Source organism: Ceratotherium simum, chromosome 37 (genome assembly GCF_057802395.1).
Source record: "Ceratotherium simum simum isolate JZ-2026a chromosome 37, ASM5780239v1, whole genome shotgun sequence".
Lineage (NCBI taxonomy): Eukaryota > Metazoa > Chordata > Mammalia > Perissodactyla > Rhinocerotidae > Ceratotherium > Ceratotherium simum.
Window position 1 is genome coordinate 24130002 of NC_141936.1, and position 975675 is coordinate 25105676.

The 975675-nt window shown below is 36.4% G+C and overlaps 2 protein-coding genes across 8 annotated transcripts; both read right to left on the reverse strand.

Moving 5' to 3' along the window:
- Positions 1–22173: 22173 nt before the first annotated feature.
- Positions 22174–178288, reverse strand: VWC2L (von Willebrand factor C domain containing 2 like). Its single transcript, XM_087424535.1, is given in 4 exon segments — positions 22174–22502; positions 58750–58878; positions 58881–58899; positions 177897–178288. Coding segments are annotated over 4 exon segments (687 nt in total). The 5' UTR covers positions 178287–178288; the 3' UTR covers positions 22174–22353.
- Positions 178289–181989: 3701 nt separating this feature from the next.
- LOC106800079 (sperm-associated antigen 16 protein-like) lies at positions 181990–962576 on the reverse strand. 7 transcript variants are annotated; one of them, XM_087424871.1, is made up of 7 exons: positions 962428–962576; positions 654038–654181; positions 607887–608072; positions 543769–543895; positions 462364–462429; positions 428326–428452; positions 181990–182348 (listed from the first exon to the last, which is right to left on the reverse strand). In XM_087424871.1, exons 1-7 carry the CDS (start codon positions 962535–962537, stop codon positions 182173–182175), a joined length of 936 nt encoding a protein of 311 aa, XP_087280997.1. In that variant the 5' UTR covers positions 962538–962576; the 3' UTR covers positions 181990–182172. The 7 variants fall into 7 exon arrangements, with proteins under 7 accessions (XP_087280997.1, XP_087280998.1, XP_087280996.1 ...); XM_087424872.1 differs by lacking the exon at positions 962428–962576 and adding an exon at positions 912141–912522; XM_087424870.1 differs by lacking the exon at positions 962428–962576 and adding an exon at positions 754263–754459.
- Positions 962577–975675: the final 13099 nt, after the last annotated feature.

Sequence of the window (975675 nt, forward strand, 5' to 3'; positions counted from 1 at the left end):
AATGGATAGATCATCCAAATAGAATATCAATAAGGAAACATTGGCCTTAAATGACACACTAGAACAGATGGACCTAGTAGATATATACAGAGCATTCCATCCAAAAACCGAAGAATACATGTTCTTTTCAAATGCACATGGAACATTCTCCAGGATTGATCACATATTAGGCCACAAAACAAGTCTCCATAAATTTAAGAAGATTGAAATAATACCAACCATCTTTTCTGACCACAACGGTATGAAACTAGAAATCAACTATAGGAAGAAAATCAGAAAAGCCACACATATGTGGATATTAAACAAAATGCTACTGAACAACAATTAGGTCAACGAAGAAATCAAAGGACAAGTCAAAAAATACCTGGAGACAAATGAAAATGAAAATAGGACATGCCAGAATTTATGGGATACAGCAAAAGCAGTTCTAAGAGGGAAGTTTATAGCAATACAGGCCTATCTCAACAAACAACAAAAATTTCAAATAAACAATCTAACAATCCACCTAGAGGAACTGGAAAAAGAAGAACAGACAAAGCCCCAAATCAGTAGAAGAAGGGAAATAATAAGAACCAGAGGAAAAATAAATGAAATAGAGACTAAAAAAACAATAGAATAAATTAATAAAACCAAGAGCCGATTCTTTGAAAAGATAAACAAAGTTGACAAACCTTTAGCTAGACTCACCAAGATAAAAAGAGAGAAGCCTCAAATAAGTAAAACCAGAAATGAAAGAGGAGAAATTACAACAGACACCTCAGAAATACAAACGATTATAAGAGAATACTATGAAAAGCTGTATGCCAACAAATTGGACAATCTGGAAGAAATGGATAAATTCTTAGAATCATACAGCCTTCCAAAACTGGATCAAGAAGAAATAGAGAATTTGAATAGGCCAATCACCAGTAAGGGGAAAAAAACAGTAATCATAAATCTCCCCAAAAATAAAAGACCCGGACCAGATGGCTTCCCTGGTGAATTCTACCAAACATTCAAAGAAGACTTAATACCTAATCTTCTCAAACTCTTTCAAAAAATTGAGGAAGGTGGGAAGCTCCCTAACTCATTCTATGAAGCTAACATTACCCGGATACCAAACAGACAAGGACAACAAAAAAAAAGAAAATTACAGGCCAATATCACTGATGAACATCAATGCAAAAATCCTCAGCAAAATACTAGCAAATCGCAACAATACATGAAAAAGATTATACACCATGATCAAGAGGGATTTATTCCAGGGATGCAGGGATAATTCAATATTCGCAAATCAATCAACGTGATATACTACATTAATAAAATGAAGAATAAAAATCACATAATCATCTCAATAGAAGCGGAGAAAGCACTCGACAAGAAACAGCATCCATTTATAATAAAAACTCTGAATTAAATGGGTATAGAAGGAAAGCACCTGAACATAATAAAGGCCGTATATGACAAACCCACAGCTAATATCATCCTCAATGGTGAAAAATGGAAAGCAATCCCTTTAAGAACAAAAACCAGTCTAGGATGCCCACTCTCACCATTCCTATTTAACATAGTATTGGAAGTCCTAGCCAGAACAATCAGGCAAGAAAAAGAAATAAAAGGGATCCAAATTAGAAAGGAAGAAGTGAAAATGTCAGTATTTGCAGATGACATGATTTTATATATAGAAAACCCTAAAGAATCCACCAAAAAACTTTGAGAAGTAATAAACGAATATGGTAAAGTTGCAGGATACAAAATCAACAGCAGGAATCAGTTGCATTTCTATACACTAACAACGAAGTAGCAGAAAGAGAAATTACGAATACAATCCCATTTACAATTGCAACAAAAAGAATAAAACACCTAGGAATAAACTTAACCAAAGAGGGAAAATATCTGTACACCGAAAACTATAAAACATTGCTGAAAGAAATTGAAGAAGACACAAAGAAATGGAAAGATATTCCATGCTCTTGGATTGGAAGAATTAACATAGCTAAGATGTCCATACTTCCTAAAGCAACCTATAGATTCAGTGCAATCCCTCTCAAAGTTCCAACAACATTTTTCATAGAAATAGAACAAAGAATCCTAAAATTTATATGAAACAACAAAAGACCCCCAATAGCTAAAGCAATCCTGAGGAAAAAGAACAAAGCTGGAGGTATCACACTCCCTGATTTCAAAATACACTACAAAGCTATAGTAACCAAAACAGCATGGTACTGGCACAAAAACAGACACACAGATCAATGGAATAGAATCAAAGCCCAGGAATAAACCCACACATCTATGGACAGCTAATCTTCAACAAAGGAGTCAAGAACATACAATGGAGAAAGGAAAGTCTCTTCAACAAATGGTGTTGGGAAAACTGGACAACCACATGAAAAAAAAAAATGAAAGTAGACCATTACCTTACACCATACACAAAAATTAAACTCCAAATGGATTAAAGACTTGAATGTAAGACCTGAAACTATGAAACTTCCAGAAGAAAACATAGGCAGTACACTCTTCGACATCAGTCTTATCAACATATTTTCAAGCACCATGTCTGACCAGGCAAGAGAAACAATAGAAAAAATAAACAAATGGGACTACATCAAACTAAAAAGCTTCTGCACAACAAAGGAAACCATTGACAAAATGAAAAGACAACCTAAAAGTTAGGAGAAGATATTTGCAAACCATACATCTGTTAAGGGGTTAATCCCCAAAATATATAAAGAACTCATGCATCTCAACAACAAAAAAACTAACAACCCAATTAAAAAATGGGCAAAAGACCTGAACAGACATTTCTCCAAAGAAGATATACAGAGGGCCAACAGGCACATGAAAAGATGTTCAACATTGTTAACTATCAGGGAAATGCAAATCAAAACTACAATGAGATATCACCTCATGCCCCTCAGAATGCCTATAATTAACAAGACAGGAAACAACAAGTGTTGGAGAGGATTTGGAGAGAAGAGAACTCTCATACATTGCTGGTAGGAGTGCAAACTGGTGCAGCCACTATGGAAAACAGTATGGAGATTCCTCAAAAAATTAAGGATAGAACTACCATATGATCCAGCTATTCCTGTGCTGGTTATATATCTGAATAACGTGAAAACACCAATGCATAAAGATACATGCACCCCTGTGCTCATTGCAGTGTTATTCACAATAGCCAAGACTTGGAAGCAACCTAAGTGGGCATCAAGGGACGAATGGATAAAGAAGCTGTGGTATATATACACAATGGAATACTACTCAGCCATAAGAAACGATGAAATCCAGCCATTTGTGACAACATGGATGGGCATTGAGGGTATTATGCAAAATGACCTAAGTCAGAAGGAGAAGGTGAAATACTGTATGAGATCTCACTCATTAAGTAGTAGATAATAACAACAAGAAACAAACACATAGAGACAGAGATTGGATTGGTGGTTACCAGATGGGAAGGGTGGAGGGAGGAGGGTGAAAGGGATAATTCGGCACATGTGTGTGGTGATGGGTTGTAATTAGTATTTGGGTGGTGAACATGAGAACATGATGTAATCCATGCAGAAATAGAAGTATAATGATGTACACCTGAAATTTATACAATGTTATAAACCAGTTACTGCAATAAACAAAAAATTAAAAAAATAAATTAATTAAAAAAAAAGTCTATGTTTTAAACATATTTTTTTCTTTCTTTCATTTTTTTTTTTTTGTGAGGAAGATTAGCCCTGAGCTAACATGTGATGCCAATGCTCTTCTTGTTGCTGAGGAAGATTGGCCCTGGGCTAACACCCGTGCCCATCTTCCTCTATTTTATATGGGACGCCACCACAGCATGGCTTGAGAAGTGGTGTGTCAGTGCACTCCTGGGATCCAAACCTGCGAAGCCTGGGCCACTGAAGCAGAGCGTGCAGTTAAACATTTTTTAAAGTAGCTAATTTTTCAGGACTGTGTGTGTGAGTGTGTCATAGAAAAGGTTGAAGCGTTAATTCAAGGCACCATCTTGACTGGAAGCTTTTAGCTTATTTTTTTAGGAAGTTCTATTAAGTGGTAATACAACAGAGGTGGAGGTCCTGGATTCGTTAGTAGGGTGTTTAGGATAGGGGCAATTATGCATATTGAATTCTCCGCAGCACTTGCCACAACGTCTTGCATGGAATTGGTACTCGTAATCCATTAAACCCCTGGCGTTAGTCAATTTAACATTCGTCGTTTGAATTTTTGCAAGCGACCTCCAGGTGGCCCTGGAATTTTGCTGCTCCCAGCATGTCCGTCTCAACATGACTTTGTGGTTCTCTTTTCTTTATCAGGTGATCTTTATTGCATATCACCATCAAGTGCTCACAACTGAACTTTTTCATGTGTGTAAAACAGAGGTGAAATAAGAGACATGATTTAATAAAAATTTAAAAAGCAGTAAACTTATGGCTTGGATATGGAAGGGAAACAGGTGATTTTCAACAGAATGTCTTTCTGGAGAAAACCAAGATCCTTTGCAAAAGGTTCTGAAATAGTGAATTCAAGGATATGTAGGGGATTCTGCAAGTATTCCTAACGAATGTCAAATGTCCAATGTAAATATTTGGTGATTGAAATAATTTGAATTAGTCTTGGAGGTTGCCTATGTGATATGATTTGAGAAACAATAAGAAGACTCCACTGCCCCTAAATTTCTCCCCTAGTGTCATAGTGTCTGATATTTTGTCATGAGAGATTGATTACTTGTGCTAAGTATTGACCTTTCTCTGAAGACATCTCTTAACATTTATATCCATCTGTTGTGAAGGGAGCAAGCACATTGTCACCAACACTGTAGGCTAAAGGTTTTGAGGTCCATGGACCCAACACTTCTTGAACATCTCTTAAGTGCCAGAGACTCTTCTAGATGCTGTAGATGACACAAAGGTGAAACATAGGTACTTGTCTTTTGGAAACGCACAGTCCAGTGGAAAAATGGATGAAATGAAATATTAAGACATAATGTAATAAGTGATATAAAATGTGTGAACAAAGCTATCCTCTGGCAGCTTAGAAGAGGGAACAATAAATGGTTCCAGGAGAAACAAGGAAAGTTTCCAGAGAGGAGGCCACATTTGTGTCTTGTGAAGGATCAGGGGAATTTGCTTACTAGGAAGAGATGGAAATGACTCTTCTCAGGATTCTGAGGACCCTAAGTCCAGATTTGGAAGGTGAGAAGATGGGGAGAGAAATAGGTCTCTGGGAAAAGGGGTAGGAAAGTTAGAGACAGAGTTTCCTTCTCAATTGTGCTGTTGTCTGTTCCAGCCAGTTAAGAAACATAAGAAAAATCCTTTATTCCATGACACTAGGCACTATTCCTAGTCTAAGACCTCAGTGATTTTATTTTACTTATTTATTGTCACCACATACTTGGGGTAGACTGAAGATAAAGCTTGCCTAGAAGTCTGAAGGCTTAGCTTCTAGAACAATTGCACCATTTATTAATCATATAATTCTGTGCAAACCATTTAACCTCTTGGAGCTTCAGGTTCCCCAATAAGATAATGCAGTAATAACAGCTGCTCTGTCATTACAGTGAGTTCTTAGGATAGAAAATTAAATAGCAAATTTGAAGATACATTGAAAATTACAAAGGACTACACAAATATAAAATTAGGTGTGAAGCATCATTCAGCAAGTTATTGGGTCAGACTAATGCAGAGATCACCAGGGATGATGGGTCAGTAAAGGGTGGTTTAAGGCACACAAGCTAATAGAATGCTACAGGATATTTTTTTCCCTGAAGATATTTTCTGAATTGTCTTTGAGCTGCTGCCAGGATGAGTGCTCATCTACTATACACTTGGGTATCCCAACCCGAGTCCTATTTCTTTTATTTATTTATTTATTTATTTATTTATTTATTTTCCCCCCAAAGCCCCAGTAGATAGTTGTATGTCACAGTTGCACATCCTTCTGGTTGCCCGAGTCCTATTTCTAATCTGCCATTTTGCAAATGAGGATATGAATATAGCTGGGGATATGCAAACTCCTCTTTAATAATAAAGAAATAATTTAAGGGAATGCCACTTGGCCAGAGGGGCAGGGCACCACCTTTGTAAACAGACAACCACTACTTTAGTCATGAGGAAAAGTGATTTGAGCTGTTCTTTCTTAGCACATACTTGCTAATTCAGCAGAAATCGGGACCCACATCTCCCATTACACTGTTGTCTTTTGAGGAAAACAACATTTCTACTTTTGTTTTTTGTACATGATACAAAATTAGCTAAAGGCTAATAAGCTAAAGTGGTAACTTTGAATTTTGTGAAAGTTAGGGAAAATTTAATGCCAAGAGTTTTACATCTGCAACTGAAATTAGTCCCAGTGCACCCCTTCTGCTCTCAGATTCTGGGCATGCCAGTAAAATACCAGAAGACATGCAACACAATGAAAATTGGTTCTTTGGGTATCGTAGCATCTTGACTTAGAAGGGCTTTAACCTTGGCCTCATACTTCCTGCGGGGCTTGTTGCCGATGCTGTGTAAGTGCTAGAACTATCAAACAGCACTCAGAATTTTTCATCTGAGTAAAATTAAAAATGAAACCTTCAAAGTCCTATCGATTTTAAACATGTTCTATATGCATTAAATTGAACTGAATGGGCTGAGAAATGAGCATTTCAGCACGTATAGGTAAGAATTATTTGTGTGAGAAGAAATTACTCACATGCTCTATATCCAGTGATGTACGTATTTATCTACATGGGTAGGTAACACCAAAGCATTCTGTTGAATCTCTCTGAGATAACTAAGAAGCAGTTTTCATTCAGGCCACTTCAATTTTGCTCAACATTAATCTATCATTAGCTCTTGGCTTTGCTTCTCTAAAACATAAGTGGACAAGACTTAATGAAAATTTTGACCATTGGAAACTCTGAGTAAGGGCTTCAGCATGAATAGAATACAGAAAAATGTGAGGCTATACAGATTCATGATCTCCTGATCATTGTCTCATAAGTCTTAATTTGGCTGGTTTCTCTATGTTGTAATTGGTATTTTCCCATCATATAGTCTTGTGCAATCTTATCTGTTTCATGATTTTAACTGTTTTCTATATTCTTAGAACTCCTCGACCTGCATCCCAGTCTTGAGGGTGGCCTTGAACTTCAAACTCGTATATCCAATGGACTGCAGGAGAAAGCTATTTAGAAATCTCACTGTCCCCTGCAATTCAACATGTCTAAAGTTTGACTTGTTATATTCCCACAGGCTCAACCTATTCTTCCCCTTGTATTTCAGGTCTCACTTAGGCTGTACTGCTCCTCTCTCAACTTCCATATTCAACTCTCAAGTCCTCATTATTTTATTGCCTAAATTTAGCACACGTGGATCCACTTCTTTTTATCCCTATAAACAACACTCTTGTGTAGACTCTATCTCTTTTTTTGAGTGCTGTGCTGTCTAATCCTGCTTCCAGTATAGTGTCACTTTCCCCAGATGCGTTTTCATCATGTAGCCAGAACGAGAATTCTCTCTCTGACGTGCAGATTTGACTATGGAGCTCTCTCTTTAGAATCTCTCAGTGGTTTCCTAACATCTGCAGACTGAAGTTTAACTTCTTAACAGGGCTCGCAAGGTCCTGCCTGACTTGACCTACACCTGCCTTATTAGCTTCATCTCTCAGTCCGGGCGCACCACGGATTTGCTCATAACACTCCACACTTGCACTGCTGCTTCCCACAGCGTGTCCTTATTCATGGTGTTCCCTCAGCTGCAGCAGCCTGCTCATCTCTCTGCATCAAGTTAGCTCTTGTTCATCTTTCAAGACTCAGGTGCAGCACCTTATTCTCCTGAAATCCTTCTCCAAAATCCAATTTGAAGTAATTAATCCTCTTTTATGCCCCACTGCATCCTATGCAAACCTCTATATATTGAAATTTTGACAGTTTTGTTTGTGTCTCTATTTCGCTAAGCTGTAAAGTTTTTGAGAAAAAGACTATTTTGTATTCAGCTTAGTACCCTCAATATAAAGCTGAATGCCCTCCATTTGGTAAATGATTAAAAATGCTCATTAAATTGTCTTTGAGTTAAATTAATACATTTAATAGTTTTACATAAGATTTCATTTCCTTTGGCTGGGAGTCTTGAATAATTGTGTAAATTATTGAAAAAAACCTTGGAAGAATTCTTAATTTAGATACTCTGTGTCACTTATACATTGAAAACAGGTTTTAAGAGCAAGTATTGTTTTAAAAAAAAATAGTCCTAAAGAATATACATCAAAATTTCAGCTTAGTTTTTTAAGATATTGGCTAAAAGTTTCTGGGAACTGGTTGCACTGCCAGAATTATAGAATGTTGCTATCACATGTAAAACATGTAGTATAAATTTATTTTAATTATTAGAAATGTGAATACTTTTATGTGTAAATTATTGTTCATAATTCTCATCAGAGTAAATAACTCACAGCCACTGAGGCCCCCTCTAGTTTGGAAATTTTAGGAATCCCTTGCTCCCAAAGAAACCTCAGAATAAAAAATGTTTTAACTTGATCATAGCTGCCAGATCAGACCATTGCTTGGTCGTGTTGGTTGTCTATAGTTGCAAAGACCGGACCCATCATTTGACCACCTGTATCACTCTTGAAGAAAGCCCAAATGCTTTGTGTTAGCATGATCTCTTGGTCATTTTACCAAATTTCCTCACAGTCTAAGGATCTTGAAAGTAAAGAGGCCACATGGTCTAATTTCTCTGAAGAAACAGTTATGTTAAAAACATAACCATACACAACACCTTAACTGTTTCCTCTCTCTGCCAAATACTTTATCCGAAATGGATCCACTAGATGTGAGGAGGGGTATGCACATTACAAGTCTTTTTAAAGACATCATTGTGATAGTCTATTTTGGTGCTTCTGTCCGAGATGGAGTAATATACTTCTTTCTAATCAAATGGGTTTGCTCTGCTGACCTTCCATCCATTTGGTGAGTTTTGGCACCAAATTGCTGAGCAGCTGGATCTCTAATTTAAGAAACCTATAATTCACATCTTCCTGGAAATGAGGAAGCATTTTGTGTTTAGAATGAAGAGGATTAATGCGACACTCAAGAATTTTTTTTAGAGAGACTTACATATCCCTCCTGAAATAAGAACGCCAAGAAGAAGGAAGTAAGTCAGCAGGTTCAGGGGTAAAACTGATTTTGTATCTTGAGAATGCCTGCAATATTGATGTAATTTTTTTCCTTCATTAATTCACTCATTCGAGAAATATTAGTTGAACATCTTGTTATGTGCCAGTCACACTGCTTAATGTCTCATCAACTTGTAGCGTGATGGAGGGGACAGCTAAAGAGTGATTTACTTATGTAGCCATGAATTTTCCAAAAAGAGAAGTCTAGAAGCTATGGGAGACCATCGTGAGGGAATTGACCCAATTGGGGTGTAAGGCTAATGCTCCCTAAGAAGTGGCATTTAGGCTGAGAACTGGGGGATGGAAAAGAGAGAACCAGGGGAAGGAGTGCAGGGTGGGGTAGGTCAAGGTGTTCCAGGCAGAGATTATAGAGCACACAGTTCCCTCTAGGGTGAGCTGTCCTGGTCACGCTGAGCTTTGACACTCCCTCTAGTCTCCAATGACCCTTCCCTGGATGTCACCATGCTTTTTCCTTCTCTGTTTCAGATCTGACCTTTCTGAGCTCATCAGTCAGGACATCTTGCTTCTTTTTCTAGGCCAGTGTAAGAGTTTACTGAAGAGTGAAGGGAAAAAGTGGTAAATGACAAATTCAGCTAGAAGTGATGAAATACTACAGTGAAGGACGAACCGTCTCCTTAAAAATAGAAACTTAGGGGCTGGCTGGGTGGCGTAATGGTTAAGTTCATGCGCTCTGCTTCTGTGTCCTGGAGTTCGCAGGTTTGGATCCTGGGCCCAGACCTACACACTGCTCATCAAGCCATGCTGTGGTGGCATCTTATATACAAAATAGAGGAAGACTGGCACAGATGTTAGCTCAGGGCTAATCTTCCTCACGCACAAAAAAAGAAACTTAGCTTCAATGTGCTCTTTAACATTTCCCTCTGCTTAGAAGCAGCTCCCAATGTAGGAGTCCAGTCAATGCCTAAATTAATATATATCATTAAATTCCTAGAAGAGGAAAAAATTTTAAGTTTATAGAGAGTTCCCCCCATTTCTTTATAATCTCTGATCATTGGGTGAGATTTTAGATTTTTAATATTAATAATTTCATTTCACCTGTGAAATAAGGAATGTAACTCTGTCAATGAAGTCAAATTTCCTTTTTCATAAAGAATATAAAGACATGCAATAATAATGGGTGAATTCCACAAACAAAATATTGAGCAAAAGGTGCCAGGTTCAATAGATACCTACCGTATGATTCTATTTACTACATAGAGTTTCAAAACAGGCAAGAGCGGTGCTGTCTGGAAGTTCACACATTCTTGGTAGGGGTTATCCTTGGTGGTGGTGAGAGTGTTGCCTAGAAAGGGGCACATGGGCACTTTTGGGGTGCTAGTGATGTACCCTATACATCCCATAAGTATTCTTATCATATGTGCACGTTTAGGTATACATAGTGTAAGTCAATAAAAAGTTTTAAAAAAAGATATCCACTTACAGTGACTCTTTTATACAAAGGAAGAAAGCGTTTGGCATTGTAAACGTGATTCTGGCAATATCTACAGAGCCATTAAGAACTGGGTCTTTACAATGATCCAGCTTAATAGAGACAAATCAAGTCTCAAAGAAAATTACATTGAACTAGATTATTTTAGTTTAACTTCAGATCTGATGATGCTAAATATACAATTGTTCAAACTAATCAAAGAGTTTTAAAAATTGTATCTCAAAGTGTGCCAGAGTAGAGGGTTTGAGAACACATTTCTAGGTTGTATTTCATTTCATGCGTGATGCGTTTCCAACATGCCCTTTTATTTCTCTAGAAGACAGCTAAAAAAAAACTGTATGGTGCTGTATACACCCAGCCTACACACAGTGAATTTATATATACCGAAATATAGATTTTATGGTAAACAAAGAATATTTTTCTGAGTTGACATCATTTCAATAGGCGTATGAGTTTGATGACTAGCTTCCCATTTTCTGTGAGAGCAAATCAATGGGATGGAGTATATGATTACAGATATATGTTCTGGTTTTACTTCCACAAGTGCAAAGAAGGGAAATGTATCATTGCACGCTGCATTGATGTTGTGAAATGTCGTAATTCTGTGCACCTCCCCTGTTTTTAAAGATACGTTATGCTTTTCAGATGTATCATTCCACAGCTTTGCTGCTGTGACCCTGGCCTTCCTGCTGGTTGAAGGATAGCTGAAGGTTTAAAAAACAAAAAAAGGAAAACCCAGTCATAATGTTCTAACAAAGCTACTGTAGGCTACTGACTCTGGAGTCTTGGTAGCTAGTGCCCCAGCTTCTGATGAAATGCACAGTTCTGGAAGAAAGGGAGTGGGGAATGGAACACTGGTTGTCTCTGCTCTCATTCACGAGTGATGCTGGGCCTCTCATACTGCTATTTATATCTGAAGTGTGCCTTGTAGAGCTGCTCAATAACTCATAAGCTGGAAGGTACAAGTGAGTATCTAAAGCAAACTTAGGCAATTAAAGTTAACATGCCTGAGAGCAGAATACTTGTCAGGCTGAGAAACAGGCAACTGAGTGGTGAGAACCTCCTGGAACATTGCTGAGTTCTCTGGAGAACTGAAAGAGCACCCAGCCCAACCAACAGAATAGGAGTGCACCTTATGTAAACAAGTGAAGTGGCTTGGAGAACATTCTCCAACTGCATGCAAGTGCCTATCTGGATATCCAGGGAAGTCATTCTCTGTTCATATTACAGGAGTGGTGCCCTGCAGGGCTGCATCAGGTAGTAAACAGACGAGGTAAATGGAAGATAAGTCATCTTGAGCAGAAATGATTGTCTAGTTGCAAAAACGAAAAACCCAAACAAACCAAGCAAAAACCCCAGGATTATGTTTATGTTAATATTTTGTACATTTAATAAGAAATATTTATATTTCTATATATCTTATTGTCATTGCAATCACTTTAGGTTCCACAGCAGCCTAATTTTTCATTCCCCTCTGCAACTCGCCTTTGCACACGTTCAGCCTCCCTCTGAAATCGATGGACCACATGAGCCACAAATGATTAGGGACGGGAAATTAAATCTATGAACAAGCAGATCTAATGAAATGCTTCACAGCAAGGCAAAGGTGGGTTAAGAATTACCGTAGGCTAAACAAACCTGCAATTGTTAGGTACAAAAGAGAGAGAAAAGTATGCTAGCTCTATGGAGATATAGCAAGTATATGATCTTCATGACACAGTCATCAGTCCGTAATATGTATAGCATTTTACATTTCTATATATATATAAAAACCCATACTATTCACACAGATACAAATATACACACACACGCACCTTAGACATTTGATACTTGCAGTTTGTAAATCATACGTCTTATATTTACATATCCAATAACCTCAAATGTTATCTATAAGATACTGCCTAACATCTTTTTGTTATCTGTCTGTAAAATTGGAACACAGGAAACTTCTTGACAATTGGTTTCAAGACTAGTCTTGTGAGTTTACAGAGCACATGGCCATCCTCACATTGTCATTTCCAAAAATTTGGAAAGAGATCCTTGCTCAAAAATATGTCTCTTGTTTGCCTCCTGATGCTTTAACAGGGGCCGCAGATTTCCATTCCACAGTTGAGCCTGGTACCAAGTAGAAAGAGTCGATAGATCAGGCCAACAATGCAAATACCATTGAAGGATGACATTACCCAAATTTCGACTGAGATGCAAGGACAAGTTTTCATCAAATGCAGTGTACTGGGTACTCAAAATTGGGTGGAAGAGAGGGAATTCCACTAGTCAGTGAACTGACCATAGAGAATAAGGGCTGATGGCACCAGGACAAGTAAGTGATTCCTTCACAAGATGGAGGTGACACATCTTTGCTTTTCTAATTTGCTCTAAGCTCTTGGTTTTGTGCCAGGCACATATCTACTGATTTAGATGGATTTCCTTATTAGCAAAATGGGGCAGTTACATGGTCTGAGCTACATCAGTAGAAACTTCACTTTATAAATTGCAAAAGGGCATTGACTACCTCCTTCGTTCTTTATCTAGTCTATTCCTCTTTTAAAACTCACAAGTTTCGTCTCCCAGGAAGCCTTCCAACAGGCCCAAGATGATGCGCTGGCCTTTCGCAAATATTCCCAGTGTACCTGTTCATACCTAGAGCACAGCACTTCCCTCTCTGTTATGGTGGACTTGTCTTGTTTTTTGCCCATCAGACTGTAAGCTCCTTGAGAGCAGGAAAAAAGTAATGCCTCATTTAGTTTTAACCACAGTGCCTAGTTTCCTACCTGGAACCTTGTTTATTGAATAATTGAATAAACTCTTTAATTAATATGACAGACGAAAGGAATAGACTGGATTTCAGTGATTGGGTTTTATTAACACAATGTATGTTAAAAAGTCAAATATATTTTTCTGAATTGAAAAAGTACTTTATAGTATTTTCCTGAGCTCCTGATCTATAACATTTACTTCATGAGCTTGCAGTCGAGGAATCTCATCACAGAGTCTGGATGAACTTTGTTGTGATAACTGAAAATGCCCTAGAGAGTGGTGACTTCTGAAATGGCTACTAGGTTATGAGAAAAGTAGGAGGTTGAGGGCGACCTTTGCCTAGTAGCTAAAGAAACTGTGTGTGTGGATACCTTTCCCTTGAGATGGTAGCTACTAGAAGCCAGTGACAGACTTTTCAACAAGATTAAAGAGATGCTATTAATTGCTATCGATCATGGGTCAACAAATTAAATTGCATCTGCAGCTGCATCTCTGAAAGGTCTAAATGAGAAATGCAGTTAATGGGTCTGGCTGACCCATTGTGATTAATTAAAAAGGGAATGAAACCAAAAAACAAACAATGGCAAAGAAAAATGTAAGGGGAGCAGGGTGGGCATCCTTGGAAATCTCAAATTGAAAGGCTCTCCCAGGACTGATATTTGCCATTTAATCCTATATGGCTGGGGGAAAAAAAAAACAGAGAAGGCCACAGCTGGCTAAATATAGTCATGCGTCACTTAATGACATTAAATCATTAGGCGATTTCATTGTTGTGTGAATATCATATTGTGTACTTACACAAACCTAGATGGTACAGCCTACTACACACCTAGGCTATTTGGTACTAATCTTATGGGACCACTGTTGTATATGTGGTCTGTCGCTGACTGAAACGTTGTTATGCAGAACATTACTATAATCCCTTTTTTGAATTTCCAGAAGCTGATGAACAACAATATGAAAATGAAACAGACATTTTATGTTTGAAGGGACGTGAGCAGAGAGAGGTGTTGGAAATTTATAAGCAGTTTCTATCACAATATGCAAATAAATTTTGCTTCACTGTGGGTGAGATTAACATTTGCCACCAATCAGTGAAGAATTCTGTTATTCTTGCCGTTTCAATCTTTGACTTCCATTTCAGGAATACTATAAAAAAATGTATGACCAGTGGAGAACTTTGGTTATTCAAATGACAATTATTCAAACTAAGATGAATAGAATAGAATTGGCAAACAGAAACAGAGTGGGCTGCCCTGGAGATAAGCCTATCTGACATTGATCTTAAATATCTGATGTTATCAGCATCTTTGGCATAAAGTCTAAAATGAGATTATGTACCGCCTCCAAGGAAAGTATGGGTTCCACATTTTTGGTGGTTGTTATTAGCATCAATATCCTTCTAATCCCCTGAACTAGAAACGTGGTCTATTTGAATTCTTGAATCTCCATTTGATCTTCCATGAAGTCATATTGCCCCATCTGGTCCGTTCAAGTCTTACCACTACAGGATCAGATCCTCATTATTCTTTCCAGGACTCTTGTAATTGCCTCTCATTAGTGTCCTCACCTCTCTATCCCCAGACCCCAGTCTACCCTTCACTCTGCTATCAGAATTGTTATTCCAAGACACAAATATGGCCATATCACCCTCTTTTTTAACATTAGTTAATCTACAGTATCAATAAAAACCAAGTCGTCATCTTCTAGGGCCAAACAGTGGGATATTCTTCCTGGACACATTCCTCACTGTGTCCCCCCATCTCCAACCTCACACTCACATCACACCTGCCTGCTTGTCACACTCCAAATATACTATTCATTTTTTTCTGTGCTACAGTATCATCCCCTAAATACCTGCCCAACTTGTACCCAAGCTACAAGGTCTAAGTCCAGAATTATCTTATCCATGAGGTCTCTCTTATAATATCACTAGTCCTAAGGATAGCTAACATATAATAGGCTCTTCTTATGTGCCAGGCTCTATTCTAAGCTATATTACGGGTAGTAGTCTGTTTAATAATTATAACCCCCTGATATGAAAGCTGATTTTGCCTTTTACTAATTGTGTGAGCCCGAGAAAATCACAAAATCTCTCTGAATCTCAGTGTTCCAGTCTGCAAAATGGCAATGCCAGTTCATAATAATGGTGGTTATAGGGACGACTGAACTAGTGAATACAAATCATCGTCTCATGCAAAGTAGCCAATACAGAAGGAGCTCAAGAAATAGCAGCTGAACTTTATCTCCAAATTCCTTGCAACCCCATGTACCTCGCATAACTATTTATCTGGAGGGTTTTAAAACTCAAACTTACTTCTAAAAGTACAGCTTTTAAAAAATGCCCCTACTCAAAGCTAGATAGTAATGCAAGTACTGGGATTAATTAAATTGGTGTTTGAGCTTCAAAGAACTACAAGTTTAAGATTTTCAAAAGTTAAAAAAGAAAGCCATTATTTGACCCCTCTCACCCATTTCTCTCCCCCCTACCCTTTAAAACGAAAAAAATAATAGGGGCCGACCTGGTGGCATAGTGGTTAAGTTCGTGCTTTCTGCTTTGGTGGCCCGGGGTTCACCAGTTTGAATCCTGGCTGTGGATCTCTCACCGCTCATCAGGCCATGCTGTGGTGGCGTCCCACAGAGAGCAACTAGAAGGGTGTGCAACTACGACATACAACTATCTATTGGGGCTTTGGGGAGAAAAAGGGAAAAGAAGGGGAAAGATTGGCAACAGATGTTAGCTCAGGGCCAATCTTCCTCAAAAGAAGAAAAAAGAATAATTTGGGGAAGTGAGAGGTGATAATACACGAAATAAGTCTAGCCATGAGTTAATTGTTGAAACTGAGTGATTTTAAATTGGGTTCATTATAGTCTTCTTAAAAAAAAAGGAACTGCACGGTTTACACCTGTATGTAGAATTTGGTTTACACCAGGAGTTGCCCAAGCTATTCATGGAGAGAGAGCTCTCCACAATACAAAACAAGCTCTGTATATCTTAGTTTAGGGCTCCCTGATAAGACCGAATCAATTATTTTTGACAAAAAAAGACTATTAAAACTAAACTAGCAATTAAGGAAAGTTGTGGCAACACTATTTTTTTTTTTAAGATTTCACAAAACACGCAGATGGCTTAAGAAGCTAGATCTGGAGACACCCACAGGTGATTTTCTGGGAGGTTGTTTTCTCTAAAAAGTAGACGCTGTCATTCTCTGGAATTTTTTAAATCAAAATTGTAAATTAGTTTCTATTAACTCTAGCTTCCCTTCTTTTCCTCGCTACTATAATGGTAATCAAAAATCAAAAAATCAAAACCATTTCTAACTTTTCTATCTTCTACCATCACTCTCTGATTCTTTAATCCATAATACATTTATTTGTTTTCCTGCCATAAAAAAAAAGCCATCAAATCATTACCATAACTGAGAATATTTGGAATATAAAACAAATTATGAATCCTTAAAATTAAATGAAAGAAATTTCTTTAATTCGGTTCATTTAACTCTTATTCTGTGAAAGGCACTATGGCGCGAGCTATGTCTTGTTCATCAAAAGAAAAATATGCCTTTTAGATGTGCAAGATGGAGCAGGGAGAATCAGGTGTTCACAGCAGACAGTACAGTTTGAGGCTCACTGATAAGACTGTTACCTCAATTTGAGATATAAATTCCTTACAGATGTGGTAAGAAAGTATTAGGTGAGGTTGCTGGCTCAGAGAGAGCATTTGTCTTTCAAAATTGTAACCACAGGCCCTCCAGGACCAGTTCAACGGAACCCATCTTATTGACAGAGTAATTAAGAGTGGTCTTTGAGGAACAGAGACCTCTTGTCTGGTTCAGACCAGTTGAGACCACCAATGCATCAACTGGGCCTGCGCAAATGCTTGATAAGTGACCTTTTTGAGGTCAAGGAGCTAAAATCTCCACCTTCAGATCATGGTAACGCTGCCATTTTGTGAACACTTGTCCTATGAAGAGCCATGAAACTTGACTACGCTTGCGCAGATCATCAATTACCTCACTTCTCCTTACCTCCAATCATCTATCTCCACACTTCAGACCACCCTGCCCTTCATCCCATAAATCGTGCCCCAAGCCCTGGATCGGGGAGACAGATCTGAGAACCTATGCCCTTGTCTCCTTGCAGATCGATCTAGCCATAATGCTGATTTCTTTTCCCAAAAGCTGATGCCATAATAATCGGCTTTTTTAATGCACATTGGGCAAGAGAACCCCAATTTTGTGCCGTAGCAAAATCATGAAGGTACCTTTCTTTAAAGGAGTAATATTCCTAACATGAACCTTAAATATCAACAAACACAGGACTCTGTCACAGTTCATAGTTTTCTCTCCCGTGCTTTGAAGTTCCCTCCCATGAAACTTGAATCAGAAATGTCCTGTAAACAGTCCTTTGCAAGGGACATAGGGAGCAGAGAATTGGACTCTTGGGAAATTGAAAAACAAGAGAGTCTAATCTTGTTTTAAGAAAATGTTGGTGGAGTGGAGATGTGTATACATATATGTGCAGACTCCATGCTGACGTTTTCTTAGTGGTTGGCTTTCCTCTTTCTTCCTCCAGCAATGCAGAATATGATGGCCATTTATAAAATATCGTTCAGTTTTACTCTGTGTAGGCAGTATGTTTGTCTCAAGGAGAAGAAAAATAAGTTTGTTCTTACTCCGTAAGGAAAGCTTATGCACATATAAAAGACAGCATCCTCTGGGTGCTGATCGTCAGCAACAGTTCTTGCTCTGGGGCTCTGTTGCCCCTAGGAGGTCAATTGGTAGAAAGCCTCTTGTCTGCTGCTTGTCCTACTCAGCGTCTAGAAGGGAGTTTAACATGAGCTTCAAAAGAGTGATTTTCCCAGCACAAACCCCCCAATAACAACAAACCCAGGACTCTGTCAGAGTTCATATCTCTCAGTTGGCAGGTTCAAATCCCTACTGGACTTCAGAGGCATTACAACCAAATACGGTGCAATGGATGGTTTAGATCATGAGAACACCCCCCCCACCGCCTTCAAATTTCAGAAAATCTAAGAAATTTGAATATAGAGTGTATATGAGATGATTTTAAGGAGTTATTACTAATTTTGTTAGGTTTTGGTAATATAACATATAACATGATTTTGTAAGAAACTATCCCTTCTTTTCGAAGAGATGATTACTTCAAGATGTAGGGCTGAAATGACTTGATGCTTGATATTAGCTTTAAAATACTTAAGGGAAAAGAAGACTAGATGAAACATTATGCAAAACCTTGATTCTGCATAAAAAAACTGTTGATTCTGGGCAATAGATAAATGGAGGTTCCTTATACTATTTTCTCGATTTTTGCTTATGTTTGAAAATTTTTCTAATAGAAAACTCCTGCTTTGCCATTTACTAACCTATGACCTTGGACAAATCACTTAACTTCTTTTTATTCTGATTTCATGAACAGCAAAGCAGTGATAATAAGAGTCCCTCTCTCGTAGGTGTCCTGTGTGGGTTGAACAAGATGTTATGCATTCAGTGCGTAGCACAGGGCCTGCCACAGAGCAAGCGCTCAATAATTATAAATTATTATTAGTATTGTGCATGGATATGGGGCCAGGAAAATATTTTTCCTATCACTTACACTCTCACTGCTGGTTTATTTGAGCTTCCTCTCTGATCCCCAAGTCAGCCTTCCCTTATATTATGAAAAATGAAAATGTACACAGGCAAATGCTAAAGCTAATGCTTAATTCTAATTGCATATAGCTCTAGTGACACATGTACTTTCAGATGATAGAAGTCACTGAGAATTAGTCACTAAGTAATGAGGACAGAGAGAAGAAAGAAAATTAGGAAGGAAAATATACCACAAACAACGTTTGCTGGTTAACACACTTTATATTTAACAAAATAATTTTTTAATAATATATTCTTTTACACATCAAATATTGTTGCTAGAATCCCGTTTTTACAGTTTAGTGTTTAGTTTGTTTTTTGTTTTTCTCACTAGTTTTCAGGCACACCATTTTTCAAAGATTTTAGAAACTGAATCGTTTTTAACAGGCGTCAACTGACAAACAGGATGTTGATCCCTTATTTAAACATAGCTGTAGTTAAAGCCGAGAACCAAAGGCGGAGGAGGAACAGGAGGACAGAGGGGACAGTGTGGCTGCCAACAAAGCCTTCAAAAGAACAAAAAAGCAACAACAGATGAGACCAGAACTCTGTTGTTCAGAGTTTGGAAAGAATTTCTCAATGACCTGGGTAGAAGGAAGGTGTAAAATGTTTATCGGTTGATGAGAAATTCTGTCACAGTATAAGTTCATCTTTCCCTAAAGGGGGAAAAATGTCAGCGCTACAAAGTCTTAAAGGAAACAGCTTGTGGTGAAACTCTGAGAGAAAAAAAAAATCCAACAACAACAATAAAAAAAAAATCCCTCTCTCTGGCTGGTAACAGAGGCCACTGAGCAGCCTTCATTCCGCAAACTCTCTGAAGAGAGTTTCTTGATGGATATTATACTCCCCTCTAGTAAATTCTTGCTGTGACTATCACTGTGCCAAGACTTTGATGCAAAATTTCTGTACCCTGGCTTCCCAGTTGCACTCTCTTTCTGTTTTCTAAAAAGGGCATAGTAACTCCTTAATAATAGATAGAGTACTATGCTGCATGGCTCTGTTAATGATATTTTCTGGGTTTCGAACCTTACTCCTGTCATTTATTATTATTATTATTTCTTTCTGAGAGTGTGGATTTTTGAAGCTGGCAACAGGCAACCTCAGGGCAGAGAAAGCTCTATAATACATCTCTGTCTAGACACAAGCTGAAGTGTGGAATGCCTTTACTTTGGAGTGTGGGAATAAATCATGCAGAATTGTTCATGAATGATTCATGACTGTCTATATGATGTATCCGTGGTGGCAATGAAAGGCACCAACCTTGCTGCAAATTGGTGTTCTAAGGGAAGGCGGCTTGATGTTCTTCCCCAGATGGCTCCAGCATGGCTGTTTGTATCATAACACAAGCACAGTGTGCGTGAGAAGTGTCAGGTCCAACTCATCAACACATTGATTTTGGAAAAGACAACTCTTTCTTGATGACAGAAGGTGCTTCCAGGAAGGAGAGGCTGACAATTTTAAATGAAAACCCAGTTGATGAGACTAAAGAAATACGTGTCCTGAGGGTGGACCTGTGGCATGGAAGCATCTCTCCCTTTGGAAGAGACTGATCCCACCCTCTTGGGGCTTCTGATTGTGCATGTCCCAAATGGTTCAGAGGGTCACCAAAGCCACAGGCTCAGCCAGAGCTTGCCTGGTATGTCCCCTTAGCAGAAACCACTTTACACTGATTTTTCTAAACCATTGGTTCTCAAGCAGGTGAAATTTTGCCCCCTTCTCCACTCCTTGGGGACATTTGGCAATGTCTGGAGACATTCTGTTGTTACAGCTAGGGTGTTGCTATTGGCATTTAATGGATAGAGGCCAAGGATGCTGCTAAACACCCTAAAGATGCTCAGGACAGCCCCCAACAAAAATTAATTGGCCCAAAAAGTCAATAGCACTAAGGTTGAGAAACCTTGTTCTAGAATGTGGCACTCCACAGGAGCTATGGCAGAGCCCAGGTTGGGGTAGGAGCAGAAAGGAGAGAACATCGATAATGAAGACAACCTTCAAGTTTCCTCAAGGACCCTATAGATCTACACCAGGGTTTTCACAATAGGAGAGTGGAATAAGCAACTAACTATGCCATGTGGTTTCAGAATTGCTAAATTTGCACTTGAATCGAGGTGGCATCAGATACCCTGTGTATTTTATTTTTTCTGTTACTCTACTAGCAGCATTACTAGGGCAACCTTGAGACTCTTCAAAGGTTCAGTTTAATTGTTCAGTATCTAATATATACATTTTAAAAAATGTTCAACAAATGGAATCGTATTGTGCAAGACTCACTCTACCCTAATCTTGAGTTGAAATCAGCACTTGAGGTGGAAAGAGTGTCCTGAATCTGTGTTTTAGACGTAGGGCTGAGCGGTCATTACTATAACATGGCAAACACAGTCCCGAGCCATAAAAACTGCCTGTGTCTACTGCTGGCTTCCAGCCAAATGTGAACTCAAAAGCCAGAAGTGTTCAGAAGGATTCAGATTCACAGTGGGGCTACTCACTCTGGTTCTGGTATTTATAGTGCCAAGTGACAGAGTGGGTTTAGAGCATGTTTAGTTACAAGTTGAACTTAAATTCAGCATCATGAGAAAGTCTGGTGATTAATGCTACAATTTTGAATACTTGTCACCATTTGGATTCTCTAGTCAAGCTTATGATGTTCTTCTTGTATTGGTTTTTGATTGGCAGTTTCAAGGTTTTGGGTATGAAATTTGTGGTTTGTAAGAATCCAATTGTGAGCCCCCACATCATACACCAAGCACCAGTTCCCCACCCTGCCCAGCAGTGGGTCCATCTGTGTGCACCTCTCTTTTCTGACCCTACAGGGCAGGATTCACTCAACGGAAGTGACTGGTTAGATGCTTTTGCGTCTTCCTGGTCAGGAAGGGTCCTCTCCCCTGACATTCCTTTACAAAAGCTTGTTTTACACAACTCAAAACCTTACTGTGTGGTCAAATCTGGCCCCTTAGACTCTAAAGATGAAAAAAAAAAAATTGCTACAAGAGAAAAATGCCATATACGACGTATAGAAGAGTAAAAACAGAGTAAGTCGGTAGACGGTGAGCTGGCAGGCCAGAGGTGTCACCAGAGAAGGAGCCTGTCCAAGGCTATTTCTTTCTTTTTGTTCCACAAATCCAGTCATCAAGTCACCATCAAGCATGGATAATTACAAAAGCGGTTTTGATAGCTATATAATCTCTATATTTTATATAGCAAGAGAGAAAGAAATTTCCTCTTAGTAAAATATTCACTTTTGTCAACCCCAAAAGGTTTGCTGGTGACCCTGTTGTAGCTGGCAGGAGTTTGTTTGTTTGTTTTGTTTTGTTTTAAACATGTGCACTGTAGAAGCCATAGCATCCTTTCCTCATCGGTTGGGAATTTGTTCTACACAGTCTGCTTGCCTTGGCATTCGCGCTTTGAACACTGAGCAGGCTTCCACCAATCCCCGTTGTGACAGTGACAGATGTTACATTCATCCACTTTCACTTCAATGCCAGCCGGAATTATGGTAGTTCCTGCAAAGCAGTTTGGACCTGGAACACACACACATACATTGATCAGTTGATTAAATCTGAGAGGCTCTCTTTCTCCCTTCCCACCCCACCCCTCCAAAAAATCCAACCCCCGAGGTCAGACTACTCATACTGGTTTATTATCAAGGAATTTTCTAGCCATCTCCACAAATGCAAACTTTCAACCTTACTATCTTTTGCACACAGGTCATATTCTCCATGTGCATCATGCATTTTTTTTTTTTAAAAAGATCCAATGCTCAAAAAATCTTATTGCCTGTTACTGAGTGTTGCAATTTTCTGAAGTAAGGTTCTATGGAATAAACTCTGTTTGCTTTATCCTGGGGGGTGTAAAGGCTGCTGAAGTGTCCCCTGAAACTCGAGTGAGGGTCTAGTATGATCTGCCTCAGACGATGTTCGCTGTGGCCTGTCCTCTTGCTTCCTGTGGTGGGTATGAGGCAGTGAACTCACTCACTCCCGTTTCGGCAGCACCCTAAGCCCAGTTCCTGGAATCCGGAGCTTGTTTCTTGATGACAATGAATAATTCATGACCAGATGATTTATTCATGTCCCAAACAAGCTTTGTTAGAGGTTCATTTGATTTTTATAAATGGAGTTCCTTTAATCTGCTGGCTATCTATTTTTTTTCAAGAATGACCCAAATGGTTGGCTTTTGAAGTCAGTAGGAATTTTATTTTACTATTTCAGATTCAGAAAAGCCTTCCTGAAAATGTCACTTGCTCATCATAGATGGATGTTCTTAAAATTCACCAATCTCAGTTTTTTACTTCTTGTCTTTCCTTTCCATTTATTTATTTTCTTTCTCCTTTTTTTTCTTTTAACGCTCCCAGTGTAGAAATGCCCGTGTTCAGTGTTGGTGATATAATTTCTCAAATTCAAATGGAATTGCAGAAATAGAAGTACAATGATGTACACCTGAAATTTTTACAATATCATAAACCAATGTTACTGCAATAAACAAAAAATTAAAAAAAAAAATGGAATAAAAATTGCTTCCCATGGTGCATTATAGCGGGGTGGTACAAACTGCCGTTTCTTTGAAATGATTTGCTATGTGTCTGAAGCACATATTTGGATAAGAGAAGGAGCATTGAGCTGTATCTACTAGTGATTTATTAATCCAGCATTACTGGCCACCTGCCATAACCACTATGAACCAACATGGCAACACAGATCGATATCAGTGCCCTACTTTCACTTTCTCACCACTTGATAAAAATTTACAAGACTATCTTTACCACCAAATAAATGAAATCAGGGGCGATTTGTGGTTCCACTTCATGATTGGAATCTTGCTCTTACAACAACAGTGACTATTGAGTTACAATGTCTGTTTATCAACGCGAGACTATTTAACATGCATGGCTTTAATTGCCCATTATTTCAGAGCTCCCACACCTCAATTGTGCACACACTTACCAATGGTGTTTGTGAACCCATGCCTTTCCGTGGACAAACACGTGGGGCATGTGCTTGGGCATGGAGAGCCAGCAAGAGGAGGAGGGATGTAGTGGGTCAAGGCTGACAGTTAAACAGCTAGCCAACTGTCTGCTTTTGCCCAGGGGGGCATTTCTTATGATGCCATGGTTGTAAGTCCCTGAAGACCCTAATTGCTGATTATTTAAGGATCACTATATCAATTCCATAAGTCTTAGGAGTTAGTTATTGTTTGATAGATTGCACTGTCTTTGGGACTACGTGTCCCTGGGAAAATTCCACACCAAATCATGAATTTGTTCTGTTACCAGAACTGAGGGAGTCCTCAGAGAACTTGGCAAGGAGGCTTTTTTAGAATGTTGCTGGTTCTCCCATGGCTGTTGTTGACAGACCTCTTTCAGCCCAGCCAGTTGCAGGTGCCCGAGCCAAACTAGCTTCAGAGATCAACCTAGATGACCACTATCTTCTGTTTTCCTGGAGCCACTCCAGAGGAGGTAGTGGTTTCTCTCTCCATCTCCCCACTTCTAACCAACTCTTTTCATTCTAATTGTGTACTTTTAACTTTTCCAGATGGGGAAAGAAGAAAATATATTTTTTCTAAACTGTGGTTCTAAAGCAAAGAAGTCCCTGAAACAGGCAGAATATTAGCCAGTATGAGTTTTTCCAGTTTGTTGAGAGGATTTGGAAATTTTCCAGAAGAATCTTAACTCTGTGCGTGTGTGTGTGTGTGTGTGTGTGTGTAGAGGCATGCTGCTTGCTCACAGGGGGCAGGTTCATCTCTATGGCACAATAAGAGAAAAAGGCAGGGAGAGATCTTGATGAAAAGAGGTTTCTGACAAGTCATCATGCATGTCTTGAAGAGAGATTTTACTTGGGCTCTGGTTTTCATATCTGCCCCTTTCTGCATATGTCAGTGCCATATGATCAGAATGTATTTGATCAGCCTCAGTACATCTTTCTTAAGAGTCATTTAGAATTGGCTGCACTCTCAGCTCAGGAAATATTAATTTATATTGATTGACAGAATGCGAAGAAAGACGCACTTTGCCGGGATTGACTAGTCAAAGGCCCCGCCTATAAATAACGTAGCAACCTCTCAACCGTCTACTTGGCAGCCAGAGGTATTTTACAGAATCGAAAACTCCTCTTTGATCTCATTAGCCGTGATTTTATTAGCACCCTTCTGAGAACTTCAGGTGTAACTAAAGCAAACCTCAAGTTTGCAGTTAATAGTCTTATCTGCTTAAAAGTAATTTAGATATTTGTCAAGCAGAATGGTTGGCACTATTTAGAAACCGTTCTGGTTTGGGCCCTTCCTCTTTAGTAGTGGTGACAGTAAATGGTAATTTGCTTTGAGCACGTGAGTGTCCTACATGAGTTCCTTATATAAGAAGTATATCCTTCTGTCTATTCTATTTTTTTAATTTGAGAACTGCTTTCCTTTTGTCTTGGTTTATGTGAAAGAATAAGTTGCTTAGAAGAGTGAACTCAGCAGCAAAAGCAACATGTTTTAATGCAGAAGACTTGGAGAGACTCCAGAGGGAAGCAGTGAAAATGATTAAACTGAAGGCTGGCAAATAGGACCTCTGAGAAGAGGTTAAAGGGATTGGAATTATTTAATCTAAAAAGAGAGGACAGAGGAATAACTCAATGACTCTCAGGGAATAAAGTCTTATTATGTGAACAATGGTGACCGACAGTTCGTTCTTTCTTCTGACGCCTAGAATAAGAGGAAATGGAGATACATTGATTCTCAAGGAATTCGAAACATGCACACGCACACATACACACACAGGTGATTTGCTCAGAGAACTGAGACTTGAGTGTGGCAGTTACCAACAGTGTGGTGAGATCTTCTCTCTTAGAAATCTATAGGAACGTAGGAGGTCTCCTCTGTCAAATAGATTAAGGTCATCAGCTCCTTGAAAACAGGAATGAAATATCTGTCATTTATTATGGTCCAGGCCTAATACTGTGTCTGGCAAATATTAAAAAATCAGTGTATGTTTGTTTAACTGAATGAAACAGTATGAACTAGCTAGTTATGTATTGGAAGTAAAATTATTTTCTGGTCTTATGTATATATCAGGCCTACCCCTAGTAATATAGGTATAGAAATATTTGTTAATTAATGTTAACACATAGTAATAATTTCTTGAGCACTTACTTCATGCAGGGAATTTGTCCCATTTAATCTTTCCAATAAACCGTATAAGGTGCACATTCTCATGCTCAGGATACTGAGCCTCAGAGATAGAAAATAACTTTTTCCTGAGGTCACTTATCCAGGGAGTGGCATCAATGGGATATAAACTCAAATCTCTCTGACCTATAAGATGCTTTTAAGTGCCCAGGGAAGGAGGCAGATGTCTAGGAATGCATTGTTGGGTTCCTTTGCCCAGATCCTGAGCTTCTGATCCGAATTTAGAAGTCCAGTTTGCTTTAGTATTGAGGATGCAGACTGAGATAACAGATTGGATGGCTAAAAAGAAATGAGACTGTTTTTCTACAGATCTTTATCAGATTTACTGGTTTTATATTGTGTATCCATATAGTCTCCAGAAATCATAATTTATCTAAAAACTAAAAGAAATTTCCCGTGGAGTAGATGCTTGGGCAATGAGGCTTCAGCTTTCCTTTGAGCAACAGTGAAGTTCTCACTGGTCTTGGAAGTAGACTGATGAAGAAGCAGAGTGAAGGTGGGCTATGACTCAGGAGACCTGGCTCAAGTTGTGGTTCTATGATTGACAATGTATGTGAATCTTAGGCAAGCACTCTGTAACCCAAATACAAACAGAGGCCCATATAGTCTAGTCTCAGAAAGGATTATTATTTTTGAAAACACAATAAAATTGGAAATGCAGTTGAAATCTTTACTGGGAGTTGGAGCAAGGAGAGAAGAAGGAAAAGCAGGCTAGGAATTCTCATACATGAAAGAATTTCTCCATGAAACACATAAATTAATCTATCTATTATTCTGTACTTCTCTGAGCACTTATTTTGCACACCTACACATAAAAACAAGTTTGTAAACATTTTTTTCTGCAATAGAACTCATTCCAAAGAAATCTTATAAGGAAGACCAATATATGAAATATATAAGAGCAGAACTTCTCTGTTGAGGTGGCTGTGGGGAGACTGCAGCTCTGTCTTTTCAGCCATTCTTTTTCCCACCTTCCCACCTCAACCTCACAGAGGTAGCCCATGAGGCATCTGCATAGAATATCTAGTGATCAGAGAAAAAGCATTTGGAATGATCTCCTCCAGCTTCAATAATCTAAGAAACCAGGAGGAAATAGAAGAGATTCTGTCCTATTTGTGCTTGTAAGAACTGAGCAGATTTGCTCAGCCACTAAAGTTTTCTTTTTGGTAAGCTCTGAAATTTCCCTCATAAAATGGTGTGTAGAAATTATATGAAAAAGGAAGTCTAGAGCTACCCTGCTCACACCTTCTGCAGATCCATGCTTGCTTACGATGTTAAACATCATGTCGGTTACATGAAGAAACAGATACATAACCTGAAATAAGTGCTCTGAAGGAGAGGATCACAGGGCTGTGGAAGGTTGTAACAGAGAACATGACCTAGGCTGTGGGTCTGTGGAAAGATTAGAGGGGTGTGTTTGTGTATGTAGGGAGAGGGAGAATATGATCCATTGAGGAAGTTGACAAATCTAATGGAGTTATAGTGGTGAGTGTAGTAAGAAGTGGCTAGGAAAAAAGTTCTAGTGGCTATGGGGAAACAGGGTGTGCTAGAGGCAGTGGCTCATATTGGCTTGCGAGAGCCAATTGTTAAATATTCAGGAGTTTTGTAACCACACTGACGTTATTTTGGTAACTTGAAAGTGGCCATGATGGGAGTATTCATGCCACCAAAATCAGAAAATCGACAAATCAGGATTTTAACCACCCTTCCCTCCACCTGAGGGCCAGTTGTTAAACATTTATGAGAGCCAGTTGTTAAACATTTGTGTCACTAGGTTAGGGCTCAAGATTCTGGCCTTGTTGGCCATGTTACAGATTTTGCTCTTTATTCCAAAAGCAAAAGGAAGCCATTGAAGTATTTTAAATTGGTGTGTGTGTGTGTGTGTGTGTGTGTGTGTGTTTGTAATAATGAAGTAAAGACATTGATTCATAAACTGCAGCAGAGTCACTATATGTTTGGTCCACAGAGCATCTACAGTTGGATTAGACATGATTTGTCTTGATAGATGCAGGACCTTTGAGATTGCAGACAAAGACTAGAACTCTCACAGGCTCTGGCACTGTGTGATGGTAAAAGCACATACCTTTCTCCTTTGCTTTGAGGCATTCAAAGCATCTGCTAAGATGCTGTGGTGATATTAAATTAGTGTCAGCAATTACCACATTGGCTTGAATTAATTGATCAGATGATCTCTTATAAAAAGTAAGGTCCTAAGGGAAAACAAGTCCCAGGAAATATGTAATTTGTTCTGAGGGAAGAAGAAGGAGAAGAGCTGGAGTGGGGAGCTAATCTCTAGAAGGACAGCTTAGTTGGGGTCCCTTTGGGGACCAGGATCATGTCAATCTGATGGAGATACTGGTCTGTTTGGGGAAGAGGAGGATTCTATCAGTCAGTCACCGAAACCAATCCTGGATAAAAGGTACTAATTAAAGGAAGTTGTATCTAGAGAATATCCAGAATAGCCAAGAGAACGAAGCTTGGGGGGGGGGGTGGTAACTCAATAAGGAGCAAGGGCCAAAATCATGCCACAGATCTGCCCCAGTGAAGGCACACCTTGGGTGCAGATATAGCAGCTTTCATCATCATTATCACGAACCCAGGACCCTGGATGCAGCTGCTAGAACCATCAGCACAGCTGCCTCTCTTACCAGTCTTGCCAGAATGGAGACAATGTGGTCCTATGCTTCTTGAAATTACTAGCTTAGAATTCAAAGTCTGCAGCAGGTAAGCCTGGGGACTGAGGCTCGTCAAGCGTCTGCACCCTCGCTGCAAGGGATGCTGGAACATGAACATCTGACCTTTGTAGCTTCTCTAGGGAGAGATAGACTTTCTTCAAACATGGAGGATAACCCAATCACAGGAAGGAGGCAATTGTTCATTTCTGATGCTAAGATGGATGGAGAGAGGGATCAATGAGGGCAAACTTCTTCTGCTTCAAATTTTTTTCTGGTACTAACTGCCAGTATGCTTGTCTAGCAATCAGGTAACAAAATAAATATTCAGAGCAAGACTGCTCTAAGCATGAGTAATATAGCTGCTAATAAGACAGAGTTTCTGCCTTCGTGGAGTTGACATTCTAGTGGGGTGAATCAGAGAAAAAGCACAAAAACAAATAAACAAAGCCATTTCAAGTCATTCCGTGCTACGAAGAAAATAAACAAGACAATGGAGTCGAGGGCCTAGACCCAAAGTGGGAAAATTCTTTATAGTTCACAGACCATATTCGTATATGTTTTCTTATTTCATATTCCCCATCATGCTGTGAGGTGGTTATCATGAATCCTGTAGCACAAGTGAGGAAAGTAAAGCTTAGAGGGGAAGAGACTTGATAAAGTGCAGAGAACTAAACAACACGAGGGCTGCAGTTCCAACCCTCGTATCTGACCCCCGGGTGACTGCTTTCCCTGAGGAAAGTCTTTCTTTGTGCCTGCTGTTATTCACTCTGCATGTTGGTCATAGTCGCACGTTCTCCAGTCTCCAACTCCTCAGCTTTCTCTGGCAGGAGGCTCGGATGAAATCTACATCCAGCTGACAACACTGAATGCAATGAACACTTTTTGAATTCTGTTTAAGCATTTTCATGCATGACCTTATTTCCCCCTCACATGAGCTCCTATTTTCTTTGTTTTATAGTTGGGACGGTGAGACACAGAAATTTCAAGGGACTTCCCCAAAGTCACCCAGCCAGTGTGACTGAACTGCTTTTCCATGCTCCATCCCAGAGTCAATCTTTCTGTGAGCAGGAGCTACTTCTCATTTCCTCCAAGTTTTAATAGCACCGGGGATGGTGTGCGATGTATTAGTGGGAAAAGGCTAGGATATTTACGTTCTTGTTTCTTAAGAGTGTGTGTGTGTGTGTGTGTGTGTGTGTGTGTGTGTAGATAAAGGGGTGAAGAGGCAGATGGATGAATGGAAAGGGGAGGTCTAGCTACAAAAATCCCCGCAGTGGGCCCCTCCAACAGCGTTATTCAACCTCTTCTCCATAACCACAAAGCAGGAATTGCTCCCAATAGGCAGACATAGCCGAGAAGGCAGTGTGGTTGTAGCCATCATCTCGGAAGGCAGCCAGGTTGGCACTGAGATCTCTTAGTAGGAGATGGCTTGTTCTTGTTGTTTGTTGATCCAGATGCTCTTTACAGTCAAGCCTTCTCCTTCACAGAGACTAGCAAAGCTGGGCCAGTCATGACTACTTTATGGACGCTTCTGGATTATAAATCGGCATGCTGTCCCTGAAAATCCTCCTTCTGACAACAACTTCATAATGCTTAATAGCCCCCTTTTGAGTACTGCAATTTCTGGCCTTGATTTGAAAATTTATTATTGACGCTCGGTGTCTTTTAGAAATTGGTTGTAAATGATCTTCCTGCTGCATAAATGAGGCAGATTTCTATTGTGTGAGGCCATAAACATCCTACATTTATTCGGCAGAGCATCTAAATCATTGTTTCAGCATATAGTAGGCTTGTGGGCCTCAGTCTGTGGTTGAGTTGGATTGGTTATGTTCTTCCTCTTAACTGATTTTAATGCTCTACGTCATGAAGTCTGATAGAAGTTAGTGTGCTATGGAAAAGCAAATAAGCTTTCTGATCAGGTGTGCTTATTTCTAACTATTAAAATCTTGGAGAAAATGTTTCTAGAAAAACAATAATTAGAGCTGATTGCAGTTAAAATTGAGCTAAGTGACAGAAACCTCCCAAGTAACCTGTTCCGGTGGCCTTATTAGGCCTGGGCAGAGAGCAGTGACGAGATTCCAATTGCTGAAGAAGCTTCCAGAATGGAGAATAGAAAGCCTCTCTCCACCTGCTCTTAGTCACTCAGCTCTACGTTACTTTCCAACCATTTTATTTAACCTAAGAACAAAGAGCTTCCTTCGATTAAGGTGGCAAGATTCAGGAAGGATTGTTTTCTCTGAGGCTGCCCTAAAGGTGCCTGTTAATCATTTTATTTGAAAATTCAATATTGCTGAACTCCCACACAAATTTCAGCGTGAGAGCTCCGGAGAGTTTTCTGGCCCTTAAGTATGTAAGATTTATAGCCTGGTGCTCCAATTAAGTAAAATGCAATGGCTGGGGTAGAGAAAGGAAGGACGCGGTCAAGCTACACAATAGAGGTAAAGGTTGGCTGCTCTTTTTCTAATTTCAGGCAAATCAGCAGGCTGTGAGATCTGGCATATTTCATGTTCTGCATTAGCTGGCCGTACATGTCCAGTCTTACCTTCAGAAGGATGTTTGTGGTCAGAAAACGGCTCACCATTGTGTAAAACACTTTATCTGCTTAGTTTTTGCTCTGAATGATGAAAGAATATCAGCCAAATTTTCCAAGCTTGAAACAAGAGTACCTCCCCTTGTTAGAGCTTTTAATGGTTTTTAAACCACTTTCCTATTTCTCCTCAGCAATCCTAAAGGCAGGTAGAGCTGGTGTTACTGTACCCATCTCACACACAGTTGGGGGCACTGAGGTTCAAAGGCAGAGGAGGCAAGGTGATTTGCTGCTTACTTATGTACAAGATGAGGTGATTTACTTCTAGGTGAGGGCATTAGGACTCCTGAGTCATACTGTCCACATTTCAATACTGCTTCCACCATTCACTGGAGAAATGATCTCAATGTCCTCAGCCATAAAGTGGGAATAATACTAAAATAGCGAGTGCCTACCTAATGGAGGTCTTGAAGGAGTAAATGAATTAATATATATAAAGTACTTAGAACAGTGCCTCTCTCACACTAACACTCATTAAATGTTAGTTGTTGCTATGTTTCATTCTGATTATTATTATTACCTGAATTACAATCTACGCTCCTTTGGGTAGGTTATGGATTCCAGGTCCTTTGATTTCTAGTCGAATTTTTCTTTTTTTAATTTTAAAACATCAGTGAAGAAATGAATCTTGTTAATGTCAACTCATATTTTTTGCAAAGTGAGTGGGCATACAACAGCAAAACCATTTCTCTGTGGATTTTCCCAGGCTTGTTCACTATTCACCATGAAGATGGACAGATGAAGAGAATTCCAGAATGGAGAGATCATTGCTGGGGAGGGGTAAGAGAGAAGATCTACTGGTCTGAACCAGTTGTTGACTGAGGAAGGGTTCATTAGGAAAATGATTTAAAATGGTTTGCTTGGACTGCTAATGATAACTGCTTTCATTTGTTGGAAACAAAAGGCACAGGTATGGTAGGAGAGAATCTAAGTCAAAGATTAACAAGAGATTGCAAGCTAAACAAAAAAGAAAATAGGCAATGATATACAACTATATATCTAAATATCTATTATCTATCTAGAGTTTTTTGTAGCATTTTTCTTAGTGCTTAAAAAAAGCAGAAAAAAGTGTGAATGCCCATCAATAATAGAGATATTGAATAAATTATGGTGCCCCACTCCATGAACTCTTCTAGAGCCATTAAAAAGAATGAATGACAACCTCCAGCTGACTTGCAGAGATTTTTGTGTGATATTGTTGAAAAAAAAGGAATTATGCAGAGAAATGGGTATAACATCCTATTTCAGTAAAACAAACATAGACAAACAAACTTCTGTGTAAATGTTTGCATAGGATTATACAAGGATGGAGGAAAAATAAGGAAGCACAAATACTACGTTGTTAACATGGAATATGTTTCTGGAAGAAGGGATAGCTGTTAGGGGAGGAGATGAGCAGGATGAGTAGCAGGAGAAAAACAAGTGCATCATGACGTGTTTATATTTGGTTCTAGGTATAAAACTAAGGAGAGAAAATGCTTATACTGGCATGCATTTTAAAATCAATATGTACATTTAATGACATGATGGTTCCTTTTTTTTCCTTAAAATCTGGTATTAAACTCATAATGCATCTAATAATCAGGCCCATCTTAGAACCGAGGAAATGTAGGGAAAGTCACAGTGAGGGGCAGACTGAGCAGAGCCCTAGGACTCCAGTTTCCTCGGATCTAAAGTTCCAGGGCTGTGCTGTGCATTACAGCAGCCACTAGCCATGTGTGGCTATGGAGCACTTGAAATGTGGCTAGTCCAAAATGAGAGGTGCTGTAAGTGTAAACAATACACATCAGATGTCAAAGGCTTGATATGTCTTTGAATATAAGAAAAAGAAGAACCTAAAATCACTCATTGATATTTTTTATATTGATTGCATGTTGGATGAAAATATTTTGAATATATTGAGTGAAATGAAATATACTATTAAAATTAATTTCATCTCTTTCTTTTTTTAATGTGCTAATTTAGAAAATTTGATTTTAGGAAATTTATTTAAATTTAAAATTAAATTTAGAAAATTTAAAATTATCTGTGTGGCCTGCATGATATTTCTATTGAACAGTACCAGCCTAAAGGAATTACAAAAGGCTATAGAGGTGTTAGTTGTGGCCGAGAAGAAAGTAATTTTTACATAATTTGGTAGGAAGGAATGCTGGGTGTTGTGGGAAAGGGCGTATCTTTAGAACGAGGTTCTCAAAGTGTGGGCCCTTCATCAACATCATCAGCATCACTGGGAACATCCTTGAAATGCAAATTCTCCAGCCCAGTCGACACCTACTGAATCAGAAACTCTTCCTATGGGGCCCAGCAATCTGTTCGTTAACATTCCAGGTGATTCTGATGCTGAATGATTGGTAGCGTAGTTAGTCTGAGTTTTGGAAGATGCCTCAAAATAGATTGAGTTTATCCAAAAGGCAATGAATTCAACATGTTACAAGAATATAGGCTTCTAGCAATGGGTCATTCCTGGGGAGAAATTCTGAGCAAGAAAATGGTGGTTAAATGGTTCAATTACCTTCAAGTTTCGGCATCAGCCTCTGAGCTGTCATTATTGTGTTTCTTTGATAAGTGTGATTTTTACCCACCTGACAGCTCGAGAATCAAAAAGTCGTGTGTGAAACTTGGTATTTGGAACCATTTTGGATGCTTTAATGACCTCACTTTCCCAAAAACAAGTTGGTTATCACTGCAAAGAAAATAGTATATATTTATCTTTGGGAGAGAAACGGTTAGAAAAGACGGTATTACTCAGTTTTCATCTAACTTCTATCCAAAAAATAAAATTTCTTTAAGCAACAAACTTTCTACTTCTGACAGCTAACTTAGTATCATCTTGGAAAATGTTTACTTCATTGATGAGAAATTGCAGACCTATTTTCATCTCCTTAAAATAATGTGCTTGAGTGAACACACTAGAATGGAAGTCACATCTTTCCTGGGGGAGAGGGGCATGGGACATGGGGTATGCTTGTCAACTAAGTGGGCATCACCACACACACACACACACACACACACATACACTACACACACACTACACACACAACACGTTTCATAACGGAGATGAAACAGAAAACTTTCCATTTTTATTTTCCATGTTGAAAGACACAAACTGCCTCACACCTGAAAAAAAGATAATTAGCAGGTTATTTCATTATTGGATCATAAAGGCCAAAGATGCCCTATTGACATTTCTGGGATTTTCATAGTAATTATTAGATATGCCATGGGTAAATTAAGTAACAAAGTGACATTTTCTTTAATGTCCATCTAAGAATGCCTGTAAATTGCTAATAACTATGACAGAAGTGATGACAAGATTAGTAAAAATAAATAATCTACACCTATATAATGAGGCTAGACTAGAAATATTTCTAGTCTAGAAGTATAATTTCTAGACCAGACCAACATATTTCCTTCCTGTATGGATATGGCAAAAGTAGATATTGAATATAGATAACAATAGGATAAAATTTATGAAAAATAAAACAGAGTACACACAATAAGGAGATTTAATCTAGTCTAGAAGTTGGAGAAGGGTGTCTTAAGGAAGTTATGGGTGACAATGGGAGTGAGGAGGCTCATGTGAACAGATCCTAGGTGCAATAAAAGCTTGACGCATAGGGAAGCATTTGAGATACTACAGAGTAGGGAGCTGGTGGAAGAGGGCCCAAAGATAAGAGTAGAGACATAGGTAGGAGCTAGTTCTTACTGTTTTTAAAAACTATATTTGGGATTTTGGATTGCATCTAAAGGGCAATTGAAACCATGACATCACCAGATTTACTTTTTAAATAGATGACACTGGCTTCAATGTAGATAATGAGTTGGAGCAGATGTGAGGGCCATGTTGCTGAAAGTAGACCAATTTAATCAATTCTTCCACTAGTCCAGGCAAAGATAATCATGGGCTAGACTAGGGTGGTGGCCATGGTCATGGAGAGAAGTGAATGGATGGAACAATATTTAGAATATAGAGTCAACGTGATTTGGTGGTAGACTGAATGTGGGGAATAAAGTAGAAGATGCTCCTCAAGTTCCTGGTTTATATAGAGATACAGGACACTGATGAAGGAGCAGAGATTGGGGGAAAGCATACTGGGCAGAGAGAGTTGGAAGTGTCTGGCAAAATGGTAATTGAAGCCAAGGCAGCAGATGAGGTTTCCCTGGAGCATTTGGTGTAGAGCAAAAAGAAAGAGAGCCCAGGACAGCAGACAGAAGAGTTGGTGCCAGTTAAATGACTAAAAATAAGTCTCCAAAGAGGAAGGAGAAAAAATAACAGAATGTGGTGTCAGAGAAGCAAAGGAAAGGAAATGTTTCTGGTAAGAGGTGTGACAGCAGTGTCAAAGGCAGCTGAGATGGGGCTGAGACAAATTTATTGGTGACACACAACAGCAATTTCTGTGGGGCAGTGAAGACAAAGCCAGGTTGAAGGAGATTGAGGAATGGATGGGCAGTGGGGGATGCAGACGTAAAGAAAACCCAGTCAGTAGTTGTACGAGGCCAGGATTGAGGGAGGAGATAAATATGTTTAAATGCTGGTGGGAGGAATCAGCGGGGAGAGAGAGGTTGAATATACAAAGGTGGGTGGGAGGGAATAATTGATAGAACAGAGTCCCTGAGAAAGCAAAAGGGCATGGAATCCTGTGTTTTTAGATGGGAGATGGGGAACTTCTTTCATTGTAATAGGCAATAGGAAGCTGAAGGAGTTTCTGTCTGATAATTCCTCTTTTCTCTGCGAAGTAGGAGGGGCACTAATCTTCCAAGAGCGAAGGGAGACGAGGAAAGGAGAGAGTTGAGGCAGTCATTCGGGACGATGAAAAGATTGCTGACTAGGGAAGCATAATGAAATTTATGAGCAGGGTGAAGGTCCAGATGAGGATGGTGGCTAAAATTTGTAGCGGTTCTGATTTGATTGCTGGTGTGGTCTTTCCCGCTGAAGTTCAGTAATATTGTGGAACAGCATTCCAGGCACGTAGTCATTATTTAATATCTGTGTGACCTCAGGCAAGTCATTTATTCTCTCTATGTCTGTTTCCATGTCTGTGAACTGGGAACAATGAGAGTACCCACCTGATAGGATTGTTGGGATTATTAAATGAGTTAATACACATAAAGTACTGGGAATGGTTAGCATATGGTGTGCACTCTGTAAGTGTTAGCTCTTCTCCAGCTTTGGAGTTTTGGCAGGCATGGGGTGGTATAAGCAAAGGAGTGGGAAATATTAACAAGAGAGTGGTTGAAATTGTAGACCAAGGAGTTAAACTGGAGAACAAGAGAAGTGAAGCCATTGATTTTGGAAATCACTAGATTATTTTGTATTTGCTGGAAGTCCTCCTGGTATGGATTCCTGGTTTAAGATTACCGTATGCTGGTTTTGTTGATGGAATTAGAATGTTGATGGAAAATGGATAACATTATCCAAGCTCTGTCATTGCAGTCCTATTTTATACTTTGGCTATGGTACTCAATACGTAATTTACACTAAAAAGATGTCATTGGGGCTGGCCCAGTGACGTAGTGGTTAAGTTTGCATGCTCTGCTTCGGCGGCCTGGGGTTCACAGGTTTGAATCCCAGGCACAGACTGATGAACTGCTCATCAAGCCATGCTGTGGCGACAGCCCACATACAAAATGGAGGAAGATGGGCACAGATGTTGGCTCAGAGCCAATCTTCCTCACCAACCCCCCCCAAAAAAAACAGATGTTGTTGTGTCTTTGTTTTTAGGTTTTTTTTTTTTTTTGATTACTTTGGCTTGATGCAGATACTATGTGTGTCACTTCATGTTCTGAATTCCTGTGAAATGGGAAAGTTTTTAAAAAGAGAAAAAAAATATAAGAAGCAGTATTAAGGGAATCCCCTCTAGTTAAGGCAATTTTGTTTAAAGGCTGAAAATTTGCCAACTGTTTATGTTCTTTTCCTTGAGGTGCGCAATGCAATTTAAACCAGAAAAACAATCAGTTTGGCCCAAGCTTGAATTGCTACGGAATAAACAACCTCCAAAACGGAACTTTAAAAGGAACTGTCTGCACTGCTGCTGTGCTGGGGCACTCAGAAGTGCTATTTTGTCTCCAAGAATACATTTTGTACAGTCATTCAGATCACGCATTGGGACCCTGGCCTTTTATCATAAATGTAAATGGACTTAGGACACCAACATTTATTTCCAGGTAGGAAAGTGATTCAGGTTTTATATGGTAAAAATATTACTGAAGAGCCCATTGAGCTCTCCGAAAATAGAAAAATAGTTTCATGCACTAACAAGCAAATAAATCAAGTACAACTATAGACTAGGGCCTGGCCTCTTGGGGTTCTAGAAATCTTGATTTTATTCTTGCTTGTGCAAATGATTTTTCCTTGAATTTAGAGGAAACATTTAGAGGTGGGGAGGTTGGAGAGAAGAGAGATTAGGATAGTCCACCTTAGGTGCAATACTGCCACTCTTATCTCAAAGATATCCCTGAATCTCCTGCCTTCCCAGGAATTGCCAACGGACAGATGTCAATCATTAAAGATAGTTTATTTATTTAATTATTCATAAGCATTTATTGAAGCCTTTCTATATGCCAGAGACTGTGCAAACCACTGGAGATACAGTGATAACAAGACATATTCCCAGCTCTCAATGGGCTTATACTCTAGTAGAAGTGAGGCAGGTACAAAGGTAGAGATAGGATTTTATAGAATGTAGGAGGGGACCTAATCAAAACTGAGGAAGAGGAAGGCTTCCTGGAAGATGTGAAGACTGAGTGTATCTGGTGGGCTGAACAGGAACTATTTTGGTGAAGAATCAAGGCGGCAGTGATGGGCGGGGGGAGTGAGTGGCATAAGCAAAGAAGGCGTTATGGCTCATTGGAAAAATGTAAGGAATTCCACATGGCTGGAGCTTATGGTCCCGGGAGGAGTGTGGGGAGCTGAGGCTGGAAGAGAAGGAAGGGCAGTGGCCAGGTTCTGGAAGACCTTGTAAGCTGTACTGAGTAGAAGGGACTTGACTGTTAAAGCATTGAAGGATTTTTAAATAGTGAAGTAGTATAACCGTATTTATGCTTTAGCCAGACCACTCCTGCTGCTCTGTGGGCTGGGGTTGGAAGATGCCCAAGCTAGAGGGAGCAAGAGCAGTAATCACTCCAGGGGAAAAATGGGAAAGGCCCGCACTGAACCAGTGGCAGTAGGAGTGGAGAAGAGGGGACAAGCTGGGGTGATTTTAAAGGAAGTAGAATTGATAGAATGTGGATGTAAGTGGTATGGAAGAGGAAGGAAATAAAACGATGTCCATATTTCTTGCTTATGTACTGCATGCCAGGTGGTATCTTTCAGGGAGAGAAGAAATATAGGAAAGGCAAGTTTAGGTGGAAGGTCTGGGGCTCAGTTCCAGGCATGTTGAGTTTTAAATGTCTTTGACTTATAACAAGTGGAAGCTTAGAGTAAGTAGTGGGATCTAAGGAATGAGATCTCAACGGAGATGTCTGAACTGGGGGCATCAGTTGAGAAGTCTTTAGGATACAGATGATGATTGAATCTGTGAAAATGGCTTCCTAAGAAGAGAAAGAATAAATAATGGGAAGATTACCATTGACGGAACCCCAAGGAACTAGCATTTAAGTCATGAGTAGAGGAATGGAACCCCGAGCAGGGGGCTGTGAATGAACGGTTATAGAAACGGGAGTAAGAAGATCTAAGAGAAGTTAATGGAGAAGAAGGTTTCAATAAGGAGTCAAATGCTGCTAGGATGTTAAATAAAATAAGGGTTGACCATTTCCACTGAATTAGTATCCAGCAGGCCCTGGATGGTCTTGGCAAAAGCAATTTCCATATCTTTGTGAGGATGAAGCTGGACTTCAGTAGGTTTAAAAGTGGTGTAGAAAAAAGTATGTAAACTACACATTCAAGAAAACTTGTTTTGTAAAGAAAGTGAGATGATGTAGGGCTAAATGATGAGAGAGAACCTATTGGGCTGGAATTTATCCATTTAGTCAACTTCTGGGGCTTTTTTTTTTTTTTTTTTTTTAAGATCAGGGGAATGTGCCCATCTATATTTTGAGAGGAAAGAGCTCTTAGTGAGGGCAAATTGCAGGTTTGGAGAAGAGGAAGTTCTGGGTGTTCTGACAAGGAAGGAATTGTAGGACTTGCTAACAAAGATCTCTGAGTGGGCAGCAGGAGCATCACCAGAGAGCTTGTTGGGAATGAGGAGGAGTGTCAGCTCCCACCCCAGACTTAGTAAACCAGAATCCACCTTTTAACAAGAAAGACAATTCTTCTGAGATATGAAGGCAAGGACAGATAAGTTTCTTGATGCTGGCAAGGAAGGGAGTTAAAATGATGCTATCTCATTTTGCTGTGAAGGAATGGAGTGATCTACTGAGAGGGAGAGGGGAGTACGTGCATGTGGGAAAGAGACCCAGCTCTTGAGGTTTGGATGGGCTGCACTGAAAGCTTGACTGAGAGAGGACCCCTGGAGTTTATTGTGATATGCCACTGCCTGTTTGTGTGTTGTCTCCAACAGCCCAGGGCTGGTGTTGGAGGAGGCAGACACTTAGGTTGATGTAGGTTTGGGATCTTGCTAGGCAAGTGGGAGTCAGCAAGAAAGAGGGTGAATTAATGAACCACAGGGTCTAGGTTGGAAAGAGAAGTCAATAAAAATCAATGGGAACTGATGGATTGGAAGGAAATGGGGGTCAAACATAGTCATTAATAGAAATGAGAAATATTACACTGCCAGGCACAGTGGCTGCTTGTCCAAAAAAGAGCTATTCCCTCTCAATGCACAGTCTGTTAGTCTGTATGTTTTACAAATAACCTATCTAAAACATGCGCCATTCTCTCCCTTCTCCAGTCACTTATCCAACCAGAGTCTGAGGCTGCTGCCGGCACTGAAACTGCCCACTAAGATAGCTTCTGCACTACAAATTCTACTACAACGTGGTTCTTTAAATAGGAATAAGAAGACTTGTAAAATCTGACTGAGGACTTTAAAAGATCAGAATGATGTTCTTTCCTATCTTGAATGCCCCTTATTTTCTTTCAACCATTTTCAAAATTTATACTTAAAGTATGTTATGAATGCTACACTGATTCCCACCCAAAAATGTTCTTTCTTTAGCTTTTGAACCTCAAAGCATTTCATTCCCCCCTTATTACACTATTTAACTATATATATATACATATATATATATATTTTTTAACATAGTTCAACAATTTTATCCTTTCTATGAGATTGTAAAATCTTGAATAGTGGCAGCTGTCTTCCTAACTTTTGTTGCAGTGTTGGGCAAAGAGAAGGTTTTGCAGCTGAATCACAGGGTTCAGGAATGGGGTGGGAGGCCCAGAGAAATAATGCTAGAGAGAGAAATGGTGGAAGATTATGAAAGGCTTTTTATACCAAAATTAAATATTTGGATTTTTTTTTTCCTTTGCTGAGGAAGATTCGCCTGAGCTAACATCTGTTGCCTATCTTCCTCTTTTTGCTGAGGAGTATTTGCCCTGAGCTTACATCTGTGCCCTTCTGCCTCTGTTTTGTACGTGGGTCGCCTCCACAGCATGGCTGCTGACAAGTGGTGTAGGTCTGCGCCCAGGATCCGAACCAGGGCCGCTGAAGTGGAGTGTGCCAAACCTAACCACTAGGCCATGGGTCCAGCCCCAAATATTTGGATTTTAACCCCTAAAATGGGAGCCGCTGAAAAGTTTGAAGCAGGGAAATGACGTGATATGAATGTGTTTGAATGTTCACTGTGTCTAGAGTGTGGAGGACTGAACAGAGTATGCAAGATGAGAGGCAAGGATATGAGTTAGAAGATTATTGTGATCGTCCAGTTGAGAGACAAGAGTCTGAAGTAAAGGCGTAACTCTGGGTACAGACAGGAAAATTCTCATTCAATATATTGTAGGACTTAACGACATTGGGTATAGAGGATGAGGTGTGGGAAGGAGTGGTAGCTTGTCCCTCATTTCTGGATTGGGTGACACATGTAATGCCATTCACTGAGAAGGACAGACAGAGAAACAGGTCCAGGGAAGAGGAAGGGGATGGTGATGATATGTGGAGAGTGAGGAGTGATGAGTTCAATTTTAGATATTTTAAAACATTTTACTTGTGGTGATAAATGTTGGTTGAATACATTAGAAAAAAATTGAATGTGAGACTGTGTTTTGAACTTTAAAGAAGAGCCAAGGTTGAAATGGAAACATGTTATTAAAAATATTTACATTTGTTTCCCCCAAGAGAAATTTATAAACCACTCCTACTGCCAAGTATGTGGTGGGGAAGCAAAACATCTGGTTGAAATTCCACTGACCTGTAGATACACCTAAGTTTTCATATGATGCGGATTTTCCTTCCAAATGGCACAGCACAGCCCTAGGGTTTGTACTTTCTGGAGCATTTGAGCAATAAAGAGAATTTGTGCAGCACTTGCATTTCACATGCAGGAATGCCAGCCAACTTGGTTCTAAACACTGAGTTAGGCACTTTTTAAACATTTGCATATCTGAATTTGTCTCTTCTTTGCAGCAGAATGTTTCCAGAATCACATAGAGACACAGATTGGACTGGTGGTTACCAGAGGAGAAATGGGGTGGGAAGAGGGCGAAAGGGGTGACTGGGCACATGTGTGTGGTGATGGATTATAATTAGTCTTTGGATGGTGAACATGATATAACCTACACAGAAATCAAAATATAATAATGCACACCTGAAATTTATATAATGTTATAAATCAATGTTACCTTAACAAAAAAAATTAAAAAAAAAAAAAAGTAAGTTTGGAGAGTGATGGTGAACAACGTTAGGAAGTCAAGTCTTGGATCTGGCTCAGTGTTTTTCTCTGAGCCTTAGCAGAGGTATCTAGATAGGACAATAAAAGGAGGATCAAGGATGTTATGTCCAGGAATCAAGAAGGAAGATCCAAGAAATGCACCCTTTAATTCTACCCAGATCTCAATCTTTTATAACATACCTATGTGGTTAGGATAACTTCCTAATACAGTCTGTGTGCAGTAGCATAACTTGATGTTGTCCTAGTTGCTTCTTTTCATCCATGATTCTCCAATGCTTTAGAAGGGGAAATAATGTCTTAAACAGGTGGATCTGCTGTTTTTGTGTCCTCTTTGGTATACCCGCCTGTGGTAGGTTGAATGATGGTCTCCTAAGGTGTCTACCTCCTAATCACTGGAGCCTGTGAATGTGTGACCCTACGTGGTCAAAGGCAGTTTGCAGATGTGATTAAGTTAAGGATTTTCAGATGGGGAGAGTATCACGGATTATCCAGGTGGGCCCAATGTAGTCACAAGAGTACTTAGAAGAAGGAGGCAAGAGGACAAGGGTCAGTAGTAGGAGATGTGATGAAGGAAACAAGAGTTTGGGGCGATGAGAGAGAGGGGTCATGAACCGAGTAATGCCAGTGGCCTCTAGAAGCTCGAAAATGCAAAGAAACGGATCTCGCCTGAAGCATCCAGAAGGAATGCACCAGCCCAGCCTACATCTTAACTATAGACTTCTGACTGCCAGAACTGTATGAGAATAAATTTGTGTTGTTTTAAGCCAGTAAGCTTGTGGTAATTTGTTACAGAAGCAATAGGAAACTAAAACTAAAACACCCTTGAGTCAAATTTTAGATGATGCTAAAGCAGGAAGGGTAAATTTAGTCATTAAGTAGAATTTTCCAACGGATTTTTAAAAATTTCAAACTGTGCATTGATTATTAATGCTGTTATTAGTGCTTTTAAAAAGAATTTTTGGAAGTGTAAATGTTTGGTCAGCCTAAACACAGAAGGTCAAAATAGCTGTTATCATGGTAGGCACTTGACAAATTGTCTGTGTTAACAACTTGGTTGGATTTGACTGAAGCATTTGTGGTCTGCCCTTAACTTAGAAGGGCTAAAGAATACTAAAAAAAATAATCAAGGATCCAGGGCTGGCCTGGTGGCATAGTGGTTTCAGTTCATGTGCTCCACTTCGGCAGCCCACGGTTCATGGGTTTGAATCCTGGGCACGGATATACACCACTCATTGGTGGCCATGCTGTGGCAGCTTCCCACATACAAAATAGAGGAAGACTGGCACAGATGTTAGCTCAGAGACAATTTTCCTCAAGCAAAAAGAGGAAGATTGGCAACAGATGTTAGCTCAGGGCCAATCTTCCTCACCACACAAAAAAAATATCAAGGATCCTTCAGTGCTCTCAGAATGGTACCTCAACCCACTAGATTTTGTTGAATTCCCTGCTCAGATTTGAATTTGTGGGCAGCATTTTAGAGTATTTATAACCTGCAGGGAAAACATGGAAATTTATTTATGAATTGTAAGTCCTGGCTTGCACTCTTCATTTTTAGAAATCAAAAGTACATCATCTCTGCCAACACGTAGAGTTTTAAAAAAAAAATGCCCACATGGATCCTAGCCAATATTGGCATAAAAGTTTTTTAAAAATTGTGCAAATATTTTCAGCTTGTAAATTGCATGCCTTGTGTTGTCAAGCAGTGATGGAATACCCATAACACGAGGAGAGACGATGAGTCACAGGGCTTAGCAGAACTAACAAGAGTTCTGAGTAGGACCAGTGACTAATTGCTCTGTGAGCATACTACTGGCTATAAGCCCCAGAAAGGAAAACATCCATGAGTCATACAACTTTTGTAGATTTAATGACAACCCTAGAGTTGCATTGGCGTTGCCTCCAAATTGAGAAGACATTTGAAGAAAGCAGAATTCACGTTAACTGGTGTAACTCAGTGTGAAATCTGAATCAGTGAAAGAAGCTAGAAGAAGGAATAAAAACTCTCATGCATACAGAAGAGGAAAATCTTCATGTATTTATGGATTCACTTAACAAGCTCTGCTCAGTGCCTATTGTATACTACACACTGTGCTTTTTTAGGACAAAATGATTTGCGTCCAACTATTCATACGAGAGAATGGTCATACTAAGCTAAGAACGAATAATGTCTTGGCAAGACTGTTTTCCACTGAAATTCAGATACTTAGAGAATGTTCTTTTACCTGTTTGCTTCCCATGGAATCTCTGCACTTTCAGGTATCTGTGACATTGAATGCACTTAGAACACCTTAATGATCAAGTCCTCTTAGTAGGGGAGAAAGGTAGATAGAATTTTGCTGAGTTTTGCTCTATAATGGTCTTCTGCGAGTGCTGCTCAATTGATCTCCTCCTACCCAGTAACTTTCAGGTTGAGGCCAACATTTATCGTTAAAAAATTAATTGTAGGCGCCAGCCTGGTGGCGTAGTGGTTAAGTTCGCATACTCTGCTTTGACTGCCCAGGTTCACAGGTTCTGATCCCAGGCGCAGACACACACACCGCTTGTCAAGCCATGCTGTGGCAGGCATCCCACATATAAAGTAGAGGAAAATGGGCATGGATGTCAGCCCAGGGCCAATCTTCCTCAGCAAAAAGAGGAGGATTGGCAACAGGTGTTAGCTCAGGGCTAGTCTTCTTCACAAAAAAAAAAAAAAGAAAGAAAAAAAAAGAAAGAAAAAATATTAATTGTAGCACTTATTTTTAAAAAGCACCAGGAACACAGATGTTAACAATCACAGATCACTTGGTGAAGTGTGTGAATATCTCCTGTGCTTTCAGACCTAGTAAATTTTACCTTGCCCCAGATTGTATATGGAAAACTCTCTCCAGCCCACTCTGGGCTGTATGCACCTATGCCTATCTGATTTGTTCTACTGTTGCTTATAATTATCCTTGCTTTAGTTATAGGGTTGATTCAAGCATTTTAGGAGGGTGTAAACTCAAAAGTTTGAGGATGTAACCCCAAGTGTTCTATTTGTTTTCCTAGAATTTACTCAAGCCCCCAGCTCAACGCTGAATTTATATGGCATTCATGGGGGCTTTCAGATCCTGATTAACAAAATTCCACCCATTTGAGCTGACCATCCTTAGGGCCTTAAGGTCTTTCCTGTGCTGTGCTCTGTATCTCTATTATGGAATCTGGCACAGAAGGGCATTTATGTACACGTCATTTCCATGCTGGATTTTGACCACCACAAAGGCACACAGCACAGTATAGTAGGAGTTCAGTAAATGACTGTAGCATTTATTCAACAGTACTCTTTAAAGTAGGTTTTGTGTCCAGTATTAAAATTAGGGTATCATCCTCCTTGGTATTTCCTCTGTGATGGTTGTTTGGGCATAGAATCCCTTGAACCTACCAACTCTACCAACAAGAACCCTTCTCAGTCAGCCGCTTACATGGGTTTGTAACATTCAATGTTCTCGGTGTTTGCTGAAAATGATATTTATAAAAACTGGAACTTCAGGAATGACATTCACTCAAATATGCAAATATCATAATATTAATCACATGACAATGTTTCTGAACAATACATTCATTTTTCCGTTGTTAAAAATCTGATAGTTGCAATAATTACTTGGCCCGCCTATGAACATTACACTTCATTTTGATGAAACCCACAGTCACTGGCGATGAGGACAACTGCCTCGTAGAAGTGCAATATTGTTCCTATGTTGGCCATTTCTATAATAAAAACGGAGGTTTTGCATGCTCCCCACTAAAGCATCATTGAGAAAGGAGGGAAACCGTTAGAATTCAGGAGAATCTAGGAGAAGCTAAAAGAAACAGTAAACAAGATCTAGGGAGCATTTGGCTGAAAAGAAAATTAACACAATGAACATATGGTAATCAAACTGCAGGTCTGTACGTCTCGGCAGCTTTGTGCCAAATGCCATGGCAATTGCTCCTCATGGCTTAGTGAATGGGCCTAACCATGAGGAAATGAAAGATTCAACAGCACGAGGAAGCAGAAATCATTTAGGCTTAGCTCACTGGACTGTTGAAGGGCAGTTAATTTCCTAGAGCTATGCTTGCCTTGTTTTTCCCCTTGTTTATACAAATTACCTCCCCCTCTCAACTCCAAGCTTGCTAATATTCATGCTCTGGCACGGGATGGCAAACCAAATCCAGAAGTTAGTGAGCAGGACGGGAGATGGAGGTGATGGGAGGGTGGATATAGAAATGCCTTTCAGGAAGGGAATCAATTATTTTTGGTGAGCATACCTCAGTTACTTTTGTTGGATCAGGCATAAAAAATTTGAATCAGTTGATGCCGAATGATTAAATGATTTCATGGTTTCTTTTTTTTTTTTGCTGTGAGGGAGATCAGCCCTGAGCTAACATCCATGCTAGTCCTCCTCTTTTTTTTTTGCTGAGGAAGACCGGCTCTGAGCTAACATCCATTGCCAATCCTCCTCCTCTTTCTCCCCAAAGCCCCCCAGTAGATAGTTGTATGTCACAGTTGCACATCCTTCTAGTTGCTGTATGTGGGACACGGCCTCAGCATGGCCGGAGAAGCAGTGTGTCTGTGCGTGCCCGGGATCCGAACCCCGGCCACCAGTAGCGGAGCATGTGCACTTAACCGCTAAGCCACCGGGGCGGCCCTCTTTTTTCCTTTAGGGTGTGGGCATAAAGAAAATCAGGAATTTCCTCAAGTCATGTAGTGAGTTGGTTATCATGGTTGTCTTTGTGGTTAGATTCTTGGACTATAGTCACCAAGGATATTTATAGAATTTCTTGATTTCCCCGAAAGTCCCACCAGGAAAGTTTTTTTAAATCATATTTTCAATTTGGTTGAAATCAATAGAAAATTTATAAAATGGCCATAGAAGTAAATTTTTTTTCAGGAGAGACATCAGTGCTTTTTCTTGGTTTCAGCCAGCTCTGAAATGTCAGAAATATCATATTTTTAAAAATATTTTGTTTCACGTAAGATGCTATATATTTGTTTAGATGTAGTATTACTGTCAAAGATAGTTTTTGTGTCTTGAGCAAAATGATGTCTTGCTTAAAACACACCCTTTACAATAATCATGTGTTACTGTGATACTTGGTAAAAAATAATTTGTCATTAATCCAAACAGCAACAGCTATAGATCATTCTATATTTTCTATAACAGCTTGGATACAACTGCTAGTCACAGTGTTGGCAGAGATATTACTTAAAGACGAGTAATCAACAACAACAGCTTTCAAAGTGAGAGTGTACACAGACACAGCACAAGCCAACGACCTTAACGTACCTGGTAGATTTCTTTTTCTATTTAACTAATCTCTACAAAATACGTTTGCCACAGATAATTCAACTTTCCAGACTGACTTTGAAGAATTATAAAGTAGAAGATAAAAGCAAAGTAGTAAAATAGTCAAAGTTCTATAAGAGTCATGTACTCTTCTTAACACTTACCCTTTAATTGCTAGAAAATGTATCTAGCGATGAATTCCTGGAGATTGGGCATTTTAGACCCTGCTACCCAAATTAAATATAAAAGGCTTGGTAGTTTAAGTGGCATGAAGTATGTGAAAAATCAGGATAATTGGGAAGCAGCATAGCTTGGGTTCACATCTCATTTTTGCTACCTACCAGCCACATACCATTGTCCAAGTTACTTAAATCCTCTATGCTATAGTTTTCTCATTTGCAAATGAGATAATAATAGTCCTCAGCTCATGGGGTTGCTGTAGGGCATAGAATAGTGCCTAATCCATAGCACAATATAAGAGATTAATCCATCAACTTTTTGTAATCTTCTCAGCAAATTTGCAAAGAACACAGTGGCGTCCCCAATTATAGTCCAGAAGATTGGAACTCAGAGAGGTTGAGAGACTTGTCCCAGGTCACTTCCAAGTCCTATGCACCATTCACCATTATTCAATCACCTGTTTGATTACCCAGTCTTGGCTCGAGACTCTTCACCCTACCATGAGGATGGAGTGCAATTTCAGGGAGTATCAAGTGCACCAGTCTCAGGCTGGAATGTCCTGGGAAAGACAGCCAGGCGTATGGGGAGTTTCCTGGAAGACTACCAGGCCTAAGGAACTTCCTAGTCACAGAACGGTTGAAGAGAGGGGCTGTATTGACCAGCGTGGGTCAGTAGCTCCAACTGGCTACTTGCCAGCAGCCAGCTACTGCCTTCTTGAAGGCTTTGCAAACCAGATCTCACAGCTTTGGGCTCTAGCTAAAAAATGAATCAGCACCTCTGAGGCTACACCTCTATTAAAACAGGGCTGCCTATGTGGCTTAGTGGTTAAGCACGCGCGCTCCACTGCTGGTGGCCCGGGTTCGGATCCCGGGCGCGCACCAACACACCGCTTGTCCGGCCATGCTGAGGCCGTGTCCCACATACAGCAACTAGAAGGATATGCAACTATGACATACAACTATCTACTGGGGCTTTGTGGGAAAAATACATAAATAAAATTATAAAAAAAAAAAAAAAAAAAAACAGGGCTGCCTACTCTATGCCTGTGCAGACACATGCCCAGATTATTCTCAATTCTGGGTTTTGGCTGTCCATGCCTGAAGTCCCTCCCTTGTCCCTCTTGACAAGCACAAAGCAAAGGACTTGGCATCAGAAGCCAGGGACTCTGGTTTCAGTTCTGTGTCTTTTCAGCTGTGTGATCTTTCTGAATCTTAGTTCCTCATTTTGAGACAGGGATAGTGATATCATACCTGTATTTTTATCCTCATAGGGTTGCAGGATTACCAAGCAAAATAATAAGTGGGAAAACATTCCAGTAACTTGCAGAGCGCTGTGGTCTTCTTATCATTTCCATAGTCACAGTGTTGGCAAATAATCCCACTTCTGGGCGCACCATAAGGATATTGAGTTTTCCCTTTATCCAGGAACACAGTGAAAGTAAAGCCATTTGGCAGATCTGGCTGAAAGCCAGGACTTCTTAATGCCCTGTAGGAACCACTTAGCCCTTTAAAATCAGCCAAACTGGTTTGGCTTTGAAAGGGCATGTAGTTTACTATTTGGAATTCCCTCTTTTATTCAATTAAGTCGAGAGACCTTGCCAATCATCTTCATTTTCCTCTCTGTCTTTTATTTCTCTTGCTCTCTTTGGTTAGCATATTCAGCTAGAGGATGACTAATCTATACGTTTTCTGGGAGCAAATACAACATAGTTTGTGTTTCTGGAAAGTGCTCTGGATAAGACAAATAATTTTTGTTGACTATTACATTCAATAACTATCTTCAAAAAACCCTGTTTATAAAATGTAAAGGGAAGGACCTGATGATATTGATTAGGTTAGCTCGATTAGCTTTTTTAAAGTTGTGAAATAGAATTAGCTTTTCTCTGTAATTTCTATTAAATTGAACCACATCCATGTGAAATTACTGTTATTATAGGTAAGTTTTATATAGTTAAATCAAGTATATTTAAAGGAAAACACTCCTCGGAGAATTGAGAATTCAAGTTTGGCTAGGTTGAAAGTTACATTTGAACACATCTGAATGAAATTAAGAACGCTGGAGGAAGCGGGGAGTGTATATCAATGGGAGGGGTCTTTCTGTATTCTGACTCAGAAATCAACTTTTCACATTAACCTTAAAAAGCTGCTGTCACTAGATTGCTGAGCTACTGAATGTCTGCCAGAGAGACGAACGCAAACTGAGTCCAGCACTACATTCTTTTAGGTGCAAGTCATTCTATGAGCAGGATTTAGATTTTTCAATGACAACTCTCAGAAACTTGCAAGGAAAAGGCATTTGTGTGATACGATGTTACCCTAATACAGGGTGGGTATGCCATAAATGTTTGCTGAATAAATGAACCTCCAGTTGGCACATCATTTCTAAATTGTGCACACATTTCAGTAATGGGAAGGTTTATAAAAATATGTCTTGGATGAAAGTGTACGAAAATTATACAGCCATCAGCTGTAATCACCCCGGGATAAATCCATCCCTGGAGTGGGAGAGACAGAGAGAGTATGAAGGTTGAGAGGTTGGAAAAGGCATAGGAGAGGCACACTAGGGGGATAATAAGATGCAGGGAGCTTGTTTTGACTGGTACTTGCAGCGATTTTCGCTTGCCCGGGGCACCCCTGTCACTGCATGGTGGACACTAGCTAAATTAGGAACTCCGTCGGCCTTGGTGGCTCTAACACCGGCATCTGCATCTTGCATTAACTGCACGTTTCTGAACGATGTCGGGGTCAATCCGAACCAGGCAGCAGCAGGAGAAATTTTCAGTCATTTCCACTTTGCTCCCGCCTCTGTGTTAGGACCGTCAAAGTCTTGTCAGCAGCAGTGATTGCTCACCGATGCGTCAAGCGTGGAGGACGGAAAGGCGATTGGCAGTGCTGGTCCCCAGACAGGCAGAACAGCTGCTGAATCAGGCACCTGAGAGGGACTGGGTCCGGGTAGGTTTTGGAGGTGTTTATGCAATTTTCCAAGCTGCCTGGAAGTCTGGTGGGTTGTGCATAAATGATCAAATGCAAATCATCCCCAGTGGTCACAGCTTGTTTTTCAAAATTTTACCGCACTGCACGCAAGGACAAGCTGCAGGGACTCTGTTAATAATCTATTGGCGAGAGCTACCTGTAATGAGGGGACGCCGTTAACGCCAGGCAGACTGCCATCGGTATTACATTCACCCGAGGAGCCAACACTGTCCCATAATGAACGACCTCTTCCAGCTGAGTAAAACAAAACTACGACGCAACTCTTCAGCAGCTGAACTTCCCTTCTGGTGGCTGTTGATTATTATTCTGAATTAGATTTAACACTTTCACCTCAGGAGGGAAAAAAGAGAATAAACAGTGCTTACACTTCCCCAGAATTCTAATGCTATTCTAAAATTCACCCAGAATATATCCAATTCAATGACTCATATTAAAATCTTCACATCGTGAATGCAAATGCATTAACTACTTACCACCAAAAAAATAAAATAAAATAAAAGCACTATTATGGTGTATTTTCTTGGTGTCAGGCACAGAGCTGAGCCTGGTACATGCTAATTGTCCCAGTTTTAGAGATGGGGAAACCAAGGTTTGGTGGGGTTGAGTGACTTGCCCAGGGCCCTAGATAATATATGGCCGAGCAAGGATGCAGAATGAAGACGGCCCTACTCCAAAGCTCAAGTTATTCACCACTATGCCTACTGCCATTTTTACCCATGCACTACCCAGAAAATTCTCCCCAAGCTCACCTTCCATTGTAAATTGCAAGTTCATTCAATCATTTCTTTGACAAACGTTGTTTGAGTTCCTCTTCTATCCCAGGAAGCATGCAAATCAATGAATCAAGACTGCATGGAGCAGTGAGGCAGTTATAACGGGAAGGGGGTAAGGAGCCCTCACATGTGCAGAAGGACATATGCCTGCAAGTTTCAGCCTCACGTGGAAATAGCCAAATGTCGCTCAGAGAAATGAACAAGGAGAAGACAAAGAAGGCAGAGGTTTTGTTTCTGTTTTCCTATTAGAGTGGTACCAAGACAGGAAACAAAATGAGCGAATGAAAAGGGATGAATGAATAAACTATGTAAAGAGCCAAACAACCTTGACAGGTGATGGCAAAATAGAGGACATACTGCTCTCCAACCCAGCCCAGGTAGTCATCTTATACAGCATCCCACCACTCGGAGCCAAAGTATTTCTTTTTTTTTTTTTCAGGTGTACATGATTATATTTTGATTGCTGTGTAGATAACATCATGTCCACCACCCAAAGACTAATTACAATCCATGACCACACACATGTGCTTAGTCACCCCTTTCACCCTCCTCCCTCCCTCCTTCCCCTCTGGTAACCACCAGTCCAATCTCTGTCTCTATGTGATTGTTTGTTGTTGTTTTTATCTTCTATTTATGAGTGAGATGATACGATATTTGACTTTCTCCCTCTCACTTATTTCGCTTAGCATAATACCCTCAAGGTCCATCCATGTTGTCGCAAATGTCTGGACTTTTGTCTTTTTTTATGGCTGAGTAGTATTCCATTGTGCGTATATACCACATCTTCTTTATCCATTCATCCTTTGATGGGCACCTAGGTTGATTCCAAGTCTTGGAGCCAAAGTATTTCTGGAGTTGGTATAAACAAGACACCCTGAATTTTATTAGCTGAAGTACCAATGTTTTGTGATTTTATCTCTTCCAAGTATTAGCATCTAATTAGTGTATTTCAAGAAAAAAATAAAGTGCCACCTGCAATGGTAGAGGAAAAGCTAAATTTAAAGACATTGAGGGGTAGAAGAAAGTGAAATACATGGGGGCCTTTATTGGCTTCTTTTTCTGTGCTGTTAAAGAAAGGCTTTAGTCCTACTCCGGTCACTGTTTTGTGAAGGAGAGAACATTTTGACGCTGCTGAGGGCACAAGTTACATCATCATAAAATCTATCCCCAGTCTCTCTCGTCTTGCTTTTCAATGTATTGTTTACAGATGTTAGGCATTTTAGAAGAAAAGCTGTCTGCTATTTACCACACATTTCTCAGGGAGCAAATTAATTTGCCTGGGATTCCTCTAATGCAGATGAGGTCTGCATTCTTCTCATGTAAATCTTAGTGAGAATTTAACATTCACTAGCACTAAGAAACAAACTCTGGAAATAAATGTCTCCCATCCAGGTACAGATGTGGTTATATATAAGAGTTAAAGACACCAATTCTCCAATATGTGTCTGCCATATGCAATGGGAAACCATCTTATCTGGGAAAAGATAGTGTCCGTCTTTAGGCAGCATTACACTGTGGTTCCCAGTGGGGACCTGGAGTCACATTGCTTGGGTCTGGTTCTTGTTTCAGAATTTGCTACCTGTAGGACCTTGCCCAGATTACCTCATTTCTCTGATCTTTAGTGTCCTCAGAACGGGGTGTTCTGCACATAAGTTATTGTGAAGATTCAAGAGATAATGCGTGTAAAGATTCTGGTAAATGCTCAGTAAAGGTTAAATATTATTTTTGATGGTATAATTTGTTATCTTCTTTCAGACTTTTTTTCAGCCAAGTTTTCCAATACAAAGGGCTTATGTGATATCCTTAGGAGATGCAGGTTCTATTCGATAAAGATTAGAGATTAGCAACTTTTGTTCATGGGCTTCTCACCAAACAGATATCAACACTTCCGGGGTGATACTCAATTCCAAGTAGGCTTTCTCGGGAAGGATGAATTAGAAGTGGTAGTTTCTAAATTCCTTGAGCTGATTCTAATTTATCTGATATCTTTAAGTTTTCTGTTTTAATTTTACCAATGTAAAACACACACAAACAAGCTCCATGCGGCATTAAAAAAAATATGCCCAAGATCAAATCTTAATTTTTACTTTAAAAAATCATTTTAGAGGTGAAATTTAAACTGTTTAAATTGTGTAATACACTGTGTTTTCCAATATCAGTGATGCTTAAAAGTTGTAATTTATTTTAAAGGATGATAAAACAGTCCATTTCAGGAAAGTTAGTATCCTTGTTAAAATATTAGCTGTAAAAAGTTTATGCAATCTAATTACAAGCTGCCTATCAAAAGGAAGTACAGCAAGGGCATACAGTATACCAAAGAAAACTCTCAGCTTAGATTAGCTACTAAGCAAGGTCAGGATAACTTTGTTATTCACGAACAAGTTTGTGGATAAATACTGAAATTGTTGGTTCTCAGTTTAATGTTTCAGAATAGTAGGTAGTCAGACAGTAATGGAAGCAAAAGGTCTCTTTCATTCTCATTGATCTTTTTTCCTAATTAGTACATGGTACACACAAAGATTTCGCTAGCAGCAGCAACTGTACTAACAGTGAATTCATCACAGTACTTATTTTGCATTTGCATTTTGATGGTGGCAAATTTGGGGAAAAGGAATGAAATTTTGTTAAGGCCTATCAAAATAATTTTGTAAACTTTTCTGCGACTGAATTGAACGCATTTAGGGAGTACATGGTTTCCCTTGATGCCAACTGGGTTATGCTTTGTTGCTCCTCTGAGTTGATTTACATCTCCTTTGCAATGTTATCAAGTGTTTGTTATCATTCTCATGCAAGCATAGTAGTCCCCAAACAAATCAGAGGCAGTGTGACATCCAAGGAGAGTACCATCATACTGCCTTTTAAAAAAATTAATTGATTGTATAGTTGCTTAATTTTATGAGGAGGCGTCGCAGCAAGCATCGCTAGATATGAAGCCAGATATCCATTCACGCGAGGAAGATCTATAGATGTAATTTAAAAGTGCTCAGTCTAGAAATTAGGAGGGTTTTTCCCCAATGGAAATTTTAATGTGAGTTGTACAAATAGGCTAGACAGCTAATTTCTCTCTCAAATAACTGAGAACTGAGGAATTTGACAGAAGTGACCCTGCATTCACCCACTTAACTACTAGCTCTTAAATAACTTCAAGTTGACAAAGCAGAGTACCAAAATTGAGATAACAGGAAGTAAAATGTTTTATAAATGTACTTGGGAGAAGGTAGAGAAAACATTCCATTCTGACATCTTTCTTTAAGTAAAGTATACTATTATACTAAATTATATATAGTACTAAATATATATGTACTAATTAGTATATATACTAAATTATACTAAATTTATACTGACAATGAACTCTAAGGATCTCTTTGCATTTTTATTTATTTGCTTTGCAATAGTAACCCAATAAAAATATTTGTTCTAATCAGAATATTTTTATTTAGAGTATGTCCTCACTCACAGTATTTGGAGCCACAAAGTTACCCGCTCAACACACTTTTGCTGAATTGATTGAATCAGAGACATTCTAACATGATAGTATTTGTTTAACCTGCATGAAATAGGCTGAGCATCTCACTGTCTCTCTATTCATACAAGAAGCCAAGTGTACTCACACACAGAGTGTAGGAGGCTGTCTGTGGGTACGTCTAATCAAAGTGATAACTTTCTAGAGTGATAACAGCTCCCAAGTATGTGAGCAAATTAATAGTCCATGAGGAGCCATTTGGCACTTGTCATTGGATAGCGCTCAGTCCCTCTCTCCGTCTCTTATTTTGTCTATCACAGCCATGCAGACATTGAGATATATGCTTGCCACATGGTTAGCCACATCTTCTCACCGTCTAGTTTCAAGAAAAATCATCCCATCTCCTACAGTGCTTTCAGGAAAAATGGCAATAGGAATCTACATACCCCAAAGAGGAGACTGGAGAAGGAAAAACCTGCTTGGGGGGATGAACATGCATGGTGACATACATATTTACTCAGTGTCCAGTTCAAAATCTTATCCATAGCAAGCCCACCAAAAACAGTCCACTACCAATCCATTTGGAAGCAACCTGCTTGTCCTTGGTTGCTCTGTTTGGCTTTATGCATTGGTTTAATAGGTTGGATAGGAAATCTATGAGGAATTTTTTGGGATGAAGTATAAACAAATAAAAAAGTATGGATATATTCATTTATTCCATTAATATTTATTGAGTTTTGACTATAATAATAAGTATTATGCTGAATGCTAGGATTCAAAGACATTAAGACTCAGGCCTTGCCTCCCAAGACGTTACAGACTATTGGAGATGGTGAAGAGACAAATGAGTTACGATAGTACAGGGTTTATCTAAGAGGGCCACCCAACCCAGATTATGGGAGGGAGTGATGGTTGAGGACTTGTTAAGTGTTTTTGGAAGAATGATCCCTGAGCTAATTAAAAAGATGAAGAGAGGTTAGCCATGTGTGTGTGCGTGTGTGTGTGTGTGTGTCTAGGATATGAGTTTGTTGACTAGGGAGAGAGAGGCATTGAGTAGGGAGAGAGAGGTATTCTCACACACAGATGACAAGAAGGAGAAAAAAGAAATGTGTATTTGGGAACTTCCACTATTACAGATTTATTTGGGGGTAGTGGTGGTTACTATTGGGAAGAGTGCTAGGGCATGAGCTTGCTGAATAAGAAGGGGCCAGAACATCAAGCTTTTAGTAAGTCATACTATAAATCTGGACTTTATGCTGAAGGCATTTGGGGGAATTTTAAGCATGCAGTGAAAAGATCAGATATATATTTTTAGAAAACTCTCCCAGAGGCAGTGAGGGTGAATCACCTTTGTGGGATCATAATAAAAATGTTAATAATTTTTGTCCTAGAAGGAGAAATAAAGGAATCTGTGTATTTTTTTTTCTACAAAAGAAATAGATGATAAATCTTCATTTCTATTTTTTTTTCCTATTTTTACCCACAAATGTTAAGTTTTTGAGCATCAACTGGATGCTCCCCAAGTATGAAATTTCTCATAGAGGATTAAGTAGGTACTGGCTGAGAGGAGGCGGTCTCTTAGCTGGCAGAGCAGTACACAAACACTACAGGAAGTAGCCCAGGCCCTGAAGTTCACTCCTACTCATGGTGATCACGAGGAATACAGAAGGGACTGCTGGGCTAAGAACTGAGCTCAAGTCCATCTAAGCTTTATTCTCATCCTAAAAGCCGACCTTGAATTGAAACTGCACTACAATTTATATACACATTTATCAAGTGCTGCTATATGCCTGGAAAGACCTGCGGTAGGTACTCAATAAATGAGTTTGTTTTTTTAAACAAAAAAAATAAACTTTTTCATGCAGTAATCCAACAAATATTTACTGAGCGGTTACTATGGGTCATGCGATATGCTAGCCACTGGGACTCCAAGGTCAACAAAGGTCAACAAAAGTAGGTCCCCACGGGACTCACAGTGTAATGTAATAATGGATGGATAAGAAGAACATTAGGAGAAACACACCTCCTTGTACCAATAAAAGATATTGGAAAATATTTAAATGAGTATTCCGGGAGGACTGTCCAGGGCGAAGCTTAGCCTTAAATAGAAAGCCTGAGACACTGACACAATGTATGCTAGTTCTCTTTTAGAAAAGAGTATATGTTACTCATTTTGTAAGGTCAGAGCCCTAAGTCTCCTCTTCTTTCTTGGATGTTCCCAGGTGTAGAATGCCGTGTGTGCGTGTGTTTTCGTTTTTGTAACTTGTGTTTGAAATTCTATCACGATTTTGTTAACTTCTGTTGTCAAACTCCATTTATGTAATTGAGCTCAACACCCTATAGCCATATCCAGCCTGAGTTAGGATGTCAGCCCAATAGCTAATGTTTGAAATTGGGATGACTTGTGCAATTTTAAGAATCACTCTTCTGCTTACATTTCTAAAACAAAAGCTCATGGTTTATAAGCAATCATAGTGCCACTTGGATTATAGTCTTTAAAGTGGATACTAAGTCTGTTTGACTAAACCTGGTGTTCCCCATCAGGAGGCCAAGTCTGGCTCACATTTCAACAGGCCAATGTGGATACAACAGATTCTCCTCTGGGAAGTGTGGCGCCATGCAGTATGAGAATCTTGGACCAGCGGAGTCAAGAGAGATATGAGCAATTTCACAAAAAAGTATCTTCAGTATATCTACTCCTTTTATAAATCAAACGGCAGAATGTTTAGCTCAATAAAGAATTTGGCTGGTGGTGTGCAAAAGTTAGTTTGAGAAAACATTGTAAAGAACATAGTTTAAAAACACACACACACACATATATATATATAAAATCTCACTACCCCAAATCAAGGATGTTGCTTTGTTTTGTGTTTGATTTAAAGCAGACTTCATTATTTCGCTCATAGAATATGTTTCCAGCTTGGGTGAAACAAACCTCCTAAAATCATTTTTGAAATACTGTCTGTATTGCTTCAATGGAACTTTCCTTTTCTTCGTGATTCCATTCTGTCTTTCATTTTCTGCAATATTTTCATTAGCTGTGAAAGAAACTATACTGATCAGGCAATCCAGGGATTTAACTTCTTGCCAAAGGCCTACTTTAAAATAACTAAGGATTGTTTGCAATTTCTTTCTGTTTCCATGAATATGACACTACTTACAAGAAGACTGCTTAAAAGAGAAATATTTGCATCTGTCCTATCACTTGATGTTTATTAATTGTCCTTGACTCAGAATTCAGAGTTTAAGAGCTGGAGTTGATACTGGAGATGATCTCATGAAAACTCCTTGTTTAAGATGAGAAAAGTCAGACACAGAGAGCAGAACAGGAACCTATGTCGCCCAGATGGACATTTCTAACTTATTTGATTCAGTTTTCTTTAGGAAGATTTCCCTAGGGATATCTGTGATCTTGCAGGATTTCTTCACCGCACAACTCCAGGGGGCACCGTTCACAGTGCGATCAGAGTAGATGGTGCCCCTGAGAGTTGTGCAGCAACTTTAAGTTGCACGTTATCTGTACCCTCCACTATTGCTTTCTCATTGGTGGTGATGTATTTCTTTCTGTTCAAGTGGAAGGTGTTGCAATGCATTCCCTAAGAATTCATCCCTATTACAACTTCAGTTTTTAAATGTTTTGTCAAAGAATGCAGAGATACTAGGCAATGACTTGGAAACACAAGGAATATAATAATTTCTTTCAAATCTTAAATTTTAATTGCAGCATGTGCAATTAAAATGCGTAGAGCCCAGGAGAGCAATGATCTGAGTAATAAACGCTGCAGCACGATTGGCATTAGGATGCGACATGGCTTTTCAACACAGTGAGTGGTGTGCTGGCTGTATTTTACCATCTTGGCTGCAGCATTATCAGTACCTTGGACACTTACCACACATCTCAGAGATACACGGTGTGAATCGGAGGGTCCAATTTGGCCCTACGTATGTCCCCTCTGTGAAAGTTTTCTGGGGCCTGCCCCTTGATTCCAGCCACCAATATCTGCAACTGAAGGGAATGAAGCAGCGCTAGGGTTCTGAAGCTATGACCAAGGAAGAAAAAGAGAATTGACGGCATTCCATCCATTTTATTGGCAATGAGTCAAGGAAAACAGCTGAGAAATATTTGTTAGAAGAGGGGCTCAGGAAGTCACAGTTACTTGGAAAGTTTATGGCTAAACTCTGCCTGCCGTTATCCTTCGATAACCCCAACAATTTAAATTACAGAAGCCACATTCGAGTAATTCAGGGCGAAGTTATAGGTATTCTCTAAAACCTCCTGGTTCTTCAGTTGGTTGGCTGAAACCAGAAAAATGTCTATGACTATTACGAGGCAAATGCCGTAAATCAGAGAATTCCATTGATTTTACTCTTGGGCTGAATTTGCATTTACGTGAATAGAAATAACAAGTGTGTATTTGAAGGATGGATCCTGTCTGTTATTGTTTTTTTCAATTACACTTATTAAATCCTTTGGCTTTTTTGTTTTCACCTCCTTAACCCTGCAAGGGAGTTGATCACTTTAGGTTGTTTTAAGGATGAATTTTGAGGCAGAGAGAATCCAAAGGGAAAGTAACATAGAGCAAGTCAGTGGCAGAGCCTGAGAGGTGAGATCTGGGAAGACCAGCTCTAAGTCCTGCTGTTTTAATACCAGCAGCCTCGTGTAGAGAGCAGAGCATTACAGCTGCAGGCTTTTCGGTTATTCTGACTTTATCTTTAAATATAGCTGGAGCACCTTATAAAGCTACAGTGCTGTAATACATACATACATATATGTGAAAGTGTGTGTGTATGTGTAAATATATAAAATTACTGCTCAAAACAGTGCCAGGAGGTAGAGTGCATATTACTGTGTTTCTAGGTTACAAAAGAAACTGGAGCGTGGAGAGGTTAAGTGGTTTGTCAGGTAATTGTGAGCACAGCTGTGATGTAGGCAGAATTTCATTCTGTTCGTCTACAGAGGTTGTGGGCATTCCCAGGTTTCATTCCATGAAAGGAGCCATGTCTTTGGAAGTTGGTGTATGTATCAGAAAGTATTTGGATTGAGTGAAGAAGTCGTGAAAATGACTGCAGAAGTCAGCCCACCAGGGGCCTACCCCTCAAACACAAGGTCACTCACTGGCTCTGGGATCTGTGTCACCAACCTAGCCTCCAGGGTTAATGGGGTTGCCTCTGGCTTTTCCTATCCAGTCTCAGGGGGCAAAGACTCAGGTGGGAGAAAGTTTTAAGTTTGTGCACTGACATATGAAATGAACTCAGCTCATTTCTCTTCACCCCGTCTCCAATCCCAGTTAGTTAAAACCACCAAATAGATAAAGTTGCCGTGGTCGATTTTTTCCATTCATAAATATGTGACTTAAAAACAAAACATACAACTTTAATACACAAAAAATTCTTGACAGTTTTGTAAAAGCCTGCAAAATTATCATGGAGCTAATAATGAAGAGATATTAGCCTTTCCCCTTGTCTCCTAATTTTGGTACCAACAGAGAGTGGACATGGATTTAAAAGACACTTCAATGCTATTGTAAAAATTACGTTCAACTGTTGAAAGGAAAGGTGGGAATTTGCTTGATCACTCATGTCAGTGGAAAAGCTACTCAAGGAGCGTCTGTGATATCTGTTTCTTAGCGTAGCTCCAATGAAGTGAGTTATTATTTTTTTCACAGTATATTTATCAAAAAAAGCACATTCTTACCTCGGTAATATCCACGTGAGCAAAGCAAGAAATCATGTTTTATTACCAGTTTTTACATCTAGAATCTGAAGTAATCAGGATGATGATTCTCCTAATATTATTACTACCCTTCCCATGACTTCTAGTTATTTCTTACTTCCCTACCAGGTACTGTGTGGGCATTTCACTGTGGCCGGAAGTGCATTATGTCAAGTCATAGAGCAGACTTTTGTCAGTGCCTGCTCTATTTCCTATCTCCACGGCCACCTTTGCATTTTGTGATCTCAAGATTTACAACCATGCTTTCTGAACGTTCCCAGAGAGTGGACTTCTTTTTCTTCCTTCAGTCTTACTGAGCCTACAGAGAAATAGCAAGTATTATGAGATAGCTCCCTATGGAGGAAAGTTGGAAGACTGTGAATTGCAGAAATATAAAATTAGTGTGTGAGTGGAAATACTATAACACTGCAATTGGATATGTTACTATAGTTTTCATTTTCACTCATCCTTTAAAATCTGATAGCTAGGGTAACTCTGGGAACCTGAACCCCTGACAATTCAACCTGTTCTGTTTCAATAAGAAAGTAAGATGCTGGTAGCTTCCATTCACAGTCATGGTTTTGTACAGGTTCTCCCCAGACAATTAGTCACATGAGAAACTGCCCCAGTTGTAGCGTCCCGTGGGCCACTTGTAGCTCTGGCTCTGCCTTAATGTGAAGCAAACCACTTCTGCAAAGAACCCATTAAGAAATGGCTTTGCCTAACATCTGCCTACTGAAGAGTTCACCCTCCCTAAAAAATAAAACACTTTACTCGCAGGAAAGTTGATTGCCTGAGGAATGGACCTAATATTCCAATACAAAGAAAATGCGAAATTGCTTCTTTTATTTTCACATTTTTCCACTGTGCCAGCATGAATTACCTATTCTTCTATACATTTGGAAGAAGGAATGTCATACTAAGGAAAAAATAACTTGATCTAAAAGACGTTCGTTACTTCCAAGCGGTAATTATTTGGCAGTGTTTCTTCACATCCTCAGCAGAAAAATTTGCCCTGACTAACACAGTCCACACACCATTGGAACGTGTTTACACATGGAAAATCCAACAGATATGTGCTGGTTAGGTAGGGATCGTTAGCTGCTCTGCCTGTTCTGCATTGCTTGCATTTTTCAAGTTTTCTGTGATCCCAACACAAGTCAAGATTTGTAAAGGTGTAAGTGGGAAGGTCCTTGGGGTGTAACAACTTTCCTTTTCAATCTTATTGAATCTATGGAAAAGTAGCCATCAATGCCAAAACACAGTGAAGTTCACTTTAGGATGAAAATGGAAATATCCTAGATTTGAGAAACATTAAAATTACTGTGTAGGTGGCAATATTAAACCACGCCTATTGTAGACATTCCTGTGTTTTTCATTTCCACTTATTCATCCTAACATAATTGCCAATGCTGCTTACTAAAACACACATAAAGTTAATATGGCCGTGTAAGCAATGGTTTAGAGATATTGGGGTCTCCCTTATATATGGTTGCCATGTTAATGTTGTCTTAGCAATGAGCTTTACTCATGGGTGTGCATGTTTTATGTATACCTACACCATTACCCTGCTATGGGCTGGAAACAGATATAACTGGGTACTTGTGACACTGATTTATTTTGAGAACTTGCATGAGTTATGTATAATTTGCTGAAATTGCTCTCCATCCTTAATTTTTCTTAATCTTTCTATTTATCCTCTCACTGCCTGAAAGCTCCATCTTCTGATTCCCCAAGTGGCTCCTCTCCTCTGGCTCCTCTCCTCTATTTTCTCCCAAACTTAGTTATGAGCCCATGAGTTAGGAGTGGGTGGCCAGGTCTGCCTATCTTTCCAGCTTCATCAGTGCTAAGAACGTGTTTATAATCAAGGACCAGCTGCTATGGCATTGGAACAGAGACAAACATTACCTAATATGCACTGTAAACAAATGTCTAAATGGTGATCAATAGTTAATACTAGAAAATGAGGACTCTGCAAGTGAACTCAACAGGTAATCTCAACCGCTTCTCCTTTTGGCATTAACTTGCCCTCCTCATGGAATAATTGCTGGTGTCTTTGTTACCCACACTCTACAAGGCCATGGACATGGTGATGCTGTCACAGCGTCTACATTTTAACTAGGGAAAGGTGAGCTGTGAAGGAGAGAACGTTTGGCTTGAGTCCCACTTGGCACAAATTCATGTTAAAAGTACTTTGCAAAGGAAACGGAGACCTAAGTACAGAGTAATTTCATTTTTTCCCTGCACGGTAAGTCATTCTCTGAACTACTGTAATTCTTATGACTTTGACATGGTTATTGCTATTTCGGCTGCTGCTGCTGCTCTGAGATCTGAAGAACCACCACTTTGGAGGAAGCTCGTGTTTTTAAACTTAAGATGCTATTGAATCTATGAAATCTATGAAGCCTTATGATGGAGGGTTCTGGAACTGCCAGTCCCTCACCTGATAGAAGATGAAGGATGAAATTCTCAAATAATCTGAGCTTAAGCATGAATCACGTTAACAGATGTGCATTCATGATTTGATAATTCCATCGATCTGAGATATAAATTAAAGAAATCATAGTGACTATTTGACTTCCTCAAACATTACCACGATACCCCTGTGTAGGATCAATGCAATAGTGAAAATGACTCAGCACATTCCCTATGAACCCAGTTTGTAAAAAACCTTCATAATTTGGATATAAAACTGAAATGGAACAAAACCTGGACCTGGCAATGGCCTTGGTACCAACACTTTTTGCCTCCCAAGCTTTTCGAAATCGTCTCCGTGGTTTCCACTGCTTAAAGATGTAAAACAAATATGCCTTCTTGTGTATTTGTAAGAAGAAATGGCTTATAAAAAATACATTAAAGGAGAAAGCAGATTTTGGTCATTTAGTTTTCTGTTGACTTTTTCAAGTTAAAAAAAATCCAGAAAACCCCACAAAACCAGGAACTATTAATAGTAAAGGCAAATGGTAGCAGAGAAATACTGACATTGTCACCCTGGCTAAGAGTGCCTTGCCCTGGAGTCAGAGCTCCTAGCTCCCTGATTTGTGATTTGGGTCAAGTTAGTAAACTTCTCTGAGATTCAGTTTCTAGATTTTTAATATGGAGAAGATGATGGAATCTACCCTGCAATATGACACATTCACTTCCTCTCCAGGAATCTGAAAGGCTGCCCTCTGGTGGAGGCCCCCTGAGATGGTGACAAGAGCCTTGGGTCAGGAGTCTGGCTCCTTATCCTGGTGTTGTCATTACCGAGCTTGTGATCTTAGACAAGTTACTTACTCTCTATTAAATAATTTCTTCACCTGAACAATGTTGATTGCATATTTTGTTTACATATGCCTGATATATTAAGTCGAGCCCTAAGAAATTACTATTTCTTTCAGCTTTATTGTGATATAATTGATATATAACTTTGTGTAAGTTTAAGGCGTTCAGTGTGTCGATTTGGTACAGTTATATACTGTGAAATGATTACCACCATCACGGTAGCTAACACCTTCATCACCTCACGTAATTAGCATTTTTTTTTTTGTGGTGAGAACATTTAAGACCTACTCCCTTTGCAACTTTCGAATATACAATACAGTATTGTTAACTATAGTCACCATGCTGTACATTAGATGCACAGAACTATTCATCTTATAACTAGAAGTTTGTACCCTTTGACCAACATCTCCTCATTTCCCCCACCTGGTAACCACCATGCTACTCTCTGTTTCTATGAGTTTGGCTTTTTTACATTCCACATGTGAGAACATTCAGTATTTATCTTTCTCTATATGATTTATTTCACTTAATATAGTGCCCTCAAGGTCATCCATGTTGTCATAAATGGCAGGATTTCCTTCTTTCTTGTGGCTGAATAATATTCCCTTGTATGTATATACATACGCCACATCTTTTTATCCATTCATCCATTGACAGATACTTAGGTTGTTTCCATATCTTGGCTATTGTGAACAATACTGCAGTGAACACTTGTGCACATGTCTCTTCGATATCTTGTTTTCATTTCCTTTGGATTTATACCCAGAAGTGGGATTGCTGGATCGTATGGTAGTTCTATTTTTAATTTTTTGAGGAACCTGCATATTGTTTTCCATAGTGGCTGCACCAATTTACATTCCCACCAACAGTGCACAAAGGTTCCCTTTTCTCCACATCCTCGCTAACACTTATTTCATGTCTTTTTTATAGTACCCATTCTAACAGATGTGAGGTGATATCTCATTGTGGCTTTGATTTAGAAATTGCTATTTTTATAGGTTAAAATAACCACATATTGGCAATTTCATATAGTTCAAACTAAGCAGAATTTTTTATCTCTACAAATTTAGGGAGAAGGCTATTATAGTGGTCTTAAACTTAGTTGCAAAAAAATAAAGAGACTAGAAATAATTAGAGATGGTGGGGGGTTGGGAGTGAGAGAGAGACCAGTATTCTCCAGGTTCTTTCCTTTTGTTTTTTTCCCTCTCTGTGTGCTAAACTCCTGGTTGCTTTTATAGACTTTGTTGTTATTGTTTGACATCATGAACACAGGTTTTGAAAGACTGCTTTATTCTGCAGTGATTCAGTTACCTGTGACAAAGGGTTCATTTCTGGGCTTCACGGGCTAAGAGGGCTATAGAGGAAGTGGTATAAATTAAGAAGATTGCTCCCTGGTGAGAATTTGAAACAGCAGTATATTAGTAGAAGAACTAAAAACATTATCCCAGAGAAGAAAATAGTTAAGGGGATATTACAATTGTCTTCAGAAATCTAAATGGCTGCTGTGTATGAGATTAGTTTATTCAACTGGGATTTAAGATATTGGAATAAGACAAATGGATAGAAGTTACTATGAGGCCTGTCTTATCTCATCTTTTAAGGATTTCTACAAGTCAGAAATCTCCAAAGAAGAAAGGGTTACCTCAAGGGGCTGTGAATTCCTTATTAATGGAGAATAACCACTTGGTAGGAATATCATGGAAGGGATTCAAATATTAGATGACTGGCTGGTTCTAAGGCTTTTGTGTTTTCTTTCAATGCTGAAATTGTATGATTTCGTGAATTCTTGATCCTTCCAAGATTGTTATGGGGTCAACCAACAGAGCAAACAGGCCCATTTGAAAACTGTAAGACACTTTGCTAAAGGACTATGAGCTTCAGTTTCCTCTACATGTTACTATTATTCCTATACCCAAGAGATTGTTTTAAAATTAATGTTAAGAATTATATACCTTGTAATTTATTGTGAATGATAAAAATGAGTTAATGTTTATCACAGTGGCTGAGACTTATAGGTCAACAGCAACAACTAAATAAGGATGACCTCTCCCTTAAGTAGAACAGATATGGAAGACTTCATTTGTGCTGTGGAGATAACTAACTAGAACAATTTTGATGCTAATATTAATTTATTAGTTAATGTCAAATAAATATTGGTACTTTAAGGAAAATAAAACTGGTGGTATGATAGTCTCAAGCAGGGAGAAGATAGAGAATGGTCAGGAAATGCCTGTTGAAAGAGATGTCATTTATTGTCTCTTTCCAGCTCAGATGGTAAGATGGAGTCAGGTCAGGTATGATCTGAGGGATGGGATCAGAAGCAATGGCAAGTGCAAAGTCTCTGAGGCAGGAAGAAGCTTGGTCCAAGGAACAGATAATAGGCCAAGGTGGGGAAGAGTGGTGTGAGATGAGAGCAGCAGCAGGCCACATCATGTGGGGCTTTGTAGACTGAGTTAAGGATTCCCTTCTAAGCACAAGAAGAAGTCACTGGAGAGTTGTAAGCAGAGGAGCAAGCTGGCTATCATGGGATCAGTGGGTGTTAGTGAGGTGAGAAAGCACTGGGAAAAGCAAGACCAGTAGGAGGAAGTGGAAAGTTTCCCCAGTCTCTTCTAGTTGAGTTTATGATGATGAGTCAGGGTAAGGTAGAATTAAGCTAGGTTTGAGTTGTCTATCAGTCTTAGGCTTTTTGTCCGTATATCAATAATGATGACTTTTTTTTTTTTTATAGTAGGCTGTGGTTTTACCATTAAATGCCCCAGGTCCCAATTGTGTCATCTATTTTATTTTACCCTAAAGGAAGTACATAATGCCAAAGCAATGTTGTATGAAGATGGGGAGATGTTGGCAGGGAGAACTGACCCATTTTCATTTCGCTCTTTCACCAAGCTTCTAAATGTTGATGTACCTCTGTACATCTGTGCACAACGAAATGGAAGTGTATCTAACTTGCTGGATAAGAAATGGCTGTTTTGCCAAATATCTGACCTTTTTCCCCAAATGTTTCAATTTACATTCAGATATTCTAAGAAAGGGTAGCCACTGCTTTTGAAAATATTAATACTTATCACCTCTCTGTGGCTACATAAAAACTTCTGAGCTAGTCAAGTGATATGTAAGCAACAAAATGTATTAATATAACTACAGAAAATGAAAATTCTAGCTGATATTTTTGGGGGCATTTATATGCTGGACACTATTCGAAGTACTTTACATGTATTAACTCATTTAATTCTCACAATAATAGCATGTGGTAGGTACTAATTTTATCCATAGTTGACATATCAGAATACTGAGGCAGAGAAAGGCTGAGAAATTGCTCTAACCACATCCATGTTGCATGTCAGAGGCCAAAGGTTTAAATAAAAAGTGAAAACTTCCATCAAAACAAGTGGATACTTATTTGTTTTTAATGCCCATGTCTCAGCAATCATTGACTATTAATCTTAACATTATTGACTGACTTTTCTCTCATAGCAGATGATCTTCAACCAGATTCAGTTGATGGATCCAGGAGCGTGGTAGGGACACAAGGAATGAATTATTTCTCAGTGTTTCTTAGGACACCAGTTAGAAAAGGCAATTCAAGGGTGGGTGTTGAAAGGGGGTTTCATGCTCAGAATGCTTAGGGACCTGCTGCATACACACCATCTTTTTAGGGGGTACAGTACACATTACTATACTACAGAATTTAGAAAAATCATTTTGAAAAATCATTTTTATGCCCAGCATCTCCCAGACTCATTCACCAGGAGAACATTTTCCTTCCAAGTAATAGTAATACCAAGTTTTGTAGAACACACTTTATGAAATGCAGTCTTTTGAATACTCTGCTAGGAGTTGCTTAACTTGGGGTCCATGAAGTTCTTAACACTTTACAAAAAAATTCGTATATATGTACTTATTGCACACATGTACTTCCCACCTTCTCCAGCTCTCCCTCCCTCCCAGGCCTCAAGTTCATTGCCTTCCTCTGATTCTCAAAAGAATCTCTGACCCCAAGATGGTTCAGAATCCCAGACAAGGACCTTCTCTGCAGAAAAACAGTGCGGGTAGGATGAAATCCTTTTTTAGCTAGTGTAAGAAGAATTTATGAGGAACTAATGAGCTCATTATTTATTTAAAGTTAGAAAAACAAAAGAGAGAAAGCTCCCTCCCACCACCTCACCCCTGCCCCCCAGGCTTCTCCTCAACACAAACCACTCAATAAGTGTGCGGACCTATTTTATACCTAGCATTTCTAAAATGCATAAAGTCAGCCGAAGTGCCCTTGACTCTGAAGCTGTCAACGAAGAAATGAAAATGAATTGTTTTTGTGTTCCTCTACCCTTTGTTTGAGCCAAGATTATAACTGTCTACAATATACTTCGTTTGATGGTCAAATGGTCTGATTCTTTTAAATAAGCTGTGAAAAGTGGAATCTTGCACTTGAAGAGACGAGGGCATTAATGAGAAAATGGCAGTAACCAGGGCAGTGAGGCAACACCAGTGTTTCCCTCACGAGGGGTCGTTAGGTGCGGGCAGGGACCCGTGCTTCTTGCTCCCATCGTGTCCTTAGCACCTAACACAGTGCCTGGCACATAGCAGTACTTAATAAATATTTGTGGAACGAATACAAAGTAGGTTAGAATCAGAATAGGGTTAATTTTCATTTTATTGCCAAAAAAGTTCAGGGAGTCCTTCTGGCTTAATCCTTTCATTTTTATAAGGAAACCTAGGCTCCTACTCAGACTAAGGGAGATAAATTTTCAGAACTTGGCTAAGATCTAAGGATTTTAACTCTTGGAAAAGGAATTACCAGAACCAGGCCCAGTCATCTTGAGAAAACTGAGATATTGTTCTTCCTAGTGTTAAGGGGACATTATGTGCTTGAACTTGAACTTGGATGGGCAGAACCAGAAAATGGAAAGGTTGACAAGATACAAAGCAAAGAGGGGACAAGTATACCATGAGTTTTATTGCTGTTAGATGACAAAGTATGTATTATGATCATTTGCTTTTTAAAAATTGCTTTATATAACAGGATGTGGTATAGTTCAATGTTGAAATTTTCTTTTCTAGTTTTGTTCTTCTGAAATGAATAGACAATGATTTCTTTAAAATAAGGTTATGGCTATATGAGACATGAATTTCTTAATTTTCCTGCCCAAATTAACCTTAAATCATTCCATCTACCATGTTTCCTTTCATAGTTATAGCTAACCCAGTAAAAGCAGACAATTTGGCAAAATTTGAATCTTTTTAAGACTTAAGCAATAATTTCATATTAATTTCTCTTTAGCGTCTCAAATCATTTCTTTTTGCATCTTATAAAAAAATATGCTTCTCAATTAAAAAAAGTAGACATTAGGATTTCTAAAATAATTTTCTAAGGAGGAGTCCTCACATTTAAAATGCAAGGAACAACTAGCAAATAAGAAGCTTGTGAAATTATTGTAAATGTGTTGGACATCTTAGGGGAATGAAGAAAAGCAAAGCTTTTTCAGATTCCCAGACTTTTATGGCTCTTGGACAACATGAAATGAGCAACTCAGTGGCACTTTTCTCAAGAATGTGAATGTCCCGAAGGGTTCTGTGCATTGATTCACGTTGTCACAGAGGTCAAACAATTAGCAGATGACTGAAGTTAAAATGAAATGAGGCGATGGCATGCGGCCAGGGTAATAGGGCCTGGACGTTGACATTTTAGCCTCACAAAGAGACAGAAGCCACTACTAAATGACAGACTCATTATGAAGAGTTATTTCTCTTCTGACAAAAGTCAAGAGTAGATGTTCACCTGGTTCCTTTCACCTAAGGAAGGAACCTTACTAACAAAGTCTGGTTTGTTAATGCGTATTTCTTTATTGATATAATGTCTGACGACGTGTTTGGATATATTACATACAGAAATAGTCAACATGTTCTTTGAATATTAAAAAAGTTAGCTTAGAGACTTTTCACTCACATACAAATATTCTTTATTTCTTCCTTATTGTTCTGTGTATTGTGTTTTCAGTATAAATATTTAACACATCAATATTTAATAAAACCCAAAGCAAAAATAACAGTTTGAAAAGTAGTTTCTTATTCTATAAAAATGCTATTGTATTCATTTATGTGCAAACTTGTATTTTCGTAGCTCATAGTAATCAAGTAGTATATTTGTAAAAATTTACCCAAATATATCTTTTAAAGACAAGTTAAAATCATTCCTTTGCAGATATGCTAGGATTTTTTTGTTGTTTTTTTTTCTGGTACATAGCATATTTAAAATATTGTGTGAACGTTTAAAGACTACCATAGGAGGGCTGGCCCAGTGGCACAGTGGTTAAGTTCAGTGCACTGCACTTCAGCAGCCCAGGGTTTGCAAGTCTGGATCCCGGGTGTGGACCTACACCACTCATCATGCTGTGGAGGCATCCCACGTACAAAAAAATAGAGGAAGATAGGCACAGATATTAGCCCAGCGTCACACTTCCTCAAGCAAAAAGAGGAAAATTGGCAACAGGTGTTAGCTCAGGGCCAATATTCTTCACCAAAAAAAAAAAAAAAGACAACCATAAAAATTGTCTAGCTGTTATCTGGACTTCAATAATAATAGAAGCAAGCAAGTCATTTATAAGCATGAGAACACATCATATTTACATCATTGCTTCCTGTCTGCTGCCTTCTTGAAAATTATTAAAATCAATATTAATATAGAGAAAACACAATCATCCTATTAATGCAGGAAGGGCAACAGCTTAGATTCTGACTGTCTATCTTTGATGTAGCCACTTTGCTCACAGAAGCCATATTTCTCACGGTCAGAGCAAAATGCTACAAGCCAAGGCCCAGTTACTGTCTACTGGGATAAGCAGACACCCACCTGGTATGGTTTTGGGGGTGCCAGGAAGTGATGCTTCAAGTAATGATGCTGATGATCCCCAGCATTCGGGCAGCCCATGGTCACTGTGGAACATTCAAAGTTTCTCATTTTCACATCTCCTTGAGCTGGAGAATAAGCTTCTTTTCTGGGAACACTGGTCAAATTTTATTAACAGCAGTTTTAGCAAGGGACTCTTTTATTTGGGAATGGCTGTAAAAACTTTTATTGCTTTTATGATTTTATAAAGAACAACTGCTCATTGACAAAAAAGTAAAAATGTGGGAAAGTAGGAGGAAGAAGAGAAAAAAAGCAGGAACTGTGGAATTAATTATGCTAGAGTTTTTTTTTTTAATTTTTTGTTTATTGCAGTAACATTGGTTTATAACATTGTATAAATTTCAGGTGTACATCATTATACTTCTATTTCTGCATGGATTACATCATGTTCTCATGTTCACCACCCAAATACTAATTACAATCCATCACCACACACATGTGCCTAGTTATCCCTTTTGCACTCCCCCATCCCCTCTTCCCCTCTGGTAACCACCAATCCAATCTCCTCCTCTACGTGTTTGTTTGTTGCTGTTATTATCTACTACTTGATGAGTGAGATCATATGGTATTTGACCTTCTCCCTCTGACTTATTTCACTTTGCATAATACCCTCAACGTCCATCCATGTTGTCACAAATGGCTGGATTTCATCGTTTCTTATGGCTGAGTAGTATTCCATTGTGTATATATACCACATCTTCTTTATCCATTCGTCCCTTGATGGGCACTTAGGTTGCTTCCAAGTCTTGGCTATTGTGAATAACGCTGCAATGAACACAGGGGTGCATGTATCTTTATGCATTGGTGTTTTCAAGTTCTTTGGATAAATACCCAGCAGTGGAATAGCTGGATCATATGGTAGTTCTATCCTTAATTTTTTGAGGAATCTCTAGACTGTTTTCCATATTGGCTGCACCAGTTTGCACTCCCACCAGCAGTGTATGAGAGTTCCCTTCTCTCCACATCCTCTCCAACACTTGTTGTTTCCTGTCTTGTTAATTATAGCCATTCTGATGGGGGTGAGGTGATATCTCATTGTAGTTTTGATTTGCATTTCCCTGATAGTTAATGATGTTGAACATCTTTTCTGTATATCTTCTTTGGAGAAATATCTGTTCAGGCCTTTTGCCCATTTTTCAATTGGGTTGTTAGTTTTTTTGTTGTTGAGATGCATGTGTTCTTTATATATTTTGGAGATTAACCCCTTATCAGACGTATGGTTTGCAAATATCTCCACCCAATTGTTAGGTTGTCTTTTCGTTTTGTTGATGGTTTCCTTTGCTGTGCAGAAGATTTTTAGTTTGATGTAGTTCCATTTGTTTATTTTTTGTATTGTTTCTCTAGCCCGGTCAGACATGGTGGTTGAAAATATGTTGCTAAGACCGATGTCGAAAAGTGTACTGCCTATGTTTTCTTCTAGAAGTTTCATAGTTTCAGGTCTTACATTCAAGTCTTTAATCCATTTGGAGTTAATTTTTGTGTATGGTGTGAGGTAATGGTCTAATAAAACCAAGAGCTGGTTCTTTGAAAAGATAAACAAAATTGACAAACCTTTAGCTAGACTCACCAAGAAAAAAAGAAAGAAGGTTCAAATAAGTAAAATCAGAAATGAAAGAGGAGAAATAACAACGGACACCTCAGGAATACAAAAGATTATAAGAGAATACTATGAAAAGCTATATGCCAACTAATTCGACAATCTGAAAGAAATGGATAAATTGTTAGAATATTACAACCTTCCAAAACTGGATTAAGCTAGAGTTTAAATCCTGGCCTCTATCTAGTTTTCTTGGCTTAGTCATGTTCTTCTGTAAATGGAGTAATAAAACTTTGTAGGCTTTTGAGGATTAAATGAGATGCTGCATGTAAATTACCTAGCATGTTTCCTGAAGCATGGTAGCGTTTCAATACATTTGCTGCTGTTAGTGCTGTCAAGTCAATTCCAACTCCTAGCAACCCTGTACACGCAGAGCAGAACCCTGCCTGGTTTTTTTGCGCCGTCCTCTCACCTTCCTGTACTATATCAGACAATGCTCTGCTGTTATTCATAGGGTTTTCATGGCCAATTTTTTTGGAAGTGGGTGGCCAGGTCCTTCTTCCTACTCTGTCTTAGTCTGGAAGCTCCGCTGAAATCTGTCCACCATGGGTGACCCTGCTGGTATTTGAAATACCAGTGACATAGTTTTCAGCATCACAGCAACATGCAGCTGCCATGGTATGACACCCACAGAGGGGTGGTGTGGTTCCCTGACCAGAAACGAATCCAGGCTGAGGCAGTGAGAGCCCCGAATCTTAACCACTAGACCACCAGGGCTGTTTTGAATACATGGTACATATAATAGTATTAATATTAACTTCATTGTTATATGAAAATAGCAGTAATCTATTGTTCTACCACCAAGAGCTAAACATTTTAACATTTTCGTGTATTTCCTTCCTTTTGTTTTTTGCTAGGCATAATTTTACACTGTTGAGATCATGTTGCATGTACAGTTTTGTATAATTTGTTTTATTTAACATAATATAGCATCAGAAAGAGGTACTGTTTTTCACCTATCAAATTGGCAATGGTGATTAAAGATAACATTCTATGCTGGCAAGACTGAGAAGTATAGGCGCCATCGTACATCATTGGTAAGAGTAACACCCAGTACAACCTTTCTGGAAAGCAATTTAGGACATAGATTTCAAGAGCATTAAAAATCGTTTACCTTTTGACCCGGTAATTTTACTTCTATGTAGCCAGTCTCAGGAAATAAGTGAATATATGAACAAAGACTAATGATCAAGGAAGTTCATTGACAAGTCATTTATAACAAAAAGAGGACAAAAATCATTACTGTCCACCATAAGGAAACTGCTAAATAAATTATACTATATTCAAAAGATGGAATATTATATAGATTTTAAAATCAAATTTACAAAGAATAATTAATAAATGGAAAAGCATTCTTGATATTATATTACATGGAATGAGCATAACGCAAAACTCCAGTATTCCAATTTTGTTTTACAAAAAGCAAGCATGTATGGATAATGGCCTGGAAAAATATATGCCTAAATATTAGTAATGATTATATCCAGCTGGTGGGATTATATATATTTCTTTAAGTATTTATTTGTTTATTTGTATTTCTCAAATTTCTATTTTGAGCACAGGCTTATGTAAATATAAAAGGCAAATATGTATGTATGCATACACATAAATACACATATACACTCACACACACATATACATACATATATATACATTCATATACATCCATGTATATATACACATATCTATCCGCTTTTTATGTTCACATAAGCTCATGCTCAAAGTGGAGGATTTGAGAAATATAAATACACACATATGTGCATACATATATATATACACATATGTGTGTACACACACAAACACACCCCCGAAACAGAAGCAAACATTATATCCCAAGAATTTTCCCATGCCGTTAAATAGTCTTACAATTTCAGAACTATGTTTTTTTTTTTTTTTTGTGAGGAGATCAGCCCTGTGCTAACATCTGCCAATCCTCCTCTTTTTTTTTTTTTTTGCTGAGGAAGACTGGCCCTGGGCTAACACCTGTGCCCATCTTCCTCCACTTTATATGGGACGCCACCACAGCATGGCTTGCCAAGCGGTGCGTCGGTGTGCACCCGGGATCCGAACCGGCGAACCCTGGGCTGCCACAGCGGAGCGCGTGCACTTAACCACTTGCTCCACAGGGCCAGCCCCAGGACTATGTATTTTTAATAGCTTTAGAGTGTCTCATTTTGTAGATATACCATAATGTACTTAACCCTTTTGGGTATTGTTTAAAATATGTAGGTGATTGTAATGTATGTCTTTGCACATAAATATCTTTGTTTGCATTTCTAGACCACTTCCTTTGTGGTGCAAATGCATCATTGGGTCATGTAAGCAAATCTTGGGGGTGTATGTTTGGGTGCACGCATACACACAACTGGACATGCACCTTCAGGAGCAGGAGGGAGAAAATGAGGCATACTTCAGACAGTGGGAAGGTATCCCTTCAGAGAGCGGAAAGAAATGATGTGGCGTCTCTGGGGAGGAAGGGAGAGAGTTTTCTCTTTGGAGACCAGGGTACTCTGAGGATGACCTACTTCTTGAAGGAGAATTTAACAAGCATGCTGCTGTGGCCACTTTATGGTTTTGTTTTGTTCTTTCTTTTATCTTGAAAATTCTTTGCAGATTTCTGTGCCTGGCTAGGCTCTTATATTTCAAGACCCACTTATAATGGTTTCCATTGTGGGCTGAGAGCGGTGCTCTCGCAGCACCCTGTGACTACTTCCATCTTTGCAATTTCTCTGTTATATCAAACTGATCTATTTACTTAAGGGCTCTGCACACACTACTCTCTTGCACGCTTCTCAGGGGCAGAGACCAGCTGTTATTCATCTTTATATCTCCAGTGCCGTGAGAGGTGCTTGATGCATAGTGAGTGATCCATGAATTTTTTGGTGACCAGCAATACATTGGTAAGAAGTGAAAATCCCAAATGGAAGGACAGGATTGGACACTGGACAGGCTTTGTGATTCTAGGGACACATGTATCCCCATGTTTTCTCTCTTACCTTTGCTCCCTAATCACACTGATTAGGAATAAATCAGCATGGTTTTCATGGTAAGGCTTTTCAAAAGAACAGAAGCTTTCACAAGCAATCTGCAAATGTGCTTTTTGCTACAATGCTTGCTGCAGTCAAGTCTTTTTCCTATAAGCCTTGTATGAATGTGCTGCTGGTAAGGAACATAGGCTTTCAGTAAGATCCAGGATGCTCTTTGCTGGGCAATATGGCTTATAAAGCAGGTTACTCCCCTAAGTAACTTGAGGGCTTTGTAGAAGGAAGTTATCCAATGTGAAGGTTAATGTTTGTATTGTAATTTATAAATTAAAACTGATTTCGTCTACATTATCTCACTTAATTTGCTGATTGCTAACATTCCTTTGAGGATAAAGCCATTCATTCCACAGTTTCAGATAGAACTTTAAGATATAGTCCTACTGAGAAAAGTAATCCCAGTAATGGTACTGCTATCAGATTATTTCCTACTGGGGGGTATTTTCAAGTGGAAAAATCCTGACCTTGAAGGACAGGAAAAGGGGAGAATGACATAAAGGAGAAAGCACACACCAATCAGAGATAAGTTTTTCATGATTCACAATGTTCCTTGTCTTGGTTCTGGTTGGAGGAAGAAAATCCAGCTTAGCATCTATCACGGTTCTCTTAAAATTGGAAGCCCAAATGTGGGCCAACTTCTGAACTTAATTCTTTCAACTTTTGTGAAGGTCTACATCATCATCACCACCATCACCATCGTCATCATCATTATCATCACCATCATCACCAACACCATCATCAACATTTAATGTGTTTACTATGAGTCAAATGCTGTTCTAAGAGCCATATATGAAATATCTAAATTAATCCTCCAAGAAACTTAAGTTTATTTTTATATACATATTACAGATGAGGAAACTGAGGCACCTTGCCTAAGGTCAAACAAAGTGGTGAGACAGGAATTCAAATCCAGTCAATCTGATTCCAGTCTTTCTATCAATTGATACACAGCACGATTTCTCTTAATTTTCATCTTTACTTTATCATGAGCCCAAATTATCTATGGTTGTTCTGAATCTCTTAAGTAGTACTTTATAAGTATACCTTTTATGGCATCTTTTAAATAATAGTCTGTCTTGTATTATAGTCATTGGTGTACAGATATTATATTCTCATTACTTTCTTTGCTCCAGCAACAGTGACATTTGTCAGGCTTTGGGATTCATTTACCTGCTACCTCCCCTATGGAGCTTTTCTATAAACTGCTCCCTCCCCTTGGGATCTGCCTTTATTTCTCCTTCTTCATCTAAATCAAAGTTTCTCAGTGTTGGTTGCATTTTGTAATCACCTGGGGAGCCTTAAATAATACTGATGCCTGGGTCTCACCCCCAGAGATTCTGGTGTGGCCAGGACATCATGATTTCCAAGATCTCCCCAAGTGATTCAAATGTGCAAGGTCTGAACATTTCCTACTTCTTCTTTGTATCTCACCTGCAGTATCTCCACCTGCCTCATTAGGGTTCAAGATCCCTATCCTAGCTGTCATAACCCAGTGGAGCTCTCCTTTATAGCCCTTAGATGACTGGAATTGGTAGTGCCCAAAGGGAGGAGGGAAGCCCTGAGAGTCTGGGGTACTGAAAGCCATGTGGAAAAAGCATATTAAGGAGGAGGGGTTGATTGACTGTGTCATCTGCTACATCAAGTAAGATGACAGCAAAGATTTAGCAATATGGAGGTCACCGGTAACCTTGACAAGATCAACAGAGGTCATTAGAATGATGGGAAATAAAACCCTGAGTACAGAACAAAAAATTGATGATGCAGGAGAGAGAGGAAGAGAATTGCCAGAGCAAAATTCTTGTGTAGGCAAAACGAGATGGAGTTTAGTGCACTTCATCTCATTTAGTACTTGCAGTAAGCCTAAGAGGCAGATATTATTTTCATTTTCACTTTACATGTGAGGAAAAAGAGGCTTAGAGAAGTTACTTACTTGTCCGAGGTCAGGGAGCTCATGGTTGTCAGAGCTGGGATCAAACCTATGTCGACCTGCCTACAAAGCTCTTAGCAACTATATCCCCTTGACTCTTGTAGGTGAGAAATATCCTTTTGGTCGCAGCTGAGTCAGCTCTATATACATTTCTTTCTCAGATTCTTTACTTAATTTCAAGAACCTGTTTCTCCCGTAGCAAAATTTTGCTTAATGATAAGCTATGTATAACCTACATAAACTACATAAAAGATACCAGTGCATTCTTTAGGTTAAATGAAATAAATCTTTGGAAACTAAAGCTCCGACAAAACTGTTGAGCATCCTAGCTTTCCTTAAGTCAGTGACAAAATTGTCTGTTTTGGTATTCGTGACTTCAGGTGTCCTGATAGAGCCCTAACTCCAAGAAACAGGTAATTCTCAACATCCCTTATAGTCTTGGAGGAGCCTCATAGAAGCTCCTTGCAAGCTGTGCTGTAAATGACTGAGAGTTGATAACTGGAGACCAGGGGGTAGGGGATGAGTGTTGGGAGGTGAGTGCACCTGATCTGCCATGAGTGACTCCTGGCTGGTGCAATAAGAGGAGTGAAGTCCTGATAAATGTTTAACCACCAGCTCTAGGGGAAAGAAGAACTCTGATTTGCCCACGTCTCTGGTGTAAATACTCCCACTATTGCTAATTTCAAGCTCTCAACCTGAAGTCAGTAAATGTGAGTCAGGAAGAGATGAGAACAATCAACTCTCAAGAGTCTGTGAAAACTGGCTCCAGCACACCATCAGATAAGAAATTAAAAGGTTTTCCCTGCATACATGGCTGGTGGGAGTGCAAACTGGTGCAGCCACTATGGAAAACAGTATGGAGTTTCCTCAGAAAATTAAGAATAGAACTACCATATGATCCAGCTATTCCACTGCTGGGTATTTATCCAAAGAACATGAAAACACCAATGCATAAAGATACATGCACCACCTTGTTCATTGCAGCATTATTCACAATAGCCAAGACTTGGAAGCAACCTAAGTGCCCATCAAGGGACGAATGGATAAAGAAGATGTGGTATATATACACAATGAAATGCTACTCAGCCATAAGAAACGATGAAATCCAGCTATTTGTGACAACATGGTGGACATTGAGGGTATTATGCAAAGTGAGATAAGTCAGAGGGAGAAAGTCAAATACTGTATGATCTCACTCATATGTAGAAGATAAAAACAACAACAAAGAATCATATAGAGACAGAGATTGGATTGGTGGTTACCAGAAGGGAAGGGGAGAGGGAGGAGGGTGAAAGGGATGATTAGGCACAGGTGTGTGGTGATGGATTGTAATTAGTCTTTGGGTGGTGAACATAATGTAATCTATGCAGAAATAGAAGTATAATGATGTACACCTGAAATTTATACAATGTTATAAACCAATGTCACTGCAATAAAAAAAAAATTAAAAATTAAAAAAAAAAAGGTTTTTCCCTGTATCTCTTAATGGACATTTTCTCTCATTCCTTGAGATGTCAAGCTCTTCTTGAAGCAGTATAAAGAGGTAGAAAGAACACTGTATTCAAATTCCAGAGAATAGTGGTCTGGTTCTGTTTCAGTCAATGTTAACTGTGTCGCCTTTGCCAACTCACTTATTTTCTTTAGACCCCAGTTGGGAGATGAAGCAGCTGGCCCTTTAAGGCTCTTGAGAGTTTGAAGATGCTGTTAAGCATTGGCACAGAGGATGCTAAAAGTCAGCCATCTCCTCTGTAGGGGTGGAGAAAATCTCCTTGTACAACTGTATGCTGCATTGTGCTTTTGGGTTTCAGATGAAAACGTTGTCTTTCCTCAGTAGGTTGCCCATGCTGTTCTCTATCGCTGTGGCCTTTGAGATTTCTCAAAGAAACCGGCAGGGATTTTTGAGATTGTTCACGTATAATATTCCCAATGAGGCATTCTAAATAATGAAAAGGAGTATGCAATCACACCAGATAACTTCTCATTCTGAGGATAGATAGAACTGCAGTCTTAACCTTTAATTTTATGGCTTACCCATCTTTTGCTAACCCTTTAACATTATATTAACAAAAGATGCACTGGGCGGGGGCAGGGAGGGATTTAATGCTCTTTATGATCTATTTTAACTTTAACATTTTTATCTCTCTTTAAAAAAATAAATTTGCCATAAGAATTAAACCTGTATTTTATTCTTTTAAATGCAGCCCTAGATGATGTATGTAACTGCACTGGCAGCAAGTCAAGTCTACACAAAACCCAAATTGAATCTTTCTTCTGACTACAGCTCTGCATGATATTTTATGCAATTTTTTATGCTGGTTATAAAAGTGGTGGAAACTGTGATTATGCCAATTTTGGAATAAAACATTTCCACCAAAAAAGCGACTGCCCATTTTCAGACGTGTATGTATTTACAGTATCCAGCCCTTCTTTTCTCATCACTAGATCGCATGCTGTTGACCTAATGAGAGATTTCTGGGTAAAGTACTATAGACACTTAATATCCTCCTCCTGTAGAACATAGGATTGCAGAAAAGTATCATGATTTCCTCTTACAACAATATCTGTTTGGCAAAATGTAGCCCCTTAGGTACTGAATATTCTGAAGTGGGGGGTGGGATTTAGTTGTAAAAATAATACTATTCCATTATACATGTAGAATTATCTATCTATCTATCTATCTATCTATCTATCTATCTATATATCATCTATCTAGACTAGGACCAAAATGAATGGAAAAGGAGGTTTAAAAATATGGAAATATGCCCTGATATTCAAATATCATATTTCACTATGTTACATTAAATGGTGTCAAGATAGAAGAAGAAAAATATTACATAAAGATCAGAAATTGATGCTTTTCTGTTTCTTTTGTCTATGCTTGACACAATGCAGATGCTTTCTGTCTATATCTGGTATTAACACAGAGATTATCTTTAAACAATTTAAATTGGAAGGCTTGAGAAGGAAAAATTAAAATGTTAAGTAAATGATTACAGAAAAAATAAACCTATGATATGAATCTTAACAACCATTTATCCAAATTAACATGACATTACATTGAGTGCTGTAAAGAGGAAGCCATTAGCATGAGTGTGTGTATATGGCCTGAACCATCAATTGGTTCTCACTGATAAATAAAACTGACAGCCAAAGATATTTGCTCCACCAATACCCTGCTGTCATCCTGCAGACTGCCTCTGGCAGAATGGCAGCCCTTCAAGTTGCTGACTGAACTGAGCATGTCATGTGACTGGCAGAGAGCACTGTGGCTGCCAGAGATCCAATGGGGGCAGATTGCATACGTCTGAGAATTTGTCTTTAGGGCTTTCTGGAAGGTTTTAACCAGAGACTGGATGACCACTTACTAGGGGTGCTGAAGACAATACTATTGCATTAGATAGAGAGTTCTGTTCTATAATTTGTAAATTTTTTCCCCAAGTTGGTCCTTTATTCCATAAAGAAGAGATACATGGCTCAATAGGACCATCAGTGGCAACCTTCGTTTGGCACTGAGTAGCTCTCCAAAATTATATGTTAAATATTTGAATGAATAAATGAATAACAGATCTGGCCAGATACCATGTTGAACTCTACTCAACTCATGTCATACCTCTGAGGAACATCAATAGTGAGAATCTTCTCTGCCACATTATGAATGTTCATATGTAATTCCTGCACTGCAGATGAAATATTAGGTGATGAGGACCTTTTTCCCTCTGATATTAGCCTAAAGGAAAAATGAATCATACCTTGTACATCTTCAGAAACATTACTCGGGACTGTTATTTTGGTATCTTAGGCATCATTTAATAATTAATTCACAAACACATTAACCTGGCTTGCATAATGTTAGATGTTCCTGATTGGGAAGCCTGATTGATTGAATTTCAAGATGAAGGAAATAAAGCTTGAAGGTCAGGTTAAAGGTCTAGTGAATGTAATGATTGGGGAGACATTGCTGGTTCTCCTTGACCTTAAAGGAATCACTTGTCTGACCAAAATGACATTCATTTCTAAAATGTTACCATCAATACTAGGACATTTCTAAGGCTTCCCTTGTTTGTAGCTGTGCAATAATCTTTTATCTAACTGAGCTTAATGACCAAGATTCAGGCTTCCTTTATCAATAGATCATTGCTGCCTTTGTCTGCCCACGATTAGTTGGATTACCACTACAGTGGATTCTATAAGCATTCAACCCTGAAAAGCACCAGAGTTTCAGTGGATTCTGTAAGGACTCAGCCTTGAAAACTACTGATGTTTCAGGAGGAACTTTCTAGCACATATTTCACTTAGATACTGTAGTTTATGTGATCTTTTTACTTCCAGCTATAATTCATCATGCCAACCTTGATACATAAAGTCATAAATGATTCAGTTTCCAGTTACATTATACATTCTTCTTGTGGTCTATCAGTGTTGTATAGGAAAACTACTCCTTTTGACAGCCCTTAGATTTGAAATTCTTGGGTGTTGAATTTAATACTTCTCCTCTTGAATTTTATATTTCAACCTGATAGTACTGGTCTTTGGTTTGTAGTACAAACTCTATTATTCATCAGCAGGTACCTGTCACATTGATAAAAGAATTTTAAGAAAGTGATAGTGATTGATTTGGAAATGCAGATGATTCTTATCACATCACAATAGTGGAAGCACCACGAGGGTAGAATAAACATGGTGAACAAAAGAACTGCTGACCTATTTTGGCTTGAGAAAGTAGCAAAACAGTTGCTTCCCAGCTAATTTGTTGTAAAAAGAAAAATTCATTTCAATCTCTCTAGTATGCATTACCTGAAAGCATAATCAAATGAGATCAAGACTATAATCAAATAAGATCAAGTGAAATGGATGGTCCATTTGTGAGAGAGGGATAGTTTGTAAATAACATGTCTCAAAAAGAGAAGCACAAATGGCAACGACAAGAATTACGTTCATCACTCTTGGGAGCAAGGCCAAAACATCATGTTTTGGTGTTTTTATTTCATCCAATTCAATATATTTACACTTTTAGTTTAAATAATGCAGGATTTCATGAGATTATGTACCTCTTATGGGGAAATGTATTGTAATCTCTTTTCCAGTTGTGTGTGTTAGTCTGTTTTGGCTGCCATGACAAAATACCATAGACTGGGTGGCTTAAACAATAGAAATTTATTTCTCACAGTTCTAGAGCTGGGAAATCTGAGATCAAGTGCCAGCCAATTCAGTTTCTGGTAAGGGTTTTCTTCCTGGCTCCTAGCAGTGTCCTCACATGGCAGAGATAGAGAGAGAGAGAAATCTCTTCTTCTTATAAAGCTATAGTCCTATCAGATTAGGGCCCCACTCTTATGACTTCATTTAACCTTAATTACCTCCTAATAGCCCCACCTCCAAATACAGTCACCTTGGGGGTTAAGACTTTAACATCTGAATTTGTGGGGACAGAATTCAGTCCACAGCAGTGTGGTTATAAGTTTTCATTTCCTTGTCACCTTAACAAATATTTGTTCAAGAGTTACATTGATGAGTAAAAAGATAAGTAAGACAGGATTCTTACCCTCAAGGATCTTACAGTAAAGCTTGCTGACTTTGTGCTCTCAAGGGAATTATAATGCAAAAAGGAGTAAGAGACATAAAAGAAACATCAAAATAGGCAATGAAAGTTAACAAAAAGGAAAGACCAATTAATTTTGGGAGAAGAAGACATGAAGGGGCTCATGGGCAAGTGGCATTTACAATGGGTGTTGGAGGATGGATAGACTTTTCAACAAGCAGGAACAAAAGTGAGGATATTTCCATGGTAGGCAGAAATACAAGGAAAAAGAAACAATGGAAATATAGAACAACCAAAAAACAAAAGATAAAATGGAGTATTAAGCCCTCATATATCAATCATCACTCTAAATGTAAATGGATTGACTTCACCAATCAAAAGATGTAGAGGGGCTGGATGGATTAAAAAACAAGACCCAACAACATGCTTCCTCCAGGAAACACATCTCAGCTCTAAAGGCATAGGCTCAAAGTGAAGGGATGGAAGACGACACTCTAAACAAATGGTAAGCAGAAGAAAGCAGATGTAGCCACACTTAGACAAAACAGACTTCAAGACAAAAAAGGTAACAAGAGACAAATATGGGCATAATATAATGGTAAAAGGGACATTCCACCGAGAAAACATGACACTTATTAATGCATGTGCTCCTAACACAGGAGCAACAAAGTATATAAAACAACTATTAACAGACCTAAAGAGAGAAATTGACAGCAACGCAATAATAGTAGAGGACCTTAACACTCCACTTATGTCAATGGATAGATCATACAGACAAAAAGTCAACAAAGAAACAGTGGACTTAAATGAAACACTAGACCATACAGCCTTAATAGATATATATAGAACATTCCACCCCAAAACAGGAGAATACACATTCTTCTCAACTGCACATGGAACATTCTCAAAGATAGACCATATGTTGGGAAACAAAGCAAGCCTCAATAAATTTAAGAAGATTGAAATCATATCAAGTATCTTTCCAGACAACAAGTGTGTGAAACTAGAAATCAACTACAAGAAAAAAGCTGGAAAAGTCACAAATATGTGGAGACTAAACAACATGCTACTGAACAACAATTGGATCAATGAAGAAATCAAAGGAGAAATAAAAAAATACCTAGAGACAAATGAAAATGAAAATGCAACATACCAAACTTATGAGATGGAGCAAAAGTGGTACTAAGAGGGAAGTGCAAAGCAATACAGGCCTACCTCAAGAAACTAGAAAAATATCCAATAAACAATCTTACACTGTACCTAAGAGAAATAGAAAAAGAAGAACCAACAAAGCCCAAAGTCAGTAGAAGGAAGGAAATACTAAAAATCAGAGCAGAAACAAATGAAGTAGTGACTAAAAAAAAAAAAAAGAAAAAGAAAAATAAAGAAAAGAAAGAATCAAAGAAACTAAGAGCTAGTTCTTTGAGAAGATAAACAAAATGCACAAACCCTTAGCCAGACTCACAAAGAAAAAAAGAGAGGACTCAAATAAAATCAGAAATGAAAGAGAAGAAATTACAATGGACACCAGAGAAATACAAAGGATTATAAGAGAATACTACGAAAAGCTAAACGTTAACAAATTGGATAACCTAGAAGAAATGGATAAATTATTAGAATCATACAACCTCCCAAAACTGAATCAAGAAGAAATAGACCAATCACAAGTAAAGAGATTGACACAGTAGTCAAAAACCTCTCAAAAAACAGAAAGCTAGGACCAGACAGCTTCTCTGGTGAATTCTACAAAAGATTAAAAAATTTAATACCTATCCTTCTCAAACTATTTAAAAATATTGAAGAGAATGGGATGCTTCCTACTCATTTTATGAGGCCAACATTACCCTGATACCAAAACCAGACAAGGACAACACAAAAAAGTAAAATTACAGGCCAATATTGCTGATGAACATAGATGCAAAAACCCTCAACAAAATAATAGCAAACTGAATACAACAATACATTAAAATGACCACACCCCATGACCATGTGGGATTTATTCCAGAGACACAGGGACAGTTTAACATCCACAAATCAAATAACATGATACACCACATTAACAAAATGAAGAATAAAAATCACATGATCATCTCAATAGATGCAGAGAAAGCATTTGACAGGATCCAACATCCAACTATGATAAAAAATCTGAATAAAATGGGTATAGAAGGAAAGTACCTCAAGATAATAAAAGCCATATATTACAAACCCACAGCCCACATCATACTCAACAGTGAAAAACTTAAAGCTATTCCTCTGAGAACAGGAACAAGACAAGGATGCCCATTCTTGCCACTCTTATTCATCATAGTACTAGATGTTTTAGCCAGAGCAATTAGGCAAGAAAAAGAAATAAAAAGAAAGATAGGAAAGGAAGAATAAAACTGTCACTATTTGTGGATGACATGATTCTATATATAGGAAACTCTAAAGAATCCACCAAAAAACTATTAGAAATAATCAGTGAATAAAGTTGCAGGATATAAAATAATATACAAAAATCAGTTGCATTTCTATACACTAATAACAAAATAACAGAAAGAGAAATCAAGAATACAATCCCATTTGCAATCACAGCAAAAACAATAAAATACCTAGGAATAAATTTAACCAAGGAGATGAAAGACCTATACACTGAAAACTACAAGACACTGAGGAAAGAAATCAAAGAAGACATAAAGAAACGGAAAGATATTCCATGCTCATGGATTGGAAGAATAAACATAGTTAAAATACCCATATTTCCTAAAGCAATCTACAGATTCAATGCAATCCCTATCAGAATCCCAATGACATTCTTCACAGAAATAGAACAAAGAATCCGAAAATTTATCTGGAACAACAAAAGACCCTGCATAGCCAAAGCTTTCCTGAGAAAAAAGAACAAAGTTGGAGGTATCATACTCTCTAATTTCAACACATATTGCAAAGCTATAGTAATCAAAACAGCATGGTACAGCAGAAAACCAGACACGTGGATCAATGGAACAGAATTGAAAGCCCAGAAATAAAACCACACATCTAAGGCCAGCTAATCTTGACAAAGGAGCCAAGAACACACAATAGAGAAAGGAAAGTCTCTTCAATTAATGGTGTTGGGAAAACTGGACAGTCACATGCAAAAGAATGAAAGTAGACCATTGTCTTACACCATACACAAAAATTAACTCACAATGGCTTAAAGTCTTGAAAGTAAGACGTGAAACCATGAAACTCCTAGAAGAAAATATAGGTAGTACGCTCTTTGACATCAGTTTTAGCAGTAACTTTTTGAATACCATGTCTACTCAGGCAAGGGAAACAAAAGAAAAAATAAACAAATGGGACTACGTCAGACTAAAAAGCTTCTGCACAGCAAAGGAAATCATCAACAAAACAAAGAGACAACCTAAAAACAGGGAGAAAATATTTGTAAATCATACATCTGACAAGAGGTTAATTTCTGAAATATATAAAGAACTCATACAACTCAATAACGAAATATGAACCATCCAATGAAAACATGGGCAGAGTATATGAACAGACATTTTTCCCAAGAAGATGTATGGATGGCCAACAGGCACATGAAAAGATGTTCAACATCACTAATCATCAGGGAAATGCAAATCAAAACTACAATGAGATATCACCTCACGCCTCTAAGAATGATTATAATTAACAAGACAAGAAATAACAAGTGTTTGAGAGGATGTGGAGAAAAAGGAACCCTCATACACTGCTGGAGGGAGTGCAGCCACTATGGAAAATAGTATGGAGATTTCTCAAAAAACTAAAAATAGAAATACCATATGATCTAGCTATTCCACTTCTGGGTATTTATCCAAAGAACATGAATCAATAATTCAAAAAGAACAATGTTATGCACCCCTGTGTTTATCACAACATTGTTCACAATTGCCAAGACATGGAAGCAATCCAAGTGCCCATCAGTGGATGAATGGATGAAGAGGATGTGGTATATATATATAATGGAATACTACTCAGCCATAATAAGACAAAATCATGTCATTTTTGACAACATGGATGGACCTCGAGGGTATTAAGCTAAGCAAAATAAGTCAGAAAGAGAAAGTCAAATACCATATGATTTCACTCATTGGAAGATGAACAAACACATAGATAAGGAGAACAGATTATTGGTTACCAGAGGGGAAGATGGTGGGGGGATGGTGAAAGTGGTCAAAGGACACATATGTATGGTGACAGGTAAAAACTAGACTATCGGTGGTGAACATGATGCAGTCTATACAGAAACTGAAATATAATAACGTACACCTGAAATTTACACAATGTTATAAGCCAATATGACCTCAGTAAAATAATTAAAAAAAAATAAGAATATCTTAGGCACAGAGGCCAAACGTATATTATTTTCTATGGCTGCTGTAACAAATTACCACAAACTTATTGGCTTTAAACAACACAAATCTATTAAATTACAGTTCTGTAGGTTAGAAGTCTGTCACTCTAGGCTAAAATCAAGGTGTCAGCAGGGCTACATTTCTCTCTGGAGGTTCTAGAGGAGAATTCATTTCTCTGCCTTTGCTACGTTCTAGAGGCCACCTCAATTCCTTGGCTCGTGGCCCCTTCCTCCATCTTTAAATCCAGCAAGATGGCATTTCTCTGACCATAGCTGGGAAAAGTTCTCTGCTTTTAAGGATTGATGTGATTAGATTGGCTCTATCCGAATAATCCAGGCTATTCTCAAGGTCATCTCAAGGTCAATGACCTTAATTATATTTGTAAAGTACATTTTGCCATGTAAGGTAATATGTTTATAGGTTATGGGGATTAGGATGTGGACAGCTTTGGAGGAGCCATTATCTGCCTACCATATGGGCCAAGGGGTAGAGCTATTTTAGGATTCATTTGTTTATTCAGTAATTATCTGTTAGGGAGTGAATATGTGCCAGGCAATACACTCTGCAAGTGCTTTGTTAAATGGCTGAGGATGCGATTCCAGTTGACTAGAGGAGCCACTGGAATGTAGCTATGAGGGTCAGTAAAAGTCCCAAGTAAGATTAACCTCTCTCTCAGTGTTTTACATTACATTAAGCAGTCCTTCCCAGACTGTGAGAGGGTAAACTTGGAGTAAGTTAATTTACTACATCAAGTCTCCTTTTAAATAGAGGAGAAATAAATCTCAGAACCACAAAGTACCTTGTCTACTTTACCTACAAAGATAAATTGAAGGATAGGATGTGGGAGAGAAACTGGAAATAATATAGTTTTCTCAGGAGACTTTCTAGAACTAACAGAAAGCAGCTCCAAAAAGAGACGTTAGATAACATGTGAATGAATACTTAATGCATAATACTTAATGCATCAGGGGGAATAAATTGTAATTTGTAAACATTTCAGCAGAGCCACAGAGAGCCCAGAAGTACAAACATAATTGATCTTCACAATCTCTGATAGTCAATTCAGCTTACATCTGGATCCCATTAATGAGTTATTAGGATTCAAAAGTTTTCAGAACGAGTATCAAACGGCTTTACGATTCTGAAGAAAGAGAGACAAAATAAAATTATAATGAAGCTTGGGATACAATAGAGATTTAACTAAAAAGTAAGGCCCATCAAAATTAAGCCAGGTGCCTTCTGCACCAAAATTGTATATATTTTATAATCCTCTAGTTACAAGTGGGATTTTTTTAATAGTTCATAGTTATATAAGGCATAAAGTACATTTTGCTGATAACATTATTTTAAAAAAGAGAACAGCTAGCTTCCATTTTCATATGACATTCTGATCACGTGTTTGTTTCCTTTCTTTCAAGAGGCCATCCTTAGATTAATCATAAAGCAATTAACTTAAAAATGTATAAATCTACAATCATGAAGAGAATAGGAGGGGAGCCATCATCAGCAGGAAATTTCGACAATGATCTGGAAGAAGGAGAAGGTTGTCTTGAAATCAATTGTATCCCCCTTATCACCCCACATACCCTTCCAAATCTGCAACACTCAGTCAAGATATTTACCTCCCAGGCAAATTCAACACCAACAGCAAATTCAACATCAATGGCAAACGATTTTTTTTTACAGTAAAATTTTTCTTTAAAGAAATAGAAAAAAACTCCACTGTCTTGGGGGTGTACAGGTAGTGGCTTAGGAACCAGAGGCTATGACAGGTAGTAAAGGTATTAGTGCGAAAGAGCGAAAAATCTAAATTTCGTTAAGAAGGAATCTTCCAACAAAAGGGATGCCTTATCACCAGGGACTCAGTTGCTTCACATTTCATGTGAATGGGCAAAGATCTGGCACACTTGAGAAAACTGACTGTCTTGGTTTAGATGCAAGTAGTTTATCTGGGAGGTGATCTCTTAGAAACTCTTGTGGGACAGTAATGAAGTGAGAATAGGAAGGGAAGGAGGCTAATAAGAGCCTGTGCACAGCTGGGGCCCAATCTCACTGAGGAACTCTCGGGCACAGTGTGAAAACTTGCCATAGAGTGGTTCAAACAAGAAGCAGGGATCTGGTGGGCTGCTATACTCAGAAAATGAAAGAGAAAGACAAGGAAGTGAGGGAAGGAGGAAAGGAGGAAAGAAGGGATGGAAAGAGAAGAAAGAAAGAAAAATCATTGAGAAAATAGCACCCTTTGGGGAACTGGTTAGGACTTCCAAAATAAAATTCAGGTTAAATTCTCAAGCAGATTTGAGAAAAAAAAATCTTTGTTAGTAAAAAGAGAACATTATACTATATAAAAAGCAAAATCAGAAAACTTGAAAGATCTCTCAGAAGTTAAAAATGATTATGATAAAAAAAATCCATGGAAGTATTAGAAGAAAAGTCAAAGAATTTTATGAGAAAAAGGAAAAATAAGAGGAAAAGGAAATGGGACATAGGGTAAAACAAACATACACTAGTCATATAGGAAGGGAAATGTGATTACAGTAAACTACTTAGTTGTTAGTGAAAAAGAATTATGTTGTCAGTTATAATGTTACTCTATTTATAGTTCCATCATTTAGAATCATCCTGTGAACAAAGCTTGACAGACAGAATGTTAAGTTACCAACATTGATCATATGAAAGTACAGACGGCAGTTCTGAGAAGCAGAAAGGGAAAGATGGAGTGAAAGGAAGGAGGAGAGACTCTCCTATCTTCGTCTTACCAAATGGGCAATCCAGAGATCATTTCTATAATTTGGGAATAAGAAATAACAATCACTGTATCATTTAAAAGTTCAAAAAGATAGTGATAATTTAAGCTCTTATATTAATTGGCTTTTTTTAAAAAATTTTTTTTCCCCCAAAGCCCCAGTAGATAGTTGTACGTCATAGTTGCACAACCTTCTAGTTGCTGTATGTGGGACACGGCCTCAGCATGGCCGGAGAAGTGGTGTGTCGGTGCACGCCCAGGATCCGAACCCAGGCCGCCAGCAGTGGAGCGCACGCACTTAACTGCTAAGCCACGGGGCCGGCCCTTAATTGGCTTTTTAAACAATGTGAATGTAATATCTTAAGATTTTGCTAAAATTGCATTAAAAAATGTGGCAAATAGCTGCAAATTCTCTGAAACCCATTCATGAGAGGAGAAGCAGGCTACATGCCATCTAGTGGAAACTTAAGCCCACTTCAGGCTCAAGACTACGTCTCCAAGGCTGTTGAGTAGAAACGTGTGTTGTTGATCAAACTCACCAGTCACAGATGATGGACACTTAACTTTAAGAGCAAATATTTTTGGTAGAATCCCATGAGTGGACAAGAGAGAGTGATTGTTTTAGAGTGCTAGCATGGAACATTGGTGCAAACTCTGGATTTGGTCCAGGGTTAGAAATCAGGGTAAAAAGTCAAGATCTCATTCCATCACTGACTTGCCAAGAGATCTTGGGCAACTCCATTCATTTTGCTCTAATTTCTCTGTGTCTCTGATTGGAAAAGCATTATTCCTGTTTACAAATATGAGGGTCAAATATAGCAATATTTGAAAATGATTATTAATCTTTATTCCTGTGATCATTCTATACATGCCATTGTTCTATCTGATTCATAATTAGCAGATTTCCAAATTGTTTAGCACAGAATAAAGGACTCCAAATACAGGTCAATTTGAAATTATCTGATTATGTTAGGTAGATATTGAATATTGAGTCCTTAAGGTCTTCTGATATACAGATTAAATATTTTCAATTACATTTAATTGTGGCAGAAGTCTAATTTTAAAAATATGCTTCTGCTCTAATATTTATTGCTTCCAAGAAACATATTGATCTCGACTTTGTTTTAGAAAATCAATTTTGTATTTTGCAGTCATAAAAGAGCACATTTTCCTTGTAGAGCATTTTACAAAAATTAGAGGAGAAAATTTCCAGTAATTTCAACCACTCAGACATAATTTCTGTGAATATTTTAACGTATTGCTATTCTCTTAGATACACTTAGGTTTTTTAAAAAAATTTGGATAATACAATTTTGTGTTTTCCATAAAACATTGTACCATAAGTCTTCCTCTATATCATTATGTATTCTTCAGAAATATTTTTATTGGTATAATATTCAAACTAATGGATGATCAATATATATTTTAAACTTTACTGTTGGCATTTAGATTATTTCCTTTTTTTTATTTTACAATTTTATTATGATATTTGCTAGGATAAATAACTTACTATATAAGTCCTTCCCTTCATCTTTGAAAATTTCTTCAAAAAAAATTCTTAGAAGTAAAATTACTGAGTCAAAGCATGTACTGATTTCTAAAGCTGTTGATACATATAGCTGAGGTGCTCTGCAGAAAGATAGATCATTTGCAGTCCCAACACCGATGGATCAGAGTATCCATTTCACCATAGCCTCTTCAAACACTGAATATTATGATTTTAAGAAATTCTCAGTAATGATATTAGAGTTAAGGGTTATCTCATTTTGATTTGTATTTCTTTGATTACTAGGGAAATTGATCTATTTTGTGTTTATTAGCCATCATTGTTGTTTGTATGTGATTCTGTCTGTTCGTGCCCTTTGCCCGCCTGTGTTGGTATTTTTATATTATCTTACAGCTCTGTATCAGCTTTTCACATGCTAAACATTATATCCTTCATCTGTCATTCTTGTTATGTTTGATTTCTATTTTTGCCTGTATAAAAATCATTATGTATCATTTAAAGTGAAAAGATAAAGTTTATGTATGTTACAGAAAATAGCCTTATGAAAGACTAAAGATGGAAACATAAGATGATATTTTCCAAATTCTTTATTAAACTGTCCTTCATGAGACGTGGTTATTGTTGTTAGAGTTACTCATATGTAGGATATTTCCATATATATTATTAAGCAATAGAGTCAGATTGCTAGGTATGAAAATAAGTTCATCTTCTTCCCAACACTCTTTGCTATCCCCTGCCCCCACCCCCACGATCCCTAAGAGATTTGGAGATTTAAAAAATCTCCAAAATCTGATATCAAAGCTTGGAGATTTAATCATTTTAAATAATCTTACTAGAATAAGAGGCATGGGAACGTTCTTTATCCCTTTCTCTGCCCTCTCCCTCCCACCATTCTTATGCTGTGGCTTTTTGCGCTCTTTTCTTTTAGAGATTGGGAATGGTATTGAATTTAATACAGTGACAGAACATGATCTACAAAAAAGGATAATTTTATAAGACAGTTAAAATTTTCTCATTGACATTTTCTATTGTAACTCACAATGCCAATTAATTTCTTAATTCATTAGCAATGTAACAGAAGAAAAGACTTTGAAAACACTGTGCTTTGTGTAGATGTCTTTTAATTATGGCTAATTAAAGACCTGATTATACCTTTGAGTATTTCTTAGTCTGAAAGATAAAAAAGAACCCGTCTTGTAGTCATGAATATATTGAACAAAAGCTGAATTCAACAACTCTTTATAAAAAACAAAAACTGCAAAAAAAGGAACAAATTATAGAGTAGCGCTGGGGGAATATCTTCTAAATATGTGTGCAGATTCTCCATGGAGGCTTATGCACCACTGTTTGTTTTGGTTATTAGGCAGAATCTCAAGTAAACTCAAGTAGAAATCACACTGCTTCTGAAAATGAAGAGCAGTACCAGTGGGTAAACAGTTTCAGGGCAAACTGATGCAATATTCCCTGAAGTTAGGAACAGATTTTTCCAGATGGCCACTGTGCATATGGTTGGGGGTACTGTGGTAGCCAAAATAGAAAATGAGGACACGATTCTTTCCAATTAAATCAACACTGTCCTTGAGAAAAGAAATTTCAGGGAACATGTCCATGGGGATGGCAGTGGACAAAAAATAGCGTTCAAGTCCATCAAGACATCTTTAACGAATTATGATATCTTTTGAAATGTTCACACCAGTCAGATTTATTTTGGGATGTTAGGCAAGCAAGGCAATGAGCTAAATGATGTACTAGAAATTCACAGCTCAAAACTGGACTTGTCGGGCCGGCCCTGTGGCTTGGTGGTTAAGTGCGCGCGCTGCAATGCTGGTGGCCCGGGTTCGGATCCCGGGTGCGCATCGAGGCACCACTTCTCCGTCCATCCTGAGGCCGAGTCCCACATACAGCAACTAGAAGGATGTGCAGCTATGACATACAACTATCTACTGGGGCTTTGGAGGGAAAAAATAAATTAAATAAAATCTTTAAAAAAAAAAAAAAAACTGGACTTGTCTATCCTCTTTTCTTCTGGAACAGTGGATGAGTTACTTAATCTCTCTCTGATTGTCTCCTGTGTAAAGTGGGAATTGCATCCCCAGGCTGCCCAACAGGATTGTTGTGAAGATACAATAATGAATGTCCTGAGGTACTTTGCAAACATAAAACACTGGATTGTATTTCCCAGGACTTGGAGGGAATAACCAATATCTCCAGTTCATGCTGTGGAACACATCATGGTCTCTCCTAGGGAAGATGTTACTATTTACTGTGGGGTAAGATTTCTAGCTCTGTTCAGGCCCTGCCCCCTGACAAATCCTTTGCTGGTTATCCAAATTCATCTTAATTAAGGAATAATTTACTGGCCTGTGTATAATCAGCTTGGCTGGAAGCTGACTTTTGCTGGGTAATCTGGTTGAACTTCTTAATAAATTTCAGCTTCCCAAAACAGCAGCCACATATGCAGCAATTATGCACCCTATCACAAGCGAGCAATCAGATGGAGATCCTAAATACTCATAGATGGAGAAAGCTCATCCTTGCAGGGTCTTTGATTCTCCAATGAGTGTGTGGGTCACAGGTGGCTAGTTTCAACATCAGTCATTCCAATCCAACTATCTTGTGTTCTCTTTGCCTTGTACGTCTTGATTTCACTCTTCTCTTAGGGAAACAAAAACATCTAAAACTTTCAAAATTAACAAAAAGAAAGTTTTTGTCTTTTTTATTTGAAACCTGCATTTTTTTCATTTTTGTTTTTTGTTTATCATTTCAATCATGTTCCCAGCTGGTCCCATTTGTATGTAGACCCGGCTACAATTTGTAAAATGTGCTGCAATCTCAGCTATTTTCAAGGCTGACCTGATATATCTTGTTTTCCAGTGTACAATTTAAGTGGTTGTCTTGAGTCAACAAATCGTGCTCCTCCCCTGCAGAATAACCTATCCACAGATAGAAAAATCTCAAGAGTACCAGATATACTGCTGATCATGGAGCCAACAGTTTAGTACTTGCCATACACGTGTGGTGAGAACAAATCAATTAGGACCAAAAAGTTATAACAAAAAGCAACATACTCTTACCTTCTTTGTTCCATCCCTCAACTCTGCTCCTTAGGGGTAAAAACTTTCATCATTTCTGGTTTTACTTCTTTAATTTTCCTCTAATTCAGTGTGTTGTAGAATTACCTAAATTGCCCATGTGGGAGATCAAAATTGGCCACCTCAAAATATGTCTTTTTGCCTTAGTTATTTTATTGATAGACTAGGAGGGTCCTTGCTAAGACCAAACATTTACATTTGTAGGGGAAATCTCCATTTGTAAAGGTATCTCCCTCTCTGTACCAGGAAGAAGGGGGGATGACTTTATCTCTAGAAACTCTTGTCAGTGCTAAATCTGCATACTTTTGATTACTGTGCTTTCTGGTAATCTCCTATAGCTGAATCCCCCACCCCCAACATCCTCCTTTGTCTACCTGAATATGCTATTTAACGTGAAAAGCTCCGCCATTTGTCGAGAAACTCAGTTTCCCTGATTTCTCCCATGTATACATGTTATAAAGCTTTGTTTGATTTTCTCCTGCTATTTGGTCTCATGTCAATTTAACTTGTAGCCCAGCCAGAAAGGACCCAGAGTGGGTAGGTGATAGTCTTCCTCCCCTTCACTAAGAATGCAGATTCCTGAGATTTAGTCCAGCCCTGCTTAACAGAATTGCTGCTATTGTGGCTGAGAATGCATGAAAAAGCATCCCAGGAAATTCTAATGCCTTCTAAATTTTGATGACAATTAGCCTCATAAATCTTGGGCCATATTATAACTTTCATGGTCTCTGGGCACTTTTGCCTTTGTGAGTCTCTTCCTCCACAAAAAAATATTAAAAATTATATTTTACTACTGTGTTGGTATATAGAGGAATATATTAATATTATATATTAAAAATTTTTCTTCAACACAAGTTCATTTTTTTCTTCTGATTAGGAAAAAAGAATTAAAACATTTTCGTGGGCCCCTAAAAATACTGTGGGCCTTAGGCACTGTGCCTCCCATTTCTCCTACAGCCCAGAATGAATCAGGTCTAGTCAACATAGAAAATTGGCAATCTAATATTCTGAAAATTTAGATTCTAAACATATATCTTTAACATACCATGAAGAGACTCAGGTCAAAACTTGCTGGGGTTCAAGGGGTACGACTCTGCATGAAGATAATTTGCAGATTGTTCTTGTGCTTGTAGCTGAACTCCTAGATATGAAGGCAGGCAGTCAACTTTCAACTGACTTCTCAATACCAGCAAATGCAAAAGTGAGGAAGACACTGGGTCTCAACTTTGCTCAGATGTTACCATCCTATTTTAGGCGACACATACTAACAAAAGCATATGACAACTACATACAAACACATACAAGTTTATGAAATACAGTCATGCACCACATAATGACATTTCGGTCAACGACAGACTGCATATATGACGGTGGTCACATAAGATTAGTACCATATAGCCTAGGTGTGTAGTAGGCTATACCATCTAGGTTTGTGTAAGTACACTCACGATGTTCACACAATGACAAAACTGCCTAATGACACATTTTTCAGAACATTATCCCATTGTTAAGTGATGCATGACTGTATTAGGCTATGGGAATACCAGCTATTAGGGCTAGAATCTGCCAAAGCTTCTTACTGGAAATAGGAGAATAAGAGGAAAGAGAAAGAGAAGATGAAAACAACAGTGCTGATAAAAGGAAGTTTATAATATGAAGCAGGAACAGCCATGACAAGAACTTCTAAAAGGAAGCAAATAAGAAAGACTGGTCTGGTGTTGTACCAAAATAGAAGAGGGAGTGCAACTGACAGAAGACCATAAAAATGACAATTTTAGATCACTAGGAAGACTAGGTATTATTTTAGAGCTTCAAGAATGCAACTTGCAGCAAGCAATGCTCAAAAACGGTTATTACTCTGAATATTTACACTTACTCTACACTTGCCATTTGCAAAGTGCTTTATATAATAGTAGTTGGTATTTATCGGGAACTTGCCAATATTTCAAGTTCAGTGGTAATACTCAATGAAACCGAGACAAGAAGGAAACAGCATGAAATATTGTAGAAGAAACAGCAGCAGCATATAACTGCTTTGGATGTTGATTGTTCTGTAACAAACCACCCCCAAACTTAGTCATCTGAAACAACCACAATTTTATTTATTTGCTCCCATCTTGCCATCCGGGCTGACTGAGCTAGGCAACACTGCTCATCTTGCTGGTGGTCACTCACATGGCTGCAGTTAGCAGGTGAGTCAGTAGATAGCTGGCGTAGCTGGAACCCTGGGACAGCAGGACTTCTCTCTCTTCCCCTGTGATCCCAGGGACCTTCCGTCTCTAAGTGGTCTTTCTGTGTGGCCTTTCCAGAAGGGTAGCTGGACTCTTAACTTATTGGCTCACAGGTCTCAAGAGAGCAATCGAAGCAGCAAGTGACCTTTTTAAGCCTTAGGCTTAGGGCTGACACATTCATTTGGTTCAAGCAGATTCAAGGGGGAGGGTACACACAAGGGCATGAATTCTGGGAGGTATGATTCCCTGGGGCCACCAGTGTACCAGACCCCACGAGTATTGGGGAGAAATTCTTACCCTCACCTCAGGTTTCATTCCAGATGGTGGTGACAGTTAGTGAAATACTCTGTTACTGGACCAGTGGAACGGCTTAGCTGACGGTTAAATTTGTGGGAAATAACTGAACACGTGTGCCTCTTGGGGCTGAGCTTTGTCTGTAGGAGGAGTCCAGCATTGCCCGCAGGAAAGTTTCTACTATTTTCGAGTCCAGTATTAGCTACTTGCTAATAAACCTGAAACCACACCCTCCAACTTGGTCTCTATGAGTAAACAAAATGATATTTTGCCTCCATCTGCTCCTGCATTATTTTATTTCTCAATTCAGGGAAGAGAGATGCTATTTATAGGTCTCCTCAGGGGTTACAACAGCCTGAGATTACAAATGATGAGACATGTGTGGGGACTCAGAGAAGAGGATGGAGAGTAAGTGGTGGATACACTGAGAAAGGTGTTATGTAATCTAGGAAATTTAAATAATTAGCAGAGTAATAGGGCTTTAGACTTATATTTCGTTATAGAATGGAGGTTGACCGTTTGTATACACCTCTTATGAAGCCATGGTAACTTGGTTTCGTGGTCTACTCATATGGATTCTCTCCTTCATCCTTATAGAACCCTGATCTTATTGAGGATAGCAAGGTATCCAGGTAAAAATATGTTTCCTATCCTTCCTTGCAGATAAAGGGGCCATATGACCCAACTGGCTGATGACAGATAAATAGAAGCAGTTAGGTGAGACTTGTAAGGAAGTTCCTCAGAACCTGGCAGTAGGGTTCCTACTCTGAACCTCCCTGGGTAGGGAGCTAGAGAGCAGATTCAGATAGAAGGCGCTTATTTGCTGTTGTTCCTACCTGGAATGCAGATGTAATGCTTACAGTTGCGGCGGCCATATTGTGACCATGAGGGCTTTTTTTTTTTTTTTTTTTTTGGTGAGGAAGATTAGCCCTGAGCTAACATCTGTTGCCAATACTCCTCTTTTTGCTGAGGAAGATTGGGCCTGGGCTAAAATCTGTGCCCATCTTCCTCTACTTTATATGGGACACCGCCACAGCATGGCTTGATAAGTGGTGTGTAGGTCCACGCCCGGGATCCTAATCTTCAAACCCCGGGCTGCCAAAGCGGAGTGCACAAACTTAATCTCTACGCCACCAGGCCGGCCCCAGACCATGAGGTAAATTTGAAGATGAAATCATGTACTAAGAATGGAAAAGCAAAAAGATAAGAGACTGGAACCTTGATTTTATGATGGAGCCCTGTACCAGCCCTCAGTCCTCTGCTCCCTGACTTCAATTTACATGAAGAAAATAAAATATCTCATTTTATTTAAGCTCCTATTTTTTACGTTTCTATTACTTTGCAGTTGAACACAGTTCCTAACTGACCATTTTATTAGAGAAGGCAAATAAAACTACATACTTGATGCTTTTTCCAAGAAAGATGATGCCATTTAGGTGAAATATAGATTCAAAATAATGTGGGGGAGATTTTTTATATGCGCATATGTTAGAGATTTCTCATATAAGATATACTCTTCCATCAGAATATTAGCTCTTCCTCTCAGCTCTGCCTGATGTAATCTTCTCATGAATACTCACATGGCACACACCCTCCTTTCGCTGGGGTTTCTGCTCAAATGTCCACAACTCAGAATAGCCTTTTCTAATCATCCTCTGTATAATAATCACTCCCTATGACCTTACTCTGTTTTCTCCATACTCTTGATATTTTTTACTTTATTATTGTTCCTTATTGTCTCCTCAGTGCTTAGAGGAGCATCTTATGCTTAGTAGTTGCTCAATGAATGTTTGTTAAACAGTTGAATAAATACATGAATAAAGGCAAAACTAATGCACGTTTGATTCTGAAAATTTTCTAAGAAAACTGCCAACAAATCAGTGCATGTATAAAAAATTATCAATTGTTTCAGGTTGAGAACTTCAAATATACTGTTAAACTTCAGAATAGCCTGTTAAAATAATATGCCTGTTACAATTGTTCAGTGTAACTCATAGTGTTTAAGGTAGAAGGCAATTTTTCAAACTTTGTTGATTTCTTCCCTTCAATTTTATCTGAAAGAAATAGGATGGTGAGATATAAGCCTCAAAAGGCACATGAAGGTATTCATAAATCACCTTTATGTTGACTTGACCATGTAGTCTCTAATTTTTCTTGGGATGTTATACCCTGTGTCTCCTTGGCAATAAAGTGAACACAGAGCAATAGTTTACATTCATGAAAAATATATCCACCACTGGATTTTGTTACACACACACACACAAAACAAATGCCAGTGGCAGAGATATATGTACATGTATGTACACATAATATGATTGATATATGTGTGTGTATATGTACACATAATATATGATTGATATATATATGTGTGTATATATATGTACAACATCCTTATTTTTCAATATCAGAAACATATTGAAAAATTTACCCACTAATTTTTATGTATTATGGTATTCATACAGCTCATCTCCAAAATTTAACAAAATCTGCCTGTGTTTGAAGATGGCCAGGCAGAATTGTTGAGAAAAAGAAATATCAAGAATTCAAATAGTTCTAGAGATAAACCTTGAGGGGATCCTGGCTTTCCTCCTTGGATAGGAAGTTCTGAAAATGAGGGTCCTTGAATAATAGGCTTCTGATCCTCTACAATATGTTGTGAAACCATGCACTTCATTTCTTAACCCTCTGGGAGGCAGTTAGTGGCAGAGATGCCAGGAGTCCATCCGAGTTTTGCTCCATGTCCGTAGCGCACAGTGGTTGCTGGGAAGCAACTGCCCAGAGCCTGCATTTCCCAGCCCTTCCCAGGCATCGAGGTAGTGTCCCAAGTCCCACCATAGAGATATAGGCAGAAGTGATGGAAGCAACTTTCCGGCCAGGCCCATAAGCATCTCTTAGGTGATCCTCCATCCTCTTTTCCCCAGTTGACTGGCTGGATTTTTATGTGTAGGGTGACCTTGGGAAACATGTATTGGAGAAGGTAGAGCCTCTGTGAGGCACAGTCACATAAAGATTGTCTAGAAAAAATCAGCTCTCCCCACATATCTGTTCGGTTAAGCCATAGAGATTCAGCTTTTAATCTATTATAGCACCTAGCACTACCTCAACTAGTACACGTATGCTATAACTTTTACAGAGGTTATGAGGTTACCATCATTTGGGAAAGCTGGCTGAGGCCAAGAACAGTAGTTCTCAAACTTCAAAATCTTTTGGGGAGAGTTTGTTATGAATACAAATTTCCAGGGCTCACTCCCAGATTCTGACTCATTAGATCTGGGATGGGGCCCAGAAATAGGCATTTTAATCACCACTCCAGGTGATTTTGATGCACATTTGCAGGAATACTGATAAAGAGAGCGGATTTGCAGAAATGGCAGCTGGGAGTCTGGGGCTGGAAAAGGACAACAGATTATATCTTGAACCAAAGTGTGAGCTGGATGAATTAGGAGTCAGTGAGTACGTGGAAAAATTGTCAAAGTTCCGTACTGTAGCAATGAAGTGCTAATCCTTGGGCACCTATGACGCTGCCATATTTCAGGGAGGATAAAGGCTCAAAGATGGGGTTGCAAAAATGGGGTAAAGCCAAGAAGGAAGCAGTTAACATTTAGAAAGGCAGGAGAGGATAGTTTCAGTGTGAACATTTGCAAGCAGAAGCCCTTTTAAACTGGCATAACACAATTGAAATAGATCACTTAGGGGAAGAGATGGTTTTGAGGCCAACACCACTATAAACGCCCATTCGCCTATCACAGAAGAACAATATGTGGGAAGGCAGGAGCTTAAAATGAATGTTTTTTTCCTCTCCAATACACTATCAAATAAAAATGTTACAGTCCTAAATCCAAAGATTATTTTTGGATTGGATCTTTTCCAATGCTCTAAATTTAGCCAGCTGGGATTCTGTAAGTACCAGCCTCTTCAACCTTTTGAAATGTAGAATTTGCCTTTTAATGGGAAATCTGCATTTCACCTTAACCTGGAAGAGACTATCTTTTCCCCTCAAAGAAATATGGTCCTTTGATGCTGTATAATTAGCAGGATTAAAAGAAAGATTGTAGCAAGAGGTAAAAGGACCAAAATATACAAATCCACACATGTAATACCAACGACCATGAAATGTACCTCTATTCCTGGTTAACTCCAGGCCATATCATGAATACTATCAGGTATTATTACTACCAAGTTTTTATTGAGAACCAAGTATCTGGGGAGAAGAGAATCTGAAAGAAGTGTACTTATAGAATACATGGTTGATAAAATTATAACTTTTTGTTTAAATTAAAGCATCACTCAATTATGAAAGATTTAATCCGTCAGCAACAATTTTAAGCAACAGTATACAATTGCATAGGATTTCTCTTCAATCTTGCTTCTTTTGGGAAACCAGGTGCTCTAGTTAAAAACATCTTTGCTCTGTACGGTTGAAATCAAACCCCAAGGGGGATGAAGCAGAGAGGTGAACATGTTCTTAGAAATAGCAGATTAATTTAGGGGTCCATCAATGCTCTGAAAGCTGGTGCTCTTGGAGATTGACAGGTCTGGAGACCTAAGCATAACTGATATTTGTAAAATAATACAGTACAGCACCTGGGTGTCACGATCTGTGAGAAGGTGCCTGATATCTTGAGTAAGTTTAAAACCAAGTCATGGAGAGGAAGATGCTTTATGTTTGCAGCTATTCTATGGCATCTTTCTTTTCAAATATGCAGGATGTTCAATTCATGAAATGTCTAAACTGACTTGTTGTCTTTTTTGAAATGTTATTTCTTGTAATAATATTTATATATTTATATTGTTTTAAAGCTGGTCATGAGGATTTTAGAAAGAGGTCATGCTGCTTTTCAAGCTTATATCTCTTCCATGTAAAATGATATAGTTTGGATGTGAATGTTTTAGATGCTTATGTTCCTTTAGGAAAAATGGTGGAAACATGTTGGTGGAAATGTATTGCTTCTCATTTTACAGATGAGGAAACGGAAACAAAAGGAGATGAAGCAATCTGCTGAAAGATCGCACCACTAAACTCGTGGGACAGTGAGGTTGTCTGGCAGTGGTTCCCAAATACTGGTCAGTTGGCTGAGCAACACTGATCTTTGAAAGAGCCCCCTGATTCATTATCTTAGCAAGTAACAGAAAAATAAAATGATTTGAATTAAGAAATGTTTGTTGAGAAGATGCTCTGGCATTTCAGGGGAGGCAAAGACGAGAAAGCACATCCTTGCAATCAAGAAGCTCACAGTTCTCTAAGGGGAATAAAATAAATACTTATTTAACAGGCACTCAGCGCCATGCTGGCTCAGCAATGGAAAATGGCAAATGGTGGGTGCAGAGGCAGCGGTGAGGGGTCAGCAAATGGTGGGGGGAAGGGATGGGCTTGGCAGCCTTTGTAGTTTAATTTCTGCAACTCTTTGTGACTTGACAGTGGGAGGAAAGAGTCTGCCAAGACTCTCTCCTGGACCAAACTTTAGTCGGGCTCCTATGAACTCTCTTCCCAACTAGGACCTTTGGACTTTCATGTCCAACTTTGCATAGCCCAATTTTAGCAAGAATCATGCTAAGCTAGTTTACTGAGAACCACCCCCCCCCCCCCCCCCCGCCCCGCCGACCCTGGATGTCTGATCACCCATCTTATTTCCCAAAACCCCCTGGTCTGCTTCTAGCAAGAATCCTGTCAAGCCTGTTTAGCCAGGAATCTCTCTTTACCTTTGATGTTTTCTCAGTAATTTTCCATTACTGGCCCCCCACCCTGCTCCTTGGCTGGAAATCCCCACTTGTCCATGTTGTATCTGGAATTGAAGCCGGTTCTATACTGAGGTCTCTTTTCCCCTATTGCAATAGTTCCTGAATAAAATCTGTTTTTACTGCTGTAACTACTGTCAGGCTCTGTTTTTTCTTTATCAAAGTACTAGTAGAATATTTTCCAATCCAGAGAAGTATAAAGTCAGATTAATGTGAAAAAAGTAAAACATGACAAAAATCATTAAACTAGTCATTGACATAAAGGTATGAAACACTTAGTTGCTTATGAAAATTCTAGATGAATCAGACCACTTTGAAAGCACTAGCTAAAGACTATGATGTGTTATAAGATAGTTCAGAAAGAATCAAAGGCCTTGGAAATCTAAGAGTTATTCTACATGGAAATTTTAATGGGCAAATGAGAACAGCAGTGTACTTGTCACTTTTCCAGAAAGTTTTTCTAGTTGAAGTATGCCCTTGAAAAGAGAAACAAGAAGAAAACACCCAAGATACCAAATTAGAAACTTAAAAAAAAAAAGTACCCAGTGCTATAAAAAAAATAGTTGTGTAGCATTTCAAGGATGAATTTTAAGCACATTCAAGTCTTGAGGCAAGCAACACCTGCCTGGTTCTAATAAACTTTAATTTCTGATTTGACTTTAAGGACCTCTGAGAGGAAGGAGTAAACAAAGCTGATCTGAAGAGACTTTGCAACTCAAAGATGAGCTGAGAGATATTCCTCCCAATTGGAGAAGACTGTCATAAATATGAGTCGTTAAAGAAAACGGGCTCTGAAGAGGGTGAAGGTCAAAGTCATTCCTGATCCTCAATTGAGAACTCTTCAGCAACATGTAGAGCGGGATTTCGTTGTTTGGTTTGCTGCTAAAAAGCTTTTGACAGTGTGGTTGGCAAAATTTATCTGTTTTAAGTCATTCTAATAGCCTTGCTCTCGCTCTGCATGGGAAAGCAGTTTGCTAAAAAAATTTCAAATCAGGATAATTGAGAAGTACTTTATTTCATGTCTGTGAGAATAAATTATAATATTTTATTACACCTAGGACTGGATAAATAATTGAAGGCATTGTAGCAAGAAACAAAACCTTAGATAAGCAATTTACAGTATTTCCTGTTCATATGGGAAGGAGATTATACTAAATAAGACTACTATAGTCTAGTCATGTACCGATGAGGATATGGTAGATGCATTTAGTGTAAAATACAGTAACTATAGCAACGTAGAGCAGACCTCTCCACTGAGTTCCTTTTAAACTTTAGAAAATTAGAAATAGGATTATAGCATTTGCCTGTATATTTGTTCTTTACCTTATTAGGAGCTGGTTCATCATGGAGACAGAATGAAAGAAGCAAGTGATGTGTGGTGAATAGGGTAAGACACAGCCTCACCCCAGAAACATTTACAGCAGAGTATTAGATGTACCTTGCTTGCTTATTTTCTGCCTAGCATCTCCTTGGTCAACAACCTATTCATTGTCTCTATAACAATCCTGTTCAGTTCATGAAGTTCAGGTGACCCCTCACCTCCTGCCCCCAGTACCTTAGATGGACAGATAATGAAAGCCTGGTCTTAGAATACGCTTTTTTCTGGTTTCAGAGGTGGACACATGACTCAAGATCAATCAAATAGAATCCTCCTTGGATATTTTGCCAGGGCTATTAGAAAACATTCTCTTTTTCACTGTAGTTGCTAGGTTGGTAGGATATAAAAATGATAGTGGCCACCTTTGCCACAAAAATTGGTGGAAGTGGAAAATGTGCCTAAGAATGAAGGGGATAGAGAGAAATGTCAAAGTACTGAAAGAGAAAGGATCTTTAAGATATTTCTGGGCCTCTGGATCTAACCATGCATAAAACTATACCTATTCTTGGATTTTTCAGTTACATGAACTAATGGTTTTCCTTTGGATCTTGTTAACATGGGGTTAGGTTTTGTCATTTGCACAAAGATGGCTGCCTACTCAAATAGTACATGAGTTAATAGGGATAATACTTATTGAACTAGTCGTAATTATTAAACCCTGCCTCTCACAAGCCGTAAAGTTCTTCAATGAGATAGTCTCCTGGGGGTGCAAGGTATTGTTACATTTTGCCTGGTTTTCTCAGGGAGGCTAGTCTAATCTAACCTGAGCTAGCATAATTTTTAAAGTTTAACAGATATGTATATGCAGGTGTACTCCACATTAAGAATATAAGTTATGATAGATTTTAATATAATTCTCAATTATTTGTCTCCCTCTCTCTGTAAAACAATTCTATTTCCCTGCCCCATTGACACAGGTTTGGCTGGGTGATTTGCTTTGACCAATGAAACGTAAATGGAAGGGATGAGCCCCATGTGTGAGCAGAAGCTGTAAGAGATTCATCACGTTGTGCCACCATTGTTTTTTCCATCCTTGGCCAAGAAAAGTATGATTCCCAGAGAGGAAGTGCTCCTTCAGCCTAGACTGCAGAATGAAGAAATTATGAGAAGCAGAGTCATAGCCAACTCACATGTAACACATAACATAAACATGGAATAATAGTTTGTTGTAAGCTTCTGAGATTGAGGGTTTATTTCTTATAACAGTAAAACCTAATAAACATTGTCTGATACATTAGGCATAGAGAAACCCTAAATTAAGAAAAAAATGATTCAAGTTCATGATTGATAGGACTAATGGGTGTCTTCTTTAGATTACAAGTTCCTCTGGTGCATTATAATATTCAATTTACCAAATAAAAATTTTATATAAGATAAATGAAAACATTCATTGCAAAGTTCTTCCCAATCCTGAGTGTATTATAACTCCAGTTTCTTCCTTGGTTGTCTTTTCTAGGCTCTGGTTGTTCCATGCATCTCACAGATACAGGCCTCTGTGGGACTGAATTATTGATTTGGTAGATCTCTTTGATGCAGTGTTGGTCTAAGCTGACAGCTCCTCAGCTGCTCTGCCAACAAACGTCACAAGAGAAGACACTTGTCACAGCAGCACCTCCTTTGTGACAGCCTTTTGTGGTCATGGTTGATGGACTGTGGTGTTCTTTGAACATCTGGTCCCCATTGTCACACATCACACTCTGAGTGCTGTGCAACCTGAAACCAGCCCCTACCTCTGGGGACGGTCATCACGCCCCCTCTTGCTTCCAAAAGAATTTTTATGTGCTTAGTGTGTCACCCATGTCACATGGTGCTTCCTAGAACTACATACAGAAAATCACTCTTTGACTTCTCCTTCTTTGATTTGTTAATCATGTTTAATTTTCTAAGATCAGCTGTCATCATGTTTACTTTAATCCCTCTGATATTATATTCCTGAAGCCGTAAAGTATTTCGAGTTATGCTACTTTCCCTTTCATATCTTTGGCAAAACACATATCTTGTGTTTTGTCAAATAAAAACACAACCCCTTATCAGTTGCTGTGTTTCTACAGATTTCAGCTACTTCATAATTGGGAGGGAACCAGAAAGAGAGGTTGGAATGCAGGTGGAAAAGGGGGAAAAGAAAGCTTTTTATGTGCCTATTATTGGGCTAGGAACTGTAGTGACTAAAAGCAGGGAGATCTTATTCTCCCTATTTTATACACGTGGGAATAAATCTCAGAAGTTTACGTAATGTGACCCAGATGCCGTAAGTAATGGAGCTGAGATTCAAACTTACTTCCATCTCGCTCCAAAGTTCTTTTCTTTCTTATTTATGATGCTGTTTCTTAGAATAGGTGAAAAAGGTTTCAGGGTATGAAGGGAAATCCTTAATCTGGGGAAAGTAAATTAAGCTTCCTAGTTAATGACGGAGTTGAGAAAAATTTACTCCAAACTATAGCATTCTATGAATCTAAAATGGCTGCACTAAAGCCCATGTTCTTTATTCTGTTGGAGAAAACCAGAGATGTTTCTTCAATTCACTGTTCTTCTCCTAATGATCCTTTGGCTCTGGAAATCATTCACTCCCGTTCTCTGGTGGAAAAGGTGTCTTTTCACCAGTCCAAGTTTAATCTGTTACTTATGCTGTGCATCCTAAATATCCTCATCCAGTCAGGGCAAAGCACCAAACAGTATCCTTTTCTTCTGCATATTTAACTTGTCCCTCCTTATTGTGTCTTTTCTTTCTACATGCAACACATTCAAGACTCGCGCATTAAAAAAGCCCTCCTCCCTCCCTGATCCACAGCCATATCACTTGCCATGCTTTTATAGGCTAGCTTTTTTAAAAATTGAGGTAAAATTCAGGTAACACAAAATTCACCATTTTAACCATTTTGTAGAGTATAATTCAGTGGCTTTTAGTGCATTCATAACCTTGCCCAACCATTATCACTAATTGCAGAATATTTTCATCACCGCAAAAAGAAACTCCACGCTTACTAAGTAGTTGCTCTCTATTCTTCTTTCCCCCAGCACCTGGCAACCACTAGTCTGCTTTCTGTCTCTATGGATTTACCTATTCTGGAAATTTCATAGAAGTGGAGTATATACAATATGTGGCCTTTTGTGTTTGACTTCTTTCGCTTAGCATAATGTTTCCAAGATTCATCCTTATAGCTAAAGAGTAACTTTTTTTTTTTTTTTTGGTAAGGAAGATTAGCCCTGAGCTAACATCTGTTGCCAATCCTCCTCTTTTTGCTGAGGAAGATTGGCCCTGGGCTAACATCCCTGCCCATCTTCCTCTACTTTATATGTGGGACGCCTGCCATAGCATGGCTTGATAAGTGGTGCGTGGGTCCGTGCCCAGGATCTGAATCTGTGAACCCCAGGCCACCAAAGTGGAGTGTGCAAACTTAACCACTACACCACCAGTCTGGCCCCTAGAGTAGCTTTTTAAAGCTTGTGCTCTTTTGACATTGATTCCAACTCCTGACCCTCATTCCTTCCGTCCACATTTGACTTGCCCTCTACACAGCATTCAAGACCTTGGCCCCCTCTTCTTCCTGAGCCTCTCTCCTTCCTGGGCTTTACATGCACTGAAGGTTCTTCTTTTGTAAATTTCTTTGCAGGCTCGTCTTCTTCCATCTGGCACTTAGTGGTTTTTCCAGGGTTCCAGCTGGAGTCCATTTCCCGTTATATTATCTTTCTGATCATTCACATCTTTACAAGGCTTCAGCTGTCACACTTATTCTGATCAGTCTCAGTAGTCTCAGTCTCAACCAACTTATTTGGTTGCCTGCCCAGTCCTGTTCCCCATTCTACCCTCTTCCCTACATCCCTCAGGCTTAATCCTCCTCTCCCACCCATCCATATGGTTTAATGAGACTCCTAGCAGCCAAGCTCCTATGACATGATTCAGCCAATTAAACAGTCATGGGATAGGTATGTGATCTACACAGGACCAGTCTTTCCTAGAAATTTGTAACTAGAACCAAAAAAGAGATTTAGATTGTCTTTTTTCATGTGCCTACCTAAAGTACACGAGGCTGGTAGCTCTCAGAGGTCATGTTTTCACCATGTGGCCTGAGAAACCAAGGAGGAGAGATGATATAAGGAGAGTGAGCTCTTACAAGTCCCGGTCTGTTCCTGGAGCTTGGCTGCATCCCTGCCCTTGGGATCCAACTGATCCCTTCCCAAATATAGTATCAGCTCAAAATTTGCTCTGTATGCCGTTTGCACTCAACTGTTTGTGGTGGAGACTGGCTAGATAATGCCTGTTTCTTCTTCTTCTCAGGCACATAGCTAAACTATTCCCAGCCTCCTTTCATCCTCCCAGTCTCCTTGCATCCAGTGAGTAGTTCTTGCCAAAAGAATGTGACTAAAGGTGCTATGTTACTTCTAGGCTTAGATGCTTAAGTGTAGGTATGCTTTCTTCACTTTCTCTCTTCCTCCATCTAGTGCTGGACTGCCAAGGTGACCTTGAAGCCACACTTTGAAGATGGAAGGCCCTAAATGATTGCATGAGCAGATCGCCCTCCACCCTAAAACCAATTGAACAAGACATAAACTTTTATTGTGTTAAACCTCTGAGGTTCAGGAGGTTTAACTATAACAGTTATAACAGCATTACTTACCATGACTAATGTGTTGTCTCACAGCCACTTCAAATTCAACATGCCCCAAACCACCTTTACAGTCTTCCCTTTCTCTCCAGTGTCCCTTATCTTAATGAATGGTCGGTGTTAGAAAAAACTCAGTCTTCCCTCCTGTATTTCTACTTTACTCTCACATTCCTACCACGCTCACAACACTTCTGACATCAGATGTGTAAGTGTTTTCTCCTACCAGACAATTCTTTGCAACACCAGCTGAGTGTCCTACAATTTAAGTCAATTCTGATGCTATCTACCCGGAGATAGTGTCTGATTCCACAGGTTAAGGGCTCAGTCTCACAAGAGTGCTCCCACTCCACTCCAGATGCCAATCGCAAGTCCGGCTTGTCACCTGTGCTTCTGACTGATCAGCTATAAATCTGAGGTTCCCATGATCCCCTCCTTGAGTTCAATTAATTTGCTAAAGTGGCTCACAGAACTCAGGGAAACACTTAACATTTACCAGTTTATTAAAGATTATGATAAAAGATACAGATGACCAGCCAGATGAAGAGATCCATGGGTGAGATCTGGGAAGGTCTCAAGCACAGAAATTCTGTCCCCATGGAGTTGGGGGGGCATCACCCTCCCAGTACACGGATGTATTTGCTAACCTGGAAGCCCTCTTAACTCCATCCTACCGGAATTTTATGGAGGCTTCCTCATGTAGGCATGATCAATTATTAACTTCATTTCCAGCCCCTCTTCCCTCTCTAGAGAAGTGTGTGCGGCTGGGGGTGGGGATGAAAATTCCAAGCTTCTAATCCTGACTTGGTCTTTATGGTGACCAGCTCCCATCCAGGAGCCCACCCAGAGTCACCTCATTAGAACAAAAGATGCTCCTAGTGTTATCACTTAGGCGTTTACAAGGGTTTTAGGAGCTTTGTGTTGGGAACCAGGGGCAGAGAGCAATACATATATGTTCTATTATCTCACAAGTTCTAAGTCCGCTAAGCTAGAAATCTTAGCATCAGACTTGATGGCTCTATCTTTTATAATTTCCATATATAGCTGGTCAGCAACTACTCTTAATTTGACATAATTAAAATTTCTCCTTTCTACCTCTTTTCTGCCATCACCACTGTCAATGCCTTAGTTCTAGTCCTTGGCATTTCTTGCTGGGTTGCCACAGTAGCTTTACAACTAGTCTCTGGGTACTCTCACTTCAAATTATTATTTTCTCTTTTGCTACAGTAAGCTTTTAAAACAAAAATTTGTATTTTATTTCTCAAAATCTTTTAATGACTCCTTAGCATCTTCTGGATAAAGTCTATGAAATTCCATTTGCCTACCACTTTCATAGCCCCCTTCTATACTAATCAGTTGGAATTATTTCTTTAAGCACCAATTGACAAGATTATGGCAAAAGGTGATCAGAGGAGAAATAAGAGGCTGAACCAACAGCAGCCCTCCGGTTAGTGTGTAGCAGCTAATGAAGTAGCCTAGTGCTCCAACTCTGACCAACAGGGTTTCTTGATATTTGCTTGTGACTTATTGACTCAATCAGATTTTTGATCCTAGGGGGTTTACATGTGAGGCATACAAGAAACAAAAACAGTAAGAGCATCACAGGAAATTAACTTATAGTGAAGTGTAGGGAATGAAGGAATCTGTGAGCAAAAACTGTGAAGCAATAGAAGCTGTAGGAAGCAGAATCCACGAGGCATAGAGGGAAGGAAAGAACTGGTGGGGGAGAAGATGTAGATTTCAGAATAGTAGAATCCAACGCCAAGCAGAGTCAAATCCAAGGTGTAGTGAGCCCCTGGAGTAAGAGTAACAGACACCCATTTCCGAGATGAGTTTTGCTGAAGTAGCCAGAATATCAATAAGCCTGGAGCTGTTGTTGTAGGCTGATCGACATTCCTCTTTTCCAGTGAGACCTGACCAAGTGGATTAGGAGAGGTTTTCTGCGTTTCTTCACGCCTCCACCTAATCTAATAAAGTCCCGTCACTTGAGTTAAACTGAGCATTGCACCTTGGTTGCTTGTAACCAGAAGACATCATGGTCTACAAGGCATTGTGACTTGCCCTCTGCTTGCTTCTCCAGCTTCCTCTCCTGGAACTTCACTCACATCAGATGCTTTAATCACGTGGGCTGTGAGGTGCTCTCGAATGCACTGTGCCCAGGGACGCTTGCATTTTCAAATGTGGCTCCTTGTTTCATGGAAGGCCCCTCCGTCGTCGGCTGATTTCTACTCATTCTTCAAAGCATCGCTCTGTTGCAAACCTCTCTTGGATGCCTTGCCTGACGCCTTTCTCTCTCCAGCGTGTGTTGGGTTGTATGTCTCTCCTCTGTGTCCCCTTGGCACATTGGGCATGTCTCTGTTTTATTACTAATTTATCACACTATATGATAATCATCTCTTCCTTTGTCTACCTTCTCTTATAGGCTTGCAAGCCTCCGAAGGGGAGCAGCTATGTCTTGTTCACCACTGTATGCCCAGCAACTGGACAGGGCCTGGTATGCAGTAGGTGCTCACTAAGTGATAGATTGAATACCTTCATTTCTTCAAGCCAATGTTTGCTGATTAGTAGTGAATGTAAAATTAAGATTACTAAATGTATTTGTTTGCTAGAGCGACCATAACAAAGTACCACAGGCTGAATGGCTTAAACCACAGAAATTTATTTTCTCACAATTCCGGACTCTGAAAGTCTGAGATCAAGGTGTCAGCAGGGTTGGTTTCTTCTGATGCCTCTCTCCTTGGCTTGTAGATTGTTGTCTTCTTCCTGCATCCTTACAGGGTTTTCCCTTTGTGCGTGTGTCCTAATCTCCCCTTATAAGGACACCAGCCATATTGGATTAGGGTCCACCCTAATAAGCTCATTTTAAATTAATTACCTCTTTAATGACCTTATCTGCAAATAAGGCCATATTCTGAGGTACTGGTGGTTAGGACTTCAACATATGAGGACATAATTCAGCCCATAACACTAAATTACCAAATTTGTCAAGTTGTTTCTTTGGAAGCTCTGACTTTTGCTTTAATTAAAGTGCAAAGCAGATTAAAAGCAAAGTAAGTGCAGCTTAAAGCAGACCCAGTGATTACATAGAGAAGTTGCAGCTGACAATGAGGGAAAAAATAAATGAAAAGTGAAGGCCCAAACTGGACATCCACATGCAAAAACAAAATGAATTTAGACACAGACCTTATAACTTTCACAAAAATTGACTCAAAATGGATCATAGACCTAAATTTAAAATGCAAAACTGTAAATCTCCTAGAAGGTAACATAGGAAAACATCTAGGTGAGCTTGGGTAGGGTGACGCCTTTTTAGATCAAATACCAAAGATACGGTAATGAAAGAAATAGTCAGTAAGCTAGACTTCACTAAAATTAAACACTTCTGCTCTATGAAAGACAATATCAAGAGAATTACAACACAAGCCACAGACAGGGAAAAAATATTTGCAAAAGACACATCTGATAAAGGACCGCTATCCAAAATATACAAAGAACTCTTTAAACTCAACCATAAGGAAGCAAACAACCCAATTAAAAAATAGGCCAAAGACTTTGAGAGACACCAAAGATGATATACGGATGGCAAATAAGCATATGAAAAGATGCTCCACATCATATATCATCAGGGAAATGCAAATTAAAACAACAATGAGACACCACTACACACCTATTAGAATGGCCAAAATCTGGAACACTGACAAAACTACGCGGCGGTGAGGATGTGGAACAACAGGAACTCTCATTCGTGACTGGTGGGAAGGCAAAATGGTGCAGCCACTTTGGAAGACAGTTTGGCAGTTTCTTACAAACTAAACATACGCTTACCAAATGATCCAGCAATCACACTCCTTGGTATTTACCCAGAGGAGCTGCAATTTTATGTCCACACAAAAAGCTGCATATACATGTTTGTAGCAGCTTTGTTCACAATTGCCCAAACTTAGCAGCAACCAAGACGTCCTTCAGTAGGTAAACGGATAAATAAACTGTGGTCCATCCAGACAATGGAATATTATTCAGCGCTAAAAAGAAATGAGCTATCAAGCTATGCAAAGACATAGAGAAATCTTAAATGCACACTAAGTGAAAGAAATTAATCTGAGAAGGCTATATACTGCATGATTCACACTATATGACATTCTGGAATAGGCATGGAGACAATAAAAGATTAGTGGAGACAATAGAAAGGTCAGTGGTTGCCAGGGATTGGGAGAAGGAGAGGGATGAATAGGCAGATCACAGAAAAGTTTTAGGGCAGTAAAAATACTCTGTATGATATTATAATGCTGGATATATGTTATTAAACATTTGTCCAAATCCATAGAATGTACAACACCAAGGGTGAACTCTAAAGTAAATTATGGACTTTGAGTGATTATGATTTGTCAATGTAGGTTCATCCTTGGTAAAAATTGTACCATTCTGGTTGGTGATGTTGATAATGGGGAAGGTTTGCATGTGTGGGGCAGGGAATGTGGGAAATCTCTGTATCCCCCTCTCAATTTTGTTGTAAACCTACACCTTCTCTAAAAATAAGTCTTTATAAACAACAAAGGCCCAGCTCGTGAAGTCCATGGGCAACAAATATCAAGATCTCCTTCAGGCCTCCAGCATGTGGGGGAAGTAGGGTTCTTAGCCCTGCCTCCCCCATCAACTGCTAATTTCTACTCACTGATGCAGAATATGTAATACAGAGATATGTAATTACCAGAGCTTGCTGTTCTGAGCAGCTCTATGAAGCTGCCAGATGAACAAGATGGTCTGCTTGGTGCATAGGAAGAATTAAGAGAAGGTGGCAACCTGTCTCAGATCAATTTTCAACCCCTAGTCTCCTAAAATTTCTTGTAAGAACATACTATTACCAATAATGATAACTCATGTGCAGTGGCGCTGAGTGATAAATAGGGGATTCAAGGACTGCAAGTTCTAACTCCTGCTTTGCCATTGATTTACTGCACGCACCTCGCTAAGCCACTTAACCTTTCTATGGCTCGGGGTCTTCTCTGTAAAAGATGATGGTATCTGCAACATTCTTCATCAGGTTGTTGTGATAAATAAGCAATTAAAAGTGTTCTCAGTATACAATTACAGCATAATACAGCAAGGGCTACTTTCTGTTTACACACACACACAGGATCTACACACGTATGTTACATGACATGGGAAGGAAAAATACTTCTTAGAATTATTCTCAGATGAAATGATCAAATAACAAATTCATCAACTAGGGGTCAGGGTCTATGTGAACTGTACCTTTAATAATTTCTTTCTATGAACAAACTCTTTCAGGTTTTATTACATCTTTTAGTGTTTATTCATGAAATTAAAATTCCCCTAGTATTTATTTATTTGTAATTTTCACTTATTCACTCATTTGAGAGTGTTGACTCCGCTGGGCACCGAGAGAAAAAGACATAGGAGACATTGTTGTTGTGTTCAAGGAAAAGAAACACGAGAACAGTTACAATCCTAAACGCTGAGAGTAGGTAGAGATATACGTAGGGTAGTGCTGGCACAGAGGAAGAAGAAAGCACATTTCCTAGGGAATGAGGCAAATGTGTGAATTTCAGCCTCAGACCACATTTTTTCATTAGGATTCTCCTTCTTTTTCCCCTTTGTGACAGGCACTGAGCTAAATGAGTTTCATGCATTATTTTTCATCTTTTATGACCACCCTATGAGGAAAATATGTTTATTAGCCTCATTTTTCAGATGAGGAAAAAGAGACTCAGAGAGGTTAAATAACTTGCCTAAAGTCACACAGCTAATGAATGGCCAAGCTAGATATCAAATCCAGGCTTGTCTCTTTACTACTGCATACTATTTCTTCCCCAACAAGTTGTGTTTAAGATACAGAGTTCTAAAGGTAGGAATTGTTCTTCATGTCTCAGCTTTTAACACTCCATTAATAATTTTCATGATAATATATTTTTATACTTATAAAATTATACACGATCCAGGAAAAGGTATTGCTTAAAAATTCATTATATGGAATGTTTGACATCAACAGTATCTGGATGCCAAGAATTTGTGAGAACATGCAGCTTGCAAAGACCAAATTCAATTACGAAGAAACGTAACACAAATGTTATCATGTTGCTTCACCTTTTACCGTGTCTTAGAAAAGCTTTTCCAAGGACTTTAAAATAAACATGTTAGAAATAAATTGTATTTTCTGAGCTGTAAAAAGTCCATCAATTTCTACCTGATGTGTATCTTAAGGTAGAACCCATGTGAAGGCCTAATTGAAATGTATGCTCTCATTGACTGAGCTACCTAACCGGAGACCATTTACCATTGCTCTGTTGCATGAGCACTGCTTCTTGCTTGGCTGGCCAGCTGGCTGGTGAATGTGTGCCATTGTTCATAAGGGGAAACTGGGACAGCTTAAATGGAGCGCATGAGAGAATCACAAATGCCTAGAGTTTGAAGGGCTCTCAGAGAACATCTAGTTCAAAGCTCTTCATTATAAGGCAAGACGCTGAGGCCTGGAGTAGTAAAGTGAGCTGTCCAGTGTCACACAGTTAGCTAGTGACAGATCTCAGGGAAGAATTCAGACCACTTGAAGCCCTCACTAGCCTTCCTCTACTGGGGTCTTCTCAAAATTCATGTCCACCCAGAACCTTGGAATGAGATCTTATTTGGAAATAGCGTCTTTGCAGATGTAATATGTTAAAATGAGGTCACACTGGATTAGGGTGGGCCCTAATCCAATGACTGGTGTCCTTATAGGAAGAGAAAATAGACACACAGACACACAGGGAGGAAGGCTATGGAGGCAGAGATTGAAATGATGCATCTAAAAGCCTAGGAACACTAAGGATTGCCAGTAACTGCAGAAGCTCGAAGAGGCAAGGAATAATTCTTCCCCACCACCTCTGGAGGGAGGATGGCCCTGCCAAAACTTGGTTTCAGACTTCTAGTCTCCAGAACTGTGAGAGAATAAACTTTTGTTATTTTACCCACCCAGTTTCTGGTACTTTGTCATGGCAGCCCTAGGAAACCAATACAATCACTTCTGCTTGCCTATGGCTCATCTTGGGCATCCTTCTTACTAGATAAAGAGCCCAAAGTGTACCTCCACTGCCAGGAGGTTAAGAGTCCTACCCGCAAATATGAAGAACAGCATTTTAATCTATAAACTGAATGGATCTTTCACTCACTCCTGACAAACACATTTACTGCTGTTTTTCTTGCAATTAGCCGTTAAGTCACCTTAAATCTCATCACAGGAAGCAGTGATCTATTTAAATGGAATGTAAATGTATTGCTGCTTGCTTTTATACCAAACAAGGATAAAATGTGGAGAAATTTCTTGCTAGGTATTGTGGGTCTTGAAATCTAGAATTGATAAGAAAGCATAGATTATTAGAGTCAGGGTAAGAGAAATATTGATATTCTTGGCACTAAATCCCAACAGAATTGACTGGCAAATTACAATTTTCACAATCCTTTTTTTTTTTTTTTTTGCCAGATTGTTTTTATTTTTGGCATGCTCATTGAAGGTGAAAGTCTAGCAGAAAAAAAAAATAGTTGAACCGTTAACTAAGATTACTGTATTATGGTTTATCCAAGTCTAAATTCACCTCCAGCTCTCCATCTATTTCCCTCCTGGACACTGTCACAATAGCTGTTTACTCTTACTTGGCACTCAATATGCAGCCACACAGGAGTAAGGTAGGGTTGAAAGCTCGGGCTCTGTGACCAGAAATGCTATTTCAGACTTAAGCACTTAGGTTTTGTTTACATGACGCATAAACAACCCGTCAGTTAGAACTTCACATTTCAAGCCCCCTCATTCTTATAATGGGGATGCTAGGAAAGAAAGAGTATATTGATTTCAAGCCCACTGCTTGTTTACTGCCACTTGTGATCAAAGGAGAGAGAGGAAGGGGTAGAGGCTTTGCTGTCAGGAGTGGGCTGATAGCCTGAAGATAAGTGCTTTTAGTGCAAATGGTCCTTTGACACTTCTACTCGCCCCTGGAATGGATAGATGCTCAGAATCCAGGACAACAGGTCTTAGGGAGAAATAGGGAAAAAAAAAAAAAATCAAACTGGGCATTAGGCTGGCCATTGACTAAAATCAATGTTGAATGAATATTTTTCTTTTATTTTATTTTTCTACCAGTTTGGAACAACATGCAGACATCGCTTTGCTTTTTTTGAGTAAAAGAGTAGGAGAGAGAGAAAGAGAAAATTTTATCCAAGTCAGTGCTGGGGTCAGTCAGAGAGGGGATGGTTCGCATCCTCAATAAAGAGTTGTGACGGGGCTGGCTCCATGGCATAGTGGTTAAGTTTGGTGTGCTCCGCTTCAGCGGCCCAGGTTCGTGGGTTTGGATCTTGGGTGCAGACCTGCACCACCCATCAGCCATGCTGTGGCAATGACCCACATACAAAATAGAGGAATATTGGCACAGATGGTAGCTCTGGGTAAATCTTCCTCAGCAAAAAGAAAAAAAATGAGAGAGAAAAAGAGTTGTGACAAAGGAAAACTTGAGTAGCTTGTTTTAGGAGGAAGCTGGTCTGCTTTACATCTCCTTTGGGATGCTTTATTAGAACTTTGGAAAATCTTTTCACATATAGGGTTGGTGAGCATTGAGGAGGATGAAGGCCTAAGGGACCTTTTCTTAAGGTCATGAGTATAACCTTCTCATAACTGGCTGCTCTTTTGGTCTTTGGCCCTTCTTGACTATTCATGTTTGGTATGTCCACATAGCTTTGCTTATATTTTTGCCAACATTTCAATTATCAATATCCCAGACCCTGGTATTATTTGCCCTTTTGGAATATGTGCTATAAATGAAGAAATTGGTTTGCTTTTGGCCAATACCCCCCACTCTCATTTATTGCCTTATCTTTCTTGTATTGAACATTGCTTTACCTTGTTAACTAAAGACTTTTTTTTTTTTTTTTAAGTTATACTAGGCACTAGAATCTGAGAAGAGGTGCCTTGTACAAACACGGTAATGAGGCTTTATGTTACTTTTATTCTCAAGAATTCAATAAGTATTTGTGACACCTTTCAAAGAAGGTAAACTTGATAGTACCAATGCTATCGTATTCCAAAATTAGAATTTGTCAATGTTTTCAATATTTGTAACAGAGTTTGTTTAACATCAGAACTATAAAGTGTATAAAATTTAAAAGCCAGCATCTCAAAGTATGTCAGATATCAAACGATTATTTGTGATGAATTTCAAGGATACCATTGTATCAGTTACCTGTGGCTGCATAGCAAACCACCCTAAAGCTTAGCGGATTAAAAGAGCAATGATTTATTACTTCTCATGTTCTGTGGGTTGACCGGGCAACGGGCCTCTCCCGAGCTCACTCACACGGCTTCAGTCAGCTGTCAGCTCAGATGGTGCTGGAAGGGCTAAAAATAGCCTCATTCACAAGTCTGAGATCCTGGTCTTTTTCTCTATGTGGTCTCTCATAATTCACTAATCTAGCTGGGTTTCCCCACATGATGGTGGGAGTGTTGCAAGAGGACGAAAATGGAAGCTGCAAAGTCTCTTAAGGCTCAGCCTTAGAAGTGTCACAAGATCATTTCTGCTGCATTCTGTTGGTCAAAGCAATTCCTAAGGTCAACTCAGATTCAAGGGATGGAGAAATAGACTCCAGCCTTGTTTAGTGGGACGATGGAAGAGTCACATTGAAAAGGGATGTGCCCAAAGGGAGGACATTAGGGTGATTATTGTGCATCCCTATCATCATTTTCTAAGCTGGTACCTTTTTTGGGAGTTTGCATTTCTCTCTGTCCCTATAGTCTGCTTCCCACTTGGCTGAGTACTCCATATTTGGTTTTAGGTTATAAGAGTAAATAAATCACTTTATCCTCCTGTGGCAGAGACTGCTAGTTGTCCTCCAAAATCCCTTCTTTCCTTTTTTGTCAGAAATAAATCCCTTGATTTTTTCGCTGGGCAGATGGACCTCTGGGTCTTGACCCCAAGAAATGCTACACATACTCTGGACTGATTTCTTCTAGATTTCTTGAATGTGAAAGAGAAATACATTTCTAAACTGTCTGAACACTATTCTGTGGGCACTTTTTGCAGATGAACCTGAATTAATATATCTCCCTTTGTTTTATAATTAGAGAGACATTCAGAATGTACCGAAACCATCATCAAATTGTCCTCCTCTTTTTTTTTTTTTGGTGAGGGAGATTGGCCATGAGCTAACATCCATCACCAATCTTTCTCTTTTTGCTGAGGAAGATTGGCCCTGAGCTAACATCTGTGCCCATCTTCCTCTATTTTGTATATGGGACGCCACCACAGCACAGCTTGATGAGTGGTGCGTAGGTCTGCATCCAGGATCCAAATTTGTGAACCTTAGGCTGCTGAAGCAGAGCATGCAAACTTAACCACTATGTCACCAGGCCTGCCCCAACTGTTCCTCTTTTGATATGATATGGGGATGAGAACTTAGTTATTTCCTTGCATTTAGTTAACTTTAACTTTAAAACACCACCAAAAATAAGTGACTTTTGGGGTTTTCTAGTTTTGTTAATTCAAGTTATCTATCTCTTTTATTAGCATAGAAAATCAGGAACTAGTCATTATTTTTAAAAATACTAAAACATAGAAACTAATAAAATTACATTTGGTCTAACGTTCTTACTACTTGCTCCACTTCCTGATTATAAAAAAATTTAGAAACAATCAATTCTTTGAGAAAGTAGACCCTTTAATAGGTTTTATATTTTTGATTACTTTTTTTGTGGATGCAAAAAGAGATGAAACTTCAAAGTTTTACAATAAAAAAGGCCCAACTATAAGGGATAAATACATAGTTACAGAAAATAAATAACGGGGAATATTATGCATCATTAAGATGATAAACACAATGACTGTAAGAAGAAAAGACATTTTTAGGAATAAAGTGAAATAGTAAAATATAATATTGTTGGTGTTCTATGAATATAACTGTAAAAGATATTATGATGGGAAGTTTGCTCCATCAGTTTTGAATCTTGTGATAGCATGATAACAAAAGAGTTTGAGATGACCTCACCCACGTGCAGAATTTGCAAAAGAAGCAAGCTGTTCCACGATTTTGGGCTCCTCTGCAAGATCAAGGATATTAGAGGGTGTGGAAAGTGGATCAGAGTGGAGAGTGACTTTTGTCAAAATAGCTGTTCTGCCTGAGTCCTCACCCCACTTTGGAAGAGAAATATGTGGTGGTACTAGTTCGTGACCCCAGACATAATGAGGGGGCCTAATTGAGAGCTTTGAAATAAGTCTCCTCCATTTGGGAGATATAGAAGACTGGTGCTTGACCTACACCTGGAAAGCTAAGGTGGCTTAGGGATTAGGGAAATAACGAGGGCAAGTGAATGGCTGACTGGCTCCTTTTGTGGCAGAACGAGGAGAGAGCTGCTGCTTGGAGACATTTGTCAAAGCAAGAGGGGCTTGAGTATTTCCCACCACACAGCTGTGGGCTACAAGAGAAAGTGAACCCATGTGGGGTTGTCTTGGGTTCTGCCTAGTAGTGTTGCCTGGAGGGCGGGGAAACCTCAGTGGAAAGCGAAGTTTGGGAGTGGGGAGAAGAGGAAAACATAGGGAAAAGCACATAGCAGTAGGACCACACCTTCTCACCCATTCCTAGCTTCCAGATGGAAGCTGGAGAAATGGAGATTTGACATTAAATCAGGTTTGGAGTTTTGATGAATATCTTGGACTAGACATTCTAATTAATGAGTTGAGGCTACGTGTGTGACTTCATGTGACCAAAGTCCTGGCTGAGTTTTCATTTAAGAGCTGAGAAAGGTAACTTACAGTGTAGAAATTTAAAGAGACGGTAAGAGTCAAAAATAAACTTGCATTTGTTCCTAATCTATGTTAGCCTTGATCACTAAACTACATGCAAAACATCATCTGAAAAAAAAAACGACATTTTAACACAGCTGTTTCCAAAACCTCCCAACAAAGAAAAGGCCAGGACCAGACGGCTTCACTGGAGAATTCTACCAAACATGTAAAGAAGAATTAACACCAATCCTTCTCAAACTCTTCCAAAAAATTGAAGAGGAAGGAATACTTCCAAACTTATTTTGTGAGGCCAGCACTACCCTGATACCAAAGCCAGACAAAGAAATCAAAAGGAAAGAAAACTACAGAGCAATATCCCTGATGGATATAGATGCCAAAATCCTCAGCAACTACTAGCAAACTGAATCCAACAGCACATTAAAAGGATCATCCACCATGGCCAAGTGAGATTTATCCCTGGGATGCAAGGATGGTTCAACATAAGAAAATCAATTAATGTGATACACCGTATTAACAGAATAAAGGACAAAACACACACAATCATCTCAATAGATGCAGAGAAAATGTCTGACAAAATTCACTCTTTCGTGATAAAAAATCTCAACAAACCAGGAAAAGAAGGAAATTACCCTGACATAACAAAGACCGTATAGAAAGCCCACAGCTAACACCAACAGTGGAAACTGAAAGCTTTTCCTCTAAGATCAGGAAGAGGGCAAGGATGCCCACTTTCAGTACTTGTATTCAACGTCGTACTGGAAGTCTTCTCCAGAGCAACTAGTCAAGAAAAAGAAAAGACATCCAAACCAGAAAAGGAGAAGTAAAAGTCAGTGTTTGCAGATGACATGAGCATATATATAGAAAACCCTAAAGACCCTTCCACCCACAAATTCTTAGAACCAATGAAAGAATTCAGTACAGTTGCAGGATACAAAATCAACATAAAAATTGATTTGCATTTCTATACACTGACAGTGAACTAACTGAAAAGGAAATTAGGAAAACAATCCCATTTATAACAGCACCAAAAAGAGTAAAATACTTAGGAATAAATTTAACTATGGAGATGAAAGACATGTGTACTGAAAACTATAAAACACTGATGAAAGAAATTAAACAAGACACAAACAAATCAAAAGAGGTCCTGTGTTCATGGACTGAAAAACAATAAAATGTCCATGCTATTCAAAACAATCTACAGATTCAATGCATTCTCTATCAAAATCCAAAGGGCATTTTTTTACATAAATAGAAAAAAAAAACCCTCTAAAATTCATATGGAACTACAAAAGACCATGAGTAGCCAAATCAATCTTGAGAAAGAAGAATGAAGCTGGAGGCATCACACTTTCTGATTTCAAACTATATTACACAGCTACAGTAACCCAAACAGTATGGTATTAGCATAAAGACAGACTTGTAGACCAATGGAACATAATAGAGAGCCCAGAAATAAATTCATACATGTACAGTCAACTCATCTTTGACAAGGGAGCCAAGAATACACAATGGGAAAAGGATAGTCTCTTCAACAACTGGTGCTGGGAAAACTTATATCCATATGCAATGAAAGTGGACCCTTATCTTACACCATACACAAAAATCAACTCAAACAGGATTAAAGATGTAAACATAAGACCCAACTGTAAACTTCCTAGAAGAAAACATAGAGGAAAAGAAAGAAAGAAAAGTTCATGACATTGGTCTTGGTCTTCGTGGATATGACACCAAAAGCACAGGCAATAAAAACAAACAAGCAGCACTATATCAAACTAAAAATCTTCTGCACAAAAAGGGAACAATCAACAGAGTGAAAAAGCAATCTGTGGAATGGGAGGAAACAGTTGTAAACCATATATCTAATGAAGGGTCAATCTCCAAAATATGTAAGAAACTCCTAAAACTCAATAGTAAAAAAATGAATGACCAGATTTAAAAATGGACGAAGGACTTGAATAAACATTTTTCCAAAGAAGACATACAAATACCCAACAGGTATATGAGAAAATGCTCAGTGTCACTAATCATCAGGGAAATGCAAATCAAAACCACAATGAGATGTCACCTCACACCTGTCAGGACAGCTATTATCAAAAAAAAACACAAAAGACAGTAAGTGTTGGCAAGGATGTGGAAAAACTGAAATGCTTGCACACTGTTGGTGGGAATGCAAAATGATGCAGCTGCTATGGGAAACACAGAAGTTTCCTCAAATAATTAAAAATAGAATTACCATATGATCCAGCAATCCCACTTTTGGATATTTATCCAAAAGAATTGAAATGAGGGTCTCAAAGAGATATTAGCACTCCTTTGTTCATTGCAGCACTATTCACAATAGCCAGGATATGGAAACAACCTAAATGTCCAACAGATAAATAGATAAAGAAAATACGGTATAGACATACAATGGAATACTATTCAGCCTTAAAAAAGAAGGAAATTCTGTAATATGCAATAACACGGATGAACCGTGAGGACATTATGCTAAGTGAGATAAGCCAGCCACTGCAAGACAAATATTCCATGATTCCACTTCTATGAGGTATCTAAAATAATAAAATTCGTAGAATCAAAGGTAGATTGGTGGTTGCCAAGGGCTAGGGGGAGAGGGGAAATGGGAAGTTACTAATCAACAGTTATAAAGTTTCAGTTAGGCAAGATGAAAAACTCTAGCAATCTGTTGTACAACATTGTACCTACAGTCAACAACAGTGTATTTTACGTTTAAAAATTTGTTGAGAGTAGATCTTATGTTAAATCTTCTTGCCACAATAAATATAAAATAAATATATATAAGAAAAGTGAAACAAACAAATAAAAAAAAAAACCCTAAAAAACAAATCACAGCTGGGAAATAGCCTAAATAGTTCCTTCAATGTTGCAGTGGTATTATTATCTAGGAATGAATGAAACTTAAAGAAAGATGAGGCTTTTCATTGTATGTTCAGGATAATGCAGGGATAAGAGTCAGCCTTCCTAGGTTCAAATTCTGCCACCTCATTTACTCGTTGTGTGATTTTAGGCAAGACACCTAAGATTTTTAAGTCTTAGTGTCTTCAACTGTGAAATGGGGATAATAATAATCATAGTTGCCTCATAAGCTTGTGAGGATTAAATGACCTCATCCATAAAATACTAAGTGTTCTACATATGTTAGCTATAGTTTTTGTTATGGTTCCAGGGACCATGATGAAACGAAGCAGGATTTGCTCCTTCCCTGAGGTTGTAGTCAAAGGAGCAAAGGATATTTTCTTATAAATCAAGGAGGTGTTGTAAATCTCATACCAAAGATTTGTGCCAGAAAAACAAGTTGCTATTGGAGTTGAACCAAGGATGACCTCTACATATCTCTCAAGGCTCGCCTGCAATATGAATGCATAGCTGTAGCTTCCAGGAACGTGATGAGCTGGAGGAGAGAACATCCTGGCCCCTTCCACTCCTTGGGGAATTTTTCAACATTGTTATGGGGTAGTAAGAAGTCAGTCCACAGCCTCATTAGGGAGTGGAGTGTTCTTACAAATGGCATTCTCTGATTAATTGAGATCTATCCCTTTTCCCCTTACATACGTATTCCTGATGCTTCAGTTCTCCTGAAGGGTGGTATTAGCTGGAGGTGTCATATGCCTCTAGCAGATGGAAGACAAATTAACATTGGCGACCTTTTTCTTTTTTTTGTTTTCAGTACTTTTGATTTCATCATAAAAGCCAATCTCCCCGAGCATGGGGTTCTAAAAGAGGCTTAGACGCTTAAGAGAAGTTAATTAATGCCCTTGGATGTGGAGAGAACACCTTGGTTCCAACTGCATAACCAATTGACAAAATAAATGTTTGAGGTTCAGCTTTTCTTACTGAGTTTCCACACTGTTAATAAGTAGATGAAATATAAAAGTACTTCAATAGCTCAAAAGGAAAAAGAGAGGGAGTATGAGGAAGCCAGAGGAAAATGTAGTTTCTCTTCCAAATTCGCTGAATAAATATAATTACAGATGTAACAAGGCCAGCTTCAGGTTTTAATCACTGTTTCCCCACTACCTAATAATTTGTTATTCAGCACCTGCTGTCAGAGAGCTCTTGGGTTGGGTGGCATTAGCTCACCAGGTAACCACAAGTAATCTCTTTAGTTTAAGCCTGTGGCTCATCAGAGCATGAGAGGCTGGATAAATTAGATGTACTACATCCAAAAAAAATTCTTTTTATTAGTATTTGACATTTGGTGCCCTGATCTGTAACTAAATGAGTATTTTTGCAATTGCTATGCTGTATGGAAACTATCATTTTGACCAGACTGTCAATATGTGGTCTGTAAGTTTCATACTGAGTGTTAAAAACTATGCAAGCTAGCAGTTGGAATGTGCATGATTTTGTTCTAAATATATATCATTGAAAATATTGATTTAAATGATACAATATGTACTTTTTGTACCAAACCTCTCTGCATATTGGCTGCAGTATATTTCCTTAAATCTACAAAGACATTAGCTATCGGGCAGGATATTGCTTTCTGTCAGTGTGAGAATGATTATCACACTAAGAAAGGAGAAAGGGGGTCTTATCATGTCCTGGATAAGAGATGAAAAAATGGAAAAATTCCTTGAGGGAAAAATAAAGTTGAAAGAAATAATAAGAACACATATGTTTAACTGTTCTGTTCTATCCTCATGCATTCTATTGTCAACAACATTGTGGCTGGTTTAGATGAGAGAAGACAGACTAATTTTCCTGGGCTGGGGCCCAGGAGATTGGGGCTCAACTTCTGGATTTGCCAATATCACTGTGACCTTGAGAAAGTCACGTAGCCTCCTCTGCAATTAGTTACTTCTCTGCAACAAGGGCTCCTGAAATTGTCAGCAATCACAAAGCCACATTTGGCCTACAAATATTTTTTTGTTGACCTGCATTATGTTTTTAAATTTTTCCAAGCCAATGCTAAAAAGATAGGAGATTTCACTTAAAAATCAAATTTCTGACTTCCATTTAAAAATTGGAAGACTTAATACCGGTCTCACATTCTTACATGGCAAAACAGACCAGAGCAGAATGGTGCCTCCATTTCACAGGGTATGTGCTTTCTCTCATTTGTCTCAGTCTCCTCCACTCCTTATTGTCTCCCCAACATTGGAACTAAAGGCTAGTTCCACTTACTGTGCTTATTGTCGATTTTCTTATAGTATGGGTATATTTTGCAGTCTCCACATCTCTATCTAAAGTGGACAAAATAAAAGTCAAGACATTCAAAGGTTTCAAAAATATATGAGATGAGTACACTTCTTTTTATTTTATTTACTTATTTAATTCAATTAATTAATTAAGTTTTTAAATTTGTTTTTGCTGAGGAAGATTCTCCCTGAGCTACCATCTGTTGCCAGTCTTCCTCTATTTTGTATGCGAGCCGCTGCCACAGCGTGGCCACTGACGAGTGGTGTAGGTCCGCGTCTGGGAACTGAATCTGGCTGCCAAAGAGGACCGTGCTGAACTTAACCACTGGGCCACCGGGTCTGGCCCAGCACATTTCTTTTTAAAATGAAGACTACCTCTTTGGTTTTAAGATGCTAACAAAGAGAATCCCTACTGAAAGAACACAAGCCCTACTTCATTTATTTATGTTACTTGCCTGGCCTTTCTAGGCATTTAAATTTGCCGTCACTGGTCCATTTAGGCATAAGATGCTACAATTCTATAACGTCATGAAGAAACTTCTCAACAGATGCCTTCTTTTTAAGTCCCATTGACGTCTAACAAAGAGAGAATTTCTTTGGGAAGATGTCGGGATCTAAGAGCCAGAAGAAGGGCTTTTACACAGGCAATGTAAAGCTTTCAAAACAGGGGCTCTGGGGGCCAGAGAAGTAGCTTGCTGAACAGTTATAAGCAAATTGCATCGATTCAGGGGCCTTGGTGAGACCACTGTGTGCTAGAGAGAATGGTTTGCTAAAACTGGAATCCGTTTCTTCCTGTATTCCTTCATTTCCACAGTGAACCAAAGATTTCTGTCCTGCTTGGCACCGCATGGAGCTTTTTCGGCAATCGTAGAGACCTCAGCAGGGTGGGAAGCCGGGAGAAGCAAGCCTGAGGTAAACAGCATCTCATACCCTTCCTGATAATAGACACAATAAATTGCTGGCATTTATTATGTGCCAGGTGCTATGCAAAGCATTTTATGTACGTTATCTCATTTAACCCTCATAATTATTTTATGAGGAATGTATTCTTTTCCCCAATTCACATGAGGAGTCTAAGGTGCTGGGAGATTAAAGAGCTGGTTCAAGGTCACACAAGTAACAGCGGAGAGTCAGGCTCTGCTCGTAACCACTTCACTATATTATTCAATGGCCTTCATGGTTTTGAAAAAGAAAGATCAGGGAACAAAAATGAATGGCTTACTTACGCAATAATAGAAAGTATTTTTCCCCTCAAATGTTGTAATATTTTTCTACAAGTATGCATTTTTGTCTTCCTATAACTCATATTTGACAAAATACTTTCACACGCATCTAACTCTCACAGCAGACTCAGGAGGCAGGCAGGGGAGGTCTTGTTGACTTCATTTTGCAACTGAGAAAACCGAATCGGATAGAGATGAAGTGACTTGCTCAAGGTCGCCCTGCTAATGGAATTGAACTCCCGTCCTCTATGCCACATCCTCATCATTTCCTAGCATGCCGTGCTGCCCTCTTCTTTTAGGCTAGCTGACTGGTAAGCTTCTATGCATATGAAAGAGCCTCTTCTCTTACAAGGTGAGGAAAAATGATCTGCCTTCTATGTAAAGAGTAACATATTTTCTCTTTTCTCTATTTTTCTTTCACTGTTACAATGTGGATGGTAATTAAACAAAAATATTATTGGAAATTGGATTACACTGATATCAACAATCTGTTCATTTTAAACCCACAGACTCTTGATCTTTCATGGAGAAAATTTTCAGACTGGCATGACATCTTTGAGAGGTGTCTGTGATGATTAAGTTCTTTCCTCATTGTATTAGGAAACCTGTTTCTAATTGATTAGCTCACCTAGACAGGTGCTAATGAGACCAAGATGATCATTTAGCTTTGCTCGCTTCCATAGGTACATTGTCCCCTGACCTTGACCACATTTCCCAAAGGTCACGGGGAAGACAAGAAAAGTGGGCCAATTTTTTGATACCACTGAAATTGTAAAACTTAGTGCTTTCCCTCCCAAACTCAGGACATTAGGAAACTGCATAAACTAGGTGTATCTCTGTATGTATTTTTACAATGAATATTCACTGAGGAGGCTGCATAAAAATGCTCCATTTCTCAAACTGTGTTCTAAGAAAAGCTAATAGATGTTCCAAGCAAATAGAGAGATTATCCCCACCATGATGACAAAGAATACCAGTCTATTGAAGATAGGACTTGTGTTCTAGGTCTCTTCAATCGGTCATCTGTCTTTGGGTGATGGTCTGCATCAGGATTTCTTGTATACAAAGGTGGTTCTCACTTATCGGGTATGAGTTGAACATGCAGAAGCACGACCATGGTATATTTTGTTTCAAAGTTTGCTTGGTTTTAAATTATCCATGATGTGTTTGTCACTGTTATTGGCAAACATCTATAGCTTTGGTGCATGTGCACACAGACTTTTTTATCAAGTATTTCTATTTTCTTCCTAATTCTGAACTGGAGTGGAAATGTCATGTTTTTTGACATTAAGAAACATTGATCTTTTTTCTGCATATAGCCCTCTTATTTTCTTTGGGAAAATACCCATCCTCACTACCATGTGGCTCTGGTGGTATTGTCTGCATCCCCATCTTCAGGAATGAGGATGTTGTTCCAGCTTGGCCAACTGAGCATTGCATTCTTCTCTCCTGTGGGATTGGTTCAGGAGTCTGTTTATTTTCAATTCAGGCCAATGTGAGTCACATCAAATACTTATATTAGATAAAAGATCTATCCATTCCCTTATCCTCCACTAGATATAGACATATGAGGAAGAAAGCCTGAACCTCCTGGCAGCCATCTTGTCACTATGACGGGCCTCAAAATGCAACCAACAAGAGAAATACAGAACACAGAAATGACAAAAAATCAAGTCCTCATATTGTCTGAGTCCCTTGATTCAGCCTAGAGCCAGGTGCCCTTCTATTTTTCAGTTAGGTGAATCTTTTTGGCTTAAGGCAACTAGAGCTAGGTTTTTTGTCATTTGCAACTGAGCTGGTCCTCACCAATGCAACCAGAGAAAATAAGAAAACTAAAGGTAGAGTGCAGGGCATATCTCTAGGGATTAAAGCCTATGGAATCCTATGAGCTTCTTCTAGAGCTCCAAGCCCCCATTCAATTTGCCTTTTGTTAATGGAGTATATGAATGACAATGTTGCACCCAGGTAGTCTGCTCATAGAGCACACATTGGCTGTGTGGTTTAGTGGAAAGAGCATGGGCTTTGAACAGGAAACAGTGGTGAATATAGGTGCTACAACTTTCGAGCCATGTGGTCCAATGATAAGTAAGTTTCTAAGCCTCAGTCTTATCTATAAAAGGATTATTGGGAAGATTTTATGAAATTGTATGTGTACAGTAACTGATCTAGCTGCCCAACAAATGTCTATTTTACAGACAAATTTACCTTTTACGGGTTTACTTTGGTCTAACCTACTCATCCTACAGCATGTAAAACAATGCCTACTACTTTACCCATTCCTGCCTTAACTTATTCATTCATTCATTTATCAATTTTAGTCTCCACCGAGTTTCCATGAATAACCTTAGTCTTCTATTTAAATTACACATAATCATATACCCATGAGACGCAATGTAAGGAGTCTGCAAGCTCTAGGGAGGCATGATTTAGGCTTTGAAATTTTACTCCTCTCAGTAGGTTTCCAGGAATGTAATGCAGCTTAGAGGATGGCCAATCTGGATAATGTCGTCTTCCTTGTGCTGGGAAGATTACTGAGACATTCTTACAAACAGTAAAAATTACTGAGAAATCATTGAGATAGCCTTTAAAAATCCTCATGGGTAAAATAGAGTTTGTAATCAAGAGGATATATTTCATTAATGTATGACCTTGAACCTAATTTTTAACCCAGTCTTAATCTGCCCAGGACATACTCATCTATCTGTCTCAATAGTGGGCTACAAAATGAAGTTCCGCTTGCTTATTCTTTGAGAAGCGAATAGTTTTATCTTCCTATAGGGAGTCTTTCAAAAGACGAGGCATTTGCCGTTGAAGTCCCTGAAATAGTGGAAGTCAATATTTTCAAGTTTTAAGAATTAAAGGAACAAGTCACAGATGCTGTCATTTGGAATTTGATTGTTCTTTACCTGCTAGTGTTTGAGTGAAATTATAGACAATTTAAGCAGCTAGGACTGTCAGAGAACTCAAGGGAAGATGGTCGAGAAATATCAAGTGGCATGGGAGTGAAGAGAAGGCAACAAAAAGACTCACAGAAATTTTGTTTGTTTGTTTGTTTGTTTTTGTGAGGAAGATCAGCCCTCAGCTAACATCCATGTTAATCCTCCTCTTTTTGCTGAGGAAGACTGGCTCTGAGCTAACATCTATTGCCAATCCTCCTCCTTTTTTTTCCCCAAAGCCCCAATAGATAGTTGTATGTCATAGTTGCACATCCTTCTAGTTGCTGTATGTGGGACGAGGCCTCAGCATGGCCGGAGAAGCAGTGCGTCGGTGCACGCCTGGGATCCGAACCCCAGGTGGCCAGTAGTAGAGCGCGCGCACTTAACCGCTAAGCCATGGGGCCGGCCCTCACAGAAATTTTAAAATAAACGTTCCAATTTGTATCTTCTTAATTTCCTGGGCTCTAATCTTTATTCTTACTTTTATTATTTTCCTAAATACTCTCTATCATGTTTTTGTTTCTTATTGTGGGAGTAGACAGCAGGAAGTAGCGCAAACATCTATTTGACCTGCCAATTCCTAACATTCTATCAAGTCTCTATATAACCAGACACCAATAGAAAAGTATTAAACGTATTAAATTACAAGTACATGAAATCAATCTTTGCAGCTGTGCTCAAACTAGTGGGCATAATGGTTTAAAGATTCTGCAGAAGGGAAATCATAAGGACCAATAGATTGCCCCAAATTGGTTACTTAATTCTCTCCAATATAGCCAAAGTGACTTAAAGTTCTGTTTACTTTTTTCTCCCTCTAGGCACTCTTTAGCAGATTTTCCCTATAATTTTCTTCGAGCATATTGCAATGACAATAGCCTTTTTGCTTATTTGCTTGGCTGGATTTTCCTTAAAGCTAGAAGTTTCTTGAAGGTAGGGAATAATTTTGGTCACCATCGTATTTCCAGCAGTTAGCACAATGCCTGGCTCATGGTGAGTACTCAATAAATATGTGTTGACTGAGTGAAGGAGGCCAATAAATACTTGTTAAACTGAATTGAGCTTGCTGTAAAAAGATGAAAGAGTTGATATTTTAATTTTATTGTGCTATGGAATATATTTAGCATGACAATAACAAAACATGCCACTAGAGTGATATGGATGCTAAAAAGGAACTCTCATTAGCCATTTTTCAACACTTCACTCAAAAATTGGGGGATCTCTTCTCCCAATAAATAATTTGACATGGGTTTTTTTCTTTTCTTCAAAAGTTGGCTCTGGAGCATGGTGTTTCCCAAACCTATTAACATGCCAGATCCCCTAGTCTTCTTTAGCAAATGTTGCCATTAACATTCTAAGCACACATTTTTACTTGTAGGTGTACAAGTACTTGCAAAATCAAAAATAACCTTAAGAATTATTTGATTGGCACTCAACACCCAGTGGCATATAAAAACAAATTAAATTCTATAAAATACTTGTCATAAAAATGTAGAAGCATTCCTATTAAGTGAAAACAAACCAACAAATACCTATGGGATAGCACCAAAATATGTATTTATTTAGCTTGAAACATGGGTCCCCTGAGAGTGAGCAGAGCTGGGTTCTAGTCCTAGCTCTTTCTGCTGCAGTCTTTTGAACGATTCACCTTTACTTTTCATCTTTGAGTTTTCTTCAAGTGCAAAATAAGAGATTTATATCAAATGATTTCCAAGATCTCTTTCAGTTTTAAAATTCTATTCGTCTATGATTTCCAATTTTATCTAGAAAGTAACTCGGAAAAAAAAAATCATTTGTAGAGTCTGCAGTGTGGCCCTTTTCTTAGAACTAAACCTATTCTGTAATGGATCCATACCTGTATCCACATTATCACCATAATGTTTTACATATATTAATAGTTCATCTGAGGACTTATATGTAACATCATTTTGCCCTTTGCCGTTTTTTTTAAAGTCAAATCCCATTTAAAGGCATCGAAGTCTCTTCTCCCTCTAAAGGAGTTGGCTCTAAGTCCCTTGAATGCTTGAAGAATGGTGAGACATACGGAAAATCAGTTCTATTTCTATTTTTTACAACCATGCTGTAAAGAAAAATAATCATATCATGAGTATTCATTTGTACAGACAAGATTCTTTCTTAGGCCTCTCTTCAACAGGAATGAAATAGTCTTAAAACTTACATTTTGTTCCAATGTAGGAAATTTTAAATAGCTGGGAGGAATGGAGAGTAGTTCTGGAAAATTTACTATTTTGTCCTAATGCCTTTCAAGGTGATATTTTACTTTCAGTTATCCCTAAGGGAATATAGAGATCTGAAATGTTACATAGATTTTCTTTTCATTTTCTTATCTACAGGGTACTCATGATACTTTAAAGAGCTTTTAGTGAGGCAGTATGAATCTGAAGCAGACCCACTTCTTGTGTAAGGTTGTGGTTGACCGCATGAATTACATTGGAGCTAATTGGTCATTCCCGACTATTTGATAGAGTTATTTGCACAGTATGCATAGAATGTCCTTTTAGCTTTATTGAATTTTCTGTATTCGTCATTGGTTCAATTCAGTAGTAAAATGCAATTATTTGATGTTTTATAACAGTTGCAATAACATAAAAGTTTAAAAAATGGTTATTTTTCGCACTGAAAATATTTATTAAATTTTTATCTACTTAAAATATTTAAACCAAGATCTGAGAGTGTCTTTCAATTAAAAACATGAATTTTTGGTAATATTTTTAAGTCAAAATATTTGATATCTTTAATGAAGATTAAATTGGTAATATTAATTTCTAAAAAACTGAACATCTGAGAAGGGGTTTGTAAGCCACCAAAATAATATAGCTTCTAAAGAGTCCAAAAGTTTTGTTCTTAACTCAGCAAACATGTGCTGTTTGGTGGTTTGTCAAATGAACCAATTTCCTCTCTTGAATCTTCCTTTGGATTTCTGCATCTCTGGTCCCCTTCTCTTCTCCTGCAAATTCTTGTTCTCTGTATTTGGCATTAAACTGAGCGATAAAATTAACCACTTTATATTCTTTTCGTTTTATCACTTTTGTTCTTGCAATACAAATTTTCTTTCCTGGCTGATCTACAGAAAGTGTCTTTTAAATTCTTCTAGTCAGCTAAATCTTGTAAGGTGGTAAGTTAGAAATGTTTTAATGTCCTTAGCTGGAAAGCATAATTAGAAAATCCATTACTAAATGTACTATTTCTATTTTATGGTAAATAAGAACCATAGCACTATGGAAAGCACAGTCTTTGGAATCAGAAAAATCTGGATTTGAAAGCTACGTACGTCACTTACTGGGTTATATAGCACATTATTTCACATCCCTAAACCTAATTTTCATCATTTACATAAGAGAAAAAAAGAGATAAAACCTTGTAATATGTGATTAAGAACAGAAGTAGGGGTTGGCCTGGTGGTGTAGTGGTTAAGTTCGTGCGCTCTACTCTGGCAGCCCAGGGTCTGCGAGTTTGGATTCTGGGCACGGACCTACACATTGCTCATCAAGCCATGCTTTGGTGACATCCCACATACAAAATAGAGGAAGATTGGCACAGATGTTAGCTCAGGGCCTATCTTCCTCAGCAAAAAAAAAAAAAAAAGGAAAAAAGAAAAAAAATTAAAGAAATAAAATAATAGAAATAATTTGTGTAAACTATCTAACAAAATGGCTAAGACATAGTAGGTACTCAATATTTATTGAGTGACAACTATTTAGCAGTTTTTGTGGGGGCAATGAATGTTACTGTTGTGATTGATTTACCTATGAATTGCTCAGCATTGTTGTGACAAGTAGAGATTGAATGAGCCTGGATCTCTGTTGGAAAACACAGGTTATGAAATTAAACTATGCTTTTCCAGTTATGTTCAAGGTAGAGTAACTGAGCAGATTAGCATCCCCACTGGAAATCAGGAAAAGCAAATACAATACAGGAAATTATGGTTTTCTTAGACATTGGACATCAGCCAAGGAAGGACAGTGATCCTTGAGAGATGGGAAAAAAAATAAGAGGGCTCTATGATTGCCCTACGTTTCTGCCTTGAGAGTTTCTAGGCCATAGTGCTGGATAGTGAAACCCAGGTGACTGCTAGAGTTGAGGAAACGGAGGTAATGTTTTGGGGAGACCAAGGCAGCTTGAGTTTGCAGGCCAGAGTACCGGTGAGGAGACAGCTGCCCAGAGACAGAGCCCTGGAGAACTGTGAATGGTTTCCCTCAAGTATTCAGCTGAGTATTGATCAGCATATGCACGTGAGGAAGCTACCAAAGGCCGGGGAAAGAACCACCAGGGAATAGCTCTGGGAGAACTGCCAGTCTCTACCAGCCAGACTAGACAACCTTATAATTAATAGAGTATTGGGTAGAGTACTCAAAATGTCTTGCCTTAGTAGGAAAATAATTATCCCTAGACTGAGCACTAGGCTCAATCCAGAACTGAGCTCTGTTCTAGTCCTGCTGAACAATCTTGGAAGCCAGACATAAAAAGATCAAAGAATTTCCAAGTAACTTAACTTTTTACTACAGCTCAAAAATATTTATACAAAAACCAAGTGTCCAGCAACGTAAAATTTACCATGTCTGACATTCAATAAAAAATTACCAGGCATGCAAAGGAGCAGGAAAATATGACCCATAAAAAGGAGATAAAGCAATCAATAAAAAAAGATCTAGAGTTAACACAGTTATTATAATAAGCAGAAAAAATTAAATTAAAATAGTTATAAATTTATTCCACATATTCAAAAAACTTGAGAAGCCAGGAAAACAAAAACAAACAAAAAAATCAAATCTAACCTCTAGAGTTGAAAACTACAAAGTGTGAATATACTGGATATGGTTATTGGCAGATTAGACACTGCAGAAGAAAAGATTAGTAAGCTTTAAGACATAAACTATGCAAAATGAAAAAGAGAAAAGAGAATCAAAAAAAATGAATACAGCTGAGGCATGGCACAATTATTGGCAGCCTAATATACGTATAATTGGGGTTCCTAAAGGTGAGGGAGAGATAAAAAATATTTGAAGAAATAAAGGCTGAAAAATTTCCAAATTTGGTAGAAACTATAAACCCACAGGTCCAAGAAGCTTAATGAATTACAAGCATAAGAAACACTAAGAAAACTACATCAAGACACATAATAATCACATTGCACAAAAACGGTAATAAAGACAAAAATCTTGAAAGCAGCCAGGAGTGAGGTTGGGGGAAAACATCTTACAGTCATAGAAATAAAGATAACATAACAGCTGATGTCAGAAAAACATGAAAGGGAGAAGATAGCAGAGCAACATCTTCAAAGTACTGAAAGAAAAAAAACCCTGTAACCAAGGATTCTATACCAATGAAGATATCTTTAAAAAATGATTAAATATCTTTTTAGGCATGAGAAAGCTAAAAGAATTCACCAACACTTTTACATTACAAGAAATAATAAAGTCATAGAAGAACAATAGAAGAACAATAGAAGGAAATAGAAGCATTGGAAATTTACCTATGGGGTGTGAGTGTGTGTATATATATATAATCTTTTATTATTATTTAAATCTCAACATGTAGCTTACTATTTAAATAAAAATAAAATGAAGTATTGTAGGGTATATAACATATGTAAAAGTAAAATGTATGACAACAATCTTACAAAGATCAAGAGGGTTAAAATTCAAGCATACTATTGAAAGATTTTTATACTATACATGAAGTGATATAATAGTAGATGAATGTCACGTGTGATGAGTTAAACATGTATACTACAAACCCCAAAGAAACCAATAAAACAACAAAATAAAGAATTATAGCATAAATGGCCAAAAAAAAAAATAAAACAGAATCATAAAATATTCAATTAATCTAAAAGAAAGCAGAAAAAGATGGAAAGAGAATGAAGAAAAGGGACAATTAGAAAAAGTAACCAATATTATAGATTTAAATCTAGCCACCTATCAGTAGTCACTTTAAATATAAGCGATTTAAATACTGCAATTAGAAGGCAGAGATGATCAGACTGGATTTAAAAGCAACAACCAACTTCACGCTGCTGACAAGAAAAGGACTTCGAATATACAAACACAAGTAGATTAAAGTAGAATGATGGAACAAAATATAGCATACTAACACTAATCAAAAGGAAGCTGGACTGGCTATATTAATGTTAGGATAAAGTAAATTACTGAGCAAAGACTATAAAGGCATAATGAATGTTATTTAATAATTATAAAGGAGTCAACTTATGAAGAGGCCATAATGAATCCTAAGTATTGATGTATGTAATAGAAGAGTTTCAAAAGTATATGAAACAAAGCTGATAGAACTGGTATAAGAAATAGACAAATAAAAGTATAGTCAGAGGTTTCAATACCCTTCTCTCAATAATTGATAGAACAAAGTAGACAGAAGATCAATAATATGAAAGACTTGAACAACTCTATCAACCAACTTGGCTTAATTAACAATTATAGAATACCATACTCAAAAAGAGAAGAATACACATTCTTTAGAACTACACACGGAATATTTACCAAGATAGAATATATTCTTGGCTATAAAACAAGTCTCAATAAATATAACAGAATTTGGGTAATAAAAGCATGTCTTTTCATCTTTGTGGAATTAAATCTGATGTCAATCACGAATTAAATCTGATGTCAATAACAAGTAGATACCTAGGAAATATGCAATATTTAGAATTAACACATTCTAAATAATTCATGATTCAAAGAAGAAATCAAAAAAGAAACTAGAAAGTATTTTAAATTTAATGAATATGTAAACACAACATATCAAAATTTGACAGATGCTTCTAAAGTATAAGTTAAGCTGTTTATAGAAACACTTACATTAGAAAAGGAGAAAGGTCTCAAATTGTTTATGCCAGATCCTACCTTAAGAAACTAGAAAAAGAAAAGCAAATTAAACCCAAAGTAAGTAGAGGAAAGGAAACAATAAGGACTAGAGCAGACAGCAATGAAATAGAAAACAGAAGATGTTAGAGAAAATCAATGAACCAAAAGTTGATTATTTGAAAAAATAAAATTGATAAACCTCTATCCAGGCTAATCAGGAAAAAAAAAATATAGAAAGGAGAAGTTACCAATATCAGGAAGGAGAAAGATGAAATAACTACAGAATTTGAATATATTAAAAGGATACTAAGGGAATATCAACAACTTTATGATTATAAATTTAGCAACATAGATGAAATATTATAACTCCTTGAAGACACACATTTCCAAAGCTAGCTCAAGATGAAATAACCTAAATAACCCTATGTCTATTAAATAAATCAAATTTGTGGTAAAAACCTTTTCACAGAGAAATCTGCAGCTTAGATAACTTTATAGGTCATTGAATTCTGCCAAACATATAAGGGAAAATTAATACTAATTCTATACAACCTCTTTCAGAAAACTCAAAAAGGAGGTATTTTCCTAACTCATTTTGTGTGGTCAGCAATACTTTGATACCTAAATCCAACAAAGACATTACAAAAAAACTCCCCAAAACAAACAAAAAAAATCCACTACAGACCAATATGACTCATAAACTTAGATGAAAAAAAATTTAAACATAAGTTTAGCAAATCAAATCAGACAATATATCAAAAGGATAGTACCTCATGGCAAAGTGTAGTTTGGTCCTTCATGACCGAGGAATGCAAGGTTGGCTTAATATTTGAAAATCAATCATTGTAATTTACTGTATTAAAAACTATAAAAGAAAATCACATGATCATCTCAATAGATACCGAAAAAGCCTTTAACAAAATCCAATCTCCATTCCTGATAAAACCTCTTGGAAAAGGAGGAATGGAAGGGAACTTTCTCAGCCTGATATGGGCATCTGTGAAAAATCTACAAGTAAAATCACATTTAATTGGGAAAGACTGAATGATTTTCCTTTCATATCTGAACAGCATAAGGATGTGTGGTTTTAGCACTTCTATTCGACATTGTATGAAATGTTCTAGCAAGTGCAATAAGATAAGAAAGAGAACCAAAAGGCATCTAAATTGGTGAGGGAGAAATAGAACTGTCTTCATTTATAGGTAAAATAATTATCTGTGTAGAAAGAACAAAGAAATATACCAAAAAAAAAGGCAACTAGATCTAATAATTGAGTTCAGCAATGTTTCAGGACCCAAGATCAATATACAAATATCAATTTCATTTCTGTATGCTAGCAGTGAATAATTAGAGTATTTAAAAAATGCATACTAACTACACCAGCATTAAAAAAATGAAATACTCTGGAATAAATTGACCAAAGATGTGAAAGTCCTGTACACTAAAAACTACAAAACAATGCTGAGAGAAATTAAAGAAGAACTAAATAAACAGAGAGACATACCATGTTCATGAGTTGGAAGACTCATATTGTTAAAATGTCAATTCTTATCAAATTGATGTATACATTCAACATAATGCCAATCAAAATAGACTTTTTTTTTGTAGAAACTGATAAACTGATTTTAAAATTCAGATAGAAATGAAAAAACCTAGACCAGCCAAAACAACTACAGTGGAATAGAATGGTGAATTCAGAAATAAATGAAAATGTATATAGGCATATATGGACGACTGATTTTTAGCAAAGGTACAAATACAATTCAGTGGAGGAAGAATAGTCTTTTCAGCAAATGGTGCTAAAACAACTGGATATCCATATTAAAAAAAAAAAAACTCATATAAATTCCTTGTATCATCCTCACAAAATAACTCAAAATGGATCAGAGACCTAAATGTAAAATCTAAAACTAAAACATTTCTAGAAGAAAACATAGGAAAAATACTTTTGATTTTTAGTTAGGCCAAGATTTCTTGGTTAGAACACCAAAAGCACATTTTATAAAAGAAAACATTGATAAACTGCATTTCATCATAATTAAAACTTCTCTTCAAACAACACTGTTAAGGAGATGAAAAAACACACCACAGACTGGGAGAAAATATTTGCAAAGCATAAGTCTAATAAGGGATTTGTCTCTAGAATACATAAAGAACTCTCCAAACTCAGTAATACAAAAACGAACAAGCCAATTAAAAAATGAGCAAATGATTTGAACAGACTTTCCTCTAAGGAAGATATACAGATGGAAAATTAGCATGTGAAAAGATGCTTAACATCAGTAGCCATTGGGAAAATGCAGTTTAACACCATCATGAAATATAGTACACTTCCTTTAGAGTAGCTAAAATTAAACAAGACTGGTGATCCCAAGCATTGGTGAAGATGTATTGGAACTGGCACTCGCACACATTTTTCATGGCGATTTGAAATAGTACAGCCACTTTGGCCTTAAAAAAAAAATAGTGAAATATACATCTACCATATGACCTAGCTTTCTACTTCTAGATATTTTCACAATAGACAACAAAGCATATATCCATACAAAGACTTGTGCAACAATGTTTAAAGCAGCTTTATTTGTAATAGTCAAAAACTGGAAACAACCCAAATGCTCATCAACCAGTAAACGGATAAATTATACTGTGGTACGTCTATACGATGAAGTACCATTCAGCAATAAAAAAGCAATGAACTACTGATACACGCTACAACATGGATGAATTTCAAAATAATCATGTTGAATGAAAGAATCCAGACAAAAGAGAGTACATACTGAATGATTCCATTTATGCAACGTTATAAGAAATGCAAATTTATATGTAATGACAGCAGAACAGAGGTTGCCTAGGATGGGATGGGGCAGAAAAAGGCTAGAGGGAAGAATTACAAAGGGACATGAAGAAAGTTTTGGGAATGATGGATATGGGCACTATCTTGACTATAGTAATGGTTTCACAGGTATACATATGTCAAAACATCACATTGTACAGTTTAATAATGTAGAGTTCATTTTATGTCTATTAAACCTCGATATAGCTGTTTAAAAAGATTAAAATATTCTTAAATATAATTATGACTTATAAAATGTTAATAGTTACCATAACTTAAATCCAGAAAAAATAATTCACTTCAAGCAATCACTTCTTCGTAATAGATTAGTAAAGAGGAACATGATGAATGATGAATGAAATAGCAATAGTGTGTTCATTTCATACTGCCTTTCTTGTCATTATTGTGTCTTCTCTAGTGACTTTTGCTGCCTTTAAAAATCAGTTGACTTTAGCTCTCAATGATCACAGCTTTCTCATTAAGAAATATCTTTAGGTCTGACCATTCCTGACAGCTTAACCTGAATATCATCTCCCACCTATGTCAGTTCTAGGCCCTGGGGGACCTGCCTTTGCCTCCACTAGGATTTACCATTCCTAGATCCTGTCCACCTCAAGTGGCCTTGCTTTGACTTCAGGACATTTTGTGGTCTGATCTTTCCTTTCCAGCCTTGTCTTGCATCTTGGCCTGGTATAACATTATCTCAGATACCACTGGTTGGTAATTATTTCAGCTTTTACTCTCCCCTTCTCTCACATGTGCACACACACACACACACTAACACACAGTTAGCCTTCATTTGAAAGAGAACAGACTCTCTAATAGACACCTGAGAAGACACACACGGTTCTCAAACTTTGAGCATCAGAATCACCTGAAGGGCTTGTAAGAGACAGAATGCTGGGTCCCATTCTCAGAATTTCTGATTCAGTAGATTTTGGATGGGTTCAGAAATTTGCATTTCTCACTAGTTCCCAGATAAAGGTGATGTTGCTGGCCTGGGGCTACTTTGAGAATTACTGGTTAAACACTACTGGCTTTGAAGTTTGATTGGGCAAGGTTCAAATCCCAGCTGTATATCTAAGGGTAATTTATTTAGTGTAGTCTCAGTTTCCTCCCCTGCAAATTAGCAATTATTATTGCTTCCTCTTTATAAGATTATTGTAAAGATTCAATATGTTAATATCTGCAAAGCACCTAGAACATATAAGGACTTAATAAAGGAAAGCTAGTGTTACTGTTAGAAGTTAGATTATTGTTAGACCAGTCATTGAGAAAATATATGAAAAAGGCAACTATTTCCCTTGGCGTGTGCCGTCGGCACACACCCCTTTCCATTTCAGTCTTCCAGCACTCATTCCTCCCTGACTCATCCTATAGGCACCTCGCCCAGGAGTTCTCTTTCTCTGGTCCAGAACCTTCCTACTGTCTCCCGTTATCCTGGGTTTACTCTTTTCCACATTTAAACTAATTGGGCCTATGTTTGATGACTTAGTCACCTGATAAACTCAAGAAAATATGTGTAACTTAATTGGTGTCCTTAATACCCGATGTCTCAGCTATTTTCCTCAAATTTTTAGTGACATTGATTACGAAAATTTTAGAAATTGTGAACATGAGCATATTTATGCATGTGTGTGTATGTGGACACGTACATTGGCAGGCCAGAAAGGGCACCATCTTTGAAGGGTTGAACAGCTTTTTAGTAATCTCAGATGACATTGCATTGGGGGCTGATAACTCACTCAGCTCAGGGACCTGACTACTGCATTTACTGGGAGGTAAAATGGAATCTAATTAAGTTTTTTACCATCAAGCTGCAGGAATTCTGGCTTGACAGGCTTGCAAGCTCCTCTCTACACTGCAGCTTTCCTCCTCTGTTGCTTTGCGTTGTCCTCTCTCTCTATTCTTAAAGAAATCATCAAATCAAATCAAAGCAGGCAGGGCAAAGCAAACAGACACCGAGAACCTCACACCTTAAACATATGACATCAGTCCCTAGTGCCCTACGTCTTGCCTCTAATTTAAATGCCAACACAGAAACTTGGAGCGAGGCAGGCTTTCAAGATTTGGATACAACACTGCTGACTACTGTTTTGTTATTTAATGACGTTGGGAACTAACTGAGCTTAGCGTTCCAGAAGGCAGGTGTGTTGCTTTATGGACCTTTCTGCAGAACACATAAAAGTGAGGGGTGAAAGGAAGGGAGGACTCAGGGTTGGCTGGTTATCTACCCTGACAAGCAGCAGCATTTACGGGTGCTCTGTGCCATCACCTTGTACAAATGAAGCTCATGTAAGAAAAATAAGTATGCAGGCAGGAACTTCCCATCTCCCTTTTCTCTATTGAGGGGCATCCAACCATAAATATGTCTCAAAAGAGGTTTAACATTTCTGATAGATTGATTTGAAGCAGCTCAGAGCTACATTTAAATATCAGAGGTCTTACTGCAAGGGCTTCCTGCCTCAGCCACAGCAATCCTTGGAGAGTTTCCCAATCGCTATATGCCGGGAAAGATACCGGTTAGCAAGTTTCCTTTGTCCCTGTTCTATGTCATATTTCTGATTTCTTTTCCAGTCACACAATTTGATTTCTAGAATTAAATATTATTCTCTGCAATCAGTTTTTCTCTCTCTGCCCTAATGTCAAGTCACATTTTCTGAATTTGTTTCACATCTTCACATTAAGTTCAGTTGATTTTACCAAATACTGACAAACCCCATATTCAGTCAATCCTCAGCGCTTTCCTAACTCTTAAAAAGTTCAATCCCTATTTTTAGATAGCATATATCATTAAGGATAATGCTGGCTAAAGTATTTCATTAATTTTGCACTAAAGTAACCCATGCATTACATGCAATCAGTTTTTAAGAAACAAGCCTTAGGTGTCCATGGCAAGATTATGAAGCAGTAAAATACCAATCTGGACTCGGTTTCCCCTGGCAATCAGCTTCTCTCTCTTAGATCGCCTCGATATGCCTCCCATCAAACTCAGTTAAGAAGAAATCTTCTGATAAGCACCCTCCTTTCCATCGCACAATGCATCCTAGATTCTCCATATAAAAGCTCTTCTCTATGACACAGAAGACTAATACTTTTCAAAAGAGAATTGAAAATAACTCAAGGAATCAAATTTCTTACTTAATTTTAGCTCTTTGAAAGGCACAATGTGGGTGTTTATTCATTCATTCACTTATTCAAAAACAGATATTTGCACCTACAATGTGTTGTAGGTAGGGGGAATACAACAGTGAACAAAAGACAAAAATCCTTGTCTGTATGGAGTTTATACTTGTGTGAAGAGGGGAGAGAAGCAATTAAATAAGTAAAATATACAGTATTCAGGTGGCAGTAGGTGTGATGGAGAACGAAAAATCAGGGAATGAGAATGGAAAGTTGTGGTTTGGGTGTTACCCCATAGCTCACAGAACCATCAGAATCCAGTGGAGGAGGGGTGCCCTGGTGGTCCTGGGCTCCTAGGAGGGTCTGAGATAAGCAGAAGAAATTAGTCCTAATTGTCTCAAGCCTGACAGTGAGGGTGAGGCTGTGACTGTTGGCTGAAGAGGTGTTAGGATCTTTTTAGGAGCACCAGAGTTCCGAGTCCCTTCTTTCCCAATGATATGGGATGTGGGGACCCAAGAGGTTTGTCATATCAGTAAGAAAGGGAATCTGTGCCTCAGGGATGAGCCTGTTAGAGACTCTCCCTCCAGACCTCCGAAACTTCTGAGGAAGATACAGTAAAACCTTCCTCGAGGCCATCCAGACTCACCTTGCCCAAGTATTTTTGAAGACATTTGAATTCACAGAAGGTCAAAGAATACTGTTTATATTTCAACTTTGTTTTGTTGTCTGACTGCACAAGGTTTATGCTAGTTAGTGAGGGGGGAAGGTGGTGGGGTGGCGGGACACAGCTTGCTCTCTTCTACACGGCAATGCTGATGGGAGGTGAAGGAGTGAGTGCAACTTTCTAACGTGTCTGTGGCAGACAGGAGGCTTGGATGAAGGGCGATTCTGTGCCTTAATTTGTGTTTTCATCATCAGCGGTGACCCATTGGTCTCTGGGTACCTCTGAAGGCTACATGGAAGTCTGGGCTGTGTGAGTAAGAGCCTGGGGGTCCTTATGGATTGGCAGCTCCACATCCTGAGGTGAGCAGTTGTGTTGCACCTCAGTGAAGTGAGGCTCTCCCATGGCCAAGACTTAAGCCTCCCTTAGAGAGAGAAGATTATTTTTAGGAGTTCCCGAATCTTGGCAAGACGGAATGCCTTGGCTTCCCAGTCAGACCTCACCCCACTTAATTACACCTAGAATCAAATCCAACTCCCAAGGAACCTGTTAGTGATCCCAATTGCCCTTTTACTGCCATCCCCAGTTCATAGAGGTGTTTTATTAGAGATTACTGTATATGATCCTAGAAGTCAGCAATATTCTAAAACATAATTGAAGAGAGGATCAAGAATAAGAGAGAAGGTGGGGTTAAGAATAGAAATGTGTGGTCAGTTCTGGGAGATATATTCAACACTCTGCCAAGCTACTATTGTTGAACCAGATTATCTTTAAGGTTATACGAATGTTTAGGAACAAGACACACAGTACATATGTGTTCATTACCCTTCCTCCGGTTCTCAGGTGCCCTGTGGGTGGTGCGATGAACAAGTACTACACAGCCCTCAAGGAGTGAATGTGACTTCCTAACATATCTGATCTCAAGAGAGGAAGTGTGTGCTTTGTGGGAGGACCAGACTCAGCATTCCAAATGTTTATGTAGAAAAAAAATAGTCCCTAAGCATCTCCTGTATCTTGAGGAAGAAATACAGAGGAAAAAGTTCACATTTTTGCACGTTGGCCTTCCTCCCTTCATCCTCTGAATGACTGGGTAGCCCTGATAATTAAAGAAGAGATGTGATTAGAGGGAACGATGTGGCATTAATTTTCATTGTGTCAACACTGCAAAATACTGTTTTTGAAATCTAATTTGCTGATGAATTGAGAGGGAATCCTGTCGGTTTAAGACAACATAAATATAAATATTTCCTTTCATAGTTTGGAGGAAGTTTTATGAAAGCAATAGGAAATTATTGTTAGTGGCTCATTAAAATAGCTATTTATAATTACTCTGTTTTGACATCTACTTTATACGGATATGATAATTCTGACCTTCAGTTATGGAGTCAATGAAATGCAGACTTTGAAACTGCCTTTCATGGACTGTGTTTTCATCATGAACTATTTCAGGGGCTCTGTAGCAAATGGATATGTGCAGTTGTCAGGAAATTTTTCATTTTTGGTGCGTTTGTTTTATGTCTGTGTTTCACTTGTTACTAATTGTCTACCTAAGAGGAAGTGAGAAAATATCAAAGGTGAAAGATTTGCATCCAATTTTCAAACTTAAAAGGCTGATTTTGCAAAATAGCTTCATGAAAATGTAAATGAATGTACTTAAGCCAATATTTTAACAATTGCCCTAATAGGTGCAAAAAATGGGTAATGAAGTTTTCCAAATCTTTTATAAAGAATCTCATAGTTAAAGGAGTTGAAAGTCAAGTAGTAGAATTATAAGTTAGTTAATTTATGGAGTACAAATTATAACAAGGAATCATAGTGCAGTTTCTAATAAGTGACCTGTCAATGATTAATTATTAAATTATGAAAATAGTGAAAAAAATTTTATATGATATTTTTAAAGAATTTTTCTATTCTCTCTTTTAAATAGTAATTTTAAATCAGAGAGATAATACGTGTTTGTCATAGGAAATTTAGAAAATATGGGCTAGCAAAAGGAAGAAAGTAAAAATCATCCCTTAGCGTACTGGTCAGAGTTAACTACCATTAACATCTTAAAGTATTTTCTTCTAAGTCTTCTTCTATACGTATGATATATTTTCTTTTTAACAAAATAGGATCATAATATATATTGCCTCTGGCCTACTAGTTTAGTTTAATAATGTACTCTGAATGTGCATTTTTTTGTGGAGGATGTCTTCAATTTTTTTCTATAATATTATTTGTAATGTTTTCTTAGTAGTCAGTCCGTGTAGATACACTGTGGATTTTTTATTTTATTTTTGGTGAGGAAGATTGGCTCTGAGCTAACATCTGTGCCCATCTTCCTCTATTTTGTATGTGGGATGCTGCCACAGCATGGCTTGATGAGCGATATGTCGATCCACGCACAGGATTTGAACCTGTGAACCCGGGGGAACCGAAGCAGAGTGCGTGAACTTAACCACTATGCCACTGGCCCAGCCCCTGTATACTCTGGTTTTTTTAAACAACCACCTTATTGTTGAATATTTAGGTTTCAGGTTTTCCAAGTTTTTGCTATTATAAACAACTCTATAACAAGTGTTTCAATATATACATCTTTATATACTTACCTGATTATTTCTCTTTGATCAGTTTCTAGAAGTGACACTGCTGGATCGAAGGTCTGCACAGTTTTATTGCCCTTCAGAGAGGATATGTCAGTTTACACTCTTACCAGTGGTGCATGAGAATGCCTGTTGCATTTTACCTTTCCAAAATTAGACCTTATCTTCTTTTAATTTATGAAGAAATTTATGGATAAAATTATGTTATCTAATTTGCATTTAAATTTTTCCTTTGATAAATTCTTTATTTGCTTTTATGTTTAAGAAGACCATCCCTACCCTGAGAATAAGTGAATATTTACATTATTCAAAAAATTCCTTTATGATTCCCCTTTTTTAGATTTAGATCTTTAATCCAATTGAAATTTATTTTTATATAATATGTAAGACAAGAATGTAATTTCACTTTTTAAAAAAATGATTAACCTTCATAATATAGTTTTAGAATAGTACATTCTTTCATCAGATACTTGGATGTCACCTTAGTTGTATACCAAATTGTAATACAAATGTGAGTTACTTTCTGATTTTCTATACGTTTTATCTGTTTATTTTTGTTCCGCTATCACACTATTTAAAATTACTATAACTTTATATATTATTTTAATATATCTGGAAGTTTGAATTCCCAAACCTTACCAAGTGTATTCTTTTTCTTGTACTTAAATTTTTGAACTTTTGTCAACTTACAAAAAAAATTACATCACATAGAAAATTTCATAGAATTTCTATTTAATTTATCATTAGAGAAATAGCAACCTAACAAATTTTTTTCATTTAGAAATCTAGAATGTCTCTTTATTTATTATTTTTAAGTAGTTCTTAGTAAGATTTTGTGATTTTTGAACTGTATATATATATCCTCCAAACATTATTATTTATTTATCTTAATGTTATTTTTTTTAAAGTAGCCTATCATCTATTGATGCTGAGTAGATTTTTAGTACATTCACAATTTTGAGCCATGAAATTAAAGTTCAAAGATGTGTTATATGAGATGTGTTATATGAAAAATTAAAAGAAAGGTAAATGGAAGCTAATTAAATTATAATCTAATAAAAATATTTCATTGAGTATTTAAAGGAAGAAATTAGCCCTTTCTCGACTATCAACTAGTAGCATATTAAGAGAAAATTTAAATCTATACTTATTATTTCTACAAATTTTCTGATCATTTTTCATTAATCAGAAAACCTATGGGCCGGTCCTGTGGCTTAGCGGTTAAGTGTGTGCGCTCTGCTACTGGCGGCCTGGGTTGGGATCCCGGCGCGCACCGACTCACCGCTTCTCCAGCTATGCTGAGGCCACGTCCCACATACAGCAACTAGAAGGATGTGCAACTATGACGTACAACTATGTACTGGGGCTTCAGGGTAAAAAAAAAAGGAGGAGGATTGGCAATAGATGTTAGCTCAGAGCTGGTCTTCCTCAGCAAAAAGGGGAGGATTAGCATGGATGTTAGCTCAGGGCTGATCTTCCTCACAAAAAAAAAAAAAAAACCCTAAAGTACAGCATAGAAAATGAGAAACATTGCTCATTTGTCATTTCACATATCTGTAAATAAAAGTGGAATTGCTTAGGCAAAAGATATACGTACTTTAACTTTGACATATATTGTCAAATTTCCTTTCATGGGAATTATACCAATTTATACATCCACCAGCAATGTGAAAGATTGCTTGTTTTACCACAGTATCAACAACAAAGTGGGTTATTAAATTTTAAGGTTTTTGCCAATCTCTAAGTAAAAATATGGTATCAAATTTCATTTGCATTTTTCTTTTTATAAGTTGTTTGAGCAATTTTTCATATGTTTTAGGAAATTTTTTGTTTCATTTTTCTTTAGAATGACTTTTGAAGTTCTTTGCACATTCTTAAAATAGAGTTGTTGGTCTTTTACCTTAGCTATTTCTAAGAGCTCTTTATGTATGGGAGAGATTAACCCTTTGGGATATAGGATTATTTTTTTCCCTTCAGTTTTTAATTTGTTAACAGTGTTTTTTTGTTTTGTTTTGTTTTGGTTTGTGTAGATTTTGGTTTGTTTGTTTTTAAAATCTAGCCACTTCAAGATTATATATCAAATTGTCCAGGTTTTCTTCTTGTACTGTTTTGGAGAATAGTTTATACTTAAATCATTGTTGAATTGAAGTTTTTCCTGAATTATGAGATAAGGTAGGAATTTAAAATTATTTTTTTCAGACAACTCTCCAGTCATCCCAACACCATTTCTTCTACAAATTATCTTTCCCCCGTTGATTTGAAATACTACTTCATCTATCATACACCAAATTTTCATATGTGGTTAGGTCTGTTATGAAATTTCTATTATATGCCATTGATATCTCTGCATCATGTACCAGCACCACACTTTTATTTTAATAATACATATTATTAAATACCAAATATGTATATACATAATATAAATATTAAATAAATATAATACAAAAATTAATATACTCATACTATTAATTGTAACTATGTTATATATGTTGTACATAATATTTATGTTACATATGTACACACGAATTATATATATAGAGAGATGTGTACATTCATTTTGTACCCCGCTATCTTACTAAATTTTCCTTATAGTAATTTTGAGTCTATTTTCTTGGGTTTTTCAAGTACACAATAATATCATATGAAAACGGTAACAGTTTTATCTCATTCTTTCCAATTTTTCTTCTCTGAATTCTTTCTTTTCTAATTATACTAGCTAGTTCATGTCTACTGTTTATCTGAAATTTTAAATAATAGTGGGCATCTTTGTCTCATTCCTGACTTTATCGAAAATACTTTAGTGTTTATCTACTAAGCATGATTCTGTCTTTTGGAGCTGAAGTAGATATATTTTATCATGTAAAAAGTATCCACTTAGTCTTATTTTATTAAGAGTTTTTGTAATTAGTTTTTGCTAATTTAGGTCTAATGTCTTTATGTAGATATAGAAATGATAATACGATCTTTCTCTTCAATTTAGTAATAAGATAAATTATATTAATATGGTTCCTAATATTGAACTATCTTTGTAAACTTTACTTGGTCAGGATACACAATTATTTTAACCTGCTGCTAGATTCTGTTTGCTAACACAAATATACAATCCCTTTCCCACGATCTCTGAAAATTCAATGTTTTTTCGTAATTTTTATATCAAAATTCATTTGGGATTAAAAGCTGACCTGAGATGATGTGAGACTCTATATTTATTCTCCTTAGTCAGTCTTCTTAGTATGATTATCATATCTTTTGTTGCAGAAATGTTCACGTGATCGATTGAAGAATCCTGCCCTAGACTGACTGGTGATGTAATATATTATGTAATAGATAAACTCCATTACCTCTCTAAAATCCACAACCCAAGGGTTTTAGATTGGAGATTTTGCATTTTGATAGTTCCCCATTACCCACCATAAGTAAAGCTGCCCTCTACTTTCTTTTTCTTAATTTGTAATCTTTGATTTGTATCAATATTGTGCTCCAGGGGGGAAAAATATTGTTCTTGTCTCTCCTCTGGAAGAGTACTAATAACATTAAAATTACCTTTATTTAAAAATTTGATAAAACATTTTAAATTAGAAAAATAGAATAGTTTTTGCAAATTCGTTCAATACAGAGGCCCATGAAATAAAGTCAAAGTTATCTGTTTCCACCTTCTCACATCTACTCTCTCATTACTCTTCTGATCACTGGATAAGTGTTAAAAATTTGGTGTGTATTCTTCCAGAACTTTCCCTATGCCACATACAAAAATAACAAAGAGTGTAAAAAATAAAAACAATCTAATTTATCAATGAAGCCGAATAGTTTTTATATTTTTGAGCTCTTTCGTTTTGTTTGTGAACTGTTTGTGTACTTTTCTGTTGTTTTTATTATTATCAATCTGTAAAAGTTTAATGTTTTACAGAGATTAGTTCTTGTCTCCCTTCCCTTGACCTTCTCACTTCTACTCCCTAAGAGTAATCATTGAATCAATGTTCTCTCATTGTATATCCACTGAGCTCTTTTCCTATGTACATACAAATTTAATATCTATTTAAAACTGTATGTCAGTTAAAAATAAAAATGTTTCCAATATATAGATCACTCAAAACATATGTATTATGTACAGGACGCATTATTGTCTTATGTATAAAATAATGCATAGTCTGCTATACGCTCCTTGCTTATTTTATTTTACACAGCAGTAAAAAATGTCAGCAGGGTCTTTTTAAAGGCTGCAATACATTTCATTACTCCATTGAAGGACTATTATGTTTTCTCCCATCTTTTTCCTCTTAAAATCTAGTGAAAATTTAGCACAAGAGTGTGGGATAAAGCACGAGAGGTGGAATTGCTGATGTCAAGTTACGCAAAAATGTTGATAGAAAGTACCTTCTTAAAAGTTGTTCTGACATTTTCTCAACCCTTTTCTTAATACATTTGCTGATTTGAGGTATCATCAATCTCAAATTATTATCAATACAATGTTGGTATCTCATTGTTTCCATTTGTGTTTCCCTGATTCCTTGTGAGGTTAAGCATATTTTCATATATTTATTAGACATTTGGTTTTCTTCTTCTGTGAATTTCCTTTAGATACCCTTTGTCCATTTCCTTCCCTGTGTAATTGCTTCTCTCTCTCTCTTATTTATTTCAGGGAGCTCTTTGTATATTAGGGAAATTAACAATTAGATGTGTCAAACGTTTTCTCCCAAGCACCTTTGGAAGGCATTTGATGCCTCCAAAGTCCCCTCTCTCTCTTATTTGTGCACTGCCCATCCTCTCTGTTGTCTTCTTTCTTTTCATTTGCCCTTTTGGATAGTCTATTTCCTGTGTTATTTGTGTTACCACTAAACTAGAAGAGAGTAAGGGATATGGAATTAAATATTTGAACAGGGCTTATGACAGCTTCAGTTTAGTTAGAAAGGATATGAAAACTCCTCCCTTAAAGTGTATGGAGGATTTTGTGGGTGTTTCCTGTCTATTCCAATTTTTCATGAAGTGACTTTTCCTTCAAAACCATGAATAATGACTGACTATATATCCCAGTGAGAACACAGAACTCACTGACATACTGGCTGGTGAAAAGTAAAAAAATGCAGTTAGTCATTTGGTTGCTCTAGTGATCAAATATTTCACTAGTTAAAGGTATGGTCAGTTATCAAATATATGAAATATTTATATAACACTCCAAACTAGAATGTTTCCTTTAAGTGGATGCTGTGCTGATTCGTTTTTTCATTTATAAAAACAGAAATCTGTAAAGAGTATTCATTAACTCACAGGGAAAGGACTGGAGCTGAAAGATAGGTCAAAGCAACAAAATCTTGGGGGAAGAAACAGTCTTGAAAGGTCATATCTTTTAGGAAGGCATTTGGATTGCTGGTTCTTGCAGATGTATAGAGGAGGAAGAAGCAAATACTTAATAATATTTTTAAAAACAGTAAATTTTTATGTCAATCCCCCTCAAATAAAAATTCCTGTCCTCTTTCTCCTCCTGTTTTGTGTGTGCCCCGCCATTTATATCTTTCCTTAATGTTTCTATTTTATTCAGACTAAATTGACGGTCTTGTCTTGGTGCTAAACTAACCTTAATGAGGATATAATCTGTATGTATAATCTCTTATGGAGAATAAAGACACGCTGTCATTGTTTATCTAGGGAACAGATTACTTTGCAACTTTGTAATATTAAAAATACTTATTTCTAAAGATAATTGTTACGTTTCCATTGGTAAACTATTATTTTCTGGGAAAACTACACATCTATCATTGTACTCCCCTGTTTTGTTTGCTCTTAAATAATCTGAGAACAAAGCTTTTGATATTAGCTGAATATTGAGTTTTAAGGTTAGGTGTGGTAGAGTCTATCACTTTAAACTTTCATTTTACATCTTTAATGCCTTTTGGTCTTGGCAAGTTATAATTCAGGAAGGCAGAAAAATCAATCTTAGTATGCAAAAGGAAAGTATTTGGCAGCCAAAATAATCAGTATTTATGCAAACTGAAAATTTTCAACACTTATAAAGATTTAAGAAAATGTTATAGGACTGTTTACAAATTAAGATCTATTGCCTCTACCTTGAATCTATAGGGTAGATTTTTATCTTTTTTAATCTAAGAAAATAGCATTATACTTTAAAAAATAGTTTACACTCGAGTGGGCAAATTAATCTTGTCATATAAAATGAGATAGGCTTATCATGTGTTTGAAATTGAAGAAATTATTCTAGTTATATTCTGTCACAATAAACATCTATTACCCCTCTGGCTCTTCTACTCACGTGTCATCTGTTTCTGTTTTCAGGGGTAGGCTTACAACAAGAGCAGGCAAGACTTGGGGCTCAGTCTGTTCCCTCAATAAAAATACTGGTACCATTGGTGCTCATAACGATTCTCCAGTGGTCCTTAGTATGCTCTTCTTTCACAATGATTATACTTTGATATTTGGGCACAAGTGACTAATTAGTGGCATTTTAATAATAAAAAATGATAATGTTATGTCATTTTACAATCAGAGTTAGTTTTCCTACTAATTCTAATTCAGGTTCATTTTCCTTATTTAAAATAGAAAAAAGTTTGGGGCCAGCCGTGGCCCAGTGGTTAAAATTCCGTGCACTCTGCTTTGGTGGCCCAGGTTTGCGGGTTCAGATCCTGGGCATGGACCCACTCCACTCATCAACTATGCTGTGGCGGTATCCCACATACAAAGTAGAGGAAGACTAGCACAGATGTTAGCTCAGGGCTAATCTTCCTCAAGCAAAAAAAAAAAAAAAAAAGAGGAGGATTGGCAAGGGATGTTAGCTCAGGGCAAATCAGCCTCAGCAAAAATAAAAATAAAAAAATAGAAAAAAATTTGCTTGGAAATGGCAAAAAGGAAGAAAAGTGGTTGTTTTGTAGTGCTTCATGAACAAAAAGTTTAAAAACTTCACTAATATATCTTGTTCTCTCAACATATGTTCTTCAGGAATACGAATGGGCTAATTAATTAACTAATTAATTGAACAATTAAAGTCCATTGATTATACGATTTTGTGCAAAGAGGGTTGCATTTGAAGACGAATTTCTACTTTGGCATGTGACAGAGAGAAATAAAATAATCTTGGGTGACATCAAATTAAGTGTGACTAGTTTGTCATCGCTGATTTAACATTTGTCATAGATGCTAACTCTGGATATGTTATAGGCTTTGGTGTGGGGTAGCTAGCATGATGTGGTAGCTGCACGTGTAAAACCTGTGTTCTAACTTTGTGATCTAGTATGCTTTAATTCTATGAGTATTCTGAGTATATTCAGACAAGAGTTTTTAACTATAAGCATAGTTTTGTTTACCCTAAATGTGAACAAAGCCTACCAGGGCCACCTAGGGAAGACAGGATCCTCAAGGACCTATTTAGACAGTTGCTTCTAGAGAAAAACAGTCTTCAGTCGAAGACTTGTCAATCCTATTTTAAAAGATTGATTAGGTAGCTGATTTTTAATTCCTTCTGTCCTCGGAGAAAATGAAAAATAACAGGTCTTCTTCCACTTTAGACTAACCATTCATATAGTTTATGACAGTTAGGTCTCCCATGGGCCTTCTCTTCTCCGGGACAAATTATGCTAACTCCTTCAGTCTGTCCTCATAGGTCCTATTTTTCAACCATTAAACTATCTTATTGTTCTTCCCTGTATCTTTTCCAGTTTCTTCAAAATCCTTTTAAAAATATAAAGTCTTAAATTTGATATCTTTGCATATATTAGATAGGTTAGAACTTCAGGAGGGTATTTATTTCTACCTTCTAAGTCAGAGAGATGGTCACCATGACACAGGTCAGTCGGATAAGAGAGATAAGAAGAAAAAGAGAAGCCAGATGAGTAGTTTAATATTCAAGTCAATGGATTTATATGATCAGAAATAGTAAAAACTATGCCTGGAAAAATGTCATAAGGGTTCTTCATAGGTCCTTTGGGAAGATAGCAAAACACAAAAATTATTATAAAAACAACCAGAGCTGCTTTTGTTTCTTCTTTAACTAAATAACTTGATACCTCTCTTTACCAACTATAATTCTTCAAAGGGAAAGATTAGTAGGTGAACTAACATAATGCCAAATTCAGGACAAAAAATGTGTAATAGAGGAAGATGAGCATAACTAACTCAAGGAAGGGCATAGGAATTCAGCATTAGAATGCCTTCAGCTTAATTAAGAGCTAAAACCACATTCTCAAGCAGATATTAATGCCAAAAGGGGGAATTTGTGAAATGTTACCTAGCAAAGCTTTATATTTTGGTAGTACATGGCCAGAAGGAGGAGTTTGATATTGGCTTTACTGATTTCCGTCTGGGTTTACAGCATTGCATTGTCTTCTCTGCAACATCACCTTGCTTTTGGGTGATTAGCATACTGGAGTCATTTCAACCTCTCCATTCCATGAGGGCCAAAAAGGGACCCATAATCTTATAGACTAAGTTCCCCTCTATAGCAATTACTATGAGAGCAAAATTCCATTGCAATAAAAACCTAAAATAAAAGCCTAAACTTTCTAGTCTTTCTTAGTTCAACTTAAGTGCATTAATAATTGAATTTTGTATTTCTTTGATAACTTGAATCCTAAAGTCTTATCTTTGCCCAAAGCAAAATACTGGCATTTACCCTCTTCTCTATCCTGGGTTATGCACTATGAAATGGGGCGAACTGTTTTATAGCCTCCACAAGAGAGAAATTCAGTCACAACAAAAAGATAGCACTGTGTTCTTTCCAATATCCTCCTTAGTCAACAATAAATAATAGGGATCACAGCAAAGTCAGCTTATAAGAGCTTTAATTCCCCAGATGGAAAGCTTCATGATTCACCCATTGCTGGTTTATTTGCACTTTACGGAGGGATAAAAATATAAGTTGCCCATGCCTGTATTGAAAATCCACAGGCAGATCTCAGAGGGCTCTTGCATCGAATGGTGTGCAGTGGTGAAATATTTATATTTTCACTAACCCCTCTTCGAAAGCTAATGCAGTATGGTCTTACCATTTTTGCAGACAGGACAACATTGCTCTGGTTCATAGACTGGGTTGACACACTCAGGAACTGCGCAGTCTGCTACAACACAGTGAACTTCATTGCTGGGCTCACAGCGACACCATTCACATGGAGAGGGCTAGGAACAAATCTAAAATTAGCCCCTTTTCTCCTATAACTTAATGCTTGCACATTCATATGCTGTCAGAAGAGAAAACATCAGTGTTTATATTGGCTTTACTGTATCAACTCCATTTACCATGAGTATGATCATTCTTCCCCAATGGAAGGCACCCCGGACATCCGAGCCAAGGTGGGTTGCCATGTGCAGCTCAGGTTGCCGTGAGCAACTGGGACACTCATGTACCACTTTTCCTAGGTCTTATGTTCCTACTCCCCAAAGAAATGTTTGGACAACTAATATGTCACCTCCTGGTTTGGCTTCTGGATGCACTGATTGCTCTGCCTTTCTCTGGTAAACAGGAATGATACTGGAACATGTGAAACAAGCGTTTGCCATTTGTCATTTTTCTTCCTAAGAAAGAAAAGGATTACTGAGAAACAAGAAAATGGTAAACGGACATCCTCCTTTGTATGAACTCTTTTTCAAGCTAACCTGGACTCCAAATGGCATTTTCTTCAATGTGAGTTTTAGAGGAGGTTGCATTTGGGATCCAAACATCCAGATACTGCCTCTTGAAAGATTTAATGAATACCTTTTATCTTGCCTGCTTGCTTTTATGAATGAACTAAAATCGGTCGACTTAAAAAGCCACTATTTAAGAGTCAAAGACTCTAAAAATGGAATTGAAAAGGAATTAATTTAGAGGAAAAAATAAAATGCAGAAAACAATTTTTTTGCCTTCACAGTACTTACCAACGACCAATAGTGAGTTTGGGATTTTCTGTTTCTTTTCTAGAAACTGCCTGTCCCACAAATAATCTCGAGCAGTGGCCCCTCTGTGACTTTATCATCCCTTACGAGTTCTAGCTCTCTTTTCTCATGAAACAGAGGTTTAGAATTCTGGAATGAAAACTTGGAGGTCTCAGAAGTTATACAAGATCTAAACTCAAATTAAGCCGTTTGTTTCTAGAGAATTCTGCCTCCAGCCCTATGCTACAGTGCCTTGGTTCTTCACTTCCAAATAGTGTTAATTAAAGCCCTCTGCCTTTGTCTCAGTGGCTGCTGTCCATAATCTCTGTCAGCTCGTTTCTTCTTGAACCTGACACTTTGGGTAATATCAATGATCCTTGACTCAGGTAGTCTGTGGGAGGGGAAACCTTTCAACTAATTATTTTTAAACTAACTTTATCTTTGCTTTCTGCTTGAAGAATGACAGTCTAGCTTTCAATTAATTATTTTACTTCCAAATTCAGTAGGAACCAGAGAATTAGCCAAAGGGTCTGTGGGGAAAGCATTGCTATTTCTTAACACGGTCAATAAGTTTACTGAAGGGTACAGTAAAGCTCTTTACCACGTGGTGAGTCATGTTAAGTATTTCAGAGGAATCTATTGGGTCATCCCAAGGGCTGGGATTTTCCTGAAGCTCCTCTACTGAATAATCTTAGTAAATTATGCAAAAGGTTTGGTACCACAGCACATTACTTGATGAAGGAAATTTTGAATAAGAAAACATTGTGAGAAATGAAAATTCTTGCTGCTATAGTGCTCCTTATTTTGCAAGCCCCATTACGATAACTTAAATTCCCAAGCAAAATTGTCAGAAGGTCCCCCTTTCCTTGGTTAGTTGCAAAGAAGTATTTTTGCACAGCCTTCTGAACAGCAAGGCCTTGGCCTGCATTTATTGTTAATATGAGAGAAAAAAAGGAACTACTAATATCGCTTTCACACCCTGCCCTTCCACAGCCGTGATTATCTGTCCTTCTTGGTTCCCTTCTTGCTGAAGGAGGGGCTATCCGTGCAACTCTAGTGGACTGATTCTGGCATTAAAAGTCCCAAAGAACCCCTAAATTTTCCAATGCAAAATGTTTTCCTCAAAGTAACTGTGGTCTTGGAGAAAGGTTTGTTAGACTGTTAGATTCCCAACACAGGCCAACAAAGAACCATTCTGATTCCGACAATGTTTTTGAACATTATTAACTACTGGGTGTCGTACTAAACATCTTACCTATATCAACTTAATTGTTTCACGTAATAACACCATGAAGGAAGATTTGTTATTATCTCCGCCTCACAGACGAGGAAATAGGCTGAGAGAGGTTCAATAGCTTTCCCAGGTCCTATGGGCAGTAAGCGGCAGAGGCAGGATTTGAATCTAGGCTGCCTAACCACTACACCTTATTGCCACAAATAGCAAGAATCGCTATTCTATGCAGACCTCTCCGAGTAGTTTATTTTCCAATGCTTTGTGTGCTTCTCCATGCAGACCAGATCCACAGGAATAACTCTTAGCCACTGAATAACTGAGTTATAGAGGATAGATACTTCCTGCTAAGAAGGAGAATTTCACTAATGAGGGTAGTTAGTGCATAAAGAGATTGTTATCCAGCTGTAGAGCTTTTTAACTTTCTGCAAATGTGAGTTCGTAGAAAATTGTGGTAACCTGAAGTTAGGTCGCCAAGAAGCTCACGTTCTTGGGGACCTTGGCATCTTCAAGCCTTGCAGCCTGGCAGCTGCTCTCGTGGGTAGCCGGAAGAAGCACTAACAGATAATGGTCCAGCAAAGACTCTGGGGCATCTGCCCAAAGTCGGTGGAGGCTGGATGTGTGTGCATTGGAATCCTGAGAAATACTCTGAGAAAGAGCTAAGATTACAAAGCTTAGTGATAAAAGTATGCCTGATTTTTTAAGGCCTTTTGAATAATGAGATACATAAATTAGAAGAATAAAAATATCACCCTAGCCATCGGCAGCTTCTAATCCTTCCCTGACTCTGGCTTTATTCAGACCACCACACTCTGTCCCTTCCTGGCCTAGAATCTCTCGTCAGAAACATGTTATTTGCTCTTTTGCTTTCACCCAATTGCTTTTTCAAATTATGTCTCTGTTTCAATCCATTTCTTCTCATCTCGAGCCTCCTTGAGCCCTTTCCCTCCCCCTCTAAACACTCAATCAAATTTAACCCATTGACCTCACTCTAAAGCCCCTTCTGTACTCTCCAGCCTTGAGGATCCTCTTTCCTTTCATAAACACACCAGTTCTAACACCATGGTAGTTCTCTTGCCTAACTTGATTTCCTCCAGTGCCCCTGCCTTCCCCTGCATTCTGAAAAGACATTGCTTAAACAGTGAGAAGTTCCTAGGAGTGAGCAGTGTGCACTTTTACATTAAGTTCAGACTTTAAAAATTCTTCCCACCTTACAACATAAAACTCTGAAAGGTTTGGTGCTTTGAATAAATCTTTGCATCTTAAGCACTGAACTGGTTACAAATTTCCTTTTATCAGGCTCTTCAATGTGAAAACTATAGATTAAATCTGAAAATGTCCCTGTAAAAACTGAAGATTAAACAATAAAGCTATCCTTAGAGGAACAGAGAACCCTGAAACAAGTCCTTGGAAAAAAATTATTCTTGCTGGCTTCTTTCAGAAGAACCAGTGAAATTACGACTAGGACAGGGCTTTTGTCAGCTGGAGATTTGGTAAGTGAGATGATTAAATGACACCATCCTAAAATTGTATACAAGGGAAATCTTTTTCTAAGAAATCTCACAGAGCATTTGCTTTCTATGAAAGCTTTGGAAAATAAAGTAATATTCACTATATACAATTTTATATAAATTTTAATTGAAATTAGGATTAGAGGTCAAATTTATTTGTCAATGAACGTATTAGATGACCTGAGTATTGTATGTCTGTTCTGAATCTGTCCACCTCTAGCTTAGTGTTTTTGAACATCTAATGTGGGCCTCTGTTTAAGCAGAAACCGTGCATTTTATCTGTAATTTCTGCTGTCACTGAATACACTCACATGGATAATAAATCCAAATGCTGTCCCAACTGCCCCCAAATTTCAAAGGGGTTTCCTTATATATATATCTATATATATATACAGATATGTATTTATTTATTTTATAATTAATAGAGTAAAAGAGGACTCTTTCTTAAATATGGGTTTAAGTGACTAGAATCCAAATTTTCCTCCTTGGTATTAGAATGGAAACATGGCAATCCACATTATTTTAAAAACGGTTAACTTCTGAAGACCTTGAAACTGAAATCCCAATGTCACTGTTTGTGGTTTTTGAGAATTCTTGGAGAATTGGACAAGGGGCACTGGAATCCTGGAAACAATAGAATGCTCTATAATTTTTTAAAATGGAAAAAGTAGCCTGAGAAGTAGTAATTTAGGTTACTGGGATAACTGAATAATGCCAGAAAAATCATCAAATATGTTCTTTGTGAACATTTGGAAGCTATGGGGTCGTCACTAAAAGTCAACATAGGATTATTAGAACTTATTGCAGACTGGCTGCACAGAGTTTTCCAAATGTTTATAGGAAATGTACATTTATTTTGTATTCTGAATACACCGAGGCTTACTTATCCATACCTGAGGAAAGCCTGGACCTTTGGTCCATATAACAGTACCTAATGGCTTCATTATTTGTGTGGTGCCTGTTACTGGCATTGTTCATAGAGTGCCCGGGAGGAAATGCTCACAGTCTGTAAGGTTTGTTATACAAATTTAAACTTCAAAGGGACAAGGGACACAGCAGTGTTCCGTTTACTATTTTAATTTGGTGAAGTTGAAGATAACAGTATTCTTAGAAGTTGAGGAACTCTAAATTAGGAAAAATAGAAAAATTATTTAGTTGGCTTTGTGTGGGTGGCTGTGGGATCCCGGTTAAAAGCAAATTCTCCACAGCCATAGTACTTGATTCCTATTCTCAGATGCTTTACTTATTGATTCAGAATCTCGGGAAAATTACATAACCTTTCTGTGCCTTAGTTTCTTACTCTATAGAATGGGAATACCAATGTTACCAGCTTCACAGAGTTATTGTGAAGCACATAAAAATATGTAAGAAATATCATAACATTATTATTATTCACTTGCATACTTATCCCAGTGATGGCTTTCTGAAAAAAATTCAACAAGTATAAAATTGGAAGCACAAGACTATGTTTAAAAGAATATTTAGGTTATTTCTCTTGCTCAAAGTAGCATCTGATTGCAGAGGCGGTTGCAATGAAGTTTTATAGGACTTGGTTTGGTGGGAGGATTTGTGAACTAATAGAATTAATCATGTCAGAAACACATTGAGAAAAATTGTTATTAGAAGCCTCTAGATAAAGAGCAATTGTGAATGGTTAAAATGACCATTATAAATCACTCAGAAAAAAAAAGGAAAGCAACAAACCCATTTTCTTTTCCCGAGGTCTCATCAATTAGATGTCAACTCAAATGACCTCTCTCCAGGGACGTCTTCCCCGACTATTCCTCCCTCATCTCTCTCCACCACCTTGCTCTTTCAGAGCTCTCATCAGTTCACAAAATTATCTTACTGATTTGTTTATATTTGTTTATTTATTTATTCTTATCTGTCTTCCCCATAGATTATAAGCTTCTTATAGTATATTGTTCATTGCTGTATCCTCAGCACCAAGAAGACATCTTAGCACACAATAGTTACATAATAAAACATTTGTTAACATAATTGTAATCATTTATGCATGGTCTACGTTTTCTTACTTGTTAAACTGTACTTCTGGGAGCTTCATCTATGTTCACCATGGAGGAACAGGATTCTGATTCAATAAGGTGTTTGCATTTTATTTAAGTATTATAAAGGGCACTTTGGGGAGAAAGGTTTCTCACTATGAGTCATGAAAACACTATTTGGGTTCCAGTATTATGGCAATGACCATAAACTCACTCTCTACAGGTAATTTGAAATTCATAATATCCCTTGTGTGGATCACAAGGTAAGTCAATTTATAAGCACTCCATTGACTAGACTATCTAACAGTAGATGATTACAGACTTTTATTGCACTAGAAAATACCATAATAACTAAATTTAGGACAAGAATATGCAGAGGAATTGCTACAGGGTCTGAGAAAAAGCTAGTCTCATTTTACAATATGTGTCAAGTTTAATGGTTGCTTATTAAACAAAATGATTTTAGTATATTATAAAATATTTTTCAGGAAAAAGTCCTGATTTTAAACATGTTCATTTTCCTAAAGGATGAGTTAAAGTACAAAGTCCAGAAAAACACATCCTAAATATTCTGAGAAATAAAACTTGATTCCTGGAGAGCCCTCTGTGAGTATTGTTGAAGGCTGAAGGTGTGGATACATAAATGGATGGGATATAGTCTAAGTGCCAGGTTTCAGCACACTAACAACATCGATGGCTTTCCTTCTGACCAAGTGATATTAGGCTTTGGATATTATGTGGTGCTCCATTTCTTTGATAATGGGTAACAATTATCACAAAGAATATGGCTCAGATTGCTTTTCCAAAAACTTTCCATTTAACAACTATTTATTTTATTTTTTATTGCAGTAACATTGGTTTATAACATTGCAAAAATTTCAGGTGTACATCATTGTACTTCTATTTCTGCATGGACTACATCATGTTCGGTGATGGGTTGTAATTAACAACTATTTAAAATCTGATCTCTACCAAGCAAAGGTACTGCTTTAAGAAACACTCTTCTTTTAGAGGTAATTTATGGCATAAATTTCATCACTTTATGGAACAAATCTCATTACTTTCAAACTGGATGAGAAATTTGGAAGAGTCTATTTCAAAGTTGCTGATGCCTGTCAGGAATTGTTCACTTCATTAAAATATACATTAAATTACAGAGTACAAGAGTATTTAGCATCCACCGCCATTCCTGTAGCCAATAATTTGCATTTGGCAGATGTCACCTAATAATCAATGGATCCGATGGGTTTTAACCAAAATTCACAACCACCTGAAAGAAGACCCATTGAGTCACTGATTAAAATGCTCCTCAGTATCTTGTGTCTAATGGGGTTGTGGTGACCTCTTCAGGGATCTGCCGTATTGACTGGAGCAGATTTGAAACACTGAGGTTGGAAGTCTTATCCAATTATGGACATAGAGCTGGGACTTCTTTAAGAATTTTAATACTGCCGAAGCAAATAAAAAAAATGGGTGCATAGATTTTTTTTATAACCACCTCAGTGGGTCAGCAAATGTGTATGGTGGTATCATTTGAGCAACAAGTTAAGTAGTGGCTGTTCTGGCTTTTTCTGATTGAGGGTACTATGCGAAGTGAAATAAGTCAGAGGGAGAAGGTCAAATACCGTATGATCTCACTCATTAAGTAGTAGATAATAACAACAAACAAACACATACAGACAGAGATTGGATTGGTGGTTACCAGAGGGGATGAGGGGAGGGAGGAGGATGAAGGGGATAATTAGGCACATGTGTGCGGTGATGGATTGTAATTCCTATTTAGGTGATGAACATGAGAACACAATGTAATCCATGAAGAAATAGAAGTATAATGATATACACCTGAAATTTATACAATGTTATAAACCAATTTTTTTTTTAAACAAACAATAAAATAAAACAATATATACCCCCCAAGAAAAAAGAAGTTGCTATTTTGATAATACATTTTGGAATATTATTTATAGGGGGTTTGTCCAAAACCACTTCATGTTTGTTGAAAACATCAACATTTTAGCCAAGTAAATGTAAAGAGTGCACATAATTTTGCCCATGTGGATTTAATAAACTAGGTAGGTAATAACCTAAAATTCAGAAATAAGATATAAATTTTTAAAATTATGTATTCAGTATATTTTTAAATATGTACTATATACAAGATAATGTACATAAGGTATACCAGATGGACTATGTATCTAGGCTGCCCTCACAATCAATGACAATCTAAAGAACAGCACTGACAATCTATATATCTATAAGAATGTTTTGATTTTTTAAAACAAATGATTTCTTTTATAAGAATAGCTGATGGGGGGCCGGCTCTGTGGCTTGGCGGTTAAGTGCGCGCGCTCTGATGCTGGCGGCCCGGGTTCGGATCCCGGGCGCGCCCCAAGGCACCACTTCTCCGTCCAGCGCGGGGCCGAGTCCCACGTACAGCAACTAGAAGGATGTGAACCTATGACATACAACTATCTGCTGGGGCTTTGGGGGGAAAAAAATGAATAAATAAAATCTTTAAAAAAAAAAAAAAAAGAATAGCTGATGGTAGTATTATAATGGAAGACAGACATTGGAGTTAATCTTTCTATTTTTATTTGTGTTTACTCTGAGCTCATATAAAACATAAGAATATTGCAAAACAGTTGATGAAATACCCAATCTAAAATTATTAATTGTCAAGTACAAAAAAGTTCCCTCATTCTTGAAAATTCATCATTATAGTTGCAACATAACAATGACATTATTTTAGTGGCTTGCTTTTTTCCTTAAAAATATTTTTTTCCTGAAAAAATTTATTTAAATATGTTTTGGCATACTTTTTAAGGGCAGGTAACTCTACAATTATATATTGCCTATTCTCATAAACTGATGGTGTATAGAACCAATTTTTCTTTCTGAATGTTTTCAAGGAGTCTCATGACAGCAAAATGCATCTTTTTCTGTAATATGAAGACCAGCATACAGAAAAATAAAATATAGACAAGGAGAATGTAAGCAAAAATATCTTTCTTTAGTTGCAATCACAGATGTATTTTTTAAGTAGGCAAAGTACACTTACCAAGGAAGTATCAGTGTGTATTTAAGAGGAAAAAATAAGCTGTTTTAGCTGCCTCTAAGATCTTTGAAGGAGAACCCAAAGGTGTAGACGAAAGCTAGAGGATTCAAGATAAAGATTTTGATAAAGTCTCACACCTGTACTTGTGACATAGCGTAGAAAAGCAGAGGCCTTTAGTCCTTCAGTGATAAGCTGGATTGACAGTTGGCTTTAGTGTAAAAAACGTCTTTGACAATGGAGCTGAATATCTTGAGCAGAGGCTGTACATCTCCATGCCAAGGATGCTCCACTTATCACCCATGTATGCAATGGGGAAAAAGCGAGCAACTGTGTAACTTCAAAACTTTTCTCTTGACACTGAAAAGGATAGATGGTTGATATCAGTTAAAAAGCTAGTCATCTACAATAGCATTAAAACAAGGCCTTGTGTGGGTGGGGGACAATACATCACTCATAGAAAGAATCACGTAAGGGACAAATACTATTGGTCCTCCTCTACAGGAAACATTGAAAGGAGATGATAACAGAAAGGAGAGAGGACCATAGTCGGCCTGCTGGCCTTGCCTGGATAACACTGAATTCAGGGCATTTCAGGGTCTAGGAGGTAGGAGGTACAGGCCTGGAACAACCAATCCCATTTATATTGGGAGTGCCAATCAGATTATTACTTAAGAAATCTCTCTTTGCCACTGTCTCAGTATTGTTCTGGGCAAAAATTTTCCAAAAATTGTAATCTTTTCTTCATTTTCCATTTGCTAGTAACATTGTATTTTTACATGTTATGAAGAGAGAGTAATTAAAATTAATAAAATGAAGTGCTTTATAACTGCTAATATTAAAATATATTAATTTCCAATTTTAAGTCCAAACTGTAATTTCCTACTGAGTTTTATACTTCATTATTTGATGCTTAATTCATAGCTTCATTTCACAAAAATATATTGAGATGGCTTATGGGCAATAATGGAAAAATATATTTTAATCTAAAAAATCTTGACCAAGTAATGTCTTGATAAACCTCCAGACTTTAGTGTGTATTTTCTGTACAAGATACAGCAGAAGCAGTCATAGTTTTGTAACCATGTATAAAAATCATTAATGCTATTGCCAGTGGAATTTGGCTGTATGATAATGTGGAATAAACACATTTGGAGCTCAAGTTCTTCCATCAAACATTGTTGTATTACCTTGGAGAGGTTACTTGAACCTGGATTTTCTTATTTGTCAGGTGGATTTCATAATAACATAATGTTAATAAGGCCCCAATTTTTTTACTAGATTCTTATGAGACTAAAAGGAAATAATGTAATATGTGAAGGAACTTGTAACCCATGTAACATTGGTTAAATGACTATCATTGTCATCATAGCATTCGACATGACCAGTGTTTCTTTTATTTCCCTTTGTCCATTTTCAATGGTTGTGTATTTCTCAAGGAAGTATATTGATCATAAATTGTTTTTATTAAATTATACATACTCATTTCCATTATGAATTATTTGAAATATTGAATTTGTAAAGAATGTATCTTTTAGAGTTTGGAAAGCCATCTGTGTTGCATCTCTAAAATGTAGCAATGTTTGCACTCAGATTGTGGTTAGACCGAGAATGACATTGGACAACATTTTTAGATAGTTAATTAGATTCTTATCTCCAGAAATGAAACTTCAATCTTTAATCAGATTCTTGCCAAAAACAGATTTTTAACAGGGTAACTTGAGCTCACATTTTTTGGAGTCCTGATTTAAGTGTCTTCTAGTTTCAATGTGAATGTCCTAGAGCCTCATTAACAAAGGGAAAATTCTCTGTGATTGTCCTTTTTCTTCCTAATGAAGCTTTCTAAATCTCAGCAGTCAAAGGTTTGCTATTTTAGCAGGATTTTATTTTTAATGTTGGGTAAAAATTAAAGTTAGACTGAACAATTTTAATTTTTTCCCCTGTCATATTTAGGAAAGGGAAATTAAAGTAACATGCAGTGAAAATAAGAGTTTCAGAGAGCTGTGGCCGTTCTCTCACAATACAGAAATATGACCTAATTTGGTAACCACTATAAATTTTTATAATGACTATAGTATTTCTAAGACTGCAAAAATCATTATCAAGGCCCATGTTTTCTTTGCTGTTATTATTGTCTTTTAATTTGTTATTTCCCTGATGTATAAATTTTTTAAAAAGCCAAAAACTGAATTTGCAAAAAATATTTCTGGTCAATCTTCATTGTATTCAGAATGTGGTAGTTTTGTTTTTTTAAAAGGATAAGAATGTCCCTTAAATGTATACTTCTTTATGGCCATGGGGGGTTATTTTTTTCCAGTAATTTTATTGAGATCATAATGGTTTACAATACCGCGTAATTTCAGGTGTACATTATTGTTTATCAGTTTCTGGATAGACTTCATTGTGCTCACAAATGAAGCAAATTGAGCTGTGTAAAACGTGGAGCAGGGAAAGAATTTTCCTTATGTTAGCAGTGTACTACATTGCTATCAGAAAGATATGGGACTTGACATGAAATATTTCAGTTATCATTGAACACCTATTCAAGTATATACGACATGTATACACTCAGATGAAAAATAAGCCATCTCTGCGACGTCTTGTGTAACGTTCGTTGTGAACTCACGGAAGCTGGTGTAGCGGAGAGAGCACTAGAGTTGGAGTACGAAGCCCCTCCTTTTCGTTTATAAAATGAGAATAAAGTATCTTAGAACTAAATTAGTCAATATCGGAACACAGGTGCAAAAGATTGCCAGATATTATTTGGTTTGTGTCAGGCACAGATCTATTGTGTCACTTCCCTGATCCAGCCCCTTCGGTGGCTCTCTCCTTGGTCCAGGCTTAGGCCCAAGCTTCTTACCCTGGCATACACGCTGTGAGCTGGCCCCACACATCTCACTCTTATCTTTCGCTTTTTGCCTCCTCTGTACCCTATGTTTTGGCCACTTGGGTTAACTCACTTTTCTCTGAATGTCCTTTGCATTTGCTTTTGTCAGTTTTTTAATTTTGCCTAAAATGCTTTCAGTGCACTGAAATCCCCACCCTTAGCAGATCTTCCTAAGCCCTTCAGACTGAATTACTCCTTTCTTCACATTAGTTCCTTCACATGAGTTTGTTCCTAATGAACGTTACACAAGACATGTGGCAGAGATGGCTTATTTTTTCATCTGAGTATCATCACAGTTCTTCGCAGAGCAGTCATCACAGGCTATCTGCTATTAGCGGTACCTGGTTCATCCCTTTTGATAGACTAGGAGCACCTTAAGGGTCACATTTATGTCTTATATGTTTTGTTACACCCCCCAAATACCTACCACTTCTCCACATAAGTGATATTTAGGACATTTAATGAAATAAAACTATGGATTATGTAAGTTGACTGGAAAAGATGTACTAATGGACTGAATACCTAAGTAAGCAGACGGTATATGTATTTTCACTTACTAATATAACAGGAAATATATCTTTTGTATTATATTAAATTAAAAATATCTACTTGACTTGTCATACTATCAAAGGAGAGCACATGGGATAGCAAAAATAACAGAAATTTTTATCATCTTTGCTTATCTGTTTCATTTGAAAATTCTCAGTAAGTGGAAAGTTATTCAATTATTATACATCAATGCAAAGAGCAAAGCTGGACTCCTTGGGGACAAGTGTGCAAAGAGATGTGACTTAACACGACTGCTGCTAAGTGCATATAACACATTTAAAATAGGCAAATCTAGATGCCTTTTTAAATTTACATGTGTGAAAAGAAATCCCTGAGATCACCTTCAAATGAAGTTGGACCTATACCTATCAGTACCCAAAGAATTTGTAAGCTTCAAGAATGCAGGTTAGAAAGATTTGATGACAGTACAATTTGAGGGAAGCAGAAAGGGAAGAAGAAGAATTTGATCCTAGATCAGAATTTGGAAAACTTTTTCTATAGAGGGCCAGAGAGTAAATATTTTTGACCCATGTGAGTCATATAGTCTCCAGAGCAATTACTCAACTCTGCATTGCAGCCTAAAAGCCACCATAGACAAGACATAAATGAATAAGCATCACTGTTTTCCAATAAAACTCTATTTACAAAAGCAGGTGGTGAGCTGGATTTGGCTAATGGAATATAGTGTGCCGACCTCTGTCCTAGATTGACTTATTTATTTATTCTTTTGTTGAGGAAGATTGGCCCTGAGCTAATATCCATTGCCAATCTGCATCTTTTTTTTTTTTTGCTTGAGGGATATTCATCCTGAGCTAACATCTGTGCCAATCTTCTTCTATTTTGTATGTGGGTCGCTGCCACAGCATGGCCACCGATGAGTGGTGTAGGTCTGCACCAGGGAACTGAACCTGGGCCGCTGAAACAGAGCATGCCGAACTTAACTATTAGGCCGTGGGGCCGGCCCCGGTCTTAGATTTTTGCTGTAACTGGCATCTTCATCATTATTCTTTTGAATAAGTCATTTTCCAATTAAATTGTTTTATGTAACACAAATTAATAAATTACCATAAATAATCACATTAATTGCAATTTGGGGAACTTAAAAAAAGAACCAGATAATAAAAGATAAACTGAGACATAAAGATTTTTATCATTAACTGCCCATAAGAGTCAAATAAAGGATTATCTTGAATCATTAGCAAAATATTTCTTAAATGTGTTTCCTCGAACTCTTATGAACTTTAAGATGTTAATAGATGTTCTGAGAAAAAAAGCGTTCTACTGTCACATAAATTGTGAAATACTGGATTAAATACAATTTAGTGTAATAGTAGTAAAAATGTCAGATAGCTTTTATGAATCCCTTATTGTGTGCCAAGTAGATTTTACTATTATCTCTGTTTTGGAGATGAGTACATTAAGACATGCAGAGGTAAAGTCATGTGTGCCCTAGGTCACTGAGCTGGTAATGGTAGAGCCTACCCTGAACTCCAATTTTCACTATAGTGTTGAGCTCTTAGCTGTTGAACTGTACTCAAACAAACCTTTTAAAAATACTCAGGCATTGTCAGTATACTAACGTGCACGCACATTTCCAAGAGACGTTCAAGGATGCGTCATTTCTCAAATTTACTTGACCATGAAAAAAAATTGGAAATCCTTACTAAGAATCCCATTGGGTGCTAGTGCTCCCTGGGAAAGAGTCTGGAAAAGGTTGTTTAATGGCAGCGATTCCCAAATCTAGCTGATCATTAGAGTAATCTGGGAAACTTTAGAAAAATATAAATTTAAATAATTTTAATCTGAATTAAAGAGGGAGAGGTCAAGGAATCTGAATTTTTGCAACATCCCTTCCTTAGATGACACTGATCCTATGTCAGTTTAGGAATATTTCTGTGTTCTAAGGCCATGGAACTAGAGATTTTTGTACACCTCACCCATTTTACACACTCCGTTCCTGCCTTATAGTGAGGGGTTGGAGTTTGCAGAGTGAAAAAATCAAGAACACAGATCCTCAGTTCCTAAAATCATCAAATATATGGCAAGAACAGCTAATTTAGTTCCTTTGTTACTTCGTAATATAAAGCGGTCTCTGTGAAAATAAATAGGATATGTAATCTAATGTATTTGTATTTTACTTTGGCCTATATTATTTGGTTTTATTACAGAATTTTTTATTTTTAGGCAAAAGAGCCCCTTTTTATCAGAGCCTTTGCAAACTTAGGTTCCTTTTGCAAATTGTACTCTGTGTCAAAGACTGCTTTTAGATATGCCAATATTTTATTGTTCTTGTCTACTTGTAATTCTGGGTTGTCATGGTGATAGGTGCTGATATCACATTTCTATAGACAATTGGTTGAAATAAATCTTTGCATCCAAGGTATTTATTGGAAAGAAAAATACGAATGAGCAGCATTTTCCTGTTAAACCTGAAAGTAGTAAAATGTAGAAAAAAGACCATAAGAAAGCAATGTATTAATATTGGCTTTGCAAATAATGAGCTATGTCATTGCAATGTTTTCAGTAACTTTCTGTTGGCCTTTGTTTTATCATCTATAAAATAAGGGAGTTAGACAAAATAATTTCAAAGTTCTTTTCCAGATCTAAAATTCTATGGTCAGTTCTTAAAAGTAAGGACTTAGACTATAAAAAATAAACCATAATGCTTGCCTTTCACAAATAGAAGAATTTATATAAACTCAGATGTTAGAAATCCAATCCGTGCCAACAAGTAACAATGGTAGTCAAACGACAATATTAAAAAAAATGATTTCAAAATCCCAACCAAGCAATATTTAATGAAAAACACCTTTTGAGGAGGTAGAATTGTTAGCTATAAATTGATGTGTAATACTATAATTCTCAAATTCTCAATACTGTTTATTCTTTATAAGACATATATGATGACATTATTGTATCCATCTTATAGACAGAACAATTTAAATTGAGTTTTGTTCATGGTCACATAACATAATAGGGAGAAAATTAAGAGTTGTGTTCAGTGGGCTTTTATCCACTTTAGACAACTTTATACAACCATAAAATAATATCATCTGAAAACTTTTTTAGGAGATGAATTCTTTTTCTTGTCACTTTGGTACTTGATTCACTCTTTTCATGGTGTCATTAAATCTTTGCAAAGATTGCTTTATTGTGAAGTGCTATACAGCAGGCTGGAGGCAAGGGAACCAACAATGGAGGTGTGTCAGACTGAAATTACTGATGCTAATCGGTAGTGACGATAAAAGTCCAAAGTAAAGACTCTAAAATAAGCCAGTCACCAATTAATAATGGCTATTGTTTGAGAAAGGTCACCTGGATAAGCAAACCTACTGATCACTTCAAATTGCCTCTTAGTTATTTGTTTCAAGCTCTTCCTCAAAAGCTTGGCAAAGTACAACCAAAAAATAAACCTGTAGATTTTTCTTGTGCTCTCCTTCCTAAAACACACTGCCTGATGTATAAATCAAGCTGTGAGAAAACAAAACAAAACAAAAATAAAATATGGTCAGGGCAAATAAGGAGTAGTAGAAACAGAAGATTTACCTAATCTTAAAGTAAGAACATTCCTGCTCCCTCAAATTTCACACACACACACACACACACACACACACACAAACACACACACATCAATGTATGTATATAGCAACTTCAATTTAGATTATATACACTATATAATCTACAAAATTTGCATAAAATATGTAGGCCTGAGTTATAAAATAAGATATAGGAAATAGGAAAAAATTATACTTTTAATATCACACCATTGACCAATGATGTACTTTGGTGAGTAAAACTACAACTAAAAATAGGCAAATGTCTAACATATCCAAAACCTTGTACAACTGGAGTTAAAGTTTGGAAGGGAGACTACCACGTCACTCTTTTCAGTTTTTCCTCTTCTCACACTATGGAAGAGTCAGTAGGGAATGGGCAGCGTTGTCTGGTAACAGCTGATGGCTGATCTCAAGTCTGAGGGGGTCACCAAGCTCCACAAATCTCAGATGTAGCTGCAAATCAAACACCGATCGCCCCGTGTGCACAGGGCCCAGAAGCCCAGTAGCAAATTTCCATAGTCACTCTTATCACACAGTTATCACCATTAACAGCAGCATCTTGCAATAGAAAAGACAGCAATAAATATCAGTGGGTGAACATGAAGAACTAGTCCTCCGTACAACTAACCAAAGGGCTTGCTGAACCATCAATTCTCTTAAATTTAAGCAAGAGACTCTTTCTGACTGGAAACAGACTGTTTTACCCCTTCAGGGGTTAACTTGGAAACCATTTAGTTTTACAATTCTACTCCCTCATTTTAAAAAGTGTTAAATGAAGAAGATCATTCCCAATTGCCACTGGAGCTTTTGAAAAAATAAATTATTTTAAAAATCTGGTTTATTTCTTAGATTTAGTGTAGTTTTGTATAATTAAAAAATGCCAAATGAGCATAATATAAAAATGATAAAGGGCGAGAGGAACTTTATAAATTTAAGTTTTAAGGAAATTGACTTCTAATCTTGAAAGTGGTCAGAGATTATGCAATTTAAGCAGAGGTTTCTTAGTTATTTACAAAGATGGGAATTCCCCATGGAGAATATCATCCTGGGACTGGGCCTCAGATGAGCAACCCTAGTTACTGATTAAGATTACTTATCTCTGTTGTTTTGTAGCAACTTGAAAGGAGAAACCATCCCTGAATTTACTTAAAGACAATTTTAATATTGAAAACCACAACATGCTCTGCAAAACAGAAACGGTATTTTGCAGAGTCAACAATTGTGGAATTGTCTTTTCAACCCCTTAGGAAAGATCCTCAATTATCTTTGTTGTATGAAATTATGATTTTTTCTAGGACTTTCTTTGGATGGAATCTGACAAATGCCCCTGGTGACTCCATTAATCATTTGTTAAGAACTTGTCCCTCTTGGAAAAAAATCTTTAAAAATCCCACCCATTTCCTCAAAATCCACCCATTTCTCTGTTATTAAAATAAATACAACCTTCATAACTCTGGAAAGATGCATTCTGTACCCCTTCTCCTAGTGCAAACATCTTAATCTCTGTGCTTTTCATAGAAACTGGGCAATGGCAGGTGGGTGAGTGGGGTGCAGTGAATTGTATATCTGCAAGGTGTTAACTATTAGTCCCCTCAATTGAGATTTCTTTACAGCCTCCGTTTTTCCTGTTCCTTCACAAAGTTGGTCATCAGCTCCTAGAATATGTTGCCTTCCATTTTTTCTCCATATTAAGACAAACAAACATCAAACAAATCTCCCAGACCTCTGTTCAAAAATCCTTTCTACTCAAACACTTTTACAGATTTAAGGTTACAATATTGGACATTAATGATGGGGCACAGATTAATGAGAAAGCTGGAAAATCTATCTTCCTCTGAATGTACTCATTGAAGAGCAAGTCAATTCTAAACCCTAACTGGCATCAACAATTTTTATGGGTGTGATGATCTGTCAAAATACTCCAAGTGATTAATTTTCTGTTCTCTTGCTTTTCCCCTCAAGATTTAAACATTACATATAAAATTCAAAAGCTAGGCAGCTTACTACAGCATGAAAACGTATTTATTTTTCAAAAAGCGAGAACATATGTACAAATTGCGCAGCGTGAGAAAAGAATCACACTGAACTTTTTAAAAATAAAAATCAGAAATCTGACCAATGGTCTTTGGCCCATAGTGGGAAAAGCACAAATGCCAGTGCCTGCAGAGAAAGGCAGATTTTGAGCAAATCCAAATCCTGAATTAGGTACACTGGGTGTTGACTGCAGAAAATCATTTTAAAATAAGACAGGCTATGCAAAAGCTAAAATAAGAAGATCGCTTTCAGCTACATGTAGTATAACCTTCAGTGTCTGACCTGAAACTAAATCAGTGCAAGTTTTAAAGTATAAAAAAAGTCCCGAAAGCTAATTCTAGCTGAGTGAGAGTTATAAAAATACTGAGCAAAATAAGAAATAATTTTCTCTTTGGGAAACTCAGCATGAGATAGTGAGCCCAGAGCCAAAGCTGATAGTGCCTAGATTTCCAATCAACTTTTTAAAGAAAATGTTATTATAATTTACTATTTATACTCCTTATTTCTTAAAAAGTAGGTTTCAGTGTCATTTTGTCCGGATAAACATAAAAGAGAGATGAGAGAACCTACCATACAGTGACCTTTATCTTAATACAATATTACCAGAACACTGGAAAATTTAGAGTTTTCAAAAAGAGTAGAGAGAAATCCACTTTCAAAGCTTGCATCAGCAAATGTTGGGAAAAAAAGCCAACTTGTATAAATAACATTATTCTTCCCATCCGGTGACACACATGGATCAATTTACACTTGAATTTGATGATCAGAAAAGACTGAAGTAGGGACATACGTTTTGCAACTGTATAGGGTGAGACAACACAACTAAAACACCCGGTAGTCATTACAACCCTGGGATGGAGGTGGACTCCATGCTGGGTCGTGGTTAGGAGAGCTAGGAGAAGGAGTAGGAAGCAGCAGGATGGAAACAGGTGCTTCAGGAACGTTGTGTGTCATCTTTAGGGGCCCAAAGAGCACTCTTTATCTGAACTTTGAGTGCTTTAACTAATTAAAATGAAGAGATCAACACATAAGCAGAAAGGAAACTAAGACATTTTGAAGGAACTCTAATTTCTTTATTCTATGCAGTCGATTATAATCTGATCCATATGTCATTCACCAAAAATGTACTGAATGCCTGTTATGCTGTGCTGGGGTTGGGAACAGAGAAGAAAAAAGAAAGCCTTGTCCCTAGCTTCAAAGGGTTCACTGTCTAGTGGGAGAGACAGGTTGTTTCACATTATATTTTGCAATGTGATAGAGGCAGTAGAGGTGGTGAAGAGCATAGATTCTGTAGCCAGGCTGCCGGGGTTTCAATCCTAGTTCTTCTGCCTTAGAGCTGTATGATGTTGGGCAAACTACTTGCACTCTGATGCTTCAGTTTTCTTATCGGTAGAACAATGCTAATATAAGTATAACCCTCATAGTGTTATTATGAAATGAAATGCATTATAATACACATAATGGTCTTAACAGTGTCTGGCTATGATTACTGTTCTCGTTATAGTGGTGTGCACAGCATGCTGTGGGCACATACAGGAGAGGAGCAAGACCTAGCCAGGATAGAGTAGTAACACAGTTGGAGAGCCTTTCCAGTTGAGATGAGATTTAAATGGAGTTTTGAAGTAGTCTAGTAGGATTTATTCAGGTGTGCGGTGGTGAAAAAGTGTGGGATAGCACGTGCAAGCACACAGGAAGAGAAGTCACTGAGAGTTTGAGATACTTGGAAAGGTCAGTAAGTGGACTCTAGACTATACTAGGGAATTTAGATTTTTATTCTAAAGACTGTCCTGAATGTTTTTGACCATATGCATGCTGGTTGTCTCATTCTTTGTGTTCTGTGACCTCCCCAGCCATTAATTTCTCTTCACCTATATTCCACTCTATACTTGGCTATATGGTAATCTTGTCTAAAAAACATACTTAACTAGGTCACAACAACCTGCACTTTTCCTTGTTATTCTTTAGACTGAATCTAAATATTTTGGCCCAGTATTCAAGTTCCTCTCTCCACTGTCCAAAACACACATACAAATTAACCTCTCTCTTCCTATAATAGCATCTTAGTAAGATCCAGCTTTCTGTTATTCCCCCCTTCCTCTTCTCTTTGCAGATTTTTATTTATCCCAATCTCTGATTTTGCTCAAGCAGTTTCCTCTTTGGAATTTTATTCTCCCCAGATCAATCTTAATTACTTCTTTAAGAACAGGTTCAACTTTGACCATCCTGAAGAAAAAGAAACTTTGTTTGACCAAACCTCAAACCATGTTGATAAGCTTCTGACACCATAATCTCTTGGTGGTAAGCTCACAATCACATAATTCACTTGAGACTGCTTCCCCAGGACACTTCTCTATTCACATTGTTTATGTTTTCCTTGTGAGTGGAGATTTTGCTGTCTAGATACCTTACTTTCCCATGTAAGTACATCTACAGTAGTTTTTATACTAAACAGCCCAATAAATGCTTGTTGGATGAATATATTATGTGTAAAAATATATCATAATACAACCTCTTTAATAACATGCCATGATTATGCGAAATTTCCACACATCTTTAGAAATTAGTTACTTGTCTCTTGTAAGCTGAATTGGAAGAGAATCAAGATGACAAATCAGGGCTGATATTTACTTAAGTGTATGTAGTTCACATAGATAAGCAGAACATTTTGAAAAGTAATTGGAATTCTTTTAATTGAATGACTTTTAAAGTTGAGCTTCCATTATAAAATGTAGGTGAAGACATAAAGGAATTTAGAACTTAGAGTAAGTCTTTGGACATTAGAGTTTATAAGAAGGGGAACAAACATTTATTCAATATCTGTTGTGTACCAGTCATCACACGGCTGCTAACTTTGAATAAATTATCTCATTAAATTTTTCCAGTATCTCCTCTCAAGAGAAGTAATTATTATGATGGCCATTTTATAGCCAATGCCACTATGGCTCAAAAAGTTTAAGGACTCCTTCCAAAGTCATACATCCAAGTGATGAATTTGGGATTTGAAACCAGGTCTATATGACTTTAGAGCCAAAGTTCTTTGAGAGGTTATGTAGACTTTATTGTTAGGATGACAGTATTTAGAAATTGATTAAATAACTTGGCAATTTTGGACAAATAAACTCTCTTGGTCTCAGTTCCTCATTCTTACGAATTTGCCCTCGATAATCTCTAAAGCCCTCATAACTCTAAATCTTTGTGAAAAAGTGGCATCTGTTTTCTTTTTTATAAATCACGTTAAAAAATCTCATGGCATAGAGAATCAGGTGGAAAAGTTGTACACATCAATGAATTACATACTGACTATAGTGGGGTCATACAGTTAGAGTGAAGGATTAATTTTTTTATATATTCTTTATTGTTTGACATAGTAAGATAGTTATTACCTTTATAATAAAATATAATAAATAGAGGGAAAACTATAGCATTTTTAGTAGTGAGTTGACTGAGTTCAAATCTAGTCGAAGTTCAAATAATCAATATCTTCTTTCTTAAATATTGATTACTAAATTATATAAAACTCAGAAATTTTATTTGATGTACTTTTTTGTTTGGGCTAGGCTATCTTACATGCCTTTTTGCATTCTACTCTAGAAAAATATGCATGTTAGAGGAGATTGACATGATTCTAGAACCAAGTCTAGAATCAAATCATATGTTGAGTATTTGCATTTACTTTCACTACCCTAAAAGGAAAAATAGCTAATGTCAAAATGTATCCAATATTTTAGAGATCATAAAGTCATTAATAACTATACTATACTCTTAACTATTATTTGATGTCAATAGTGGTAATTTTACTAGAGTCTCAAAGTCTTGTCTCAATACTGTGCAACAAGGTATTATAATACATAAAAGAGAAAAGTCTAAAATAACATTTATGTACAGCCATGCATTGCTTAACAACAGGGATATGTTCTGAGAAATGCATTGCTAGGCAATTTTGTCATTGTTTGAACACCAGAGAGTGTACTTTCACACAACTAGATGGTATAGCCTTCTACACCCCTAAGCCATATGGGACTATACTAATCTTATGGGACAACCGTTGCTGTCCGTTGTTGACCAAAACGTTGTATAAGAAAGTTGAATGTGATAATTATCACTAAAATTTCCCTCAGGTGCTAAGAAATCTAGTTAAAATGATTGGGTATTCTTGGGTAAATTAGAACTGGTTTGAATCCATAACCTGGAATGGGCTGAATGCAATGAAGTGCCAATACATGGAATAGTCTGATCATTATCAGTTAAAACCTTTTTTCTACATATTGACTTCATCCACCATTTGACTCTTGTGGTCAAGGATGTTGGGTCAGTGCTAACAACCAAACAGTCTTCTCTCAAACACAAACAGTCACACTGAAAAGTAGCTGTATCTTTTTTTGCCTATAAGGTTCTTATCACAGAACTTGATTAGATGAAATGGAAATCTTTTATATCAAGTCATCAGTATGACAGGCACTCCAAGGCACAAACTGCCATTACATTTAAGGAGGACATTTTGATATATTAATTTATACCCTCAGGGTTCAGATCTGGCTTGTAGGAAACCCTAATTAAAACTAGCCATTGGAGAAAAGAGACTCCATGAAGAGATAAAAAGGAACTCCAAGTTACTTGAAAATATGACACAAGCATAAAAGACTAAGAAATACCATGGAAGCTGAAAAAATTACAGCTTTTTTTTTTACTACCTTTTACAATGGACTATGATAAAAATTCACTTCTCTCTGGGGTCCTGTAAGTAAAAACAAATCTAACCAGCATAGAACAGAGTGGGGACCGTGCTCTACAATAAGTAGGTCCAATACATATTGTTAGTATAAAGACCACAGCTCAGAACTGTGGCTCTGTAGAACTTGCGTTTCCACACCCTACACAGATAACTTTAGACTCTAGTTAAATGGCTCTGAATACAGGCTAATAAGTCACACAAGAAATCTCACAAAATTTAAACATTAACTTAATAGATACACAGCCTACAAACAAAATTGTTTCCCTCAGAAAACATATTTTATAATAACACAGAAGAAATGTTTAAGGGCAAAAAGTAAAAGATGTTCAGCGTGCCCTAAATAATTTTAAAGGAAAGGTTGTTGTGAAACCCTACAGATATTGATCAACAAACCAACTGGCTATGTGTTGACCACAATGGTACTTATGCTAATTGGAATCATATTGTTGTAAATTAAAGGGAAATTTTAAAATATGGTTCTCTAACATTAATTTTGATGTAGTAATCTGATAAATGTGGTGGGAAAAGTTAGTATTCAATAAATACAGAGGGTAACTCATACCTTAAATTCCTCCAAGATTTTGTAATTTTTCCCATGATATTCACAAAAGTTTTTCACTTCTTTGCACTCAGGACAGCATCCATTGTGTTCCACTTTAGTACACTTTGGGTGAATTTTAGGGCATTCGGGTTGGTCGCAAACAGGTCCATCCAGAGCACAAACACATGGACAGTTGGAATGTCCTGGGAAAAATCGTTCTCCCAACTTGTATACAAAGCCACTGTCATCCACACACCCTTTCCCTCGATAGTCGTCAAAGATCAGATTGTCATTACTGGAGGTCTGGTCACCTTCATCAGCAGGATAGTCTTCATGACTGATGGCAGCAGAGGTAACCAATCCAGGGATGACCAACAGAAGTATGCAAACTTCATGAATATGAAGAGCCATCCCCCTCCTCAAAGGCTTCTGGATGTGCTCCTAATATTAAATATACTCAGCTCCTTCCATGGGAACACAAGATGGGTAGGCTGAAAATAAATATTTAAAAAGAATAATTTGAAATATACAAAGAGAATATAGATTCGTTTAAGCTCATGTTCTTAACTTGTTTATTTGGGATCTATTTGGAAGATACTAAGATCTCAGACAGACTAAGTTCATGCAACTATCTATACTTTATTATGAAGTTTGGAGAGTTGATCCTTGGAAATATATGCATTAAAATTTGTCCTTCCTGGAGTTATTCCACCTAGGAATCTTCAGCTTGAATTTATCTTCTGAATTTCAAAGGTCTGTCTTTGTCTAAATTGTAAGAAGTGGTTTTGCTGAGCCTCAAAAGGTAATTTTACAAGTAGTTACTTACAAATAACTCAAGAATATTCGAATTCACATTTCCTGTTATTCTTTAAACTGGACTAGTCAGTGATAGAATATATATATGTTACAATTATCTGTATGAAAACTCAAGAGATTAGTGAGAAAAAAATTTTACTTGTAAAAGAAAGGGAAGAAAGCAACAATCGAATGTAAATTATAATTGGGATGGAGCTAGTACAAAGGCCTTCCTACTTCTTTATGCCCATAATTGGTGATCAACAATGGTCACAATATGGGTTACTTCTTTCAGTGAACGTGAATTTGGATTTTGAAACATAACTAACAAGAAAAATAGCACTATTTATAAAAACTATTTATCAGTGAATAAGAGAAAGAAATTTTAAAATAATAAATACTACACGAGAGCATGTATTGAAAGGGATTTGTTAAAAATAAATTTGTGCTATTGTCCACACTTTTATTTTACTCAGGAAGTAAGCTCCTAGTGGGCAGGAAAGATGTATCTGTGAATTTTTTTTATAGCAACTTGAATCTAGGACTCATGTAATACTATTCGAATTAATTACTTCACTATAAAATAAATCCCATTCACACAGTCTTGAAAACATAACTCTTTTGTGAAATGCCAAAGATATTTGTATTTGAGCAATTTGCACAAAAATGCCAGTGTAAAATTTTTTATTGAAGTTTCTTAAAATAATAATGAGGTGTTGCCATTCATAGAAAATATGCCTTATTAATTTGATGGCATTGACTCTTGTAAACTTCACTTGGTATTAGTGTTTGGTGTGGAGTGTTGGTAGTGGGTTCTTGTTTAAATGTTTAGAGTGGCTAACTCATACAAAGGCTCTGGGGAAACTGTAACTTTAGGGAGTAATAGATGAGGAAAAGTACTGTCAAATAGTTAATGTGTCTATTTAAGTGCTATTGGCTTTATGCCAATATTCCTAAGATTGTTTATAGTACATTTTCAGATCATTTATAAATGTTATTCAATGCTTTATTTTCAGACTATAATAAGAGCAATGATAGACTATTTCCTTTCAGTCTAACATATACAGATGATAATTTTAAAAAAGATAAAGATGCCATTAGGAAACTTCCTGAACTATTAGAGTTGCATTTTAAGTTAGATATGCAAATCTAGTAATAGTAAAATGGAAGGTAGTACATTCATGCCCTCCTTCAAGAGAAAACTGCTCTCTGATATTAGAATTCCTTTTGGGTAGGTAATGATAAAGGAGATGGATTTCCCTTAAAATATGTCAAAAATAATGAGTCATGACACAATAAAAAAATGCAAACCTATAATTCTACTTGAGAAGCTGGAAGCTGCCTTTGACAAAGCATTTTTTTTTTCTTAAATTACTAGAGAGGCCACAAACATAACAGAAGATTCTGAAAAAGCATAAATAATTTTACTAATTAAGGCATGCATTTATATATCTCTCACATATTTAGAAAGTTTATCTTGGAAGAAAAAGGAGCTATTGTGCTTCCTTATAGTATTCCAGTAGTATCTGTCAATACATGCAAGATAAGCCATATAAAATACACATATCATTCTGCTTCAAAAGGACATAGACAGAAAATGATCTCTTTGCAAGCTACAGGTAGGCATTAATGTGTCAGGTTATGGTAAATGTAAACTTAAATGTAAAAATAAGAGTGTAATATCCACTTTATATAAACGTTAAACATGTTTTTATTATATGAAATGCATTTTCAAATCTGCATGGAGAAAACAAGGTTTTTTTTTTTTTAATCTAACAAAGTTCTTAGGCAATTTTTTAGAAAAATCTCTCTTCATATTGAGCTGCTCTAGTGCAGTTTAAGACACTGTTTATTTAAGAGAAGAAACATTAGATAAATCAAATAAAATGTTTATCTGAAGATTTTTAATAAGTAAGCAAACATTGCTAAACTGAGAATCACTTCCCAGCTAAACTTTCCCCCCTCCCTATATTGCTACATATGACTTAAAATGACTGCATCTATTTCTTTGAGAAAACAAACATAACTCATGTCGTAAGATACACTTACCTAATCACTCTGGAGGTTAATGGTGGTGGTGGGGGTCATAGACCAATATGAACTAAAAGATCAGGTACGTTTTAAGAAAACAGTTCCTCTTTAATTATCCAAAGGATACATTTTCAGGCTTGAATTAAAGGCAATCCATTCTCTCTACCTCCCATTTCAAAACACAGTCAAGAAGCAGTCTCCCGCCCTTCCAGAGAGAAACACAGCAGACACACATAAGAAATATGCTTTGGACCCGTCTTCAGAATTCAAAGCAAGAAGCAATGCTGGTCCTGTAGAAATCCAGATCCCAGGAGCAAAATCATGTTGAACTTATTTTTAGCATTTTCCCAGATCCTTCTATGAAATTTCCCGGCTGATTACGCCTCCTCCACACATGAGTTCAGTTACACAGTGCTACGGCAGTAGAGGTGATCTGGCTAGGCTCTGAGGATCACCAACAGCAACAGCATGCTGTAGCTTAAACCCCGCTCCGCCAGCAATACCATCAGCATCATCCACAATGTGTTGCTTGAATCCCCTCTTACACACCAGAAAATACTAACTGTGGACGTGAAGGAAAGGAGCAACTTTAGCTGGGTTTCTGCATCACTGAGAGCAGTTTGCAGACTGCTGATTCGGAGCTCATTCTGCTGGCAGCCGGGAATTCCTCAGCACCACGGACAGCGCCAACAACTGGCTTCTGAGCCCAGCTCGGTCGAAATCCCGAACTGCTGCTTTAGACCAGGCTGGAGTGTTGTCTAAGCAGCCGCACTTTATACAGCGGACGCGTGCATTGGGGGAAAGGCATTTTACGTGCGAGATACTTATTTGCACTGAAATTACAATAAAAAATTAAAAAAACCTTGTAATTATACCTAACGCATTCTTGGATGGGCTGCAGATAATGCAAGTTCCGGAAGAGCCTTGCATTTAGATGTAAGCCATCTGCAGTCTCTGATTATTAATAGATAAAGCATAATCACTGTCAAAGAATCTGTGAAAATGTATGCTCTGCAATTTTATTTGACCCTTTGGCTGCAGAAAGACTTTCCCCATGCTATGTGATTCAGCTTTGTGTCTTCCTGCAGCTTGGATTCGATTTAAAAAAAGTAGCCCAGTTCTTCTGCAGTTTGTTCTCCAACATCAAAATCAATCTCCTGTAATTCATCTAGTCTGTCATTAGGCGTCATTGTAAAGCTGTTTCTTCCAAACCCCTAGCAAAGATGCTGTCTCTAAATTCTTATCAAAATGAGCAAGAAAAAAAGACCCAGACACAAATAAATGAGCAGAAAGTTATTTTTTTTTTATTGGTAACGGGATGAGCGCTAAAATATATGTCCAAAGTATGTTTTAAAGCTAATTGTAAATGTTACCTGCTGGCATGTTTAACCAGATATTTACTGGTTTGGGACTATACGAGGCATTTTCAAGCCTTAGAGGGAATGCCCTCTGCAGTGGGATATGCTGACCGTCAAGACCACGTGAGAACGGTGCCGTCAGAGCCTCCGGAAAACAGACTCTCTCCATCCTGAGAAAACACGACTGTGTGAGCCTCACTCTCGTGGCCCATCAGTTTGTGAATCTGCCCTGATTTAAGATCCAGCAAATGGATAACCCCATTGCCACTCGCCTGAGCTAAAACTCGACCTGAGAGAGAGAGCAAGAAAGAGAGAGAGAGAGAATGACAAAGTTTTATTTCAAGCAGTCACAGTTTATAAGCAATGAAATACATAGTTTTGTGACAATTATATTTCAACAAACTCGTTTTATGTCAGTCATTAAATATGAATTAACTCCTGTCTGTATAGGAAATAATTCCCATCAGAATTAAGACATGTCAATGATTAGATTACAAACTTTTTTTAAAAAATGAGGTAAAACCTAATGTTCTACCTATTTTATATGTAGAGGTCATGAAATGCCCTGCTAGTCTCCTTATGTTTGAGATTAATAAATAATTTTGAGAAGATGAGATTGAAAACAACTAAGCAATGCAGTTTTCCTTTTCAAGTGAATTATATGTGAAAAAGTGTTAAAAAACATAAGCCTCAAAATGTATCTATGGCAAAGATATATATATATATATACACACACACAAGTAATGGATAATTCATATTTTAAAATTTGTATTATACTTCAAACTTGTTTATTATAATTATGATAAATCATTACTTAAAATGGTAATAATACACATTTATGCTTTAAAAATTGTGGCACTCATGAACTCAACACATCTTTTTGGAGTTGAAGTGAAAATAAATACTTCATTTAGGTTTTTTTGCTCTAATTTATAATTCAATATTCTGTTAAACTAAATTTTTGTTACATAAGAGAGCTAAATACAGCATAGAGTATTCTCATAATTTGTATATCATGTATTTTTGAGTGAATAATTTCCTTCAAGTGAAAAACAAATCAGCAATCCAATTCTAACTAATATTTTTATTAAAGAAGTCCAGTAGCAAACTATCAGGGAATTTGGAGGTAAATAAAAGCAATAGAATATGTTTATATAAGCTCAATAAATGGGGTAAATAAGAATAATAGTACTATCCATTGGATTATCTAATCTTACTTAGAAAGCATATTATCATTCCAGTAATAACTTTTAAAATTCATTAAACTCTTTCAATATGCTAGGTACTAGATTTAGTACCTGATGGGGATAATTCCATATAATCCTTACAATAATCCAATGATAAAGAAAATAATATTAACTCCATTACGTAGATGAAGAAAGAGAGGCTTGGAAAGGCTCTTGCTTAGGATGTAAACAAGTAACTTGCTTAGGATGACATCCCAGGTATAGAAAAATCTACCATTTAATCAGAAGCATTTTGAATCCAGAGCCTGGGCTTTTAGTCATTACATTTTCCACATCCAGCACAGCAATGTTATTAATGACGCCTTCTTGACAGATTTTAAGTAGGTGATATATTGTGAAAATAAAATTTGTCCATTTCACAATAAAAATTTCATAATGATATCACTATAAAAGTCACAGTGAAATATTTAATCACAAATTATACCCCAAATTGTCATGAATATCTCTAAAACAGTGAAAAGTTACACAAGTTAAGCTAACCATGATAAATACGGCCTATTTGCAAACCTTTATAACTCCCGGGCTTCTTCATCTAGAACAAAGCCTGACACAGCAAAGATCCTTAGGATGGATTAGAGTGTCCAAAGCAGCAGATGTGAATATTTATTATAAGCCATCGTTTACTAAGTCTTTGCTGACAGAGGCATTACATATGGATTTCACTTCCAGCCTCACTCTATAGACAATTGCTGTTTGTGACTTTCCTAAGAATCAAACTAATAACTTTTTTCTTATAGTCTTTATACCACAGCTAGGCAGGGAGTAAATACTATTTTCTATTTTTGAAACCAAACAGAATCAAAGCATATAAGGACAAAGGAAGGGATTAAACTTTAAACCATTATCTTTTGTCAAAGTTAAATCTGTAAAAATCATAATTGGACATATTTATGAAGGTTCTTGGTGATTTCTGAAAGTTTGTTCAATAAGATAGAGAAAATAATAACATTGGAACCTTATGATAGGATTATATAATCCAGCAGCACCATGCCTCAGTTGTTTCAAAAATCTGTCTTTTTGCTAGAACAGATGTGAGTTAGCAAGTTTGTGGTGAGGTTTTTCAGGTTTACTTGAACTCGTTTGCAGAAGATTGCAAGACTATGTATAAAACTAATTCCTAAAATGTATATAAATTTAAGATCATGTTAAACTTTAAGCATATTGGATTATTACATGGCATATAGTGTCTGAACTAAAAAATAGTTTTGCTGGGAATGGAGCAAAGAGTTTGCTGAACTCTTTCTAGGTTAGAAGATTTTCAAAATTACTTAGAGAATGTGTCAATTGCTACACTAGTATCTAGTTGGTGTGAAAGAGAGGTATCACTCAGAAAAAAAAATCACGATATGATTATTCGAGCATCTCTAGAAAGCAGAGTACTTACAAAGATGTGCATAGATATTTTTCTAAATACCCTGGTGATTGGCAATGAAAAATAAACCACAGTATGAATCATTTGTCATCCCAATGTCAGAGTCTTAATGATAAATTTAGGAAGAATAGAAAATTTATCTACCTCAAAACTTGGTCAATGGAATGAAATTTTGGTAGAAATTTTAAATAGGTAAAATTTTAAATAGCACCATGAGAATTTATGTAAAACTTCTACTAATAATGTTCACGTTAAACTAAATATACCTCTTTAAAATGTGAAATAAAAATAAATGATAAATTATATTTATACTTTAAACATTTTATTAAAATGTTATAAAAACAAAATATAACCAATATAATTGTAACATGTAATTCCTGAATAGATTAAAATGATATTTAGCATAGTATTTTACCAAGAATAATTATACCAAATTATGAATACATACATTCCACAAATATCACATAGATTGAAAGCATATGATTAAAAAACATAGAATAGTATAGTTTATCAACATTGATTTAAAAATAAAAATAGCCAAATTGATTCATAAAGGTATTTTAAAATAAAATACAAATATATATTTGAATATTATGTAAAAAAATGATTTGCTTCTTTTCTTTTGTTATCATTTAAGTTACTAGGATGTCCAAACTTTTCACAGACTGGGGAGAAGATTGATATAATTTTGTAATTGCTATTCTTTCATATAAATAGCTCAGTATCTATCCACAGCGAGTGATTATGACTATCTGTTCATTCACGTGTCTCTGAAAAACTTAATCAATACTCATTTTTATCTACCAAAGCTTCAGAATCTTTTCTTGTTGGTTAAATCAGTAGCTTTTTTGTTGACCAATGGGGTTTGAACGAGGATAACATGGGTTGTTATCCATTTTACTCTGTTAGATGAATTTGCCAACTTCATCTGGCTTAGAAGACAAGCGCTAAATTTCGCCTACCCTCAAAGTATTGCTCTGCAGTTAAATGAGCCAGCCAACCTTTAAAAATTAGCAGTTTTCTCAAATTTTAGTTCCAAATAAACTTATAACTTACTTAAGATGATATAGCTTGTTTACACTTTGTTTTAAAAAGCAATTTTTGGGGGCCTGCCCCGTGGCTTAGCCGTTAAGTGCGCCTGCTCCGCTGCTGGCAGCCTGGGTTCGGATCCCGGGCGTGCACCAACGCACTGCTTCTCCAGCCACGCTGAGGCTGTGTCCCACATACAGCAACTAGAAGGATGTGCAGCTATGACATACAACTATCTACCGGGGCTTTGGGGGAAAATAAATCAATAAATAAAATTATAAAAAAGCAATTTTTTGAAAAAAATAGGTCTAATCATATCTTGAGCGAAGTAGTCTTAATCAGATTTGGTATAAAAACTGGAATATTTGAATGTACTTAAATTTAAGCATCGTTAGCAACAGAATCTCTTGAAGTTTACAGGTTGAATTAGCCCATGGAAATCAAGTGGTAAAATTTTATCTGGGTGTACGTAATCACTTTGGAAAAGCCAACATAAATAGGAAACTCAATCTTATGCTAATAAAATGTGCAAATAAAATATTGGCGCTTTTTCAAATTAAAGAATTTTTACTTAATTTTAGATACAAATTCAATTTGATTTTGAGAGTACATACTTAGAATAGCCAAGAGTTATCTTGATCTTTTCAACACATACTTGCCTCCTAACCTAGACAAATTATTCTTCAGGTTAGGAATTCTGCATGCTGCCCATTATTGCAATAATTTTCACACTAATCATGAAACTTGACCTAATCATTGCTTAAACACATGCCTGTTGCAGCAGGAGTTGTGGTGTGATGTAAACAGGAGCCCAAAGACCCTTCTGATATTTTTTTAAAAAGAAAGAATATGAGCCCATTTCTTTGTCTTTCATCTCTACTGGAATGAGTTCATAGTAGCCATCATTTATTGAACATCTAAAGCTCCGCATGGTACCTGTCACCTCGCATGTTCTGCCTGCAACCCCATGAGGTAGATATTCGCCCTTTTTAGCTGATGAAGAATGACACTCAGAGAAGGCAAAGCTGGGATTTAATTGAAATCTTTATTATTCAAAAGTCTTGCTTCATTTATTGGCTTTAAAGTTTCTTTTATATATTAAGACTCAGATAAGTGTGACACTTTGGGGCTTCTCTATGAATGACACTGAATTTCCTAGGCAAATAGGCTCTTAAATTTAATGCTCATGTTAATCTCATAATCTTTTATTCTGTGTTGATTTTACTACTTCGTGAAACTCTGAAACTAAAACATCCATGTTCTTGCAGGAGTCATTCTTCATATATACATATACATATACATATATATACACACACACATATATATATATATATCCATTAATTCTTAAATACAAATTCTAGTACATATATTGTGCATACTAAAAATTATACCTAACTGATAACTCAAAAGACTCATGTTACACCCCTTCCTGTAACTTCCTAGTTCTTCCATTTCTATTTTGAATAATTTGTTTTCTCTGTTTTCCAGAATCCAAACTACAGTGACATTCATTTCTCACCTTTTCTCTCTCCCCATCCCCAATTCAAGTTCTATCCATTTTTCTTCACTACATTTCTATAATTTGCCCATTTCCCACTATGTCCACAATATTGAAAAGTCCTTATTTTTAGATGCTGGGACCATTGAAAAAGATACTCTAAATGATTTTTTTTGGTCATAATTTCTTTACTTTTAAACCTACCTATATTAATTCCTAAGGTGTTTCCTCAACTATGTCACTCCCATCTGAAATTACCATAAATTTGAGTAAAACAACAACAACAAAAAACACATCAGAAACAATGACAACACAGAGTCTCTTTACAACTCCGACATTCTCAGATTTTGTTTTAGATCCAATCATCTCATTTTACGAATAAAAGAGCCGAGATGAAGTGACTTGACCAAGGTAAGAAAACATATTCACGGCCATTGTAGAACCCGGTTAAAATAAGATCTTTGACTGAATAATGCCCTAGCATAACTTTTAAGACCACTACAATAGTACAAATTTGCATTTACTCACACATTACACTCTTACATGAACCCTCTGTTCTCCATCAAATGATTTGCCATTATTTCTTGAATATATTTTTCATTTCCTCACCTTTGGATTGTTGCTTATATTATTCCCTCTGGTGGAATATTTTCCTTAGCTGTCTCCATGCTCCCTCATCTTACCTTTCTAAGATAAATGAACTCATTTATTAAATTCCATTTCAAAATAACTTGCTTCACCAAGTTGGCATCCCTAGTGAAGAAGATCTTCCTCTTCTGAGCATTTATTGCATTTTGTTCATACCATTCATGTAGTAATAAGATGTCATAAATTATAGTTAACTATGTATTTGTAATTACTCAGGAACAGGGGTCATGTCATGTATTTTTGCATTTCTCCCAGCTTAGCACCCAGGCTATTGTAGTCAATACTCAGTGGTAATCGTAACAATTTTCACAACTACCTTTGTAGTCCTTATTATTTGCCAAGCACTGTTCTAAGCCCTTTACACACATTGTCTCATTTTGTCCTTACAGCAACTCTATGGGGTAGATATACACCTACACTATCCATTATAGCAGCCACCAATCTGTTGATTGAACACTTGAAATGCAGCTAGTGCAAACTGAAAAGTGCTGTAATTGTAAAATGCTCATCAGATTTTAAAGACTTACTATGAAAAAAGACTGTATTATATTTCATTAATAATGTTTATATTGATTACATATTGCAATGATACTATTTTGTATAATGAGTAAAATTATTTGAAAATTAATTTCACCTGTTTTTTAAAAAAATGTGGCTACCAAAAATTTAAAATTATATATATGGTTCACGTTATATTTTTATTGGACAGTGCTAGCACATATCCTGCTTCACAGAGGAGAAACATGAGGCTTAGAGAGATAAAAGCAACTTCTCCAAGGCCACACAGCTTATAAGTAGTGGCGTCTGGATTTGAGGCCTATATGACTCCAAAGCTCATGTTCTTATCTTCTACGTCATGCCCTAATACCTCTGGATGAAGTTTTATTGATTGGCTTAATGTTGTCTCTCCCACTGTGATTAAGCTGCCTTTAGTGAAATGCAACATGAGTCAGAGTAAACATCTCTTGGGTGTGCAGCTTCGGTTGCCAACTGAAGCTATGCTTGCTCCTAGGAATACTTTAAAATTAATTTCTCCTTAAGTACCATAAATATTTCAAAAATTTCATTTCTGTAGATACGCTAATGGCACTTATTGACTCACAGAATCTTACTGTACTATGAGCTTCCCGGGAATAAGTGAGAGACTCAGAAAAGCAGCTTTTATTCTTTTAGAGCTCAACGAGCTCATCCAGCGTACCCAGAATTCAACAGTGCCATAGTGAGCAGAAAAGATATCTCCACATTTTTAGGTGTTTTATACTAAGATGTTATAAAAATTTACCGTTTCTTTTTTGCTCTGGGGGAAACAAACCAGAATATATCATCCTTCTGATGCTCATGCTTTCAACATTGACTAACACCCCCTCAGACTCACCCTAATAGTATATGTGAATACAGTGAACATTTTATCCAATTCCTTACAATGATTTTTCATGAAAAGAGAAACCGTTCTTGTTTTGTTGAAAGATTTCAACTTCATTTCTTTTTGCATGAGAGACTCCTTCAGAATTAAAAAAAGATAAAATTAAACTATTAGATTGATAAAGTAAAATTATTTAAGGTAGAGAGATTGGGACCTCAATTGTCAATATGGCAATTCATATTCCCTAAAATTCCAAATAAAAAACATGAGATGAATGAGACCTTTTAATGAAGTAAAAATTGGTGATCAACTCATAATAAGGTACCGGTTCAGCACCACTTTTCATGGTAGTGTATTCACTGGCCAAAATAATGCTATTTTATAATGGAACATTCAGATAAGGAAAACAGGTAGTATAGGTTATAAAATTTACTAAATCTTGTTGAAAGGAATCTTTGATTATTTTTGTTACTGGAGGAATAATTCGCAACACAAGTTAATACATCAAGAGTTAGAAGTTGAGCTTCCTTAGAAAAGTCTTTAATCGATCTAATAATATTCACCCAATGAGCCATCAGTTAGCAGGCACTACTATCCAAGGCAACTGTGGATACATATATTGTTTAAGTCAAAGATGAATAGAGTCCTATTTAATGAACCTCATTAAATGTTATATCTCTTGAAACTGTCAACTTATGGTTGTTTAGAAAATTAGTTTAGAAGGTCTGCTTTTCTTATTATTCTATGTCTATACATTTAACACATATATTAGCAAAAAGGTCACAAAATTCACTTACATGTTTAATCATGTTACAAAAACATAGCTTTTCAGCAATACTATAAGTCAACAGTTGACTAAAACTATGCAGTTTTCTATCATTTATACCGTCACGAATAGCATTGTTCTGGATTAAATGCATGTGTTTGCATGAATAGAATTCTTTTATAAGAAATAGAAGGAGACTCAAAACTTTTACGTTTATTACAAATAATGAAAACGTGAATGAAATACATCATTACATTTCTCATTAAAACAACTTCAGTAATTTCTCATGATTATTCATGCTTTGATTAAATTTCTAGCAATATGTTCCCCCAAAGAAACAAAAACACCCATTTTACATTTCATTCAAATTAGTCTCATACACAGATCATAGGCAATTTGTTTATCACAAATACACAAAAATGAAGTCTAAAACAATCGTACACCATGTATGAAATAACAAATCAGAGAAGAGAAGCTTTGATCAATAAGGAAATGATTTTTGTACACATCAGAAACAATTTGAAGCAATTCTCTCGATCAATATAGATAGGCAGAAATGCTTCTCAGCATTTATTACCTGTGGAGAGCATTATTGATTAATTGTATCGATTTTTAGAATGCATGTGGAGAGGCATCTGTTGTTTCTTTAAAAGATGCCTCACAATGAAAAGTATCAAGAAACTACTTAGGTTTTGAGAATTTGCATTAATTGCTCAACCTGAGTCATTACTCAGAACTTCAAAAACACCATTGAAGGAGATGTGAGATTTGATTTAGTTTATTTTGCACCCTATTGCTGAGCAACACATTTCAGGAAAAAAAAAAAAATTACTTGGGAATTTAACTCGCCTAAGTGCTAGTAAAAATTTATAAACTTTTTCAGTATTTTTTACTATGTATACTCTTGCTAAAGGGTCTTAACTTTTCTCTTGTAGGTAGTACTGCTTGAACAAGGATTAATTTGTGTCAAACTGTAAATATAGGCTAAAAAATAAATGCATTTTAAATTTCTCTGAGTAGAAACTCATGTCATAAAAATGACAATAGAGACAGCAGGAAAACCTTCAATATCTTATTTTAGGACTCTAGTCAAGCAGATATACCTTATTTAGAATAGTTAATATGTTTAATGGATATAACTAAGAGGTTGAAGATAAAATCTACCATTACTTAAACTTGGTATGGAATGTTATTTACTAAACAAGTGAATTTTGCTCCACAGAGTATGTTTTATATGTTTTCCCTAAATAAAGTTTTAAACACAGTAATTACCTTTTGTCTTTCACAGGAAATCCACATGTTGTTTAGGAAGGCATTTCTTTGATACTGCAGAAATTCCTAAACTTTAGCAGGTGAATAAATCCAAGAATCAAAGTCTTTCCTTGGTAGGAACAGAACTTTTGGGCTTACTATACATAGTTTTTAAAATATTTTCCTCTATTAGGAGAGCATGAATGAATATCTTCTTGAACAGGTGCTTTCCTACATGAGCTGTCTTCTGGATATTACAGAAATCCCTTGTGAGATGCACCTAAAGTCCTAAAAATGTTCTAACTAATTATTGAATCTGTTTAGACTATCAACAACCACCTGCTTTCATTAGGAAATCCTTGTAGACCTATTTCCTAACTTGGTCTTCACCTATGCAGCTGATCAGTGTTGAAATAATATTTATTCACGGACTCCATGCACCTGGAGCTTTCCAAACATTTCAGAAGAGCTTTTGCTGATGTTAGAGGAAAATCTAGTTTCAGTTCAGTTGTGGGGATCGGATAAGCTATGGTAAAGTGTAGTTCACAGCAAATCATAGACTGTGATATTTTCTTCCCCATTGTTCATGAGTAGAGAAAGAACCTGAAGGCTTATATTTTATACCAAAAATAATTAAAACTTTAATTTTTATATTGTTATAAAATAATAAAACCACCTTTAGCATTTCTCATTTTTCACTATTTCAACCATAAAATTTATTGCATTTTAAGGCTCTAAAAGTCAGAGTTCTAATATTTGGGGGGTTTTTCTCCTCATGGACATTCGTGTCAGCACTAACTTCACTGTAAGGGAATCCTCTTTCTGAAGGTGGAGTTTTGTCTGCAGGGAAGAAAATACTGTCAGCTCCTGTTTGCTAATGTTGAGATGGTGAGTTATTCATAATTGCATCCTTATTTTTAGAACTTCATCTTTCCTACTCCAGGGCAACATTGTCCATTGGGTGAAAGTGGTTAAGTGATAAATCAGCATCACTACATCATTAATAGTTACAGTCAAAAAGATGCAAATGTGTGCTCATAGAATTATAGCCAAGATGATACTCCTTCCCCCAAAAAGAGGAAAATAATGGCTGGCATAGCAAATGCTCAAGTCCTGCGTGAGTTTAGAGCGGCTAAATAAATTAGTTTGAGGATAGTACAATCTGCTGGGTTTTAGAAAATCAAACTCTTTGAAATCATAGAGAGATTAGACCAAATTCCAAATCTTTCATAATTTATTACCTGAGGAAATACACAGACCTAACACCTAATTGATATGTTACCTTCAAGACGATTGAAGTGGTTGATCAAACCACTCGTTTCCATTTATTATCTATGTTTTCCTGAATATTTTCTATTATACTATGTAATCTTACAATCAAGTGTGAAGAAATCATTATTTTCGTTTTATAGATGAAAATATTGCATCATAGAGAAGTAAATTCTTCAAGATAACAGAGCTAGTGTTACAGCAAGAATGCCAACCCAAGATTGTCTATAAACTTCTTCTGTTCTATAGCCTGGGGAGAAAGGAAAGTCATTATGCCAGAAAGCTAAGCTAATTTGGCTGCTACATGAAGTGCTAAATAAATTTATATTCACTCATAATTCTGTGAAAGCATCTCTATGGAAATCTAAACTAATATTCTAGTATATTGTTTTCTGATGACCTGACTTTGTATCTCATAGAAAATTTAAAGCAACATGTGATTAGTTTGTTCTTTAATCAGTCTCTCCCCATCACACTTTCTCAATCCTACCCTCTTAATCTGGCACTCCACTTGTATCAAATGGGCTTTTGCTAAAAGATAGGAGATAATTTGGGGCTGGCCCCGTGGCTTAGCCGTTAACTGCACGCGCTCCGCTACTGGCTGCACCGACGCACCGTTTCTCCGGCCATGCTGAGGCTGCGTCCCACATACAGCAACTAGAAGGATGTGCAATTATGACATACAACTATCTACTGGGGCTTTGGGGGAAGAAAAAAAGGAGGAGGATTGGCAATAGATGTTAGCTCAGAGCCGGTCTTCCTCAGCAAAAAGAGGAGGATTAGCATGGATGTTAGCTCAGGGCTGATCTTCCTCACCAAAAAAAAAAAAAAAAAAAAAAAAATAGGAGACAATTTGAGATTAAGGGCACTGATGAATACTTGGGGTTAAAGTAATGAGACACAAATGATTTAGATATGTACATGAGGTGTAAAAATGGCAAAGTTGACATTGCAATTATTTTTTTAAAAAATAGAGTTTGACTTGTCTGAATTGATGGAATATTAGGACATTTTCAGTTGAAGCAAAAGATAATCAACTCAAAGTGGCAGAGAGAAAAAATATACATTTATCACATAGAAATACAAGTAGACTGACTCCAGAATAGTTAGACCAAGAGGTTGGCATGCTGCTGTCAGAGAGCTGTCTCTCTCAGTCTCTCAGTTCTTTCCACAGTGTGGATTCACGCTTAGTCAGGCACTCTCCACTTGATGGTCTTGGTAGGTTCAAATTCACAGCCTCCCAAATTCAAGGCCCATGGAAAGAGTACCTCTATTGCCCAACAGTTTCATATTGGGTAAAAAATGTCCCTCATTGGCTGGCTTGGATCATGTGCTTATCCCAGAACCAATTACTATGGCCTGCAGGTAGAAGGGTGTGATGGACCAGACCAGGGCTGAGAGCCCACTACAGTGATTGAGAGTACACAAGGAGAATTACCCAGAGGGAGATCAAGATGCTGTTATTTAAGAGGAATGGACACTTTGCATTGAAAAGAAAAATCTACTTCAGGTAGTCACTTCAGGTGTGCAAAACCAGAGACAATTTTTGCATTAAAGAAGAAAACAAACAAGAACAAGCCACATTCTGGGCCATTGAAACAATGCTTTCCTTTCCATTGTTTTTCCATTTGGCAATCCATCTCATTCCATCCTCTTGCCACCACAAGAACCTTATGCAAATAAACTGCATCTGGCTTTATGAAACCAGCAACAATTATTTTTTTAAAAAGTCTGCCCATGTTTGGGGTCCCTTGATTTGCAGTGAGGCTGTAAAATGCAGAAAAATCCCAAGGAAAACTGCAGGGAGGGTGGGGGTCAAAAGGGAATTACAGTTGCAAAGGAACAGAAAGAGTTGAACACCTATGTGACAAGCAATTTGTGTTTGGAAGTAAAAAATATTTCATAAGTTCAGGCCTCTTTTACATTAACTAGACACTATGGTCATTCATATCTGAATGGCATTCATACTCCAGATTCTACTCCCCAAAGAAACACCATCCCAAAAAGTCACATTCCTTTAAGTTAAATGGAGAATGAAATGATTATAATCTCTAAAGTTAGAAACATATATCATACTTTTCATAAGGCTTTCCTAATAATCTCAATATTTTCAAGGAAAAAAATAAGAAAGGTGTCTTTTTAAGGGTTCCTCTATCTAGGTTGATATATTTTAAGTTTTAGTGACAATCTTGCACATATTCAAAAGACCTTGATGTGGTTCTATAAAGAGTTCTGCATACTAAAAAACGTATTACTTCAGCTGTTTCTAAAACAAAGAGACCATTTTCGGAAACAAAGTATAAAAATAAAAAAAAGTTATTTTGTGAAGTCATTATCTTGAGAAACTATACTATTTTTGCTGTAGTCAGTGTTTAAACTTTAAAAATTTATTTCTTTGGAAATTGCTTCAAAATAAAACACATAGACTGTGAGGGGAAGAGATTGATGAAACAAAATTGACAAAATCTTGGTATTTTGAACCTAGGTGATGGTAAATGAGATTACACTGTTTTCTCTACTTTTCTGTATGTTTGGAAAATAATAAAGTTTTAAAAATATTAGTCACATAATGAGATTAACATCATTACTGTGTAGTCATTTCTTATATTTAGAACTAAAAAAATGTTTGAATATTGTCAAAGAGAAGTATAAAGTGTTCTAGAACTAGGTATATATACAATGTGTCTAAGTAATTACGTTGACACCTATAGAGCCAGATAGTGATAACTGAAGATACTAAATATAATAACATGTTAGAAAAACAAACTTACAACCAAGTTGAGTTTAATAGATCAGTTTTATTGTAATTAAAAAAATAAAATACATATCACTTAAGATATTACTAAATGCTGAAAAGTAGGTGCTCTGAATGTTTTTTTAGTCTATAATTCTTGTACATAATTCTGAATTAACATTCAAAACTAAGGTCTTTTCTAAATTGTGAACCATATCATATGATTTTAAATATTTAAAGTATTTAAATGAAATACTAAAATCTGTATATGGTATAGGGAGCAGTTCTTTACATAGTAGCAAACAGTTGATAATAATAAGCCATGCTGATATTAAAAAATAATCAGAGGTAAAGTAAAAATTAGATTTCTAAAATCATCACCGTGTAGCTCCAACTGGACTTAAGAAAAAGAAAAGAGAGTTTTATATGTAGATACAGCTTGAACTACGGAAACTAAAATGATACAAAGATTTTCATTAAAAAACTATTACCCATCATAACCATAAAGCAGATTCAAAACACAGAATGAATTTCTTGGCCCACACTCTCCGAACTGGCCAATGGTAGTGCCTGAATATGCCAGATAATTGTTCCACCATCTGCTTCCCATTGATTACATAGTCCTGGTGGTACATTTCCTATGACTGGAGAAAGATTCCATTAAAAAAAAATTAGACATGATTTGGACTTTCTAAATTAGGAATCTCTTCAAAATAGCACAATATTAGCCCTTTAAAACTTTTGTTAAAGCAAGTCTAATTTTTTTCTAGGAATTAATATCTTCAATATTTCTCATGTATAACATTTTCCTCTTTTTTTGTTTTTTTTTTTAACTTCATGTTATGAGTGTTGTAAAGCATGAGGGGTCTAAAATATTCCTAGTTTCAATCAAATGTATACACGCCTCTGAAGATATATAGGGTCACATTTAACCCTGCACACGAAACACATGCACATTTTGACTTAAATGATTCTAATTGATATGAATAGCAACTTACTGTACTAGATAACTATTTTGCAATTTTGGCAGAAATATTTATAAAAAATATTTTATTCTTTTCTTAGACCTCAAAAGACTAATTTTTATCTAGCATCTACTTAATCCAGTCAATATCTTACCTTTTATGTTCAGTATGCAGGGAACTAGTCAGAGAGAAAAAATGAACTTTTTTTTTTTCTTTTTTTTTTACCCAACTCTAGATATTCTTGAACCAAGCTTTTCCAGCTGGTGATAGAAAGGACATGGCAAGACAAAGTCAAATCTTGCATATTTCCATCAGGGGCTGCCAGCCAAAAAGCAGGGCATAATTAGAGGAAAAGTATATTATAACATTCAACCAAGACAGGGATAAGCTACAGTCAGTCATCTGAGATTTATGAAAATGTCCTTAAGCTAATTTCAAGAAGAGAGATTGGAAGACTGCTTCTGTACAAGATATTTGCATTTTAAATTAATTTTAATTTTTGAGGAAATATATGACATGATTAAAGAAATCAACAAGTTCTATAGGCTTATAATGAAAAATAAAACTTTTCTGCCCTAAATCCTCTCACATCACACAGGCCCATTCCCAGAAGCACCTATTTTAAATCTTAAGCTGCTGCTTTTGATATTTGCTTCCAGATTGGACAATATGTGACACTGCTTTTTCTTAATGTATCAATTTCAGACATTTTCTATGGAATTCTTATTAAGGGAGAATATTAGACTTAGAGAATTACACCCATTTCTCGTCTCTCCACCCTTCCAACTAGCTTAGCTCACAATTCTAGGCTCAGTATTGACAAATTCGGTAGTGACATTATTATGACATCTATCCATATGGTTCACTGTTGAGCCACTTAGGATACTCTGATTATATAGCCCTTGCTGTACAAACTTACTTCCCATATTTTTTTCCCCTTTCTTGTTTGTTTTTTTCTATACCTAACACTAATCACTACTAAACTTTTCTCTAGAATTATAAAACTTCTTTCAACATTATTCTCCTCATGGATAAATGCATCAAGTTTATTTTTAGATCCTATTTCTTGGAGACCATACCTCCAAACAAGAGCTGGGTTGCATAGGAAAATCACATCTTCTGGGGGTTCCTGAGAAAAAGTGTGTATGGGGAATAAAATCCTGAGAGTGGGAGGCAGACTGACATTTTCATTGTGTGAGTCTCAAATGTCAGTGTCTGTAGGCATTTCCTTTGGGTCCTGTTCAGTTTCTCCAGCAAAGAATCCTGACTGGTGGCCTGTGTTCCAGGAGCTGGATGAGAAGGGAGGAGAGAATCTTCATAAAAATCCCTGTTTTGTGCTCAATTTTGTGCCCTGTGTTCCTGACGCCAGGTCTCCATCTGATTCAACTTTTCTGGAGAACACACCGCCTTTCTCTTGAGGGTTGTGGTTCAGAGGGGTAGTTGCTGGTTGAGCAGGTTTGGAAAGAAGATCTAAGGCATCTAACTGCTCTTTATATAAACGTGTCAGATCCATGCCTCCTCCCTAAATTCTTTATAGCAGGTGACATCAATTTCAGAATCATTGGGGAGCTTTATGGTGCAAATTTGCTCATTCATATTGACGTTTTCCCTTTTCTAGGCACTGGGATCCCCGCTTCCTCCACTTTGCCAAGCCATTTACCCCTCCTCCATCTGTTTTCCATTGATGTCTCTAGCCCATTGTGGTGTCCCGTCCTTTGTCTTTGTGTATTTATACCCATTTCCTTCTTTACTGTCATTGTAGTGGGCCTCTGGCATTTAATTTACCATATTTAATACATTCTCCAATGTGATATTTACATTTTGGTGGATTAAAAAGTGGTGCTAATTTTCCCATCTATATTCTATTCAATAAATTAGGTAATTTAAATTTTAAGTATGTACTTTTTAAAATTATTTGATAAGATATTAAGAAATATTGATTTTAAGTGAGAAAGATGAAACCCCAAAATACTTTTATTTTTCCCTACTTGACCTTTATCCTCACAGTTGTTTTACATGTATTAACCTATCTATGCCTGAAAATCATCCTAATGATTATCCGAATATTACAGAAGAGGAAATTAAACCCACAGAGCTTAAGGAAACTGCCTTGTGCCACATATTTAGTCAGTAGTAGGGCCAACACTCACACCAAGAAGTTTGGGTCCTTGTATGGAACCACAAAAGAACACAAATAGCCAAAGTAATCTTGAGGAAGAAGAACAAAGTTGGAGGCATCATATTTCCTGATTTCAAACTATATTACAAAGCTATAGTAGTCAAAACAATATGGTATTGGCATAAAACCTGACACATAGATCAATGGAACAGAATAGAAAGCCTAGAAAAAAACCCATGCATATATGGTCAATCAATCTATGACAAAGGAGCCAATAATACTCAATGAGGAAAGAATATTCTCTTCGATAAATGGTGTTAGGAAAACTGGACCCCTATCTTACATCATATGCAAAAATCAACTCAAAATAGATTAAAGACTTGCACATAAGACCTGAAACCATAAAACTCTTAGAAGAAGATATACAAGATAAGTTCCTTGAAATCAGCCTTGGCAAAGAGTTTTTAGATTTGACACCAAAAGCAAGGGCAACAAAAGCAAAAATCAACAAGTGGGACTACATCAAACTAAAAAGCTTTTTCATAGCAAAGGAAATCATCAACAAAATGAAAAGACAACCTATGGAATGGGAGAAAATATTTGCAATTCATCTATTTGATAACAGGTTAATGCCAAAAGTATATAAAAAACTCATACAACTCTATAGCAAATAAACAAACAATCCCATTAAAAAATGGGCAGAGGAATTGAATAGACATTTTTCCAAAGAAGACATACAAATGGCCAACAGGTATATAAAAAGGTGCTTAACATCACTAATCATCAGGGAAATGCAAATCAAAGCCACCATGAGATATAACTTCACACTTATAAGAATGACTATCATCAAAAGGACAAGAAATAACAAACTTTGGGAGCAAGCAGAGAAAAGGAAACCCTGTGCACTGTTGGTGGGAATGTAAATTGGTGCAGCCACTATGAAAAACGGTATGGATATTCCTCAAAAAATTAAAAATGGAACTACCATATGATCCAGCAATTCCACTTCTGGGTATATATCCGAAGGAAATGAAATCATTATCTTGAAGAGATAGCTGCACTCCCATATTTATTGCATCATTATTTACAATAGCCAAGACATTGAAACAACCTCAGTATCCATTGACGGCTGGATGGATAAAGAAAGTGTGATACATCTATATCTATTTCTCTCTCTATATATATATCACAAAATATATATACAAAGAATATATTATTCAGCCATAAAAGAGAAAGATATCCTGCCATTTGTGACAATATGGATGGACCTTGAGGGTATTATGCTGAGTGAAATAAGTCAGACAGACAAAGACAAATACTGTGTGATCTGACTTATATGTGGAACCTTAAAACCAAACAAAACCTAACTCATAGAAACAGAGAGGAGATTGATGGTTGCCAGAGGGTGGGGCTGGAGAAATGTGGGGTAAATGGGTGAAGATGGTCAAAAAATACAAACTTCCAGTTATATGATCGATAAGTTCTGGGGATGTAATGTATAGCATGGCAACTGTAGTTAATAATACTGTATTGTATATTTGAAAGTTGCTAGGAGAGTAGATCTTAAAAATTCTCATCACAAAAAGAAATTTTGTAATTTGTAACTATGCATGGTGATGGATGTTAACTAGACTTATTGCGGCGATCATTTCACAATGTATATATATATATGAAATCATGTTGTATACCTTAAACTAATACAATATTATATGCCAATTATATCTCAATAAAACTGGGGGGGATATAAATAGATAGGTAGATAAATAGGTAGGTAGGTAGGTAGGTATATAGGTAGGTAGATAGACAGAAAGAGAAATAGAAATTCCTGGGTCAAAAAAAAAGTTAGGGTCTAAGATCTCTGCTCCTTACTATACGCATACAGCCTGTTTAAGCTCAAGTCATGGTTTTGTGATCTTTAATGTGATAATAGTGTCCTCTACAGCCCTTAAGAGCTCTCAAGAACCACCATGTCTAAAACCACAGATATCTAATCAAGTACCCTCCTCAGCCAATTGATCACTACCTCAAGAATATCTCTGGCCTTTGCTCTGCACTTTCTTCAAGGCTACTTTCTCATGGAGCATTCCTTGTCTGTGCCTATTAGTTTCATATGTGGGTTTATCTCTTTTGCCAAGCCTCCTATAGATTGGCAGCTCAATTTTGGACCATCATTTTGAATCTGCTCTGCCTCTCGTTGGAACTGTGCTTTTGGTAACTTTCCCCTTGGACCCATACATTCTATCTAGTTGGACATTAGCACCATCACCAACACTCCCCTCTAGAACCAATGTTGTATTCCCTGACCACCACCTGCCCCTCCCATTTCTTTGGGGAGGGGAATGACAATGCTCTGTCGTTCTAATTGGATGGTATTGGATTTTAACTGCCCCTTCCAATTATATTTTTAGTGATATTTAATTCAGCATTCAGAATATGACTGTTTTTAACCAATTTATTCTCAAAGTGAGCCTGAGATAAAATGGGAGCTGGGTGGTGTAGAAGAATAGTCACTTGTTTGGCTATCCAGGAAGCCAAGTTTAATTTTAGCCTTGAGAGAATTTAAAATCATTATAATTAGATGAGTATTAAAGCCCACAAGTGAAAAGGACTCTTTTTTTTTTTAAAGCATACCCATTCATTTAGCATCAATTCACAACTGGCAGTTCATTCTCCCAAATGCTCTATCACTGAGCATGCATACAGAGAGTAAAACATTTCTGGAGGAGTTCAAGTAACTTGGAAGTAGGTCATTGCTGGAGATGTGATATGGACACTGTAATTAACGTGAATAGCTATAGAAATGAAAGAAATATAAAATTTACATGTATTTGTGGAGAGGAAGATTATACTGTTTCATACATTTTACTTATGGTACAAAATAATGGGATAGTTGGTTTAGAATGATTGCAGGGTAACCTGCACATAGTGTTGAGCTTCAATACAAATGTTGGGTAATAACCATTCTGAGCTTGGGTTCCAAGGTTAATTTGAAGTAGACTCCAAAAAATGAGGCAAGCACTTCACAGTCACTTCAAAATTCAGCATAAGTTCTGCTTCAGTCCAGACTAATGCCCTGATTGAAGAATGCAAATGATATGATGGTCTGAGGTATCTTGAAAAACAGATGAGAAAATGCAACTAGCAGTTTAGTCTCCTACCCCTTGCAAAGAACTAAAAGGTGTCTTTGTAAGATTTAGAAGAAACCAGATTCAAAAATGGGCTTTGGAATTTCTAGTAGAAAATGAAAACAAAGACCCTTCTTTTAACATAAGCATGTTATTGTCAACAGTGGCGTCTCTACTAAGCTTGTTCTCTTACCCAAACACTCCTATTACTGTCATCTCTCAGGTTTGTCATACTCACCACCCTGACAGTACAAACAGTCCACTGTAAAATCTCTCAAAGAGACCAGTTGATTTCCTACATCTCTGACACATGCTGCTGTTTAATATCAGCCTGTCAGAACACCTAAGAGAAAGGCCTCTGCTCTCATGCTTGGAGTTGAGGCTGGGACCACCATCGCACACACTGTAATCATTAGCCTTATGCTGCTGTAAAGTTCTGCCTTTTGGAACCATGGGTTCTTGTGCTGGAAAATGCTGTTGGCATAAATCTATCATGCAAGTTAGATTGCACATATTTTGGTGGAACTAGTTATTTTGAAAAACATTTTTTTCTGCTGTGAATTTGCTTTAATTTCTTCTTATGATAAGTTGTTTTGAACTGTGTATTGGATTTTCCTCTGCCACAATCGAGTGGTACCTGCATAGACGTCGAACGCAATATTTTTGGCTTAACTTGTCTTGATTACTGTCTATTCTTGCAGGTTATATATGCCTCTGCATTCATCTTAAGTTTGTCTTATCTAAGAAGGAATGTTCCTCTTGGTTTCAAAATGTGATTTAAGTAATTTCAGAGTGATATACTGGGCAGTCTTTTATTCACCAAAGATGGTTTTCCTGGCACCCCATTGATAGGCCATTGAGCTGTCACGTTCTCTCTTCTTATCTGGTTCTCTTGTGACGTGTTTATGGAAGACCTGGGGAGCAGTCTATTAATATAAGAGATGTTCTTATAGAATAATTTGGCTAATTTTGTAGCAAATATAATAGAACTTCTAAAGCCAGTACATGTGATCTATATAGTCACCTTGAGGGGGGGATGTGGACTTATCCCAAATACAATTATAGAATACCTTCTTCAGAATGTCTTCAGAGTGTACAGCAGCAAATGTTTTTATTCCCTACTTAGTAAAGTTTATTTTAGTATTTGAAATTAAAAAGTTGCACATCACCATAATAATTAAAATAAACAAAAGCATCTAAAATAAAAATGATGAACACACATACACCCCCCCACATACACACACTCCACACCTTTCTTTAACACCTCCTTAACTCCTTGATGAGGCTGATTTTAATAATTTGGTTTGTATATCATTCCATAGTTTTCATCTGCTCTTAAAATATATATATATATCGTATAGCAGCTTTAACTTTGTTTTAGGAGAATGTGAGATCATATATATTCTTTAACCTGTTCTTTTCCCCTTAACAATATATCACGAGCATGGGCACGTTTATTGTGAAATAAATGAACTGGGAATATCAGGGCTCTCACTTGCATGGGCCCCTTCCAAAGCCCTGGGAGGGAAAAGTCCTAGAAGATTTTTAAATTCATAAATCTGTATTTTTTTTTTCCTTAAAGAGGGCCTCTGGCCTTTTATGTTCCAGGCTCCACAAAGTCTGGATCTATTCCTGAGCTTGAACATCTTTCTAGGCCAGTGGATCTGGAATATGTATATTCTTTTTGTTCTAGCCTTCTCACAAATGCGAATCTCTCCAACAGGAAAGAATTGCCAAATATACAAAGAAATACGTATAAGGATCATTGTAGCATTTTTAAAGAATATGGCAAAAATCTGTCTTTTCATCACTTGGAGAGAAGTTAAAAAATTATGGTACAACCACATTTTGGAATACAGTCATGTGCTACATAATGACATTTCGGTCGACGATGGGCTGCATATACGACAATGGTCCCATAAGATTAGTACAATATAGCCTAGCTGTGTAATAGGCTGTACCATCTAGGTTTGTGAAAGTACACCCTATGATGTTTGCACAATGACGAAATCACCTAGTGATGCATTTCTCAGAAAGTATTCTCATTGTTAAGTGAGACGTGACCGTATAGCATGTGCTTTTCATTTTTTTTTTTTTTTTAATTTTCCCCCCAAAGCCCCAGTAGATAGTTGTATGTCATAGTTGCACATCCTTCTAGTTGCTGTATGTGGGACGCGGCCTCAGCATGGCCGGAGAAGCAGTGTGTCGGTGTACGCCCGGGATCCCAACCAGCAGCGGAGCGCGCACACTTAAATGCTAAGCCGTGGGGCCGGCCCTCATTTTTTCAATTGAGGTAACTTTGGTTTATAACATTATATAAATTTCCAGTGCACATCATTATATTTCAAATTCTGTATAAACTACATCATGTTCACCACCAAAAGTCTAGTTCCCATCATCATCATACAAATGTCCCCCTTTACCACTTTTGCCCTTCCCCTTCCCCTCTGATAACCACCAATCTGTTCTCTGTATCTATGTGTTTGTTGTAATTTTCTACATATGAGTAAAATCATATGGTATTTGTCTGTCTCCATCTCACTTATTTTTCTTAGCATAGTATACTCAAGGTCCATCAATGTTGTGGCAAATGGCAAGATTTCATCTTTTTTATGGCTGAGTAGTATTCCATTATATGTATGTATGTATATATATGTGTATAATACACACATATATATATATACACACCACATATGCTTTATCCATTCATCTGTAGATGGACACTTAGGTTGTTTCCAGTTCTTGGCTCTTGTGAGTAATGCTGTAATGAACATAGGGGTACACATATCTTTTCAAATTAGTGTTTTTGTGTTCTTTGGATAAGTACCCAGAAGTGGAATACCTTCATCATTTGGTAGTTCTATTATTACTTTTTTGAGGAATCTCCACACTGTTTTCCATAGTGGCTGCACCAATTTACATTCTCACCAGCAGTGTACAAGTGTTCCCTTTTCTCCACATCCTCTCCAACACTTGTTATCTCTTGTCTTTTTAATAATAGTGATTCTGACAGGTGTGAGGTGATATCTCATTATAGTTTTGATTTGCATTTCCCTAATAATTAGTGATATTGAACATCTTTTCATGTGCCTGTTGTCCATTTATATATTTTCTTTGGAAAAATATCTGTTCAGATCCTCTGCCCATTTTTCAATCAGGTTGTTTTGTCTTTGATGAGTGGTATGAGTTCTTTATACAATTTGGATATTAACCCCTTATCAGATATATGATTTACAAATATCTTCTCCAAATTGGCAGGCTGTCTTTTTGTTTTGTTGGTGTTTTGCTTGTTTTGTTTGATGGTTTCCTTTGCCATGCAGAAGATATTTAGCCTGATGTAGTCCCATTTGTTTATTTTTGCTTTTGTTTCCCTTGCCTGAGGAGACATGATATTCCACAAGATACTGCTAAGACAGATGTCAAAGAGGATACTACCTATGTTTTCTTCTAGAAGTTTTATTGTTTCAAGTCTTGTGTTCAAGTCTTTAATCCATTTTGAGTTAATTTTTGTCTATAGTGTAAGATAGTGGTCTACTTTCATTCTTTTGCACGTGGCTGTCCAGTTTTCCCAAAACCATTTATTGAAGAGACTTTCCTTTTTCCATTGTATGTTCTTGGATCATTTGTCCAAAATTAGCTGTCCACAGATGTGTGGGTTTACTTCTGGTTTTCAATTCTGTTCCATTGATCTGTGTGTCTGTTTTTTTGCCAGTACCAGGGTATTTTGATTAGTATAGCTTTGTGGTATATTTTGAAATCAGGGAGTATCATACGTCCAGCTTTCTTCTTTTTTCTCAGGATTGCTTTGGCTATATGGGTTCCTTTGTTTTTCCATATAAACTTTAAGATTCTTTGTTCTATTTCCATGAAAAATGTTTTGATAGGAATTACATTGAATCTTAGATTGGTTTAGGTAATATGGATATTTTAACTATGTTAATTCTTCTCATCCATGAGCACAGAATATCTTTCCATTTCTTTGTGTATCCTTTGATTTCTTTCAGCAATGTCTTATAGTTTTCATTGTATAGATCTTTCACCTCTTTGGTTAAATTTTTTCCTAGATATTTTGTTTTTTTTTTGGTTGCAATTGTAAATGGGATTGTATTCTTGATTTCTCTTTCTACTAGTTCATTGTTATTGTATAGAAATGCAACAGATATTTTTTGTGAGGAAGATTAGCCCTGAGCAAACACTGTTGCCAATCCTTCTTTTTTTGCTGAGGAAGATTGGCCCTGAGCTAACATCTGTGCTCATCTTCCTCCACTTTATATGTGGGATGCCTGCCACAGCATGGCTTGATAAGCAGTGCATAGGTCAGCGCACGGGATGCGAAGCTGTGAACCTCAGGCCGCCGAAGCAGAGCACACGAACTTAAACACTATACCACCAGGTCAGCCCCAAATGCAACAGATTTTTGTATTTGATTTTGTACCCTGCAACTTTAACGTATTAGTTTATTATTTCCAATAGTTTTTTGGTGGATTCTTTAGGGTCTTCTACATATAAAATTGTGTCATTCACAAATAGTGACAATTTTACTTCTTTTCCAATTTGGATAATTTTTTTTGTTTTTCTTGCCTGATTGCTCTGGCTAAGACTTCCAAACTATGTCAAATAAGAGTGGCTAGAGTGGGCGTCCTTGTCTGGTTCCTGTTCTTAAAGGAATAGCTTTCAGTTTTTCACCATTGAGTATGATATTAACTGTGGGTTTGTCATATATGGCCTTTTTTACATTGAAATCCATTCCTTCTATAACCAGTTTATTGAGAGTTTTTATCATAAGTGGATGTTGAATCTTGTCAAATGCTTTATCTACATCTCTTGAGATGATCATGTGATTTTTATTGTTCATTTTGTTAATGTAGTTTATCACATTGGTTGATTTGCAGATATTGCACCATCCTTGTATGGTGGAATAAATCCCACTTGGTCATGGGGTATGATCCTTTTAATGTATTGTTGCATTTGATTTGCTAATATTTTGTTGACAATATTTTTGCATCTATGTTCATTGGTGATATTGACCTGTACTTTTCTTTTTTTGTGTCATCCTCATCTGATTTTGGTACCATGGTAATGTTGGCCTCGTAAAATGAGTTAGGAAGCATCTGGTTCTCTTCAATTTTTTGGAAGAGTTTGAGAAGGCTAGGTATTAAGTCTTCTTTGAATGTTTGGTAGAATTCACCAGGGAAGGTTTCTTGTCCTGGACTTTCGTTTTTTGGGAAGTTTTGATTACTGTTTCAATCTCTTTACTTGTGATTGTTCTATTCAGATTCTCTATTTCTTCTTGATTCAGTTTTGGGACGTTGTATGATTCTAAGAATTTATCCATTTCTTCTAAGTTACCCAATTTGTTGGTGTATAGATTTCCATAGTATTCTCTACAATCTTTTTTATTTCTGTGGTATCCATCGTAATTTCTCCTCTTTTGTTTCTGATTTTATTTATTTGGGCCCTGTTTTTCTTGGTCAGTCTAGCTAAAGGTTCAAATTTTGTTGATCTTTTCAAAGAAGCAACTCTTAGTTTCATCTTTTCTATTGTCTTTCTAATCTCTATTTCATTTATTTCTGCTCTGATTTTTATTAATTCCTTCCTTCTACTGACTTTGGGCCTTGTTCTTCCTTTCTCTAGTTCCTTTAGGTGTAATGTTACATTGTTTATTTGAGATTTTTGAGACATTAGTTATGTATTCTTGATAGATTGTCCCTTTTATCATTATATAGTATCCATTTTTGTCTCCTGTTACCTTTTTTGGCTTAGAGTCTATTTTGTCTGATATAAATACGGCTATCTTCTCTTTTGGTTGCCATTTGCTTGAAGTATCATCTTCCATCCCTTCACCTCGAGACCGTGTTTGTCTTTAAAGCTGAGATGGGTCTCCTGGAGGCAACATATTGTTGGGTCTTGCTTTTTAATCCACTCAGGCACTCTGTGTCTTTTGATTGGTGAATTAAATCCATTTATATTTAGAGTGACTACTGATATGTGAAGACTGAATATTGCCATTTTATCTTTTGTTTTCTGATTGTTCTATATTTTCATTGTTTCTTTTTCCTTGTGTTTCTGCCTGTCATTTCAGTTTGGTGGTTTTCTGTGATGCGTTTCCCAGATTCCTCTTTTTTATGTTTTGTGCCTCTTCTCTGAATTTTTGTTTTGTGGTTACCATCAGGTTTGTATAAAAGCTCTCATAGATGAGATAGTCCTTTTTCTGCTGATAGCATCTTATCTTCATTTGCCTATTTCCTCTTCTCCTTCTGTTTTTGTTGTCACAAATTACTCCTTTTTGTGTTGTGAGTTTGTTACCAAATTGAAGTAGTTATAGTTATTTTTAATGTTTCCTTTCCCCTTAACCTTTATGTTATAATTAAGTGTTTCTGAACCTGTTCTGATATAGAGTTGCAATTTTCTGATTCTGTCTGTCTATTTATCACCTTACTCAAAGCTTTGCATACGTTTGGCTTTTCATTTCAGGTAGGAGGGCTCCTTTCAACATTTCTTGCAAGGCAGGTCTAGTGGCGATGAACTCCCTCAGCTTTTGTTGTTTGTCTGGGAAAGAATTTATTTCTCCTTCATATTTGAAAATAACTTTGCTGGATAGAGTATTCTTGGCTGACAGTTTTTATCTTTCAACATTTTGAATATATCAACCCACTCTCTCCTGGTCTGTAGAGTTTCTGCTGAGAAATCTGCTGATAGCCTAATGGGAATTCCCTTGTAGGTTATTTTTTTTCTCTTGGCTGCCTTTAATGTCCTTTCTTTGTCATTGACTTTTGACAGTTTCATTATCTTGTGTCTTGGAGAAGGTCTTTTGCATTGATATAACTGGGGGTTCTGTTACCTTCATGGATTTGTACAACCAGTTCCTTTCCCAGGTTTGGGAAGTTCTCAGCAATTATTTCTTTAAATAAGCTCTCTGCTCCCTTCTCTCTCTTCTTCTTCTAGGATACTCATTATCCTTATGTTCTCCCTTCTAATGGAGTTGAATAATTCTTGTAACATTTCTACATTTAAAAACATGTTAGTTCTCTCTCCTCTCCTACCTGCATCATTTCTAGGTTTCTATCTTTGAGCTCGCTAATTCTCTCTTTGAGCATGCTCTATTTCCACTGCTCTCTAATGCATTCTTCATCTCATTTATTGAGTTCTTCAGCTTCAGAATTTCTGTTTGGTTCTTTTTTAGAGTTTCAATCTCTTTGGTAAAGTATTCCTCTTTCACTGATTTTCATTCCTGAACTCATTGTACTACTTTCCTGAGTTTTCTTTTGGTTCATTTTCTTCATGACAGCTATTTTGAATTTTTTATCAGTTAGATCACAGTCTTCCATGACTTTAGGCTTGGTTTCTGCAGAATTGTGATCTTCTTTTTGTGATGCTGTCTTATGGTGGCTTTTTGCGGTGCTTGCTGAGTTATTTCTCTGCCAGTGCATTTGTCATAGCAAATACTTTTCTTACTTAGGTATAGCTAGCTTTGTTCATTTTGACTCAAACTTTTCAGCTGGTTGGAGATTAGAGGCCTTTCTTTTGTTTTTCAGTAGGTGGTGCTATGGCACTAGTTTTTGGGTTTTCTGAGCTGCCTCTGGCTATATTTGAGGATCTGAATGTTCCACCTTCCACTGCTTCTATTTGGGGTGTTGCTGGTACTCTCATCATTGCTGCCTGCACCTCTGGGGGTCACTGATGCCTTGCTGTTGCCTGTGTCACTGTAGTCGCTGGCTTCACTGCTGGGGGTACAGGGATTGCTGATGACTCTGCCACGTCTGGGATCACCTGGGTTGAAAGCTCCACTGCTGTGGCGGGGGGAGGGGATGATAGAGTGGGAACCGAGTTCCCACAGCACCACCTCTGCTGTTGTGTGTTACCTTGTGGCCACAAGTGCAGTTGAGATGTCAAAGTCCTGTGTGCATGTCTGCTGTTGCTACCAGGTTCTGAGGCATGGCTGGGGGCCTGGGATCATGGGGCTTTGCCTCCTCTGGTGCTCCACTCCCCATGGCTGCAGGTGCTGCCATGGCTGGCTGGCCAGTTGGCATCACATATGCATCTCTGTTGCTTCCCATCAGATTCTCTGGGGCTGGGGGTGGCTGGCTTAGCCACTGCAGCTGGGGTCCAGAGTCCTGGACAATGTCTCTGCTATTCCCCCATTTAGCATCCTCTATGTGCTCCATTCCATTCACCTTCACACGTACTGATGTGTGGATCTCTCTGGCATCCTGGTGCATTGAGTCAATGTAGCCTTTGTTGGGTTATGGATGTTTTTACTTGCAGTAGTTTGAAGGGGAGAGACAAAGGGATCCTCTCAGGCCACCATGATGATGACATCCTGCATTTTCTAAGTGATGGCAAGTTGTTGGTTTCCAAGGATGGATTTGATTTTTTGAAGCAATCAAAAGGTATTCAGAGTCTGGTGGGAAGTAGAGGAGCAATTGGAATAGCATTGCCTTTGGTTAAAAATTATAATGTGTCTACAAAGTCATGGGATTATTTTATTTGGCCAACTTTTTCCTTCGACAGGCATGCATTGAGAACATGCTCTGTTTCAAGTATCCTGGTGGATAAAAGAGGGCTCTATTTTTTAAAGTGGAAATAACATTTGCATGATAATCTCAATTTAATGTAGAGTGTCAGATAGCAGGCACTCGACGAATGTTTGTTAAAAGAATAGACAAGTAAGAGATCGGATTTGTGGTTACCAGAGGGGGTGGGAGGTCAGAATTGGTTGAAAGTGGTCAAAAGGTACAAACTTTCAGTTATAAGATACATAAGTACTGGGGATGTAATGTACAATATGATGACTATGGTTAATACTTCTGTATGGTATATTTGAAACTTGTTAAGAGAGTAGACTCTAAGGGTTCTCATCACAAGGGAAACGTTTTTTTCTTTTATTTTTTTGTATCTATATGAGATGATGGATGTTAACTAAATTTGTTGTGGTAATCATTTCACAATACATGTAAGTCAAGTCATTATGCTGTACACCTTAAACTTATACAGTGCTGTATGTCAATTATATCTCAATAAAAGTGGAAAGAAATAAGTGAGTCAATAAAATGCCATAGGAGTATGTATATAACATCATAAAAGCGCAAAAGCGGGAGAAATGTTAATTATCTAAGGGTGTTAGACAATGCTTGCTTCACAGAGAATACGATGTTTGAGATTAATCTTTAGAGATAAAAAGAAGTTAAAGAGAAAAAAGAATGTACTGAGAACATATTTTGGGTAGAAGGAAGTGGTATATAAAAAGACATAGATGGGTGGAGGAATTTGACTTGTTTGGAGGAGTTAAATTAACTGGGTTTGAACTACAGAGTATCTGTATATGACTGGGATTAAAAAGTTAGGCAGCTGCCCAAAGACAAGTGGTCTTCCCCACTTCATATTGCTATATTATGTCTTTATCTTCATTCCTCAGTGGCCCCTGTTAGAACAAAATATCTTTATTGGATGAACTTTGTTTTCCACGTTCAGTTGACTTTTCCCTCTTCAGAGTGCAATGTTCTTTAAAAAAATAATATTCAGAACTTTTACTCTTTTGGAAGATTATATGAAGTGGTTATCACCAAAGGTATTTACGATGTAAGAGCCAAATTGAAATATTAATAGAAAATCAAGATCATGAAAAAAGAGAATCCACCAATGGCAATCAGAAAATTCAACACAATGTCTTCATTATTGAACTTCAAATTTGGATCTGTGCTTGCTTGCAGCCGAGTCAAAAAATAAGTTCATAGTTTTAATAAAAAGAGATGTAACTCTAAAAGTAAAAATATCCTTTCTTGAGTCATTTTATAAAGAACAAATAGTTAAGGTCATGAGCTCCAGAGTCGGAATGCCTTGGTGGTAGTTACTTAAGCTCTCTGTGCCTCAGTTTCTTCCTATAGCAAATGGAGGTTTTGTGTGGTTTAAATGAGATACTAATAGGTAAGATTTACATAATGTTGAGTATGTGCTGGGAGCTGATCTAAGTACTTTATGTGTATTAAGTCATTTAATCATTGTGATAACCCCAGAGGTGGGAACTGTCATCTTCTGCCCCATTTTACAAACGAAGCACTAAGTTAAGTCTCTCAAGAGCATACGGCAGTGAGTGATGGAGCCAGAATCCGAGCCTAGGTGGCCTGGCTCTGAAGCCAGGCTCTGAACTACGTGCCGTGCTGCCCATCGGGAACAATGAAACAGTGAGACAGTGCCTGGCACATCATGAGCGCTTAATATCTAATTAGCGCAGGCAGCCCTCCATATACGTGGTTCTGCAGCCTGGATTCAACCAACCGGGATCAAAAGGCCTACAATGGTTGCATCTCTGCTGAACACGTACAGACGTTTTTCCCTTCTCATTATTCCCTAAACAATACAGTGTAACAAAGATTTACATAGTATTTACATTGTATTCGGTATTATAAGTAGTCTAGAGGTGATTTAAAGTATATGGGAGAATGTGTGTAGGTTATATGCAAATGATGCACCATTTTATATGAGACTTGAGTATCCATGGAGTTTGGTATCCATGGGGGTCCTGGAATCAATCCCTCATGGATACAGAGGAACAACTGTATTAGTGTTATGACAGTGGACAGAGAACATTTTCAATACTATTTGAAAGCAAACATAGTTATGAATTTTGTATGGCTGCCTATGTTACAAGTATAATATTAAAATGGAACTTGGTGACTGCAGTTCTGCAAAAGGCAAATCTAATGTGTTCCAAGTATGACGACTTTAAGAATTCCAACTTGACCTGGAGATAGAACTTAGAACGCATAGAAGAGTGACTCAATTGTATGTGCTTTAGTTACTGTCTCCTAAATACGACTTTTAGTTCGTCTCCTACATTGTTGATTGAAGCAGCAGCCATATGCTTTGGAAACCAGATCAGCAGATGGCATGTTTGGCGACCTATTGCATAAATTGAAGAAATCAAAAAGTTTTCCTGCCTGGAAAACACGTTCTGCCGCTGGCGTGTATGTACTTCCCTTCTGCCTGGAGAGGGATGCAGAGTGCTTATCAGGAGGGCATCCAAGATACTTAAGACATTTCTATATATTATATAAGTGGGATAGGGAGGGAGAAAGTAGAGGCAGGAGCTGTGAGAAGAAAAATTAGTTAAAGCTTCCTTCTTTGTATGAAATATGACACCAGTAGTTTCCTGAGTGAAGGATCGTGCCAGAGAAATAGGGGCATAGGTAGCAGTACATTCATATTAATTGTCCTACTGAACTTCCATAACCTGGTGTGTCAAAGGATCATCTCCAGACAAAAAATGAGTGCTAATAAGTGCTGGTGTTATTTAAGTAGAAAAGGAGAATTCCATATATCAAATGAAAATTATTGGGGGAAAGTATCACAACAAATATAGTTCAGGTGATAATTGTCAAGCCTTGGTGAAGAGCAAGTCCTTTAAGACAACTCAAATATCTTTGTGTCCAAGACCAAAGGGAGGTAAAGTCTATTATATTTTAATAATGCTTTTAATTTTGCTCCACTTGATGTACTCATTCAAGAGCAGACTTGGTTTTAAATTGAAATGCTGTGGCATGGTCTTGGACAGGTTAGTAGCTTATATTCACAGTAATGATGCTATTTTAGAAGTTCTGGATCTAGTGTCTTAAATATGTATTAATCACCTGGAAGATGGAAGAAATATTTCAATGATAACAGGCTAATGGGCAAAGTTGTTTTATCAACAGAGATACACAGAGAGTTTGCCATGTTCATGAATTGTTGCAACAGCCTCCACTCTGGTCCCTTGGCATCTTCTCTTATCACACTCTGAACAAATATCCAGTTGTAAGTTGTAAGAGTGAGTTGTAAGAAATCTAAATCTGATCACATCACTGCCTGTTTTTGATGGCTTCCCATTTGCCTTATGGTTTACATAATCTCCCTTCCGTTTACTTTTCACATCACTTGCCACCACCCTACTCCCACCTCCCAGACTTGACAAATTAGATCTCTCTGGCTGGAATGTTCTCTCCAAGCAATTCCTTTGCCTCATTAAATGAGTTTCCTTCAAGTGCTAGTCTAAACATCCTTTTGGGAGTCACCTTTGATCTCTCAGACTATGTCTAGGATCTCCTATTATATGATAGTACCTGTGCCTCTTTCCAACATCATGCAACACTACTCAATAATTATTTATGATAATTTACATAAATTGTCTTCCCCACTAGACTATAAGTTCAGTGAAGGTTGGGAACATGTCTCTTTTGCTCACCTCTCTATTGCCCGGCACAAACACTGTGTGTTGTGCTCCATAAGAAGTTTACTGACCAAATAGAGTTGTATCTTATGGGATAAGAGAGTGAGGAAGGGGTGCTAAGGGGGAGTGGAGGTTTCAGTCTGAGCAAAAGCACAAAGTGGGGACCCCATGGCAAGCTCTTGGGTTTGCAACACTCGGTGCCCCGTTATGAAAGGCCATAGCGAGAGTTGTACTTAGAGAGGCAGAAGGGCAAACAAGCTAATCTCGTGGGCCCCTTTCTACTCTGTGATTTTCTCGATCTGGCACATCTTTTCACGACTCTTGGAGGAAAAAGCCTAGTCTTTCGCTGCATATTGAACAATTATTGGGAGACACAAAGGGACATGAAGGCAATGTTCTTCGTTTATATATATATATATATATATATATATTTTTTTTTTTTTGGTGAGGAAGATCAGCCCTGAGCTAACATCTGTGCTAATCCTCCTCTTTTTACTGAGGAAGACTGGCTCTGAGCTAACATCTATTGCCAATCCTCCTCCTTTTTCCTCCCCAAAGCCCCAGTAGATAGTTGTGTGTCATAGTTGCACATCCTTCTAGTTGCTGTATGTGGGACGCAGCCTCAGCGTGGCCAGAGAAGCGGTGCGTCAGTGCGCGCCCGGGATCGAACCCGAGCTGCCAGTAGCGGAGTGTGCGCACTTAACCGCTAAGCCACGGGGCCGGCTCCATTCGTTTATAAAAAGAAGCTTGGATTCAATATGGAAACTTGCAGTGAGCACAAACCAATGTCATGTCCTTGATGGATACTCAATAACTGAGCTATTGTTGCCCAGAGTGGATGGCGCCATCTCTAAGAATCTCTGCACTACTATTGTCTTTTCAAGCACACCCTCCTCCATGAGAGTGTTTAAGCCCAAAGACTATTACCTGCAATCACAAAATCTGCTGCACGGAGCAGCATCTGCCATGAGTTATAAAGGTGCTTATTACACTAACCTTGAGTCACTGGATAGGGAACCACAAAATCTAAGGTTAGATCATGAAAAATGTAGGTTCTATTTTGTAACAAATATGTTTTGATTTAGAGATACTGAGCATTTTTTCACAGTGAAGTTATGTTAACAAAAAGCCATTTTGCAGGGATGAATTATGCTTCTTTACACATTTGTAATGAAATTTAGTTCTTAGCCAAACACGAAGCAGGTTAGAGCCATTCCTGATTAATCAGATTTCTTTAAGGATTTGATCTTTCTGGTCATTGGCATCATTCATGTCAGTGAGCCATAAATATTTTAATTATTTTTTATTCACCACACGGCATTGATTTTGACGACGGGAGGAATATTCGATGATTCTGTTGCTGCAAAAACCTGGCTAACAAATCACTGTGATATTTACTTTTCTTTTTCCAAATCTACAGGGAAATGAATTTATGGATCACTTAACCTTTTGCCCAGAGAACAAATCCAAGTCAGTTCTGAATTAATACTGCTCTGAGGATGCACAGCGAGGTGTGGTTTCAAAGTGAGGCTGAGGGTTAAGGCAACAATCCAGATCATAGAGGCAGAAGCACTTGTCCTCATCTGATTTAAATGATTGTTCCAGCCCTTAGTGTATTCGCATAGACACCTAATAGAGTGTTTTCTGTTTGTTTTGCTTTGCTTTGTTTAGCTTGTGTGAAGTAACAAATTGCTTACTACTTTGAACCGGGGTTATCCAAGGCCAGAAAAACTATAGTCACCTATGTCCCATTGGAGATGGCACAGATGCTGGTGCTCTCTCTCACCTGAGGATCCCTGATCTGGCTTCACCCGTATGATCTGGCTGCACTCAAAATCAGAAGATGTGGGGAATGCATCAATTATTTTATAGATAGTTCTGATTTCTACATTACATTCCAAAGTTTGCCAAATATGCTGTAAATGCGACATTCCAGCTCCCTATTCAAATAAGGAAATCTCTTGGGCATTCCGAAAATATTTTACTCAAAATAAAAAATGTTGGCAGAAAAGAGGCAACCATCTTTGGGAATTATGCCTCCCCATATCTCACACTCTATGCAGGAAGAACTTGCCCATATGAAAAGACATCATTGCTCTTTCATACTTGGAATAACTTTCCCAAAAGAAAAGCATCTCTTGGATTTTGCTGGGTTACTAAAGATCTGGTTTGACGTAGGAACTGTTGGAAATTTAGCTTTGGCATGCATTTACTTAATTGCAACTGGGAACAATTTAGAAATGGCACGTGCTTTGTACATTTCTGTCAACTATCCTCTGAACATACTCTGACTGTTCTTTAAGACGTGTGATAATCAATACTTTGAAAGGTACTGCTTCTTAGAATTGTTGTCACTAAGCATACCAATTTTCTTGAAAATAAAAAAAATAGTGTCATTCTGCTTTCCCTGACAAAGAGAAAAAGGATTTTACAGACATAGCACTACCAAGAATTCCCTTAGGATCTGGAGGGAGATAGGAGTGATTATCTATACCCAGTGGATTTGGCAGCAAATCGGGACCCCTTTTCCCTTCTGTACTAAAATTAACTTAATAAGTTCTCCTCTGGAGAGCAAGAACCAACTACACTAATGTAGAAGTGGAAGCAATAATTGACTTCCCATTGTGGAAAACATCCGCTGGAGATGGTCAGGGAAACAGTGGTGACCATGTTTGACTTACTCCTGTTGCTGATATATGCTCTGGTGTTTACCATTTCCATTTTGTGATTTCAAGGCACAACTGCCATGAAAAAATGTTTTGTGGATCCCGAGAGCCTCTGAGTCATCTCATTGTAAGGTATGCTCTGTTTTAACTTCTTAATACACTGATTTATTTCTAAATTAGAAATAAATTTAACAACATATATGCCAATAAATTATCTCTGGAAACTGACTCTAACAGGGACTTTACATTTTTTTTATTAAAAAATAAAATAATAGAACCTTGGGTCCCATTCTGTTGCTGGTTTTCCGAATATTAAAACTCTCACTCATTATTAACAGTCCTTGAACAATAAAGCAGAAGCGATCACACAGTACTACATAAAATTTAATTTCGGGAGAGTTCAATAGAAGCATTTCTGAAAATTGTTTTAGGCGTTTGCTTGAAGATTGCCAGTAAGTAGAAATGCTTTTCGAACACTAACATTTTGCAAAGCCCTGAGAATTCGTGTGATGCTCATTGGGTAAAAAGACCTTTCTTTTCTACCCCATGAACGCCAATAGTGGAATGTGCACTATTTTAAAGGTCATCACTATAGGTCTGGGTTTGCCTTGTTTAAGGCAAAATGTTCCATAATTTTTGTTGAATAATGACGCAAATCTAGCCCTGTTCACCACCATCTCACTCTGCCCTTGTCTTCCTGTTTGCTAACAAAACATATGTTTACTAAGTTGTCCATCCTTTCCTTCACTTAGTCCTTCGTATAACAATAATGATTTGTTGCCGGTCAGGCACTGATCTGGGAACCACGGATGCAGTGTTCATAAGATGCAGTCTTTGCCCTCGTAAAACTCAGAGTCAAGCCCATTCATATTCTGTTCTCTGGATGCCTGGGCTCTCCTGAGATGTACAAATGTCTGGGGAAATTTGTGTGTAATTTCTGAAAGGGACCCCGGAAACAAAAGAATATTGAAAGGTAATTCTTTTCTATCTTTGATGTTAATCCTCTGTAAATGCTTAGGACTATGGTAGAGGAAGGATATGACCACCTAAAAGTCAAATTATCCTAATCGATCCTGATGGTCAATGTTATTGCAGTCAGGTTTCCCTTATAGTTAATTTGGGGTGGGACAGCCGCTAGATCCATTCTAGCTTTCTTCTGGAGCTATTCTAGAGGAGCCTTTCCTCATCTCTCTCTTTGACATACTTGGGGAAAGTTTGATGCTCCTCAGATTTCTCAGTCTCCCTGTAGGACCTCTGGACCAGTTCTGGGATGAACCTTGAGTCATAGGGATAGTGTTAGGATGGGGCAGCTCTCGTAGGTCAACTCTATTCAGATATCCAGCACTGGGAGTGGCCCCTAGGAGTACAAAAGGAAGAACCTGGGCTTGGGAATCTTGCTGCCTTAAGGTTAGCAACAGCTTGGACACTTACAAGCTTTGCAGCTTAGTTCCCAAATTTCCTCTTCTGTAAAATTGGGGAAAATAATGCATTGAAAATTGGAGATTAAATGAAATATCTTATACATAAAGTTTATAGCTCAGTACATACCTTATAACTACCCAATTAATATCTCCTCTGTCTCCCTTTTTCTCCCTGTAGTACTCTGACAGGCTACAGAACTGGTTGCGTAGGAAATTCCTCAGAACTATCATATCAGATACTTGCAAAACATACATGAAGATGCAGATTTTGATGCAGTAATGCATATAAAGGAAAGTGTCAGTTTTCAAAGAGAATGCACCATTTGTAGGGCGAATTCACGAGAGGCTCTCTGGTGTCAATCTAATCCAGAGTTCAGCAACCTGCGGCAGGTAGGCCAGACGGTGGAATCATGATCCAAGGTGCTGGGCATGTTGCCATTCCCCAGGTGGAAAAAAGACCAGTCTGAGCCTGGCAGAATGAGTCCTGGGTTGTTCCTAACTGCTGCCGCTCCTTCTATTATACAACTGTCCTTACAGAGCAAGGGAAATAGTGCCAAGTACAAGCTGGAGATTGTTTCCTAGGCCTGGGACTGAGGGCACAGTAGCCCTGGGACTCGTTTAACCACTTTCATCCCAACACTCTCCTAAGTACAGGATTTTGTGATAAGCTTTGTGGGGCATTGCTGGTATCCTATCTAGATACCTCCTCCTTTTCCATTTTCTAATAGAACTCTGACTTTGTTCAGGAACAGGTAGCCCTTGAGGGAAGCTCCAGGGATGGGCCCAGATTAGTTCAAGTCTATCAAGGTAGATATTTATGGGAAGCATGGCTGTTTTCTGCTAAAAATGAACAAGGAAGCATTCAACTCCAATTACTGCTGGAAGTCTTCCCAAGTTTATAAAGAACCCAGTCTTAGGATGAAGCCAAGAGAATAGAAACGCAGAGCAGAGATACAGAAAGAAATTAAATGGCATCACTGATGATGTCACTGAGACATAGAGTGACCCATTCATATCAGACTTCCTAATATGTAAACCAATGCACTTTTTTACTGTTTAAACCAGTTTGGGTTGAGATTCCTGCTATTTGAATCCAAATTATGCCTAAGTGATTTACCCGCTATATTAGTTTCTTTTTGCTGCTGTAACACATTGTCACAAATTTAGTGGCTTAAAACACACAGGTTTATTATTTTGTGGTTCTAGAGATCTGAAGTCTAAGATGGATCAGCAGGGCTACATTCTTTCTGGAGGTTCTAGGGAAGAATATATTTTCTTGCCTTTCCCAGCTCCTAGTGGCTGCCCGCATTCCTTGGCTTATTCCTACCTCTACTTCTGTCTTCACATCTTTTCTGACTCTGATTCTCCTGCTCCCTCTTATCAGGACCTTTGTGATTATATTGGGCCCACTAGATAAACCCGTGATAATCCCCATCTCAAGATCCCTAATTTAATGACATTGCAAAATCCCTTTTGCCCCAGAAGGAAACATATCCTCAGATTCGGGTGATATCTTTAGGGGAGGCCATTATTCTGCTTGCCACACGTGCTTAACATAGCCAGATGGCTACATTCCTAAGGGGTTTCTTTGTGGCACCACTAATATCAAGTTTTACATTTTTTAAAATTTGTCATTCAGCCATGTCATTTAACCAACATTTACAGAATACCACATGCTAGGCAAGGTGCTAAACATCTCGTTTACAAAGATGAATAGGTCCTTGTCCCTCTTCAGAAAGGGAAGACAGGCAAGTAGTCGGGAGATCTTACTAGAGAATCTTTAGTGCTGTAGTGGAAGCTGTGTGAACAGAGAGGAACTCTCGCTCTAAAGTGCTGGGTTAGACTATTTGGTTGTAATAAGGTCTTTTTAATCACAAATATAGAAAATAATATCACCACAACACAAGATTATCACCAAGAAAAAATATAGTCATATCAGTTTCCACTTTGGTCCTATTATTTTGAACTTTTCTTTTTAGGTTTCCACAGGTCTGCTTTCCTTAGGTCAAGCAGGCATAGTTTGAGAAAATGCCTAAGAAATCTGAGAAACATGGTCCAGGGAATTTTGGAGAATATATTTAAAAGCTAATTCACTTCATAATCTATTTATTCAACCAATGTTTGCCAAATTACTAAGTTACCAGGAAGTGTGCTGCCTCCCAGAGGTAATTCAAAGGTGATTAAGATATCGTGGTCTCTTGTACTCTAATTAGAGACAGGACAGGTATACAAATAACTAAAACATTTAATACATCTTATGATATTTAATTCTGCCATGAATTGCTCCACTATTAGTGTCTATTTTGTTTTTCAGCATTTCCTCTCATTTTTTCCATTCATTATTTTTTATTCCTTCTTCTTTGATATTTACAATTTCAAAAACCCTGAAGATCACAGGAAAACAAAAATCATTTATAATGCAACTGTTTTAAGAACAGCAAATTTGAAGAATCCAAGGCACCTAGATTGTAAGATGCATCGCTATTTTATGTGCCACCAAGAAGGAAAAAAACACTTCCAATTAAGGCAAAACACTGTCAATTGTAAAACAAATTCCCAATTGTAGAGATGTTAACTTGTAAAATTAGGAAAATCTCCCCTCTCCATATCTCTCATTCTGGAGGGAACTACTGTGCTTAGTTTCAATATCAACTTTAGATGTGTGGAAAAAACCCTACCGCGGATATGATGTTGTATAGTTCCCAATTTTCCATAGTTAATAATCAACATGCCTAAAATTTATATATGTATTGATAGACAACAAAGCATACCAGGGTTACTTTTTCCTTTCTCGATTGTTTCCACAACTTGACCATATGCGTCCACAGCATTTCAGGAATGGTGTTGTAGAACAGTGCTTTGTCTCATATGTGATGTGTGAGTAGGTGCGTACATGTGTGTGTGTGCGTTGGTGGGGGGCGTGTATAAGTGTCAGCATACATTCATGTGCTGGTGGAGAGTCTACTCTGTGTAGGAGGTGATATATCATGAAAAGCTATATTCTAGTCTCAGATCATAAAGAGAGAACATGAAAGCCAAAGTAAGGAAGAAATTAAATACAATAAGAGAAAAATCTCTGCCCCTGCTTTGTAAACTGCTGTTTGACATCTGTTCCCTATTAAGTTTCTAAAAAAACAAAATAGCTTAGAGATACTTCAACTTGAACATTTTCTAACAATTCCACATATTTTCTTGGAAACCCAAACCCTTTTATTTACACTAGAAAGCCATTTAAATTGAAACTCAGTTGCAAAATTAGTTGAGGTCTATAGAAGCCAGCAAGTGCTAGAGGAAGAGAAGGAGCTAAGGCTGCTGTCCTTCCCCTAATCTTTAACACTCAAGTGGCTGAAGATGTTGGCTCTATGGCCAATTAAAGGAGAGACTCTCTGTTCTGACTTTCATGTCGAAGACTCAGATTTAAATTTATGCTAGCAAACTAAAACCATGGTTATCTTGAAGTCATTTTGATATTAAATGTCTTAAAGCACAGTGTATCTTTCTACAATATACTAAGGGCTTAGATGACACATGACCTTCATCTAACAGGATTTTGAATCACACAGACCTCGTCTCCATGTGCCAGGAAGTACACACACCAAAAATAAAAGACACAGTGCCTTCTTTAAGGAAAGAACTTAGATTTATTAAGTGCTTACTAAGAACCTCACATTGAGCTAAATGATTTTGTTTGTGGTGCTTTATTTAATCGAATGAGAGATGTATCTACTTTGATGTAACTTGGTGCAGAAATCAACTGTTCCATTTCACATAATGATTAGCTGAGTAAATTACTCTAGTGCGGCTCTGTTTGGGATCCCTGATTATTCAACACATTTGCTTTGCAGGTGCAGGCTGCCTCTCCAGCATTTTGTACATTTTGAGAAATTTAGAGTTTTTGATGTTCTGCTTGGCTCCATTTTATTTGATAAAAGAGGTTATGATACCAAATATTTTAGAAGAGAGAGATATTTAGGCAACAGGAGCTACAGAAGTAAGCTGGTAAGGGATTTAAATGTGGGCAGACGTATTTTTTATATCTGTTCAATATCCGGAAAGGTTAGTGTTCTTATGTTGGTAGTGTTACTGCACAAAAGGCACGATCTGCTCTCTGTGAGACAAAAGCCAGTCATCAAGAGTCAAGATGGTGCAAAAGAAAAGGTAGTTTATTACAGCTTGCTAGCAAGGGGGAAGATTGTTGACTAATGTCTCAAAGAACAATCTTAAGGGGGCACAAAATCTTACAGCAGTTATATAGGTTGGTGGGTTATAAGGGAGGGGGTTAGGAGTGTTGACCCTCTGGTGATACAGACTGGGAGTGCCACACCAGATCTTTCAGTTTTCATTGATGATGGCTCTCAGCATAGACTCTCTGTTAGGGGTTCATCACATTCCCAAGGAACTCGAAAGCACAAAAAGTTATCATCTTATCGCAGCTGGGAGGTACATGCACAAGCAGGGGTCGTAAAATCTACAGAGCAGTTAAATCTCCTGGCGGGTGCATATCCAGCTGGGTTAGTTAGTGAGAGGTCATTCAAAGTTACAATAGGGTTTCTTTTCTGCAATATGGCTTCGCTTATGTCAACCTTGTCTTGAGCCGGTATCAGTAGCCCCTCAAATTTCCAGCCTTTTTTAATGTGTATGAAGACATATTTCATTGTAAGGATTAATTTTAATGTCTGCCAAATAGATTTTGGACAAATGTGCTTACTTGGGAATTTAATCTGAAGAAAATCATTCTGGATATTTTTAGTCATTTCCAGATTCCCTTCCTGGCATATTGCTGCCAAGCAGATACTTTTAGATGTTCATTTAAAATAATTAGCATAAAGACAGCATTTATAAGTTGCCCATAAGTCAAAATCCAGGTAGGTTGTTTGCAAGCTGGCCTCGACCTATCTCTAGCCCCGTTTCCAGCCGCTGCTCCTTACTGACTTTGCGTTGTTCTGTTTTAGCATTTTATCCTACTATGTTCTAATTTTACTTGTTTTTGATTCTCACTAAACTGACACACTCAAGGGTAAAAGCCATGTGTGTTTTATTTGTCTCCATGTTCCAGAACATGATCAGTTTTGTGCACATAGTGGGAGTTCAAAGGATTATTGCTAAATGAAGGAACAATTTCTGATTATTCCAGTTATAACCATGATTTATGAAACTATTGCTACGAGGAAGTGAAATCTGAAATTCTTCTATTCCATTCATCATTGGCAGGAGATAGAAAAGATGTGCAGCAAAAGTAAATTACTCACTTTCTGCACTTCTGCCTCTTCACAAAAGAGGGGCCCTCACTCCAAGTTTGCATTTCCATCAACAAAGTCATCTGTCTGTCTGTCTCCTTGATGACCTATCAGAACTTTTGAATTACAAAGTAAAGGCCATTGTTCTAGTGGACTGGGGGCTTTGCTCTAAGATTTCCATGCTCTTACTTCTATACATTGATAATAAGTTGAGCCTTACAAGTCATGGACTGCTTGTATAATAATTTAAGATATTTCTATTTTGCAAATTAAGAATTTATTAACTTTTATCCCGTACAAATGTACTAGATTTGATGTTGTTCTGAAAGGATGAGCTGCATTATAGGGTTCAACCATACTCTTGTAATCAGTTTCATGGCTTTATAGCCACATCTCATGTAATTAATAGTATCATGAAAGAGAAATGTAATCCTATATTTTTGCTTTGGCATGTAGCACCTCCCTATCATCTTCATAATATCTACTGGTGGTGACAAAGTGACATCTTATTAGATGTGTTGTAAAATTGCCCAAACAAATTCCTCAGTATTATTAGTTTATTCTGAAAGCAATTTTTTCTGAAGCAATTATTTCTCTTTATTAAGAAAGCGCCAAGTCTGGAGGCATATTTAACCTCACTAGAATTTCATAAGGAAGAAAAACATATAATTTTACTGCATTTTTTGATATACTCTCTGATTTTCTCATAGACTCGGAGTTACCTGAAATACTCATCATGATTTTCTTTCCCTCTTGAATATTGCTTTGTCATTCCAGAGCATCAGTACATGTAGGTAGCACCATTTGCTGGTACATATATTTGAATATTTCAACTTAATTAAAGTTTTTATTTCTAATATTAAAAACAACAAGATGGATAATGGAATACCGTGGCATTTACTTGTGGGGGAGGGTGATAACTGAGGAAGGGCTGAGGTTTTCTACTATGGGTTGGCAAAAAATATTCCATTTCCCTTACTCCTTGTGTCTAGGAATTATGTCATTATAAAACACCATAAATAGAAGAATGACATTATTTTGACCTAAATTGTAACCTTCTTGGGACCAAGTCTCTGAAATCCATGTAATCCTCTCTGGATGAATGGATAAGCAACACAGAGAAAGGGCTGCAGGCACGCCTTGACACTTGCCTTTGCATCCTCAACAAAAAATCGGCGTTTTTTCTGTTCGAAAAAATTCCCAGAGATATGTTTCAAATAACATTAAACAGAAAAGTTACGTGTTTTTTACTCTTTTCCTTTAAGCTTTTGTGGTATCTTTGATTACATGCAATTTGATTTTTTTGTTTGTTTAAGGAAAGGAAGTCTGATTTTGTTTAATTTTGAAGCTTAAATGATAGAGACTAGTTACACTGTTATGATGCCTTAAGGAAAGCTGAGATCACTATATGTCCCATTTGGCCGTGGAAAGGAAATAGAACAAACTACAGGCTATTTATACAATTTCTGTTATAGAGACGAAGCGTAAAACAGCATGCAATTTAGGTCCCTAATGAGCTTTATATATGATTCTCTAACTTCAATCCCGGCATGTGAGGAATCACTAATATCTGATTGCTGCATGAATCTGCTACGTGGTATACCAATTTTATTCAAAATAGAGACTTAATAGGAGAGACCTATGAGACTGAGATATATCTCAAAGTTAAGAGAAGACAAAGGAAGGTCTAGTAGCAAACTATACACAAGATATACACACACAAATACACACACATATCAGAATCTTCTAATTTGTGCAGGAAAATAAATTTACATAAGCCAATGATGTGAATTATAATGTTTTCAGGTTTGACTGCTTTTACAGACAACCTCTAGCACAGAGTCTGGCAAAGAAGAGTAGGTGCTAATGTGGAACATAAGCTTATTGAGTAGGCTGATGTTACATAGGAACAACAGAGTTTCCCCATAGAGTACTTATATTAGTGCAAGCTCATTGAAGAATATCCTTAGAGTTATTCTATATTTACGAGGACTTCAGTCAGACATAGTGAATTACCCCAGTAATAGTCCACCCTAGTCTGCGAACCTGACAAGGACCCCACTAGAGTGGAAGCCTCTTCAGAGCTCTAAAATGACCTGCAACAACCACAGAGGATGGGGGCTGATATCCTGGAAGTTAAACATTCAGCTACAAATTGGCCTGAGCGTGTCAAAAAGTTTGGGGCCAATATAAAAAACTTGGATGAAATGTGACTTCATTTGTTCATCCCCCCAATATAATCCTATTAGAACAAATTGTAATAACACATGTTCTTGAGAAATGCAGCAGGTTAGACTTTCCAGGAAAACTGAATCCTTAAATACAGATCAATGCTTGTTAGGGTGAGTGCTGCAGCTTTGTAAGATGCAGCATAGTAATTGAAGTGAGAGGCCTGGTGGAGTCTGGATGTGGCTCAGGCATGGATGGGAGTTGTCTAACAGAAATAGCTTAAAAATTCTGTTGTGACTTCTTTTTCTAGAAACCACTCTACTTACTGAAAAATGGGCAGAACCCTACCACCTATTTACATAATGTCAGTCAATTTGGAGAGAGTTTTATGGAAAAATGGAAGAAGAGCAACTGGTCAAGACGGATAAACAAGATTAGTCAGGAAGCTAGGAGGAAATAACCTAGGAGGGGGAGATATTGTAGACATCAGAGAAAGGTGTTCTCAAGAGTAGGTTCTGGGCAATAATGTCAGGAGCTGCAGATAAAAAGACCAAGTGAAGTGTTACAGTCTGACAATCATCAGGTCGTTTTTAACCTTCGCAAAAAAGAATTTCAATACTGAGATGAGGGCGAAAAAGTATATTGTTTATTTTTAAAATTTTTAAAGGATGAAGCAGATGGATAGAATGGGGTAATGATCCAAAGATGAGAGATTGATGATACCAATGGAGAAATAATTGATAGAGTATCATCTCAGAAGAGGCAAAAGATGATAAGCCCAATATTATTGATAGAGAGGTTGACCTTGGAAAGCAGTTACTTCTTCCCCTGAGATAGCATAGGTGAATATTTAGATAAGTTTGGAAGAAAAATTGAGGGCGTTCACAACCTCATGATTTATATTCTTCTGGTAGAAGAAAAAGAGCATGTCATAGCTGAGAATCAGGAACCAAGGTGTGGAGCATGCTTCTTCGGAAAAAAAATTGAAATAAATTATTGTAGAGAACGAGAAAAAGAGTTAATCAAGGATCAATATTGAAAGAAAGCTGAAAAGTGAATAGGCCGTAGATTCTATCTCAGTGGAAAGGAAGGCAGAATCAATACTTATTGTCTGCTCCGAGCCAGGGTATTTATATCATGTATCTTTCATAAAAACCCCATGATATGATAAGAAAAGTTATCTTCATTTTATGGATGAGAAAACTGAAGCTCTCAACATCACAAACCTAGTGGGTGGTAAGAATAAGATTCTGGTCCAAGTTAGACTCCAAAGCCTGTTTTTTTTCTTCACATACAGTCTTGAACTTCAGACAGCCCTTAGGATAACTAGGGTGGAGACTGACAAGAGGTATGGCATCAGGTAAAAGAACACATCAGGATTCAGAGTCCAGACAACAGTAGATGAAATAATTGATCATGGGATTCTGTTGTAGAAGATAAGAAGTAAATCTAAAAAGGGAGATGAATTCCATGAGTGTTGAGGAATTCTGGTGAAGAGAAGATTAAGGGGAGTAGCGGTGAGGGAGAAATGGAAAGCTAAGATATTGTAGCAGAGATGGGAATTTCAGAAAATCCTATAGGTGTAAGAGTTTTAGCTAGTAACAAAGTCCATGGTGTGGGCATGTGAGTTGGTTTCTAAAGTGAACTGAATTTTGTAACAGGAGTATAAGGAATCAAAGACTATGAAGTTCATTAATTAGGTAGATCATCTTGAGATTTTCTAAAGATAGTGGTAATAGTTAGTGGAGAGAGGATAACTGTGAACTAGGTACTCAGTCTTCCAAAAATCAGGAAAGATATCTTGGAGTTTGTTGATTAAAGTGAGATTAAGTTGATATGAATAGAAGCTTTGCTTCAAATCAGGGTGGACTGCTCCAAACTAGTTTTGAGATAAGTGTTCTGGGGTAGGATAAAGTGAAGCAAAAATGTTGTAAATTTATCCTCATTACCCTCAAGGAGAGAAAAAAGAAAGACTAGCCTCCACTTGTGAAACTACATGTGGAGTATTATTATGAGAAAACACCAAGTTTCAACTAAGCAAAGTGATAGATGGCGTGGTTTCAAGAGAGGAAGAAAATATTCAGATATTTCTTGAACATAGACTAGAAAATCAGCGGAGGTAGTGTAGTAGAAAAGTTTGATAGGACCAGGAAGAGGAGAAGAAAAAATATGGGGTAGGAAGCTGAATGAAATGTATTTGAAAGTGTGAGTAGAGAAGAACATGGCATGTTTAAACAGATGTGACAATTTAAGAAAGAAAAATGTATATAGGGTGGTCAAGAAAAAGTGATTTCAAAATATGTTGATAAGGGATTGAAAAAGAGCCTTTTCATGCTATACATATGAAACTAAAGGGAGGGCTCAGTATGCTTTATACAATATCAAAAATGATAGGAACAATCCAATACCAAGATACCTGTCTTTAGAAAGAGAACATTTTTCTGTCCACCATATCCACACAAAAGCTTTCAAAACTTTTCACCATACATTTACATCATTCTGACCTTCAAGATATAAGTCAGAGAATTGAGGAAAAATGTTCACATATTGTGAGAATGAGATTTATTGTGGGAAGAGATGGAAATTGATAGAATTAGAACATTTAGAATAACTAGCCAGGGTTGAAAACAAGACAGCAGGCTCAAAACAAGCCCCATGTCACCAAACCAAGACTGAGTTACAGTTTTGGCCCTCTCAGAAATGGAATCTTAAGCCAGTCAATCAGGAATCATCTAATCAGCACTAGTTAGGTAATCTGCTTGATAGACCCCTGCCAACCCCTAAAGAAAGTGACCTTGCCATTACCAATCTGCTTTTTTTCTGGTATAACTTCTTATTCCCTCTCCCTTCTGCCTATAAAATTCTTCCATTTTGTACAGCTGCTCAGACATTCTTTCTATCTGCTAGATTGGATATTGCCCAATTCATGAATCACTGAATAAAGCCAATAAGATCTTTAAAATTTACTCAGTTGAATTTTGTTTTTTAACAGTTTGGTGGGGGCAGTGATGGAATCTGAAGGAGTCTGAGGGCTGTGGGTAAGTTTCTTTCAGATCTGAGCTCCACTCTCTTGGCACTGAGCTCTTGGTCTAATTGGTTTTCCAGTCCAGAGTTAACAGGTCTGTCTAGACCAACAGTAGGCTCTAACAGAAAGCCAGTCCTTAACCCCTGGTTAGTCCATGGTCTCAGTCCAAGGCTTAGCAGATCAGCTTGAGCGGGCAGATGCTTCCACCTGGAACTTGAGTCCGTAACACTTGGTTCAGTCTGCAGTCCCCATTTGTTGGGATCTGTTGGTTCAGTCCATAGTTCCACTTTGAGAACTGCTGGTAGTGTGCACCTAAGGCCTTCTCTTAGCCAGTTCTTTGGTTACTGCTGGTGTCCACAGTTCCACATCCTTGGTTACTGTTGATTTCTGTTAACGTGTACATGAGGTAATAGAATAATAGATCTATTGTTAATGGGAAATTCAAAAGCCAAAGCTGCAAAATTGGCAAGCAAAGGTCAACCACTTAAAGGCTGGTAGAGGGCCCACCACCTAACTCTAAGACTCCAGTGCTAGGATAAGTTGGTCAAAGAATGGGTTAGATTGATGCTAGGTCACCTGCCAACGTCAAGAAAATTCCTGTGCAGTGATGTACACTGAAAAATACCACACATTCCCTAACTCAGTGGCACATTCCTCTTAAGTATTATTTTGGCTCCAAGAGACCTAAGGCTTAGCTAAAGAAATGGTATCCCTCAAGTTTCAAAGAATTGAATGCTCCACCTTCTGCCGCATGCTTGTTGTATATCTAAGAACTATGGTCTCAGAAGATGTAGATATCTACAAAAATGTCAAAACCTTACTAAAGACAACATAGAATTACAATAGCCATTATGGGGTATGCTCCAATTAGACAAGATTGTCCATTTAAGAAGTGTACTTGAAAAGCAAGGACTCCCAAATCAAACAGAATGGGAAATATATTTTAATTGGTTTGCAGAAGCCTACAAAAGGCTTCAAGATTCCAAAATAGCTTCATTGAAAGAGTCATTGCAAAAACCTAATGAAAAATTAAAGACACAAACAGTACCTAAAACAGAAGATTAAAATTGACGTGACTTCTACCACTTCCGGCTATTCTCCTTTACCTGAGTACTCAGAGTTTACTAATCCTCTATCTGAATTGCCTCTTCACTCTGAAAAGACTACAAGACTGTAAACAATAGTCCACCAAGTTAATGGCCTTACAGAATACCCCATATCTATGCCTCCATATGGGTCCCTTTCAAAGTTGATGAAACCCCAATGGATTCGCTGATAAACTGCTATCAGTTATTCTCTTAAACAGCCAAGGGAAAACTAAAATTAAAATTAACAAAAAAACCTTGCTAAATTCTGGTAGATAAGGGAGCTACACTCTCTACTTTAAACTCAGGAGCCTGCAAATGGGATCCTTGAAAAACTGGCAAGAGTCAGCTAAGGGTGATAATTCTCACCAGAGTTAGCTCTCCTAGATCTCTGTCTGTAGTGCCCAGTCAAGAAAGGAAGGTAAAATTCCACACTGTCCCTTTCTGTCCAAATCCAGTCTCATTGGTTATCAATCCTTTCGGTCCCAGGGACAGCTATTGCCTTCTTGTATGTGTTGTTTTGTGTCCTGAGAACCTGGCTTGGCAACCATCAGGTCAGGAGGCCCCAAAAATATGGCCAGACAAAAATGTGGGTTGCACTCCATTTGCCACTGGGGTCCTACCATTTGCCAGCGCTCAGGGGAATTGTCTAAGTAAGTCTTTCTTTCTTTTGGTATCTTTGGGAGTGGCTCTGGATCTTGGGAGGATAATATCTTTGGCACCCTGTTTGGGGACGCCTCTTGGGTCCATGGCATTGTTCAATACTGCTAGGAATATTTACTGTTTGTCTCAGCTGAAACATGACAAGACACTTGAAAGAATTTTTTAAGTAGATCTATGGTCAGAAGTTGGCCAGATTGGAAGCTTATATTCAGAGCCTGAGAAGAATTTTTTAAGCTTTATCCCCTAAGCTAAATGTACCCAGAGGAAAAGAAAAACATTCCAAAGACAAAGCTTGAAATCTAGAACACAGGAATCTTTTGATTTCCATTTTAGTTGGAGATCTTCTCCCTGACATAAAGAAGCAAACTGAAGATAATGTAGTCAGATGAGTGCGTCAGCACTTTGAAGTCATTTAGGTTGCAACTCTATTCTTTGAGGAATTAACAACTGCTCTTGTCTTATAAGTTGAGTCTTTACAAGCACAAAAATGCAGCTCTGGAAGCAATTCAAAGCCTACGTATCCTGTTAACCAATCCTAAAACCTCCCTTGTTTATCTCAAAAGGCTTGTAGATATTACAAAGTTCTGAATTTGGGAAACAAAAGTCCTTCTTGAAGGAACTTGTATTCTTTCCCTGTGCCTTTGAGATGCAAACGTCCTACCTTGTCTTCTCCAGGAACTCTTCTCTAGGCCATCTCTTTGTTTTGTTTTTTTTAATTTTATTTATTTTATGTTTTCCTCCAAAGCCCAAGTAGATAGTTGTATGTCATAGCTGCACATCCCTCTAGTTGCTGTATGTGGGACGCAGCCTCAGCATGGCCAGAGATGCGGTGCGTCGGTGCGCGCCCGGGATCCGAACCCAGGCCGCCAGCAGCAGAGTGCACGCACTTAACCGCTAAGCCATGGGGCTGGCCCAAGGCCATCTCTTTGAAAGGCAAACTTCAGGGAGGTAATTCTTATCAGAAGAACAAAAGGTGGGGTGGCTATTCGGAAACTAGGCAAATAAAAAAATTTTAAGTGTCTCTTTCACAAATATTAGTAAAAAGCTTTAGCCATCTGAGCAGGAAACCTTAACTTATTCCATCTGCTAAAAACCCAATCTGGATTTAACTGTTCTTTGATAAACTAATGAGTTTTGCATTATCATACCCGTCTCATGGCTGAAATTTTAAAACCAAAGCTATAAGATCTCTGCTTGTGTCAGTCTATATGTTTATGTGTGTGTATGTATGTATGTTATAGATGTATAATGTTTTTCTACTTTCAGATGACATTGCCAAAATTAATTTGTAAAAGAGTTCTATTTGATTGGCTCCAAAAAAAAAAGCACTTATCAAATTAAGTATTCCTAAAACTCTCAGAAACGTACAAACTAACCCAAATGTGTTTCAAGTCCATGTGATCTGGGATAATCTTTGGTAAATAAAAGCTAGTTTATGTTTGTTGGTTTAATTAAAATAGACATGTCTTCAGAGTTATTAGCATTGAATTTAATACAGACATGCAACTTTTATTCTACCTGGGTTTACTAGTCAAATAAATTCATATTATCTCTGTTACAAAATTTGTCAGCAAGAAAAATAATTTAGCTTGATGGCTGACTTTGCCTAATGTCTCATGAAGTTTTTTGGGTAGTAAAATTGTTGGGAGCAAGTGATTGAAATGTAAAACCTGAGTTTTGCCAAGTTAAATTAAATGATGGGAAATTCATTGAATATCTAGATCACTTCCAAGTAAGATAAAATACTGAAATATTAATTACTAAACATAGGTTCACCTACTTTTGGCTTCTTATTATAGAGAAACTAGATAAATTTGAGCCTGTTAGTAAACACATCTTGTGCCACATTGAAAGATTGTACTATGAAAAAGCATATGCATCTAGAAATTTTGAAATGTTCTCATAAGTTTGCCAATGTAAATGCTAGTGTAATAGACAGTTCACAGTTTCTTAGTTTTCACTAGAAATTAAAGTTTCTAAGAATTAAGAATTCTAATTAATAAATGTAATTAAAGCTACCAGAAATAATGAGGGAAACAACTCTGTATGCAAGGAAAGTAAGATGTGTTTTGGGTAAGAAAAGGTATGAGGTAGGAAGATGCAATTTTGTTGAGGGAAGAAAAGAGTAAATTTGTCCTAAAGTAAAGCTGGTTGCTTCAGAATGAGAAGGAGGAAAATGAAGGACAAACTAAATGTATATAGAATGTTGAAGAGAAAGAGAGTATTTTACCTTGTGTAGGCAAGTTGGCTAAAATTGAACTTTTATGAGTTTTTTAAAAATAAGCTTTAATGTCAATAGTTTGTTTATGTAATTTTCTTTCACTTGATAAAAGAACAAAGTTTTCTTGGACTATTGGTCTGCTCTTGATAAGATCTTGTGAAAGGTTTTTTTTTTTTTTTTTTTTTTTTTTTTTACCTTTTAAGTAACCTGCCTAGAAAGCAAAGATTTTGTTTTATCAAAATAATTTCTTGTGCTTCATGCCATCTTTATCAGGTCCTTATTTAAGATTACTTAAGAAAACTGAGTCTTCTTAAGATTAAAAGAGCTAAGTTTTGCTTACAACTATGTAACCTTTTGTATTTGCCTTTAAAATCTTTTGTCACTTTGATTAAATAGACAAATATTGTTTCATAATAGTCTGTGACCCTGTTTAGTCAAGTGTCCAAACCTTTTGATATTTTTGACAAACTTTCCCAAATTAAACACGAGATTAAGTCTTTTGACCTGAAAGTACATTTAGGATTAGCCAGGGGGGTCCCTGGAACATCTCAAAAGATTTGTTCTCTCTCCTTACAAAAAGGGAGAAGTTAAACTCATTAGAGATGTTAAGTTTATTTGATATGTTAAATTACTTGGGAAGCATTGTCAAATAAAAAGTAATCATAAGCCTTCTTTATGTTGTATTTGTATAGGTATATGTTATGTGCTCTAGAAATTGTATGAAATTCTTAGAAATCTGATATGTTCTGGTATAATGTTGTTAGTCACAATCCCAGTTATCTTAAAATGTCGTATACCCCAGAAATAACCAAATTTCTTTGTCAATTGCATTGTAAAGAACTCTCATCATATCTTTAACCATGGGCATTTTTAAGTCTTTTGTCATTTACAGACAGTTATTGTTTTTACTCTGACGTTTTTGCAAAAGTGAGATTCATGGAAAGGACCCTACCAAGTATTCTTGACCACCGACAATACCGCCAAATTACAAGTTGTTGAAACTTGGGTGCATATTTCACAACTGACGGAAGTTCCACCTGACATCTGGTCCCGAGCAAATGCTGAAAATGTCAAAATAAAATTGACTAGGAAGAGAAATAGCCAACATTAAGGTAGACTGCTTCCCCCCAAGACATTGGATAAAGAACACTTCTTTCCATTCTTCTATCCCCCTCCAACCATCTTTTTCGTAATTATTACACCACGAAGGTCCTTATGATTCTTTTGTCCACCTTTGCCTTGCTCTGGCTTGGAAAGAAAATGCCATTGTTCACATATCTCAGGCCATTGCAAAGGGGAGTAATCTAACCTCCAAATGTCTGATGGATTTGCCATGATGCTGGTGATCCTGTAGTTCAGCCCAATACAAACTTCTTGATTCCCACTGCCTCAGTTTCTCTGGAACAAACTCAGCCCTCTCTCTATTGTATCAGACTCCTTAACCCTGGGGTTCCATTTCCTTGTCTCTGATTAACAACCCCAAACCCAGGGAACCTCGCATCCAGCCTCTGTACAAAGAAAGGGACACAGGTAAGGGTAACCAGAATAAAACCATCTGTGTAATCTATAGACCTTTAAATTTTACTGGGCTCCACGACTGTTACTTTTTCAGTCCTGAGCCACAGACTCAAATGAGAAATACCAGGAGGCATTCACGATTCAAAATTTGCTTTCTTTGGTAGACACCTACTCCCTTGGCTAGGAGTAACTGCAAATGAGGCTATGATCAGGAACCTCTCCTTAACTCTTAAAGATATTGCCAAGTCTGCTGCTAGAGCAATAGTTGCCCAACAAAAATCCCTAGACTCTGGCCAAGGTTGTTCTTGATAATAGGGTGGACCTTGATTATATTTCAGCTGAGCAAGGAGGTGTTCATGCTATGGCCAACATCACCTGCTGCACTTGGAGTGACACTTCTGGGGAACTTGAGACTCAGCTGCATAAGGTCACTGAACAAGCCAATTGCCTTAAGAAAGTGACTCCTTCAATGGAGTTTTTCTTTAACTCCAGACATTGGGAATTATCCTGCTTATAATAATCACAGTAGTCTCCCTGATGCACTGTATTCTCTCAAAAGCTTTAAATGGATGCTTGCAGCTTCTAACCACCAAGAAGATTATTTCCCTAAAAATAGAACATCAGAAAAGGAACGAGAATGACCAACTTGAAGAACGTGAACCTGATGTCATGACGTGTGAATACCACACAGAGATTCTGCAAAACAGAAACAAAAACTGTGAGAACTCCAGAGCGGTAGCTGGGAGTAGTGCTAATGCCTTAAATTTTGATCACATCTCTCAGGTTGAGAGTCTGATCGAAAGAGGGGAATTGTTAAAAACAAGACAATAGGCCCAAGGTGGAGTCACTGATAATAAGCCTCACCAAACCAAGACTTAACTTAATTACAGTTTCAGCTCTTCCAGAAATGGAATCTTAAACCAGGCAATCAGGAATTGCTTAATCATCACTAGTTAGGTAATCTGCCTGATAGACCCCTGCCATCCCCTAAAGGAAGGTGACCTTGCCATTACCAATTTGCTTTTTTGTCTAGTATAACTTCCCTGTTCCCTCTCCCTTCTGCCTATAAAAATCTTTCATTTTGTACAGCTCCTCAGAGCTCCTTTCTATCTGCTAGATTGGATGCTCCCCAATTTATGAATCACTGAATAAAGCCAATAAGATCTTTAAAATTTACTCAGTTGAATTTTGTTTTTCAACACCAGTAACAGAATTTTCTGAAGAAAATGTTGCAACCGGTTGACACAGCGAGATTATGATCATAAGACAAGGTGTTACATCGGAACAAGTGGCCAGGTAAAGAGGTGCACGAGGGACCTGGGAGTGTGTTTATATGGGACAGCAGTACTAGTTTGTCTACACAATAACAAACAGCATCTTGAGAGTAAAGGCATTACTTTATTTACATGCCTCAGAGCCTAGTCCACATTCCCCAAAGAAGATGCTTTGAGTTCAAAGAGATTTCATCTTTTTTTCCTGTAGAACTGCCATTTGCAATCATATATCATAGAAGCCTTCTCTGCTTTTAGCTGTTTACTAAAAGGGAATCATAAGTACTAGAAATCATTAATCCATTAGGCTAATTACAGTCAGTTGAGTCTGATGTAGTTTCTTTAATTTCATGGAAGTATTCCCTCACCCTGTACTAGTATATGTGGTTTCCAACATGCATGAAGGATAATGAAAGCATGCTTTTACAGAAAACAAGGCAATGTAAGTGCAGCTATCTCTGCGTTATTTACCTTGTGATAATAAATGTAAAGTTTACTGGCCACATAAATTGTTTAAGCGAGTTTCAAACTTTCCACTCTTAAAGCCATTTTTTAAAAATTGTTTTGACCTAATTCTTAACTTTTCCTATACAATAGCATTAGGATATCACAGGTTAAATTCCCTCATATGGCATTTCAAGACAATAGGAATTTTGTCTCTGCTCACTTTCTGTAACCACAGGACCAGAAACCGAATTTGCCATACCAAAATATGTCTCTTTGGCATAAGGGTTATTTTAGGCTGATTATTTTTAAGAAACTGCAGACATAGGAGAAGCTCTGAAAACTGAGGAGAACTTACCCATTTGTAAGGGAAATTCATTTATAAGAAAAATCTCTGTTTGTAAGGGCACCTTCCTCACTGTGCCAGGAAGGAGAAGACTACTAAATCTCTAGAAACTCTTATCAATAGAGAAGGCAATGACTTAAATCTACATAACAACTTTACCCTTGTTTAATGTGCTGACCTCATCTTAACAACAGAATGTTAAGGCTATTTATGGGGTGCGGTGGGGGGAGTCGGGGTGGGTGGCGAGCCAGCCAGGAGCATGAGCAGAAGAGAAAATTTTGATCTGCCTATCAAAATTTATCCCGCCAGTGTTTCTGCATAGTAGCCTTCCCTCTCTGATCCCTTAAACCTTAACCCATATCCTGGATCGAGAAGACAGAGTTGAGAGCCTTTCCTTCTGTCTCCTTATTATTGCATAATAAACTGCTTCTTCTCTCCAAGACGGGTGTACAGTATCAGCTCACAGTATCAGCTTCTGTGAGCATTGGGTGGAGCGCCCTTGCTCAGTAACGTTTTCCATCCTGTCTCCTACTCATTCCTGAGAGAAACCCTCCTCTCTAGGCAGACCAAAGAGGAGCAGTTGGAGAGAGGCAAAGAGCAATGCCAGGAAGCTTTCTCCTTCCTTAACATCTCTACTTAGTTGGGCTCGAGAATTTAAGGCTTTGAATCTGGAAAGAGTCTTTATCACAGGCTTGGAATATAACATACTAGGAATGACTGCATGGGGGGAGGATTCATGCTAACAAATGTGTTTTGTTGAATTACATTGAGCTGTTTTGGTGCTCTGTGTAATCTAAAGAACAGTAGACGGTGGGATCTGAGCAATTGGCATTTAATGCCTTTACTTATCTTTTTGTGTATTCACATTTTCCCCCAGTGTTCTAATCATTTCCTTCCAATGATTGGAAACTCATTGCAGCAGCAATCAAACCAAGCTTTGGTTGATTTAATGGTAACTCAAACACACTCAGTGCATAAATGATACAATGCACAAAATTTAATACAATACATATTCATTAAATTCCAAATTCCCTTGGGTTGGCTATTGGAATTTTTATTTATGAATCCGTGTGCTTGCCCTCTCTCACTCTTTATGCAATACACATACACATGCTATATATAGATATCTACTATATAGCACATATATCTATGTATAGCAGATCTCTGTATATGTACATAGATATCATTTATATATATATATGTGGTATAGATATCCTTTATATATGTGCTATGGATATCCTTTATATATATGTACTAGATATCTATGCACTATATATATACACTATATATATTTATATACACACATACTTTCATTTTACACTATGCTGGGTAATTTTTCTCTGAGGAAATGTTTAAATATTTCTAGTTTCAGTAATACTTTGAAAAAGTAGGTCATAACAAAACTATCAGTCAGTGGTAGAAAAGTCTTCTAGTAGAAGCTATACACTCACTCTCTGACTATAGTCACAATTTCAGTGATGTGCATGAAACACAGAGTAAAGATCTTTTAAAGATATCTGAAAAATATAGTTGTTCTGGTGACCAGCCTCTCACATTTTTCCTAGGTATGCATTTATGGAATTCCTTTTTATTTTCAGTTGTAAGGATAAATTTATTGGTGCTTTATCAAGGCTACTTAGAATTTGATAATAGAATGCATCAGACTCTCAATTTTGGAAAGAAATAGACCTTGAAGAGAGTGAAGAACTAGTTTTATATGACAGCATAATAAAGATGTCATCTCTCCCTACAATCCTGTTCTTGAATGTCATTTTTCACAGAAGAGAAAATTAATATATTTCAAAAGATATAAAATATAGGAAATGGGCATCAGTCATCTTCATATTTTTTCTGGAAATAGCATGAAAAATCACAATTTTAATTAATTTGGGGGAATTAATATTCTCTTTTCATTTACTCAGTTCTTAACACTACTCCATATTATATAAGGAATATTCCTGAAACATGGATTTTCTTCTATTTAAAATTCTTAAGGTTACATTTCTTATGGTTTGTGTTGATGTTGCTATTCACTTCATTGGTAGTGGTGCTTTATGATTCAACTGTTAGATTACACTTGGATGGCTACTTTCAATCAGTCAAGTGGCAGTCATTCATTGAAGGCTGCTGTTAGCAGGAGAATTTGGTCCTGAATATCCTACCAAGTGACAGTTCCCTAAGTCACTTAATAGGAAAAGGAAAGCAATCCTGATATGAAGAGTTTAAGTAAGTGCTGATATTCAAGTTCAAATTCATATTCAAACTCGTTGTGTCCAAAATTGAACTCATAATCTTCTTCTACAAACTTATGCTTCCTCTTGTATTTCCTATCTCTTTTTAAAAGCAAGAGCGTCCCTTCTGTCACTCAGACTTGAAACTTCATTTATCTTCTCTCTCTGTTATCCTCTAGCAGCCACATTCCTTAGTCCTTTGGATGGTAACTACAATGTGTCTCCTATCATTATCTCTTTTTCATTTCTCATTTACACATTTCTTCCTTTCTGGATTGTTGCAATATCTTTCTAACAGCTTTTGCAGGCTACATTCCATTCCATAAGACATACTAACATCAGAGTAATCTTCCTTAAGTTATACATTTGAATAAGCTACTTCTCTCTGCTCACAAAATGTATATAGCTCACCTCTGCCTAGAGGGAAAAAATAGAATAAATACAGTTGTCTGCCATTCAAGGCACCCCATAATCATCTCTGATCTACTCTCCAACCTTATTTACCATGAATCCTTCCTCCAAAGTGTCTCCATATCTTAGCTGAGTTGGCCTTCTAGGTATTCTCAGAGAATACTCTGTACTTTCAATTTAATCAGAAAGCCATTCTCATTGTACCAGAATGGAATCCATTTCTAAAGCCCTGTTCAAATGCTGCCTCCTATGTGAAGCTTTCAGGAAACTCATATCCAACCAAACATCTAACCATGCACTGACTCCTTAAGCATTGTAAAGACGATGAAGATACCAAAAATAAATAACGCTCTGCCATCTATCTTCAAGAAGTGAAATGTCTAATGGAGAAAACAAAGAGTAACATCAATGTAACATAAATGGTACGTAACTCTTACCTATAATAGAGGTATTAACAAAGTACTGTGGGAACACAGAGGAATGTCTCTTAATCAGAGAGTTAGGGAACATTTTATAGAGCCAGTGTGAATTGAGCTATTTCTACAAGTAGAACAAAGGAAGGACATTCCACGTGGAGGAAACAGCATCCAAAAGCAGCAAAAGTTATTCTATTCAAAAAATATTTCTTGAGAATCTATGATATGTTAGACATTACTAATTACTAGGGATACTATAGTAGGAGGGATGGAGGGGAGCAGGAAGAATTGAGAGACATGTTTTAGCAGACCAGAGAGATAATGGTGACTCTTTAGTTGTATGAGGGTATGAAGGTGGAAAAGTCCACAAAGACTTTTGGGTTTCTAGATTGGGAGGAATGATGAACCCATTAATCATATTAGAGAATATCAGACAAGGAATATGTGTGGGTCATTTTTCAACCTATTAAGTTTTAATTACATGCCAGATGTCCATGTGGTGAATGGAAATGTGGGTCCAAAGGATTGGTCAACATTTAAATAATATTTGAAGGCACGGAAATGGATTTTTTTTTTTAAAGAAGATGAATATTGAGACTAGAGGAGATGTCTCAGAAACTAAGGGAAAAGATTGTTTAAAGATATAGAGTGGTCAACAGCTTTAGATAGTGAAGAGCAGTCATGTAAATTACTGGATTCAACCATTAAAAGGCCCTTTTTTTTCCTCCCAAAAGCCCCAGTGCATGGTTGTATATCCTAGTCGTAAGTCCTTCTAGTTCTTCTCTGTGAGCTGCTGCTACAGCATGGCAACTGACAGACGGGTGGTGTGGTTCTGCAACCAGGAAATGAACTCAGGCTGCCGAAGTGGTGAGAGTGCTGAACTTCAACCACTAGATCATCGGGGCTGGCTCAAGAGGCCCTTTTACCTTGGTCTTGGAGAGCACAGTTGTAAAAGGATTATGGCAGAGGCAGATTGCAGTGGTTTGAGTTGTGAATGAGAATTGAGGAAGTACAGGTAGTAAGTAGGTAGAGATTTCTAGCTCGAGAAGCTTTAAAACTAAAAGAAAGGTGAAATATAGATATGTTCAGGAAAAAACTATTTTTGTTGAGGAAGAAAACTTGGGTAAAGTGGGAAATGGAAGAGAACATAGTAATGAAAGGCAGAGATTAAAGCTATGGGAGAGAGGGAAGAAATGATGGATCTCACTCTGGAGAAGAAGGAGGAAATGCAATTAAGAGTCTTGGTGGAAAGAGTGGTCTAGGAAAGCTAGACAAGGACAAATACGGATAGATGGCACTTTAGTTAAATTTAGAGATGGAAATGAGGAAAATCGGGGGAGTTCAATGGCTCCAATTTTATGTGTGTGCATGTGTGGTCTTATTGTGTTGTTATGGCATTTTCTATTTTTATTAAAAGCATTCATTACATTGTACATTGTACTGAATCATAGCTGTTTGTATTTGTTTTTTAATGCTTCCCAATCAAATCATAAGCTGTTTAAGATCCGGGACTGTGTCTAGTTTTCTTGTGTTTCCTCCATGCACTTAGGGCCATGTTTGGTAAATTGCAATTTTGTGGGAACTGACATAATAATAATAGTTAAATATATATTTGTTTCATAAATCCTTTATTGACTAGCCACAGTGAAGAGGAAACCATGAGCATAACACTAGGCTATGAGGCTGGAGAAGGGTGAGAGATTGTCAAAATTCTCTTCATTCAGGAAAAAAAGAAAAAGTTGTGAAAAATGGGATATCAAGTGGATCCATGCATGCAGTACAACCAGCAAGAGAAAGTTATGTTGACATATTTGACTTTCTTTCTATTCTTTCCCTCTATGATAGATTATACTATTGTTAAAGTAGTTGTTGCCTCTCCCTGAGGAAGGATTATACTTCCCTACCCACTGAATTCAGGCTTGGCTATAGACTTGCTTTGGCTCTTCCAGATGCGGGAAGGATATGTCCACACTCTGATGAACTCAGGAATGGCTGTATAACTTGCTTTGACCAACAAAGTGTGGAAGTGATATGTTTTGACAATTTTCTTTTGTCTTCCTCTGCCATGAGATTGACAATATCCCAGATTAGTGGCTACTCCTCACCCTGTGTCCAGTGCTGAAGATGACAATGGAGTAGAACTTCAGCCTCTACAATGGGCATTTATGTGACTGAGAAATACAGCTTTGTTCCAGTAAGTTACTGAAATTTAGAGATTGTTTGTTACCACAGCAAACAATCCTGGCTGATGCATTCTTCTCCCCAGACCCCCTCCTTGGCAAGTCATCTGAGATGCCTTGAATCATGAAGATAAGGGCCTATTGCCTGGTACATATTTAATCCAGCTGCAGAGAAGATGTACAAAATGAAACAATTTACAAATAATATAAAGTAATTATCTCTAGGTGGAAAATAACATAATTTGAAGCTGATGTGTGAGAGCTGTGCATAAAGACTGGAAGTAGGTGGGGTAAATAAGTAAAGGCCTTCCAGAAGGAGTATATTTGGGGTTGAGTTTTAAAAGACATAAATGGCAACAGCTAAAGAGAAGAATGAGGACGTTGTCTCAGAAACACAGAATTTTATGTCCAGAATCTTCAATCCTCCTAAATTTTCTAATTTTGAAAGTCTATCATCTCTACTAAAATAATCTTTCATATTGGTTTTCTGCTTAAATGAAATAAAAAAACCTAAGATTAGACTAGGAGTGTTCCTATAGTTGGACTAGCAATTTACATTCAATGTGACTCTATAATAATATAATGAACTTAGCAACAAAGGCAAAAATATAAATCAGAGTGTGTATGTGTATGAATTTACGTGTGTGTGTGGGGAGTGTGTGTAGTCTAAGAATTCTACTGTATTTCATATCTACATTCTAAATATTGTTATTGGTTTCCTGACCACTTGAATAATAATAAGGTTTTGGCAAACCAAGAAAGCACACATCAGAGATGAAGGGTTTTAATGTACTGATCAATGCTGAATTGTTGGCAGCTTCTGACTAACACAAAGCAAAAGACAATTTTAAATTTTAACAACTGTATTATACTGAAGTAGTTTCATTCAGTTTGAAAATTTTGGGCCTTAGTATTCTACTCTAAGTATGTAACTCCACAGTGAGGGATTTTTAGGATAAATTGATTTGCATCTACTTCGGAATATCCTGTAAACAGCAATAGGAATTTGGCTTAAAAATATGATAAAGAGGCTATAGAATCTTGCTTCTGTGAAAATGTTAGATCTTCCAAAAGTGTTGTAAATTATTTTAGAACTTGTTTATAAAGATGAAGTTAGTGGAAAGTTATAGAACACCTAGGCTTTTCGATTCATTTGCTTTGGTTAGAACGACAAAATTGATTTGCAAAGGGGTGTCAATACCCCAGAGTGAGGTTATTTTTAGTGACTTTTTCTGTCTGTAGCTGTTTAAGAGTTAAAGAAATATGCTTGAATGTCTAAAATATTTTTTCTCTTGTCCAAAAGACTATTCCCCATATACTTTAAATCTATTAAAATATCAAGATGTACTGATTTTTAAAAATTCATATTCTGTTAGTTATTTGGCTGGCAGAGCCATTAAGGGGAAATTACTGATGCCCCAAAATTACAGATCATCTCATTTCACAATAATGATTCTTCGTGCCCTGTTCCCACAAATGACAGAACTGTGGTGATTTGTGACGGGCCAAGGGTAACAGGGTGAACTTGCCTACCAAGTTCTGCTCAAGAAGTTGGGAAGGAAAACTTCTGCTTGTTTTAGAGTTGAGCACCTGAGACCAATCTACATGTTGACAGTGCTCATTAGCAAGCAATTGTAGACTAAATACTGTCCCTCAGAGGGACTTCCACCAAGTCAGAGCTCATTAGTGAGGAGTCCTTGGTGGCCAAACAAGTCTCCTGCACATTATGTAGACCAAGCCTTCTTCATTTAAGTCAGTTTTAATGATTTCCCTCAAAATTTTTCTCAATTAGAGCAAATTGACACTACATTTTCCTTAATACATTTAATTAACTCTTTAATGATATATAGGGCATTGGGATACATTCTGTTGCTCTGATCACTTATTTCTCTTGAAAAATCTCTTGAATTTAATTTAGGCCTATGATCCTCTGATATTTTCTCTATTAAAAATGTAAATACAACCCTGGAGCGACTAATTTGAAAGTTAGTAGTTCATCCGCAACTGATGTAGAAACATAGGGCAGCACAGCCATGAGAATTAAACACTCTTTGAAAGGCCAAAGCGTTACATTTTTTTCAGTTGTTAAAAATATTTTCTCTTGCGCTCTCAGTGTTGTATGAACTCTTTTGCATCACTGAAATGCATTTCTGTTGCTGTTTGGTTAAACAAAAATACTTACTCCCCAAATGCCCAATATGATTTGAGGAGCGTAGCCTATTTGTGGCACAAAGAAAAGACATAAAGTCTGGAGTCAGGCAGACCCAAGCTTAAACCCTGATCTGTCACTCACTAGCTATGTGAACTTGGAAAATTAACTTCTCTGAGATTATTTCTTCATCTACAAAATGGGGATAGAAATGACACCTCACAGGGTTGTTGTGAAGATTATACAATTTGACACATGTGAAACTCAGAGTAGTGATTGACACACAGCAAGCTCTCAGGAAATGTAAGCTTGTATTACTGTTATTATTGTTGATACTATTATCTATAAAACAAGAATAATAAAAATAACTCATAGGTAGTGCCTAGCAGGTGCTTCTAGTAAGCCTTTTATAATTGATCCTTCCTTTCCTACACCTCTGAGTTGTGAAAACAATCAGTCATTTCTTTACAAGGAAACAAAACCTGAGCAAATTGATGTCAATGAGTTTCTTGCTATAAGGTCACAGATTTTAAACTAGTAGGCTAGTAGTAATATGAAATAACAACATGCATGGCAAGAAGAAACTGAAAACACCCAACATAGAGTCAACTGATCAACCTGACAAGTTAGAAGTACATCTTTCCCCCTGTTGTGTCTTTCTGAACTCCCCTCGTTATTAGAGTCTCTGTAGACTCTCAGTGATGAAACAAAGCCACCAAAGTTCAGACGACAGCAACATCCAGAGCTCCTACATCTGGAGCCATAGCTAGTAAAGATCCTCTGCTCACAGGGGTGGTGTGAGCAGCAGCAATAACAGTGTCTATGTCTGTGATTTCAACAGTAGGTATGATAGACCAAATGTCCAGATAACCCCTTCCAGTACAAAACATACAACAATACTGTACAGACTACTCTAAAAAATATTTTTAAATGCATTGCTTGGCTTGCAGGGGAGAGTGGGCTACAGTTTAGGAAACAAACAAACACTAATAAGCAAAAATTTAGAAAGATAGATCACTAAAGCTAGAGTTTGCCATGGGGATCTGTCTGCTCATTTCTGGTGACCTAGTAGAGCTTGTGTTCTAATGGACCAAGTGACCTGGGGGGAAAAAAACACACTTGGGCCCAAACAAGGTGAGCAGTCACACCAGAGACTCATTTAAATTCAAGATGCCCAAATGGTGATGCTAAGACCATCACATACGGTTGCAAACGTCATGAATTGCTTAACCCCAGGGAATGCTCTTTGCATGGACCACGATGAGAAAGTGGCCCAATGAAGTTGCACATGGCAGCCCCAGGAAACACCAACATTGAGTGAATTAGAGAAAGACCTGAACTTCAGAAGGACACATCAAGGATATGTGCATGTTCCAGTCATGGCTCAGGGTAAAGAAGAAAAGATTTTTCTTTTTTAAATCCCCTGAAAATTGCTCATCATGAACTCACCCTTCTAAGAGTTTAGGCCCTAAATTCACATTAACCATGTGAGCTGAAGACTCCTGAATTCAACTATTTGAAGTTTTCCTGAGATAGTAACATCTCCAGACACTTGCCAGAAGAACAAGTAGATCCTCCGTAGCAGAATCTCTCAAATCTAATCCTCAATGAATTCCTATGAAACAGAAGTCACCATAAAGAAAATCACAGAATAAATCAGGTAACAAGCCGCATGAGGGAGAGTTAGCAGAAATGACAGACTTAGCACATTAGACCCACAAAGACTGCAAATAATGATATTATCAATACAGAATATAAAATAGGCATATTGAATACATTTAAGAAAATAAGACACAGCATCAAGATATGATAAAGAAATAAGAGACCGTACAAATGACTAGGCATATTTGAAAAAGAACCAAATAACACTTACATGAATGAAAAAAGTGAATAATTGAAATTTGAAACTCAGTAGGTGCGGTAAAGAGCAGATTAGACACAGCTGAAGGGAGACTGAATAAACGAGTAGATAGATCAAAAGAAATTAAACAGAATGCAGCACAGAGACACAAACAGATGGAGATATAAAAGCAAGGTGATAAGAAAAGGTGAATAGAGTGAAAATGTATAACATATTTCTCATTGGCATTCCAGTAGGAGATAATAGAGGGGATGGGGAAAGAGAGTATTCCAAAAGAAAATCATCATTTTCCAGAAGTGATGAAAAGCACCAATCCTAAGAATAATAGATTTAAAGAAATTCTTACATTTCACATAGTGGTAAAATTGCGAAGTACCCAAAACACAGAGGAGATCACAAGGCAGCCAGGAAAACGGCACCTTTCAAGGATGCCTTAGCTTGAAAGTGATGTCTTCCTAACAGCAGTGGCAACCAGAAGAGAGAGGAATATCTTCAAGGTGCTGAAAGAAAACAGTTGATCTGCAAATCTATACTAACGAGACTTTAAAGACTGTAGGCAAAATGAGGATAGAGACAAACACTGAGAGGACTTAGGATAAACAGCACCAATAACATTTTCCAGAATGAAAATGACCACAAAATGAATGTATGAGATGGAAGAAGAAAACTTGAGCTAGGGATATAGTAATCATGTTGGTAATATTAAATAATTATTAAAATTTTTACATTTAGTGTTAAAAAATTGACAGAATTAAAATACCACCTTACAAAAGTTTAGTGGAGGGAAGATGACACAGTGGCTTGAGTTAAGTTGTTTAAATGTCCTTGCATTGTTCTGGAGGAGACTTAATACAGATTATCTTTATGGTAAATATTTATGCTGAAATTTCTAGAGTAAACATTAAAAGAATAGAAATAAAGTATATAAATTCTGAATTAAGACAGAAGGAAATATGTTTTGAAGTGGGGGCTTTCAGTACATCCAAAAGAAGAAAAAAAGAAAAACAATGCATTTGAAAACATTAAAATTTTTTTCATAACTGTTTTACTCTCTGATATGCACTAAATGCCTTTCATAGAAAAGGTGGATAAATTAGGGGAAGCCTAGATATTTATGTACTTTCTTCCACTTTATGTGAGTTTGGAACCACTTAGATGCAGTCCTACCTAGGGACAAGTTTTTCTCCTTTTTCTCTATAATTTCTGACTCTTCAAAAGGACAGGAAATGTGTTTATAGGACCTGTTTACTCTAGGGGAAAAATGTACATCTTTTTTGAGGAACATGAACAGAAGGAGTCTGACATCAATGGAAATGATTGTTTTCTCCAGCCCACATTTTTAGATGTATATGTTTCATTAACATAATTCAATCACAGCTAAGAGACATGCTGTCCTGCTTAAAAGATAAACAGAAACAGGTTAGAAATTAGTGGCTTTGCTATATTTTATATGAAAATAACTGCAATCACAGGTTATCACTGACCATATAAATAACATGTAGATTTCCATGTGATTAAAGTGGAATTGAGATTCAGAGGAAGTTTAAATATCTTAGAAGTCTAAAGGAGGCGTTGTGTCTTTATGCAATTGTATCTTTCATTCCTGGGTGATTCAACTCTGCCTATTAGCATTTGATCCTTGACTGACTGGGTATTTTGTTGTCTATGAAATACAAGGCTTAATTTGTAAAGAGCATATGTGATCTGTGGACCTCTCTCTTGAAGAAAAGAATGAATTCGCTGAGACCTTGACCAAGGATTGCCCACATCTCTTGCAGATAGATTCTGGGTACTGAACATTCTAAAATTTAAACCCTAAATTCTAGGTTTGAAAATGTGACTTTTTTTTTATCCTTGATTATCCTTTGAGCATGGTAGTTAGGCTTAGGAAATTTGTTATACTGATCTCTCTGTGCACAGTGTTATCACAGGATTTAGAAAATGAAATCAGAGTTGATTTTTTTTCCTCAGCAACTTCATATATAATTAGTAGTAAATTTAAGAAACGTCAAATGAATCAGCTTGATTTTTAGCCTTTCAGTAAAGATACCTCCCTCTTTTTTCCCTGCAGTTTTTAATGGTTTAGCGTGAATTTTATGCACTAAAGAAACATTGACAGTTGGATCAAATCAATATGTAGATTAAGCCCCATTTGTAACAGGATGATGTAAAAGAATTCTCTAGCACTCCTCAGATAAGGAACCAGAAAATCCTGCCATTTGTGACAACATAGATGAACATGGAGGACATTATGCTAAGTGATAGACCAGACAAAGAAAGACAAGTACTACATGACGCCATTTACGTGAGGAATCTAAAATAGTGAAAGTCATAGAAGTAGAGAGGAGAATGGTGGCTGTCAGGGATTGAGGGGAAGGAAAAATGGGGAGGTGTTGGTCAAAATTTCAGTGATGCCAGATGAATAAGTACTAGAGATCTACTGTACAGCATAGAGCTTATAGTTAATAACACTGTATCACATACTTAAAAATTTGCAAAGGGGGTAGATCTTACGTTGTGTTCTAATAATAATAATAATAACAATAACAATAATAATAATAATGAGCTGGAGGAGGAGGAGAAGCGGCAGCAGCAGCAATACAGAGGGCGGGAGGAATCTTCTGGAGGTGATAGATACGTTTATGGCATAGATTCCAGTGATAGTTTCATGGGTGTATACTTATCTCCAAACTCGTCAAGTTGCATGAGTTAAATATTTCCAGCCTCTTATATGTCAATCATAAAAATAAAAAAAGAACCAGGAAAGATACAAGTAGAAAGGGCAGTGAGGCGCATATTAAATGTACTAAAGAATTTGTAAAGAAAAAAAAAAAAGTGGACCCATTTAGATAACAGACCTATTTAACATACACTTTAGATCTAGAATCATAGCAGAGAGCTAATATCACAAGGGTGATAGTATAGCAACTATTTGTATCTTTAAAGGCTCTCTGTAAAAGTCATGAGAAAATAATTGAAAGCAAACTCAATGACAAAAGAAAATGTATGTTAAAGTTAAATAATTAGCCTGAAGGCGGCATAAAAACTGAGGGAGTGTAAATAGTTTGTATAGCCAGCAGTAAAAGGGCAAAAATACAAATAAAAGGGAGAAGCAAAGCACATGGAGTTACCAGGATTTGAAAAATATACTTTAAAATGTTAAACGATCTCAAAAACTAAAAAACTCGGGAGAACACTAAAGTGCTATAAGCAATAGCCAAAGAAAATGAGAGAAGAAAAAAGTTTTAGGAAGGATCAAGGGAGAAACACACACACAGAAAGAATGAGAAAAAAAAAAGCATTAATTTTCTTGTGCGACAAATGTTACAGCTCTGAGGTCTGACTATCAGGACAGGATTTAAAGATCAGAGAAAGTCGGAACAAAGGCAAAGTCTCTTTAAGGAGAATGCTGTGAAACCATTTGTGGATTCTCGAGTATATCATTTAATCAAGGGAACTAAAATGTGACTTATCACTTAAATATAGGAGGATAAAGTACTTGGTCTCTCTAACGTGTCATCATTAAAATTAAAACTTTGAAAATGTGATAACTCTGAGGACCCAATTTGAATATCTAGGATATTTGGTTAACAAGAAAATAGTAACCCATATACCATTTTAAAAAATTGTATTGCTTTTTTTCCGATGTAAACAGAGTACAAGTTAATTATAGAAAATTAGAAAACTAAAAATAATAGATAAAATTATCTCAGATATTACTGTCAATATTTCAGTATTATATTTTTGTATATATATAATAATCTATATGTGTGCAGAAACATGACATGAAGGTATATGATTGATAGTTTACTAATATATGGAGATAATTTGATAGAAATGATAGAAGTGATCCTACAATGCTATGCAATGCATGTATATATGCATATGTATATATACATATACACACACACATACACACACACAGGCAGACACCAACCTTATTCTTTCCTCTTTTGTAATTTCACATTTGCTTTGTGCATTCATTTTTTCCCCCCAGCTCTTAAATGAAATGTTAGACACATATCATAGCTTTTCTGGTCATTGTTTGATTACAATAAAGTCTATTCTGGTCTATTATCCTCATCCCCATATGGTATCAAAATCCCCACCCCAATCCAATTAATGCTTCTCCCCTCTTCCAGCTCAGACCTACAATAGACTGGATGCTTATACTGGAGGAGGAGTATCTGGTTCAATCTATTTCTTTTCTGACTCTAATTCATCTCTTAGCTGATGTTTTAGGGCAACTCCAGATTGAGCTCAGAGGTGGATATCTTACTTTCATGGGTCCTCTTTGGAGATTTCTTAGAGATCTCCTGCTGAGGTCAGAATGCCTATTGCAGATCCGTTGGCCTGGCGTTGCCTTTACTCCTCCTGGCTGTCAACAATTTCCTCTTCAGTCTCTGGGCTTCCAAAAGTTCATTAATAAGTTGGGATCATGTGGCCTCCACGAGATTCTCTTAGGCAGAGCCCCTCTTAATATGAATCTGAGCCTTGCCGGGAGACAACATCTAGACCAAGGGAAATATGCCCCATTGCCTCTCTGTTTATGGGATGGAGCTCACTCTCAACCTAGCCTTCTTTCTCTTCTTCTGCCAATTGTATACAACTTCTTAGTTTCAGATATCTCCAGGTGAGATCAGACAACTCTTATGTCTCTCACATGGCAAAGGACATATCCACCCAGGGTGGTTTTCTTTTTTTGTGTGTGAGGAAGATCAGCCCTGAGCTAACATCTATTGCCAATCCTCTTCCTTTTTTTCCCCTTTTTCTCCCCAAAGCCCCTAGTAGATAGTTGTATGTCACAGCTGCACATCCTTCTAGTTGCTGTATGTGGGACGCCGCCTCAGCATGGCTGGACAAGTGGTGGGTCGGTGCGTGCCCGGGATCCGATCCTGAGCCTCAGTAGCGGAGCGTGCGCACTTTACCGCTAAGCCACGGGGCCAGCTCCAGGGTGGTTCTCTTGAAGCCTGCTTACTAGGCTTAAGTAGAGAGGAAAATTCTAGAACTGAAAAATGCAATATCTAAAATAAAAATTCACTAGATGGGCTTAACAGCAGAATGGAGATGATAGAGGAAAGAGGGAGCAGACATGAAGAGAAAACAAAAACTATCCAATCTGAAGAACAGAGGAAAAAAAAGGATGCCAAAAAAATAATATCAGAGCTTCAGACACCCATGGGACAATACCAAAGGGTCTATTATATGTATAATTGGAGTCCCAGAAGAGAGGAAAAAGAGAATGGGGCAGAAAACTATTTGAAAAAATAATGTTTGAAAATTTCCCAAATTTATTGGAAAGTATAAATTATAGAATGAAGAAACCCAGTAAACCTCAAGCAGGAAAAATAAAAAGGAAACCTCACGTAAAGCACATTATAGTCAAACTGCTGACACTCAAAGTTAGTGAGAAAAATCCTCAAAGTAGCTAGAAAAAGAAAAGAAAAATTACATATAGGGAAATAATTTCCATAAAGATTTTAGAGGAAAACAAGGAGAACGTCATGCCTAGGGGATAGACAAAATCTTCTTAGACAATAATTATAAATGAAAACATTGATAAATTAAGTAAACCAAAGACTGGGAGAAAATATTCACAATACATACATCTGACAAAGGACTGTTTTTCAGATTATATAAAGCACTCCTACAACTTAATAAAATAAGCAACCCAATAACAAATGGCAAAAGATTTGTACAAACATTTCACAAAGAAAGACCTGAAAATGCCCACTAAACATGTGACAAGGTGTTTATCGTCATTTGTCATTAAATAAATGCAAATTGACATCACAATGAGATACCATACACTCATTAGAACTGCTAAAACTAAAAAGACTGACAACACTAGATGTTGGTTAGGAGGGGTATCAAGTGGAACTCTCATATATTGCTGGTGGGAATATAAAATGGTGTAAACAATTTGGAAAAAAGTTTAGTAGGTTTTTTTTTTTTTTTTTGTGAGGAAGATCAGCCCTGAGCTAACATCTGTGCTAATCCTCCTCTTTTTGCTGAGGAAGACCAGCTCTGAGCTAACATCTATTGCCAATCCTCCTCCTTTTTTTTTCCCCAAAGCCCCAGTAGATAGTTGTATGTCATAGTTGCACATCCTTCTACTTGTCGTATGTGGGACGTGGCCTCAGCATGGCCAGAGAAGCGGTGCGTCGGTGCACGCCCAAGATCCGAACCCTAGGCTGCCAGTAGCGGAGCGCGTGCACTTAACCACTAAGCTGGCCCTCTAGTAGTTTCTTATAAAATTAAACATATACCTACCCTATGACCCGGCAATTCCACTTCTATGCATTTACCCCAACGAAATGAAAATATATGCTCACAGAAAGTGTTTTGCAAGAATGTCCATAACAACATTATTCATAATGGCCAAAAGTAAGAAATAGCCCAGGTGTCCATCAGTAGCAGAATGATAAATGGACTGTAATATATTCATACAACGGACTCAGCAATAAAAAGAAGCAAACTACTGATACTTGCAACAATGTGGATTAATCTTAAAAACATTATGTACAGTGAAAGAAGACACATAAAAGATTACAAGTTGTATGATTCCATTTATTTGAAATTCTGTTAGGCAAAATGAACCTATGAATTTTCTACATACAGAGTCATGCCTACCGCAAATGTTGACCGTTGTATTTCTTACTTTCCAATTCTTTTACATATTTGCTTATTTTTCTTGTCAGGAAATGGTAGGAGAATCCAGAGATTCTGGGCATTAGGGTTCTTGTCCTCAGGTCTGACCTACAGGAAGTCCGTTCTCATGTGGGTAGCAGAAACAGAGCAAAGTACCAAGGGGCTGGGAGACAAGTGAGAAAGAATCTGAAAGGGTATATAAGATCTATGTGATACTACTGTCAATTTTCCCCTAAGTGATATATCTATATCTATATCTATAATGGCATCTTAATCAGAATGTCAGCAAATTGTCATCCAAAAACATAGTTTGTGTTTGGATATATGTGGGTTTGTGTGTATATAAATACGCTTGTTGTAAAATGTATATGGAAAAGCAAAGGATCAAGACTAGCCATGATAATACTGAAGAATAATAATAAAGTGGGAGCACTTCAGATATCAACACTTACTAAAGTACGATAATTAAGATAGTGTTGAATTAGTGCAAGATAAACAAATAGATCGTGTAGATTGTAAATCTAATTGTAAAGGTAAAACAATAAAACCTCGGGAAGATAACATAGGAAAATGTTTTCATAACCTTGGACTAAACAAAGATCTCTAAACAGGAAGCAGCAAGTACTGAATATGTAGGACAAGACCAATAAATTAAACTACATTAAAATTTAAACACATCTGCTTACCAAAAGACATATTTAAGAGAATTAAAAAATGAAACACAGAGTAGAATAAGATACTGCAAAACATTTGCTGACAAAAGGCTTGTAGCCAGAATATATAAAGAACTCCTACAAGTCAATAAGAAAAGACAGATAATTCCAGTTTGTATTACTGTGTAACAAACTACTCCAAATCGTATAGGCTTAAAAAACAATTATTTTATGATACATTTCATTATATTGTGGGTTGAGAATTTGAGCAGGGTATGGCTGGGTGATTCTTCTGTCCCACGTGGCATCAAAGGGGTCCCCTAGCAGTATTTGCTGGCAGATGAGCTGGTGTGGAGGGTCCAAGACAGCTTCACTGACATTTCTGTCAGCTTGTAAGGGATGGCTGGGAGGCTGGGCCCAGCTGGGATGGGGTGGCTATGCCTGGCTTCTCCAGCATGGTATTCTCGAGGTAATTGGGCTTAATATGTGGCAACTCAGGGCTCCCAAACTGAACTTTTCAGCAGACAAAGAGGAAGCTTCGTGGCCTTTTATGATCTAGTCCTGGAAATCACATAGCATTTTTTCCTACTTGTACTCTACTGGTCAAAATAGTCACGCGCCCTCTAAGGAGAACCTTAGACCCTGCTACTTGACTGAAGGAACATCAAACAATTTGTGGCCATGTTTTAAAACTGTCAGAGTCCACCATTTGGTCACAAATCACTTTCCTTCCTTCCATGTGAAAGATATTCTCATCCCCTATGCCTTAGGGTCAAGGTTCACAATCTTATCTTATCATCTGAATTATGCCCATGTGTGGAAGAGGCTCCTCAAGTTCATTTTATAGGGTACTATTCCTCTCCATTTGACACCCTGTGAGACAAATGGACAAGTTATCTGCCCCACCCCCAACCCCTAATGAAACCAGCATCTGATGGTGGAACAGCATAGAATAGTGAAAATAGACGCTGCTGCTCAGAAAGGTGGAAGACACGAGGCACTGGTCCATACTAATCTTGGAATTCAGCAGAATACACGTTGCCAGTTTCTCGCTTAGGGCCCAGACCTGGCCCCCTGAGAACAATTCTCCAAGGCTCTCGGCTCTGCCCTCTGGGGTCTTGACTCTTCCTTCTGAGTCATCCTTCTTTTTCCCTAGAGAGTAGCTAATGTTTTCAGCTGAGTTTTCTCAGCCTGTTTCCTGTCCATAAAAGTTTGGGGTTCAAATGCCTTTTTTCATTGTGTACTGTGCCTATCCCCTCTAGTCTCAGCTATTATATTTCTTTTGAGTTGCTTATATATTCATTAATAAGCTACTCCATTAGACAAAAGTTTCACTCACAAATCTCTGAGATGAAACTCTTCCTACCTAGGGCTCATTGTGACAATACCTTTAGAACAACATCTGTAGAAGCTCTATGCTCTAGCAGAGAGGGTCTTAAAGCAGATCCTTAACATTCTTAAAGGCTTTTTTGTTTAAATGAGAACGTATATGAGGCACTAGCTTAAATCTTGCTGAGGTCTTAACAAAGAATCTTATAGTCACATCTGGATTCCCAGAGGCAATGTTTTACTGGCAATGCTCCGAATTTGATTTTTGCTTTGAAGCTATCTTTTATTTTAGTGATATTTTGCTAAACATAAAAACTACTCTGGGCCTTTACATTTCCTTCAAATTCTACTTCAAACTGAACACTTTACTCTTTAGCTTGTTCATCTATTTCTGCCTCATCACTCATTTTATTAGAGGATGCAAGAAGCCACGCAGCATGTTCAACACTCTGCCCAGAAGCCTCCTCAGCTTTATCGTTGAGTTTATTAGGTACATTTCCTATTTCTCATGTTACCACAGGTGACAGTGTTGCCAAACTTTCCACAGCTACATAAACAGGGTCCCCTTAATTTCAGCTCCGATAATAGTTTCCTCGTTTTCTGTCTGGCTTCCGTCAATAGTGATATCAAGGCTGCTGGCCATTTCCAAAACCAATGCTACATATTTTTGGTTTTATTAAGACAGCATCCCATTGTCTAGTAACAAATTCTGTTTCAGTTATCTATTGCTGCATGAAAAACCAACCTAAAACTTAATAGCTTAAAATAACAACCATTTTATTACATGTCATGATTTTATCAATTAGAATTTAGGCAGGGCTTGACTAGGTGATTCTTTTGTTTCAAGTGGTGTCAAGGGAGGTCATTCAATGGTTTCAGCTGGAGAATGGGGTAGTCTTGAGGGTCCAGAACAGCTTCACTTACTCATCTGGTGCCATGTTGAGAATAGCTGAAAGAGGGGGCTTAGCTGCTGACAGGAGTGCCTACATGTGGCCTCTTTAGAACTGTAGTTTCAGAGTTGTTGGGCATGTATCTTGTGGCTCAGGGCTCCAAAAGCGAGTTTTCCAGTGAATGATGTAGAAGATGAATGGTCGTTTATGACCTAACCTCAGAAAACACATAGCATGACTTCACCGCTATTCTATTATTGAAGAAATCACCAAGATTCAAGAGGAGGGGATGTAGACCCTATCTTCTAACAGGAGGAGTGCCAAAGAACTTGTCGCCATGATATAAAACCAAAAGAAGATACAGAGCCAATAAACATTTGAAAAATTATTCATCTAAAGCTGGAGGTATCACAGTCCCTGATTTCAAAATATACTACAAAGCTATAGTAATAAAAACAGCATGGTACTGGCAGAAAAACAGACACACAGATCAAGGGAACAGAATTGAAAGCCCAGAAATGAACTCACACGTCTACGGATAGCTAATTTTCGACAAAGGAACCAAGAATATACAATGGAGAAAGGAAAGTCTCTTCAATAAATGGTGCTGGGAAAACTGGGAAGCCAGATGCAAAAGAATGAAAGTAGACCATTAGCTTACACTATACACAAAAATTAACTCAAAATGGATTAAAGACTTGAATATAAGATCTGAAACCATAAAACTCCTAGAAGAAAACAGGCACTACACTCTTCAACATCAGTCTCAGCGGTATCTTCTTGAATATCATGTCTCCTCAGGCAAAGAAAATGAAAAAAATAAACAAATGGGACTAAATAAAACTAAAAAGCTTCTGCACAGCAAAGGAAACCATCAACAAAATGAAAATACAACCTACCAATTAGGAGAAAATATTTGCAAATCATATACCAATAAAGTGTTACTATCCAAAATATATAAAGAACTCATACATCTCAACAACAAAAAAACAAACAACCCAATCAAAATATGGGCAGAGGATCTGAACACATATTTTTCCAAAGATATACAGATGGCCAACAGGTGCATGAAAAGATGTTCAATGTCACTAATTACTAGGGAAACGCAAATCAAAACTACAGGAAGATATCACCTCTTTCCCATCAGAATGGCTATTATTAAAAAGACAAGAAATAACAAGTGTTGGAGAGGATGCAAAGAAAAAGGAACCCTTGTACCCTGCTAGTGGGACTGTAAATTGGTGCAGCCACTGTAGAAAACAGTATGGAGACTCCTCAAAAAATTAAACATAGAATTACTATATGAGCCAGTTATTCCACTTCTAGGTATTTATCCAAGAAACATGAAAACACTAATTTGAAAAGATATATGCACCTCTATGTTAGTCACAGCATTATTCACAAGAGCCAAGACTTGGAAGCAACATAAGTGCCCATCAATGGCTGAATGAATAAAGAAGATGTGGTATTTACATAATAATGGAATACTACTCAGCCACAAGAAAAGACAAAATCTTGCCTTTTGAGACAAGATGGATAGACCTTGAGGGTATTACACAAAGTGAAATAAGTCAGACAGAGAAAGAAAATTACCATATGACTCCACTTATATGTGCAAGATAAACAAACAAACAAACACATAGATATGAAGATCAGATTGGTGGTTACCAGAGGGGAAGGGGATGGGGGGAAGGTGAAAAGGAAAATAGGAACATCTGTATGGTTACAGATGGCAACTAGACTTTTGTGTGTGAACACAATGCAGTCTATACAGAAGTCTAAATATAATGACGCACACCTGAAATTTATATAACATTATAAACCAGTGTGACTTCAATAAAAAAAAAATTATCAGTATTACATCATTCTTCTCCATATTCAGCTTGAAACGGGAAAAAGACTAGGATAAGAGTTTTCAAAAACATGAGCAGAAAGTATTTTAACTCAAGAGAAACACGAGGAGGGTTAGGAGGAATATGTGCCTGGAGTTGTCCTGGTCACAAGATCTACCAGGACACCAATCCTTTCAGAACAGTGGCTTTCAATGTTGGTTGCACAGTAGAAATATCCAGGCCTTACCCAGAGTGGGGCTCAAGCATCAGTATTGTTTAGAAGTTTCTCAGGTGATTCTACTGTGCAGCCAAGATTCAGAACCACATGCTGAAGTAGCTGAGACAACATAGAGGAAATAGAAAGCCATTAATCCAGTAGTTCCCAAACTTATGTGCACATTGAAATCTTTAGAATCACCTGGAGAGCTTCATAGCCTACTGATGCCTGTGTCTCACCGCCCAGATATGTGATTTTCTGTCGCCTGGACTTTGGAAGAGCGACATGGAAAATGTCAAGAATGTTCACTTTTTAATTACAAATATAACTGTAGATTGTATTCAATAAAATTGAAAAGGTATGTGCTTAAAAAAATTACTCAACCTCACTAGTCATCAGAGAAATGAAAATCAAAACCACAATGAAACACCACTACGCACCCTTTGGAGTGGCTAAAATTTAAAAGAATGACAAGACCAAGTATTTGAAAGCATGTGGGTATTCTCCTACACATCTGGTGGGAGTATTTTGGCACAAGCACTTTGGATAATTGTTTGGCATCAATTATTAAAGTTGAACATGTACAAACTACAACAAAACATTTCACACTTAATCATAACCCAACAGGAAGGTATGCACATACATACTGAAAATTTGTACATGAATGTTCATATTAGCATTATTTTTAAGAGGCTAAGCTGGAAACAACTCAAATATCAGTCAACAATACAATGGATAAATAATTTGTGGTATATTCATAAAATGGAATCCTGCCTAGCAATGCACTAAATGAACTATGCTTAATGTAAAAAAAAGATGAATCACACGTGAAGTTGAACATAAGAAGATGGGTGCAGAATACATTATACATGCTTCTATCTGTAGTTTGATAATAGGCCAAACTAATATATGGTGTTTCAGGAGGGCCAGAGGGCCATGGGGTGTGGATGAGTCTGAAGTCACTATGGAGTTATCTTGGGAGAGATCTCAAGTGACTTCCTCCACCATGAGAGGAGCCATCTACTGGAAAAGTCACGGGAGCCCAGGAGGGAGGTCCAAGGACAGCAGATCTGGTGGAGGAACTTGGTGTTTGGGGATCTGTGGATCCTGGGGGAAATTTGAAGCTGCCAGTTCTCTTTGAACCCTAAAAGGCTAAAGGGTCAGGATAATGGTTACCACTGGGGATGAGGGAGCAGAAAGTGATTGGGAAAGGGCTTGTGGGTTGCTTTTGTGGTGCTGGTAGCATTCTATTCTTGGACCTGAGTAGTGTTTTCAGGGGGGTATGTTCACCTTATAATAATTCATAGTACTTCACACAGGATTTGTGCTTTTTTCGGGGGTTGGGGGGTGAGGAAGATTAGCCCTGAGCTAACATCAGTTGCCAATCCTCCTCTTTTTATTGAGGAAGGATTGACCTTGGGCTAACATCCATGCCCATCTTCCTCTACTTTATATGTGGGACACCTGCCATAGCACAGCTTGATAAGCAGTGCATAGGTCTATGCCCAGGATCTGAACCCACAAGCCCGGGGCAGCTGAAGTGGAGCGCATAAACTTAACCAATATGCCACAGGGCCGGCCCCCATGATTTGTGCATTTTTGATGCAAGTTATATTAGTTTTTGTAAAAAAAAAAAAAAGGCAGATAGATTATACATTGGAGTGGAAGAAACAAGACAGCAAGACTGTTTAGTAAAAATTTTATCTAGGCAAGAAATAAAAAGAGTTCAAGGCAAAGACAGGAGGAAGGGAGGCAAAGGGAGAGATATGAGTCTGCTGGAAGTGTTTAATTGCTTGTCACTAAGACGGACAGAATGGGAACTATCACAGCCAAGAAATCAGAAATATTCATAGGGTCTGCATCTGTAATGAAGACAGGGACCAATAGCAGATAACAGCCCACAGTCCAGGCAAATGGTAAGTCAGCTTCAACAGAGTCTGCCAGAAAACTATTAAAATCCAACCGTGAAAGGATGGGGCTTCTGGGACCCCAGTCCTGGAAGTACTAGAAAGACTGGGTTCTAGAAGCAGAACTGGGATACTAGGTTCAGTAGTCATATAAGACTACGGACCTTCTAATTTACTCTCCCATTAGATTGTAAGTTTACTAAAGGATTATTGTTCCCCATGATAGTCTAACAAAGTGACATGTGCCTAGAATATAATAGGCGTGTAATAAAAAAACTGATAAATAGGTCAATGAATAAATAAATGACTGGGAATAAGAAAAAAACTCATTCACTTGAACTGAGGTTCAAGGGGAGGGCTTAGTCAAATGTGCATAAATTAAGATCCCAGTTACTAGAACAAAGGGAAACAATTTCTCTCAGATGAGGAGCAAGATTATCTGGAGTTCAAGATTGGGTCTATTTCCTTCTCTGTTGACAGGGAAGGGGTCAGAGGTTAGTTTGGTCTGAAACTGCAAGTAAGTTTTCAGCAGTTCCTGTTTTGTATATAATTCAGCTTTGAGAACAGAGTCACACATATAGAAATGGCTTAGATTAAATTACCATATTATAAACCATACATGAATTGTGATTTGCATGACACTTTAGACAAGATCATGTTAAAAAAAGACTGAAGTTTAACCTTGATTTCCATTATTTACTAAAAATAAGAGAAACATTAAATTTTAAAACTACTGAATTTGCTTCTGGCTAGTATTAAAGAAAGGCATAGAATCTAATTGAATAAAGTAGATTTTCAAAAGAACCTGTCAAAAGTTCATATTACAGTAGTAAAAAATGATAATTTCTCCAAACAATTCATATCTATAAAAAAGCAAGGAATTCTATACCCAAACTAAGTCTTCTGATTTTTTTTAAACCTTTAAAGGCAGAGTCACGCTGAAACCTCCACAGTACTAGGAAAGCCAGTTATTATTTCAAATACTTCAAAGCTATGACATTCTGATTTTTAAAAGTTAAACAATTGAGAAGACTTTGACTTTATTAAGTGTTATCTCCTCTACACAAAAAAGTCGGGCTTTGAAAGGTCATTCAAATGCACAGCATCTACACATATCTCCTTTTTTCAATACATACTGATACTCTCTTGAATATAGAACAGTATTTTCAATAAATGGTACTTGATGATAAATGTGCTTTTACTGAAAGCATATGGGTTAAGAAAAAAGAAAAGTTCTATGGTGGAAATGGAAACCCAGTTTATTAAGGTAAGAGAACAAAAAAATCCATTTGTTCTTCACAAGACATTTGCATATAGTCGAATTTGAGACTCAGAACCGCGTTCTGAATGCTCTCACCTCATTGTCTTTGCTGGGTCCTTTCTGTCTCATTGTTCATTCTCCTTTGTCCAAGCTCAGTAAGCCAGACAGTCAATTTTATTAATTATGCTCAGTAGAATTATTTACTATATGGGAGTTAGTTAGTTCAGTTATGGTTTATTTGAAATTTGGAAGTTAATTTAGAGGACATTTGGAGTAGAAACTAGATTAAATAAATAGAAAAAGCTGTCAATTATTTTTTAAATCTAATACCCCATTGTATCTAAGTTTATCTGGTTGTCTTAAATGTGTGTCAGTTCCATAACCTACTAGGAATAATAATATAATTACTGATATATAGCACCTATATTAAAACTTTATCTACAAAATCAACATACAAAAATCAGTTGTGTTTCTATACACTTACGAAACTATCTGAAAAAGAAATAAAGAAAACAATACCACTTACAATGGCATTAAGAATAATAAAATACTTACAAATAAATCTAACCAAGGAGGTAAAAGATCTGTACACTAAAAATCATAAGACATTGATGAAAGAAATTGAACAAATGGAAAGATATCACATGTTCATGATTCAGAAGAATTAACGTTGTTAAAATGTCCATACTATACAAAGCCATCTATAGATTTAATGCACTCCCTATCAAAATTCCAATGTCATTTTTCAAAGAAATAGAAAAAACCATCTTAAAATTCATATGGAACCATAAAAGATCCCAAATACCCAAAGAAATGCTGAGAAAGAAGAACAAAGCTGAAGGCATCACACATCCCAATTTCAAATTTTATTACAAAGCTATGGTTTTCAAAACAGTGTGTTACTGGCATAAAAACAGAAACATAGACCAATGGAACAGAATTGAAAGCCCATAAATAAACCCACACATACACAGTCAACTAATGTTTGACAAGACGTCTAAGAATATTCATGGGGAAATGTAGTCTCTTCAATAAATTGTATTGGGAAAATTTGCAAAAGAACGAATTGGACCCTTATCTTACACTACTCACAAAAACTAATTCAAAATGGATTAAAGACTTAAACATATGACCTGAAACTGTAAAACTACTAAAAGGAAACATAAAGGAAAAAATTCTTTGACACTGGTCCTACTAATAATTTTTTGAATATAACATCAAAAGTACAAGCAACAAAAGCAAAAATCAACAAGTGGAACTACATCAAACTAACAAGCTTCTACACAACAAAAGAAATAATCCTGGGGCCTGCCTGGTGGTGTAGTGCTTAAGTTCGCACACTCTGCTTCAGCGGCCCAGGGTTCACAGGTTTCGATCCCAGATGCGGGCCTATGCGCCAGTTATCAGGCCATGCTGTGGCGGTGTCCCATGTAAAGCAGAGGAAGATGGGCATGGAGGTTAGCCCAGGGCCAAGCTTCCTCAGCAAAAAGAGGAGAATTGGCAACAGATGTTAGCTCAGGAGTAACCTTCCTCACAAAAAACAAAAAAAAGAAAGAATCAGCAAAATGAAAAGGAAACCTAGTGAATTGGAGAAAATATTTGTAAACCATTTATCTGATAATGGATTAATACAACTAGATAGCTAAAAAACCCCAAAAAATCCAATTAAAAAATGGGAAGAGGACTTGAATAGACATTTTTCCAAAGAAGACATCCAGATAGCCAATAGGTACATAAAAAGAAGATCAACATCATTAATTATCAGAGAAATGCAAATCAAAACCATAATAGGAAATTACTTCACATCTGTTAAAATGGCTATTCTCAAAAAGATAAGAGACAATAAGAGTTCGTGATGTAGGGGAGGAAGACAAATCCTCTACCCTCTGGGTTCTTTTGGCTGGGCTATGAATTAAATTGACATGAGACAGAATAACAGGACAAAATCAAACAAAGCTTTATAACATGTATACACCGGAGAGACTCAGGAAAACTGAGTAACTAGCCAAAATGGCGGAGGCTCTCATCTTAAATACCATCTTCAGGTAAAAACAAATGAGGACGTTGAGGGTAGTGCTTTGGGACTTCAAAGAGGGGGAAGGCAATTCACTTGGAAATGGAAAAGCAAATGTTTGGTAAACAGAACTTTGATAAGAGTGGGCTTAGCAAGGACCCTCCCAGTCTATTGAGCCCAGAGTTTATCTATCTATCTATCTATCTATCTATCTATCTATCTATCTATCTATCTATCTATCTACCTATCTATCTATCTATCTATCTATCTATCTATCTATCTATCTATCTATCTATCTGTCTAATCTATCTATCTATCTATCTATCTATCTATCTATCTATCTATCTATCTATCTATCTAAAATTTCTTTTAGGCAGTTAGTGGGGGGAGGTCAAAGTTTCCATCAGAGTCTTTGGTTCTTGAAAATAATCAAGGCAAATAGACATATTTTGAGGTGACCAATTTTGATCCCCCACAGCAAGGATATGGAGAAAAGGAAACCCTTGTACATTGTGGGTGAGAATGTAAATTGGTGCAGCCACTGTGGAAAACAGTATGGAGCTTCCTCAAAAAATTATAGATAGAACTACCATATGAGGCAGCAATCCCATTGCTGGATATATATCCAAAGGAAATGAAATCGCTATCTCGAAGAGATAACTGCACCCCTATGTTCATTGCACTATTATTTGCAACAGCCAAGACATGCATGAACGGATAAAAAGGACACTGTGTATATACACACTCACATATACAATGGAATATTATTCAGCCGAAATAAAGAAGGAAATCCTGCCTTTTTGACAATATTAATGGAACTTGAGGGCATTATATTAAGTGAAATAAGCCAGAGAAAGACAAATCTTGTATGCTCTCATTTACATGTGGAATCTAAAAAGATCAAACTCATGGAACTAAAGAGTAGAATGGTGGTTGCCAAGGGCTGAGGAGGTGGGAGAAAGGGGAAGATCTTAGAGAGTGTAAACTTTCAGCTATAAGATGAATAAGATCTAGGGATCTAATGTACAGCATGGTGACCATAATTAATAGTACTGTATTATATACTTGAAAGTTCTTAAGAAAATAGATCTTAAATGTTATCACCACCAACAACAAAAATGGTAATTATGTGAGGGGATGGAGGTGTGAATTAACCTTATTGTGGTAATCATTCTGTAATACGTACATATATCAAATCATCATGTTAAACTGACATTTGTTATGTGTCAATAATATCTCAGTAAAGCTGGGAAAAAAAAAAACAACTTTGTCAAAAATACCTTATTTGGGGGCTGGCCTGATGTTGCAGTGGTTAAGTTCACATGAACCACTTCAGTGGCCCAGGGTTTGCAGGTTCAGATCCTGAGCACCGACCTACGCACCACTCACCAAGCCATGCTGTGGCGGCGTCCCACGTATAAAGTGGAAGAGGATGGGCATGGATGCTAGCCCAGGGCCAATCTTCCTTAGCAAAAAGAGGAGGATTGGCAACAGATGTTAGCTCGGCGCTGATCTTCCTCACACACACCCACACAAATACCTTATTTGTAAAAACATGTACAAATGCAAGAGGATTGTAGTGTTTGGCCATGGTATTTTGTACTTTGGGTTTCAAATTTAATTTGTTTTTCCAATACAATTAAGCTTAAAATAATACACTTTATCAAAGTCATTCATGCTTATGAAAAACCAATATAGAAGAATCTATGATGACAGATAAGTCTCCTGACACCTCTCCAGATACCTGACTCTTCAGTTTCTGCGTTTAGTTTTACAATTAGTTTGGTAACTCTAGTTAATAATGTGTACAACCCCATTTCTTGAGGACATATCTATTAATTCCTCCATATTGAAAGATAAGGAATTTTTTTCTTACAATACTCTTTTCTCCTTTCTCACTTGTCTAATGTTTGACAGTACCTTAAAATGTTTAAATAAGTTAGTTGTTATACTTTGATTTTTTCATAACATGGCATTTTTGACACTATCTTTTAACTTACCATTTTGTAAGATGTACATATTAAAGACTATACTTCCCTTCAATTCTTCTCCTGCACTCGACCCTCTTTCCCACCATCTCCCAAATCCTATCTTTGGCCAGCTAACCTTTTACATTGTCAGGGTTGTTAACAGTTACATTTAATCCTATGACTTGAAATGGTACCCCCGGCTTTCTTCCCAGGTTGGGTAAAAAGTTGATAATATTGGAGAATGTTTATGTTGTTCTAACTATGTTGTGAAGGTATAAATATTGTTTAATGACAGGCCAGGTAGATAGAATTCTTTCTTTCGAATGTTGCAAACTGTAGAACACTTAGAGAATGATGTTTCTAGCATTAAAGTCAAGTGAATTATCTTTTAAATACATCAATTATTTTAAATCATTTTAGTTTACAACATATTTAGATCATGAGTTTTTTGAGCAATTTTGTTTTTTTCCTGGAGTTTCTAATTGTCTTATTTATTTTTTTTGCATCACTTTTCTCTGTTATATCCCTAATAAAAAGAAAAGTTTTAGTAATGTCTTCTAGTCTTCTACTGACTCTACTTTTTTCCCTGGAGACTTCCCTATCGGAGCCCTTAGATCGTGGAACTTGTTTCCTAGGTCTGCGGGCAGTTATTCCAGAATTTTCCTCCACTGTTATCCCGGGGTGAACAGTGGTTTCGTGGTTGCTGTGTTTTCCTTCTTTCTGGCTGAGAGTAAGTTCTTTTGCTAGAGGACATCCCCAAGCAAATTGCCAAGAAAAAAAAAAAAGTGCTCTGAGGGTAAACTTTCTTCTATGTCTGAAAATAGGTTTATCATGATATCCCTCCAGGTTAATAATTTGGCTTGTTATAGAATTCTAAATTGAAAGTTATTTTCTCTCAGAGCTTGAAAAATATCAATTCATTTTGTTCCCCCAGAATCTGAGGTTGCTGATATGATGTCAAAACTCTAACCTGATTCACATTCCTTCATAGGTGACTTTTTATTTAATTTCAAAAGCATTTTAGAATATTATTATACCAGTTTCCATCTCCTTGAAAGTTTGAAGATTGCAGATTCCTTGAAAATTTGTGGTTTAATGGTAATTCTAACTGTGTGTCTGTTATTCACTCAATGTTCTGGGTGTTCAGGGAGTCCTTTGAATCTAAAGACTTGGGTCTTTCAGTTGTGGGAAATATTTTCCCATCATTGATCTTTTATTCTTTCTCCCATTTAATCTGTTCTTTCTAAGACTGCTCTTTTTTTTATGATTTTTAAATTTTATTTATTTTTTTCCCCAAAGCCCCAGTAGATAGTTGTATATCATAGTTGCACATCCTTCTAGTTGCTGTATGTGGGACGTGGCCTCAGCATGGCCGGAGAAGCGGTGCGTTGGTGCGCGCCCGGGATCCGAACCTGGGCCGCCAGCAGAGGAGCGTGCTCACTTAACTGCTAAGCCACGGGGCCGGCCATCTAAGACTGCTCTTGGATGAATATTAGATCTCATGGATTAATGCTTGATGTGTCTTATATTTTCCATCTCTCTTTTCTTTTCTTTTTTCTTTTTTTGTTTACTTTCTGGGAGATTTCCAAATATTTATTTTCTAATCTTTCTACCTAAATTTTTATTTTGGCAATCATAGTTTTCAAGATTTTGAAAAAAGTATTTTTTCTTTTTCTAGTTGTGTTCTTTTAATGGAGCTATGCAAGTTTTTGTATTAATTGGAATTTTTTAACATTCTCTTCTGATTCCCAATGATCTCAGTCCTTCAGGGACAGGTTTTATTATCTTGATATTTCTTTTTCACATTACTGAGTTCTCCTCTTCTTCTTAGTGATCCTTTATTCACCATTAATATTGAGAAAGATGAGTCAGTGTTTACGTTGCTTTTATTTGGTTGTCAGGTAAGAAATACTGTTTCCAAGTGTAGATGAAGACTCAGCAGAGCAAAGAAGGGTAGATGTGGAGTGAACAGGTGGAAGGACTAGGCAACACACAGCAGGCCTGCAGGAGCAACAGCAGATGTGCAGTTCCCTCATTGCCCATCATGTTCTGAAGCAGTTCGCAGCAATCTAGCTGGGCAAGTTGAAATATTCATATTCCTCTAAGAGTATTGCAATAGTCTAAATATATTTTGAAACTGTTTGATATATTTTATGATGTTCAGATTCGTTTAAGATTTCACAACTTCTTTTAAAAAGAAATGTTCATCCCTTTAGGAATTCTGTGTTAACTGTGATTTTAAAAGCTACTAATGCAAAAATAGATGATGTTGGGGCAGGTAAAAGGGTGTGTGAAATGTATGAAGAAAGGATGTGCAAATGTGTACCCTTCCCATATACTAAGAGCAGGAAGTAAGAGACTGGAGCGAAAGAATGAGTGTGGGTCTGTCTTCAAGGAAAGTTAAGGAACAGGGACCTGATGAGAAGACACTCATGAGTGACTTGTTACACGTATTTCTTATTCTCTTATCTTCTTGTTCTTTCTCCAATCCTTCCCACCTTTGCATACATAATGTATTAATTTTCTATTATTGTGTAACAAATTACTACAGATTTAGTGACTTCATATAACAAATATTTATTATCTTGCACTTTCTGTAAGTCAGGGGTCCAGCACGAAGTAGGTGGACTCTTTGCTTAGGGGCCCACATAGTTGCAATCCAGGTGTTGGCCAAGGCTGCTATTTCATCTGAGTCTGGAAATCCTCTCTCTCAAGCTCACTCAAGTTGTTAGCAGAATTCTGTTCCTTGTGGTTGTAGGACAGCGACCAGGGGCTGTTATCAGTTCCCAGAGACCACCCACTGTTGCCTCCACATGGCCCTCTCTACAACATGGTAGTTGCTCCTTGAAGACCAGCAGGAGAACATACCTGCTATATTGAATGTCTGACTTCCTCTCTCTCTGACATTTAGACTCAGATGTAAAGGGCTCATGTGATTAAGTTAGGCCAACTCAGATAATCTCCTCTTAGTTTACTTATCGGTTGACATTGAGTTAAACTAAATTGCATCTACAGAATTTCTTTTGCCATGTGACATAACATAGTTGACGGATTGATATCCCATCATAATTGGAAGTTCTGCCCACACTCCAGGGGAGGGACTTAAAGGAAGCAAGTGTCATTGTATATTATCTTAGAATTCTGCCAATCGTATAGAACTAAAAGTAAATTTAAAGAAGAATTTAACATCACTAATCATCAGGGAAATGCAAATCAAGCCGCAATAAGATATCACCTCGCACCTGTTAGGATGGCTATTAAATGAAAAAAACATTCAAAAGGTAAGTGTTGGTAAGGATATTGAGAAAAGAGAACACTTGTATACTGTTGGTGGGAATTTAAATTCGTACAGCCACTATGGAAAATAGTATGGAGGTTTCTCAAAAAACTAAAACTAGAACTACCATATGATCCAGCAATCCTACCTCTGGGTCTATATCTGAAAGAATTGAAATCAGGATCCCAAGGAGATATCTGCACTCCCATATTTATTGCGACATTATTCACAATAGCCAAGATGTGGAAGCAACATAAATGTCTATCAACAGATAAATAGATAAAGAAAATGTAGTCTATACGTACAATGGTATATTATTTAGCCTTAAAAAAGAAGGAAATCCTGCCATTTGTGACAACATGGAGGATATTATGCTAAGTGAAATCAGCCAGACACAGAAGACAAATACATGATACCATTTATATGAGAAATCTAAAATGTCAAAGTCATAGAAGCAGGGAGTAGAATGTTGATTGCCAGGTGCTGGGAGAAGGGAAAATAGGGAGGTTTAGTCAAAAGTACAAAGTTTCAGTTATGCAAGACGATGAATAAATCTTAGAGATCTACCATACAAGCATAGCGCCTATAGTTAATACCGTATTTCATATTTAAAATTTTGTCAATAGTGTAGACCTTATATTAATTGTTCTTATCACAAAAAAGAGTAATAAATGAAGAGGGCAAGAGGGAACTCTTGGAGGTGGTAGATATGTTTATGGCATATATTGTGGCGATAATTTCACAGATATATACATATCTCCAAACTCATCAAGTTGTATACATTAAATATTATACCTTTTTGTATGTCAATTATACCTTAACAAAGTGGTTAAAAGAAGACAAGGTGGTGACACAGAAGTGTCAGTTCCTGAAAGGGAAGAACCTGTATTGAGAAGTTAATTTTTCAGGGAATGGTAGATAAATTAGATGCAGGCAAGAACCAATAAGCGTGTTTTACTGATCTCGCAAGCTGAGAAGTGTGCTTTGTTTGGTTGAAATTGAGATATTAAAGTTCTAAGAAGGCATCTTAGGACATATTTCCTGTCAGACATTTCCTAGAGTGGCTTGACTGTCTTAACAGAGATTAAATAGTGAGGCAAAATTAAATTACAACATTATTTGGATTTGATCAATAGACGGCCCATTCAGTCTAAGTCCTTTACTTTTTATAATGTTTAAAATTGGTCATCTCAGTAATTTTTGCTTTACTGCCATATTTTTATCCAGTGCCTGGTTCATTATAGACTGGGATTTGAGGAGTGAATAGATGAATTAATATATACCTGTATAGTACAAAAAAACTGTTTGAGGTTAACTTGGCTTTTTAGTTTTCTATGATGGAAGACAAGCAGAAAGGCAACTCAGTCACCTCTTAGCTACTAACTCAAACCTCAGGCAATTGCTTAATAAAGAATGTAATCAACCTCTAAATAGTACCCTACTAAATTCAACACTCTTTGAGCAGGAGCAATCATCATAACTTCATTTGATTGGGTTTTTATTGATTTCTTAGTCTTGACTTATAACTTCTGGCTGCTGTGGTTGGATACTCATGAAGTATCAAAAATGTTCTCTGTTGGCAGAAACATCATTTACGCACAAAAAAAATGAAGCAGTATTAATAAAGCATTGGATTGGATGTTATCACGTGTCAAAATGTATGGTCCAGACAATTAGTATAATTAATAGTTGTCCAAGAAAATCATTTAACAACAACAACAACTGCTATTCTTTAGTGGCAACGTTACATACTGGGACTGGGGACATAGGAGACTCATAAGTAGTTAGGATTTCCAGTAATTACAGGCATACTTCAAAAAATTTTACGTTATTTCTACCAAACCATTTTAGGGACCTTTTACAAATAGAAAAGCTGACAGAGCTGGGGTTTGCCTTTTCATTCGATCCCTGTCCATCCTCAATTAGAAGTTAAGTTGTCTTTATCAAGACAGAAGCAACAGAATAGAGAGAAGCAAAAGATAGAAGGACCAATCTAACCTAATCTCTTAACTATAGGAGTCCTAGTAGAGAATTGTTTTCCTTGGGGGTTGCAGGAAATAGATGTATTATCAGTCGACATGGGTTTTTTTTTTTATAGATAATTTATAGATAATCTATTTTTTTACAGATAATTCTCAACTCTGTTGCCTCCCTTTTCAGAATGCATAAGATGAAATGAACTGCTTCCAAATAGAATAATGTAATTTTGGGTTTCATTTATCTATGCTTTTTTAAGTGGGTGGTATCTTTAAACTACAAAAAATATTCGAGCGTCCCGTTTGCACAAGTTTAGATAAAAATCTCACTATCCCTAGCACTAGTCATGTTTCTTTGGAAGAAATAGCCTTTTAACTTCCAGATGGAATCCAAGTTCTTGGCTTGAAAGAAAATTTATCTTAAGGCCTCAAGTAATTCTTTGGTCACCTAGTTTCACTCCCTTGTTTTCAGGTAGAAATGTTTATCATCCAGCTTAAAAATAAAAGAAGAAAAAAAGTCACAGATTATGTTTGTTGATTTCCAAAGTGTAAATGCTTCCACCATGGCCAAAATCAATCTACCAATGTATCATCATGGAATGCAGACTTTAGAAGAGATGAGTACAATCAATTCTCCTGAGACAGTCAGAACTAGTACAGGATCATTCTCTATAGCTATGCTCTTCTTTGTTAAAAATATCCATAGGAGACCCACTGTGGTTTGTTTTGTTTTGTTTTCCCTAGAATGTCAGAATGGTAGAGCTAGTTTTGGAAGAACTAGACAACATTAATTCCTAGAGGGACACATAAATTAATTTGAAATGCAATAGGACACGACTACCATTACGCTGTGGCTATTATCCTGCAATCGTGAGTCAGAGACAGCAATCTATGTGCCTGGTATCTGCACAGAAAACAACAAAACATACTTGTGGAGGTCTTCAAAGTCATAGTTTTTGAATCCTTCATTAACAGGGAAACTGTAGCCAAGAGGGGTCAAATGGCTTACTTAAGGTTAAGATTTTAGGAATGGATTTCTTAATAAGTTGATAAGTTCAGCGTTTTTTCAACAAACTTCTTAAACATTCTTTTTGCTTTAAGTGATGTGGTATTTTTTTACCCATTTGAAGTGAGAAAACTTTATTATAAAAGAGAAAAAATTGGTTTAGATACAAGAATAACCTTAGCAACCCCCAAGAATTTATATAGATGGGATCAACACCATGATTTCTTATAAGTTCCAATGTGGCCCCAATACTATGAGGTTGTTCTTTCAGGAGTGTGGAAGTAGGGTCAAGAACTTGCAGGCAGGTGTCTGCATTGCTTCAATTTCTGTCTCTTTAGACTTGTCTGTGTTCAATTATATTGAAAGAGATGAGGCAGCCTAGGATGTTCATTCAGTAGTAGAGGGGAATTCCTACATCTCATAGTCTTTACAAAGTTGGAAAATTGTTGACATCTAACAACCCTTTTTGATTACTAACAAACATGTCTTCTTACCTTTAATCTTATTGGTAATTATTACAGAAAAACATTAAAGAGTGAGAAGATCAGAGTGGCAGCCAGGATGGCTTGACATGCAGAGCACTATGGGGATAGTTAGCAGAACACAGAGAGCCCAAGTACAAGACAGATAGACAGACAACCGGTGAGAGTATTTCTAAATCTATATAATCTAAAGAAATAATGTATGCATGATCATGAGGCTGAACTCAACAGTACCAATAAAAAGTCAATATCTCTTGATCTCAGTTACCAGACCTGAGTCAGTGCTCATATCTAGGACCTATTGACTGAAGGAAAGGCATGATCCCCTTGAAGAAAGATGTTGCAACATCATGGAAAGGGTATATGGTAATCATTCTCTTGGTCCTTCTCCAAAGCAACCTATGGCCATTTCCTCAGATAACATTAAGGGAAGGGAAAAATCTAGACAATTTAAGGACTGTTGACGTTGATACCTAAAGACTGAAGCATCACATTATGATCCTCTTGTTAGACTTGTTGGAGCACATGAGCAAGGGAATTTGGATTCCTACCCAGTTGCAGGTCACAGTTGGTCCATGAACCCATATGGTGATTATTCCCTTGGCCACTGAATGTATAATTAGAATGCAATTACATGATAGTTGACAGAACTCTCACATTGGTTCCTTGACCTCTTGAACAAAAGCCATTATTACGGAGAAAGTCAAATGGGGAGGATTTGCAGAGAGTAGTGCCACTCTTAGAGACTTAATAGAATGAAATGTGGTAGTCCTCATAATATCCTCATGTAATTAACCAGTCTGATCTCTATAAGAACCAGACAGATCCTGATGAATTACAGTGGACTACTGCAAACTCAAACAACTACTTGTTCTAATGCATCTGGGACATCAGATGTAGTATCTTTGATAGAGCAGATGAACGTAGCTTCACGTGCCTGGTATGCAACCACTGTGTCCTCTTCCATCCCCATCAGGAAGGAGGATCAGAAGCAGTCTGCATCCACGTTGGATGGACAACAGTACACAATTATGATCTTGTCCCAAGGTTATATTAACTCTTCTGCCCTCTGTCATAATGTAGTCTGAAGGGGTCTGGACTAACTGTATACATTAGTCCACTTATGATTCATATTAGTTAGACAAATTGAGCAACAAGTGGCAAAAATGTTGGAGGCCTTGGAAAAACATAAACACTCCAGAAAATGGGAGATAAATCCTGTGAATATATAGAAGTCTGCCACATCAGTGAAGTTTTTAGAGGTCCCTTGGTCTGGGGCATGTCAGGGCATCCCCTCTCAAAGTAAAGGATGAATTATTGCATCTCATAATTTCCACCACAAAGTAAGAAACATAATGCCTGGTAAGCCTCTTTGGGCTCTAGAGGCAGCATATTCCATGCTTATAAATATAACTTCAACCCATTTGCTGAGCGACATGAAAAGCTGACATCTTGTAGTGGGTTCCAAAGTAGGAAAGAGATCTGCAGCAGGTCCATACAACCTGGCAGACCCTATAATAACAGGTATCTGTGGTTGGGAAAGATGTCCTTTGGGACCTAAGGCAAGCCTGTATAGGAGCATAAACACACAGACAGCTAGGTTTCTGGAGCAATATCATGCCATCTATCTCAGAGAACCATACACAACTCTAAAATCAACTGCTGACATGCTTGTGTCCCTGGTAGAAACAGGCCACTATCTTGGGGACATCAAATCACCATGTGGCCTAAACTGCCCATCACAAGCTGGTTTCTGTCATATCCACTAAGTCATAAGGTTGGACGTGCCCAGCAGCAATCTGTAATAAGATGGATGTGACACACCTGGGATAGTCACCAGTGGGAGCAGAAGGCACAAATAAACACAAGTAACTTGTATAAATGGCCCAGACCACCATATTATTATCTACTCTTGTGCCAGCAACTCTCCTTCAGCTCACACCTATGGCCACATGGGGGTCCCGTATGAGTAAATGACAGAAATGGTGAAAGGGCAAGCTTGGCTCACTGATCAGTCAGATCAGTGTGTGGTACAAAATGAAAACAGACTGGTGATTTGGCCCCACACAGGGTGGTCCTGAAAGTCAATGGGGAGGGGAAATCCTCCCAATGGACGGAGATTCAGGCAGTGTACCTGATTACACTTCACAGAAGAGCAGGTATGAAACTGGGCACAGGATAGAAGGATGCATAGGTCCTATCATATACTCTACCATGCCAAAGTTGTCTGCCTGAGAGTTGTAGGATGGCCTTTTGAAACTGCAGCTGAGAGGTCAGCTTGGATAGGATACGCTGCGTGAATGTGGGAGAACATTATTCCCAGGGACCTGTTGAGGAATTGCTGTTTTCTGTCCCTGCAACTTTAAGCAATGTGGATGTAGTTCCCAGGGGAGAACTCTTCAACTAGGGGACACAATTAAAATCTCATTAAACTTTAAGCTATGACCACTATCCAGTCACTTCATGCTCCTTGTTCAAAGAGCCCAGGAGGTAATCAGAGGAGCCACCACCCTGGCTGAAGTAATTGACCCTGATGATCAGGAAGAGGTAGGGTTGTGGTATATAACGGGATCAGCGAAGAGTACGTTTGGGACCCAGATGGTCCTCTTTGGCATTCCATGATTTTTCCTTTGTCCAATTTTGACAGTAAATGGATGAACAAAGCTATTGCAGCCTGAAAAGGACATGATGACCAGGTGCTCAGACCTGTCAGGAATAAGGGTCTGCATCACCCTAGTAGATCTACAGAGATGTTAACCAAGAGTGATGGAAATATAGAATGGTAGTAAAGAAGAGAATCAAGGAGTGATCGGTTGCAGCCTCAGGAACAATTACATCGGTAGAGGCTGTCCTAAAAAACCTTCCTCTTGTAAGTTTCTTCAGGAAAGAGATTAACCAGAATCCTTGAAGCACGGTTCTCAGACGGGGTGAATTTACTAAAGGAAGCAAGTAGATGTAAGAAGCACAGGGTTGAGCTCTAGTGGATGCTGTGATACCCCAGCCACATCCTCCATTCGGGGCTAACACAGTCATTCCCCCAGCTCTTGAGAACTGGCTCTGTAAGGCCCACAGCAGGGTCCAGCTCCAGATGTAGCCCTCCGCTAAAAGAAGCTGCCTTGCTCAAGATTTTGCTCCTTTCCTAAGGGCAGTCAGCACAGAATAACTGGTTGATGCAGGGGTCAAAGTCCCCACCCTCTTGCTTTGATTTGGAACAGTTCTGAAGGGCCATCCCAGTTCTAAAGCTTCCTGTAGGATCGACTGAAGCTTCTTTGCCAATGCATCGCAACTTCTCTCGCTGCCCAATTCTGTTTCTCTCATTCTCTTACAGGTGTTCCCAAGGGCAGTTTCCAATTAACCTCCATCTCAGAGTATTTTTTGGAGAACCTGACACAAGGCAGTGCCCTTTCATTTCCTCATAACATTTTCATTTTCCTAATTTATCTTCAGCTCTACTCCTATGGAGCTAAAAGATCTAGTTGTGCCTGTTCCACAAACTTTTCATTTGAAATTGTCCACTTTCTGGCCTCTTTCATCTATCTTCCCTTCCTTTTCTCTCTAATGGCCCCAACATACCTGGATTTTCAAGCTGACATCTCATTGATGATGTAGGGGCAAAGTTGGGGCCTTTGCTAAAAGCAGTCTTTTATAGTCTTGTGATATTTCACCAGGTGAGGATACCATTACAGGGCAGTGTCACATTGATTTATATACCCTGGGGAAAGTACTTAAAAAATCCTACCTGAAGGGAAGGCTTCAGCAGGATCCAACAGGACAAAAAAGCCACAATCTGAAACTTCCTATTCAATCTTTTTTCAAAGAAGTCTTTTTTTTAACCTTCTGTGCACAGCAGGACAAATATTTGACTGTTTATTCTAGAAACTTTTTTATTTCTCCCCCCACCATCCAAATCTGAGTGGCTTTCAGAAATTCTATGAAGTAGTGTATACAAACATCCACTAACTTCAATTTCCTTTTTTTTTTTTTTACCCTTTTGAGTTGCTGCCTTCTCGGCACAGAATATACTGCTGTTTGATTCCATCTTATCTATTCAGTCGTTTGATTTAATCAAGTAGAATCAATGAATAACATTGAAGGTTAAATTGATTTGCCAAAAATATCGAAGAGAAGCTAACGAAGACAGGTTAAAAATATACATAAAAAATAACGATTCTTTTAAGGATTGGCACCATAAAGCCGGAAATAATTTTAGAGTTTTTTGAACTTTATTTTCTGCCATGCTGGCTTGTCGTGTCATACTCTGCGCCCCACAGAGTTGATCTGAGATGGAGCAATCCTCTGTTTCAAAGGCAGCTTTGTTCTTGGAGCAGCTCTGCCTCTCACAGAATGGAATGAGAAACCTTTGTTTCTGCGTCACAGATTTGCTATTGTTTTTTCTGTCATAGAGATTGATGCTACAGTGATACACTTCTAACCATCTTGGTGTCCTTGGCTGGGCAAGTAATTTAGCTTCTCTGCGCCTTGGTTTTCTTATCTACATAATGAAGAATTTAGGCTAGTTTCCTGTCACTTCAAGGCTAAAACACACACACTCACAATACATAGGAAAAGATATAAATGTTCTTTCACCAGTGCTTAGAACCTAATAAGTAGTTAATTAATGTTAGCTTTTATTATTGTTATTGCATGAATTGAAGCTTTCATGGAGTAAGAAGCTATAAGAGAAAATATCAACCCAAAGGGGATTTGAACAATTATGATACATTCAAAAGAGAAACTAAAAATTCTCTGATGAACATAGACATTTCTTTCTTATCGTGTGAATTTGGAACTTTCAAATTTTATGAAACAGATTTAAAAATATAATTTGAGATAACAGATTTAAATACATACATATCCAATTGAACTGCCCAATTTTTTTTTTTTTGTGAGGAAGATTAGCCCTGAGCTAACATCCATGCCAATCCTCCTCTTTTTGCTGAGGAAGAGTGGCCCTGGGCCAACATCTGTGCCCATCTTCCTCTATTTTATATGGGATACCACCACAGCATGGCTTGACAAGCAGTGCGTCGGTGTGCACCCAGGATCCAAACCTGCGAACCCTGGGCCACCGAAGCGGAACACGCGCACTTAACCACTACACCAGCAGGCTGGCCCCTGAACTGCCCCAATTTTTAATGCCCATCTTTCAGTAAGCTCATGCAAGAGAATTATGGGAGCTTGGGGGTCCAAAGTATACTGGGATCCAAGATGATGTCCTTCCACCAGAATTTTCTTAAGGACTCCTACATATTATCAGTTACCTAATGTTCATGGACTACTATACAACACAAGTTCAGAAAAAAAACAGATTTAACCTAGACAAATAGCTTCTCTTTATTTTTAATTTATAAGCCTGCTCTTACCATATAGTCTCCAGAAACATCCACACAGATGACAGTGAATTGACTGTTAGACCGTCCACTCCATAATCCACCCTGCTGATGCTCTAGCATCAATCAGACAAGCGACTGATTAACCAGATGGGCCTGTTGCAAAGTCCCCTGCAGGCCAACAAATTCCAGACTTTTCAAATAGGAAGGAGAAATCAATTTCAGAGAAATAAGCATTTGGGAAAAAAAAAGTCTGCACTGTATTTTACCTTCTTACTCTCAAGGAAAATGCAGCCTCTTCTAATAGCAGATCTTTGAAAGTATTGTGACCCATGAGGGGATGTAAAGTATATAGAAAGATATTCATAATCTTATTGCTATATGATATTCAATATTTTCACCTAACATTTTGTCTTCTATGGAAGCTTGTAATAGTCTGACAACCAGTCAAATGCTGTAAGTTCTAGTATGCCAACTCTAGTATATAGAAGTGATATACTATCTATATCATCTATCTGTATCATGCTGGGCTGAGACAACCTAGGCAAGTTACTTCACCCTAGACTTCTCTTTCCTTATCTCTAAGAACAAATTTCTAATATCTGTGCTCCTTCAGCTATTCAATCATTTCATGAATATTGGCTTTTTTGCTTACTGTATTAGCTTTCTTGGCTGCTATAACAAATTCCCACAAACATAGTGACTTAAAACAACAGAAATGGATTCTCTCACAGTTCTGGAGGCCTGAAGTCTGAAAGCAGGGGTCAGCAGAGTTGTTCTCCCTCCTGAGGCTGTAGGGGAGATTGTGTTCCCAGCTTCTCCCTTCTTGTGGGGGCTGTCAGCAATTGTGGCTTGTAGCTGTGTCGCTCTAGTGTCCGCCTCCGTCTTCGCGTTGCTTCCTGCTGTGTGTGTCTGTTTAAGCTCCTCTTTTTCTTATAAGGACACTTGTTGTTGGACTTAGGGTCCTCCTGTGTAATCCAGGATGATCTCATCTCAAGTAAGTTAGTTACATATGCAAAGACCCTTCTTCTAAATAAGGTCACGTTCACAGGTTCTAGGAGGTTACACATTATTTTTGGGGGGCCACCGTTCAGCCCACTGCACCTACTATTTGCTGGGCACTGGGCGTGGATGCTAAGATTGCTTTTGGAGAAACAGGCGTAACTCTCAAGAGGGCAGTTTAATTGCTTCAAGAACTTTGGAAATTATGAAATACTATAAGAGTGGAAGGTATTATTCTCCCTTGAAATTAATATCTCCTTTTCTCTTCCTGCTTTTTGCCTTTGTTTGCTAATAAGAGAAAAAGAATTGGATGTCACACCAACGCTACTCTTCATTTGTGACTAGAATGCATGTCAAAGGAAGCTGATCAATAATAGGGAATTGTCTGGGAATAATCGAAGGAAGCATCAATCAGAAACACATGTTGATGAGGATGTTTTCCAAGTAGAATAAGAGTAATGATACTTAACGTGGCATGATGTGACCCAAGGACAAAATAACTTGCTTAATTAAGAAGTCAACACCCCCTTAAATGACGCCCCAATTACGTCATCATTACAGATTATTTTCTTTTCATCTTTAAAGATTTTCATCATAATACACTCCCCTCACCTCTCTTAAAAGTTCCAGAAAGGATAATGCCTTACAGGTTAGCTATTAACACTTGGGAGAAAACAGTTTTGTTCCTTGATGCTCAAAGTGTACTCCTCAGATCAGCAGGATCACTGTCACCTGGCAGCTTGTTAGAGATGCATAATCTCAGGCCCCACTCAGACCTTCCAAACCAGCCTGTACATTTTAACAAGATCCCTGGTAATCAGTAGGCACATTACATTTAGAAAAGTTAATTACATCCTTTCCAACTACTACAACATGTTGAAACAAGGCATTTGGTACGGTAGTTCTCAAAAGGTGGACTGCAGGCTTATGTTCATTTACGGCAAAGGTCACCAGGGTGTGAAAAATGAGAAAAATAAGTTTATTTAGTGAGTTTTGTGAAGCTAAACTTACTCAATTGAAAGAAATGTCTTGCATTCTGCTATTAAGAGTGTCCTACTATTTCTTCATTTCTTTTCTGAAATGATGATGACATAAGGCAGTCATGTGTGGCATGCATGGGTGTGTGTGTTTAATTCTTTTTTTACAAAGTGAATTTGACAAACACTGACAGTATTTTTTCATTTTAAATTGTTGACCCATAAAATCCAAAAGGGATGTGGATAGAAGATGAGCCACTGAAGAGAAGGGTGGAATTAGTAGGAGAGGAGGAGGTGAGCTGGAACATCAAAGAGGAATTTTTCTTTACATTTTTTCTTAATATTTTCTTTAATTTTTTTCCTTAGGCTGGACCTCTTTGGAAGAGACCAGACAGAAAAAGCTTGGCAAATTATTGTAAAGCCATTCAGCTTGGAAGTATTATTTGATAAGCTCTTCTTCATGCTAAAAATGTTCATAAAGTACAGATCATCCCGTGAGCTACTGGAAAATGTCTTTTGAAGTAGAAGACCATGGTATGGAAAGTATTCTCAAGTTCTAGGATTTTCTCAGAGAGGAAATCTTGCCTGTGCATATCCACCAAATATCCCTTTTTGTCGTTTGAACATAGAAGTCCATGTTCGAACCTTACCCTTCGCTTCAGAGGTGGCTCCATTTCAGTTTTCTTGTTAGTGCTGTAGAGTTGATTCTGACTCCTAGCGACACTGTGGACAGCACAGTGGAACCCTGCTTGGTTTTTTTTGCCACCGTCTCCCCTTCCCGTGCTCAGTCAGGCAAATGCTCCACTGCTATTCATAGGGTTTTCACACCAATTTTTTTGGAAGTGGACAGGTCCTTAGTCCTAATCTGTCTTAGTCTGGAAGCTCCGCTGAAACCTGTCCACCATGAGTGACCCTGCTGGTACATGAAATCCCTATGGCATAGCTTTCAGCATCACAGCAACAGGCAGCCACCACAGTGTGACAACCAACAGACAGGAGGTGTGGTTCCCTAACCAGGAAATGAACCCGGACTGTGGCAGTGAAATGGGGGATTCTTAACCACTAGACCACCAGGGACTGGCTATTTCAGTTATTCTGCGTCAATATAAAACATTAAAAGCTAAAATGAAAACTATTCCAATATATAACATTTACACAAAAGTGTACTTTGAAAACAATATTAAAGGGAGGTGAAAGGTAAGAAGGCCCTTGAAAACGAATATCATAACATTTGTGCATTCTTTGAATAAACTAGTGACATTTAATATTGCTAAATTAACATTTTAATTTTTCTGAAGCAACTCAGTGATTCTAAAGGCAAAATCCTAAGATATTTTTCTTTTTTCCACAAACCCCATTGTTTCTGATGTAAGTGTGTACAGTGCATTCATTAATTAAAGGTTACTCTATAACAGATTCTTTTCTAATTTACCAAAGATCAGACCTTTTAATCATTAAGACAAGCGTGTTATTTAGTAAATAAAAAAATGCTTAGGGATCAAAGACCAAAACAGTTCAAGTTTGGAAAATGATTCCTACAAGCTTCCTTACAAATAGTTAATGTTCCCTACCTTTCTCATAAAATTGGAAGTAAAACACAAACATATGGATAAATAAATATTTGATCTTGCTTGGCACTTGCATCTTATAATTAATAATGTGATGGGATTTTAAATGTTAAGGAAATAATAATTTGCCATCAACAGAGATGGGAGAATTTTGTTTATTAGTTTAGTGTGATTCAATTTGTGAAAATGTGCTTCATTGATCTTTGCAAAGGAAATTTAATTGGAAATGAATATCGCAATCTATTTGCCACACCAATAAGCCCCACTTGCTACAGTTCATTAAGTACTACACCTGCTATTTAACTTTCTGCGGGGAGAAAAATCCTTGATTTAATACATTTAGGGGTGGCCAGGTGGGAGCTCAAAAAACAGCAGTTTGAACTACTTATTTCTCTGTTTATCCAACTTGTAAAATATGCTCCAATTCCCTGCTTGATATAAATGTGATCTAATACTTGATTTGGATATCCCCTTATCCTTTTGTATAGATACAAATTCTTAAAAACAAGTGTAATCCATTTAAACAATATTCTTTATAAAAAGGTCTCGCAGGGGCCGGCCCGGTGGCGTAGTGATTAAGTGCGCGCGCTCTGCTGCTGGAGGCCCAGGTTCGGATCCCAGGCGTGCACTGATGCACCGCTTGTCAGGCCATGCTGTGGCGGCATCCGATATAAAGTGGAGGAAGAGCGGCATGGATGTTAGCCCAGGGCTGATCTTCCTCACACACACAAAAAAAAGTCTCACAAATAAACAAGGAAAGTGTGTTTCTTAATACCAGTGCACACAGGGGTTGCTAGATCACCCTTTAAAAGCAATCTGGAGCTTAGTGGGGTGGGGAGAGGAGGGGAACACAGGAGAAAGAGCCGGCTTTTTATATTGGGATTAAAACCATAGGACAGATACTAAATAAACAATATCAACAGCCGCCCCCAACAGGGCAGATACCCTTCAACAAATAATCAGGAAGCAGCGGTTGAGAATAAGCAACAAAGGACACAATAAATTCCTTTAGATAACAGAGCTAAAAATAATGGACTGAGTGCCCAAGAAAGATTTCCTAGCTTCTAGTTATACTGAAACATGAATTCCTACATCAGTCAGTAACTGGACTTGTAGGGACCCTCTGGGCTTAAGTTTGAAACAAAACTACAGCCAAGGGCTTGGTCCCACACGGATCAATCAGCCCTGCCATGACGCAGTGATCTCCAGGCTATGGATTCCCATTGTGATTGTGAGCACAGTAAGGTCATGGTAGGGCATGGCTTATTACCAACCCAACTTTTTTCCTGGAGCAGTAACTCTCACTGTGTAATTTTAATTTTTACAGATAATGGCTAGTACTTTTCTGGTGGTAGATGAAGTGGGAGGGTAAATATTTTAACCATATTTTAATTATATTGAAATATCCAATAAAATTTATAATTTAATCTTTTTAGAGCCAAATGTTCCTCTATCTGAAATACATTCCAACTTTCTATAAAACTATAGAAAAATGTAATTTAGTTTTTGAAATATACTTTGCTATCAATTTTTCTGTGATGTATTTTTTTCCATAAGGTGAGGCATTTCTGTGTGCAAATTAGAAATATAAGATTTAGGTTTTTTCCATTCCAGTTCATCAAGGCAATTTTGTCTCTTTAAAAACAAATTAATTCATTTATTCAACAACACATGGGTACCATTTTTTTATGAGACTTCAAGATGAGGAAGACAGAGGGATGGGGAGACACAGATAAATCAGATGTTGTGAACAATTGGGATGGTTTTAAAAATGTGACACCTGGTTTTCACCTCAGTCAATCAGACCAATGAAATCAGAATTTGGGGAGGGAATGTCAGTATATTTGAATTTCTTGAAAAATGCCCTAGGTGATACTAATGCTCAGCCAGGGTTGAGAATCACTGGAAGAGAGTGTAAGAGATAGACCAAAACCAAATAATTGTAAAGCGATGTGGTAATAGCTTTGATACAAATATACGCAAGACCGAGAAAAGTGTGGAAGCAAACCCACAAAATTAGTTCTCTGATTAACTCAGGACAGCTGGGTTTGGAAGAGAGGCACAGGAGGTTCTTAGCACTTTACACAACTCGGTATACATTCATTTGTTTCAAAATAACGGTGTTACCTTTGAAACTGAAAAGCCAGCAATACATTAGGAAGGTTGAAGTCACAATAATGGATGCACAAAGTGCTATAGAAGGACAGAGAAAGGCAGCTAATCCAGGTTGGGGTCGTGGGAATCTTTCTCAAGGAAACACGAGTTTGACCTTAAGGGTAAATGGAGTTATTTGGGTCCCTCACCTATTAATCCATTTGAACACTATTTTGAATTTTCTTATCAATAAAATGTTATTTACATAAATATAAAGACAGCTCATTTGTAGTGTTTATTTAATTTCCATTAATATTCCAGTTTAATAAGCAAACAACTGTATTCTAATAAACAAAGGAAATTATGTTTCAGATTTATTATTGGAATCTATGTTAGTATTTCTACACATTAAAAAAGGTGATTGAAAGTAATTAAGATAAATGTTATTCATGACACATATTTTTTACTGTATAGTGGTTTTAAGGAAATTAAAATAATTTGGGCAATAGATTAATTTAACCTACTGAAAGGGGCAGAACCAGGGCCACCACCTTTGACTGTGTAGGTTTGAGCAGCCATACTTGTATCCCTAGGAAGAATTGTGCCAGGAACAGCGATTTGCAAATATGAACATTAACATCAACACGGAATGCCCACTTTATCCTCTACGCCAAAGCCTACTACTATCTTTCATGGTCAAAGTGGTTAATATTCAATCCTGGTTCTATCCTATCCATGCAGTTTTTGGTGGAATAAATGGTCCCTAGGCCCCAGATGGCCTTGCCTATCTTAACCCTCATTGATCTGGCGTTCTCCTCCATGTATACCGTGTATACTATAAACCAGCACTAATTGGGCTGATCTTCAGTATTCATGATTATTCCTACTGGTATTAGTATTATCTCCCTGGCTGGATTCCTTGAGAGCAGGGACCAAATGCCCTACATGTTGGGTTTTTAGAAAGTATTTGGCTGGCTTGATTACAACACTTGTGTAAGATGGGAGATTTCAGGTTTTTTTTTTTTTTTTTGTGAGGAAGATTAGCCCTGAGCTAACATCCATTGCCAAGCCTCCTCTTTTTGCTGAGGAAGACTGGCCCTGGGCTAACATCCGTGCCCATCTTCCTTTACTTTATATGGGACGCCGCCACAGCATGGCTTGATAAGCAGTGCATTGGTCTGCACTCGGGATCCGAACCTGGGCCTCCGAAGTGGAGCGTGTGAACTTAACGGCTACACCACTGGGCTGGCCCCTTCAGTTCATTGTTCTGTGGTGCTGACCATTGTGTCTGTCCTGGCAGCACCAGGGAAAGGAGAGAAAGGAACAAGACCTTTGGAAGAGAAGGATGAGCCTACTTGCAACAATGAGTGTGTCTATTCACGACTTGTGCAAATTCCTTCCTCTCCTTGGATACATGAAGACATTCATCCTTCCTTTGTCACTGCTTTATTAAACCCCACATGTGAAATTCTTTTAATCATACTCTTGTCACACAAACTTACTTTTGGTTAAGGTGTTCTAATTATTCTTTCTCTGGTAGCCATGATTTTGTTCTTTCTTTTTTCCCGGTAAGGAAATACTGAAATATAAACTAGATGAAATACTGTTTACCACAGTCCTTTCATTGTGTTCCAATCTGTAGGCAATATTAACATAGCAACAGGCTTACGTGATTCTATCATTAGATTATAGACTTTCTAACAAACATTTATGTTTGCCAACCAAGACACTTAAAGTTATTTTTCTTCCTTAATTAATGCACGAATTAATTTAACAATGTTTACTGAGCAACTGCTAAGTATCAGGCTATGAACTACGGGCCTGTGAGAGTATGGTTAACAAGGAAGGAAGGGAGACAAACACAGAGGCAGTTAAATAGTGTGATGTGCGCTATGTGAAGAAAGGCTAGTGTGTCATGGGAGCAGATCGAGGCACTTAGCCCAGATGTGAGAGGTCAGAGAGTTCTAGAAGGAAGTGACTAAGCTGAAATCTTCAGAAGAGCAGGACTGGACCAGGTAAAGGAAGAACTGGAGTAAAAATTTTCAGACAAAGGACCTGAAGAAAAGAGCATATGGCAATTAGAAATCGGAAGCGTTACTTTGGCTGGACAGAGAGATTGGGGGTTAGAGATAGAGTAAAGTTGTAAGAGGTGAGGCTGGAGGGTTTGGCGGAGGATGGATCACATGGGCTCTTGAAAGCAGTGTTAAATATTGGCAGACTAACCTATATAGCAAAATCCTCCTGGGCTTGCATCCTGTGTGTCATTTCATGGCACAAGTCAAGCATTTTAAGGAGTGTGTCAATAGAGAAATACTCTATGATATAGGTGAAAGTATCTTTTTAAAAAGAATACCCTGAAAAATGGTTTACAAGATTAACTTCCATTGTGAATTTACCATTGCTGTATTATAGTTTCGGAGATATATTAACAGCAATTAATTGATGAATAAACCTTCTATCTATTCATTAATATTAATGAGCATCTACTATTTCCCGAGCATTGTGTTAGATATTCTAGGGTTATGAAGATGAAAAGAATGCTGTCTTTCCTTTCAAGGAAGTATCAAGGTTAGAAAAAACAAAACCATAGATTCTCCTAAAACAATAAAACTCCACTTCTGTCGTGGCCTCTGTCACCCAGGCTTGCCCACTAAAGTTAAATTCTACCACTACATCCTATTTCCACCTAGTTTCCGTGTATAGTCCTCCATTAACTCCTATTATTATTCTTTTGTAATGGCGCCTTCTCCTGCGTCATTTCCTTGGTTTGGGATTTTATCACTTCCGTTTGATTTATGCAGAACTTCACTAACTGATTCTCTGCCTTTAGCCTCTTCATCTGTTCCACTCTCCCATCCCACACAGTCCAAACCACATTAGTCTCTCTGAAACCCTGATTTCACTCTTTCACTACCCTGTTTCAACACTTCCTCTCATTTTCTTAGTTCATTAATATAGAATCCAAATAATTTAGCCTAACATTAAGAAACCCTTTAGAATCTAAACTCAACCTCACCTTTAAGATTTTTTCTCTACTTTGAAGCATAACTGGGAGGGGGAGGGGAAGGGATTGGTTATCCTGAAAAAATTCTCAAAGCTGGCAGTTTCAAAAGTGTGTTAAGGTAACACGTCCACTTACAGGTTTCCAGCAACATAATGAGAGGGCTTTAGAAGAAGCAATGGCAAAAGCAAGATTTCTATCTAAAGAAAGCTGAAAAAGGGTGGCATCTTTTTAGTTGCTCATAACTTATCTAGCTCCTCACCCCAGGCTTGCCTTCCCTCCAGGTTAGGTTCTGGAAAAACCTATGTCAGGAACTCTCTGCTAAAGCCAAGCAAATCTATTCAGTGTCCTTTGAAGACAAAATGCCTATTCTTACCCCTGCCCACCCCACTTGCAGACTTTAAAACACCATCCTGCTACATTAAGTCTGGTTTAAATTATGAGCCAATATGGAGCCTGATTGTTAAAGAATCCACGCCCCTCTTCAAATGCAATTTCCAGGAGAGTCAATCAGATTATTCAGGGAGTGGGGGTGGGGAAGTGAATCAAAAATCTTCCATTATTGCTTAAGTCAAAAGTCTTGTTCTCCAACATTTGCTGAGTTTCCTGCTTCTGTGAGCAGAATAATGATTCCTCCAAGTATGGCATATCAGTCATAATTGGCACAGAAATTCATATTCCCAGGTGCTGTGTTATTGCATGAAATAGATGTTTCCAGATTTGTGGCAAGTAGTAGTAACCTGTCAGATGGTGATGAATTCTGGATTCTGACAACATCTTACATCCTCAAAATCTGGTAACAGAAACACTTGCCTAGTAATTAAGAAATATTCTCAAATTATGTGAAAAAATCACCATCCTTCCTCAAATACTTCCCAACTCTTTTCATCAACAGAACTCTGATTTTATCCAGATACATGGAGGCTCTGTGCTTCAGGGAAATGAAGGTTGGTTATTCTAAGCCGATTGTGGTAATTCTATTTTCTTGACAATGATTGGTTTAGACAAGAACATGTGATGTAATTCTGGCTAATGAGCTGTGAGGGGAAATCTACTGGGGAGAGTGACTGGGAAAGTTGTCCTCTACTCCGAAAAAAGGGTACAGGCAGAGATTAGTCACTTTGTTCCTGTCTATGGCTGCACATAATGCCAGGAAACATAGTGGTACCAGAAAAGCAAAGGCAGTAGAACCACGGAGAGCAAGAAACTTGACATTGTGAAACTGAAGACTTAACTAACTCTGGAATTTCCCAACCTCTGGTCTACTTGTTTTGTGAGTTAATAAACCCATTGTTGTTTACATCACTTTTAGAAGTAATCACTGGGATACTTGCGAGCTAAAGCATCTAAACTGTTCTAGAAACTTCCTAATATGAGTTTGGGAATCTTAAGTCTTAAGTGACTGACAGGCATCTCTCACAGGGAGGATGAGTCAAGAGCTGTGCTCACTTCATTTGGGAGACCCATCATTCAGTTCACACTATAATGGTTACATTCCCGGACTCAGATCGTATCTGATATTATAACAGTCTGTTTTCAATGGAGCATGTACTCAAATTGCTTTTATGTTAATGTTAATGACTTGTACTTTGTGGCAGTAAAATGAAGTGGAAAAAACATGGGGCTGGAAGTCAGAAGATTTGGATTCCTGTCCTTATGTTGACACAAAATCTCTGTGTGACCTTGGTCAGAAAATGGAACACTCTGGAATGTGGTTTTTTCAACTGCTAAGTTAGCAGGCTACACCAGATTGTCTCTAATAGGGTTCTGGCTCTAATTTTCTAGAGTGCAAGCGTACTCACACTTTACATCCAGGAGTCAGGAGCAGGCACTGCGACCTGGCGTGTTTCTAACACAGGGATGTACTTTGTATACTGTCTACTTTTTATGTTGCATTATTTATCCATGCTTATTGCATAAAGTTTTGTCGTTAATCCAATAATGAGAGCCTTTATATTAACTAATTTAAATCACCTTGTTGTCTGTGCATGGTCTGGCAAAATCAGGCCTACTTACCTTTTAGTGAAGTGTTGGATACAGCAGATGTAAGCATGAAGGTAGAGACAATGAGAATGGCCAAGAGGTGGGCGTTATATATCAGCTGCTTTGGAAGTTATTGGATGAGGGTCAACATACGAGAATGTGTGTCATGTAGCACTAATAGAATCTTGAGATAAAACATCCAAGTGAAAATTAAAGAAAACCATGTTTATTTATTTATTTAAGATTGAGGATCTAGAAATCTGGTTTAGAGTTACAAAAATTAATGTGGGAAATATTTTCTTTAAAAAAAAAAAAAACCTTTTATTCAAATCGTGGGGCCTAGAAAGTTAGGAGGAGGGAGAGGAGATTTCTTTGCAGTTACTACCTACAACTTTCATTCCTGATCCTTGTTATAAGAGCCCCAAATAAGGTGCTAGCAATAAAGCAAGCAAGAGTCACTGCTCGTCAATAAACAGCAGCACGATAGCAAGAGGCTCCATCCCTAAATGAAAATGAAGATCTGTAGTTCAGCTACCTGCTGATGAAGTTAAGAGTCTCTCATTCAGCAGCTCATAGATGAGCCAGAATGTCCTCCCATCTCAATCAAACTGCTTTTTATATTATCTCTGACACAGGTTGCTTTTGTTAATAGGGTTACTGCTGTGTTTCATTTCTAGTGCACTGTTTTGCTGTATTACAACTTTGCATTATAGGCTAGCTACAGAGGCATTCGTTAAGGCACTTGGGATTCATAAGCTAGAAAAAAATCTTCTTAATAAAAAGGTCAGAAGGGAACGTGGTCACCAAGATGAACAACACTAGTATAATAAAGAAGCTGGTTATACAGAAGACTGCAAAATCAGTACCATCGCCCTTTGTTACTAATGCTCCATGAACAAAACAAGCTAGCACAGATAAATGACAAGATATTTCCAATCTCATTTCACTTACCACTATCATTGGATGAGAAGCCAGAGGTCTATACTGCCTTGAAAAGCACATTTCCATATTAAACTAAGTGCGAACAGCCAAAGCCAACAAGAGAAATATTTATGTATGATTTGGTATAAAGAAAAAAATTATATTCACCTCAAGCTAACCACATTGTCTCCCTAGATGACCTCATATTCCAGATGAAATCACTCATGCTTCTACTTCCATTTGGAGGGCAACAGAGAACCTTTTAAATTTTTTAAACTGAGATTATGACAACTGAACCAACTATAGAAAATTATAGTCTCTAAATCAGTTTGATGTGTTTAATAATAAATACCACCAACTCGTAAATTCAACAGCAGGCTTGGTTTTCGGAAATGTTGTTAACAGGTGGAAAAAATAAGTGGTATAGGGCCATATTCTCTGGTGCCTGTACAAAAGAAGGTCATTCAAGGCAACCCCGCTCTTATCCTGTCTCCTGACAGCTCCATTCCTAACACTTCCTGCCCATTTACTGATGCTTCTCTCACTTAGCTGTTAATTCCTTTCCTGTTACTGAAAAACAGTGGGGAAACAAAATGGATGAAACTAGGAATGGTGACTAGGAGGTGATGGGCTCTGGAGCCTCCATCCAGGCAATTCTTCCATTAAAATCTTTTCACATTTTTCCAATCCCTTCTGTTTTTTCACATGATCAAATTTAGTTTAACCTTCTTCACTACACATCGAGATAATACAGTAGCTACTTTCTTGCTTTAATGTCACTTATTGCTTATGAGTTTCTGTATGCATGAGTTACCTCTCATGGTAGTTTTAAAAGGACTCTCATCATGACACCCTCCTGTTCAACTGTTATTTTTCTAGATGTTCAAGGTCTTCCATAACATGAACCTACCCAATCTAACTACTATTTCGTAACATTTCATAACTCATTCCAATATGTGCATCCTCTGGCTTAGTCAAATACTTCTGTGGGTCTCCTGACCACTTCTTGCTTATGCCTTCATTACGCTGTTTCACTTTATTGGGATTCCCTCTCTTCCCACCTCTACTTGTCTGAAAAGCAGTCATCCTTCCAAATTCAATGAGATATTCAAGAAATGAAGTAACGTGCTGAAGGTTTCTCTAGTAAATGGTAGAGTTGGAATTCATATCCAGAGAGACTGTCTCTAGTCTCTAGTCTCTAGTCTGCGTTCCTGACTATTGTTAGATAAGCATTAAAACTAAAAATTAAAAATAGAACTTTAGGACTTTATTCATGTTTTAGAATTTGGAGACTCTTAAGACAGCACTTAGTATAAACCTAGGGCTTCCCAAAACAAATTTAGAAATCCTACATAAATAAGTATAACTCAGTACTAATGCTAACTGTCATCTGTAAGTTTTAACATTATGCAACTATAACTATAATTACATAAATGGAACTAACTTAAGAAAAAATATTTTAGATGTGTGAAAAATGTTATTCATGGGATAGTAATGATTCCATGTGTAAGAAAGCATAATCCAAGGCAAAATAGAGTTAAGTATCTATTTTTAGAAGTAAAATAAGATAAATTGACCTATGCTAATTTCCAAATTACCCGTCTATTACGCAATAACAATGGAATGTTTGTCATTAAAGCACAGGAAAATTTGTAAGAAATAAAAAGTTATCAGGCCTCGCTACAAATATAATGCCTCAAGTAGACAAGTCAGTAATACCACTGTGGAGATTTAATTTGAATAATTATTAGTGCATATGGATATATTTTGAATTATCAATAATGCTGTTAAATTGTTTAGAAATCATTATAGGTAGCTTAATAAAGATACAAGTCATTGTCTCCTAATAGGAAAGCAAAAAAGAAAATAGAAACAAAATAACAGAAATGAACCTTGATCTTATATCAAGAAGTATTTAAAAAATAAAAAAAACAAACAAACCAAAAACATTAACTGTCATGTTGCCATTCCTTGTTGGTGGTCATTAGCCTGAATACGGAATTTATATTTAAATGCTTATTTCAGAAATTTTATTTTGGAAATAAACAAAAAGTACCTGGAAAAGAATCATGGATAGAGGAATTGAAAGAAGGTCATGTGAAATAAGAGAAAAAATAAAAATTATTTAATTTGGATAGAACTGTTAAACTAGTGAATGTTAGAGATAATCAGCAGGAATAAAAAAATCTTCTCAAAATAGCTAATATTTATGGAACTGTGATGTGCCAAGGCTGTGCACTGTCTTATTTAAGCCTTACAACAAGGCTTAAGGTTGGCATAACATATCTCAATTTTACTAAAATTAAAATGACATTTTAGGAAAGTTTTCCCAATATATCTTATGAAACTATCTGAATAAATGAAATGTAATTGAATCCTTGGCAATTCTTTAGCAGGTGATAAGAGAAAGATCTAGGGAAAAAATGCCCTTTAAATTAAGCAACAAGTGATTTTAAATTCACAAAGCTCCTTTCGGGAATACATATATTACTGTTAGTTGGAATAACAAGTGTTTATTGCACCATTCACAAATATTAGTGGTGATTGTCATTTTCTTGAAGATGCCACTTAGCCATCTTCTGATTTTAGATAGATCATAATTTCAATTTCATTAAAGTAAATCTTTGCTTTGACTTACCTGGTTTTGAAAAAAATCTACTTGGAACAATTTTAACTCTTGTTCATTCATTTAAAATTGTGTAATGAGATATTTATAGATAGTTTTATTGGTTTTCTTTTCTGTTGTCATAATTTTTTTACACTAAGTGAGTTTTTTTTTTGGCTTAGAATAAAAGAAAGGGTTGCTTCCATTTTCCACGTCACTTTGACAATGATAAGTGTGACTTCAACGCTTTGTCAGCAGGATATGTCCCAATAGAAATGAATTTAGGTAATCTGCCTCAAAGAAAGCAAGAAATGGAAAGACCATACAGAAATAGGGTACTAATTATATTTCGATGTACAAAACTTTTTGGTTAGAATAACTGAATGATGCTTCAGAAAAATAAATATAAATCACTTATATTCTAAGGATAGATTGCTGTTCAAGTCAAATAATAACCCAGGGCCTTGGGCTCCACATACATAAAGTGATAAAAGATCATTAGTGTGGATGATCAAATTTCTAGAAATCAAATCAGCGCAGCTCAGCAGGCTAGGACTTGTGGAGGGAGGTTTCTGTCCATAAGAATTGAGTGCTTAGAAGATTAATCTGATTTGGAATGTCCTAGACCTATACTAAACAAATATACCAAGAACTCTATGCAAAGGGCTCAAAGTCAGGCCCAGGTACACTTTGGAGATAACCAGATTTACCCAGGATGAAAATTATTCTCTCCATAGCCATTTGTATTCAAATTATTAAAAGAATATAATGAGTTATCTTTACCTCTGCATGAAACCCAAGTATGCATTAATGTAGCAGGTGAGTTTAGCAACTGGTATTCAAGTGCATAAACTCAGAGATAACACATTTCTAAAAATTACTAATTTACCCTGGGAGGGTACTTCTTTTGTTTTTAATTTGGAAGCCTCTCACACCTAATTTTCAGTTTGGATTTAGGAGATTGATCATAACTGTTAAAAGATATGATTCACATCATTAAACGTGATCATTTTTATCATAAAGGAGATGATTCACACACTAAAACCCATGCAAAATAGTCTAGTTTTTTCTTTGAATAATTCGACATTAGTACAGAAATACTTTTATCCTTGAATGTTTACAATTCTTCATTTTTACATGTACACAGTCAGTATTAATCTCTTCCATGTGATAACAATTTGTTTCATACTTTCTAATTAATAAAAAGAGTGAGCTTGTGTGAGGGTAGGTGTCACACTGTAAGTATACTGTGTGAGGGTAGGTGTCACACTGTCTGTAAGTATACTATGTATACTCAGTAGACTGAGAAGTTTAGTTGTGCATTTCAGCCACAAAAGAGTGAGGATTTATTATTTTGTGGCTGGTTTGGTTCATGTCACAATTTGAACCTACCTAATTAAAGGGAAACTTTTAGAAAGATAAATTAACTGAGTATGGCCAAGAAAATGGTTTGAGAATGTATAACATATTGGGCACCCTGGCCTGATCTCCTACACCTTCTTTTCCAATTAAGGGGAGCTTGGGGAGGGAGGATATTCAGAATCTCTTAAGGATTGTTTATTGCAGGTAAGACGCAAAAAATGTACTTAAGAAGTGCTAATTAGAAAAAGATGTTTCATTAGACTATGGAATAAGTTTAGAAGTAAAAAAAAAAAAATCCCTCATGGTATGAGCAGAAAATCTGTTGTATAATAGAGCATGCATTGATTAAGCAGTTCTCACATAGATTCATCAGCCATAAAATGCCCTGTCCACTTTCTCTCCTTTGGTGACAACTGCATGACTTGTCAGAATGTGATGACAGAAGCAGAGATTCTGATCTCGAAAATGGAGTGAGGTGATAGACCTGAGCACTGTCTACCATGTACATGAACTAACTCTTAATGCTAGATCTGGGTGCCATCTCTTCTACCCTCAAGCTCACCATAGTTGATGGGCCTGATTACACCACCCTGTGCAAATAGCACCGTGACCGTGACTAGATCCAGTGGCCACACGAGGGTATGAGCACAACCTTTATTCTTCAATAAACCAAGCATTCTGCATTCTGTGAGGTACTAGAGTTAAGTAGGTATCAGAACAGTCATTAATGTTGGTTACGTACTCAAGAGTCCAACCCAACTAGATTTGTAGTTTGGCATCAGACAAGCACCTTGGGAAAGGCAGTAAGATCAGACATCAGCATTATTATGTCTTGTTTGATAAACTCCCTTTTTTGGAGGAAGAGAGAAGTATGTGTAGGGATAAAGAAGGCTGTTTATAGCCGGATAAGCATGGAATATACACAGCCGAACATCAGGCCTTCAGTGCAGTCCCTGTGACTAAGTCCATGATTAGCTGCTGACTCAGGCTGGGTATCACCCATAGTCACGGTGATAGACAGCAAGCTAGCAGTGGCAAATCATGAACTCAAAGTGGCCAGGTGCTCACTGCTCGTCCTAGAGTTAGGTTCTCCCGAAAGTTTAGTTGGCATTTCAATTGAAAAACTTTAAGCTAATATTCATGAAAACTGGACATTTTAATTTCCACACACACTCATTTTTCAAGTATATGAATCAAATTCCACTTCCAAAATGTAATTTTCTATTGGTGTTGATACTTTCATTGAAATGCACTAATGTGAATGCATTTGATTGTAATGATTAGACAGAAAATCAATATTTTACGATATTAAGACTCAAAAAAAATTCTACCTCAAGTAGATGAAAAGCGTTGCAATCTCAGACAGCCCACACCCAATTATGGTCTGATCAAGCCATGCTGGCAAAAAAAAAGCCACTCTGAGAGGATTGATTCCTTTTAAGGAGATTTAATCTCTTTGGATTCATTTAACTGTGGGACATTACTCCTTAAAAATGTGAATATATCAAAGGCAATAATAAATCTGTGAACTGTCAGCATATATTTTATTTCATGATGCCATTCTTATAATGGGATACAGAAAGAAATCACTGATAAGTTCTTATAGTACAGAAAAGATAAAAGGAACAAAATGTGAAGAGTAGAGTTACTTTTACTCTCAGATACTTTCAGTGCGTATGTGGATAGAGCCCAGCAATCATTCAAAGTCAACGTTTTGATTGATATGGTCAATAGGAAGTGGGTTAGAAGGTAGCAGCAGATCATGCAAGGCGCTGGCAGTGCTAAACACATAGAAGGAAAGACAAGTAAGACAATTAAGATTTGTATTTTTGTGGGTGTAGTCACGAGATTTAGGAAATCTTATACCAAAATGAATAAGTGATTTAAAAAAATCCCTTCCAAAGAACTTTATTTATTAATCACTAGGCTCATCTTTCTAGCCTTAATTCTTAGCTAATTTAGTAATTCTAAAATAATTAGAAAATTATTTTACAATCTTTCAAGGCAGTTATAATTCAACTTAAGAGACAGAGAGATGGGATTCAACAAGTTGATTCACTATTAGCCAATTATGGGGAGCATTAATACTTTCCTGGATCTATCAATCATTTTTAATAATTCTAAAGCATTCAGTCAAGGAACATTAGAACAAGTTATCATCATTATTAAAAAAAAAACTTATTTAGTCCTTTTATGGTATTATTTGAGGTTTTGCATGGATTTTGGAGAAATCTATTAGATAAGCATTGATATAAACATTTTGAGATTACTAGAGATTCTTTGATAAAGGATAATTTCGTAATGAAGTTGGACTAAATTGGAAGAACCAACAGACATTCTTATTCAATGAAGGCATCAGTCATACTCCACTTAGAAAATATTTGGTTGCATTTTTAACCTTGTCCTTCTAGAGATCTTAACAGAACACTGCCCAAAGAACTTCAAAGAGGAAAACTCCTTGGTCACTGCTTCCTTATGTGAATTAGGACTAAGCCCACCTTCAAATGAATATGCACTTTTTGAAAAAATTTCAGCTTTACTGAGGTATAATTGACAAATAAAATTATAAGATATTTAAAGTGTACATTGTGGTGATTTGATATACATATACATTGTGAAAGGATTCCCCCAATCTAGTTAACATATCCATCACCTCACATATTTTTTGGGGGGGGCGGTGAGAACGTTTAAGTTCTACTCTCTTAGCAAATTTCCATTATACAATACAGTGTTATCAACTATAGTCACCATGTTTTGCATTAGATGCTCAGATTTTATTCATCTTGTAGCTGTAATTTTGTACCTTTAACCAACCTCTCCCATTTCCTCCACCCTCCAGCCCTGGCAAACACTTTTCTACTCTCTGTTTCTAAGAGTTTGACTTTTTTTTAGATTCCACATATAAGTGATATCATGCAGTATTTGTCTTTTTCTGACATTCCACTTAGCATAATGCCGTGAAGGGCCATCCATGTTGTGCAAATGGCAGAATTTCCTTCTTTCTCATGACTGAATAATATTCCATTGTATATATATATGTGTGTGTGTGTTTGTGTGTGTGTGTGTGTGTATCACATCTTCTTTATCCATTCATCCATGGATGGACACCTAGGTTATTTCCGTATCTTGGCTATTATGAATAACGCTGCAACAAACATAGGAGTGCAGATATCTCTTCAAGATCCTGTTTTCATTTTCTTTGGATATATTCCCAGAAGTGAGATTGCTGGATCATATGGTAGTCCATTTTTAATTTTTGCCAAACCTACATACTGTTTTCTATAGTAGCTGCATCAATTTACATTCCCACTAATAGCGCACAAGGGTTCCAGGGGAGGGGGGTGGGAGGGGAAGATAGGCTGGGGGCTGGTTTTCACAGCAAGTCCTTGGGAGCCCCATACTACCTTTTTGCAGATTTCATGGATACAAGCCCTGTTGGCTTTGAGAACTAGGTGTTTTGAGTGCCCTTCCCTCAGGTGGAAGTCTTAAAAGTTGGGGTGCTCGAGATGGGACCCAACCTTTTGCTTCTCGGGGAGAAGCTGGAGTTGTGAGTTCCCTCCTGATCGTATGTTGCTGTGCTGGGGTGAGGTTTATGTCACGAGCGTGTTTCAGTCTTTTCTACCTATTTTGATGTGGATATTTTCTCATTCGTCTGATGTGTAGGAGTCACTCAGCTAGTTTCTGTGTTTCTTTCAGAAGGAATTGCTCTGTGTGTAGCTGTAGATTTGGTGTGTCCATGGGAGGAAGTGAGTTCAGGAGCCTCTTATGTTGCTATCATGGACCAGAACTCAATACGCACTTTTTGAGCGGACAAAGGGGTGAAGAGTGCTCCTGCGAGTCTGCTACCTGTGGCTCTGTGGTAAGGGCTGTGGAGTTAAAGAAACACGAGACAGAGCCACCACCTGCAAGGTGTGGATTATGTAATACACACGTAATCCCATAGTTGGAATCAATAATTAACAGCAGAAATACCAAGTAACTGAGCGCTAGATGTGGTGTCTAGTCCTCAGTGCTGTGGAAAAGTCAAAGAAGAAAGAAATCAAACTAAGGAAAAACTTTAGAAATGAAATAATTAAACTGGGTTTTGTAGGACTGATAAAATTTGTGAAGACAAAGGGAAAAAGAAAAAGCAGTATGATGTAAAATCATGAGGTCTTATTAGTGACTTGGAAGGGAATCTTTATTTTGTGTTTTTCCCCACAGAGCAGACTCTTTCAGACAATATTCACTATCAGATATGACCCCCTCAAAAAAAGGGGAGTGCTACATGAGGCTGTGGACTATTCATTAAAATCCCTGCGTATGTATGAATAGCGTTTATTGCTAAATGTTGTCTGAAAGTCTCTTTATCGAAGAGCTCTTGAATCAATAAGATACAATTTGATTATGAATCATTATTTTCATAATAACATTATAATGAATGCTTCCATTGTGCTTTATTTAATAAATTCCTGATTTTATTGCTGCCCTTTAAGCATTAGTAATTTTTTAAAGTTTATAATGTTAATTTCTTAAGTGTTGTATTTTTTCAGGTTAAATTCAGAGTGCTGTCGTACAAATAAGCAGCATTGGAATTATCACAAATGAGAAAGAAATTGGCTAAATATCTTTACCCTTCATGCCCCAGTGGTGTATGTGTACTTAAGGCAATTTGCTCGTTAAACAGAGCAGCAAAAATCCTGACAATATCAGCAGAAGGTATTAGTTCGGAATGCAACCATTCCTTTCAATTTTGACTAAAATGTCAAGCCTTTTTTTAAAAAGCAAACTTTACACATTTTAAAAGTGGTTAAGAGTATTATTTCAGAGTTTGTCTAGCTCCACAACTTAGTATATCCTCCTCGGTTTCTTCATCTGTAAAATGGAATAAAAAGCACCACCCTTATAGGCTTTTGTGGCAATTAAAGGAGTTAAAATACGAAATTTATTTAGAATTATCTGAATTATTTAAAGGTGTGAAGAATATGTCGTGTTATATAGTGCTAATTTGTAGCAGGCTTATATCTAACACCCTATAAGTATTGGCTATTTTGTTGTTGTTGCTATTATTATTAAACTATAAATTAACAAGAAGAAACCAGAGTCCTTACACTTTCAAGAAAACTGGTTCACACATATAATTATGATAATAATTCAACAAAAGAACTAGCGCAGGCAAGACAAACAAATTATCCAGTCAGGAAACCAGAGTAAAATCAATTTACTGACAGAAGACTGGTGAGCGTGGAATTATTCATAATTACCTCGGTCATACACTTTTATGCTTCTGTTAGGCTGCAATTTTTTTTTTCCATATACAAATATTTTAGAGCGTAGGGTGCTGTCATCTGTACATCTCATACTGAGTAGCTATCAGATTTAGATTGTGAATCCCATCAATTTTTCATTGGAACCTGGTGTGGTCCTTTTTGTCTTCTCTCAACTAATCTGTCAGTCCAAGGTAAAGACGTGTTCAACCTATTTAGAAAATCCATTATGCTACCATACATAATATATCAAGTTGAAGTAGCCTGCATTATGTCTCACAAAGAGTTTTAGGGTGGATGTTATGAGACTTGAATTTTGGTTCTAGCTCTGCCATTGATTTTTATTCTTCAAATCCCAAGCTATTCATTTAAATTGGCCTCAAATGTGGCCTTTGTATAATGAGGTGATAGACTACAAGATTTCTCTGATCCTTTTCACTCCACATTTTTTATTCTAAGTTTGTAGGAAAAAATAAATTTAAGAATTAAACAACTGTATCTCTTTAAGTCCTTAGTCAAAATCAAGAAGAATTATTTGAGAATCCATTTCCTGTTAGATAGGTAGCCAGGATAACTTGGAAATTACACAATTTCAAGAGAAAACTTCTTCTGCATTTAGAAGAAATGAACAACCTATCAATTGTCTAAACATGAATGTTTTATAAAATAGATTAATATTAAACTCATGGAATATTGAGTTAACAGAATAAAGAATCAGCAACAAAATCTACTGGTCCTCATCAATACTGTTTAAAATTTTTCCTCACTAGATTTATTGTGGCCACGTGAAAATATTATTTTATTTTTTCTTTCTTTTTTTGGTTACAAACTTTTTTCATCAATTTCCCTGGAATTGATTTAATCTGAATCATTTATAATTTCTACCTCATTTATGATATTTCTGGATTGTCTGAAGATTTTCATGTGTTTTATTAATATTTTAATGCTATTACTGAGGCATAATTGGTTACAATGAAATATACATATGTATATAAAGTGTACAGTCTGATAAATTTTAACATATGTATACATTTCTGAAGCCATTATCACAATCAAGATAGTGAATATATTCATCACCCCCGAAAGTTTCCTTGTGCTCCTTTGGAATCTGTTTCTCCAAACCACCTACCCCTCACTGCACTCTTTCCCCAGGAAAACACAGATCTCCTTTCAGTCATATAGGTTGCATTGCATTTTCTTGAATTTATGTAAATGGAATCATACAGTATGTATTCTTTTTTTACTAACTTCTCTCACTCAGTATATTTCGACATTCATCCATGTTGTGTGTCAATAATTCAATACATTTTATTGTATGGATGTACTTCAATTTGGTTATCCAGTCACCTGTTGATGGGTGTTTGGGTTACTTCCAGTGTTTGACTATTACAAATAAAAATGCTATGAATATTTGGGTACAACTGTTTGTATGGACATATGCTTTTCTTTCTTTCCTCTTTTGGTAAATACCTAAGATTGAAATGCCTGGATGATATGGTTTTTAACTTTTTAAAAAACTATCAAACTATTTTCCACAGCAATCATAACATTTACCTTCCCATCAGGAGTATGTGAGAATTCCATATCTTCCACATTCTCAACTTTGTCAAAAATCAGTTGTCCATATACGTGTGTATCTCTTTCTGGAACATCTATGCTGTTCCATTGATCTAGTTGTCTATCTTTATGCCAATTACACACTGCCTTAATTACTGTAGCATCCTAATAAATCTTGAAAGCGAGTAATGCTGTTCCTCCAAATTTGTTCTTCTTTTTCAAAATTGTTTTGGTGATTCTATGTCTTTTGTATTCCATTTGAGTTTTAGAATCAGTTTGTAAATTTCTTGAATTAAAACCTGCTAGGATTTGGATTGTCATTGAATTTAATGTCTAGATAAGTTTGAGGAGAATTGACATCTTAACAATTTTGGATCTTCTAACTGATAAAGTGTAGCTCTCCATTTAGGTCTTCTTTGTTTATTTATTTATTTGCAATGTTTTTTTCTTTTTTTTTAGCTTGTTTGTATGTTGAATTACATTGCTTGATTTCAAATTGTAAACTAACCTCGCATTTCTGGGATCATGCCTATTTGGTCATGATTTCTGCTCTGATATTTATTATTTCCTTTCTTCTACTTAGTTTGAGTTTAATTTGCATGTCTTTTGAGTTCTTAAAGTGAAAGTTGGAATCATTAATTTGAGACCTTTCTGTCTTTTGGAGTATCAGCATTTAATGCTGTAAATTCCTCTCAAAGTACTGAAATAGTGCCATCGCATAGCTTTTGATACGTTTGCATTTTCATTGTCATTCAGTTCCAATTACTGTATTATTTCCCTTTTGATTTCTCCTTTGATCTGTGGGTTATTTGATTTCCAAATATTGGGGGATCGATTGAATTCTAATAATTTTTTTTAAATTTTTTGTTTATTGAAGTAACATTGGTTTATAACATTGTATAAATTTCAGGTGTACATCATCATACTTCTATTTCTGCATAGATTACATCATGTTCACCACCCAAATACTAACTACAACCCATCACCACACTGTTGTGCTGAATTATCCTTTTCGCCCTTCTCCCTCCTCCCCTTCCCCTCTGGTAACCACCAATCCAATCTCTGTCTCTATGTGTTTGTTTGTTGTTGTTATTATCTACTACTTAATGAGGGAAAGCATACGGTATTTGACCTTCTGCCTCTGACTTATTTCACTTTGCATAATACCCTCAATGTCCATCCATGTTGTCACAAATAGCTGGATTTCATCGTTTCTTACGGCTGAGTAGTATTCCATTGTGTATATATACCACAGCTTCTTTATCCATTCGTCCCTTGATGGGCACTTAGGTTGCTTCCAAGTCTTGGCTATTGTGAATGACGCTGCAATGAATACAAGGGTGCATGTATCTTTACGCATTGGTGTTTTCAAGTTCTTTGGATAAATACCCAACAGTGGAATAGCTGGATCATATGGTAGTTCTATCCTTGATTTTTTGAGGAATCTCCATACTGTTTTCCATAGTGGCTGCACCAGTTTGCACTCCCACCAGCAGTGTGTGAGTGTTCCCTTCTCTCCACATCCTCTCCAACACATGTTGTTTCCTGTCTTGTTAATTATAGCCATTCTGACGGACGTGAGGTGATATCTCATTGTAGTTTTGATTTGCATTTCCTTGATAGTTAATGATGTTGAACATCTTTTCATGTGTCTGTTGGCCATCTGTATATCTTCTTTGGAGAAATGTCTGCTCAGGTCTTTTGCCCATTTTTTAATTGGGTTGTTAGTTTTTTTGTTGTTGAGATGCATGAGTTCTTTATATATTTTGGAGATTAACCCCTTGTCTGGTGTCTGGCTTGCAAATATCTTCTCCCAATTGTTAGGTTGTCTTTTCGTTTTGTTGATGGTTTCCTTTGCTGTGCAGAAGCTTTTTAGTATGACGTAGTCCCATTTGTTTACTTTTTCTATTGTTTCTCTTGCCCGGTCAGACGTGGTACTTGAAAATATGTTGCTAAGACCGATGTCAAAGAGCGTACTGCCTATGTTTTCTTCTCGAAGTTTCATAGTTTCAGGTCTTACATTCAAGTCTTTAATCCATTTGGAGTTAATTTTTGTGTATGGTGTAAGGCAAGGGTCTACTTTCATTTTTTTGCATGTGGCTATCCAGTTTTTCCAACACCATTTGTTGAAGAGACTTTCTTTTCTCCATTGAATGTTCTTGGTTCCTTTGTTGAAGATTAGCTGTCCATAGATGTGTGGGTTTATTTCTGGGCTTTCGATTCCATTCCATTGATCTGTATGTCTGTTTTTGTGCCAGTACCATGCTGTTTTGGTTACTATAGATTTGTAGTATATTTTGAAATCAGGGAGTGTGATACCTCCAGCCTTGTTCTTTTTTCTCAGGATTCCTTTAGCTATTCGGGGTCTTTTGTTGTTCCATATAAATTTTAGGATTCTTTGTTCTATTTCTGTGAAAAATGTTGTTGGAACTTTGATAGGGATTGCATTGAATCTATAGATTGCTTTAGGAAGTATGGACATCTTAACTATGTTAATTCTTCCAATCCAAGAGCACGGAATATCTTTCCATTTCTTTGTGTGTCTTCTTTAATTTCTTTCAGCAATGTTTTATAGTTTTCGGTGTACAGATCTTTCACCTCTTTGGTTAAGTTTATTCCTAGGTTTTTATTCTTTTTCTTTTGCAATTGTAAATGGGATGGTATTCTTAATTTCTCTTTCTGCTACTTCGTTGTTAGTGTATAGAAATGCAACTGATTTTTGTATGTTGATTTTGTATCCTGCAACTTTACCATATTCGTTTATTACTTCTAAAAGTTTTTTGGTGGATTCTTTAGGGTTTTCTATATATAAAATCATGTCATCTGCAAATAGTGGGAGTTTCACTTCTTCCTTTCCAATTTGGATCCCTTTATTTCTTTTTCTTGCCTGATTGCTCTGGCTAGGACTTCCAGTACTATGTTAAATAGGAGTGGTGACAGTGGGCATCCTTGTCTGGTTCCTGTTCTTAGAGGGATAGCTTTCAGTCTTTCACCATTGAGGATGATATTAGCTGTGGGTTTGTCATATATGGCCTTTATTATGTTGAGGTACTTTCCTTCTATCCCCATTTTTTTCATAGTTTTTATCATAAATTGATGCTGTATCTTGTCAAATGCTTTCTCTGCATCTATTTTTTTTAAACAAATGTTATTATTGTTGTGTACAGACAGCTTTCTTTCTTTCTTTTTTTTTAAATATTTTTATTTATTTATTTTTTCCCCCAAAGCCCCAGTAGATAGTTGTATGCCATAGCTGCGCATCCTTCTAGTTGCTGTATGTGGGACGCAGCCTCAGCATGGCCCGAGAAGCGGTGCATTGGTGCACGCCTGGGATCTGAACCCGGGCCGCCAGCAGCAGAGTACGTGCACTTACCCGCTAAGCCATGGGGCTGGCCCTCTCTGCATCTATTGAGATGATCATGTGATTTTTATTCTATATTTTATTAATGTGGTGTATTACGTTGATTGATTTGTGAATGTTGAACCATCCCTGCATACCTGGAATAAATCCCACTTGATCATGGTGTATAATCTTTTTAACGTATTGTTGTATGCAATTTGCTAGTATTTTGTTGAGGATTTTTGCATCGATGTTCATCAGTGATATTGGCCTGTAATTTTCTTTTTTTGCGTTGTCCTTGTCTGGTTTTGGTATCAGGGTAATGTCAGCTTCGCAGAATGAATTAGGGAGCTTCCCACCCTTCTCAATTTTTTGGAAGAATTTGAGAAGGATAGGTATTAAGTCTTCTTTGAATGTTTGGTAGAATTCACCAGGGAAGCCGTCTTGTCCTGGACTTTTATTTTTGGGGAGGTTTTTGATTACTGTTTCAATGTCCTTACTGGTGATTGGTCTATTCAAATTCTCTATTTCTTCTTGCTCCAGTTTTGGAAGGTTGTATGATTCTAAGAATTTATCCATTTCTTCCAGATTGTCGAATTGGTTGGCATATAGCTTTCCATAGTATTCTCTTATAATCTTTTGTATTTCTGAGGTGTCTGTTGTAATTTCTCCTCTTTCATTTTTGATTTTACTTATTTGTGCCTTCTCTGTTTTTTCCTTGGTGAGTCTGGCTAAAGGTTTGTCAATTTTGTTTATCTTTTCAAAGAACAGGCTCTTGGTTTTATTAATTTTTTTCTATTGTTTTTGTAGTCCCTATTTCATTTATTTCTGCTCGGGTTTTTATTATTTCCCTTCTTCTACTGATTTTGGGCTTTGTTTGTTCTTCTTTTTCCAGTTCCTTTAGGTGCCTTGTTAGATTGTTTATTTGAGATTTTTCTTGTTTGTTGAGATAGCCCTGTATTGCTATAAAGTTCCCTCTTAGAACCGCTTTTGCTGTATCCCATAAATTCTGGCATGTTGTATTTTCATTCTCATTTGTCTCCAGGTATTTTTTGATTTCTCCTTTGATTTCTTCGTTGACCCATTTGTTGTTCAGTAGCATTTTGTTTAATCTCCACGTATTTGTGGGATTTCTGATTTTCTTCCTAAAGTTGATTTCCAGTTTCGTACCGTTGTGGTCAGAAAAGATGCTTGGTATTATTTCCATATTCTTAAATTTATGGAGACTTGTTTTGTGGCCTAATATGTGATCAATCCTGGAGAATGTTCCATATGCATTTGAAAAGAACGTGTATTCTTTGGTTTTTGGATGGAATGCTCTGTATATATCTACTAGGTCCATCTGTTCTAGTGTGTCATTTAAGGCCAATGTTTCCTTATTGATCTTCTGTTTGGATGATCTATCCGTTGGTGTAAGTGGAGTGTTAAAGTCCCCTACTATTATTGTGTTACTGTCTATTTCTCTTTTTATGTCTGTTAATAATTGCTTTATATATTTAGGTGCACCTACATTGGGTGCGTAGATATTTACAAGTATATTCTCTTGTTGGATTGTTCCCTTGATCATTATGTAATGCCCTTCTTTGTCTCTTTTTACAGTTTTTGTTTTAAAGTCTATTTTGTTTGATATGAGTTTTGCTACCCCAGCTTTCTTTTCATTGCCATTTGCGTGGAGTATCTTTTTCCATCCCTTCACTTTCGGTTTGTGAGTGTCTTTAGGTCTGAAGTGTGTCTCGTGTATGCAGCATATATATGGGTCTCGTTGTTTTATCCAATCAGCCACCCTATGCCTTTTAATTGGAGCATTTAGTTCACTGACATTTAAAATAGCTATTGATAAGTATGTACTTACTGCCATTTTTTAACTTTTTTTTTCTCAGTGTTTTAGTAGTCCTTCTCTGTTCCTTTCTCCTTCTATACAGAATTGATGGTCTCTTTAGTTTGACCTCTGTCTGAAAGCTCTGCTCTTTAACTCCCCTCCTCCCTCCTTTTATGTTTTTGATATCATATCTAACCTATTTTTTGTGCTTTTGTATCCATTACCCTCTTATCATGGAAATAGATAATTTTTTCTATTTGTGGTCTTCTCTTTTCCCCTTAAACCAATCCCTTTAACATTTCTTGTCGCACTGGTTTCATGTTGACAAACTCCTTTAATTTTTGCGTATTTGGGAAATTTTTTTATCTCTCCTTCCATTTTGAATGATAACCTTGCAGGGTAGAGTATTCTTGGCTGTAAGTTTTTTCCTTTTAGCACTTTCAATATATCGTGCCATTCTCTTCTAGCCTATAAGGTTTCCGCTGAGAAGTCAGCTGATAACCTCATGGGGCTTCCTTTGTATGTAACTTGTCTTTCTCTTGCGGCTTTTAGGATTCTCTCTTTATCTTTAATTCTGGACATTTTGATTATGATGTGTCTTGGTGTGGGCCTCTTTGGGTTTATCTTGTTTGGTGATCTCTGTGCTTCCTGTAACTGGATGTCTGTTTCCTTCCTTAGGTTAGGGAAGTTTTCATCTATTTTTTCTTGAAATATATTCTATGCCCCTTTGTCTCGCTCTTCTCCTTCTGGGACACCTATAACACAGATGTTAGTGTGCTTGATGTTGTCCCAGAGGTCCCTTAGACTGTCCTCACTCTTTTTAATTCTTTTCTCTTTTACCTGCTCAGCTTGGGTAATTTCTTCTAGTCTTTCATCCAGCTCGCAGATCCGTTATTCTGTATCCTCTACTCTGCTTTTGAGTCCCTCTAGCGAATTTTTCATTTCCAGTATTGTCTTCTTCGTTTCTAATTGGTTCTTTTTTATATCTTCAATTTCTTTGTTGACATTCTCATTGAGTTCATCTATTCTTCTTCCCACATCAGTAAGCATCCTTAACACTCTTAGTTTGAACTCTCTGTTGGATAGGTTGCTCGTTTCTGTTTCACTTAGTTCCTTTTCTGGAGTTTTGTCCTGTTCCCGTACTTGGAATGTATTCTTTTGCCTCCTCATTTTGCCTCTTTCCCTGTGCTTGTGTCTATGTATTAGGTAGGTCAGCTACGTCTCCTGCTCTTGGATAGGTGACCTTATGTAAGTGATGCCTTAGGAAGCTTCCAGTGTGCTTCCCTCAGTTCTCAATGTTCCAGGGGTGACCCCTATGTGGGCTACGTGTGTCCTTCTGTTGTGGCCTGTTTGCTCTCCCTGTAGGCGCCCAGGGAGGCTGAGTTATGCTCCTGGCCAGCTGTTGTAATGCTCAGCTGCTTGTAGTTGCTGTGCACCCTTCAGTCTCTTTATCAGGTGTGGGGAGCCCCAGCACAGTTGGCTGCAAGTTCTAATACCACATTTGTGTTGCAGTATTTCTTTTAAGTGAGTAGGCCCCCAGCGTGGCAGGTTGTTAGGCTCAGGGCCTTACAATTGCTGTAAGCCTCCAGCTTTTAGATCTCTTGTCAGCTCTCTGAGGATTGCAGCTGGTTGGGGCTGGCCTCAGGCACAGGAGCACCCAATTGTTTCAAGCTTTGGAAGGTTGGGCAAACCCCATATGTGGGTCTTCGAGAAGCACAAGTCTTCTGCAGATGACAAGCCCTGCCACCCACAGGTTCACACTCACAGTCAACACAGTCCTGCCCAGTGTGTGTGCCCTGACTTCCTAAAGTGGACCCAGTCTCTCCATGGCGGGAGCCCCACCACTGCCCCACACTCTCCACCCACTCCTTGTGCACACCCTGCCCCACTGAAGTTGGCTCAGTTACCAGGCTGCAGAGAATCCAGTGACCAATCTATGCAGGCCCACAAGTTGCCTGAGGGCTCATGGGGTGGGGCCAGTCTCTAGGGTGGGTTGCCTGCCCTGGCTGAGCTGGATTAAATCGGTGCTCTAGTGGGTGGGGCAGACCCTGAGCTAACAGGCCTCAGGGAGAACCCCAATGGCGTCTGTGTCAGCATGCCCACACCAGGCCACAACAATGGGCGCCATCAATGTCCCAGTCCCTGGAGAGGTCTCACCTCTCACTGTAATGCACTCAGAGCCTATCAGGTGAGTCTCTTTTCACCAAAGCACTGTGCACCTTTCTTTCTGGTCATTTTTGGTTGCTTTCTGAAACGAGTGAGTTTGCACATGGGACCTTTAAGAGCTCGTTTTAATTTCTTTGTGAACCAGCTTTTCTGGGGTTTAGTAATAGGCAAAGTCAGATATTATGCCACACATCTCAATTGTGCTGGGTCCACAAACTGCCTACAGTGGGGGCGCTCCCTGGCTCAGGGCCCAGCTCCTCCAGGGAGGGCTGTGTACCTGTGGGCTGCTCCCGGGCGGTCGTGAGGCTGGCAGCTTGTGAAGGCGGTGTTTTTCCTCTCCAGAAGGGAGTTCCGCCTCTTCCACCTCAATTAGGATTGTCCTTTGTTGCAAGAGTTCCTCTTATCCAGCTTTCAGTTCTGTCTCAGGGGTAATTTTTCCATGAGTAGTTGTAAATTGGCTGTGTTTATGGGAGGAGGTGAGTTCAGAGTCTGCTTACGCTGCCATCTTGACTTCTCTGGTCTGAATTCTAATTTAATTGTATTTTGGTCAACAAACTTCTTTGTGTGACTTGAATTATTTTAAATTCACTGAGACTTATTTTTATTGTTCAGAATGTGACGTGTCTCTGTAAATATTTCATACACACTTCAGCTGTATACTTATTGTGCTGTTTTGAGGTGGAGTGTTCTATAAATGTCAATTAGGTCAAGTTGGCTGATAGTGTTCATCTTCTATGTCCTTATTGTGTTTCTGCCTATCAGTTCTGGTTCTATTAATTATTTAGAAAGGCGTATTTACATTTCCAAATATAATGCTGGATTTTTATCTATTAGTTTGTGCTTCATGTATTTTGAAACTATGTTATTAGGCACATAAACATTTAGGATTGTAAAGTCCTTTTAATGAGTTGTTTATTTATTGTTAGCAAATTTTATTTGTTAATATGATTATTATGAAATGACCCAATGCTGTACTTTGCTTTGAAAGCTACTTTGTCTGATATTAATATAGCCAGCATTCTTTTGATTAGTTTTAGCATAGCATATTATTTTCCATCTATTTACTTTTAACTATTTGTATCTTTAAAGTGTGTTTATTATAAATAGAATATAGTTAGGTCTTGTTTTTTTTTTTTAAATTCAATCTTATAATCACTGTTTTTTTTTTTGTTTTTTTGTGAGGAAGAGCAGCCCTGAGCTAACACCTGCTGCCAATCTTCCTCTTTTTGCTGAGGAAGATTGGCCCTGGGCTAACATCTGTGCCCATCTTCCTCTACTTTATGTGGGATGCCTGCCACAGCATGGCTTGATGAGTGGTGTGTGGGTCTGCACCTGGGATCCGAACCTGTAAACCCCAGGCCACCAGAAGCGAAGCATACGAATTTAACCACTACACCACCAGACTGGCCCCATAATCACTGATTTTTAATTGCTATATTTAGACCAATTATGTTTAATGTGATTATTGATATGGTCAGGTTTAAATCTACAATCTTGTTATTTATTTTCTATTTTACGGTCTCTTCTTCATTACCCTTTTCATCTTTCCTCCCTTTTTAAAATTAATTTAATATTTTTTATGTTTCCACTTTATTTCCTTTGTGGGTTTATTCTAAAACTCTTTCTTTTGTTATTTTTGTGAAAGCTTTGGGATTTTATGCTTACTTCACTTATAGTATAAGAACCTTACATAGTGACACTTCTATTTCTCTTCTTTTGGCCTTTATGTTATTATTGTCACACATTTTATATGTATAGATATTGTAAATCTGGCATTGTCTTACTTTGTCCATTATCTCCTAAAGGATTTAAGTACGATGGAAAAGAATCTTACATATTTACCTGTAAGATCACCATTACTGGTACCATTTATTTCTCTGTATGTATTTATATTCCAACTTCTGTCATTTCCTTTTGATTGCATATCTGAAAAAGTCATTATTTTGCCTTCAATTTTGAGAGGTTTTTTTTTGCTAGGCATAGAATTCTAAGGTGACAGATTTTGTTTTTCTTTTAATACTTTAAAGATGTTGCTCCAATGTCTTCTCATACTGTTTCTGACAATAAGTTTGCTATAATCTTTAATTCTGCTCCTCTTTACATAATGTGTCTCTTTTTTTTGGCTTCTTTTAAGAATTTCTTTTTATCAGTGAACAATTCGATTATGATATGTGCTGGGATAGTTTTCTTTATATTTCTTATGTTGGGGGTACAGTGAGCATCTTGGATTTGTGGGCTTACATTTTCCTCAGATTTTGAAAACTTTTGGACATATTTCTTCAGATATTTTTTCTGTTCCCACTGCATTTATTTTAGGGACTCCAAATACATCTATATTATGCTGCTTGGAAGTTCTCCCAGCTCTGACTGGTGCTCTGGTCAACAGATCCTCTTTTCTGTTTGTGTGTCATTTTGGATAGTTCCTCTTGCTATGTTTTCAAGTTCAATATAGTTTTCTTTTACCATATATAAATCCCATATGTTAATCCCATCTAGTTTATTTTCCATCTCAGACATTAAAGTTTTCATATCGAGAATTTTGATTTGGGTCTCTCTTATAGCTTTTATATATCTACTTACCATTTTGAACATATGGAATACAGTCACAATAAATGTTTTTAAATCCTTCTCTGCTACTTTTAGCATCTGTGTCAGTTCTGTGTTGGTTTCAATTGATTTTTTTCCTTCCTAATTATGAGTGTGTTTTCATGCTTCTTTGCATGTCTGTTATCTTTGATCACAATGACAGACATTGTGAATATTACCTTCTTAAGTGCTAGATATTAAAAAAAATCTTATAAATATTCTTGAGCTTTCTGGGATGCAATTCAGTTACTTGGAAATAGTTTAATCCTTTTGGGTCTTGATTTTAATATTTATTATCCTGAATCACAGGACTGAAATAAATCCTTCCAAATACTCTACTTAATACCCCATGAATTTTGAAATCTGGTCTGGCTGGTGGAAATAGGTATTATTTCTAACTGTGTGTGGGCATTGTGAACACTTTCCTTTAATCCTCACAGATAATTCTTTTTTTTGCCTCCTGTAGTTTCCTTATGTGCATGTCCTGATCAGTACCCTGATGAATGCTTACTCTACGCAAATCTCTGGAGAACCTTGTATATCTAACTTGTCTCCAGAGCTCTATTCTGTGAATTCTGGAAGCCTTGATATCCCTAAACTCTCATTTCCATCCTCTCACTTTATGGAGTTCAGCAAGTTCCATCTGGGCCACCCTTCCTTAACTTGTGGCATAGAAACTCTCAAGGCAGTAAGCTGATGCAAATGTAGGGCTCACTTTATTTGTTTATAGTCTCTCTAGGATCGCTGTACTTCATTTCCTGATGTCCAGTATCTTGAAAATACTTGTGTCATATATTTTGACTGATTTTTTGTTGTTGCTGTTATTGTTTCAGGCAGGAGTGTAAATTCAATCACTGTTCCTCTATCTTAGATGGAAACAGAAGTCAAGCACTATTTTCAAAACAAGAAATATGCAAAGCTCCATAAAACATGGTATAGGAAAATCAGTGTTTGAATGAATTGTTTATGGTAATGTCTATAATCACAGTTCCACATTTAGGTTGAAATGTAGTAGTTTCTCACTATTTGAAAAATCTTATTTTCTGAAGTTTGAAATGCAGCTATTTCAAACCTTTGGGTTGAAATAGAAACATTTAAAGGAAAGAAAAGAAATTATTTTATTTGAAAAGTGGGATTCATGTCTATGTACTTTAGAAAACCCTGAAATCAAATATGAGCCTAAAAGGGAATAATTGAGAGTGATGTCAGCATCATGCAGAGTGAGTTGTTCCCTTTGTCTCTCCCCTCTAAGTTACAACCAATTGGACATCCATTGACCAACAGAGGATTCCCTACAGAATCCTGCACAACAGAATGCATAAGAGATCCAGGCATCTATATGGTTGAAGGCAGATGGACTGGACCCCCAGGAGGCAATGGAACTAGGAGAGCAGGCTGCTGCCCCTCCTCCAGCAGCAGCTCATGGATTAGAAGAATAAACATAGTTAAAATGTCCATACTACTTAAAACAATCTACAGGTTCAATGCAATCCAAATCAGAATCCCAAGACATTCTTCACAGAAATAGAACAAAGAATTCTAAAATTTATATAGAACTGAAGACCCTGAATAGTCAAAACAACCTGAGAAAAAAGAACAAATCTGGAGGTATTGCACTCCCTGACTTCAAAATATACTACAAAGCTGTAGCAATCAAAACAATATGTTACTGAAAGAAAAACAGATACACAGATCAATGGAACAGAATTGAAAGCCCAGAAATCAAACCACACCTCTATGGACAGCTAATCTTCCACAAACGAGCCAAGAACATACAAGGGAGAAAGGAAAGTCTCTTCAATAAATGGTGTTGGGAAAACTGGACATGCAAAAGAAAGAAAGTAGACCACTATCTTACACTATAACTAAAAATTAACTCAAAATGGATTAAAGACTTGAAGGTAAGACCTGAAACCATAAAATTACTAGAAGAAAATATAGGCAGCATATTCTATGACATAGGTCTTAGCAGTATCTTTTCAAATACCATGTCTACTCAGGCAAGGGAAACAAAAGAAAAAATAAACAAATGGGAATACATCAGACTAAAAAGTTATGGCATGGAAACCATTAACATGGCAAAGGAAACCATTAACAAAATGAAAAGACGACCAATCAACTGTGAGAAAATATTTGCAAATCAGATATCTGACAAGGGGTTAATTTCCAAAATATATTAAGAATTCATATAACTCAACAACAAAAAAAATGAACAGCCTGATCAAAAAATGGGCAGAGGATATGAACAGACATTTTTCTAAAAAAGATATAGAGATGGCCAGCAAACACATGGAAAGATACTCCACATCATTAATTATCAGGGAAATGCAAATCAAAACCACATTGACATATCACCTCAAGCCCATCAAAATGGCTACAGTTAACAAGACAAGAAATAACAAGTGCTGGAGAGTAGGGGGAAAAAAGGGAACCCTCATACACTGTTGGTGGGAATGAAAACTGGTGCAGCCACTATGGAAAACCATATGGAGATTTCTCAAAAAATTAAAAATATAAATATCATATGATCCAGCAATTCCACTACTGGGTATTTATCCAAAGAAGATGAAACCAGCAATTCAAAAATATATATGCACCCCTACGTTCAATGCAACATTATTCCCAATAGCCAAAATGTGGAAACAACCCAGGTGCCCCATCAACAGTTGAAAGCATAGAGAAGATGTGGTATATATACACAATGGAATACTACTCAGCCATAAAAAAAGACAAAATTGTGTCATTTGTGACAACATGGATGGCTCTTGAGGGTATTACACTGAATGAAATAAGTCAGACAGAGAAAGACAAATACCATGTGATTTCACTCATATGTGGAAGATAAAGAAACAAACACATAGATAAGGAGAAGAGATTAGTGGTTGCCAGAGGAAAAGGAGTAGGGGGTGGGTGAAAGGGGTTAAGGGGCACATATGTACTGTGATGGATGACAACTGGACTGTTGATGGTGAACATGATGCAGTCTATATAGAAACTGAAATATAGTGAGGTACACCTGAAATTTACACAATGTTGTAAGCCATTATGACCTCAATAAGATAATTGTTTACACCAATGGGTAAAGATACATGCACCCCTGTGTTCATTGCAGCGTTATTCACAATAGCCAAGACTTGGAAGCAACCTAAGTGCCCATCAAGGGACGAATGGATAAAGAAGATGTGGTATATATACAGAATGGAATACTGCTCAGCCATAAGAAATGATGAAATCCAGCCATTTGTGACAACATGGATGGACATTGAGGGTATGATGCAAAGTGAAATAAGTCAGAGGCAGAAGGTCAAATACCATATGATTTCCTTCATTAAGTAGTAGATAATAACAACAATAAACAAACACATAGAGACAGAGATTGGATTGGTGGTTACCAGAGGGGAAGGGGGGAGGGAGGAGGGCGAAAGGCATAATTTGGCACATGTGTGTGGTGATGGGTTGTAATTAGTATTTGGGTGGTGAACATGATGTAATCCATGCAGAAATATAAGTATAATGATGTACACCTGAAATTTATACAATGTTATAAACCAATGTTACTGCAATAAACAAAAAATTAAAAAAAAAGATAATTGTTTTAAGAAAGGGGAATACTTAAAAATTGAAAATTCTCATCTTTGCTGCTTCATATTTCCTTATTTTATTTACCAGAAAATAAGATTTTCCTAAAGATAGTGCTGCTTAAGTAAATATCAAGTTCTATAAGGCATTTAGATAATCTTATATTTTAATTATATATAGAAAGACTATGTCATTACCATAGCTGAAATATACTATTGTACTGATACAGTCCCTGTACCTTAGACAAAAGAAGGCTAACACTGTTCCATACCCTGCACCATGTTTTAAAAAAAGGCCAAATTGATAAATATTAATTTTAGTTTAAAATATACACAGACATAAATGGTACACTATGATATAAAATTTTCAAAGAAATATTCAGCATGTCTATGAAATATTGTCAACATTACAGCACTGTGTATTAAGATCACAAATTTCCTTATTTTATACAAAATTATTCTCACTGATGTCTTTGAAGTGGGATAGATACTATGAGAATCACGTATGTAGTGAAAACTCTTCAAAGTTCAACCTTTGGGCTTGTTAAACTCAGTGAAATTCATATAAAACAAAATCCTGCTGTTATTTCTTTTTTAATTTTTTTAGCCTCCTAGGATTTATTTTACTAAGGTTTCAATATATTGTTGGAAATCATCATTTTCTTTTATCTCATTAAAGGTAACAACTTTCTAATAAACTTCCAAATTTATGAAGTTTTGCCCAAGCTAATTATTAAAATTGATATAGATATGGAATTTAAAATACTTAATATTACAAGGCACTTATCTACATTCAAAAAATTTAAAAACAGATTTAGTTATTTCTTCTTTGAATAAAAACAAAGTGCACAGATCTCTGTTTTTCATCCCTATCATTAGCTTTGGAAAATCTCCTAAATTCACATGTCCCAGAGTCTCAATTGTTGAAATAATGATACAGTTTGGCTGGCTCACAATGTGGAATACTAACTAGTAATTAATTTTAGACAAACAAAAGTGCAAAAGAGCATAAGAATTATATCTCACTCTTCAAATTAATTTATTGCTTACATTAAGCTATTAAATGTAACATTTTTGCAGTAAATATTTGCTTATTTATTCTGCAAGTATTTGCTAGGTTCTTACTGTCCATCGGGCACTGTTTTTTGCACAGTCAGTATATCAGAGACAAAAGGTATAAAAAGGTTCTTGTCCTCATGAAATTTACACTTTGTTGGAGAGGACAGCCAATGAGTATGATCATCATTGTGATAAGTCTTACGAAAAAAATAAAAAGGTTATGTGACAGCAAACAACTCTGGCGGGGAACTACTTTAGATAATGTGGTCAGGAAACATCTCCCTAGGGAGGGGTATGTAACCCAAGACCTGTAGGACTATGGAGTCAATCATGGGACTAATCAAAGGATAAGCATTCCAAGCTGATGGGAAGTGTATAAAAAGTCCTAAGATGTCACAGAGTCGAGATAGTCTAGGAACAGAAAGATAGCTAATATTGTTGATGCACAATAGGCTGAAAGAGGTAGGTTGATTGGAGATAAAGATGGACACGTAGTCAGGAGCCATATCACAGATGCTCACGTGTGCCATTTTGAAGGGTTTGGTTCTATAATAAGTGTAATACATTGTACGCATAGACTGACAGAATGCTCAGATTGGCATCATATCCCAAGATACTTCTTCCATTTTGTCAACCAACAGGTTTCATCATTTCGCACATCTTCTTATGAAAGTCAAAAATTCCCATGGAGGACTTCATTTTTACTTTTTAAATATGTTTGGATTATGGTCCAAAAGGAAGCTCTGAACTGTAAAATACTTGAACAAATACTATGCAAATGGAATTAACAGAGCTGTTGTTAAGATGCTGCCAACGTTCAATAACACTATCCTTTCAAGTCTAATCTGCCAACTGAGTATTTTATATAAATAAGTAGACTCCATTGGAAAATTAGTCAATTCAACACATTTTTGAGTGCATGATAGTGTATCTGCTGCTCTAAGGGACAGTAAAATGAATATGACAAAGTTTTCATCTTAAAGGAATTTAGAGTCCAATGTGAGGAAACAAACTATGAGACTAAATACGTTGATAATAATAAATCTGAAAGTCAAAAGACATTTTCTTTTCTCTTTTCCAAGTTCTATCTTTGGCACTAATTTATTATAGGATCTTGATCAGGAAATGACATTTGCCCTTAAGAAAACATTTCAGGATAAGCTTCTTTACCAAATGTTAATTTTAAAGTAAATAGAGGATAAGAGATCCCCTCATGATTCAGAGGTCAATATTTAGACTGCCGGTGTCAGCTTAAGTGCATGAGGTTGTTTCTTCTCACAGACTTCCTCTTTGTTGCAATTATTTTCTCCTGAATGAAAATCACCTTTTGAAGTAATTGGGAAAAAACTTCCTCTATAGCCACATGACATGTTTTATCACCCCTCCCGCCAATAGATAGACTGGAGTACAGATCCTCCTCGACTTATGATGGGGTTATGTCCTGATAAACCCATCATAAGTTGAAAATATTATAAGTCGAAAATGCATTTAATATACCTAAACTACTGAACATCATAGCTTAGTTGAGTCTACCTTAAATGTGCTCAGAACACCTACATTAGCCTACAGTTGGGTAAAATCATCTAACACAAAGCCTATTTTATAATAAAGTGTTAATGTTTCATGTAATTTATTGAATATTATACTGAAAGTGAAAAACAGAATGGTTGTGTGGGTACAGAATGGTTGTAAGAGTATTGGTTGTTTACCTTTGTGATTGCGTGGCTGAACGGGAGCTGCAGCTCACTGCAACTTCCCAGCATCATAGGAGAGTATCATACCAAATATCGCTAGCCCTGGAAATGATCAAAATCCAAAATTTGAAGTACAGTCTCTACTGAATGCATATCCCTTTGGCACCATCGTAAATCAAAAAACCATAAGTTGAACCATCATAAGTCAGGGACCATCTGTAATAACATGCATGCAATGTAATTCCTATGGTGTTACAATTTGTAGTTTGATGTAGAGTGGATTGAAATAGTTTTGCAAAGTCAAATGTATACTAAATTTACTATATTAAATAAAAATGCATGCTTCAGAAAATATAGACATTTAACTAAATAGTAATGCAATTTGTTTAAGCAACACAAACACACATTAGTGCACACACACACAATTCTATGTTCACTAACTCCAGCTGGTATAACCAAGCAAAGAAAAGGCACAGATCAAAAGGAAATAATCTAAAACAGAAATCTATTACTGTATTTGGGGCTGTGGGCTTAGGCTGGGTGATTTATTTTCTTCTCTAAAAATCTTGTTCATGTTATAATGTTTTATAACAAAAATTTTTCAAATGTCATTTCTCTTCAGGAAGATCATATTAGGTACTTCTTTTTATTGTGATATGCTAGCTTACTTAGGATTTTCATGTTTAAACTGAAACAAATATATTTCACTTTCTATATATTGCACAGATACCCTAAGAACATAAATGTCCACCATTACAAATCAAATTTAAAGTGGGTTTTAAAAAATTTCTGAATTGTTCTCAGAAGATATAGTATTGAAAAGGCAAATGTCCAATGGCTGTATTTATGACAGCACTCTCTTTCCATAAGTGAAACATCTGTTGAAGGGTTATTAAATGCAATTTTTAAGAATTTCTTCTATCATTTTAATGAGAAGACACCAAATTTTAGACACTAAGCTAATCCGAGTAGTTAATTTGTTGAATCACAAATTTTAATCAAAAAAATCAGTAACATTTTCATGTAGTACTCTCTTGCTGTTTAAAAAAATATTACTGCCAAAAAAAAGGAATAAAAAGTCCTATACTATTCTTGCATGCATGGCAGATAATGCAAAAACCTAAAAGCTAATGGTATATCTAATGAAACATAAGTACACAAAGAAGAATGCACACACACACTCTTCAGACCCTTGCTGTCTTTTCTTATATTCATTAAGCCATAATTTCTCCATTGTTTACTTTTAGAATAAATATAAATGCCACTCACTTATTTGCAGTCACACTGATTCTTCTTTCCAGCCTTAGGAAGATAAAACAGTAAGTCTTGGAATGATCTGATTGTTCCTACATCATTTTCTACCAGGAATGCCTTTCCAGTGCTTGAAACAGTGCTTGGAACCATTTTGGTCATATAATGGTTAGTCCAAGAAGTATTGTTTTTTTTGTTTTTGAGGAAGATCGGCCCTGAGCTAACATCTGCCAATCCTCCTCTTTTTGCTAAGGAAGACTGGCCCTGGGGTAACATCCATGCCCATCTTCCTCCACTTTATATGGGACGCCGCCACAGCATGGCTTGACAAGTGGTGCATCGGTGCACGCCCGGGATCCGAACTGGCAAACCCCAGGCCGCCGCAGCAGAGTGCATGCACTTAACCGCTTGCGCCACCGAGCTGGCCCCAATCCAACAAGTATCGTTGAATCTAATGTGCTTTATCATACTATAGAAGGATAAATATTTCTCCCTCACTTTCTTCGTAAACATGTGCACAATGACCTATAATCAGACTCAGTAGGAAAGACCAAAATAATTTCAATTTTTCTTTTTTATGGGTTGTGCGCCATAAAAAAATGACCAGAAAGATTCAAGGGATAGATGACTAGTTGGTTCCAATAGGTATCTAGATTAAATGATAAGTTATTATATCCTTTTCCTACATAAGGAAATAATCATGTGACCCAATCTTTTTATAGCCTCTACTGAATCTTTGAACAAACCAAAAGCCATAGAGGTTTCATAATTGTTTCTTTGGCTGCTTATGGGCCATTCTGTAGAGATTTCTTGAATTTTGAAAGTATCTACAGTCAGATTTGCCTGCCATAGACCAGAGATGAGTGCCTGGTTTAAACTGTAGTCATTATCATCAAAGTATCATTTAATCTAACCTAGATTACAAATACAGTCTTTTCCATTATTTGCTTAATAGAAACTCAACTAAAATTAGTCAGAGATAATTTGCATTTTGCGTAAAGGAGAAGCAATTTGTCTGAGTCTTCTATTGACTGCTCAAAATGATTAAATATATCTTCTCAAAAAGAAAGTCTATTGGCAATTGACCAGGGACTCTAAACACTTCCATGCAAATCATTTAATTTCCCTAAGAGTCACATTCTTCTTGTGGCACCATATTTTAGATTCAGCTGGGCTTGATATATGTTACTGGCAGAGCAAATAAAATAGCTATACTTTTGTTCTAATCTTGACGCCTTTTCTGTAGGCTCCTTTTTCATTTCTAAAAGTTTTCTGTCCTTGTTAACTATAAAGGGACTCACAGTCAAGGTCTTTAACATATTTCATGATGTGCTTGAGAGTTTTCTTAAGTGTATTTCTTGTTCATTTATTTATTCACCAAATATCTCTTTAATACATACCAAGCCTTGTGTTAGGCACTAGGGATAGGGCACTAGACGAGATGGACTGAGTCTTGGCATCCATGGAACATGAACTCAAAATGGATCATAGACCTAAATGTAAAATGAAAAAGTATAAAACTTCTAGAATATAACATAGGAGAAAATCTAGGTGACCTTCGGTTTGGTGAGGACTTATTAGATACAACACCCAAAGCACTATCCATGAAAGAAAAAAACTGATAGGATGGACTTCATTAAAATAAAGAACTTCTGCTCTACGAATATCATTTTAAGAGAATAAAAAGATAAAACCACAGACTGAGAAAATATTTGCAAAGGACTTGTATCCAAAATATACCAAGAACTCTGAAAACTCAACAATAAGAACACAAAGAACCCAGTTAAAAAATGGGCAAAAGATCTGCACAGGTACTCCACCAAAGAAGATATACAGAGGGCAAATAAGCATGTAAAGAGATGTTCTCCATCATATGTCATCAGGGAGCTGCAAAGTAAAACAATAATGAGGTACAATTACACACCTATGAGAATTGTTAAAATCCATAACCCTGACAACAGGTAATGCTGGTGAGGATGTGGAGCAACAGGAACGCTCATTTTTTGCTGGTGGGAATGCAAAATGGTATAGACACTTTAGAAGACATGTTGACAGTTGCTTAGAAAACTAAACATACTCTTACCAAATGATCCAGCAATCACACTCTTTCTTGTTATCCACCCAAGGGAGTTAAAAACTTATGTCTACCCAAAATTCTGCACATAGACGTTTATAGAAGATTTATTCATAATTGCCAAAACATAGAAGCAACCAACATGTCGTTCAATGGGTGAATGGATAAACAAATGGTGGTACACCCAGACAATGAAATTTTATTCAGCAATAAAAAGAAATGAGCTATCAAATCATGAAAAGATATGGAGGAACCCTAAATGCATATTACTAAGTGAAAGAAGCTAGTCTGCAAAGCCCACATACTGTATGATTCCAACTCTATGACATTTTAGAAAAGTCAAAACTGTGGAGGTGGTAAAAAGATTGATGGTTGCCAAGGGTTTAGTAGGAGGGAAGGAGGGATGAATAGGTGAAACACGGGAATTTTAGAGCAGTGAAACTACTCTGTGTGATGCACAACGATAGATACATGACATTATGTATGTATCTATCAAAAAAGCATAGAACTTTACAACACAAAGAGTGAACCTTTATGCAAACCATAGACTTTAGGTAATAATAACGTAGCAATATCTGGTCATTAATTATAACAAATGTACTACACTAATGCAGATGCTAATAACAGGGGAAAACGTGTAAGGGAGTGCAGAGGTGCAAAGGAAGAGTGTGGGAGAGAGAGTATATGAAAATTATCTGTACTTTCTGCCCAATTATTTTGTAAATCTAAAACTGCTCTAAAAATAAAGTCTATTAATTAAAAGAAAAAATCATTAGAAGATCTATGGGCAGGGGCAGGGCATCCTAGGCAAAAGGATTAGCAAACACAGCAGAAATACACTTGGCACGTGCAAACCAGTGTGGCTGGAATGCAGAGGAGAGAGGACTGGATGGATGAGGTCTGTGAGGTGGATGCCGTCAGGAAAGCTCTCAGAGGCCATGGAGACGTCTTTAATTCATTCAAGATGCAATGGGATGGGTGGTGAACATGACGTAATCTATGCAGAAATAGAAGTATAATGAAATTTATACAATGTTATAAACCCATGTTACTGCAATAAACAAAAAATTTAAAAAAAAAAGATGCAATGGGAAATCATTCTGGGGTTTTATATGGGATATTTGATCTGAATTCCCCAAAATCCATTTGGCTCTTAGGAACAGCATGGATTTCAGGATATGTGTGGAAGCACAGGCAGGGAGGGGGTTTAAGCAGAAAGAACAGTTAGGAGGTGGTTTCAATAGTCCAGGCAGCCATGCACATTTCGGTAGTTTAAATGTTTTGCAACTCAGTTTCTTGTTTCTAATTCTAATAGATGTCACTTTGTGCTTAATTTTTAAATATGGACTCAATAATGCTTATAAATTGTTCATAGACCTACTTTAATTATACCCAGGATGTCAGCGAACTAAATATTCTCCAAGTGCAGGCAAGTAAAAATCAAATATGTTGAAATACAATTCTTTATAAAATGACTAGTTTCGGAAGATGTAGGTACAAATGTCTGCGTTATTGTTCTCTGTTTTAATTGAACACTGCTTATTTTCACGTGCGTTTCTATTTGCATTAAACAAGTTAAAAATCATTTAGAGAAGTCATCCTGAGGGAATTTAGCTCAAAATTCCCAAATTAACTCTGTTTCCAGGCATGTGCTGAGGAGTTGTCCATATGCTGCTGTTAAGCCTGAAAGATCTCAGATTACCCTTAGTTTGTAGCTGTGCTGCTATATTGCAATTCTGATCTATTCCATAGCTGCTAATGACTCAACACCTGAGACCTTGAAGTATAAGGGCCAAGGTTATTCTGCAATGTGATGCAATAAAATAAAGTAGGATCTCCTACATATGCAAAAGTACCCTGAAATTGCAAGGCTGATATAAAAACATATGCTTCTATCAAGTGCTCAGAACACAAATGATTTCATTGCTACATGTCCACACACATATAATGATATGCAGAACTTATTGCAAACCTTGCAAACGATATAAAGCAGGCAAAGACATAAACAATCAGTAATTAAAAATTCACTAGAGAGGATAGATAGGAGGATTATGCTGAGTCAAGAAGCTGAAACGGAAATGTGAAATTTATGCATGTGTGAGGCCACTGCACTCATGCCCGCAGTGAACCATTCAATCAACAAGCACTGTTGAACATCAAGATTCTGTTGATTTGCAATAGCAGATCAGAAATGATTACTCTAAAGAAACATTATTTACAGAGCGGAGCACTACATCTTGAGTCATTTGATACTTATTAACTGCATATAGTACTATTTGTTATTATATAATTATTTATTAGAATCAAATACTTTTGGAGCCAGAGAAGGTCTTAGAATCACACAGTCAACCTGGCTCCTATTTTGTAGGTAAGGAAACTGAGCGCAAAGAAAAAAATGGCCACTTTGACATGTCAACATTGTTTGACACATTTAAGTTTGTATTGTTAAAATTTTGGTTAACAAGGCTCTTTAAAAATTTCATCATCATAAGAAAATTTTTAGTGACCAGTTTGTATATAGTGCAAGGGCCATGGAAAATTTATTTTAGTCTGTGGTGGCTGCTATCTCTTGTTCACTTAAACAGGAATATCACATTATTAAGACAATAATAAAAGATAGACTGCTTTTTTCAAAGTACTTGAAACTTTTCAAAAAAATTAACAGGTGCATATCAAATTGAAATCAATTATATTACAAAAGTTAGGTAATTCAAGAGACTTTCCAAATATTTTTATAAATTTACAAAATCCACATTTTTAAAAATTCATTCAAGAAATTGACTCCAGGGGCCGGCCCGGTGGTGCAAGCAGTTAGGTGCACGAGCTCTGCTGCAGCGGCCTGGGGTTCACTGGTTCGGATCCCAGGCGTGCACAGACGCACCACTTGTCAAACCATGCTGTGGCAGCGTCCCATATAAAGTGGAGGAAGGTGGGCATGGATGTTAGCCCAGGGCCAGTCTTCCTCAGCAAAAAGAGGAGGATTGGCAGATGTTAGCTCAGGGCTGATCTTTCTCACAAAAAAGATAATAGAAATTGACTCCAAAAGTTTTGCTTTACCTACCCTCATTTCCAAAATTCCCTTTTTGCTTCCTGGCACATTATATTTTCTCATGGTAAGAACAGTTTGGAGAAACTTGCATAAAATACTGGAATAAATAAAGGTAAACTTTAAAAAGAGAAAGTTGTTGGAAATAAGGGAAATTACAGAAAGATAATAATGATAAATTCATTAGGCTATTTAACGAATATTAGATGTGTTATCCGGTTATATATCTAATATATATGTCTAATATTTATACACTAACATATAGTGTATACGAAAGAGTAAAATAAAACTATTTGAAAGTTTCACTTTATTTATGATGAAAATAAAACAATCTTCTACTTATAGAGATGCCTGTTTCATAATTCAGCATTGTGTCTTGGATTAGACAAATGGTCTATGTTGCCAACATTTTTTGGTTGATACTTATATCAAAATTGCATAGAGTTCTCTCATGAAACAAGTTATTTGGTATAACTCTTTTTTTTTTTTTTTTTTTTTTTGGTGAGGGAGATCAGCCCTGAGCTAACATTCGTGCCAATCCTCCTCTTTTTGCTGAGGAAGACTGGCCCTGAGCTAACATCTATTGCCAATCCTCCTCCTTTTTTTTTTTTTATTTCTCCAAAGCCCCGGTAGATAGTTGTATGTCATAGTTGCACATCCTTCTAGTTGCTGTATGTGGGACGCGGCCTCAGCATGGCCGGAGAAGCGGTGCATCGGTGCGCTCCCGGGCTCCGAACTCCGGCCGCCAGTAGTGGAGCGCGTTCACTTAACCGCTAACCCATGGGGCTGTCCCTGGCATAATCTTATAAATGAGGTAACTAGAATATAATCTGTAAAACTCTTGACTGTAATTATACACACAGGTACACATATATTTATACTCTGATTTTTATTTTCAAGTTGTTAGAAAAAATTATTTAATAAACATCTAAATAAAAATTAGTTCTGTAAAATATTTGGATCATTACTTTTATTTGAAAAGCAGAAAAGAGAAATATAAAAACACCAAATGTATGTGGTTAGATAGTATTCCAAAATATTAACTGATATTCTCTACCTCTCCACCTCCAATTCCTAACCATCTTACGATCTTACTCCCTTCAAGCTAGATCTTGATTCTCCCATTAGTCCAAGGACTAAATAACTTTTTCTCTCCTTTGGTACCTATAAGCCCCCTAGAATGTGAAAATCACCTCTGAAAAAGAATGCAGAAGATGCTGAATGACTGAAATTAACTTCCCCACTTGGTGGCAGAGGCTTATAATGGAAACTAAGTAGATTTTAGAAAATTTTTTAAAATTCCATTCCTTTACTCCTGAGGTTATGTGCTGAGGTTTTATCTGCTTCCTGTATAAAAGATAACACTGCCCCAAAATCAGAACAAAATCTTTATCATAAGTACTATTCATTTATTTTATTTAGCTACTAAATCACAAGAGAGTAGTTTAATCCTCTGCTAAACAGATTTGTTCTATTCCTTTGTGTTAAAACATTAGAAATTACATAATCCTGGTAAAATGGCACAATTCTTCAACAAAGCGATTTCAAAACCACCTTATTGTCCCTGAAGTTTCGTAATAGAAGGGTTTGGTCAAAATAAGAGCTGCTTCAGACACACTGTCTGGCTCTCTATGTAGAGAACTATCTGGATAATTCAGAAGTTCACTTAGAAAATGAATCCCAACATATATTCCGGGATTTCTGATTTTGGATTTTTCCTATCCAAACAACCAAATTTAGACTTTAAACACACACACATGCGTGCGTGAGTGCACACACACACACAACTTCTTGAAGACACTGGGGAGTGAAAAAACAGAAAAAAAAGCAGAAAGACAGTGAAGGAGAGTGAATACTGGGATGAGGGACATGGCTCAGGATGTGTCATGCATTTTTTGGCTTTTAGCAAGAGGGAGGCCCCAGTCTGTAAGATGGGGATGGGTAAAACAGTAACAGAAAAATTTGCAGTCTTATCAGAGAACCAAAGGATAGAATTTGAGTCAAATATATCTACTGAAAAGTGTGTGTGTGAGGTGGGGTGATCCAAAAAAGAAGAGAGGTGGAAACTGGAAGACCTCACATATGTACATAAACTCCACCCAAATATCTGGTTGACCCCTGAATCAAGCATGCAGAATGCAGACTCCAAGCAACTCAGCCACGGTTAAAACAGCTGAACTGAGATTTGAGTTGCTGGCCACTTTCAGGGGAGACACACTTTGTAGTTTGAGTTCATCCAAATAAAATGTCTATAAAAACAAAAGCAATCAACACTCTTGGGGAAAAAAAAATAACAGAATTTAGAGTATCTACAACCTATTATTAAGCAAATCAAAGATACAATCCAAAATAACTCAATATACAAAGAAAAAGAAACATGTGACCCATTCTTAAGAGAAAAAACCATCAATAGACTACAACCCCAAGATGAGCCAGATGTTGGAACGGGCAAAGGAGTCAAAAGAAACTAGGATAATTATGCTCAAAGATACAAAGGAAAATATGCTCACATAGAATAAAAATTTTAAATCTCAGTAAAGAAACAGAAACTGTTAAAAAAGACCAGATGGAAATTGTATGATAGAAAAACACAATATCTGAAATACCAAATTCACTAGATAGGATTTTCTTTTTCTTTTGTGAGGAAGATCAACCCTGAGCTAATATTCATGCCAATCCTCCTCGTTTTTTGCTGAGGAAGACTGGCCCTGGGATAACATGCATGCCCATCTTCCTCCACTTTATATGGATGCCGCCATAGTGTGGCCTGACAAGTGGTGCATCAGTGCACACCCAGGATCTGAACCCGGGCTGCCAGCAGCGGAGCGTGTGTACTTAACTGCTACGCCATGGGGCCAGCCCCTAGATAGGATTAATAGCAGAATGGAGATGACTGAAGTAAGAGAAGACTGAAGGAAGGAAGATGATGGAAGATAGACCAATATAAATAATCCAATCTAAAGAACAAAAACTAAAAATATTGAAAAATAATGAACAGTGTCTCAGGGACCCGTGGTACAACATTAAAAGACCCAAAACATGCCAATGTATTCTATAACATAAATGAAATGGACAAATTCTTTGAAAAAGAAAACTTACAAAAACTGACACAACATGAATCATAAAATCTGAGTAGATTTACATCTATTATAAGTACAGTTGTTATCAAAAACATGCCCACAAAGAAAACTATAGGCCCATACAATTTTAGTAGTGAATTCTGGTAAACATTTAAAGGAAGAAATAACAACAATCCTACACAAACTTTTTGATCAAATAGAGGAGAATAGAACACTCCTCAATTGGTTTTATAAAGGGAACATAACCACAATACAGAATTTACAAAACATAAAGCTATACATTAATATCCCTCATACCCTTTGAAAATATTATTAAAATTATCCTATAATATATAAAAATAATGATGCATCATGATCACGTTTTTGTTGTCTGTTTTACATAAATTCAAGATTGGTTTAACATCTAAAAATCAATCATATCACTTACCATATTAAAAGACTAAATGAGAAAAATCATGTGATCATTTCAATGAATACAGAAAAGCATTTGGCAAAACTCAACACCTATTCATGATGCAAACTAAAGCACTTATTAAAAAAACTACAACTAAGGGGGCTGGCCGGTGGCGCAAGCAGTTAAGTGCGCGCACTCCGCTTTGGCATCCTGGGTTCACGGGTTCAGATCCCTGGTGTGCACCAACGCACTGCTTGTCACGCCATGCTGTGGTGGCGTCACATATGAAGTAGAGGAAGATGGGCACAGATGTTAGCTCAGGGCCAGTCTTCCTTGGCAAAAACAAAGTGGAGGATTGGCATCAGATGTTAGCTCAGGGCTGATCTCCCTCATACATACACACACAAAACAAAACTACAATTAACATCATATTTCATGGTGAAATATTGAATGTTCTAATCTCATATTGAGAACAAAGCAAGAATTTCTATGTACATTATTTCTATTCCACAATTGACTGGAAGACTTACCCAGCACAAAAGGCAAAAAAAAGAGAAATAAAAAGCATAAAGATTGGAAAGAAGTAAAATTCTATTTGCAGATGCTATGTTTGTTTATGTAGAAGATCCTAAGAACGCTACAAAACAACTGTTACAACTAATAAGTGAAATTACCAATGCCGCAGGATATAAGCAAAATGTACAAAATTCAATTGCAGTTTTCTATACTAGCAGCAAACAGTTGGAGAATGAAACTAAGGAAACAACTCAATTTATAAAGGCATAAAAGTACACAATATACTTAAGAATAAAATTAAAACAATACACATTGGACCTCTACACTGAAAACTACAAAACTGCTGAGAGAAATTAAATAACACATAAATAAATTGTGAGATATACAATATTCATGGATTGCAAGATACAATATAGTTGAGACATCAATTATCCCTCCATTAATCTATAGATTCAACACAACTTTTTTTTGATAGAAATTAAAGATTATTCTAAAATTTGTATAGAAATGTAAAGAAATTAGAATAGTCAAAACAATCTTGAAACAAAGGACAACTTTGGAGTACTTATACTACCTGACTGCAAGGTTTGCCAATGCCAGATTAATGAAGACACTGTGGTACTGACACGAGAATTGACAAATAGATCAATGTAACAAAACAGAGTGACAAGAAATAGGCTCACACTTTTATAGCTATTTCATTTTTTTTTTTTTTTGAGGAAGATTGTCCCTGAGCTAACATCTGTTGCCAATCTTCCTCCGTTTTTCTCCCCAAAGCCCCAGTAGATGTATGTCGTGGTTGTACGGCCTTCTATTTGCTCCATGCAGGATGCAGTATCAGCATGGCTTGATGAGCGGTAGGTAGGTCCGCACCCCGGATCCGACCCAGTGAACCCTGGGCCACCAAAGTGGAGCGAGCGAACTTAATCCCTATGCCACCTGGCCGGCCCCCAGCTCTTTCATTTTTGATAAAAGCACCAAAGAACACAAATGGAGAAAGGAAAGGTTTTATTTAACATATGGTGCTGGAATACCTAGATAACAAAGAGCAAAAAAAAAAAAAAAAAAAAAAATCCTTCATCAAAATTCACATCATACTGAAAAATTAATTTGAAATGGATCCCAGATTTATACATTAAAACTATAAAGCTTTTATAAGAAAGCAAAAGAGAATGCCTTAGCACATTAAAAGTAAACAGGTTTTTAGGACAGGTCATAGAAGGCACTAACCAAAAAATAAATGATAATTTAAACTTCTTCAAAAGTAAAAACAGTAGCTCATCCAAATGTATTGTTTAGAAAATGAATGAGCAAGCCATAAGATGGAAGAAAATATTTTCAAAGGATATATCTGGCAAAGGATCGATACCCAGCATATATAATGGAATTGTATAGTTCAGCAATAAAAAGACAACTCCATCAAAAATGGGCAAAACTTTTGAAAAATACGTCACTAAAGAAGATATGCAAATGCCAATAAGCACATGAAAAGATGCTCAATGCCATTAGACATCAGGGAAATGCAAATCAAAACTATTATTGGATACTAATATGCATGCCCCAGAATGGTTAAATTTAAGAAGTTTCACAGCACCAAATGATGGTGAGAGTGTAGAGCAACTGGGCTTTCACATATTACTCGTAGAAGTGTAAATTATATCCCCACTATAGAAAAAGTGTGGATTTTTTTGAAACCTATACCAGCTCTATGATTTAGCTATCCCACTTCTCAGTACTTAAGCATGAGAAATGCAAACACATCCCAAAGAGACTATGTACAAAAATGTTCACAGCAGCTTTACTAATAATAACCCAAAATTAAAAATAGCCTGTGCACATCAGTAAAGGAATTGATAATAAACTGATATATGTATACAATAGAATACTATTCAGAAATAAAAAAGAATGGACTACTGATAACAAGAACACAAATGAATTTCATAAACATTATGCTGAGTGAAAAAAAACCCTACATGAAAAATTCCATTTATTTGCAGCTCTACAACAGTCAAAATCTAACCTGTGGTTGAAATGTACTGGGTAGTGGTTGCCGCTGAGGGATGTGGGTGGAGATTGAGTGGGAAGGGGCATGAGAGAACAATTTTCTGGGATAATAACATTCCATATCTGATCCAAGTTTGAGTCGCATTGCTTTATGCATATATTGGAGGTCATCAAATGTTACACTTAAGATTTGTGCAAAACAAATATTGAACTCTAGTCAAATAATATACATGTTGAAGTATTTGGAGTAACTGTAATCATATGCAAACTTAATTTTAAATGCATTGATTAATGAGATGCATTGATGTAAGGATAGCTAGATGGATTAATTAAGTATTGTAAAATGTTAATTATGGAATGAATGTGGTGGATATATGGGCATTCACTGTTAAAATCTTTAAGCATTTCTCTGTTAGGAAAACAGTGGGGCAGAATCAACTCTGGTTGATTCCTTAGCTATCGGCAAGAGAATAAGAGATCAGACCTCTCCAAGTCACAAAATGTATTCCCCACGGAAAGAGCTAGCGATGTTTCCAAAAGAAGGAAGTGGGCGTGCAGGAGAGACAAAGATGCCAGATAGTCACAGATCATATTGACAATGATTCACTAAAGATTTTTTTCACACTAGTAACTTTGATGTAATAAAATACTATCTATCTCATGTTGAAGCAACAATGATAATAATCATTGATAATGGAAGAATGTATTAGTTTATTATGTGTATTAAAATGCATTTTCCTCCCATTCTATAGATGCAGGAGATTAAGTGATTATTCCCCAGGCTAACAAGTGTGAAAACTGGCACTGAACTCAGACTTTTGACTGCAAATCTGGTGCTCTTTGTGCCATCATTTCACACTGCCTTTTGGAAACAGATGTGGTCTTGAAAATTACAAAGAATTTAATTTTTTAACAGATTTTGCCTATAAAATGTGAAATACATTCTTCTGAGAATATTTTCACAATGCAGGCATAGTAAAATTTTACTTACAGAGCAGAAATCTTTTGAAATCACCCATGTAAAAGAAAAATGATACTATTCAAAACATCAAATCAATTTGTTTAAGATTATTGTTATTCGGATGTAATTCCTCAGAATTTAAGGGAAATAATAAGTAAACTAAAGGCATTAGGATACTTTATAAGTGTTTTACTCCTAAAATTTTAGCAGGCAAAAATAAATATCTCTTTGGTTACTTAGACTCTACTTTTTATCAATTTATGCTGTCTTTCAGGTAGGAATAGTTTAACCTTGAACTGAAAAACAGATACAAACAGATCCACTGGAATATGAGGCAATGAGCAAAAGCAAGCAAGAACATTACAGGTGTACATTTGTTGGGCACAGAGCAAGCCCATGGGATGACTCTGTTCTTGAAATATATGAATGAGGAAACCACAAAATTCAGTAATGTGCCTCCTTTGTAACATATAAAATGAATTTACTGATTAATAATTTTTTAAATTAATTTTTGCATATAAAGAATTTTGATACAATGAAATATTACCACGTAATCTTTATCGATAGCACTTAGTCATTATGGTTCTTAAGATTTTCAGGATAAGTTTTTTTTTTGTTTGTTTGCTGAGGAAGAGTCTCTCTGAGCTAACATCTGCTGCCAATCTTCCTCTTTTTGTATGTGGGCCTCCACCACAGCATGGCCACTGACAGACGAGTAGTGTTGGTCCCCGCCCAAGAACCGAACCACCGCCTAAGCAGAGTGCACTGAACTTAAACACCAGGCCACTGGGGCTGGCCCAGAATAAGTTTATTTTTATCCCGTGAAAATAAAGGTGAAAGTAAAAAAATAATTCTCAGTTCTTCTAGTCTTTTGCTTTTTATTATTTTTTTAATTTTTGAAATTGATCACATATCCTGTTTTTCAGTGACTTTTTGCTTTTTCTCTACCACACAGTAGCCATAAATTTGCTCAAGTCCCAAAGCCTGAGAACTGAAGAATGTGTGTTGTGCATGTGTGTGTGTGTGTATACTCACTCCACTCCTGACTTGAAAAGTATCTATTCATAATGTTATAATCTACACTGCAACTTGTCATATGACTATGCATTTAAAACAAAACATGTTCCAGGTAAGGGATAAGGGAATATTTAAATATTTCCATTAAACTGTACTTATATGATATGCTAAAATAATAATTCTTTATGTACACACTGGACAAAAGAAAAATTACAGTATTTTTTAGTGGTAAAAGTAGTTTGAAGCCAAACTTCTATCTTTTTAATGTGATACAGCGTATTTTTCCAATGTAATAAACTGGGACAAACCCTCAAAATAATGAATCAAAATCTGAGAGAATCAGACAATCTAAGAGAAAACATGGCAAAAATCACTTTGGTCTAAACTCTATGTATCTTTCTAAACGTTAACATTTGGCCATTTATATATATACATATCTTTTCAAAGGAGCTTTAGGTCTTTGTTATATTGCAAACTTAAGTGGCATTGTTTTCTAATTGACAAAAAGTTAGTGAATTAACAACAATAAGATAGCTTTTAACTTCTGTTTTATTCCTTTTATAGATATTAAAATGTTAAATTTATTCCAATGTGATTAAGATTAGGGAACTGAGTAACTAGAGAATTTGTGAACTCAGTCACTTTACTATTTTCTATTCTTAGTAAATATTTAACATAAAACGTTAAAATAGAATTTATATTTACTTTAGTGCCAATAAAACTTGATCTCTGTTAGCACTGGCCTTAGACTTATAAGCCGGCATAGTCTGTCTTCAGGACTTTCAGATTCCTAGTTATCCATAATATTCCCCCTCCTAATGGTTTCCACTTTTTTCCACCTTGTAGGCACTCATTTCCTTTTAACTTTCTTTTGAAACTCACTTGTCAAAAACAAATGCAACTCTTTCATAAAAAATAATAAATATCAACAAGTGTGGCAGAGACTGTGCTTACTAAATATCTGTGTGTGCACCTATTTTTACAGGCTTTCTTGTTGTTGACTGTGGCCATGTGAATAATTCTTGTCAATGAGAATGTGAATGAAAGTGATGTGTGATTGCTGGTCTCAGGCACTCAAGAGAGGGTATGAGTTTTCCTGACCTTGAGCTCTGCTAACCTTGGGGCTGGAGGCAAATTTCAAGATGGTTGAGTAGCAACGTGAACGTAGACTGAATAGTTGAATCATTATTGGAGGAAAGCCACCAAAACGAGTCACCTAATCACATCTGACATTTCATGAGTGAAAAATAAACTTTCACTGGGCTAAACCACTGAAATTAGGGTTTAGTTGTTAACTGGAACATAGCTTGTCTTCTTCTAACTAATATAGTACCTAAAGCTACTTCTCCCAAAATAATATGTATTTAGGAGGCCCTGAATCAACAACATTTATCATAATTTAAATCCTTTCATCACATATTTTACTTCTATTACTAATACTAGAAAATACTTGTACTTATATACTTCATATGTATCAGTTTAAACTTTAAAAAAATTAAATGCTTTTCTCATTATTTTTATTTTCTTGCTAAAGATAATGCAAACGATAATACTATTTAACTTTCATGTTATGGTCAATAGTCTTAGTCTTACCTTTCCATATAAACCTTTTTTAAATAATTAGTTAACTGAATTCATTGACATGTTATCAATTTCTGCATGTACGGTTGTTTCTGATTTCCTATTCATTTCCTTCTTCTTATTTTAGTATAACTCTGTGGGTGGTAAACAATCCTAAATTTATGCTGAAAAATGTCTTTAATTTGTCCTCACTATTGAATAAAAATATAAGCTTATTTTTATAAAAATCTAGGTTATGGTTTTTCCATCATCATTTTCAAAATAGTCCTGCTGTGTGCCCTGGCCTCTATCTGATACTTCATTGAGGATAAACTGATACTTCATTGAGGATAATCAGTCTGAATTTTCTCTCTGATAACTTTTAGTATTTTTGTTTTTATTGCTCAAGTTTTCCAGTTTCACATAGTGTGCCTAGGTGTAAATTTATATTTCCTTGCCTTTAGAGGGTACAATCAATCTGTGGTCCCACGGTTTTCCTCAATTCTGGAATTCTTACCTACCGTTTCTTCAAATATTGTTTCTCTGCAACCCAAGCCCTTTTATTATTCTTCAAGTATATCTCAACTGTTCTTGCCTCACACATTTTACCTTTTGTGATTCTGTTTTCGGAACAGTCTTCTCCTGGATATTTGCAAGGCTTACATCTTCAAGTGGCTTTAGCCTCTTCATAAATTTCACAGTATCAGAAAGTCCTTCCCTGACCATCTTATCTCAAATATCACTCTCTTCTCTATCACCTTCTCTTCTCTTACGCAGCTTTAAGTTTCTTCATAGTATTAATCACTTCTACACCTTATATATTTATTTGTTCATTTGTTTATCTTCTTATCCTTCTTCTAAAATTTAAATCCAATGACCATTTTTTTGTCTTTTTTCATTCCTATATCAAGTGCTTAGAACAGTGTCTGGCACACAGTAGGTACTCAATAAATATTTTCAGAGTCAATGAAATTTCCTCTAACTTCTCAATTCTAGTGCTATTGTTAGATGCATACTGTACTTCCTGATATTTTTACATCTTGTTACCTTTTTTGTTCTGTTCGGTATGAATTCCTCGATACCATCTTATGTCTAGTCTAGAGCATACTCTGTTTACTTTGATTTTTTTTGTATTTCAATGACTACAAAATTCATTTCTATGATTTCTTTTTATCTTTTTTATATCAGCCTGTTCTTGTTTAATATCTGTGCTTTGTTGGCTGTGCTCTTTAATATTAGATGTTTTTTCAAATATTCTGGAGTTTTGGTTTTTAAGTTCCTTTTTAATGTGATCCCCCACCAATCCTTTCTCTCTTTGTCCTCTGCTTTGGCTTCCCATTCTAGTTGTCTTGCAGTTGCCTCGTCCTCTTAGCCCTCTGTTCCAGACTAGGTCTTTATGTGGCATTTTGGAGCTATTGTCTTGAGATAATATTGAGTCTTTCACGATGCTGTCTCATTTCAGTTCTGCTTGGAAAAATATGTCTGTCCCCCCACATTCCTAGTTCAGTGCTTGCTATAAAGCTATAGTTGCAGACAGAAGCTTGACATTAGTTGGAGAAGGAGTGTCTCAAACTATAAACTTATAGTATCTTCTTGATCAAAGTGTAATAACTATATATTGTGTGATTAATTTTAAAGTCACACTCTAATTAGTCATTTTTTCTTATAGGCTTTTATTCAGTCGTCAAATATTTATTAAACAGCTACTATTGGGAAGATATTTGGTAAGCATGAAGAATTAGCTCATAAATATGACAGTTATATTCCTCAAGAGACGATTAATATATGAAAGAGTCACACTAATGCAATATATAAAAACAGAAAATAAAACAAAAACTACTGGACCTCAGAGGACTCTATTCAGATTCTTTTTTGTTTTGGCCATGATGGAATATATCATCTCAATCATAGCTAACACATGACTCTTGAGATACATGACGAAATTGTTAACAGAGATTTCACTGGTGAAGATTCAGGGAGGCCAGGATTAAAAAGCAACAACAGAGTAGGAAGCAGGCCATACACATCCAGTCCGTAGCCCTTGGAAATGACATTTTCAGTTATAATTTACATATGGTTCTACTCCCGTGATGCTGCGTTGGGAATTGCACCTAATTCAACTAAAAGACATATTCTATTTCTTAATAAATCCATCATCAAATAAACCAGATTATTTTTATAGCATGTTTCCCCGAAACAATTCAAGGCACTTAGCTACTATATCTGTGCCAAAAACATTTACATAGTCAACTAAAAAGGGAGGATTTTGTTTTTTTCAAAGAGTGAAGAAACAGATTGTGGCATGAAATAGTTTTCTGTACCTCACAAATGCCACTGTATGCTGTATCACAAATCATTCCCAAATATAGCAGTTTAAAATAAAAAATATTCTATTATATTTCACATTTCCATGGCTCTGGAAGTCGAGAAGGTCTTGGCTGGATGGTTTGAGCTTAGAGTCTCTCATGTGGCTGCAGTCAGAGATTGGCTAAAGTTGAAACAGTGGGAGGCTGGAGCAGCTGGGAGTTGGCTGGTTTTCTCCACATGATCTTTCTGTGTGATCTAGTTTAGGCTTCTTCAAAGTATGGATTCAGGGCAGGCAAAGGCTTATAGGATAGCTCAGGGCTCCAGTGCAAATGTTTCAGGAAACCAGGCCTGAATTACATTGTCTTTTCTGACCAAGCCTGAGAAGTTACCCAGCGTTACTTCTGCCACCTCTATTAGTGACAAGTGAGTCTCAAGCCCACCCAGATTCAAGGGAGGGATCCTAGACCTCACTTCTTGAGGGAAGGAGGACTGTCAAGATCACACTGTAGAGGAGCAGGTTGTATGGAAGATATTGGTGCAGCCATTTTTGGAAAATACAGTCTGCCACAGCCACTAAGAGCTAAACAGCATCTGGTCCTCTTAATTTACAAATTTGTAAACTATGGGGCCCAGTGATTTGTCCAAAGTACCTCTGTTAGTGGCAGAGCTAGAAATAAAACATATTACCTCCTGACCTCCAGTCTCATTTTTCTCCTTCGTCAGCAGAGTGCCTCCTAGAGGGTACCAAAAGAAAATTCAGGACCTAGGAACACATGGTTGATCTGAATCCCTCGGGAATTCCTAAGGCATACAAAGTGACTACTGAGCATGGAAAAACTAAAGTACACATACAATGGGGACATATACTTGTAATCTGTCTGCCCATGGAATGTCTTAACTGAACACATGAATTCGACATTGGAAATTCATGCATTTGATTGCTTATTTATCCAAAACTTGTTTTTAGCCCTTTGAAGTGTGCTGGGGAGTATTTGAACACATATCAGGTAAATTAAAAAAATTTCCTCTGCTTATGGCTCTAATCCAATAAAAAAAGTATAAATGTCAAATATAATATATTATTGACATGAATCCCTAATTTGAAGAACCAAAAATTGTTTGCTTGAGTTGACCTGAAATATCCTTAGATTTTATCAGCAGATGGTCAGATGATGCTTTAGATACACACTAGAACTTATGTTCAGTATAATCTATAAAACAAAAGGGTATCCTCTTTATGTGTGGAGAATAGGTTATTTTTAAATCCAAAATAGTTTTTTATGGAAAAAACAGATTCAGACTATGGCACAAGATAGAGGAACAATGCTCAATGCCTTCTATTTTCTTTAATTTCTCTTTTAAACATCTAATTTTTCAAAATACAAAAATGTATAATTAAGGTACATTAGTTCCTGAAAAAGGTGGTACCCATGGCATTTTAGCTGAAGATAACTGAGTTATCTTTGGGGATTTGGGGGAAGAGGTGATGGTGGAGAAAGGCAAGGTAATCAGGGAACTGCAGAATATAGGGAGGACAGCTGTGCTGAGGAGAGGTAGATATTAAAAACATCTACAAAAATCTGCATAAATCCCAAATCCATGATTTCAGAATGTTGCTGTATAATCAGAATAATATTCCTGTGCAGTAATTTAGCAATTATGGAACAGTGTGCAGAAATGGAAGTTTATAGGTGGTGTTTGAGGAATATGCATTATTTATAGTTAGAATGAAGATTCAGACAATCGTAGTTCAAGGACATTGGAACACAAGAAAAGCAACCAATGGTGCCAGGAAACCAAAAGATGTCTAGGCATAGTTTAAGGTTGGGGAAGATAGTTACGAAAGTTTAGAGTTTGAAAGACATATTTGGAATAAAGAGTCATCTCTCTGGAGAAGAGGTAGATGAGATAAGACTACAGAAATATCTAAACATAACTTCCTGTTTAGAGTATAAAGAATAAAAATGTATGCTCAATATGGAAACTGACTAAAGCATAATGATAAAATCAGCTATATCAGTCACCAGGGAAGATCACTAGGATGAAAAATAGAATTTCTATCTTATTATTTACTGAAAACCAATAGAGTACTGGTAGTCATAACAAACGTTTCAAAATAGCAATAGATTTTCATGTAACTATTTTGAAAAGTTTTCTAAAAATTAATTTTTAATTACACTCTGAAAATTTTTAGTAGTATGAAAGTTCACTTACAGCAGTTGTTTATTCTACCAATATTTTAACTCATGATCATTTTTTTTTCATATTACATCCTTACTTTGCTTCATATCATAGTCTCAGTTACTATGTATAGTTTCCTAATTTCTCCAAAAACGTGGAGAGCAATTTAAAAATCATATGCATACTCATTTGAAGTCTTTATTTATTTTCATAACTTCAGCTTATCGTTGAAGAAGTCACATGTTGAGTGAGCTGAAAATTCTATTAATTAGTTACACACTAGTAAGTAAGCTTTAAATCCCAATGCCAATTAAATCTATTTATAATTGCATTGGGAGCTGATTAATATAGAACACGTCTCCAATTTTCGTATGGATTCTGATCCATAGGGCTATATATAAAAAAGTAATTATTTTAAATATATTCAATTTAAATGTTTATTTTCAATATATATATATATTTTTAATAATCTGAAGGCTTCTCTTTATTTCTTATGCATATATCACTGATTGAGTGGAATCTCAAGAAAGCCATTATAGTAGGAGTTTGTGTGATACACAATGCATCGTGATTAAAATTATAAAAGAATTTATAAATGACTGTGAAAGTTCTAACTTTGAATCTCAGAAACATTACTGGTGATCACATTATGTTTTCATGTATTTTGGTCTGATATGTGAATTGGGGGCAAAACCTTACCCCTGTCCTACAGTGAGTGTGAAGATTTAAGAATTTCTTCATTCCCATTCCCAGGCTGCCTAGAGGCAGTCAATGTGCTGGAACTCTGAACTGAGACCATGAGTCTGATGAGAAATTCTGCGAAGAAGGGCTATGGGAACAGGATGATACTCTGTGCTATTTACTGGTGGAAGTCCAAACTCCACATTGTTTGATGTTTTATAAGACATAATTTAAAATATCTTCTTCAGGGGCTGGCTCCGGGGCGTAGCGGTTAAGTGTGTGCGCTCTGCTGCTGGCGGCCCGGGTTCGGATCCCGGGCGCATACCGACGCACCGCTTGTCAGGCCATACTGTGGCTGCGTCCCACATAAAGTGGAGGAAGGTGGGCACGGATGTTCTCTCAGGGCCAGTCTTCCTCAGCAAAAAGAGGAGGATTGGCATGGATGTTAGCTCAGGGCTGATGTTCCTCACAAGAAAATAAATAAATAAAATAAAATAAAATATCTTCTTCATTCAAATTCTCAGGAAATTATTTGCCTATCAACATTGATTGTATGTCATTGGCAAACTCTTGAAGGTAGATGTTGACATTTAAATATAAACTCTCAAACAGGAAGCGATATGTATGAATATATATTCTTAAGTTGACACCTGTGACATATATAGACTGAAATCCATTGTTTACATACATTATGGCCTTTTATGTGATTATCTGTATATCAAGGATATCATAAAAAGATGATTGATTATACTTATCAGTATAGGAGATTGACTAATGATTTGCATTAACATAATTAACATACAGCTCCTTGGAACTTTAGGCCAGGTTCTGTAGATGAATTTTAGAAACTGTTACTACAGGGAAACAAATTTATCCAAAAATAAACTGTACCTGGGGATGATTTTATAAATAAATATAGGCAAATTTGTATGTTATAATCAAGTTCTTTTGGTTCATATCTTGAGTTCATCTCAAGGGACAACTGAAAAAGATGGTGAGCACTTAATACCAGGATTTTCTTCCTTGATAATTGATACTGCTTAGAATAATGCTCCTTCTGGTTCTATTTCTACAGTCAAATTGATTTATAGTCATTTATCACTATAAAGAGACTAATATTTCAAGATGTTGAACCAGGTTTTCAGGCTCTCTCCAGTCTCCTCAGTCTTTGAACACTTAGTTATCACTTCCATAAATTTGGACAATGCCTCAGGATCTTAGGATTTTATTATACTTGCTTTTCATTATGACTCAAAACATTTATCTTTCCAATTATTGATTTTCCAAGTTCCAAGCTTAAGAGAATTCAATTTTCCTAATCAGCAAATCATTCCTGAGGTAAATTTTTCTTTTATCAACAGGACGAAACAATCAATGTAGGGCTGCTTCTATCCAAATGATGGCTACTAGATCACAATTAGCATCTGAGTAGAAGATACCAAATACTTGCTAACAGAAGTTATCACACATTTCGTGAGTTTTTTTTAATATAAGAGATTTAAGTATTTGAATTATAGAGACTTTGTGAAATATGGATTTTTACACAGTGGTATTTATTGTATTATTTATAATATTAACCAGTTCATGTGCTGTTTTCATTTTCTTATACCCAGTGATTAAAGAGATTCTATTATTCAAAAATATAAGAAAACGCATTCATTTTTTTCCTTGATTATTTATTTTTCAAAACAAAATATTTTGGTACGTTCAGTGAATATAATTGAGAGGTTTATTAACCATCAGGAATGAAGAGATTGGAGAAGGAGCGAAATTCCAAATCATTGGTCGTAAATCTCTGAAGGAGAAAACAGGACAACCCTCTGGAGTTCCCTCTCTTTTCCTGATATAGGTGAATCAGAATTAGACAGGCTAATCTTAGCCTTTCTATGTTTTTGAAAAGCAAAAATTGTAATGAGCCTCCTCTGCTTTTGTGTGTATCTTCTTTTGGTGTTGAGAGTCCCGAACTCGCTGAGGCAACTTTTAGTAATTTGTGGGGATGAGTAGGTGCCTGGCCACTCAGAGTATCTTGTCTTGTGAATGAATGCAAGTTACAAGATAATTTGCCAAGGTCAGGAGAAGAGTCTATGATCTCAGAAGAAAGGGAGGCTAACAGGTTGGAAGAAGAATTAGACCTGTGACCTTGAACTCATAAAGCCCTCGTTTTCTGATGGGCTGAGCAATCCAGTCTAGAAAATATAGGATCATAGCCACAGGAGGTTGGATTGGATTTCCTAGTTTTGACTAATTTATTTCCTTGCTTCTAGGCAAGAGTTAAACTATACAAGACAATTGATTACCTACATCTTTCTTTAAACTCTCTAGGATATGAAAGTCTGCAAGTTTCAGCTAGGAATCTGTTTCACTACTACTAACAAACTCTAGTCATCAGAATATTTATTTTCTACAACTTAACCTCTCTGATGGCAGTTCAAGTCTGTTTCCTTGTCCTATACTTAGGGAAGATGCAAGGCAGTTAGTATGCTCTGTAAAATAATAAACTGCAAGGTTATTAATCTATTCTCCTGCCTCTTCTCTTCCAGTTTAAGAGAACTTTTAAAAACTTTCCTACATCCATTCATTTTATTTTTTAATTAATTGATTTTATTTCTTAGAGCAGTTTTAGATTTATAGAAAAATTGAACAGAAAGTACAGAGAGTTCCCATCATCAATTTATTTTTATTTAACTAAATAGTAAAAACTCTTATCCTTTTGAAAATGTTGTCACTGAAGAATTTACTTAAAGTCAAACAACAAAGCTATATGTACTGATACTGTGTGTAAATGTTATAACACCATAAAAGATGCTAGAAAAATGAGATGGGTACTTTTGAATAATAGCACATAACTAAATTGTGCTAGCTGACGATATAAAAGTCTACGAAGGTACCGTTGAAGGTTAGAAGAGACCTAATCGCTCCACTGAGTTTTCAGAAAGATGTAATTATCCATCTCTATGTACAGCTGAAGGAAAATAAGTTATCTATACCTACTCTTATACATATTTCATTGAAAGAGTTGGGCTGTAGAAGTAATTTCTAACCTACTCTTGAATATTAAGACAGATATTGGAAGGAAAATGTTGCCAAATAAAAGTACTCCATCAGGATATGTATTTTTTATGATTATGAGCTTTTTCAACATACATTTACATTTAATTATGTATGTGCTGTGGAATGTGTTCCTTTTTCATATAAAATAAATGCTTAGTAGGATTTCTATGAATTCTGGGTCTCTATTACACATTTTTGATGATGACTGATTTGCGTTATGATCACAGATGATTTTTGTCTGGCACAATTGGCTACTTTCTAAATAGCATCTAGAAGTAAGTCAATTTCTGAGGTAGATTGTACAGGTAAATTTTATAAATCCTTAGAGAATTTGTAGAAGAAATAAAAGGGAAAACTTCACATTTCTTACTTTAAGACTTCTAGCTTGCTTTTCCATTCTGAGACACCCTTCCTAAACAATGCTTTGGTGGTGGTGTATACTAGACATGGAACTTGTGCAGTTGGAACAGAAATCAGATAATTTTTCAGGTATTCTACTTGGAAGCCAATTATTCACTCATTCGTCAGACTGTCTTACCTACCCACCACAAGCCAGATACTGAGAAAGCCTGATGGATATAATGATGAAGAGGACATGGGCTCTGCCCTCAAAGGATAGACATTGTCTTCAGGAGTGTGTCTAAAAACAAATGAAATAACAAAGCCAACTACAATGTGGCATTTGAGTTATCTGGCTTTGGATTTTTTTCCATGGAATTAGTGTGAGGGAAATCAGAAACAATAATTCAGTCTTCTGAGGGCAGTTTTGTGCTGCTTTGAGACCCCTGGATTGGGGGTGATAAGGGAAAGCCTCTCCAACACGGCAAGGTGGAAAGAGCACTGAAAGATGAGGGAAAAGACCTGAATATTAGTCTCAGTCGTGCCCTTCAGTGCTCAGGTGAGTTTGGGAAGACACATTGATTTCCGTGGTTCAGTTTTCTCATCTTTCTTTAATTACCACCCCACATAGTCACACAGTGCTTGTCTGGGTTGAGTACTGGCTACTTGGACTGGGTGATGGAGGGTGTACCTGCCGGTTGCAGTTCTTACTACTGTCTGTTTTTTGTTTTCTCTCAATGAAAATTTTATGAATTTTAAACCGTCACAGTAAAACAGAAGTATGTCTGTGCTTCCCAATTTATGTAGCTGATTTAAGGTACTTAATAATAACTAGATCCATTACATTCCAACAAAAATCACTTTCCTCTCTCAGGGATTCTGAGCAGGAACACGACAACCTGAGAGTCCTCTACCCCTGTCTCCAGAGCGATGCAAAATACTGTTCCATCTAAGTCAAAGGGACTGCAGGGAAAAAGCAAGGAAGTATTCTCTGTCAAGGTGCCCTGCAAACTGAAAACAGCTAGATGAATTATAGTTTGTTCTTATTAAAATAGTCTTAATACATGTCCATTAAAATGAGTGTTTATTTTTTGCTTTCTCAAAGTCAATTTAAAGCCCACTTGCATGGAAGAAAAGGGAACTAATAATGAAGAAGAGAGCTTTTCCAGCTCTAGAAAGGCAAACTAGTTTTAAAAATGGCGGTTCACTGTTCAATAGGTAAGTTTCAGTTTTGCAAGATGAGAAAGTTCTAGAGAGCTGCTGCACAATAATGTGAATATAGTCAACACTACTAAACTGTACATTTAAAAATAGCTAGGATGGTAAACTTTGTGTTTCTTTTTGCCATAATTAAGATCCATAAATAAATAAATAAAAAGCTGTTCAATGAGTAACTACATCAGAGCTATGACTCTAGTCGCCTCAAAGACCTCAAAATTAAATTTCTAAATCGACTTTCATGGTGAGCAGCCAGGTATGGCAACTGAATGTCAAATAACAAATAACAAATATCATTTACTCTAAGAAATGATAGCTGCAGATACGTTTATTGTTAGGAACAAAGATATTTCTATGAGGGAAAGTAGTCATTTAAAATGCTTATTAGCCTCATGAGTTAAGTTTTTGTAAGTCAAGCAAAAAGGTCATGAATTTTGTGAGAAGAAGAAACTAGATAGTACATGAAATCCTAAACAATCCAAGTGATCTAGTGTATAATTTAACTTATGCAATATTCACTTAATAGTGCCTTGTTAATGACAACTATAATGTTAATTTAACAAAATATCTTCAGCGTATATTTAATTAATTTTTCTGATTAAAGTGCAATTACAGTTTTGCCATCTGAACTTGGCACTGTTACTGATGCAATACATTAATAATGGGAAATCTAATTCTTAACGCCATTGGAAAGGTAACACTAGGCTTGCTTATAATGATATAAAATAATTCACAAGACGATCCTGAGCATGAAAATAATTCCTAAATTAAAGACAGCTGGATTTCAAGGGATTGACAAGATTTGAGGGGAAAATTCCATGGAAATTGGACAGTGTGAAAAACAGTAACAAAAGAGTAAAACTCAAGATGGAAAGTTACACATAAAATATCTTATTATTATACCTGTTCAGATTATATAGCCTACCATTAACAACTTGAATTTGAGGTAACATTATAAAAGCTAAAGATAGTATATTTAAGTTGCTAAACTATCTGGAACTGTTGCATTTTCTGAAATAAAAACAAATTATATGATTAACTAAATTAAAAGTTTTTTAATACAATAAGAAATCTTCTTGATGTTAACGACAATCTAAATTACTATAGATTTTTTGCAGTATAAGATCTTGTTCATAATTCAAATGTTTGTTTTATAATTAGATATAATGCTCTGATCTCTAAATCAATAGCAGCAAGTTCGTAGATTTAGAAGAATGATAATGAAGTTTCTAAATGTGAAAAACAACAATTAAAATTATTGTAACTGTTAGTTTTAATCTTCATATCAGAACCTAAATCACATTGAATTTCTTTCCTTCTACATGTTCTTTCAAAAGCATACTTTTACATTGTACTTTTTGATCCCAGATGACTTTTTATAAAGAAAATTAGATGAAGTAAAGATAAGATTACTCCCAGAAAGGGAATTATAAAATCATAGAAATGGAATTATACTATGCATACTATTATTTGATTTGGTAAGTGACAAAAATTGAATCAACAAAATATTGGTCCCCAGATTTTTACCGCATTTTACAATGATGTAAGAGATAAGTACAATTTGCAATTTAATTTTTCCCATTTTCCAGGAGGATTATATGTGTTAAATATTTAAGTAAATTTATTACTATCATTTTAAAGGAAATTCGTAGTTGTTTTCATAAATCCAGTAATGCAGAATTAATTCCGAAAACATCTCAGAAATACCATCTTATAAAGATATTCTCCATGAGAGTGATCATTAATGATTAAATGATGCTATTTATCTTATGAATAAAATACTAACAGCAATTAATGAATTAAAATCTGAGTTTTTTAATGTTTGATAGCCAGCGCATCAAACACTATTAACTCAAAAAATGTTCCTAGTCTCTTCTGAATCATATCTCAGAATGCTCTTAAGAAGCACATTCTTTATCTTTAGAAATACTACCTCATAAGAGAACAGACCCTACATCCACAGCATAAGAAGAAGAGTAATAATATGGTGCAAAAGTGATAAAATTTTGCTTCCTTTGTTGCTGACTACATAAGGACTCACAATTCTCTAACTCTTGATTTTTCTGAAAAAAATAGACTGGTTCTTAAAGTACCACCCATCTTTTTATGATGAGATCCAAGGATCAGAAGTGTACATCATGGATATGGAAAGAAGAGGTCACTATGAGGAGAGTAAGTACCAGCAATAAAATGGGGAAATGCCAGGCGGGGGATTCAAAACAGACATCATGCAGTTGTTCTAAGGAAGATGGCATGAGCTCTTTGTCACTCTCAGCTTAGCCATAAGCGCTATGGTTATTTCTCATTCCACAGTCACTTTCAGGATGCAGGATATATTCAGGGGACTCACTTGAATCCAGAGAACACCTAAAGCTTCATGATCTAAAAATCTCTGTGGACGATCAGCACCTTATTTGATGAGTCATGATGATAAATATTGGGCAATCAAAATATGGGAGGTGAATTCAAAAATTATATCTCTGAAGACTTTATTCATATCCAGTTTCCTTTTGCTAGTAATTCTTTATAATTACCTACATTCACTATAATTTTCATTGTATTAAACTTGAACAGCTTAAACTGTATCTATCACCATGCTTGGCACACAGGACATAAATGCTCACGAGATGTAGCTGTAATTATTACTGAGATTCAATTACAAGTACTAATTGATCTGAGTTTGCTAGTAGGGCAGCTGATGGGAATTATTTATGCAATAATGCGGTCTGGCAGATGGTTATGCTCTAGTTATCAAAGTCATGAATGAAATAAGTATATTTACACTCCTACCGTAATCTTTTAATATAAGATGCAGAATTTAATGTGCATTTTTTCTCCAGAATAACAAACAATTTCCACCCCACCTCACTCTACACATGGTACTGCTGTGTCCTTAAAATTAGCTCAAAATAAAATAAACAAATTAAAATTCTAATTGCACTAGTAGTTGTAGAACATAATGGTAGATTTGGGTATATGTTATACTGCTGTGGTAGCTATAATACATAAAGACAACAAATCAACAATTTAATTTCATTGTTGGAAATAAATGTTATTGCTATGATCAAAAGAAAACTAAATAAAACCTAAATGGTTTAAATATTGTAATCTGCATTACTTTGAGAATGGGCATGATGATGAAAGGAAAATGATTTCTCGGTTAACTGTTAAAACCTTGGTGACCACAGACCACTCCTCCGTCCCACTACCGGTAAGATCTTCAGTTGCATAAAGGGGAGGTAGATACTCCTTTTTTTAATTCCATTCAAACATATTTATGGAATTCATTCTAATATTTAAGGGGTGAGGAGCAGTCTTTAGAGCTTTAGGTATTTGGTGCAAGATATCTCGGTGCGCAAAGGACTGGTATAGTTCAATATTTGTTTGAGAAAAGTAGGGTGCAATATCTATTTGAAGAATATTTATCATTTGAGAAAGGTATAATGCAATAATTATTTGGAAAATATTTTTAAATCAGAGAAATGTTAAGCTTGGACTTTCATTTAAAAATAATCAATGTACATTTTATTCCAGTTCTAGAAATTTGCCTTTGTCAAATGTGCTGTGGAACTCTTAGCTTGCTATCAGTTAAAGCCATCTAAATCAATACTACAGAAGCATTCAGGTACAGTCTTTTAACAAGTATCACAAAATATAGGTATATATCAATTTATTAATCCACCAATGGCACTTAAATGCAAAATAAATTTATTTCCAAATTACTCAAAAGGATCATTATTTGAAGGAATTTTTCATAATTTTCAGGACTATGACAAATATTTCTGAAAACTGGTTATGGGTCATTAGTTGGTTCTTTCCTTCCTTCAGCATGTTAAAGCTAGCAACCAACAAAAATAATTAAAAAATTAATAATTGCCTCTGTATTTGTACGTGTATTGTTTGGGAGTGGGAGACGGGTCGAGGGAGATTTCTTGCTGTAGTAGAAACAGGCATATCTGAAGTCAATCCTTATTCTGGCATTTATCTTCCACAAGACCTGGGAACATCACTTGACCTCTTGGAATCTTGATTTTATCTGTAATATTGCTGTGAGATTAAATGGAGTATTATGAGAGAAAGTGTCTAGGACAGTGCCTGACACAAAGAGGACGAGATGTTCAATAAATATCATTTCATTTTCCTTATTCTAGACATGCATATTTTGCAATCAGGTTGATGTCTGTAATGATGTATTTTTTTGCTATGTTCCTATAAACAGGAGTGACACTAGATGAATCCCAGCTAGGAATCTCTTTGCTCTTTTCTACTCCTTGACCATTTTTTTCCAATGCGCTTAGCTCTGACAAAGGGTAGAGGGAGTTTATGTGTGGGTGTGTGTGCGTGTGTGTGCAATAAAAATGAAAATATCCTTTCCTTATTCATGACCACAATGCCTCGCTCAACGAAGTTTTGTTGAACAAAAACCTGAACGAATGCATGAAATATGTAAAAACACTTCATACTTTTGGGCAATTATAACTCTGACATTGTTTCCACATCTTCATGCATAGGGTTGAGGATTTGTGGTGAGAAGGATGAAGATGAGGAAATAATTATCTAAATAATTTTTATAGTCTCATTGAAATTATCACCCACTTTTCTATAAATGATTATTATTGCCAGTTTGCAGATAAGAACCCTGAAGCTCAGAAAATTGAAGCAAATTTCCATGACATACACAATGTAAAGGTGTAAGTATGGATCTGGATTCTGAACCCAATTGTCCGTCTCTCTCTTAGTCTTCTTTCCAATGTGTCTCCTGTGACCCTTTCTGGTATATTTTCTATCGCAGTCCAACTGTACACCTTGGATGAAATAAACAACACATAAAATACCTTGGTTTTTTAAATTTTAATTCTTCTCTTTTCTTTTACATTTATCTATCTAATCTATCATCTACTTTTACTGAGAGTTAGCGCACACATACACAAGACTATACAGATTAATGAATTAAATGAATTATTGCAAAACAAATGTAAAAACACCCATGTAATTGCCACCCAGGTCAAGAAAGAGAACATTGCGAGTACCCCAGAAGTGCTCCCCTCTTGTGCCACTTCATGTTTCCAACCCCTTCTCTCCCTCCTGCAGGTAAGTCTGTGCTAACATTTATGGTCATCTCTTCCTTATCTTGCTGTGGAGTTCTGTATAGTAGGCATCCTTAAATAACAGTTTTGCCTGATTTTGAACTTTTTATAAAAGGAATCATAGACTACGTATTCTTCTTCCTTGATTTCTCTCACTTAACGTTATGTATTGCTGTGTGCACATTCATTTTCATCATTGCGTATTCCATTGCACAGATATATTACATTTTATTTATCCATTCTATTATTGATTGATGTTTAGATTACTTTCTTAGTTCTCTTTTTAACTAATGGTCTTGGTTTCTTGTAATATCTATTCAATAGCAAAAAATATAACACTTCATAATTTTGTGATGCTGTTTGTATTTGGGGTGATCTAAAGTTACCAAAGAAGGAAAAGCAGGGTGATCCTAAAACTGTCATTGAATACACATTACATTTTATTTGTTATTATATATATATATGACACTAGTGATATTTAAAGAAGGTTAAGATGAATTGCTCTTCAAATCTGCATTTAGCACTTTTAGAATAGACAAAGCAAACGCAATATAATCAGAAAAACCTCCTCCCCGCAATTCAGAGGTCATTAGTGATTTAGTTAATATTTGAGTGCATTCCTCTAATTTACATTTCTCAATATAGTTTAAGGATCTGAAATATTCTCAAAAATTATTCCACAGTTATCAATTCCATGACTAACTGGACTTTCCATAGCCACAGAAAACTCTAACTCAAATTCACCATTAATGTTGCAGTTATCAAAAGAGAACATTAAACAGGAAAATGAAAGTGCTAAAAGCGAAGCATATTTCAGTTGTGGATGAAAAAGTGAAATACTTACCAATTTAGAATATATTTAAGGTAAAAGATATTACACTCTAAGATAATCCTAGATTAAAGTTCTAAATTTGACTTTTTATATTTCCAGAAAGGAGAATAAATAGCATTTACCATATGTTTACTTTTTCCTACAACTTCTCCCTTAGTTATGACTGCAAGGACAAGAAAGTGTATTTAAAGATTTATGTAACAGAAAATAGTTGTTAGTGCAGGCTAATATACTCTATGTGTTCATATGATATTAAGTGTTCCTTCTATTCGTCTTAAAATATCAGTTTAATTTTCCAAAATATATCTACTGCTAATGCATAAAATTAATTATATGAAATGTCTAGTTAATTATGTAATAATTGAATATAAAAACTATTTGAATAAAGCTTTATATACTGTCTTTTTCTTTTTTACAAAATAAACCAAATATAAACCAAAGAAAACAAAATTTTAAATTTTACTATCATTCATTGAAAAAATAAAAAGCACATTGAATTCTTAACTTTCAGTTTAGCAATAAAAATACATGAATACATTCTTATACTCTCTAAAAGAAATCAGATAATAGTCCCTCATGAAATCTGACAATGGATTTAAGAAAAATGTAATGCCTCTGGAAGCACAAAATGTGTGCAGTTTACTTTGTTAAGTTTCTTTTTGACCTTCTCCTACCCCACTACCTCCCTTCTTCCTTTGGGGGCTCAATATTTTAGTGATACCTCCTGGCTACATGGGACCCCTAGCATAAATCACATTATATAATAGTCATAAACTTAAAAACACTAGTATTATTTATTTGACCACATCTATTTCCAAATAGATACTATTTTTGCCTCATTTCTAAATCAAGGGTTCCCTCAGCCCATTCTGAAGTTTAATAAATTATATGACTTCATATCTAAGATAGTTCCTTAAGAAATCTCATGTCATAACACTTTTGTATTTAAAACATCTACTTGTAAAGTTAATTCTGATAATTTTGATCTCTATTCTACATTAATTTGTCGACTTTTTCATTACAGGCTGGATTCTATTTGAAATGTCTTTATCAAGAAACAACATAGGCAGTATAGAGCCCTGACCTAATCCCACACTTATTTCAGTTGTTTCCATTAAGCATGGATGTAGGAAATGGTTGGCTGTTCCAACCTTGCCTAGATCCAATGAGATAGGACATCAAGAATTATTACAGACAGTATTGAGGATTGTAATAGGCTGAGGTGAGCTGGAGCTAGCCAATCAAAGAAGGCATCAGAACCCCTTACTCATGCTTCCTGTTAAGGTCTCTTGGAGGAACAGAGCTTCTCAATAACTCTCTCTCCCCCAATGGAACTGATACCCAATATGGTAGAGAGATGGTTTGCGTCTGCTTGACCCATCTTGTTTTCAAAATACAGTTTGCAAAACTTGACCCACAACAACTGCCAAATCTTCTATTTCTAAAATGCGCTCCTGCCCAATGCTTCCCAGTCAATATCTCCACAACTGTGGCCTCTCCATTGGACCAGACACCAAATTAGAACAGGACTGTATTTTCCTGCCTCTGTTTGGATCTAGTCTCAGAATTTTGGTGTCCTCTGGAGAGTTCCTGATCTACGTCTCATGCTTTCTGTACGAGCATGTGCGTAGAGGTGAACTTTAATTCCCTGCTGGGGGAAAACTACTGAATTTATAAATATACAATTATTTACGAATGAATTTTTAAACCATCATAATATTTTTCCTGAGATATCAGCACTTAAAAGTTTAATGTAATAAATTTTAATATCACTGACATTTATTTATATTTCATCTTGTTGCAAAAAGAATTTGAGGCATAGTCATTCAGAACTGCACCCAACATTGATTTTACCTGACTAGTAGTGAAATTAACGTATACTTCAGATATTCTAGAACTCAGTATTTTTGTGGGCTAACAAATGGTTAGGGATACCTTTTTTCTCTTGTCATGTTTGTTGGTCTATTAGCTACTCATTTTGGTTAATGTAGAAATTAGCTAGCTGATATAAATCTTATCCAGGATCAGGTAGTAATAATGTCAAAAAATATAATTTAATACACAAAATATTCTAATTACCATGAGTTCATTGTGTAGAATAATTAAAATGGAAAGGCTGTTGCATATTAAATCTTCATTTTCAATGTCTCACTTATGGAAAATTTAGGGAAATCATTCTGATTTAGTTATTTTTTACTCCATCTGCTCCAATATAGTAGGTATTTGCCTGCTTTTCTGCATTCATCATTTATAATGTTGGAAAGTAAGAGAAAACTCAATATAAAACTGAATTGGCAAAAATGGAATAGTTCAACATCACTCTGCTGAACTTAGTTGATATTGTTACAGTTGATAAACACTTGAAGAACTCTGTAGCAGAGCAGAAGGTTACATAGATTATAGATCTTTTATTATAATTTATTTTACAACATGTTCCCACTTTTGCACTATGCAAATATTTCCTAACAGTATCAGGTCACCATTTGTATCTGATTCTCTCAAAATATGAAATAAGCACTAAATTATTATTTTCGTTTTTAATATTCCAAATTACAGAGGATTTTTTTAAGCAGAATGAGTGTATGCTTAATTTTTATGCTGTGGAATATTTCAATTATTGTATTCCAATGAGGGAATTCAACTCAAAACTTCTCTGGATTTCAAATTTATCTATGGACAATGGTCCTTCACAATAATGACACTTGAAAATTTATGCCTGCTCCTTTAGATAAAAATTTGCAAGACAATAAGGATTCATGCCCATTCATTTTTTTTCTCACATTGCTAGCTATTTCTATGGGTTAAGATCTTTTCCCCTCTATTCTACTCTAAGATTCTATAACATTCCTGGAAGTGGTCTTTGAATCATTTGCCAACCTTTCCCTCAAATTCAGAGCCAAAAGAAGTGTTTTTGCCATGTGCTCATCATGGCATTCTTTATATATTGTAGCATATTTTGTTCTATATTGAAATTACCCGTGTTTTGTTCTTTTTCTCCCAGGAGACTGCAAGATCCTTGAGGGCAAGGACTGTGTCTTGCTTACGGTTGTATCTTCCATACTTAACGCAGTCACTGATATGTTATTTGTTAAAAGAATGTAAGAATGTTTCATAGCAGGAACTATATAACATAATTCTCTGCAGCTTTCATTCCATTGGGGAATTTCTCCCCTGTAGTGTGTGCTCAGTGAATATTAGTGTGTTGATTGTCCTTCTGCTACTTTCAACATCATACCAAAGACAATGTCTTGCTTGACTTAGACTTTCCTTTTCCTTCAATTTTTCTGTCCAATTAAGGTGAAAATTATGAGTTTGTTCATGGAGACAAGTGTCAGTGAAAGTGAAATCAGGTACGGCTCTGTCATCAATTTAGCTGTGGAACTTTGAAGAAGTTAATCTTAATCTTGCTGAGTTTTAGGTTCCTCCACTGTTAAATGTGGATAACACTTTGACTTTTTAAATGCGGATTAAATGATATTACGATTGTAAGAGTGCTGGAAAAGGATAAATAACTCTATAGGACTCTGAGGTCAATGTAAAACGCTGATGGCTGGGCCCCTCCTTTAGAGTTTCTGACTCAGAAATTCTGGGGTCTGAGAGTCTGCATTTCTCACAAGTTCCCAGGTACTGCTGATGTGCTAATGCAAGCACCACACTTTGAGAAACACTGGTGTAGGGGATGGTTATTATATAATGGTTAAACAGTTTTGTTTGCTCCTGTATTGATATTATAATCCTTTAATATTTAAATATTTTAGTTATTCTACTCTCCTAGCTGAATATATTCTATGTCAATATTGAGTAGTTTGAAAACTTACTTATAAAAAAATGAGGTAAACTATTTCCTACCCATACATTTTAATATACTAAAATGACAAATTATTTGATCAGCTGTGATATAATACTATCAAAATGAAAAAGAAAAAATGCTTTCAAGAAAACTTTTTCAATAGTATGCATACTGAATTATAGTTTAAATCCATGAGTCATAAAATATAGTTGAAACATGCAGAAAGTTAACAAACTTGAATAAGAATTAACTCACAATTGTACTAAGCTGTTAAGAAAGGTAGATTTGGATCATGAATTTAAACAATTTGATACAGTAATTTACTTGGCCCACTCTACTAATTGGAATGCATGCTTGGAGCATACTATGTGACAGGCTTGGTGAAAGATTATTTCTTTGCCAGGGCATATTCAATATTCAATTATTTCCCTGTTAATAATTTATCGTGCATAATAGAGAAAACACTGTAAATAACCATCTGTCTCCAGGAGCAGCTTTTATATTTACAAATAGACACAGCACAGAATCTCAGCAAGGGGCATGTAGAAAGAAAAGACATTCCAGGTTAACTGCTTAAATAAAGGAATTTGCCAGACTTCCATCTCTAAATTAGTTGCTATTCTTAGCTCCTACTCTGGATAAAATGATGACTACCCAACATTGGTCTATAAGGGAGGAGGATGGTATGGTAGGGAAATTAAAGGTTTTAGAGTATATACATACATGCATATATAGTTAGTTTCCACAAAAAAACAAAGTTTATTAATGGAACTCTTGGCTACCCAATGGGAAGTTGGAATTTTCAAAATAGCTGCCGTCTATGGCAGAAAGAAGAGAACGGCTATCGTGAGCAGCCGCAGCAAGGATTAGAGAGAACCAGGGAAAGAAAAAGCTGTGTCATGTTATAGAAAAAGTTGGACTATGCAAAGTCACCATGTTTGTCTCTGGAAGACGGGTGAGTACAGGCTACAGTCCGGACTGGAAAAGGAGTTAAAGCAAGGATGACAGGAGATAAAATATATGTAGCTTTTGGGAATAATATAATAAATTATTAATATTATTGGCATTTATTTATTCATTCCTATAGTGTCCTGAAAAGTATTTTAGGAATATTTGGCAGCAAATGTTGAAACAGCTCCTAATACTGACTTTAGCTTATTAATTTTGACATTATTGAGGCAGCAAATTACTCCGATCATGGTTTATAGTCAGAATAAGATATACAGAAGATGCAGAATCTCTAAAATTTCCGCAATCACTATTTGACCACAAATTAATTGGAATAATTATCAAGAGGAAGACAGAATTTAACAAATTTTAGGCATGAAGTTTATGTGGTTTTTAACTCAATTAAGATAATTAACAATTTATATTATCTCTTTCTGAAAAACACTTTATGTATTGGACTTATTTACATTTTATGGACTAGTTCTCTAGACTGGTGCATTGTTATGCCTTTGAGATGTCTGTAAGATTTTAATCATCTTTGAATTATTTTTATTCATACTTGATCGCCAACTTAGCCATTGTTTGATATTAATAAAAGATAAGTATAAAGGCCTAAGATATAAGAATGCATAAGTGCAACTTTCAAATATCTGATTAATGAAATTTTAAGAAACCAAGCACATTTGAAGACAGGGAATCAGTCCCAGCCAGAAAGCTTCTTTTCTTTTCTCAATGACTGAACTGCTATCTGAATAATCCTTGAATTTTATGTTTCCTGATTATTTCTTATTTTTCAACTAAGTGCTCAAAATATGACCTTATGTGATTCTATTAATGTGTTTACCAGGGTAAGGTTTTGGGGGAGTCTGTGTAAGTGCTTTAAATAGCCTCCTTTAAATCATTTTGTTGTTCTGGGCACAGCAACCAAATTTGAGTGAGCAGCAAAGGGTCAAGACTGGGAGTAAGGCCTTAACCAAAGCTGCTTGTCTTGCAGACTTGACACTTGAAAAAGAAATGGTGGCTGTAATGTTTTTTGTGTTCGTGATTAACGCCATTTGTTTTGTTTGCCCTTCACTTGTGACTTTGAATTTCTTCTCACTAAACGGTCAGAGCTTTTTCCTAACTCCTTACATCCAGGCTTGGCCAAGTGACTTGCTTGGCAAAAGCCAGTAGGATCTTATCAGACTTGACATAAGCAGAGGCTTCAAAAAGTGCTGGGACATTTTTTACTTTTCTCGTGGACTTCCACCATCATCATGAGAAGAACTGTAGGCAAGACTCCCATAGGATGAGAGACCACAGGGGCAGAGCTGAGCATCCCCGCTAAGACCATCCTGGACCAGCCAGCCCCTGCCAACGCACCAGCAAACTGCGGACAAGTGAAGGACAGCTGATATTTATTGAGATTTGTAAGAAATAATAAACACCTCATGTTTTAAGCCATAAATTTGGAGTGGTTTTTTATGCAGTGATTTGCAAATCAAATCCCTTTTAGATTCTGTCTTCAGCCTACACTTAAGTAAGGATTGAAGTTCCATTGTTGGCTTTCTTCCCAAGTAGTCAGACTCCTTGATTCAGGATGACTACCTAGCTAGGGAAAAAAGAGTAGAATTTCTAGTCTGTATAAGGCCAAAATGTAAGAAATGATGTTATCAACTTATTTGTAATTTTTTCTGAATGTCTACATAGGCATTTAGTTGGTAAATTTGATTTCAATAACATAGTTTAAATGATTGGAACAAAACAAACATTTATCCCCACTTTTTTATATATAAAAATATTATATATAAATATTTCATATATAAAATATCTATTATTTGTATATATTATATTATAAGCAAAATGAACTAATTTATGGGCCAGTGCATAGACTGAATACTCAACAATTACAAAGGTGGTTTTGCATCTCTCCTTTTTGATGTGTCAGGTCAAAGAAAAGTATATGAAATGTCGTCTGGTCTGTTCTAGGGGTAAAGAATCCTCTATGATTATTGTGCTTTTGGTAATATTAAAACTTTGCCACATATATGAAGACAATTTTAATACATAAGTAGATAGTAATTCAATATTTCACATATTGATATCCCTACCTCTCACGTCTTCAAAATATATCCAGAACGCAACCGTTTGTTCTTGCCTTCCCTGCTTCCTCTCCGGTCCCAGCCCCCATCATCTCCCTCCTGGGTTATAACAATAGACTCCTGACGCCCTCATTCTCCATAGTCTAGTCTCAGGAGCAGCCAGATAGATTCTTCTAAAATGTAAGAGCCTCCAATGAACTCCTATCTTATTCACAGTAAAAAAGTAAAGTCCTGAGAATAGCCTGCAAGGCCCTACGAGATTTGGCGCCATCTCCCTTTCCCCATGCATTTTCATATTTTGTCCCTGTCTCCTGTCACCCATCCTATCATTGGCTCATTCTCTTCCAGCTGTGTTGGACTTTCTTGCTTCTCTTGGAACATTGGGGATCATGCTTGAACCTTAAGTTTTGTTCTCACTCCCCCTTCCATCTATGTGGCTTAAATGTTGCCTTATTAGTGAGCCCTTCTCCAATGATTCTATAAAGTTAGCACCTTCCTCCTTCTGCCAGTAATCCGTACCTCTTTATCTTGCTTTTTTGTTTCAACAGTATCCATTGTCATATGATATATTATGCATTAGTTAGTTTATTTTCTTACTGTTTGACTGTCTCCCTGCACCTATTATGACAATTGTCAGGAGGGTGTGAGCCCTGTGAGGTCAGGGTTGATCCTACTGTGTTTCATTGCTACATGCTCTGTGCCTAGAACATTGTCTCACCCGTAGTGGGTGCTTTATAAATATTTGTTGAATGAATGAATGTTCGTTTCTAACATTCATTTACTTTCCACAAATAAAACATGTAAAAACTCAACATTTGCTAGGATTGTAAAATAAACCTTAAGACTAAAGTTGTTTTTCTTATCCAACGAACAAGCAACCAAACAAAGCTCTGTTCTTAGGATAATTATTTGTACAGCCTTTCCTCTAAAACCCCTTAGTTTTGCAATTCCTTCCTCTGACTTAAGTCTCAAGTTTTTCATATGATGCATGGATTATTTATTGGTTGGGAAATTATAAGCCTTCTTGAATGCCTTTGTTATAAAATAAATTTGTATTCGATACATGATTACATTTTAGACATGTCAAAATTATAGTACTTATACATAATGATGAAATCATAAATCTCAAGTATAGTGACTTATCTTTAATAGAATTAACTAATATGTACTAACATGTCTTTATGGGACATTCACTGTTTTGTTTTAATTTTAAATAAACCGAGTCATTGTTTGTAAAACATTTTAGTAATTTAGCAAATTCACTAATGTGAAAGAAAAACTGAAGTATGGGTATGTGGAGACAGCTTGGTGTCAGGCCCAGGAAAGCAGCTAAGAAATCAGAAGACTTAAGCAGCTCAAAACTATATTGTGTGGATGGCGTTTCATTGCCCCTGGGAAGAAGATCAGAGTCCTTAGCATGACATTCAAAGTTCTTCGTGATTTGGGGTCAAAGTGATTGCAGCCCCACTGACAGCTGGCCTTTGCACTTGTACTCTAAGTTCTGGACATACTGAACAGCTGCAGAATGCTCTAAGTTCTATTGATTCACTTTATTCATTCTGCTCCCTATGGAAAACTTCTACTCATCCTTTGAAACCCATTTCAAATGCCTCTTCCTTTGGGCAGGCTTGCTCAGTGCTTCAGGGCTGAAACATGCCCTCTTCTGATCTTCACTCTCTATTAGTACAACACTCACTATATTGCAATTCTGATGCATACATCTGTGTCATCCACAGCGTGGTGAACTATCTAAGGGCAGGAATCATCTCTTACCCATATCTATATCTCCTGTACAGTATCAGAATAAACTCAGCACTTAATAAATATTTCAGAAATTGTGATTTGGAATAGATATGTTATTATAATAGAAATATATTTTCTATGGGACTATTCTATAGAATATAGAGTCTAGTCTATAGGGAATACTTAAATTTATTTTTAAATATTATTACCAAAATTATTTTTATTGCTTTGATTTTTGCTATTGAGCAACTACCTCATAAATTAAGTTTATCAGACATTCCATTCTAGTAGTTTGCATTTTATTGTTCTGAAGCAAAATGTTGGACCTCACTTTTTTTGTCTTTTTTTGTGTGTGTGTTTGAGGAAAATCAGCCCTGAGCTAACATCTGATGCCAATCCTCCTCTTTTTTTGCTGAGGAAGATTGGCCCTGAGCTAACATCTGTGCCCATCTTCCTCTACTTTATATGGGACGCCACCACAGCACGGCTTGACAAGCAGTGCATTGGTGCGAGCCCAGGATCTGAACCGGCAAACCTCGGGCTGCCGCAGGGGAGCGCGTGCACTTAACCGTTTGTGCCACTGGGCCAGCCCCTTTCTGTCTTTTTTTTTATCCTTCTCTTGGTCTATATTCATTATTCCTCTTTTGATTTTGTTTATATACTATATGTATTCAGAAATAAGTTTAAAAGTGAATCCACTACAATAAAATATTGCAGAGTGCCCACGTGGAAAAATTACTATTCCAGGAAAATAAATCTCATAATAATGTAGTATTCATTATTATAATGAATACTTCAGTGAATACTTCAATTTCAGCTCTTTGCCAATGACCTGTATGCCCCAAGCCTTTCCGAAGAGCTTTCATTTTTTGAGTTAAGACTAAACATAGATTACCTCCCAGTGAGATAAAGTCCCCCCAGGAAAATCTGAATGAGCAAAAATAGTTCACAACAATGGAAAGCTTTTAAAATGCAGATGTTTGTGATTATCAAGGGTTTCTGTAACATGTTTCGTGTTAAAAATAAAAGGAAAAACATTTGACATTATCCATCAACACTAAGTGAATGTCTTTTTTGTCAAGGAAATGGTTCTCAACAAATGACTAAAAATCGAATAAGATTCTGAACATCCATTTGGCCCAAATAAATGCTATTTCACCTTGGTGGCACCTTAGAAGTATCTGGGGAGTTTTCAAAAACATAATCTGAGACCCTATCTCCAAATAGTGCTATTTAATTGGTATAGGGCATGTCCAGTGGGCATTTTATAGAAGCTCAAGGTAACTCTAAAATGCAGTAGGTTAGAGAATCCCAAGGTAGATACCTCTCGGGTGAATCTCTTGAAAATATATGTGTTAGCTGGGTTAGTCACAGGACTTTACTGAAAATAGGTGCTTCTGACACTGTTCCTCATAATTACATTAAGAGTAGTAAGTATTCTATAAGGTAAGCAACTACGTCATGATGTGTGCAAGAGAAAAAATAGTTTAAACAAGAAGCATTTACTTGAATTCTGTGTTTCACAGACTGAAGGATAAAAATTGTCTTCTAAGAGAAAAATATGTTATAATTTGACTGAAAAGGGTTAACAAGAGTTTGTGTGGATGGCTAGATTGCTTTTGGCTCAAAATAGGTCATCTTTCCAAATCATGCTAGTGAATAGCAAGTATCTTATTTCATGCTTCTATAACAAAATACCACAGACTGAGTGACTTATAAACAACAGAATGTTATTTCTCATAGTTCTGGAGGCTGGGGAGTTCAAGATCAACGTACTGGAAGAATTGGTGTCTGGGGGACCTATTTCCTGGTTCATAGACCTCTGAGATACCACTACACACCTATCAGAATGGTCAAAATCTGGAACACTGACAACAACAAATGATGAGGAGCATGTGGAGCAGCAGGAACATTCGCTCTGTGCTTGTGGGAATGCAAAATGGTATGGCCACTTTGGAAGATATTTTGCCAGATTCTTATAAAGCTAAACATACTCTTACTATACAATACAGCAATCATGATCCTTGATATTTACCCAGAGGAAATGAAAAACTTACGTCTACACAAAAACCTGCACACAGATGTTTATAGCAACTTTATTCATAATTGCCAAAACTTGGAAGCAACTAAGATGTTCTTCACAGGTGAATGGACACATAAACTCTGGTACATCCAGGCAATGGATGTACTAAAAAGAAATGGGATATTAAGCCATGAAAAGACATGGAGTAACCTTAAATGCATATTACTATGTGAAAAAAAGCAGATCTGAAAAGGCTTCATTCCGTATGATTCCAACTGTATGACACTCCGGAAAAGGCAAAACTATGGAGACAGTAAAAGAGCAGAGGTTGCCCAGGGTGTGGTGAGAGGGACAGACAACTAGGCAGTATAGAGTATTTTCAGGTCACTGAAAATTCCCTGTATGATATTATAATGATGGATACATGTCATTGTACATTGTCCAAACCCATAGAATATACAACAGCAAGAGTGAACTCTAAGGTAAACCATGGACTTTGGGTGATTATGGTGTGTTGATGTAGGTTCATCAATTGTCATAAATGGACAACTCTGGTGGGGGATGATAATAATGGAGGAGGCTGTGCATGTGTGGAAGCAGGGGTATATGGAAATCTCTGTACCTTCTTCTCAAGTTTTCTGTGAACCTAAAACTACTCTAAAAACAAACAAAGCCCAAAACATTAGAAGAATGTACACTAATAAGTACATAATTGAAATGCTAAAGTAAAAATACTAAAGATAGGATGAAATAGATTTCTTACTGTCTTTAGCACTCCTCTGCTGTGTAAAGAGTTCTAAAGCCAGTTATGGTTGTACATAGGCTCTGGAATGTAAAAATATCATTTTATTCCTTTTTTGAGGGAAAAGGGGGAGAATCAGGAGTTAAATAAATACATTCAAAAGGAACAAATATCTACTCTTTAGCAGTTTCTCTCTTTTAATAAAGAAAGTTAAAAGAGAAAGATAAGCCATTACCAATATCCATGATATACTCTGAGGCCTCTTGCTTTAACCATTGTGTGAAATTTCTTTTTAAGGTAAATATTACTGAAGTGTGATATAGATGTACCTTTGTCTTTCTTTATCTTGAGTAAGAAAAATAGGCTGAAAAATAAAATCACTGGAGAAAAGAGAGACAAATGCCAAGCAGGAGAAAGAGAAAAAAGGGGAAAAAAAATCCTCACATGGTAGACACTCAAGGAAGAAACGAGACAAGGTACAAAGAAAACACCATTCTGTAAATCTGTGTTTAAAAAGAATTTGGCTCTGCTCAAAATATTTGAAACATTGTGAAAAGAAAAATAAATAAAAACTAGTTACGGGAGTTGAAAACTTTTTGTAGGCAATAAAACAGCATGGCATATGCATACAAACTATACTTAGGAAAGCACTGAAGAATGTGAACCTGATGAACATTTATGATGAGGGAATTCTAAAATGCAGACAGTGTCTCAGCCAGGATACTGTTGAATGTGTTTGACACCGAACTGGAATTATCTAAAGCAAAATAAAGGAATATATTGGCTCTCATAATCAAAACATCAGGGTAGGAAAGAAACTCCAAAAGTCCTGCTTCATATGCCCATCCTTAAGGTATGGAGATGGAGCCACTCTTTCAACCATATGGAAAAAGAATGCGGCAGTATTCCCCCAAAGATAAAGATAAAGAATAGCTAGAAAATAAAATATGTCCACCATACGACATGTGCTATCTTTTTCAGCATCTTAATTTCATTTTGCTTTTAAGTAAAAAGCCACTTGAAGATTAATTCATTAATCCCTATAAACACTTGTTGAGGATTTATTATTTCCCTGGCACTACCCTAACCATTAGAGAAAGGAACCTAACAGAAACCTTTGATTTCCTGAAATTTGCAATCCGGTGTTTTAGCATATTCCACTATGACAAATTCCATAATAGTAGGATGTACAGTTTTATCAGAACACGGACGGCATGTTTAATTCTGACTGGGTGTGAGAGGTGTGAATGGGGAGTCTGAGAGGGCCTTGGGTAGGGGTAGGGGATGGCATGATATAACTTTCAGAGTATATAAGTCACTGAGACTGTGGAGAATTTTATCAACTAAAAATTAACCCCTATATTCATTGCAGCATTTTCACAATAGCCAAGACTTGAAAACAACCTAAGTGCCCAACAACAGATGAATGGATAAAGAAGATATGATATGTATATACAATAGAATACTACTCAGCTATAAAAAAGATGAAATCGTGCCATCTGCAATGCTAAGAGAGATAAGTCAGATAGAGAAAGACAAATACTGTATGATTTCACTCATATGTGGAAAATAAACAAACAAGCACACACATAGATAGAGAGAAGAGATTAGTGGTTATCGAAGGGGAAGGGGCAGGGAGTTGAAAGGGGTAAAGGGAGATAATTGTACGGTGATGGATGGCAGCTAGACTTTTGGTGGTGAACACGATGCAGTCTATACAGAAGTCAAAATATAATGATGTAAAACTGAAATTTACATAATGTTATAAACCAATGTTACCTCAATAAAAAGTAATAATAATAAATGAGTAGAAAAAGAAAGCATATTGAAAAAATTAACAAGCTCAAATGCAGTTGAAATAAGTCAAATCTTAAGGCTGCCATGCCTCAAGCACACAAAGTATCAAAGCAGATACTCTGATAATCTCTAATATCTGAAACCATATACAGCCAATCAGAAGAATCAAGCAAGCTTTAAATGGCTGTGGGCGCCTGGCTGAGGGGCCAGGTCGATTTTCTGGTAAAGGATCTAAACAGCTTAGATAAAAGACCATCTGGATCAAGGCTTCGGGGCTTTCTAAAAATGTGTCAACTTTCTTATTATAAGATAAAGTTTAAATATTTACCAATAATAAAGTTTAGACTTGATATGAAGTCATATTACTGTCTTCTATTTTTAAACATCTTATTCTAAATCTTGTATTCTTTCAAAGTTAATATGTTGCTGTATTAAGTGTTTTCATCTATATGTGTAAAATTTCCTTATAAAATAAACTATCAGAAATGAGGGAGCATCAGCAAAAATAATAATTAAAACATAAAGTTTCTCTACGAGGCCAGCCCCATGGTGTAGTGATTAAGTTCAGTGCACTCCACTTCTGCAGCCCCAGTTCGTAGGTTCGGATCCCAGGTGCAGACCTACACCATTTGTAAGCCATGCTGTGGCAGCAACCCACATACAAAATAGAGGAAGATTGGCACAGACGTTAGCTCAGGGCTAATCTTCCTCAAGCAAAAAGAACAAGAGGAAGATTGACAACAGATGTTAGCTCAGGGTGAATCTTCCTCAGCAAAAAAAATACATATAAAGTTTCTCTAGAGGGTAAACCTACCAATAGGTTTTTCTAATTTATCTTTGTTCATGCCTATTAGGTTTATTAACAAGGTTTATACTCTTTACGCTTACATCATCATCTAATGACAGCTAAAGGAATAGTTGGCCTAGTATTTCAGATAGAAATAACCATCTGTGAGCTTGCCACATAGAATAATTTAGTTCAGTGAGAGTAAATTCATGTAAATTTTACTAAACACACAGATAGACAGAGGGAAACTAGCAAGAATTTTTTCTAAGAATTTGGAGACTTTTATGGGATAAAATTTTGTACTGTGTAACATACACCGTCCAGTTCTATTCCAGGCACTCTATCTTCAATGCCTAAAACAGTAACTGAAACAGAGCAGGCACCAATAAATTATCCTGGGTTTTTTGGTCATCTTTTTTCTGTAATTGGTATTTGTAAGAAAGTATAAAAATAGCAAAAACTTCTATAGCACTTTATATATGCCAAGCAGTTGTTCTAAGCCTTTTAAATCCTTCATAGGTCATCTTAAGTTACAGACAGTACAGAAAATTGCACATAAGCAGGAAAAATTAAATATATGTATATGTGTGTGTATATATATATATATGTATAAGTTGGTAATATCCCTATTTGATAAGTGGTTTCTGCCTTACTTTATAAAGTTTCTATAAATACTATCCAATATAACTAATAACTAATATTTTTCGGATTCTCCTAAAGGATTAAATTTTAACCAAAGATATCAAAACCACACCAAATTGAGAATTAAAAACAAAGACTGATTAATCTAACATTGAATTTAAATATTGATTTATTATAGTGGACCCTTGACATTTTCAAATGCCCAAATTTGTGAATCCCACAAATATATTTAATTATCCTCATAAAATACAATAAAACTTAATTTAAGTGATATCTTTGGCTCTTCAATTATTTAATAAATATTAGACTGAAGTAAAACATGGAGATATTGCTTAAAAAGCAACATACTTAGATAGTTTCAGTTTCGCTTTGTTTCCATTACCAAGACTGGTAGTTGGTTTTTCAATTTCCCAAGGCCATTTGTCATGAAACAGCAGGACTCTCCGGAATCCCACGACTTCCAACAATGACTTTAATTATTGTAGGAACAGTTCTCCCAAGAAGAATGGTCATCAGTAAATTCCACTGGGATGGAGATGTTGGGGATCCACTGAGCCCACTTGTCACGTGACTCTCACCCTTGCACGCTAGCCTTGAGGCCTGCTCCAAAAGCATGCCTCAACAAAGTTACAAATGATTACATGCCATACATCTTCATGACTACTTGTGAAATAGCAAATGTTAATCTGCATATATCAAGGATCTACAGTATTTAATAAATCAAACTACATTTCCCCCCAAAATGTACTATAGTAAAACCTCCACAGCATGAACGTGTTTTTACACAAATAGCTCTTGTCACCCCTTTTCAGCTTCTTTTGTCAAATGAGTGCAGACTAGAGTTCTGATCATCTTGGCAGGGGTAAAGTGCACATGGGTTATAGCATAGCAATGGACAGAAAACCACGTTAAAGGCAGCTTCAGGGCAAAAGGTAGGTCTCCAGGTCTCCAGTATTTTCCTAACCAAGTCCCCCAGATTTAGCATGAAGCCAATACTAGAAACAGTCTGCTCCCCTCCCCTTTGCTTCTATCCTCCAGAAGAGCAACCCTTAAAGGGTGGTTTCAGGACTTTTGGGGGTCCACAAGACCCTTTCAGGGAGACCTCGAGATCTTCCCTTTTCCAAACACAGATCTTTGTGAGGCCTAATTTCCTTTCTATGCTTCAACCAAAACAACATATCACAAAAGATTGACTACAGAAGCTGATATTAGACTCTAGATCTCTTATGTTAGACATTAAAGAGGTTTGAAAATGTAACACAATGCCAATCTTGTCCCTTTTTTCTTTGTTCATTTATTTTGGAAAATATGGATTTTTATAAAATGTTTGTTTATATTGGGATCTAATGAGGTCATTACAATTATTTTGAATAAATTAATAAATATATATATTTGGGGGTCTGGTTTCGTGGCGTAGTGGTTAAGTCCAGCACACTCTGCTTTGGTGGCCCAGGTTTGCAGGTTCAGATCCCAGGTATGCACCTACACCACTTGTAAAACCACACTGTGGTGGTGACGCACATACAAAGTAGAGGAAGATTGGCACAGATGTTAGCTCAGGGCTAGTTTTCCTCAAGCAAAAAAAAAGAGGAAGATGGGCAACAAATGTTCGCTCAGAGCGAATCTTCCTCACCAAAAAAATAAATAAATATTTAAAAAATTATACATACATTCAAATTTTAATTTAAAATTTAGTAAGTGTTAAAAGATATAATCTAAATAAGCAAAAGGTCTTTGGGATCCTCAATAATCTTTAAGAGTGTAATATAATTTTAAGACCAGGACTTTGAGAACCATTGCCCCAGAAGCAGCTTCAAAAGCTCCTCAGAAGTCATAACCAAACACCATAAATCAACCCCCAGAGAGCCTACAGGGAACTTCATCAGGCATCCTCCGACATTAACTTTTCCTCAATTCTAAGAATTGTCTTATAAAGTAGATCTCACCGTGCCCATTTTCAGAAGAGAAAATTGAGGTTTTTAGATGTCAAACTACAAAAACTGAAACCAGTTTAAGAGACAAAAGGTATATTTGGGATCAAAGAATTGCAGTTTGGGGAGCATAGATTCAGGGAGAAACCCAAATAGTGCCTCACTTGGGAGTAAAAGTCAGGGGCTTTCAAAGCCAAAGAAGGGAGATTGTATTACAAACAATTTTAATTGGGTTGGAGGCAGAGAGCTAGTCTTGGCTAAACGTTGATTGACGATCTATCTTCAAAGATTGAAGTCTATCTTCAAAAAGTCCACACACCTCAGTCTTTGTGATCAGGATGTCCATTCTCCTGCTGACTTCCCAAACAATTGCTTGAAAAACTATTGCCATTTTGGCCCAGTCCAAAGGTTTGGGCCAGTCCAAAGTTCAAGACATTAAGGCAGTTTTTCTGGAAAGACACCTCTGACTCCATTTTAAAATGGCTCCACTGAGGTCAGTTTTTACATAGATATTAAATAACTGGGAAACATAACCCAACAAATTTGTGGCCTATTCTTTTACCATGTGGAAAGCATTTATAGCCTTGTGGAAGTTTATTCAAGTCAGTCTAATATGGTTCTTGTATGTATTAAGCACTCTTAAGAGTGGTGACATAAACTTTTACAAAATGTATTTAGATTTGGAAACGACCATTTAAAAACAGCCAGACTGATAGGGATCCGACTTTTGGAGCACAGTGGTATTTAAAACATTGGCACAACGCAGTCAGAGTCAGTCACTCACATGCTTTCAAATATGCAGAGCCCTTTCTTTAATTTTACCACTTTTTCTTTTTCCCTTTGCTTTTCCTTAAGTCAATTAAAATGCAAACAGGAGGTTTGATAAGAGGCAGCAAGACAAGTGAGGCACGGGACAGCATTAAAATATGACTGTCTAATGTATGCAGAGTAATAGCAATAATTGGATTTTTAAAGTCTGAGCATTGCATGCTTTACCCTTTATCTCCCATTAAATCGATTGGTGCCTTGCTCTTTTTATATCTAAAACGTTACCCTTTTTGAATTTTTAATAGCTAAAACTTTGTAACACTTTTATTAAAATGTGAGGTTGTATTAAGTCTGTCACTTGGCTTTTATAAATCATTGTCCCTTATCTCAAATAATGGATTTTAATGTCTGATGAAGTTTGTATTTGTTAATGTGTAAGATAATGATTGTAAAAATGACCCTATAATTTAACATTCTTAATCACATTTTTATATACCCTGTGCCTATGCAGGATGCCTATACAGAATTTTCATTCTCTGTTTCTCTCCAACACAATAACTTCAACCAATGAAAGAATAAGTTCAAAACTGTACCTAATGTTTTTAAATGTTCTCAAATATTAACTGTACTTAAATGTTCAAAACATTTAGTGTTAAATATGCCTGTGTGGGGGATCAGATTTTGCCACCCCATAATGTGTCTGTTTAGCTTCATTATTTTTAAGAACAAAAGACTCAGAAAGAAACTTTGACCTTTCCTGTAACTGCCTAAAAGAATTTAAGATAGGAGGCCTGTTCAAGGAAGGAGCTCTCACCGTAGATAACTATAGTATAATATGAGCTCGGTGTGGAAGGAACCGACAGGGAGGAACATAGCAAGGCCCATTTGAACAAAGTCTCTCCATCTCTCATTGTCTTTACAAGGCATGGTCAACATTTGTTCACCAAACATTTTCTTTTCCATCTCCATGTAAATTGCCTTCCTCCCCTTTGAAGTCCCAAACCACTACTTCCAACACATCCTCACTTATCTTTAGCTAAAGATGGTATATAAAATGGTGGCTTCAGCCATTTTGGTGAGTTATTCAGTTTTTCTATGTTTCTCCCATGTATACATGTTATTAAATGTCCTTTTATTTTCTCTTGTTATTCTGTCTCATGTCAATTTAATTCTTAGACCAGCCAGAAGAACCTAGAGAGTAGAGGAATAGTTTATCCTCCCCTACACCTGACTGCACCCTACAATTAATATGAAGTTATAAAATCAGTTGAGAATTCAATTAATGCATTTTATGAAAGTAAGAAAATACTACAATTTTTACCCCAAACTTGGGAAATACATTTATACTGCAAAGATGTACTGCGCTCTAGAATTTCTTTTTAAGAATCACAGGACTCCAATGATTTTGGCTGAAAAAACTCAAATGTCTCCAGAATGATAGTTTCAGCACTTTTTCATTCACTATAAGATAATACCTTTTGTGCATTTTGCCAATATCTGAAATTTCACACATAAAAATCAGAGCTCATGATCTTCATCTCAATCAATAGCCACACCTAACATGCTTCTTTTTTACGGCAATCCTGTGAATCAGAATCCTGGTCACCTCCCAGCAGCATTATTTCCTCAGTCTGTCTTCTATTTTATTTTGTTTTGTTTTCCCGTTTTCCAATTTCTCCTTACGTCCATTTAACCTAATATCCTTAACAGTTTTATCATGTCCCCATCATGATCAAGCATTTCACGAAGTATTTTGGTCTTTTCTATTGAGTTCAATCAATTCTGTCTAACAATTGAGGCTATCACCTGAATATCTCCAACCTTCTCTCATTAGTCTATGAAGTTAAACTAAAATTAAACTAATTTTGTTGTCCTCAGGCACGAATTTCCAATTCCTTGCTGCAAGACTTCATATACAATTGTTGGCATCTGGAATGGCCTTCCTTTAACGTTTTGCTATTGGAATCTATTAGGCCTTTCAAAACTAACTCACTTCCTCAATTTTAATTGCAGAAAAGGGGTCAGGTTTTCTTGGGAACTAAGCCAGGAAAAATTCCGAATGGATTAGGATCTAGCCTGAGTCATGATGAAGGTGAGATTTAAGCCAAAATGAAGTCAGAGGTCAGAACTGGTTGATAATATTGACGAATTACAGTTATGGCTGACAGAGAAGTGGATTGTAGCAGGCAGAACAGTGTCAAAAACCAGAGTCCCCCTGGGTCAGCGGGACAGCGACAATGTTGTCTCTGCAGCAGCACAGTAAAGAGTTACAAAGGAAGCTGGTTGCTTTGATACGAGTTCACCTTCATTCATTCTTTTTTTATTATTATTACTTTTTCAGTAATTCCACCGTCAAATAAAAAATAAATCTGGGTTCAGTGAGGAGAGACTATTTAAACATCAGGGGACTTCCTTCAAGGCTGGAGAAAGGGACGAATGCAACAGAGAGACCTTTGTGATCATAAGATATGCAAGCTTCTCAAGAGTTAAACAAGAAGAGATTATCTATCTTTTATAGAGAGGAGTAAACAGCTAAAAAGAACCAGGCGTGGGCAAGTGCGATGAAAAGGTGGCATGATAGGATAGTAGGTCAGAGAACGTTGTACCCTGAGGACAGTCTATTCATATGAGGCGCTGTAGGCTGGTTCAGGCTGAAAGTGAGCCAAAGTTCACAGGCCTGGAGGAAGGACAGAAACTTAACCAAAGTTTGGTTAACAAGCAGTTTGTTCTAATTGATCAGTGGAGACAAGAAGTTCAGCTAGTCATTTCTGAGGCAAAGAATGGGAATTGGAGGGTCTGTGTCTGGCCTTGTCTTGTGTAAACAAGGGTGGCATCCATGGGTCTTATCTAAGTCATATTGGGAAGGGTGGTTCCTTGAAGTAAGTCTTTTTCTAGAACACAAAAGGGTGAGATTTCTTAACCTTCAAATAAAATTCAACGTTGTTACTGAAGCTGGGTACCTGAGGGTTACTGTAAATATTCAGTAAGAGGCACATGTGTGTAGTGTTGGATTGTAATTAGTATTTGGGTGGTGAACATGATGTGATCTATGCAGGAATAAACGTATAGTGATGTACACCTGAAATTTATACATTGTTGTAAACCAATGTTACTGCAATAAAAAAAAAATACAAAAAATAAAAAAGAACATGATTACTCTTCGAACTTGTTCCCAACACAGACACAGATGAAAAGAAGTTAATCTTGTTAACTTGCTGTTTTCCAGTTTAACATGAGGGGTGACTCAAGGGTCACAAGGATTTATATGAGCTTGTTTTGCATGAGAGAAAGAATGCCTTTAAAGAAGTTCAAATCACCAGGTAACCAGCCCCCAGCTGTCATTGACTCCTAGAAGTCTGATTGCCCAAAGGCTTATCTGGAGTGAAAGAAATGTGGATTTCCCCTTTGCTTGTCTGAAACTCCTCCTCCCAAGCCCCTTACCTCTATAAAGACCCCCCACTTTCTTCTTTTGTTAAGGCGGATTTGAGAGAACCTCTCCTCCCACCTTCTTATTTGGGCCAATTTGAATAAAACTTTCTCCATCTCCAAGCACTCTTGTGTCAGTGATTGGCTTATTTCACATCAAGCACATGAACTGGAGATTAAGAGGTTCAGTATCATTACCACTAACATAGCACCCTCTATGGTCCAACTACTGTACTGGACATTGGAGATTCAGAGATAAATTTCAAAAAGGTAGATTTATCATAAAGGTAACAAATCTTAAGCTGTGGGGCCCCTCAATTGCAGAGAAATTTTGCGAAAGGCTGATAACTGCAGAGCATTCTAGATGGCAGGCAAAGCCAGGTTGCTATTAGGAAGTATTTCTATGTAAGCATTTCTGGTACATTGACTAAAGAGATCTTAGAAAAAAGGAGCCTGAATTTTTAAATTTCCAGTTATTTACTGTAATTTCTTTCCTAATTCTAAATAAATATACCTGTAAATAATATGTGGCCCTCAGGTGTCTCATGTGAGACAGGTTGAAAAAACCAACTGACATTTATAAGAGAGGATAACCACTAAGACTTGGTGAATCAGAGAAGAGAGGAGCCTACTGGCCCAGAAAGGGGAGTTTCATGGAAGAAGAATAGTTGAGGAAACTTTTCCAATGTTATGGGAATTAATATGTCAGAGAAAATGTGCAAAATTGGGAAGGGAATTTTATGCAGAGGGAACAGCATACACGAATAAAATGAAGATATTGGAAAGCATTTTCTTGCCTATAAAATTTTTAAAAAAATGATACGACTGGGCATGGGACACACACAAGGGAGTAGTGTGGATTTAGGTTTGGGAAGTGAGTCTGAGCTCTATCACAAAAGGCATTATAAGTGAAAAAGAGTTTAACTTTAACAATGAAAGTAATGGTGCTCTGAAGAAAATAAGACCACTTTTTAAAATTCAGATCTATAAACAGATCACTTTAACCTACCAGTTTCACTCCTAATAGCTCCTTATTGGGTTATAAAATTCAGGACTTGTTAAAACTGGTTCAACTCTCCAAAGGGGAGGTGGGACTCACCTACTCGGGACCTCTTACTGCCTATTTTGAGAGGATAATAGCATATCCAATGGATGGAACTGATTTTTTTGAGTTACCAGACAAGTTCTTTCTCTGTACACAGTCATTCTCAACTTGGCACAATCCTTCCTCCAGCACGCACGCACACACACACACACACACACACACTCCAGGGAACAGCTGTCAAAGTCTGGCGATTTTTTGGTTGTCACAAAAGTGGTGGTACTGGCATCTAGTGCGCAGAGGCCAGGGATGCCAAACATGATACAATGCACAGGACAGCTCCTGTGCATTGAATATTCAGCCCAAAATGTCAATAGCAGTGCTATAGTCGAGAAACCTACCACAGACCTGTACTTGCTCCCTCGAGTTTGAGGCAGAATCCTCTGGTCTCTGGTCCTGGCTTTGACACAGCTCCCTGCCTGTTCAGACTACCTTATGTTACTACAGGGATGTGTTCAAAGTGCATGGAGTTCTGTGAAGTCATCGTCTTTGCTTGGAATGCAGGAATAAGTGGCAGCTTCATGTGAACATTTGTATAAACAAAATCAGGAGTGTGGATAGGTGAATAACCAGTCTGCTTGAAGATTGGGTAGAGATGCAAGTATTATAGAATACGACGCCTGTGGGAGACAGAAGTCAAGTGAACCCAATTTGCAAAAGATCAGAATTTCCTTCACAACTCTGAAATGATCTGCAGATCTGGAAGGGTTAGGAAGAGTAAGAGGCAGCCGAGGCAGGCAGCAGCTGAAAGGAATACACAACCACATACAGAACAAAGTACTCATCGGGGGAAGGAAAGGTCTTTGACTACATGGACAGTAATGGTGGCCCATGAGCATCCGGAGGTTGCCCTGGGAGATGAAAAGTTCATGCTGAGTGGAGTTCTACACCACAGTATTCTGGACTCAGAGTTGTGGAGTTTCGTGGATCTCCCCCCAAAATGGCTTGGGTCTTGAAACTGAATCTTCAGTTGGCTATGAGTCAGGGATCTTTCAGTTTCAAGTGAAAGAAATCATATTCAAATGAACCAAAGAGAAAAGGAGCACTTTTTTGGTTCACCTAACCAACAGATGAGAAAGAGAGAGGGTAGAGCTAGCTGGGATGATTCTGGGAACTAAAGCCCCACCAGGTGTCACCCTCACTGATCCCTATGCTTGGTGGCTTTAGTCTATCCATCTGCAGCCTGACTTTCTCCATGCAGTGGGAATCAGATTGCCATGTGCCAGGCCCTGAGCACATTGCAGTAAACAAGACAGAGAAGTTCCTTGACCATGTGGAACTTCCATTTCAGCAAAAGTCAGACAATGAACATGTAACCGACTATCGGGTAGTGCTAAGTAAGTGCTGTGAACCAAAAGGGCAGAGACAGGCACAGAAATTAATGGGTGGTGGGCATGGGAGGGAGGAGCTATTTTCATTGAGAGGTCAAGGATGCTGCCTCTGAGGAGGTGATCTTAGAGCTAAAACCTGAAAGAAATAAGGGAGGGTGCCATTTGTAGGTCTGGTGATGAGCCATCCTGGTAGAGGAAAGAGCGAACATAAAGGCAAGGAAAGCTTGCCATGTTCAAGACATAGCAAGAAGGTTAGAATCCAGGGAGTGGGGGAAAAGGTGGACATGTTTGGAGAGGTAGGCAAGGGACCAACCAAGCAGGGGCTCGTCAAACTACAGAAGTGTGGATTTTGCTCCAAATGCAATGAGATTTCATTGGGGAATTATGAGCTGAATAATTACATGATTTGACTTTATGTTTTTAAAATATATTTGGCTCTGTGGACAATGACTTTTAACACGGCAAGAATGGAGCGTAAGACCGAGTAGCATTGTAGCCCAAAACTAGAGAGGCAACCTGGAGAAGTGGGCAGATTTGGGAAGTATTGGCAAGGAAAAGCCAAGAGGACTTGCTGATGGAATGAACAAGGGGTGTGAAAGAAAGGGTTTTCTTACTCTGATCATGTGGAGGGAGTAATAGTGCCATTTTTTGGACAAGGAAAACTGGGATGGAGCAGGCCTACTTGAGAATTTGCTGGCAACAACCAGAAAAAATCCTTGGTAATAGTGATTGGTCAAAGCCTGGACCACTTGTTGGACTAGTAGGGAGAGAGGGCCCCTTCGCTTTCCCAGCTTTGGTCACAGGCCTTCTTTACGATCAAGGAGCTGGTGTTTGTCACCACAAGAAGGGGGTGGAAAGTGCTAGAGGGATACGACAGTTACTACCACACTGATTCCAGGGGGCTTTTGCAAAAGAAGTAAAATCTCACAGAGCTAAGTTTACTGGGAAATAAGATATTAACTAGATTAGTCCTCTATCGTCCTTGGTCACTCATTCACATGATTTCAAATCTCACAGAGCTAAGTTTACTGGGAAATAAGATATTAACTAGATTAGTCCTCTATCGTCCTTGGTCACTCATTCACATGATTTCAAATCTCACAGAGCTAAGTTTACTGGGAAATAAGATATTAACTAGATTAGTCCTCTATCGTCCTTGGTCACTCATTCACATGATTTCAAATCTCACAGAGCTAAGTTTACTGGGAAATAAGATATTAACTAGATTAGTCCTCTATCATCCTTGGTCACTCATTCACATGATTTTACTTAGTTCTCACAATATCCTGAGAAGCCACTATTATTTTCTTCAAGGCCAGTGGTACACAAAGGCCCATTTGTGGACTGATGCTGGGCTAGCCACTTAAGAACCACTTCAGAACCATGTTAAATAAACATCAACAACAAAACTAAAAAAACAAAACACATTTTGATTCAGCAAGTTGAGGTAAGTCTCAGAATTTCTTTTCAATGCTCCCCGATGATGATTCTAATATAGAAAATGATCTAGGCTAATAAATTCTAACATAGGTTTATTTCCTCCTTGCTGAAAATAATTTTTTCCTGATTAAAATTATTGCGTGTTAACTGTGGGAAAAATGGAATATGTATGAGAGTCAAAAAACAAAATCAAATGAATTTCTTGCAATATCATCATCCATTCAGACATTACCAACTTCAAGGTTGATATGACACAACACACATTACCTTTGTTCATCACTTAAATATTATTCGAACATCTTTCCTTTGTTGTCAGATATACTACATTGATAGAATATTAACAGACACATAGTGTTTTGTATGAATGTCATAACATATCTATATGTATGTACACAGACACAGACACACACATACTTACAAATTCCAAACTGTGACTCTTTTTGTTATTTCCCTATTACAAATAAGACCATCCTACATATGACCTTGTATCGGGCTTATTTCTCTTGGAAAAAATTCCGAGGAAAAGAATTCTTGTTTCAAAAGTATACAGATTTCCAAAGCTTTTGATATATACTGGTTCCCACCCACCAGTGAAAGATTATCTTAAAATACTCATTAGTTGTGGACACAAGTGCTCATTTTTCTGTAGGAATGGAGTGCCACTATTCTTTAAAAACCTTTTACAATTTAAATGGGACTTAACTTTTTAACACCAAAGTTGAAGTTTATACATACATTGCTCATTTGTGTTCTTCTCTGTGACCTATTTGTCTATTGCCCCATTTTTCTATTATATTTTTGTTTCTTGTTGATTCATAAGAGCTCTTTATATATTAAGAATATTAACCAATTTATATATTAAGGAGTGTTACTTTTTCTGTTATATGTTACAAATAAATAATTTTTTCTCAGAGTATCTTTTGCTTTTAATTTTATTTTTATTGTATTGTTTGAAATACGTTTATTTTAATTGTATGTAGTTCTGTCTGTGACTTTTTTAATGTTTATGCTATTTTTTGTTTTTTAGGATAACCAACCTAAGGCAATATGAAGATTCACTCTTACTTCTTCTAAATTTCTCAAGACTTTATTATTACACTTAGGTCTTTACTCCGTGTGTAATTCTTTTGGTGAAAGGCATAGGTAGGAATTCATCACTACTACTGCTAACATCATCACTGCCATAAAGGCGTAACCAAATGTCCCCAAATCATTTATTGAATAATTCTTCCTTTTTCCAATTATTTGCAATGCATAGGAGTTGTATCTCTTTTGGGTCACATGAATACATTAACCTTTACTCAAACATTGCTCATGTAATGTTCTAATTAGATCTAGAAAACATTTTTTAGGACATGTTAAAACAGCATCTTATGCAGCCCAAATGATATTAGAAAATATTCAAAATTTGTCGTGAGGATATGAAAACACAGTCGTTCATGCATATTTCTTCTTAAGAAAATTCTTTCGGATATTGACTAGAAATATGACCCTTCCCTCCTCTCTTCCTTACCTTCTAACCCTGTCCTGGAGTTTCAGCTGATGCAATCATACTTACTCAAGCTGATTAAACAGGTTGAGGAAACTGTGGGAGGGCGTATTGATTTCAGACAGTGAGCTTGTTCAACATCTGGTATTCATTGCAAACATTAAATTTTCCATTTTTCTTGACAAGGAGGATAGTGCAAGGGTACAGTTGGTAAAGTTCAGGTGACAAACACAGTAGATGTATTTGAAGAATTTCCTTGGGGTTATCACATTTAAAAAGATAAATACAGGAGTGACGTCAGCATCATGGCGGAGTGAGCTTTCCCGTGAACTCTTCCCCCGACAAGATACAACAAAAGCAACAGTCACAGACCAACAACGGAATCCCAGACAGTGAAAACCTAGAGCGGAGGGATCCACACTGCCGCACATCTGAGAGCGGAACGTGCTGGGCCCCCGGAGGAAGTGGGGAGAGGTAAGGAGAACTCCGCTCCCTCCCCATCAGATCAGAGATACCGGTCCGCGCGGCTCCCAGAGAGGGGTTAGGGGCAGCCCTCGGCGGGGAAACTGTGGCTCTTCCGACTCTCTCAGCCAGTGGGAAACTCCCGCACAGAGGACTCAGAGGAGCCACAGGGCTACCATCAACATCTGAGCACCCCAGAGAGCGGATAAAGAGGGGCAAACGAGAAGCCTCCCACGTCAGGGACCCAGAGGGCAAAAGAGAGAGCTCCCCGGTCCCCGCAACCCAGACTCTGCAGCTCGACCAGACCAGACCTAGCAATCCGAGGCAGACCTGATCAAACTACTGGACCCGTGGATCGCAGCGGGAAAAAAAAAAAACAAAACTGCGGATCGCAGCAGAAAAACTGGGGCAGAGCGCAGGGGGCTTAGACTACACAGCCCTTTACCACCAGACAGTGGCGGCAGGTGGAAATTGCAACCAGAGACTTCCAGGATGAGGAAAAACAAAACCAACACAGGAACCACAATGCAAAAATATATGAAATCACCAGACCAGAAACAAAATGACAAGCACCCAGAAATCAACCCCGAAGACACAGAAATCTATAAACTAAATGACAGAGATTTCAAAATAGCTATCATAAAAACACTCAACGAAATACGAGACAACACAGACAAACAATTCAATGAGATTAGGAGTTTCTTCACAAAAGAGATTGAAATCATAAAGAAAAAACAAATCAGTGCTGATGGAGATGAAGAACACAATGGAGGAGATAAAGGAGAATCTGGAATCTTTAAAGAACAGAGCTGACAATATGGAGGAAAGAATTAGTACTTTAGAGGATAGGAATACAGATGTGCTCCAGATGGAAGAGGAGAGAGAACTAAGACTAAAAAGAAATGAAGAAAGGCTCCGAGAAATATCTGACTCTATTAGAAAATGTAACATAAGAATTATAGGTATTCCTGAGGGAGAGGATAGGGAAAGAGGAACAGAGAGCCTATTCAAGGAAATAATAGCTGAAAATTTCCCAAATCTGGGGAAGGAGCAGGAAATACCAGTAAGCGAAGCCAACAGGACACCTATATATATTAACAGACAAAGGCCTTCACCACGACACCTAGTGGTAAGGCTAGCCAGGGTCAACGACAAAGAAACAATATTAAGGGCAGCTAGACAAAAAGAAAAAATAACGTACAAAGGAACTCCCATCAGGCTCTCAGCGGATTTGTCAACAGAAACTTTTCAGGCTAGAAGAGACTGGAATGATATATTCAAAATACTGAAAGACAAAAACTTTCAGCCAAGAATACTCTATCCAGCAAAAATATCCTTCAAATATGATGGAGAAATAGTAACTCTCCCAGATAAACAAAAGCTAAGGGAGTTCATGGCCACGAGACCCCCACTACAAGAAATACACAAGAAGGCCCTCAGGCCTGAACAAAAGAAGAGAAAGGGAACACAAAGCTTGGAGGAAGCAGAAAAGTAGGTAGACAAAATCAGAGAAATAGTAGATCTTTACCGGAATAGGTTAGCAACCACTTAAATACTAAACTCAAAGATCAAAGGAAGAAATTCACCAAAAATAAATTTAACCTCATCACTGTAAACACACAGCCACAACACAAGATAGAATAAGGTATAACAAGAGCAACTTAGAAGGGGAGGAGGAAAGTGACTGAAGTGACTTAGTATAAGGAAATAGGAGGCTATCAGATAATGGACTATCTCATACACAAGATTTTTTGCCCAAACCTCAAGGTAACCACTAAACAAATAATCAAAGCAAAACCACATATGATAAACAAAGAGAAAACTAGAAGAATCATAAGACAGAACAACCAAACTGAATTGGCAGTCCAAAACAAATGGGACAAGAAACAAAGGAAATGCAAAAGAACCAGAAAATAAGTGACAAAACAGCAACATTCAGCCCTCATATTTCAATAATTACCCTAAATGTAAATGGATTGAACTCTCCAATCAAAAGATACAGAGTGGCAGGATGGACTAAAAAACAAGACCCAACAATATGCTGCCTTCAGGAAACACATCTTAGCACTAAAGACAAGCACAGGCTCAGAGTGAAAGGATGGAAGACAATACTCCAAGCTAATGGCAAACAAAAGAAAGCAGGTGTTGCCATACTCATATCAGACAAAGTAGACTTCAAGATAAAACAGGTTAAGAAAGACAAAGACGGGAAATATATAATGATAAAAGGGACGCTACATCAAGAAGACATATCACTTATAAATATATATGCACCCAACATAGGAGCACCAATGTACATAAAACAACTATTAACAAACCTAAAAGGAGAAATCAACAACAACACAATAATAGTAGGGGATCTTAACACCCTACTTACAGCAATGGATAGATCATCCAGACAAAAAGTTAATAAAGAAATATTAGACTTAAATGAAAAACTGGACGAGATGAATCTAGTAGACATATACAGAGCACTCCATCCAAAAACAGCTGACTACACATTCTTCTCAAGCATGCATGGAACATTCTCTAGGATAGACCATATGTTGGGAAACAAAGCAAGCCTCAATAAATTTAAGAAGATTGAAATCATAACAAGCATCTTTTCAGACCATAAGGCTATGAAACTGGAAATGAACCAGGAAAAAAAAACTGGGAAAGTGACAAAAATGTGGAGAATAAACAACATGCTACTGAACAACCAATGGATCATTGATGAAATTAAAGGAGAAATCAAAAACTATCTGGAAAAAAACGAAAGTGATAACATGCCATATCAAACCATATGGGATGCAGCAAAACGGTCCTGAGAGGGAAACTCATAGCGATACAAGCCCACCTTAACAAACAAGGAAAAGCCCAAATAGGCAACCTTAAATTACACCTAACAGAACTAGAAAAAGAAGAACAAACAAAGCCCAAAGCCAGCAGAAGGAGAGAAATAATAAAAATCAGAGCAGAAATAAATGAAATTGAGACCAAAAAAACAGTAGAAAGGATTAATGAAACAAACACTTGGTTCTTCGAGAAGATAAACAAAATAGACAAACCCTTAGCCAGGCTTACTAAGAAAAAAAGAGAAAAGGCTCAAGTAAATAAAATTAGAAATGAAAGAGGAGAAATTACAATGGATACCATGGAAATACAGAGGATTATAAGAGAATACTATGAGAAATTATATGCCAACAAATCGGGCAATCTAGAAGAAATGGATAAATTCTTAGACTTATACAACCTCCCAAAATTGAACCAAGAAGAATTGGAGAATCTGAATAGACCAATAACAAGTAAAGAGATTGAAATAGTAATCAAAAACCTCCCAAAAAATAAAAGTCCAGGACCAGATGGCTTCTCCAGTGAATTTTACCAAACATTCAAAGAAGATTTAATACCCATCCTCCTCAAACTATTCCAAAAAATAGAGGAAGATGGAACACTTCCTAAATCATTCTATGAGGCCAACATCACCCTGATACCAAAACCAGACAAAGACAATACAAAGAAAGAAAATTACAGGCCAATATCGCTGATGAACATGGATGCAAAAATCCTCAACAAAATATTGGCAAACCGAATACAACAATACATTAAAAAGATCATACACCATGATCAAGTGGGATTTATACCAGGGACGCAGGGATGGTTCAACATCTGCAAATCAATCAACGTGATACATCACATCAACAAAACAAAGAATAAAAACCACATGATCATCTCAATAGACGCAGAGAAGGCATTTGACAAGATACAACATCCATTTATGATAAAAACTCTCAATAAAATGGGAATAGAAGGAAAGTACCTCAACACAATAAAGGCCATATACAACAAACCCACAGCTAACATCATACTCAACGGGGAAAGACTGAAAGCCATTCCTCTGAGAACAGGAACGAGGCAGGGCTGCCCACTCTCACCACTCCTGTTCAACATAGTACTGAAGGTTTTGGCCAGAGCAATTAGGCAAGAAAAAGGAATAAAAGGAATCCAAATAGGTAACGAAGAAGTGAAACTCTCACTATTTGCAGATGACATGATTGTATATATAGAAAACCCTAAAGAATCTGTTGGAAAACTATTAGAAACAATCAACAACTACAGCAAAGTTGCAGGGTACAAAATCAATCTACAAAAATCAGTTGCATTTCTATATGCTAATAATGAACTAACAGAAAGAGAGCTCAAAAGATAATACCATTTACAATTGCATCAAAAAGAATAAAATACCTAGGAATAAATCTTACCAAGGAGGTGAAGGACCTATACAATGAGAACTACAAGACATTATTGAGGGAAATCCACGATGACATAAAGAAATGGAAAGATATCCCATGCACGTGGATTGGAAGAATAAACATAGTTAAAATGTCTATATTACCTAAAGCAATCTACAGATTCAATGCAATCCCAATCAGAATCCCAAGGACATTCTTCACAGAAATAGAAAAAAGAATACTAAAATTTATATGGGGCAACAAAAGACCCCAAATAGCTAAAGAAATCCTAAAGAAAAAGAACAAAGCATGAGGCATCACAATCCCTGACTTCAAAACATACTACAAAGCAATAGTAATCAAAACAGCATGGTACTGGTACAAAAACAGACACACAGATCAATGGAACAGAATTGAAAGCCCAGAAATAAAACCACACATATACGGACAGCTAATTTTCGACAAAGGTGCTAAGAACATGCAATGGAGAAAGGAAAGTCTCTTCAATAAATGGTGTTGGGAAAACTGGACAGCCACATGCAAAAGAATGAAAGTGGACCATGTGATATCGCCATTCACAAAAATTAACTCAAAATGGATCAAAGACCTGAAGGTGAGACCTGAAACTATAAAACTCATAGAAGAAAATATAGGCAACACACTATTTGACATTGGTTTTAAAGGAATCTTTTCGGATGACATGCCTACCCAGACTAGGGAAACTAAAGACGAAATAAACAAGTGGGACTTTATCAGATTAAAGAGCTTTTATAAGACAAATGAAACCAGAATCAAGATGAACAGACAACCAACCAGCTGGGAGAGAATATTTGCAAAACATACATCTGACAAGGGGTTGATCTCCATATTATATAAAGAACCCACACAATTGAACAACAAAAAAACAAACAACCCAATCAAAAAATGGGCAGAGGAAATGAACAGACACTTCTCCAAGGAAGATATACAGATGGCCAATAGGCACATGAAAAGATGCTCAACATCACTAATCATCAGGGAAATGCAAATCAAAACAACACTAAGATACCACCTCACACCAGTTAGAATGGCTATAATCACCAAGACAAAAAACAACAAATGTTGGAGAGGATGTGGAGAAACAGGAACCCTCATACACAGCTGGTGGGAATGCAAATTGGTGCAGCCTCTATGGAAAACGGTATGGAGATTCCTCAAAGAATTAAAAATAGAGATGCCCTATGACCCAGCCATCCCACTACTGGGAATCTATCCAACGCACCTGAAATCAACAATCCAAAGAGGCTTATGCACCCCTATGTTCTTTGCAGCATTATTCACCATAGCCAAGAAATGGAAGCAACCTAAGTGTCCCTCAACCGACGATTGGATTAAGAAAATGTGGTATATATATACAATGGAATACTACTCAGCCATAAAAAAAGACAGAATCCTCCCATTTGCAACAACATGGATGGGCCTGGAGCGTATTATGTTAAGTGAAATAAGCCAGACAGAGAAAGACAAACACTGTATGATCTCACTCATATGTGGAATATAAACCAACACATGGACAGAGAAAACTGGACTGTGGTTACCAGGGCAGTGGGGGTGGGGGGTGGGCACAAGGGGTGAAGGGAGTCATATATGTGGTGATGGACAAACAAAAATGTACAACCCAAAATTTCACAATGTTGGAAACCATTAAAACATCAATAAAAAAAAGAAAATAAAAAAATAAAAAAAAAAGATAAATACACACACTTGACTGGAGTATAGGTTTTTGGTGTCAAATTAACAAATCATGTAATAATGACTATGGAAGGTTGATGGTTAATAACCTTAATTAGGCTTAATACAAGGTGGAAGTGCTAATGTTTCTGGCTAAAGCCAAGGCATTGCTATGGGCATTAGAACCAGTAACTAATCAATTGGGGGAATTGAGCATATTGGCAACAATACCTGGAACCAAGAGTTAAGGTCCTCTACTATTGTGATGAGACTAGGATAGCTGCAAAGGCAGATTCCTTTCTATGGCCCATAATACTCTTTCAAATTGTTGAAGAGAAAGAGAGAAGAGCAGAAGACATCTCCTTGTGGCTTATTTCATGAGTGGGTGTGCTTTTTGAACAGTTTTCCCAGAGTATTTAAACAGCTCTTGGTTAATACACATTTTCAAAATTTCAAATAAATCAGAGCCTTGTCTACTGTCATGTTATGACTCTGGAGATAGAGGTGGTGGGGTGTGAGACACAAGTGAAATCCCTAAGTCTGATAGGTTGCTGTGAGTTTGTTTACAGTGAGGCTGGAAAGTTTCTGCTCTTTGGTCTTATCCAGAGTTTCAGGTGTGTCTCCAGGATATTGGGGATGAAATAGCAACAAACTAAATTACATAGTGGCTGCGGAGGACTATATCCAGGCACGGAGAGGAACTTGAGAAGAGATCTATTTCGAGTCTGCACTCTAGGTAGGAAAGGATCCTTTCAGCTAATGGGATTTAAAATTTTATCATAGCTTTTGGGAAAAGAAAGATCTGTGTAGATATTTCAGCAGCCAGAAAACAGAATATAAACAAAAGATAATAATGAAAACAGAGCAATTGGGTTCAAGAAACAGAAATATCAACCCATAGCCATAAAAACAAAAACAGCTAGTATTGACTTACTGAACATTTACTGTGTGCCAGGCAATGTTACAATCACTTACTGCTTCCTCACCACAAACCTATGAGGTAGGTACTATTATAATCTCCATTTTAGGAAAGAAGAAACTGAGGCACAGGAAGATTTAAGTACCTTGCCCAGGGTCACATGGGCTATTAGTCCAGCTACTAAATGGAAGAGTTGGGATTCACATTCAGGCACTTTAGCTCTAGAACCAACGTTCTTGACCCTTATACTATGCTACAATAACCAATATTTTGATGGGCTCATTATGCAGAATAAAGCCTTCAGTTGAAATAGTTTGAAAAGACTCAGTTTGAAAAGACAAAGCTTCCACTTTGAGCATGCTGATAAAGAAAAGCTAAGCATGAAGAATAAGGATCTTCAATGAAAATAAAGCCACTCTTTTGGTGCTGGTATTTGAGAAAAGCAACTGGGAAATATAAATTGATCGGCCCCACTGGTGAAGGAATAGGATCCATTTCTCAAAGAGCAAAAATGGAAACTTGGAATCAAAATCACTGTATATCTTCACTGAATACATAACAAAGTAGAGTGAACTATGGCTTTTATTGGTGGAGGAGGTAATGGGATGGGGAGAGGAATAGGACAGACAGGAAGGAAGGAGACACTTAAAATAAACGCTTTGCTGCTTTGGTAAGTTTTGCATAAAACAATCTAGTCAGGACTTGTTTAAGAAGCAGCATCTGAACTGGGTGGACACTATCTGACGATTAGAATCAGGATTCTCGAACACAGTGTGGGCAGAAATAGGCAAATCATACCCCTTATAAAATTCCAATTTGAAGGTAATATTTTGGCCTGTGGGTACGTCCTGCTACATCATAGATCCAAAGAGAAGAATGGTTCATCCATGTAGACAGGCTGAAATCCAAATATTATAGAAGTTAATGGGGATCATTTCAAGGTAAATCATCTTTTTGTGATAAGGCTCTGAAGCAATTAAAATATTTTTATCAGCAGGCTAAGGGACAAATATATCTCAATTTTGAAGAACAAGGGCTAGTAAAATAAATCTGATGCTCAAATGTCATAGGTTGAGGTCCAACATCCAGAATGCTTGGATGTATATAGGGTAATGACACAAATCTTTGAGGTAGAATTGAGTTCTCATGAGGTTTAGGTTTTCCAGCAGCACTAAAAGAACTACCTCTTTAAGACTCTCACATTCTATTACATATACGATGGTGGTCCCATGAGATTAGTACCATATAGCCTAGGTGTGCAGTAGACTACACCATCTAGGTTTGTGTAGATACACTCTATGATGTTCACATGATGACGAAATCGCCTAACGAGGCATTTCTCAGAATGTATCCCCATTGTTATGTGACACATGACTGTATCTTATAAAGCTTTAATGAGGTTGAGATCAAATCTTTGGCAATGGTTCCCCTAACTTAGATCTTTATATATTTTTATAGGATTCATATTTTTAGATCAATATTTCAATGTCTTCTCAAAAATTGTAAAATATATAGACAATTAGCATATTTTGATGTATTATTTTTATCTATAGGAATAGCAAGTTATTACATGACTGTAGGTTTTGTATCCTCAACTAAAGTAAAAATGTCTTCAGGTGAGAAGTTTCAAAAAATTTTTTTTAATATAGCCAAGTTGATGTGCATCTCATGCATCTATATGAACTATATAGTTTAAGGAAATATGAATAAAAATTGCATTTTAAATATACAATTTATAAATATAAAGATGAAAAGATGAGATCATTATGTTTGTCAGACAATGGTTTCTAACCTTCATGTTAATAAAAACAACTAGGAATCCAAAGTAATATGTTATCAACATAAACTGTTTAAAGAACTCTTTGAAATATCCCACAACCAGAAAATTAGATAAAATACATCCTTGAAAATAATATTGGAATTTATTTTTAAATTAGACATCATCCAATTATCTTCATTGTGATATAGTTATCTTCATCAACAATAATAAATCTCTCACATACATAGAAAAATGAGACTTTTTTCATTTAGTTTGAATGAATCATCTTTGTTGGCACCACAAAAGAGAATAATTTAAATCGCTACAGCTAAAAATCTCAATTTTGAATTTCTACACAGACTTCACCTGGTGGGAGATTTCAAAAAATAGAACTTTAGGAATATTTTTTTAGCACCAAAAGAGGTTAACTCTCTTAGGTCTGTTTTCCGGGATCATATTCTTTAACAGCTTAGCAGGTAGCAGAAAAAACATCTGTGATGCTTTCTGTGGTGGTACCAAGAGAAAAATCAAAAGAGAATATTTGTTTCCTCTGCTTTTCCATTTGAAAGTGCTTGGATATTAATGCTTTGAACATATTTGTGCATCCTGGATGCCATTCTGTCTCTTGGCCTTTAAAAATATAGACAAGATTAGCTCAAACCCAACTTTCATGTTTTGAGGAAAGTACAATATCCTTCTGAAAACTGGTCCAAATTTCCGCTGATACATATAGTTTCATGATCACCTCCTGCTCCTACTCCTTGCCCCTACAGAATTCTTGTGCTTCAGTCTTTCTCTTTCATAAGTTCCCCTTCCTCTGCTTTGATTTTGAGCATAGTGAGAATTCATCCCCTCTCCGTGTTTTTTATTAAACACTCATCCAAGGCTTTTTTAGATATTAACAGATCTTACCTTGCTGAAGGCTTTTATATTCTAGGAATGTAGACAAATTGAAATTAAATGTTAGTCATTTTTGTTCTTAAACGTCCATCAGTAACTCTGCCATGTTGTTCAAACATCTTTCCTTACCCATATCATCTTTCCCCAGACAATTTTGTCTTCAATATATATACAGACATGTCATAAAGCAACTGTCAAGTTAATGTCTTTCGTTCCTAAGAAATTTTTAAAGTTAAACTTTTTCCTAAATGACTGCTTTTATTGGTATAAATGACCTCCCCCCGCCCAAAAAAAATGGACTGAAAAATTAAAAATAGAATTACTATGTGATCCAAACATTCCACTGCAGAGTATATACTGAGAAGAATTGAAAGCAGGGTCTCAAAGATATATTTGTACACCCACGTTCATAACAGCATTATTCATAATAGCTAAAATGTGGAAGCAACCCAAGTATCCATTGACAGATGAATGGAGAAGCAAAATATGGTGAACACATACAATGGAATACTATTTAGCCTTAAAAATGAAGAAAACTCTGACATACGATACAACACAGATGAACCTTAAGGACATTATGCTAAATGAAATAAGCCAATGACAAAAAGACAAATACTGTATGATTCCATTTATACAAGATACCTCGAGTAGTCAAAATCATGGAGACCGAATGTAGAATGGTGGTTTCCAGGAGTGGGGGAGAGAGGGGAAAGGGAGTTATTGTTTATTGAGTACGAAGTTTCAGTTTTGCAAGATGAAAAAAGTTCTGGAGATGGATACTGGTGATTCTTGCACAACAGTATGAATGTACTTACTACTGCTGAACTGTACACTTAAAAATGATTAAGATGGTAAAGTTTGTGTTATACGTATTTTACCACAATAAATACTGAAAAAAATGCTAATAGGCTGCTGGATAAAGAGGCTGGCATTTGGAGTCAAATAATATTGACCGTGGATCCATGTTCTACATTTGTTTTAGAAATCTTAGAATTTATCCTGTGTCTTCAAAAACTCTGAAAAAACTACATTTTTATAAGATTATAATTTTTATAAATTTCTATTTTTATAAGATCTTTCAAAGAATTATAAAGAAATAAATAATTAACACTTTCAATCAATTTAGTTTTTGTTTCACTTATAATTAAAGTAAAACAGTACAAATATTTCATATTTTGAAAATAGATTTGAGTGAACTAAGAATTGATATGTGCTTTTCAGAATTTTTAGTTATTATATTGGTCTAGATTTTCACTTGTATAGTTGGCTTATCTTCTACATTTTAAATAATTAAATGATAGGTCAATTCTGCTATCAAATTAGAAATGAAGTGGAAGTAAGTTATATATGACATTATATATGATTTACACATGGAATCATAGAATAGTAAAACCTTGGGCCATTTTCGACCAATGGCCAGGTAAAACAATAGCAAATGTGGTGCAAATATTATCTTTCACTGTCAAAAGAAGTGAGAATAACTGTGATAATACTTATTTCATAATATATATATAATTGATTTTTAAAAATCATGGTCTTCAATATTTTCATAAGCACTTTATGAATTAATGGATTGAATCAACAAAGAAAAACACAAAAACAGATGATTGTCACATAAACTGATATTGCTACACAGCTGTCGCATGAATGTCAATAAAAAGTACTAAAGCATAGGGGCCAGCCGCATGATGTAGTGGTTAAGTTCGGCTCACTCCACTTTAGCAGCCTGGGTTAGTGGGTTTGGATCCCAGGCACGGACCTACACCACTCATCAGCCACACTGTGGTGGCGACCCACATATAAAGTAGAGGAAGATTGGCACAGATGTTAGCTCAGGGCGAATCTTCCTCAGCAAAAAATAAATAAATAAATAAATAAATAAATAAAATTTTTAAAAAGTACTAAAGCATAAATAACAGAAGTAGAGCTCTAATGACATAGAAATCTGAAAAACGTTTTGTGAACTAAGTTATACAGAATACCTAGAACAATTTTATTAATAGTGCCAATGATATTTTATTTTCAATGATAGTGATATTTTAACCTTTTCAGTAAAAACGTAGGAGATTTGGGAAAATTCGCTATGGGGATTTACTATTTAGTCCATTCATATTGTCGAACGTGTCCAAAAGAATGATGTTTTATTTAAATTGAACTTTATTGACTCAGAAATTCTGTAATTTCTAAATAGGACTAACAGCCTCTTAAAATCATATTAATGTCAAAATATGAATACAAATTCGATAAGGACTTTTTCCATTTATTTTGTCTGTATAAATTGCATGTTCAGATTTATTTATTGATTTCTAGGTCATGACTGAATAATGATTAGTTTAAATATATTGTTTCAGAACTCTAAATAATATTGTAAGTCAATTTCTGACCTACATTATTTTTGTAACATTTATTTATGCTCAGAAATTCAGTGGAATGCTGTCGGGTTAATTGCCCTAACTTTATCTGAGTAATGTTCCAAAGTGTCATATTGACAGGTGTCCCCGTCTTCTGTTAACTGTATGTCCCAGGGCCATTTAAGACTTTAACTGTTATTAATTGTGTCTGTTAGATTTATACATTAACATATAAAGCTAGTATCAAGTAGTTTTCCCTCAACTTAGATTTCTCATCACTTATTTTTATTAGCATATACTCTGAAGTCATTTTTCAATCTAACATAAAGAAAGAAAATTGCAGGCTCTGTGGTTTTGATGGATTAGGTTGTGCTATATGATTCACTGCGTTATACTATCCTTCAGCTGTCTCTTACATTACTTTTAGCTCAAGCCTAAATTACTGTCCTGGTTTTGATACTTAAACATTAAATCTAATTAAGTTAAGATATTTACATAATTTGAATGTGATGCATTTTGTTTTTATTCAACTCCTAATAATGTTAACAGGCATATAGATTAGTTTCGTCTTTTCATCTTTCTTCTCCAAAGTTTTTCTATACTATTTCTGAGCATCTTCCCCAGTTTTCTTGGTTTGGAGTGTACCCTCAGTTGGAATTAGGAGAATGTTCTGGGGCTAGGTGATATTTTACCACTCTATCATTCTGAATTAGGCAATGATTTTTGTCGCTGTTCTGCATTTCCTTAACCATTAAATAGTCACTAGGAATAAACTCTGTGTCCGTTATCTTAGGGCAGTTTTCGTTTTTATCCCACTTGTTAAGTGGTATCTAAACCATCACGAAGCTTACTTAGATGTGGAAGAGAGACAGCATCAAGATGTCAAATTCTTTTATGCTTAATTCCTGATGCTAAAGAGTGTAAGATGCCAAGGTCTCCCGAGGAGAAAATGGTGGAGGATTTCAAAGGACAAAGCGTATTTCTGTCTCTTCTGACACGTTTCTTGTCTCTGTTCTATACCCCCACTTTCCTGGGCATAGAATGCTGGTAATTATGACATGCAAAATGGGGTTAAAATCAGAACAGCAGCAAAAAATCTTTCAGAGATTAAAAGTCTTATTGTTAGTAAATAGGGTGATTCTGGCCCCAGTAACATTTTACACTCATTTTGAAAAATTTTATTAGAAAGCCGCATGACATAGTAGGAAGACCACTAGGTACTGGTGTTCCTCAGGCTCAGTCCTGCTAATGTTTGCTAATCTCTTTCTCTGCCATCCTAGAAGATACCACTTATTTACTTGACTTTAAGTAAAATCTTATTGTTGGTGACTTCAAATTCATAACTGCGGCTGGAAATCCCCCTTCAGAATTCAGACATACATAGCCACTTTTCTACTTGAATCTTCATTGGGTTCTCATAAGACTCGCCAACTCACCAAGTGTAAACATGAACTGCTGATTTTTGACCTCAGTCTTCTACATTTCCCCAATCTCCTTCACCTCAGTAATGGCTGAACACACCATTTAGTCACCGGGACAAGTTCAGAGACCTGTCCTTACTCACCCTTTCCATGCCCATCTACAACCCATCACCATGTTCTGTCAGTTTTATCTCTGAAGTTTGTTCAAATATATATCACGTCTTCACTTCTCCCCACCCCCATTGCCTCTTTTGTAGTCCGGTCTTGCACTGCTGTCGTAGCCCCATCAGTGGTCTGCCCACTTCAATTCCTCACCCTCTCCAATTCTTTTTCTACACAGTTGGTAGAGTGATCTTTTTAAAATGTAAGTTAGATAATAACACTCTCCCCAGCTTAAACCTCTCAAACCTTCATTGAACTCAGAATAAAATCCAAACTATTTAATGTGGCACCTGCCGATATTTCTGTCTTCATCTCTCCAATTGGCATCCATCACTGGTCACTCTGCCCCTCTTACACTTCATTTCTGACTCCTCCTAAAACTCACAAAGTACTTTCTGCCCTCAGGCCTTCCTCCAGATCACTCATTGTTACCTGTTCACTTGGCTGACGCTTCCTCATATTTTAGGTCTCATCTTAGACGTTCCTTCTTAAAGAAGCCATCCCTGTACATTCTGCCAGTTATTTTCTTCCATTCTCTGTTCTTTTATTTCACGGCATTCAAGTTTTGTTATAACTGTTTTTGTAATTACTCGCATTATGTCTGCCTGCGACATTATACTACAAGCTATAATCTTTATGAAGGGCAAGACTTTTGTTTTTACACCACTGACTCCCCACCGTCTAGTAGAGTGGCTATCACATGTAGACGCTGCGTAAATAAATATGTGTTGACTAAAAGATATAGTCATGTATTCCAGTCCAAGGAGTAAATATGCAGAATTTTTTCCCATTGTCAAATGGATTCTGAAGCAGAGCTTTCTGAGTTACGAAAATAAAAGTCTCCTTCCTTAAAATCTAGCAATATGATAAGCATGTAGCCTAGGAGATCTAATTATGCATCTGAAATCCAGTATTGTGACTTTGCAAAATTCAAAAATATTCTGGGTCACTCTTCACATGTAAAATGAGAATATTTATTTGACGAGCAAACCCAATAGTGTATTTTAAAGGTCTAAAGTGATAATGTGCATAGATGTATCTTGTACTAGTAAAATATACACAAATTTGAAAATTTATTGCTCTGGGGCTGTTAGATGTCAATTTGAAAATGTGTAGGTTTATTGCAGGTACTTTCTTCTATCTCATTTTCCTGGTTCTAATTTACCTGTAATTTCAGACACCAAATATCCAAAGCTTACTATAACAGTTTGTAAACTAAGAGTAGGGTGTCTCTGAATGCGAGTTAAGGAGGGCATCTAGTAAATACTCCCTGAGTTTTATTCATATGTGTATTAGTACATAAACCTTGTGACTATTAGGATCCAGGTAGATGGATTTGGAGCTGATTTTGGAGACCTGAGGCATTTTTTTTTACCTTTCAACAAGTCTGAAGTGAACTTTCATATATCGCCATCTAGTGGTGACCAGTAGAAAAGCAAAAGCCCCATGAATGGCCGTCATCTATTCATGCCTATGGGTTACATAATAACGCACTGCTTTAGAAATGTGTCAGCGACTGTCTTAAATATCTCACCTAACTTGTGTTTACCATTTGCTGACTACAGTATTTGAGTATTATATAAAACACACTTCTCTTTAGAAATCTCTAGAATGCCAACCAATTTTACGGATGCAATGGTGCGTTTGAATGGTGGGTTTCTTTATTCACCTCAGTAGCATCTGAGAACTTTATCATTTAAGACAAAAAGGTAAAACTAAATGTTCTGATTTTTTCCATAGAGATGACACCCAGTGTTGAGGGTTTTTTCCGGTAGAGGTGATATTGGCTCTGACACAGCCATACTTTCTCTCTTGGTCTATTTTTTGTTTTCAAAGCAAGTGTCTGAGGTCATGAGACAGAGGACAATAAAATAACCTGCACTATACATAAAAAGGAGCCGCCATTTAGTGAGTATCTTCCTCTGGTCAGAAGTCTTGGCACATATTCTCACAACAATCCATAGGAAGGTATTATGACTGTAATTGCAGAGATGGTGAGCTGGATTCAAATAAGTTAAGTAACTACTGAAGGTTACACAACAAATAAATCGTACACATCTATTACTGCCAGAGGACTTTACTTTTTTAACTGAACCACTCTGCCTGAAACCTTGGCAGTAGGAGCCCTGAGCTCTACCAAATGAACCAAATTAATGTGCTCGCTCGTTCTCTCTCTCTCTCTCTCTCACACACACCCACCCACACATACCCACCCACCCACACACAGACCTACAGGTACCCACCCCCCACACACACACCCACACCCACACCCACACACATATACACACACACATATACACACAAACACACACACGTGCACGCTCCTTTGGATTGAATGCTAATGAATTTTAATGAAAGCTCTTAACATTTTCATTAACTGGCTCAGCAGCTGTAGCAGCTGTTGGGGCTCTAGCCAGGTCCCCTTTTTCTAGCCAGGGCAGCATCCATCAGCCAGCTGCTGGGTGTGTTGGCTGCTAATTGTTCATAGGTGAATTTTTTTTTTTAAATTATCTTTTGCTAGAAGCCATCTTGCCTGGAAATGTCTGAGAAATTATGCCTCACCCTTTACCCCCACAGGGCCCTCTGCTGCCAATAGCTGACTGATATAGGGGCACAAAGCTTGGTGACTTTGCCTCAAGGTTGGACAATGCTACAGTGTTAATCGTGCTCCAGAACTCCCTATGGTCAGGCTGAGGCTAGACTTGAGCCGACACCTCAGGGTGCTTGGCTTCTGTTCCCTATCCTGCTTCCTTCACTCTATCACAAGTTTCTCCTAAGGGCACTCCTTTGCATAAGAATCTCTGTCTCAGGGTGTCAAACTCTTCTTCTAGTGGAATCTGATGTAAATCAGAAGCTCACTGCAGTTTCACTACGTATTTTGAAAACTGCATTATGGCAACAGAGCAACAAGCTTATACAGGTACACTTTGGCAAATAGTATTTTGCTTACCCATGGATCCTTGTTAAACAGAAAAAATATCACACAAAAAAACTTAAAGAAAACAAAACCATCCCAAATGGCATAAAATATTAGAACTGTTTCTTTGGAAAAGTAAAAAAAAAAAAAAAAGATATAAAGGATTGTACAATGCCATTAAATGAAATAAACAGAGCTAACTATAGAAGAAGAAAATAGCTTTTGAAGAAAATAATTTTTGGTAGAATATGTTACAAAAATACAGCTAAATGTAGCTACATAAACTGTGCAAACAAAATACTATTTTCTCCCTGATTTTGCCCCCAGGGATGGTAGGACCAATCTTTTTAATAAAAGAAACAAATCTCCATTTCTCCTTAAGAAATAGAAAATAGAGTGTTTCACCAGATTGTAGTGTTACTCAGTAGCAACTTTAACATTATTTATTAATTATTTCATACAGGCATTATTTTCTTAAAGAATCAAGAAAAAAAGAAACATTAAAGCAAGTAGAACAGTGAAGGGGAAAAATGACTACTTTGTTCTACAGCAATCATTTATGTGCCTTCCTTAATATTTTGTGAATTTATCACCAACATGCTGTCACTGGGAAGGTAGAATTTGTTGGTTTCTTGGAGCCCTCTATCATTTGTTCGAATTTTCATAAACTCCTGCTTAGAAAGGAATCCTGGACTTCCATGCCTTCACAGAGTTTCGACCTCTGTGGTAAATCCTTCACCTTAGTTTCTCTTAAAATAGTATTTATTTTCTTCCTCACCAATTCATTCCTTCACCCTGGTTCTGTTTTCTCAAAGTCAAGTCCAAGGATTCCTTCAGACTATTTGAATAAGAACTTACTGAAATTGAAGCTCAGGAATCTCCATATTAAAAGCACTTTAAGCCCTTAAACTTACAGAATATTATATGTCAATTAAATCTCAATAAAGCTGGGCAGGGGGTGGCACTTGGAGCAATGGTCTTCAAAATTGGTGTACACATGTACCCTCAGGAGTCACAGAGAATTTCCTATGCGTACATGGGCATGTAGCTATAAGGTAATCATTTTCTAGAACCTCAACTTCTACATGAACTCCTTCTTAAAATTGGTTCATACCATTCTGGTTCACAGCATCCTGGCTTTCTCTTTCCAACTTTCCATTTCTCAATCATCTTTTTCCTACTTTGCAAAGAAGAAGTATATACTTCCGATAAATAAATGGCAAGCAATAGGATATATTGGAGCATATGAGGAAGCCATTTGGTGTAAAATTAATTCAGCCTGAGTTTGTTTTTCCAAAAGGGCCTGTGGCCTTTGAACATGCATTGTATATTTGTTTTAAGCATTTAACATGTCACAAAGACAAGAACAAATGCCCTTAAGATATGGATGCAACTTCCCCAACATTGGCATTTCCTTAAGGATAAGCATTTCTCAATAGGCTAGGATTTGATTGCTGCGCTCATCCTGTGACTACCCAACTCAAGACAGTAGACCTGCTACCTGCCATGTCCATCAATCGCTGTGCCAACAGGGTAATCTGATAGGGGTATCTCTTGTGACTATTGTTAAAGGGACATTGCAATCATATGTGATTCATGCTCTTTGAAGGTATATAACTGCTCTGTACACCCCCCTTCTTTGGTTCCCTTCCATCCTTGGGGAAGGAAGGCCCTGGGCTATATGGTCCTCAAATTTGGCTCATAGTAAACTCACCCCCATTTTGACTTATAGATTGGTTATGGATTATTTGCATTGACACTTCCCTGGGTATAACCAAGTCAGTTGTGCCAAACCAAGGGACAATTGGAAAATGCATGGCTCCTACTGGAAGAGTCTTCCAGGGAAGCAAAGGGAGCTTTGGCAAGAGATACTGAAGGTGGCTGTGCCTTTCTTCCCACCAAACCAAAATCTCAGGGTAAGGTCCCAGGCTTCTGCTAGACAGTCTCTTTCTTATCTATCTATCTATCTACCTATCTACCTATCTATCCATCTGTCTGTCTGTCTGTCTATCTATCTGTCTACCTACCTATCATCTATCTGTCATGGTACTGTTTTATTGTTTTATCTTCCTGTCTAGAATTCAGAAGAGATGGTCATGCTGAGAATATATATCGACATTTTTATTTGAATTGATAATGAAGTAAGCCTGATTTGGCTGATTGGTTTGATAAGGACTGGCTTTTTACCATCTACTATAAATTGAATAATTTAAATTTGCATCTACAAGCTTTTGGGAAAAATACATTTATAGTACAAATACAATATACAACACGCTGGAGATAACATCCTTTGTGATTACTTAATTTTATGAAACAATTTTAGTATCAACTTTGCTTGAGAGTATATATTGTTTTTCAAAATTTTTAGGCATATGTGAGGGAAAAAAAATGATGCACACTGCTGTAAAATTTTCTAACCATCTCTCCTAGATAAGTTCCAAGGCAAACAATACAATCAGGCAAGTGAGGAAGAAAGGAAATCTGTGAAGGGCCTACTCATATTCTCTTTTAATCTTTATTATCTACCCTTCAGTCTGAGAGGATTAGCAAAGAGTGTCTGCATTGAGACAGACACAGAGGAAAGATCTGGAGAAAGTTCCAGTGACCTTGTAGTATGGATGTTTAGAGAGTGATTGGTATCTGACTGCATATATCTGTATGCATGAATCAAGGTAGAAAAAAATAATGCAAAACAGGGATATGGAAGATAATTTCAGGGTAGGGTGGTCATTTTGAAGATTGGTTCACTCAATTAACATTTGTAATCATTCTATTATTTCCAACTATAAAATCTGAATTTGTGATAATTCTAAGTGGCATTAACTAGTTTTTAAAGGGGATTGTTGGTAGTCTTGATAACTCAAAAGATAAACTATGTTAGATCACTTTTTGATAGAAAGAGAAGCATACACATCTACTTTAAGTAGTCACATAAATTAATTTACACGTAAAGGAGTTAAGTGTATAATTAAGTTGATTTTTTAGAAGAATCTCTCAAAAACCTCTCTCTTCCCTGGAGTATTTTCAATCACTCTATCAAAATATCATGGAGAAAAATGTAAAAAAGGTGTTTATGAATTCAATACAGAAAAATCATGTTTAGCATTTGCTGTTTTTATGATAGTCTCCTAGGATCACATTTCACTGCAGTCTTAGAAAATTCTCCAATTCAAGCCCATATTTTAAAATGTGCAAAATGCACAGGTAAAGTGTAGGAGTTTATCCAAAGACAAAGAGCACTGTTTACATGACTGGAATTTAAAATGGTTATCAAAAAATTCTCAACAACATTACTTGAAACATGAAAATCATGAATGTCCTAGAAGAGACAGTGATAACCTTAGCTGACATGAAAAATAAGATACATTCAGTGTTTAATGGCTTTTGTGATTTTTTTTAATGTGAACTGCATGTTTTATAAAAATCCCCTTTAGTCTTCTATTCTCAAAAACCAGCTCTCCCATTATTATTCCACATTAGTTCCATTTGCTGATTTGATGAGTAAAGGCCTGTGGCCAGATGCAAATTCTGCTTTCTGATGTTAATCTAACAAGCAGAATAGCTGTGAGTGCGTCATTCACCAGCCATAAGCTTGCAGGAGTCACAAAGGATCATTGTGAGAAGGACTCCACAAATCTAAGCAACACACGGTAATTATACAAATTGACTTGTTACTTCTGAAAGTGAAAATTCATATGACAAAGCGAAAAAGTCATAATTTTTGTGTAAAGATTTGAGCTCTTTCTTGGTCAAGAGATGCTGCTAAGTACAAAATACTACTCATTTTCTCCTAAAGCACACCTAGACTTTCAAAATGAAGTACGGTATAAATGAAGCACACAAAGAGATGAGGAATTCCACATTTGAATCAATGAGTGATTATCATGAAATCGGTTGATGACTCCGATATGCATAAAAGACAAGTTACAAGGATAGATGTGTTATTTAAGAAGTGTGGGATTAATTGCATTAACAGATTTTCACATTTGAACAATGTTGACTAATGGGAGCTCAATATTCCTAAAATTAGTATTCAGGACCATAGCAGGTAAATACAAGGCTAAGGAGAGACTCATAGGTAAAGCCATCTTGCCTCTGAAGACTGAGCAATTACATTCACAAAGAGTTTGCATTTTTATGAATATGAAGAAATATTCTATGTGGATTAGGTACCAAAGAATGTTTAGTTTTTGAAATATAAAGAAAAGAAATCCAGATATCTAGTTTAATGAGCTCCTGTCATTCTAAAATATGGAATTTCAATTGTTTTAATTTGTGATTTGAAGAATCAGAGATAATTAAAATAAGTGCATCTAGACTTAATTTTCAGATGTTGCCTTATGGTTGTGCCTAAACAAAGACAAAGTACAGGAAACACATCCTTGGTTATACGGTGCTGGTCACACAGTACCTGCTTTATAAACATGTGCTGAATGACTGAATACATAACATCTTTGAAAGACTACCTGGAACAAAAATAAGTCTCCCTATAGATCCTCATTATACTTTCAAATATACTTAGTGGTATGTCTAATTAATGGTTTATTGGCAGTGCCTCTCAAATTTCAATTGCAGACTTTCATTCTCCAGCCTTAGTGAACCAATTTCACATGGTCAAGTCAGAGACTGAACTATGTGAGAGGCAGATATTCATGGAGAAGTGGAGACAGAAGAGAAGGGGGTGATCTGGGCAGAGGTGGTGGAGCAGACACTCTGCCCTACTCAGTTTCTCCTCATCTGAGCTTCTTACGGTTCTGGATGGAGTTGCTGGAATACAGCCTCAGCTTTCAAAGTCATATGTTCTAAAGGTCTCTCCAATCTGAAAATCTTTAACTAGAATAAAATGCACTTTGATAATAAAAGAGAGGAAGTGGGGATAGAGTAAATAGCTCAAAGCATGACTTAGTACTTTGCACAAAAGTTGAGAAACAATATTGTTCTCCTTATTGTTTTCTCATTACATTATTTTCCTCTGTCCAGCAGGAAAATAGAAAGGCTGAGAGACTTGGAGTCACGAGAGTAATCTGAAAGAACTTGACAACTAAGATTTGGTTAGGCAGATTTGTCTTAACCTCAGGCTCTTTCTGTTAGTTATTCTGGCAGATGTCGTATGCATGACAATTCCCAACCCTATTCTTTCTCACTACCTTCTGCTATAGAGGATGCAAGAGCCTCATTCCCAGTTTCCCTTGCTTCTAGGTAAGGTATATTGTTCATATCTGGCCCATGAGATGTAAACTATTTTTTTTTTTTTTTGGTGAGGAAGATTCACCCTGAGCTAACATCTGTGCCAATCTTCCTCTATTTTATATGTGGGTTGCCACCACAGTACAGCTGACAATGGTATAAGTCTGCGCCCGGGATCTGGACTTGCGAACCCCAGCTGCCGTAGTGGAGCACACTGAACTTAACCACTACGCCATGGGGTTGGCCCCAGATGTAAACTTAACTTGCTGATCAATTCTGGAAAAGCTCTTACTTTCTGATAAATGGGACAAATGTTTGTTGAATGAATATTGAGTGGATGGATGAGTGCTGAGGTTTCATAATCAGAACAGATGGTAAAATTGGGTTGCCAAGATTTAATTTTCCCATTTTGGAGTGATTTACAACACCAATATGCCAGTATAAAATACTTGTAGATAACTTACGACATAGTGCCTATCACACATATAGTATCCCATTATAGTGATTCCTGAGAGAGTAAACTTTGAAAAGCTTCTGTCCCTTCTATTAAAACTATTTGCATATTGCATAACTTTCTGTATTGAGCTCTTTCTCATTTCATAGGGGAAACTCCATTTTGAGGATTTTTAGTGCACTAAGTCAACTTAACATTCATTCCCACATCCATCCTTTCTCTTCCAGGTGGCACATATGTTCTGGAGCACTTACATAACGTTACTGCAGTGTGAGGAAGGAGAAGCTGTGTGGTTCTTGGCCACTGTTATTCCTCCATGGTAACATCTACTGATTCATCCAAAAATCATTTAATTCCCTGGCCATATAATTTGTACCAGTCTACTGAATCATTTCATCATCATCGCTCCCTATTGGTCTCAATCCCCAGTAAATTCTCTTTCTTTCTTACACTCTCTTCTTTTCTCCCTGGCCCATAGATTCCTTATTTAGCCTGGAGGAGAGGAAAACCCAAAATGATTAGATTTGCACAAATCTTTCTTTCTTACAGTTGGACTACAGATTTAAACTTTAAAGATAAGATGCTTTATACTCTGGCTTCACCATGAGCTATGATGACTCCTCTTTATGGCAGTAGAAAGCTCATTGAGAACAACAGTTCGGTGGGGAAAAACAGTGTGGTGGGGTGAAGGAGGCGTGGAATTCTTTGATTAATACTTGACAATATCGTTCCACAATTTACCCAATAAAGTTTGTTAAAACTTTAATTTTCAGCTCATATTCATTAATTTATTAATTTGATTTTTATTTATTTATTTTTTTGGTGAGAAAGATTAGCCCTGAGTTAATATCTGTTGCCAATCCTTCCCGTTTTGCTGAGGAAGATTGGCCCTGGGCTAACATCCGTGCCCAACTTCCTCGACTTTATAGTAGGATGCCTGCCACAGCACGACTTGATAAGCAGTGTGTAGGTCTGCACACAGGATCCAAACCTGCAAACTGCGGGCTGCTGAAGTGGAGTGCATGAATTTAACCACTACGCCACTAGGCTGGCCCCTGATTTTTATTTTTTGAACACTGGCTATTTTATTTCACGTCTGGTGTAGTGCTAGCTATGTCTGAATAGAGTGCTGAAGAAGACAGATAAGGACTCTGCCTTAATAGAAATTACACTGTAGTTGGGGAGAGCAATTGTAGATTAAATAAATAGTGAAAGAAGATAATTGCAGAATGTGAAAACTGATATGAAGGAATAAACAGGTTGAAGGGATGGGGGGTGATCATGTTGTGTATGTGTCGTAGGGCTACTCTAATTATAATGGTCAGGTCCCTCTGCTCTCTGATTTCCATATAGCTCTACATCTGTCCCATTCAGCCCTTTGCCTCTTAGTCCTGGATTATATAGGCACATTTGGTCAGGTCTCCACTAATTCAGTCTCCTCCATCCTGTGAGTTTTGCATGCTCTGTGAAAACTTCTCAAACCACTCCAGTGCATGTACAGCTCTCCATTCTTTGGAATAAAATAACATATGGGCTCTTTAGATCTCTGTTTAATGTAAGGAAATATCTCTTTGCAATGTCTCTAGTTCTTCTATCATGTCATCTCAATCATCTCATTATCATTCTGTAAACTCATTTTATCAGGTAGGAATTAATCCAGGGACTTTTAATACAGGTATATCTGTTTGTGCTAGTATGTTTTGTTCTTTTTCTTATTTTGCTCCAAATTAGTATTCTCGTTTCCAAATGCCAAGTACTTTCACCCAGTAACTAAAAACTAAGCTTCTCTACAATAACCATAAGTTATCAAGTGAATATTATGTGGCAGGAATTGTACTCACTAATTTACATAAAATGTCTTACTTTATGCATATAATAACCTTATGAGAGAGGCAGAGCCAAGCTCTGAAAGGTTATTTTCTTGAACTGCCTGTACATGCTGGATTATAGTGGAATGTGCTTAGAAAGCGGTGCTGCCTCTAAAATAAGCACTCTTTGAAGCATTTTTCAGGCTCTGCATAAATTAAGTTTTTTGTGCAAATCTACCTTAATTGTCAATCAGTTATGCACATTAGTTTTTTGATGTTAAGCACAACTAATTATTGATGTTAATAAGCAATATGATCCTAAAAGGTCTAGCTGCCCTTTTTTATATCCATAGCAATATTCTAAATGCAAAAGCAAAAACGAAAATTCTTGTAAAGACTTAAAAATCATTATTTCTATTTTGTCATTAAATTACTTAAATTTTACTGAAGGCTTTCTACCGGAATTAAAACTCATTTTACAGAAGCCTACCTCCCTAAGAACTCAACAACTAAAAAGCAAAAATTTGAAAGCTGTAGATTTTCAGTGATAAAAGTGATTTGTTGAATTATATGGCAATAATTACACTTATAAATCCTACTATGAGATCAGTCAGCCATGTGCTGCCCTTTAAAAGAAACCAAAATTGCTGACAGATGTCTGCAAGCTATCAAGCAATGAGATTTTTATCAAATTATGCCCTTTTGTTTTTGGCTCTGAAACTGGTTGCAGATTCACCCTTAAGAAATGTACAACTAATATTCAACCAACAGCCGGCTTTATAATATACTGTGGTTCTTCCTGAGAACGTTGTGCGGTGAAGAAGAAATGCTTACATTTTCGCTGTTATGTAAGGCAAAAGAAATCAGTCTAAACATTAATCTGTTATGGGTTAGCCCAGATATTCCAATTATGTTACCAGTAAACTAGTGAAGATTAGCAATTATAGAGAGACGATGTGGGCATGACTGGTTGTTACCATTACCAATACAGCTTGAAAGGGTTTCAACTAACTTTACATTTATGTGACATAAATAAGCCTTGGTGGCTTTTGATATCAGTTAATTATGATCAAATTTTATTTAAAGGTAGGAATCATTCATTTTATCATCTAGATAAAACAAACAGAGAGAGATGTTTCCCACGTGTAAAGTGAAAAGCAAAATATCAGAATACTAGCATATTCACTTTCTGTGACATGTGGTTGGCAAACTGGCACTGATATGTCCATTCTTTGTTACTGGCCCATGATGAGATAAGTAAAGAAATTGACAGCAGACATTTAAGAATTTGTACTATAAATAAATGTATAGTAAACACCACATTTAGAATAGAAATGGACCTAGACTATATTGGGATAATGTGGCAGCTTTTATGTCAAAACCCTCAAATGTTTGAAGAGATGTGCTTCTCAGGTGGCTTCGACTTACCTCAGCCAATTGCGATTGCTTCTTTATAATCACAGATGGGGTATTCTAGCCACAGAGGGTCAATGAAGGCTTTGGGCTTCATAAAAGCACGTTTGAGGAAACAACAAGAAGGCTCTATTCCTTAGAGTAAAAACTTTGGGCATCGACAGCTGAGGCTACAAGCTCTGACCACAGGGATGCAGGGACTACGAACAGCCAGGCCAGCTTTCTGAGCCGATATGAGGGAAGAGGGAAGGGCTGACCTATCTCCTTCACCCTTTTCTCTGCCTTCCTTTCAGCGAGGGCTTGCTGTGTAACAAGGTTCAAGTCAATGGGGTATAAACAAAAGTCCGTTAGGGTTTTTCTGGGGGAGCTTTTGCTTTATTGAAGGGAAAGAGGCAGCTGAAGCCTCCTCTTTGCCTTCTTCCTGACGTGGACACGACTAGAGCTGTAGCAGCCACCTTGAGCCGAGAGAGAAAGGCTGAGAGACTTGCCAAGGTGCATGCCCTGACATCGCTGAGCCTCTTCACCAACACCTGCAACTATTTCTATCCAGTTGTGTTCTACTATAGAACGAAAATAACTCCTATTTCCTTACACTTCTCTTCACCAGATATTCTACTATTTGTCCCTGAGTGAGTTCTTTTCTGATAACAGGGTATGGGAATCTCAAGAAGAAAATTTAGGCAACATATAGAGACAGAAATGGATCCGCTTATGGTTAAGCCTGAGCTCAGATAACCACAATTGAAAAATATGTAGTAGGTGTTTAGATTTTCAAATTGAGAGAAGCAGGCAGCAACTCAAACAGTGACAGACCATCTAGAAACACCAGGATATGTTTTTAAAAGAGGAAGAATAATGAACCTGGAGATTACCACCAACCAGCTTTGTTAGGAAAATACACAAAGGTTGGAGTCATTTATTCCTCCAACAAGTATTTGAATATCTACTATATGCCAGGCACTTCATTGCTATGGTCTCCCGTAGAGTTCCTGATAATTTGGGATATAGGAAATACACAACCAATAGCCACAGTAATAAAATAACAATTTTAAAGTGTATATCATATTCATTCTTTCAAAATTTTTGCAGAGAAATTTGGAAAGGATCTGGGCAGTGGATCTGGTATTTATGTATGATAAAGTGACATGATTTTGGAACCTTGTAAAGAGATCAATTCCTTAAACTGGCCAAAAAGCAGAGCAAGTATGAAAATCAGAATCTATTGAAACGCTTGATTCGGTCTTGGTCTCAATACATCACATTAATACTCATATATCTTGTAAATCTGTGTCCTTCCAGCTGACACAATTATCTGGCAGCTGTGAAAAGATTGAAAGTAAAAAAAAACAAAAACAAAAACTGGACTTTTGACTCAAAGATTTAGTCTTTCTCATCCTTATCATGAAATACATATACCTAATGCACATCTGTCATCTTGTAGCACTTACATTGCACAGAAGAAAGAATTGCAAGAAAGGCTTATCATTTTTTTTTTATTTTATTGATGTCTTAATAGTTTATAACATGGTGAAATTTTGGTTGTACATTTTTGTTTGTCCATCACCATATACATGTCTCCCTTCACCCCGGTGCCCACCCCCCACCTGCTTTGCCCCTGGTAACCACAGTACAGTTCTCTCTGACCATGTGTTGGTTTATATTCCACATATGAGTGAGATCATGCAGTGTTTGGCTAAGAAAGGCTTATTATCTTTTAATCTGGTTTATATAAGGCACACAGTCTATCTGTTAATTATTCATGTCTATTTTAGATTATGCTCTCTGAAAAGGCGTAGACCATATTTGAGGATGTCCAGTGTACTACTAGAAGCCTCTATATAATTACTTTTAAAATGAGGAAACTGATTATCTATAGTCTCAAAAATATAAGAATAACAAAATGAGTAAAGTCTTGATAACTATGGGGCTTATTATCTAGCATAAAATACATCTAGAATCTTCAGTTTTATTTTTCCCCTTTTTTTTGTTATAGTTTTTTTTTTTTTTTTTATCTCCAGCAAAAGGTAGAAAGGAGAAAGAGAAAGAGATAAACTGTTGGTTTATTTTACTCCGTGATCAATCTAGTGGAAAATACATAGAAGATTAAAGACCATGAAACTTCTTAGATAACACAGGGTTTTAAATCATCGTTGCATTTCCTGTTCCCGATGAGTCTGTGTGTCTATGAGGAGAATGTGTGTGTTGGCGGCGGGTGGAATTTAATGGCATGCAGTATAATTTTAGGGGCCGTCTAAAAATGTACTTGAGGTCACTGCGATGCAAGAGGCACGGCAGTTAGAGAAGCTTTCATTCCTAACCTTGACTAGGTCAGAATCATCTTTTAGACATTTCCTGTTGTTTGTATTTTAATGCAAAAATTAAACCCATCTGCTTGACTACTTGGTATTTGCCTGGACTTGAATATACAGTTTTATATCTTATGAAAGTGACAATTGCAGAGAATTACGTGATTCTTTGTTTCATAAAATTCAAATCTAGATGTGTAAAGAAGGAAGTAAAAGTGGAGGAGGGAAAGATGAGAAAGCGTGTGGAATTAGAGCTGTGTTCTAGCAACTCTCGTGCCCTTTGTAAAGAGTGCCTGTGAGTGGAGCAACTCTACGTGCTCCTCCAGTGAGTTTCTTCACCGTGTTCACATAGCAGTATCGGCAGCCGTCAGATCAGGAAGTGAGGAAAAAGACCGCTTATAAAACAGGAAGCTGTGTTAGAATCTCCCTTGAGATCATCTTGATAGAGAAAAGCACATACATTTTCTGCTGTGTCAAATCAGAGGCCTCTATTTTGTACCATTACCTTTAACCAAGAAGTACGACCTCCCTTCTCTGTGCTCATTATCTCTTGTTAGGTTGGCATGCTTCTATCAGTTTAGTACTGTGGAGAGAGATGCGTTCTAAGTACACAGATTTAAAATATAACAATCACATTTCTCATTTTAGATATTCCTTTGTTATATCTGCTCACATTTATTGCTTTTCCTCCTTCCCAGGTGTTCCCTCCTAACCTATATTCTGACTATTGCTAATTTAATGCCTTTCAAACAATATTTATGTCATTTTTTGTAAAACCATTTCTAAATTTAGTTGGAAAACATAAACTAATGCCAAGGTAGTAAAATTAGCCAGAACTCTTCTTTTCTTTTGGATAGTACAGAACACTTGTGTCTTAATAAAATGGATAACTACACCAACCAGAGATGACTGAGAGAACGTAAGTGTTCAAATGAAATCCATTCAAGGTCAAAAATGACCCCAGGTAGGTTTAGGTTGAGTTTAGACTAGGCAAAGGTCAAAGGTTATTTGCATCAGCATTAGAACTTTCACATTCAGCCTGAGTTATCAATTATTCCAGAAAAGTTCTTTATGTATAAGATAAGTCTAATTCTGGAACCTCCATCAGAGCCCACATTGCAATGATGACATCCACAATTTGTACCTTATTAAAATGATACATGGTTGGGTTGCCCAGCTCTGAGTATCCAGACATTCTTTTCCTTACTTTTGTGATTATTCTCTATTACTACAGTACATGTTGGTTTCCTGAATGCTACCTTGTTCTTACTGAATTAACTGGTCATTTAGAGGGAGGATGAAGGCTCACTTCTTAGAAAAAGTTTGTTGGTAATTAAATTGGATGGGCATTACAATCTACTTATAGTCTATTGAAACTTATCTTGGGAATACATGAACCCTGAATGCTATTTCAGGGATTGTAACAGGACTACGTACTAATTCACCATTTTCATTATTTTACAAACTCCATAATGTAGCAACCACAAGACTCCTACAGTCTAATTTCCTAGATTAGCTTATTATAAAACTACACCATAGTGTTTGCAGAAATCTAATATCTCCTATCTAAAGAAAGATAATTTAGTCAAATAAGAACTTTTTATTCCAAAAATATCCTAAGTAGATTTGATTAGATTGAATAACATTTTTTGAAAAAATAAGATTTTTATGGGTAATAAAAATTAAATATTAATTAATTTAATTAAGGGTAATAAAAATTAAATTTATAGAAAATTTAGAAAAGATAATCACCTATGTTTTCTTTCAGTTTCTTCTTCTGTAGGTATGTAGATGTAAATATATATATATTTTTTAGCATGTGTATGTATATATATAACAAAATTGGGAGATACACACACACATTATATCCTACTTTTTTCATTTAAAATTTATCTTGAACATTTCTCTATAAATAGGAATTTATTAAATCACATGAAATTTCTGCTTAAATGAAGAAGTTCATGGTTTTCATTAGATTAGATTATTGCGAAAACTCATAGTAATGTTAATTTGACACTAGCAGAAGTGTTATCAATACTCCATAAGCCACAATACTAATATACAGTCACATGATAAACACATCAACACAAACTGGAAAGCAAATATAATAACCTGTATAAGGAGCTTTTTTTTTGACAAAGGGGCTTCTTTGGGCACAATTCTTACTGTGCTCCTAACGATCCGCCTTTCTGAGGTACAAAATCTTCCATTTCTCTTTAGGGCAGGCTACATGAAGAGCTCCGAGGTTGAAGGATCAGTGTCTTCTTGTTTTAGATTTTGCAATCGTGGATTATAAACTTTATAATCTAATTACTATACATAAACTTAAGTCTTGTGGTTGCTACATTATGGAGTTTGTAAAATAATGAAAGTGATGGTAATCAATGTAGAAAACTGCATATATAAAATTGGAAACAGATGCTAATACACAGGTGGTTGAAGAAAAAATAATATGGCCCTGGTTCAGCACTCTTGTGCACAAGGAGCATCTGGATGTGTGTGTTTTACCCCAGAGCTAGAACTTGCTAACAAGAAATAAAATCAAGAAATTTCTTGAATGATTAGAGTTGAATCAAAAATTTAATTTCAAGGTGATCTTTAAGTCCATACTGCTTTTGAATGTCTATAAAGTAATAAGGCTGATTCATGTAAGCTGTGCAGGGAAATATGTTGCTAAAAAATATCTTATAGATAGGTCACATGTGTACATACAAGTCTAACGGACAATAGCATCATATCCTTTGGCAAGACAGATCGTTTTAGTTTTTATATGAATATAATAAGCTCACATACTGGAAGTAGCCATTAACAGAGTGTCATTCCAAACATTATCCTTGAAATTAGAACTTAATTAACTTTCTAATAATTGTTTCATATTCATGAGCATTCCTAGAATTAGGGTTTAGCTCTAATTATAAACAAATAAGAGATATTCCACAAATAGAAATTAAAAAATAAATAATCTAGCATGAAATTCTAGCCCCAGAAATCAGCTATTAATGTCTAGAAAAATCACTTTAACCTCAAAGAAAAACACTTTTTTTTGGTAAAGGACTCTTGTTAAGGAAACATATGTATAAATACACATGTATACAATAAATCCCACTAGAGTCTCTCATGGGAGAGTGAGCAAGCCCAGGAAGCTTGGAAAAAATTGACCATTACTGTACTTCTATTGTTACATGAGACACTTGAAGAAAGATTCAAGGGAAGATTGTCTTTTTGAGCTCCCAAAGGAAAAGAATGTACAACTGTACATTCATTGGAATCAAAGGAAAAGGAAAAGAATCTTATTAACTTACCTTTAAAAAATCCACAAAATTATAGGGTTATTTCATTTTCTTTGTGCATAGAAGGAGCAGCCATTTGCTAAAATAAACCTTTGAAAGACAACTTAGTAGCCTACTCGGAAAACTACAACTACAGGGTAGAGTGAACTGATAAGAGGGGCATTTTAAGATCTGTTTTGTGGATTTTTTCACTGTAATTTTCACAATTTTCCACAGGTCTATCCTGTAATTTTCAAACCTTTATTCATTTTTAGGGATAACTATCTGTAGAAACTCTAACTCTAGCAATACTTTTTTTTTTTTATGAACAACTTCCTATCCTTTAGAGTTTCTTAAATTTTATCCACTTAGATATTGTTCATTTGGATCTATCTCACCCCATAGTTCTTTGATGGGCAATGAGGATAAATGTTATATTTGAGTATATTGTCATCAAAAGAAGCCTTTAATAAATCTGTACATAATCTGGAGACACTCTAGAAACACAGGTTAAAGAATGTATTTCTTGGTGGAATACAAATGAGTATATTCTAATATCTCTTTGGAAAAATATAATTTTATTTATAAACAGGAATAATCTTTTTTATTATGGAATATTCCCAGGAAATCACAACGTGTAAAATGATGACTACGTGAACTCTCACTGCTGTTTCTCCCCACTTCCTAGTCAGTTTCCTTTGGTTGCAACCCCAGAATCCCCGCATCCAGTCATCCCTGCCTCACACAAAAGAAAACATCCTCATCCACACTTTTATACGAAAAGCAATTCAGCTTCTGAGAGAGTCACAATTTTATCTAAGGTCATCAAATTACAACAACAAAAAGGGAGAAGGATTTTATAACCCACAGATTACTCAATCCTTTATTAGAATTTGGATATTGATTTATTAGTTATTTCTCCAGGCTGTTTGGATCAGAAACGGTTTCTTGCCTTTGAATTTATTAAACTAAAAATAGTCTGGGATATCTGATTTTTTCAAAGGATCTATATTGTTTAATCTGCCTACCCTCTCTTATTCCTTTCTCTGACTGTGTCTGCACGTTGTCTTGGCTTTGGGGATCTTCCCGTCCCCCACTGGATACAATCTTAGAGGACTGCTAATCAAGGTACCCCAAGCTCTGCTGGCCAAGAGAAGAGAAAGCGACCTGCTAATCAGATGTTCTTTCCCTCAAACATTCTAGCTGAATCCTGACAACTGGAATGATACCTGGGTTGAAAGTGGCGGGAACCATCTTATCTTGTTGCTAGGACTCTGAAGACCATTTCATTAATCAAGTCCTGTTATCCCTGTAGCTCCTCCCATTCCAGTATTTTCTGAGGCCTGGCTGTTCAGTTTAACCTTTCTTTTGCATTCTGCAAACGGCATCGTGCTCTTCTAATCTACTCCTTTCTTAGCTGAATTGGTAGAATCATTTTCTGTTGATTGTAACCCAAGAACAGTAACTGACAGCATGTGGTAGACACTGTTGGCTCTCCACCAAAGACTCAGACCCCTTTCCACAGAATAGAATTGTTGTTGGAAAATGGGCCATGAAACTAGTTCTTGCCAACTGAATGAAGTACATATTTATTGAGGGCCTGTGGCCCTGCTAGGAGAAAAGGTTTATTTTACATTTGTGCAAAGGTGATTAAGGAGCAGGCTTTCCTTTTCTTCCCTCCCCTCTCTTGTCTACTGGCTGGATGTTGATACCCAGAGTGACCTTTGAAACCGCGTGGTGAAAACGGAAGAGGGTTTGTCTGCCTGGGCCATGGCTGCACGGAACATAGCCCGCCTCACATTGGGTTGATGTGAGTGAGAAGTCAGCATTTTTGTGTTAAGCCATTGAATTTTGGATTGATTTTTTTCATCACCTATCTTTATACTCACTAATACCTGCAGGTAACATTAACAGCTTTTTCAACATTAATAATTTTTCACTTTTATGATATTTATTTATTTATTGTTCTTAACAGAACTTCAGTAATACTTGATACACAGATATCAGTTGCAAATCAGTATCATCAAATCTGATTCTTCAACCAGCAATTTATGGAACCACTGAATCTACAGGACAAGATAAAATCTTTACAACATAGGAGTAAAGCTAATTTGCCAGTATACTTTGTTAGTGTAAGAAGCCAAAGTTCTCCTTTAAAAGCACGGCAAAGTTGCTGAAAAACATGCTCAAATTTAAACTTTTAAAGAGTCTAATAGGCACTTTTAGAAAGTCATCTAAGAAGCTCATGAAAAAGTACTGATAAGGACTAGGGTCAGAGGTCCTCAATAAAAGTTTTCTGTGTAATTATCTATCAACAAGCGTTTATTGAAATGCTAGTATCTGTACAAGGGGAATGCCAATAACTCCGCGAAGTACAGCAAAAGAACAAAATACATTTTATAAATTAGAGAAAAGTACACAGAAAAAGAAGAGCTTTGACATTCTAGGCACCCATAAATCACCTATCTCTATGTAAAGGAGCCAAAAAGTAGTCTTTCAAGTTTTTACTGTCGTAACTGAGGTCCAACATAACTAAGGTGGTAGCCCCAAGTAAAAGTGACCAGCCCTGTAGATTAGAATTTTCTTACCTTATCTCATTACCTTGAAGGTTGTATTATCTTGGAAAAATCACATTGACTCTAGTTTCAAGAGCTCAGGAGTCACTAAATATTGGGATCCTGTGAGGTGCCCTTGGAGATCAAGACAGAATAGCAATTTTCTGACCCTACACAACTTTCAGGAAATCCCACATGCATCCCTATTTCTCCATCCCAGTGCCATCTGGAAGCCTGCCCAGGATCTATGAAGATGATACTGGGACTGGAATTATGAAGTTCTAGGGATGGAAGCGGTAGGAGTTTTTAATTTCTAACACCCTGAAGAAATAGAATTATATCACAGGTCCTTTCCCAGTAGATTGGCACTTACAGTTTGCCCAGGTAGATTATCTCAAGTGCACAGGCAATAAGACTAAAGAGGGTACAGCAACATGTCATGTAATCACATTCACTGTTTCAAACCACAGGATATAATCAAGAGCTTATAGCATACCAGTTCTATTTCACAGATCCAATTGACCTGAAATTGATTGATACTTGTGATACCCTGTAGATAGGCAGTCTAAATAGCATAAATAAAAGGTTTATTTGATGATAACCTTGTTTCCTAAATCACAGGTTTTTATTACCTTCTCTGAATGAAAGCAATATTCATTTTTATGTACGTATAACAGAGCAAGGAACACAAAGGCAGCAGAAACTAAGTTGTTGAACTTCAAGGGGTGCTTTCAGAAACGGAGGGATACGATGACCTTCAAGTTTTAGTATCTAACTGATTGTCTGCAGGAGCAAGCTAATCATAGATGAAGCTCTTGTATTTAACCCAGAGGCTGGATAGAACTGCAGCACCGGAATAAAATTAGATGATAGATAGCTAGATAGCTAGATAGATAGATAGATAGATAAATAGATAAATAGATAAAGTAGATAGATAGATTTATACCCCTCTCCCACAAAAAGTATTTGTTTTGACAACTGAAAAGCCATTTGAATTGAAATTTTTGCTAATTGAACCTCTTTGAAACAACAATAACATAATGCATATGGAGTCAGCTGGCCTAAAACATATTATTTATATGGCCTCATTTGAATTCTAACAAAGTATAACATTTTTAAATCAAAGAAAGACATCTTTGATTGAACTCATACAGGAGAGTCAGGTCACTGTCCAGCTAAATCCTACTGGTTGTGCAGACCTCCAAATAGTTCACTTGTATTTTTTTTTACTGTTTTGCTGGCAGAAATCAGGCCATTTTCTCCCTATTTTATGCCTAGGATAATTAACTTGCTCATCACCAAGTTGGCTGGCTTAATCACAACACAGTCCAAGCTCTAACCCCTTTAAGGCTGTTTTCCATGCAAATGATACCAAATTTAACTTCGCAGGTTCAGATAAAATTAACAAGTCAGTGTAATGAGGCTCCCAATCATCTTAGAGAACTTTCTAATGTTGCATATGTCTTTGAGAAGAGAATATTTAATACCATACTCTCTGCTAGACAAAAGCAGTTTCTACTCAATAGCTGTCCATCTTCCTATACTCAGGGGAAGGCAGCATTTCTCTCCTAAAAATGAAGAGAATATCAATGGGCTAATCTCTTCAAAGTGCTTAGAGCTCAAAGCAATTGCCTGCAGTTGTAAAGAGTCCCCACCCTCATAATCTCAGCAAAAGGAAAATGACCGAAATGCAAAATACTGCCTGGCTGTGGGGACAGCAATGCTCAAAGAAAGTTAAACATTCATCAACTCACTTCTGAGCTCAACACATTGAAATTGAATTTACTTCCTCAGAACAAAAGAGTTAAATAATGACCCTGTTTTTTCTTAATAAAAATGAGGAGTTAAAGTGGCACAAAATTAAACCATATTGGTCAGCATCAGATAAACTGATTAATTTACGTCTCAGATACTCTTATAGTCCAAGAAATAATGACTTACAATAATCATAAATGCCCAAGGATTATCCAATTATGGGTTGCACGATAACTAGTACTTTTCTAAGCATCTTATTTCGTATGAGAATTTACTCAATGTTCTAAACTACAAAACAGATAGGTGTTTCTAGGAGCCCCTAATAGAAGAAATTGGGAGACATCATACAAAACTATGATTATTTAGTTTTAAAAATGACATAAAATGTTTAATTCATTGTTTAATCATAGAATCCCATAGGCAAATGGTTCTGGTGAAGTAGCAGCATTTGATTCAACAGATTCAATCAGGCTGCCCCGTCAGTTTCCCAAGATCCCCATTTCCCACCAGTACCAGCACATCCTTTAGAGGTTTGCTGGTATTGAGAGTCCGAACCTGCCTAAGGGGCTTGCTTCTCTTTACTCTCAGGTGATTCACCCAGCTACCTTCCCTCAGACCGACTCCCTCACAAGCCACACAGAGTAAAGAAAAAATAAAGAGGCAAATCAGGATACCGCTCTTCATGTGAACTTGATACAAAGAATTACCAGCATGAAGGAAGATTATGATGCATCTTGAGGTGTTATTGACACTGGCCCAAGAAATCTACTACTAGACCAGGATTTTTGCAGCTTGAAACCAATAACCAGGTAATGAAAAGTAATGTACTGAAGCATTAAAAATGATATAACATAGAAAATATCATTGCATGTATTAAGGATACATATCATTTTGTGAAAATTTTAATTCAGATATACATAACATATATCTAACATGTATTAGATATTTATAATAGATATATACATAATATATATAATATATATATATATCTCAATATATATACATATTTTGAGATTGTGTTTTAGAGTTGTAATGTAAACTGTATTTCCTACTGTGGGCTGTCCTTATAAAGAAGTTCTAAAGTCACTGCTTTAGTTCAAATCCCATTTGACGCTGTGATTTTTCTCTTTCCTATCCAAAGCAATGTTCATCCAGCCTCCCCTCAAAGCATTTCTGGGGCAGATCCCAGGGGGAAGCTGACACCACTGCCTGATGTAAAAGTAATCATTCCCTTTTCTATGGCTTCATTCTGTGTGGACATGACCCATGACTCATGTGATGTGCGCATGACCCAATTCTGGCCCAAAAGACATGAGGGAAGCCTACTTGGGGACTTTAAGAAACAGTTTTCTTTGTTCTGAGAGCCACAGGAAGAGACAGTCTCATCACTTCCCCTGGATGCTGTCTTGTCACAGTATAATCTGTGTATAATCTGCAGAGATGCAAGGGCCACCTTGCTGCCAACACCAAGGATGGCAGAACAGAGAGAAAGAAAGACTCTGACTCCTTGAAAATATCTTAGATTTACCAAATCAACCAACTCTAAGTCAGCCCTACCTGTGGACTTGCTCTTGTGTGAGATAACAAGATTCCTTATTGTCAGTTCCAACTGGCGTTTCTGATATGTGTAGCCAAAAGTATCTTAACTAATACATTAATCAATGAACAAGAGTAGTGAAGAACTCTCGGAAAAATAATACTAATTGAAAGATACTTAATTTACCTAACATTAAAACACATTATAAAGAAGCACAATTAATATAATGTGGAACTGGAAAACTAATTGAAAGAAAAATAGATGGGGTGGAGTACATAGTCTACTAACGTATTCTAGACCATATATGAAGTTTATTTTATACGACATAGCATATAATTATAAGGCAGCAACACAAACCGTGTCATATTTCCCTAAATGCTGCAGGAAATATGTTTGAAATTGCCTTTTCTCACATATTATATCTAACGCATCAGCAAATTTTGTTGACTTGACTTTCAAATACATGATGGCGCTTTAACAGTTTCTCAGTTGTCAACGAGGTCCACTGATATAAATGGCAGGGAGGGGCAATGGGAGAAATTTGCCCCTTTGATCACTGGTGTTTAGAATTGCTGGAAGTATGGTGATAATAAAAAGCAGACCATTTTATGATGGTTTTATTACTGTCTTTAGGTTCTCTACAGACAATGCACCCCAGTCGTTGCTCTCTGAAGGCCCCACCCTTGGAACACCACTGCCTTAGTCCAAGCTATCTTTAACTCTGTGTCATATGAATCTCCTCACTGTTCTCTCTGCTTCCACTCCTGCCCTGGATCCAGTGTCTACATAGTTGTCAACTTGCTTTTGGTTTGTCGGCTTGTTCTAATGTAAACCAAATTCCATTACCTCAAGCTTTTTTAACTCAGCTTAAAACTGTCCAACGTCTTCACATCACACTCATATAGACTCCAATCTTTTTACCATGGCCTGTGATGCCCCTCATGATCCAGCTCTTGCTTTTGTCTCCAAAGTCATCTCATGCCCACCTCTGCCTTATTCGTTCTGCTCTAGTCACATGGGACTCCTCAACCTCATTCTAATTCAAGGTCGGTCTACTTGGAGCCCTTTTCCTAGAATGTTCTTTCCCAAGATCTGTGTGTGACTTACATCCTCACTTCATGCACGTTGCTCTTTCTCAGAGGTCTTCCCTGAAGATGTTATCCGAAATACCAGCACCCCAACCTTTCACCCTACATACTTACCACGGCTTTATTTTTCTATACCATTCATGCATGTCTGTTTGCGTGTGTGTGTGTGTGTGTATGTGTGTGCGTGAGAGAGAGAGAGAAAGAGAGAAGTAGAGAGAGACAGAGACAGACAGACAGACAGAGACGGAGACAGAGTAAATGTTCTGCTTCTCCCATTAGCATGTAAACACAGGAGGGCAGAGACTTAAGCCTTTTCACCATGTTTATATGGATTATCTCATTAATGCTCACAAAAAAACCTAACGGGTACTCTTTTGTTATCTTCATTTCACAGAGGTGGAAATTTAGGCATAGAAAGATTAAGGAGCATGCCCAAGGTTAGAGAACTAATAAGTGGTAGAATCTGGATTCAAAACCAATCACTGTCACTCTGGAGGCTGTTGCTCTTAACTGCTCTACTGCATCTGTACATAATTAAAATGAAAAAAGGCCCAATATAAAGTGTAAAATATTGTATTGGTAGAACACTGTAGTACATAAGGTTGGATGTGGGAGATCATCAGGATATAAATATAACGTGTAACATACTATGTTTTATATATATAGTATTTTTACTATATGTAGTTATGTATATAGTAATTTTACATTATACATATAATTATATATAGTAATTTTACATAGAGCTTCATAAGAAACATAAAGTTTTTTAACTCTGATTGGTGTGATTTCATATGATTTATTTTTCTTTTATACATTTTCCATACTGTTTTTTTTGCAAATGTCAGCAGTAATCACATAAAACATTTAGAATAACAAAAAAATACACATCTTAAAAAATAATGCCTCCTGTGGGCATATAAAAGGAATCTGAATGTTAGTGTGGTTTGAAAGCATCAGTAAAATACCCTTTCCTTTCCCGCTCCAGCTTAGAACCACCTGAGGAATAGACACAGGAATTATAGGAGTGGAGATCAAAATATCACCTTTAATGTGATAAGGGTAAACTTAAAAATACAACATGAATGTGCAGCCTCGTCAGTGTCCTAACAGAGCTCACAATCAATTAACTCTGCCCAGCCAATTATTGGCAGAGTTGCAAAAACTCAGGCTTCTGCTATTGAAGTAGTCTGTTGGCAGTGATGGATGAAAGAACCTCTGTGATCAGAAGACAGGCTTTCCCAAGGAGACGGCCACGGAAGAAGCTATTCAGGGGGACTTGCTCAGTTCCTTCTGAACTCTTCAGTTAAGTAAGAAATCTCTTTCACAGAGGGAGGATTGAGGGATGGGCAAGGATGGAGAAGAGGGGCTAGAAATATTCTAGGTCTCTTTCCTCCATGCAAAAGTGAAAACTAGAGGGATTAAGTGTTGACCTCTCACAGGTATAAATGCCCCCTTCACATGGCTCCGATGAATCATCTTTATCTGCCCTTCCCCTCCTTTCTTTCTGGCTCGTTTTGGGAGGGGGTGGGTAGGACTTAGTGTTGGATGTAGGAGGTCATTAAGATTAATCTAGCCAACTACAAGAAGAGGTTAAAAAGATACCAGCTCCTCACTGTTTCATACCAGCATCATTTATTTGTATGTTATTTTTTTCTTTCATGTATTGGAATGTTTTTTACTTTATTTTCTTTATATTGGAAAATTATTACATATTTACTTTAGAAAATTTAGACCATAGGGAAAACACCTCACAGAGAACACCTACATACATTCTGGTGGCTGTAATGTCAGGCTTTTTATGTGCATCTGTCTCAGTCAGGGTCCTGGCGGGAAACAAAGACTACACGCTCAGATCTAAATTTTAAAGAGACTTACTAATGAAGGGACTATTTAGAGAGGGGAAAGATAGAGAAAAAATTAAGGAAATATATACATAAATTAGGAGCAGTGGAAATTTGCTACCTACACTAGGCTTGAAGGGGCAAAGCGTGGAAATGACCTAAATGGCACCTGGTCGAGAACTGGAGCTCTAGAAGCAGCACTGCTTGACAGAAGCTGTAGCTGTCGAGCAATGCAGCCATCACCACAAAAGTGTCCAACGTGGGAGAGAAGGAATAAATGTTCCAACCTTCCCTCCTGCCCTCTCTTCTCCGGTCAGTGCTTCTCATTGGTCAACTCTAAACATACGTCAATGGGCAAGTCAGCTTCCCCAGGGAACAGAGGGCAGAGAAGAGCATAGAATGAGTGAGTGGAGGGATAGGGCCAGTGGAGAATGAGCAACACAACAGCCATCTGCCAGTCTGTCTGTCTATCTGTCTATCTGGATACTCATTGAGAAATCATGACCTACGCTCTATTTTGTCACTACCTTTACCTTCACTATGTATCGTGAAAATCTACTTTTGTACTTCATTACATACACATCTATGACCTTTTAATGGTCACATGGTATTCCATTGTATGAGCTATTTAGACAAGTCTTTTTTTTAATTAATAAATATTTTTAGAGGAGTTTTAAGCTTACAGAAAATTGAGTAGATAGCACAGAGTTCCCACATACCCCTCACTCATCCCCTAAAAGTTTCTCCTATTATTATCTTGCATTAATGTGGTATAACTGATGAACCACTATTGATACATTATTAGCTAAAGTCCATTAGGGTTCACTCTTTGTGTTGTACAGTTTTATGAGTTTTGACAAATGCATAATGTCATGTATCTATCAATACGGTATCATACAGAATAGTTTTACTTCCCTAAAAATCCCCTGTGGGCCACCTGTTAATCATTCCCTCTCTCCCTCCCAAACCCCTGGAAACTACTGAACTTTTTATTGTCTCTGCAGTTTTGTCCTTTCCAGAATGTTATATAGTTGGCATCATTCAGTATGTGAACAAGTCCTATGCTTACACAATTAATTTATTTGCAAATTGCCTTCAGTTATTATCTTTTCATCATTGGTATTCAAAGATGCCCTTTTGAATCATTTTTGAGGATTATTTTATAATCAGTGTGAATGACGCTCTCTTTATTTTATCATTCAACACTTAAAATGAGAATCTCTAATAGTTTCTTCACGTGAGAAAGCTAACTGACCTTGAATTGTAGCAAATATGGCTTTGTTAACACAAGTTTTACCTTCATTACTGAAAATAGTAGAGCAATATTTTAATCTGGTTGACTTAGATACGATGGGGCTATTGAGTACCACTGTCAACACAATAATCATCACATTCTGATCAATTGGCTGTTCCAAATGCCAAAGCTGGGTCAAGGCTTTCTTACAAGTAGCAATGTTTTTCAGGAGAGAAAAAAAAAACAACAGAGAAAAGTTACAGGATAGTTTGGGTCTAGGCAGAAGAATGGAGGTAACAAATCTAGAAACATGACCTAGCTCAACTGTCTCAAAACCAACTGGATGTTAACCATGGCAAACGAACAAAAAAAGTCAGTGCAAAACATTTTAAAATTTTAAAAGAGAAGACACTTTTGATAATGAAAAAACCCACAAGATCAAACATTGGAAGACATGTTGGTGAAAGGAATGATGTTAAACTTGATAAAGTGTTGTAAAGATAGAGGGTGTTATCACTAACAGGTGTCCCATGTTGAGATGAGGTCTCAGAACTCTTTCCCACTGCTGCACAGTTCCAGAATACATAACAAAATACTCCAAAATGCTCACTGTTATAATTTTCCCACTAAAATGGAAACACTTTCCCCCAAGTAAGCTTATACAGATGCAAATATCTTCAAGGAGATTCTTAAAAACAAATCAAACTAATTAAATCATAAACATTGCTGTCAGCTGCTAGTAGTAAAAGTTAAGCACCTCTAAATGTTATTGATGTCAAAATGTCTTTGTATGCGTTGCCATAGTGGTAATGAGGGGCAAATTGTCTGTTGATATGAGAGTGGAGAGTAGTAAATCCATGAACTGTCTCCTCCTCAACAGATTACTCAGCAACACTCGTATGCCTAAATATCGTATCAGCTTTTTAAAGAAAAAGAAGAAAGTATTGCAAAGGTAACTATGGTTTATAAAATTGCCCAGCATCATGATGTTATCAATTGCTGTCTGTTAGCAGTGTCTGGATCATTTAGATTTCTATAATATTTCATATGGTTGAGTCTGTGACTTAAGTCCCACCAAGTCTTTAGACATAAATAAGGATAATAATTTTGCTGTGATTTAATCATCCGTAATTAATAGCAAACCAATTACTAATTGTTCTTTGACTTGATCAAATATATTGGCTCTCTTTTAAGTTTCATGTGTTATTCTCTTTTGGCAAGACTTTAATTTACCTATATTCCATAGAATATGCATGCATTTAAAATATTAAGATAAATGATTATAATAATACTTTTTAAGAATAAAGACCAGAGTTGGCACCATAGCCTCCAAAACCATCCATGATCTGGCCCTTGACTAGCACTTTGATGCCTCCTCTATAATTCACTTCATCTGGCCTCATACACAAAAAATATAGCTCTGACTTGGAGACTTGGTATTGCTGTTTTCTCTACCTGGAACACTCTTCCCCCTGATAACCACTTGATCTATTCCCTCAGTTCCTTCAAGTCTCGCCTCACATATATCACTTCATGGAGAAATCATCTCTGAACATTCTCTCTAAAGGAATAGTCTACCTCATCACTCTCCATTCTCTTAACTTGTCTTAATTTTTTATAGCACTTATCACTACTTAGCAAATATGTTGGTAGTGATTCCAATAGTTATTTATCATCTACCTCCCTCTGAGCTTTCTCCCCTAAATAGGACGTAAGTTCCATGAGAACAAAAATTTATATATAAATATATATATATATATATTATCTTTTTCACTGCTCTATCCTCAGCACCTAGACTGGGGCAAAATAAATATTTCTTGAAAGAATTAAGATCATCAAAAAAAGTCAAGGGCCAGAAAGGTGTCAGAAAGGCATTGTGATGGTTGATTTTATGTGTCAACTTGGCCAGGCTATGGTACCCATGTTACCCAGTTTTTGATCAAACACCAGTCTAAATGTTGCTGTGGAGGTATTTTTATATGTGATTAATATTTAAATCAGTGGACCTCGAGTAAAGCATATTACCCTCTGTAATGTGGGCAGTCTTTATCCCATCAGTTGAAGGGTTTTTGTTTTTTTTTTTTGGCTGAAGAAGATTCACCCTGAGCTAACATCCACTGCCAATCTTCCTCTTTTTGTATGTGAGCTGCCACCACAGCATGGCCACTGACAGACGAGTGGTGTAGGTCCACGTCCAGGAACCAAACCCGGGCCACTGAAGTGGAGCATGCCAAACGTAACCACTAGGCCACTGGGGTTGGCCAGATTTGAAGGTCTTAAGAAACAAAGACTGAGGTCCTTGAGAAAAAGGGAATTCTGCCCCCATACTGCCTTTGGACTCAAACTATACACACACACACACACATATATGTAATACATATAATACGCTTATATTATATTATATACACACCCTATTGGTTCTGTTTCTCTGGAGAGTCCTAATACAAGCATTTTTTAATGCAACATATTGATGTAGGAAAAAAAATCACTATTATAAGTAGATTAAATTTATCATTCCAAAGACAGGGATATCAGATTGAAGAAAAAAGAAGCAGGGCCGGCCCTGTGGCTTGGTGGTTAAGTGCGCGCGCTGCGATGCTGGTGGCCCGGGTTCGGATCCCGGGTGCGCATCGAGGCACCACTTCTCCGTTCATCCTGAGGCCGAGTCCCGCATACAGCAACTAGAAGGATGTGCAGCTACGGCATACAACTATCCACTGGGGCTTTGGGGGGAAAAATAAAATAAATAAAATCTTTAAAAAAAAAAAAAAAAAAAAAAAAAAAAAAAAAAAAAAAGAAAAAGAAGCAAAAATTAAAAAAATAACAGATAACAAATTCCCACAAAAAGATATAAACGGTAAACGTGTGGAAAGAAAGTTTGTAAGGAAAATATGACCCAAAAGAAAATACGGTACCAATTTTTAATATGAGATTAAATAGAATTTAAGGCAAAATCATTATGAAGGTAATGTTCTGGGTTGATAAAAGGGAGAAATCTCTTTAATGATTGTGAATATATGTACCTAAAAACATAGCCTAAAATTATATGCATCAAAAACGGATAGAATTATAAGGATAAATTAACACTTGTGATTAAGGATTTTAACATATTCACCTCAGAAACTGCAAAGCTCAAGCAGTCAAAAGAGAAGAAATGTTATAAATGATTTAAATAATCAGTAAATCAGCTCAAACTAAGAGTTCAGTAAAAATGTTTGAACCAACAAGGGATACACATATACTCAGTTCTTTCTGATTACGCAAAGAACATTAAACAGATTGTCTGTATTAGAGGCCATGGAAGATCAACTTAATGCAAACCATGTTCTCTGACATAATTTAATACAATTTGAAGTTTTAAAAAGGATAATTCTAAAAATCCCCGGAGACAGGAAGCCTGATAGATACTTCTGAAAAACAAGAGCAGAGAGAGTAGCCTCACATTCATATATTAAATAATACTAGAACATCCAGTAATAAAAACAGAATTGTACTAGCTCAGAAACAATGTTACCCACAGATTAGAAAAAAGAATTTAGAAAAGACTCTGTCTGTCTGTTTGTCTATCTCAGGTTGATATATGATAGGAGTGACATCTTATAACTTGCTATGAACTTGCTATGGACAAGGAGATATAACAGACAATATTTGTCACATCTGAAAAAAGATTTAAATGTGACTGGTTTTTCCTTTCCTGTTCTGCTTACTATATGAAGATAACATGCCCCACATAGAGGCCCTGGGGTCCGGAATGAGAAGACACATGAGCCCAGGAAAGTGCATCAGGTCTGACCTGACCTGAAGCCCTACCATAAGTGAACAAGAAACAGATGCTCTTATAAGTCAGGAAGATCCCAGTTTGTTTGTTATTGCAGGAAATGCTGACTGATCACACCGCCTTGCAGCTTGAATCAAAGACCTAAAACGTCAAAGGTGCCAACATAAAGCTAAAAGAGGAGGATGCAGGAGAATACTGCTGTGACCTAACTGTGGGGACGATATTCTTAAGCCATCTCCCCAAAGGAAAAAAAAAAAATACTAAGATAAAAAGAAAATAGTTTGCTTCTACAAAATTTAAAGATTTCAAGAAAAGACACCATAGATGAGATCAGTAAACAGCAACTCTATAGGAGAAATCTACAACGTTTAAAACCAACAATAGATTAATACACAAATAGTTATTGCAAATCGGCGAGTCCTCAGAGAAAGGAAGCCCAATAGAAAAAATGGGCAAAGGCAATTAATTTGCAGATGAAGAAGCCTCAAAAGACTGAAAAGTATGTAAAAAGATGCTCAACATTACTAGTAATTCAGGAAATGCAATGTATACTGTGACCACTATACTGGCAGAACTAAAAAATCAAATACTACCTGTATTAGTCTGTTGGGGCTGCCATAACAAAATATCGACTGAGTGGCTTAAACAACAGAATTTTATTTCCTTACAGTTCTCGAGGCTGGAAGTCTGAGATCAGGGTGCCAGCATGGTCAGGTTCTGGTGAAGGCTCTCATCCTGGCTTGCAGACTGTGGCTTTCTTGTTGTGCATTCACATAGCATTTCCTCGTGCATGCACATACCTCTTCTTATAAGACCACCAATCCTATAGGATCGGGGCCCCACTCTTATGACCTCATTTAACCTTAATTACCTCCTAAAAACCTTCTCTTTGAATAGGGTCATGTTGAGGGCTAGGGCTTCAACATGTGAATTTTGGGGAGACACAATTCAGTCCATAGTACTACCAAATTTGATAATGAGGTTTCTTAAAGGACTATAAACTAGTACAGTGATTCTGAAGAATAATATGACAGTGCTTAGTGAAATTAAATAATGTACACTTTATGCCATAGCAGGTCCACTCCTGGGTATATACCACAGAGAACTCTCATAGGAGCCCATTACAGGGATATAATTAGCACAGCATAAGTAGCAGGGGCTCATAGGGCTCTTAGGTGCCCAGCACTAGTGCAATGGATAAATAAAATGATAAGATGAATAAAATGGAATATTATTCAGTAGACAGAACTGTTACACCTGACAGACACATACTAATATGGATAAAACTTAAGAGCGTAGTATAGAATGAAAAAGCAAGAAACTGAATGAAATGTATAGCAAAATATAGTTTTTAGAAACCTTAGATACATAAATACACAAAATAATTCTACACATGCTTCAATGATACCTGCAAATCTAAGGAAACATGTCAAAGACATTTAACAACTCCCATGGAGGGTGGAGTGGAATGAGAGTAGGGATGGGACATCTAAGGAGAAAAATGATAAAGTCTGATGACAATTGTTTGTTATATACTGAGAAGTATGATTAACTCAGCTCTTTGTACATGAAGAAGAAGAAGAAGGAAAACAAGAAGGGAGAGGATAAGACGAGTGGAGAAGTGAGCTAAGGGGAAGAGGAGAAGGAGCAGGAAAAGACGCAAAAGACATAGAAGGAGCAGCAGAAGCAGCTGAAGTACCACTGTTACAACTCAATTTCGACGTGGATAAATGGTTCCTAATGAGCGTGGATGAAGGCATAAGTCAAACATTTGGAAGGCATAGTGAAAAGATAACGGAAGAAAGCAAGAGTAATCAAAACTTGGAACTGAGTCTAGGAGAACAGAAATGGGTAATTATATAGTTAACAATAAAGGAGTGCCCGTCTTTTTTCTCCAGCTCTGTGTACAGCTACAGGATACTCTTCTTTACAAGTAACACTCTGATGGCACACGTAGCATATTACACGTGGAACAGTTTAACTTACAGTTTTCAACACTCCCAGTTATTGCTTGCAGATTCACATCTATTGCTTCAATTCACTTGGTAAATAGAATCTTACCTATCTCTCGTTCAGGACTGAATCCCAGAATTTTGAACAGTGCCTGGCAGATAACGGGCTTACACTGAATATTTGTCAACTGAATTAACATAATTTCCACCATTACACCAATAAAAATACAAGAGAGAGAACGATAAAATTCTTACATAGAAGGCCTGAAATCCGTATCTATTATTCCAAGGGTTTTATCAAATTCATTATTTCAAAACATTTATAGAATGATGATTTTCTTAATACCAATAGTAAGCTATTTCTTCTTTTCTATTTTTTTTTCTTTTGGTGGTAGGGTGCATGGTAAGGGATGTTGCATGAAGATGATTTTAAACAATTTTTGTTTACACTCATCTTATAAGTGAGAAAAGATACTCCTGAGCTCAATCAGATTTGAGTAAATCATATTTGAATATTGTTTGAAATTCAATTTTAGATAAATATGACTGCGAGTTATCACAAGTGCCAACTGTGCCGGCTCCATCTTCAAGAGTAACGTGCTATTTGTTCTGAGTTGATTTGCACATCTGTTGAACTGCAACTTCTCTTAAAGGATTATCCTATTAAAAAGTATCAGCTTGGCAGATTAAATATGATTATCTATTCAATTTTGTATACACAGTCTATTAAAAAGAAGACAAATTCTTGGGCTACCTGACTTTGGGCCATGCAGTGTGTGTGGACTGCAAATTTTATGTGTATTAATTTTAAATCTAATAATTATTGTATGCTATTAGATTAAAATAATACATTCTCCTTAATATAATAACTGTGTGCCCCTTAGAAAAATTCACAAGTTTTATTATGCTTTAATTCTTTATACAAATACTTTTTCTTGATTAATATAGATGTAAAAATGTCATTAGTCATATTTCAAAACGACCTATGCTCGCATGTACATGCAATTTTTATTACATCTGCAAACACAACAGGCTCAGCTAATTATATGCATTGGGATATTTTATTGCCTAGATGATATTAAGATATAGATAGTCATGCAACTAATTTCTCATACTTGCTACATAAGAAAGAAATCTTTCTGAATTTCTTAAACGTGCTAAAAAATAATTTGGCATCAGCACATTAATTGTTATAAGCCTATAATTACTATAAATGCATTTGAAGAATATTTCTTACATCATACTACAAAATAAATCTTCCTGAAATATGATGACACTAATTTAGAATTTTTCATATGGACATATGGACATATGTTGGATTTAAATTGTTTGTATATAGTTATGCATGTAAGCTTTGTAACAAACTTCTAAGGAGATATTTTACTTACATAGGAGAACATTTCCAAGTACCTTTTGACTGTGTATGCCTATAACATCACAATTTTACCTCTGTGTTGTACAACTACACCAGAGAGCTAAGCAACCATTATAACTATACTTGTTTTAAAAATACTACACAAAATTGAGGAGTTAACAATACAAATCTGACTTCTTTGTACCATCCAGGCAATTGCAGCTGCAATAATTTGTAGATTAATAAGTTATTTCCTGCTCTGATTTAACTAGAATGGGTTAGATTCCTACTATCTCATAGAGTCCTATAAGAAGAGTTTGATTGAGAAATTAATTTAATTTTTTAAAATGTTGGAACATATGCATAGTTTTTCCAAAATTCCCGTTGCTACAGAGATTGAATGTGTTGCCAAGCGTACAAGAATAAAAGTTTTATATTGCTGAGCAATACTGCCATCATTTAAATTTGAGGTTCAATTTTTAAATAACCTTGATTTTTGTATCAAATTGTATTTCCCTTTTGGATCAAGGAGAAGTAGAATGTCTTACTTCTATTTTGATATTTTATTTTCAAATTTTAAATAGTACAAAAAGCATTCAAGTTTTATTTTAGAATATTATTTTTGTCTCAGGATACCATGTCCTAATGAACATACGGAAATACAGTGTAAAACTTAGGTGGTAAACCAGTTGATGAATCCAAACCTCATCCAAACCTCTCATTTTACAGATGATGAAGTTGAGGTCAACAGAGATTAAGTGTCCTGGTCAATTTCATGTTACAAATTATACATGAACAACATTCTTATTCTTTAGAGCCTTTCCTTATGCTTGATTCAAATGTCCTTTTCTGACTCACAGATGTCAATAATTTCTAGATGTTTCTACAAATTTAATTCAGACTCAGATAAGACATTTGTGAGTACTGGGGATATTAAATCATTGTTCTTAAAACTGAAGACAACTCCAAAAGGGAGGCTTCCCAGTTTGTGCAATGATGCTGTCATTAGATTAAGTATACAATCTTTCAAGGAACAAGGAACAAGACTTTGTTACGTGTATAAATTCTACTATATTTTGAAAAAGCCAATAACTTTTACTTAATCTGCCCTAACTTATGCAAATCAAATGCATTTCAGTTCTCAGAATTTATGATGCGTTATTGGGATGATAGTCTAAATATTTAACAGCTGATACAGCATTGCCACCAACCGATCAGATTGGACAACAGACCAGTTAGAACAGGCTCATGGCCATAACTTCGTACAACTATGAATATTATCCCTGAATTAATGTATCTTTTGTCAGTACACCTTTAATTAAAGTTTTCGAGGTGTCCTCACTATTATTAGCATGTTATTTTCCATACTTGCTGTCAGGTAAATAAAATTGCATCTAACGCAGGGGATAGCATAACAAAACCAAAGAGAAAAAGTAGTTATTTTACGGGTGAAGTATAAAGTCAGTCTCTACGAATCTCCAGAATTTTTTCTTTACAATTTCCTAGAGCTGAAGATGAAATGAAATGCAATTCAAGTCTTCACGGAACTGTATGAATGTGCATATTTGTTAATATACTTATGTAATTCAAGTTCTCAAAACTCTTTAAAATGAGAGAAATGGAACCAAACTCATAGGGCTGTGATGATTAAAGAGAAAGCACCTTGCCCAGTTCCTAGAGCATAGTATACTTCATTCTAGGTATTAATCATAGACTTGGGTCTCCAAGGGAGAAACATAATTTCCTTCAATTCCTCCAGTTCCTTTCTCCAGTATTAGAGAGTCTCACATTCAACCCAAGAAGAAAATGGACTTGCATACGTAATAGAGCCACTCAAACAGGAGATGAAATAACGGGATTACAAATAATTGAGCAGGGTCATCTGATGACCTTTATCCTCTCTCCTTGTGACTCTCTTTCCCAGCAAATGGATGTGGTAGAATCAGCTTGCTCTTTGGAGGAGCAACTTAGGTTGTCTCTGCTTTATGCCTTAGAGATAACAGAAGTTAGTTTGCTTTCTTCTTTTCTTACTCATGTTTCTAATCAGCCCACAACTTAAAAAAATGGCAAAAAGAGGATCCCTGCAGGTACTCACAAAATCCAGCTCTGATAACTCATACTGAATAATTCATATTGAAATGTGGGGTTGGAGTTCCGGCTCCCAATAGGAACATACAGGTACTTAGGGATACCCTCTCATGCATAACAGACATCAAAAATCTGACAGATAATTCTAGGGAGAGTCTCTTTTCTTTTTTTCCTTCCAGAGACAACTAATTGACAACTAGTGACAGCATTCTGTGTCTTAGTCAGCTTTGAGTCAAACACTGCCAAGTGTTCATTAATGGGATTATTTCAATATTCATAGCAAATGAATCATTTCTCCTAACAGATGTCATATGTCAATATGAAACTGAATACTACTATTACAATGAGAGGCAGAACAATATAAAGTTTAAATTTTAGTCTCTAGAACTAGACTGTCTGGCTTTGAATTCTGACTCCACATTTGATCAGCTAGGTCATTGTCACTGGCCTTGTTGTTAACTTCTTTATGTCCCAGGTTCCTCACCTGTAGAAAGGGGATGACAGTAACAACTCACTGAGTTGTTGTAAAGGTTAAATAGGTTTTTACATGAGCCAACTTAGATGGTTCAAAAGACAATAGTGAAGGGACTAGAAGCAGAGGTATGGGCTGATACTGCCTCGCTCTGAGGTAATACCCTTTGGGCCCTCTACCTCAGCAAATTTTTCTGTGAAGAGCCAGATAGCAAATATTTTAGGCTTCTCAGGCTACATGGTCTCTATTGCAAATACTCAACTCTGCTGGTGTAATGTGAAAGCAGCCTTAGATGATATGTAAGTGAATGAGTGTGGCTGTGTGCCATTAAAACCATATATAAACACAGGTCAAGCTGGCCCATGGGCAGTAGTATGCCAGTTCCTGCTCTATCCACTGTCCTTGTGAATTGCAAAGCTTCTCCAATCTGGTTGGTGGGAGTACAAACTATTCCTAGGCTTCTGTGAGCTCAGGGGATTTTTCCTTTTAACTCTTCAAACAGATTTTTCCCTGCACTTAGGCTGTCATTTACTGATCCTTGTTCAGTTAAAGCTCTGCAAATTTCCAGAGCTCTCTCTGTGCTGCTCTCTCCCGTCCGGTATTCTGCCCTGCAGACTCTAGCTGCCTTGGCCTCCCTGAACTGCCCACTCTGTCCCTCAACTCTGAGAGACTGCCAGGTCTCCCCTTGGTTTCTGTCCATCTCTGAGTTGCGACCCAGAAATTTTCTCGAGGCACTATTCTGGGGCAGTCATGGGGCTCATCTTACTTACTTCCCCTGTCTCAGACAGCACTGTCTTTCATTGCCCAATATGCAATGTCTGAAAACCATTGTTTCATATATTTTGTCTGTTTTTCAGTTGCTTCAGGTAGGAGAGTAAATTCGGTCCCTGTTACTCTATCTTGGCTGGAAGTGGAAGTCCCAATAGGGTTTTAATATTTCACATAGAAGGAAACTGAGGCTCATAAATGCTAGAAATTTCACCAAGATTATTCAGCTGTTTAGTAGTGGAGAAAAAATTCAAAACAATAAACTGTAGCTTTTATTAACGGGAACTGATATATTAAATTTGAGCTAAAAATTTTGGGGTTATCTTATATTTTGAAAAATTTTGGAGGAATCTGATACTTTTCGTATTTTGCAGTGGGGTCATTTTTTTTTTCTCCCATTTTAGCATTTCTAATGTGATTCTGCTTGTAGAGCACATTTAGGATTATTTTCAAAAGGTGTGAAACCTTGCCCATTTTGATGATCTGATATTGATAAGCTTTCTATTGGAAAATCCCTTCTGGCTCGAACTTCAGTTCTTGCATTTTCTAGGGATGTGACTTCTTTGCAAATGTACTGGAATTACCTTTTTACAAAGGAGGGAAAATTATTGCTAAACTACATAAACATGATAAAATGAGAGATGTGGAAAAGTGCATATATAAATTCCCACAGTTCGTTTTTATTACTTTCACTATCCAATTCCATCTAACATTTTCTGAAATAGTAATAAATTTTTGAAGGGTAAAACATATGGCATTTGAGTATGCCAAGTGAGAGAGATTATTTAGATAGTGAATATTTGCAAAAATGTGTGGCATTATAGTACCAGGAGGTTTTGTGTTTAATGAGAAAGGAACATTTATCCCTTTACAAATACACGAGTTATAAATATATACTAATATATGTACATATCTATAAACACAGATACTCTGTGTTTGTCACAAGCAATGTATTTTCAAATAAAACGTTATGTAAATAATGCTAAGCCCCATACAACACCTCTTTTAAATGTGTGAGAAGCTGATTTCTTACAGTAACAGAAAAGCTAAACCCTAGAGGGTGATTCATACATCTTTATATCTTTTGATTTTAATTATATCTGTATATATAATATTATACATAAATTTATTTCTTAGTTGACTATCTAAATTGTTTTTAATATTACATGAAAATGAGGTTTGACCCTTGTTTCTTTTAATATTTATTCATTGGAGTTCATGCTTTCACTAGAAACCTCTTACACTAGCACACAGCCGTGGGCATCTAACTCGCACGCCAATATGTTCACACATTCTTCTCTCCCCTAAACTGAATGGATGACTCCTAAGACCCTTTCAAGCTCCAGGATAAAACATGGTAGGTGCCTGTACCAGGATTTCCTCATCGCAGGATATACATTGTCCCTTTGAAACACATCAGAACACCATAAGACAATTATCTCCTCCAGTATTTCTACGAGGAAACTTGGTTCAGGGAGATTAAACAATTTGCTTCAAGTCTAAAAGGTGGTGAAGAACTAAGGGTCTGACCTGTAGTCTATATTCTTTTTCTACACCACTGGTTTTTGAATATTTTTACCAAAGATACATTTTTAAAATGATACACTATGAGAATCTCAATCTTAAAACATATAAAGTATTATTTTATTAGTAAATATTTACTTTCATAAATTCAAAATGAAGATATTTACTTATGAGGTTAATAAATGAGACAATTTTGATATACATAAAAATTTGAAATCAAATGTTATGGATAACAGTTTCAGCCTTTTAATGACCTTTATTCCAATTTATTTCTACACTGTGTTGGATTTGCAGTGATAAGATATCCCTTATTTATAAAAATAAGTCATTAGTATATGGAAACCGTTCTTTTTAAACAGCATTCCTCAAAATCTCAAGATGTCCTTCAGTTAGACTGACCCAAAGACATGAAATATGATTAGAAATTTTTGTTTCTATGATGATTACTTAGAATATCTAATGACTCACATTCCTTGTGTTAAATATCTCAGACAGAGTGCTATCAGTACAGTACTTCCACATGTATTATATGATATTATGATGACATTACATGTATGTTTTCAATGCCTTTTCCCCAGTCCAAGGGCAGACCTGAGACAGCAGACCTGTCTCACGCTAGCAAAGTTGTGACAAATAATGTCCTCAGTGTATATAACTGCACAGTTTACTTCTGTCATAGAATTTCAAGGAAACTTGATTTGGCACAACTTAACTACTGTGAGCCCTCAATAAATGTTAATTATTGTCCGTAGTGTCAATATACTCTTGTTTTTTGGGGAAATGATTATGTCATATATGCTTGTATTGGCTTATCACGGGGAATCAATAAAAATACGTCAAATGAATGACTATTCTGAGCTTATTAAGCTAGCTTTTATTATATCCTCATAGTCCAAATATTTTCGTGGTATAATTTAGTTATACTTTTCTTTTAAATAATCTTTGCCTGAATAAATGCAGATTAGAAGAGATCTCTGTGTCCCTCTCCTAATTTCAATTTTGTTTTGTTCTTGACTTCCCTCTTCTTTACTCTCTTGAGATGAACATAATTTCTGGTATCTTGTTTTGTGATATTCACCTCTCTGTTCAGACCCTCGTTAGACCTTGTGTTTGCTCTCCCCGGGTCCTTTGACTTTTGATCTATTTCAACCTTTTTAAATGAAGAGTCACTGAAGACTTCTCCTGTGCAGAAGCACAAATTTCTCATTATTCAATAAGAAAAAAGCTTATGACGTTAGTTTCTCAAACACATAGCATTAAAATTAATTATAGTATGTTCTTTGAAGGAATGGTCCAAGGGATGGGAAGGTCGGGTTGAAATTATATTCCCTCACACTGATGAAGTGTTTTCATTAACAGGATCCCTAGTTTACATTCTTGGTCTCGTGTGTCTATCATTGTTCTGCCCTTGATTCTGAGCTTTTCTTAATATTAGTGTATTGCCAAGACTATAGAAGCCATGGAGAGAAAAAAATAGGTTTGTTGTACCAAGGACTTTAAGATAATATTGACTTGTATGACGGTAAGACAGATACTGATGTTTATTTAAAATCAGGTTTGCCCGGCTGTGAATGAAAAAACAACTTTTGGGCTGGATGACAAGGACAGGAAAAGGCAAGTGGCAACATATTTAATAACAACAGTAAAGTATATATCTATTAGTAGGTGTACAGCGTTTCAAAATACCCCTTAACTTCTATTATTAGAAAGTACAGCCAAACGTTTTGAAATTTCAGAGTTCAAAATTCAAGGAGATGAATACTTGGATGCTAGCTCAAGCTAATAAAAAGGGATTTTAAGATGTGAAAATGCTTGTGAAAACCAAGTTAATTCTCCTTTAGAACTGTGATGTCAATGCAGATTCTGTATATCGGAAAGTATAAACTGAAATGTTAACAGGCTTTCACATTACAAAATGAAAAATTCTCGTAGTTGGGATCTTTTATTCTGTGCAGTGTTTTCTTTTTGAATTCTGGAAGACCATAAATTTTTTAATGTCAAGAACATTACTCAAAACATTTTAAAGAAGCCATTGCTATTAGCGTGGTTCATATGCCAAACTCTCATGGGAACACAACTAAGTTTGTTAATTAGACAAACTTACTGTATTCTAAATTTTAGATATGTGATGGCAATATCATGAAACCAGTCCCATGAAACACACAATTATCTTATGGCTCTAGAATTACTCCTAGTATATTCATACTTTCTGCACTACAGAATTAATATGGACTATTTTAAAATAAAACATTATTATTTCCTTATACATATATTCTATCTTTATTTCTTCATCTATAATTACCATCTCTACAACTTCAATCTACCACAAATAAATCTCAAAAATTTAAAAAATTCTCAAAATTTAAAAAGTTTAAAACATGTATCACACTAGCAAAAGAAAGTTATATTATCCAATAACAGATATACATTCTTTATTTAGCAAAGGCTATCATTAAATTATATAATTTATATAAATTATACAATTAGACAGATGTCACTATAACTTTAACATATTAAATGGACAGTTGGAACCATTGTGTGCTTGTTAAAATCTGTTGCTACGCTATTCATTATCAGCAAAGATAAAACATTTTATCTGATTGATAATGTTTATATTATTGCAAAAAAATGCTAAACAATCAAATAGTAACACTACAGAATGCAGAGCATGTAATTGCAATGATAATATGAATATATATTTCAAATTAATTGTAAAACCTAGAGAACATGGGGTAATTTATTAAATTATTATGACTAAAATATTCCATTAAAATGTTTCAATTTCATTTTTGCCAAAATTTTGTTCTTCTCTACTCTCAGTCATTTTGCCTCCAAAAAAACCCAATTTACTTACCTTGGTTGGTGATTCTAAGAGATATAAACTCCAAATTATGCATGGCACTGCTAGGAACTTGTGTTATCTACATTAATACACACTTATTTCCTCTAATATTTCTTCCTTTACATATATGATAAATATAATTCTTTCATGATATGATATATACTATGATAACATATAACAATGTAATATATTCTAATATAGTATTAAGAACAGAAATTTACATAGGAGGAAACACCTAGAACCTAAAATGGAAACAGAAAATAGTTTCTGTTTCCAGAACAAATATTAAAGTTGTTAGCTTGGTCATAAACGTTAAACAAAAAAGATCCTACCTGATGAATCAAAGTTCACCTCATTACCAGGACTTGGACCTACATCAATGGACACGATTGGTAAGAGCTTCCGAAAGTCCCACAGTTTTGTAACTCCACAGGCATCGCAGGATGCTATCATGTGACCCTTGAAAGTATTTTTTAAAAAGAGAGATATATATACATACATATGTATATTACATATATACAAATATATATAGTAACTCACAGACATAAAAGATCTGTTTTACAATTTTATTAAATCCACAAGAATACACTCTTTTAAACTAAAAAGTATTCATTATACTTTTGTCTTGGACATAAAATTGTTATAAAATGATAACTTAAATATATAAAATCCTATACTGAATTTTGGAAGATGATCTTTCAGGACATCATTTTGATTATTGTAGTCATATGAGAAGATGTAATAAAACAAAAATATACACTCCCACATAATTTGTCTCTCTCTATATATATGTGTCACATATCATACATATATGTGATCTACACATAAAAACTATATACATGAAAATATTGCACTGAAATTGCACCTCACTTTTTATGCTTGTAATTAATTAGTCTTGATGATTTATACCTCAGATAAAGTAAAAATAAAAACAGAGGTATGAACACAAACATACACAAGAAAAGAAGAGTTTTTACATAGAAGTAGAATGACTGGGGCCAGGTGAAATTGATGACAAAGAAGTGATGCCTATTGTGTTCTGTTAGACAAAATTATTAGAAATAATGGGGGCTATTTTCATATCATGTAGTAGGATAAGGAAGCAGGTACTTGGGTAAACGGGATGGAAAACAAAAGGAAGGGTAGATGGGTTCCTGTTATGGAAACAGGGCAGATATTTTCCCAGTATGGAAGCAGCCTCCTGGCAGCATCAGTTCAGAGCTCATGGTCTGTCTAGACCCCTCCTGCTGGCCTCTCAGGAGATGGTTACTGAGAATCCACTTCACGCCAGAGACAGGGATATAGTGTGAGTAAGGGGAGTTTCTGCTGTCCAGCAAATGTAATCTACACTCATTGTCATCATTCTGTCATTTAATTTCTGTGTCCACTGACCAATTGAATATGAGTATTGGCCACATCGGGCCCATACATCATGTTTATGATCTGTCATTATACTGTCTCCAATTTGATATACAGCTTCCCTTTCACTTCCAGCTTAATTTTTTTACTAAGTCAAAAATCATCCTCCCATTTCTTCCTAAATATTCTAAAATGTTAAAGATAAGAACTTGATTACTGTACAACTTTCCTTCTTCTCATTTGAACTAGCTCACACAATGTTTTTTTCTCATTTACTCCTTGATTTCTATCCTTTCTGTAAAAACATACGCATCTTGCATTTCAGTCCAACTGGACTGTTTTTCCCTAAACACACCAATAATGCAACAAATGCCATTAGTTTTAAAATTTAATAACTGTTGTCACTGGCAAAGCAATACAACAACCTTGTCCCCAAACTAATAAATAGGGTGTTTAATCTTTTTTATGACTTAAAAGGAACATGAAGAACCTGGAATGTTTTCAAATGTGTAAACATGTATGAATTGTGAAGAATCAGTGAATTTAATTTTCAGAAAAGAATAGTTCTCAGGATTAGCAGGGAATATTAATGTTAGAAATCAGAAAGAACTCTCTTCAGATACAAGGGCTTTCAAACATCTTTCAGAAGTCACAGAATGGGATCTTTTTCAATTTTGAGAAAAGAATAGATAAATTTTAATCAGAATTTAGTTTGGATGCCCTTCTCATCAAAGGAGAGTAATGGACTTGATCTACTTTTCTTGTCTGGATTCTACGAACTAAAGACAATTTTATGTCTTTATACCACTGAATGTGCTTTATACCACTGAATATTAAAATTTGAGGAAATACACTAAAAAGAAAAAACAGTTTCATCATTATGGGGAGGTGAAAATGAATATTCAAATAGTTTTAATATTTTTACATTTAACTTTTACTGCTGTCAAATGATCAATGTGTAACAGTTTGATAATATTAAAATAATAGTCAATACTTATTAAATGTTTTTAATGAACCAAGTAATGTGCTTAATTATTTATTAATAAATAGTACATATTATTTTAAACAATTTTGAGTAACTAACATCATTTAGCCAGATTTTTCCATCTCCCAAGGAACTTAGAAGCCATGATAAAGCCATGGTAAAACAAATATAATAACTTATTAAGTGGTAGAAATAAGTTTATGTTCATATTTGATAACTGAGAGAAAATTGGTAGTGAAAGAATATAGCTATACTTCCAGTTAGCCAGTGAGGCAGATGCAGTCCCTATCCAAGTGCCCGGAGCTCAAAAAATGTTTGTTAAACCAGTAGAAGATGAGTGCCTCACTGGAGCCTACCTAGAAGTTTTACCTTAGCCCAAGTCCTTCCACAGCAGTCTTAAGGTCAATATTAGTTCCAACACTGATGGTTCTGAGTAACTTTGTTAAAAGGAAGAGATAACGGATGTAGAGAATCCAGAATCAAAAACTTGGAATATCCTCAAGACCTGTATCCCTCCCCCTCCCATCTCAGATGGACAACCATCTGCCAATCTCCTTCCACTGGGCAGAAGAAGATACTGGAATATCACGAATCCAAACTGCACAGTGCGGGTGTTGAGGGATCTGAGGATGGAGAGGTTGGGAAAGGGATTAGCTGACAACCTGGAGGAAAAGCAAATATTTTATCTAGAACTTATGTCAGGTGAGAAAACACAGACTAGCTATGTAGTTAGGCACTTAAACTAAGAAAGATAGATTTCAAAGAAAATGTTTTTTTAGAGATACGGAATTGTGCGACAGTCTTAAAAAAAGTAAAGACTTAAGAGTTTTGGTAACCTCTCTGAAATATAATTCTGGTTTTGTCAATTGATACCAGTACTGATACATAGGAGGGGAAGGTAGTTGTGTAGAAAACTCTTAAAGAAGTTCAAATTCAGATAAATGGCTGTTTTTTGAGACACTGAATCCCCAGCACCCAGCTTAGTTCCTGCAACATATTTCACATTTGATCTTGAATAAATCATTGAATGGATGAATATAAAGGGAATAGAGAGCAATCATTGTTGACTGTACATGGTCTAAAAGGATTTTTTCCAAATATAGAAGTATTAAATGAGCGGCAGCTCAGAAAAACATGTTTTTGTGATCGCAGATTCAAATAGTTAAATAAAGCAAGTGGAATTTAGCCAAGTGGAGACAGGGTACAGCTGAGATGAAAGTGAATAGTCACGACTCCTGACTGCCCCTGTTAAGCCTTCCTACTCCCAATTTAAAGATTCTGCAGTGAGAAAAGCCATATAGACATGAAGTTAATTATAAGTCAGAGTAGAGCAACATAAAATCAAACTAGCTTCCTCTAGACTGCTAGAAATATATTGGAGAAATATTTGGCCGTACGTATCAAGGATTACAAAAGTGTTCATACTTTGAAATTTCTACTGCTACTTTTGCAGGAAAAAATTATAATCAAAAAAATTAAAGTAGCACTACTTATGAATAAAAAAATGGAAACAAGTGATATTTGTAATAATCTAATATGGAAGAAATAAACTTTGTGCTTTTGTGGATCCAGAAAACTGCCAGAGGTACATTTTATGCAAACTTGATACCAACAGTGCAGGAAGACAAGCAGACTGAACTGCTGTCTCTCTGCGTAGAGGTTCTAAGCATATTGATACACCATAAAATAAAGCAAAGGAGAAAATTGGGATGCTAATAAGGTCATTTATAAATTAAATTAATAATTAAAAGACTATTTTCATAAACCAATAGTATCTTTAATATAAACATATTTTATAGCTTCACATAATTTGCAAAAACAGATTTTACAAGCTTGGACGTTAATATAAGTTTGGGGTTAAGAGGCAATTTTTCTGGTAGGATAAAAAAATGTCATATGGTAATAAAATATTTTATGTGAGACTCCTTATATCTTTATATTGCATGTCAGGAAGAAATACAGAGGATCTTAATTTATAATGGAAAAAACAGGTCCAATCTAATTGTACTTCGGACCTTCATCCTGATGAATCAGCTAAGCAGTTCCTTGGTTCAACTCACTAGGCTATACATATATATATACATTTATTTTTCCCATCTTCTCTTGGAAAGTTGATTTACAGAACAACATCTAAATAAGCAAAATATTTTTAGGTCCATGACATTACTTCTTTTCTGCAAAGGATCTTCAAAGCTGAATAACAGGATATATATAATATTTTCTTCTTAACGAGTTATACAGAGTAATAAAAAGTTAAATGAATGATTTCATATCAGCTATGCCCACATGGGGATGTTGTAAACTCTGTAAATGCAGGTACTTTGGCTCAGCAGTGCATTCCCATGACCTTGAATAGCACATAGTAAATGTTCAATAAATAACTGCAGTAGGAATGAATAAATACCCTAATTGAATTATTATGAAGCCATAAAAATAACAATTACAGAAACAATGTAAAACATGGAAAAATTTATGCTAAACTGTGGTTGCACTGATTAAAAGTATATAATACATATGTACAATGATTGAATGAGGAGATATGTTTATTAAAAAACTGCCCTGTATTTTGTTTTGAGACTTTTTTTAAGGCAGTTTTAGGTTCACAGCAAAATTGAGGGGAAGATACAGAGTTTTTCCATTTACATCTCATTACCCCCACCCCACACATATACACATGGCCTCCCCCATTTACAACATCTCCCACCAAAGTGGTCCATTTGCTACAATTGATGAACCTACATTGATGCATCATAATCATCCAAAGTCCATAGTTTACATTATGGTTCATTCTTGGTGTTGCACATTCTATGGGTTTAGACAAATATATAGTGATATGTATCCATCACTGTGGTATCATATAGAGTATTTTCACTTACCCAAACACCCTCTGTGCTCCTCCATCCCCCACCCCAACCCAGCTCTTGGCAAACACTGATATTTTCACTGTCTCCACAGTTTTGCTTTTTCCAGAATGTCATATAGTTGGAATCATACAGTGTGTAGTATATTCAGATTGGCCTCTTTCACTTAGTAATATGCATTTGTTTCCTCCGTGTCTTTTCATGATTTAATAGCTAATTTCTTTTTAGAGTTGAATAATATTCCATTGTCTGAATGTTCCACAGTTTATTTATCTATTCATCTACTGAAGGACATCTTGGTTGCTTCCAAGTTTTGGCAATTATGAATAAAGCTGCAATAAACATTTGTATGCAGGTTTTTGTGTAGACATAAGTTTTTATTTCCTTTGGATAAAGACCAAGGAACTTGATTGTTGGATGGTATGGTAAGGGTATATTTAGTTTTGTAAGAAACTGCCAAAATATCTTCCAAAGCTACTGTACCATTTGGCATTCCCACCAGCACAGAATGAGAGTTCCTGTTGCTCCACATCCTCATCAGCATTTGGTGTTGTCAGTCTTCCAGATTTTGGACATTTGAATTGGTATGTAATGGTATCTCGTTGTTGTTTTAATTTTCATTTCCCTCCTGACGTGCAACGTGGAGCATCTTTTCATATGGTTATTTGCCGTCTGTATATCTTCCTTTGTGAGGGGTCTGTTAAGGTGTTTGGCCCATTTTTTAATTGGTTTGTTTTCTTATTGCTGAGCTTTTAGAGTGTTTTGTATATTTTGGATAACCGTCCTTTATCAGATGTGTGTTTTGCAAATATTTTCTTCCCGTCTGTGGCTAATCTTCTTGTTCTCCTGATATTGTCTTCACAGAGAAGTTTTTAATTTTAATGAAATCTAGCTTATCAATTAATTCTTTCATGGCTCGTGCCTTTGGTGTCGTATCTAAAAAGACATTGCCATATCCTAGGTCATCTGGGTTTTCTCCTATGTTTTCTTATAGGAGTTTTATGCTTCTACATTTGGGTCTGTGATCCATTTTGAGTTCATTTTCTGAAGGGTGTAAGATCTGTCTCTAGATTCACTTTTTTGCATGTGGATGTCCAGTTGTTCCAGCACTATTTGTTAAAAAGACTGTCTTTGCTCCATTGTTTTGCCTTTGCTCCTTCTTCAAAGATCAGTTAACTATACTTGTGAGGGTCTATTTCTGGGCTCTCTATTCTGTTCCGTTGATCTATTTGTCTATTCTTTCACCAATACCACACTGTCTTCATTACTGTTGCCTTATGTTAAGTATTGACCAGCCCTGCTGGTTTAGTGGTTAAAATTCAATGCTCTCACCACCATGGCCCGGCTTTGTTTCCTGGTCAGGGAACCACACTACCCATCTGTCAGCTTGTCACACTATGGCAGCTGCATGTTGCTGTGATGCTGAAAACTGTGACAAGGATATTTCAAATACCAGCAGAGTCACCCATGGTGGACAGGTTTCAGCAGAGCTTCCAGAATAAGACAGACTAGGAACAAGGAACTGGCCATCCACTTCTGAAAAAATTGGCCGTGAATACCAGTGGAGCATTCACTCATAGAGGATGGTGCATAAAGGTCCAGGAAGTTTCCACTCCGCTGTACACAGGGTCACTAGGAGTCGGAATTGATTCAATGGTACCAACGACAAAAATAGTTAAGTCTTGAAGTCAGGTAGTGTCAGTCTTCCAATGCTGACTTTCTTCTTCTTCAGTATTGTGTTGGCTATTCTGGGACTTTTGCCTCTCCATATAAACTTCAGAATCAGTTTATTGATATCCACAAAATACCTTGCTGGATTTTTATTGGGATTGCATTGAATCTATAGATCAATTTGGAAAGGACTGACATCTTTACAATATTGAGTGTTTCTATCCATGAACATGGAGTATCTCTCCATTAATTTAGTTCTTCTTTGATTTCATTCATAACAGTTTTACAGTTTTCCTCATATAGATATTGTACATATTTTGTTAGACATACCTAAGTATTTCATTTTTAGGGGTGCTACTGTAAATAATATTATGTTTTAAATTTCAAATTTCACTATTTCCTTGCTGGTGTATAGCAAAACAATTGACTTTGGTGTATTAACCTTGTATCTTGAAACTTGCTATAATCATTTATTAGTTCCAGGAGGTTTTTTTTTTTTTTTTTTTTTTTTTGCCACCAGTTCTTAGACAGTCATATTATCTGCGAACAAAGACAGTTTTATTTTTTCCTTCTCAATCTGTATAACCTTTATTTCTTTTTTTTGTCTTATTGCATTATATAGAACTTCCAGTACAGTGTTGTAAAGGAGCGATAAGAGGGGGCATCCTTATCTTGTACCTGATCTTAGTGGGAAAGCTTCGAGTTTCTCACCATTAAGAATGATGTTAGCTGTAGGTTTCTTTTTAAACATTCAAGTTGTCAAATTGATAATTTCCCTTATATTGCTAGTTTACTGAGAATTTTTATCATGAATGGGTGTTGTATCTTTTTAAAAGGTTTTTCTGCATCTATTGATATGATCATGTGATTTTTCTTCTTTAGCCTATTGATGTAGTGGATTACATTACTTGATTTTTGAATGCTGAACCGGCCTTGCACACCTGGGATAAATCCCACTTGGTCATGGTGTATACTTCTTTTTATACATTGTTGGATTCACTTTGTTAATATTTTGTTGAGAATTTTTACAACTACGTGCATGATAGGTATTGGTCTGTAGTTTTCTTTTCTTGTAATTGTTGGATTTTGGTAATAGGGTAATGCTGACTTCATAGAATGAGTTAGTTTCTATTCTCTGAAAGAGGTTGTAGAGAATTGGTATAATTTCTTCCTTAAATTGTTTGTAGAATTCACCAGTGATCCCATCTGGGCCTGGTGCTTTCTGTTTTAGAAGGGTATTAATTATTGATTCAATTTATTTAATAGATATAAGCCTATTCAGATTTCTATTTCTTGTCTGAGTTTTGGCAAATTGTCTTTCAAGAAATTGGTCCATTTCATCTAGTTTATCAAATTTGCTTTCAAGGCATATCTGCTGGCAACAAATTCTCTCAATTTTTGTTTATCTGAGAGAGTCTTTATTTCTCTTTTACTTTTGAAGGATAATTTCACAGGGAACAGAATTCTAGGTTGGTGTTTTTTTCTCTCAACACTTTAAATATTTTACTCCACTCTCTTACTTGCGTGATTTCTTAGGAGATGTCAGATGTGATTCTTATCTTTGTTCTTCTATATGTGAGGGGTATGTTTCCCCTGGTTTCTTTCAGGATTTTTTTTCTTTATCTTTGATATTCTGTAGTTTGAAAATGATATTCATAGGTCTATTTTTTTTTTTTTTTTGCATTTATCCTATTTGGTATTTTCTGTGTTTCCTGTGGTTTGATGTATGACATTAATTTGAGGAACTTCTCAGTCATTATTGTTTCAAATATTTCTTCTGTCCCTTTCTTTCTTTCTTCTCTTTCTGGTATTCCCCTTACATGTATGTTTCACTTTCTATAGTTGTACCAAAGTCTTTGGATATCTTGTTCTATTTTCTTTTTTCTTTTCAGTCTTTGTTCTCTTTATTTTTCTTTTGAAAATTTTATTGATACCTCCTCATCTCAGAGATTCTTTCATCAGCTGTGTCCAGTCTACTAACAAGCCCATCAAAGGCATTCTTCATTTCTGTTACATTGTTTTTATCTCTGGGATTTCTTTTTGGGCTTATCTAGGATATCCATCTCTCTGTTGACATTGCCCATCTGTTCTTTCATGCTATCTACTTTATCCATTAGAACTCTTAGCATATTAATCATAGTTGTTTTAAATTCCCAGTCTGATAATTCCAACTTTCCTGCCATGTATGGTTCTGATCCTTACTCTGTCTCTTCAAATTGTGTTTTTTGCCTTTTGGCATGTCTTGTAATCTTTTCTCGATAGCCAGACATGATGTACTTGGAAAAAAGAACTGCTGTCAATAGGCTTTTAGTGATATGGCTGTGAGGTGTGGGATGGAGGAAGTGTTCTATAGTCCTATGATTAGGTCTTAGTCTTTTGGTGTGTCTATGCCTCTGGATCATGAACTTCACCAGTGTTTCTCAGTTTTTTTCCCCTCTTAGGTGGGATAGGATAGCTAGAGTGGTACACTTAAGTACTAAGTGGTACAGCTTACGGAGTTGGGTATTTCCCTTCTCCCACATGGAAGCTTGAGGCAGCTGTAATTGTGTATTTCCCTTCTCCTAGGTCAGTTAGGCTCTGATAATACCCCAGCAGGTTAGGCTCTATGTGTATTTTTTATAATGAGGAATAATGAGTAATGAGCAGAAAATCCTTTAATATTTTAAATGTTAAAAAATAACTATAAATAATTAAATTATTCAAAGAAGACAGTTATATATTATTCATATTTAATTGCCAAATATATTACTTTTTATTTCATGATACTTTAAAAATAAATGCAGGGCAATCATACATTGCATAGTACCTTATCTAATCTCACAATACGCAACTAAATAAGTTTTAGAGGAATTAAATAGTTTATTGAAGGTCTCCTGGTTGAGATGGTCTTCAAAATAGAGCTACAAAATGAGATAATTAATAAATAATAATAGTTAACACTACCTTGGTAATTACTATGTGCCACTCAGGATTCCAAGCATTTGTATACATATATACATATATCAAGTAATTCAAAAAATCAAAACACAACAAAAATACCATGGAATAGGTTGCTATTATCACCCTCATTTTATGGATGAGGAAATTGAGCCACAGGAAACTTGAGTAACTTTCCTACTACCCATGCAGGTAAAAGAGGAAGAGCCATGATTTGAACCTGTTTGGCTCTAGACTCTGTGCTAACCACTAAGCTATCCTATGTCTCAAAGACATAATTGTGCTAAAAAATTATTTTTAAAAGTATAAGATCTCAAAGAATTTGATGAAAGAATAATAGGAATAATAATCATTACAGAAAAATAGAACAGAAACACAAAGAAGAGTCTAAGGATGAAACCATAGACCTCAGCTCCAAGTGTAGAAGCAGGTCCTAGAGACTCAGTTTCTGTAGGGTAGCAGTGACTAAAAGTACTTCGTGTCAGATGAGAGATAAAGTCAACTTATTGTTAAAACCACAAAGAGTGTAAGTTTTCCTGACAATATAAGGCTGACAAAAGTTGCTGGATAATGCTGTCTGAAGCTACAATTTATACGAAGTTCTATATTTAATGAGTCTGGAGTTTATACACAGTCTCACAACCTGGATCTGAACCAAGTAATACACTTCAGTGACTCGATTTGTGGTTTTCAATACCAGAAGGCAGGATTCCTGAATCATAAATGTAAGACTAATCCTGAGAGTACACTGGGGTTATTGGCCTAGAAGACCTGGGGCAAAGGAAATAGGAACAATACTGAATGCTATGGAGGAGTAAGCACAAATAGAGAGCCAGATAGATAAAGGAAGAGAAAAGAGAGAACCACTCTTCAGACCCTACTCAAAAGAAGCTATGAAAAATTTTCCATAACATACAAAGAGATCTAAAGCTAATAAAGATAGTCAATAATTAGATGTTGAAATTAATCTGAGTGCATTCAAATTATAGAAAGACTGAAAAAGATTTTAAAATAAGTGTGTCTCAAAGATTTTAATGAAGAGCTAATACTCATTAAAAAATAAAAACAGTGTAAAGTTATCTGAGAAAAAACAAGAGAATTGAAATGTTAGTCATTGAAGAAAAAAGGGTCACTAGAAAGGATATACTCTAGACCAGACAAAGTTGAAAAGAGAGTTAGTGAATTGGAAGATCGTACTGGGAAATTCCAGCTAGATTAGTGATGTAGAGATAAAAGAATGAAAGCATGCAGACCATTAAGAGACTTAGGGGTGTACGGAGCTGGGTATTCCAATATATATATGTCAAAAAGTATTACAAAAGAAAAGAATGTACAGACAGGCAGAAAAGCAGTATTTGAAGGTGTAATGGCTGAAACTTTTCCAGAATTGAAAAAAGATATATATTAAGAATAATAGTTCAGTTCAAGTATTGAGCATGATACATAAAAATAAAATCGCTCCAGACATACAGACATTATAGACATAATGTAATGAAAAACATGGACCATTATGGATGAAAAAAAATTTATCTACAAGACAAAAATTACAGATTATCTATAAAAGAATGACAATTATATTGATAACGAAAACTAGATGTTAGAACCAGTGGAATAATGTCCACATTGTATGGGAAAATAAAATTCAACCTGAATTTATTTACTTAGCTAAATATGACTCTAGACTAAATGCATTTTCAGACATTCAGAGTAAAAAAGTTTAAATCTAAATATCTTATGTAAAGAAACATTAATAATTGTACTTTACCACAACTATTAATAGTAATATTGTCAGAAGATATAATGGTGAGCACGGATATTGAAAAATCAAGGATAATAATCAAGATAGCTAACTGTTGATCATAAAAGAGAAAACGCCCAAACCAAATCCTAACTCTAACCCTAATCTAACCTTAACCTTATTCTTAATTTTAAAACAACAGAAAAGAAGTAAAGAAAAAAATTAATGGAAGACACAGTAAGTTGTGATAGCAATAACTACCAATATATAAATAATCACACATACACACACACAAATGGGATATACTTAGCGATTTAAAGTAAGAGACAACTAAAATGGTTTAAAAAATAGAGAATATAACTATGTGCAACTTACAAGAGAAACATTATAAACAAACGACTATAACAACAAAAATAAATAAAATAGAATGAAAATAAAGGAATTGAATTATTAAATACTAATTAAAAGCAAGCTGGTAGAATAGCATCAATATCAGAAAAAAAGAAATTTAAGTGAAAAAAAACCTTAGTAGAGCTAATTTCTAGAGAATAACAAAAGGAACATTCTATAAAAAAGATGTAACAATCATAAATTGTTATGTAACTAAAAATAAAGTCTCAAAATATAAAACAAAAGTTAGAATAACTATAAAGACAAATTATAATTTTCCCAGATGAGGGAAGATTTTAATACACGTCTATGTATGATAGATCATACCCAAAAAAAGCTTGATCTAAAACAGAAACCAATATTTATCAAATACATGATATATAATGTCATCAAGTGTACCTGAAATACTTACAAAAATGAACAGGATAGGCCACAAAACAAGTCTTAAGAAATGTCAAAGAAGAAATGTCATAAAGGTCACATTTTCTCACAACAGTACAATTAAATTAAAAACTAAAAATTACACTAAAGTTTAAAAAAAAAGTTTGGGAGCTGAAAGAAAAAAATCACAATGTAAATTATAAGTTTAGAATTAATTCAGATGAAAGAATTCGTATAATATTTGTTGACTGAAGCTGAAGTCATCACTAATGGAAATTCTTGATTTTATATGCATTTTTTTAAGATTTAAAATAAATATATTAAATATCCAATTGAAGATGTTCTTTACTACAGATGAAATTAAAAAGGTAGACAGAAGTAACTAAAATATGACAGAAATTTGTAGAGAAAACAAAACTATTAAAATAATAAATAAAGAGAGAAGATCAACAAAATCAAAAGCTGGTATTTGAAAAGAATATGTAGATAGACAAATTGAAAGATTTGTCAAAAAGCAACAAAACAAAATAGTGACAAAAAATAGTGACAAAGAAAAAAGTCATAATTAAACAATATTATGAAATGAAAGAGCAACAATTAAAAATATGGTAGAGATTAAAGAAACCACACCAAAATGCTGTGAAGGACTTGATGCTAATTGTGAATTCTTCAGCAAAATGGAGTTTTCAGAACAACATAAGTTTTAAAATCATCTCACTACATAAACTCTGGAAAAACTGCCATAAATCCCATGAAGAGCAGTAAAAAATTAAGAGGAAAAACACTAAACTGATAGAAAAATTGCTCTTCAAGTGAGCGGTAGACAGAGGAAAAGACTAACATACACTTGGAAAATCTTTTCACTAACTCTAGTAATATAGTTGAATTAAACAAGTTAAAACATCAAAGGTTATCTGTGGAGTAGATCAAGTTAGCTTGACTCTCCAGCCAAGATCACTCTAGTGGCCATGAGTGTGTGATCCTTAAACAACTGCCTCTTACCCCCTACGCTGTAGCTGGTCTCCTCACAGAAACCCTTCTCCATGGACAGAGTAAATGCTTAAGGCATGGATGTCTGGCTCAAATACGAGCAGTAAGAATACTTCCCCATATTTTTCAAACTAATGTTGAAAGAGATAAACTCTTTCCTCTCTGATTAAAAGGTGTCAAAAACCATGTAATTTACATAAACACATGTAATCTTTGTTCTAATGTACAAGTCCAGCACAGTGAAGAAATTAAGATTAAGAATATTCAGGGGCCGGCCCGGTAGCTTGTCAAGCCATGCCGTGGATGTTAGCCCAGGGCCAATCTTTCTCGGCAAAAAGAGGAAGATTGGTGATGGATATTAGCTCAGAGCTAATCTTCCTCGCAAAAAAAAATATTCAGGAAGTCTGGTGGCATTTGAATCTTGGCTCCAGGCAAACCTAAAGATCACGTCTTTCTGTCTGAAGTTCACGTCTGCCAGACAATGAACATCCTAATTTTGCTGAAGTTAGCTTGAGTATGGGTTTTTCACTTATAACTTGTCCTATTTTTTTCTATCAAATTAGAATAATTTTTAAATAACAATAGTGATATCGATAAGGGTACAAAAAACAAAAAGATTTGCATTCCTGGTGGGTACACAAATTAAGAGCTCAAAATTAACAGTTTTTATTGCCATAAAATATGCTCAATACTATTTATAGTATTATTTCATTATGTGTAATAATCCTATTTTACAGATAAGGAAAATAAAGTTTAAAGAGGTCAAATGACTTTCCTAAAATTACCTACGTAGAATGATTTAGAGTGAGGATTTAAGCATAGATCATAGACTTCAGAGTCTGAGATTTTAACCAATATATTGCATTCTATTTCCTGAAAATAATATAGCACAATATCACAAATGTTTAAATATATTGAATATATTTCCCATTAGAATAAGTCAATAACTCAATCAATATTTGTCAGAAAAATGTTCCACACAATATTATTTATAATATGGGGCAGTAGAAATATAAGAAAATAATTCTTGATACATAGTTACACATGTATATTCATACATATATAAAACTGTAACATATACTGTATAACTAAACTATTATCTTAACTATTATAATGGCATTTCCAAATGTTATTATACAAAGGAAAACATACTTATGTAGTTCAATGAAAGAAGCAGCAAACAAAATTGTGTACACTGTCTGATACACACACGTAAAGCATATGTTGGAAATAAGATTCGTAGGAACTAAATCAGAAATGATTATCTTTAGGTGGAGGGATGAATCATTTTCCTTATATTTGTTCCTTTTCGCATTTTCAAAATTCAAATTTTGTGGAATCAGTATATGTTAATTGCTATAACCTGAAAAATATTTTTGAATAAATAAATAGTGAAATCAAAACATCATATACAATACCTGCCAAGTGATTTAATTTTCATTCCCTAAAATTCTACTATGTAAAATGGGCAAGAAAGAGGGGTCATCAAGCAAATGGCAGAAACATTAAGCCCTAGAAACATCAGCTGCTTTCACTATGTGAAGCTAATGACCTGCAACTTGGTATTAAGGTATAACTATAATAAAATGTTTGGGCTCATTAAGAGGAAAATTAGTATTTCAAACATTTTTGGTACTGATGCGTTAGTGCATCTCTTAGGAGAGGCCTGTGCAGCATTAAGCATTAGCTCATTACACTATTTCCTCAGTACTCTAGGGGTACAAATAAGGCAAAGAAATTATGGAATTAGAATGGAAAGAGAAAGCAAAATTTGGAAATTCTCAGGAAGGCAAGGCTAAAGAAGGAGGGAATATAAAGCACTGGAAAGATGTAGATAAGATTGCTCTTGTTGGTATACACTTCTTCCCTCTGCCGTTGTCAATCTGTTAGGCATTAATAACTTGTATCACCAATAATGCCCCAGGGTTTGGGAGCTGAACATCTCAAAAGTAATTACTTACCATCTAGAGTACACAACACTACACTATGTAACCACGATAACTTGCTCGAAGTGATTTATACTTATTATCTCATTTAATCCTTCATCTCTATGATTAAATTATACTATTCTACTATTCAGATGAGAAAACCAAGATTTACAATGTTATGCAACTTGTCCAAAGTCATTTTGTTTGTAAAACATAGACGCAGGATTCAAATCCAGCCAATCTGACTCGTGTCCAAGCTCTTAACCTCTTAACGGAAAAAAATATTTTGCGTGCCCTGCCTTAGGTGCTTTGGAGAATGGAAGCCCGTGAAGCACTTAAGTGCTTAAAGAGCATATTCTGTTATTGAAGTAGAACACCCTGAAAAAGCTAATAGCACTTTAACAGAATATCAACAAATGTGTATTAGCAAAGAACAAATTGAGCAAGCAGGTGTTTAAATTTATAAGGCAGAAGAATAATTAGAAGTAGATGAAGACAATTAACGTATATGAAGGAACAAATATTTACTGAGCTATACTATGTCCCTGGCTCGGGGCCAGGAGCAAGTGATACAATGGATATAAGCTAAAAGAGAGCTTATAGTTAGTTGTTGGAGACAGAGGAGTAATCAAGCAATTGCAATGCAAAGTTAAACGCTGGAAGTAGGTAAAGGGTTGTTTAGGGTACAAATTGAACACCTAACCCAAGCCTGTGGGATCAGATGTTCCTTTTAGTAATGCAGCCCTAGGATAGGTCTATCACGTGAATGCAGCTTTCTAGAAATGATAACATTACAGATAGAGCAAGATTATGACAGATATTAGTGAAGAGAAGGTGGGAGGGCAACATTAGGATTGAAAGTGGCAAGATGTCAGAGCACAAAAGCAGAAATTAACATATTTTGTGATGGGGAATATTGTCAATTTATGATGAGGTTGACAATGTGTAAAAATTCTGAAGAGTTTTTGGAGCCCACACTGAGAAATGTGAATTTTACATATGATGTAAAAATGTTGTGTGTTTTGAACATAAATGTTGATATGTTAAAAAGATGTTTGAAGGCCAGTAGTCTCAGTGAGTTAAACAGGTACTGCCAAATGTGAAATTGTGTCTCTGAGACCTCAAAAACAAGTGAACATTACTTTCTTGTGGTTTCCTAGTTTGTGCCATAAGTCTAAGCAAGAGCTTGACTGAACCCAGGCAAACGTGTCTTGACTAGTATGAATGACTATTACTTCATTCATCAAAGAAATATTGGTTGAGCCTAGGAGGTGTTAGGCACTGATTTAAGTGTTGGATATACAGAAATGAACAAAAGAGACAGAAGTCCTGGCATCTTGGAACTTGTATCCTTCTGGAGAGAATCATACAATAAATTATATAAATCACTAATATGTGGTACTTTAAACATTAATAAGAGTTATGGAGAAAAAAAAATCTTAGACAAGGAATGTTTGGCAGAAACAGTGTTCAAATGTAAACAGCCTGGTCAGGGAAGGTCTCACTAGGAATATGACCTTTGACCGTTCTACTGTAAGTGGGGACAAGCTGTGCTACAGAAGAAGAAAAGTAATCCAGGAAGAGGGAAGAGTGAGATCAAAGACCGCCGGGCAGAAGTACTGAGAGTAAATAAACTAGTGCAGCTGGACCTCAAAGTCCTTGATTGTACATGAAATCATGAAAAAAACAAAAAAACAGAACAGAACAGGTGCTATGTGTTGAATAGATTGAATAGCGCTGTATTAGGAGATCAGATGGAAATGATGACAGTTGTCATTAAGTCCAGAGTGATGGGGGCAGAAGGAAACATTTTCATGATTTCCACTATTATCTAGATGTTTATGACTCCCAAACTTACATGTCCAGTTCACACTTCTCTTTTGAATTCCAGATCTTCATTTCCAACTACCCATGGAACACCTCCATTTGGAGGTTCCACAGATACCACAAGTCAGCATGTTCAAAGCCAAATTCATCTTTTCCTCAAATTTGATCTTCCTGCTGTACTTTCCATTTCCATAAAAGGCTCCATGTTCCGTGCAGTCTCTAGAGCTTGTTACCCTATTCTCCGTCTCTCTCCCCTCCAATCCTGTTCAGTTGGCGTAGGCCTCCACTCCCCTCAGTCCCTTATTTCAGGCTCTTGTCCTCTCACACACAGACACTTGTAGTGACCTCCTGGCTTTCAACCTTACACCTTTGCAGGTCATTTTCACCACAGTGGTTCTTAACCGGGGTGATTTTGCCTCCCAGAAGACATTTGGCAGTGTCTAGACACATCTTTGATTGTCACAACCGGGGCCCCTGCCACTGGCATTCAGCTGGTAGAGGCCAGAAATGCTGATAAACATCTTACAATGCACAGGACAGCTCCCACCCCAACCCCCAACATGAAATCTTCAGGTCCATAATACCAATAACACCATGATTGACAAACTAATGGCAGAGCATTTTTTTCTAAAATGCAAATTTGAGCCCCTGCTTGACCTGCCTCCCTCCTGCCCAGCACCTCCCACAACTTCCCCACTTGTTACTCTGCTTTCTTTTCCTCAAATACGTCACACCCTCACGCTTTTCTTCTTGCTATTTCTGCTGACTAAGATGTTCACTAGCTTTTTCTTTTTCTGGTAAATATTAAATATACTTAAAACTTGGTTCAAACACAACTTCTAAAGTAATCTAGGTATAGCTATAAGGTATTCCTTCTCTTGCTCCCATAGAACCACGTCATAAAAGTTACACAAGAAATTGTAATTTATTTTTGTGAGGAAGATCAGCCCTGAGCTAACATCCATGCCAATCCTCCTCTTTTTGCTGAGGAAGACTGGCCCTGAGCTAACATCTGTGTCGATCTTCCTCCACTTTATGTGGGACGCCGCCACAGCATGGCCTGACAAGCGGTGTGTCGGTGTGTGCCCAGGATCCGAACCCAGGACACCAGCAGCAGAGTGCGCGCACTTAACCACTACGCCACGGGGCCGGCCCCAACAAATTGTAATTTTTTGTATACATGCCTGTCTTTTCCTTCTAGACCTATATATTCCAATACATGTGGCTATGAGTACTTGAAACATAATTATTGCAACTGAGGAACTGAATTTTTAATCTTATTTAATTTTAATTAGTTAAAATTGAAATTTCCTCATGTAGCTAGTCACTGCATTGGACATTTTAGATAAAGAACATTTCCCTCATTACAGAAAGTTCTATTTGACAGTACTGCTCTACACCATGTGTACTCAGTTTGGGGCTTATATTATACACTTAGTAAATATTTAAATAAATGAATTAATGAATTATGATTTCCATAGCTAAACAGTCAGAGCAAAACTTTTCCTAATAGTTGTGATTATACTCTCTCAAGAATTATACCAGATATTCCCATTGATTTCTAATTGGCGACATTTGGTACTTATAATTTGTTGCCTTACATTGATAGATACTTATCTACTTTGTGTATAGATTTTGATTCTTTAATTATGTTCTAGTTCATCAAGGAAAAGGACTAAATATTTTACTTGTTTGAATAGCCCACAAGACCTAGCATAATGCTTTTCATTTTGCAAATGCTAAATAAATTGTAAGCACACTTCTGGTAGAATTGACATGAGATTGGCCCAACTTCCTGTCTGCCAAATATGGTGCAAAATTAGTGGATTTCTGAAGGTAAAGAGAAGAAAGTTTAATAAATCACTGAGAGTCTTTCTACTCTAAGGACAATTTTTGAAACTAGCGCTTTATTCAAGGAGAAATGGAAATTCCTAACATGGCATATGAAATTAATGCATTCTGCCTCTGGCAATGAGCCTCTTCTGAAAGCACTAAAGATAAATTTCCTGACTCTTGTGTGAGTTTACTTCATTTCCAGTGTCATTATTGGCGTTATTGCAGATATTCATGTATGAGAGCTTTGTCTTGTAGGTCCTTGGTGTTTTCTTCTGATGTGGCTTGTCACCTTGCAGCAGTCTTTCATGATATATTTACGTAGTAACATACCGTAACGTCGAAGTAGGGTAATAGGATCTCTAGAATATGAAGGAATAAACAGAAGAGATACAAAGCAAAAACTAAAGCTTAATGTTCAATATCTGAAGAGAGAATGGTGTTAAATTATTTCAGTGTGGCATTGCCAGGTATGTCAGAGGAAAGATTTCAGTTCTGCTGTTGGGTTTACTATTAAGTACTAAGTCACAAAGAATCTTCCAAATTTCAGAAAGACCAGATGTTGAAAATACATTCTTGTTTCCCTTAAAATCCTTCTAACTGATATACATTCAATAGCTTTTCTCAATTTCTAAAGAAAACATTAGTGATCATCGATACATTTCTGAAAGGGAATGTAAAGGTTGTCTAGATCAACGTCTCCCACAGATTAGAAAAGAGAAGATGTGAGAAATTAAGGGACTTGTCTAAGCCTTCACATGAAATTTGTGGTTCAACCAGCACAATAATTCAGATCTCCTGCAAACACACTGTCAACCTTTATCTTTTATAGAAGGAAGTGCTAACTACAAATTTTAAAAAGAATGCCCTTATCATTATAATCACATATCTTCTGGTTAAATCTGTTGACAATTAAAAGCAGATGATAAAAAGACTCTCATTGCCAGTCACAATGGAGTAACAGGGACTAGGTCTACTCTCCTGCTTAAAACAACCAAAAAATGGACAAGATATAGGAAACAATGGTTTGCAAGACACTGTACATCAGGCAACAAAGGACAATAATCACTGAGAGACAGGGAACTAATGAGGGAGCCATAGAAGACTGCCACGACATACTTAACTGCCTTGACAGTTTCTAGCCCACAGCACAGGGAGAGAGAACCCAGACAGAGCATGGCTGACTCCCAATGTTGAGAGGACAGAGCTCAGTCTGGGGAGACATAGGCAGCTCAAGTTTGCAGGGCAGAGTACAGGAGAAGAGTTGTTCAGAGAGAACCCTGGAGATCTGCAGAACAACTTTCACCAGTATTAGGCTGAGTACTGATTGGCATAGGCATATGAAGAAACTTTCTGGAGGCCTGAAAAAAAAAACCACCTGAAATGATTAGAGGGAACAGGAAAAGGCTCTCACACGAGGCTGGGAATTGTGCCTGCCCCAGCAGTCTGACTGAAAAATTCAAGATTCGGGGGTACTGGGTATATTAGAGCACAAAGAACGGTCTTTCTATGGTACTGGGGAGATAATTAGCTCTGGTCCCAACTCACAAATCTTAAAAGCAGACCTGAAAGAGCCAAACAGTTTCTAGGTAACTTCACAGCATCTCAGAACAAAGCTCAAGAATACATATAAAGGAATACAAAAATATCCCGCATCCAGCAAGGTTGACTTGATGAATTTATGAGGTACATGGTAATATTGTGATTTTATACATGAGAATATTGAGGCTATTTCTAATTCACACACCTGGTCAGTGGTAGCTGGGATCTGAAACTCAATCCGATTGAGTTCAAATCCATTAGATAAACAAGAAGAAAGTCAGCAACAAATTCATATGTAAATCAGATGGAAGGTCTTTATTCGGAGGTTTTTAATTTAATTTGGATGCACATTATTATTTGATGTTGGCACAGTGACTTTGGAACAAGCAGAAGCTGAGGGTGAAGATGAGTGGTGGGGGAAAGGGAGGGTGATGTAGTAGACCTTAGAGTGTTATAATTTTTCTTGTCACTTACCCTGTTAAACTGGGATAGATAAGATTTAACAAAAACATGCCAATAGATTTTCCACCCAATCTTTAAGCAATCATAATATGACACATGTACACAATTAATGTGGTCACCCAACTGGTTAATTCACACACACACACACACAAACACACACTACACACACAGACACACGCACACAGCATTTATTTTCCTGAAATGATTATAACCTGAGAGACCTTTACCTTTGCCCATCAACTTATTTTTTTCTAAACAAACTTTTCTAGATAAAGTGCTTCTGCCATGTTTATTTACATTTGAATGAAGCCTCTGCTGATAATCTTACTTCCCAAAAAACTCACAATGATGGGTGATTCAATTTGAGAATTAAAGGACATTCAAATGCTTTTAAAAACCAATTTATCAATTGGTCTTTGGTCCATTTAATCAAGCTGCTCTGATCCATCCTTCTAGAGGAGTACATCTCTATCCCTCCACTAGTCCACTAAACAAAAAAATCTGTACATAATTTTAAAAGATGATGAAAATTTTTTAAAGAACTCAGATGAAATTATTAGTCATTCATTAAATATTTATCAGACAAGTGTTCCCTGTTAGAAAGGCCCAGTGCCAGGCGATGGGTGGTGAGTGGGAGACAGGACAGGAAAGACGCAATATAGACATGGAAAAGGCATGATCCTAGACCTTCATGAGCTATGGAGTCATCTTTTTCAACTAATTTGTAAACCTCCTAAGTGAAATGAAATGTATTGTCCTGTAACTTCACATTTTAGAAATATTTGTATATAAGAACAAAATAGATATAGGTGAATCTCTGTTTCAACACGCTTGAAAATGCACATAACCGTGCTTTCTTCCCCAATGCTCTTCATCCATGGTTGGACCAATATTCTGTTTGCTAACATGTTACTCAGCACACTGCCACTTTGCTCGTTCCATTTATCAAATCAAGAAATAGAGCATTCCTTTTGGACTTTGAAACGAACAGCATGTGATACTGTTGGAACAGTTTTTGCATTAATTTACATAAGAAACTGGAGATCACAGGACACCCTGAAGAGTAAAAGCTAGCCACAGTTGGTACTGCACTTGAAATAGTAGACCAGGGATGACAATTTTAATGATGCAGGCGCTTAAATTCATTGATCTGTTGTCCTTTATCAAGGGAGAAAGTCAGTCGTTTCATATTCCCAGAGTAATGACGGGGGCAGGGCAGAGAATGAAAATTTGAGAAGAACGAGTCTTCTGCTGCAGTGACTACAGGTCAGAGAGGGACTTGGGGCCTGGATGTCCACAGTAGCAGCTGACTTAGGGGCAGACTGCAAAATAGCCAGTCAAATCTCTTTCTTTCTTTGTTGGAAAAAGATATGATTTTTTTTGTTCACCTAAATCAATTTTACAAATATTTACAGAGTACTTACTATGAACAAGGTACAACTTCATATTTCTAGTAATTTCAAGATAATCATGTTTAAGTGCTTAGATACAGCTTTAAAAACACATATTTTTGAGCCAGCCCTGATGGCCTAGTGGTTCAAGTTCGGCACGCTCCACTCCAGTGACCCAGGTTCAGTTCCTGGGCACGCGGAACCATACTGCTCGTCTGTCAGTAGCCATGCTGTGGTGGTGGCTCACATAGAAGAACAAGAAGGACTTACAACTAGAATGTACAACTACGGACTGGGGCTTTGGGGAGGAAAAAAAAATATGTATTTTTAACACTTCATGGTGAGATAAAACAAATCATCCAGCAAAGATGGTAGCAACATGTTAATTACTGTTCTTAATAACAGTTCTTTTCCTCTTTGTCCTTTTGCTCTTTAATCGTTGCAGAAGATATTACATGTTGATCCACACAAATTTCGTTAAATCTGTTTTATTTATTGGGATAGCAACCTAAGGTGTTAATCCATTTGGTAGGAGCCTCATTTAAAGTAGCCAATTATTAATGATTAATATAGTGTCCACTGCAATAACATTGCTGCAAAAACCTGCATGAATTTTTTTTTCTCTTAATATGTACATAAGTACAGTTGCGTAAATTCGGGGTAGTTCCACTATATACACAAAAGTAATAATTTATGAATAGGCTTGTGTCATCGCAATGTTACATTACTAGGGTTCATGTTTATGAAGATAGGCTATATTTGGCTGTTACCATATTGAAGTGACTGAATAAATAACCTCAAAACTACAGTTTGATTCATAAAAACATATTAGATGGTGGCACTATATATATTTAACTAAAATTCATAGCCTTTCTAAGAACTATTGCTTTACTAGGCTGTGCTTCTGTTTGCTTAGAATTTTTTAGAAACTTTAGATTTTTTTCACTAGAGAAACAATCATTTCCTTGAAGATGTGGAATCGTATCCATAAAATACTCTTTGGAGAAAGATAAGTTGTAATCCCAAAAAGGCACAGTATATTTTTACCATTTTGAGGTTTGCAAAACATAACATAACAGGGAAGTAATCCATAATTTAATGACTTGGTTTCTTTTGTAATTTTGTATTTGAGTATGTAAACTAAAACCCAACTATTTCTATGGAGAAACTCTAACTCTCAGTCTAAGAAGAGAAAATTTTGAATGTCTTTGGTCAATTCCAACATTAAGCCCCATCAAAAAGAAACAGAGTCTGTATTTAAGATTCTTTGTGGTCTTAATTTTCTCCAGCTCAGGTGAAGAAAAAGATCTAGAGGCAACCAGTATTTAAATTAGAAACAAAAGGTTCTTTTGCTTCACTACCACCCACGTACAAGTCAGGGACATTTGCAAATTCTTACCAAAAAAAAAAATGAGTATGAAACCTTGAATATTTTAGGAAAAATAGAATACATTTAGGTTTCTGAATGCAATCTAAATATAGCAGCTTAAATTCCTTTAGTCAGAAAACTGTTGTGTTTCTTCATACAGCCATCGAAATGGGGTGGGGTGAAAGGTGGATCCTGGTGGTGATTGACAGGCTGTGCCCCAAGACCACTGTGAAACCTGCCACAGGAAATTCCAGGCCATCTGCTGGGAGATGTAATGTTTAAAACATTTTCCCTGCAGGGCCACTCTGGCTATACAAATTAAATCTTTTGTAGAGGAAGGGCAGATTCTCCTGCTCTGCCTCTAGTTTTGCATGTTAACTAGCAGTCACTTCTTGAAGTATGGATTCACAGGGTCACATTCACCTGGGAACACACAATTAACTGGGGAAAACTACATTAAAGAGGAAAATCAAGTTTTCTTATAATTATGCTTATGAGTAAACTGGTGTGACAATTCTTTTTGCTCTAATTGTGTGATTCAGGGATAATATATGATGTGTTAGACATTATCCCCATATGTAAAACGATCTCTTAAAAAACTCAGGCTGGAGTCAGCTCTGATGGCCTAGTGGTTAAAATTCAGTGCTCACTGCTTCAGTAGCCCTCGTTCACTTCCCAGTTGCAGAGCCACACCACCCATCTGTCAGTTGCCATGCTGTGGCAGTGGCTCACCTAGAGGAACTAGACTTAACAACTAGGATATATATCCAGGCACTGGGGCTTTAGGGAGGAAAAAAAAAAGAGGAGGATTGGCAACAGATGTTAGCTCAGGGTGGATCTTTCTCTGCAAAAAACAAAACAAAACAAAAAAACCTCATGCTGTTTATCATACATGCAGTTTTTCAAACTTTTAAAATCACATGCAAGATTGGACTGATTACAAGAAATCATGACCTGGGAGAAATGTATAATTTTATATTGATATTTTGACATTATTTACAACATTTTTGTACTGTGAAAACTGTTTAAATGAAACTTCATTGCATTGGAAGACCACTTGCCTAAGTGGCCAAATATTCTGAGCAGTGATATTATTTCTTATAAACATAGTAAATGTATTTGGAACTATTTTTGGCAGCTATATGCTCAAAACAAACATGAGATGCCAGCAAAGTGCATTAAATTTTAAAATAATATTTTAAGATCAACAGTATAAAATAAATGTGTCATAGCAAACATTGTCCTAACTATGTCCACTTAAACACCCCTTGAGTTCTGACCTGTAGTGACTTTCTGATATTTCCTAATCAATGAATATTTATTGATTAATTTTTGTACCAAGAACTGTGCCAAGAGCTATGGAGTAAAAAAAAGTTAAGATATTACTCAGCTAAAACAATCTGTTTCACTTTTCATTGCTGGGACATTTTTGTATAAATAAACTGTTTAGAAGCCATAGATGATGGTACGAGGTTATTCTAAAGTGGTTTCAACCATTCCACACTTAACCAATAAGAACAATCTAATCTAACAGTTATCTGTTAGACATAAGATATTCCACCTGCTTAACCTAATCCTAGTCCACTCCATGTGTCCTGTTACTCCGTTATGCCACACTTCTGCCACCTCAGAATTTGGCCTTTGCTGTTGTCTCTACTTGAGTTCTCTTAAGATCATTGCATGGTTTTCTTAAATGTCATTCTCTCAGAGAGCTCCTCCCTGACCGTTCCATTGTAAGCCCCAACTCTCACTTCATTACTCTTCTTTATAGTAATTTATTTTAGTTAAATAACACTTACTATTATTGAGACTACTCATTTATTTGCTTATTTACTGCCTCTGGTTCGTGCCAGAATATGAGGTCCACAAGGGCAGAACTTAGTATTGTTTGTTGGTGAGCCCTCAAAATTTAGAGCAGTGTCCAGGACATGGTAGGTGCTCAGTAGAGTTGCTGAGTAGAAATTCCATTACTGAATTTTTCATATATGCCAAAAAATTTTAAGTCGTTCAAATGATGCATATATAGAAAAACAAACTATTAGTTCTATAATTATATAGTGAAAGAGGAAGTGTCAAGAAATATGACATAATCACGTTGCTTCTAATTTTCATGGAACCATCAACAAAATTACAAGTGCATGAAATTATCTCTATCCACTGTAGAAGTTACTGAAGGTTAAACTTTGGAGATAGGGTGAAATGATCTTAAATGTATTATTTCTTCTTTGTCTTTTACAGTGTTAAATTTCTAAGAATAAAACAAAGTAGAACTAGAAGGAGAAGACCTCTCTCAATTTAGTACACTTAAAATAATTTTCTAATTAATTTTTGATTTTATGCTTATACAAACTCTTTTTATTCCCTTGCTTTGTTTTAAATGTCACATTTTTCTAGCAGAAATTATTTTATGTGCAAAGTGTTGGGGCAAGAGGGTTATTCCATAAAAGATTTAGTTTAAGAATATCATACAGTATGGGATTCATTTAAAAGATAAAAGTTAATTTTTAATATGTAGAAGCATTGAAATAATTCAGATATTATATAAAATAAAAACGGCATGTTACATTTCCCTTAATTTTCTATTCTTTTGTTGCCGGTTTCCCCAGATAGACAGAATCTGCTTTTGTGTTTTTCACCACACATCTAAAAGTTTTGAGTTATGCATCATCTAGGTGCTGTAATGAATAAGAACTGACATCAACTATCAATATTATTGGCTCGCTAAATGGTAGTTGACATCAAGTTGGATTGCTGAAGAAGTAAACAAAATTGAAATTTTCTTGGTGTATAAGCACCATCTGACATCATTTGTCCTTCGGAGGATCAATGGTTGCATGAGCTAAGTGTTGTTTATATTTCCTTACGTAAAATGGCCAGAGATTGATACTAAGTACTTTCTGTTTGAGCTTGGATAACAAACGAAATTCAGGAAATCAGAAATTGAGCTTCTTTTGCTGAAATGAAGTGAGGAGGATAACTTTTCTAGGTTGGCAATTGCAGGCATTTATTTATTTATGATTTAAGGAAAAGATAATGTGAATTAACGCATTTATGTCCACACACTGGCAATTTAGAAAAAGTGATTAACCCATCTCAGATTAAATTTAAAACTCTTAAATGCCTAATTATTAAATGGTATATTCTGATATGAAAAAGACAAAATACTCCTACTGAGGCTTATAATCATTTTTTTGTAAGATTTAGCTTGTTTAATACAATTGCATAGTTTCTTATCCAGAATAACTTTAGAATTCCATTTTTTTACTTTTGTTAAAGTGCAAAATATATACCACAACTTTATGTTTATAACATTGATATTATGTTAAATGAAACTAAATTATGAGATACAAGAAATTCATCTTATATATTGGTGTGTGAGTGTGCGTTCTTTTATTTACTTTTACTTATTTGAACACAAATGACTAGAAACGAACATAATAGTAATAATAATAATAATGGGAGTGGTAGGAGTAAGAGAGGTAGCAATAGCATTTTCTAATTGCCAGGCATTACATTAGATACATTATATGTATTATCTAACACTAACTGTTCTTTTTATCATTCATTGTTACAGAAGAAATGAATGATTTGCTCAAGATTATATATCTTGTGAATGGCTAAGCCAGAATCCAAAGGGTACTAAGAGGAGACAAGTATAACTGAAATTAGGTAACTTTCTAGTGCTCCAAAGTCATGGGACACTATGATGCTATAAAACATTTCTAAGGAGCAAATAATCTATCCTGAGAATTAAATGAGTTTAGTTTGCAATTCAATGTCCACAGAATTTGGAAAACCAGTAAAGTTAAAATAAATAAGATGCAATGATACAATGCTGTAATGAAATCCTTGTGCTTTCATTTGTTCAGAACTCTGTTTTCACTTTGTTTCAACTCTGTTTTCACATTTTGTTTATTAAATATGTAAATTAAACCATATTTGATGTTGGAAATATTGAGTCACAAAAGATTTAAAATTTCCTTTTTCTCATTCATTTCCACTGCATTCTAGTGTAGGGAGATTTTTTTAAAAAAGTAAAAAGACAAAAAACACCAAGACAATTGTGAACTATGAGTAATCGTCTTGCTTCTGCGTTGAGATGAATAAGGCGACATTGACTAAGATGATAAGATAGGGAAAGAATCAGTTAGGATGAAGGAAAAGCAAGGGTTTCATTTTTAACATATTAAAATGAGATATTTCATAGATATTTAGGCTGAGATGCAAAATAGCTAATGGTGAGTCTGGAGGTCAGAGAGGGATTTACTTGGAAACTATCATGTGTAGATGAAATTAAAAGTCACAGGTTTGAATGAGAGGATGTAAGAAGAGAATCTGCTATAGAACAGGATTTAAGATTGAGTCTTGATACAGATTAATAGCAAAGGAGGGTCCACAGTAGATTGAGAAGCAGTGACCATGGAGATTTTACCTCTCAGAATGCAAGAAGAGTATTGTAAGTGATTATGGAACGTCAAGTCTGATAATAATGGAGGAATAGTCATTGGATGTAACAATATAAAAATCAAGAGCAGTTTCAGTGGAGTTGTTAACTTGGAATTTATAGTTGAATGGTCGAGGAGAAAATGATAGTGGAGATTTCTGGGCAACATGGAGGAATAAGATAATGCAGAAATAACACTGCCATTCAAAATTCAAAGAAATTATGGATGAAAAAGTAAAAGAAAAAGAAATTAATATATATTTGAACTCAACAAAACATAATGAAACAAGGGCAGGCAAATTTGAAAAGAATGAGAAATTCTATAAATGATAAATGTAGTAATAGAAATATAAAACTCAATAAAAGGATTAAGTAGTAAACTAGGTTCAGCCAAATAAAATTTAGTGAATTATAAGGCAAATCTGAAGACGTCCATCAGAATGCAGCATAGAGAACTAAAGCATAGAAAATATAAAGAGAAGTTAAAAATATTGGAGAATTGAACAAAAAGTTGCCACATAACCATAAAAGGAGAGTCTAGAAGAGAAACTAGAGGCAACTGACAAGAAACAATATTTAAAGAAATAATGGCTGAAGATTTTCCAGAATTGCAGCAAGACAAGTGTGCTAATACTGAGGAAGCACATCAAGTTTTGAGAAAGACAAAAAGAAGACAAATCCACATGTAGACACATTATAGAAATATTGAAAATAAAGTGTCAAATATATTAAACTGTATCAGAGAGAAATATCAGACAGATTACCTACATAGGATCAACTACTACATTGAGAGTAAAATTTGATTGGCAAAAATAGTTACAGAAGAAAATGGAATATCAGAATGAAAATAAAATACAGACAGTCCAAGAAAGTTTCAACCTCCCTGAAAGAATACCAGAGAATATTCTTCAGCAACAAGAAAATGAAGCTCTGAAAGATGGAGAAAAAAAGTCAATTATAGGCAAAGAAATAATAAAATATATTGGTAGTTCTAACAAATACCAACTGTTTACATGACACACTTTAAGGTGGGACCAAAATGAAAAATAAAAATAACATGGAATATGGAAAAGTAAAGTTTAGAAAAGAGTTTGGGTGTTTTAAGTTCTTTGCAGTGTTCTGGGGAGAATAGCAGTATTATTTAACTGTAGACATTTTAGAGAAATAAAATGTATGCATGTTAGCAACAGAAGGGCAACTACTAAAAATAGACATAAAAGACAAGAAGGAAAAAAGCAAGGAAATTACATAATCAATAGAATACACAAAATAAAATGGTAAAAGAGAGCCCAAATATATTAAAAATTAAAATAAATGTAAACAAATTAAAGTCAGCTATTAAAAGACTTAGATTTTATTAAAAGCACAAAGTAAAACAGTATATATGGCTTATAAGAGAAATAAATGAAACCATAAAGAAGGAAGGAAATTGAGGGATGAAAAATATATATCATGTAAATACAATCAAAATAAACAATTTAAGGCAAAATGTTTTAATTGTGCCAAAGAGGGAAATTACATGAATCTCTAAAGAAGCATTCATGAGGAAGATATAAGTCATAAACTTATATGCAACTAACAATTTAGTCTCTATAAAGAGCAAAATGGCACCTGAAATTAAAAAATGTGAAAATCCATAATAAGGCTTTTTTTAAAGCTAATTGAAAATCCATAATAACGCTGAAAGATTTTAACATTCTTCTCTCATAATGTGAAAGATTAAACAGGCAAAAATCAGATTTTACATGATTTGCACTATAATTATGGTTATAGCAATCTTTATCTTAGATATAAAACTGGATGCCCCAAAACAGAACATGCATTCTTTCTAAGCCCACATAGGACATTTAAAAAAATGATTATTTGCAAGGCCACAAGCAAGTCCTACTAAATCTCCAAAATTGACATCATACAAGTTATTTTTCTGAGAATTATGTAATCAAATTATAAATCAGCAGTTCAAAGAGAGCTCTCAAATTTTCCGTATATATATATATATTTCATATATTTGGAACTAAGGACAATTTTAAAAGAGTCCAAATTTACAGAAGAAATCAAGAGTATATGAAAGTAAGAAAAGCAAGACAGCAAGTGATTGAGAGACGGAATGTCAAAATGGTTAAATACAGAAAATTTTGGAACATGTTTATACACAGACAGAAATAATCCGGTAGCAAGGTAAAGACAAAGAATAACCGAAAATGTAAACTTACGAAAAGAGTGAAACAATGAGATTTACAGTACAGCCTGAAATATGAAAATGCCTTAGAAGCTGATCTACTCCTTCCACGATTACTGGAGGGAGACACGGAAGATGCCTGGAGATGCTCATACATTTAGAGATGTAGTAATAGGAAGATATGAGATATATTCTTTGATGGCTTCTATTTTCTCATTAAAGAATGAGTCAAGGATATAAGAGGAGAGTTTGTGGAGGAGAGGGAAATGAGTGTGAGGATATTTAAGGAGAAGGTATAAAACAACTAAGTGAATAGAGAAGTGAACACATCAGAGAAATATAGTTTAAATGTTGAGCAATAATTAGTAGCCATTTGTACTTTGGAGTCATAAATTTAAAGTTAATTTAAATAAAAAACATTAAATTGTATCATTCCCTGCAGAATTTTTTTTTAGTGTGAGGAAGATCAGCCCTGAGCTAACATCTGCCAATTCTCCTCTTTTTTTTTCTGAGGAAGACTGGCCCTGGGCTAACATCCATGCCCATCTTCCTCTACTTTATATGGGACACCGCCACAGCGTGGCTTGACAAGCGGTGCGTCGGTGCACGCCCGGGATCCGAACTGGCGAACCCTGGGCCACCACAGCGGAGCACACGCACTTAACCGCTTGTGCCACCAGGCCGGCCCTTCCTCTGGAATTTCTTAATCTGTTCTAGTACAGGCCAAAGAATGCAGATTTGCCAAGTAAGCATTGCAGGGGGAATGAGGTCATATTGAACTCAAGTCCTTTGCAATGGAATTGCTAGAATGGCAGCAGAGGAAACTAAGCTGGGGTAAAATGATAAGTAAAGGCAGAAAGGGTGATAAGATGGGGAGTAAGATTTTGGCTGATGAGAGCTCTCAATGAAGTGGAAGCATTGTTGTACTGGGTTTACTCAAGAGCTGGAAAGACAGATATGTTCAGAAAAGCAGTGCTTGGAATTGAGTTCTTAGAGGTGATGCATTTACGGTGAATGACAAAGTATTCAGAGTTTGACAGCAGGATTATGTAGCTGAGGACAAAAAGGGTGTTGGAGGAAAAGTGGTCAAGGAAGTAAGTGGTCAGAGTGCTATATGGGCCATATGTGCAGGGCAAGACAATGATTTCAGGAACTCTAGTCTGCAAAGAATGAGGGAGAGTGACTGGGAGTCAGCAATGAATCTGTTCACAGCAGTGAATCTGCCTTAGGGAATCAGTGGGATTCTGGCATATTTTGAGTGTAAAACATCTCATTTGATCCATGATCCCCGACTTAATTCCAAAAACCTTTTCTTTCCTCAATGACCTTTGAACTGAAGCTGACTTAGACCACAGCTCCTGGATCAATTTCTTATCAAACAACCCTGATCCCTAGCCTCCGATACCTATAGGTAGGAAGTGCAGGGTAAGATACTTAAAGATAGGAAATACAGAGTGGACTTAACCTCTTTTCCATACCATCATTTTTTTTGAGTAGTTGACTTTTTGATGTTTTCATTTTGATTCTACGGCCATTTTGACATATATAATGTAAGTAATTGTTATATTTATTTTCATTATTGACAGACATCCAAGCCAGCATGTTTTCCCTTATTACTTAGACTCTTATCTCCAAAGATCTCTGTTTGTCCCTTAATCTGATTCCATTACCCTTCTGGTCTCTTACATACCCTTCTACTCCATTCTCTAGTGATCCATATACATGATGAGTCAATTCCCCAATAATGCCACTCTCTCCTTTAAACACTTCCTTCACCTTCTTGGCTTAAATTGTGACCTGAGCATTACCCATGATTACCACTTTCCTTCTAGTTCTCTAAAACAGGAAATTATTTCTCCTATCCTCCATATGACTCAAGGCCAACACAGGGGGGGTAGGTGTTCTCCTTGCTGCAAATTCCTATTAAACCCCTTTCCCTCTTATCGATTTAAAACTTCCAACTGCTGTAAAGATAAAACTGATAGTCTTCACCTTCCTTCACTCCTAGTGATGGCAGCTATAGTTTCCATGGAATTACATAGATGGGAAACAAGTTAGAATTTGACTTGTCTTCTATTAAGGCTGTATACTATTCACTCATTTTGGAATCAGAATATCCATATTTTATATAATTAGTTGCAGTAAAGATACACACCTCTACATTAAACAAATCATAATAACAATATTTGAATTAATACAAAGATCAATTAGAAGAAGTGAGAACAGGACTTGAGGTAGGTCTGAAGTCTTCTCTTTCATGAGCTAGTCAGAACCCCAGAACTACTGGAATTATCTTCGATCCTACACAGTCTTCCAATTTTGTTCAACGATCAATGAGTTGAGACTAAATTCCTGCAAGTCTCTGCTCTTTCAGTCACTCTGCCTCCCAACCTCTTGACATCCCTTAGCAGGTATGTGAACTAAAACAGTTTTCAAAACAATTGACATACATGACTGGAAAATTTCACTTAGGAGTAGTAGTCATGATAACAAAATATCATTTTCTTAAATACTTATTAAATATTTACAACAAAGAAGAGACAAATTAATGGAAAAATTCAGAGGCTTTGGGATGTTGATTTAGAACAGTGTTATAATAGTCTGTTTGGTATGAAAAAAGTGTGTAAACAAAAACAGGTAAGCTACTTTGATGTTGGAAAACTGGACCTCATCTTCATCATCTTGCCTTTGAAATATGTATAATTAATGTCTGTCTCTCTTGATTGCCAATTCAATAAATCTAATTTGGCTATTTCCATATTTATTAATTTTACTATTTGGAATGTTAAATAGCGTGTCTATTTCAGCTATGTTATTGCCTACCAAAATAAAATGCCTGACTTACAAAAATATTAGTTTACTTCATTTTAGCTTCCATTTAATTTTCCTAGGGTATGTGAAGCTGTAGGCCACTTAATAGATTTTTAGCATAAATGTCCTATATCATATGGGTCCACAGTGCTTAAATGGCTCTATATTCAGCTAGAAATAAAATTTTACTCGGTATCTAGAACTAATCCATAATATATTAGCTCAATAGAGTAAATTAAATGGAAATTCCTTACTAAGATGAATTCATTAAAATATAATTGTAGTTGAGCCCATCGTTAACATTCCAGGACTGATTGTGACACCAGCACAATTTCAGTTGGAATAAATGTTTCTTTAGCAGAAATAATTTTTAGTGAGCATTTTTCCTCATTCTAAAAAAATAATAACAGCATGATAGTAACAGAATTTTGACCATGCTGTCACTGTGAAGTTAGAAGTAGGTAATCTATCAGATTTCTTTTTTAGCTAATTGGAAAGGAAGAGGGATATGGAATATAAGATTCACACTCTACTGGGAACTTAGAGACAAATTAAAATGTTAGATATAATTAAATCATAGAGTTTGAAAAGACTTAAGAGGTCATCTATCTGGTCAAATAGCTTTCATCTGAGAAGGAACAAACTTAAATCATCCTTCCATAATTACTACCTGAGCCGTTTTAAAGACAACCCTAATTAGCTTAGCAACTCAAAGCGATGTTTAACAATCTTCATCGTTGGAGAAATCATCCTGATATCTGAATACTCCAAGTTGTGTATAAACACTTTAGCTATGTCATCAGTTTATATGAAGAAAGACATATTTGAAACCTTTCCTTGAGGAATTGAAAAGCTGTTAAATCAAGGTTGCTCTGTTTTAACCTGAAGAAAATCCCTGTTTCTTTAAGGGTTTTTTTTTCCCTTGGGTTTCCTCTCAAGCATTTTCGTTATTTCTATGATTCTACATTAATGTTTACAAGTCTATATCCCACTTACTTTCTTGAAGCCCAAATTAGACAAGAAGCTTTAAGAAATGTGTTTAAGTGGAGTTAAGTACAATAGGAGAATTCCTCATTGTTTCTATCACTGTGTTTTATGTGTTTGTTTTACCTTCTGCAACACTCTATATATTTTTTCTGTTGTCATAATTAATTCCCAAATTTGTTCTCCTCCTCACCCTGTTAACTTACCATTTCCCCTGGGACTTTGTTTTGTTAAAATGACTTTGCACATATGAAGAATTAAAAAAATTTATGGGAGAACTGAACTCACCCTAGGACTGAAGGTGGCATCATTGATAGAATGCATATGACCATAAAGTGACTGCTCGCATTTACCCTAGAAGACAAAGCAGACATAAAATCAAATTCCATTTAATATGTGAAAGGAAATTGAAGGATAATTAATTTTATTTGTTTCAAAGGAATGTTTTAGTCTGATAATAAAATTAATATATTCTCATGATAGAAAACATTAGCTTTTGCTATCAGCTACCATTCAGGATCAGACAGGGCTATGCTGGTGATCGTGCCACCAGTGTCTACACTGAAATTCTACTGTCCTCACCTTTGCACCATTGAGCTGGTAGGGAACTTGCGCTAAATGACTCCATTTTGCAGTTAGCATAGTTTTCGAGCCATGGGGTCAACCAGTGAAGCCCTTAGAGAAGGTTCTTGTTTTCAGCACATCATTTCCACCACTGCTGGGGGTGTGGGGCTCTTTTTTCTTTTTTGTTTTTAATTCTTGAATTTTCACAGTTTGGCATTAATATCATTACATATATAAAAATGTTGTAAAACATGTATAGTAGTATTTGTTAACACAAAAGAAGCATTGGTCTTGTGAAAACCATAGTTCACACCTACCCATTTAGGTCTTCTTTTGCCAACAATAGCTAAAATTAACTACAAAAATTTCCAAAGCTTCAGTTTAAATGATTCCAGGAAAAATGGGCTCATAACACATTACAAAGGGGATTTACATGTGGGACTTCTCATTTTGACACCAACGTTCAAAGGGCACTCTTAACTATCTTAGGAAATAATCCAAATTCTGTAAAAGAACCAGAGAAAGTTATATCCAGAATATTGTTTGTAGTTCTTGTTATGGATTGAAATTCAGATTTAATTCAATAATGTACTCATTCAACAAATATTTTTGAGCAATTAATATATGTCAGGCACAATTCTAGGTGCTTAGGATATGTCAATAAATAAAACAAAGTACTTTGTTTTCACTGACCTTGCGTTATAGGGGGAGACAGAGGGAATAGACACTTAAAAAAAGTATAAAGTGTGTTAGAAGATAATAGGTAATGTGAAAAGAAGAAAAGGCAGGCAGGGTAAGGAATATCATAAGTTTTGGGATTGAGGGGCTGAGAGCAAATCAGATTATCAAGTAGAGTGATGTGGTTTGACCACGCTCAGAAAGTAAGGTTTGAACAAAGACAGAAGTCGGGAAGGGAGTTAGACAAGCAGACATCTGGAGAAAAAGCATTCTAGGAAGAAGGAAAAGCTAGAGCAAATGTCTCAAGGCAGGAGTTTGCCTCGTGTTTTTCTGGAATAACAAGAAGGCCAATGTGGCTGGAGAGAAGTCAGTCAGGAGAAGAGGTTTACTCGAAAAGCTTCATCTACTCTCATTCACTACCTAGGATTTATTAGTCCTAGACCATTTAAGGCTAGAAGAGAGATTACAGCTAAGACTACAAAACGAGATATTAAGGATCGAGGGTCATCATCATGTCCCCTGATTGTTACAGGACATTCACTGAATATTTTGGAACTAAGCAAATTTGTAAAAGCTTTACAGTTAAGCCCTATTTAGTCCTTACTATTGCTATTGCATTCAGCAAGTTGAATTTCAAATACCTATTTGCAGAATTAATGCATGCTATTAATCCCTTTTCACAGAATGCAAAATTTCCCCATATGAATTGAAATTTCATAAATTTAACATACAAATATGTTGAAACACTTTGGCAGTCTCTCAGGATCTCCCCTGCCTGTGTTATTTTGGTTCAGTATCTTCATACTGTTATAACTTTAAACCAATTATCCTGAGAAGTTCAAATCGTCCAAATTCCCAAAGTAGAAATAAATTACTTACAAAGCCAAAAAGGTAGAGTATAATGTGTTATAATTAGCTTTCATATATTATCTTAGGAATTTTTATGGTTTATTTTCTTTGAGGACCAATATCGTATATAGTTATATAACATTATACTCGCATAGCAAGTGTTAATACTTTAGAAAATATGTAAATTTGTCTTAAAATATTTTTTGCATTAATAAAAGTTTTACGTTTGGTCCTCTTCTAAATTGAAAATCTCTAAACTATTTAATTAACTGGTAAGGAAAATGGAGTTTTCTGATTCAAATCCTGAATGCCAAGTTTTAATTCAAAGTAGAATCTCTAAGGCACTCTTGAAAAGCCCTGGAAATATGGGGTTATAATGGAAATGCTGACGGACCACATTTGTGCTGCTATAACAGAACCTGACTTGAAGATAAATGTTTCATGAATTAAGAAAAGTTAAAAAAGATTTTCTATCCAGCTTTGTTCCCAAGATAAAAGTGATTCTCCTCTTTTTGTGGTATAGGGAATATGTGGGTTACTAAAATTCTTGTCTGCAAACAGCCTTAATCAAATGTAATACCCAAACCAGGGTGTTAAAATTTGGAGTATCTTCTTTGATGAATTCTCGTCAGAATTGTTTTCTTTCAAAGAAGTGGAAAAAATAAAACAAAGGGAAGAGTCTTACAAAAAAACAGAAATCACGTGACCTAATATGTCATTGCTCCCCTACTTGATTCTCAGAGAAGCTGTGTGCAGTATGGTTGCTATTCCCCACTGGCCCTGGGGAGAGAAACATTTGGAACTTAATTCTTGGATCTGCTGTCTAATAGCTCTGTGACCTTAAATTGCTTCACTTCACTGTCTTTCAGCTGCCTTATTTAATTCACAAAACAAACCTATAGGATAAATACCGGTACCCATGTCCAATGAGGTAATGGTATTTAACCTATAGGTTTCTTTTGAGAATTAAATGAGATAAGGCATGTGAAATCTTGGTAGGGTGCCTAGAACAGAGTAAGAAGCCGATAAATATTATCTCTTAACTTGAAACGTGAATCATTGAAATGCTATGACTTCCAAATCAACGTCTCCACCCTTAGTTATCTGTCTTCCTCTTTAAAGACCCCAGTAAGGAGTCTTAGGCATCAGTGCTGTTTATTCTGTTTGTCCCTCAGATTCATTCCCATGTGGCACTGCCCTGCTCTCTACTAACTACATCACCTTGGGCTCTCAGGCCCTCTGTCCTCTGGGGTCAGCCAGAGGAAAGCACCAGCAGGATATGGAAGAGTAGGAATACGCAGAGGATGGATAAATGACCACTTCAGCTCCTTTCCTGTTCAGCTGCGACTTTGTCAAGGGCCCTGTCTTCTATCTAATCCCACAACTCTTGTTGTGTGGGTCCTCTCCCATGGCCACAGCTCGTACTGTGTCCAGTAATGCTCTTCTTGACCTACCCCATCAGACGAAGGGGTAGTAATGGCTTCCCATTGTTGCTAGCCTTTGGGTGCTGTGTTGGGTTCCTTAACGCTGTTCACGTTTCTGTGAACATTCAACTTGAATTTACTCCATGTGTCATGTGTTTCCTGCTGGTGACCTGTCTGATACCGCATGTTAGACATAATATGCAAAAGCAGACTTTTTGATTTACTACTTCCCCACTGCCCATCTTGACCCTTGCCAAATCTTTCCCTCTAAGTAAATGGCATCACCAGCTGCTCAAGCAAAAATCCTAGGCAATCAAAAACCTGAGAATTAGATCCCCCACTCCCATCTCATCCTTCATCCAGTATATCAGCACTTTCTTCAACGTATAGCCCTACTCTGCCCACCTCTGTCACTCTCCACCATTACCACTGCGGTGCAGGGTATTATCCTATGGAGTGTGATGACACAGCAGGAGCAACCTTATTGGTCTCCTTGCTCCTACTCTCACCTCACTCCCCATCCATTCCTCTCACAGTCCCTAGAGTGATCAATAAAACCTGAATCAGATCATGCTGTGCTCCTGCTTACAGCCATTCAAACAATCACCATTGTTCTCAGAACAAATTCTAAACTCTTTACTTAGGTCCAAATGCTGTATATTGTTTGGCTCCTGTCTGCCTATCTGACTTCATCCTTTATCATTCTCCTTTATGTCCTGTGTTCCATGAATATGTTCATGTTTCTACATGGTCAGGGCTTTCTGAGCAAAGAGTACTACACCTGGGTTAAAGGATGATTGAAGAGCAACCCTAAAGATAGAGACTTAGGGGCATCTCTCCTGAGGCATTTGTTTACATCCCAGGGGTTGGAAGCCTAGAGGCCTTCCCCTCCTCTTCCCAGAGAGGATGTTTTTATATTTCAGAACAAACATTCCTCTCTCTCTCTCTCCTCCCTGGAGAGGTGGAGGGGCTCTGAGTTTAATAATTTGGGAGGGTCCTTTCCATAGTACATAGCCCCACTGCACCCCCGAGGTACACCTGGCTCTCTCACTGCTTCTCCCCACGGGGAATTGGGGGATGGCAAATCAACACCAGCTGCTCAGTGAGTAAATAAATGATCTGATCTTGGATCTAGAAACCTCCTGTTTCCTGTCAGGATAAATAAGTAAATATAGACATAAAAACATAACACTGTCACATCGGTCTTCCTGTTCTTTTGACAGGCCTAGCATGTTCCTGACTTTGTATTTCCTGTTTCTCCTACCTTGGATGTCTTCACATAGCCATAGACATATCCTTGTCCATCTTGCCATTCTGCTTTCAACTCCAACACAACCTTTTCTGTGATGTCTGGATCTAATATTCCTGCTCCCTCCCTTATATCCACTCATTACAGTAGCAGAAACTTTTATGAAAGCTCTTTCCTCTTCCTCTTGGGACTCAGCCAGACTTGAGGTCAGGGGTGGTCATGTGACTGAGTTCTGCCCAGTGAAATGTGGGCACTTGTGAAATAAGTCCCATGTAGACTTGGCCCTTAAAAGATCCCACACAATCCTCTAAGCTCTTTGTTTTTGTCTCTTTCCAGGCTGTAGGCAGAGGGGCCTTGGAAGATGGAGGAGCACAAATGGAAGGAGCCTGGGTTTCTGGACTGCCACAAGGAGAAAAGCCACCAATCAGGACCTTCTGACTGGACATTCCATGAATGAGAACAAAGCTTCTACTGTGTCAAGTCACTGAGATCCTGGGTTTAACTGTTTCAACAGGTGTTGATACCCAACAAATAGGTTAGCCTGTTTTGTTTCTTTCATATCACTCATCATTAACTACAATGACTTAATGAATTTGTTTCCTTCTTTATTCATCTCGTTAGAATTAAGACCCACAAGAGAGAATTATTTGTCTTATCCACCACTCTATCATCTCCAAGGCCCAAGACGGCTCTGGTAAGATTTGATGAACAGTTGTTGAGTGAAAGAGTAAACAGTTACATGGAGATCACAACTGAAAATTGGAGGAAAAAAACCCACTCTCACCAGATATGCTTATTTTTAGACAAATAGCTTGGTCTTCTTCCCAATGTTTATTTTCATCTTGATCAGTCATGACATGAAATGTGCAGTCTTATTCACTCAACTCCTTTGCTGTAACTTGGTTTTAACACAGTAGCATATTTACCCATTGACTTTGCCATTGCCTCTTAACATTTTAAACAACTATATGACGGCAATTGGTGACTCCAGGTGAAGGAGGCAGCTGTACATTTATTGTTTATTATGTACCTAAAGTATTGTGCTAAGTGCTTTATTTTCATTGTCACATTTAATCTTCACAACAACTCAGTGAGATGGGTACCATTGTAATTCCCATTCTAGAGATGAGAAAACGGAAGTACTAATCCATGATGGCAGAGATGAAAAGTGCCAGAGCCGAGACAGTAACTGCATTTTGTTTAATTACAAAGTCATCTAACCCTTTAGGTGCGAGAAATTGAAGTGAGAGAGTGGAGGCAACTTATCAATGTCATTTGCCAAATTTTTCCAGTATTCCTCCTTTCTGGTAGATGTGCATCTCCTGGCCCCCATGTGGTTATGTGGGGCCACATAATGAGTTCTGGCCCAAGAATCGTGAGTGGAAATGACATGTAATAATCCTCTCAGGCTCTCTCCAATCCCACCTTTATAGCATTTGATTAGAGGTACGATACCCTCCAGGGATCTCTTTTCCCTTTGGCAGAAACCAGCAGCGCTCAAGGTGGCTGCTAGGTCATCCTGGATCCCATGGTATGACGGGCAGAGCCCTTCCTCCCAACCCACAGAGAACATGGGCTATGAGTAAGATGTGAACGTTGCTGTGATTTGGAGGTTGTGTGTTACCATAACACAACCTAGCCCAGGCTGACTGACATAAACCCTATGTGGGAATATTAGTCTTGTCTTCTCGAATATTAAAAGCTTTTCTATTACCAATAGTACCATGTGAAAAGTTGAAAAAATATTAAAATAATACTTGTCATAAGCCTAACACTCTAGACAAGAGAAAAGTGTAAAAACTCTTAAACATTAGGCCTAATATAAAAATCATAAAATAATCACAAAATATAAAATCATAAATAATTATAAAATAAGTAACCAAACATATTACCACTGAAATCATTAAATAGCTAATGTTCACAAACTTCCTTTTTCATTATAATGACTTATTTATTTAACTAATGGGCTTAATATTCTTTTGAAAATATTTAACAGACTTGAAATTATAAAGTGAGTCTTCCCAACTCAGAGATTTTTTTTAATGAGGTTATCTTTTAAAATGTCATTTTGATGTTTTAAAGTGTCTTTAGTGACACATAACATATAACTTACATACAGTAAAATGCTCAAATCCTCAGGGCTTAGCTCAATGAATTTTTGTCTATGTAGATATCTGTGTAACTGTTATTCAGATTAAGATATAGAACATTTCTATCACTCCAGAAAGTTCCCTCATGCCTTTCTTAGGAAAAACATCCCCCCAATTTTTTTTTGTTAACTATATTTTACTAAAGAAAAGAAATATAGGAATATGGTTGAAAAATCAAATAGAAGACTATCCACTGAAAACTTAGTCTCCCATCTCAGGTCATCCCTACATGGAACCACTGTAAACAGTGTCTTTTATGTATTTCATGGAACAGTCGGTGCACATACATTCACTTTTCTTTACTGAGTGATGTTATCTTCCTCAGTTCTTGCATAAATGAAATTATACTATGTGTAGATTTTACTATAAGAGGTTGTATATTGTGGTGTTGAAGAATGTGATACTGGAATGAAACGGCAGGGTTTAGAACTCAGCTTACCGGAAAATCATTGGTAATATTTCTCATTTATATAAATACTATGTTAAGTACTTCACATATAGTAACTCCTTTAATCTCTACCATACGAAATTGGTAATATTTTAAATTCTCATTTACAGTTGGAGAAATTTGTCTAAAGTGATTATAACATAGTGCCTACACAAGTAGGATATTACCATTCATAGATTAATTTGTAATCTTCTATTCCTTCTATTCTATTCTAGTCCTCCATTTCTATTCCTATTTCTGTTTCTATTTTCTATTCTATTATTTTGTATTCTAAAGTCTACTTTTCAATTTTTGTTGTCTACTGAGAATAAAAAAATCACCACTCTCCCAGGAAAAGACTAATTGTCCTAGCCATGGTAACAAACACCAGAACTAGTTTTAAACTTGTCCAATCAATTGGTAATGGCTCCATAGCCCTGCTTACAAGTAAACACCCAGAACTGGTTTTAAACCTATTTAGTTAATCAATGACAACTAACTTCAATAAACACTCCTCGAAAAGCCAAACAGCCTCAGACTCATGATTTGAAGGTCATCCAATTGGCCCAAAATTCACTGTAGTGAACATGTTCCTAAGCGTGATATTAACCTTCTTCCATCTCTGTAATGGATGAAAAAACAAGCCTCAATAACCAACATAACTACTCTTCTAAGACTGACCTAACCCGCTCCTGTCTCTATCACCAACACAATCCAAAGTAAACTCTTCACAAAAACTGAATAGAAGATCAGCAATTGGGTTTGCTCAATGAGTATGACTCTGACCAATATAATCTTCCTCACTTAAGTGTATGATAAATTCAGCGGTTTTATTTCAGATATTGAGGGCCAGGCTCATCCTTTGACACCACAGAGAGGATTAAGGGTGTGTTAGTTTGGGGTTGCCATAACAAAGTACCACAGACTGGGTGCTTAAACAACAAAAATCTATTTTCTCATAGTTCTGGCTCCTAGAAGTCCAAGATCAATGAAAAGTACTATTGAAGAAGAGAAAGCAAACTGTGTCCAAAGCTGCGTGGGAGCAAAGTTTACACCAGCTGTGAGGAAAACAATCTCCTACTTTTTACCAGCTGAATATAGCTTGTTTCTATTATAGCTATTACCTTAGTTATCAAGTTTAAAAATGAATGTCAAAGAATTTTATGAAGATCTTCTTTTAATTGAACAGGGTCAAATATTTAATAGACTAATTTATATAACATTCATATTTTCTGCAAAGCTTTTTTGAAAAGATAGCTTTGTAAAACCAAAGAATTTTAACCTCACATGTTTAGAAATTGTTAAAGAAAAATATACTCCGTTATTATTCCTGAAATAATCCCACTAGCATATAAATTGGAAACAAAATAATCATTAACAAGGCTCCTGTTTTTTATTATTTCATATAAATAACTAACCATGTCTGTGAAAGATTAATTGCAGCTTTTAAAATGTTTGCTGAATCCATGTGTAATTAAGATGAGTTAAATATGCAAATCAAGCCTAATTAGCTTCATTTATTAATGTTAGTTTGCCTTGCCTCTACAAAATTTCTGCTGTGGATTTTTTTTTAGCACATAGTATTTTTGATTTCTTTGTTCTAGGTTGAATTGCTGAAGAAACAAGCTTTTCTTCCAGAAGGAGGAAAAGCTTTCACACAGGGTTCTGAGTGCCATTTACAAAGGAGCATTTTAAAAAATGCTCCCAATAACATGAAAACTAAGTTGTTATCATATATATTTCCAACCACCTTCCTTTAGACTGTATTTAATTAATTCCATTTCACCAAAGCAGCAAACCCTCTGGGAATTTCTTTTGATGAAAATGAGCCTTTTGTCACAATATGTCCAACACAGTGATTAAGTAAAACATGGGGATTGGGTAGAGCAGGTGGCATCAAATGACCCAAAGTTGTCTGTAGAAGTGCCTTTTCCTTAACAAAATAATTAAATTCTCCTGCACTAAAACAAACCTCTTTATGTAAAACCACCTGCCTCACGTAATTCATGTGGGAAACGTTGTCAGGCATTTACAAGAAACGTTGTTATTGGAAACAATGCCCAGGAAATATAGTATAAGGATAAGAGGGAAACACAACTATTAAGTTCAGAGTTAATCTCACTAGCTCCTGATAGGCAAAAGGGAGGAAAAACCACATTTCAGGACAAATAGATTTTAAATTTCCACACTTCTCTTTGTATTATCTGTTTAATTAATTCTCACCATTGTACCCTGCAATTTAAGTTTCCAAAATCCAGAAAATTGTTTTACATTACAATTTATTTTATTTCCTCCTTAAGGGTTAACTGTTACTTTTAGTAAATAATTTTTTTTCTAGTGGAAAAGAGGTCGTTTTTTCAATTTCCAAGGGGCTCTCTCTATATATATACATCTTTCTATATATATGTATATTTTTAATTGTGGTTAAAAAATAACACAAACATATGACATGAGATCTACTCTTCTTCTATCAAGGTGGAGTCAGGAGTTAGAAACCATGCCATTTATTCCAAAAGAGAATTTAGGAGGAAAAATGTTATAAGTATAAATTTGCTAACCAGCTGGCTGAAAGGGTTAAAAGAGAACCCTAAAGCATCCTAGATGTAGTAACTGTAGGAAGTAGCTATCATCTCTAGGGCTGGGGGACCAAAGGGAAGAGATACGAGGTATTAAATCTTTAATATTTAGAAGAGCTTAAACTCAGACCTCCGAGAGGGGGCGCTGTTAGGCTGAGGTTAGTGTCTCTGAAGAGTCTGCAATGAGGCTGGTTCAGAGTATGGGAAAAACTGAAAATTGGATTCAGCTCCTGCCCTAGGATGAGCCTGCTGCTGTGGGGATGGAGAAGCAAGCCACAGAAGCCACAGGAAGCCCGCAGGAAGTGTACAGGGAGGATCAAGTTTCCACTTCCTCCTCCAGCCTTGCAATCTCTCTTAGCTCCTCCTACCGGCAGAGCTCAATGGAGAGAGCTGGTGAACAGAAATGTGGTTTGCAGGGTCTCAGCCTTGGGATCAAAGAGTGAACTCAGAAAGGTGGGTTTGGAGCTGACAGACAGTAAAGTAATAATTGGCAGAAGTACAGAATGTGAATAGGCTAATTACCAAAACAAAACAAAAAAATCCTTTCAATGGCAAAATATACCACAAACAAGGCAAATGATGAAAATGTTTGTATATGATCTTGAACATTTCTTTAGAATAAATTTCAAGAAATATAATTTACTAGATAAGAAATTATGGATTCCTAAGGCTTTTAATACATAATGCAAAAATGCCCTGTTGATCAAATTTATCAATTTTAATCCCACAATAAGTTTATTTGAAGGCCAGTCTTCTACCCTTGTTCCAAATAGATATCATTTTAAAATTAATGTTGTTGCAGCTAGATTTAACTTATTTATAAATTCTTATATTATCAAATATATGCTTGAACTTTAAAAAGTTCAAACAATATTTTAAAGTCATTTAAGCATTTAGGATCTTGCTTATAATACTGAAGAACGATTATAATACTGAAAAATGGCAGTCCCCTGCCCAGGCCTCAGCAATTCCACTCTCTGGAGACAACCAAGTTGAAATTCCTTTGGTTTTTTCAATTTATATAACCTTAGTATTCGCCTCCATATACCTAAATGGAGTCTTAACTGCTATTAAGTGATGCATAGATATTAGATATTGTCTTTTGATTTCTTATTTAGTATGGATAATTATTAAACTGTCTTAAAATAGCATCACTTTTCCGCTCTCACATACTCATCTAACATTTATAGTTAAATCAATATGCTGTGTTTACATTATTAGGATTATGTTCATAATAATGCTCACTGCTAAGTCAAGTAATATATCAAGATTAGGATTATTTGCTTTACTTCTCTCCTCCAAATTAATAATTGACATTTTTTTATTTGCCAAGTTTTATTTGTACCTATTGCTAATGTCTCCTGTCACTCTTCAACAACCTCTCCATTCAATTTTCTACATATTAAGAGAGATTTATTGATCACTCTGGCAAGGTAGTGGGATGGGCACAGGGGATACAGAGGTGGCCAAGACAGATATAACCCCTGTCCTGCTCTACCATTAAGGAATTTACAGGTGAAGTGTTTGAGAAGGTGGGAATGGAAAGGATATAGGGGATATTAATGTATTTCCTATTAAGAAGCAATTATTGTTATTCTATAAGGTATCCAATTCTGACATTTTAATATAGTGCTAGATTTGTTTGCAAATATTTTCTTATTTTTTTACATTAGTATTCCAAAGAAAAATTGGTCTACCATTTTTATTTCTCTCATTTTGTTTTTCATATTTCAATATCATTCCTATGCCAGTTTTATAAAATGACAAGGATATTTTTCTATACTTTCATGTCCTAGAATAGTTTGAATATCATTGGCATTATCTGTCCCTTGAAGGTGAGAGGACTCATTCGTAAAACCATCTGGTCCCAGCACCTGTTTTAGAAGTTAGATCTCTTCAGCTATTTCCAGTTCTTCCCAGGATATAGTCCTATTCAATTATGGACTTCTTTTGATTTTCATTTGTTTCAATTTTGTTAATTTATAATTGTCTAGGACATTTATTCTTTCAACAAACATTGAGTGCTACTCTGCTAGACACTGCTCTAGTTGCTGTGGCTATGTTGTTGATTTTATTCCCATTTGAAATATTTTAAACCTTTAATATTATACATTTTAAAATTCTAGTCCTTATACACTGGTATTTTCTCTCCTTCACTTCGCGTTTGCATATATGTGTGTATTTTCCAGCATCTCCTGGAAATTTGTTCCTGCACATGTAAAAGACAATTTGGTCTGTTATATAATCACCAAATCACATTTTTTTTTCCCCTTCAAATCTGTCCTTGTTGTACTCTGGCCTTTCATGTTTCAGAGGTAAACTATTTGTTCTTTAGTACGGCTAATGCATTTTATTCCTGTAGACTTGCAGATTTTTCTTTATTCTTTCAATTCAGGTGGCCTTCTAGAGAAAATGAACTTAGTGCTATGAGTTCTGGGGATTGGGTGCCCAAATCTGTGGAATAGAGTTGGTGTGGTGTTTTTCCATCTTTGTCTGCAGAAGTCTGTAGAGTTCTTTCAAACTGCATGTACAGAGGCTTCGTAAGGTTGGGAATAATTTTGGTTACATGTGTTCTGACATTTTCTTTTGAAATGCCACTTATCTGTGTGATGACTCTTTGTTTTCAGACCTCAATAATTGTCATCTTCTATGCCATTTTGCAACTCCTTTGTTCCGTTGCATACTATGAATGCTTCCATCCTCTTCCTCCATTCCCTGGAAATGGTTTTCAAAGTTTTCTTCCGCGTGCTGATTCACTTTTCTGTGGTATCAATTCTGTTGTCTCGTAGTCAATGTCCTTTCAGTATATTTTTTAATTGGATTCCTCTTCCTTTTCACATTGCAATTTTCTTTTCATTCATTTCTGTCTCTTAGCTGTTTTCAAGTAAATATAATATCCTCTTAGATTTTATCAACGATACTTTTTTGGTTTTTTAATATATTTTTTCTAATTTGTACAGGAAACCGTTTTCCAAGGGATATTCTTCTTCTGGATCTTCTAGATGTCATTTCTGTTCATTGCTTCCAGGTGTGTTTTATTTTTATTCAGACTCAAAAATGGTAACATTTGTCTCAATGTTGTTTTTGCCTATAGCATTCAGTGTCTGGATGGCACACTAAATTTCACTTGTTCCAAAATGGTTGACTTCCATTTTCAAACTTGTAACTGGAAGTTTCTTTTTATTCCCTGGTTAATTCCTGCTTTTGAACAGGAAGTAGTTTCTCATCTCCTTTGGCCGTCTCTCTGCCCCTCTTTGGTACTTTGGACACTCACTCATAATTCCCAGCATGAACTGTACCCCGATTTCTCTCTATCTCCACTCTTTTCTTTGCTGACTTAATTTATCATCATGGTGACATCTTGTAGGAAAGTGTCCATATGTTTTTATCTGCATATACTTAATAACTTGTACAGTTGCTTGAGATGTAGTAAATGCTTAATAAATACATACTAAATGAATAAACTAACACATGAATAAATTATCTCATAATCCATTTGCAATAATTGCTAATAGTTTACTGTCATGTTGTATAGGAGGCAAAAGTAGGAATGAAACAGTATCCATCATTTCTTCATGTAATAATGTTTTACTTTTCTTTGGTCTCTATATGTTTGTCTATACATTTTTCCTACATCATTTTATGGCTTCCTTAAATAAAGTTAGGATAGAAAATAATCTGCATTTAGGTTTCTGTTGTATTTATCATCACTACCATTTTGTCACAAGATGTAAAGACTTTATACTGAACCAAGAAATATATTCAGGATGTATATCGGTAAAGTACCCAAGGTTCTTCCATTTCAGGAGCGAAATGAGTAAAGGAGTTAAGAAATCATATAATAGAGTCAAAAAAGGAAAATCACAGGAGGGTCTGCACATTGCACTTTGAGGTAATGTGTCTCTCAATCTGGTAGTAACTACTTGACATCAAGGAGTTGACTGGTTAAAAAAAAAAACTAAATCATACTGTTTGTTTGGCATTGCAAAATTTAAATTTTCTTTTTTCTCAGACTATAGTGCCTGAAGACACTTTCTGAGCGTCCAATTTGAAACACGATTAATCCAGTTTGCTTGGTTTCTTTACCTTCTAGGGGCAATACAGTAGAGGGAGACATCAAAAATATAGGTGATTGAATACAATTTTAAGGTCCTTCCTTCCTGCTTCGCACATAACAAATTACCATGACCAAACACAACGCCATCTTGAACTATGAAGGTTAACCAAAGAAAAAAGCATGGAGTGACCTCTTAAATTATGTTGAAAGTAACTATCCTAATTAACATATACTTTGGATAAGGCAATGTGTGAAATGGAATGAACAAAAATGCAAACCAGTAACTTAGTGTCACTCTCAAAAGTTCACATTCTATGGTAGTCGGTGGGGGGATGGCTGCTTCAGATACATTTTTAAGTCACATTATAAAAAAGGTAGAATGTGTCATAAAAGCAAAAAGAGACAACTGCATATCTTTGGAATAATTTAAAACTTCAATCTTGGAAGAAAGTGTATTTTAAGATAAATTTTTAAGGATGGACAGGATTTCAAAAGGCAGAGAGGGGAAGATAGTATTCAAGGGAAAATAAACACAAAAGCAAAGTCATAGGGGAGAGAAAGCTTCTGTCACGTACAAATATCAGGCAAAAGTGCTGCTTGACTGTGACCCCGAACATGTCCACTTCATATTAGCAGATAATTAGATAGATAGGTCATTGAGGAAAGTCTTCAGAGTCCTGATGAAGACATTCCATCAGTGTAGTAGTGGGATGCCCTAAAACTCCTATGATTGTGTGAATGACATGATTAGACTTGTTCTCTTTGAAGATGTCATCAAGTCCCATTTTAGTCTGGAGTCAGAGACCAGTAGTCTGATGCCCAAGGGAAAGGTACTGAGCTCCTGCCCCAGGATGGGGCAGTAGGATATAGACAGTAGGGAAAGATGTAAAAGACAATGTAAGGGCAGATCTGTAAGATTTAACAAATGATTGAATGCTTGGGAAATTGGAGAAGTAGAATCAAAGGTGACTATTTTCCCTACTCCATGTTGTTGCAAGGACAATTGCTCTAAAACCAAATTTGATCACAGGTTCAGTTGACCAGCATATAGAGACCACCACAATCACTCTTTTGACGCATTTTCCTTTGTCTTATCCTTTTCTGTTTCTATACTCCAGTCAAACCAAGTTTCATATGGCTTTATGCATCACTGACTTTATGAATGCTGTCCTAGCAACCTCTTGGAAGTGTCTTCTCTACTTTTCAAATGCCCAATTCCTATTCAAGACACAACTGAAGTACCCACCTCATGTGAAGCATCCCTTCCAACTCCCCACACAACATGAATCACTCTCTGCTGTATTCCGACAGCCTTTTAGTCATAGGTCTAGACCTGCACTTATCATGTACTTGTTTATTCATCGGTCTTCTTCCCCAGTACAGTATAAGATCACTGGAAGAGAGGGTTTTATTGTCCTTTGTTATCCCCAGGACACAAATGCACTCCTTGGCAAGGAGCAGGTACACAATGAATGATGAAGTTAATAAATGAATGTATGAAATGAGACTGACACTTTGAGCCTGAGTCATTAGGAAATGAAGTTGTCATTTACTGAAATAAGGAATAAAGAGTAAACTGAGAAATTGGGATAAAGACCTGTCGAGTTTAGGCCCAAGTGAATAATTATAAATATGATTATGAAGTGGGGGGGAGTGACGGCAGGTTTATATTGTCACCTACATAAGGATCTGAAGTCTAGGATATGGCTAGATTGGAAAAAGGGAAAAAGAGGAGAAAGGCAATGTGAGAACTAAAAAAAAAAAAGCCATCGATATGATGTTTATGATTGTATTGCTGAATTATAAATGAGCATTTCCATTGGTTAAATAATGTTGTGAGGTGTGAGAAAGAAATAAAAAAAATGGAGTCAGCAAATCTAGGTGATTCAAGAATTATATGCTGAAGTGAGGGAAACAAAAAAGTCATTTCAAGGATTGAGGATTTTGTTTTCAGTCTACAGCCTTGTTTAGTCTGCTCATGTTCGCAGGTGGAAGAAATTATTTTGCAGAGAGAGAGAAGTTAAACATGTAAACAAATGGGAGGGCTTGATGAAATGAAGTCTTAGAGAAGGGGGAGACTGAGAATGTCGTGAAGGAAATGAACGGTTGATCCTGAGAGAAGCACAAAGGAAGAGAAGATGGATGGAGATAAATTTTAAAGTGAAGAAGAGGAAAGTAAAGAGTGTAAATGTTGTATGGTTTCTTCAAAACTGTACGAACTGAGGTTATTCACTAAAAATTTGGGAGGGGGTAGATTTAGTAATAGAGCTTTAGTAGAATCAGGAAGCTGGAAACAGCTATGCGAAAGGAGCTACACAGTAAGCATATACAAGGAATAAAAAAAAAAGACACAACGATGAGAGTCTACCTAAGTTTAAAAGTACAGAGTTACAGTGGATCCAATAAGTATGACTGTGCATTTCTCTAACAGTGTGCAGCAACAAGAGTGGCTCGAGGACAGAAATCCTGTTTTATGGGTTCCCAGATCAAATACTCAACAACAAGAGAGTGAATGGAGGTTAATTAGCTGAGTCTGTTGACTGATAGGGATGAGAATACAAGATTTGTTACTGTTATAGCTGAGTTAAAGAATATAGATTGGAAACCCAGACCTAAGTATTTCTTCCGCTGAATTAAACTTATCCACATAGTCATTGGTGGAGCTGAAAAACTGTCCTTCTTACCCGGTAGAGAAGAAATAACTGTGCATCCTTAACTCAGGAGAGGGATAAAGAGACTGAGCCATAAGTACACAGGTTCTTCCTCCAGGCTTACCAATCAGATGCTTATCAATCATACCCTCCTTTTGGGGTCTGTCTATGAGGGGCTCTGGGGAAGAGGCCTCAAGTATTCTTCCAATACTGTCCTCCTAGGAAGCAGAAGTTCCTTCTCCTCTGTGGAGAAGTGATGAATTGCACAGAAAGCATTCCTTCCTAATAGACGGTAGCATTATTGAAATGACTGACCACATTTCTGGCTGTGTAGACCTGAAAGTAAAGTCATCAGGTATGAAGAATTAGAAAAAGTCAAGGAACGGTACAGGGTCATAATAAGAATTTAGAGCTTATTCACCGAAAGTGGAAAAGGTGAGAGAAAGGTTGCAATTAGTTCAATGTCAGAGATTGAGATTACGCTGGTAGAGGGTAGAGTTATTTCAAATTATGATGAGTTGTAGGGCATGTCTGAGTGATGGGGTAGGTGAAACAAAGTGACAACGCTTAGAATTGAAACTGAGGAACTGTGAGACTAGGAAGTAAGGGAGATCTTGATCATAGATGTTAAAACTGCTCGGCCAGTGGTTATCAACAATGGATGAACAGTTGAATTATCTGGGAAGTGATTTTAAAAATATCTGATGCTCGGGACCTCTCCAATTAAATTTGAAATCTCTGGTAGCAGGGCTGTTGGAGAATCAGTTTTCTAAAGCTCAGGTCATTCTAATGTGCAGCCATTGTTGAGAACCACTGTATCAGGCAACAGTAAAAGGAAGAACAGGGCGAAACAGGTGTTAAAGACAGTGATGAATGTGGGATGATGAAGAAAGAAGAAAGACAGAACAAGGAAGAGAAAAGGGCAAAAGCAGAGGAGATAACTGAGAGGAGGCAGTGAAACAACAGCATGAAAATGGCAGTAAAACTAAAGTAATAGGAATTGCCGATCTTCTAGCGCCCCAAAAGTCAGGGGACACAGAGAAGGGAAACAAGTAGCAGAAAAGGATGTGAAAGATCTTGTGTTTTCAAGGTACGGGCACATTTAGTTTAATGGAAGAAAACTAATGAAGAGAAATTTATTTATGGAAAGGCAAGGTTGAGTGGACCTCGTGGTTGAGGAGATGGTTACATTGTTAAGCATGGACTCAGGGATAGACAGGGAAGAACTGGACAAATCCAAGTGGCAAGAGCCAAAAGCGAAGGGCAAGTGGAAAGTTTTACAAGATCCAACTGCAGGACACTGCAGGGGTATCAAAGCCAAGAGCAAGGGGTAGGAAGAGCCAGGAGGAAAGCCAAGGATCAGAGCCAGAAATAAGTAATTGAGCCTGGAGGTTGAAGCTAAGGGTGAAGGACAATTAAAACAGGGCCCAGAGCTTGAGAAACCTGATGTGGAGCCAGAGGGAAATGGTCAGAAGCATTTCCATAGTGGTACAGCCTTCGCGAGTACTAGTGATTGCAGGCTGAGATGGTCACATTTGCCCCACCGACTTCTCGCATCCTTTCTTTCTTTAATGCAGCCCTCCTAAGGAAGAGAAAATAAAATGAGTGGGGGAGAAAATATGCTAAAAATGTTGACATTGGAAGCAAATTTGAGAGGTAGGCTGACAATCTTGTAGGTCTTGGGGTAAGGAGGGTGTATTAGTTTCCTAGGGCTGCCATTACAAAGTACCACAAACTGGGTGACTTAAAACAAAACAAAAAAATTTATCCTCTCACAGTTCTGGAGGCTAGAAGTCTGAGACCAAGGTGTCAGCAGTGTTGGTTCCTTCTGAGGACTCTGAGGAAGATTATGTTCTATGCCTCTCTCTTAGCTTATGGTGATGTCTGTTAATCCTTGACTTTCCTTGGCTTGCAGATGCAATATTTCAATCTCTGCCTTCATCCACACATGGCATTCTCCCTCTGTGTCTCTCTGTCTTCTCCTCTTCTTACAAGGACATCAGTAATATTGAATTAGGCCCCACCCTACTTCAGTTTGACCTCATCCTAACTAATTACATCTGCAAAGACTCTATTTACAATCCAGTACCCCTCACAAGTACTGGGGGTTAGGACTTGAACACATCTTTTTGGGGAACACAATTCAACCAACAACAGAGGGTTTGTTGTTAGGTAAAATTTAGTTAATGAAAGGATTTAAAGCACTATGCAGCTTGGAGTCTTTGTGTAATCCTACTTCTGGAAGGATCCTACTTCTGGATGAATCTCAGTTGAATTGTGGTTTTCAGGGAATGGATGGAGAAAGGAGACAGTTGGTTACCCTAAATATATATGTCCTTATGTTACGTAATTTTTGTATGCATAAATATTTGTTCCCGTTTATTTTACATTACTTTATAGCCTGGTATTTGAAAGCATCTAAGGGACTATTTCCTTATACAGTAGTTCTCAAAGTGTGGTCCCCAGTCCAAGTGCCTCAACATCATCTGGGAACTTGTTAGAAATGTACTCCAGACCCACTGTTTCAGAACTTTGGGGTTGTGCCCAGTCACTTGTGTTTTTCCAAGACTTCCTGGTGAGTCTGGTTTGAGAACCAAGTGCTTCTGCCTAGAGAATCCTGCCTGCCATTAGGGAAAGCAGCTGCTAGGTGAGGGTTGTGTTTGTTTGGGCTGTGGTATTTGGCCTGAAGACCTTGTGTCTTGAAGAGTTGGATTAATAAAGAGGATCAGCATAACACTGTTATCCTAAGTTATTCATAAAAATTGAAATGAGCATTCTTTTAAAAGTCTTGTTAGTTCTGTAGAACTTATTTGAGAAAGTTCTAGGACTAGGTCTTGTACTGAAGTCTATTGGTGATTTTAATGTTTCAAGCCTTCAGATAATTCTACTGCCAACAAATTCTTGGCCTTACTTTTGTTTACCATATACCAGGTGCCCTATATATGTCATATATTAAGTGATGCATTTCATTTCTTACAAAAATTTTACCATAAATATTATCACCCTTTTAAGAACGAAGAAACGGAGATACCAAGAGGTTAAGTAAATTGCCCACATTTACACAGCGAGGGGTGACAAAAAATAGGTTTCAAATCCACTTTGACTGCCTGCAAAGCACATATTCCTTCAACTACACCACTCTGCTTCCGTTTAGAGACCTAAGTAGCTGATTAAACTGATCAGAATTAGTTTGCTTTTCTAAACTCTCTTTTCTCATCTAAAATAAGAACCGGGGACTGGGGTTGGGGCTGAAAGAATCAGTGTCTTCTCTCTGCTCTCCAGCTCCTAGATTCCTCTGAGTCTGAAATCCGACTGCTAAAAGAAGGCAATTAATAAAATAGGTAACGAAAGCCTATGATTTACATGAGATTCCATATTGTCTTTCATCCAGTCAATAGGAAAAGTCTTAGATGTTTTTCCAGTTTGCCTTAAGCATTGGCATTTCAACAGGGATTGCCAGATTCTAGGTGTTGCTTGAATTTTATTGCGAGTTTAAATACAATGATTAAATTTTTGCATTACTGCCTTCCCAGGAATTCTAACTTATAACTTGGTTTATTTAAGAATTGCTACAAGTAAGAGAACATTATAACTGTGTAAAATTAAGCATTTTAAACATCATGAATCCAGAAGATAACAAATTATTTAAACAAAGTGATTTCCCTACCAGATTGTGAGACGATTCTTGCCAAGGGCAGTGACAGATAATTTGGTTAGTATTTATAGCCCTTCTATGGGGTTCTACATATCGTCAGCTTCCTACAATTTGCTGAACACATTCAAGGGAAGAAAGAAAGCTCAATAGTGCCTTCTGATGGTGAGGTGGGATGTGAAGAAAAGTTAGGTAGTGATTTATTTTTTTTCTCAGTGCTTGGAAGATCTAATTTTGAAGTATTTCGTGTTTTTCTGTATTGCTTTCTCTCTTGCTATGACTGTCTTTACTCTTGCCCTCAACTATGCTTAGATGTGTCTTAGGATTACAAGAAGCCATGGAAGGGAAGAGATCTGAGGTGCCCTGAAAGATCTAAGCACGAATCCCACAGGTCACACGAAGATTGATTGCCAAGCCCCAACCCATCTTCTCACTGGTTTCTCCTCCATCCTCTACATTAGAGAGAGCAACTGTGCCAGTGTCTTCCCTACCTTACCTCAGCGAATTGAACTGAGTCAGTGACTGGATGGTTTTTGGAAATCCAAAAACTGTGCCCTGTAAGGAAATTATTTTGATAAGGACATATAATTACATCTGAAAGTAATTATATATACATTGAAAATAATGATATATTTTTAATTTCATAGAGAAATTTCCTAAAAATATATATATATGTATGTGTATGTATCTACCTATATGTATGTATGTATATCATGTCACTACCTCAATATACAAAAATTATCAGTTATAATAAATTTCCCAGTATTATTTTATCACAGAATTATACCATATTTATGGTAACACTTGATCTGATCAGATTCATTCAACTGTTTAAAGAGAGAAAAATGTAAAATGGAAGCCCTTGCAATGATCAGACCCACAGGGAAGGAGTAATAACTAACAGAAAAATCTTTGATGACCACAGTTTTAAGTTTTGTCAGATAGCTTTTGGGGTGTCTGACCTGATGGGAGTGGTTCTTTCTCCTCTGGAAACAGCCCCCCTCTGCCCCTCGAAGCCACAGACTCATATGGATGGTCCCTGGCAGACATGTTGGGAGTACTTTGCCTTCCTTCCCCATGCAGATAGAGTCAGAGAGGGTACTGGAGCCCATCTGAACAGAAAGCTGCCTCTCTTAGGCTGAGTTTCCTAGAAAATGGAGCCTGAAGCAAGGGTTAATGTGCTAATGCTTTATTTGGGAGGTGCAAACCCAGGGCAGTGAAGGTGAGAAATGAGAGAAGGGAGGCAGGGGCAGATGGGAAACGAGGCTTTACTGCATTGGCTATACACAAAAAAGCACAGTGGGTGGTCAGCCCTTGTGCCCCTTGGCATACAGGACTTTTGTGGACAGGATGCAGGAAACCTGTGACTCTGAATAAGCCATGGGAGGGAGGGAGGAGTGGGATTCAGTTAAAGTTTACTTCTCAGAAATCAAAGTCTCCTGTACGCCTGGAGGGCATCATTAGGTACTTTGGCAGCTGTGTAATATGCCTGGTTCTGCGTCCTCCAGTGTGGTGTTTTATTTAAGACTGAAAGTGGTCAGTGGAGTCAGAAGTCTTGACACATGGCTGGTCAGCCTGCCTGCATGGGGCACCAAGGGGAGGGGAGAGCTCAGCGCTCCCAGAACGAGGGACTGGATGACTCTGGCCCAATAGTGCAGTCTGGCTGGTAGTTCTGGGACATTCAGAGAAAATGCATAGGATTTACATCTGAAACAATACCCTTTTCCCAAAACTCAGAATAAGGACTTACATTCTACTTTCATGTTGAGTTGACTTCTTGGATGGATGAGAACATAAAACCCAGAATCTGTGGTGTAATTGTCTTTTCAACGTGTGTTCAGAGGAACAAATGAAGATGTGCAGGTGGGCGCAGTCAAGCCTGAGAGAGCATACTCTCAGGGTCCCTGAAGGCATCTTATTGCTGGTCCCACTCCCTTACAGGGTACGGTTACATTCTGACCCTTAGATACCCAGAGACTTTTGTGACCTATTTTTTTATTAAATAATTTTTCTCTACTTGCTCAAATTTGCTTCTGTTTATTTGTACGTGGAGTCAAATGGTATGGATGGTATATCCATACCATCAGGTCATAAGACCCAAGATAAATATCTTCTTGGCCTCCCTTAAATGTTGTTCTTAGGTTTCTAGATTCTAAGCTCTCTTTTCATATGACACTCTCATCCTAGGGGCCTTGGTTCATCCCTACAGCTTCCTTTGCCAATATGTATGATGACTCTGTAACTTACATCTCCAGCCCAGGTCTCTCTAAATTCAATTTGCTATTGATCATGGTACAGTTGGATGGTCCCATTACACTGACTATATCACACAGTGAATTCATCATCTTCCACACAAACCTCTCTAATTCATGATCTGACCTCTGCTTACTTATTGAGTTTGCCCCACCAAAAGCAAACTATTAATTTAAATGCTGTTGTGGTTAAATTCCCACAATCATAGTCCAAGGCACATGCTATTACAAGAACTACAAGAGGCCAAGTAATTTGCTAACTCTCTTAAAAGTAGCAAGCTTAGTATTTGAATACTTGTTTGCCAAAATCTGAAGCCTCTGATCTTTTTATTATAGCACACACTCTTTCTCCACACACACACACACACACACACACACACACACACACGCTCACACACAGGGAAAAAACTAAGAAGGATTAAAATTAATTGAGATATCCTAATTTTCACTTTAGACCAATGTCTTAATTTCATTTAACGTTCAGCCATGCCCTTATTTTAATGATTGATTTTAATTTACAGCTAATTCACATTTATCAGTATGTTGCTGATCTTTTCAAATGAATATTGGTGTCAAATACTTAATCCCCAGATAACTTCTTTCTGTTAACCAATATATTGTAGATATAATTCTTCAAGATCAGGTGTTATGCCTTCAAGGAGTGCAGACTAATTTTAATATCAGGCTAAACAAACTGTAATCAAGAAGATAAATATGCCTTAAAAATTATGCAAGGCATTCTAAATTCAAATAGAAATGAAAATGATCTTGGATTATCCATACCACTGTTTTCCATTCATTCAAGATTGAACATATGTTTTTGTGTGACTATTTAAATATATACTCTACTATGTAAAATACATATTGAAATATATAAAATAGATATTTGCATATAAAAATACATTCAAATATAGACATATACTTAGCTTATTTTAATAAGTTTTTGATTCCATATAAGGGAATGTGACTGAAAGAAATTTTCTTATACTAATCAGTTATAATCAAGGCAAAAATCTTTACTTAAAAAAATTAACAATTACTTTTGAAAAGTTTAAACTAAAGCATAGTTTTTGAATTTACAATCTGTTCTTTCTTACTGCAGACAACAGAATGCACTTTTCCTTAAGCACAGCACATAAAGACATAAAGAGCTGTGATGATGTGTACTGAGATAAAAATAAACCAGTTTCAGTTAGTTATCATCATCTGTGTAGTTCCTTGTCTTGGACTTAATGAGTGGGGCTGCATTTGAATTTTGCCTCTGTCTTATGGATGTATGTTTTATTTTTCCCCTGAGGGTGTGCAGTTCCTCTCTGCATATTTCTATTTTATTTTATAAGAAAACATTTTTACTGAAGTATAAAACCTGCACACAGCAAAGTGCTGAAATCATGCGTTTAAATTGATGAGTCTATGCCAAGTGAAAACACCTAGGTGAATGGTCATTATAGGTCCTTACTGGTACCCAGAATCCTTCCTCATGCCCCTCCCAATCACTATCTCCCCACAATATAACCATTACTTTGATTTTTATCAATACCAATTAGTTTTTCTAGTTTTGAATTTTATATAAATGGAATTACTAATTATATATTCTTTTAAATTTATTCTTAGAGGATTCATCCATGTTGTATGTAGTAGTATTTTATTGTTTTTCCTTGTTTTATGATATTCTATTGTATGAAGCTACCCTATTTATTTATTGATTCTACCATTGATGGACATTTGAAGTTACCCTAGGTAATGGCTATTACAAATAATGCATATAAATATTCTTTTTCCATTTACTCTGCATCCTTGCCAAAAGTTAGTATTTCCCATATTTTTACTTTTAAGCATCATAGTGGTTGTATAGTGGTAATTCATTGTGTATTAATTTGCATTTCTTGATGACTAATGATGTTGAATACCATTTTTTTTTTTTTTTTTTTGGTGAGAAAGATTAGCCCTGAGCTAACACCTGTTGCCAATCTTCCTCTTTTTTGCTGAGGAAGAATGGCCTTGGGCTAACATCTGTGCCATCTTCCTCTACTTTCTGTGAGACACCTGCCACAGCATGGCTTGATGAGCAATGCGTAGGTCCATGCCCAGGATTCTAACCTGTGACCCCCGGGCTGCCAGAAGTGGAATGCCTGAACTTAACCACTACACCACCGGGCTGGCCCCTCGATGTTGAATACCTTTTGATGTTAAATACCTTTTCATGTGTCTATTAGCCCTTTGAATATCTTCTTTTGTAAATGTCCTGTTAAGATCTCTTACCCATTTTTTTTTTTTATTGGAAATCATTATCTTTTTCTTATGATTTATGTTTTTGTTACTGTTGTAGAGTCAATTCCGACTCCTAGTGACCCTGTGCACAGCAGAGCGGAGCCCTGCTCGGTCTTTTTGCACCATCCTCTCACCTTCCTGTGTTATATTAGACAATGCTCTGCTGCTATTCACAGGGTTTTCATGGCCAATTTTTTCAGAAGCGGGTGCCAGGTCCTTCTTCCTAGTCTGTCTTAGTCTGGAAGCTCTGCTGAAAACTGTGCACCATGGGTGACCCTGCTGGTATTTAAAATACCAGTGGCATAACTTTCAGCATCACAGCAACATGCAGCCGCCATAGTATGACAACTGACAGATGGGTGGTGTGGTTCCCTGACCGGGATACGAACCCGGGCTATGGCGATAAGAGCACTAAATCTTAACCACTAGACTACCAGGGCTGGCTTATGATTTATAGGAGTACTTTATTTTTCTGTATCCCACTCTTTTTTTCAGGTATTTCTCCCACTCTGGTTGTCTTTTCTTCATAATGGTGTTATAAATGAACAGAATTTCTTGATTTTTATATCTAATTTATCAATCTTTTCTTTAAGTAGTAATATATTTTATGGCCTATTTAATAAATTCTCACCTACCTAAAAGTCAAAGATGATTAGACTATCCTTTTCTATTATCTTCTAGAAAATTTATTGACAATTTCTTTTGGGGGTCTATGATTTATTTGGAATTAATTTCTGTGTATTGTATAAGTTTTGGATAATAATTTATTATTTTCCATATAGATATAAAATTAGTCCTGCACCATTTGTAAAAACATCCTTTTTCTCAGTGTATTTCAGTGTTATTTTTTTCCTAGCTTTATTGAGACATAATTGACAAACAAAAATGGTATATATTTAAGGTGTACAATGTGATGATTTGATATACATATACACTGTGAAACAATTATCACAGTCAAGCTAATTAACACATCCATCAGCTGATAGTTACCTTTTTTTAGTGATGATACTAAGATCTACTCTTTTTTGGAAACTTGAAGTATATAATACAGTATTACTAATTATAGTCACCATGCTGTATGTTAGATCCCCAGAATTTATTCATCGTATAACTAGAAGTTTGTGCTCTTTGACCCTTTGAATTTCCACATGAAATCTAGTATCAGCTTGTCTTTCCATGAAAGAAACTGATTGGGGGGGGGGGTTTGCTATTGCACTGAATTTATAAATGAGTTTGAGAAGAATTGACATCTTTATGATGTTAAGTTCTTCCAATGAATTTACATGGCATAGTCCTACATATATTTAGGTCTTTTAAAATTTATCCCAGTAATATTTTGTGGTTTTTAGTGTACAGGATTTTCATATCCTTCATTAAATTAGTTGTTAGGTATTTGGGAATTTTTTAATGCTACTTTAAGTGATATCTTACTTTAAATTTACTTTTCTAATAGTTTGTTGCAAGTAAACAGGACTATTATTTATTTTTGCATATTGACCTTATATTCAGTGACTTTTTTAAGAGAGATAAATGGCCCATAATTATCATTATAATTCTTAACTTTATGATAAAAATGTAAGAACAGGCTATATGTTTGTGTGTGTTCCTATTCACACATACTCTGAGCGGTTGTATATTAAAAAGGCAGACATTAAAATGTTATAGGAACTAAATCCAAATTCAGTTATTACTAAAAATTGGTGTTTCCCCTCTCTTTTATTGTTGAGATGTATTACATTTGACTTTTTAATCTTTTTTTTTTTAGCTAAGAATGTTTTTATTTTTAATTTTTGTTTATTGCAGTAACATTGGTTTATAACATTTTAAAATTTCAGGTGTACATCATTGTACTTCTATTTCTGCATAGATTACATCATGTTCACCACCCAAATACTAATTACAACCCATCACCACACACATGTGCCAAATTATCCCTTTCGCCCTCCTCCCTCCCCCCTTCCCCTCTGGAAACCACCAATCCAATCTCTGTCCCTATGTGTTTGTTTACTGTTGTTATTATCTACTACTTAATGAGGGAAATCATACGGTATTTGACCTTCTCCCTCTGACTTATTTCACTTTGCATTATACCCTCAATGTCCATCCATGTTGTCACAAATGGCTGGATTTCATCGTTTCTTATGGCTGAGTAGTATTCCATTGTGTATATATACCACAGCTTCTTTATCCATTCGTCCCTTGATGGGCACTTAGGTTGCTTCCAAGTCTTGGCTATTGTGAATAACGCTGCAATGAACACAGGGGTGCATGTATCTTTATGCATTGGTGTTTTCAAGTTCTTTGGATAAATACCCAGCAGTGGAATAGCTGGATCATATGGTAGTTCTATCCTTAATTTTTTGAGGAATCTCCATACTGTTTTCCATAGTGGCTGCACCAGTTTGCGCTCCCACCAGCAGTGTTTGAGAGTTCCCTTCTCTCCACATCCTCTCCAACACATGTTGTTTCCTGTCTTGTTAATTATAGCCATTCTGACGGGCGTGAGGTGATATCTCATTGTAGTTTTCATTTGCCTTTCCCTGATAGTTAGTGATTTTGAACATCTTTTTATGTGTCTGTTGGCCATCCATATATCTTCTTTGGAGAAATGTCTGTTCAGGTCTTTTGCCCATTTTTTAATTGGGTTGGTAGTTTTTTTGTTGTTGAGATGCATGAGTTCTTTATATATTTTGGAGATTAAGCCCTTATCAGAAGTATGGTTTGCAAATATCTTCTCCCAATTGTTAGGTTGTCTTTTCGTTTTGTTGATGGTTTCCTTTGCTGTGCAGAAGATTTTTAGTTTGACGTAGTCCCATTTGTTTATTTTTTCTATTGTTTCTCTTGCCCGGTCAGACGTGGTGTTTGAAAAGATGTTGCTAAGACCGATGTCGAAGAGCGTGCTGCCTATTTTTTCTTCTAGAAGTTTCACAGTTTCAGGTCTTACATTCACGTCTTTAATCCATTTGGAGTTAATTTTTGTGTATGGTGTAAGGTAAGGGTCTACTTTCATTTTTTTGCATGTGGCTATCCAGTTTTCCCAACACCATTTGTTGAAGAGGCTTTCTTTTCCCCATTGTATGTTCTTGGCTCCTTTGTCAAAGATTAGCTGTCCATAGATGTGTGGGTTTATTTCTGGGCTTTCAATTCTATTCCATTGATCTGTGTGTCTGTTTTTGTGCCAGTACCATGCTGTTTTGGTTACTATAGCTTTGTAGTATATTTTGAACTCAGGGAGTGTGACACCTCCAGCTTTGTTCTTTTTTCTCAGGATTCCTTTAGCTATTCGCGGTCTTTTGTTGTTCCATATAAATTTTAGGATTCTTTGTTCTATTTCTGTGAAAAATGTTGTTGGAACTTTGATAGGGATTGCACTGAATCTATAGATGGCTTTAGGAAGTATGGACATCTTAACTATGTTAATTCTTCCAATCCAAGAGCACGGAATATCTTTCCATTTCTTTGTGTCTTCTTCAATTTCTTTCAGCAATGTTTTAGAGTTTTCGATGTACAGATCTTTCACCTCTTTGGTTAAGTTTATTCCTAGGTATTTTATTCTTTTTGTTGCAATTGTAAATGGGATGGTATTCTTAATTTCTCTTTCTGCTACTTCGTTGTTAGTGTACAGAAACGCAACTGATTTTTGTATGTTGATTTTGTATCCTGCAACTTTACCATATTCGTTTATTACTTCTAAAAGTTTTCTGGTGGATTCTTTAGGGTTTTCTATATATAAAATCATGTCATCTGTGAATAGGGACAGTTTCACTTCTTCCTTTCCAATTTGGATCCCTTTTATTTCTTTCTCATGCCTGACTGCTCTGGCTAGGACTTCCAGTACTATGTTAAACAGGAGTGGTGACAGTGGGCATCCTTGTCTGGTTCCTGTTCTTAGAGGGATGGCTTTCAGTTTTTCACCATTGAGGATGATATTAGCTGTGGGTTTCTCATATATGGTCTGTATTATGTTGAGGTACTTGCCTTCTATACCCATTTTATTCAGAGTTTTTATCATAAATGGATGCTGTATCTTGTCAAATGCTTTCTCTGCATCTATTGAGATGATCATGTGATTTTTATTCTTCATTTTATTAATGTGGTGTATTACGTTGATTGATTTGCAAATGTTAAACCATCCCTGCAACCCTGGAATAAATCCCACTTGATCATGGTGTATAATCTTTTAAACGTATTGTTGTATGCGATTTGCTAGTATTTTGTTGAGGATATTTGCATCGACGTTCATCAGTGATATTGGCCTGTAATTTTCTTTTTTTGTGTTGTCCTTGTCTGGTTTTGGTATCAGGGTAGTGTCAGCTTCGTAGAATGAGTTAGGGAGCTTCCCTCCCTCCTCAATTTTTAGGAAGAGTTTGAGAAGGATAGGTATTAAGTCTTCTTTGAATGTTTGGTAGAATTCACCAGGGAAGCCGTCTGGTCCTGGACTTTTATTTTTGGGGAGGTTTGTGATTACTGTTTCGATCTCCTTACTGGTGATTGGTCTATTCAAATTCTCTACTTCTTCTTGATCCAGTTTTGGAAGGTTGTATGATTCTAAGAATTTAAGATAAATTTATCTAAGATAAATTCTTAGAATCATACAACCATTTCTTCCAGATTGTCGAATTGGTTGGCATATAGCTTTTCATAGTATTCTCTTATAATCTTTTGTATTTCTGAGGTGTCTGTTGTAACCTCTCCTCTTTCATTTCTGATTTTACTTATTTCTGCAATCTCTCTTTTGTTCTTGGTGAGTCTAGCTAAAGATTTGTCAATTTTGTTGATCTTTTCAAAGAGCCAGCTCTTGGGTTTTATTAATTTTTTCTATTTTTTTTTGGTCTCTATTTCATTTATTTCTGCTCTGATTTTAATTATTTCCCTTCTTCTACTGATTTTGGGCTTTGTTTGTTCTTCTTTTTCCAGTTCCTTTAGGTGCATTGTTAGATTGTTTATTTGAGATTTGTCTTGTTTGTTGAGATAGGCCTGTATCACTATAAACTTCCCTCTTAGAACCACTTTTGCTGTATCCCATAAATTCTGGCATGTCGTATTTTCATTTTCATTTGTCTCCAGGTATTTTTTGATTTCTTCATGATTTCTTCATTAACCCAGTCGTTGTTCAGTAGCATTTTGTTTAATCTCCACATATTTGTGGCATTTCTGATTTTCTTCCTATAGTTGATTTCTAGTTTCATACCGTTGTGGTCAGAAAAGATGCTTGGTATTATTTCAACCTTCTTAAATTTATGGAGACTTGTTTTGTGGCCCTAATATGTGATCAATCCTGGAGAATGTTCCATGTGCATTTGAAAAGAACGTGTATTCTTCGGTTTTTGGATGGAATGCTCTGTATATATCTACTGTTCTAGCGTGTCGTTTAAGGCCAATGTTTCCTTATTGATCTTCTGTTTGGATGATCTATCCGTTGGTGTAAGTGGAGTGTTCAAGTCCCCTACTATTATTGTGTTACTGTCTATTTCTGTTTTTATGTCTGTTAATAATTGCTTTATATATTTAGGTGCACCTACATTGGGTGCGTAGATATTTACAAGCGTTATATCCTCTTGTTGGATTGTTCCCTTGATCATTATGTAATGCCCTTCTTTGTCTCTTTTTACAGTTTTTGTTTTAAAGTCTATTTTGTCTGATATGAGTACTGCTACCCCCGCTTTCTTTTCATTGCCATTTGCGTGGAGTATCTTTTTCCATCCCTTCACTTTCAGTTTGTGAGTGTCTTTAGGTCTGAAGTGTGTCTCTTGTATGCAGCATATATATGGGTCTTGTTTTTTTATCCAGTCAGCCACCCTATGCCTTTTAATTGGAGCATTTAGTCCATTGACCTTTAAAGTAGCTATTGACAAGTATGTACTTACTGCCATTTTTTAACTTTTTTTTTCCTCAGTGTTTTAGTAGTCCTTCTCTGTTCCATTCTTCTTCTATACAGAATAGATGGTCACTTTAGTTTGACCTCTGTCTGAAAGCTGTACTCTTTAATTCCCCTCCTCCCTCCTTTTATGTTTTTGATGTCATATCTAACCTCTTTTTTGTGCATTTGTATCCATTACGTTCTAATCATGGAAATAGATAATTTTTCCTATTTGTGGTCTTCTCTTTTCCCCTTAAATCAGTCCCTTTAACATTTCTTGTAGCACTGGTTTCTTGGTGACAAACTCCTTTAATTTTTGCTTATCTGGGAAAATTTTGATCTCTCCTTCCATTTTGAACGATAACCTTGCTGGGTAGAGTATTCTTGGCTGTAAGTTTTTTCCTTTTAGCACTTTAAATATATCGTGCCATTCTCTTCTAGCCTGTAAGGTTTCTGCTGAGAAGTCAGCTGATAGCCTTATGGGGTTTCCTTTGTATGTAACTTGACATTCTCTTGCGGCTTTTAGGATTCTCTCTTTATCTTTAATTCTGGACATTTTGATTATGATGTGTCTTGGTGTGGGCCTCTTTGGATTTATCTTGTTTGGGGCTTTCTGTGCTTCCTGTACCTGGATGTCTGTTTCCTTCCTTAGGTTAGGGAAGTTTTCATCTATTATTTCTTGAAATAGATTCTCTGCCCCCTTGTCTCACTCTTCTCCTTCCGGGACACCTATAACACAGATGTTAGTGCGCTTGGTGTTGTCCCAGAGGTCCCTTAGACTGTCCTCACCCTTTTTAATTCTTTTCTCTTTTACCTGTTCACCTTGGGTAATTTCTTCTAGTCTTTCGTCCAGCTCACAGATCCATTCTTCTGTATCCTATACTCTGCTTTTGAGTCCCTCTAATGAATTTTTCATTTCCAGTATTGTATTCTTCATTTCTGATTGGTTCTTTTTTATATCTTCTATTTCTTTGTTGACATTCTCACTGAGTTCATCTATTCTCCCCAGATCAGTGAGCATCCTTAACACTCTTAGTTTGAACTCTCTGTCGTGTACGTTGCTCATTTCTGTTTCACTTAGTTCTTTTTCTGGGGTTTTGTCCTGTTCCCTTACTTGGAATGTATTCTTTTGCCTCCTCATTTTGCCTCTTTCCCTGTGCTTGTGTCTACGTATTAGGTAAGTCAGCTACGTCTCCTGCTCTTGGATAGGTGACCTTATGTAAGTGATGGCTTAGGAGGCTTCCAGTGTGCTTCCCTCAGTTCTCAATGTTCCAGGGGTTACCCCTATATGGGCTACGTGTGTCCTTCTGTTGTGGCCTGTTTGCTCTCCCTGTAGGTGCCCAGGGAGGCTGAGTTATGTTCCTGGCCAGCTGTTGTAATGCTCAGCTGCTTGTAGTTGTTGTGGGCCCTTCAGTCTCTTTATCAGGTGTGGGGAGCCCCAGCACAGTTGGCTGCAAGTTCTAATACCACATTTGTGTTGCAGTATTTATTTTAAGTGAGTAGGCCCCCAGCGTGGCAGGTTGTTAGGCTCAGGCCCTTACAATTGCTGTAAGCCTCTAGCCTATTAGGTCTCTTGTCAGCTCTCTGAGGATTGCAGCTGGGTGGGGCTGGCCTCAGGCACAGGAGCACCCAATTGTTTCAGGCTTTGGAAGGTGGGGCAAACCTCCTATGTGGGTCTTTGAGAAGCACAAGTCTTCTGCAGCTGACAAGCCCTGCCGCCCACAGGTCCACACACACAGTCAACACAGTCCTGCCCGGTGTGCGCGCCCCTACCTCCCCAAGCGGACCCAGTCTCTCCACGGCGGGAGCCCCACACACTCTGCCACCGCCCCACACTCTCCACCCGCTCCTTGTGCACACCCTGCCCCGCTCAAGTTGCCAGGCTGCAGAGAATCCATGCAGGCCCACAAGTTGCCTGAGGGCTTGTTGTTGGCTGGGGCCAATCTCTAGGGTGGGCTGCCTGCCCTGGCTGAGCTGGATTAAATCGGTGCTCTAGCGGGTGGGGCAGACCTGGGCTAGCAGGCCTCAGTGAGAACTCCAATGGCGTCTGTGTCAGCACACTCACACCAGGCCACAACAATGGCCACTGCCAATGTCCCAGTCCCTGGAGAGGTCTCACCCCTCACCGAGATGCACTTAGGGCCTATTAGGTGAGTCTCTTGTCACCAAACCACTGTGCACCTTTCTTTGTGGTGATTTTAGGATGCTTTCTGAAACGGGTGAGTTTGCGCGTGGGCCCTTTAAGAGCCAGTTTTAGTTTCTTTGTGAACCGGGTTTTCTGGGGGTGCTCCCCAGTGCTTTAGCAGCAGGCACAGTCAGATATTATGCCGCTGGCTGTGAAGCTGGCGGCTTGTGAAGGCGGCGCTTTTCCTTTCCAGAAGGGAGTCTCTGCCTCTTCTACCTCAGTTAGGATTGGCCGTTGTTGCAGGAGTTCCTCTTATCCAGTTTTCAGTTCTGTCTCAGGGGTAATTTTTCCACGAGTAGTTGTAAATTGGCTGTGTCCATGGGAGGAGGTGAGTTCAGAGTCTGCCTACGCCGCCCTCTTGACTCTAATCTTTTTTTTTTAAATCCTAGTCTTCCTAATTAAAATATGTTTTCTTCTAGTTTTTCTGAGAATGACAATTTTTATGACATCACCTTGGATTCCTTTTTTATTTCCTTTGTTAATTTTTTTTATTGATGTTTTAATAGTTTTTAACATTGTGAAATTTTGGGTTGTACATTTTTGTTTGTCCATCACCACATATATGTCTCCCTTCACCCCTTGTGCCCACCTGCCACCCTCATTGCCCCTGGTAACCACAATACAATTTTCTCTGTCCATATGTTGGTTTATATTCCACATATGAGTGAGATCATACAGTGTTTGTCTTTCTCTTTCTGGCTTACTTCACTTAATACAGATGGTCAATAGACACATGAAAAGATGTTCAACATCACTAATCATCAGGGAAATACAAATCAAAACAATTCTAAGATACCACCTCAAGCCCCTTAGAATGGCTATAATCACCAAGACAAAAAACAACAAATGTTGGAGAGGATGTGGAGAAACAGGAACCCTCATACACAGCTGGTGGGAACGCACACTGGTGCAGCCTCTATGGAAAATGGTATGGAGATTCCTCAAAGAATTAAAAATAGAGATGCCCTATGATCCAGCTATCCCACTACTGGGAATCTATCCAACGAACCTGAAATCAACAATCCAAAGAGGCTTATGCACCCCTATGTTCATTGCAGCATTATTCACTATAGCCAAGAAGTGGATTCCATTTTTAAATACTTTAAATATCTATCTTCAAATACCTTCACTCTGGTCACCTAAGTTTCTATAAAACATCTACATCTCTATCTTCAATTACCTATATTATTAAATTTATGGCAATTTTATTCAATAGCAGATTTCACTAAACAGATTTCCTGGTCCAGCATCTCCCTTTAATGGCAGTCTTAAATGGTGGGTAACTGAAGGGCAAAGTCCTGGCAAATAATTTGTATGAGAGGGGAGTGGGATTGTTGTGGGTGTAGGTGTGGTGTGGTGTCGTATGTTTAACAAGAGCATATGTTTCAGCAGTTTTCTTTAATAATTTGAGACTGAGATAATGGAACGTTATTTTGAGCATTAGCAAGACAGACTAGAAGCAGCAACAACTTTTCTCATATCCTTCATTAGATATTTCTATTGTCTTTTTATATAAGATCTAAAAATTTTGCTTTTCTTTACTTTGTTATAGTTTATCTGTCAGTCAGAGTATTTTTAAGGGACATTTACCTCTCTCACATAAAAGGTGCAAATTCTGTGCTTGCCACTTTAAAGATGTGTGACAATAGGACAACTGGAAATGTGGAGGGTCATGTATTTATCTCTAGAAAAGTACAGAGAGAATAAAAAGTAGCTTTTTGTATATAATACTTTTCTAAAAACTCAATTGCTGACTTTTGTGGTTAAGAATTTGTTTCTCAAAAAAAAATGAGTTTGCATATATTCAGGATGAATTAACTTTCAACCAAAGACAAAAAAATCCTACTACCTTTTGAAACCTAACCTAAAAGATTTTAATATTAGTTATAATTTCCTTTTGAATCAATGAGATAAATTCCTAATTGAATGACAGTATCTTGCCTTAATAAAAATAAGGCAGAAATAAAAGGATCTCTTTAGCAAAGGCAACAATTGGGTTCTTCATCCTAGCTCCTGATTGCAGTGACCAAAGACATACATATAAAAAATGGGAGTTGAAAATGAGGGGAAGGTGACATTCACTTACAAAAAAGTCGTAGGGAATTTTAGCAATCCATTATGCCAATTGAAGGGAGATAGGTCGTAGTTGCATCTCCCATGGAATTAGTACAGTAAACATGGAGACATCCACTAACAACTCCCAACTTCCTGTTGGAGTTCACATTGGTATAGAAATACCATACTACAGAAAATCAGTATTTTAGCTTTCCATGGTTAGTTACCTATGTAAATGGTTTCCCTCTGTTTGTTTACATTACATTTCCTTTCTCTCCTTCATTCTGGATGATCATCTCAAGCTTGTCCTGCACATCCCTTATATGATTTACTGTATTGTTTTATTATTTATATCTTTTAATGCCGCACCTGGGACAAGTTCAGCTGTCTGAAGGCTTTTGGTCTAATACGGCTACATTTGTATTTAATGTGCTAGGCAGAACCACACTATTGCAGTGGCGGTAGAAATTTCAAATGTCGTCTGTCTACAGCCCTGTCTTTGCTTTTAGGTCTCCACCATTCAAATGAGGAGAGGCCTTTAGAGATCTGCCTAGATTTCCTTTACTTTCCTCCTGAGATATCCCACTATTCTCTTGGGACATGGAGTTGTTGGTTATCAATCTTGAAATTCTTTCAGTTGTTCCCATGCAAGAGAAATTACTCAATATTGTCTATCTGGATAGACTCCTTTCCTAGTTTTCAGGAGTAGAGCAGGCTTTCCCTATCTTTATAATACATTGGTTATTTTTGTAGTTTTTGGGTGGGGAAAATGAAAAGGAAGAATTGAACATTTTAGTTGACTCAGCCATATCCTTAGAATTTTTTCTATGATATTTTCCAATTCATTTTATAAATCAAGAAGAAAAAACTTATAAAGCCCTGGGCAATGGCAGATCAAAAAGAAAACAATAGAACATTCTCAGTTATACTATATATACAGAAATCCAAGGAATATTAGCAATGTGTTAATATAATAAAACCATAACCAGGTAGGATTTATTCTAGAAAAGCAAGGATGGTTAAATGTTAGAAATCCTATTAATATAGTTACACCATTATATTGATATATCAAAAGAAAGAAATTATATTATCAGCTCAATTGATGCTAAAAAGACAATTGAAAAAACTGAATAGTTATCTGATAAATGTTATAGTATTCTGAGAATAGTAGAACATTTTCTGATATTGGAGTAAATATAAATAAATGACTAGAACAGACTAAGAAGCCTAGTAATAGACTCATATATAATGTATTTAGTTATTTACTAGGTTATAAACAAGATATTTCAAAGCAGCAGAGAAAGAATTTCATTTGACAAATGGTCTTTGGACAATTGGTTAAGTATTTGGAAAATAATAAATAAATATCTACCCCACGCCATATAACAAATGAATTATATTTGTTGTAAAAAACAAACCAGAATTACAGAAGAATGTAAGTAAATATTTATTTGATATCAGAGTAGGGATAGTTTTTCTAAACATAAAAATATGAAAGAGAATACTAAGGAAAATATGGATATATTTGATCAGACAGAGGCGTAAACAGATGTATGCATTAAGAATATAAAAATTAAAAGGCAAATGATAAGCTGGAAAAATATTTGCAGCAAGAAAAGAAGTAATAGTCTTCATATATCAAAATTTCTTTCAAATCAATCAGAAAAAAAAATTCCAATAGGAAAATATGCAAAGGATAAAAACAGGCAATTAAAAAGAGAAGAAAAACAAAACTGCCAAAACACGGATAAAAAGAACTTAACTGCCTTCACAATCCAATGTTATTAAGTAGTGTTACCAATCCAGCTTATTAAACAGAGATTCCCAGTGAGAATATCCTGGCTTTGCTCTGGTTGCTATAAAGGATCTAGGTTATCCTGGGCATTTGCCTGCTGTCTGTTTGATGTTGAACACTGGAGAGGAACCTACATTCCTGAGAATTTTAATAAAACCTGAGATTTCTCAGAAAGCCTAAATTGTTCAGTATTTATGAGTTTATAAAATACTGAGGGCTTAAAAAAAGGAGATAGAAGGGGAGATGCCTGGACAAATGAGAGCCCGGGATAATGCTTCCTCTACCCCTGAACCTTGGTCTATGATTTTAGGTTGGCGCTGGGGTGAGGATGAAGGGATGAAATTGGAAAGGGACTGGTGAATTTCTGTTTAAAGCAGCTCTGAGTTCAACTACTCTTCTGAGTCATCCTTGGACCAGGCTTTTGCCCGACTCATAGCTTATGAGAGATGTCACAGAGCCAATAAAATCTCCTGAGATGCCGTCTGCCAAACATTCCTTGCTTAGTCTCCACTACAGGGGAAGGGCTCATGAAAGCAAGACCAGAGATAGCTCTGGTTGAAGACTTAGGACTGGAAAGTAGTAATCTAACCTTTAAGAAGAACGTCGAAGGACTCTGTGATGCTCCTAATGTAGATTGCCAATAATAAAATGCTGTGCCAAGAGAAAAATGCAACCCTTTCAATGGTCTTAAAGAAATCAACAGCTAAATAATATACAGGTATCAGAATGATTAAAACCATTCTTAAGCATTATAAAAGTGTATATAAAAGGATTTAAATATCCTCAAGGATTTTAAACTTTATCTTATGTAGGAAACAATCTCATCACACGGAAAGTTTGTGGGAGAGTAACAATTTATGTATCACTAAGAGCAAAACTACGTGAAATGTAATTTGATCATGGGCAATATAAAAAAGAAGCACATACTACTTGGGTATTTAGAAACCCAGACTTTATAATTTCTTTTCTTCGAAGTGGTACATTTTTAGAGTATATACAGTGTAACTAATTTCCGAGGTCATTTTTGACCTTTACTTCCTAGTGCATACAGTATTATTCTTCTGTAAAGAAGTTCATAGTTTAATGGATAAGGTGTCAGGGAATAAAAAAATGAGACTAAGCAAGAATACCCTGGTTCTTGAGTTCTCTGTTATAAATAATGCTCTCATTAAAATTCTGCCTCGGAAGACAGGCAAGTCCATTAGTCTGGGAGCTAATTTTTACTGGCTCCTTACATGTATGCATATTAAAAATTCAGCTTTGATAATTGCCAGTCATCAACCACCTAGTCAATGCTGTTCTTGGAGTTTTTAATTATTTACTTCATTTGCATAGACACTCCAATTTATGATCAACCATTTAGTTATCAGGGGACAGTTTAGCAATTTTTCTTTTACATTTTTATTTATCCCTTTTGTATTCCTAGGAAAAGCTCTGAGTCAGACCTTGTATCACAGTGAATCTTATTAGGAAATAAAAACTACAGCCACTTCCATGAGTACTATGTGGAAACCATGGTTACTGATAGAACTTGGGCAAATTAGGGTTTTTTTAGAACAAATAAAGGCTCTATGTCTGGTTAAAATATGCTCTATCCGAGTTCAGCATAATGGTTTGTGTGAAAATATCTAATAGCACAGCGCACACCATAGCACTTATTTTCTGTAATTTCCTTTTGGGAGGGAAGCTTTTTAGGAAAATAATAACAAAAATGGCATATTGAGCAACTAAAATACATTCACATGTTATTTGCCATCTCAATATTTTCATGATGTCTTATTGGCAATCGATGTCATTGTTTCCATTTTTAATAACATGATTGGAAGACTCCAGAAATTAAAGGACTAGCTCGCATGTTGTAGAAGCCAATGATGGCTGTGGGAATAAATTCTGTGTTCCATCCTGTACCATAGGATGTTGTCTGTTATACTGCATGGTTTCTAAACAGAATAAGTGTTTTCTCATCACTTCAAAAAATAAAAAAAATTTGAGAGTTAAGCTCTAATTTGAGTACTATTTACAAAGGTACACATTATTTTTATAGTTTTGCACCCTCTTCTCCAAGTAAGTACTGTCTTTCTAACCATTGAAGAATGTTTTATATTATCACTTCGTCTCACTTGTAGCTAAGGTGGGTGTTACATTTGGTGGTAATGATGTGAAAGAATGAGGGAGAAAATGGAGGCCCCCCCAAAACAAACCAAGAAAAACATTGAAATTGCATTTATTTAGAACATTTGATAGCATAAAAAATTATTTCAACAAAGTCCTGGCAAGGTCCATCTTGAAGAGACTCTGATGTATTCAAATGCAGACAGATATTTCACCTCCATATCATTATGATGGCACTGTCATAACTTTAGTTTGTTTCAGAAAGAAGTAGATACACATACTCATGTGTATAAAATTCCTTTTTCTTATTTTTGCCCAAGTGTTGGGTGCATTTTATAAATTTACTCAATAGTAGTACCTTATCTGAATCATCCCTAATTTAGGGAATGTGCACCTTCCATTTTTCATGTGAACAGGTGTCACAGAGATCTTGGCTATATACCTGCTGCAGAGTTGATCCTCCCCAAATGAAATGAAATCTACCTTATAATCTTTGATGTTTGCATAAGGTCCACTATTAAAACTTACATTTTTATTGTATTCACCCAATGTTTGAAATAAAATGCATATTTTCTGAAAGAGTGGAATATTAAAAAGGCTTCACCCGTCCCCACCCCCCACAAGAAACAACTCAATTATTGAACAAAACCATTGTTTTGTCTATCATCTATGTTCTGCTACCAGCTCTGGCAGCAATAAAAGTGATTGATTTGTAATCCCTGGTCTTATCACGCTCCCTCCCTCTGCTCTATCTGGAGGCTTTCTTCACATAGAATGCTGAAAGGATAATGTGAATAGAGCCAAACAGCACCACCTGGAAAGTGGGGAATTGATTATCAAGACTTCCTGTGCTGCAAGACTTCAGTGCCATCGCGTCCAAAGCTCCTGGTGTGCAATCTGCTGAAAACCCCCAGACAGCATAGTGGGTGAAGGACAACAGTGTAACAAAGGATGACAGTTCTGAAAATTACAAAAGCACTCTTCCCCAATGCAGACAAACTTAGTACCTGAAAATAATTTTTCCCTGGAAACTTGAAATCAAAGAATAATTTTGATTTATTTTCCTTTTTGCTTTTCTGTTTCTCATTTCCAATATGACATCCATCTAAATTCGCCCAGTTGTCCATAAAAGTTTTATCATGTTCCACTTCTATAAGATAGAGATTATGTGTTCTCCCCTCTGCTATCCTTATTCTGTATATTTTAAGAATATTGTATTGCAGTTTTTGAGTTTATTTGATATTTCAGTAAACAACACACATTTATTGTGTTGGATTTTCTTTTTCTGTAAGTATTGTCCTATGCCAGGGGCTGAAGGAGAAAAACTTAACCCATTGTACTTGTCCACCAAGGATTCAAGCCCAGTAAGGAAATGCACGATGACAACTACAATCAAGATGGGGAGCGGACACGCAGTAGATAGAGGTACGAATAACGTGGGGTGGGAATGATTCATTATAAGCTGGGAGTGAAATGGGGGAGACCAGGAAAAGCATCACGAAGAAGATGGCATTTTTCCTGAGCCTTGATGTTGGAGGAAGATTTTGATGGATGACGAAGGGACGGCCAAGACGTTTTAGAAACAGAGTTTAGAAACAGATTTTAGGTCAAAATTCTTTTGTAATTTTAGGACTATTTGTTTTTAAAGATAATCAGAAAGTCATTCGTTTTGCTACAGTAAATATATTGGCGACATAGTGCTTAAGACAAGGCTTTGGAGTGAAACCATAGAGAAGGTACTTGGCATTTGGGGCAGTTATAGGGGCCTTTCTATGCTTGTAATTCAGATGTATTCGAGGACTGTGGAAAGGCGAGCCAGGAAAGATGGCTGGGCAAAGATTCTGGAATTCTTTAATTTCGGGAGGAAGCTTCAGACCTGTTTTGTAGGTGACAAGGAATTAATAAGATTTAAGAACAGATCCTAATTCTAGGAAGATAAATGTGGTAACAGTGGGAAGTGAAGTGGGCTCCTAACACAAGGAGAAAATTTTGAAGGTGATCTCATTAGTTCTAGCAAAAGATGATGATGGGCACTAGTGAAGTGGTAGAAGGAATGAAAAGATGAGGCAAACTTGAGAATCGTTAACATGCATAGGCTCCAACATGACATGATATTTTGCAAGTGGTTGACAAGGTTTGGGGTGAGGAGTGGGTCAAACAGAAAATGAGGCATTATCAGTTTGCTTGACTATGCCAAAGTGATATTTCCAAGGCTAAGGCAAAGTCTCCTAATCTAATGGAGAAGAATGAGTGGCTCATTATATCTGGCCTCAGAGAGTGTTTCATATTTTAACTAGGCCCTCAAATATTTCAAGAGGCATAAAATTACCAGAGGAAATAAATAATTTTCTATCAAACTCAGGTGATTTCCTATCTTTTTAAAATCAATAGAGCTGTGTTATTATCTATGTAAAGTATTCAAAAATATAACTCTATGCAAAGACACCTCAGATAGGCATATCATGGTATATTCTGGCACTTTTGAGCTTTCTATTTATCTCTTGTTTCTACCTGATTCCAGTGAAGTGAATTTTAATTCCCTTTATTTGTCTATTCCATTCTCAAATGGTAACATCTGTCCTTTGCATCTGTCCTTTCCTCTTTCTACAGCTTTTTTCTCTTCACTGTAAAGATTTAGAATGTTACAATAGACAAAATCTTTCACGATTTCATTGGTTCAAAATTGTTTATTGTGTACCTACTGTGTTCTAGTTGTTGTTCTAAGTGTTGTGATACAATGTTGCATATGTCAGTTTCATATAACTGACTTATAATAGATTTTAGGTCAAAATTCCTTTGTAATTTTAGGACTATTTATTTTTAAAGATAAGAAGTCATTGGTTTTGCTACAGTAAATATATTAGTGACATAGTGCTTAAGAACATGGCTTTGGAGTGATACCAAATATGGTATTTACATGTTGATTCTAATATTACAAGCTGGGTGGGCATGGGTAAGTTACCCCAACTCTTTAAACCTCAGCTTTCTCACCTATAAAAATAGAGATAATATTGGTACCAACTTTATAGGCTTATTGTAGGAACCACAGAGGATAAAATATTTAAAGCTCTTAGCATACTGGCAATTCTAGGTACTACTCGAGTACTATTAATATTTCCATTTTTCAAAAGAAAAAAGTGAATTAAAGAATGTGCACCTTCTAAAGTAATAAAACAAAAGCTGCATTAAATAGTCCCTCTTTTCTTTGGGGCATATTTTCTTTTTAAATCAAACTATACCTATTACTTTTGTAAAACACAAATCAGCTGTATTGCTGCACAGAGTATTTAAACATCTTCAGTGAATTTACAGAATTCTGTTTAATAGCAGTTACAGGCTAGAAAATTGCCATGAGGCCCATTAAAACTAACTCAAGTCACTATATCAAATGGGCAGCTGAAATCTGTTCATTTGTTTATGCGTGATTTCTGTAAGTCAGTTAGTAGGTCAACTTACAATTTAATTGCAAAGATTATGAAGTGAGGAACAGTTTATCAAATCACTTCTAGGAATTAAAATGATGAAATCCAGATGGCCCTATATTTACAATCAAAAACATGGTAGAATAATATAAGTGCAATGTAGAGGTCTCAGTATATTTCTGGAGAAATACGTATAGGGTTATGCAATGGTGACCTCCAAGAAATGGAGTTTACCACCGTGAGTTAATTTTCAGAACAAGATTGTAGGTGCTCATAATATTTTATAGCTACTAGCAGTCTTTAAACTTACACTAATTTTATATGATACACCATCATAAAGCTAAACTTTTATCTGCAGACATACATTTTGAAACAATAAAAAGATATGTTTATACAGTTCTTCAACATGTTGCCTTTTTTTCCTTTACCAAAATGTCTCAAGTATCTCTCAAAGTCGATGTATATGACTCTACATTGTTAAATGACTGCATAGTATTACACTGCCATTATTCTTTTCATTTACTCAACAAGTATTTATTGAGCATCTACTACATATTAAGCATTATTTGAGAAGGTAGGGATACATAAATGAACAAAACAGTCCAAAATGTATCCCCTCATGGGAGAGATTCTAGTACGGGGTATAGACAGATAATAAACATGATAAATACATAATTTATATATTACTAAAAGGTAATAAATGATATTTTGAAACTAAGCAGGTAAGGGGAATAGGAAATGTAATTATGGGATGAGGTAGGAAGTATCTTGAATAGAGTGGTCTGGCATGCCCTCACTGAGATGGTGACGTTTAAAAAGAGACTAGAAATAGGCAAGAGAACAAGCCATGCACGTATCTATAGGAATGGTTCTAGGAAAGGGAAAAACATGCAGAGACATGCAAAGATGAGGCACAAGTATGCCTGGTATGTTCTAAGAATATCAAAGAAACCAGTGTGACTGGAGAGGAATGAGCTAGAACTGTGTTGTTCAATATGGTGCCCACTAATCACATGTGGCTGTTGAGCTAATCCAATTTGAGATGTGCTGTAAAATACTAAAAAATATCTTATTAAAATATTTATATTGATTATGTGTTGAAATAATATATGTGGCATACTGGGTTAAATACAATATGTTATTAAGTTAATTTCACCTGTTTTTGACTTTTTAGAATTGTGCTACTAAAAACGTTAGAATGGCATGTGTGACTCACATTACATTGCTATTGGGCAGTGCTGAGCTAGAAGAATGGTAGATGTGGTCAGAGAGAAAGGGAAGGGGTGGATCACGTAGGCCATTAGAAAGACATTGGCTTTGATTTTATAAAATGGGGAGCCCTTGGTGAGACTCAACATAGGAGTGACTGATTAGAGTTTTGTTTTGCAAGAATCACTCTGGTTACCCTGTTAAGAATAAACTTGAAGGGAGCAGGGACTGAAATAAGAACAGTTAGAAGGCTATTAAAATAAAAGAGGTGGTACCAACAATATTTTGTGATGAATTGGATGTGGAATCAAAGAGAAAGATAAGAATAAAAAATAACTCCAAGGTTTTTAGTCTGACCATCTGGAAGGATGGTGTTGCTGTCAATTCATAGAGGCAGCATGGTGGGAAACGCAGGTTTGGGGAAGTGGTAGTGGAGACCAGGAGCTTGGTTTTGGAACTTCAGTTTAAGATGCCTATTAAATATCAAAATGGAAATGTTGAGTAGACATTTGGGTACATCAGTGTAGAATTCAGAGGAAAGATATATACATGTCAATCTTTCCTTTGAATTCTACACACTGTGTGTATGTGTGTGTATAAATTTGGGAGTCATCAACATAGAGGTAGTGGTATTGAAAGCCATGAGACGTGAAGAAATCACCAACGGAGTAAGTATAAAAAAGAAGAGGTCCAAAGGCTGACCTTTGGGGGACTCCATGGTTAAGAGAAGGAGACTACAAATAAGATAGAAGGCTCAGTATATGGGTATTGATTTTTGTAGGTGGGTGAATGTGATGGGGGAAATTGTTCAAGTTTTCTTCTTGTTGCTTTGATTTTCTTGGTGACATAAAAAGCAGACATCAGATGAAAGTGAGGTAAAGGAGAAGAATGTTGGAGATTCTTCCAGGAGAGGTGGGAGAGTGAACGATTGCTGGACTTCATTAAGGAACCACTTGAAGTTTAAGTTAAGACCATTCAGCCTGGTTCTGTGTTGTTTCCTCTGCCATATTTAGCTGCACTGGTGCAAGTATAGTTGGCAGAAATTTGGATGTAATTTAAGTAAGTCGAATAGGAGAATAGAAGGATGTCAGGTGAGATACAGTAAAAGTGATGATTCAATGGATTTTAGGTCCTGGATCAGTGGAAGGAGTGTTGGCAAGATAGTCTGCAGAGTCTAAGAGTGAGATGACTGAAACTTAGACTGTGGAGAGGGTGTCATTGTTGGTAATGCCAATAAGCTAGACTATATTCATGGGAATGAGTGACTGATGTAGGCTGTAAGGTAAATCATTGGTGGGAAGAGGTCAATGAACTGAGAGGCCGCAGTGTTGGAAGGATCATCTAGATGTATATGTAAACATAAACATATGCTCTATACAAGAAGAATTAGAGAAAGTGACTCTAGACCAGAAGCTAAGATCTTCAAGAACTAAGAGGGAGTTTCAGGGTGAGGGGTGTCAGTGAATAACGGCAACAATGAGGGGTGGTGGGTAGTACAGTCTTTAGATGTGGCAACAAAGAGTAAGGAGACCTACCACACTTCTAGCCCCAGTGGAGGAGGGCTCTGAGAGAGCAAAATCAGCCACCAACTGAGAGGGCTACATGGGAATCAGTGTCTTCAGGGTATATCTGGGATTGACAAAAGTAAAGAGCTGAAAGGGAGCTTCAAGGAATAAAGATATAATAGATTTTGGCAGTGCTGAACAGTGAGTTCCAGAAGTTACAGTAGACGGATTTGAGAAAGGTGAAAAAAGAACATTTAGTTTATAGTCATGTCATAAACCTCGTAAACCTATTGCCAATGTTTTTGTTTAAATAGTCAATTATCTTCTAAAGAGTTTTTTTAAATTAAAAAAATTATATTTACCCATATAGCCAACATTTTCAATGCCCTTTATTCCTTTGTATGGAACCATATTTCTGTCTGGTATTACTTTCCTTCTCCTATCTATACATATCTCCTATTGGTGCTGTTTTTCTGGAGAACCCTGACTAATAAGACCTTCTTGAGTACTCAGCCTAATACCTCATGAATTATGAGTTTTTCCCATCTGTCGGTTGGAATAGGCACAATTTCCAGCAGCACATGAGCTTTAGGCACTGTTTCTTCTAATCTTTCCATATGGTTCTTTCCCCAAACTCAAGTAGTTTCCTCAGACGCAGTGTCGATCAGTATTCTGCTAAATACTGGAGGGGTTCCCTTTGAAGATCTTCAGAGTTCTCTGTGAGACACTCATCTCTCCAGTGCTCTGTCCTGCAAACCCTAGCCACCTTGGTTTCCCTAGACGTTCGACTCCCTCTTTTAACTTCAAAGAGTCTGCCACGTGCCACTGCCTCAAAACTCTCTCAAGAAAATAAGCTGAGTCACCGCTTGTGGGGTTCCCATCACTTGTTTCCATCAATCGGGTATCACAGTTCCTCGCTGCTTGATGTCCAGTGTCTTGAACACCATTGTTTCTGTCACGTTTCCCTTCGCATCTATCACATTTTAATTGTCATAGTTTTACAGTATATTTTATCTTTGGAAAGAATTTTCTGACTCCTCTCACATGAAATACATCAGATACTTGAGATTCGTTTTGTATTATCTCATTCTAACTCTCTGCCCCATCACCACCCCCAAATAAGGAATCCTGTTGGAATGTTGAACAGTTGTTCTGATTTCATAGAGATATTTGGGGAGATTTGACCTCTTTAGAATGTTAAATATTCTAATCCAGGACAAAGATCATCTTTCTATTTACACAAGTCTTTTTTGTTCCTCAAGAAAATTTTATAGTTTTATTATTATAAGGATTACACATTGCTTAATGATTCCATTCCACAAGTTGTATGGTTTTGTTGTCATTTTAAATGGCCCTTTTTCTTTTATTAGTTTTTTGTTTTGTTTTATTTTTGGACATGTAGTAACTTGTCATCTTATTGAATTCTCTTATTATTTTCCAAAGGCATTTCAGTTTATTCTCTTGGGTTTTAGAGGTACACAATCACATTTTCCACAGTTAATATTTTTACCTCCTTCTTTTCAAAATAAAGAACAGTCAGTTAAGCTCTCATCCCTGGATCTTTATCCCTCCTAACTCTGGAGAAGTTGAGACGGGACATGCAAGCTGGTGAATCCTAAAGGATGAATCTAATACTCTGGGGATGGGGTGGAGAAAAAATTCTCCTTAAGGAGAATCCACTAAAAGAAGCCTGAAAATTCCCTTGATGAGGAGGTACACTGGCTTTGTGTGGTCTTTTGAAGGTCTGCCTGATCCCAGTCACTCTCTTAGACTTGGACGAAACTTAGTCCCCCAGCACACATCTGCATTAGTGGGCTACACTGCCCCAAATTCCTGTGATTAACAGAGGACTTTTACTCATATCCAGGTAAAATAAGGACTGGGGAAGCTGTACTTCCATGCTTTAAGAGAGAACAACCCGTTTGACAAATAACGCAACCTGACCCAAGAGCAAAAATGATGTGCTTTCCATTTTATGCACCCCCCCACCCTGAAAGTGTGCCATGGCTGAAAACCCATAATATTCCCATGTGTATGAAGACCAAAGGCACATACAATGAAACACTGGCAAAACAAAAATAAAAAACACTTAAAGGATTTTAGTAACCTGAGAAATGGTGAGTAAGCCAAAATTCTATAAGTGACATTTCCTAATAAAGTAAAACTGATGAAGGAGTCAAAAGAAAATATCAGCATAAAATAGATGAGGACCATCAAAGGGATATAGTTAGAAAATATTCTACAACTAAATCCTGATGCATAAATAATAAATTAAAATAGTGGAACTGAAAAGATAAAAGGCCAGATATAGCTCAAAACCATATTTGTAATGATAAGATCAAGTAGAAGAAATAACTTAGGAAAAACAGAAGAATACAAGAATCATAAGGGAAAGATAAAAGAACTAGAAGATAGATCCCAGAGATACAGCATGCCCATAGTGAGCATTTCAGAAAGAGAAAAAATAACAAATGGAGGTGAAATAATAAACAAGTAATAGAATAACCCATAAACTGAAAAAAAGACCTGATCCTTCAGAAGCCCCAGGTTGGGATAAATCTGAAAAAAAAATCCTTGGTGACATACTAAGGATCAATCCACATAAAGAGCAAGATATTTAAAAAGCTAAGAATATTATACTGACGTCAGATTTTACATATGCTACTGGAAGCAAGAAATAGCAGAACAATACGTAGAGACTGGTGAGAGAGGACGGAGATCCTCAAAGCCTGTAACTAGCCAAGAACTCATTCATCTGCCAACACTGCTGTAGCGATCTTCTGAGGTTCCCTCAGCACGGGTAATCCACTTAATAGGACCTATCTGCCTTTTGGTCTCAGAAGTTCATAGAAATCTCTGGTCTGTGGTGTCCTCATCTACTCTTCTCAGTATTTCTATGAATATAGTCATGTGATTATTTGTTTTATTTTCTTTACTTCAATGGGATTTGGAGACGGTAGGTAGATAAATGCTTACACTTTTCTCTGTCTCTCTCTTTCTCTATGTCGTGCGTGTGTGTGTGTGTGTGTGTGTGTATGCATGTGTTTCTACTATATCTTTGCAAAAAAATTGAAAGCATTTTGGTTAACTGGTCATGCATAAAGACTGTAGGATGGTTTCCACTTTGCATATAAGGAGTTTATTGTCATGTTCTTTCAGTCGTTAGAAGATGAATTACATACATATAATAAAGGAGACGTTAAGAGTTAAAGCTTCCTGTCTTTACTTGCCATTCTGTGCTCCATTTAATAGATGAAAATTACTAGACAGAAGTATAGTAATTATCTGAATACCAACCAGGGATCATATCATTGAACTGATTATTTTAAATTACTGTTGATAGAATCCACTCCAACTAAACAAAACAATAGTGCTTCACTCTATACTGAAATTTTCCAAATTATTGATTTTTTCTATTAAAATATGTCTTTCATAAATGACGGCATAGTTGTTTTTCTGCAATTTCTCATTTAAAAGCTTTCATAATTTTATGTAGGAAAAACCAAGAAACATGCTCCAAAATAAGGATGTATGGTTAGAAAGCATTTATTAAGTTGGTTGGTTTGTAGGCAAAAGATTTTTAAAAATGATGGCAATATCTTTCTTTTGCTGGCAGCTACTATTGGCACTCAGCCACCCATGTCCTAATTTTGTAATTTTTATGCCTCTGTGCTAGGCAGATGTTTATCTAAATCATTTAAATCTCTGTCTCCTACATTTTAGACACATTTAGTATTAAGAGATGCTCCCTGTGTAACAGCATAGATTAAAAGTTAATTAAGAAGAAGTTAAAGAAGGAGAAAAGTAATTACTTTTTCCATAGGCATTTGTTTCATTTTTGGCAGGTTAAAATGAAAGAAGTAGAATAAAGGCTTGAAAATCAGAAATATTTTTAAAAATCATTATTGTTGGCTTCTTTATATGCCAAGAAGTGCCACATTAATTGAGAAAAGTAATGCATTTAGTAATGCATGATGGCCAATGGATAAAGTAACCCTGTTTATTCAGTAGGATTATTTTATAGGATTGATGTTTTTAAAGTTCTATACCTAAATTATCCATCAAAAATGGAAATCACCAATACATACGTAATTGGAAATTCTCATAGGATGTCAAATATAGTAGGGTGCAAGAAGAGGAAGTTGGAGAGATTTCCCTGGGCACTTTTAAAATATATAAACTCTAGCTGAAAATTAAATGTAATGAAGTGATTTTACATATCTAATTTTATGCTATTGTGATTTAATGGGGAAAAATCCTGTTAAATGTCTGCAGAATTTAGGTTTCCCGTATATGCTCTGTCACTCTCCTGCTGTGAATATCTCTCTAACCTTTATGAATCCCTCGAGCTATTTCATACAGGGCGTTGTTAGGGCAAAGGAATTAGTCTATATATATTATGGATCTCAGAAAAACTCTAGATTAGGACAAATTATTTTCAGCCTTCCCCAATAGAACACTGTTAATTGCCGTATATTTATATTAAATTCTTCATGATAATAAACACATAATTAGAAGTGCAAAATTACTGCCATTAAAAACCATTTTAATCACCTTAAATTTGCAAGAACAAAAGAAATCTCTTTGGACTGAAATGATATACATAGCTATAGAAGCAGGGAGGAACATGATTACATTCTGATTTAGAGACATGGATTCTTCGTGAGGAGCCAAGCCCACTGCTCATCAAAGCAGGTCGTGTTCAGCAAAAAGGCACAGAAATAGTAAACTAGATGCTCTCATTCCCTTGGGTTTAGTTAATAATTAATTAATTAATAAAAGGGTCCATTAGACCTCAAAAATATATTGAGCTTTGCAAAGGAAATATGTTATGCTCATATTTTCTCTTTTACACTCTTTAATGCTCTATGAAGCACTTTAAAAGCTTCGGATAGGAACAATTACAGAAATAAATCCTTGAACTAAGAATTCACTATGAATTTTCTAATTATTGGTTTGCATTTAGCGATAAACAGATACAGAGCTTTAGAATTAAAAAGGAGGAGGGGAGAAGAAGCTATTTCATTGCTTCCTTATTAAGGTTTGAGTTCCACTTTGCATATTAAACAAAACTAAAATGTTCAGCTCTATCATAGTCACGTATTAACACAACCCAAAGTTTGGGAAGGATTTTTAAACTTGACCTGGGCACACAGTGTGGAATGATGGAAAGAACATAAGCTTTGGCGTCGATAGACTGATACTCTCATCTGAGCTTGCCATTTCCTGGCACTGCCCGTCTCGTCAAGTTACTTCTCTGGGTCTCTGTTTCGTCATTTTTCCTACTGTGATCACAATGTGAGCAAATCTGTGTCAGCCTGGACCTTGACTCCTCATACTGTGTGTGAGTATTGCAATCAGCGCTGGGGTCTGTGGCTGGTACACCAAGCCAGTTTTCCAGGAATGAATAATCTGGAAATGAGCTGGTTGAGTCCCGGGGACAAGGATTCTCTTTTGCTTTGTACTTCTCCGCCATGCTCTGGGTTAAATTAAAGGGAAGTCAAAAGCAGTGTGACTACATAGAGGTCGTAATACTTCTAGAAAGCTTACTCCTGCTTCAAACGGTCTGACACGCTGTAAGTACTGAACACATAGTCATACCTCTTCTCATCTATAACACATCTTTGCTTTCAAGCAGCATTAATTAAAGACGCTTTTTGGTCAGTTCTTAATTATAAATAAAGAATATCTAGTTTTTGTTTTCCTTTATTATGGTCTAGTTAAGAAAATTTATTATGAATTGCAAATTGCTCCTGGTATAAATTAAAACTAAATTTAATTTTAGCTCACCTGGAACTAAATTTGAATCCCTGGTTCAAATGGTATAGCTGTCTTCCATATTTTATGCAGTATCCCTACTTATGCTTGAATTATATTTCCCTTTAGTCTTTCTCTTCCAGGTCAAATAATCTCGTTTTCTTTAACTTTTCTTCAGAAGCTGTGGTTTTTGTGTCTTAGGCCAGTTTTTTTGGTCCCATTTGAATTCTGGAACACTTCAGTTGTAGTCTCAAACAGGTAAAAATGTCAAGGCCTACACAGCGTTGAATGTAGGCAAAAGATCTTCTTGTTTTTACGGGAAACGCCTTCAGTTTTTGCCTAAGTTTGCCTTTCTGCAGCACACTTCAACCACATTGCTAGGGTGTGAAAGAAATTTTATAGAAAATCAGCTAAGTTATGATTTTTTCACTTTTTATTCCTTTTTTGAATTATCTTGTATTCTTTATAATGGAACTCTGCTATAAGGAGCTGAGAATAAAAATCAGACTTGCATGGAGGTTGGGTATTAGCATATATGGGTGGAACCAAAGTATAATTAGAGAGGATTTTTTAGTTTACTATTAAAAAAAATCACACCTCTTCTGGATTGAATTCATACTCTTGTTATTATAATATTTGGTACAAAGTGGAAACACTTCTCCAAAACTAAGTCTGGGAGCAATGGGCTAGACCTTGACCCCAGATAATTTGTGAGCAACGCTGCCGTCAGCACTGGAGTCTGTGGCTAATCCAGGCAACCCAGAGTTTCCCAGACATGAATTATCTGGAAACGAATTTGTTGTGCCCCAGGGCAAGGTGTCTCCTTGCCTTTGTAATTCTCTGCCACAGTCTGAGTTAAACCAGAAAAAGTCAAAAGCAGTGTGACTACAACAAAGGTCATAAGACTTCTAGAGGGTCCACTTCTGCTTCAAAGGTCACCTGATGGTTGGCCACTGGTCACCAAGCTCCTTGTCCAGTCGAGAACAACTGGGCCAGTTAATTCAATTTACTTTATCAAGCACTTATGAAGGATTATAGGAGGTACTAGGTGGAGAACGATGCTAATATTTATATTTTAAGAAGCTTTTTAAATTAGCTATCCTTCTCTGCTCCATGTAAAAATAGTCCCACCAATAAAAATGATTGCACAATAATAAAAAAATGAAAATCCTTGTTTTCATTGACATGAATAGAGCTTATATAGCATATTCACATGTTTGAAAACAATATACAAGTATGTTCCATTCAATAGAATTATGCCATATTACAAATCGTATAGGAAAAAAGGGAAATCTGTTTTTCCTTAAATAAACAGAAATATGTTAAAATTAAGTGCGCCTCTTGGGCAAAAGTTATCAAGCGCATCTAACAACATAGGATAAAAACCCTATGATATGCAGCTGCTTGGAGCCTGATGACAGATGACCAAGGAAAGTGACAGTAACGTGCGTCAGCCCTTAAGGCTGATCATCAGCAGGGATGTCATCTGTCAGACTCTGGAAGGCAGGTCCCCCACGGGTACGTCAGCATTCTTGCTGACTCTGTTAAACTGCGTCTATCTGAACTTCCCCATCATGGGTCATCTACTCTCTAAGTGCAAGAAAAGCCCTATTTTGAGATTTTACACTATTCTAAGTACAACTGGAGAAGGCCTAATTAGAATGTTACAGCAGATGTGGTACATCATTTAGAAAAGCAAAATGAAAGTTAGCACCCACAAGGGAAGAGAGAATACAAACTTTGAAGTGAATGAGATGGGGAAGAAAATAGCAACCACGAAAACAAATGAGTTGCTTGACACCACTTGACTCTCTAAATTCGGCCATTGCATTCTGTAAAGAATGTGCATCTGCAACCCTTCCTCACGTGGAGCATTAGTGAAAGCTTTTCTTGGCAATACTTCTTGGTCTCTCTTTCTCTACCCTTAGTTTGGTACATGTCTTTTCTTTTTAGATATTATCCCTTTGTTATAAAATGTTTTCAGAGAGAAAAAAAGACACAATGAGCTGAGTAAGAGACTGGCATGTAAAACACTAGCGTGAGGAAAACAGTACAGCACATCATCCTTGAAAGGGTAACTCCTAGGTGGAGGCCACAGGAGAGGTACCGCTAAATGGCAGAGATATTCTTAGAGCTAAATTAAAAGATAATAAACCATTGTGTCATCAATATTAAAGGGTAAGACACTGCTGTGATTGCTTGTTTCAAAAAGTGCAGTCATAACTAGTCCTCAGGGAAACAGTCAACCCCGCTTTTCTGCACAGCTCACCGTTCTGCATTCTGAGTACCCAACAATAAGGTTTTAGAGTAAAAATGAGTCACGGTTTGGCTCACACCCTATAATCTCTTCTGCAGGTTGAATTTTTTTTTTTTTTCAAAGCCCATAATGATTTTGGCCGGGAAAGAATTTAGTTTAATAACTTGGGGGAAGAAATGGTCTGATGACAGAGAAGGGCAGAAAGAAGATGGGGGGGGAAGATTTTTAGCAGCACAGACTACCAAACTTCAGTGCATATCAAGAGTTAATAGTACCTCTTACCATTTTCAGGAAATGATTTTTATATTGATTGCTTTATTCTATAGTAATGAATGTGTTTCCTTACAGATTTATTGTGACTGTGACACAGGGTTAAAATTAACTAATTCATTCATAAAATGTTTATACGGGTTTTTAAAATGAGTATTAAACAAAGCTGGATAGTCAGAATTAAAGCAGACAGTAATAATCCAAACTGTATTCTCTTTGAGATTTAAGTTCATTCATTTATTAATTCACATATGCATGCATTTATTCAAAAATATTTATTAGGTTCCTATTCAGGGTTAAGTGCCCATCTGTAATATACATATGTGAGATCACAAACAGACATAGTCCCTTTATGGAGCCTACAGTATTGTGTGAAGAATTTGCATTTGACAAGTGACTTTAACAGGGAAATTTCACATAGTCAGACTTTCCTGAGGAAGTGATTTCAGTGCTGAGATCTAAAGGATTGGTAGGTGTTAACTAGGCAAAGAAAGGTAGGAAGACCACTATAAGTAGAGAGAACAACTTATGCAAAGGCCCTGCAGAGGACGTACATGGTGAATACAGAGACTGCAGGAAAATCAGCTGGACTGGGCCAAAGAGATCGAGGAGAAGGATGATAGGAGATGAATTTGGAGAGGCGGGTAAAGGCCAGGTCATTTGAGGTCTTATAGGTCCTAATAGAAGATTTTGCTTCCTTTCTAAGAGCAAAGTGAAACAATTTATGGTTCTGAAACTAGAGGGGGTGGGATTTGAGGGAGGTATGAATACACAAAATCAGAAAGCATGTTGGAAAATCACTATGACTACAATATGAAGAAAAGATGGGTATCAGGCAGACTATATATGGATAGATTAATAAGGCATTATTGCAGTAATAACTAAGGAGGTGGGCCTCTTCTCTGGAACTGAAGAGGAGATAGCCCTGCCTTCAGGGTCTTTCTTCCCTTTTCTTGAAGGACAACACAGGTTCACAGTTAGATAGCTCCATTGTCCCATCTTGTAGAACCCCAGAAGTCCAACAGTCTTTCTTCATTTTGTCCCATCTCTGTCCCCTTGGGTCTAACCTGGCAGTGTTTCTACTGAGATAGCTGATTAGTTTTGCAAGTCACACCCATAATCTCTTTCTAGAGTTACTGCCCAGCCACACCCATGGTGTTGTCCCTAGAACATATTTTCTTATTTTTTGCAATATGACTAGGCTGAGAATTTTTCAAATCTTCAAGTTCTGGTTTCTTTTTGCTTAACTATTCCTTCTTCAATCTCTCTCTCTCCTCTCTCACATTTTACTATAAGCAGCAAGGAGAAATGAGGCTGCACCCTCAATACTTTGCTTAGAAAAATCTCCTCGGCTAAATATCCAAGTTTGTCACTTAGTACAGTAGTCCCCCTTATCCACAGGGGATACATTCGAAAACCCCCGGTGGATGCCTGAAACTGTGGATAGTACCAAACCCTATATATACTATGTTTTCCCCTATACATACATACTTATGATAAAGTTTAATTTATAAATTAGGCACAGTAAGAGATTAACAACAATAACTAATAATAAAATAGAACAATTATTACAATATACTGTAATAAAAATTACCATAGATCTTAGCCACCTCAGCACATGATTTCTTTTCATGCACTATTAAGTTAAGATCTTTCACCTTTTCACTTAAAGGAAGCATTTTACAGCTTCTCTTTGGCACATCTGAATTGCCAGCATCACTACTGTTGTGCTTTGAGGCCATTATTAAGTAAAATAAGTGTTACCTGAACACAAGCACTGCGATACCACGACAGCCGATCTGATAACCAAGACGGCTACTAAGTGACTAATGGGTGGGTAGCAAATGCAGCGTGGATCCACTGGAGAAAGGGATGATTCATGTCCTGAGTGGGATAGAGTGGGACGGCATGAGATTTCATTTTGCTACTCAGAACGGTGCACAATTTAAAACTTACGTATTGCTTATTTCTGGAATTTTCCATTTAATATGTTCAGACTACAGTTGACTGTGGATAACTGAAACCACAGAAAGGGAAACCACAGACAAGCTGGGCTACTGTACTTTCCACGAAACACTAGAACACAATTCAACCAAGTTCTTTGCTACTTTATAACAAGAATTGCATTTCCTCCAGTTTCTGAAAACGTGTTCCTCATTTTCATTTGAGGCCTCTACAGAAGCACCTTTAACATCTATATTTCTACCAACAATCTCTTTAAGGCATTCTAGGCTTTTTCTAACATGTGCCTCAAAACTCTTCCAATCTCTACTCATTAACCTGTTCCAAAGTCACTTCCACATTTTTAGTCATTTGTTACAACAGTGCCCTCTTATTGGTACCAAAATCTCTATCAGTTTGCTAGGGCTGCCATAACAAAATTCCACAGAGTGGGTGGCTTAAACAAGGGAAATTTATTTTCTCACAGTTCTGGAGACTGAACGTTTAAGCTCAAGGTGCCAGCAGAATTGGTTTCTTCTAAGGCCTCTCTCCTTGGCTTGCAGATGGCTGCCTTCTCACTAGGTCCTCTGTGGTTACACATCCCTGATGCCTCTTTGTCCAAATTTCCTCTTCTAATAAGGACATCAGTTATATTGGATTAATTTGACCTCATTTAACCTTAATTACTTCTTTAAAGTCCCTATCTCCAAATACATTTGCATTCTGAGTTACTGGGGGTTAGGGCTTCAACACATGAATTTGGGGGGGGATCCCAATTTAGAACGTAATAATCCTCTTCCCATGCTCCTGCTCAATTTCAATTTAAATCCTCATTTAGAGGATTGTAGAGTGTTTAGAGTAGTTTCTAGAGTTTTTTAACGCTTTATAAATTAAAAATTTTACTGATGTAAGGATTGTTATTATTATTTTCTTGACATTACATTTTTTGTGATAGAAAAATTTGACATGAAATAGAAGAGACAGAGAAGACAAGACCCTGAGGGAGTAATTCAACAGATCTTCTGCTCAGAAAACAGAACAATATCATAATTCTTATTCTACATGGAATTAGGGACTAAAAAACAGACAAGGACAGGAGGAGTTTATGTTCAGATAAGCATTATATACTTCTAGAATTTTGATTTACTGTAATGAGAATAAGAGAACCTATATGGATAAATATATGTGTGCGTATGTCACATGGAAATATATATATATATATATATATATATATATAAAACTCATATTTAGTATTATACATAGATAGACTACCTACATTTCTTTCTAATTTTTCAAAGGGACTTAATAAAAATCTCAATTCTACCTCTGATACCATGGGTAACATCAATTACCTAAGCAACTAGGTCACTGCATTGTTCCTTCAGATGAATGAATCTTCAGGTATGAAGACTGCTATTTATATGAACACAGACCAATGCTGCAACCAGGTAAACGAATGGTTTTAACTCTATGGTCTATTGACCAGGCTTTTCCTCAAACTTCCGTTACATTATTTTTTCCACCAGTTATCCATTCAATACTTAATATTTTAGAAAAAATTAGAAAAATACAAAGAAAAGATGGTCACATCAAGTCACTGGAAGGAAGGAATTCAAGCAGCTGATCTACAATCCATTAACTCCCTGTCTCAGTCTGTTTGGGGTGCTATAACAGAATACCACAGACTGGGTGGCTTATAAACAACAGAAATTTATTTCTTAGAGTTCTGGTTCTGAATTCCCAGATCAGGGTGCCAGGATGGTCAGGTGAGGGCTCTCTTCTGGCTTGTACACTTTTTCTTGAATCCTGACATGGTGGGAGGGGCTAGGAGCTCTGTGGAATCTCTTTTATAAAAGTGCACTCATTCTATTCATGAGGGTTCCACTCTCATGACTTAATCATCTCCTAAAGGCCCCATTTAGTAATACTATCACTTTTGGGGGGTTAGGATTTCAACATATGAATTTTGTGGGGACATAAACATTCAGACCATAGCATGCCCTTCGGGGAGTGAGTCCTCCCAGGGAAACGAATGTTGGCAGGTGACTTATTCCAATCTCCTTGTTAAATGGACATTTGGGTATATAAACTATTGCTATTTTCTAGGAAGAAGAGAATTTATCTCTAAAATGCACTACACAGGATGCCCTAGCTGAAGGTAAACTATAGAACCCAGGATCTATGAGGCTCCTGGAAAATGTGGTGTCAACTATAAACGTGTTGGAGCCATGAGATGGAGGTGTTTCATAATTTAAATGTTCCCACTACATGAGGTGATCCCAAGACCCTCATATAGAGACCGCATCTACAACTCTTGGCCAGAAGTGCACGTCTAAGGTGGAAAGACAGGATCTGGGGAGCTGCCTTTGGATGAACTTCGGTAGATAAATTTGGAGGAGAAACACAGGACAGCTGCATTGTTCTCCATACTAGAAAGAGAAGATTTGGAGATCTTGAAGCATGAGTCAAGAGGTGCAGAAAAAGGGGGAATAGAGCATAAAGCTAGGGCTATCTTCTTCTAGGCTACTAAAATCTTAACAAAATTTACTACTAACATTCAGGAAATTATTGGACTATGTGTGTTTCTTATAGGAACTCACCCAAGGGATATTATTCCTTCCTATTACAAGACAGGGTGAAAAAAAAAAAAAAAAAAAACAGAGAAACCATGCTTGGGCATAAAAAAGAAGGTGAAGACAAAAATATATACAAATTAGAGAAAAGCGTTCTTTTTTTACTTCTTCATGTAGTGAAATTATACATTTGAAGTAAGTTTAATTAGATCTCCATCATTTGGAGGACTTCCAGCTGATAAGTATATCAAAAGCTAGGTATGTTTGTATATATTATTTGAAAAGAATAGGAGTAAATAACACCTCCTATAATTTAGCCTACTTTTTTTCATCTACAAATATTTCAGAAAAAGTCCTCCTGTGTCTGGAAATTCTGAAAAAGTATAGATCAGAGCAATGATTATAGGGAAGAGAAAGTGTGTAGAGGACACAAGGAGTCAGTCTTCGAGAAGAGAATCCAAAGGAAGAAAGAAATGCCCTTTGCACATGTGTGGTGAAGGCAAAAGGAAGTAAGAGAGAGAAATTCAGGACTCGGTAAGATAAAAGAAAATAAAGCACAACTGAAGGGTAATAACCCATCCCTTCGCAATGTCCTCACTCCCCACCCCAGCGCCCCCCACACACTCCACTCAATTTAAAAAAAACTATGCCTTTTCACACTGACAACAGAGGGCATTTTTGAACCAACAATCTCAAAAACCACCACAAATCACCAGACCAGGCCATGAAAACGCAAAAGCACAAACAGTCTTCATTCATTAACAACTACTATAAAAATAAATCATAAAATGAGAGTACAAACAATTCAGTTGCTAAAACTCCTCTTCCACAACCTGCCAAAACCAACAGCAAAGAAGATGAAAACTGTAACACAACACTCCAAACTAATTATCCTCTAACAAGCATTTTGAGATGTGTGGAAGAAAAACAAAAACCTTGAACCAGAAATTCAAAAACTAAGAAGAGAGAAAAAAAAAGTTTTTAAAAAGACAAAATTATATAAAAAATGAAAACTAAATTACAAGGTGCCCAAGGAAGAATGGGTTCAAGTGAAAACATAATAAAGTTCATTAAAAAATAACAGGAAAACAAAAAAGAAAATGAAAACGAGATAAGGAAAGAAACAAAGAGTATCTGAAACAAAGTGGTTAAAATGGAAGATAGGCAAAGGAGATCCAATTCACTATAATTGGATTCTCTGAAGAAGATAATTAACAATGGAAAAGATAAATTTTTAAAGCATAATCCAAGATAGCCTTCCAGAAATAAAAGGAGTCCTGAGTCCACATACTGAAAGGGATCACTGCATGACAGGGAAAATTGATGAGTAATGATTAATTTAAAGTGATATCATGGTAAAAATAATAAATTTTATAAATAAAAAAGAAGGCTCAACAGATTCTAGCCAAAAAACAGATAGATGACAGATAGATAGATGATAGATTGTTAGATAGATAGATAGACAGGTAAACAAGGGCAAGATAACCAGTTAGTATCAGACTTCTAAAAGACCACATACAAAATAATGTACCAGTGGAATAGCATTTTAAAATAATTAAAGGAAAGAAAATGTGAACCAAAGATTTTATGGTTGGCTAAGTTGTCATTCAAGGGTTAATGCTAGTGAAACACAGTTTTAAATGCTCACAGGATCCAACCAAGAGATGAACTGGGAATTTTCAGCGATAGAACTGATGGTGAGCTTTTAATATATTTAATTGCAGATTTAAGAGTAAAACAAAGATGAAGTTGAGGATGGAATAATAATGTTCTATGATATATGCTACATAGTGTGTGTTGTATATTCTGACAAAGTAGAAATAATACAACTAAAAATGAGAGGAGAATGGAGAGGAGAGAGGGCAGTTATTGTTGTGTAGGCAAGAAGTTGGAGTTAAAAGTATGCCATTCAAAACTGCAAATAACATAGTAACGTTAAAAAAGCAAGCAGAGAAACAAAATTAAAAAAGAAATAAGTAAAAAGCGCATAGAACAAATATACAGTCTTTCCTAAAAAAAGAGCAAAAATAAAAGAGCAAAAAATCCACCTCATATAGAGAAATACAGCAAACATAATATACATAATAACTATTACATAAAATAATATGACAAAGTTGCTATTAGACATTTCACATTTATCAATAAATGTGAATGAATGGCTTAACTCATCTACTAAAATGAAATGATTTTCAATCTGGCTGACAAAGCAAAACTCAAATACATTCTGCATGTAAGACTCATAAAATGATTCAGAAAGGCTATAAATATAAAGAGATGGGCACAGACAGACCAGACTTCTGGAAATAATAATAATAAAGCAGAGGCAATACCGATACCAAACAAAATAAACTTCAATCTAAAGTATAGTAAATGTGGCAAAGAATTATTGTTTTTAGTACTAAAAGCCTCAATTCACAATAAGAAATAACACTTGTGAATTTCTATGCACCAAAATAACACAGCAAACACCTTTGTAAGCCAAAACTACAAGAGATGCAGAGAGACGTAGAAAGAAACATACTAACCATAGGAAATGTTACTACATCAGAATTAGTATGAGATAAATCAAGTGGACACAGGACAGGATAGAGAAGTCCTACAAAAGCTATTAAAATTGCCATTTTGTTAAACATTTTTCATGCACAGTAGATTCAAGTTGTGTCTGAAAATATCTCTTGTGCTTTTTTGATTTTGCTGACTTTAAAAGGATTAATCTGGGCAGACATTATGAGAAGGAAAGGTTGCATTTAATATATATTTTGGACTTTGTAGGGCAAAAGATAACTGGTTAACCTTGAAGTGACTGTTGTATGGTGGTTGTGCACATGCTTCAAAACTCTATGGAAGAGAGTGTTTCTACTTGCAGCACATTAGAGGAATAGATGGTGAACTCTGCTGTTGAGGCTTTACAGCATGTGTTCACTTTTCCAAAGCATTAAAACAATTGCCATAAAGGTGAAAACTTGGACTTTCATTGGATTTTTATTAATTTTCTTCATTTTGAATTGTGTGCACTACCATTGTTACTTCAGTTGGATATCAGTGTTGAAAAATTACCAGTTATATTTGCTGTTTATAATCTATTTGTAGATTAGGATTAAAATGGATTTAATCCATTTTTAAAGCTGTGTGAATTTTTCTAAACAAGAATAACTATTTGCAATATAGGTTTTCATAGTGATTAAACCAATTATAACTTTTATTATTAGCAGTTGAGAGCACATGTTCATATAGCAATGTAAAAATATATTAATGAGTATTTGGTAAATTCCAACAGGCTTTTACCATTAGCATAATTTTGTGTTGTACCATTAAGTTACAATTACATCTATAATTTTGGATAACATTCATTGGTTAACAATAAAGTGACAAAAGCTCAAAAAAAAAAAAAAAAGCTAATGAATTAGGTAGAAATTAAGTTTACATAGAAATTTACACCCTGATAATAGTGAATATATCTTCTCAAGCACTTATGGAATAATCATAAAATTTGATTATATATTAACTCACAAAATATGTTTCATAATTATAAATATCACAGTTAAAACTAATAACTTTAAAAACTAGAAATTATTAAAAATATAAAAGATAAAAAAGTAATTTTGACTGGAAATAACAAAACAAAAAATCTTTTATTAAACAATTCTTGAGTGAATGTGGAAATACAAAAGAAAATTAAAGAATATGTTAAAAAAGAATGAAAATGAAAACTAACACACATATATATACATATGTGTGTACATCAGAATATATATATATCAGAATCTAAGACACAAAGCAGTGATTGAAGGAAATTATAACCTTGAACACTTTATCAATCAAAATAGAAGAATATGCTTATGTGAATTAAATCCTATGCTGGAAAATATAGAAATATAAAAAAGAAACTAAATCAAAAGAAAACACAAGGAAGGAAATAATACAGAGGTAAGTAGAATTTAACGTAATTCTGACTTTTAGAATGTTAACATTTCACACTCAAAAGAAATGAAAAAAAAAAAAGGAAGGGTGGAAAATCCTAAAATTGAACACAAACAAAAACAAATGATCTAACATATTTCAAATAAATAGCATTTGAATAAATAACACTAACTAAGGGAGATGGGGGAGATGTAACCCAAATAACTGTTACACAGTGGTAGTTGGATTATTTACCTTCAGGCTAAAGACAAAAAGAACTCTAAACAAATATTGAATGCTAATTAGTAGGCTTCCTTTCTTAGAGGCCCGGGTTAGAAACCCTGAAACTACTTTCTGAACATTATAAGATTGAACATATAAGCAAATATATTGTGGATAAGGGGAACTATGTTTGCCATTGGCAGAAAGGAGTTTTAAATGCGGAAAAGGAGAAAACAGAATGAATTCTGTTACTGGATTGAAATTAGAGATATCAGTCTGAATCCATATTTTTTTATATAGTTAGCTGTATGGATAGATATAGGAGTGTGTGTGTGTGTGTGTGTGTGTGTGTGTGTGAGTGAATACATTCATCCTTATACCTATTTCTAGCTCTGTTTACTGAGAAGGACTAAAAGCAATGACTCCCCTGCAGTGATGAGAACATGTAGAACCCAGATCTTGATCTCTAGTAACATCTCCACTAAAAGGAACCGGGACTTCTTGGAGAAATGGCTGATTCCAGGATTAAGGCAAGGAAAGTACACGATGAGCCTGAAACAACTTTTGCTAGAAGTGAGGGAAGTGCTCAAAGAATTATGGGGACATGTTAGAAGGACACTGTGGCCTCCCTGAAGGAGATTTCATTAGCCAAGGATGAAAGAATTTGAGCATTAAAATAATGGCATAAAGGGATGTAATTTATTGAATAAAATATAAATACATTAACCCACTTTGATATAAATAAAAAATGAGGGAGAAGGGAAAGCTCTTCCTTTCAGTAGAAAACCAACTAATAAATGAAGAAGAAATGATGGAATTGGAAAATCACCATTGACAATCATCATCATAATAATCAATGAAGGTGAGAATTATCAATAAATGCTAAAATGAATAGGTGAACTTTTAGAAAACACAGGATCTCTACATAGTCTCAAAGTAACAAGATATTTCTTAATTACAAAGGAAGTATTCAGCTCTGCAGTGGAAAGACTTAGCAGAGTCTACTATAACCATGTGATCAAAGTTAACATCACCAGGAAAGTGATAGATCAACATGTGCCTCCTGATATAATTCCTTGAAAAGGGCATCACTTTTGAGGTATTCCTGTTAAAGTTTCATAAACTGAATCTATTCAAGAGGAAATATCAGACAAACCCAAATTCAGGGACACTCTATAAATAATTAGTCTGTACTCTTCCAAAATGTCCATATCATAAAGCACAAAGAAAGACTGAGACTATCCCAGATTGAAGGGAACTAAAGAGACAATCGAATGCAACACATGATCCAGGATTTTCCTTTTTATAAAGGCATTATTGGGGCAGTTGGACAAATTTGGATTAAGATTCTGTAGATTAGATAATTGTATCAATGCCAACTTACTGATTTGGATAATTTTCCTGTGGTTAAGAGAATGTCTTTGTTTTTATATACTACACAATGAATTTATGGGTAAAGGGATATCATGCCTACCATTTACTCTAAAATGTTTTGGAAAAACATATATGAATGTGTATATTCAGAAAGAAAAAAGATAAAGAACATACAGTAAAATGTTAACACTTGGGGAAACCGGGTGAAGTGTGTATTGTAGTATTCTTGTAACTTTTCAGTAAGACCGAACCTATGTCTAAATGAATGAATGACTGAATGCATAAATGTATGAATGAATAAATAAAACACTTTTTCATCATTTTTTCATCACCTCTACTGCTACCATCTTGTTCCAAGCCCACCAAAGTCTTCTGCCTGGATTGTTGTCTCCCTGCCCCCTTTCGGTCTATTCTCAACAGGAGAGCCAGAGTAATCCTTTGAAAATATAAATCAGATTATGTCCCTCCTCTGCATGTATCTCTATTGAGGACCCAGTACTCTTTTCACACTGTACTGAAATAACTTGTTTACATATCTTTTTCAATCATTAAACTGTAAATTCCTCAAGGAAAGAACTGCACTTTATTCTTGCCTCATTTCCCCTTGTCCACACCTACACGCCTGTCAGAGTACTGACACTCCGTAAATGTTTGTATTGTGAAATTAATCTATTTAGCATCAATCATGGGGAAAACACATGCTCCTGTATTTGCTGCAATTTTTATCTATTTTTCAAGTTAACTAGTTGTTGCATAATATTACCTTAATTTGGTTCATGCTCCTTTGATCAGAAACATTTCACTTTTCCTATCACTGCAGGAAAATGATACAGGGCCTCTGACTTTAGAGAAACACTTTGGGTCTTTCTCCGCTTCCCGATTTATCTGAAAATCTTTTCATGACACAAGAATGTGCTCTCCATTAACAATTTCTCTGATCCCTAAACAAGTAGTGTCTTTCTGATTCTTCGTATAAAAGAAAAAAAGGTCTTCTGTGTCATGGATATTTCTCTTCCTGAGGTTTAGATTATGACAGGAGAGGTAAAGAACAGGACCATTGAATACATACTCATCCGTAGTCCTTATATCTCACTTTTTTCCAAACCAGAAACCCTTGTTATACCTCCAAAGTATATTAACAATAAAAATTAATATAGAATTAGGAGTTTCATTTTTATCTTTTATAATTCTTCATTTTCTTATAATTTCAGGATCTGATTTTTACCAAAGGCTTGCAGCACATGATTTCCCCAGAATTCAGTCAAACTGTGAATCTCGTTGTGCCATCCGTATGACTGTGGCACTTTAAATCCTCCCTAGCCTTACTCAGGATGCTAGAAACACGTAGTCCTCCTGCGAAGTCTCCGTTTTTCCTCTAAACGTGCCCAGGCTCCAAGCAGCTGTATTCTTGCTTCTCTGTTACTGATACGAGTGATCATTATATCTCCTCGGTATGCTCATAAATTTTCAGCTCCCTACTATTCATTCTGCAGTTCATGGCTGTGTTCACTTGTAACTATCAACAAAAAAGATTAATTATGGAAGTAGCACCCAATTCACCACTTGTAAAATGCATGCTAACACTAACAGTGCATTTGGTAGGGAAACAGAGAGAGCTATAACAGCTCTTTAAGATCCTGTGTTTCCGTCATGCTGGACAAAGTGAGACCCGCAAGGGCAGAGAGAGGTCGAGTAAAGCCAATAGGGCCGCTTGTCACATTTGCTTAGTTCCTGTGGAACAACCCAGAACTTTTGCTCTGTCAACCAGACATGAGAAACATGATGCAAGGTTCTCTGCCTGGCTTGGTGCGGGTCCCCCCAAAACATACCCCAAGACAGATACTTTGAAGGTCATGTATTTGAGAGGTGAACACAAAAGCACATGCAAGGGACCTTGAGGGTATTGTGCTAAGTAAAATAAGTCATCCAGAGGAAGACAAATACCGTATTATTTCACTCATATGTGAAAGATAAACAAACACATATAGATACAGAGAACAGATGGGTGGTTACCAGAGGGAAAGTGGGGTGAGAGGAGGGCAAAAAGGGTAAAGGGGGACATTCGTACAATGGATGGAAACGAGACTTTTGGTGGTGAACAAAATGTAGTCATACAGAAGTCGAAAAACAATGATGTACACTTGAAATTTATATAATGTTATAAATCAATGTTACCTCAAAAATAAAGAAATCAACAAAGAAGAGAGAAATCCAATAAAGGGTGTGTTCTGGGCACATTATGAGCAGCTAGGACTAGGACCCACTGAGGATCCTAGGAGGAACCATAAAAAACATGCTTCACAATGGTCCCACTGGGGTACAGAGATGCTGAGCTATTTACCTGTCCCCAGAGGCATTAACTTGCTAGCACTTGAGCTAAGTAAACTGTGGCATCTAAGAAAGCCCTAAGGGAAGGAAACCTCAGAGAGACGCAGATGTGAGCCCTTGAGGTGGGAAGTTGATAATGGCAGGCACCTGTCCAGCTTGGTTGCAGGTGAATTCGAGGTTATGGAGCAAGTCATCAACAGTATCTGCTCCAATCTCCTAGTTTTATTTTGGAGGCTGCCCCAGTGTGAATATTCCATCTCTGAACACAGGGCTTTTCACTGAACACTTGTAGAATCAAATTCACTTGAAAGGTGTAAGTCATTGATAGAAATCTTTGCAATTTTAGTATTGATTTCAGGTGGACCTCCAATTCATAACCATGGCACTAAAAATTAGCACTTCTTTATGTAATACATATAAAAGAATACACAAATTGACAATGGTTATCAGCAAGGGCAATATAGAATGCCAAAATAATAAATAAAAATGTGTGTTAAATTTATGTATGTTTTCCATTTATTTTTCTTTTCTGAGTGACTGAGTACATTCATGCACTGCCTAATAACATTTTGGTCAATGGTGGACCGCATATACGACAGTGGTCCCATAAGATTAATACCACGTAGCCTAGGTGTGTAGTAGGCTGTACCATCTAGGTTTGTATAAGTACACTCTATGATGTTTGCACAACAACAACAACATTGCCTAACAACGTATTTCTCAGAGGGTATCCCTGTTGTTGAGTGACACATGACTGTGATCTGTGTTCTGTTTGCAGGTTGTATTAGTAGGGAAAAGCTGAGGGTTAAATTTGAGTGGGTTTTGTTTGTGGGGCAATTCCCCATTTTCTAAGCCTCTGTTCATTTTCTCTTCTCCTCATTCTTTTTCTTTTTGTATGTGTGTATGTGTGTGTGTATTTGTTTTTTCTTTAACCACATCCCCCTCTCAGAGCTCCTTCTAGTCCAAGCCACTGTCATCTTTTGCATGGATGGATGACAAGGGCCAAGCTTGATTTTTCTGCTTCCACCATTGCTCCCTTCTCTCTCACCTTTAGATTGACGAAAGGTAAAGTCATTCCTTTGCTCAAAACTCTCCAATATCTTTCAAGAGCACCATTTTTGTTGTTGTTGTTGTGGTAACATTGGTTTATAACACTGTATAAATTTCAGGTGTACATCATTTTATTTCTGTTTCTTCATAGATTACATCATGTTCTCATGTTCACCACCCAAACCAACAGCACCTTGAGTAAGGGCCAAAGTCATCAAAATAACCTACAAGACTATGGAAATTGCCCCCTACTTTTCCTACCCACAAACACCTCTCTGGCCTCATTTTACATTTTCCAACTGCTCTTCACCTCACTCATAAACACATATCGGGCATATTCCCACCCCAGGGTTTTTGTACTTGTGTTTTTTTTCTCTCTGGAACACTCTTCCCCCAGATGTCTACAGGGATCTCTCCCAAAACTTCTTTGGGCTTTAGTTCAAATTGTCTCAATTACAATTGCAATATCCTCTTCCCCACCAGCCAAACATCTTTTATCTCATTTCCCTAATTATTTTTTCTCTATAACATGTATCATCATCTAACACACCAGTTATTCTTCTTATTTAGTTTTTCATCTGCCTCTCTCCCCAAAAATTTCCCCAAAAGCAGGGATTTTTGTCTGTTTTATTTTTTTTAATTGTTGTAGCCACAGAGCTTAGAATAGTGCCGGCTGTTTATTAGGCATTCAATACTTAACATGTCCATTGATTTGATTACATTCAGTAGTAGAGACTTGTGTGTGTATGTGTGTGTACATACATGTATGTGTGTGTGTGTATATATATATGTGTATATATATATATATACACACATATATATATATACGTACTTATTTAAAAACAAAAAGTCCTTTTCACATATAGCCTAGAAACAGTAAAATTATTCAGGATCCCAGATTAACTGATTTCAATTTCACTGCATCAGAGATATAGAGGATTCTTATTTAAGAATATTAAATAATATATTAATTTACTTAATTAACATTAAAATTTTATGAAATATACATTAAAATTAAAATCTTGGTTTGAGGCACTTGACATGAAATTGTAACTGGGTATCAGGATATATATAGTATTCACAAAGATGCAGAAAGAGACTAAAGCATGCAAACACATTAAAAAATTACTAATGGACAACCTAATTCCTAATTTTGCTGAGGTGAGAATCCTATTCAGGCTTTAGCACATGTCAGGCTATAGGTTTGCTTCATGGAAAGTGACTGACTGTGAAAAGGCAGAGAAGGTATCTCCTACATGCCCCCCCACCTGCCCAATGACCCTGAGTCCTGTGGCCTCTATCGACTAAGACGTTGATAGCAGTGTGTTTCAACTCCCATGAGCTGAGGCAAGATACACAGTACACTACTTCTGCTCCTTAGCATTCTGTCCATGTTCCTCATAAACTGACCATCGTTTTCCATCAGATACTGCAAACCCCAGAAAATAACTACAGAAAATATGGGGAAGACATGACTGGTTCAGTGCAATCTGAGAACTGAAGTGGAATGATTTAGGTACAACAGCCCATGCTAGCTTCCCCCAATCTCTCGCCGTCATCCAACCACCACCAGAAGCCACAAATCCCAGAATATAGCTGGGAAGAAAGTAGGAAAACTGGAGGGTGATATTACAACAACTATATATATTTATATGTTATAATAAGTTAACTAAAAGAATACACTTAATCATGAATTGTACCATTAAAAGTATCACAGTAAATTCCAGGAAAAACTAATTTCCCAAGATAAAGAGAGAGAATATTAAACAAAAGAAATTTAGTCAAAAAATTCAACTGTTTTGGATTTAAAATAAAGAAACCAGTTAATGGAACTAAATTTTTAAAAATTGTCCAATTTCTATATCAAATAATTTAAACATCAATTATAGATTACATAGAAATTAATGTCAATGTAGCCTACATATCAAACATATGCTTAATGAATATATAAAACATTTAAATAGCTTAATAATTATACAATTATATATTAAAACATTGACAGGATAATTTTTTATTTTTTTATTTTTTCCCCCAAAGCCCCAGTAGATAGTTGTATGTCATAGCTGCACATCCTTCTAGTTGCTGTATGTGGGGCGCGGCCTCAGCATGGCCGGAGAAGCAGTGCGTCGGTGCACGCCCGGGATCCGAACCAGGGCCGCCAGCAGCAGAGCGCGCACGCTTCACCGCTAAGCCACGGAGCCGGCCCTGACAGGATAATTTTAACCTATCTAATTGCCAAAATCAAAGTAACAAGTGTGTGGGAAATTGGGCACACTCGTGGGTTGCTGGAGGGATTACATTAGTGGGTGTGGTCAATATTTTATTGAGCCTTTGTCAATGTGATTTAAATGCTTTCTTAAAATGTAGATCACACCACTTGTAAATATATCTCAATGAACAGAGCCACAAATGTAAGAAGTGGACCTGCAAGGATGTTTTCTGCAGTCTTGTGGAGAGTATCAAATACTTAAGAAATAATCCAAATATCCAGGTAAGGGAGATAGTAAGAGATTGTCCAAGCCAACAGGGGGGCAGCTATATAACTAACTACAATGTATTGGTGATACATTGATAATGAGAATGAGAATGTATATACAGTAATATTTAAAATAGTCAAAATATATTATTGAGTGAGGAACAATTAGCTTATGTAATACTAGGTATAGCACAATGCTACCATTATAAATATAGGAATTTTAATAATAACAATATCTATAGCATATAAAAATCTGAAAGATTATAGTACTAAAATTTTATTATTGGTTATCTTTAGGGTGGATTTTCTAGTATCTTCTTGAAAACTCTACTTTTTCTACATTTAACAATATTTTACTTGTGTAATAAGGAAATAAAAACAATTAAAAAGCAAAAACCGATTGAACAGTGGCGTAAAGACTCTTTGAAGAAGATCGAATTTTAAGCAGCTACGCAAAGTCCAAAGATACACAGCATTTAGGTAGATGAGGATTTGGGAATCAGAAACAATGGACCAAAATGGGGAAAGGCTGAATATCTACTACGTACCATCACTTTACTTATTACATCTATGTAATGCTTACTCTTTTGTACTATTTATAATTACTATTATATAAACAGTAATTACTATATATAATACTTTACATATAATTTATATAATTTACAGTATAATATCCTATAAGTAAATAATTGATTACTATTATTCTCTATATTAGGAATTGAACAAATAAAGGTTTAGAAGAGCAGAATAAGTTGTCCAAGATCAGCCAACTGGTCGGTGGCAGAGTGAGGAGGCAGGCTGACCCTCCGACCTCAATTCTGTATTGTCATTTTATGACCTCTCGTTTTTGTTGGTTCTCACTGAAAAATTAGAATAGTGTTCAAATGACATTTCAGTGAGAAAAGATGATTCAATATGCTTATATTTTCAAAAATATTGGTTTAACACTGTATTTTAGTGATTCACAAGTGGCATCTACGTTTGGATTTAGCAACTATCAGAGCTGCAAATGAGGCCTCGCAATACAAAACTTCCCTTTGAAATCAAGAGTTCATGTTGTACACTGCATAGTTAGGATCTGTTTCATGGCTCTATAGTCTATTTCATTGATTGAGTTATCCATCTTTCTTCTGTTTTATAATGTTTCATTTTATAGTAACTTTAAATTATAGTTTAATACCTAGTAAGCTTGTTTTCCCTATTGATCTTTTTTTTTTTTTTCAGTTTTATCAATTGTTCTTTCAGATAGAAAGGTTAGAATCACAATGTCGATATCAAAAACACCCAAAGCAAAAACAATATCAGGATCTTCCTTGGAATTTCGTAAACCTGTAGGTTACTTTATTAAGAACTTAGGTGGTATGTTTGTCTCTAATAATCAAAGAATTTGGCATGCCCTTACATGTGTGTCAATATTTATTTACGTCTCTCGTTGTTATTCTTATGGCTTTATTCTTATATGTTATACAAAATATTTGTTTACATAGTATGTTTTTTTTGTTGATGCTGTTGATTTGCATTTTTAACTTTTGCTTTGCCAGCAGAGAGGAAAGCTACTGATTTTTTTTCATTTAATTTTACTGGGCTACCTTTATGACAATTAGTTCTAAAACTCTGAGTTGGTACTTGGTTCTTTACAATTTTCTACATAGATTATTGCAAATAATTATCTTTTCATCTCTTTCTCTCTCTGCACACACACATATATAGCTTGTACGTTATTGAAATAGTATAAATTATAAAAAGATGATAAATAATACTGAGGTAAAGGCAAAGCAGGTCTAAGTACGGTTTGTAATTGGCTTTTCCAAAGAAACAGGTTTTGCATGAATAGATTCTGCTTTCTCCTCCCCCATTAAATTAAGCTTTAATCTTTATTATTTTCTATTTGCTCCTATTTTAGTTAATTCATTGTATTGTGAAGTAGCTATTTTTAGGCTTTCTTGGGCAGTAATGAAAGCATTTAAGACTATGACTTTTCTCCTAAGTACATTCATGGTCGTAGCTCATAAATTTTATTAGGAACTCCTCATTGTTGTTTTAAGAATTTGTTACTCTTTGACCCATGAGTGTTTTAGGATGAAAATACATACATACACATAGTTTAGTATTAACAGATTTTCTTTGGTTCATAAGTCTTTATAAACACTGTGGTTTATGGATTCCTTTTTATTGTTGATTTACGCTTTCTTATTGCATTTGCTCAGCATCTGATAGACCATCTTTAACCATTTGGTACTATTTGAATTTTGATGTGTGTATCCTTCAGTGTTCATGAATGTATGTGACAAAAACTTACACTGATAACCATTACCCCCTCAAAAAAAAAAGGGAGAGAAAAATTTTACAAGGTTCGGAAAAAGTCCAAGAACCAAAGGAAATTAAGTAACAATGACCATTGTCAAATTCCTGATAGGAACAGTCTGGTGAGGCCGCTGCCTTTGGTAAATGTGGACTCCCAACAATACAGTTTCCCATTTGATCCTCTGTCTTTGCATTGCTCCCCTCAAATTCAAAGTTCTAGATGGAAATGCTCGTCTGCTAAGTTTCCGGACACCAGAAAAACAAACAAACAAAACAGAACAACCAAAAACAAACCCTAGAACTTTTCAGCCCTGCTTCCCACCAAGTTTCCTACATTGTTGATTTTCCCATCAAATGAGAATATTTCTTAGATGCTGGGTAGTCAAATAAACAACGAATGGCCATTTCACTATATCTTTTACAGAAGCTTATAATTTCATTTTGTTGTATGACTAAATTTGAGATTTTTTTGCCTTTAAATATAGAAGAAATAATTGTCACAAAATGACGTGTCTGATTTTACTTCAGTGTGCTAAGAATCCAGGTAATGTTATATACTGAGGAAGGGAGTGTACACAAGGCAGTATTTTCTTTATTGAATGAAAAGCTTGAGTATAATTAATGGTCAAAAAATGAGTATATGGAGTATTCATGATTATCCATTGGAAACACACTTTGATTAATTGTTAATCATTTTCTGGTGCTGCAGATCTACATAACATAACAAGAGGTGTAGTTTTACCTTACACTGATCACAACCACAGCAGGATGCCAGAAACACTTGCCAAAAATGCTGCATTTAATTTCTAGTTTCATCAATGTTACCTAAAAATTATAATTAACATGTAATGCTACAATGAATTCAAAGTTAAGACTATCTTGAAGTACAGCCAAGCCATCACCATTGAAGCTTTAATGGGTTGAATGTATAAAAGAATAAATAACAAGAGATAAGATTATTCCTAAGTAATTTCTATATGTTGAACTGAAATTAGAGGAGTACAAGCAAGGTAGGTCAAATAAACACTATATGGACAGTGGAATTACAAATGGATGCCATGAATTACAGTCACTGAGTTCTTGAAAGTGACAGCAACAGACAAAATACTGGGGGAAGCAATCTGCAATGGAGTTGTTAAATTTCGTTAAGCAGGGCCGGCCCCGTGGCTTAGGTTAGGTGCGCGTGCTCCGCTGCTGGCGGCCCGGGTTCGGATCCCGGGCGCGCACCAACGCACCACTTCTCCGGCCATGCTGAGGCCGCATCCCACATACAGCAACTAGAAGGATATGCAACTATGACATACAACTATCTACTGGGGCTTTGGGGGAAAAAATAAATAAATAAAATTAAAAAAAAAAAAAATTTCATTAAGCATCATTTAACCCATCAACCAAAGAGACAAAACTACAAATCATGAGAAGACTTACCACTTGCATTCTCAGTTACCAACAAAGGTAAAAGTAACTGTGCCTTTTTGACTTCCAAATACATACTCCCAGTGCTAACACTGTGATTCAATTATTATTTCCACTTAAAAAGAGAATGCTGAACTTTAAAGGTGTTGACAGAACCTTGATTCAGCCTCCATTCTTTTTGACTTCAAAGTCTATGTTTTCTCTACCCTATATTCAAGGAAGAAAGAGCTGGAGGTAATGCACCAGGGCTTCCTTTTGGTCAAACACATTCTATGTTTAAAGTACCCTCGATATTTGTACATGATAATCCTATATCTTATTTCATTCAAATAGGCCCCAAAATTTATTTTTGCCAAGAGACACTTAGGTTCTATTACATTTAAAAAGGTGATATCCATGCCTCTCCTTTGGTTTTAACTTCCCACCAATCATCTATCTATATAATTTCACAGGCAATCTGAATAAAAGTAAGAAATGGTCATTTATATTATTCAAAAGAAGAAATGAAAAAACATCTCTGTTTAACTTTGGAATGTATTATATGATTCTTACAAGGATATGAAACTAAATAATTATGTTTTGCCATACATTAATCTTAACTCTTCTCTAAGAACATGTATTATGATGAAGGGGGTAAAGTGATGAATTTGAATTAGACTTAGAGGGTTTTCACTTCATCTGGAATAGTATCAAACCCAGTGTCACAGAGAGATGCTTACAAATACCTTTTGATGATCAGATTTCATTGAATATCATGTTAAAATAGAGGTAGGATATAGCAGTACAGGGACATGGGCTTTGATGCCAGAAGGAACAGGGTTGCAATCTCAAGACCACCACTTATAGTTGTAAACCTTTAAAAAAGTTATTTAACATCTCTGGTCCTCAGTTTCTTTATCTATAATATGACGAAAATATTCTCTAACTTGCAATGTTGTTTGTGATAATTAAATATAATCATGTGTCTAAAGTGCCTGACAGAATAAATACTAGCTATTTTTATTACAGCTGTTATTAAAGAACATAACAGGAACTGAATTGTCTACATCTGAGGTATATAAATTTCATACTCTCCTAGATGATCACTTCTCTCCTAATAATACAAATACTCTCACATTGACACAAGTAACCCATTTCAGCAATAAAATAATATTTGGGCAAGCATATGGGGAAAATTTTTGGAGAAGATTTAGCCCATGTTATTTTTACTCAAAGAATGAGTTGTTAAAAGCTGGTATTTTTCTTTTGGATTGTTCCCTCCAATCCTAGAATTCAATCCAATCCATACAATTCAATGCCTTCAAAAGGCAGTGGAAAGGGGTGTCTTAACCATGAAAAGAGTGAAGTCTTATCAAGAATATTTAAGTTGTCCTAAACAATCGGTTAGTGATTTTGCTTATTCTTATGCTCTCTTATATCATGACTTTACATCTTTATTGGATTAAATTTAAATAAATTGCATTAAGCATGAAGGAATTATTTCTAACTCTTACAGAATTGGGATAATCTCATAAAACTAATCTATCTGTACGTTTCAGTTAGAAATACACAGTGATTAATAATCAGTTTCCATTATTGAATTATGACATTTTTTTCAAAGCCTAATACCCAAAAACAAAAATCTAGTCCTCCTATTGCTGGTCAGTGTAATGCTACTTACATTAACTGCAAAGGATAAGAGGAAAAGAATGATGGTACTTGTGATATATATGCAAAGATTTTATGTGGCGTATATGAGATATATAAAGAAATGCAATATTTTATGAGTTAACAATCTTTTGAAACCTTATAACACATTAAATTGGTTTATTTACTATATGACCATTTTAATATGTATGAAAATGCTTATTTTTAATTTTTACAAAACAGTGGACTTTTCAGATAAAATGTTTTTCTACATAAATGGCAAAATATCTGACTTATGGTCTCTCCCTCCCTTCATTCCTTCCTTCCTTCAACATCTATTGAGAATCTGTTATGTCAATCACTGTGAAAGTAGAGAAGAAAGATCAGAGTTTCATGACAGAGAAATATTAGTAGGAAAACAAGTATATCATACAACAGCTACTATAAGGATATCTAAAATATATTCAGTTCTTGTATCAGTCAATCTTCTAAGCACTTCATATGATTAACAATTTAACCCCCAGTTTTTACCCTTATGTGATAGGAACTACTGCTATCTATATTTTACAAATGAGGAAATTGAGGCACAAAGATTTTAGGCAATTATGGCCAAGGCCACATTGCTAGTAAGCAGCAGAATTTGGGTTTGAATCCAGGCATAATAGCTGCATGCTATTGCTGTGCTATACTGTCTGATACAAATACAAGATAATACAGAATGTGAACCCAGGACTCTGTAGAAACAAAACTAAATACATTTATTCTTCAATTATATCTGCTTGTACCACATTACTGAAGCCATTAGTTATTAAACAAAAAGTCAGTAAATTGGTAAGATTTGTCTTTTTGTGAAAAAAAAAGTCTCACTTGTCAAGTTCAACATTTTAAGAACTTTACCAAAAAAACTGGCAAACTTCTATGTGGCATAAAATTTTCTTGGGACACCTAATCCAGAGGCACAAACATGGAAAGCTTTTTAGGGGAGGTGAAGTAGGTCTTTAAGAATGGAAGCAAACTCTCCATTGGAAGGGTGGAAAAGGCACATTAGCTAGAAGAAATAGCAAATGCAAAACTTTTTCAAAAGAAAGATCATTGTATATATTGGCTAATTTCACAGGGTTAGGGTAGAGTGTGTTTGATAACTGATGGTAGCTGACATTTATTTAGTGAGAGAGCAGTAAGCTTTGCATAGGATTTGTGCAATATAAAGGTCTTTGAATCGAAGCTTCCAAAGCCAGTTGCATTACAATATCTGGGGAAAGATAAAGCAAGGCTTTCCTAGTGTATTGCAATGTATTATTGAGGTTTGAAGCACTTTGGATATTTTTAAGTTGGATAATTTAATGCAAAGTAGTCCTATGATGATTAGAATCTTCACAGTCTTATGCAATGAATTAGAGAGGAACCAAGAAAATGTTTCATACCCCAACAGAATTTCGGTGTTACATTTTAGCAAAACATTTTTTAAAGTTGACCTTAAAGATGAGTTATGCTTTTTTCCCCAAAACACAAGTATTCCTAATTTGTTGACCTATTCTGTGATGACAGACATCTGTCAACCATGTACTATAAGCAGACATTTTTGAAAATAATAACACAGTTAATCATCTCATTAAAGTAAAGGTGACATTTTAACAATGAATAACAACAAAAAAAATTTTCAAGAGAAACTTGCTCTATGGAATATTTGATAATAGTTGTTGAAAGTATTTCCTCTACCAAATCTATGTAAAGGCAATCGCCTTTAAAAGCTCTGCAATTCAAGTCTTTAAAAAATGTAGAAACAGACTGTTCTACTTTGTTTTAAAATATTTGAAAACTTCTGATTAGTTTACAAGACCAACTGACCTACCTCAGGATGAGAGAAATGCCTAGCAAAATTTTAACAAAAATGTCTTTGCATAATTAGTGGATGAATTTGAAAATCCAGTATGCAAATTGATAGCTACAGACCATGATGCGCTTTTTCCCTTTAGAGTTTTGTATCTTTGCGAGGGATCATTTCCAGCTCTGATAGTTACTAAATTCAAGCATAGATCCGACCTGTGAATCACTGAAATACAGTGTTAAAGGAATATTTTTGAAAATATAAGCATATTGAATCATCTTTTCTCACTGAAATGTCATTTGAACACTATTCTATCTTTTCAGTGAGTACCAACAAAAATTAGAGGCCATAAAATAACAATATGAAGTTGAGACTGGAGAGTCGGCCTGCCTCCTGACTCCACCACCGACCAGCTGGCTGATCTTCGGCAACTTATTTTACTCTTCTAAGCCTTTGGCTTTTTAAATCCTAATGTACATAATCATAGTAATTATAGTAAGTATTACATAGGTGTTATAGATAGGTATTCTAAATATGTATATATATATATATAATACATAGATATTCAATAATTGTTCATCATAAAATCCCCTCTTGGAATAGTGAGCTTCAACACAAAAAGCCAAAGCTATAGTTATAGTGAGTACATAGCATTTACCATATTATTTTAAGATAATTTATCTTTGTGTCTGATCCCTAATAGACTGTGTTCATTGAGGGCAGGGACTCTGTCACAATCAACAATCCAGAACCCAGCCAGGATGTCGCCTGGTACAAACATCTTCAATACATTTTACTAAATTGAATGTGGCAGAGGAACAAAACCTACAGAAAGAAGGTACAAGCTCTGCCTTTGTTTCCACATTCTGGCTTCTGAATAATGTCCAGCTCTTCTGAGAGTTCACCAGATCCCATCTGGGGAAGCCAACAGGCCTATGCAGGGTACAGGTTGAAATGTGAATCGACAACAAGTTAGGTACCAGACAAGACCCAAGAGTTTAACTTTTTTGGTGAGTTCTTAGTTTCTTCACTGTATAGAAACTCACAGTGATCACTTACTGGATCTTTTGGCTGAAGCTAAGTCAGGACAACTCTGTATGCTGGACGAGAGCCTGCAGTTAGTCTAGGGAGCAGGGCACGGCCACCAAAGGCAGTCCAGGCCATGAACTCTCTGTGTCTGATTCATTGCAAGAGACAAATGTTAGCTACTCTGACCATTGCCCCCCTCAGCTCCGAACAACTCACAGATGTATTACTCATTCTAGTCCATGTTTTACCGTACAGTGAGCACATTCTTTTTTTAAAAAAAATTCAAAAGCCTTAATATTTTCATTGGACTTGCAAGTGACTCATATTCTTATTGCATTTATTTTAAATAGGCTTCCAAATCACTGATGTGTATCAAGATTTTTTCATGTCACTTTTTGAGAAGGCATTATAAGTTTTCATTAAATGTACTATATTATACATCATTTTCTGGCAATATTACAATCTTATTTTTCAATTTTTCAATTTCAATAAAATAATTTTACTGTTTTGTAACTTTGAGGAAAAATACTCTGCATGTAGACAGAGTGATTTCATGAGTTGCTAAATGGCAAGCTATTTAATAGCCTCCATTTGGTAATTATAAAGATTTATATCCCTCTCCTCACCTCCCACAGGATTCAGAGCTGATCTGTCCAGCTGACTCAGAGACTGACTTAGAGGTCTCCACATTCATTATCTTTGACAATAAGCTGTGAGATCAGGTTAGTGATTTAAGACTAGTATCTGTTTAGGAATGGGGGAAAGAGGTTTAAAACTAATTTATAGGAATATAATCCACTGGTCACTTTCACATCTAAGCAAAAAATATTTTAGAGGATGTCTCAATACTAATTGATCACATTGAGGTGACAAAATGTACTCTTTTCACTTTACTAAGAAGAGAAAGAAGTCATTTATCTCCTTTGACATTCAGACTTTCAGTGTAACCTGACATTTTATCATTTATCAAGGAATTAACATAATTTAAAAGTTATAAAGAAGAAGACTACCAGCATACTACACATACAGTCGATGTTACAAGTCAAGTAACATCATCCATATTAATTTGTTGTGCAGTTTTTTACTATTACATAGAAAAACTATAGCAACCCTGGTTACCCTTTTCTATATCTCACAATATCCAACTACAAAAATAAATTAATTTTTAACTCCTTCATGAATGATTGAGATATAAAAGAGCTAGTCATTCCATATTAAATAAACAACATATAACACGTACCCTTTTAAAACTATGTATATGGTATGAATTTTTAAAAATCTGATTATTTCAAGGTTTTTTGTTTTGTGTTTTTTTTTTTTAAAGATTTTTTATTTATTTATTTTTCCCCCAAAGCCCCAGCAGATAGTTGTCTGTCATAGCTGCACATCCTTCTAGTTGCCGTATGTGGGACGCGGCCCCAGCATGGCCAGAGGAGCAGTGCGTCAGTGCACACCCGGGATCCGAACCCGGGCCGCCGGCAGCACAGTGCGCGCACTTAACCGCCAAGCCACGGGGCCGGCCCATGTTTTGTGTTTTAAATAAATGAGGTAGATCTGAAACAATATCATCAGAACTGCCTAATGCAACTTAAGCAAAATGATTCTGTTTAACTCTAGAGTTGTTGTCATATATTATTTGTAGAATTTTATATCAATATTTTAGTTAACTTGCATTGTCTAATTATTAATAACCTAAAGAAAGTGAATTTCCCTTTATTTTACATGCTAATTATATATTACATAGATACCAACTTAAATATATATTTTTCACCATCTGGCTTGAAAATATTTTCAGAAAATAAAGTCATTAAATGAACTTTATTTCTAATCATTGACGCATTTACCATTACTTGTTAATAACATTTCTTTTATACCAAAGTATTTGAGTCCTTTTTCTAGTATTAATGAATATAAAGCTAGCATATATAGTAATAAAAAATTACTATAATAAAATTAATAATATAAATTTTAATTTGTTGTTATAAATTAAAAAATTATAATTAAAAATACATAATTGTATTCATTAAAGAAATATCCTGGGATTCACAACCTTTCTATGAGCATACATTTAATCCATGTGCTATGCTATTGTATGCTAATGGCGCTGTGCTGTGCTGAATCCCTCGTCTCTCTTGCTCTCAGAGATGCTATGGGGAATAAGAACAGCACACAAAAAGCTTGCAACATCAGGTGGGAAGGTCACTGTCAATAAACCACTCTCTGCATTTAAGGCAGATATATGAGAGGCAACTTCTGTTAAGAAGAGTTTTACCTCTGAGCATTAGTGCTTCAGTTTTTCACATGACAGAAAGTAAACAAGAGACACAACTTTTTGAGAACATTCAGTTACAGCACTTTGAGAGAGAAGGGAAAGAAACTGAAGAGAAAATGAACATAAAATTTAGGTCACTGCTAAATTAATATTTTCTTTATGGGTTTTTCTTTACCAATTGCTTTTATATGCACTTCACATCTAAGTATTTAGGCTAAATGCGTTGAAAATCTTGCTTTTCCATTGATGCTCCATTAGCAGGAGTGAACTCTGCTGCATCAGGGTCTAAGCTATTTTAAAACAAGGGGAGGTTGTGGGACCTTTGTACCCAAGAACAAATAATTCTGATTTCATTCTTAAGTCATGTCTGATACACTTTTCCCACAATGCCCTGTGACTTCTGCTTCCTCAGAAGTCTGAATCTCTGCAACATGTGAAGTTGGTGTCTAAGACATTTGTGGCTCTACTGTTAGCTTTTTTCTATACTGTGTGAACCTGAGGACTTCTTGTCCTCTATTCATCCTAAACAAATTTGCCTCTGAGGATTAAGTATGGCCTCTGATACTGAACTTAGGTCCAAGTTCACACCATTTGTCTGTTCATCACCATAGTCATTTATTGATGTCTATCATGTGTTGTATATGGGAAGATAAGGGGAAGAAATTACAAGCTGCATTTCTTTACTGACCCAGGAGCCAGAAACTATGCATATTTCTTCTTTTTTGTATAGTCTCCTAGAGTCCTTGTTTTCTTCATTATCTTCATCAAATGTCGCTAAGAAAGAATAGTTATATCTAGTATATAGCATATATACATTTGCATATATGAAAGTTTAGCATATCTTGGCATTTCTCAAGTTACTAAAATTTGTGCTCAATAAGCCTCTGTGTTCTCTGTTCTTTTTCCTGCATCTTCAATCCTTTCCTCTCGCCTTGCTCTTACCTCTAAACAAATAAACCTGTTGTTTTCTTTCTGAACCACGGAGGACCCTTGACTTGATCCTAGCGCTACATCCTTTTCGTCTCTTCATCTTCGTAGCCAAACTATTTGAAAATGTAGTCCCCATCTTCTGTCTTCATTTCTTCCCATCTAATTCACTCCTGAAGCCACAGCAATCCAGGGCTGTCTAGTTGTAGCACTGAAAATCCCATGACCCACGAAAACCCTCAGTCCTAGACAGACTGAGACGGTCAGGCACCTTAAACCTCTGCTCCTCCCATAATCCCCACCTCCAGTCACTCTTCGGATTCTGATGGTTAAACCTCCCACCTTTAACCCATTCTCTCCTTGTTATTCTCATGGACAATCTCCTAATTCAAATTCTCACCTGCTCATAGCCTGTTGTACTAGCCTCCTCAGTGAGACTGACTCCCTTACTCTACTGTCAAGTTAATCTTTCTAAAAGGCAAATCCGATTATGTTACCCTGTTTCCTTACACTCTTTAATAGATTCCCTCTGAAACAGTATAAAACTTCAATCAGATATTTCATGATCTTGTCCTTGTCTCTCTGTAGACTCTTGCCTGTCACGTCTTCCTTCTGCCTCAAGCTCTATTCATATATATTATTACTCCGAGAATATGCCATTGTAGCCTCCCACTTCTATGGCTTTGTACATGCACTGCCCTTTCCTAGAATTCATCCTTCTCAAGACTACCTGTATATCCTACTTACCCTCCAAATCTCAGCTCAAGCACAGCCTCCTCTTGGAAGCCTTCCACACTCTTCCAGGCGGCTGAGGGTTCTTCTTCTTGCTTTTGCCCCGTACCTTGTACATTTTTCCATTTTAACACATACTTCATGGCGTTGAAATACTCTCTTGTTTCTCCTTCCTTACCAAACTACAAGGTCCTTACGGAGAGGTACTATGTGTTTCCCTTTCATATTCCCTACACCAGCAGAGTTTCTATCTCAATAAATAATTGTCGAATTAATGTTTAACAAAGTAATTGCATTATTTTTATAGTTCTTACATTTAGAAGGCAGGTAGAGTAGAGTACATAGACAGGATCTTGTAAATAGGAACTTACTACCATTCTGTTTCCCTACATGCCGTAGCGCAATTACTTTATACATTGCACCCAGTACCTGAAGAGTGACACCTGGAAAAAGGGTTGATTTGCTTACCGTTCTTGCATCCCATACAGACAGGGTCTTATCTGCAGAACCCGTGAGAAGAGTGTTGGAGCAAGGAAAAAACTCAATGCTGTTCACGGAATCTGTGTGTCCATACAATGTGCACCTGCATCTTTCACTGTATAGAGAGAAATTGAGAGTTTTAGGAGTTAGCACCTACATGTTTCTTATGCTGTCTATACAATGCTAATAAAGATAACTTAAGCATCTGAGGCATAAAATAGTCTTATAAATGGCAAAAATGTACAAGGACATTTTAAAAGGAAAATTCTACAACCAACTTATATTCTAAGCACTTTATAGAATTAGTACCATAAAATTGACTAAACTTAAATTAATTACGTTCAATTTATAAAGTCACTTGGTAAAGCCATCTTGATACTATCTCATTTATTCCTTATCATGAAATGACTACGTGAAAATCGTCCCCATCTAATAAAGGAGTATGCTGACAAAAGGAAACATTTCAGTAGTGTGTTAAGACCAGATAAACTTCTTTGTCATTCTGACTCTCTTCTTTTTTTCAGCATTGGGTGTATATTAGAATCACGTGAGATACTTTTAGCACCTAGCTTCAAGGCCCAGACATTCTATTTCAATTGGCCTGGGATGGAGCCTGCGCATTAGTGGGAATTAATGTCTCTTCTGGTGATTATAATTTGCCTTTAGGGATGAGAATAGAAACCAACGGTTCTCAAAGTGTTTTACCCAGACTAGCAGCATCAGCATCACTTGAGAACACGTCAGAAATGCAAAATCTCTGGCCTCATCCTAAACCCACTGAATCAGAAACTTCGAGATTGGGGCCCAACAGAGAGCAGGACAATTCCTCATTTGTACTGTTTGCTTGCTTTTAACTAACTTTATTTATAAACCTTTTTTTTAAAATAGAGAAAGAGTAGAAGCAGGATAACTAATAATGCTGAGAACAGAGGAGTCAATACAAGTACATTTCTAATATGCTAACTAGTTAGTCAAGCTCTCACCAACTGGTTCCTCTCTGGCTTGAGCCGTGCCATATGCGATAATATGGTGTAGTGGGAAAAACACTGAAATAGGAGCTAGGAGACTGGGTTCCAGCTCTAACTTCGACGGGAACTAGCAGGGGGAACCGTAGACAAGTTATTTAATCTCAGTGGCAGTAGGTCTCCTTCACGTGAGAATGAAATTATTTAATTTGATGCACTGGGTGTCAATCCAGCTCCCGCATTCTGAGATTCTATGACCAAGGCTGTAAATGTAAAACGGAAGGGGAGAAGTCAGACTGAGCACAGCATCTGAGAACTGTTTGGAGTCAAGTTTGTTCCTCCTTACTTAAACTTTGTCATTTTTGAGAAGTCAAGAGATATTAAGATTCACGTGTACGTGAATATGTGTGTAAGTTACTCAGCGACACTCCTCTTAACTGAGCCTGTCTGTATTAAAGTTAAGTACTGTAGGAATTAATATCAGGAATAAGGAAATAAAAGCAATACATTCATTGATTAGAGCCACTTTGTATTAATTTCTTTATCTCAATATTTCTGTGACAGGCTGATAATATTTTGATCATTAAAATTGGTGATATGTCAATATATATCAGGGGTCAGCAAACCATGGCCCATGGGCTGGTTGCTTATTTCTGCAAATAATGTTTTATTAGAACACGTCAATTTGTTCACACATGTCTATTTCTGCTTCCCCACCCAATAGCAGAATTGTACAGTTATAAGAGAGACCATATGGTTCACAAGCCTAAAATATTTAATATCTGGCCCTTTAAAAACATACACTTGGGTATTTATAAGTATGCTTGGATTTTACTTATGACATTTAACTGTTTTTGAGATGGGTAATGACACTTACAGGATAAATTGTTATATTTTATTTTTAAAGAATTACTGGTTTATGTAGAAATTTTGCCTGCTATTTTCTAATGATTCTCAAAACATAAGTATAAAAAATTTCTTTAAAGATTTATGTTCCAAAGCCCACTATATTGAAATAATCATCTTTAACTATCAGAGTAATTGTTCCAGATATAGTTCTATGGAGAGATTTTACAGAAAAATGAGAATTATAATATATAGTAAATTATCAAGTTAAATTATATAAGATTTAACCATAAAACAAAACAAGTAGAATTAAAAATATTGCTGAAAGTCAAGTAAATATTTTATTATTATGAGAAATCATTCTCTAAAAGGCATCTTAACATTAAGAAAAATATTAAAATTAGATGTTATTTTTAACCATATTTTCATTTATAGAAAGTATAATTAAATAAGGAAATGAATACATTTAATTATAAATGAATTCCTCCCACTTTCCTTTTACTCACCTCCCAATTTTTTGAAATCATATTGTTAATCTCACAATGTCAAAAATCATAACACATATTTGATCAGTAACCACAAATCCCACAGATGCTTAGTGGACCCCTTGTCTTCTTAGTGTTCATTCAATACCTATTTACATTAATCCTCTGCACCCATACTTTTATACATTTTTTTGATTATTCAGTACTTCAAGAGCAATTTTGACTGGTTATAATATATTGGGTCATTAGTTCTTCTCCTCAAATGTTTGCAGAGAAATGCTTCACTGTCTTGTACCACGGGCAAAGGCTGAGGCCACCCTAATCTCTCCTCCCTTCCCCATCCGACTTCCTTTGTGGATGATTTGCTTTTTATGCTCAATAGCCCCTATAGTTTTTTCGCAAACACTGAAGTTCAGAAATTTCAGCATGGCATGATTTGATAGCTGTTTCCATCTGTTATTCTTAGACTTTTGTTATTCTAAGAAAGTTTCTTCCACTATTTCTATATTCTTTTCTCTTTCGTTTATTCTATTTATTTTTCTTTAGGAACACCAGCTATGTTTTATTTCCTCTCTTTTGCTTCTACATTTAACATTTTCTCTATAACCCTTGCATCCTTATATATTTTTTCATTTTTCACACCTGTTCTTAACAATTCTCAATTGTGTTTATTTTATTTGTGTGTGTGTGGCGGGAGCAATCGACAGCTGTTATGTGTGTTTTTTATTTTACTTATTCCCTGATCTTTCTAAGTCTGCTTTTCATCCGCATCTATTGTCTTATAAAATCATGATGGGATGCTTTAACTCTTTTGATGTTTTATTTTATTATATAAAATCAATTTAAAATATAGCATTTCTCTACTTTCTTTGAAAATATCAATTCTTTTTGTCTGAATTATTGATGACTTTACTTAGGTAATTCCTTATGCACTGTGTGTTCTTCAGTGCAATTTGGTTTATATTCATGTATTCTTCAATTTTCGCAATTCTTCATAAGTCCTGGGTTGGTTTCTTTTTATTCTGACATCTTTGCATGGGGGCAGCTACTTGCTAAAGGTTAATGGCAGAAGGAGTCAAACTAGACTCAAGTTATCTCTAATTTATAATCATATTTGTTGTCTTCCACAAAGACTTCTCACGATGTATGTTGCTGACTTGGTCTCTGAAGTTCATCTCTCCTCCATTTGTGTATTTCAAAGTATAGCTGTAGCTTGTTGCAAAACCCTTTGAGCCACAGGCTCTATATTAACTCCAAAAGCTCCTGCCTCCCTTACCACCCTCAACCTGCCCCACCTATGACAGTCTCCTTTATCTCTTTTATCTAACAATAAAAATATCTTGGTAGGATTTGTGCTTTAACTATGACAGAGTAACTAGTACGTACTTCTCTTCCCACAATAAACAGCTATAAAGTTATACAAATTATATAAGGCAATTGTTTTCTGGCATCGAACTAAACACAGCACAGGATGGTAATCCTTGAGCGAAGGAAAAAGTCAACATGAGCTCCACGACTTCCTTGTCTTTCTGCTTGGAAGCACTTCCCCGCTATCAACTACTGTAGTGGAACCCGGTAGAATTGAAGTCTCGTTGAGCCAAGTGGCAGTGAGAATAGTCTGGGCTGCTGAAGTGCCTCAGGAACGGGAGCTGGACTGGGAATGGCAGTAGTTTGTTGGGATTCACTGTGGATTGTTGGCCAAGATCCAGATGACATTTCTACAGAGTAGGATTCCATAAGGCCCAGCAGAGATTTTCTGCTCTGTGGTTGAAATCTGAACAGTGATGCCAGAGACCAGGCACCACTTGAAGACACTGGACTTTTATGTCAACCAAAGTGGAGAAAACTCACTGAGCACCTCAGACTTTCAGTTGGGACTCCAGAAAGGCCCCACCATAGAAGGAAGTGTCAGGTTCATGAATTAAGTTCAAAACCAAAGTAGACGTGTCATACCAAAGAATAAAACCAAGTTTAGAAGGGCAAGAATGATTTGCCTATACATAATTAAACTGATCGCTAAAATAGAACTCATTACCTTTTATAGAAAGACCACCTAACACAGAATCCCTACAATTTGCCATTAACAACATCCAGCATAAAATAAAAAAAAAAAAATTACTAGACATGAAGAGGTGGAAAATGTGATCCATATATATTTCTGTGAATAGTTGAATATTTATGGTGATCCTATTCTCTTCTCAAGTGTGTCTCTCATACATGCATGGTTCTAGTACATGCATCTTCACAGATGGACAGAGAATCTTTAATATTTGGAAGAGCTATTCCATTAACATATATAACTTCTGCTTTCTAAAGGCCTGAATTACATAGCTGCTGTAAGGTCTTTTTGTTTAATTAAAAAGGAAATAAAAAGGAAAGGAAACATAAGGAAATAGAAAAAAATCCACAAAAGATTTAACAGAAAAACAAGTGAAAGGAAATAAAAGCAATACATGTAATTACTTTCAAAAAATGTCTATGAACAGCATTAACAAAATATTAAAGTATGGTTAATATTTCTAATTTCCCATGAGCTATTATTGAAATAGAGTTTCCCCTGTGACAAAATTAAGTATTACTATTTGTAAGTAGTTCATTAATGATAACTTTTAAAAAGGCTATATTTATTAAATAGAATAAATGTGAATAGAATTTTTATTATTTTTTTAATTGAAGCATTTCAACCTATAAAGAATTATGCTCTTACCTTAAAAGTTTTTGTACAGAATTTGCCGTTAAACTAAAGAAGCCTCCTATTTGCAAAATTTGATAGTATTTTTAAGGCAAGTGCAACAGTATTATAAATATATCTGTTTCATCACAATGAAGATCTAACCAACACACATACACAGAATTTGTATAATCTAGTAATGTGTGTCCTTACATATTATATGCACCACTGGTAAAATACTGTGCACATTCACAATTTATATTCAGGCTTTGTCTGTTGTCATTAAAACCCAATTCAATTATTTGGGAGTATATTCATATATAGTGGTGGGAGAGAGGGAGCAATTCCTCAATGATATAGCTCACATAGTTTCCTAAATGAAAAGGAAAAGATGGGTCTCCACATAGCTTAAGAGAAGAAATAACTGTTTGAGGGGGAAAGAAAGCTGCTCACGAGTCACTGGCTTAAGGTGTGGGGTATTCCAGGCAGACAAGCGGCAAGAGTAGGCTTGTGAGAGATTAATTAGCTGCCAGAGAAGGAAGTCCCACTCAGAATTCCTTTGCAAGGTGAAAATAGACTCAGGTGATGGAGCATGACAGCACTGAAAGGGATGGAAATGGTTTGTACATTTCCATCAAAAACATAAACACTAAAGCCTGATGCAATTTTCTCTCTTGCCCTGTCTGCTGTTTTCCTATCATTTTTGTAGGAAGGAGTTAGTTCACAAGCAATAGCTCTTTCTTAACTCACCTCCTGCTTTTCCTTCATTTCCCTTTGTCTCCTCCATTCTCTTCCTTTGCCCCCCTGATTTAATTTATTATTCTAGTAACTGAGTGATGGATATTTCACTGAACTTCCAACTCACTGTAAAACAAAGTTATCTACTCTTCTTAGAGCAGATATTTTCATTTAAAATATATTTCCCGTATATATGCTAACTCATAAGAAGACACCGTTTTAACACATAGTTTTCCTTTGCAAAGCATTAAATTTTAGGAATTTTTATTTCCTTTGGTGTGTTTGTTTTAACACTATCAATATTGAATATGAAATTGAATCTTTAGAACTTCAAGCTTCTAGGAATTCACAGATCAACAAATGTGGTTAATGGAATTATGGAAATTTACAAAAAGACAGCAGCAACATAATTTTAAGTGAATTTGAAGAAAAAGGGTCAAAAATATCTATCCTTGTTTTGAAAAGGAGAATCGGAATTCATTATCTTATTAACCCTTACTAACACCTGGATTTTAAATAGTATTTATATAATTGAGTGAGCATATAATGATAAAATTTATCGTGGGACTTATCTGAAATAAAAATTCTTTATGAAATACCTAAATCTAAGAATCTAACATGAACATAAGTGAAATCTTTTTAAATCCTCATACTGCAATTCATAACACCCAAGTTCAGTGAGGGATTCCTCCCATCCTCTGATTTATTTTTTAAAGTTCATATATAAAGGATTTGAAAAACCCACCAGAATTGGCATCTCAGAAGGGAAAGTCCTCAAGTGACACCCAAATTTTGACTTCAAAAGTTAATAGCATTTTAATAACAAAAGCCTTTTGTTTGTTTTATATCACCACAAATAATATAAAATCCTTCATCATCCAACAGTTTCCTTCTTTGTGATCACAGAATTCAGTTGAACATTTGGTAGAGGGGGTGATATTTAAATAAAATCTACCAGGGAGTCTGCCCCAAGCCTTATCTTAAAGTTCACCATAAAATACCGTGTAATAATAATCTATGATGTGGTCTGAGTGTCTCACCCAGGAAGGGTCATAAATAGCTCACAGCTCCTAGATAAGGAAAGTTCTTGGCCAAAACCCTTGACAATAAACATACAGTCTGAGCATTACCCCTAAATGGTAATAAAACTCCACATACTTAGAGGGCAGATTCCTGGCAACCACAAATACTTGGAATGCAGCCAGGATGTTGGGAATGAAAACAAAAGGTGAATGGATAAAATAACCATAATAGAGCTGGGTCAGTCAGAGCACCCTCAAGTCCTCACTCAGACTTCTTAGTCAATTGAATTGCTTTTGCAAAAGGTGTGGGTCCGGGGAGGGGTTGAGAGACCAAAGTAGTGTACACCGATAACCGTGAGAAAAAGTGGAAGCTTGGCAGTAAATGGCAGTAAACTGTTTAACAGAAACAACAAAATAAAAAGACCAAATACTGGAATGGCAACCTGAGGCAAATTCAAAAGGGTGAGAGCAAATAACTCTTATACTTCAACAGTTCCTACTTGTAATTTAAGCTGACATCTATTGAGCGCTTAAGTTCTAAGCAATTTACGTATCTTAGCACTGTGAAGTACAGTAGGCGCTCATTATTTGTAGATTCCGTATTTGCGAACTGCCTACTCGCTAATATTTATTTATGACCCAAATCAATGCTTTTGCAGGCATTCCCAGATGTGGGCCTGCACAGAGTGGCAAAAAAATTGAGTCACATGATGTGCACATTCCCCACTGATGTCGAACTAGGCAAAGCTCTGCCTTCTCATTTCAGCTCTCATACTGTGAACAGTGTCCTTTTTGCAGTCTATTTAGCACCATGTTTTTTGCATTTTTGTGGTGATTTTCCTGTTTCAAATGGCCCCTAAATGTGTTATCTAGTGTTCTTAAGTGAAAGAAGGCTGTGATGGTGTATTAGGTAAGCTTTGTTCATGCACCAGCTGCTATAGCGCTGTTGACCATGAGTTCAGTGTTAATGAATCAACAGTATATATGAAATGGGTGTCTTTCAACAGAAAGGATTATATTATCAACACAAATGATCCAAGAATTAATTCCCCTTGAAGGAACTATAGAAATTGCCAGTATTTTAGTTTTTATTTTCTCATCTAAAAGTAGAATTTAGTTAGCTTGAACTTTTGATCTTGATTTACAAGCTTACTCTTAGAAATGAAAGCTTCTTAAAAGTATTAAATTGGTAAATCGTATGTCACCATTCTTGATGGTATCAACCTGAGGGTCCCATTTTTCTATTGTGTTACTTTAATATGTCAGTGAAGGGGTTCAGAACAGGCCTCCCCAAGATGAGCCACTTTGGCCTGTGGAATATTTTGAGTCAAAGGCAGTCGAGAAACTGTAGGCCCAAGAGAAACTTCAACCTCTCCCTTAAAGAATTTAAATTGGGGATTTAAGAGTTATTACCAGAAGTAAATTTTTATGACCTACCTGTATGGCAGGACAAACATATAATTCCCAAGCATCTGCTCTTCTTATCGTCCTGTGACTTACCTGCCCCGCTAAAGCCTCAGACCCCTATCCCATTCTTTAGCTCAAGATGGCATACGTACTTCATTTTACTTTTTGGTCTCTGAACCTCGTATGTATGTTGGGTCTCTGACCCTTTCTCGTATGTATGTGGGGTTCCTGTGCGTACACAATTAAATTTGATTTTCTCCTGTTAATCTCTCTTATGTCAATTTAACTCCTAGACCAGTCAGAAGAACTTAGAAGAGTAGAGGAAAATTTATTCCTCTCCCACATCAGCAAAAATGAGCATTTTTAAATGTTTGCGTGAGGATGGAACCATTGGTAAAGAAAATGTGGTAATATATTTTAAGCCTATCATGAGACCTTCAGTTGTGCCACAATATGTTTAGTACACAACGTTCTCGAGATTTTATTTATCCTGTTATAGTTACCATCATCTGTCCAGAGTGACTTGATATAAAATGGTTAAATGAGAAGTTTATTTTTGGAAACTTAGCTCCCCACTGTCTGTCTCTTTCTGCTATGTATGCCTAACACTTCTGAGTTGAAAAAAAATGTCTTATACTAATACTTCACCTAGAGTCATTATCAATATCTAAAGGCAAATGGTATGGAACTATCTGTACACTCTCATTCCTGTCCCTGGTGTGTCTTACTATTTTCTTCTCTTCTCAGTCTTTAATAAATTCTGTAACGACTGAAAGCAGGGGTGAAAGATGGTGATCATTGGAAGAAGTTGTGTAAAACTCTAAAAGGAATACAATTAAACCCAGCTTGAACTTCCTAAATTAGGAAACATTTCTTTATGAATGTCCTCCCTAGAAATGAAAATACTGAAAATGGTAAACAATTTAAATACAAATCATTTTTCTCCATCAGTCCAAATTTCCTGTTTACCCAAAGTATGTCCTCTTCCTTTCCAGATCAGAGCTTTCTACCTATCAAACAAGAATATAAAATTATAAAAACATTTTGAAAAGACAGACAAAAACAGAAAGGGCAAACAGGTTTGGAATAGCTTTTATAGGCAAGCTTCCTCGTTACTTTACTCTTTCTCATTTTAAGCAAGAGTCAGCGGCCAAGATATACCTGTCTTTATTCAATATCTCTTTATACTGAGTACAGTGACCATATATACCTTCCAGATTGTCCTGACAGTATTGATTTTGTATAATTTTATTATTTTCAATAAATAAAATATATCAAATACAATGTCTTAAATATGATTTAATTTCCACATCTTTGAAATAGTTACATGAATGATGCACAAATCAGACTAAACTCTTCGTCAGAATTTAGCCATCAGGTATTTATTTTAAAATTATATTTTGGAATGAATTTCTTTATCATCAGAGTTCCTGGTGATATCAATGTGTGAGGTTATTCCTCTATGACAGTATAATTTATTAAAATATAAATTTACATTTATATTCTTGGTGTTTTCCCCCCAATCCCTCAGTTTAAGCAGGGTGACAGCCTTTGTAATTCTTTCCTTCTGGGATGTTGGATGAGCAGAGAGCAGACACTACCTGTAGTCAAAGATGTTTCTCATCTTTTATAAAACTTTAAACTCAAGCTAGTTGTCTCTGAAGGGAAAGGGAAGCTGATGGGAACCTTTTAAGGACAAGCAGAAAGAGTAAGAGGGATTCCCTTGAAGTGGGAAGGGGGTATGGATGCTTGTCAGGCTCTGTGAGCAGGAAAGGATTTTGTGTCACTCCATTGCAATGCTTAGAGAAGGTAGCCAGATTTCAGAGGGAAAGGTCACATGGTTCGTGTGAGAGACTGAGTGTCAGGCCCAAGGCTTGGCCTTTGTCCAAAAATACTCAATGTATGACACCAAAGGAAGAGACATCGCCATGAAGCTGGGACATTGGGCATCTCAGCAGTAGGCTGATAACCAATGACTAGGAAAGGCATTTGATGACTAGTGCTGAATAAGGCTCTAGAACCTTGGCACAATTCTAGGGAAAGGATGCACTAAGAATGACTAAGGTAGAATTTCCAGCTAGACTGATGAGAAAGAGACTCAAGTCCAAATTCTCTTGACTTCTAGAAAACAAGGAAATAAAATATTTCTCACACACCTGCTTTGTAGGCAGATTCATACTCAATGGTTATAAATATATTCATCACGTAATGAAAAATAATTCCATATATGTTATTCATGGCAGGGAGAGAGAGAAGTTAGGAGGCGTGAAATCAGTCTTTTCTATGCTACAATACGAGCACCTCCATGGCCCTCTCAAACTCTGGATCTTCTTTCTCTGATACCCTATGCTCCCTTGAGGCTTCCCTGGGCTCCTCCTCTATGGAAACCCACATGGCAAATAGCCCATGCTGCTCACCAGTTCCCTAAGTGTTTCTAACACACATTTATACTTAGGCTTTTCCACCTCGTAATTCTCAGGTCAGGCTTTGGTGAGCCACTAGCTAATTTAATAAATTAATCCACCCTAGCTAAATGAGACAAATGCATGTGAACCTTCCTTTAGACTCGCATTCTCCCTCCCATTTCTCCTGGGCCCATTCCACCAGCGCCTGTTTTTAATGGTTGCTTTCTAAATATCATAATAAGTACTAGACAAGAACCATAATAAAGCTCTTGCTTTAGTCTTCTTTCTGGAGAAGTTATTCTAATTGCAGGGATCTTAGTCCATATAAAAAAAGAAACAAATAAGATAGTAAGCTAGCGGGAAAATAAATATTCAGGCTCACGCAGGACCTGATAATAACATTTAAATTGTATGATTAAGTCAATTGTCTGCATTTGGATCTGTTCTTGATTATAGAAATAATTTTGCTCCATTTACATCTTTAAACAAAATATATCCTTTATTTCCTTTATACTGTAACTGTATACAGAGAGCAAAATTTAAAATAGAGGGCACTTAACAAAAGCAGCTATGAAGGTGTAAGCAAATCAGTCAGATCCGTCTCAGATTCAGTGAAGAGAAGCAGATGCTTTAATAGTAATAATAGTAATTATTTTCTATTTGCACCTTAGTTTTCCAGGCAACTTAAGAAAAATTATTTTTTCTCTCTGAAATGTCTATCTAAATAATAGTTGGATTGTAAGAGACATGACTTCTAAAAGTATCTCATTATTGATCTGTAACTAACTAGTTAATGGAACTTTGATCATCCTGTTGATCAGAAAGGATTAAATATCATAGGAAGCATTTGATACAGCAAATTTTAAAGAATATTTTAAGAATCTGCTTCCTTACCTCAACTTCATTTATTCCATGGCCTCTACCTTTAACTTCTCTCTTTTCTTGATCATTCATTTATTATGCCATTAAAATATGTCGCCTGGTGTGTGTTCCTCACCATTATTACAATGACTTATATGTTAGGGATCACTGCATTTTACTGCTGCCGTGATGGCTACTCACATCTCCTCCCCACAAAAATCCCACAAACACTGAACTAATTAATGCTTTTAAAGGAAACTACCATCTGTGAAGAATATATTAAACCAAGTTTGAAAAAAAGACACAGGTGCTTTTCTTGATATTTATAACATCATGTTGAACTAACTTCTCTTAACTGTCACCTGCTGTTTTTGCATCACATATTGATTTGTTAGGATCTGAATATATTGTTGGAAAATTTCTGCAGGATCCTACAGATTATTATAAATATAGATCATCACCTTGGTTGTGTGATAGAATGTAACCAATCTACAGATGAGGATCATAAACAGAATGACATTCGCGTCCTCCATCTACCTTGTGCTTTTTCCCCCTCATATGCGATGTGTTCAAATCAGGGGCAGAACTTCGTATTGAGGACCCATATACAAACATGGTAAAGTGGCCAGCTTAAAATATTAAAATGCTGCTTTGTTTTATGAGGTTATAAATATATCCTATCATGTCTTTACATTTTATGACCTCTATTTTATTCCTTGGTAGATTCACATACGACATACCCAATTATTTATGTCAAGAATTTAAAACTATCAGCATTTCAAGAAAGAAGCACATACTATTATTTCTTTTTACTATACTTTATCATTGGATTCAATATTTTCTCAACAAAACCTGGATTTTATATAAGAAAATATTGTTTTCCTATTAAGCATATCTTTCTTTAAAAGTGATATAGATATTTATGGAGTCAGTATTTCTTCCACTTAGAGTTGGATAGCCCTGCTTTTTGGCCTGGACTTGAAACTGAACTCAATCTGGGTACAATTTCCAGAACAGAAATTCGGGTTGAACATAGTGTAGGGCTCTAGGACAGTGCCACTAAAATTATGCTTTAGAGTGTTTAGTTTTGAATGTCTATTTTTCTTAAGAACAATCATGATCAGCAAATTATTTATGCTTGTGCAAATGACCCATTCACAATAGTCCTGTTAAAATTACTCCAGCTACTCCACTGAATCATATAAATAGGGCAATATCTTCTACACTGTGGGATTGGGGTATTGACCTTAATGCTTCCTGTTCGTACGAGTGGGTCTGAAAAGGCTGATTCCTGTTAGGCGATTGCTTCCTCACAAATTGCAGAAATGAATAAATACGCCTTCTATATGTTCCGCCCTCTGGGTGTTAGCAGCAGCCTTTACCTGCAGGGTGTCACGCTCTGTAAGCTGTCTCTGAGTTTCATGCTGAGCATACTCTTCTGTTTAAAGGAGGCAGTGAAGCAACTCACCTCTGCTGGCTTCAAGCCGGCGTGATCTGCTTGTGCCTGTGCCTGTCACTTCTTCGCTCATTATGCTGCTGTTGGTTTTGCTTGAAATATTTTGTTCATCGTTGGGGTATGGCCGGCCTCCTTCAGATAGCCGCATAATTGTTTTCTCATTCAGGTGCCATCCATTTTCATTGCATGACTGGTCAGCACGGCTGAAAGCTGATAAGGATGACTTATATGTCTATTAGACATGTGCACTATAAGCCAACTTTTATACCACTTTGTTTTGTCATTTATACATAGCATCATTTATACGTGATGGAAATATCAATTGATGCATGTAAGTGTGTCAATTATTCCCAACAAATCTTGATTTCAGGCTTATCTAATTAGCACTTCCTATGTTCAGCTGGATAACTTATAATGCAATTTTGCACCTATTAGTCGGAACTAGTCTGCTTAATTACTTCATACTGTAATTCTTAATTCTACAATATCCAATGGTCCCTTTGACAAACGAGTATATTTAGACCTCCATCTACTATATTGACATAAAATTAATAGATAACAATAATTTTAAAAATCAGTGTATTGGCTTAACTGTAATGTAAAAAGAAATATAGAGTAAGTAATTTGTAACAAAATAATGTTTTTCAAAATATAAATGCTCAGGCCCAACTACATTAGGAGACATAATGATGGAGCCAGAGGCTCACACACATATGTGGAATTGTCATGGTTGTGACTGTCATAAATGCTAATTGTTAAGTTGTGCTGTCTAGGAGACTCAAATTCTAGTGGTCTTACTCCAACTGAGGTAATATTCTGCAATGGGAAACAACTCTTGGTAAAGTTCTGATAAAAATTTAATTAAATGTTCCCTTCATTTACAAAGTAGTTGCATTCCTGAAAAATAGTATATTTTGCAAACAATGCTTTGTGTTTATTTTTAATGTGGAGTTGGGTTCTAGGCTAAAAATAAAATTTAAAAAGGATCATCAGCTGGCTTTTTCCTTCAACTTCATGAATACGCATACAGGTATTTGGCAGTCATGAGGTACACAAAAATTTTTTCATTGTGCAGGACTTCCCTACTCAGCAAAAAGTATGGCATGCCTGGTGCCCACCACCTCATGCCAGCAGCGCCCATGAATCACTGAAACAAGAAAAAACACTCTGTGGATTATCAAAACATCCCTTTGGGAGTGGTACTGCCCAGCGGCCTGGTGAACCACTGACAATGATTACATTGACCTTGCCATTTATTCTTGCTGCTCAATGCCTTGCCCAGAAAAGACGACTTTAAAACCCATCCATTGAAGTTTCCAGGAAAGCCAATTTTGTCTTCGTTATTGCTCTCCTTTAAGTCAGACTAAAATATGACGGTTGCGGTTGGGTGTGTGGCTCATGACTGTCACAGCTCCAGTAGCTAGGGGTGCCAGGAAAAGTTGGCAAAGCAGCATGAGACAAGCGAGGAGGACTAGGAGGACCAGGACGTGGGACACACAGGGAGACGAAGAAAAGGAATGCGAGGATGCCAAACCAAAGAAAGGTGGGAGCGGGAGGATTTAGAGGAGGAAGAAGCTGGGGAAACTCTCCATCGCTATAAGGGACCACTTTTGTTGTTTCCATCATTCAAGACGATTGTGAAGAAAGTGGCTCCTGACAAAATTCTGCAGCTGTTTGAAAAATTCCACTGAGAGTACCTTCTTGCCTGGCTTCTCAGAGAAATTATGAATGGATAGATTGCAAAAAGGTGATTAACCTCTCAGCTTCTAGTATGGTCATTCCCTGCAATGTAACTCTAGTATTTGGGCTAAAGGAAATTTATCACCCATGTTCAAATACAGTAATATTCAAATATAAGTCACATTTCTAGGTATATTATTTTATTTTTATAAAATCTGCCATTTGGGACCATTTCTGATTGTCCTTATGTCAGAGCAAGAGATGAAGATACAGACATATGAAAGGGGAAGGTACTCAGTTTAGATCTGACACTTTGCTAGCACAAAAAGATCACATTATGTCAAATCCTTTTTGAAATAAGGCAAAAAGTAACCTATTAACCATTGGAATCAAAGAAAAAAACTATACAAAATAAATGGATCTTCTAAAATCCAATGTAATTTTTTATTTGCCATGACATTGATGGTATGCTTACAGGACCGTTTAATAACACTTTATTTCCTAAAGTTTTATAGGAAGTGTGTTAGATTTAAGATTTAGGGTTATGAACCAATTCTGCCATTTACATGACTATAGGTAAAATTATATATACTCTACATTTATGTATAATCAGGATAAAATGAAAAATGTCCAAAAGAAATTTGAAAATTGTAAAAGCCTTGCTAAATATTAATCCATATCATTACACCACTTATCTGTCTATCATGTGATAGGAGTTTGATTATTCCCATCAGGAATGATTTCTGGTAGAAGTCATATCTTACCTGGACATAGTAGTCCAGGTACCACTCTTCCTAGCTGTGGTAAACTATGAAGACATGAGAATTAGTTGGGTCATGTGGAGTAGATATTTCTACTAAAGGCATGCTCAAATGAATTTATTAAATTGGAGCTTTAGAAACAAGACAATTTAAAAAACAAAAGGAAACCCCCTTGATAACACACCATGTGATAACGCAACTGTAGAGATAACGCAATTGGTATTTGCTCTTGCTTCCTGCAAACTGGGCTAGATAAAGATCTTACCCTCTTCATGGTTGCCTGAAGGGGATACAGAGAAAAGGGTGAAGATAGCCAAGTAAACATTAGGTAATTCTCTCTTGGGAAATGAGAAAGCAAAAGGAGGGATACTGTGTCCTCAGTTTCCCCAGGCCTAATCTTCAAAGATTGGGCTCACAAAACAAGCACTACTGGGCAATCATTCTCACTGCCCTAGTAGCTTCAGCCCACTATAGAATCCAGAATCATCCCTGTGCCCAGCAGAAATTTGGATCAGCATTCAAACCCTTGCAATTGCTGGCATACTGGCTGCATAGCCTTGCCCTGACTATTTCAATAACTGCAATAATACGACCCCCCGTTCTACACAGTTAAATTATTTGTCTACATTTATAAAAAGTATTTCTGGAATTTGATAGGAGTTTCAATAAACTTGTATATCAAATTGTGAAGAATTGCTATCTTTATTATATTAAGTCTTCCAAACCACGAACATGATCTGTCTCTTGTTTGTTGTAGTCTTGGATTTTTTTCATTAGTATTTTATAGTTTTCAGCATACAGATTTTGCACAATTTTAAAAAATCTGTATGTATTTCCATTTTTGGAGGTATTGTGGATAGATTCTTTTTTTAAATTTTGGTACAACTGTACATTGCTAATATATAGAAATTTTTGCATGTTAACTTGCATTCTGCAATCTTTCTGGACTTTATCCCACAAAATTTGATATTTTGTACTTTTATCCAATCATATTATTTCTAATTCTCCTGTGATTTCTTCTTTGACTTTTGAGTTATTTGAAACGAGTTTTTTAAATTTCAAAATATTTGGAGATATTCCAGATATCTTTCTGTTATTGATTTCCAATTTAATTCAATTTTGTACAGGAAACACACTTGGCACGGTTTAAATCATTTAAAATTTATTGATCTTTTTTTATGGTCCAACATACAATTCATCTCTGTGATGTTCCGTGTTTACTTAAAAGAATGTGTGTTCTGCGGTTGCTGGGTGGAGTGTTCTATAAATCTCAATTAGGGAAATTTGGTTGATAGTGTTGTTCAAGTTTTCTATATCTTTACCGATTTTCTATCTGTCCTATCAAGTACTCAACAGCATATATTTGTATGGATGACCTTGGTTTATAGGTTAGAGGGTTAGAACACCCCCTTGCAAGAGCTTAGGCACTTATCCCACTAATTATCTATTTGTATCTTATAGTACAATCATTTCAATGCCCTAGGTTTATGATCCCTTCCTTCTCCAATTTCAGTTGGCTACTTCCTGTCAGTGCAAAATGTATGTACTTAGAGTGTTTCCCCTACTCTAGAAAGTTTTTATGATCTGCTCAAATTAGATATAGTTCCTCTCTTAGGACGTTTAACACAGTCTTCCTTGTTTATACGTTGTTGTTAACACTATTTATTAAAATTTAAGGACTTTGTTAAAGAATATGCATATCTTTTTTGTGTGTGTGTGTGAGAAAGATCAGCCCTGAGCTAACATCTGCTAATCCTCCTCTTTTTGTTGTTTTTGCTGAGGAAGACTGGCCCTGGGCTAACATCCGTGCCCATCTTCCTTCACTTTATATGGGACGCTGCCACAGCATGGCTTGCCAAGCGGTGTGTCGGTGCGCGCCGGGATCCGAACCGGCGAACCCCGGGCCACCACAGCAGAGTGCACGCACTTCACCTCTTGTGCCACCCGGCGGCCCCTGCATTTTTTTTTTTTTTTTTTTTTTTATTGTGGGGAAGAAGCCCTGAGCTAACATCTGCCAATCCTCCTCTTTTTGCTGAGGAAGATTGGCCCTGAGCTAACACCCATGCCCATCTTCCTCCACTTTATATGGGATGCCTCCACAGCATGACCTGCCAAGCAGTGCGTCTGCGCACGCCCGGGGTCCAAACCAGCAAACCCTGCGCCTCCTCATCCGAGTGCGCACACCCAACTGCTTGCGCCACCTGGTCAGTCCCCTGCATATCTTTTTTTCTTTTTTTAAATAATTTTATTTATTTTTTTTTCCCCCAAAGCCCCAGTAGATAGTTGTGTGTCATAGCTGCACATCCTTCTAGTTGCTGTATGTGGGACACGGCCTCAGCATGGCTGGAGAAGCGGTGCATCGGTGTGCGCCTGGGATCGAACCTGGGCCGCCAGCAGCGGAGCCTGCACACTTAACCGCTAAGCCACGGGGCCGGCCCCCTGCATGTCTTTTTATAATACATGCAGAGCTCAATCTTACCCCTTCTTCACAGTGTCAAATATATGCTTAATTGAGAAATTAAATATAGGACAAGAGAGCAAAACCAGAATTGTCCGAGATTATGATTCTAGACCCAGACAAAAGAAAGAAAGCTAAAAACAGGAATATGAACTGTGGTGGATTAGTCTATGAATGAGTACTTAGAAAACTCAATCCAGAAATAGGAGGCACTACTGAACTTGACTTATCAAACATATTTGTTTTAAATTTAACTTGAATTATCAGAAAATTAGTCTAAGACTGAAAGCATAGGTAACATGGGTGGTTAAACAAGACACTGGATCCAAAATTCAACCTGCCTATCTCTCACAGGTTGCCGAGCCTCCAGGGTCCTGCTACCAATCCAATTCAGTTGAGGATGGGTGGGCAGGCAGCGGGTGTGCCTGAGAAGTTAGGACGTATTGGTGCCCAAGTAGAAATAACAACAGGGTTCAGGGCCAGGTGAAAATGAGTGAGTGTTAAGCTACAATGTCTAGTATATGGTAGGAGTTCAGACTACATTGAATTAATCAATGAATGGGTGATGAATGAATGAATGAATATCATGCATGACCAATTAACAAGACTATCATCATTTTGAACAAATGAACTTGAGGTGATATTCTATTTCCTCCACTGAGATTCCCATTCAGGATAAGTATGCTCAGATCTCAAGATCAATAAAAAAATTGCTTTGCAACGTTTTGCTTTGTTCCTCTTTTATCATAAAATAAACTCACAAAAAATTTTGATACTTTCTTAGTTTTTTTGTAATACCTAGAGGCAGAAAAATTGGCTAGAAACTGCCTTCATTTAACTGGCATTATTAAAAAAGACAGATGCTTATACTGCGTTTTATTGAACTGCTATAGTTATATACATAGTCTAATGTTTTTTCCCCATTTCACAAGTTGTAATAAGGCATGGTTTAAAACCTGGTTTTTCCTCCTAAAAAAATATGAAAACTTAAGCATTATTTAATTTAAGAATAATATGAAAAGAGCTATTTGGAGGCAAGGTTTCTCTCAAACAGTGTGCATTATTTCTGTCTTTGAAGTATTCTAAGAAATCATTTTGTTTCTTTTGTAACCATTCTAGTATTTCATAGGTTTAAGGATAAGGCATTTTACAAGGTTTAAATTTCATCTTTTACCTAAAATATACTATAGGTTTTTCCCATGGATTTCAGTATACATCTAAGCTAAAGCACAAAGATGAACACATTTTAAAATATGGTATTTTAAAATCATTATATTTAAATGTATGTTAAATAAATATTTCTCTTGACAAATATATAACATAGAATTGAACAGTTTATTGTTAACTAAATTAATATAAAACATGTCAGAGAAAAAAACTAAAATTAATAGTGAGAACAATATAGTCCAGCCAGCCTTATCTACTCATCAGTTCTTTGCGTATTTCTGTTCCAGAGCTCACATTTTCTCATCTTAGAATGCCTCCCTGGCTCCTGGGAAATCCAAATTCTACCTAATTTTAAAGTCTCACATCTGGTCCTAGCTTCTCTGTGAAGTCTTCCCTTATCACCTTGGAAAAGGTAAGGTCCTTTTCTGTATATTCCCACGGGACTACAAAGCCTCACTATTTTCGCTTAGTGTTTACTGCTTCCTGCCTTGTATTAACCATTATAGTTTATTGACATACTGTGTGCATATTTCTTTCAGTGCAGAAAGACAACTCCTTTTCCTTATTCCTTCTTACAGAAAGAACAGTTGCTATTTTGATTTATCAGCATCCATGACATTAAATATAGCAGGTTCACCAGTGTGGAGGCCAACGCATGTTGGAGGGTCATAGCCATATCTAACTCTACTCTTCCCCTAAGTCCTCAGCTCCTGAAGATATGAACATACCATTGTCCTGTCTGGCTCTCTTTTCTCCTTCACGTGTTAGAATTGAGGAACAGGAGGATTTTCGGCCAATGTGAGTCCTGTTTTGTACATTCTCCCTGTATTTCCTCTCTTTGTTCATACACCCTAGAGGGCTGCTTATTGGTCCAGTTTGCATCCAGCCAGACTTTTGCATCATTCCAACTTCTAGATTCTGTCCATTGACTTTGGTGCTTTTGTGCATACCTCTGGGGGAATTTTATTTGGAGAAAGTGATTTACAATGCAGGATTCAGGTTTATATGAGCCTTCCAGCAAAATAACATAAATTAAATTGTTGTCAAAACTCAACTGACGCTACAAAAAATTAGGTTTATCTTTGCAAATAGATTTAGCAATCCTTGGGCACAAGGATGCTTTTACAAACAACTTTCATTTTATTTTTGTAAGATGATTTAATAATTTATAGAACTATTTTTAGTAGCATCAAAAGCATACTTAGAACTTGTGCTACCTAGTATCACAGGTTTTAACAAATCAAACCTTTTTTTCAAACTTTCTCCAGACATAGAGATTTTATTACAAAAGAAAGTGTACTGAAAAAAGCCCATTGTGTTAGTCAGAGAAATACAAAACGACAGCTGGTAGACACGGATGTGAAGGACCCACTTCTTCATTTATTCATTCAACAAATACTTTTTGTGTACCTCCTATTTTCTATACAATATTCTAAGCGGTGGAACATATCAGTATATTTCTGAGAAACCCCTCCTCTCATAAAGCTTTCATTCTTGTGTGTGTTAGTGTGAAACAATAAGCAGATAAATATTTAACATATCCTATTGTGGTAAGTTCAGCAAAGAAAAATAAAAGTAGTGTAAGGTACTATTTAGTTAGGTAGTCAGGGAGGTCCTCTCTGATAACATGATTCATAAACAGAGATTTGAATGAAGTGAGGGAAGAAGCCATGTGGACATCTGAGGAAATGATTTCTGATGGAGTAAGGTCGCTGAGCCACAGGCTTATTTGGAGAAGAAGCAGAGAGGCCAGTGGCATCTGGACTGGAGTGAGGGTCTGGGAGAGTGGTAGCAGATGGGGTCAAAGACAAAGTGAGAAGTCAGCTCACATAGGCCCTTAGAACCGCGGTAAGGATGTGAGTTTCTCTCTCCCACTATTTGCTTCACCAAAGCTATACCTAAGGCACCTCCTCTAAACACCTGTGACCACATGGAGCACCGTTTTAAAATGGCTGACATTGATAATCATAGCAGAAGATGCTCAAACTAGGATGATCCACTGACCGCTTCCCAGGTACCAAGTGATGTGCTGAGTTTTGGAGATACAGCCTTGTACAGGAGAGACAATGTCCACTGTGGAGCTATTTTACCAGACATACCAGAGGATGTATGGAAACTGGTGGTGCTGGAGAGTTTATGGTGAGCTTTGTTGTCTAGTCATCCATGTTTCAAGGACACAAAGAAGGCTTTGAAATATTGCATACCTTTTTTATATTGGATGTATTTGAATATATTTGTGTATGTATACACACATATATGTGTACATACGCATGCAGGCATATATAAATATTTATACATATACGTATACGTGCCAAGCATTTTATTCCCATAAATCATAAATGAGTTATAGTCCTGCAGGCAATGTTAATTTGAAACATATTAGGAAGAATCTCTGTAATAAGTTTTCTAATCAGGAATTAGATTTTTTAGTCAGTTGATAATATTCATGTAAGTGGATTTGATAGAATAACATCAATTATTTCAATCATATTCACTCATGCATATAATGATATAAGCAGCATTCACTTTTCCACTGGGAATTCCAGCTAGGACACGCAGAGAGTGCTATACTATGTAGTCACAAAATCTCCCAGTCCTGAGGTTGATCTCACCCAGTTCCACTTACTCCTTTTACTTCATCATCTCTTCTATTTTGATGTGTGTGACACGGACGGGAATTTATAATAAGTTGTATGTTTGTTCCAATGTCACTGCAATGATACTCCCATGATGCCCTACTCTTAGGAACCCAAGGTAGTGTCTTCATAATATTCTATTCTTCATTATATTTTGAACACTGGAGGATAAAAACAGTATGTCAAGGGCTTCCTCAACTCCCCCTGTTGTCTTGGTGCACAATAAATATTGTTTACTAATGACAAACAAGCTAAACAAACAACATAATATAGCTTTGTTGACATTCAAGAAAAATGAATTCTATTTGGGGAAAGTTTGAAAATATTGATTCAAAAACTCATTCTGTTTGTAGATAGTAGAGTAATTGGTGCCACAGATTCTTCCTTCATGGAATATCATAGGCCTTTCAAAGTACCTTCCCAGTTATGCTACATATGATTCTAATCTACGGACTATAAGAGGCTTTATAAGATTTTCAGGATGTTAAGCAGATCTTTTGATATGGACCATTTAAGTCATGGGTAGAAGTTATTGAGAAACCAAGGACAACAGTAGCAGAGTTGAGCATAAAGTGGCGCTTCAGATTGTAATGAGTTATTTTTACTATTATTATTATTACAAAACAAGCTACCTCAAACTTTGTCTTAATGAAGACTAACTGGCTCATTCTAAACTTGTTACCTGATATTCAAGGCAAAAATACCAAACTTTCAAGTGACCTTTAAATGATTGATATATTTAGTATTTCCAACTAATTTTACCAACCCTAAATCTGCAAAGCAGGGTACTACAATTCTTTCTTTTAAATCATAAACAAAAAGTTATAAGTTTAAGCCTTTATTAAAAAATTATTCTCATAAGTTTTCAATAGCAGCAACTAAAATTTATTATACATCCTATAGCGTTGCTCACAAAAGCTTAGAATTTATAGAAGACAACGTGATTTTGTTAGGAGTTGTATTTTGGAATGTCTGGAATACTTCAGTATACTATTTAAAAGTATAGTAATAATGAAATTTGTTAAAATAATAATACTATTAAAATATATTTTTACAACTTTTCTATGACTTACTGTTTCATAGAAAAAATTTATTGGTGTCCATTAACAAATTAAAAGTGAAGCAAAGGATTTGTGATTGTTTCAAACTCCATAGAGGTTGGCTTTCAACCGTCATATTTTGCTCAAGCATTTTGTGATCTTATGTTGCCAAATGTGTTTGAGTCAAACACTTTGTTACTTTGTGATCTCAAATGAACCACACCATGCATACACTCCCTGCACCCGCCCCCCCCACAAACACACACACACATGCACACACACCAGAAACTATACCTTGGGGACAGGTTTTATTTGTTTGTGTTTGTTTCATTTAATGGAAGATATATATTTGTTCCAAATAGTAATTGTTATAATTTCTTTTCAGAGCTAAAAAGTGCTTTAAAATTTTGTTGTAAATAAGTGTAAAATACAAAAGCATCTTCCAACTTGTTTTCAATTCCTAAGACATAATATCACGATTAACTCACAGTAAGAATAATAAAATTGATAATGTAATTAAGATAGCTTAACAATTGATTTCTCAGAGTTGTTTTGACAGCAGGAATTAGAAAGAGAATTTTCTGGGATTTTTAATTGGAATAAAAAATGATTGCAGATAAATGGATCAAAACATATGGATAGGTAGTAGCCTCATTTTTATTCTTAAAATTAGGAAAATAGATTCCTTTATGAGCTAAATTGGTTTACTTTAGAAGTGTCAAATAACACATTTGATTATTGTGAGCAGGTTTGTATGTATGTTGAGAAGGGGAATGTTGAGAATAGCTTAATGTGATCTACTACATTGTATCAATAGCCTTGTATAACAGTGAAATTATTATATATAATAGATTTGTTGTACTCTTTATATTAATATAAAATCAATCTGACTTTCTAATAAGGAGTCACTTAAGTGAATAAAACAAATTCAAGTCCACCTTCAAGTAACGCTATTTTCATTATTTTAATTTTACTTCATTACTACCAGTCTCTTGCACAGATGAATTTTGTTAATTTTCCTTTAAAACAAATGTGTTTTAAACTGCAATATATAATTCTAAGCTTAAGAAATTTTTAAAAACCTAAAATTCAAGAAATATATATTTCTTAAATAACAGTAATGATGGAACTCCATACATGGTGAGCAACTTACTTATCGGGAACAAAAATATATGAAAAACCCACCTTCTGGACTAATATTGATAAAAATAATGTAAATAAACACAAGCTCCTTTGGAAAAAAAGCCCCTTGAAAGTTATAATATTCCAAAATCCAAGTATTATATTTTCTCCTGATAGGAAGTGCTAAGGACTTGATGAACTAGGTCCCCCTAAATTCACATTGAAGCCCTAACCTCCGACGTGACTATCTGGAGTAAGGAAGTAATCAAGGTTGAATGAGGTCATAAAGGTGGAGCTATGACCTTATAGGATCGATTTTCTTATAAGAGACACCAGAGAGCTTTCTCCTTCTCTGCCATGTGAGAACACAAAGAGAAGGTAGCCATCTGCAAGCTAGGAAGAGAGCTCTCCTCATGAACCGAATCTGCTGGAACCTGGAACTTCCCACCTCCAGAACTATGAGAAATAAATTTCTGTGGTTTTAAGCCATCCAATCTGTGGTATTTTGTTATGGCAGCCTGAGCAAACTATATTTTCTCTCTGAATGTATTTACTCCTACTTTTCATGTGATTCTAACAAGTCTGGTTCTATAGTATGCACGTCTATTGCAAACAAAAACATAATAATCTGGAAAAGCAGAGAGAGAATTTGTCAGTCTGGAACGTTTATACTAGTGAAATATAGCAGAGAGTGGACTGAAGGCTAGAAGAGAAAGCAAAACTGGAAAACATAGTCACAACAGTTTTGGAAGCTCAGCAGTATAGGAATATTGCGAATGCTGGAAAACAGTACCACACACAGGGGTATACCTCTGGGGCATCCTTTTTTATTGCAGGAGAAAAGCCACAACGTTTTAGGTCAGAAGACCTGGGTTAAATCTCAATTGTCTGAATAGTAGTGTCTTGGATGAGATTCCTAGCTTCTCTGAGACAAACTTTCGACGTTGTAGAATATAATCCTTACCAAAAAAATAAATAAATAAAAGAAAGAAAGAGGGACATGTCTCATTGGGTGCTAGAGGGTGGACTGTGGTGGCCAGTCTCTAAGAGGACCCCAATGATCTCCTGGTATTCCCCACCGTCATTGTACCAGAGTCACTGTATATGGCCGATGGAACATATCAGAAGTGGTGCTATGTCACTTCTGAGGTTAATGTATAAAAGATACTGAAGTTGCCATCTTTAGTTCTCTGTCTCTCTCTCTCTTTCTGTGTCTTTCGTTTTTAGACATTCCAGTTGTTTTTTCTAGCATACTGTGGCGGAATTTTTCCTCTCCCCATTAAAGATCCATTCTGGAATTTATCAATTTTTTCTTTTCTAACGTATTAACAGATTAATTTTGTTGTTTTCTCCTCTGGATTATTGGGTATGATACTTGTATTTATTTGTTTATTTATATTCTATCTTAATTATAAATGCCTTTAAGGTATTTCTTTGCGAACTGTTTTCTTACTACCGTTTATAGTTTGGTATGTAATGTTGTTATTTCCCTTCATTATTCAAAAATTCTATATCACTTCAAAAATCCTAGAATTACATTTTGAAATTCTCTTACAACTATTTTAGGAATATGTTATTAAATTGTCATGTGATTAAATAACATTTTGTTATTAATTTCTAGTTATGTGTCAGCAGGACCTGAGAATGTGGCCTGCATATTTCTAATGCTTGAAAATTTTTGAATTAACTTTTTGCCCTAGGACATTATCATTTTATCACCTTTGTAACTGTTCTATAGGTATTCAAAAATAATATATACTATTTGTTTTTAGGGTAGAAAGTTTTATATCTATATCTATCTTATTATTGTGGATTATATTTAGTCTATATATTTTTATTTATTTTTCTCTTTTTGATCTGTTGAGGACTGAAAAATTAGAATATTATTATTGTACATCATTATTATTATGATGGTAGTTTTCTCTCTTTGTACAGATGTTGCCTTTTTGTTTTAGTGAGATCTTACCCGGGCACCTGACTCTTGATGGCTGCAACAAAGAAAGATAATGTAATGTAACAGTTCAGGTCAAAGTCTCTAGAGCCTGAGTGAATGGATTCAAATCCTAGGTCTACAGATTGCAAGTTCTCTGGCAAGGCAACTACCTGTCTTAGGTTCCTCATTCATAAGATGGGTGTGGTGGTAATAATGGTCCCTAACTGATAAGCTGCTGTGAGAGTTACTTGAGCAGCTTGCAAGCATTTAGAACAATGCCAGGCACATAGGAAGCACTCAATATGCATTGGCTCATAGTGTAATTATTTATACTGTGGATGTTAAATGTTATTTATGTAAGTATCTTTCTTGTATTATTTATTATATTTCCTTGAAATGTACTTGAATTGATATTGATTTTAACATAATTTGTTTTTTAATTGCATTTGCCTAGTGTCTTGAAACTCCAGGTGTCATGATATTTTGGTGGGTTTTTAAATAAGTAAATTTAGTTCTTTGTTGACACAAACTGAGAGCCCCTGGATTTTAAGAAGGCTTAACATAATCACATTTGTTGTAATAGCTAATGCTATTGTCATTTTATTTCATGCTTTCACTTTTCTTATTCTTTATCTTTTTAAAAACTTTTCTTTCTTTTACTAAGTTGCTTCTAATTTTGTTTTTTTTTTCTGTAACAAATAAGTTATAAATTATACTTTTCTTTAACTAACGGTCAAAAATAAAACGGTATCCATTGACTTCTCTTTATGGAATGTGATAAATTTATTATATTTTACATCTTTTTCTCCAAACACCTCAAACTCTTCCAGGTTTTTATAGAAATAATCTTAGACATTTGATCCACATTATTTTAATCTCTTTTTATTCTGTTATAGAGTATTTAATTTTTTTTTGAAATTTAATATCCATATTCATAATAAATATGAACTTAGTACTATATTCTTTTGTTTCTATCACTCTTTGTTTCATTCACATGTCTCTTGACTTCTTAATTTTAATTAATTACTAAGTTGGCTGGAATATTATTAGAAATGTTTGCAGGAAGGAAACGTAACCTTTCCTGAAAGCCAGTGAAGGACTAGGTATGAAATTTCTGAGTCCCAACCTCTTTTGTTTTCATTGTACGTATGTAGGTAGGTATGTACGTATGTGCGTATGTATGTATTTAATGTTGTATAAGCTCACCATATTGTTCCTCTTCTATTCTGGTTTTTGATGAGCTACGTTTTACAAAACTCCTCAACATTTCTAGCATTTGGATGATGCATTTTCCTAATTTTGGTGGGGGTATATATTTTCTCTTTTCGTCTTCCTTTGCCATTGTCATGATAAATTTTAAGCAGAGAGTAAATTTCACAGGTCTGATAAATATCTTGGACTGGTAGTAACTCACATGTGATTTCTGAGGTTCCATTAGATAAGGTCCTGATATATTGTTTCTGCACACTGATACGCGTTATCTCTGGTCAGGTCTAAGTGTCATTTTGAAGGCATTTCAGCTGTGTTAATTACGGGTGACGCACAGCACTGGGCATGCATGAGACTAGTTTTGAACGGCTGCCCAGGATGGAGAGCCTTGCTGACTCTCTATACTACTGGGAAGTTATTTTTTCTTTCAGTCTGTTGAGGAACAGATGAATCTATTTTAGTCTTCGTTAGGTATTGCAACGAACTGCTGGAGATGGGAGGCAGCCGCAAAAGAAGAGGTACTTCCCATTTTTGTTGTTGGAGTTGTACTCTTCATTGGTACGAGGCAAGGCTGGACAGGGCTGGTTTGGAAAGCAGGCTGGATTAATTAATATTTAAGGATCAAAGCACACAAAATAATTTTCACTACAATTATGGGGAATTTCTTAGTAACAATATTGCTTAACATTTGATTGTCAGAAAAGAACATTTATTAAGTATCCAATGTAGGTAAAATACAGTAGGGCATTAAAAACAAATTAGAAGTGATGCCGCAAATAAAGCATGTTGTTAATTGACATAGACCTATTTAATAGAATTAATTAATATTTTGGAATATTTTTTAAAAGAAAATACTAGCTATTTCTAATCAGGGATCCAAAATACTATAATTAGAAGGTACTGAAAATTCTCTACACACTTCAATGTTGGCCTTTAAAGTCAGTGTACGAGACATTTATTAAATGAAAAATAGGGAAAAATATGCCAGCTATTGCTATGAACAATCTTTATTCATGAATAGAAATATAAATTTTTATTGCAAAATATAATCATTATATACTGTATTGTGTCAGATGTTATAAATGGAAAGTTTGCAATAGATTGATAACTCAATACTAGAAAATGGCTTTTATTTGCTTTATACTTTTAAACTATGCTGGATTTTTTTGTGTGTGTATGAGGAAGATCAGCCCTGAGCTAACATCCATGCCAATCCTCCTCTTTTTGCTAAGGAAGACTGGCCCTGGGCTAACATCTGTGCCCATCTTCCTCCACTTTATATGGGACACCGCCAGAGCATGGCCTGACAAGTGGTGCATCGGTGCGCACCCGGGATCAGAAACCGGGCTGCCAGCAGCAGAGCGCGCACACTTAACTGCTACGCCGGGCCCCAAACTATGCTGGATTTTTTAAGCTACTAATTTATTTAAATTCTCCAAATTAGGAGGAATTCTTAAGTACTCATACATAAAATACAAGAATTCAGCTACTAGGAAAAATATACGCATCTCAGTTCAACACGTACTTTAGTGTTCTCAATTCATTCTACACATCCCTGCCAAACTAAACTTTTGAAGCAATAGCATTTCTTTGTTTAAAAGGTTTTATTTTCATTGCCTTCTGAATAAAATATAAAAGTAATTATCATCTGACTTTATCTTCCACCAACACTCTACAAATAGCCTATGTACCCAACCAGAGCTCTTCTCTGTTCTTTTCTCATTCCTAGTGTTATACTTAAGCTGTCACTTCCAGCTGAACCTTTTCTCCCCATTCTTGCCAATTATAAAAACCTTACTTAACTCCCAATGTTCACCTTAAAAGTCATCATTATTAATCCTTTTCCAACTCTCTTGGTTTACTGCAGGTCATAAACTACCTTGTACAATAGAAATTTATATGCATGTCATATGAGTCTCTAAATTCCTTGAGGGCCAGTCTTCCACCTGTATATCTCCTACAGTACTTAGGGCAATGCCTGTCTTACAGTTTGCAGGCTATTTATTAACTCCATTGACTATAGTTAAAATATAAAACTGTAACACAGGGGTGTGACATCAGCAACATGGCAGAGTACGTAGCTCCAAACACTCTTTGCAGTATACTTCTAGAAATGGAATTGCTGAATCATATGACTAAATCTATATTTTTGGCTTTTTGAGGTAAATTTCTGCTTGGGATGATTAAAAATTTTGAAATAGATTCTGGTGATGGTTGTACAACATTGTAATTGAAATTAATGCCATTGAAAATTGTACACGTCAACATGGTTAAAATGGCAAATTTTATGTTATATATATTTTACCATAATAAAACAACTATAGTGCATTCCTTTTACATTCAAGTAGTATATGTAGTAGTTATATAAGCAGAAGATGGCAGATATAATTTGTAAGGATTTGTATAGTTCAGTTTCAAATATATGAATATTCCATAAATCATCAGTTTTGTTTTTTTTTAATTGAGGTAACATTGGTTTACAACATTATATAAATTTCAGGTGTCCATCATTATATGTCCATTTCTGTGTAGACCACATCATGTTCACCACCCAAAGACTAGTTACCCTCCATCACTGTACACATGTTCCGTATTACCTCTTGCCCTCCCCCTCCCCCTGCCCCTCTGGTAACCAGCAATCTCATCTCTGTATCTGCGTGCTTGTTTGTTGTTGTTGTAGTTGTTTTTATTGTCTACTTATGAGTGAGGTCATACAGCATTTCACTTTCTCCGTATGACTTATTTCACTTAGCATAGTACCCTCAAGGTCCATCCACATTGTCACAAATGGCAAGATTTCATCTTTGTTTATATAGCTGAGTAGTATTCCATTGTGTATAAATATCACATATTCTTTATCCATTCATCATTTGATGGGCACTTAAGTTGTTTCCAAAACTCTGAATAAAATGAGTATAGAAGGAAAGTACCTCAACATAATAAAGGCCGTATATGACAAACCCACGGCTAACATTATATTCAATAGAAAAACTGAAAGCTATCTCTTTAAGAACAGAAACCAGACAAGGATGCTCACTTTCACCACTCTTATTTAACATAGTATTAGAAGTCCTAGTCAGAACAATCAGGCAAGAAAGAAGAAATAAAAGGGATCCAAATTGTAAAGGAAGAAATAGAACTGTCACTATTTGCAGATGATGTGATTTTATACATAGAAAACTCTAAAGAATCCACCAAAAAAAAACTATTAGAAATAATAAATGAATACCGTAAAGTTGCAGGATACAAAATCAACAAGAAAAATGAGTTTCATTTCTATACACTAAAAACAAAGTAGCAGAAAGAGAAATTAACAACACCATCCCATTTACAATTACAACAAAAAGAATAAAATATCTAGGAATAAATTTAACCAAAGAAATGAAAGACCTGTACACTGAAAACTATAAAACAATATTGAAAGAAATTGAGGAAGACACAAAGAAATGGAAAGATATTCTGTGCTCATGGATTGGAAGAGTTAACATAGTTAAAATGTCCATACTTCCTAAAGCAATGTACAGATTTAATGCAATCTCTATCAAAGTCCCAATGACATTTTTCACAGAAATAGAACAAAGAATACTAAAATTTATGTGGAACAACAAAGGAATAGCCAAAGGAATCCTGAGAAAAAAGAATAAAGCTGAAGATATCACACTCCCTGATTTCAAAATACACTACAAAGCTATAGTAATCAAAACAGCATGGTACTGGCACAAAAGCAGACAAAACAATGGAACAACATCAAGAGCCCAGAAATAAACCCACACATTTATGGACAGCTAATTTTCGACAAGGGAGATAAGAACATACAATGGAGAAAGGAAAATTTCTTCAATAAATGATGTTGGGAAAACAGCCACATGCAAAAGAATGAAAGTAGATCATTATCTTACATCGTACACAAAAATTAACTCAAAATAGATTAAAGACTTGAATGTAAGACCTGAAACCATGAAACTTCTAGAAGAAAATATAGGCAGTACACTCTTCAATACTGGTCTTAGCAGCATATTTTCAAATACCATGTCTGACCAGTGAAGGGAAACGAAAGAAAAAATAAGCAAATGGGACTATATCAAGCTAAAAATCTTCTGCACAGCGAAGGAAACCATCAAAAAAATGAAAAGACAACCTAACAATTGAGAGAAGATATTTGCAAATCATATGTCTGATAACGGATTAATATCCAAAATATATAAAGAATACATACGTCTCAAAAACAAAGAGACAAACAACACAATTAAAAAATAAGAAAAGATCTGAACAGACATTTTTCCAAAGAAGGTATACAGATGTCAACAGGCACATGAAAAGATGTTCAACGTCACTAATTATTAAGGAAATGCAAATCAAAACTACAGTGAGAAATCACCTCACGCCCATCAGAATGGCTATAATTAACAAGACTATAATTAATAAGAAATAAGTGTTGGGGAGGATATGGAGAAAAGGGAACTCTCATACACTGCTGATGGTAATGTAAACTAGTGCAGCCACTATGGAAAACAGTACGGAGAGTCCTCAGAGAACTAAGAATGACACTACCATATTATCCAGCTATTCCACTGCTGAGTATTTATCCAAGGAACACAAAAACATGAATGTGTAAAGATGTATGCACCTCTGTGTTCATTGCAGCAATAGTCACATAAATCATCAATTTTTTACAGGGTTTAACATATGTCATTCATTCAATGTGAAGGTAAAGAAAGTACTTAATTCAATTAGCAATAAGCAGTTTTGCATTAATGATGCAATAGTTTTGATTGAAAAGGTACTCTCAATATACTCAGATTTAGAATATTAACAACCTGATTTTCCTTGAAAATTTCTAATTAATATCTTTTAAAATTTATTAAAATCATGTTTTCAAATAATAAACTAAATAAGCTTAGAGAAAACGGTGCTTATCTTAATCGTTAGCTAGCTGACTAGGAGCGCTATCAGTTGATTACATTTAAATTGAAATGAAAAATGAAATGAAACATATACCAATTTGTTAATATACATATTATATTCACTATCATCAAAAACAACCTAATTACTTTCTTGGATATCAAAACAAGTATGGCATTAATATGATTAGTGTAGGAAAACTAGAGTCATGCTTAATGAAAATTAGGCCAGTTCTGTCAGTTTTATGAGTAAAAGGGGTAATTATGTAGGCTTAATGGCTAAATGTACTCTCTACCATTTATTAATTCAGCATATTTTTAAAGCATTTACTGTGTATGATAACATATGCATGCACATATTATGTGAATTGTCTGGGTTCAAGCATATATTTGGAAGAAGGACATCTACCAAATATTCCAATGAGGCCGAGATATACTTTTTCCTAAAGCACTGTGTCTGCACATTCTATTAACCAAGAGCTTACCCAGGCATTTCCATCAGTAGTATACTGTTATAAACTTTTAGCATTACGTGTCTATCAACATTTTACTACTGTGCCATTCTTTTACTGTTAAATAATTATAATCAGATTGGTTAAAGTGTGCTTTTTTGTTCCACATTTTACCCACATTCAGTTTGTTAAACTGTTACAGTTGAGTTGAGGGTTTCAGGTCTTAGGAAAGACTACCTGGCATCTTCTACTGTCGCCAGATTTTAGGTAAAAATGTATAAGGTGTAGGGATCAAATGGTCATAATCTGGATGCAGAATCATTAAAAAGCTCCAACGGCTCCCCACTCAACCAAGTAGAAGGTCCAGACTCCAGCTTGGCCTCCATGGCTCTTTGTCTTCTGCTTCAAAATGTGTTACTAAACCTTAGCTCCTGCCACGTTTCCTCCTGTATCTACACTCTAGCCAAAATCAATCTCACACCACTCCACAGCCATGGTAGTTCTTGCTCCCATTAAAATCTCATGATTTTACCTCTCTCTGAAGCTCTTTTTCTTCTCTTTAAAATCTCTACCACAAATGCCACCATGTTAGTCAAGTCTCTCATGCTTATTTTGATAGTTGTTCCTCTGCAAGCCTCCTGTAAATTCTGCAGGCTTGTACATTGTCTGATTCTTTGAATGAACATCACTTGTATTTGCCTCCTCAACCAAGATGTGAGCACTTCAAGGGAAAGTGTACTCAGCATAAAAATAGGCAACTAAATATATATACGCTACCTACAAAAGTTAGAATGAATCTCTGCAATTTACAAAATACTTTTATATTCATTATTTCATTTGTTTCTCTTAAGGCGATAGACATTATGATACCCATTTCACGAAGTGGGACCGATGTTCATAGAAATCAAGAAATACGTCCAACGTATAACATCCAGTACACTAGATAGAGCCAGGATTTAAACCTAAGACTTTCAATTTCAAATTCATAGTTTTATATGACTTTGAGAAGAGAAATTAAAAAAAAAAATTAGTTAAATCATTGCCCAAGGATATAGGATTTGAATTCAGTTCTTCTGAATCTAAGCCCAGTAAATTTTCTATTCTATCAGCTGAAGCCTAGTACAACACATTTAAAAGAAAGTAGTTGATATGAAAGGGTAGGTAAGTTAAAGGATTAAGACAGCTTTGTAGAGAGCTTCACACAGTATGTTGGACATCATAGAAGTAGACTACCTTTACACATTGAAATACATTAATAATTGGCCATTAAATAAAATCAATCATTGATATGCCATAAAAGGAAGCACAACCCCTATAAACCCCTATTATCATTTAAAGTAATGCTATTGTCCTTCAAGTTCCATAAAATTGGCCTAAATGTAATGTACACAATGATTATGCAGAGCCTCAGTGTGTAATAAAATGTGCATAAAGCCCATAAAACACTATACTCCTACAGTAGATACTTAACTTAAAATAAGATGCTGGCTCTAATAAACATAAAAAATTTATGACAACTTAATTTATCTTACTTCATTTATTATCATAGCAGAGGTTAGAGTAGAATTTACATCTTAGTTTGTTTCCACTAAAGCTTATATTTAAGTGTTTTACTGTGTTTATACATTTTTCTGTATTAAACTATTTAAAATTGACCTTAGAATCACAAATAAAGAGGGTCTTTTTTTTCCCAAAATAGCTATGATAGTATTGGAATATTTTAAAGTCTTATAAATTATTTCCTCTGTGAGTTTAACATGTCTCCCTTTTGGTATCTCTTTACTTTGATCTTTTTATTTACCTTTGAGATTTGGCTTCATTGGATTTGAAGGGTTTTATTGGGTAAAATTCAAAGTGACAGAAAACCAATTCCCTAATGGATACCTAAGGAGAGAGAAATAGATTTGTTGACTTCCATACTTTATGAGTTCAACATAAAAAAGGTGCTGATGGGTGATTTCACCAGAGAGTATACAGTTTGACGTGGAGTAGTGATAGGATATAGTATAGTGTTTATGTTCTTACAGTGGAGTGTAAGAATAGGTACATCAGGTGTGTTAAATGATTTAACAGGTTCTAATGTAAAAATCACAAGAATAATGAAGAATACTTGAATTCACAGGCAGAAAAGTGGAACTGGACTGAACTAAGCTTCTCAAAAGCTGAAACAGCCTGGACCTCCTGCTGAGTCTAGTTAAACTTAAGGCTCAAAAGGTGAGGCCTGACTACATCTCCCAAGGCTTCATGTGACCTGCACCAGCTGTATGCAGCTTGGAGCCAGAAGGAAAAAGAAGGAAATAACTGCTCAGGTGTGAATTTCATCTTCCCTTCATGCTTCCCTTACTGAGTAGAGAAAGAGAGGTGGCCACAGTAGGTCACATACTATATCAATCAAGATGAAACACCGAGACAGAGGAAGCAAAGGCAGAGTCAGAGACTGGGGAGAAACGATCAAGCCAGCAGCCAAGAAGCACTTAATGAAATTCATTCAAAGATTGAATAGGGTCTAAAAATGGCTTTCTTATTTTTAGTAATACTTATTTATCCAATTATTTAAGAAATAAATGTATATTGTAGAAGACTTGGAAAATGTGTAAAGATGTGTCAAAGAAAATAAAAATCACCCTTAATCACATAGCTCAGAAAAATTATTTGTAATATTTTGGTATATTTAAGAAAATTATTTCTCTCTCTTATTCTCTCAGCTATGTTTGTATTAATATTTTTTCAAAAGGACTATACAGTATATAAAGTTTTGCTTCTGCTTTTATATCTAATCTAATATTTGGGGTATTTTTCTTGCCATGAAATAAATTAATGTCTCATGATGTATATAAATATATAACACAAAATGTGCATAAATATATAACTCTTTAATTCATTGACTTTTTTATTTATACAGTAAAATTAGAATTTAAACTTGTGTTTTTTCCCCCCAAACATTCACTAATTGTCTAAGCTCCTATTTTAATTATAATAGCTTTGATACATTTTTGTATGCTCAACACATTGTATATTTGATATACGAGTCAATTTCTACTCTATTATTTTCCATTATGGAATCCTTTTTGTAATTTTTCTTGTCTTATTTTGCCTGAAAAATTTTAAAATCAATTTTGTTTTATCAAATTACAAGAAGAGTACATTGGGTTAAAAGTTCCAGGAATGAGAATGATGGTAGATTCTTTATATTACATCTGATTTTATCAGAAATACATTTAAAGTCTCAGCATTAAGGAAGATATTTTCAGTGAGTTTGAAAAAAACAATGTTATATAGTTAAGCAACATTTTTCTCTATTACTTTTTTGTGAACAGTTTTAAAATCAGGAATATATGTTGAATTTTATATGTTCTTTTTGGCAAATATGAAGATGATTGCTTGGTTTCTTTAATTTACCATTTTTTCCTACAAAAACAAATTCTTAATTAAATTAATCTAACATAAGTCTTGCCTAGCCAATAATAATCATGCATTAAAGTGATGCATATTTTAAAATTATGGTAAAATGTAAATAACACAAAATTTACCACCCTAACCATTTTTAAGTGTATACATTAATATTTCTAGAACTCTTTTCATCTTGCAAAACTGAAACTCTATATCCATTAAACAAATCCTCATTTCCCCCTCTCCTTAGCCATTGGCAACGACCAGTCTACTTTCTGTCTCTATGATTTGACTACTCTAGCTATCTCACATAAGTAGAATGATATAGTACTTATCTTTTTGTGACTGGCTTATTTCACTTAGCATAATGTCCTTAAGGTTCAGGTTATGTTGAAGCAGGTGTCAGAATTTCCTTCATTTTTAAGGCTGAATAATATTCCATTGTATGTATATACCACATGTTGTTTATTCATTCGTCCATCAATGGACACTTGGGTTGCTTCTACCTTTTGGCTATTGTGAGTAATTCTGCTATGAACATCAGTGTACAAATATCTCTTTGAGACCTTCCTTTCAATTCTTCTGGCTACATACCCAGAAGTGGAATTGTTGGATTCCATGGTAATTTTATTTTTAATTTTTGGAGGAACCATCATACTGTTTTCCATAGAGGCTGTACCATTTTATATGCCCATCAACAATGTATAAGTGTTCCAATTTCTCCACATCATCACCAATATGTTATTTTTTTTTATAGTAGCGATCTTAATGGGTGAAAAGTGATATCCTATTGTGATTTTGATTTTTATTTCCCTAGTGATTAGAGATGTAAGCACTTTTTCATATGTTTGTTGGCCATTTGTATATCTTCTTTGGAGAAACGTCTATACACGTCCTCGGACAATTTTTTTGATTGGGTCATTTGGTTTTATTTACTGTTGGGTTGTAAGAGTTCTTTATATAATCTGGATATAACCCCTTATCAGATATATAATTTCCAAATATTTTCTCCCACTCCATAGGCTGCCTTTTAACTCTGCTGATTGTGTCTTTTGATGTATTGAAGTTTTCCATTTTAATGAGGTCCAAATTATCTATTTTTATTTTTGTTGCCTATGCTCTTGGTGTCATATCCAAGAAATCATTGCTGATTCTCACGTCATAAAGCTTTTCCCCTATGTTTTCTTCCAAGATTTTTATAGGTTTAACTCTTACGTTTAGGTGTTTGGCCCATTTTGAATGAATTTTTGTATATCGTATAAGCTAAAGATCCAACTTCATTCTTTTGCTTATGGATATTCACTTTTCTTAACACCATTTCTTGAAAAGACTGTCCTTTCTCCATTGAATGGTCTTGGTACCCTAGTAAAAAAATATTTGACCACGTATGCAGGAGTTTATTGGTGGGCTCTCTATTCTATTCCATTGGCCTATATGTCTGTCTTTATGCCAGTAACACACTACTTTGATTACTATAGTTTTGTAATAAGTTCATTTACTATTTTAATATGATGAATTATTTTTCTCAATACCGAACTATCTTGCATTGTTAGAATAAAAAATATTTAATTGTACTCTTTTATTATTACAACATTTCTAGAATGAACTTACTAAAATTTTATTCATGATTTTGGAGTCTATATTCATAAATATGTAAATGTATGTTTGTGCATATATGTGTGCTTGTGCTTTATTTATGATATTCTGTTGGCTATTTTCAGGGACTTCTTGAGTGAATTTTTATGACATGAAAATTGGCTATTTATGAATCAATCAAACTAGTTCAGAAGAAGTTATACTACAAATAATTTAGCAATATTTATTAGTAATGGAAAAATATTTTTATCTCTGATGAAAGTTTTCATTTCTAGTATTTTCTCTTACAAAAATAACTGAGCAACAGTTCTTGCTTATGGAGTCTTTGTGATAATAGTGAAAAATACTTAAATTAACTCAATTATCCCTCCAAATAAAGGGTTGCTGAGAATAAGCTCTGGAGGAGGTTACCTGGAATCCAACACAGCTCCTCCTACGTGGTGCCAAGATGTAGGGCCTTGCACAAATACCTACATGCTTTTCACTTCAGTTTCCTATGAGTAAAATGTGGATACTTAAAATATTACCTCACATAGTTCTTGTGAGAATTTAATGAATTAATAAATGTAAAATATTTATAACAATAGCTAGTACATAGAAATTATGTTCTCTCACCATAATGGAATTAAATTAGAAATCAATGACAAACTGAAATGTGAGAAATTAAAAATATGTAGAAATTAAGCAACATACTCCTAAATATTTAATAGGTCAAATAATAAATCACATGGGATATTAGAAAGTACCTTGAGATGAATGAAAATGAAAACATAACATACCAATATTTATTGGATGCAGCTAAAGAAGACATAGAACAATAAGAGGATATAACATTTGTAAATATTTATGCACCCAACATAGGAGCACCTAAATATATAAAGCAAATATTCACAGAGACATATATAAAGCAAATATTAACAGAGAAATATATAGCAACACAACAATAGCAGAGGATTCAAATACCCCACTTACATCACTGGATGGATCATTCAGACAGAAAATCAGTAAGGAAACATTGGCCTTAAATGACACATTAGACCAGATGGACTAAACAGATATATATATAGAACATTCCACCCAAAAGCAACAAAATACACATTCTTTTCAAGTGCACATGGAACATTTTCTAGGATAGATCATATGTTAGGCCACAAAACAAGTTTTAATAAATTTAAGAGGATTGAAACCATATCAAGCATCTTTTCTGACCACAATGGTATGAGACTAGAAATTAATTAACCAAAGAAAACTGAAAAATTCACAAATATGTAGAGATTAAATAACATGCTACTGAACCACAAATGGGCCAAAAAAGAAATCAAAAGGAAAATCAAAAAATGCTTGAGATAAAAATAGAAATATATCAAATTTGTGAAATGCAGAAAAAATAACTCTAAGAGAGATGTTCATAGCAATAAATGCCTACCTCAAGAAACAAGAAAAGTTTCAAAAACAGTCTAACTTTATATGTTAAGGATCTAGAAAAATAACAAATGAAGCCCAAAGTTATTAGAAGGAAGGAAATTACAAAGATTAGAGCAGAAATAAATGAAATAGAGACTAAAAAGACAATAGAGAAGATCAATGAAACCAAGAACTGTTTTTTTTAAAGATAAACAAAATTGACAAGCATTTAGCTAGATTCACCAAGAAATAAAGAAGACTCAGAAAAATAAAATCAGAAATGAAAAAGAGGTTACACCTGATACCATAGAAATACAAAGGATCATAAGAGACTACTATAAACAATTATACACCAACAAATTGGACAACCTAGAAGAAATGGATGAATTCCTAGAAACATACAACCTACCAAGACTGAATCATAATGAAATAGAAAATCTGAAGAGACTAATTACTAGTAAGGAGATTGAATCAGGAATCAAAAACATTCCAACAAAGAAAAGTCCAAGACCAGATGGTTTCACTGGTGAATTCTGCCAAACATTCAAAGAAGATTTAATACCAATCCTTCTCAAATTCTTCCAAAAAAGAGAAGAGAAAGGAACTCTTCTAAACTCATTTTATGATGTCAAAACCAGACAAGGATGCCCCAAGAAAAGAAAATTATAGGCCAATATCCCTGGTGAATATAGATGCAAAAATTCTCAACAAAATATTATGAAACTGAATTCAACAATATATTAAAAGGATCATATGCCATAATCAAGTGGATTTATTCCAGGGGTGCAAGAATGGTTCAACATCTGCAAATCAGTCAATGTGATACACCACATTAACAAAACAAAGGATGAAAATCATATGATCATCTCAACAGAAGCAGAGAAAGCATTTAACAAAATTCAACATCCATTTATGATAACTCTCAACAAAGTGGATATAGAGGGAATGTGACTCAATATAATAAAAGCTATATAGGACAAGCCCACAGCTAATATCACACTCAATGATGAAAAGCTGAAAGCCTTTCCTCTAAGTTTGGGAACAAGACAAGGATGCCCACTCTCACCACTTTTACTCAAAATAGTATTGGAAGTCTTAGCCAAAGCAATTAGGTAAGAAAAAGAAATAAAAGGCATCCAAATTGGAAAGGAAGAAGTAAAACTGTCATTCTTTGCAGATGACATGATATTATATATAGAAAACCCTAAAGACTCCATCAAAAAACTGTTAGAACTAGTCAATGAATTCAGCAAAGTTGCAGGATCAATGCACAAAATCCATACAAAAATCTGTTGCATTCTCTATACTAATAATGAACTATCAGAAAGAGAAATAAAGAAAACCATCTCATTTACAATTGCATCAAAAAGAATAAAATACCTAAGAATAAATTTAACCAAGGAGGTGAAAGACCTGATATTGAAAACTACAAGACATTAATGAAAGAAATTGAAGAAGACACAAATCAATGGAAAGATATTCCATGCTCATAGATTGGAAGAGTGAATTTTGTTAAAATATTCATGCTACTCAAAACAATCTACAGATTCAATGCAATTACTATCAAAATTCTAATGGTATTTTTCAATGAAATAGAACAAATAATCCTAAAAATTGTATGGAAACACATTTTACCCAAATAGCAAAAGCAATCCTGAGAAAGAACAAAGCTGGAGGCATCACAGTCCCTTATTTCAAACTATGTTACTATATATTACTACAAACTAGTAATTAAAACAGTACTGGCAGGAAAACAAAACATATAGATCAATGAAACAAAATAGAGAGCCCAGAAATAAACCCACACATATATGATCAATTAATTTACACAAAGGAGCCAAGAATATACAATTGGGAAAGGACAGTTTCTTCAATAAATAAAAGGACAGTTTCTTCAAGGAAAACTGGACAGACACTTGCAAAAGAATGAAACTAGACTCTATCTTACACCATATACAAAAATCAGCTCAAAATGGATTACAATTGAGCATAAGAATTGAAACCATAAAACTCCTAGAAGAAAACATAGATGGTAAGCTCCTTGATTTAGATCTTGATGATGATTTTTTGAATCTGATACCAAAAGTAAAAGCAAGAACAGCAAAAATAAATAAGTGAGACTATGTCATACTAAGAAGCTTCTGCACAGCAAAGGAAAAAAATCAACACAATGAAAAGGCAACCTACTGTATGGGAGAAAATATTAGCAAATCATACACCTGATTATGTGCTAATAGCCAAAATATATAAAGAACTCTTGTAACTCAATAGCAAAAAACCAAACAAATTGATTAAAAACTGGGCAGAAGATCTGAATTGACATTTATCCTAATAGGACATACAGATGGCCAACAGGTACATGAACAGATGCTCTACATTATTAATCATTAAGGAAATGCAAATCAAAACCACAATGAGATATCACCTCACACTTGTTAGAATGGCTATTATCCAAAAGACAAGAAATAACAACTGTTAGCGAGGATGTGAAGAAAAAGGGGATCGTTGTGCACTGTTGCTAGGAAGGTAAATTGATGCAGCCACTATGGAAAATAGTATGGAGATTCCTCAAAAAATTGGAAATAGAACTACCATATGATCCAGCAATTCCACTTCTAGTTATTTATCTGAATAAAATGAAAACACTAAGTCAAAAATATATATATATATCAAAAAGATATATATATATATATATATATATATATAAAATATATATCATGGAATATTATTCAACCATAAAAATATAAAATATGCAACAACATGGATGGACCTCGATGGCATTATGCTAAGTAAAATAAGTGAGACAAAGAAAGACAAATACCATATGATCTCTTTTATATGTGGAATCTAAAAAAAAAAAAAAAAAAGAATCTTATAGTTACAGAGAAAAGATTAGTGTTGTCAGAGGTAAGGGTAGGGGGTGGGAGCAATGGGTGAAGGAGATCAAAAGGTAGAAAGAAAAAGAATAAAATGAGGAGCAAATCTTGGGAAAAAATATGTGGAAATTGAGCAACATACTTCTAAATATTTAATGGGTCCAAAAGAAATCACAAAGGATATTAGAAAATACTTGTAGATGAATGAGAATGAAAACGTAACACCAATATTTATTAAATGCAGCCAAAGAAGTGCCCAGATGGAAATATATTACTGTAGATGCTTATATTTAAAAAGATCTCAGGGCCGGCCCCGTAGCTTGGTGGTTAAGTGCGCGCGCTCCGACGCTGGTGGCCCGGGTTCGGATCCTGGGCGTGCACCGAGGCACCACTTCTCCGTCCATCCTGGGGCCGAGTCCCACATGCAGCAACTAGAAGGATGTGCAGCTATGACATACAACTATCTACTGGGGCTTTGGGGGGAAAAAATAAATAAATAAAATCTTTAAAAAAAAAAAAAAGATCTCAAATCAATAACCTTAGTTTCTATCTTAAGACACTGGAAAAAGAAGAGCAAACTAAACCTTATCAAGCAGAAGACAGGAAATAATAAAGATTAGAGTGCAAATTAATGAAATAGAGAATGGAGAAATAATAGGAAAAAATCAATAAAACCAAAAGTATTTTCTCTGAAAAGGTCAGCAAAACTGACAAACCTTTAGTTAGATTGACCATGTAAAAAACAGAGAAGACTCAAATTATTAAAATCAGAAATCAAAAAGAGGACTTCACTATCAACCTTACAGTGATAAAAAAAATTATGAGGAAACACTATGTAAAACTGTAACCTAACAAATTAGACAATATGGATTAAATGGGCAAATTTATAGAAAGACACAAGCTACTGAAACTGACTCAAGAAGAAATAGAAAATCTGAATAAACATATACCAAGTAGAGAGACTGAATTGGCACATTACTCAGTTAAGGCTGCCATAACAAAATACCACAGAGTGACATAAACAACCGAAATTTATTTATCACAGTTCTGGAGATTGCACGTCTAAAATCAAGGTGCTGTCAGGTTTGGGTTCTGCTGAGGCCTTTCTCCTTGGCTTGCAGATGCCCATCTTCTTGTTATTCTTCACATGGCCTCTCCATCTCCAGATTACAGAATCTTATATATAGAAAATCCTAAGGAATCTACAGAAAAACTATCAAAACTAATGAGCAAATTCAACAAGGTTGCAGGATACATGATCAACATACAAAAACCAATTGGATTTCCAAATGCTAGCAATGAACAAGCCAAAAATAAAATTAAGAAAATGATTCCCTTTAAAGTAGCATCATAAGAATTAAATACTTAGGAATAAATTTAACAAAAGAACTGCAAAATTTGTACTCTGAAAACTCCAAAACACTCGAAAGAAATTTAAACACCTAAATAAAGGGAAGAACATCTCATGATCTTGGATCAAAAGACTAAAATTCTTTTTTCGCTGAGGAAGATGGTCCCTGAGCTAATAACATCTGTGCCAATCTTCCTCTACTTTGTATATGGGACGCTGAGACAACATGGCTTGGTGAGTGGTGTATAGGTCTGCGCCCAGGATCCGAAACTGCGAACCCTGGGCTACCAAAGCAGAGCGTGCAAATTTAACCACGATGCACTGGGCTGGCCCCTAAAATTTTTAAGATGATTATACTATCCAATTGATCTACAGATCTAACACAATTCCTATCAAAATCCTAGCTTTTTTTTTTTGCAGAAATTTACAAGCCATCTAACATCCATATGGAAATGCAAGAAACTCAGAATAGCCAGAGTGATCTTGCAAAAGAAGAACAAAGTTGGAGAATTCACATTTCCTGATTTCAAAACTTACAAAAAAGCTACAGTAATTAAGACAATGTGGTACTGTCATAAGGATAGACATATAGATCAATTGAATAGAATTGAGAGTCCAGAAATAAACTCTTACATTTATGGTTAATTAATTTTCAACAAGAATACCCATACAATTCAAAATGAAAATAATAGAATCTTCAGCAAATGTCCTTCAACAGAAATTGCAGCAACTGGACATCCACATGCAACAGAATAAAGTTGGACACCTTATTTACACCACAGACTAAAATTAACTCAAAATGGATCACAGACCTAATTGTAAAAGCCAAGTTTATAAAGCTCTTGGAAGAAAACATAAGAAACATAAGAATAAATGTTTACGATCTTGGCTTTGGCAATAATTTCTTAGATGCAACACCAAAAGTACAAGCAATGAAAGAAACGTTTGATAAATTGGACTTAGTCAAAATTTACAGCATTTGTGCATCCCTGAATGATTAACCATAGGTGATGTTCTTAGAATATATTTATGCATTATGAGGAGCTACACTATCAAACTTATCATTGCATCCATTATAAGAACATCGAGAACATCATTTAATGCAATTGCCTATGTTCTCTGATGAGCTTCATCAGTTAAAATCCTCCCTTAACACTAATAATTGTGTGGTTTTTTTTTTCCTTAAATACTTGGTTTGAGTGCATCTCAAGCATACTTAATTATGCAAATGAAAAGAAAAATGTCCTTTGCTTGGCTATTTGAAAGCTTAAAGCTACAAGTGTGACAGCAGTAACAAGTGACTTATTACAGCATGCATTTTGGTATATTCCTGGCTCCATCTTCTCTCAATGTTTATCTTTTCTTATTTCTTTCAACTTTATACTCATTTGTCATATTTTGTTTATTCTTGTAAACTGGTTTAAATCTTTTCTGGAAAAAATAAGAATATGAATAAATCAAATTAACAGTGAAAATTAAGCCTGACTCAGGCATCTTTTTGCTTCTTATTCGTATTTTATGTGTTTTATGTACTTTTATCTTTTGTATGTTGTACAACTGTTTAAATTAGGAAGTGGAGAAATCACGGCAGGCTTGTTGTGTTGCTATTTCGATTTTGAACATTTCTCTGTCTTAAAGGAACATGTTACTATTCTAATCTTGAATTCAGGTACACTCTGTATTTCTGCTATACTTAGAATAATTTTTAAATTCAGTTTATTATAATTGACAGTTCTATTTGAATGTTTATTTTGTGTCATCATAGTAGCCAAATTTTAAATACTACAGGTTTTAGTAAATATGAAGGAAAATAGGTTTTATATTTTCCAGAACATTCCCCAATTTTCTTACTTATTCTGAGTTTACATGTCATTCCCCAATTATGAAATCTTAGATTTCAAATAGGAGAATTTGAGCCCTATTACCTAGTATGTTTGAATATGAGGACTGTATTTTAAAAATCTTGGTTATCAAACAAAAAGTGTTTCGAGGAATAAATATGAATCAACTTATGCCAAATAGATTATATAGAAAAATATGTCAAAGAGGAAATGAAAAACAACTTATTTCTAAAACAAAAGAGATGCTATCTTGAAAAATATTTTTTAAATGCCTTGCAAAGGTACAAAGGCAATTTAGAAGCTATTGACTTTAGCGCAATGCACTGGAGACCTTTTGAACAGGAAGAAGCCATTGCTGAAGGGTTATGTGACCTATGTTCTATTACACCTGAAATAGACTGAATGAAGGGGAAGGGCTTAACCATGAGATGAATGTGTCTGTGCACACATACCCCTCCAAAAGCACATGCTGGGACAGAAAAAAATCTATGACTATGTGAAGAGAAAAAATTCACCTGACAGTGTGAGATTTTTTTCAAAATCTCATTTCTCTTAATTCTTAGAAGAATAAAGGAAAATGAAGATCATTTGCAAAGATCGCCTCAGACCACAGCAACTGGATTCCAAATGAGAAGCACTGATATGTGCAAGCAGCTATTGTGTGAACCTTTTCTTTGATATAATATGATCAGCTCATCTAATTCCAAGCTGGAATATATTCATGGCTCATAACAGTTAAAGATTCAGGTAAATCCTCATTCTCATGCAGTAGAACTCATGAATAAGAAATGTGTGCCAGTTCGCGTCACCCAACTACAGATATACACAGTGAAAGAAGCTGCAGTTACTTCTGAATCAACATTATATATTTTTGTGTCATCTGAATAAAGGCTACCGTTTGTTCACACGTGTAAGGCTTGTACTCAGTGAAGAAGAGTTATACAGCTGAGATTTGCTAAAGGAGGGGAAAGAAGGAAATCATCTTAATTAATGTTGGTTTTAGAAAATAACCTGGATCTGCTGCTTAGCATTTCCTCACCTGCGTATAGAAGCACAGGCATCTCTGTACATAGTTTTTGTGTGTCTTTAATTTTGACAGACTCAAATCTGCTTTCATACACCTCATAATGCAATCATAATGGAGGGCACAATGTAGGCATGGTAAGCAATAGTTGGAGTTAAATATTCAGTGAGAATATTCTTTCAATCCTGCAGTTGAAATTTATTTGCTTTGAGGAGAAAGTTTGAGTTCCAAAGATCTCATAGTGCAAACAAATACAAATCTGAAAGTGAAGAGTTGTGATCTTTTTGGCAAAATGATTTTAATTCATTAGCAAATTCACTCATCCAGGGTTGGATGAGTAAAAATTGCACATTAAAAAGGAGTGTTATAGTTGAGTGGTGCCCCAGCCTCCAGAAAAGGTATATATTGTAGGCACCATTTTCATCTAATTTGAATTCTCTCATCACTCTATCTTGTAGATGTTAGTAAACTATCTGGAGAGAGAAAGTTTCAAAAGATGCTCAGATTTCCTTAGTTTACATTCAATATGGCTACAAGAAGACGAGGCCAAAGAGACCATATTGCAGAAGATAATGGATCAAAAGAAGTTGTACAGGACCATTGACTTAAGTCCAGGCACTGCAGGATATATGTCTTTCTAATGAGGGAGTTGTGGAGGAGTAATTTAACTATTTGCAATCTGTGGAACAGCCATAACAGAAATAGATATGGGAGAATGTAGAAAGTAACAGTTTATTTTGAAAAAGGGTAAATATTTAAGATTAGATTCCAAGGGAAAATGTGAAGCAGAAGATGAGATAACATGGCATTAGTTAACTAATAGAGGCTAAGAAGGGTGTTTTAAAAGGTAGAGGAAACAGGAGATTATGATGTGGCAGAAGGACAACAAAGAGATACTGGATAAAGAGAACTAGAGCAGAAACATGAATGCTTTATGATACAGAACAAATTATTCATAGAAGCCAGCGTTAGATTACCCAGTAGAAAGAGGAAACTTGAGGCACCAGCAAAGCAGCTGTACCAAACTGGGGGGGGAGGATAAAAGGCAAAGAGAAAAAGGGCAAAAAATGAGAGAGAATTTTTTAAAGAATTTTATACTTACTATAAAGTATAAGTAAATAGAGTAGCATCAAATGAGGTTTCATGGGGAAAAAAATCAAATTTTGAGGGGCCTTCTTACGCACATCTTTTATTGTTTGTTTTAATTTTTTAAATTTATCTTCTATTAAGGTCATATTGGCTTATAACATTGTGTAAATTTCAGGTGTACGTTATTATATTTCAGTTTCTGTATAGACTGCATCATGTTCACCACCAATGGTCTAGTTTTTATCTGTCACCATACATATGTGCCCTTTTACCCCTTGCACTCTCCCTCCTCCTCCCTTCCCCTCTGGTAACCACCAATCTGTTCTCCATATCTACGTGTTTGTTTGTTTACCTTCCACCTATGAGTGAAATCATACAGTATTTGGCTCTCTCTGTCTGACTTATTTCACTTAGCATAATACCCTCAAGGTCCATCCATGTTGTTGCAAATGGCAAGATTTCATCTTTTTTATGGCTGAGTAATATTCCATTGTGTATATATATACCACATCTTCTTTATCCATTCAACCATTGATGGGCACTTAGGCTGTTTTCAGGTCTTGGCTATTGTGAATAATGCTTCAATGAACATAGAGGTGCATATATCTTTTCAAATTAGTGTTTTTGTGTTCTTTGCATAAATATCCAGAAGTAGAATAGCTGGATCACATGATATTTCTATTTTTAATTTTTTGAGGAATCTCTATACTGTTTTTCATAGTGGCTGCACCAATATTCTCACTAGTAGTGTATGAGGGTTCCCTTTTCTCCATGTCTTCTCCAGCACTTGTTATTGCTTGTCTTTTTAATAACAGCTATTCTGACAGGCATGAGGTGATATCTCATTGTAGTTTGATTTGCATTTCCCTAATAATTAGTGATGATGAACATCTTTTCATGTGCCTGTTGGCCATCTGTATATTTTCTTTGGAAAAATGTCTATTCTTCCCATTTTTTAATTAGGTTGTTTGTTTTGTTATCATTGAGTTGTATGAGTTTTTTATATATTTTGGAAATTAACCCCTTATCCAATACATGGTTTACAAATATTTTCTCCCAATTGGTAAGCTGTCTTTTCATTTTGTTGATAGTTTCTTCTGCTGTGCAGAAGCATTTTAGTTGGATGTAGTCCCATTTGTTTATTTTTTCTTTATTTCTCTTTCCTGAGGATACATGATATTCAAAAAGATACTACGAAGACTGATGTCAAAGCGTGTACGGCCTGTATTTTCTTCTAGGAGTTTAATGGTTTCAGGTATCATATTCAAGTCTTTAATCCATTTGGAGTTAATTTTTGTGTACAGTGTACATAATGGTCTACTTTCATTCTTTTGCGTGTGGCTGTCCAGTTTTCCCAAAACCATTTATTGAAGATACTTTCCTTTATCCATTATACTTCTTAATTTTAATTTAAAATTTAATTTAATTTTAATTATACATGGAATGAGTGCATTTTTTTTTTGCACGCTTAAGGCCTTAAAAACTCACAATCTAACTCTGCATAGGGAAAAGGAAATAGGAAAGAAAAGTGTGGCCGTCACAGGTTGAGGTTAGACAGGGCGGCTTCTTAGAAGGGGATAGTCTTCAACTCAAATTTGGAAGAAAATAAAAAAATACAGGTAGATTACTGCAGAAGAGTCTAGAGGGAATTTACTTCTGAAAAGAAGCCTGAAAAAACAAGTAAGAATGGGGGCCGGCCTGGTGGTAGCAGTTAAGTTCGCGAGTTCTGCTTCAGCAGCCCAGGGTTCGCCAGTTCAGATCCTGGGCGCGGACCTACTCACCACTCATCGAGCCATGCTGAGGCGGCATCCCACGTAGAAGAGCTACACTCCACAACTATGATATACAACTATGTAGTGGGGCTTTGGGGAGAAAAAAATAAAAACAGGAAGATTGGCAACAGATGTCAGTTGAGGGCCAATCTTCCTCAAAAAGAAAAAAAAAACAAGCAAGAATAAATAAGACACTAGTGAGGGTCAGAAATTTAAAAACTACTGACATTAATGAAAAAAGGAATATGGCAGTTTACTGGCTGGGAAAACCTGGCTGAAGTGATTTTAGATAAGGAAAAAAATTGATTGGCAAGACAAAGGAAGTAGAACAGCCCAAACAATTGTGAAAAAAAAAAAATGAAGGAATCACACTACCTGATTTTAAGATTTCTTACGTAACTACAGTAATCAAGACTGTATAGTATTGGTGGAGGAATCAATGTATAGATCAGTAGATTATAATAGAGAACCCAGCCCACAACAGTATAGTCAACTGATTCTTTTTCTACATGAAATCACTTTTGTGCCTTTCCAAAAATCAGTTTTTTTTGTTAGTTTTTGCTTATGAATTTGTGTTGGAATAACTGGAAATGTATAAGCAAAAAAAAAAAAAAAAATTCTCGGCCTAGATCCCACACAAACCTCTCTAACAAAGGATGTGCACTCAATACATAAAAAACTTTCAACAGAAAAAACAGGAAGAAAACAAATAATCCAATTAGAAAATGGGCCAGAACATGAACAGATATTTCATCGAAGAAGATACAGACAGCGAATAAGTACATGAAAAGATGTTCAATGTCATTAGCCACCAGAGAAATGCAAATTAAAACCATGATGAGATACCACCTCAGATCTATTATAATGGCTAAGATAATAAAAAGTACTGGTGGTACCAAATTCTGATGATGAGGAGGAGAAACTGGATTTCTCACGTATCGCTGGTGGGAATGTAAAATAGTCTAGTTACACTGGAAAATAATTTGGCAGTTTTCTATAAAATTAATCATATACTTACCAAAAAACCAGCAATTGCACTCTTGGGCATATATCTTAGAGAAATGAAGACTATGTTCATAGAAAAATCTGTACATGAATGTTCATTGCAGCTTTATTTGTATTATCTCCAAACTGGAAACAAAATGTTCTTCAAGGAGCAAATGGATAAACTGTGGTATATCCATACAATGGATTATTTTTCAATAATACAAAAGAATGAACTATTGATACACAAAATAGTAGAATGAATCTCAAGTGCATTTTGCTGTAAAAAAAAGAGCCAATCTCAGATGGTCACATACTGTATGGTTCAATTTATCTAATAATTGAATTGACAATGATAGTGATGGAGAACAGATCAGTGGTTGCCAGGGGTTAGGGCTGGGGGAAGAGTATGATCATTAAGGAGTAACATGAGGGAGTTTCTTTATAGTAATGGAACAGTTGTATCCTGACTATGATGTCAATTACATCGGTTACTCTAAATTGTACATGTGATAAAATTTCATAGAACTATACATACACAAAACTGCATGTACAGGATCAGCCCCATGGTATAGGGGTTAAGTCTGGTGCACTCCACTTCGGTGGCACAAGTTCACAGGTTCAGATCCCAGGCGCAGACCTACACCATTCATCAAACCACGCTGTGGTGGGGTCCCACATACAAAATAGAGGAGGATTGGCACAGATGTTAGCTCAGAGCAAATCTTGCTCACGAAAAAAAAAAAAATCCTTTAAAAAAAAACAAAATAAAAAACTGCATGTAGAAACTGGTGAAATCTGATTAAGGGCTCTGCTTGAGTTAATAATATTATACCAATGTCATTTTCCTAGTTTTTATTATATACAATGGTCAGGTATTATCATTGGGGGAATCTAAGTGAAGAGTACATGGAAATTTTACTGTTTTTCAACTTGTGATATTAAACGAATTCAAAATAAAAAAGTATAAAAAAGTAATAGAGATCAACTAAAATTTACTGAGTAGAGAAGCATAGACAGCCTAAAATTACTCCAATAACGTATTTAAAAGAATTTCTCGGGCCGGCCCCACGGCTTAGTGGTTAAGTGCACGTGCTCCGCTACTGGCGGCCCGCCCGAGTTCGGATCCCGGGCTCGCACCGATGCACTGCTTCTCCGGCCATGCTGAGGCCGCGTCCCACATACAGCAACTAGAAAGATGTGCAACTATAACATACAACTATCCTCTGGGGCTTTAGGGAAGAAAAAAAAAAAAAAGGAGGAGGATTGGCAATAGATGTTAGCTCAGAGCTGGTCTTCCTCAGCAAAATAGGAGAATTAGCACGGATGTTAGCTCAGGGCTGATCTCCCTCACCAAAAAAAAAGAAAAGAATTTCTCCAACAATCTATTTGTAAGAATTGAGTCAAGAAGTCAGATTCCATTTTCTCCTAGGAATGATCATAAATACCTAGGTCAACAGAAGACACACCAATTCCAAAAATAAAAATAGCTAAAATACAAGTACAATACCGTATTTACATTTGCAAGGGAGTGATGTAAAAGGAATAAGGGGTTAGAGAGAGGGTGGATTATTTGTAAAATGGTTGCCATTATTCCTCTCCCTATATGCACACTCTTGGGTAGTCCCCTCCCACAATGACCCTGGTCTTGGCCACGTGACTTGTTTTGGTCAATAGGACAATAGCAAGCAGAGGCTTGAACAAGTTCTTGTTCATTGGGGCTTGCTCTTTATTGCTGCTGGACCTTTTTAGCCACCATGTGGAGAAGCTCTTGCAAGCCTGCTAGAGGATGAGAGACCACAGGGAATGTGACCCCAGTTGTCCCAGCCGAAGGTTCAGACGTCTGAGCAAGGTCGTCTTAAATCACCCATCCCCAGGCAAGCCAGTCCAGAATAGAACCACCCAGCCAACACTCAGAGAGTTGCCTACTCTACACCTGCACCTGGTAAGCTAAGCATGGCTAGGAAAAAACCAAAACAACAGAATCATGCTGACTGGTCTCACTTTATATTCATAACCTCAAGTCACAAGTTGAATCCTACTGCATTTCCTCTATCAATTAACTTTCTACCACATGAGATGAATATTTCATACATTTTGCTTCCATCTTCAAATCTCTAACACTCTCCCTACTCCTATTTCCTCTGAGCTGATGATCTGGATTTTTATTTCACTGAGCTAATAGAAGCATCAGAAGAGAACTTTCTAATCTTCCCATTACTGAATCCATCAGCATATGACTATTAACTAGAGGAGCAGCTAATGGTACAGTTTCAAACCATGAGTTTCTAGGAGGCTATGGTTTGGGGGAAGGCGAGAGGAAGGAAAAGAGGTCCAGAAGTGACAGTGGAAAGCATGGAGGGGATGTAAATCATTACTTTACATATTAATTAAACAAATGTTTACTACTTTCCCAGTACATTCCAAGCTCTGTTGGGTACTGGGAACACATTAGTCAACAAACCTCCAGGTCCTGTGGTAGGCGAATTTGTGTCATTATCCTCAAACAAATGTAACTTTGACTATCTTATATAAATGTATTAATATATGATCGATGTGTGCAAAACTCTAAAATAAATTTTATGTATGCACCTCAAAGACAGGGTCTACATGCTTAATAGTCATTACGAGTTGTCAATCTTTGGGGAAGGATTAAGGGGAGGGAGCTGCAGGCTCCATTAGAAAAGGGATTCAATCTCCTCAAGGGATAGCTAGTTTAGGCAAGAAGATGAAAGAGCACATTGAAGAGATTGAAGATATTTTGCTGATGACAGGCACTGAATTCGAAAGCATACAGTGGAAGCAATATCAGAGGTGAGTAAAAGAGCAAGTCTTACTGGTGGATATATGGACAATATCTAGAATATTACGACTGACTTTATTGTGGTGATCCAAATAAACATGGCAGTTAGTCTGGTGGGATTAATACCAATGACCTCTTAAGGGACTGTGAGCCATCAGTCCCAATTTGGGGATTGGGTTCTTAGGTAGATTGTAGTTGTAAGAATATGAACATAGATAATAAGAGCCATTATAACTTGGATAATAATTAGAAGAGCTAATTTATTGTGGAGATGTCACTGAAAGCCTCAAGTCTAAGATGTCATAGCTTGCTTAGAAATCAGCAGGAGGGAATGAGGGCAAGGAGTAGAGGTGGCTGCATATACAATTAACATGTTTGTTAGTTAACGTTGTTTGTATAAGAGATTTACAATTCATAATAAATATTAAGCATGTAGGCAATATCTTTGGGGTGAAGACAATTTATTATTAAAGTTTTGCATATACTTACATATATTAATTCATATATGTAAAATAGTAAAGTTAAATTTATTCTGGAGACACTGACAATATTTGCTAAAAAGTGCATTTAATTTGCCACATGATAGCTATAGGAATAGACAAGGAAGTAAATTATACATTACCTCTAAAACTGGAAGCATTAGATGATATTATAAATGTGTCAGAAATCTGGGCAAAGATAATCAAGAAAAATCTGTCAAATGCCCACTTTTACAGTAGTTATGGCTTTCATATAAAGATATGTTTTGTGTTTCTAGGCTAAAATGTTGCACCTTTTAAAATGCGTATTTACATAATCACCATGGATTTCCAATCATAACTTTACATCTTAAATTTATGGGTAAGAAATTTTACCTGGACATGTATTCAGACAATAATACATAAAATAACTATAATTAACTCATTTTACTTCTTCAAGATTAATTTTTAAATGTCTCCATTACCTACCATAAGTAAGATAAAACAATTTTTGGATCCCTCTGAATCTGTATATTTAGGAAATCACATAATTTAGGTATGCATTTTACTACCAGAGGTAAAAAATTTAAACATAAACAGGGTGCGATACAACACATCTTAGTATAATTATTTCTAATTATTACTACTGAATAGCATTTTAGATTGATTCTTGTTAATGTATATTATTCTAAAATTCATCATATTTTTCCTTACTCAAAACAAAAACCAAACTGACAAAATAACCCCAAACCAAACTTAAGCAAGATTAAACTATCTTAACTGGGTGATTTGGGTACCTACAGGCTCTTAATAAAACTGGAATGCCTATGAAAAAGGTTATCTTCGGAAAGATAAGAAGACAGCACCATTTTTAATGCCCATCTCATTGTGGTAATTACCCCTAAGGCTCTAGTTCTTTGCAATAACAGAGAAGCAGGACACACAACATCTCAGAATGCCAGTCACCCTCAGTGATAGTCACTTTGGGTTTCTAGGGGTAAAGAATTAATCTTTTATTTTTATTTTATTTATTTATTTTCCCCCCCAAAGCCCCAGTAGATAGTTGTATGTCATAGTTGCACATCCTTCTAGTTGCTGTATGTGGGACGCAGCCTCAGCATGGCCAGAGAAGCGGTGCGTCGGTGCGCGCCTGGGATCCGAACCAGGGCCGCCAGCAGCAGAGTGCGCGCGCTTAACCGCTAAGCCACGGGGCCGGCCCCAAGAATTAATCTTTTGATCGATGGCCAAGACAGACAGCCTGTCTAACAATTTATAAGATGTGGATAATCAGTGGCACCTTCTCCTATAATGTAAGCTCCACTAGGGCTGGGGCTTTGTTTATCCAATTCAGTGCTGTATCCCCAGCTCCAGCGATATGACTTGGTGCATAGCTGGCAAATGTTGAATAAATGAATGATTAATCAATTTCTAAGTAAGAAAGCAATTTTTAGTAATGCTGTGGTCAAACCTAGTAAATGATTCAAGAAATTATGGGCCAAAACAGAAGAGATGACTCTTCTAGAAGGTGAAATCCTGCTAGAGGAATTGCTTCCTATAGGACCAGGTCTAGGTTGTGAGGCGATCAAAGGCCAGACCAGAGGGTAATCACTCCATGTTCCTTGCCTGAAGACAGTCTGGTTCATTTTCTACCCAAGACACACATTAACATATTCTGCTCTTATTGATACGTGTTAGGATTTTGCACAAACTCATGTCACACAGTCTAAAGTAACATTGTCTAAAATTTCCATGGAAATTTTATTCCCTCGGGGTTTATTTAAGAAAAAGATACACCTTTGTTATCTAAATAGGAAGTATTTCCTATCTAACAACACGGTTTTATATAGGAAAGTGGTTTAATTCCACCTAAAATTGTCTTGGTTGCTATTTTTATATCAACCGGTTTACAACTTTTATTTTGATTTGATGCACTTGGACATTTAATTCATTTCAACAACAAGTGAATCAAATCTTAGAGTTTTCTTTAAATGAAAACTATTACAGTAATTCCAAAACAAGGTTTCAGGGGCATAATAATACTCATTTTTTGCTGTCTTGAATAAATGGTTTTGAAACAAGTTGGGTTTTGGAGTCATAGATAAAGCATAAATAAATAAATAAAGTATCATTTTGATTAGACGATATTTAAAATATTTGAGACAGTCAAATAGTTACATTGCTGTAAAATTAATTGAGTTGAATATTTAAACTCACTGCATTAATACTAATATATGTATATACATCAATAAGTGAGTATACACACACACATATACATGATCAAACCTTAAATACAAAAATACATGCGATTTTAGTTTTTTATCTCAAGTATACTATGCCTATATATCATTTTGACATATATTAATGAAGAAATACATTAAAATCTTCAGTTATTAGCATTGGGGAGGACTGTACGTGGGACGCCGCCTCAGCATGGCCGGACAAGCAGTGTGTCGGTGCACGCCCGGGATCCAAACCCAGGCCGCCAGTAGCGGAGAGCATGCACTTAACGGCTAAGCCACCAGGCCGGCCCCCCAAATTATTTCTAATATACAGTTTAGCCGGTTTGTGAGATAACAACGGAAAGTGGACCTTATTTAGTGCAAGTTAGATACAAATTACACAACTCATTTATATGAAATAGTATTTGTTTTATAAGTGTATACGGCTAAATTTTAAAATCTTAATGACATCTAATTCTTTTATTGATCGATCCCTGTATATTGATGGAAAAGACTGTTCACATCAAGTTTATTGGAGTGGACACTGTTGCTCGCAGCGTTCTTCACGCATACACACAAAGCCATATTGGTTGTGAGAGAGCTTCTTGATTTTTTAATCATGGTATAACTTGCTAAATGAAATCTGAACATTAGCTTTAATGTATTTTTCTTCATAAAATAGATATTTCTTGAATAGTGCTTATTAATTATGCACTGTTTCGAGGGGAAGATGACAGTGAAAAAAATACATGCTGTTTTCTTTTTTAAAATTTTTTGTGCTTATCCATGTATTTATGTTCAGTAATACTTAGATATCATTTAAAGCATATATTTCAAGGGGGAACTATTCATTTGAATATAAATGAAAATCCAAGAAGATGTAATAATTGATTTATTACCCACAGAATAGGATAAATTGATCATAAGAGGTCAATTTAAGTATGTTACCATTTCTTTTAATGTAATATAATAATGTTTCGAGCATTGCTTTAGCAGTCTATTAATATATACCTCAGGTGCCTTTTCAAGTATAAGAAGGCAAACTGGGGACTCTTTACAACACAAGACGGGTATTAATGTACCAATAATCCATACCTTTGACTCTTAATACTTCTTACGTTATTATGTTTGAAAAGCATTACTATTGTACAATATATCCTTCATCTCTAATGTATCCAACTTTGAAAATGAATCATAAAGAACATGAAATATATTATTAATGAAATATTTCATATTATAAATACTAATCTCCACTTTTGTAGCATATTTGGTGCTATCGTAATATTACTGATTTTATAATAAAGAAATAAATTTCTCCCATTTTTGAGTCCACCTTGGTGCATTATTTGACTAAAAGAAATTAATGGTACATACTACTAAAAGAAGATAACTCACCACAAGAGAATCTTAATATTTCACATTTCCTTTTTCTCAATTTTAACTGTTCCCTTTACCTATAGCCTTCTGTTTCTCTCATCTCATCCAGCCCAGGGGTTAGGATTGGGAAATAAATTGTTAAGTTAAGAAGGAAGCAATGCTAGTGGGCAGGAGGGAACACTCCATTCTCTTCAGTGGAAATCACCTGTTAGGTGAACAATGAGAAGGCATTCCTCATTCTACAGCTTTTCTGGAAAGCCAGTTGATGAAACTGGTTGGAACAGTCTTTTATAAAAAAGTTCATACTAGTGTTTCAGTATAAAGAGAATGAGCCTTTTGCTTTTCAGGTGTCTGAAAATGTAACAGGTGATTTGTTTTCCCTCTTTCTCACAACTCACAAGACCTCAGCAATTCCTATTGGATTTATCTTCCAAATCTATCCAGAATACAAACAATTCTCACTACCTTCACTGTCCCCATCAATGCTCAAACCTTCACTGTCTTTTGCCTGGATTGTTGCAATAGCTTCCCAGCTGGTCTTCCTGCTTTACCCTTGGCCCCCCACCCCTCCTCTGCCACAGCCTAATCTTAACACAGTAACCAGAGTCATCTTGTGAAAGCCTCTGATTATGTGACTCTTCTGCTCAAGACCATCCAGTGGTTTCTCACCTCACTGAGAATAAAGGTCAAAGTCATTCCAATGGTCTACAAGGCCCTATGTTACATGCGCACACTCATGTAATTGCCTTACATCTACCATTCACTCATCTGCTCATGCCACTCCAGTCACACTGGTCTCCTTGCTGTTCCTTAGTCACACGAGTCCTGCTACCACCATAAAGGGGCTCACTACTCAGAAGAGCTTGGAATGTTCTCCTTGAGATCTTCTCTGCTTGTGGTCTCGCCTGCTTCAGATTTCCCAAATGTCAACTTCGTGTTGAAAATTTCCCTGACCACTCTGTTTAAAATTACAATTCTTTCCAAGACCCACCATTCCTTTCCATCTTTCATATTTTATTTTTCTCTACCAAACTCAACACCCCTAAATACTATACTTAATAGTTTATTATTTTTGTTTTATTTGACATTTTATGCCTCCCAATAGAATACTATTCACATGAGGACAGGAGATTTTGTCTATTTTGTTTGGTGCTACAGCTTAGTGACTAGAACTTCTTACAGAACTTCTTACACATAATGGAGTAAGTGCTCAGTGCATATTTGCTGGACCTAGAAATACATTTTGAAAAAACAAACCTGTAAGGTCAACTACGGGAAAGACATTATTTGCATTCCATCAGCTTGACTGCAACCAGCAAAACTGATTCTCATTGGTAAATACAAGCAATGCTACTAAAAAACTGAGATTCTCAGGGTTTTTTTGATTGTTTAAATGGAATCATTTTTATCGAATCAGCTTTCCACTAATGGAGACACTAATATGTTATAGTTGCATATTTTCTTATAATTTACAGCTGCTTTTATAGGCATTAACTTTAATGCAAACCAATTATTTGACTTACAGGTATTGCTACTGGCAAGTAGGATTTTATAGGCTTCAACACTATTGCACAGACATTAAGAATGGGAAGTGAAAGGGGGCAAGGGAAAAGAAGCAGAGGGAGTTGAGTAGACATTTGTTATCACACTATGGGATTTGCTATTACTACCCCATCCAAATAATGTTGAGAATATTACAGGGCTTGTCTTAGTTGCCTTATTAGTATGTCATGAAGGGAAAACATACCTGAAAAATATTCACAGGGTGTCTATATTGGACTGGGTAGGCTAAAGTGCTGCAACAAATAGACTAGAAATATGTCTCAAATGAGAGAGAAGTTTGTTTTCTCTCTGCTGAAGAGTACAGAGAATGTTGCAGGCTAACTGGAGGTAGGGAATGGGAGTGGCTTTATTTCAAGCAGGCTGATGATCGTTCTATCATTTTCAATAATTGGCTTCTAAGATTACTCTGGTCATTGTCATTGACATCCCATCCCACCACAAGGGGGGAAGAACATAGAAATGGTACATACCCCTTCAACTAATATTTTATTATGGAGAATTTAGTGACATAACCACACTTAACTAAAAGGGAGGCTGGGTAATACCAATTAGATAGACAACCACATACCCACCTAATGTGGAAGAAGGAGAGAGTGGATTCTGGTGAACAGCTAGCAGTCTCTGCCAGTTTGGCCTTTTGCCCAGCAAATATCTGTTCCATCCTTCCTGCCACATGTAGAGTATTCACTGCCCGCCCCCGGTAGGAGACAACATAACGTACCACTCATTTACCGCATGTATCTCACAGTCTATGATCCCTGTATGATGCACAACCTGCTCCACTGTGTTCAGAGGTGTCCCATGTTCTGATGACCAACTCAACAAAAGACAAGTTTTCTGCCTTCCCCACCACCACAAACACAATGTGCGATGGTGAAGCAAGAACAGAACAACTGGAATATAAACTCCAAGACAGAGAGTAGAAAAATGGGAAACATACGAGTCACTAGTCCATATAGTGATAGAATTTTTGGGCAGGCATCATGAGGAACTTGGCTATGGCACTGAAGAGAGTTCTTTGATCGGATCATGCCTCTCTCCCTAAGAGGAGCTCCTTTGCCCATTGTTCTCTGAGGCCTGTGGCTTGGTTCCGTGGCAGGTTTTCCTCGTCCATTATCCTCTATGACCTCATCTGAAGTGGGTGCTGTGGTCTGTGCCTTCACTGCGAACTGGAAAACACTAGAAGTCCACTCTCTTTGGCTGCAAATTTGGGGCCCTGAGGACTGTTTTACATTTTGAAGAGTTGGGGGTTACTAAGGATAGGCTCATGGTTTCCTTGTCAATACAATTCTCTCAAAAACTTACCGGGTTTCCAACATATTTGCTTCCAGTCAGTGCAATATAGCATTACTCACAAATTCCTTTTCTAAACACAGTTCTTAAATCTGATTTATTTTTCTCATTCAACTTAATCTTGAGGGCATCTGAAATAATGTCTCCCACTATTTGGGGTCCAGAAGCTATTCAATTTTGCAAGTCCCTCTATTTCCTTCCATCCTTGTTACAAAACACTCAATTCTTGCCTGTATAATATCTTGTTATAGCAAGGGGGGCAGCTACACTCAGTAACGTTTTGGCTGTTTCCAACCCCTTCCCCTCAAGCTAGAAGCTAAGCAGGCACATGGCCTGCTTTCCAAATATCAGAGTGACGGTGTGGTATAGCCACTCAGCCACATAGCCAGCTACCTTGGAAGAAAAGCAACTAGGAGTCACCCAAAATACCCTCATATTATAAATTGGAGATGAATTGCATGTTCTCTGATTACTTCAAAACTGCTGCGTTTTTAAATTACTTGTAATTTCATTGAGGGAAGTAATGAAGTCTTAGAATTTTCTGCCTGTAACACAGCCTAACAGTCTTTTTGTGTGTGTGTGTGAGGAAGATTAGCCCTGAGCTAAGATCCATCACCAATCTTCCTCTTTTTGCTGAGGAAGATTGGCCCCAGGCTAACATCCGTGCCCATCTTCCTCTACTTTATGTGGGATGCTGCCACAGCATGGCTTGACAAGCAGTGCGTTGGTGCACGCCCGGGATCCGAACCTGCGAACCCCGGACCTCTAAAGCGGAGGGCGCGCACTTAACCGCTACGCCACCAGACCAGCCCCTGAGCCTAACACTCGTGAGTCACTTCATGAATACTTATTGATAATCTTACGCTCTAAAGAAACACAAATTATTTTTTATAGCTGACTGAGATCTTTTCTGATTTTCCTATCCCATTTTAATTGTTTTACAGATCCAGGTAGGATAAGACAGAATAATTACATTATAGTTTGAGTGTGGATGGGAGCAGGGAGAGCACTGTATTCATATATACATGTTGATTTTCTCTTTATCATTCATGCAACCAAATTGTCATGTGCCAAGAGCTCTCTGCTTAGGATACAATTGTGTGTGTGTGTGCGTGTGTGTGTGTGTGTGTGTAAGTGTGAATGTGTGCTTTAAGATTGATTTTTAATAAACATACTTGAAAATTAAGGTAGGAATCAATGATCACTAATTGAAACATATAAATTTTTGCTTTACATAAATGATAATTCAGAAGATCATCTAAGTACTATTGTTAGTTATTCATAGGAACCTTCTCGAAAAAAAGAACAATAACAGACTGTAAGATCTAATAGATTGTAAAATATAATAGACTGTAACCAATTGGTTAACAACAAAATGAAATACTAAACTAAATTAAAGAGCTTGAACCTTTATAACAATTTACAAAACTCTATTTAACCTAATAAATAAGAAAAATCTGCTTTGGATTACAAAAAAGAAACATTCTAGAATGTCGATATAAGACTAAGAGAGCCATAGATATTGTTCAGAGATTCTCATTAGCTCTTAGTTAACACGGCGCTTGATCTGGATATTTACATTGATTATGATTCCCACTTATCCAACTTTCTGGGGAGGAGCTAATTGGATGGTCTTGGCAGGTAACGTCCCTTTGAGGAACAGGCACAGGACAAGGGACACGACATCAACTAAAGGATATTCCAGCTGAGCCAGGGGCTCAAAGGGAAGAGCGGACTGTAAACAAGAAGAATATATTCTAAACTCTTCCTTCTCTGGTGAACAGTAGAGTCTATCAATATATTTTTTTTATTAAGAACTATATGGCATCAGGATGAGAGTGTATGACCCAGCATAGCTCAGCTTCTACCACCACCCTCTTACTAAGGCAAATAACCTCTCCCCTGAGATCACTAAGCCAGTCCCAATAACCTATGAAATTTTAAAGCAAAATACTAGTTTTAGACATATCTACAAAGTATTGATCCATGAGTAGTCACAAATTACAGCTCATTTGCTTTGATTATGACTCTGAAAGATACATCAATAGCCACAATAGAAACAATCAATTTCCCCCTTATTTGTCAATATTTGTCCACTATCTGAACATCAAAATTGGTATAATATTTTTGTTTTTGATGATGAAAGTGAGCTCTTGAGGTTGATGAGAAATGTGAGATGTAAAGTATTTTGGGCATCAATCAGGAGCAATTTGGATCTGTTGTATCAATATCTACCGGGCATCAATTGGAAGACAGTGTTTAGATATCAGGGTCATGGAGAAAAGTCATCAAGTCAAAGTGTTTGAAATCATTCTAAGTAGGGCTGAGTTTATTGGGAATCAGCTTTTTAACTACAGTTTGGTTTAAACACTCTGAATGATTAAGACATTTGAAGATGTATTATATTTTAGAATGGGCCACTATCTTTTATTAGGATCCTCATCTAAGCCAAAGGTGATAAAAATTAAAATTAGACACTAATGTTAAAATTTCAGTTATATAAGATGAGTAAGTCCTACAGATCTACTGTATAACGTACAGTATCTATAGTGAACAACACTGTATTGTATACTTAAAAACTTCCTAAGAGGCTGGATATTATATTAAGTGTTCTTATCACAAATAATAATAATAATAAACAAGGAGGGTAGGAGGAAACTTTTGGAGATGATGGATATGTTTCTGTCATAGATTGTTGATGGTTTCATAGGCTTATACTTACCCCCAAACTCATCAAGTTGTATACAGTAACTACGTACAGCTTTCTGTATGTCAATCACACCTCAATAAAATGGTTTTTAAAAATTCCAGTAATCTATTATGGTAAATATTGATGAAATCTGGTTGCATAATATAGAAACATAATAAAATTAAGAATTACATATGACTGGTTATTCCAGCTAAGCAAATGGTACCCATTTGAGAATTAAAATATACCTTAAATTGTCACCATTTTAGATAGAAACAAGTTTAAAACGTATTGTTCAGAGCTATGTTTTCTCATACAGAGTAGGCCAAACATTATTTAGCTGTGTCTTTATAACTCAGGTGGATAATGATATTTATCTGTTAATGCCTGGTATCTGTCAAGGTCCAGTCAGGAGGCAGAACTTGCGTCTATCATTTTAATGCTAAGAATTTAAAATATGGGATTGTTAACCATGTATAAAGTTGTTAGCTAGGTAACTAAAGAGAGAAAAAGAAAACATGAAGGTATGATGGAGAAAGCCACTGCAAGAAAGACATAACACCTGTAGGACAGAGGGAACAAAGGGAACAGGGTGGAATTATTGAGGCTTGGAACCTTGAAGAGGGGGTGCTGCAGAGCTGAAACTCAGCCCACTGAGGAGGCAGCACTTGTCTGCTGGTATTGGTGCTCCTCAGATTGGAAAAGGGGCCATGCGGAGCTGGGAACACAGACCTCTGAGAAGGCGGCACCCGTTTGCTGGAGCGAATGTCTTTGACGATGGCATGATGCAGCTGTTTCTGCAAGCGTTGGAGAAACTGCCAACTGGAGTCAGCTGCTGTGATGGGAACAAACTGCTGTTGCCAAGGTGACGTGTTGCTGGGGTGAGGCTCATAGAAATGCAAGTCCAGAAGAAGCCCATAGGAAGCAGACAGGGAGGAGCAAGTTCCCTCTTCCTCCTCCAGACTTGTGGTCTCCTACAGGCACCCCCTATTGCCAAAGCCTAACAGAGAGTCAGCTGGCAAAGCAAAAATGTGGTTTGCAAAGTTCCAGTTCTAGCATCACAAAAAAAGAGATAGAAGGTTGAGTTTGGTGCTGAAAGAAAACAGCATAATAAGTGGCACACGGCCTTAGGAGATAATGAATGTATGCATAGGACAGAGCACACCCTGTCAATGAAGCCTCCTAGAGAACCTGCTGACATTTTGCAAGCACCTTATTTCTCTTCTCTTCTAAATATGTTACTCATGATTTAGGGAAGAATGGAGAAAGCTTGTTCAAGGTACCTCTTTTACACATGACCCCAAAGCAACAGTGTCCAACTTTAAAGTGAGTCCATCTTTCTCTTACAAAATAAATTACATTGGCTAGTGACAATCATTTACCTAAATTTGTAGGAGTCATTATCACTTAGATTTGGAATCTGGGCATCATTTCAATAATTAAAGTATCAGAAGTCTGAATGATGATTTATAATTTCTTAGCTAGCTGAAGCAATCAGGATATTTCATAGCTCTCTGTATCCAATTTGTATACCTAACAGGTTGTAATAATCATCCAAAAGTACACGGATGACAGGTATTTTGACACTGTAAATATAAGAGATTTTTCCGTCTTGAATTAAGATCAAAACAAAATTTCTACGCCCATACGATATTGTATAGGACTTTGCATACATAAATTTCATTAGTTCTTATAATTCGTAAATTGCCAAGAAACATTTAATTTGGGAAAATATTACAATATATCAAAATTAAGCATAAAGCAATTAATTATTTCTGCCATATCCATGTCTATCAAATTGTTAGTTTAGTAATATTTAGAGAGAGCAATCCTGTTCCCTGAAGGGAGAACTAAAAATGTAACTCTTTAAAATAAGTATTTGTTTCTATCCTGCTTAAAACAAACAGCTTTCCAATGAAGCAATTCTTATCTTATTACACAGGCTTGATCTTGATACCTACATTTTGAAAGGCCTCATTATATTAACAAAGATTAATGGAGTTAGAAATGGATTTCACAGAGATTAAGTAGCTCTCTATAATTTTATCAGCTGACAGTTTTTTTTTTAATGTTTTCCAGTGGTAGTATTGAGGGAAAAAAACAACACTATGCATGTATACATGTCAAGATAGAGGATTAATAATATTTAAAGTACTCCTTACCTGTTGACATCCCAGATTTTACTAGTTGTATCCAGTGAGGAAGAAGCCACAAAATCACCACAGGAGTGCCACGTGCAGGACCACACTGCATGGTTGTGCCCTTCAAAGGTCAAAATGCAGTTGCCTTTGGTCAGGTCCCATAATTTAACCGTAGTGTCACCACTTGAAGTAGCCAACTTGTTGCCACTATTTGCAAGAACATGAAAAGGTAATTTGTTAAAAAAAATCACTTATAGTTAATTTATTTTTAGGGATGGTGCATTCTGTGAGTAATTTGTGTGTTTGTGTATCTGAATTATTTTTTACTTTTAATGCCATCTCTAACTGCCTGAATCTTATTTGAATCTATACAATTAGATACTTGTACTGTTTAGTAATTCAAGTTGATGAGAGACACTGCTGTTGCATACTTTCTAGATTGATTTTTCCATTTTCTTCCAGGTTAATTCACTGAATCAGTATTTTTTTAGCATGAGTTGGGGTCAGGGCTATGTGTTAAGCTCTGGGGATGATATGACCTCAGAATGATGAAAATTTCGATGTAGGCTAAGACAATTTCAAAAACATAATAAAATACAGAAAAGTAGGTCAGCATTCTTATGTTTGGATTAATTAAATGGTTCAGGAGTGCAGTTTGGATAATGAGGGAAGAAGTGAGTCAGGAATGAAGGGCTTTTGAGCTAGATCTCAAGGGATGAAAGATTTCGAAGTGCCGGGTAGTTGAGGATGAGTCATTGGATTTTCCAGTTAGGTCGTTAGTAGATGTTTAAAAAAGCAGTGGTTTTCACGAGGTGGACACAAAAGTTAGTTTAAGAAATGAGTGGGGATCAATGACATGAGCAGAAATACCTGGTTTTTTTAGGTAAGACATCGACTACAAGAAAATTTCAATTCCATTATCTTCTCCACATCCTTCTGCATTGCATGAGCCTTCTGTGTGTTATTACTAACTTCTTTCTCATTGAATATAACGAACTGCTTATTTCCCACCTTTCCCTGTGTTTCTGATGGAGAATTATTTCTCCTTCCTCCAATTCTACAGCATTAGGCATTATGGTTGACCAACTGAAGTGCTCATTAGATGCTTCCAGGATGAATAAATATATGAATGAGTGAATGAAGTTATGCTATAAATGAAGAAGAAAAGGTGGCCTGTATTTCTAAGAGAGAGAATGGCAGGATCAAGACAAGTCTTTTGCCTGCTTTTTTTTTTTTTTTTTTGCTTATTTTTATGCTGAGAGGATTAAATATTTATGTGCAGAGGAGAAACAACCGCTGGAGAGGGAGAGATTAAAGGTGCTGCAGGCAAGGTGGATCATAGAGGGAAGAAGTCTCATTAAAGCTACAAAAAGGCATCTATTTTATTTTTCAAATTGCCGAGTTGAAAAATTACTCTATGATGGGTGGTCCCTCACCGATAGATATTACAAGCTGTCCTTTGCTTTGTAGCTGTTGTTTATTTGCATATATGTTTGCCATTGAATATTTTACTTTTTAATATTACAGACTGAATAATACATTTTTCTAAAAATATCTGAACACAAAAATAAAAAATAATTTAATCATGCTTCTTTCTCAAATCTTTCTTTCTGATGGGCTAGCATACGTTTTGCTCCAGGAGAATAATTACTAGGGTATATTTCTGCCCGTAGCTGAAAAATCCTTTCAGATAAGTTCTATATGCTTCTCTCTTGCTTTAAACTATGTGACAAGAGAAACAAAATTCACAATAGGAGTAATTACAACTGGAATGAAACAGTTGTAATTATCTTTATAAGTGCCATAAACTAATATTTTGTCAGCAATAAACATAAACAATATTCTTCATAAGTTTTTAGTATATTGATATTGTTGTTTATGTGTATGAAATGAAACTAATCCAAACTATGTAATATGAATTTATGAATTTCTTTGAAATATTTTCGCTTTTCAAAAGGCGTGAACTGAAATATGGAAAACGGTAAACCTTTGCCTCACAAAAAAATAAAGACATCTCAGAGGGCTGAGAGAGAGCAAGAGAGAAAGAATGGTGAACTAAAATTCAAAAGGTGCTCTAAGTCATGCAAAAGTCAGGGTTTCCCTCCGCTCCACACAAAGAGGAGGAGCCAAAACCCTCAAAAAGGGCAAAAGTGGATCTAGATTGTTAGCATATAGATTAAGTCATTCTAATTTAGGCCCTCAGCATTTTATAGAAAAAAACTCCACCAAATATAAGCTTACAAAAAAAAAAATATTACCAAACACACAATGGGAAATAAAAAGCTATGACTGAAGGTGAGGTCATAAAATTAGCAAAGGCTTATACTCTGAAGGGCTGTAGTTGTGGTAATTACAATGCACAGAATATAACTATGAATTAAATGTATAAAGAAATAACAGATGACATAAATTATCAAGCAACAAAAGATTATAAAATGAATCAGCAGATCTGAAACAAAATAGAACATTTAGAAATAAAAAAAATCTAATTATTGAAATTAAGAAATCAGTGGATGAGTTAAATAGCAGATTAGACACAGCAAAAGACACAGTAAATGAATTGGAAGATAACCTGAAAAAAACATTACCTTTCCTAGAGTATAAATAGACCATGAAATGAAAACAGTATATTTCTTAGTTGGCTTGGGCTGCTGTATCTAAATAACATAGACTGGGTGTCATAAACAATAGAAATTAATTTTTCACAGTTCTAGAGGCTGGAAAGTCCAAGATCAAGGTGTTAGCCAATTTGGTTCCTAGTAAGGGCTCTTCTTGGTTTTGTGGATAGCTGTCTTCTTGCTGTGTCCTCACATGGCAGAGAGAGAGGAAGCTCTGATGTCTCTTCCTCTTCTTATAAGGGCATTAATCTCATCACGGGACTCTATTCTTATGAACTCAACTAAACCCAATTATCTCCTAAAAGTCCCACCTCCTTATACCATCTCATTGGCATTGTGGCTTCAACATATGAATTTAGGGGGGACACAGACATTCAGTCCATAACAGTATATAAGTTGAGAAATAGGGATGGTGGAATAAAAATATACATTTTTCTAATAAAAATATCAGAAGAGAATGATATAAAAATATGCATGCAACATTCAAAGAATTAAAAGTTGAGAATTTACAGAAACTAGAAAATTTAAGACTTAGAATGACAGATTCAGGAAGAAAAATATATACCAAGCAAAGTAAACAGTGCAAACAAAAAGAAATCTTTACTTAGATAAATTTCAGTCAACTACAGAGCACCATAGGCAACAACAATATTAATTAGAAGAATAGGGAGAAGAGGAAAAAAATAGAGGGAAAGGTTTTTTTTTTATTTACATAGTGCTTAATATGTGATAGAAACTCTGCTAAGCACATTGTACATATTCAATCCGCACAACCCTCCTATAGGACACCATTATTATGTCCAAAACATTTGAACATCTCAGACCTAGTAAGTGGAAGATCTGGAATTTCTTCAAAGAGCTAACAGAAAATAATGTTACTCTAAAACTAACAAAATCTCTCTCAAAACTTAGGCAAATAAAAATGTCTTCAGCTAAACAAAGCAGTCTTCCCCTACAGGAACTACTAAGAATGTATTTCAGGGGAAAAAAAAAAAAAATCCTAGAAGGAAGATTTGAAATGAAGGAATGGTGAGCAAAGAATTTGGTAAAGACGGCAGTATATCCAAATATTTGAGTACATAAATAGTGCTTGAAAAAATAAAAATTAAGAAAACAACAACAATCATACTGACAATAATGTTCCTGTGTTGTTTGGAAGGAAAGGTAATGCATTGATAAATTTTAGACTTTATTAAGTCTGCATAGTAAAATGTCAAGGGTAACCACTGTAAGAACAGAAATAAAGTAGATACCTTCTAGACCACTACAAGAAAGAAGAAACAGGTAAGAAAAGCTAACAATTATAAACCTTTATCCAAAATAAAGCAATAAAGGAGGGGAAAAAATACTAGAATAAGTGGTAAAAATAGAAAATGAACAAATTAAAGACAGTAAAAAGAAATTCTAACATAATAAATCCAATAAATACAAATGGACTAAACTGGAAGTTAAAAAGCAAAGATTTGTCAGTTTGGCTGAAAAGGAACAAATTCAGCTACACATTGTTTACATGAGGCACAGTAAACTCCTATGGACATACAAGGTTGAATGTAAAAACAAATGAAGAAAACACACCTAACCAAAAGGAAATGAAAATAAAGATGAAGTGGGTTACAATTGTCCCTCAGATGTCCAAAATCAGCAGGATACCAAAATCAGCAGTTGGTCAAGTCTCTTATATAAAATGGCGGGGTAGTTACATATAATTTATGCACATACTTTAGATCATCTCTAGATTACTTACAATACCTAACACAATGTAAATACTATGTAAATAGTTGTTATACTCTCTTGTTTAAGGAATAGTGACAAGAAAAAATGTCTGTACATATTCAGTACAGGCTCAACTATTTTAGGTCTTTCCAACAGTGTTTTTTGTTGTTGTTGTTTTGTTTTGTTTATAATCTTTTTTTTTGGGCTGAGGAAGATTCCCCCTGAGCTAACATCTGCTGCCAATCTTCCTCTATTTTGTATGTGAGTGGCCGCCACAGCATGGCCACTGACAGACAAGTGGTGTAGGTCAGTGCCTGGGAACTGAACCCAGGCCGCCGAAGCGAAGTGCACCAAACTTAACCGCTAGGCCACCGGAGCTGGCCCCCAACCATGGTTTTTCGAATCTGAGGATGCTGAACCCACTGATACCAAGGGCTGATTGTGTTAATATCAGACAGAAAAGACCTTAGGGCAAAAATGTGTTATTAGGGATAAAGAGAGTCCCTACATAATGATAAAATATTTCATTCCTAGAAACGTTTAAAAACTAAATTATATAACAATACTAAATGCATCTTAACTAATAAAAAGTAACAATGTTAGAACCATAGAAACAAAAATAATGAATGTATTATCAAAATGAAAGATTTGCACACCTGTCTCAATTTTGTTTCTAATTCAAAATATAAATAAAGATATAGAATATTTAAGAAATAAAAATTACAAATCTTAATGGCCATATATAAAATCCTTCACCAAATAATTAGTGACTACACATTCTTCTCAAGCACATTTATAAAAATAGCTAATATAGTAAGCCATAAAGCAAGTCTCAACAAATTTAATGTAATTGTTACCATATTTTCTCATCATAATTCAATTGTTATAAATGAATAATAAAATTATATATTTTTAAAACCTATATATGTGTGAATTTTAAAACAAAGTTTCAATAACTTACATATCAAAGAAGAAATAATAGTGAATGTTTGAAAATAATTAGAACTGAATAAAAACACAACATATCAAAACTACGAAGTGAAATCAAAATAGTATTTCAAAGGCAACTTAAATTTCTTACCTTCTTACAATGAAAAGAAGACAGCCTCAAAATTGTTCTGCTAAGCATGAGACTTTCAGTTTAGAAAAAATATACGATAAACTAATACAATGGAAGATAAAGACCAAAGTGGTTCTTTGAAAAATCTAATAAAATAAATCTCTGCTGAGGCTGAACAAGAAGCAAAGAAAAACGTCCCTGAAGATTACAATCTATTAAGCAAGATACTAAAGAGATTTTACACAAGTATAAAGTAGTGTCATTCTTTTCATTAGTGTTTTTTTGTTTTTGTTTTGGGAATTATATTTATTTTTCATAAAAAGTGTTATTTATATTAACATGAACTTTTTGCAACTTATGAATGTCCACAAATAAATCATATCAAATTGGTTTGGGTCAAGCCAATTTATACTTGGCAAACAATAAGCCATAAGTATCAATTATTTTTAGAAATACTTTACACTTCCTATAACTGCTTTATTCCACATTTTGCATGTTCTCTACGCAAATTATTGACTTTTTTCAGACTTTAGCACATAATTGCAGAAATATGAGAGTTTGTTACTGTTGAAAATGACTTTAGTTTTGAGAATTAAATACATTACAGATTCCAGATTGGTGCTAATTGCTTGTTTTTAAAGTAATGTGCTAAAATGTTTCATGAGAAGAGGCAGAGCAGAAAGACTCAATGCCTCTCAGAGCGGGAAGTGGAAAGTGTTGAAACAAGGAGATGTGGTTGGCTTCTAATCCTGGCTCTGCTAGACAACCCACATGACCTTGGATGGGCCATTTAACATTTACATTTAACATCTCTGAAATTCATTGTCTTTATTTGGAAATATGGATGATCCGTTCTGCTCAATATAACTTAAAGTGTTGTTTTGAAGATCAAATAAGAGAATTCTTACAAGAGCCCATTTTAAATTTTGGGTACTATTCAAACTTGAGATTATTTTTAAAAGGATTATCTTGTTATCTCTAGTTCAGTTTTTATATGGAATTGCTTATCCACATTTCCATAAAAAGTGGAATGGAATCCAATTACTGCCATTATATTATAGTCTCATCTACTTGTGTCTATCTAATCAACCAGACTATCTGAATTTGTAAAAGTACTATCATTCGTGATGTTCTCAGTTACCATAGAGTATGTATTACTTTATGTAGCAGAATGACATACAACAAAAATCTAATTAAATTAAAATATTTTCTTGCACTGTTTTTGTGTACATAAAAGATGCAGTTCTGATTTCACTGACCTCATAAAATGATTATATTAGAAAAGCTTACATTTGGAATTTAGATTACTTGAAAAATATTAAGACACATTTACAGTACATTTAGTGTGCCCAGTTTGTCAGAGTCCCCCAAACTTTAAGTCAAGGTTTTGTGAGACAAAATGGCTGAGAATGCTTTCATACAAGTTACTCTAAACCCTTAACCTTTGATACAGAGCTGCTGGCTGCATTAGGGCTGGGGGTGAGGGCATTGTGGCGGAGTAGAGTAAGGTAAGTACAAGCCCACGCAGAGAAGCGTCTGGGTGGGTTTTCTGAAGTAAACAGTGCTCACATGCAGGTGTTCTTCCCTTCACTCCCAAATGATACAAGCTCCTTTTGTGTATAAATCTGAAACCAACCAAAAGCCACAAACAAAGTCAACTGAGAAGACAGCACTATGTGCGGATACGACAGACTCTAGCAAAAGCAGAGAGCAGCATTGTGAGCTCAGGAAAGAAGGGCTGCTGCTTGAGTAGCTCAGAGAATTCAGAGAGTGTATGATTATAGAGCAAGACTGAATTCAAGAAAGAGGTACAGGAAAGAAACACAGAAAATTGAAATAAATGTTAATTACAGCTAGCAAAGCCCTAGGAACATTTGTAATAATTTATCATTGAGTTTCTCGTAGAAGGGCAGGGCAGGGAGAGTTCAAAAGGAAAATATGTGCAGCACAGCACAGAGGAGGATGACCTCCACGCTGTGGCCTTCCCTGCCTGGCTAGACAACTACTGCCCTTCCTTGGATGTGTGCATTGCTTGGGGCTCCAGGGTCACCTCTGTCAGTTGCTTGAGAATCTTCAGTTGGATTTGCAGCTCAGCCTTTCACCTTTCACACAGGAATGGCAAGACGCTGGCAGGTGGACCAGACTCAACCTTCAAATGTGTTTGATTTTGGCCCACAGGGTGTTTTATTGCCGGCTTCCTTTTCAATTGGAGGATCTCACAAATGAGTAACATGAACAAAATCATCGGGAGCTGAGTAGCACCTTCCCCTTTCACACGACATGTACTTTCCACATCAACACAGTTCCCACCGTTCCCACTGTTTCACACCTTACATGCCTCTCTCATTCACACTACCTGCTGGTCAGCGATTTTCAACCACTGGTGTATCATCAGCTTTGTAGACATAGAGACATAGGCCACACACATAGGGTTGGACTCTCTATAATGTTTAAATTTGCTTCTAGATTGCATCCAAGGAAACTTGATGATGAGGATGAGGAACGTTTTGTACCTAGAACTGTGGTGTAGTAAATTCTAAGGTGCCTGCACAGTGTAGAGTAGAAATGACAGAGAATTAAGTGACCCATACTTCCTTATCATTGCACTTGTTAAACTACTTAAACTACACAAGCAAAAGGGCCACATCTGTTTTGTTCATTGTTGACTCTCCTGTGCCTGGTATATGGTATTTATAGGACATGCTATATATTGGGGGAATGCATGAATGATATATGTAATAAGGGAGGAAAGATTTCAATTGGAAATGGATCTGTGTTAATAGATTGGCATAACCTATATAGTTTAGGGTTGAACATACATGAACAAGTTTATATATAACAAGACATCTTAGTACAGTGGAAAGAAAAAGAATTATAAAACTACTAATATGTTACTAATTCCTTTTATTCTGTTTTACCCTTCATATTTATCTTATTTTTTAGGTTGTAGATGCAGAAGAATAGAAATGGGTAGGTTATTTTATGAAACTTTATGTGGAGATGTTGAATAATGGTGTTGTCCTGGAAATAAGATAAAGTCCCCAGAACACATTCAAACTTTAAAGTATTCATTTAAACCTTTGGGATTACTTTATTACTTAGTTATTAATTATTTTATTGTTTAGTTAACAACTATTTTATTACTAAACTTTCTTATTGCACTCAACATACTTCTGAGTATCTCTAGTATGTATGTACATGACATTAAAATTGGATATTCTTGAACAACGATCTTCGGTAACTATAATATTTTGATATATATTCATAGTTACAAAAACATGGTTCTCATCCTTTTTTTATTAAGTTTCTATGCATACCTTAGGCTTTTGTGTGGAAAAAAATTATTTTTAGGATATTAAATCTAAATTTTTTCAGCTATCTCAAGACCTCTACTTTTCAAGATTCCTTTTGATCCAATATTCTAGGCAGAGCACAATTTGCAAGAACAGGCCCTGAGAAGGACATGACTTGCTCAGGGGGCTGAAAGATCAGTATGGCAGGGGGGCCGGAGGTAGAATGGGGGGTGGAGGTGGAGGTGTAGAAGGGGAGACCTAAGAAGTAGGAAGGGCCAGACCACTCAGAACATTGTTGGCCATGGCTAGGTACTTGGAATTTAGCCTAAGTGCTGGGAGACTTCAAGGCACAGGAGATTCATTCATTTGAAAGTTGGTTACAATACTCTAGACACTGTGCTAGACAGCTCAATCCAGCATCCCCCCCGTGTTTCTCAAACACAATAAGCATGCTCCTCTCAGGACATCTGCACACACTTCCTCTGGCACTAGGATGCTATTTCCTCCAGTTATTCCTGTGGCTTGCTCCATGACTTCAGTTAAGAATTTTTCCTCAACTTCACATTATCATGGAGGGCATCTCTGCTAGTTCCACTTAAAATAATGCATCACCCCAACTTCTTGCCTCTCCTTGTTGACTTTCCTTGTATTATTTTTCTCTACAGCATTTATCACCTTCTATTAAACTATACATCCCTTTTTTATTTATCATCTCTCTCCCTGACAACAGAATGTAACATATATGAGGGCAGGAACTTTATTTATTCACTGCTATATCCCCAATGCCTAGCATTGTAGTTAGCACGTGGGGACCCTCAATAAATAGCTATTGAATCAATGAATGAAACACAATTATGAATATGATGTATTCTCTAAACTACTGTTTCTAGTAGATAGCTCAAACACTACTTCTTCAGGGTTTATAAACACAAAAAAAAACTGTATGCAAAAGGATCCTATGTCCCATTTTACCCCTGGACATTTTATTTAGATATTCATTTTCTTAAAGAAGCTTTATTTCATGACATAATAAATTATTTCCTTCTGAATTTTTCCTGAGTTATTATACATATAAAAGTTCAGGCTGTGTTGGAGGATATTATCACATAGCCTCAGGAACATAGCACATCTTCCATCTACCTCATATCTTTTCTGGAAAGATGCAGGACACAAAAAAATTCAGTGAATAAATAACTAGCTCCCATAAACTAAGTTGCAGAAATAATATACCTTCTGTTCCTAGTGAAAAGTCAAGTTCATTGAATCTTTGGATCATCACAGTAGGGAATTTAGTAGAGTCATGTACTAACCAAATTCCAAGCCTTAGGTCTGAATCATACCAGTAGCCTCCTAGCCGGTCTTCCTGCTTCTGATCTTGTCCCTCTACAATCTATTTTCAGTACAGAAGCTTTAAAGATCCTGTTCATGCTGCTCTTCTGCTCAAAACTCTCTGATGGTTTCTCTTCTGCCAGAGTAAGAGCTAAAATCCTAACCACGAAAACAAGGCACTCCACGATCCACCCACCACCACCTAGTTACCACTCTGATTTTCTCCTCCTACTCTTCTCCTCAATCCCACCTCTAGCTACACAAGGCCTTTGCACTCGCTGTTCTTTCTTTCTGGAATGTTCTTTCCCAGAAAACAAATGACTGGTTTCCTCCCTTTCCTCAGGCCTTTACAGAAAGACCTCAAGGAGCCCTACCTAGATTGCAATCTCACCTCTGACGCTAGCCTCCTTTGCTGCATTGTTTTTTTCTGCAGCGCTTACCACTTACTATGTATTTTGCCGATTTCTCTTATTTTCTGTTCTTAAGCTCTCACAGTTTTGTGGGCTTCTGCTTTACCTAGTTCTCTACTCTTTGGTATAGCCACAGATAATGAATGCCTTTAAGTTAGATTCGACACCCTGCTTGAATCCCGTTTTACAGAGACAAATGATTTACTAATAGCCTCAACGCCACCATCTTGCAGAATTTAAAATGACCATCTCTCCGGGTCTAGAATGTGAAGACCCACTATTGCCCCTGCTTCTCACAAAGTTCCAGGGGCTGCATCATTTTCATTCAGACCAGGACTCAAGCCTCTTTCTCACAGTCCAAAGGCAAGAGCTCTCCATTTCTACACCTCGTGTCTATTTCTGGCCCTGTGTTCATATGGCTTTTAAGACAGAGAAGCCACTCTTTATTGAGAATGATTTTTTTGCCATGTACACCAGAACTTTTCTACATTCAAACTTGGCCCTGCACACCACTGAGTCTGCTTACACACTGAGGCAATTTTTATAAACCAACATCTTCTCTAGTGCTTGGGTTCCCAACCAAGTCTATGCTATAATTAGATTATTGTGTTTTTTAAGTTCATTAATTTATTCAATTCCTCTTGGGTATCCACTATTTACCAGCGATACAAAGGATATGAAGGATATAAAGTACACATACTCCTCAAATTCTTTACCTTCATTCTTTGGATTAAATTATGAGAGTCAGACGGTTGTACATTTAGAAATCATTTTTTCTACCTCTCCTTCACCACCACAGATTTTCTTTTACTGAATTCCCTGTGACATTGTTCCATTGCCCTATAATAAGGGAATTTATAAGGTGCAACACTATGAAAATCTGTATTACTTAAAGGTTGTTATCAAGGCTGTTGCTCTATAGATTATATATTATACAGAGTATCATATTCTTAACATGGACCCCATGGTGAAATGCCATTCATCTTATTAGAGAGAATAGCTGCTGAACAGCTTGAGGTGATCTCTTATTAACAATGAAAACCACATAGCTGACTAGGTCTACCTCTTTTTGTTCACTGCTAGAATACTTAGGCCCAATGTTCAAGCCTCCCTCTAGCAATTAAAAAAATAACATTATGCGAGGACAGCCTGATGGCATAGTGGTTAAGTTCATGCGCTCCACTTCAGTGGCCCAGGGTTTGCAGGTTCAGATCTCGGGCGTGGACCTATGCACTGCTTATCAAGCCATGCTATGGTGGCATCCCATATAAAGTAGAGGAAGGTGGGCACGGATATTAGCCCAGGGCCAATGTTCCTCAGCAAAAAAGAGGAGGAATGGCAACAGATGTTAGCTCAGGGCTAATCTTCCTCAAAAAAAAAAAAAATAATAACATTATGCTATGGCTTTTATTAATTAATGAGTGCCCATATAGCCAACCTTTAACACAAAGGATTTAAGGTAGATTATATGCATTTTATGTATTAACTTGACTCCTGGCTTCATCGTATTTTACCTATTCTAAGTTATCCTTCACATTGTCTCTCAAAGAACTTATCTTCCTATATTGGCAAGTTCTCTAAATTCTTTTGGAAAATAAGTGATATAAAATATAATTTGAAATTCACAAAATGTACTATGTCCTGTGGATACAAAGAAGATTGAAATAAAATATGCCCTCAAAGACCTCATGGTCTACTAGGTTACACAAATATATAATCAACTGATTATAATATTTTAATAAGTGTTTTAATAGGTGATATACAGGATAGAGTGACAGGACAGAGAAGGGTGTAATCAATTTTCTAGGCTTGGAGGGTGGTCATGAAGACTTTAAAAAGGTAAGCACATCTGAACAAACTCTACATGTGTAAGTAGGTGTTCACAACGTCGAAATAGGAAAGGAAAAGGGATGAGCACTTAGCATGTGGAAATTTTGGCATATTCAGAGATTTTTAAGTATTTTGCGTTCAAGAAGAGAATAATGGAAAAATTAGTCGTAATAGATAAACTATAGTCAAATAATAAAAAGCCTTTCCTACAGTCCCAAGTTTTAATCTGCAGGCTATCAGGAGAGATTAAAGAGTTTTAAGAGCAGTTGGTAAGGTAATCAGATATTAATTTTCGGAAGATAACTCTGGGAGCATGACGAACACCAGGTTTGTTGAAGGGAAAACACAAAAAACATTAGAGAATTGACAGGGATATCTATTATAGCCTTGCACTTAATTATTGAACTTAGTTATTTTGAGAGCTATACTTTTTATAATCAAAGTCATTCCCAGATTTTGGTAAATGATTCTCAAGGCAAAGTCTCAGCCTAACACTTGTCTTTTCTACTTTGCTAAAGGATTTTTCCAAGTCTAAATTGCAGTGAATGGGGACACGCCATTTTTCCAGTGGAAAGCCCCTCTGTAATGCTGCTCCTTCTCCACCTTCTTTTGACCTCTTATGGGAGTCAGTAAAAATTCTGAATTGCAGAATTTTCCAATGTACACTCTTCTGACTCTCAGGAGTACGTGGTAACCAAAACACGCGGGTGTGATGGCGAGTTCACGTCTTAGCAGGATTGATTTGACAATATTCAAGGTCAGCAGAGGCAGTGTAGATATTTCATCACCTGAAGCCTCTGACTAAATATAGAAGGGAATGCTTTTTTAGCAGCTTCTGCTTTGCCATCAAGAGTTGTTGCACACAGGGCCGGCCCCGTGGCTTGGTGGTTGAGTGAGTGCGCTCCACTGCTGGCGACCCGAGTTCGGATCCCGGGCTCCCACCGGCGCACTGCTTCTCCGGCCATGCTGAGGCCGCGTCCCACATGCAGCAGCTAGAAGGATGTGCAGCCGTGACACGCAACTGTCTACTGGGGCTTTGGGGGGAAAAAATAAATAAATAGAATCTTTAAAAAAAAAAAAAAAAAAAAAAAAAGAGTTGTTGCACACAGCCGCAGTAAAACAAGAAGTGTAGTGAAGAGCATTGCTTCTCGCAGACTTGTGCAAGTTCTAAGTGAAACTGGGACAATATTTTCCAAATAACTATTCCCCACACCCAGTCTGGAAAGGATATTTAGAAAAAGATTTTCTTTGTATGTTTGGGAAGGAATGTTCAGTCTTGGGCTCAGATTTTTTTCATGATCCACATCTGCCAAAGCCACACTGTCTAAAAGCCTTACGATGGATATGAGCAGGATATCAATATGGTTCCAGAAGCAACAGTGCCTCTGTTTCTGCTACAAAACAAGATGTTTTCCATAATTGGCAATATTATAATGACAATTAGGATACATTCAATACTGGCTTGGTGAAAGTATATCAGAGAATTCTAGAATCTCAATGCTGAAAGAGCCCTTAAATCCATCTAATCTAATCACATATCTCTCATTTTAATTACCTCTACCGATAAGCTAGGACTTCATTGCCCAGCCTCTGTTTAATACTTCTAGTAACAGAAAACTCAGTTTATTTGGGTTTGAGTAGCTCTGTTAGAAAGTCTTCCTTTGATTAAACTTATTTTCTTCTATATAAAACTTTCTCTCTTTAAAGTTAGTTATAATTATTGGCATCGTTCAGAATTCAAATAACCCCTCTTTCACTCAACAGTTTTCAGAGTAGAGGGGGAAAGGCATCATGTCCTACAGACGACACTCCATTCATCTCCTTTCTTTATCACCCAAATATTCTCCTCCATGCTACATCCACTGTAGAGGTGCATGGAAATCTAAGAAGCTGTACATCCACTCTACCTCGACTCATAACTGGTCTGTTTCTATTGAACAGGGCATATGTTTCCATTACTCTGCTTCATTCTTGTGTCCTATCTCTTCAAATCTTGATCATACGTATTTCCATACATTAAAATATGAGATTCACTCTGCTTAATTTGTATTCCTTGAGGCATTAGATACTCTTTCTTACCCTTTCACTAATTATTTCTCATTTTTAATTTTCAAATTGTTATTTTCCTTTCCATGACAGACTAATTTTTTCTAATGACCAGCCCCCACATTCAGGTTGAAGTTTTCTCGATAAGTTCAGTTTGTTGCAGGACAAACAAAGCTATTTCTAATATTCTGAGCTATGTTGAATTTTTACCTGGGAACCCAACTGAGCATTTCAGTTTATGAAGCCACTTTTCAGAAATCCGAAGTTCATTAATTTAAATCATGTTTAAAGCCAGCTGTTTACCTCACCTGTCCCTCTATTCCTACAAGTGTAGATAAAAGAAAGAAGTAATGGTAACAACACACGTATTCCCAAGTCCTCCAATTTCCTGTCAAAGATTTCATAATCACCAAAAAGTTTTGCTGGTCTTTCTGGAGGTGTCCTCTGTTCCACCATAAAATCAGTGGATTGGATAGGGGGACAATAGATATGATTTCAGCAGATTCTCCAACACATTTCTAAGAAACTCTAGAAAAACAGCACAGATTTCACCTGAATTTGCCAAGTCTTCATAGATCAGATACCCTTTACCCGGACTGTACCATTCACCAAGGAATTAATAACCATAAGGGTAGGCATTTGTTTACTTTCTAACTGTATACATTCTCTACCTCAAGCTTTACAAGTGTAAGTAAATAAGGTCTCTTAGGTGTACTCAATAGCTCTTAATTGTTCTGGAAATAAGGTAAATTAGAGTATTAGTAGAAATTAGAACTCTTATGCTATCAGCACATCTTTGCCATTTACAAGCCTTATTGCTTGTAAAAACAAACTTAGACTCTCTGGACATTAGTATTCTCATCTGTAAAAGGAGAAATAATACCTTTTTATTGTGATGCCGTAGTAGGAATCAGACTAAAGATGTTTGCCAAAATATAACCTACAAAACAGTTGTGGGCGCTAAGAAGTAACATTTGCGGATCTCCATATAATGGTCTTTAAGGAGTTGTTACTTGCTGTTTTAAAGAAATTAAAAAAATAACTCAGGGACAGGAAACGCATTGTTTTTTAGGATGATTGCTCGTGTCGCCATCTTCCAGGAAGTCGGTCTTTTCTTGCAGAAATGATGGGATTTTGTGAGCAGAATAAATGTGAACCCCCGCTGTGCAATCACTCTGTGTAAGGAGTAAATTACCGGCTCTGGAGCAGGGGGCTACAGCAGAAGCTGGAATTAGCAATTAGATGCACATCACTTGAAGATATGGATTAGCACTGCATGCAATGAGCTCAGTGGCTGGGAGTAACCCACTAGAGCTACACACAAGCTTCAGCCTGAGACTAAAAGCAGGCAGCATGACACTTCCAGGAAGAAATTTCTAGAAAATAAAACAGTAGAACACTGAAAGCTTAAGGAAATGCATGCAGATGTAGAGATAAAAAGACAGGGAAATCTCATTTTTACAGATATAAAAACAAACAGCAAGGTCAGAGATATAAAATAATTGGGTGTGGAGAAAGCAACGAGGATGTTTGAAGTACTCTTGTGCAAGATTCAAAGTAAAGACTGCAGAAACACAGTAGGCATAAGAAGCAGCACTAGAACCAAATAGTACCTGATTGTTACTATTGTGCACTTACTGAGGTGATATTGGTGTTCAAACTTGGCTACAGAGTATAGACAAAGATGCATCAATGTTAATTTACTATTCATTATATCAAATTATGCATAATGGTATTTTTTTTTAATTATTATTATTTTTTTTTTTTGGTGAGGAAGATTCACCCCAAGCTAACATCCTTTGGCCATCTTCCTCTTTTTGCTTAAGGAAGATTGGCCCTGAGCTAACACCTGCGCCAGTCCTCCTCTATTTTGTATGTGAGACGCAGCCACAGCATGGCTGATGAGTGGAGTAGGTCTATGCCTGGGATCCAAACCCACAAACCTGGGCCTCTGAAGCAGAACACGTGGGACTTTAACCACAAAACCACAGGGCTGGCCCCCTAATTGTATTATTTTTGATCATCATCTTTTCTTTAAATATCAACTAAGGAATTCTAAACATATTTCATCTAGAGTAAAAGAATATGAATTTGAGTGACCTCTACTGGCACACTAGAATTGTGTCAGTTTAGAGTAAGATCATCACAGAATAGCTCTACCTACAGATCTGTCTACCTGGGTGATATGATCGGTCTCCCCAAATGTAACAATGACAAAATCACTTCGAAAACTGTAAAATATTACTTAAATATTTCACTCATCTTTGGCTAATAAGAGGATTGACACATTTGGGGACATACAGCATGCATGAAAATGACAAGCTTCTTCATTTTAGTTCCTATTCAAAGTTCCCATAAGTAGATTTTAAAATTTTATTTATATTGGTATTATTTGAGATTCTTAGCAGTGGCCCATTAAAATCATAAATAGGCAAAAGTAAAATTATGTTATTATGCTTTTTAATTTATATTTTTATGTATACAAAGTTATATTTAAAAAAATTAAAATTAAAATAGAAATAAAAATAACAACATCTAAAAATTAAAGATAATATATCAAAATTGAGAAATACTCTAAAGGAAACATAATTTAAAAATACAGTGGACACCCCCCAAAAAATGAAATGCTAAGGTATAAATCTAAAAAATATGTATAAGATCTATCTGAGGAAAACGACATAATTCTGATAAATTAAAGCAAATAATAAATGGAGATCTATTTCATGTTCATAGATAGGATGACTCAATATTGTCAAGATGTCAGCTCTTCCCAATTTATCTATAGATCCAATGCAATCTCAATCAATATCCCAGCAAATTATTTTGTAGATATTGACAAACTGATTCTAAAGTTTATGTGGAGGGGCAAAAGTCCCAGAATAGCCGACACAATATTGAAGAAGAACACAGTTGGAGGACTGCCACTACTCAACTTCAGGACTTACACTAAAGCTACAGTAATCAAGACAGTGTGGTATTGGTGAAAGAAGAAAAGATAGATCAATGGGCCAGAATAGACAGCCCAGAAATATGTCCCCATAAATGTAGTCAACTGATCTTTGAAAAAGGAGCAAGGGCAACACAATGGAGCAAGGATAATGCTGGAACAACTGGGCATCCACATACCAAAAATTGAATCTAGACACAGATCTTACACCTTTCACAAAAATGGACTCAAAATGGATCATAGACCTAATGTAAAATATAAAACTATAAAATTCCTAGAAGACAACATAAGAGAAAACCTAGATGACCTTGCACATGGTGACGCCTTTACAAATATAACAACAAAGACATGATCCATGAAAGAAATAATAGATAAGCTAGATTTCATTAAAATTAAAAACTTATGCCCTGCAAAAGATAATGTCAAGAGAAGCCACAGACTGTGGAAAAATATTTGCAAAAGACACATCTAATAAAGGACTGTTATCCAAAATATAGAAAGAACTCAAAACTCAATAATAAAAAAATATCTTGATCAAAAAATGGGCCAAAGACCTTAACAGACACCTCACCAAAGAAGATATACAGATGTCAAATAAGCATATGAAAAGATGCTCTATATGATATGTCATCAGGGAAATGCCAATTAGTACAACAGTGAGATACCACTACACACCTAATTAGAACAGTCAAAATCCAGAAAACTGGCAATACTATATCCTGGCAAGGATGTGGAGCAGCAGGAACTCTCATACATTACTGGTAGGAATGCAAAATGGTACAACCACTTTGGAAGACAGTTTAGTGGTTTCTTACAAAGCTAAACATACACTTACTACACAGTCCAGCAGTGGCACTCCTTGGTATTTACCCAAAGAACTTGCAAACTTATGTCCACTCAAAAACCTGCACATGAGTGTTTATAGCTACTTTGTTCATAATTGCGGAAATGTGAAAGCAACCAAGATGTCCTTCAGTAGTGAATGGATAAATAAACATTGATGCATCCAGACAATAGAATGTTATTTAATCCTAAAAAGAAATGACTTTTCAAGCTGTGAAAAGACATGGAAGAAACTTAAATGCATATTTCTAAGTGAAAGAAGCCAGTCTGAAAGGCTACATACTATATGAGTCCAACTATATGACATTCTGGAAAAGGTGAAACTATTGAGATGATAAAAAGATCATTGGTGGCCAGGAGTTGGGGGGCAGAGAAAGATGAATAGAGAGAACATGAAGGATGTTAGGGCAGTGAAAATACATGTATGATATTATAATGGTGGATATATGTCATTAAACTTTTGTCTAAACTCATAGAATGTACAACAACAAGAGTGAACCCTAAGGTAAATCTTGGATTTTTGGTGATTATGATTTGTCAATGTAGGTTAATCTTTGGTAAAAAAATGTATTATTCCCATAAGTGATGTTGATAATGAGGGAGGGTATACATGTGTAGGGGTAGAGGGTATATCGGAAATCTCTGTGCCTCTTTCTCAATTTTGTTTAAACTTAAAACTGATGTTAAAAAAAAAAATAAAGTCTTAAAAAAATACACTGGAGGCCAGCCCTAGTGGCATAGTGGTTAAGTTGTGTGTGCTCCACTTCAGTGGCCCGGATTTTGTTCCCGGGCATGAACCTGCACTACTCTTCTATCAGTGGCCATGCTGTGGCAGTGGCTCACATACAAAAAGAGGAAGATTGGCAGTGGATGTCAGCTCAGGGCAAATCTTCCTCAGCAGAAAAGAAAAATACACTGGAAAAGTAGAATAAGTGAATTGAATATTAATCAAATTGTAGGTGTGAGGGATGACTGTCTAAGCTCTACGTTCATGGAAAAAATCCCTCCATTTGCTCCAAAAATTACAAACTCCAAACTTCAATATACCAAAATTTAACTAATGAAAAAAAATAGACAAGTAAAACAAAATGTTACTAATATTTCATAAAAAGAGCAACTTATTTTTAATTATAAGTGGTTCATTCAAATTGACAATAATTCTAATAATAATTCTAATAATTAACAAATGAGAAAATACAATTCCTCTAGGCACAGAATAATGGTCAAGAAAATAATTGAAGAAATATAAATAGAAGTAAAATCCGTCTTTTCTGTCTACCAAAATAACAAATGAAAGTCGTTTTAAATTATTCTTATTCATGATTAAATCATTGTGTTTTCTGTGATGATATTGGAAGTTGGAAAGAGAACATTGGAAATACTTTTGATTCCATTACCTACTTTTGAGACTTCTCAGTTTTATAATAGACTGTTTACTAATAACTAATTGTGTTTTTTGTACCTCATACACATTTACTTACTTCTTAAATCCTGAACAATAATTCCTTGGTGCAAATAAATAATTGAAAGTCACTGAGAAATAACAATAAGATTACTGAAAGGAAAATATCACTTACTAATATGACCTTTCATATTTAACATGATAATTTTTCTATTGAAATTTCACATTTCTGTTTTAGGGTTTTCCTTCACACAACCTGTGGGTATTTAACAATACTACTCAAGGCATTAGCTTAGAAATTTTCTAAAAAGTGTCCCTTTCACTAAACTTGGCAATGTTTGTAAGGCTTGAAATTGCTCAAGTGGCTTGAAAGATGCCAATTTATGGCTGATATTTGTTTGCTGAAATTGAACTGAAATTACACAACTTTCATGAAGATAATTACAAAGCAAATTACTTAATGATCTTAATGTATTCCCATTACAATTATTCCATCTGCATATACTACCTATCACACTATAAAATTATTCCTCAATAATTTCATTTTTCAAGTAATATTATAGGGTATTTTTAATATTTTAGATATTTTAATATTTCAGAGGATATGAAACATTTTACAGCCATGTAATATTATATTGGGTATAAAGTTGAAATATTTCACAGATTAGAAGCTTCCCATAGAAAGATTTCTATGTCTATTTTTCTTAAACTTTCACATTTGGTAGAGTACTTTAAGTAGGTGTTGAATGTTAAAAAATAAAGATACATTTCATGAGACAACGGTTTGTTCTCAGCACTACTATTTTGCCTACGTTGAAAGATACTTAGTTGGGAAAAAATGTCTATTTTGCTGCACAAGGAAATATCATAAGCATAAACCCAAGTTTTCCTTGATTGTTTAACATAATAACTACATGTCTGAATAATTCTTCTGAGGTTTTCTCAGAATGGTAAAATATGCAAAGTAAACAGTTTACATGGGAGTTTAGGTATCTTTCAGATGATACGTCCTATAATGAGAGAGTAGTTAAGTTGTTTTATACATAAAGTTAAAATGTTTCATTTATTTTTAGAGGTAATTTTAATTCACATTTTTGGATGCAAATGGTTTTTTATCTTTGCACAGTGCAATTTATTGACATTGTAATCACACTGCAAAGTTGTTCAAGAATTGGAAACATTGCTTATGAAATTTATAATGTGAAGACATTTAAGGTGGAGTCTTTTTTAAACCCCTTACAGTTCTTTATAAATATTTTATGGTGCTTTAAAATTAGTTAAAAATAAAAAGAACAAAGGTTATAGCAGAAATATAGTATATCATCATAGGTTATTCATATAAGTAGTATTTCAGTAGTATGAAGTGGATTTGATTTTGTTCTGTACATTCAAGAATATATTAGCATTTTTCCCCTTGTGGGAGTGAGGGAAGAAATAGTTTCCTCCAAATCTGTTTTTATAATCTAGTCTAGTGAGCATCTCATTAGAATCATAGGCACGAATTGGCCCTACCCTCAACAACACTCTCCCTTGCCTAACTGTCAATCATGGCCTTCCTTTAAATATAATTTATTTCATTTTTAGATTGTATGGTTTATAGATTGTTCGAAGCTGTCTTAAAACATCTGCCTGAAATGAACTATTATTTCCCCTAATATAGAATTAAGAGCAAACCTTCTTTTTACATAACTTAGCAAAAAGTCCAATAACAATTAGTTATATATATGTATGTGTGTGTATATATATATATACACACATATAAAAGCATACTTATATATGCATGTATTTATATATTTATTATCTAATTTATATTTATATGTAAATATATGTGAACTAATAACTGAGATTAAAACAATTATAAAATATATACCATGCATAATATATAATGTAAAACATGCATTAAATATTTGTTTATTTTTCTAAAGAACTAACAACTAAGATCAAGACAATCCTCTGTACTGCCAGTAAGCAAAGAATAGCCTCAATGGAGTACAATTTCAGAATCAATTTGTAACCTAATTTATTTTGTTTTATTGTGACAGTCACTTACATAACCCCGCTCAAAAGCATACAGAAATGGCCAGGCTGAGGATAGTTCTAATTAAGTATATGAAAGCTCTAACATATAACTGAGGGGCAAATCAATAATATACTAACAAATATAATTCTTAAAACAAAAGAAAAACATATTTTCATTAATATCTCACAATTAAATATATAGTAGCAGTGCTAAAATTTAAATAACCGCACTAAAAACATCTAAGTACATGAAAAAGCATTAGTTTTAAATTCTCAACAGTATTCTCAACAGAAGCTTTGACAGAAAATGAAAGCATTGTTAAATAACTGCCATGGAAAAATAAAGAAGTCACAGATTATGCTGAGTTTCCCTAGGAGAAGAGGTTGTGAACAGATACACGATATGGTGGGACACGAAGAAGCACATGATCGTCTTCTCAAGGAAGTTTGCGTTTCACAGCTTAAAATGACCAGAGAAACTCCACGTTTTATTCGGTTGTATTCGTGTTTCAGAGAAACACCCCTCGGGATAGGGCAAAGAGAACCTCTCTTCCAGCTTTGGTATCAATTAACCAGAAAACGTTATATAAGACAGAAAAGTGACTGCTTGAAAAGTTAAAAATTAAAAGATAACGGTTGATTGAAAGGTTAAAGATTTCAAGTTCAGGCTCATGCTGACTCGGACAGGCACAGTTGGAAGGGAAAGTATGTCAATACGAGAGCCTGACAGGCTGCTCGAGAGCCTTTCAATACAGCATCCCTAAGGGTCAGGGATTGGACGGGAAGACATTATGGTGGAGCATGGGTAGTTCAGGCAGAAAAGACGAATTTATTCTAACTAACTCACAGGACATGGATAAAAATAAAGCGTAATGACAATTTTTAGTACAAAACATAGCTGCTTGGCAAGCCACAATACTAGATCATCATATTCTCTCTTCCAAACTTAGAGTCTGAAATGGAAACCAATTTGTGGTTAGAATATTGTTTGGTGATCATGAAATTAGACAAAAAATGTTGAGTTGTTTAATACCTATGATGTGTAGCTGCAATTATTGTTACTATATAAAGGTAGCCGTCACATATTATCTCCTCTAGAAGAAGCCTGCTGTACTGACAAAACCTTACTTTTGGCTACACTATTTCCATGAACACTTTTCTTCAGGTAACATAACACTTTCTCCAGACAAGCTACAATGAACTTAATACGGCTGTTTTATTTACACTCTTTTACATTAATCACTTTTTTTTTTAATATATCTTTGTATTTATTTTTTTTTTTGTGAGGAAGATCAGCCCTGAGCTAACATCCGTGCTAATCCTCCTCTTTTTGCTGAGGAAGACCGGCCATGAGCTAACATCCATTGCCAATCCTCCTCCTTTTTTTTCCCCCAGAGCCCCCTCCAGTAGATAGTTGTATGTCATAGTTGCATATCCTTCTAGTTGCTGTATGTGGGACGCAGCCTCAGCATGGCCGGAGAAGCAGTGCGCATCGGAACCCAGGCCGCCGGCAGCTGGAGCACGCGCACGTAACCGCTAAGCCACGGAGCCGGCCCCCATTAATGACTTTCTACGCAAACCTTTCCCGAAGTTCCATCAGCAGTATAATAGGAGATGTCTCAAACTAATTGATTTCTTTAAGTTAAAAGCCCTAGTAAGTTTGGTCCAAAATGGCTTACAGAAGCATTTGTTTTAGTCCAATAGGTGGTGGTTGTTCTTTAACAAGATAATCCGGTTCATATATCAGATTTCACAAAAATTCTCAAATATGGGACTAACTGTAGTGAGAATTTTTGAAATCTTGAATGACATATCTGAATACTAAAATTTCCCAAAAGAAAAAGAAATTATTTATACGTGCCTTTAAATGAAGAGTGCCACTTTATGGTGGGTCCTTCAAAGTGCAGGGTTTCTGGGCAGATATCAATTCAATTCACAAATATTAAAGAATATATATATATATATTTCTTTTTTTTCCCCCCAAAGCCCCAGTAGATAGTTGTATGTCATAGCTGCACATCTTCTAGTTGCTGTATGTGGGACGCGGCCTCAGCGTGGCCGGAGAAGCGGTGCATTGGTGCGTGCACGGGATCCGAACTCGGGCCGCCAGCAGCAGAGCGCGCACACCTAACCGCTAAGCCACGGGGCCGGCCCTTAAAGAATATATTTACTACGCTAGCCATCTTGTTTGCCGTCAAAGGTCCAATATAAATAAGATACCAATTATCCTTTCTCTCAAGAGTGTCACAATATAGTGAAGAAACTAACAATCTACCAAGTAACTGAAGCCTGTCACTTAGGAATATTGGCTCCCATTTGGAAATTTCCAGGTTCTTAGCCCATGAGAACAGTAATATATGCAATTTATTTCTAAAGCAATACAAATTCCTTGTAGAAAGTTTAGAACTACAGATAAGGAAATAAAAGTCTATGCAAAGCATCCACCATCTTTGAATCCTCAAGATAACTAAACACTGCTTTAGTTGTATTTTTCCTGAATTATTTTCCTGAGAGATCTGAAGACAAGTAAAATATACAAAATGAAAAAGCATATGCTCAAAAACATTTAATTTCTTCTTTAACAAAAATTATGTAGTCTTATTATAAAAGGAAATTGAAAATAAAACAAAACAGAAAATACACGGAACAAGTGAAAAAAGATAAATTATAATTTAATAATATACACAAAACATCCACCATTGAGGAATATCTGTAGTCAATATCTCTCAAAATTCATTTTAGACTTCTCTCTTTACATGTCTGCTGCTAGAAATAGAGATAGAACAAAAATAGAATTTTCTTAAAATAAGAATCATGCTCTACACCTTAATACAAGATTTTGCTAAAAATCACTATTACCTGAATTCACCCAAAGAAAAAAGGAATTAAACTGCAGGAATTTTTGAACTTCAAGTACGTTTTTCTTCCACTCTAGTTTATGAAAAGTGTGAGTAGTTAATATTTTTTTTAAAATTAAATATTTTATCCCCTAATATTATGTGTTGAAGACATATCACCTCTGTGCTGTTCTTCACAGAAATCATCTATCTATTTTCACAGAAAACATCAGACAAGCACAATTTGAGGGTCATTCTACAAAGTACATAACCAGCACTCTACCAAAATATCAAGATGATGAAAGACAAGGAAAGATAGAAGAACTGTCATAGACTGGAGGTGAAAGGTAAATTACAACTAAATGCAACAATGGATCCTGGATTGAATTTTAGAACAGAAAAAGACATCAGTGGAAAAACTGGAGAAATTTGATTAAGTCTATAGCTTAGTTAAGACTATTGAGTCAATTTCTTAGTTCTGTTACTTGTGCCATGGCTATACAAGGTTTTAACATTTGTTAGGGTAAGCTAGATGAAGATTATAAGGGAGCTTTCTGTACTATATTTACAATTCTTCTGTAGGTGTAAAATTATATCAAAATTTAAAAGTTTTTAAGGGGCCGGTCCAGTGGCACAGTGGTTAAGTTCACGTACTCAGCTTTGGTGGCCCGGGGTTTACGGGTTTGGATCCCGGGCATGGACCTACGCACTGCTTATCAAGCCATGCTGTGGTGGCATCCCATATAAAAGAGAGGAAGATGGGCACAGGTGTTAGCTCAAGGCTAATCTTCCTCATTGAAAAAAAAAAAGTTTTTAAAAATATCAAAAATATTACTTTTCACTTTTAGACCATTTCTGCCAACTCTCAGCTCTGAGCTCATAGAAATTAGAATTGTTAAACTTCTACTCTTCACCAGATTTTGGTAGTTGTAATATCTCTTTCCAAGTTTTAGAATACATGCTAATATATTGAGCACAGTTCTAATTTTAAATGGATTCAATCATCTTTACTAGTTCTTTATTCACTGCTTCTTTTTCTTGTGTTGTTTTTTGATTCCTCTTTTGGCTGGATAAATTTCATTGCCAAGTATTTTCTTTTTTCGAGAAGGGCTTACAAGTCCTCTGACCTCAAGTTCTATTGTGTTTAAGAAGATCTATTTGCTGCTGTAATAGTCTTGCTTGTTTTCTCTCAGAAGTTCGTTGGCACTTCTCCAGCATTTCCTGGCATCCAGTATTATGTTAGTCCTTGGTCACTGCACCTCCATTCATCATTTATTGGGTAGATATTAGTCTCATGTTTTTGCTGCTGATGCTGCCATGGTTGTTATTTGTTTGTTTTATTCAGCAAGGCCAGGCTCATGGATTCTATATTCTCTGAGTTCTTTAATATTTGGGAGCAATTTACAATGTTTGAGTAGACATAATGTGCAAGGATAATAGTTTTTTCTCCCTCAACACTTTGTAGATATTGCTCTGTTATTTTCCGACATTGATGGTTTCTGTGGAAGAGTCTGAAATCAGACTGATTTTTTTCTTTGCAGGCAATTTCTTTTTCTACTTCTTTGTTTGAGGATTTCTTTATTTATCTTTGAAGTTCAATAATTAACAAAGATATATCTTGGTATCAGTATATCCTAGAATAATTTACCATGTTGTTGTATAGATTTAGATCTTCCTTCATTTCAAGGAAATATTTTTTACATCTATGAATACACTTTCTGTTTTATATTAATGACACCAATTATTCTTATACTGGGACATTTGTTTATGTCCTCCACATATGTTACCTTTTCCCAAATGTTTCAATTATTTTTCCATTTCCTCTGCAGTTACAGTGATTATTGCAAGCTTTCTTGGAATGTATATCACTTTTATATCATCTCTCCCTTGAAAGATTAAAATTTATCTTTAGTTCTATATATTTGTTTTCTTATAAATATTTTGCTTTTATACTGTGGAAGTGAATTCTCCTTAACTCCTTCACCTATTTATCTGAGATCTGTTTGTCTTCCCCTCCAATCTAGAGTCTAAAAGCCAAGGATTTTATATTTTTCACTTTTATGCCACGAAAATCTGTGTGTGTGTGTGTGTCCATGCGCACGTGTAGGGGGAGCAGCTTACCTGGATCGTTTGAATTTTTGTTTGAGGGGGTAGAGAACTGAGATGTCCTGGGAACTACTATTTTTTTCCGATTTTTAAAAATGTTGCTTATAAGTATTCACTTTCTTTAATCTAGAGTATTGTTTTCCCCTAAGGATAGCATGCCTTGGGCCTTTCTTACAATTCACGTGGTCCCACGAAGGATGAGAGGGCCTCTAGTTTGTTCCTCTCACACTTAAAGAAAATCTGTGAGGGCAGAAAGTTACTTCTACTCTGAAGGCTTTTTCTTTATTTTTCTCCAGATGCCTAGAGTCTCCGTTAAATATACGTATCCCCAAATTGTGGATTGTTGCTGAGAAGTCTTAACACATTCTAATTCACCTTTCGGAGCAATGTAGGTAGGATTGAGGCGAGCACTGGAGATTTAAAATGTTGGAACAGAATCTCTTTTTTTCTTTACCTAGTCTTTTTTAAAGTTTATGTCAGGGAGTTACATGCATTTCATTTTTTAATGGCAGCTGATTGTGTTGCCATGTATTACTGTTTTTGTTTATTTTTAACCAACAAAAGGAGAGAAATGTTATTTGATCCATCTTAATCTACAATATCCTTGAATTGCTCTCCAAAGTCTTCTTTTTCCTAAATCATATCACTTAGTTCTTATACTATGTTAATACTATGTTAACACCAAGCTGATCAAAAGCATGCATTTACAGTCATGAATTATCAATTAATATTTACGTAAGGGAAATTATTAATTGTTAATATATACAGTTTCTACATTTGTTTGCCATTTGGTTTTTCAAACCTCTGAAATATGGAAATGATAGAGGAAAACTAAAATGTTCCTTTATAGTAAATTGTAAAACATGATAGAACCATAGCTAAAACAGTAGTATTTAATGGAAATTGAACAGAAGAAGAAATCACTGAAGACTGGACCCATCACAGAATGCTTCCTAGAAGGCACGAGGCATGCATGGACCTCAAAATGGGGAAGGCTCTAGATGGACAAATGAAAAGGTCTCCAAAGACCCTATTGGGCATCCAAAGTGAGTGGGGAAACAGGGTAGAAAGTCAAAATAAAGTCCGAGAGCAGGAATAGGTATTTTGTATCCAGTCTCTTAGTTACTTTGGCTAGGACTATGTGCTTGTGTTGGAGAAAAGGGATATGCCAAGATCAGAAAATTGATCTGGGTCAAATTATGGAGGGCCTCAAATGTTACTCTAAGGAGCATCATTTTTTTTTTTTTTTGTCATAAATAACAGATGGTGACAGAGTGGTTGCACTGAAATATAAAATTATAAAAAGCAGTGTTCTAGGATAACAAATCAGTCAAGGCTGGGCAATATGGACTTGAGAAAGGCAGGTCGAAAAGTAAGGTAATTTGTGCTGTGATCCATAAATGAGATCATGAAGTCTAAAAATAGCAATAGACCATTAGTATGATGACAAATATTTTTCAATTCCACAAGATATTGGGAATACAGAAGTGAACATTATGGTTCCCAGTCCTGCTATCCCAGAGTTCACAATCCAGCAGAGAAAACAGTTATTCTTTTTTTTTTTCCTCATATGATTAATGCTGATAAGGAGATGTTAGGTGAAAAAGTATATCTGGGACATTATCCTAATCTGGGAGGATCAGAGAAGGATGCCCTTAAAAGTGACTTTGAAAGCTCAGTGCTATGGCCTGAATGTTTGTGTCTCCCCAAAATTCATATGCTGAAACCCTAACCCACAATGTGATAGTATTTGGAGATGGTGCTTTTGGAAGATAATTATGTCACGATGGTGGAGCTCTCATGATGAGATTAGTGACTTTATAAGAAGAAGCACTAGAGAGCTTACTTCCTCTCTTTGCTCTCCTCTGTGTGAGGATACAATGAGAAGACGGCCATCTGCAAACCGGGAAGTAGGCTCTCACCAGACACCCCATCTACACAGCACCTTGATCTCGGACTTCCCAGCCTCCAGAACTGTGAGAAATGTTGTTGTTTAAGCTATTCAGTCTATGGTAATTTGTAATAGCAAAATCAAACTGACAAGACACTTACTCCTGAAGGTAGATTAAGAGACAGTTATGCAAAGGACAAAGGGAAGGAGAGTTTGGAGAACATTCCAAGCAGAAAGAACAGACTATGCAAAAGTCTGCGGTGCTAGGTAAATATCATAATCAGTTTTCCGGAATTTTCTATGACTTCTAAGAGCCTTTGATGAGCAAAATGATTCAAAACATTTTACTATAGCTGAGCTGAGCAAACTTGGGCAGAATTATCTTTCTTAGCATGCTTTCTCTTCTGTAAAAATGACAAAATGCATTATAAAGATGGCAGAATCAAAATAAATAATTTGTATAAATGGGGTTTGTAAAATCTCTTTGAAGTCTGTTAACAAGTTCGGTGACACATAGCGTGACAACAGAACGTGAACCCCAATATTGAAATTATGGAGAGGCAGGAAAGTATGTAATTCAGAAATGAGTTCTAAGGCATGTGGCATTATGACAAGAAACAGGGTAGCCAATAACCATAACAAAGATCAGATTAGTATGGGAAAGGGCTATTTAGCTTGGGAAGGAGGAGGGTGGAGGGGAAAAGTAAACATTTTAATCGAATCCAATACTTTCTTATTGATTTCTCTCTGCCAGACATACCTTGTAGGATACTTATAATGCTTTTGACATTGAGATATTTGGCCAAAGCTATTGGATTAGTCAAGGTAAAAGCTCGGCCCCTGGTGTAATCTCTTGTATTTCATTTATATCTGATTTATTCCTTTATCCACAAGAAGTCTCTTTTTATTGATAAAATAAATGAAATTGAGAATCCCAAAGGGAATTTTATGTCCACTCAGACAAAATAGGTTTGCAAAATGTAAGCAGCAGCCAAGAAAAAGGATTCAACTACGTGAAGATTGTGGGTTTCTTCTCTTTCTTTTTTTTTCTTTTTCTTTTTTGTTACAAAGCCAACACTAGTCAGGTTTTCTGTCCTTTTATGTGTTAGCCAGTTAGTTATCCTTGAAGTTTCAAATTACCAAAAGCTATGTTCCTACATTTCAAATGCCTGTTTTGTTATTCAAAAAATTTAATGTCATTTACTGCCATTAAGGCTGCACCTGCTCGTAGCTGGAAACTTTTACACAATGTCAAATCTGCAAAGCTTTTCAAAGTAAGCTCTCTATGGGGCAAGTTGGTATTTTCTTATTTCCCTCATCAAAGTTAAGACAGTTGTCAAAAATATCTTCACAAGCCTTATAGCTGTCTTGTTTAATACGATCAGTAAGATTTTAGATCAGGCTGAGATATCACAGCTTCCCAAATGTTTCAAAATAATGTCCTGGTTAATATTTAATGTAACTACAGTAGGTCTTATTGAGTTTTATGTCAATCAGAGACATAAATACACGGACAACAATGATTTTACAGTCATAATAAAAAACATAAAATAATTCCTAATGAATACACAGCAGACCATTTTTATTTAGTGTCAAAAATGATGGATAGGGAAGAAATACAAGCTACAGGACTTGGTTCCTGCACATTTGGTTTTAGTCTGGAGGCAGTATTTAGTATTCAGGCCCTTAGAATGTTAGCACTCAAAGGACCTCATTCCTGAGACCCCAGTCCCTTTTGTTTTAAATCTAGAACCCAAAATAATCAAATAAAAAGTTTCAACATTAAATCAGTGTGAGAGCAAGAGCTAGAGTTGAACCTTTAATTCATTGCAACCACTCTTCTGAAATCTTCACTATGTCCACCAAAGACTCTTAGCTGTCAAATGCAATAGACGTATTCATTCCATGTCTTACACACCACCGTTCATTCTATATCTTCTGCACTGCCATTTCATGCATTGGTGGGGTTGACCTTACTGTTTAGCTCTCTATCAAGCATCTCCTCCCTCTCGCTTCCTCAGATCTCTTCTGTGATTCATCTCCTGTTCCCTGGCCTCCTTCATGGGCTCTAATCTTAAATCATCTCTTCGGCTCACTTTGCACAATCTGCTTCATTGTATTCATCTATTCCTATTCAAATCCCTCCTAAATACAGGGCTCACATATAATATATCACTCTAATTGGAACAATTTTTAGAGTAAGAGGGGCTTGTTATTAATAGTTCTATAAGATAACAGGAATAAACTGGGACTTTTCTGGGCAAACGTGAATGCATGATCATCCATCCATATGAAATGACAGAATGCAAAAATGATTTCAATTCTCCACCGCTTCCTGTATCCAAGCGCTTGACCCTGTAACTTGGTAGTCTCCACCCTCTCTCACTCCAGGCTTTGGCCAATGGAATAAGAAGGAAATGATGTTGTGCCGGTTCAATTCTAATCCTCAAGAGAATGTGTGCACATCTGTTGGTTTTCTTGCATAGTTAGGTATGCTTATCCTTGTACCTCAGCCTTTCTGTGAGAACACAACCAGCCTGGCCTGTGGGAGCAAGGTGAGAATCACGTAGAGGATGAGACAAGTGGAAGATTCTGAAGGCACTCCAGCTGATGTCACCAGAAGCTTAGCTACCCAGCTGACTTGGCCTGAAAACAGAAATATGAAGGGGCCCAGCTGAGAGAGAAGATCTTCCCAAATAAGCCCAATCTTTACTACTGACCTACAAAGTTATGAGTTGAATAAATAATCCTTGTATTAAGCTAAAAATATTTGAGGTGGTTTATTATGCAACATTATTGTGGCTGTAGATCCCTTATATGCTAACTCAAATCTCTCTCTTGAGATTCAGATTCATATACTAAATATCTTTACCTGGATGTCCCTCAGACATTTCAAACTCAACAAACCCAAAATAAAGTTATGAAATTTTCCACAAATATATTCCTTTACCTTTATTCCTTATCTCAGAAATCTAGCTTTTCAAGTTAAAAATCTGAGACCATATTAAACTCTCACTCTTTCCCAATTCCAATTGGAGAGCTATTCTCATTGAGTCTATCTCTTACATGTCTTTATAAACCATTGTTTTCTTCTATTGCCACTCACTGGGCCTTGGCTGGACCTTCTTAATCAGGGCTCTTGCAAGAGAATTAAGCCTTAGTGTCCTAATGTACCCACTGAATGTAATACATTAATTTACCCCTTATACATCTGGAATTGGAGAATTGAGAAAGCATCACTCAAATAATTTTCTCTAAGGCTTAATTCCCTTGAGGAATCCAGATTGAAAAAGGTAGGTAGGTCTTGCTCATTTCCACCTGGACTATTGCAATAGTCTACCTGTTTGTTCTGCCTTAAGCCTCACCCTCTTCTAGTTGGTCCTCCATAAGTTATGATTTGCTTTAGCCTTTGTCACTGTTCTTCACCTGTGAGTGAATTGTGTTTAAGAAAAAAGTTAGATCCTCTCTGACAAGGATGCTATCAAAATTAAAACAATAGTATATTTAATATATTACTAATACCTTTATATTGCTTACCTCACTATTTATCAGTATTAATACTTATGTATGAAAACCTGCTGCTGTCATTTCATGGTCTTTATAACGGCTATTATTACTCTGTGATCGACTATGCTGAGCATTTTATATAGTCTTAGAAGAGAGTTGAAAACAAATGGAATAGCCATGCCATGAGCCAGTTTTCCCATATGGATATAGCCCTGGTGCAACATTTACATCAAAGCACGTTGTAGATTCAGAATGACAACTCTTGATCTGAGGACTTGATGTTGTCTTTCAAGGTGTTACATCCTCTCAACTAGAACACTTTCATATATATTAAAATGTCTTTCTGAGACAAGAGCTGTGAGCTTTACTAATATTTGTGAAGCAACAAAATTTTCTAGAAACTGCAGTAACTTGCCAAGGTTTCCTCTGTAATTTAATCAGGCCATCAATCAGCAAGGTTAGGTCATACAAGTTAATATTTCTTTACAGCTTAGATACAGTTGAATGATTTTTGGTTTAACTAGAGGCAAAATGTTAGTTCCTCATGACATTTAACAGTTCCTGGAGTCATTATTTTGACAGCATCTATTTGACCTGAGAAACCTCTTGCCTCCGGAAATAGTCTTAGGGCAAAATTTGCTTACATAAAAACTCAAGAATGAAAATGACCTTAAAGGTCAATTTTAATCATCTATTAAAAATAAATAAGGGCTTCTGAGTAGGATGATGACATGGGCCCAGGCTTCTAACTCCCCCCACACAGAGTTTATGAGAATGACCAGGAAAAAATGAAAACAAGGACCGACATGCTCTAAGCCTGGAAACTAGGAAACCTGTCATCAAATGCCTGAGATTTCAAGGAATGTCTGCTAAATACACTACACACCAAATTGATTGGAAGAATGCATAAAGGTCTGGTTTGCATTTTCCCCTTCCTAAAAGAACAGCAGCATTAAGAAGTACTCAGAAAAAGAGCCTGGAAAACTCCATTAATAAATCCTTAGAGAAAAGAGTGGAATTTATGGGACTAGTTGTCATAATACGCAGAAGGTCACTGCAGCAAGGGGTGTGTTCCTGGAACAAGTGTCTAAATTATAAGCAGAATACCCAGTGGGGGCTCCTTCTAGATTTGAATGGGTCACAAAATCTCAGAAGCAGGCTTTCCTTTTGGGTAAAGGACTAAAAGAAGCAGAAAGCTCATAAAGCTTAAGACTTCTTTCTGAAAGGGGCATAGAAAATAAGCAGGAAGTCAGCACACTTAGATCAATTTCCAACTGAGGTATTTCTTCTTTATCTCGTTTTTTTTCTTAGACCATAAGACCTTTGAAATGATGCTAAAAGATAGAAGAAGGAGACAATTTTAAGGAATCAGAGAAAATAGCTTTCTCTGAAATCTATTCACTAACAAAGGAGAAAAAAATTAGAAAACTGCTGAATTATATTTCCAAAATGTTCAAGACAACTTAGCATCAAACAACTTAGCATCTATGAAGTTAGAGAAAGTAGTAGTAAGGTAGGAAAAATTGGAAATCAGGATCGTGCAATGCATTGGGGGATAGGGGCGTTTGTAAAGATGGGATACAGGATGATAAACCCCACTCAGCGAAGGAAATAGAGACTACAAATAATTTCTATATATGTTGAATAGGTATTTTGTTAAGTTGAATGTATCAACTCCATGTATTCAAATGTTTTCAGCTAACTGGATAAGTACCGCTAGTGGCTCACCCATCCGAGGTGTTTTATAAGAAGTGTTTTATAAGAGTAAGCCTGTGGGCAGCTTCTTAGGTTGGTCAGATAAGGCAAATGTCACAGTTTTCTGAACACGTATCAGCAGCTAGCTGAAGACTCAAGGGAGCTCAGGCTGGCTCACCAAGGACGTACCTTCCAAGCTATCTCACTCTTGTATCCCAACTTGAAAAAAAAAATGTGGACAGGAACTATTGTATTCTGTCAAGCATGTCAAGTATGAATCTGTGACCTACATATATTACACATGTGGAAACTGAATATCAGCCTGCCATACAATAAGTCAGATTGGAATCAAATCTTGATATCTGGTAGAAAAAGCAGGATTGCATACAATGACAGCTCTAAGAAGGTGAAATAAGCTACCTTCATATGGCTCCAATTAGAGCTCTTTGAGTGTGGGTCCCAATGTTGGCAGTGGCAGGTGGCAGACAAGGGTGTGAATTGGGGACCTGGAGACAAAAGAGCTTAGTGGAGGCTGCTTCCCAGCTCTCCAGGGGAATATGAAGACCTATCCTAAACTGAGTTGCATCTGTGGGGCTTAATTGTTTACAGACAATTAATAGAGCCATAATGACAGGTCTCTCCTGTGTAGCAAAGGACAACATAAATATCAAATTAAAATATGCAAGGGAACTCCAAACATAAATATTATTTTATAAATGTTCATTAGTAAAGCAAAAAAAATCAAGTTTTTAACTTTGCCCCCAACTGAGAGAAGGGCAAAGAGATGAATTAGATGAGGTTGATAAAAATAGATGATAGACTTGGGAAATCAAATATATGTTTATGAGCAATGCCAGAAAGAAAAAACAAAAGGATGAATCAGAAAAATTAATTAGTGAAACAATATGAATAAAAATGCCTTGAATTAGATAAAAGGTTGAATTAAGAAATACTATGGATCCATGCTTGAAGGGAATCCAATAACCAATAGGAGATGAACGAAAAAAAGAACTCAAGTATAGGAAATGTTGGTATAAAAATACCAGCAGTAAATATCACCAACCAACCACAGAGTTGTTTAAATATCTAACATCAAAATAAATCTCAACAAATAAAGATAAACAATAAAAAGGAAGTTTAATTCAAACCTACAACTCATGTTGCATTTAATGGAAATAAAAATAGTTACATTCCTTCATTACATTCAGAATAAAACAAAATGATTAAATAGTGAAATTTAAAAAAAAATAAAACCATAAACACAAGAATAAATGGTGAGGTAAAAGCTTTTATGTGCATTAAGGCAAAGAAAGAGTCATAAAGATGATTGATTGATAGATAATACTACATAAACTTTTGGAAAGATTTAATGTCAAACAACAACAAAAACTATAAGTAAAGATATTTATCAAACAAACAAAACACTCCATTAGAAAAATTTATTTGAAAAGTAAGTCTGGGAGAACTTTACATATTACATAATATAAAATGGTTATGTTTAACAAATAAAGCCTTCTTATAAATAAATAGAACTTTAAAAAATAGAAATAATGTTAAGCTATTCACAAAACAAGAAATGCAAATAGCTAATACATAAGAAGAGATGAGTTTCACTAATAATTTCAGTTTTAAATGCCAACGGCATACTCATTACAAGTCCAAGATCTTGGGGAAAAATATTAAAATTCAGAGTTGACAATAATGGGCATTCATATACTAAGAAAGTGAGTACAAAATGGTACAAACTTAAAGTAGAACATTACATATATATATTGTTTTGTTTTGTTTTCTTTTGTTTTACTGCAGAGACTAACCTGAGTATCTGTTTGGATGGGGATAGCATAGAAAAATTATTTCATTGTTTCCTATACTCAATGATGTTCAAAATATTAAATATAAACAAAATTATCAAATACATAGTATTGCTTTTATTAAAAGATTTTAAAAAATAGAAATGATAAACTTTTATAAGAAGGATATATATTAAACCCCTTAAAATTTTATAAATGACTCTCTTTATCCCCCTACAACACCATCAGGTCAGGATTTTGATAAATGCCCTTTGTACACAAACCTATGATTGGTTTTTAAAATAGAGCTTTATTGAGATATAATTCATAAATATCATAAAATTCACCCATATAAAGGGTAAATTCAATGGTTTTAAGTATATTCCCTGAGTTGTGCAACCATCAACACTATCTCATTTCAGAACATTTTCATCACACCCAATGAAAACTTACATTCACTAGTTATTCCCCATTTCTCCTCTTTCTAGTCCCTGGTAACCACTTAAGATTATGTTTGTAGTAATTTGTTCCAGCAGTAATAAAAAACTAATATAAGACTCAAAATGCATGAAGCAAAAAGTGACACAATGATTTTAAGAAATAGAGAATTCAGCAATAATATTTGGAGACTTCAATATTCCACTTTTAATAATGGACAGAATAGCAAGGCAGAAGAGTAACAAAGAAATATAAGACCTAACACCATAAACCAACTAGACCTAACAGACATCTATAGAAGACTTGACCCAACCAAAGCAGAATCCACTCATATGTACATTGAACATTCTTCAGGACAGTATGTTCGTGTATTAAAAAAGCCTCAGTAAATGTAAAAGAATTGAATCATACAAAGTATGTTCTTCAAATACAATGGAGTTAAAATAAAAAACAATTACAGAAGGAGATTTTGGAAATTCACAAATTTGTGGAAATCAAACAGCACATTCCTAGATAGCCAATGGGTCAAAGAGGAAATTTTATAAAGAAAACCAGAAAATACTTTGAAATGAATGCAAACAGAAACACAAGAAACCAAAACTTATAGAATGCTTCAGTAGCATTCCTTAGAAGACAATTCATAGCTGTAAATGGTACACTAAACAAGAATAAAGATCTCAGATGATAACCTAACCCTCTATGTTAAGAAAGTAGAAAAAGAGAGAACTAAATCCAAAGCATGAAATAGTAAATATTAGAGTGGAAATAAATAAAATAGATAATTAAAAAATATATAGAAAATCAACAATATAAGTTGGTTCTTTGAAAAGAGCAACAAAATTGATAAATCTTTAGCTAGACTGATCAACAAAAAAGAGAGATGACTCAAACTTTTAAAATCAAGAATGACAGAGAGACATCACTAGCAAATTTACAAAGTTAAAAAGGATTATAAGGGAAACTATGAATAACATGGCAATAAATATGGCAACACATTAGATAATCTAAATGAAATGGACAAATCCTCAAATTGAATTAGTAATCAAAACCTTTCCACAAAGAAAATCCCAGGACCAGATGGCTTCACTGGTGAATTTTGCCAAATCTTTAAAGAATTGACACTAATCCTTCACAAATTCTTCCAAAAAATATGAGCAGAGGGAATACTTCCCAACTCATTATGTGAGGCCAGTATTGCCCTGATTCCAAAATCAGAGACATCACAAGAAAACTACAAACCTCTATCTTTTATGAATATAGATTCAAACATCCTCAACAAAATGCTAGCAAACTCAATCGAGCAACATTAAAAGCGTGATATACCATGACCAACTACCATTTATTCCAGAAATGTAAAGTCAGTTCAACACATAAAAATCAATGTAAAACACCATATCAATGGAATAATGAAAACTACATGATCAGTTTAATAGTTACAAGAAAAACATTTAATTAAATCCAACACCCTCTCATGATAAACACATTCAACAAATTGGGAATAGAAGGAAACTTCCTCAACCTGATAAAGGCATCTACAGAAAACTCACAGCTAACATCACACTTAACAGTGAAAATGGAACACTTTTCCTCTGAGATCAGAAATAAGATAAGGACATCTGTTCTTGCCACATCTATTCAACATTGTACTAGAGGTTTTAACCAACAGTTAGATAAGAAAAAGAAATAAAAAGCATCCATATTGGAAAATAAAAAGGAAAAAGAAAATTATCTTTGCTGATAACCTGATCTTGCATATACAAAAATCTAAGAAATCTACTAAAATATGAAAATTAATAAGTGAGGTTGTATATTCATTCAAGATCAATATACAAAAATAACCTGTATTTCTATACCCTAGCATTGAACAATATGAAAATTAGCATAAAAAAGAATAGTTAGGAGTTAATTTAACAATAGTAGTACAAGATTTTGTATTTGTTTTCTTTTTGCTGCTATAAAAAGTTACCACAAACTTAGTGGCATAAAATACCACAAATTTATTATTTTCAAATTTTGGAGTCCAGAACTCTGCAGTCAGTTTCACTTGGCTGAAGTCAAGATGTTAAAAGAGCTGGTTCCTTCTGGTGCCTCAAAGGGAGAATCCCTACCTCACATCACATCACATCACTCTTACTCTGGCCCTTTTGCCTTCCTCTTCTGCATTTAAAGGAGATTTGTGATTACATCTGGCCCGCCTGGATAAGCCAGGACAATCTCCTTAAGTTCAGCTGATTAGAAATCTTAATTCCATCTGTGATTGTAGTTCCACTTTGTTATGTAACATAACATATTTACAGGTTCTGTACATCGTCCTGCTTCTTTTCATGTTTTCTGTTTTTTCTCATTGTTGAAATCCTGATATTTTATAGTGTGGAAACTCTGGAAATCAGATTTCCTCCTCTCCAGGGTTTATTGTTGCTGCTGTCTGTTGTTGTTTGTTGTTTTAGTGACTTTTCTGAAGCAATTCAATAAAGTCTATATTCTTTGTTGTGAGTGGTCATAGAAGTCTGCTTGTTTAGCTTAGTGTTTAACTAATGATTGGATAGGTAATGATTAAATACCTTGAACCAATAAGTCATCCAGTCTTTGGCAAGTGGCTCTGCATGCATGTTGGGGCACATCTTCAACACTGAAAGTTTACTATTCTGCCTCAGCCTTTACTTCCTGTTTGCACAAGTCCTCAAGGTCAGCCAGAGGTGAGAAATTAGGCCCTTTCTCAAGTCTTTCCTGGGCGTGCACACAGCCCTCCAAATGCATGTGCGCTTTGATATTCCTAGGAATATGACAGTGTTTCAAAGACTCCTATGAGCATTTAATTCTCCAGCATTTTGGTTTAAAACTTTTGATCAACCTCTGCCTAACTGTTACTGTTGCCTAAGCAGCTGCAATATTAAACACTCACCGCTAGCTGTTTGCTGTAAATGCCCTGGCAAATCATTCAGACAGAGAAGCTTTGACCCAGGTCGAATAAAAACAAGCCCAACAAAGGGGGATTTCCAGGAGGCTTGCAAAAAGTTCAAATAGTGACATTTTTCAGAAGTGGGACTTTGTGGGGATCTCCAAACTTCTTTTGTGCTTCTTGTCACCAATACTAGTTTTCACAGCTACCATGATTGTGAGGCAGTTGGTTTTCAAGGCTACTGCAGAGCTGGGGAGAAGGCAATGGAAATGGGGCAAGTTAAAACATGAAAAAGCTTACGATTCTTACTCAGATTCAGCAATTTTTCTTGAATAAGTGCTCTTTGGATTGATGCAGGCTTTGGTTAAGTTCTAGAGTTCTGAAAAAGTTGGTTTTGACAATTTTTGCCAGTGTTCTTTCTGCTTACATGAAGGAGTAGATTTTTGAAGGTCCTTATTCTGCCATTCTGGAAGTTCTTCTCCTTATGATTAGGTTTTGACTGAAATTTATTCTCATTGTAATATTATTCAGAGAAGATTTTGTATTTTAGAGTTTTTATGTCAAATGAAGGATTAATATTCAATTTTGGGTTCCTTTGATAAAGTGATCTCAGCAGTAAGGAATGGTGTGTGTGAGTGTGTATGTATGTGTGTTGTATGAGAGAAAGTGGTCACGTTCCTGGTCTAGCATCTTCAATTCTGTTCATTTTAATTAAAAAAATATTCCAATTCCCTATAATGTTTTGATTGACATGCTGTATCCCAAGGATACAAAGATGAGTAAGATACAGACTCTGCCCCCAGTGAGCCTATAGTATTCCTCAGATTTTTTTTCCTGCTAGAAATAGGTGAGCCAGCCAATAGACCTGGAGACAATACCAGTTTCAGAGAAAACCAGATCTAGGCTAGAATCGGCCAAACAACACCAACAATGCTACTCTTACTACATTCTGAGCCCAGGACTGCTAAGTGTTTTACACAGATTTTCTCACGCAGCCTTCATGAAAACCTTATGAATTAGGTTATCCCCATTTTCAGATGAGCAACTGAGGCTCTCAGAGATTAAATAAAATGCCATTACTGGTTCATTGTCACACCCACACTAGAAAACAAATCTGAGTTTACAAAGTGCTTCCTATGTAGAACCAGATCCTGCCACTTGCTTGAGGAGAGCCCTTGGGCAGTCTCTCCAAGTTTTCACTGAGATGAGAGACTATGGGAAATATTTATTTTCCTAAACTTTCCTCTGTGGTGATCATGTATTACTTTTAGAATTAGACCCAAAAATATATTTACAGAAGTATGTTGTTACTTTCAAGACTTAGCCCCTTCGCATAAAGGTGGCAAACTATATTAAGAACAGAAGCACAGCACACACCTCTCCAAAGAACAGAAAGTAGAAAATTATTATTGAATAGGCGTATCTCAAAATTCTCTTGGTAAAAATCCACTGAGGTTTGCAGAATATGAAAGCTTCTCCCTCTGAAGGCCAGGCAGCAGCAGGACTTCACAATCTCAGGGAAGTGGTACATCTACCTTTTCATTATGTTTTGAAGTTGAACTCTTGGTTTTACGCTTACAGCAAATAAAAAAGTTATCCATGCTTCTGGATTCATTTTTAATAACTAAATGATGCACTTGTAAAGGAGCTTTCATACTATGGTTTTAGGCACTACATAAATACATGAATAGGTAGCTTGTACAGGGAAGAGAAAGTATGAGGGATTTTGTAGAGGCCCATTTATTCACAATTCATAAATCAGCTTATAAGAGCAGAAGTTATGTTTAACAGGATGCTGTCAGATCCATTTCTGCCCCAGGCAGTGAACTCCGGAAAAAAATGCAGCACTGTGAAATTGTTTAAACCACTAATCCCAACTACTTTCATTTCATAGAGATATTTGGGAAAATACAGGCTGTTTCACATAATAAGCTGTGGTCATACAAAAGCAAATGCAACCCCAAGCATCAGAGAACTGGACATTATGTTTACATTCAAAACTATGCTGCTGTCATTAGCAGTTCCCTGGCATAGGTAAAGACTGTGTGTTATTAAGGTGTGTAGTGTGTGTTTTATTGATCTATTAATATTAATCTGGAGATTGATATACAATGCTGTGTGTTCCAGTTGCCTAAAACTGGTCTAAATGGACCAGCAATTATAAAACATGCCTGTGGATACAGGAGGTCAAACACTATATGCTTTATATTCCTCAAAAAACAGACCAAAAAAGGACTATTTTAAAGAGTAATTTTTTGGTGTTTCTGGCCAAGATTTTTTTGCCTTCCAAAACATAATCTAAAACCTAAAAAAAAAAAGAAAAAATTGGAAATATGCAGAATTCTTTCTTCTGTAAAACCAAAATATGATGAGTTTATTGGTATACTTTTCAAAGAAACATTTATGTTAAGGGTTAAGAACAAATAGATAACATATACCTTATCACATTAATTATATTTGTTTTTCAGTTTATAACTGTTATTTTGTTTAACTTCAGACATGAACTTATCAACTGATGTTTCATGGTTTGATAGCATTCGTCTAACGGAGCTTGGGGTAACTCAGATGTCACAATATACTCTCCCTTCTTAGGCCTTTGTGTTTAAGGCTACCAGTTTTATAAAAATTTTTGACCTGTCTCTAAGTTCTGAAAATATCTATCAATGATTAAAAAATAATTATAGGTAACCTTTATTGAGCGTATATGTGCCAGGCAATAGTACTTGTGTTTTTCATATATTATAGCATTTAGCCTTCACAATCAACCACTAAGTAGGTATCATTATTATACCCATTTCACAGATGAGAAAACTAGAAGCACTAGCAAAGGTGAAGCTAGGATTCTAACATGTGCAACCTGAAACAGATTCCATGTGTTAGCGGGTAAGAGTATGAGCTCTACCTTGCACTGGCGTATGCTTATAGTTCCTGCATTTTGGCATTGTACTTTTCCCTCTTTCCACAGTGCAGTGGCAGTGCCAATGCACATCCTCAGCATTGCTCCACTCATCATTTTCAGCGACTGACACGTCACTTCCAACGGCTAGTTCATCAGTGTACCCAGTAATGCAAAGGGTGCTTTCTACCTTACCAATGTATAATCGCCACCTAGTGGTAAATATGTAATAATAGCCAGTTCTAGTGATTGAAGAGTTACCCATATCATTCCTAAAAAGTGTCTTGACACAAAAATCCTTTAAACTTCGATACAAACGAAGCCAGTTCTACTGTAAGCAATAGATAACAATGATCAGTTGTGTGTATAACGTTATTTTAAAATAATACAGCCTTTGGGACACTGACATTTTTGTAGTAAGAGTTTTTAAATGCCTTCGGGTTGTATTGCCTGTATAATATCTGTATAATGTTTGTAGTTAAAAGTTTTCAACTTATGTTTTCTTTTTTGAGTTATAAATGTTAGAAAATGTCAGTGTTGAAACTATTTTGGTAAAAAATAATCATTGTCGGGCCGGCCCCGTGGCTTAGCGGTTAAGTGCGCGCGCTCCGCTGCTGGCGGCCCGGGTTTGGATCCCGGGCGCGCACCGACGCACCGCTTCTCCCGCCATGCTGGGGCCGCGTCCCACATATAGCAACTAGAAGGTTGTGCAGCTATGACATACAACTATCTGCTGGGGCTTTGGGGGGAAAAATAAATAAATAAAATCTTTAAAAAAAAAAGCTATTTAAAAAAAAAATAATAATAATCATTGTCATTAAGGAAAAGAAACAAGTGTGGCTAACATTTATTGAGAACAAACCTCAACTGGAGAAGTACTTAGGCTTGCATAGACATGTGAGAGCTTGAACAAACGGGCCTTGCTCCTATCGTGATTTCAGGTGTTTTAGGTATTTTTGCCCTTTTGGTTTTATGTTCCCCACTTTGCCCTATTACCTATAATCACCCATTTCTCTTTGATTCATCTAACTCCATGGCATCCAGATTTTACATTCACCTCCCAGATCTTCTTAGTTCCCAGCTGGTCCAAGATCCATCCTCCTTGTCAATTCCAACACGTGGGGCTTAACAATATTTGCAAACATTGGTATCTTAAGCGTAGATGCTAGATTTTTATCCAATCGTTTTAAAGTAATTTTCAATATCTGTTTATTAATATAATCTACAATACAATGTCCTTATATTTGGATGACTTATGTATTCCATGCTTTTCAAGTACAAATCTTGAAAAGCATGGAATACATCTTACTTGGTGTTGTATATTATTGATTTTTTAAGCATGCAACTGAATTCCATTTTCTACGTTCTTTTAAAAGTACCAGTTTCAGATTAAAAACTGAGAGAGATACTTTTAAATCTTTGACTCTGATGACTATGGTTTTGTCAGAATCTTCTTGTATTTATAAAACCTTTTGTTTTATGTATTTCAACATCACATCATCTGAATCCTCAAGTGATAGTTATGCTCTCAGTTTATTTTTTACCTGTCAATCCTCCTTTGTCTGATTTTAATATTACTATGCCTGTTGTGTTTGTTGTTATATATTGAAGATGTCTGGTATGGCAACGGAAGGAGGACAGTGAAGACTGATTAGGGTCAGTCAGGAAGTACCCCTGTCATACGTGGACCATGATAACAAAATGGAGTAACATATGTCAAGGCTTCTGAAATGGAGCTGGGAGGCCATTAAGAAAATGCAGTTATGCACGACCACCACGTCTCTACCCAGATGAAATGTAACTTTTGAATTGTGCTGTCACCTTGACCTTCTTTCAAGAAATACGCTTACTTCTATAGATAAGAACTTTTTGCCTTAGAGGTGGCCTTAGCAACCAATCACACCTAGCCAAGATGTAACAGTTGTTGCCAGCAGCAATGACAAATTTTGCAAAACAACTTGTATAATTTAGCTCTTTTTGCCTTTAAAAACCGTGGCCTCCTTTGTCTTCCTCAGAACACATTTTTGGGTTTCTGCCTGAATCTGTGTCTCTCGACTTGCAATTCTAATTGCCCAAGTAAATATCTGCTGTTTAAATTGCTGTGATTTTTCCTCAGTTGACAAGTAGGATTGACCCCCAAATGAAATCTGGGTCATGTCATTGTGGCGGAAGAGAGTGGCTCGAATATCATAGTAATCAGGAATACATGCAACTGGAAGTTACAGAAAATACCCAACTAGGAGCAATTGCAATTAAACATACAATAAAGAAAACGTATGAGTTTATTTTTCTATGTGAAGAGCATAGGAACTAGGCAGTTGTCAATATTATAGTGTGTCCACTCTGGACCTCTTCCAAGGGAGCAGAATCAAGCTGATCACAAAGTTGGGCTCTGAGAAAGACTATGATTGAATTCATTAACCAAAGATCCAACTACGTTTTAAAGTATCATATTTGAATCAAATTTATTTTACGCTTGATTTTTTAAATATAGATGGGTATACAGATAGATAGGAAAAATATTTTATTCAACAATAAACTATATTTTTTACTGACCCAATCACCTAAGCCAAAATAAAAATCACTTGTTACAAATTTAAATTTCAGAAAGCATCAATTTCAACAACTTTTAAGATATAAATGTTATATATGTACGTATATTATATGTATATGGTCTTCCGTATTGATTTACGTAAATTAAGCATTAAAAAATGTTTGAGGTCTGAAATATAAACTCTTTCAGAATTGATCTCTACCTCAAATGAAAAAGAACTTTTTTTGTTATTGTTTCTAATAATCATTTATTATTTTTCATTAATTCCACAAAAAGAACATTTGCTATTCAGTATCTCTCACGTAAAAATGCTTATGGTTAAATGTATTTTCTCCCATTATTTTTATCCCATGCACTAGAAAAAAGCAAACAGTGTAGTTGCATTTTACTACAATTCTGCCAAAGAAAGTACTGAATGTAAATTCATATTATGAGTGAATAATGATGTATTTCACCTCATTTTAATTTCAGTAATTGAGTGGGAAAACAGGAAGATCTATTAAAAGGACTGTGTACTGATCAAGCACTAATGAGAAAATCTCTGAGTCCCTGGCTGTCATGGTAACAGGGCATTATGGAAATCTGATTAGTATGCCTAGCGGCTACAAAAGTGATAGACTACACTTCTAACTGTGTTGTCTCTGCAAGATGAGCTTTATGTTCCTAAGAGGTGAGAGATGACATGGCTCTGTTTATCTGTACACCAGATACGGAATGCACTACATGTTCGAAAATTGAGTTCAAAGACCTAGTACCAAAGATAAATTATACTTTGAGAAGATTTACAAAAATTAAAATTAAAAAAAAATTAGTTCACTCTTCTCATTTAACTGACAGATTTCTGAACAATTTGTTTTATTTTTATTTCAATCTAATTTCATTGACATTCATACCAAAGATAAGACAAAGATGGTAAAAAAAAAAAAAAAAAAAGTTTTGTGAAAACAGGAAAATAAATCAATCGAGTCCCATTAAGAACAAAATACCCCAGTGGAATGGGTTAGAAATTGCACTAAGAACTATGAGTCTCCAAGAGTAATTAGACCAGAGAGTGTTAGAAAGAGCCAGATGCAAGAGTGTTTACAAACGTAAAGTATAACAATGAGCAAGAGAAGACGGTCAGGAGTTGACCACAAGCAACTGTGTGCCAAGCTCTCTGCCACCAGAAGTAATGTATGTGTCTGTTTAACAATATCTTTCCTTCTGTGCCCTTGGCCTTTAGGATACAAAAACTCGGTGAATTCTGAAAATTGCAAGGCTCGGTGCTTTCAGTTCTGCTTTGTTCTATTTAATATCTTCAGTGTCAATGAATTTTTAAAGAAATTGATCACTGCCTTCTGATCCTTTTTGGTAAATAAAGTAATTCTAAAAGGAAAACCTTTTAGATTAACAGAGGCAAAGTAAACACTGGCATGCATTATTGACTAGCAATCCGTGTGCCTTGTCAGACTTGTGGGTACAAGGAGCGTTAATAATGCGTGTCTTGGGAAGCTTATTACTCTTGTTAAATGCATCAGCATGAGGACTAAGTTTTACATGTACCAAATATCAAAAGCAATCAATCTAAAGTCAATATAATGAAAGCTAGAGGAGCATTTATCTACATGTTTCGAAATTCAGTGGTGGCCGTGGGGTTGCAGAGAGAAAAGTGTCATTAAAGCCAGCAAAGTACAAAGTTTCATTTATACAAGATGAGTAAGTACAGCAAAGAGGCTATAGTTAACAATTCTGTACTGTATACTTAAAATTTTGCTAAGAGACTAGATCTTATGTTAAGTGTTTTTATAATAATAATAAAATAAATGCAGTGGGTGGGGGGAAACTTTTGGAGATGATAGATTCTTATGGCATAGATTGTGGTGATGGTTTAAAGGATGTACACTTATCTCCAAACTTATCAGGCTGTATGCATTACATACGTACAGTTTTTGTGTGTTATTCATACTTCAATAAAGTGGTTTTTAAAAAAAGCCAACAGAGTGAAGAAACAGAGTAAACAAGTGCCTTCCTGGAGAGATGAGGCTGATTCAGGGGGCTGTGTGTACTGACCTGGGATGGAAGCAGCAGGTGGAAAGCCAGTCTGTGTGGCCGAATCCCGTGAGAAGCACGTTGCCTTTGGGGAGCCCCACCATCTTCCAGAGGCGATCCTCCCCACAGGAGACTAGGATGTCTCTGCGGGGGTGCACGATGATGCTGTACAGGGAGACAGAAGAAGGAGAGTCAAGGCGAGATAACAGCAAATGGTTTTACATTGTGAATAAATGAAATGGCAGTGCTCATCCCATTTCTGCAAGGCAGGACGACTCATAGAGTGCTGGCTCAGAAGTCAGAAGAGCCGGGTTCTACGTCCTGGCCGTAGCTCTAACTCTTATAGCTTTCTGATCGCCATTAACTAGTTAACTTCACTGGATCTCAAATTCCTCATTTGCAAAATGAGATGGTTGGTTTAAGTGAATGTCCATGTCTAATTTTGGTTTGAAAACAACAATTCTGGTTTTTCTTCTAGGGAGAAAATTTATGCCAATGATAATTTAGTGTTAGGATATTTGGACCGGTAGCCACGCTTATCATAGAAAATCAAAGTTCTTCTCACACAACAGTATATCTTAAATCAGGCACTATCCAGGAAAAGATCATGAATCATAACCACATTATCATAATTCTATGATAAATATTATAAATGAAACATTAACTCCATGGCCCACTATCCACACAAAGCGAAGGAGCTCAAATTCTGTGCTAATATGCCACTTAAATTGGCTTCAGTCAATGCACAGTACACAAATTACGGTAATGAATTCAGGATGCAAAAGGCAATTCCCACTCTATAAAGGCATAGAGGGAAAAGAGAAAGAAGTATGTAAAATTAATGATTAACACATTTAGCAGTATTATTTGAGCCAGGCTATGATCATTGTGGCTATTTAAATATTGGAGCTACACCATTTTAAAATCAAGAGTTTACAAGGTTAATGCCTGATATTTTATCTACGGCAATGCTTTAATCTTATTTATACAGAGTTTCCTCTATGCCTTACAACGTAATGGGAACAAATATGCCCAATGTTAAGCACCTATTGAACTACGCACCTAAATGTTAGCAACAAATTGTTCAATTTCAACATAGCCATCTCAAATCAAAGACAGAATGCATTTACATGCCTATATAGTGAAGTAAAACAAATGTAACTTAAAAAATAAAAATTAGACATTCATTTCTCCCACAGTCCATTCTATGAATGGCCCTGTTCCTTTCTTCTACAATATGGATTTTAGGAAATCAATTTCCCAGAGAAGTCATGATCTCAGTCCATACCTACATGGGTAATTCCAGGGCTTATGAGAGAGCAGAACTTTTCTCACTATGGATCCCTTCTAGTAATACCTTTAAACCCCAAAATTTTGCATTATATCTATACACTTTTAGAAATCTGCTGGGGCCAATCAGTGTTGGAAACATTCAACTCACAGGCATGTAACCAATATGAGCAGGGCCTTCTTCCTAGCGAAGGACTGTTTCATTTTTCTCCAGCACTTTGCTGCTCAAAATAAACACAGTAGAAGGGAAATTATTCATTTCACAATTCATCATAATGTTGGTTTGTGACTTTCAGAATGCCAATTTAGGAAAGGAATTTATTACAGCTCAAACCGAGTAGAGGATACATTTATAGAACTTAATTAGAAGAAAAATATGAGGAGAGGTAAAAAATGTCAGATTGAAATGAATTCTATATTCAAATACACATAAGAAGGCAAAGCAAATCCTTGGAGCTACTGAGTATGATGTATGTTGGCTCACAGCATCCCTGGCAGACACACGCACACTTGACTCGATGATAAATTACCTTCTTTAAGTGAAGATAACTGAAATCATTGATGTCTTTACGAACTTTGAAAGCTAAGTTTCCAAAATGACTTTTGTGAAGGGAGCTATTTGTAGAACTTAGGGAAAGAATACAAACACAAACCCGTTGGTGGTTAATCAGTGTTTTTCCAGACTCTTCTGATCTCTTCTACTTTGGGGCTTCCTCCATACCACCTGTAACTTCTACTTCCTTTTCACATGGACTGATCATTTTGCCCATATACTCCTTTTCTAATGCTGACTTTTTTTTTTAATATCTCTCATCTATAAATGACTTTTTTTCTAATCATTCTGGACAAATTTCAGTCCAACACTGATATTCTATTCTTTAAAGAATATGATATTTTACTTCATCCATGAAATGGTCTTAAACTGAACAGAAATATTTCCAGCATATAGAGAAAGGAATTTAATGTTTCCTAACAATTGATTAATAAATACTTGTTACTGAATTAGTCACCGAATAAGTGCGTCGGTAAAGACTGGGTCATAGTGATAAAGATCCCCAATCAAGAGTTGTAAATCCCAGCTTAAGTCACTCCATGTGGGGGATGATCAAGATGGGGATCACAGGGTAAAGGCCATGGACCAGAAATATTTCCCCAGATACAGAAGTTCAGTGTTATTATCAACTTCATCATGGGGCACTGCTATCTGAAATCTCCCTCCTCCTCTTCGTCATCAATTAACAGTAATGATATCTAACATTGTTAGAAAACTTAATGTGCACCAGAATTAGTACCAAAAGCTTAACTCACAACAAGTAGAATGCGAGCTCATGAGGGCAGGAATTTATGTCTGTCTGTTTGCTGAATACTTGCTGTATACTCAACCCCAACAGTGACTGGCACATAGTAATAACAATGATGTTTCAATAAATGATTGTCCAATGTCTGACTGAGTGATTTACTTTGGTACTATTACTTCTTTTATTTTATGACTAAATAAGCAGAGGTTGAGCTATTATGTAAATTGCTCAAGCTCACATTTGGTAATGGGTGGATTCAAACAACTTTGAATCCAGGACAGTCTGACTTTAAGGCTCATGATTTTAGCTACTTCTACTTAGTATCAGTCTTTCATAGTTTATTTATTATATGTGTGATTGTAAACATCAATAATTCTTATTGCAGGGATTGGAGATGTTATCACTCCCAGAAAATACTTAAGTCATTTGGTCATTATTAAACCCTGCGTTAAAGAGCACATCTAGGAATTGTCAGTGTAGATATAGAGCTGAGTGCCGCCTAACATAATCATCTTAAAGGGGTTAGAGGATCCTACTCTTTCCAATTAAAATGCTCTGGTGTTGTAGGAGAAACCAGGTGAGTAGCACCTCTCCTACATTCTACATAAAGCCTCTGTGCTGATGTCTACATGTTGCACTTAATAAGATCTTTAGTTTGCTTTCTTCTGCTAATACTATAAGCCTTATATTGTACTTCAAGTTGTCAGAGGGCATTGATTTTTTATCCACCTATTTTCATAGAGCACTTTGTAAAGGTTAATTGTAGAAGGATATTTAATAAGCGTTGATTCCATAGGAATTTAATCTATTGAAAATTTCCCCAGTACACTCAGGCCTCAACTGTATCACTCTGCTTATCTCTGAATCAGTTTTTTGAAGAAGCTGAAGAGTAGGAGAAATAACTAATACCTTATAGGAGTCAGTTCCTGATGCCCAAATTGCTTAAATTAACTCATTTAATGGTCACAATACACCTACGAGTTAGGTCGACCGTTATCCCCACTTTGCAGGTGGGGGAACTGGGGCACATAGAGGGTAAATGATTTGTACAAGGTCATGAAGCCAGGAAGTGGCAGAACGAGGGTGGATTTGAGTGGACTGTCTCCAGAGATGACGTCTCTCAGAGGGGTGAGCTCAGAGCCTCAATTGCCTTTTCCTTTTTTAGATGACAACAGGAGCAGAAGTCAAGCTGAATGTTGTCTTATTTCTGTCTGGGGGATTTATTGAGATGCATTTTGAAGTTCCTAAAGAGCTGATCATTTTTTGTCATTTTCTAACGATGTGTCAAAGATTGTAACTATTGTCACTTGTCATTTTCTGGAAGTTGGGCTTTGGCTAGGTTCAGGGTGGTGGAGGGATGGATCAAAGATGATTGAGAAAGAAATACTTATGGTTTCAAACAGAAGTTGGACAACTTTTCTGTAAAGGGCCAGATAGTAAATCTTTTAGGCTTATGGACCATGTAGTCTCTTCCCTAACCACTCAGCTCTGCCGTTGTATCACGAAAGCAGCAACAGACAAAACATAAACGAATGAGCACGGCTGTGTTCCAATAAAACTTTATTTACAAAACCAGCTGGTGGGCCAGATTTGACCTCTGGGCCCTAGTTGGCCTACCCCTGTTCTAAAGCATTTGCACGGCATGGGACAGACTAGTGTTTAAGAGTGTGGGCTCCAGAATAAGAGTTTGAACTCTTGCTCCAGTGTTTACTTTCTAGGAATCCTTAGATACGTTAAGTTACCAGCCTTTTCCTCAGGTTCCTCTTCTGAAAAATGGGAAGAAAATAGTATTGACCTCATAGGTTTGTTTTGAGAATTAAATAAGTAAATACATATAAGGGACTTAGAATAGTGTTAGACACAGAATGAAAAGTCAGTAACATTGTCATAGTTCAGAGACACAGGGTCCCTGAGGCCGGCCTGGCTAGTTTTGAATATTGGCCTACAATTTACTTACTAGCTAATTACATCGTACAACCTCTCAGCCTCAGGTTCCTGATTTGTGAAAAGGAGGGAATAATAAAATTGATTCATAGGGGTGCTGTGTTGTGAGGATAGAATAAGTTGATATATAGAAAGTGGTTGGAACAATACCTGAACGTGGTCAGCTTTCCATGACTGTTAGCTGTTACTGTTATTCAACACGATTGCACTTCATTGTAACCTGGCCCTTCATGTAGGTAACTTCTGTAATCCATACCTGCCTCTTCTAAAGATCATGGGTAGTAAATTTAGTACTTACAATTGTAGATATTTAAAGAAAAATGGTGTTTCCACGTGGTTTTGATAGACATAGGACATTGCTGTGCTTTATTTGATGTTAAATCCTCTGATGAAAATGCAGCCCCATATACAATACTTTCACAAATGAACGTAGGTAAGTTTTGTGGTTGTTTCTGTCATGATACTGTTCTTAGGAACACATTGAGGGAAACAGTGACAGCCTGTACACACTGACTCCTATCCCTGCCTTCATGTATACAACTGGCACAAAGGAGTTGCTGGCAATGGAGGAAGGTTTCCTCTAGTCCCTGGGCATACTGAGATGAAGACAGCATAGTTCCTCTCCTCAAGCTCTGTCCCCAAGTAAGTGTCCTTCTTGTAACCAAAAAACGCCTTTCATTCTCAAAGATGTCTTCCCGAAGTTCTAATTAATAAGAATAATGAGCCCTTACTTAATATCTTCCTGGCAGCTGCCCTAAGTGCCACAAAGTCATTGTACTTTAAACTTTGAATATAAGTTTTCTGCTTCCCTTTAACTTACTATTAATTATAATTACAAGATTCGAAGACAAAGGCCCTGTCACTTCATTCCCGAGTTAATAAGCTTGTGACTAAGGTGAAAATAATACGGGAAAGCATCTTAAGGATTCAAAAAAAGAAAATGTGGATGAACACTAGTCCTGCTTCTTAATTAAGTCATGTCCTGATGAGCTATCCATCGAGTGTTTTGTTAAACAATGTACCAGGCATGTTACATAAAATATTATGTTCTATCAGAGATTTTCTCTTTTATAATAGGACACACTCCTTATAATACTTCAAAAGGTCTCCTCTCTAATTGAAATTGTTCTTTCCAGTAGTGGCGTTACACAGAGATATTTTGGAGGGAAGATGCGTAGGTGTATGGCGAACACTATTAATTATCAGTAGAGTCGGTGACATAAACAGCACTGTTAGACTTTTCAAAGAGAAGAATATTAATCCAAAAAAAGATTGTCACAAGAAAGACTAATTAGATGCCTCTGTCTTCACTTTAGGTTATTCAGCATTGTAGATGTTTCCTTCACTTCAGTTCACAGGCTCTAATTATTTCCAACACAGAAGATGCACAGTAGGTTCAAAAAGAATCAATATCAAAATGTGTGCCCCATGAACATTAGGTGACCACTTATCCACTCGTCCTTGAGGACAGCACACACTCACACACGACATATGCTTTTATCCAGCTTACTAGGACAAATATACATAAAAAACTTGGCTGGCTGTTGTTCAGCTGATGTTTGCATCTTATCTTTGGCTATACACCAGGATTTACGAAGCACTCTAACATGAAGCTTTTTTTCATTATTTCTACAAGTATGTATCAAAGGCCTCCTTTGCAGTGTGCAAAACAGACAGGGGGATCACTTTCAGGGAGCTTACATATGAACGGGGGAAACAAGCAGCAACAATAAAATAACTGAGCAAAATGACCCAGCTATAAGAAAAAAGTAACATGGAGATATGACAGTGATTTGGGGGAGAATGTTATCTTCAATGAGGTGGTTGGGGGGGTCCTCACTGAAGACATGACATTTAGCTGAGATCAGCATGGCAAGAAGGAAGAAGCATCTTTAGGACAATTTAGAGGCAAGTGGTTTCAGGCACAGGTGACCGCACGTGTAAAAGTGCTCAGGCTGAAAGGAGTTGGTGTTCCCAAGGGATAGAGGAAGGCCAGGGTGACTGCAGAGAGCAGGCAAGGAAGACTGCATGGAGGACGGAGGAGGAGCGGTAGGAAGGCAAGGATCGGATCAGGTAGGGCCTCGTGGGCTAAGAAAAGAAGACTGACATGTATCCTAACACCACCGAACAGTTTTAAGTAGGAGAATGATGTGTGATTGATAATTATTTAAAAGCTCTCCAGCTGCTGTGTGGAAAGTGAGAAAGTGGGGAGCAAGAGAAGAAACCAGAACATTAGCTAGGGGTGTACAGTAGTGACCTAAGAACAATGGCTTTAGATCCATTTAACAAACAGCTCCTCATATTATGACAGATGCTACCTTAGTATATTAACATTTTCACCATTATCTTTAGGAAGAGTCAACTCATAGTTATTCTCACCAAAAAAGAACGTTAAACAATTAAATGTACTTTAAAAAGTGCAAAGTAAAATGGAATAAAAGCCATAAAACAAATGTGTGCACAAAACAAAATAATTAGAAATCTGTCAAAATAAGACATCAGGTTTCATTTATTTTCAGAAGTCAGCTAAGAAAACGTGAAAATATGAAATCTTAATACTTCTCTGGCACTTTAAGTTTAAGAATTGTGATATTATAGATGTTATTCAAAGCTAAGTAGGATTTATATTGTCGGGATCTGAAAAGTAACACCTTCCTTTCACTTTTACTAAATAGGTGGGGCATTTTCACAGTTTATGGATTCATTAATAATGCCCTGGAGTGTAGTCATAAAGTCCTTTTTATTGTTCTTGCCCAGTGTTCTTCCAATCATATATGTACAGTAAATTAGGAGTGAGTTGGTACCAAATAGTCCTCCCCTTGCCTCACTACCTGGCTGGTAGCATTAATCCCAACCATCAGTGAAGTAGACGCAGGCAAGACTGGATGTGTATTCTGGCTCATCTGTGGGGAAAGGCCTTAAGCAGTGACGTAGATACTTAATAGATATTGTGATTCAAAAGTCCATTCATCGAAAGAACAAATTCACGCACATTAGGTAACATCATACCATTCATCCATACTATCAGTTTACAGACTAAACCCAAACCCCTTTTAACAAGATATAAATTGTTTGTTTTCTCACCCTACATAAATAAGCAGTTCCACACAACTTTCCAAAACTCTACATTTTATTCTGAAATTAGATAGTACACATTTATACTTTTAAACTAAAGTTTTAGTTTAATTTCAAACATTATCTGTTTTCTAGGAAAAGTCTTCAGGTTAAATAAAGTCAAATTTTAGCTATTTGCAATTAAATTAAATCAACTATAACTAACGGTAATACTATTTTTATTATTTTAACAAAATACTACTTAGTTACCTCTTCTATAAATGCTCTGTTGAAAAATACAAATCTACAGTTTTGTATTTTTAGATTTTTAATTCCCCCAATACACGTACATGCATAAAGATTTTCCACCAACACTCAACTCAAACATCATTTATGGAAAGTCAACATGTATTCGAATATGTAGCCTAATAATCTTTCAAAATACACATCACCTCATCTACACAGCTGGATCTCTTTGTTTCTCGGGATTGGGGAGCTTCCGCCCTAGTAAGTGCACAAGCCAGGCCATTTCACAGTTATCCTCCAAATGAAAATTCTTAAGACCTGGGGACCAATGGCCTTGAACAAAAGTCATTTGACTTATACTATGTTTCTATTTCCTCACATTCAAAAATGTGGCATCATTTATCCTGTCTCCTTTGCTTCATTCTTGTTTTATTTATCTAATAAAACAAAACTTAGGAAAGGACACTCTTAATATGAACAATATCATTTCCATTTTCTCCAGAAGTTGTTGAACTTTCTATTAAGTTAAAGAAAGGCTATTTCAGAATACACAGACTATACAAGACAACTAAATATAATTTATAAACTCCAAAACAGGGGAAGCCAGGCCCCACTATTTTGGTAAATGGAATGAGGAAGATCAATGAAACAGGTTAACTATCTCCAGATTTATGAACACATCTCCTGGAACCTTTCTGCTAACTTAGCAGCTGAACATTTTATGCTACATAGTTTTATACAAACCGTGCTCCAGGTTATGAAATCGCTGAAGATTTATATGGTTTAACAAGTTTGAGAAGTGACATTACACATTTATGTTCTTAAGAAACCCATTTCAATAACAAAGTTTATTTGGTTGTTCCATGTTTCAGCAATTTACAAGAATTCTGTGCAGTCATGAATATAAAATTTTCCATTTCACATCTCCTTAGTATAATAGTGACACAGAGTAGACGATTTTTTAAGTTGAAGTCAAACTTCCCCAAAGTAAAGGCTCTATATAAAAATATCTCTTCCAGGAGGATATTTAGAAATACAACCTACATATAACCTAGGAATAATTGGAAGTATTACTACTTAAGACTTGGAATTGAGGTAAATTTACATGTTGAAGAATAGTACAGAATTCTGTTCTGAACTTGGCCCAATTTATGAGAAACCACCAAGCCAATGTGATGATTGTGAAGATGTTTAACTATGGACAACTTATTTTTGGTACCTATTTGATAAATAAATTAGAAAGCCAAAATTAACTATTTATGGTTGTTTTATTATTGAAGAGTCTTCAATAAAATTCAGCACTATTTTACTAAGTAAGTTTTGGAATTTAGGAGATATATTGAAATGATCATAAGTTACTTAAATCATTCTGGGTCTCAATTTCTACACGAAGAGGTGTGCTAAGACTCAACGAGTTCACATCATCAGGCCTCATTTGTCTCAGAGGCCATGTCGCAGGACTGATGGGGACAAGAAAAGGGAACTAATCTCTGAGTGTGGCACTCAGTGACTGTTTGTGGCTGGTGATGTCAGAGACAGAAGCTGAAGAAGAGCTGTAAGGAGAAAGCCCCCCTCAGTTTCCAGTGGAGGGGGGAGAGGAAAGGGAGTAGGAGGAAGGGGACACGAGTAAGAACTGATGAAATGATAAAAAACATCTCAATAAAGTTGCTAGAAAACACAAACAAGTTCAAGTCATGGTTGGCCACCAGGTGTATACAGCCCGAGTTGATGAATGCAATGAAAAGTGTAAGTTTAAGGAGCGGGATTAGGTGGCTGATAGGGCCAAGGTGAGAGTAGATAAACACAGAAGACTGTGGGTCATAAATCCTGAAGAGGGAACCAACTAGACAGAAATGGGTCCAACTAATGCCAGATTAAGAATAGCAGGGAACAGACATGAAATGGGTCCAGAAAATTTGCCATCAGTGAGATCCTGCTTTATCTGTATTTTATTCGCATGCATTTGTCTCTGAGTCTTAAATGCTGCTGACATCTCCCAGGTACTCCACGTGAAAGAAGCAAAAATAAAGAAGTGTGTATTGACTCCCTGTTCTATTCCAACTACGCACTCTGGGTTAGAAAAGGGAGAGAGGGAGCAATCCAATCGGCAAGCTGCTACAACCTCAAGTAAGCACTAGAGCATCTGTTCTCATCCAGCTCAATATTACAACCAGTTAGACCAAGAGAAACTGCACAGATATTCAGTTCCGTGACTTATTATCTACCCTGAGTTCCACCACATTCAGTGGGAGAAATAAAAGGTATGCACCATTCCCAATTCTCTCAAGCACATCGTTTCATCAATTGTCTTTTTATGAATAACTCAAATTGCTTCCCTTATTGCGGGGTTCACCATCTGCAGTGCAGACCCCAAAAGTGTTCCCTATCCCATATGGCTTGACTGCAGTTACTTTCGCATCATGTGCACATGTATGCCTCTCTCTGGGTGTGTGTGTGTGTGTGTGTGTGTTTGTAGCTTGTTTGTTTCAACATTTTGTTGTCCTTAGCAAGGGAAGGGAATCTCAGCGCAATGGCAACCAGGAGAGGGGGCAAGTGTTTGCTGGAGTGTTTATCAACCCCTTTATCCTGCTTGTTTAAACTCCCCCAGGGTCTTGTTGTTTCCTCTTTACCTCACTCATGTAGGTATAAGAACACACAAGAGTCTGTGGTCCTGTGCACACTCTGCTTTATCTCTTCTCAGTACAAGGTTTCGGTGACCTGTAAAATTTCATCTGATTTAATAACTTCACTTATTTTATTTTAACTCTACTTGCTAGCTTTCCATCCTCTTATATAACAGATCAGCTGCTCCTCCTGCCCCTCCCCCACATCTTTGTCAGTATTGCTAGTGCACTGAAGCAATATGTAAAACACGGGAAAAAAAGAGTGATGTGGGTAGATAGTCACGGGAAATACTTTTTTAGTTCATTTTGGATAAACTTAGGCACTGACAATTCTGAACTCCAAGTTGCAAATATATTAATAAAAATCATTCTTATTCTAGAACATTTTTACCAAAAGGAAATTATTTTTTATAGCATAAATGTTATTAGTTTGACAAAAATAAAAAGGATTTCAGATGTTATGATAAAATATATATATTTTTTTGGCTAAAACAATCACAGCAATAGTTTAAGCAATGGAGCTCTATATAGTAGTTACCCTGAAGACTCTGTGGTCTGTGTACCCTGGACCTGGCACTTGGAAAAGATACCTAAGCCTTGGTTTCCTCTTCCATAAAATAGGGACAATAAGTCTCTTTAACTCATACAGGAGATTAGATGAGATAATTCATGAACCATGTTAAGCTTAATGCCTGGTGTTCAATAAAGTTTAACTATTCCAATGATTATTTTAAATACTTTTGGCAGCTATTTCTCATATAGTAGATATTTAGTGAGTCCTTGTAGTACGCAGAATTGTCTCCCAAAGATGTCCATGCCCAAATCTCTGGAATCTGTGAATATGCTTAAAGTAAGGAAAGCTACTGAAGGGTCTTGTCTAATCCCAGGAGCCATTAAAAGCAAGAAAAATAAGGCAGAAGTATAAGTCAGAGAGATTCGAAGCATGAGAAGGTTGATTCACCTCGTTGGCCTTAAAAAGGGAGGAAAGGGAACATGAGTCACAGAATATGGCCAACCTCTAGAAGATGAGACTATCCCCACCCTGAGAGCCAGCAAGGAAACAGGAACCTCCGTCTTACAACTACTCAGAACTGAATTCTGTCCACCATCTGAACGATCCTGGTAGTGGATTCGCTTCAGGGCCTCCTGACAAGAGCCCAGAACTGCCGATATGTTGATTTTAGCCCAGTGAGATCCTAAGCAGGGGACTCAGTGGGACGGCCCAGACTTCTGACCTACAAAACTGTGAGATAAGAAATTGACGTTGGTTTAAGTCACTAAATTTGTGGTATTCTGTTGTAGCAGCAATAGAAAACTAAAACAGTCTTACAGTGAGTAACAAAGGAATTAAATTTCTTCCAAAACATGTAGTCTCTTTCATGGAATATGAAATTATAGTTTCTAAAATTTTAAGTCTAATATGATGAGGTCTCACTGTATTAGATCAGTTGTTTCTGATAATAACAGATCCATTAATATCTTAATTATAATTATATTATTTTTTGTTAAATTAATCAAACAATTCTAGATGGAAATCAGTTCTATGCCATGGTCTGGTTTTCTTAATGATATTTTTTTATCAGTTTTGAACCACACAAGAACATTGTAATTAAGTCAGAAAACTGTAGGCAAAGAAAGGGATGTGAAATAAACCATTTTACTTTCCTCCGCAATGAAATGATGAGGTGCATCTTGTTCTCAGAGGAGTTTGTTTAGGCACTTTAGGCAGGTAATTTCAGCAGGGGCAAAGGCACATATACTACATGTATATAATATTACGTATATTATATTATACTGTACCATAATATATTATATATGTATTTATATATTCTAAATCTTTCCAAACAGGCTTCAACTGGTTTTATTAGATTATTAAAAAATAATTGATTGTCAATGGTAAGCTCTCTTTACCAAAAAAATAGATATGAAACTAATTTTTGAAACAATAACTTTCAACCTCTCTAAGAATCACAGAAATTTTTGTATATTTATGATAGTTTTTGATATATTTTATCTTGTGAAAAAGAATTGACAGATGAATTTACCTCACTTAAATCATCTGACTATGACTATGATTATGTTCTGCCTTGTGTAGCTATTTTTCCCCCAAATAACCTTTGATTATTCTCTTTATGACAAAAATATATGGCTCCAATATAAAAATACATACAATTGGGAATAATTATGAAAACTATTTTTCTTTTATTTTTGTTTAGCAACATTGATAAAAGTAAAAATATCCTTAAGAATAAACTGGGTCTGCTTGTTTGTTGTTGAGTTGTACCAGTCCTTTAATTTCCAAAATATATAAAGAACTCATACAACTCAACAACAAAAAAAATGAACAACCTGATCAAAAAATGGGCAGAGGATATGAACAGCCATTTTTTCAAAGAAGATATACAGATGGCCAACAAACACATGAAAAGATGTTCAATGGCACTAATTATTAGGGAAAAGCAAATCAAAACTACAATGAGATATTGCCTTACACCTGTCAGAATGGCTTTAATTAACAAGACAAAAAATAAATAATGTTGGAGAGGATGTGGAGAAAAAGGAACCCTCATGCACTGCTGGTGGGAAGGCAAACTGGTGCAGCCAAAATGGAAAATAGTGTGGAGATTTCTCCAAAAAATTAAAAATAGAAATACCACATGATCCAGCTATCCCACTACTGAGTATTTATCCAAAGAACATGAAATTGACAATTCAAAGAGATCTATGCACCGCTATTATCTTGCGGCAGCATTATTCACAATAGCTAAGATGTGGAAGCAACCCAAGTGTCCATTAACTGATGAGTGGATAAAGAAGATGTGATATATATTTTCAATAGAATACTACTCAGCCATAAAAAAGACAAAATTGTCTCATTTGCAACAACATGGATGGCCCTTGAGGGTATGATGTTAAGCAAACTGATCCAGACAGAGAAAGACAAACACTGCATGATTTCACTCATATGTGGAAGATAAACACATGGATAAAGAGAACAGATTAGTGGTTACCAGAGGGGAAGGGGGTGGGGGGGTGGGCAAAAGGGGTCAAGGGGCACATATGTATGGTGATGGATAAAAACTAGATTATTGGTGTTGAGCATGATGCAGTCTACACAGAAACTGATATGTAATAATATATAATGTAATGATATAATAATGTACATCTGAAATTACACAATGTTATAAACCAATATGATCTCAATAAAATAATTTAAAAATAATAATAATAATAAACTGGGTCTTTTGATACAGTTGCAACTTTGAAGTAATAGTTTTAGTCAAATTTTACATTTATTTCTCCTCTGAGATTTGTTTAATTCTATATAACGTAAATAAGGGGCTGGCCTGGTGGCATAGCAGTTAAGTTTGCGTGCTCCACTTCCGTGGCCTGGGGTTTGCCGGTTCGGATCCCGAGCACGGACTTACTCACCACTCATCAAGCCATGCTGAGGCGGTGTCCCACATGGAGCAACTAGAAGGATGTACAACCATGACATGCAACTATCTACTGGGGCTTTGGGGGAAAAAAAAGGAGGAAGATTGGCAACAGATGTTAGCTCAGGGCCAAACTTACTCAAAAAAAAAAAAAAATTACTATAATATAAATAAACATCAGCTCTTGAGACCATTGCTATTTTCTCTACCACCACCCAATCCTGCACTTAATTGCTTTGCAACGTAACTTTGTGGTAACTCTCCCAACTCTGAATAGGGGACTGACCATGTGACTTGCACTAGCCAGTGAGACGTTAGTAAATGTGGCACACTCAAAAGGCTTCAAGAGTGTTTGCAATGACTAGGTTCTCTCTCCCTTCAGCCCTCTATCACTGGCATGAGAGCAATGTACCTTCCCTAGCCTGACGGAGGATGAGAGACACATGGAGCAGAGCCAAGATGTCCTGATTTTCACCCCATACCAGATCAGCTGAGCCACACACATGTGAGGGAGCTCAGCCAAGACCAGAAGAACCACCACCCCAGCTACAAACAGCAGAATTGCCTAGACAACTACCTCAGATGTCTGAGCATTAAACACTTACGGGTTATTACTGAGGGCTTATGGATTTTTTTTTTTTACACAAATTTAAGATGAAAAATACTAAATGATACAGATGCATTATTTTATAATACTTTGTGCCATTTGAGATATTTCTTTTTTAGAATCAGAAAAAACATTCATTTTACATTTTCCCCATTTACTGTTATTGAAATAAAAAAATTTCTTGTGTATATATTACTTTGAGTTTATTATCACCTTTTGTGTTCATTATGATTAAGAATGTAACTAGATATAGAAAAGCAAAATAAAATATTAACAATTTAAAAACTGTTTTTCCGCTTAATATCATGTACATTTGTTTTTTATTGCAGTTTGAACAAGAGAAAAGAGTTTAAGTTATTGTATAAATCATAGCATTTAGAGTCACAGTCATCGGACATTGGGACTTCCCACTTGGATATGTACCACGTTATATGTGCGTTGTGAAAAACACAATTTTGTGTGTGTGCTCGCTCTCCACTGCCACTCAGTATATTTTGGCTCTTCTTTCTTTTGGCGCTTCTTTCTGTATTTTCAATTTATCTGTATTGCTATGAATGTAAAATTATTTTATTATTATCCTATGATGACCTTTAATTTGGAAAGCAAGTCAAGTTCAAAAAGAGTTATATAACATATAGATGAATAACTAAAAATCGTTTTCAAAAAGTATTTACTATTTATGACAGTGTTTTTCTCCATTGATAAATATAGTAAAAACTTGGCTATAGCTTTGAATATTTAAAACTAATTTTTAAAATAATCTATGTCTCTTAGAGCCTACACCTTATCCATAATCAATTAGCATTTATTCACTATTTACGATGAGTTCAGGATTTCACTAATCAACAAAATGAGGAGAAATAAAATATCCTTTCTGTGTTATTGGATTTGTAATCTGAGGCATTTAATTTTGTCTTCTGAAAACTGGTAAATACGGTGAATATTACATAAAATGATACATTTTTCAAATTTCATGTGAATTAATTTTCTGTGGCCTAATAATCTTTTACCAGTCAGAATATTTTGCTGTCAGTCCCTGCGTCCTGTTAGAAATCAGAGATGACTGAAATCATTGTTTTCATTCCTTTCTATCAACTGTAGTCCCTCTTTACCAATTACCATAATTTCCCAGTAATTTTCGTTCTTCTTTCTTTCTGACTTCATGTTTTCCATCTGATCTTCGAGTGTTAATTTGGCTGAGGCAGAACTCTTGCACTGGAAACCCCTCCCACCTAGCTTTGCCCATATGCTATTTCAGGTTTCATTCAGTCATGCTACTGAGTTGCTGGGAACGTCAAGAGAAGTGGAAAATCTTTACGCAAAATGAGTGTTCCCTGTTCTAACCTTCTGCTCTCTGACCGTCTGAAGAGGTGAGGACGGCAATTAGAAGGCAACCAGCTCCTTCACCTTTAGGCTTTAGCTTCCTTATTCCTAATGTTACTGCCACACACACCTGCTGCTCTGAACTAGGAACAAGCCACAACTCTTACAGACGCTTTATATAACATCATTACAATTTCCACATTATAATTATAGTTATAATTTTTAGTGTAATTATAAAAGATTGTTAGAGGAAAGCCTCTCACCAGGCCTTGTGTTTTTAATGAGGATTTTCCCTTAAAGGTTGCACTCCTGGCCTCTGTCCACCCCATCATTCACTCCTTCTGAGGATGCAGGAAAAACTTATCTGTGTGGCTGCATGGCAACCTTGGAGTAAAGAGTTAGCTTTACAATGCTCGGCTCCTTCTAGCTTCTTTCTCTTCTCTGGATCATTCTGCCCGCAGTGAACACACATTTTCAGCTCTTCTGTGTAAGCCAGGTATCACTCAGCATTATCTTTCCCCCAGTAGGCTAGCCTATTTGAAAGAGTGGAGTAGTAGAAAGCCCATTGTGGCCACATATCAAAATATCCATCTAATCTAACCGTAATCGGTAAAAGCTAATATTTATCTCCATCTTTCAGAGTCTTGTGTTTAGCTCTCAATGAGTTCTTAGCTTGATCAAGGAAAAAGGGTGTGTATTAATTAGCTCTCTGAATTCCAAATCTTGAAGAAAACGACAAGCACTAGCATTTGGAAGACTAAAATAACGTAGTTTCCGTGATCTTGGGGCATGCTGCATCTGATCCTCATAGCTTTTAGGTAGCTGCTACTGTGCCCTGTGTTTCCAGGTTTGCTGCTGCTTTGATGAACTTGTAGATGGTTCTGACTAACGTGGGCCAACTGCATGGCTTTAGTCTCCATGGATTGTCTGGTTCTCTATGACTGGCTTTATGAAACAATTTCTGAAACAATATGAAATATTAAATTCTAAAAATCAGCTTTTTCCTAGAAATTGCTTGTAGAAAAATAAGCTTTCTTGAGATATATAAGAAACAAGGCTTTTCCTTACTATAATTTTCTTAAGACTTCTAAAATAACGTTCTCCATACTTGGAACAGCTCACTTGAGTTACCTGTCTGTACATTTATTTCCTAGTTTGTAGAAGATAAATGTTGAGGATTAAATAAAATTTAAATTAAAGCACATAGAAAGCACTTAGGGAAGCATCTGTCACTTATTAGGTGCTCAATTGAATGTTTGTTCTTATTATGATTTTTGTTATTTCCACACTGACGAATCACTTTCAAATTTCTAAACTAATTTATTTTTCTAACTTTAAATCACATAATAATTGGGTTTAAAGTATCTCTTCAATTTCTTTAATACCTGAAGCCCTCAAACGTATGTAACAATGATGGTCTATATCTAGTGCTTAGTGTGGGAGGGGGAAAAAGCCAGATGGTTATCTGCTGGTGTTTTCAGTCTTTTAATGCTCACCGGAAATGTAGACTCTAATGAAAAGAAGTGATTGATGGATTCTTGCTTCCTACCAACCCACCTAAAGAACTATCTCTATGGATTTCTTTCTAAGTTAGGTTACAGGCAAAGGCTGTAAAAGATCCGAAACTATTGATCAGTACTTTGCTGCGGGCATATAACAGAGAATTGTTGGTTTTCTATTCCCTCTTCTGACAACAGTAATATACCCTTTCTCTATCTTTGTCATAGCTAATCATGAGAATTACTGGTTTAACAGACAGTGAAGAGTGGTGATGAATGTTATTCTATATAAACATCTCTAATAATGTTAAAAAATATTTTTTTGGATAAATTAGTTTTGCCTTTCAGCTCCTCTGGAAATACAGAAAACTTACATATTAACATCAGGGAAATGTCTACCTCTCCATTCAATGGCAGTTCATATACAGAAGGAGATGAACATACTACATTAATAGCTCCTCTTTCAATGCACAAACGTTCCACAATATCTAGTGTTGGATATTAACAAAATAATACTTTGGCAAGCGATGCATTAAACATCATATAGTCATCTCCTATTTTTAACAATTCATTTCTTTAGTAAACTTATCTAAGTGGCAAGATATATGCAATAGAATTGAATGCTTATACACAAATTGTATATATAATTTTTTTTGGTAAAAAACATATACATCTTGTTTCTTACTATTAAATAAATCACGAAAATAAAAACAAAATAAAAGAAAAGATATATAAACACCAAATATCTCTGAGGAGACTGTCAAGAAAATAAATTTCCTTTCAAAATATACAAAACATAAGTGTGCAATATATGTTCCATGATAATGATATACATTATTCAGATCAAGTTCTCAGTCCCTTGCTTGTATTACTAATCCAGTAGATGCTCCTTCATATGAAAGAATTATATTTCATAAGATTCTAAAGCTTTGTGAATTCAAGAAAAATAAAATTATAATCTTTAGGACAAAATTATTCAAAACCCACAATTAACCCATGTATTATATGGAATGTTAGATTGCTTTCGTATTTCATTAACCTCAAAAGAGATTATGTGATGTAGACCTATTTTACAAGACTATAGAAATGAACACAAATGTTTGATTATGAATTTAAAACTCATTTAGTAATTATATCCTGTCCCATTTCTGCCATTAAAATATTCTCTGTTTCTTACCATTAAGAGAAAGTGGATTCTAAAAAATGTAGAGGTTCAGAGAAATTTTTTTCTTATAAATATAACTTAGATTTTGGTTATATAAATATCTGTGCCACTAAACAAAAGCCCCAAAACAGTAATGTACAGATTTTATTATGGGGTTTAAAGGTCAAATAATGCATGCATAATTTGCCACAATGAACGTAGCCGTAATTACAGTCTAAAAGAAAGAGTATTCCCAGTACTTAAAAAATTAGTCCTCAATTACCAAATAAGCTGCCTTATATTTTATTAATATAACAATATAACTCTACTTTAAACCTGAAAAGTAATGAAACCTTAAAAATACATCAACAATTAAGTCAAAACGGCTTGCACGAAGAGTAATGCTAAACCCATGCAAGTTATGGTTACAGTTAGGTGATTTCCAAATTTTAAGTCTTTTTCCATTAAAGTGATTATTTTACTCATTTTGAGGAAGAGATTTTTTCAGGAAAAAAAAATACGTCACTGATAACCATCACACAATTAGGCAAGCAATTAAGCAGATCAAAGACCTAAAATGTGACCCATCAGCTTCCTACCAAGTGAAGAAAAAATCTTGCCAACATAAGTCTGCCTTTACCAGTCCATTGATCTTATCCTTTAGCCATAATTATCATGCTCATGGCTATTTTTTCAGGGGTAGGGTGGAGCATGACAAAAAACCTTTCTCTCTCTCTCTCTCTCTCTCTCTCTCGTCTGTCTAAGGGCAATCAATCAAAAAACAAAAAACAAAAAAGCACAACAATAATGGCAAAACTCTGTTTTCCACTGCAGGAATTAATAGAAATGGTATATACTTAGGTAAATTAGTTGGCAGTAAATGAACTTCATCAGATCCATAAAGTCTGTCTGAGACATTAGCAAAGGCTATGTTTTCAGACTGAGAAACATTTCAGGACCTACTATGTGCTTAGGCCTCAGCACAGCTTTATTCATCCGTAGTGATCATTATTATTATAATTTCTGGTCTTAGTTTCCAGTGTTCTTCCACCAAACTACACTACTCTGATTCACAAACAAGCACAATAATACACACAAGGTACTTCTCAACCTGATTCTTTTGCTTCTGCTGCTAGTGATAGCTTGTTCCTGCATAAGATTCTCACTCACCAATCCTAGCCCTTTTTGAGTCTTAGAAATCCTATTTCAAGGATTACCTCTTCCAAGAAGTCTATCTTAGTTTCCTCTGACTGGTTATCTTCTTCCACATTTGAACCTCCAGGGTGTTTATTGTAGACATTTATGGGATTTACCTTACTCTGCCTTAAGTGGATTCTTTTACCTTCCCAAATTAGTGAACAGCGATCAAACTTTCTAAAATTCCCGGTGATTTTCCAAAGTCCAACAATTACTGTTTTATTTCTCGTTCATCTTTTAAATGACTTCTTATCAAAAGAGAAACCAATGCAAGAGTTTATCACAGACTGAAAAACAGGTTTGTCTCCCATTTTGTGTGGCTCAGAGCCTCTTGAACAAGCACTGTCAATTTCAGGCCTCGTATCTAGTATCCGGCTAACTACACAGGATAATATCCTCTGGATGGTTTCATCTCTGTTGTCAAGGTAGTTGCCTCAATTCTTTTTTTCACTGGGTAATAGAGATCTGGCCTATATATGGTTATTATTAAAGTCAAGTGAGTAAAAATATAAATTCCCTCTCTATCTACTTAATTTCCTATCAACATTTTAATGTGCATTCCTAATTTCCAAGTGTGAAAAGATTATCCAAATTTGAAACAACAACAAAAAATAGGCCTTCTTTCAGAAATGGCCTGGTTCAGAACCCTCAGGAACCTCAAGAGCGATTATGAAACTGGAACATGGAAAGCTTGCCGAGCATATGGCTTTCTCTCTAGAGATATTACCAATTTAAATGTTCTTTTCTTACCTCTTCTGTTTTTCTCTCCCTTTTCATTATAGGAAGAGCTTTCCCCCTCCACTTCCCCCCTCATCTCCTTTCTATAGCTGTTGGCAGGAAGTCGCAAATTTCATTTCAGAAAAGATGTTTTAAATGGTAGCTCATGAGAAAGTGAGTAATTTTCCGCTCTAGGATTGTACTGTAGTCTAATCAACCCCTGAAATTCCACTGATGGATGACACGGTTGGATGCATGCCACACACTGTATACATCAACTTTACTGCTGTGCAACAATAATGTCACATTCTAGGTTGTGAAATATGTTCTCTTTTAAGGAAACTCGCAATACATAATAAAAAAGATCTCATTTTAGAATTGTTGGTTTTGGCTGGATACTATATGTGAGAGAGCTCGCAAAACATTTCAGAATTTTGCAACTTGATTAGCCTGCATAAATGTAAGGATCATTTATTTTAAATCATTGTTACACCTAAGATCTTGATAGAGAAATCTATTGAGATATTAGACATTTTCTTAGGAATTATTTGTGGCTCCAATACTTTTTTTTTAATTAAGAGTGGGAAAGAGATTACGAAAAACGTTGTCTCATATGTAGAGAGGAAAAGAATATATTTTTAGTAATTTCATTAGAATTCTACATTACAAGTATTTTCTTTTTGAATCAAAGATCAATAAGAACAAAAGACTCAAGCAATAATTAATAAATCTGGTGACCATTCTCCATGTCTTTCTGCAGAAGCTCTCTGGTATTTTAAATAGGATTGGCAGTTGAAGAATTGTGGTATCTATAATAGAGTTAACCTCTCCATCTTACAGAAATCACTCATTTAAATTGGTACTTCGCAGTCTCTGAGGATTGGCTTCACAATGTCATTTCTCTTTCTTTTTTTCACTACAGAGCTTGGAAAGCTAAAACATCTTCCTTGACTATCTTCATAGTAACAATAACCACAAATCATAGTTCTGCTTAACAAGACATAGGCTGAAGTTCTTAGGAGAACATTGTAGGACTTGCTTTAATAAAGGACCATAGCAGTAGAAGAAGCCATGTTATTTAATATCTCTAAACATCTTGGAGCTCAATTTTATAGAGAAATTTGTCATATTCATTAAAAAAAAAAAAAATGTGCCTGCCCCGGTGGCCTAGTAGTTAAGCTCGGCACGTTCCACTTCAGCAGGCAGCCTGGGTTCGGTTCCCGGGTGTGGACCTACACCATTTGTTTGTCAGTGGTCATGCTGTGGTGGCCACTTGCAAAAAGAGGAAGATTGGCAATAGTCGTTAGCTTGGGCAAATCTTCCTCAGCGCAAAAAAAAACTTCACTAAAACGTAAGACATAACCAGTAGTTTTTTAAAAGCATAAATACACAAAAGGATGAATGTACACATTCCTTCATTCATATATGCTCATTATTCATGCCTTCAAATGACACCCTGAGGTTTGCTGGTTGTATGTATGTCAATGTCACTGTGTGTGTATGGCTATCATTATCTTTTCTACATTTTCTGTTCCTTATATCTTTCCTGTTTTTCATAAAAAGAAACTATAGAAATCAATTTGTAATATATACAATATATATTTGGAGAGAATGTATATGTAAGGTAGTAAATTGAATTACTGAGTGATAGATAAAAACTATTAGAAATCCTCCCATAAGTTATTTTTAGAAAATAATATTACTATGTAATTATGGTGTATTTACACCTATTAAATATACAAAAATTACTCCTTTTCTCTGTTTTTAAGTTTGTCTTTTTAAATATCAGGTTTTATGAGGAAATCCTTTACCCAAGACCTGGGTAAATTTCCCTGGGGGCAGCCGGTTCCTGCAAGCCAGTGTTTGACTGCTGATTCCTCTTGGCACTCCGATAAGCCTCTCATCACATTTCCAGAGCATTTATTACAGTAATATTGAACTTTGCAAGTGAAATGCTGACAACTGCATTCACCGCAAGGTCAGTGATAACATTTCCTAGAGTGATGAAATGTGAAAATATGCAGATTTTTAATCTGGGAACATAACCTTGTTATCACATTCTGTCAAAGCAGAGTGCCGCTGCAGGCCTAGAAAACAATATGTCTTCCTAACGATGTGCCTAAGAGATGCGTGTGCGGGCTGTCTTTCCATCACACAAAGATAGGGAATGATGTGGTCTGGATATTGGCATCAGTATTGCCTAGCATGCCGAGCAGATAGGTAGTATTAATCACTTAACACTATCAATTTTTAATCATGACAAGTTAACACTTCAAAGTAATACAAATTTCATATGTAGAGAAATAAATTCCATTTGAGAAAAATCTGTGTTTTGGGGAAAGTTGAACATGTGCATGTTCTATGATTTAACCATTGCATTCCTAGGTGTACACCCAAAAAAAATGCCTACATATTTTAACCAAAAGGCATGTACAAGAATGTTGATAGCTGCACACTGGAAATAGCTAAAATTGAAAACAACCATACCCATCAACAGTGGAATGGAAAAATGTTTGTAGTTTATTCATACAAAGCCTACTTATACAGCCAAGAGAATGACCAAGCTACAACTGATGTAATGACATGGAAGAATCTCACACATGTAATATTATGTATTTTTTTTAAAGCCAGAGACAAAAAAGTGTATACTGTGTGATTCCATTTATAAAAATTCAAAAAGAGCAATTACCTTTGGGGAGTGGGGAATGATTGCAAAGTGATTCTGTTTCTTGATCTGGGGTTACTTGAAAAATTATCTAGCTGTATAATTTGTGTGCATTTATGTATGTTAATCCTCAACAGCACATTTTTTAAAGCATCTCTGATTTGGCTAATTCTTTGTTTAAATTAACATATAGTCACATTAACTATATTTGTTATAAACATAATAATATAGTCCTCGATTATGGGACACTGTTATGCAAATTTATTTCTACAAATGAAAATTTATTTCTGGACAATGAACACCAAATTATAAATAATTATCCTATATACAATAAATAAAACTTTAATTAACAGGTCTAGTATTAAAGAAAAATAGGTAATTTGTGATCATCTTGAAATAAAAATTAATTGATCTGTTATTACAAATGGGCCATGAAGGTAGTTGTATCAAGTAAAAGAGAAGGCTAGGGTTCTCATGAGAAAAGCCCAAAGGGAGTTTTTTGGTGCTAGGTACCACCTAGGTACTAGATAATCCACTGTTCTTTCACTCTTTTGAAAATCTCATAGAACTCTGCTTGTGTGAAACATCCAAAACTGGAAAATTTTGCCTCAAAGGGAATACTTTAAAAATCAGGTTTACTGGAAGTATAATTTACCCATAATAAAATGTATATTTTACAAATGTACAGTTTAACGAGTCTTGAAAACTTCACACAGTCCCACTAGAATCACAATATAGAAAATTTCCATCACCCTCAAAATTCCTCTGTGCCCTTTGCTGTTAACTATCTTCTGAAAAATCTAGCTCTTGGAAACCGCTGATCTGTTTTCTGTCCCAATAGTTTCTCCTCTTCCAGAATGTCAGACAAATGAACTAATACAATGTGGAGCCATTTGTGTCTGTGTTCTTTAATATAATGCTCTCAAGATGCAAACTTATTGTTGTGTGTCTCCCTTGTCTCAATTCTTTTAAATTGATTGAAACTTATTTGATTGCCCAGAATATCTTTTTTTTAATTTAATTAATTAATTTTTTTATTGCAGTAACATTGGCTTGTAGCATTGTATAAATACAATTTCAGGTGTACATCATTATACTTCTATTTCTGCATTGATTACATCATGTTCACCACCCAAATACTAATTACAATCCATCACCACACACATGAGCCTAATCATCCCTTTCGCCTTAGTCCCTTCCCCCTTCCCTTCTGGTAACCACCAATCCAATCTCTGTCTCTATGTGTTTGTTTGTTGTTTTCATCTTCTATGTTGATGATTATTTATTCCTCTGTTGCTGGTTGTAATGTTTTATAATGTTAATTATGTCAAATTGGTTGATAGTGCTATTCAGGTCTTCTGTGTACAGATCTTCCTCAACTTATGATGGGGTTATGTCCTGATAAATCCCTTATGTTGAAGGTATTGTGAGTTGAAAATGCATTTAATACAGCTAACCTACCAAACATCATAGCTTAGCCTAGCCTACCTTAAACGTTCTCAGAACAGATACATTAGCCTACTGTTGTGCAAAATCATCTAACACAAAATCGATTCTATAATAAATTATTGAATAGCTCATGTAATTTATTGAATACTGTACTGAAAGTGAAAAACTGAATGGTTGTGTGAGTACAGAATGGTTCTAAGTGTATTGGTTGTTTACCCTCTTGATCACGTGGCTGAGTGGGAGCTGAGGCTCGCTGCCACTGCCCAGTATCACGACCGAGCATCTTACCATGTATCGCTAGACTGGGAAAAAAGTCAAAATTCACAATTGGAAATATGGTTTCTACTGAATATGTATCACTTTTGCACCACCGTTAAGTCAAAAAATAGTAAGTAAGAGACTGTCTGTATTTTCTGGTTCTCTGTCTACACGTTCTGCTGATTATTGAGAGAGAATATTTGAAGTTTCCTACTATAATTGTGGGTATGTCTATTTTTCCTTCAGTTCTATCAGCTTTTGCTTCACGTGTTTAGAGGATATGGACATACATATTTAGGATTGTTATGTTCTCTTAAAGAATCGACCCCTTTATCTTCATGTAATGTTCCTTTTTGTCACTGTTAATGATTCTTTTCTGAAGAGCACTTTTCTGATACTAATTGTGATGGTTAATTTTATATGTCAACTTGGCTAGGCTATGGTGCCCAGTTGTTTGCTCAAACACCAATCTAGATGTTGCTGTGAAGATATTTTTTAAGATGTGATTAACATTTAAATCAGTAGCATTGAGTAAAGCAGATTACCCTTCATGATGGGGGTGGGCCTCTTCAAACAAGTTGAAGGCCTTTAGAGAAAAGACTGAAGTTTCTTAAAAAAGAAGCAATTCTGCCTCAAGACTGCAACATAGAAACCCTGCCTGAGTTTCCGGCCTACATTTTGGACTCAAGACTGCAATATCAACTCATCCCTGAATTTCTAGCCTACTAGCCTGCTCTACAAATTATGGACTTGACCTCATAATTATGTCAGCCAATTCACACACATATGTACATATTATTGGTTATGTTTCTCTGGGGAACTCTAACTAATACACTAATATAGCCACTAGTTTTCTTATGACTGGTGTTTACATGGTATATATTTTTTGATCTTTTAACTTCTAAATCTGCATCTTTATATTTTAAAGTGAATGTCTTATAGATGGAAAATGAATGGCTGGGTCTTTTTTAAAAAAAATCAGCTGATAATCCTGTCTTTTAATCGAGGTTTTAGATAAGTCATATTGAATGCAATAATTGATATAATTGGGTTTAAATCTACCGTCATGTTATTTATTTTCTATTTGTCCTGTTCACTCTTTGTTGTTTTATTCTTCTTTTTCATAATTCTTCTAGATTGATTTCTTTTATTTTTATTGAGATCCAATTGACACATAACATTGTATGTTAAAGGAGTATAACAAGTTGATTTGATACATTTATATATTGCAATATGATTACCACAATAGCATAGCATTAGCTAGCACCTCTATGATGTCATATAATTAGTAGATTGATTTTTTATTATTCTATTTCATCTTCACTGTTGTCTTAGCTAGACCACTTTATCTTTTTGAGTCATTGCTGCAATAGAGTACAAATCTTTAACTATACAGTATATTTTGTGATACAACTTTATGTTTATTGTAAAAACCTAACAACTATATTTCTATGTCCTTGATTTCACCCTTTTTTGCTAACTTTTGGTAACATTTTATTCCCACATTTGTTATAAACCCCAAATAAAGTGTTATTATTTTTGCTTTAAACAGAAATAATCTTTCAAATATATTAAAAATGAGAAAAATGCTGCTTATATTTACCCACATATTTAATCCATCTGGTCCTCTTCATTCCCTTGTGTAGATATAGATTTCTATATGGTATCATTTTACTTCTTCCTAGAGAACTTTAACATTTCTTGTACCTAGAATCAAATTCATTATTTATTTTTCTGAAAAAGTCCTTATTTCCTCTTAATTTTTAAAAGATATTTCTGCAAAGTAAAGAAATCTAGGTTGGCAGTTATTTTTCTTTCAATGTTTTAAAGATGTTTCTCCGTTGTCTTCCAGTGTTCTCAGTTTTTGATCTTCACTGTTATTCTTTATAACGTGTTTCATCTCTCTAGCTGCATTTCATATTTCTCCTGTCTTATTCTATCTTTTCCTTTTAGAACTCCAATAACATATATGTTAGGTATTTGATATTGTCTCTTGCTTTTTGGATAGTCTTTTTTTTCCCCACCCTTTTTTTTCTTTTGATGCAGTTTGGATAATTCCTATTAACCTATACTCAAGTTCACTGATGCCTTCTTTTTCTGTGTCCAGTATGCTGAAAAGCCCATAGAAAGAGCTCGTTGTCTCTGATATTATGCTTTTTATATCTAGCATTTCCAACGGACTCTTTTTTTCTTTTGTGATTTCTATCTGTCTACAAAATTCCCCATCTGTTCATGCATAGTTTCCATATTCTCCAGTATGTCCTTTAACATAATAAGCAAAGCAATTTTAAAGTCTCTTACAGTTTTATCATCTGGGCCATCTCTGTATATGATTATATTACTGCTCTGTCTTTTGATAATAGGTCATTTTTTTCTTGCTTTCTTTCTTTTTTGGTGTCTTATAATTTTGGATTCAAGGCTGGTTACTGCACACAGAAGTAAATGGTATTTACATACAGAGATGGACAAAGCTCTTCTTCTATCAGGTTGTTAATGTTGATCTAGTGAGTAGTTAGGCTGAGTTTGGGTTTTGTTACTGCCATAATTTCCTTCAGTACATCACAGAGATTTGAATTCCTCTAGAGGTGAACTGCTGTTTCTTGTGCTTATTGTGAGGCCTGAAGTACCCAAGAGCTTTTCATCACATTTTCATTCCATTCTTAGTCATCAGTAGTACCTACACATCTGCACTGCAGAGGGAGTTGCTCTCCATGGTCCTGACCCACCCCCAGCAGGAGAGTGTTGTTGTATGTTGCATGTTACTTGGTCCAAGGCTCATGACTGTCCAGGTCCAGCCTCTGTTTTAGGCATACCTGTGCACCTGAGCCTCAGTGTTTAGATTTCTCAGAATTTCTGCCCTTCCTCTTGATGGCAGCTGAACTGTGCTCTGGGGGTGGGGGGCTTGCATCATGTGAACAAGTTTCCTGCACTTCTCCAGTGGCAGCAGACCTCTGCTTTTTAACAGTGCAAGAGTCTGGAACTGAACATGTTTCCTGCTCCTCTCTCATTGGCAAACAACGTTTGCTTCTACCTGTCTCCCAATTGCAGCTGATCTTTGCCTACAAACAGTGGACAGAAGAGTTTCCTACCCTTCCTCCAACAGCAGATGGCTTTTGCTTCAGTGAGAGATGGTGTGGAAAGCAGATGGAGTATTTGTCTGTGCACCACTGAAGGGAGCTTTTTCAGATCTCCCACCTGCCCCAAATCTTTCTCATGAACTCATGGTGGAAGCCTGTTGAACAGATTTGGTGAGTAGGTGCTGATTCACCTGGTGTCTGGTGCTCCTAGGGAGTCTAGTGAGCTACTTGACCTTTAAGAATTCACTTACATTTTAGTTCTTTGCTTCTTATCCACTTTCATGGTTTCCACTTTTTCCTCCCTTGCTCTGCTAAAGGTGATATAGCATGTGTGCCCTGCCTCTCTTTGAAGGACTCTATCACCCCTTGGAATTCAGTTCACCTGGTTTCCTGTGACCTTAGTTCTCTTATGGGCTTCAGAAATGTTATGATTTTGTAGCTTATCTGGTTTGTGCTCCTTGTTATGTTTGGAGTGACATTGTCATAAGTTTTCTTTCTTTCTTCCTTTCTTCCTTCCTTCCTTCCTTCCTTCCTTCCTTCCTTCTTCCCTCCCTCCCTCCCTCCCTCCCTCTCTCTCTCTCTCTCTCTCCCCCGCTCCTTCCCTCCCTCTCTCTCTCTTTCTTTCTTTCTTTTTTTTTCGGTGAGGAAGATTGGCCCTGAGCTAACATCTGTTGCCAGTCTTCCTCTATTTTGTATGTGGGATGCAGCCACAGCATGGCTGACGAGTGGTGTAGATCTTCACCCAGGATGTAAACCCACAAACCCCGGGGCTGCCAAAGCAGAGTGTGTGAACTTAACCACTACACTACCGGGCTGGCCCCATAAGTTTTCTATTTTTAAGATGAAACAGAATTTCTCAAAGGAAATTTTAAGTTGTGTAATAGAGTCAATTTTATAACCTCTGACTTTTTAATTTTAATTTTATAATTTTTGCTTACCAAATTTGAAACTATAAATTGAAGATTGTTTCTCAATCTTTTAAAAATCCTAATCTTGTTTTTTAAACATGTAAATCTCATGACCTTCTTTCGTGTTATTTGAAATTCAAAAAAAGTTGATAACAAAAGAAACAGTGAGTCAAAGAAAAGAGACAAAACATGTTTTGTTTTTAAATACTTGTCTCGGTTTCCTAAAGGGATAATAGGACTTCCTTAGTTATATATAATTAAAGGGCAAAACAATAAATATCTGTTGTATGAATGCATGAATGAAAGATCCAGAAGTTCTCTACTAGGTTAAGCAGCATTAAAAACATTTAGACACCAAACATTACAGATGTCAAGAGAGAAAAACTCCTAGTATGTTCTGAGGGAAAAAATACAGTGTCTTCCAAGAACCAATTCTCTGCACCGCCCTGCACCTTCTCCCCTAAAACCAACACACTTCTCCTCCAAGGTAATTATCATCCAGTAGCTGAAAGAATCACATTTCTCTCAAAATTAATTCTAAATACTTTTTAAAAGACGTTCTGGTTGTAACAGACTACTAGATTTCCTATCCTTATCCTTGTCCATCACCTAGAGCTGAGCCTCTTAGCTCCAGCTGCAGATTCAGTTCTGTATCAGGTAGAGACAAATATCCTCCTTAGTCAAACTCTGGTTTCATTTGCACAGGCAATTCAGTGTAATATTGGTCTTACAGCTTTGCTCTAATTCCAAGTCCCAGTTCTGCCAAATGGGCATTTTCTCAAGTTATTCCACACTTGGTCCTTCTCGTCTTCCCCTGGGCTTTGCGTTGATAAATTTCCGGGGACCCTACTTCCTCTTATTCTGTGACCCTGAATCTCCCCCATCATTGTCCCCATTTCCCCTTCACTGTGCTGCTGACTCCTGCCATTATGCCCACTCCTTAGCTCTTGTTGAACCTCCCCTCACTGTGCAAGCATGATATGCTGTCTCTCTTCATACTTTCTGCCTGCCTGAATTTCTTCCAGTAGCCTGCAGTGGAGTCAACGCATGCTGTCCAGCCACTTCTGTGCATTTTCCAGAACTGGCCTCTCACTGTTGACTTTACCCATTGCCTACCATGTTAAAGCTATCACTCAGCAATCTGATGGAGAGTTGCAGCTGATTTTATTTTAGGACAGTAAAGAAAATGTACAAATTATCATTGCAAAATCATCTCAGTTCTCCACCACCTGCTTGATTAAATGCCACAGCTGGGGAGATCGCATTTCTTTCTGAGCAGACAATTGGGACATCTGCCCCTTGTTCTTTTTTGGTTGCTCTCTTTCACCCTTTTCGTCTCATCCCCTCACCTGTGGGCGGTGAATTGTGCAGGAGTATAGAAGAAGGATGGGAAGGAATGGAGAAGAGAAAGGGGAAAACAAAAGAAGAGGGGAACGCCCAGCTTGTCATTACATGAGACCACTGGCCCTTCTCACTGTCCTGAGAGCCCAGCACTCTTGCTGCCACAACCACATTGTGTGTAAAAAGCACACTTGCACACAAATGCACAGACACATGGTATTTAAGAGTTTAAAAGAGAGAGGGTAAACTGGAGGGAAAGAGAAGGGAAGCAAACCCTCATGTTGCCATGGTTTATCTATCACAGTTAACGACTACTATGGTACATTTATAGTGGAACCTAATTACTGGTCTTTTAGAAAACATGTACTTTAATTATAGTCATTAGTAAATGAAAGAGATTTTGCATTTCCAAGAGGTATATTGAGTGACAAGCCTTAATGTTTACACTATTAAACCAGGAGAGAAGGCTTTGTTTAAAAATAAGCAGAAGTGTAAAAATTGAATATTAACGCATGTTTTAATTATTGCATTAACTATTGCTTACGTTTCATATCTAGAAAAGTCAGTATGAAAACAAGATTCCCAGAATGGTCTTCTAGCTTTCTCACTACTTCTCTCTCATTCCCCACGTTATATACAGCCAGGTCCAGGAGGAGGACCATGTGGCTGCACAACACTCTTCCCCGCTGTCCTCGCTTCACCAGGGCCCTATCCCTGTTCCAATTCAGAACTGTACTTCTGAAAAACAAGAGTCTGGCCACACCTTTGAAATATTATCACCTCCACGTTTCTGACACCAGGCCAGATATTGCCAGGGACCCTCGGCCAGTTCTGCAACCAAAACATCTTAAACCAATATCAGAATCTTTGAAGCTAAACACCCCATCCCAGAAATCCTCCACCACCAAATTAAAGGCAAATCTTTCTCTCAAACTCTCATTTTTTTGATATGCCTTCGCCCCTTGTTCTTCCTGCTGTCGTGGCTTCCTTCTCTCAAGCTCTTCTGATGTGACTTCTATATCTTCAAACTCTCTCCTCATCTACTGGCTGAACTGAGATATTCTCTTCTTTGAGGAGGTGACACATGTCCCCACATCTGTCTCATTTTGGGTACAGTGTGTGGGGTGTGGCAACATTCTGTAGAAAACTTTCATCTCATAATATCTTGTCTTCTCTGAAAGCTCATGCCATAATGTCATTATGACTCTACTTTTTCCTTGTCTGCCATCAAGTGAATTCCCAATAAATGCTTTCAATTTGCCAAAAATTTGGAGACCTCTAATATTTTCTTTCCATTATAATTCCCACTATAATATTAGAAGGTTTCAGAATTCATGTTAATGACTTATCCAATACTCCTAAACTCAAAAATCCCAGAGCTCCTTAATTCCAACGCTATTCTCAGTCCACTTTTGCAACAAAATCCTAATGTTATATTCTAGCTCTCACCTTAAACGGCTCTACCTAAAGCTATGCAAACACCAGCACTCCAGAGTCTGATAAAAGCCTCTAACTATCCTCCTCCCTCATGTTCTCACTCTTATAATCCTTGGGACTTCTGAAATGGAGAGAATATTGGCCTCTCAATGCATCCTTTCCCCTTGATGGCTTCTATCCTTTTCCCACATGTGGATGCCATGGTGCATGGTTTATCATATGAACTAATCTCTCACAAGCTTCTTCAGTTACCATGGATCCCATCTTTCTATCACATATACCTAGAAAAATCCCAAATATGGACCAATTCTATAGCCACTTACTTGATTTCTATAAACAGAGGCTAAATGTTGTTAAAGGAAAGCACACATAAACACACGCGTGTCAGTAGCCTTACAATTCATAACCCTTCCCCAAATAAAAACCAATCATCTGGGCCCTCAGCATTGTTCATCAATCTTTTCATTTTTAATTAACTTCTCTCATTTCCTAACTGATAATTTTATTAAACTGTCATTATGTCCCTCAAGCTCTCCAGCACAATTCCTTCTATTCTCAGCAAGAGACCTTGCTGCCTATTTCATTGAGAAAATTGGGAACATCAGTTGCTTAAATTCCTGTTTCCCTGTCCCCTTCCCACCTCAAATACCTTTATTTTATATAATTACTTCTTTTCTCTAGTCTTGGATGGAGAGTGTCTCTTTACTTGTTCAAAGCTGTTATACTATTAGCAGAAATATTCAAAAATGATCATAGGTGCTTACCCTGAGTTGCATGCACAGTGAGCTTGCTAGAACCTGAGTGGGTTCTTCTTTCTCCCAGCTCAAGGAACACACCCAATTCCAGCTTCCCACAAAGCAATGGCTTCCTTCTCCAGCCAGGGTGGGCTAAAGAATTCCTCAGACCCCTCAGATCTCTATTTACCCAGGTATAGAGCATCTGGCTTTCCCAGAGAATTCCTAACAATCGGCTGGAACACCAAATCCAGATCATCTGATGCCAAAAATCAATGTATTCCCTACTGACAAGGCCACTTCTCATGCTCGCTATATTAATAGCGAGGCACACAGAATTGAGAAGTTCTTCCACTAAAATGAAAATATGCCATGTCCAGCAGATGCTGTGTATGCCTCTCTGTGGGATGATAGAGACCAGGGGCACTTTTCTCTCTCTATCTTGCTAATTCCAGCCATGCAAGACTTTCCTTTCTCCAATAAATGTTCTACCATTAAGCCTTGACATGAAATTTTTCCCGATTTCTTGCATAACTTGAGACAGCTCTGATGGGATTCATCTGGCATGACAAGAGCCAACTCTTTCTGATTTAACTCTTGACACCTCAGCTAGGGTCTTACACCATTAGTCACTTTTCTTTGCCTGTTTCTTTAACCTCTCCTGATCTTCATTCTCCTTTATTCAAGGCTACATATATGCCTAAGAATTCTCAATCCTAAAAACATAAAAACAAAAGCAAAACAGTACTACTTGGACCCTGTCATCCCCTCTAGTTACTCCTAAGCTCTCCTATTTGCCCCATTTGGGCACTTCCAAAAAAAAAAAGAAAAACCTATCAGTCTCTCTTGTTCCTCACTGGGCTGTTGTCCTAGCTTCGGCTCCTACTCATGGTCCATACAGCAGCCAGAGAAATCATATATCATATCATGCTATCTTCTTAAAAGTTTTTACTGGCTTTTCTTTGGAATTTACCCTCCCCACATCATCTGGTCCCCTCCCACGTCTCTGGACATCTCTCACTCACAATACTCTAGCCCCATTGTCCTTCCCTTTTCTAGCTTCTACCTTAGGACATTTTCATTTGTTTTTCATGCTGCCTAAAATGTTCTTCCCCAAAATCTTTGTCAAACTGACACCTTTTTAGCATTCACAATCTCAGCTCAGTTGTCACCATCTCAAAGTGGCTTTCCAGGACCTTCCCAATCCACCCCACCCCAGAATGACACCTGTTTTATTAGCCCCATAGCTCTAGAACACTTATACCAACTTGAGATTATCTTGCATATTTATTTATTTGCTTATTTACTTGTCTTTGTGTCCCCATTGATTTGTACATCCTGTGACTGCAGAGATTTTGTCTGTCTTGTTTACTGTTGTGTTTCAGGTGCTCAGGACAATACTTGGCTCATAATAGTGCTCATGTTAACACTGTTCTTCTTCATAAGGATGGCCTCACTCATAACTGGCCTCAATCATGGCCCCTTTGGTAAATGAATCCATGACTTTACAACCGCAGATCCCACTACCTCGTCTCATTCTGTCCACGTTTCTTGATTCAAATTCAAAGTGAGTCTGTGCTGTATCTTGCTCTCATTTGGGCAGGATATTTAGCACCAAGTCATGTCATAGGCCAATAACTAGTTTTGTCGAGGGGTGGCTCTTGGGGCCTTTCCCACTCCAAGCCAGGTGAAACAATGAATATAAAATATATATTACAGACATATTCAAGTTGACAGGTCTTTCAATATAAAACAACTAGTATAAACCAAGAATCCTCACTTCAAACAAATTTATGAATTAATAAGTTTATTTATGAGTTAATACACACTGGCTCAAGTTTATATTTAGCCCTGAGATGTCTATTCTGTAATTAAATACCTCAGTTGTATAGCTATTAATACCCTAAGTAGAAATACATTTTCAGAATCCTTTATAAATATCCTACTTCCAGAGGAGAGTGATGAGTTTGGTCCCTCTATTGTACAGTTACGTTTTCTTACTTGTGATAAGAATGTAGGTTGTGTGGTTTCTACTTTAGCACGTTTTAGACATTTTTACCAGAAGGTGGACGATTATGCAGGAAAATGAGCCTAGACTCGTTGTAAAGCCAATGCCATCAAAAAAGAGAAAGTACTAGAATAAAAGAGACTTAGTTCAAGGAGGCAGTTGGATATATGAATCTGGAGGTCAATGGAGAGAAGAGTGTTGGGATAAGCATTTGGGATACTTCATTGTATAGATAACATTTGGAGGTGAGAGAATGAATAACACCACTCAGGGAAATGTTGTCGAGAGAGAAAACAAATGGTTCTATGATCTCTGACATCTGCAGGTAGGGTAGAAGACCAGAACCTCCTTCCACCAAATAGACTAACAAGGAACGCAAAGAGCAACATAACATAAAGGAGTGTGGTATCATACAAGGCAAGGAAGGATCATATTTTAAGAAGGAAAACAGAGATCTGTCACACGCTACTGTGAGTTTAAAATCAAAATAGTCTGTTGGGTTGGCAAAGAAGAGGTTGTCCATACAAATGACTCTAACCAGACAGACTTGCTGGATATAAATATTTCCTCTGGCATAGTCAGGATGATAAGTCAGAGGTAGAGTGCTGAAGAGTCAATGGGACACAGGAAGTAGAATTTTTAAAGAACTGAACAAAAACACCAGAACAAAAATGTGAATTGATACAGAAAACAACTAATGCATCCTTCATCTTTAAAAGCATTTTTTGATAAGCTATAGCATTTACTACTTAGTAAAGAAAATGTGTATCCCTTTGGAATGGCTTTTAAAAATGCCTAGGGTCTAGACTAATTAATTTTATTATATTTTTGACTTATTAAAGCTAGTCAGGGGCCGGCCCGTGGCTTAGCGGTTAAGTGGGCGTGCTCTACTACTGGCAGCCCGGGTTCGGATCCCAGGCGCGCACCGACGCATCGCTTCTCCGGCCATGCTGAGGCCACGTCCCACATACAGCAACTAGAAGGATGTGCAACTATGACATACAACTGTCTACTGGGGCTTTGGGGGAAAAAAAAGGGAGGAGGATTGGCAATAGGTGTTAGCTCAGAGCCGGTCTTCCTCAGCAAAAAGAGGAGGATTAGCATGGATGTTAGCTCAGGGCTGATCCTCCTCACAGAAAAAAGTAAATAAAGCTAGTCAGGTAATTTTATATTACTGTACATGCAATTGTTTGAATCCTGTTTGTAACACTTGTAATTCTTTTTTAAATCATTTATGTCTTAACTCAATAACTATATTATCCATTTCTTTTTTGCTTTGTACTTTACATGTGCATAATGCTTTTAAATTTACCCCTATTTATGAGTCCACTGACCACCTTTAGAATGGAACTACATAAAGAAGAATTGAAATATTTACCTCATGCACTAAAATGTGCCAGTGGGAATTCCTTGTGAAACTTTTCTTTTTTTAATAAAGAAAACTACGTATTCTAAGGGAATATTTAAAAAAACATTGTGATGAATTTAATTCTAAAATCTCATCTTAGCTAATATTTTCCACCTTTACCTTTACTAAATTTGTTACAAGAGCTATTAAAAAATACTCAAATTGGCTGTTCTGATTTAATCTAATCATGTAAAAAATATTAAGGCATTTTAACTATAAAATTTTACTTAAGTAATGCCTACTTCTGCCATCTGGTGGCAGAAGCAAAAGATATATTCATTACTGGTACAAGGCTGCAAAACAGGCCTCATGGAGCAATTATCAACCGATCCCCCAGATTGCAGGTACCATCCGTCACTTGAAAAACTTCAACATTTATACTTTTGTTCTGCTTCTGTTTTCTAATAGGACGATGCTCTCTGAAGTTGTTTTGAACATAGCTAGCTGTGTGCTGAGGACATTAATCACGCCTCATGCTAACAAAGGAACCATCAATTTTATACCAACAATCAAGTTAGACACAAAAATCTGATAATAATTCTCCATTTATTTTTCATATACAGCAATTTCTAGCATGTCTATTTTTTTTTTTACTCATAATCAACATATCTCAAGAAAGCTTTTAAGGGAATGGACATTTTATTATATAACCTGGTACTTCTAACTCACCACACTGCCTAGAAACTGGCTGTTAACTGTGCCATAGGGATTATAACAACCATTGTTATATCAAGATATTTTAAAAGAAAAAGAGAAAGTTTGAACTATTAGCAAGTTCATTTGCATTATAGGCATTTTACTGTATTTTTATACTTGGGTTCTTTTCTGCATTTAATGAATTTGAAACTTTACATGTAATTATGTACTAGAGAATCACAGAATTGAAGAGTTGGAAGGACTCTTAGCTATCATAAGGTTCATTTATCTACCCAGAGGATAAATGTTTTTTACAATATTATTAACGAGTGGTTATCTAGCTCTGCTTACATACTCTCAATAATAGGAAAATCTCACTGAAGTTTGACAACACTCATCCCCAGAGGATTCTTCTAAGAACCTAAAATGCACTTCCCTGTGTCTCACCCCCATTGGTCTTGGTCATTTCTGTGGAGCCCTGCAGAATAAATTCACGCTCTTCAATATTTGAAGATAATTGCCATGATCCAACCACCTACATTTTCTTTTCTTTAGGATAGACATATCTAGTTCCTTCAACTGTTCCTTACATGCCATAGCATCAATTTCTCCACCAACCTGGTCTTTCTCTCTTTTTTCTTCCAATTTGAAAATATGGAGCCCAAGACTGACCTCTCCTTTCCAGGGGTCATCTGACATTGAAATTGAACCACTGGTGTTTACCTTTAAGTCCTTTCTATGTGTGTTCTTCTGCTTTCACGTGAGGCAACTTGGATTAAAGAGAAGATCTCTAGGTGAGTTTCAGTCCCAGATCTGTCACTTATTAACTCTATGGTCATGAATATGCCTGATAATCTCTTTGAATTTTAGCCTCTTCAACAGTAAAATTGGTATCATAATATTTAATGAAATACAGGCCATTAGCCACATTGCAGCCAGCTAACATTTCTAATAAGCATTTCTCATTATTTTATTCCCTTGCTTAAAATCTTTCAATGGCCTCCCATTGCTCTGAAGATGAAGATAAAGCTTCTCCTCTTGGCTTAAAAGGTACTACATGAATCGGCCTCCGGGATCATTTCCCAAGCGTCTCTCACTCAGGCATGTCAGTCTTCTCTCCGCCTCTTATTCTCACCACGCTGCACTGGGCTTTTGCATCTCTGTTTCCTCTTCTGGGAATGGTCTTCACTCTCCTCCTTCCTTAACGGCCCCTTGCCCACCCTTGATCAGAGACAAAGCATCATCTCCTCACCTCCCCGGCAAAGTCAAATCTACCTAAATATGTGGTTTTGCAGCACCTTGTACTTTCTTCCACTCATCTCAACTTCAGTTTTACTTGTGTTTATGTAATTACTTGATTATGTCTGAGTCCTCCAGTAGATTTTACATTGTATGAGGGCAAAGACCATGTCTGCTTTTCTTCTCCATTTTTCTCTAGCACCTACCCTAGTATTTGGTCCATAATAATAGGTAGTCACTAAATATTTATAGATAATAAATTGGATTTCAAACCTGCCAAAGAAACCAAAAACCAAAAGGTAGGATTCTGCAGAGAAGGAAAGGCACAAGGATATGAGACCATAATTTGGCAATGGTTTTCCCCTCAAGGAATTTGATTCGGTGCAAAGTGTGAGAAGCTAAGAAGTTAGGGAGAGCCGCTGAAAAACAGACCAGAATTTTTAGTAAGTCTTGTGCTGGGAGAAAGTAATTGGCGGTAGGAATCTAGTGACCCCCTCAGGCTCTCAGTTGGGACATCTGGGACTATTTAGGATTTTCCTCTCCTTGAGGCTTTGCCTCTTGAGGCTACTTGCAGTCTTTCAAAGGAGACTGAAACAGCAGAAAGTTTGGCTTACAATACAATTCAAAGGTAAAATTTATCTTTCAGCTCCTCTCTCACATTTGCACCTTCCTCCTCAGCACACAAGACCATCAGATCTTTGTCATAAGATATTTATCTCACTTTTCTACTTATTATGCCTCATTACCATCTCATTACATTGTAGTAGGATCATCATAAATTATCGACTCTCAGGAGATGGGGGATCTACTCTTGGCCTGGATCTACAATTCTTGTCCAATCTATCATGTTTCCATATTCCAAGGGACCTTAATTCTATATAGTTGCTACAGGTGGTCATTAAAGGTGATCTGTCCATTTTCTGACTTGCAGAGTACCTACTTTTGTTGGAATTATTTGGCTTCCTCAAATTTTCTGTTATTCACTTGTTCCTACTTATACATATATGTTGATATATTTACTTGATAGACAAAGGTTTAAGGCAGAAAAAAAAAAGATTCCTGTGTATTAGTACCCTGGGGTATAATCCATATGAAACAAAAGACCACCACTTCATTTAAAATAGCTGCCCAGACCTCTTTCATCTTCTTGAATGGTAACTTCATTCCCGATGTGCTAGTTTTTTAAAACTTTCTATTCTAAAAACCATTATTCTGAATAGTAGAGAGAAAATAAAAGTTGTTATGATTTGGAGGTTTCTTTCTGTTTCTGCATCTTTAGTCCACTTTTTTTTTCTAGAAGTGATAAAAAGTGGTGAAAAGAAAGCATAAAGATAAAACGAAAGAGAGAGAAGTAGAGTCTGAATAATTTACCAAATGAAAAATGTACAAATTAAACTCTGAATAATCACAGACAGTATATATTTTATTCCTCTTAATATCCGTGCTTCTTTTGTAAAATTATGGGCATGCTTAACATTATTCCTCTTAGGGGTCAGATGTTGGTTCTTTTAGACTAATATTAAAAGTATTCATTATTGTCTTGGTCTCCAAAATCAAGGTAGGTGCTTGTTTTAACTTTTCTCAAAAAAAAAAAAAACAAAAAAACTGTTCTTTTTCTCACCGTGCCTGGAAAAATATAATAGTTGGCTATCTCAGAAAATTAGAGCTGTACAATCAGATCATGATAAGAAATTGAACTCCAAGCTCATATATGTAAGAAGACATGAATCATTTCAGGGTATTTTTTAATAGAAATTTTGATTTCTCAGAAAGCCTGTGACTCAAATAAGGGGCACTCGTAGGCAAAATGGTTAAGAAGTTTCAACGAATCACTAACAGCTGCGCACCTGCCCTTTGTCTGACTGACCTCTTCTGATCTCTGTCTACTTGCTACTGTGGAGCCAGTGCGGAATGTGCCAAGATCTAAAAAATTCCTCCCTTATCACTTCTCATCAATAAGTCTATTTCCTGAAAACCAACACAGCTAAAAAGCAGTTGAATGAGAAGATGAGCAGGGGAATATCTCCAGCTTTTCTTTATAGCATAAGAAAAGTGCAAACAAAAAATGTAGCCCCTTCTCATGTTCTTTTCAATCATCATTTGTGTATTGATGAACTGAAAAAGTTAGAAGTAATTTTCCGCAAATGACGCGATGTTTGAGTAAATGTCTATGTTTCACATGGAATTTATAACCATGTGACTAGGCCTTCATAAAATGCTTCATTCTGATTTTATAAATGAGTAGAGCAAACTCAAAACTTCTCAAATATGCAAACTATTATTCACACTAAATATCCGGTTCCCACAATAACTGTCAGAATCTCAATTATTCCCAAGCTTAGGATACTTTCATTCCCTCCCAAATTTGCTCCTAAATTTGGGGACTATGACTATAAGTAGATGAGTCTGAGATTGGCAATTCAGCGCTCGTTAAGTTCCATCTCAGTTGCTTTGCTCCTACCATCTTGCTCTCTTTCAACTTTCATTTTCTCCTGATATCTCAAACCTGGCCTCATTTTCTTTACCTTACTCTCTTTGGAATGTACCCTTAGCTCTTGTCTTCTTGGCTTGAAAGAAGACTGTTTGGACAGTGTGGAAACATTTGTGCCTCATTTTGTAGCCTTGAAAAAGATTGCATACCTTGTGTTCTGCAAAACATATATTTGACTATGGAGCTAATATGGCATATGCCTGGACAATCTGTCAATCTTCAAAATATAGTTTTGTACTCCTTATCTTTTAGTGCATGATGAAAGCAATGGTAATAAATGACAGAACTTAGTGGCAGCTTTCAGATTTGCATTGCCAAGGAATGCATTATCATCTCTAAGACAGCTGATTCTCAGAATCATAAATTAGGAACTATGGAAAGTCTTTACTCCACAAAAAAACAAGCACAGATTCTTCCTCACTCCTCTATTTCATACTTCAATATTCTTTACGATTACTTTGACAATAATTGTTTTCCAAGTATGCCAGACCATATCCAAAGATACATGTATAAAGACTTCTAAATGTCACCTATTTATTTTAATCCATACACATTCAAGTTACCAGCTGGGGAACTTAGACCCTTTAGCCTCTTGATGGGTTATTCTATATTTAGAAAATTTTGGGCACAAACCACAGAATCCCAAGTGCCTAACTTAGTTTTCTTCACAACAGTTGCCATTATTGCTTTTATGCTACAGGTGATAATGATGAGATATCAAAATTCCAAAAAGATGGAGTCAATGGGAGACTAGGATTAGAAATATGATGTAAAATTCTTGAGTTTTACTGCTTGATGAATTGAATAAAATGTCCTCTTCTGCTGCAAAACATACGATACTTAGTAGAAAGCACATATAAACATTGGCACAGCTGACTCTCCTATGTTATGTGGAAGTGTAGAGCCAGTTTGTGCAGGACTGGGATGTTATATAAAGCACCATTGCAAATTTGGTATGAGATTTGGAATTGTATGGATAGAGTACACCTTGAAGGCAGGTTTGGTTCCAAACAATGTTTTCTGTTTAATTCTAGTTCAAGATACAGTCAAGAGATCCTGCTTAAGACTACACTACAGAGGGATGAAGTCAAAATGAAGAAACATAAGAAAGAAAAGTGGAAAGCACACAAGAAATATGGGAGAAGCATGATTCAACAAAATTTTATTTTATTTTATTTTAAATAATAAAAATGGTTTAGTATTTATTATTTTTGTTAAACTTGTTTAAGTTTGGGAGGAAATTAGAATAGAAGAAAGACATGTGCATGGGGCCAGCCCCGTGGCTTAGCGGTTAAGTGTGCACGCTCCGCTACTGGTGGCCCGGGTTCAGATCCCGGGCGCGCACTGACGCACCGCTTCTCCGGCCATGCTGAGGCTGCGTCCCACATACAGCAACTAGAGGGATGTGCAGCTATGACATACAACTATCTAGTGGGGCTTTGGGGAAAAAAAGGAAGAGGATTGGCAATAGATGTTAGCTCAGAGCCAGTCTTCCTCAGCAAAAAAAAAAAAAAAGACATGCAGAAAGATTCAATACAACTTGAGTGGAACCAGTTTTTAACAAGTGACCTTGTGATACTAGTCCATGAAAAGCTCCCTCAGAAACCTCCGACATCCTCAGGGTCAAATGTCCGTAAAAAAAAAAAAAAATTAATGAGGAGAAATAGCTGGGAGATTAGGTGATCACAAAATCCGTGTATTACAAGCCAAGACTATAATATTGCTGCATAAAAACAAAGGTTGCAGTAATAAAAGTGATAGTGATCCAGGAAAGGAGGTCAATGGTCCCACTGTGCTTTGGACAGGTTGAAGCAATCTGTCAACATCATAATTTAAGAGGGCCATAGATGAACAAAAGAACTCACAAAAGAGGGTAACATGGATGGTGTGGGATGTGAAAAGCATTGTTTTTTCATTCATCCAATAAATGTTAGTTAAGTAGCCATGGTTATTTAAAAGATTGAGTCTAGTAAAGGGGTCAGCAAACCATGAGTTGTGGGCCAGCCTCCTGTTTTAGTAACTAAAGTTGTATTGGATCAGCTGTGCTCCTTTGTTTATATATTGTCAATAAATGGGTTTGTGCTGCAGAGTCAGAGTTGAGTAGTTGCAACAGAGACTATATGGCCTGCAAGTCTAAAATATTTTCTATCTGGCCCTTTAAGGAAAAATTTCCTAACATCTGATATAGTAGAAGAAATATAGGCTATATAGAGCATCCTCACTAAAGTATTTAGACAAGTGTGTACCAATGCATGTATGTGAAGAAACTACTGTAGGCTGTATATTCTGTCTGAAGGTAGTATAACTGAGAATCGAGTAATAAACTCTTACATTTATGGTCATTCGATTTTTGACAAAGGTGCCAGGAAAATTAAATGGGAAAAGAATCGTCTTTTCAACAAATGGTGCAAATAGACATTTACATACAAAAATATGAATTTGGATTCCACCATCACCCATAAAAATTAACTAATGATGGATCACAGACCTAGTCGTAAGAGTTAAAACTATAAAACTCTTAGAGAAAATAGGAGTAAATCTTCAGGATCTTAGGTTAGTTAGTAATTTCTTAGATTATACCAAATGTACAAATGATTTAAAAAATTGATAAATTAGACTTCATCAAAATTAAAAACTTTTGTGCTTCAAAAGACACCATATAGAGAGAAAGTATTTGCAAGTCATATATCCGATAAGAGATTGGTATCCAAAATATATAAAGAACACTTACAACTCAATAATAAAAGAGTAAATAACTCAAAAAATGGGCAAAGGAATTGAATTGACATTTTTCCAAAGAAGATATAAAAATAGCCAATAAGTACATTAAAAGGTTCTCAAGGGGCCAGCCTGGTGGCACAAGCAGTTAAGTGTGCGCGCTCCGCTGCAGCGTCCCGGGGTTCGCTGGTTCGGATCCTGGGCACGCACCAACACACCGCTTGGCAAGCCATGCTGTGGCAGCGTCCCATAGAAAGTGGAGGGAGATGGGCACGGATATTAGCCCAGGGCCAGTCTTCCTCAGCGAAAAAAGAGGAGGATTGGCAGATGTTAGCACAGGGCTGATCTCCTCACCAAAAAAAAAAAAAAAAAAAGGTTCTCAAGAGTATTAGTCATTAGGAAAATGTACGTAAAAGCCACAATGATAGACCATGTCACACCGAACAGAATATAATCAAAATAATGAGTGATAGTGAGGATGGGAGAAGTTGGAACACTCAAACATTACTGGTAGGAATGCAGAATGGTGTAGGCACTTTGGAAACAGTTTGCCAGGTTCCCAAAATGCTAAACATAGAATTTCCATGTAACCCAGCAACTCTACTCCTAGGTATCTACCCAGGAGAAGTGAAAACAGGTGTCGACATAAAGGCCTATACATGAATGTTCATAGAAGCATTATTCACAGTAGCCAAAAAGTTGAAAAAGTCCAATTATCCATCAACTAGTGAATGAATAAGCAAAATGTGGTATATATATATACATATATATGTATATATAGAATGGAATATTACTCAGCCATAAAAATGAATGAAGTACTTATATATGTTACGACATGAATGAACATTGAAAACATTATGGTCCATGAAAGAAGCCAGACACATAAGTATGTGCATGACTCTACTTTATATAAAATGTCCAGAAAAGGCAAATATATAAAGACAAAAACTAGATCAGTTGTTGCCTAAAAGTAGGGGTGAGAAGAGGAATTGACTGTCAATGACTATGGGTTTTCTTTTAGGGGTGATGGCAATATTCCAAAATTAGATTGTGTTGATGGTTGCAAAACTCTATGAATTTACTAAAAATCATTAAACTGTAGAATTAAAAGGGGCAAATTTTATAGAAAGGAAATTACCACAAAATCTCAATAGAGTGGTTAAAAAACAGAATCCAAAGAAAAAATTCTAATAAAAATTTTAATCGTATTTTGAGGGAGGCAAATATTATATTAAATGTTTTCTTAACATATATGATGTCCTACAAAACAGTTATAATTATCTGACTTTTTTTTCTTAAAAAATACAATATACATTCTAGAATTTAATATGTGAAGAATGTGAGCAAGAATGAGCAAACAGAAAATTGTCCATAATTTCCGATAAAAGGAGTGGTGCATTTTCTGAAGACAGAAACTAGACCTTTTTATATAAGGGATATATTAATGCTAAATAGAAAAAGCTTCAATGTGGAAGGATTTAAGGTTCTCTTCTGATGTAAAACATAAATGTGTAGAAATGAGTAGTAGTGTTAGCATCAATTTTATGTATTGATTAATTACAATAGAATTTTATGTACTGCATACTGTGTAAACAGCTTACACCTAACGTTAATCTAAGGGTACAAACATATCATATAAATAATTTTTTTCCAGAATTTGCCAATACGAATCTTTAATCTTTGCTAAATGTAAAATCTTATTACTTGCAATATTTACAGAATTTATCTCACAACTACCACAGTGGACAGAATCTTCTTAGACTTTTAGAATTAACTCTCAATTATCTACAACAATATATTTAAATGGGGTTCACTCATCATTTTTTAAAAAAATATGCACTGGTTTTTATTATTCTCATCGGCTCACGTTATCACAGCAATTCTTCGCCATATATTATTCATCTATAATATATAGAAACTATATATTAATTTTAATAGTGGCCAAATAAAGAGGAAATTAACATTATAAAGCCAAATTTAAATAAATTTCGGATAATCTAAAGCTTTAGATTCACTTCATTTAGTAATTTCAGAGAAATTAAAGCACAAATTTTATTTTGACAGACATATTCTAATTCTAAGTCCCTTCTCACTTGTAATCTTTATTTAGCTTACAAGTTGAAATCTGTTTCTTCATTTATAAGATGTAGGGCATAATTTTATTGCCTATTTCAAAGGGATGCTGTCAGTATTAAATGAGATAGTGCTTTAAAAGGTACTAAATAAAATTTATCCCTTTAACTTGTGAGATATCAGGTATATTCTTTAAAACATAGTTTGTTCTTTATGCTTCCAGTCCAACAATTTTCTTGCACCCATCTCAACAACTGTCTTTGGAGATAAGTATTTTGGAAAGAAAAGTTTAAAAGAAAATGATACAATCAACATAAGGGAATGGAAAAAGGCAAAGCAAAATAGTAAAAAGACTAGGAAAGGGAAGATACAGAAAACCAAGAATCTATTTTTACTAGCTCCTTCTATTTGCAGAGAGCCTAGATACTTGTTTTAAAATACTGCTTATAAAATTGGGCTACCATTATGATTTGAGCTCCCATTTACATACTAAACTGCATAATGAGCATACAAGTTACATCCAATACAATTTCACTTCTTGAATGAACTCATATGGAACAAACTGCCAGAAAGAAATATCATATTGACTTTTTTGTCACTGTAATTAAAATAATTTTCATTTCAAATTCAGGGAGTCTTTAGAATACAATAGGAAAATTATCAAAGTAATTCCCTGATATTAAGAGTGTTCTGAATAGGAATAAAATGAACAGTTAAGGACAAAGTCTGAACCTTAATACAAAACCCTCTGGCCCTTTAAACACACCTTTTTGATATAGTGAGAAGTCTTTACTATGCTTTGTAAAAACTTGAAGAGTTTCTTAAATTTGGATTTGATGCAAGGGTTAAAAATTTAATGGATGATGTTTGTGAGCAAAAGACCTAGTCAAATTCAAAGGTATGAGTTATTTAAAAAAGAAATCAACCTAAGCCATTTAAGAAGTAACACATATTTATAATCCATTGAGAAACGTCTAATTTATGCATGACCCATCAATAAATTATATAGGTATAGAAGAGTTACATGGAGGTGTTAAGAAGTGATACTTTATGACTTCTGGGATATTCAAATAGGATGATAGGGAGAAAAAAACTAGCATTTAAAAAAGGCAACATGAACATTACCCTGTCTCTTTATATCTGATGTTAGAAATAAAATCTTGCTTTATCTACTTAACATCTTTTAGAGAATTCCTTTTCGAATTGTTATCAGTGCTTATAGTGATCACATGTGTAAGTAAACTATAAGTCTGATGTAAATTACAGAAACTTTGAAATTTGTAATCAGTTCTCTTGAAGTATGTTTCAAAGGATATTAAAGTTCTTACACAAAAACAAATAATTAGAGGCTAGCTATTGGAAAGTAAATTTGGGAGTAAATTACACATGCAGGAGCCAGAGGGATAATTTATTTATTCAGAGTGACTAGAAGGTGAGGAGAAGAGATAGCAAGTATAGACTTGCTATCAAATTTCAAAGAAATTTGACTCCAAACGGGAGGAAAGAGAGATGATGGTAGCTGAAGAATATATATAGAATAAAGGTTTGCATGTTTTGTTTTGTATGTTTTTGGTGCTGTTTGTCTTGGTTTGATAGAAACAAAAACCTATTTTTTAAATATTGATGGAAAGAATCTAAAGGCGACAAACTCAATGAAAATATGAGATAGAGAAGGAAAATTTGCTTAGAGCTCTGAGAACACTGGAGAGGGTGGGAATCAGATGTCCTGTGACTGAACGAAGTAGACCACCATTTTAATAGGAAGGGAAACACCGGCAAGACGTAAGTAAATTTTAGGGATGTGGCAGCAGGACCCTGAAGACTTCCTATAAGATTCACATTTTCATGAGAAGTAGGAAGCAGTGTCATTTGATGAGCCAGAGGAGTTTCCTCAGAGATGGGAGGAGAGTAGAACATGTTTAAAACAGTCATTTAGACTGGGGAAAACTGAACTGACTTGAAAACTTGAGGTTGCTACACAGTGTGAGGCCAAATTAGGTTGGAAAACATGGGAATTTTTGTAGTACTTTCGGGCTGGTAAAATAAATTTCTGTGTATAATCTTCACAACAACACATTAAAGGAGGCACAATTGTTGCCGAGAAAATGAAAGTTCAGTGAGGTCAAATGGAAGATACCACAGTCAGTGCTGTGCATGTTACATTGACGTAAAATTTGCTTCCACCTAGCACCAGCCATGGGACCCCTCTGCAGTTTCATTTTATGTGTTAAAGACTGCAAGTCATTGCATAGAACTTCTTTCTTCAGTTTTGTTCTCTACTTGTACAGATTTTTTTTTTTTTTTAATTGATGACATTTTAAAACAGTGTTCCAGGGCATTTGTCTTGATGAATACTGGTTTGGTATTTGAGAAAAAAAAATGTATTTGGTTGGGGAAGGTATCTTGTATTGAAATAATTTCGAGGAAAGTTGGCTTCCAATGTGTCAAAAAATGCTCTGAGTCCTTAATATGTTAATGAGTGACCTGACTTCAAAATAGGATGACATAATATGTGCAATATTTTTAAAACATTTATTCATGAACACTTTTTTTTTCATTAAACATCTTGTAGGACTTATTTCCCACAGAACAAACTTCGGGAAATGTGACTCAAAACATTTTTACACTCACGCCTAATCCCTATAAGGACTTGTCTTACCATGCTTGGCTTATATTTTAAAATAATAGATTTTAGAAAATCCATATGGATATTATGAAAACATGTTTGTTATTTAAAATATTGAATGTATATTTAAGAATGAACATGTTTTTCATGTTTAAGATTAGGATGCAAACATTTCTTCTCCTATTCAAGTTCCAGATTTATGCAATTCACCCCATTACAGGGAGAACACTTGTCTAATCCCTTTACACGGTTTAATGCTCTTATTTTGTGTATCCTTTAAGCTGTTGTCAAATAGTATGCCCTAAAAATTATGATTACCTACTCAGTAGCTGAACTCAATGTACCATTTTATTCCTCAAATCTGGTTTCTTTGTATAAACAAACAAGAGATGTATTAAAGATCCATGATTGTATTTGCTTGCCACTTTACCGAACATATCTCATGATTCAAAAATGAGTGGCATATAAAAAGGATTTAAGTTGTCTTCAAACTCTAGTTTTCTCCAAAAAGACTTTTATTTTTCCACCATAAGCTTAGAAACACCCAGACAAACAAACACACACTCAATAAAGGTTTGGATTTGTAAAGAAGTCTTGACTATAAGGACCCCTGTATTAGTTTTGCTCTACAAGAAACTTGACAATCAAAACCACCCTAAACCCATGAAGGCTTGTTTAATTTTTTAACACTTATTGCCATGGCCACACCACTAAAAACTTATTGCTAAATTAACTACATGTAGACCATTTCAAGTTGCTTCTATAAACAATCAGTGATAATTAAACCACCAGGGATTTCTCAGTGGCTACTTACATGCTATTTTCATCTAAAATAGTATTTCTAAATTAGCTGAGTAGAGAACAGATTAAAGCACAATATTCAGACAGCTGCTGGATAATGAGTTAACGTGAGACAATAAAGGTCAGAACAGGCAGAAGAAAGTTATTTAGGGCATCTTGATGTGCATCTTCAACTAATGTGGAGTCAGAGTTGGACCATGACGAAATTGTGAAACAGGCAAAGGTTACCTTCTCTAACTTGCACTACCTTCATTCTTCTACTTCTGTGTATACCCACACACACACACACACACACATACATGCTTATGCATGTTATGAGCACATATACACACACTCCTAGTTATGTATACATTGCATACAATCAGATGTTTTTTTGCCCGTAATATAAAACAGAATTATACAAATATTACAATATATATTACAGAACTAACATTAATATTTTTAATACATTAATAAAAATGCAAGTACAAAAGAGGTAGACATTGACAAAAATTTAATAACCCATAAAACCTTTGTAAATTCTTTTTTTTTTAAGTTTTTTTTTTAATTTATTTATTTTTTCCCCCCAAAGCCCCAGTAGATAGTTGTACATCATAGTTGCACATCCTTCTAGTTGCTGTATGTGGGACACGGCCTCAGCATGGCCGGAGAAACGTTGGTGTGCGCCCAGGACCCGAACCCGGGGCCGCCAGCAGCGGAGCGTGCACGCTAAGCCATGGGGCTGGCCCCCCATAAAACCTTCAAGGAGAAGATAGCATTAAAATTAAACCAAAAAAATTTACTTTGATTATAATGGTCTGAGTTATGGAGAACATTTAAGATGGTGGGAATAGTGCTTTAGAAAGGAAAAGTTCTGAGAATGGTAAATGATCCACCGAGACTGAACCCAAGATAAAAATGTTAAGAGCTGAGATTTGAGGGTGGGGAGTTGAAAAAAATATACACGTGAATTACAGAGTTCAAAAAACTAATGTAGGGAAGAGGCCAGCCCGGTGGCGTAGTGGTTAATTTCACCTGCTCTGCTTCAGTGGCCTGGGGTTTGCAGGTTTGGATCCTAGGCAGGGACCTACACACCACTCATCAAGCCATGCTGTAGCAGTGTCCCACATACAAAATAGAGGAAGATGCGCACAGATGTTAGCTTAGGGCCAATCTTCCTCAGCAAAAAATATGCATCTTATTTTAGAGGCAGTGATGAGTCATTAATGGTGTTTAAGAATTAAATTAAAACAATGAAATCCATGATTTGTAAGGGTCATTTTGGCCATTAGAAAAGTGTACTGTTCTGGGAAATGCCAAGGCAATGGGTGGTGTCACAGGATTGGGAGGTAACTGCAATAGCAATAATCAAGTTAAATGATATTGACGGGCAGTGACAGGTGGATGGAAAGGACAGAACAGATGAGAGGAGCAAGTCTAAACGTCATTTTTGGAAGTCAGATTTTAATATGAATGGTTAAGAAAGATCTAGAAAAGTGAAGAGTAAAAATAATATCAAGGTTTGATCCAAAATGAGTTGGATGATAAAAATGTCATTATTAAAAATTGGGAACATAAAGGATTCACACATTATTTTTAACTTTGAGGCAAAATAGATTAGTATATTTGGAGCTAAAAGTGGATAGGTAGATAGGATAAGTTCAATTTTAGTTGAAAAATGAATCTATTTGGAATTTCAAGCACCATAGAGCCTATGGCTAAAGTATAGTGGAGATATGAGAATATCAGGGAGAGTGCGTTTGAAACAACAGGAATCATTACATCATGTGAATAAATAAGGCTCAAGAGCAGAACTGTCAAATATTGAATGCAGTTTACTGCATTCAGTGTGTGCCTTTTTTTAAGCTGCTAGTGAAACAAAAGATAGAATGACAAACAAATTTAAGTTCTGCAGTGTCTCCAGCAAAATACCAACCAATAGTCTCTTGTGTGACAAGAGGGACAATTCATCAGGAGAGATGGCAGACATTGTCTCAGACACACGTTAACATAGAGGCAATGATAATTCTCAGCATTGTGGTTTTACTTATTAAACAAGCATAGCTACTGATTAGTCACTCTTATTGGTGAAAATGGTTATGGGAAAACTCAGTGAGAAACCATATAAATCACTGAAGTCAAATTTATTAAAATGCTTGATAAAACATCGAGACACACTAAATGTAAAGAACTGAATTCATCTTACTCAGCATTAAACCCAAAATGAAATACCATAGCCTACAGAAAGGATGGTTGTATTTCCAACTACAAAGTAATCAAATGGGTGAGTGCTTTTGAAGGAATTTTTAATCTATTTTTAGATTCCATTACATGCATTTTCAAGTGCTCCACTATAATCAGAGTGATTAAAATGGCCCTTCCAAAGTATTAGCATTCAATTGCTTATCTTTAAGTACACCAATATTTTTCTTTCAGTGATAGAGCAAACAGGAAAAATATTCAGACTTCTGTTTTTCATCTATCTTTATAAAGCAAACATGATACTAAAATAGGAGAGAGAAGGAATTATATTACTTAGAATTAATATAAAAGGAAAGACTCTACCCAAGGAAATTGAGGAATGATTTGAGAGCTATGATCTTAGTATTAATAACAGTGGGTTCATCTGCAAAACCAATAGTATTGATACCTTGCATGGTGATCAAGAATTTGATATAACTTGTAAAACAGAGGCAACTTTTATATGCAAACTTTTGAAGCTGACAGAGACTGGTTACATACATGAAAACCCAGACCAAAATGAAAATCAATTAAGCAGCAAAAGAATTTGATGCCCTATGTGGCTGCATATGTGAACTTGTGATACTTCAAATTTTTTCAAAAACTTTTTGATAGATTTTAATGTCTCATACAAGTTTTTTAAAAATATTAATGCAAAGTAAGATTTGACAGTTACATTCTCCTGGATAGAGTCATGCCGCATGCTAGATTCAAATGCAACATCCCGCCACGAAGAAGCCACACAGTGTACTGTCAATCTGTCACATCTACAAAGCGAGCAAACAAAACCAGTAACAATAGCTGAGAGATTTGTTTAGAAGTTTCTCCAATTTTTTCAGCATTTATGGATAATCCAATATATTCTAGGTAATGTATGAAGCAATTTTTGAACAATTAAGTCAGCCTTATGCAAATAATGATACCAAGAGCCCCAATGATCCAGTCTAGCCTAAGGCCTTCTTGTGGAATTTAACATACTGGATAAATCCTCTAGGTGGAGAATTGATGAGCCTTCTGAAAGGACAAAGGCTTTATGAATGTTGGCTTTGAGATCTAGAATTCACATAAAACAATTTTTTAGTGTTTCTAATTAAATAAATAACAAATTGTCATTGTAGAAAAGTTAAGAATTAGAGATAAACACCACCACAAAAACAAAACACCACCTAAAATTCTGGCGTCATGGGTTTACTACTAACAAGACCTTGGTATAGGTTTTCACAGTATTTATATTTATATATAATTGTATATATGTTTTATATGGGATTTGTATTGACATGGTTCTATAACTTTTTTCCCTTTTTGCAATGTAGTATGAGTGTCCTTTCATTTATATAAATGTTTATTATTGACTACATAAAATTCAACTGTGTAATGTAGCATGATGTATTTATCTGTCTTATTTTTCTTTCTAGTTTCTATTATAAATGACATTATCACGGCACATTTGTACTCAAATCTTTGAATATCAATCCAATACATTCCTTAGATTAGGTAACTAAAAGTTAAATTTCTGAGTCTGTCTTAAGTCTTTCTTAAAGGTCAAATTACCCTGCAGGAATATAACCAGGATTTAATCCAGCAGTGCATAAGCATGCCAATTTTCCTAACTATCCACAACACTAGGTGTTATGATTCCTTCTCATTATTTGTACATATGATAGATCATTCTTTCTCAAGTAGTGACATGATCTTCTAGGATATATATGGTTATCCTCAAATGTCTATTTATCATTGAATTTATGTGAGGAGAATCTAAAGTATAAATTCCAGCAGTTGTGTTCCTGAGTTAAAGGGTAGGTGATTTTTAAATTTCATTTCAGAATACAACATCTCCATCCACAAATGATTGTATCAACTTGTACTCCTAAAAACAGCATGTCTATTTCTTTACTGCATCACTAACATGAGGTTATGCTAAAACTTTAAGATGTTTTCCAATCTAATAATAAAATAAATCTAAATTTTATTTTGGTATATGACAGAAAATCATATGCAATCATATTTTTATCCTATAATATAATTTGACTGGTTATAACCCTCAGTGCTTTCCTATTGCCCATGGAATAAAGGACAACGACTTACATGACTGTCCAAAATCTACATCCTTCCTATTTCCAGGATCACTTCATCATGTTTCCCTTGAATCCCATGTTACAGCTATACTATATTTGCCTAAAAGAAAATAGTATACTAAAGTGACCTAGCATGAGATGAAAATTCAGTAAATAATAGCTCTAGATTTATTTCTACTTCAAATTTCCAAGAGCATATAGGAAGCATCAACGTTATTATCATTTATCATCATCATCATCTTCTTCTTTATCCTGGAAAGAGTGTGGAAATTTCTAATATATTTTTTTAATTTTCTAATGTATTTAGTAGTACTCAACTTGCATATAACAGATATCACACCTAATATTGGTTAAATAACTTTCCTTAGATCTTTCGTTCAAAAAAGATAGTAATCAATTTTATTTGTAAATCCTCATCTGTTTCAGTACCAATTTATATATTTTTAGCCCCTTCCACATGAAATTAATCAGAATTATTTTAACTTTCTTAACCGTTTCAAATCTTAAGTCCTCCAGTAAATTTAAATTTATATTATTCCAAGTTTTATAAACCACCAAATTAACGCAAAAAGACATAATTAAGACTAAATCAAGTCAGTTTTTAAGGATATACAGTAGTCCCCCATTACACACAGGGATACATTTCAAGACCCCCAACGGCTACCTGAAACCTTGGATAGTACCGAAACCGATATATACTGGTTTTTCCTACACATACATATTTGTGATGTGGACAGCAAAACTAGCACAAATTTCTTTTTCCTTTTTCACAATTTCACAGTTAGAAGATTCATACTTACCATAGATCTTAGCAACCTCAGTATACAATTTTTTCTTCTTTCCTTATTAAGTTGAGAACGTTCATCTTTTCACTTAAAGGAAGCACTTTATGGCATCTCTTTGGCATATCTGAATTGCCAGCATCACTATTCTAGTGCTTTGGGGCCATTATTAAGTAAAATAAGGGTGACAAAAAAAGCACTACGATACTGCAACTGTCGATCTGACAACCAAGACAGCTACTAAGTGACTAACAGGCGGGTGGTGTATACAGTGTGGATCCGCCAGACAAAGGGATGATTCACATCCCAGGAGGGTCAGTGCGAGATTTCATCACACTAGTCAGAATGGTGAGCAATTTAAAATTTATGAATGGTTTATTTCTGGAATTTTCCATTTAATATTTTCAGACCACTATTGACTGTGGGTAACTGAAACCATGGAAAGTGAAACTGTGGATAAGAGGAGACTACTGTAATTTATTCTGTTGTTGTATATTTATTTCCCATTAATCTACGTTGAATCATGTTATTAGACATATATTAAGCTTTTAGTCCACTATGATCCTTAGAGCTTTTCCGCCATATTTCATTTGCGATTTGCTGTTTACATAGTTGTAATTTTTCCTCTAACTGAGGCCACATAATGTTTGTGCCATACCAAGTTTAATTCAATTACATAGTAATTTGTTGTAGTTTACCTACTTATTTACATTCCAAAATAAAAAAGGTACCAACTAGTTGACTATAACTTGTTTTAGGAAACAGAAAATTCACTCTTAATCATCCAATTTCTGTATGGCTAGCTAAAGTCTATTTAGTTCAATCATAACTCATTTATTCTTTACAGTATGCTATTTTTTATTTCTTTTAATTCTCACTAAAATATTTTACAATTTCCACACATAGCCTTTAGGTCAAAGCCACTACTCCAGCTCCAAAATACTGAGAAGGTACACTAGGTAGCACGGAGACTGAAGAGGGTTTACCTACTCTCTCTTTAAGTTAGAGAAAAAGTGCAATATTACATTAGCATCGAGACTGTCAATAGTCAAGTATCAGTAAAACAAAAGTAAAGGAAACTAGGAAAGACGTTTGAACTGATGTCTGTAAAGAAAAAAACCTTTGAACAATGGGAAATGGTGTAAAGTTCTTGCTATTCATTTATTAAATATATGCTATCCAGATATCAACCCAAGGGATTAAGAATTATTTCTATTACTAAATGACCACACTCTCCAAAGTAGAAATATCTTTTTAATTGCTAGTCTAGAACCTAACGAATAGAAATGTCAGTTCTCATATTGAATTCGACCGGTAATATGACAATGCAAGTGAAAATACAATAACACTTCATAATGAGAACAACTAATATTCACCTCTTGTCCTAATAAATTATAATGTTAATCCGAAATGAATGTTCCTGGTGTGACAGGTAAAACACTGTTAATAGTCTATACAACCTTCAAAGTTGCAAGGTCATCATTGAATCCAATTGTTTTCTTTTTTACAGAAAGGCATTGAAGTAGTTTAATATTATAAAATAATATCAGAGTTTTTAATCACATAGAATTTCTATATTTTAAAGGGTTTTTTGTATTCTCAAAGCTTCTTATGAATTTAACTTGATCAAAAATCACATTATATTTCTACATGTAAAAAATATCTAAGAGATTCTGAATCAAAATGTTAACAGCAGGGCAGTAGAAGAGGGTAAAAATGATGGAAAAGTTTCACTTTTTACATTATATACTTGTATACTGCTTGAATTTTATACAAGATGTGTGTACCTTTCTAATGATAAACATACAATAAATGCACACATCTATTGAGTACTTACTGTATGTCAAGCATTGGGCTTGGCCTTGTAAAAGTAGGATAAGTAGGAACCAATCTTCACACTCAATAAGCTCAAGATATGATTAGAAATAGTTGTGAAATATAATTACAAATAATCGTAATACATGTAGAAACCATGAATAGTGTTATACACAGAATTCTAGGGGAACATTGAAGCAGGAAAATTAGGGTTTCTTTCTCTTCCCTTTTCCTTAGACTGGGATTTCTTTGAGAACAAGGACCATGTCATTCTATCATGGAGATCCTGTAGTTCTTATTACTTTTTTATGGCAGAGGCACCCCAATGTTATATGAGAAAATGAAAGTCTCCTTTAGAAAAAAAATCACAATTTTTTAATTCTTAAAAATCACAAGATTTTAGTTCTTACTTCAAGAGCATCCACTGGACAAAAAGAAATAGTATGGTCTAGTGAGAATTTCACTAAACTTAGAATATTACCATCAATGTTCCACTGCCAGCTCTCTTGTATTTACTTTCATCATTGAGTCTCCCCTGAGCCTCAGTTTTCTCATCTGTAAAACAGGCTAACATGTACTCTACCTATTCCCTAGGGTCATTGTGAGGCTTTCAAAAGTTCTATATTACAACCAGTATAGATATTCATAATTTCAACCTTTAATTCCACCTATCTCCATTACCTTTTTATTGATGAATGGTTTTGCAATTCTTTTTGACAAGAGTTACAGATCAGCATAAGAAAAAGAGTGCTTTTAAAGTTAGTGATGCAATCATTTTTGAGTTATTACATTTGGAACTATATAATTCCTCTTAGTTGCTTTCTGATTAAGTACCACATGTCACTGTATTAAATTCCCAGTTTCCTTTTGAGATTTCCCTATGGGAACATAGGGACTTAGATAATACCCTCTCTTTGGAGTAAGGTCTCTCCATGTCTCTACTTTGACATCTCCAGTAAATTTTACTTATTACTCAGATTAGTTTTACACTGTCAAAATTAAATCTCGGTACACAACAGATTGTCTGATATAAATGAGATTATATTGGAGGCGACATAAGGATGGCTCTCTTTAGGATCTCTCATATTGTTGTTCAGTGTGAGTGTTTTTGTCAAGATAACTTGCTATGCCATTGCAAACAAAGAGAAACTAAAAGAAACAGGCTAACTCAAACCAAATTAAGGAGAGGTAAAAAACATCCTATTTTTCAGTCATGTAACATGTTGAGAGGAAGAACACTATTGCTCACATTTACTTTCCTTCTTTTTTTGATTTTTCCTTCTCTCCCTCTTTGTCACTCTTTCCTCCTCCCTCTCTCCCTGCCTCTCTCGCTGCCTTCCTTCCTTCCTTCTTCTTGTTAGTTAGTTGTTTTATTTTAAACAATCTAAAGAGGACTATTACACCTTAGAGTACTAGGAAAATTGACTATAAGTAATAAAATAAATTTACAGACTTTGAAATGAGATAGTATTTCATTTTTGGCACATATTACGCTAATGCAAATTGAGGTGCTATAATTTAGTAAGCAGGAAGCTTTCCATCAATTTGACAGTCTTATTAGCCTCTGAAGAGGTGAAAATACAGAGGAGGGAGTTATTGTTATAGAAAACACGCCTCTGTTAGCTCTTTTATCTCTAGTCATAAAATGCACCATGGAATTATTTACCAAAAAGATTTTGGAGATTTTAAACTGTAATCTAAAATTTTACTAACTTTTGTTATTCCTTGGTTTATTTTGCCCTTGCTACTACAAAAGACAATCACAGGAAGAAAAAGCTCTTCAATAAACAAATTCAAGAATAGTTTTCCTCATGACCAAATTGTGAATAGAAAGTTGAACACATGATATGATTTCAGAAGTTCTGGAAATTATACCCAGCTCAGCGAATTCCTCTCCAGTTACTGGGCTGATGCCTGAAAGTTTAAAATTAAGGATTCTTCCCCTAAATATCAAATATTGCCTTCTGTTTGGATTTAAATACTGCTGTGAACAAGAGCCATGTTAAGACATTTTAGTGATTTATAAGGTATCCGTTCCTTCCATGGGAAGGTATGGACAGGGGAGAAATAAAGAGAAGGAAAACTCTAGATAACAGGGATGGACAGAAGAGAGTCCAAAGGGGGGCACTAAGTTTTTGCTTCCTTTTTTGAAGTTTTATTAAATTCAGGCAATGTTTTATATCCATTAATGCCATTCATCAGAAGCAAATTTTTTCTCAAGTCCTTGAGTGGCACATACAAAATATTACATGTAAGTCCTCAATGGTTCTTATCCCTTCCCATAAGGGAGAAGTCTTAGACAAAAGCTAGTAGATTGCTTTGCATAAGAAAAAGGCAGTCACCAAAGAAGGGAAATGTGTATTCTGAGGACAGAGGCTTGAGGATGCAGGAATCAAGGGGAAGACATTTCCAAAGAGGATCTTTAAGTTTTGCTGAGTGTTATGCAACATATACAATGTCACTCCTGTTGCCAGATCCTCAAGAGGCAATTCTGTAGAAGCCCACATTATTTTTCAGGGCTTTTTAGAATGATATTGTCCTGAGATGGGCCTTCAGGCAGGAGCAAAAAGGCCTAGCTTTATGTGGATTGCAATTAGTATCATATTGCACATGATGTATATCTACCAATAATACATAGTATAAGGTATTGATTGTGAACAAACCACCCTTTACCATAATGTGTGTAGTTGTTATATTATATTTTAGATTCCCTGATTGCCAAACTGTAAACGATTAGGTATTTATAAGACTAGTTCTCTGAGAGAAAAGAATACGGTTATCCTTAGGGAAACTAGAGTTCTCAGACTTGAGAACATGACTTAGAAAAGAAACAAAGTAATAGGACATAACTATTCTCCTTTGCAAATGCACAAAGAGGTAAATGCTTTCCCCCAATTCCGAAATCCAAAGTCAATAGGAATTTCCCAAGATATTTGAGATTTTCTACAGAACAGTAAAATAGTTTGGATCTGCTTTGGCAAAGGAGCAGATTAAGGAAGGATTTATTTGAACCCAACATCAGATTCCACCTGGCTAAATAAATATTGGGTCCAGAAAATAGTCAAGAATAATAGAAGAAAAAGGTATAATTGCTTAAGAGGAGAGGACACACTAAATATCAAGAAAGTATACATATTTTATGCAAGTGAAACAGAAAAATGGGCAGAGGCCTGGAATCAGAAAGACTGAAGATCGTTGAAAGGATACGCCTAAGGGCGGGCGAATTTGGACTTGGTAGAGACATCATGTGACAAATGTAAAAGAACCTCCATCCAAAGTTTGGGGTGGGTGGGAGACAGGGTGGCGAAAGGCCCCAGAGCTGGCTGAAGAGCAGCCAAGGTAAGAGCAAATCTAGACATTGCTCTCAAAGAGCATGAGGTTCGTGAGTAGCTCCCAGGATCAGTAACCCCAAGTCACCCCAGGAAAAGCTCCTCAGACAGGGTGAGTAAAGGAACAGGAGCCAGCAGGCCTAGAACACTGTCTTAAGCAGTAAATTAGGAATTTGAGTTGAATATTCATAGGATCTTGGAGCTGTACCTTTCTGTGCAATCATTTTTGTGCATTTGGGTTCACTGTATCATCTTGGTTTCTTTTTGTAATAGACACCATTGGTGGCTTATCCAACATCCCCCTTTTCTCATTACTGGGGAAAAAAGAAAGACAAAAAAACTCCCTCCTTTTTTTTAAAGTATTTATACTTCCACTACATAGTTCTTAGGACTCAGGAAATTTTAACCTTACCTTGAGCTCCAGACAAAGAGCATGAGTAAACTAAGCCAATCATAGCAAACCCATTCCTCTTGCCAATGATTGGTTCAGTTATCCAGGCATAAGGCAGGGAATAATTTTTATTTTGTAGTTGGAGGAGACATTTCCTCTCCCTCTCTCTGCATGTTAACATGTTAGATGTTGCCTTAGTTGTGGGTGGCTGCCATCTTTTGACCATGAAGAACAAAGCCAGCACATAAAAGAGGGCAGAGCTAAACAAATCACAGAGGAATGAAACTGGAATCCTGACTGACTGGAAATCATCTTATGTCAGCTAAAAATTTCTTATTGTTTAGTCTATTTCAAGTCAGAGTTGCTATAATTTGCAGCTGAAACCTTACTAAATGATACAGACCTGAATATGGAATGTGGAGCTGGGGGAAGAGTTGGTTTGATTGTATTACCATTGCTATCACTTTCTAATGTAGAAGAATTGCAAACATATTCAAGAATTCAATAAAAGGCCTCGTGGACAAAGAGAAGTTAGAGATTAGCTTAAACAAGAGAGAGAAAAATGATGGAGTAAGGTCCTTGAGAAATATGAAGTAGAAAAGATGGCACCTCTCCTATTGTGAAAAAGAAAATAAGGAAAGTTGGAAAGGGTTGTAGTAGATGGAGACATCTGTGCAGGTCTGGCGGTAAGTTGATTACATTCTCTCAAGATGATTTTTATGTTATTTGGAAAGAAGTGGGTGAATTGATGGGATGAGAGTGAAATGACATATGGTGGCTGTGTAATTAGTTATGGAGAGCAGGCATGTTTTGAAATTACTGAACAGGGAAGAGGGGAGATGACTAAGAGGACAAAGGAGGCTTGCTGAGAAACATTGTGTATATGACACTGGAAATCATTAATTAACATTAATTCTCACCTTTCCAGTTGCATGAGAAAAAGTTACTTGGTAGACAGCTAGATTAATGCAGTTGGATCAATGGGGCAGATACAGGATAGTGGCAGAGTGTGGTTGAAGTGATGAGCCATGGATTCAGGTGGGGACAGAAGGGAAGGTAGGAAAAAATAAATATATGGAGAAGAAGAAGAAAATGGGTACTAATCAGAGTTAGTAAGCTCTTGGCTTACGGTCAGAGGGTTGGGTATTAAGAGTTATGATAAAGCCTAAGGTATAGTTATCGGAGCAGATGGATACAGATACAACACAGATGTAAGCACGAGGTTGATAATGTCACTAACAGTGAGTACTGCCCTTGAAAAGTAAACAGTATAAAGATTTTTGCCTCTATCATAAAGAATCAAAGATCATTCGACTTTATTGAGTCTACTTTTAAAGATTTTTCCCCATTATTCTGTCCTCATTATCAGGATTTCAGGCATCACTTCTCAAGAGAGCGTCAAAAACAGTCCAGCAATGACTATCTTACTTTAACTGTAGCTGATTATATACTTAAAGCTAAAAAATCAGATGCTAATTGAAGACTTTAAGTACTTTCTGGAAATGACAGTGATCATGTGAGCTGATAATACAGGTATTTATACAATTCTTGTTTAGTATCAGGATACTTCAGAGTACAAAACTTTAATATCAAGCAATGTAAGAATCATCCTATTTATTTAGATTTCCTCTCACAACTCATCTATAACTGGATTGTACAAGTTATATATAGAGTGTTTTGGTATGGCCAGAAAAACTATACTGTTTTTCCGTATAGTTTTCCAGTACTGTTGCCAGGAAATTTATGATAATCTCAAAAGCAAAACTAAAAAGCCAGATTTCAATGATCCTCATGCTTCACTTTTCTGGAAGATGACATTTTAGAGTGCAACTGGACTGGTTGTAGAAAACTTCGAGTGCAGTTGAATTATGTACAATTGGAGTGCAATTAAATTATGCTTAAAAACTGGCCACTTGCTAGAAAAACATGGGATATTGGGGCTTTGCACAGTGTTAGAAAAGTTGGATTTTAGTAAGAAAAATAGCACTGTCTTTAAGAAATATTTTTCAAATGGTATAAATAAAAAAGGAAACCATGGTATAATGTTCTCAATTGGGAAGCAACAAACAAACCTATGAAGTTTTATTAACTAAGTTTGATGTCTTTCTAAAACTGAATCACTTGCTTTACTTTTGCTCCTTTTTTCAATCTTGCACAGCCCCAAATGTACCCGTTTTCCACTATTTTAGATCCATTAAAAATATCTCATTCTGCAGTACTTATGTTTCGTTGAGATTATGTTAATGATGTTATTTGGAACATTTATAAGTCATATATGAAGAATAATGCTCTGACCTTGAGGGGTATTGAATGTTGGAAAGAGAATGAATGTGTTATGAGGTCTTCTTTCCTTGGGGTTCTTCAGATTAAAAAAACATATATTACTCTACGCTAGCCTTTAAAATTAATGTTTACAAAAATGTTAATATTTCTTCCAGTGTTCTAACTTCTTTCTAATCTTATTCTCCTGGCAGACTAAAGATAGGAGAATAAGAGAAAAAAATTATTTTTTGTCATTTTGCCTCCCGAATTTGCAAAAATGGATATGCAAAAAATATTTTTTTGTTCTGGCCTTGTGTTAATTTTATATTGCTACTACAGCAAATTACCACAAGCTTAGTGGCTTAAAACAACACAAGTTGATTATATTACGCTTCTGTAGGTTGGAAGTCCAACATGGGTCTCATGGACTAAAATCAAGGGGCCGGAAGAGCTGCATTTCTTTCTGGAGGCTCCAGGAGAGAACCCATTTCCCTGCCTTTTCCAGCTTCCAGTGGTCGCCCACACTCCTTGGCTTGTGAATTCCGTGTTCAAAGCCAGCAATGTTGCATCTCTCTGATCAGTCTTTAGATTCATCTTCTTTTAAGAGCAGCCAGGAAAATTTCTCCAATTTAAGGACTCAGATGATTAGATTGGGCCCATCCAGATTATACAAGATAATTTTCCCAAATCAAAGTCCTTAAGCTTAATCACATTTGCAAAAACTCTTTTGCTATGAAAGGTAACATATTCATAGGTTCCAAGGATAAGGATGTAGACTTCTTTGGGGTGGGGAAAGGCATTATTAAGCCTACCACAGGCCTTGCATTATACTTAACTACATCCAGATGATTTGTAATGTTTTGTTTATCTAGTTTATATTTATGCCAATGTGGTAAATACACAGGCCTTGGGAAGAAAGCAGCTATCACAGCTATTTTGGGCTAATTTATTGGAGGTTTACTAATAATCCTCAGCTATGGAAATTTGCCAGAGGGTTTGTAGTTGGCGTTTCTTAGCTGTAAGGGTATACCGAAATATGAACAAAAAATTGCAGTTTCCTCTTAATAAATCTAAGGAGAATTAGAAGTTTTCAAAAGGTCTTTAAAAAGAGTGTCAGTGACTTCTACATCCAAAGATGTAGAAAGTTTCAAGAACACTTCAATCTGACCCTAATAATAAGAAGAAAATAGAAGCTAACACACAAAATCATGATGTATAAAGCCCATCAGAGAACTGAGGATGCAAAGGAAATTAACAAACTAAAGCTAAAATGTAAAGAGTCCAATCGGGAAGAGAAGACACTGTCATGCTTTCATCCTTAGCAGAGCAGTACAAAGAGAAGCAAGTTATAAACGTGGGTGAGAAGAAAACAGTTGAACAAAGAGAGTCTGAACCTACTCATGAACTCTTTTCCACAAGGTTTCATAAGAAAACTCGAGACAAGACAGGAGTACTGATAGACGTCCATCCCGAGGTACAGGTGTATTGAGCCTGCTGAAGACAGGGAGCTGGACGGGAGACGTGAGTAAAACTCTCCAGCATTCATGTCTCACGCACATACTAAAGAAAAGCTTGTAATTCTGCTCTCACATAACTTGAAATTTGAGAAGTGACTCTAATTAAAGTCTTGACAAAGCCAGACCTAGATCAAATACAGACTAGATTGACTCAGCCTACCACACTAGTGGCCTCAGAAAAGATGGGCCATGTCCTTTTCTGGGTATAGGTATTGTTTACTTCGGTATCTACTGTTCTTTTACACAAAATATCTGGTATTTGATTTTAAAATGATGGCATGGAGAAGAAACAAGAAAATGCAACTGTCATGGGTTAAGATGAGGTCACCCTGGAGTAAGATAGGCTCCTAAGCCAATAGGGCTGCCATCCTCATAAGAAGATGGCCACCTGAAGACAGACAAACAGGGAAAATGCCATGAGAAGCAGAGGATTGGAGTGACCCAACTACAAGTCAAGGAATGCCTGAGATTGTTGGCAAGCCACCAGAAGCTAGAAAAGGCAAGGGAGAATTCTTCTACAGGTTTTAAAGGGAGTATGGCCCTGCTGACACCTTGACTTCAGCCTTCTAGCCTCCAGAATTACAAGACAATAAATTTCTATTGTTTTAAGGTTTATCATACCTAGTTACAGCAGCCCTAGGAAACTAACATAGTAACCAATGACCAAAAATAATAATAATAATAATAATAAAGAGAAGGAGACAAAATGATAGTCTGGATATTAGAATTATCTGACAAGAACATTAAAATAACTATAAAAAATATAGTATTTTATTTACAGTATATGTCTGTAGAAAAAATGAACAATAGGAGCAAATGGGTAGTGGATTTTAATACAACAAAGGAAGCTATAAAAACAAGTTAAAAGGAAATATTAGAAACATATAATATCAAAACAGAGATGAAAAATTCTTTCAGTTGGCTTATTTGTGGACTAGAAATGCAAGAGTAAAGAGTCAGTAAACTTGAAGAGAGTCAATAGAAATTATCTAAATTAAAACAAAAAGAAACACAGGTCCCAGGCAAAGGTAGACTGCCACTAATGGAGGAACATAGCAAAAGCACCTGCCTCTGGAAAAGAACCAAAACTCTCCCACACAAGTTTTCTCATGCATTCAAGGAAGAGTGTGAATTCCTTGGGGGAAGAGACACAAGTTCCGAGAAAGCATCACCAACCAAACAAATACATACGAAGCACCAAAAACTGAGAAACAATGCCCAGCATTCAATACAAAATTATGGGACACAAACAGAAAAAAAGAAAAAGCATTCTTTGTGAAGAGATAAACAGAATGATGTCAAGATATGATGCCTCTATTGAAACTACCAGAGATTAAAATAACTATGATTAATATGTTAAAGGCTTAAGTGAAAGAAATGAACCACATACACGAACAGATGTGAAATTTTGGCATAATGAGGGAGAATATAAAAAGGAGTCAAGTAAAAATGCTAGCAATGGAAAATACAATATCAAAGATGAAGAATTTCTTTGATAGATTTATGAAGACTAGACATATTTGAATTTAGAAATGGATCATAAAAATCACCGAAACTGAAACACCAGGAGAAAAAGATGGAAGAAAATATACCATACAAACACTGATGTTTTAAAAAGTCTATGTGAGTGTAGTAATATTACACAAAATTGACTTGACAAAGAATATTATCAGGGATAAAGAGAAACATTATATATGATAAAAAGGGACAATTATTCAAGACACAATAATCTTAATGTATATACATTTTTACCCTTATCTAGTATCATATCAAAAATTAAAGTAAAAAGGATCACAGATCTAAATATAAATCTACAACTACAAAAGTTATTGAAGAAAGCAAAGGATAAGATCTTTGTGACTTGTTAGGCAAATTATTTGTAGACAGGATTCCAAAAACACAAACTATAAGAGAAAAATTTGGTAAATTTGATTTTGTCAAAATTAAAGACTTTTCTTCAAAATATGCTGTTGGGAAAATATAAAGACAAAACACATATCTATTAAAGGACTTGTTTACAAAATATATAAAGAATAATTACACCTTAATAATAGAAGGGCAAACAATTCGATAAAAAATAGGCATAAGTTTAGGACAGACATTTAAACCAAAAAAAGATATACGTAAAAATATCACAAAAATGCTCAACATAATTAGTCATTAGGGAAATGCAAATAAAAACAAAAATAAGATATCAGTACACACCCTCTAGAATAGCTAAAAAAAAAAAAAAAGACTCACAATATTATGTGCTGATAAGGATACTGAGCAACTGGAAATCTCATATTTCACTGGTGGGAATGCAAAATTACACAGTTACTCTAGAAAACAGTTTGGCACTTTATTATAGAGTCAAACATGCGCTTACTATGTGACCCAGCAATCACACTCCTAGGTGCACACACAAATAAAATGAAAATATATGTCCATACAAAGACATTTAAGGCAAACGTTTATATTAGTTTTATCCGTAATAATCCCACATTGGAACAAACCAAATGTCCGTCAACCTCTGAAATGATAAGTAATTTGCAATGAGTTTATGCTCAACAATAACAAAGAACAAACCATTATACACACAACAATCTGAATAATCTCAAAAGAATTACGCCAAGTGAAAGAAGCCAGACACAAACAGTTACATGCTATGTGATTCCCCTCAGGACATTCAGGAAAATGAAAAACCGTATATGGCGAAATCAGACCTGTAGTTCTAGAAGCAGAAATATGTGGGCGGGGAGTGACTGCCAACAGCTCCAAGAAAGTGTTTGGAGATGTTGAAATGTTCTTTATCTTGATTTTGGTTGAATTCACTGAAACAGTGAATTTTACTGTATGTGAGTTATACTTCAATATACTCACTTAAAAATAAAAAAATCCCAAAAGAAAATTCCAGGCCCAGATGGCTTCAGTGGTGAATTATATCAAAAATTTCCGAAGGAACTATTACCAATATAATCCAAATTCTTTCAAGAAATACAAGAGAAGGGAACTCTTCCCAACTCATTTTAAGAAGCCAGTATAATCTTGATACCAAAACCAAAGATATTACAAGAAAAGGAAATTACAGTCCAATATGCCTCATGAATGTGGACACAAAAACCTTTACCAAAATATTAGCAAACCATATCAGTAATATAAAAGTATAATACATCATGACCACATCAAGTTATCCAAGTAACGAGTCTAGTTTTTCATATGAAAATCAGTGTAATTCATTTAACTAAAATAATAACAAGGTGATTTCATATGATCACTACAAGAGATGAAGAAAAAGCATTTGACATAGTTCAATATGTTATATTTTGAAAATTTCAGCAAAGTAAACAAAATATACGGCTGACATTATAATTAATGGTAGAATTTTGAATGTTTCACCCCTAAGGATCAGGAACAGGGCAGGGATGTTCACACATACCAATTCTGTTCAAAACAGTCCTGGAAGTTTTAGCCATGGGGCAATAGGCAAGAAAACGAAATAGAAGTCATAAAGATTTGAAAGGAAGAGATAAAGCTGTTATATTTGCAGACAGCAATATTATATACACAGAAAATCCTAAGAAATCATCCAAAAGATTAAGAATTAATGAAAAACTTAGCACAACTCTATACAAGGTCAGTAATAAAGTTATAGAAGTTTTTCTATATATTACTAACAATTAAAAAAGTAAAATTAAAAAATTAATCCAAAAAAAAAGCATCAAAAAATTAATAGGGATATATTTAATGAAAGATATGCAAAACCACTGCAATGAAGCTATAGAATTCTGCTGAGAGGAATTCAAGGAGACCTCAGAAAATACCTGTAAATATATATCATGTTCATAGGTTAGAAGACATATTCCTAAGACGTCAATTTTCCTCAAATTGTATAAAGATTGAACTCAACCCTAATCAAAATGCCAGTAGGCTTTTTTTAATTGAAATCGACAAGTTGATTCTAAAATTTATATGGAAATTCAAAGGTGCTAGAATAGCCAAAAAAAATTTTGAAAAGGAAGAAAAAAATTGAAGAATTTAATCTATCTGACATCAAGGCTTATTATAAAGCTACACATATTAGACATGTGTGTATTGGTAAAAGGATAAACTAACATATCAATGGATCAGAAATAGTCTCATGCATATTTAGTCAATTGGTTTTCAACGAGAGTATTAAAGCAATTCGATAAGGAAGAGAAAGTCTTTTCTGGTACTAGAACAACGGAACTATTTTTTCCATATGGAAATAATATGACTCTCAACTCTTACCTGAAACCATAAACAAAAATGAACTTAAAATGGAATTTTAGGGCCGGCCCCGTGGCTTAGCGGTTAAGTGTGCGCGCTCCGCTGCTGGCGGCCCGGGTTCGGATCCCAGGCGCGCACTGAGGCACCGCTTCTCCGGCCATGCTGAGGCCGCGTCCCACATACAGCAACTAGAAGGCTGTGCAACTATGACATACAACTATCTACTGGGGCTTTGGGGGAAATAAATAAATAAATAAATAAAATTTTAAAAAAATAAATAAATAAATAAAATAAAATGGAATTTTAAATTTAAACATAAAAGCTAAAATTATAAAACTTCTAGGCAAAAACACAGGAGAAAATCTTTGTGATCTCGGGTTTGGGAATTATTTCCTGCATAAGACACAAAATACATTAACCATAGAAGAAAAAAAATGATAAATTGGACTTCATCAAAAAGAACATTTGCTCTTTAAATGACAATGTTAAGAATATGAAAACACACGCCAAAATCTGAAAGAAAATATTTAAATACATATTTCTGACAAAAGGCTTGCATCCAGAATATAGTAAAATAATAAAACTCTTAGAACTCAAAAATAAGAGGGCAAACCACCAGATTTAAAAAAAAAAAATGAACAGATCAGCAAAAAACATGAACAGATCTTTCATTAAAAAATTGGTTAACAAATACCAAGTAAACATAGGAAGAAGTATCATTATTCGCTATCACTTAAATGCCAACGGGAGCTAGAGTGAGACTCCACTGCACATCCACAGCAAAAGCTAAAATTAACGAAAGTGACAATTGCACATATTGTCATAGATGTAGAGCAACTGGACCTTTCATCCATTACTGATGGAAGTGAACAATCTTACAACTTTGAAAAACTGCATCTCAGTTTCTTCAAAAGTGAAACATACATCTACCCTGATGCTCAGCAGTTCCCCTTTTCTCCTACAAACACCCAATGGACATGACACATCTATGAAAACAAAAACATAAAGTAAATCAAAAAAACATGTACAAGAATGTTCAGAGCAGTTTTACTTATAATAGCCCCAAACTGGAAACAACTCAGGTGTCCATCAATAGATATATGAATTAACAAACTGTGCTGTATTCATATATTGAAATAAACTTAGCAGTAAAAAGACACAGAGCATTAATAAAATAACAACATGGATGAATCTTCAAAACTTTATGCTCAGTCAAAGAAGCCAGATACCAAAGAGTACATATTGTATGCTTCTATTTATAGGAAGATTTAGAACAGGCAGCACTAACTTATGGTAATAATAATCAGATGCTGGTTGCATCAGGCGGAGTAGGGGGGTTGTCAGTGGGGTGTACATTGTGCGTTGGTAGAAACGTTCTATATCTTGATAGGGGTTACATGGTTTTATCAGTTTGTCAAAGCGGATCAAACTAGACACTTAAGATCTGTGCATTTCACTTTATGTAAATTATACCTAAAAATATATATATATCAGAATTTTAGAGTGGAAGCAACAGAAACTGACAAAGTAATTAATTTAATTTAATTTAATTAAGCAGACAAAGATATATTTAAAAGACATTAGGTAGCTAGCAATTTCCAGGAAACCTGGAGAACCAGGCTGGGGAAACCAGCAGGACACAAGGGATGTTATGAATTCAGAACTATATTCAAAATCATGCCAGATAACTCATAGATGAAGACTCCAATGTTATTGTCTCTGCTGCTGGTACTGAGAAGTAGGTTCCACAGCTTCTACTTCTCACTCTGGTACACCTCCCAATCTGATATTCTGTCATCAATGCCACTGCCAGAAAATAAACTCTATTGGTCCTGCTTCTTTTTATCAACAGCTCTCAACTCAACGTCTGTTTGACTGAGTTTGTCACATGTCCACATCTTACTGCAAATGAACTTAGGGTATGGCACATTAAGCCTCTATAGTTTTCACTATAATGGAAGGAGAACTGTACAGCCTACTGAGATGTTAAAGAAGAAGGAATTCCTCAAGATAGAATTGGCCACACAAAATTGACAGGCGTATCCCCAAACCTTTCACTGTTTAGCTTCTCAGGAGTTGACTTTATTCACTCTACTGTCTCGTTCAATTCTCTGATGTTTGGATTTAGTCCCAGTATTTTACTGAAAGTGCTCTTGCCAAGCCTACCAATGACCTTGATGCTAAGCGAATGGGTTCCTTTCCAATCCTTTTCCCACCTAACCTCTAACTTGTTTCTAATACCATTGACTACTTCCTTCTTGTAACCATCTGTTTCCTTGGATTTCATGACACCATTTTTCTGGTTTCCCTCTTACCTCTCTGACTCTTTCCTACTCATTCTCTATTGGATTGCCTCTTCACTTTGCCTTCTATTCATCTGGTTGCTATTTCAGGCATTCCTCTATGATGCTTATTTGTCCTGCATAACACTATCTATCGCTATACATCTCTTACCATTAATAGATTGATGATTTCCAAATCTACAGCCACAACCAGATCTCTCTTCTGAGCCATGCACCTATGTATGTGATTGATGGCTGGATATTTTCACTTGAATTTCTCATAGATATTACAAATTCAGCATATCTAAAATTTGTCGTCTTCCCAGACCTATCCCTCTTTCTTTGTTCCCTTTTTGAGTAAACTGCACCACTGTCCACCCAATTGCCCAAACCAGAAATTTAGATCCTGTCTCATACCTTCAATATCCGATCCCTAGCCCCCATGCATTTTAAATCCTAAAGATTTTTTGACTCCGTACACCATTCTCTATTGTGATGGCCACTATCCTTAATTAGAATACCATTACATTGCCTGAATTAATGCCAGAGCTTTCAAAATAACTTTTCTGTCTTTGCTCTAGCTCATTTCCAATCCATTCTTGGTATTGACATCTGGAAGACTCTTTGTGAAACGTAAATCTGATTATTCATCACCCTATTTGATGACATTCAATCGTTTCCCTCTAATCTGTCTTAAAAGTCCTTCTTATTCAGTCCTCTCCTCTTTTCCCAGCTCCTGCCCTCACCAATCTCTTACCTAATCCTCCAAGCTCAAGCCATATGACACCCCGTTCAGGCCCCAGATGACACCTCAGTTTGTGGGTGTTGGCACACGTCCTTTCCTTTTCACTAGATATCTTTTCCTTTTTATTGCTTTGTTTTCTATTTTCATTATTTAAGTTGGGGATAAGATCTCACTTTATCTAGGTAGCCATCCCTTAAAAGCCAGCCCAACTCTCTGACCCTTGCAAAACTGAGTTAAGGGCTATTCCAACGGACCTCTTTAACAAACTGCATTTCCCTCATCAGAGCATTTATTACACTATATTGTAATTGCCTAATTATATATACCCCCCCGCTAGCCTATAGACTCAAAGAAGGTAGAGACTGTTTACTTCTTTACCATTTTAGCACTTAACAGCCATCTTACTGTCATATTCATAATAAATTGCTCAATAAATATTGCATTAATTTGATTCACATTAATTTTACTTAGTCCAATGGAGAAAGTAGGCAAATATCTGTAACATCTTAACTTAAAACTTCTGCCTTTACTTATCTAAAAGATTAATAAATCCTTATATTTTATCTGAGTTTTTGTGCAGTACTGTTTTCTTAATTTTCTTTTTAATACACCTATCTATATAAGATAAGTGATCCATAAGATCACTGAAGCCTTTTATTTGGTGTTCCCTCAACAGTGAGATGACTCCCAGGTCTACACTGACCAACCTGACGCTCAGCTATGGAGCAAATGGAACAAGGGGAGTGGGCACTTTATCCAGTTTTAGCCTCTTGCTTATACCATCGCAGTAAGTGATTAAAGGCTTAACTCTTCCATTTTGACTTATTGCTTTAATAACCTGAGCCTGACAGCTCAGCTCTCTCTCCAGCTCAGCTGAGCTCCTGACAGAGCTCACTACAGGGACGTCCCCACTGATGACTAGATTTCTTTTTACTGAGATATAATTTACATAAATTCACCATTTAAAACCATACAATGCAGTGGGTTTTAGTATATTCACAAGGTTGTGAATATCACCACTATCTAATTCCAGAACATTTGTATCACCTGTAAAAGAAACCCATAGTGTTAGCAGTCTCTCCCTATTCTCCTGTGTCACCCCTCCCCCCCTACACACACACCCACCACTACCACTCACTAAACTACTTTCTGTCTCTGTGGATTTGCCTGTTCTGGACATTTCATGTAAATGCAGTCATACAATAAGTGGCCTTCTGTACAAGCCCATGTGGAAGTCCGTTTGATTTTCAGAGCCCTGAGTGCAGAACTCCACACACACGCAGTCACTAAGGCAGCTAATGCAGTGTTAAGGCCGCTAGTTCTCAGCACCTGGAGCAGGAAGCAGAAGTTACACTTATCCTCTTCCGTCCAAGGTCAGTTCCAGGCAAATGTTACAATTGCCCTCATTTGACTTTGGCTTGTTCCCATTTACTGAACAACACTTTTCCATTTCTTGGCATCTCTCTTTCCCTGACCGCAGTGTCCTAAACCTATCTGTAGGGCTCCTTATTCAAGTTTTTTCTATCTCTGTAGTAACAGCTCCAACCAGAAAAGCATTGACTTCCAGAACAATCACACCTCCATCACCACCAAAAACAGAAACCCCCAGCGCTTCAGTTAGGAATGAAGCAATTCTTCGGAATTAACTGAAAGTTACCATGACTGTGAAAGTCTTAATTCCAAAGGGGTTTGTATTTCTAAGAGAAGATATTTGGATGGGGATAATGAGTGTATATTGGAGATATTTGAGAGAGTACAGCCCAGTAAAGAATAATGTATGTACATAATCTAACAGGATACGAAGAGATTCTCTAACTGGGAATCTGCTCACTTTTTCTATCTCCATTCCTCTAAACCTGAGCAAAGAGTCACTGATGTCTCTGTTTTGCTTTTCTATTTTTGTATTGTGTTAGCTCATTTGTTGTTTCTTTCCATCTGATTCAATTACATTGAGAGGAAAAAGCCTGGAATCCTAAGAAAGGGGCATTTCAAACACAATGGGGAGCAGTGACCTTTGCCCCAGTTGAGAATTTATAATTGTCATGACCTTCCCCCAGACTTTTGTTCTTAAAATATTTATCCTCCTCAGAATGAGTATTCTTTGAGAAATGAAATATTAAGATGTAAAAGTTATAAATAAATGTTTTAGATGGCAATAAATTTATTAAAATAGCAAATAGATTATGTAATATTATTAAATATATTATAATTTATAATCCTGTATTTCACAGTTTTACAATCTTCTCTGTATTCTTCTGATAGATGCTAGCTTTGTGGGGAATAATCCAATTTCCTCTCAGCAGTTTCAAGTAATTTGTTTTTATTCAAGGTAATAACACCAGAACTGAATTCAGAGAGAGCCCAACCTTAAAAATGAACCAATTTAGCTATATAAATAAAAGAAGTTCCTAGAAGTTATTTCATCCCAAGGTTCTCTATTTTTCAGAGAGTCTGAAAACAATATTTGGAATACAGTATATCATCTACTAAGGTGCAAAATGTAAATGTAAGGCCATTCTAGCTCACTATTGATTGTCTTTTGCAGATTATTCTCTTATCCAGTAACAGACAACTTGAATTTCCTCACCTTTCTTTTTCCCTGAATGTGCGCAGTGTCACACACCCTGACTCAAGCTCTGCAAAGTAGTGTGGGGCAACAAAACAAAGCAAAAATGAAATGATTCCAGCAATCACTTGTGCTCTGTCTCAAAAACTATAAAAGAAAAAATACCCCTAATGGAGAAAGCAGTGGAGAAATGAGGTAAAAGAGGAAAAAATAGCATAGTCAATATTTAAAAATGTATTACCTCCTCATTTACAAAGTTAACATTTTTCTAAGTCATCGTCTTAGTTTGACTTCATTGATTGAAAAGATACCTAACTAGTATTCATAAGACCCTGAAGAGCAACAGTTCTGACTCTTTCAGAGTATCATAGAGATCTATTTGAGGCTGTGAAGAGAGAGATGAATTCACACCCTTAACATTTGGATTCGATTTCAGGTGGCCAATTCACAGTCCTGCTGCAGCCCAATTGTGTACATGTCGGTGAGGTGATCAAGGCTCCTCAGATTAAGAACCCCTGCATTAAAGCTTATTCATTGGATTCTTACAATAGCCCTAAACGAGTCAGTGCACATAAGTAACCTGTCCTTGGTAAAGTGACTCAGCAAGAAACACAGCAAATCTTAAATTCAGATCTTTGCATCGTAAGTACAGTGTTTTTTCCACAATCCTGTATTTCATCACAGCTGGAATTCTATTCCAAACTCCCAGTTCATTTCCTTACCCTCTCTTTCCTCCATAAAAGTAATCCCATGAAGTTTCCTTATGTCGAAGTATTTAAGGACACTTCCTAAGAGAGGCTAGTTGCTACCAACCTACTTGATGCCATCATTGAGATGTGGGTTTAAAATAACAATCATTACAGCACTTAACTTTAGTGTCAAGACTATATTTACGTTCTCCTTTTAGAAAAATATTCCAATGCCTTTTTTTATGAATACACATGCATATACCCACATAGCCTAGGCCATCAAATTTTAATCAATCTTTTATGTATTAACTATTTGGGACTCCCACTCCTAGAGATCCTATAATCTTTTGAAACTTTTGGAAAAGTCTAGCATCCGAATTAGTGTAGTGGGGTGGCTATCGACTTGCAAAAGTTACAGTCTACAGGTGCAAATCCAAACCAACAGTACCTCAAAGGCCTTGCTCAACTAGTATAGAGATTTGTCTGGGTATAAATTAGATTTTCTACATCCATCATGTTGCTGAAATTACTTATGTTTGAATATTTTAACTCCTCCTTGAAGGTCCCTAGCCTTTTGGTTTTTCATGTTCATGCTTACTGATACCCGACATCAGTATCAGGGGTCCCCACATCTAGTACCCAGTCCTAACTCGGCCAACTAGTTAGTTGTATGATCTTGGACAGATTTCTAAACTATTTCATTAGACACAGATATGAATACATAGATAATAGATGATAGATAGATAGATAGATAGGTAGAGATAGATAGATACATAAATAGATACATAGATAGATAGGGCCACACGGACCGTGAATCCTTTTCTTTTCTTAGATTATATTATTTTATAGATCTGAATCATTTGGTCATAGAAGTTCAATGTCTTAGGCTCAAAATCTAAGAGTTCTCACAGATTCCTCTCTGTTAATTGCACACCACATGCAATGCAATTGACATATCTGTAAAACATCTATTAAAGCCCCTACCCATCATCACCATTGCGGCCACTGTCGTCTGAGTCATCATTGTATCATCCTGAAACTGTTGTTCACTTGTTTACTTTCTATCTCCTCCATCAGAATATATGGTCTACAAGAACAAACCCCTTGTCTTCTTCACAACTCTATTCCCTGTGCCTAGGAGACTGCCTAAAACACCTTGAAATGATTACAAAAAGAGACAGGTTTCATTCTCTTTCACAAAAAAAATGTACTATGTATGATATATTTTCAGTGCAAGATTGAACTTTGTATTTGGAGTATTTACTTGTTTAGTGGGTCACTTATAATCTTTATATTTCATAGGAGAAATGATGATCCTACCAGGATTTTTTTTCAAAATAAACAACAATTTTTTTTCCACATTCCATTACACAGATACTTACAGCTTCCACATTTTTTACAGAGAGTGCTATCAATAGAAAACTATTTTAAAATATTTACCTAGAATAACCAGGGACAAATATTTAAGTTTTAGCATAAAATTTCACTATCTTGCACTTTCTCAAAGCTATGATGCATAGACTCATAACACTGGCATAAAACATCTTTCTTTTTGAAAGACTAATCAATTTGGCAACTATAAAAACAATAATAATAACATCAGAGAACAAAACTTGACCTGCCGATGGCACTAAACATTCTTGCAGTAGCGTGTCGTTATATCATCAGAAAGATCAAAATTTAATAATAGTGACACAAAAATTGTTTTTATTATTTGATCACTATGCCTGTTTGTGTACTGCTTCTCAATACCTTTTAGACATATCTAGATTCAATAATGAAAACCTAGAATTACTTAGGAAATAGTAATTACAGGTTTGCACAGACTGGATTACAACCTCCAGCAGAACGCTCAAGTGCCAACAGCATGATCGCACTGTCAGCTGGTTCTTATAATCAGTTGCCTTCAAAAAGTCAGCAGGTGAAATCAAATCACATTTCTTAACATCTCCTAAAGCTCCTACAGTTTAATGCAGCTGAGCACACTTCAGATGATTTTACTCCAGCTAATAGGCTTTCGTGTATTCATCAGGGGAATGAAAAGAAACTAGTCATTGAGCTGTGAAACTTTATTTTTATTTCAACATCATATTTAAGACTTATTTTTGACTAATTTAAGACTAGTCTAGCTCTCATATTTATTAAAGAAAAAACAGATTTTTTTCATTTTCATGACGGTTACATGAAGTTAGATCTCATAAACGGTACTGTTTAAGATGTTCGTACATGGTTTGACATTGATTATGAAGCTACACCCATTAGACATAATCTTTAAGTACTTGCTATGGAAAGCGTAGTGGTATATGATGAAGCTAAAATGAGTTTTCATGTATTATTGCCTATTCAACTCATAGAAAACAAAGTAAAGATGAGCCATCTCTTCTCAGCCCCATCCTTTTCTAGCTCCCTTCCATGGTGGGTATAAATGCTTTCAAATTATAGGCACTGTCTTTCCACTCCTTTGCCCACACTAACAAGGCTGACTGTGGATTAGCAAGACTGGCCTCAATACTCGAGTGAATGGGAGTGAGCAAGTGAAATAAAATGTCTGGCATTTGTCTTCCTGTCTTGAGCCCAGTATCTGGTATGCTTAGAGATGTGTTCCTAAATTTTACAATTTATAAGCATCTCCCAGGGAGTTTAATGCAGACTACTGGATCCTATCTCCAGCCTAACAACTGGAACAGGATTAAGTTTCTGAATTTTTAGCCAGAACTCCAGGGAATCATACTAGATCACATTTTGATAGACACTAGGTTAAAATTAACTCCCAAGATACCTCTCTGCCCAGTGAGCTGTAGTCTCCTCTTCTGACCTATTCCATGGCTTACTAAATATCCAACTGGAATTATGCTTCTGTTTCTTCATTGTAGTCTATTTCCCTTACAAAGGTGGAACATTTTCCAGGTTCCTGATAACTTGGCTGTATTTTGCCGTCCTGTTCTCCCTAGGGAGAAGGACCTCAGGTCTTAGGACCACATATGTCTTCATGTCTAGTCAAATACAAATCATTCACACCATCTACAATTATAAGGATGGCACCAATTCATCTACAAGTATACTGACTTGCCCTCGAGGAACCTGCTGCCACATTGGACATTGTCATCTATGTTACTGTCACTCCCTACAGGACTAGTCCTACAATTATGCAAGGTATCTGACTTTAGATCCACATGTTCCTGGTTTCCTGGCTCTTCTCTACCTGTAACTACTGGAACTTTAGCATGCTTGAATGTTAATACTACAAGAAATATCCTTTATCTTAATATAGATTCTAATATTTGTAATACTAATTTATATAATAATTCATATACATATACATTAAAATTGCCTCACAAAGGGATGCGGAAATATCTTGTATAATCATAAATAATCTTGAGGAATCATGAAAAAAATCCAGTGAAATCTCAACAGTGCCAAATTGCCTTAAGCATTTCTGTGAAAGAGAATACTAAGCTGAATGACAGAAGGTGGAAAAAATATCATAACTCTATGAGTTAGCATAGAATTAACTGATGAGCTTCAATATAAACAGCTACATGGCAAAATATTTTGGAAAAATAATCTGTTAACATAGAATGATGGCTTGTAAACTTTCAATTATTGGCCAGGAAAGGGAACAAGGAGTCTCTGTGTATTGTTCCCTGATGTCATTCTGCTGCAAATTAAATAAGGGTAACAAAGTGATGACCTGCTAGGTTTTGGAAACCCAAAATAAAGCATTAGCCTACTCTTTCTTGCCAAGTATAATTAGTTATGTTTTAGTGTACTGTGTAGTTCCTGGTGCTTCACAAAATACAAGGCAGAGGAAAAGATTAAGAGAACAGGCAATAAAAAACCACGGAGAACTGATTTTAAAGATCAGGCATTAAATGACAATGAGAAAAGGTAATAAAATAAAAGTTCTGATAAGAGAAACAAGACCTCATTATCAAATCTCAAAATGTTTAAAGAAAGCTTAAGACATTTTGGAGTTCAATAGAAATCTTTAAGAGAAAGAAAGTGTGCTATTTACTATAATTATTATACTTATAACTGCAGGAAAAAAAACAGAATGGAGGTAGGAGTGGGAGAGAAGAGAGAGGTCAGGGAAGGATTGGGTGATATATCCTTATCTTACAAAGAGGAGTGTCAAATATTATTTCTAGAGTTAGTGAAATGGGGATAAAAGTATAGATATATTATTGAAAGTTACAAACATAATGAATAAGGGAATAAAAAATGGTGACATAACTATATTGGGTGATTGTGGGGAGAAGGGATAGGAAACAGCATAAGTACAATCTAGTGGAAAATCAACTGAACATGGGAGCAAATCAAGACTGTTGCACTTTTCACACTATTCAGAGATATGAATAACCACCAAAAGAACAAAACCCTGAATATTTCAAAGTGATTGTCTCTAGCTACAGGATTGAATGTAGGTGTGGTGGGGCCAAGGAATTTCCACTTTTTATTATAGGATCATCTCTCCTTTTTTGGTTGGTTTATTTTACCATATGAATATGTTTCTCTGGTAAAAAATTTAACAACAAAAATAAGTAAATAAAATTTAAAATATATTATTGTTAATGATATCGGTTGGTTCTAAGGCAGAAGACACACTGCTACTATTTTCTGCTTTTTTTCAAGCAGAAAAAAGATGCATTGTGAACCCTGAAATGACTTTCAGAATCATAGTGAAGTCTGAAAAGACAGACACTAAATTGCATTTACGAGAACAACACTGAGGGCTTTGCCACAGAACTAGACCACCCAGGGAGTTAATGCATCTTCTTTGACTTAGATGCTGGTCATGATTAGGAAGTTGTTCTGAGGATACAGCCCTGATCATGGAAACCATGATCCTGGAAAGGCGCCCTAGAGATATTAGATAATTCCACCAGGTGTTGATCGGCAGAAAAACCTCAGATGCATAGCCTAGACTCCTTTCCACTTTCCAAGTTTCACTCAAGTACTACATCTAATTGGCAGAACCCAAACTACACACAGAACTCGAGCTTCAAGTGGTTCTGGGAAAGGCAGCTTTTTAACCTCTCAGCCTCTGCAGGTCAGAAAGGTTGGAAAGAGAGAGGTGAGTGAGTATCAATCCACTATAGCCACCACTGAGATAAAGGAACAGGAATTTTTAGTTTCTTGGGATTTACAAACAAGAGAACGTACCATAAAAGAGGATTAAAATAAGTTTAAAAACTTTACATTATAATAAAATATTATTTTAATCTTTTGCAAGTAGTTCTCCATAATAGAAATCCAAATATTCCATTTTGTGCATTTATAATAATCACAGCAGGTAACATGAAGGTATGCCTTAATTTCTTCATTTGTAATTATGATACATGTTTCAATTTAATTTAACTCTTATTGTCTTTTTATTCAGTGTTTCATATAATATTGAAATTGAAGTTAAATTGTCTCTTCGAATGCAGACAGCTGGCACTACTAATCTTGTTAGGGAAAATATGCGCTTGCATAACTGTGGCAATGTTAATCTTTGCCAAGTCTTTGTATTGTATTTTCTGTGTTTACCACATTAACAACTCAGGTTTGATCCTGCCAGCACACAACAGAGCAAAAATTAATTATTATTTTTTATCTCTATTAGTCAATATAGTTATTCTTTCTAGGATACATAGAATATTCTACTTGGCTCACTGTAATATACAAAACATAGGATAGTGCCAGGTCTCAGGATGCAATCCAAGGGGGCAAAAAGGGTTGATGAGTGGAACATAAGACTAAAAGTATCTCAACCAAGGTTTCACTGATAATAAGCCACAGATTCTGCTACAGAATAAAACACACTTACTGAATATCTACACAGGTTCTCATATCTCAATGTGTACAAAAACATGTGAAATTAGTCAGGTGGAGAATTGGCCAAGAGAAAACTCAGGCTTGAAAATAATTCTTATAAGCCAAGTAAAGAAATTACAAAAACGATAAAAGGGGAACAGAATAAAATAGAATTTATAAAAATAATATCAATTTAAGATTCAATAAGCCAGGATGGTAGCTAATAGCCAAGATGTTTAAAGCAGTTTCTATCTAATAAATTTTTATATTTGAATTAATAATATAAAACACAATTATTTTCTTTCTCATTTTAAGAAAAGAAGAATCATAAACTGATCCTAGACACTAGTTCAGACATATGTGGGATAGAACTTCTTTTTCATGCTTCTTTTACCTGGGCGCCATCATTTACCTGCCCTCCTCAACCCTAACCTGGATCTGCAGCATCTATTGTGCCAAGCACCGACTCATACAGCAGGGATAGGAAACCTCGTTTGGATAACTGACAATGAGACCATCAAACTCCATTTACTCTGCCAGAGTATATTAACTAGGAAAATGTATGAAAGTATCAAATAACCATTGATATAGTAGAAAAGGAAAAAAAGATACAAAGTGGAAACTAAGAGGCAGCAATTAAAGTTTTTCTGAATGATTTTTTAACAGGCACATAGTAAGTCAAATGAACGTATTTTTACACACAAAAAAGATACTAAAATCCTGTTGTTTTCGCTTAAGCCTTGAGTAATAAATTTGCTTTTTATATTATATATCTAACAAGGAACTAAAATAAATTGATTTTCTCTGTCAGTCAATAACTTTAGCATATGTATGGATATCTGGATGTGGAAAATGATACACAATTGTATATAACAAGAGTTATAATTCCTTTCAGATTACATTCCTAATTTATGTTTCTTGTTAATAGATGATACAGGTAAAAATAAACACAGTAAATATAGTCTATGAATAACTTTCAATGGCATGATCTATTTTTACATATTCTGGTTGCATTTTAAAAAGAACTAATAAAATAACCACTAACTATATTAATGATTGCTTCAGATTTTTCAAATTTGATTTAAAAATGTGGTTTAAGAAGGAAAAATATATAAATTCATAACAACGCAGATTTAAAAAAAAAAACAAAAACAATGATTTTTCCTGAGAAAAAAACCATTCGTGTTTTATCTAAAAAAGTCTAAACAGATGTTTACTCAAGTTCTATTCATTAAGGAGACTTGAATGAATGTGCTTCTGAAACATGCACCAGAAAGTGTTTTTTCATTTAGGGATATGTTCTCTCTCTTTTTTTTTTAAATATTTTAATGAAGTATTCTTGAATAAAACATCTAGACCCCCTATGTCTACATTCTGTAACCTGATATGTGGACCGTGCTGTAACATTATGAAGAGTACTGGAAGAAGAAAAAAATAAGAATTGATTTGATCAATTTTAAAATAATTAAAATAACAAAAAAGTGGGTAATTGCTAACAATAATCTGCCAACTTGAATAAGTTAGTTGCTATATAAGGTTGAGTTTTATACAGACAGCAATTTTCAAAGTCCAACCATCTCAAAGATAGGATACTTCTGAATGGTAAAATGTGTTTTATTGTGGCAAGAATTTAGAACATCAGATAAGCCAACTCAAATGCTATGCATAAAGGATCCTTTATACCAAATTAATGAGACGGCTTTCAGATAGTATTATTCTCAATAATTTCAGAGCACTTCAACTTCAGATGGACTTATATGTATGGCATTTACATAAAAAATTTAACATTCCAGAAGACTTCAGTGCTTTAATGGATAAGGTATGATGAGAAATACACGTTTTATTCCAAATAATGACTATATGTGTATGAGGGAAATTACTAGGGCTCAGAATTTTGGTAGATTTGTTTCTCCAGGTCCAGTGATCATGGGTCAAACAGCATATATTATGAGCAATTGTGTCAATTAAATGTTGATTGGTTCATTTCAACCAGGCAAGATCTACAATACTGATGGTAAAATCAGAGCATGAATCAATTGTTTGAGAAATCAAGACATAAAAAAATCAGGGGCCGGCCCCGTGGCTTAGCGATTAAGTGCGGTTAAGTACTGGTGGCCGGGTTCAGATCCTGGGCCAAGGCACCGTTTGTCGGGCCACACTGAGGCAGCATCCCACATAGATCAACTAGACGGATGTGGAACTATGACATACAACTACCTACTGGGGCTTTGGGGAGAAAAAGGGAAAAAAAGGAGGAAGATTGGCAACAGATGTTAGCTCAGGGCCAGTCTTCCTCAGCAAAAAGAGGTGGATTGGCGTGGATGTTAGCTCAGGGCTGATCTTCCTCACACACACACACAAAAATCATGCCTATCGGCTCTACATAAGTGAATACACAAATCAGAGAAAATGTATGATAAAACTTCACTTTCAAATTGAAAGTACGTAGATTTACTCAGTTTGCTACCTCAGATAACTTCTTTTATTATCCCATTCTGACATTTTAGGTCCAGAAATTCTTGAATGGATGTCTCCTTTTAAAGTTGATTATTATAAGATATTCTTGTAGTTACAGCATTTGAATAAGCCACCAGGCACTAAAGAAATACCCATAATTAAGTGAAAAATATAGGTGGAATTCAAAACTATTTGTAAATATAATAATTATGAAAAAATAATGATAAGATTCTTTAAAATATTAAAATATCTATAATTTAAATGTATAAAATTAGAAGAATATTTAATAATAGGAAATCACATAATGGAAAGGTGGATAGTCCATACATAGACCCAATTAATTTATGAAACAGAATTCTAAAATAGTTACATACTATTTGTATTGAATAAATTGCACTGTACTGACTGGTTATCTCTTTGCAAAAAAAGAAAATGTTAATCTATAAAAAATAAATTCCTGATTAATTGAAAAATAGAGGTTAAGAAAGTGAAACCATAATGGTTACCAAAAAAAGAACAGGTGAATTTATGATTGATCTTTGAGTGGGGAAAGATCTATTTATATCATGCAAAACAAAATCCAGAAAGGATTATAAAATTTTTAAAATGGGCAAAAGTAGTTTTACAAATAAGCATGAATTTGTGCCTGAAATCCTATGAATGCCAGAATTTTATTCAAGATATTATTTTTAGTCACCAAAAAAAATATCACTAAGTGTAGTAAAAAGTGTATCTAGTGGCAGTGTGAAAATTAACTAGATTCAAATCACACAGGTGCCAGTGCTTCTCTTCCAATGTCTTCCTCCTCACCTCTAACTGTTAAGCAGTTCTCCCCTATGTTTTATGCATTAAACAATCTCTACTCTTCCTCATTGATTTGAAATTATTTCTAACAGCAGTGAAACAGAAATACCATGGCTGATTAAGCTGTCAGATGGAATCACTAGTTGAAAGCTATTCAACATGACGATGCTAATATATCATCTTGTGCTTGCGTGTACGAGTATCTCACCAAAGACCCAACAAAGAAGTAAAGACAGAAATCCAGAGGAGTTAGCGAAGCACTGAAGCTTATTTTGTCCATGAAATTTTCCAAACTTGGAGAACTCAAGGTGACATTTTCACAGGCTACCTGGGCAGGGGGGTAGGGAATGAGCTTGGGGTGGGAAGAGAGAAAGAAAGCAAAACTCAATTTCCAACCTAGGTGGAAAATCAAATTCTCAACAATAGATCTGTATCCGCAGAGGGCACAGGTGACCCAGAAGTAAGTGTGCCGCATTTAACTACAATCCCAAGAGGGCTGAGAAAAGATGAAAAGAAAAGATGCCTTGGCACAGAGAAAAGCAGGTGGATAAAAGATCCCTGAACTATCGCTAGCATAGATGTGCAATCCGATTTCACATCAACTGAGCAGACAAAAAAGAGGCCTCTAGCCTTGAATTTAGCGTCAACTCGCAGACAGATAATGCCATTTAGCAAAAGCTAATCCTCTCAGAAGGAATACACATTCATTCTTAGCCTAAAAAATTCCCACAAATAATTTTCCCAGGGAAAAACAGCAGCTCACCGGAAAACATAACTAAACATGCAGGAAGCAAGGCACTGTCAAGGAGAACCAGCAGGAATATGAGTCAGCAGAAGCAGAGAAAATACTTGAAAGCCAGAGTGAAGTCTAACACATGTCAAATCAAAATTTAAAAGAAGGACAGAAGGAAAATAGGATAGAAACAAGATTTGAAGAGACTGTGGCAGAGAATTTTTCAGAACCGATGAAAGAGAATCCATGGATTCAAGAAATCTAATGAACCCAAAAAAGAAAGATAAAAACAAAGAAATCCATACCAAACACAACATTGTGAAAATGCAGAGTATCCAAGTGAAAAGAAGTTCTCAACAGTAGCCAGAGAAAAGATACAGATTATCACAAAGGTGAGACTTTTCAGCTGAGAGCTGACTGCTTAACAGCAAACATGGAAGCCAGATGTCAGAAAACTGATATCTTAAAAGTTTTAATGTAAAATAACAAACGCATTGAATTCTATACTGTGCTAAATATCTTTTAAGAATGAAAGAAAAAAAATTAGGGAGCATACACACAAACATTTACAGAGGGAACTTCTAAAAGGTGTACTTTGGACAGAAGGATATTGATGTCAGGATGGAGCATAAAAGATGTTAGAATAAGTTAATTCTTTTACTTAATAAGGACGTAATTTGTGCTTCCTGTATGGAGCAGGAACTGTTCCAGGTGCTTGGGGCAAATCCATGAACATGACTGACAAAATCACTGCATTCAGAACTTACGTTTTAGTTGGGAAAAGAGATACAAAAAACAATAAAATAATGTTCTAAAAAGACAGTCATGCAGCATGTTAGAAATTGGTATCTGTTACAGAATAAAAAAATAGACCAAAGTAAGAGGAGCAAAAGTGTGTATGTGGAGGTATTTGCAATCTTACTTGAGGATTGGATGTGGTAAATATATGAGTAAATCTAAATACTATTAATTGAATAAAGCAATTATTAAGACATCTTGCTAGATTATCATGATAATAGGATAAAATTAAAATATACAACAATGATAACATATAAGTCAGAAGGGGTGCAAACGAAGCTAAAGAATTTTAATATCACTGCAGTTTTGAGAGGGAGGATAAAATTAATATTAGAATTTAAGTACTTTAAGTATATAACACATAATCTCTAGAGTAATCCTCAAAACATTAGTAAACAATTTATAAATGTCCCAAACTTTTTAGGAAAAAATGTAATTGAATATACTTTTTATAATAAAAAGGAAGCCAAGAAAGGATAGTACAAGAAACATTGAACATACAGAATAAACAGCAAGTACAAAACCAGATGGCATATTTAAACCCAAACACATTAGTAGTATATGAAATGCAAATCAATTCAATGCTTCAATTTAAAAAATATATATTGATGGCTAGATTTAAAAACCAAAACTCTAAGACACTTACCAAAGATGTCTAAAACATAATTATACAGAAAGTTTCTAAAAAGAATGAAAAAAGATATACCATGTAAATACAAAGACAGTTAGTATAATATATTAATATCAGACAAAAGAGATTTTAAAGAAAAAAGACTTTATGAAAATAACTTCAGGGGGCCGGCCCAGTGGCGCAAGAGGTTAAATACACGCATTCCGCTTTGGCGGCCCGGGGTTCGCTGGTTCGGATCCCAGGCACGCACCGATGCACCTCTTGGCAAGCCATGCTGTGGCGGCGTCCCATATAACGTGGAGGGAGATGAGGCATGGATGTTAGCCCAGGGCCAGTCTTCCTCAGCAAAAAAAGAGGATTGGCAGATGTTAGCACAGGGCTGATCTTCCTCACAAAAAAAAAAAAGAACTTCAAAATGACAGAGGTTAATTCACTAGGTACATACAATTCCAAATATGAGTAGAATTAATAACATAAATTCTAAATACATAAAGCAGAATTTTAAAATACATATTGAGCTATTTGGCACATTCCTATAATGACAGTAACTACATACTTAGGGCTTTCATACTGCAATAAAAATAACCTGATTGGAAAGTTCAATTTTTTTTGCTTTTACTTTTCTTAGTCTGAAATCAGTATTATCACCTATGCTTTCTTTTATTTGCATTTGATTAATATGTCTTTGCCTAACCTTTAATTTTTAATCTCTCTGCATCATTTTGTTTTAGTCAACAGTTTACTTTTTTTTTTTCTTAATCTTTCAGTAGGTAAGCTTAACTCATTTAGAATTATGACCCTAACAGATTTGCTTGAACTTCTATTTTTAAGGCAATAGAGTGTACTCAGACTTCTGAAGGAAAAAACAAAACAAAACATCGGGTTCAATCCAAGTTCCAACATATAGTAGTGGGCATAAAACTCAATCTCCATGTACCTAAATTCCTTTATTTTTTTTAAATAAAAACTTTATTTTTTAATGCATTTTTAGGTTTACAACAAAACTAAAAGGAAGACGCAAAGATTTCTCGTAACCCACTGCCCCACACATAACGTAGTGTCTCTCATTATCAACATCACTCACTAGAATGGTACATTTTTTACCAAAGATGAACATACATTGATCCATCATAATCACTTAAAGCCTAAAGTTTACTTAGGGTTCACTCTTGGTGTTGTACATTCCATGGATTTGGTATAATGACATATATTCAACATTATAATATCATGCAGAGTATTTTCACAGCCTTAAACATCCTCCATGCTCTGCCTGTTCATTTCTTCCCATCCCCACTCTCGGCAACCACTCATCTTTTTTTGTCTTCATAGTTTTGCCTTTTCCAGGGTGTCATATAGTTGGAATCATAGAGTATACCATCTTTTCAGATTGGCTTCTTTCACTTAGCAATATGCATGTAAGTTTCCTCCATGTCTTTTCACGGTTTGATAGCTCATGTTTTTCTAGTGCTGAAGAATATTCTATTTTCTGGATGTACTCACAGCCTATTTATCTGTTTTTCTACTAAAGGACATCCTGGTTGCTTCCAAGCTTTGACAATTATGGATAAAGCTGCTAGAAACATTCCTGTGCAGGTTTTTTGTGTGGATATAAGTTTTCAACTCCTCTGGGTAAATACCAAGGAGTGTAATTGCTGGATCATTTGGTAAGAGTATGTTTAGTTTACTAAGAAACCACCAAGCTGTCTTCCAAAGTGCTGTACCGTTTTGTAGTCCCACCACCAATGTGTGTGAGTTCCTGTTGCTGCACATCCTCACCACATTTGTTGTGGGCAGTGTTCTGGATTTTGGCCATTCTAATAAGTGTATGGGGGGTATCTCATTGTCCTTTCAATTTGCATTTCCCTGATGACATATGATGTGGAGCAATTTTAATGAAGCCCAGCTTATCAATTATTCCTTTCATGTATTTTATCTTTGCTGTTTTATCTAAAAAGGCGTGACCATACCCAAGGTCATCTAGGTTTTGTCCTATTTTATCTTCTAGGAATTTTATGGTTTTGCCTTCTGCATTTAGGCCTATGATCCATTTTGAATTAACACTTATGAAGAGTGTAAGATCTGTGCCTACATTTATTTTTTTAACCTATGGATGTCCAGTTGTTCCAGCACCATTCGTTAAAGAGACTATCTTTGCTCCATTGGATTGCCTTTGCTCCTTTGTCAAAGATCAGATGACTATATTTATGGGGGGGTCTATTTCTGGACTCTATATTCTGTTCCACTGATCTATTTATCTATACTTTCACCAATAACACACTGTGTTGATTACTGTACAGCTTTATAGTAAGTCTTGAAGTCAGGTAGCATCAGTCCTTCAACTTTGTTCTTTTTCTTCAATATTGTGTTGGCCATTCTGGGTCATTTGTCTCTCCATATAAACTTTACAATCAGTTTCTTGATATCCATAAAATAACTTGCTGGGATTTTGATTGGAATTGCATTGAATCTATAGATCAGGTTGGTAAGAACTGACATCCTGACAATATTCAGTAATCCTATCCAGAAACACAGAATATCTCTGTTTGTTTAGTTTCACTTTGATTTCATTCATCAGAGTTGTATAGTTTTCCTTATAAAGATCTTGTACATTTTTATTACATTTATACCTAAGTATTTAATTTACTTGTGTTCTAATGTAAATGATATTGTATTTTTAATTTCAAATTCCACTTGTTCATTGTTGGTATATAGTAAAGCAAGTGGCTTTTGTACATTAGCTTTGTATCCTTCAACCTTACTATAATTGCTTATTAGTGCCAAGAGGGCTTTTTTTGGTCAATTCTTTTGAATTTTCTACGTAGACAATCATGCCTTTTATGAACAAAGAAAATTTTATGTCTTCCTTCCCAATATGTATACCTTTTATTTCCTTTTCTTGCCTTATTTTATTAGCCAGAACTTCCAGTATGATGTTGAAAAGGAATGATGAGAAGGGACATCCTTGCCTTGTACCTTATCTTAGTGGGAAAGCTTCTAGTTTCTCACCATTAATTATGACATTAGCTATAGGTTTTTCGATGAGTCTTTATCAAGTTGAGATAATTCTCCTCTATTCCTCGTTTATTGAGGATTTTTATCATGAGTGGGTATTGCATTTTGTCAATTGTTTTTTGGCATTTATTGATATGATCATGTGATTTTTTCTTTTTTAGTATTTTAACATGATGATTATGTTAACTGATTTTCAAATATTGAGCCAGCCTTGCACATGTGGAATAAATTTTATTGCTCCTCGTGTATAACTCTTTTTACATTTTTTGGACCCAATTTACTAATATTTTGTTGACGATTTTTGCATCTATGTTCATGAGGTATTAGTCTGTAGTTTTCTTTCCTGTAATGTCTTTGTCCAGTTTTGGTAGTAGGTAAAGCTGACCTCATAGAATGAGTTAGGAAGTATTCCCTCTATTTCTATAATCCGAAAGAGATTGTAGAAAATTGGTAAAATTTCTTCCTTCAGTGTTTGATAGAACTCACTAATGAACCCATCTGGGTCTGGTGCTTTAAGTTTTGGAAAGTATTAATTATTGATTTACTTTCTTTTAATAGATATATGCTTATTCAGATCTTCTGTTTCTTGTATGTTTTGGCAAATTGTGTCTTTTGAGGAATTGGCCCATTTCTTCTACGTAATCAAATTTGTGGGCATTGAGTGGTTTGTAGTATTCCTCTATTATCCTTTTAATGTCCATGGGACTTCTCTTTCATTTAGTAGTGATTGTCCCCTCTTTAGTTTCTGATCTTAGTAATTTGTGTCTTCCTTTTTTCTTAGTTAGCTTGCCTAGAAGTTTATTGATTTTATTGATCTTTTCCAAGATCTAGCTTTTGATTTCATTGATTTTTTTCTATTGATTTTGTGTTTTCAATTTTATTGATTTCTGTGCCAATTATTATTTTTTCTTCTGCTTACTTTGGATTTAATTTGCTCTTCTTTTTCTAGTTTCCTAATGTGGAAACATTAATTTTATACCTTTCTTCTTTTCTAGTATGTGCATTCAATGCTCTAAATTTCCCTTTAAGCACCACTTTTGCTGCATCTCACAATTTTTGATAAGTTGTATTATCATTTTCATTTTGTTCAAACTATTTTTTAATTTCTCCTGAGATTTATTCTTTGACTCATGGGCTATTTAGAAGTGTATTGTTTAAAATCCACATATTTTGGGATTTTCAAGCTATCTTTCTGTTATCGATTTCTAGTATAATTCCATTGTGATCTAAGAGCAGACATTGTATGATTTCTATTCTATTAAATTTGTTAGGATGTATTTTATGGCCAAGAATGTGATCTATTTTGGTGAATATTCCATGTGAGCTTGAGAAAAAATGTGAGTTCTACTGTTGTTGGATAAAATAGTCCATAGATGTCAATTATATCCAGTTGATTGATGGTGTTGCTGAGTTCAACTATATCCTTATTGATTTTCTGCCTGCTGGATCTGCTCATTTTTAATAGAGGGGTGTTGACCTCTGCAATTATGATAGTGGATGCATCTAATTCTCCTTGTGGTTCTGTCAGTTTTTACCTCATGTAGTTTGATGCTTTGATGTTAAGCATTTGCATGTTAAGAATTATATCTTCTTGGAGAATTGAGCCCTTTATCATTAGATAATCCCTTTCTTTATCCCTTATAACTTTCCTTACTTTGAAGTCTTCTCTGTCTGAAATTAATATAACTACTAATGCTTTCTTTAGATTAGTGCTAACACGGTATATTTTTATCCATCCATTTACTTTTTTTTTTTTTTTGGTGAGGAAGATTAGCCCTGAGCTAACATCTGTTGCCAATCCTCTTCTTTTTGCTGAGGAAGATTGGCACTGAGCTAACATCTGTGCCCATATTCCTCCATTCTATGTGGGACTCCTGCCACAGCATGTCTTGGTAAGTGGTGTGCAGGTCCGCGCCCAGAATCCAAACCTGCAAACCCCAGGCCGCCAGAGCAGAGCCTGCAAACTTAACCACTATGCCACCAAGCCGGCCCCCATCGTTTACTTTTAATCTATATGTGTCTGCATATTTAAAGTGGTTTCTTGTAGACATGTTCTTTGATTTTTAAAATGGAAATAATAATAAATAGAATTGTTGTGATGATTAAATAAGCTTATACATATAAAATGTTTAAAATAGTGCCTGTAGATACACACTTATATCATATTGATTTCGTTCAGATTTTTACTGTATTTTATTCCTCCCTTATCTTTAACAAACAGTAATAAGCTTTTTCTTTAATAAACATTTATTATATTTTCACTTCTTTTGATTACTGTATTAATTAAAGTTATGGGGTATTAAATCAATATTTGAGTGGCTTAACACTCAGTATGTGCTGTTTCATACCTAAAATTCCCCAACGTTTTGAAACTCATATCATGGTAAAATATACTTTTGAGAAACTTTTTAGAATATTTAAAGAGTCGGCACGTTCTGTTTCAGTTTTTTTGAAAACGTTATCTATCGCCTCAGCAATCCCTGACGGGTATGATTACAGTGTTGTACATACATGATGGTGAAACGAATTCCAGGTGATGGGCCTCGTTCAGCCCACAGCCTATCCTCACCTTCAGGTCCCACGTCTTACTCCACACTCTTAGGTATTCAGCCAACACTTACTTTTCCTTTCGGCTTGCTGACTTTTCCACAGCTTTCTCATTAAGGAGGTTAGTGAGTTACCCGTGGTATTTTCATATTAAATAGTCTATATTTTCTGTATATAGTAAAAGTCTGTGGCACATACTCCATGCAGATGCGGGTACTCTCCCACGCTTATTCATTTTCCTTGTATCATTTCAGTCAGTATGATCAGAGGGAGGCAAATATTGAAGGCCTGTGCTTATATCACAATCTTTTCCAAAATACTTAAAATTGACTGCTTAAAAAGACACTTGGCTCTATCCACAGGCACTTGTTTGACTCACCTCTTTTTGGTAGTGGGCTGCTGTTCCTTTCAGGACTTTTCTGCTACCAAAGCCCTCAAATTTCATAAGATATCAATCTTTGTTTACAGCTTCTTTGTTACAGAACCTTCATTCAACTAATGTAGCCTCTACCTTAGATTGTATACTCCCTGAATCAAATGTTTAAACCTCAAAATAGAGGTTATATTGATTATTTTACCACTCTTAACTCTTACTCAGGAGAAATTATTGGAAATAATTTATAATTATAAATTATCTTACAGCTACAACTCTCATCTAACAAGAAGATAAATTTAATGCTGACATTAAATTTAGTTTGAGGATAAATATGATGCTGATTTTTCACTCTAGGGAAAGTCATTTTATAAAATCTTAATTATTAATAAGGATAAAATAAATCTTGGTTCTCTGAAAGAATTCATAGTAATCTTGCCCTAAAAAGCAAGATCTTCCAAGTGCATTTGAAATTCAAATATATTAACATAAATCCCAATTATTTTTAACGTGTTAAGGAATATGTAGATATATCAAATGAGTACACACTATAACACAGTGTCAAAACACATTTTCCCAGGAATAATATGTCAAAATATGCTCCCTTATAAAATACACACCTGAGATATTCTCACAGAGGAATCAATTATAGATTAGTTTATAAAGAATTCCTGATAAACTTGTGGATATCTATAAAGTTCAACTAAAAGATAAATGGCACATAGAAAAGAAAGAATAGAAAAAATAAAGCAATAAGAGTGCATTCATTAATTTATTTAACCAACATTTATTCTGCAAATGAAATATTGCTATGCAGAAAAGACGTTTACTTCTGTAATGTATAAAAGTAATGAAACCTACATTATAAAATAAGTAGCTATAAATTAACTTGTTGGAGAATAAGTCATAGGGGGGCAAATTAAATAAACCGTCCTTTCCCACTAAAATTACAGAGGAAAGAAATCAATAATTTTAAATCAGAACTCTTCATTAATCGTTTAGCATAAAGTGCTACTAGGACTAATTAGATAAACAAAAGATATGTATTCAAACACAACCAAGAACTGACTTTCCTGTAATGAGCAGATGATTGGTTATGTTGCAATAACAAACAATCCCCAGATCACGGTGGTTTAAATCAACAAAGGTTCATTTCTTGATGGTCCTCAAGTTCATCAAGAGCAACGTTGACAGAGCAGCCATTCTCTACAACAAAAGGAGCTGTGGTGTCAGAGGGAAAATGAATTCCAGGGAATCTTGCGCTGCCAATGAAATCTGACCAGAAGTGGTACAGGCTACTTCTGTTCAAAATTCACTGGCCAAAACCTGTCTGTTAGCCCTACCTCACTAACAAGGGGGCCCAAATGGATAGTCCTACCATATGCCCAGAAAAGGGAGAATTGCAAATAATTGGTGAACAGCATTATAACTACCATATTTTTCATAAAGTAAAATTTTAGCTGTGTCAAACTTATAATAATAATAATAATAAATAGTAAACTAATACCAGAAGTCAATGGTGAATATTTTAAAGCTTTAAGATCAATGTTTTATGGCATCTCTACCTTGAGGTAAGTACTAAGGTTCTGATATATAGCCCACACTTTCTAATATTTAAAACTCTATAGTGATAATTCCCAACACCGGATTTTTCATATGCCAAGAATATTATTTTAACACTGTTATGAAATTACCTCCTAAAAATAAACTATTTTTTTATCTTTATATGTATTATAGTTGAAGGAATGTGAAAAATTTATCACAGGTATATCAGTTGTCATCTTTATATGTTCTATTTATTACATGTTCTATAACACGTCATACTTAACTCTAATAGCTCTACAAAATGTTAAATAAAGAGATTCTGGAATGTAATCAATTTACAGGCAATGAAATCACGACCAGTGCAATTCAGATGATCTTGCACTATTAAAAAAAGGACATTATTTGAATGCTAAGGTTGAGGGAGAGTGTTTGGAAAGAGAACAGACTTACTTAAAACTACGATGGGGAGAATCACTCAAGAAACTCAGCGAACAACTGACAATTAAAGCTAAGAAGAGAAAGAAGCAGAAATTAAGATAATAAAGATAGGCAGCCATATTTGGGAGGAATAGAGAACGAGTTGAGCCAAAACGTCATGCTGACACGAATTGAAAATAACTTCTCAACCTATGTTTACCCATGCTGAGAAGAAAGTCTGCACACAAGAATAAGTAATAAGAAAATAAAAAGTTGTTATTGTTGAAATGGTTAAATGTGACCAATGATACAACAGCATAACGGAATGTTCTGAAGCCATTAAAAATGATCATTTTAAAGACCCCATAGAAATATAGAATTCTACTAGGAAATAACAAAGAATATAAAGAGGTAAGTTTGCCATAATTGCAGACATGGAAAACATGTATTACATGAAGAAAACTAGTAAAAGAGCAAACAAGAATAGAGCACTATTAAGGTATAGTTTTTTTTTTCTTCCTACTCTCTTGTATTCTTTAACAGTTTTGTTGTACCATAATTTTTCTAAAAAGTTACCAGCTATAAAATTGTCACAATTCACAGAATTGCTATAGAAAAATAATGAATAGATATAAATCTATAATAAGATGTCATCTTGATGACACAGTGAATAAATCCAGAAACTGATAAAATGTTGGCTATTTTTATAGGGCTCCTAATAATATCTGTTAAAAAGATCAACAGAATTTTTAAACATATGTTTACCTCAGTTTGATTAATTTCTATATCCTCAGAGAAATTTTCTTAATTCGGTACTAAGATCTCCATTTTTTAAAAATGACTAATTTTTATTCATCTCCCTGAAACACACTTTCTGCAATTGTTATCTTGTTAAAAATTGTACCTACAGCAATTAATAAGTCAAGAATTGAAGCCATCATCTTTATCTTTATTATGATATTCCAAAGCACATTATAAAGTGGTCTAATTATTTATGTCACTTTATTAAAGAATCTTTGATTTATCAGTGAAAATACAATAATGAGCGTGCCCTTTAGGAAAAAAAAAGTAACTAATTAAATTATTGAGTGGAGTAAGTGCAGTGTAGTGAGAAAAAAAGCAAACAAACACAGGTTTTAAAATTTTGATTAACCTGGGCTCAAATTCTACCTTAGTGACATTGAACAAGTTATCAATTTGTAGATTAATCTATAAATCTCAATTTCCTCATCTGCATAAGATGACATTTAAACTTAACTTTCTATACCCCATCTGTAATCCTCAAAACATCCCTATAAAGAACCTAGTTACAGTACTAGACTCTTCTAAGCATCGTGTATCTTTCAAATAGCTTAGTAATTCTCACAATGCTGTAACACAGCTGCCGTAGCAAAGATTGACTAGCTGTTAATCAAATTCTTCTCCTCTTTTCCTTTAACACAGAGATGGAGCATATTTCCCAGCTTCCCTAGCAGGTAGATGTGGTCATAGGACTGAGTTCCAGTCAGTAGAATGTGGACAGAGGTAGTGTCCCACTTCCACGCTGGCCCATAAAGACAGCCCATGGACAATTCTCAATTACCTTCTCTTGACTGACAGCTGGATATCAACACCCAAGGCAACCTTGGAAGCTATGTCTGGGCTTAGAGTTGGTGGAGCCCATGATGGAAGAAACCAGCACCCAGAATAGCGCTGACACTCAGAACACTCCTCTTCGAACTCACAGCAGTGAGAAATACACTTCTGTCGTATTGGAAACATCATACATTTGGGGGTTTTGTTACAGTAGTCAGCATTACTTTAACAAATTTAGGTGCTCTTATTTTCATTTTAAATTGAGAAAACTGAGGAATATTGATTTAATAAATCATTTACGATCACATCTTTTAAATAGTTAAGCTACGATACTAACACAAACAGTTTGACTCTAGAGCCTGCACTCACACATTTTGTTAGGTGCTTGATGAATGATAACTATTATATTAATGAAATAGGCTATGTACTCTCAACCAGGACAATAGCATGCCCAAGGGGATGAAAGTTGGTTCATGGAGAGGGAATGAAAATTTTAGGTATTACAATGGTTTTTGGACCTCCCAAAGCCTGCAGTACATAAATATAGAGTATATCTGTAGTAGTAATAAAATTCCATGGGAGATGGAATGATTAGTTAGAAAAAAATATCTTGAGAGGTACTGTGGAGGAATAATGAAAAAAAGGTTTGAGACATTCAAATAGGGAATGGAGATGCATAATTTTAACAGCATGTGTAATACAAATCAATCATTTTATTTTACTTAATTTGATTATCAACAAATACTGGATTAAATGTTACTTTTCCAGAGATTTAAAAATTATTTGAACAAATCAATAGCACATTGTCTGCCTTATAATGATACTGAAAACTGAAGAAATGCATATTCACACCAAAAATTCATGTCCAAATCCACATAAAATGAAAGAATGAGAAAAAAGAATCAGTTACATACCTATTTTTTTTGCATACAACCCCTTTATTGAAACTTGGATAAAACCAATGATTTAAATTTATAAAATAAACTGACCTTTAAGATCTCTTATAACTCTGAAACTTTATGATTCTCTAAAATCTGTAAAGTTACAATTTTATACTGCAAGCATATGATTTCTAGTATTTTTCAAAAACATGTCTATATTTAGTAGTATATTTTGCACATTTTATATATTTCATTTTTTTCGAAGGGAAAATATTTAATTTTTGTACAATTTATCTCTATTATACCTTTGTTTTTTTTGTTTGTTTGTTTGTTTTGTGAGGAAGATCAGGCCTGAGCTAACATCCATGCCAATCCTCCTCTTTTTGCTGAGGAAGACCGGCCCTGAGCTAACATCTATTGCCAATTCTCCTCCTTTTTTTTTTCTTTTTCTCCCCAAAGCCCCAGTAGATAGTTGTATGTCATAGTTGCACATCCTTCTAGTTGCTGTATGTGGGATGCCGCCTCAGCATGGATGGACAAGTGGTGTGTCGTGCGCACCCGGGATCTGAACCCAGGCCACCAGTAGCGGAGCGCGCACACCTAACCGCCAAGCCACAGGGCCGGCCCCCATAGCTTTGTTTTTGTTGGTGGTTCAGTTAAAAGAAATGTCTCAAGGATCTTGGTTGGAGGAAGGGAGTGAGTGTTAATTTCTCACTTCTAAGAATAGATATCTAACAGCTAAGAACTGAACTTAATATGTTAGAATTGAAGGTCAATGGAGGTTTTCATTTAGCATTTCTTCTCTTTGCTTGTTGGGTCTTATTCATGGCCAATTTTCTTTTATAATCCTTGCAATCCTCCACTCTCATTGCTCAGTCAAGAAGGAAAACTGTTAGATAGCCTAAATAACCTTACTTTTAGATAATCTGTTAGACAATCAGGTGCATAAGTGTGTAAGTCAAAAATGTAGGCCTAGGGGCGGGCCTGGTGGCATGGTGGTTAAGTTTGGCATGCTCTGCTTTGGCGGCTCAGGTTCATGGGTTCGGATCCTGGGCACGGACCTACACCACTCATCAGCCATGCTGTCTGCAACCCACATACAAAATAGAGGAAGATTGGCGACAGATGTTAGCTCAGGGTGGATCTTCCTCAGCAAAAAAAAAAAAAAAAAAAAATGTAGGCCTAAACTAGATTCCCCCCAAAATTTAGACAGTGAAGCGACAGAAGTTACAATCACAGAGAATCATGCTAAGTCCTGATCTCATATTAACTTCTATCCCTAGTAAATCTCAGGACTGGTAAGGGACTCCTTTCTTTCTCTAGAGACCCATTCCCAAAACATGGAAGACAATGGTGGCTACAAAAAGGAATAAAGGACTTCTGGTTTCATCTCTGTTAGATAAAGAGCTTACAAGTCATCATTCCTCCTTCAACAAGAAAAAGTTGGACAAACTGAAAATCAGTAACTTTTCTTGGACCCATAAGAGAACCGAAGTAATAAGACAAACCACCACTCTTACACCTGTGAACACAGGCTCATCTAGAGAAACACAACCAAGATCTCACCTGGGACAGAAGCCACTGGAGCCAAAAATTGATTTAAAAAAACACATAAATGGAAATGTTGATGAATTTCTGGAGGATAAGTATGGACTACCTTGAGAGTGAGAAACTTCTGGGAGCCATAGTCCTGCAGATGCCTTTACAATTTCTTTGGCTTTACTTCCAAGATCCCCACTATATTCTCACAGTGAAGATCCAAGAAAGATGCCTTTATGACTCTGGGAGGGAGAGTAAAGAAATACTCATCGTGAAATACACCCAGGCTTATTCTCTGGGGAAAAATACTTTCCCAGACCCTTAACCCAACAGGAGGAAGGAAATTCCTCCCATTCCAACCTCTTCCATCCTTCTTGTCTCACCAAAGGATGGGGGGCATAGTCATGAGGAGTCAGGTCTTCAAGGATATAGATTGGAATACTGTAGCCAGGGAAGGGAGTAGGGGGTTGGGGGAAAAAATATTCTTGTGAAGGTTACATCCCCAAAACACAAACCCACATGAAAACAGATTTAATCCAAAGATTATAGAATCGTCTCCCTTCTCCATGCATTATCATCACACCAACAAGAGGTCCAGTATTATAATAGTGGATTAGAGCTGAACGAGCTACAAGCCACATACTCACTCTGAGGAGAAGTACTTAGAAAAGTCAAAATTCAAGACAAGAAAAAAAAAAAAGACACAAGAGGAATTTGAAGACTCTAGTACCTATTGCTGCATCAAACATTAAACACAGCCCAACATCTAGCCAGATTAATGTAAATCCTCACAGTAAAGACTTGTTTATCTTAGTTCTGCATCTCCATGTGCTCTGCTCTTTCTTAGCTATAGCAAGCCTTATAATAACACTCATTTATGCTTAACAGTGCTTGCATGTATAATATTTTATTTGTTTGCATAACCCTGTAAGGAGACCAGTCTAAGCAGTAGAATGTCCATTTCAGAATCAAAGACAGTAAATTTCAAAGAGGGTAAAGAGTCACCTAAAGTCATGCAGGAAGTACGTGTCAAAGGCCAAACCCTTGTATTCTAACCAATAATTTATTTCTCTTCCCAAAGAATATTCTATGGAATACTAGCTATGTGATATGGTCTATTAAAAAAATTCTTGAAGAATTCTTTCAAACAATTGTCTATTACATTTATCCTTAAGCAACAAAAAAACAAAAAAACAAAAGCCCTTAAGCTTAATGAAAGTTGCAAGAAATCTTCTGTAGAGAAATCTAGCATTTCCCAATCATATTTGATCTCTGAAAAATTTTTCACATAGAATTTATTAATATTGCCTCTGCTCTGCCAAAAAAAGAAAAAGGAGTTGGGGAAATTCTTCAGTGCATCATCCTCCCTATATCCACTGCCATCACTGCGTTCCAGGCTGCCATCATCTCTCTTGGACGAAAGCAACAACCTCCTAAGTAGTTTCCCTGTTTCTGCCTTGTTCCCTATAGCAGAGACTATAATCTGTTCTCCAAAACCCACTTCTTTTTCCTCCTGAACACAGATTTAGACAGCATTTCCTAGCCTACTGTGCTACGGTACAGCAATGTGATGGAGTTCTGGCAGGTGAATTATTGGTGGAAATAATACGCACTGCTTCTCAAGGGCTCTCCTTTCTTCCACTGAGTGCCAGAGAGGTAGAAGGAGGCAGCAGACACTCTGAGGGGCTGTGAGGGAGCCACAAGATACACAAGCCTGAGTCGCTCAATGACTACTTGGAGCAGATCTATTCTCTGCCAAAAGCTCATATTCAGTTAGTTATATGTATAAGAAAAAAACAAAACAATTCTTATCATGTTAAGCCACTGTGACTTGCAGATGATTTTTTTAAGCCATTTGCCCAATCTGACTACATAATACACTCTATTCCTATTCTTAACACGTTAGCCAGATTGATGATACTAAAATATGTCAATTCATGTCACTCCTTTGCTCAGAATCCTCCAATGGTTTCCCACAGAGCTCACATTAAGACTCAAGTCCTTAGAATGGTTCTCAGGGCCCTATATGATCAGGCCCATCACTACCTCTCTCGCCATGTCTCCCATTATTCCTCGTCTCATTCATTCCTCTCCATGCAGCACTGACTTGGTGGCTGTGCAGAAACATTTCTACATTACTGCCTTTGCATCAGGTGTTCCCTCCGCTTGATATGCTCTTATGACAGATACTGGCATCGCTCACTCTCTCATCCCCTTCCTGTTTTTGCTGAATCATCTTCTTGGTGAGTTTTTCCCTGATCACTTTATTTAAAATTGCTTCAAGTCTCCAAACCCACCTCACCATGCCCTGTTACACTCTCTTGATTTATATATTTTTCCCCATAGCACTTGTCCCCATCTATATTATTTTTTTAACTTTTTTTTTGGGCTGAGGAAGATTTGCCCTGAGCTAATATCTGTTGCCAATCTTCCTCTATTTTGTATGTGAGCCACCATCACAGCATGGCTACTGATAGACGGGTGGTGTACGTTCCTCCCTGGGAACTAAACCCGGGCCACTGAAGCAGAGCATGCCGAACTTAACCACTAGGCCACCGGGGCTGGCCCTTAATTTTTTTCTAACTGCCAATTTCTCCTATAGAATTGATCTCCATGGAGGCTGGTGTTTTTGTACTTATATTTCAGTCATTGCTCCATTTCTAGTGCCTGGCATAAATGACTGATTGAATGAATCAATGAATGAAACTGGCTAGAACACTGACATTTCTACATAATATGAAATCTAAGGACTTATTTCCTCTAGGCATGTCCGGCAAGCAAATTTGTTTTAAATTTCAATAGATGTTCTTTATGTCCTGAGAAGTCTAGGATAGTGATTTGATAATGTCAGATTCATAACAAAACAACTTTAAAGACTATGATTGGTATCAAGATTGAATGCACGAAAATGTTCATAAACTTTTCCAAAGGTAAAATTCTTCCTTGATTACAGGCTGAAATTTATACTTGCAGAGCAGGATGTCTATACATGTCTAATGCATGTATGTATCATTAACCATCTTTTGAGAATCCTTAAATTGCAAGGCGTGAATTAGAACCAAACAATCTGGCATTTGCCTCTGACATTTAGACTCCTCATTTCCCTCTAAAGAGCTCCAACTTTGTCACATTCATCAGCTCCTCCAGCAGCATTCGGCGTTTTCAAATAACCTATATGAGTGTGATCACACTCGTGACACCAAGTACCTTTCACTACTCGTCTTGACACGAGTAGTGTCACGTCACGGCTGCTTGACATCCTTGACACGGCTGCATCTGCAGATCTGGCTCTTGAAACTTTCAAAGTGAATGCCCAATGCCAATTAGTGATCAGTGCAGTGCGGTGCCTGCAGGGGCAGATTTCTGCAAAGATCACAACTTATTTTCATATTGTCCCAAAATTGATTGCAGTGGCTTTCCGCAGCTAAAATTCTTGGTTTTTTTTTTTTTTCCTTCCAATAAGAAACTAATAATCTGGGGGGGAGTCAAGATGGCGGCGTAGGCAGACTCTGAACTCACCTCCTCCCGTGGACACAGCCAATTTACAACTACTCGTGGAAAAATTACCCCTGAGACAGAACTGAAAACTGGATAAGAGGAACTCCTGCAACAACGGACAATCCTAACTGCGGTAGAAGAGGCAGAGACTCCCTTCTGGAGAGGAAAAACGCCGCCTTCACAAGCCACCAGCTTCACGGCCACCGGGAGCAGCTCACAGGTACGCACCCTCCCTGGAGGCGCGGGGTCCTGAGCCAGGGAGCGCCCCCGCTGTGGGCATTTTGTGGACCCAGCACAATTGAGACCAGTGGCATAATATCTGACTTTGCCTGCTACTAAAGCATTGGGGAGTACCCCCAGAAAACCCGGTTCACAAAGAAACTAAAACTGGCTCTTAAAGGGCCCGCGCACAAACTCACCCGTTCCAGAAAGCATCCTAAAATCACCAGAAAGAAAGGTGCACAGTGCTTCGGTGACAAGAGACTCACCTAATAGGCCCTGAGTGCATCTCGGTGAGGGGTGAGACCTCTCCAGGGACTGGGACATTGGCGGCTGCCATTGTTGTGGCCTGGTGTGAGCGTGCTGACACAGACACCATTGGAGTTCTCCCTGAGGCCTGCTAGCCCAGGGTCTGCTCCACCCGCTAGAGCACCGATTTAATCCAGCTCAGCCAGGGCAGGCAGCCCACCCTAGAGACTAGCTCCACCCAACAACAAGCCCTCAGGCAACGTGTGGGCCTGCATAGATGGGTGACTGGATTCTCTGCAGCCTGGCAACTGAGCTGACTTGAGCGGGGCAGGGTGTGCACAAGGAGCGGGTGGAGAGTGTGGGGCGGTGGCAGAGTGTGTGGGGCTCCCGCCGTGGAGAGACTGGGTCCACTTGGGGAGGTCGGGGCGCTCACACGGGGCAGGACTGTGGGGGGGGGGGGGCTACTCACTTAAAAGAAATACTGCAACACAAATGTGGTATTAGAACTTGCAGCCAACTGTGCTGGGGCTCCCCACACCTGATAAAGAGACTGAAGGGCCCACAACAACTACAAGCAGCTGAGCATTACAACAGCTGGCCAGGAGCATAACTCAGCCTCCCTGAGTGCCTACAGGGAGAGCAAACAGGCCACAGCAGAAGGATACACGTAGCCCACATAGGGGTCACCCCTGGAACATTGAGAACTGAGGGAAGCACACTGGAAGCCTCCTAAGCCATCACTTACATAAGGTCACCTATCCAAGAGCAGGAGACGTAGCTGACCTACCTAATACGTGACACAAGCACAGGGAAAGAGGCAAAATGAAGAGGCAAAAGAATACATTCCAAGTAAGGGAACAGGACAAAACCCCAGAAAAGGAACTTAGTGAAACAGAAATGAGCAACCTACCCGACAGAGAGTTCAAACTAAGAGTGTTAAGGATGCTCACTGATCTGGGGAGAAGAATAGATGGACTCAGTGAGAATGTCAACAAAGAAATGGAAGATATAAAAAGAACCAATCAGAAATGAAGAATACAATACTGGAAATGAAAAACTCATTAGAGGGACTCAAAAGCAGAGTAGAGGATACAGAAGAACGGATCTGTGAGCTGGAAGAAAGACTAGAAGAAATTACCCAAGGTGAACAGGTAAAAGACAAAAGAATTAAAAAGAGTGAGGACAGTCTAAGGGACCTCTGGGACAACATCAAGCGCACTAACATCCATGTTATAGGTGTCCTGGAAGGAGAAGAGCGAGACAAGGGGGCAGAGAATCTATTTCAAGAAATAATAGATGAAAACTTCCCTAACCTAAGGAAGGAAACAGACATCCAGGTACAGGAGGCACAGAGAGCCCCAAACAAGATAAACCCAAAGAGGCCCACACCAAGACACATCATAATCAAAATGTCCAGAATTAAAGATAAAGAGAGAATCCTAAAAGCCGCAAGAGAATGTCAAGTTACATACAAAGGAAACCCCATAAGGCTATCAGCTGACTTCTCAGCAGAAACCTTACAGGCTAGAAGAGAATGGCATGATATATTTAAAGTGCTAAAAGGAAAAAACTTACAGCCAAGAATACTCTACCCAGCAAGGTTATCGCTCAAAATGGAAGGAGAGATCAAAATTTTCCCAGACAAGCAAAAATTAAAGGAGTTTGTCACCAAGAAACCAGTGTTACAAGAAATGTTAAAGGGACTGATTTAAGGGCAAAAGAGAAGACCACAAAGAGGAAAAATGATCTATTTGCACGATCAGAACGTAATGGATACAAATGCACAACAAAGAGGTTGGATATGATATCAAAAACATAAAAGGAGGGAGGAGGGTAGTTAAAGAGTACAGCTTTCAGACAGAGGTCAAACTAAAGTGACCATCAATTCTGTATAGAAGAAGTAAGGAACAGAGAAGGACTACTAAAACACTGAGAAAAAAAAAAAAAGTAAAAAAAGGCAGTAAGTACATACTTATCAATAGCTACTTTAAACGTCAATGGACTAAATGCTCCAATTAAAAGGCATAGGGTGGCTGACTGGATAAAAAAACAAGACCCATATATATGCTGCATACAAGAGACACACTTCAGACCTAAAGACACTCACAAACTGAAAGTGAAGGGATGGAAAAAGATACTCCACGCAAATGGCAATGAAAAGAAAGCTGGGGTAGCAGTACTCATATCAGACAAAATAGACTTTAAAACAAAAATTGTAAAATGAGACAAAGAAGGGCATTACATAATGATCAAGGGAACAATCCAACAAGAGGATATAACACTTGTAAATATCTACGCACCCAATGTAGGTGCACCTAAATATATAAAGCAATTATTAACAGACATAAAAACAGAAATAGACAGTAACACAATAATAGTAGGTTACTTTAACACTCCACTTACACCAACGGATAGATCATCCAAACAGAAGATCAATAAGGAAACATTGGCCTTAAACGACACACTAGAACAGATGGACCTAGTAGATATATACAGAGCATTCCATCCAAAAACCGAAGAATACACGTTCTTTTCAAATGCACATGGAACGTTCTCCAGGATTGATCACATATTAGGCCACAAAACAAGTCTCCATAAATTTAAGAAGATTGAAATAATACCAAGCATCTTTTCTGACCACAAAGGTATGAAACTAGAAATCAACTATAGGAAGAAAATCAGAAAAGCCACAAATACATGGAGATTAAACAAAATGCTACTGAACAACGACTGGGTTAATGAAGAAATCAAAGAAGAAATCAAAAAATACCTGGAGACAAATGAAAATGAAAATACGACATGCCAGAATTTATGGGATACAGCAAAAGCGGTTCTAAGAGGGAAGTTTATAGCAATACAGGCCTATCTCAAAAACAAGAAAAATCTCAAATAAACAATCTAACAATGCACCTAAAGGAACTGGAAAAAGAAGAACAAACAAAGCCCAAAATCAGTAGAAGAAGGGAAATAATAAAAATCAGAGCAGAAATAAATGAAATAGAGAACAAAAAAACAATAGAAAAAATTAATAAAACCAAGAGCTGGTTCTTTGAAAAGATCAACAAAATAGACAAACCTTTAGCTAGACTCACCAAGAGAAAAAGAGAGAAGGCACAAATAAGTAAAATCAGAAATGAAAGAGGAGAGGTTACAACAGACACCTCAGAAATACAAAAGATTATAAGAGAATACTATGAAAAACTATATGCCAACCAATTCGACAATCTGGAAGAAATGGATAAATTCTTAGAATCATACAACCTTCCAAAACTGGATCAAGAAGAAGTAGAGAATTTGAATAGACCAATCACCAGTAAGGAGATCGAATCAGTAATCAAAAACCTCCCCAAAAATAAAAGTCCAGGACCAGACGGCTTCCCTGGTGAAGTCTACCAAACATTCAAAGAAGACTTAATACCTATCCTCCTCAAACTCTTCCAAAAAATTGAGGTGGGGGGGAAGCTCCCTAACTCATTCTACGAAGCTGACATTACCCTGATACCAAAACCAGACAAGGACAACACAAAAAAAGAAAATTACAGGCCAATATCACTGATGAATATCGATGCGAAAATCCTCAACAAAATACTAGCAAATCGCATACAACAATACGTTAAAAAGATTATACACCATGATCAAGTGGGATTTATTCCAGGTATGCAGGGATGGTTTAACATTCGCAAATCAATCAACGTAATACACCACATTAATAAAATGAAGAACAAAAATCACATGATCATCTCAATAGATGCAGAGAAAGCATTTGACAAGATCCAGCATCCATTTATGATAAAAACTCTGAATAAAATGGGTATAGAAGAAAAGTACCTCAACATAATAAAGACCATATATGAGAAACCCACAGCTAATATCATCCTCAATGGTGAAAAACTGAAAGCTATCCCTCTAAGAACAGGAACCAGACAAGGATGCCCACTGTCACCACTCCTATTTAACATAGTATTGGAAGTCCTAGCCAGAGCAATCAGGCAAGAGAAAGAAATAAAAGGGATCCAAATTGGAAAGGAAGAAGTGAAACTGTCACTATTTGCAGATGACATGATTTTATATATAGAAAACCCTAAAGAATCCACCAGAAAACTTTTAGAAGTAATAAACGAATATGGTAAAGTTGCAGGATACAAAATCAACATACAAAAATCAGTTGCATTTCTGTACACTAACAACGAAGTAGCAGAAAGAGAAATTAAGAATACCATCCCATTTACAATTGCAACAAAAAGAATAAAATACCTAGGAATAAACTTAACCAAAGAGGTGAAAGATCTGTACACCGAAAACTATAAAACATTTCTGAAAGAAATTGAAGAAGACACAAAGAAATGGAAAGATATTCCGTGCTCTTGGATTGGAAGAATTAACATAGTTAAGATGTCCATACTTCCTAAAGCCATCTATAGATTCAATGCAATCCCTATCAAAGTTCCAACAACATTTTTCACAGAAATAGAACAAAGAATCCTAAAATTTATATGGAACAACAAAAGACCCTGCATAGCTAAAGGAATCCTGAGAAAAAAGAACAAAGCTGGAGGTATCACACTCCCTGATTTCAAAATATACTACAAAGCTATAGTAACCAAAACAGCATGGTACTGGCACAAAAACAGACACACAGATCAATGGAATAGAATCGAAAGCCCAGAAATAAACCCACACATCTATGGACAGCTAATCTTTGACAAAGCAGCCAAGAACATACAATGGGGAAAAGAAAGTCTCTTCAACAAATGGTGTTGGGAAAACTGGATAGCCATATGCAAAAGAATGAAAGTAGACTCTTACCTTACACCATACACAAAAATTAACTCCAAACGGATTAAAGACTTGAATGTAAGACCTGAAACTGTGAAAGTTCTAGAAGAAAACATAGGCAGTACGCTCTTCGACATCAGTCTTAGCAACATCTTTTCAAACACCACATCTGACCGGGCAAGAGAAACAATAGAAAAAATAAACAAATGGGACTACATCAAACTAAAAAGCTTCTGCACAGCAAAGGAAACCATCAACAAAACGAAAAGACAACCTAACAATTGGGAGAAGATATTTGCAAACCATACATCTGATAAGGGCTTAATCTCCAAAATATATAAAGAACTCATGCATCTCAACAACAAAAACTACCAACCCAATTAAAAATGGGCAAAAGACCTGAACAGACATTTCTCCAAAGAAGATATACAGATGGCCAACAGACACATGAAAAGATGTTCAAAATCACTAACTATCAGGGAAATGCAAATCAAAACTACAATGAGATATCACCTCACGCCCGTCAGAATGCCTATAATTAACAAGACAGGAAAGAACATGTGTTGGAGAGGTTGTGGAGAGAAGGGAACTCTCATACACTGCTGGTGGGAGTGCAACCTGGTGCAGCCCCTATGGAAAACAGTATGGAGATTCCTCACAAAATCAACGATAGAACTACGATATGATCAAGCTATTCCACTGTTGGGTATTTATCCAAAGAACTTGAAAACACCAATTTGCAAAGATACATGCAACCCTGTGTTCATTGCAGCCTTATTCACGATAGCCAAGACTTGAAGCAACCTAAGTGCCCATCAAGGGACGAATGGATAAAAAGCTGTGGTATATATACACAATGGAATACTACTCAGCCATAAGAAACGATGAAATCCAGCCATTTGTGACAACATGGATGGACATTGAGGGCATGATGCAAAGTGAAATAAGTCAGAGGGAGAAGGTCAAATACCGTATGATTTCCTTCATTAAGTAGTAGATAATAACAACAATAAACAAACACATAGGGACAGAGATTGGATTGGTGGTTACCAGAGGGAAGGGGGAGGGAGGAGGGTGAAAGGGATAATTGGGTACATGTGTGTGGTGATGGGTTGTAATTAGTATTTTGGTGGTGAACATGATGTAATCTATGCAGAAATAGAAGTACAATGATGTACACCTGAAATTTTTACAACGTTAAAAACCAATGTTACTGCAAAAAAAAAAAAAAAAAAAAAAAAAAAAAGAAAAAAAAAAAAGAAACTAATAATCTCTAACTATAGTCCCAAAGCTAAACACATTCAGTAAACGATGTTTTGGATCGGAAAGGTTGTGTTCAGCTATCCTTGCCTACAGTAGTTCCAACTAAGACAAGAAAGGAAAGCAGCTAATGAAGGGTACTTATCAAGCCAGCTCCCACTGTGGGGGGCTGGATCGTACCCCTGTTGGAGAACCTCTGCAGTGTAGGACACATCCTCAGAGATATCCAACCTTAGGGGTGAGGGAAGTGGAGTATTTATACACTGAGCGCTGCCAGTCACTGACTGAGGGTTGCTCCCAGCAGGCTTTAAAGTCCCATCACGTCTTGACTGCCACAGGGGTGGGCAAAAGGCACTTCAGCAGTGAAAAGAAGCCCTCAGGGATTTCTTTGCCATCATGTTGGCAGTTGGAAATAAGGCTGGTGTTCACTGAAGGGGTAAAGGTGAGCGGATATCAACAGATCACTGACGACATATGCAACAGAGGGTAAAAGTGATCAAGAAGAGATGTCTCTTACATGATCTCTTGGTAAAGGATGGGCGTGAAAGGACATTCTGTAATGATGAAGTTCAGAATGTGGTTCTATCACCGAGGTCCGAGTCTGGGAGTAGTGAGTGATCACGTTAGAGAGGCACATAGGAATTGAATGATGAAGGGCAGCAATTTTTGTTTGTTTTTATTTTCTGTAGCTGTTTTATTCACATCTATATCCCTCATGCCTAGAAATAACACAGAGCTTTATGTTCAATGTGCATGTCTTAACTGAATGAATGAACTATTAAATTTCTCTAATTCCCAAATTTTCACATATTCCCTCATCCTGTTCTTTTCCAATACGTCGGCTTACTTCCTTTTGGATGACTGTCATATATTCTCACTCATGAAAAATTCAGGTTCTTTTTTTCATGACTTTGACCTACTCTGCAAATATGCCATTTATTTCTATTTTACCACTTTCAGTTTCCTCTCCTTCACCAGAAGTTGTAGGGGAACCTTTTGCTTTTACCTTTATTCTATTCTTAATGTTCAAGTTATCATTTTCTGCCATTTCTTTCTTTAAAATACCTTTGGGTTTCACCTCTCTCTCCCCATCGTCCTTGTCACTATCATAATGCTCAGACTCATCACGTCATGCATTCTGTCTGGTCAATCTGTCTCCATTTACTCACCCTTAAACTCTTCTGTAATGTCTGGCTAGGCTCTTCTTCCCACGACAATAGTTTTCTTATACTACTTCTGCTCATAACAAGTAACAATAGTTGTTTGGTTTAATGCCAGAAGCTGCACTATGTCTGTTCCCACTCTTCTACTCCTTACCCCAGTCTGCGGGAATTTAGTTGGTCTGGGGAGGGAGATGTGAAAGCAGTGGCTCGTGGTTGTTCTCTCTCTCTCTGATTACCAAGAGACACACACAGGGATAATTACCTGGGGTATCCTTCTTGTAAACATGTTGATAAAACATTTCCTCATAAATAAACTAATGACATTTACTAGGAAGAGAGTGCTTAGCTGTAGAATGCTCTTAGCAGGATGTCCCTGATTTGGTTTGTTTACTGCAGACAAACCTAGAATCTGTGGATTTTTGAAGCACAGCTCCCTGTAAAATGTCACATAAGCCCTATAACAATCTGACTATAAAAAACAGATGTTTCAGAACCTAAAAATCCCTGCTAGATAAGGTGATCTGCAAACCTTTCTAGAAACTTCAACTATTACTCTGGGTTGGAATGCACGTCTGATGCGGCAAAGAAAGACCCGAGGAGCCACATAGCATGTTCTAGACCTCCTCCTTTTTTGTCTATGTTTCTTGATGGCTTGTATCCTTGAAATTATTGGTAAAATTTGACACTCAGACCACTCAGTAAGCTGTCTGATTTTATGCATCTGATTTGACAATCTGATCTTTTGTGCTGGTTAGGGCACAATAATAACACTTATATTTTCCTTGGATTTCAGAAGCACATGAGACATGGACAGAAGAGTGTGATATAAAGAGAAACCTAGATTACAGAAAATGACTTTGATATGCAGACACAAGGGCTTCCTAATACCTTACCCTGGAGTTAGTAACTGAATCCCACTGAATGGCTAATCCCCTACAGCCACAGGCCATCCCTGCAGGGGCAGGCTGCTTGCTGGATGAGAGAGAGCAGTCCAGAGAGTTTATTTGATTATAAAATTAAAAGCAAGAAAGGAGCTCAAATTACCAATCAGATAAGTCACTCTTCATCCATAGGAGAAGAGAAAGTGAGGGATGGAGAGAAAGACCGGGAATGCTACTCTTTTCAAAATCCCTCCAAATGGAGGACCCTTCTTACGAGTCAGTTATGGTAGTTAATTTGAGAGCTCCTCATTCCCAGTTCAAGACCTGAGAAAAAACTTACAAATGCACCTTAATTCAGAAGAATTTTGTTCAAACTTGAGGTTAGTTTTGTTGCTGATTCTCTCTGTTACAATTTTTTAGTAGATTAATACCGGATCAGTACCTTGGTCATTGTTTCCATGCCTGGCTTCCTACATTTCTGAACCCCAGGCTTATTGCTTGAGTCCTTGGTTTATACTCCTTTATACCTCATTGGTACTGACCCTTACTGTGTTAAGTTTCCTGGACTAAACTCTGGACATCTCGATTTTCCTGCACAGCTCTGGCATATCCACACAGAGCCCAGTTCCACTGTTTGGATCATCATGACACACGCTCTGACCTGACAATCGGAGTCAGTCTGCATGTTACTCACATAGCTTCTCCAGTACTGCCATATACTTGACTTCCTTCTTAGTCTTTTGATATTCACTGGCTCCCTTGTCCAAAACCACTTCTTAATCTTGATGTCTTCAGAGCTGCCCTTTCTTCTTTCTGTGCTCAGCAGCAGGTGGTGATCCCCTCCCAAGTACGAGGTGCTGAAGGCTGCCATAGTTTGGCCCATGCTCTGCACGTAATCCTATTTCCTACTAGTTCCTAACATATGTGGTCTGCACACTCCCTTCTGTTTCCTGCCCTGTATAGCAAGCTCTAGAATTTTAGAATTGAAGAACTGTAGAGTAGTTAGGAAAACATCTTTTATAAATCTCTCATTTCACAAATGAGAAAATGTGATTCACACAATACATATTAAGTTGCTCAACCTAGCACCAACTCTTATGCAATCTTTTTTTTTTTTTGAGGAAGATTGGCCCTGTGCTAACATCTGTTGTCAATCTTCCTCTTTTTTTTTTTTTATCCCCAAAGCCCCAGTACATAGTTATTTTCCATAGTCGTAGAGTTGTAGCTCTTCTATGTGGGATGCCGCCTCAGCACGGCTTGATGAGCGGTGAGTAGGTCTGCGCCTGGGATCCGAACCGGTGAAGTCCGGGCTGCCGAAGTGGAATGCACAAACTTACCCACTACGCCACTGGGCTGGCCCCTAGCACCAACTCTAAATTCAGGTTTTCTGATCCTCAGTCCCATGCTCTTCCAAAAACGAGAAAGAGATGGTGTCTTCTAAGTGGTGGTTTTTCATTTCTATCCTCCATCCACCTGTACCTTAGCCTTCAAATCTGAGCTCAAGTCTGACTCATCACTTCTATAATTACTCCTTTTTCTCTCATTTTTAAATTCTTACTTTGTATGTAGTTATTTCATAGAATTTAGACTATAATTAATCTCTAATTATTTGCATGATATTTTTTTTTCCGGTTACTGAAATGTCAGCTACATTTAGAAAGAAAATATTTACTTTTTATAAACAATGTATTTTTTCATTTTATTATATCATTTCCTTTAAAATAAAGGATTGTAATATGATAGTGAGTTAATCACACATTTAAATGTGTGAACACTTTATTAAAAGCTTCCAGTTGTTCCTTTCACTCTTTTTGCTTCTAGGGGAAATTTGTGATTCTTGTATAAGATAAAATAAGTATTCATTAACATAAATGAATGTATTATACCCTGATAGTCTTACCACTTCAACGTGATGCTAATTAGCAATCTTGAAATTACTAATGATTGGCATACCAGGGTTCACTACTTGACTTGTACTTTTCCATGCTAAGAGAAAAACACATCCTCAGCACACCTCAGTGCTGACTAATGAAAACTATGAGTGAGTCAGTACATCCGTAGTTTGCCATGAATGGTTATTACCAAGATTCATTATTTCAAGAGGGAGGGTAGTATTATATGATTAAGTATCTTAACCAATCAGGTCAATGGAAGTACAAATTTGTCAATTACACCTATAATTCAAATTATATCCTCTCTTAATGACCAACACTAAATATGAAATATAAGCACTTAAGTTGTCTTTTTGGTTGATTGGCAAAATATACTGCTAAAATTGGAGTTATAATAACAATAACAATAGATAACTTTTTCAGGGCTTACTTGGGTCGGGCACTGGGCTAGAGGTTTTACATACATCTCAAACCCTTCTAACATCCCGGTGAGGTAGATATTTTATCTTTTTTTTACAAAATGGAAACCAAGAGCCCCAGAGTAGGTAACTTCACAACGCAAATCTTGCTTATTGAGCAGAGGGATATGTGTGTTACTCTGTATTGCTGTATCTGTGTCCCTTTGTTTATCGTTTCATATCTTAGGGATAATATCACTTAATTCCTAGAGCTATTATAGGGATTGATAGCAGATAATGGATGTTAAGATGTCTTAATATAGTCAAAGTATTAAGGTAAAACATTTGGAATACTCCTGGTCTTCCCTTCATCCTATTTATCCTTATAGCACAAAGTGTGGTCCCCAGAGCACCACCTGGAAACTTGTTAGAAAAACAGAATTTAGAGGTCTCCAGACCTCCTGAGTCAGAATCTGCATTTTATGACGATTGCCAGGAGGTTGTTATGCACACTGAAGTTCGAAAAGTGCTGCTTTATACAGTAGGAGCCCCTGGGAAGTGGGTCTCTCTACAGTGGGGAACTCTCTATGGCCCTTGTATTGAGCCTTATAGAAACAAATGATTATCTATCTTTATTAATCTTTCTTAAATGATGCCTCTGTCTTTTCAACTCTAAGCATATCAACCAACTCTATCAGGAAAAAATTAAAGCACAAACTATGAACCAAAGGATGCAAAGCAAAGGAAAGAAAAACTTCAAAGGCTTAGAGTGTGAAAGCGGTGGAATTCAGGGGTGCATGACTGCATTTCTCTTTCTCTCACTGAGATCAAAGAACTTATTTTCACCTGTCAATACATTTTAATTCATGCTGTGTTTACCACTCCAGGTCCCACAGATTGCAAATAGAATTTTTAGAATTGTACTGATGACAAGGTAGTGACAAGACAACTCCAGGATCTATAAAATGTAGCACAATGTGACTCAACTTGTATGGAGTTAATCTTCAAGGTAATTAGGAATGACAGATTAAAGAAAAGAAGTTCAATTGCCCTCACAAGAATTACAAACAAAAGATAAGCTGATTTACTCTCAAAAGCCAGTTGGTAAATGATTATAAATGATGCCAGAGCAATAGCAATTTAAGACATCAACTTCCTGGTTGGGGAAGATGCTTATTCTCCATCTTGGTTAAAGAAAATATCTTACTTACTCGCTTTCTCCCCCTTGATTTTCTCTTGAATCCAAATTTTTGGTTTGCTTCTAGATTTAAGCACCTTTCAACTTACAATTGTTTAATTTGTTTACAGCCTGCACTTCTGTATACTATTCACTGACACTCTCAAATTACCTTGTACATCAGCTAATTAACTATTAAACATCATAGCTATTTCAAGCCATGATAAGATGGAGCTGTGTATCAATCTACGTCACTTTATCTCTGTTACCATTTCATATGTAGAGCAGTATTTTTGCAAGAAATTTAATATTGTATTGCATTTTAACCCTTTATATAATTAGAATGGTGGCATCCCAGGACCCCCTGCACTTGTATCATGCCAAAAGAGTAGTTTTGTGAGCAGATAACAGAGTCTAAAGAATCTACTCCATTTACTCAAGAGCAATGAACTATTTAAATGAAATATCATCTTCCTTTGAGGGCAACCATGTGTCTTTAGTGATGTGTAGAAATTAACTTCAAAAAGCCCTATCACTGAAGTCAGGTAGATGAAAGGAAAGTAGTCTGGCAAAAGATGGGTAGTATTAATTGAGAGCTTTTGTGTGCCAGGAGCTGTGCTAATGTCTTGACAAGAATCACAAGAATCTGGGCCGACCCCGTGGCTTAGTGGTTAAGTGCGCGCACTCCGCTGCTGGCGGCCCGGGTTCGGATCCCGGGCGCGCACCGACGCACCGCTTCTCTGGCCATGCTGAGGCCGTGTCCCACATACAGCAACTAGAAGGCTGTGCAGCTATGACACACAACTATCTACTGGGGCTTTGGGGGAAAAAAAACAAATAAATAAAATTAAAAAAAAAAAAAAAAAGAATCACAAGAATCTTTTCATGCAATCCCCTCTATACACCCTGAGGAAGGTACTGGTGCTTCACAGATAAAGCAGAGGAGGTACAGAGGGTTCACATCACTTTCCCCAGGACATACCCAGGGTGCTAGAACCCAAGCTATTCCCACATCAGCAAACTGTCTTAGCCGTTTATAGTATACGGTGCCAAGTCTTAGTCATGAGTTATCTAATTTAATCCTTACTCTAACTTTATGATGTATTCTCTCAGTTTCATACAAAGAAGTTAATGACACATAATTCTTTCTTACTTCCACGTCCAGTCTATCTTTAGGTTCTATGTATTCTATCACATACGTACATCTTGAATCTCTTCTCTTCTATCCATCTCATCTCCATTACCTAGTTAGGTAACCATCAGCTCACAATAGTCTTTCTAACCTACCTATACTCTTCCACTCTTGTACCCCTCCAAACCAATCTACACAGAGGTCAGAGTGATCACACTGAAAATCATATACCATCATAGGAGAAATCATTTTAAAACTCTTTAATAGCTTCTAACAGCAAAAGGGTAAGTATATAGAACAAGGAATTATAGTTGTAGAAGCAACTTTGTCATTGCTCCCTCTCTCTGGTCAAACCTGCTTAGTGGAGGGTGCATTCCCTATGTCTGGCATTTGATGAAAAATAGAGCAGGTCCGTGACATTTATCTTTACCTTTAGCATATAAAGTACTGGTCAGAATCACGTACGCTGGAACCAGACCGCCCAAGTTTAAATCCAGACCTGTGTCATTTACAAATTGTATAACCTTGGGCAAGTCATTTAATGGTGTCTCAGTTTTCTCCTCTATAAAATGCAGAATATTATCAATTCCTACATCCTGGGGTTGTTGTGAATATTAAAAGAGTTAATAGAGGTAAAAACTCTTAGAACCATGCTTGGCACATGATAGAGACTATATGTGTTAGTTCTTGTTGTTAGGGAAGGGGAAGATTTGGGTAACTTTTGAGTCAAAGACACAGTTCAGTAATTATAAATGCTCTACCCCATATAGCTAATCTAGATCTCCAATTTTGTTCAAATGTAAGATCTTTTTTACTGTTCTTCCCTATTGCTTGTTAGCTGCTGTTTCTATCTCCCCTCTAGGGTCAAAGAGGAAGAAAAAAGGAAATGTGAGAAGAGCATGAAAGTTCTTACTTGACAAGAATTATTGTAAGATGGCTTAGTGATTTTTGAACATGACAGATTTTTAAAGCTTTCTTCCCCTTACGGGATGCTTTTGTGAGTTCTTGTAGACACCAAGAGAGAAAGTTGAGTACATTGAGAATATTCCACTGCACATTCTGAGGCACAAGCAATAGATTTTCCTCTAGTTTTTTGACCCCACTCAACCTCTAGTTTTCTGTCTTCCCACTCACTTCTTGGAGACGCCTCACCTCTATAGTCAGTGTCTTAGACATGACTTACCATGGATCCAGGATCCCTCTCTCTTCACGTCCACCATCATGGAATAGTTGTCAGTAGAGTAGCTCAAATAGCTAGAAGCAAAAGTCTTTCTGTCCTCTCATCATATCCTTTATTTCCCAAATTATAGAACTTGTGCTACTTTGTTGTGATTGCTTTTTGTGACCAGTTACTAGAATGAACTAAGATGGATAAAGTGCAAAAAGAGCACAACTTGATACTTTTTCACAATTTCCCCTTTAAATAATATCTTCATTGTGATGGGTGGACTTTCAATGCTTTTCAAGTTACCTCGTGGATTAAAAATACCACGTCTGTTCTAGTCTAGTCTAATATAAAAACCATGACATCTCACCCACTTTAAATCTTCTATCTTCTAGTTGGGCTTGAAATGAGCAAGGCAGGAAGTCATTGTTTTCTTCCGTGGTTCTCTACCTTGATTAGTTACTGCATGCTGCCTCTGACTCCTCAGGTGGGATGGAGAAGACGTGAAGAGCAGAGAAAAGCCGAAACAACTGGCACAGTTGCCATATGTCATTGACACCCCCTGTAACGGCCAATGTCCGAAATCTGCTTTTTTTCCTTCTGTGGGGTACTTTCAATTTCTTTAGAGGGTTCCCCACTGGAGACCTCCATTTGTTATTCATAAGAACACGATTCCTCCCCACGTAGGCAACTTATAATGCCCCTTAATATTCTGCTTCCAGCCTCTTTTTGCTGTGATCACTACACCCCTGCAGGAGGTCATATTGGACAGAGATCTTTTTACGACTGCTCAGTTATCTGTCTTGTATGGCATCCACATCCAATCTACAAGAAATATGACCCTTCTATGCCTTTCACAGGAAGTGCCCTTCATGCCTGGGGCAGTATCTCCTTGACTTGCCTTCACGTAAGCAATGCAGCTAGCTATTCTCTTGCCTCAAGACACTTTTATTTTCATTTTATTTTGTTTTTTTTAGTTAAGCATGAACCAGCTTTGATATTCCTCCAGTTCTAGAGGACTCAAGCAAATTCTCAGGATGGTTTTCTTAGAGAAACCCTCACTTCGTATAAGAGGAAGAGAGAAGAGCCTTTCTCCTTACCTAGAGGGAAAAGAGGGCAAACATCACAGGACTCTGACTTGTCTCAAAAAAATCCTCTCTTCCGAATTTCAAATTTGAATGAATTCTCAGCCTGTTTTTATTAAGTGTGGAGGGTGGTGATACTAGCAGAACTGTTTCTCTGGTCACCTTTTACATTTCTGGCATAGACAGTCAGTACCCCCCTTTGGAATGCAAGGATACTTCCTGACTACTGTCTGCAGTCACAGAGCTGTTAAGCATTTTAGAGCTGCGGTAACAGTACAAATCTCCTTTTCACATTCTCCTCCACTATCACTTGTGATATTTTCAAGGGGGTAGGAATAACATCTATCTTGCTGACATATTGTTTCCCTAGCCCTTAGCTCAGTCTCAATAACATTCATATTTATTAAATAAATAATAAATGAGTTGAAATGCATTCAATTTTGAGGCTATTAGCCATAGTTTTATAGATAAATTGATACACACCTATGGCTATTATATGTATGTATGTATATGTGTGTGTATACACAGAGACATAAGTACACATACATGGCCACAGTGTTGAACTTCTCTATGAGACACCATTCACATTGTGGTCTAGATAAATAGAGTTACACTCCTGAGAATGTTATTTACATAAATAATAGTGAGAATGGTGCACCCTGGAATTGTGAAAACCCTTGGACCTACTATATAAACGTAAAAGTATGCATTCTTCTGGCATCTGGAGATATTTCATATATTCCATTTATCACATTTATTAAATATCTACTATGTTTTAGGCATAGTGTTACATAATATGGATGGTGTTAAGTGTCCACAGAGATAAATAAAACAAAATAGAAAATTGTAAAACAGACATAATGCCAAGTAAATGTAAAAATGTATATAACCATGGAAAATGATTAGAGCAAATTATATTAAAATGTTAATAATTGTTATGTTAGGTTAACTGGACATTACTTTTTACTTTTCTGTTTACTTTTAAATGTTTCTCTATACATGCATGCATGAATTTCATAGTGAAAAATACACATATTCTAAATGATCTAAGCTATTGATAGTTTAAGTTTTCATATAAAATCAACACATATTTACCACCCAATATTTAAACATAATTTTAGCCAAAACAATTTATCCAAAAATCACTCTCCAGCACCTGAGAGAAAAATCCATCAACCTGAAAATTGGGTGACTGAGGCAACAAATTGGAAGACTGGGCCATGCTAATTTAAAAATATTAATTGCTCATGATCCTGTGCCACTAAGCAAACATCAACACTAAAATTACCTTAAATTGCAGCTGAAGATTTCTTTAATCAGTTTTTTACAAGGAATATCTAGAATAATTAGCATATTACAAACACACTAAAACATTTTTGATCACTTCCACAGTTTTTCATCATTAAGAGATTTTTGCTAAAAATAAGCTATTTATTTACCTTCTGTTTGCCTAGCATGTGATGAGAAAACAATATGGTCATTAGTTAACGATTTAAAAACTTACTAAATGGCTCATTTCAAATCACATCCCATAAGGATGGGAGAAAAGAAAATTGACCCCAGTGTCTAGATCTTGAGTCACTTCAATACCAGTCTAAGCCCTTAATACGGACTACTAACACCAACGGTATGGATTTCTTGAGTTTTGAGCTTGCTAATCACTGAAGTTTTGCCATGAAAGTAAGAGCACTTCAGAGGAAAACTATTGTATCTTGGACCATAGGAGAACACCCATTTCACTAAAGTCTATTGAGAGAACTATGTCATATTTATTTACAATAACACATCAACACAATACATCCCAAAGTGCATTTTTGAATATTGGATTATAACGGATATGACAAATGTTACATTATTACTTAATACGCAGATACATATATACATTCTGGTGCTAGAGATCTTAGGTATAGATATAATGAACTGAGCTAAAAAATCATGAAGTAATTGCTTATGAATTAAATATAATTCTGTAATTTTCCTTAAGATTATGTCCTATAACTTCTAAATTTTTATATAGTAACTTGCACTTGCACATTGGTAGTTTCAATAACAAAATAAATACACAAACTGTAGTAAATTTTCTTTTCAAAATAAAATGTATTCTTTGAATTAAACGTTTGTATTTAGGGGCCGGCCCGGTGGTGCAAGTGGTTAAGTGCACGCACTCTACTGTGGCGGCCCAGGGTTTGCCGGTTTGGATCCCGGGCACACATCAACGCACCGCTTGTCAAGCCATGCTGTGGCAGCGTCCCATATAAAGTAGAGGAAGATAGGCATGGATGTTAGTCCAGGGCCAGTCTTCCTCAGCAAAAAAACAGAGGAGGATTGGCATTGGATGTTAGCTCAGGGCTGGTCCTCTTCACAAAAAAAAAAAAAAGTTTGCATTTAGGGCTGGCCTGGGGTTCGCAGGTTCAGATCCCGGGCGCAGACCTACTCACCGCTCATCAAGCCATGCTGTGGCAGGTGTCCCGCATATAAAGTAGAGGAAGATGGTCATGGATGTTAGCCCAGGGCCAATCTTCCTCAGCAAAAAGAGGAGGATTGGCAACAGATGTTAGCTCAGGGCTAAGCTTCCTCACCCAGAAAAACATTTGCATTTAGACTATGGTTAAACCAGTCCAAGAAATGTCCTTAAAAATTACAAAATCAAATATATTTTGTGAGTCATTAAAAGAAATATGTGTCACCATTCTCTGACTCTTTAGAAGAGCCTGGAGGATGAGGATTCAGGTATATAAAAAAATCTGTAGTCTCCACAGTTTTTAATAACTTTTCTTTATTGGTTAATAAAATTCTACCTTTTTTACTAGAAAAGCTTTTGCTGGTGTTTATTTTTTCCTCCTAGCATCTTGACTTCTTCATAATATTTATTAAGTTGGCAAGAGTAAAATAACCCCCACTGAATCAACTGAACTTTGTACTGTGTGTCACAGTCTAAAACTTAGATGAGCTGAGCCATAACTCAAAATATTGCATTTGTTTCCTTTTTTGAAATTTCATAAGATACTTGTGAATTTGCAAGAATATGTCCAAATATCCCACATCTGAAAGAAAATTGCCTGTCCCTCCTATGAACAGATTTTATATAAATACCGTAGACAGAAAGAAGCCTTACACCTTCTTTTTCCATTCTATCTGTTATATCCATGTCTCAAACCACAAATGATCAAAGAACAATTTAAAAAATGCAGGCTACGTGATGTGTAAATGATGCCAATATACCAGAGGGCCACAGATTACCATGCACTGGTTATCAAATCACGCGCAAAATTTTGCTCTCTGTAAATGCTGCACTGACAAAATTCACGGTAATTTTTCCAGTTTGGGGAGCTTTGATGAAAGTACCCACCCCCTAAGCTTATCTATGAGGCAGTCAAAGAATAAATGTGAGCCCCAAAGGATTAACACCAGAAATATCAGTCTAACAGAGACAAGTAAACAGCCAGGTTCAGTTCAGTCAGTTGGTATTTATCAATATCACATCAACCTACATGAAGAGCTTCCTCAGAAACTCCAGTCAGCAAGATGAGATGTGAACTATCTCCTTCCCTGTGTCCCTCCATTTATTTGTCATTTAACATTTAGTGAGAAATAGATACCCTAACACTTTTAAAATAATGAAAATATTGACTGAGGTTTTACCATTGAAGTACTCTTCTTAAGTGCCACTATTCCTGTAAGTGCTATGCAGAGTAGGGTATTTTACTGGTGATTTGGCTACATTTAGTGACATGTTTAATGGTGGAAAAAGTGACATATGTAATGAAAGCATTTTAAATTCATTGAAATGTCTCTAAGTGATCTTTGTTTTGTACACTTAATACTACTACATTTTTCTAAAAGATGTTTTGTTCATTTTTAAAACTGGAATGTGAAAATAATATATAGGTGATACTAAATTCAAAGATATGAAAAATTTGACCCAGTCTATTTTAACTGCAGCATTGTAATTTCACAGCTTTGCAAGAAAAAATATTCTAATTTGGAAGAAAATCTTAATTGACTTTCACTGATTCTCAGAAGTCAGAGCATTGACCTGCAACTTAGAGAGATAAAATCATCTTCATATTTTGTCATTGATCATTGGAAGAAAAATATAGGATGTATATCTCTGGACTCAACAAATTACCAGTGTTATCCTACAGAGAACCAACTCTAGTCTTGATTTATTACATTAGATTTTTCTTTTCTGTTTTTAATGTTTATAAAGAAAGGTAAGTTAAATAAAAATGATTATAGATGAGTTTAACTATTAGATGATGTCTATTTTCTTAGAAAATTAGGAGCAATGTCACTTACTGAGAGGTAAGATATTGTTACATTCACTTGTATTATCGTTCATTCATTCATTCAACAAATATTTCTACATTTCATGCACGGGATGAGCAATGAGGCAGAATGATGAACAAAATATGCACAGCCCTTTCCTTCATTGATCTCAAAGGCTACTTGTCTATACACAACAAGGAAAAAAGTAATCATAAAAAATAAGCATGATCAATGTTACAGTTAGAGAACAACAAGTCCTAGGGAGGCACAGAACCAAGTCACTCATCCATGGTTGGGAAGTCAAGGGGAACTTTCAGAAAAGAGTAATATCTAATAACCTGAAGAATGAGAAGGAGTGAGTCGATGAAAAGGACAGGTATGTGAGATCTGAAAAGAGAGTGAGAAGAGGATGGTGCAACAGAAGAACTGAATAAAGATTATTTTACGGCTTGAGCATGATACAGGCAGTGGCAGGATGAAGTTGAAGATGTAAGAAACGATCATATCATCAAGAGTTTTGTAAGCAATGACTAAGAGTTTGGACTTTATCCCAAAGTAAATAGGTGAAAACCAACTATGATAGCCAGCCTCCACGATCTTTGCCTCCTATTATTCACCTGCTTGTGTAGTTCCCTCCTACAACGAATCGATGTTGGCCCAGGTGCCCAACAGAATATAGCAGAAGTGATGAAGTAGGATCTGAGATTAGGTGATAAAAATCAGTGAAGAGTTCTGCCTTGCTTTTTTTTTTTTTTTTTTTTTTTGGTGAGGAAGATCAGTCCTGAGCTAACATCTGTTGCCAATCCTCCTCTTTTTGCTGAGGAAAACCGGCCCTGGGCTAACACCCGTGCCCATCTTCCTGTACTTTATATGGGATGCCGCCACAGCATGGCCTGACAAGCGGCGCGTCGGTGCGCACCCGGGATCCGAAGCCGGCCGCCAGCTGCAGAGCGTGTGCACTTAACCCCTAGGCCACGGGACCGGCCCCCTGCCTTGTTTTCTTGAATCACTCACTCTGGGGCAAACCAGTCACCATGTTGTGAAGACACTCAAGCAGCCCTGTGGAAAGAAACCAAGTTGTGATCAGCAACTTAACAGCCATGCAAGTGAGCCTTCTTAGGAGGGGATTCCCCAGCCTCAGTCAAGCCTTCATATAACTGCATCTTCAGCCCATTCCTCAGAGAGACCTCTGGCCCGAATCATCCAGCCAAACCACTCCAGAACTGTGGACCCACAGAAATATTGAGAAAAGCAAATGATTTTTGTTGTTTTAAGCAACTAAGTTTTGGTGTTATTTCTTACGTAGCATTCAGTTAATGAGTTAACCTATTAAAGGCTTTTAAACAGGTGAGACATTGAGATATTTAATCAGGGAATGCCATGATAAGATTTTCATTTCAGAAATATCTCTTTGGCTACATTGTGTAGAAAGATTGCAGCAAGGCAAAATGGGAGGTAAGGAGACTGTTTCAGTATTTCAATCAAGAGGTGATGGTGCCCCAAACTAGGGTAAATATTTAGTATTGCATTAATCGTCACGGCTACATTTGCATTTACTGATATTTTAAAAGTAAAATATAGATTCTTTCTGGAAAAATCTTAGAATGATAACAAATGAAAATTGAAAATCAATTATTGTTTAGCCTTCTCACTTAATTCAACACTCAGGAAACATCATGGGATTCTAGACGCGCAAGTTAGTAGAAGTTTTATTCACTCAACCGTTATTTCTCAAAGCTTTGCCAAGTGAAAATAAACTCTGGCATTTTTCTGCCTCTTGAAATTGATGTTAGCTATTCAGGAGACTCTGACAAAGAGCCCTGAAGTGCTAACACCCAGTGACCCTGACACCTCAACTCTGCAAAAACTTTGGAAATCTCTGCCGTGGTGCTGCACAATAACCACACTCTGCAGCAATTTCCAGAATGATATACTTTTCCTTTGCCAGGTCTGTAACAGGTGCAACACCATTTGGTAAAGTGGACCTTGTTTTTTTACTTTTCCTACAACTATCTGTATTGCTTGAGATATAGACTCAAGTCACTACTCTTCGTGGCAAATATCTATTTATCCCGACTGCCAAATTTGATGGGATTTGCATCAATCCTAGAACTTTTTTTTTTTTAAAGAAAACTTGGTTTTATTGGGTTCATTTATAAACTTGCTTAAAGTTTTTTCACAAACTAACCAAACCCCCCCACTATGATTTTGAACCTCTCTTCACATTTAAACACAGTTCTAAGATGCTAATAAATTCTCTTTGAAAAGACTAGACAAAAATATGTTTATTGCGTTAAGAGAGTTTAGAAGTAAATTGAGAGGGTAGAGGAACATAAAATGTTAAATGTACCTTATTTAGATTTTTGCCTGAAAAAAAGACTTTCTTACTAATGTCATAAATACACAAAGCTTCCAAAGCCAAGTTATTCTGAATCTCTTTTACTATATTCAAGCCTACAGTTCTACCTACCCTATTCCCTTCCCCTGCACTTTATCCCCCACCACTCTCTCTCTCTGAATAGATACCCTATAATTGAAAACAACTTGAGCAGTTACTGCATTCAAACAACTCCTTTTCACAAGTGAGTAACCTGAAGTCAAGACGAATTAAATGTGACAGATTTAATGTGACAGACTAATGTGACACAACTTAGTAGTAAGCTTAAGTGTATAATTTGAATTTCCTAAATTTTTTTTCAAATCTCTTTTTTCCCAATTCCGGTTGCTAATACCATAGTTCAGGCTACCCTCACCTCTAGTCTGGATAAATTCCACCATTTCCTTACCTCAATTCATGGCCAAGTTCCATTCATGGCCAAGTTCAATTCATTCACCACACTACAAGTAGAGTCTCCTTTTTGGCATATAAATCTGAATGTCAGTTTTTTTCTTAATACTCTTCAATAACTTCCAATGCCTTCAAGGTAAGTACAAATTCCTTGAATTGGCTTTAAAGGGTGCTTCATTTCTTTATATTCAAATTACTCAGTTTTTTTTCCTTCCCCAATTTCGAAAATGACTAAATAATCGTAGTGGTTAACATTTATTGAGCCCATACTCTAACAAACGGCAAGCTTAAATCCATGGCGGGCACGTGGCTAAGTTCTGTGCAGCGCTCACTGAGGGAGGGGGTACAGCAGAGTGGCTGAGTAAATGGGCTGTGAGGTCACTTGTCTGGGCCCCAGGCCCAGCTCAGCTTATTACTAGCTGTGTGTCACTTAGCCTCTCTTTGCCCTGGTAGCCTCACCTCCTGAGGTAATGAAACAAATTAGCACATGTAAAGCCTGACAAAAAGCGAGCACTTAGTGAACATTAGCTATGAATTCTTCTTGCAATTCTATGGGGAAGTTATCTCTGCTTTACGCTTGAGAAAATCATCAAGGAGAAAATTCCATTTCAAAACCTCAAAAGATCCAAGGATATGCGCTTAGATATATTGTTATATGGCTGCTCTAAGTTGTTGTTTCATGATAAGGCATGATTATCCTGCTGATGGTAAAGCTGCCCGGTGAATAAACACAGACAAGAGTCAGGCACTGAGAATAAGGGCCATACAAAGAAGAGGAAGGGGTGAGTATTCTTTTTTCAGTCCTGACTTTAGATCAAGGAGGGCACTCCAAAAAGTAGGTAAGAATTGTGTAGGTTTGTTCCTCTGGAAAGCAGATGGCGGGCCAAAGTTAGGATTACAAAATATCTTGGAAAGGAATATCTGTGAGGAAACAGGAGAAAGCAAGATTGGGCAGATGGCAACACAGATCTGATAGAATCTCTGCCAGCCCAACAGGGAGCCTCAGAAAAGATTACTCCTTAGAAAAGTCCCCTGTTGACAGGAAATGGCTAGGTGCTTGCACCTCATTATGGCTTAGTCACTGAGGCTACTCTAGGAGAAGATGGCTTTAGCTCAAGCTTAGGTAGACCTGAAGGAGTTAACAGACGGCCCTCACAACTCGGCAATGAGTGCCTTCTTGCAGTGGGAGCTGATCTGTGCATCACTGTAGTGTCTGCCACAGATGGTCGGAGCCACTCAACTGCTAGCCAAAAGTAGAAACTAAAGACTAGACTTCTATCAAGATGTTTTTATCCTGGGGTTCAATATGGAATTGGTGAACCAGTAAAAATACGGGTAATTATACTAGATTGTGGGTTTGTTTCACAGTTTTCTGACACCTCGTTTTAGTAAAGCATTTTATGTGTTGGTGCTCTCTCAGTAACGGAGAATCAAGAGGAGTGTCTTTTGACCACATTTAGGTCAGAATATTCAAAGGAGGATAGTGGCACTAGAGAACAGGACGGTGGTGAAGTCCCTAATAATCTGAGCAAACCTGTATCGGTGAAGCCAGTCTACGTTGTGCTTCAGTAAAAGCGACTCTGAAATATCAGTGACTTATAACACAAAGGTTTATTTCTCTCTCATCATATACGTCCATTGCCAATTGGCTGCCGTCTTGTTGTGTCAAATATATCTGTCACCATAAAAGAGGTTCAAAGAGAGAACAGCAAAGCGTGTGCCAACTCTTAAAGCTTCTGTCAGGAAGAAAGATCCTTCACTTGTGTTCACATTTCACTGACCAAAACACATCAGATGGGTACCCCTGGGTTCAGCTTTGTAGACAGGATAATCCTGCCACAGAGAAGGGCAGAGCACACAGGTGAACAATGGCACAGTCCATGACAAAACCCAGTGGGTCTAGGTGCCAGCGCTACTGTCAGGCTTTACCTCCCATGAGGAGATTGTTTTCTTAGATCCAATCTTAAATCTTCTTGATTTACATCAACTAAGAAAATAGGCCTTTCCAAAAAACGATCAGAATAAAATCCATTCTGAGATTTTAATTTTGTCAAATTGCTCTCCCTTATTATTCAGTAAATTGGAATATATTGAAATCTCAGCTTCTGTGTGCTGCAGATTATGATACTTATATATTAGAAATATCACTATATGATGAAATAATTCTGAAAAGTTAAAAAGGGCTATGCAAAAATGGACTATTATTATTACGTTGTATTTGGTATTGACTCCCCTTTCTCTTAAACCCAGACAGCTTTTTAGATTCTCAAGTCCTTGCAGACTATAATCCTCTCTACATGTACACTATCTTTAAAAAGATGCGAAAGGAAAGCAATGTTAAGAAATATCCAGGGCCAGCCCTGGTGGCCTAGTGGTTAAGTTCGGCGCACTCCACTTTGATGGCCCAGGTTCGGTTCCCGGGCACGGACCTACACCACTCGTCCACCAGTAGCCATGCTGTGGCAGCTCACATACAAAAAGAGGAAGATTGGCAATGGATGCTAGCTCAGGTGAATCTTCCTCAGCAAAAAAAGAGAAATATTCAAACCCTTAATAGAAGGAAATAGAGAATTTTAAAAATCTATAAAAGGAGGAAAGAAAAGGGCTTCATGTAAATATTTGAATTCTTATCAATGGACAACACTCATTCTCATTTAAGAATATTTTTATTTTCCATTTGGTACATAATGCATTAAAAACACAAAAGAATGAAAATTGTTTCTACGAAATGAAAGAATTGCTGAGAAATAAATGTAATGTCCAAAATATAAAGCTTCACAGCTTGATTATCCTTTCATTAAGATATAAGCAACATTCTAGGACTTGTTGTGGTCCTAATTACAATATGATGGAATACACATTTGTCTGGAAAACAGCACACTTGAGAAATATGTAATATTCATTGCAACAGCAAGAAAAAAAAAAGAAACAAATATGAGCAACTAGAAGGATGTGCAACTATGACATACAACTATCTAATGGGGCTTTGGGGAAAAAAAAATATGGTGTGTTATATTTCTAAATATCATAAATAATACCTAAATAGTTTAGGCTAGAAATTTCGAAAGAAGATGGGACGTTTTGAAAATGAGCTAACCTTATTTGTAAATTTGGAAGATATGTAATTCAGTGAAGACATGCGTATATTTTTACGGAAATGATTTCTTTAGTAGTTAGAGGCTAAATGAATGAATTATTTATGTTTATTTTTTTAATAGTCAAAAATTCTAGAAGCTCTATAATAGCAAATCATTGGTCAGATTGATGTTTGCTCTTATGGCATTATGCATGTCCAAAGATATAGATAATGATGATGAATTGCATTATACACACGTATACACGTTTCTTCACTGAATTACGTATGATAATGTATTGCCTCGAAGGGAACTGGAGCCATTACAAATAGTTATGTTGGAATCATAGCCTAGTATTGACTCAGATACCTACAGAGAAGTTTTCTAGCAACTTCAATCATCTGGAATGCCACCATATCTATTGAGAACGCACAAAGGTTTGAATTGTCAAATCAGACTCACAAAATCATAAACCTTACCCAGTATGAAGCTTTACTAATGATTTCAAGGATACATGTAATCAAAAGGCACAGACAGAGCAGGGAAATATCCAGGATGACTAACACAGCTTCCCAGGCCTTTCTTATCAATCAGGACACACTGGCCCAGATTAACAAATGAAGCCTTCAAAGGGATATGTATGGTCACATGGCTTCCCCAAAAGGGAACTAATTTGACATGAAACATTTCCATTTTATATTAGGAATGTGACATATTACACATGACATTTCCAGAGGGCCATACCACGTAAATTCATAGACTCTAGGTTTGTTTTCCCTAAGCACCCTAGACACCCTGCTACAGCAGTCCACAGATAATGACTATCCCACTAGCACACAGCATTAGTGTTTTCCAGTGGTCTATCACTAACATATTTCAAGGAAATTTCTCTTCCAGGTCTGCCCTCAGTTAAGGGGGGCCTATGGTCCTGCTACTAATTATTCCTTTTCCATCTTCACTATAAATAATAATGATAAAATAAACAGTAACTATGAAACCTAAAAAGCAGAACCTGACAGTGAGGAAGATGTCTCAAAGAGTGGTCTGTACTGTTGAGACTTGCAAAATCATTGGTGAAGAAAAAAGAGGAGAAGGAGGAGAGTGACAAAGGGAAAAGACAAAATAAGAGTGTGTGAGTCACAGGAAAAGTCACAGAGAAAAATGCAAAGAGGAATGGGGTGGCAGTGGTGGGCTGTGAACATTAAGTTGTGGAAGAGATTAGTAGCTACTACAGCAACGGTGATGCAAAGGAGAAGTGCCATGGTAGTAACTACCAGCAAACACAGTGCTTAGAGAGGAAAAGAAGAAAACTAGCAGTAATAATTGCCAATATTTATTAATCACCTACTGTGTGCCAGGTACTATGCCTTTTACTTGATGTGCATTATTTCACTTAATCATCAGAGTTTAGAGGGGTTTTATTATTTTACAGATTAAGGTGGGAAATCACTTGCCCAAGATATTACAGGTAAGAAGGGAGCAAAGTCAGACTTCAATTCCATTCAGTGACACCAGATCCAGTATTCTTAATCACTGCAGTCTAGCTTGAGTGTGCTGTGGAGCAGGACAACAGCGGCAGTCATTCCAGCTCAGGATATCTCAGTGTGACAGTGAGGTGTAAAAGAACAGAGTGTGTTTGACCAGGTGAGTACTCTGAGTGTCAGATAGAAAATCTGGAGTGAACAGTATCTAGATAGTAATTGAAGTTCTGGAAATAGACAAGATGGCTCAAGGACGGTGTGTAGAATGAGAAGAAAATAGAGCTGCGTTAAGAACACTAAGGAAAAAGTTGAAGGATGGCAGCCCATGAAAGAGACTAAAGAATGGCCAGAGAGGGGAAAAAAAAAACTAGAAAATCAGTAGGGTCATATAACCCAAGAGAAGAGAATATCACCAAAATGAGGGAATCATTTGATTAACCAAGAGGGTGAGAAAAGCAGAAGTGAAAAAAGTACACTGGAATTAAGAATGAAGGCACATTGCTGAATTTGAGAGAAGATTACTAGAGTAAAAAGTTGAAGACGGTTGGCAGTGGATTAAAGAATTGATGACAGGTGAGGAGGAGAAGGTAAAAATAAAATCCTTTAGTTGTAAAAACAACTATATTCAAGAGGATGGTAGCGAGAGCTAAGCACGTGAAGTTAAGTAATTTTATTTGTTTTGTTTTTGTTTGTTAATGCTCTTGTTTTTAAAAAGATATTCTTAAGCATGGTTACATGCCAATAGGAAATAGTGTGAAAGAAGGGACAGGTTAAAGATTCAGAGGAAGAGGAATTAATTAATTAATGGACTACATTAGTTACCCATTGCTGCGGTAATAAATTACCAAAACAAAAGAAATTTATTCTTATCATATTACTTTCTCCACTTTACTAATCAAGTCTTCTTCTGCCTACCTCTTTAATGACACTTTGATTACATTTAGGACAGATTCAGATAATCCAAAACAATCTATCTCAAGATCCTTAGTTTAATCATCTATCTCAAGATCCCTAGTTACATCTCAAAATCCCTCGTCATATAAGGAAACATGCACAGGTTCCAGAGACTAGAATCTGGATATTTGGGGGACCATTATTCAGCCTACCACATGGCGCAAGCTTCATGATGCATGATAATGCTCTCTTGTCTCACTCTAAATACGTGACCATAAGTGACAAATGGTATTCTCTAATGCTCTGCACCTCCACTGCATTGTATAATTACTCTGACACTATCCAAAATGAGTATTTCATACCTTCTCCTTTGTCCAGTGGTGCCCTGACCTCCAGATCCACCTCCTTTCCACTCCCTCTCCCCTCTCAAATGATGACCTTGATAAAATAGATTCAGTCTAAAACTTCCTCACTTTCATCACAAAATTTACCCACATACAAGAAACTGAGCCTCTGTCCATCCTCTATTTTTTCTGACAGTAAATGAAACGTCCCTGTTCATATCAAGCCTCTCCATTGGTGATCTAGCTCCCACCACTGCTCACCTTCTAATGAACTTGGCTCCTGCAATTATCCCCTCTCCTGCATCATCAGTTTCTTTCTACTGAATCAATCCTAGGAGCATACACAGAATCTTCCTACCTTATAAATTCCTCTATTAGCCCATAATTCCGGCAGCTATCATTCCTCTTCTTGGTTCCCTTTCATGATAAACTTATTGGAAGTGTTGTCTATTGTCTCGATTTCTTCTTCTTAATCTCCCACTCTTTCCTCAAGTGACTCCGTCATTCAACTTTAATAGCTCTTGTGAGAAATGATGCTCCCACGCTAACTTCAACAGCTGTTTTACTGTTTTAATTTTACTGGATCTGTCAGCTAAACAGTTGGCCATTCATTTTTTCTTGAACTACTTTCTTTCCTTGGCTTCTGTGGCATCACTCTTCCTTGGCTTTTACCTTCCTCACTAGTTATTTCTCAGTCCCCTTTGTTGGTTCCTCTATTATATAAATATTGGAGTGCCACAGTTATCCTAGGATTTTTTTCTCTTCTGTCTCTACAATTTTTCCTTAGATTATCTTACCTGGTTACATGGCTTTACCACCCATATGCCATTGAGTCTAAAATATTAATGGCCAGTGCTGATCTCTCTTCTGAACTCCAAACTCACATATCTAACTGCTGATTAGACACCCCTACTTGTATGTTTAATAAGCATCTCCAGTTTAGCATGCCCAAAACTTAACTCTGAAATGCAACTTTGGATTTACCTTAAAAGTATTCCTCTTTCATTCTCCTCAATTCAGTGAATGATACCACAAAATAATTCAAGTGAAAAAAAATACAAACAAACTAGGAGTTATTCTATTCCTTTCTTTTACTCTCCTCCTACATCAAATACATCAACAAGTCTTTTCATTTCTACCCTCTGAATGTATTCTTAATCTGTCAATCATTCTCTATTTTTCTATGATCACCTTAAAGTCAAGCCACCATTATCTCTCACCTACATTACTTGAATTACCTATTAAAGTATATCTCTTCTCCCATGCTTAGTTGCCTCCATCAATACTCAGAATGATTTGTTTTTGTTTGTCTGTGTGTTTTAATCTAAATTAGATCATGTCATTCACTCTCATGCTTAACAACCACTAAACACTTCCTACATAACTTATATTTGGTTCTTGATTGACTCTCTGACTTCATCTCTCAATGTACTGTCCCATGATCATTCGTGTATATCCACACTGACCTTGTGTCTACTCCTGAAACACACCAAGTCTGTTCCCAAGTTAGGACTCATGTGCCTGTTCTTCCCTATGAAATCATATGCTCCTCCTTCACACCTTCTCATGCCTGGCTCCACCTTGTCATTCAAATCTCTGATCAAATAGTACTTCCTCAGGGAAGCCTCTCTGCCCACCTGATACAAAAGTACCCACCCCAGGTACCCACCATCTAATACATGACCTTGTCTTATTACTCTTCATAGCAGTTATTGTTAGACGAAACTAATCATGTTTTCCTAACAACTGATCATCTCCTCCAATAGAATACAAGGTCTCTGAGAATGGGGTCCTAATATGTGCTATTCATTGCTGTGGCCAAGCCTAAAAGAGTACCTGGAACAAAGTAGATGACAAATAGATACAAAATGAATGAATAAAAATTTATCTGGTTTTGGCAGATGGCATGCTGAGCATGGTTGAAGGAATTAGTTTAAGATAGAAATACAGCATTTCCATTTTTTTTTTCTTTACTATGCTACCTTGCTAGTGTAGATAAGTTGGCAGATGAGGAAAGTGAGGAAATTAAGAGAGATTCTCCTGATGGTCATTGCTTATAAAAAGTTACAGTAGGAGCTTGACCTCAAACTAGTAAACTTTGGACCAAATTTAGTCTACAGAGATGTGTGTGTGTGTGCGTGTGTGTATGTGCATGTGTGTGTTTCTTTTCTTTCTTTTTTTTTGCCTTACATAGAGCACAAAAGAATGAAATATATTTCCATATTTATTATTTAGGAGATTTGACATGATAAGTCTATATTTCTGGCTTTTCTTGCATAAACAAAATCCTTGGCATCCCTGGGCCCACATTGCAGCCTGGCAACTCTCTGGCAGAGGTGAGGGGTAGCTGTGCCGTTTAGATAGTACTTACAAGCTTTAGTCCCCACTATGCCCACTTGACTCCTTTTCACTATGTTTCAGGCCCTGTGCGTTTGATTTTGGCTTCCCTCAATCAAAGCCGAAAAAGCAACTACCTAGCTTCACGCTGAAGAAGTGTTCTACCACCCAGGACTAAGTACTCTCAGTAACTCTTTATGTAAAGCTCCATTTCCACTGGGGCGACCTGGCACTTGACTGACTTAAATTAGTACCTGCTTATCATGATACTCCACCCTATAAGGAAAGGAATGTAGGCTAAGGGTAATGTTAGGTTAGAATCTGCTGGTAGCACTTTAAAAACACTGTTAATTATTTAGCAAACTACATCATGTATTCCTGTTTAATGCCATTGTTTTTTATTTTGCTTTGTTTTGTAATGTGCAGGTTGTATGGTGGAAAGGTAAATAAATGAGAAATAGTCCTGTCTACATAGCAACCATGTAAAACTTGATTTTCACTGTGCTGCAGTGCAGCCTGGTCTCAATTTTGGTTTTGCCCCAAATTCAGGCTAAACCTTAGCCTTTGCCCTTTTGCTCATTTTATGACATTCTGATCTGTCTGGTGGTTCTGTGTGATCTATCCGTACTGATGTTTCTAAGCACCCCCAACCGTTGTGCCTCATTGCTTTAAGTTGCGTGTGCCCAATGACTGAATTCATTGAGCATGAGAGTTGATAAATTGCCCAAGCCAACCTGTAAGATAATCAAGTTTAGAAGTCAAAGAGGATTAAAATAAAATTCACATACATTCTAAGCTTACAGAGGCGTGCTTGGCATTTTTCTTTGTTATAGTTTGCTTGGAAATGCGTGTTGGCATGTGAATTAGAAGTCGAACATTGATGATTCTTTTACAATGATATCAAGATTCTAGTTATATATTCAAAAATAAATCTACCTGAACGTTTTAAAAATTCAGACCCTGTAGTTTTAAAAGGGCTTTCAGTGAACATTCTTAAAAAGTATTTTTTGTTCAAAACTCATAGCCATTCTTCCTATCACTTACTTAACTACCTAAGAACTGAACTACAGTTTTCAAGATAAAACATCTTTAAGAAAACAGTAACACATCGCTCTTTCACAAAGAGCAAATTGAGCTGCCACCAAACACAATAAATCAGTGTCTCTCCTCTCCTTTTTTTAGATATATTTTATATATTTTGAGTACAAATTCAAGTCGATCTCCGCCAGACATTTATTAAATAATGCCAAAATAATGCTAATAAACATGGATAACTCAAATTACATTAACTCTTTAATAGCTCAAAAAAGGTACTACAATAAATCCTTCTATTGAAAAACTGTGGCTATATACTCTTCATCTTAAATTTTTTTTTTGTTACTTTTGGAAAAACAACATTCAGGTCTTTTATTTATTATGACTCCATAAAATTTTATACTAATATAAAATCACTACCAAGAGTCTTACAAAGGTCCAATATTTGAAAGCAATTTCAAATAGCTTCTATTTTTCCTAACAGTTACCTTCCAGTAACTGTCCTTAATTTAGAAGACACTCCGTGATATTTGTTGATGTCTTAATTTAGCATTTTGGTTTTGGGAATGTGCTACATTTCAGGTGAACTTGTGCTTATCTCTAGAATGACTCTGGTTTAACTTTTTATGATAGACTACTACCTTGTTCCTTCATTCTTTCTATCAGTATTTATCGAATCCTTACTGTGTACCAGGCAGAGACTGTTAGACACAATTGAGACATATCATGGAAGAAAACACAAGGATTTCTACCTTCTTAGAGTTTTAATCTGGTGGGGACAACCAAACAAAAAATAAATACTAAACATAATAAATTGGTAAATCATATAGTATGTTAAAGGATAATAAATACTCAGAAAAAAAAGAAAAAGTAAAGCAGGGAGTTTGAAATTAAACAGGGCAAAGGGGATTTCTAGTCATCCTTGACTGTAAACTACCCCAAAACTTAGTGGCTTAAAACAATCGATTATTACCTTCTGTAATACTGTGCTTTGTCTGGGCTTAGCTAGCTGTTCTCACTTGGGTTTCTCACTGCTTTGCAGGAAGATATTACCCAGGGCTTTTGTCTGGGCTGGAGGTCCAAATGGCTTCCTCACATGGCCAGCCACTGAACCTCAGCTGAGCTGATTGACTGCAGTGCCTACAGGTCACCTTTCCCCCGTGACTTTGGCATCATAGCTAGGAGGCTGGGTCCTGAGAGAGAGTGCACTGTCAGCGACCATGTTGAGAGCTAGTATTTCAAGAAACCAAGACTGAAGGTACAAAGCTTCCTCTGACTTCACTTCAGAAGTTCTAGACAGTCACAACTGATACATTCTATTGGTTACAAACAAGTCACAGGCCAGCCTGGATTCTGGTGGAGGGGACTACACAAGGTTCGTTGAGGGTCATCTTTAGAGACAGGCTATCCTAGGAAGTTGTTGCAATTTTAAGTAGGATGATCAGGCTTATTGAGAAGTTAAGTCTTGAAAAAGGGGAATGAGTTAGGCAGGCAGATATCTGAAGAAAGATCCTTTCAAGCAGAGGGAACAGCCAGTGTAAATGCTCTAAGGAAAACCATGAATACTATGTCTGAGGAATTAAAAAGAAATGTAGTGGAGTGAGTGAGGGGAAGATTAATAAAAGATGAGGTCAAACATTAAGTGGCCAGATCCCCTAAGACAAAAATCAACCACTAGATTTAGCAAAATGATGGGCATGGGTGACTTGATAAGAATTTCAGAGCAAGTGAAAGCCAGATTGGAAGAGAGGTAAAGGAGAAAATGAGTTATTTAAAGAAAGTATAAACAACCTTTTCGGGAGTAGACAAAGCTAGGGGTCTAAAGGGGCCAAGGTGGCTCATCTCTGTATGGCAGCACACTGAAGAGAAGAGATCAGCAGAGAGAAAATTCCAGAGATTTGCACACATGTCCCTTTGAGTATTCAGCTGAGTCCTGATCAATGCATGTTTGTGAGGAAACTATCCCAGGCTGTGAAAATAACCACATGAAAGGATTAGAGGAAACAACATTCAGAGCTCACACAGGGCTGGGAATTGTGAGTGTTTTTCAGACTAGGAAACCTCATAATTCATGAGGATATTGGGGAGACTACTCAGAAAGATCCTGGCTTGGTAGTGGGACAAAAAAAAAAACACCCCCAGAACTAAATACTGTTCTGTTCTCACCTAAATTTAAAAGCAGGACCCAAAAGAATCAAACTGTGTCTAAGTAACTTCACCATTTCCCAGAACAAAGATAAAGAATACTTATAGGGAAGCAAAAATATCCAGCACCCAAAAGGTAAAAATCATAATGCCTGGCATATAATAAAAAATTATCAGATATGCAAAGAAGTAAGAAAATGTGAACCATAATGAAGAGAAAAAATATCAATCAAAACCAATCCAGAACTTAATATTTAAATATATTAAAAAGATAATTGACCTGTGAGTTTTTTAACATAAGTAAAATAATAAGTATAACAATAATAACACTAAGGGCAGGAGAAGAGAAATATAAAAGTAACATATTCTTACAAGTTACGTGTACCAAATGTGAAGTGATACATCACTTAACGTTAATTGAAGGTAGAAACAACCACTCAAATATCCAAAAAATAATAGCTAATAAGCCAACAATACGCATAAAATGGAATGATAAAAATATTTAACCCAAAAGAAGGCAGAGAGAGACTCGAAGTCAAGATGGCAGTGTAAGCAGACTCTGAACTCACCTCCTCCCGTGGACACAGCCAATTTACAACTACTCGTGGAAAAATTACCCCTGAGACAGAACTGAAAACTGGATAAGAGGAACTCCTGCAACCATGGACAATCTTAATTGAGGTGAAAGAGGCAGAAACTCCCTTCTGGAGAGAAAAAATGCCGCCTTCACAACCCACCAGCTTCAGGGCCGCCCGGGAGCAGCCCACAGGTACGCAGCCCTCCCTGGAGGCGCCGGGCCCTGAGCCAGGGAGCGCCCCCACTGTGGGCATTTTGTGGACCCAGCACAATTGAGACGAGTGGCATAATATCTGACTTTGCCTGCTACTAAAACATTGGGGAGTACCCCCAGAAAAGCTGGTTCATTAAGAAATTAAAACCGGCTCTTAAAGGGGCCACGCACAAACTCACCTGTTTCAGAAAGCAACCTAAAATCACCAGAAAGAAAGGTGCACAGTGCTTTGGTGAAAAGAGACTCACCTGATAGGCCCTGAGTGCATCTCAGTGAGAGATGTGACCTCTCCAGGGACTAGGACATTGGCGGCGGCCATTGTTGTGGCCCGGTGTGGGTGTGCTGACACAGACGCCATTGGAGTTCTCCCTGGGGCCTGCTAGCCCAGGTCTGCCACACCCACTAGAGCACGGATTTAATCCAGCTCAGCCAGGGCAGGCAGCCCACCCTAGAGACTGGCCCCACCCAACAAAAGCCCTCAGGTAACTTGTGGGCCTGCAGAGATTGGTGATTGGACTCACTGCAGCCTGGCAACTGAGCTGATTTCAGTGGGGCAGGGCGTGCACAAGGAGCAGGTGGAGAGTGTGGGGCAGTGGTGGAGTGTGTGGGGCTTCTGCCGTGGAGAGACTGGGTCCACTTCAGGAAGTCAGGGTGCGCACATGGGGCAGGATTGTGTTGACTGTGTGTGTGGACCTGTGGGTGGCAGGGCTTGTCAGGTGCAGAAGACTTGTGCTTCTCAAAGACCCACATAGGGGGTTTGCCCCACCTTCCCAAGCCTGAAACAATTGAGTGCTCTTGTGCCTGATGGCCAGCCCCACCCAGCTGCAATCCTCAGAGAGCTGACAAGAGACCTAAAGGCTGGAGGCTTATAGCAATTGTAAGCCTCTGAGTCTAACAACCTGCCATGCTGGGGGTCTACACATTTAAAAGAAATACTGCAACACAAACGTGGTATTAGAACTTACAGCCAACTGTCCTAGGGCTCCCCACACCCAATAAAGAGACTGAAGGGACCACAACAACTACAAGCAGCTGAGCATTACAACAGCTGGCCAGGAGCATGACTCGGCCTCCCTGGGCACCTACAGGGAGAGCAAACAGGCCACAACAGAAGGACACACGTAGCCCACATAGGGGTCACCCTAGGAATATTGAGAACTGAGGGAACCACACTGCAGGCCTCCTAAGCAATCACTTACATAAGGTCACCTATCCAAGAGCAGGAGACTTAGCTGACCTACCTAATACGTAGACACAAGCACAGGGAAAGAGGCAAAATGAGGAGGCAAAGGAAAACATTCCAAGTAAGGGAACAGGACAAAACCCTAGAAAAGGAACTAAGTGAAACAGAAATGAGCAACCTACCCGACAAAGAGTTCAAACTAAGAGTGTTAAGGATGCTCACTGATCTGGGGAGAAGAATAGATGAACTCAGTGAGAATGTCAACAAAGAAATGGAAGATATAAAAAAGAACCAATCAGAAATGAAGAATACAATACTGGAAATGAAAAATTCACTAGAGGGACTCAAAAGCAGAGAAGAGGATACAGAAGAACGGATCTGTGAGCTGGACGAAAGACTAGAAGAAATTACCCAAGCTGAACAGGTAAAAGAGAAAAGAATTAAAAAGAGTGAGGACAATCTAAGGGACCTCTGAGACAACATCAAGCGCACTAACATCCGTGTTATCGCTGTCCCGGAAGGAGAAGAACAAGACAAAGGGGCAGAGAATATATTTCAAGAAATAATAGATGAAAACTTCCCTAAGCTAAGGAAGGAAACAGACATCCAGGAAGCACAGAGAACCCCAAACAAAATAAACCCAAAGAGTCCCACACCAAGACACATCATAATCAAAATGTCCAGAATTAAAGATAAAGAGAGAATCCTAAAAGCCGCAAGAGAAAGACAAGTTACATACAAAGGAAACCCCATAAGGCTATCAGCTGACTTCTCAGCAGAAACCTTACAGGCTAGAAGAGAGTGGCACAATATATTTAAAGTGATAAAAGGAAAAAACTTGCAGCAAAGAATACTCTACCCCGCAAGGTTATCATTCAAAATGGAAGGAGAGATCAAAAATTTCCCAGACAAGCAAAAATTAAAGGAGTCTGTCACCAAGAAACCAGTGCTACAAGAAGTGTTAAAGGGACTGATTTAAAGGGAAAAAAGAAGACCACAAATAGGAAAAATTATCTATTTCCATGATAAGAGGGTAATGGATACAAAGGCAGAAAAAAGAAGTTAGATATGATATCAAAAACATAAAATGAGGGAGCAGAGGAGTTAAAGAGTAGAGCTTTCAGACAGAGGACAAACTAAAGAGACAGTCAATTCTGTATAGAAGGAGAAAGGAACAGAGAAGGACTACTAAAACACTGAGAAAAAAAAGTTAAAAATGGCAGTAAGTACATACTTATCAATAGCTACTTTAAACGTCAATGGACTAAATGCTCCAATTAAAAGGCATAGGGTGGCTGACTGGATAAAAAAACAAGACCCATATATATGCTGCATACAAGAGACACACTTCAGACCTAAAGACACTCACAAACTGAAAGTGAAGGGATGGAAAAAGATACTCCATGCAAATGGCAATGAAAACAAAGCTGGGGTAGCAATACTCATATCAGACAAAATAGACTGTAAAACAAAAACTTTAAAAAGAGACAAAGAACGGCATTACAAAATGATCAAGTGAACAATCCAACAAGAGGATATAACACTTGTAAATATCTACGCACCCAATGTAGGTGCACCTAAATATATAAAGCCATTATTAACAGACATAAAAACAGAAATAGACAGTAACACAATAATAGTAGGGGACTTTAACATTCCACTTACACCAACGGATAGATCATCCAAACAGATGATCAATAAGGAAATATTGGCCTTAAATGACACACTAGAACAGATGGACCTAGTAGATATATACAGAGCATTCCATCCAAAAACCGAAGAATACACGTTCTTTTCAAAGGCACATGGAACATTCTCCAGGATTGATCACATATTAGGCCACAAAACAAGTCTCCATAAAACTAAGAAGTTTGAAATAATACCAAGCATCTTTTCTGACCACAACGGTATGAAACTAGAAATCAACTATAGGAAGAAAATTAGAAAAGCCACAAATACGTGGAGATTAAACAAAATGCTACTGAACAACGATTGGGTCAACGAAGAAATCAAAGGAGAAATCAAAAAATACCTGGAGACAAATAAAAATGAATATATGACATGCCAGAATTTATGGGATACAGCAAAAGCAGTTCTAAGAGGGAAGTTTATAGCAATACAGGCCTATCTCAACAAACAAGAAAAATCTCGAATAAACAATCTAACAATGCACCTAAAGGAACTAGAAAAAGAACAAACGAAGCCCAAAATCAGTAGAAGAAGGGAAATAATAAAAATCCGAGCAGAAATAAATGAAATAGAGACTACTAAAACAATACAAAAAATTAATAAAACCAAGAGCTGGTTCTGTGAAAAGATAAACAAAATTGACAAACCTTTAGCTAGACTCACCAAGAAAAAAAGAGAGAAGACACAAATAAGTAAAATCAGAAATGAAAGAGGAGAAATTACAACAGACACCTCAGAAATACAAAAGATCATAAGAGAATATTAGGAAAAGCTATATGCCAACCAATTCGACAATCTGGAAGAAATGGATAAATTCTTAGAATCATACCACCTTCCAAAACTGGATCAAGAAGAAATAGAGAATTTGAATACACCAATCATCAGTAAGGAGATCGAAACAGTAATCAAAAACCTCCACAAAAATAAAAGTCCAGGACCAGACGGCTTCCCAGGTAAATTCTACCAAAATTCAAAGAAGACTTAATACCTATCCTTCTCAAACTCTTCCAAAAAATTGAGGAGGGGTGGAAGCTCCGTAACTCATTCTACGAGGCCGACATTACCCTGATACCAAAACCAGACAAGGACAACACAAAAAAAGAAAATTACAGGCCAATATCACTGATGAACATCGATGCAAAAATCCTCAACAAAATACTAGCAAATCACATACAACAACACATTAAAAAGATTGTACACCATGATCAAGGGGGGTTTATTCCAGGTATGCAAGGATGGTTCAACATTCCCAAATCAATCAACGTAATACACCACATTAATAAAATGAAGAATAAAAATCACATGATCCTCTCAATAGATGCAGAGAAAGCATTTGACAAGATCCAGCATCCATTTATGATAAAAACTCTGAATAAAATGGGTATAGAAGGAAAGTACCTCAACATAATAAAGGCCATGTATGAGAAACCTACAGCTAACATCATCCTCAATGGTGAAAAACTGAAAGCTATCCCTCTAAGAACAGGAACCAGACAAGGATGCCCACTGTCACCACTCCTATTTAACATAGTATTGGAAGTCCTAGCCAGTGCAATCAGGCAAGAAAAAGAAATAAAAGGGATCCAAATTGGAAATGAAGAAGTGAAACTCTCATTATTTGCAGATGACATGATTTTATATATAGAAAACCCTAAAGAATCCACCAAAAACCTTTTAGAAGTAATAAATGAATACGGTAAAGTTGCAGGATACAAAATCAACATACAAAAATCAGTTGCATTTCTATACACTAACAACGAAGTAGCAGAAAGAGAAATTAAGAATACAATCCCGTTTACAATTGCAACTAAAAGAATAAAATACCTAGGAATAAACTTAACCAAAGAAGTGAAAGATCTGTACACCAAAAACTATAAAACATTGCTGAAAGAAATTGAAGAAGACACAAAGAAATGGAAAGATATTCAGTGCTCTTGGATTGGAAGAATTAACATAGTTAAGATGTCCATACTTCCTAAAGCCATCTATAGATTCAATGCAATCCCTATCAAAGTTCCAACAACATTTTTCACAGAAATAGAACAAAGAATCCTAAAATTTATATGGAACAACAAAAGACCCTGCATAGCTAAAGGAATCCTGAGAAAAAAGAACAAAGCTGGAGGTATCACACTCCCTGATTTCAAAATATACTACAAAGCTATAGTAACCAAAACAGCATGGTACTGGCACAAAAACACACACAGAGATCAATGGAATAGAATCAAAAGCCCAGAAATAAACCCACACATCTATGGATAGCTAATCTTTGACAAAGCAGCCAAGAACATACAATGGGGAAAAGAAAGTCTCTTCAACAAATGGTGTTGGGAAAACTGGATAGCCACGTGCAAAAAAATGAAAGTAGACCCTTACCTTACACCATACACAAAAATTAACTCCAAATGGATTAAAGACTTGAATGTAAGAACTGAAACTATGAAACTTCTAGAAGAAAACATAGGCAGTACACTCTTCGACGTTGATCTTAGCAACATATTTTCAAGCACCAGGTCTGACCGGGCAAGAGAAACAATAGAAAAAATAAACAAATGGGACTACATAAAACTAAAAAGCTTCTGCACAGCATAGGAAACCATCAACAAAACGAAAAGACAACCTAACAATTGGGAGAAGATATTTGCAAACTGTACTTCTGATAAGGGCTTAATCTCCAAAATATATAAAGAAATCATGCATCTCAACAACAAAAAACCTACCAACCCAATTAAAAAATGGGCAAAAGACCTGAAGAGACATTTCTCCAAAGAAGATAGACAGATGGCCAACAGACACATGAAAAGATATTCAACATCATTAACTATCAGGGAAATGCAAATCAAAACTACAATGAGATATCACCTCACACCCGTCAGAATGGCTATAATTAACAAGAAAGGAAACAGCATGTGTTGGAGAGGATGTGGAGAAAAGGGAACTCTCATACACTGTGGGTGGGAGTGCAAACTGGTCCAGCCACTATGGAAAACAGTATGGAGATTCCTCAAAAAATTAAGGATAGAACTACCATATGATCCAGCTATTCCACTGCTGGGTATTTATCCAAAGAACTTGAAAACACCAATGCGTAAAGATACATGCACCCCTGTGTTCATTGCAGCGTTACTCACAATAGCCAAGACTTGGAAGCAACCTAAGTGCCCATCAAGGGACAAATGGATAAAGAAGCTGTGGTATATATACACAATGGAATACTACTCAGCCATAAGAAATGCAATTCAGCCATTTGTGACAACATGGATGGACATTGAGGGTATTATGCAAAGTGAAATAAGTCAGAGGGAGAAGGTCAAATACCGTATGATTTCCCTCATTAAGTAGTAGACAATGACAACAACAAAGAAACACATAGAGACAGAGTTTGGATTGGTGGTTACCAGAGGGGAATGGGGCAGCGGGGAGGGAAAAAGGGATCATTCGGCAAATGTGTGTGGTGATGTGTTGTAATTAGTCTTTGGGTGGTGAACATGATGTAATCTATGAATAAATAGATTAATAGTATAATGTATAATAGTATAATATATAGTATAATAGTATACTATTATAATATATAGTATTATAGTATAATATAATATACTAATAGTATATTATACTAGTACAATAGTATAATGTATAGTATAGTATAATGATGTACACCTGAAATTTATACAATGTTATAAGCCAATGTTACTGCAATAAACAAAAACTTTAAAAAATAAAAAAATAAAAATAAAAAAAGAAGGTTCAGGAAAAAAAAAGGCAGAGAAAGAGAACAATACAAAGAACAAATAAGACAAATAGAAAGCAAGTAGCAAATGGTTGATTAATACTTAACCATGCCAATAGTCACATTAAATGTAAATAAACTAAACACTCCCAATTAAAAGGCAAAGATTATCTGATTAGACGAGAAAGCAAGACCCAATTACTTGCTGTCTGCAAGGAACTCACTTTGATACAAAGATAAAAATAAGTGAAAAATAAAATGATGAACAATGATATGCCATGCTGATAATAAGCAGCAGAAAACCGGGGTGGCTATATTCATATCAGACAAAATAGATCTCAGAGAAAGGAATATTACCAGAGATAAAGAAAGTCATTATACAGGTGTACTAGGGAACTTTTGGGCTTGGATATGATCATTATCTTAATTGTGGTAATAGTTTCACGGTTATATAAATAGGTAAAAACTTATTAAACTTCACACTTTTAATATGTACATTATATGTCAACTATATCTCAATCAATCCGCTATCAACAACCAGAAAACAAAAATATAGATGGAAGAAAGCAGTATGCTTTCATGCTGAGGAGAATGGTCCAGCATGGATTGAAAGATTGATGGTAAAAGAGATAGGATAGAATTCTGGAGTGATGTCCTTGAGTGAGCTTGCTTTTTTGTAGTTTAATCATATTTTTCAATCCACTTTCTTGTTCCCATTTGACTTCTCTTCATACCCATTACCACCACTCTTGTCCAAGCTACTATCATCATTCTTTTTGGACTGCTTAAATCCTTTGCTCTAAGAATAAAAACAAAACTCCTAAAAACGGCCTTTAGGGCTCTCCGTGTCCAGGTCCCCACCTGTTGCTCCATCGTTTCTTCAGATAAACTTGCTCTTATTCTCCCTTTTCATCTACGCTAGCCTGCTTTCCATCCCTGTGTTAGTTTCCCAAGGCTGCTGTAACAAAGCACCACAAACCGAGTGGCTTAGAACAACAGAAACTGATTGTCTCACAGTTCTGGAGGCCAGAAGTCCAAAATCAAGGTGTTAGAAGGATCTGTTCCAGGTTTCTCTTCAAGCTCCTGGTGGCCTCAGGCATTCCCTGGCTCAAAGATGTCTATCTTTTCCGTGTCTCTTCACATAGTCTTCTGTCTGTGTGCAAATCTTCCCTTTTTATAAAGACACCTGTCATATCGGATTAGGGCCTACCATAATAACCTCATTTTAACTTTGTTAAACCTGCAAAGACCCTATTTCAAAATAAGCTCACATTCTTAGGCACTGGGGGTTGGGACTTCAGGACACCTTTTTGGGGTAACACAATTTCACCTATAACAGTCCATATATTTGTTGACTCTGTTATGCCAGTGGGCCTTTGTGCAGCGCTTCTGCCTGAGCAAATCCTTCTCTGATTCTTTCCACCAGTAACTCCAACCAATCCTTCAGATCTAAACTCAAAGGTCGCCTTTTCAAGGCTTCCTTGATCTGCTTCATTACGTCAAATCTTCCTCTCACAGACTTGCACAGCCTTGGAAACCTCTCCTTCATAACACCTGTTAAGCAGCAATTTTGCGGTAGGACTATTTAAACACATATATTTTCCCCCACAACTGTTAAGTCCATAAGTATAGGTAATGTGTCTCTTTTGCTTACTAGTTTATCCCCATCACTGTGCAGAATACAGAGAACATAGTCCATTATCAATAAATATTTGTTACATAATAAATAAGCTTATTTTTAATTAAATAAGTTGCTTGTTAATGACTTCAGGTAAACAGAAGCTTTAAAAGTTATTTTTATTATTGCTACAAGAGAGCAAAAGAGTCACAAGGGCCCGGCAATTTAATTAATTTAACTTAATTAATTTAACATATAATTGAAGTAGAACTTCAACAAGTTTTTCACTGTATTATATTGTAGCAAGTTGAACATACGACGACGATGTAAACTATTTTCACTTTGTAGATGAAATTAAATTTGTTCTAATATGTAAATCAATTTGAAAGTTAAGTATAAAATCAATTCTGGAATGGTCTTCAAAGAAAAGAGATATTGTCCCCTATTTTTCTGGTTGTGGTAAATATTGAAATTAGTCTTGGCTGTGTGTATACTCTGATCTAATTTTAATTAAAAATCTTTCACATTCCTTTGCACACTGTTGCCTTTAGCATAAACTAAAAAAAGACCTATAATATGTTATTTCTTAACCATGAATATGCACACACACCACACAACATACAAGTTAGTCATACATTTTAGTGATAGAACTGATTGATATTTTGAGTTTTATTAACAAGCAAATTTGGTTTAATTAATCCTTAATGAAATGTCAGTATTGACAGGATAATGTGAAGGTTTTACGAGCCTTTCTGAACTCTGCTAAGTCTCAATATGACAGGCAATGCTGACAACTTGTATCAGCTGTCAATCCAACATAATCGGTCTGGAGTCAGGATAAATTCTTTTTATGCACTAACAAATCCACAAAACTGAAGAAACAAGTTATGGTCAGAACAACACAGAATCCTTTCCTAGAGTTGAAATTAGAATATTCTGAAATTTCTATAAGCTAAATGTTAATCCTTATATACTTAGAAGAGAAGTGATGTATTGAAGGATCTTTTGTTCAAGTTTTAAGAAAAATTTCAAAGAAAAACTTTTCCAAAGCTGATCATAGTACATTGCTCTAATTTCTCAAAATGTAACACTGCAAAATATCTACCAAATCACGTATGCATGTGTACAGGATCAGAAATACAGCATAAGAAAGCTAAAAGTCACTAGCTTCTACAGCTGAGAAGTAAGATGTGATTTGCACATGTATAGCCTTCACCTTTGAATTGCAAATAAGATGATACAAGAATAAAATATATTTCAATGTGAAAAAAGTAAATATATAGAAAATCATTCATTCATTTCAATAAATTATATAGCTAATGGTATATATGTACCTTTCAAAGCACGTTACCTTTGAAATAGTAATTACTTATTTAATTCAAACTTGTATTTTATATCAGATCTCATTAGATGATTTTTCTGCCCAGAATAAAACTTTATTGTTTTAATTAATTCTATTAGTTAAACCTATTTTCTTTTTAAATCAAAAGCTGTGTTTTCACTATAATAAAAAGTTTCACCCGTCCTTTAATCAACAAGGGAGTTCTTTGTAATACCGCTGAAAAGATCAAGAATTCATTGTGGGGCTCACCATTCAGTTTGTGGCTTTAAGCTATTGATTTGTCTTACTTAAGCCAGTCTGCTTTTCTACTCTGTGATCCCATTAGACAAAACATAATAACCATACTTAATTTCTTGTAAACAGATGAATCAAATAATCAATACAAATAACTCACTATTAATGCTTTCAAAGCATAAAGAAATCAATATTTGATGATGAAGACACCATCAAAAGTGTACGTGATTGAATGAGTGCTGGGGTAAAAAGAAACAGGGGACTTACGTCCTCTCCTCCAGGGGATCATAATCTGGTTTGGGAAACAGATGAATACAACAAAATATAACAATCCTGAGGGTTTTCATTATTTTTTAAATCTTGACCTCCTATCCTGTAATTCCAGTCTTAAATGGATGTAAAATTCCCTAGAGAGTCAGTTGCCCTTTTGTCATGAAGTAGAGCAGATACATAAAAACACAGAAGTCAATTCAAGGCACTGCTTTGAGGACAGCTCTGGAGGGATAGAGAGATGTATAAGGCAATTTACTGAAACCGTTGTTTCATTAGGCTCAGTTGGTCTGGGCGTAGGAGGGGCTGGCAGGAAGAGGGTCTGGAGGCATTGGAGGACAGCTTTCACGGACCCCAGCTGAAAGGAAAGGGCCTGCACCAGAGTAATGGCTGTATATTTCAAAGGAAGAGAGAAATATTAAGGAAGACAACAACATATTCAGTACATCAAAATTAGAGAAAGAGAGGCGGTGGGCAGGAAAAAGAACAAAAAGACAGGCTAATTCACTAATTTGACTTGGTGGCTGAGAAATTATCGTATTTTCTGAAAGAGAAAACGGCAGAGAGGAACGGATTTGACGCTCTGAGGTCTTTTGCTGTGTACATTTCAGAAGGTCCTGCTTCCCATACCTTTCCTTGCTGAGGAAATCTTTGCCCTCAGTATCTGCTCCATTATTTAGCCATGTTTTGTCATATATCCCCAAGCCTACATCAGCTGAGGCAAGTATAATAAGAGTGGATGCCTGCCTCAGAAGTCGCTCATTCATAAGCTTGCCATAAGCACATGACTTGGACCAGTGTTGATGCCTCTGCGGCAATGCGCAAGTCTAAGAGCATCAGACACTCTTAGGAGCCTGAACCTGGAAGCATAGAAAGAGGTTGCCAGTTGTTAGCAGGTGTTAGAGCAAGAAAGTCAAGTACTTCTGAGGCTGAAGAGAGGGGTTCTTATGAGAAGCATCCAAGATTATTAGGAAGAGAAGGAGTCAACAGAGAGAGCAAGGATCAGAATCACATAGTTGAGCAGATCATCCATGAGAGGAGGAAAGGGAGTCCATCCTTTGAGAACACAGAACACACGTTTGGTCCCTGAGGTCTGGCCATAATTCTGGGCCTTGGATTTCCCTAAGGGTCTCTGTTTTGCCTTTACAATAAAACTTTATTTTTGAACTACCAGAGAAGATATTTGCTCTTCATAAACAAAAGACAATATAGTAGTCATTTTGTGTTGTAATGCCTGAAACCGAGGCCTGACACTATGTGCTGCCTTGACATCTGGTGAAACTGGGAAGGCCCCCAATGCCCTAATTGTAAACTCCCTTCCTGACTCTGCTGCCTCAGATAAGGTCCCCTGGCCAAGCAAGCCTCCTTATGAAAAGGACTAGGCACAGTTTCTGCTTATCCCTGAGTGCTGGGTTTCATTTCCCCGCTAGCAGTGGAATTATTTAAAGAAGCCAACCACAATCTCCCTTAGTAACCAAGGGTCTCCCTACCCTCTGGACACTACAGAACTTGCCTTCCACAACCCCTACTTGTTCACTCTGTTCCTGATTGCAACACCCATATGGCCCAGAGGGGTGAGCCAGGTCCTCCTCTCTGGCTATAAGTTTCTGTGTTAATCTGCTGTGGATCTCACCTGTCTAGTGTCAGGTGGGTGTTGTGTTTTTGAACATCGCCACAATCCTAGCGAGCATCCCTTTCTCACCAATGGGGTGAATAGGAGGCGATGAAAACCTTTTACTTCTGTATCAGAATGCCATAGGTGCTTCTGTGAGGTCCCTCCCATTTAGATTCCCACTTCAATCACCTTATCCTTAGGATCTCACCTACTTGTTGAAAAACAAATAAAAAATTTAAAAAATAGTCTCTATTTCTCTAAAACGATATCCTCATCACAATCATTTAAAAATATTAGTCCTAAATATCATACAGCCATAAAATTAATGGATGCAGTCTTCTTACCCTAGGTAACTTTACGTTTTCACCATAGATAAAAATGGCAAACACATAAATCATTGGAACAACAGTGAATTGTGAAATACAGTTAGGACAAATGATTTATAAAGTGAAAAAAATAAAGTTTCTCAACAGATGCTTTTTAAACGTATTTACAGTTTCAATGCAGTCTGGTAAGTGTGAAAAAAGGAAGTTTAGGCAAAATTACAACTGTTTTTAGTATCAGGACCAGCAGTACAATTTTAAATCATATCGTACTATTTATTTGGCTGGTTCTGCTTTCTGGAGTACCAGACTTGCAGGAAGCAGCAAGACCGCAAAAGAATAGAAATTTTCAATTATTATCTGGTTCTTGGAAATACAATTCACATTTGGAGGGGAAGCAAAAAAACAAACAAAATTGTTACTAAAAAATATTTCTTCTAAAGTTTCCAGTAAAAGCAATTTTCGATGATTATAGCGTATAGATAACGTTAAGCAAACTTATAAATCTGTTTCATGTCACAGAACTGCAGGCTAAGCTTAAAGTGATATCTAGATCTATGTTAGAAACTGAGGCAGCCCCAGTTCTCCATTTTTAAAAGGAGATTTGCATTCAGGAAAGGTGTCGTTTATTAGGGAGGACTAAGGAGGATGTTTGGTGCATGCCTGTGTGCAGGAACCAGGTAGCAAGAAAAGGAAATTGCAGCAGACAGAAGGCACATTTCCCAGTGCAGCCTAAAGCTCTTCCAAGCCCTCCTAGAGGGTGGTTGTAGGGAAAGGAACTGCAGCCAAGCATTGTCACAGTGAGATCCAGGTTGAAGAGTTGAAGAGTAGAGTCTTCCCGCCCATTTCTGTATTACAAATGACAGGGCTCTGGTGAGGGAAAACCAAAAGTAAATGTTGCCCATTTTCAATCGTTCTGTTTTGCAGCTCTGGGAGCAGTGAGTGGTCACTGCCCTGAGGGGAGCTTCTCTGCAGCGGGAGGCTAGGAGAGAAAAGCATGAAAGAATGGATAATGGGTGAAGGTGAGACACCAAAGGACTTGCAGAACTAAACAAAGGTGAGTTTCCAGCATGAAACAAAGAGAGACTGTTGCTCTGAAGGTATATAGATAGAGGTCATAAGCAGTAAAATTTGTGAGGCCTAGGCCATTTTAGGTCATAATGACTTATAAAAATAATTATCACATCTTTTCTTTTTTTTTTTTTGTTGGTGAGGAAGATTGGCCCTGAGCTAACATCTGTGCCAATCCACCTCTATTTTGTATGTGGGATGCTGCCACAGCATGGCTTGATGAGTGGTGTGTAGGTCCATGCCTGGGATCTGAACCTGTGAACCCCGGGCTGTCAAAGTGGAGTGCACAAACTTAACCACTATACCACCAGGCCGGTCCCTAATTATCACATCTTATTTGCTCCAAAATCTAATCACAAAAGAGTCAAGTATGTTGTTTTAGAGAATTGAATGAAATTTAAATTATAAAATATTATAACTACAAAGTTATAATAGCATATCATTTTGACTGATACAGACACAGTTACTATTATTGTTATTATTATTATAATTAACTGATTAAGTCTCCCTGTTCAACTGAAATACATATGGTAAATTAAATTTGTTTAAAGTTTGTTACATCTCCCAGGTAAAGCCAGGTATTATATACTTTTCAATTAATTAATATCAATAACCTTAGGAACTTTAAAAAACAGGGCCAAAATAATGGCCTGATTTTTTTTTTTTTTTTTTTTTGCTGAGGAAGATTAGCCTTGAGCTAACATCTGTGCCAATCTTCCTCCTCTTTTTATGTGGGTCACCACCACAGCATGGCTGGCAAGTGGTGTAGGTCCGCACTCAGGATCTGAACCCACAAACTTGCATTGCCAAAGCAGAGCACCCCAAACATAACCACTATGCCATGGGGCTGGCCCCTGAAATAGTTTTAAAAATATCTCTATTTATAAATGAGGCTTGCAACTGTTAAGTATTAAAGCTGTTAATATTTTATATAGAATGAACTATAATATGAGACTTTATTTTCATTGTTACAATAATTCAACAACTAGGGGTGAAATGAGCATGTCCTTTAAAGTTATAGGTATTTCTCAGCTGCTCTTTTCTTTCCTTATTTTGTTGTTTTGTAATACATTAGTTTTATTATAATATTAAGCCTATTGCAACATTTCAAAATGTAATGAAATGTATAAAGTAACTATTTCACTCCCCTAGTAGGAACCACTGTTGACAATTTGTTGCATAATTTTGAAGACCTTCCCTGTATATATATAAAATAAATGTGTGCTTATCTGTGTATGAACAGTTTTGTAAACACATGATATTAAACTGTGTACCTTCTTCTGCAATGCGCTTTTTTTCCCCCACTGAACAATATTGCAGACCATATGTCAATATGGGTGCATCTTTCTTCTTCAAAACTGTGTAATGTTTCACTACATGGAACTATCATAATTTATTTTTCCAGTCTTTTATTAATGGACACTTGGATTTCATCAATTCCATTATAATATCTAGACTTGATAACTATATGAACCTGAAAATTAATATATATTAGCAGTACAAGCCTCTCTGCCTATAGTAACATTATAATGACCATATTAGGTTTGATTAGTCTAAAAAGTGACTTTTTGGTCAAACTTTTTTCATAAAAATATTCTATTTCTAGAAATATAACTTGTTATTTTTAAAATGTCTCTTTAATTTAATAATTGCTCATTTCTATGGTGTTAAGAAAATACAGTTACAGACAAAGATCATGAAAGACTACAGCAGTCAGGTAATTTCTTGAGTGTGGTGGCATGTGGGTCCTTGCATTTTGGGGAGAATTTGAATGTAGAGGAAAAGAGGGCAATCGTTTCCTGAACAAACATCAACGTGAACATTGTCAATAAAGGCAAAAAGTGGCAGAACTCTGAAATTCAAGAAAGAGGCTAAGGAGCAAGTCAGAGACCTGGCCGTTGATGAGAATCAGTTATCTGGAAGGGCCCTCCTGCGGGGTGGGGCAGATGATGCTGTAATTTTCAAATGCATTGAAGTGAGACACTAGTTAGACACCCATGTAAATATTTTCTAAGAAATTGGAAATACGATCAGGAACAGGTCATATAGGGTGAGGAGATGTAAAAATGCATGTCACAAGAAGAGACTTACTAGGATGGAAAAGCAGTGAAGTACAAATAGAGAGCTCCAGTAGAATAGCAGTAGACGGTCAACAAGAGGGCAGAGGGAATCTAAAAATGGGACCAAATGAAGGACACAAAAGAAACAAATGCAGTGCAGGAGATTCCAAGGAAGGAAATCTTAACCTAAGAAGAGTTAATTGTCAAATGGTAATCTTAAAAAAAGTGTTAAAATAAAAATAAAAGTGAGAGAGATGAGAGAAGTATTTGTTCTACTGGGAGCCAATATATTTAAATTCTGATAAGGACTGAGTGAGGAAAAGAAGAGAATTCTAGACCAGGGCACAGCATGATAGTAATGAGCTCCTGGAAGGGACAGGAAAACCACAAAGGGAAATGAAAAATAGTCAAAGTGATTCAATAGATTCAGAAGTTGATTTTGAACACTTCACAACTTTCTAATAAGCCATTCCTACCTATAGTCTTTTAACTGCCCCTCCACATACTGGGGGCTATTTCACATATTAGTTCCCTAAAGGAAAAAGGCCTTTTATGTCAAAATCATTTTTAGTCACTTAACAATATCTTATGTGCTGCTGATCTATAATAAACATTTTTGGATAAATGGTGATAATATTTAATTAGCAATGAGCCTAACCCAAACTGGGCTGTAGTCTTGGATTTGTACTCATTTGCTGAATGATTATCCTTAGCCTTCAATTTTCCCATCGGTGACATTAGTGATGTCCTTGAGATGACATCAAACTGTCATCCTCAGCTCATGGCCGGTCTAAACGAATATGCCCTGATCACAGCCCCATGTAGATCTAGCGTCCCTGCACGACACTGGCCATAACTGAGTATATTAAGAGTGGGGAGCCTACCTCAAGGCCATCTAAATTTAGAGGATGTGATGGTTAATTTCCTGTGTCAACGTGACTGGATCACAAGGTGCCCAGATTCTTGGCTAAACATGACTTCCAGGTGTGTCTCTGAGGGTGCTTTCAGACAAGGTTAGCATTTGAATTGGTAGTAGACTCGGTAAAACAGATTGCCCTCCCCAGTGTGGTGGGAGTCATCGACTCCACTGAGGGCCTGAACAGAACAAGAGGCGGAGGAAGGGAGAATTCGCCCCTTGTGCCTGAGTGCTTCAGCTGGGACAGTGGTCTTCTCCTGCCCTCAGACTGAAACTTACACCATCAGCTCCCCTGCCTCTCAAGCCTTTAAATTCAGACTGAACTACTCCACCAGCCCTCCTGGGTCTCTAGCTCACAGACAGCGGACGGTGGGACTTCTCAGCCTCCATCATCACATGGGCCAATCCCTCATTACATATATGAAAGGAGGGTTAAAGAAAGAAGTCTTGTGGAGGAGACGACAGGGGACGGGAGGCAGCAGAAGTACCAGGGGAGAGAGACCAGGTTTCCAGGGGAGGGTGAAAGAAGCAGCTCCAAAGTGTTGGTTTGGTTACTGTTCAAATCTCCACCCCAGTAATGTGTTTCCTCCCCAGAACAAGGCCTCTTGCTCCAAGCCTCCTTTGAGAAATCTTGACTCCTTTCAATCAACTAATACCTCTGGATGTGAAAGGGCCGCACTGGACCACCATTTCCTGAAGCTCCAAGAGTCATGTACCACCTTCAGAATGGCTGCCATAGTCAACCTCCCACTGCCTTATACTTTCCTTAATGTTTTCTTTTAAGTGACCTACTTTTTCACGTATAAATGTTCTTTAGCTTTATATTAAACAACATCAGTCAAAGCTTTGTTTTAATATAGTAGTCATTTTTAAAAAACAGTTGTGGAACTATAACGGTTGTAGAGGCTTTTTTTTTTGCAGGGAAAGATTAGCCCTGAGCTAACATCTATCGGCAGTCTTCCTCTCTTTTTTTTTCCCTCCAAAGCCCCAGTGCATAGTTGTATATCCTAGTTGTATTTCTAGTTCTATGTGAGCCACCACCACAGCATGGCAACTGACAGATGGGTAGTGTGGCTCTGTGACCGTGAAACGAACCCGGGCCACCAAAGTGGAGAGATCGCTGAACTTTAACCACTAGACCATCAGGGCTGGCTCAGTCACTTTTGTAGTGTATTAAAATAAAGACACAGTTATCAAAATGAAGACTATTCTATGTACCCACTTAAAACTTTTTATGTAATTTTGGGCCTCTTTCAATTTGAAAATTATCTAGGAATTGATCATGGATGATAGCAGTGAGTCATTTTCACAGTTGTTTTAAAATTAAAGACACTTTGTTGCAACCACGTGGTGGTTCCTGACTTGTAGGGCAGGCTTCTAGAAATAACTGAGGAAGCACTCTGACCTCCTTTGATTTATCATGTGAGAATTACCTATATTTCTGTCTTGAAATTCCAATTCTGCTTTAATTTTCTAATGGCCTTTATTTTGCTTGCTGATTTGAGACATTCCAAAATGAACCTCAACATTCTAAAATATTGCAAACACATTTAAAAACTAGAAGTAGCACAGACGAGAGAGGTTGCATATTTGCATGCATAGGGTGCACAAATTAGTACTCCGATGATCAATCTGCAGTCGTTAGAGAGTCGGCTTTGGAATATTAATGTATGTATTATCAGTACGTGGACAAGTCTCATATTTCCTAGAACACACAAAACAGACTAAATATTTAAACTCCAGAAAAACTTGGATTTTGAAACATCTAAAAATCATTGGAAAATTATCCTTTTAGAAAAAAATCACAAGTAATTTAAAACAAAATAAAATATGTCTCTCCTCAAGTTCTGGATTATAAGAGTGATACAACAGTTTATGAGCAACATTACTTTTGTGATGTGAAGCTAAGTATTAGTTTTTAAAAAGTACTTAACAATAATGAAATTACTCTATGCAACACACGATTACCTGTGCAATAATCATTTTCAGATGGATTTCCAGAATTAGAGAGAACATGTTTGCCAAATGAAAAGAAGCAAAGAGCCTCATTTTCGTTGATTTCTAAATCTTATCAACCAGGAGGAAGCGTACAAAATCAGATGTTGCTAAGTCCAGGCTGGTTTTCTCTAGTTGCTCCCAGGAACGTGGAGTCAGTGAGAGGCACAGTTTCTATTGCAGGAGGTAAGAACGTAAGAGTGGGAGCAAGTGAGAGATGGGAGCAATGGTGTTTGCATGGGGAACAATACTGTGCTCATAAGCTAGCGCCTGGAGTTAAGAAATCCAGTTTCTTTTCATCCCAACAGAATGCCCCTCATTAAACGCAGTGACTTTTCACTCTCAATCTGAGAACCACCAGGACCAGTGCAGAATTTGTATTGTCCTATTTTAGCATTAAGGAATATCAAGTTCTGGGAGTTTTTATTTTCTTCTTCCTTTTTTTGTTAATAAAAAAGGCTCAGCAGAACATTTATTTGTGTTACCAAATATTACAGAGGTTTGTGCTTAACTATTAGTTTTCTATTTGTGGATATTTCTGAAAAGTCATTTTAAAAAATGAAGAAAGGATTTCTGTAGACTTCTCATAGCTAAACTAAGATAAATGATGTTTTTCTTAGAGGCTGCCTTAGAGGCAATACCACAGCCAAGACAACAATGTCTCATGACAAGAGCAGTAATAAGAATTTGAAACTTTTACTCTTTATCCCAAGGCGCAAACTTTAATAGCCATGTAGCTTTGGTAATATGCTACTAATATGAATCACAGTTTTCTAAAGAAAACAAGATCAGGATAAAGGCAAACACAATATTCACACCATAGCTATGAGTTAAGAATGCCGCTGGGAAAGATTCCCAACTCCGGTTTAAAAATGTGAAAACAAATCCCCATGTAAACAAGATCAAACTGATTTTAACAATTTTCTCAGCTAATACTTCTAAACAAGCAAATATGCAACTCAAAAAGTATTTTAAACTGTTAAGCAAGAGGCAAGATTTCCATTTTAACACAATAAGAAAATTTATGGGCTATCTTTTTTTGTACATACTATTCCATTTCTCACAAAATGTGCATTAATAATGCAATGTACTACGCAGAGAGCTATGCTGAATATTGATTACATGAGAGTAAAATGAAAATATACCACTCTAAAGATTTAATAGGATTCAATCTGTAAATAAAATTGGGTTGTCCGTCTTTAATTAAGACATTACACACTAATTTTCCTTGGATGCTCACAATCATAATTATTGCATGCATGGATGAATCCTCGAATTATTTTAATAGAATTTAACGTGTGTCCTTGTGTCTCTAAGGCCAATAGTGTACGGATTAAAAAAAAAAGAAAGCACCCATATCAATACTAAAACATAGAAAATTATCCAAATATGGATAATTTTCACAAAATAGGATTTTTAATTAAATGTGCTCTATTATAATGATATAAAATTAATTATGTATTCTATGTACCTCACCACTCTCTGAAGCATATTAAAGAAAGAATTTTGTAAAAATAGAAAAAAAACAATATCCACTGATGACATTTCTTCTCATCTCTGTGTCTGTGAGTCATGGCTTGCCAATATTTACTGCTCTATTCAGCATATAAAGATTTTTACTTCTTTCTTGACCCTTTCCACTTCCATTTTCCATAGCTTAGTTTTAATAAGGTGACACTTCAGGTGATCAAGAATCACTAAATTGCCAACCTCCTTGACTTTGTGGTCTCATCACTGTATTCTGTACAGCATCTAAGACGGGCACCTAGAACACAGTTTTCCCCCCTCTCCAGTGACATTGTCACTTGTGGAATAATAGGCGCGGGGCCTGTCTTAGAGATCACTTCATTTACCCAGGTCATTTTGCAAGTGCGGAACATGAAGCACCGAGAGGCTGGCTTGCCCAATTTCCCAGAGCGGGTGTGAGAACCTGGTTTGGATTTGGGGCCTCTGAGACCTCCTAACTCCCAGGGCTGCTTGCTCTTTACAGCTCTGTTTCAAAACTTCTCCCGGATTCTCTCAGTGCTCTACTTCATATTACATTAGATTAATTATTCCGTTTTACCCCCAACATTTGGCTCATGTCGGGGGTTCCCGTGGTTTGACTCTGTGACAGACACAAAAATATTACTCTCTATCCAGATTCGTGTCTATGTTTTATTCTTTTAAAACACTTTTTCTGTGAGAAATCCAAAACTAGATGCTCAAGAATGAGGATTTGATCATGAAAGAGCAATTGACATTTCTCCATTACCCCCCAAACACCGTCCTCATCCTAACAGACAAGAGGTCTTTGAGTATATTAACGCATTTCTGCACTTTATACAGAAGTACATTGGGCAACCAGGTTATGGTGCTCCATCGTATCCAGCTGTCCACTCCATCATAATGTCCACTCTCCTAGGCCATGGATGTGTCTCTTCACATCTACACTCCTGTATTTTCCTTTTAGCTGGCCGTCTTTCCCCAGCTTCAGAGCCATGTAGCCAAGCCTCAGTGTGATTCCTAAAGTCTCTACTCCTCTTCCATTAACCACATCAAACCCTCTGTTGTGGTTATAAATAAAGAATTTTTGAACTTATTTGAAATGAACATCAGTGGACCTTATTTTCTCCCCTCTGAACAAAGCCAGTGTGTAGTTCAAAGCATGTGAGGACAACACTCTATAAACCGACCAACTGGACATTGAGTCAAGTAAGGGTCAAGTAAATGTAAAAATGAAAGTAGACCCCTGATTGGAATATAGTTGTTAGTCAAAGGTTGAAGTGTCTTTATGGACATGATCCATGCATTTCTAGATTTTATAAGACTAAAGGTGGCATAACTGTTTATATCACTGGAGATTTTTTTTTTTTTTTTTGCAGTACCAGAGTTTCGCTCCCAGTTAAGAAATACCAGACTGAATAGCATGCATCCAAACTGTATGAGTTGGCAACAGAGAGATAACCAAATGGTTAAACACAGATAAAAGGGACCAGATCTAGAAATAGATTTACTGTGTCAGGCTATCCTTTACTCAAATAGACTTAAGAGAATGAAGCCACATCTCTTCATGATAAATTTTGCTTTTAGCATACAGATGGCTCTATAGTGATAACAGGTGCAACTGCTCAAATCAAATGAGGAGCAAAAGAGAGATGGTCTATCATAACAAAAACAAAGATTATAAAAAATATGGTTTTGAAACAAATTTAGTTATGTGATATACTAAACAGCCAAGTGTGGATTTTCACTTTTTAGATCTGATCCAAAGATAGTAAGTACAAAAGCCTAGTACTTAAGGTATTTGAATGTAAGGGACACTTGTTATTAAATGTGATATGCTTGTTAGGCCAGACATGTGAGCAAGAACAGAATATAAACAGAGGAGAAACAAAAACACTTAGACCTGTTGATAAAACAGGTAGGCTAAGTTCCGTGAAGCAATAATCAATTTAAAAATCAATACAGAATTCCCATCTGCAAAGCCAGGGCAAATCACTGGGACATATGAAGACACATCCCTACTTTCAAAGTTCTCTCTGCAGTGGTTAAACCAAGTCATGTAAGCAACTCTCTATATCACAAGGCACAAAAGAACATTACTTAGCTGGAATAAAAGAATGTACATGAATGCTCAGGGAAAGGAAAAGTGCAGTCTGCACTGGGCGGGTAGGGGTGTGGGGGTAGGGGTGATGTGGGCTACCATCAGGAAAGCACCTTGGAGAGTCTAGCACTAAGATGCAAAGGATTTCAAAAAAGTAGAAGAAAGGAGTTAATACTAGTCAACTGGCAGGCAACAGTAATTTCAAACTGCACTTACCCCAACCTAAGCCTTTGATTACCTCCCCAACCTTCCTTGAAACTGCTCTTTAAATAGTCATCACGACTTCAGTACCTACCAAGCTGACCAAATTAGAAAGCTCTTTCTTCAGACACAAAAATTCAACGTCAGTAATTCCTATCAATTCTACTTCCTAGAACAAATCCATCCATTCACCTCTCACTATCCTTACTTAGTCAAGCTTGGACTGTTACCATTAGCTTACAATTGGGCCTCTTGCTTCCTTTTTTTGTCCCTTTTAATCTACTCTTCACACAGCAGCCAAAGTAATATCATAAAATGGAAATCAAACAATGTGATGGATGCTCCTTCTTAAAACTCTTCGCTGTCTTTCTATTTAACTTTGAATGAGTCAAATTTCCATAACATGGACCAGCTGTTCTGACCTTGCTTTGCATTTCAACATGATTTCTCACCATTTTGTCCATCATTCATGATGGTCAATTTAAACTTAGCTTTCTATCTTTCAATTTCTTGAAGAAACTTGAGCTCCTTTTCACCTCAGGACTTTAAAACTTTTTTTGTGTGCCCGGAAACTTTTTTCCCTAACTCTTTCCCCACTAGAGCCTTCTCACCCTTTATGCTAAAATAGTATTTTCTCAGAGAGTCCTAATACCAACCAAATTCAAGTCATTCTGCCACTTGTTCCTTACATGCAACACTTTTTTTTCTTTAACAGCAATGTATAATTACATTTATTTGCATATTTGCTTCATTAATGTTTTTCAACATCGCTGTATTGTAGAATTATGTCTCTTATTAAACAATTGCATATCTAGCACCTAGTACAGCACTTAAGAATGTTTGAAGAATGAAAGAATAAATACATAAACATTAACACATCTAGCTCCGAGTTTGAGTTATCAGTGTACAACTTTATTGACAGATAAATCTTGTTGAGGCATATTCTCAAGACCCAATCTTAGAGAAGCAAGTTGAGGGGTCCTGGGAATGCCCTCAGTCAGAGAGCGTAAGGACTACATTACTGAATTCCTCATTTTCCCCACTCAAAAATAACACTGGTGGCCGGCCCCGTATCTTAGCAGTTAAGTGTGCGCGCTCTGCTACTGGTGGCCTGGGTTCGGATCCTGGGCGCGCACTGATGCACTGCTTCTCTGGCCATGCTGAGGCTGCGTCCCTCATACAGCAACTAGAAGGATGTGCGACTATAACATACAACTACCTACTGGGGCTTTGGGGGAAAAAAAAGGAGGAGGATTGGCAATAGCTCAGGGCTGATCTTCCTCACAAAAAAAAAAAAAAAAAGAGGTGAATTCTGAAAAAAAAAAAAAATAACACTGGTCCCATCAAATGATTGCTGGAGACTAGAAAACAAGATAGTTTGCCAGCCGTGTGATAGATAATTTAAAAAATGGGAGTAGAGGGGCTGGCCCCATGGTATAGTAGTTGACTTCAGTGCACTCTGATTCAGTGGCACAGGTTCGCGGGTTCGGATCCTGGGCATGGATCTAACACTCATCAGCCATGCTGTGGCTGTGACCCACATACAAAATAGAGGAAGACTGGCACAGATGTTAGCTCAGGGCTAATCCTCCTCAGCAAAAAATAAGGAAGTAAAAAGATACTTTGTGCTTTAGCTAGTGTAACTTCCTTAAAGACAAAAGACTTCTCCCAGATAGCAAAAGTCAAAAAAGTAGTACCTACTCCTCAGGGCTGGCTTCACGAGCACCTAACAGGTACACTCACACAAGATCCCATTCGCAGGAGAGCCATGTACTTGGGGTTAATGCTCTATGGTTGCCATGTTGAAATTCTTAACAATGTTATCTTTGAATTTATATTTTGTAGGTGAAGTTTGATGGGCCAACAGTATGTGCAAGAGGCTCGGAACCTTGACCCATGTGCAGCCCTGCCTCCAGCTACCTTCCCTGGAAGAGTCTTAGCCACTCCTGCTGCTCCCCCTCGGACCTCCAGGCCTCACCTAACACCCCTCCTGGTTCCCAATCAGCAACCAATGCCATCTTCTGCACCATCAAGAATTTTTTTTTTCCTTAGAGAAAACCTTTAACGGCACAATGACATTTCTATGTCTTTTTATTTTTATGAAAACAATCATATTCTCCAGTTTGTTATCAATTTGACTAAACCCATTAGATATTTCTAATATTGAAAAAACACAGCTGAAAGTAATTAGTAAAAGAATCTCAATCAACTAATTAGTTATAGCCTACTTTTATTGTCAATTACTTTTATTTAGTTACAAAAAGTAATATTTTCACACGTCCAGATTAATTTAGTTATGTCAGTAAATTCATATCATCTTCCAGTCTTACAAAATTTTATTTTTAAAATATTACATGAATTTTTTTTATTTTAATAAAATTAAATTGTGTGGGAACACATGCCAATTGCAAAGCAATTATGCAGATAAAGAAAACTATTGATATTTTGAGCACAGTGAGTGTTGCGTTTGCAGCCTGGAAATAAATATCTTAATTCTCCTGGTCTCTGATTCTGATCTTCATCTCTGTCTGAGAGATTGATTTCCCATCCCATAAATTTTCCATGCAACTCTTTGTTTTTCTTTTATTCTCTGTGATGAGAATTTCTTTCTTGTCCATCCACTTACTTCTCTATCGCTGTTTGTCAATTAATAGAATTGTGTTTAACTTCACAGATGGCCCCTTGTAAGATTTAGAGAAAGCATGGGAGGAAAAAGAGAGAGAGAAATCAGGGTTCAGAAGAAGTTGGGCAAGATTTAAAATCTGAATAGGTAAAGGTCATTTTGTATTATTTTTTTCACTAATTATTCTTATTAGGTTGGATTTTTAAGATTTACTAATTAAATTACTCCACTTTTTTCATATGGCAGCAAGGTATAGTGGAAAGAGCGATGGAATGATCAAGAAAGAAGCTTGAATTCTAGTCCTGCCTCTGATGATCCTATGTTGTGAGAATTTGGACAAAGCACTTAACCTCTCTGGTCCTATTTATTCATCTATAAAATAAAGGAATTAAACCTGCTGATACCTTCCAGCTCAAAGTAATTTGGCTTTTCAAACAATTACTAAACAAATTAGCCTTGGCCAGGTTCTGATGGGCACTGGCAAGCAAGGATGGGTGTGGAAATGCCTGGTCTCTTCAAGCAGAGGGAATGAATGCAGATGGGAACCTGCACTTACTATCTGAGTGAAGTGAGGTATTTTATAACACTTCCAAGAACCTCAGTTTCCTATTGCATAAATTGAGAATCATATCCACCTGACAAACTTATCATAAGGATTAAATGAAACAGCTTCATAAAGCCCTTACCCCAGTTATCTATTGCAAAATAAAATTTTAATAAATATTGCTCCCATATTCCTTTTCCCTCCCTAACTCAGATTTCCTTTACTATAAAAATAAATAGCAGGAGTGACGTCAGCATCATGGTGGAGTGAGCGTTCTTGTAAACTCTTGCCCTGATAAGATACAATGAAAGGGACAGACACAGACCACCAAAGGACTCTTACACAGCAAAAAGGAAGACTGGAAAGACCCACACTGCCGCACACCTGAGAGTGGACATGCTGAGGCCCCTGGAAAAAGTGGAGAGAGGTAAGGAGAAATCCTCTCCCTCCCCATCAGATCAGTGATCCTGTCCATGCGGCTCTCAGAGATGGGGGAGGGGCAGCCCTCTGCAGGGAAATTGTAGCTCTTCAGGCTCTCTCAGCCAGTGAGAAACTCCCCCACAGAGGACTCAGAACTGCTGCAGGGGTGCCATCAACATTTGAGCACTCCAGGAGAGCAAATAATGAGGGGAGAGCGAGAAGCCCCCCACCCCAGAGACCCAGCGGGCAACAGAGAGAACCCCCAGCTCCCCCTCATGCCTGACACTGCAGCTCAGCTGACCAGACAGAGCGACCAGGGTGGATCACAGGTGGGTGGCCCGTGGCCATGAAGCAGCCCGGGTGGAGTGCAGAGGGCTGAGATTACACAGCCCTTAACCCCCACACGGTGGCGGCAAGTGGAAACTGCAACCAGATATTTCCAGGATGAGGAAAAACAAAGCGAATACAGGAACCACCATGCAAAGGTACATTAAATCGCCAGACCAGAAGGAAAATGACAAGCAACCAGAAATCAACTCTGAAGGCACAGAAATCCATAACCTAAATGACAGAGAATTCAAAATAGCTATCATAAAAAAGCTCAATGAAATACAATAAAACACAGATAATTCAACGAAGTAAGGAGTTTCTTCACAAAAGAGATTGAAATCATAAAGAAAAACCAATCAGTATTGATAGAGATGAAGAATACAATAGAGGAGATAAAGGAGAATCTGGAATCTTTAAAGAACAGAGCTGACAATACGGAGGAAAGAATTAACATTATAGAGGATAGGAATACAGATATGCTCCAGATGGAGGAGAAGCGAGAACTAAGACTAGAAAGAAATGAAGAAAGTCTCTGAGAAATATCCAACTCAATTAGGAAATGTAACATAAGAATTATAGGTATTCCTGAGGGAGAAGAGAGGGGAAGAGGAACAGAGAGCCTATTCAAGGAAATAATAGCTGAGACCTTCCCAAATCTGGGGAAGGAGCAGGAAATACCAGTAAGTGAAGCCAATAGGTGGCCTAAATATGTCAACAGTCAAAGGCCCACTCCATGGCACATAGTGGTAAGGCTGGCTAAAGTCAATGACAAAGAAACTATATTAAGGGCAGCTGGAGAAAAACAAAAAATAATGTACAAAGGAACTCCCATTAGGCTCTTAGTGGATTTCTCAACAGAAACTTTACAGGCTAGGAGAGACTGGAATGATATATTCAAAATACTGAAAGACAAAAACTTTCAGCCAAGAATACTCTATCCAGTAAAAATATCCTTCAAATATGATGGAGAAATAACAACATTCCAAGATAAACAAAAAAAAGCTAAGGGAGTTCATGGCCATGAGACTCCCCACTACAAGAAATGCTCAAGAAGGCCCTCAGGCCTGAAAAAAAGAAGGGAAAGGGAATACAAAGCTTGGAGCAAGGAGAAAAATAGGTAGACAAAATCAGAAAAATAGTAGATCTTTACTGGAATAGGTTAGCAACCACTTAAATACCAAAATCAAAGATCAAAGGAAGGAAAACACCAAAAATAAATACAACCTCATCACTGTAAACACACACCCATAACACAAGATAGAATAAGTTGTAACAAGAATAAATTAGAAGGAGAAGGAAGAGATCAAATGGACTTAGCATATGGAAATAAGAGGCCATCAGATAATGGACTATCTCATGCAAAAGACTTTTTATACAAACCCCAAATAACCAGTAAACAAATAATCAAAACAAAATCACATATGATAAATAAAGAGAAAAGTAGAAGAGTCATAAGACAGAACAACCAAACTGAATTGGCAGTCTGAAACACATGGGGCAAGAAACAAAGGAAATGCAAAAGAACTGGAAAATAATTGACAAAACAGCAACATTAAGCCCTCATATATCAATAATTACCCTAAATGTAAATGGATTGAACTCTCCAATCCAAAGATACAGAGTGGCAGCATGGATTACAAAGCAAGACCCAACGATATGCTGCCTCCAGGAAACACATCTCAGCTCTAAAGACAAGCACAGGCTCAGAGTGAAAGTATGGAAGACAATACTCCAAGCTAATGGCAAACAAAAGAAAGCAGGTGTTGCCATACTCTTATCAGACAAAGTAGACTTCAGGATAAAACAGAGTAAGAGAGACAAAGAAGGGCAATATATAATGATAAAAGGGACACTCCACCAATAAGACATATCAATTATAAATATATATGCACCCAACACACGAGCACCAAAGTACATAAAGCAACTATTAACAAACCTAAAAGGAGATATTAACAACAACACAGTAATAGTAGAGGATCTTAATACTCCACTTAGATCAATGGATAGATTATCCAGACAAAAAGACAATAAAGAAACAGTGGACTTACATGAAAAACTGGATGAGATGCATCTAGTAGACATATACAGAGCACTCCATCCAAAAACAGCTGACTACACATTCTTCTCAAGCACGCATGGAACATTCTCAAGGATAGACCATACACTGAGAAACAAAGCAAGCCTCAATAAATTTAAGAAGATTGAAATCATAAGAAGCATCTTTTCAGACCATAATGCTATGAAACTGGAAATCAACTACAAGAAAAAAACTGGGAAAGTGACAAAGATGTGGAGATTAAACAAGATGCTACTGAACAACAAATGGATCATTGATGAAATTAAAGGAGAAATCAAAAATATCTGCAAACTAATGAAAATGAAAATATGCCATACCAAATCATATGGGATGCAGCAAAAACAGACCTGAGAGGGAAACTCAGAGCAATACAAGCCCACCTTAACAAACAACAAAAAGCCCAAATAAGCAACCTTAAATTACACCTAATAGAACTAGGAAAAGAAAAACAAAGTCCAAAGTCAGCAGAAGGAGATAAATAATAAAAATGAGAGAAGAAATAAATGAAATTGAGACCAAAAAAACAGTAGAAAGGATTAATGAAACAAAGAGTTGGTTCTTTGAGAAGATAAACAAAACTGACAAACCCTTAGCCAGCCTTACTAAGAGAAAAGTTTCAAATAAATAAAATTAGAAATGACAGAGGAGAAATTACAATGAATACCACGGATATACAAAGGATAATAGGAGAATACTATGAAAAACTATATGCAAACAAATTGGACAATCTAGAAGAAATGGATAAATTCTTAGACTCATACAACCCCCCAAAACTGAACCAAGGAGAAATGGAGAATCTGAATAGACCAATCACAAGTAAAGAGATTGAAATAGTAATCAAAAACCTCCCAAAAAATAAAAGTCCAGGACCAGATGACTTCTCAGGTGAATTTTACCAAACATTCAAAGAAGATTTAATACCCATCCTTCTCAAACTATTCCAAAAAATAGAGGAAGATGGAACATTTCCTAACTCATTCTATGAGGTCAACATCACTCTGATACCAAAGCCAGACAAAGACAATACAAATTTGGAAGGAAAATTACAGGCCAATATCGCTGATGAAAATAGACGCAAAAATCCTCAACAAAATATTGGTAAACTGAATACAGCAACACATTAAAAAGATCATACACCATGATCAAGTGGGATTTATACCAGGGACACAGGGACGGTTCAACATCCACGAATCAATCAACATGATACACCATATCAACAAAATGAAGAATAAAAACCACATGGTCATTTCAATAGATGCAGAGAAGGCATTTGACAAGATCCAACATCCATTTATAATAAAAACTCTCAACAAAATGGGTATAGAAGAAAAGTACCTCAACATAGTAAAGGCTATTTATGACAAACCCACAGCCAACATCATACTCAACGGGAAAAGGCTGAAAGCCATTCCTCTAAGAACAGGAATGAGACAAGGCTACCCATTCCCACCACTCTTATTCAACATAGTACTGGAGGTTTTGGCCAGAGCAATTAGGCAAGAAAAAGGAATAAAAGGAATCCAAATAGGCAACAAATGAGTGAAACTCTCACTATTTGCAAGTGATATGATTTTATATATAGAAAACCCTAAAGAACCTATTGGAAAAGTATTAGAAATAAACATCAACTACACCAAAGTCTCAGGGTACAAAATCAATTTACAAAAATCAGTTGCATTTCTGTATGCTAATAACGAACTAACAGAAAGAGAGCTCAAAAAAATAACACCATTTACAATTGCATCAAAAAGAATAAGATAGCTAGGAATAAATCTTATCAAGGAGGTGAAAGACCTATGCAATGAAAACTACAAGACATTATTGAAAGAAATCGATGAAGACATAAAGAAATGGAAAGACATCCCATGCACGTGCATTAGAATAACAAACATAGTTAAAATGTCTCTTTTACCTAAAGCAATCTACAGATTTAATGCAATCCCAATCAGAATCCCAATGACATTCTTCACAGAAATAGAAAAAAGAATACTAAAATCCATATGGGGCAACAAAAGACCCCGAATAGCTAAAGAAATCCTAAGAAAAAAGAATAAACCTGGAGGCATCACAATCCCTGATTTCAAAACATAATACAAATCAATAGTAATCAAAACAGCATGGTACTGGTACAAAAACAGACAAATAGATCAATGGAACAGAATTCAAAGCCCAGAAATAAAACCACACATATACGCACAGCTAATTTTCGACAAAGGAGCTAAGAACATACAATGGAGAAAGGAAAGTCTCTTCAATAAATGGTGTTGGGAAAACTGGACAGCCACATGCAAAAGAATGAAAGTGGACCATCTGCTATTGCCATTCACAAAAATTAACTCAAAATGGATCAAAGACCTGAAGGTGAGACCTTAAACTATAAAACTCATAGAAGAAAATATAGGCAACACACTATTTGACATTGGTCATAAAGGAATCTTTTTGGATGCCATGCCTACTCAGACTAGGGAAACTAAAGAAAAAATAAGCAAGTGAGACTTTATCAGATTAAAGAGCTTCTATAAGACAAATGAAACCAGGAGCAAAATGAATAGACAACCCACCAGCTGGGAGAAAATATTTGCAAAACATATATCTGACAAGGGGTTAATCTCCATAATATATAAAGAACTCACACAACTAAACAACAAAAAAACAAACAACCCGATCAAAAAATGGGCAGAGGAAATGAACAGACACTTCTCCAAGGAAGATATAGATGGCCAATAGGCACATGAAAAGATGTTCAACATCACTAATCATCAGGGAAATGTAAATCAAAACAACACTAAGATATCACCTCACGCCTGTTAGAATGGCTATAATCACCAAGACATAAAACAACAAATGTTGGAGAGGATGTGGAGAAACAGGAACCCTCATACACAGCTGGTGGGAATGCAAACTGGTGCAGCCTCTATGGAAAATGGTATGGAGATTCCTCAAAAAATTAAAAATAGAAATACCCTATGATCCAGATACCCCACTACTGGGAATCTATCCAACGAACCTGAAATCAACAATGCAAGGAGGCTTATTCACCCCTATGTTCATTGCAGCATTATTCACTATAGCCAAGAAGTGGAAGCAATCCAAGTGTCCCTTGACTGATGACTGGATCAAGAAGATATGGTATATATATATAATGGAATACTACTCAGCCATAAAACAGACAAAATCATCCCATTTGCAACAACACGGATGGACCTGGAGGGTATCATGTTAAGTGAAGTAAGCCAGAAAGAGAAAGACAAACACTGTATGATCTCACGCATATGTGGAATATAAACCAACACATGTACAGAGAAAACTGTATTGTGGTTACCAGGGGCAATGGGGGTGGGGGTTGAGCACAAGGGGTGAAGGGAGACATGTATATGGTGATCGACAAACAAAAATGTACAACCCAAATTTCACCATGTTATAAACTATTAAGACATCAATAAAAAATAAATAAGTAGCAAACAGAAAAACCAAATAGATGCCCTAATGGGACTATGAGATGGGTATTTAGTTTTTTCACATATGCTTTAAAATGTTCAGCAAGAAAACAAAGAAACCAGATCATTTAAAAAAGAAAGTTTTCCTCTGAAAAGAAAGGCAGAAAATAGAAACATTTTAAAAAGTAGTAATTCAATTGGATCCACAAGGAGGAGAGAACAGTGATACTTTAAGAAGAGTGCATTGTGGAATCATCACTTTCATACAGTGAAATAGAATGCAGCCATAATTTAGCTTCAAGTGAGAAAGCTAATAGAAACATAACATATGCTCTTCAAATTCTGTTTAACTTACAGTAGAGAAGTCAGAAAATGGATTAATCCATATCAGCACTAAGAATAGAAAAGAGTACTATCAGGGAACAAGAAACCTTTATAAATCTTAGTAAGCTGAAATGTGGAAAGAGAAATATTGAAATATTAAAAGAGAAGTCAGAGCAGAGGAAATGCAGTGCAAAACACGACAGATGTTTCAAAACCAGAGTCCACAGATCCCGATGGCAGCCAAATTGACCTGAGTAAATTAGTAAATAGAAAGATCAAACGGAATAAATCTCAGAATTTTGAAACGACAGAGATAGAAAATATGAGAGATTTTAAAAGACATGGAGAACCTACTCAGAAGGGTCAATATATATACAGAGAGACAGTTCCAGAAAGAGGAAAGAGAAAAAAAAAATTAGAGAGAAAAAAATAGAGTTATAATAAAAGGAAATTTTCCTGTATTTAAGAAAAGTATTTATCTTAAGATTAGAGTCCAAGAATCTTTGAGTATAATGAATCAAAATGTACACATCTAGAAACATGACGGTGACATTCCAGAACTATAAGTAAAAGGAGAAAAAAATTAAACTCTCACAACATAACAAAAACAAATCCATTTCAAAAATGGAAATCTTACTGAACTCAGATGGCTTATCATTTCTTATCACTCTAGTTGTGTACTTAGGTGACCACTCATCTAGGTTTCTCAAGAACAGCTCCTGTTTACCTGTTGTCCTAAAATAATTATTAATAGTGTTCTCTTTCACTCTCAAGACTATCTTGGTTTAAATGGTAAATACGGTCACCCTGTGTGTGGTGGGCAGAATTATGTCCCCACAAAGATATCCACATCCTAATTCTCAGAACCTATATATATATGTTACCTTATGTGGCAAAAGCGACTTGAAGATGTGATTAAGAATCTTGAGATGAGAAGATAATCCTGGATTATCTGGGGGGGCCCAATGTACACACAAGGGTACTATAAAAAGGAGGCTGAAGGGTCAGTGGTAGAGGATGTGACAACAGAAGCAGAAGGAGAAAATGTGACGTGATGAGGCACTATGAGTCAAGAATGAGGACAGCCTCTGACAACTGTAAGGCAAGAAAACAAATTCTTCTCTAGAGCCTCCAGAAGGAACAAGCCCTACCAATACCCTGATTTTATTAGCCCACTGAGATTAATTTTAGACTTCTGAGTTTCAGAAATGTAAGATAATAAATTTGTGTTGTTTCAAGCTACTAAGTTTTAGCAATTTGTTACAGTGGCAATAGAAAACTGATACACTATGCACACTGTAGAGTTTAATTTCCTACTTTCTTCAATTAATGTAACATCATGAACCTTTTTTTTGGCCATTAAATTCTTTTTACACACTATTTTTATGGCGTTAGTAATAGCCCATCAAATGTATGAACCATTATTCTCTTAACTAACTCTGAATTTTTAGACATTTAGGTTGTTAGATTTTACTTAAGAAATACAAATAATTCACAATATATTTTTATTAATAAATTCTTATCAGAACGTTTCAATGTTTCTTGTGGAAGATCGTCAGAGTGTAATTATTGGGTCAAACAGGATGAATGTTTTTATGATCCTTGGTACATACATTATCAAATTGCTTTCACAAAAGTTTCAGCAATCACAATATACCTAAGCATGTTTGAGCGCAACCATTTCACTAGGTTTCAAATGATAAAAAGCCTTGATCTCATTAAAAAAAAAATATTAGCTAATTTTATATATGAAGTGCATCAGGTTAATTTAATTTATTTAGTAACTTTCTTTAAACATCACTTACTGTTTAAATTATTTGAAAAGAATAGATTGCCGAATGCTATCATATTAACAAAATTTTTATATTCTTATACATCTAAATTGAGTCTGTGCATAAAACTTAAGAACATACTTGATAAAATTAGAGGAGCCATAGTATACAGGAGGAATTGAAACTCACTACAAAATTTCTCTTTTTTTTTCATTATAAAAATAAGATATGCATAACTGTCTGCCATGGGGCTGGGGAGGGGGGGATGTGTAGCTGCTACTATGCTAAGAGCTGAAATTGACCAAAATTAACCACAATTTATCTTTCAAGCCTTCTCTTGGAAGCTGCAAGCCTTCAATAGACTCCAGAGTTCCAAAACAATTACATCAGACAGTTTCTGACAGTGCAATTATTGTCTAGAAGGGGCACAGATTCCTCGTGCTTCCTACTCCACCATCTTCCCAGAATCATCTTGTCTTGTTCATTCTTGGATCCATCTCTAATATGGTTGTATAACCTCTTGGAATACTCAATTCTATTATTTTACTCTTCAATTCAAAATCTTCTTTAGAACACTCAGCTACTCATAATCTGTCACATTTACTTGATGATAATTTGTAATATTTCTTATATTTTGTTTACTGTTATTAATTAGCATTTATTTATGTATTGTTTACCTAACTAAACTATATGATCCTTTAGAAAAGGAATATTACTGAATGCCAAGAAAGAACATATAAATTATTAATTAATTTGCCCTAAGTATTGTCTTCAAGTTTCAGATGAAGCCTCCTTATTTAGTATTTGATATATGGGTAAGCATACCTGCACCCTTTATATTCCTATTAGATACTGCAAAGATTTTAACTGTACTGCTAACTAACATTTACTGGCTTTCTTTTGCCCTTGAGATAGCAACTGAAATCCTTAGCATAGCATATTTGAAACTGCATGGTGTGGCCTCTGCCAATCATCTAGCTTCATCTCTCACCCTTTTCCCCCTGGTCTGTGGTTCTCTTCTATACTGGCTTTATTTCAGTTCCTAGAATATTCTGTGCTCACTCTCCACACGGTCTTTCAGGTGCTTCACAGGCTAATCCTTTTGTTTGGGAGATCTTAATCTCCCCCACCCACCTCCTACATATTTCTTCTCATACTTTAGATCTCAGTTCTTTATTTAATTTTGTTATGATTGGTGTCTGTCTTCCCACATACCCCCCACCAATTCTGCAATGAGTGAACAGCCCAGTTAGTTGTGCACCACTGAAACTTAACACCTAGACTAGTGTCTCTCTTCAAGAAGGTTTTTGATAAGGTTTATTGTTTATTGCATGCTACAGATTGAAACAGCTGCTGGGGGAAAATATATATATATTTATATATGTACACACATTATATATTAATTATAAATCCTAGGAAAATATCTCAGAGTAACACACAATAATCATAACCATCACCCTGGTATAAAAATAGCAGTATCTTTGAGGAGAAGGAAGGGTGGTACATATCCTCATATGGACACCAAGTTCTCCTGGGTAATTACTATGTGGGTTAATTGAGGAATTATTGTTTATATTTTATTTACTGTCAATTGAACATAAATAACACATTTTTTCCCACAGACTAGAATATTTTAATTATTTTAATTAATTAGTATTATCTTTCAGGGAAAAATAATTACTGTCATTAAAATGTCATTTTTTTTAAACAACTTTTAAACAAAAGACAGAATTGAGTGATGAAGGATATTTTTGGATTAAAGTGGCAGTAGAGCTTTAAGCCTACCTTAGGTCTTAGGTCTTCAAAATCTATTGTTTTTAAATCAAAAGAAACAAGACTATCCTATTTTCACATATTAGACCACATTAAATATTGATCAATCTATTTAAAATTGAGAATAAATTGAGGTATGATAGAGAAGTCCAATGAATTTATTTCTAGAATTATATTCATGCTAGAGAAAGAGAAACACTTGGATACAATCTGATTATCAAATTAAATGTGAATCTTAAAATATGTACATTAGAATAATTATTAGTATAGATATTTCTTTTCAGTTTTTAGCCAGTATGAAAAAAAAAATTCTATTCAGTGAGAAAGCAATCTGTAATGTCACTGAGAACCACGGGAAATGTTTATTAACATCTGCGAAGACTTTCATTTGAAGTCTGTTAAGGTATATTCCATAAAGATTTTCCAACTTTTATTTTCATAACTAGGTTACCTGTATGCACATCAAACATACATTTAAAACAGAAGTGGTGTGTAAGATTACACAAACACAACGGTGAAACACCAACCGGAGACCTGGCACCATCATGGACTAAGACCATTTAAATATATACACACATATGTAAGTACATATACATACACACATACATGCATACATACCTATGTACATGCATGAATGCATATACAAACATAAATAAATAGCAAGGAATAATTAGTTTTGTTTAATTTTGCTTATTCATATAGTTAAATACAATCAACAGCACATCAATAAAATAAGTGCAATAATTAGACAACGGATTAAAAACCAACTGTAACACACATTATTGGAATAAAAAAATTCCATCTGCCTCATTTTTAGATGGCATTGTTTATTGTGCTTAACTGTGTTTTAAAAGCCCAGCAGGTTGCTTTGTAAATCAAAAATCACTTCCTAGGAGCCTTGATTAGTTCACTTTGGTTTTTAATACTTAGAGAACCATTTTTAGCTGTATCTTCCAGAGGGAATCTAAAAATAAACATAATAACTCTGGCCACTGGGAGGTTTTAAAGAGGGTTCTATAGTTCGAAAATTTGATAATGTGAATATCCTAACTTTGTAATTACGGAAGAATTTTCTTAACACAAAATCTGTTTTATATTCATGAATGCAGTATTTCTTATCTAAATGTTTATCAGTGAACCCACTCTATCAGTTAGTCAACTGGGATTCTTTCTTTTTCTTTTCAAGATTACTGGGGCCCCACCTTAATACTGTTGAATCAGCATGTCTGGGCGGGAGGCCGGAGAGCGTACACTCTCTAACGGTTTCTGCAGTGTTTCTATACACTTGAGAACTGCTTTCACACAAAACATAACAAAGCGATGCAGCAACAGAAATCTGAAAAATCGATAGATATTTAGACATAAGAGTTATATTGAAGAATGCATAAAAATGGTGCAGAAAAAGTTTTAAACATCATTTAAAACATGCTCTAATTATACAACAGAGTGGCTCTTAATACTATTTTTTGTTAAAAAAACCCCAACTTTCTGCACTCTTTAGCTCACTTCTGCAAAGGTGGTAGATCACAGTGGTTAAGCACAGAGGCTCTAGAGCAAGTTAGTTGCATCTCGTCCATCTCCGCTTCCCATCCACTACTGACCTTTTCACTACCTCCGTTGCTCCACCTGTAAAACAGGATACTGCAATGAACCTAGCATGTTAGCGCGTGTACAGTAGTTAGAACAGTGCTTGCCCCATGATGTCGGGCTCAATAAATGATGGCCTTTTATGGCACAGGGATAAAGAAGATAGATGTTCCTGCTCCTTGTGGCATGTAGCCATTATTTTATCACATATGCAAAAGTGTGAGGAGGGCCACAGAAGAGTACAAGAAAGGAGCCTGATCTAGTCTGGAGGAGTCGGGGAAGAAACTAGTAAACTGATACCCAAAGGAGGGATTCCTGAGGAGGGTGTTCTGGGCACAGAGCGCATCTTGAGCAAGGGAAAGAAGTAGCATGTGGGCCAGAGAGGAGAAGAGGGCTCAAGGTGAGAGTGGAGAAAAAATAGTCTTGTAACATTTTAATTCAAGGGCAGAGAAAAGGCAAAAGATTTTATCCTGGTGAGCTGGGGCCTTTTTAATCATGAAGGAAACTTCTCCACTAGACCAGAATTGTGTTGCATGAGTAGCCTAGATGTAAGGAACCCTGGGAAATCAATAACTTACGCTTTCCGCTCTGTGATGAAAGACAAAGGAGAAAGGAATTGTGAATGCATTTTGAGTAGCTAATACACACGGTATACCACATTTTTCTTTTTTTAAAAAAATCATAGGAGAGATTCCAGGTGAAACGACTCATTCTTGATCTTTATCAAGAGAACACTGAAACCACACTAACTCTTCCTCTGTTTCTCTCTCCTTTTAAAATATTTATAGAGAAGCTAGCGTGAATACAACCTAAGTGCTCATCAAGGGACGAATGGATGAAGAAGATGTGGTATATATACACGATGGAATACTACTCAGCCATAAGAAACGATGAAATCCAGCCATTTGTGACAACACGCAGGGACATTGAGGGTATTATGCTAAGTGAAATAAGTCAGAGGGAGAAGGTCAACTACCATACGATCTCACTCATACATAGAACATAAAAACTACAACAAACAAACACATAGAGACAGAGATTGGATTGGTGGTTACCAGAGGGGAGGTAGGGAGGGAGGAGGGCAAAAGGGATGATTCGGCACATGTGTGTCGTGATGGATTGTAATTAGTATTTGGGTGGTGAACATGATGTAATCAATGCAGAAACAGAAGTATAATGATGTATGCCTGAAATTTATACACTGTTACAAACCAATGTTACTGCAATAAAAAATTAATTAAATGTTTAAAAAAATAAACAATTCTATATCTTTTCTCTCTTTACAAAGATTTGGTTATGACAGTAAACCATTAAAAAGGGGAACTTTGGTTTAAGAGGGGATTTAGGATCAAAAATTTTCCATGATCATTGTTTTCCTTTCTGTAAAGATTTTTCCAAAGAAAAGATTTCAAGACACTGAAACTAATAGTTCTGTGGGAACATGCTGCTGAAAGCACTTTGAAAGTTGCTAAAAGTGTGCAAAGCTTGCATAAGGTCATAAGAATTGAAGAGAGCAACCTTTGTACTTTACTTCAAATTATTATGATTTTCTGTTTATTGAAAAATATCATTTTTAAAAGCCATCATATACATAGTCAAACATACAATATCACTGTAAAATAGCCATGTAGTTAATACTCAATGAGCACTAATTATGAGTCAAGCAGTGTGCTAAGATTTTAAGAATATTATCTTATTTAACCTCCTGTAAAGTGGATATTATTATATCCCCCATTTTACAGACAAAGGAACTGAGTGAGAAAGAAAATTAACTTGATCAAGGCCACCACTCAAAAGTGGCTAAACTGATACTTGAATCTCTGAAATACGACTGTAAAGTTTGCATCTTTTAAAGAAAACTCAATGTTGTTTGGATTTCACATTGTTTTAAAAAATATTAAGGGCCCAGCCCCATGGCCGAGTGGTTAAAGTTCCGCGCCCTCTGTTTTGGCAGCCCGGGTTCATGGGTTCGGATCCCGGGCGCAGACCTCCTCCACTCATCAGCCATGCTATGGAGGCGTCCCGCATACAAAACAGAGGAAGATTGGCACAGATGTTAGCTCAGGGCTAATCTTTCAAGCAAAAAAAAAAAGGGGGAAGATTGCCAACGGATGTTAGCTCAGAGCGAATCTTCCTCACACAAAAAAAGTATATTGATTTCTGTATGTTTATGAACCCAACCAGTTACATAATACACTCAATGGTGCACTTGTACTTATCATTTTATAGAATCAATTAATTTATTAACATGAAGAAAACATAATATAGAAATGGAAAACATAAGCCTAACAAACTCTGTTTTAGCCCTGGTAAAAATGAAAAGAAACTGTACAGGTCACCAAAATATTTTAAAGACTTGGAAAGAAAGAATTCTATCATGTCAAGTACTTGGGAATTTCAGGGAAGTGATGAAGAAGGGGTTGGAGAATATTTACATCCAAGTGATGTCAAGATCTGAAGAAACAGAAAGTTCAGACCAGCATGGAAAAGGTCTTATTTAAATTTAATTTTAAACAGTATCTGCTACTTACTTTGTTTGATATGGAACAGACACTTCCTGAGATTTTAGAGATTCTTTGTGAACTATTCAAAGTTCTTACTAACACGTACATTTAAAATACAAATTCCTAACATTAAAATGCCAATTTTGAACCGTATACAATATTGAAATTTTTTAAATTATAGAATATTTCTGTTGTTTGAAATAGCATGTTTGCTCACTAAGTTGTAAATGAACTGTAATCAAACCAGTTCCTATATAATTTATGTAAGCATCTCTTTAGTGAGGAAAGTCATACATCTGTAGGCTTAGTTTCTTTCCTTGCCCGCACGGCAAACAAAATGAAAATGGCGTATATGAACATGCGTGAACACAAACACACCACAGAGTCAGGCTCCTTCGATAATCATAGAGGCAAAATGCTGTGCAATTCTGTCCAATAAGTGATTCTAGTCACACTAAAAAAGGCATATAGCAAAACAATTAATACTGGCATGTAATAATAGTAGAATGTGCTTTTGAAAGAACTGTATTTTCCTAAATATATTCACTTTAGTTTATGGTAGCATATTAGGACTGGGAAGAAAGTTTACAATATCTAAGATACTTTATCTTGAATGAAGACTACTAGCTATTAGAAATAAACAATTTCATAGCCAAAAAGACTGCCTTATAATCACATTTAATTTCAAAACTAAAAAAAAGAAATAAGTTCATATAAATGCCTAGGAAATTCTAAAAGAGCCTCCAAATAATTGTTTCTTTTTTAATATGAAGTTAACATCAACTAAATCAACTCCCTTTTCACTTATGATATTGGAACTTGGCTCAGATCCAGTTAAGTCCTATTTACCTTTCTTACATATGATTAAAGATTGGGTACATTTAAATTTTAATAATTAAACTAGGGGCCGGCCCCGTGGCTTGGTGGTTAAGTGAGCGCGCTCCACTGCTGGCGACCCGAGTTCGGATCCCGGGCTCCCACCGGCGCGCTGCTTCTCCGGCCATGCTGAGGCCGCGTCCCACATACAGCAACTAGAAGGATGTGCAACTATGACATACAACTATCTACTGGGGCTTTGGGGAGAAAAAATAAATAAATAAAATCTTTAAAAAAAAAAAAATAAATAATTAAACTATATTTTTACAAGGCAGCTGATGAGATTTGATCAACCAAGGGGAGCCAACAAGAGTTGATTCAAGTACAGATTGTGAGGGAAAGCTCATTCTGAAACTGAACACACTTGTGTTACCAGCCTCAGGATCAAAGAAATGGAGTATCACCACCATTCCAGAAGCCCTCCTTTAAATAACTACCCCTGAAAGGGTAACCAATATCCTAACTTCCAACAGCATAGCACACCACCCCAACATGTCATTTAGTTAGACACACATGAAACAAGTTGCCACCCAATGTTGGGAGGTCAAACTGTGGAGTACCTTGAATGCAGATATTTCAGTCCAAGAAGCTATAGTTTTCTCTTGTTTTTAGACATGTATAATCTAGAATTGGGGACCAAGGTTTCAGGATAAATCATTTTTTTTTCTTCTGTCCTCTGATATCCAGCCAAAACAATTTTAAACAATAATTATTTCTGTTATTATCATTATTGCATTTGTTTTTTTCTGTATACTAACCAACCTCCGGGATAATATAATACAATATGCAATTAATATATTATAGCATACAATATTACTTTTATATTATATCATATTATATCACATTACATTATATTATACAGCAAGAGGCAAGATATCCCCTAAAAATCCTTAAATGTTGAGGGCTTGAGTGTATAATTTTTTTTTTATAATTTTATTTATTTATTTTTCCCCCAAAGCCCCAGTAGATAGTTGTATGTCATAGCTGCACATCCTTCTAGTTGCTGTATGTGGGACGCGGCCTCAGCATGGCTAGAGAAGTGGCGCGTCGGTGCGCGTTTGGGATCTGAACCCAGGCCACCGGCAGCGGAGTGCGTGCACTTAACCACTAAGCCACGGGGCCGGCCCTAGAGTGTATAAATAAATGAACTAAGATAATACATTTTAGAAATTATGTAATTGGATTATGAAGTCAGTTCTAAATCTTACCCTCTCAACAACTATGCATTTTACATAGTTACAGATGACATCAGGAAAATATTTTTATTATAGTGACAACAACAAAAAAAATATGAATATACACACACACATACATACCTATATACACACATATGACATGTAATATACAGTATATATTATATTCATACTGTATGCTATATGTAACTTTTATTATATGATGTTATGTAACATTATTGCATTTATTATACACTGTTATGTTAAATGTGAATTGTCAGTTTTTGACTATTTTGGGTTGGAATATCTTCAAATCTTGCTTCTGCCCCATTTTCTATTTCTTCTCTTCTTGGGACTCCAATGGCAAATACATTAGACCTTCAACACATTCCATAGATTTCTTACACTCTTTTATTTTGAGGGAGTACTTCCCATCATTTTTAATCTTTGTGCTTGAATCTGAATTCTTTTTTATTGACCTATGTTCCAATTCATTGAGCGTTCAGTTTGCTTTGTATAATTTGCCATTAAATCCATTTATTGAATTTTTAATTTCAGTTATTGCACTTCTCAGTTATAGGATTCTATTTGATGTTTCAAAGCTCTAGTTCTGTGGCACATTATGAAGCTTTTTAACCACTTATATTAAAAATAGTAATTTTAAGATCCAATTTCTTAATTAGGTGCATGACTTGGATCTGTTCTAACGTAGGATTTTTCTCCTGGTTTGGGATCATTTGGTTCTATTTCCTAGCATACCTGGTAATTTTTTTAATTGAATGTTGTGTATTTAATTTTCTTCTTGTACGCATAAGGAGTATGAGTCAGTCATCTTGATATAAATAATGCTGACAATTGCCTATTTGCTCTATTTTTAAGGCTATGGCCATTAAAAACCAAAAAGCCCATGGTTTTTAAAAGGGACCCTCTTACTTTTCAAGTCCTTATCTCTAATTTTTGTGTCCTCAGTGTTATGAGACTGAAAACAGCTGTTTCAGGTTTAAAGCTCTTAGCTTCAGCAGTTTGTCTCTCTGTCTCTTTTACTCAGTGTCTCACCCAACACATGCGCAGCTTAGGAGCCAACAAAATCCTTGAGGAGGAATTACATGCAAATTAGGCTTGCTACTCTCGGTTCCTTTGCTCTAGGTCCTTGGCCTCTTATTTTGCTGTCTTCATAGCCCTGTGCTCTTATCTAGGGAGACCACCAAGTTTAGTCTAATCCTTAATATTTGGTTTTCCACGCTCCAAGGGAATAAGATGCAGTGAATATAGAGCTCACCTGCATGGACTTCCTTCCTCTCTGAGATCTTATATTTTCATATTAGGGCCACCTCGTTTGTTCTGTTATACCTTCAATACCAGTGATTTACATTTAATCTATAGTAATATTCTAATATCAGCTATACGAGAGACAGATTATAAAGATCATGTGTTCAACTTTATTTTAATTCTTTAATGAGTCAATATAATTTAGTTCTAGTTAAATACTCATTTGTGTAGCAATGTCAGGATTATTTTTCATGGAAATAACATTTTAAGTACTATGAGTATCCCTTTAAATGTAGCTTGTTCTTATTTTAATCATTTGAAATTAAAAACTAAAACAAATCAAAAAACCCCTCCTACCCTGTAGACTAAATTGTCATGACTTTTTAAATCAGAACTTAATGCTCCCTGTGTGTCTTCTTGTGACTCAGGGTCATCACTACGACCATTAATTATTTTACTCGACCGTGCTCGTCACTTTCAATCCCTGTGGCCTTCTTATTCTCTCTTTATACTAAAATTCCTTTTAACTGCTATAGTTCTTTAATTATTTTCAATGATTTTTATGTTATTCTTTTTTTCCCTTCATCAAATATAATATTATAAATACAGTGGGTGCCGCTTCTAGTTGTAAGAGGATGCCTGTTTTTAACCATCCTCTGTCTACGTGGTGACTTCTAATTTGCTAACATTAGAAAAATACATGCCAAGTGTCTGTTAGATTTGTAGTTTACCTGAGTGATTCTCCTGAGAATTATTGTTCCATGGGTTTTGAAACATGTTATTTAGATGTTCAGAGCCCTTTATATTCACATACTGAGCTTTCATTGTGTTCTCAGTAATTTAAGATTCAGGCTAGTGACATTTGAATAAGTGAATATACAGATTAAAGCAATTTGGGAATTTTTTTACTCGTTACTGATTTAATATTGATTATCACAGATATGAATAGAAAATGCAGCAGACTTTCTAATTTAAACTACAAACCTGGGGCTGGCCTGGTGGCACAAGCCGTTAAGTGCGCATGCTCCGCTACAGCGGCCGGGGTTCGCAGGTTCGGATCCCGGGCATGCACCGACGCACCGCTTGTTAAACCGTCCTGTGGCGGCATCACATATAAAGTAGAGGAAGATGGGCACAGATGTTAGCCCAGGGCCAATCTTCCTCAAGAAAAAAGGGGAGAATTGGCATCGGATGTTAGCTCAGGGCTGATCTTCCTCACAAAAAATAAATAAATAAATAAACTACAAATTTGCAATTATCTACTTTGGAGTATACCAATTAATTTCTATATTTACAAAATGACAAATTTCATTTTTCTCAAATTCTGTTTCAAATTATCAAGGAGCTCTATTAAAAAAATATGGTAAAAATGCAAGTGTCAGACATCAGCATGACTTAAGTCGGACTTAAGTCAGACTTCAGCATGTTTTTTCATAGTCAAAAACACCTTCAATTATTGTGTAGAAAAGAAATGGTAACTACATTCGAACTCTATGTTTTATTCACACAATATATCAAGAAAATTAATATAAAACATAAAGAATGTGGTTTATATGACAGAAATTAATCAGAAGCAGGCATTGTTTATAGTTCCAAAGAAAGGAAAAAAAAATAATTCAAATGATAGCCAATTTAAGGGGTTGGGTCTCTTTGGAGTACAAAGTTACTGTACTTTTTTGGTACAATTTTGAGAGATGGATAAAATTTAGGACTTGCCACTATAGACATAGTTTTCTTCTCAAAGGTAGGTTTGTCTCAGTAAATAGCATTTCATAAAACACAAAGGACTTTAAGGCTTAAAATCTTAGAAAAGGTATTGACCTGTGTGAATTGGAATGAAAAATTTAAATACTGCCATGAATTATCCAAGTTGAATTATATATTCAAAGGTATGTGTATGGAGGGAGGAGGTGAGAAACTCAAATGTGAGTACAAGAGCTTAGAGCAACAAGGAGAAATGATTAAAGTCATTGCATTTAATATTTCAAAGAGCCAATGACAAGCATTTGTCCCAAAACTTACTCATATTTATACATGTTTGAACTTATAAGAAATTGATCTTGATGAAAATTAGATTAATTTTCAAAACCAAACTTAGAAATATTAATTAATTATACACACACAGTACACGAACAATACAGAAACAAGCTAAAGATACTTTGTGACGGCTTAGTAATGGGTGGACTTGCCCAGGCTAAACTACCTTTCCTGGAGTTCTCTTCACTATATGTTTCAGATTAGAGTGGGCCATAGGAGACATTTTTGCGTGTCTTAGACATACAGGGAAGGAGCAAAGCAGCAGCCATATTGTTTCTCATGCTCTGAAGGAGGTTGGGGCAGAGTCGAGAGGTGTGGGTTTGTAGCTCACACTCGGTGTCACTTATCTGCTAGCTCAGCTGATGGGCATGGGACAGCAGCTGGGCCTCTGACTTCTCCACTTTGCCCTGGATCTTCCTTCAGCTTCTCAAGTTTTGTGCTTACCTTCAAGAGGGCAGTACCAGTTTCTCCTGCAGGACGCCCATACCCTCAGGGTTGGGGGAATGAGAACGGACACCTGCTCCCGTGAGTCCTCACGGGCTTGTGGGTTTTAGCTTGTCTTTGTTTTCTCTCACTTACACCCTCCTTTTTCCTTTATGACTCTGCCTGCTGTACAGATTTCAAGCTCCAGCATTAGATGCAAAATCAACAGGCTTGCAGAGGCTGTTGTAACCAACTTCCATAATTGTATATTGGTCAATTCCTTGTAACAAATTGTGTGTGTGTGTGTGTGTGTGTGTGTGTGTGTGTGGCAGGTATGTGCAACTTTCTACTGATTCTGCTTCTAATTGCTACAGTATGTGGTAAAAATCAAAGGAAAATGTTTTCCGGGTTTTAAATTCCTAGCTGAAGTCCACTTAAGGGACATGACAACATCTAAGCCTGCCTTAAAAGAAATCCTTATCTCCTGTAACCTCAGATCTGACAGAACTAAAACCAAGTCTAATCACGATAGCTGAAGTACATTGCAAATTGAATTCCCAAACTCACAGGATCATTTTTGTTAAAGTTAGGACATTCATTGGAAAGGACTAGGACCCTGAAAATTAGGATGAGGACATGTGGGAAAACTTAGATGAAATGGGGACATCGAACCCCTAACTTCTGTCAAGACTGCTTTGCCAGTAGAGGCACCCTTTCCACTCCCACCTGAGAAAGCTAGTCTTGCCTTGCCCGAAGAATCTCTAATGGCCTCACCCGAGGTAGTTGCTTTGTAAGGGACAGCTGAGAAAACAGAATAGGTAGTGCAAGAAGGTAGATGGAAATATCTCTACAACCACACGACCAACTGCAGAAATTATAACTGCAAGACTGTAATTGTTACTTTTTCTTCCTTATTTTGAAGTGAATGAATGCTGTGTGTGTGCATGCATATGTGTGTGTGTGTATATACATATATAAATATATATAAAACAAACGTTGTTTCCTATTCCCCTGATCGTTTAACACACAATGTGTTAATAGTAATTAACAAAATAAATCTCACTATTTAAGTTATAGGATATCAAAGGGGGAGTGTGAATCAGCTAAAAGAAGCAAACACAGTTTTTAAAAATGGGACTTTGTATACTGTTTGGGGGAAGGAATGAGCACATGTTTCGTTATAGGGCAAGAGAGTTGTGTCATTTTCATAGAGGACAAAAGCGTGACTTTGTTTACTTGTGGGTTAAGTGTGGCTTAAAAATATGTGTGCAGCTTTCAGGTTGAAGATGGTCAACTATAGTGTCTTTATAATGTGTCAACTGGGCCAGGTTGAGCTGTGTTTCCCAGAATTCCCTTCTCTGTCTATTTCCAATTAGGGCAGACCACAGAGGCACTTTTTCCCATAAGATCTTGAGGAGGGAAGCAAAGCAGTGGTCATATTGATTGTTACCCCCGGAATGTCAGCGCAGGGTCGCCGGGTGCTCTTTGAGGTCATACGCGTTGTTCGCTCACACATCATCAATCTGCCTGCTCATCTCTTTGGCATGGGCAGCAGCCATGCACACAATTGCTCCACTGTACTTTGGATCCTCCTCCAATTTCTGGGCCAGGTGTGTGGTTAGCTCTGAGACAAAGGGTGCCAAGGCTGGGGCAATGAGAACCAACACATGTTCAGTTCATCCTTATGCGCTCCCTCTTGTCTTTGCTCTCCTCAATATACATCCATCTTCCCTTCCCAAATGCCTTCCCTGAAAACTTCAAGTTCCAGCCTCAGATACTAAGACAACAGACTTACAGAGATTATTTAATCAGCTCCACAAATTGCATGTGGTCAAATCTCTGTTATAAATCCTTTATTCCATTACATTTCAGGGACTATTTATTGGTCCTTTACATTTATACAAACACCATTTCAAGGTAAGTAAAACATTTTTAAATTAACTTTTATTAGACATGAAATAAATTAAACTAAAAACTGCCTTTCTCCCTCTTGAGAGTAGAATATAATAAAATCCAGGAACTCCCTTTTCTTCATTTTATAGAAGGATTGGCATGGAATGATAACACTTAAGGTCATGACAGTCTCTGGGCTCTTTTATTAAGAATGTACTCTGATGTTGAGTCCTGAATAACTGGATGAATCTCTTCTCGTAGTCCTGAATAACTACCTCTGCAGTGAGCTTCTTAATAAAATGAGCTGTGCAAAATCACATCTATTTTTACTCTAGTTTATTTTGCTATTTTTGTATTTCCCATCTTCCAGCATTCTGCTTGACTATTTTTATCATAAAGGGGCATGATTTTCCATGATGAGCTGAGAAAAATTCCACCCATAACTATTGCAACCATTGAGGCAGAGCGAATAGACTAATCATCAACCCCCTAACCCCTCATTGTGAACCATCCTGTAGAAACACAGACATATCCTTCTGCTCTAACTCTCCTCCCTTTATAACATTACATCTAGATGGTCACAATAGTCTCTTGTTTTTCCAGCTCTCTCCCCTCCAATCAATCCTGAAAGCTGCTACTAGTTAAAGTCTCATGAAACTCACTATTCAAAATGTCACTTTTCTGCTTAAAAATATTTTAAATGATATCTTGGGCCAGCCTCATGGTTAAGTTCTTGGGCCTAGTGGTTAAGATCAGCATGCTCCGCTTCGATGGCCCAGGGTCATTTCCCGGGTATGCACCTACACCACTCGTTGGCAGCCATGGTGTGGCAGTGACCCATATACAAAATAGAGGAAGACTGGCACAGATGTTAGCCCAAGGCAAATCTTCCCCAGCAAAAAGAGGAAGATTAACAACAGATGTTAGCTCAGGTTGCATGTTCCTCAGCAAAAAAATAATATATATATATATACACATATTATATTTTAAATGATATCTTAGTTTTCTCTGATGAGCAGTCATTATTTTTTCCCAGTATGAAAAGAAAATCTACTTCTCAATTTATAAGTGAGCAGTGCAGATTTTATAAAAAAAAAAAAATGAAGACAGAGAATTTACATTGTACATCTAACAATACATACATGCATCAATTGTCCTACATTGTTCATTTAGGTTATTTTTTTCAACAAAATAAATATTTTGGTCGCCTGCTCCTCCTACATTATAAGGTGGGTTTCTGCTATTGTGGCCACAGGATTAGGCAACTAATCTAAACTGAGTCAACCAGGGTATGCAATGCTGTTCAGAACAGCATGTGATGTGAGCTGAGTGAATAGGAGTACTTCCTTGGGATTTTTCAAATTTCAGTTGAGGGAATAAGATATATTGTTCTTTTCTGCTTTCAGTTTGTGAGTTTATGAACCTGGAAGGCCTTCAACCAAATATCCCATGTCTGACAGAATGAAGAAATAAAGAGAGAAGCAGAGATCAGAAAACTAATGTGCATGCCTTAGTGTATGTGTGTGTGTGAATGTGCCAAGGTTAGTGTGTGAATTTTTTTTCCCCTTATTGCTATGCTTTTTTTAATCTAGGTATTACAGTGAATTTTTATACAGAAGCTAGTGAGTTCATTACATTGCTGAAGCTGCAGGTGGTCTATAGCTTAATCAAAGTGTTAATTGGCTGGCACTAAGTACGGTTGGAGGTTAGTGTGGCAGATGGAACCCGATGAACATAGAGTTTTGTTATACAAACTATAGATGTACTTAAGCTTTCTACATCTGTGCGGTAGTTTTTTCAAATAGACGTAGGTGATGAAACACCTGTTACTTAATTAACACCCTTTGTAGTCATTCAGAAAGTTAGACTATTCTCAAACCTGCTCTGCCAGCTGTAAATGTTAAAACTTTGCTTGTTGTTCCTGCAGCTTTTTCTTTCCTTTATTTTGCAAAGTCTGAACTGAAAAATATTCCAGTCTAACAAATGAAGGAGAATAAAAATTATTAATGAAGGTGTGAATGAATAGATAGATAAATAGATAGGTAAAAAAGAAAATCTATGTAATTTTCAGCTGGTGATCCTATGAAAATAAAACCTGTAGTTAAACTAAAAGAACCTTTTCAGAAAGTAAACATTTCTATGAAAGTAGCAATTTTTAAATCTCCTGGCTTCTCTTCACTCTCAAGTCCAACACACATACCTCCTATGAGCCAAGAAGCTGCTGTGGCCAGAAGGGAGGAATAAATTAGAGGAGGCAACTGAGCCTCCAGGTCTCCTTTGGTCCTGATGAAGATACCTGGGGCATGACTTGTATCCCTCAGGACAGACAGAGCCTGGGGCTGGGTGATGGAGAGACTCATGGTTTAGATTAGGCTGAAACTGATCTTGGCAAGAGCTTTGTCTTCCGAGATCCTCAGAGTTGGGGAAGGGTGTCATATGTCACAGGAATATGTCTTCAGATCTTGAGGAGGAGCTGCAAGGTTCTCTACATGACTAAGGCTAGGAGGCTACAAGGAGACTGGTGAGCAGAGATGCTTTCCTTTTGGGGCTTCAACAAAGAACTCCCAATCCGCCTGTTGCTAAATCAGAGATCAAAGGGAGTAGAGCAAATGCGCCATCCACTACTATGGGATCACCACCATATAAGGTACACCGGCAGCTGGAGCTGAGTCCTAAACAAACAGACAAAAGAATAGCATATTCCCAATGAGGGCTTAAAACAAAGGAGAAAGAACTGGTCCCTAGAAAAATAACACTCTGGAGTAAACAGATAGCAACTTTTTGTTTACACCATGGTGCATTGAATTTAATCAATTACAGGTCTTGGTGCATGACACTGTCATAACTGGTCCATGCATGGCCCTCTGTTCTTATTTATTCATTCATCCTTTTTGAGTAGTGTAATAAGCAACTGAGAGCTCACCATACACAACGCAAAAAGTAGGATCTTACATTCACATTTATTTACGTGGTCTTCCCTCATCTAATTTCTTCTCTTCCCTCTCCCAAGAGAATAACCCTTCTGAAGCTTGTGTTTGTCATTTCCATTCTTTCCTTTTCATATAGTTTTCCCCATCTATATTTCTTAATAAAAATTTATTTTCATTTTAATTGTATTATGTTTAAATTGCTCGTTTGTATTGCTAGGATTCATGCATACCATTGTATGCCATTGGTATTAGGGTTCTCCACAGAACAGAACCAATAGGATATATATGGATATACATAAGAGGAGATTTATTATAGGAATTGGCTCATGGAGTTATAGAGGCCGAGGAGTCCCATAATCTGTCATCTGCAAGTTGGAGAACCAAGAAAGCTGGTGGTATAATTCAGTCTGAGTACAAAGGCCTGAGAATCTGGGGATTCAATGGTGTAAATCCCTGTCCTATTCCAAAAGCCTGAGAGTAGGGGTGAGGGGGCAATGGTGGTGTAAGTCCCAGTCCGATTCTGAAGGCCCAAGAACCAGGAGCACCGATATCTGAGGGCAGGAGAAGCATGATGTCCCAGCTCAAACAGAGAGCTCAATTTTGCCCTTCTTCTGCCTTTTTGTTCTATTCAGGCCTTCAGGGGATTGGATGATGTACACTTTCATAGGTGAAGGCAATCTTCTTTACTCAAATCCTAATCTCTTCCCGAAAAACCCTCACAGACACATCCGGAAAGAATGTTTTACCAGCTATCTGGACATTCCTTAGCCCAGTCAAATTGACACATAAAATTAACCATCGCACATTTACCACTTTATAACAGTCTATTCCACTATATCAGCCACCCTCCTGCTATGGAAGCATTTGATTTGCTTCCACATATTTGCTATTGTGAAGACTAGCTGCTATGAACATCCTTGTGCATGCCTCCAGTAGGAAAGATCTTCTCTTGGATATATAGCCAGAATAACTTCATCATAAGGCAAGGAAAACTACACACAATAATACTAAACTGCCTTCCAAAGCATTTGTACCAATTTATATTTAAAGAAACAAAGTATAAGAGACACTGAGGACTCACATCCTCTTAATCACCTGGTATAATTGAGCTTTTTATTTTTTTCCCCAATCAAATGGATATAAAATAGATCCCACTATGGAATGAAACATAATTCTCTGATCACTACTGTGCCCCAAAATCTCTTCAGATGTTTATTGGTAATACATATTTCCTCTTCTGAAAAGTACAATTCATGATTTATGCCCATTTTTCTATTGGATATTTTGTGCTTTGTTATTGATTTGCAGGATTTATTTATATATACTCGATACTTAGTACTTTGTTGGTTGTGTGTAACAAAAATGCCTTCTCTCAATCTGTAATTCATCTTTTAATTTCTTTAAGATGTCTTTTACAGATCAAAAGTTAATGATGTTAATTCCAACATAATCAAATTTACCAATCTGCTCTTTTATAGCTAGCGTTTTTTGTGTCTTGTTTAGGAAATTCTTACCCCCTCCAAGTTTTAAAAGATAATTTGCCTTTAAAACTGTACTAAAAGTTTTACAATTTTGTTATTGACATTTCATTCCTAGGACTATCTAGAGTTGATCTTTGTGTATGGAGTGCGCAGAAGTCAAATTACATCTTTTGTTGTTGCCATTATTCATATAGAAAACCATTTTCTGGGCCGGCCCCGTGGCTTGGCGTTTAAGTGTGCGCGCTCCGCTACTGGCGGCCCGGGTTCGGATCCCGGGTGCACACTGACACATTGCTTCTCCGGCCATGCTGAGGCCGCGTCCCACATACAGCAACTAGAAGGATGTGCAACTATGACGTACAATTATCTACTGGGGGGCTTTGGGGCAAAAAAAAAAAGGAGAAGGATTGGCAATGGATGTTAGCTCAGGGGTGATCTTCCTCACAAAAAAAAAAAAAAAAAAGAAAGAAAGACACTCCTGCTGTTATTTAAAAAAAAAAAAGAAAACCAGTTTCTGAGTCTCTACTAGAGAGACAGAAGTCCCACACGAAAGAGAAGTGTTTTTGGAACTAAAAAAAAAAAATCAGAAGCAAAAAAGTTCAGAAAATGAATTGAAGGATGGTCATGATTGAGAATCATATTAGGGATCTGAAACATTAAATGAGAGGATCATCTGAAAGCATAAAGCAAAGCTACTCAGTGATGGACATCATGAGGGAAAAAATACAAGGCTCAAGGGTTAAATCCAGAAAAACTAAATGAGACTTCTAGAAAGAAAAAAAAAAAAAAAAGAAAAGAATAGTTGCAAGAGAGATGACAATTAGTCAACAAAGAAAATTTCACTTGGTTACAAAGAAGGAAATCTCCAGATTGAAAGGATCAGCAATGGAGGTATAAATAATGAGAAAAATCATAACATTAGGTTTGTTCTTTCCAAATTCCTGAACCCTAAGTGTTATCAAAGGGGAAAAAAAAAACATTCACAAGCTTCCAGCAGAACAGAGAAAAGAAGGGAAAAAGTCAAACAAAAAAAATTAACCATGCAAGAAAATATTAACACTCATGATAACAGATGCATTCCTCATATAAACTTTATAAAATTAGGAATAGGCAAAAACAACAAATGCGATAAATATTCTTTATCATGATCAACAGAAAGTATCATTCAAAACAACAAAAACTGTAAAATCATTTCAATCACAATGAGGAAGTTTACAGTGGTAACTATCAACATTATTATTTAACATTGGAGTTTTGAGCAAGTTCAATAAGAAAAGAGAATTAAATAACAAAAATAAAAATGTTTTTATGCTAATATGGTTTTATACCTAGAAAGTCTAAGATATTCCCATAAACTACTAGTATTAATAGAATAATTGATGACATTTTTCCACAGAAGATACGTGTACCAAAAAAAATACTGTTCTCAATTCTAGAAACAATAATTTAGAAATTAAAATACATATATCTGTATTTTCCTTCTTTCCCAATACAATTTTTAAAGGTCAAAGGGGTTAAGTTGCTTACTTACAAAATAATTCAATGCTATAACTGATATCATTGAACTAATTTTGTCTCAATTAAACAAAAATATAAGTAAAGAGGCATTAACAACTTCATAGATCTTTGAATGCCAATATAAGCTCTGTGTTTTTTAAGAAAGTATAGTTTGACTGTTTAGTTCAACAGTTGAACTTGACAAATGGTTACAAATTTAAATTTAGACAGTCTCACTCTAGAATCATTGCCATGTTAATCTAGGTGCTTTGACAAATGTAAGATTGCATGACAAACTAAGTAGTAGTAATATTGGGCTCATATTTTTCTTTTTAGACCAAAGTACCATAGAGAGGGACACATAAAAGTTACATTGACCTCTGTGTTCCGACTCTTATCCTCTGAACTTCCTATGAAGTTACAGTCTGACTATCTTACTCAGCAAACTACTATATACCAGGCACTGCCTGAGTAAGACACAGTAGGGGAAATGAGAACACAGGAATTTACAATTTAGTACAATACCAGTACAGAACTAATTGTGATGCAAGATAGAATATACAAGAGATCCACACTGTTGAAGGGACTGCAAATGATACAAGATCGTACTCGGTAGAGGATCATCATCACATGGTTGGGGAAATGGTTGCAACGGAGCAAGAGGCACATTCAAATTAAAATCAGCCTACATGACTCAGTGTTCTCAAAGCTGATTGCTAAAGATCTGAACTCTGAAATAAATACTAATTATTGTTCTAAACCACAGAGTAATAATTTCTTCTTGCCTACCAGGGCTTTTTTCTTTCAATAATTGGAGGAACGCTACTCATCATGTAAGCCTCTGGTCAAAGAGAATCATCGCTAATGAAGTCTCTCTTTTTGACTTCTTAAATTCCCTATACAAAATTAATCATTTGCTCATTTCTCCTCTCGAAACAGTTTTATCCGTTGTTTTAGCAATTTCCATGTGTATTATTTTAGTTGTCTTCCTCCTTTACCACCATGAACTCTTGGAGCATCATGTTGTTTTATGTCTAGTGTCTAAAAATAAAAGGAACTCAGTAACTGTTGAAAGAATAAGAAGGAGTGAATAAATTGGCAAACAAATGAGCTAAATAATGAAACAGTCTTGAGATCTCAGACAGACATAAAAACAAAAACGGTATGACAAGGGAACATTCCATGTGGTAAATTTACCCACAGTATAAATATCTTAAACCTCAAAAATGGCATAGCCCTTCTTTACATTAAGTCAAGCTCTCTGGCCTGGCTATCACAGCACAAAACAGCATGGAAGCTTCACAGCCTCAGTGGCCCTGTTCTTCCCTCCAGTCCTTCAATCACCAACATCTAGAGTAGTATTTCTCTTTCCCTCCAATCCAGAAATGTCACCGCTGAAAGCTTATAGCATTTTAAAAAGTGTAGTACTTTATCTACAGAATTCTATGCAATGAGAGAGAAAGATATAGGTCTTAGCACTGCCTTACCCATAGTCTCATGCCCTGCATTGCTGAAAAAGCCAGTGAACAAGGCTGTGCCCTTTTAACACTGGTTTGAAATTTCATCTCTCACAGCCAAGCTTTCACAAATTTGTGAATATCTAGTTATGTTCAATCGTGAGATCAAATTGTCTCAGCGACTAGGTTTCCAGCCTTTTCTTATGAGGTCAGGAAAATCCTGAGTGTTTTCCGGGAGGCAAATGTTTCCAGTTTTACAAATAGCACAATGAGCTAAATGGGGCTCCTGATTCCCCCCAGGAGTCTAGTAAAACGCAAAGCAAATTCTACCTATTTATGACTCTTCTGTGCACCTAAAAACACAGCTAGTCATTCATAATTTTTATGCACTGACGGGGGATAGTCTCTTTATTATTTTTATATTTAACTCTATGAAGAGTCTTATTGCCCATCTATATGGTCATTATTCAAAGCAGTGTACAATTTCACGAAAGAAAAGGTATGTTCCCGGTTTAGAAAATTGGTTAAGGAAACATAAGAGCCTAATGCCTGATCATAGCACACTGCATAGTGGACTCATTTATTTTGCATATCATTATGACTTACAGATTGGCACAATTTGTGTTTTACTTGTAATTTCCATCTTCTATTTCTTGACTTCATTGCTTTGTCAAGTTTGCATCCAATAACTAGTCTTAACTGAATTCAATCTTTTTGTGTGACATTACATTTCTCCAAATGGTTTGGATCACTTTGAATTTTGGTAATATCTCTTTTTAAATAAATGCCAGCTGTAAAAGTATTAAATATGTTGTTTACCTCATCAATAAGGAAACTGGATTGACCTAACCAAGGTACTCATTTTATTTACTCATTCATTCCCTTATTCATTCATTTATTCAAAGTGTGTCTGTTGAGCAGGCTGTATATGCCAAACACTAAGGTAGGTGCTGGAAAAAAATATATAAATGACAGTGTACCTATCCTCACAGTATTGAAGAGAAAGAGAAAGAGTGAGGTGAACTACTACAGTGTTCCGGATGCTATGGCAGAGGTAAGGCAGGAACTTTTTCAGAGGAAGTGACACCTAAGCTAAGGACTGGAGAAAAAGCAGGAAGGAGTATTAAAATGTCAGCATAGTGAAAAAAGCATAGGTTTTGGAGTCAGACACCTAGACCTCTCAGACAAACTCAGTATGTCATAATTGCTCACCTGTCCCTTCCACAGCCTTACCCATAATGGCGATGGACAGACTAGTCAGGCCGATAGCACCAAGAATCACAGTAGCTGCTTTCTCAGGCCATTGCCACCAAGGACTGTATGTGTTACTATCCACAGTTTAGCTGCGGCCCCTAGCCAAGTGATTAACAACATTTAGGGGATAAATCTGGGAGTAAGAGCAGAACTCCAAATATATTCCAGAAGACTCCTGTGCACGATGCCAAAAGAGAGCCATGAAATTGACTTTATGTTCTTTAGAAACCAACACAAGGAGACAACCATTGGTGGCATAATTTAGTGGCTATTATATATAAACAACTCAGTTGCCATGACAGGCCACACCTGTTTCCCATCCTGTGGACCAAGTACAGTTTGCACTTACGCTTCCTCAGGGAGTGGTGTGCCACTCCTGGGCCAGTTTGCCTTCAGCTCTGTTCCTCACCTCTCTCCTCCTCTGCTCAGTGCTGCAGGGGGCTGATACGAAAGCAAGCTGTTTTCCTCCTGGGTCCCCTATCGGCTGATTTCCAGCTGGCTTCAGTCAATAGAAAGTGCTAACTGGAGGTTGGAGGGTGACAGAAAGGGAGCAGCCAGGGTATTTCTTCCCCAACCTCTCTAATGTGAAGTCTCTAGAAGTTGCTGTGTCTCCGGCAGGGCTCTGGCTCTCATTACACACCTGACCCCCTGGAGTCAGGAATGTCACCTACTCACTTTGTTCCTCCAGCCTCCAGGTAGCTAGTCTGTCACTATTTTTTCACTTGCCTCATTGTCTTATTGGGTTTCTCAGTGTTTCCATGGCCCATACAAACATTGCCCTGCATTAAATTCCCTCTCCTCTGTTTTAACTACTTAAAGTTGTTTCAGTTTTCATAGACTGATATTGAGGACATAAGTCAAATCCTCACTTGCACCACTTTTGAAATGATAATGGTAGGTTTTATAAGTTTGTTTCTTATAGCATTTCTTAGTGTGGGCTAGGACATAATGTGAAAACAGTTCAATAAAAGTGATTCTACAATTTTACAAGTAGCAAAATGATGCCAGATACCCAGCTTGATGACGGCTGGTTAAAGAATTAGAGTAAAGCAAAGAATATCTAGAAGAGTGGCTAGAACTGCAAATGATTCTAAGACCTCCAAAATGTATTTTTCCCCCACAACCAAGTTTTAGGTAAATAGTTAGGAGCGGAGAGTACATGTTTCTAACCAGTACCTAGAGGACCATTAAGAGAACTGCCATACTCCTCAAGAGTCAGCTGAGTTGGAGGTAAGATTACGAATGAATGGCCTTCCCAGGACATGATCTCTGCCCGCTGAGGAGGTTACATTCAAGTAGGGAAATTAGGCAATAAACACACAAATAAGTGAATATGAATGGAATTTAGGGTAAATGATAGAAGAAAATAATACACAGCAATAGGATGGAGAGTGACGAGGTGAGCTTGCTTTGGTGGTATTAGAATACTAGATTGGATGGTCAGGGAAGGCTATGCTAAAGAGGTGCCATGAAGCTGAGACCTGAACGATGAGATGGAGCCAGCTTTATGAAAAGGCAGGGAGAACGCTATTAGCAAAGTGACAGCAAACGCCAAGGCCCAAAGTGGAACACTTTTGGCCTGTTTTGACAACTAGAGAGACAAATTTGTTTCTGAATCAGAAACTTGTACTTGTACTCCTAGTTTCTCAAATGGCAAAAAGCACAGTAAAAGTACTAAAAAAACCACATGAGTTTGTACTCAAGTGGCAATAAATTTGTTTTTAAAAAAAAAAAAAAAACAGAAGCTGTAGTTGTGAACAATGTCAATACCCAGAAAACACTCTAAGATTGACAGCAGACATACCCCTAGGTGGTTATGTGAGTCTGCTGAATTACTTGGGCACCTACCATGTTCCGCAGTGAGTTCCATACTGTGCCATATTCCATATTGACTCTTATTGGTCTATGCTCCATATTGACCATTCTGAGTGCTTTAAATGTATTAATTCATTTAATCCTCACAGCAACCTTATGAAGTACTATTTTTATTATTATCTCCATTTAGCACTAAAAAACTGAGACACGGGATTTAAATAACTTGTCCAAGATCACGCAGCTGGTAAGTATAGAGCAGGGGTTTGAACCCAGGTTATCTGGCTCAACAAAATACCTTCTTAGGCATTACATCAAAGTATTGTGCTCAAAAGGTGGGGACTTGATTCAGATAAACCTGGGTTCAAATCTCAGCTCTCTCCCTTAGCAGTTGGCGTTCTAACATAATGTGAAAAAGGAAGGCATAATTTTTATCATTAATTAACTACTCCCCTCCTTATATTTTTCAGTCTTTCCTTCCAAGGCGCCAGTGTTATAAAATTCATCCAAACTTTCCTACTTTTTCACTTCTGAAAGCATCAGCATCTAGCATTGCCTTAGCCTCTATGTCTTAACTTTTTAAAAGAATGTTAGAAATATATTCTTAGGTAACAGAAGATGTATGTTCCAAACAACTTTTGAAGATGCTTTTTAAAATTCTGCTTGCTTCTGGAGTCACACGGGAGATTAATATGTCTCTTAAATGGGCTTTATTGTTATTTTACTTTTTCAAAGATGATGATAAATAGCTTGAATTATTCTTCAACCATTGATATTCTCCCTTTAAAGGAAAAAATTACCATAATATAATTTGTTCAAGTACAAGCATTTGTAATTTAGAATACCGATAATCAAAACCGAGAATGCAGATATTTTTCCTCTGGTTTAAATTTACAAGGTTTTCAGATATTAAAAAAAAATTCAAAGATAGAAAAAAAAGCATTTTCCTTAAATTGGTGTGAATATGTTACACCATAGTTCAAACTAATTACTAATTAAGTTTCATGTAATTAATCTAATAAAGTACCTTTTAATTTTATTAACATATTACATTGCTAAATTTGTACCGTAAAGGAATAGCACCATATAATCTTCTAGCACATAAAGTGTAAATGCCTAAATTTTATCCTTCAGCATATTTGTATTTATTGTTAGAGAATTTAGATACTGAAAAACAAGTAAAGGTTGAAAGCAGGTGGATTCATTGATGTCTACTCTGCAATGTCTTGGATTATAATGAACGCATCTTTTTATGATTTTTTTGTCAGTTTTCAAGCATTAACCAATATGGCTTGCATGTATTACTACAGCTTTTTAAAATGCCTAATCTACTCTTAGTCAAATATTTACTACTAGAACAATCTGCCTCTTCATCCATTTAAATATTATTTATCAAAGTAGATCAAATACATTTATATTCTCCATAAAAAAAGGAGACTAGTTTCATTCCTAGCTGGAAAGCTACCATTTCTTTAGATTTAGACAATGGAACAAAAGAGCATGATATAAAATGGGCACATCATATAAAAGTAGAATACTAATAAGAAAACTCTGACTACTTCAGATAAGCCTAAAGGTGGGTGCTTCATGAATATTTTCCAGAGTTTTCTAATGCATTACTCGTCTATATTCATTTTATCTACTGCAAAGGAAGCTCAAAATTCACAGTTCTGGCTGTCAAACTTGACTTCGGTGGAGCCACTTTAAAATGGAATCAGCGCTGCCCTTCCAGAGCAACTGCCTTGCTGTTTTGAACCTTGGACTGGGCTAAACCTTTGGTCTGGGCCAAAACAGCCATTGTTTTACAAGCAATTGTTTGAGAAGCCAGCAGGAGAATGGACATGCTGATCATGAAGACTAATGATGGTGGATTTTCTGAAGATAGAATCAATAGTCAATCAGTGTTTAGCCAAGACTAGCTCTCTGCCTCCAACCCAATTAAAATTCTTTGTAATACAACCTCCCTTCTTTGCCTTTAAAAGCCCCTGATGTTTATCTCCTACTGGGACACTATTTGGGTTTCTACCTGAATCTGTGCTCCCCAAATTACAATTCTTTGATCCCAAATAAACGCTGCTTTGCCTCTTAAACTGGTTTCTGTTTTTGTAGGTTGACAAAGCAAAAATATAAAATTTTACCTTTAATTTAGTCACAGCATAGTGAAAAAGTTTCATACACATGATAAACCAGTAAAAGTGTCATTTTTAAAAAAAAGTAAGTAGTGGGTTGTGATACAGTAAGAAATATATATTTCATCTTTGTCCTGGGTTCCTGGCATGCAGCTCCTAAAACTCTTGGAATCTCCAGAGTCATGAATGTCTTTTGTATGCTAATGAGATGACTGGTGTCTGGGGGCCACTAGATGGCTTCAGGATGGGTGCTGGTCACCAGAAAGACCAGAGTATAATTAGAGGTTTGGAACTTTTAGCCCTACTTGATCTCTGGGGAGGGGAGGGGGAGCTGGAGATTGAGTTAATCACTAATGGCTAATGAGTTCATCAATTATGTCTACATAATGAGACCTCCATAAAAACCCCTAAACAATGAGGTTCAGAGAGCTTCTGAGTGGATGACATTAAGGTGGTGGTTGGGTGGCATGCCTGAAGAGGGTATGGAAGCTCCATGCCCCTTCCCCCATACATTGCCCTATACATCTCTTCCATTTAGCTGTTCCTGTGTTGTATCCTTTATAATAAACCATAATGGTAAGTAAGTAATAATAGTAAGTAAAGCACGTTCCTGAGTTCTGTGAGGTGTTGTAGCAAGTCATCACACCTGAGGAGAGAGTTGTAGCAAACCCCTGAATTGATAGTCAGTTGGTCAGAACTACAAGTGGTTAACATGGGGCTTGTGACTGCCATCTGAAGTGGGGGCGGTCTTATAAGACTGAGCCCTTAAACTGCAAGGTCTGCGCTAACTCTGGGTAGTTAGTGTCAGAACTGAATTGAATTGTAGGACAACCAGTGGTGTCCAGAGAGTTGGAGCACTGGTTGTTGGTGTGAAAAAACTCACGTCTTTGGTGTCAGAGTGTTGTGACTAAAAACAGTTCAGATGGGTTTCTGTCTTAAATATCAGCAGCAATAGAAAAAAATCAAAGTGATTTTACATGAGCAGTCAAGTCATAGAGAAGACAAATTCAGCATGTAACTCCACATGACGTGTTTCGTGACAGCCACACACTCATCAGTCATAGGGTACAGAGACTTTGAATACCGAATATCAAGACCAAGCAAATGGAAGATGTGGAAACAGTTTGATCTTTTTTAAGACCATATTTTTTTAGAGCAGTTTTAGGTTCACATTAAAATTAAGAGAAGGTAGAGAGACTCCCCATATACCCTCTGCCCCCACACATGCATAGCTTTCCCCATTATCAAGATCCCCTACCAGATTAGCACATTTTTACAATTGATAAACTTACACTGACAGGTCACAATCACCCAAGTCCATAGTTTACACCATTGGTTCACTCTTGCGTTGTACATTCTATGGGTTTGGACAAATGTATAATGACATGTATTCATCATTATAGTATCATACAGAGTATTTTCACTGCCCTAAAAATCCTCTATGCTCCACCCATTCATCCCTCCCCTCCCCCCTCAACTCCTGGTGACTACTGATCTTTTTACTGTCTCCATAGTTTTGCCTTTTCTAAAATGTCATATAGTTGAAATCATACAGTATGTAGTGTTTTCAGATTGGCTACTTTCACTTAGTAAAATGCATTTTAAGTTTCATCCGTGTCTTTTCATAGCTTAATAGCCCTTTTTTTTTCTTTTAGCTCTGAATAATATTCCACTATCTGGATGTACCACAGTTTATTAATCCATTCACCTACTGAAGAACATCTTAGTTGCGTCCAAGTTTTGGCAATTATGAATAAAGCTGCTATAAACATCCATGTTTGGGTTTTCTGTGTACATAAGTATCAACACCTTTGGGTAAATATCAAGGAGCACTGATTTGATTTTTCAAAGGAGAAAGAATAAAGGAGAGAAATTCACAGATTCTTGAATAACAAATTGAAGTCTTCATTATTCTTCACGCACAGTCCACATATGCCTGACTGACTAACACACTAACACATTTGTGATCAATACACAAATGATTCCAATTGATGCATCAATAGTTAAAGATATGGAGTTGCATTTCTATTCTTAAATGTTTGTTTTAAACTTGTACTTCTAAAAAATATGTGAATTAAAAAACCCTAAAAACAAAATCTCAAGTGAAATTCCTAACTTGTTCACAAAAAAAGTAAATTTTCTTCTTCCATAGTTACAGGAATGGAACTGCTGATTTTGTATATTCTATAGATTCTATTTCATGCAACCAAGAGAGTCCTGATTAATATGGTGACAGTTTAACAAAGCTGACCAATAATATTCTCTGAGGGCCTTGGCTCTGCACAGAGGTTAAGAGAGAATCATAATTTATGATCACTTCAGATTTAGCATAGAAAAAGAGAACCACCTTCAATTGTTCAGGTGTACTGTTGAGTAAGAATGTTTGAGATGCTCTGTATTTGAAGACAAGTCCTGGAGAGGCATGAGATACAGGTGCTCTCGCAACTCCAAAGTAGAGCTCCACTGGCTATGGTCTCTCCTCCAGTGGTTCTAGGACTTCATTGTGAAGTAAGAAATAGGAGATTTTGCTAAAAATTCATAGTCCTGGATCCCACGGAGACTTGCTGAATTAGAAGGCTGGGGTTTAGGGAACTTGAATACACACTTTTAGCAACTTCCCAGATAATATTATCACAAGGTCCACCTGTAGACACACTTTGAAAACAAATATATCCAATCTCTCTCCAAGAAATCTTCCAAAGATTCAAAAACCATTAAATGATCCACCATTGCTAAAGTATACAATTCCAATACTTAAACTCTTCAGAATTCCCTATATTCTATCCTAAAATACCTGCTCAAATATACCTCACTATTCCATACACAATTAATCCACTCTGGTCATATTCACATCCCCTGTCTCCCGGACTATTTCTATTTCCTGTTCTATCTCCCTCTATCAAATCTTTCTTGAAAGACTCATCTATCAGTATTCTGCTCCTGATAGTAAACAATTTTCTATGCCCATTAAAAATCCTCAATCTATCATGATGTTTTCCACACTAGTCACACTAACACTAGCCTCTTTTAATGACAGCATCTTCTTTCTAAAAATAAAGTGACATATATAATATTCTGCCTTACTTATGAAGTATATTGCTTGCCTTGTTATTTATCTTTTCAGAGGGTATCAAATAGACAGAAAACTCTAAAGGTTATGATCCCACAGTGTCTTTCTGAAACGTGAATGAAAATAAAGCTTTCTTCAATATTAGATTGCTAATTAATAAAAATGTACTTGTACCTTATAAATCAAATACACTAATCCATACACATATACATTACACATGAAAACTTGTACTTTCAAAAGGATAAAGTTAACACATTTGATTATTTTCTGACTCATAATTAGCCAAAAATGTCTTCAGTCTTATTTTTCCTGATTGTGATAATTACTTTCATATTAATATGTATGTTTCTTTATAATAGTAGTAAATGTCACTGTACTCTATTTTCACTACAGGATTCCAAACCCATGAACTGAAGTGTGCACTTTCTATATTAATTGTTTCACTCCCAAGAACATTAATACATGTGGAAGATAAATGATAATATACTTTGTACTATTCTCTGAGAAAAGTGGTAATTACACTGAAACTGTAATAATTCAAATTTGATGAAATTACCTTTTAAAATTGATAATTTAATTTTAAATATTGATTGTCAGTCACTAGAAATTTAAAAATAATTTAGCCTACTTAAACTATGCTCATTGATCTCTCTCCCAAATTCCTAAATGTGCAGAATCTTAAGAAATTTGTAGCATAAATTTTTTAAAAACATTAAAATTGTCATAATATCTCCACTAGAAAACCATGATCACCCATGGTCAGAATTCATTGACCACGAATGAAGATTAATTTAAATATTTACCATTAATTTAATTTTTTGAAATAAATAATGAAATCTAAGCTTTTTTATTTTTGCCATCAAAATCCTAATTTTATGTAAAATTATATTTCAATATAATTGAAATTGTTTGTCTAGCTTTTTTGAAAGTAGACAAACAAGCTTAAGAGCTTTCCTTATAAATTAAAGGTAAATAATAAAACTAGCTTTTAATTAGAAAAAATAGACAAATCAAACTTGGCATAAATCAACAGAAAGTGACTTTTTAAATTGTCTGAATACTTAAGAATGGGCTCATCGAGTCCCTTGAAGGAGGACCCATACATTTGAATGTAAAAACCCTGTGTATCTGAATTTTGTAGGCACTGGAATTTATCTGCAGGGTCTAATGATCCTATTGTAAGCAAAAATAAAATAAAATTAGATTCAATTAAATATATATATTTTTAATATATAAATTTAAATATATTATATATGTAACATATAATCTAATTTTACATTTATATCATTATATATAAATGTATATATATTTGACTATAATAGCATAGACACTACTTTAATCAACACATCATAATGTTTCAGGTCTAACACCTTTTATCTTTCCTAATCATTGTCTAAAATTTAAACATTTGACTTGTGAAACTCACTTACATTTTGCTTTATAGCTGTAATAACTTTTCCATTTAAACTTAGATTGAAGTTATTTTAAAATGGTTACACTCAGAACATAATACTTGTTTTAAAATAAAGTGCTTAACTTTGTTAATGTGAGGCAACTATCTAACCCCTTATTAGAACTAGTTACTAGGAGAATAACTAAATTACCGATTTGTAAAAGGCACAAACTCTTACTAAAGGAAAGGCAAGAAAATCTGGAGAGAAAATTTAGCAATGAAAATAAGATAAACAAGAGACAAAGAAATTATCGGGTGTTACAAGGTCTGGCAACCCAACCCCCCTGTGCCCTTTCTCTCTCGCTTTCTCTCTCTCTCTCTTTTTTTTTTTTTTTTTTTTTGGAACTCTTTATGGAGGCAAAGAAAACAGAAATCTTCATGGAGAATGGAAGAGTGTACCATGTTCACCAAACTCTAAAGCACAGAGGTGTGGCTGAGGCATGGGGTGACTGGTGTGATGTGGTTAAAGTCAGGATGGAGAACGGCCTTCCATGCCCCTGTGAAGGAGAAGGGCATTATGAGAACTGTATATTCAAGAAAGAAGTATAGATTCACTAAGTCCTACTTGAAATAAGTGACACCCTTAGACATACCAAGGAGAAGAAGGCAGACACTTTCTAGTTTATTGGGATGTTTGTGTGCTGGCGGGGGGAGGTTAGAGAACACGCACTAAACAAGTAAACCAAGGCACAAATAAATGCTCTCAGATAATGACGAGTGCCATGAAGGAAACAGGCAGTGATGGACTAGGGAGTGACCTGGCCATGGGGGCCCGGTGGGGGCAGGGGCAGGGGTGAAGAAGTATATGAAGATTTGATGGTTGGAAAGGGCTCCTTGAGAAAATTTCATTTGAGCTGAAATATGAATGCTGATAATGAGCCCAAAATGTTATGATCTAGAGGAGTATTCTAGGCAGAGGGAACGTTAAGGCAGAGGGCAGACAATGGAAACCCAATGGCATGGAGGCTATAGTTATGGGAATCATTAAACTTCAATCAGTAACTAACCAAAGTGGGCACTACTCCACAGAAAAAGTGATTTATCTCTGCTATCTTTTCACAACAAAATGTTATTGAATTAATCAAACTAGGGGCTGCAGCCTAAAACTCGACAGGCCCTCTTGTGGTGAGAATAGGGGAATAATTACCTGTGCACAAAGGAAAGCTGTGTGTACACCAAACACCACCAAAGTGCTGAGGTAGAGCTGGACTGAGGCCTTTCAAAGCTCTAGCACTCATTGTCACTTGATGGTATTAGAGTTTATAACTGATAATTTAAATAAGCATTTAAATGCTTATTGTTTCTATAAGTGGAGGCCCCTTCCAGTGTAGATCTTATTGGGGTTGCTTGCAGAATGCAATATAGTAGTCCCTCCTCATCCACGTTCCAAGACTCCCAGTGGATAACTAAAACAACAGATAGTACCGAACCCTATATATGCTATGTTTTTTCCTATACATACGTACCTATGATAAAGTTTAATTTATAAATTAGGCACAGTAAGAGACTGACCACAATAGCTAATAACAAAGCAGGACAATTTTATAACAATATAGAATCGCCAGCGTCACGACTCTTGTGCTTTGAGGCCACGATTAAGTAAAACAAGGAGGACTTGAACACCAGCACTGCGATACCTCGACAGTCGATCTGATAAGTGAGATGGTCACTAGGTGACTAATAGGTGGGTAGCATATACAGTGTGGATACACTGGACAAAGGCATGATTCATGTCCTGGGAGGGACAGAGCAACATGGCCGTGAGATTTCATCACGCTTACTCAGAACAGCGTGCAATTCAAAACCTCTGAATTGTTTATTTCTGGAATTTTCTATTTAATATTTTTAGACCTTGGTTGACCACGGGTAACTGAAACCACAAAAAGCAAAACCACGGATAAGGGAGGACTATTGTTTTAGGTGTCAGTTGATAATGAAACTAACCTCTTATGTACTATAGAGAGGGCAGCTGCGTTTGGACTGCTCAGCGTTGATTCCCCTTTCTAACAGCACCCAGATTCCACACTGGGATTGTCTTTTCCCCATGGGATCCAGCCCGGTCTGCAGGGGCCCAGCTACCCATTGGTCAAGGGGCCAGTACCTGACCTGTGCTACTCCTGGGAGGCAAAGACACTAAAAATGGTTGGCGTCCATCCAGTCTGAGCTGCAATGTCCTGAACAGACTGTCCATGTTGTGGTTTGCTAAACCCCAAGGATTAATTCGGTGTCTTCCTTTTTCCAATACTGCTTCTTCTACCTCAGTTAACTTTTGAGATCACTCAGTAAATTCCTGTGTGTTTACATTAACCAGAGTACCCCAGTGCAGACAGAGTACCCAGCAGAAGCAAACTGACTCGGAATGAACTAGATATCAGAGAATGCATATTTAATATACCTGAAAGAAAAGAAAAAGTCACTTAGGGAGCTTTTACAAATGGCACATTGGGGACCCGGCAGTGAGATTCAGATTCAGTGGTTGGGGCTGGAGCCCAGGAATCTGCATGTTTAATACGCTTCCTCAGGGTTCTGAAGCAGATCACATTTTGAGAAAAAGTAGCAAGACTATCTTCTAGCTTCCCGCCTCTGGCACCTTCCTTCTGTGTTACCACTCTCTAATGTTTGAGGTGACCCCTCTCAGGGTGCCCAGGGCAGCTGTTGGGGCTGTCCTTGCCGCTGTGTTTGTTTCCACACCTCTGGATTAAGGAAGTTAATGGGATGTTTCCGTTTGAAAGCCCTCCTGCAGAGTAGCAGGCTCCACAGGGAAAGAAAAGTAAATAAGAAATAGTTAACTGTGCCAACACATTAATTTATACTATAATCTGCTTAATTATGCAGTAAAATTAGAACAATTTGCTGAAGGATATTTCTTTCCACACACAGAGAAGCAGGAACTGAGTTTACATATTCTCTCCTCTGTGTCTTGAAAAGAGCTCAGAAAATGGCACTAGAGGATGTGGGTTTGAATCCTCACTCTGTGCTTGCTAGTTGTACAGCTTTGAGCATCCATTAACCGGGTTGATCTCAGGTTTCCTCGCAGGCAAAAGGGACTAATTTCATAGAGTTATTGTGGTAACTGCACAAAGTCACAATCATTTTGTAAACCATATAACACAATATGTATTCTATTATCTACCACTCTATTCTAGTTCTGTACTCCACTTTAATGTACAGCTGCAATTTTTTACACAATTCAAACATATTTTCTGATGTTAAATAATACAATAAATCATTTAGCTAAAATTATTAGGTTATTTTATTTAAGTTGTTAGAGTATCATGTCTACAATTGCAAAATGAAGTTTGTTTTCAAAGATAGGTCCAAGCAGCAAAACGTCAAGAATCCAAATACACTCTTCGTTCCTAATAACAATTTCGGTATTCTCATTGGTGGGTCTTTCTTACTGGCAAATCATGAGGACTGAAACTCTGTTTATTGCCTCTGTCATTTCACCAGAATAACTGTGGCTGTAGTAAGTGTTCAATAAACATGTACAGGTTAATGGTCTGCCTGTCAACTGGATCTTGGGGAAACCGCTGAACCACTGTGAGACTTTTAAGTTACTCATCAGAAAAATGGTCCTAATAATGTTGAAGCATTACTTTAAGGATTAATGTAAATGTATAAAAGCACCTAGCATAGTCCTCAGCAATGAGAAGTTCAAAAGAAACTCTGATTCCCTTCCCCACCCTCTACCCCACCATTGGGTAAAATGTTATGGAACCCACTGCCAATAACACCCGATTGGTTTTTTCAAACATAATTTCAATCATAAGTTCTCTTTGCTATAAGCATAAATTATGTGCTTACTGTGCATTAACTAATGTTTATTTATTAATGACCGATAATGTCTTATGAAAGCATAATAAGGGACTTTCATAGATGAACTAAAATAAGAGTAAATCTTTTCAAAATATAAATGTCAAATTTATGTAATGACCTACCTGGGACTGTTCCCAACCTTTCTGATCAAGCAGACAAATAGACTGCATACCCTGATTTCAAGAAATGGGCATCCGATTCCCAAGGAAAATTACAGGGCTATTGTGATGAATATTCATTCTCTGATGCCTTCAAAGAACAGATGACAGAAAGAGCCAGACACCAAAGTTGAACTGAGAAGAACTTAAAGTAAATTGCCTCCACTCTTTCTGCTTCAGATTGACTGAAGCCTATTGATTGCCATCAAGGATTGTCTTCTGGTATAGCGTTGAGAGGTGCAAGGTAAGATGGGAAAAGGAAGAGATATGCCATTTATCTTATTATGACCTTTGCATCCCTCTAAATGAAATTTGTTATAAAAATCTAGATGTTATAAGAGTTTAATTTAGTCAACCCATTGCAGGACATTGAAAAGTCTAGTGAATGCTGAGGACCTTCATTTCCTGTTAGCAAAACAGACCTACCTTTGTGTAATTCCAGAACCCTCATTCCGCTACCCCATAGATATACCCCAGCCAACAAGATTTCAATGAGTAAGTAGTTTTGGAAACACTCTTTACCATACCCCCCATTCAGAATATTCTCCCAGCAAAACATGAGGACGGGATTTTAAAGTGGATTGCTATCCTGTTCACAAACCTACAGGGGCTCCTGCTCCCTGACCACAAGGTGTGAAAAAGAGACTGAACCGTAAGATTCATCTTAACATCAGAGTTTCTATTTAGAGCCTTTGAGCAGAGTACTTCCATTCTTAGTTTGCACTGAGCAATCCTCTCTCACCCACTTTCAGATTTTCCTCCCTATGGGGGTGGAATAGGCAGACTTATTCATGCATCTACCAGATATTATTGAGCATCTATTAGGCGTCCAACACTGAGGGTACCATAGTGAAACTAAAAAGGAAAAAACCCTTGACTTCATAGAAAATGTTTTCTGGAAGAGAGGCAGAGAACAAAAACCTAAATAGAAATATATGCTAAGGAGAAAGCAAAAGTGGAAAAGGGAGGTAGGAAGTGTCAGAGGACGTTTATGAGGTCAGAGTAACGGGGCTCCACATCATGGAAGGTCTTGTGGTTAATTGGAAGGACTTTGACTTTAAAGTTTTATAAAGAGCCAACGGGTTTTGTGAGCAGAAGGGTAACGTGATTTGATTACATTTTAATGGGATCACTCTGGCTACTATTTTGAGAATAGGCTTGTCTGGGGTTGGAGTTTGGAGGCAACAGTAATAATCTAGGTGATATGTAATGGTGGCTTGGACTATCAGTGTTTACAAACGGAGATGGTAAGGAATGGTCAGATGCTGAATATAATCTGAAGGAAGACCTAATGGAATATTTGGTATGGAAGGAAGAGAGGACTCAAGAGTAATTCCAAGATTTTTGAGTGAATAGAGTTAAGAAACTAACCAAAATAGGAAAGCAGCAGGTTCAGAGGGTTATATCTGCCATATGAAGTTTGAAACGCCTTTTAGATCTCCAAGTGCTGAGGTAAAGTAAGCAGGTGGAGTTCAGAGGAGGTGTCTTGGCTGAAGATAAACATTTGGAAATCAATAAGTTAAAACTGGATATAATTCTAAGAGGAAGAAAAAAGAAAAATTCCAATGATTGATCCTGGGGCACTTAAAATTTTAGATGTTTGTATCTTATGTACAAAATATATTAATCTTAGTATTTCCCTCTGAATATTATTTGAACACCTGTTACTTAGTTACTTAATACATGTTTGTTAATTAACAACATTTAAAATAGGGGCCGGCCCTGTGGCCTAGTGATTAAGTTTGGCACACTCCACCTCAGCAGCCCAGGTTCAGTTCCTGGGTGTGGACCAACACCGCTGGTCAGTGGCCATGCTGTGGCAGCAACCTACACATAAAATGGAGGAAGATTGGCACAGATGTTAGCTCAGGGTGAATCTTCCTCAGCAAAAAAAAAAAAAAAAAAAAAGAAAGAAAAACAAAGGGAAATTATCCACATCTAAGCTAAAGATGAGACGTAACATTTCAGATGGAAATACTCAACAATTGCTTCAAACTCCCACTCTATTTTTGCTGTAGGTATTTAATATGTATGAATCAGCCAAATTTTAATCTGCAGACAGACAGTTTTGAGATCAGTAAACAAATGTTGCTGTATTTATATAAAGCACTACAACTTTTGTCACTACTGTCATCATCAACAAGCTACTGCTTCTTGGCTTTCAGAGTGCCACCCTGAAAGTTTCACCACAAAAAAATTGATTGTGAAGAACATGCTAAAAAAACAGTATTAAAAATAGGTAGCTTTCGGTGAACCAAAGTAGAGAAGCTTACTTGTAAAAGAAAAAAAGTAAAGAAATCCCTGGTTTCAAATGTAAAATGGTAAAATGTTAAGAATATGAAACAAAAGATCTCTTTACGTCTCTAAAATGAAACCTAGTGCTTCCTGGTGTACATACTTGCATCTGTTACCCCATATCATTTCCTAATGTACTAATAGAATAGGTATGAATTACAAAAATGTGTTTCTTGGTGAAAAATTCTATTTCTTGTGGGAATTCTATTACTAGTTTACATAGCAAATCTCCTAAAAAAATAGGGTGGTTAATAGTGTGGCTATCTGTGAAGTACATAAAACAGAAGACATAATTCATAGTATTATTAACTGAACACTCCATTTAAGCCAAACAAAGCCCTAAAAATGGATCGAAACCCTTTACACTGTATCTAATATAGCTTATCAAGATATTTAAGCACTTTTCATTCTTCAATGTGGTAATCATTAGATTTATTTTTCAAGTAGTAGAGCATTAGTACAGATTCCTGAATATAAAATCATACAGTAAAATACATGCTATTAATAGATAATCATTGATCTTCATCTTAATCAGTGTCTTTCACTATTTTATTCCAACCAAAAATATACTTAATAGTAAAATATTCAAGAATGTTATGATTAAAAAAGGAAAAACGGAGGACAAAACGAATCATTCAACAAACTTTGAAATTAAAGTGGCAGGAATATTTACATAAAAGTGGCCGTAATTAGAACACTGAGACAGTGGTGGAGGGGCCAGTAGGAGCTGCCACCAGGAGCCTCAGCCAACCGTGGCGGCGCCTGACTGAGCCTTAACTGGGAACTGCCTCTTCTGTGCTTTGGTGGTTACATGGGATGGATGTTGAATAGAAGAGTAAATTTTATTCAGAGGATTGGAACCTGAAAAGGCTATGAATAAAACCACACATGCACGCACACCACCAGAACACAGCCATCACTGCTATCACTAAAGTGATAGATCAATGTTCATGGCCGCATTATTTGTAATTAGTAAAAATCTGGAAATAACATCCAAGAAGCATTTGAAAGAGTGCTCAAATCATTTGTTGTCAGAAAAGTGTGAATTAAAATACAATGAGATATCAACGTACATCATAGCTATAATCAAGAGGACTCACAGTATCAACTTTTGGCAAAGATGTAAAGTAACTAAAACTCTGATAAATTGTTTGTGGGAGTATAAATTGGTTAGGAGTAGGACTTGGAAAGATGGTTAGTGAGATATGGAAGTCAACAGATTGTCACTCAAGAGTCCAAGAGGGGAACTGGCTAGTCACTGCGGTGTGTAAGAACACTCACCAAACAACCAGAAGATGTGGTATTCAGAATAAATTTAAAAGGCCACACATAGGAAAACAGAGGGACATATTAAAAATATCCAGGGAAGAAAACAAAAGCCTAGAAAATTAAGATGGCAACAGCGGCATGGAATAATTTGCATATACAAAATTTATAAATGTAGAGTAAAAGAGGTTACTATTTCTCTAAAGTGAATTTAGTCAAATGTAAGGGAAAGGTTCGAACGGTCAATATAAACCACTGTTCCAGTAATTTAGAACAAATGTAGAGAATCAAGCTCATAGCTGCAAAAAGATTCCTGGGAGGCATCCAAGGGTGTGGAGTTTTCCTGGCTTAAATTTTCAGAATGGACAAATTCACTGGATAATATTCAGGCTCTTACTTGATTTTTGCTGTAAAGTCAAGCTTCTCAGATCAATGAATAACCAGTTTTATTATTACTTCTGCAAAATGACACAATATATAATTTTTTAAAGTGTTGTTCCTTTAAAAAGTTGCCTGCTTTTATTTACTGGTATATTTTGTTTTCTCTTTGAAAGTACAATATCTATCCCAGTTGGGAACCCCACCTCCCTGCTCCCCTCCTATCACACACACACACACACACGCACACTTAGAGAAAACAAAATTAGAAAGCGTTGATGGGCATAGATTTGGATCTGTGGTCTCAAGAATTAATAGAGGTAAGTTCTCATGGAAAAAAATGTGTTATACTTCACACTATAAAGGACCATAGTTAAATTTAGTACCTTAGAAAATATTAAAAATGGATTGAGGTCTGGAAAACACAAAATTATACAACTATGAAAGGTGCTTATTAGCCTTAATGGAAAGGAAATTACTTAAATGACTTCCTGAAATCGGAGGCAGTTACAGCTGACAAATTACCAAATTTCTCCAGAGAAAAATATGTGTGTTCCCTGCAATCTATGGGTAAAAGAAAATGAACACCTCTTGATCAGAACACCAACTGTATCCTAGATAGATTTTAAAAGGCATTAGGTATAGATTATGTAGTAAATAGAGGAGACAACTCACACTGAACAGAGGAATGGGCTTCAAATCTGTGGACTCATGTATTTCCAAGCTCTGTCCTTACTGGCTAAGTCAATTTGAGTAATTCCTTTGTCAGATATAGAATGACAATAATATTACTTACCAGCACTCTCTTTTATAAAAAGCAAATGATTAGATCATGCATGACAAAATTTGGTATGTTCTCACTAATACAGATGCTGTGAGCGAATGGACTTAATCTTTCCAAATTTCGCGGTCACAAGTGCAGACCATCTAACAATATTAATCTAGAAAGTTAACTCATATACTTCATTACTTAGGCACTGAGGAAACTATGGCTAAGTCTTTTTTTATATAGAAAAATTCAATAAAAAGAAGTCAAATATTTAACTAGAATATGTATTTATAGTTACATTAAATTTTTAACAATTGAATATACCTTTTAAAAATAAGAAAAAAATATAACGTAAAATATGCTCATGGAAGAAATTTAATTTGAGAACTGTTAATGGCTGGTTGCTCCCTATTTTCTATTAAATTAAATTGAAACACTTTGACCAAACTTCAAGGTATTTTACCAACTTGTCTCTTCCTTCATCTAACCAAAATATACCTTCTTCCTGATGAGTTAGACTCATGCTCTGTAAACTTTGCCAACTGATTTCTACTCTCTTACATACTTCTGTCATTTTTCTTCTCTGAGAATATTCTGCCCTTCTCTATCAATACCTTCTCTCACCTTTATTTTTATCTGATGATTCACGTAATACTCTGCGAATTAATTCATTCACCGGTGTTTCTGTTCTGATGAAGGTAAGATAGGAGTGCAGGGCAGATGAAGTTTTGTCTTTCACTGAGGATATGGATAAGACCAGAATTAGAGAATCATTCACTGCCAAACATGCATTGAGAGATACAGAAATCGGGAAATCAGTAAGCTAAACCAGAGAAGTTTAGGATCAGATGTAGATAATGAAATCTGGGGTTGAAGATGAGACTAGGAATCATGATCTGTAGTAGATCCAGCTGTAGATCAATAACAGGTTCAGGTGGACATTCAGTAACTGGGCCAGGTAAGGAGACATATACAAGTATGTTCATGACCACATTATTTAGTAAAAATCTAGAAATAATTTCCAAGAAGCATATGAAAGAGTGCTCAAATCATTTGTTATCAGAAAAGTGTCAATTAAAATACAATGAGATATCAACATACATCAATAGCTATAATCAAGAGGACTCAGAATATCAACTTTTGGCAAAGATGCAAAGTAACTGGAACTCTGATAAATTGCTTGTGGGAGTATAAATTGGTTCAACCATTTTGGAAAACAGTTGAATAATATTTACTAAACCTAAACATATATCTCCCCTATGACTCAGCATGTTTTCACCAAAAGACACATACATGAATGTTCACAGCAGCTTTATTCAAAGTAACCAAAAACTAAAAAGAACATAAACGACTTCAACAGAATTGTAGTGTATTTATATAATGGAATGCTACTCAATACCAAAAGAGAACTAATTACCAATACTCATATAACAACAGGGATAAATCTCAGAAATACTATGTCAAGTGAAAGAAACCAAACACCATAGGGACACTATTCCATTGCATTCATTTAAACTTCATAAAGGCAAAACTAATCTATGTTCATTGAAATCAGAATAATATTTACCATGAGGGGTATTATCTGGGAAGAGACACAAAGAAACCTTCTGGGTGGTATAAGTGTTCTATATTCCTAATATAGATTGTGTTTATTTGAGTGTGTGTGTGTGTATATATATATATATGTATGTATACAGTCAAATATAAATATATAAATAAATAAAATATAATTTGATTTATATATAAATAAATAATATATTTACATATATATGTAAAGAGGTATCAAGCTGCATACTTAGTATTTGTACATTACTAACCGTAAGGTATATAATTTAGTTAATTAAAAAGTCTTTGAGTTTTAGAAATATATTTCAAACTATTTACAGGTGAAACAATGTGTCTTATGTTTGCTTCAAAATTATCCAGTGTCTGGAGGGTAGTTGAGTGGGCATACCTGAAGCAAAATTCGCCATTTTTCACTAACTCTTAATGGGCACATGAAGTTCAATATATTATTGTTTCTGTTTTCATATCTGTTTGAAATCTTTCACAAATCAATCAATAATTATTATATAGAATATAATAGAATAGAATAGAATCTATTATATGGAATATATATTGATTTGGAGATAAGGAAGGGAATACAATATGTAATTCCCTTTGTGGAATTTTGCAGTGAAGAGAAGTGGATGGTAGCTGGAAGAGAATGTGGGATCAAAGGAATATTGTGTGTATATTATAAATATTGTGCTTTATTCTTGAAATCAATGGACAGGAGTTGAAGAACTATAATCAGGGAAGCCACATGATTAAAATTTTAGGAAGATCTGTGTAGACAGAGGATTGTAGGAGGGAAAAATGACAGAGAAGAAATAACATATTAAGAAAGGATGTAGATCTATAATATGGCAGTAGCAATAAATTTGTTACGAAATGGACTCATGAAAATACAGAAGACACTGAATCTAGACAAATGGTGATCCATTGGATGGAAGTAAAAAAGAAATGAGGGCACATTATTCAATCATTTATTCATTCAGCACCTATAAATGCCAAGAATTATGATGTACTTCAAGGAGCAGTAGCGAATAAAATAGACATAATCTCTGCCTCACGAAGCTTGAGTACATGGAAAAGAAATCAATAGTAACCAAATGAACAAAAAAACAAAAATGAAAGAATAAATATGTTCTGTAAAAAACAGATCCCCTTATGGAAAATGAATGGAAAAGCCAATTTAAATAGATTGGGCAGAAACGGCCTCCCTACAACATAACATTTAAGCTGACAGACAAACAATAAAGAGGTCAGTCCTTGTGCGGTAAGAGACGGATAATACAGGAAGAGAAATGAAAGTGGTCAGTATATGAAAAATGGAATTAAAGTCAGTATAATTGACTTAACAAGCCAGGGAAAGAATGGAATGAAATGAGTTAAAGTGGTAGGTCAGAGAATTCAGAGCCGAGGAAAAGAACTTGGACTTCATTTCTAAGTACAATAGGATGCCAAGGAATCGTGTCAAGAATGGATCTCATACTATCCATTATTCTTTTAAATAGTTTACTTGATATCTACTTTATTTCACCCAGACACACCAAAAACAAAACAGCCAAACAATAAATAGTTCTAGTTGGATAGAATTCCTTCAATAAGACAAAAATTTTTACAGAAAGAAAACAATTAATAAATTCAACTTTATTAAAAAATACACGTGGGATTGGCCTGGTGGCGCCAGCAGTTAAGTGAGCGCGCTCTGCTGCGGCAGTCCAGGGTCCGCCGGTTCGGATCCTGGGCACGCACTGATGCACCGCTTGTCAAGCCATGCTGTGGCCGTGTCCCATATAAAGTGGAGGAAGATGGGCATGAATGTTAGCCCAGGGCCAGTCTTCCTCAGCAAAAAAAAAAAAATAGGAGGATTGGCAGATGTTAGATGTTAGCACAGGGCTGATCTTCCTCACACACACACAAAAACTACATGACTGTTCATCAAAAAATAGCATAATCAAAGTGTCAAGCCACAGATTGGGAATGATATGGAAAATGCATATAAAGACAAAAAATTAGCAAAAAAAATTTTTTAAATTTCCTTTAAATCAGTAATAAAAGCACAATTAACACAGAGGAAAAAAAGCAAAAGACATAAACTAGAATTTCACAGAAAGAAGAAAATATAGACTCTGTCCCTGACCTCTTAAGGTTTAAAGACTAAAGGGAGACAAATTTTAATGAAACAACCACTCTGCCTCAGATAGAGGCTGCTCCTTCAGCCTGGGACCCAACATTGAACATATCGGCAGAGCCCCTCGGGGCTGACCCGCTCCTCATGTAAATGAACAATATATAAATGTTTGCTGTTGTAAGTCCACGAGATTTTGAAGTTACTTGTTGTTGTGAAAAAGCTGACCCAAACATGCACAATATGCAAATATGAACTCTAAGTAATTTAAAGACCTAAATGCATAATTTAAAGCCATAAAGGTAAGAGAAGATGCAGAAGAATATTATTGTAGCCTAGTAGAGGAGAAGGAATTCTTAAGCAAGTACTCAAGTGGGGAAAAAATAAAACAAAACTAAAGTTAAAGATTTTATTCAATGAAGGATGCCATATACAAAACTAAGAAATGGGCAACCATTTGAGAGACACATACAGCATTTAAAACCAACAATAGATTAATAGTATACAGGTAATTAGTACAAATTATTTTCTGCCTACTTTTGAGGGGAAAATGGTACCTAATAGTGGTTTAATTTTCTACTGCTGTTTTTAAGTTGTTTCAGATTTAAGGTGCTCAGAATTGAGCTGATATTACTTTTACTCAAAACTATGTTATTGAGAAACATCCGTGTTGCTTTATGAATATCTAGTTCTAACTGCTGCAGTATGGTTCATCATATATCCTAGCATTGCACATTTAAAGTTGTATCTAGCTTCTAATCTATGATGAACACACACATACACACAGAGAGAGAAACAGAGAGAGAGTACGTGTGTGTGTCTTTGCACTTGTGCAAAAATTTCTCTGGGGTGAACACCCAACCGTTAGAATCTAAGGGATGTGCATGCTTAATTTCACCAAGTACTGCCAAATTGCTCTCCAGACAATTTATATTTCCATCAATGGTACATTATCATTCCTATTTACCACATTGTCATCAACAATTAAATTATAGCAAAAAGTGGGTGTATAAAGGTGATAATTGAAAAATACTTAGCTTTGAAAAGAAAACTTATCTATACTTTCAGTTAGCTAGATGAGGCAGATTCAGTGTCTATCACAATGCCTGGAGATTGAAGAACTCATTAAATATTTGTTAAGCAAATAGACAAGAAATGTCTCCTCAGAGCTTATCCAGAAGTCCAAAGCCTTCATAGCAATAAGCCAAAGGTAATTCTAACATTGATGGTTTTGAATCACTTAGGAAAAAGGAATAAATGAAGGTTCAGAGAATCCACAACTGAAAACTTGGAAAATCCTCAAGATTGTATAGCCCTCCTCAGGGAAGAAGAATAAACTAGAATACTGTAAATCTGAACTACAGTGTGTGTGTGCGTGGGGGCTGGGGGGTGGGGTGGGACTTGTGATGGTTAATTTTTTTTTTTTTGTGAGGGAGATCAGCCCTGAGCTAACATCCGTGCTAATCCTCCTCTTTTTGCTGAGGAAGACCAGCTCTGAGCTAACATCTATTGCCAATCCTCCTCCTTTTTTTTTTCCCCCAAAGCCCCAGTAGATAGTTGTATGTCATAGTTGCACATCCTTCTAGTTGCCGTATGTGGGACACAGCCTCAGCATGGCCGGAGAAGCGGTGTGTCGGTGTGTGCCCGGGATCCGAATCCGGGCCACCAGTAGCGGAGTGCACGCACTTAACCGCTAAGCCACGGGGCCGGACCTGTGATGGTTAATTTTATGTATCAGCTTGAGTTGCTCAGAGGGTGCCCAGATATGTTGTTAAACATTATGTCCGTGAGGATGTGTCTGGATGAGATTAACATTCGAATTGGTATACTGAGTAAAGCAGATTGCCCACTTCAACATGGGTGGGCCTCGTCCAATCTGTTGAATGCTTGAATAGAGCAAAATTTGCTCTCTCTGCCGGGTTGTCTTTGAGCTGGGACATGGGTCTTGTGCTACCTTCAGCCTTGGCCTCACATTAGAACTTATACTATCAGCTCTCCTGCTTCTCAGGCCTTTAGACTCAGGCTGGAATTATACCATTGGCTGTCCTGGATCTCCAGCCTCCTGACTGCAGATCTTGATCCCCTATAATAAACTGTGCCTGTCTGTCTGTCTCTATCTCTCCCCATATATATATTATATATATATACACTATCGGTTCTGTTTCTCTGGAGAACCCTGACTACAACATACTACTCTTGGGATGGAGAGTTTGGGGAAAAGAGGATTGGCTAAGAAACCACAAAGATTATTTAGTCATCTCAATGTTTTATATAAAATCAAATTAAATCAAATTAAAATAAAAAATGTAAAGAGAAAGAAAATTTAAGCATGAACTTTTAGCCAATAATTTATTTCAGTGAGCCTGGGGTTAGTTTGGAATTACAAGTAATTTATAGTTGATATTTAAGAGAGCAGACAAGAAGAAGTATACAATTCTCACACAGCCCTCCAGATATTCCTTAATAATTGTCCCTCCTTGTCTTCATTCTGTAATCATCAGGCTATTTACATTTTCATATTATTACAAGTAAACTGAGTCCTAAAATGATATTTGTTTACCAAGTCTTTAAATTCTGAAAGGAATATTTTACCTGTGACTGTTTCTTCTTAAAGAACAAATAAAGAGATCATATGTATTTAATAATATAACAAAATGACACTGAAGAGATATAACCTTTCCTAATACACATTTGCTCAATTTAGATGACATAAATCTAATACGTTTTAAAGGTCAACTTTCTCAGTCAAATATTTCATATTCAAAGGCAATAAGTAACTAAGTTGTCTACAGAGTTTATCTTCCCACCAAAGTTTATGTAACATGATGATGCCTACCAAAATTCAGCTACGTTTCATCTTTAGGACCCATAACCAAAACATGCCAATACCCTCCGTACAAAAATAAGAGACAGTATATGCCATTCTAATTGTCTTATTCCATTTGAGATCTTGATTGACTTCAGTCTGAAAAATTTGCTTTGAACAAAAATTACAGTCTAGAACATAAAAGAAGCAATCCATGAGAGTAGTTCAGATCATTCTTATAACACTTCATTTAAGTCTTGAAAGTCAATTGGGTTCACAGACTTCAATCATCTGGAATTCTTCCCAGTGATCATCAGTGCTGAGTATTCTGACTTTTACACTCCTGTGAACCTGACATCTGGCAGTCTTGCCTCTGTAACCAATACCCTATTGTTTGACACATTGTTCATAAAGATTAATTTGATTACCTCGAAAGGCATTTAAAACCACTCAGCGTATACATAAAATATTTTTTATTAATTCTAGTATTTGGAAACTATTTGATGAAAATAATTTGCATAATATGTAATAATATCTTTCTGTTTATTAAATAAAATACCAACATTTGTCAAGATTTCAGAGAAACAAAGTTCATGGACTTTAGTTACTATATATATAATTGGCCAAAATGATACTGAAGTAAATTAACTTTAGGAAAAAAAAATTCTAATAGATCAAGATAAAATTTGTAATTAAGATGCTAACTTTTAGCAAATTTCTAAAATTCAGAAATTGCTGTGTATGTGTTTTTAGCACACGCCATTCAGCCTAGCTTTGTTAACTGTGTGAAATAAGTTATTAAAAAATTCTGATGTTTCTAGAACTGTGGTTACCAAGTACAAGGACATAAGGTAAATTAAGGATGGAGAGAAAGTCATAAAAATATATGCTAATTATATATTACATAAATCATAGGTGGACTATAAGTTCCATGAGGACAGAGATCTGGAATCTAATACTGTAGCCCCAGAGACCAGCAAAGTGCCTTGACCAAAAATGCATTTAGTAATTTTGTGTTGAATTAATAAACGAATAATGATACAAATGAATGAATGAATAGATGAGTCTCTTTCAAAATATATCAGAGTTTAAGCACTAAAATCTTCTACAGCAAATGAAGCTCTCCTGAATTGCTATCTTCTATCTGGAAAACCTCAGGCAACGTTGCTTTACTGCTGAGGCAGTTTCTCATACCAGTTCTATTTCAGTTTGCACCTGTTCAAAAAAGTCAGTTTTTGGTGTCTTGAAATGTATATCTTGTATTTCCATTCTGGCCATTTTATTTTCACAAGTCTCAGCAGATTGCTTTTGTTAGCCCTTTCGTAAACAGCGAGGTGATTGGCTGGCCAATGTTCAGCTGACCAGACATTCTCTCTGCAAGGAAAGAACTAAGGGGTAGGGGGGGTCAAATATTCAGAAGTTTGCTCAGTGACTGTGGAATCAGATTGATGGAAGTGTACTTAATTTCAAAGGTCTAATAATATTAACTAAGATCACCAGCTGCATTGTCTCCATAATTGGTGTATACCCATCTGAGGGTTCATTCCATGACTTTGGCTTTCATAAATCTCCTTTCCTTAGCTTTCCATACCAAACAATCCATGAGGTATCTCTTAGAATCCTTAATCATAATTTCCCCAGTGTCAAAAATAAGTAAATGAGCATCCAAAATTACTAACAATTTTGTACTCTGGTTTTCATTTGAAAATTTATTTAATCACATTCTTAGATGTCAGTCCTAAAATATTATCTGAAATTTAGGTGAGAAAGAGAGGCCTCAGAGTTAAAGGATTTCAATCTCATATTTTCAGATTTTATACTCAAATGTGAGTATGTTCTGAAATGGTACTAGGGTGATCTGAAATGAAGATGACAACCAACTCGTCTATTTAAATGGAAACCTAAAATGCTATTTTAATAAAAATTAACCCTTAAGTGTCCTAAAGAAACCATAGTTTTAAAATAAATCAGATTTCAAGAGAGATACAAGGACACTACACAATTATTCAGGATTCAAATCATCCTATAAAAGTTCTGCACCATTACCCAAAAGCTTAACAACCTCCTTCTGCTTTCAATCAAGGAGTTATTATTCCCCAGAGAGAAATGTGCCTGGCCTTTTACTTATTAAATTAAAACGTATTATTTTATTTATCTGATATATTATCAGCTTGGTCTTTGAATTTGCTATAATAAGAAGTAAAATACAGAAACGTTGCTGGTAATTTATAATATTTTGTGATTTGGCAGTGATTACCAATATGATCTATCTTCAGAAGACTGGTAGACATGATCAACATAAACTTTCAGTCAGTTACTAATTAGCGCAGCACAAAAGCACATTGATGAAATACACAATGGTGATCACAGTACAGTTTAATATATTATTGATAATGAAAACAATAACTTGCAGAATAAATACATTCTATTTTCATAAAAATTGCCATCTAATTTGCACAATAGTGATTTCTGCCATTTATATATAAGGATTCCTTGATTAATATTTCCAGGGAATACAGTATAACAAACCCCAGAATATTTAAATTCTAATATTTGTTGGCCTAGCTGGAATTAAAAGTCTGGTATTTTACTTAAAGTAGCCATGTAATTTATTCAATGTCTAGAAATACATTTTCTACTCTAGTGCTGTATGACTTTACAGGTGGTACAAAGATCTTTATGTAGTATAACAATAAAATTCTAAAACTATTAGCTCTATAACGACTTTAAACTTAAATCATGTAAACTTCTGAACTTTTAAAAGTTCAGATTTTAAAGTAATCCTAGAAGGTGCAAAATATGTCGTTTCATATATGTTAAAAGAAAAGAAGCATTTCTTCTTCAGCTAATTGACAATAAAGAGTTACCTGTCTATCTGTCTTTGACTTTTTCTAGTTGGATAAATCAAATTGTTATTAAACTTGACAAAAAACAACAGTATTATTAATGAACATAACCACATGATGTTGAGTTTTTCACCACGATATCCCGGTAAGTTTTAATTAATTGCATGACAGTTAAGTTGGTGATAAGAGGAGTTCATAGGTGAGAATGTGAATTCTTTTGAGTTTGTTATTCTTATTTTTGATGGGATAGCAGCCTATCATTTGCACGCTTCAAAAGTTAAATTATATCATGCCTCTAAATTATCATCTAAAATTTAAGTATGATTCTCTCCCTTCAGGAAACTCATATATTATCCTTATTTAATAATACAGTTACATTTATAATGTGTCACACATTGACTGTTGAAAATCAAAGGAGCCCTCTAAAATCTTGAGCTAATTTAGATGGATAGATAGACGGACAGATAGATAGACGGACAGATAGATAGACAGACATGGATATGATTAGTATAATACTAAGTGAATTCCAAAATTATTACAATCCTTATGACATTCAAAAACAAAAAAATTACATTAAAACTCTAAAGAAATATACTTTAAAACAACATAAATATTCAAAATGAAGGTTTTAAATAGAATGGAAAAGTTCAGTTTGGTTCAGTTCAACAAACATCTGTTGACTGTCTCTTTTGTGTTCAGCCCTATATCAGATCCCAGATACACACCTGCCAAGTCCCCGTTTCAAGAAGTGAAGCAGTCAAAAATATAAACTGACTAATTGCAATATTTATTGGGAGCCCAAAAGAGGGATCACTTAGTGAACCCAAAGGGAAATGGGAAAATTTTCAGGGAACAATGATACTTGAGACTTACAAGATGAATAGGGACTTGCCACGTATAGCTAGAGGGGAAGACTGATGCAGGCAGAAGGGAAAGACAGACACACGAGAAAATGCACAAAAGCATGGAAGGACATGGTCATTGGGAAACCATTTTCTTGTAATGAAACATGTGGCTTGTAATTGAGCACAAAGCATAGGGAAGAGCTATCTTGTACCAGCCCAACTCCAGGTCACAGAGGACCTGATACGCGATTCTGAGGAATCTGGACTTAAATCTGCAGATGATGGGGAGCTCTAGGAGATTTTATTTAGGAGAAAGATCTTTGAGAGAGATACCACTGGGTAGAAAGCAGAGATTAGACTGAAGAGGAAGGAGAAAAGTTGAAGGTGGGATGATAAAAGACCACTGAAATAATATGTGAGACATGACGATGGTCCGACCTACAGCAGTGCCAGTAGAGACGGAGAGAATGTGACACACTGAAAAATGTGTGTGAATTAAAGCCACAGGAATTGGTGTTTGATAAGATGTGGGGGGAGGGATGGAGGAGAAGGCTACTTTGATTCTCTGGTTAGGGTACAAACATTAGCTAAGATGGAATACAAAAGAAGAAACTGAGCGGGAAAAGAGAAGAAAATCATTCTGAAGAATTCCAGAGAAAATATTAGCAATTAAACTGGCAAACACGATGACCTACAATGGTGAAACAAATCTTCAGGAAAATCCAAATATAAACAATACAAAATTCATATTATTTCAATCTTGAAAGTAAAAATATCTAAAATTTTGCAAGTGAAAACATCTTTTAAAGTATATTGTGAACTTAACAGCCAAGTCATATTAAGAGCTCATGAGCAGAAGTGAGACATAGATGATGGGATGGGGAATAAAGGGAGAAGGAAAAAGGCATTTTACACATGATCAAAGTTGTCATTATCATTCAATGAATTTGACCGAGGTCAATACAGCATTTTAGTATGCAGGATCTGGTCAGGTGCCAGGAAAGGACACCGACCTATGGGAAAATACAGTGTTATATTTGAAAGGGGTATTAGAAGTCACACGTGAAAATGGCAAGAAGCATTCATACCATGAAATAGAGGTCCAATGCATTACATCAGTTTTTTCTTATTTCTGAGGCAGCTTCTGGGAAAAGACATTGGCTAATCCTTGAATGAGAAGTGGGTAAAGTAGGTGCTTTTCTACAAGTAGAAAAAAAATAGGACTGAGGCTGCTTTCCCTAATCAGATGAAAGCAGGGATACAGGAAACTCAGACAAACATGGTGGTGGTGACGGGGTGGGAGGGGTATCTATTACAGCGGAGATTGACGTAGTTTTAAAAATCATTAAAATACACTACAATATATTATACCTGACTGTTAGAAGAGCTGCCCTCAGATGGGAAGAAGAAAAGAGAGAAAAAGTCTCTGTGAATGCTCCCTGCTACAAGAACAGCATATTCAGCTGGGCTAGGTGGTTACTCCATTTTAGACATTCATTCACCTCAACAACCTCAAATTGCATGCTCTGTGTTGCACAGCAAGGAGCTTCATTAGTGCCATTCAAACTCTGAACTTTCTCCCTTCTTGGAGAACAGACATGGATAACAGTTCTTATCTGAAACTGAAGATCCTTCCTGTGAAGAGGGACTTCCCACAGGTCTCCACGGCACTTGAAAGCTAAGAGGGACTAAGGAGTCATCTCGTCTATTACCCTCATTGTTCAGATTCCCAGATGCTTCACAGAATATTGAACATAAGGGTGTAGGGCAAGGGCATAGACATTGAATTTGTTAAATGTATTTGCATTTTTCAACCAATACTTTGACTTATTGACTATGCAGCTTTTACAAAGTTTTTAATTTTTAAGCAAATGTTTTGGAACAAATATTAGCATACAGAATTATAAATACTTTATTTAATTTTTCCTAGCAGGAAGCTAAAATATCAGACGGATCTAACAGGAAGCTAAAATACTCGATGGATTCAATCAGAGATCCCTCGTAAAGGTATTTATTTCACACATGAGTAAAGCAGGTAGACTCATTTTTATGATTATGTATATGTGTACTTGTTTGTGTGATTGTTTATAGATTTTATATAGTTACATTTCAGTATCAGAGTACAGCATAGTTTTGTTTTCATACTGGAATTAGAAATCCTTTTTAAAATTGTTTTCCTATTCTTACATCCTAACTTTGTAATGGTGAAAGCTTTATTTTTGCATTACTTTTTTAAATATCAATAAAATTTCAAACATAAATGAGAGATATGGAGCAATGAATTTTAAACGTGATAATCTTTTAAAATGGCATAATAGATGTGAAATAACAATAACTGAATAACTATTCAATTTTATAATATATATTGGAATTTCATCCCTAATTTTGAGCCTCAGGGCCTTCGTATCTTAGAGGCATTGTCTTCCCTTGAAATATATTGCTAAAAATTACCACTAGTTGATTTTGGCAAGGAACACAGAAACTAGAATTTGTGCAAATATGTGCCTATAAGTATGAATGCCTATTTAAAAATTTTCAAAACAGGGTCTTTTTAAGGGCCAGAATTAAATGATCTTTCCTTAACATAAGCAGGTAATGAATAGATTTTAAAATGTGTACTCTAGAATGTAATACAACTTAATTGGCAGATCTTAGTGCTTCTTATAGCCTAGAAGACAAAGATGACCAGAATATGGAACAAAAATGTACAATTATATGTAAAAACTGTTGGAATTTAGGTGTGATAGCCTTTGTAGGAAATCAGTCATTTTCTGGTATATTTTTCATAGCAAATGCTCTCAGCTTTTATATGTTAATGTGTCTTTTTTGACTATTGAGTTGGTTAAGGATCAGGAGAGGAACATTAATACGTTCAAAAGATTCATGACTATGCAGATCTCAAGCAGAATTTCAGGGAATACTGTTACTCCTGAGGTATAGATGACAAAATTTGTAAACCCCAAAGACCCCCCGGGGTCCCCAACGTTCAAGGGAAGTTATTCTCAAGGAAAGAAGAAGCTGTGGGGGAGTTCTTTAGGGAAGGAGGGTTGGGAACTGGGGTCTGCTCGGGCACCGGAAATGGCTAAGGAAACTTTATTTGCCACAATCAGAGCTACAGTCATGGTCCCACCTGCTCCAATTTGTATTTTGAAATCAGGAGCAATTGACAAGGAGCAATATTGGGAGGAATTAGGAGTCAACTTGGATAGTTAACTAAAATTTAGAAATCTTTTAATTGACTTGAAAAATTAGTACCTTCCATTTGTTTATCAATAAAATACCTACAAATATTGAGCAAAGTAAATTGTAGGCAAAATATTTCAAATATGAGAGTATATTTATGCTTCTGGTTCTATCATGTCACAAAACAGAGATATTTTTGTTTTCTCATCCACATTGTGATCTAATTTTCTGCTATTGTGAAGAAGGTTGGGCGATCTACATTAGCCCAACAGAACAGAGGAAACTTTATACATGAACATAATCAAGTAAGTATTTTATGTTATTCTTTCTTTTTTGTTCACAAAAGAGTATTGTTGAAGGTAATAAACAGTTCACTATACTTTTTATTTTTCTACAAAACCTAATAAATAATGTTTTAAAAAATCATTATCAACAATAAGGCTTTCTATTTCAAGAAACGGTTGATCAGATTATCATCTAAATTTGAACTCATTTTTCTAAACCAGCAATTTTCTATCATGTAAGAACTTTGATATAAGAACTGATTTTACTCTCTGATACTTTGCTATTCAATTGTAGTTTCTCAAAATGGATAGGAAGCTTTAGGACAATGGCATTATGTTGTACTTTTGGGTTTTCTTGCCAAAAGAAAATCACAAATATATGAGGTGGCTAGTGTTTTGCTTAAAAATAATTTCAAAGTCTTCCAATAGTCTAAGTCATTGTCATATTAAACTACTAAAGGCTTTCATTACAACGGTCCATATTCAATTTCCTGTTAATATAAGCATATGAGGATGTGTCTTCTCTGACTGATAAGTAATGGATGACATATAAATGTTCTATTAAAAAAGATACACAGGAGGAAATGAACTAACTGAAACTATCTTAAATTATTCATGTGCCTTTGATATCTAATATATTGTTTAAATTACGAAAAAATCCCTTCCACATACTACTCAGGTGACAATTTTAAAATCCCACAGGAGAATAATTTTCTCTATCTAATAGTAGAAATACACAGGAATAAGCGTAAGAACACTAGGTGACTCTCAAACTTATATCTTCAAAGCTCAGACATTTTTCCTGAGCTTCAGACATATATCCAATTTTCTACTAGTAATCTTCACTTTTCGTGCATTAAACTCATTATCTGTCTCCCCACCTCCACCATCCAGTCTTCCTCTTGTGCTTCTAATTTTAAGGAATGATACTACCATCCACTCAATGAACCAAGATGAAGACCAAGACTTCTTCCTATTCTTCACTTTAAGCATTCAATCTAGATACTCCCAAAATCCTTTTCAATTTGCCTAGGCTCTTCCTTCCCTAAGCAGTTAGGAGATTGCAGAATCTGTTTCTCACTAGAATTTCTATGATACTTTGTCTCTCTGATTCCAATATTAATAATTTCTAGCCCATCCTCTTTCTAAAATGTGTGCCATCATGTCATTCCTTTGCTTAAACTTCAAGTTAACTGTAAGACAAAGGTCAAACTCCTTTTTATAGAGAGCACAAAGCATCAATTGTGATTTGGCCTCCAACCACCACTTGAATCTCATCTCTCACTCATTTACATTTTTTTCTAACAATATTTAATTTCTTGCAGGTCTTTTTCACGACTAAGTTTTGTTCCAACATATTCAGTGTCTTGCAGTTCTCTCTATAAATATATGATTTTCAACATTTCTAGGTCTTTCTGAAACCTGGTGCTTTCTCTTTTCATCCTTTCATGATCACCCACTTTCTTTCCACCATCCAATCCACCGCCAAATCGTGGACTAAATTATAAAATTATCAGTTCAACAAGCATCTCTGTCAAAATACTTTCTCTGATTAACTCCACTCTCAGGCTGATTTAGGAATTCCTCCCCTGTTTTTGCATTTATAGCATTTGAAATTGAGAATTTTAATTGTATTGTTGTTAGTTTCTTCTCTTACTATGAATTCCTGGAGGTCAAGGACCAAGCCTTTGATGTCTGAATACCTAGAAGCTAGCATGGAACTTAGGACATAGTGGACTTTAATAAAAGAAGAATCTTAAAAATTTTTACACTTTGTCAAGAAATTATCAGATTTGTTAAAAGTTAGGCAATATAGAATTGTTCCTAACATCAATAATTATTTCATTTTCTATAAGTTTCTGTCTTTATTTCGTATCTATAGACATCTTCTCTACACAATGGCAGAACTATAAACAGCTATGAAGATCCCAACATAAAGATAATAGTCATTTAAATTATTTAATTAGAAAAACAGAATATTTTATTCATTGCTTAAATAGATGTTTACAAAATAGGTATAGGCTATTCTGGTTAACTGTTTATTGGAAACTATTTTTGCCAAACATGTCATTTAAAATAGCGTACACGGTATCAGTGCAGTTTATATGATCGCATATTATAAATTGATTTAGCACCAACAGTTTAAGTATTTGACAAATCTCATAGTAATTGGGCCCCCTTTTTTAGCCCCAAAGCAGATTTTTGCCACTCCCCGATAGTGAAGGTAATGAAAGACAAAGTGGAATGAATGTGAGAGGGTGAAATGTTTCAAACAACGGGGGGTTATTGAAAAGGTTTAAATTACCAATTTTTTTTCCAATAAGTAACAATATAAATAATTTATTTAGCTGTGTTTTAGAGTTATAATTGTACATACTGCACAAGTAGATGAAAGATTGCCTATGTTAATACATTTTAGAATTTACCTGTTACCAATCTATTTCCTTCCTTAAAACTACAGTTTCTAGGTACCAAATGAAAATATTTGCTCTTTATACATTTCAATTAGGATTTATAAGATATTAGAGCTATAGGGCACAATCACTTGTCAAGGTATATTTTAGGTTGGAGAAATATGAAATCATTTTGAATTGAAAGCATTACAGCAAGATTAACTTTTTGTAATTCTAATCGAGAAAAAAATCTCCTTATGCAAGCTGCAGTAGTTTTGCAGAAACAGATTGCACCTGTGAAGGTTACTAATTCAAGCACACCTTTTGAACTGTGGTGACCTAAAGTCATTCTTACTAGCTAGGCAGATTACCTACAAGACTCATCTTCTTGAGCTATGAAAGAAAAATATTCAGACAATACACCCTAGAGTGAGAGAGGATTTTTTAATCTTAAAAAACTCTAAGATAACTGCTAACCTTAGGTTATCCAAGACTCAAATTGAATGTTATATTTCATTTTATATATTGACTCTATTAAAAAGAAGATCATTTTGAGCTTGAGCAACAAACCATTAAATACATTTTATACTTGTAGGGGAGGAAAAAATTTTCCTTCTACCCTTTTAGGTTCTGTGGCTGGTCTAACAATAAGATGACATAAGGCAGATTAAAAGGAGAAAAACAAATTTAATCACATATGTACTGGAGCCCCACAAAGACAATGAGACCCAGGGGCAAGTTGGGCAGTTGAGGCTTATATGCCTTTCTGAGCTAAGGAATGGTATAGGGCCCTGGGGCTTCAAAGGGGAGGAGGGTAATTCACCGGATGATAAGAAGAGCAGATGTTTGGTAATTAGGTGTTTGTCCTGCCATACAGATAGGTCATTCAGATAAAAGTTTATCTCTGTTAATAGCTCTCTTTCTGGGCCAGGTCCTCTATCTAAATTCTTTTAGGTAGCGAAGGGAAAGGTAAAAGTTTTCCTTAAGTCTGCTGGGTATTGATGGCCTTCAGTTCGAAATAATCCACATGCCAAAGTGGCACATTCTGGGAAGATTGCTCTGAACCCCTTCACAATACAGTTAGTGAAATAATATGAGTTTATCTTATTGTAATCTAAGATCCTCTTGATCAATCAACCTTTCCATCCCTGGATGATCCTTTAAAGATTTTTTTAAGGGGCATACATTCAACAGAGAATTTTAGATTCTATTACATGCTGGCTGTTTAAAACGTAAATTTTTGTTTCAAATATTAGCCAATTGTCTACTGAAAATTATCTTGGGATAAGATTTCAAATAACAGAGATTGCTATCGCCAAGAAGCATTTGAGTTGTATATACCATTTCTTTATACGTAATCTCTAAAAATAGGAATCTGATTGTATGGTATACTTCAGTACATTCATCACTATACACATCATAATATGTTATGAAGATGATTATATTAAATGCTTTCATTTGCAAAAATACTCCAGAGGGGGTGGATAATAAATGTTCAAAAGCCATCTCTTTTAATCCTGTTTGGTACTATTTCCTTGTCATGGACAAAGTCATAACTCAAACAAGTTCTGACAATTTTGTCACTTCCAAAAATTATTTGTTAACGTTAAACTTATGTAAATATAAATGTTTAAAAATTAATCTATTGATTTGACAGAGCCTGTATTTTACCACTCCAAGAACGGAAAACTTTGCTGTATTTTAGAGAGAGTGAAATTAAAGGAAAAATAAAAAACTTGTTATGAGTTGTATGGATGAAATTAATATGTTTAGCAAGAAATATATGATATATTTGGTTGCCCTCAAATGTCTTTATACTTCTGAGAAACCTTTCACCATTCACAAATAAAAGTCAGGAAATTTTATATTTGGAGTCCTTTGAAAGCTATGGTTATCAGTTAAGAAATTAAAAAAGAGGAGAGCTCTTTTTAGCCATGCTTCTTCCAACACACCAAAACACAAGCTAGGTGGACTCATTACTATTAAGATATATTCTTAGCTGCCAATAAATCCTTAAAGTGAAGCCAGCAGTAAACAAAGCTGATGAATGAGTTGTCGAAATGGCCAAGTTCCTTCTTCTGAGAATATATAACCTAGATTTATAATAACCTTTTCCCAATCCTCCTTTCAAAGGGAGGATTTTCTTTTTTTCTTTTTTTTCCCTTCTTTCTTTATTTTTACTAGCTAGTTTCTGCTACTTTCTCTTGGACAGACAATACTACAAAAAACTTCTGTGGTTTTATTTTTCCTCTAAGACTATTTGATCTCTCCCTTTTTTCTCATATATTAGAATCTTAATTTCCTGGGTGTCTCTGATCCCCAACCTCAATTTCGTTCTGAACCTCAACATTGTTTTCTCATTTTCTATTCGAGTCACAGTATGTTCCCATCACAGTTACAAGGCTCCAACTTCAGTAACCCAACTACATTTCTCAGAAGTTGGCTTCAAATGCTGATCATATAAAAACTCCAGTGAGGAGTAAGTTACTAGCAGGATAAAAACAATTCAAACAGATTTAGCCAATACTGTATATTAGAGGACTAGGCTCTCTGCTGGGTGACCAAGGGCATCAGAACTTGGTTGTCACATAATCCCTACTTTCAAGGATATTACAATCTTATTAAAATTTACATTTCTACAATTAGATTACTCCATGATTTTTCGTAAAGCGTCTGAGTGTCAGGTACTCTTTCTTTAATTAGCTAAATGACGAGTGGAAGAGCCTGCACTCAGCTTGCTTGTTTGTAATCTATTGCCACCCTTTGAAACCTAAAATTATTTTTAACATTGTGCTAATGGTTTCTACAAAATATCTCGAGTTGTTTTAAAAAATCAGAGAATTCCAGATTTTCCATCAAATTTCTTCTTTCATTGTCTGCTTGAATTCTTTAAAAAAGTAATCAAGAGATCATAATGAGGATCAAATTTGGGGGAAAATAACTTTATAAGGAAGTTCATTTCTTTCTTTGCAAAAGGCATTGGGGAAGTCGTCGAAACCTCAGAGGAGATGTTGTTTTCTACTTCAGTTACCTGAAAAAATACCAACATTTACTCTCTTATCATTTGTCTCTGCCACAATCCCTTTATTTTCAGATTTAGCAATGTATAAGGCATTACACAACCATTTGAGAGACAAAATGCTGCGTGGTTTTCTACCTTCTGTTATTTCTAAAGAAGATCAAAATGGTTACAAGAATTTGGAAAAATACTGTAACACAATTGATATTTCCAAAGGCAATTGCAATGAACACTTAAAGGAAAATTGCCAACCACTGTCAAAATTTGAGAAAATATTAAACAATATACCATATATTTTTCTTTTGGATGCAGTGTAACTAATTATTTTCAAAACTAGATATAGACTGCTCATGCATTGGAAAGTTGACAAGTGTTTCATTCCATCTGGAAAGGAGCCTGTTTTTTTTTTTCAGGGAAAATGTATTCTTGGCAAAAAAAATCTTCAAAAAAAAAAGCAGTCAATTTAACTTATCTATCAATATAGTGTATTGAGTTTTTCTTTTAAAATACACTCTAATTTACAGTATATATATACAGTATTCATATTTGAAACTATGGGAGTAAGATATAGAAACAATGGCCTAACTTGCTAAATGACTATAGCTATTAATTTGCCATTAAATACAAAATGAAATAACATTCAATGAGTGTTAACATGCTTCTTCCATTTTTTCATTCAAGTTATAATTTCATATTATCTTTTAAAAATTTTAAATGTTATAGCATTTATAGTATTGCTTCCAGAAATTGAGATGCTGGCGGCTATTTATGTAATGTCACTGGTACCTAAATAAAAAATTTGTAAATAAAAATGAACATCATACTTACTGTAAAACAGTGTTCCCTCCTATCAGAATGTAAGCAGGCTGAACAAGACAGTAACCTAAGTTCCTTCTCTTCCACTGAAGAAAATAATTTTCAACGACTAACAGGAATCACCCACGACCTCCTGCAACTGAATTTACTTCAATGCATTGAACATCATGCCATCCCGTGCACACATTGCCCTTTCTAAAACACATTTATCTAGTACAGAAAACAATTTAAAACTGAATATCAAAAACTCCTGTTTTCAAAGTCCCTTGTTTTCCACTTCTGTCTTGGTTCTTGCCCCAATCTCCAATCGCTATCACCTATGATACAGCATAGTTTCAACTACCTCTTTGTCTCCCTGTCCCTTTCAGTTCATGACCTCAGAGCCTCATGTTTCATGGCTAAAGTTGTGTGCTCAGGTACCTTCCAATTAGAGGATGCTTTTGTGTAAAGAAGAATTTGGGGCCAGTTGTTAAAAATAAGTATTTTTTTCTTCCCACCACACTTGGCTGCTAAAAACTAAAGGCTATGCATAAAAGTAAGGTATATTGATTTGATCTGTGGTGATGTTAAAAAATAAGAAGGATACAATACAGGAGGAAAAGCCATATTATCTAAACTATAAAGTTGAAAGACTTACAGAAAGTTTTAGATAGTATGAAAGGTACCATATATAGATTCTACATAGTACCTATTCTCTCTTTAAAAGAATTTCAAGATTAAAAGGTAAGCTTTTATATTGCAAATTAAACATAATATAATTTAAATTAAGGAAACTCAAAGGCAGATTGTGTTAGAACATTTAAGTATGAGATTCTCTCTCCATTCCATACTTCACATTTCATGATTAGGGAGGGTCTTTGATGACTCTTTGTGATGTACAGGGGACGGAAGAAGATCCATTTGAAAATGGCTTAATGTGAAAAAGGAATTTTTTGGCTTTTTTAACTGAAAGTTCCATTGATAGAGCTAGCTTCAGAGGGGGCTTGATCCACACCACATATCTCAGCATCTATGTCTGGGCTGTGCTTCTTTCAGGTATTAGTTCTGTCTTCAGCTGACTTCCATCATCATAGCAAGATGGCTCCAGATATTCTAAGTTTTACATCTTAGCACCACAGAAAGAGGAAAAGTGAAATGTGTCTTATTTGCTACTCCTCTACTCCCACTCCAACATTCCCTGGAGCTCCATTGGCTCTAATTGGGCTGGAGAAGAGAAGCGATGTTTAGCTTAATCCAGTAAAGAACAACTTGGACTTGGGAGCAGGATCAACAGTACATGGCTGAAAAGGGTGGTTACCTAAAGAACATTTAGAGCCTTTAAATACCAAGAGGGAAAATGTTGTCAGAAGCCTGATCACAGATGTTCAATAGAGCAGATGCCATATATTATCACAGTAGTTATGATAAATATAGCAAAGGTGATTAGTAATGGAAAGGAGCTATAGAGTTACTCAACAGAGCTTTTGAACTTTCTGTCTCTGTGTCTGCATTTGTAAAATTGTGTGACATTCTGACATTTAAACGTACTAAACTAAAAAAAAAAAAGGTTAACTTGAATTAGAATGAATGTTAAGCAAGACAAGAAGAAATTCATAAAGGAAAAGATAGGTTCAGTTAATTACGTAGAGTTTAATGTTTAAATGACAAGAAACAGAACAATGATAGGCTGGGATATATATGTGTAAAACCTCTGATTTATATAAGTAAATGTACGGCAAGAAGTACCTATAAATTTATATGAAAACAACTAATAAAAAAAATTTAAGCAAGAATACAAATAGGACTTTCACAGAAGAGGAAATGATCATGATCTATATACTTCTCAAACAATGATCTATCTTACCATTGTAACCATGGGACCTCTAGGATGAATTCAACTGACCCCTTCTTATCAACAGACTAATTAAGAGTGGTTTTTCAGGAACTGAGAAATGACCCTTTGTCCAGTTCAGGCCAGTTAAGACCACCAACCCATCAACTGGGCATGCACAAATGCCTGATAAATGACCCTTTTGATGTCAAGGGGCTGAAAATTCCACCCTCAGATCATACTAGCACCACCATTTTGTGAACATGTGTCCTATGAAGAGACATGAAGCTTGACTATGCTTGGGCAGATCATCAACTACCTCACTTCTCCTCACCTCCAATCATTTATCTCCACACTTCAGACCACCCTGCCCTTCATTCCATAAATTTTGCCCCAAGCCCTGGATTGAGGAGACAGATTTGAGAGTGTTGCCTCATGCCTCCTTGCAGATCATTCTCATACTAAAGCCTTTTTTTCCTCCAAATTGATGCTGTAATAATTGGCATTTTTTATGTGCTTCGAGCAAGAGAACCCCAATTTTGTGTGGTAACAATTTTGACCACCATGAAGAGATTAGGTCCTGTGACCACCTGCCTGAGGCTCTGGAGCCCCCAGAAGGATACAGGGTCTCTTTGTTGATCCTAAGTGGCTGCCTAGAAAATTCTAATTGGAGGCTTGGCTGATTAGGTTCCCATTTCCCACCATGGTGCTCCAGGCCCCTTGGTGCTTTCTTTCTTTTGAGAGAAGAAACAGTTTCTGGATCAAGACGTCTCTGGGCTCTGAGTGAGTAACTTTAAGAAAGTGACTGCCCCTTACCTTTTCTCTCTGGTTTGATTCCCTGGAAATATAATTTTGGCTTGCATTCTGGGGAATTCTGGCAGGCTGAGTCTCAGACCCTGGACCTGAACCACTCAAGGTAATTAGAGGCAGGATAAAAGGTTCACTCATGAATTTGCTTATGATTCTGAGTAACTCTTGGCACTGGTTCTGAGCTACTCCTGGAAATCTGGTTCTGAGTAACTCCTGGCACTGGTTCTGAGCTACTCTTGGCAAACTAACTAGTACCCTGGTCCATGTTAAATGTAGAGTTGTACTGTGTGTTAATGTTTGTCTAAATGGAATTCGCTATTTGGGGACTGAGTTTCTTGGTGACCATAGAAAACCCTCTTTACAAATTAATCTTATGAGAGTCTTCTGACTCCAAAGAAAAGAGGCACTGTTCCCTCTGGTTATTCGGGGTGTTCCCAGGAGACTGAGGATTTTCCAGAGGTGTTGGAGCGTCTGCCTGTGATGTGCAACAGCCTCATAGGGATCCCCTTCGGAAGAACATATCTTATTGGGTCCCCATTGTTTGTGGCAAAGCTGTTGGCCATGGTAGCTCATCTGGGGCTCACTCATCCAAACTTTGTGGGTGTCAGAACACATAAGGGAGAAAGCCAACCCCTTGGTTATTCTTGGGAGAGCTGTTTCCACAAGCACACTATCAGATCCTACATACTATACTCTAGAAAGACCTTGTTTGTTGTGGCTACGTTGGAAAAAGCTCCCTAGAATGGAAATAACTGTAAACATCTGGCGAAGTAACTAGGCTAATTTAAAATTACAGTGGCCACTTTGGGTTCTTTTTGAGCTTTCAAATCAAGAAACAAAGAAATCTTTAATCTTTAAAGAGTCAAGCATGCCATCTTCTGGCACAATTGCTCAAAACCTAAAGGTCCCAGAAGCTGTCAATATTTACAACTAACTCCAAAATCTTGCTAAGCTTGTTTCATGTCCTGAGGGATTCACTTGATAATTGCCAGGGTCCCAAAATACAGTAGGACAAAAATGCAGATGTACCCCATTTTGAAGTCAGAGATGGTCATACAGAAATGTGGGTTGCACTCCATTTGTGGCTAAGGGTCCTACCAAACTGCTCTCAGTCTCAGAGGAATTACTTTGGCCATTAGAAAGAACATTCTCATTAGATAAGATCATTTAAGAAGTGCACTTAAAGGCAAAAAATTCAAATTTCCAAGATAATTTTACTGAATTTTTGTTAAAAAAAAGCTAAGGAAATATTAAGTTGTAAAATGTACCTAAAAGAAAAGCATATTAGATTGTGACTTTACAGACATGCATGTAATCTACCTTCAAAGGAGGGCCCAATATGAGCCCCTCCCAGAGTTAATGAGACTTTGAGAAATCTTCTGGGAAACTGCTACCTTAAAGATTACTAGAATTGTTCAATATTGCCAGGTATAATTACTGCTTGTCCTGGGTGAAACCTGACAAGACATTTGAAAGGATTTAACAATGTAGAATCAGAAATTCAGACAAACCGGTTGCTGATATTCAGAGCCTGAAAGGAATTTTTTTTAGACCTTCTCCCCTAAGTTAAAATAAAACTAAGCACCCAAAGGGAAAGAAGCAAATTAGGGATGATGTAGTTGGACAGGTAGATTAACCTATGATGTCATTTAAGTTACAACCCAATTTCTGAGGAATTAAGAGCAACTGTCCTTAAAAACATCCTTACAAAACTGGAAATACAGCTCTAGAGGAAGTTCAGATTCCACCCATTTCCTTTATCTCAAAAAGGCTGGTCACCTCTCTAGAGCTGTTATCTAGCCCATCACCAATTCCTAAGACTGAAGGAAAAAAAAGAAAAAGGAAAGAAAACTGTCTATAAGAGTGCCCTCACCCAAAATCTAGCATCTTGAGTGTCTTCTCCACAAATATTAGTAAAAAAAGCTTGAAAAAAATTGGATTCAATTATTATTTCATAACTAGTGAGCTTTATATTACTATACTTGATTCATGGCAGTAATTTTAAAACAATAGCTGTGAAATCTCTGTGTGTCTAAATATATTATATATGTGTCATATTATTACCTCTGGATGGTATAGTTTCTAAAAGAGCTCTATTTAACTGACTTAAAGTAAGTGCTTATACAAATGTAATAGAAACTAACCCAAATGTTTTTCAAGCTAACATGACATAAAACGATCTTTGACAAGTGAAAACTTATTTAAGTTTGTTGGGTTGATTGAAATAAACATGTTTTCAGAGTTATCAGTATTGGATATGATACAGACATGTTATCTCTGTTACAAAACTTGTTAGCAAAATAATAACTTAGAATGACAGCTAATTTTATCTAATGTCTCATGAAGTTATATAGGCAATCTAAACAATTATTGGGAATAATTAAACTAAATAGATGTGAAAAGAAAGTTCAGGGTGAAATTTTTAACAATAACTTTGTGTTATGATATATGTACTTAACTTCAAAACCTTTTCAGTTTAGTTAAATGATAAAGTTTATTGAATATCTAGGTCATTTCCACATAAGATATAATATTAAATATTAATTACTAAACACAGATTTATCTACCATTGGCTTCATAATACAGAGAAACTGGAAAATACTTGGGTTTATGATAAACATGTTTTGTGCCACACTGAGAAAACTTCTATGAGAAAGCATGTTTTTAGACAGTGTTTGTGGATCTGCCAGGCCACAGGATCACAATATATAAAAACGAAATAAAGTAAGATGTATGTTTTCAGTAGAGAAGATTTAAGGTATGGAGACATTTGTGTTTGTTTGTTAAGAAAGATAAATTTGTCCTAAAGTACTAGGAAAGAAAGAAGGCATGGGACAAATTCTGAATGTAAAAGAAAGTTATAGAGGTTTGTGGAAGAGGAACCCTGAGGAAAGAGTTTTGTGCATGGTCAAGTTGGCTAAGATCAAAATGAATTTAATTAAGTAAATGAGTTTTAATATGAAAAGGAAGCTGGTGCAAAATTAAAATTTTTCACTCTCTAAAAATGATAATTTTTTGAACTTTTAGTCTGCTCTTGATAAAGAGATTATAAAAGGTTTTTCTTTACCTTTGAGTAAGTCTCCCTAAAACACAGAAATTCTATGTTTTGTCAAAATAATTTCCTATGTTCCAAAAGGTTGAAATCTCCCTATTAAGAAAACTAAGGTTTTTTTAACTGCTTAACTCTGTATATTTACCTTCAACATCTTCTGTTGTCACTTTGGCCAAATGGATAACTAAGCATTGTCTCACAATGAGCATTGTTTCCTATTTGACCAAGTGTATCTCATGGGTGAATTTTATTAATTTAAGTCTTTTAAAAATTTTATAACATTCTTAAAATTCTGATTTGTCCCGGTTGTCAGTCATAATTCTAGTTATTATCTCAAAGTGTTGTATGTCACAGAAATAGGCAAGTTTATTTGTCAATTGCCATTTTTGAGTCTTTTGTCATTTGCAGAAAGTTGTTTTATTCTGATGTTTTTGCAGATGTATTTCATCTTCAGAAAGATTTGTGGAAAGGACTCTGACAGTTACTCTAGAATATAGGATTCTGATAAACTTTCAGATTGTAAAACTAAACTGGATAAGAAATTACAGTACTCTGACAGAGAAATTGATGGCCTCATAAAACTGCTAACAGAACATCAAGATCAAAAGTTGATTACCTGGGACTAAATGAAGTGATGAGGATGATTATAATTTTTATGACTTTTTGTTTGAAATATTGCTTATTTTTTATTGCAGTAACATTGGTTTATAATATTATATAAATTTCAGGTATACATCATTATATTTCAATTTCTATATAGATTACATTACGTTCACCACCCAAAGACTAATTATAATCCATCATCACACACACGTGCCTAATCATCCCTTTCACCCTTCTCCTTCCCCCCTTCCCCTCTGGTAACCACCAATTCAACCTTTGTCTCTATGTGATTGTTTGTTGTTGTTTTTATCTTCTACTTATGAGTGAGATCATATGATATTTGACTTTCCCCCTCTGACTTATTTTGCTTAGCATAATATTCTCAAGGTCCCTCCATGCTGTCACAAGTGGCTGGATTTCATTATTTCTTATGGCTGAGTAGTATTCCATTGTGTATATATACCATATTTTCTTTATCCTTCATCCCTTGATGGGAACCTAGGTTGCTTCCAAGTCTTGGCTATTATGAATAATGCTGCAATGAACATAGGAGTGCATGTATCATTATACCTTCATGTTTTCATGTTCTTTGGATAAAGACCCAGCAGTGGAGTAGCTGGATCATATGGTAGTTCTATCCTTAATTTTTTGAGGAATCTCCATACGGTTTTTCATAGTGGCTGCACCAGTTTGCACTCCCACCAGCAGTGTATGAGAATTCCCTTCTCTCCACATCCTCTCCCACACTTGTTGTTTCCTGCCTTGTCAATTATAGCCATTCTGATGGGCATGAGGTGATAATCTCATTGTAGTTTTGATTTGCATTTCCCTCATAGTTAATGATGTTGAACATCTTTTCATGTGCCTGTTGGCCAACTGTATATCCTCTTTGGACAAATGTCTGTCTAGCTCTTTCATCCATTTTTTAATTGGGTTGTTAATTTTTCTGTTGTTGAGATGTATGAGTTCTTTATATACTTTGGATATTAACCCCTTATCAGATATATGGTTTGCAAATATCTTCTCTCAATTGTTAGGTTGTCTTTTCATTTTGTTGATCGTTTCCTTTGCTGTGCAGAAGCTTTTCAGTTTGATGTAGTCCCACTTGTTTATTTTTCTATTGTTTCCCTTGCCCAGTCAGACATGGTACTTGAAAATATGTTGCTAAAACCAATGTCAAAGAGTGTACTGCCTATGTTTTCTTCTAGAAGTTTCATGGTTTCAGGTCTTACATTCAAGTCTTTAATCCATTTTGAGTTAATTTTTTGTATATGGTATAAAATAATGGTCTATTTCATTTTGTTGTGTGTGGCTGACAAGTTTTCCCAATACCATTTATTGAAGAGACTTTCCTTTCTCCATTGCATGTTCTTGGCTCCCTTGTCAAAAATTAGCTGTCCGTAGATGTGTGGGTTTATTTCTGAGATCTTGATTCTGTTATATTTATCTGTGTGTTTGTTTTTGTGCCAGTACCATGCTGTTTTGGTTACTATTTTTTTTTTAACACCTTATTTTTCCAAATTGCTATAAGTCATAGTTAGCTTAAGAGAAAACGTTTCCTTAAATCTGGAAAAACATGGTTATTTTCTTAATATCTTATTTTTCCAGATTTAAGGAAAGGTTTTCTCTTAAGCTAACTATGACTTATAGCAATTTGGTGATTATACCCTTGTAAGCAGAATTGAAACATTTGTCTTTTACTCCCCTACCTGATCCCTCTAGAATTTGGAAACTCTTGACGAGTAAGTATTCTTATTTTCATGGTAACATTGTCATTTGCATAATTTCAATATGAATCTGTTCTCCTTATAACAGGATACAATTGGAAACATTGGTTATATTACCAAGGCTTTGCCTGGAATGTCATATTTGAGAAAAACATGCGTAGACTTGGATATGACCCAACAGCTTTAAGGAAAATGGTTGACTTTATGAAATAAAGCCACTTGGAAGTTGGCCTAGTACCTTGCTTACAGGGTTCCCAGCAACCTTACCAGGTGAGTGAAGAAGGTCATTCCCTGGAAGGTGCAAGAACCATGGGATATTTTAGAGAATCTCAAGAAGAGAGGAATCCACTCAAATCTATATGTATTGTAAACAAAGTCTGATGACAAGTCCTTGGCTTGGCTTTCCTGGCCTCAACAGGCCTTTAAGCTTCAATATGAGATTACTTATGAAAAGTTCCAGCAAAGCAGATTTAAAAGAGCCTATATAATCAATTGCTATTCTTGCTATACTTATGTAAATAATTAGGCCAATTTCATTGGAATTAGACTTATTTTGCCAACCAATGAGTCTTAATTTGGCTATCTATGGTAAAATGAGAGTGATTTTAGAAGGAAAAATTATGTTTCAATAAAAACTATAGTACACATTTATGGAGATTAGATTCTTGTTCTATTAATTGTCTTAAAGGTTTTTGTTTTCTCTCTGTAAACTAGACTGAATCCTCAATTCTCCTTGTCTCCTGAAATATTTGGCTACAAATCTCCAATCTAATGTTTTCAATTTTTTCCATCATCTTCATTTGGAATCACTGAGAACTAAAACCACCCTTTTTCTTGAAACCCTGAAGACTGAAGCTGGACAGCTTGATAGAAACTTAGGAGAGATTCATGCCTGTTACTGTGTAAGTCACTCAGAAAGATACCTGAACACTTGACAACATCATCAGAGACATTACAAACTGCAATACTTTGACCCAGACATCTAGAAATATTTTTGACTGTATCCTGGCCTCAGGAACTGGTTTATAATTTTCTCCAACTATTAACCTTGCTTTTCTTTTTGTTTCTCTAGAAATCTTTCTTATTAAATACCTGGTTACTTGCTTACACTATATAGGCCTAACTTTCAGAGCCCACCTGCATCATCACATTACTAAAAGGCTGGTTCAATGAGATGGAACAAGCTATGCCCTTTACCAGCAGGAAACAGCTAGAGTGGTTTTCCTCCCTTTCCCTCAAGATTGAGGAATGAGCAACAAAAAGGGAAGATTGGTAACCATCGTCCCTGTAGTACTGGTTCAACTGACCCTATCTTATCAACAGAATGATTAAGAGTGGTTTTTCAGGAACTGAGAAATGACACCTTGTCTAGTTCAGGCCAGTTGAGACCACTAACACATCAACTGGGCCTGTGCAAGTGCCTAATAAATTACCCTTTTTATGTCAAGGGGCCGGAAACTCCAACCTCAGATCACACTAACACCCCCATTTTGTGAATATGCATCCTATGAAGAGACATGAAACTTGGCAATGCTCAGGCAGATCATCAATTACTTCGCTTCTCTTTACCTCCAATCATCTATCTCCACACTTTAGACTACCCTGACCTTCATCCAGTAAATTTTGCCCCAAGCCCTGGATCAGGGAGACAGATCTGAGAGTGTTGCCTCCTGTGTCCTTGCAGATCTGTCTCACAGTAAAACCTTTTTTCTTTTCTCAAAAGCTGATGCTGTAATAATTGGCATTTTTTGTGCACATGGAGCAAGAGAATCCCAACTTCGCATAGTAACACTATAAGTCAGGAAACTGTAGGTTAAAACAACAGTGAATAACTCTTCATTCTGAGTATAAAAAAGTTATAAAGAACAATAACATGCATGCTGGCCAGGATTTAAAAAAATGGCACTCTATTTTTGGTGGGATCGTGAATCACTACAACCTTCTGGGAAATAATCAAGCAACATCCATTACAATAAAATTTTAGATACACTTGCCTGTGAAATTATGTAATGGGATAGTTAACGGTATTCAGATAAACAACATCAATCTTCTGATATTTCTGTAGAGTCATCATCAACAGCACAACTGTGTTTTTTATTTTGCTATCATACAGGACCACAATGTCATGTCAATTAATATCAGATCATAGATAAAAAGTTGTTGATGAGGAGAGACAGGGGAGAAAGAGAAGCAATGAAGATAGTACTCTAAAATTTGCACAATAGAATATCGATTCACTTGTTTTTTTTTCTTTTTATCTTAAAACATTGCAGTTTCTTAAAATTGCATTTACACTGAGAAATATTTAAATCGATTTTTATAACAAAACATACAAGTTACCTGGGCAAATACTATTAATTTTTCCTGAGCTATATTAATAGTACACATTAAACAAATGGGATGGAACTCTGGTCATTTATGTAAAAGAACAGATTTTCAAGGAAGTTGATATTTACTACTTTAATTTTTTTCAAAAACTAAAATCTTTATAAAAATATCAGCAGATAAAATTTTCTTTTTCTTCTGTCTCCATACTAATGAATTAAAACTAATAAAATCTTGATTTTCTTTATCCTTGAGTCACTCTTATTTCATTGAAGTGGCATTTTCACTAAAATAATGTCTTAAATCTTAGGTTTTATTTGTAGTACCATAAAATAGGAATTTACTGTACACATATTTCCTGAGAAGCTTCCATCATTTTTAAAGTTTTAAATATTTTTTAACTTTATAAGTAATATGAAAAATATAAGAAAACATAAAAATGACATTAATACAAGTCTTTATATAGCTGATATAATTTCAGTGGTTAAGTCCAGACAGCTCAGCACCTATTATGGACTGAACGCTTGCATCCTCCTAAAATTCATATGTTGAAACGCTACCCCTCCCCCATGGTGATGGTATTAGGAGATGGAGCCTTTGGGAGGTAATTAAGATTAGATGAGGTCATGAGGGTGGAGCCCTCATGAATGGGTTCAGTGCCCTTATAAGAGTCACTAGACAGCTTGCTTCCTCTCTCTGCTCTTTGTCATGTGAAGACACAATGAGAAGTTGGCAGTCTGCAACCCAGAAGGGGGTCCTCATCAGAACTCCTCCATACTAGCACCCTGATCTCAGACTTCCAGCTTCCAGACTGTGAGAAATAAATTTCTGTTGTTTATAAACCCTACCCAGTTTATGGTATTTTGTTATAACAGCTTGAACTAAGACAGCACCTTATCTTTTGACATTTGATACTAATTTACAAAGTAGTTGTCTCACACTTTAAACAATTTCCTGTCAAGTGGCTTTTACAGATAGTTATTATCATGTCTAAAATTTAAATCATCAACATTGAAACAAGGTCTTTAAGATCCTCTGCTCTTTTCATTAAAGAAAACGTTACTTGTGAATAACTGATACTGCTAAGACATATATAGATCAAAATAGCAGATTACAGTGGTCATGTTTGAGAAACTTCTCTGCAAGGAAACTCTTTCATATGAATTGATCTTGGGCTGTTTGAGTCGTATGTCTTGCCTATTTCTTCTGTCACAGCTACTTGGAGGAGGGGGTGGACGTTTGACCATACAGAGTACTGTTATAATAATCAAGTTCATGCAAGAGTTTTAGTTATTGCAGAGCAAAAATCTAGTGAAAGTAGAGGAATCCTCTTCTTCTGAGAAGAGGCTGGAGCAGACATAGAGAAGGAAGGATGTGAAGCAGAGAGTTGGTGGCCCCAGGCAGAGAGTGAGAGGTAAAGAGTCATCATCTCTGTCCTCAGTGGCTTCCAACATCCTAGTGTCTCTCCAGAATGCCCAGTTGTACTTCATTTCCACAACACTGTTGTATCCTTAAATATTTAAGCTACTTTGAGTGGGTTTCTGTTTCTTGGAACCAAAGAGCCTTGAATGAAATGAAGTTGATTAAAATATGCTTGGTCAATATTTTCATGACTAAAATCAGAATAATATAAGAATAAAAAATATAACCATTGTCACTACCAGAGTTCTCCTAAGTTTCAGAACTGGATCTTTTTGTAAATCAGCCAGTATCTGTTGGAAGTCCCTGAGCAGACTTGGAAACAGGTAAGGTAGCATCTGAACAGAAACAGACAGTTGTGAAATGGGGTCATGAGGAAACAGAGACAGATAGACAGTCAAACCCATTAGGAAACAGAGAAATGGGTGTTGGGAAAACACATGTGGGTCATGAAGTCTTGCCTGAGCAGGAGCAGCTGTCAAGTACAAGGTGCACAGGTCCCAAAGGGGAATCCATGTTCTGGTATGAGAAAGAAAAGCATCTACCACTCAAGTCCAATTTGGACTATAGATCTAAAGGGTACAATGGTACAGGAAGCAGATAATGATGCTCAAGTCAGGCAGAGTGTTTAGACCAAGGGGAACTTCTAGCCATCTGTGTTTACATTACCAGGGAATATTTTCCATAAGGAGCATATAATGCTGATCTGTCTACTGAAATGTACTCTTTTAGTATGTATTAATTTTGTGTTTATGACTATACTTAACTAAGAGGAAGAAGGAGAAAAATTGGATCTTATGCTTTTAACTTTGAAAAAATGGATTTCCAAATAAAAAGTAAAAAGGAAATTAAAATGGTCTATGAAAAACCTAGGAATCAATTGAGTAATTTTATGGGCCCCTGGTATATGCTCATTATCAGAAATTCCATTTTATAATGCAAGAAGTATTTGGGAGAAAAAAAAGATTGATAAATGATAAACGACTATGTGCAATGATGTATTTGTGAAAAATGAGCATGGTGCTCAATGACTTTAAGCCTCATAAAATGTAGAAGAGCACCCCAAGATAACTGAGCTACCCCCATTACAGTGTATTGATGAATGGAAATAAACCATAATGTTGATATGAATTTCTGAATAACTCATTTGATGAACAATTGCATGAATAAAAATATGACATGGAATTATTTTGAAATCTAGCAATTAAAAATTGGCATGAAAATTCATAGACCAATAATGTGTCAATGTTTTATTAAATAGCCTGGACTTACAGTGAAAGTTACTGGAAAAATATGTATATTTAAAACCATTATAAACAAACTTCCTTTTGAGGCTATAATTGATCATATCTAATATAAGACTTATGAAAATGTAATCATCAATTGAAATGAGTAAAAGACAATAGAATTCTAATAGATAAAGAAAAGTTAAGAAAAATGCAAAAGAAAGTAATACATATCCATTAGTGTATAAAATACTAGACTATCATTTTAATGCTTTTAAAGTTACTTTCAAGGTATCAACATAATTATACTCCCCCAAAAAATTCTGTAAAGTACAAAGGTCACTGTGGGCTATTTGAGAGAATAAAAATTCACAGGTAATATAGTATCTTGATATCTAAACTAATGCATCCCATCTGGAATGCTAGTATTAGTTGGCTTCCGGAGAAATAAGTACCCTTACCAAATAGCCAGTCTCTTCTTGCTTATTTCACAGATAAGTAGTTATAACTCAAGAAATTTAGAGATACTGGTAGAATTGTAATGATGGATGATGGTTAATGGAGTTTTAGTTTACGGAAGAAGCAAGAAAAGGGCTACACTGGTCAGGCCCTTTTTCAATGCAAAAGGATCTCAGGACTAAGGAGAAAGAGGTCAAATGGGAAATAAAGGCTAATGGCCATGGAAATTGCCCATATGTTGACCTCAGTGACGGAATGGGAAGGTAAACTTCAGAAACTCGTGTGAGCCGTTATTAGAGTTGTGTGTGTATGCATGAATATTATGTAAATACAAATTTATTTATACTTATGTGTGTGTGTCTGTGTGTGTATGTGCAGAGGTATTGATTAGATGCTGACCTATGCTGCACGTTATAACTCTGGTTCACAACTGACCAAGAGGAAAATCTGGCCTTATACAGCTTATAATTTCTTGATGTGTATATATATATATGATATATACAGGAGATAAGTATATATGGTAATCCTCACTAGTAAGGGTGAGATATTAACATGAACCCAACTAGTGCGGTTTTAACATTATCTAGCAGCAAAAGAAAATACTGATGTGTATCTGAGGGTGTTCATCCCGTGATATCCATCTTGGCACATGGGATGCCCTCCCCTCCCAAACACCATGTTCAGATCCTTAAATACCAATGTCTCTAGCACCACAGATTCTCCTGTCACAACTACTCTGATGTAAAATGTTCCTGGTCTCCTTGAAAGCTTGGCTGTGCTCTCTACCCCCTAATTTGCTAAAGTAATGAGCATAAATAATCTTGGTTTGGAAATGAGTTGGATGATACAGAATATTAAGAGAACAGTCATGGAAAGTAATGTGGGCACAAATTTGATCATAGGTGGTCCCAGTAGGGTTGATGAAAAACTGGATAAACAAGATTAGACTGTTTTTCTAAGGAGTTTTATGATCAGAGGATAGGATAATGGTATATTATTTACAACTAGGGAAAATTAATATACTCCCTAAAATTCAAAGTTTTACTTGAGGAAAAAATAATCAAACATATCAAGACACAACATTATTTATATCTTTGTTTCCCAAATTATGGTCTGAGAACCAACAGCATAGGCATCACCTTAGAGCTTCTAGAAATGCATAATCTCAGACCTCACTTCATTCCTACTAAATCTGAACCTGACCTTTCAACGAGTGCCCCAGGTGACAAGTATGCACATTAAAGTTTGAACTACACTGGTTTAGATTACCTTAAACCTTAGAGTTTTCATATATGTCATAAATATGTTCATGTTGTTATCTAAATTAATTATTTATTCAAAGTCCCTAAAAATGCTTACGAAATCATCAAAAGTTTTTTATAACAGCAAAAAAAAAAAAAGCATAGAAATTTATGACAAAATTAAGAGAATTCAAAATTTTGAAAAACAGGAGAAGAAATTACAGACCATAGACATGTCACCTACAAAATATACATGAAAAGGACATTCCCAAAGCAATGAGAGCAACAAGGAATGGATAGTACAATATTTCAAGAGAATTTTATGCAAGTCCAAAGTTAATGGCTGAGCTTTTAGCATTAATAAATGGCTACTATTTACCAAAATCAATTATATTTAGAATACAAGAAATAAAAGTCAGTAACACGCACCAATCACCTACAGATTAATGTCAATTTTGGTGAAAGAATTTTATTTACATTTCCTTTTTAAATAGTAGCACCCTATCGAAGAACAGATATGTCAAAAATTATCAGAGCAATGAAAACGATTGTTACAGATGATTATAATTAATCGTGAGTTAAAAACTGATATCTGATTTCATTAGAATCTGTGTTGATTAGAAAAGAGCATCCAAATTTGTCTCCAGCATTTTTGGTCACTCCATTATATTTCTGTTGGCATCTGACTCCTAATCAGAAGATTTAACCACCACTGGTAATGGCTCAAGATAAGCCAGAAGGATGAAAAGCATATCATCAGCAATTAATTATATGGGGATTATTTGAAACTGTGCCAACTCGGAAAAACAGCTTGATAAGAAAATCAAGTGTCAGAGTTAAAAGAAGTGTTGAGAAAATTAGACAATGAATTCTGATATTGGGTCTCACAATCTATTAAGATACAATAACGTATACCATTAGCCACATAAATTAAATCTTATAACCAAAACAGGAAAAACAAGCCAACTATTTTCAAATTGTACACTTTAGGAAAGGGCATTTTCTTAAGCCATGAATGTATCTTTCAACACCACCACCAGAAAGACCATTTAATTTGGCTTTGAATCAAATTGTTATGCAGCTGTTGCACAAAATAATTAAAAATTCTAATTGATTGCTAGTCAACAGAAGGTATACCAGATGTTACACAGTGAGTTTAGGTCATTATTCCATTGTCAAAAATTACTGGGAAAAATAGCAATTTGCTTATGATTATAATAAAATAATAGCTGTGAAATTTAAAGTTTTCTCCTCTCAATATTTGAATTTTTAAAGTAGTTGAAAAATCCTCTTCCTCAAATTATTTATTTTTCTTAAACTAAGGACTGAAGAATAAAAACATTGAAGAGGAGGAGAGCAAAAAATGACCCTTAACCAAAGGATTAAGGTGGTTTTTTGTTTTGTTTTTTGGGGTTTTTTTTGTTTGTTTCTGAAGGTTTCTCCTGTTAAAGACGAAATTTCCTCAGAGAAAATATGAATTACATAACTTTTCTATTACTTCTGACTCCTAGAGGCCTTGCCTTCCACTCAATTTAATTCCTGCCAGCATTCCATGCAACTGCAGCATCCAATTTGGAAAATTCCTCCAACGAGCTAGCTGTGCATTTTCTGGATTTCTTCTTGTTCAATTATCTTCTCTTTCACCCCAGCAACCACTTTGCCAGATCTGAATTTTGTCATCACTCAGTCCTTGAACTGTTCAATTGAGAAAACTAGCTTTCTGATCACAATTTCCAGCATCCAGTCACCATGACCTCCAGTTTTAAAGTCATTCCTATTCTCCCAGCCTATGAATCCTCTCTTGTTTTCACTCCCTTCCCAATTCAATATGGACCCAAAAATCATTTAATTCAACACACCCTCAGCAGGATCAGCATTTTCCTCCCCTATTCTATTCTACCAAAACATCTCCATCATTACTTAGAATCAGCAATATGTCCTCTTTTGCTCTGGCATTCGATTAGGCTGGGGGAGATTATCTCCAAGGCCCTGAGCTGATTCAAAACTAGTCTTCAGTCCTTGTGAGGGCTAGGCTATTCCTGTTTCTTATTCATGGGCTGTACCCCTTCAGGGTGTCAACTGAAAGCCAAGGAGTTTGCAAGGGAGCTTGTCGGTTTGAAGGCCCTGATTACTTTCAATTTTTGATTGCTGAAAACCCTGTTTTCAGCTGTTTCTCAGGCTCTCAGTTTCCACTTCCTGCTCAGCCACCCAGCCTCTCATCAGCTGCTCTGGAATTGAACTCAGCAAGGGGAAAAGCTGCTTCAACTGTCAGGTTCACCTATTCAGGTTTCCCTTCACTCCCAGATTTTGACTCTTGCCTATCTTACTACTTGGGTAGCTCTCCCATGCCTTCTACCAGAAGGTATTTTATATTTTGCCTAGGTTTCTAGTTCTGAATGGAAGAATTACTCAGAAACAAGCTAGTTTCATGCTGGAAGCAGAAGTCTATATTGAGTTTGTATTTACTCAGAGATTGTGCTTCCCACTAGAATATAAATTCCCTAAAGAAAATAACTTTGTCTTTTGTTCATTGCTGTCTCTCACACTCCTAGAATAGAGCCTGGAAGGTAGCATTTAATACATGTTTCATGAGGATTGAAGTGAACATGTAACAGAAGAAAGCTGAAGAGGAGAGAGGGTAAATAAATCGATACTAGGTGCAGAACTAGTATACGGTAGTAATGGACGTAGATCTAGGTCTAATCTTCTTGCCACGGAAAGTAACACTGACACATCACATTTGAACAACCCTTCTAAAAAAAGAATTATTTCTAAATTTGTTAAAAATAAATATTTTGATATCAGTGACCATAAAACAACCAGTACGTTTTTGAATTTTCACATGCAAACTTATTTTTGTGACTATAACATTTCTATCACTGTACTGACGTAATTAAGTGTGTAGGCTCGGGGTTAGACCATAGGAATCTTGGCTGTCGTTTAGTGTTTGTTTCACCTTGAACAGGTCTCTTAACTTTCTTAGGTTCAGTTTCTCAGCCTGTAAAATGCAGTTATTAGTGGTATAAAACTCACAGGATTCTTCTGTATATGAATGAAGTTAACACAGCTGGACACATGAGACATGTCAACAAATGCTAGGAAGTAGTGGTTGTTGTTACATCACGAACTACTTCTCTGTTTTGTGAGCTGCAAGACACGTATTACAAGCTGTCACCACTGTAATTTACAAGTAATTTCATTTAAAATATTATACCCGTATATTAAGGTACTTCACAGATTTTTATGATTTAAAAAATCAATAATATTCTCAAATATTTTTTAAATTTCTGGTTCAAGATGATGGACTGGGCATATGTATTGCCCTCTGCTACCTCCTTCCATCTTTCAGTCAATCATTGAAATAATAGCAAGAACGGAAGACCTCTCTAGAAGTGCAGGGAAGGTGAATGGGACGGCACAAGAAGATTACCCATGCGGAGGGAGTCATAGCTCAGCTCAGCACAAGAGAGGCTTAACGAAGGTGGATACTGTTTTCTTTTTAGTGACAAAGCTCCCCTTCCTCCTCTCTGTCCCTAACTGGCAGGTAAGGAGGGCAGGAGAAGGAGCAAGTTTTTCATTCTGCACGTCGTTCCGCATGTATGGCACCTGCAATCAGCGCACTCAGAGGAGAGGGACGCAACGGCAGAGGAAACCAAAGAAGCCACCCATAGTGATCCATCTTATCCTTCGTTCTTAAACATGTGCAACCACAAACACTAAGGAGACGAGTAGAACAAAAGCAAGAGAAGACAGAAAGACAAAGATACACTGGCAAGAGAGGAAGAGAAATAATTCAAAGTTCAGAAACAAATTAAAATCGGCATTCTGAGAGAGATTCAAAAAGACACACTGCATGCGTGAAAAAAAAATCTATGATTTAAAAGAAGCAATAAGAGAATAAGACAGAGTTCCCAGAAATTAAAACTATAACAAGCAAAATAGTATAAGTACTAAAAGAAAAAAACAAAAAATTTTCCCTCAATGTAAGGAAAAGATTGAAATGATGGAATGAAGAGGAAGAAAGAGAGAAGATCAATTTAAGAAGATCAACATCAATAAACATACTTTCCAGAAAAAGGGATCAGAGATAAGAGAGGAGTGGGAATAATTAGAGAAATAACATGAGGCTAAATAAAGATAGGAGTCTTCAGAATGAAAGATGTGACAAAGGGCAAAAGAAAACTGCACATCCTTAGACACATTTGGTTCAAGATCGGAGCAAGGATCAAGAGAAGATCCTAAAAATGTGCAGAACCTTCTTCTCTCCATCCTGCCAAAAAGAAGTCAGTCAGCATTTAATTCCTTATTAGCCACTCTGAATTCTGAAAGACAATGAGAAAACATCTTCACCACCCTGTGGGAAGTAATTTTGAATATTGAATTCTCTGGCCATGAAATTATCAAAGAAATATGAAAGCAAAAAAAAGACATTTCAGACATTTAAGAATTCAGAAAATGTATCTCCATGCTTTTTTCTTTTAAATTACTGGAAGACATTTTTACTCAAACAAAATGAATGAGTTCAGGAAAGAGGAATTGACAGGCAGAAACTGGAATTCAAGAAACTTTGTAGATGAGACAGGAATACAACCAACAGAAAGTTCAGAATGACAACTGACCACAGGATCTAGTAAGAAATCCTTACTGATTAGCACATTCAAGACATAATGTGATAAAAGAGCTAGAGTATATTAGTAATATGACAGAAGGCAAACTATTTTTTTCTGTCAAAAGAATAAAAATAAACGCAGTTAGAAATTCTTGGAAAAACAAAATATTGTTTTTAAAAATCCTTATTCAAATATAGCAAATGAAAATATGGCATGATTCTAAGCATGAGATTAAATTTAAGAGAAGAGAATCTTATTGTTCTACATGCATGCATATATCCCTTCAGGCAGAAAAGTTTTGCTAGAGGAAAAGAATTATACTTTTTTATGCACAGACCCACCCACATTACCTAGTCAACAGTATCTACATAATCACAATATTACAAATGCTATTTATTGAAATCTATTTTCAGACTCAAGCTACAGTAAAAAATTGAAGATAATTATAGCTAATATATATTTTAATACCTGAAATTATTCAAGTACTAGAATATCAGACAGAATTTGCAATGTGGAGGAAGATTGGAGGAAAGTTAGTACATGCTAAATTTCTCATCATTTATTGTGTGAAGTCAAAGAGAACTGTTTAAAACAGATGATAGGGCCAGCCCGGTGGTGTAGCCGTTAAGTTCGCGAGCTCCAATTTGACGGTTCAAGGTTCGCAAGCTCAGATCCCAGGCACAGACCTACACACTGCTCATCAAGCCATGCTGTGGCAGTATCTCACATACAAAAAAATAGAGGAAGATTGGCACACATGTTAGCTCAGTGACAATCTTCCTCAAGCAAAAAAAAAAAGAGGAAGACTGGCAACAGATGTTAGCTCAGGGACTATATTCCTCACTGAAAGAATAAAATATAAAATAAAAATAAATAAAATAATAATAAAATAAAATACATGGATACAGAAAGAAAGGTTAACTTTTATTAATTAAATTTATAAAGATATCCAACTGATAAAACAAAAACAAAAAATAAACTCTTAAGGGATAGAAATTGCAAGGAGTAAAGAGACTCACTTCTTACCTTCCATTTTGGAGAAACAGCAGATTTTACTTAGAGGAGACATAGCAAGAAATACACAGCATACAACTCTATCCCCAAAAGAAAAACAGAGATGGTCAAAAGGAGCAACATTTAAGAAAGGGAGTAAGGATGTGGATTAAGAGGGATTTTTTTACTATTCATTTTTCTTCTTTAATGCTGTTTGAATTTTTAGTTCCATGTCATGTATTCCAATTATAAAATTGTATTTTTGAGGTTTGTTGAAATTTATTCCACTAATATGACTTGTATACCTAAGTAGATTCTTTTCATCATTCTGGAATTGCTTGAAATACATGTGGATTTTTTTCCTATAAAGGAAAAATGACACATTTTGTTAGTTTTGTTAGTTGGAGTAGTTAGTTTCTTTTTAACCATGATTTCTAGCTTTATTTTTCTCCAAATCATAAACATTCCACCACTGTTTGTGACCCTCCATATCCTAATACTTAATGTTCTAGACTCTTTTTCTGGGATTCACAAGCCTATTAAACATTCCTTTTCTCCTAAGGAGGTTTCATAATAAAATGAAAATTACAAGTAAGAGGATAATTAAGGTAGACATGATGATATAATTTCACATGTTTGTGTTTCCTGAGTACACACTCTATACACAATTCAATATCTATAATATTTAAGCAATAGAAGCTCAATATGTGTCCATATGCAGGCTGGGTGGGGTAGGGAACAGTTTGCATTTTCACCTTTGAATCTCACTTGACTTTTATAGTTGATTTTTATGTATGTAGGATTTATGGCCTAATAAAAGAAAAAAATACCTATATGAATTTTAAGCATCCTAGCAGGATGTTTTAAGTAAATAATTTTATTTTTTAAATAAAAATTTTAAACTGTGTTTAAAATACTGATTATCACTCATAAAGTAATGCAAGAATGATTCTAAGTGTTCCCTTGTTTGTCATTAGCCAGTTTTTCGTCTTCAAAGTAATTGAATATGTATTTACATGTTTATAACTAGAAAAAGATCATCTCTATGAATTCTTAATCTAATATCCTACTGGGAAATTATATCTTTAGAAAAACAAACAGCCAATAAAAAATTTACAATGCTCTGGATATTTTTCGGTATGTTCCACATCTCTCAATGTGAGAATAATCAAAATTAAAATATGTGTACAATAATATTGCAAATATACTGAGGAAATCTTTTAAAATATCACCAACACCCAAAGTCTAAAAGATAATTTGTGATTTAGATTAAATATGTAAGTATTCAGACAAGCAAACATTTCCTTTAAAATTAGAATATAATTTTTAGATAAGTAACGTAATTTGAATTTATGTCATGATCTTTCTTTCCACTGTAATTCAGTTGCTGAAAAACAAAGTCCCACATAAGCTGCCAAATGGCTGTTAACTTTTTTTTTTGGTCTGTGAGATTTCTCTTTCCTCTTGTTTCCCCTTGAAAATGATTGTAATTACCTGCCGTGATTTGATGCACCTGACACTAATTGCATTCTTTCTCTGAAAACCTGCATGGCATCAAATGCCATCACAAAACAAGAAGTTTGTTCATTTGCTGACCTTCTAAGTTGAAATAAGAATAAACATGGCCCTTCCATTTGGAAACTGTGTAGATAATTCAGAGGTGTCGTCTCTCTGCAGGACGACAGGCGTTATTTTGCTTTAGAAGTTAAAGACATAAACAACAAGTTCCCATGATTTTCTTATTTTTTTTTTTTTTTTTTTAATTTTTTTTTTTATTTATTTGTTTTTTTCCCCCAAAGCCCCAGTAGATAGTTGTATGTCATAGCTGCACATCCTTCTAGTTGCTGTATGTGGGACACGGCCTCAGCATGGCCGGAGAAGCGGTGCGTCAGTGCACGCCCGGGATCCGAACCCGGGCCGCCAGCAGTGGAGCGCGTGCACCTAACCACTAAGCCATGGGGCCGGCCCCATGATTTTCTTATTTTAATGAAAGGATAAAATAAACAGTCATTTCTTGAATGTCTCATTCACCGTTAGTATGGCTAAAATGAATTCTATACAAATGAAATTAAACAAGGACTAGGTCTTAGGTGATATTGAAGAATTATTGTCAATATTGTTCCTGTGATAATGCTATTATGGTACGGTACTTTTAAAGCTTCTATCTATTAGACATACACACTGAAGTATTTATAAATGAAATGATATGATGTTGGGATTTGTTTTAAAACATTTCAATAAAGAAGAAATAGAAAAAGAAAAGGGACAAAAATTTTACATGATATAAATCTGATGGGTTTTGAAGCTGAGTAACGGTACACGGATGTTCATTGCACCATTCTACTTTCATGGGTGTTTGAAATTTTCTACAATGAAAAAATAAAACAAACTAACTAAAAAAGAAATTCTGAACATGGCCAAATAGCTCAAAGAACCAAAAGTATTATACCTGTTTGTGATTTATATTTTTATGACAGAAGCATACTATGTTGCTAATATTCTTAAATAGATTATAAACCTCTTGATGATAAAGACTTTATCTGTTTTGTTTTGTATTTTATTTATTTTTTTTGTGAGGAAGATCAGCCCTGAGCTAACATCCATGCCAATTCTCCTCTTTTTGCTGAGGAAGACTAGCCCTGGGCTAACATCTGCACCTATCTTTCTCCACTTTATATGGGACGCTGCCACAGCATGGCTTGACAAGTGGTGCGTTGGTGCGTGCCCGGGATTGAACCGGAGAACCCCCGGCCGCCCCAGCAGAGTGCGTGCACTTAATCACTTGCGCCACCGGGCCAGCCCCAAGACTTTATCTTTTACATTGTTTTTGTCTGCACATCCCTGGTACATAACCAATATGCAAAAAATGTTTAATAAAATGCTTGTAGAATGAATAAAGCAAATCAAGAAATATAAGTAATTAAAACATTTTATTCTAGAAGAAAACATAGGCAGTACGCTCTTCGACATCGGTCTTAGCAACATCTTTTCAAACACCACATCTGACCGGGCAAGAGAAACAATAGAAAAAATAAACAAATGGGACTACATCAAACTAAAAAGCTTCTGCACAGCAAAGGAAACCATCAACAAAACGAAAAGACAACCTAACAATTGGGAGAAGATATTTGCAAACCATACATCTGATAAGGGCTTAATCTCCAAAATATATAAAGAACTCATGCATCTCAACAACAAAAAAAATAACAACCCAATTAAAAAATGGGCAAAAGACCTGAACAGACATTTCTCCAAAGAAGATATACAGATGGCCAACAGACACCTGAAAAGATGTTCAAAATCACTAATTATCAGGGAAATGCAAATCAAAACTACAATGAGATATCACCTCATAATTGGCTATAATTAACAAGACAGGAAACAACATGTGTTGGAGAGGATGTGGAGAGAAGGGAACTCTCATACACTGCTGGTGGGAGTGCAAACTGGTGCAGCCACTATGGAAAACAGTATGGAGATTCCTCAAAAAATCAACGATAGAACTACCATATGATCCAGCTATTCCACTGTTGGGTATTTATCCAAAGAACTTGAAAACACCAATTTGCAAAGGTACATGCACCCCTGTGTTCATTGCAGCCTTATTCACGATAGCCAAGACTTGGAAGCAACCTAAGTGCCCATCAAGGGACGAATGGATAAAGAAGCTGTGGTATATATACACAATGGAATACTACTCAGCCATAAGAAACGATGAAATCCAGCCATTTGTGACAACATGGGTGGACATTGAGGGTATAACGCAAAGTGAAATAAGTCAGAGGGAGAAGGTCAAATACCGTATGATTTCCTTCATTAAGTAGTAGATAATAACAACAATAAACAAATACATAGGGACAGAGATTGGATTGGTGGTTACCAGAGGGGAAGGGGGGAGGGAGGAGGGTGAAAGGGATAATTGGGTACATGTGTGTGGTGATGGGTTGTAATTAGTATTTTGGTGGTGAACATGATGTAGTCCATGCAGAAATAGAAGTACAATGATGTACACCTGAAATTTTTACAATGTTATAAACCAATGTTGCTGCAATAAACAAAAAATTTAAAAAAAAAAAAATTTTAGTAACATTTAATGATATTTATGTCATAAAAGCTTCTAATTTGTTCTTTTCATCATAAAACCATATGTCTTCTTAACAAATTTTTGGTGATATTTAAAAGACATCTCATGCTTAAATATATTTTAATGAGTTCCCTTGTTTCATATTTTTAATTTTTAGAACTCATTAGTATAACGCTTTATGGGAGGTGAAAGGAAATCTGGTTGTGGAGATGTTTTTCACATAGTTACTTTATCATCAGTCACTAACATATTTATATTCATTCAAATACTAATATGTTTATAACACTGATAAAATTTTACAAAGACATGATTAATAAAGTATTAAGTTACTGGATTACTATTTAATCTGTTACTCTGGAATGTTGGTTTCAAAAGAAACTTTCTTCCATTTCAAGTGGAAAACATATCCTTTAGGAATGAAAACTCACAAAACACTTTTAAAGAACACTTTATTCTACTGTCCTGACTTCCTCCTCATTTAAAAGAAAACTTTTGCAAAGAGATAATAGGATTATGCTTATGAATATAAATCAAAAGAATGAATTTCAAGTGTGTGTAAGCTTGAGAAGAAAATAAATTTAGTGGTGCTAGACCAGTCAGTGCGCAGATTTTGTTGAATTTAAAAAAGAAGTCTTTTTAAAATGTAAACTCATTAAAGACATACAATCTGTGTTTTATTTTCATTTTACTGTATATAACTTTCCTCATCCTTATTTCTCATTCTGATTTTTCCTTGTACTGTACCCTGGGAAGAACTAGCAATTTTTAAGTTTTAAAAATATTCCATTCTTAGTGATTAAGACATATCCTATGGACATATCATTATATTTCATAAAAATGTAGGAAATAAGACAAAATATTTCAGAGGTTTACAATTTTCCAACTCTTCAAAATTGTCCCAAAAAATATAAAATTGAAGAGAATGGAGGGTGAGTATTCCTGTGTGTGGACATGTGTTTAGAAGGAAACAACATCAAAAATAGACTGAGAAAAACAAAGGGTAACTAAGATTAAAAAAGGAAATGGTTAGATCATTATTATGGAGATACCATCAGCTGGTAGATTTCAAGAGCTCTGAAGTGAGGATCTTTCTGACACTGTTCATCACTTAGTCACCTGAGGAAACAGAATCCACTTACTGAGGGAAAACCACAAGTAATGTAAGTGTGACGTTTTAGGCTAAGCTATACTAATTTTAATATATTCCAATGATGATGCTTAGTCAAATATTTTATTCCTGTGGAATACTTTTTTGACTTCCTGATATAATGTTATCAGGAATGACACTACTTTGTATCAGGCAGACAAATGAATTGAGAAATAAAAGAAGAAAGGAAGAAAGAAAATAAGTACAAGCAGAGATCTAAGTTGTAAATAGGTTTGTATTTGTGCTGCTTAGAATATGAAAAAACTGAATAAACACTCTTATCAGACAAAAAACATGTTCTCCTAAAACCTCTCAGCAAAGGTAAAAAACTAGCAAGAAAGCAATCTTAAGGCAATAGGCAATGAAGAAATAAATATAGGTAAGGCTTTCCTTAATTCAGAGTGGAACGGGGCATCTGGCCGTGGAATGATAAAGGAAGATAACTGATGTCCCATCAGACATAAATATAAATGAATGATCAAACCTCAAAAAGCAGTCACATTCTTTGTTTAGTGACATATACTAATACAAGTTATAATGAAGAGATATTGGAAAAAAGGAAATTGGAGATTTGGATGATAAAAAGAAAGAAATTTTATTTAAATAGCAAGATTGGGATAGAGTAAAGGATTCTGATGCAAGCAGTTAAGAGCTAACATCTGTGCCAATCTTCCTGTATTTTGTATGTGGGACGCCACCACAGCATGGCTTGATGAGCAGCGTGTAGGTCCGCGCCCGGGATCCGAAGCTGTGAAGCTGGGGCCACCAAAGCAGAGTATGTGAACTTAACCAGTATGCAACTGGGCTGGCCCCAAGAACTACATTAAATTTTAAGGTCAAAACATCCACAAAGTGATTGGAGATTACCTTCAATATTCCTAGTATAATTTTGAAATAAGCACATAAAATCAAAATTTTTTAAAGAATTAAAAATATCAATTGGAAGTTTTTGTTTTAAAATGGCACGTCTAGCTTACATATTTAAATTTATTTACCTCCAAATGCCAACTAAAATATATTTTTAAATGAATAAATTGTATCAGCTCTGGAAAACAGAGCTGATCAGTGGATAGAAACTTCTATAAGACAAGATAGAAATATAACTGAATTAAGGAAAGAAAGGATGAAATCTAACTACAGTGTATGCTAAGGAGAGTCCTACCAGGAAAGCAAGTGACTGAATCCTCCTAGCGGTTTCTGCAGACAATCACAGAGCATGGGGAAGTCAGGCTTGGGAGAAGACTAGGTATTTGCGGTAGTTAGTTAGTGGGGACTGGGCAAATCAAGCAATTTTACAAACCTGCAGGATCTGCAATACAAAATGTAAACTCAATGCTCATCTCCACAGTATACTGGGTGCAGAGTGTGTGCTTATTAAAGCAGAGGAGAGAAGTCAGGCCAGAGAGATAAGCGTGTCTAAGCTATCATTGGGGGCTGGCCCTGTGGCTTAGCGGTTAAGTGCGTGCGCTCCGCTAGTGGCCGCCTGGTTCGGATCCGGGCGCGCACCTACACACTGCTTCTCTGGCCATGCTGAGGCAGCGTCCCACATACAGCAACTAGAAGGATGTGCAACTATGACACACAACTATCTACTGGGGCCTTGGGGAGAAAAAGGGAAAAGAAGGAGGAGGATTGGCAACAGATGTTAGCTCAGGGCCGGTCTTCCTCAGCAGAAAGAGGAGGAATTGGCATGGATGCTAGCTCAGGGCTGATCTTCCTCACCAAAAATAATAATAATAATAAATAAATAAATAAGCTATCATTGGCCTGAAACAACAAAGGAGGAGTAGAGAGGAGAAAGAAGCTTCCCATAAGGCAGGGAATGTCTCTGCACACCCTCCTTATTTCCCACTTCCGTATTACCCACAAACAGTTGATATTAAAAAAATAAAGGAGGTGGAGGGAGTGCACCCAAACTTGGAGCGTCAAGGTGTGGAGGCGGATTTAGACAAGTGAAGCACGTGGCATGGAAGAAGTCCCGATCCTAAAAAGATCTTGGGAATGGCTGCTAGGCATAGTCAGGGGAGCATCTACTAAGGTGAGGTCTGGCATCCTTTCAGCTAGTTCCTAAAAATGGTATTTAGGTCAACTAGAAGTGGAGTGGGGCAGATGCTATTCAAAATCTAACACACACAGAAAAGAAATTGGTCAGCAAACAAGTGAGTGTTCCTGCCGTATAGATGCATTCTTAGGAGCACTCTCTACATTCTTACGGGCATCTGAAAATCCCGCTTCACAGAATAAGACGACAGGAAATAAAAGTTTTTCCAAATGTTAAGAATTTAAAGATCTGAATAGAAACTTACATAGTCTTTAACGGAACTATGAGATGACAGAATTGCCCTAAGTTCATTTAATCAGGCCAGCAAGCTCCTGATACCAAAATCTGACAAGGATAGTGATAAATTCTTAAAACCCCATTGACCAATCTCATATTATAAATGCAAACATATTAATAACATTTAGCAAGGAAAATACTGTTATGTACTTGGAATGAAGATCTATGGAATTTTCTGCCCAGCAACATTTTTCTTGGGAAATGCTGCCCGAATTAGTGAAAAATCCTATGGCTAATGCAGGAACCACCATATTGTGCTTGAGACACTTTAATCCTCATCCAAATTGCTTGGTCTGAGAGTTGAGAGAAAAGCCTTCTCAAAGATTTATGGACTTAGAGCCAGAAAAATCTTCAGAAGAGCCTGTCTCAAAGGACTGAAGCTCTCAGTAGCTTTGTTTTCTGTCACAGGAAGAAAACTATCTGCAGTAAAAGAAAAGGAAGACAAGAAAAAAAGAAAAAATGAAGAATTGGAAAGAAAATCTAGACACCTTCGAAATCCCTGGGTACTGGTGTAAACACTGGACCAGTTTAAACTGGCCCCATATCTATAACAGAATGTTAAATGTTATCTCGGAGGGGCACGTCATGCAGCTGGAGTATTCTCAGAGGAAGAAATCTTGACCTGAGATAACACCCAGAACCAAAGACTCTCCCCCTCCACAGAACCAAAGGACCAGGACACAACCAGAACTCAAAAGCCAGACCCTCTTCAGAAGCGAGTGGTCCACTGTCCAGGAAGATCTGGTGTTTAAGCCCCTTTCCAAACCTTACCATAAATGGTCTTGTTTGGAGTCCTGCCAATCGAAACCCTCCCCATCAGTGCTTCTGTATACCAGCCTGCCCTCTCTAATCCCTTAAATTTTACCCCAAACCCTGGGCCTCGCAATAATTTCTTTTCTCAAAAGCCGGTGCCATAGTATTGGCTTCTATGCATGTCAGGTAGCAGATCCTTACCTGGTAACGCTGGGGTCAGGAAAATTCTGAAGTTTCCCAAAATATCTTGTTTCCATGAGCTATTTCTTTATTCTTCCTATAAATTAACTCATCTCCTTTTGCTCTTTTAAGCTAATTTCTATTGGGTTTCTGTCACTTACAGCCTAGACTCCCGAATATAAGAAGTGTGAAAGCCAAATACAACATTGCCAAGTGAGATTTATTCTGAGAACGCAAGAATGACACAATATTAGAAAATAGGGTAATACAATCAATCATTTTAATAGATGAAAGAGTGTTTATTAGAGATACCCAAATACACAGTCAGTATCATACTTACTATTGAAACTAGAGGAGCATGCCCAATGAAGTCAGCAATAATATAAAGGAGCTCACTGTTAGCTCCATTATTTTCATAAGGATATTTTTATGGAAATTATAGCAAATACATTTAGATGGATAAGTAAAATAAGAGCAATAAATGTTGAAACATACTATTCACAACTAAAAATAAACTTAACAGGAATTTTGTAGACCTGATATGATAAAAATGGCAAGTGTTTCTTGAGAGACAAAAAAAATACTCGAATAAATGGAGTGACATAACATATGTTTTAATGGGGTTACTCAGAATAAACATCTCAGGAGCATGTTTTGCTAATGACCCAAGTGAACTGCTAAAGGTTATCTGGAAGATGAAAACTCTAAGAGAAATGAGGAATAAATATTTAAATATGTATTAAAAGTTATCAAATAATTTGAATAGTAAAACAATACTGTCAGAATATAAAAAAGAAAAACTGGAATTCATAATATTTATCATATTATAACTGTAGCATTTAAACATTAGTGGAAAAGTACCACTGTTCAATAAATGAAGCTGGTCGATATGCTATTTGGAAGAACCACTACACTATATTCCTAACTCAAATCTTATATGAAAACAAACTCCAGATGAAAATTTTAAGAGGAAGGAAGGAAGCAACATAAACATGGTATGAGAATAAAATAGGTAAATGTTTACTACTGAGCATACACACAGACACAAATACACTCACTCACACACACACAAACACAAAAACCCAGGTTCCAGTCCAAGACGATAATGTAGAAGGTTCCTGAACTCCCCTCTTCCCAAGGACACACTGAATCTACAGCTACACATGGCGTAACTTCCTCTGAAATAAATCCAGAAACAAGCTGAGCGACTCCTACACATCTACGCGTCAGGTTGAAGGGGAAGATACCCACACTGAAATGGGTAGGAAAGGCTGAGACACACTGTCACCACAAACCCCATCCTTGGCACAGTGCCATACAATCAGGAGGGGACTCCCAACTCGCCACTTCTCCCTGAGAAAGGTCTGGACCCCACATCTAGAGCTCCAACTTTTAAGACTCCCATCTGAGGGGCAGGACCCCAAAACACCTAGATCTGAAAGCTAACAAGGCTTGTGTCAATGAGACTCTCAAGACCATTGCAAACAAACAGTTCTTAACAGGCTCTAGAAGACTCACTGTGGCTAAACCTGCCAGGGCTCAGAGCCGAGGTCGGGCAGGCAGAAAATACCCAGCTCCCAGTCTTCCCCTGGAAAGGGTCAACTTGTACACTTTAAAAGCTGCTGCCTGAGTTCAGGCTTCTAATTTAGCACACACGTAGGGGCTGACTGCCATCCATCCTGGAGACCAGGGAAGACGGTGGACACCTCCTCTGCCTTCTCCCACTAGCTCACTCCAAATTGCCAGTATCTCCCTGGAAGGAGCTTGTGCACATGTATGTGCCCCAGCTGTAGAGGCTGCTGCCCAAGGGACAGCTCCCTGGAAGGCCTGGTGAGTCCCATAGGACAGTAGGAAACAAAGAAGCAGTTCTTACCCGGCTATCCTCGAGGGCTCAGAGCAGAGGGGACAGACAGAAATACCCATCTCCCAGTCTTTCCCCAAAACCATTATCTTTGCACACTTTAAAAGCTGCCGTCTGTCGAGAGGAGTCAAGATGGCGGCGTAAGCAGACTCGGAACTCACCTCCTCCCGTGGACACAGCCAATTTACAACTACTCGTGGAAAAATTACCCCTGAGACAGAACTGAAAACTGGATGAGAGGAACTCCTGCAACAACGGACAATCCTAACTGAGGTGGAAGAGGCAGAGACTCCCTTCCGGAGAGGAAAAACGCCGCCTTCACAAGCCGCCAGCGTCACGGCCGGCCGCCAGCGTCACGGCCGCCGGGAGCAGCTCACAGGTACGCAGCCTCCCTGGAGGCGCAGGGCCCTGAGCCGGGGAGCGCCCCCGCTGTGGGCATTTTGTGGACCCAGCACAATCGAGACCAACGGCATAATATCTGACTGTGCCTGCTACTAAAACACTGCGGAGCACCCCCAGAAAACCCGGTTCACAAAGAAACTAAAACTGGCTCTTAAAGGGCCCGCGCACAAACTCACCCGTTTCAGGAAGCACCCTAAAATCACCAGAAAGAAAGGTGCACAGTGCTTTGGTGACAAGAGACTCACCTAATAGGCCCTGAGTGCATCTCAGGTGAGGGGTGAGACCTCTCCAGGGACTGGGACATTGGCGGCTGCCATTGTTGTGGCCTGGTGTGGGCGTGCTGACACAGACACCATTGGAGTTCTCCCTGAGGCCTGCTAGCCCAGGGTCTGCCCCACCCACTAGAGCACCGATTTAATCCGGCTCAGCCAGGGCAGGCAGCGCACCCTAGAGACTGGCCCCACCCAACAACAAGCCCTCAGGCAACTTGTGGGCTTGCATAGATTGGTGACTGGATTCTCTGCAGCCTGGCAACTGAGCCGACTTGAGCAGGGCAGGGTGTGCACAAGGAACGGGTGGAGAGTGTGGGGCGGTGGTGGAGTGTGTGGGGCTCCCACGGTGGAGAGACTGGGTCCGCTTGGGGAGGTCGGGGCGCTCACACGGGGCAGGACTGTGTTGACTGTGTGTGTGGACCTGTGGGCGGCAGGGCTTCTCAGCCACGGAAGACTTGTACTTCTCATAGACCCACATATAGGAGGTTTGCTCCACCTTCCAAAACCTGAAACAATTGGGTGCTCCTGTGCCTGAGGCCAGCCCCACCCAGCTGCAATCCTCAGAGAGCTGACAAGAGACCTAATAGGCTAGAGGCTTACAGCAATTGTAAGGCCCTGAGCCTAACAACCTGCCACGCTGGGGGCCTACTCACTTAAAAGAAATACTGCAACACAAATGTGGTATTAGAACTTGCAGCCAACTGTGCTGGGGATCCCCACACCTGATAAAGAGACTGAAGGGCCCACAACAACTACAAGCAGCTGAGCATTACAACAGCTGGCCAGGAGCATAACTCAGCCTCCCTGGGTGCCTACAGGGAGAGCAAAAGGGCCACAGCAGAAGGATACACGTAGCCCACATAGGGGCCACCCCTGGAACATTGAGAACTGAGGGAAGCACACTGGAAGCCTACTAAGGCATCACTTACATAAGGTCACCTATCCAAGAGCAGGAGACGTAGCTGACTTACCTAATACGTAGACACAAGCACAGGGAAAGAGGCAAAAGAATACATTCCAAGTAAGGGAACAGGACAAAACCCCAGAAAAGGAACTAAGTGAAACAGAAATGAGCAACCTACCCAACAGAGAGTTCAAACTAAGAGTGCTAAGGATGCTCACTGATCTGGGGAGAAGAATAGATGAACTCAGTGAGAATGTCAACAAAGAAATGGAAGATATAAAAAAGAACCAATCAGAAATGAAGAATACAATACTGGAAATGAAAAATTCATTAGAGGGACTCAAAAGCAGAGTAGAGGATACAGAAGAACGGATCTGTGAGCTGAAAGAAAGACTAGAAGAAATTACCCAAGGTGAACAGGTAAAAGAGAAAAGAATTAAAAAGAGTGAGGACAGTCTAAGGGACCTCTGGGACAACATCAAGCGCACTAACATTCGTGTTATAGGTGTCCCGGAAGGAGAAGAGCGAGACAAGGGGGCAGAGAATCTATTTCAAGAAATAATAGATGAAAACTGCCCTAACTTAAGGAAGGAAACAGACATCCAGGTACAGGAATCACAGAGAGCCCCAAACAAGATAAAACCAAAGAGGCCCACACCAAGACACATCATAATCAAAATGTCCAGAATTAAAGATAAAGAGAGAATCCTAAAAGAAGCAAGAGAACGTCAAGTTACATACAAAGGAAACCCCCTAAGGCTATCAGCTGACTTCTCTGCAGAAACCTTACAGGCTAGAAGAGAGTGGCACAATATATTTAAAGTGCTAAAAGGAAAAAACTTACAGCCAAGAATACTCTACCCAGCAAGGTTATCATTCAAAATGGAAGGAGAGATCAAAATTTTCCCAGATAAGCAAAAATTAAAGGAGTTTGTCACCAAGAAACCAGTGCTACAAGAAATGTTAAAGGGACTGATTTAAGGGGAAAAGAAAAGACCACAAATAGGAAAAATTATCTATTTCCATGATTAGAACGTAATGGATACAAATGCACAACAAAGAGGTTAGATATCAAAAACATGAGGGAGGAGGGGAGTTAAAGAGTACAGCTTTCAGACAGAGGTCAAACTAAAGTGACCATCAATTCTGTATAGAAGAAGTAAGGAACAGAGAAGGACTACTAAAACACTGAGAAAAAAAAAAAGTTAAAAAATGGCAGTAAGTACATACTTATCAATAGCTACTTTAAACGTCAATGGACTAAATGCGCCAATTAAAAGGCATAGGGTGGCTGACTGGATAAAAAAAACAAGACCCATATATATCCTGCATACAAGAGACACACTTCAGACCTAAAGACACAAACTGAAAGTGAAGGGATGGAAAAAGATACTCCATGCAAATGGCAATGAAAAGAAAGCTGGGGTAGCAGTACTCATATCAGACAAAATAGACTTTAAAACAAAAACTGTAAAAAGAGACAAGGGCATTACATAATGATCAAGGGAACGATCCAACAAGAGGAAATAACACATAAATATCTGTGCACCCAATGTAGGTGCACCTAAATATATAAAGCAATTATTAACAGACATAAAAACAGAAATAGACAGTAACACAATAATAGTAGGGGACTTTAACACTCCACTCACACCAACGGATAGATCATCCAAACAGAAGACCAATAAGGAAACATTGGCCTTAAACGACACACTAGAACAGATGGACCTAGTAGATATATACAGAGCATTCCATCCAAAAACCGAAGAATACATGTTCTTTTCAAAGGCACATGGAACATTCTCCAGGATTGATCACATATTAGGCCACAAAACAAGTCTCCATAAATTTAAGAAGATTGAAATAATACCAAGCATCTTTTCTGACCACAACGGTATGAAACTAGAAATCAACCATAGGAAGAAAATCAGAAAAGCCACAAATACGTGGAGATTAAACAAAATACTACTGAACAACGACTGGGTTAGCGAAGAAATCAAAGAAGAAATCAAAAAATACCTGGAGACAAATGAAAATGAAAATACGACATGCCAGAATTTATGGGATACAGCAAAAGCAGTTCTAAGAGGGAAGTTTATAGCGATACAGCCCTATCTCAACAAACAAGAAAAATCTCAAATAAACAATCTAACAATGCACCTGAAGGAACTGGAAAAAGAAGAACAAACAAAGCCCAAAATCAGTAGAAGAAGGGAAATAATAAAAATCAGAGCAGAAATAAATGAAATAGAGACCAAAAACAATAGAAAAAATTAATAAAACCAAGAGCTGGTCCTTTGATAAGATCAACAAAATTGACAAACCTTTAGCTAGACTCACCAAGGAAAAAAGAGAGAAGACACAAATAAGTAAAATCAGAAATGAAAGAGGAGAGGTTACAACAGACACCTCAGAAATACAAAAGATTATAAGAGAATACTATGAAAAGCTATATGCCAACCAATTCGACAATCTGGAAGAAATGGATAAATTCTTAGAATCATACAACCTTCCAAAACTGGATCAAGAAGAAGTAGAGAATTTGAATAGACCAATCACCAGTAAGGAGATCGAAACAGTAATCAAAAACCTCCCCAAAAATAAAAGTCCAGGACCAGGCGGCTTCCCTGGTGAATTCTACCAAACATTCAAAGAAGACTTAATACATATCCTTCTCAAACTCTTCCAAAAAATTGAGGAGGGGGGAAGCTCCCTAACTCATTCTACGAAGCTGACATTACCCTGATACCAAAACCAGACAAGGACAACATATAAAAAGAAAATTACAGGCCAATATCACTGATGAACATCAATGCGAAAATCCTCAATAAAATACTAGCAAATTGCATACAACAATACGTTAAAAAGATTATACACCATGATGAAGTGGGATTTATTCCAGGGATGCAGGGATGGTTTAACATTCGCAAATCAATCAACGTAATACACCGCATTAATAAAATGAAGAATAAAAATCACATGATCATCTCAATAGATGCAGAGAAAGCATTTGACAAGATCCAGCATCCATTTATGATAAAAACTCTGAATAAAATGGGTATAGAAGGAAAGTACCTCAACATAATAAAGACCATATATGAGAAACCCACAGCTAATATCATCCTCAATGGTGAAAAACTGAAAGCTATCCCTCTAAGAACAGGAACCAGACAAGGATGCCCACTGTCACCACTCCTATTTAACATAGTAGTGGAAGTCCTAGCCAGAGCAATCAGGCAAGAGAAAGAAATAAAAGGGATCCAAATTGGAAAGGAAGAAGTGAAACTGTCACTATTTGCAGATGACATGATTTTATATATAGAAAACCCTAAAGAATCCACCAGAAAACTTTTAGAAGTAATAAACGAATATGGTAAAGTTGCAGGATACAAAATCAACATACAAAAATCAGTTGCATTTCTGTACACTAACAACGAAGTAGCAGAAAGAGAAATTAAGAATACCATCCCATTTACAATTGCAACAAAAAGAATAAAATACCTAGGAATAAACTTAACCAAAGAGGTGAAAGATCTGTACATCGAAAACTATAAAACATTTCTGAAAGAAATTGAAGAAGACACAAAGAAATGGAAAGATATTCCATGCTCTTGGATTGGAAGAATTAACATAGTTAAGATGTCCATACTTCCTAAAGCCATCTATAGATTCAATGCAATCCCTATCAAAGTTCCAACAACATTTTTCACAGAAATAGAACAAAGAATCCTAAAATTTATATGGAACAACAAAAGACCCTGCATAGCTAAAGGAATCCTGAGAAAAAAGAACAAAGCTGGAGGTATCACACTCCCTGATTTCAAAATATACTACAAAGCTGTAGTAACCAAAACAGCATGGTACTGGCACAAAAACAGACACACAGATCAATGGAATAGAATCGAAAGCCCAGAAATAAACCCACACATCTATGGATAGCTAATCTTTGACAAAGGAGCCAAGAACTTACAATGGGGAAAAGAAAGTCTCTTCAACAAATGGTGTTGGGAAAACTGGATAGCCACATGCAAAAAAATGAAAGTAGACCCTTACCTTACACCATGCACAAAAATTAACTCCAAATGGATTAAAGACTTGAATGTAAGACCTGAAACTGTGAAACTTCTAGAAGAAAACAGCGGCAGTATGCTCTTCGACATCAGTCTTAGCAACATCTTCTCAAACACCACGTCTGACCGGGCAAGAGAAACAATAGAAAAAATAAACAAATGGGACTACATCAAACTAAAAAGCTTCTGCAAAGCAAAGGAAACCATCAACAAAACGAAAAGACAACCTAACAATTGGGAGAAGATATTTGCAAACCATACTTCTGATACGGGCTTAATCTCCAAAATATATAAAGAACTCATGCATCTTACCAACAAAAAAACTATCAACCCAATTAAAAAATGGGCAAAGGACCTGAACCTACATTTCTCCAAAGAAGATATACAGATGGCCAACAGACACATGAAAAGATGTTCAAAATCATTAACTATCAGGGAAATGCAAATCAAAACTACAATGAGATATCACCTCACGCTCGTCAGAATGACTATAATTAACAAGACAGGAAACAACATATGTTGGAGAGGATGTGGAGAGAAGGGAACTCTCATACACTGCTGGTGGGAGTGCAAACTGGTGCAGCCACTATGGAAAACAGTATGGAGATTCCTCAAAAAATCAAGGATAGAACTACCATATGATCCAGCCATCCCACTGCTGGGTATTTATCCAAAGAACATGAAAACACCAATTTGTAAAGGTACATGCACCCATGTGTTCATTGCAGTGTTATTCACAATAGCCAAGACTTGGAAGCAACCTAAGTGCCCATCAAGGGACGAATGGATAAAGAAGCTGTGGTATATATACACAATGGAATACTACTCAGCCATAAGAAACGATGAAATCCAGCCATTTGTGACATCATGGATGGACATTGAGGGTATAATGCAAAGTGAAATAAGTCAGAGGGAGAAGGTCAAATACCGCATGATTTCCTTCATTAAGTAGTAGATAATAACAACAATAAACAAACACATAGGGACAGAGATAAAAAAAAAAAAAAAAACTGCCGTCTGAGAGTCAAACTTCTAATATAACACAGATTTAGGGGCTGACTGAGATCTTCCCCAGAGACCAGGGAAGCCTGTGGACCTGCCCTCTCCATCTAGCCCATTCCAAGTCACCAGTGTCTCCCTGGAAGGAGCTTGTACACTCAACTGGCGCCCCAGCTTTTGTGGCTGCTGCCCAACGGACGGGCTTCTGGATCAGCTGGCTCTGGTTGCCGACAGGGCTTGCACGCACAAGTCCCACAGGACTGTAGCAAACAAAGAAGCAGTTCTTAACGGGTGTGGGGGTACATAGCCTCCAACACCCCCACACACCCTGCAGCTATACACCCAGGCCAAGCACAGAGGGAGAAGGCAACAACACCCATCTCCCGGTTTCTCCCTGGAAGGGGCCCAACTACATACTTTCCCAGCAGCCGTGTGAGGTTCTGGCTTCCAACCACCCTGTACTAGGTGCTGAGTGTGATCCTCCCCTTTAGGACACTGCTGAGACCTGGCACAGCCTCAGCTGCTGGGAAGCACCGGGAACAAAGAGGGCAGCTTGGACAATCACAGATGTTTGAGACAACAAAGAGCTCAGGCCAGGCTGATTGATGAGGTCCATCTCTTACAGAGAACACTCTGTCAAGACTGGGAGAGGCGGCTGTGTTATCTAACGTGCAGAGCAACACAGAGAATATAGGAAAATGAACAATCAGAGGAATACATTCCACTACCAGATGCCTTCACTGGTGAATTCTACCAAACATTTAAAGAAGAATTAATACCAATCCTTCCCAAAATCTTCTAAATAACAGAAGAGGAGGAAACATTTCCAAACTCATCTTACGGGGCCAGTGTTACCCTGACCCCAAAATGAGACAAGGACACTACAAAAAAAGAAAGTTACCACCAATATCCCTGTGAATATAGATGCAAAAATTCTCAACAAAATATTAGCAAACTGAATTCAACAGTATAGTACATTAAAAGGATCATACACAATGACCAAGTGGTATTTATCCCATGGATACAAGCATGGTCAAAATCCACAAATCAAAGTGATACACCATATTAACAAAATGAAGGATAATATTCATATGATCATCTCAATAGTCACAAAAAAAGCATCTGACAAAGTTCAACATCCTTTCATGATAAAACTCGCAAAAAACTGAGTATAGAGGGAACATACTTCAACATAATAAAGGCCATGCATGACAGCCCATAGCTAACATATATGTTAGCCCACAGCTATCATCATTCTCAATGGTGAAAAGCTGAAAGCTTTTCCTCTAAGATCAGGAACAAAATAAGGATGCCCACTTATAAAAGTTGCAGGATACGAAATCAAAATACAATAATCAGTTGCATTTCTATACACTAACAACAAACTATCAGAAAGAGAAGTTAAGAAAACAATCCCATTTATAATAGCATCAAAAGAATAAAATACTTAGGAATAAATTTAACCAAGGAGGTGAAAGGCATGCATACTGAAAACTATAAGATATTGATGAAAGAAATTGAAGAAGACACAAATAAACGGAAAGCTATTCTGTGCTCAAGGATTAGAAGAATTAATATTGTTAAAATGTCCGTACTACTCAAAATGACCTACAGATTAAATGCAATCCCTATCAAAATTCCAATGACATTTTTCACAGATATAGAACAAACAATCCTAAAATTTGTATGGAACCACAAAAGACCCCAAATAGCCTAAGTAATGTTGAGAAAGAAGAGCAAACGTGGAGGCATCACACTTCCTGATCTCAAACTATATTACAAAGTCATAGTAATCAAAACACTATGGCACTGGCATAAAAATAGACATATAGATCAACGGAACAGAATAGAAAACCCAGAAATAAACCCATGCATATATGGTTATTTAATTTATGACAAAAGAATCAAGAATATACAATGTAGAAAGGATAGTCTTTTCAAAAAATGGTGTTGGGAAAACTGGACAGCCATATGCAAGAGAATCAAACTGGACACCTATCTTACACTATGTATGAAAATCAACTCAAAATGGATTAAAGACTTGAACAGAAGACTTGAAACCATAAAACTCTTAGAAGAAAACATAGGGAGCAAGCTCCTTGACATCAATCTTGGCAATGATTTTTCAGATTTGACACCAAAAGCAAAGGCAATAAAAGCAAAAGTAAACAAGTGGGACTACATCTAACTAAAAAGTTTCTGCACAGCAAAGGAGACCATCAACAAAATGAAAAGACAACTTTTTGAGAAATGGGAGAAAATATTTGCAAATCATATATCTAATAAGAATTTAATATCCAAAATATATCAAGAACTCATGCAACTTAATTGGAAAAAAAAAACAATCTGATTAAAAAGTGAGCAGAGGAACTGAACAGACATTTTTTCCAAAGAAGACATACAAATGGCCAATAGGTATATGACAAGGTGCTCAACATCACTGATCATCAGGGAGATGTAAATCAAAAACACAAGGAGATATCACCTCACATCTGTTAGAATGGCTGTCATCAAAAGGACATGAGATAAGTGTTGGTGAGGATGTGGAGAAAAGGGAATTTTGTACAATGTTGATGGAAATGTTAATTGGTGCAGCCACAATGGAAAACAGTATGAAGGTTTCACAAAAAAGTTAAATTAGAACTACTATATGACCCAGCAATCCCACTTCTGGGTATATATCCAACAGAAAGGAAAACAGCATATTGAAAAGATATCTGCACTGCCATGTTCATTGCAGTATTATTCACAATACCTAAGATATAGAAACAACCTAAGTGTCCATGATGGATGAATGGACAAAAAAGATATGGTGCATATATACAATGGAATATTATTCAGCCATGAGAAAGAAGTGCATCCTGCTGTTTGCAACAACACAGATGGGACTCGAGGCCATTATGCTAAGTGAAATAAGTCAGACAGAGAAAGACAAATGCTATATGATCTCACTTATATGTGGCATCTAAAAAAGCTGAACTCATAGAAACAGAGAGTAGAACGGTGGTTACAAGGGGCTGGGGGTAGGGGAATTGGGAGATGTTGGTCAAAGAGAACAAACTGTACAGCACAGTGATTATAGTTGATAACATGGTATTATATACTTGAAAGTTGCTTAAAGACTTGATCTTAAATGTTTTCACCACAAAAAAGAAATGGTAATTATATGACATGATGTCAGTGCTAGCTATGGTGGTAATCATTTTGCAATATAAGTGTATCAAATCAACAAGTTGCACAACTTAAACTTATACAATATTATATGTCAATAATATCTCAATAAAGTTAGAAAACACACACACACAAATCATCTAAGGAAGACATTGATAGATTTAAACAAATAAAAAACCTGAAAGCATCTTTTTGTCAAACAAAATCTTAAAATTAACAAAAGACAAACATCAACATCGAAAAAATATTTAGACCTTAAATGGCACGACAAGGATTAAAATCTTTAATTAAACTGTTACAAAAAGAATTAGAGAAAAATTATATGAAGAGGTAAATCACCTCCTCCAAATCATTAATATCCACTAACATGGAAAACTGTTTAAGCTTACTAGTAATCAAATGAATACAAATACAGACATACACTTACTACTAGATGCCGTTTTAAAATATTGGATTGGCAAAGTTTTATTATTTTAAAGCATATTTTCTGGTGTTAGGAAATGAGTGTCTAAACACTACTATTGCAAGAGTAAATATGAGAAGCCATTCAAGGGTTTTAAGTTGATAGGGATGGTGGGGAGACAAGATGACTTTGGCTTTTTTAGAAGATCTCTTGCTTCCATATGGAGAAGGAACTTATGCAGATAGCCTCATGCAGGACTTGTTGACCTAACGGAGGTGAGTGATGATGGTAATTTTGTCAGAGACAAAGACAGTGAGACCGGTGTCGGAGAAAAGAGACGTTTAGGAGTCAGAATCAGTAGGACCAGTGAGTGAGAAGGAGACAAAGACAACTCCCAGATGTGAGTCTCGACACTGGTACAGGATTAGGAGAGAACAATAAAATTCAATTTTAGAGATGTTGGTTTGAGGTATCTGTCATAATTAACTATTAAAAAATGTTAAAATAACTCATCAATTTGAGATTTCATTAATAATGCATAAAATCAAATTTGTGACAATATTTTAGAGAAAAATGTATAATAAAATTTTAAAAAACAAATTATAGGAAAATTACTTGAAATTCATAGTATAAAAATTCCTATCTGAATGTTATATTATGAGTCTTTTCTCAAAATAATGATTTAAAATAAAAAAAGAATTGGATTACAAAAAAAACCAGTCATGTTAAAATTAAGTTCTATTTTGTGTTCCATTGACTCTAGGCAGAAACTCAAAACATTCAGGAATATAGCATATGATTATAGTGACATCTTAAATATATCAATAAAAGAATGATTATATAAACAGTGTTGGAAGAACTCAGCGACATCTGGAAAAAATATTAAGTGGCATCCACAGTTTATCTGAAAAACCAAGATAAAGTCTAAATGTATCACATATTAAAATGTAAAATACACAATCATAAATATCAGAAGTCATGGGAGTAACTTTTCAAAACTTTGAATGGGAAAGGCTTTTAAATTTTTGACTCAAAATTTAAAAATTAAGACCATAAGCAAACCAAAAGACAAATAACAAACTGGGAAAAATATTTGCAGTTTATAACATAGAAAAGCTAAATAAATTCTCTCATACATAAAGAGCTCTTAGAAACTGATAAAGTCAGCCCTAAAGAAAAATGGTGAGAATATATGAATGGAGATTCTGCAGAAAAAGAAACACAAATAGTGACGAATAAAATGCATCTCAACCTCACTTATAATATGAGAAATAAAATTAAAACTGTCCTGGGATATTATTCTTCACCTATCATATTGGTACAAACCCAAAAGCTTGAAAAACTATTGTAAGGAAATAACCTATCTCAATTTTTGATGTGGAGAATATAAAATGATACAATGGGGGAAGTCTGGCAATATTAATATTCATCAAAATTACAAAAATCTGGACCTTTGTCTTCAGTAATTCCACCTTTGGGGCTATTCCTACAGATTTATATATGCAAAACAACATAAGTATATGTCATTGATTGTAGTAGCAGTAAAAGATTGGAAAAAATCTATATGTGCATCAATCAGACACAGATTAAACGAATCTTGGCATATCATACAATTTAATGCTATGTAGATATTAAATAAGTGAGGAAGCTCTTTATATTACCAATATAGAAAGACCTCTATGACACAAGTGGTAAAAAGAATGTGCAGAACAATTTTAAAATATGCTAAATTTTAGGTACGTAAGGGCAAGCAAGAATATATATTCAAGCTTGTTTGTATACGAATATAACATCTGGAAAGAAACACAAGATACAGTAAACGTTTACTTCCCAATGGAATATGAAGACTGGGTGGAGGCAGGACCACGGTGGGAGGGGGATTTCACTCTGTACCTGGTTTTATATGTTCAATTTTGGAACTATATGTCTGATTTAATCTCAAACTTAAAAATACTCCTCACTTTAAAAACACACTCCTTCTATGTCAAATATACTGTTCTTTAAAAAGAAGTAAAAGAAAAAATGAAGTTAAAATACTTTAAACGTTTATGTTTAGTGATTTTAGTAGAAAAGTACTGATATTGGAGAACTCTTTTAAATCAAACCACTATCATATAATAAATGTCTGCAAGATATTCAAAAGAAAATAAATTATGAATTTAAATAGACCAAATAAATGTTCACTTTCAAAGCAATGTACAGGAAAGTATTTGATATTGTTCCTCTTGAATAAAACAGAACAAGACAATAGAACATATACCAGAACTACTTTTACTGGAAAAAAATGCATTTGGGGAGCCCTGTTTTATTTTATCACTTCAATTCTAAAAAAAGGTGATATTGCTAACCTGATATTTTGTCAATAATACTGTGACAGGAAGAAACTATACCAATGATATATTAGCTTATCTTCTGATAATGATTTTTTAAAAGCCCTGAGGCTATTACTTAAATAGAAAAAGTAAATGATATTTCATCTGAATTCTGAAGGGAGATCCAGAATAAAATACATTATTTTAATCTATGTTCCATAAGTGAGATGTAATCTATTTCTATTAGCCTCAGGTTTCTTTCCTTCTCTACTGCAGCTCCATAAACAAAGGAATACAACTGCATTATACATTTCTTTCAATAGCAACTTAGATTTCCAAAGGGTATTTAAACCACACATTCATTAAACACATTTATTTTTCCAATTCTCCAAAGGCAGGGAAAACAAGGAAGAGAGAAATACTTCTTGTAAAGTAATTATAACCCCTACTAATCATTACAAGTATGATTTTCATTTCTAAGTGAAATTTTTAGTGATTCATTTTATCCTTGTGTTAAGAAAATATTTAAAGAAGAAAGGGCCAGCCCAGTGGCGTAGTGGTTAAGTTCACATGCTCCACTTCAGCGGTCTGGGGTTCACAGGTTAGGATCTGGGGTACGGACCTACGCACCGCTCATCAAACCATGCTGTGGCAGACATCCCATAGAAAGTAGAGGGAGATGGGCACGGATGTTAGCCCAGGGCCAATTTTCCTCAGCAAAAAGAGGAGATTTGGCATGGATTTTAGCTCAGGGCTAATCTTCCTCACCAAAAACAAAAAAAAGGAAGAAGAAGAAGAAAGAAAAAAATGTTAACCAACAAGAGAGAGACTACCTTGAACAATCTGTTTAAAAATATCCTTCTAATCTGTTACTATCACTTTATCTGCTATATTTTTCTTTATAGCACTAATCACTAACATGTATCGTCATACAGTTAATATTTATTATGTTTTATCCACAAGACTTTAGTTTTCTATTGTCTAGCACAGTGATTGACACTTGGTAAAATATTTGTTAAATTAGATTATCATTACATGTTTGTATATGCTATCACAGAAATACATTCAATCTGAAACATTTATGGAATGTTTCCTATGTGCAGAGACTAATATGTCTGCTATGAACAAATGCATAATGGAAAATATACACTTTTGACTTCCAGTTTTAACACAGTAAGGTAAAGATATATCAAAAAACAGGCAGAGCAATAACACGCATACTGTGCTCGATGAAGGCAGGAGGCATCTGTAATTCCAACCTGCAATACAAGAAATAGGAAACAGATGGAGAAACAGTGATGACTTAGCAGAGGAGAAGAGAGCAAACGTAAGTGCTTACAGAGAGATAACAAAGAGGAGAAAGATTCAAGTACAAGACTCAAGAAAAGGCAGGGGTGATATACAGAGGAATTGACTCAGTCTGTTAAAGGAGCAGTTAGAGCTGAGAGTCCTTGGTCCCACTCTCTCCACATGCATAGAAAAGTTGCAAGATATACTGGCTAAAGAAATTCAACAGTAGAGCCTCTAAACTCAGGGACCCCATTACAGAGTAGGGCAAAGGTGAGGTGCCAGACTGCGAACAAAGGGATTAAGTGATATTCTACAAATTGAATGGGAGTCACCCCCCCAGAATTCCTTTTCTCCTAATCAGCTCTGGGACAATGGAAACTAGGATTATATCCCTGGAGATTCATATATGGTAGCTCATTCCCTGCAGAGAGGAATATCTAGAGATATTAACATTTGGGAAGCCCCAGTTAAAATGGTGGCTGACTACTAACTCACACAAACTCCTCCCGTGCATTAAGTGCTTCACTCTTAAATAGGAATAGTCAGCTAATGATCATCAGATATCAAAGGATAGCCTCCCACGTGAAAAACAGGGACCAAAACAAATGAACAGATAAAAAGTAACTCAGAATAAATAAAACAAGCAGAAAAATACTTCAAAAAACTCCATAATTAATATTCTCTGAGAAATAAAATAAGGTATTGTATTCATACCATGAATACTAGGATGACAGAACACTCAGAAAACAAGAAAGAGTTTTGAAAACTAAATATATTAGTTAAAATTAAAATGCTAATTAAGTGTTTGAAAAATAAAGTCAAGAAATTATTCAGAGTGGAACAATATGGACAAAAAAAAGACTGACTGAATAGGAGAGAAAAACAAAAAAAAAATCAGAAAACCAATTCAACAGGTCCAACACTTGACTAATATGCGTTCTTAAAGAGAAGGCAAGAAAATTGTGAGGAACTCATTAAAGAAATTAAAGTATGCACAAGACCTTCATGGAGAAATATGCAAACCTCCTATTAAAATATTTGAAAAGATGTACTATGTGCACGCATAAAACCATTTAGCATTGTAACTCTTCCAATTATCCCCACATTAACCTGTAAATTCAACCCAATTCCAATAAAAATTCCATGTGGAGATTTTTGAGGAGGTCAACATATTTAATCAAAAGTGTATATAGGAAAATAAAGGTCTATGAAGAGCTTGTGCCAAGTTTGAAAAAAAAAGCAAGGGAAGTGGGGAGGCTCATTAAACCACTATTAAAATATATTGAACAGCCATAGTAATGAAGCTGTTTGGTCAAGAACAATTTGACCAATGGAACAGGTTAGAGAGCTCAAAAAATTACCCATATGAAGATGGATTGCCATACTAAATCTCAAACAAACCAGAATGCAAAGAAATTAAAGACATAAATCTAAATGGAAAGGTATAAAGCAAATAAATTAAAATGTATGAATATTTTTTTCATCTAGGGGTAGGGAAAGGTTAAACAAGACTCAAAAAGTAAAATTCATAAGGCATAAATTTAATGGATTTCAATACATAAAAATTAAGTACTTTTAATTCAATAAAGGACACCATAGATGAAACTAACCAATAGAAAATAGGGAGAAGGTACTTGCAGCATCTAAAACTGACAAGGGATCAATTTATAAAATAAAAAGTAAAATTCAACAAGTAAAAAGAAAAATACTGTGTTCAATAGAAAAATGGGCAAAAGGTATGAAAAAGATTTTCATAAAAGAGCAATAAACTTAAAATGAGATGCTCAACCTCACCAATTACTTTACTAGATAGATAAAGAGCTATTCAATCATCTACTTTTTCTTGAGCGATCTTTAGTAGTTTGTGTCTTTCAAGGAATTTGCTTATTTCATCTAAGTTGTTGAATTTATTGGCTATAAAATTGTTCTTAATATTCCCTGATTTTCCTCTAAATGTTTGCTGAACCTGTAATGATGGGCCCTCTATCATTCCTGAATTGGTAAATTGAATCTTCTCTCCTTTTTTTCTGACCAGTCTGTCTAGACATTTATCAATTTTACTGATCTTCTCCAAGAACCAGCTTTTTCATTTCATTCATGTCTCCATTCTTTCTCTATTTTCTATTTCCTTGGTTCATTTTATTTTTATTATTTCCTTTCTTCTGCTTACTTTGAGTTAATTTGTTCTTCTTCTCTGACACAAATATTTCCATGTTTCAAATGAAACAAGAAAATGCATGGCATTGAGTGAGTGAAAATAAAACAAGTTAAGAACTATATTCAGTAACATCAAGTCCACTATCAGAGACATACATAGCTGAATCATCTCATTTTTTCCTTTGCCTTTGCATAATTGCAATGGAAATGTGCTTCATTTTTTAATTAAGAATATTTACACTTAGTGTGAGTTGCTTTTATTTTTCTGGTCCTTCTGTTAACATTCTCATGATTAATGAGTCACAATTAGTGACATCAGTGAGGGAAAGGAATTGAGGAAGTTGTGCTAAGGCAAAGGCTTATTGGTGAGATTTTCTAGGCAATGAAAGAAGTAACAAAAACTAAGTAGCAACAGTAACTCAATATTTTGTTCCTTATTTTTCTTTATTTTAAACTTGAACTGGACAGGTTTTTAATCTCATAAATAAACTGTAATGTGAAATAATGCTTTCTTCTTAGTGAATAATAAAACACTAAAGAAAGCAAAGCTTTATGAAAATAATTATATTTGCCTGGTTTTATGTAACAAAAAATAAGAATGAAACAGATAAATGACCACAACTACCATCATTTTCAAAGAGATTTAGTATGCATTAACTTAGTTTAAATCATGTAATAGCAAAGATTTTTAAATTCCTTATTCATTCACATGTCTGAGACAGTTCCCCAAATAAAATACATATTATTTATGTTTATTTTTAAATTCAAAATGAAAATTCTCATCAAACTAGTTTAAAATTTCAAGTATAGCTCACGTTTAATATTGAGGACTTAACTATGAAAATCGACTTTTTTTCTGGATTAAACTAAGCCTGAATTTGTGGCAATTCACTTACAGGCAATGGCCCCTGGGTGATTTCTAGGACTAATGAAATAACCATAAAGATGGGGTCTCTCTCACCTTCCCCAGTCCAATTACACTTCACCCTCACTCAGGAAGGATTCTGTAGGTATACTTTAAGTTATGGAAAAAAACAATTCCTCAACTGTTCAAAAACATTCCTTTATCTAAGCAAAAGAAGACGTGAAATGCCTACCAGTTTTCAAAGGAAGGGAAAAGAACCACTGTTGTTTTCTTTTTAGCTGTATGTTGACAGGGGTCTGACATTCTTGCTTTTTATTTTTATTATACAACCTGGAAGGATCCTCCCCACTCTTCTCTATCTAGTCAAATCCTTCCCACCCTTTAAGAAATTTCGAGGGCCATATACTACCAGCAATCTCCACCTCCTATTAAGGAAGAAGCAGTATTATCATCTAAAGCACAAATCTGGCAGTTAACTATGCAATTCTCCAAAGTAACTTCTGCATTCTATATTTTTTGTTATTTATTTTTTCATAGGTTCATATGCTCTCTCTGCACCCTGACTGTAAGTTTTTTGAGAGTTTTTCCTCCATAGATTAGGGGCCATCTCCCGAAAACCACCTTCAAACAGCCCACTGCCCTGTCACTATTCCAACTTATGTTTGTTCGTGGCCCCCATTCTCAGCCTGTACTTTTCACTGTAAATGAAACAACCCCGGAAGTGTCAGAAACAAGGACAGGAAGATCATGGTACCTACAGTACTGACCTACTGCATGGCAGAAGCAGCACCTATAGAACAATATTAGCTATGCAGAGGTAAGACACCTCGAGTCCTTACTTGTAACTCTGTGAGCACACACAAAAACTGAGAATACGAAAAATTAGGGAGCAATATGGAAACTACTTGCTGATGCATTCCAAACTCCATTTCTAACTGGAGCCCCAGAATCTACTCCTCCAGTTTTGTTCTTCTCATTTTCTACTTCACACTTCCTTATTTAATTGGCAAAGTTATTACAGGTAAACGTGGTGAAGTATAGTTTCATTTTCATCTTAGGACTGTCTCCCTCAAACTTCTGATTCCTGGATAGAGCCGGGAACCACAGCGTTCAAATAAGAGACTCCTGCCTTTTTTAGCACACCAGGAAACCTTTGCAGGTTGGGGAACAGAAAGAGTTGCCAAGTTTAGCTGAAAGAAAGGCTGACTGGGAGAAATTAACATTTGTGATTTTAAACACTTCAATTACTTTGGTCCAAAAGACAAGGCAACGTAAATGATTATATTTCCTCACAATATAAATCTTATACCCTCTTGATAATTTTTTATTCTAAATTATAAAAGTGACTCCCCAAACTTAAATATCACTATCTCTGTGTGTATAACCGTGACCCTGGGGTCACGCTGTACTGGAGGTGTTTGAGCAAAAGCCCTGGAACACGACTTCCAAAAATGCACACTACGTCATCAAGGAGTAAAGAATAAGTCAACAGACAAGGTTTAATTCCAGCAGGACCTAGCGTTTAAGAACAGACACAAACTTTCACAATGTCAAATACTTTTCCATATGACCACTTAAGTATCGATTCGGGTAAATTAAAACTTTAAATTGATGTTTTAATTGGGTCAGCCAGGTTTAGATTAATACAACTTTACTCTTTAGCAATACAAATAATAAATAAAAATATAAGTTATTACCAAACCTGATAATTCACATAGTATTATGTATATAAGCATTTGGAAAAAAGTATTTCCAAGTTTAAATGATCAATATATTTTTATCTTAGGAAATTAGTTTTGGGTAAATAATATCATAATATTGGAAGAAATGAGATTTAATAATTCATTTTTTAAATCATAGCATTAACTACTATAATTAAATGCATAACTATATGCTAGTTCATTGAACATTATCTTTTTAAAATTGTGCAGAACTATCAATGAACACTTTTAAAGAGATAAAGTTTTATATTTTATAATATGGAAGTATTCCTTCAAATATTAAGGTCCTCTAATGAAAAATCATTACCAGAGGAATTAACTCAAGGTTGAGACACCTCTACTAATTAAAGATGAAAAGAAAATAACAAAAATGTAATATAAGAAAATGTGAAATGTTCATTGATTTATAAAAGGGTGAATTACATTGATCACTTCAGGGTAGTGTTTATGTTTACGAAAATAAATAACAATTATGTAATAAATATATATTCGTTATGTAATAAATATGCATACACATATTCCCAGGCTCAAGAAATATAGTGTCTTTTGGATCACTTCAAACTTGGTGCAATATAAGGATTCAGTTACAAGTGCAACGTTTTTTTTTCAATGTAGCTTTTTAAAAAAAAAAATAAAACCAAAACAAAAGCAATAGCCTTAAATTGCTTGTGGGTTTGTGATTTTAACTCTATTAATGACCTCATTTCATTCTGCTTTCAACAGTAAAATATCGAGCTAATGGGAAAGCTCTATTTATTTCACTTCATTTATCTGAATTGTGTTGACTAAGGTGATTATAACATGCAAAATATGTCAATGCATTAAAACAGCAGTGTGGAAAGATGAAATTCAAAAACTCATGGTGCAAAATTTAGTATTTTAACTTCTGTTCTTTAGCAAAATGTTTAAAATTACATTATCTTTAATTTTTCAATATCAGTAACAATCTGAAAATAATTTTCATTAATGGTGTTATTACTATTTGTTTAATCAAACTTTTAACAAAATTAATATACTAAATACCGTAGTTTATTACCAAAGACAACTGTAGTGCACACTTTTGTTAGGTTACAACTCAGTGAAGAACTGAATTATTCTTGTTGCAGTGGGAAGTCATTTAATCATGCATTTTTTTTAAGTCAAAAAAACACGACTACCTGCTGTGTTTGCCAGACACCAAAATAGGCCTGAGGGGTACAGAGAAACAAACATTTCTGTAGTGAACATGTGTTTGGCCTTTTTCACAAAAATCTACTGAGAGCTGTACAAGTTGAAAAGAGACTCAAGTAGCATGGTTTTTTTTTTTTTTTTTTGTGAGGAAGATCAGCCCTGAGCTAACATCCATGCTAATCCTCCTCTTTTTGCTGAGGAAGACCAGCCCTGAGCTAACATCTATTGCCAATCCTCCTCCCTTTTTTTCCTTTTTGTCCCCAAAGCCCCAGTAGACACTTGTGTGTCATAGTTGCACATCCTTCTTGTTGCTGTATGTGGGACGCTGTTTCAGCATGGTTGGACAACCGGTGCGTCAGTGCGAGCCCGGGATCCGAACCCGGGCCGCCAGTAGCGGAGTGTGTGCACTTAACTGCTAAGCCATGGGGCTTAGCATGGGGCCGGCCTCAAGTAGTGGGCTTTAAGCTAGATAAGTTTTACTTTAAATTTAGTGATGTTCAGGCAATGTGCTTAATAAACATTTAAACATTGTTGTCACATGCTGTAATTTCAGATAAAACGCATATTGGAGATTTGGAAGGTGGCCATAACGGGCAGTGTCCCATTGCCACAAGATAACTACTTACAGATTTGATATTCACTGCTATTACTAAAACCACCAATTCTAAAGGGATAATTTTACCACCACTGAAGAGTATACTGAAGCATGCATCTGTGAAATTTACAATATTTAAGAGGACTTCTTCTTCCTTATTGCAAATTCAATCAGGGAATACATTGTTCAAACCCTGCCTGAAAGTACCAGAAGATGAGTCTTAATCTAAAAAAGTATATCACCTCTCTGAGAAGATAACCAGTATATATGCATTCTTGTACAACTGAATGAAATAAAATGCATTTTTATAGATCACTATTACATTTATACAGTACATTTCTGCTGATAAAATGTTTAGAGGGTAAATCTAACCAAAGAAGGCTACCAAAAGGAGGTGGTTTGTCCTAAATATTAATGATGATTATGCATGTGTGTCTGTATGTGTGTGGGCAGGTAGGTAGGTAGGTAGATAGATAGATAGGTAGGTAGATAGATGATAGATAGTTGATAGTGTTGGGGAAGAGGGAGAATCCCCCTCGGCCCTTTCCCTTAAGGTTCTTATGGCTGGCCAAATAATTAAAAGACAGGTTAGCAGGAGAAAATAACACCAAGTTTAATAACACATATACATGGGAGAAACCAGGGAAACTGAGTTTCTCACTAAAATGGCCAAAGCCATCTACCTTAAATACCATCTTCAGCTAAAGACAAAGGAGGATGTTGGGGGTAGTGGGGAGGCAAACAGGAGGGAGACAGAAATCACAGTAATCAAGAGTATGCAGATTTAAGTCCTTTCCATCTGTACTAAGAGTTCCCAGAGATAAGGTCATCCCCCTCTCTTCCCAGTACACAGAGGGAGATACCTTTATAAACGTAAATGTTTGGTAAACAGAACTTTGATAAGAATGGGCTTAGAGAGGACCCTGTCAGTCTGTCCATACCCAGAGTTAAACTCCTGTAGGCAGTTAGTGGAGGAGGTCAAATGTCCGTCAGAGAAGATAATCAAGGTAAAGAGACATAGTTCAGGGTGGCCAATTTTGATCACCCACAATAGACAGTAAATAGATGTTTGTTATTACAAAACATCTCTGACTCTGTGAAGGGCAAATAGTAGGTTTTGTGAATGAATTGAACATAAAAAATGACAAATACCTTATATTAAATAAATCAATGCTAAAGCTATTTGTCCAAGGAAAAAAAGGCAAGACAGGGAGGAAAAACTTAGGGTGATGGTAGAATCCTTTGATGCAGAAATTTTCTTTATTAAAAATAAGTGATTATTAATATAATTATTAAAATGCTCTCTTAGTAACCATGTGCAATAACTGACTTTCTCCAGATTATCTATGAATTGGTAAATTTTATTTTATTAGGAAAAAAGCTCTTATAAATTAACACTTTAGTCTTCATTTAAATATGGAGGAAGTTACTCATAGAAAGTCATGAAATATACTCATTCCTAGGGCACGGGAAGATTTTCATTAACATGTACCCTAGTTTCTTAAGAATACATGTAACAAATTTTACATACCATGCCCACTTGAACATAGGTCTCTAACATTACATCCTACTTAACCTTAATTGAAATGGTGAAAGGAATTTGAAGCAGGGGTTACTCTGAGTAACTCTGGTAACTAGAAAGACATGCCATGTACATATTCAGAGAATTTTATGCTATCTGTAGGGCAGTTGGAACCATATTGAAGGGTGACACTTAGAGTCGTTATCAAATATCCATTTCTGAGAAAGTGGCTTTAAATTTGAAAGATAATTTTTCACTCACCATAAGCTGGAATTAAATATTGCTTTATGCATTTATTTTGTGGTTGTTAGCCTAATCTGACAAGACTAAAACTAGAGATAGTATCTTTTTAATATTGTCAGTACCTAGGTCAGCATTGAACTAATATAGGAACGAATGAAAGAATGGATGAATAAACCGCATTGACACTTTCTGAATTAAAGAAGTAACAGCTGGATATAAGAGTCAGCTGAGGAAAGTCTGCTGCCATGAGGCTGAACCAGACTGTGAGGCAGCTGTCCTGAGATACTCAAGCAAATACAACCAAACCAAGTATCAGGGCAGTAGACAGCTGGAGCTTATGATCTCCACAGTCTTCCTTGATGGAACAGACTATCACATCAAGAAGCAGAGAAGCACAACCACAACTAGTTTCTAGATTGTAAACTAAGCCAACCTGAAATAAAGATACAGAAAAATGTGTTGAGACAAAGATGGCTTTGCCAAATAGAGACATCAGAAAAACAAAAACCCTGACTGACACTCACGCACACATATCTGCACCCATAAAGGGTATAGACTGGCATTTCAAATCCATGATATTCTGACAGATAACAATTAGCATTCTGAATATTGTTTAATAACACAGAAAAAATAAATTAGATCCTATTTCATACCTTACAAAATACATTTCAAGAGACACTTCAATACGGAATTGAAACTGCAAAGAAATTACAAGAAGGTTTGGGTGAACATATCACCTCAGATTGAGACGTGAAGTTAGCAAAACCACAAAGGAAAGCATAGACACAATTGACATTTTTCATCTCAGACACTGTAACTTTTATCCCTAGAATTTGCATTTGTGTCTTTTTTATATCTTCCGTGTCTCTACTTCACATGTTTGAACTTTTAGTTTCTTGAACATGTGGAATGTAGCCATAATAAATGTTTTAATGTCCTTGCCTGCTATTTTTATAATCTGTGTCATTTCCTGACCATTTTCAATTGATTGACGTTCTGTACTCATTTGGGGTCATATTTTTCTGCTTCTTTGCATGAATGGTAATTTTTATTTGGATGTCAGTCATTGTGATTTTACTTTTTTGGGTTCTGGATAGTTTTAAACTTTTATAAATATTCTTGATCTTTGTTCTGGAATAAGGCTACGCTCCTTTGGAACAGTTTTATCCCTTAGGGGCTTGCTTTGAGGCTTTGCTATCTAGCAAAAGCTGTCTTCTTTCTGTGTCTTCACATGGTCTTCCACTGTGTGTGTCTGTGTCCTAATCTTCTCTTATAAGGACACTAGTCATATTGGATTAGGGCCCACCTATGACCTCATTTACCTTAGTTACCACTCTAAAGGCTCTATCTCCAAATATAGTCACATTCTGAGGTACTGAAGGTTAAGACCTCAAAATATGAATTTTGAGGGAACACAATTCAGTCCATAACAGTAGAATTCCTTGAATTGTGACAAATATAAACCCGTGTAAGCAATGCCCCAAATGAGAAATAGACATTACCAAAACCTCTGAGAGTTCCCTTGTGTCTCTTTCCATTTGTTCTGCCTTCCCCCTCTATGAAGGTCACCATTCTCCTGATTTTTAACTCTATAGATCATTTATACCTGTTGTTGAACATCATAGAAATAGAATCTCACAGTATGTATTATTTTGTGTCTTGCTTTTTTCAATGAGCATGTTTTGGGATTCTTCTATGTTTTCTGTGAATCTGTCATTTATTTCTTATAATGCAGAGTAGCTGTCCATTTTATGAATACAGCACAAATTTTTTTATCCCTTCTTTTTTGGTGTAAATTTAAGTTGTTTCCAATAGTTTGTTATTATGAAGAGTATTATAATGAACATTTTTGTACAGTCTTTTGTGGGCATATGTTTTCACTTATTTGGGGTAAATCCCTAGAAGTAAAGTTGCTAGATAATAATGTAGTTATGTATTTAACTTTTTGAGAAATTGCCAACTTCTTCTCCATAGAGACTGTACTAAAATGGACATTTTAAACTAAGGTGCACTCAAAAATGACCACACCTATTACAAAGCGACTGAAAAAGTAGGAGAACTCATTTGCAACATATAGGATAGTCCAAAGACGAATACCATTATAGAAAAAAAAAATGAGTCTTCTAAATCAATAAGAAAACATACAGTGAGATATAAAAAATGTGTTAAAGGCATGATCAAATTACACACAGAATAAAATAAATGCAATAGTCAAAACCATTGTAGATGTGCATGAAAATTTATAAATGGATTTTATCATGGTATAATTTATAAGAGCAAAAAATGAAAATGAAAATAACATAAATATCCAACAATAGAGGGTGATTACATGTTAGAATATACATAAGATGGAACGTCATGCATCCATTAAAAACCAAGCAAGCTGTATAGCTTATTTTAATGACATATACAATGTCATTCAAAATTAAACAAAAAAGTCTGCAAATATAAACTGCATGATTCCAGAATTAAATATATATAAATCATGTTCATTCATTTCTATGATTAAAAAACATATAAAATATCAATAGAAAATATCTTTAGTAGGATTATAGATATTATCATTTCTTTTTGGTATTTTCTCATATTTTCATAGTTTCTAATAGAAACACACACTACATTTATATTCAGAGGAAACTAATGGTTCTTCCTAAAAAAACATATGCAAAATAACCACCACATTACTTTTTAAATTTCAAAGATAGAAAATTTTGCGTGAACTCTTTAATATATACTATAATCAACTTCTGGTGTCATTTGGTTCATTACATGCAATTTCAGTAAGAAGATGCCAAATGTTACAGGGGCTTCGTAACAGACTAGAATAAGAATTGTGTTAGAGCAAGTGTCTCACCACCCAAGGAAAGTACTCCCAAATTGTTTGTCAGTGAAGATAAATGTTTCTGCCTTTCCACCTGAAAAGTGTCGGCCTAACCCTAACCACTCAATAAAAGCGAATGTGTGGTGCAGAATAATAAGGTGTGGGAGGAGCCAGGGAGAACTTCAAGCGTTCTGCTTAATCTGACCTTGAAAACATACACATACATACACCAAGAGAGTGTGTGTATACATCACCTACTTCCATATATGAGTTACGTTTTGTGTACATATGAAACATAGGTGAGTACATTTGACTCGTATGCATGCAGAGATACGTTTTCGTATTTAGTATTATGTATACACTTAAGCTATATACACAGATATAGGTATTTATGACACAGAGAAACTAAATTCAAAGAATAATCAGCTGCATTCATAGCAGCACACATGGAAATGAATGAGGCAAATAATATTTATCTTCTTGTCCAGTTGTATCATTTCTATAATTTACTGGAAAATATGAACACATTTTTCTTACATTAATTAACTTTGTTAAAAATGGTTAATCTCTGAATAACTAACCAATTAAATAACTACGAATGGTTAAAAGACGGTAGAGTAAGAGTTGCATTATCTGGTTTAAAATACCTAGGAAATAAAATTATAGTTATTATAAAATAATATACAAGTTTTTGAAACTCAATTGAACCAACACTCTTAGTCCATAAATTAAATTTATCTTCATAACACCAATTACCTTGGGTCCTCAAGTCCCTCTCAAAATCAAATTTTTTTTTAGAATAAGAATATATAATAATTAAAGTAGAGAATTAAAGAAATAATCCTTATAGTTCAGACCAAAATAAGATGACTACAAATATTTTCTAAGATTATTTGGCCAAATGAACCATTAAACAATACAAATTGATATTTTGATTGTGTTAAAAATAGAAATCAGATCTAGCAACACAACATTGTAATAATTTGTAAGATTTTGTTTTGTTCTTCCAAATGAAGAGAACTTCATAAATGTATTCCAAAATTCACATATAATGCTTATACTTTTAAAAACCCAGAATTTGGAACACCAATTTGACAAATAGGGTACACATTTAGTTACAGAGCTCATATCAAATCCGAAAAGCATAACTACGTGCAGATACCAGATACAACGTGGCTAGCACTGAAGGAGGGTATTGAGATAGTTCATTGACTGTAAGATTTCAAATGGGTTCACTGTTCAATGGGTCCAATAATGATGAAGTTGCCATTCTAATGCCCAATTTATATTTCTTTATTTGCAGGAAAAAATGAAACAAACCCACAAAAAATAAGAATAAAAGAAGGACCCTTGGTGGATGAGAGATCTCAAGAATTTCTGGGGAAATGAAGGCAGACTGAAGCCTCCTTTGGTTGGAACAAAAAAAAATGAAGCCACAACTCAGATTGCATGGAAACAGCATTCCCCAGAGAAAGATGAATATATCCCTAGCAGAACTCCACAAAGTCACTGGGGTTGGTTTCTACAGGCACCATGCAAAAGCCTGCCAGACTGGGGGTGGAAGAAGGAGGAAACGACTGGTACCGATTCTGTCCACAAAACAGCTGCACCAGTCTACTCTCCCACAAGCCTCTTCCCCATCCATTCTTCTCTCTCTTCAACTCCTAAACTGCAAAGTGCAGGCAACCTGGCACATACTGCCAAGGGGAATCGCACCCACACACCACACACACACACACGCCACTTCTCTAAATAAATTGAAAGGTTGCCTGAGCAGAATCAATACTGGCCAGTTAAGATAATGTGATAAGGTCTAAAGCTTCTCATTCTGGCATTTGGGAGTACCCAGGATGATCCCATATTGAAGCCTGAGGACTCTGCTCACCTATGAAAGGTTCTGAAAATCCTGATATAAAATCTTCACAGAGAACTGGAGAGAATGCTCGAATCATCCAGCAGACAAATCAACCCAGGCCCACATTACTCAATATGAATAGACAACCAAAGGTCAACAGCTTTATGAAAACCAACAATACAAGGTAAAGCTCAAGAAAAAAAAAAAAACTAAAATAAAAACTGATAATTCAGGATGTAGGAAAGATTATAAATAACTTGAACTAGAATCATAAGATTCAAGTAATACTATATCCATTAAACAAGAAGGCAATGCTAATAAAAACAAATAAGAGAAAAAGCACAAGTATATAATTGTATGACTGCTAAAAAAATCAAAGGAAGAAGTCAAACAGCAAAAAAGATGAATGAAAAATATGAAAGGAAAGAGAGAGTACCATTCACGATGACCTTATTTCCCACTAACATGAATTGTAGAGGGCAGACAAAATGGAGGGGAGAAAGTTATTAGATAATAGAAAAACTTCCTAGTTGAAAGAGTTGCAAGTATTTGCATTGTTGCCAAATCAAGAAATAGCCATATTAGTAAAGTATTTAGATTTTGAGGGAAACAGTAACCAACAGCACTACAAACAGAAACAGTTCAAAAGACTAACATCTGGGAAGCAGGATTAGGGTTGGTAGAATGAGGTTTGAATTGTTTTTCATTACAAACTCTTCTGTTCCATTTGATTTTTTCATAAGTGTGTTAATTTTGAGGGAAAAAAAGAAGAAATTAAAAAAAATATATTAATCCAGTGTTATGCTGGAACTGGTTCACATAGCCAAGGAGAGCTGATTTTGAACTTCTTTCCTCAACTCTGCCTTCAGTGACATAAAATGGGTAGATTCAAGTCAGCTATGATAGGAGGATTTATACCACAGAAATTAGTAAATGTTACCAGTTAGGGCTTTTTTTGGGGGGGTGGGGGAGGACTGGTTTACCAGCAGAGCACTATTTATTCTGAAGTGGTCTCAAAATGAAGAACAATATTCATGGTAGCTGCATTTATTATGTTAAAAACATTGTAAGCATCCTAAGGTTTAGATTCACAAATTTATTTTATTCCTACTGGTCTTAAGCAAAGAATGGTTTTAATAATGTGTCAATTAAAAAAATTAAATCCCACACAGAACTATTATCAGCCTGAGCATCTGAAGTTCAATTTAAATCTACTCTAAAACATATACACATTATTATAATTTCATACACAGTAACATATTAAGTTCTTGTCTACTAAGAAATGAAATTTTCCAGGAATAGTATTTCTAATATTTCTCTCATTTAGATGCAAGGAAGGATTATAGGAAAGATATCCAGCTTGCTCAGGTTGCAAAATTAGAGGAGTAACACAAAGTCTACTGAAATAATCTCCAGCAGGGAAGCAACAAGTGACTTCTGAATTTCTATATATGATTTTTCATGGCATTTTTCTGTATTGAGAAAGCAGTTAAATGAAAAAAGTATGGACTCAAGTGTAGAATGTATGCAAGACTGAATATATATTATAATATTATACACATATAGATAAATTAAAAAGTTAATGCTTGCTACTTTCGTAAGGCCAAAACAAGTTTCCCACTCTGAAAATTAAATGATACTTAAAAATACTTTATATTCTATTTGAAACAGTAAATTTGACTCAATTCTTATTTTTCCCCCAAAAGATGAGTTTTTCCAGATATTAATACCTTAGGAAGTGAATCTTATTTTCTATAAATACTGGAGTTTCACTTCCACTGGAAATTACCCACTGACTAGGTAGAATATCCTTCAGCCACGGAGGAGATTAAGATGATGGTCAGCCCAGTGAAAATTAGGTTTTGTTAAGAATTAGAATCCCACGTAGACTGTACATCTTCTGTTATATTCTGAAAGTCTACAGTTTATCAATATCCATCTTGTTTGATATTTATATCATGACTCTTCTTTCATTTGTCTAATCAGCTTCATTTATTTTTACATTTTTATTTTTTTTTTCAAGGCTCTCACCCATAGCCCTGAAATTATTTCAACAAAGCTTATGACACATTTGGCTGCTTCTAATTTGACTTTCATTTCTATAGTGAGTTTACTTTTAAAAAATTCTGGGGAGGTGCTGTCAGCATCGTGGCAGAGTAAGTTGTTCCCTTTGTCTCTCCCCTATAAGTTACAACTAAACAGACATTCATTGACTAAATAGGATTCCCTACACAGCACAATAGGACTCCTGAGAGATCCATGCAGCCATACATCTGAAGGTGGGTGGACTGGATCCCCAAAAAGCAGTGGAACTAGGTGAGTGGACCCTTCCCCCACCCTGGTGGCAGCAATCCAGGTCGTGGGTCCTCATACAGTGGGCAGCTCAACTGTAAGAAAAGGTGGGGGCAGCCTGGCCTGTGTGCAAGGACTTTTGGAGCAGTAGCCCTGCCCATGGGAGCACCCACTGTGCTGCAGCAGTCTCGCCTGTGGGAACACTCCCCACTGAGTGGTGGCAGCTCAGCCTCTGCATAAGTGCCCCTGCCACCAAGCATTGCAGCTCAGATGAACCGCCCACAAGCGCAAGTGCAGCACTGGCCTCTGTGAAAGAAAGTGCTCTTCCTGCCTACCACAGCAACTCAGGCAGTCCCCTGCCAAGGTCAGCAGTCCTGCCTGCATGAGAGCAACCTACTGGCAGAGCACAGAGGCTCTGCCTGCGCATGCATGCATAACCCACCAAGTGGCTGCAGCCCAGCACACAAATGCAGAGGAACCCTACTGGCACAACTTCCAGCAGACAGGGTGGGATCAGAAAACACAGCTCCTGCACCCCTCCCCACAAAGGTGGCAGGTGGAATCTGTGACCTGATACTACCACAAATGCACTGGCAAATTATCAATTCATCAAACACCATGAAGAACTACAGTAAGATTTCTGAGCAGAAGGAAAATGACAACTCTCCAGAAACCAATCCTGAAGTCACAGAAATTTACAACCTAAATGATGGAGAATCAAAAATGGTTGTCATAAAGAAACTCAGTGATTTACAAGAAAACTCAGAGAGACAGTTCAATGAGCTCAGGACTAAAATTAATGAGCAGAAGGAATACTTCACCAAAGAGATTGAAGTTCTAAAAAAAACAAAACAGAAATTCTGGATATGAAGAACATAATTAATGAGATAAAAATTCTAGAAACCATAAAAAGTAGAGTTGACATTATGGAGGATAGAATTAGTGACTTAGAGGATAGAAATATAAAAATGCTTCAGGTGGAGGAGGAGAGAGAACCAAGATTTTTAAAAACTGTAGAAATTCTTCAAGAAATATCTGACCCAATTAGGAAAAACAACATAAAGATTATAGGTATTCCAGAGGGAGAAAAGAAGGAGAAAGGAGCAGAAAGCTTGTTCAAAGCAATAACAGCTGAGAACTTCCCACACCTGGGGAAGAAACTGGACTTACAAGTACATGAAGCCAATAGAACTCTTAATTACATCAATGCAAACAGACCTTCTCCAAGGCATATAATATTAAAACTGGCAAAAATCAATGACAAAGAAAACATACAAAGGGCAGCAAGGCAGAGGATAATAATCTACAAAGAAACCCCTGTCAGGCTTTCAGCAGATTTCTCAGCAGAAACCTTACAGGCTAGAAGAGAATGGAATACTGAAAGACAAAAACTTTCAGCCAAGAATACTCTATCCAGTGAAACTATCCTTCAGATATGATGCAGAAATAAAAGCTTTCCCAGACAAATAAAAGCTAAGGGAGTTCATTGCCACTAGACCGGCCTTACAAGAAACATTGAAAGGAGCCCTCCCATCTGAAACTAAAAAGCAAAGGTTTACAAAACCTTGAGCAAGGACATAAATAGATAGATAGAATCAGAAAATTGTATCTCTATATCAGTATAGATTAGTAAACACTTAATTGTAACATAAAAGATAAAGGGAAGGAAAGCATCAAAAATAACTATAACTCCTAACTTCAATTTAGTCAAAAACTCATAACACAAAAAAGAACAATTTGTGACAACAATAACTCAGTGGATAGGGATGGAACCTGCTTAGGCTAATGGAGATAAGAGGCTATCAGAAAATGGACCATCTCATCTATGAGATCTTTTAAACAAACCTCATGGTAACCACTAAACAAAAATTCAGAGCAAAGTGACAAATGATAAATAATGAGAAAACCATCACAGAAAACCACCAAACTGAAATGGCAGTCAGAAATATAAGAGAAAAGAAACAATGGAAATATAGAACAACTGGAAAACTAGAGATAAAAAGGCAGTATTAATATATATATCAATACCCTCCTATATCAATAATCACTCTAAATGTAAATGGATTGAATTCTCCAATCAAAAGACACAGAGTGGCTGGATGGATTAAAAAACAAGACCCAACAAAATGCTGCCTCCAGGAAACACATCTCAGCTCTAAAGACAAACATATTCTCAGAGTTAAGGGATGGAAGAAGATACTCCAAGCAAATGGCAAGCAAAAGAAAGCAAGTGTTGCCATATTTATATCAGACAAAGCAGACTTCAAGATAAAAAATATAATGAGAGACAAAGAGGGGCACTATAAAATGATAAAAGGGACTTTTCAGCAAGAAGACATAAGACTTGTGAATATATATGCACCTAACACAGGAGCACCAAAGTATATAAAGCAATTATTAACATACCTAGAGGGAGAAACTGACAGCAATGCAATAATAGTAGGGGACTTCAACATCTGACTTACATCAATGGATAGATTATCCAGACAGAAAGTCAACAAGGAAACACTGGCCTTAAATGAAACACTAGACCAAATGGACTTAATAAATATATATAGAACATTCCATTCAAAAACAGCAGAATACACATTCTTCTCAAGTGCACACAGAACATTCTCAGAGATAGACCATACATTGGGAAACAAGGCAAGCCTCAATAAATTTGAGAAGATTGGAATCATATCAAGCATCTTTTCCAACAATAATGCTATGAAACTAGAAATCAACTATAAGAAAAAGGTTGGGAAAGTCACAGATATATGGAGACTAAACAATATGCTACTGAACAACCATTGGATCAATGAAGAAATCAAAGGAGAAATAAAAAAATACCTGAAGGCAAATGAAAATGAAAACACAATATACCAACTCTTATAGGATGCAGCTAAAGTGGTACTAAGAGGGAAATTTATGGCAATAAAGGCCTACCTCAAAAAAATAAGAAAAATATTAAATAAGTAATCTTAAACTACACCTAACAGAACAAGAAAAAGAATAAACAAAACCCAAAGTCAACAGAAGGAGGGAAATAATAAACATTAGACCAGAAATAAATGAAATAGAGACTAAAAAAAAACACTAGAAAGGATCAATGAAACTAAGAGCTGTTTCTTTGAGAAGATAAACAAAATTGACAAACCCTTAGTCAGACTTACTAAGGAAAAAACAGAGAAGGCTCAAATACATAAAATCAGAAAAGAAAGAGGAGAAAATATAACAGATACTACAGAAATAGAAAGGAGTATAAGAGAATACTATGAAAAACTATATGCCCACAAATTGGATAACCCAGACAAAATAGATAAATTCTTAGACTCATACAACCTCCTAAAGCTGAATCAAGAAGAAACAGAGAATCTGAATAGACCACTCAGAAGTAAAGAGATTGAAACAGTAATCAAAAACCTCCTCCAAAACAAAAGTCCAGGACCAGATGGCTTCTCTGGAGAATGCTACCAAACATTCAAAGAAAATTTAATACCTATCCTTCTCAAACTATTCAAAATTGAAGAAGATGGAATGCTTCCTTCCTCATTCTATGAGGCCATGGTTTTGGTATCCTGATACCAAAACCAGATAATAAAAACATGAAGAAGGAAAATTACAGACCAAGATCACTGATGAAAATAAATCTAAAAATCCTCAACAAAATATTCACAGATGGAATACAGTAATACATTAAAAGGATCATACACTGTGATCAAGTGGGATTTATACCAGAGATGCAGGGATGGTTCAACATTCACAAATCAATCAATGGGATACACCACATTAACAAAATGAGGAATAAAATCCCATTATCATCTCAATAGGTGCAGAGAAAGCATGTGACAAGATCCAACATCCATTTATGATAAAAACTCTCAATAAAATGAGTATAGAAGGAAAGTACGTTTAATACTTTTAAAGTACCTTTAGTAATGGTCATAATGACAAACCCACAGCCAACATCACACTTAATGGTGAAAAACTGAAAGCCATCCCTCTGAGAATAGAAACAAAGCAAGGGTGCCCACTCTTGCCACTCCTATTCAACATAGTACTGGAGGTTTTGGCCAGAGCAATTAGGCAGGAAAAAGAAATAAAAGGGACCCAAATTGGAAAGGAAGAATTAAAAGTCACACTGTTTGCATATGACATGGTTCTATACATAGAAAACCCTAAAGAATCCATTGGAAAACTATTAGAAATAATCAACAACTACAGCAAAGTTGCAGGATACAAAATCAACTCACAAAAATCAGTTGCAATCGTATACACTAACAATGAATTAGCATAAAGAGAAGTCAAGAATACAATGCCGTTTACAACTGCAAAAAAAAGAAAAAAAATATCTAGGAATAAATTTAACCAAGGAGGTGAAAGATCTATACACTGAAAATTATAAGACATGATTGAAAGAAATTGAAGACACCATAAAGAAATGGAAAGATATTCCATGTCATGGATTGGAAGAATAAACATAGCTAAAATGTCCATATTACCTAAAGCAATCTACAGATTTAATACAATCCCAATCAGAATCCCAAGGACATTCTTCACAGAAATAGACTAAGAATCCTAAAATTTATACGAAACAATAAACGACCTCAAACAGCTGATCTTGAGAAGAAATCCTGAGAAAAAAGAACAAAGCTGGAGGCATCACACTCTCTGACTTACAAAATAAACTACAAAGCTATAGTAATCAAAACAGCATGGTGCTGGCACAAAAACAAACACACAGATCATTGGAACAGAATTGAAAGCCCAGAAATAAAACCACATATCTATGGACAGCTAGTCTTGGATAAAAGAGCCAAGAACATACAATGGAGAAAGTAAAGTCTCTTCAATAAATGGTGTTGGGGAAACTGGACAGCCACATGCAAAAGAATGAAAGTCGACCATTATCCTACACCATATGCAAAGACTAACTCCAAATAGATTAAAGATTTGAATGTAAGAGCTGAAACCATGAAACTACTAGGTGAAAATATAGGCAGTACACTCTTTGGCATCAGTCTTAGCAGCATCTTTTCAAATACCATGTCTACTCAGGCATGTGAAACAAAAGAAAAAATAAATAACTGGGACTACATTGGACTAAAAAGCCTCTGCAAGGCAAAGGAAGCAATGAACAAAAAGAAGACAACTCACCAACTGGGAGAAAATATTTACAAAGCATATATCTGACTGGGGTTAATTTCTAAAATATATATAAAAAAAAAAAAAAACCTCATGTAACTCAACAAAAACAAACAAAAAAAACAACCTGATCAAAAAATGGGCAGAGGACATGAACAGACATTTTTCCAAAGAAGGTATACAGATGGCCAACAAACACATGAAAAGATATTCAACATCACTAATTATCAGGGAAAGGCAAATCAAAACTACAATGAGATATCACCTTATACTTGTCTGAATGGCTATAATTAACGAGACAAAAAATAACAAATGTTGGAGAAGATGTGGAGAAAAGTGCCCTCATACACTGCTGATAGGAATGCAAACTGGTGCAGTCACTATGGAAAAGAGTACGGAGATTTCTCAAAAAATTAAAAATAGAAATACCATATGATCCAGCTATCCCACTATTGGGCATTTATCCAAAGAACATGAAATCAACAGTACAAAGAGCTCTATGCACCCCTATGTTCACTGCAGCATTATTCACAATAACTAAGACATGGAAGCAACCCACATGCACATCAACTGATGAATGGGCAAAGAAGATGTGATATATATATTCAATGGAATATTACTTAGCCATAAAAAAGACAAAATCATCCCATTTGCAGCAACATGAATGGACCTTGAAGGTATTATGTTAAGTGAAATAGGCCAGACAGAGAAAGACAAACACCGTATGTTTTCACTCATATGTGGAGGATAAACAAACACATGGATCAAGAGAACAGATTAGTGGTTACCACAGGGGATGGGGTGAGATAATGGGCGAAAGGGGTAAAGGGGTACATACGTACGGTGACGGACAAAAACTAGACTATTGGGGGGCTGGCCCGATGGTTTAGTGGTTGAGTTCACACACTCTGCTTCAGTGGCCTGGGGTTCACGGGTTCAGATCCTAGGTGCAGACCTACACACCACTCATCAAGCCATGCTGTGGCGGCATCTCACATACAAAATATAGGAAGACTGGCACAGATATTAGCTCAGGGACAATCTTCTTCAAGCAAAAAGAGAAAGATTGGCAACTAACAAACAAACTAGACTATTGGTGGTGAGCACGATGCAATCTATACAGCAACTGATATATAATAATGTACCCCTGAAATTACACAACGTTATAAACCAATATGACCTCAATGAAATAATTTTGAAAAAAAGAAAAATTCTGCATACTGCAAGAAATTTAAAAACGTTTGTGTTCTTAGCACCCTTACTTTCATAATTTGTTGCCTTTTTCCTGTATTATTTCCTATATTTCCTAAGCTATTCTTTACAGTATTCTTTTGGGAGTTGTGGCTGATGTCTAGTTTCATAATATTGGTGTCTTATTTTCTGTGTGTATGCTTTTTTTTTGCATACCACTTTTGTTTTTCAGGTCTGCTTTTAGAATAGAAAATGAAATAAAAACCTTCACTTTACCAAATTTAATCCTAATTTTTTGTACTATTATCAATATTTGTAATTTCAGGAAGAGAAATCCTTTAGCTGAGAGACAAAAACGTGGGAATGTCCCTGAAATTGTTGACCAGAAGTTGCAATTTAAACGACACAATGGATGTAACTGCTTAACTCCTTTCCTCAAAACTCAACTAAAATGACAGGAGTAAATAGACAAAAATCCCACAGAGTCATAGAAAACATAAAAGAGCAATAGCAGTAGAGAGAAGATGAAATTTTGGAAATTGCAAAGCATATTGAGCAGTCCAGAGAAGGCTGAAAGCAAACAGCTTGCAGGGGTAACATGCACAACAAGCAAGCCAGTTCTTTCTCCCAGAAGCTGGAAAATATACAGAATACGAGGCTGGAAAGTAAAGCTGGAAAGTGGCAGTGTTGTTGAAATTTTACATCGACAACAGTAAGACTCCCTGATGCCCTCCCTCAACCTGTGCAACCTCCTTGGAAGAAGGCAAAATGTTTACGCTATGAAGACACTGAGCTGTGGTGGATATGGCCTCAAGGATACCAGGCCCAGCTGAAAGGCAGGGTGAGAGGCTATACTGACAACAGAGGGATTAACTGAAATTAAATTTTGAATAACGAGATTTTTCAGCCATGCTCTCCCCTTCAGCCAAAGCAGGGCATTGGATGCTTCTCTAGAAAACACAAATCAGCCTCGAGAAAACACCTCTGGATAGTGTCCTTTGGAGGTTCCCCACCTTACACCGAGGTCGTCTTGACAAGCCCCATACAGATTCTCAAGCTATACGACATTGTAGTAATTCTTCAACATTCTGAGGAAAAGCTATTTTTGACCTTGGAACTTGCTCAAATAATCAAGTATGAAGAATAAAGACATTTTCAGAATTTCAAGTTCTCAAAACCTTCTTCTTTGCCTTCTTTCTCATAAAGCCAGAATATGGTGGCAGAATAAGCCACTCTAAAATGTGCTTCTTTGGCATAAGGATTATTTTGAACCGATGGCACTGAAAAACAGCAAATGCAGGCAGGGGCTTTCTCTGAACTCCCCTTATCTGCCTAAAGACAGATCCTCCAAAAGGAACTCAAGCATCATGAATCCCCTCCCCAGGAGTCTTCTCAACCAGGGAAGATGACTTATCACAGGACTGGAGACTAGAAGTCAACACCGCACCCAGACAAACCGTCACAAACTCTAACATCTCACATCTATTCTTCCAAAGGCCCATTCACCTTTCCTAAAAATCATTTACTCTCCCCTGGGTGGCCATATTCCCCCTCCTCTTCCCCTATTAAAAAAGTATATAATCTCTCAAATCTCATCACTTTTTTGGGTATTCACTTTCTTTTCCCCTGTGATGTCACTGTGCACTTAATACCAAAAATAAATAAATTTGTATACCTTTCTCATATTAATCAGCCTGTTTTCAGTGTATTTCATAGACCCGGCTATTGAACCTAAGAGGTAGAGGGAAAGTCTTTCCTCTCCTACAATGTACGGCACTGAAATGAGGGATAAATCAAGAAAGAACAAAATATGGTGTCTAGAAAATGGATTGAATAGAAAGAGGCCAAGGAATTTCCTAGGATGCTGCCAAAAGGAAGCTCTGAGATGACAGCTGTGCAGCCAACCCGGAGAGCAAGTGGTCCAGGCTGGGCAGAGGACAGAGGGTTGCAAGAACGATGTCTGTATCCAAGAGGAGTAAAGGTTGTGCAAAGGAGGAAACATTATCACAACTGGATTCAGCTGAAAACAGAACTTCCATGGTCATATGATGTAAATACTGATTATTGAATTAATGAAAAAATTATGATACAATTATAAATTGGCAGGCTGGAGGAAAGAAAGTGTGTGGGTGGGTGGAGGAAAAAGAGGTGTGCAATGATTTAAGCAAGCTAGGTCTTCTACATTCGGAAATGAATAAACAAAGTTTAAAATAGAAAAATCAATTTTAAAAGGAGGTTATTTAGAAACGTAGTCGTAAATAAAGGTAAATAGGTAAAAGTGCCTGATTTTGGAGAACGAGAATTTGAAATGAGGAAGATTAGATCGCAAAGGGCTATTTTACAGCTGTCTGGCTTTGTTTTGTTGACTGTTTTGTTTTGATGTTCTAAGAATTATTTTGCCAGAAATACATTGCTCTTTTTAATTTTTTTTATTGAGGTAATATTGGTTTATAACGTTACATAAAAAGTTAAAATATCATACTTCATCAATTCTAAGATATTTTTTCTCCTTTTAGATCTCTAAGATTGAAAGGCATCCTACAATCTATACATGAAATCAGGTAAGTAGAATAAAATCAAAAGCATCTTTGTTTCTTTCCTGAAAAACAAGGGCTATTTTGTTATTTTTATACTGTGGTATTCTTTGTCTCTTTTAAAACACATTCATGTATGACCTGGTTAATTATAAAATTTGGAACAAGTAAAAAATTAAGTATATCTAAATCTATATATTTAAGAAAACACTTTCAAGTCCAAGAGTAGGGGAGAGGTAATGTAGAAAATTAGATGCTTGAAAATTAGAACATTATCAAATTAATTGGTAAATTTGGAAATCAATTATTTTGACAAAATTTTTTTAAATTTAATGATGAGCAATTAATAGGCACTAAATTAATAACAATTATTTCACTCTCTGCCTCTCCATAATTTTGAAAGCATATAAAATTGTATGTATGTATTTGTTTGTTTGTTTGTTTTAGGCATTTTAGAATATATTCGAGCTCCATTTGCAAACCTCTCTAAAATGTGCATCTGGAGTGACAAGTGTGATAGCCACAAAGATGTGCCACCCAGACCCCCATTTCAAGGAACGCCCAGCACTGGGGAGTGTGAACAGCAGAGGGTGTCCAGCACTCAGCTCCTTCAGGGTCGGCCTCAGAGCTGCTGAGGGCTACCTTGCCCAAGGTCATATCCCTCCACCGGCCAGTAACCGAGAAAGAGACAGTGTTTAAAGGCCAGTCCATTTCAGTCAGACAAGGGGTAAAAGCCCCCTGTGTTGGCTGAGGCTTTGTCCACTTTTCCCTGGGACCAGTCCTGGTCCCCTCACCCCTCCATTTCACAGCTATTGACAGGACCGCCCCTAGGGGATAGGTGGCCCAGGGCAATTTTTATTTTTTTGAGGTCTTGTCTATAACAACAATTTTATTTAAAATACATTGTCTCATGTGAGGTACAATGATTTATCAATAAAGATTCAGAATGAAGAATAGAGAAGTACTTATATATTTATTACTAAATCAGCTCTATCTCTTCTCATTGAGATTCTGGAACACTCTCTTTGTTCTTTACTCTCAAATGTGCCATTTGTGGCTAGATTCTTTTATCTAGTCACAGGAAAGAGACAGTGATGCTATTATTATTCACAATGGCATCCTCTTCAGAACATGTTTATATTGAGCCGTACGGATATTCTTGGCTCTGCAGTTCTCTAATTCCATTTATTATTTGATGCGCATGTTACTGCTCATGACGCTGCATCATCCGTCATGAATATTAGTTTCCAATGACACTCTCAAAGCACCCTGCTATGCTTCATTGATGTGGACCACAAATGCAAGTCTTACCCAGAGCATGTAGAAAAGCAAGAACAATAATTTTATTTTGTGGTCATGCTAACTTCACCATTTGGAATGGTAACACATAAATGTAAAGCAACACAATACACCATGGGAGCAGCATAAATGTAAAACAACACACTTTCAAACATAACTACTGTCAAACTCTTTAGGCCATAATCAGTGAATTTCTAGAATATGATCCCTTTCTGTGTTAACCCTGGCCCTCTACACACCACCACCAGCCAGGAGGATAGGCAAAGCCTGTGAGCAGTCCCATTCATGTAAGGACTGTCTGTCCCTCACTAGAAATGGCTTAAGATTGACCCAGAAGTATATAATATAACCACGTGGATTGGACAAAAGAGATGTCATCAACTCGAGGGGCCTATGGCTTTGTGTGCAGCAGGAGTCTCAAAACCCTCAAAGGATTTAGGCCCCGCCATCCTGAAAGACTGCCTAAAACACGCTTCCAAGCCTGAGGAGGAGGTGGAGTGACTGTCCTTGGAGGCTATAAACTAGAATCAGCACTGCAAGTCAGAAGGTGGACAGGTGAGAGCTGACACATAGATGGACAAGAGTCCACACCCAGATCCCTGAATTGTCCAATTTGAGTGAGAAGTCACCCAAAATCAGCATGTCAGCCCCATTCTGGCAGCCCAATCCTGTGTGACCTGTGGAAGAATTACCATACCAGTAAGCAGGAGCAATTCGCTGACCAGGCCACCTTCCTGGAACCAGGACCTAGACATTGGGGTCCTGAAAAGATCCCCAAGGCACAAGTTCAGGAAATCCTTGGGGCATCTGGGTGAATACACACGTAGGGTGGAGGATAAGAGAAGACTTCAAAAAAGAGAAATGGGGATGGGGCACCCTGACAAGCATGTCGTCCAGCAGATGGCACTGCCAGCCCCAGACATTCTCAGATACCAAAGGAAAACTAAAAATGCCAACTCACTCCAAATGGTAAGACCCTCTGAGGCTCAGGGCAAGAGCAGGAAGACAATTTGCCCAGGTCTAAGGGTGATATTTGTTGTTTATCTTTAACAAACACACTTGGAACTCCATCTGAGTGATTGCTTTCAGACAAACCTGGGGTGACAATAATTTACTTGGGAAGTTACATAGAATAATCGCAAGTTATTTAAATGAATAACGAAAGCAAAACTTGTGGATGGCTTGTTGTTTTGTGGGGGGGAAAGTTTTGTCTTCAAGAAGTCTATGAGCAAGGCAATGGGAATTACCACAGGATTGATTTCCAAGGCTGTTATAACAAAGTATCACAAAGTGGGTGGCTAAAAAGAATAGAAACTTATTCTTTCACAGTTCTGGAGACTAGAAGTCTGAAGTTAAGGTACAGGCAAAGCCAGTTCCTCCTGAAGGCTGTGAAGGAGAAACTGTCCTATGACTCTCTCCTAACTTCTGATGGTGGCCTGCAGCCTGTCACCCCGTGGCTTGCGGCAGCATAACTCCAATCTCTGCCTCCACTGTCGCACGGCGTTCTCTGTGTGTGTGTGGCAGGGGCGGTATGTGGCTTCTCTTTTAAAGACACCAGTTGTATTGGATTAGATCCATCCTAATTCAGTATGACTTCAACTTCTTTATATCTGCAAAGACCTTATTTCCAAATATGATCACATTCACAGGTACCAGGGGTTAGGACTTCAACATATCTTTTTAGGAGACACACTTCAACCCAAAACAAACACTATCCTATAAAAACATGTTGGCTTTCATTTTCTTTTCTTGCATAGATTGTACAGGAGAATTAAATACAAAGACATTTAACACTGAAGAGAGATTGTTCCTAGGAGTAAACATTAAAATTCTTAGACCTAGTTTTAATTATAGCTCAAGGACAAAATGTTAAGTCAATAAGAAAGTGTAAGGGGATGAATTGGCATAAAATTACAAGCTTTATATTCAACATTTCAGGAATGTTTCCAATGCAAAAAGTGATAGTAGATCACAGTGCATTAAATAAATTCATTAATATGAAAATCAATTACATTGAAACTTTTCCCATGTTTCCCATTTAATGAAAAAGCAACCAAATTATTCTCTTAAAAAAATTCTGCCCCCCTCATCTAATATATACATTTCTCAATGCTTATACTCAAAGGCCAACTCAACAGGGAACTTTTTTGACATTCCACACCACCTTACAATTTGCTTTAGGCGGCCCCTAAGTGATGATTATATTGTTTTTATAAGTATGTCACTCCACTAGACTTTGAGTTCTTTGAGGATAGGAACTGTATTTCTGTAATTCCACCATCTATAATAATGCCTGACACATATTAATAGCTAAATAGGTATTCTAGAATGAATGAAAAAAATGAGTCTATAAATCGATGATTGAAAGGACTATGAGTAATTATAAATCAACCTGTAACTTAGAGTCATTCTTTACAAGGAAAGTAAGAAATGTAGATCATTCTCTTTAAAAGTAAAAAAGTATTAATATCAGTTCATTTTTCAAGAAATATACAAAAGAACTCGGGCTTCATTTTGTTATCAAACCTTAGTAAAATGTATGGGTAACTATTAAAAGGAAAAATGATTGGACCTCAGTGGTGAATTGATTATTTTTATTATACCATTACTTAAATACACACAAAGAACTATGTACAAATTTCCATAGCTGATGTGAATTTCAGAGTATAATTTCATGCGTGCAAGAAATGTAGCTTCCTTATTTTTCTCTGCCAACTGAATTTCTCCTTTGAACATAATTTCTTTGGGTTTCCTATTCTGTATTAACACTGGGGATGGGACTATAAGGACCTAAACGTCTTCTGGCTTTATAGGTATCACTAAAACAATTTGTTAATAGTTCACAAAAGTCCCAAGGAGAACCTTTGGTTCCTTTCCTGTGGCCTGTTTTGGCTCAGTAGCTCACTTTCTGCTACTTCTGTTCCATTTTGAGAACACAGGAACCATTTGGCAATCCCTATTCCATGCTGGAGGGCTGAAACTCTGCGATGCTATGTCTAGACACACCATGCAGTGATTTCTTGTCTGGAGTCTTGGCATATCCCTAGGGCTACACTTAGGAAATGAGGGACAGATCTGCCATGCTCTTGGACCTCACAAAATTATCCGGAGGGAAAAGGAAAGAGAGTGGGTCCTGCTATTAACTCATTATGTTTCCCTAATGTATTTTAACTATGCCCTGAGCCTTTTCTGCTCCCCTAAGGGTCGAAGCTCTCCTAAATAAGAAAGATTCTCTTTTTTCTCTCTCTCTCTACTTTTTCTATCATATTTTTTCCCTAGGCAGAAGTACTGAACCAAACTGCTTCAACTAGGATAAAGGCAACAGGAAAGAGAAATTTCCAGAGTAAAAAAAAAAAATCAGATACTATTTCAAGAATATTTTTGGCTCACATACCTTATGCTGTGTCAGGGCACATAGCAGATGCATAAGCAAGGCTCAGGAAGTCCTCCATCTGAGAGCAATGGAATGTGAAGCTAGCAAGGGAAGTAGGGGTTAAAGTACGGAGGAATTTGGTTGTCTTTCTTTGGTAACAGGAAGTCATCAAAGTCATATCAAAACAGGGTTCTTACATGGTAGGTTTTCCTGTTTCGAAAGAAGAATCTAGTGACTTTGGAGGATGAAGTTTGGAATTAGGAGAAAATAGTAGAAGGCTACTGAGTCCAAGTAAGAGATCAGGAAGACCTAATTAAAATAACTTTTACAATGATTCAGATAGCATGAGTTTTTACAAATATAAACTGTTTATTTAATAGTTTGAATATTTATTTAGGTCATTTCATGATTACACACAAGTTATGTGTTTTGTAGAAAATAAGTCATCTTATGATGTTACTTTGAATAAAAAAGTTAATTTACTTCTAAGTGATAAAATTTAAATATGATTATTAAGAGCGTTTAAAGACCCTTGATGCTGGTGTTAAGTGAACGATTATAATTCATCACATTAAAACAGCTTTAGAACAGCATCTATGATTAATCTAGAAAAATGTGTAGATTATTTATATTATCAAAATGATTACATCCATCATAGTAAAATAACTTAATGGGATTCCATTTTAGGAATGCATAATAATTAATTATCTGGGTTATTAGAGCAATTAGCATAGACTTATATCTGCACTATCACTAAATAATTTCAATTTTATAAATTATGTTTCACTTTAGATATATGAGAATTGAAAAAGTTAAAAATTACAAATAATATACTGACATTTAGCTAAATTTCAATAGAATTGACTTTTTAATAAACTATAATTATCATAATATTTTTATGTTATCTTTACAGTTCAGTGTTCATTGTATTTAGCCTGAACTTTTATTGAGAATGAAATATTCATTTAGGGAAGAAAGTCAACTGCATGGAGGACAGCGTTCTGAATAAACACCATGGGCCCATTTCCTCAGCAACTAGGCGCTCCTCAATAAACCACAACGTGAGAAATAATCTCATGATTTCTTTTTTTTTTTTCTTGCTGGGAAAGATTCACCCTGAGCTAACATCTGTTGCCAACCTTTCTCTCTCTTTTTTTTTTTTTTTTTTCGCTTCTCCCTAAAGCCCCAGTACATAGTTGTATATCCTAGTTGTAAGTCCTTGTAGTTCTATGTAGCCTCTGCCACAGCATGGCTACTGACAGACAAGTGGTGTGGTTCCGCACCCAGGAACCAAACCTGGGCCGCCAAAGTGGAGCCTGTCAAACTTTAACCACTAGTCCCTTAGGGCTGGGTCTCATAATTTCTTTTCGACTACTTATACTGAATTTACTAAGGGCCATCTAATTTCCAAAATCAGCTTTTTTAAAATCCTTATCTTATTTGAACTCTTCCCAAAATATTGGCCACTCCATCTTTTCAAATCACTCTTCTCTCTTGGATTTTGTGATACTATTCTGCCTGGACCTCTATCATGGTCACAGTTGACCTGCCTGGCATCTATTCACTGCTTCTTCCTTCCTTTATAGAAACCTGATTTCGTCCAGTATTCAACTGTTCTCCATATATCATTTACTTTCTGATCAAAGCTATAACAGGAGACTTAAAGTCCATGGTTAGAAGAGAGACTTTTTTTCTCTTTCCTATTGGATATACATTTGCTGCTGTAGTCATCTCATAAACGTGAAGGGAACCAGCCTAAGTATAAAACAGAAAGATGACATGACAGAAATTCTGCTACATGCTTACTAACCTTAACACATGTTGCTCAGTTTCCCTTGCAGCTAACTCAACACCATGTGACTAAGTTCTAGTGGTGAGTAACACTCCCAGGGCTGGCTATAAAACCTCCAGAGGGATATTCTACTCTCTTTTTGCCCTTCTCAGAACCTTAAAGGTCATGTGTTGAAGATGTCAGTGTTACAAAAACAGACCCCAAATCCCTGAGACTCCCCAAGTCACCACTTGGAGAAGAGATGCTCAGGAAAGCTATCCGAATCGGAAAATCTCCATTGACTAGGTTTGAGTGAGAAATAAACTTTCATTGTGTAAGTTCCTGAACCTCAAATTGCCTAATGACATGTCTAGGAATGGAATATTGGAGGCCAAGATATAAAAGACTCTTCTGGAGAGCTTGTAGTTTACCATCCTCAAAGCGGTACATCCATCGAAAGAAAGCAGAGAATAGGTCAACCAAAATGCATGACCTTGTTAGCTTTGGAATGAATCTTTGCAAGTATAGAGTGCAGAGTATGTATATGCTAAGTTCTTTACAAACCTCAAGTCAAGGACAAAAGGGCAGGAAGTTAGGTAATAAAACTTACCAAAAAAAAAAACCCCATATACAGATGATAGTGGACAAGAGGGTCAAGGAATAGATAGCATTAAACCTGACATAGCTTTAAAAATAGCTAACTGAGGGGCCGGCCAGATGGCACAGTGGTTAAGTTCATGTGCTCCGCTTCAGTGGTCCGGGGCTCGCAGGTTTGGATCCCGGGCACGGACCTACACACCGCTCATCAGGCCATGCTGTGGCAGCATCCCATATACAAAATAGAGGAAGATGGGCACAGATGTTAGCTCAGGGACAATTTTCCTCAACAAAAAAAATATATAAGGGCTGGCCCGGTGGCGCAAGCGGTTAAGTGCTTGCGCTCCACTGCAGTGGCCCAGGGTTCACCGGTTCGGATCCTGGGCACACACCGACGCACCGCTTGGCAAAGCCATGCTGTGGTGGCATCCCATATAAAGTAGAGGAAGATGGGCATGGATGTTAGCCCAGGGCCAGTCTTCCTCAGCAAAAAGAGGAGGATTGGCAGATGTTAGCTCAGCGCCGATCTTCCACACACACACACACAAAAAAAAAAATAGAAGAAAAAATATACAGTTAGCTGAAGCCATTACAGCCAGACTCCAATAACCAATAACCAACTTCTACAGGTTCCAAGAGCACTCTGAGGGCCTCAGAGAACTATCCCTGCTGATACAACTAATACATATGGAAGAGAAGAAAGCCGAGGATATTGGGAGTTACCAGTAGTAGGATGGGGCTATTTCAAATCTTGGCAGCCAATGCAGAGCCAGCCATAAAGACTAGGTACATGTGTTGGTATCCCTTTAAAGGCAATGGAGATGAAAAATTTCCAGGTCCCACCAAACACAAGAAGTCCCCAGAGAGGGTACGCCATGTTCTATACAGCAGGAGGGGATGATTTATAATGGAGGATACTTACTTTTGGAAAATCCTGGTAGTGTTTGGTAAAACGGCTAGGGACAACAGGCTGGAGTCAACCCAGCCTGCACAACACTGGCCTGTTCCCCTTTGTCTGATGCAGCCAGGCTCCATCCTTCCTGTACTCACTTCCAAGGGCAGTTCCTCCTTTCATCACAATTGCTAGGACCACAGATTAAGATGCCAATTCACACCGATGAATTTTATGCCAGGTGATTCGAATCACCAGCTCAATCCTCTATCCTTTCTTTCAGTAATCATATGTGAAGAAGTTCTCTCACGGGACCCGACAGGTTTAGGGCTCTGCACCTTGAGTGCAGAGAACAATTTGTTGTTGCAATATAATTTGACAACTGAAGTTTACTTTGTTTTGAGTCTCTCTCTCTCTTGCTCTCTTTTTAATACTACATATTTGAAGTAGGGAACCAGTAAATTTATATACCACCTTATTAAAAGTCTAGTTGGTTTGTTATCTTCTTTCTCCTTTATATGCATTTCTACATATCATGACTTTTCAGTGCCATTGAAAATTTGCTTCATCATTGCAATAACAAACTTTAAGTATGACTTTTATATATTAATAACCATTTTAGCTAACCAAGTTAGTCGAGCTAAAATATAATCTGCACTTCTCTACAACAAGAATGTTATATTTTATTTCATTTTTCTCCTAAAGGGGAAACACATCTATGATCTTTTGTTGGGCTTCACACACAAAAAAAACAAAACTTAGAATCAAGGTATTGTGAATACATATATTTTAACAAAAAATAGGAGCTTGAAAAAAACACTGTATTTTTATATTTTATTATATATAGATTAGTTCCTCTATTTTACACAGTCCTAACCTATTACTTTATATAAAAGATGAGACTAGAATGAACATGAGATGCTAAAGGAAATACTGTACTTTTGAAAGGTGAGAAGTATCACCTGAATAATTTAAGCTTGATAGTAGAAAATTTTAAATTTAAAATATAATGCTAGAAAGGCATTGTTATATCAAGGATAAGAAATTCCAGAGAAAAACTCATCATGATACAAAGGCCCTTTCTAAGCAGCAACAATCCTTTCCCACGTGCTTCAGGGTTAAAGAAAAATAAAATAAATAATATTTATGCAGTTGAAGAACCTAATATTCATTTTCCTAAATCAAATTTTGGTTTTAGAACCAACTTACTTCAAAACACGACTGAAAACGCAGAATTATAGTTCAAGAAGTCACTGAGTGATTAACTATATATATTTTCCAAATCTGGAAACAATGGTATTTTCTCTCAAACTGGCCTTCAAATCATATTCGTTTTTGCATTGATATTTCAAAGGTGGTGGCATTTGAAATTCATTCCTGCTCAAGATATCCAGACCCCTACCTGAGCTGTCTCCCCTTGTTTTGTTGACAGAAAAAGTTAACAACTTCATATGAAAATGTTCTCTCCAGTTAGTCTGAGTATAAGTCAATGTGTAAACATCTGAATACCAAATAGGATAGCTTTGTGTGAAAGAGACAAATTATTAAAAATAAGTTGAGCATCAAGGTTTAAGCTATGAAGAAAAGAAACACGCTATAAAGGGAATAATGTGGATTATTCCCTTGTTGATCAGGAAAGCTGTCTCTGAGGTAGTGACACTTAAGATGAACCTTAAGCAATGGGTAAAAATTGAAAAAAAATAAACTGAGATTTTTATATTAGTCCCTATACTCCTGTATACATATACCCATGCATCGTTGAAAGTAATTTCTTCAAAGGACTTTCAAAATTAAAATTAAAATGATATTATCAAGACTGAAACATTCTTATATATCATATTAATTTGTATGGCAATTTAAACATCACTAAATGGTAAAGCAAGTATTTTAATCTTTGGTTTCAATAAAATGAACCTTACTGAGCTTCCGGATTAGAAATACATTGAATTATTAGGAATGTAAGTAACATTACATATTAATTATATCTAGACAGACATAAGCAGATTGTATTAAGTGCCTACCATACAACATATTGCATATTTCTCAATTCACACACAACTCTGTAGAGTTGGTGTTCTATGTTCAAGACCACTTGTTAGGGGAGAAAATCATGCCTGAGTGAAGTTCAGTCATTACCAGAAGATTGCACTGTATTACGGACTGAATGTTTGTGACCCCCTAAGATTCATATCTTGAAGCCCTAACCCCTAACGTGACTATATTTGAAGAAAGGACCTTTACATAAGTAACTAAGGTTACATGAGGTCATAAGGATCAGGCCCTGATCCAATAGGATTAGAATCCTTAAAAGAAGAGACACCAGATAGCTCTTTCTCCTTCCCTGTGTGCATGCACTAAGGAAAGGCCATGAGAAGACAGCGAGAAGGTGGCTGTCTGCAAGCCAGGAAGAGAGCCCCACCAGAAACTGAACCCTGCTTGAATCCTGATCTTGGACTGCTAATTTCCATGACTATGAGAAATAAATTTCTGTTGTTTAAGCCTCCCAGGCTGTGGTAGTTTGTTATGGTAGCCTGAGCAGACTAATACATACAACAGGCAAATGATAAAGTTCAGGCAGTATAACTACAGAACCCACATTGCTAGTTCCTGAGCTAGCAAATAGCCAAGTTATTTTCAGTTACATATATCCAGAGTCAAATATATTCCATATCACATTGAAATTTAATATAAATTTCACGGACCTTAAAGAATCAAAATTCAACTTTAAAGTTCATTGTACACCTAACTAAGAGGTGACAGCATGTTACAGTAACATCTGTGACCATCATCTGTAAAAAAAAATGTGTTAAATACTATAAGATCGAATGTGGTTATACATCACACTAAAGTTATGAAATTATCTTAATCTAGCCTAGTACTTGTTAAAACCAAGCCAAACTGTGGCTGTGTCCCTTGGCTATTGTTGAGCATTAAATCCCCATAAACTATGCTAGAATCTTAGGGCTAGTATAGATGGATCAGAGTCTCCGGAAAGGGTTTTACATTATATGAAAAGAATGAGGATTTCAGGTTTCATAAAGTAATATAGGAGGGATGTCCAAATTTCTCAGGAACCAGTAAAAATCATTTATCAAGTCAACAAAAATTTTACTTTTTTAAGTTCCTTAAAAAAACTGCTCCTAAAAAAAGAAAACTGATATTTTTGTTTTAATTTGTTTTATGGTCAGAATACATAAAATTAAACAAAAAATAAATTAGCATTTTATGTCTTCATACTATAAAAAAATGGCACATCAATGATAAATACATGTTCTATCAAGAGAACCATTGTTAATATTTTGATGTTTATCCTTCTATTGATAGATGGGTGGATGGAGAATAGATAGATAGAGACATACATACATACACACATATATACGTACACACATAAATATACATGGCTATCTTTTGCAAAATTGGTAGCATAATAAACATACTACTCACTAATACAACTTTGTTATGTAGCAACATACCATAGGTGTTTTCTCTTAAAAATTTCTTTAAAACATTGTTTAACAAATTCACTACCATTCGATTTATGAGTTGCTCTCTAATATTTTTTTATTAAACATAATATCTTATGATCATCTTTTACCAATACGTGTGTGTGAATCTCTAGAGTAAAATTCTTATATGTTAAATCAATGAGAAAAATAGCAGGGACATTTTAAAGACCTTTAAATCAACTCCTTTTTTTTTTATTTTACGCACAGACAGCATACTTCGGATAAGAAGAAAGCTTCCAGTTACATAGGTGCACAAAGGCCCATAATGTAGGGCTGCTCTGTCACACTCCAGACTTTGGACCCTAGTTGTTTAGCCTGGAAAAACAGTTGTCAGTAGATCTACATTAACTAAGCTCATAAACATTGATATATACACATACACATACTATTAATCTATTAATTTACAGTAAGAACAAAGCTATGAAGCAGAGTAAATACTAGAACTCAGTACATTTTCCCTTTACAGACAAATCTTTAGGGGAACATAAAATAAGAAGATGTTTCCCTCTTGAAAATGGAATTAGAATAGGGTATTTAACTGTATCTCAGATCTTAATGACAACTGTCATGAGATTTATTGATGATGCATCAATCTCTACAACAGCACTACATAAAACCAAAGTGTGTGTTTGTGGACCAAGACACCTCCCTCTGACAATGTTTTAGAGATACTTAGTTCAATTAACTCCTTGGACCTCCCTTCTTAAACTCTATGCAGATCTCCTTTCTTAAAACATATTTACTTCTGACTGAATACAATAAAATTTCTTAGTTCTTAATTTAAATACAAAGCATTCATATTTGTCTGAAAGATGATTGGGATTAAATATTTTTGAACTCTTAGATAATACTTTAGGTGATTTCTACAAATAAGTAATCTTGCTTCTCACACCTTATTTTGCCTAATACCTTTCTCTTTCTCAAAGAATAACTTCACAGGTTCTTGTACCTATCTGATAGGCTGTACATTGCATACATGTAAAAGTTGTCAAATCATCCCACCAGAAAAGTTGAACAAATTAAACACAAACACAATATGAGAGTATTACACCATCAATTATTAAAAATAATTCTAGGAGTCAAGATGGCGACGTAGGCAGACTCTGAACTCACCTCCTCCCGTGGACACAGCCAAATTACAACTAGTCGTGGAAAAATTACCCCTGAGACAGAACTGAAAACTGGATAAGAGGAACTCCTGCAACAACGGACAATCCTAACTGGGGTAGAAGAGGCAGAGACTCCCTTCCGGAGAGGAAAAACGCCGCCTTCACAAGCCGCCAGCGTCACGGCCGCCGGGAGCAGCTCACAGGTACGCAGCCTCCCTGGAGGCGCGGGGCCCTGAGCCAGGGAGCGCCCCCGCTGTGGGCATTTTGTGGACCCAGCACAATCGAGACCAGCGGCATAATATCTGACTGTGCCTGCTACTAAAACACTGGGGAGCACCCCCAGAAAACCCGGTTCACAAAGAAACTAAAACTGGCTCTTAAAGGGCCCGCGCACAAACTCACCTGTTGCAGAAAGCATCCTAAAATCACCAGAAAGAAAGGTGCACAGTGCTTTGGTGACAAGAGACTCACCTAATAGGTCCTGAGTGCATCTCGGTGAGGGGTGACACCTCTCCAGGGACTGGGACATTGGCGGCGGCCATTGTTGTGGCCTGGTGTGAGCGTGCTGACACAGACGCCATTGGAGTTCTCCCTGAGGCCTGCTAGCCCAGGGTCTGCGCCACCCGCTAGAGCACCTATTTAATCCAGCTCAGCCAGGGCAGGCAGCCCACCCTAGAGACTGGCCCCACCCAACAACAAGCCCTCAGGCAACTTTTGGGTCTGCATAGATTGGTGACTGGATTCTCTGCAGCCTGGCAACTGAGCCGACTTGAGCAGGGCAGGGTGTGTGCACAAGGAACGGGTGGAGAGTGTGGGGCGGTGGCGGAGTGTGTGAGGCTCCCGCCGTGGAGAGACTGGGTCCACTTGGGGAGGTCGGGGCGCTCACATGGGGCAGGACTGTGTTGACTGTGTGTGTGGACCTGTGGGCAACAGAGCTTGTCAGCTGCAGAAGACTTGTGCTTCTCAAAGACCCACATAGGAGGTTTGCCCCACCTTCCAAAGCCTGAAACAATTGGGTGCTTCTGTGCCTGGGGCCAGCCCCACCCAGCTGCAATCCTCAGAGAGCTGACAAGAGACCTAATAGGCTAGAGGCTTACAGCAATTGTAAGGCCCTGAGCCTAACAACCTGCCACACTGGGGGCCTACTCACTTAAAAGAAATACTGCAACATAAATGTGGTATTAGAGCTTACAGCCAACTGTGCTGGGGCTACCCACACCTGATAAAGAGACTGAAGGGCCCACAACAACTACAAGCAGCTGAGCATTACAACAGCTGGCCAGGAGCATAACTCGGCCTCCCTGGGCGCCTATAGGGAGAGCTAACAGGCCACAATAGAAGGACACATGTAGCCCACATAGGGGACACCCCTGGAACATTGAGAACTGAGGGAAGCACACTGGAAGCCTACTAAGGCATCACTTACATAAGGTCACCTATCCAAGAGCAGGAGACGTAGCTGACCTACCTAATACATAGACACAAGCACAGGGAAAGAGGCAAAATGAGGAGGCAAAAGAATACATTCCAAGTAAGGGAACAGGACAAAACCCCAGAAAAGGAACTAAGTGAAACAGAAATGAGCAACCTACCCAACAGAGAGTTCAAACTAAGAGTGTTAAGGATGCTCACTGATCTGGGGAGAAGAATAGATGAACTCAGTGAGAATGTCAACAAAGAAATGGAAGATATAAAAAAGAACCAATCAGAAGTGACGAATACAATACTGGAAATGAAAAATTCATTAGAGGGACTCAAAACAGAGTAGAGGATACAGAAGAACGGATCTGTGAGCTGAAAGAAAGACTAGAAGAAATTACCCAAGGTGAACAGGTAAAAGAGAAAAGAATTAAAAAGACTGAGGACAGTCTAAGGGACCTCTGGGACAACATCAAGCACACTAACATCCGTGTTATAGGTGTCCTGGAAGGAGAAGAGCGAGACAAGGGGGCAGAGAATCTATTTCAAGAAATAATAGATGAAAACTTCCCTAACCTAAGGAAGGAAACAGACATCCAGGTACAGGAATCAGAGAGAGCCCCAAACAAGATAAACCCAAAGAGGCCCACACCAAGACACATCATAATCAAAATGTCCAGAATTAAAGATAAAGAGAGAATCCTAAAAGCCGCAAGAGAATGTCAAGTTACATACAAAGGAAACCCCATAAGGCTATCAGCTGACTTCTCAGCAGAAACCTTACAGGCTAGAAGAGAATGGCACAATATAGTTAAAGTGCTAAAAGGAAAAAACGTATAGCCAAGAATACTCTACCCAGCAAGGTTATCGTTCAAAATGGAAGGAGAGATCAAAATTTTCCCAGATAAGCAAAAATTAAAGGAGTTTGTCACCAAGAAACCAGTGCTACAAGAAATGTTAAAGGGACTGATTTAAGGGGAAAAGAGAAGACCACAAATAGGAAAAATTATCTATTTCCATGATAAGAGGGAAATGGATACAAATGCACAAAAAAGAGGTTAGATATGATATCAAAAACATAAAAGGAGGGAGGAGGGGAGTTAAAGAGTACAGCTTTCAGACAGAGGTCAAACTAAAGTGACCATCAATTCTGTATAGAAGAAGTAAGGAACAGAGAAGGACTACTAAAACACTGAGAAAAAAAAAAAGTTAAGAAATGGCAGTAAGTACATACTTATCAATAGCTACTTTAAACGTCAATGGACTAAATGCTCCAATTAAAAGGCATAGGGTGGCTGACTGGATAAAAAAACAAGACCCATATATATGCTGCATACAAGAGACACACTTCAGACCTAAAGACACAAACTGAAAGTGAAGGGATGGAAAAAGATACTCCACGCAAATGGCAATGAAAAGAAAGCTGGGGTAGCAGTACTCATATCAGACAAAATAGACTTTAAAACAAAAACTGTAAAAAGAGACAAAGAAGGGCATTACATAATGATCAAGGGAACAATCCAACAAGAGGATATGACGCTTGTGAATATCTATGCACCCAATGTAGGTGCACCTAAATATATAAAGCAATTATTAACAGACATAAAAAGAGAAATAGACAGTAACACAATAATAGTAGGGGACTTTAACACTCCACTTACACCAACGGATAGATCATCTAAACAGAAGATCAATAAGGAAACATTGGCCTTAAACGACACACTAGAACAGATGGACCTAGTAGATATATACAGAGCATTCCATCCAAAAACCGAAGAATACACGTTCTTTTCAAATGCACGTGGAACATTCTCCAGGATTGATCACATATTAGGCCACAAAACAAGTCTCCATAAATTTAAGAAGACTGAAATAATACCAAGCATCTTTTCTGACCACAACGGTATGAAACTAGAAATCAACTATAGGAAGAAAATCAGAAAAGCCACAAATACATGGAGATTAAACAAAATGCTACTGAACAACGACTGGGTTAATGAAGAAATCAAAGAAGAAATCAAAAAATACCTGGAGACAAATGAAAATGAAAATACGACATGCCAGAATTTATGGGATACAGCAAAAGCGGTTCTAAGAGGGAAGTTTATAGCGATACAGGCCTATCTCAACAAACAACAAAAATTTCAAAGAAACAATCTAACAATGCACCTAAAGGAACTAGAAAAAGAAGAACAAACAAAGCCCAAAATCAGTAGAAGAAGGGAAATAATAAAAATCAGAGCAGAAATAAATGAAATAGAGACCAAAAAACCAATAGAAAAAATTAATAAAACCAAGAGCTGGTTCTTTGAAAAGATCAACAAAATAGACAAACCTTTAGCTAGACTCACCAAGAAAAAAAGAGAGAAGGCACAAATAAGTAAAATCAGAAATGAAAGAGGAGAGGTTACAACAGACACCTCAGAAATACAAAAGATTATAAGAGAATACTATGAAAAGCTATATGCCAACCAATTCGACAATCTGGAAGAAATGGATAAATTCTTAGAATGATACAACCTTCCAAAACTGGATCAAGAAGAAGTAGAGAATTTGAATAGACCAATCACCAGTAAGGAGATTGAAACAGTAATCAAAAACCTCCCCAAAAATAAAAGTCCAGGACCAGACGGCTTCCCTGGTGAATTCTACCAAACATTCAAAGAAGACTTAATACCTATCCATCTCAAACTCTTCCAAAAAATTGAGGAGGGGGGGAAGCTCCTTAACTCATTCTACGAAGCTGACGTTACCCTTATACCAAAACCAGACAAGGACAACACAAAAAAAGAAAATTACAGGCCAATATCACTGATGAACATCGATGCGAAAATCCTCAACAAAATACTAGCAAATTGCATACAACAATACGTTAAAAAGATTATACACCATGATCAAGTGGGATTTATTCCAGGGATGCAGGGATGGTTTAACATTCGCAAATCAATCAACGTAATACACCACATTAATAAAATGAAGAACAAAAATCACATGATCATCTCAATAGATGCAGAGAAAGCATTTGACAAGATACAGCATCCATTTATGATAACAACTCTAAATAAAATGGGTATAGAAGGAAAGTACCTCAACATAATAAAGACCATATATGAGAAACCCACAGCTAATATCATCCTCAATGGTGAAAAACTGAAAGCTATCCCTCTAAGAACAGGAACCAGACAAGGATGCCCACTGTCACCACTCCTATTTAACATAGTAGTGGAAGTCCTAGCCAGAGCAATCAGGCAAGAGAAAGAAATAAAAGGGATCCAAATTGGAAAGGAAGAAGTGAAACTGTCACTATTTGCAGATGACATGATTTTATACATAGAAAACCCTAAAGAATCCACCAGAAAACTTTTAGAAGTAATAAACGAATATGGTAAAGTTGCAGGATACAAAATCAACATACAAAAATCAGTTGCATTTCTGTACACTAACAACAAAGTAGCAGAAAGAAATTAAGAATACCATCCCATTTACAATTGCAACAAAAAGAATAAAATACCTAGGAATAAACTTAACCAAAGAGGTGAAAGATCTGTACACCGAAAACTATAAAACATTTCTGAAAGAAATTGAAGAAGACACAAAGAAATGGAAAGATATTCCGCGCTCTTGGATTGGAAGAATTAACATAGTTAAGATGTCCATACTTCCTAAAGCCATCTATAGATTCAATGCAATCCCTATCAAAGTTCCAACAACATTTTTCACAGAAATAGAACAAAGAATCCTAAAATTTATATGGAACAACAAAAGACCCCGAATAGCTAAAGGAATCCTGAGACAAAAGAACAAAGCTGGAGGTATCACACTCCCTGATTTCAAAATATACTACAAAGCTGTAGTAACCAAAACAGCATGGTACTGGCACAAAAACAGACACACAGATCAATGGAATAGAATCAAAAGCCCAGAAATAAACCCACACATCTATGGATAGCTAATCTTTGACAAAGGAGCCAAGAACATACAATGGGGAAAAGAAAGTCTCTTCAACAAATGGTGTTGGGAAAACTGGATAGCCACATGCAAAAAAATGAAAGTAGACCCTTACCTTACACCATGCACAAAAATTAACTCCAAATGGATTAAAGACTTGAATGGATTAAAGACCTGAAACTATGAAACTTCTAGAACAAGACATAGGCAGTTCGCTCTTCCACATCGGTCTTAGCAACATCTTTTCAAACACCACATCTGACCGGGCAAGAGAAACAATAGAAAAAATAAACAAATGGGACTACATCAAACTAAAATCTTCTGCACAGCAAAGGAAACCATCAACAAAACGAAAAGACAACCTAACAATTGGGAGAAGATATTTGCAAACCATACCTCTGATAAGGGCTTAATCTCCAAAATATATAAAGAACTCATGCATCTCAACAACAAAAAAACTACCAACCCAATTAAAAAATGGGCAAAAGACCTGAACAGACATTTCTCCAAAGAAGATATACAGATGGCCAACAGACACATGAAAAGATGTTCAAAATCACTAACTATCAGGGAAATGCAAATCAAAACTACAATGAGATATCACCTCACGCCCGTCAGAATGGCTATAATTAACAAGACAGGAAACAATATGTGTTGGAGAGGATGTGGAGAAAAGGGAACTCTCATACACTGCTGGTGGGAGTGCAAACTGGTGCAGCCACTATGGAAAACAGTATGGAGATTCCTCAAAAAATCAACGATAGAACTACCATATGATCCAGCTATTCCACTGCTGGGTATTTATCCAAAGAACTTGAAAACACCAATTTGCAAAGGTACATGCACCCCTGTGTTCATTGCAGCGTTATTCACAATAGCCAAGACTTGGAAGCAACCTAAGTGCCCATCAAGGGACGAATGGATAAAGAAGCTGTGGTATATATACACAATGGAATACTACTCAGCCATAAGAAACGATGAAATCCAGCCATTTGTGACAACATGGATGGACATTGAGGACATGATGCAAAGTGAAATAAGTCAGAGGGAGAAGGTCAAATACCGTATGATTCCCTTCATTAAGTAGTAGATATTAACAACAATAAACAAACACATAGGGACAGAGAGTGGATTGGTGGTTACCAGAGGGGAAGGGGAGGGAGGAGGGTGAAAGGGATAATTCGGCACATGTGTTTGGTGATGGGTTGTAATTAGTATTTTGGTGGTGAACATGATGTAGTCCATGCAGAAATAGAAGTACAATGATGTACACCTGAAATTTTTACAATGTTATAAACCAATGTTACTGCAATAAACAAAAAATTTAAAAAAAAAATAAAAAATAAAAAAATAAAAAAATAACTTATTCATGATCAGAAAGCTAAAAAATAAAAATAAAAACAAATAATTCTAGAATATTGTAGTTTGCATTTCTTACATTAAGTACCTTTTCATTTCCTAATTGGCTATTTGCAGTTTTTCTTATGTAAGAGATGGGTAGGTCTTTTACCTCTTTGCATGGAGATGATGTCTCTTTATTCATTTGTACAAAGTCTTTATATTATTAGCATCCCTCCATCTATACTTTAAATTCCTTCCATCCTATTCCTCTCATAAAGTTTACACTCAAATTTCTCCTATCAAACAATTAAATAAGAACTTCATCCAACACATTCCCCCTCTAGCTACTTTACTATGTTCTATTTTTATATCTCCTCTGAGGCAATATTTTAGAAATAATTGACTGTGCTCATTGTATTTCTTTTTTCATTTCCAATTGACTAAATAACCAAGCCCAGTTTCATTGTGCCACTATCTCCATGAAAACATGACTCAGTAATATTTAAAGTGACTTGTAATAATATTACAGACATTTTTAGACCACATTGACTGACATCTCAGTGGCATGCAAGATTGTTGACCACGTCTTCCATTTAGTTTTCCATGACATATTGCTTTCTGAATTCAGTCCTATCTCTGCCTATTCTTTTGTTGTCTTCTTTCAAACTCATTTTGACTATCCTACCATTAAATGAGTAATTCAAGCCTAATTTCAAGGTCGTCTACTCTTTCCCTCAAACATTCACATGAAGATGAATCACTTTTTAACCTTCAGCCTAGTCTCGCCTCTAAACTCCAGATTATACCAACTTGATGTCTCACAGGCATCTACAACCCACCTGCTTCACACTGACCACCTCTCCCAAACACTGTCTCCCATGACCACCACTAACCCTTTCTGAGGCTTTAGAGAGGATAACATAACAAAGAGCATGTACTTTTTCTAAGAATAAGGGTATAGCTGTATAACAATAGCTAAAATAGGCTTGTTATTCCAATCCATTATACACTCAAATTCTATTGAACACCTTTTAAGTTATAACCCAACAGAAAAATCTATAAACCGTTAAAGGGAAAATTATCTATATCTTTGAGGAAACTGCTCATTTCTTTTTCTTCTCTGTTTTTGACCTTAATTCTTTCTAACTGAACTAAGGATTTCAGGCAAAGGTTTAATAAGGCATAGTGAATCTCTCAGAGATATTTACGAAACATGTTTCTGATGTGGTAAATTATTTTGGTCTACACCCAGAAATATTTATAGAAAATATCGACACAGTCAGTTAAAGGCTGTGGAACTTCTAATTATTATTACTTTTACTTACCATTTAAACTACCAGAGAAAAGAATACAATGTGATGGATACCATTTCCATTTAGTAAGCTTCAAGTATAAATTGTTTATTTTACCTGAAGAGCTTGCTCCAGCCAAATGAGTGATCTACTTCTCTGTCTAAAATTGTCATCTCTTACAATGCATTATCAATTCATGGCTGCTTACTTATAGAAAAATGAAGGAATAGAGAATGGTCAGAGCTGAAAAAAGACTTGCCTTCTAGAATCACACAAGTTAGAGCCTAAGTAGATTGCAATAGAGATTCAGTTGAGAGAGCAAGTCATACTATCCACAAATTAACCCAATCTCCAGTCAAACAGCACCAGAAATCAAAGGTGAGTCTCAACAAGTATAGGTATACTTACAGGTCTAGGTTAGTAAGTAAAGGATGTCTTAAAGATATATTCATAGGTAATGGAGGACCTGTCTCAGGTCACTACATCTCATCTCAATTTATGTTGTATTTTCAGTCACTCTCAACATAAAGCATCCCAACTTATGGTAGCAGATGGGATCTCAGCATGGCTCAGGTGACAAACAGTCTCCAAAACGGACATCAGGAAAGTTACTTAACGAGCCCTAGTGCAGGAAGAGCTGAGATGAGGATGGGAGGTAAGATCAGGGGAGGGTGTCTAATCACCATGAGTTTGAGTGACCTTGCAGGGAGATCCGGGGGTCCATATGTGAAAAAGGCACAGGAGGAAATTAGGTAGGAAGTAGTGTATTTCTACTTGAAGATCATGAAAATGTAACCCTCATACATTTGTGATAAAATTTGTCAAGTGAAAGTACTTATACACATATCCTAGAATTATGAAATTTATATGATGTATATTTTTATAAAGATGAATAGTCCAAGATTTACTCTAACATGTATTCTAGCGAAAGAAGAAAATAAACTTACTAAAAGTCAATGGCTAAAATAATAAAGTGTTTCTATATAATACACAAAAATAAAAATATTTATTATTGCATCAAGAACTAACTAGTTTCTTGTATAGTGTCCTTATTTCTTTAAATTAAGCACAAGTATTAAAGAAAAATTTGTAGAAATAGGTTGTAGTTTAATTCTATAAGGTAATTTAACCCCAGAAACATATTGCTTTCATAAATATCTAATTCAAATAGGAAAACTGCAAAACGTCATTAATAATAAATTCAAATTAAACAGATAAGTACACAAAGACCTATGTAATATATAATTATAGCTGTGCTACTTATAAAGCGCTGAGATGATTAAATGGATTATTATATATTGATATATTAATATTAATCAGATATATAAAGAAGGATGGAATAGGTAATAGAAGGATATCCACAATGTCTTAACTGCTAAAGCAAGTTTCAGAACAGTCTTTGTAATATGATCCTAACTGAGGGTGGTGGGGTCAGACAGGAAAGGAGATGGGGCTTTTAAGGGACTTCTGAAAGGATAATAGTTACCTCACATGTTAATAGTGTTTATCTGTTTGGTATTTGAGAGGTGGATCAAGGCGGAGCATGTATTATTCTTGTAATAAGAAAACAAAGGAATGAAGGTATTTTAATTTTAAGAAATAATACCCCTAAGTAAACATCATCTCTAAACTTACAAAGTTGCTCAAAGTTGTATGTAATTATGTAATACTTATTAATTTCTCCTACAATTAAAAACTGTCATGATCAACAACTCCTTCACGCTAACTGAATAAGTACTATTTTATCTTTTACAAAATTGTTGTCGAATCTATATTGTCAATACCATACAACTGACTATACAACCTTTTGAAATATGAGAAAGGCCAATAAAATACATTTGTATGGTAAAGTCTTGCAGAGTGATACAATCAGGATACAGTATAGCAGAATTTTACTCAGTATCTCCAAATAATTACAAAAGTACAAAGAAAACTAGAATAGATACATAGAGAGAGAACTATAAAAATAAAATATGTGGTTCACACAAATCTCATTTCCACTGCAGCTAGTAGTTTTGACATTCTATACTTGAAATTGATACCCCGTCTCTATTTCTACAACAACCCTCTTTAATCTGAATCTCCATTATATGTAATCTGTACATTCCAGGTGAAATGAAAGGTCATGCTTGTCAAGTAGAAAGATCTACTTATGTTTATGTAAAACACTCACTGCTATAAATAGCAATGAATTCTGAAATGTTGATGAAGCATGTGATATTTTGAATGCACGCCAGTGTATAAATGCTCTTCCTTGAATGGAACTGAGTATTTATCTAGGTTGTGGAGCAAGTCTGAGGGCAAAAGATTACAGGGCAGTGAGCACATTACTGTGGACACGTCCAAAGGGCCTGAGTTTTTTGCCAACATGGGCAAGTCTGTGTCTCATTGATAGGAGGGCACGAGGTCAGCGTAAAGTAAAAGCCTGGTTTGCTCAGAGGCTCTGATAGAGATGTGCGTCTTGAGTGTCTCCATAGGGATGCTTAGCCAGGATTCAACCCCACTGGCCTATATCTCAGAGTTGTTATACGCTCTCCATTTTTTCACCTTGTTTTCTTACATCTTTACCGAATGTATAATTTCATCATCCAGCAGCAGCCTGCCATATTTTTAGTATTTCCAATTGCTTTGATTTGTGCTGGTTGTTTTATTTATTTTTTTAAAGATTTTATTTATTTATTTATTTTCCCCACAAAGCCCCAGCAGATAGCTGTATGTCATAGCTGCACATCCTTCCAGTTGCTGTATGTGGGACGCAGCCTCAGCGCGGCCGGAGAAGCGGTGCGTCGGTGCACGCCCGGGATCTGAACCTGGGCCGCCAGCAGCGGAGCGCGCGCACTCAACCGCCAAGCCAGGGGACCGGCCCTGTGCTGGTTGTTTTAAATTACTCCTCTTTCCAACTTCAGCCGGCTCACTCTATCTTTCATCTTTAGTCTTCCAATTCCCACCTGATCTTCTTGACCTTTTCCTAACATGTACTTTTGTTTCTAAGGTGTATAAAGAAAACACCTCTAATTGTCTTCATTTTTACGGTGAAAACAATTCTAATTTTTAACCTTCTAGTATAACTTTTCTATTTTCTGGCTTCTTCTTTTAGGTTTTTAATCTATTGATTTATTTTATTTTACTACCTCTCATCTTTATTTCTTAAAAATTTTCCTTGATGGAAATTTAAAAGATGTTTCATGTTTCTATTACCACATTTTAATTTATTTAATTTTTAAACTTTTAAACTTCTAGATTTTACTATTTAACTTTCATTTAAAATTTTCCTGGGGCTGGCCCGGTGGCATAGTGGTTAAGTTCACATGCTCCACTTCATTGACCCAGAGTTCACAGGTTCGGATCCTGGGCGCAGACGTATGCACCGCTCTTCAAACCATGCTGTGTCTGGTGTCACATATAAAGTAGAGGAAGATAGGCATGGATGTTAGCCCAGGGCCAATCTTTCTCAGCAAAAAAAAGAGGAGGATTAGCAACAGATGTTAGCTCAGAGCTAATCTTCCGCACCAAAAAAAAAAAAAAATTTCCCTTTATTCTTTGTCACAAAATTGTTCTCATTTTATAATTTGTTTTTGAGAGTACCACTAAGCTACAAGAAAATCTCCTCCAAACAAGGGAAGTTGGAGCCTTTGGCCCTCAGCTTCCCTGCAACATTCCCGTGGCTTCTGTAAGTGGGCTCTCAGCGTTTTCGTGAAAGCTTCTGCAGAAAGAAAAAACCAATCTCACCTCGGAATGTTTAGGGGATATTACCGCCTGAACCAGACCCGAGGGGGATGAGGGATGGTATGGAGCAATGGGAATGGTTGCCTCACTGTCAAAGATTCTTCCAAAGTCGTGCTTTCAGTACATTTTAAGGTAATATGTCAACATGACATTTTTTGGATGTGTAATGAGGAGAACTAAACAGAACCATTGTGAAAATAAGATGGTGACATATGTAGAGAAGGTAGCCAAAGAGCAAAACCCCAACCCTCTGAAATGTCTTCCTCCTTTGCCTAACTCCTGCGTTCTCCGTGAGGGTGCATCGCCCGCTCCCAAGGAAATGAAAATTGGTTCATGGGGGAAGGTGAAAAATATTACATATTGAAATGATTACGTACCTCTAAAGGCCATAGTCAGACATATAGGATGTCTGTGCTATTAAAATTCATGAGGCATGGAGTGTGATTAGGGAGAAAATGTCTAAGATTGAGAAACTGGCTAACTCATATCTCTGTCAGAAGAGTCTTTAAATTTGGCCCATCTTTGGCCCATCTCTAGTGCACGTGACCAAGCCAGAAAACCTGCAGACTCTCCTTTTTCTAGGAATTCATTCATTTATTCACTCATTCATCTAACAACTATGTTTTAAGTGTCAACCATGTGTCACAAGCTATATGATGCACCAGGATACTATGGTAAAAGAAGGGCTGGTCCTTTCCCAAAGAAGCTGATAGCCAGTAGGAGATTCAGATGTGTAAGCGGGTCACTGCAATACACACTTTGATAAAAAATGACAACTATTCTTTGGAATTCCATGGGAGGGGAAGGCAATCTAAATTTGGTGGGTTAAGGAAGGCTTCTTGATGGCATGTTAACTAAGAATACAAGTTCAGGCAGTTGAAACAAATTACACAACATGTGAGAGCAAGACAAAGGATATGTTCAAGAAATGAATGCAGGTAATTAAAATCAGTATGGTTGGTGGGGTAGGTAACATCCAAAAATTTCTTCTCTCACTGTGGGCACATGGCACCCCACCCATCAAAAGTGCCCTTGAATCTTGGCTGGCCTGTGACTTGCGCCAACAGAACGCAACAAAAACCACCTCTCTGGGCCTTGCAGGCTCTGGGTCTTGCAGGTACAAGAGGAGTAGCAACTTTTGCTGCCTAGCTTTTGGAAGCCATCTACCATACTGTAAGGCAATCCAGGAAATCCTGCTGGAGAGACAGGGAGAGAAGGAGAGAGAAGGCGAGAAGAGGGGGAGGGAGGAGAAAAGGAACGACAATGAGAGAGAGAGAGAGAGAGAGAGCGGGGAAATGTGAAGAAATCCTGGGGAAGGAGATATCCCATGGGAAGAGGGAGAAACATGGGAGGAGACTGAGACACCAAACCTGTCAGTAGGTTTTCTTGAACTTTACATCCAGCAGCTGAGGGCGGCTGAATGAGTGACCTCAGCTGAGCCCCATGAAACAGTGCCACATGGCTGAGCCTGATCAACACACAGAATCATGAGAAATAATCTAATGCTGTTGGTTTAACCACTGAGATTTGAAGAGGTCTGTTGCTGAAACACCTGAAGTGTAGAGTGTAGGGACATAGAGATGACGAGGTAAGCAAGAACCAGGTAAGAAAAAGTCTTGGGATCCTTGTTAAAGAGCTAAAGCTTTTTGTCCTGTGGACAACGGGCACTCTTTGAAGGTCCTTTAGAACAAAGTAATGCAATCAGGATCCAATGAGACAGGCTAGGTAGGATCTTCCCCAAACTGGAGGAACCAGGTTTGTCAGCTCTGGGGCAAGATGCTCCTATGGGAGCAGACGCTTTAATAAGAGCTAAGCTAGCTCTTATTAAAAGAACAAAAGCTGAATCCGCACCCAACGTCTTCTTTCCTAGATTCTAAAGGTGAGAATGTAAAGGTGGTGGACTTTTTTTATTTTAATGAGTGACTGCTAAAAGTATCAAGTCAAAATTATAGTCTGTCTCCAGCAAACGGTTAGTATCACTTGATATAGATTT

What these genes read in the sequence shown, in the direction of transcription:
- LOC106800079 (XM_087424871.1), bottom strand. Translation starts at nt 962,537, where the DNA reads ATGGCGTCTGTGTCAGCACGCTCACACCAGGCCACAACAATGGCCGCC. An exon ending in ACCTGCTGCTTCCATCCCAG is followed by an intron (nt 608,073 to 654,037) that starts GTCAGTACACAC and finishes TCTTGCAAATAG; the next exon opens with TGGCAACAAGTTGGCTACTT. An exon ending in GGTGAACTTTGATTCATCAG is followed by an intron (nt 182,349 to 428,325) that starts GTAGGATCTTTT and finishes TCTCTCTCTCAG; the next exon opens with GTCGAGTTTTAGCTCAGGCG.